The sequence below is a fragment of the Aphelocoma coerulescens genome, chromosome 1A, assembly GCF_041296385.1.
Source record: "Aphelocoma coerulescens isolate FSJ_1873_10779 chromosome 1A, UR_Acoe_1.0, whole genome shotgun sequence".
In the NCBI taxonomy this organism is placed as follows: domain Eukaryota; kingdom Metazoa; phylum Chordata; class Aves; order Passeriformes; family Corvidae; genus Aphelocoma; species Aphelocoma coerulescens.
Genome location: NC_091014.1, coordinates 55,707,051 through 56,766,077, shown reverse-complemented (window position 1 = coordinate 56,766,077; position 1,059,027 = coordinate 55,707,051). Strand labels below are relative to the sequence as shown.

At 42.3% G+C, this 1,059,027-nt stretch overlaps 10 protein-coding genes, 2 long non-coding RNA genes and 1 pseudogene across 23 annotated transcripts in view; 7 read left to right on the top strand and 6 right to left on the bottom strand.

Moving 5' to 3' along the window:
* The window catches only part of ABTB3 (ankyrin repeat and BTB domain containing 3), a 165,327-nt gene extending 151,582 nt beyond the window's left edge, over positions 1 to 13,745 (top strand). For both annotated transcript variants that reach the window (XM_069002937.1, XM_069002935.1), the window contains 6 exons: positions 2,883 to 2,988; positions 3,793 to 3,895; positions 5,640 to 5,721; positions 6,680 to 6,748; positions 9,701 to 9,814; positions 12,328 to 13,745. In XM_069002937.1, the coding sequence (XP_068859038.1) occupies positions 2,883 to 2,988; positions 3,793 to 3,895; positions 5,640 to 5,721; positions 6,680 to 6,748; positions 9,701 to 9,814; positions 12,328 to 12,537 (684 nt within the window). In that variant the 3' untranslated portion in view covers positions 12,538 to 13,745. The remainder of the gene's footprint in view (positions 1 to 2,882; positions 2,989 to 3,792; positions 3,896 to 5,639; positions 5,722 to 6,679; positions 6,749 to 9,700; positions 9,815 to 12,327) is intronic.
* Positions 13,746 to 30,684: 16,939 nt separating this feature from the next.
* On the top strand, positions 30,685 to 48,575 carry PWP1 (PWP1 homolog, endonuclein). The gene is made up of 15 exons (XM_069002933.1): positions 30,685 to 30,802; positions 30,884 to 30,942; positions 33,187 to 33,344; positions 33,785 to 33,870; positions 35,406 to 35,502; positions 37,088 to 37,198; positions 37,948 to 38,078; positions 38,647 to 38,720; positions 40,845 to 40,941; positions 41,810 to 41,871; positions 43,640 to 43,751; positions 45,063 to 45,153; positions 45,530 to 45,651; positions 46,105 to 46,210; positions 46,921 to 48,575. Exons 1-15 carry the CDS (start codon positions 30,737 to 30,739, stop codon positions 47,034 to 47,036), a joined length of 1,488 nt encoding a protein of 495 aa, XP_068859034.1. The 5' UTR covers positions 30,685 to 30,736; the 3' UTR covers positions 47,037 to 48,575.
* Positions 48,576 to 49,107: 532 nt separating this feature from the next.
* PRDM4 (PR/SET domain 4) lies at positions 49,108 to 66,307 on the bottom strand. Its single transcript, XM_069002928.1, has 11 exons — positions 66,089 to 66,307; positions 64,436 to 64,569; positions 63,593 to 63,778; positions 60,790 to 61,584; positions 57,496 to 57,645; positions 56,173 to 56,291; positions 55,344 to 55,429; positions 53,515 to 53,642; positions 52,653 to 52,967; positions 51,319 to 51,487; positions 49,108 to 50,292 (listed from the first exon to the last, which is right to left on the bottom strand). Exons 1-11 carry the CDS (start codon positions 66,097 to 66,099, stop codon positions 49,983 to 49,985), a joined length of 2,403 nt encoding a protein of 800 aa, XP_068859029.1. The 5' UTR covers positions 66,100 to 66,307; the 3' UTR covers positions 49,108 to 49,982.
* A 6,201-nt stretch (positions 66,308 to 72,508) lies between these two features.
* Positions 72,509 to 73,075, top strand: ASCL4 (achaete-scute family bHLH transcription factor 4). Its single transcript, XM_069003952.1, has one exon. The coding sequence runs from the start codon at positions 72,509 to 72,511 to the stop codon at positions 73,073 to 73,075; it is 567 nt and encodes a 188-aa protein (XP_068860053.1).
* A 13,871-nt stretch (positions 73,076 to 86,946) lies between these two features.
* Positions 86,947 to 97,558, bottom strand: RTCB (RNA 2',3'-cyclic phosphate and 5'-OH ligase). The gene is made up of 12 exons (XM_069002927.1): positions 97,334 to 97,558; positions 97,147 to 97,225; positions 96,161 to 96,228; positions 94,903 to 95,002; positions 93,641 to 93,797; positions 92,874 to 93,030; positions 91,618 to 91,777; positions 91,118 to 91,293; positions 90,435 to 90,623; positions 89,844 to 89,954; positions 89,031 to 89,150; positions 86,947 to 88,009 (listed from the first exon to the last, which is right to left on the bottom strand). The coding sequence occupies exons 1-12, from the start codon at positions 97,424 to 97,426 to the stop codon at positions 87,902 to 87,904; spliced, it is 1,518 nt and encodes a 505-aa protein (XP_068859028.1). The 5' UTR covers positions 97,427 to 97,558; the 3' UTR covers positions 86,947 to 87,901.
* Positions 97,559 to 97,864: 306 nt separating this feature from the next.
* LOC138104722 (BPI fold-containing family C protein-like) lies at positions 97,865 to 113,761 on the bottom strand. The gene is made up of 16 exons (XM_069003951.1): positions 113,611 to 113,761; positions 112,312 to 112,438; positions 111,823 to 111,934; positions 111,580 to 111,708; positions 110,633 to 110,788; positions 109,806 to 109,869; positions 108,894 to 108,954; positions 107,889 to 107,980; positions 105,890 to 106,063; positions 105,144 to 105,197; positions 103,685 to 103,855; positions 103,082 to 103,149; positions 101,744 to 101,786; positions 100,849 to 100,912; positions 100,000 to 100,076; positions 97,865 to 98,871 (listed from the first exon to the last, which is right to left on the bottom strand). The coding sequence occupies exons 2-16, from the start codon at positions 112,415 to 112,417 to the stop codon at positions 98,830 to 98,832; spliced, it is 1,413 nt and encodes a 470-aa protein (XP_068860052.1). The 5' UTR covers positions 112,418 to 112,438; positions 113,611 to 113,761; the 3' UTR covers positions 97,865 to 98,829.
* A 1,794-nt stretch (positions 113,762 to 115,555) lies between these two features.
* On the bottom strand, positions 115,556 to 141,984 carry LOC138104472 (BPI fold-containing family C protein-like; annotated as a pseudogene).
* Positions 141,985 to 142,234: 250 nt separating this feature from the next.
* On the top strand, positions 142,235 to 152,594 carry FBXO7 (F-box protein 7). 2 transcript variants are annotated; one of them, XM_069002924.1, is made up of 10 exons: positions 142,351 to 142,494; positions 143,841 to 144,144; positions 145,129 to 145,189; positions 145,343 to 145,356; positions 146,697 to 146,838; positions 147,311 to 147,394; positions 148,476 to 148,568; positions 149,551 to 149,727; positions 150,389 to 150,426; positions 150,778 to 152,594. In XM_069002924.1, exons 1-10 carry the CDS (start codon positions 142,373 to 142,375, stop codon positions 151,180 to 151,182), a joined length of 1,440 nt encoding a protein of 479 aa, XP_068859025.1. In that variant the 5' UTR covers positions 142,351 to 142,372; the 3' UTR covers positions 151,183 to 152,594. The 2 variants fall into 2 exon arrangements, with proteins under 2 accessions (XP_068859026.1, XP_068859025.1); XM_069002925.1 differs by having other exon boundaries at positions 142,235 to 142,494; positions 145,129 to 145,356.
* A 4,311-nt stretch (positions 152,595 to 156,905) lies between these two features.
* SYN3 (synapsin III) lies at positions 156,906 to 393,713 on the bottom strand. The gene is made up of 18 exons (XM_069002932.1): positions 393,669 to 393,713; positions 389,340 to 389,414; positions 358,683 to 358,851; positions 351,034 to 351,202; positions 337,535 to 337,609; positions 321,871 to 322,368; positions 309,930 to 309,987; positions 299,846 to 299,937; positions 288,078 to 288,234; positions 281,912 to 282,001; positions 188,514 to 188,576; positions 178,938 to 179,080; positions 173,569 to 173,643; positions 170,136 to 170,238; positions 164,313 to 164,447; positions 159,312 to 159,396; positions 157,542 to 157,839; positions 156,906 to 157,145 (listed from the first exon to the last, which is right to left on the bottom strand). The coding sequence occupies exons 6-18, from the start codon at positions 322,185 to 322,187 to the stop codon at positions 157,013 to 157,015; spliced, it is 1,749 nt and encodes a 582-aa protein (XP_068859033.1). The 5' UTR covers positions 322,188 to 322,368; positions 337,535 to 337,609; positions 351,034 to 351,202; positions 358,683 to 358,851; positions 389,340 to 389,414; positions 393,669 to 393,713; the 3' UTR covers positions 156,906 to 157,012.
* Positions 212,473 to 238,843, top strand: LOC138104122 (uncharacterized). Of its 5 annotated transcripts, XR_011147943.1 has the most exons (8): positions 212,473 to 212,592; positions 213,248 to 213,418; positions 224,160 to 224,252; positions 234,519 to 234,816; positions 235,082 to 235,218; positions 237,698 to 237,877; positions 237,976 to 238,216; positions 238,461 to 238,843. It is a non-coding gene; the product is annotated as an uncharacterized lncRNA (long non-coding RNA). The 5 variants fall into 5 exon arrangements; XR_011147944.1 differs by having other exon boundaries at positions 237,701 to 237,877; positions 237,976 to 238,843; XR_011147942.1 differs by having other exon boundaries at positions 237,976 to 238,843.
* TIMP3 (TIMP metallopeptidase inhibitor 3) lies at positions 241,485 to 279,053 on the top strand. The gene is made up of 5 exons (XM_069002934.1): positions 241,485 to 241,840; positions 267,095 to 267,177; positions 273,156 to 273,267; positions 273,954 to 274,075; positions 274,706 to 279,053. Exons 1-5 carry the CDS (start codon positions 241,717 to 241,719, stop codon positions 274,901 to 274,903), a joined length of 639 nt encoding a protein of 212 aa, XP_068859035.1. The 5' UTR covers positions 241,485 to 241,716; the 3' UTR covers positions 274,904 to 279,053.
* Positions 393,714 to 394,105: 392 nt separating the features above from the next.
* On the bottom strand, positions 394,106 to 672,683 carry LARGE1 (LARGE xylosyl- and glucuronyltransferase 1). 3 transcript variants are annotated; one of them, XM_069002929.1, is made up of 16 exons: positions 671,974 to 672,683; positions 670,036 to 671,810; positions 592,193 to 592,379; positions 541,072 to 541,373; positions 534,781 to 534,863; positions 525,172 to 525,295; positions 506,193 to 506,364; positions 464,051 to 464,155; positions 448,248 to 448,360; positions 446,603 to 446,728; positions 437,457 to 437,612; positions 426,481 to 426,644; positions 421,869 to 422,147; positions 414,959 to 415,105; positions 409,704 to 409,899; positions 394,106 to 405,271 (listed from the first exon to the last, which is right to left on the bottom strand). In XM_069002929.1, the coding sequence occupies exons 3-16, from the start codon at positions 592,296 to 592,298 to the stop codon at positions 405,074 to 405,076; spliced, it is 2,271 nt and encodes a 756-aa protein (XP_068859030.1). In that variant the 5' UTR covers positions 592,299 to 592,379; positions 670,036 to 671,810; positions 671,974 to 672,683; the 3' UTR covers positions 394,106 to 405,073. The 3 variants fall into 3 exon arrangements, with proteins under 3 accessions (XP_068859030.1, XP_068859032.1, XP_068859031.1); XM_069002931.1 differs by having other exon boundaries at positions 670,036 to 670,122; XM_069002930.1 differs by lacking the exon at positions 670,036 to 671,810.
* A 351-nt stretch (positions 672,684 to 673,034) lies between these two features.
* LOC138104113 (uncharacterized) lies at positions 673,035 to 689,862 on the top strand. 4 transcript variants are annotated; one of them, XR_011147941.1, is made up of 6 exons: positions 673,312 to 675,566; positions 677,337 to 677,442; positions 679,240 to 679,389; positions 683,879 to 683,946; positions 684,710 to 688,562; positions 689,617 to 689,862. It is a non-coding gene; the product is annotated as an uncharacterized lncRNA (long non-coding RNA). The 4 variants fall into 4 exon arrangements; XR_011147938.1 differs by lacking the exons at positions 673,312 to 675,566; positions 689,617 to 689,862 and adding an exon at positions 673,035 to 673,233 and having other exon boundaries at positions 684,710 to 686,295; XR_011147939.1 differs by lacking the exons at positions 673,312 to 675,566; positions 689,617 to 689,862 and adding an exon at positions 673,228 to 673,305 and having other exon boundaries at positions 684,710 to 686,295.
* The last annotated feature ends 369,165 nt before the right edge of the window (positions 689,863 to 1,059,027 follow it).

Genomic DNA, 1,059,027 nt, shown 5'->3' with positions numbered 1-1,059,027 from the left:
CAGGCAGCCCAAGTCCTCCAAGAGCAGGACTTGGCTTAAAAAAGCCAATTTTTTCCCCAGCCATCCAGCTGCAGATAAAGGATCCCTTTTCCCTCTCCTGTTTCTGTCTGGTTTATTGGTAAAAGTCAGCAGAGGTACTGTGGGGAGCAGATCCAGGGCCACAGTCCTGTGAACTTGGCTGTGTGCTGGGGGTGTGGGAAGCAAACTTGATGTGGTACAATAACTTACTACTCCCCTCCCTTGCTGCTGTTTGTTAGCAATGACTCTGAATAAGCACAGGCTTCAGCTTTCTCACTGAGCACATTTTTTGGCCTTTGAGTGGCATGAGATATAAGTATTTAATGTTACCAACAGAAGCCAGAAGTCTCCAGCCTCCTCTCTGCCAAATGAGGTCAGTGTTCTGCACTGGAGGTCTGAAACCACTGTCTGATGACGCTGTTTTCTTTGATGTGTCCATCCTAAAGTCTGTTTTCTCTTTGTCTCATCTCTGTCTTGGGGTTTTTAAGCATCTCTCATGTGAATGTACCGTATCTTGAGCTAGTTAGAACTTAGTTTACACCATTTTTTTCACAGTCTTGTGGGCAAAGTGGCTTTTTAATAGGCTCATATCTGCACACCACAGAGTTCGTGCCCCGTTGGTGACCCAGGGAGCAGGCAGCACCTAGCCCATGTAGGCAGGCTCCCATGGGATTGTCTGCAGGCACAACTGATTCTTTATGTTGGTTGGAGTAACTAGCAGAGATCCCCTTCTCCCACTTGTGTGGCTAGGTTTGGCCTGTCCCTGCCTGGTCTCGGTGCAGCTGGGTATCCTGGTCTATGGTGCCATGGTTCAGTCTGGTGAGTTAGGCCTGCAGCTCCTAACAAGGCACTGCGAAGTCAATACCCAGATTTTCCATCAGCACATTCCCACAGGCACCCTGGAAGGAGGAGTTGCATTGTCTTTATTGATGTGTGTGTGTGTTTTTAAAAAGCTATTGCGTAGGCACAGCTGTGGCTGGGACTGGTGAGTTCATGGAGCCCACTGAAACCTCAGTGACACAGACAGGACCTGTGCACCCTGGCAGATTGGGGAGGGCGCTGCCCGGAGCTTTCCTCTTCAGTGCGCTTTGCTTGTATTCACTGCAGGTAAAGGTGAGCATTGCTTCTCCTCTCCAGAAGCTTCCCTCTGCTCTAACCATGGAATTGTCAGCATCTTCTCTTGTGTTTTCTGGCTTCTAGGATCTGCCAGATCCAACCAGGAGCTGCCCTGCTGTAATCAGCATCCCTCCCGGACGCACTCCTCCCTGGCTGACTCAGTCGGCCCTGGCGCTTCGGCACAGCCCTTCTGAGCAGAGAAGACATTGCTCTTTCTGCCCTGTCTGTCTAAAGCTTTCCCTCCCAGCCCTCCTGGCAGCTGAGTCACTTCCTTCTTTAAATCTGGCCTTAAATCTTCCTTTTCTCTTTAGCCTGTGATTCACTCCCTTTGTGAGGGCTTTGCAGAGCTCCAGTGGGAGGATGCTGAAGAGTGAGATGCTCCTGGGATGAGACACCCTCCTTGTATCAGAGCCACAGTGGTGAGCCCCCCTCTGAGGGCTGGGCCCGTGCCTGTTAAATGGTGTCTCTCAGTATGAATATTTCTCTTAGCATTTCTTTCAGTGCTACATCTGACATAGTAATAGGAGCCAACTCGTGCCTGTGGGCAAGTGCGTGTAATTTCCTTTGACATCAGCATGTGCCTGTGAGGGAACAGCTCTACCCCTTCCCACCCTGTTTGATTAGATTCAGTAAGGGAGTCATTACAGCATCTCTGCCACTCCTCCTTCTCACTCCTGGGATTTAAGGAGCACTTCTGAAATATGCTCAGAGCAAGGAAAGCTTCAATTTCTGCTTCTAAAGCCTGGAGATATTTTTAGTATGATATCTACACTCCTCAAATTTTTGTACTACGATTTTTTTTGTCCCTCACCTGCTTATTTCCTGGCCTTTGACCCTCTTACGTCTAAGTGTCTTGCCATTTCACAAGTTTCCTGGTGTGGAGAGAATCACCAGCCAACGGGGTAGTTTAAAGATGTCACCAGGAATTAACAGTGTGGCACTGCTGAACTTGTCTAGACTTGCTTCGGTTATCAGCAAAGTGTGGGATAAAATTTGCCATAGCTTTTAAATCCTGTTTTCATCTGGGACTTAGGTAGTTAAGTGTTAAATCCATTTCACTGCCCTTACAGCTTAGGCATACAAATTCTCAAGGTGCTTAGGAAAGCATCCTGTGGGTGCCTTGCCCCCAGAGTTGGCGCAGAAAGGGGTAAGGCCAGGGACCAGACCTGGTTTTGTGAGGGTCTGGTGGCTTCCACAGCACAGTAGTACCCACGCTGGTGCCAGAGGCATATTTGGGATTAAATTAGTGGCTGGGTCAGATGCCTCAGTCACTCTGTAAGGGAAGGGTCTGTTTGTGAGACTGCTGCACTTGAAAATGCATGCAGGCTGTGCACCTGTATCTGTCTGTAGCTCAGGTTTTCCAAGACGTGACCAGTGACCATTGTCTAAAGAGAAAAAAATAAAAAGTCATTTCCCAGTACAGTAAGTCTGCAAATAAAATGAAATCACTGTTGTAAAGGAACTTTGTTTTTGCAGAGGGGACAGGGCTGTGGAATTTGTTAGGCAAAGAAGACTTGTCATCCAAAGAGAAGACTTTTTCATTTAAAGTGATTTGTACAGGAGACGTAGCAATCAAGTAAATGAGAGCTGCAGTTTCTGACAAATGCTAATAATCGTAAGCTCTGATTTTTAATAAAGCTTCAGCAATCACAGTTTTCACCTTCAAAACAGGCAGCTGGTTGAGAACAACGTAACATGTCCTTTGCATACTGATTTTATGTTGCATATATTTGTTTTCTTTTGCTTAGAATGAGGTGATCAGCCAGCAGCTCTCTGTCATTTTCACTCATTGCTATGGACCCTACCCCATCCCAAAGCTTGTGGAAATTAAGCGCAAGCAGACCTCCCGCCTGGGTAAGTGGGACTGGAAGATCCTCGTCAGCTCTCCAGGGAGAGCTGTGGGAAGGCTGTTGCTGGGCAGGTGCTTGAGGGGGCCACAAGTCAGAAAAACCTGAATTTAAAAGACAGAATTAGAAAAGGAAGGGCCCCAACTTAGTCTGACCTAAAACTCCCACTGAAATCAGGAGGGTCATCAGGTGCACTCGAGTGGGGCTGTAAATCTGCAAAGATTTGTCTGTGTTGCTCATTAGGCTGGGATCCAAGCCTTGGGCCTGGAGCCAGGTGTGTGTCTGTATCTCACAGCACCCTGGCTGCTGCCTGCAGGTGATGCTGCACTGGCACAGCCTTCCCAGCTTGGTCAGCAGAGCCCAGGGTGTTTTCAGAGGACTGAGAGAAGACCCAAGCAATTTTCCAGGACCCTCTTCCCCTTGACACAGACTTCCTTACACAGGGAGAGTGGCTTAATAGGGTATAAATGAGTGTAGGCCCTTCCAGCATCTGCCGAGCTGCAGTTTGCTCTGGGCAGCAGAGCTGGGAGGCTGTGCCAGCGTCACACGGAGGGGACGGCTCGCTGTCATTGCAGCAAGATCATCATGGACTTCAGAGCTTTGAATTCCCTCTGTCTGAACTCCATGTGGTTGTCTGAGGGGCTCCTGTCTCAGGCTGCCCAAAATAGCTTTTTGGGCTTTACTCATTAAAAACAATATCCTTCTATTCTGTAGCTTTCTTTTGTCACAACAGGAAAACACTCAGTGTGTTCATGACCTCTTCCAAATTAAAGTTACTGTCTTTTTTGTTTCCTTCTTTTTGTGATTCTAGATCCCCATTTTCTTAATAATAAAGAGATGTCAGATGTCACATTTCTGGTGGAAGGAAGACCATTTTATGCACATCGAGTGTTGCTATTTACTGCATCACCAAGGTAAAATAGAGACACATTTCTGGTTTTTAACAAAAATAGAATTTGATTTTGTGGGTTTGTGGGGTTTTTTTTGTTTTGTTTTAGTGTTCGCAGTTCTTCAAGGGCTAGTGGCCCAATCTTCGAGTTTTTCTTGATCAGAACATCCCCACAGCTTGTTTCTGGTTGATCTGACAGACATTTAACAAGTGCTCCTGTCACTAGATTCTCATCCATGCTTCCAGCCATGCATCTGACTTCATTCCACTGAGACACATTGGCATGGTGCTCGTTGCTGCACCCAGTTCTTGACCATACAGGAGTCTTGATATTCTGATTCTTAATAATTTATCTTGTGAATGGCTAAATCCTACCATGCATCAGTTCAGGCAGTCTCCAGGAAAAACAAGCTACCATCACACAATTCATTGACAGCATTTGACAGCTTTTAAATAAAATTAAATAGCTGTGAAACATGTACTGTATCCAAAGGCAATACTTATTGTCTGTTTACTGTGCACAGAATTCTGAATGTGGGTTACCCAGCTCAACCCAACCTAAAAGTTGCTCACAACCGTTGTTTGTATGCAGCTGTATAATTCAAGGTGTGCTTTTAAACAAATCTAAGTGGCCCTCCATAGCAACTTAGTTCAAGATGTGGCAAGGACAAAGCACTGAGTTTTGACAATTTAAGCAATATGGGAATTGGTGCTAGTTGTGCTGCCAACCCACAGTACAGAGTAAAGAGATCTGCGTAAAGTAACTGCAGTATCTGACCCTGCCTTCAATTAAGAAATGGATATTTGGGTTTAGAGCTTCTTGGTAGATGTACAAATATGTTTCAAAGTCCAGCTTTAAGCTTACTAATTGTGTTCATAATAAAGTTTGGCACTAGTAAAAGCAAATAAATTGTTATCTGTATTTTAATTAACAAGATGCAATCATGATATGGAAAAGGTTACCATCCAGCACATGCTGGTCTTGATAGATAAGCCAAGCTTTGAACTACTGCTGGAAGGTCAGATGAATTATCAAAGAGAGGGAGTACAAGGGCAGGTGTGTCTGGCAGGATATTTCTCATTTTCACCTTCTGATCAATGGGAATACCTGGTTTTGAGAAGTAGATTGTTATGTATGTATATATCTCACGTAAGTCCTGCAGTTATTAACTAAAATTATGTGGGTTTTTTGTCCTGAAACTTGTGTCTGATTTTTGGGTTTTGATAATCAGAGAACAGCAACCTATCCCATTTTCTCTTCTGCCTCTTCTTACACAATTGTACTAAGCCTTCATAGGAGCATTAAAAATCTGTTGTTGCTTAAATATTTTGTTCCAAAACATTTTTTAAAGCAGCATAGTGGGCATAAGCCAAAATTTATCACATTCGAGAAAGGAAAATGTTCAGGTTTTAAATGCTGCAAATGGTCATAAAAGATCATGTTGCCTTCAAGAAAAAAATTTTGGTTTTGTAATATGCATCATTACAGAATCTGAATTTCTGATGTACATTTTATTCTACTGTTATATTAGATGTATTTCTCAAAAATTTCAAATTGAGATCTCCTAGAGAGAGGCTTCTTCCTTTTGGTTTGAACTTCATGTTAGTGTCTAAATCTTGATGCTTTTTGGTGACAAATCCATTCATTCCAGTATACTGTTTTTGCAAGAGTTGATGCTGTCATTCCACTGCACTTCTGTGTTGGTTTTGCTGTACTTTTTCGCAGAGATAATTGGGCTGGTATTTCAATTTTGCTCCTTTTTCTTCAGGTTTAAAGCATTGCTATCTAGCAAGCCCGCATCTGATAGTACTTGTATTGAGATCAACTATGTGAAGTACCCCATCTTTCAGGTACAGTCCTCACACTGAATTTGAATGGAACTTGTGAGAGAGCACCATGCGTGCCCTGATCAAAGTAGCACGTATGTACTTGATAAAGCAGAGCAGTGGTTTCACGAGCACAGGCTTCATCTCTGTCCATGCACTGCAGAGTGCTATTGATTGCAAATGTGCCCCAGCAGACCCAGCAACGTGCATTTCACTGGCATGGGCTGTGCACACGAAGCACTGCCTGCCACCAGAAAGCACTTCTTTCTGTAGTTGGCTCTTTCTGTATTTAATGGACAGGTTTGGAAGAGACACACTTCATTCCCTTCCTTTGCAGTGTTCTCCAATCAATTTTTTGCCATGAAAAGGCAGAGCTTGCTCTCCGTACCTGTAGCATGTACATGGATATGCTTCCCTTGCTTTGAGCTGGAGCTCAGACAGCTCCATGTGTCAACTGTTACTGCTGCAAAGAATTCCCAGCTGCCTACAGTAACTGTGGGCTCCCTGCAGGGGCATCTTAGCTGTCTTGTATTACAGTACAAAGCCTCCTCCACCTCTTTCTTATCATCCGTGGATGCCCACACGCAGCTGAATGAAGGTGGCCTTTGCCAGGGAAGGAATAGGGGAATAACTGTTATATATGCTGTGCTTGCCTGAATCAGTGATGTGCTTAACAGACTGGGAAATACACTGAAAATTCAGAATGGGTTAATCAGTTTCCTGCAAACTGTTTGGAGCTCACCAGAAAGTCCAGACAATTTGAGGGTGAGGGTTGAGACATTAGACTACCTGTGAGAAGGAAACATTGGACTTCGCAGAGAGAGAGAATAACCAAGCATATCTTTGAAATCAGGAGGCTTGAGCCTGATTTACCTACAACTCCCTGGTGGTGTTAGGAGAGCCTTGGGTATTGCCTGCATCGTCCCCTGTTCCTCTATGTCTTGGATTGCTTTTTATAAACACTCCCTTTGTTTTATTACAGCTGGTTATGCAGTATCTTTATTATGGAGGTGCAGAGTCACTCCTGATTAAAAATAATGAAATTATGGAGGTAAGAGACATTTATTTAATTGCAGTGGGAGTGATGCTGACTGATCTGTGTACCATTCACCCAAGGGCACAGGGCCACTGGGCAAGACCTGAGCACTCCTGTAAGAGCCAGCAGTGCCTCACCTGGAGTGCCCAGGCTCTCTGCAGTCCTGCAGGAGACTGGGAGACTTTGCAAGACCTACTTAGAGGCAAAACTGGTGTTACTGAAATCTGGAACCAATTTCCAGCAACATAGTGTTCCATCCTCCCTAACTCAGCAGCATTAAAAGCATTCAATTTGGTTCCTCACATGGGAGAAGTCTTGGGCATGTGCTGGGCTTTAACCATGGGAGAAATCCACTGGAGAAACAGTTCAGTTCAATTTCAAGCATGTGACTCTCAAATTCTATAAATAAAACCATAATCTGCTCCCTGAGATATGGAGACTTCTTTGCCCCTTTCTCACTGGATGTAAAACATCCAGGTGCTGCTGTGGCCTTTTGCAAAAGCCAAACCAAGCCAGCTGGAGCTGACTGAACTTTCAGTGTAGCCACACAACCACGACCTTATGGATGTTAAGTTATCCCCTTCCAAATACTGTGTGCCATCATTGTCAGCTGTGATCAGCAAAACCACTCCAACTACATAGAATTAAAGGATATTTGAGCAAACTCTTGACAGTCATTCAGGGAGTTTTCAGGTAGCCAAAAAGAATGCAGGTCAGTAAATACTAAAATCGGAGCTACTTAAACAGCTGGTAATCATCAGTGTCTGCCACCATGATCACAGGGTCATAGAGTATCTCAAGTTGGAAGACACCCATTAGGATCATGAAGTCCAACTCCCTGCTCCTTGCAGGACTATGTAAAACTAAACCACATCATTCAGAGTGTCGTGCCTTGAGCTCTGGCAGGCTTGGTGCCATGAGCACTTCTCTGGGGGAGCCTTTTCAGTGATTGACCACCCTTTCAGTGGAGAACTTGTTCCTTATGGCCAATGCTGCACTTACCCTGGTGCAGCTACTTTCCATTTCCTCGTGTCTGGTCACTGTTTTATGGCTGCCTGTATTATTCTGTCCCTATAACACTACTGTCTTGCAGCCAGGATGGAATGGACAGGATGGAACTGCTCAGGACTGAAATTATCCCTCTCTAGTGCAGGGAGTGGATTTTTAAGTAAGCATACCCACATTGACTTCCTGAGCTGTATAGGAAAAGTTCACTAACTCTCTATTCCACTCAGAGTTTGGAAAGACCTCCTGAATTTCTAACCTTTTCTGAAATAGGGAATAGACTAAGCAGTGCAGTGGCTTTATAGAGATGTGTGTTATCACCTAGGCTGTTAAAAAGCTTGTGCTGCATTTCCGCTGGCAGCTTGCTCTACTTTTGTGACATCTCAAAACTTCTGTGACTCCAGAATGTATGACTGATTGATTGATCTCTTGATAACAGATCTGGCCATGGTTCCTCACAGTTTAAAGTAATTACAAACCAGCACATGACTGCTTGAGCCACAGAGGCATCTGGAATAGGATTTGGCTTTATCTTCCAAAACTGCATTTAGTAACTTGCCTTATTACAAATATGATAACAAGAAGCACCAGAAATACTCTACAGAAATCTTTGCAGCAATTCATAATTGGGGCCAGCTGGCTGCTATCACATCAGCACTGCAGATTTCCAGCACTTGGATTTATTTATGGGATTAAAGTAGAGCTTGAGCAGACTGCATAGGAGAAGTCAGAATAATGTCATGAAGTTTCAGGGTTTTGTTTGTTCCCCAGTGCAGCATGAGAGCCCCTTTGGGACGCACAGGTTAGCTTTCTCGTATCAGCCGCAGATAATAGGGGCTGCGTAAAGGCCTGAATACCTGCAGAAGTGCTGTTTAAACACCTGAACAGCTTGGCCTAAGGTCTGGCTGGATTACAGCAAGGTGTCAAGCAATGAAGAACCCCAACCTGCTTTCTAAGGCAGAGCAGAGAGCCAGAGACAATGACCTACCATGGAAAGACAGAAAACAAAATGACTTTTCCCTGCTGTAAAAGGACAGAATAAGGGCAAAAGAGGCAATCTTAGCACTGCTGAAATCAGTTGGAGAACTCAAAGTTCAAGCCATTTTCACCCCACAGGCATGCAGAGATGCCAAGACAGTGCCAGGGTAGGCAGTATAGCCATAGTGGGGGAGGCAGGGCCAAAAAGGGAGGTCAGTGCTGGTGTCAGGAGAGCTATGGTAGAGCAGTGACAGACACATGACACTCACCTGAATGCTAGCTAGGCATTGCCTCACAAAGCTGGTTCCCACCCTTGTGCACTCATTCCTTGGAGTAACAGCCAAGGACCCAGACAGTGTTTCAGTGGGTATCTGGATGTCCCCTTACAGCTGCTCACAAGCTAGGACAAGGAGCATATGTAGATCTGATTCTATTCCCCTGAGCCTGCTGAGGTGGCAGATTCGAGGTTTATTGTCTCTCTAGATTAAGACTGCCCAGGATGGTCATGACCATTTGGTTTGAATTCCTCTATACTCTTGATCCTGACCTTTTAGGTGACCTCCCCACAGCCAGTCCAGGTGCTCTATTTCAATAAGGTCTTGGGGAACAGTTGAGCCAGAACTTTGGGTTTTGGGGTTGTATTTACAGGTCCCTTATTGCAGAGTCATGTTTGCAAAGTGACAAAATATTCTTCAAGCCGCTGTTTCCTTTTCTCCTTGTCCCATTCCAAAGTCAGCATGTGGACCTGAGCAGTCTTTGGTGTGCTCTCTGTGTACAGATTCCCACAGTGTGATTTAGAAGGGACTGCAGAGGGTTAAAACAACCAGGCAATCTTCTCATTTGACTTTTTGTCAGTACTTTTCATGCTAACTGAAGAAAGGGCAGAGAAAAAAAATATAATGAAACAGTAAAGAAGCAAGCTCTGATTCTGTATCGCTCAGCAGTTTTTGACTATTTTTTCCATGCCTTTTGTTTTTTTTTTAGCTTCTCTCTGCTGCTAAATTTTTCCAGCTTGAAGCTTTACAACGACACTGTGAGATCATTTGTGCAAAAAGCATTAATACAGAAAACTGCGTGGATATTTATAATCATGCCAAGGTAAAAATAACTGCATATACTTGCATGTTGTGTGTCTGCCGTCATCCTCGTAGGTCAGTTTTATGATAAGTAGTGAGATATATATATATATATATAAAAATACATTTATATCTCATACACTTAGTGCGTTTGTTACATGTTTAAGATTTGTCATTCTTTTTCTGGGACTGACTAGTTCATAGGTACCTGGTATAGTGACAGTCCAAAACTGTGTAGTCTAAGTACAAGCAGGCAGCTTTTCAGCCCCTTCCCTAAGCGGTTCAAACTCAATTTGAGTGTACCACTGTGTGCGAGATCTATCCCTTATTCATGGCAACACAAACTGCTGAGCTGATTCAACAGGAATCACTAAGTGAAGAAGACACCTCTGCTTTCACCTTCCAAGGTGCATTTTCCCATTTCCATTACCTGTTTTTTCCTGTCTGGGGCCCAGTGGGGTGATACACTCAATGCTGGTGACACCTTGTCAATATATAAAAATGCCACGTTGTGGAAGTGCAATGGCTCAGAGCCCTGCAAGGATGGTAATGAGAATTTTATGTCTTGGAGAGTTTCTTATTGGAATCAAATTATATACTTAGCTTGTGAGGTTGTCTCAGTCATTAGACATAAATGCATGGCATTTCTTGTCCTAGAAAACCTATTTTCACGCATTGGTGGAGGTGGTTACCACATTGATTAGTTTCAGTTTTTTCCCTCCTCATGTGTAGTAGTTAGACTTTCACTTGGAAGATGGAAATGACACACAAGTAAGTGCAGCGAAATATTCTTCAAGCATTTCTTAGGAGATTTTTTCTGTAACTTACATGGTCTATACGAAAGATAAACTGATGCATTGTGACTTGGAGGTTTGATTGAACAGAGTAATGCCGCAGATTGCTCCAAACCCCTGCAGATCTGACCTCCATTCCCATCATCAGGTATTTCATACAGAGAATAGTAATGCTAGGTCTTCAGATAACATGCAATCAATGTTTGAAGTAGCACAAAGGTCCACCTATAAAAATAGGCAATGAGGTATATCTGCAGGTCCATTTAATGTAAGAAGGAAAAATTACAATGCAGGAATCATTTGAAAAATATTTGATTTGTCTTCTACATGTGGGAACTTCTCAATTTGTATTACTGTCAGTAAAATTAATAATTTTGCTTTAAAGTCACATGTTTTCTTTGAACTGTGAAATGGGGCTGTTATTTGCATCCTGATGGAAGAAAATTCTTACATGGAGCTTTAGACCTGTCTGAGGAACTAGAACATTGTTGATGCTGGGACTTAACAAACCCAGTGGCTAAATCCAGCTCCTAGTTTGCCTATAAGAGCCCCAACCAGCTGCAAGTTATTTGTGCCTGCATCTCCCAATGTGGAAGCAGTGGAAATGGGGAACTTGGGTGGGTTTTGCAGCCTGTCATGTTGGCACTGCTGTAGGTAAGGTGTTGCAGCAATAGCCAAGCTGGCTGTGCATGAATCTTTGACTTCTGGAGTTAGTTGGGTTGGAAGGGACCCCTAGTCTAGTTGGAGCCACCCTGCCATGGTCAAGGACACCTTTCTTGGCCTTGCTGCCTTGCAAGCTCATCTGCTTGCAAAGGACCTCAGGAGATGCTGAGACATGCCTTCGTAGAGGGGGATGTGCGAGCAGGTTGGCCCAGAGACATGTGGAGCACAGCCTTTGTCATCAGGATTGAGGGGAAGATACGGTTTGGTGGATGGTCCCATGCAGGGCCAGGAGTTGGACTCGGTGATCCTTGTGTGTCCCTTCCAACTCAGTGTGTTCTGTGATTCTGTAAGGTGGATTTGGTCATATTTACAAATAAAAGCTGACTGGAGAGTACTGATATCATTAATATCCCTACAGGCTTTCCATTTTTAAAATTGCAATCATAGAGTTGTAGAATACCAGCTTGGAAGGGACTTCAAGGATCACCTGTTCCAACCTTTCTTCGCAAAAATACAGTCTAGACAAGATGGCCCAGCACCCTGTTCAGCTGAACCTTAAAGTGTCCAATGTTGGGAAATCCACCTCTGCCCTGGGGAGATTTTTTCGATGACTGATTGTTTCCATTTCTCCTCCAAAGAGTCCTCAAAGCATGAAATTTTGCATGAGAGCTTTCTGCAGTCATATGTCCCATCCTTGCTACAGATGGCATTCTTGAAACGTGGTCTGTAATGTTTTCCCAAACCTGCAGTTCTAGAGTGTAACTTCTAGCCTGAAATCATGGGTCTGGTAAACTCTGTGGTAAAACTCCCATCAATTTCCAAGGGAGCAAAGCTTCAGTCTGTGGAAGTTTGTTTCCCAACAGCCAGGGTCTTTTAACGTGGAATTATTATAAGAGTCATCAGCATAAAATACTGTTTGATTAACTCCTTTCCCTCCATGCATTCATATCTGTAAGTGTTACTGTGCCTCTCTAAAAGGCTTAGCTTGTGTATTTGTTTGTGTGCAGCTCTTATGCACTGTGTTTGCTGCCTGGGTTTTATCAGAATGGTTATCTCTCTCTAATTTCACTTCCCATAGTTCCTCGGCGTCACAGAACTATCTGCCTATTGCGAAGGCTACTTTCTGAAAAATATGATGGTCCTCATTGAAAATGAAGCTTTCAAACAATTGTTGTATGACAAGAACGGAGAAACATCTGGTCAGAATGTACTAGAGGACTTACAGAGGACGTTGGCCACAAGGATTCAGTCAATTCATTTGTCTTCTTCAAAGGGCTCCATTGTGTAAAGCTGAGGAAGATGGTAACCCTCTAATAACAGACCCTGCAAGTTAAGTCTGCTGTTGCAGTTGCTCAAACCTGTTGCAGTTGCTTAAATGACTACAAAAAAAGAAAATGTAAAAAATTCTACGTCGCATCCAAATAGCTCTGTTTTGGCCAAAGGTGCTGCTGTGCTGGGGCTGTGTCCCCATCTGGATGAGAGAACACAGAAAACAAAGTTCCTCCCTGGTTTTGAGCAAGCTGGGTACCAGAGTATCCGGTGAATTGCCGTTGTACTCAAATTCTGAACACGAGCCTGTTCGTGGAGCTTGATGCCAACAAAAGCCAGAACTCACATCCATGAACAGCAGAAGTCCCTGCCTGAAGGGTAGTGCTGGGGAACACCTGAATTGACCAATTAATCATTAAAGTCAGATTTGTTCCAGTGTTACAGTTAAGAACTATATCTATCCCGGAGTCCATTATCTTGTGCATTTAAGAAATGTAAGAACTGTTACTGCTGTCCAGCTAAGATCAGCTGTATTAGAGAGTGGGTAAGACTGTTATAGTTGAGGAAATATACTGGCAGATTTTTAGGGGTGGGAACTTTTTAAACTGTTCATAAAAAATAATGGGGTGGCCTTGTAGTTTAAAAACTGTTTCTTAAGCTTAAAATTTCATTTTCAACAGAGCTGTGTTTGAGAATCTATGTAACGCGTTTTGGTTTTTTAAATGGTAAAATGTACATTGTGTAAACACACATATGATCAAGTTCTGCTTGTATTCTTTCCTAGAGTGGTATAATCTTGCCTGAGAGGCTGTGGTTACACCAAAGAGGCACATTACCCAGACTGTCTCTAATACAGTAGTTGGGGGGGCAGGAGAACTGCATGCTACTCGTGATTTGGGGTTGAAATCAATGACAAACTCAACCAACATGCGTTTGCATGGTAACTGTACCTGTGAGATGTTATGTTTGTGCTTTGTTTCGCCAAGACAAATGCAATGTTACTTCTTGTCAAACTTCAGTTGTGAAATTAGCTTATTTTTTTATCTGGTGCGATTGGCTGCGATATGATGCCCCTGGAGCTCCTTCTGGAAATGCTGATTTCTGTTTGTTGCAGTGAAGAGATAGTAACAGATCTTTACTTTAGTGATGTGTGGATATTTTGCTACTGGCCAGCGATTGTGTCTGAGTTAGACTTTTTTAAATTATAATTAAATATGTACTATAGAATGATTTCTCACTGTATCCTGAGAATGTATAGGTTATCTACAAATGCAGGGCTTGGGTGGGGTGGGGTGGGGGGTTGTGATTTAAATGTCAAAGCTTTGTTTATTTTGCAGCATATTGTTAGCAAGACAAAATCTTCTATGTGCCACAACATTCCTGATGCCCTGTTTCTGAAAACCACAGTAAGAAGTAGGCAAAGATGTTGCCTTCTCCATGGCAAAGTGACATTAATATATTTATTTTCTAGTGTGCCATTCAGAAAATTTAGAAATTTGCATGTTAACCTCTTTTTCTTTGGTTGAAGCCTCTACATCAGGTGCCCTTCCATGTTGATAGCTTTTGATGTGCTCAGTTTTGGCTTTAGCTATCAACACAGTAGGAAGCTGTTTCATGACTCTGAGGTGTAAATCCTCCTTTATGCTTGGTTTTCTAAAGCCTCTACAGTTTCTGCAACAAATGACAAAATGTCTAAACTGCCGCTAATGTCTCAGAGACACAGCATGTCAGTCGATTAGACCTTGTTTTCTGCATAGTAGCTGTTCACACAAGATGTTGTCTGGAGCATTTAAGTAATGGCTACTTCTGTGTGAATGTTGTGCTCATAGAGAAGCAAGACCATAGTTACTACAACAGAAACACACCAGGATGCTTGTTGCTTGGCGTGCCTTCTCATCCATGGAAACCCATCCTTCTATGACAAAAGTAACTAGCTGAGAGCAGACCTCACCCTGCAGCCTCATGGTTTAAAATAGCTAAGTTTTTTAAAATAATAATCATTATATTAAATAGGAAGGAAACAGTGGTAATTCCATGCTAGTCCTTCTTCTGAGTTGAGAATATCTGTGATAAAGTTCCACTAGGGTTTTTTCAGCAATAAAGGGCTTAATAGGGCCTTTGGTGGCTGTATGTGGAGTGGTGGCCATGTTTGGGCACCCTGAGCTGTTAGAGGAAGGGATTGGAGCTAAGGATTTATACAGGAATAACTTTTGCCCTTGGAAACTCTGATAATCCCAGCATCACAGATGTATAGATGAAGGAAACCTTAAAAAAAATGAGTCATAACTTTCAATTCTTTTCTGACCAGTGGTCCCCAGGGCTTTTGCCAGCAGAACAGCCAGCCTGTGTAAATCTGGCATTCATTTCTCCTGGAAGCAGCCAGCAAACCTTTGTGGATCCACAAACCAGAGTTTGGAAATGGTGATTTTAGTCTGCCTCTCCTGATATGAGGCTGGGTGAGGTCCAGCTGAACTATGCCAGACAATGTGCAGCATGCAGGCTCTTCAAAAATCCAGTCACAGGCATCCATGATCTTCACCACCCTCATAATCAGGTTTTCCTAAGAGACTTCAGCATTTCTTTACTGCAAGTCAAGTCACTTTTCCTTCAAGTCCTGATTGACAGGAAAAACAGATGATCCTACAAGATCTTTATGAATGAAAGGAATTACCCTACTTGCATCACTAGTATAGTCTCTCTGAGTTCCTTTGTTTAGTGTTTTCTAGGTCTCTGATTTTTGCTGTCATTCCCCTCATGGCTTCTCATTTCCCCCAAAATTCCATATTTCAGCAGGAGTTTTATACATTAACAAGTAAAGCAGAGAAACTGTTTGCTGTGGTTCGTGTAAAGCATATCAGAAAATATATCCCCAGATATTTTCTACAAGAACATCCCATGGCTGACTTTGATCTAGTGTGCCTTGTAATTCCTGAGGGATTCACTGCTGCCTTTCCAGGAGTTCCACCTTTATTTGTGCATTTGTTTACTACACCTTTCAAAGTGTAACACTTTCAACTTCTCTTTATTAAATTTGTTCTGCTCTAATCAGAGCAATTTCCCCACTTCATCAAGATCAATTGCAATTCTGATCCTGTCTTCTAGCCTGTTTCATAATCTCCAACCTTTATTATATGTGGCTTCATGCATGGATTCTTCATTCCATTTATCTGGGGCTTGGGGGAAGGGCTCTTGTCAGTTTAATCTGAAAAGCAATGTGCATTTCAGTGGGTGCCTGTGAATACCATCCCTATCAGATAAGGCTCTTTCCAACTGAGCATTTTATTAGTATTTTTCTGAGACATGGTGTTACCATCTTGGAAATAAAAAGCTTTCTGTTCCTTTGGTCTTTGTATGAGTTGCAATAATTTACACATTTTGAGGCCAAATATTGCCTCCAGTCTTGGTGAAATGGAAAAAAACCCACAACATCTATAGAAAAACTTAGGATTTTCTTTTTTAATCATAATGCTCTAGCCTGTAATGAGTGAAGGTGCCTTCTCATCTGTCATTTTTATACTAATCCACTGCTGTAGTATTTGAGGACTTACAGACATCCTGTCCCTGCCTTGTGGCAGATCTTTCCTTATGTCCCTGCATGGTCCTCCCTTAGTTTCCAGAATTTCCTCCCGTTCCCACTTCGGTTCACGTGCTGCCAGTTTCCACACTTCCCAGTTTTTTTCCTCTACAGCCGTGCTAGATTCCTTCCCAAGCCCAGAAATGGTATCTGTGTTGCCCTGAATAGTCGATTTTCCAATAATTGGCTCAAGAGCTGGGAAGAGAAAAGGATGGGGAATGTAGGAGGGCAAAGGTTTTGGACATCACAGGGGAAGGCTGGTATTCTTTTCACTACAAATTTCAGCACTGTCCACTTGTTTCTCAGATTTTCCCCTGATCTATTCCTTAGGCCTGGTGTCCTCTAAACACAGCTGGTGGCCAGATGCTCTCTGTTCTGGAAAAGGGCCAGCTCTCTAATGGCTAAGACTATTTTTTCCCCAGCTAAAATTTTTGCCTGCTTGGTTTCAGCTCCGGAGTGGATTTGTGCAAATGTCTGTTAAACACAGAGGAAACATCTTTAAAAAGGTGTGAAGGTTTAGTAGCCAGGCTCCTACTGGCACTAATGAGAGCTGCTTGCTGAATCCTCCACATGCTGCTTTGGACACTGAGCCTTTTGCCACTGAATATCCACTGGCTTCATACCAAGCACTGCACAAAGCCTGGATGGGCTGTAGTGTGTGGTATGCTTGGGGCTTTTGGAAATTGTGGGTTTGTTTCAAAGCATAGCACCACGTGCTGCTCTGTAAAGGTTAAAAGAAAAAGGGAAATGGTCAGTTTGCTCTGAAATGAACTGCTCTGAGGTGGTGCAGTGATAAAAATGAAAGGGCATCTCTTCTTGAGCTGTACCTGTCTAAAACCAGAGCAGGGTTCTGTTATGGCATGGAATGCAGCTAGGTCTGTGGGGACTCAGGCCTGCAGGACCCTGTTCAAGTGGGGATTTTGTGTTCCAGAAAAATACATTGGTAACACATTCACATACTCAAGATGAGGATTAGGCCCTCCTAGAGAAAGCATTCCTAGTGCTTCTGTCTATGGGTTAAATCCTGGGAGAAGCTGGGAACCTACAGAACTAGTTGAAGTCAGTTGCACATATTCAGGGTCCCTCAGGAACTGGCTCTGTCTTAAAAATACTGCTGAAAGATGACAGCCTGAAGCCTGCATTCAAGCATTCACTAAAGTTGCCTCTGAAGCCACTGAATTCTTTTTTGTTTCTTGTGAATGAGGGTTACCTAAAGCCAAAGATTTTAAGTTAGTTTGTTTGACAAAGTGTCTTTCATGTGAGGTTCTGCAAGTGCTTTACAGAAACGAGAGGCCTGATGTTGCTTTCATCCTCTGGCACAGAGATGTTGAAATTTATAAGAATTTCAACAGCTGCTTAGGATTTGTCCTAAAACTTAATAAACTAGTGTGCAGGAAGTTAGCCTTGAAATAGCCCTCAGATAATATCTGAAACCCCATAGATGAGAACATCGCTAATTTTAGCTGTCAACCTATAAGCAGACAGACCTGCAGCACTTCCATACATTTATAGCAAAATTATTATGTTATTTTTTAACTTGTTCTTTATTTTTAGGCAAGGCCTGTTATCTTCAGTGGGTAAAAACAGAGGCTGCCCACTCTGACCAGATTATCACATTTCAGTACAATTGCACCTGACCTGCTATTTGTAAGTGGCCTTCAAGTGGAAAAAACAGCAAAGCCAAGTCTTCAGCTGTGGCTCAATGCTCTATGACTTCAGTGAGTCCACTGCTGAAAATATTATGTATGTGGTTCCCAAAGCAGAAGGAAAATCTGGTAACCTTCAGAAAGACTAATGGGAATTTGTCAGTTGCCTTCAGTGAGCCTTTCAGCTGGGGAAGAAAGCTCAGTGTGGGTAGGAAGAGAGCCTCCAGATTCCTTTGGTTGCCATTAAGCTGTCATTCTTTCAGCTCTGTCCAAAGGTTCTTGCATAGAACAGCCATGAATGGCCTAGTGTGTGTTTATCTTGGATGCATGCACAGGACTTAAAATGTGGTATCTCACCTCCTCAGAATCAAGAGTCTCATTAGACGATGGGTTTTGTGCTTTGCTTGGACTGCTTGTCACTAAAACACTCAGGAGACATGGCAGCAACTTACAAGAGAGGTTGTGTTGGCTGGATAGGCTAAATTCTACAACACCTTGTGCGTTGCTTGTTTAGTTGGCTAAATCCATCCACCTGATTGTACCAGAACAGCAACTTTGTTGTTTCTTTTCCTTTGGAGAGGCATTTTTTACCTTTCTTTGGGCTGACAGTTTTGTTCTTTTGTCCTGTAGAGGTGGTGACACTGTGTGAATGAGCATGCTTAGCTGAGGCACAGGTTTCTGTCCGTGTTAGATGGCACACTAATGAAGAGGTTTTAGTAAGGGAAGAGGATTGGGTACAAGAATTTGAAGGTATAACCCCAGATCTTTGCCTCTGGTTCCAGAGGTATAGTGTTCACTGTTGCCTAATTCATTTGTTCTCCAACTCAGAGTTTCCATGAAATCAAAGGGAAGGGGAGAGCAGGAAGGGGAGAAGCAGCCCCATCTCTCACCCTTGCTTGGTATTCCCAACCAGCCCAGTTGGCTTCAGTCTCTTCAGTGCTCACTCAGAGGGTTTGCTTGGTCCCATGCTCAGATATGGCCGTGGAGTTGAAGCAATTGGTGGCACTTTCTTGTCCTTACAAATATCTCTGCTGCTGCAAGAGCAAATTTGCCTGCACCCCTTTGTGTGTGGTTAACTTTGATCTTTCCACTTCCCATCATCTCTGCTGCTGTGTTTTCATTAAAACTTCCATTACTTGGCTTTGCCCAGCTCAGTGAGAGGCAATCTTGTTTCTTACTGCCTTTCTAAAGCAAACAAAGACAGGGAGAAACCTCATTGATACACCCAATCAAAAATCATTTATGGTTTACAATAAGCCCCATTAGGAAATGGAGATGCTCAGAAACAAAATAGAGACTGCCACTTTAGGAAAACCCAGTGTGTTGGGAGGTCAAAACCTTATTCTGGCAGGGATGGATTAACATGTTTCAAAACATCTGGACTTGCTCAAGCTACAGGTTCAAGAGAGTCCACCCTTTCACCTTCCCAGCAGTGGATAAATTGAATATCCTGTAGCTTACTGCGTGAGAGGCTTTCAGATGAGCCTTTCCAAAGTCAGGTTCTCTCTGTTCTGCATAGCTTTTGAAGAGCTCACAGCACATCTGCAGGCTGGGATTTGCCCCTCAGCACAGTCGAAAGCCCCCTGTGCCCCAGTGCTGGTTGTGCCATACTGGATCAGAAAGCAGGAAGGAGCACAGGAAGCCTCTGGAGCCTCATCCAAGTGAAAGCTGATTTCCCAGCATCCAAGCAGTCCCTTGGTCAAATACCCTGCTTAACCCAGTCAGTTCAATACCTTAGGAACTGATTTTTGCCTTGCAATTATTAAGCCAATGACTAATTGTGCCATTTGTGGATGCAGTAAAATGTGCAGTCTTACTTCAGTTGTGAGTTTGTTTATCCACTGAAGAATCCAAGGACTATAGGGAAGTATCTCAGAGCTTTTTGACCTCATGTTCCTGGCTAAATTCCAATTAGTACTAGAAAAACTTGACCTATTTAAGTCCCACCAGTGCATTTTGACCAGTAGGTTGCTTCCTGTCCCTGTTTCTCTGGAGCCTTGCAGCTGTTGTGCAGCTGTATGTGCTGTGCCAGTGGGGAACAGAGGTGCCTGAGCATTATGCAGACACCAGATAAATAAATCCTGCTCTCTGCAAGGCAGGACATTCCTCCTACTGATCTCTTTGGCATTATGGGGAAGATTGAATAATGCATCTCTGCTGTTTACAGTCCCAAGTTAGGATCTGTGCTCTTTTCCCCCACTCTCTCTTGGCTCTGCCATCTACCAGAGAGGGATCTGGATCCTGCAGTTTTTGAAGAGAAGCAAAGAAAAACCCACAGGAAATACCACATTGTGTCAACCTGCCCTCCCCACCCCCAGTAACAGGTGGGCTGCTAGAGCATCCTCAAGTCCCACTCCTCTGAAAGCTTCTTGTAAATGCTAGTTGTACATTAGTTATCCTCAGAGCAGGCTTTTCATTAGGTTAAAGTCTGGAAAGCGTCTTAAGTCATTCACAGCAGAACAGCAGAAGTGAGATTGTGAAATAATTTAATTCTAATCATCCATGCTGAGAATTTTCTGTTTCTTTGTGGGTTTTGGTGGTGTGTTGGTTGGCTGTTCTGGGGGGGGGGCTTGGGTTTGTTTTTTTTTTTTTCTCGTTTTGTTTTTGTTTGGTTTAGTTATTTTTTCATTGGGAAGAAAAGATTGAGCATGTGCAATGCTTTGGATTTTGTGTCTATGGTTATCATTGTGTGTATGTTCAAGAGAGAGATGGACAGTAAATAGATCTACAGGATATGTTATGAGGCGTGAAATCATGTTTGTAATGAGATTTCTTGTTAATGGCAGTCAGCCTTCCTTGACGCTAAGCATTAATGCAATATCCATTAGTGCAGCTAAACCTCCCTCTGCTCCACTTTCCCAAATGGGTTTCACTTTGTACCTAGTTTAGCATTTATAAATATTTGATATAGGGTTCAAGGAGCAATTTACATGTTAAAAATACATAAATGTTCTATGAAAAAATAACAAGATTCTACTATAACATCATTCACAAACCAAAACATGAAAGCGTGATGAAATTAGCGCCGTTAAAATGGCTGGAAGCCTTTGCATTGATTTCTCTAGTCTGTGGATTAGGTCTGTTTTCCATCTCTCTCTCAGACTGTGTCACCTTTGAAGTCTTTGCAGGCCAAATGCATATCTGTAATTAGAAAGCAGTCTCGATCTTTAGGAGAATGGTCCCTTTCCAAAGGGCTGGGTTTGTGTCTTTATCGCTGAATGCAACCGCTAAATTAGGAAATCCCAGTGTGAGCATCCTGAAAAGACAGAAGAGCTAGCACTGTCTGTGGGACAGCTCTTGGCTTCCTTTCTCCCTCTTCACATCCACTCCCACCTGTCCCTGAGATGTCTTGGAACTGAAAGCTAGGAGAGAAAAGTGAAATCTAGAGGAAAGGATGTGTTAAAAATAAGATGGTTCCTACAACAATGCAGAACCATTGTGCTGATCTTGATTTTTTGCTGGTTTTAGGCAGACTCCTAATTTGTGTAATACAAACCCAGAGATGGTTATGATTGTTTTGCATTTGTTATGGTTGTTATGAATCTGGGTTTGGGTTTTTTTTTCTAGCAGAGTGGTTTTGTTTGCTGCCATCTTTTGTTGGGGTTTTATGTGAAGGTTTCATTTCACTTTTTATTGAGGAGGAAATGAAAGATCACATAACCCAACAGCAAGCATCAACAAACACAGAGATCCTGTCCTCCATCCCACAGATGTGGCTTAAATACTGGTTTGTGGCTTCACAGGCATGTTTGAGGTCATCTGTAATTAACAACACAGGTGAAACTTTATTCCCCTTTGCTTACCTGTTTATGGTGGATAAAAACAAAGTAACTGAGTCAGAGTACGGACAATGGGATGGCAGATGTTTTTCAGTGGAGAAAGATTATAGCTAAGAAATACAAATGTTTCTGGAACCAAATATTTTTTCTCAAAAAGACAGAGAGACATCTGTAGCTCATTCAAAGATGTCAGTCTCTTTAGAGTGTTTGATGCTTTTGAAAATTGCCTGTTTTGTGCTGTTAATGATCCAGCACAAGCCCTTCCACTGCAGACAGCAACTGAGGGCACTCAGAACCTAGGTAGGAGAGAATGTATGAAAAATAGAGGAGCTCAGCCATAATTTGAGGCGGCAGCTTAGTTGCTTTTGTCCACTGTGTCCACAACTTGAATATTATTTTAACAGGGGTGTTTGTATTTAATTTCTTTTAAATCCTTTTTTTAATTGCTGCAGCACTCTCACAGCATCTTCTCCAAGTGCACCTTAGGTCATCTTAAACCCTGTTCTGTCTGATGCTGATCCTTTTAAAATCTCCAAAGAGATTACAATTCACTTGTCATTGCTAGATGTCATTTTGTTATGGCTGTATAAAGGCACTGCAGCATGTGAAACCGGCAAGCTGATTTTTGTTATTGCATTGCTCTGAAAAAGAAAAAAAACCTAATGAGATCTTTGTTTCTAGTGTGAAATACTCACCTTAGCTTGAGAGGACACATGCAAAGCCTCTGCTCTCTGCTCTGAATGCCTGGGTATAATCAGGTTACAAAATGGAGGAAAATGGTATTACAGAAAGATTCTTGAGGAACATAACTCCTGTGGAGCAGAACGTGCACTTGCTAAAGTCTGCTCTCTCGCTCTGTCTCTCTCTCTCCTGAAGTCAGTGGGAATTTTTAATAGGAGTGACTGCAAGGCTGTATGGTTTTTTAATGCACTAGCAGAAGTAATTTCCCATCCAAGTCATCTGCACAGTTGTGGTTGGTACACCATAAAGGCTGAAGGCCAAATCCCGCTGTCGTTGCACACAGCCCCTCTGCTTCAGCCGGGATCATAAACATGTACTTATGTTACTTGAGGTTTTTGCTGAGGAGAAATGGGAGAGGGCAGGCCTTCCTTCTGCTCCTTGATCACAGGCTTTGCATTCCCAATGACTTTTATTAGAAGCATCATATATTTACATGCTGCAGAATGAAGCCTGCGTGGGATGGGAAAGATTTTGATGAATCTAGACCTGCCTAAGAAAACAACCATTCTAATTTTAGACAAGTTGCATTCCATATCCATCTGTTTAGTGCATCAGATGTTTGCTGTTTAGTAAATTGCATTTGGACTTTTTTTTTTTTTTTTATTTCTTTGAGGGCATTGCCTGTCATCAGCCAGTGTAAAAGAGCACCAAGGACTTCCAGACATACCCATAGGGCCAAACTGTGCCAGCTTCACACACTACAGTCCCATCAAAAGCAAGGAAAGCTGGACTGGGCACATGAATTGCAACACCCCGACATCCAGTTACATGCCCTGCCTCATTTCATAGAGATTGATGACAACAAAAAACCAAAACACATGGTTCCACTTCATCTGAGTTTAAAATGTATTGAAATCAAGGAAATTATATTAGACATGGCTGTAGTCTATCAAATCCAGTCCTGTGCATAGGCAGAACTCCAAGGGAAAGTAACAGGAGTTTCCATTATGGAGTTTGCAGAAGGAAGCCTACGTAATGAACTATGACAAAAATGTCAACTTTGTGTAAACTCTCCTGGTGGGTCTGTATAAAGGCTTTTTAAGAAATCTTCATTGGAACACACCAGAGAATAATAAACTTGCACCTTGATAGAATAGCTTTATTTGTATATACTCTATGTAAATTTTAAACCAGAGGATATGTGTCATTCCTTGTACGTATCTGACTAGAATGGTGGCAGTGCTGTGCACTGCTGTTAGGAGATCCAGCTTCTCCAGTCCTGGATTTCCAGCTGTAAAGGCTGCAGGAGACTGCTTAGGACCAGTTAAAACATTGGATGGATAGATGCTCACCACCCACTACTTAGAAATGCAGGAGCAGGATTTGGAACAGATGTTGGCTATGGAGAAGATTTCTTGCCTCTACTCCTGGCTAAAGGACAAGTGCCTCCTTTGCTGTCATCTCCAACAGAAGTGATTTATGGTCAGAGTGTGGGAACCTTCAGAGCCCTGTTTGGTCTTTCAAAGGGGTCTGAGCTTCAAGTGTCACATGGGAAGGCCCCTGAAGAAGCAGTGTACATACATCTACCTACCTGTCTGTCTGTTACCTAATATCTCACTGTTTCTGTATTGAATGGTCTCAGTAACCTGTAAACAAGTGATTGCTCCTGTTGTGCTACTGCTTTGAAATTCTTTGCATGCACTCTGGCATATAATTCTTTAAGAAAAGAAATTATACATATTATATATATATATTGTAGCTTGCAAAATATTCATGTTGAAGAGCCATGTTTTGTGCAAATTGTACATTTATGTTGTGAGCAATATCGCAATACAAACTTTTATTAGTTGTTGAGAGTAGATTTATCACATTATTTTTGAGCGTATGTACGTATCCCAAGCTTTTAAGCTCAGGCATTAGATCAGCTACTGAAGGAGACTTTTTCTGTGCAGTAGAAATAGCACAGGCTTTCAGTAAATAGGCAGGTGTGCAAGTCCCATTCTGTTTAATGCAAGTTGCAAGGCTGATTCTTCATGCAGTTTGTCAGGTCAATACTTCTCTCTTGTCAGTGCTGGAATTTGTGTTTGGTATGAGGACACTGTTGAGCTCATCTAGAACAGAACTCAAACCCCAATGTTGCAAAACAAAGTGCTTGACTCCTACTGCCCTCTGTCTCCGCAGGTGGTCCAATATAAACACAAGGAGGACTTAAGGAACTGCCAGTTCCCTGCCAGATAGCCAATGTGACATTTTCAAATGTTCATGCTACATAGTTTTCAATGTAGGGGCTAGATAAAAGTGTAATACCAGTACGGCTTTAGAAAAGCTACAGTGTTTGGAGCTTGACCTTGAAACTTTTACCTGATTCCAGAACATCATTGGTGGCTTTGTTTGCTCAATGTTTACCTCTGAGAAATGTATGCTATTGATTTAAATGTTTAATATATTGACTGCCTTTTTTTTGTATATTTGTTATCATAAAGGTTTGGTTTAAATGGTAACAATTGTGGTCTATTTTCAGACTTGAAATACTTACGGTTCTGTATTTGGAAGGCAAAGTTATTAATGAATATAGCAATTTGGTATTTTATTCCTGTTTTATACAGCTGCCCCCATAGGTTATTATCAGATAGCAATGAATATTGCTGAACAGCAGGTGGAACTCCTTTGAGTGTGTTTATGAGCCATCTCTGTTCAATAAAAATTCCATTGTTTTCTAGCCTAGGAAATGGCTGCTGTGAGTGTTTTTGTTGTTTCTTCTCCCCTTCAGGTGTTTCTTGATGTATTTCAGACAGCAGCAGGACTGGGCTTTTCCCAAGAACCATCTCCCAGAAACCACACATGTTCAGGATTTTACATCTGGAAGTCCTGGTGCTGTTTTCCCACACACACTTCTACCAGCATGCTTGCTGTGCATGTGAAGAAGTGATACAAAGTTGGTTCCCAAAAACCTTTCTCTGGTGCATAAAATGTGCACATAAGACCTGGGAATGGAGCTCCATGGTGCTTAAAATTAAGCATCTGCAAGTGCATCTTAGCCAGAGAGTTTGGATGCAGGAAGATCCGAAAGGCTGGAAGATTGCTTCATTATCCAGCATTACTGCATGTGCATACAAATAAGTTGGAAATGGGCATTTCAAAGAGAAGTCAGGTATAAACAGAGGGACTTGATTAACTTTGGCATGAGTGTGAAAATCAGGTTTTAAAAATACTTTTGGTTTAGCATTTTTGTTTTACTTTTTACTCTTTAAATGTATTTCCAGTGTATTCTGTCTTGTATGTTTTAGTGGATTTGGAGTCAAGTTGTTTCTTCGTAATTAGAATCTTTCTCCAGATTATTAAGGAACAGGTTGGTTCAGGAGGCAAAAGAGGGTAACATCCTTTTATGTCCTGTACATGAGTTGTGGGAGTGAGACACCACTCACACAGGCTGGGTGACTGCCCAGACCTGTGGTGGCTCTCACAGGTTCCTTTAGGTTTTGCAAACTCGGCTGTCCAGGAGCAGAGTTTGAAAAGTAGCTCATAGGGAACACTGCAGTTGTCCAAATTCTGTAGGAGATGTAGGCCCCCTTGCCTGCCTTCCCAGTATCTGGAAGAAAACAAAGCAAGTTTCACATATAGCCAACTGGAATGATTTGTCTCCCTTCCCAACCACTGATAGCGAAACAATTTAAAACTGTTCTTTCTGGGCATTTCAGGTAACTCTTCACTGAGCAAAATAGTGAAGTTCAGCCAGAAATGTTCACACCATTCTTCTGGGTTCTCTGTAAGCTTATCCATGTTTTTTCTGCATTCTGTTCCCGTTTGTGTTCTTGAGGTTTTCTGCAGAGACTGAAGGCTGTGGCACACGTTCACTGCACTAATTAAGCTTTAGGACAGTCTTGCCCATGCTGTTTCCACAGGGCAGGAATAGACAGTGATGTCTAAACCCTCCCTGCTACAAAGTAGAGCTCACCTAGAGGGGCCCAGGTTTTGTCCCGAGGCTAAAGCACTGCCACAAGTGCTTGATGTAGATCTGTTGATGGAATCAGCAGCAGAAGCATGTGTATAACATAAAAAAGGCCATTGTGTGTCTCAGTTTGACTATGTAGAAACAACATTTAAACCACTCAGAAATATTTTTCCCTAAATCTGCATAATGGCTTATACAGACATATTTCTAGGTGTGTAGTGGTATCAGCTAAATTTTTCTATGTTGACAGAGCCCTATATTTTAATGAACATTTCTTCAGTGGCTTTTATTTTGTCCAGTGAGTCTTTCAAGGAAAACATTCTAGAATAAGCGTGTGGGCTGGCTGTCTCTAAGCTTTGCTATGAAGATGTAAAGCTGCAAAGGAGAGGATGTCTGAGAACCCGTGCACACATCCTTGCAGGCTGGGAGGCCACCATTCCCAGCACATACCCTACCACCTGGCTACCTTCCTAGAGCTTATCAGCCCCCCTGCTCTACTAGCCAGTGGCTTGTGTGAGAAGTTGTAGTGACCTCCTGTAATAACGAGTTTTTGAAGCATCCAGTACTGAGCAACACACTTAGACATGGAGGAGACAAAGATGTGACACCACTGAGACAAACACTGGCCCTGATGTCCCCCATTGCTCCCGTGGTGGTGGAGAGGTGCAAGTCCTCGGGTGTTCTAAGGTGTCCAGCTGACAGCAATCATTTCAGGGATGATGGGATTCTCATTCCCAAACTCTCTAGCACACATTTTGGGGAAGCAGCTGCTCCATAAGCTTTCATCTCTGATAATGCAGTTACTGTGTCCCAATGAGGTTTTAATGTCTTTCACATGTATCTGGTTCACATTGAGATCACACTTATTAGATGTAGCTAAAAGATAAGTGATAGAGCTCATTTATTCTATAAAGTTAAACAGAGAGTACCAAAAGCAATAAGTGAGGTCTGGGAGAATATGCCTTAACACAAGGATGTTTTATCTTTCAAAGTGAGGAGGTTTGTGTTCTCCCAGAGAACTCCTTAAGGAGATCCTGGATGAAAGAAAACCAAAGCAGCCTTGTTTTAACTACGTGAAAACTTAACTTTCTGCCTAGCTATCAGTTCAAGAGTTCTTCCCTCCAGGCTATGCAGCAGTGTGCAAACAGGGTATGTCATTTCCCTTGACGAGATGCTGCCCTACTGAGAGCTGATAGTTCTTTGGTTTCCTCCCACTATTCGTGCTCTGTGTTTCACAGAAACACACTGGGAATGTAAATGGGAAATCAGAAGGTAACCTTGAGGACTTAGATGGCTGCCATTGGTGTTCAAAGTCACTCTTAAGTACTCCTTTCTTTCTTTCCTAAGTTAGAGGATTTCTTTATTATGTGACTGCTTGTAGCTGTTTAGCATCCCTGGGACTGCAACATCGGTATTTTGCAGATCATTTGAGAAAACAGGGAAAAAATCTGAGTGAGATGCCAGTGTATTTTTCCACTTTCCCCTTTTTTCATCTGAAGAGGTCAGCTTAACCACAACTGTACAGCTACAGCATAACTTCTGAAACATGTAAAATCCCCTTTGTTTTCTTGCCTGCAGCCTGTATGATTTGCACAGTGAATGTTTTCCTGGCCTTGTACCTTCCAGCTGTCATACTAGAGATGTTTACAGTGTCTCTGAGAGTTTCATGACTCAAGGTATATCAAGGTCCCTGCAGAACCTTAGACACTGGAGCTCTCTAAGTTTTCCAGTAGTTATTGGAGAGCCTGCTGGAACCAGCTGTTTCAACATCACTCCTTCTTTAACCAGCTCTCCTCTCTTCCATCTGACTTAATGTGAAGAATACTCTGGGTGCTCTCTGGGCACCTTGACATGTCCCCTAAAAAAGAAGCTGAACCTTACCTTTGAACGAGCCATTGACTTTTCCCTCTGATTCCCCTTTTGTTCACCTGGTAAATCCACTCCAGAACAGAAGTTTGCTTTGCTTAGCTGGATAACCTAATCCAGCTGAACCCTTCTGAATGTTGTGACAACACCTGGAACAAGACGATACAGGCACACACTTCCTGCTGATGAGAACTATCCAGCACTTGCATCCTTGGGTGAAAAGCAGTTGGTCAGGATGGGTCAAATACAGGTCCAGACACAGGGATGATGTTTTAGTGCTTTTCACTTCAGCCAGGCAGAAATTTCTGACACCAGAACCAGTGACTAAACTGAAACAATGAAAATTGCTGTTGTCAAGTCTTGCCTTCCTTTATGGATGTTCACTGGGATAAAAAGAATCTCAGCTCTCCTCATTAGAGGTTAAGAAATGGGTCTAAGAGATTCAGGCATTGCTGTGTCTGACTTCTGATTGGGGCCAGGGGAGTGGAGCTGAATCCTTTTGGAAAATGGTTTTTAGGAAAGGCCCAAGGCCAGTCCAGAACGGGCTGTGTCTGGAAAATGTCTGATGACAATTCTTTTATTTCCACAGGATCTGAGCCTGGTCCTCACACCCTTCCTGGGACAGCCATTTGAGTCCTTGTCTGCTGCTGCACATACTTTTCTTCATGGCCATTTCCTCCACCTAGCAGAGATTCAGAGACTGTCAGCTGTACAGCCTCATTCCCAATTAGGAGAGCTCTTTGGGCTCATCCCAAAATTCCTCCAGTGGTGTCAGAATTCCGTCCAAATGAAGAAATTAACATCTGCTTTATTTTCTAATCTTCCCAATTCTGCAGCTGAGCCATCTTTGGACACTGAACACCAAGAAGACCATTTTTTATTGTGTTCTGTCCCACAAGCCATGCTGGGTGATTCCTTGGTGTGGGTGTGCTGGGCTGCACTGGATCTTGGCTCCATCTGCAGGGAGCTTTCTGCCTGGGGCACCACTCTTTCAGCTACATCTCCGTGATTGTCAAGGCACCGTGGAACACTAATATATTTAACAGAATGGTCTTTCTTTTGGGAAAAAAAAAACAAACAGCTGCACATCCCCAGCAAGTGTGTGACAGAGAGAGGTAGTGGAATCACCCAGCATTTATGGACTGGGCCTCAGAAGAAAAATCATTACTACTAAGTGCAGCTCTCTAAGCTATAATATCCATCATGCACAATTGCTACCTATTTCCCTTCCTTCCTCCTTTTCCAGCTGTATTTTCTTAGGTACTTCTGCTGTTGGGCCTCCCCACAGTGCACTGCTATCTTGTGATTATTATGTACACGGTGGGATGGAAGGTAGAGCATGTGTGCCCCCTCTGGGTATGGCTTCAGTAAAAACAAGTCTGGCTCCACTTTGTTCTACAAACCTCCACTCTGTAAATGTATACATCTGAAAAAACTCCCAAACATACCCAGGAACCACAGCCACTGGTAAGTAACCTGGCTTTCTTCCTCTTGGCTGCATAAAACTCCCCTCTGCCTGTCCTTTGAGAATAGCAGCCACTTTCACAAAACTTCCCTCAGAATCTGGAGGAAGACTGACAGTCAAACTGCAGCCGATTCACGCGTGGGAGGACAAGGATTTCTTGAATGCTGTTAGGAGAAGATGGCCAGCAAAGCAAATACAGCCCAGCAAAAAGGCAAGCATGCCAAAATGCAGGATTGCAGTTAGGACTAGGATGTCCATGTCACAGGGTGCTACAAGGAAGAGCTAGAAGAAAACAACTTTGGCCTTGGTATGTTTATGTCTACATTAGGACAAAACACAGCATATTGGTGAAATGAACGGGGTAGTGAAGAAGTAGTAGTATTTTGACAGATTTTTATTTGTCTCTCATGCCAGAACCAGAGAAGAATCAGGATAAAAATAATGAAAATGCCACAGTGGTGTTGTCTAGTGACATGTGGATGGAGTAACGAGGCCATCTGATCTGCCAAGATGATGTTCATCCGCCGAGTTCAGAAACACTCGTTCCCCTACCTCAGCTTCCCATCCGTGTACTCTGCACTGAATTTAAGATTCCAGTGATGGAAACAGCAGTGATTTCTGCATGTTAATAAGAGAGTACCTTCCTGTACATTCCAGCTGGCATTTTATCCATTTCCTCTGATTTAATGAGTTAGCTCGTGTAGGAGGGCGAAAAGCAGCCGCTCCTGAGGAGACGCCTCACTACTCCCTGCACCTCCCTGTTCCCTTTGACTCTGTGCACTGGTCTCTTTTCGTTGGATAAGATTTAGGGACCAGTAACAAAAAAGGCCTTCCTAAACTTCTCATTTCGGTGGATTGCCGCTGGGATATTTCAGTGGAAGTGAACAGCGGGCAAGGCAGGTCTCTCCCAGCGCGTGAGGCAGGCCGTGACCCAGTGCGGGGAGCGGAGGGCTTGAAGGTTGTACTCGGAGATCGCAGAGGCTTTATTCCAACCTAACTGAGCCCCTGGTTCTGCGCGAATCCCGGGGACGGGGCAGCGCCAGCGCCCCATCCCCGTGAGGCGACAGCGCCGGGCCCCGCCCCTGCCGGCCCCGCCCCATCCGCGCGGCCCCGCCCCGGCGCTCGGGGATGACGTCACGCGGCGGTCCCGCCCCCTCCGCCGTTCCTCGGCGTTGCGGGCGGACCCTGCTCTCGTGACGTCACTCGGGCGCGCCCGGCCGCCCGCACGTGTGGCGCTGACAGGGCCGCTGCCGCCATGAGCTGCCCGGTGCCCTGCGCCGCCTGGGTGCGGCGCGGCGTGGCCAAGGAGACGCCCGACAAGGTGGGGCCGGGGCTGGGATCGCGCTGAGGGACCCCCGCTCGCCCCCGCAGCCGCCCTCACCCCTCTGTGTCCGCCCCGCAGGTGCAGCTCAGCGAGGAGGAGCTGAAAGGTCTCATCGAGGAGGCGCAGGAAAGGCTGGGGTGAGCCGGGGCAGCGGGAGGGACGCGCCGCGTCTCCGGGCTCTGCTCGGTGCGCGGCTGGAGCCCCCCGGGCCCGGCCGCTCACAGAGCTGTGGAGGGGAGGGGGCGTCCATGGCGCGGGGGAAGCGCAGGCCGGGGGCTCCAGGAGCGGCCCGGGGAGCAGCAGCGAGGAGCGGAGACCGGCGGCAGCCAGCACGAGTTCCTCCTGGAACTCCTCCTGGAACTCCCCGTGCCGAGGGAGCCTGGCTTCCGGGAGGGTGGGCGGTCCGGGGGGCGAGCGGAGGAACATCGGATGGAGCGGATCCGTCGTGGCCGTGGCAACACGGTTTCGTTCCCATGGGGTTCCTCAGGTGTCAGCTGCGGGCGGTCAGGCTGGAGCAGCATTTCGGGGCCTGGCGCTCTCTGGAGCTGCTGTTCCCACCTACAGTGAGAATTAAGGCGCTGGGTTTGTACCCGTGGATGCTTTGGAGACGTGGCAAACCGAGATGAGAGTCCCAAACTGAGTGGGAAAAAGTGGTGCTGAGGGTGGGACAGGACATTCTAGGTCTGGAGGCCACAGTGGAGATCCGAGTGATGTGGTATTTGTGCTTTGGTAAAAAGGGCAAAACATCACTCAGGAGTGTGTTTATGGTTCACAGGTAAAACTAGAGACATCACAACTCTCCCCTCAGCAGTGAGAGCCCTTAGTTATGTAGCTGTGTTAAGTTTTGTCACTCTGCTTTTAAGAAGAATGTATTTACAAAAACCATAAGTGACATATTTAGGAAAAACGATCTAGAGAAGACAAGAAAGAAAGTCTCTCTTTGGTCTAGCAAAAATAAGGGATTGGGATCTCACTCCATCTTCTGGGCTTTTTCTGATAGATCTGTTCATAGATTAAGGCTTCTGAGTGTTTCAGCTGTGTAGGGTGTGTGGTTGTGCCATGGTGTGTGTGGCTGAACAGATGCAACAGGTAGCAGAAAAAGTTTTTGTAGTTGGATGAGTATTATCCACCCCATTTCTGTTGGATGTATCAGTGACACTCTTGCTGAACAGAGTGTATCATACCAGAATGTATTTTATTCTGGTTTTTTCTGGTTTTGGTTATTTAATGATTCGAAGATGATCTTAAACACTTGGAAGAGTCTCACTTTATGTTATTTTCTTAACTGATTGATGTTCCTGTTTTCTGTGGACTTATTTGTTTCCCCTTTCTATGTGTAAACTTTTGGAGTTTTGAGTGATTTCCTTTCTTTTGCAATTTCAAAAGCATGGAAGGATTTGAGGTGCTGTTTTTATGCATTCTGTAAAACTTCAGGATGGAAATTTGAAGACCATCTGAAACAACTGATCTATTTATAATTTGTTGTACTTTGTAGAATTTTTTGCAACACTTCACTTTTTTCTCTGTGCAAAGATCACAAATCAAACTTGGATTTAGTTATTTTATTTAATTATCTTGCTACTTGTCTCTAGTTATGTTGTCAATGTGAAGTGTTTATTTTACTGAGAAAATCAGGAAAATTAGGTTTCTGCTATTTAATTTAGAAACTGTATCTGAGAACTGCCTTGGCTCGTTACCGCTTGGGAATTTTGCGGGCCAAAGGACAGAAATACAGTGTGTTCATGAGGGATGAGTTCCTGTGGAGCATGCTCTGTTGGGACACCTTGGCTCTTTTGTTAGCTTCTCAGCCAGTGGTTAATGTACATTGTTTAATGTCTTGAACTCCTTGCATGCAGAATTGTTGCCACAAAGTTCCGAATTTTTTTAGCTCTTGCATCGTTTACCCCGTAAGAATAATTCACAATATGTCCTTATCTAATGAATTCTGCATTATTTTTACTTCACTTAAGTATGGGAAGTATGAGGAAATGAGGTCTTAAAAAGCTTGAAGAAGTGTAGAAATCCTCACACATGACAGTGCCTGTGAGTGAGGAAAAAAAGGAAGGAATGACATGGACACGTGAATGCACAGAAGTGAGGCTGAGAGCATTGTATCCACAAAAAACCTGTAAGAGAAAGGGACTTAGACACACCATTTACCTTATTGAGGAAAACTTATGCCACATTTTGTCATGAAAACTTTCAAGGAACAACTTTCTCTGGGTGCCTTGTATTTTGAGAAAAGATACAGAAGGAGTGAATGGATTTGGAAATTTTTGGCATAAAGACTTGACACCCATGTGAGCAGCTAGAACTGCGTGCTGCAGCAGCGCCGTGGAAGCGTTCTACGTGTCTTCTCAGGGCTGTGTATCTTTCCACAGGGATGGTGCTGGTGACAGTGATGAGAGCCAGACAGCACATGACACGAATGCACCCGTTCCTGGCAGCAGCACTAAGTCTTCCCAAAACAATGAGGAGCTGTCTGATCATGAACTGGATGAATATGATTTGGACAATTACGATGAGGAGGAATACACGGGTAAGAAAAATCTGTGTGTCAGATGTGCAGAGTGTAAGTGAAGAACCTTTCCACTTCTTGTTGTACTTAAGACCTTAATATCCTAAAGCTAGAAAGTGTTAAGTTTCAGATGCTGGAAATTCACAGTTTTAATGATTTGCTTGTCCCATCCTGGGAAGCCATTTAGTGAGGGAAGCAGTTCAGTGTCCCCCTCCCTGACACAAGAACCAAGAGCATGTTGGAAAGGTCACTGTGTCTGCTGTAATGCTGGAGCAGAGCAGCAGAAGTCCCTGAAAGCTCTAAGCAATTTATCTTACTGAGGTACTTATGTTTGGAACTTGGAAGTCCATTTAGCTCACTCCTGATATTTTGCTATACAGGTAATACAGGTATTGGTACAGGAGTTTCTAACTTTGCCTGTTACTGACGTGTATAAAAAATGTTCTGAAATTCCCATCCAGGTGTTTTAAAACTTGGAGACTCTTTGGCAACTCTGGCAGTATATGGGAGCAATGAAAACGATCCTTACATCACTCTAAAAACCACTGTAAGTACTTAAAGAATGTTAAATACCTTAAAAAGCATAAGCTTCAAAATCAGTTAAATTTTCCACTCTGCCTCGAGGTGTGTAAGTGCTTGCAGTCCTTTTTCAAAGGTGTGCCAGATTTTTTATTGGATGGTGCTCTTTTCTTTTAAGGTTGCTTTGTGCAGTTCCTTCTTTCTGTGCCTTTTACATTTAAGTAGGAGGTTAAGGTGAACTGGCTCCTTTACTTAAACCATGCACTTCTGTACATGGAGAGGTTTTTCACCTGCCTAGCAGGACACAGAAAACACTTGAAGGAATAACAAGTCTCAGGCCACTAGTGGCCAAAATTAGAAAATTTCCCAGATTGCAAGAGTCTTGCACCTTCCACCAGTTTGTGTAAGAAATCAGGCTAAGGTGGACTCAGGGAATGTGTCAAATTAAGGATTTGGCATGAGGAAATACCCCTCCATTAAGCCTAGGTGGACAGCATTTTATATATATGTCCTGATATATATGTATATATAGATATGTGTGTATATATATATATAAAATACTGTGTGGTTGGCTGCTTCTACCTGTATTAGTTTCCACTATGAGATGGGGAACATCTTTGCAGAAGCTGGGTTTGTAGATATACAGAACATGAACACCTTTTTCTCAAGCCCTTCTTCCTGTGCTCAAGTTCTTTCCCCAAATTCTGAAAGTTCCTCAGTGTGAATTTTCTGTTGTCTTTTGGTATTTGCTACTGGAACTGTTGAAGACAAAGTATTGTATAACCTTAAGTTAATTCAGAGAATGGCAGGACTTGATTGAATTCAAATATTGAAGTATGCTTGAAGTGAATAAAAAAGAAATAAAAAGCTTGCAATGAGAAGTACAAAAAGTCTTGTATGTGTTGCAGATTGGAAGGATGGTGCTCTGCATAAGATTATTGACTTATGGACAGTTCTTAATTTTTCACTAACAAAAATTCCCAAGTTCCTTCCACTCCTCATTAACAGTGAAAATTAGATGAGAGGTTACATCTGTTCTGGTACAGCTGAATGCCCAGCAGAGCTGTAGGCAGCCCTTTTTGGGAAATATTTTCCAGGAAGTAGACAGTGGAATTATTTCCTGTATGTGAGGAGCAGCTGCAGCATTGTTATTGGGTAAAATGCTGTTATATTATGTAAGTGGTCAAGGCACAGGAGCACAAGGGAAATAACCTTTGTGGGCTCCTGGTGGTGATTTTCTTTTCAGCAATCAGCTGTATCATGATAGCCTTGAAATATGGTTTCACTTTTGATAATTAAACACCTCTACAAATCCACCTAGGTTCACATAAAAGTTCTTCAATCTAATTTAATGACTGTTCACTCTCCCCAGGATCAGGTCTGGTTCCTGCCTTTCTCTGTTTAGCACCATAAGATGGTTTTAGGTGGGTGGGCATCGAGGTGTTGGATTTTGAGTATTCAGTCGTGGTTCAAATTTTCCGATTCCACCTTTTGAACATGTGTAGTTTTGGTTTTTCATGTGCATTGCTTCACGGCCCTTGTCCTCTCCTTTTTGCTGTTCAGGAGCAATATGAACAGGAGGACTTTTTGATTAAGCCCAGTGACAATCTTGTCCTTTGTGGCAGAGTTGATAAGGACTGCTGTAGTTTGGAGGTCCATGGTGAGTAAAATAGGGTTTGTTCTTTACAGTGAACATGGGGAATGTCTTGCCTAGCATGTGCCATGTGGCTGCGTTGAAGAGGGAGTGGGCTGGTTTTGGGAAGGATTTTTCTCCCCTTCTGCCTTGTGTTTTGTCCTTTTCCACGTCATGGTGCTTTAGCTGCTTTCCAGGACTGCAATATTTGCTGTGCTGTTATTTAGGATAAATAACATATAAAGGATAGCTTGCCTCTTTCAGCCTGCATAGCAAGTCCTTTCCTTATTTCATTTCTTAAAACATTTAGAAAATACTGTGGCATTTTTATTCTCTGAACATAACACTCTTCATTCTGGTCTTGCTTTCCATATCCTGCAAGCATCCTCTAGTGGCTTGTTGTTTTGGGGTTTTTCCTTTAGCTTTCTCCTTGCTTCTTTAAATGGGCTTCCACTGCTAGGACTAGAAGAACCAGCACCCTTTATCATCATGGTTTAGAAGAGATAGGGCATGAATACTGCTTGTTCTAGCAATAGGTTTAATTTTGCTGTGTAAAAGATTTTTCTGTTGCAGCCAATGAATACTACTGAATGTGCTGAAATTACCATCTTTTCTTACTGTGGTTCTTTTTGGGAATGTTTCTGGCTGCTTGTGCTGTGGTCCCTGTTTCTATAGGCAAAGTATTTCATTTTAACCAACTAACATGACCAAAATGTGTGAAAGCGTCTCTTCAGATACCAGCATGTGGCATTTTCTGTGTCTGGAGGGGTTTACAAATTTTTATTAACTGTAAGTTTATACCCAATATAAACTTATAAAACAATAGCAAAGGCTTCTGCAGTTTCTAAAATTGGGTAACCTTGTCTTAGTTGATTACTAAGACAACTTAGATTACTTAGACAACCCAACCCACGACACTTACTTAACTGGAGACTTCAGTTAGTATCTGAACATCTGTCACATGCACTTAAAAGTTAGCATGATTGTGTGTGTGACAGTAAGATGTCATTAAAATAATTAACAGGTTTTCTCTGCTGTCCAATTGGTAAGTTATTTTATTATAAGGAGAAAAATAGCTGGCTGCAGGGAATTTGTATTTAGTATATGGCTGCTTTACCAAACTTTTCCTGTATCTCAGTTACCACCTGCTAAAGGTAAGTCCTTCTGACCTCTTCACCTTCCTCTGGTTTGTCCTTTTACCTTCGTTTTCCCTTCAATTTAATCTGGAGTAATTTTTTTAATTGCTAATCCTGTAAAATGAATTTATCCTGATGTAGAAAGTGGTGGATGTGGAGCATGTATTATGAAGAGACCTTACCAACAAAGTGGTTTGATGTGCTGGGGATAAAGTATCGAACCTTTACTGAACTTGTCACTTCTTTAGCTAAAGTACACGGGAGAATGTTTATTTTGTGTCATTCTCTGCAGTACAACATTTGTACCTGGAGGGTCTGGCCTCTGCTGTAAAAATCTGAACACTCTGTGAATTTACCTTCTACATCTCCTTGACAATTTAGTTCTTGCCACAACTGCCTTTTGTAGAAGTGACCTGTTTAGAGTTGTTTGCTTTCCCTCTTCACTGATGTCTTGCATAACTTTAATTATTTTTCAGTTTATAATCGTGAAGAGGACTCATTTTATGTACATCATGACATTATCTTGCCTGCTTACCCTCTGAGTCTGGAGTGGTTGAATTTTGATCCTAGTCCAGATGAATCAACAGGTAAATTACAAAGGATACTCTAAGTGTCCAGTTAAAGAATTTTTGCTTGAAAAGCATGTAAGTGTAATGTTGTCACTAAATAATTTCTTCCTGCGGTACAAAGAGAAATAAAATGAAGATGTTAATATCAAGATAATATTGACTTGAGATAACCAAGATGTGAATATTAGGTATTTTTGCTTGGTGATACAGTCATCTTAGTCATGCTGCTGTAACAAATGATTTTATTAAAATACTGATTTTATTAGAAACAGTTAACAGACCAGAGCAATCTCTAAAATCTGCTTTATTTTCTGTTTGCAGATGAAAGGTTGCTTTTGTTCCATCTCTTTATGTCCAATGCTGTTAATGAAATGTAAATCACAGCAAAATTTATATGTATTTATGTATTTAGTAACATTTTTCCTGTGTTTCACAGATACTTTTTTTTTTCCATAGTACAGGGGATGTGGTTTTGTTTTGGTTTGTTTTTTCCTTTAAAAACAAACTAAACATGCAACTTTATACAGCTTATTTGAATAGTTACTTGTACTGAAGGGGAAGGAGAGCAAGCAAATTTTTTTCTGTCAACATCTTCTGCCAGCTGATATTTTAAGTTGCTCCTTGCCAGTTATAAACATAAATATGTTCAAATAGAAGATTGTGGCACATAAGTTTTACTTAACCAAAGAAATAAGCAACAGCTGGATTGCCAAATATGCTGTTTCATAACTAAATAAATGTGGTTGCATTTGGGTTTTTGTTTGTAGGAAATTATGTTGCAGTGGGTAACATGACCCCAGTCATTGACATTTGGGACCTTGATGTAGTAGAATCCTTGGAACCAGTCTTTTCTCTTGGAGGCAAGAAAGAGAAAAAGAAGAAAAAGAAAGGAAAGAAAGTAAGTGTTGCAAAATTGTTTACCTGGTTGGATGGAGGAAATTTAGAGCAGGGATAATGCCTTTTTTTCCCCCCCCCTACAATATTTGAAATGCTAATTGTTCTCTAAATAACTAACGCCTGGAATTAAGAGCAGAACAGGAATGGGGTGGTGTCCCAGTAAACTTTGAATCTCAACTATTTAAAATTAGAAGTTGCAGGAACTGGCAGTTACAAGGACCCAAAGCTCAGTTAATTGGGAGGAGAGAGAGGGAACTGCCAGGAGTGCTTAGAAAGAAGCTGAAGAAGTTGCACATTAGCTGGAAATAATGAGGTTTCTTTTACTAGCCTGAAGGGAGTAACCAGTTCTGTAAACCCAGCAGCTGGAGCAATCTGCAGTCTGGGGTAGGAGGCAGGGTGCAGGTGGTGCAGAGACAGTTCTCTCAAAAGCTGTGTTGCAGCAAGTGAGAGTAATTTAATATGAAGTTGTTTGTGAAGGCTGTAGGGAATTCATACTAAAGTGGACTAATGCTTGATTTGCATTGAAGCTGTAATTTTCACAAGTCTGTTTATGTCATTTGTGTATACAGAGTTTATCTTCAGAAGGGACTGTGGAAGGACATACTGATGCTGTGCTCGATCTTTCATGGAATAAACAAAGCAGGTAAAAGAATACTTGAATAACAGTGGATATTACAAAATTGCAGTCTTAATTAGGCATACAATTTTCACACAAAATCCAAAAACTTGAAAGCGCTGCTGAAATTAATGCATTCTTAAAAATACACTCCTGTTTTTTTCTCTTTTCAACTAGAGCTGTTGATTTAGAATTTTTTTTTAAGTACTTGTATATTGCTGCAGGTCACTTTTGATTTGCAGGTTGTCCAGATGAAGGCAGGGCAGAGGTGGGTGTGAACCATTTGATAAATGGTCTGCATTTCACTTGTTCAAGCTGGAGAAGCAGAAAGGCTGCCCTGAGCTATGCTGATCTGCCAGTGGCCTAAACCACCATTTCAACAGAGACAAGTAGATTTATAGAAGGAAGTCCTTGCTATTCTGGTTTTTTTCCTTCTGGCTTTTGCCCCAAAGCTGTGAACAGAAAAGAGAGTGTAAAAGCCCTAATAGCACAGTTACAGAAATGCCTCGAGCCTCTAGGCAGAGAAATTCCCTGTGGCCTGAATGAACTAGAAATGAAGTGCTGCTATTGAAGCAACACGAGGCTGGCCCATCTTGGGGCAGAGGTCAAGGACAATGTGCTGACTGAAGTAAAGATGCTGCTGGTTTTTTATCACTTAAGTGGTTGTTAACAGTTCATCTGTCAGAGGATCCTCAGCAGGGGTCTTGAAACTGCTTCAGTCAGACACAGGCTGTTTTTTTTTAAAAAAATTTATTTTCCTGCTGTCATAAATGCCTCTGCCTTTGAAGATGTACACAGTCAACTGCATATTCTGATGAGCAGGTGTGAGCCTTCACTTGTAATGCTTTCTTTTCTAGATACTGATGAAGAAAACACCCACACAGATCTCAGTAAATGTGTATAAATTGCACTCTTAATTTACAGGGTAGTTTTCGTAATTGTCTGTTGTTCTTAAATTACAGAGTGTGCACAGTGATCTGTCCATCACTCTCCAAAAGAGTAGCTTTCATGTACCTGGGAATGGTTGTCTGGTGATAATATAGAGACAAGTATTAAAAAAATTATGGCTTCAATAGTTCAAAATGCATAATTCTGTAATGTGCTGAGTTACAAATTCATTGGTACTGGTAGATCTTTCAGGAAATTAAACCAGCCCTGAAGTGGGCAGCTTATGGACAAAACAAGGAACTCCTTGGAGCAGCTTATATATAGAATGTTTTATTGTTGTTTCTTTCTCTTAAGCAAGGCATGTTGTGACAACTCTCTACAAATAACCTTCTGCCTTTAGGTCATAGTGGTGTTACTGTGAAATGTTCTTACAGCCTTCACTATGCATTTTCTTAACTTTCCCTTGTAACGTTGCTTGGGAAAACAGCATTTCCAGGAGAATGTTAGAAATTCTTTCTTTCAGTCAGAAACACTTGGTTAATATAAAAAGGGGAGGGGGGAGCAGTTTCAATCAGAAACAACATGTTGAGGTAATAAATCTGATTTTAAGAGTAGTGAAGTGTTTGTAGGAATTGAAATGTGTGTTTTACAGGCATTTGGGGACCTTTTTCTGGTTTTTTTTTCTGATCAAAGTTTTAAAGCTGTGTTTATTGTTCTTAACATAATTGGTCAAATTTAAGTTGAAATGTGGGGTTTGTAAACTAACTGAAATTTTAGTGGTTACTTTCAGCAGTCCACAAAGGGCGTAGTGTTGGGTCTTCAGTAGGTGTATAAACAGATATTAAAGAGCAAAATATTTCACAAACAGGTTTGTCAGGCTCTTGGCTGCATGTATATGCAAACAGAATGAAGTAGCATAGGTAATGTTTAAAAATACTATTTAATGTCAAAGGAAAGAATGTGCTTCAAAGCCTTTATTACTTTGTTTCGATCGAGAAATCTTCGAGTAAATGGTATTTTAAGTAATGCCAGGGGAAATAGAAGCAGAACTGTCATTGTTTTAAGTGTTCTACAAATGTAATGTAGCCTATTTGTAATCTTTACTTATAACTTAGAATTGCCTTCAGGGAGTTATCCCTCAGGCTTGAGAGAAATAATCTATAGACCACAGTGTACTTGTTCTCAGAATTGGGCTCTGTGTGCATTTTGGATTTTTGTATCTGTAGAAAGAGTTTTAAAACTTGATTTTTGATCCATTCTCAGGAATGTTTTAGCAAGTGCCTCTGCTGACAACACAGTGATTTTGTGGGACATGGCTGTGGGTAAGCCAGCAGCCAGCCTGACACTACATACAGACAAGGTATGGAATAATTCCTGTGTTTCTTCCACTGTAGAATACAGAGAAAAATGTAACTGCAGTTGTTCATTAGCTGCTTGGTAGTGAACCCTCAGAACAACAATTCTCTAATTTTCTAACAACTGCGCAGAATTGTTTAAATTTATGAATTAGTTGCTTTTGCAAACAGCACTGTATTTGCTTTTAAAAATGTTATTTAACTTATCTTTTAGAAAGTTAACAAGTATTTGTTACAGTTTTTAAAATGCCTTTTGTGTGAAAGCCCTAATGGTGGGGAATATAGTATTTCTGGTATAAACTACAAAAATAGATGTCTGAGTATAGGTCAAACTGTAGCTCTCTCTTAAGGGAACAATGAGTGTCAGTTACAGTTTGTTCTAGGTGAAAAAGGTTTAAAATAAATGATACTAAAATACCATAGTGATGGGTACTTCAGAAATTAATTAATCTCAGTAATTAAAATGTGAAAGCTAGTTACAGCTGTAACCTTATTTTGCTGCTAACAAAGTCACTGCCCTTGACAAACTCCTGATTTTCATTTTTTAACATCTGCTTTTTTCTCCAAACTGGAAACAGATAATCTTTTACCTCCTCCAGCTTTTTTTTTTTTATTATTATTATCTAGGGCAGAAAGGGGGCATGGGGTTCTGTTCAGTCAAATTATATTGGAAAATACCTTGTTTTCACGAGGTGGGGTTATTTGAAGTAATGTGCATCTCTTGTGCTGTTTTTTGAGCAATCTCAGGATCAACAAGCTTAACAGGAGGGTTTTTTGGGGAGGACTGTGTGCTGGCTTGGGGGAGGGATGGTTGTGCTTTGCTCCAAGATAGTTCCTGTATATGAGTGTTATATAAAATCTTGCATTATCTAGGTGCAGACATTGCAATTCCATCCGTTTGAAGCTCAGACCCTCGTTTCTGGATCATTCGATAAGTATGTCAGGGTGATGTTTTCACACGTTGCACTTAGGGAGGCTGTTCCTATTCAGTTAAGCCTTGTGCTTTCTTTCTTTTTTTTTTTTATTTTTTATAACTGTGCCAGTTTGAATAATGCTGTTATTTTTTTCCAGCAAGGAAGCCAGGTTTGTATGTGGCCAGGATGTGGTTTTCCTTACCTCTTTTTCAGAGGTAGCAAATGCTTTAACCATCTGGACTGACATTTTCTGTGCCAGGTGTCTGCTTGCTCCAAACCGAATTTACTTCTTAATTTGGCCTTATGGCATTTCCTTCATTGGGAACGTGTCACTGTTTATTCCTGTGAAAATTTGCCCAGGTTTTGCCAGCCAGTAAGGCCAGGATGGAGGCATGAGGCACATTAAAATCCCAGTTCTCTCCTTCCAGCCTCTATAGGCACAGCCACAGTGTAATGGGCTGTCTCCTGTGATTGCAGCCTGGAGATGCTGGAAAATGGTTTGTGTCTGCACACTTGGACTACTCTGTAGCTGCCAGTGCTTCTAAGTCCTGCCAGCCAAAACACTTCCTCTCTGTTCTCCCATCTCAATGGGATAGCTTTTAAATTTTGTTCTATCACCATGATTTTCTTACGTTGATTTTTTAATTCTGCTTTTAAGGCTTTGTCCTTATGTTAAAATAATTCATAGATTTGCCAGTCTTTAGCCAAGCCTTTGAGTTCTCTGGCTTCTGTTTCGCTCTTGCTGCATCTGCTGCAGTGGAAGTATTACAGGAGGACCTCTTGCTGTTGTTAGGAAGCTGCTTCTGTCTTTTTCCTCCCTCTCAACTTCCTTTGATAAAAGGAAGCATTAAGTCCAAACAGTAACCAGCTGCTGATCGTTTTTGCTGCCCCTTTGGTACCACAGACACTTTTAAACCACTGTGCTATCCATAAACTAATAGACTGCCCTTGTGGATTTTTCCTGCAAAGCCTTGCAGGACCACAGGCAATTCAGTGAACATTGGAGGATGCCTTCATAGGCTGAAAATCATTGACTGTTAAAGAAACTGTTGTGTGTAAAATGTCTGGTAAAAGAGCTGGAAAGCCTCCATCACGTTTCTTTAATTACAAGATAGAGTGGGAGGGGGTTACACTGAGGACATTGATTGTGGTGAGATGGTGCTGGAGTGACACGACCACTCCTCCCTTGCATTTGCACCCAAGAGTTTTTTGAACTGGGACAGATTCTGCAGCCACCCAGCTGAGCACGTGCCTGTAAAGAATCCCAGAGGACCCACTAACTCCCATCCACTCTTTCTCCTTTGTGGAGTGTTTCTCGTAACTATTTGTAAAGATTGTTGGCTTTTTAAAAATTATTTCTTTTTATTAAGCATATTTGAAAATGTATGAATATCTATGACAAAATTATTTCCTAATTAGTGCATCATTACATGACTTTACTGAAGTCTGTTCATAATTAAATTATATATTTGCATAATTATGGTCTGCTATGTGATAAGTATCTTACGTATTGAGTAAATTCAAGCTCTGCTTAGTTTCAATAGAGCGGCTGTTGGTAACCAAGATGAAACTCTGAAGCATATGGAAAAATCTCATGCTTATCTGCAAGATTTTAATCTGTTACTGAATTGGAAGACTAAGTAGTGAAGTTGTTTCCATTTAATTTTTTAATTATAGTTTACATGGAGCTTCTGTAGATGCCGGTGGGAAAACAAACTATGACATATGAAGTGTTCTGCCCTGATTTTTTTTTTTTTTTAATTTTATTTCCTGTCCCTTTGTCCCCTAGATCAGCAGTGCTGTACGACTGCAGAAACCCCCAGGACAGCCATCGAGTGTGGCGGTTTAGTGGTCAGGTTGAGAGAGTCATTTGGAATCATTTTTCACCTTGTCATTTCTTGGTGAGCACGTGCTTTTCTACTCTGGTTGATTGTTGCCATGCCATTTAACGTGTATTTTAGTGTTCATAATGTTTCTGAATCAGAATGGAGCCGATGGACATCTGGATGGTTTGTGTTGCTTATGATAAAAATGTGGTCTGGGGGAGGATGTTTTTAGGTATTTTTTTCAGTAAGTATCTCTAGAGCAGCTACTTACTTGGCATCTTCACTGTGACAGTAGAAAAGCTATTGATGCTGGTGCTTTTTCACTTCAGAGGTGGCATCTCAGTCATGTTGTTACAGTGTTCAGTGGCTCGGATATATTTTCCTTTGCATAGTTGCTGTTGTGTTTCATGTAGTGAAGCAATTGCAGCTGAGAAGTAGCTCATTAAGAACTGCGATCCTGAATATTAATTCAGTGTTTCAAGTCAGCGCTAGAGGGCACTGTCCTCCTGGCTGGTACGGAGCCATCCACTCCTTTAGGCCGGAAAAGTCCTCTGAGATCGAGTCTAAATGTTAACCCAGAACTGCCAAGTCCACCACTAAACCATGTCCATAAGTGCCTCATATGCATGGCTTTTAAATACCTCCAGGGGTGGGGATTCCACCACTTCCCTGAACAGTGCTTGACAACCCTTTCAGTAAAGACATTTTTGCTAATGTCCAGTCTAAACTACCCCTGGTGCACCTTGAGGCCATGTTCTGTTGTCCTATTGCTTGCTACCTGGGAGAAGAGACCAACAGCCACCTAGAGTATAAAGTAAAAATATCTTGGTTTTGTTGAGTTTCTTATAATAAAACTTTTTAACAGAATTTAAAAGCAAATCTTCTCTATTATCTCAGTGGCTGTCGAGTTCTCTGCTGCTGTGTGCACACAGCCAACAGAAGTGGCTGCTCAGCTCTGTTGGGTTTATGATGTGGATCTCTCCGGTATAATCACACTCAGCTTTGCACAGAACTGTTATGCAGCCAGCAATGGCTTCAAAAGCTTTGAACTGACAGTGAAGAGACTGAAGGCTCTGTATTTCATTGCCTGACCTGAGGGCCAAGCTTAGTGGGGCAACTCTCTTCAAGATACACTTTAAGAAATTTGCATGGGATTAAGACTTCCATGTCATCAGCGCAGCATAATTGAGGTTCACAGAATAGCTTGGGCACCAGCTGGGTGGAGTCCGACTTTGGGAGGCAGGCCTGGGAACAGTGTAACATGTCCCAGGGAGAAGTGTCTGCCTCAGATCACAGGGATTTACCAGAGGGTGGGTGTTACTTCATTGGAGTTTTTCCCCGAGTGAGTGACTGTGGCTGTTTGTTTTTTAAATGTGGTTTCCTTAGGCAAGCACAGACGATGGCTTTGTGTACTGTCTGGATGCTCGCTCTGATAAGCCCCTGTTTACTCTGAAAGCTCACGATGAAGAGGTGTCAGGTAAATTGCCTGTGTGTCCTTCTGTGTCCTGTTTGTCCCCAGTGGGCAAGGCACCTCTGAAGGATGCCTTAAGTCCGTGGGACTGAGGTGGTAGTGATTCTTTGTTTAACAAGTAAGTTGTGCATACTAATTGTGGTAGCTGGCATGTGAAGCAAATCTGCTGCGGGGATTGGGAGGCAAAATAGGCCTGCATGGTTCCCTTGGCTCTCACTCCAGGAACCAGTGGCAGAATGGAACTTTCATTAATGTTTTACTCCTTTGTTCTGGAATGGAGTTTAGTGTGAGGAGAATATTGGGGTTGTTCTCATGTCTTCACTTCAAAATGTATCCTTGTCTCTGTGAAATGGGGATTGCTGTTGCTCTCTTCATCTTCCAGGGCTACAACTAAGCAGTCAGATAAAAGGGTGCCTTGTGACATCATCTGCTGACAAATACGTGAAAATTTGGGATATCCTGGGAGACAGACCAAGTTTAGTCCATTCCAGGGATATGAAAATGGTATAGTAATTTTTTTAAACTATGTCTGCTTATTCTTTTTCTGTCTAGTTTGAATCTTGTTTTACTTAACATCTCGTAGGGAAAAAAATAACAACATCTGTATATTCTGGCTAAATCATTCTCATTACAGTGCAATATTCCACATGGAATTGGCAGACTGCTTCCAAGCCTCAGACCCAAATTCCAGATACAATGCTCTGAGTAGAACTTATGGGTGCTTCAGCTTGCATCTATGACATTCAAGACAAAGATGCAATTAACTGTTCCTAATTAGCAGCTCTTGACTTTCATTTTGTGTCTTTACAAAAGAAGTTTTGGAAACTTGGGATTACACTTGTTAAAACTTGCTTGGTGAAAGTATTTTCAGGTGACAAATTCATTTGAGAATTAAAAAAAAAAAAAAATTCTCTTTCTCTTTTTTTCTTTCTTTCTTTCTTTCTCCCACCCTGCCAGGGAGTTCTCTTCTGTGCAGCTTGCTGCCCTGACTTCCCGTTTGTGTTTGCCTTTGGAGGAGAGCAGGAAGGGCTGCGTGTTTGGGATATAAGCAAGATCTCTGCAGGTAATGCTCTCATTTCTTTGAGTGTTGTGGTTCTCCCCTTGATTGCAGGGTGTATTTGTATTCAGTAATGTATTGTGACTGACAGAAAACTGTAGGTTAGTATTTTTCAATACTCCAAGACTGTCTGTATGGTCACATTTTCAACTTCAAAAAATGTGGAGTTTTTTTAAATTGGAGAACTGCATGACATAATTTAACACCTGATTTCTTATAATACCTGTTTTATTTTTTCGTAATGTCCCTGGTGTGATTTGGTATCATATTTTTTGAGTACTTACGGGAAGAAAAATGAGCACTGGTTTTGATCTAACTGGTTTTGATTGATACCTGTAACTAAGCAGCATGATTTTTTGGAGAAGGCTTTTAAGAGGCTGTTGGGAACCAGAGACTAAAACCAGAAATAAATTATTTAAATGCAATGATGTGCTCTTCAAACCTCATCAATTTTACAGTACTTAGGTACAGGAATGATGCAGAGGGAAACCTCTAGATGCTCTGGGGGAAAAATAACAGGACTTGTAATTGAAGTATCATAGGCAGGCAGTTGTTCTGACCTTTAAGCTTCAACTCCTTACTTGGGGTAAGGGAAAAAGCTTTGAAACCACACCAGGTTAGGCTTTCCATTCCATGGTGCTCAGCAGGCTGTACCTGCTGTACTCCTCTTTCCCCTGGGAGAGTGACATGTAAGCAATCCCCTGTTTGTGTTGCAGTGAATGAAGTTTTTGGAAACAGAGAGAGGCTCATCCTGGCTAGTGCAAACTCTGTGGCTTCCAGCTCCTGGGCTGGCAGTAGCAGCAACGATTTGGAGACAGCAATGGAATCATGATGGACCAAACATCAACAAATCAAAGTCATTAATGGGACTACAACTAATGTGTATTGTACAAAGGCCCCTGTTTGGTGAGAGTTCATGGAAATTACTCTGGTATCTTGCAGTCTGCAGGCTTCTTCATCTCAGAAGAAGATGGTGGTGTGGTTAAGCTCTAAGCTCCTGCCTCTATTACCAGCTCTGAAAGATTAAAGCACTCGCTTTAGCTTGAGATAATGATCCCTGAAACAGGGGCTACCATATGTAAAGCAGATACATAAAATGAAACAGTCACTAGAAAAGCATTCTGTGACTACAGAAGTTTGATGAATCCTGCAAAGACAGTTTTGTCTTTTACCTTCCAAGGGCATAAGGAAAAGTATTTCACACAACAGTTGTGTAATAAATAAACAAAACCTGAGTTGAATTAGATTCCAAGTGTAAATAGATAATTTATCCTTAATTTGATGCTAGGTTTACAGGTTTTAAAATATCTTCCATGTAACTTTTTAAGTAGTTCTCAGGCAGTAAGTTGGAGTCTCCAAGCAGCATCCTGGAATGCATTTCTAACACTGATGTCACCACTATCAAACCAGAAATACCCTGGCTCTATCCCACAAGGACTAGGGGTTTCTTTTTCCAGGTTCCACAGCACCTGAAGCTTAGTGATGTTGCACATAGTATTGGGTTGTTCTTCACACTCCAGACGTGTTTCAAGAGAATTTGAACTGAAATAAGGAGCTGCTACTCAAGGAAGATGAGAGGCTGTCAAGATACAAAGTGAGGGTTGGGATCCCAGCTGGTCCCCATTACTGGTGAAAAGCTGTGTTATGTTCTTAACCCTGCCCAGGCATTTCTGCCTGACCCCTGAAGGCACAGAGGAACATACTGAGTATCAAACCAACAACGTAAGCACTCTGTTTCCAGAATCACAGCCTAATCAAGGGATGTGACTGAAACAGTTTCCTTGCATTTGTAATGTAACACCCACCTGCTTTACCTCAGGAACTTAATTGATGCTGTTACCTTCCCTTGAGCACTTGCCCTCTGCACACACTGAAGTTGACTGCTGCAAAAACACCCTGGGTGTGAAATCCACTGATCCCAAAACAGCTGTAGGATCATACTCATGGCTGCCAAGCTCTTCCCACTGCTTTCCACCCTAACTCACTGTAGTTCATTCTGGTGAGGTAAAGCAGGTACATTGTATCCCTACAAACTGCAGATGGGGAAAAGGCAGGTCTGTAACTTTCCTTCCTCTCCCTTGAGGGTAATTGGCTTCTTCTAAAGCTACTTCAAATGTTTCTAGTCTGGTGAAGGTGTTCAGCATGGCTCTGCAGGAACCAAGAATACTCTGGATGTGTTGGGATTCCTGCTTCCATCCCGTCTGCCAAGCAGTAGTGAAAGTTGTGTGGCCAACAAATGAACAAATGCTTTGGTAAAGCTTAAGAAGGTGTAAGTACCAGAACCAACTCTATTCAACTGCTCTCCATTGAAAATCTTCCCAGTTTTTCAAAGCTTTGATGTTAAATAAATGCTTCGTATTAAGCTCTTTAAGGGTAAGTGATTTATCTCTACCTCTAGTAATGTAATTGGCACTGTAGCTCTCAAAGTCCCTTTTTGGTTGTGGAACAAGTTGCATTACTGGAAGCAACACATTTTTCCCTTGAACTTACCAAGATCCCAGAACCTCCCCCTGGAGCTTTTTAGTTACATACTGATGTGAGGAAAGCATTTTCAGGTTTCAAGAACCCTGGGAGCTCTCTAGGAACTGCAGTGTACAGGGAGAGGTACAGCTGAGCTTGGGCCATTTAGGGCCAGAAGCAGAGCCCCTTTCCCAAGGGAATCTCCCCTTCCCTTGTTAGAGAACAGAGCACAGCTGAATCTTCTTTTGCAGCACAGCCAGAGGAGTGACACAGCAACTTTACAGTTCTTTAGCTGCCCCAGTTCATGGAGGTGCTCCTACACATACCATGTCCCAGGAAAGCTTGGGAGCGGCAGATGATTAAAAAGTGATGTTATTTCTCATAGCATCAATGTCAGAAATAGAACGTTCTTTTTCAGCATATGTAAATATTAAAAAAGAACATTAGAGAAGAGCCACATTTTTAATTATTTCAAAAGAAAACAACCAAATGTAATAATCTTCATTCCATAAATAATATTAGCAGCAAACCCTCCCATCATTCTAGGTGGTAAAAGGTTTACAGCACAAGGAGTAGCATATACTGTAAACACTGCCTGATCATCTGTAAGCCCCTATCTTACTGAGTTCATACAGTCTTTATGTCTTCACCTGCTTCCATGGGCTGAGAACTTGAGGGAGGAGAAGAGGCAATAACTGTTCTCCAAAAACCAAGGTTTGATTTTTCTGTAGTGGGGTAATTACTTTGTTTGCAAGTGCTGATTTCACTGGCCTTTTTTTTTTTTTTTTTTTTAACCAGGTGGTTTTGTTTTAAGAAGGAAACCTGAGCATTGATAAGTCTTTGCTTTGTGCCAAACCACATCCTTCAGTTAAAAAGTTCTAAAATACATCACTGGCCACCACCATTTTTTGTTTGTTTCTCTTCATGTCACGGCTTGGGCAGTTAAGGACAGTTGGCTTACAGGTCACTGCAATCCCTCAGCTATGTTTCTGGTTTGTGGCTCTTTGCTCAGAGGGCTATGCAAGGTGTGTCACGTGTCCCAGCACTGGATGGACTGATCTGAGTGATTTGGAAAAGAAGTATGCACAGCGTGTGTGAAAAAAATCTTGCCTCACATTTCCTTCTTTGCAACTCCTCACTTGTACGTGCATGATCCAGTCTTGTTCAGTGTTCTGGCTACAGATTATATTAAGTGGTGGTAGGGCAGAGACCAAAACAGAAGGAAAACTCCTCACCTGACGTACACTGGTGACTGGGGAAACAAGGAAGAGGGTTTTTTCCTTCCCTAGTTATAATATCCAAGAAGGTTTCCCTCTCTTCATTTGTGTCCAGAGAGAGCGTCACCTGTTGAATAGACTCCATTGTTAATCCTACAGTCTTCAGTCCTCATAGAGTCTATTAATTCCTCCTCTGAATCCTCCTCCTCTTCCTCCTCTGGGGCTGACAGACTGGATGTGGGGCCTTTACATATTTTTAAGTGTCGCGTGAGGTGATATTTGGTTAGATAAGCCTTGGAGCATTTTTCACAGACATAGTCCCTCTTTCCTTCATGTGAATTGAGATGCTTCTTCAGGTGATTTGTCCTCAGGAACAGCTTGTCACACTTGGGGCACTTGATCTGCCGTTCTCTGCAAGACACAAAAAAGTGAGTTTGCTCCTGCCACAAGGCAGCTGGTATTAAAATGCTGATTAAGGTCCATGGTTTAGCAAGGACAGACATATTGCCCTTGGATGAAAAGGTCAGTTTCCTTCCCCCCCTACATAAAGCGGGGCGGGGAGGGGGCAGGGAAGAACAAATAAGGAAACAAGGCTGCTGCATGTTAACAACGCTCAGTCTGTAAATGCTAAGCAGAGGAGCTTACCAGACTGCAACAAATTCTGTAATGACACTGCAAAATACCTCCCAGCAGTAGTGCTCCTGGCTCAGGCTGTAGGAACAAGCAGCAAAGCGAGTCTGTGTCTGTCTGTCTCTCACTCAGTGCTGGCTGCACTACACTGTCTCCTAGGCAGCATGACAGAAGCAGCAGCGGATTCCAAGCCAGTACAAAAACCAGATGCTGAAAATGAAATAAGCGAAGGGCGTAGCTTTGGGCAAGTAGCATTTAAGGGAGGACCTTGGATTGGGAGTAAATGTACAGGATGGAGAGATTCTCAGAGCAAAAGACCTGGCCTGGCAGAGGGCTGTGGGTAGGGATCTGCCTACAGGAGCAGGAGAGCTGCAGGGAGGAAAGGGCTGAGAACGGCTGCACCACACCCCCGAGGGCAAACAGGTGGAGTTCACTAACAAGGTACTCGGTGACAATAGCACTGAGAAGTTTGTCTTTTGTGGTCACACTGGGACGTGGAAACAGTTCTCAGCAAAGAATTAAATGTAAATCAAACGACCCCCTTTCTCTTCAAAATGATGAACACTCCAGACTGCCATTTCACAACACAAGGAGCACACTTGGAATTTACTGAAATATTCCAAACACTAGAACTCCACAACTGCAGCCAGTGAAACAAGGACTTCTGCATTCTCTGTCATTGCAGAGGATGAACCCATCTATGCTCCCTAGGCCAAACTATTTGCAACCTAGAGATTCTGTCTCGGGCTGTTCAGCCTCGTTGTTTCTTGCACTGGCCAGTCACACAGCTCCCGTGAGGTCACTTACTGTGTGTGAGTGAGGACGTGCTGCTTGAGGTCCTGCCTCCGCATGAAGAGCTTCTCACAGTAATCGCACTTGAGGTTCTTCTCCCCAGTGTGGATGACCATGTGCGACTCCAGGTGAGCCTTCTGCGTGAACGATTTGTCACAGAGGGTGCAGCGATAGTTCTTCTGACCTAGGAGCACACATGGACACCCACAGATTGGGACTCAGTGCCCCAAGAAATGCAGTGAGCAAACAAGCCTGACCACTGCTGAAAAATTAAATTTTACCCTGAAGAAAAGCAAATTATTTGAGAACAGGACCTGTTTTCTCCTGCGGTTCCTTCAGACTCAGCATAAAGGCCTACTTAGTTCCAATCTATATTTAGCTATGCAAAAAACCATGCATCTGACTTCATTATTCCCAAAGCTTTTCATCCCCCACTCCATATGCCCCCAAGCCAAAAACAAAGTCATGATACTGTTTCAAACCACTGATGCCCTAGTGTGATGCACCTTTCTGCACTTTGTCCTTCTAAACACCACTGATTCTTGTTTCTCCAGTGCTTGTGGTCAGCCAGCCTTTCCTGTGAGGCAGGCTCTCTGCTTCTTGTCCACACCAACTGTGCCTTCCTGTTCTGGACATCAAAACACCCCCAGCAGGTCTGTATATTATCCACCAAGAGATTCAGGCAAACACTTAAAAAGACTAGTGTTATCCAAGATGAATTCTTCAGTAAAAACAATGGTAGCTTCCTTTGTAATAGTAACCATGGTAACCATCTAGTTACTGTACATTAATACATTCCTATCTCCACTGATTCCCACAGGAATTGTATCTGATGCCTTACTGGAGCCCAACCACATTTGATGCACTGCACTGCCTTTGTCTACAAAAACAAGTTATCTTATCTAACAAACACACAGGTACAAGCCTCACTGGCCCCTTGATAACTTCTGTGTTTTATCCCATTTTTCCACCTATCAGTACTTCTGCTATTCTTTGCCAGAAATAGTTCAAAACCCCAGCATGCTACTGAGTTCAGACTAAGTTTGAATACCACTTGAATCCCACCCCACTGAGTATTCCGTGGTTGTGTATACCACATTTGTACTGGATCAGTTCATTAAAACTCCTGAGTACTGAGCCTCCAGCTTCCTATGCTTGACTTGAGAGCACTGAACTCCCAATTTTATTCCCTTTTTCAGCTTTGTAATTTGCATTTTGTAATTCCCAATAGGGAATACTGAAAAAAAAGAGGCAAAAATATCTACACTGTCTATTGCTGGCCTGTAACTTGACCTTCACGCTCTCCCCTGTCCTGGCACAGGCATCTGTACAAAGCCCTGAGCCCTCACCTGTGTGGATCTTGAGGTGTGTCCGTAAGTTGCTCGGATCGCTGAAAGCTTTGCTACAGAAATCGCACTTGTGCGGCTTCATGCCCATGTGCCCCATGAAGTGCACGTGCAGCTTGGAAGGGGAGATGAAAGCCTGGGGGCACATGGAGCACTTCCACTTCCTTTCCTTGCCGTGGCCTGGCCCGTGGTTGCTGCTGTGCCCCTGACTGGGGAGGTGGTTGTGAATATGGCTACTCAAATGGGCCTTGAAGTCCGCATAGGAAGCGCATTCCTTCCCGCAGTGGCAGATGTGCACGTCTGGATGTTCAGGGACACCTTTGGGCACAAAAGCATCACTTGCAATGAGGCACAGTAAGGCCTAACAGAGCTTGAACAAGGTCCACATTAACATTTTGTCTCTGGTAGCAAAGCCAGGTGCAGAGATTTTCACCTTTGTTCTTTTCAGCTCCGGTGTTGCTTTCCAACTATTTCAGGTAGGTAATGTGAAATGTTTTGAGGGGCCAAACTTTGGAACAGTTTTGAGCACAGCTCCACCAAATCTAAATTATCACAACCCAAAGTGGGGGACAACAGGAACATCTTCAGCTCCAAAACTCCCTTAGCCCTGGATGGACAGAATTAAAATGCTTTTTCTTCAAAACTGTGATCTTTTACTCCTGATCAGTGGAATTAAATAGGGAATTGTTTCTTTTAAATGATGGTACTCTGTAGTCATGAAATGTAAAAGGAACCTATGATATGCACCAGTAGGAACTGAGAAGGAACATAATGCACTCCCAAGTCACATAGCCCAGAGATAGCACTGAAAGGGAATTCAAGCTGGCCATTCCCTGCAAAACCAACAACATGAGCTCTTACTTACCAAGCTGTCGTGCATAGTCCCGACTGTAATAGAAGAGAAGCTCGTGTTCAGGGGGGATGTCCCGAGAGGTGCAGAAGTAAATTTTTCCATCATGAGGATAAGCTACCAGGTTCTGCTCTTCCCGGTTCCTATAGCAACAACAACAGTTAGGAATAAAAGCCCTCCAGAAGTAGTGACTTTTTGAGAGAGAAAAAGGAAAAAGAAAAAAGGAAAAAGAAAAAAGGAAAAAAGAAAAAGGGAAGGGGAAAAGGGAAGGGGAAAAGGGAAGGGGAAAAGGGAAGGGGAAAAAAGGGAAGGGGAAAAAAGGAAAGGGGAAAAAAGGAAAGGGGAAAAAAAGGAAAGGGGAAAAAAAGGAAAGGGAAAAAAAGGAAAGGGAAAAAAAGGAAAGGGAAAAAAAGGAAAGGGAAAAAAAGGAAAGGGAAAAAAAGGAAAGGGAAAAGGGAAAGGGAAAAGGGAAAGGGAAAAAGGAAAGGGAAAAAGGGAAAAAGGAAAGGGAAAAAGGAAAGGGAAAGGAAAAGGAAAAGGATGAAGAAAGGAGAAGGAAAGCAAAGGGGAAAGCAAAGGGGAAAGCAAAGGGGAAAGCAAAGGGGAAAGCAAAGGGGAAAGCAAAGGGGAAAGCAAAGGGGAAAGCAAAGGGGAAAGCAAAGGGGAAAGCAAAGGGGAAAGCAAAGGGGAAAGCAAAGGGGAAAGCAAAGGGGAAAGCAAAGGGGAAAGCAAAGGGGAAAGGGAAAAGAAGAATTCCTATAAAAAGGTAATGAGAACCTCAGTGCTTGTCAGCACATTATAAAAACTCTCATGTCTGTCACATCTGTGACTCTGTCTTTATTAAAGGAAGGAATCACTAGACCTTGAGAGCTGATCTGCTCCACTGAATGATGCATTTCTCACACCACTTCTGAGAAAATTATTAATAGAAATTGGAGTGGGCTGAGAGAAGTGAGTTTATGATCTCCTAAGAAACTACAAAAATCTATGTATCTTTCATATACATGGATTTTTCATATACATAGATTCATAGAGATAGATACATCCCTCAAAAAATAGAGAATGCATGACAGAAAAAAAATATCAGTGATGTCTCAAAGCAAAATTATCTTTAAAAAGTCCTCTTGAATTTTTCCAAGAGGTGGTCATTCATCTTTTGAAGCAGTATCTTGCATATGTTTGTTCCCAGTATCGGAAACCAGCAAAAGCTCTGCCCCACTGCAGTGGGAGATCAAACATTAAACTTCTTGACTCCTACATATGAGAACAATGAAATGAACTGCAGGAGAAACCTACTTTGTCACAGAGAAATAGGAAAGGTTCAGCCTTCTCAGTGGACCATGGATGGAGCAATACTTAGGCCAGCCTGGATAGTTTTCATCACAGACTCCAGAAAGACTGAAAAGGACAGGTCTCACAAGCTATAAGGGCTTGGAACTTGGCCCAAAGAACTCAGGGACACTTTGTTAATAAAGTATTAAAATCAAAAGGACAATCAAATGTCAATTCACAGATGTAACTAAAAGGAATGGGGCAGAGGAAAAGCAGTAACAACCTAATACACACTAAGTTACTATATAAAAAACCTGGTTTAAAGTTTTAGAACACAGGAAACAATTATGTGGGCAGGTTTGGTGCTGTTGTATGACCGTGTATACCAGTTCTCCTGTAACATTCTCCACTGGGTGTTTCACTGTGTCCACTGGGTAACTCCTGAAGCTCCCTTGGCCCCGAGGTCATTACCCACGTGGGCAGGCAGTGCAGCAGTGCACATTTTCCAGCAGAGCTTCCTATGAGCCTGCAGCTCTGACTCAGCTACTTAGCACAGTACCAGTGGCTCTCACCTGGCTTTGCGTACGAACATCATCCAGTTACATTCATTTTCATCAGTTGTGATTATACAGAACTCCAGGACACCACTGTGATAGATCTACCAGGGAAAAAAAATGAAATCTTAGGACAAAACACAGCAATAAATGCAGTGAAAGCCAGCCTCTGTCTTTAAGAGAGGATGTGTTTACCTAGAACAAGCTAGGAAGTCTCCATTGCCATGGCCAACACCACAGCCCTGTTTTCACTCCTTACTTTCCCTTCACACAGGAACCTTGACCTCTGCTACCCAGGAGGCCAGAAAAGCTGTTTATCAGCATCCTTCTCACCTTTAAGTCCCAGCAGAAATGCATCTGGCTGCTTTTCTTACAAACCAAGTCTTGTGAATAACAGTATCTGGGCAAACAGTACATGTTTTATTTATATAAATCAGATTTACTTTCTGAAAACTGAATGATGGTGAAAAGAAAGCTTTAAATTTGCTTTCCTAAAACAAAGTATTCATCACCTGGGGGAACTTTCAATGAACAGAGGCACAAAACAAACAAACAACTGCTGCCTAGTAATTCATATACAGTCTCTGCTTCAACTCCACACAAATACTGAAACTACATATAGCCCTTTAAAAGAGAATGCATTAAAGAAGCTTTTTGTACTTCAGGACTGACTACCAGCATACAACAAGGTATACAGCTCTGCTGTGCTGATACTAAGCATTAAACAATTAAACTGCATTACTTTTGACTTTTGGCAAGGATGATAACATTAAAGTTGCTGTCATGTGGTAACTTCCACCAGATAAAGGCATGGTGGCAGGTTCATTGAGCCACAGAACCCACTGACCTTCCAGATGTGACTGGCTGCTTTGTCTGTCCAGTCGGCCACCTCCAGAGAATGGCTCTGCTGCCCGATCAAAGGTCCAAAACAAGTCCTCACAGGAATGGTTTCTCGTGTCCACACACCTATCATTAGAAGACCAAACTCTGAAGAAATCAATTATTTAAACAACTAATCATGCATAATAAAGAAGTGGGAGGTTTATGACATAATGCTCCAGAGGTAATATCTATGCCTAAGATCATCAAAGCTTCTACTTCACATGTGGAACACACCTATGGCAGAAACAAGAACCACCACCACCACATGACACTATTGGGAGCCGCTTTGGTGTAATTACAAATTTGGTCAAAAGCAAGTAATTTACTTTTCAGTAAGCTATAAAACTAACATCCTAGCCACTTGGACCAATTAAAGTTCTCAAGGCACTTTCTGCAGAAGCAGAAAATACTAGTTTCAGTAACTACATTTTGCCTACCTAATCCCCAGGAATTTCCAGAATTGTTGCTGGGCATTGTTAAGCAGCTTCTGCATTTCTCCCCAGAGGCAGCTGTATTTCTGTCATGGGCAGAGGGATTCCTGCATGTATATTATTTATTATTAAACATTTATATATGTATATATAGGTCTACATGAAAACACTGAATAGCTCTTAGGAATAAACTGGAAACTAGTGCAGCTTGAAAAGAACAGATGTAATCTACTCTCAACAAGCAGCATCACTAAGCAAGCCAATAACCACATTCTTCTCTAGCCTTCAGATCCTTAGGGTATTGCACTGTACTCTTCGATTTCCAGGTGACAGTGACGTGAAATACAGTAACAAGGTCCACATCCAATGACAAGGTCACAGTCTACATGCCAAATGCAAATGAAGGGGGGAAAAAAAACAGAGGCACTCGTGATCAGTGAGTCTCCAATGAGAGCACCCAGAAGGTGGCAAACCAAGCTGATGAACGAGCAGACAAAAATCTCCTCTATTACTTCTAATTGTTACCTTCCCCCAAACTGCAATTGCTGCAACGTTTTCTTACCAAAGCTGTGCCTGGGCTGTTTAGCACAATAAAAATGAACACCATACCTTGCTTGTGCTTGACCATATGAAGTGCCACACTCTGTGGCAGCAGCCCTACGGTACAGCTGAAGTGTAAGCAGTAACCAGACCACAAGGAGCTCTGGGTTAATATAAGTCAGGGTGATTACAGAAGATGGAAGCATCTCTCTGTTGCGGTGTTTCTTTCCCACATTAATCTCCCTATGGTTTTGGATTTCAGGCAGTGAGTGTATTTGGAACTGCTGCAGGGAAGTGCACAGTAATGTGATCCTTACCCGCTTCAGCTCCCATGATAGACTGCCGGAGGAGCAGCTGCTTTGGCAGGGACAGCCTGGCTCGGCTCTCGATGGGGCTATCGGGGACAAAGGTGACGGGCCCGTGATCCGGGCAGTCTGATGGATACGCCTTGTCACACAGCGTGCACCCTGCAGGACAGGAGGGGACAGCAGGCATTAAAAACATGCAACAGCTCCTACAGTGCAATCAGCTCCCTACACAAGTGCTTCAGCTCAGCTCCTGCCAGAGGCTGCTTCTATCAGGTTCCACTTGGCCACTTACTAGCTTTTACTCAGAAAAATATGGACCATGTTGTTACAGTCAGGTGGGCACTGACATACATGTCACTGTTTCTATCCAATTCAGATCAAATGTGAGCATCTCCACCTACCTTCCTGATGGTAAATTAATGACCTAGACTCCAGACTATCTCTTCAGGCAAATCTAGCAATGGGACAGAGCCCACTCTTCATCAAAGCTACTGCAAAATGGATGATAGCCTCCCCAGTGCTGGTGGTAATGCTGGTGATGGAAGAGCCATTTTCACTCTGATCACAAGTGAAATGAACTCTACTGGCAGAAAAATCTAAGACAAAGTAAACCAAACACCTTCTCACTGGTTACATTTTTGGAATTTACCAGAAACACTTTGTGCATGTAGAACTTCGATGATATTCACACAAATGGACCAGTAAGGTTGTCTTTCTAAAATTTTTCAAATTTGAACCACAAATCCCCTTACCTCCATTTAAATTCAGACAGTGTGTAGATCACAGCAGCAAAAACCTACCTCACTGCTGCTTTTGAAGGTCTCACTGCAGTAAACTCATGCAGTGTGAGTATGCCACTGAATGCAACAAAAACAAAACCCCAGGAAGAATCAGTAGCATCACTTAACCAAGCTGTCATTCAGCAGAAGTACTGTTATAAAAGAAACCAGTGAAAGTCTTGAGTCTAATGAATCTGGGGGAAAGTACAGCATAAAATGCTCTCTACAGCATTACAGTTTCATCTGGAAAAACTGTGTTGTTTTAGTTCTCTACGGATGGAGCAACCAACACCTACTCAACAACCACTCTCCTGATAAATCATTATTCTTCTGAAGAAGAAAGATGTTCAAGTAATAAATCAGGATCTCCACTAAGACCTTCTTTGGCCTCTTGATGATCCAGCTCCTGTATAAAAGACCTATCACAGAAGTAGCCTTCAGCAGGCCTAAACAGCAGCTCCATCCTTACATTCTTAAAGATAATTTCCAGATACTTCCTTCATGGTACTAGGGTACCTCATATGAAGTACAGTTTGAGTAACTACACATTAACAGATAGGAAGGTACTCCAAAAATTGTTAGGTAGAGCCTACATAAGCATTGTTTCATGTGCACAGGTGACATGTAGCAGTAAAGCAACAACAACAGCCAGATCTGAGTAATGAGAACCACTACGTGGAACAGCTGCTTTTAAGCACTGCCTAGCACACACCCCTATGGCTCTGTGGACATGCTCCAAGGAGAGGCAGAGGAAGAAAGTTCTAGGCATGGGACATTTCCACGTGGAGAAGTTCAACCATTCATACATTTTTAAGAAGTTGAAAAATAAAAACCCACACATTCTACATAAAGTGAAATGTACTGTCCCTACCAAATAATAATAATAATTTTAAAAAAGGAAAAAAAAAAAGAAATCAGTGATTACTTCTCTGATTTGGATACCCAGAACTGTCAACAAAGATGACAAAAAAACCAAACCAAAACAAAACAACTTCTTGAAAGTTTTGCAAACATTTGGGACTGTAGCAAAGGTGTACTTTTTATCTCCTGCTTAGGAACAGTAAAAAGTTTTCTGAAAAAGGTCCTGACTTCTGCCATCTCAGTGAGGAAAAACCACTAAGGGGCTCTAAAACAACTCCTTGTCCTTGCTGTTACCAGTCTGGACACAAATTCCTGTTTATTCAGGTGAAATTTAAAAACAACAAAAAGTTACAATTTAAACCTCCCCAAGTCAAGAATCTGTTTTGCAAATCACAGGCAAGCACAAGGCATGCAGCAGCCATTTTAATATCCTACCATAGGGGAGCATTGTCTGGAAAACTGCTTAGGACTACGTTAAGTATGGCAACAAAAAGCTGGCACATCACATCTCACTTTTAGGAGAATAAGAGAAGTCATTTCACCACAAGCATGTTGGATATCACAGTATTTTGATCATTATTTGTTCAACATGCAACAGATGCTTGTAGGAACCTCTGAGTGCATCAACTGTAAAACTCTTCCTCGAGGAGTTGCAAATTCATCATAGTTCTATGCCCACCTGATTTTAAGATTTTAAGTTTTATCACACAGAATGAAACCTTAATAAATTAATCCAAATGTCTGACTGACTAGGTGCTTTGCACTAAACTGCACCTCTCCCCTTGTTAATCAAGGCACTGTATCTTTCAATTTCTTAAAATATGTTCTGCAGGCAAAGCATTAGGTTCTGGCAGTTGTAGGGCCAGACTGGATGAAGAGCAGAACTCAGCAATGCTACCACAGCTAATAAAAATGAATATAAAAGCTGGCCTTATGCTTCAGTGGCAGCAAGCCAGACATCCTGCAGGTGAAAGTTCAAATCTCTCTCCCAGCAAATGTGAACTTCTCAGTTCTCAAACACCACTCCTTGAACGATAACAGGATTGACAGTACAATACCCCATGCTCCTCTCTTCCCATGAGATCCACTAACCTCTGGACTAAAGTCCTTTGATGAGAATAATGAGAAATATTATCAAGTTCCTTCCCTCTCTGCTCTTTTTTTCCTGTTGAGAACGACACTTTCATGATGATTGTTCATGGTTTAATAAAAATTTTTCAAAATCACATAATGTCATACTCAACAATTACACCCATTTGATGAAAAGTGTGGCTTGTGGTGATGTTTGTTGTGTATTTTTAATGGAACAAGAAGAGTCACTTGTGATGTGACTTTAAAAAAAACAGAAGTCTCATTGCAAAGGATATCAAGCATATCCATCAAATCAAGAGCTTCATCAAGATTCAGTTTCCAACCTCATGGCAACATGGGAAATGCATACAAAGAGAACTATGCTAAAATATCCTACTACATCTTCTACTACTGCCAACCACTGTTATTTCAGCACAGTTAATCTGGCCCTGCAGATGTTTCAACTTTTGGACTTGCTAAATAACTGGTTTTTTCTCTGTAAATCTGTAAGACTTGCAACAAGAGTCCTGCCATACCAGACAATAGCTACATGACAAACCCTACCCCAGAAAAGCAGGAAATGTCCACTCACATATGGTAAACAAGGTTGCCATGTTCTCCTTGTTGGAATTGGAGTCTTCCATTTGCAGAGATGATGGTACAAAGGCAAGATTGTCTGCAGACACATCGACATGACTTGGCCCCATGGCTACTTCCTGACTTATGGAAGACACCGCCACGGGCTCCAGGCTGAGGCCCACTTCATGCAAGGCTACTGAGTCCAGGGAAGCGAGGTTGTGTGAGGTAGGGAGCGCCACACTCACGGAGTTGGTGCTCATGGCCACAGTATGAATGGGGTCATTTAGTGTGCTGTCCGATATCCCTGTCACCCGCCCGGCAATGTGGTCGGGCTCCATGACAACAGGGAGTTCCAAAGTGCTACCGTGAATGGGAATGACACCGCCGTGTCCCACAGCGTCCGACGTCAAGTTACTCCCCACTGTGTCTACGGCTAAAGGTTCGTGGCTCCGGGAGCCATTCGGGATCTGCGCATGATCCCCAGCTACATCATCCATTGTAAGCTCCTCTGTCATCCCATCTGTAGAGATGGGGCTGGTTACCCTGGAAACGCTCTCCATGGTGATTGTAGTATCCAGCGCGACCTCGTGGCTGTCACCAGGATGCAGATTTTGAGGACCGTGTGTGTTCACTGTGCGGGAGTCCATGGAGACAATCCCTGGTTCCAGTCCCACAGTCCCACTGGGCTGGTAGGGATCCAGGGCTGAGGGATTGTTGGAGACTGACAATGCTGGATTGCTGTCAACATTTATAGTGTTGGGATGGATGTATTGAGGGGGTGGTCTGTCAGCCAAGTAAGATAAGATACCTGATAGGAAGAGAGGGAGAAAAAGAAGGGAGTGAGATTACATCAGTTTTTAAATCTTGAATAAAAATCAGTCAAAGCACGGTACACTGAAACCCAGATCCCTGAAGACATGTTCTCTACATTACCTCCAATAAAAATCCACTAATTCTAAAACATGGCTCACAAACATATGCCAGCCCAACACTCCTGTCAAAGTACCACTCAACAGCTAATTCAGAGCCTCCATCCAATAGACCAAGTCTCTAGTTAAATCTCAAACTCTAAACAGCCAAGTTTCTGGCAGAATTCCACCTAGACTGCTCAGTACAAAGACAAATGAGAATGAGGCTCTTCACATTTTAGGCCTAATTTTTCATTCCCAAGAAATAGCTCACAAAGGATGGAGGACTGCTAGTGGAATCTATAATTTGGTAATTCCTGGTTCATCTTTGCTAGAAGCAGAAACAATTCTCCAAGACACAATTTTTTGCTTAGGCACTTAAGTTTTAAAATGATACTTCCTTCCTCTAAGACTAAGTGGCACAACTGTCCATCTCAGAGGTCATCAATTGCAATTGGGAAGGACAAACACAAGTTCTCTCACAGATTTCATGAGTCATCTGCTATCTTTCCTTACATGAAAGCATGTTGTTTCTCCTAAAACAATAGTTTGATTGAATTTAAATCAGAAACTCTACCATCTTTTCTGGTAGTTCTGGGAAGCTTCTCAACATCAAACAACCTTCGAACTTAAGATATGAAGAAACACTAAACTGTATTTACATACTAAAAACAAACAAAAAATCTTTGGAAGAAATACAACAGCACATTCAAGGAAACATTATTTCCAGCAGAGAGAGAGGCAGATTTTGCAGATTCTGCAAGATCTGAGACAACATGCTTCTTTTTAGCCTTCAACCCTATGAGCCACGTGTTCTGTGAGAGTTTTCCATTCAAATATGTTTGTTATTACAAGGATGCAAGCACAGACTCTTTCTGCAGCACAAGTAGCCAAAACATGAACAGTTTCATTTAATCAGCTGCATCAAATATTTCTGCATGCAATGCTGCCTTGTGGCTTGAACACGGAGGATCCTTAAAGGCAGCAAGGTGACTTACAGAAGAACCCTATGAAACATCAGACTAAACATCACAGGAAGATTATTCCAGCTCAAAAGAATGGCAAATACCTTTGGTCCTCGTGCACAGTCTCCTTGTCTACTCTTTGGCCACTAAACGGGCAGGCATGCAATGCAGTAGGAAAGGTTACTCCTAAGCAGCTGGAAAGTTCAGCCATCAGGCAACAGGTAGCTGCACGGGCTGCTACAGTTTATTCTTAACCCAGGTTGAACCAACAACACTCGCTGAGTCACCCTGAAGAAGTTTAACTACCCCTTGCACCCTGTGAAACGTAGCTACCAAAGAAAACCAGGACTGCATTTAAAGCTCCTATTTCTGTGTTTTCATACACCTAAAATCCTACATTTATACTCCAAAGCACATGCAAGAAAGGAATCAAGATAGAAGTCAGTGTGTCAGGCCTTTGGAAGCCAACCTTGAAGAAAAATGAAGAAAAACTGTGCCATGGGCTAAATGGGTGTGAAAGTCTCCAACGCCGCAGCTGATGTCTTGCCTTCTTTGAGCTTTGAACTACTGTGACCTCCCACTATGCACATATTAAATATTGCTTCAGACTACAGGTAAAGAAAAATAGAAGCAACTTTCAAGCTACAAGCCATTGGAGACAGAAACCATGCATGCTTTGTTTTCTGTTAATCCTAAAATCAAAGCAGGAGGAGCAATCAAAGGTTAGATTTAAATAGAAAATGCCCTCCAATTCTTTTCATACACAAATATAGAAACAGATACCTGAAAATAAAGGTGCGTAAATGATACAACAGTCTCCAGACAAACTCAGGGAAACAATAGCTCTGCAAAACTGTCAGTCACACCTGCTTCAGGACAGAAACAGACAGCTCTTAAAGCAGCTTCTCTTTCTGTTCCCATCCATCAGCGCCAGAGCACTTACCAGGTAGAATGTGTCTGAAATAGCTGCTCTCCAGGTGAGGGTATGGAGGTGGAGGTAGGGTGTAGTTTCTCTCTGGTATACCACACATCACTCCTCGATCCCCAATACCCATTGGGAGCATCAGAGACAGAGCAGAGGGCAGGGAACTCAAGGAGGGGCCCAGGTTTGGAATTGCAACAGGCAAGCCTGCAAGAGAAAACACACACTTAAATTCAATGGAACTACCCGAGTTTATGAACACATGAGCTAACAAAGGCATTACTAATTCCCCAGGAGCTCTTGCCCTACAGAAATACAGCACAGTACTGTCCAAGTAAGGTGCCAGACATCAAAGAAGGGATCAGTTATCACAGCACTAAGAGGTATGCCTGAATATGGCTAGATCTTTTTTGGGTATGTTCTGTGGGGCTTGCTTCTACTTGACAATTGTAATGGACTTGTGTCTGTGCAGCCCCTGGAAAGAAGAACTATGAAAACAGGTTTGCTTTACAGGTGAAAAATTATTATTTTCACCTGAGAGAAATGAGACATAGATGGAGACAGATTTTCAGCAACAGTTCTGATTTCAAAGGATTCTAATACTACTCACCCACAGTGCAAATCACCCCATTAGAACAAAGCGAGGCTCCCGCTAAGGTGTAAGCCTGACAAGCACTCATGCCTTTTGCTTTGCTCACATAAACAACAATTTACGGTTTCCCCTTCCCCAACTCTACATCATTTCACTACCTAAGATATGACTTGCTATCAGAGCAGGCACTGCTGCCCAGTTATGACCATTGCTGTGACAGCAGAACACAGAGCAGGAGCTGCAATACCCCCTGTGGGCCCTTCCCCCATTACCTGGTGCTGGTATGGCGTTGTGAGTGGGTGATGCTGCCAAGCCCAGGTGACTTCCCGAGACCGGCAGGGCATTGCTCACAGAGGAGGAGGTCAGCTGGTCCATCCCTACAGGACTCAAGTTCATTTCATTCATTCTGGAGACAGGGAACAGAGAGGGGAGCAGGAAGAAGAAACAGATGCAAAAGCATTCCTGATTACTGCCTGTACTGTGGTGAGGAAGGGTTGAGCAAACAAACTCAGAATCTGATATTGGCATATAAAACCCCTGCCTTAAAAAGCTATGCATAAAACACATCAGCCATTCACACTGTCACCACATCATGATCAATACATATTGATCATATTAGATAGCAATAATCAGGATTAAAAAACAGTTCAGAAAGATAAATCAGACCATAGCTTTTTCCTTGCCATCCAGAAAACAAAGTCTTACTCCTAGTAGTAAAAGCCACTGTGATTAAACTCTTGTGAACACAGATCCATTTACAAGCTGAATGTCACAAATACCCAGACAACAGCGCCTGATTTGTATTTCATGACTTCTGGACACCACATCCACATTCAAAACCCAGACTCTGGGGGAAAGATCACTTCAAACTGGTAATGGACACAAAACCTCTAATTCACTGTCAGTTTGAACCAGGCTGATAGTGACAAGAGTTGCCACTGCAGAGCAGCCATAGCACAGTTTCAATAGACTGCCTCAGTCTGGTTCTACACGCTCCCATCCCACTAAAAACTGGCACCATGGATGACATGGTATTTCAGAGTGATCAATGCTCAAGTGGGCACACACAACACGAGGAGCTGCAGGAACCACCCAACACACTAAATCCTCAGCCTTGGTAGAAACCATGTCAGCTTGGAGCACATGAGTCCTTTGGGGTCTCAAGCTACACGTGCAGCCCAAACCAGTCCACGGGGATGGGGACACCAAGGAGACATGGTCTACTCACACTTGTCACAACTTTTCAAGCCCTGCCTGACCTATGCTGTGCCCACCCTGGCCCTCCTACCCACACGCCAGGTTTAACCAGAAGCTCTTAGGGTCAGACAGACCTGCTGCCCCCCCAGCAGTCACACACACAACATCCTCCCGGCTGACCCAGGCCTCCTACATGGCCTTTGCCAGCAGCAGGCCCAAGCTCTGCAGTACTGATGGAGAGCTGGAGCTTGGGCTGCCACTCCGATATGGAAAGGTACCACTCATCCAGGAAAAACAGCCGAATCCACCAAACTCACACAAGTGAAGAGCACAAGATCTTAGCCTGGAAGAGGGCCGTAAGGAACATCGAGTCCACTCGCAGCTCCTCGCAGACCACCTGCCACCCGGAGGGCTGAGCTGCAAACGGAGTCGCCGACTTCCACCTCGGCTCTGCCCACCTTTGGCACCACGCACTCTCCCACCGCTGCCTGCCGCCAGGGACGGCTCTGCAGGGACGGGGGCGAGGGCTCCGGCTGCCCGGCGGGGCATTTCCCCCCGGCCCGGGCGGCTGCTGAGGACGGCGATGCCCGAGGGAGGGAACCACCACCCTCGCCCCGGGGCCTCAGGAAGGCGCCGAACGCTTGAGGGATCCCCTCCCCTGCTCGCCCCTTCGGCCGGGGTGCCCCCCGCGGTGCCGCCCGCCTCGCCCGGTGCTCCGCGGCGCTCACCTGGGGTGCATGGGGCCCGGCGGCGGAGCGCCCGCAGCCGCATCAGGGCCCTGAGCCCCGGCCCGCCGCCTGCCCTCGGCCCCGGCTCCGGCCCCAGCCACGGCCCGGCCGCAACCCCCACCGCCGCCGCCGCCGCCTCATGGGCGGGACCCGGGCGGCGCGGGCCCGGCGCGGGCGGGGAGGCGGAGGGAGGCGGTGATGGCGGAGGGAGGGGGCCGGGGCCGCTTCCGCCGCCGAGCGCCGGAGCCAGGAAGCGGCGCCACCGCCCCGGGGCTCGGCCGCTCCCCGCCCGCCCCGCGCCATTGCCTGGCCCCGAGCCCTGCCCGAAGCTTCCCGTGCCGCCTCTTCCACGGTGCGGTGCTTGCTCTGGTTTTGCACACAATATTCCCACACAGTATGCCCAGCTATCTCACTGCTTTCTCGTTACACCCTCGCATCTGCTGTCATTAGAGGGTTGCGTTATGTGTCCTCCGGTACCCTCAGCCCGTACGTGCCCAGCTGCCTTCTGGACACCGTTCAGTTATGGTTGATCATATGTGCAATTCCGGCTCAGGTGACATTGCAAAGGAATCTGTTGATGTGCCCAAGCAGTTCTGTAGCTCGCTTTCGCCTGCGACACGTGGATAGACACCATATACGCTGCTCAAATCCATCGCCACGTTCCTTCAGTGCCGGCGTGACAGCTGTTTCCTGGAACACTGTAATGGGGTTTGGTTATCTGCTTGTGCGTGACACTTAACTAATGTCTCTTTAAATGAGCCATCCCTCGATAGGATGCCTGCACAGGAGGAGATTCAAAGTATTTTTCTGTCTGCTCTCTTTTGATCTAAAGAACCTAAATGTAGGATGCGTAAGGATCATTCCATGATCTAAAGACCCTAAATGTAGAAGTCATTCTAGTTCAGTACAAACCTATCGGTTCTTCTGGGGGTGGAAACATACTCTCCTCCTTTGGCTTTGTCAGAAAGTTAAACACCTTGCATTACACTGGTTCTTCAAGCTCTCTCTCTCTCTAGCTGAAGGAGAGAAATAGTTTGCTGCAGAGAGTGTTTCATCCCATCCTGAAGTAGGTGTCCGAGATGTGTGAGAAGAATTCCTTTTGGAGCTACCTGTTTCTGTGGCCTGTGACTGGGACCTGCATAATGGGTTTGGTCTAAATATGTAACATCTAAAGGAGTACATTTAGGTAAAGTCCAGGTCTCTGTCATTTGTGACCAAAAGAATGACCGTATTTAGTTTACCACATATCCCACAACCTCTCCTCCACCAACCCAAATAATCCTTACCCTAACTACAACTGAGTGACTATCTGAATTGGTCCACAAACATTATTTCAGCAAGTCAAAAAAGAATTCACTAAGTCCTCAGGTTTTTATGGTCTACTAATCGTGTGATGGGGGCTTTAGGTGTGCTTCATTTTTGTGTGTGTAGTCCCACATATTCACATGTTGGTGCTAATACTTCACATCTTTCTTAGGAACTACTAGCGAATGACTACGAGCCCAAAAGTCTCTCTCTTCACTTTGCATTCCCTAATACATACGAGATGACAGGAGACCTTCCATTTTCAGTTCTCATCCTTAAAACTTCACGGTCACTCTCAGTACATCCCAGTTCTGTCCTGAAATGCTGGGTTATCCCAAGCCCTCAGCTTAATTCCAACTATAATACTGTAATTCTACAGCAGAAGTGCCCTGGCACTGAAATCCTTGCACTATTTCAACTATCTGAGCTGAAAGTAATACTTCAAGCCTATGAGCCAGATTGGACGTAGTCACACGTAGATAAGAGTGGTTTTTCCTACTGTCAGGCATGAGTCCTCTGAGATTCCAGCTTTTTTTGTAGTCACTTTACTCCCTTGAACTAGTGATATCTTAACTACCAGTTTAAAGCACTAGTATCAAAGGAAGCCAGTGATAATATGAAGTGTCACTGAATGAGAAATTAATCTGTGTCTACAGCGATGTACACTGCATGCCCAAGGTATTGTGATAAAACACATTTGGGAACTGTTTCTTCTGCAAGGGAAGATTTTTTTTTTTATATACCAAATGCTTTTATTGTATGTGAAGTGTTTTGATAAGACAACTGCACTATGTCTCCTGGAAGCCTGGTTTATTGACATTTATAGTGGTACTTGCTGTGTGAGGAACAAATTGCTGAGCTATTTTTCAAGTCGTCTTCAGATCCTGGAGACATACTGACAGATAAGGGAGACTCTGAAACCACAGGGGAAGGAGATGCAGCAAGCACACTTCAGTCCTTCCCTGCAGCGTGAGCCAAAGGCCCTTCTGGACCGTGCCCACGTCTCGGTACAATCAGTTCTCTTCTGCTAATGCAAACCTGCCCTTGGGTTCTTTCTCACACCAAGCAGAATAACACTGGAATGAAGATTATGCAAAAAGCCATTTTTACCAGCAAAAATCCGAATTTCTCATCTCCTTTTAGTGGCTTGTCAGTACTTTGCAGGCCTGTATTTTGGTGATAGTCACAGTATGGAGCCTAGGTAGTCTATGTGCAGCTTTCACTTTTAGGTGTAGGGTTGGAAAGAGATGACCCATGCTTAAGGATAAAACAGGACAAGAGAGACACAAACCTACTCAATCCTGTATTCCTGTAGCTCAGTCTCAAGCAAAGTTACTACTATAATTGTGTGAGAGCAGTCAACAAGAGAATCTGTTAATTACATATTTTTGTATCTGTTAGTAAATTGTGGCAGCCTAGAAAAGCTATGATACGTATAATAGATACTCGAATTTGGCATAATTACAGCACAGTAAAATATAAGAAATGCACAATATTATGATAGTTTCAGTATAAGAAATGCAGAGTGTTGTGAGAGTTTCTTTTTAAATTACTGGTGTATTTTCTTCTTCCTTCTCACTAATGTGTTCACAGATAGAACAGTTGAGACATCTTCTGTTGGGAAATTAGTGGACTTGCATGTGTTCAGCTGACTCTCATGTTTCTACTACAATATTTCCACCAATGACTTTCTTTTCAGAGACAGAGGGACACAGGGTCAAGGAGAATCTGTTTCTTTGAGTAATTCAGAGTAATTCAAATCACTGTGTGATGTCAATAGTGTTATTCATGGTTATGGTTCATGTGGGAGTGGGAACATGTTGAGGGTTCTTTTGTACAAAGATCACATACTTATAGATATTGTGTTAGGATATATGCAATTAAAACCACAACTAAGTTGTATCTGGCAGGAAGATACCTTAATGTTTTATTTTTATGGATATGTCAAGATCATTTTCTATTCGTTTTGGCTGGGTAATTAAGTGCTCATAGTGAACTAAAAGAGAAGTGAAAAAAAAGGGAACCTGTTTGAATGCCACAGATGATGGAGTGTGTAAGGAATGTTCCAGCATCCCCATTTAGACTTTGTATTTACAAACAAAACAAAACAACAACAAAGCCAAAACCCCAAAACCTAAACCAAAGCTAAACATACAATGTGTGCATAAAGAGCATGAACTCTGCCATTGTAGAGCAGCGAACACCTGATTTGTACCACCTGGAAAGCAAACTAGGCCATCTGCTTTGTATCAGCATGGCAGATACTGCTTTCTGGAGTCAAAGCTTCATCCAGACAAAGGTGTGAAGAGGACTTAATTGGAGAAGCAGTGTAAGAAAGAAGATCAAAGGCTTACCTTAAAAGAGGAACATTATCCAGGTAGTCTTAACCTACTCTTAAAATTGAAAGGAACATGTATTAGCCTTTCCCTTTGGTGGTCCAGTCCTGCTACTTTCACTGTGTCTGCATGTGCAAACATGTTGAGAGTTGGTGCAGAAGGCAGTACAGGAACAATAAATTGCTTTAATCCTGCTCAGGCTCTCAACAAGGAGCTGCAGTGGGATGTAAGATGTGTTGGCCTTGCTCTGGCTCTCTGCCCAGGGGCAAATCCCTTTCTGAGCAAGTGACATTAGATTGTCAACAGGATTCCACATTCATCAAAAGCCTGTGGCATATTTTCTAATTTCTCTTGCACACAAACAAATTCAGACTTCAGAGTCTGTTTGATATGAGATCAGCTTCAATAATTCAGGTCAGCAATTAACATTCACCAGTTATTTTTCTTCATGTATTTCTCTAAAGGATTAGCAATGTGGATTCTTCTGTCAGAAGAGCAGATGTCTTTAGCACCGGTGCAATTCTGACGCTCTGGGAAGTGCTGGTGGCCTGCATTTACAGTAAACATAGAAAAGAGGTCTGGTAGCAGGGCACAGTGTATTTGCATGACAGAACTGAAATGTAACCCTGCCTTTTGAACATGGCCAGGCTGCTGGCAAGGTCATAGAGAGCTGTGAAATGAGCTGGCAGCTGAGCCTCCCAGGAGGCATGCTTCTATTTCCTTACAGGAATACTGCCAGAGAGCAGCATTTTAAATCTGATGATAACACAGATCAAATGGCCTTTGCCTGCTTCAGGTATTTGCTTAGAGGTCAACATCTTTGTTTTAAGAAAACTGGAAGTCCTGGCCTAACCTAGTGCTATAGTGAAGGAGCTGTTTTCCTTTAAGCATTCATTTCTGAAAACACTTCTGAACAACGGAATTTAGAGTGCAAGAAATATTGAAAAGTCCATCCTGATCAACTGTTTCCAAAGGTTCTTTTAAAAGGCAGAAAGACTCTCACTTATTTGATCTGAAATGAGTTGTACCTACCATGAGGTGTTCCCCAGTAATTTTTGCTCTGGCTTTTGAGCCACTTCGGTGCTGATTCTACCCTGACATAAACCAGACTCCAGGATTGTTCTCACTCATGTCTGTCTGGAATGGTCTGCCTGTATGTTCATCGTTCTTTGAAGAGTACTACTCTTTTTCTGAAGCTGAAGAATAGGCCAGCAGAGACACAAAGGCTGACTTGAAAATGTGTGCTACTCACATCATTGCTGCTAGTTTCTAACTCAGCAGAGGCATACATAGATGTGTCTCAGAGTGGAGAATGTTGTTTCAGTTGCTGACACTTCTGAGGTAGTTTCACATGAAACACTGAACGGGGTGGAAACTTTCACTTTGAGCAAAAGAACAGTTTTAATAGAGTCTACATACCTGTACCTTTTCATGTCTGTCCCTTCCCACAGCTCTCCCAGACCAAACATTCAACTCCCCAAGCTGATGATGGCCAAAAAAGGAGATTCAGTTAACTGTAAAAATGTGTTTTCAACAAAAAAACTGTAACTATGGAGCTCTTGAACAACAACATGGGAAAAGTCAGACTGTCAAGTTGCTGCAGGGGAAGATCTTAACACAGGGGCGTGTCTCAGAGGAAAGGCACAGACAAGGACATTATGACTTTATACTGCCCAAAGTCCGTGTCTTTTGTCCACCTCTTTCCTTTGGCAAGCTGCAGGCAAACTGGAGGACACAGCACAGACCTGGCAGGGTCAAGAGGGGCTTTCAGCTCCCCCATTAAAGCAGTGTGTAGGGTCCATCAGGTAAGCCAATATCTGTGTAAACATCTAGTAATAGCTGCCATGGGGCTATCAGGGCATCACCTTTGTGTTTGTTTATCTGAGGCAGGTGCTCATAGGAATGACCAGAACTTTCCTAGAATGAGCAGAAACACACAAAGTATTGAAAACTGTTTGAAAATGCTAAAATGCTTATGTTCAATTTGCCAAACACGCTTCTTGAGAAAACCTCTCTTGGGGTGAAGAAGGCAGTTTTCCTCTTATGCTTGCACGTAGTACATTCTTGATCTGACAAGACTTGCAACCACAAGAGAGCACTCTTTCCTTTGAAGATGTCTCAGCTTCCCCAGAAAGCTACAGATAAGCCATATAAGTTTTGCAAACTGCTTGTGAGCTGGTTCAGTTAGACCAGAGCAGCCGAAACAACAAAGCTTGCAGTTGTCTTTTGGACTTCATTGTGAAAAGCCTTTGGGTAGTTTTCAGATGTCAGAAGATCCTTGGTTCCTGAAAGTGAGGAGTTCTGCCAAAACTTTGAAGATCCCTGTAAACTTTGCAAATTACCCATCTTTTGGAGACAATTATATCAAACGATATCATGGATTACAATACATGAGAAGTGTTTAGAGCCTGGAAGATTATTTATGTTTGGCATTAACTCTTATGGTCATAATTTCAAGTGGAGAGAAAAGGAATACACAGGAACCCTCTTATTATCTTTTGAAATATGAAGATCACAGGAGAAGAAGGGTTTAAATTGTGGAGTGATGGTCCTCAAAACCTGTCTGTACATTAACTGGCATCCTACACCTATAAAAACAAGGCTCTCCAGGCACAGTGTGGACCTCATGAGTTGTTAGCCTTGCTTTGAGATCTGAGTTTTTATACACCACAGGAGGAAACTGCAGCCTGTGGGGAAGAGTACCTATACAAATGTTGGATTAATACATTGGAAGCCAAATTCAGGAACTAACACGCCACTGGTGAGGACAAAAAGAAGCATGGGCAGCACCAAAGATGATAATAAACTATTGAAGAGGATTGCATTTCCAGGAGCTGTGTCCCTGGCTAACAGCCACATGCACCTCCACGGGGTACCCCGGAGAGAGCCCTTTGGGGTTCCCTTCCATCTGGACCCATCTTACTGGGAGCAAGCCTATAGTGGGCACACAGGTCACATCTCCTACATCCCGTTTCCTGGCTACATGGGCATCTATGACTGCTCCTTCGAGCCTGCCTTCATTCGGAAGAGGAACGAGAGGGAGAGGCAGCGGGTGCGCTGCGTGAACGAAGGCTACACGCGCCTGAGGGAGCACCTGCCCAAGGAATTTGCTGACAGGCGCCTCAGCAAAGTGGAGACCCTGAGAGCTGCAATAAGCTACATCAAACACCTGCAGAGCTTGCTGGACTGCCATCCCTTAGGCTCTACCAGTAAAGAAACGCTCTCTGCCAAGGAGTGCCCGGGAACTCCCGGTCCGGCTTCCCCTCAGGAGTGCAACAGCGATGGAGAGTCTAAAACTTCTTCGGCGTCATCCCCCTACAGTGAGTTTGAGGAGACGGGCAGCTAGGTCTCCTCTCTGGAGACAGAAAGCTTGAAGTTTGGCTGGAAAACAATTTCAAACCCTGGGGACTTTTCTGCAGATGAAAATTAATACCGGGGAAAGGAAAAACTGATAGGGGAAAAAAAGGTATTTTCCATCTGTCAAAGGACTTTAAATGTTTGCTGTATTAAAACTTAGACATGATTTGTAAGCAAACAGATATCTCTCAGGTTGCTTCAGCTGTGTTACTAAGCTTCCTTTGGACTGTTGAACTGGAGAAACATTTGCATTCTACTTTTCATTCAGCTTTTATTCTGTTCTATTTTCTTTTGCCTTTCACGTAAGACAGTAAAACTGGATAAATCCATTTCAGGAAATCCCCCTCCCCTTTCTCCTGCTTTGTCCAGCAAGTTTTATTGTCTGTTTTTCCTGACTGCCAACCTGAGAGGCACTGCATTGCAAGCACTTGGACCGGGGAAGGTAAGATTTAGATAAAATATCTTTCCCTAAATATTTCAGAAAACTCACAGAAATATTTCTATTTATGAAACAACAATTTTCCAAATAAAAACAAGGCTATATTTGGAAATTAATTTCTTTTACAGCATCTTCTATAGTGAAAGAAACAGCTCATACATTGGACACTGTCTATTTGGTGATTATTCTAAGGATAATTTTCAGGAACATAAAGCTGGACACTTTCATTCCAGTCAATGCTACGAAGGGGGAAACAGAGTTCTGTAAAACTGCACCTTCAAAAGAAAAACTTCAGATACTGAAAAAATGCTGCCAGCTTTTTTCCTGCTTTCCTTAAATGTGAGTTCATGGACAAAATAGTGTGGATTGTGTCTTTTTGGCAGGTCAGAAATTATATGCTTAGAAATATAACCTGTAGGGTTATATTATAGACACTGGTGTGAACAAAAAGGGAAATGTTGAGTATATCAGTTTACATCTGCATGAAAATGTAGGTATTTCTCCTTTTGTTTAGAATATTGTATTACTTTTTCAAAGGATGCAACTTTTAAAATTAATACCTCAAAATCTATGGAATACCTTTAATTTGGATTGCATCTACTTAAAAGGAGAATTTCTGTCCAATTTGCTCTGAAATCTGCCTTTCCCTGAGGCCGGGTTTAAGCAACAATTAGCTATGTGCTTAAATCCCATTCTGAATATGGGGTAAACTTCTTACCCATCCGCTTTCCACACACCTTTCATACTTTTGCTTTTTTGGCCTTGTGTTGATGAAATGGTTTTGTATCTTTTTGTCTTTCCTTCGTGTCCTGCTGACTGAATACCTGAAAAATACTCATGTATAAATAAGAACAAATACTGATCAAATACCTCAAAATGTGTCCATAAATTTCCTTTAAATAAAAAATGTGATTAATCCTGGCTGTGTCTTTTTCACTTTTAATTGATAACAAACAGGACAGTTCTGTTTGCAGGAGTAATAAATTTTCAGGAAAAAATAAAGAAAATGGAAAGGAGGTAAATATGACCTGCTACCTATTTAACTAAATTTTTTATCTAGATTTTTAAATGTAGATAAGGTCTGTGTTGTGGGCATCTAGTAAAAATTATTTGGTACAAAAATACTCATCTGCTTTCTAGAAGACTGTTCTCAGCATTTGTACACTTTTAGCTTCTGTGTCCATGGCAGACACAGGTGTTGTTCTTCACCCTTTACATGGGAGCTGGCTTTCTAATGTTTATGTTGTTTTCCTAAGGGCTGCTACTTTTGCAGAGGCTGTTTCCCAGACTCAGAGGTTTAATTACCTGGACAGTTCAGATCCAGAGCCAATGCACTCATTTCTGGCTGTATAGTGTTTGTATTTCTCACCCAAGAAAGAAGAGGACAGCAAGGTAGAGGTCTGAATTTCTGATTGGGTTCCATTGTTTCCTGGCTTTTCTTCTTTCCATTGTGTTTCTCTGGCAAGAAATTCAAGCTGTCTGTCTCTTTGACTCAGTGTTGAGATTTCTGGAAATGTGGTATTGCTGCTGGTAATTCTGTGAGTAAGCCTGAATTGCATTTCTCCCTCAAAGCAGAGATTAAATCTTTGTTATCTATGAAAAACACACACTCCTGCAGAGTACCAGAGGCAAATTCTGTGAAACACACTTCTTTGGAAAGCACTCTGAAGATGAAGAGCAGTTAATATACGTATCATGACAGTAAATAGCCAAATCAAACCAAACCACCAAAAATAAAAATTGCCAGAATGACCATTACTTCCTGGGCAGGACACATCAGAGAAGGCCACAAATCAATCTTTAGGTCAGATTGTTATCACAGAGGTCTGATCCCAACAGAGATATCAATCCAGGAGCCTCAGTCCTCCGATTCCCAAACCTCAGAGAGGTGAGCCACCTTCTCCAGGAGCAGCTGGCCGGAGAAGGGGTCTGGGCTGTAACTCTGCCCCTTTTCCTCTCTCATGTGGAATGTTCCTCAATGTTCCCATCTAATGGAGTGGAAATTATCCCACCCTGGGCCTGTGCTTGACCATCACTGTTTCAGGGTGTCTAGCTACTTTTTTTCAGACTATACATCTTTAACAGCTCTGGAGATGTCCTTAAAATACCTCCCAGTCCAACCCCAATGCTGAAGATGCAAAAACCAGAATGCCACATGTATTTTAGTTTAATTTAAAAAAAATTAATTTCTGGATGGAAAGGAAATTCTTTCGGTGGGAAAAATCTGTCACAGATTGAACCACTCTTCTGAGGAAAGTTGTATTTTTGTTTGTTGTACTGTTATTTCTCACAGTTCCTGTTGTTACACAAACCTCTTGCACAATTTTAGCACAAGCAAGTAGAAAATGAGATTTCCTAAATATGGATTGGTGCTTCTGTCCAGGCATCAGCAAAGGTTTAAAGTGAATGCCACATTTCAAAAGCTTTATTAAGCTATTTCTGTCTAGACAAAGGTTTTTTTCAAAGCTTCTAAAGTGTATCATTATCAGACTTTTAAAGCAGACAATGATCCAACTCATCACCATGAAAATTGTAGTTTTAATTAAAATGTTGACCAGAAGAATTCTCTCCACATGGGACAATTACTATTTAAAAGTAAGATGAATACTGCTATCTGTAGGCAACCATGCTACAGCTTTATCCAACTTTGCACACCAAAAGCAGACATTTTAATCTATCAAATCTGGAAAAAACAACATCTGAAGTCTTCCCTCTACTGCCATTAAATTACAAATCCATTTGCTTCTTGATATTATCAGCCTTTTAAAGATGTGTTATCCCAGCCATGGTATTGCTTTTAATCCTCTAATAGCTGTTTAGCCGATTTCTTTGTAAAAGCCCATCCACAATCCTTTCATGTTCTATTACCCAGTGTCAATAATGTGGCCAAAGAAAACCAGAAGGCACTATAGAAAAGTCATGTTCAGACAGTAAAGCAATCAGGGCCAATTTATCTCACTGGAATAAATGAGCAGGAAATGTCCACACACACACACACACACAGAGTGTCTTTGAAAAGATTTGTCTCCAGCATACTTAGGCAGGAGGCAAAACAAGATCCAAAATATTTTGAAGAGAGACTCTGAAGTGGTACTAACAGGAGAGCCCTGCTGAAGTAAGCTGAGGTAAATGCAATATCTGAGTAAGGTTTTAGGAAGCCTCTCCAAAACAGAGTCTAAGCAAATAAAACTTCAGCAGGTGCTTCTTGCTAACCCTCAGAATATAGAGAGATGGCTACAGAGTAGAAATAAATTTGTTCTAGGCAAATGGGGAGCAGAAAAACTGCAAGACTGCAGCTGCACCCAGATCTTCCATGAGGCTGTCCTGCTACACATCTGGAAGCTCTGAAAATGCAAGATGAGCAGCATTTTCTGTCAACCTGAAGGTGTGCTTGTAAGTAAAAATCCACTATAAATGCTCACTCATGTATTTCCCACATGATTCTTATACAATTCTTTCCTACTTTATTGTGGCTATATCCATGAACAGAGCAGTGGAAAAGTTCTTCAAGTTGCCCTTGCTGACAGAACAAATTAGAGGAGTGAAGACCCCCTTGAAAATTTTGGAGACCCCTTAGCTCACTTCAGATATGGCTGGAGACAGAGGACTCAAAGACATGAAATTCCTACACGGTCCATGAGCACTGGTGGCACCAGAGTAGAAAAATGTGCCAATTTAGAGTCCTCACAGAGGGCAAAGCTACCACTGACCCACGTGATGATCAGCCAGCACACGGGCACCAGCCAGCCATGAGCAGGCACATGTGTTTTGTGCCACCTCTTGCCTGTTCTATGGGGCTAGTTAGAAAAAATAAGCATTTTGTAGGATTTTTTTTTTTATTTGGGAGGGGAGAGCTACACAAGTAGTCTGTGGAAAGCTGAAGAGTTGAAAACGTGGGGAAGGTAGTGGGCAGTGAAGCCTTGGAGCTTATATAGCACAAAGCCAAGCCAAGCTGCATTTACTGTGCTGCTCACAAAGCAGCTTGCTCGTCCCCATGATTTTATTTTGATGCGGTGTGGTTCTGGGCATACATAGCAGATTTCTGTGTTCCAGGGCTATAAGATGTCAGCACTGAATCCTAACCAATCTCTTCCATCTGCACTGAGATCACAAAGAGAACAAGTAGTTACAAATAAATGGAATTTTCACATCTTTTCATGTGTGTGCTTTACTGCAGCCTTTTGCTATGCTAGGCTGCTCTCTTGATGCAGCTTTTTAAATGTAAAAAGCACTGAAGAAGTTCCAGGTTCAGCTGCAGACAGCTTATCCCAAGGGATCACTCATGCAGAGGTGATGCCTGCATCCCCACACCCAGAGGCACTAAAGCGCACTGGGGCTTCACAAATGAAATTGATAATAAACTGTGTGATGCATAAATGAGATAACCCAGAGGTACAAGCACAGGAGGGTGTGTTGTGGTGCTTGTGCATGGGAAAAGGAGGAAACATGGAAGAGAGGAGGGAGACAAGAAAGTGGTTTCGAGGTGCAGCACACTGATTGATACCATATCAGCTGCATGGTTCCAACAAGGGAAACAGGAACAAATTAGATATGACGCCTTTGGGGAGGATTAATGCCTGGAAAAAAAACCAAACTGCACCCCCAACTTAATATATTTTCCTGCACCTCAGACTCACCACCTTCATTTGCCTACCGTTGCTTCTTGTTCACTTTTTCTTGTTCATCATTGCAAAATACCTCCAAGTGTGTTTTTTATTGAAGTGCTGAGCAGTTGTGAGCAGGCTGTGCTCTATCTGGGGAGTGAGGGGAAGATTACAGTGCTCAGCCCACCTGCTGTCAGGAGCCAAGTGATAAACCCCGATTACCTCAGGCCTGGGTTTTGCCTCTGTTTCAACAACAGCATGGCCCACCTCTTGGCCTCTGTGCTGGGAACACCAGTACATCCTGCCCCACTGGAAAATATCACCAGACTGCCCCTGTAATGCTTTACCAGGAGCTGGTTGCATGGGTTTCTTGTCCCCTGTGTGAGTGGAAGCACCCAGGACCCCTGGGCTTATAGATAAACCTGCCCTTGAAAGTTACCCAGCTCTGGTATTGCAGAGCTGGCAGCTATTCTATTCTATTCTATTCTATTCTATTCTATTCTATTCTATTCTATTCTATTCTATTCTATTCTATTCTATTCCATTCCATTCCATTCCATTCCATTCCATTCCATTCCCTTATATTACAGTTACAGTGAGGGTGGTGGGGACAGATAAATCTCTCTGCCAGGCTGTCATGACAACAATGCCACTGGCATCCTCCTTGCCACGAGCATTCACTGCTGACTAATGCAGACCACTGCTGAAGCCAGGCAAAAAGCCATGAAAAGCCCTGTCCTGTTCCACTCTTGCCTGCCTCAGCCCCCCAACCCCAGCAGTTTGCTCCCAACACACCTGGGTAGTGCTGCAGCCCTGGTTCACAGGGGCAACGCCCCACTGCAAGCAGTGGTGCAGATCCCGAGGGCCCTGTTAGGACAGATCAAAGCTGTCAGCGTGACAAGCAGTACAAATGCAAGGAATTTGCCTCTGTTTATGTGCAGTGTGCTCCATAGCTTTGCATTTTGAAGCACTATGAAAGCTTTAAAATTTCCATTTACGTTAACAAGCCCATAAAGCGTAAGGTTATTAAGCGGTGTTTATATTACCCTGTCTGAGAAGCTCATTCAGTTACCAGCTGGTTTGATTTTCTCTAAAAGCAAGTTTCATGAGGGCACAGAGTTGGAGCTGCATGTGTTGGGGAGCTTGCCTTGAAAGGACCAAACAGCAGCCATGCCACCCCCATGAAACAGTTGAATTGCTCTGCAGTACAAGTGGTCAGTGCCCTCAGAGGTGACTGAAATTAGTTGGCTCTGTGATTGAAAAACATGTTGCATTTAAACATTTTTAAATTTACTTTTGACAAAACCCTTTGAGCTTTGGTTAGTTTCTGCAGATTTTACTGGAATTTCACTGAGGTCACTGTCTTAAGGAGTACATTTCAGATTTGTGTCTTTGGTGAAAAAGTCGCAGTTTAGGTCATTTCATCACAGTAATCACCACAAAACCTAATAAAGTTATTGTGTGTGTGGGGTGATGGGTGTCAGAAGCTGGGCAGGATATGGTCATGCAGAGTGAGGATTGGGTGAGAGCAGCACAGCCAGAGGGGCATTTCCAGAGGGAAGCTGAACAGGAACAGTTGGACAAAAGGAGTTTAGGTAGAGTTAGAGGAGATGCCTATTGACATGTCGGAAAAGGATCCCAAGGTTTCATCCACATAGGCCTCCTGGGAAGGTGGCACTAAGATGACATTCACAGCCTCAGGATTATATTTTTCCCAAGAACGATGTCTAGTGAGGTCTCTAACCAGACTTTCCATGGCTGAAGCATGGGGTAAGAAGAGGCCCTCTGAGAAAGCCACTGGTGAGTTTCCCACATGGTTCTTAATTGCAAGAGATGAAGTAAGAGTTTAGCAATGAAGCCTGGCTGCAGGTGTGGGCACAGATACGTGTGGGGAAATGCCACAGAGCAGCTCCTACAGCAGGCACCAAGGTCTGAGAGCAGGGGCTTGGAGCGTGGGGCAGGTGGCATCTGGTACCAGTGCCTGCTATCACCTGTGACTCTGGTGTGACAATGGCAGCAGCAACCCGTGTCCAGGAATCATCAGGATGATGTATTTTATTTTACACCTGAAGTAAAGTTTTACAGATAAGAAAAGTTTTACTCTGCAAATCTGTAAATGAGGCCATTTTTAGTTTGAAAGAATGTAATTGGAAATAATGTAAAAAAAAATGTTTGTGTTGAGCCATGCCCACAAAACAGAGGCAGTTTTGGGTTTATTTTATTTTTTTCTGCAAGCATTCCCTTTTTTCAGCTAGTTCTAACCTTTAATGCTGAGAACAAAGTGCACAAGTGTATGCTGAAATATTGACAATGACTTCACTGTAACAATTAGGAAAGTGACTTGGCAAATCAGAAGGCTTAAGGCTTTCACACAATGAAATGTGTGAATGGAAATTCATGAGACTTACTTAAAATTTACTTTGAGAGGTCTAAGAAAAGGCAGTTTGTACGGCAGAGTAAAAAACGTTCAAAAAGTTTGAAGAGATTTTTGAGATTTGTGAAAGAGCACATGCTAATTTTTAATGAGACTCATAGGGATGGAGCTCTTTGGAGAATAGGTTTCATGGAGAAATTTCCAGTGCCTCTTCAGTCAGGTTTTATATAAAAATATCGCAACACAAATGTTCCAAAGGGAAAGGGTGTATAAACCAGGCTACCAGGCAGAACTAGGAGTATGTTCCACCTGGTACATTATGGATGTAAGGCAACACTTACATGGTTAAATTATATCCCTCTTTCCTGAAATTTTTTATCCTAGATTCAGTGGGACAAACTTACCTCCTCATGAAAGATCTGGCAGTTCCCTCTGTGTCCTGAACCCTATCCAACTGATAATTATACTTGTTTGAAATCGGGGAGCTGGGAAGTAGCCTCCAGCCACTCAACAAAGGCTCCTCCAGTGCTCTGAGGAGGCGGTGCCGACACTTCCCTTCTCCTTGTCTGCCTCCTGCTGAAACACAGCCTGAAAAACTCCTGAAGCCTCTAAGGCTTTTCCAGAGATCTGGTGGAACCAGACCTGGTATCTCATGGAGTATCATCACATGCAAAGACAAAGAAACACCCCCACAGGCATAGTTAATGCAGACAAACCTTAATGGCTTTTTTTTTTCCCCTTCTCCCTCCAGTTACAAATGTATAATTAATCTCAGTTCAAATTTACATGTTTGATCTATTTCCTTTAGGCTTCAGATGTCTTTGAAGGAAAGGGAAGACCCTGTGAATTGATCTGAAGTGCCTGAGATAGGCTCAGTGTTTACATGGACAGACCCCCATGCCCAGTGCTGGTCAGGCATGGAGAGCTCGCTCCCAGCTTGCAGCCCTGGGGCAGCAGGGCAGTGGCTGAGGTGCTTCCCAAGCTGGGATGCAGGAGCCCCTTCACCCCAAAAAACCATTTCCCTAGGGCTCCTGTGAGCAGTGAGGACACCCACAGACAGGTGATGGGAATCTTCTGCGGACAAGAGCCAGAGCAGGAGCCAACCCTCCCGTGAACAGACCCTCTGAGCCCTCGCTCCCACAGTGTAACAGAAATGAAAGGTGTAGGGATGAAGGATGTATCCACTTCAAACAGGGAAATTTCCATTTGAAGTGCTGGCTTGAGTCAAATCCTCCCCAGCAGCACTTTGTTCCCCTCACTAGCATGTATCAGTTTCTTCTGACAACAGTTCCATGGCTTCGGGACAAAAAGCCCAACTCCATTGGTATTATATTTTACAACTACAGACAGACCACAGAGATTAAAATTCTTAGGCTGAGTCACCAAAGACGGGGAGGGGGGGAGATGGGTCCACCAGGCGCTGTGAAAGGTGCGTTGAACACAATCCAAAGTGAATCCAGCCTTTCATCCCTGGCAGTGCCATGGAGGCTGGGGAGGATGGCAAAGGTGGCAAAGGCAGAGCTGGGGGGACACTGTCACGAGGGACCCTGCGTGCTGCAGAGATGGACTCTGGCACTGACTCAGGGCTGGGGGCCCTTCACTTCTTATGGCACAATACTAATGGTTCATTTCCATGGCAAACAGGAGTAGCTGAAGAACAAAATAATTTCCAGTTGATCCATAAGGGTTTTGTTTGGTTTTGTTTTCCCACTGGAACCAAAGGCCTCCCTTAAATGCTTTCGTCCCTGGCGTGCAGTATTTTGGTTTGATCTTCAGATTTTTGAAGATTTTCAAATAGGACTGTGAAATGTGGAGTAAAGTGAAATGAAAGTCCATGTTCTGACATGCATTGCTGAATGTTTCCTGACTGAAAGCATCCATCTAACGCTGTCCCTTTCCCTGAGAGAGCAACCCGACGCTCTCTCAGCTTCTATCCCTTAGCACACAAAGATGGCCAAAGCAAGGTGGCACGTTCAGCTCTTCACACAGGCACAGAGGAATTTAGGCGCTCACTAACACGGAACTCAAGATGAGGGTCTGGCTCAGAGGCTCTGTGTTCCAGCCAGGCTCTGAAAAAGTTACTCTAAATTTTGCAGTGACTACTCAAAACTCTGAACAGCTTACACTCTCTCCTACTTCCAGTTTAGATTGTGATAGGAATGAACCCATCCCTCCAGCAGCACTGAAGCCTCAGGAGAAGACAGCATGCACTGAGCATGGGACAGCTGAGGCCATGTTCCACAGAGAGGTACCATTATGATCAGCAGCACTCATAGGTACAGAAGGATCTGGTCCCTGAATCACAGATTCATATTTAAATAGGAAAGACCAATAAAAAGTGAGATTAAAGGAAGTGATTTTTATTCCTATTTGCAGATAGGACACCAAGACATGGGAAGATAAAGTGACTTGGTACAGGCTGGAAAAGTCCATGATGGACTTGAATGTCTGAACCTTAAGCTGAACTTTTCTTTCCAGGACCAGTCTGTGATGGAAGATTCACTTTCTGCCAGAGAAGCAAGGGGAAAGGAGACAGCAATGGTGCTCTTTGACTGCTATTGAAAATCATCAAATTGTTGGAATTTCTGCCCAAGAGACAAGGAAACGAATATTGGCACAAACAAAGCTCTGTGCTTCTCTATCAAGATAAAACTTCTGCCTCATCCACTGACCATTAATGGAAGAGCTCATGGGGTCTGGCCCAAAGAGCAGCCAGCAGCCTGCTAGTCTCTTGAACTGACCTAACAGGATTTGTGAAGGTTTTGCCTAGGTCACCCCACAGGCTTGGGACTGAGGTGGGGGACAGGAGCAGTGCATAGCTCCTGGTACACCATGCTTGGGAGCAGGGTTCTCCCTCCCTGCTCGCCCCTCTGAGGCCTGACTGCTGCCCTATGGGCACTGCAGTCCCCCTGAGACCCCTTCCCTGGGGAGGGATTCTGTGCCATGGAGGTGCCCACTGGGGCTGCTGCGGTAGGAGAGCACGCAGTGCTGCCTGCACCCAAAGGCACCCTCCTGCCAGCACAGCCCTGTGTCTTGGCAAAGTTTTCTCCTCCTCTGCAGGGCTTAGTTCTTCCACCATGAAAGAGCTCCAGCCCTGCAGATACACACAACTTGTGTCAGGAAGATGGACAAAGTCCTTTCTGGGCTAGGCTCAAAATACAGATACTCAAAATGGAGGAGAAAATCCCTTTAGCAACAGCTACAGTATAAATACCTTCCAGGGAAAGAATAATTTACAATGATACTTTTTTAGTCCTCATCCAAGAAGTGGTTAAACACTTGGCAGGGAAACACTGGAGGAACTCATCAGCCTACCTATCGTTTTAAAGGTTGCTAACTTGTCTGTGAATGACACAAATTTAAAGCACCACAATAACAAGCGTTAGTCAAAAATAAAACAACTGGGGTTTTGGTTTGTTTTTTTAAGATTAAAAGCACAAACAGGTTACAATTCTTAAGAGCTAAGAGCTGGGTAACCAGGTGATTTGTTGGAATAGGCTCCAATACAAGGCTGACTCAAACACCTCAGCATGTGAGGGCAGCCCAGCCCCTGCGTGTCTTTTGCTAAGCTAGTAAATGTTAAATTAAGTGCTGGCAGATGATTCCATTTCCCTTTCCTGGTCATAATCTCTGCAATTAAGACTAGTGATTATTTTGGTTTCTTAATTTATATATACAACATGACCCAAAGCGGTCTCCTGGGGTTTGGGAACAGGGATGCAGCAAGATGGGGATGTGCTCAGCACTATGAAAGCCAGCAGCAGCAGCTCAGGCTGGGGATGGCTGGTTGCCTGAGGAGACCAAGCTGCACGTCTGCCATGGGAGACCATAGGCATTTCTGTACCCTCTGGTCTCCCACCTCACACATTGCTCAGCATGACCCCCAACCTCCTGCTACATATTGCAAACAAAACCCCAGAGAAACCACATAATTATTGGTGTTTGTGAGTGCCAGGAGGTAATCATCCTCTTCTTCCTCCCATGGTGCAGGGGACAAAGCACTTGTACCCAGTATCTCTCTGACTGGGGACCTCCAAAGCTCCTGCTTTTCCACTGTACACCTCCCACTGCCACCTTTCCAGACAGAAAACCAGAAGCCCTGGTGATCAAAACCCCTCGGGCTAGGACAGGGCTCAAGAGAGCAAAGCTAATGCCAGGTACAGGCAGGGCCTGCTGCTTCATTGAAGCTTTCCTGCAAGCAGGGAGCGTGCTGGCACACGCTGCAGGAGGGATATTGCTCTGTCTGATCGCTTTGAAGACTGGGGTGGTTGAGGGAGAGAAGAGGCCAGTTAAGTGTGTTTATGTTTGAGAGGAACAAAGGAGAGCGGAGGAGAGAGTGGGGGGCGCCTGTGCCAGAGATGTGTCAGAGATCACTTGTTCCTCCTGGGCCAGAACACCAGCCTGGGACCACCAGCGTAGGGGGAGGCAGTGTGTGCAGAGCTGCATTTAAAGCAGGGAGGGGAAAGTCAGAGCAGAGGGAAGAGAAATCCCAAGAGACTTAGGGTGGTGACAAACACGATACCAGGCGATAAATGTCAGACACCAGGCTCTCAACCAGTGAGGTGTGCGGCACGGTGCAAATATACCGCAGCAGCTTACCTTGCTGGAGTCTGGTTTCCCTGGGGAGAGGCTGAATTAGGGAAGTTAGGCACCTGGAGAACACAAAGTGTGACCAAGTCAAGGGAGGCCGTCACCTGCACCCCAGCTTTGCCATCTGTTACAACAAATGAAGCCCCCATTTGCCACAGTGCTGGAGGAACCACCTTCCCAGGGATCTCACTGAGCCCAGGGCTGAGTGCTGCCCCTTCCACCTTGCGCTGCACCCCACACACAGCACCCTCAGCTTGGGGTGCAATCCGAGGGCTTTCTCAAAGAGTTGCCCAAAGACAACCAAACCCTGAAGTGCAGACTTAATGCAGACAGCCTGTGCAAGCCAACAAACCTTCTGCTGCAGGCCACAGATGACTGAATTAACTGAACTTAGGCAGGGAATAGGTGAGTGCCTGAGGTTGGATGCAAGTGTGCAGCAGTTCCAAGGGCAGATGTAGACCAGGTCTCCTAACTGTGGTATCTCAAGGAAAAAAGGCCCTAACACTCATTCACCGAGGCTTTTTGTCTTTTGGGGAGGAAAGTACGTCATTAACAGGTATTTCAGAGTTCTCAGTAATCTTCCATGGAAGCAGAGGAGGTTCAATAATCACACTGGTTCTTTGGTGTTGCCAAAATGCTCCTGCAGATACACTTGTATTTCAGCAATGAATTTTAACACTGCACGCCTTCCCTACCTAACACTTCTTATAATTTATTTTTTAAAATGCAGAATAAAAAAAGTTGGTGGACAGCCCTATTTGCAGAAAAAGAGACTTAACTGGAAAAAAATACTGGTTCAAACAAAGAACCGGGAGACATCTTACATTTTTCCTTACGTTTTTAGGTGGTTAGGAAACCAGCACTCCACTCCATACAGCACAACATAAAACCCAAAAGCAGTACTAGCTTTGTAACAAGAAACCAAAATTGACAGCACTTCTTGCAGTCTTGAATGCTAATGCATAATCACTGATGATCAGAGGACTTAAGGCTGACATCCCATCCATATGACAGCACCTCCACAGTACTCATGATTTCTGCTTGCAAAAAACTGAGATTTGTCTCTTAATGGTAAGGGTAGGTAAAAGTTGAAAGGAGAACTGTGTTTGTGAAATGCTTCTTATTTTAAATGTGAGTTTTTTAAAGGTTCCCTTACATTCCACTTCAAAGAGGCTGAAGTACTCATAGACAGAAACTTCTGCAGAAGATTTGAGACCAAGCTGTCTTTCAGTCACCGGAGGCTAATTCACATTTCTAGGTAAAATGATTTTTGTTTTAAATTCAGCAAGTGTGTCTCAGACCTCTGAAATGGTAATCTGGAGCTGTTCCACCGAAGAAAGGAGGGGAAAGCAAGAAGCTGTAAGTTCAGACCCACAAGAACTCACAGCAGTGCCTGTAAGTACAAAAGTGCTGTAAGTGCTGCTTCTGAACCTGCACAAACACAGTATTTGAACCTAAGAAACCCATAAGAACAAAGTGATTACGACAGTGAAATACCATTATGCCTTCTAAGATCCTGAACTTGAAGGGATGTTTCATCAAAAGGCACTGCAGTCCATCAATCACTATCTGCTCCCCTTACACGAGTCCTTGGCAGGGCTCCACTCTTGCTTTGGGGCGTTGATTCCCTCCAGCCGCCCTCTTGTGCCGGCATCCAGCCTTGCAGGCAGGCGCCATCCCCCGTCCAGCGAGGTGGGCTCAGCACGGCCGAGAGAAAGTCACAGCATCACACTCCTGTCATAACCAGGTTGGGAAAACACCACTCCTGAAGCCACAAAACAATGTGTTTCAAGCTCATATATGACTGAAACGTCTGCTTTTAAGTACACAGAATAAACATGACACAGATACACTGCCGTGTCCATCTCCCATTTTATTGTAATCCCCCAAAATGATCCAGTGGGGATGGTCAGCTTCCCCTCCAGCCTTGGTTAATGAATGTAAAAGAAACACTGTGAGGCCCATTGCATTGGGCCTCACCCTGGAATTGGGCTCCTTTAAATCAGAGCTGTGGGACACAGTGAGCAGCACTACCCAACCCAACTTTTACATGCTTAGAGCTTTTTAAAACGTTGGATCAGCACATCTCTAAGTTAAGTTACAACTTTTACTAGGCAAACAAAACCTCTCAAGGCAACATACTCCATTCTACTCAGCTTTTCCAAAAGATGTGGAATACCTACTTGTCCTGAGCCAAGTTCACCAGGTGCTGTGTTAAATGGGAGAGGCTGGGGTAAGACTGTCTCTCAAGCTTAGCTAGTCCCTCTCAACCCGAGCTGGAAACCACTCCCAACTCCAGATTTCTTACCCAATTGCCACAAAACATGCAACAGTATAGACTATGCATAAAGGTCCCTGCAAACAGGGCAGCCTCTCCCTGCCCACAAGTGCAATACCCTATCAGAGTACTTCCATATGCAGAAAGAGCTCCAGGCACTCAGGTGTGGAGACAGCAGGTCTGGTTCATACACCACCTTCACTGATGGAGGTGGTCGTGCAGCACAGCACTTAGTAACAACTCAGGCAAGTCTGAAGTCCTGCCTGAGGAGGGAAATGGAGGAAGGACTGCATACAAAAACCAAGACTTGTTTCTTTGCCCTGTCCTCACAAGAAAAGAACGCCGTGTAACAAGGAGGAGGGGCATTAATTATGGCTAGGAGTGGTTAAAAATAGGTGTATCCTCAGCTGTTGTGTTTCCAGAACAGGAATGTGATATTTGAGCATCCTACAGAGTCCAAGAGGTGTGGGAAGATGGTAATTCTAGTCAGTTTTGTGTAAGGCCTGGAGACATCGGTGCCTTGTTGGCTCCTAGCCCTTTATAACAGCGATGGGTCTCAGTTTAATGGCTTTCTTGCTGATGCCAGCTTCATGGCAGGTGTTAACCACATCAGTCACGTTCTTGTAAGACTCTGGTGCCTGGAGGAGGGGGAAAAAAAAAAAAGACAAAACTATAAACAACCCATAGTCACAGGAAGTCAGATGTAGGCTTTTGAAATCTACTCTTCAAAAAATAATTATAAATAGAGGGTGTAGAAGTAGGTGAACATATTGATACATACACCTTATGTATCTAAGAAATCTGTAAGACACTTGGCTTTCCAAATAAGCTCTCATCATATTTCAGATAAAATACCAGCTATTTTAATCTAGTTTTTCAGATAATCAGTGCCCCAGCATGTGAGAATGTCAAGCCTCATTATCTAGTAGGAAGTGACTCCAACTGCTTTACAGACAGCCTTTATCTTCACTGCCCCTTAGTGTCAGCAGTCAGGGTTTAACTCTAGAGCTTCTCCCTCTGCCTTCATTCTGACAAGGAAGCTGCCCTTAAATAGAGATTTTAATGTATCAACATGTTCATGTAACACCAACACCCATAAAAGCATAGTGCCAAGTGATTAACACACTTTGATGAGTGAGGTTGTGAACAGAAAAGGCATGCTCAGGTTAATGCAGAGCAACTGGAAGTCATATTATTCAAAGTTTTCTGACTATTCAGAGCTCTATTCTTGAGCAAATATAGGAGTTCATCTTAAAAGAAGATCTTTCAAGCTGCTACTCATCTACATGAAAGCTGCAGTGGAAGGTAAATTTAAAGCAGGGAGAACATCATTCAAGAAGAAAATCCATAAAACATAGCTACTTTTGTAGATGCTCACACAAAGACAGCAATTATCCCTATCACTAGGCAGAAGAGGAAAAAACATACCCCAAAACCTGTCAATCAGGCATCTCCCCTTTCAGCATGCTTTTAGGATAGAGAACACTTCACATCATTTCCCAAAAAATTTGACAGCTCTATCAGAAATCACACAAGCTGCATATTTACAGTACTGGCAACCGCTTAAAAATTGCGCTGCAGAAAATCAGGTCAGGGAGGGTCATTCAGCCGGGAGCAAGACCCCCTTTTCCTTCTAAGATAATGAAGTACTAAACTCACTTCTTCCATGACCAGTTTGGGAGAAGCAACACGGATGGCAATGCCCATGTCAGCCAGCTTGTCCAATACATCCTGGAAGTCCAAGTTACGTCGAGATTTGGCTCGAGACAGTGCACGACCCTAGGCAACATGTTTTGTTAGTGCTATTTCTGTAGCAGTTTGGAAAAACAACACTCCTTATCAAAGAAAAACATTATTACATTAAAAGCAAACACAGAATGACTGAGAGCATAGACCACAGTAAATCTCAATACAGGAAATTAATTTAGCCTTCATGTCACAGGCTCCTGCAAAATCACACCTCTGGTACGACAGCTAGGAAAGTTTCATTTGTATAACACACTAGTCTGCAAGTGTCTTTTTACCCAAACCAAACAGTGTTCAAGAGTTGGAAGTTACTGGAAGATAACTTCTCTTCCTCAATTATTGTCTCATACTATGAATAACAAGGGAGGAAATACCTCCTTCTAATTACTGAGGAGTTTTATATAGACAGCCTCAGCACACTTAACCCCTCCTGTTAGCTCAGAGATATCAGAATTTGATAAAAGGTGCTTATTCTCCACATCTTCATCCTAACATCTGCCCTATAAAAAGCAGTATCTCCTAGATTTTCTGCAGAAGTAGTCAGAACTACTCAGTAAGGGACAAAGACTTCTACCTTGCAGTCCTCCTGGCCAGGGACTACTGGCAAAGCTACTCTCTGCTTGTATGACCAACAGATGAATCCCACATTGGATGACCCTTGAACAACTTTGTTCTCTGGATGAGAGCCTCATCCCACCCCCTCCCCAAAATAACTTCTTGACTTACAGCTCCATGGCAAGTAGTTCCAAAGGTCTCAGTCATGCCTTGCTCTGTGCCAGTGAGGACATAGCTACAGGTGCCCATCGTGCCGCCGATCAAAACGGGCTGTCCAGTCAGCTGTGGATGAAAAGCATTCATTCATAAAAAAACCCTGAAAAAACTCAATAGAAGTCTGAGAGGAACCCTATCTCCAGAAAAGGAGGTCAGATTAACATTCCCTGAGAGCATCCCATGTTGTCTCAGGTGCTTGGAAGCAAGGATTCTAGAAAACTAACTGCACTGAAAGATGCAGACCAGTAGATCAAAAGCCTTGTGTCCAACAGACAGACAAGGCCAACCACTGAAGCCTACCCTAGGCATAAATGACTTCTTTCCTTTCATCATCTTCCAACCACTTTGGGTGTGGAGCAGAAGCAGGAGCTCAGTGTCCCAAAGATCTAACGCATAGACAAGCAGAATACTGCCATCCTACCAGGGCTCCAGTGCTGTTACCTTAAAAAATGAACTCACAGCATTTAGCCATCTGTTAGGGACGCTAAAATTGTCTGACTAATGCAGAACTCTCTTTCTATTCCCTTCTCCCAAAGCTACACTTACTTGATAATCAACAGCAATAAGAGGATGGTGAGGAGGGAAGGCCCTGGTTGATCCCTTTCTGTGCACCAGCAGAGTCCGCTCCTTTCCATCCACTACATGCTGTTCCACCTTGGCAATGTTGTGAGACACATCATAGATAACGTGCATGTCCAGGTCATCTGGGGTTGTGTTGAAGACTTTGGCAAAGGCCTAAAAAGAGAGCAAATCAGGATGTGAGATACAAGAGCATCATAATTCAGCCACAGTGGAACTGAATACAACACCGCTGAGATGACAGAATTGGACTGCCTAGATTGCTTCTCTGCCTGCTAGCAGCTTCCTGCTGTAAATCAGTCAGGTATCAACTAGACAAATTCTTGCAACTCTGAAAACTTGGCTTTAGCAACAAAAACGCCCAGTTTTAGCAACAAACCCCCCAGTTTTCTTGTATCCTTTTTTTCCAGCTCAAGCCATTTTCAAAATACTGCTTAAGCAGCTTCTGCCAAGTACAATCCAGTGATGTTGAGAGGTTTTAGATGGACTGTCATGACTGCAGCTTTGTGCAAGTCTCTCCAGAAAAAAACAGTTTAAGAAACGCAAAAATGAAATGAAGTTAAATAGTCCAACTACTCTTTGTTCTCTATGTCTGGGATAAAGCAGATGTGCAGCAAAACTATTTGCATCAGAGACAACTCTGCTCCTACCTGTCGTGTTAGGAAGGTCATGGAAGAGCGGTTAACCCAGGCATAGTTGCCAGCAGCTGCCATTCCCTTCAAGTAATCCTGTCCCTCTGCAGAGGCAATCCTGGCACATGCCAGCTGGCGATCATTCACTATGATTTTGTCCCGTTTCATAGCTTTTTCCATAGCCACCAGTGCATCTGGGAAATAAACACAGTAAGTCTAAGTGACTTCCTAATTTTGTTGCAATCTTTGAGATTAAGATGGATGTCTATAATTTATATTCTAAAACTGAACTCATCTGTCCAATGGCCAAACCCAAGGCTACTTATCAGATGCAAAAGCAAATCTGTGGCAGAACATCATAAATTGCTTGCAAACAGATAACACCTGACCAGGCAATTCAGGATACTCTCAGCAATTCACTGTAAGAAGTGCTCTTTGGTGCTGGAGTTTGCTGTCAGTGACAAGACCATGCTGAAGAGTTCATCTCACTCCAGGTAGCTATGCCAGTCAGATCATACCTGTGGCAACCTGGTGGCCCAGCCCTCTGCTTCCACTGTGGATCATCACGCACACCTGCCCTTTGTGGTCAATGCCCATTTTCTTGGCAGCATATTCGTTGTAAATCTCATCCACCACCTGGATCTCGGCGTAATGATTTCCAGCTCCCAGGGTCCCCAGCTGCCAATCACAACACACTGATCAGACAGGACAGGGAAAGCAGCCTCGGGGAGCACAGGGGAGAGCTACAGCAACAGGCAATAGGGCAAATTGCTACAGCAAGGTTTTGCGTTTAGAAAGGTTTTTGGGGGAAAAAGTATCCCCATGTAAACTGCAAGGAAGTAGAACACAGTAGCATCACCAGTTTCCTTTTTGTTCAAATTTTTAACTACCTGTGCTGTTGGAACAAGACTGTGATTAAACAAAAGGACCAGGATCTACATACAGACTGTGCCACCACTTTTTTTACAACTTACTTGGCCTGGTTGAAGGATGGGAATAGTATAGAGTATTGAGACTTCAGTTTGTATAGACAAGACAGACAGTCTTCTGCTCGGTTATAACTCCACAAAGAAATTACAACATCTTGTTAATTAGGTACTTAGAACTTTTCAGTAGATTAAAAGAAGATATTCCATTTCCAAGCCCAAATTTTTTCAACGCCGTAACAGATGATTGCTTATTTGCAAGGCAAATGTGAAAATTTGGGACAAAACACTATTTGGAGGTTAAATGCTGTAATTTGGCACCACCCCAATTAATAAAGAAAAGTATCAATTAATATAAAGAATATACCAGAAAGCTTTACAAATGTGTCATTCATATAGCCATCTCAAACTGTTCCACAGAAAGCAATGAGATACTATATCTAGAAATGAAATCCAACCTTCAACTGTGATTCAGTTATGAGCTAGTTCCATTTATTATTGTATCTTTTCTTGCCCTGCTATTAACTTGTTGAGCAAACAAGCACAGAAGTTGTACATTAACTTTCCTATCTCTTCAAAACAAAATACATCTGGACATGGAAATGCCCCCCAATGTAACTTCCAGTACCAGGTGTTAACAGATGATGGCCCCAGGGACCTTGGGTACGTCCAGTTTTATTCTCCTCTGTTGCAGTTCTGTCAAGAATTATTCAGAACTGACCTCACCATCTCCCCTTTCCCCCTGCCTGGAAATGCTAGACAGAGTATCAAGATACAGAACTAGAGAACTACTCTCTAACCTTTATATTTGAGCCCTGGGAGCATGCACAGCCCTCCTGAAACATTACCTGAGGCAGGCCCCTTTTCTTTGCCCTTGAAGAGACTTTGTTGGGGTCGGCCTGCAGCATTCTTCCATATTCCTCACAGTGCTCCTTGTCCTCTGCCCAGGCATAGCCCTCCCGGAGAGACCAGTCCACACCCATCTCCAGTGCCTCTTCCAAATCCCTGCAATTATCAAGCACTTACATAAGATGATTATCCTTGGATATACTCAAAACTCCACCGGATACGGCCTTAAGCAACTTGATGCAATTTTTTTGTTAGACCTATCCTTAGATTTAGATCCTTCCTGCAAGGAGTTAGTTCAGATGACCTCAAAAGATCCCATCCAACCTAAATTATTCTATGATGTTATGGTCAGGCTCCTATTCTCCTAACAAGTCCAGCTTCTTAATACTTCATGAAAATCTAGCTCTACGAATACATTAACTTTTGATAAGTCATCACTTTTTCCTCTTTGCTGGGTGGGAAATATCTTAATTTCTATCTATTATCCTATCTCTCATCCCTTTCACAAAATACCTTTATGTTCATGGAAGTTTTCTGTCAGAAGAAATGAGAACCCAGCAGGAACTTTTAAAGGGTTAAATGTGGGAAGAAAGAGCTGACTGTGCGCTGATGATTACGCTAGTCCTGGTAAAGCACATATGCAGAAAGAAGGGAAAGCATTTTAGAATTACTTTTTCCTTCTTAAAAGTCCCACACTGATGAATCTTACATCAAAACAAACAGAGATGTCCCCTCCAGTGATGTGTGCACAAAGTCATTCTCTTACTTGGCATTCATGGGGATGACGCCTTTGGAGCCGACACCAACAGGAATGTGGTCAAACATAGCCTGGGCGAGCTGTTCTTTCACAGGCTGCACATCACTTTCATCCAGATTTGTCCGCAGCAAGCGGACACCACAGTTGATGTCAAATCCGACACCACCTACAAGTGGAGAAAAAGCCATGTCAGGGAGCATGTACTGAATGCTGTAATCTCACTCCTTTTTCTGGGACACAATACTGGGGGGAAAAAAGCAGAACTGCAGTAAGCTTTAACAGGTTTACATGAAGCCTCAGACTTCGAGACATAGCTGTACGATTGCCTACAGAGCTCTCAGTTCACAAAGTTACTCCAGCAAGCTGACAAAGAGAAGTGGACACAATTATAAAACACACCGCCCATAAGAAGTAGAGAGAATGTTCCTGTTCTTCTGCCTGAGGTCAGAAGAAAAGTGACAAATCTTAGAATGGCTTCCTGATGTAAAACGCTCTTGAAAGCAATCCCTGAAAGTAAGTTCTTTTTTGAATCTTCACTGGAATAAATAATAAATAGTTATAAGAAGTAATAAATACTTACAAGGAATATTAAACTTCAGTTCTTGGTGTTTTGCTTAACTCTTACTATTTATAATAGTAACTACTGCAAGGCAAGGCCTAATGTGAAAAATAATCATGCCACCTTAATATGAAGGTTCTGGTATTACTAATGTTAGAGGAGAAATACCAAACTAAGAGACCAAGTGTTCCTGAGTGACTCTGACCCAAGAACTGATCAAAGCAAAACTGAAACATGAGTATCATGCTTCATGACAACCACACAAGCTTCAGACTGTCAGTAACCAAAGAGCTGTGTGTTTACTAAAAAGACAGACATATTTTAAGGTCACGTTTTAAGTAAAACTGTAGAAATACCCTCAAAAGATGTTTTCAAACACCACTTAAAGAAACTAGTCAGTTCTTTATCAACCTGGTGAAACCCAAAGTCAAAGGCTTGTGCTCTCCCTTCAGAACTGAAGGATATCATGAGTCCAAGATACAAACACAAGGCCAATTCTCCCTCTACTGTTTAGCTGTTCTCAGTATAAATATCTGCTCAATAAAGAAAAAAGATTCTAAGTGCAAGAATTAAGCACCCCTTAACTCCCTATAATTCTTGTATTTTTTGCTCTGTTTCTGAATGTAAAGTACTGTAAAGTCCTGCCATTTTGAAAAGCACTTTTATGCCATCCCAGGTATTTCTCAGAGCAGGTTAAGTCAGTCATCCTTACCTGGTGAAACCACTGCTTCGGGATCACTCATATCAAAGGCAGCCATGTTGCCAATAGCAAATCCATAGCCAGAATGGACATCTGGAAGGCCTATTGATCTCTGAAAGGCAATTTCAAAGCTTTATGAAACTGCATGCTGCAGAGTCACCTTGGTTATACTTTGCCTTGTGGCAGTGGTTGTCACATTTGCAAACAACTATACCAAAAGAGAATGGATGTTCAGATGTAGGCGGAGTGAACACATCAATTCAGGTGGATATCTAACCTCCTGCACTTACAGGACAGTCAAAGAAAGCAGAGAGCAGATCTGAAGCAAACACCCCATGACACCCAGAACGTTGTCAGAAACTGGAACTTTTCAATATCTATTAAACTGCTACCACACACTGAACTGAACAGTACTTTTGAACGGGATTATTTGCTTCTTCTGCCTTTCCTTGCCACCTCCAAGAAATCCTTGCTTTGGAAATAAAAAGTGAAGATTTGAATATGCAGATGATTGTAGCATCTCTTCTACAAACTACCTGCCAAAATTCCCATTTTAGCAGGTTGTTATTATTCGACCTTACTCCATTTAGGGCTGACCCCTAAGGCATTTAACAGCATGATGGTCTGTCTGCCTTCTACTGCATCCATAAATTCAAAATCTCTGCCAAAAGAGACAATTTTAAAAATTCTGTTATATGTTACTTGTTAATATATGCAGTATCGAATGTGAAAAGGGTCATTTCCACATCACACTTTGCACTTCTTGAAAAGAGGGACAGGTAAGCATTTTCCTCCTGCATTATTCTATCTGATGCTTGGCTTTCAAAAAGGCACGGGATGAGGGAAAGCAGTGTTGAGTGCATGGGAGGGCTCCTTACTCACATCAAGCCAGCAACAATAATACAGACAACAGTACCACCTCCTGCTTTCTCCACATTTCTCCATGTATTCCAGAGCAGAGGAAATTCAAAACCAACAAGCAGTCAGTATAAACAGTGGGGAAAAGTGGCTCAAGAAACTCAAAGAGCATGAATAGCTTCATGTCAAAAGACAAGCAATGAAGTAAGTGGGTACTTCCCTTTCTGACAACTTAGTTTTGCAGCCTGCCCTTGCAAGCTCTCTCTACTCAGACACAGGTTCCTAACACACAAACTGCCTTGAGAAGAACTTTGGTCCATACTTCTTCTCCTAAGAGAGTTCCCATTTAGAATGCAATAATCTCAGGCAAATGGGAACAGCAAAACTGCAGGTTTTCAGAGCAGTTACTCACATGAACAATGCCAGGTAATGCTGCCACATTCCCGATCTGCTTCATAGCAGGCAAGAAGCCCCCCGCACCTGAAAAAGATTTTTTTTAAAAAAAGTAAACTGGTAATTTACCATGATAATCACAATGAAACACTTTCTAAAGAGGATTTGTAAAACAGTGACAAAAGGGAAGTCAGCCACTGACAAGCCCTCAAATCTGGTGTAAAGCACCTGGGCTTGTGCACAATCTGCAGTACCATTAAATGTGGTGTTTATTTCACTAAAGTCCAACTTCTGCTGTGTTCATACCAATAGAGTGGGGTCTGTGCTAACAACAGCAGTGTGCTCCCAATGGCCCAGCCAGCAGCTCGGATCCAGCCCTGCACTCCAGCCCCGCAGAGAACAGGCCCAGGCGCTGCCCCTCACCAGAGCAAACTGAGAGCCGGCACTCGGGGAACGCTCCTGAGCACAGGGCGCAGCCGGCAGTGTGGGCCCCCCTGCCACAGCGGGGCACAGGACATGCTACAGCTGCCGTGAGCCTGTGCTGCTCCCGGGGCTGCAGTGGCACACACGGCGGGATAACTGGCTCCTGCTTGCCGCCTCTCCAGACCCACCCGCGGGCACACACACCGGGCCAGCCCCGCTGTCTGCTGCACCCTGGGGCAAAGCACACGGCCTCTTCCCCCGGGCAACCAGTGACAGAACAACAGGACAGTCTTAACTTGTGCCAAGGGAGGTTTAGGTGGGACATTAGGAGGAATTCCTTCACGGTAAGCGTGATTACACATTGGAATGAGCTGCCTAGGGAGGTGGTGGAGTCACCGTCCCTGGAGGTGTTCAAGGAAAGGCTGGACGTGGCACTCAGTGCCAGGGTCTAGCTGGCGTGGTGGTGTTCGCTCACAGGCTGGACTCGATGATCTCAGAGGTCTTTTCCAAACCGACTGGTTCTGTGATTCTGTGTCACCCCCCGGGTCAGGGGGTCCGCACCCCGCTCCCCGCCAGACCCACCTCCGCCGCGGCAGGCATTGCGCAGTTCCTCGAACATCAGCTTCTCCAGCGGGTCATTCACGTAGAAAACGCCCTCCACCTGTGGGGAGAGCCGTCAGCTGCCCGGCTTCGCCCGGGCCGCCCAGAGCCCGACCCCGAGCCCTCGCCCCTTCCCCCGCCCCGGTCACCCAGGCCCCCTCCCACGCACACGCATGTTCGGCACGAAGCCCTTCTTGATCCGCCAGCAGTTCTTGTCGATCTTGTCCAGGTACTGCAGCTCATCGTTGTAGCTGCGGCTCATGGCGGCGGCGCTCCCGGTCGCAGATGCCGACAGCAGCGCCGGGCCGGCGGCAGGAACTGACGCGATCCCGCGGCGGACAGGAGCCGCCGAGGCTCAAACCTCCCCCTCAGCCCTGCCTCGGTCCCCGCCCGCCCCTCAGCCGTGCCGAGGGCTGGCCCGCCCCCAGCGATGCGCAGGCCCGGGCCGCCGGCCACGGTGCTGGCGCGGCTGGGGGAGCCCGGCTGGGCACCCGGTACCCGCGGGCCAGGGTGTGAGAGGGAGCGCCGGGTTTGTACCTGGCTGCCTCCTCCCTCGAACCACGTACGGCTGGGGCTGGTTTGCGTGGAAGAAACCCAGGTGTTTTTTTCAAGTCTCTGCGCTTGCTAATCCCCGGGGCAGAGTAGCTTTGGCCCGTGGGGTTTTTAGGTACCGCCCTGCAGCACATGGGATGAGCTCTCTCAGCTCCAGACAGGCAAAAGCTGCCTGCACCTCATCAGTGAATGCGTTCCTCAGCATGAGGGAAACAGGTGTTTGGGAGGCCAGAGCCGGCTTCCCGTCCGCGTTTGGCCAAAGCACACACGCCTGTAGGCAGGCACGGCCCTCTGCAGAGCTGTGTTCACATTTGCACACTAATAAAGTATTGGATAAAAAGGAGGAGAAAGAAAGAGGGTAAGATAACATACTCAAATGAAGTAAGAAAAGTATCTAACTTTCAATTCAGATAAAGATGTCAGAGAATTAGATTTAGAGGACTTACCCAGAAACACTGAAGGAGTTAAATGTATCTAACCTGGCTAAACAGCACTGAACAGGGCACACGACAGGCACAAGGATTTGAAGAGTCGCAGGGAGAGAGGGAGAGTAGTGCCACTTTGTTCTCACTTCTGCATCTTAGGATTTATGTTAAGACACTGCAGAGACTGGGGACAGTTCCCAGTCTGACAGTTCCATGGTTCTGGAGAGGGCTCACTCCATACTTCATGCATTGCATACAGAAGGGAAGTGTTTAAGATTGTTACAGTAGAAACATATTAGCAGCTGTATCTGCCCTAGCAGAATTTTGACAATGTACTTTTCCCAATTTTAAAAGATTGCAGCATCTTTCTGGAAGCATATAGACAAAATTGTATTTCAAAAGAGTCATTAATCTTAAAAACATTTTTGCATCAGTTAAACTATAGAATAAATAAATGTCAAGCATGTGTTACATGTTTTCCCTTGGGTCTGCTTTTACAACCATTATACCAGCTAACCATTCCATCAGCTTCTTTTGATTCCCAGCACCCCTTCTTGCCCCTAACCAGGATGGGGGCTGTCAGAGCTCAAGTCAAACATTTCAGCAGAACTGGACAGTGCTCAGTCTTCAGAGTCACATTATTGTCTTGATTTGAAGTTCATGCTTAACAAGTGGTCTGTCTTCTCCTTTAGTGTTTGTAGTGGACATCAGTCGAAATCAACACGTATCCCTGTGGGGAGAAGAACAGTCATGGACATACTATGAATTAAAATGAACGTGTTGTTTTGCGTTTTTTTTTTTTTTTAAATTTCAAATTGATCTTGGTGTTTAACGTCCAAAAATCTACTGAGAACAGCTGAGCCTTGGAAGTAACAAGTTTTATACAACTCTGTCTTTTGAACTTCGCAAAAAGGCTCCATCTTTCCCTGGGTGCTATCCCTTTGCACCATGTTAGTGACAGGAGGGAATCTAAAGATCATACAGCCTGCTTAGGAAGGTTCATCTGAGCCTTGAGGCAACTAGGCAGTCATCACAAGGTGGGATTATTTTTTACCTAATTTGTGCCACTTAAGAATTAGCCATTTATTCTAAACTTGTCCTTAAAGTTTCCCCCATTGTCAGCACATACAGACCTTTGCATTTCCTTTCCTGAGCTGTGTTTTGTGCTTAACTGCAAACAAGGATTTAGGAGTCTCTGCAAAGCTGAAAATAACTTTGAGAAGTTGGTAAAGAAGTGGAGAAATGCATGAGGCTTGCTCATTTTCTGGGCATTCATTTGTCAGCAATGCTTTTGTACTGACTGACTGCCTAGCAACATTCTGTATGCTCAAACTAAGGGCTAGATTTGGAGAAGGATAACCAGAAGGCAAAAAAATATTTTCTGAGAGCTCACTAACTACTTTTGGCTACTAGCCTGAGTCATCATCACCAAATATTGACAAAATCTGGGCATCCTAGGTGCACAAAATTGAATTTGCCTCCCGCTCATATTTTAAGTATTCAACAGGACTGTGAGGTAGTGATAACTCTAATTTGATGTGATTGGCCAAATTTGAGCAATATGTTAAACCTGTTTTTACACTGAATTGCAACTTGCAAGGCTGAACAAGCTGTGCATTTGATCACTCCATAGTTATATATTCAGTTCTAACTTTTCCTCTCAAAGAAAGATACATTTGTTTCTAATAGAATTTTACCACTATTACAGATCTCCTTTTAAACCCATTTTTACTACTTCAGTAGCTCAAATACAGCATATTTCTGGCACAATAGAAGGTGAATATATGCCTAGCAAAAAAAGGAAAAAGAGGGATAACCTTTCATAAAAGAAAATCTTTCGTAAGTATCAAAATCTCACCTGTACAATTGTAATGTGAGGTCTTGTCAAGGTAACATTGGCCAGATTGGGAAGAGGGAATCCTTTTGACAGTTTAGCTTAAAAAAAGAGACCAAAGATGATTTAGGTATGCATCAGAAAGATAATAAACACCTGCCTTTCAACAACACTGTTTATGCAGAGACTTGTAGGTCATTTATACCAATTAGCCTCTTAGTCTTCACAAGCAACCCTGGGAGGCAGCTAAGCTGCTCATTTACCAGTGGGAAAAAAGATTTACAAGTGCTTCTCTCTTGGCAGAATGTTGCAGCCAAACCAAAGCATTTCATGTCCAACACATTACATACTCAGTGATTTGTCCCTAATGATCCCTGAGGGATTATTAATACAGCTCTACCATTGTTAGAACCTGTTCCCATTTGTATCCATTAACTAAAGAAGGTGATGTTCATCCCAGTACAGGGGGCTGACACAAAGCTCTATCTCCCTCCAGGACCTTAAATAAGATTGATGAGAGGCAAAATCTCTGTGCTGGTCCTATAAAAAGAAACACATTTCACATATGGTGGCCTCAGGCAGGTGTGCAGATGAGAGAGACATGCTTTTCTCCCTGATGCATCAGGGCCACCTAGACTGAGATGAAGGCAGATAAATTTTTACTTTCCAAATAATTTTTGCCCTTTTTGCAGAACAGTGCCAGTGAGAGGGAGCACTTACACCCTTACAGATCAATCTCCCCCTTCCACTGCTTACTGGCTGATGGTCATTTTGCGTTCCAATTAATGGGAGCTGAAAACTTAATCAGAAAGTCTGTAGAATCACACATTCTGCTGGAAGCTTTTTAGCTGATGCTTTGAAATACAACCTTACCATTAGCTGATGGAATTACTTCAGTCTGTAAAATGTAAGATAGGATGTTCTCCAGAAGCAAGACCTGCCACAGACAAGAAAAACTGAGTTAGCCATCATTTCCTGATGGTAGTAGAACTGTTGTGCCCTAATCCTGGGTGGAGTTAGTAGGCTCTTATTCAACTTCCAGCTCTCTTTTGGCCTCAAAAGAGTCACAAGCTCAAGTGAACTTTGGATCTTAAGGTTTTGGAATGATGCAAAGGAAGTGGGATGCAAAATATAAATGGATTTCATTATGCTTGGCCAACATTTTAATTTAAAACAGTCTATTTCCTTTATTTATTGTGAGATAATTTATCACCAATAGCAAAGCAGGACCAGAACAGTTTTAATCCTTTCTCCTCAGATATTTGGAACTGATTGATTATACTGAGAATGAAATGACTCTCTGCGGAGGCAGGGTTTTCCCCTGCAAGGCTACAACTGCTCTCTTTCAGGCATCTGAGGGAAGTATCTCGACTCCCCCTCCTTGCCGTAATTCCGAGCACCTTGATGAGCATCACTGCAGCCCACGGAGTGCCTGTGCCTCAGCCATACATGTGACCATTAGACGGCGCTCGGCTGTGCTGCTACAGGTCAGGTCTACTCTGTTTTCACTGGGATGATTCGAGAGATCTCTGCTTACTGCAGCCGGGGAACTACAGAATGTCTCCTTTGCAGAGCATTAACTTGCCCCAAAGAGTATACTTTTAAGTCCAGAACAGAGAGGTGGCTGCCAGAGGACAGGAAAAGAGCCATCTGGGAATGAAACCAAATGATTTGGAAATACAGATAAAATTTAGCTGCTTAATCTTTAGCCTTGATATCACTGATATTCTTAGTTTGCATTTCCTATATGCTTCAACTACCCACTTACCTCAAAAGAGCCAACATTGGAGTGGGCTAGGGAGAACTGGAGCCTGAGGGAAAGAAGTGAAACAAGATGAGTCACTAAGAAAGGATAAACACACATTCTAATCACGTGCAGTCATTGCTGTAGAGCTCCAGGCCTTAAGAAGCATCTGTAAAGAGATTTCTGAAGCATTTTCACACACTGCATACTGCACACTCTATACACATAGAGGAAGATGTGGTTTTCTTGAAGCATTGCTGAGCATCCATGCAACAGTGTGCTGGAAGAGCTGTAGCCAGCAATGTGAGTGTGCTTCTCCCTCTGTGCTGTTTTGGAAATCCTACTGACAATTGATTTTACCAAGGACTTGCAGGGTGTCAGGCATTTTGCAAGGATTTTGGCACATCTGCATAATGCTTTTGTGTGAGTTTTACCAGGAAGAAGGATCTGTTCATGGTATGGTACTGCTGCTGCTGGCTTTGTTGCTACTGCCTCTGTTTCCAAATGGAAATACTTATTCCCTATGTTACTCTTGTATCCAACAAAAGATTTCTGAGTTTCCTCAGCACCAGTACCTGAGCTCTCAAGGCCAGCTTCCAGCACACTCTAGATTTTCCTCTTTGAAAATTATTGCAGAAAATGCTAACAGCACTATTCTCCTTAAATTCCTAACATCCCTCTGCCCTGATGAACTCTGCATGTTCTTAACCTGGGTCTTCCTTAGGGACTTTTATGAAATTGGAGTCCCAATTCCCAGTTGTCACGTCCTGGTATACAGAGCTTCTTCTCCATGAAATGTGACATGCTAGATGTGTAAATGACCTAGCCTCTGGTCTCCAGCTTTCTGACCCTTGGAAGTTGCAGGACTTCAGTTAGTGAATGTCTGCTCTAAGAATATCTGCATAGGGGACCTGCAGGGGCCCAGGTTCTTTACTGTGCCCTGGACTGCTCGGACATTCTTTAGTGGCACAGGTTGTCTAGAAAACCATGACAGCTTGCCAGCTGGAAAGTGATGAAGGAAACTCTCAGATGATTTATGGTCAACCGAACTGCCCTACACACTTAGTTTACCTAGCTCAGAGGGGAGTAGAAGTAAAACCAGAGAAGTCCAGTGAGACCACTGCCCTGCAGCAATCCACAGCTGGTGGGCAGTCCCTTGGGGACATGGCAGTTATTAGAGAGAAGCTTCCTGCCTCCTCTAAACTGTACAAGTGCTGCCAGATTTAGAGAATCTAATGCAGATGAATTTACCAGCAAAACATATTCATAGTTATCTGATCATATGTCTAAACTACTAATGTTGGGATTGCTAACATTGTTTTCCAAAGGGCTGGAAATCTTTTTCATCCCAGGTTGGATTACCTGTTCAAACATAGTGAGCCCATCAATTTCTGATCAAATACATTCAGAGAAATGCTGGTGTTGGCTGCCTGCAGAATAAAGAAACCATGGGTTACCAGACATAACAAACCCCAGGACCCTTTGTGTGAATTAGTCACCAATACATAAATACCACCTTTCCAGTTATGTATGGAAGGTGTTTTAGGTAAATGCAACTTTCTCATTGCAAGGCTGCACACAGTAAATGTCTGTTTGTTTGAATGGCACTGGCAGGAGCTGAAATGGGGGTAATGAGATTTCATTAATCAAAGCCATGAACAAGTTGCCAAGAGGCATGACTCATACTTGCAGAATTGTCATTCCACAGAACAAAACCTTGGTTAATCAAATCAGAGTCACTATATGTTTGGATTTTTGTCCATCTGTAGGAGAATGTTCTTTACCATAGAAATGTCCTATAGGCTAGGTGAGGTCATGCCTACACCACCTGTGAATAAGGGGGATTTGCATGTTTAAGTACTAGAAATTTGGCATTTTCTTTGTTTCTTGTACAGAGCTTTAACAGAAGGAAGGAACAAACATATTTAACCCTGTGTTAAATGTCACCTTGTTTGTTGTACTTACTATGTTCATTGTGAACAGAGACTGGGTGGTTGAGTCTGGCAGAACAGCCAACACCTCCATGGAGCCCTGAATCTCTACCGTGAAGGAATCCTGCTCTAAGCTGATGATAGGGATTTCAGTAGCCATTAGCTTCAACATCACTGGGTTGGGTGTAACTGAATATTTAGCTACCTGTAAGATTCAAAGACAAAAAAAAGAAAAAAAGAAAACCACTTTTCTCATAGAATGGATCAGAATTCTGCATGTTCTCAGTTTTGAAGCAATAATTTTAAAGTAGTTCCTTATGACGAGGTTAAGGATAGCTGCTAACATAAGATTGTTTCAGGTAAGCAGGAAACAAAGGTTTCCTGTGGTGCTAAATTAACAGTATTGGTCACTCAGGAATGCAGTGGAAAATTCCTTCCACTTGAGGAATACAAATTTTTCCATATAATTTCAAGAGAAATTAAATACTAAATTAAACAGAGGAGATAAATGGACCATGAATTTAGTCACACAATAAAAGAGCTCAGGAATTACTCACTTTGAAATTCACCCATCTCAGGAGATGGGTTCCTCCTCTGGACTGTCCTCAGAGGAGTCTCACTCTGTTCATTGCCTGAAGAGTGAATAGGCTCACCAAGTTCAGTATTTGAAACAGAGGGGGTGGAATATTAGCATCAATGCTCACGGCATTTTATGGAGAACCCCATACATGACTGCCCTTGGAGAATTCTTACATTTCTGAGGAGGGAACATAATAACATCTGGGAAGCAAACAAGAATGCGAAGTCCTTTGAACCATTAATCTGATTTCACCCATCCTTGGCATTTATAGCCTAGGGGTTCTTATGCTCATTTTTGGTTTCTCATTCTATCTCAGAAGGCTGGTAGAAGTCATCCATGCTCATATTCCCTGTCCTGTTATATTCATCTCCTCCACCTAAAATAAATGGAAATCCTGTGCATCTGCCTTGTCTGTTCCATAGGATGTAATGTTTCCTGACCATCTGTTAGCTCAGTTTCCTGCACGTGGTCCCTTCCCCTGCTCATCAGTCACAGGCCAGCAGCAAAGCAAAGAGAATTATGCAGGTTTGGGGAGGAGAAAGGTGTTTTTTTCTGAGCTGAGGCCCTCTTGGAGGTCTCTCAAAGCAGGACTCATGACTGGAAGCTTTTTGCTGCGCAGAGCTGGTTTTAGGTGGGAACAGCTGTGGCTTGGGCATGGTGCCCAGAGAAAAGATTGATGTCCAAGGTTATGGGCCAAGATTATGTTTGGTAACAGTACAAGTCATTCAACTCATCATGGGGTGGGAAGTGACAAGGCCCATCTGCTCTGCTGTTACAAGGCACAAATGTGCCCGCTTCATCAGCACAGGTGCCCTGCTGGCCCTACAAGCCTTTGGGATGCACCAGTAGTGAGGTGTCTTGACACCCACACTGGGTGGCTTCCCAAAGACTTTGTGAAAGTAATGATACTCACCTCAGGGATGATAGTGCCAAATATCTCTGTGTTTATATTAAAATAGCTGCAAGTCTGAAGGAAAAAGAAAAGTGAGAAAACAAATGAGTTACCAGACTTGACCTTCATGGTCAGCTTTTCTCTAAATGCATTATTACTGTCATCTCAATGAATCTTTGAATTTTTACCCCTCAGAATTATTCCTAAGAGACTCAGTATACTTAAAGCAGCTTCCCAATAATACGTGCCAAAATAATCCCTCAGAAAGCATATGCTTAGTGTCATTATAGTTTGGGCTGCAGTCTATAGGGTTTGGGACTTACTGAACCTCCTGCAGTTAGGTTAGCCAAGTCAGGCAGCCTCCAAGGCACAGATGCTGTGCTTTGACATATGCTTTGCTTACAAGGCCCCTGTAGTACTTTCATTCTATGAAGATCCCCCAGTCACTGAGGCTGCAAAATTCTCCAGAGTTGATCCCTTGTCCATATTAGTGAAGTCTGTGCCTCAGGTCTACAAACCCCTTATTTTTTGTAACAAAGTTGGCAGTATTTGGTACTTTGCTCAGTGGAACTTGGCGTGCCTGGCTGTGGCCTGAGGCATCTATATAGAGCATAAATAAAAGAGAATAACAACACCCTAGCATTAATAATCTCTTGTCTCAGGACTCTACAGATGAACTAAGAGTTTTATATGGCCACATACTGACATCTGGCAGGTCAAAGCCCTATGTGAACCACTCTGACCCCATTCCCCTGTGTCCTGCTCACCTCCTCTGCAATGGTCATGTTGAAGGCCCCTGTGGTGTAGTAAGCAAATGAGGAGGTCTGAAAGAAATACTCAGAGAAGGCAAGGTAGAGCATGGAGTCACTTTGGTCCGGGATTGTGAAGGAAGCTGGCACGTAGGGAGAGTCAGTATAGTTTCCAGCTGGAAAGACTATGCCCTAAGAGTTATTGTCAGAGATAAAAAAACAGAGTCAAAATATAATTTTACCATGACTGCAGACAATGAATGCTATTTTCCTTTACTTTGCCCAGGCTATTCATTTGGTATATAAATGAGTATGCAGGCTTCATAGTACACCCTGAAGGCTTGGTGCTTTCAAGCAGGTGGTGAAGGCAAGTTCCAGCATTTGGACATCTCACAGATGAGGCCCAGGATCTGTCTTTTGGGATACTGGACACCTACCAAGTACAGTCTGCCACCTCAGATCACCCTCTAAATTAAGGGTCTAAATGCATGAAGAACATGACTAGTGGTCCTCCTTTTTGAAAAGCCTTACTTTCTCCTTTCCTTATATCCAAGAATTTAAATCTGAGAACTGCTACTTAAGAGCCATCCAATGGTCTCAATTACAAAGTTGATCTCTAAAACCAGAGGTCTTTCTTGGTCAAAATCAGCACCTTACTTTACCCAGAATCAAGCTGATAACTTGTGCAGACAAAAGGCTCATGAGAGAAAGTTATGTCAGACAAACCTAAAATGCCTATGTTGTCTTCTGCACTACCCATTATATTAGCCAGGCCTTGCAGATCTAATACTTCTAAATGCATCCAGATGAAACAAAAATTGATTTAAAATGATGAAGACATTTAAAGGTTAAAGTTTTTTATTAGTTCTCCTGTTTCTGTTTCATCTCAAGTGTATTTTGTCTGTCTTTATTTTCTCATTTAGCTCTAAAGTTCCTGTTGCCTTTTAAGGCCGATCAAAATACTTACAAAGTGCTGGATCACAGCTGGTGACCTCCTACTCAATACTCACTTGCTGGATTTACCAGACACTTGCTTAGTATATTTCCTCCATGTAACTTACGTGGGAGAGTAGCTCTTGGAACAGCCATGATTTTACCTCTTTAGTCTGACTCAAGTCCCTGCTTAAAATCTAGTTGCTGCAATACTCAGAAGAGTTTGACAGCAGCTGCAGAGCTGGTATGCTGAGACCAGTGTCTACCATACAAACAGATACAAACTTTTTGTTCCTTTGTGTTTCCACCTCTCTTATTTCCCTGTTGTCCTTTTTTTTTTTAATACTTAATTTATAGGATCTTTGTGACAAGACTGTCTTCTCATTTTGCCTTTGTAGAGCACCAAGCACAAGGCAGCTTAAACTTAATTAAGGATCTCAGATACTATAATGATGACAACTACCCTCAACAAAGTAATTTCAGAATGAGGAACTAGTCAGATTTTAATTTCAGTACATAAGGAGACTTTTTTCCTTAATTTGAAACAAACTTTCAAGTCCTTGGACTCGGCAGGACTCCTTGGGCTCCTGTGCTTTTGAAAGGGTCTTCTGTCTTCCCATTCAGGAAGCCAGAGGCTTAATTCTTGCTCTGATAGTCTTGCTATTTCTTTTCCTCTCTCATCTGACAGCAGACACATCTAGTTAGTCCCATGTATAGAAATATTACACTGACTGAACAATGAAGCCCCAGATATTAATCAACAGTGAGAGAACGATGAGGTTGAATACCTTTTTTTTTCTTTCCCTTTCTCTTTTCTTCTACCTTGCTTAGTCAACTTTAACTGCTCTCTATTTTTTACAACCAACTGAACAGCAGTTTAAAGAAAAGGATGTGGCCTTTAAATAGCTCATTTCACAACAGGATTGTTACAAATTACTACTGTAACAAACGCAATAATGCTTTGAAATGTCTGTCTTCTCAGGCAATGAGCCTTTATGTTCAGAACAACAATCACAATCAGACAGTGTCTCATAGAATGATGGAACGCACAGCAACCTTGGCAAAGAGCACTTCAGGCAACTACCTTTAAGTCCAGGTCAATGAATGGTCGAAATATTGCTGGCAAGCTACTTAAGGAGTAGTCTACTTCAGCCAAATCATCAATCTGCATTGCAACTGTAAGGGTGGTAGATAAGATGCAGAATATTACAAAAACCACAGAAATAATTCTATGTATATTTAAATCTAAGTTTCTGACAGGGAAACTCTCAGTTGTTCCAGAGAGTAGAGAAAAACACAACCAGGAACCTCCTAACATGCATTCTGACCTAAGATTTGATGTTTCAACTGACACCCTCTGTAAAGCACCTCCTCTGGTTTGTCTGTTGTTTTCTCATTGTGGAAAGTAAGTTTGATCTAACCCAAAAAAGGAGATGGCCATATCAGTGCTTCAGGGCATAAGGAGGTGTTGGGATTTCTTGTCAAGCAGTTCTAAGAGCATCCAAAGTGCCTGTAACGTGCAAATACTTTCCCAGAAGGAGGGTGCCTGATTTGCTTAGATACCTGTGTTTTGCGCATGGTATCTGGCCAACACTTGGGGTGACTTAAATGCCTGCAAATCTAACCCAAAGTGGTTCAAGTGAGAAGGTTTTTGCAAAGAAGCTTTTTCATTTTGCCTCTGGCAAGTCTGATAAATAGGCAAGTAAAACTTAATTTCCAGGCAGACTAGGAGAGCAGGCTTCAGCCTGTAAAGTGCTGTGTGTGCAGGAGGACTTGGAGCATGGTAAGGGAAAACTGCCTCAGCATCAGTACTGTGTGGCCTCTATGTGGCATTTCTCACAACAGAAGTGCACACTGCCACACTTGCAAGCTGAGAATTGCTACCAAGTCCTTGGCTCTTATAAACACAAATTTCTTGCCCAAGTAGCCCAATCTTTATTTAGCTGTGGTTCTGTATGCAAGGGAGCAGACGGAGCAGAAGGACTGATACCACTCCTGGAGGCATCGCCAAGCAGCTGCCATTTAGGAAGTGGCCGAATTTCACTGATCAGAAGAGAGAAAACAGAAGGAAAGGTATCTAATGACTCACCATTCAGTGATTGGAGATTTTCATCTATCAACTGGATCCCAGCTCTGATATTAGGACATGACTGTAATAAAAACACACTCAAGTTATAGCCTGATTAGCTTGGATGTGTAAGCACCTCTAACACGTGTGCTAGCAGATCTTTCTGCTGCACGACACACATTGCAGCATTTGTTTATCAAAACACCTAATTTGGCTTCTCTTCACCTAACTGGATCCCCAAGGTTTCTGCTTGGTGCAAGGTAAGCATGTCATATGTCAGAGCTGCAAAAAAGAGGCAAGTTTCCAGAGGCAGCCTGATGGGGGTGACAAAACCACAGCTTTAAATAGTGCAAGGACAGATCTCATATTGGTCTCGCGGGAGAGATCTCAGAATCATAGAATCATTTAGGTTGGAAAAGACCCTTAAGGTCATCGAGTCCAACTCTAAATCCCTGGACAGAATGACAGCCATCTCAAGCTCTGTCTCCTCTCAGTGGCTCTGGGCAGGTTGTCATCAGAACTACTCAACTCTTTGATATTATGAAGCTGAAATATGTCCTACTATCAGTTGATATAACTTCTCTGTGCATTGCTCAATATATGTTTTGTCTGCCAAGCATAAAAATGACCCAAACCCCAGGCTGCCTGTAGGTACACAGGCAGGAACTTACTCTGCATTGGAATGGAAAAATAACTACATTTTCCATCCCTACTGCTGCCTTGGTTGAATGTAGCTGTGTCGGTATCTTGGCCATGAACCTGGCACTTTATCTGGAATCATTTCTGGCTGGAAGAATGATGACTGTGCTGATCAGACCAACATAGGGCTATTACAGGATTATTTTTCTAGTTCTTCCTTTGCAAAGTTCACAGCACTGACTTGTGAATGCCATCCTCCTTACACCCCTCCCCTACACAATGTGAAAAGCTTACATTAGTAACCAAGCTCCTGTGAATGGGTTTCTTCAGATACTTGATAAAGAAGTTATGCAGGAAGCTAGAGGGAAGGAAGAAGGCAATTAATGGGTCAAGCACTATGGTCATTAACAGGAGATCAGATATTGCTGCAGAACATGAATTTAATGGCCTCTTAGTGTGATATTCTAGTACAGCATGGGAGCTTTTTGAAATGTAAAAACTATCAGAGAGACACCATTTTAAAGATGATAATTTCACCATTGAGCATCTCAGCCTGGGTTAATTCATATTTATGAAAAGGGAATTCTTCATGGTACCACCATCATATATGTACAAAATAGTCTCTGCACTAGGAACTTCCAAACCAAGTAAAAATAAACAAACAAAAACAACCCCCCAAAAAGGTGACAAGAGTGGTATTCAGACAGTGAGAGAAATATAAGAAAACAATGAAATACTGTTTCATGGGGCTGTATCCAGAGGCTTAACAGACAGCAGTCTGGTTCTGTTCAATTTTGGTAGCACTGTGACTAGAAGGAGTGAAGCATAGTACAAGTATGTAACTTCTACCTAGAGCTGAAGATTAGAGCAGAAGTTTGAAAGAAGTGGTGCTGAAGAAGCACAAGGGATTGTTTGATTCTGTCTTTATCTTCTACTGTGTGTAAATACAAGGACAAATATCAATGTTGTCCATTTTAATGCTGTATTAGGGCCCCAGTTCTCACCTTTGGTGCCTATGATGCCTAAAAGCAATTCTGTGTGCCCTAGTTTGTGAAGTTATCGCTGTGCCATTCATTGACAACTATTTTCTGAGAGAGTTTATACAGATCTCTTCCACTTACCCACTTTTCCCATTCAGCTTGATATCTATGTCACCAGAAGTTGTCCGGCAGCTGGTGAGGGATATTGACGTGGGGCCTGTATTATCCAGGGGTGTTGAAAAGATTGCGGTAACGAACACCTTTGAAATGTGCACTGTGCCTCTTCCACTGTCTTTGCTGCATAAAGTGAAAATAAATAAAAACTGAAACCCCCCCACCTTTTCACTATGGAATTGCCTGGCAATGCAGACTCGTGGCTGCTCCTGGTCACTGCCATTATTCTGCTTTGCTTGCCTGTGTTGAGTGCTTGCCAGTGAGGGCACTGTGCCTCCTGCTGTGTCACCCCCATCAGCTCCCAGGTCCCCTCCCCCTGCATGCAGCCCTGCTGTCCCTGGCAGAAGTGCAGATCAGAGACTGCTGTAATTCAGTCACTTTAGCCATATAGGTAATGTGGGTTGTGGGGAAGGGAAGAGGGTTTTCTTTCCTCTGGAACAGCTTGGGACTAAGAAGGTGTGGAGACTGCTCTAAGGGTATTGCCATTTGCTCATCCATTTTCCATCAGCTTTTGAACTCTATCTCTTGGTGGCATAGCAGAGGGTTTCCAATAGTGTGACTGCATGATGAGGGTTTATTATACTGGACTGTGATCCACCACACTACAGTTTGTCTAAATGTGTTGTTAGTTGGCAGGCTGGACAATGACAGCATTCAGCTAGAGCAGCAGTCCTGTACTATTCGCAGCAGTGCTTCTCAGACATGGGCTCTTCATCAGTGCTGATGTCTGAGGGGGCAGGGGCTGTCTCCCACCAGCAGACCTGTTGACAAGCATCAGTATGTGCTCCTGGGTTACTGCTGCCAGCTGATAAAGAGTACCTTTACCATGAAGGGGTCACAAGAATAAACTAAAATTTGCATTTTTGTATTATCCATCAAGAAAAATATCCCAGGACATGCAAAGCTGTACATACAACATCCAGGTCCTTATGTTCCAGTTCATATCGATGGTTAGAGAAGCATTTCCAATCACCAGTTTTATCCCAGACCCTGGTAGGAGGGAGATGGAAGCACTGGGTAATTCAACAGCAGTAACACATATTCTAGAGCATGAGAGAGAAAAGATTTAAAAAAATTGTTTTTCATGAGTTAGAATGAACACAAAACAAGATACAAATTTCAGTCAAACACAATTTGCCCCCAGAGAGAATACTTACCTTGAGATGTTGTATTTGACATTACCAAGCCCAAATTTCTCATGGCCAGTCAAATCAGGGAAACGTTCCTTCTCCATATTCTGCTTCAGGATTTCCAGTCCAACCTCTTTGGCTAAAGGAAAACAGTGACCAGTTCAGTTGCCTTTGATAGTGCCTGGGAGTTCATAGTTACGTGCTTCTGGCTTAAGAAATGTGATGGACAGAGAATCAGCAAGAAGGTGGTATCTCACTTGAGACCCAGCAGTGCTATTTCAGGTCTCACTCCTAGTCATGGCAAGAGCTGAACTAACTGATTCAATATCTGAGGTCAGATGAACCTTGCTATGATGTTCAATGCTGTCAAGCAGCTTACTGCCTTTGCTCTATTGTGCTGTTAACTTTTCCTTTGTAGCCTGTCATTAGGTCATTTACTCCACTGCCCTCTCTTTCCTTTGTCATATCAGTATTCAAGGCAATGCCACTAACAGCTCCTGAGAACGTCACACATACCATACTCCAGCCCCTTCTGGGTGATCCTCACTTTGAGTCCAGGGCTGGCACTCAGTTGCCCGCTGAGCAAACTTAAGAGGAGGAGAGAACAGCAAATCTTCACCATTTTCCTTGTTTTTTACAGGACCTGTTAATAAATATTTATTATGATTGCAGAAATCCATGCTGTGTCACTTGGTGGTTGTACTCCCTCCCCCCGCTACCCTGGACACCAGCTTTCCCTCCAGAATGAAGAAAGAAGAGAGCCCAGCAACCCTGGAAGAGAAGACCCACTCTCCACAGACTGTTACAAAAAGTGAGATCCATGGGGTGGAAGAGAAAAGTCACCCTATTCACTGCCATAGAGATTGGGGAAAGTGCTTGGGATACATCCATCTGGACAACCATTGAATTTTCAGGCTGTAATTTGGTGGCTCTGCAGGACTCACCACAGGGATGGTGAATGAGTGAAGCAAATGTCCATCCCAGGGGCTTCTGTGACAGGATTTAAACTGAGATGGAGCTATCTGTATGAATCACAGACTGCATGTAGTGTGAAAGCAAGAAGGTCTAGCTTTCAGCAAGGTTTCCCAGGGAGAGTGAGAGAAGCCACCTGATGGAGAATTTTTAAACAAAACTGGACAAAATCAGAGACTGGTTTTGTTGTTGTTTTTTTCCCCCAGAGATGGGAACAGCTTTCTATGGAGTTATTTGTCATCTGGGATTGACCCAGCAAACAGGTCACATTATTACGGTTTTCCTCATTTCCAGCTACTACACGGGATTATGAACAGCTGAAAGTACAGGAAAGTGTCTTTTCTAGCATTACTTTTACAGATAAAATTTCTTTAGTTGCCAAGGGGCCGTTGAAGAGCTGGAATGAAACCATCTACAAGCAGACAATTGCCTCTTTCCTAACGCAGGAAAAATTGTTTTGATATTGCTGCATCTTTCACTAGCTGCTTCATTACCAGAGGTAACAATATACCTCAAACCAGAATATTTTCAGTCATGATCACAATTTAAACCATCTGCAAAAATTATGAGAGAACATTGACGTAATTTTTTGTAACAGTTTCAAGCAATCCTGAAGAACACCTTTGCCTTTTAGTATAACTAGTATTTTTTAATTTTAACTGACAGATATTGAGAGATGAAAGAAACACACTTCATAAGTAGAACAAAAGAAAGGACAGGAAGGAAATGTATATTTGACATATACATAGTTCTCAAACCTTAAAATCTCAAAATTTAACCAGATTTAGCAACATCTATCACTTCCCAACAAAGCCACTCCTTGACAAAGTGCAATCACCATACCTCTCCTCCGAAGGCTGAAGAGAAGACCTTTGCTGTAGCAGACCACAGGGCTGAGGATGTTGCAGGGAAAACCTTCTGCAGCCATGACCCCATCTTTTATAGGAAAGACCTGTGGGCTTGAAGAGAGCCAGTTGGTATCATCAGCAGCAGTATCACCCAGGGAGTGGCCTCTGATAACCACATCCCAAGCTATTTTGGATGTCCCAGGTTAAATCTATCAAATTTCAGGTAGGGATAAGCAGAGGGCAATGTAAACTCTTGGCTAGGGTTACTCAGCTACCACGATGCAGAATTCGGGCTGAGGTGCTGCCTTTGTGGCAGACTGTTTCAGCACTGGTTTTTCAGATGAGAAGGAAACCCCAGGGAGAATTCCAGTATTTCCACAGGACAGAGATTCATAGCCAGGTTTGTATTGTAAAATAAGTAAATTAATGTGCCATTGATATGAAAAACAAGACCCATTTGTTTGAAATTGCTCAGGACACAGGAAACCATAAACAATATAGTATTTATATTATAACATATACATATATAAAAATACACACAGACACTACAGTGTATGTATCTTGTACAAATATATAGTATCAAGTCCTTGCAGTCAATGCTTTCTGTTTCTTCTGCTCTTATCCAGTTAACCAGTACTTCAGCTAACCAGTACTACTTGGTTTGTCAAGGAGATGATTTAATCAATTAGCTTGCAAGTACCAAGCAAACTCCCTCAGGCGTGGGGCACTTTGCTGGACAATCTGAGTCACTTCTTTGTGCAATCCATGAATAGAAAAGGTAGAGACACTTTTCACTCAGTCAACAAATGCTCATACTTTACACAGATATAACATTTACTACAGGGAGTCACATGCATAATAATCTCATTATTCGTATCTCTGGCAACTGATGATGAATATAACTCACACCCTCAGTTACATAAGCCTCTATACATTTCTGATGTCAGTGAGGGACACCAAATTAATTCAAAATCTCCATTTCTTTCGAGTTCTTTTTCTTCCATTACTTTTCTAGTCACTCTTCACCTACCAAAGAATACAAAGAATTGGAAGCCCTGCTGTGATTTACTGCTGTTTGGTTTCAGGATGCTTTTTTTATTGTTCTGTCAGACAGCTAGATAAATAAACTGATTCAGCTCAAACTACGCTAGCCACGTTTCTTTCCTGAACTGAACTTTCTGTAGTGTGACATTTGTAGAGTAGCCTTTCCATACACTTTTAATGTCTCCTGGTTGAATGTCTCTGTTGACACTGATAAAAGGAAAAATACAGCTTCCGTTTTACAAATATTAAAGGTATGGAATTATTTAGAGATTGATACCCTTGAAGAGCTGCAGCTACTCACAATCAAAGAACAACTTCTGTATGATATAGAGGCCAAGGACAGCCTTGGCTGCAGTGAGCATGAGACTGCTGAGTTTCAGATCCTGGGAGAAGCAACAAGACAAAGAACAGAATTACAGCCATAGACTTCAGATGAGACCTGCTTGGCAGGATCTGTGGGAAGTTGCCCTGGAGAGCAGAGGCCCAGAAGAGCTGGCTAATCTTCAAGGGCAGCTGCCTCAGAGCATAAGAGCAGCCATTAGAATGTTCAGACAGCTGAGCAACTGTGGCAGAAAGCCAGCATGGAGAACATGGAGCTCCTGAGTGAACTTAAGCAAAAAAAGGAAGCATACAGAAGATGGAAACTGAGACCAGCTACTTGGAAGGAACAAAAATATCTTGTTTGCACACATAGGAATGAAATCAGGAAAGACAAAGTTCAGCTGGAGCTGAAGGGCAACAGGAAAGGTGTTCTGTAAGTACATCGACAGAAGAAGATGAATGTGGGCTTCTTGCTCAGTAGGATGGGAGACTACTGACAAAAGACATAGAAAAGGCCACTTTTACTAGCAAGGCTTGTCCTCCGGCCTGCACCAGCAGGTGCCACCAAGGGGGCCAGAGAACATGAACTACAAGCAGAGTCTGAGAGATTAGGCTGTTCACCTTGGAGAAGAGAGGGCTTCAAGGGCCATTTTGTTGCCTGAAAATTTTGCAAAGAGACTACAGAGAAAATGGAGCCAGAATCTTCTTGGAAGTGTGTGGTCAAAGTACAAAAGGCCACAGAACATGCTGGAACATGGGAAATACTGATTAGATACTAGGAAAAATTTACTCCAAAGGCAGTTAAACAGTGAAACAGATTGTCCTGAGAGATTGTGGAACCTTCATCCTTGGAGGGGTTCAAGACTTGACTGGACACCATGCTCAATAACCTCATCTAATTAGTCCTATTTTGAACCAGTGTCTGGACTAGATTATATGATTCTATAATTACATGGCAATTCACTGAGCTCTATAGATCCGTTCCCACTCTTGGTGTCCAGTTACAAAGTTACAAATTGTGAAATTCTTACAAAGGATAAGGTCTCACTTCATACACAAAGTTTTGCTAACATTAATGGAGATAAATTGAATAATGCAAGAACTGGCTTTTAAAAATAAGAAAATGTATTGTCTACAACTCTAGTGAAAAGAACCAGTCACTCCTTCTCATCAGGCTGCAGCAAGTTTTCCAAAGCATTAATAAAAATTACATTACACTCACTGTACTTAAAAACAACAGATTTGCTTTGTGAAAAGTGCTAAAGAAGTTTTACTAAAACATTAAAAATAGTGATGAAAAGCCATGATTCTAATGTTATAGCATCTACTCCCTATAAGACAACAGAAGGAAGACTACATTTTTCTCTTATTGTTCTTGAAAAGTAAAGGGACATCAGCAGTGGCTGTGAAGGTCCTCCTCATCCTCCAGTTGATAGTGAACATCAGTGCAAATAACCAGATGACCCTGAGGAAAGAAAAACATATAAAATTACCTTAAATTCAGATGGGTATATTCGGATACAGTACTCTGGGACTTGATCCTATGGTAAGACCCTCAGCAGGGCAGGAGGCAAGAGTGGCTTTGTGCCTCCTGAACTTTAGGGTAGGAATGGGCTCTCATGTAGGTTAATACAACTCTCCAAAAGACTGAGCAACACTTACCACAGAGACACTCTGCCCATGAGCCTTCCTAGAGAATGGTTAGAGTGATGAGGACTCAGGCACTCAATGCTCCTAAGCCTTGCTGGGGATAGCAGTGCTGTGCTTGTCACGTCCCCATACTGCATACGGCAGCCCAAAGGGCTGGTAGACCCTTTACAACCTACAACTGCTGGGGGGGGGGGGCTCATTTTGGGTCCAGAGATTGCATTTTATATTTAATGTATAGTGAAAGCTTTACTATTAACAACATTTAGACCTACCCACCACAGGAACACACACAAATGCACAGGCCTGAAGCAGAAGCAATTTTCTATAAGAAGAAATTTGGCTTCTCACCTGATTTATTTTTATTGCAGGTCCAGTCAGGCTAGTGTGGGCCAAATTAAGAAGAGGAAATCCTTTCCCTAGTTTATCTTCAAAAAGGACAAATACAAATACATTTGAAAGTAATAATAAAATGCACTTCAGAAGCATCTTTCTCAAGGAACTCATTTTGTTTGCAATTTCCCTTTAATTAGCTGTCCTTGTGTCTCTCAAGGGAGCTATTATTCATATGTACTAAAAAGCAAAACACCCTGCAAAAAAGTTGCACATAACCTCTTACAGTCTCAGCGGACACTAGGATCTGCCTGACTTTGTTCCTCTTCTGGTATCTGCCCCACAAGATGTGGTTTCTGCTATTTCCCATTCTGACTTACTCTCCATCTTTATTTTCTTCTCTAATTGATCCTCTCAGCCTGTGAGTTCCTTTTATTCTCATCTATCCCTAATTTCCCAGATGAAACCCCAGTTCTATTCCTATTTGCTTTTCTAAACACCTGACTTTTGCACCCCACCCTTTCATTCTCTTACTTTTCTTCTCATTGATAGCTCACGTTTTTCCTCAGCAGTCTTCTCACCTCTGTTCACCTCAGAGGCACCTTCTGTACTCTCCCACCTGCTTCTTTCCACCATCACTCCCTTGTTCATCATCCCTTAGTCCCTGCATCCCACAGAATGGATTTTTTACTCTGTCCTGCCTGTGGCAGCAGGTGAAGCGCAAAAGCAGAGGGAGGTGGTAAAGTTAGAGATGTTACCCTGAAGCCCAAAGATACGAGTGTGCTCTGCACTTCCTCAGTTTGGGCAATTCTCTGGTCACGGCTTGACTCTGTCAGGACAAGACTCAGGCCTGTCTCAGCTCTGCTGCCACACTGCATTCAGTGAAAATGGAACCCAAACCCAGTGTTTGAAAGGGAGCAAAGACTTGCTCTTTGCCAGCCCCTGATCCATATGGCTGAATGACCAGGATCAAAGTCCAGCACAGAGTAAACCTGCCCAGCTGTCACCAAATGTAAAAAAACCTCCCATAACAGAGTGTTTAAAGCTGGGCACTCCCTTTTATTGTTTCAGTCTTGCTTTCTCACCAGCTGTGCTCAGGAACTGGCTACAACCCTTACCATTGATTACTGGAACCACTATTCTCTGTAAAGCATAAGACAGGAAACTCTCCACCAGTGACTTCTGCTGTGAGGGAAAAAGCACATTTGGTGATTATTGCCTGATGCCTATGAGGTTGCAGCTTGATGAGGAAGATGGAGGGTTAGGACTGAAGTGACAAGCAAAACAATCAGAGCAGAGCTTGGCAGAGAAAATCTCAGGCAAAAGAAGATATTTTTTGGTTTAAGTTGCAGCTGAACAATGCAAAGTATACATGGCAAAGAGGTGTCCATGTTTCTTACAATGAGTTAAATTGTAGGGCTTTTTTTCTGTATGTTAAGTACCTGGGATGAACCTTAACTTTGGGAATGAAATATGCTAAACCTCATTTCAGCTGGCAGGACTCAGTTCTCAGAAGTGAACTCTGGATGGAAGAACTGTCCTGTGCTGGTGCTCTGTCTTAATGCCACTGTGATTAGTGTCCTTCTTCCTTTACTTAAAGATGTGGGTTGGACTGACCTGCTGCAGAGTCTCACTGATCATTTCAAAGTCTACAGTGAGTGATCTAAATAGTGGTATTGCATTGTGTTTCTTTCATTCCCTTTTTTTAAGCTCCTGTCTTTATGATATTTGGTTGAAGTGATTTAAGATAATTCCTGACATGGAGATTAAGCCTGACTTTGTATTCACTCCAACTGCTACACAAACTCAATCCAGCTGTGAATTCCATCTGAACCCAGGCAGACTATATAACATTTTGAGCCTCTGATGAGGAAAAAACCCCAACATTCTTAGAGGTATTTCCTCTTACTGAAAAGAAAAAGAAAAGCAGAGAATATACTCTTTCAAAACAGAAAGAGCAATGGCAGATGATATCCCCAATACAGACCAATAATTGCTCAGCAACAAGTTCAGAAGAATTTCTTTTGTCTCCAAAGGGCTCAGCTACCTCTCCTAGGCACTGAAATCATCAACTTACGTCAGGGAAGCCAAGACTGGAGTGCAGCAGGGAGAACTGGAACCTGAAGAAAAGAAGTAAAAGAAGAAAGACTAGAAGGCACAAGTTATGCACAGTGCTTAAAGATTCATTTATGGAAATTCATACTGATTTCACACTGATTCACACATTTAACTTTGTCAAAGGCTCTTAGATTCCCAGCAACTTTTAATTCAAACTGACACAACTACAAATGAGTTCTAGAATCACTGGGATCTTTCTGGTACTAATCTCCTCCTATGATCACATGTAGTTCTGGGCTGTGACTATATGACTTGGGAAATCAAAATTTTCTGGAATTGTCATTTCCTGGAATGGTTGAACTACACATTCCTCAAAGGCTCATTACGATTTGAATAAACTCATATCCATTCCTAACCATCATGATTTGCTAACTTTTCCCACTGATGTCTGTAATGCATCCTCGGATTACTGTAAATATAATCCTGGGGAAAAACAAAGTTTTGAAGAACAGGAGAACACATCATTGTGTCAAAATCTCTAAGTCAGCAGCACCATTACTTCTTAAACTTATACGGACAGGCTCTGATCATTCTAAGTCCTCTTTTCCTGTTAAAAAGTCCAGTGACCAAAACTAAGAAAAGACTGTTCGCATTTTTCTTTAATGAAATTGTAATAGATTAAAAATTGTCATATATTTTGGAATTCTAATCTAACTCAACGTATAGCACTAACGTGAAGAAACACTGATGTGAGCTACCTTTCTGAAAGTCTTTGCTTCTACCCATCAGGTGCATTTATGGAGAAGGGCGCTATAAACCCAGTCCTGCTGGAAGTGTGAATAAAATTTGTTGTAAGACAGCTGAGAACAAGGACAACTCCAGGTAACTGCAAAACCAGCAAGATCTAAGTGAAATCTAAAAATCTCTGAGCTTTGATTCAAACTACAGACACCTTTCTAGTCTCATTTGTTTGATGACATGCTGCTGCAGTGTGTGCTATGTAGTCTCACTTTTTCCTGCCCCTCTCGTGAAGGCATATGGAGAACTAAAGGGACAGTGGTCCTGTGCAGGGTTTGCACTCCAGCACTTGTTCATGATGCTCAGACTTCGCATGGCAGCAGGATTCAGAGGGTTTTGAGTAAACTACTGAACTTGATTCTCCAACACCAACACAAGACTGAGACAGATGCCTTCACAATAAGCAATAAATTGAACGTTGTCATCTGGAAAGGTATTTAAGCTACAGAAAGGGGGAGCATCATGGAGCACAAGAGACATGGTTGTTCCACAATATTATTGTATTTCATCTCCAAGATTTAGACCAACCAGTCAAAAGTATCTTAGAGCTCCTATGAGAAAGAAGGTAACTAATTTTCTTTTTCTCATGGTGAAATAAGCATTGTCAGGCTGACACAACGAGTTCTGTTGTATCCTAATGTAGGGATTATTAATGCAGCTTTCTGAATTTTTCTTGGTGACCTCTTCAGAAGTAATGAGATAATCAACTTCTGTTTGCTTATAGTCAAATTGGCTCTGGTACTGGCTGTCTGCAGGGAAAAAAAAACAGTCTTCTGTGACTGTACACATAGATAGATACTGTCTTAGATACAAGCATAAATGCAATTGCTTTTGTGATTGGAAACCATTGTCTAAACTTTTCATGTGGTCAATACATATAGATTGTGAAATCATTTGTGAATTTGCCGCTTTCTGCCAGCAACTGGGATTGAGTGAGCAAAGTGATAACACTGCCCTGATTCCATTTTTATCACTAGGATCATTTAAGTCCTTGTATGGCTGACATAATTGGTTCACTTGCATTCTAATGAAAAGATGTCTGGGGACACACTGAACTATTTTATAACACAGAGGTTAGGAACACTTGGGCATCAGATAGTAACATTTTTTATATATTACAATTTATTCTTGAATAGTTACTCGACCTCCCACATGGAAAAAAGGGCTCTCTGCACCTGCCTATTAAGACTATTAACTTCTACAATGTGTGGTGCACGTTTCCTCCCTGTGAAATGCAACAAAACAGTGTGCATATTTGTGGCAGACCAGTATATGCTATTTTATGCTAATCTCTATGATTTTCAAAGAACCAGGAAGATTACTGTGTGATTTGTTCAGCCCCAGCACTGAATGTTCTAGCTCCTTTTACTTACTAGATTCCCTGCAAAGACGTACTGGGTGGTTGAATTTGGCAGAACAGCAACCACTTCTACACAGCCAGTGATCTGTAGGACACATCTGTCTGCGTTTAAACTGACTGCAGGAGGTGATGCAGCCATCAGCCTCGGCAGCACTGCGCCCGCTGCTGCGTAACTCTGAGCAATCTGTGCAGGTTCAAAGAGGAAGCAACCGCTGAGGGAAGAGTTAAGCTTTTCTTAAGCTACAGTTTCTATAGCTGCATCATAATCAGGTGTTACATACCAATCATCCTGTAACGAACCAGTATTAAAAATACTTCATTTTCATTACACCAACTGATGTGACAAAATTAGCACTGCATATACTCTGAGTTTCAGAGATGATAAAGCAAATGATGAAGTTTCAAACTCACTGATATTGAACATATATAGGGAAACAATTTAAAGACTATTCCTGAAAAATGTATTTCAAGAGGAAAAGATTAGTATGTTTAAGAAATGAAGGAAATGAGTGATTCCAGAAAAAAAAAAAAAAAAAAAAATCACCTTGACAATACAAAGAATTTGACAAAGTTGACAGCCTTTCAAAAGAGGCAGTCTTTTGAAAAGCAGGGAAACTTCTAGAGGACAAAATTCAGTTTGCAATGCAGAGTCTGAATTTCATCATCTTATAGTAGATATTGTCCTATTTTTAAAGCATTTCACAGTATCTTAATTTCTTGCATCACATTTATATACTCATGACTATTATTTCCCATTGTACATAACCTCCAGCAGTCAGAAATCAGGAATCTTTGCAAAGAGAAGTCAGGTTACCAATAGCAGAGATACCATTACCTTGAAGAGGAATAAAAGGAGACTGAGCTGACAGATGCCTACCACTTATTCTTTATAACTGTTTCAATGACAGAGAGCAAATCTAGCACTCAGAGGAATAGAGAATGACTGAAGTGTAGTATGATATAGTTAGGAAGAGTTACCATGGGGCAGACATGTGAGTTTGAATCTTGCACTAAAAATAAATCAGTTTTCTTGTCTCCTCCAAATTTTTGCAAATGAGCTAGCACACAGATAATATCCATAAAAAACATTAGATACTGCTTTTTCTTAAAAGGTCTGTACAAATAAAAGTACTCACCTCAGAAACAAAATGTCTGAGTAGGGAGGCATTTAGATTAAAAGTACTATCGAGCTGTAAAAGAAATAAATTAGATCATTTTATCAGCTTGAAAATTAGGTTTTCCTTGGGGGAAAAAAAAAACCCAACACATCCTGTTTATTTTAGTTTTAGATAATCAGTGTTTTGATTTAGTATTTTCTTGCCCCAGAATGATTTCTAAGGAATCCACAGTGCTCTTTTGGACAGAAGAGAGAGATTTCTCATGGACTTGATTCAGGAGCATGTACCAGTAAACAAGCATTATTCTTTGAAAGAACAGTCAGGACTTCTGCCTTTGAGACTTTCTCAGATGAAATATATTGAATATGTCAGAGGCAAGGACTCAAAAATCTCATTTGCCCTTTTGCTGCTAATCACTGTGATGATGTTTGCAAGTACCATTTGTGTCACCCATTTCCATAAAGACCCTCTTAGCATTGTTACAGTTAGCAAAACTTAGGAAACTCTGATTACAAATGCCATAGTGGAAACTGGCATTTCTGAGAGGTCTTGGATGTTCTTCAACCACAGCTGAAAGCTTAGTTTGCTTGTACCTGCTGCTTGCCTCATTCTGCTGCTCTGTTAAGTCTGAGGATTTATTCTAGTTCTCAACATAGCCAATACATTTATCATGGGCCACTGTGCAGCAGACTGGGGCTTCAGTGCACTTCTTCTTGTCTTGCCCTTTCCTATGTGGAATCCATGCAGACAAGAGCTTTTCTTAGTTCTTTTTGCCACTCCTGGCACACCAACTCTGTGATGTTCATTCTGTAATTCTTTGCCTAGAGCTGCCAAGAAGTTCAGACCGAAGTCTCAGGGGGACTTTGACTACTTTAAATTACGACAAACAGAATGAATGTCATGAATCCCTCCTACAAGTGGTATGACCCAAATCTATGTGAAATGGCAAACAGAAGGTGTTAGTCTTCTTTGCTGACTATCCATATTGCTAATGTTTGTAATTCTATTACAAGCAAATCATACTCACCTCTTTGGAGATAGTGATGTTAAAGGCCCCTGCTCTGTAGTAAGCCAGTGAAGCAGACTTAAGAAAATAATTGGAGACTCCCAGATATATCATGGAATCACCCTGGTTTGGGAGAGCAAACGGAGCTGGCGCAAAGGGAGGATCTGTGTGATTTCCTACTGGATAGACTGTGCCCTGCAAAAAGTCATTATCAAATATTTCTAGCTGAAACATTTGTATCTGTCAGAAGGCATTAGCAGTGGTTGAACAGAAAGAATTTTTCCCAGTCTGCAGAAAAGCTTGACATTAAAGAAACCTTGAATTAAGCAAATAAGTTTCTGTTATGCCCTAAAAATCAGCAAATTCAGGCTCTTTTGAAAAAATACAGGAATCAATCCAAATCTGGATGCCATACTTTCAAAGTTTGAATTTGAGCATTCAAGCGAGTATTCTGAACAGCAGCTACAAGACACAAAAAAGAATTCTCTGGACCACAGTTTTCTTTCTCTTGTAGCAAAGACACCTTTTTTAATTTAATGCTGAGGGTGATATTTCAAGAAAATCTTCAGGCACACCCGAAAAGCCTGGACAGGGACACAGGACAGGGACACAAAGGATCCTTTTATATCACCTAGTACTCAGCCCTGGCTGAGCTGCCAGTCCTCCAAGAACTAGTTTGGGTGCATAGGTAGGGGACCTTGGTTCAGGTATGCTAAGAAAATAACTATTAAAATGTGAGAAGGTGTGTGAGCTCAGGCCATGAAAGAGAAGAAGAGTAATACAGACAGTAAATGGTGTAATTACTGACACTGTGAAGGTTAGTAGCTGGAAGATTCTACAGGAAAAACACTGACTGGAAAGGTATAAAACCCTAAGAAAAAAAGCTGAAAGAGGAAAAAAGACAAGTTATAACCATCAAGAACCAGCCTGTTCCAATGAGCACTGAATAACTCCCTTGACTGACTTTTCTAAGTCATCCCGTGTCCCACTGGGATGTCCATGTGTCAAAGCTTAGCCTGTAAATTCAAGATAGCGACAGTAGCTGATAAGTAATTGCTTAGTTCTTTCAAGATGTGTATATCCTGCTTGCAAAGTTTTTTGTGTGTGGTAGAAGTTGCTTGAACAAAATTAGTTGTGGCACACCTTTCTTAACTGAAGTCTGTTCTGAGAGCCATGAGGATGCTCTGAGTTACAAGGACTGTTGAAACTGCCGGAAAAGCTGGGTGTTGCTGAGATAACTCTTGCAACAAAGGTGAAAAGTAGATAAGAACTGCTACGTGCTGCTCAAGGGCTGTCTGAGAGGAGTCTTCTTTTTGGGTGTGACCTGTACTTATACAAAATGCTGAATCATCTCAAAACAAACAGTTTTGGACTGCAATCACATTGGCTGCCATCACAGATTATTTATGGTTGCTAACAGGTGAAGACCAAGCAGCAGTGCAAGAGCTGGGTATCTAAAGAACACTTTAATGCTGTTTGTAAAGCACCTCTGGAGAGTTTCAACTCTGAAATAACTTAATTATAAATAATAGCTTTGGGAAATTAACAATGCAGTTTATTAAATAAAAAATTGTTTCAAAAATAACTCTTGACAAAAATTCCCAAAATATCTTATTGCTTTTCTAAGTAAATATTGGAGAGGCTGATTAAGACTGTACTGAAAGAAAATTCATCAACTCAAAAGATAATCAGAAAAGTGTTAGAAAGCACACTGATGTTAAAGAAAATTACCTTCAAATCCAAGTTAATGTGTGATTTGAAGACTGCTGGAGAACTAACTAGGGAATAGTCTACTTGTGCAAAGGCGTCAATCTGGCTTAAAACTAGAAAAATGATGGACAAAATCAAAACATATATTAATTAAAAAACCACACCACAAACAGTTATTGCTTAGTTAAAGACAAAGGCATTATAGAAATGATGAATCTAAAGAATGGTGGGAAAAGGAAGAAGAAAAAGAAAAATTATTATAAGGGAAACAGTGAGAGTATTCCCTCTGGAAAAGCCACTGATTCCTCCTGGTTTAGGCCTAGTTCTCCTGCTGTTCTCAACTGAATACACTTTGCAGAAGTCTCTCCCATGCAGTGAAAAACCTAGGGCAGAGTCACCGTTTTTGTTATGTATTTGCACAAGAGAACGAAACTCTCCTATATGATCAGTGAAATCCTGCTAAATATGACGGAATCCTTTGGAAGATGACATTAGCACACTTTTCTGCCTATCAGTGTTGAAGAAAAGGGATGTTTTTTCACATAGAGAGCACTTCATTATCAATATGAGTGAAGACATTTCCTGAGAGGTGCTGGATGCAGCCTCAGCCCGATTGTTATTTTTGATTGGACTGTACAGTCTGTTTATACTGTATAAAAATCAGATGGGCTCAAGGAGAAATGGTGAATTCACACAGAGATTATGAACTTCTCAATATGACAGCACAGCACACCCCTTGAACCTGAAGTGTTTAACTATGTGCTGCATAAGAAAATGATCTCAATGACCATGATTTCCAGTAATATTTGCCACTGCTTGGCACATGGCAGGTATAGGTCATTTTAGGAAAATAAATGTCTACTTACTCTGCTTCTGAACAGGAGAGCAGATAATAGAAATATCCACAATGAAAAGTGAAAATGGGAACAAACTCTATGACCTGAATTATATTTCTTACAGGAATTAAATTAATTTGAGTTGAGAAAAAACGCAAATATTCTCAATCTTGGGGGAAAAAACCCTAACAACAACAATAAAAAAAACCTGTGGCATTGATTATAGTCGTGAAAATCTACTATTTATATCCTTTTTGAAAATGGATAGCTATTGTATTCATGTCTCTGCAAGAATGACACAGGAATTGTTACTGGTGGGAAAAGAAACATGCTCTGTGTGACACTGTCTACCTGGAGCATCTTGTTACCTCACTGAACACAAGTCATATGTCCACACAGCAAGAGCATAAAGGAACAGCAGGAAAATGCTCACCTCCAAAGTGTAAAGAAACAACACAGGCCAACCACAACAGACTGAAAGATTGCAGGTGACTTGCTATAGGCACAGAAGAAATCTGAATATTGCATATAAGATGCAAGCAAGAGATTTCTAGGGTGAAGTATGGAATACGTTAAGGTACAGAACAATGGCTGAATTTTTCTTCCTTCACTTTTTTTTTGTACCATGAACACAGGAATAGTTTGGCATCTAATAAAAACGGCTACAGTTAGAGCACTATGAAAATTACTTAACAAAAAACTGCTATCACCAACTCACCCTTATGCTTTCTAAGCAGTGCATCCGTCATTTGGATTTTGTATTTGATATTTAGGCACAGCTGTATGAAAAGAGAGACAAGTCAGAAATGTAAGGCCTGTGTTTTAACTCCTCCCTTCACTAACTGAAACCATCTTTGCAAACTTACACTTTTATCCAATTTGGTATGAATGGGCTTCTCAAGATAACCGGATAGAAAGCTGTAGATCCAGCTGGAGGAAAGGAAATGAACACAGTGGCTTTCTTACCATGGATTGAAATCTCTGAGAATATAAAATCTGGCAGACTGGGACATCAATGTCATTTATATTAATGAGAAGCAACTACAGCACTATAGTAGACTGAACACTTGACTGTTTTTATTAATTTGAGAGTCTCAGACAAATCTAGGGGGTCTGAGTCTCAGAATAGCTATATAGAAGGCAATCTGCAAAGTTGTGAATGTTCGTGTTAACATGTTGATAAATGATGCTCAATTAGCCACATTTTGTCTATGAGTAAGAAAAAAATTATAGAAAATCACAATAAGAACTGTAAGCATTGTTTCCTATTCTCTTTTGAAAGCTTTATTCTTAAATTGTAGGTCAGCTTGTCAAAAGGCTTAATCAGTCTAGATGACCTTTATATCTGCAACCCCCCATTTGCAATCTTGTACCCTCTAATATGGTCAAATGTCAATGCTTACAAGTGCAGTAGGTCTAGTCAGCTCATTTGCTGGCACATGCAGGAAGAAATGTAGATTAACTGCACTTCACACACTCAGCAAACGAGTCTGGTTTTGAAAACAGATCATTAAAAACCTCTTTTCAGAGCCTTCAATAGTCATATCCTGTAGCTGGATCCTTAGAAATCAAAATTTGAGAAGTGTCCCTTAGGGTACAAACCCTGCTACTTCCCACAGAGTAATTAGAAAATTTGCTGTACATACCTAGATCCTCCACTTAACTTGACTTTTACACTATCAATGCTCAGCTGGCAACTGTGTAGCAACGTGGACAAGTGGCCTGTGCTATCCCGTGACACTTTGAAGATAACTGCAATAAACAGTCCTGAGATGGACACAGTAATTTGTCCTTGGTCTCTGCTGCTTGGGAAAAAAAAGCCAAAGTCAGTCAAGAAAACATCTGCTGTAAGGGAACAATTTAAGAAATGGCCTGTAAATCAAGTTTGAAAGGACTTCTTGCTTCTATTATCTAGAATGAAGAATGGGTTTTCTAGGGATTAAAGTATTTTAGGGACATGCCTGGTATTCACAAACAGATTATATGCATATGTTTCAAGGAAATTAATTTTCCAGTGTTGTGCAGGATTTGACAAGTTTACAAAAATGTCACAATTTCACATAAAACACAAGATAGTCCAGTTCTTCATGATAGATCACCCTGAAGGTCTCTGGGACTGCAACAGCAGAAGCCAGTTGGCTAGTAAATATATAACCCAAGTTTTATCAACTTTGTAATTGTTCCACTTTGCTCTTTCCAGTTACAGTTTTCAATAACTCTTTTAAATTGATATATTACTCCATTAGTTTTTGTCCAGCCCCAAACCCATTCACTCTCCTTTCTGTAAAATTCCCTATTAAGATCCCAAAAGAAATCTCTTCATACCTAAATTCCAGAAAATTTAGGTATTGGGACTATGGTTAGGAGTTGCAAAAGCTGTAGAGAACCGAGTAGGATAGAGAGTTGAATGGACGTTAGAATAGCCTTATAAAAACCTTATTTACCATAACAGAACTGACACTGAAAGTATCATTTTTCACCTTGCCATCTTGATTACCTGGGTTTTCTTTTCTCAGGCATTACTACACTGGTGGCATCATACTACAGATAAAGAGCCCTATTCAAGAGGAAGTTCAAACCACGAGTCTTTCCATTTTCCTCTTAATTTTTTTAGGCAAAACAAAATTCCTGGAAAAAGATGTAATCCTAAAAGATTATTTTTTACCCTAAACTGCCCCTGACCAGACCAATCCTTAGTATTGCCAGTCACAAAATTCCTCCTATCACCATTACCATTTTAAACCTCCCCTTTCAATTCCTGTATGTTCATTAAGTGTCTATGCAGAGAAAGCACCACTCTTAAGACCCTCATTTTCCAGTCCCTATCCAAACCATCATCACAGAAACCATTAGGAAAAATATTTTCCCAAGGAAAGTTATGCAGCATTGGGACAAGCTATTGGAAAGGTTGTTGCATCATCATCCTTGGCCAAAAAACATCACTAGTCAGCTGATGTGGTCTAGTCTGGTGACTGCTGTTTTGGACAGGAGGCTGGACAAAATTACTTCTAGAGATCCTGCTAACCTAGGTTTACTCATCCTACAGGGACACACATCATCACAAAAGGATCTCAGCCCTCCTCCCTTTTTGGGCTGCTTGGGAGATGGGAAGCAACACAGCTACTTAGGTCTTTTGCTCCTGCATCCTTATATATGCTTTTCTTCTGAAGGAATCCTGATTGACTGAGGCAGGGTCACAGCTCCCAGTCTTCAGGAGCAATGGGCCCACAAAGAAATTTTGTGACTTGCAGAGTGCTCTGGGACATAGTGGAGAAAAGGACTTTGAGAACTAGAAAAGCACTAGAGTGGAAAGAAATAACACTATCACAAAAAGCAGCACAGATTAATCCTTCAAAAAGGCAAAAAACCCCCTTCACTCCCTAGACTACACCAAAGTTGCCTTTGACCACTTCTCCCATGATCTGCTCTGTGAAATTCTGAATAAGTCCCTGCCTCCCTTGCTGTCTCTGGAGTCTTTGGTGTTTTATACATCTGGAATCTCTACAGATTATGCCCAGGTCCTTATCCTTCAGCAAGAGAGGTGGCTTCAGTGTTTAGGCACAGCTGTTTTGCCCTACTGAATACGGTATCTTTTTCCTCACAATAGTGATATAACAGAAGAAACAACAGAGAGGCTGGGGGCACAGTGACAGTTTCCAGCCACCAGTCTCACTGACACAGAAGGCAGAACTGCATTCCATGCTCCTTTGGAATCAGGACGTGCTGTGAAATTTTGTAGCCTGGTGATCCATCTTGCTGTGCTATCTGGCTCACAATAGAGCAATGCCCACTGCTGTTACCAGCTGCTCCATTAACCCAAATTGTAGAGATTAGCCCATTGCAAACTTTTCTGATATCCCAGAAGTTTTAGGCCTCCCCATTCCCAAGAAAAGCTATACTATCCTAATACTGTTGTATTAAAGTTCTATTGCAAAAATGCTGAGGTAAGTGGAAAAATCAGTATGTAATCACATCATTACAAACAATCTTATACTGCACAGGCTTATGAAGCTAAGTCAGTTCTCCATACCAACCCAAATTCTGGAGTTTCTGAAGCAGTGAATGTTTGGCATTTTGACAGTGCCCTTCCTTTAGTAGGAGCTCTTTGGACAGCAATATACACTGTACCAGCACGTAGATAATTAGCTATAGAGTCAACCTTCCAGCTATACTATACAAAGAAAGTAGCAAATGTGGCCACTGCAAAGTCTGTGTTCCTGAATATCCATGTAATGTCCGGACAAACTGAGCTAACAGGTGTCTGACCTGATGCTTCCCAAAGAGACCTGTGGGGTAGAATAATTTTAAAAAACCCACAGAACATTAGTTGTCAGGGGATGTTTCCTTCTTAAGAAGTTTATTCAAATAGATTATTGTTGTGTTGTTGTTAAATGATAAAGCACTTCTGACCTGAAAAGCAATTACCCAGTATATTTCTTAATTTCATTTGCAATCCTTCTCCCAGAGCCCTCCTACCTGCACCCTGTACAAGACTTACAGTAGCCATGCGTGTACTCTCCAGTCCGCACTGATTGTAGCAGAAGCCTATGCCACTGACAGATAAATGCCAGTGCCAGGAATAAAGGAAGCAGAAGTTTCTGGGAAATCTACAGCATTAATTCTGAGCCTACAGAACACAGAAAGGGGGATTATTAGACTGCACATCAAAAGACTAAGAAGGATCTCTGATCACTGAAAACCCTTCTGCTATAAAAGGCAAAGTCTATGCTTCAGTAAAAGAATTTCTCAGAAATGACTGAACCCATGTGTATTTTAGGAAAGAAAGACACTTGTACCATTACACCGTCTGGCATCCTTGGAAAAAGAACCCTTGATATTTGGCCAGGGAGGTTTTGGGTGTGTTTTTTTTGTTTGTTTGTTTGTTGCTTGTTATAAGCAAAAACGTTCCCTTAGGAGAAGAACGAACTCATTAAAGTGAAATCTTCTTGCCAGGGAAAGAATAAATCTATGTTTAATCCCAGATACTACATCTATAAATAAACCCAGGTTGTCTGATTGCTAGCATTTACTGAAGACCATCAAAGTTTTTGTTTTCCCATTCTGCTTCCTTGCCTAAGCAAAGGGCTTTGGAGAGGATCCATTTTTCTAAATTAAATCTTACTTGAATATTTCCCTGCCAAAACAAATCTTTCTGATATTCAAGGACATTGTCTTGCAGATGGGTGTGTTGAATTGAGCTGAACATTGTAAAGATATCAGATGTCATCTTATCATGCTGTATACATTTCTCATTGTTCCCTGCTATCTGGTAGAGATCTCTGACACAATTGCCTTTAATCTGCTTTCCCTGGGGCAGAAGGCACCAGCTCCTTTTAGTTAAAATGACCATACCTTTCCAATAACCTCTCAGGCAGTAAGACTGCCTTTAGGTATCTTGTTTGCTGTGAGCTAAAATCAGATTATACACTGGGAGGATTACCAATTTCAAGAACTATGGTTGGGGGAATGAATTGGGGTTTTGAAAATCATGCAATAATTTAGACTGAAATAGGACCTCAGGAGATTTTTCTGGTTCAGCCTCTTACTCAAAGCTGAAACAACTCAGAGACTCTTCCCACTTGAGTCTCAAACTCATCCAAGAGTGCAGACTCCCCAACATTTTCAACCCTTGTTCTGGTGCTCCCTAGAATTTTTTGCTAACTTTGGTACTTTTCTTGATGTGATTTAGGCCTTTTGCTCATCATTGTTTCACTGTGTACTCTTGGAAGAATCTGGCTCTATGTTCTCTTGGCTTTTTTTTGTTTATAGCCTATTGGAAGGTGGGATTGAAGGCTGTAGAAAGACCTGCTTTTATATTAGTCCCCATATTTGAAGAAATTATAGGAAACTCTGTAAAACTGTTTTTCTACTGGCTGCTCCTGGTACAAAGATTTTCCTCTTCAGTAAAGAGTTGTTGAGCCCTATCCTGTCAAAACGATAATTTATCATGTAAATTCATCTAAAAGTATTCTGTAAAAAGTGTCTTCCTGCCACATCAGCCAAGATACATCATCCCCTGCACACATTTTCATCTTACTCCTTTTTTGGCTTTTTTTCATCAAACACAAACAGATTATTTTCATTGCTACAGGTCCTTCATAGGAGCAGACTGTTAATAACACCAATCCTGCCCTCTTTCCCACCCATTTCCCCTGCTGTATCATAGCCATGCCTATACCTGTCTTGCCCCAAACTCTCACACAAACCAATTGAAAAAACCAGCCAAGGTCCTCCTTCAGAAGCTTTATAAAGCTCATCCCTTGAGTGTAGCAGAACAACTACTTCAGAAGCAGAGTTAGATGAACCACTAAAATTTTACACTGAACAAAGCAGTGGCTGCGTAATTATTACAATGTGGTAATAAAAAGCTGATTCATCCTAAAATTTTGAAATTAATTTCCTTTACTTACCTTGAAATGACATAGTTGACCTTAACAACTGAGAAACTCTCCCGCCCACTCCAGCTCAGGAAAGTCTCTTTCAATACTGCTTGCTTCAGGAGCTCCATCCCAATCCTCCTGCCTACAAGGGGACATAGGAAAGTACATGCCTTGCAGATTGGATTCAGGCACCTGAAGGTCCAGATATACTGCTAAATAATTTAATCATAATTTTTAACATAGTTCTTGAAATACTCTGAGTCTGTGAATCTTTACCTAGATCTCCTTCCAACTACAAATATACCCATTTATAACTTCTCTTAGCCTCACATATAAGCGTTTAATCCAAGATCATCTGTTAGGATCATTTTGTCCCTGAGTTGTGTTTCATATTCTAGAGATTGTGTCAGGTTTCTGAAACTCTTATACTCCCTTTACTTCACTCATAATGTGGATGGCCTTGGGAAACACTTGGTCATCACCTTTACCTCATACTGTCTCATATCTGTTGGATGAAAAAGCCAGTCATGAAGTAGCAAGGCAACTTGTCTATGTAGTGGTTACTTATGGAAAAAGTGTGATATATGCATCTGAAGTGCTGGTATGTCAAATCCAGAACTATCTAAATTGTTGCTTGTGTACAGAAATTGTTGGAGTTCTAAAGACAATCCTTTAAAATATTTTCTTCCTTTTTCTTTCATGTATTTTGCTTCTGAATCTTAACCACTGCAGCCTGCTGCAGATGTCTGACTTCTTTCCTTACCTTCTTTCCTTGCTTTAAGGAATCCCTGCTTTCTTGAATGTTTCAATGCTATTTGTGCATTGATAATATTCACAGACCCTATTATCAAAAACCAGAGCATCTATAAATACCAAATTCCTTGTGCCTTCCTTATTTTTGCTCATCTTTAAGACATAACTAAAACTTTAATACTGAATGATGTCCTGCTTTCAGATGTTTTCACCCTGAGTGTCTTTAGCTTTTGACCTCACAATTGCTGAATACTAAACATCTGGGTTTTTTCATCGCCGGGCTCCATAGCACTTGAAAAGCGAAGAATTGAAATTTGTGATAACTGGAATACCATTTTATAAAATGCATCTTTTATGAAGGAGAAGTAAGTTATGATGATCTGGGAATTCCTGTCTCCAAAGCAAAATATGGGCTCTCACTGAAATAACTTAAAGCTCTCTTATGACTGTCAGTGAGGGCAGCCAGTAATTTCAGGTGGAATTTCTCTCAAGGTTCTTGTAGCAGGCAAGAAGCACGAAGGCAGGATCTATTGCCTCAGCCTTTAAACCTCACATTAAGGGAAAGGATATGTCAGGCACCAAGCTCTTCAAATATGAGAAATACCTTTGGGAGGAGAACTGTTCATCTGCTCTTACTACTAATGCAGGGGTGTGCCAGCTTAGTCTGTTCATTCAGCACTTGAAAGGCCACGCTGACTGTCACAAAAACTGCTGTGCTCACACTAAGAAACACCAGGTTGAATTCTCATTTCTAAAGGCATCAGAGATCCCTGGGAAACAAGGGAGATCGATACAGTTTTGGGTGATTGATGTTTGCCCTGCACTTCTCAACTCCTCAAAAGCTTTTAAAACAATGCTTATGCAGCAAAATAAGTGGATCTGATCCTCACTTTCATCTCAATGGAATGAACCCTTTTATTTTTCATTTCACAAGTCCATTTTTAACCTGTCAGCGTGTTCAGTACTTAAATGACGATTAATCCTTAGCATGACCGAGTCTTTGTTGAATTTGTGCCTTGTTGACCTTTATTACTAATATTAATACTGTAAACAACTGAAATTCTACTACATGCCCCCCATACCCATGGAGTAAGCCTTAGGTAAGAGACGGTGAAGGTTAGCATGAATAGAAAGAGTATGGAAAATATATTGTGGAAATTTTCTGTTGAGGGGCAGAATTATGGCAGTCACTAGATTTTTTTTTTTAAAGACTAGCACATGCAGGGTCTGTCCCATGCCAAAAGCAGGAGTGAGAGTAAAGGTGTGCAGCTATGTGGCTGTTCCAAAACCGTAAGTTTTTTTCCCAATTGTGTCTGATTATCTTCAACTAAGTATTGCACTTTAAGTCAGGTTTTTGACACTTTAAAAAAAGGAGCAATTGTATGACCATCTAATCCAGGTTCTAAGAAAGTATATAGATATGAAGAATATAGTAGAAACTACTGGACTGTAGGAGAATGCAGTCGTCAATAAAGGAAAAATGGGATGCACCTGGGATGCACACAAAATGAAGGAAATAAATGAGGAAAGAGACAAAGAGTGTTCCTGGGGTGAGGTGACAAAAGGAATATATTCTATTTCAGTATTTAAGAAGCTTGTTCCTTCATTGCACCTCTATTAAGAAACAATATTCTGTACATAGAGTATTTATGATAAATTAACTTCTGGCAATGTTGGACATACCACAGTCCAGCCCCTTCTGAGTAATCCTCACTTTAAGACCAGGATTAGCCTCAAGCCTCAAGGACAGCCAACACAGCAGGAAAAGATACCATGTTTTTAGCATCTTCTCACCTTTGTCACGAATCTGTTAAGAACATGTATGATACAAATGCTTTCATAAATTATGCATACCATGAGTTGCAAAAAGTCTGTATCCATGACTTTCTTCAATGAAACTTGGACAAGGATGGATAGGCAAGAGAGCCTTAGTTAATGATTTTATTGCATAAAGCCACAATTGTGGGAGCAGGCACATATTTATGATTTTTTGGATCTCACTTTGGCAGGCACTAGCTGTTGGTGAGACTGAATGGTTCTGCTCCACTACTCTATCCTTTCCCCACACCCATGTCTTGGCTGTTTTATTTTACCATCTGTCCTACCTCCTGCAGAGTGAACATGACAAAGCAATTCCAGTCAAGGAGAAGCAGGTCTGTCTTCCTCTATAACACCACCTTCTTTTTATACACATAGCCTCCCTAGGATATACCAGATTTGAGGGGCTCAAAGTTTTTCAGCTGCATCTGCTGGTCTAATAAAATAAGGCAGGTCAGACACTGCTACATCAGACTGATTAAATGAGGTTACATGAGAAGGGAATGGAAGGATAAATTCAAATGTGTGAGAATTACATGGTGATCACAAAGGAGTACAGAAGGGTGTCCTGGCATGAGAATGCAGTGGTGTGGTTGAGTGCAAAGCAGGCTCTGAGCCACTGCATGGTGGGACATAACCACACAACACACATTCACAAAAGCTGAGACAAATTGTTTCTTCCTGTAACACATTCCTAGTACAAAAGTAAGGTTTCTTTGTTCAAAATTCTTGTATGCATCCTGATTTTCACTACCAATGACAGCCACTGCTCAATTTCCTAGAAATAACAATACTGTTTCTCAAGACAACTTCAAGTCTTCCCAGTGCTGCATTAGAAAATTGTTCATTAGGGACCTATAATAACTTTATGCTGGGCTTACCACAGAGAGGAGTGGGACACTCTTTTCTAACACATCTGATTGTGATCATGATACCTGTGTATGTGTAAAACCATGCTAATTAATCAGTAGCAACAGGTCTTGATAGTTTCCCAGTAATTTGGAGACTATAAAGTCATTCCTAACGAGTATCATATTGTCTTGGACAATCTATTCCATAATCTGCTAGAAAACACATAAAAGCTAAAACAAGCACAAACCCTCCCTTCCACCAAAAAGCCCCACACCCCACCACCCTTTGGTAGTCTTACTTCTGTATTGAAATTAGTATTATCAGGTCAGACTCTAAATGGTTGCAAATCTACGTTCTACCCAGTATCTCATAAATAACTGGTCTTCAGTAGATTTCCCACTGTAAGACAGACAAAATGCATTATCAATATTGCCCTGAAACTGGTTCTTCGAGGAATCCTTACAAAGTTATCCCAGGACATTATGCAAGAAAAAGTAGTCTCAGGGAAAAAAACATTCTGAAAACATAATCCACATTGTGACAAATTTTGAAAATGCACCCTTTAATTTGTCCATCTCTAGTTCTTTTGCCTTTTTGGTTTTCTCTCTTTTAAGCAACTCAAAAGAAATACTTTAAGGTAGCAATGTTATATTATGCACAACAGCCTGTTGAAGTCACATACCTTAAACATTTTCCAAAAAGTGTCCCAACTTTTCCTGCAGACATGCCACTTTCAATCCTGATTAGTAAGGGTCAATTAAAAATTAATGTAAAACCAGAAAGATTTTTCTATCATTAAAGGACATGGATATTTACTAGATAATTATCTAGCAGGATTTCTAGAAACATTGATGCAGATGAGATACCTCATTCCCATAGCATGTCATTCACACTGAGGAACAGAAAACAGCAATCTTGGTCATTAGCGTGCTTTGGAGCTGATTAGTTCTTGTTTGGATCTTAAATGTATGTTGGGTAAGAAGCTGAAAGAAACTGAACTGCCACGGGAATAAAAGATGCTATCATTTCATACTGCTTCCTCACACCAACAAGCTTCACTTTTGCACTCCAAAGCTGATACTCTTGGTTTCATCCCTGAGCCTCTCTCAGACCCTAGGATCGATTGTACAAGGTCAGTCAGAGGACTGAGGCAGACAGAGCTAAGCAGGAGGAACTTGTCAGCTGCCTGATAGTCTAAATGAGAGCTGCCAATTGCACTGCTGAGGACAATATGTGTCAGACAAATTGCTCTGATTTTTATCTTCAGTAACTGAGCAGGCATGGACTGATTTCTGTATGTAAATAATTCCCTCAATTCTTTTGTCTTCGCAGAGATAGTGCATTCAAGTACTTAAGTAGAGGAAAAGATTAAAAACTCCTTTGTTTCAGTTTGTGTACCTGTCTCACCCTAATGAAGTACTCTACTTACCAGACTGTAGATACCATGTCTGGTTTCTCCTTCGTGAACAGTCTGCAAAAACTTTTAATAAAAATCACAGTAAAGATTACAGCTGAAATATGCCTAAGAATTCAGCAAGCTTCTGATGAAAAAAAAAAAGTCACCATACTTGGCTTGCACAGGTTTAACACAGCCATAAAAACACACTGTCTTAAACTGACCATCCTCAGAATAGAGTACGTCTGAAAAAGAATTTTGTCATTGTCTTGCCTTGGTCCTGTACAAGATTCTCCAGTCTACAACACACAGAATAATTTATTTCACTTTCAAAAATTTAGAAATCTCACTGGTTAAGAAACACATGGCAAACAGTTCTCAAACACGATAGCAAATAGAGTCTACCCAACCTGAAGTCCAGAAGGAGCACTTTAATTTCCCAAATATCTCAGCTGTTATCACAGAACTGGGACTGGATTTTTCAGTTCCTTCTTTGCTCCATTGTTTCTAGTTACTCTGCAGTATACTCAAGAAGAGGTAGGGTTTCTGCAGCTCACTCAACAGTGTCAAATCAAGACGGACTCAGGATTTTAACCCTTCCTACACACTGATACTCCATATGGAAAATCACCTCTAGAAGGTAAAGGAATATAAAGCTTATATGGTCGATAGAAGAGATATATTGTCAGGAATGCTTAAATAAAACAGCAAATGACACAGACAGGAGTTTGCTAAATGACATAAAAGCAGATGATCTCTCTCCACAACTACTGGAAATACCCACAGAATGAGAAAAACTTCAATAAGTTCCTGTTCATGGTTTCCTGCATTCTGTGTTGAAAGTAATGCTATCCACTTCCCAGCTCATGAGGCAGCCATCAATCTTGCTCAGTGAAATCTTCAAACAGAATTCCCAGGAGGAAACGGCAGCCCCTACCCCACAGGTTGTGCCTGTGACTATGTCTGGGACACTCCCTGATTTTTCAGCAGCTTTGCAAAAGCTTTATGTTACCACAGCTTTTCCCAAGTGTGGCTTTACTACTGACGCCCTTCATAAAGGCTTTCAAGGCCTTGGAGCAGGGCTGCTAGAGAACTATTAATCTACGCCAGGCTGCAAAATAAATAGCATAGCTGTAGTGCCTACACAGAATCTGCTAACAATGGATAACAATGTTGGGAGGCAGTTGTCTGATGAGCTGATGGAAAAAAACATTGTCCCTGTTTTGATCCATTGAGTTAGTGTTGCTGACCTCTGTAACTGCCCTATCCTAGTACCCGAGCCAGGACTATGAGGATCATTTTTATCAAAGTCCATTTAGCAAAACAAAAATCAGTGTCCTTGTTCTGGCTCTGCCCTGCACACTGCCCTCACAGCTAAGAACTGTGGGGTGCACTTAAGCTGGTTCCCAAGGGACAAGGAAAGAGTAAGAAATACTGAGACACTGAACAGGAATGCAGCAGGCATTACTTGTCTGGAAGCCGCCCAGATTCAGAGCTGAGTCCATCATTTGCATAGGTCTGTTCTAAGCTTTCCTCTCTGCTTTTCTCCCCGTCATTTGGCTCACTCATCAGTCTCTTGTACAACCATTCCATTCCTTTCAGGGAGCTGACGGTAGCATGAGGCACTCTCAGCCTGGGCAGCCACTACCCTGGGGTCACACAAATTGCAGTCCTGTCAGATTCCTAAGAGGTAGATGCAGTAATCTCCCTAAGAAAAAAATGACCCTCTTTTTACTACCCAGAGAAACATGATTTTAGTCTGCTAATGAGAAGATAATCAAACTCTGACCTTGGTGTGTCACTTCAAATACTTTTGCTCAGCACAAAACTCCCAGCAATTTGGTATTATTAAAAATATGTAAATCCAAGAAAAACCACAGTGGCACCTAAAAGCGTCTGAAGCAATCGGGCAAACTCCAGGAAAACTGCTGGAAGGTCTTTTGCCCCATACAATCAAGATTTTATTCAGAAACAGAGAAGTTAAGAGGTACACGAGCAAACTCCAGACACTGTTTAAGGGTCATCCGCAGACAGCCAACCTGAGATGGTGTAATGCAGAGCTCCACTCACTGTATAGAGCACTAGCATAAAGCACTTTAAAATACCTGCTAGGAGTAAAGCTGACCACCAGCAAGCTGCAAGGATTTAGCAGGATCTCTCCACTGGCTTTTATTTGAATCTCCTCCTACACTGGCACACTTCAAATGGAACTTCAGACTTTGGCACTTCATCTCCTGATGATACTCCAGCCTTCATACCCATCTCCTTCTCATTCCACACTTTATCCCGTCAGCGTGACTCTTGTCATTCAAAATATGACCATCGCAAGTTAATATATACACACATATATTTATTTATACATATTATAAACTGCATTATTTGGAGTGGCAAATACATGAAGAAAAATAACAGAAAAGTTCCACTGGCTCACAGCTTTATTACCACACTCATCTTTCAGGAAAAAAAAAAATTCCATGAGGTATGTAATTGAACCAAAGAGACCTTTACACTTTATAGCTCTCCTCTGCCATGGGACTTGGTCAACAGGGCTACAGCTTTAAATTTCAAATTCCTCAACAGAACCCACTAGGGCTTTCAGTAGTGTTTTACAGCTTTGGTGAAACAAGTTCTATTGGTTGTGTTCCACACTGACCACGAGGGAAAGAAACATCCTCAATAAAGTACTCTGAGTAGAGAAACCACATTGTCTTCAACAACCATTCCAAGCTACTGACAAAAAGCTTTCATCACCATACTGTGTATTATCTTAACAAATTAGACTTAAAAATAATTCACTATTTCTGATAAGAGCAAACTATGCTGAAAGTCAAAATTCTTCTGTACACAACCATTTTTCCAAGCCTCTAAGCACACAGGTTTCCTGTATTAATTTGACAAGTGCCCTTCCCAGCCAGAGGTCAACTTTATATAGGGCCATTGAAAGTCTCCTGCCTGCAGACTGAGACCAAATTAAAATGGTGGAGAAAACGTGTAACTCATCAAATAACAGCCCTTTTTTCTAGAATGATGCGTGAGGGGAAAAAATAATGGTGGTGTTGAGTCATTTGTAATTTGCCAGACTTGAAAGCTGAGGAAAATGGTTTAGCCTTTCATCCTCATTGTTTCCTAGGAGATTTTCCTGCTGTGTGGAAAATGTGTCTAAACCTTACATTGTGTGGAAAACGTGTCTAAACCTTACATTATAGCATGACTCATAAAGTTCAAAGGAAAAATTCACAGAATGGCAGCAAAAACGCTCACTTGTAACTGGTGTAGCTGGTTACCTAATAATGACTACAGTCAGCTCCTGAGAAACTGAACCACTTCATGTCACACAATCACTTCAGCTTGTGCAAGCTACTGAAAAGGTGGTTCTGCTGTTAGCACCATGTCTGCAGCCGTGGGCATTCCACATACTAGGGAAGCCTCCTCCTCCCTTCCAAAGGAGCACAGACTAAGATGCCACAGAGCCAGTGGGATAACAGGAGGTGGCTGGGACAGTCACCTCTTCACTCTGAAGGATGAAACAGAGCAGGACATCCATGGCCAAAGGAAAATGGTAATGATGTTGAGGCAGCAGCATGACTCACTTTGGATCCAACCCTCTTCAAGAGAGCAAAGAATTTCTGAGAAGCACAGTGCTCCTCACGTGTTCTCCTTTCTGCCTCTTTGCCAATTCCATTGGCATCCCCTCCTGCTGCAGCAACCCATTCTTCAGGATTTATCCAGGACGTGGCCCCATTTGATGATGACTGCGTAAGCACTCCTTCAAAAACGGTAGTGGCAAAGGGTGCAGCTTCTCAGGAAATCACTTCTTGTAGCGTTCGTCACTGAGGACCCATAAGTTACACCAAGCCGATTGTAATGAGCATCAGCTCTTCCATTGTTCAGCGAGCGGTGTTCCAGCTCAGCAGTCTCCCTCTTTCATCACCTTCAGTCCAAGCCTCTCCTTTCCACTGCGGAATTTATTGACGTGTTGAAAACAGAGGATGGCTGCCCTTCAGTTTGAGACATGTCTGACAGCCAACTCCAAAATGAATTGGATAGTTTCAATGGCCATGTTAAGATGCATAAAGGAGATTTCACCTGCAGCCCAGAATAAAGAGTTTGTTGAAAGTTTCAAGTCTCCTTTTTCTTATTGGGCCCCTAGGTGCTGAAAGAAGTCAGCAAGCCTGTTTCTACAGGTTTAAGCAATGTGCATAGGGCCCTAATAAGCACTTGTACTTGGTGGTAGCTGTGAAAGCTAGGTCTTGTGATTTCACTTAATATTTTAGTATTATATCCCTAGAATGTACCCCAGTTTTCTTGCATTATTCTTTGTATGGAGAAATGTGATGCAAGCCAGGTTTTATCATGAGAAAGAAAACCAAGTTATCAGAGAATATGCATTGTTCCAAGTTACCTCTGAATTTACTGCTTTTAAAAATTCAATGGAATTCATTAAACAAAGTAAAAACCTGAACATTTTTTTGCTTTTTACATTATTCCCCCCACTCAACGTTATACTCCTGCCAAGTGTGCATTTCCAGGCACAAGACGTGGGGAAGGGCTTTTTTCCAATTATGACACATGAAGAGGAACTAAAGCCAGTAAACTTCAGTTTGTACCACTTCATACTTTTGGCGAGATTTTTTGCCCACAGTCGTTGTACCATTATCTGTGAGGTGATAACTCAGCAGTCTGGTCTAGAAAAATGTGGTTCCTTTATAAAACTAAACACTCTCGGGGAAAGCATCCTCCTTCAGCCTTTCCCCTTGTGCATTTCCACCCTCGCCTACAGTTTAACACCCAGGCAGGCTCTCCCTGGCAGTTTTGGCTACAGAACGTCGCCTCACCCTGTGCTACACTGAGGATGAGGAGGGCAGCGGCCCAACCACCCTCGCCACGCGGGGTCGGGCAGTCCGGGCACAGGAATAACACCCGCCAGTAGCTTATCCATCGCAGGGGAAGCAGCTGAGGCGGAGTGGAGCAGTTATGAGGCGCAGGAGCCGCAGGGCAATCACACCGGCAGCAATGGCGGCTCCCGCACCGCCTGTGGGGGCGCGCGGGGGCGGCTCCTCCCGCGCACAACAGAGCGCCCAATCATCGATCGCGGCCGGGCGGGGCCGCCCCCGCCGCGCAGGCCACAACGCGCGACGCCGAGACAGCGATCGGGGGCGTGCCGCGAGCCCCGGAGGCGGGGCCGCGACAACCAAAACAACGGCCCGGCCCGGCAGCCCTTGCGCCCGCGCCCCGCCGCCACCTTCCCCGCCGCCGCTGCCCGGCGGGGCCCGCTCGGGGCGCGAAGTGGGGGCGGAGACCCCCCCCCCCCCCGTCCCGCTGCCGCCATGAAGCTCCGCGTTCGGCTGCAGAAGCGAACGGCAGCCCTGGAGGTGCAGGGGGCGGAGCCAACGCTGGGGGAGCTGCGCGCGCAGCTGCGCCTGGCCCTGCTGCCCGCCTGGGGGTACAGGTAGCGAGCGGAGCGAACCATCGGGAGGGGGTGCCGGGGGGAGGGGGGGAGGTGATGCCGGCCGTGCGCGGCCCGGGTCGGCGGGGCCGTACCACGCGGTGCGGGGGGAGGGATCTGCCCCCAGGCCCCGCGGCCGCGGTGCTGCCCCCTGCGGGCGGGGGCGGCGCTGCTGCGGGCGGTGGCGCACGGCGGGGATGGCATCGCTCACGGGATGGCATCGCTCAGGGGACCGCCTGCCCCGGCTGGCGAGCAGCGCTGCTTCCCGGCTGGCGAGCAGCGCTGCTTCCCGGCTGGTCGCTGCGGAACGGGAAAGCAAAACTTCGGGCGTGCTCCGCCGTGAAATGCTCGGTCAGGGCTGACTGAGATTTCTGCGCGGTACTTATGTTACAAAATGCTGTAGGGTCTCAGTTTTACACGTCTCTCCGGCTTCCTGGAGAATCTCGGTTTAAGTTTCATAAACGTTTTATCTGTGAAGAGCTCACGGCATCCTCCATAGGAGAGTAAAGCCTGCAGAATCGCTTTAAGAACCGCCTGTAAAAGGGGAGCGTTTTCTGATGGTGGCTGAAGGGTTTGTATCACAAACCTTTAATTAGGTCCGACGTGCTGGTGTTTCACTGGTGATTCACGCAGCAGTGTGGGCAGGAGGAATCTGAAGTTACTGCTTGTCTTGCTGCAGTGGGTGTATTTTATAGCTGATACTGGGTAGCTGCTTCCCTGCTAACCAGTTTCGTTTCTGGTTTTTTTTTTTTGGCCTGAAGCATCTTATCTTATTACCCTAATTTGCAGCCAGCATTCTATAGGACAGCTGCTGATCTTTGAAATTAATGCTTAGCTCAGTGGGAAAGCAAGGTGGTTGAGCCTTCAACACTATTTATTTTTAAATAATCTGAGGCAGTAGTTTATTTAGAGCTTGTTTTCCTAGCTGTGATATCTTCTATTTTGACGGGCACTTGTTTGCTTTCTTTCGTAACTGTTTTATGAGCAATTTCTGTAAATGAAGTTTTATTTACCAAGCAGCTACAGCAACTTAAAATGTACTTGGCAAGAAATATGGGGAAATAATTTCATACAATCTTTTTTTCCCCTCACTATTTCTTTAACATATAGGTAATTAGTAATGGATTAAGCTGCATGGCACAATACTCTTGTAATATGCAGTATGCATTTCTAACTGTAGAATTATAGAAACATTAAGGTTGGAAAGGACCTCCAAAATCATCAAGTCCATCTTCGACCAATCACTACCAGGTCAACTAAACCAAAGCACCAATTGCCATGTCCAGTGTGTGGCTATCCAGGGTCAGCCAACCACGTTTCCTTATTTTTTTTTTTTAATTATTTTGCAGTTCTGATACCACATTTTCAATAACATTGAACAGAAAAGATGCTCTCACAGAGGATCAGAAGACCTTAGCTTCATATGGGATTGTTTCTGGTGATTTGATTTGCTTACTACTAGAAGAGCCAGATGGACAACCCAGCCTACCTCCTCCTCCACCTCCTTCTGCTCCTCCCCCACTTCAGAATGGTCATGAGCCGTCCACCTTGACCCCCAACAAAAGTCAGGCCAACAGTCCAAAAGGAGAAGGCCAGAATGAGCAGTCTAACAATGAGAAGGCTCAGGTGGAAGTTCAAGAGAGTGATGAGAGGGTAAGTACACGAGAATTTTCCTGTACAGCACAGGACAAAAAAGAAGGTATCCTGTTGTGTCAGTTGTTGTACTACACAGGAGATAATCTCTTCAGAATATTTGGCTCCTTATACTTGTCTGATATATATTCAGTTATTTGAATGGAAATTCATCTCTACTTGTTGTATTTTACTGTGGCACAGAAGCTAATTCAGAGAGCCCAAAGTGTTTCAGGAGTAAATGTTTTTGCTGGAACATATGCTTAAGGAAGTAAGGGTTGCATTTCTTACCTGCCTCAGTGCTATCTTCTTGAGGAAACTGATTCTAGATAGGAGCAGATGCAGCAGGCACTGTCGAAGATAGGCTCTTTTTTTTACCCTCTTTCCTGACCCTTCCCTTAGGTAAATCTGCTTACAGGTTTCATTCTAGTTCTTTTAAATAAAGTGTCTGTAGTTTTGTGAGTTACTAGTAACAGCCTATGATTCTGGTAGAATAAAGGAAGCTACAATGAAGCCACAGTCCTCCTCAAGTGGCAGCAGGTGCACTCCATTGATTGATTTCTCCCCACCCCTGCTGTTTAGGCCTGTTGTGTTTGTTGGCCGCCCAAGTTACCGTTTTGGTTACTTGCCATGCATATTGTTCATATATAATATGAACATATGCATATATAAGTTCAAATAAATGGTGATAGTACAATGATTAAATTATTCCTGTGTATGTTGCAAAAATTCAGATGAAGGTTTAATATATTATGATCACTTTGTCTTTAGTTAGTATATGCAATAAAATAACAGACTCTTTCATGAAGGGTTTGCATTATAAAGATTAAAAAATACAAAGGCTACATGTATAGTCCCAGTCTCCATCTAGAATGCTAGAATATGGAGGTATAGTGAATCTGTACAACTTGTATGGGAAATCAGGCTGGAATAAGCAGATGTATAATGTTGATGTATATAGAGGTGTAATTTTCTGACCAAATGTATTTTTGCTTTCCCCTGAAGGCAGGATCCAGCCTAGAATTTCCTTCTGGATTAGTCCCAGAAGATGCTGACCTGGAAGAAGGTACAGGTTCATATCCCTCCGAGCCCATGCTGTGCAGTGAAGCTGCTGATGGTGAAATACCCCATTCCTTAGAGATGCTCTACCTTTCTGCTGACTGTACCAGTGCCACTGATGCCTTGATCGTTCTGGTTCATCTTCTCATGATGGAAACAGGCTATGTACCTCAGGTAGGTAGGTGCACCACCAAACAGCAATTTCTGGGTCAGTGTAGGGAAGCTGTGGAATATACAAGATGCATCTGAGGATCTGCTTCTGCCTTTGTATATATCAGTTGGCTGCAGGGGCTGCTGAAGGATCAGCTTCTCTAATTTCCCTGACCAGAAAGTCTTCAGGCTAAAGATAGAGCAGCTTTTAGGTGTGGAAGAAGAGGCCTGTACCTGTGTTTCTTTTGGTCCTCAGCCTCACTGGGACCCGGCTGAACCTCCTGCTCCTGCCTTTCACTATTGAGCATGTGCTGATGTGCTTAGATTGTAGCACTTCCCCAAAGTACTGCCTTAAGAGTCAGCGTTGGCTCAGTGCTATCCTGTCAAGTGGTGCTTAATGAGGCCTAGGTCTGCCAAAGCACTGCCTCTAATTCCATATTCAACTAAGTGTCATGTTTGGCTTTGGTTCTACTAATCTATGGAGGTATCATACTCGAGCACCTATGGCAGTATGACTGTACAAAGTATGGATTCCTTTTTTCCCTTTGCATTTGCATTTTATGTTTACTAATATGTGGCTGAATGTGTGGAAAAAGACTTGGTCTTGGGCAGGTGTTTAGATTCTCATATTTTTTTCTTGCAGTGAGGCTGGCTAAGCACATGTGGGTGTCAGGTTGACCAATACCAATTTAATAAATATGCTAAGTTCACTGCATCCCCATAATTTGAAATACTATGTAAAGAATACATTTGCCACTGGGGATGAAGTTTGGTTATGTCAGTGAGCAGGCTTGGAGGTAGGAAAGGTGATTGCCCTGCAGATTTAAGAGAAAAGAAAGAATCTACTTTTACGTGTGGTTACATTGTATCTGTATCAGTACCTCTGAAATTCTATCTGAGCCTCTTCATGCTGAAAAATTGAAAGCCAACCTGTTAGTTGACTCAGGTTTTCTAATTAACTTCAAACTGTGATTCTAAAGCCCTGTCAAATATTGTAAGTTCACAGAAAAGGTACAATAACTTTTTTTTTTTTGTACAGCAAGTTAATTATGTGGAATTGTCAGAATGTTGGAATGGATGGATGTGTCTTAAAGAAATAGGTGTGAGTGCTCACTGAATGTCCTTTCCTATCAGGACAAAAAATTTACTGAACTTCACTTAGATTTGTTGTTAGTTTTGGGGAAAATAGTGTAGAATCACACATATTCGTAATCACTGTGTCATAATGTGCATTAGGACTGACCTAAGAGTTGAATTACAAGCATCATTCTGCCATTTCCTAACTTCTGATCCTTTTCTCACCCCTCAGCATTGGCACATTGCAGAAGTATGACAGTGTGTTTGTTACCCCTTTGCATTTGTAGGGGATAGAAGCCAAGGCAGTCTCTATGCCAGAGAAATGGAGAGGGAATGGTATTTATAAGCTACAGTACACACATCCCCTTTGTGGAGAAGGTTCTGCTGGTTTGACTTGTGTGCCTCTGGGAGAGCTTATTGCTATTAATGGTAAGTCAGTAATGTCTTTATCCTGGATGCACATTCCAAAGTATCACCATTGTTTAGGAAGAGAAAACTTAAGTGTCCTTTGTGTGCTCTGCTTTGAATTACACCTTTATTACTTGGGTTGCTGAGGTGCAGGAGATGACACTTCCTGATGCTGAATACTCTTGGCATTTCTAGTCTCTGTGTTAACTGTTTCTTTCCCAGTTGTTGTAACAGATTAATCCTTAGGGGATTCACCTGGCCTTTTCATTGCAATATTGTGGAAATATGTTTGTTGTCTAATTTCACAGGAACTTTGGTACACATTGCCAGACATGAATGAAGTAGATTTGCATCAGCTACAATGTTTTGGCTTCTTTTATGTTATTTGCAAGACTTACAATTTCAGACTAATGTATTACTTCAGTAATGAAGTGGTCTTTGTTGTCTCACTGGCTTTTAAATTTTGAAATGTCTTTCTTTCTTGTATTTGTAGCAACATTAAAAATCAATGAAGAGATTAAAAGTGTTAAGAGAATCCAGCTATTGCCATCATCCTTTGTTTGCTTTCAGGACCCAGGTATGTCTGAGCTATGATACTCATAGTAGTAAATTGAAAAGTAAAGAAGTGACACAGTGGGTAAGAATATGCTGTAGTAGAGCACCAGATAGGTACAGAATAGCAAGAAAGAATAAAAATGTGGTTACCATTTGGGTTAGTCGTAACCTTGTGGTAAGAGGAATTTGGAGTGTAGCCATTTACTCATACTTTGTTGTTAGCACAAATTGTATTTCTCGGATTAACAACGTAAGGAAAGAACCTCGCAAAGCTCAGTTTGGCCCATATGCCTGTTATTTATGAGGTCTTAAGCACATGTGTGCATCTCTGGGACAGCAGTGCTGGGTGATATCCCCTTTCTGGCTGGCAGCTCAGGACTTCAGAAGTTGATGGTACCTCCACTCTTGTTGTGGCACCGTAGTTAAATTCTTTTTGTCAGGAAACATGTGCTGACCATCTAGGTTTCTCCAGAGTGGCAGAATTAGAGGGAAGACTAAAGTGAGGGAGGAGAGAAGGGCAGATTGATGTAGATCCTTGTGAGCACAGACCTGACCACCCTTACATTCTCAGGATATGAACTGCTTTATTGGCAGTCCAGGCTGACTCAGTTTCCTATGTTCTGTGTAGTCACTGATGTACAAGTCTAATTGAAAGGCTGTGGAAGAACTGAGTGCTGAAATGTGTCCAATACACCAGTAAAGTCTCCCGGCTCCTCTTTCTTCAGGGAACAGAAAAGAAAAATACTTCTGTCAGAGAAATGAAGCTTGCAGGCTTTTAGAACATAGGTTTATGTAGGGCAGGAGCTTTGAAATCTGACAAAGGAAGCTCTGACAGCTTCAGAGTCGGTTTCTTTCCAGAGAACTCGGGTCTTTCCCTTAACTGTGCTTTTTAAGGCCACAGGGAAGCTTAGCCTGACCATGGAACTGGTCTCTAGTTTGTCAATGACTGACTTGTTGCAGGATAGTTACACTCTAGCAGCAGAGCTGCTCCCGTCAAGATCACAAGCAGATTGAAGTTGTCCTAATAAGAACACTGTAATTCTTATGTAATTTTTGCATTATAATCTCTTGAAATTAAGCTTTTTCTCTCTCTTCTTTGATAGAGAAGGTTGCAGGTGTTTACAAAGATCTTCAGAAATTATCCCGTCTCTTTAAAGACCAGCTGGTTTACTCTCTCCTGGCTGCTGCCCGACAAGGTGAGAGAAAATATTTACAATTAGAGATGGTACTTAATTTTTGAGGATGGAAGGAAGGGGGTCTATTTAAAGGCTTGAAGGAAAAGTGTTAGAAACAGCTGTTCAGTGATAGGCATATAAAGACTAAACACAAAGTAATATATACATGCTAAAGAAATTTAGCATTAAAGTATTAATCTTTGTAACTTAAAAATATTAATCTTTGTAACTCAGAAAATGTTAATATAATTCTGGTTTTAATTTTGATTGCTTTAGTCTCACTTCAGAGATGGAAATGGAGTGGCTGTTTTCCATGCATAATGATGAGGAAATCCTACTACAGTAATTTTGTAGCAGTAGTTCTTGAGTTTTGATCTCTTTCTTTGTCAAAACAGAAAAATTTATTTAGCATCATATTTGGAAGTCTGACCTCAGGTGTGGTCTTATTAGGAACTGGTCATTGAGGGCTTGGAGAGGATAGTGGGATGTAACCCAGGCTGGTGTTTGTAAAGCAGTAGGAAGCCAGGCTTTCTCTGCATAGTTACTGCCATAAAAGGTCTCAGCTTTGTATTCTGAATTCAGTGGAATTCCCTCTAGACTTCAGTGCATGAAGGTTTTATGTGAGTCATGTGCCCTGTATTTCTGGTTTCTTGCGAGCTCATGAAGTTGGGCAGGTCTTTTTTTTTCTTTACTTATTCCTTAGCTCTGTAGCCTATAAGCAATCTTCGGTGTGTGGAATGTTTCTTAGGCGTAGTGCTCAGTATAAAGTGTCATTTGCCCTATTTTGTGCACCTTACAAGTGTAGTTAGAGTTGTAAGAGATCTGTTTTGCAACATCACAGTAGTTGCTCAGAAAAGTGATGTAACTCAGGCATCAAAGGGAGAGGATGTAAGGGGAAGATTATAGTGTTCTTTCTTTCTTTTAGGGTCTTTAGAGATAGAACCACTACCTCAGTGTTGAGTTTACTCTATTTTTTTCTGAACTTACTTTCTTCTTTCTCTAGCTTTGAACTTACCAGATGTGTTTGGGTTAGTGGTCCTTCCTCTTGAGCTCAAGCTTCGGATTTTCAGACTTCTGGATGTCCGTTCCCTCATCTCTCTCTCTGCTGTTTGCCGTGATCTCTACACAGCTTCCAATGACCAGCTTCTCTGGAGGTTTATGTATCTGCGGGATTTCCGAGGTAATGTCGGGGCACATCTCTTTCTGGTTACATTCTCATTGTTAACAGAGGGATTAGGTCTGACAGGTTTTGATAAGAGGTTCCTCAGGCAACCAATCATGATGTTTAAACACTGTGAGTAAATGCAGTTGTTTGTGATACTAGTCAGTACAGCTGGTCAGGTGTGATTCAGGGGGATGCACGGTTTTCTGCCAAGGAAAATTGTTGGCAATCTTCTGAGCCACTACTGCTGCTCCACGTGGTTCTTCCCATTATGTGGTGCAGGCTTTCCTTGTTTTCATCTGTCTCCTTTGCTACCTTGCTGTATTGGCTACTGCATATTTTAGGAAGTGAAGATACATTCCTGCTTCAATTTCTCTCAAGAGAATGAAGAAACAAAGGTAATCAAGGGAAGTGCTGTCAGAAGGCAAAGGCAATGTTTCTCGGATTTCTGTTTAATAACATTTGGAGATGATGCTTTATATTGAATGTGTGTGCAAGTAGATTACCTATCGAATGGACCTGGAGCTTTATATTTTTTAAGATGCATTATCTTTATGCAAAGACATATTGACCAAAAGTGGTTTTTTGTATCTTGGTTATTCTTTGAGTTCTGACAAACTGCAGGTATCTGTGGCACAAGATCTGTTGCTTTTTGTAATTTTTTTGCTTCTCTTTGTAGATCCTATTGCAAGGCCTCGTGACACAGACTGGAAAGAAGTAGGTGGCTTTTTTATATAATTTCTCTGAAATCAATCTTAGTTTGAGAATTAAGTATAGACTTTGGGAGACAGTAACTTTGAGTTAAAGTTTAGCTTCAAAGTGTGGTTTTCTGTGTATGCATATCGGTCAGACTAGGGGAAAGGAGCATCAACAAGTTATGTGGTGTGTGCTCAAATTGTGTGTTAAGAGATCTAAAGATGCTGTGCCTGGTCTTTGGTGGGCAGGGGAATTGCTGCTCTGGGTTTTCAGACTGGTGAGGAGTGCTTTTTTGAAAAGTGCCGTAAAACGGAATGCAGATGCTGAAGCTGGAACACTTAGCTTTAAAAATGCCTTTTTTTCTGTCTGCAGCTATACAAGAAAAAGTTGAAACAGAAGAAGGAGGCCCTGAGATGGAGGCACATGATGCTTCTCCCCCCTATACCTCATCCAATCCCCTTTCATCCCAACCCATTCTATCCTAATCCCTTTCCACCTAACCCATTCCCATCAAATCCAATCTATCCCCCAATGATCATTGGGGGAGAATATGATGAGAGACCAACGCTTCCATATGTTGGAGACCCAATTAACTCACTCATTCCTGGCCAGGGAGAAGCACCAGGTCAGTTTCCTCCATTCAGACCACATTTTGACCCAATTGGCTCCCTGCCTGGAGCAAACCCCACGCTTCCAGGACGAGTTGGTCCCAGTGACAGGTTTTCACCTCGACCCAGCCGGGGCCGCCCCATGGACATTCGCCGTGCATTCATTTGATTGCTGCTTTTTCCTGCTGGGAGTTTTGTAGTTGCTGAGCTTGCTTTCTAACTGCAGGAGATTGCAAATCCCAGGCACTAACATCTGCCTTCAGATTGTCTCAAGAACATATGTGCATGGTAATGTCTCAACCACAGAGGCTGGGTTTGTTTTGTGCTCTGGTAGTGCTGTACCACCTGGCACTTAAGGTCTGTTCCTCACAGAGCTAGGACTTAGAGCAGTTTGTTCTGCTTCCCCCCCTCCTTGCCCTTAATCGTCTGTGAAGTGCTACTTAGAGACCAGGATACTGGCCAAATCCTTACTGCATCAGATAAAGAGCACTTTAAATACTAACTCTCTACTTGTCTGTCTTATTTGAAGAGTTTTACTAAATTGCCAGGATGAAGGGTTTTGTTTAAAATCTACCCAACTCATTAATAGTCTTTATTAACAAAAAAGTTACCATGTACCACATAGAACAAGATGCTGCCACTTACGGTAGATGTGTGTTCATGGAAAGTTTTAAAGGTGTTGTTTCCTTTTTCCTTTATTAGGTAAAAAGCATTTTTGTATTGTTACTTAATGCACAAAGAACACAGCAAAGGGATTTTCTTTACAATGGAAATATTAGAACACAAGTAAATTCATTTTACAAACAACTGAGTAAAGTCATGCTATGGTGCAACTCAGAAGTCTAAGCAGAAGCAGAGCAATTTTACAAAGAATCAGCAGCAAAACTTTTGACTTTCTCCTTGACTTTACAAATAAGGATCTGTAGTACATGACTACATTTACTCTGAACTAAAAGTGGTGTGAAAATGCATCTTTTCTCCCTCTCTGTCTTACTTAAAGAATTAAATAGGCTGACCTGGTTGCAGTGGAAATGGGATCACAACAACATGAGAAGCAGAATGAATTCTGATTTCAGTAAATTCTGTTTAATTCCATTACTTAAGTATCAGATTATATCTTGCCAAAAGGAAATGTGTTGTAGCATGTTATGAGCACCTTTCAAGTGTTGTCTTATTAACTAATGAGCAGCTAACAAGACCACTGTTAAAGTCTCCTGATGAGACCTGCAGGCTGATGCTGGAGCTCAATTAAAGGAAGACTGGAATGACTAAACTTTGCTAGAACTTTTAATTTCTTATGTATTTTTTAAGATGATTGATCTAATTGTTTCTATAAATGTAAATGGTACTGATGACTGTTGTGACAACTGATATTATTTTCTAAAACTTTTTTGAAATTCCAACTGGAAATGGAATGACATTTCCTGTTAAATACAAGCTATTTAATCAGTAAAACTTATGTGCTTTTTCAGGTGATATTTCAGTGGTTCATCTTGTTTTGTATAAAATCAGCTGACTTCAGTAAGGTCAGGAAGTTTTGCCAGTGGAAGTAAAATATAATACTTTATTTTGCTGTCAAAAGTTGTATTGCTTCTTTCTTCCCTTTTCTACTTCACAGCAATAGTTTTCCTTCACTACCAAGATTAGCCTTAACTTTTAACATTTGCCTTCAGTGGTTGAATTGCTTTGTTCCAAAAGAACTTTCACAACTGAAATGTATAGTCAGATCTCTTAGTTTACAGCAATTCTTTATATTCCACTGATTGTAAAAAAGGGAAATCTACACTGCACTTGTCTTGCATAATTTTGTCCTTGTGATTAGTGCTTCAGCAATGCATAAATAATATTCAGATAAGGTTATAGAGCTTTAACTGATAAAATAATTCATGACTTATCCTTTTCCTTTTTTCCCAAGCTATTTCTGGGAACAGTGATCACATAATGCATGTGAGAAGTTAATTTTGTGGTGGCAGTGGTACTCACATTGCCAATGCCTCGATGACAGTCATGTGGTTTGCCCTGCTGGCAAGCTGTGTGCTGCTCTGGAATTGGTCCCTTTTTGCCATGAAGACAATCACAAAGTGACCTGAAGATATTCCTTCCCTTTTTTGTTGTCCTTCACATTGTAGTAAAGGTATTGTGAGACAAAGATTAAGGAACCTGACTTAGCTGGAACGCTAAAGTTCCTTAAAGAGGAGTTCCTGCTATTCATAAAACAGGGTATAAAGTGAGTATCTCAGGACCAACAGTATAAAATTAGAAGACAAAATGTAGGAACTACTTGAAAACTAGCTGCTTGCTTTGTTTATTTGCCTAAGTCAAGTGTCTGCGTCATTGCTGTTGCAAACTGCAAAAGAGAAACACAAAAGATGAAATGCCTGAAGGTGAGCATTCCTTACCTGTGCTGTTCATCAGTATCCAGCACTGTAAAGGTTGCTACTAAGAGTCACTTGGAAATAAGGAACTATTATCCTTGGCTTTTCTGTGTATTGTTTTATATTATTCATGAAACTTTAACCAGATGAAGCAACTGAGCCATACACAAGGTGTGAGGTCTTGCGTACCTGCTTGTGACTAGTGGAAGATAGTAAAATACCACTGCATTTACAAGTAGGACTGCTGTTCTTTTGGACCTTAGCTTGCCTGGGAATGTGTGTTCCATTCCTCTTGAAATACCACACCTCGCTATGACAAGAAAGTCAAGGTGTTCCTCAGTTTGTAGCTAAACAGTGAAATGTAAACTAATTTTCCAGGTGGTGGATACAATTGGGTGTCGTAGCTGTGTCCGAGCTACTGAATGGGGTGAATCCAAACACACAAACCCACTCATGTTTCCTGGCTTCCATGCAAAGAAAATTAAAGCAAATAGGACAAAAGAAGCTCTGGCCAGGTGCTTAGTTTTCACATCTGTGTGAGAAAGATCCCAAGGTGTGCTGTGGGACATGTGTGCCCTGTGATTTAAATGTAGCTTCTCTCTATGAATTTTTCTGTTGTTTTCTTACTGCCCCTGCTGTTATATTTAGGTACCTAAATGCCTCTTGGGTATACCTTAGCTTCTCATTCAAAAAAAGGAAAATACCCCTTGTATTCCTTCTTTTCTTTAGAGTGTAGGGGTTTTGGAGTAGAAAGCCAGCATCAAAGGCGATAACTTGAATATGGGCTGATGCATTTGTGAATCTTGTGCTAGCCACAACATCTAGTATGTGAGCATTGTAGCTGTAGACTTGAAGTGTACGGTTGGGACAGTTACAGGACACAACATCGATTTTCATCGTTCTAACTTTGGAAATCAATTCTGTGTTTTAAAGCACTTCTGTGAATAGAACTGAAGGTGCTTTTTCAGGAACTATGGACTAACTAAATTAACCTGAGAGTGCCTGCTGTTTGTACTTGATGCTGCAACTTAAAGCCAGGAGGAGGGGAGATGCAATGCTGTTTGCTTGCCCCTTGAAAGATGACAGCTGGGAGCTGTAGGCAGATGAAGAGATTGAGTCACTGCTGGGTATCAAAGCTGACAGTGCTATCTTGTTCCTGTGGTCTGTCAGAGGACAGCCCTGCTGTGTTCAAATGCAGCCTCAGCAAATGACCCAGCTGTTGCACTTCCAGCGATGAACTGCTGTTGATTTATGGGGTCATGTCGTACTAGTCACCATTCCTTTTTTGTATATGTTGTGTTGGTAAGGGAGTTGTAGAGTTTCAGGGGATAAAGCAATTGAGGATTCTTGCAGTAAACTTTCATTTCTGTCTCTGCATCTCTGGTGACCATTTAGTAGGGAAAGGCATAAACCATGCTGAGGGAAGTGTTACAGAAGGAAATCCTCTCCTGCCAGGGTTGTATTACCTCTTCTCCATATATGTGAAGCATGTTAATCTGCTGTTCTTGCCAGTGGGACAGTGCTTGCTCAAGGCCATTTCTCACTCTTTTATTGCTCCTGGAGACTGCAAAAGAGCAGGGACTGTTTTTTTTTTTTTCTCAGATGATGACATATATTTATGATGCTACATTGTAAACTGCTTGTCAAACCCTGAAGGACAACACAGAACTGAGGAAAAAAAAAACAAAAAACAAACCCAAAACAGAAGACAAACCGTCAGAGAGTAAGGTGGTTCTGTAATACTGAACTTGAGGTATAAATCATTGATCCAGATGAGTCTCTTGAGGGACTTCCAATCTGGAAAAGCTATGCTGTTACTTGCCATTATATGTGCAAAGGCCTGCTCAGGGGTAGGTCATACAAGGTCCAGATGACTTCATTGGATTTAGATGTTCATTACAGGTACTATGCAGGAAGGATTTCCTAGTTTGGCTTTCCACCAGTGAATCATAAGATCCAAGATGGCAAATGCAGCTGTTGCTTTTGCTGCTTTGGGGATCTCCTTGTTTAAGTGGCAGCAAAGATCTGGGCCATTGGCTCAAATATTTTTTTAACTTACTGACCTCCCTGGGCATTCCTAAGTATCATCACGGTGAAGTTGCCAAGGGAAGCACAAAGTCAAGTCTGGCCTCAAAGCTGTATGTTGAGGTGGGATGAGTACTGGAACCTGCATTAAATGTGTTACAAACAGACCTCCCAGGGTGTAGGGGGTAGGCTCTCAGCTGGTGTAAATAGCTATAAATACGTGGATTTACCCAGGGTGAGTTTTTTCAATCATGGACGTAGTTTGTGTGGGTTTTGTCGTGTTCCAGTATATGTACACAGACACAGCTTCGTTCAGTGCTGCAGGCTTAGAGGAAAAGCACACCAGCAAAATCCATCTCTGTCTTCTCTGGAAGGATAATTCTTGGGAGTGGTCAGGGAGAACTAATACTGATTGTTACCTGCTTGGGACAATCCCATATGTGCCCTCCTGTGGCTTGGTGTCTCTGGATGCACCCAGGTCATCGTACTTGTGAAGCATAATTTTCCAGTTCTGTTTCAGGTTTGTCACCTTGCATTCATTTTGCATTCACCCCAGCAAAGTCAGTGGGATTTCAAGGCAGGAGACAGGATTTCACTCCGTCTCTCTGTCCATTCAGTATTATGGAACACTCAGCACACAGCTATGTGCACTTCATCAGCTCTGCTATTAATTAAGCATGTTCCTGAGGGACATACACATCCAGATGTGACCAAGTCACCAAAGTGCTTGGAGTTTAGCTGGGTTTTGTCTGGAATTCGTGTGAACTGTGAATGTGAACTCGTGTTTTCAGGGGCAGGGAAGAAGTTTTTTGTGTGGAAGACCCACTTCTTAGGTTATTTTTGAACTAAGGCTACTGGGTTAGAACATGACATTTTTCTCTCAGTACTTGGGAATCACAGGCGACATAAATGCAAGGCATGAAACAGAGATGTTTTATCTGCTATGAGCAGAGTGATCTGGAACAAACCAGCAGTCCATCTGGCTGACCTGCTCGTGTGATCTTTGGTGCTTACTGATGCCTGGTACCATATTTATCTTGAACATAGTTTTTCTCTGAAAAGTGACTTTTTATGAAGTTGGTACCATGAAATTCCACAGTTCACTGGATTTCCATGCCCAGGCATGCTCACTTTGTTGGTCAATGGATACTTATTCTTGACTCTGCCTTTGCACATGCGTTTCTGAAAGAAGCCTTATTTTTTTTTAGCTTAACCTTAACAATAATTCAGTAATTGGAAGTTAACAATTGTATTGACTATATACAAATCAAAATAAAACCCAGTTTGCACTGTCATAACTGTGTTGACTCCACAGGGGTTAACAAGAGTAAAATTTGCTTTACCACTCAGTCATTTGAACAGATGTGATTCTGATTATGCACAAAACCCAATGAAATAGTGACACTTTTATACAGTCACTTCTCAGACGGTTATTAGAATATTTTCTTTGTATTAAAACAACTATAGTTTTCTAAATTCCCTTTACCCAGGTGTTAGTTGTAAATCGCTGGGTTCACTGAGTATATTCCAGGATGACATCAGGTATGACATAATGTAGAGTGAGGGCTGACAAAAGCACAGATCCAGGTGCTGGGACTGTTAATCAGAAAACAGGCTAGCAAATGATTTCCTCAGGTTGCGGATGGTCTCAGCTTTTGCTTCATCTTCAGTGGCATTTCCTCGCTGAGATGACTCAGATATGCTGAAGCTGTTTGTCAGGGACTGCGATTTGCTGAAAGGGAAAACAGTTCAGACTCATCAGGAGAAGATGGGAATTGAAAGCTGGTTACTCATGCTTTGTGTTTCATCACACAAATTCAAGGATAAAAGGAAAGGCTGGCATGGAAAATCTCCTTGTGCTAAGACATCCAGGAATGGGGGAGGTGGGACAGAATGGGGCATGGGCAAGTGGCTTAGTCCAGCTTGGTGTGTGTTACTGAAAATATCTGACTAGAAGTATGCAGTTGCCATTTGGTGAGGCTGTTGTGGGAAACCCTTAAGTAATTTCACTACCAATACAGAAGACGGCCTCACAACATCTGATATGTTCTTCGTGTCAGCTCAGGGTGCTTTTTGGACAGCCTTTTTCTAATATCTACAGATCCTAGCAGTTTGTCAGAGCACTTACTTCAGGTGTGGGTGTGGGGTGGTTTGCTGCTTGGACATTTCCGTGGGGCTCGGCTGGCTGGGAGCCCGGCCTTGGGCAGGAGGCCTGGGCTGCTGTGGAGGGAACGCGCCTGCCTTGGAGGCCTGGACTGGAGAGGACCCAGTTGCTGATCGGACTTGCTGTGGAGATCCAGGTGACCTTTGCTGCTGAGGGGAAGTGGACTGGGGACTCTGGGGCTGCTGTCCTTGAGGAGAGAGCCGCTGCTGTGGGGGCGCGTTTGTTCGTGGAGGCTGAGATGCTTGTGGCTGGCGTGGTCCGCCTGAAAGGGACATGTGACATAAATGTGAGGAAGTACATGTGGTGGGCAACAAGCACAGGACATCTCTACAGAAGGACAGGTTTTGCTAAGAGGAGAGACTCTTCAGAGTAACTTCATGGGGAAGAATAAGGCAAACCCTCTTCTACAGGCCTAAAATTGGTGTCATGCCCTCCTCTCTAGAGCTGTCCATTTCTCTACCTTCTTCAGCACTAAAGAAGTCCCTCCACTCTCCCCAAAGGGAGTCACTTCAACCTGCCTTACCCTTCATGTATCTGGTATTTCTTATCCTTGGTGAGTGCTTCCTGCTTGGGGAAGGAAGAGTCACTGGAGTACCAACTCTGTGGGAAATGTAAGCTGACCCTGCTGGTTTTGGTCAGCAGTCTCTTCACGGGCCCAGCAGTTTGATGTGAGGCACTCCATCCTATCACTATCCATACCTCTGTTCCAGAACCATCACCAGGTGGCTTCAGTTGCTTTGGTAGCAGACTCTCAGAACTGAGGAGGATGTGGAAAACAATTGGATGTGACATGAGAAATTGCTGGACATGACAGATAATACTGTGAGAACCTGACAAAAGTTGCAGGTAGTGTTGTGAGGGCTGTCTGGATTTCACAGGTGGTCAGGGGAGTTATGTGAGAAAAAGCTTTGCCGAGAATTGAAGGGGAGTGCTGGAGACAGATGCGGAGTAGTGCCCTGCAAGGCCAACAGCTCATGTCGATAGTATGGAATGCCAAGATTACATACATGTGTTTGGTATCAGAAATGCTGATTTTGGATGCAGCAAAACTGTGACCAATGAGAAAAAGATAATTAGAGGAGGGTGTTAATTTGGTAGAAGGTTGAAATGGAGAAAGGAAGGGAAGGTGGCAAAAATGAGGGTCTAATCAGTTACGTGAATTGAATGTTTGGTGTGACCTGGCTACCCACGGGGTAGCCCTATGCTTCATCACATCAATGTACGTCAGGACAATAAGCCAAACCTGTTGTCTTGACCAAGCCACATAAGTCAAACCTGCTTCTGCTGTCAGGGGGAGCTGGGTATGTGCTCTTGCTGACATGGGAACTCCTGGACAGATGGATCAAGGATCCTGGCATTGCAACACTGGTGTCTGTTCCGAGCCTGACAACACTAGCATCTTCCCATCACTTCTTAACACTTGTAGCCACCACAGCTTTGTGCAAACACAATATACTCTGAGCCCAGAATCCTGCTCCAGTGCCAGTTCAAGTGGCCTTGTTTGGCTGGGCCAAGTCCTACCAGGGGTATCAACTGGATCTATATCAAATTATCATCCCACTTTCTGAGCTGCTGCGGGATATGACAGTATCTGCTTTAATAGTACACTGAATTTGCTGCCTGCTTGTCAGTGAATTGGAAAATGAGTGAAACCTTTATCCTGATTCCTTTTATTTGGAAGGCAAACTGATAAGACTCAGAGTTATCACTGTCATGGGAATCAAAGAACTGTACCTTGTGGAGGAGGCCGTGGTTGTGACAGTTGTCCAAGCGGAGGTCCAGTCTGAGATTTCATTGACACAGGCTGAACTTGTGGAGGCTGGAGGAAAAAAGCCAATCCGGTTAATACAGAGTCCCCAATGAGAAGCCCTGAGGTAATACAGGAACTGTAGAGTCATGAAGTGTTCCTTAAATACACACTCACACACATGCAGCATCTGGCTGGTAAAATCTCATGGGACCGTAATGGAGAGGTGAGTAATAAAGAGCATAGAAGTTGTTTGCTCACAGGGAATAACAATGAAGTTACAGTTTAGAATGTTTTTTAGGCAGTCAGGAATTACCAAATGTATCTGGCCTGAGGGGTTCTCTTAGTCCCATCTCCCATTTTGGACAGTTGCCAGCACCAGATGTTCCGAAGGAAGGAGGGATGAACCATAGAAATATCTAGGGAGTAATCATCTCTGTACCCTAAGGGGTCTCCTCTTGATTGCTAATAAGCAAGGGCCAGCTTCAGCCCTGAAACATGAAGCTTTTTATCTGCTCCACAAAATCTGCAACAGTTCCAGATATTTTGTTTAGATATTTACATCCAGAGCCTTTGAGTCTTGCTCAGCTTTCAGCCTCACTGTCTTTCCCATTTCTTGTCTCCATTGCTTTGTGCTGAGTTTTGAGATTAGTTCTCACAACCTGCCCATGCTAGGCCATTCATTATTTTGTAAACCTTCATTGCCCTCTCTCTCATTCACCTACCTCCTTTCTAAAGCCAAGAGACTTTAGAATCTCTCCAGTCCCTGCATGGGAATATTTCCAAGCCCCTAAATGTTTTCATCACCAACTTCTCTTTCCCAGCTTTGTAATTCCTCCTGCAGATGCCAGAGATGGGTCTGCTTACATTTTTCCAGATGAAGCAATATCTGGGTTCTCTGTATACATTGCCAGTTCATTTTTCCTGCATCCTAATTTCCTGCTTTTCCCTTGTCAACACAACCATAGGCTGAGCAATGGTTTTCATTAGCCTGTATGTGACAAAGTATTTCTCAAGGGAATGGCTGGTGCCACTTGAAAGTTCTGCACATTGTTTATGCTGTCTCTCTACCCCCAGCTTAGTTTACCCTTCAGTCTTCATATGGAGTCTCATTTGCTGTTGTGGTGACTGAACATACATAGCTCTGTCAGATGTTCTTCACTGCCATCCCTGGTCCTGACTAATGCAAATAATTTGGTGCCATCTGCTCTTTCTTCTCTCTTGCTGTTTAGTCTTTCTGACAGATATTTTAATAAACAGATTAAGCAACACAGAACTGCTGCACAAAGGGCTGGTCCAAAATTAACAAAGCCTGAGTAAGCCTATTGCACAAAATTGTTTATGAAAACAGGGGAAGCTGAAGACAGATAGACTGGTACATGCTGGATTATTTACATGGAGAACATCATGATAAAAGGGTCTTCAAGGCTCCTGAAAGGTCAGGAGAATGAGCTAAGTGATTCTGGAAGTGGGAAGAAATGTTTCATAGTTGGAAACATTGAAATTAGTTTCAACTGACTAACGAAGATGTGATGAAGTTGCCCGTCCATTTTTTGCACAATTTGTCTGGGACTTGCAAATGGATGGGAAGGAAAATCTTGGAATTTTCCATTCATGGCTTCTAGCCCTACATAGCTTGGGAACTAAACCTTGCCTTGGTGTTGATGGAAATATATTCTCTGAATGCTGTGAGACATCCTGATTAGACCAGCCAAAGAAAGGGAATTGGATCTCATATTCACCTCTACAGATTTTCCTTACAGTCAACCAAGGCATCTCAGAGATAAAGGCAAAACAGAGTTTTGAGGCTGAGAGATGAAGGGGTGAGGGCCAGCCCAAGGTCTTCTGCCTTTGGAAAAGAGACAGTGAAGGGAAAGTCTGGTGGTGGGTCAGAGAAGCGAGGGAAGAACCTCAGTGTAACCATGAAACTGGGTTTCATGTTGAAGGCATGAAAGCGAATTTGTCATTAACATCTTATCCTGTCCTGGGCTCAACCAGCCCATCTATCAACACAGCCAGGCTCCGTAGCCTTGAAGCCTCTGCTAACTGATTGCAAGAATTAAAATCTCATATCTATGTCTTTATCTGAGGTCAGCTTCTGCTGCACAATAAAACTTTACCCTTTAGCCCCTCCATGCTTTCTTTCATAGCTTGTCTGTTACCTTGCCTAAGGCTTTTTGACTAACTACGTCATTTTGACTGATTGCCTGTTATCTACCACTTCATGAAAGAATTTCCAAAGAAATGAAAGGAAAAGAATCGAAAGGAAATTAATGGGACATTTTTCCTTCCTTGCAAAAAAAAATAATGTGGTAAATGCCCTTAGCTGTGGTTTCTGCTGATTTATTTAATCTTCTGTATTCTTCTTTAAATTATCATTTGAGATAATTCATAAAGTCTATGACTTACTCGGCTAAATTTTTCTACCTTACTCTTACAGCTTTCAAACCACATATTTTGTATTTGTTGTACACCAATCCTCTGGAGCAGTGACTATTTCTAATGATTTTGCACAGGTTTTTTTGGCAGCTTAGTCACTTCCCAAAATCAGTTCATTGGATGTGGCCATCTGGAGTTGGGGGCTTAATAACTTTTTTAAAATAACAGTCATCACTGACTTAATGACTGTTTTTGTTCTTTTTTGTGTCATTCTGATCAGGGAAAAGTGTAACAAGGTAAAGCAGTTCCCCACTTTCAGCAATTACATTTTGTAGAGTCAAAACACTGTCCCTGTTGTCTTCTTTTCCTCCCTTAATTCTGGATGATCCATAGAACCCACCAATTGTTTGGTAGGGTTCCATTTTCTGATGAACTCAAAGAACTTGTTTCATTCTTTCCCCTATCTGCTCCTCAGAATTAATTTCTGTCCTTTTTACATTTCATTTTATTATTCGTATGATGCTACATAAAGGTCTTCTTAAATGTCAGATTTCCAAATTTGAAAGATTTTTTTTCACCCTGTTTGTCTTGAATGTCCTTTCTGTCATTTAACTCCAGAAGTTTATTTCTCACATTCTTGGTTCAGGAGCAGATCAGAATTGTATATATGCATTCTGGAAAACAGTGGTCTCTCAGATAACATCTATACAGTTTTACTTCTAGGGAGTTGATTAATTTTCTCACTGCTTGTGTCATACCCTTACTTTTTGATATCACATTTGTCCCTTGGACATCTAATGGTACACACTCACTTTCTGAATTTGTACCTGGATGTTTCTTAAGGCAAAGTCAAGATGTTTTTACCTCCCTCTGAATTGCTGTCCCACTGTGGTATTTGACTTGCTTCTTGATAGCTGAAGTCTCACATTGTTGTGACTTGTTACTTTTCCATCTCTGTCAATTCTGTGCACTCAGTTTCATAATTTCTCAGTTTTTCTCGACCCAGAGACTAGTATAGAGAGGTCCAATAATACATATAGGTATTCTATTCATACCCATAGGATATCCAAGGATTTATGTTTCTATGTTTTCAGTACTGCCGTCTTTGTATTCAGAATTGCTCTTTGTATTCCTTCTGTGGAAGTCTTCCCCTATAGCTCTAGTTCTGCATCTCACCAGCCTCATATTTAATTATTTCTCTCTGGACACTTCTAACTATTGTAACATTATGTTAGTAATGTAGCATGTGCAATTTTTTTTATGTGTGTGGAACCAAGCTCTTTCTCTCTGTATAGTAAAAGTCTAGTTAACATGTTTGTGGGTTTAGTTTTCTTGATTATATATACAGGTATTTCTAGGTTGTATTCCCAATGCAGACTCTTTTTCTTATTTGACTCTTCTATTTGACATAGTATCCCTTCAAGATTTGTTTTGTTCTTGCTTTGGTCCTAATTTAGGTCAGCTGTAATCCAGTCCAATCCTGTACCAGTGTATTGCAGACGTGGAAAACAGACACATCTCTTCATGTTCTCAGTTTCTGCTGGCTTGCCCTTTGCTCTTAGTTCATACACTATATCTTGGCTGTTTTGGATGGTAGTTCTTGATTCCACTTTGTAAATGCTATCTCTTCTGTATCACTTTCCCTGCCTTAAAGCATTTTCAGTGTCTATTAAATGTTTTACTCCTTAACTCTAGCTAAAACTTGGAGTACCCGAATACCCTTCATGCTGGGACCTGGTTTAGCAGGAGTGGATTGTCATATGACAAAGGCAGAGCACCATAAAGTGCCTTCTCCCATTTTTTTGTCTCAAGTGGAAATGAAAATTGTACCAGTGCATTGCAATCAGTTTTGTCCCTCAACCTTTTTACTCTCTTGTCTCTTCTGTTGTACAGATTTGTTGTCCTCAAACCTTCACACTTGGCTCCCTGTTAGATACTGAAAGAGGTGTAGAAAGTACACCTGGATACTCAGGTTTTGTTCTGGGGTGTTTCATTTACACAGAACTGCCCCTGGGAAATGTGGCAGTACAATTAGATGCATTTGATACTCAAAATGGATGTATACAAGAAGAACTAAGGAGTCAGTTTAAATGCAAAATATATGTGTTCAGCCTTAGCAAAGCCTCCCCCTGATGAAGGCGACAAAGGACATCTCTGAAGAAGAAACAGCAGTAAGGAATGGAACAAGTCTTGCTGGAGAGTCCCACTTTCTGTTCTCAAAAGCAGAACAGGCATGTAAAAACTGGAATGAAACCTATCCTGAGGGATGTTGTTAGACAGAAATGAAGTTGGGCATTAGAAGAACCTCTAAAAATGTCTGTCTTCAATGTGAATTTAGCAAATCAGAATGTCTAGATGCATGGACTGGTGTGATGTCATATTTATCTGGAAGGAGAGTAAGGGAGAGAGATGGGTTCCTTAGGGGTGCCCACTTCAAGGAGTCTGTGAGAGTCTCCTTTGGAAGAGCAGGAATCAGTCTGTCCAATACACTCCCATATGGGGCTGTTCAACTGTCTGGGATATCTGACTGCCTGACAGACTCAGTGAGGAGAGTGAAAGAAAGAAATTCAGGGAAATAACTTGGTCACAAGGTCTCTATTCACTCATACCCAAGGCCTCAGCGGTGACGGTGTAGATCCAGCAGAGATGACAAGCTGAGTCATTTTGGAAACAACCAGATCAGCTATAAGCTGTCTGTCCTCTTCTATGTGCTCCCCAATCAGGGGCATCGAGCTGTCCATCACCTGCCACAGGAGAAAAAACAACAGTTAGTAAGGTGGCTTCCTGCTGCCTGTTTCAACTCACCTCTTACATTAACCTGTTTTGTGTCTCCACATCCTTGCCAACATCTGTAGTCACCACTCTCCTCATGCTGAAAAATGCTTGACTTTTCCAGGCATGGGATTTCGCTTAGGATTTTTTGGAAAGAGCATGTACTTCCCCCAGCTCTCCATCTTCCTTCCCTTCACAGCTTGGGAGCCAAGCCAAGGCTTATGGTGGCTGGAGGTTTCTAAATCAACTAAATACAAACTTTCTCCTTCACATGTCCTGAGGAGATGCGTCTGATGGATGAGGTCTCTCTGGCATTGTCCCACAGTATTTTGGGGTGACATTGCAACTGAAAGGGCCACAGGGGAAGAGAAACAACATGTACTGAATCCTGAGGAGATGAGAGCAATGAGACCTGGATGAAACCAGGAGACATTTGGGATTAATGAACACAGAGCACTGCACCCTGAGAGCGAAAATAAACACCACAGATGTGTAATGAATAGGATGTCACCAAACCAGCACCAAGTGCAGGAAAAGAAACTTATTCTCTGCTTGTCTTCTTGATAATGCTGTGATACAACTGCTTCCCAAGCAAGTTTACAACTCTGCTGGGGAAAACTGGGAAGTGAGACTGTGGGGATGGGGGAAGGAAAACTGTCAAAGGGTCTTTGAGGTAAGAAATGGCCTCACAACAATAATACTGGAAGCACAGCAGACCCTCAGCTGTATAGCAGCCCCAAACATAATTTTCAACAGTTCATCATAAATCAAGTGCTTTGCAAACATTAACTAAATCCCACAGGAAGAACTGTACTCTGATGAAGTTAAGATTCAGCTGGAGTAAATATAATAGTACCAAAATAACAGGGTTGGAAGAGTTTATTTTATTTTGCTTTTATTTTTAAAACAAACATTAAAATCCCTGGAAATGCAGAGTTGAAGGTTGAATTGCTCAAGAAAGGCACTGACTCACGCTCAGATAACAATCGGAAGTGCACTCCACCCTGGCAAGGCTGCAAAAGAACACTCTTGGAGGGAAATGGAAAATTTTGCACCCTCTTTTTTTAGATTTAAAGTAGAGGAAATCAGTGAGGTGAGTTCACCGAGTTTGTATTCTGCTCTTTTCTTGCAGAATTATGGTTTTGTTTGATTTCTATATGTGTCTTTTCTGAACACTAGAAAAGCTACCTAGAAAGTTTAATCTAAGGTACCATTGGAGAGTGGGTTGATGTTTATATCCATGGCCTACTTGGCCCAGGGGGCAAAAGGAGAAGGTTAGGAAGTTGTATGTTAGTGTTTGGCAAAATACACAACGCGGCTTTTCCTTCCACTATCCATTTAGCTGTTCTTCTGTTGAGAGAAGACGTGGGGAATATGATGCTTCCTAACAGCGTCAGGGTATGGCCAGTTCCCATCTGGGTCTCACTAGCCAGCGGCTCCTGGTGGCCCTCCAGCAGGTTCCTGCACAGGTTTCCCTCCTCTCCACTCCTGTCTTAAAAGGAAATGTGGCAATTACAGTTCCCGAGAGAGAAGAGGTCTCCGTGTCCCTGCACGGCACGGTGCGAAGGGCCCGTGTGACCACTAGATGATGCCGTGTGACCACTAGATGATGCCGTTCCCCTGCCGAGAGTCAGGCGAGCCGCGCTCCCGGCTCCCGCCCTCCTGGGAGTCACCGAGACACGGCTCTGCTCAAAACAGCCCGAACCCCGCTTTTCATAGACTCATAGAATGGTTTGGGCTGGAAGGAACCTTTAAAGGCCATCCAGTCCAATACTCCTGCTATGAGCAGAGACATCTTCAATTAGATCAGCCCTATCCAGCCTGACCTTGAGTGTCTTCACAGATGGGGCATCCACCTCTATCTGCACTGTAAAAAAATTCTTCCTTATATATAATTTGAATGTACCCTCTTTTAGTTTAAAATCATAATCATTTTTCCTGTTGCAACAGGCCCTGCTAAAAGGTTTGTCCCTGTCTTTCTTATGGGCCCTTTTTACACACTGGAAGGTGCTATAAGATCTCCCCAGATCCTTCTCTTCTCCAGGCTGAACAACCTCCAGCACTCTACTCATCTTCATGACCCTCCTCTGAATCTGCTCCAACAGGTCCATTTTTTTCCTGTGCTGATAACCCCAGAACTGATTTCCCCAACTCAAGGACTGCTTTTTCCTATTTCTGTGGTTTCAGTGGCTGAAGAGGAAGATGGTGCTTTATAAACCAAAGGCCCCAGAGGGAGTGAACCCTGGAGCAGTTCCACCTGAATCAGTGAAGACGCACCAAGGATGAGGCTATATGCTGTCCTGATATGCAGTGTCTGCCAGGGGGATGTGAGATGTGGGAGAGAGAAAATACAGGAGTGAACAATCACATGCACAAGAGAAGGCCTTTGAAAATGGCAGTCATTTCTGTGGGTAGAATGACACAGCTGGTTGCCACTGCACTGAAAAGATCATGAGATGTCAGCATGCCTGTCCTCCAGGAAGGGTGAATTGGTCTGGAATTGGGCAGATACAAATGCTAATTCTGAATAAATCAGCTGGCTGAGAGGAATATGTGAATTACAGACAGATTGCACTCATGCCTTCCTGGGTGATCATAGAACATCTGGGCAAGGCAAGAAGATGTCAGCACATATGGACCCAGCCTTTATAGCTGCCCAAGGTCAGTGGCTGCTCCTTGTGCAGCTGCTGTTGCCTGATAAGGTGTGTGATGGGTGAAGGAAAAGTGCCCAGGCAGAGAAGAGACTCAGGAAAAGACCATCCTGGTTGTCCCTCTGTGCCTTTCTGATGATGAAGCCTGGGTTTGTTTTTTCACACTCTGATGTGCAAGAGTGGAGTGTTTAGGTGATTTCTAGGGAAGGAGGGAAGGAGAAAGGAAAGGAAAGGAAAAAGGAAAGGAAAGGAAAGGAAAGGAAAGGAAAGGAAAGGAAAGGAAAGGAAAGGAAAGGAAAGGAAAGGAAAGGAAAGGAAAGGAAAGGAAAGGAAAGGAAAGGAAAGGAAAGGAAAGGAAAGGAAAGGAAAGGAAAGGAACAAACCAGTGACTGGACATACCAAAACAAATGGTAGGCAGTGCTGAAGGGATGAGCAGGGCTCCTTGCAGGGCAGCAAGGAGCATGTCTAGTAACACAGCTTAGCTGTATTGCAGTCAGGGCTTATCTTATTCTTCCAGGAGGAAGAATAAATCACATGGACCATAAAGAGGGAGAGGGGAGATTATTAAACCCTACATGTTGCTGAGCTCTTTTGAGAATCTGGCTGCTGACACCAGTGGAGAACTTGCATTATTTTGAGGAATTCTGATTGAGTGCTGACTACTTATGTTGAATATTTCCTCAAAGTGACAAAGTTCTTTAAAGCAGAGGAAAAAACAATTATCAGCATTTACTGTTAAATTCACAATCTGTTTCAACACGAGCCATGAAAGTAGTATGTAAGTGTGCTAATGCTTTGAAGGCAGAAATGTAACAGATCCTGCTGTTTGCCATGGGAAAAGAAAAGAAGGTGAAGTTCAAGTAAGAGCAAATACCATGTGTGCAAGATTACTCTGGTGTTGTTGGTAACCCTTCTGTCTTAATCTGATTTTGTTTGCCACAAACCACTGTGATAAATCTCAGTTCACTGAACTGCCCATCACTACCTCTGTGAATCTTGCCTGAAGAACTACTTTGCCCTGTGAAAATTAATTACTGCCTGCAATTGCATTGTGCAAATTCCTTGTTTGTTCAGCCTATTTAGGCGTGCTTTCTTGTAAAATGTCACAACACACTGTTCCTTCTTACCAAGAAAATACAACTGTCACTGTCAAATAACTTTTTTCTCCCACTATCAAAAGAAAAAAGCAAAACAAGGGATCAGTTTCAGACAAGAAAAGTACCCCAAGAAGTTGGCTGGAGGCAATTAATTACTTGTCTCCCTCAGATCTGCATAAAAAGGTGCCTGTTTGGCTTTGTTCTGCTCCTTATATTGCACTACTCTGCTCCTTTTCCAACAATGTCCATCAGCCTGGCATCTGAATGCCTGCTAGATGTTGGTTTATCAGGCCTGCTCAGTCAGGTTCTCCAGTGGGGTAATTCAGCATGACCCATCTGAAACTACCACGTTTCTTCTGATTTGTGTCATATTAGATGCATTGCTGTTTACCTTGGTCACAGAGAGAGGAGCGTGAGCATGCATTTCTCTGTGTGCAAGCTGATGGTGGCTGTTAGGGTATGGATGTGCTCTTCACCAGTCAGTCACACACAGTGGCAGATGTGAAAACCCAGAGGCATACCCAGACAGAGGCATATAATCTTTAAGCCCAGAACTAGCTGTGTGTGCACGTACATAGGCTTATGTGCAAGAATATATGCAGGGATATGAAAACCACATATCACGTCTAACCATGTGTGGACACAATCCAAATGTCCTTACAGTTGTCTCTAGCAAGGCTGCTCTTCCTTTCCCAGCTGCAGGGGCATAGAGATTTGAAAGTGCACAGCAGGGAAACAGTCTGCTCTGGGGGATGCTCCTCTAGGTGCTGATGAATTGCATACGGGAGCAGACCCATTAGCCCAGGCCCCATCAATTCAGGAAAAGACAGAGGCTTGCCAGCATTTGGTTGCTGGCAGCACGCTTCTATCACATGGCCTTTGACAGGTCACTGCTCCTCTCCCTGGGCAGATACATAATGCAGGAATGTGCAGTCACTGGAGGGCTCATGTGGTTCTCATCAGCATCCCAACCCTCAGCGGGTGGGACTGCACTCCCACACATAGCTTTCCAGTGTGTCAGCACCCCTGCATGAAGCCAATAGGCTGGCTCTGCTCATCTTCCTCAGCTGGCCTGTGTTGGTGGAGTTTATAGCAGGTCAGAAGTTGTGTCTCCTCAAGTCACATACTGACAGAGGCACTTGCTTACTTGCCGGGTTGTCTCTCCTCCAGGGCATCTCTTCAGTTTCCAGTTTGATTTTCTGGCCAGATTTTCCTTCTCTGCCCTGTTAGGATGATCTGAGTGTGCTATTTATCCCACTTCCATATCTGCCTTCTGGCCTGGCAAGGAGCACATTGCACTTTAGCTCTCAGAGCCACAGTCTGTCCAGCTCTGAACACAAAATGGTGTAATACACATTGCCCATAGTAACTCTGTGGTGCTTTGTCTTGATGGCCTCTTACTGTGGTGAATGCTGTCTGAGCAAAAGACTTTAGAAAATACACCTTTTTTTTTGTTTCATCAAGTTTCTCCTGTTGCTTGTGAACTTTTTGCTACACTCTCACCATTTATTTTCCTCTTTTAAATTAGATACAGCTAGGATTTTTGTTAGGAAGTGACCGAAGAAAGACAGGTTCATTCAGAGAGAAACTGAGGTTTTTAATGAACTGAATTATCTGCTGAGGTGGTCAAGCACTTCATGCCTCTCCATTTCCTTTCACAGCCTACACTGAGAAAGGAAGGCACTTCAACCCTGACACCTTGCTGTGTATCTGCTAGTTTGGCTGGGGCTCTGAATCAGTTCCTTACATATCAGTGGGCCATGGCCTGAGAATACAGGTGGGCACGGAGGAACAGAGACCGCAGGAGCACGCAGGGGTAAGTGAGTACGCTGGTGCATGTGAACTCCAGGGCAGTGTGCTTGCAGATATACTTCCCAAAGGAGACTGGCATTCAGGTTGCCCATGCTCTCACCTCAATGATATAGTCTTTTCCATCTTTACTGTGGACAGCTTTGACAGCGCAGATATCAAGACCTCCAAACATTTCTGCACAGGCATCTGCCCAGAGTCTGTACCTGCAGAAAGCACAAGAGCATGGCCTAGGATTAGCTGTCCTTGAGTAGTCCACCAAAACCAGCCACCCACCCCACTGCCCATAGGAACACAAAGAGATTTGGGAGCCCTTATTACAAGGTGTCCTTCATATGCTTTGCTAGGTCCTTGACTCCTTCTCTTGTGTAGGACATGGAATAAGAAAAGAGAATTTTGCCTAAAGTTCCCCTTCATTTCAGATTGATTCAATCCTGCCCTCAAAGCCACCTTAAAATGTTTCTTTCCCTCCTTGGTATGTACATCAGATCTCCAGTTGGTTGTCATTCAGCCAAGCTATAAATATTTAGCTCATTTAATCTCCCAGTAGTGTTGGCCCCTCAGCGTTTGTATTGGCTTTGCCTGAAAGCCCTCCATTATGCAGGCTGCTTTCTCCTGATAAGATGTCCTGGACATTAGGACTGGAATAGGATCAGAAAATGAGTGTCAAATTTAGCGAGGAGTAGCCATCCCCTCTCTGATCTGTAATGCAGTGGCTCCTGCATTTTACAATTTATTTTCAATTTTATCCTTTTACAGTCTCCTGCCTCCTTCTATCCCTTGGGTTTGCTCCTAGTCAGGCAGCCTCATCACGTGGACCAGGCACTGTTTATTAGAGGGAGACCTACAGGCTGCAGCCCTTTTCCCTAGCCATCCCAGGATGGGAATGTGAGCTGGTGCCCCCTTAGCTATCCTGGTGTCAGAGGAGGAGAGAGAATGACAAGAGGCATATTATGGGGGGACCACATCCCCCTGCTGTGCAAATGAGGAGGGAATGAGGCAGCCTGGTTTTATTTCCTGTGCAGCTGTGCCGTGGTCCCAGCCATTTAAATAAAAATAATAATCTCAGAACAACAGATCTGTAAGCAGGACTATGACAAGATGCAGAGAGGGGAGGGAAGGCCACAGTCTCATGAAAACACTGACATTTTGCAGACCCTACAGGGACTGGGGAAAGAGCTGTTCTGGCTAAAGAACAAATTTACGTCCTTGAAGCCAGCCAGAATCCCCATAGCTTTACAATATAATGATCAACTTGTGTGAACACTATGTCTCTGGGAAGAAGCAAAATTATGACTTATATGATTACTGGTGCTCTTTTATCCCTAATGAGGAGACCAAGTGTGTTCACCCTGGACCCCCAAGGAAGACAGTGTATGAGGAGGAGTCAGTAGCATAAGGAGGAGGAGAACTATGGACTTCATGAGCCAGGCAGGAGGCACAGAGAGCCCCCCTCACGTACTGTTGTGGCCCTGCATCCAGGGAACCACCTGTGCTCCTGAGGAACTTCTCTAGGTGTCTGAGCTCAGCAGCCAGGCTCAGGAAATTGTTCATGCCAGAGGCTCTGATAGCTACACATCTTCAGTGTTTGTTGGTCATAGGTGAGCACTGGGAGCATCAGAGCTGCTGGGGTGTAATAGAAGTATTATGGGGAAGGAGAGCATATTTATGCACATGCACCAGGTGTTGCATTTTCAGAGGGTTACTGCCATTTCTCCATTACCTGAACATGTCAATCCCTTGTACTACTGTTCAGTACAGTAGGTAATTCAGGTTGCTTCTACTCATCAGAGCATTTGAGCACATTCCTGCCTTGTTTCATGCACTGACATCTCAGAGATTTCAACAGGGTTTATTGCATTTATGGCTGAGTAAGGCTAGAGTGGTGCTATGTCTACAAAACAAACCTTCAAAATGCAGTGTTGCAGGCTGGCAGGAATCTGGGTTTTGGCCCTACAACACTGCAATAAGGTAATATCTCCCCTTCATGTCTCTGGCTTCAGCTGTGTTATAAACAGCCAGGATGCATCATCATGTCCACTTCCCTCAGTACTACTAGGGTCTTGCAGAGTCACCTTCAGCATCTGATTTGGGGCTTGGCTTCCCTGTTTCACAGAACTTAAGGGGCAGAAGGGTCCTTAGATGATTGCCTGCACAATTCTCATGTTCCAAAGAGGAGGCATTTCTTTAATCTGGTCTGAAAGAGGGCAGCGATTTGCCATTTCTTTCAGAGAATCAATTGCTGTGCTATGCTATCCATACTGTAAGAAAATATAGGAAATATTCAAAGGAACCTTTTCTGCTATAATTTATTTCTTACAGTATTATACTTGTAATGTAAGTAGTGAGAAATGCCTATTAACAGACTTTCACATATTTAAAGATCCTATACTCTTTTGTTTTTCTCATCTTTAGGATGAAATGGTGTTCAGCTTGTGGGCAACTTCTTCCAGGTCTGCAGCAGCTAATGAAGGAGAGTGAACCTCTGTGCTGCAGGCAGGAATTCATTGTGCTTTAGTCTACACCTCTACTGGAAAAATATCAGTGGTCTGCTAACTGAAAAAGGTGGAAAGCTACATAGAACTACATAGAATTGTTGCATGTTTTTCTCAACAGTTCATTAGGTTTTCTCTGAATGTTCCTTTTATTGTCCTTTAGACTTTCTCCAGCTCCTTACTATTTGTCTTCAAATGTGGTGCCTAAAACTGGACAGTAAGAATTAATCATGATCCTGGCAAATTGAAGGTATAATCTGAAAAAATCTTAAATTCACTAGGGATGAATGCCTACAGGTAATCTATGGATTCTATAAATCTATGAATAATCTACTTAGGTGTGTTGGAGAAAAGTGATGAGAACAAGTGTTAGTTCTGCAGAATAGGAGTTACAGCAAAGCATGTTACCATGAGTCCCCAGTGTCAGGCAGTTGCAATATTAGCAAATATCACAGTGATTTGAATACATGGAAGTAGCATCTGCAAATTTTAGTCTGTGAGACGCATGAGGGAATTCTTCCTGCTCTGTTCAGCAGTGAGAAGACCTTAGCTAAGACAGTTGACCACTTTTGTGAGCCTAAAGCAAAAAGTGCTTTCAGCACTTCAGCTGACAGTTTTTTTCCTCTGTTAAGCAGAAGAAAAACACTTTTCTGTGTCTGCCTCTCATTAGCAATGCACTTAGAATAACTTCATGTAACTTTGTGTTTTGTGCTTTGACCTTTCTGATTTTATCCCTACATGTTTGTACTGGTGTGCTTGACCTAGCATGCTGGTCTTATTTCCTGTGGTTACATTCACTAAAGATCTAATGATTTAGCAATTTTGGTTTCTAGCTGTACTTTCAGTCTGTTCTTCAAAATAGGACAGTTTGCCTTTGTGTCCTTAGTATTTTTTTAAGAAAACACTTGGTCTTTTAAACTCTTTATCCAGCCTCCCAGGAGACCTCACTTACCAGTTCTCTCAATTAGCCAAAGCCGGAAACACAATTCCTCCCTTCTAACCCAAGAATAGCTAATACTGTCTTGAAACACTCTTCCTTACCTCTCTGTCATTGCAATCTGTTCTAGCATCGCAGAACCTGTGTTTGCCTTCCAGTTTCCAGAGATGGAAGTCCTCCTAGGAAAACAAACCAAAAACACAACCTGAACATGAAAATAGTCTCCTGACCCATCCTCCCTCATACTGTAGTCCTCATTCTTGACTCTGTGCTTGTACAGGAGGGGATGAGGTGAGGTTCTTCCTCCCAGAAGCCTTTCCAAATCCTTCCTGAACAACACTCCATACAGGGTATGTTGTTCAGACTCATGAAAAACTGACTGAGGATTTAGACAGAGAAACCTCCAAGGAATCTTGAGCACACATCAGGCTCTGTGAGTACTTTCTTTCTTTATACATCAGACCTAGGGGAGCTGAAATGCGTGTAAAAGACCTCTAGAATAATCACCCTTGTGTTCTGCAATGGGTAGCATCCTCCATCCACGGAACAGAAACTCTCCAGGCAAATATTTGCTGAGCAGTGTCACAAAATATCAGCTCTGACATTCTGAGTCTACTTAAATTTGATTTCAATTGTACTTCTGGGTCCACTTCAATTTGATTTCAGTGGTACTGGTGTCATAGGATATATTATCATACTGTCTTTTCACTGGCTTTTCATTGACTTGTTGGTGGCTCACTGTGTTTGGACTTAGGGAATTTCTTATTTCAAAACCTTTGGAGTTTCATTAGCTGCAACTCATAGTTAATTTCCAAAAAATGTACTGTTGCTGGAAAATTCTAGGTTTCACCATCACTGTCGGGGTGAAAATTTTCCTTTTCTTGACTTTAGGCCCAAGGCAGACTTTGGACAGCCTGCTCTGACAACACTCCAGATAACCCTTCCATAGTGTACAAGCTCGGACAAGTCAGCAGGCTGACAGGATACATCCAGAGAGACTCTCCATGCTGAAGAAGATTTAGGTAGAGATTTATGAGAGGAGTATGAGGTAGGAGCCAACACTTCAATATGAGGTTGTGGGAGCCCTTGCTGCCAGTTCTCTCACAATTTCAGCATCACGTGCAAAAGACACTGAATTTGCAAAACTATGTTCAGCAGTGGTAATACTGATGTCCTGCTAGACTGTAAACTTGGATCATTACAGCTGACTGCCTAAGGTTCCCCTTTACTCTTGTGAGAGACACCCTAGAGTGCTTGTTGCAGTTCTCCACTAAACTGGTATGTATAGTTGCTGTAAAATTTAAATTATCTTTGTAACCATGTTTAAAGGAGTGGAGTGGGGGGCCAAAGAAGCATGGTTACTGTGTTGAATAACTGTGTTTCCATCTAGTTGACTTTTGGGCCTGTTGCCTCCACCCAACATCCATTTTGCTTCCCTACTTTCTAAGCAAAAGAATGGATTCCTCCTCAAGCTTGGACATTCATTAGCCCTTTATGGCCTGCGAGGTCAGTGTTCAATCCTCAGCCTTTCTTTCTTTTTTGATATGGGATTCTTAGGACTATGTTTTTCAGTTGTGCAGCGGGAAGAACCACTCTTTGCTAACATGTATTTTTAACAGAAAATTGTCCTGCAGCAGCAGGGGACATCCAAAATCCCATTAGTACTGGTGGAAACTCCTGGAGTCTCATTAGTGGCAAGATGATTTGACATTGGTGTTTAGAAAATGTACCTGGCATACCAAATGTAAGCAGCTGTGTTGTACCTAAGAAAAGGAAACCACAGCTTGACAGTTTTACAAGAAAATTTGACATGGGAAAGCTCCCAAAATAAGAACTCTGCTCAAGCCATTGGGCTGATTTGCTGGACTTGTTTATGCCTATCCATCTCGAGCCAATTTTGGGCATAAGATTTAAAATATATCTCTCTGCTGTATTCCTAACTTTCCTGTTGGGGAACTTTGCTGCTTCGAAACTGTAGTTTTATTTGAAGCCCAATGGATCAGACACCAAACCCTACACCACAGCCTCTGTCAATGTCACTCCCTTCCAAGCATGTCCAAGCAGTTCAGGTGTCAGCTGTGCTCCCAAACTTGCAGAATCACAGAATTACTGCATATTCTCAGTTGGAATAGACTCAAAAGCATCATCGAGCCCAGCTTCTGCCCCTGCACAGCACCATCCCCAAGAGTCACACCATGTGCCTCAAATGCTTGCTGAACTCTGTCAGGCTGGTGCTGTGACACTTCCCTGGGGAGCTGCTCCAGTGCCAACCACCCTCTGGGTGAAGAACTTTTTCTTATATCCAACCTAAACCTCCCCTGGCACAACTTTAGGCCATTTCCTTGGGTCCTGTCACCAGTCACCAGGGAGAAGAGATCAGTGCCTGCCCCTGCTCTTCCCCTTGTGAGGAAGCTGTAGACTGTGATAAGGTTGCCCCTCAGTCTCCTGTTCTCCAAGCTAAACAGATCAAGTGACCCCAACTGCTCCTCATACAGCTTCTTTTTGATTTTCTTTTTTGTATTGTATGAAGTGAAAAGAGACTGAAGTCAAAAATTTTTCGTAAGGATGTTCTGCCTCAAACCCCATTTCCCTTAGGGACTGAAAGTCAAAGTGCTTCCAACTATCCTAAGCATCAGGGGGCCACATCATGTACAGTCAGTATCTTAAAAGAAGGGACCCCAGGCTTTTAGAGAACAGTTGCTTAAACAGATTTGTGACCACAACACCTTCAGCATTGTTTAGTATAAGTGAATAAATGAGCAGATCAAGAGTTGCTGGTGTCCTATATTCACCATCTCTAACCTGGGCCGCTTCTGTCTAAAAGTAGCTCTAGTTTAGACACAGTTGATATGGTGTCCCCTACAGAGCACATTGTATTGCACTGGAGGTGACAAGGTCAGAAATCCCACTCATGAAACTACAAAGGAAGGGTATTACCCTCTAACTAAGAGCTGGTGGCAAGAATATCCCATGCCTGAAAGTCAGTAGCTGCTGGCTTAATTCAAAGTGAACAACATTTCATGAGTCTTAACTGGAAATGATCCCCCTGTTTGCCTCCAGTTGGGGTGAGAGTGGAAGCATAATTTCTGCCCCAATTTTGCCTGCAACATGAGCTGTTTTCATGTTTTCTCTTCACCAGTATTACAATGGCAGTCAAATACACTTGGTGGAATTCTAGGCATGTATCATACACTGCTTATCTGCTGTTTTCAGACTGGCCCAAGGCATGGGCTAAGTAGGAGTTTGTTAGCAGTGTAAATCTGGAGTCACTGCACTGAAGCCAGTGGGAAACCGAACTGAAGCCTTGGGTCATGGGCTGGAAGGAAGTGCATTGAACATCTGGGGCAGGGAGGAATGCGTGAGTCACCCTGCAGCATCCTCCCTCTTGGCAGATGCTTGGTGCAAAGTAAACATATTCTGGAGAATTTCAGTGCAGTCTTTCTCAGAAGAAAAGGGGCTTTTAAAGTCTATATGTGTGAGTGAAGGTATAAAATTACTGGATAGATTCCATGGCTCACAGATCAAAGTAAGTCACTTAGTATGATGCTACTGCAGATGCTGGAATTGCCTTTAAGGCTGAGATTTGCTAGCATGACTAATGGTTTTGAGTCTCCTATTTGGGACACCAGTGAGAGCTCTGATATTTTGGGTGCTTTTACCTCTGTCCTTGGACATAGTAGGGACTTATGTATACCATAGAAATAACCTATTTTGTCTAATGCTGGGGTGGAAGGAACTGGTGGGACTGACTATACCACTCTCCCAAGCTCACATCCATAAATGGCTTTCTCAATCTAAGTCAGCCTCCTGGGTTGGCAAGTTACTGGGTGAATCTTGCTGTTTGCTTTCTTTGCTAATGAGCTTCATTTCTCATTAAGGTGTTCTCTGTTCATGACCATTTACATATGAAAACATTTTTTCTTTATCAAACAATTGTTTGTGCAGCTATACTCCCAAGTGGGATTAGGTCTTAGTGTGACTGCTTTCTTTCCTGAATCATCTGGTGTTATTTCTGATCCCTGTGCTGGATGAGTGCATGGTGAGTGCAAATAATAAGTGAGGAGAGAATATGGTCAGGCTAACTTAGCCTTTGTTTCAGTTAGAGGCATCTGGGGAGCAGGCTCTGGAGCCAAGGCTGGGTATGTTGGCAGGAATAGGGAATTTTAATTGATATTTTAAACCTTCTTTCCTTTGGCCAATTTGAGTCAGACTCTCTGAGATGTTAATGTAATATTAGGCAACTGTGCTATTGTTGACCTGATTCAATTAAAAATAAATTTTCTCTCATTGAGATCACATGAAGAAGGCAAGTGTCCCACACATCCTTCCTTCCTTCCCATGAAGAATGTGACTCAGTCATTATCTAGTTTTCTTAAACATCTCTGTGCTAGGAATCTGCCTGGGAATTTTAAGCAGTTATAGCTGAAAAACACGTGATTGTGTACATTTGATTATCTTGTTTAACTATGTTTCAGCAGAACTACGGCCTGGAGGTTTGTAAACATGGCCCCAAGAGTCACAGTGTTGTGGGTATTAGGTAATGTATACAAATTACCTTGCGACCTGAAGAATGTACTGCTGGAGCTGACTACCTGTCCAGAATTCTGTGGCTGGATAAGGAGCTTCTGGAGAAGCTGTGCAGTGTGGCTTTTTTCATCTACTGGTTTGTAGTAAGAAGAAACAGGTGTCTTACTGACTCATGTGGTTACATCTCTAATTGAGTGTGGTGACTACTGAAGTTTGGCTGAATGCTTTTTAATACTTTTAAACATACCAGTGTTGAAGATTGCTGTCATGCCACCTCCCTCACTACCCCACAGGGCAGGGAGGAGTTTTGGGGCACCCACAGAAATCTCTCACCTCCTCTCCATCCTTTGTATGTGTCAAGGAGTGCACGTGCAAAATGCCCACAGAAACCCTGCGTGCTGCCCCAGCTGAGGCTGTTCGTACCCGGCGCTCTGTGCTCCTCGTGTGACTGTGGTGCTGTGATCCCCAGCTGGGGAGAGGATAGGTTGCTGCTATGGGCTGAAGGATGGGATGCTGCTATGGCCTGGACAGTCCAGGAGTTGCAGCTCGCTCAATCTTTTTTATGCTTTCCCCCAGGTGGAAAGTGGGTGGGTTCAGTTCCCACTAGAGGATACTTGGAGCTGGAGGATTTTGCTGGGAAAGATGAGCCCTTCAACGACAGGATGGAGAGGTGATGGCAGAGCACAGTAATTGTAGTGGGAACTTACTGAATCCCAGAAACAGACAGAGGGAGATTTACATTCCAGAAACAATGACCTGACGGTGACTAATGGAGAAGATGATTGGTGAATGAAGAATCTGGGTTCAGAAGTGGGGGGAAAACAGCAGGGTTATTCTTCAAGGAAATTAAGTCAGCTACCTACTCCTGCCCAGAGCAGACACCGACTCAATCCCATCCACAGCACTGTCTCGTCCCCGTCTCACTCTGGCAAAGCCATGCACTCACATGTAAGCCTTGTAGTTGCTGCCAATTTTCTGGATTCGGATGTCATATTTGGAGTCAATGAATGGCTCGGTGGTGGCATAGGTTTTTGCCATGGCTACTATGCTGGCCATGTCCCGAAAGTCGTGCTGGTTCTCAACTTTGACCTTGATTATCAAAATCCAGTGAAAAAGAGACAAGAACAAAAAGAACATGAATACTTTGTGAGCAGAAGTCATCTTTGCACCTGAATAGCACAATGTCAGTTATACCTCACATACACACAGCTGAGGACAGAGCAGGGCTTTTGTGATTTAAAGAGAGAAGTTCCCCAGAGCAAACCAACCCAGAGCAAATCCATCCCATTCTTCTTCTTCATGCACCAACCCTGGTAAACCTGGCACCAGAGAGGCAGCTAGACCTCTGCCCAAATAGCTCTTGCTAATGCTCTTTGCTTTTAGGGTGCTCCAGAAAAATATTCAATCTCTTAAGAGGCATTACTTCATTCAAACTTTGGAACTGCTATTTCCCATGTTGGGATGGATGAAAATAGAGTATTTTGGGTGGTCAGGAAGTACAAAATTCCAGGAAATCAACATGAGAGCTGGTTGTCTGCCACCTCTAGGCTTCAGTTCCCTGGCATTTCACATTACCCTCCTCCAGACATTCTTTGAGGAATGGTGCAGGTCTCTTGACTGGACACAAGCTCTGAAGGAAAAGGATGTCTCTGGGGGATTTTGTGACTCTTGGGGAGATTAGTGTGAGTGTGAGGCAATGGGCACATGGGTAGGACAGCTGGTTGGGTGTTAGACTTGGGTCGCACTTGGAAATGAAAGAGCAGTTGACTTATGGGCTACAGTTTTTCTGAGAAGATGGCTTTTCACAGATCTGTGTCCAGTTATGGGAAATGCTCTGTATCTTACTAAAAAAACCCAAATGAAATGAAGAAGGACCAAAACAGCAGAAGTTCTAATGATATAATCAAACCTCTGCAAAAGCTCATCGATTTGGGAAAGCGAAACTGAGCTAGCAAGTTGCAAGAACATAGTGGACTACTTCACCTCACTCATACCTTTAACCACAGCCTTTAGTGTATTGGCAAACACTTGTTTGGTGCATCAGAGAAACCTGTACAAGTCTTGTACCTTAGGGCTGGACATATGCAGGAAGGGTGGCTTAATTTGTGGAAAAAAGACCAAGACTGTATGAAAAGGGTAAGCAAGTGAGTGACTTTCTTTACTTTATTACCCTCACTTTGTATTTTGGTAATGCTTTGAGACCACAGTTGGGGATTGCAACCCTGCTTTGCTAAGTGTGCACTAATAGGTGACAATCCATCGGTGTCTTCTCCACAAGAGTTTCCCAGTTGCATCACTGTGGGTTAATGGAGGGTGATGCCAGACTGTGTGGAGCCAGCTGAAGGAAGCACATGCAATGGTATTTGGTGTTTCTTCACAAAGAACAAACAAGTGGCTTTATGTATCCGCCTTCAGCCATGGGAGGGTGGGAGCCATCTTCACTAGGGAACAGACAAGCTTGTTGCTAACCTGTTTTACTCTGTTTAGATGGTTTTGTGTAAGTGCCAGCTTACGCATTGGCCAAAGATTCGGCCACATCGTGTTGCAGAAAAGCTCTCAAAAACTGAACAGTTGTGGGGGGAGGTGAAAAGTGCAACCAGTTTCACCCATGACCATTTCTTGATGCCTGAGTAGGAAAAAGAACTCTCTTTGCTTCTCCTGTCGCTGACCACCAAATACCCTTAGTCCATCTCCCTTTTGCTGTGGTGAGGGCTGTGCTCTCACTATCCAGGAACTGCTGAGGAAAGGAGCAGAGGGAGATGACAGTCATCTATGGGAAGGGAGGGTACTAACAAAAAAAAAAAGGAAATAACAAACACAAAGGGGATATGTAAGGCAACCATTACACGGCATCCAGGAGGAGCAGCCTTGCTCTAGGCTGTGTTGTTTCCCTCTCTGTCTGAGTGGGGATGTACAGGGTGGGGTGAGGTGGTAAGAATGCCCTGGAGGCAGCAGGGAGAATGAGAGAGAATCCAGAGCTTGGACTTGCAAAATACCAGAGGGAACAATGCAGGCTGTGTTGGAGCTGGGTATTTTTGTTGCACTGATAAGAGCTGCCCTGGGCTGAATGACATCAAGCAAGAGAGTCCCACCCAGATGAGATGATCGCAGGAGGGACTGCAAGGGCAGGCGACACTGACACGGTGTGACAACATATTCTCCCGGACCCTTTTGGGAGTGAGAAAATACAAAAGCCATTATATAATGACCTACTTGGAACAAGGACATTTGTGGGATTTGAAACAAAGTGCTGTGCTTGTGCAACAGATGTCTTTGGGCCCAAACAGAAATGTTTGCATCCTCAGCCCAGGAACGTTGGTCCCAGAGCAGAGGAAAGGATGCAGCTTCCCCCTCCAGACTGGAATTAGACCATATTGATATCGCTAGAAAGGCGCTCATCTTGTTGAATGTGACTTTTCCTCAAAAATACAGCATGCTATGGAAAGGAAGGGTCCATTTCTTCCTTGTCTCCACCACCCCTTCCCCATGGGGAGAGAAGGAAAGCAATCGAGAGTGTTCTCTCTAATGTCCCTGAGGACTTTTGGCTGGGTTAATGAAGAGGGGGGACTCGCCAAGGACACAAAGTAAGAAATGAAAAATGAAGAAAATTACTCCCACAGTGCAACACCGCTGCACAGTCCTCAGGAAATAGCTCTGGCATCTTCCCTGGCCTGTACCAGAGTACTTCCCATGCACTTTTCAGAGGAAGCAACTCACAGAAATCCCCTTTTAAGAGATCACAGACTTATTTCCCACCAGGCATCAAAATAATCACCACACCAAATCTGAAATCTGAGCCACCATTTGTTAATTGTTAGAGCCAGCCAAATTTGACAAAATAACAGCCGTGTTCTGGGTTAATGCTGGTTTATCCCAGGGTACAGTTATTACTTCATAAACAGGAAGCGCTCAAGTTACAGTCAAATGAGATTTATTTTCCTGCTTTATCTATTGAGTCCACCATTTTATTAGCTTTCTACTTTTAAATTTTGTATAATTCATTTCCTCCTGCCTTTTAACCCTTTTAGATGTCAATAAGGTATCCATTCTCCCAACAGAAGAAAAAAATCTCAGACATAACCAAAGCCAGGGTGGATGTTGTGTGACACCAGAGGGCATTATTTAAGAAGGGACTTTTAAAAATCATTCCAGAGCAAAGTTGACAATTTACCTAACAAGAGACAAATCTGTTTTCTAAAGTGGCAGGTTGGACAATACACGAAACTGATAAGAGAAGTTGGAAAGAAACCAACAGGAAGCCATTTTTTCCCCTCTCTCCCTTTTATTTTGCAACCTTCTTAGGATCAATGCTATATCCCATTAACTGCATAGAGGAGTGCAAACAGTGAGTACAAACACAGCCCCTGCCCTGGCAGCCTGTTTGCTTAGCTGTGCTGGCTGTTTGAGCAGCAATAGACTCATTCTGAAGCCGTAAGTTGCTGTTTGCTGTAGTGTTTTAGTGACCTGTTAAGAAGGGTTTGGGCCAGTGTGTTGACAAATGCCTTTTCTGAGTAAGAAAGCTCCCTGGGATAATTTCTCCTTCCCTTCTGGCTCTCTTCTCTAACACAGGCACCAGTGATGCCCTAGCGTGCTCCCTGTTGAAAAGGGGAGTCTGGCTGGATTGCTGGGGACATGCTTATACAGATGTGACTATCCCTTTGCCCTGTGGTGGCCTCTCAGAGGCTGATACTGCATGACCTGCATCTGGTACCTGTTTGCAACCTCAGCCTGCCCAATAAGCACTGACCTTTCTGGCCTTGGCTGGAGAGCAGTCCAAGGGGCAGGTCTGGAGGAAACATTCTGCCCCATCCCTGCTGCAGACCTTGTTTTGAGGCCTTTTTGCAAGGCAGGATTTTGGATGGGTTCTGGCAGTGTTAAAACTCCAGTGTAACAATTTCCTGGGCAGTCTGAGCCACACCTGAGATCTGTGTGAGCATGGGTTCCTTCAGGGTGGGATCTATCTGGGTAGAAACTTCTGCTTCCTCTGTCTCAAAGTTCCCTAATCTGCTGCCTCCTGTACATCCCAGATGTTCCTGGACGCCGGGGTCCCATGGCTACAGCACTCCTCCCTCATCTTTAGCCTGAGCACTGCAAGGTATTGCTCCACAGTCCCCTTTTGCTTTCATTATGTGGCCACATGAAAAAATAATCGGGTCAGCCAAAGTGCCATAATTATCTTAACCTGCTAGGGTTGCCCTAGCCTTGCCTTTCTTGAGCATCACCCAGTCTGAATTCTGCCTTTGAGGTTAACTCTGCCCTACAGACTACACACACATCACTTCGGAGACAACTTGCAGAAGCACTTTGTGTGTCCAAAATGAGGTTAGAGCCAGGTTCAGCTGGAAGGTGAGTGTCCAACACTGAGCCAGGGCTGGGCTTGTGGTGTCTAACTGAGTCTTGGTAGGCTTGTGAAAATGCATGGTCTGAGTGTTTTCCTCCAGAGGAAGTGGTACAGCCACACAAAGCTTGTGATTTTTTGTCTATCTTGACCTGCTCTCAGCCTTTCTGTAGGGATCTTGGGATAGTGGATCTTCAGGAACAGATCTGTGCAGACCGTTTCCTGAATCTCTCCTTTCCTGTACCCCAAATTATACTCCCCTTCTCAGAAAATACCCAATCCAACTGACACACAATCAGTTTAGGCCTAATTTTGACCCACCCCAAAATAGTAAAGTCACACTGGGGTCTGCATTTCCTCATTATCCTCACACTGAAGTTCCCCAGATGCTGTCTTTAATGCATTGAATGTTCCTAAAACAGAGCCCAGGTCCTGGCTGCTTTGATCCTTGGTGCCCTGGGTCAGTCACCATTTCCTGTGTCCAGCAAAAGATTTCAGACTGATGTGCAAGAAATGTGGATGTTTTTGCTATTTTCAAGACATTTGGAACATCCTCACTCATGAGTCAGTGGGAATTCAGTGATTGGGCTGCTCTGTTGTGCATGAATGTTACATGTCAAGTCATTATTTGTCTTCTCTAAAAGAAAATATTTGTTCCTTGACAAACTGAGGCAGCCCTTTCCCCTTCCTTTCCTCTTTAGCACACTGGATTTTCAAAGCTCTCACTTTTGGAACATTCTATTTCCAGTCCCGAGAGAGACAAGGTGACGAGCTGTCCTTCCTGATAAAAACCTTGCAGTATTTTTACATTACAGAGTGGCTCTGTTTGGTTTGTGCTATATTTATACCAGGGAAAAAAAAAGAAGCAGAGAAGTCTTTCCCATCCAGTAAGAGAGAAAATAACTCTGACCATATTATTATGAACAACAAGTTTTTCTTCTACAATGTAATAAATTCATCTAAGCCAGGATTTGTACTGGGAAGGTGTTTTCATAATTATGGAGCAGGAGGGGACAGGAGGTGACTCTTAAACAGTCCTAATTAGAGAGGTCTAAAAATAAAGTAGGAGTAGCAAAAAAAAAAAAAAAATTGATATAAATATATGCAAAGTCACGTGAACAGATACTGGTTTTACTCTCTTTGTGGATATGGCAGTTGTTTCCTTCTCATGATCTGACCAGGAAGAGGTGAAGAGGCTCTTTGAGTGAATTTGCAGTACTGGGCTCTGTTCCTAGGGCACTTTAGGGTCATGTTAGCACACAAATGGCAAATACTAACACACTCAGAGCTTTATTCTTTTCCATGGGCTCTGGCATTATGAGATCCGGAGTCAGGAAGAAGTGTTATTCCTTTCTCACTGCAGTGCTGTCCCTGTTCAACAGAGACCCCCAGTCACTTCTGGGGTAGGTAGGCTCAAACTGCACAATGCTTAAAAATGCCTTGACCCCTAAGGAACTGCTGGGTAGAAAACAGTTCTGTTCTGCACAAGGAAAGACATCTCCTCTCAGTGCCCCTCCATGGTTTCCCTGGAAGAGTCCTTGAGTACTGTTGAGCCTGTGAGTCTGGGCAGCTTAAGTACAACATGAGAAAGGTCCTTCTCTGCTGACTCCATTGTAAACAGCTGTCTAAGCAGTATTTCTACAGATATTTTATTTGTATCGATACTACACAGGGCCAGCAGCACAGAGAGCACTTGTTATGATCTTCCAGTGCCACTGAAATATGAAGTGACTCCAAATTTTGGAAGGAGGATAACGATGATCATGGGAGGGGCTGGAGGGGCATGTGTTCTGTTTTTAGATTAGAAGATTGTCTGTTCCTGGGTGAAGGCTATTACTGGTGTCTCTGTTCAAGTCAATAGAGGGGCTGTTGTTTGTGCATTTCTCAATGGAAATTTCAAAAGACGCCTTTTACTGCAAATTTGTTTTCTCCATCTCCATGTGCACCTCACACGCACACATCACTTGGCAAGAGCCCTTCTTTCACCAATGGTATACTGCCACCCCTTTTGGTTCTGACCTTGAATAATATCTGTTCCTCTCCCAAGCTAAAGACAGTTGTGATGACCCACCCTTAAGGGGAAGGCAGTCAATAGAGCCTGTTTTGTACAAGTCCTAATGTGGTTATTTTTCATTCTAGCTTTGAGGATTCTTTGTTCAGCCCTCTGATTAAAAAATGTGGTGGGTGAATTTTGTGAAAATTCTGTCAAAACAAACAATATGTGAAAATGAAAGTTATTATAATTATGCTCCTTCTAGCAATTATTGCAAAAAATTAAACACAGCACTTGCACTGCCAAGAACCTGATGAACATGAGTTAGCAGTAAGTATCAGGTAATCGTTATAATTCTTCTGGTCTGTAACACAGAGAAACTGAAGATAACTGTGAAATGACACAAATCTCCCTGCAAGCAGATGGTGGAGCTGTTCAGGAAAGAGGCATTTCTGCATCCAGACTTTTTCTGGCTCCTGGTCACTGCCTCAGACAAATAAAGAATAGCAGTGCCTGGACTTCCCATCTTTGCTCATTCTTTTAAGTGTTGGTGCCTCCCATTACATGTGATTTTATCATTAATAGCAAAAAAAAATGTAAGTACTTCCTTGAAAATTTCTGTTGGTAATAACATTGTAACCTGAATGCTCACATCCTTTGAAGCACCAATTACAGGTACAAATACATAGCTTGCTATCTTGGCATCATTTGTTGCAGTAAGTACTATTTTAATACTCACGTGTACTTTGGCTAAGGTTATTTTATCCTTTGTTTCTCCAGTCACTGCTTTAATACAAAACATGACCTGATGCAGGTGATTTATTAACATTTACTTTGTTGCATTCGTCAAACCAAAAGCAAACCTCTTTCTTTTCATATTATGTATCTTTTATAGGTAAAAACCTGCTATTTCCTGCTATTATCTCTACTTCTGAAGACCAGTGCAAAGAAATAATTTAGCTCTCTGTAATCTCACTGGTTATTGCTTTTGCATTATGATGGTTAAAACCACCATAATGTCTCCTGGGAACTTCCCTCTTCTGCATTACTTTATCATAGGCTTGATTTTTTTACCTGTAGGTGTTACTTTTCTAGTATACCCATAATCCTGCTTCTCTGTATTTCTTCTGATATTTTCTGTGGTTTCTTTTGTCAGTCCCACTTGGGCTTGAACCCTACTGTTTCAAAAAAAGCACGAAACAAATTCTTGTTACTTGTGTTTTAAACCAACTGATTTATTCTTTTTTTTTATTTTATCTTTCTCTCTTTTCTTTTTGCTCTGTGCAGTGAAATGCAGTGAGACTGAAGAAAGAAAATTTAATCAGTCTCAACTTTCCTTTGGGCTGCTTGTGGCTGGATAAGGGCCCAAACTAAAACCATAAGGTCAACAGCCCTTGCTTCCTGTACCTTCCCCATCTACTGAACAGAGCAGTGTTGAAACTCAGTGCCCAAATGCACATCCATACTCTGCCAGTAGTCACTAATTTTATAATGGACTAAAGTAAACTTGGCCTCAGACAAATTCTTTCTTCTAAGATGCTGGCTGTTAGCCTATCTTTATCTGGAATGACTTCCTACATACCCTCCTTGTACCGCTGAGTACAATTGTGCCAGGAGTCTGAATAGAAACTCTCTTCCTCTCTAACTTGTAACAGCAAAAATCAACATAATTAAAGAATAAAATGGGAGGGAAAGTAAGAGGTGGAAGAAGATCTGGTGTGTGGTGCAGAAGACAATAGCTAAATGTTCTGCTGAGAGTTTTGTCTGGAAATGCTGTTAAGTTTGGAGTACTTTTCTCTGATTCTACCCTCATTTCTGCAGACTCTAAGGGTCCTTGGTGCATGAGACACACGAATTACACCTGCATTACAGGTGAAATGGCAGAGCAGTCAGAGACATGTGGGCTTGCAGGGTCTCAGGGGAGGGATTTTCCTCCTGGTTTGTCCTGGTTGGTTTTTGCTAATGAAATCCTTCCTAGGAACAAGTTAGTGGCTCCCTACAAGCACCTCTAGGCTGTCTGCATTCACTCTAATTCAATAACACCTCTGCCTGCTTAACATAGGCAGCACCAATATATTAACCAACATTTCCTGCTTATTTACATGTTTGTTCCTCGATGCTGAAAGCCAACTCCACCACTGGCACAGGGATCTGTGCCCACTTCCTCCCCAGCAGCTACCATCCAGACAGGGGAACGTTGCAATCAAAGCAAGAAAGATTATTAGATCTTCCATGTGCAATCCAGCAAGCCAGAAAGGGCTTCTGTTTCCAGAGCACAAGCAAACAAACTGTACCAAGTTTAAATTTGGTGTAACTATATATATTTTTCAGGCAAAGTGTGAGGCCAGGAGAAGGTCTGTCTGCTCTAGGGAGGCACTGCGACAGGCGTATCAGTTACAAAGTTCATGTACCACTCAATTGGATTTAGAGATGATACCTCAGAATTTCATACTTCTGAGCAAATCAAGTTTTAGACAGATAGGGGATGCCTTTTGAAAAGATAGATGCAAGAAAGAGGAGACTCAATTGCAGCAGGAATGTGCTGGTGATGCCTCACTGAAAGGGGAGCCCAGTCACCCCAAGAAACAGGGGCTGCTAATTCGCTGGGGGAATAAACACCCCAGAGAGCCTGGGAAAAACAAACAGGTCCTTCTGGGTAGTGAACTGTTTTTTCAGGATTCCTTGGCAGGCAACCAGCCACTCTGCTTTGTAAGGTCTTGTTCTTCCTTGCAAGGAGGAAAAAAATAACTGAAGGGCTCCCATTTTTTGAATAAGGTCATCATAATGCACTCCAGAAGCCCAGCACCACAGCTCCTCATTGTGAGTGCTACGGGGTGTAGCTGCACTTTACAGGTGCTTGAATAAACAACACTACCACTTTCAGGAGAGGAGAAAATGTATAAAAGACAAGCCTAATGACTTCAGCCCAGCCAGCTTTCCCCCCACGCTTCACCACCCCCCCTTCCCGCATCCCAGACAGCCTCCAACCCAATACCACTGCCTGTCTCCAAGTGCGTGACAGCGGAAAAAGGCCTTTTCTCCCACAGGAACAGCCAGTGCGACCCAGATAGGTTGTGGGGAGGTTTAACCCCTTTGCTGGCTGGCCACATGCCATGTGTAATCACAGGAATGCTGTGCCACATATATATCTGTTTCCAGAGATATATATATATATATTTTCTTTTACTTACCTTCCCCATTCCAGCATGAGCATGTCCCAGCTTGACCACTACAGGAAAATTCGGAGTTGTGAGCTGAAAGAAAAAAGAAGGACTTTTTCATTAGTTATTTTTTCCAGCCATTGTTTTTGGAATAATTTTCTTTTATTTAGTTGCTCTTATCCCCCTCCTGGATGCTGTAAACCGGAGAATAAAAAGGCCAAATAAAGTTTGTCTGGATGGAAGGGCAGTGAGCAAATAGCTCTTTACTGGGTCCCATATGATTGAAAATGGAGGCCTGGCAGAATTCCTCAGATCTGACCCACTTTTGCCGCGTGGTAGAAGTTTTCCCACCCTGTACATATGGATGTGTGCACACTCATATGCTTGTAAAACACAGTTGCACATGCAAGTTTGAGTAAGTGAACACTTTCAGATGCTGAAAACATCTGAATGGCGAGAAAGACAAAGGTTGTTTGTTCTTTTCCATACGGGCTGCTTTGGCCTTAATAGTGAGTGTACCCCTCCCATCAGTGGGGAGGGTGGGGGGACAAGGAGAGAAGGAAGTGGGGCCAACCCTTAGGTGCAACTCACAAAGTCCATCTATTCATAAAGCCTGTTATTCTCTATTTTCACGGGTGGGTATAGTGAATAAAAGAAAACAAAGAAGGGTTGGAATCAGCAATAAAAATAGAAAAGAAAGTCATATGTTCTCCCTGGCTTGTGTGGTGTTTCCATTGGGCAGGGTCCTGCCACCCAAGGCATACAAGGTCATCTTAGAGCACATGTGGGATTTTACTTGAAGAACTGCAAGTACCCTCTCTGCCTTTTCTTCTCCAGTTTCATGCTCATGCAAAGATTCACTTGAAGTGATGGTCTCAGAGCTGGGTGGCTGTACTGGTAGGAAGTGCACGTCAGGAGTAACTAGGATATATGCACCACATCTCCTCCACGTACTGGTTGGTCCATTTCTACACCTCTGCTTGGCATGCCTGTGATCTATATCTTATCTTGTGCTCATGATTCTTGTGATCTAAATGCTATTTGTTCAGTATGTAACTGATTATTTTTTATTCCATATTTCATTTCCTTTAAAGACACTTCTTTCTTTACTTAAGTGCCTGAAGTGATGAGCTCGATTCATTAAGCAGTTAACCTGGAGATCTGACAAAGGGAGGCAGTTGAATTTGGATGGATAAATGGCTCTCCTATTTATTTAAGTTTGGGAATAGATAAACAACTTGTTCTTGTGCTAATTACCAATTGTCTGTATGGACAGGCAGGCACTACGCCCTAAAGATAGAATGGTGCTGCAGTCTCCATCTGTGGCAGCTCACTATAAATAACAAAATTTGTAATGAACACTGATATGTTTTGCTATTCAGATGCTTATATAAAGAAATGTCACAGGAGAGGGGAACAGTGAGTGCATCACGTCCTCAAGCAGCCTGTGTCACTTTCTTCAGGCAGAAAACTGAAAGATCTTCAGACCACAGAAGGGCACAATAAATTACTGTCCTGGCAGAGGCAGGGACCAGCACCACTGCTTCAGAAGAAGAGGCAGGAGACTGATAGGTGGCCATCCTGAAGTCAAATGGTCAAGTATATGTCCAGGCACATGAGTTTGTGCTCTATTTCACCTTTGCCTCTTTAATTCATTGTAAGAGCCTGAAATTTAATTTATGCTGGCATAAATGAATCATTTGGAGGACTGCACCTGAGGTGTACTGAAGATAGGGCTATGGATGCACCATGCCAGACCTTTAATGCTGGAAGATGAAAGGTAACCTAGTAGTTGGGGCACCCACCTGCTCAGGCTCTGGGAGACGAGGCTCGCTTCCCAGCGCTCTCATCCCTGCCCCATGCCCCCTGTTTGAGCCAAAGCGCTTGCAAGGCCTGGCCTCTGTTCCCTGTTTGGGAGAGGAGGCAGCAGCTGTTCCTATGGCGCAGGAAAAGCAAACTGCGTGCTGTGAGCCTGCCTGATACCCTGGCAAGGAGGCCACAGAAGTGTGTGGGATAGATAATGCTCTATCATCAGCGCAAAGCGGACCGAGGCAGGAAGCAATGTCTCTGCTGCCCTGTTTCTTGTCCTCTGCCTATGGTGTTGCTAAGGGAGCCTGCTTGGGCATGGGGCCCGGGAGTGGGAAGCATCTGTTTTCCTGTATACATGCAAAGAAAGTTTGGGATCCAGTAAACAACCCAAGTTTACTGTTAGTCTGGAAAGTGCCACCGGCAGTGACAACATGCCGCGCAAACGTCTCCCTTTCTCTTAGCTTCTTGGAAACATGAGCTCAGCTTTCTTACTAAGGCTTGGTCTCATCCCATGTAGGGGTGACGAGCTGGTGTCAGAGCATGTTGGGGTCACATGTGGCTTGTCCTAGGCACAGTGCTTGGGGCCTGGGATGAGACAGATCCAGACTGTGAACATGTGGTAGCTTCTCTGGGAAAGCTGTGGCTTCAGAGAAATGCTGGTGCGTGGTTAGCCAGGAATCTGCCTCTGCCACTGAAACCCCACCAAATTTCCATGTACATGAACCTGCCTTATGAAGGAACCAACAAGAGAGTATGGCACACACAGAGAGCTGCATTATATAAGGAGTTTATCTAGTGACAGTGGAGTGCCCTTAGCCTGTGCAGAAGTCGAGTGTAATCGAAAGCTCTCCATACTTCACAGGACTAAAGCAATCAGCATCCATAACCACCCACTGGAAAGCCCTTGCTGAAGTGGTGGAAGTGGTTGAATGCCACTGCAGTCAATGGGGGAACCTCCAGCTTCCACCAGAGTCTGGTTGGGACTCAAGTCCCACTTTTGTTGCTAATAAGGTGGCCAGCCAGCATACTTGGCAAGCACCCAGAGGGATAGGGAAGCTGAAAGAAGGGAGACTCTATCATACACACAACTCTGATGCAATTCACACACAAACACGTTGAGAAGTTCTGAGGGTGGCCAGAGCCACCACAAGGGCAGACCCCTGAGATGAGTATTTACACATACTGACTCATACGTTTCCCGGAAAAGATTATTATAATCGCAGAATAGCACAACATTTTAATAAGAAAAACATGTTTTTACTGAAATCATGCAAAGATATATGTCTGTGTCTTTCTATGTGTTGCAAGGGCTATTTTTTTCTCAGAAAAATAGTGAAAAACACTTTGAGCATTTTAAAATGTGCATGAACTGTTGGCAGGACTGTTATAGATGAGGTCTGCAGGTTTTGAGATGGGACTGTAGTGCTACAGCTAGCTCAGTGATCATATGCAGGGTGTTAGTTCATATTCATAACTCAACCCTTTGAATTAAAATCTTACAAATGTATTCCCAGAGGTTGTGACAAAGCCTTGAGATGCCAAGGTTTACATAAATGTCTAGAGCTTGATGTATGTAGAGGCCTGTTAAGAGTCAAACAGCATTTTGAATCCTGAACTAGGAAACTCAACCAAGTCTTCTTTGGTAGTAGTGAAGGGAGCGTCATGAAGTTATTTCCAACTTAGAACACCGATAGCCCAAAGTGTACCATTTTAGCCCCTGATTTTCAGGGCTCTGCTCTGTGTGTAGTGTCACTGCAAAGACCACTTTTCAGTTTACCAGTTTTGGCACTGGTGTGTAAAATGACTGCTGGTATGCACACATTAGCCTTTATTTGAAAACACGCGGCTGTAAACTGTGACACTTTCCCTTTACCCTCTGCCCCTCCTTTCCAACAAATAATGAGGGCTTCAGCATTTTCTGTAAATTTATGAATGTTTTCTCTATTCTTTACTGGTGGAGCAGTAGAACAGAGTTGGATCTAAATTGATCCGAAGGGAGGAATCTTAGAAAGGCAGAGTTCAAAGCCAGGTTGGACAAGGCCTTGAGCAACCTGGTCTAGTGGGAGGTGTCCCTGAACATGGCAGAGGGGTTGTAACTAGATGATCTTTAAGGACCCTTCCAACCCCTTAATATTTTATAGTTCTATGAAACCTGATCTAAACCATGAATACAATGCTTTTGACACTTTTGTTTCACTGAAAGCCTTAATTGTCAATCAGCATGAGAGATGCTGATTTTAAGTTTGTGATTTTGTGTACTGTCCTGTAGTCCATGAACAAAGCAGAATGTTTTTGATTTCCTTCCGTTATGTTTAGTTTTGTGCATTAGTTCACATTATCTAGCTCATTTTATACAATGAACTTTCAGTTTCTAGTATTATTCTTTCTTCTGCAAAACCCTTCCAATCAACGCTAAAATGAATAGCACAGGCTGCAGTTACATCATGGATAATATTAGGAAGGATTTGAGGTGGAGGGAGATGGAGTCATTAAAACTTTGGTCTCTTGGCATTGCTATTGTATTACCATAGCATCCAGTGTTTTTAACCAGGCCAGAAGGCCCCATACCACAAGGTATTGTACTTTTGGCTTCATCCTCCCCCAGAAGTAATATTCTGAATTTTTCTTTTATACTCTAAACCTGGTTTTAATGTTTATTTAGCTGCTTTTACTTGTATGATGGCAAACCCTGTTTTGGGTGGGTACCTAATGGATGATGGGAATGTTGTTCATGCACTTGAAAGCTAAATGTTGGAAGTAACGTGTGTGGCACTTCCCTGGTGTCAATTAAGTTGGGGGAGCAGTGAATGTATAATTTCCTGTAAAAGCAAGCAAGCTGATTCAAACCTACAGGAAAACAATGATGTCATTATATGATGTCAATGTCTTTATGGAACTATCTTACTAAAAACTTGAGCTGAAGATCAGCATTGGTTGCTCGCCAGCCTTGCCAGGCACGGTCAGATCAGGGCTGCACGTGGTATGGATTCCTGTAAAACACACACCTGTGTATTGATTACTGTATTGTAATTAGAGCACAATGAAGAAAGAATCGTTATCTGGGGAAAGAGGGCCTTGAGACAGCTTTCAAGTCAGCTGAAGTAAATCCTGAGGAGGAGTATGTATCTCCAGAGGTCTCAGGAAGAAGGAGGAGATAGGGGCTATGATGAGAAGAGCAATGAGATACTTGTGACAGGAGGAGTTCAATGACAGCTGGATCAAGACAGCATTGTACAGGTGGGACCCAAAGCAGTGAGGCAGTTGATGGATGAGATGGCAGCAGATGGTAAAAAAATATCCTTTGATTCTCCCATTGCTTTTAAAAAACACAACAAAAAATAAAGAAACCCCAACAGCAGCATGACTTAATCCCCACATCCTTGAGTAAACAAACCACAAGCCAATGTTTCAGGGCTCCTAACACTTGCTGTGGTTAGAATGGGTCATGGAAGTGAATAAAAAGGCGTAAGCACAAACCGGAACATTTTGTCATTGATTCCACCTCTAATGTTATGTAACTTCTTTATTTGAGACAGGACGTGTTTGGGTTCCCCTAGTGGAGAATAAGAGTGTAAGCATTTGATATTATTCTCATTCCTTTGGAGCTTCAAGTGTGAGAATGATATGAACATATCCAGACACACAGATGCTCATCAAAAAATCCCAAAATGCAGTATGTGTATGCACATGTGCATGCTTGTATTCTCACACGGTCCTGGTCAATAAATCCCCATTACCACGTATCAAATCACGGGCAGGTTTTTTAAAGGTTCTGTGACTACATAGAAAATTTCTGTAATTCCTTAATTCATGATGTTCATTAGCTATTTCGCAGTGGTGCCTTTAAGGAAGCTTCTTGTCTTTCCTTTTTTGCTAGGAGAGTGAATACATTCTCCCAACTCCTTATGTTAAGAAACTGTCCAAATATTTTTTATGGGATGCAGTGAAAGAGAAGAAGAAACTCTTGAGTTTCCTTTTCCCCCTGACCTGAATTATCTGCCTTTTGCTATATTTTTCTCTAATTAGAAAATTCCATCCCCCATGTAAACACATTGCCAAGGAAGAGATGGTGAACACCAGTTGTTAACATGGTAGGGAACTCCCTAGGAATTTTATTTTGATGGGTTACTGATGGACATGGGGTTACCTTTGGAAAAACTGTAGCATCTAAGCTATGGTAAAAGATATAAGAAAAAGACAGATGGGAAATAAAATGCTTTATGAATTTGTGCTGCAATCTTCAAAGCCATCACTCTTCCAAGAATCCCTGAGGTTCACAAGATACTGGCCAACAAACCTCTCTTCCCTTGGCAGGCTTGACTGTCCCTTTTTGGGGAAAACTCTGAATACTGATTTCAAAATGCGCAGCATGGGGTTTCTTTGGAGAGAAAAGAACTTCCCTAAACTTCACAGAAGAGAACAACATTTTTGCAGCAAGTCTCACTGAAGCTAATAATTCCCCTGCTACTGCTGGTCTCTAATCTCACCACACAGTCTGCTGCAGGTGCTTTTCCATATGCACCAAAGGACAAGGTGCATACGGATCTCCCCCCAGCTTTTACACTCAGCGAAGCCACATACCCTGACCACAAAGCTGGGAGGCCCCCACATGACTCCAAGGGCTTACTTGTGATTTCTCAACCTTCTATAGCACACCTGAGAGTGGTGCAGTTATGTTAGTGTAAACTAAGAAGCAGGTCCTGGGCTTATTAGTACATTCATTGAGAAATATCTGCCTGCCACAGAAATGGCTCCGAAGTTTTCTTGTAAACCTCACGCCGTTGTAACTGCCAGTGACCCCATGCATATTTGGCTGGCATTGCCATGTCAGATGCTGGCACGAGTAATGAGCCATGGATGCTGCCTGGTACAGGCAATGGGATACTGGAACATTTGAAATACTCTCTGGGCTCCTGAAAGCTCTTGGGCAATGAATCACCACCTCCTTCCTTCTTGCTATTCTTCAGCACTGAAAGCAATAGAAATAGCAGCACAGAGGACCAGGTAGTCACAGTTGGACTTCTTTGAAAGATCCATTTTTTATACTTTTTTAAAAGCACAGTTAATAATCTTGATTAAAGCCTCAGGAGGGACTTTGGACATAAAGAAGAATGAGGATTACGGGAAGCATCAGGATGCAGCTGGCGTCTCATGCCACATCTATACTAGTAGATAGAACACTGACATAGCAAGGACACTAGTCCTGATTTGCCTATACTGTTAAATTGTTAGACCAATCTCTGGCATATTCTTTCTCAAGACGAATAAATAACCTTCTCCCAAACATCTCCCAAGCACAACATGGAACCAGCATAAGTCTGCAGCCATGCCTCACAGAACACTGGAGGCTAGGAGAGCTTGATAGCACGACTGTGGTTGGGCCATGACAGAGCTGCCAAGAGAATGACCCTGGCACTGTATGGTTTGCCCCTGTTAATGTAGCCTCTCTGTCTCACTGGGTTGGGCAGGAGAGTAGTTCTTACCTTGCATTATGCCCTATCTTTGTATGCTCCCACATCAGTGTTTCACTTTGGCTGTACAGACAAACGGTCTACCTCGTGCAGCCAGATGTCATACCATTCCCATATGACAATTTCCACTGAATACCTTTTTTAGACTGAATTCACAGTGGGTCCTTTTTTGGCTTACAGCCACAGATACTTACACCACATTTCTTTTGCCCGCTGACCTGGAAAGTCAGGTATTGCCTCACATGAGAAATGCTTGAGCTATGGGCTCATTTTGTTCTATTTTACAGCTAGATCATATTTTCAGCATTTTGAGCCCTTAGGCTCATGCAGGAATTCACATACTTTGCTAACGTGGCCTGGAGTGAAGCACACATCCCCTACTCTTTGTGCTCTGGGACATAAATGTGGGGAGTAAATCCTGTTCCATGGATTTACCTCCTCCGTGGGCTGCACATGCAATTAAACACTGGAAACAGCTCTTCCTAACCCTGAATTTGCTGTGGTATCTTTTGTAGGCACCTAGAGCAGGTGGGGGCCAGGTAGGAGTTCTGTTCTTCCTACATCCTCATTCTTGTGCTTCACAGTTTCAAGCTTCTTTCTCCAGATAGAAATCTTCTGTGTTTATCCTGACTGATTTTTGGCTCATGTCAGAGACATTGAGGACATGAAAGGCAGCCATTGTATCCCATGTTTGAATTAGCTCTGTGTCTTTTGAGATTTCTTGGGAACTTTCAAATTACATGTTTTCGGTAGGAGCCAAAAACTGTAGGAAGGGCTGTATTTCACAATCTCTCCAAATTCAGCAGTTGCTTGGGAAAGAGAATGAGGTCCCAGGGGGCAAATTTTATATTTTGAAAGGTGGAAGTATCATGTTTCAATGATTCAGTGAATGAGCACTAATTAACTTCTTCCCCCCTCCCCGATCCAAATGGTTCATGGAATGCTTTCACACTGCAAAAGGGAAGTTTTTCTGACATGCGTTTAATTTGTCCATGTTTCATTCTCGAGGATCTTTGAGATTTCAGTTTTGGCTTAGGTAAATATCCAGAACTTTGGAACCCCTCAAGATCTGAGAAATATATTTTCCTGCCTAGGCTTCAAGGGCATGAGCCTACAATGGCACCACTTGGGTATTTGTCTCCCTCTTGTGTCTCATTCCATGAGATAAGATACAATCCTGCTCCACCTGTTTGCTAAAGCCACTAGAGCTTCCAGTGAAGTGGAAGAAACTGTAGGTGACCTGTGCTCCTAATTGTCTGCAAACTCAGTGCTGAGAGACAACCTAGTTTGATACTAGGAGTAAAAAGCAGAAGGGAAATCAAGCAGGCTCCACACAGGACACAAGCAGAGTTATTTTCAGCTGGGCCTGGCTTCTGTTTACATCTTTCCCAGATGTAACAAGGAAGGGGTTCCTGAAGTGAAAGCATTCAGACGAAGACAGAAGAAACCACTGTGCGGATCAGCCTTTTTCATCTCGCAACCACCACCTTGGCCAGCGGCATTTTTCCCCTGCTGAGCACACATTGATGTACCGCAGGCTGCAACAGCCAGGAATGGCAAGAAGCAGGAAGCAGAGAAATTCCTTTTGGAGTAACACATAGACCCTCTTCTTTACCTTGGGCAATCCTGGAGTGGCAAAGGATGCTGTGGTCTCTGTGAGCCCACTCCTTCTGTTTGTCTAGAGAGAAAGGGTGCATCCTTTACTGGAAAAAGAGGTGGAGACCTGAGCTGGTTTCATCTGTGAGGCAATACCTCCACTTCTCAGGGATAAATGAGACAAATGTTAGTGAGTTGGTCCACGCCCAGTACAGGAAGGCATTTGTTTTTTTCCCAGATGAAGTGCTGAGGCTGTTGTGGGATCCAGATAGGATTTTGGAATGTGGGCAGAAACCCACATGGATGTGCCCAAAAGAAGGGCATTGGGTTCAGCAGAGGAGCTCATGCCAGGCACTCTGACTGGAGGTAGAACCAGGCACAGTCAAAGTCTGAAACTAGTCTGGAAAGATGGGTTTCTTTTCAAACTTTTTTCTTTAATACAATTCTACCTCTTTTCTTCTCATCAAACTTCATGCCACTAAATTATTTTTCAGAACTAGTTGCTGAAGTCTTCTACTGTGGTCATGGCTTTAGTTCTCGTGGAGGTAGTGCCAGCACCTCAGTAATGCAGCAGCTGAACTTCTCTGCAGAGTTTCTGTGCTGCACAAACTGCTGCTATCAAAATACACAGACCAAATTTCAGGGGAGCGGGAGTGCCTTTTAAACAAAAACAACAAATCTTCGCACAGACAAAGAAAAATGTTTGCTTTCTCAAAGAAGCTAAGTAATAACTGTTTAGGCTTACATAAAAACTGTAAAGTTAAGTTAATGTGTAAAAAATTAGTTTCAAATGGGAAAAGCCAGTTGGATATTTCATTTTTTCTTGTTTTTTTTTTATTAAATTCTGAAATCAAAGAGAGTTTTGTATACAGGAATCCTTGCAGACTTCTCAACTGATTGGTTTTCATCCATCAGTTGTGGGTAGGACAATAAAGAAAATATTCAAAGCTTCCCATGCAGAGGTGGCTTGGCTAATTCCATGCTCAGAGAATAGCAGGTGTCCCTGCTATTTATCTGTGCACTTTTGGACTTCAGTAGCAAGAATCTCTGATATTGGGCCTTGAGGACAGAGTACTATTTCATATGCATTTTGTAGACAGCCCTAATTAGTTAAATTAGTTTGTCTGCATCATAAATGTAAAGCAGCGCACACTGGATTTGTCTCTAATAGTGGCATTGCTCTGGTGATGGGTTGCAGACTTCTTTTTTTTTTAACTTTCTCATTAGTACTTAGCTTAAGGCATTTGTGAGAAACCACAGCCTCCTAAAGCTCCCACTCCTGTCCTCTTAATTTTGACTCACAAGGTTTTAATGGATGAACAGAAAGCAAAGAAAGTCTTTGGTTCTCATACTATTCAGCAAACCTCCGGCTGGCACTGGCATTGTTTGGGAACCCTTGTGGGGATGAAAGCAAACTCTGTACAGATGTGGCCTCTTCTGAGACTGCCCTTTGAGGCCTGTTGAATCTCAGAACAAAAAGCACGTGAGGAGGGTGACTGGCAGGGGATTTCCACGGAGTGCTCCAAGTGAAGTTATTTTAAACTGATCCTGCACCACACAAGGCTAATGATAGTCCTTGGTGGAAGGGAAGCACAAACGCTGCTCTGATCCTTCGTATGGAGCGAATTTTTACATAACCTCAGTGGGACACTGCGTAGAGATTCTCTGGGCTGATAGGCTCATGAAGCACATCATGATGCAGGCTGACCAGTCTGGAGCTGGAAAATGTAGGGCTGTATGAATGTGGCAAAAAAGACACATGTAGATGGCCTATGAAGGGACAGTTTGGGTGTTTCTGTTCCCAGACCTTTCTGGGGAGGGAGCATGGGGTTGGCCTACATGCATCTGGCTGCTGCTGTGTATTTTTGGACCTTGGTCTCCACCTGTGAGAAGTTAATGGAGTGAAGCCATCTGGTTGGGTATCTCTGTGCCTGCTGTGAAGACACGCTCACAGAGTGCTAACAACAAATCCTGTCCTTTCTTCCTAAACCCTCACACAGGGAGTTTATGAGGCATGATGTGTGAACCCTGCCCCACAGAAGGATTAACCAGCTCTCCGAAACTGGGAGTGGTGAATGGGATCCCTCCTGAAACAAATCCCACTATGAGTACAACCACAGATTAAATTGAGGCTTTGGAGGGTAAAACTGTAACCGGGGCAGGAAATGTGATTGCATCCACCAATCCAGCCATCTGACTTCATGCTGCTAATGCTGTCCTGAGCTCATCACTGCGGCAGCACGGCATCGCACACGTAAGGGCTGGAGTTAGAGCACTGAGGGCAACGGGAGTTAGCTCATTCATTTTGATGAGCCCATGCTTTCTTTTGCAATATCTGGTAAAGAATGTTTATCTCAAATTCCTCTCCTACCCTGAGGTATTTTCACTGTTTTATTGCTCAGTGATGCAACTTTTAAGCAATCCCTATGAGGATGGCCTTTCATGCCTAAAGTTGAGGCTGACTGAGAGAAGGGGGACAGCTGAGAGGCTGTGGCCATTCACCCAGCTTATGATGCAAGGTCCCAGGGGGACATGGACCAAAGCTGCCTTGAAGTGTCCCCGCAGCAGGGAGAAGCAAGCTTCTTCAGGAATTCAGAGCAGTGCTGGGAAAGCTCAGGGAGAGAGGGAAGCTGCTGACCCCTTCCTCCCTCTTGTCTCTTCCCACACATCTGTGAGGTCTCAGATGAGGTCGTTAAGGAAAGGCTCTTAACTCTTAAACTCTTCCTTCTAGGATGGCACATGTCCGTGCCACACCAGCACTGGCCTGGGACCACAGACCTCATTTGCCCCAAAGTTTCCAGGTTGCCAAGTAATGCCAGGAGACACAAATCTCTTCTCTATGTGATTTCATTCTTTGATGACATAAGCTAATTGCTTCCTTGGACCACAATATGTTCCAGCTGTCAGTCTTTATCTGTTTCTGGGTTTCTTCTGTCACTCTGGAGCATGGGCAATTTAGAAATGATTCCCACATTTCCTCTTGTACTTCAAAAGAAACAAGAAAACAAAACACTCTCAGGCAAAGTCTGCCTGCTCCTAACTGTACTTCTCCATGTGAGAGGATCCAAGATAAAATTCTCTCAAATATTACCTATCATTTGTTGATGAGGAACAGAGCTTCTTTGGTGATGCTGCACACATAGAAGCCCAGACAGAACTGGGACAAGCTAAGCTGTGCAGGGTGTGACAAAGACAGTGTTAATCTTTAACGTGGTGAGACTACTTGCACAAGGTTATGAAGTCTGGCTTGGGACTGAAGGAGAAAGAGGAGCCTTCATCTGTAAAATTTGGTGTAAACTTTCTGTGTCCCCACCAAAAGGTGACAATTATATTGAATTTGCTTCTTTAGATCCACTGGGCTGGTTGAGAGGTGATTAGGTGGTACACAGGGCTGTATAGAGAGCCAGAGATCAGATTTTCAGAGCTACAAGCAATCCATGTGAGAAGGGGATTAAACAGGTCCTTCTTCTCTAAGCACAGCCTTAAAACATTTCCCAACACCCAAGATTATTTTTAATGTGCTTTCAAGATATAAAGTAGTATATCAGTTTTAATATTTTTCAACTGCAAATATGTTACGAAGGGAAGAGAGGATGTATAAGGAGTTGCCCAGAGAGGTGGGTGAACTTGGCAGTGAAATTCAAAGCTGACCTTTTCAAGGTATTAATCATTGGCTAAGCTAACATCTGGCTTGTAACCTCAAAAGGAGACAGGATGCTGAGTTTACGGAAAGAGTGAGCAGGAATTTTTCAGTGAATCAGGAGGAAGACAGAAATGGCTGTATAGAATAGGTGTGAATTGTTAGGGAGATGCCTAAATGTGGTGAAGCAGAGGCTACTGGCTTTAATTAAAGAGGCTGTTTGCTTTAATTCAGTGTGAGCATTGCAGGAGGCAGAAGCCCATGGACACCCTGATCCTTGGTTCCTACCACTCTCCTTTGCTTACAGCTTATTGATGGGAACCAGCAACATGAAGAATTAAAGGCCCAGGTGCAAACCGAACCAGCTCTGAACCTCAGGGACCTCTATTTCAGCCTCATTAGTTGGATCTGTCCTGGGAGTGTCAGCTGGTGGCCAGAACTTTTCCCCCAAGCAATAGCCAGCAAGAGAGGTCTGTTGCATGTTCATGTCATTCATGACCATGGTGAGTTGCATCACGCAGTTTAAAATGCAGTTGGGCAAACATATCCAGCAATGAGGAGGGTAGATTTAAACTGTGCAGGAAATTTTGGTAAGGAATGGGGTTTATAGTGACTTCAGATGACATTAAGAATGATCAGTGCTACTGCTATTGCTCACCAGTTCCTCTCTGTGAACATGACCACAAAAGCCAGCAGAGAATGGTTCCTTGGCCCTTTGGGTCATGCTTGGGACAGGGGCTTTGCTTGCCAGGTTGGCTATGGGAAGTGTGTCATTTAGTGGAAGTCCATTTGGAGTGTGGGGCCAAAACCCAGCGTGTGTTCTGGCAATAGTGCAAGGTTGGGACTCTTCTTTTCCTGTGAGATAGGAGCCCAAGCCCAGCTGGCCAGGCAGTCGAAGCACTGGCACTCTGAGCTCACATCGTGAACCTCATGTTAGATGTGTCTCAGTTACATTTGCAAAGAATGATACAATGTATGTCAAGTGAAGAAAGGAGTTTTAGTCGGCAGAAGTGTGCCAACACTGGGACTTTTTGCAGGTAGAAAGATCATAGGGCTGACCTGGCCTTTACACTGCTCAGGGAGACACAGGCAGCAAGAAGGGAGGAAGCCCCACAGATACCATGGCCTTTTCTGGGAGGTTTGTAGTGACTGCAGATGATGTTGAAAAGCAGTCTGTCAGTGCTGTCAGGTGATAAAAGAAAAGCATAATCCCATCACGCATTAGCTACTGCTTACCCTGTTTGCTGCAAATGTAGCCCGAGTTCCCAGATCTGGAGAAATAAGGGCTTAGGTCTAGGGTTCAATTGACTCGATCAGCTTGAGAAAATGACTCAGCTAAAGCCAGCACTGACTGAAAACAGAGGGCAGCTCTGCTGGTAGCTGCTGCTTCAGTGCTGCCAGCTTAGGGCTGAAGTTGCCAGTGCACTAGGCATTGTACAAAACCATAATGCAAACATTCAGGCAAAACATACCTGGTGAATAAACAGGAAAGCAAATGAGTGCAGGTGTAGCGGGAAGATGGTCAGCACAAATGAGTATACACCAAGTTGTGACAGAAAATCATCACTCTTCCTAACAGTTACCTGGCTAGTCAGGGATAGATCCCAGGGACGTACAGGAGTAGATCCTCCTGGTGTAAGCTATTCTGAGACTGATTATTTGACAGGTGGGGCTGTGAGAAACCATCAGAGTGAAGCAGGTCCTTCAGCCATTCACATGACACAGAGTTTTCCCAGGCGTGCCAGCCAAGTGTGCTCAAGCCACAGTTTCTGTCTTACCTAACCCACAGGCCTGGACCTGATCTGTAGTAAAACTTCTGATGAGATTTCACACACTCCTTAGCTTAGACGAAGTTTAAGGATGCAGTGAAAGAGCTAAGCTCTTCTTGAGGTTGAGTTCTTAACTTCCAGAGTAAAAGCCTGGGATTTGGAAACCTGAGATCAGCATATTTCCACTGATGAAAACTCAAAACTCAAAACTGAGCTCTGAAATTGCCTGTTTGGGTGTGGTGGAAAGTACAGTTGTTTGCAAATCCATGCATTGGGAAGAACTTGCAGAGGTGTTTTTTCTTGAGACAAGTTAACCTGTTATCAATAGATACGATTATAAATCAGGGTATACTATGCTGAATACTGTGCAAAACACACCCTGATTCAAGAATTTATAGTCAAAACAGAGAAGATGAAGGAGAATTTTCTTCATTTGGGGAATGAAGAACTGAAACACTTGGAGATTAAATGACTTGCCTTGAATCAAATAGGCAATCTGTGGCAGAGCCCAGAATAAAATCCAGATCCCACTGAAGCAATGTAACTAGGAACATCCTTCCCATTGAATAGTTTAATTAACATAAATTAAGCATCAAGTTGACTCAATGTGTTTTTAATTTTACTTGTGTACTTCAGAGAACACAATAATTGCATTTTATAATCTAAAAATAAACAAACACATATGTTTGTTAGAAAAACAACAGGCACACAGGAAAAATAATTCTTCCTTCTATTATATTTGGTGTGGAGTCCTTCATTAGGACTAAAATTATTATGTGAAGTGAAGGAAGAAGGCAAAGAATTCTCTCCTTCTGTGCTAGTTCTTTAGAATTAAAAATAACCCTTCTTCTAGGTCTGTGCTTAGTGCCAGGGCTCTGTGTAAACAGAGAGTCTAACGACGGATTCTTTAAGCACAGATTCCATCAAATCCACCACATCCTCAGTCAGCTCAGTGATGTGCAGAGGGCAAGAGGCAGAACTGAGAATTTGCTAGCACCTTTGCAAGTGCATTTGAGAGGGTCCAAAGATGGAAAAGAGTCTGGAAAGCACCTGAGCCCTCCCATATGCTGAAAGGGAAGATAAGAGCAAAAGGGATACAATAGCAAATCCCAGTCAAGGGAAAGATGTCTTTTAAACTCAGCAACAAATCTCTCTAGTCTTTGAAGTCGGCTATGCCAGGCTTCATTCCCAGACAGCAGGGTGAGCATTCCTCTCTAAAATTAAGCCCCTGGCAATTACTCCCCCCAGGAATAGGCATGTACTGAGTGCAGGAGAGCTACACATGAGTGACAATAGGATTTAAAGAGCAAGAGAGATAGAAGAACTGATTTAGACCTCATGGGAACATTCGCAGAGCCTTTTCTACATGCAAAACACTTGCATTGAATTAAGCTAAATCAATATAAGCCAGCTGGAAAGTGATCAATGGGGATGGCATTCCCAGGCACACAAGAGATGATTTTGCAGGGGCTGCCTACCAGCCTAGTGCCACGTAGCCCTGGCCAGCACAGATTCACTGGGAGCAGCAGCTCTTGGGGTAATCACTCTTGCAATGCATGATGCAAGCACAGCCCATGTCTGTAGCTACACCCCTGCCAGAGCAAAGCCACATCACCACCCCGACAGGGAGTGCTGAGCCTGCGGCCACTGCCCCTGCGGATGGTGGGGGATCAGCTGGAGCCTGGTGCTGGGCTGGAAGGATGATGTCTCTCCTTGCCAGCCCAGAGCACGTGCCAAACAACTGCAAGCCTGCCTGTTGCATGTTTTGTATGTAGATCAGCCTCCACTAACTTGGGGTCTCTTCTGCAACTCCTTTCCCACAGTCAAAGTGAAACTAGACAATTTGGCAGACCCCTGGCTTTTGGGCACAACACTCTCTTCCTGTGACATTGCTGCCAATACGACACAAACCCTGCTTTGATTTTCACTGGGGTGATTTTACAGGATTTTTTTTTGTCTGTAAGGAATGTCAGGAAAAGATGAGTAATATTTGATGCATCCAGCATTATGTCTAAAATTGCACTTTGAAGCAGAAACCTGGCAAACTGTAACCTGGTGGCTACATCCTTCCAGCCACTGCATCCCTTCCAGGAGAAACTGCCCCTGTTGCACTCTACTTTTCTTCCATGGTCAAAGCTTGAAGACATTTATAAGTTCTAGATAGATCACATTCTTGTGCCCAGGTTTATGCTACTCAGGCTGAAGAGTTGGGAGTGAGAAACTGAATAAAGCAGGTTTCTGTCACACTCCTCCAATCAGGTACTTGTCACCCAACATTAGACGCCCATGAATCTCATTTTTATATCTGCAGCAGCCAGTCTGGACAAAGTTTAATATCAGCAGGGATCAACTAGAGGTTTCAGAGCCTGGTTTGTCCAAACTATTTGAAACACATACCTCAGGCTGAGAACAGCTGTTTCACAGTAATACCAGTATTCCTCCCCACTGATGACAGTGCTGGTGACCAGGTCAAATATACACATCTACAGGATACATGCCTACATTTGGTTGAATGAAATTGATTTTGAGCACCACCCTGGTTCCTATAAATAAAACAAAAGGTAGGAAAATTCTCTGAGTGGAAGAGTGGCATCACTGAAGCCTTCACCTTACTGGAGCTAATGCTCTCTGGGAGTATGGAGCGTAATTTGAAAAATTTAAACAGGGCTTGTTGTCTACTAGCAGATATTGGGGGCCGTGGAACAGGAGGAGCCTGGTTTGCTCCAGGATGCTGGGGAGGGGTAACTGGAGGGACTGTGTGTGGAAGTGTGGATGCTCTGTGTCCTTTCAGCTTCCACTGCTCAGTGATTACAGGAAATTATGCTTAGGTGACTCTTCAGCTGAATGATTCTACATCACTCAGGTGGCTTTATTTTTGACAATAGCTGGTTCTGAATTACTGGATGCTTCTAATAGTTTTGAATTAAGCCTGACGTCTGCAGCTCACCAGGATGCTGCATCACAGGAATTTGAAGAGTACAGGCTTCGACGTAAAAATGAAATGTGTGCACCATATGTCATTAAGCAGTAAGATAACCGGGGCTAAGGGCAGCAGAGTTTTGGATTGTCAGGGGTTTGAAAAGCCAAACCCCTTGATCTTGAGGAGCTGAGTCTTTAGGAAGACAGCAAACATGGTTTCGAACCTGAGAAAAAGCAGGCAAAATCTACTGGATGAGCCAGAGCTATTTTTTGAAAATGCCATTAAAATTTGCCAGCCAAAGAAAATTACCTAATTCATACTCAAAGCTACACAAGACAGACAGTGCTGTCATACCACAGAGGACGCCATCACCAGACAAGAGAGTGGCAACAGAACAGAACATTGAGCATGGAGCTGCCTCATAAACTGCAGAGAGATCTATGAACACCTAAAGTCAGGACAATGGCTTGTATTTGGAAAAAACCTTCAAGGCCCACAGTAATTTCTGTCGCTGTCCAAGACACTGCCCAGCATAGACAAAGAGGAAAATAGCACCATGTTTGCAGGCAACTCTTCATGGGACCAGTGAGCAGTGCTGCAGAGGATTAAAGCACTACCTTCTCAAAAGCAAAGGAAATGCCTGTGTCTTGAACATGATGCTGGTGAAGTGTTTCCAGGAATGGGCACATTAGCATAGAAAGTAAAACTACAGGCAATTGACCATAAACAAATGAAGCTCAGGACTTAGTGCAGTGAGCTAATTCCTATTAGAGTTGTGACTAAACTCATGGGCAATTAGCAAATTGGAAGAAGTATAATTTATAATCACACCAAGAGAAAAAAATTATCCTCGAATAAAAACATGCCCCTCCCTTAATTTCATTAAAGAGGTAACTCACCAAACAGGCAGAAGATCAAAACAATTCAAAAAGAGTTTGAGGATGTCTTCCAAGGGAGAGGGAACCTGTTACAGCTTGTCACAATTACTGAAATCACAGGCCAGTCAAGTGAAAACTCCCATAGCATGGGAACAGTTGGTCAGCTGATGCAGTCTGGCATAAATTCCTTTATGTTGCAGAAATGAGGTATTTATTTCAGAGGCAACCTTACTAGATAGCCATAAAGGTGATTATATCCATTTTTGCTAGGTCTACTCATCTGGCAAAGCTAGTTGCTAACACAGCACTGCAGTTTTAGCAGATCTGAATCGTGATGGACACAATATGACACATTTTATTCCTGGTCCAAATTTACACTCAGTACAACAGCTCGGTAGGAAGCATTATCAAAATGAGAAACCACCCAGTGGAAAAGAGTAAGGATGTAAGGAAATTAACTGTGACCTGCATTTAGCATTGCTAAATTACATAATTTTGCAAAAGATGAGTGGTTTGCCAGCGACAAAGATCTCCTTCAGAAAAAATCTGAAGAGGTAAGAATGCCTATAATGTTAGAAAGTGATCAAACCAAAGCCTGGCACATCTACAAAGAAACAGATGAGATAGAACAAGCTCTTAAGAACTGAAGCCCTGGAACCATCCACTCCTACATGAAAGCAAAGCAGATGATCTATGAAAAAAAAAAGTATCTGGCATTCTATGTTTTTGTTGGTGAAGGTGCATAGGGAGAACTGTATTTTGAAGACACTTTCTGAAAGCAAGTGGCAGCAGCAACTGCCCTGATGACAGGCCCTATTATGCACTGATGGATTGAAAATCAGGCCCCAGTGAAATGCACCTCCTTCAGATGTGATAGCTCTAAATAGTTTCTGAACAACAGGCACAGCTTATTCAGGACTACTGTTTACTGCCATTTAGCGAGGAAGTACTGCATTAGCTGGCATTCAGGATAAGCATCTCTTGAAGTCAAAATAATTTTGCAATTACTTAGAAACTGATTGTACTTTCATCACAATACTGATTTGCCAAAAGATCATGTATCAGTCCAGTATAACTTGGGAAAAGCAAACTAAAAGGCCCTTGAAATGCAAGGTTTCAGTAATTCACAATGGCTTATCTCTTTGTGAAAAAATGTCATCAAGAGAGTATTTTCTAGTGGAAATGTCAAATGAAAGCAGGAGCATTTTAAACACTAGGAGAAGAATACATTTCCCTTAAATTGAGATACTTTTCTTTATGAAAATGCATTAAAACAGTCTATTGACAATACTTCTTATGCAAAGCAGGACTTCTGGGACATTGTAAATGACACAAAAACTTTTAATTCTGTGCTGGTCTATCTGCTATCTTCTGCCAGGCTTACAGTCTCTTGTGTTATCAGAATAACGACAAATCAACAGCACAGATCTAAGAGAAGCACCTATGAATGTTCTGAGAATCTAAATGAAGCCAGTTACAAGTATTAACAGCTGTAAAGTTAATTAGGCTTCCGAGTTTCTTAGATATCTAAGGACCATTTCTTGGTTTGAGCCTTAATACTTTTGGGACAGAGGGGCAAAGCATTGCAACTGTATTGAAAACAGCTGAAACAACCTTTGTTTTATCACAGCACCATTTTCTAACTTCTAAACCCATTCGCCCCCCAAAAAGCCCATAAAGGGTAAAATGCCGACAACAAAAACAAAGTAAAGCAGAAGGAATGTCCTTAAAATAAAATATAGAATTAAATTTCCTTCTGGACTCCCCATAAGGTTCTCCCATCCCAGTAAGGGAATAGTGACATTGGTTCGAGGTGTCATGCCCTGTCTGAGTCATTCTGCAGAAGGGAAGGGAAAGGGAAAGCCTTTAGAATGGGTCTCCAAGGCTTTAGCCCACTGAATTCCTCCCCAGCATACAATCTCTGGAAGAAGTGGAAGAACCCCTTGAGCAGGAAGTGATTCAGAAACATACGATGGTCTGTTTGCAGTGACTCACAACACATCAATAGCAGAATTGTCCAGAGACCTACAGAATGTCAGGACTCTTTTTATACCATTGTGCAAGCACAAGTACCAAGAAACATATGTTTCCTATCACTCAGCCCAGCTTTATGCTACACTAATATATAATAATCTCTCTTGCTTGAAAACAGTCCTGGGCTTGCATATATGTGGTCACCATATTAGTATTATTAGCATCATCATTAGCAGCATCATCATCATCACATATGTTTCTGTTGAAGATTGTAGAGATGCAATTACAATTTGTTCTTTGTTTCCATCAGACTGCACTATGTCAGTATATACACTGTGGATGGTATGCACATTTAACACTGTCCTCTACAAGCAGGTGCCATGCAGACCTGCCATCACCTGATGTCTCTGTGGCTGATCATAACTTACTAGAAGATACTGGTTTACCTTTTGAAAGATTTGCTTTCTGGTGCCCATTCAGGATGGAATATTCCACTCTGGGTGCCTCCCTTAAGAAGAATATATGGAATATTTCAAGTAATCCAGGAAGCTTAGTAGACATAAAGCCAGACACACAAGCAAAGGAAAAGTTGGTTTGCCCATAGTAAAGAATATCTGTGACTGCTTCCTTGTGAATCTGACAACTTCAGCTATGGAAAGAGCCAGTGAAGTGTAGCAGTCCCTGAATTTTTTAATAATTATAAAAATTTGGCCAAATTTGGTCAAGTTTCAAACTTCTGGTACCTGCAGGTAGCACCTGCTAAGCACAGTCTTGCCAAAGATCTACCCCAAGCGTGTCAAAACGTCTCCCTGTGCTATGCAGGTTTCTGAAGTACAGAGGCTCACTGAGATCTTCCCCTGCAATTGCAAGTCTCAAGTGCTACAAGTGCTGGACTGAAGCAAGGCAGTCTGTGGGTGTGGAAACATGAACAAACAAATGTAGGGAAGCATATTACTTTGTGTGAACTGATATGTAGCAATTATCCCTGTTCATTCTTACTCTGCATAAAATGGGGTAATTCACAGCAATTCACCCTTCAGTAAAAGGCAAGTAAACTGCTCTACATTTGCAGCATGGTGAGAGCTGTCATGCAGACAAACACCAGTTTGTGGTCACGAGGAGCTGATGGGATGTGCAACTGCTTAGTGATGTTTCTGCATCTCTGTCCCTTTCTTTGTGCATGCCACACTCCCTGTGCTGGGCTAACATCAGGGCTACCGTGAAAGACATGGTTTAAACACAGGAAAAACAAGAACCAGCTCTGGGAAGGGGTGGACTTGTCCAGGGCACAATGGAAAGTCAGCTGGTGACACAGAGATTGAAGACTGCTATGAAGGAGGAAACTAGAAGTAAAGTCTGTCTGGGTGAGAATATGGGTGGGAGACAAGAGCAGAGTACATGGGGACCAGTGGGATAAAGAGTCTATGAGGAAAGACAGCAGAGATGTGATCTCATGTGCAGTCATGAGGAAGGCAAGGAGCAGCTGGGCAAGGAACTACGGACCAAGGAAGAGCAGGGTGTTGACAAGGATCTTATGGAAGGCAGATACCTCACAGGGATCAACGGGAAAACAGAAAACTGGGATGGGCTGGAGAGAGAGTCTGAAATAAAGGGGTGCCCTGTGAGTGAACAGGTATCTGGGGAGGGAGTCTGAAAGAAGAAATAAGCAGGTAGGCAAAGTCAGAGAGGGGAGACAGCATGGATAGAGAGCCAGGGATAAAGGCACTGGATGGATCAGCCAAGGCCAGTGGCACTAGTGACAAACATTGGGACTTAGTGGACACCATGTTTAGACAGGGAAGAATAGGGCAGATATTAAACCCAACTACATGAAGAGAATGGGGTTTGCCTAAGGAGCCAGGATAGGCCAGACCCAGAATGCAGATGCAGATGAACTTGAGGGAATGGGGAAGGAAAGCCCGTCTCCAACATGACCTTTTCCCTTCAGAGTCCAGAGTGTTGTCCAGAGTCCTGATTGTTACCAGTTCTCTGTTAGCAGAAAATATTTGCAAAGATGTCTGTATGGCCACAGGTGATGAATGCAAACACATGCCTGCTCTTCATGAAGTGCAGGTCAAAGTGCCAACCTTGGTGAGTCATGCATGTACCAATATACAGCTGCCAGAGGGAATTCTTTTTTCCGGTGTGATTTGTGGTAAGCCTAGGGATTGCCCTGCCCATATATCATGTGAAAAGAACCTTATAAAGGTTCTTAAAAAGTTAAGCACCCAAACTTTAGGAAACATAAACTTCGTTTTCCTTCCTTGTACATAAGCTTTATGAATCAGCATTTAATTACATGACTGTGAGCTATTTTTTCCACAGGCCCCCTTCAGAAGTGTCCACCAAGTAGACCTGTTCCAAGGCTAAATCTGGACTTAAGGAAGAGGTTGTTTGCAGGACCCCTGCTTCATTTCTTCCAAAGTCAGAAAATGCATAAATTATGTGTCAGGGAGTAGCTGAAAAAGAAAGGGCACTCTGATGATTTAGGCAGCTGAAAGACATCTTAGGGAATTGAATTCTGTCCCTAACTGTGCCAAAAAGTCCAAATGAAATTCTGAGAAAATCCTTTAAATCACAGTTCTCTGTAGGAATTAATGTTCTGCCTCTCAATTTTTGGCCTTCTTAGTTTTGGACACTGTAAACTAACTTGAAAATTTTTCAATCCTGCTGTAGTTAACTCCAGAGAGCGAGATCTTGGACTCGTGTTTACATATAGAAAAAGAAGTAAGTCTTAAAAATTGTTGTGTAAAGGAAGAACTGACATTATTTAAGAGCTGAAGAACATGTCCATTAGTGAGTTACCTACCAAACTTTTAAAAATGTGACTGGAAAACAGGTTACAAATATGTTCCTGAAGAATAAATACCAGATGTAAAAAGAATCTATAATCCAGTGGAGAAAAGTAAAGTAAGCACCTATGTCTGTGAGATGAAGCTAGGCAGATTCATATGAGGAATTTGGCATAAAGCTCTAACAGTAAGAGTAATTAATCATCCCCCGAAAATCAACCCAAGTAAACCATCAGCTCTTTATCTCTTCAGGTCTTCAAATTGAGACTAACTGCCTTCCTAGCTACTTGCTTCATTCCTTGGATAATCCTGAAGTATTTAACTAATTACAGGGATAACTTAGTTAAAAAATATATAGGTCTGTAAAACAGAGGAAGTCAGACTCTGTGATCCAACAGCCCTTATCTTTACTAATCCAAGCGCCAGGTAGTCATTGTTGCTGCTGAAGTCAGTTGAAACTTCTCTGTGATTATATCAAATTCGAAATAGTGCTACACAGACAGAAAAGAACCCCAAAATCTCAGGTATCTCACTTAAGATACTGAAATATAGTACTTTTGAATGTAATCCCTTACTAGCTCAAATTTCCATCTATATGAAGGTCTCGTAATCTCCCTTTAGCTGGAAGGGATGTTTTGAATGTGAGCTGTTTATTATTTATGAAATTTTACCAATGAGAACTACTGAAACACCTAGGAGTAACAGAATCATTCTCACCTCAGGACAGCATTTGAATAGTGTCAGAACAGTGGACCAAAACTTATGAGGAGGTAACAAGTCATTCAGTCAGAACTAGGTGTTAAATGATGCAGAAAACTAGTGGAAAAAATGTCAGTATGTGATCCAGTAATCAAGGACTGGAGAACAGATGCATAAGCATAAGGGAAGCAAAGAAAGTTGTACAATCAACCCTGATTCTGGAATTTCCCAAGAGACCTACAGTTTTCAGCCTGATCATGTTCCTCAGGTTATTATCTGACACGCAAAATAAAATGAAGCTTCTGTTTTTTTCAGAGCCCTGAGCTCACTAATGGCTCTAATGACCCTGAGACACCTCACCTGGAGCTCACACCCATGGGCCCAGGAGCTCTATTTAAGCTCACCACTGGGTATTCATTGCTTGCTTGATCCGTACTGGAGGAGCACTACTCTCCTGTCCAGCTATGGCTCTGCTCCTGTCTGGTTATGAAGCCTGTTGAACTGGATGTAAACTTCTGGTTTAGCTTCATGGCTTGCTTTTTGTCACTATGGACATGCCTGGTGAGCACTGGATCTGATCCTTTTCCTTGACTTTCTGGCTTGGCCTCAGTACCTGTCCCATCACCGCTGTACTGCATTTTGACCTGAATTTTTGGTTGGACTTAACCATCAGCTCTGGGTTTGTCTGGCTCTCCTCTCTCTGGCAAAGTGGGACTGGGACCTGGCTAGTAAGGCTCCCTCTTGGCTCCTGGCTCACCTCCCTTTAAGGAGCAGCCCTGCTCCTGCTGCTCCCTGACAGATTTATCCTGGTGTTTGGATGGTGGGTGCTCTGAGGGGGCAGCTGCCTTGCCATTTGGAACAAGAAAGTGCTGCAAGGATTCTGAGAGGGAGGGAGAACTCCCCAGCCAAACATAACTAATTTAATTTTTAGCCATAACAAAAGTTTGGTGACTTGTAGCTCTGTGTATGTGTGACTAAGTGCATGCACCCAGAGCTCTAGTCTGACTGTAAGATGACATCAGCTTAAGGAGCATGCCAGCAGCCTCTCAGTCATTGCTTTCCTATTGCTTGCCAAGAGCTGTTGATGCTTCCCAAAACATGTGGTAAAAGAAGCCTCATGCATGTTTACATTCAAGGCAGGATGAAGGCATGGCCCTGACCAGACTGCCACAGTGTACTTCAGAGTCTGAGTCAAAACAATGCTGCTTTGACACAGGCTGATTTCTGGTGGCTCCTCACGAGCTGGGTGAGGCAGTTTCCCACTGTGGTCCTCTGCTGTATCTGTTTATCTTCTATGACATTCCGATATGTGAGAAATCAGATGTGGGACAAAAACGATCATCCTGGGAATGCCAGAAGTAAGGTCTCCTGCTCGAAGCCAGCCCTGGTGAGTGGTTTCCAAAAGCTGGCACAAGCACAGAAGCTGTGTATAAGCTCTGTGAAAAGCTTATCCGTGCGTGTCCTCTGCCTGTTTCCCAGCAAGTAAATATCATGTAATGTAACCACCCTTGTTACTGTCCATGGCAGAGATTAACAGGAAGGAGTTTTCTTTGGTTTATAGAGGTTGTAACACCAACACTGTCCAAGCTTTTAACTACTGAAGCAGGCTTTTCCTTGTGAGCTGACTAGCTCAAGTTTGAAGGGGATAAAGATCCTTCTGCTGAGAAAAATGTGTGGTCTGGTGGGGACAGTATCCCCTCTCATCATCTTGGGATGTGACAGAAAGGGATTCATGGGAAGGCTTGAGTCTGTTCAGTTGGCACTTTAGGTTTTATCATGAAGTTTAAAAAGAAACGTTTCAAATATAAAAGGGAGGGATATTGTGGTTTTTAATTATGTGCCACAGGCTGGGCAAACCAGTGGTACCTAAACATGCAGAGTAAGAGCTTGAATACCTTCATCTGAGGCAATAGCTGTACTTTAGGGAAGCGAAAATCCAGTCTAAAAGATGGATTAGAATGCATTGTTTTAAAAAACCCTTTCTTTGGACAGAATGGCGTGTGTGTCTAAACTGTGCATGTTCTTGTTAAAATACAGGTGTTACTGATGACCAAAAGTGGCTGTCAAAGTTAATGCAGGTGGCCTGCTGAAGTAACCTGTAGGGATGGTTAATGGGCTAAAATGCACTCGTTTTAGTGGCCTGGAGGTGCTGTGTGGCCTGAGGAAGCAGGGGTCAGGCCTTGCTATCCAGCTGTGACAGTCTTGGGCACAGGCCAGCAGAAACTGCAAATTGTGTCTCTAAAACAACACTGGCAGCTGCTTCACCAAGAACTGAGAGAGCTTGAAACGATGGCTGTGTTACAGGAAAGGTCTAACTGATTAATCTAGCCCTTCCACCTCATTGTTCTTATAGTACACTATTTTGTTTATTTGTACTATCTTCTCTTTATCCTACAATGCTGTTTTGGTAAGTTGTTAGGTGTGCCATATGGCAGCAGGGAGGCTGAGACCTCAGATGAGCCCATCAGTTCTTGTTTTCCCATGTTTTGAGGTGGCAGATTCAGCTGGTGTTTCCTAGAGCCTCAAAACTGAGCTGTACCATTCTGCTGCTAGCCTAGGATCATGCAGAAGGATTATATAACCTTAGCTTCTCTTCAAGCTTTTTTGCTAGGAGAATCTGCTTTATTTCTAAACACAACTAAAGAAAGGGGAGAATGGTACTTACAGGGAATATTTACTTTCTTAATGGCTTTCAAAGGCTTCAGGGGGAAAAAGTCCTCATCAGCTCATAAGGTGTAGAAGAGTGGCCAACTCATAGGGCCTCAGATTCTGGTAAATTCTGGAAAATTGTAGAGGCCCTGTAATGCTTTTTCAGAGTTCAGCATGCTTGTCCAAAATCTCTGCAAGACTTTCTCACTGTAGCACAGCAAGTCTTAGGAAACTCATTGAGTCCATCGCCTCCTACCTCTAATTTTGCAAAGCTTCCCCAGGGGCTTGTTCCTTTGTCCCTCAGGCTTTGTGGTTTATAACTACAAGGGCAGAGTACTGCATTCAGAGCTGTATATAATGAAGAGCTGCAATTTGCTGGGCACAATGACCTCTGTTGGGATCCTTCTCTGTGTTGCAGGCAGAGCTAATGCATATGCAGCTGTTTTCCACTCGGGTCACGTTATCTCCTCTAGGGGTCAAAGCCCCACTTCATTCTCTGGTTTTGCTGCCTTTTAGGACTGTTGGAGAACTTTCCAGCTTGTGCTGTTTCCCAGAACAGACACTGTCCCACTAACTCCAACCTATGGCTTCCCCCAGTTCAGAATGAAAGATGCCTGGCATGCACAAAGACTGTTTTCAATGAGGGCTCACCTGACTGCATCGCTGGACTTTGTGGATCCTGTCTTTTCTTGCTTAGTACGAAAAACTCGTATGACCTGTACATGGATTTTACCCTGATTATTGCATTTCTGATAGGAAACCAGAAGCTTTTCTTTGTCAGAATTTTTCTCTTGGCATCTTTGTATCTAATTCTGTAGGTATCTACCTTCTCTCTTTGATTCCAGGCACATACATTAGTCTGCCATTGTTTTTGAATTAAACTCCTGTTCTGTATTTATATGTGTGCCTTACTCTATTGGAGGGACAGCTTTTGGCATGCCTGTAAGGGTACAGAGCTCTGCTGGTAGAATAAAAAATAAGTTTTAGTTCTATCACCCTGAGATCTGTGTTCCCATTCTGAGGTCCAAAGAGCCAAGTGAATAAAATGTTACTTGCTTATTCTTGATTTTATTTCTTTAAATCCAGACCTCCTGGTGCCAAGAGAGTTCTTCTGGAATATGACAGTTAAGATAGAGATAATTATGTCCACATTTGTTTTTGTATTTTCTTGACATTTCAATCAACCCCTGAAAATTTCAGGCTGCAGAGCAACCTAATCAGCAATAGGTTCAATTTTAAAACTATTTTTTATGTTGAAAGATAGAGGTATCATCCCTGGGAGGCATCACTGATAAGCACTTGAATGTTGCAATTTGTAAAGAATATTTTAAAATGTCAAACATAAAACTCTTGCTTCACATTTGATGATCAGAAAAAAACTCAAATACTTGGTTTTTTTTAATACAGTACAGGTGATAGAAATACCAATGGAAACATGTACCATCACTTAAAATGGGTTGGCATGAAATGGTCGTAAATATGTCTGTGCTGGTACTGGTTTCAAAAGTAACAGTAGCAGCAAGTATTTAACAGAATTCATTATAAACGATTAACTTTTGAATGTAGTTCCTGTTTGCTAACCATTCACTTGTCCAGGCTGGTTTCTTCAAGTGTGTTTGTTTGCTATTTGAAGCAAACACCACCAGCCTTTAGGCTGTTTTAGAGATATTTGCAGCTCAAAGCATAGTTTGTTACATCATACATGTTACTCTGTACTTTTCTGGATGTCAGAAACTACAGAAACACTTCACAACTAAAATGGATCAGACGGCCGAAAAGCCAAGGGGAGGAAAAAAACTGTAGGCAAGGAACTGAGGATGAGAGATTATGCAGCCTGCCAAAATTTACAAAGGAAAATCTATGCTAGACTAGGAATTGGACCCAGACATCCTGAATGTCAGTCCAGCCTTAACCACAAGGCTGTCCCTCTTCTGATTCACAAATACTATTACAAATTAACTAGCAGCTCCAACTCCTTGTGATACATTAGTCATAAACAGCGGAGTAAAAGTATTGCATTCTTTGTAAAAATGCAACACTTTGAGTGTTTTCCCTTTCCTTGGAACCAGTCAGCCTTTTCAACTAAAGGGTCATTGACTGAAATGTGGGCTGCTGTTACCAGATTTAGACTTTGGCTGTTTGTCATTGTTGTGTGTCTGTAGCCAGGACTCTCTCAGGATACTACTCTGTGACAAAGAGACTACACCGGTAAAAAGAGGACCTGGCATTCCCATTTTAGCTGTCACAGCAAGGAATGATTCTTGTATTGCTGTCACATGAATAAGTGCCTTTTCTTGCATAGGTATGGTGTACATGCATCTGGGACACAGGCATGGGCCTTCAGAGTATTTTTATGTGACAGTGTATTATTTGAAGTCAATTGACCCTTTGCTTTCAGGATTTTTGTGGCAACATCTCTTTATTGTGGCTGAATACCTCTGAAAATATCTTTATAGCTTCTCAGAACTAAAGAGAAAATCCAAAAGGTGTCTCTGACCATCAAGAATGGTCTGAGCTTGCTCTCAAAACCTCACTTAAGATTAATAAGATTTAAAATCCTGTGTTACTGCCTGGTGAGGTCCTCTCTGACCAAGGACTGATTAGAGAGGAGGCTGATTGTGCAGATGATGCCAATATTAGTCCCAAAGAGCATCCATCTCAAACTCAAGTTCTATACAAGTATGATCTGTGGCTGACTTAGAGTCAGAATAATGAATGGGAATCATGTTGCTTGGCATGAGGAAATCTAACTACAATGCTGCTCACCATATTTTAGAGGAAAAATATCTGTCAGGCATGCAATGATCTAAGCCTGCTAGGAAATAACTCTATCTGTGCAATGAACTTTGGGAAATCCCCTTGTCAAAATCACTGACTAGTGACTGTAAAGAGTCACAGAACAATAGATATTGTGATTGGAACAGCTGTAGAAGTCATCTAGTCCACCCACAATTATTCACAGAAGTACTATTGCCAGTACATCATCTGGCCAGCCCTAACTCTGAATAGCTGTGTCCTGAAAACTGCCTAAATTGGATATTCTGTGACCTCTGTGGCCCCTCTGTTCCAATGCTGTGCTACCTTAATAGGAATTTCCTTCTTAATGTCCAGCTCCTGTGGCTCTCGTTCAATGTTGTATCACCTGATGCTGCTGAGGAAAATGTGGATCTGTTGTGCTTGTAATTACCCTTCAGGCAGTTGCAGGCTGTCTGATCAGCCTTCCCTTCACCTGCCTCAACACACCCTTGCCAATCATGTGCTCCAGGCCTCTGACCACTTCTGGTCAGAGTGGTAGACTTCTGCTGGACACTCTCCAGCTTCCTCCCATCCCTCTGCAATGGGCATGTTCCAGACTGGACAGCGTGGCCTATGCAGCCTCATCAGTGTCAGGCACCAGGGAAAAGAACTTTTCTAGATCTGCCAGCCATGCTGCTCCTAATGTAGTGCAGAACACAGCTGCCTTGTGGGGCCGATGCATGATCAGTTCATCCAGCCTGAAATCCACTGTAACCCCCTGACTTTCAGTATCTTGTCCAGTTCCCTCCCAGTGTGTAGGGATGCAGGGAGTCATTCCAGCTCAGGTGAGGAACTTTGCATTTCTGTCTACTGGACTTCATGAGGTTTCTATTGCTACAATCCTTATGTCTTTGAGGTGCCTCTCAGTTGAAGATGTCAGTTGTATGTCAGTTGTCATAATTTTGCATCTTCCAGTGATATGCTGAAGGTGCATGTGTGTGTTTTCCAGGTTGTTGTTGAAGCATATGGACCACAGGATCAATCTCTTGTGCACACCATTTATTATTAGGTGTGAGCAGATGCTAAGCCTTTGATCATCACTACCTTCTCAGTCTTGTGGTCCAGCTGATTCTTAAACCATCTAGAAATCCTTGGTTCCAACCTTGGCATTGAAGAACCCAGAAGATAGCAGAGTTTTACCATTTCTAGGCATTTCTAAAGCAGCACTGAGAGTATTTTTTCCTAAATTTATTCATAGAGGTTCTCTAAAAAGACTGTTTGCAACAGTAGGGGGTTGATAAAGGAAAGACTGTGTTCAAACTGGAATTAGGCATTTATGGCAGATAGTGTGTCTCTGTTGTACTGGAAACTTCAAAATCGTTGCTTTTTCCTTCCCATTCTGCTATTGCTTCTTTCCTTACCTACAAAAACTGAAATTTAGATCGACTGTGCAGTTCAAGGAAGGGGATGAGGCCTGCAGTGGAGACAGTGAGCTGACACTGCTAGCTAATGTCTACAGACCTAACAAACTGCAGTGAGAAAAGGTTACTTTCACCTTGTGTTGTTCAAACACATTAAGTCAAAACATCTTCTAGCAAAAGTTACCTGGCCTTCTGTCATAACATTTAATTACAACAGGCTTATTTCCCCTCCCCAGACAGATTGAAAGAGTTTCAAAAGGTGAACAAATTAAATCAATAACCTTTAATTTTGTTTTGACTGCAAGGTGTTCTTCCTGGTGTGAAAAGATGGGACCAAAAAAAGCCATTTACTCTCCAAATGTGACTGGCTCTGGATTTGGATATTTCACATCCAAACTCTCTGCCTGTAGTCCATATTTGTTAGCAGGCGGTCAGGGATTAAGATCACCTCACACATCCGGGTCAGAACTGTTATAAGGGGGCCTTTTATTCAATCATCCATTCCTTACCAGTCCTCTTTAGCATTCAATTTCTCTTTGGTTCCTGTTAGGTTAAGGGGAATTACACATCCATATGGTTAGGAGAGAATGCATTCCTTCTTCCTCTGTAGACAGTAAGGAAAACTAGAGGAAGCATCAATTTGTAATATAAGATAACCAAAGAAATCCTTAGCAATTATTTCATCACTACTGACTAATTATGAGGATACAGTTTCCTCTCTACACCTGCGGAACTGCAGGGCTGAGCTACATCCCGGATGAGTGCCATAGACTGAACAGTGCCAGAACTGAGACCTAATGGAGAAGTTCCTCCTGTTGCTAAGCTGGCTGGGTGACCTACTTGTACTGTCACTGGATACTGAGCATCCTTGTTTGAGCACAAAGTTGGTATTATTGCTGATGCTCAGACTTGTTAGCTATTTCTCCCTGCCACCCACGATAGGATTTAATCTCAAGTAATCTGAGGTGGAAATGAAACATGATGCAAAGCAACTTGGAGGGCTTTTCACTTCAGACAGACTTATTCAATTTGCCCTGTGTGGCAGAGTTTATTGAATACCAAGCAAGAAATCTATTGGTAGAGCAATAGCTCTTCTCAGGGAAAAGAAGCCTCTCTCACAACACAGCAGTGCTATGGTGTGCTGATGCTGCAGGAGTTACTGGTCATGTGAGTGCATTTTCTAGAGCCAGAAGTAAGAGAAAACTCTGCAAGGCTGCCTTTTATACAGAACATGTACTTACATTAGCTTCCACTAATTAATCCTGGGCTATACATATTTTTTATTATATCAAAGCCCTGATCTGGAAAAAAACATGTGCTCTGCTGGTCCTAAATCCAGTCCTGCTGTATCTGTGGATTTAATTTTTAGTCTTAGGCACTTGGCTGTGAAGCCTCCTGAGGAAATTCCTGTGTGGTTCCACCCTGTTGGAGCCCACCTTGTGTGTCTGTGCAGGTCCTCACAGGAGATGAGCATGCAGCTCACAGCACTTGTGCCTCTAGTCCCCATTGATGTACTAACCTCCTGTGCTACATATATCCAGGCAGCTCTCTGGAAGGGTTATCCTCAGTCTAAGGGTGTTTTCTCTCCATATTCCATCACTTGTCTTCACAACTCTCCTCCCCTGCACCAGGTAGGTGGCTGTTTGGCCTGAGCAAGCCAATTTGTTACCAGGCTGATGGTAGCTATAGCTGGTTCCTCTGTTAGCCCCTATCTCTGCTTATCCAGCTGCCTTGTACTGGATATGTACCTCCATATTTATGATGACTTGCTGCAGTGAAGGAAGTTACCCTGACCTTGCTTTTGTTCCTCTCCAAAAGTCAATTCAAAGGCACAAAACCAAACCCCCAACAAAGAGGTGAAGGAGCTGGAGCCCAGAGGCAGTTTCCAGCTGTCTGATATCATCTCTCTCCACTAACATGAGCCTCCTCAGGGAGATAGGTCTGCAAACTGGGTTCCCAACACCCACTGCCCACAGCAGGGACTACCTCTGGCCTTGGGGATGAACAGAGGGAGATTTCCCTTCAGCTCAGTCAACTGCTGCAATGAGGTGACTTTGAGGCCTCCATCTTTTCATTAGTTATTTTCTTGGCATTTTAGTGAAAGCCAGAGAATCTGTTTTCCATTTGCTGTACTTTTGCTGGAGACTGTAATTGCTCTTTGAACCTCCAGGAGCAGGAAACCCATTAAAGGCCCAAGAGGACAGGGATTCAGTGCCACCCAGCACATTCCTTAGCTCCTTTCATCCTGCAAAAGGAGAGTGCTTCTGGCTTCTCCAGAAGGGATATTACTACATTTTGTTCAAATTTAAGGCTCATTTCAAGTGTAATTTTACCACTCACCTTGTAGTTATCATTATTCCTGCTATTTGCATTATTATCTTTATGGTTATTAACTCAGAAATATCTTTGGGGAGGTCATCACAGAAAACCCAAGTACCAAGCTTGCCTTTCAGTATCTTGCAGACTGTACAAGAAAATCTGAGCTGTGGGCATGACATATCAAACTGTGGAAAACAGTTGCTCAGGGCTTTTAAGGAGCCACCGGAAAAGAGAATGAGAAGGCTGCAATTGTATGGGAAATAAGAGCTGCCTGTTTCAGGTAGAAAAAGCATGAAAAATCTTTCATGCATGATAATACACCTTTAATGGTGCAGCTGCCACCCAATAAGATTATTTATTTGGAAGAAGTGCCATGGCTCAGAGTAAGTGGGATTGGCATGTTGCTGGATTATTTTAGTTGTGCATCCCCTCTGTGAACTGCTGATAATCTTTCAGAAAGTGGGAAGTGGGTTGCTGTCACTTTGCTTGGTACAGTGTGCCCCACAATGACTTTCTGCTGCATGAGACCCTGAGGGTAGCTAGTTGGCTGTGTCTGAGTCTGCCCCACAGATTCTGGAGTGGGAGAGAAGGAAGCAGTGCAGCACAAAGACAGAAGTGTAAGCCTTGGAAGGTCCTTCTAAGAAAGTAATGGTAGACTGGAGTAGTACCGGGAGCAGGAAGGCACAGATATTCTGAGTCTAAAAACTGGGAATGAGGAGTTTGGATCAGGTGTAATGAAAGAAACAAAAGAGATTATTTTAAGGATGACCCAGCTGAAGTTTGAGTTTGTTACTTTAGTGAATGTCACAAGAGCTAGTCCTGTGCCAGGTTTTAGCCCCTTCAGTAGTTGGCTCTATGCCATTTTAGTTACACAGATCGTCACTAAAGCAGATACAATGATCTGGTGGAATTATCTTAGTGCACAAGAGTATAAGTGAAGTGGCTGACACCGTTGCCCCATCCTCTGCTGAAATGGTTAAAGGAAAGGTAGCAGGACACATGAGGATGTCCCATGTGTCATGAAGATGTCAGAAAGGCCTTGAGACTTCTCCTGCTTATGTCTGGGAGTGGGTCCTACTGGAGGGGAGCTAGACAGACCATCCCAGTGATGGGAATACTTGCAGAGGAACTGTCACTTTTCTGTATTTCTCCTTATGAGTGATCAAAACCAATATCTTGCTAGGCAGTGACATGAAGCAAAGCCTGTCATGCATGCTCTGTGTGTCCAGCAGAGACTCTGACATATTTGCAGTAGTCCTGGGTTAGGAAGGAGCCTGTGCTGGACGTCACAGTAACCATTTGCTTCCAATAGTAGCAGCACTTGGTATGTGGCAGCTTTTCTGCAAGGAACCAACAGGTAATTCAGCTCTGCAGTTTACAGCAACAGCCAGGTTCTCAGAGCGAGGAACCTTTGCTGGCAATCCCTCCAAACTCCTTTATCTCCAAATAATCTAGCATAAAGAACAAGGAGAAAGCATTGGTTCTGGTCCTCAGCACTGTCCAGATACCCACCTCCTCCCTTACTCATTCTTCTAATACTTCAGGTTACTTTAAATGAGGACATACAGAATCATGGAATGGTTTAGGTGGGAGAAGACCTCTAACATCAAGTTCAGCCATTAACCTAACACTGCCAAGTCCATCACTAAACCATGTCCCTAAGAATAACATCTACATGTGCTGTATATTGCACACAAAATGCCTGCATAAAAAATTTGTAATGGTTGTGGAGTCAAGTGCTTAGAAACCTAGGAAATCCAGGATGAAAGTTACCTGGGCAACATTTGAGCATCACCTGATGGCTACTCACAGCTGTGAAAGCCTCAGAAGGGCTCTCAGGACTACCCTCTGCCCCATGCATTGTGCAAAGTAGATGGCAGTGGTCACTAGAGGTAAAGGGACTGCAGAGGGAGCAAGAGTCCTCATGGGACTGAAGGGATGGACTGCTGCCCTGCAGAGCTGGCCAGTGTTCCTGTTATCCAGAGTGATGCTGGGCAAGTTAGCCAGATTCCCCATGGGTGACTGTGATAAGGCTATCCATTGCTTTCTGCGAGCCTGACATAGCTTCCAGTCCCACATTGTGCTCTGAGGCCAAGAAGGGTTATTTTTACTATGAGTTGATTCCCTGATCCTATTTGCAGAACAGGCCCCAAACTGAAAGTGTGCATGTGTTGAGATTCACTGTAGGGCCAGGGTGGGAAGGCAAGGGCTCTGCTGACCAGGGTGGAGGCTATTTAAGCTGGCATTGCAGCCCCTGAGTGGTTGAGCCATAACTAATTTGCAAAAGGGAATGAACACTTCCAACTGCACCTGGACTTTGAATATAAAGCGCTGCAGCATGGTAGAAACTGAAAATCCATGTCCTTGTCATTCCATATCAAGTACACAAATCTTCTGACTCGGCACTTTCAGCAGGCAGCCTCTCATTTACAAAACACGTAATATCTACTGTACTGCTGTGAAAACAAATCTGTTGATGTTTCTGAAACAGTTAGATATGATATCTTGCTGTATGTCATGATCTCAAAAGGGGTTTTAGTCATTCTGCTCTTAGAACTTTGTTTAAATCCTATGTACTAGAGAAGATCTAAGTTCATCCATCGAACAAAAGGACAAAGCAAAGTAAGTTTATTTTTTTAATTGCCGGAATTCTGTGACAGGAATCCTGTGAAACAAATGATCTACATTGCATGGCTCAGAGGAAAGATATTAAAACTTCAGTGTCAACCCTTGTATGGGCACTATCCATGGGCAATTCCTGGCTTTGCGACTACAGTAGTATTTGAATGTAGCTTTTGCACTCAAACAATACATTTACAGTCATCTTCATTTGTAGCCTACCAGTCCCTGATGACCTACAACCTTCTCAACTGAAAATGTCTTGTTTTAACTAATAGTCAGCCACAAGCTCAATTAAGCTAGAGTGAATCTTGCGTATAGACAGATTTTCTTGCAATAAGTGGTTTATTTGATTTGTCTTCCTTTGCTTTTTTTTTTGTACAGGAAAAATTATGAAGCATGAACATCTCTCATCATCTTTATAATCTACAAACCCTTCTGGATGGGCTTACTAGCACATCCCTGGAGAGACAGCAGGTATGTGTGGGAGCTGGAGTATGTCTGAGATGGTGGCTGATGACCTGTTGTCAGATTTTTTCAGAAGCGAAGTTCAGCAACCCTTCTGATGGGGAAGCCTTTTAGTACTGGAAATTTTAAAATAATTTTTGATTGGAAAATAAAAAGAAGGGAAGAAAAATAGTATTTTAAAACTTTTTTGTTTTCTCTGCCCTCTCTTAGCTTTCTGCTCCTTGTTTACAGCTTGGAAGCAAAGGAACCAGATTCTTTCGCCCTGTGAAAGGTTTAAAACAGGTTAAAGCACCAGCTTAGGATTTTTTCTTTAGTAATAACCAACAAACAAAGCTAAATCCTTTTGCAAAATAACAAATTTAATTGGACAGGCAGCTTTGCACCAGCTTCCGCCAATCTGCTGCCCAGTGCAGAGGCACAGGAACTGAGGGGCCACAGCTGCTCTCCAGGGAGACTGGCAGCACTCCAGCACCAGCCTGCCCAGCAGATAAAGGCTCCAGCCTGTTGGGAACATGCAGAAAAGTGTGTGACTGTCCCACTGGTGCTCAGCTTTGGGAAACTATTAGAGGAATGCGTAGTTCAACAAGCCTCTACACACATGCCTCTGTCTTTTCCCTTGAGATAAGATTCTGTGTTATGAATTCTCAGGGCTTCCCCTGTTTTTCTGGGCAGAGGAATCCTGCCTTAACCCAGCAAATGATGAAAGGGGCCCATAACACAGGACAAAGGCAGGCCTTGTCACCTGAGGCACCTGGCAATACATTATGGAAGAGTTTTATAAAGCAGGGAGTTGCCACTCTTGGCACAGCTGTCCCTGCAGAAAGCAGACAGCAGCTCCTGCAGCCCCATCCATGCGAAGTTCAGGTTACCTGAGCTGGGTTTAACAGCAGTGTGGGCTGCTCAGAGCCCAGTGCAGGCTCCAGCCCTGCGCAGTTCCCGGGCTGAGGATGCTTGCTAACAGCTTGTCTGTGAACTCCACAGCCTCGGTTATCAGCACGCGCTCCAGGCAGGTTACAGCGAGTTCGAGCTTGCCTGCGTGACCCAGGGGCTGGCCTCTGATTACACTGCCACTGTATGCTCAGCTCCACACCCCCTCCTGTACTGGCTCCTTTGACAGATCACTTAATACACACAGCACATTTCTGAAAAGAAGGAACAATCCCCCACTCCACTCAGAGGCTAATGGAGAAAAGTCTTGTTCAAATACACAAAATGCTACAAAGTAATTTTCTTGAAAATGGTTGGGAGTAATTTTGTTCTTTGCTGCAGAACTTTTTCTAACTCTTCATTTATATAAATACTTGCAACAATGGCTAATTGTCAGGAAAATGTAAGCTATTTCTTAGCAGGATTCTTGTCTGCCCATTTCTACATTCCAAACTTCTGTCTTTATAGCTGAGGTCTTGACTAAATTATATAGCTCAGTACTGAGCTAGGCACTACCTCTCCAGAATAAGCCTGTTGGGACTGACAAGCATTCTTGTTAAAAGCCTGAAATAAAATAATCTGTTCCAAATGACTTACTCTTGGCTCTGGCAACTATTTGTGTGTATATATGCCCCAAGATAGGTGAATGTGGAAGTAATAGATCACAGAGAGCTTATAGTGTTGTATATGATACTCACACAATAAGTCTATGGTCATGACATCACTGCCCTTGTTCTGGGCTCCAGTGATGGTGCAGCCAAAAAAAGCTGAGCACAACTTATTGTTGCTCTCAGCTGCTAAGGCTGTATTTTGACTCTGAGTCATACTCAGCATGCAGGGGTGACACATTCCCCCATTAGTGTTACTAATTCCCTTGTTTGAGGAGGGAATAGTGCCTGGTCTAAGAAAACAGGGAAGGGGTGGAGAAGCGTTGAACTCACAAACTCACTAGCATCCCTTAGCCTTTCTGAGTTCATTTGTCTGGGGCACAGATATGGCAGTAGGATCTTAAATTGTTATAAACAGAGGACTGCCCTGAGGCTTATATAGGACAGCTCCTATTTTTTAGTGAATCCTAATGAGAGGCTCAGGCTGACTGCAAGGTACAAGAAACTAACTTGGACACTGTGTTTTCCTTCCTGTTTTGTTGGCTGACCAGCAAGGAGGCCCAGAGGGATGGAGAGCTATAGGGACAGAATTGCTCTACTGGCCTCAGCTGGAGAGAAAAGAGCTGAAAAAGCCTAGAGGTGGGCCCAATACTGATCAACATATGCTAGCACATATGGGAGGATTTGTGTAAGAGAACAACATCACCATTATCCTCATAAAAATGAGGATAATGAGGATGACCAAGTGTGAAAAGCTGGGACTAGCTATGCCACAGTAGATGACCACCCTTAGATTCATGTAATGGTTTGCACTCTTGGCTGATAAAAATACAGCAAACTAGAGGACCAGGAAAGTCTGTTGAAGACGTTGTCTTTGAGCAACAAAAAGCCAGGACCCGGTGAGGATTAGGAGTGCTTAACTGCCGGTGGTGGGAGATGCTTAGCTGGAGCCACTTAAGAGGAGCTGCTAAAGGAGTTAGAATAGCTGCAAGAAGGCAGCAACCCACAGGGACTGGTCAGGGGTTCCTACCCTATCTCAGCTCCAGCTTGAGGAAGACTTTGCTACTCAGCAGGTGTGTGGCAGTCCCCCTGAACTGTCAGCTGTGAGTGGAGTGTTTCCAGAGCAGGGGAGCAATGGTCTGCTCTAGCAGCTGTGCCAGCAAGCAAAGAGAAAGGGCTTTGGCAAGTATCATTTTGGGAGCTGGTGGATGCCTGTTATTTTGTTTATGTTCCCTTGTCCTTTCCTTCTTTATTTGCAGAACAGTGGTGTTCTGCTAAGCCATTTATGATTTGTGAGCAAGGAAGTAGGGCTCTCTGAACACTCAGTTAATTTATTTTTCTCAGGTTGGAAGTTGGAACACAAAATTCTGTTTATTAATGAAATTGAACTGCCCTTGCTGCTGTCAATCAGTCTGGCAGGAAGGGTACATTTATTCCTTCCTTAATTTTTTATCTTTCCCTTCTTGTATTATTGAGGCAGGAGTGAGGAAAGCTGCTTATTACATGTGCTTGAGCTCTTTGCAGACTTGATGAGCCTCTAGTGAAAGTCTGCTTGAGGAGCCATTGGGAGGTTGGTATCACAAAACTGGGGTTTCAGTTTATATACAGGAAAAACAAAAAGGGCCTGAGCCCTTGGCAGCCTGGAAGCTTTTAGACCTCTCCTAAGGAGAGTCTGAATTCTTGACTGCATCTGAGATGTGTTCACCATGTGTGGTTGCAGTATGGAAAGGTGTGGAGAAACTGGATATAAAATACCTCATGTGAGTGGCAGCACAGGTCTAAACCCAACAGCCTGACCTTCTAAGGTCAAACATGCCCAGGCAAGACCCTGGGTAAATACCCAACAAGTGAAGGACATGCCAGCACTGTTGCCTGCATTGTGGTTCCCTGTGCTAGCCAGAGGAATGAGGTGGGTGTGCCCCTACACTGCCATGTCTCTCTAGGACACTGCCAAGGTATTCTAAGTTCCACCTGGGAGGCCTAGGAGAGGAAATAAGTGCCTTTGGTTATGTCCCCACAGTAAGTGGGGCCAGAGGTACACTCTGATGATGCCATAAGCACTGCACAGAGCCTTTGGGAAGGCCTTTTACAGCTGGCCCACAGCCACCTGTGAAACAGCTTCTGTTCTGATGGCCATTCCGGCAACTGCACTTTCAGAGCAGTATGAACAGTGTCAGCAGTATGAAAATATTTGTTACATTTGAAGCCTTTGGAGTCCAAGACTGCTTCTTACTCTTGTGTTGCTCAGAACAGCCTGGAATGATGTCTAACATTCCAGGCTGCTCTCAAGCCTGAGAGACTCTTTCAGCAGTAGTCAGGACTGGCAGAAGCCAACTGAATTCGGCAGTGAGAATGCAACAGACTGGCCTGAGGCTGTCCATACAGCCCTGATGGAGTCAGCTGCAGGGAAAGGATTATTTGGGGAGACAGGTTCAGATCTTGTGATACCTGCTCACTAACACAGGGTGGGAAGAGGCTGTCTCCAACCTAAGAACAGCAGTCCCCTTGGAGGTAACTCTGTGATCACAAAGACACCTTTGTCTATTCTGCCATCACCTCCCTGGTATTTGTACCAAGACTCTAGTGCTATCTGCCCCCTATGAAAGCTGACCCCCACATGCTGCTTTTTTCACAGGGACTCGATCTATTCCCATGTTTCTCTATCTTTGCTGGAGCAAAGTGTTTCCTAAAGTCTAGCCCAAACAACCTTCACCATTATGAGCCCTTTCACCTTGATGCTCTTCTTGGAACCCCTTAAGTAAGATTATGAGGTGCTCAACCTACTACATACTTGATTTTCTGAATTCCCTCTTCAGAATGCTGTATTCTGCTCATTTCCCACAAAGAGGAAGGCTCCATGCATAAGATGCTGCAGAGAGACTTTGCCCCCACCCAAAGTCTTGTTTTTCAGAGTGACGCACACCCCGCTCTGCTATTACTTAATAAGAAGTGAAGTCACTGCTTTCCTCCCCTCCAAACTGCTCCACCCTCAGTCAGGAGGTCTGCTTCTCCACCCTTTGGCAAAACAGCTGTTTGGGGGTGGAGGTGAGTTTAGGGGTGGTGTTGACCAGCCTCTCATCTGGGGAGAAAAAAACCAACCAGTCTAGTCCTGCCAAAGGGCTGCTTTAAAGCTGGGAACAGCCCTGTCAGCCTTCCCTGCTTCTGTGTTTGTGTGTGTTTCATGGGAGCACAAGTTAATAAGATTATTTATGTCAGTCTGCGGGGCTAGCTTAGGATGCAAAGAAGAGTGTGAGCACAGCAAACCTCTTGGCTCTTCTTTATCTTTTTCCTCATTCCAGAAGAAAGTTTTCACTAGAACTGCCACCATGCTACTTTGGCAGATAGGAAGAGGCAGAGAAGTTGCTGTGTGTAGTGGTGTGATGTGGGACTAAGTTCTCTGCTCAGGCCTTGCTCACAAGTGGTGGGAAGAATGACAGTCCCTAGGAGTTTGGTGCAGCAGCATGATTTTGCCTTACCTCTGTCAGTGTGAGCTCAAGTAGCCCAGAAGCTGCCCTAAATATACTCCAGCATCCAGCAGTTCCTTAGGGACCATCTGCCAACTAAGCATGCCTGGTACACAATGTGGTGCAGCCACTCTTCCTTCCCAACCTTGACATGCCCTTCCTGGCATGCTGGTGGCTATTCTGGCTGCTCACCGGTGACTTTACTGTGATGGAGAAAGCACAGGCAAGGGAGGGAGGCCTGGATTACATTCTCTATCCTTGGAAGAAAGAGTGTTGACAACTGGGGCCTCAGCATCATGGGGAAGGCTTTTAGGGAATGCATTTGCTCCAAGAGGTGTTATGTCACTCCAGAACCTCTGTGTTCAAAAGGGAAAGGCTGCAAATGTTCGCTCAGAAAAGAAATTGTATCGTGCAAGGAAGCACAAAAAATGTGAAGGAAACTTGTCACGGTAGGGGAGGCAAATATTTCAACTGGTTCACGAACAGGGTGACAACTGGAAGAGACTTCTCCCATAAAAAGGACAAACAGATGGTGAGGGACAGAATGCAAAAGCAGAAGGTTTGGCAAGTGAGGAGGCAGCTGGTAGGTCCGGTGGTCAGGATGGCCAGCTGTCCTGGGTTTGGAGGACTGGACCTCCACCTGCTGTAGAGCAAATGTAGTTTTGTTCCAGGTTTGTTGGGACCAGCGGAGGAGCTCTCTGTGTACATAACTACTTTTCTGATGTCTCCTGCGTCAGCCAGTCTGTACCAGCTTATGGCTTCTGTTCTACTGTGCTATGGCAATTTATACTCCAGTCTGTTTTCCCTGCTCCTCAGGCATTTCCTGGCTGAAGCAGCCGTTAGCTCTGCTGCGCTCATTCAGATGCTTTATGATTATCTACTCCTAAATAATCAACTCAAAAGCAGCGAAGAGAGAAACTAGGGGTCCCACGAAATTTAAATTTTTTTTATATAGAGGTAGCACCTCACTCCAATATTAACATCCCCATCGTGCCAGGTGCTACACAAAAATGGAACAAAGTCTGTCTCCCAGAGGGACAATGATTCTCAGATTAGCTGAGACAGACGGAGCGCAAAGACGCAATGAGCTAATACTGGTTAATTCCAGCGGTCTAGGGCTTCAGCTTTGCATTGTTACAGAGCTCACATTCCTGGGTCAGAGAAACCATATTTTTGGGAAGGTTCAGTGGAAATGGTTTTGGGACTGTACCAAAGCCCTCCCAGGATTCCAGTTTTCTTAGTCTCAGCCTCAAAGGAATTTACAGCTGGCTCAGGCAGAACTGGAAGTCCCCACAGGAAGAATTTTGTTGATACTCAGTCTTTGGAGGACAGTGAGCTTCTCTGTGAAAGGCAACACATATATCTGTCCATGCCCACAGCACCACACCCACTACTCCTCCAAAACAGATAGAGTTTCAAGGGCACACATGACCAGGTCCATCTGTTCAGGGATTATTAGGACAACCTGTAGATGGGGTGTGTGTGGGGGAGGTTCCCCCCATTCATTCCTTCACTTTAAGCAGGATTTACCTCTGTCTGAAAGTCAAACAAGCTGCCAACACCTCTGAAAAACTAAGGGACCTTCAGCAGCCAGCAGAGCTCCCAGGAAAGCAGCTCATGAGGTCTGCTTTATGTGCAGACTTACTGCTTCCTGCCAGCCGGAACAGGGTGCTACAGGCAGTCTTGTCCAAGATACCCTACTCAGTCTTTTAAATCTGGTCCAACACAAAACCAGAGGTGTCTGTCTAATTAATAATGTAAATCTGGCCTCTGTCAGCTCAAGGAACACTACATTTCCATCCTTGAGAGACATAATAACTACTTTTTTTCTCCTCCTAATCAGCTTCTCAGGATTCCTCACCTGACTCTAAGACTTTTTAAATCAATCAACTGAAAAGAAGGTCTGTGACTTGATTTCCAGGCCCTGAACTGAATTTTCTTACAGAGCAGAACAGAGCCAGCATCTCTTCCAGATGCCTTCAGGGTCCATATGCCCTTTTACTGTCCACAGTCACACACCTCCATCACTTGGAGCATACACCCTGTGCCTGCAGAGCATCCCCTACGGATTTGTATGTGAAGAGGAGGGGCAATCAGGACAGGGAATCCAGGAGAAATTTCGGGGAAGAAAAAGAGCCACCTCTTGCTCATGTTTCTGGGAAAATTTGGTTGAGACAGGAGGAGTCATCCCTACCCTTTTACCTTTCTTTTGTACCCTGTGGTGCCTCTGGACATCAGACTCATCACGAACTGTATAGCAAATTTCATGGTCGATAAAGCATTGACATCAATTCACCACAGGAGTGTAAAGCAGGTAAGACTCAGAGTTCCATGAAGGTGATATCTGCAGTCCAAATGCCACATGCTGCCAGCTCCTTCACTCCTGTCATGGCCCATTTATTGCCACTATGTTCATTTTAAACCCTCTCTAACATGTACTCGATGCCCTTTGGCAGGGACTCGCCCTGCCTGTTATGTATCAGTACAGTGTTTGGGACAACGTGGTTTTGGTTTTTCTAACAAGGAGCAGCGCCAAAAAATAATGAAAGCGTATCAGTCATAGTCTGCAAAGGAAAGGCAGTGTCCATGGGACATCTTTGGTGGTTGCCATAAAATTTTAAAGAATAAGTCATTCCCCTCATATACTTTAAAAAAAACCTCATAAACTTGGTATGCTAAGAACTTCTAATATGAATAGATCTCCCTTATTTGGAAAAAAAGCAAATTATGCTTCCAGTTTCATGATCCCACTTCATTTTTTGATATTTGACCTGCAGATTAGAGGTTTTCACGTCATCTGTCAGCCCACAGAGAGTATCCCAAGGTTCAGTGTGTGTGAGAGAGATAGGAAAGGAACATTAGGAACAGGCCAACCACAAATAGCTAAAATTAGCTATGAGAACTGGAGTGCTGAGGTCTCTGAGGAGCACTAGTCAAAGGAAGAAAATGGTTGTTTGCTAAACTCCCACTTATTCTACTGCCTCTGAAGACTCCTGGCTCGCATCCCTGCCCAGACATCCTACATAGCTATTTAAGAGGATTTCCCCCGCCTCTTCCCCCTCCAATGGCCATAATTTTCCTCTTTTGTAACTGCAGTACAGAGTGATATGGGATTCCTGCTCCAGCAGCAAGATTCTGACTGGAAACAGGAAACAGGGGGGCTCCGCAGAGCTTGGCCTCTGTGACAACACGGACGTCACACCCACGTGCAGACAGGGATGTTTCTCACATATGGCAATGATCAGCAGCTCCCCTTTTTCCTCCCCTTCCCTCTTCCCCAGCAGGGCTTACAAAGCCCTAGAGGGGCCATATATCGAGTTAGAAGCAGTCTTTAGGAAGCACGGCTGTGTGAGGCCTCAGTTATGATGGAACATGATTTCTTGCATAATTCTTTCAGATTCTCTGAGGCCAGTAAATTTGAGACTGTAAATCTTCACGTGACCAGAGCATATGGCCTTAGAATAAGACATGGAGTGAATTACAAAGAGACAGCCCATCTTCTTCAGAATCTGATTAAAGGAATCCTTTGAGAACTATCCCTTACATACAGCCACAGGCATGGCTTTAAAAGCTGCCCTCCCTCCTTCTTCCCAGAAATGCCTGATGGAATAAAGTGGGACTTTTTGGCAGCACCAGGTTCTCCTATTTTCTCCTTCCTATTTTCAAAAGCCTTTTCTCAAAATAAGACCAAAGGACTATGACTGCCTAATCCTTCAGATTATAATTTCAGGGAAAAAAGAATAAAAATATTGTTAAAAGTAATTGCATTGATACTTGTGGAAACACCTTAAGGGACTTGGAGACACTGTCTAACATAAGGAGTTAGGTTCTGGAGGAGCAGGAGGAGGAAGAAATGCTCTTGCATTCACTAAGAGTGAGTATTGGTTTTCTCCAGCCAGCTCTTGGTAGTGCTATTGTTTACATTCATACACAGATTATGCTATGTCAGCCTCTCCAGGCTAAATTGCCACTATATATGATGTTCAAAGGTGAAGTTTTATTCTGGATGGGAAAATCAATTTCAAATGAAGTAAAAAATTCCCTTCCCAGCTTGCTCCTTCTCTTTTCATGAGGCAGACTGTGCTCTTCTTGATGATCCTGCTTCTTTGGCACAAAAATAACTATGTAAATATCAATGGGAGAAGGTTTTCTCCAGCAAAAGCTCATTCAATCTCAAAACTGGGAGGGAGAATTGAAATGCCTTCAGCTGTCCTGTGAGGAAAGGGAGACCAGATGAGTGCCTTCTGTCCTAGCTGCACGAAGGATTTGTTGACATTGAGCTAACATCCACCCCTGCCTTCCCATTCCACTCACTGGTCTTGTGGTGGTTCTGCTGAACATGAACTGAGGGAAAAGGAAGCAAGATTTTGGTTAAAAAATGCTGTGCTGTACTCTAGGGAACATAAAGACACAGCTTAAACCAAAGCACATAAAATGCTTGTCTATCTACTGTCTTTTGTACTGTCAGGTGCTGGGGAAAGTCTGCTGGATAGTCCTAGCTCTGTTGGTAGAAACTGCTGTTGCTCAGCCCTTTGTTTACTGTTTTCCATTAATTATCCCATGATTAAAGCTGTAGATTCCTCCCATGCATTGCATGACTTTGAGAGCACTTTCCTCACGGACCTCAGCTAGATGTCTAGGGAGAACCCTTCTGCCTCCCTGGCTTGTGTGGTGAGAGTTCAATCTCTTCTTGCAGCTACCTTGGAGAGGAGAGCAGGCAGAGGGAGAGAAAGAGGAGAGGGAGAGAAAAGGAGAGGGAGAAGACAGAATGTGCTGTGCTAAGCTACTATTGGACACCTGCTCCTGCTAGAAGTGTTCAGTACCTCTGCAACCTCTTGGCACTTGAGAAGAAGCACTGCTTTGGAGCAGTCCAGGATCCCAAAGTAGGGCACTTGGGATAATGCCAAACACCTGGTCAACACTCTTGTGTGAGATTTGGTGGCACAGCTACTAAGAGCAAAGCTACAGAGAGGTGTTTTCTTGCTCATAGCACATGGTCAAGCTTTGGTACCTTCATAGTTCAACTCCTGGTATGTAATCTGCATGTACAGACTACACCTTTCTGGTTCCTGCCAGCTCTGGGTAGCTCTCACTGAAACACCCCTCAGAAGCACACAGAAAAGCACAGCTAAGGGATAGAGGCTGTCAGATGAAAGGAAAGGGGAAGAGGGGCTGTGGATTGTTACCTCTGTCTTCAGTGGAGAAAGAATGCTATTTTCACACATCTGTGCTAAATCAAATGCTAATTTTTTTCACTCCTGACATTAATACATTAGGTGTGGAACTCACACTGCTGACCTGAAAAGTTCCTTTGAGGAATGCGTTACTCTTCACTTGGGAAGAGCAAGACAATAAACAAATAAGAGTCCTCGCCTTAGACTGCAGATCTACCATCCCCTCATCTTTTGTCTCACACCGTATGCCAAGATTTATGGAGAAAAATTCCAAAAGAGTGAGGAAACTGAATCGCTGCCTTTTGCTCTAGAGAAGAAAGAGATCCGTCCTTGAAATCTCGCATCGGAAATTCCCCGGTTTCTCCTGGCTGGGACCGTGAGTCTGAGGGAAGGGCATGATGTAAGTGAGCAGTCAGCTACTGTTTAGAATACAGCACTGATTTGGGAACACAGGAAGAAAAGCATTGAAAAAGTCAGTTTGGATTTATAAGAGAAATCGTATGCCGAGGCAATAACCCCTGTTGGGATTTCCACACAGAGGAACTGCTTCTCACTTTTGACATCGTGTGCTGGCATGCATGACAGGAATCACTGAGTTCATTCCCTGCTGGGACACTCTCCTTGTCATTAGAGACTGTCCTTGTAACTAATACCTTAATTTGCAGTTTCAGGTGAGAGACTGGTAACACCTGCACTATGGGGATGAAGACACTGGCTAATTCTTACAGCAAGCTTCTGAAGGCTGTGCAGGGAGAAGCAACTCAAGACAGCAACTTTTCCTGCACTTGCACCTGTTCTGCAGGTAAAGAAAAGACCCTTCTTTCACACCTGACAGCCCAGTACTACCTCTAGGCCCATTAAAGAAACAAAAAGAGGGAATGCCAGCCCCCTGGTGCTGCTCTTTCTGCTTTTCACAAGTATGGAGATTTCAGGGGATTCCAACATGCTTTAAAACCAGTGACACATCCTAGGGACTGGCATATGGAGGGACTGCAGCTCTGATAGCCTCAGGATGGTCTAAGAGATACAGGATTACTGCCTCCAGCCTGGGATCTTCCTCTACCTCCCTATACTCACACAGGGTTGTGGAGGCAGCTGTATCCTGACAGTGCCCTCTGATGAGAAGGAGAGAAAGGTTATGTTGGGAGATGAGGAAGCAGGCTCAGTTCATGCCTTCAGAAGGCTGGTGAGAGGCAGAGAGATGAGGGAAGAAGGATCTAATTGCTCAACATGCAAAAAAGGCCATGTCTTCAGGTCAGTCAGCTCCCCTTCTGAGAGAGGCAGCTCTACTGCTCCTCTGTGGCCAATCAGCACTGTGAAAAGCCAGGCCAGGTTTTGAGAGAAAACCAGTTGTCAGCCACCTTCAGTAAAAAAAAAATTGGAAAAGACGAAAATTAAATTCTGGACTCTGCCAGGGAGACTGAAAAGCACCAAGATAGTCCCTCACCCCTGCCAAGCAGAGCAAACCTCATCACAGGGAGGGCAACCAGTTGTGAGCAGAGAGACATGCCAGTCTGCCAGGCTCTCTGCTGAACATCAGGGAGCTGCTTGCAACCCCACAAATACACACAAATACACAGCAGCCACAATGGCCAGTACTCAGATGCAAACCCTCTCTCACAGGTAGAGACATTTCCTGTGCAGTTCCACCTTGGAGGAGGAACTACAAGATTCTGATTACAGTGAGAGATAGAGAATGTATAAGTGCTGTCCCAGACTTGAAATTGAGCAGGACATTAAAGCTAAAGTGAGAGAAGGCAATGAAATCTCTGACAACCACATCAACTGTTAGGCTCTTGTCTCATCAAAAGGAAGACTTGCCCCATAGCTGCTCAAGGAGCTGATGCAGGGAGCAGATGTTATTGCTTTTCTGTGTCTACCCCTTCTTCCTCAAACTCCCCTCAAAGGCGTTTACAGAGATATTGTCTTCTTCAAATTACGCGGATAAAAACGTCAAACCTCGATTGCAGCCATGAATCTGCTCATGAACTCTGCTGGCTGCAATGCCACAGAGCTGCCTTAAAGCTCTCTTAAAAATGTGAGGCATTCCAGTCATTTTAATTACTGTGCATTGCATAAGCCAGAAACCACTTCATACAAAGGAACAACAGAAAAGTGATTTTCAATTGCTCTCACTCTCTTCTGTATTTAGTGCAGCCTCCAAAGCTCTGGGAACACCAGCTCTTATTACCATTTGAAGCACTTCATCTAGTTGAAATCTCTTTGTTCAGTCACTTAATGCTATTGATGCAGTTTAGAAGGGTTTAAAAAAGAAAATCAAAACTTCAATTTGGAAATGGCTACAGCAGCAGGAAAGCAAAACAAGAGAAATGGAAAGACTTATTATAAACAAAAATGAGAGAAAATTAATTGCTTGGAATGAGGCATAGGCAGGTAGAACCAAGCAAATCACGTCGTGTCCTTCCCTCCCGGATTCTGTCAGACCATCTAATCACAGCCCCCTGGTTTGAACCCTGCATGGTACTGAGCCCTTTGGCCCTGGTCCAGAAATGCACTTAAGCTTATATTTAACTTTGTGTATGTAAATGGTTCTGTTGACTTCAGTAGAGCATCTTGTGTGCTTAAAGTTGAACATGTGCCTTAGTGTTTTGCTGGATTTGGGCCAAAGAGCACGGTCATGTGCAGGAAACATTTTCAGCTTGATAAGGCTGTTAAAAGATATTTCCTGGTTACTCTTCTGCAGCTGATGCCACATCACAGCCTGACTGGAGGATCCCCACACTACTGTGAGGGTGATTTCATATTCCACAACCCTTTATAATGTCATATTCCTGGAAACACATGGTGCCTACTGTCTGCTCCAGGCTTGGTGCTCTCAGTGGGCACAATCTGTAAAGGATCCTTGAGGACTGAACACAGTATAGAACTGTTAGAGCTGATGAAGACTTAATGGTGTACCTCCAATGAAAAGCTTGAGAATGGGATGGAGTGTTACCTATGTCTGGCTTGCAGACAGGAAGGTGACATAATTCCTTTGCAACCTCACAGAAACAGATCAAATGAATTTTTTTGGTACGTATTTATAGAATCAAAGACACTTTTGAAGAAGGAGTCTTCTCATTTTAAATAGTGTGTAGAGTTCACTGATACAATGGTGGAATTAATAGGATCTAAAACTGGAGTGTTACCAACCACTACATGGGACATTTGTCAGGGTATTTTTCTCTGGTGGTAGTCGGGTCTCTCTCTCTCTCTTTCTCTCTCTCTCTCTCTCTCTCTCTCTCAATCCTCCACCCTGGTGTGTGGTTTTTTTTTGCCAGCAGTTGCTGTAGTTTGATGAAGCCCTTCTGTACTGAAGCAGCCGGCATCCCTCACAGTGAAATGTGATCAGAAGGCAAGTGAACATGCCTTTAGTTCATATCTCAGTCTCTGCCCCTGGTTCCAGGATGGTCTTGTGGAAGAAAAATAATGATGTTAACGTGCTCCTGATATAAACTAATGTGAGTATCTGTGAAAGCAGAAGGTAGTTCTCGTTCCTGAAATTTAAATAAGACACCCAGCTGAACATGTTTCCTTTTCCAAATAATCGGTTCTTTAGGTATTGCGAAGGAGCTGGCTGCATCTGCGAAGGTCGGAACCATCTCTTGCAGTGCACTGCCCCCTAGCACTGCCGCGCACATTCCTGCAGGATGGAGAGGAGGAGGACACTTTGCCCAGTCAACAACACCTGCGGGACATGGCTTTCCCTGGGAATTTTCACACCAACTATTGACCCAGCCCAGTCATGCTTGGCTTGCGGGATCCGACAAGATCACAGCATGAAGTTGTGTGGCTGCTCGGTAAGGCAGAGAGATCCTTAATTGTGTTCAGCAGTGTGTTTCTTGATGGAGGACGTGAATAGCATAGATTTCTTTATTTGGTGACATTAACCAAATGTGAACCCGAATTTTCTCATATGAAGATCGAGGTCTCTATTTTCTCGTTCTTTCAATGCTACCTTTTTTATGGCCATATAAGGCTTAAAGTTTTATCTGAGCAAAGGAGCGGAATGATAGTTTTTACTTTATGTTTTTCCCTTTGCAGTTTCTCCCATGCAGACAGGGCATAGAACAGGAATTCAAAAAGAAGTCTCCTTTCAGTTCCTTCATTGACTTTCTCTGTTGCTCTGGCATGATTATCAATATTTTATAATATAAATAAACACTCAGAATCCTTGCCTGGCTCTTTCAGAGCTTCCTTTGGTGGCAGATCTTAAAGGGGAGAGGCTAATATTGAATATGTAATGGATATTATCAGAGGATAACACAAAATATCTCTATTTACAGATGATAAAATGAGTGTATAGGCAGGTTAAACTATTCAACAAAGGCCCCAAGCAGGCCAGTGGCTAGACTGAGCTTTCGTGAGTATGACTTACCTGTACTTTACAAAAATAACGCACTCTGGTTTCTGTCTGTGAAGTTTACTCTTCAAGTGGCAAATAAATATTGTTCTTATTGTACATCATCCAGTCCTGGTTGGAAAAACTGCATCCCTACTACTGTAGAGAAGTTCATCTCTTTGAAAAAGAATATCTAAGTGTAAAAAAAGCAGGTGAATCAGCTAAGCCGTGACCAAACACAGGCGTTACTACTCCAGGCAATGATAATACAAGCACTAAAAAAATTTCTGGATCACCTCCCAAACAGTGGTATAGAAGATAGTGGTAAGCCTTGCCATACAGACAACCTGCACCCCATCCCTTCCAAAGAGATGTGCCCAGCCCTTGGATCAAGCCATGTCACTCCTTTCCATCTGATTACTTCTCTGGATTATATCTGAAAAGTGAACTAGTTCCTGCAACCAGCACAAACTTGGTGTCATTTTAACAAGCTTGGTCTACCTCACAGTAAACAAGCTACTTCCATACCGTGGAGGGCCCTGTGGAACTTCAGTAATTTCTAGGCCCCTTCCCCTCCCATTTCAGAAATCGAGAAGGTTTGTTTTTCAGTCTCCTCTGAATGTGTCCTTCATCTGTGTATCATAGACACTCAGCATTTACACAGCACCCAACAGCTTAAAAGCTTATTACAAAGCATTTAGCTTGTTAGTCCTCAGAACACACAGGAAAGGTGTTATTATAGGAATGAAGAAACATATTCAGGGGAGTTACTTGGCCAGAGAGCGAAGGGAGGTGGTGCAGGAGCTGTGATTATAATCTAGTTGTGTGTGGGCCAAACTCTCCCTTATTTACACCAGTGTCAGATTCTGGCAGAATTTCACTTTTCTCAGATATTGATCTGAGATGTTGATAGGCCAGGTCTATCATGATGTTGGTGGGTATCAAACTTTTTACAACAACAAACAAAAAATGAGTGTCAGACACACCTCATTTTTCTTCCGTGTTACTCTGCTGAGGTCAGTGGAGTTGTTCTGTGTGAGAACACCCAGTGAGACTGAAATGACAGTCCACCCAACCTGATGGATCCAGCTTCACTTGCAGTACCTTGAGCAGACAGTCCAAGTACCTAAAGTATGTTTTGCATAGGGTTTCTCGTATTGCAATTTGGGCCCAGTGATTCAGACACTGACATATCTAAACGGAACGACCTGTTTAATACCCTGTCTCATACACGCTTACAGGACCCGTTAGCACCTCAACACCATCCGATTTTTTCAGTGTGTTCACTAACACACATTCCTGAGCAGCTCCCATCACTATTATCCTATGACACAGTGAGGCAAAGCTGTCACACAGGTTGTCTGTGTCACAGCGAGGCTAGGAACTTGTGTTTTCCTCTGCTGGCATTGTAACCTTGATCCCTGCTGACAACACCCATCTTGAAGCTTTTGCCTACCGATGCTCCAAATAAAAGCCTGTGCTTCCATAAGACAGGAGATTTTAATTTTATATGGACTGTATGATTAAAGAAAAGGTGTAGGCAGGCTATGCTTCACCCAGATGGAGCAGAATTGTAAATCTAAAGACTTAGCTGACTATATAGAAATTTAGGACAGCTGGTCCCTGGCCTTTAATACCAGCATAATTTATAACTAGATGTGCTTAAGTCTTGTAAACCCAGTGGAAAGTACTCTGACATTATATACACTGGTTTGATACTGTGATTAATCACCCCTCAGTCCCCTTTGGAGGATAATAAGGCTGTCTGTATCATGTAGCTGGCAATCTCCTTCCTTACAGTCCCAGCTCTTCTATAACATTTACATTTCTACAGCTGATAGAAATTTATGGCTCTGAAAGGGGATAAAGGAAAACAAAACAAACAGGACGTTTCTATAAATTCCACTAAAGCTGCTCTGCTAAAATATACTTTGAGATTAAATGTTGGGAGTGCCCGGGTTGGATACAACACTGCTTTTTCCAGCTTGGTTTTAGCAGTTTATGACCCCTTTCTGACTGAAAGGCCAGAGAAGGGGAATTGCTGGGTGGTGGAGAAGGAGTATTCGAGCAGGATCAAAAACATCCAGGGCAAAATCCTGGTTTACAGTTCAGATAGGTCTTGTCCTTCTTTTCCCCCATCCTCTTTCTACTGCCTGTTGGAAGCGGTAAAGAAGCAGCACACCGCACTTGTGCATTTTCTGATCGCTGTCTGAAAGCTCTTTGGAACGGAGTGAATAATGTGCCATCGCCTCCAGTTTAAAGTCAGTTTGCAGACAGCGCAGATGGATCGAAGGGAAACAGCCCAAGATTTCCAAGCGAACCGCAAGCCCCGTGTACGTTTTCCAGGTGCCCTGAGTAGCGGCGCAGGGCGGCGGAGGCTGTGACAGCCTGGGACGGACACTCGGCGGTACAAGGGAGCTACAGCTGGCACGGAGCGAGGCTTACCCCGTCCCGCGGCCCCGGGCGCGGGTCGGATCGGAGCGGGCCAGGGCCAGAACCGGGGCCGGGACAAGAGCCAGGGCCAGAACCGGGGCCGGGGCCGTGCCCGGGCCGTGCCCCCGCCCGCCGCGCGCCCGCTCTATTCCCTACAAGGCGCGGCGGGCGCGGCCCCGCCCCGCGCTCGCGCCGATGAGGTAATGCGGGGCTGCCATTGGCCGCGCGCGGCGGCGCCCCCGGAGCGCGAGCGCCGCCAGCCGGGTATAACTCCGCGCGCCGGCCCCGCTCCGCCCGCAGCGCGCCGCACCTCGGCTCCCTCAGCGCCCCTCAGCGCCCCTCAGCGCCCCTCAGCGCCCGCACCGTCCCGCCGAGCGAGGGCAGCGCTGCAGAGCTAGCCAGGGAGACAGAGACGGGGCAGGCAGCCGCGGCGCACGGGCTGTTAGGGAGCGAGAATAAAGTCAGGCGAACACAGCAGTAGCCGCCTCCCGCTCCGCAGAAGTGAGGAGGCACCTCGGGGGCAGCATGACGGCGTGGCTGAGCTTCCTCGTCGTGTTCCTGTGCAGCTGGAGCCTGCGGGACTTGGTGGTGGAGGCTTGCACTTGCGTCCCCATCCATCCGCAGGACGCTTTCTGCAACTCCGACATCGGTAAGTGCCGCCGCCCCGCAGCCGCCCGGGCCCGGAGGGCTCGGGGGAACCAGAAAGTTCCCGGGACCCCGAGGGGTGCGGGCAGCAGCCCGGCTGTCACCGCAAGGCAGCACCGTCCCGCGAGTCACGGGCGATCGGGTCCCACCGGAGAGCGGAGACCTGACTTTCCAAGAGCGGGTTTGGCTCCGTCGCTGCCGCAGACGCCTGGGTCGGTAAGAGGAGAGGCGTGTGGTGGCGGACCCCCGCCCAGCCCTCCCAAGCCCTGTCCCGCAGCAGCCTCTCCCAGAAGTGCCTTAAAGAAATCAGTAATTGTCAGAGTGGCATGTTTCCTACAGCGGGACAGAAACACAATTGGAGGTGTAGGCTGCCAAAATTTCCTCCTCAACTTGGTGACAAGAAGTAGGAGGCAGGATTAGGATGGGTTCTCCCGAGCCAGGAAACGGCCCGTGGCGGCTGGTGTTGGAGGTGCGGCTCACACAGGCTTGTGGTGCTGTGCCTGTAACGCTGGGAAGGGCTGGAGAAGCAGGTACCAAGTGTCTCCAGGCTTTCTGCGTGCTGCGCTGTGGTCTTTGCTGCTGTGGGAGGTACACAAACCCGCATGCTTTCGGGAAAGTTGAAACACTTTCACTGGATCCTGACTGATGTTTTCCACTATGGGTTTCAGCATCCCTAGGGTGCATCGTTACACTAACTTTAGGTAGGGGACAAGGACAGCACCAAAAAATCTCTGTGGAGGAGGTAATAGAGACTCTGTTCACAAGTTCGTTGGCTTGCTTGTAGCCAAGGGTGGGTAACAAAATACGGTTGCTGCTTGGTAACTCTTCCATGGCAAAGTGTATGAAACCAATTAGTGGCGTCCTTTGAGCTACTACTGGACACATGTCCATGTAATGGTAAATACAGGCTGTCACTTCAGCAGTGGTGAGTGGACGCACAAGTGAAGTCTCCTGCCTTCTCTGAAGGTTGTCTTAGTAGCACAGCATAAAAGGGGCTTTGCACTGCTGGTACCCACATGGTGCTGACTCCGAGTAGAGTCTGCAAAGAAATCCTCCTGGCAACTGCTATGGAAGTCAAATAGAAAATAATTCTCACTGCAGCAGAATACCCATTGCTGTGAACGCTGCCAGCAGCCTTTTCAAGTTAGCCAAGGTTAGTGGCAAAAGATCTACCTCTTGCCTTCAGTTCTTCTACGGAAACTGCAGTTGTGCCTGGTTATTCATGTGTAGTTTATATAGTGTATCTGCTCCTGAATGCCAAAAAACCCATTCCATGTTAAAAGTGGTGGGAAGGTTACAGTTTGCTTCAGTGATAAAAACCTGGAAAACATTTATAAAACAGTTTTATAGTGGGAAATTCTTCTAGGAAACGAGAGTATTCAAACTTCTGTTGCCGTTTTCATAGTTTGGATCAACAAGTGTGCCACCTAAGTGGCAACTGCCAGGGAGATTGTCCTTTCTGTGAAAATGAGACTGGGAAACTGTTTTTCCACAGCAAAAGCTGATGGCAGCATGTGGCCTTCATTAGTTGCATTTAGGGAGAAGAACTGCTTTCTTACTCTGGTTAGGTCATGCTATAATAGATTAGGGTAATTTCAGTTCAATTCAACTTTTTAAGATGGTATTAAATACGCTTTTGTAATGAATATACACTGACTGTATTTTTACTAGATGCAAAAGTGACTAGGGGTAAACGATGAAGTTTCATGTAGCAGTGCTCCTAAACTTTAGGGCACAAAGTTTTTCTGTTTCCTACTCTGATTTCTGGTTGAGTTCAAAGTATTCTCCTTCATCTTTCCTTTCTCTCTTCTGGGCTCTTCATTCTATCTCAAGCCTTGGCTTTGCTCTGAGACAAAGTAGTTCAAAAAGTTGACATCTCTGGGGCTGTCATGAGCTCAGACTTCACAGCAATGCAAAGGAAGAGAAGCTTGAGGGGAAAGAGAAAACCATTGCAGTAAATTACTTGAATGCAAGTTTGGTTAAGACTGCAGGTCTCTGATGGGTTGAAGCAAAAGTTAATCCTTACATTTGCTAGAACTGTGTGGAAAATGTGATAGTTCTGCAGGCTGATTTTAGTAAATGCTGTCACGTTCTTCATATGTGGAAAGGACAAAAAGCACACTAAAGCTTTCTGGCTTTGGAGGAGTTAATCATCTCCATGGAAACTGATGGCAGTGTACTAGTGCAGTGTTTAGACAGACTAAACTACATGCTGGGTTATAAAACACATTGTGGGGAAGAAAGGGACTTGGCAGCAAGTTTTTATCGCTCTTGAAACTTCTGACAAAATACCAGCTCTAAAGGGAGGAGTCAGTGCAGTAAGGGCTGGAGCAAAAGAGGCTTTAAAAACAGCTCCTAAAACAATATAAGAAATTAACTAGCTAGGTGGCAGCCTAGGAGAGGCTTTTCATCTTCAGAAGCACTGGATTTTGAAGAAGGAGAAAACTTTTAGTTGAGGACTGTAATGCAAACTTCTACTGTTGGTGTTTTGTGCTTAACCAGTGAAGTCCTACTCTCAAGTTCATTCTCTTCTCCTTTAATCTGATCTCACTGGACATTTAATTTTTCATTTTCCAGTGGCTCAGTTCTGATACAGCCTCCCAACCCTGCAGTTATTAGAAGGTTTTAATTTTTATTGAAACAGATGGTCAAATAAACCCATTGGAAAGGGAAGGATTTCAATATGTGCATCCTTTGAAAGTGAAGGGTGTGGTCTTTGAAGGAATCTTGAACTTCATAAATAACAGTATATATCTTTTTAATTCAAAAAAGGAGGGAGGGGAGAAAAAAGAGGTACTACTGCTAGACTGGTCACAAGGGGTCTTTTCACTCAGCCTGAGTGTTCCAGCTTGATGAATGGAGCAAAAGTGAAGAGGTGTGTCTTGTCTGGCCCTGTGGGGTCAATCAATAATAAAATTGCTGTTTTAACTCTTGGCTTTCTTCCTTTAACGGGATCAGTAAGTGCCAGAAGAGGCAGTACCATAATTGGACAAACAGCAACTGCTATGGTTTGCCATCTGAACTTTGCTTCCTCCACTCCTGCCCTCTGCCTACGACCTCTTCCAGATGTGAATATTTTTCTTTTGTTTGAATTAAGAGACCTTTTGAAAGAACAGACACCAGGCATGCTTTGTTCTTTTGTGACAAAGCTGTGACATTTCCAGCTGGACATAGCTGACATGAAAGGGACTTGTTTGTCCTTTTTTTGCACGAACAGCAGGAACTTTTGAGCTTGGCTGCTGAATGTTGAATTCACAGGTTTGGAAAACACCTCCTGCTTGGCCCCCTCTGCCCCACATCTCCTTTCAACCAAAAAAATAAAGAAGGGAAGAAAATACATGAAATTGCAGACTGCAATTTGACAAACCAGTCTGCAAGTGATAAAGCACTTTGTTCACTCCACAGCTGTCTTACTTCTATCTTGTGCATATACTTTAGAGAACAGCAATGGCACTATTACATGTCTCTTGCCTAAGTTCAAAGAAGCTCAAAATAACATTTCTTTGTATGGTTTGTGTTGGGAGAAGAAATACCTGTATCAGGAAGGATGCCAGTGGGTAGTGCTCCTCTCTGGTCTAAATAACCTCACTCTCGGTAAGATGGAGTTGACGAGCTTTGGGGAGGTGAAGGTAAGTTCTTAAGGGTCCCTTGGTGCTGGTGAAGCCATTCTTTATTCCATCCTCCTATACCCAGAGCACTGAGCCCACAACACCTGCAGTGCTTCCCATCCTTTGAACTGAGAATGTGAGAGAAGAGCAAGGAAGAAGTAGTAGAGAAGGAGGAAACTCATGAATTTGTTTGGCTTGGAGTCTAAGATTTAGACAAGTCTAATTGAAAACTTGCCCTTTCACTGCTTTTCTTGAGTTGGTCATTCCACCTTCTCACTCATAAGCTAAAAGAGATGTGCAGAACACTTGATCATGCGTGAGATTTTGAACATGCTTTCCTTACTTTGTTGTAGTGACATCGAATGTGCTGTCTTAGCCTTTAAGGTAGACAGGTAAGGTCTCCTAGACTGTTTTAAAAGTTTTATAATAAACCATCTCCAGTTAATTATACCAATCTTTAGGGTTGAGATTAATTTAAAACGATTTTTTTTTTTTGTTACATGTTGTGGTAATGGTTGCAAAAGAGTATCCACTTTGGAATCAGACTTTTGTTGAGGAAGTAATGATGTGATTATATTTTTAGACTGGACTTCCCTTGGAGGCATTTTAGAAGCAGGAAATCTGAGAAGCATCCCGTAAAGCTTCAAAAAATAATAAAAAAAAGTACTGCAAACTTCATTTTATGTGGGAAGAAATGGGGGAGATTTGTTTAACTTCTATGGAATTCCAATGTCCCTGGTAAAAACTTTGTTGAAAGAGGGTGTTCCTTGTGACTGGTCCTGTCTCCTGACAGAAGGATGGCCACTCGCAGCTGAATTGTCCTATTTAGTAGAAGTGGAAATAGAAGTTGCTTCTTTGTTGGTTTTTTGGTGTGGTTATTTGCAATTTTAGTCCTTATAAGAGTAGTGGGATCTGGAGTTAGTTACTTCTCCAAATGTATGTATTAAAAAATAAAAGTAGTGGAAACTACTGTTTGGAAGATGTAGTGCAGAATGTTTTATCTTTTTATTATTGCATATGCTTACTCCACATTTCCTGCAGGAAGTATCTCCAGCAAGGCCTCTGAGCCAGCAGAGAGCCAGATGTTCTAACCTTAAGCCTTGGAGCTCCTGCTTTATGTACATTTCTTCCCTTCTTATTTTCACTGGTTTCCTATGTGCTCTTTAGAACTCTCCACCTGCCAGTTGCTCCTCTGATGTTTCTGGACAGAAGTGGGCTGGTGGGAACATAGTTATGTACAGCCATAGGCAGTACTGGTGTTTTTCATCTGGGTTTGGGAAGGACCTGCCTTATTCACGTTGCTTTTTCAGGGTGAGCAGATTTGATTGTTTGACCCTAGGAGAAAGTGGCACAAATTCATTCTCAGCTTCATCAGTGGACTTCCCTCATTCCAAGACACTAATACAGTTAGTCCTGCACTTTCCGAGTTTCTTGGATATGGCAGCTGAGTTGCGTCTGATGGAATGGATCTCTGTACTCAAGTGCAATCCCAGCCAGGGTGGGTGGGGCCAACAATTTTTAGTAGGAGCACTCATTGAGTCACCTTGCCCTAAGTTGGATGTTAAAACCATTAAGATGGAAAATTAGTTTTATGATGTAACAATGCTGTCTAAGATCATACTTCTCTTTCCTCACAGCTCCAATACCATGTGGTGCTCTTATGTAGCCCAACCACGCATGCATCACAGAAGGAGCCCATTTGGTCAGGGTAGGAGGTCTTGGAATTAAAGGAAACTTCCACCAGATGCTGTCCGGGAGTTTGTAAGAATGGGTAAACCTGAAAGGACAGCATGGTTTGAGTTAACAGGCAAGACCAGGCATGCTGTGTTTGCCAGCTCTGAACCAGACTAAGCTAAGGAACTTACTTTCGATCCTAACAATGTCAGCAGTGCCTGTGTTTGAGTTTCCCTGTAATTATGGCTTTTTTTTTTTTTTCATTTCAAGATGAAGAGGCTTTTGCTCTAATGTCCTGCTTATTGTTCTAGACTTTCAGGGTATGATTCTGTCTTTCATGTGATAAAATAAATTGAAAGCAAATTATACTGGTAAAATGATAGTAGTGTAGAAGATGAGAGGAAAATTGCGCCTTCAAGCATCAATTAGTTAAGTAAATGCAGAGTTCATTAAAGGCCTACAGTAGCTCATCTAAACCTCTGAAGAACGTCCACATGTGACATTTGAAATTTTACTGGCAGAACTTTATTGGACTGTTACTACTCTTTAAGCTAACTGTCCTTACATAGACTTCTCTGAGACAAGGCTGATCAGGGCAGCTGACTACATTTGAAACTATTGCAAGACTGTTTCAACTTTTCCGCAGCTTTGTGGTACTGGACACTCTTTGCAAATTGCTCAGCTGAAGGTCAACCTATTTGGTAGCCTTCTGTGTAGAAGTGCTCAGAGCTCATGGGAGGGATGCACACTGCTGGGGCTTTATCACTTCTCTTCCCACCAGTGACATGACTACCAGTGCTATTTGCCCATAGTGGCCTAGGGCCTTATTTAAAACTAGGGCTAAACTGGGTCTGCTTTGGAATAGCTTGAGAAAAGAATGTTAATCAGTGTGAACTTCAAATTTCTTCTATTTGAAAGTATTAGGCTGGTGTTGGACCTGAGGTAAATGAGACCAAGGTGGGTTAAATGGATTTACACCCTCTTATACAAGATCTAAAGTCTGCCCTAGTAATGAATATGGAGAGGAAGTACTGAACCTGCCTCATAAGCCTCATGCTCTGTGTAAGGCAGGTGCATTGCCACTTGTCTCACCAGTATTTCACCACCTTGTATCAGGGTTGGATTTGACTTGATTGTTTCAGGTTCCTAAGAGGAATGTTACAAACACTAGAGAGCTGAAAAGCTATTGTCAAAAACAAAGTTAACATTCTACTGTAATGTGAAGTAGTTCTCTGGAGTGACCAGACTGAAGACGTAGTGCATTAACTGACAGTGTCTAATAACATAAAAATGCAAGTAATTTCACATAACCCCGATTACTTTATTTATTCAAAATTTCTGCCTGCTAGAAAAGATAGTGGGAGTCTTCTGGAAGCAAGTCAGAAGTCTCTTGAGTTGCGTGGTGCTAAAATTAATGTTGACTATGAATAGTCCAAATTCCTGTTAGTGTTTATATAAGACCTTTCTAAAGGGCAATTTGAGCCCTTAGAAACAGTATACAGACAATAAAACTCAAATAGCAGAGAGGTGCACGTACAAAAAATCATATCAAACCTTGTAAAAATCAGCTACAGTTTGCCTGCAATGTAGAATCTCATTTTTACTTTAGGAAGAAAGGAGGTGATTTGGGGTGTCCCTTCTTGGGCAGAAACGTGCCAAGAACCAGCAGAGAGCAGTGCTTGGGGAGTGGGGAGGCCATTGTCAACTTAGGGGTATGGTCTTGGGCTGTGGGGAACTAGAGGTCTGTGTCAGCAGGCTCAGCTTTGAAAACTTCTGTCATTATTACAGGTTGGGGAAGAGAATGGCCACAGCAATAAGCCCAGTGGAAACGGGAGAAGGTTTTTAGGAGCTGCAGGAGTGGCAAAGGCCCTCCAGAGACTATCTCAGAGTATAACGAGGAGAGAAGGATTCCTGGAGGAAGTGGAGGTGCAGTGTGGAAGTTGCAGTGAAGAACTAGTACAAGCTGGTCAAGCTAGGAGGAGTCACTAGCTGTGACACATGGCAGGCCACCCCATCTGGAGCTATGGGAACTATGTGGGACATGCCTAAGGTGGAAATTATCCATCCAGGAGAGTGAGTATATACTTGGGCTTCAGGGAACACTTAAGTAGGAGAACCCACATAAAACGATCTGATGTTCTATTGACTGATCTCTAACAGCCTGTAGCATGTTTATTTCTGACTGGCAATCAAGGCTTAGGCTTTGAAAAAACCTGGCTGTGTGGAGTGGCCATGGACAGAGCACATACCCTTTAGTCTATCTGGACTCCAGCCAAGCTGGTTGTCTTCCTCCATTCAGATGAATGCAAAGTTCCTTCAAATAGCCCTTCAAGAAATGCAGGTTGTATGGGTGTGTGTGCAGGGCTTGGTCTTTGATTTTTGCCAGGTGAGTTATAAGGAAACTACTGCTTAGCTGGAAAATGATTCACGCTGAGCAGCAGGAGAAGCAAATGAAATGAAGCCATATATAACATGCTGTCATATATAACATGCTGTTTAAAAGTACTTTTGAGATACCTGAAGTAGTAACCTCTCTGGGAGATCAAAGGAGGGTGTGCAAATTGTTCAACAAATTGTTACTGATCCTAGGCAAAATACACACTAATAAAAATGCCTACAATCTTCCTTAGCTACCTGTCTGTTTCTAAAGTGTCAGAGCTCTGTAATCCTGCTGGTTCATAAGAGTTTAGAACCAGTTTACTGGGGAGGTAAATAAAGGTATGTTAAAGGGCCCAAGGAAGAAAAAGAGACTTCATAGATTCTTCCTTTCTTAATTCCTCAGTTTTGACATAAAAAGGCCCAGATTTCTGCTGGCCTGCATGATCACTGGTACTTTGGCAAAGCAGCTATAAATTACACCAAATTTGCACAAAACTTGAGCAGGTAGCAATGGCTACACCAGGTGCAACAGCATGAAGGTAACACATTATTAGTTCTTGCTCCCTACTGATTCATTAAAAAAAAAAAGTCACACAACAGCACATAGGAAACAGGAGTACTTCTGTTTCACAGGGCTATATTCAAAATGACCCAGGCTCCTGCTGGCCTAGAATGAAGGACTTGAATTTTAACTCCCTCATGCTGCATTGTAATTACAGTATGGAGACTTCAACATCTGTTTCCTTTTCTCCATGTTTCCCTCAGTATTGGGTGTTACTGCAGTGAAGTCAGCAGGGAGGCCTGCTGGCATTATGTTAGTCTGTTAATTTTCTATAGAGGGGCACTGGAGCATTTGTTCAGACAACAAGTTCAATCTCTCATGCTCAGTGAATACACGAACAAGCAAAGATCTTGCTCCTCTGATGTTTAATCAGCCCTCTCAAATTTCATGGATCAGCTGTAAATAGGAAGCTCTCCCTCCAGCGAGTAGGTTTTGTTGTTGATCTCCAAACAGTTAAAATATAAGGGAAAAATGTTCTTGCTTGTACCAAGGCCGGAAAACCACGGAATGGAAAACTTCCACTTAACTTTGAAAGACAGGAAATGGCTGGTGTTGGAAAGGGAGCAGGTACAGGAGGAGTGAGCCAGGGGACATCAGTGGAAAACCAACTATTCCCCAGACACTTCTCCTTCAGCTCTGTTCTTTTGGGGGATGGAGTTCCAGGCTGACCCCCGTGCTCCAAGCCCTTTATACCCTTTCCAATCACCCACCCCAGTTCCCTACTTCCTGCCTCCTCTGATGCTGCTATAAATATCCTGCCTGCCTTTCACAGGTCCAGAGAAATGCACATTGCAGATAAAAGGGATCTGAGGTGACAGTATGAAAGAGCTTTTAGACCAGCTCTTGTGAAGTGACTGACTGCTGGGTCCTCTGCTTTACTCTGAAGTGTGAGATTGCTGGGTCCCCTGCTTTAAATTTCTGGAAGAGTGAAACATCCTCCTTGTTTATCATGCTCACCTCTGGATTAGGATATATGGGTCTGTTTCTAAGGAAATTATTTCTTCCAATAGATAATGTGCTACATATGGTGCAGAGCTGACAGCTGAAAGAATTCTGGTATTTGGGAGAATGTAGGGCGGGGAAAAGATGGAACTAGTTGAGAGACCACACTGCATGCAAAAGTATAGCACTTGCAATACTGAATATCTTAAATGCTTTGGTGAGGTGGATCAGTCCAAGAGGAAATAAAAGAGCAAAGTGATCCCTGGGGCACTTAAATAGCCATCATGTACAATACTTCAATAGCCACAAAATACCCAGCCCTCCCTTAGCATCCTGCAGGGCAAAAATCACAAACCCAGAGAAGCGTGGGAAGACAAGAGCTGCAGTTCCTGTGCAAGAACTTCAGTATTGCAAAGGATTGTGCTGGGGTGAGGGCAGGATGAGTTCTAAAGCCCTTTGTTTTACTTTTTTAAATATGAAGAGCAGCACCTGTCCCTTTTTTATTTTTTCCTTTTTTTTTGTTCCCCAAGGGGTTGGGGATTAAGGATTTAGTTGGTTATTTCCTTAGAGGATCAAGATAAAGAAAGAGACTTCAATAAGTCTCTTTCCATCTTCTCTCCAGACAGTATATTTTCAATAGAATTAAGCAGCTGTCCTGCTTTCCCCCACTGTGTAACAGTTTGCAGCTTTACAGAGAAGCACAGAAATAGAAGATTTTATAATATCAGATAGAACTTCTAGGTGTACTTTAAGAGACCCTAAATTATCACAGGAAGGTTTTAAGGCATTCAGAGAGAAGCTCTGCTAGCTCAGGTGGCAAATAGCCAGTGATCCTTATCAGTATTTTGCCTTCAACACCTTTACTTTGGAACAAACACACTGCAACAGAACCTATGGTAGTGAGTCATTTGCATCATCCAGCGAGGCTGGAGTCCTGATACTGATAAAATATGCTTCCCAGAAGCCTAATGTGGGATACTCTGACTTTCCCAAAGCTCCCTTCTCAGGCTATCATCTTAATTCCTTGTTATTAGAGATTGATTCAATCCATGGAGTTTTAAGTTCCTTCCAAAACTCTTTAGAGTCATACTTCAACTCTGGAGTCTATTTTTCTTTATCAGGATGAGTGTCTAATCTACCTCCCACATGCATTCTAAATTACAGCTATCTCTTGAGTTTGCCAGTGTGTTCTGGTTTCCTCTTTTCTGTTTGAATGGGAGGCCAACAGGGTGGGAAGCAGGTCCTTGTCAGCCTTTATTCCAATGGCATGTTTAAATTGATTGAAGAAATGGCGTAGATTGAGAGAATCAGACCGCACCTGTCTGGTGTATTTGGCTGTATGGGAAACAAAGCTTTCACTAGTACCGGAAAGTTTTCAAGCCAATAGGTTCCTTCCTGTCAGTGCAAGATCTCGTGTTTGTTTCTGCATGCCCTTCTCTCACACCAATTTCCTCTAGTACTAATGGCTGTTGGAAGAGCTGGGTAAAGGAAAGCACCGGGTCTTTCTTTCCCTCCTGTCTCAGAAACTGCTTTCCTGTTTGGCCTTTATGCAGTATGGCAGCTTGGGCTATTGACGTAAACTTTGTCCTTTGTGCTGTTCAAAGCTCTTCTCTTCTGAATTTGACACTGCCTGCTCACATCCTGATTGCTGTTTTGACAGAAAGAAGGAGAGAGGACAGAACAGGATTCTGGGGTGGTAGTTGTCTTGGCACACCCTGGGGTTCACATTTTTGTGCAGCTTCTGTGTTCATCAAACCCTCATAAGGTCAAGCACATGGCTGGGTTCCTTCCAGCACCTACTCCTTAATATATATGTGGACCAACAAGGAAAGATCGACAAAAGTTGTTATTGAAATACTGTGGTGGTACTTTGAGGAAGCATCACTAGGTTGCACTGTTAAAATATGGCAAAGGCAGTTTTGGTTCAAAAAGATATCCAGGTCTTGAATGGGAGGGAAAGAATTCAGAGGCATTTTCTAAGATGAACTGCTTAGCCTACTTGGTTCCCTTGCAGTACTCATCCTAACTTGGGCAATTAGAACCAAAATGCTAATGAATGTAATTTCCCCACTGAATTTTGGACTGTACCTCTTTATTCTACTTTTTTTCCTCATGTGAACATCTCTGCTAGAGTTGCTGCAATGTGCTGTGTTGTCATAAACATACTGAAATTCAGTAATGTGGACAATCATTGTACACCGGGATCAACAGGTGTTAAATAAAATAAAATAAAATAAAATCTTGTTTCTGTATTCCCAGGGTAATTCCCTTGCCAAAGACCAGGCACTGAATGGAACTATACGCTCATGAGCTAGCTGCATGTTTGCCTGCCAATGTAATAGCAAGAGCAAGCAGGATCTGTAATGCTTTTACCCAGAAAAGCAAAACTACATTTCAGTGAGATTTCCCTATAATGATGGTGGTTTCAAATCCATTTTGGTTTTGGAATATATAAGCAGCAAAGCTAAAGCTGACAGAACCAGACAATGCCAGTCTGCTTTCTGCAGAAGCAGTAATGTTTCAGCTATTCAAGATTATATTTCTTCTCTGCCCTGTTTGGAAGGTGGCAGGGGAATCCTTAATTGTCTTGTTGTGTTTTCCTTAAAATCCCTTAACAGAAAATGTTACTGCAATCTGAGGCAATAAGAATGTAATCTGTGGCTGTTTTGCATAGTTGGATAATTTGTTGTTTTTGTTTTTAAGCCAACTAGTGACTCTCTGAGGCTAACACTGTTCCAAATCTTATTAATAGCAGTCCTTGACATTTTAGAGGTTTTATCTTTTCATTATTATTTATACATGCTCATTTCTGAGTTTGCTAATGTGCACTTGCACTTCCCCAGCTTCCTTGCTTGTGGAAGGAAGCTGTGGAAGGAAACAGTGTGCACCAATAGCATGGTTTTGTTAACTGGGGTTCTGCTTATCCCAGAGTATTAGAAGTGAACATGAAACTATACATTGGTAAGCCACACCTCTAATTTTTCTCAGGGGAAAAAAGCTGTGTAACTGTTCTTAGCTGGTATATTGCGTGTGAAATTAAGCAGTTCCAAGGGGATGAACAACTGCTATTCAGAGGGAGTACCTTTATGTTTCTGCCTTCTCCTCAGAGCTACAACAGTTCAGTGTTCTTGACTCAAAGTGTATCCTTGGGGTAGGGGACAATCAGAGCCGGAGCAAGGCTGCCAAAGCCCAGGCTTAGACGTGTGCCTCGTGTGCATGTGTGTACATCTTGCGGTTCGGTGGTGACCCTGGTGACTTATTGAACTTTTAATGACAATGCAGCTGTCTGTTCATGGTGCTAATTAACCCAAAATCTGATTCCTCCCTCCCCCTCGTTATCCATCGCGTGAATGAGATGTGAAAACAAGAAGACGACTTTTCCCGTGCCCTTAGGGCTGTCTGAGCCTGGCAGCAGTGACCCTTTCTGAGTCGAACAGAAAGAGCTGCTGCGCAATGGCCCATACTCCTTTTTAATGGGTTGTTAAGATTCCACCTTCTCCCCCTCCCTCCAGTCCTGTAACAGTTCGGAGCGATATGGCACTTAGGGGAAAACAGCTGCAGGAATAACTTTTCTTTTGGAAAGCCAGAGACAGCTGTTCAGTTTGTAAGTCAAGGGATTCCTCCACTAATTATTTAGGGCCTGATCCCACTCCAGTTAAAATCAGTAGGAAGATTCCAACTGGGTTCGGCAGGCAGTTGAAGGAAGCAGCTTCAGGAAGCAGCCTGTAATCAAACAATACTGCTTCAAAATGTTGGAAACAGCCAGAAAGGAAAAAGAGAGTAGGAAGGCATTTGTCACAGAGTTGACTTTCTGACTTGCCTGCAGGCTCAATGTTTTACTTGAGGAACAGGTTAAATTAGTGTTTGTGGTATCCTAAGTTGCTTTTAAAAAATAGCTCTTGTGGGTCTATGTTCATTTACAGTCTGCAGTGTTGACAGACTCTTATTGGCACAGTGAATTAAAAGACTGATCTTGAATGCTGATTTTAGTTTGGATACTCTGAGATCATAGGGGATAATGGCTTACATTTTGAAATTACGCAAGTTCTCAGCACCTGCAGCTCTCATTGGTATTCATTTACTTGCCATGTCTGAAAAATGAGGAGAAAAATGGAATTAGTCTTGCTTCTGTTATTAGAGATTGTTGTTGTCACCTGATTTATACAGTGAAAGAGAATGCTAGAAACTTGGTGAGGAGTTTTTGAAACAGAATTTCTGTTTCATGAAGAATTTTGAAATAGTGGAAACTTATTCCCTCTGAAATGTGAGGGAAAATGATAATGTTGGAGTTTTCAGCATGGCATTTTCTGGGAAAAGTTATTCAGATGCATCTGAATATAGTGTTTTGAAGGATTAATTCAAAATGTCCAATTTGAATGAAGGTGTCATTTCATATCAACATTAAGACTTCAAGTGCAACTGAAGAGAATTGCTGATGAAGGATCAAAATAGGTTGAATTTTTTCTGAGAAAAAAAAATGAGGAAACAATTTGCTGAAGTCAATATTTTCCTTAGAAATTTGTGACTTAAATAAAGCCTTGATCCCTGTCAGGAAAAAGCCTTTCCAAAAACATGATGGCTTAACAGCAACAGCCTCCCCTTCTGGAAGTGCTGATTTTGATCAGGTTATACACTACCTCTCAAGCCGGCAGAGATTCCAGTTCATTAGTCCTTTGAGGTTTATAGTTAGCTTTTTCTGATGCTGAGAATTCTCTTTAAAACACGAATCTAGCTTTTCCTGAATGCTGAGAATTCCCTTTACAAGACAAATCTAGATTTCCTTAGTTTGCTCCAGTCCTTGACAGTGGGCTATTCTCCTTGGGTTTGCTGCATTAATGAACAAACAAGTTTGCTTTGTGATTGTGTCACTGCCAGTGGACTGAGACGAGGTGTTTCCCCTTGTATTTCTGTTAGTTCCCTCCCTGTCAATGTTTAAACAAGCTTACACCTGTGTGCCAGGTGCGAGCTTAACTCCAGCCCTGAAAAGCTGGCTCTTGGGAGGGTGGTTCATTACTTTGCCAAAATAGTCCTGTTACAGCAGTGTCTGAGGAGACCTAGACAGGCAGGAAGCAGTCAGGCTCAGTGGATACCCTGGAAATGATTACCCTTCTCTGTAAACATTCAGCACTGCAGTATCCAGAAAACTTCTGCCTCCCAAACAGTTAATGGGCATTAGAGCATTAAAAAATAGCCATCACTGTGCCAGAGCAGCTGTGAAATGATTATCCAACCATATCTTGTGATCTTTAGGTTTTTTCTAAAAAGTTACAAGGACACCTAAGAAGTGATATGGGAATGCAAACTTGCCTCCCTCGAATGGAAATTTATGGAAGTTTTCAGTAAGAATTCTTTCAGAAGCTCTCAAACTCCAGTAGCATGGATGAGATAAGAGATTGGTATGTTCACTTTAAGTGAGTCTCCATCAGATGCATAGGATCAGACTTGAGCATTTCCATTCAAAATATTTAAAAAGTTATAAGCACTTCTTACCAATACTGTCTAAGAATAAAACAACACGGGTTATTCTTTAATTTGTATAAATAATTTGTTGTGCAAAAAAAAAGTCAACAATTGGTGGTGGACAGGCACTCTTAACCATTCAGTGTAGTCTCTGTGCTTACAGAAGTCTGGCTAAGAGTCATAACTCATTAATAGGTCATTGACAGCACCAAAGATGCATATAAACATCCAGGTAATGATACACTCCCTCTAGAAATCCATTTTGATTATGGTCTAGTGGGTTGTTCATGGACATGAAATTTTGATGAAAGTATGTATGAAGGCAGTGTGGGTAGTAGAAGACTGAGATGGTTATACTGTTTCTCTGTCCACTGCAGTTTCTATGGAATACCTTAGGCTAGTCTGTCAGTAGGACAGTCAGGGAGTTTGAGCAAACTGCTTGAAGAAGAAAGGTGACTGGCCATCGGCTATCTACCTTTTCTGCAGTCAGTGCTGTGTCACTGCACCGGGAAAATCCTTTGGGGCCAGAGGATGTACAGTGTGCAGTATTTGTGTTACTCATGTAAAGAGTTGTTGCTTGTAGATGTTTTCAGAATTCCAGGTCTTCTCCTTACCTCTTTCATGAGATGTCTCATATCACTTTTGTTTTTTTCAACCTGATTTCCACAACAAATCAACACTGAGTTCTTCAGACCTTCTAAGGCCAAATATGAGGGATGATGCTTTGGAATGCAGTTATGGCACTACATGGACTTCTGGAAAGTTCTGGATAGGTGGGCAGATTGGTCAAATTGCCTGACCTTGCCCTGTAGGTTGCTGGGAACTGTGGTATGTGAGGCTCATTCAGGACTCAGGGAGGTTTTCTACCTTTTTAATGAACAGTGAATCAGGATCTGAGTGCTACACCTAAGGGTTTACGTGGCGCTCAGACTTCAGGGTAAAATTCTTCATGTACCTAAGATCAGCTGCATCGTAGTGATTACTGTGATTACATAACAGACATTAATAAAATGGGCAATTAGTAAATTCCTTAAGCATTATGATGTGACCAGAACTGTGTCATGGACATGTCCACTGTATGTGAACAGTCTGCAGATGCTGGCAACTTCAGAACAATTGATGATGTCTCGAGAATGGTGGGCAAAGATGCTCTTTTCACTGGGGAAATTGTTTGAATGCAGGTTTAGTTCCAGGGTCTGGCAGACCAAATACTAGGTGCTGTCAGGCCCAGTGCAAAGAGGAGCAGCAGAGCAGCACATGTAGGCCTGACCTGATTAAATATGTATACCTCTGTGGTGTGGACAGCTGCTTAGCCTGTCAGTTTAGTGCAAGTTTTGTAATGCAGGAAGGAATTTGCAGGCCCACCCAGTACCCTTGAAATCTATACATGTTCCCAAACAGTTCTTCCTCTCTAGCTCCTACGTGCAAAATTGAGCATAAACCATGTGATCAGTGGAGTGCAGCCTCCTTGCAGAACGCTGGCACCCATCCCAGATGGGCAAGGTGCTGAAGCAAGGAGAGTCCTCTGAAGTAACCTGATGAAGCAGGGAGTGTCCAGGCCTGTGGCTTTTGATAATCCCTCTTTTGAAAGGCTTACATGGGCTGTCAGAGATGCCCTATTTCTAAAGCATAGATGAGAGCAGCCTCCAGATGTTCTCTTTAGCAGGACTGTCTTTCTTCCTCCTCTGCCTCTGCTGAGCTGTGTGGATCTGGTGCCCAGTGGGTTCATGGATTGCACAGTGGGTTATGAAAGACTAATAAATTGGCAGATTTGGTTCAAAAGTTCTTCTATTGCATCCTTGAAAAATACACTGATGAATTTATGATGCTTGTTAACTCTGGTTATACCCCAGGGGAAGTCTAGCACTAAGGAAAAAAGACATGCCAGTTCTATGTGTCTGGTTTTGCAGAAGTCTCATTATTACTTGAAATGCAAAGTAACATCTACCAGGTTCAAGCCCTGGGCATTCACTGGTCAAGTGCTGGATCAGAGCATCTGCCCTCACCTCCTCTTTTGATGTATGTGAGCCATCTCATGGCTGCTTAGTGTAGACTGTGGGTTTGTTCTGAAACCTGGTATCAACTTGCAACACAACAGCCTACAGAAGAAATGACCATAGACCAGTAAAGCAACTTATCTACAAATTTGCAGACTGGGGACTTCCCTTTCTCAGCAGAACTGAAACTTCCTGAGTAATTAATAGTAAGTAAAAAAAACTAGAAGAAAATTCAAAAGGGTGTGTCTACACTGCCTCTTCAACCTGAAATCTCATTGTGTACCCATTTTGATGTTCACTGGAAAGCAATGTCATTTGAGGACTGTATATTACCCTTGTTTAGTCTCAATAGTACTTGCTTTTAAAGGAGTACCCATGGCCTCAAGAGAGAAAAAGTCTGCTCCATGTGAATCAGAATGGGACTTCTGTGATTCTAGTAGGTTCTTAAAAATATCACTTGATCCATTTTAATCACTTTAGCACTCATTCTTGCAGTTTATCACCATGATCTGTGGAAATGGAAGATCAGCCTCACTTACAACTGCATCACTAAATCACAGGCAAAGGACATGTTTTCTCCTTGCAGAGGCTGCTCCCCTAACTGCACTCTTTAGGCAATTCATCTCTCATCATATGCTCCAATTTGCTTTCCATGTTACTGCTCACTTGATGGGTTGGGAAACGATCAATGCCAGATGCACATTCCTTTCAGGCAGTAAATGCTCCTGCAGCAGTAAGTTATGTGCACCAGCTTCTTGTTTCATTAAAATCGCATATGGTTTCCATTTGCCCCTAATTGGTCTCACATCAGCTCAGCCATATTCTCTGAGTGGAAAGCTTAGACCTGTGGCTCCTTTGAACAATTCCAAAGAACTGTGGGAAACCAAAGCCTTGTCTCAGCCTGACTTTTCCTGGTCCTCTATGTACTGTGTCAAGAAGTACTTGATCTGGAAGAGAGGGCTGAACTAAATCTTGCTCTGTTGCACCAATCTTATGTAGACAAAAGGAAACGGAAAAGGTGTTTTGAGCTGAGTATTGCTTTGAGTCATATGCTTGTTATTTTTATCCACTGTTGTAAGCTGGCTTTGGAAGTGGTTTTGTGTGGTGGTTTTGACAACTGTCTTTCCAACACTGCTAACCTTGGCTGAAAGCATTTCTGCCTTTGGCAGTTGTCAGAGACACAGAATGAGGCAAAATGTGCTCTGCTGAAAATACTCCTTGGAGAGAGATGCGAGATGCTCTTTACTGTGCTCTGCTTACATGAGGCACTCCCTTCCCCTCCCTCCACTTCTATAGTTTTTCCTTTCTTTTCTCTGATTCTTGCCTACTACTTTTTGCCTTTAGCCTAAATTCAGTTTCCAGTGACTAGTTAAAAGATATAGGTGGAAAGTTTAAAAACAAAAAAGCCCTCCAAAAGGGAGAGAGAGAAATGTCTAGTTGGCAGGAATGACATTGTTTTCTGTTTTTATTTTACCAGAGGGTTCTCAATGCTGTAGCCATGCTCATTATGTAGTTTGCAGTGTTTCTGCTTAGATCTATAGCAAGCCTAGAATGTTTCATTGATGCAAGCTGTGAGACTAACCCAGCAATGCATGTAACTCCAGGAACTCAACACTGTGCCTGATCTAGCTAATCTCTTATGTCTACCTGGCTTCACTGAGTTTAGTAGGTGTAATAGCTGATAACAACAGACAGTGGGTTTTTATCTTCTTTTCTTCCTTTAGCTTTGTGTTTTTCATGAGGTATTTCCTGAAACTAGTTTTTACACGTACTAACATCTACATATGGATCCGAGAGATTCTATTGGGATATTCTCAATGGATATAAATGCATTTTAGATCCATCCATTCTTCCTTCTCCATTCAGTCTTCCGTCTATGTCCCCAGCAGTGTGTATCATGGGGAAGCAAGGAAGCTAACATCGGGAGTTAAATGCAGGGGCAGTGCTGGGCAGTTGAAGAGTCTTTAACCAAGTTGCATATAGGAGGAACCTGGAAGAAATGTCCAGGAGAGAATTTGCACGTTTTTGTCGAACAGAGATCTCTTGTTTCTCTCTGATTCTAATGTATTTCAAAGGGTACTTGAACTTCCATAGGGTGAGGCACACCATATAGGGAGGGAGAAAAATGCTTGATACTGCTGCCGTCAGAAAGGTTGTATCCAGTTAATAAGCTACAGGTGAAATGACAAGCACTAACCAAGTTCTGCTTGCTTGTTTTATGCAACCTTGTTTCTTTAATTTATGGTCTTGTTGGGAGGATTAACTTTCTCCCAAGTAAAGCCCTTCTAGAGCAGTTTATACTTTGCGAGGTGATGAAAGGTGTGACACAATCAAAGCCTTGTATGAAAAATTTGTATCACTCCTTATTTTGCAGTGTTAGAAATCAAGCAGCAGAGCATGTTGTGCAGACTGTCAGTGGCAAGGAAATCTGCAGGGATGGGAAATGTGGTTAATATTTAGCGAGTGTAATTGTGATCAGTTGTTTTATACAGAGCTTAGGCCTGGGCAAACCCATTTAATTGTCTTCCACTTTTTTTTTGGGTGGCCTTCAAAAAGGCTTGCCATGCCACAGACAGGGAAAGTTTTTTTGGATCTGTACAACAAAGGCCAACAGTAAATGTCCTAATTCTGGTTAGAACATGGGAAGGAAAGTTATCTGTGTCTTGCTTTCCTGTTTTACTTAGATGTTTATTGTTAGCTACCAACACACTTGCTGATGTAAACACAAGTCCTTCATAATGTGATATTTATGTGGCAACTGACTGGCAGAGGTGAATGGTGTTGAGAAGGTGCTCTTTCTCAGTTAGTATTCCTGGGAGCACTTTGAAAAGGCAAGAAGTCAATATTTGGACTGCCCGTAATGGGAACTAGTTTGTTGGTCAGGGTATAAAAGGAAGGCATCCAGCAGTGAACCTCTTACTTCACTACCTTTTTTTTTGCTTCCTTGATGAAGTTCTTTGGTGATCCTGTGTACAAGCACAGCTGGATTTGACTTCTTCAAAGACAAAGCAAAAGAGGTTTGTTTTGCCTTTTTTGGCTTTGGTTGAAGGTCATGATGGAATGAGGCAAAAGAAAGCTCCTCTATGGTGGTTTTTTTCAACCTTCTTGTGCTTTGCAAGAAGCCTTCAAATTCAACACTGATTTGTAAAAGAATTCTATTTTGGCTATGGAGGAGGTGACTTTCAGTACTAACAGATCATCTAACAGACTGGAGGCTTCTGGTTTTTTCTGTCTTCATAAATCCCCTGCTGTAATCTGTATTTCCCTCTCCATTCTGCTTTGCTGTGGAAGTGGAGGAATGGGTGAAGGGCTTCTATCTCCTCCCCCTACTAAAGCAGGCACCAGCTACTTGCTGCTCATAGAAGCCTGCAGTCGCCAGACAGTTTAATAGAGCCTCCCAAGAGGCTGCATACAGTTGAGCCATACTTCCAGTTCAAAGGGCACAATCCACCTTTAGTTATGGTCCTCTGGTTTTAGGGCAGCCAAGAGTGTCGGTAGTAATTGCTAACAGATCAGCCAGGGGAGTGGGAAAAGGAATGCATCTTGTGAGAGAGAGTGAGCAAGGGAGACAGCAATTCCATCTTAGCAGCACCAGCAGCACCAGTACTAGAAAATCTGTGTGTAAAAGCATCCTGCCTTGACCACATTAGGAGACACCCCCATAATCGGCATTAATATTTCAGTAGTGTGCTAGGTATACTCAGAAGTCTAAACCATACCAGCTGCCTTAGCCCTGTGTGATGTGAGCCCTCCAGCACGTATCAGCTCAGAAAGGAGTTCTTGTGAGGCAGATCAAATGAGAGAGCTGCTAGTAAAGCTGGTAAAAAAGTCTCAGTAAATTGCTCTTGGAATAGTCTTTGGATGAATAAAATGGCCACCACCCTCCTTGGCATGTCACGTGTCTGGTGTTAAAGCAGCGTTTTTAAATGTTGGTGTAGCCAGTGGCCTCAGGGCAGAAGGAGCTTTTCTTCAGCCTCCCAGTCACGTTGCTGCTCTCTATATATTTTATTTAGCCACTATTTGGATGTCAGAGAATGGCCTGGGAGAATAACTTGTCCCGTGTGCCTCCATTAGTAAACAACATGAGTCCTCCACATCCTTCACTCACTTAAAAGCAGTAAGCATGCATCTCAGCCAAAGCTCTCACTTGAAAATACTCACATTGCACACCAATAAAATAAATCCTTGAAACAATAATGAGAAGTGTAGCAGTTGTTACCCTCCTGAGCTGTTCATGGTAACTGGTCACAAGGGAAAATGGGTTTGGAGCAAATCCTGGTCTCTGAAGGGTGTGCCTCCATTTAAAATGCTGTTTATGGATGACAACCAGCCCACTTGCATGAAAGCATCTGGTTCTCATGGTGCAGTTGAGCAAGCAGCTGGGATTGGTGGTGTTAGCCTGGGTCTGTACCGCTGCCCTCTCATCAGGGGAAGGTAAGATTTGGGACAGGGTCACCATCTAGTGGCTGTTCCCTATAAAGGACACGGGCTGGATTGAACCAGGACATTTGGTGCCTTTGCTTTTCAGCTGGGAAAAAGAGCTACCACGCATGTAGTAGTAACTGTGTGCCTGGATGAAGGTTGCTTGGTAGTTACAAGTCTTTTCACCGTGTTGTTTCCTCAGCTTGCCAAGTGCATGTCTTCATCTCTCATTGCCTGTTTTTCTGCTCCTTGACTCGTGAAGAGAATGCCTTCTGCCATTTCAGATGTAAAGTCAGTGTCCTCTTCTGCTTCAGGTCTTGCCTTTAGGCCTATTCTCCCTATGAATCCTTGAGAAAATGGCTACAGAGTAAGTGATAAGTTAAAGAGTACTTCAGTTAGACATGTATGCATATGGGCAAATAAAAGGTCATAAATGTCCTTTTTCTCCTATGCCCATTCTGATTTGTTTGCCTTTATAGGACTTCATCCAGTGACATTTGGAAAATATGTAGCTGATTTTTGCCTGTATTTATATGTATACATGCACCTGCAGACAGTTTGTACCACCCTAGGGATGCCAGGGAAACAGAAATCAGTAGCTGCTGTCACTATACTAGTCCTGGCAAATCTCTGTTTTCCTAACTACCGTGTTAGTTTACATTTAAAAAAAACCCAAACAAAAACCACAAAAAGACAGGGAAAAGAGATAAATACCTTAATAATTTGTGATACATTCTTAGATGAATTTCTTGAATCCTCAAACACAGCAGGTTATTATTTTCATTTTTTTTTAAGAGTATCAACTAAATGCCTCGTTTCCTTCCTTCATGAGGGGATGTTTTCTCCCTCAATTTTTTAATCATGTCAAATGTTGAGAAGCAGTACATATGTTTTCTCCTCTTTGTATCATGGCATGACTGCCATGCTTATCTCATCAAGATTTATATCCTTGTCTAATTTAGCTTTTCATAAATAATTACAAATCACTCATGAGACCTTGCCAACTGCTCCAGTCCCACAAAGTGACCCGACCTGAAACCCCAAAGTACTGAGAAACATTCATCTTGGAGTATTTTCATAGGCAGTGCTTCAAAGGAATTGCGGTTTAAAAATATGCAGCTATTTTGGTGACCACTTGTGTGGGATAAAGTTTCCCATCAGTATTAGCAGGACTGTAATAGAGCTTCAAGGAGAAGGGAGGAGCTCAGGAGAGCAGTCACGGTACCTTTTGCCTCATTCTGCTCAAGAAGTAGGAGTCTGCAGTAGTAAACAGTCAGCTTCATTAACTTAACATGGACTGAATTTGCAACAGAAATGCTGTACATTTCGGATAATTTGCAGAGGACAAAAAGTTCTTCTGACAAGTATGCATGGCCCCTGCTCAGTCAGGAGCAATGGTCTTTATTTTCTGGCCAGGTGTGAAGAGTGGCCGTATACCAGGGAAATGGTGCTTTGAAGGAGCAAAAAGAGGGACTGGGAAACACGTGGCTGCAGATGTGCAGCTCGGAGCTCTGCGCTGAGCAAGGTGTGCAAGGGGCTCTTGTGTGTGGAGCCTTAGGGGGTTGAAGCTACACATGCAACTGCAACCTCTGAGCAGTCCTGCCATCCAGCATTGCTCTCCAGTGGCTCAGAGGCATCTAATCCTCAGGGATGGGATTACAGGTGATAGACTTACCTTGGAATACCCTGTGCTTCTTGGATAACAGCTTGGTTTTTCCTTTAATATGGGAAAAAATTTGCAGGGTGGGTTCTTTGTACATTTCTGGCTCTTCATTAAAGAAAACAACTTAGCTAGAAAAGTTACCATTGGGGTGATAAAGGCAACTTCTCTGAAAAACAGAGGGCTTGACCCATTTACAAAAGGTTTGAAGTGACAGCCCACACTAAGGTTTGTCATGGCTTTTCTAGGTGAATTTGCTAGGATGGCTGTTCTTTTCAAACTTTACTGGGGAACAATAATAGGAAACTACAGACCTTTCTACTTGTTTGCAAGGGTATCATTAGTTGAAATTGGAATGCTCTCATGTGCTAGTGGAGATATGCATTTTGAATTAGTAAAGCTGTTGTAAATCAAAGCTTCTGTTTGAAATGGCTGTGGTACCCTAACTAGAAGTCAAAGGGGTGACAAGCTAGCAGGGCAATACATGAAAAAAATGTTTATTTAGGTATTTTGTCAGCAACTGAGAATGTGCTTGTCATCTTATATGCTAACTGTGTTCTGGTTTGGAAACATTAGCATTTTGTAATACTGCCTTTTAGTGTATTTCTTATCACTGTCAATAAGATATAAGATTTCTTTGTTGGTTTTAGATGTGTTGGGCAAACACCAGTTTTTTCAATTTCAGTGTATCAGCAGATGAAGATAAGACTTTTGACACTCTCTGCTATAGACTCCAGTGTTAGTGAGCTGTCCTGGAATTCACAAAGTCTTAAGGAATTGTGTTCTTTCTCACTGACCCTTGGCACAGTCTGGTTTCTGTAGCTTTGCTGGTGGTTGTGGTGGTTGGAGTCAGCAGGTGGAGGAAGCTAGTTCTTAAAAGATATTTGCAGTCCTCAAGTGCGCGGTTCAATATAGCTACTAAATATTGAAGATAAGAGTAAATTGAAGTTAGAACAACTTGTTAAATAGAAGAATCAATAAAACTGCTTTTACTGCCATTGGGAAATAGAAATTTAAAAAAAAAAACAAGTTTTACACTCAATGAATGAAAGTTTTGTTGGTTCTTTGAATCAAAGCCAGGACTGTCTTACCTAGTTTAAAATTTCTTTGACAAGTCTGGCTGAAGCACAGGATATAAATCAGAACAGAGTGGATTTGTCTTCATTTCACACCACCCTCGTGGAACAAGGTTCAGGAACTGGTGTGTAAAACCAGACCTATCTGTTCCTTTAAGTCTGTTCTTCTGATTATTCAGAAAGCTAGGACAAGCTTGTTGCCTCCCTAGTTGGATCTAGGTAGTAAAAAAAAACTTTGGCCTTCTCTTTTTCCCATTTCTTCCAGTGGGCTTCTACAGATGTTTGAAACCTAAATAAGCTATGACGCAACAAGAGGCTTGTTTAATGTCCTATACGTCAGCAAAATGTATGCCTGAACTTTGTTGCTGCTGTTAGATAGTTCTGTAATGCAAATAACTCACTGTGTTTTCCTGCTTCCACTTCTTTGTCTCCCTTCTATGCCTCCCTGCTTTTTGCTGGTTTTCTGTGATGGATTAAAATGGGTAATGCCTGCCCTGTCCCTAAGCTTTGCTCCTCTACTGAGATGAGCAGGTGGTTGCAGAACTTTTTCAAAGAGGATTGCTAGAACTGTTTTTTTAATTTTCTTTTTTGTATATGTGGAATGCCCCAAAAATAGATGAGCAAGAGAACTCTTCATTAAACACTGACTGTAAACTGCCCACTAGATTAAAAAAAAATCCTTATCTATGGGACCTCAAAATCCTTACATGTGATGGCTTGGGCTCAGTTGACCTTGCTATGGTGCATCTGTGGTACCATGGAGGTGCCTATGGCATGGACCACACACTGATGAGGGAATGCAGTGCAGTAGACACAAGATCTGATGGGTCAGCTTTAGTTTGTCTTCCAGGTGACTTCTGGCTGGCCTGGCAGCTTTCACTGGGCACTTGATGGTTGCTGAATAATCTGGTTTTGCACAGCAGCTGTTTGTTCAAGGGACCATTTGTTAGTTTTGTGGTACCTCAAAGGTGGCAGTTGTAGTGAAACCCCCAGATATGGGATATTCCAGTGCACTGTACTGTGTTGCTGTGTTTATTGGGAAAGAAAAGTTTTATTGGACCCACAAAGAACAATTTAAAAGTAGTATCCTATTGAACATCATCCTGTATGTTGGGAGTTAAGGCGTTACAAACTTCATCCCATTGGCTTGGTGCAAAGATTTTAATCTCTCTTGGTCCCAGCTACAGTCTGCTCTGCAGATTTTGGTGAGATTTAACCACAAATAACACTTGTTCTTATTCTTCACACAGAACTGGATTCCTCTAAACAAATACCTGCTGTGGCATCCCATTATACATGCCTTCACTGTGTGTGAGGCTTAGAATAAATTGAGAGGAAGGTTAACCTGGAGTTTTGTTTATTTTACAGGATAGTTTATCTAAACAATTTTGTGGGTTTTTTTTTTAAGTGGGGGGTATAACATTAATGTTGTGAAAAGTTGTCTGTAATTTGTTGTGTTTTTTCCTCCCTTATGACAGTGATCCGAGCTAAAGTGGTGGGGAAGAAGCTCATGAAAGATGGACCATTTGGAACGATGCGGTACACGGTGAAGCAGATGAAGGTATGTTTGCAGACATTTCCCGTGGGCTAGTAGATGTGGTAAGGAATCTAATTAACACTTAGTAACAAACACTTTGCATACTTATCAGCACTGCAGTTTTTTGTAGTGGCCACACTGAATGGAAAGAAACCAGCAACTGGTAGACATTTCCCCGAAGTGGGGAAAGGAGCAGGAAGGGGTCGTTCCTGACATACAATGCTGAATACCTGAATTCTTCCATTATTTTAACATTTCTGGTAGTAAAAGATGGCAGATGATCTTCTCTAGGTACTGAAGTTATGTTTTGTGTTCAACATGCACAGTATTGGACTGGAAATGCCAGCTTTGCCATGCAGCACTTTCATTAAATCCAAGAAAGAAATTATGGTAGGGGGTCTGCCAGCCTTGGGAGAGTGCTCGTTTCTCTTCTTTCTTTGCTTCCTTTGTGACCACCAGTTAGGATTACAGCATTTTTTTCCATGTACAAAACAAATGAAAATCATATAATGAAGTCTTTATATAAAGCTAAATGGAGCACTGTAGCTTTTAAATATTGTCAGCTCAGAAGAGTTGTAAAATATTGATTCAGAGATGAAAAGAGGTAGAACCACACCAGTTGCTCGATTTCTTTAGTTCCTTTCTTCAGAGCTCTAATTCTTTGCTGCACGTACTGCACCCAACCTGCTGCTTTGCACTTGGTTTTTTTTCTTAAACTGCCCCCTTGTTATGTAATGCTAAAAATCAGCCCTAGATTGTTTTTCTTGGCAATGCCATTCCAGTCATAAGACTGGTTTATGTCTTTAGGGAAAAAAAAAAAAAAAAAGAAAGGGAATGGAAAAGCTTGGCAGAGACTGCAGAAATCTGAAACATATTAGACAAAGTAAAGGTTCAGAAAAAACCAGTCACTTGCCTGCCTTGTAACAGTAACTCTCTTTATAAGGCAGTTTATAGCTAAGCACGAAAGCGGGGAGGAGGAGACGCAAAGCCTGTTTCATAAGCTGTCACAAAACCATGCACGTAGCCAAATCTAGTCCTGGCATGGCTCTTCCACAAGAGTGGAATGCCTGCTCTTCGAGTAAGAGGGCGTGAGGTGCTGGGCTTACTGACTTCCTTAACCTTAAAAATGTCTCTGTAAGATCCAAAGGAAATACATGTTTTTTAAAAAGAAAAATAAGCAACTGGTTATATGGGCAATAATGAGACAACACTGCCACTTTTTTTGGTTTTTTTATGGCTTTTGTTGGCCTCATCAGGTTTGCAGCACTCCATGCTGTTCTTCTCCAGTTTTGTCACTCTCCAGCGCTGCAAGTGTACCCTGCTTCACAAAACTACTCAGTGCCCACATGCTGCAGTGGCTTCATCACCTTCTCTTTCTGATTTCATCCTGGTCTGTCCAGTATCACTACTTTCCCTCCTTCTCAGTGCCAAGAGTTTGATGCTTCCTGTCTAACATATGGCCATGAACAGGGTGCAGCAGTGATCTAGAATAATGGTAGTCCCCGAAATTAAGTACTACCCTTTACCAACAATAACACTGCCCCTCTTCTAAATAAATAAGACACCTGAGCCTGTCCTGGCTGTTTTCATTGGGTTATTCTGCAGCACAGGGCCTTTCTGCAGGAGCATTTCCACAGTGTTTTGTGTCCAAGAAAACCAAGAGGGATTTTAAAGAGGAAATCTTGTGTTGGTCAAACTGCCCTTATGTCTGCTTAGATGGTGGGCTGGTGGGATGTTGCACTGGATGTTTAACTGTGACCTTTGGCATGAAGGAACCTGAAGCAAAGTGCTCAGTAGGACTGGAATGTCCGGAGGCCATAGTTCTTCATAAACAAACAAACAAACCAAGTGTCTTCTTTGGAAACCCTGCTGTCTTTCTGCTGAGCTTAGAGACTTCAGTATAAAGAGGGATTTAGATCCATACAGTGGGGGAGTTCAGAGTGATGCAGCAAATTTCTCCCTTGTTTGCTCCAATGAAAGCTGACTGTCCGCCTGCTGAAAGGAGAACTAAGGAGGCCTATGGCTCTGCACAGCTGCATGGGAACAGCTCTGAAGATAAAACTAACATGTCAGTCTACATAAACCCTTCTGCACCTGCAGGTGAAAAATAAACAAGCCATTTAGTCTATCAGTGTGTGCTGAATTGCCTGTGGAAAGCATTGAAAGCCTCAAAGGGCAACAAACAATCTCCGTAGTTCTTTCATGGGCTGCTTGGAGTTTGCTGGGTTAGATTCTTGATCTCACTAGCATTCCTCACTGAACTCGTTGCTGCATTTCACAACTAAACCAGCTTGGGGCCTGGACTGGAGCACAAGGTCAGCCCACAGGGACAGAACAGTGCCAGGCTTTCTAGCGTTCAGGTTTGTTGTCTGAAGAGGCCTTGTGCTTTTCCAAGCAACCTCTGCCTCTCCCCACTGCTTTCTCAAATAATATAGGAATACTTTGAGATCACGTGTCATAAATCTGCTCAGGACTGATCTAACCCCTATGTGTTCTGTGATCCTGCAGTGCATTCTGAGAATGGCCCAAGCCTATTTCAGGAAACTGCAAAGGAAACAAGGAGATATTTCTCCTCCATGAGCACACACAGTCCTGGTTGACCATGGCAGCACCCTGCACAGGCTGCCAGAAGCAAGGAGACTTTCCTTGGTTTGTTGCTTATCTGTAAAATGAGTCTATGGGGGGAAATGTGATAGTCCCAAGAGGAAAGAAGTGGGGTAGGATTAATTTAGTTTAATTTTAGACAGACTAAAATGAGGTGTTGAGTCTTCCCTGCTCTCTTCATTGTCAATGGATAGAGAGAGGAACCACCAAAGTGTAATTCAGCCCACAAGTTGTAGACAGCTGTTTTAGGATGGGCTGAGTTGTTCTGGAGGTGTCTGTTCTTGGCATTTGACTAGAGAGGATGCCTAATTCCTGTGAATTGCCTATATTGTAGTTAGCTGCAGGTTAGGCAAAGTGTGACTCCCAGCTCTTGGTATCTAGTGCAACCTCACATGGGAGGGATAGAGGGAGGAACATCATGAACAATTTTACAGAGTGAAGTCATTTAAGCAGCAGGAACCACCACAGGATTTGCCTGTGCATTTCTGAGGCAGTATGGGGGCTGCTGAGGGGAATGCTGACACAGCTGGAAATAGAGCAGCACTAGCAGACATCACCATGTCATGTTTGCTAATATTTTGTTCCCTGTTATTACGCTTCCAAAAATACACATTTGTGGGGACAGGAGAACTCTGAGGGTAGCAGTTAGGAGACAGGCTAGCTTTATGGTTGGGTTTCTTCTGACTGGTCTAACAGCACTTCCAAGACACTTTGTGTATCCAAAAATAATGCTCAAGGTATTGTTTTTTTTGTTTTGACAGCAGGCATCTGTAGAAGATTCCCCCTTGCCAAACTTTCTTTTTCCTTCCAAGAGAACCGAGGTCCTGGTGAATTTTGTTCAGTCATCAGAGGGTGTGGCAGGCCCTGTCTGCCCCAGCATGGGTTCAGTTCAGTGTGGCAGTGGCTGCCATCCATGTGGGTCACTGAGGGCTGAGTGGCAGTGCTTTTTGAGAGGCTGAGCATGCTTCCTTTAGCAGCCCTGACAGTGGTGTCCCTGATGGTAATGTGAACAGGAAATTAGGTCCAGGAGCTGAAAAGCAAGCCCCAGTTCAGCATCACTGGCTACTTCATAGGCAGTCATGTTGAGCTTGATGGCTCAGAAGATGCACAAAGTGATGACTGTAACAGTCCTGTAGGAAGGACCTGAGCAGCTTCCCAGAGGAATGATTAGTGTAGCTCGTAGCCCTGTGGGCAAGAGGAAGAAAGGGCTCCAAGTGTGCCTGCCCACGTGCAGACCTTGTCACACAGATATTTAATTAGTCCAACATGACTGGGAGCTCAGCACTGCAAGTGACAGATCCCTTGCACTGCCGTGCACAGTGTGCAGCTCTCTGCAGTGTTGATAATGCACTGCCTGGAGGGACTGGGCAGCCCCAGCTGTTACCTTACCTAGTCTTATCTGCTTAGATACTGTTATCTGAGCTTCTTGGTGTGACACCCACTAGGATGGGGTCTCAACATGTGACCCTTATTCTATGTGCCTTTCCTCACAGTACCCTTGGGAGGCAAGAAACAAAGTGTGCTGAGGGCTAAATAACTCATCCAAGGACAGACTGGATTCTTGTGCCAGAATCTTGGTCTCAAGCTATGTTGACTGGATTGGAAAATCTGAGTGGGTCATCCGATACCAAGAAAATTGCAGAGATAAAGCAGAGATTAGGTGAAATTCACTTCTTCCATATCCATTGAAAGACTTTGGCCACTTATGGACACAATGTCATATTTCAAGCATGATCTATGATTTTTTGTTGATACACTGTGATTAATTAAAAAAAAATAATGGCCTTGCCTATTAGCTGGGTGTAGAAGAAAGGCTGGAAAATGCAAACTCTTTAGTGTGTCTTTTACTGTACCCAGCATTGCTGTTACTGAGTTGTGATACTGTTACAAGATCATTCTAATTAAGGGAATCTACCTAAGGAGAAAAAAAAAAATCACCTGGCTGACATTCCGTAGATGCTCCAAAGATAAAATTTGGCCTCTCAGCATAGCAGAATTAGTAGTAGTTTTTTATGGTTTTATAGGAAGTATTTGGGCCTAGCATAAAATCTGTTAAATTAACATGTTCTTTCAGAAAGAAAAAGATTTGTTGTTTTTAAAGGAAGTGGGGGAATGATGAAATACCCTGGGGGTAATAGGGGACTTCAAGAAATAGAATGCAGCCTGGAGAAGAATACTACAGCTTAGGTGACACAGAGGCAAGGATTTATAGCTCTGGGATTGTTTGGGATTTTTTGGTCGTCTTTTGCCTCACATTAATATTTACTGCTAAGCCAAATGTGAATGTGCAGTCTATCAGTAAAGCTGAGAGAGAAAAGGATAGGCTGGGAAATGCCAGGAAACTGGTTCTCTCTGACTTCTATTGTTTCTTCTTTAACTTCTAAATATTGGCCATTCATGGAGTTGGCGGGGAAAAAAGAGTGACTGAATGCTTTGAAAAGACAAATTTTTAAGATGAAATTCTCAGGGAAATAATTCTCTGTGTTTCAAAAATAGGATATGTTTAATGGGTCCAATGTACACATGCAGTGGTTGTTTCATTGCTATGCAAAGACTTCTTTATGCTGCTAACAGGTGGGCATGAGTTTCTCTAAATTGCAGCAGTAAGGCCAGGTCAGATGGGGACATGTGCTAATTTCTGACTGAATCCAACTGCCAGTGCATCTGTGGGCTCATGTTTCGATTAAACTGAGCTGGAAGAAAGATTATGAAGAAGGAGGAGGAGTGCAGAGGAATTATGTATACATGATATTTTCTTTATGGTGCCCATCAGTATGGGACTAATTTTAGAAGATGGTGTAGAATTCAATGTCTGCATTCATTGAGTTAGAGACACATGAAGTCCTTGCTGAGGTCAGCAGGAGTTGTGTGTGCTACGCGTCTGAGGAGGAGGTGTCTGACTTGATGACTTAGATCAAGTGCCAAAGGTTTGAAACTCTTACGGCAGCAACACTGGAAAATAGGGTAATTGTTTAAAAGAAAAACCTCTTAGTTTGGAAGAAATTGTGTAAATCGCATAGAGGAGAAAGATTCCAAGCTTGAACTAATTTTATTTCTCTCTAATTATGATCTTTATAAGGGAAAAAAAAATTCAGGATGTTGGCAGAGCTTGCAGCATTGGTGCTTTGTTCACTTAGTGCCACTGGAACTAATACGAATGGGAAAAACTGGTCTCTGTGCTGAATTGCAATGGCTCGTTAGCAGGTGGTTTTTCTGCTTTACCAGCAGATCTGGTGGGGAGGCTTCCATGAGCCCAGCCAGTGTCATTATTCCTTCACTCTTGTAAAAACCAGAAAATCTATTGCTTACCACCACAAACTAGGAATGTAGATTGTAAAGAACCTTAAGTGAAATTTGATCTCTTGAGATGACTGAAAGCATTTTTATTCTTTCTCTAGATGTATAGGGGCTTCCAGATAATGCCACATGTTCAGTACATCTACACAGAAGCCTCTGAGAGTCTTTGTGGAGTCAAGCTGGAGGTCAACAAGTACCAATATCTGATTACAGGTAAAGGACTGTGTACTTCTCCATAAGTTTTCTGTCCTATACATGCACCTGCTAAGGACATGGGCAGTGGTGTGGACAGCTCTGTACACAATTTCCTAAGTGTTAAGATGGCCAACAGTATTCTGGTGTTCAGTACTCTACAATGCTGAGAGTCATTTCACTCCCTAGATGTCCCTCTCTTTCCTAAAGTGTATCTTACACCCTGGCATGCTGTGAGAAGTATGTTGTGTGACAGTCCATGGCTCTCAATTTATACCTGAGCTGGCATGTCTGTCACAGGGAGCTGGGTGCTACTGGGCTGTGTCAGAAATGGAAGATCGTTTTTGGAATGAGCTGGAGAAACGCAGGCTGCTGAGATGGGGGGATGCAGGGGGATGGACATGTGACAGTTGCCAAGTCTTGTTTCTAGTGAGGGTGTCAGCTCATTTTCTCTGTTGTTAAGAGGAGCTTGACAGCATTACTAACCTGCATGTTGCTGGTGGTGCTTAGAGCCAGCACAACACCTCCTGACTTTCAGAAGTGCTGTTATCTTGCTTGCCAGAGATTCCTGAACCAGTTAATAAAAAGAAAACATTTGCTGAGCAGTGGCTGAAGCCAAACATATTGAGAGCATTAGCCATCTCAGGAAACGAGAGAAGTGCTTGAGCTGAGAAGTGCTAACTTGTGACCATGTGTCTGTTTTCAAGGCCGGGTGTATGAGGGGAAGGTTTACACTGGCCTGTGCAACTGGTATGAGAAATGGGACCGGCTGACTCTGTCCCAGCGCAAAGGACTGAACCATCGTTATCACCTGGGCTGTGGCTGCAAGGTATGTGTGTCTCTAAGGTGGCATCAGACATTCAAGCCCATTCTGTCTCCCCTGGCTGGTAATACTTGATGATGCTAGAGAACAGCCAGGAAGAGAAATGGAGGACAACAATTTTTACAGAGAAAAAGTAAAGTTCATTTTTTAGTGTTGAGACCAAAGAAGAGATAATCAAATAAAAGTGCAGAGTCTATGCTTTTAATACCCTGTTGGAGTTAATTGGGGTTGGGGAAGACTTTCAGAATCTGTGCAGAATCATTTGCAGGTGAATGAAATCAGGTACCAAAGGCTTGGCAAGATATGTCCAGCTTTTTTCCTGTGTAAACATTTTGAGTACTTAAAACCCCACAGCCTGGCACTGGAACTAAGACTTTTGCACATGGCCTCAGGCCTGCAAAAACATAGACATAAGTTCAACTTTTCTGCACCTGAAAAGCCCTTTTGACTACAGAATTAGCTGTGTGTGTGAAGCTAAGCACATGCTTACGTGCTTACAGAACTGAGGCTGAAGTTTGGATTAGTAAGCAAGGTTTGAGGGAGTGGAATTTTGAATCACTTGTCTCTGTTAAAAAGACATTTTATATAATGTTGTTTTTACATGCAGACTTACCTGAATTCTCTTTCCAATTGCAGATTAGGCCCTGCTACTATCTGCCCTGCTTTGCCACCTCCAAGAATGAGTGCATTTGGACAGACATGCTCTCCAACTTCGGCCACTCGGGATATCAAGCAAAGCACTATGCCTGCATCCAGAGGGTGGAAGGCTACTGCAGTTGGTACAGAGGATGGGCACCTCCAGACAAAACGATAATCAATGCCACAGATCCCTGAGCAGCTATCCCTTTCCTTATCTCCCCTCTCCCTTACTTGTGGCTGATCTTCCTTTGGACACTAACTCTTACCAGATCGTGATGATGACAATGAAATTAGTGCCTATTTTCATGCAAATTCTAGCACTTCGAACACTTAAAAAAGAAACGGAAAAAAAAAAAGGAAAGGAAAGAAAAAAGTCTGTGCTACCTTACTGAATTTGTAATCACCTTTTCCATTTTTTGATACCACTCATTTTGATCAGACATTTGGGAGCTTACTTTTGCACACCAGAGGGAAAAATGGGAGGGAAAAAAAAGGAAAAAAAAAAAAAAAGATGGAGCTCTTGCTCTCTTGCATGTATCATTAGCTGTAGCAATATAATCTCTATTTTTTTAGGAAAACAAAAATCTAAAAACTATGCCAATTAGGCACTGTATTCTTCTATGCGCTGGCTTCCCATCACCCCTCCTCATGCACTAAGTGCTGAAAATACTTAGACAAATCTATTTCAAGGGAAACAGATTTCATTAATCAGAATTATCAGGCAAATGAAGCAAAATGAAAAGAAATCCAGCCTAAACTCTGGACAAAATAACATCCAAAAGAAATCCTCCTCTATAGGAGAGATAGGCAATGTGATTGACTCCAGCAGTGGGAGACTTTACCTGGTGTGTCTGACCACATCATCTGGTAAAAGCATTGTTGACTGACTGTCCTTGCTAATTCAGTAACAATGCGAATGCAACAGCACATTTGAAGTTCTGGCTTTCCCCAGAACAAAAGAGAGAGTATTTAGTATTTTTGTTGTTGTTGTTGTTTCAAAAACAAAAACCCCATCCCCTATTTTCAGGGAGGTAAATGCAATTACAGCAGAGCATATGAAGGGTTGTGCCATCCTGTTTTGAGCAGCATTGGCCCCTGAAATTTTTGCAGCTTAGCTTCAACAGCAAAACCAGCTTCTGAACACCTTAAACCAAACAGGTGCAAAAGTAACAGCTGTAAATCAATCACGTGCAAGAGGGAAAGGGGAGACTTGCTAGAACATTTATTGTAAAAAAAAAAAAAAAAAGTATTGCCAAAATAGTGTTTTGCTGAACTAAGATGTATATACGCATAATGACATAAGCTATTTTTGACAGGACGTGGAATTTTTTTGGTGTTATAAACAAAAGAATGGTTTGATTGTGTTTTAAAGACAGAAATATTGACATTCCGAGTCAGTGAGTTGCTTTTAAGATTTTGAAGCTCCAGTGTATCTGCAGTAGTGGCTACAGTCATTGTTTCCTCTGTAACTCCTTGCACCACGGTTCCTCCCCTGCAGCTACAATAGCTGCATTTGTTTATATAGTGAAAGGAAGTGTGTGTGTGGGCTAGGCAAGGAAGAGTGGTCTCCTAATAACTGTTGTCTGGGATCATAAAATTTTCAGCTGCCCGGAGGATTCCTTCTGTGTCAAGTGCTGTGTTTCCCTCTAGGCACTGTTAGGCATAGCCCTGTGCATGTGCTCGTACCATATCCTGCAGTCATGTGGGAGGAGAAGCCTTACTGTCTTGTGCTTTGCTGTTGACTGGAGAAGTTTTTTTTTCATTCTATTTTGATTTTTTTTATTATTATTAAGAAAACTATAATATAATTTTTCTTATCAAATAAAAGTATTTTAAGTTTTAATGATGGTGAAGAAGGGGTGCTGACAAAATGGGTGACTGAGTCTTGGATGGGGAGGGTTTGGGCAGGGAGAAGATTGTGCTTAACTTCATTTTTGTATTATTATGATTATTTATCTTAAGTTTCCATATATCTTCCGTTCATTCCACTTAGAAAGCAGAGCTGCCACCAGCAGGAAAAAGTTGTTGCAGTGATTCCAGCTTGGGACAATACAGCATTTTACAGTCAGTGACCTCAGTTACTGGAGGATTGTTTAGCACATCTTTGCCAAATGGAAAAGAAAGGGTGTCTGAGATGGGCTCTGATGTGTTTTTATGTTCCTTGTGTGCTACCAGAGCTCTGCCAGATGTACACCCTCTGAAATGCCCCATTTGCTAATGACTTGTTGCAGCAAAAGCTTCATTTTTAGCATGAACTTTAGAGGGCATTTTCAGAGAGTTGCTGTAAGAGATGCCTAGGTTTGCTGCGTGTATTTTTTTTCCCAGCAGCTCTGAGTGGCAATGCAGCACAAAACACATTGAAAGTCTGTTGGATTTTCCTGTGATTTAGACTTGGAACACTTCTCAGAAGTCCTCTTCCCTGTGACTACTCCTAAATTATGGGTTGGAGATGAGAGGGAGAGTAGGGTGCTTCATGACACCCATCACAGGAGCAGGTAGTGGTTCAGAATGTTGGTCCTTTTGGCAAAATATGGGTTTGGGCTTTGGGCCCAGTGGAACAATCTCTGTTCAAGTTGTGCATGGCTGACAAAACCTGTGAGGGTCACTGAGGGCAGAATGAAGCTGCCCTCAGTGTTTGCATTGCTTGGAGTTGGCATTGCAGGCTATGGCCCTCCTCAAGCTCAAGGTGGCCAGGGTCTCTTTGAGCTGCAGCCACTTCTCACAGCTTTGGAAGGCTAAAAGAAAATGCCCCTTGATGCAGTAAAGTGTTGATTTGAATTTTCATTAAACTGCAGCTCTGCATATTTTACCTGTCACTGATTCATTTAGCTAGCTGAGACATCACAGTATTGCACTCAAATTATTGTGAAAATATTTGTGTTCTAATACTATGAGGACTTCTGTCCCTAAGTAGGATATCATGTAGCTATGTGCTTTGTAAACAAAACAAAACAGCAGATGCATTACCAGAAAATGAAGCATATTCCCACTTTATTTTGCAGACGGTAAAATATTTCTGAGATGCAGACAGCTAGACTGGCAGGGGTGGAGGTTTGGTGGCAAATCTTTGCCCTTGCTGTGTAAAGAAACAGTTGTTAAGGCTGTTCAAAATGCGGAGCTGAAAGGAGGGGGAAGAATCCAGTGAAAATACATTTCTTTTGGGAAGCTTCTTTATTTTGTTTCTGTGCATGCTATCAGGGACATGCATTTCTTGGGCTAAGCTTCAGCTTGTGCTTGCATTAAGGACCTGCCTGAAGGCACTCCTGAAGTGGAAGCCATTACATGGATTGACCAGGCTCTAAATCAGACTCAAAGACTTCTTCCTTTCTGTCTGCTCTCCTTTCTTCTGCCTTGCTAAGCCACTTCTGCCTGCCAATGGATATGTTCAGGAGTACGCACACACCCCCTGCCACCATACTTTAGACACACCAACATTATTAAAAGTACTTTTTAAAGTGTGAACTAATTTCTAGACTGAAGCTGTTCAGTTTCTTACTTATGCATATTTTTTTGTTACTTGCTGGAGAGTGTTTTTCCCTTTAAACTGACAAAAATACATATTGAAGGTTTCTGAAAGATTAGATTCTATGTTCCTTTTCCAAAATGGAGGGGCTAGAGAGCAGGAGATCTGTGCATGGAGTTCCTTGAATAAGGTCCTCTTGTGGGAGGCTTCCACGTCCCCAGTATGGGAAAAAAGCACCATTTTTAGGTCTAAATTTATGGTTTGAAGAGTTACATGGCCCTTTATGTAGGACTATTCTAAAACATAAATCTGTCATTGTATCCCATTCATACTTGTCAGAGTGAAATGCTACCTCACAGTGATGGGAAACATACTGTTGTGTTTTTTACAGTAAAGACTGTTGAAAGTAAAGGCCTCCATGAGAACAAGCCTCCATCCTTGCAGATGTCTCTGAAAATACTCGCAGCTTAGAAGGACAGAACAAAATTAAGGGAACTGCAAAAGGTTTCTGTCTTTTAGAATACGTGACTTTTGGGGCTACCAGTCTTGACAAAAAACAAAACCCACTAAACATTTGCTGCTGTTTTGCTTGTACTGGCTTCTCCTTCTCTCTGACACTGTCCTTCCTTCATAGAGCCACTGTGCTGTTCCTGATAGTCATGAAAACTTGGGGAGAGAACCAAACCCATGTGAAAAATCTTGTCCAGAAGGAATGTATTTGTTGCTAAATTTTCTAGCACTGTTTACAGTTTTCCTCCATGTTATTTATAAATTTTATATTCAGTGAATGTATATTGTCTTTTAAGGTAATGTTGCATAATGTTCACTTTTTATAGTGTCCTTTTATTCTAAACAGTAAAGTGGTTTTATTTCTATCACAGACATTCTGTCTCTGCTTCACTTATATTAGTTTCTGTCGACTTCAAATGCACACAAATGGATTTGCAACTGGATTTATTAATTTCCTTCCCCTTCCTGATACCATTTTATTAGTCCCAAAGTAGATATTCCACCTCTGGCAAATCTGGCACTTTGGCAAAGATCCCTCCAGGAATCCCCCCCTCTTTTTAAGAGGTTGGTCTCTGAGAATTGTTACTGTGGTCATAAGCCCAGGAGAGGTGAAAAAGCCCTTTTGAAGTTAATGATTCCCAGTTGTTAATTTGCCATAGGAGGTCAGTACAGAGCAAGGGCTGGCTGTAGCACCAGTAGGTCCTTGGAAGAACACTTGCCAGATTGCTCTTATTTCCAGAAAACTGATCATTATGGGGAGGTCTGAAAGACGCATGCCCACGGCAAAAGGAAGAGAGGTTCATCTTTTCTGCTATGAAATGTCAGAATCTTGTGTCCTCTCTTTAGGCTTACTGTTTAGGGCTGATTAAAAATGCCCAGTCCTTTTGAGAAAGAAGTTTCAGAAAAAGCATTTTCAGCTAAATTAAAATGCTCACAAAAATGGGCCTACTGTTAGATAATTCCTGTATCTCACTTTTACTCTTGGAAAATCTAGTGTCTACACAGATGAAAGAATGAAACAGATTTTTGAATTTTTTTTCTGTTTAACCCAAAGGTTTAGAAAGTAGACTCTGGAAATTTTTGGATATAGAAGGGTGAGGGGGTCTTCTATGTGAGAACTTAAGTGCTTGAAGTGTATGACATTGCAGAGAGGTAAAACCATAACACTTGTTATAAACACTTGCAGGGGGTCAGCCATCAAAGGACCACAGTGTGTTTTATGAGTGCTCACTGGTGCAGCTTGGAAATGCCTCCAGGAGAGGGAAAAGAAGAGTGGTAAAAGGGGATCAGTATATTCCTGTCTGACAGATGGAAAAGCTGAGGCACTGTGGGCAAGCAACTTTCACAGGTATTTGGTGATGACTACAGTGCAGCTTGCTTGGTGTAAGCTTGACCTCTCAGACTCTCACAGCCCAGGGTGTTGAGAAGATGCTCCCAGAAAAGATATTTAGAAGCTGTGTAAATTCATTCCGTGAGGCAGACCTGTCCACCTGGGAAGGGCTGACCTGAATTTGCCCAAGTGGATTGTTGCTTCTGTAAATTGTTGAAAAGTGACTGATTTAAGACAGATTACTCAAGCTTCCATGTCAGCAGTAGTGTTTGTGTTCATATGAGATTACCTATGGTTTAAAAGGCTTCTTGTACCCTTTTGGAAGTTAGTAATAGCATCTCCAAGTAGGTGTTTAGTTATGAAAATGGAAAACAAGTAAAATTAAGATCAGTACTACTATGCTGGCACCAAATACATCTACATCCGAGGAACCAAGAATCAGATTTCCAGACAAAAAGATCTTGCTAGAAGTGCTAGCTAACTTATTTGCAATGATAACCTTGATATCAAGTCTTCCAAAACTACCATTCCTGAAGTGGTGATCAAAGTCACAACTGTCCTGAAACATTACTTATGTCACAAAACCTTCTTCATAAATCATTAGGAATTAAATGCAACAGGCGCAAACAACTAATTCATCATAGAACTGTGCAACGAACGGTCACATTGTTTAAGGACTATCCGTTTCTTTATGTCTTAAATGATAATACAACTTCATGACTGTACTTACCTCCACCATGTGCCTGTGAAGCATGGAAGTGCTGTAGCCTACACAGCACAGGTAGAGAGCAGTGTGTTGGAACACAGAGGTGAAGGACTGGCATTTCAAAGTATTTGAGTACCTAGCAGGCAGCAGTGGGATTTTTCACATGAACCTCATGATCAGGAACCTACACCCTGTTATGTGTTGTGGTTGGCCCTCAGTGTTGCAACAAGTGTGTGAGAAAAGAGGGGTTTGAATATTTTTGAGCCTTAGTTTGGCATCTCAACAACCCTCATGCTCAGGCTGGCAATGCTGCTTGGGTTCACAGTCAAGCCTGGGAAATTAGCTCAGCCAGCCAGTGGTCACACAGGGGGTCATGGTTCATACAGCCATGGTTCATACATGGTTCATCAAAGCCTCAGCCATGTAGGAAGAGCCACTAATTCATGGATGTAAGTTGGGAGCAAAAATTCACAAAGGACTAGTCTTCCTTTTAACACAGGGAAAACAAGAGCCATGACCAGCTTTAAACAAAGCCCCTCTCTTTGCCATGTTCTCCAGGACTAAAGGCACCTATGCAGATTTCTTTGGAAGGTGCCCTAAGAGTTTGGTACAGTGCCCAGCAGCCACACAGGACACTGAGTGTTTAGCTGTTGACAAGCCCCAGAGCACTGTGCAAAGAAAACATGAGAAGCTGAAACAAACTCTTTCAAGAACTCCAAGTTACCCTGAGTACCTTCAGGCTGATAAATGTTTCATGGATGGTGGGCACGTGACAGACCAAGCAAACTAATATTGTGAAAGAAACATCTCTTAGGACCCATGTCCCAAATGGTCAACATATTTTAAACAATTCCAGGAGTAGAGAAAATCCACTTTATCTGAATAGAATGATTCTTTGCTCTAAGGGATGAGCTTTTTGTTGACTGTTTTACAATGGAGTTCTGCTTTAGCGTTGAACCTTTGACCCTCTTTGTACATTTTTTCAGGGTCCTTACATGACCTAGGGGAGGGCTGGGCAAGAAAGGAAAGAGGTTCCCAAGCAGTGCCTTTTGCATAGCACTTTTTAACTAGTATTTATCTGTAAGTAAAATTTAGACTCTTCTCAGCATTCCCACCACCATTTCCTGCGTCCAGCTTGCATCTGTTGTTTCTACCCCATCCATACTGGCATCAGAAGAAAGCAAAGTTACTCACCATCTGCTTATGGCTTGGGAAGAACGTTTGCTCCACGAGGGGGAACTTCTCAGGACCCAGCGAGTTGAAGATTTTAATGAGCTGAGAGAACTTGGGGTGAGGGAGGGGGAACAAAAAACAGACACAAGTCAGTGACTTATTGTGCAACAGGCATGTGCTTGCAAAATGTTCTGATAGTGGTGAAGGAGGTGAGAGAAACATAAATTACGTCTTTGCCACCTTGCTTTCTTGACCTGAGAGCAGCAACAAAATACAAAGCTGCATTATTTATCCATGGCCAAGCCAGCCTATGTACACAAACCTTGGACTAAGAGAGCACAGAAGGGATTCAAGAGCCAGAAGAGAATCAGTTTGGGTTTACTTACATCTCTACTCTGAACAAGATTTGCTTTCCAAATTCAGCTGGGGAGAGGAGCCTTTCTTAGCAGAGGATAGAGCCAGGAAATCAGTGCCACTGCTCGCTGTTAGAGACCAAATAAACCAAAGCTGTCCCTTGGATCTCTTCCCCACAGCCAAATCCAAGCAAGGCACTTTGTGCTGGAGGGCAGGAGAATTGCTGAGGGACAGTGATGAGCAGAGGGAATGGCCTGTGCTACCTGGTCTGAGTCCCAGCCCAAGGAAGTAGGAGTTAATCATAACTGACATTTATTGTGAACCAAGGGCCCCCAACAGCCCTTCATGAATGACAGGAGAAAGGACATCTGCCTGTCCCTGTCCCACCTACCATGAGGTCTGAGGGAGGCACCAGTCTGTGAGGGCAATGTCTAGAGAGAGCAGCATGGAACATCAACGGGGACAGCAACCGCCCTGGTATTTCACACACAAGGAGGAGCATTTGTCATTGTCCCCACCCATCAGCATGAAATTCACCACCATCACCACTATCATCACCATTATAAACCCTTTTAGCATTCAGGGTTGTGCCCAACCAGACACAAAGCTCCCCATGGTAGCGCTGAGTTTTGATTTCTGTTCAGGTTCCAAAACCCCAACAGAAGCGTAACACAGCACAGCAAATTCCTGCTCTGCTTCAGCCACCTGTAAAGCAAGCAGACTATTCTGTATGTTGTCTGCAGCCTCCCTGTTTGATCCATCATTCATCACCTGGAGAAAAAATCAAAACTATAAGAAAGAAACTTAATAACCAGGACAGAAAATGTTTCTGAAGCAGGGGTGATATACCAAAGAATATCCCAGAAACCTCTCAGATCTCAGGAGAAGCTTAGAGTCTATAATGTCAAGCATTTAGCCACCCTGCTCACTCTCTGAAGAGACACAGCCCTGTTACCACAGACAGCTCTGAATTGGCACAGCTGTTGGTGAAGTGGTTGGACTGGCAGCTGCATAAGAGAATAAAATGTTTGGGGATTGGTTCCTGCTGTGTTGGAAGGTAGGACTGAGTTCCCCATTGATTGAGTCCTATTCACAAAATAGTTTATAAACTGAATTCAGTTTCCAAGCCCCCCAGAATTTGGTAAAATCAAGTTAATTAAGAAAGGTCTCCAGCCTGGGCCAAGTTAGGACAGATTGCAAGTCCTTTGCATGAGCTTCTCAAGTTCCTCATCAAAGGTAGGGATGTATTAAGCTTAAAGGAGATCCCTGTGGCCCCTGAGGGAAGTAACACACAGATTAAGGGAAGGAAACAAACACCTAGGGAAGAAGGGAAAGAAAAGCAAGCTCCCTTTCTTCCCAACAGCATTAGCTGCTTAATCTTGCATATTCTGAGCACTTCTGGGCAAGAGCTGGAGCCAGTAAAGGCACCAAATCACAACACCAAGGTTACACTGCAGATAGAGAGAGGATATTGAGGATGTTTTCTGCGGAGTAGCCCTGTTAAGGCTCCTCTCCTGGTTACTGGGCTAGTCTAAGCAAAAGCATTGCTGCATAAAACGTTGAAACTTCATTTGCTGGTAGAGAAGAAATTCCCCTTTGAGAGTTAAATCTTGGCATGCAGTCACTGTGAAAAAAAAATAGGCTGCAAGGTGTGTGCCAGACCCAGGCCAAATGCTGAAGGGGCAGCTGCCAGCAGATTTGCAGGCAAATGCAAAGATCCCTTTTCCTAATCTCATAGTTCAAAACACAGCATTTAAAGAAAATCCAGGAAACATCAAGAAGCCGCATATCCCATCACTAACACCACCACCGCCCTCACATGCATCAGCAGATAAGAGGAAAAACTCCCCATGTGGAATAATTATTGTTGGCAAGGAGAGTATTGATGTTGTGGAAGGAGGACAGCTTGCTTCTCTTAACTACTTGCACTAGCCCTGCCCATTCTAGAAAAGAAAAATAAAGCCCTGTTTTGACTAGCAAGGTGAGCAAACAGGGCTTAAAAGTTAAATACAATGAGACAGAGACAGGGAGAGAAGGAAAAACACTCTGGCTGAGAACAGCCCGTGCCCCTTGCTGTGTGTGCACACAGCCCTGGTGAGCCATGGACATCGTGATGTTGAAGAAATGTACATTTATCCTGGGAAAACAGCTCAAACAAAATAACTGGAACAACTGTACAGCTGATAGACAATGTTCTGACTTGTTCCTTGGGCTTCCTTTTGAAGCACACAGCTCTTGGCTGTTGCTGAAATAGCGAGTGTTTCAGATGAGAGATTCAGACATCTGGGAGCCTCGTCACTGGGCCAAGCCTGCAGAAAGGTCTGACTTTGGTGTTGCCCCTCATGGGACAGTCCCCTCCCATTTTCTCTTTTTTTACCAGTTGTTAGGGACAGGATGTTGACAAAGAGACTCCCACGTTACGTGGTGCAGCAGCCTCTGAGCTATCTGATAACAGAGCTCGAGTAACATCTCCCTGTGCAGATGGGTAGGAATGCTGCTGTCAGCAGCTCTGCTAGGTATAACCACACCTTCCACATTCTGGCAGCAGTTCTTGCTTTCTGTGGTTCCACTGGTTTTAGTGAGATTGCATCCAGACCACAGATAAGACACGGGGCAAGGCAGCCTGGTTTTAGGTACCTGGAACAAGTAGGCAAGTGAAATACCTTTGACTGGCTGGAGATCAGAGTTACATGCAGGGAGTCTTTACAGAGAAATAGAAAGGTCCATTCAGAGGACCTTAAGGCCTTTTGCATATTTTGAAAGTGCCTAGGTGATCAGGGAGCCTATGTCCCTTGGCAGTCAATAACAATTTGGCTGGAAGTCCTTGGACCTGATCAGGAGGTGACTGTCAGAAAAACTTCATGTTTCCTGCTGCCTTACAGATGCAGAAGTTGCTTTGCAATTACAGACATTACCTGCATGCAGTGAGTACTGCTCTGAGCATTCTTCCCACTGTATTTTGGATTGTAACTTAGAATTATAGTTAGAATTGTATTAGAATTCTAACACAAAAATTGTTGTTGTGGTTGAAGCAATGTGCTTAGTGTGCTTGTAGTATTATTTCTCAACAGTTCTGGGGCCATCTTAAAACTCAGATTTCTTAGATGTTTCTCTCAGGGTGTGAGACCCCCTGAATACTCTTTTTTTTTCCTCTCAGAAACATCTGATTCAAACTGTGCCCGTTTTAATCTTTGAAGAAGTTTGTGCACTGCAGAACTGGAAACCTGGCAAATGTCATTAAAAAACGGGGCTGCATGTTTGAGTAAACCCAAACCCAAACTCAGCTGATTGTAATTAGAATTGCTGAGAATAAAACGTGGTTGCAAACTGCCAAAGAAAAACAGTTCAATTTCATTCCCCTCCACAAAATCATAAACATTTCTATGAAATGGAACCATTTTTGGGGAAAATAAAAAATGAGAGCGAAAAGCACATTTCCCAGGGGTATTTAATTTCATTTCTTCATGCATCTCAACTGTTCTCTAGATACAAAAAGCTTCCAGTAATCTCTGTTATGCAGATCCCTTATTTCAAGATGCCTGTTTTGCAATCAAAGTGGAACGTGCACCGAAGTGTCCCTATCTCTCGCTTCCCAGCTATCACAAAACCAAAATTTTCTGATTCTGCTGCCAGTGAAGATTTTTGCCCTCAAATGCCCCACTGCAATCTCTACAAGAGCTTCAATACCATCTGAGCATTGCTCATTTGATGGAATCTTAGATTGCTGAGCACATTATAGTCACTGGTTTGGGAGTGATGTGTGTGCAGGGGCAGCAGGGAAAGGAGGCATTCTGAAAACCTGTTTAAAGTGTTTGCAAACGGTTTCCTTGACTCCTCTGGGAAGGTTGTCTGTGCCAGCTGTATTCCCCGTGAGGAAAGCATGGCACAACCAGACTCAGAATAGCTTAAGCCAAGCTGCTGGCAGAGCCAAGTTCTCCCACACTGCCTTTCCAGCACTGCTTTTTTTTTTTTTTTTAAGTGCTAAGTTTGTTTGTTTTCTTTTATTTCAGATGCCTAAAAATAGGCCTTTCACATCTTGAGGCCCCTTCACACCATCAGAAACATAATTACAAGGCATAAGTTGCAAAGCGTCAGCTAAGCCCTGACTGACTCGACCCCAAAATCAGATGGAATGGACTACATGACTGTCTTCAAAAGGCAGTGCAGCTGTGGAGGCTTTTTGTCTGGTCACCAGGGTCAATGCACTTGTGTCTAGGACCAGCTGTCAGAACCAATGTGACGGTGTGGTACTGAGCCTGGAACTGGAAAATCAGATGGAAACTAAGGTCAAATGGACATTAACCACCTATACAGTAATGGCAAAGTGAGGTTGTTTGAGGTTGCTCTCACCACTGTCATTGTTGCACTGCAACATTTTTGGAAAAGACAGGATCTTGCTTTTGGTCTCAACAAACCCCACAAATGTTATAAAAAGGGGTGAAAACTGAAAAGACTCTGTTTATTACACTTGTACCATTTTAGTAAGAAATTACTTAAATCCAACACTGCCCAATCATGGAAATAAATGTCTGAGTCACTACAGACCTCATCTGAACTTGACCTACCAACACACTGAGGACCACTAGGATAATCATTCCAAGGGAAAAAACAACAATAAAACCCCACTTAATTAGGTGATGAGGAAGATATAATTTTCTATAAGCATTCCATCTTACTCCAAGCTAAATTTGTGCAATGAGTAAGGGAATTCCTGAAAATGCATCTAAAAGTTTTCCATGGGGTCATATTGCAAAGTCCCATCTCCTCACATCCATATAGCTGTAGTTTCCTGCTTTGAACCTAGAAGAATGCAGGGAAATTTCCATTCTGGAAGCATCAGTGATCAGAGAAGGCACTTTGGGATGAAATTGCTCGGAAAACCCATATGCCAGCTCCAAAATGGTATCAGCATCTGACTTCCTCCTGCAGCTACTGCAATGACCAGCCTTACTCTTGTGGCTCAAGGCCAACTTATCTCCCCAGCCCACCTGCTTCTGCAGCTTCAGCTGCCTTGGAGCTGCTCAGAGAAATGGTCTGGGGAATTATTACACACCTTGATTTGGGGCTGAGAAAAGCCAATGATAATATTTTTCAAAGTTTTCTGAGATTCTCCTGTGAACTTGACAGAATTTAAAGAACAGGTGAAGGGAGCTTCCAGTGCAAAATATCAGAACGCTGTCCTGTCCTCATCAGGAGCTGACTCAGCCTAGGTCTTTCTGAGGTGCACTGTTTCAGGTTCAATGAACCAACACTTCATGATAATGTTGTATTTCATTCTGGGACTTTGAAAAACTCTACATCTGTGGTGGTTTGACCCTAACCGGACTGATTTTCTCTACCTTCTCCCGGCCAGCGGTGCAGGAGGATTGGGAATGGCGGTTTTTGTCTGTTCATCACATGTTGTCTTTACTGATCCTTCCTCCTCAGGGGGAGGACTCCTCACACTCTTCACCTGCTCCAGCGTGGGATCCCTCCCAGGGGAGACAGTCCTCCATGAGCTTCTCCACTGTGGATCCTTCCCGTGCCTTACAAGAAACCTAGGTGTTGCTGCACTGCCAGCTCTTGGTGATCCCTTAGAGTCTGGGACAAGGGAAATGTCCTGCTCAGGGTGAAGAAATAACACCTTGATACAACTAGAGGCTGATAAAGAGGCTGATAGTGCTGATAGGTTTTTTCCCCCAAGAACTCCCACCTGGATTCCTAAGGTTGCTTAGATTCTAACCTAAAGAGACCAACTCCTTTGAAACAGCCTGGAAGGCAACCTTGGTGTTTTATCAGTAGCAGAGACCTCCTCTGCAGAGCTGACTTGCAGCAGAGCTGGATCATCACTTACCACCCAGGGCTTGCTGCAGAAGTTGTAGATGGAGTAGAGGGAGTTGACCGAGTGGATGCCGCCGTACTGGAGGCCGATGATGAGGCTGCGGAAGTCTTCTCCCAGTGCCATGCTGTAGGCGTGCTGCCGGATCAGGACGAAATCCGGCTTGAAGGACCTGGCAGAGATGGGGAGAGTGATGTTTTACTTTCAAATGCTCAGAAGCGCTTCTAACCACTCCTTGTTTCCCCCTTTCTTTTCACTAACACATGTTGCTCTTCTCTGGGCCTCTCATCATGTGTTGCTCGTGTTTATAATGTAACAAACCCAACAGAACCCTCTAGTCATTAAAAAAGGAAAAATCCAACGTAGATGCAAGCGTGAGAGCATAGAAACAGACCAAGCAGATTTTCTGCAGTTTCCATGTCACTCAGGCATGCACAGGAACAAGCCACAAGCAGAGCCAAGGGTCATAAATTCACTCGGGGGGGGGATTCTCTTTTCTTTCTAAAAGCTTGGCTGTACTTGGCAAGCTCGTTGCAATGTGCAACACAGATGAGGGAGCAAGTTTGTTTCCTGACGATTGAGCTCCATATTGAAGCAATGCCCAGTGGGTGGGAAGATCATGAGGGATTTCAGAAAGCTCTCATACACATCCATACACTGACCCACATTCCCCCTTTAATCAGTTTACTACATAGGCAGCACATCCCAGGCTCTCACGGCTGTGAGTCAACAAGCAAAGGGCAGGCATGGTAATGCAATTAATCAAAGGAGCAGAGCCCCTCATATGCTGCTGTGACTCATGGCTTGGACTTCTAGAATATTATTTAGCAAGACTGGAGCTTGGACTCCTATGGTTCAACAGCAGCAGCCCTCAGCTAATGCATAGAAAAGTGAGGCCCTTTCTAGGTAAGCCAACAGGCATTGGATTATCTTTCAAGCAGCCAGATTTCATTCCTTGCTGACGCGCTGTCTTCGGAGCCATTCAAAAATATCTGGAAGCAGCAGCTGGAAAGAAATGGTTCCCAAAATGGGGCTCAGCAGTTCATTCTCTAAGGAAGGGGCTTTTCTACTGAAAGAGGGGATTATTTTATATGTTAGCAGAGGTTGCAGCAAGGACACTGAAAAATTTCCATGCTGTATTAAAGATTTTCAGAGAAATGAGCTCTGTAACCAGGTCCCATTACCTCACTACCCTCGAACATTTTCCTTGCTAAGAGACTATAATTTCTGTCCTTTGGATGTATGAGCTGGAAATACTTTGGGTTTATAGCCCCTATTTATATTTCCATCATACTGGCAGGGAAATGTGAGATGGTGACTCTGGGCCAGATTGTGGCAACAAACACTGTACACAAACCCCAGCACAGCTTTGTTGTTTTAAAGCTGTTCATTTTGTTTGTTGGCCTTGGACTTTTGTTATCGCCCACCTGAGACATGGTGAGGATCATGCTCAGCTTTTGTGATGAAAGAGGCCAAGCTTTAGAAATGTTGTGATTCCCTCCCATGGAGTTTTTTTTAAACCTAGGCATGTTCCCTAATGTACTTGGCACCAAAGGTAGTGCTTTCCTCCAGCAGCGAGATGCAGAATGAGCATCATGAGGGGTGTGCTATCGCTGGGCAGCTGATTTATGGACCTCCCTGGTGTCAATGGGCATGAGGCAAGTGGTGACCCCCGCTGAGAAACAGCAAGTGAATACAAATCTTGGAAAGTTGGAGCTGCTCCATTCTGCTGGACTTGCTGCATAGAAAGTACACTGCAGGCGGGCACAGGTCCTCAAGAAGGATTTACCAGCTACTTAGGACCAGGGCTTGATATCTGTGCTGAGTTACTGAACAGTTGTGGCGCCTGGAGAGGCAGGAGCTATGGGTGTGTCTCTCCTCATCCAGCTTTCTGAGTGTATGAAGAAAAAAATGGTCCTTGTTACAATCCCAGACTTGACTCATGGGACAGCACCTATGGGGGTTGCACAGTAATGGTTCAGATCATTCTCCAGGTGAAGCAGCGGTATTTTCCCCTTGAACATCTGCCCCAACACCCTGGATGGGGATGTGATGCTGTGGTAGGGAGGAAGGATGCAAATGAGCACAGCCAACTTCAGGGGGAGGACACAGAGTGGCTGGGAAACTGCCTTCATTGGCTTTACTTCTGCCAGCCAAAAGCTCAGGGAAAAAGCTCTTGTCTTTTCAGATCCTGGCAGAAAAAGAGTTTCTCCACTTATATGATGGACACAAGAGCACAGAATTAATGTAGAAAAGCCTATTCTCAAACTCTGTGTTCTATAGGAAGGCAGGGCACTCTCTCATGCAGCAGATGAGGAGTGAATCTCTAAAGCGAAGGTGGACACTGAATCCCTGTTTTGAGCCATGGAACAATGTGAATGTTCCCATGGATACAGAGAGCAAGGCAGTGGAGTGCCAGGCCTGGGACTAGCTGAGAATAAACATCAGCTGAAGAGCACCAGAGCCTGTAACAGAGAAATGGAGACCAGCGGCAAAAGGAATAACAATCAATAACATTTCTGTGCAGAAAGCAGGTCCCCAGCCTCCTTTGTGGTAGAGAAGATGATGACAGCACATCCTGCTAGGAGGTTTCATGCCTTAAAGAAACTGCCTATTTCTTGTTTCTGCACATAGGCATAACTCTGGCTTGCTTCCTGGTCCTTCAGCTTCTCTCACTGAAGCACAAAGAGATTCAAGGGCATGAAGAAAGAACACTCAAGCATAGACTATTTGTATCAGAAAGAGTGTGATCAACACATTAGATTGTCCCCCTGTACTGAGCACTGGTGAGGTCACACCTCAGATCCTGTGTTCAGTTCTGGCTCCCTCACTGAAAGTAAGGCATTGAGGTGCTGGAGCGTGTTGTAGTGGCCCCCTCTCCCAGGTAACAAGGTGTAGGACAAGAGGGGATGGCTTCAGGTTGTTGCAGGGGAGGTTTAGTGGATATCAGGAAAAATTTCTTCATGGAAAGGGTTACCAAGCATTGAAAGAAGCTTCCCAGGGAAGTGGTTGAGTCACCGTCCCTTGAGCTGTTCAAAGGGGGTGTGGATATGGCACTTAGGGCTGTGATTTAGTGGTGAAAATGGCAGTGGTCATTAATGGCTGGACCAATGCTCTTAGAGAGCTTTCCTAACCAGTTCTGTGATTGTCAAAATACCTCTTAACGACTCCTTCCACTGTGAATAACCATTTGCAGCCAAAGGGTGCTTTATACCCCAGCATCATGATGGGTGAGAGAGCTTTTTCCTGGTGTTGTGGGAGAAGGATGGGCTCTCCTGCTCTCTTTTTAGAAGACTGACAGTCTTAGAAGACACTTTGCCCTTCATGCCAATAGAAAAAGATCTTCCCAGGACACTGAAGACAACATCCTCACTTCAGGTTCTGGCTACCCTCCATTATTCAAGGAGACTTCATTCAGCTTTCAGATACTTCCCAGTGATCAAGACATTTTGACTAAGTTCCCTTCCAAAGCCTTTCCTATCTGGCATGACACAGAGAAGAAGAGAAGTGCATAATTAAGCAACATGATACAGTAAGTTTTGCATTACTTGCAGTTAATGAAGCCTTCAGGGAAGCTTCTGAGGCACAAGTCCAAGCCATAAGTGGCTGCAACTTTTGCTCAAGAAGTGCAAAATTCCTCCAAATATGCAGTGCCTCAGGTGTCTGACACCTAACAGAAAATGGCATTTACAAATAGGAACAAATTCTTTTTGTGCTTTGCTTGGGTGTTAATGGCATTGCTTTTACATTACTGAAAATTAATAGGGAATCAATGACATTTTCCCATATCACAGTGTTAGATTTAACATTCTGTTTGATGTTTTAGCAAAGTGGAAAATTTGCCAAGACAAAAATGTCATTTCAGTCAAAACCTCATGTCATATTTTCCAGAGAAAGAAATAAACCCTGCTGAAGTTATTCAAAGAAAGAACGAATGTGACTGCTTATATAAATAAGATAACACAGAGCTGGTTTTAGGGAAAAAAGAAAGCAACATAAAATAAAGAATAACCTCTCTTTACTAGGCTGGAGGAGAGAAGCAGGGGGTTTTTTTAAACATTGTAATAGAGAATGGCTGGGTAAAATACATGGGGGGTGTGGGAGATCAGTGCAGCAAAAGCAGCAGGAGCCAGGAGTCACAGTTGCAGTAGGAACAATACCACTGTAGGCAGATGAGGACACCCTGGAAGATGCTCTGATTTGCTTCTCAGCCACAGATCAATGCTCAACTAACCATTGAATCATGTCCCATACTCTCTGAACTGTACTCTGGCAGTCTAAAAAGTCTGCCATATATTTTACTTCTAAACTGATCAACACTGACAAGGAAAAGCATGTGGACTCGGACAAAGCCTGAAAGTAGGAACAACCACACCTGCCAACACCAACTTGCCTTCAAAAGGCTTGTGATCCAAAGCTTTTACAGAAGGTGATCCAAATACTTTCCAACATCACAGAATAAAGTCATAGAGTAATTTAGGTTGGAGAGGATCTTTGGAAACCATCTGGCCCAACACCATGCTCATTGCAGGGCTAACTTTGAAGTGACATTAGAATGATTGCCATTCCCTGGAAGAAGCCTTAGTAAAAACCCACATGGAAAGGAGACAAACTATGGCAGGACTGATAAAAAAAGAAAGCTGATCAAGACTGAAGCAATGTACACAGTTTTTAAATCATTCTTGTATTTAATCCTGGATTAACTAATTATTGAATGCTCTAGACCCTGGCGTCTCGTTCTTTTTTGGAAAGAATTACTGTAAATGCAAAAAAGGGTCAGGCAATAGTTTAGTATCTGAGATGCTCCCCACCCTGGTCTGCTTGGAGTGACTTTTGCTTTCTGGCAGCTGTCTGCATGCCAAGTGTTTTCCCAATAACTGTCAGCATCCTGCCCGCACGTCGGCTGGGCGCCAGCTGCCAGGGAGGTGAAGGGGGACATTATTCATCTGGGACATCAGCAAACCCTGCAGGGAGAAGCAGGCCTCCAAGCAGCTGTTTAGCAGCAGGAGCTGAGGTGGAAGTAACTGAGAATAAATACATAAATAATCACACCCCACTGTCTCTTCTCTTTTGTACTTCCTGCTCCAAAAAAAAAAAAAAAAGAAAAAGAGGACAGGGACAGACAGGTGAAGAGGGGGGAGATATTAGTGAAAAACAATGTTAGATCATCCCCCATATGGGAATAATTTCTCAGTTTATAAATGTTTACTAGAGGTGTTAAATTGCTTCATATGTAACTGCAGCTTGCCAGGGTGTACCCTGTTAGACGTCTCGCCCCAGCTCATTGTCTCTGCAGGGTATTTCAGTGAGGAAAGTGGTCATTTGGCACATTGGTCTCTTGCCTAAACTGAATTTTCGAAAGCTTACAGGCTGTTACACACACTTCTCCATTACATTTATGGATTGCCATGCCATCAATAGAAAAAATATTGCCCAAATGTTTCTTAGTGTTAAATACATAGCACATATTGTACTCCACCATGTGGCACCTTCTGTGAAACTTGGGAGAACCATGAGCTCAACATATTTTTCCATCTGGCTGCTAGAAACATAAACTTTCCTGATCAGTTTCTGCCATTTTTTTTCTCCTATCTGCAACTTCACAGAAAATTGCAGAAATTTGGTTTGGAATTAACAAAACAACCAACCAAAAAAAACTACATCCCAACCCCACCCCTCCAAACAACAACAATAACTAGAAAAAGACATCCAAAAAAAGACCCTAATTAGGTCAAGAGTTAAATTAAAAAGACAGGGATTAGACAGAGGCTGCAGTTTGTCTTTGGCACAACCCTCCTGGAACATGAGAAGCTGGAAAGTGACCAAATGACCTACTGCCTACCAATACTGCCTACATCAGTGTCCAGGGACAGTGGCTACTCCCATGGCCTTCCTGGACATTCTCTCTGTAGAAGAACTGCAAGAAACCACCAACTCTTGTGAACAAATAGTCCTGTGGAGACAAGAAAACATCCTTCTAGCAACATGCAACTACTGTGTGGTGAGAAAGCATGGCCTCTGTAGGATAGAAAACCTCCATGCCTCTTTCAGGCAGCTGCTTGCCAATGGACCTTTGGGGTGAGTGAACCTACTGGGATGGGAAAAGATGCAGTGGGCAGAGGATAGTGTCCTCACTTCAAAGAATCTTGCATCCTGGAGCAGGCACATCTTTTTTAGTCAGACCACATCTCCTGGAGTCTGCAAGCTCTGAATAGCAGGGGAACACCTGTGGGCTGGCCAGCTTCTTCTCTGCTTCTCTTGTGTGAAAGGATTTGCTTCCTCATGCTGTGACTGTACTGCAGCTTGCAGTGTAAAAATATGCTTCAGGAAAAAAGCACTTTCAGGGATTTTTGGGATGGCGATTCAACAGGTTGCTGTCCTGTTGTCACCAGAGCATTGTAGAAGCACTGAATCAGCTGGAAGCAACGGGAATGTCAGTGTTACAGGAATGGATGGGCTTGTGTAGACTAACTGGAGAATTCACTGACCCCAGCACGGCTGTGAGTAGCAAGGGCACATCATCCAGGGTGAGCAGGGAGAGACACACACCTTACACAGACAGGCCAAATTTGGGCAAGGCCTGTAGGACCAAACATCATTCCACGGCAAAGATCCTTCCTCACAGCAAGGCTTTGTCCTTGGTGCTGTTCCTCTTTGCTGTCATTTTGGACACCCCTCTACACTTGCCAGGGCCATTTCTCCACACAGGGTCCTCCCCACTTCAGACCCTGGGCATCTCCTGGTCCATCAGCTGTTGTCTGTCCTGTGGGGTTGCATTGAGCCTGCACACCACACTGTAAGTGCTATGGCCACCACTCTGACAGGTCCCATGCAAACAGAAAAATGTGCTTTCGCTCCTGGATGATAGGCCCCAATGGCAAAAGAGGCCTCTCTACAGGGAGACAGGAGATGAGAGCAGTCTGGTGCATGATTAATTTATATCCTTAAAGGTCTGAAATGCTCCCAAAGACACTAGTATTCCCCAGGTAAAAGAGCTGTCCAGATTTTCAACATATCCCCACCTTATTCCCATATCTACTGGAATTAATAGCTGAAGTCTTGTGAAATCCAAGAGTCAAGCAGAGAACTGAATTTAATCTAATACAGAATCTGGGATCGTAGTTTGGGAATCGAAATGTTGCTGTCAGAAACAGATACAACCCAAATTTTCATTTCTACTTAAACACTTTTATAATATCCTGAAAGCATAAATGCACCTCAGAGTGGGTGCAGTGCCAACGCTGACAGTCTCTTTACACTGCCAAAATATTGACAGGAAGGGCCCTTCAGAGAAATTGAAAATAAAAATCCCATTCCTCACACCTAACCCCAGTAAAAGTGACACAGTCCAAGAGCTTTCTAGAGTAAATTAGACTGCAGATGGTTCACTGTATCCTTCTGTTTGTGTGTGTAGACCTGTCCGGAGGGAAGTTGTCAAGAGTTGTGCACTGGGAGGAGGATGAAGAATCCACCCAAGTGTTTTAAAAGTAGGCATAAACCCACACTTGTTTTTACACACTCTTTAGTACTCCAGCTACTGCACCCACCTTTTCCCTGCTGTAAGAGCTGCTGTCTAAGCTGGTGAGGGATCCTTTGAGATGAATAAACACTGCCTCCTGCTTCCCATATTTAACTCTTCAGTGGGGAAGGTCTGCTGCCAATTTTTTCCAAGTAAGTGCTGGGGTAATAAGGACCAATGTGTGGGACATCCCCACCCCACCAGCCCTGGCTGAGCCCAACACTGCTCCTGGTGCCCAGCTCATCCCACTGGTGTCCTCAGTCAGGGCAAGGGTCACAGGGCGCAAACACAGGAAAGCGCTTGCTAGAGACTGCACAAGGCACTTCATGGCCAGCTCTCTGTCTGAAGGAAATGTGCTGAACAGGCTGATGGAGCCTTCACAAACCGTGGTGGAACTGGCACAGAAAACACAGATGCAGTTTTTTACATTTGTTAGATGATAGCCTCTGTCTCCAGTAGCACATTTTGCTGACACTACCTCAAATCCTCCACCCCCTCCTACAGATGTGCAGAACTTAGTAGCTAAAAAAGAGAAGCTGGAGACCCAGAACACTGTTACTGTAAAATTAAATTCTTGGAGCCATGCTTGTTTTAAAAATCAGGCAAGCAAAGTAATGCCTGGCTTCAGTAAGATTGTTTGGTAACTTAATTGTAGCTACTTACTTCAAGATACACAGGCTAGGAGTCATGTATATGTCCACATCTTTGCTTTCTGTAATTGCCAATAATATTTCTAAAGCATCTTTTTTTCTTTAAAAATTTCCTGAGGCAAGTGGTAAATGGAAGGCTTTAAGGACTGTTATACTTTCTTCTTAGGGAATTTAGGAATTCTTAGGTAAAAGAACCACAATTTTTTCCCAGGGCAGTTCAAATCAGTTGACATGGGGTCTGAAAAAATGCCTTAACTCCAAGGTGTCAGAAGGGATTACACAAACAGCAGAAAAAGGCTTTGGTTTAAACTTTGCTTTACATGTGCGATACGGTATTTACAGCTTAAAGACAGAACTAGGAGACCTGCTCCAAAATGACAGAATTTTATAGGCTAATAAATTGTTAGATAGCTTATCAATACATATAATGTCAAATTGGAGAGGACAGCCCAGTGGTTGCTGAATATGAATATGAATATTAGTTGTTGCTCTTAAGAAATTTATTATTTTGGTGATTTAAATCTACTTGTCTGTAGTATATTCACTGTCTTTCCACTAAACTGCTACATTCTATTGCTCTCCCTTTGAAGAGTAATGTGAAGCAGGCAGGGCTCCTGCAGGGGGGCATCCCAAATGTGCTTGTTAGCAAGATGATGTTGTATTTACCTTCCTATAAATTGTCAGTGGGGTTTCCATGACTCTGGGTATTAAAAAAAACAAGATGAAGCATTTTGATTATTCTGATTTTGGAATGAATATTTTGCTTAATAATTAACAGAGGCCTAATAAGTGATGGAAAAAAGATGACAGCAGCAGCACTGTTGGTACACATGTGAGTTGAAGGGGTGCCCCTGTGGCTGGGCACTCTGAAGTGTGTCTGTGGCCAGGCAGGACATGGCTGTGAGTGGGATAGTGGGACTTGAAGGGAGTGGGAAGCAGCTGCACCCATGTGGATGGGTTGAGGTGCCTCTACACAGCTCAGTTCCACAATTTGCTTTCTAAAGTGAAGAAGAGCTTTAATTTCTATACCTTCTAGAGTATTGCTAGGAGTGGCTGTGGAAGCTGGGTAACCTGAGTTCTTAAACTCACTGAGCTGGGCACAACAGGGGCACATCAGCACAGGCTGCAAACAAATATTTGCTGCTTGCAAGGACTATGGCATGTAGCATATGCTATATAAATTGCATATCCAGACGAGTGTGTATTTACCAAATGCACTTCCCACAAGGCAAATGTGTCCTTAAACATGCAGGTATGAAAACAAAAAACCCTGAGCTAATGACATTCAAAACCCCAGGTATTTCATATATAAATATCTATGCAAAAATGCTAGCTGGAATACCTGTGTATTCACTGTGAGCAGAAACATGAACACCATGCCCCAGACAGTTTTGTGAAATAAATTTTGTCTTCAGTTTCAGTTTAATAGCTCAAGATTTTTCTGCCAGATGTATGAATGGCTTTGGGAGGAAAGACACAGGAAGGAAAATGAAGATGTGATCAACCTAGGAAATGGTTCTTGGGAAACCTTCCAGCATCATGAGCAAGCAAACACAAGAGTGCATTAGCACGGCACACTGTCTGATGAATGCTCCAGCGGCTGGTTCATGGGACACAATGCTTTGTTTCACTCAGAAACAGACATTTGCGGCACAGGAGAAAGCAAATGCATGAAACAGACACAACTTTAAAGGTTTTTAGCAGAGGCTCATGACATTTTACCAAAGAACAAATGCCTTGTGGATGTACTAAGAGAGATGTTAGGACCTGAAATGAATTGATGGACCACAGTCATAGCTAATTGACAGTGACATGTTTTGCTTTGCACTGTTTAGACTGGAAATGACATATTGAGAAATTAAACTGAGGCCACCATGCTCAAAATCAGTTTTTCAGCTGTTCTAAGAATCCCTTTCAAGAATAGCACTGCATGCTACATTATGTGTCCCTATCTCTAATTTTGAACTAGTTGCAAACAGACAAAAGCATTGATTAAATGTGTCAAGAGTATTAAACTCAAAGATGCTGAATATACCAAAAGTGCGAAGGAATTGTACACAGAGAAGCAGGGCAGCTAGAAAAATTAATTTGGAACAGCAGTGAGATTTCAACACAAACAAAGAAAAGCTATTGTATCAAAGATGAAATGTAGAGTTGTAACAACAGGAGCTCATAAAGATGAAGGCTTGGGAATAATGGGGTGGAAGGTAATATTGGTGCTGTGTAAACAGAGGCATCATACACACATGTGACAATGTACACTACTCTTCACATAAAACTTGTAAAAATGCATCTCACATTAGCTTCAGATTGCTGGCACTCTGGTGCTTGAAAGAGGTGGAGCAATGCTTTTGGAAAGTGAATTGGATGTGTGATTGGAGAAGCATTGCTCGGGAAAAGGCTTCTTGCAATGACTGCAATTACAAAGTAATGCTAGTAGGACAGAAATCCCCACCAAGCAGAGACGGGTATTACCTCTGAGATATACCACAGGGCAAAGCCAGAGCACTGGGAGTCTCTCACAAAAAAAGAAGTGGTATTTCAGGAGCAAATCAGGCTGCAAGCATCAGGATCACAGAATCATAGAATAGTTTGTATTGGAAGGGACCTTAAATGTCATCTAGTTCCAACCCCCTTGTCATGAGCAGGGACACCTCACACTAGACCAGGTTGTTCAAAGCACCATCTAGTGCTGAACACTGCCATGGATGGGGCATCCACACCTTCTCGGGGCAACCTGTGCCCATGCCTCACCACTCTCACAATAAAGGAAAAAAATCTACTCTCATTCAGTTTAAAGCCATTCCCCCTTGTCCTATCACTACATGCCCTTGCAAAACTCTGTTGTAGTTCCCTTTAGGTACTTGAAGCCTATCAGCCTATCTTCACAGGAGAGGTGCTTCACCCCCCTGACGATTATCATGGCCCTCCTTTGGACTCACTCTACCAGGTCCATGTCCTTCTTATACTGGGTGCCCCAGAGCTGGGTGCAGCACTGCAGGTGGGGTCTTACCAGAGCAGAGCAGAGGGGCAGAATGCCCTCCCTCGCCCTGCTGGCCACGCTGCTTTGGATGCAGCCCAGGACGTGGTTGGCTTTCAGGGCTGTGAGAGCATTGCTGGCTTATGTCAAGCCTCTTGTCCCCCCAACACCCCCAAGTCCTTTTCCTCAGGGCTGCTCTTGGTCTGGTCATCTGGGCTTAGTGGCTATTGCAAGGGTAGTCCACTGGGTTCAGGGTCTAAGTCAGGTAGGCTAGTGAATTAGAGCCACTGTTTAAAATGAAGGTGAGTTGGCAGAGAAGCAAGAAAAACTAAGGGAGAAGATGTGTTATTCCTTTTGTTGGGAGTCTGGAGGCTAAAAAGAACCCGAGAAGGAGGCATTTGCTCTTGCATGAAAGGTCTAGACTGGAAACAACGACTGCATGGCATAATGTGCACCTGAGACCTGATACAAACCCACCAGAGTCAGGCCAGTCTTTTCACCACTTCCAAGAATCCTTGAAGCCAACAGGACTATGCTGCCCTGACTCAGATATTTGTCACCCCCTGAGGCCAACCTGCTCGCCCCAGTATTGATCCAGACAGCCCAGTTTTCAAGACCAACTGGTGCTCCTCACCTGACCACCTTGGTGCCATTCCTCATGACCTGCATGTCCACCATGCAGCCACCCATGACGTAAGCAGCCAGGTTCAACTCGGAGAACTCGGCCTGGAGTGGAGCAAAAGGACAAAGTGTTACTCAGGGGCGGCAGAGACACAAACACATGGACACAGACGCAGAGTTTTCTTTGTCTGGAATGTGCCTTTCCTTCTTTTTTTCAACTTTTTTTTTCTTTCTGTGAGGCAACTGGAGATCCAATTATAGCTGGTTTGCCCTGAGAGACTGCAGAAGTATTTATGGCTCCCACACTCGAGGTGTAAAAGTACACAGGATTAGGCTTATTGCAGTAATGAGTACTGAAGGAATTAAGAGTGAGCAAGCTGAAAAATGCACACAGGAAAGAATAATAATAATATTAATAAAAAGAGGTAAGGTCATTTGAATTCAAATTCCAAGTTTCCACTTGGAGACATCAATTTAGAATTATTTCTGAGTTAGCTGCTGTGCCACTGGCCAGCTATAAATCTAATACAAAAGATTTAAACCTTTTTAAACCTTATTATGTTGCAGGAAGGTGATAAGCAGAGGTCACCTGATGTGATTTGCTTATTAAGATTTTTACTATTAAAGAGTTAGCAAAGCTGGATAGGCTATTAACAGAGCTGCTCAATCATTAAAACACTTTGTATTTTAAAAGAGGCACGACTTACAAGGCTGGAAAGGTTGGCAAGGGGTATTTCAGCCGTGGGGAGCAAAAGGCATAGAGGTGATTGTGACTGCAGAAGTTGTCAGTGAAGGTCAGGACACAAATCAGAGTGACTGGCTGGGTGAGAGATGTGATAATCCTGACTGGAGAGCTAGCAAGGCTTGGTGGTCTCAGGCCACTCTCAGTAGGAGGATGGCAGGATTACCTGATCAGAGTTAGTCTTGGGCTTCAAATCCTAACTCTGGTCTTGATGAGCAAATGAGTAATCCTTGAACTAGAATATCCTAGTGCCATGCAGGTCCTCCCTTTCTAACATGATGCAGAATCAAAATCTGATATTAAATTAGTGCCTGTGATATAAATATAAATATAAATATAAATATAAATATAAATATAAATATAAATATAAATATAAAGGTTTAATTTTTTGAGGCAGAAAATATAGTCTTCTCCCTTTGAGCAGTTTTTTTCCCCTTCCTTTTTCAGGTTTTTTTTCTGACTTAGTATGATGAGGACTGGGCAGAAGTAAAATCATCTTCTAACCAGTAGCTATCTAATACCAGAACACTCAGATGGTGCTGCTAACACTTAAGATTTTACTGAGATCCTCGTACTGTTTAATGTTCTTCTGCTACTTCTATTAGCTGGAACCAAAAGATAGTGCCAGGAACAACTTTTATACATTAAAAAAAGGCAAAAAAAGGCAGGGGGAAAAAAAAAAAAAAGCATGTTTTGTCCTCATGAACTCATGGAAAAAACTTGCCAATGGAGAACTAGTGCACCTGTAAAGGCTCAAAGGCCAGATGACAAATGAAAAAATCATTTCCAACTTTCTTCTTTTAAAATCCATGTAATTTTAAAGCAATGACTGTGGACTGGTGACCCGATGATGTAATGAGATTTCATGTCTGTGGCCCTGCGTAAACTTTTTAAAGCAACACCCTTACATGATCTTACATCGTTGTAACTCCTAATTACAATGAAAAGAGGGGGAAAATTCCTGTTGCCAAGAAATAAATGCTACTTCCAACACAAACACATACACACACAGACACCCTCACAGGGAGGGATTGGCAGTGGTTCAGGTGACTGCCTGGGTTTTACCTGTGAGAGATTGCGCTGTGTTGCCTTGGCCACAGCCACGCTTCTTCAGTGACCCTATCAGATCAGAGATAAGAGAACATGTACCCCTAAAAGACACCTGCCTTTTATACATTTAAAAAATCTCAGGAGATCTAGGGAGAGAGGAATCCACCTTGGACAAATTCAATAAGATCAGATGCTTTGGGCACCATCAGTGATCTCCCCACTGGGTCAAGGCACTCTTGCTAGTTTACACGTTAGCTCCAGAGGTTGTGTGGATTGGGGAGATGAAAGGATGTTTTTCCCATCTCTGTGTCTCCATATGCCTCAGAGATGTCCTGCTCTGAAAGCAGAGTGCTGTCGAGCTGGACCTCCAGCTTCTGCTGCTGAGGAATGCACTATCTGATGTGAACACAGCGCAAGAAAGGCAAGTTTTAGGTCTGTGTTTTCATGATTTTTATGCTTTTCTACCATGTTTTTTTTTCCATAATGGTTTGTAGTAAAGAGCTTAACACTCCTCTTTGCTGGGGGTGAAAACGGACAATCTTCATTCGATGAGGGGCACTTACAGTCTAACTAAGTTGGTGTGACAGGCGTTTCCCTGAGGAAGTCAGGCCAAACAAAGCTGTGCTCAGACACCTGACCTGCAAACAGGCCTGAGAACCCCCCGAGCTGGTGAGTACTTCATGCCAAACTGCCAGGACCAATTTCAGGCCCCGCTAATGTCAAGAGCCAGAAGAAAAGAAGAAATCCCCTTTGGCAACCATTGTCCAGGGAACCCTGGCAAGGGGAGAGAAGTGTAGAGAGGGTCTGGGGGATTCAGCTATCTCACCCCCAAAACACCCAGATCTACAATCAGAGCTGAGGGACAATCCTGACCTTTTCCTGGCATTCACTTCTGCTTTAACAGACAAAGTTAAGGAATGCTGCTGCTTTCATGTAGCTGCTTTGTCCCATCCAACAGGCTGCTGCTAGCTGGCGTTTGGAAGAAGGCTAAAACCTTCAGTCAGCAGAAATTGTTTCCTGTTGATTTTCCAGTGCTCCCTGTATTTTTAACTTTGTGGGTTTTGTAGCCTGATGACTTCCCTTGGCTGGGATTTCAACTCTGAGATCATCTCCAGGCTGAGTTTACCTTGCAGACAAAGAGGTTTTTGAAAGCAGCCCATGCAGATACAGTGACAGGTAACTATGCATAAAACGGGAGAGCCCAGCTCCCCGTGGCCTTGCAGAGTCATTTGCATTAGGAATCATGGAACAGAAGAAGGCACTGCATTAGCCTGGTGGTGTTTTATACTTGCTTTGCAACAGTGCCAGTGGCTGCAAAAACATTCAGGGCAAGAGCAAACTATGTGTGACAAATGTGACACAATCTGTCTTGAAGAATAACGTAACACAGACTGTGGGAGTAGAAATATTTCATACCTCTGTGAGGCTCAGATATGAGATGATGCCCACAGCTACTTTGATCACAGTTTTGTCAAAAATGCCTGCTTCAGGTATTAAGAATCAGAGAACTCTCCAGATCATTTGGACTAAACCTTAAGGTACTCTCAGTTTCCATCAGTGCTCTCTGTGTGCTGGAGATCATTTTGGGGAGCTATTTTAGTGTCTGTTTCTGTTTCCTGATATTAAAACAAGGACAATTTTGCCATTTTAAATCATGAAATGGTAGAAATGCCTGGCTTGGTAGCTATGCCTGTTAGTGATTCAAGGGAAGCACATGTTCAAGGTGTATTTTAAGCATTATTCATAGAATAACAGAAAGTTGTGTTGGAAGGACTTCAAGACATCACACAGTCTTTCTCTCTTTCCTAAGGCATGACCATCTCTGCCTCTGCCATTGTGTGCAGATACTACATAACCTCTTCTGTCTTCCATAGATGAGGAACCTCCTCAGGCAGTCTGTACCTTAATAACCACAGAAAATTTTCCCAATGCCCAACCTAAATCTCTCCCCTTACCTTTTAAGACAGCACTTATTTTGTGTCCATTATGTCTTCCTGCAGAACCCAAAGGCTTATTCCTCAAAGACTTGCACATCCTTCTTCCATTTTTTTTTCCTAGACAAAACTAGTCCCATTCTTGTAAGATTTTCTCGTAGATGACGTTTTTTAGTGAATTGATCAGAGTTGTTGCTGTCACCAGGATTCTCTCTGGAAAGTCCACAACTCCCTTCACTTGCAGTACTGCCAACCATATGTTTGAGTATGGATTTGTCATACATACAGCAGTGTGACTGCTTTTTAGCTCACATTCTGGCTGAGATCCACTGTAATCCTTGCGTTGCTTTGTCTAGGCTGCTGACTAGCCTGGTCCGTGCCATGGCTTAGGCACTTGGGCTGAGGAGTTGCTACTGTAAAATCAAATCACATGCATTCCTCAGTGGATTTTATGCCTTATTTTTTGATGGATCTTCCAATATGTACAAGGAAGAGCCCACATCAGGCTGCATTCCTAAAGCAGCACATTTCACTCCAACCATTGCAGGCATCTCAAGGGGAAAGTAAGCAGTCCCTAAATCCTGCACAGGCAGAAAGGTGGGCAGATAGTACGGGTACCAGTGGGATGAGGGCTGGGGCTGTGCATGCTTGGTGCACATGCATGCAGCACTGGAGATTACATATCCTGATTCCCCATGTCTCTTCCTGAGACATTTTTCTTTGGGGAGGCACCCTGCTCCCCACCTGCCCCCATTACTGGGTTTGGTCTCTGAGAGAAAAGAATGGACAGAGTCCATCTGTGATGGGAATGCTGCTTTGTGGCTCCAGCAGCAGCTTCCACAAGCGCTCTTCACAAGTCCTGAAGCTAGGATGCATTCTCCCAGAGACAATGCTGGTGCTGAAGGTCCAGATGCCTTCCCCTGCGTGAACACCTTTTGGTGCATCAGCTCTGATGGCATTCAGAATTGTCTCTTGAATTTTCATTTCAGAAGTTATGTGACTGTCTGAAAATTTGAGATTTAGAGAAAAGCGCATTTGTAAATATTTTGATCCCAGGAAATGGCTCAAAACCATGAACTCTGTAAACCTCCAAAAGCCAATGAAAATCAAAAAAGAAAAAAAAAAGAAGAGAGTATTTTTTAAAATTTAAGAAAATTTTTTAAAATTTAAGAAAATGACTTTAGAGTCATTCTTGCTAGTTCTCCAGGTCCCTTTATTCATGGTTTCTGAATGCTTGCATGTGGCAAAGCTAGGAGAACTGCTGTTGCTGTTATTGAACTGCTTTCTGGCATTCAGTTGGAAAAAAACCCAAACCCTAAACATATAATGAACAAAAATTATACAGTTGTTTGACAAGAGGCTAATTTTCCTTTCATCACACACACAGACCTGTCAGACTACCTTTTGAAAGGACCATTTTATGCCACACATGAAAATACCTCTTTAGGGCGGGAAGTACAAAGGAGCTGGAATTCATGATTTGTATTACAATTATCTTCTGTGACTGCCAAGTACAACTTTTTTCCTGACAATGCTGCCAATGGAGTTGTAATCTATACCACAAGACTTTTCCAGAAGCATGTACATAGGAGTTCACTGAATAATCATTCCCTGAAAATAAACTGAACAGTGGGAACAAGTGAATGAGCTGTGCAAGAAGAATGCGTGTCAGACGGACAGACGGACCCACCTCATCACAGCAGGAAATGGTGGGAAGGAGACGGGTGAACAAACAACAGGAATAAAAGTGTAGATGGACCTTCTGGCCTCATGGCTCCCCTGTCACACTTTTCACCCCACTCCACCATCATTAGCCAGTGTCAGGAAAGATGTCTCTGAACATATTCAAATTCCTTTGGGAAATACCTGCAGGAAAGGTACCATGAAGGTGGTGGACTCTCTTTAAGAGGTGCTGCTTGGTCTTGCCTGCTGTGTCTCCCACTGGTCCATGCAGGGCACAGAGCTGGAACAGCCCATTAGAGCCATAGGGTCTAACCCCTCACTACGCCTGGCACCATGTCATGAAACCCTTTCTTGCACCAGGGTATTTACTAAAAGCACTGATGTCTCCTTTGATCCTCTGTTATGGCAGCATAAACAAACTCAACTCTGTCAGTCTCCTCTCATAAGCCAGGTCTCCATGGCCATCCCAGTGCCCCTGCTCTGCACACCTCCTGCTTTGTGGACATCACTCTCCCAGACAGGTGTCAAGTGTCCCACTCATCTGCCCCCCACCCTCAGTGTCACCTACTATCCTGTCTGATGGGTCTGTGGTTGTCCAGGTCTCAGCCCCATCTCTGTTGCCCTCTTCTGCTTGTCTGTGGCTGTGCTGGGGATGCATGGCCACAAGGCATTCACCTTGGGCTTGGGGCATGTCTAATGCCCAAGAAGACCCCCACATGAGGTATATTATGATCTGTATGCGAAACCCCAGGAATCCTTAGAGCACACAAGATTTGGTGTCCTCTGGGACAGCGCAGAGAGGGTGGGAAAGGAGGTGCTGAATTAGTTTCTCTCTAATGAAGGAAAAGATTTGACAGAGCATAAGGCCTATAGTGTAATTCTTCTTCTTCCTCAGTGGTTCCTCATGTGGTTCCTAATGCCTCCTGTCCTCTGGCCAATGAAGAACTGAGGAGATAGAAGAAAAATTCTTTTTGTGAGAGACTAAAAGCAATGTGGTCCACTCCTGTGGCACGTTAAGATTATTCTTTAAGTTCAACTTAGCCTTCGAGCCATTTATTCAAACTTCTGCTTTTCATTTCAGAAAGAACTTTTTTAGTATTTGTATATCTAGAGGAAAGAACTGGAGATGCATACACTGCAGTTCTGAAAGCTAGACATCACCAGGCAAGTAAAAGCAGCAACGTGGATCAAAATCTAAGCAGCTTATTTTTAGCATAAAATAGAGATAGTATTTTTAGACTCAGCTGTTCCTTAAAGCTTAGGGCTTTACCCACACAGAGTAAAACTTAAAACATTGGGGTTTTAATGGGAATAGGTCAAATAGATTTTCACTTTTGATCAGTGTTTCCATCAGTCTCACAAATGACAATCTTTGCTATAGAAGTGGAAAAATATGCAAATAACCAAAACTTAATCCAAACTGCTTCCAAAGAAAAAGGAGCCATGGCTCAGGAGAACACTTGGACTGGCTTTACACCACCAAAGCCTTTCACCTCTCTCCTTGCATCCAGCAGAAAGAAGGCAATGGCACTGCCTGCCTGGTTTCACTAAATGGTGGACAATAATAAATCCTGCAGCCTTTAAAGCACATTAATAAATATGGTTTCAGTGTTACACTGAAGATTAGAAGAGAAGAAACAAAGGTGGAAACAAAGTCAGACTTCACATTCGTTTTAATGGACGACAGGAGAGTGGTGTACCTGCCACAGTGTCCCTGCCAGCCCCCTCCTTATCCAGCACCTTACCAGGTGCTGCCCACAGTAACCCCTGTCTCTTCCTGGGGGTAATGGATGTGAAGAACAAGGGCCTGGGGTTGTTATTGAGGCCATGTGATTCATTCAGTGATAAAGAACCAGAAAACCTTATTTGAGAGTCCATAAAACCTATTTTCCTACAGGCTGAGACTTGCAGAAGCAGCTCCCTGAGCAGCAGGATGGCATTTAACAGTCTCTTCCCTGTGTATTACCCAGTGTCTAATATGAACCGAATTCACCTCTTGCAGAAGCTTAGCATCTTGAAACATCTGCCTGTTTCTCAAATTCAGCTGAAATGAGCCAATGCTTTCCACAGGGCTGGGTGTGGGGGACAGACAGAGCAGGACAGCAGGATCACACATGTCCTGCATTCCTCAGAGGAGGGGGGAGGCAGCCTGGAGAGCTGGTAGGGTGTACAACCAGATTAGATAACTGACTTCCCGCTGCTGAGGGAGGGAGAGACAGTGCTGCTTTCAGCACTCCTGCTCCATTACAAATAAGTGATGTCATGACTTTCAAGAAAATATCACCTACTATCCTGTTCTGCTTCCCCCACAGATTGCTAAAATGGCTTGCTAAGAAAGAATTAAGATGTAACAGAGATGGATATGAAAGAGGAGGAGAAAAACTTCAAACCAGCTACAGAACATCCTGGAAGAATGGCAAAAGAGTTAGCATGGTCAGTAAAATTAAGGCAGTGGCTTTTTCCCGATGTGGTTTTTCAAGAGTATTTAACATTTGGATATTTCCTTTCATTGCTTTCTGCCATTCAAACGTCTTTGTTATTTAGCTTTTCAGATCAAAAGTGGTTTTTCTCCTATAAAACCTAAAAAAAGTTCCTGGGGCAAACTGTATTTCTGGCTGAGTTAATAACGTGTGGTTATCTGAACCAGGATCAAATGGAAAAACGAAAAACTGAATTAACTTACTAAGCAGACCAAATGGTTCAAGAGGTACCCAAGAGTCAAGCTCTCTGATGAAGAGGTTATTCAGAACTGAACAGCCAGGTTAAGGCTTGTGCTCCATGGCCCAGTCTGTGTGCCATTCAGGGGAGAGTTACAGGAGTGAAGACTGGTAAGCTGGGAACTCAAAGAGAAAGATGTGGACCATGTTGATGAACAGTTATTCCCTTTTATTTTCCTTTTTCATAGGAAAACTGTGGAAGAATATTCATTTTTTAGGTAGAGAGGGTCAGCATTCTGCCTCAGGGGACCCATTCCCACAACAGTTTAGGCTCCTGGACTGCTTGAGGAAGAGGGTGAAGAAGTTAGGAAAGCTCCAGACAAACAGGGTAGGAGCAATGAAGAAAAATTAAATATCAAGAAATACTGAGCAAGGATGAATGGCCAAACAAAGAAGGGGACAAAAAGCCAGAGTTTGAAGGAAGCAGTGCCTTTCTCTTCACCTAAACAATACACAGGAGGGGCCTGGGGTCAGATTCAAGGACTGCCCATGACAATGCAGCTTCTGTGTTTCCCTGGACAGATATTGATCCAGCTGGGAAAAGTCATCATTCATTCTCCTTCTGAGGTCTGGAAGAGTCAAGAGCAGCTCCCTGCCCACCAAACAGAGGCTGGGCTGCCTGATTTGGGTGGCAGGGAGGGGAAAGGTGGAAATAGCCAGGATCCTTGTTTTCTGTTCCTCAACTCTCCAGCCCACTGGGGGCTTCATTCCCTTGGGCAAAGAAGCAGTCCCTATGTGGGCATTTAATGAAAGCTGCAGGGGCCTGGCCATGGTCCTCAGCAGCAGAATCACATCATGGTCTTGGCTTGGAGCAATCTGTTCCCTCATCTCAAACATGGATATTCAGCCTATGTGAAGGATTTCAAGAGGTAGACTAGGAAAATCTCCCTACAGGAGTCCGTGGGGAAATGGGATAAGCTACCTTGTGATAGTGACAAGGGTCTCAACTTGATCTCCCAGCAGGGAACCAGAGTCCACTTCTGACCTTCTGCACTCACCAACCATTTGAAGGCAGTTCCTTTATAAGGACCTCAAGTGCAGTAACATTTGAGGAGAAGGAGTATGAGGGGAAAGGTAGAGCTGGGAGGTTTAGGAAAGAACTAACAGGTCATTTTGAAGAGTATCTGGTCTAACTTTGAAGCTGGTCCTGCTTTGAGTGATGGAGACAGTTGGATCTTCTAAGTGAGAAGCATGATTTAATTTTTTTTATATTTTTCCTATACTCTTTTAGGATAACTGCTAAGGCAGACAACAAAATAAGGACTTTGATGAAGAAATGCCAGGAAGAATTATTCTTGCTAATACCACCCAGACTGACAAGTATGACATCAATAAAAAAGAAAAATCTGTCCCAGAAGCAGTTTGATCAGAACATGTGCACTCATGAACAGTCATAGACAATAGGACAGGACCCCTTTGAAAAGAGAAGAAACCTTTTCAAGGGCAATGGGTCCTGAGAAAGTCTTCAAAACCACTGCATTAAAAATCTGTGATGCAGAATCAACAGCTTTATAAAAACAGAAAATATCAGGTCATTCAAACAACATTCAGCAGATTTCTTTATCTGCCCAAACATTATTATGGCCCTAATGAGTATAAAATAAGCATATGATTCCTTCAGGATCACCACCTTATCTCTACATCTCTCTCTTCTTATGCCTGCTTTCAAGTCGGGTGTCTGCAGATGATGATTGTTAACAATAATTTCTACTTTGGCAACGGCATCCAGTCTCAGTCAATATGGGACTTTTGTTTGACAGACACTGCACCAGCACACAGAGCAGGGGACAGACCCCAACATGAAGAGTTTTCAGCTGAAATGAATGTCTAACAAGGCTAACAGGGAAACAGGATGTGTCCAGTGCCTGTCACAAAACAGGCTATGAGCCTCATTACTGTTCCTGGGACAGATTACCTCTCCTTAGCCCTGTCCACATGCATTCCTTAGAGAGAAATTCACTTGTCACTGACCTGTTCCACTCGGATATCAAATTCTCCATTCACCTTCTTCCCCTGGAAATATTTGGCCCTGCAGAAGAAACAAGAGAGACAAACACGGTTAAATAAGATTTTTGGCTTTCATTACATACTGTTTTGCTTCTGTGTTTCCCGTTTTGCTGAAGAATTTCTATCCGGGTCACAGCATGTTTTTCTAATTCCTATCTTCTTTTAGCTTTCTGTTCTCCAGGAGAAACCTGCCAAGCCAGATGAAAACCACATTGGAACGTTCCTTCAAGGCTTGTTACTTTTTCATTTAATTTTCAAACTGAAAACCAAATGTTCTCCTAATCTTTTCCAGGGAGCAACTCTAATCAATGATTCCTTGCTAGATCTCATTTAATACTCAATCTTTATTCTGTAAAAGGAGAGCAACATATGGCACAGCACTGGGAACTTCTGATGAGCAAGGAGCTTTATCATCACAGCTGAAGTACTCGTGAAGCCTGTTCTCATGCTGTCTCACTACAGAGCTGCTTTCTGCTTCTGTTTCTTCTTGCTATTGATTTAGAGAAACCATATCTGCATCTCGACAGTATCACTGATGAAGGAGCTCTTCTCCTGAACTGAGAAACCTTGTTTGCTTTGGGGTTGAACACTGCTGTGAGAAGAACATAAACCTTCCACCAGCTCTGTTCCTATCTCCCCACATGATGCAGACACCAAAGCACTTCTAGAAGGTTGTTCCTGAGAGGGGAAGGCTGACAGTAGTGTTGGAGAAGAAAAGAGAGGAAAAGGACAGGCAGTTCTAGTTTTTTGTACTCATATTTGTGTATAATTCCCTTTATATTGATTAGTCAGTGGGGAAATTGCCAGTATAAATTTCTCTGTGAATATTTCTCCCCAGTTCTTCCTCTCACCAAACAAGCTTGACAGAAGAAAATATGAATTTATTTTGTCAGTCCTCCTCTCCTGTAAACTTTCAGAAGGCCATGTAGGCTCCAAAGGGCCCTTCTATTTGGAAAGCATTGAAAACAGTTTAGTCCTGCAAGAGCTGTTTCCAGAGACAAAGTAACTCTGGGTTCTGTTTCCAATTGGCAAAGAAAGGACAGAATAAAGAAGCAAAGGAAAATGAGGGGAAGCCGGCTTTGCTCCCTATTTTATAGTATAAGCAAAAAAAAAAAAAAAAAAAAAAAAAAAAGCTGGCTCACATTTTTACTATGTGTCTATTTGTTCCAATAAAAAAAGGAGAGACAGTAGGAAGGCAATTTCCCCCATGGCTGAAACACACCAGCTTTTAGCTGAATGCTCCCCTCCCCCAGAAACGTGATGTGTAAATAAAAAAGTTGTTTTGTCATTCTGGCTCAAAACAAAGTCAACATTTTTCATTATGATAGAAAAATACATTCAAAATGTCAAAAGCTTTCTGCTTAATTCTTACAAGTACATCTGAATGCTGCATCACACTTCCCTTCCCAGACAGCCCATCCATCAGCATGGTGCAAATAAAACTTCTGCATAGGTGAGGGACAATGTAGCAGCCAGGTGTAACCAAGACCAGGTGACTCAAACAACCCCTGTTTGGTATAAAAAGCAGATCTCTGGCTGCTTTTCCTTTTTATTTTCAATTTATGAGCGTTGCACGAACAAAAGCAACTCAGCAGACAAGCTAACACATCACGCCTCTAACAATAAACAGGAACTCTAAATGCACTTAATAATTCCATTAGATTTCTGGAGGCATGGCTCTAGAGGGTCCAGCAATATTCCTCACTCCTAAACATTGGGGATATTGCTGCAACTAGTGACTTCTTAAAAACTGCAATAAGCTTTCAGAGGGCTCACAGGAACTGCTCTGAAATTTGAGGCACACTATTCCCTGGTACAAGTTTGTTTTTATTCCCAGCATGCTCATAATATATATTCCTTACCCACATTTATGAAACACACTTCCTCCCTCTATGGCCTCTCCTCTTTGCCGACCAGCTGGTTGCAAGCTCCTTGGTGATGCTTTGCTTCAGCTTGCAATGAAGTACAATTAACCACAGTCTTCAGCCTGGTTCAGATGGAGCAAAGAGGCTTCCGCTGCCTGGTCCAGGAAATTGGCCTCCACACGGTTACAAAATCCTCTTTCTCCTCTCTACAGTACTGGCCATGTCCATGGATGGTCAGACAGAGGGTGCATCCAGCATTAGGAGTTGTTGGAGTAGTGCAAGGGACCTCAGCTTAGACACTGTGTGACCTCTCCATCCTATCCCCCTTTCCACAAAGGTTATCTCATCCAGTGTCCCAAGAACTTTCCTCTAACAGCACAATATATCCCTTTCTTTCCAAGACAGACCCCAGGAAGCTGAGCCTGCTCTGTCTCTGAGGACTACAGGTGCTAAGCAATTTACAGCCAAATATTTTGATCACATCATTTTGACACAGCCCAGGGTAAGAATAAAACACTTCTTACTGAAACATCTCTGAAATGGATGAGAGATGCTTTCAACTCTCACCTCAGGTTTTGGAGCCCCTGGACAGTAGAGGCTATCATGTTTAAATGACAAATGGCCTTAGCATCCTCCTGGAGCCCCTCAAATTTTAAGCAAGCTGGAATCATTGCTGATGCTGTGGAAGCATCATACCTCTTGCAAGAGAGAGAGACTCTTTTGGTCAGTTCTGCCCCATGTATGAAATGGTTTGTGGTCCTTACAGTGGTCATGAGACAGAGGAAAGGAAGATCACGCTGCTGTGGTGGGGATGCATGAAAAAGAAATATGGATGTTTCCGGCAGTCTCATGGCTGCACAAGACATTTGTGGATGCTCTCTGCCCCAAAACCACCTGAGCAAGTCTCCTCAAGACCTCTGCCTAGGACCTGACTGCTGCAGAGTTACCTAGGCAGCTTGTAGTGCAGCAGAAGAGTGGTGCCCAGAAGACCAGAGAAAAATCTTTCTGCGGAGCCTCGGAAGTGTTTCCACTCACCTCCATCACAGCCAGCCTGCAGCAATGAGAGGAGCAGCTCATTGCCCCAGGAGGGCTCAGTGTCCCCAGCTTGGGACACCGGGCAAGCCACTTGCCACACAGACCCACCATCTCTCCCAGGCAGCCAGCAGCACTGACCACTGCTTGGCTGGCCACCCCTTTATTTTAAAGCATGTCAGATGTTCAGCTCAGCAGAACACAGAGCTATGATTTGGCTAGGCAGGGTGCAGATGGGGTGGTGCGGTTGCTGTGATCTCAGTGAATTAGCATGTAAGCATGTTTTGACTGAAGAAAACTGCAGGGCCATGCTCAAGAACAGTTCCTGGGTGGGATTTATAGAGCTAGGCAATCCATTTAAATGTGGCCCCAAGGACTGGGAGGGAGGAAGCACCATGACAAACAGCCAAAGGTCTGCCCTGGCTTGTAGGAGAGAAGCTTGCCTTGAACACCGCTCTCTTTCTGATGAAGAAGCTGAGTGCTCTGGAAAAGGACATATTTTCTGGGTGCAAAGGCATCAGACAAACATAACTTTCACTTTCTGCCTCAGCTCTGACATGACTGAAGGGACATATGAAACCCAATGGCTCTTCTTATGAAGTAATCTGGAAAGGATAGAAGTTCATTTTGCAGAGATATTCTGCAAACCAGCCCCAGTCTGCCTCAATTGCCATGGCTGGAGGAAGCATATACAACAGTTTTCTGTCAGATATGGAGTGTACCTTTAACAGCAGCAGGGAATAATAAGTGATCAATTTACCTCCAATTACCGACCTCAGGCTAATTCACAGATTTTCAGATCTTCCTAGGAGAGACCTCAGTGGAACTGATACAGCAAATATTGGAATGCTGTCTTGGAAACTGGGAAGCCATTCTTCAGATGAACTAATAAGCCTGAGTCCAAAGCCCCTGAGATGTGAGTGAACCCAGACTCACATCTGTATCACTGTTCAACAGAAGCCTTGAGCTACAAACTCATGAGCTGCTTGTATCTTCAACCCAAAAATGGGCTCCCCTCACTGAGAGCATGAAAAAGAAGGACACCAGGATATTGTAGTGGTAAATTCCTCCAAATCCTCTGACTGAGCTTGTGCCTCTGGATGAAGACACAGCAAGCAAAGAAAGCCAAGTGATGCTTTGGATGGAAACCACTTCTTATCTGGAGCAGGAAGCAGCCTTTCCTACCCTGTGGAGGGGCCAGAGAAACACACGATGAAGAGAGAAATGCGTGGGACTCTTGGGGAGAGGTGGGCAAGGGAGTGGGTGGAAGAAAGAAGGAGAGAAATGGGAAGAAGAGACCTGGATAAACAAACCAAAAGGCATCCATGGATAAATTCTGGAATTATCTGAATTATTTCCCTGGTATCACATTACACATATTTCTCTCAAGCCCTTGGGAAAATAAGGCATGTAATTTCTTTCTGGATAATGCAGGAAAAGGCGAGGCTGAAGTCCCCTGGTTTGGGTGTGGGGGCACCTTGGGGAGGGTGGGGAGATGGTGAGGCACTGCACAAAATCCCCATGTCAAAGGGCCTGGGGGCCCAAGTGATGCACAAGGCACTCACTGTATGTCCGCATTGTCTCCTTCATAAAAGGGGCTGGGACTGGGAAAAAGGAGGCAGTTTCCAGGATACTGGCCAGCAGCTGCTGGAATGCCCCGACCCCCCCAGCCCCTACATGCTATAAGGGCAGCAGGGAGGGGAAGGGGGAGGAGAGATGCATTTGTGCCCTTTTATTTCAAGGGTGGAAATAAGGAAGGTTTTCCTTTCAGGAGCCAGTTCTCACCCCCTCCACCACTTTCCCCACTTCAGAAATTCTCAGCTGTACCTAGTAAGAATTTTGAGATGGTCAAGTCCTGACTGCCCAGGGCATAGGGATGGGAAAAATCACTCAATAAATGCTGAGGTCTGCAAACTGCTGGAGCTTTTGTCCACATCTGCTTTGGCCCAGAGACCTTTACGCACTGTTCAGCTGTGGGATGGACTGGTTGGTAGTTAATACTTACTCTGCAAGAGTACCTTGGGGCAAGGGGTGGGGGTGTCAGGGTGGTGAATAAGAGTGATGGATGCGTGCTTTGACACCTCAGGAAACAAGGTTTGAATTAAAAGTTAAATGGACCAGAGACAAGTGCACAAAGAAAGAAAAGGTATTTACATTGTACATACCAACAGGGAGGGACCAATGGGTAAACCTCAGGTTTGTGTTGGGTCAAAAGGTAACCCTAAACACACTGATACTTTGGCAGGAGCTCCATAGAAGTTTCAGCTTCATCCCTGGGGCACAGCAGTGCTGTGACCAGCCCTGTTCCCTGGGGTGAGATCACCTTGCTCTCGGTGCTGTCACCACCTGACTTGCTGTGGCCACCGAACGGAGCGCCAGCTCTGCAGCGCTGCAGGTGTGTCCTCAGTGTCCTCGGCTGGGCTGTGGGAACAGACTTCTTTTGTTGCCTTCTGGGAAGAACCACAAAACCCAGCCCACTCTGGTTACTGTAAAACCACCCCTGAAACATTATTAGTTATGGGATCACATCAAGGGAAGGAACGCCTCACCCGAAGGGGGTTGTGCTGTGCTCTGATGGCAGTATGGGTTAGGGATTTTTGGATAAAGGAAGTCCTCTGGTGAGGTCCTTGATGAGAACTGAGGTCCCACCCTACAGGGCTGGGAGGATTTTCTTGGCTTGAATGCACATGGAAAGGGAAGCTTTGAGGCAGCAACGGAGAAGGGTTTTTAAAATCTTCTTTAGTGAGCCCTCCCTTTCTGAAGGCCTGTTTTCCGGGGAGACCTGGCTTGGCAAGCCAGCAGCACTTTAAGGACTGCACACACAACCATTCAGGCCACTCTTTGTATTCAAGGAATTGTGGAGTCCCACACAATGCTGGCCTCCCAGCATCTTCCTGTGCCACCTCCTGCTCATCAAACAGGGGTAATCAAAGCCATCCCCCCACCAAGAGAAGAAGCACTAGTTAGTGCAGCGCTATTGCTTTTGGGCACAGCTTTTTGTGCTTCTCCGAGCTGTCAGAATAGGAAGGACACTTTGCTGTAGGTCTGGTCCCCCACCCAGGCTGTACTGTGGTCACATTCCTCCTGCCACAAAGAGCTGGGGGTTGGAGGGTAGGGGGTGGAGGTGGGGTACTGCATTAAGTACAACATGAGGCAGCAATTTGATTTTGTGTGTTATCAAAACAGTGCATTGCTGGAACATTTCCACATTGCTAAATCTAAATATTATGGCCTGGAGCTGTTTGCAAGGGGTATCATTTTTTGTTGAGGATTTTGCAATATTTTTTTTCCAGCTGCTTCAGTTCTCCTTGAATTTGAGGAGCAGGAGAGCTGGACTAACTTGGGCCAACACTGGGGCAGGGCTGTGGACTTCCAGGCAGAAGAAATCTGGCTCACAAACTCTGAGAAATGTATCTGAGGGTTGGGTTTGTTGGTTTTTTTTAACATGTACAGGACTAGGCAGGACATTCTGAGGTTAAATTCTATGCATTTATAGGAACTCTGGTAAAGTAATTAAGGACCCAGATTTGACTTGCATTAACACAGTTATAACCTGGTGGGGAATGTTTTCCATATTCCTTGTGTCTATTTTTGTAATGATACTAATCCTTTACATTTCTGTATCACCTTTCATTTAGGGGGACTAGATCCCAAGATACTTTACATATGCAGGACAAAAATACAGACAGACACGACGGTGATATACCTAAAACAGATTGGAAAGTGATGTGATAAATGCAATTTCTTGAAAACTTTTGACAGCCTTGCCTCCCTCTCACCCCTATGTCTGTATTCTAGGGAATACAGAAACTCTCCATGCTGCTTACAGGCATGTACATGTGCACAAACACACACACTCCTTTAACACAAGCTTGCCCCCACTTTCTGCTTTCCACTTCTCAAAAAGTGGAACTTGGCAAGAAGTATAGGAACAAAAATATTTGGTCCTGGGTAGACAAGGCTAAAGGATGAAAATATAAGGGCTTTTAAACCAGATTTGTGAAAACGTCAATTTTACATGTACGTTTTTTCAAATTATTGCTGCACTGTTGCACAGAACTTGTGAAATATTAAAAGGTCACCACTGTGTAAAAAAAGCTAATCCATAATAATCTATTTTCACCATGTTAGACGATTTGGGATTTCTTATCAGGAAATATGGACAAAACTTTGCAATTTAACCAGCAAATTCCTAAATTCAAGCTTGAACTGCAAAACTTACCATTATGTTTAAAAGAGTTAGGTGCAGAAATATTCCTCTTAATGGGAGCCTTAGTACATCACCTTCAGCCTATTGAAAGCATGAAATGACTCATGACAGTCATTGAATATTTTTAAAAGGAATTCCTTGAAAAAAACCTAGGATGTAGGAACTCCCTTGCTAATAAAATTCAGTATTAGGGTATTATTATTTGACCAGTCACATTTTTAGGCAAATGACATATTTACAGCTCAATATTTTCATGTTTCAGAAGTAAAAATAATTTTCTTTTTAAAAGAAGTTGATCATTTCCTTTGACCAGTATAAAACAGTAATCCTGTCAATCAGTCCACAATTAGACCTGAATCATGGCGTTATTGTTATACAAAGAACCATTTCAAATGCATTAAGAGGATTTCATTCAGTGTTAATCACAGTTTTTCTCTTCCTTGATCTTAAAATTTTTGGAGACAGGATGTTCAGGCAGATTTGGCCGTAAATTAAAGGGGAGAAAAAACAATGCAGTATTGTGTCTCCTAAAACATCCTCTGTGACTTATTTTTTGGAGAAGCATGTCACAATCCTCATGTGTGGAGCTGCTGCACACAGGGCACGTGTATTTTGGGCAAGGCACCAAACACAGCACTGTGAGCTCTTGAAACAGCCTGAAACTCGGGCAAAACACACCAATGGCTTTGAAAAGCCACATGAGCTGTTTCACAAATGTAACTTAGATACCCAGAAAATGTAACAAGAACAACTTTGTTGTGCTGTCTGGTCTGGAAAGTGACTCTTTTAGCATGTGTGGCTAATAGGAGCCTTAGCTGTGCTTGATCACTTCCCCCATAAGCTGTTTAAACACGAGGCATTAGGCTGGAAAGCTGAGCACTTTCACAGAGGACAGGGGTTAATAATTCACAGTACAAAATCCTGTTTGATCTGCTGAGAAATTCAATCCAGCAAGAGCATAATTTTCTTAATAGCATGGTGGGCGAGGAGGTTGCCAGAGGTGGGATGCTTTCCTCCTGGCTGAGGTCAGGCTGCCAGAGCTGGCCCATGTGCCACCACCTGGAGTTCTGCTGTCTCCTTTCCTCATGGTCCTGCTCCCTTTTGCTGTGTGTTTAACACATGCACGTGTATTCATGTCTGAGCTCCATTTTTTCTGGCAACTGCTTTAGGTGAGTTGCGGATGCATTTTTGGAAGCCTCCCAAGGCACAGATACTCCCAGCCCATCGGAAGGAGCCTCATTCTCCAGGTGCAGGCTCCCCAGCTGAGAAATGTGCCAGTAACGACAGAAGAGAAGCCAAGATTTTCCCTGGTGTGTTGATGCACAGGTACATTCACTGCTGTGCGTTCCTCTGAGGGCTGCCTGTCAAAGCCAAGAGCACAAGGGAGCTGTATAGATAGCATTTTCCTCTCGTGCACATCCTACACAAGGCAATTCACTGCATGCTTCCTTGAAATGTCTAGAGCTGTGTCTTTGAGGAGAATGGAAAATTTGTCAGAATGTTGCCACTTTAACAGAAAGCTGGGTGAGTTCCCTTGTTTTTAATAGAATGTACCTTTCTTTTACTACTGCTAATGCAGAAAGCAGCTGATCATATTCCGTGGGACTCACACGGTTTTTATAGTGCTTTGCCTTTGGAATAAACCAGAGCAGATTGCATGTCAAGAATGGCAAGGATTTTATAGTGGAAGACAGGCCGTAGATTCCCATGCATGCTCTTTCTTTCCTTCAGACCTCTGAGAGAAATCGAGTGCTGTACTGTACCATCAGAGACATAGTAGCTCCTCAGAAACAGAAAAGACTGCCATTTGTCACTTTGAAGTGTGTTCTACTTGCACTTGCCTGTTTGGGTCGCTAAAGCTTTTCGCCACGCACTTGTGCAACACCTCATCCTAATCCACAATTGCAGCCCTTCCCTGTAATACAAACAGTGATGATAAATTAATGTCTGGCTTGGCCATATTGCTACAGTCTCCAATTCTGAGAAAGTGTTTTCATTTAGAGAAGAGAAATCAAATGGCAGATTCCACTGTCTCTCACCCTTCCTGTCCGTGAACAAGCTGGTCCTTGTTGTAAATTCTGTGTAACGCTCTTGGGGAGGAGGCACTGTGGAAGCCCCCACCCTTAAAATAAGGGCAGCACTTCAGTAGTTATTTCTTGGGGATTTTTTTTGTAAACTATTTCAAAAGGAGGAGGAAAGTGTTTCTTGGAAACCAAATACAAAGGTTTCACAAGTAGAAAGACCAGAGCAGGAGGAGATGAAACACATTACAAACATGATGCTCTTCCAAACCCAGAATCACCAGCACAGAAGTAACAATGTGCTGTTGTTCACCTTCCAAAGTGGGGACTGTTTCCGTACATGATGCAGAGTGGATAGTCAGAATCCCTGGATAATCAGCTTCGTCAGCTGGGCTCTCACAAGGCAAACACTGCTTCCTGAGGCTGCTCAGCCTGAACTCACATAACACCCTGCCTGAGACCAAGAAGGTGGCTAGCATTGCTCAGAAGTACCTTACCAAAAATAAACATTCATGGAGCCATGGAGCCACTGCTCTTCAGTGCTGCTCTCAAGGGTCTCACTGAGTTTCCTGGAGACACAAAAATCAACCAGCAAGAAGCACTCCTGGCCCACTGGAGTGGTTGCATTGGTATGTTCTCTCAGAAAGGACCATGTACTGCTGCCTTTAAGCTGGGGAAGTTTCCAGACATGTATTTCTGTTCATGCTGCAAAGAGCCATGGCAGGGAAGGGTTAGTAATGTTCTTTCCTTGTTTTTCATGTCATACATACATCGGGGTATGATCATGAATTCATACACTAATTTTGTTCAGTGTCCTCACAGCCTTAGAGAAAGTAAAGGCAGGGAGCCTTTGCAAGCAGCATTTGATACCTGCAAACTTGTGGGTTGAGTCAGAGCGCTGGGATAAATGAAAGGGGTATCCCATAGTTCCTAGAAACTGCTCAGTTATAGACAGCAGAGGGATAGCCAAGACGGCAGGATGCATGGAGTGCTTACAGGAGTGGAGGAGTGAGGACAGCATGGGTAGCCATACTTCCTCTTTATATATCCCAGCTGCTGCTCCCTCAGCAAGCTCAGCTCACAGACCACAAAGTCTGCATGACAGAACCGCAGCTGGGAGATGTAAAGGCAGGGATTCAAATGAAGTATGTGTATTTTAAAACACGAAAACACTGCAGCAGGGTCCAATCCCTCCTTGTCCTTTTCCCTGCCCCGACTACCCTGAGAACCATTAATCTCGAGGGAAGACTAGACTGGCCTTTGAGCTGGGGCTTTCCTCTCTGATCACGGTGTTTGCGCTACACAGTGCTGGCTGAGCCCCAGATGCTAGAGCTGTGCAACAAAGGCACTTCCATCCCAGACCGAGGATGCTGTGTTAAGGGACTGCCACCTGGCAGCATCTCCAAGGAACTGCAAAAGCACTTCCCAGAGACAGAGGTTAGTGAGCATCAGCCTGCGGGAGGCTCGTGGTGCGCCCAGGAAAGAGAGATCAGGTCTGCTTGAGCCAGACTGGTGTTGCCGACTGAACGAGCTGGCACTGAGGGGCTGCTACTGTGATGAAAGACACTAGGCCAGGGAAACATTCATGGTGACAACTTTATCAGGGACTTTCCCACTCGGTTAAGAAGTTGTTCTTGCTTTGAGAAAAATCCCACTGTTTTCCCTCTCTTACTTCAAGTTGGTTGAAGATGCTTGACCTACTTGTACTCAGTTGTGGTCTCTTTTTAGGTAAGAGCTAAGCTCTTGATTTGTGGAGATACACCTAAAAAGGTAGGTCTCACCTGTCCCCACTCTTCTAGTTAAACAGAGAAGACCAAAGGTGACAGCTGTACCAAAGAGTGGTGTGGGATAAAAAGAAAAATAAACTAATCTGCCTTGGCCAAGACCCAGTAACCCAGCTTCTTTAGTTTTGAAGTCTTCAATGCCGCCTCCTTACCTGGGCTACTCTTTCCTTCTTTTGTCTTGCGACAAGCTGGCAGATGAAGCAAGAGCATCTCCTCAACACATTCTCTGGATTTTTCCTCAGATAAGACTAAGACAGGTTGCCTAAAGCTTTCTAAACCAGCTGACTTCGAAAAGGAGTATACAAAAAACAGTAAGTCATTTCTCTAGCATTTCAGAAGACTACAATTGTCCTACCCTTTGGAAAGTGTACTGTGCTACCCGATACCATAGGAAACAAACTTCCAAACTTTTGTGTGTAAAAAGACCTGCATGAACAAGACAAATTTGAGGCTTAGCTGAGCCTGAGATCCCTTTGGCAATAGTTGTTGCTATGCTCAGCAGGTGAAGGGCCCTTGACAGGTAGTAGGAAGCTTGGTTATCTTACCAGAATTTATGTATAAATTTGCATACAGAGGAAAGCTCAAGAGAGATGAAGAGCTGGAGAGATTGAGTCACTTCTAAGTTTTAGAGTCAGCACAGTGGATTAAGGTCCCGAACCACATCATTAACACACCTTCAGCTGTTATCTCTTAGAATCGTTGCTAGATATGACAGCTTGGCTAAGTCTGCTGAGCCAAGAACCTCCTATGCATGTTCATATATTAAAGTTATGAAGAAGTTGGTCAATGAATACCAAATGAACGTTTTTTACCGAGAAAGTTATGAAAAAACCCACTCTGCTGTTCATGCAAGTCGTCTGACAGACACCAGCCTGGGGCCAGAGCTGGTGACTCAGATGTCAAAGTATCTATGCACCCCCTGCAGATTATCCATGATTCCCAGATCCCTGAGAATGTGCAGCTGAACTCAGTGGGGGATCGCCGATGACTCACCAGTCCGTGTGCGCGTCATCGATCACCAGGAGGATCTTGGGTTTCTGTGCCATGGGGGGTGTGGGGCCGGCCGAGTGATCCATCAGCCCTGCAGCCGCTTGCGTGGTTTGCTTCATGGCGCTGGAGATGGAGCTGAAGATGCTGCTGCCGGTAGAGGAAGAGTGCGAGGGTTGGGGTGGCTGCAGATGCTTCCTCTCCGTGGCGGGAGAAACTGGGGAGCTCGTGGAGCTGTCAGGGCGCTGCAAGTCCATCATGTAGCCATTGGGCAGGTTTGCCACGAAACTACTGTCTGAGAGACGCCGCCGGAGGAAATTCATGGTTGCAGCGTTGTGCGGAAACTTCCTCAGCAAGAGCAAGGCTGAACAGTGCTGTTACCAGTCCTGAAGGATGCCCCTGTGTCCCTTTGGGTACCTCCTTACAGTCCAGGCAGGCAGGCTTCTCCCTTGAAATCCTGCTGGAGGAATATGCCTAACTTTTTCAGCTCTTTTTCTTTCTCTCCTGTGGGAAGAGGACCAAAGACATATATATCAGATACATACTGTGAGACTGAGATAAGAAAACCCCTTTTGGTCTCTTAGACAGGTATGTTAATCAACAAGAGAAGAAAGGACTGCTGGTTGCTACGCAGTATTCCACGCTAGAAGCTTGGCTGTCTAATCTTGACACATTTTTTCCTCTCTTGTTGGTGTTTATGGGAGTTTTTTGTTTGTTTACTTTGTTTTAATAAGAAAGATCTCTTTATTCTGTTCATCTCTTCAAGTGAGAAAATGAACACTGCGAAATATAAGTATTTGACTCTTCTCCCTTGACCATGGTGTGATGACTTTGTTTTTACCCAGAATACTAAGTATTTCAGCAGTTAAATAATCTCATGGTTTAAAAAATTTTCACCTCTAGGACATCCCAGAAAACAGACTTCCACAGTGATTTCCCAAGAAATTTTTATCTGCTAAGACAACCTTTAAGTCTTGGTTGGTGACATTTAGAGGAAAACCAAAACAAAATTATTGGTGGTAGAACATATATATTTTTCAAGACATACATATTTGCAGCAACAAAAATGAGAGTTGTTCCATACATCAAGTGAGATGAGCCACATGCATTATTGGTATCATTGTTTAAATTACGCCCGACTGCCTTCAAGTCTCTTTGAATGACCCCCTACAAATACTGGAGCTGCTTGCCTTCACCTGGTTCTGTCTCCCTTACTGCTCACCCTCTTGTCCCAAACTCTGATTGCCTCCTGATGGCAGAAAATTGTCTTTTTCCAGTTGTCCAGGAGAGCTCATTGTGAATCTCCCTCCTGGAGCTGTGGGTGAGAGCTCATGGTGCAACCAAACAGCTTTCTTAAAATAAGCTCTCAGTTTTCACCTACAGGGATTTACAAAGCTTTACACACAAAGGATTCAGACCGTCCATGTCCGTACCTCTTGTAGTCCCCAAGCCCTTAGGGAGGCTCAGATGAGCAAGCTACAAAGAGCCCCTTGGCACATGTCCCCAGATCTCATCATCCATCACCACCCCGACTCCATGGGCATAGGATCCATCTGGAGCACAGGGCTCTCTGCTGGAGCTGCTGACATTGGCTCATTAGAGTAATTTTTCTTTTGATTTCTAAGCCCTGGCAGTGCAAGTCCTCTGGCTTTGCTGGAGCCTGGAGGTGGTCTTTTCCCAGGGAATGGCTCAGGAAATCTTTAATGACTTCCTGCCACATTTACAGTCGATAACGTATCTCAGGGTATTGTGCTGACTTCCCGCCTGGTCCTGGCGCACCCAGTGACTGCACAACATCAGCAGACACACACCAGGGAGCACTTTAGTAGCACTGACTGGTTCAGCAATTGTTCCAAAAAGCAGGCAATGGAGAGTGCCCATGAACTGTGAGCTTGCTACTCACCTCATATAGACACCCCCACAACACTTGTCCTACTGCAGGAACAGTGAGGGCCAGCACAGAGCCATCCACTGTTACCAGTCCAGGATGACCTGGGTGGTACAGCCAGCAAAGGTTTTAGGGGATTTATATACCACAGACTGGGTAAAAATGTGCTGCACTGTCCTCTGCTCAGGAACCTGTGCTTTCTCCTTGCATAACACAAAAAAGAAAAATCCCCTCCCTTGAGTGACCGTCCACTCAAGAATAGGTGCAGTCCTGGTTAAAGAGGAGCATCCCAGAGATTTGTCTACTGTCAGAAGGGGTCCAAATGAGTATTCCATTACTGTGTACAGCAATTAGGCATGTACACTTTTGTAGGTCTTGGTGTTAACTGGCAAGATGTAGGGCATAAATTTGATACTGGGCTTGGGAGAAGCATCTGTAGCACAAGACACCTGCTCTTTGCAAGACTTGCACAACATCACAGAGCTGCTGGTTCCTGCTGTGGCAGCTCTTAGCCACGGGAGGGAACCTGTCCCCAGCCATAGAGGCTGGACAAGGCTCTTGTCAATAGCCAATATCCTTGGGACAGGGTCCATAAGGACTTGCATGTTCGTGAAGGTGTTTCTCCCCCACTGCCAGGTGCTTGCATAGCTGCTTCCTCCGCTGAGAGATTTGCACTCTCCAAATGAACACGGGTACCTTGCAAAGCACCAGCAAGTAAATAAATGGGAAAATGTCTCTGCTCTGCCCTGCAGTGAGGGAAGAACAGCATGGACACTCATGATCTAGGGTGTCCCAAGGCTGGGTAGGGCCAGAGTATCCCATGACGTGCATGGAAGGCACACAGATTTCCTCTGCAGCGGGGCTTCCCAAATTGTGGTCATTTCTCATACTTAGTGCAAGGCCATGACCACTCTCCTCCTGGAGCCTTTTAAACAACAATATTTGCAGTGACCTGTCATTTTTTTCCACCAGGGGTTTTGTAGTAGAAGATGTTGCCCAGGAGATGCTGGGAGCTGGCAAAGTTCTCTTGTCTAGAGAGTTTGGGACGTGGCACTTAGTCTGGCCTTTCCCTCTGCGGTTGGCACAGCCTCCACTATCTGCTAAGACTGGGCTGCATGCCGTTGGCTTGGGAAAGAAGGAGAGGAAACCTAAGCACTGATGTCACAGGGAAATCTCCCTCTGGCAAAGCACGCAGAGGTTGAAATCAAACAGGACGACACTGCTGCAGCAGAGAGTAATGCCTGGCTCCACTCTGGGGTTCCTGTCAGGACCTTCAGCTTTGGGTATCTTGGAGTGATGGCACAGACTGTCCTCTGCTCATTACACACATTTTTCTAATTATCTGGCTAATATAATTAAAATAGATTTTACCTTTTTTTTTTTTTTTTTTTAAATGAAGTTGTTGGTGGCTTCACTGTATCGATTTGTCAGTTGCATTAGTGTTGCCACAGAGGAGATCATCTCTGCAATGGGAGCAGTGCAAACTGCCAGCAGGTTTTCTGCCGGCAGTTTGCCCTGCTTTGCTCACTGGAAAACCTCATAGTCTGCTTCTGCATCACTCACACTTACTGTTATTTAACTTCCAGAAGTAGGTGTTTTCATCCAGGCACAGGCTGAGTAAGTCAGGACCTCATTTTCCTACTGCTTGAAATTCTCTATGGACTTCTTGAGGGCTCAGCCTGTCAGGCCAAATCTGGCTCTGTAGCTTTCGTGCAGCACAGCATCCACCCCGTGCACGTACAGATCCTACCGTAGCAAGTGAGCAGGGCTGCAAATTTAACAAAGCCAGGAGCCTACACCTCCATCAGAAGCAAGACAGATCTGCTGAGTGGTATTTTGTCACTCCAGAGCCACAGGCAGGAGAGCTGCTGGCTCTACACCATCAAGCTGTATGTTCCCTTTGTACACCAGTGTTCCTTTGGCTCACACGGAGACACATCACCTACTTAATGCAGTGCCAGGCACAAACTTGCCTGCAGGAAGGGAGCTCCCTGCACAGCTGGAAATACAGCCCATGGGCTGCTTCCAGACTAGGCAACAGCTCCTGTGGAGTTCCTCAAGTTGCAAGACAAGCAGCTGCTTCTCACAGTGCAGGAGTCATCTGCTGCTGAGTGAAACAGCTGCTCCTGAAAGCTAGCCGGGAAAACGGTATCGGGACCATGGAGCTGCAGGCTGGGGATCTGGTCTGTACTGCAGGGTGGGGAAAGGCACAGGAGAATGAGTGAGTCCTGAGGAAAGAGAGCAGGCAAGAGAGATGGGGAGAGGAGGAGAAGGCACAAGCAGAGAGGGAGGAAATAAGCAGGAATCGGCTTAACCAGAAGACAATGCAGGAACACACAGAAATCCCAACAATGTGAGCACCATCAGGGAATCAGAAGGGAATAATGTGAGCAACTAAATGAGGCAAGAGGAAGGTCAAATAGAGCTGACCTTGAAAACAACAGCCAAGAGGCTGGCACTGTCAGCCCCTTACTAATACACAGTTAAACTTCCTGGCTGATATTTTTGGAAGAGCAAGGGAGGATATGCAATCTACTCACTCAGCACACTGACAGCAGCCAGGCACCTACCTTCTTTCTCTCAAGGATATACTCCACAGAGATGCAAGTTATCTCAGAAAACCTGTTGACATGTGTTAGAAAACAAGAACAAAATGTTCACTTAACCTCTTGTGGAGTTATTTTCTGATGTGCGGTAGCATCCAGAGGGAACCCAGCTCAGCTGGCTGATAGCTGTTAACTGTGCTTAGATTTCCCCTGAGCTTGTTATCTCATCCTGTCAGGTAATGAACTGACTTGGCCATGCCAGCCTACATCTGATTGCTGCTCATGACAGCCTCAACAGAGCAATGCTGGGGGCAGCAGGATGGAAAAACAATGCAGAGGGATTATCCCCCCACCTCACCATAAGGGACTGCACACTTGTTTCTGCCCCACAGTGGGTGGGAAGGTGAGGGGATGCTCCTCACCTGGCAACGACCATTGACTTACACCCCTCACATCCATTTTGCAGACAGCCTTCAGCATGCATTCAAGTTTTAATACATTCACATGGATCCCTGTCTGCCTTCAGGCATACTGACATAACGTGGGAGTCAGCTTCTGTGGAGGGGCAGCTGTATTAGGAAACTCAAAATCCAGCTGGATGGCTTTCCACATAGAGCATATTTTTAAAAAGTGTATTTCCCACATTTCTAGTATATTTTGAAAAAGAGGAAAGCGAGAGATTATTTATTACTGTCAAGCTTTCAGTGTTTCACCCTGAATGGCTTCAGCATTCCTAAGCTTGGCATAACTTGGCATTTCTTGGGAAGAATGGAAAACAGAATAAAGCAAATTGTTCTGAAATTGATTAAAATTTTTTTTAGATTTTTGATTCATTTGCTACAGTCCTGGATTCAAGAGCTTCACATGTTTAAACATTTCTTGGTATTTTTCAGCAACAGCTGAAATTCCGTAAATCAGGAAATGACAAAAATACAGGTTAGAATAAGAAAAGGAAAAGGATACCCCACCAAATATTCCACGTTTTGTAAACCTGAAGCACCTAAAAACAGCATAAGAGTTGAAAAGACTGTATGCCAGCTGAAAGAACAGAGGGAAGCAGAGTTTCCATGCTGGTTTTCAGTTTGCAGACAGCTTTCCCAAACACCAGCAACAGGACACAGCCCTAATGTAGATCCTGGGATAAATTTTCCAGAGTATGTGGAAATTCAGCACAAATTCCACTGACACCAGCAGAGCCATGGGGTGTCTTTTGAGGCAGTTGCAAGAAGTCAGGGGCCTGCAGCTGGAGGGAATGCCAGGGTAGGGGAGCAGAAATAGTTATCAGGACAATAATCCTACACAGAGCCCGAGCCTCCTGCTATGTGTTAGACAGCAGCTCACCAGAATCAGAGAATGGCCTGGGCTGGAAAGGATCTTAAAGGTCATCTAGTTCCACCCGCCCTGCCATGGATTTTCACAAGAAGTCAGTCTCTTGAGCATTCGATTTCTCTGTTCAAACAGAGAGATTGTCAGAGATGGCAGGACATCTCTTTGTCAGAAGCTAATCACAATGTTCAACATGCTTCATTAAGCCACTGAAACATATAAAGGTGCAATAATTCCATCCTCTTACTGCTGCATTCCTGTAGAGCTTAAAAAAATCCTCTCTGCTTGCTTGGGTGGCTATTTAACTGGAAGTCTGGGTTTCACAAATCTTATTTGTATCTGCCTTTCGCAAAGCTGCCAGGGCTTCCTACGTATCAGTTTTGTGGTAGGGGGGTTGCCTTATCTCCTGAAGATAGTGGGGGTGTGCATATCAAACCAAGTGCAGATGGGACCACTTCCCAAGAGCTACACCCTCATTTGCACAGCTAATTAATTAGTCTGCTTCCTCTTTTACCTATTATTTCATAATGGCAAGTGAGGAAAAGAAGATGGGGAAAAACAATCTGAAGTGACAAAATGTTGCTGTAAGATCATCAGACTTTCAAGTAGATTGCAAGGGAAGATGACTAAAGCCAGGAACAATAGTGAAAAATTTTCTAGTGAAAAATAAATCTGACTATTATGATAATACTCTCTGGCTTTAATATCCCCCAAGAACAAATTACGATATGCTACTTCTTGGAAACAATGTATTACTTCCTCATAAATTAGTCTCACTTTGGAAATCCTACTGGCACCTAATAGCTGTGGTGCTGTCTCAGTGGTAATAGGCTCTCATCAATGAGCTTATGGAAGCCTTTCGTGGCCTCTGTTCAACATCAATAATTGCTTATCATCAAAGCCAGACCCAGCTCAACTGGAGCAGGCAGTGTGTCTAATCCTTGACTGCCCCAGAGCCATCTCCATCTGAAAGTCAGTTGAGTTTGCATCCTGGCTCCGTTTCTTGTTTCCCAAGAGTACTGTGGTCATTCCTACCCCAAGCAATAGCGACACTAATGCTTCCATTAAGGCTGATAGTTACACACATGCCAAAGTGGCTCCTCACAGTGGTAGTAAAGGAAAGCTGGAGACAGCAGTACAAACCAGAGAATTTGTAGAGGTAAATGCTCTGCGTATTAAGTGGATGAACTTGTAAGAAGGAAGCAATCAGGGCTCGGAAGGCCCTGTCTTTTTCCTTTCCAGTCTTGGATCTGATGCAGTTCATGTTGTGTGTTGTGAGACATGCTCCAAGCATCCTGCAGCAACCGTAAAAGTCCTGATTTCATGGTGATAAGAGTGAAAGTGGCACCAGACACGCCATTAATAGAGCAGGGATTTCCTTCAGCTGAAAGGCGTGCTGCTTTGAAGAGTGCTGATCTGAATAAAATCAAGAAGCTGGGTGTATTTAATATGTAGGGCCTGCCAATATGCATTAGGGCTCATCCAGATAAGAGGTGCCTCAGGGAATGACAACTCCCAGGGTCTCAGAGGAAACTGCAGCAGCTTGCCCAGTGCTAATGGGGCTCATGTCTTGGTTGTGATCACAAACACCTCCTCATTTCTGTGCCATTTTCTTTCTATTCTATTCCCATTCTGCCACAATAGACTGATTATTAAAAATGCTTGTTAACAAAATATTTCATTACCATAGAGTAAACTAGATATGTTGTGGGAAAAAAAAGTGCTACAGGCTGTGAAACAGGAAAAAACAATTAAGTAAGAGATTATAATATACATGAAATAGATAATTATTAGTTAACTGATAATGATAAGAAGGATCTTCTGTTTGGACCACAAATTACATTACTTTTGATATAAGACAAAAATCTGTTGCATATTTCCAAATAACAAATCTTCAAACACAACTTCATAATTCTTGCATCTATGCTTCTAATTCATTTTAAAATGCCAAAAAAATTCAATTTCTTTCCCAAATGTTCTGTGCTTCTAGGGGTTAAAAAGTCTTCCTTCAAACATCTAAAATCCTCTAAACCCTCTGCAATACTAATATATTCCATCTAAGCTTTTCTGCCATTTGCATCTGCCTCATTTCTTCCCCTTGCATCATTCCAGGCACCACCATATTCCAGTTTCCCAGATTTTCCCCATATGGCAAGGGGAATTATCGTGTACTTGAGATTTACTTAACCTGATGGTGTGAACAGCAGATACCTGGAGAAATAAAACCTGTAATTTGCCTTTGTGTAGTTCATTTGCTTTCTAACCATATGTGCCCACCTCATGTAGCAAAAAATACTAAGCCAAGAATTTGAGCTCGCTTACTGATTTAGTTTGATGATGGAAGAGAAAGACAATGTTTTACTGCACTCTGGGCATGATTGACAAGATTTCTGACTCAACTGTAAGACAGCTTGATGCCAATTCTTTCACATGATGTAGAAGTGGTGGGAGATTGACTGGCTGGACTATTCCTGCCAAAGAGACAGAGAAAATGAGGGTTGTAGACCTTCAACTGGAGCACTGCAGGGATCTGTCTCAAGCCCTATGATAGCCAACTCAAACCATGCTGAACTTTCGTGGGAGATGTTTTTCTTCACTTTTTTGCATCTTTAGTATTGATCACATGGAGACACATGAAAAGATGTGTGGGCTTGAGGAACACGTCCCTTTTGCTCCCACCACGTATCCACACACTTCTCACCCCAGCAAGTGTACAATCCCCTATCCCAGAGCCAGGCTGAGCAATCCAGTCTTTGTGACCTTGCCAGTGCCTGCTTTCCTGCTGCAACCTCATAAATGTCCATAAGATCTTGCTCTAGCATGGCTGCAGGCTGGAGATGCAAGCCAAATGTATTTGTGGGGCCCACAGGAAGCTCTGCAGGACAGTCAGGGGGTAGGTGCTTAGCTCCCTTATAATAAAGGATCTGGATAGGTTTCGAATGCCATTTATGAATTTATGTTGTCTCTGTAGGGACACTGTGTTGACAAAGAGTTGCATCACCAGAGGTGCACTTCTAAAATCAGAAAGTAGCTTTTAAAAAGCTAGTGATAAATTATATCACCACCTTATTTCACTAACCCTCCTTTATCTAGTTGTCTTCTCTCCCAGTTCTGCCTGCTTGCCTATCCAGTCTTTGTACTGAAGCTGCATGGTGTAGGAGCCCTCCATAGCTGGCTCCAAACATGGGATACTAGGCTTCGACAAAAAAGTATCAGAACATACAATACGTGAGTGTGGGAACTGGATTAGATCCTGGACCCAGACAAAGTTCTGAGAGATCAGGCTAGTGGGCTGTGCCCAGAGATGGAAATAAAGCACAGCATGATTTTAACAGAGTCTTCTGCCATCAGTCTGGGGAAAGGTCACACAGTGTCAGTGACTTGGTTTCCCATTTCAGAAGACAAGCTGTATTTTTCAGAGTGCAGAGATATTGCAAGGCTCAGCTGATATACCTCCATGCTGCACCTCTGAGCCGAGCATGGGCAGCTTCAAGAGCTCTGCTTCCCCTGCTGATCAATAGCTGAATTACAAAGCTTTCAAGGGTTTACAAAAGTGGTCAGCCTTATTTAGGAAACCAACCACTAAACCTTTCAAGACCTGGAGAGTATGTAGCCACCATGAGTGGGGGAAAAATGAAAAAGCTTTCTTGGAGGAAAAAGGTGGTACTCAGAAAAATTTTGTAAGAGGGAACACGAAGGATGAATCTGCACAGCTATTTTAGGTTCTCCTTCTGTGCTTTGAGAAGTTCTTTCTCAAGGAAAAGAGAGAAGGAAGGGGAAGAGAGGAAGAGGAGCATGTAGCAGCTCTGCAGCTGGGCAGCCCCAGCAGGGTGCTGTGAGAGGAGCTCAAGCCGCACGCATTGATGTGAGCTCTTGCTGGGTACACACACAAGTATGGTGTGAACAAGTGGTTACAGAGAGCACAAGCATTGCAGCAGGCAGAGCAGAAACGGGGACATCCTAAAAACCTCACAGAGACATTATCTAAGAGACACACTGGAGCATTCCTTTCCACAGGAAAGGGACGCTAGTGGGACGGGGGGCAGTCACTACTTGGGTATTTACACAATGATATAGGTAATGATAGAAGCAGCATTGCAAAGTAGTCCTATTCCCTCCAGGACAATATACAAATGTATTGTCAGACCTAAGTAGTGCTGTCCCACATGACTGAAGCTTACAGACAAAAGCCACTTTTACTCTGGATATGCATTTACAGAACAAAAAGATGTGCCCAAGAGTAGACTGCAAGATCAGCTGAAGAATCCAAAACAAACTGCACAGAGCTCTGAGTAACAGCTGGAGGGCTGCCTTGCTCTGCTAGGTTTATTTCCAGCTCTTGCCCAGACAGAGTGCTTGTGCTCTCAGGATCATAAAGGTCAGAAAGTTTGAAACTTTCTTGCCACCTGATAACAACTGCATCTCTTTGTTATCACTATGGAGGCACAGAACTGGTTGAAAACCCAAACCAAACCAAACCAAACCAAACCAAACAACAAACTCCAGAGTGTGACTTCCCAGCTTCAAGATTTCGGTGGCTGGCATGGATGGCCAGCTGTTAAATAAAGCAGGCTGAGGAAGTGTTTATTCCCTGCAGCTTTGCAGAGGCACTCACCCTGGCCTCTTCCTCTTAAGATGACGAGCCAAAATCTGCTGACACTTGCATATGCAGTGTTTTCCACAGGTTTGAGTGGAAGGGTAGAGCTGATATTCCTGCATGTTGCAGTACAGCAGTCAGTTCTCTAAAACACATGAAACATTACTCTTTATTTCAAGACTGCACACAAAGGAAAACCAACCTTTGGGTTTTGTGGACTGAAAGACCAGTTCCTTTCTCTGTTTTTTTCTAAAGGACTTTAAGCAAGTCACTAACTATATAAACAAAGCATGGAAAGGCTACATTGGGTCACGTTTGAGAGAGACTGATCTGTGCAGTGATATAAATACAGATTGCAGAGGTGTTCAATGATATACAATGTAAGTACAGCAACTGTTCAAAATTAAATCTACCTGAAAAACATATTACTTGTTAACATGGAAGGATACACAGAGTTCTCCACTCAAATGAGTATTGCTAATCTCACTAGAGCCCACTTTCAGAGCTGATTACAGCAAAAAATGTTGTTGATGCCCAGAAGAAGATCATGTGTACGAAAGTAGTGTATGAATGATCTTTTATAAATCAGCCAGGTTAGACACAAGGAGTTCTGTCCCCTTTCTTATCTACTTCAGTGCAAAAACAGTAACCAAACATGTCCCAATGATGGGGCTATAAAATCTGGTATCATCACTGAACTTCATCAAAGTATTGAATCACCTTCACATGTTCCAGGCAGGTCCTGCACATCCACATGTGTTTTCCTAAGAGTTGCATAAGAAACCCTGGTTAAATCCCTTCATATTGGAATAAAAATGTAAAACCAGGACAAGAGAGGGCCATATTGTAAACACAAATAATGTACACTGCATGACAACAAATGTATAGAAGTCCTCCACTATCATCAGCTTAATCACTTGCTCTTGTCTTGCTTCAGCTCTCCATCGTTAGTATCTCATTTCTGAAAGAGGATAATTGCTTTGGATCTCTTCAATTAGCACTAAAGCACTGCATAGCACTTTAAAAATCAAATGAATTTGAAGAGTAGGATTACTGAGCTTGTCCTCCCACTAGTGCAGCTTGTGTAGTTTCTCCCATCTCTTCCCGTCATGAGTTTATAATTTCTGATTGAAAAAACAACTCCAAGGCTAGTTTGTAAATACTCACCAGCTGGTCCAAACCAGTCGTGTAGCTAAGCCAAAGTCCCTGCAGCAAGAGCAAAGCAACAGCTCCCTAAAAGCCTGAGTGAAGAAAACAGTGTTTTCTCCCAATTTCAGCGAGGACTGCATGACCACATGACACTTGCTTAAGCATCCCAGGAGAGCTCAGATGTTCATGCTGCAAACCAGAAGCTCTCTCCTGGGCAGCTAGATCTTGAGCAACAGCTGCTGACAGTGCATCATCTGCAGGGCTAGGCAGTGCCTGGCAGCAGTCCTACCTGAGCTGATTTTTTACTGTGTTGCCCTGAAATTTGGATAAGAAATATCGCCAAGCAATGCAGGAGATGGCAGCTGGTTTGTTGGTTATTTCTGATGAGTATTGAATAGGGCCCTGAGCAACCTGACCTAGCAGAAGGTATCCCTGCCCATGGTGTGGGGGAGTTAGAACTAGGTGATCTTTAAAGGTCTCTTCCAACCCAAGACAAGCTATGGTTCTATTATTATTATTTCACCTCCCCCACCAGGTGCTACCCCTGCCCATACCATGAAATAGGCACGTGTTGTGCTCTCTTTAAAAAATCAGGGTTTTCCTTACCCACCCATAGCCTTTGATGCCCTATCACTAAACATGAAAACATGCACTTAGTAATTTAGACAGCTAAAGAGTCTATTCATTCTTCACCACCTACTCTCTTCTTGGAAAATATACTGGTCTTACAGGATTGTGTGAAGTAACCAGCTATTGCTTCCATTAGTGGAACGGGGCCTACGGAAAAACTGTAGCAATGCTACTTATTTAACCAGAAACTATCTCAGAAAGCAGAAAGTCAATTCCTTCCCTTCTAGCTCAAGCAAAATTCTCATCAATTTCTAAAGGATTCTCTCTGAAATAAAAAAAACAACTTTGGGATTTAGAAGTGATCCCTCTGCCTTCCTGAAGATGGTGGAAGGCAGATGATCTTGCACGTCCGGCATGACTTTTGTGGGAGATGTCAGCTGTGACTTCACAAGGTCTGAGTCTGCCCTGGGTGGCTACATGCACTGTCCTGCTCTGAGGGTCAGGCCTAAGGAGGGGACAGTCTGACCGTGGGGCTGAGCAAAAGAAAGAGGTGGCAGTTCCCTTCAAGAAAGAAGCATGACATGTAAAGCCAGAGGCCCATGAACTGTGACCAAGAGTCAGAGACATCAAAGAATCTTCCCTGGAAAAGCCTCCCTGCACATTAATAGGAACTGTCAGCTCTAGCTCTTGACAGGCACCATCCTCTCCTATGCCTTGTGTTTCTCAGTAGCTGGTGCCTTGAATGGCCTCAAGAAACTCTCATAAGCAAAACTGACCCTGTGGGGAACAGTGTGGGAAGCCCTGACTGAAAGGCTCTGCTGAATTATTAAGGTTGCCCAGAGTAAACCAAGGTAACCTTCGTGTGAATTCCTGTCAGCCTCTTTCAGTTTTATTACAAAGCAGCAACCCCCTAGCTCGCCTACTCCTCTCTCTCCTGCTAAAAGAAACTTCACAAGGCTGCTGAAGTAAGAAAGCCTGCTCAAAAGATTAACTAAATACACACAGGCCTATTTTAGATAGAAGCATCAAGCTAAATACAGCAGCCTTGAGCTGCTGGAGGGAGCGCAGTGTTTCATCCAACCCGTCTGTCTTTCCAAAGTGCAATCAATGCTTTAGCGCACATAAAGGGAAATACCAGCACTGAATCTCATCTTTAAGCAGCAAACCAAAAAACTTTGGGGCTAAAAAAAGAATAAATGCTTCCTAGCTTGTCACATCGTTAGGTTTTGTCAAGCCCACTTCAGCAAACAGCCGTGCGCCAAGTGTGTTTCCCTGCCCACATGCTGTGTCCACAGCCCCCAGCAGCTGCCAGTGATGGGCACAGTGCATCAGAAGTGTGTGTGGTGACTCATGGTACCATCACCTCTGGCACCATATGATCATTCTTTATCCCAGATTTCCATTTCATTGTTCACTGCTACAGCAGTGGTTATAAACAACTGCGCTGTGCTGGTAAGTTGGATGAGAAAACTCCTGATTTTCCTTCTCCAAGAAGGAGCTGTATTTTCTAGCATCGTCCTCTGGAGTTTATCAGCTTGTTCTGCAGTCAGGAAAAAGTGTTTCTGCAGCCAAGGATGTCTTTGACATGTTCCTGGGCTGCAGTGCACTACAGGGCTGTTCAGCCCTACTGTAAATCCAGCAAAGTACAGACAAAAGTGGGGGAGAAAGATGATGGCATACCGGATGTGTTCATTGTATTTTAGAAAAGAACACAGCCACACAGGACCAGAATACCCTATATTAAAAATACATTTTATCTAAAAAAGGAGTGTTACTATATTTTAAACGACAGATTTTAAGGGTCTGAATCATCATGGAGCGGAATGTTCTGCTGCTATTGGTTTTGCTTTTCTAATAGCTCTATGTAAATATGCTTGTGTTTGCTTATAAACTTAATTTAGTGCTGGTGAAAGCCTACCAGTCCTTCTAGGTTAAAAATATTTTGCATTGGCTACATAAAATGGATTAGGTAAGCATTTCTGGCTATTTTTTTTCCAGCAAGCTTGGAAGTCCTGAGTCACAGAGGAGTGGGACTTTCTCCATTCACTTGGATGGGAATCAGTAAACTCCTTATTTGACTACAAATAATGTGAGTGGCTTTAACTATGTGTTTTACCAAAAAGCGGTCAATTAGTGTCTTTTCTTAAATGGCTTTGTGGTTTTAAAGGGCTAGAACCAGCAAGTTAAAATACTATTTCCTTCTTGTGCCATTGTCAATGATATGTAACATTAAATTGTAAATTAAAACATAGGGCTTGAAGTAGCACACTTTTTAAACTCGAGGGAGCTCAGCAAACAGCCATTTCAAGCCATGAAGACCTGGCTGCAGACACTGTTTGCCATCTTTTAAAATGAGTTGGTATGTGTATGTTTGCTCCTGTGTATGAGAAGAAACAAGGAAGCCAATGCTTTCCCACAGTTCCCAGTTGAAGCATACAGGGAAGAAGTGTTGGCTCTGGCTCATGCAGAAAGCAGGAAATAAATCAACCAAAACCCATATAGCTTGGTAGAATTCAAAATTTCCTTCTTCCAAAGAAAGGCACACCCCTCTCTCTTATTTTGTCCAGCTTTTCACATGGCTCTTCAGCCCTACCTTTGTCCTACCTTTTTCCTCCCTTTACATGGACTCTGATTTCTTTTTCAGACACACAGGAAAATAATGCTGTTTGTGTTCTTCAGGCTGGAGTATGACACAACACAGCAGTTCTCTGTCTTGTCCATATCCCAGTCTGACAATTTAGAGAAAAATTTAATGTGCTTTTAAAAATGACTGTAGTTACTCTCTCAATGTGATATGAAGGTAACACTCCCAGTTTCAGGAAACCTAGAAAAAGGGTCTTTCCTACCCCATCCAATTCAGTTTTTCCCCCTCTCCCCATGCCAGCTCATCACAGACCATCCTGAGAAGCAGACAATCTTTTCTTCCCCTTCCTGTCACTCTGCTGGCCATGCAGAATTCAGCCCTTTGCAGTGGAAGGCTGCTACCAGGACAAAAGATAATTTGTACCCCAAGACCACACCACAGACTCTTCCTCCTGCTTCTCCAAGGCCTTGTCATTAGTTTTTCTCCCCTTTATGGGCAGGGTCTAAATTGCAAGCACATGCCCTGGGCCACCTTCCTTGTGGCCAGTGTAATCTGCTAAAGGCAGCAGAGCCAAAATGCACCCTTGCTTTAGCTTTTGATCTGCCCAGACACAGAAGAATTATTCCTCATTAAACAGACAAGAGATGAGTGTCTGGAACCTGATAGCCATTAATATAGACATCATTGGTTCTTCATAATCACTTCATTTTCCTTGATAACTGCATTATAAATATATATGAGTCTACAGTACTGGACTGGTAAATGATCTGCTACAGTTGCTAATCAAATCTCTGCTATTTATCAGCATTCAAAAAAGCTCCTTGACATTTTCAAATCTCTAGATGAGGCAGGAGAATACCACAACGAATCACAAAGGATGGGAAGAAGTGAAGAATTATCCAGAATGGAGAGAGAGCACGGCTTCCCCACTGCTTAAACAGAAAGGAAACCATTTTATCCCATAAATAAAAGGCCTATTTAGAAATTGGAAGATTTCCACTGGGTCTTACCAAATCTGTTTGAAAAATTATGATCCAGGGCTTTGTACATCTCTGGAGACACAAATCAGCCAAAACCACAGAGGCCTGAAGTGAGAAGAACAACACTGGAATGAGCGAGAGGGAGGGATACATGTGGCAGAGCAGTGACATCACTTGAGCAGTGATGTCAACTCACTTGTTGTAAGAGCACAAAATGCTCTTACAACAGCTCTGAAAATGCCTTGGGTGGTTTGTTTGACTTTCAAATTAGCACTTTCACCTACCAATAGATTATCAGATCGAGTTGCTGCAACTTTATCAGCTATTAATTGTTTCTGGGCCAGGACAGATCTTTGTAATGCCCACCTGGGAATTCTAGGCTTATTTGCTTAGCTATTAGAGAGACAGGAAGGGGATTTTTAGCCTAAAAACATCCAAAAAGAATTAAATATCCTAGAATATTTACTGCAAAGTCTGACATTCTGGGGAATTTCCACACCAACTAAAAACTGATCCTACACCCCTATAGACAGAGCAGGACCCTCTGAGGGAAGAACACCATGGTACAGCACACCAGCCACTGTGCAATAGGAAACAAACTCACTTCTTTCTCTTTTTCTTTTTTTTTTTTAATTTTTAGTGAGGATAATACTCTTTTTCTTGTTGGAAAGCACAATGTAAATGACATAAATGAAGCAGTTAACATTAAAATAATTAAAGCAAAAATCCTTGTTGCAGAGTAGTTGTGAAAGTTAAGGGCATTACAGTTCAGTCCTCTCGTGTAGAATTTGAAATACTGCAAATCCCATAAGAACACTTACTTGCTCCCACATCCCATGTCACCTCCCCCTCAGCCCCTCTGAACAACCCAAGAAGAAAATGGTACCCTTTCTGGAGCAGGAAGGATGATGTGGAGCATGCAGTGACCAAGTTGTTGCAATCAGTGTTAACATCAGTGAGGAGCGCAAGTTTTGCATCCCATCATGCCTCTCATTACTAGAGTACATAACCTCCTAACCTCCACCCAAGAAAATGATATCATTGCATGAATTAGTCATCTGAGCAATTAATGGCAAAAAGCGACCTCAGGTTTCCAGCACGGTGTCTGGCACCAGTGAATTGGCAATGACGCCAGCTTCCCTGGGAATACGCTGGCATTTTGCCCGTTCCTGAGCCTCCCTGTTGACTCTGAGGGCAGAAGCAAACAATGTAGGCAGCCAACCAGCAGTAACTGCTGCAAGCCAACACCAGGCTGCTGCTGCTGCAGCGTCAGAGGGATGCTTCTCCTGCCAATTCCCTGTGTGCATCTCCCAGGGAAGACTCCCGAAGATGACTTCCTTTGATGTACAGAGAGGGGGGACTCTCCAGGGGTGATGGGTATCTGCCCACTCTTTAGAAAGGGAGAACCTCCTGCTCTGCACCTGGGAGCTGTACAGCTTTTTGCAGTGTGTGAATAAGCAAGTTATTTGAACATTCCTCTGTTTCTGGGGCAAAAGGAAAGAATTTTACTATACTGGGGAATTTATTCTCAGATGGCCAGGCTTGTTTTCTTCATTTCTTAGCTCACTCTGTTACTGTGGGTGCTTTGAAAGCTGGAGTCAAACTATATGGTCAACTATGACCATACACCCTGTGTTTGATCCATTTTTTAGTCAGCTATTCCAGGTGAGATGAGGAGAGCCTGCATCTATCCTACGGGAATCTGCAACACGTTCCCTTTTTTTATCACCAAATACAAACATCCTCTGCAAGGCGGAACCTTTTCCTACTTTTACCAAGTGAGCATCCCTTTAGTCTCACTTGGGGTGCATGCACAAGCTGTGAGACAGAGGGGGTCAGCCTCAGCCCACCACTGAGGAGCACAACTCAGAGGCTCCAGGAGATGTCATGGGCAGAGCGTAGACATGAGCAAGGAGGTGCTCTCTGATGGGCGTATCAGTCATTTTCTTCATCTTCAGGCCACATAAGAAAACCACAGGAAAGAAAGAAGTTTGAGTAGAGGAAAGCTGACCCCTGATGTAAGAAATTTGGTGTCACGGAAGAAGGAGAACTTACAGGGGCAAAAGGGTTTGGCTAATCCCAAATAAGCCATTTTGTAGCTTCTCCCTATGGGGCTTTCTGCCTTATTTCTCTTTTCGGAGTGAGCCTCTGGGCTGTTGCTTTCTGAGCAAGCAGAAAAAGTGTATCTCCCTCCACACTCACCATGAGAATGAGTTTCCAACAGAGATGAGATATCCACAGGTGAGCAATGTCTTTGTCTCAACAACACTTTCCTCTGGATCTCAGCTTGAAAAGAATGAGGGGGTGAAATCCTATGAGAAACAGCTAAAAATTGTAGTGCCTTACAGTGAGCTGTGATCCCTGCTCCAGTTAGTGACTGGCATAAGGTTATCCCAGTTCGGGACAGCCTTGTCTTACAGGCTTGCAAAGATGTAAGCTGAAGAAGTGTGATTATAACATCATCACTGCAAATGACATTCGCTGTCTGCATGGCTTAACGCCACTTGCCACATTTGTAATCCATCTTCCCCCATCTGCCCTGTCTGTTCAGCAGTCACTTGTTATCAGAGCAAAGGCAGTGAAACAAAAGGAAGGGCAAAGGCTAATTTGCTTGATGTGGTCCTGTTCTTCCAGGTAACACTAATTTGTGGGCTCTAACCTGATCCTCAGAGGTGCTCACCTTTTCTTTGCATCACTGAAAGGGAAATAACAAATCTGTAGAAGAAACTCAATAAGCTACCACTTTAGCAGCAGGCACAGCAGGCAGGATGGCTTGAGCATCAATTTCTCTAACCAGTCATATTACCTGTCCTGATTCCCAGCCCATCTCCCCCTTGCTTTCCAGGTGTAGCCAGCTCAGCAGATAGGATTAATCCACTTTCGTACTCACTTGCATTCTCCATGTTGAAGAATCTGATTACACAGATTGCCTGCAATTTATCTCCACCTGCGATGCCTAACGCTCCAGTCTGATGTTCTCTTTCCCATTTTAACATCTCACTGCAGATCCAGTACGTACACGGACAGATGCACACACACTTGCTCTGTTTTGTTAGCAAACAGCTCACTAAGAGCCTCGGCGTTTTCATTTCCAATCTAACCAGAAAGCACTACTGTTTCCCCCACTCTGCCCATGAGGTAATTCCTCCCTCTGGACTCCCCTTGTTACATTTATGCTGCACAGGCTCCATATGCTGCTGCTGGATCCCACAAACCACAGGAATCTCTGTACAGACACACTCAGTGAACATGCAGTGTTATATAGCCCTGCAGCACGTATAAAGACAAAGGCACAGCCTACATGCACTGAGCAAGTGCCACCACATGCATTCCTGTTCCCTCCAAACCCTGCAGGAAAACATTGCCTGCAGAGTGCTTTCCTTCAAACAAAAACATCTTTTCAGCACAGGGTCAGTACAGGATTCAGGCAAATCCCATCCCCACCCACTCCCTTACCTTTCCTTTCTTTATTCTGCTAATCCAGGGGCCCTGGACTGATTCGCTTTCCCTCCTGCACACAAACTGCCAGTCCGTCCTGCTTCACATTCACAGCACACCAGCAGGATTCACCGTCATCCCATTCTGCCGGATCCTTATCGCCCTATTGGCCAATGCCAGACAGTAAATTCAATTAGGCTCCTCCTTATAACTATATTATCACAGGAACAGGAATGAATAATTTAGTAAAACAACAAGGGTGTGCAGGCTCCGGTGTCAGAGACTTCACCCCCACCGTCAGGCTTTTATCAGAGAGGTGGGTAAAGAAACCAGAATCTGTCTGTCACTCCTGAAAAGGAGACCTTAGGTTACCCTCTTGTATTTCCCATTCCACCCCTCTTGTCCTCCTCCCCCTAAGCCATGGCATTCCCATTTTATTGTTGCACCTCCATCCTCAGCCCACAATACAGTATTTCCCTTGTGAATGGTCATTACCATCTCAGTGGATGCAGAGATTTCTGTCCAGGCAAAGTGATACTGCAGCGCATCAAACACTTTGCCTTTTCCCTGAATGCAATAAGTGAGAAAAGAATGAAGCCGTTCTGGAGGAGTGACAAGACAAGCAGATCAGAAGGAAAAGGGAGAATCTGCCTTGTATCACAGTATCCTCTGTAAAGCAACTGCGCTGTCATCCCATCAGTTTAGACACCCAGAGGATGCAAGAACATGGTTTCTGAAAGGGAAAGGCTCATAGACGCACTGCCCAGGGACTGTGATTTCACATGCCTGCTGTGGGAGTTTGAATCCCTACACAAAAAATCCCACACCAATGTGGCAGTCTTCCCCCAAACCAAATGACTAAACCGTTCTGTTTTGGCTTTTTTTTTTTTTTTTTTTTTTTTTTTTTTTTTTTTTTTTTTTTAAATTCCTGACTAGAAATTTGCAGTGACAACTATCTATACTTGTGTTTCCTAAGAAGTTATGGTCCCAAAATGAACACTGCTCTTTTTCTTCAGGTGATGCTTTGTTTGAAGAGTTACAGAGCATTGCAGGTTCCCTCAACAGCAACCTCAGGCTGCCTCAGTTACCTAAAGAGTTTTATTGTTATGGGAGGAATAGCGGAAGTGGAGGAACTCAGCGGGACAACCCTTTTGTACCCTCAGAACAGACCAAGCAGCCAACAGGGATTTTTAATGACAATTCACTGTAATATTGAAAGCTACTGCTTTCAATACGTGTTTGTTAGCACGGTATTTACAAACAGCTGTATCATTCCACCATAACTGAAAAACAAACGGGCAGGATGAAGCTGCAGATCTTCCCACAGAGTCCAAGAACACCCTTTGCACTCTGCTTCCCGTGTGCTAATATTTACTCAGTAAAGTCTATATATGTACTACCACAACGATGAGAGGTTCAAATTTGCACTAGAGCCCAAACTCCTTGAAGCAACTCCCACACCAGCTCTCAGTCTGGCTCCTCTCCCAGGCCTGGCAGGCTGGGTAGCCTCAGCTCTGCCTCCAGAGCCAGTAAGGACACCAGGGTGAAGTTAAGCCCACGTACCAGCAAAGCTACAAAGGCAGATCACTGGTGACAGACCAGAAGCTTTCCTTAAGGCAGTGTCTTTCTTTAGGCACTGCCTTCACACTGAAAGACTAGCAGGAAGCTGGGACAATGCATAGGGATTGCCACCTCCTAAATTGCTGGGCTATTTATTTCTGTCTCAGTCCTAAAGTGAGATCGAGCCATGCTGCTTTCCCTAAGAGAATAGAGTACAAGAGCAGTGGATGCTTTTGCCCTTCCCACCAAGTTCAAAGTGATCTAAAGGGTGAAAAGGTAAGAGTTTCAACCAAGTTTTTGTCTTTCTCTGTTATGGACTTGTTTGCCACAAAAAGGGACAAAACTGCCCTCTTGCTCCTGAAGATGCTTCACTTCTGAAGAATGGCAGCTGCTCTTCTCCTCCTCCTCCTTCCCTTGCAGCCATCCCAACTTTTAAGAGCTTTTGTGTTAAAGGAAACTCTGAATTATGCACTTGGTGGTAGCTTCAGAGCAATTAAACTAAGCCATGTGGCAAGTTGCCCAATGTCACTACCAAAGCTCAGGATGTTTCAGCATCATTTATTGAGGAGCTTTTACATGATGCTTACTTAAACCACAAAATGAGAGCAAATTAGGCTGTTGCCATGACAACTGGAGAATCTGCTCAAAATTCAGGAGATGCTGGGGAGCGCTCTTCAGTGGAGACCTCTGCATCATGAATATGGCCCTTGGTTATCAAATTCCTTTCAAGTTAATTCCAAGCATCAAAGCCTCCCTACCAAAGGCTTTAATAATTGGGAGCAAAGCTTGCTAGAGAGGGAACAAACCAGCCCCCCCAGCACTAATGTGAATTTCATTCTGGTGAGAGGTGCTCAGCTGTGAGGTCCACAGAGCAATCACAGAGGTGGCAGCGCTACTACAGGAACACGTATGAGGCAGGGTGGAAGAAGGGGCAGGGGCTTCACTGCAGACAGGCACTGAAGAGAGAGGCAGATCCTGATTCCGTGGTGCAGCAAAGAGGAGTGACAATTTCCACGGAGGAGAGGGAGGGGAAGAGAAGGAAGAAGGGTCCTCGCCACCTCTGGTGGAAACCCTCTGGAAGTTGGAATAAGCTGAGCAAAGTCTTTTGCCAACCCCAAGAAATGAAATAAAGCAAAAAATGACGGGATCAGTGGTGTCAGAGGAAACTGACCAACTAAGCAAATGGAAGACAGGCTACTACACTACAGTTCTTTTGAGAGGAATTAAATCCTTTGTAGGATTGTTGAATATTTTCCATCAAAGCTGGTTCTCTATTTTTTTTTTCTTTTAGCTGAACATTCTTTCTGTTGCAAGCCTTCTAAGAAAATCATTATTTGAATAGAAATTTTTCAGTGAAGGCTTTTGATTCTCAATTGCAATAGCTGAGGTATTCTAGGATGAAAACAAAGAACATTACTTTGCAAAAATTCCAGAAAGTTTTGTAGTGTTCATAGCAGATCTCTCCTTCCTCATAATTATTTTTGATCAGTTTATTGCCAGTGGAAGTTTTGGTGCTCTCCTTTGAAATGATGCCTTACTGGGCATAAGCCCCTTTTGGAGGGTAGCAGCAGTAAGAAGCACATCCAAAATTAGGGAAAATTAGGCACACAGACAAATGGAGTAAATTGCAGAAGTTTCTCTTCCTCCCTCTTCATGCCCAGATGAAGATCTGTGTTTAGCAATGAAAATCAGAAGCGACTGAGAAATTTAAGGATAGATAAATGATTGTATTGTAGTGAGCATTACACTCCAAGTAGGATACTTGCCAAGCAAAACCACACATACTGTAGGGATCCAAAGGTTCAAGAAATGATGAAAAAACTCCACTAATAAAAACTAGGTATTTTCAAATGTTCCCATATCTGACATCCTGTTCATCTTTTGAGCCCCAAAATTGATTGTCAGTCTGCCTTACTGGGATGTTGTGGCAATATTTCAACACCTTGAGTCAGAGTGTTGATCTTCTGATGGGCTCTTCTTCCCGGTGCCTGGGTATCACATACACAGGTTGCTAATAGTGTCCAGTGTCTGATTGATTATAACTGACTAGAAAACAAGGCTTTAATTCGTTATCTACTTGGAAATAAGACTGGCTATTCCTCCAAATAGCCAGGCTATTTTGCCAAAGCCTTGCACAAAACATTTTTTAGGTGTTCACACTGTAGCAGCAGGAGGAGGCTGGGCTGCACACAAGCCACGTAGGCTTCTTTTGGACCCACAATATGTGGCAGAGACAAGAGGTTGAAGTGAGCTTTTTTTTTTTTTTTTTTTTTTTTAATATCGTGACAGCTCTTTAGCAGATGCCAGTTTGGCAGATGTGCTCGTGGGATGGCAGGAGCAGAGGAATTTGAGGGGCAGGTTCTGCAGAAATAAATCTGAGGAACCTGAGGAACAGAGAACAGGGTGATAAAAAGAATAGAGCAATGCATAGCAGAAGAGGAGTGGGCTCCTTAGAAGTGTCTGGGATGCTATTTTCTGAAGTGGCATGCCTTTGGGACAAGCTGAATTTATTATACCTAGTCAGCCTGAGGCATTGTTCTGGGGCTTCACAGCTACTGCATATGTGTATGGTGGTCTCTATAAAAGGGTATTACCATCCCACTGAAAACATGTTTTATTATCTTAAACATGTTCTTAAATAAAATAATTTTTCATTCTTCAGCAATAGTGACTTATTTAAATAAACTTTTCAGGAATTTCTAGGTATCATGTCTTAATCTAGGGAAAGAAAAGCAAGTAAGTTTTCTACTTACTTCAGTAAGTAAAGGTGAGGAGCAGCTGAGGGAGCTGGGGCTGCTTTAGCCTGGAGAAAAGAAGGCTGAAGGGAGACCTTATCACTCTCTTCAACTGCCTGAAAGGAGGCTGCAGCCAGGTGGGGATTGGTCACTTCTCACAAGTGACAAGAAATAGGACAAAAGGAAACTGGCTCAAGTTGTATGCACTAGAAGAGGTTTAGATTGGATATTAGGAAGAAAAGATTTCTCACTGAAAGGGTTCTCAAGCACTGGAACACGCTGCCCACGGAAGCCATTGAGTCACCACCCCCGGAGGTATTTAAAAGATGTACATATGTGGTGCTTAGGGACACGGTTCAGTGGTGGACTTGGCGGTGTGAGGCTAATGGCTGGAACTGATCCTGGAGGCCTTTTCCAACCCAAAGGATCCCATGATTCAGTAACGTTTTTCTATAATTAGCTTATTCATTGCAGTGAATTCTTGCTTTCTCAAAGACAGTAGCAATGAGGCCTTAAAAAGGCATGTTTTATCCCACTATGCTATTCTTACACAAAAAAGCACAGATACCAATTTTCTTCCATGAGGCTCTTTGAGTGAGAATCTATTTAATAGCTTTAATCAACTTTAAAAATACATCACTTTTTCACCAAGTTTTGCAAAGCAAAAAAAAAAACCCCAAAAAACCAAACCATATTTTCCATATTTTGCACAATTTTTAGGCTGTTTTCCAAGGCAAAAGTAGTGTTCCTGTTTACTGATGGTACAGGTTTTCCCCTCCCAAAGATCAGAAAAGAGAGAGACCTGCCCTAACTCCATGTCAGCATAGGCAATAACCCAAAGGTTATAGTACTCATTTAGGATGCAGGAAGCAGAGGGCCCAAACCTGAACAAAGCCAACAGGAGATTCACCTCTGGGTCCTCCCCAGGGCAGAAAGTTACTGCACCAAGATTTTGTCAGCTATTCAGAGGAGAGACTATCATTACACCTCCTACAGAAATTGTTCTACTGTATAGAGACTCTGCAATGCTGGGCCAAGACTGAATGGAGGACTAATGGCCAAGACACTCATCAGAAAGTGACACTCATTTCAGTAGCTTGTAGCTCACAGAGAACAGGTTTGACTTTGTTCTCCCACGTTCCTGCTGCGTCTAAGATTAGTTTCATCCAAACAACAAATCCTGCACTGGACGTATTTAATTGGAGATGGAAATGTCTACTTTTCTGTTTCTTTACTTTCTTGAATCAAAAAAACCTACATCTTCTAGAGTTTCTAGCCCTTTTGACAGGTAAGGAAAACATCATGTACAAGATCTGAGGTTAAACATCACGTTGATAAGGGACAACTGAGCTGAATTCTTCTTTGGCTTCCTCTAAGCCAAGGGGCACTGCTCAATCACAGAGTGTACCCAACACAACACAGGGAAGCTCTGTGCAAGGATCAAAACTCTTTCCTTACCTGACTTATTCCCACTGGAGAAGAAGAGCTCTGGCACTGCCAAAGGATTCATACTGGGATGAAACTCATGTAAAGTTAAAGCAGAATCATGGTCCTCACCTTTGATGGACAGCCATCCAAAGAGGGACAGTAGGATTGACCTCTTGCAATGGAGTAGCTCAAGAGAAACAAGACCTGATCTGGCTGACTGGTTTGCTACAGATAATCTGCTTCTTCAGATGCCTCCATGCTCTCACATTCTCCTCCTCCTCCCTTCCCTGGTTGCCAGGCAACTACAAAAAGGACCAGAGAGCATGCTGGAGGAAACCACCTTGTAGGACACTACACAAGTTTGGGTTTTCTTTCCCACAAAATGCTCCGGGGCAAAGTGGCCTTGGCTTTGGAGGCAACATCTCACTTTGAAACCTTACTTTGCATGAGCACTGGTCGTGGGGCAAATGATGTATATCCATAATTACCAAAATAAATGCCTTCACAGACTTGAAACTTGCTTCTGAGCTTTTTCTGTGGCTCAGCTGCCCTCCATGAATTCCACAGATCAGTAGTTTAAGGAGCTCAGGCATGGAAGGCTCCAGCCTGTGCAGCAGATTTCCCAGTAATAGATACCCCATACAGCTGAGGATCATCGCTGTAGCTGGCCAGGGCCACATGTTTAGAGCACTGACTTAACAGTGTGCCTCATAGGGTTAATGCAAGAGAAACACAACATTTTTGACCAGAAATGTGCTTGCTCATAACAGCTCAGAGACTTTTAGATGAGGTCTAAGTGAGATCAACCACTAGAAAGTGAAAGGGAAAGCCCTGTACTGGATTCCATGAGATCCTTTGGCCTGCTTGATGTGAGAGCAGCTGTCTTGTTCTCCCAGGTCTATCTAGCTTCCTTCCCACAGGGCTAATAATTGAGGGATAAATCTCAAGTATATGAATAACACCCCCACTTTGGGATCTGATGGTTGGAACTATTAGTATTTTAAAACGTAATTTAGTTTAAAAAATGGTGGCATGAAGTAACCAGAGGTATAAAGTCAGACAGAAAAAATACCTGGAAGATTGGACACACAAACCTATGACCTTACTTTCAAAACAAGCTTAATTTGAAAAGTCTTTTCCTGTATGACTGAATACAGAAAGAAAGAAAAGAGTTGAAACTTTCTGTTTTCACCAACTTCAGTATCACTTTTCATTTCCTGTAATCCCACTGAATTCTCGATGCTTCGCAGTATTTCAAGCATATTTTTGAGACTTATTAAGGCACTCCAAAATCTGGTTTATACCCCACCTCCATATATCATGCCAGAAAAGCCATCTTTTCTAAGCAAAGTTTTCCATTTCTATTTTCTATTGTGCTGCCTAATCTGATAAAGGCTGTACCCTGAGGCCATTCTACCTAACAGCATTAACTACAGACTCTGAAGTCACAGTTCACATATCCACTTAAGCAACTATCCCACATATCTTGGGAATTTTCACAGTTCCCCCAGGAATACTCCTTCCCTTCCAGCCTTTTTGAGCAGCCACCTGCTATTTCTGTATAGCCCACAAACATTAATTACTACTAATCTAAATGAGCTGGTCCTGAACAGACTCACATATGGCTTTCAGTGGAAAGGAGAAGTGTTTTCCTCCTCCACCTATACCTCAACCAAGGTTGAGTTTTACTAGCAATGAAATAATTTCACAACTGCAAAGGTCCCACTCTGGGTCCTGCTGTTCTTTAAGACCTTCTTGAACAACTGCATCCAGCCCTCAAGTTTACCCCTTGCATCAGCCATGAGAAGCAGGTTTCTCCTTCAGTTCTTTAGCAGTGCAATACAGGTAGTCAATTTTTTTCCTGACTGTTTTTTGGTTTTTCCTGTCACATCCAAGGTCACATTTTGGCTCACTGTCTTTTCTGCTGAGGTTTGAAATACAAAGCAGTATTCTATTACAAAATCCCAACAGTACATTTGCAGTTTTTGGAGTAGAAAATTGAAGCTTAGAGTGATTAAGGAAAGTAGGATTTAGGAACAAATATTTTGCTGACTTGTCCTTTTCCTCCTTTAAATTTTTTTTTCAAATTTAGTAGAAAACAAAACAGCTGTTTAATTAGGTGCACATTTCAGCTTTTTAATCTCAAGGTGTCCCTGCTATTATTCTGAGAAGGGTACGGATGGGATTATGACTACTGGCAATCAAACCTTCCTGTTTTTTAAAATGGTCTATCCCTTTACTGGCTGTAGAGGGAAATGTCTTGAATAAGAAAACAAGGTATGAAAGGATTTCCTGGAAAGAAATGGGTGGTAGGATGTATGGACAAATTTTTCTGCATGATACAAAAACCTCAACTATGTACTCCTGTGCAGCAGCCTCAGCCATGGTGGCCCAGCTGGGCTCTGGACTGGGGCAGATTTGACATTGTCCCAAACCCCAGGGTGTTAGAATAGGCAGGCTGAGGCAAGAGCAATGAGGAGGGGGAATACAAGGGACCGGGGGGAAAACTGTGAAGGAGTGGATGGTGAACAACTAGAGTGGCAGGCAGGTGATGTGGAAGGAATCTGGTGTAGCCATGCAGGTTCCTCTTGTTTGAAGTGGTTAAAGTTGTTCTGTGTGGAAGAAAGGTGAGGGAATAAATTCTTTCATGAGTGCAGCTCCTAGGGGAGTATTTCAAATAGCAGTCTGCAGTGGGCAAGAAATGACTGCATTTAAATACAGGTCACTTAGCAGGGGTATGGGAATCAAATACTCTTAAGGCTGCAAAACCAAACACAGAAAACATCGACAGAAAATCATGTTTTAATTAGAATTACTAGCTGACTGATAGTGAGAGTCAAAATATGAACACATTTTTAAACACTGCTGAGCATGTTAAAGGAGAAGGAGACTGTGGCAGCAGGCTGGAAGGAATCTTAGAGAGCTGGGTGTATGCTACAGCACCAGACAGAATGGCTAGGATCAAATGACACAGCAGAACAGCACAGATATTGACCACTATTCCCTCTCAGTACCTTTGGTGTCTCCTGTGGGTTATTATAAAGAGTGTGACTTCACAGTTATTTGGGAAATAACCTGTTCTTCATTGAGGATAATTTGTCTGGGATTGAGTAAATCAGTCATCCCTAACATTTCTTAGGCTACGTCTTTGAAGCACCCAGAACCATGTGAGGGTGCCTTCAGGTCTGTATCTCATTCCAGCTGAGTTATTGTGTGAGGAGCAGGGCCAGCCCCCTTAGAAAGTCACACTGGTGCAATCCAGGTATTCCTGGTTCTGGTGCTGCTGCAGCCCCAGCTCTGTGTCTGCAGTACGGTGCTCTGTGCCATGCAAGTACACTTCCATGTTCTCATAAGGCAGCAGCTCTGGCTTTAGGGACTGTGGTGCAAATTAATATTGTCTACAGCCTCAGTAGTAAAAAATGGGCTATGTGTGGTGTCTATAAAGCTTGTCAGTGAGGGGTAATGATAACTCATAAATTTTCACTGGTTTTCACCAGTACCGTCCCACAAATACACGTAAGCAGAATCACACAGTAATCCCATCTCCTGAACAGGAGAAGACTTTTGTATCTACAGCTCAATCAGACTTGGCACAGGTCTCTACCATGGGGTCTTCCCTATTTCTTAATTCTTTCTACTTCTGCAGCTGCTTAAATGACTTCCTGTCTAAATGACACAATGACAAAAAGATTCCCATTCCATTAGTCAGCGTTGGACTTGGAGCAGAATTTCAGAAACACCTTGCAATATCCTCCCAGTGCAGCTACATGCCAAGCACTACCAGTAAAACACAGAGATTTATATTTTCAGAAGAGAGCTGCAACAATTTATTTGTACTGAGACTTCTTCTCCATGGGGTCTGTTTACTCAAACAAAACAGTAAGTGAAATTCAACAGACACAGAACCTCAGAGAAGTCTTCTGTCTGCTCTTACTAAAGAGAGAAGGAAAACACCCAAGGATCCTTTACTGTAGCAAAAGTTAAAAAGATCAACAGGAGCCACTGTGGGTGGATGAAGCCTCTCCATTTTAAGGACTTCTGACATATCTTTGAGTCCTCCAGGCTTTCAAACCACTACAATACAAGGAAGTTCACTGTGGTCACTAAACAGACAGATACTGTCCCAGATTATGTACTGCCAGTTGTTAAGAAGAAGAAAACCAAAACAGAACACCTTCTGCTTCAAGGAAGGACAGAGAAAAAAACACACTACCTTCCTTTTTTTTTTTTTTTAGATTTTATAGAAGTGAGGGCAGAGCAGCCTGTACCCTGAATTAAAGATTTCTGATTCTAGTATGTACATCACAAATAAAAAATAAAGAAAAAGTCAAATCTTGAGAATGTCATTAAGGAAAAATATAATCTTACCTCTGCAAAAGGGTGAGATTCATATGAAAGGAGAGCCACCACACTTTTCCATATTCCTTCCATGTTGTGTGAGTTGAGGGTTGATTTGTTTGCTGTATTTAAAGCTCCTTTTTAATGAGTTGTGTGAAATCTGGCAGACATATAACCTCTTTGAACTACAAAGCATTTCCTGCATTAATGAAGGAAGAAAGAAAGCCAAGAATTAATTTATTACAGCACATTAATTACTGCATGATATAAAAGTTCAAATAATCACCAGAAACCACAAGGGTGAGATAAAGGTGAGAGAGAAGATAAAATATGTACATTCTGCTTTGGTGATGGCCAAAGTGGGCCCCATTACTACCAAACAAAAAGATAAGAAATTCAGCTGGAGTGTGTTATTGCAGAAGAAAAGAATTGTAATGAGGCAACTTCTAGGAGTCTTTTGTTTTGATAAAAAACTGCTCCAGCCTTACACAAAGGGAACAAAATAAAAATAAAGACACATCAACCATGGCTAGCAAGAGTGGATAAATACACAACTTGTTCCAAGACAGGTATGTCACACATGAAAAAGGCAGTTGCAGACTTGGAGGAAAGTTTTGCCATCAAGGGGGCAATTACAGGATTTAAAAAAATCCAAAACACCAAAGAAACCCTGCTATGAAACCTCCCTGCTGAAGCAAGGCTCCCAAACAGTGTGTTGTAAAACTGTGTGCACGTGCACGGGCAGGAGGTGCATGTGTTTAAATACAGAAGGTGCCTGACTGAGGGAAGTGGTGAAAATGTCACTACTACAGGATGGAAAGTGAACACAAGCATTTGTTTGCCTGTGCATGCACAAGTGGAGGTGAGGTTCTTCTCTTGCAGTGGAATAGCTCCTAGAGACAAAGCAGCAGGGAGCAGCATCCTGCACATCCAAGCATCCCAGCATTCATCAAATCCAAAGATCTCCCCTCAAACAAGAGATAACAACAGCCGTGCCCACGGCCCAACCTCTTCAGTCTTGCATTCCCTGCCTGTTGCCACAGCTCAGACCAGAGGACATGGCATGGTCTGTACCTCATATATATGTACTACATACAATGGCAGTGATGTGCCTCGGTAGCTGTGCCCTGTCCTGGCTGATGGCCAAGAACTCACTTAGTGCTACTTTTCACATTTTCATTTAAAGGTTTACTGGGAAAAAGCCATAATACTGAGTGTGGGCTATGAAATTGCTGACTATGTATTTGCAGGACTAGCTAGCCTGAGGAATTTGGCAGAATCCAGTGCTGGAATAGTGATTGCCTTCTTTAGTTTCCTGTAAGATGGTCTGCAAATCTTTTCACTGGAAGCACAAGAAGAACACCTGTGTTCTTTCTCTCATTTCTGTGGTTCTAGGTTTCCTCAAAAAAACCATGGTTTCACATTAAGAGATGCAGGTGATAAAGATTCATCGTTTAGATGTGAAGCCACAGAACACAAACCAGAGCTACAGGTGGAAGCTCAGATGTCCCGCAATGCTCCTAATATTGCCCTCTGTGTGAACAGTCAACATTAGACAGTTATGTTAGGGAGGGTGTCTTTGGTATTTGTTTCTGGATTTCCCACAAGGCTATGTGGAATACAAGTCTCTTGCTCTGAGAAATAAAGGATGACATGAGAATGCTAACTGCAAAAGGAACTGGATCCACTAAATGCAAGACTGAGATACTCAGATGGTAAAACCAGGGCACACTGAGAGCAGGTTTGCTCTGAAGGGGACCACATCTTCAGTCCTCCTGCTTGGCCAGTGCAGGGTACCGCAAAGACCACACAGAGAAATCCTGAGCTGCAGTGACAGCCTAGAGAACTCCAGCATCCTCAGCAGTGCTCACCCAAGCGTGTGTGAGGACAGCATTTCCGGGAACCAGAGCGCTGCTCCCTTCCCTCACAGCTCCCCCACTCCAAGCGCTGCAGGTTGTTTTGTGAACAGCCTCATTCACTGCAGGCTGCGCTTGCCTAAGGCTGGAAATTCATCTCCCCCCTTCTCCCTCCTCCTAGCCTGCCGCTAGTTTTGATGGGATATTTTTCTCCCCATATTAGCCTGCTCTCTGCTTCCCTCTCTTCCCGAGCTGGGCCAGTTTCCTCCTAATTACTCACGCAGGAGAGCAGATGGCAGGGGGAGTGGATCTCTCACTCGCTCATTGACATGAGGCTTTGTCACACAAAGGGAGAACAACACCAACTGCAGAAGAAAGCAAGATATTCCAGAGCCTGGTTCCTAGCATCCCCCTATTCTCTGTTCTTCTTTCAACCACAATATATTTTGGGAAACACCATTCAGTTCTCAGTGTGTATTTATGTCAGTTACATCACACCGTGCTTTTTCTTTCTCTTGCTTTTGAAATTTTCATTTAGCTGAGAAAACAATTCACAGTGCAACATTTTTCAAAATGAATACAGTTTTTTCATCTCAAGAAATAACTGCAGTTTGATAGTCACAAATGTTTGGGATCCCCATTTCCAGGGCTGCAGTGCAGGCACAGGTAGCCCTGCACAGATGTTCCATAATCAGAGCAGGTCAGTTGTGATGAGGTGAGTGGGGCACAGGCAGGATCTTCCTGACCTGAGGGGAGGATATTTGTACGTCCAGCTTGCCTGCAAACTGCACTAGGATACTCACCAGCCATCCCTGTGCCTGGGTAGAGATGAGGGCATTGCTGGGAGTGTTCCCAACAGGCAGATTGTACAAGCCATGCTGTTTTATAGTCCAGCAGTATTTACTGTCACAGAATTAGGCCACTCCAGACCAGCTGGCCTCAGTACCCAGGAAAACTCCTGGACATGTATAATTTATTAAACTGGATGTAACTGTGCTACAAGTACCTACACAGCTGTCTCAGGTGTGCTGGCCCAAGTGACCCTTTTATCAGTATGCCAAATTGTTGCCACTGGAATGCAGCTGCAACTACCATTGCTAAAGCTTCTTTTGCAGTCACCATGACCAAAATAAAATGCTGATGAGAATATGCATATACTTTCCCAGCTCTTGCTGACAAACCACTATTAAGGCCTAACAGCAAAGCAACTGTTGTTGCCTCATGGATAAAGAACAGAAATGCTTTACATGAAGTCTTTCAATCAAAAATTTTCCTGGAAGCATCTGTAGCAATAACAAAGTGCAGTCACCTTTTGATTTATGGTGACATTCTATGGGTACCCCAAGAACAGGACAGAGAAGTCATTGGTAAAGGCCATTGGGGTCTCTGCTTTTTTAACTGAAACTAACAATGCTGTCTTTGACTGCTACACAAGTACTGCCAGACTTGCAGAGTTTTTGCTGTTTTTCAGATAGCCTGAACTGAAATGACCTTGCAGAAAACTATATGCAACAGAAAACCGTGATTCAGAAAGAATGGAGAAGTCAACAGAGTCCAGATTTTAATCTGTAGTTTCAAAAGCTTCTCTCATGCTCTAAATTAAGGTAACTACTGAGTTGTAAATCAATGGAGCTGCAGTGGGAGAAAGCTGGTGAGAGAAGACCTGCCTGATGTTTATCACACTAAAGCAAAAACTCAATTTTATATCAGGAGAATGAGCAGCAGGAGCCAATGAGCTTCCATCCAGCAAATTTACCAGTTTATCAAGAGAAGTATTGCAGAAAAAGGCCACCAAAGAGGAAGGAAGGGAAAAATTCTTACGCGACAAAGTGCTTCAAGGTATTGTCTTCAGACATCAGAAAAAATGTAATTAAATCTGTTACTAATGCAAATGCCATCTTGCTTCCATTTGTCATCAGTGATGCTAGACTGTCACGGTAACACAGACAAAGGAAACTTAACGCATGTGTTTTCATTACAGACAAAAGCTTTGGCAGTTTGATGAGAAATAGGAAGAATTAGAACATTCTCTGGTTTCATCATATGTAATAGCACATGTACCTCCCTTCTAGGATGGCTTCTTCATCACTACAAAGCTGAGACTATCGTAGCTATAATTGTAGCATAGCTCAAGTTGGGTGGGAGCCATAAATGCACCTACCAATGAACTTCTCTTTAACTGGTGCCTCTCATGTGTAATTGAGATGTGGCTTTTGCCATGACGACAGTCAATAAATTTCCTTGTCACACAAGAAAGCAGATCAAGGACACTCAAAGAAGGTAACTGTAAGCAAGGCAAACTGAATAATCCTCACAATTCTACAGGGAAGCCAAGGTTTTGATCTATCAGTCATACAATGGTCAATCAATCAATCAATGAGGAGTTCAATCCCCTGAGCCCGAAGGTGCACGATGGCTTTCTTAACTGCTTTGAACTCATGCTCTTCCAGCCCAGTTTAAGTTGAGACTTGGCCAAACACTTCGGAGTGTAACTGTTTTGTTGAATTGGGAATTCAGCCATGGGATAATGAAAAGAAGTTTTTTGTGTAGGACTGTTGTAAACATAAAACCTGGCCTCATGTGAGGCTATTTACTTCAATAAAGACATGGAAGAATATCAACAGCTTTCAGAGTCAACCAGGAGGCTCCTCTGAGCAGTTTCAAGTCATGTTTACAGAGCAGGGTCTTGGAAAACCATTATGAAACACTTGTCTAAGGGTTATTCAAGCATTCAAGCCCAGGCACATTAGTACCCAAAACAAAGCTTTCCAGTCATATCATCATGTGCTATTTGTAATACCAGCAGGCAACCCCATCCCACCCCCTCCTTATACTTTTATAACTTGGATTTCCTACTCCTCCACTCCCAACTGTTGTTGACTTACTGTCAGGGTTTTTCTTCCAATTTGCTGTAATTGCTTTATGTTGAGGCTCTATTGATCTCTCAAGGATGTGCAAGTGGGGGAATTTCTTGACAACTCTGAGGCTCCAGGCATCTGCCTGCTGGCAAGCAGGCAAGGACAAGTCAGGTGGACAGAGGTGAGGGGCCAAATCTCAATTTCTTTTTACTGAACACAGTCTTTTCTGGGCCAGCAGTACCATCATCACGCTTCATACAGCATGACAGAAGTATTTTAAATGACCACATGAAATTGTCCTAGTTCCTGCCTCTCCCAGGCACTAAGACAGGCAGAAAAACAAACAAAGCAAAGCGGAGTCTAACAGAAGAAAGGGCAGGCTAAGCACAGGTTATCCAGCCACACAGATGTTTGATCCTGTGAATGACTGAATCCAGATCTTGCAGCCCAAGCTGCTGGTTAGTCTCCTTTTCCAAGCAGTTTTTGAAGTACTGTAGTTGTCTTCCTGAGGAGCTGTGCTGCTGTCCCACCCACCTCTCACAATGCACATTTTCTCTCCCTTAGGTGTTGTGCACTTTCCTTGGGTAGCACAGCCCTGAGCACAGCCACAGCAGCTCTCACTCACTGTGTCCTTAATATTGATAGCTTGAAGCTACCAGTGTCTATCCTGGCTCATGGCAATGACCACGGATCTTTAGGAGTCTCATTACTGGTTGATGAAAAAGATATTCTGTTTGTCGTGAATCAGCTCGCATCATTCACCCAACCAGCCTCCTGCCTGGTGTCAAATGCCAAGGTTTCCCTTGCCAAGATTCCAGGCATGAAGGTGACAGCACTTCAAATCTTATTATTCCTCCAGTCTTTGGACTGGCTTTGTTGTGTGGGTGCAGTCCAAGCTGGGCCTAGCAGCACACACCAAGCATTTGCTTCTGTTTGTATGGCACAAAGCTCTGTCATTAACAGTTCCTGCCACACAATGTCATTTTGCCATTCAAGGCAAGCACTGTTTGTGAAAACAGATTAGTCCTTTGATTTTCAGTGCTCCCAGCACACAAGAAGAAGGATTTGATAAAATTGAAGGTCTGGGGTGGTTCAAAAAGTAATTTTGATGTGCACCTAAGCTACTGCTAAACATTATTCTCTGGCCATGGAAGTTGCATTGCAGCCAGTGTTAGGAAAAAAGGAAAAGATGAGTGGGTGTAATAAGGCAATTGCAAATGGGGTGTGCAAACATAGAAATCACTTTCATATTCTAGCTTGAAAGAGTTTTATAAGCAGAAATAATGAGGCCTGACTGAGTTGATATAAAAGAAACACTAAGCCTGTTTGACTAGATTACAGAGAAGGTCCTGTTAGAGAGCAATGCTGATGCTGAGCAGTATACTTACATCACAAGGGATATTTTTCCCATCAGACATGAGACAAAGATTTGCTGTAACACCCAATAAATGTGATTTTTCCTGCTGTGACTTAAAGGCTGGAGACTTTGTATTGTTCTGACAGCACGGGGTCTCAGGAATTGTCTGGACTTGTCCCAGTGTAAGCTTATTTTAGGATGTTCTAGCAACAAGGAAACCAACCATCACTCAACCTTGGTTTATTTTCACTTTCCTTTAGAGGAGCAACAGAGTTTTTTCTGTGTGTTGTGTGTGCCCTTCCCCACCTCTGTGCTGTCAGTAGCCTGCTCCCCTAATCCTGCACACACAAGGCTTCCTGAGCAGGACTTGTCACTTAGGTGAGAGGCACTGCACTCTAACTCACCGCCCTGTCCTGCAGCATGCAAGGTAACTAGACACAAACAGGGCAAGCAAAGAGCCTTGTTGATGTATAGACACTCACAGATGACTGCAGAGCCCCTGAGGGCTCACTTTTGCTCCAAACAGGAACATAGCTCTGCTGCCCTTGCCCTTCCTGCCAGCAGGCAGGGCAGCTGCACTTTGCTGCCTGCAACATGCAATTATCAGTAAGTTTATTGCTGCCAACATATTGGGTGAGCAGCTCAATTCCTCTGGCTGCCTAATTCACCTCCTTTAATCCAAACACTTCAACTCTCACTTTATTTAATTCAGACTCCTCTAAATATTTCCTGGTCTGCAAGCCATTTTCAGGTAATAACACAGCTGAAATACAGTGCTGGTAGAACTTTGGCTGTCACCTTGCTTTGACATCAAAAGGATTTTACAGCTTGAATCTGACTGTTTCAGCATCAAGACTACAAGGCAAGACATATGACTCTACTTGAACAAGCAAGAACAAGCCAAATAACTGTGCACATGGCTGCCTGTGACCAACAGCCTCTGGGTTTCTGCTAAACACTGAGCATGGTTCCCTTGTGAAGAGCCACTGGCAGTGCAGGATGTTCCTCAGCTTTTCCTGCACCCAGTCCCCAGAGAACACCAGCAAATGAACATTGCATGGCTACTTTGGAAGTGTGAGTTCCCGTTGTTCAGGTAGGAGACGTTTTAGAAAAAACAATTAAAAGAGAGCATGAAAGTAGAATGATTAAAAAATAAACCAAACAGGAGCCCAAGACTAAGGAAGAAATAGCTATCAACACCATGCACCTATAGCAAAAAGAGAGGAGTAAATAGCCACTAGAAACAGCACAGCCCTCCTGGAGAAAGCCAGAGGACTCTGGCAGCTCATTACACCCTTCTCCCTGCACATACACAATTTTCTGTATAACATTTTAAAACTGTATTAACGAGGCTTTTCTATACTATTCTGGATTATGAATGTATAGCACTGTAGCAAAGCCAACAGGTAAGGTCAGACAACAGTTAGAACAATTGCCATTGCCATTCTTGTCTGCAACTTTTCTGGTGTGGAGACTGGAGACAGTGGCAAGGTTTGTTCCCAAGACAGAGGGCTGCAGCACACTGAGCAGCTCGGGCTCGCAAGGATACAAAGGTCAGATTTGCACATTTGTATCCTTTTCCCTTTCCCAACATCTTCCACAACTTACTTGGGCATACACCACAGGGTTTGGCAGTTTTCTACCTCGTTCCAGGAAGAGATCTCTGCCCTTATTTGTAAACAATGCAGATGCTTTCATGAATGTCAGATGATCTTCAGCTTGTTATTGGTATCCTAGCTCTGGGGCTTCTATGAACTTTCAAAATCACACTTTAACCCTGAAAAAAGAAGAATGGTAACCCCTGAAATTATCTAACAGCTTTTCCTGATCTGATATTATTAGCTGTAAATGAGGGGCAGTTCTGGAGGTTAGAAATAAAGTTAGAAATAAGGTTAGAAATGATATTGTGAAAAGTTAGCCTGGAATTTAATCCACAGTGAATCTCTAATTGTCTCACTATAGTTATCATTACAGCACATTCAAAAAAAAAAAAAAAAAAAATCCCCTTGCTTCTCCAATCCACTTCACAGAGCATAAACCTAAAAAACCCCCACCTATAACAGAAAAATCATGGAATCATAGAATAGTTTGGGTTGGAAGGGAGCTTTAAAGGCTTTCTACTTCTTCCTGGCAACAGTCTTAATCTTGATTCTAAATGGTTTCTGAATTTTCACATACAGTATGTCAAAACATTAGGAACTTGGAGATTTTTAACAACTGAAATTTAGGTTGAAGCCTCGATAGAAGCAACAGTCTTGCATTAACAGTACGGAAAATTCTCAGAAGACTTTGAAAGTACAATTTTTCAATCTTGTATATAGGAAGACTTGAAGTGACAATCCTTTAATTTTCCTTTGTCAGAATGAAAGATGTAATTTCTGATCAAAAGATTTCAGCATCTCTAATTTGAAGACTTTCAGAAAGAGTTTTCTCTCAGTACATTTCTGCCTCTGTGGACCAAGGGAGAGGCTAATTTTTAAATGTTTAAGCTTTCCAGGGATGGAAGCTATTTCTGGAGCAGCTCTACTAATATGTTGTACTTGATCTTTGTGCCAAGAAAAAGCTTTCAAATCACCTTCCAGATACACAGAAAAAAGCCAGCCTAATTCTGCTCTTTGGTCATGGCTGCCACGAAACGGAGAGGGTTTACATCAGAAATGACAGATGGCAAGATGGTTGCCGCCTCTATCAACCCTGTCCTGTCACCGGTTCTTGAGTCTGAACGTACCTGACACAAGGACAGCCCCAGTTTATAGCTGTTAAAGCTGAAAGGATGTATTTTTCACGTCAACAGAGGGGAACAGTTGGTAATTTTTCCAGAGGAGAGATTGCAGCAGGCTGCCAGGCAGTCATCAATTCTGACAGGCTATTCGGAGAGTCCCCGTTGCTGTGCACCAAATGTCTAATCCACAGCTCAGGAAAGAGCTGCGAGGTGAACGAGCAGCTGACATGCATACAACAAGCTGGCATTTCTGCAGCATGGCCATTTTTCCAACAGTCCTTTAAAGATCATAAAATATGCCTGGCCATTAGCTGAAAGTACTGAGGTTCAGCCAAGATGTAGTCCAACATATACACTGATGTGAGGTAAGCATTCATGTATGTACATTGAACAAGTGCTATGAGTACTTCAATTAGTCTGAAACACTTAACACATTTAGAGATTGAAGGGCAATGCCATGGAAAAGGAGTACAGTAATTTTCTGCCCTTTTCCCCCTTTGCAGCTGGGGAAACAGTGAAGAAGGTTTCTCATAAAAGGGCAAAAATGGGCAGGGGGGCTTACAGAAGTCTATAGGTTTGGATAGGGACCACTGAATGTTAAACTAAATCCACATCACCGTGTCTGAAGTAAAGGTTTATTTCAGCCCTGTCGGTGAAGTGCTCTGGTACACTCCAACACTTGGTGAGCAGGTTGCAGCTAACGGAGAAGGCAGCCTGCCTAAACAGCCATCACCCCTTCCCTGACCATCCTGTTCCCTCATGAAGGCAGCGCTGCCCTTAGTAGGTCACTGAATCCCTCAAGAAGCAATGTCTTGGCTGTTTGTTGTTTAGGCATGCATACAGATAACTCTCCTGCTCCTACCCTCAGAACGTCTCCACAAGGCTGATCCCTGCTGTTCTGAGCCATCTGGATATATCAGTTCCACAGTACTGCAACAGAAGAGCAGTCCATAATGTACTAGAAGAAAATACTCAGTGTGAGCTGGGCAGCAGAGATGGGGTGGATTAAATATTCCTCAGCAGCTGTCCTGTGCCATTTGCACTGTGCCTGTAGGGTGTGTGGCTATCCAACAGACACAGCTCTCACTTGAAACAAGACCTCATTGACCAGGGCGTTTTACAGTTAAACAAAAAACCCAAATCCATACAAACCCATGATTAACCCATGTAGTACCCTGCTGTGGGAAAAGTATTAGGTTGAATAGGTCACTTGCTACACCTCAATGGTCTTCTAGCAAAACTGCACTGCAGGGCCCCACGGCCTTGGTTCAAGCCCTGCCACTGACAGGGCAATCTTTATAACACTAGGAAGGATAATGTTGCAACAGATATTATTTTTCATTCTTCACTTAAGAAAATGACCCACCACCTAAAACCAGGCTAAGATAGCTTCCCCTGAAGTACGGTGCATTAAATAAACCATGTAAACTGCTTGCCTGCCTTTAAGGAATTCACATCTCAATAGAAAGGAGGGCGAGGCAGCTCCTGCAGGAAGTTAGGTCTTACTCTGTTATGTGTCTGAGGCAATTCCCCACCTCTCTTACAGAAAGAAGCATGAACAAATCCCAGGCCAGCACTCTGTGTGATATAATTCCATCCAACAAAAGAGAATTATGAGATTACACTAATGCAAATGCATCAGTAGGAAAAAGGGTCATCTGCTGACTTGCCTACCATTTTCCTCACAGCATTTCTGTCATCCTGATTTGCTGCTCTTCTGTCTACAGAAGCAAAGGGTAATTCTGTTGTGCAATTACCTCTTTCTCCTGTAATTAATTTGTTGCTTGAAGGAACAGAACTAAATGACTTTTAATTTTATTTTGAAATAAACTGTGCTTTGCAACTTCTTTTGCAGAAACAAGACAAGAGCTGATTTTCTTCTGGATTGTATTGTTCTTCCTTAGCATTGTGTGCTTGGTAAATTATATTAGCACAGCATGAAGTTGGCACAAGATACATGATGCAGTCTCAACTGTAAAATCAAAACTGCTTGGCTAGAGGAATAAAGGATATTTCCTCCGCCCCCTCTATCCACAATATTCAGGGAAGAGGAAAAGCATAGCTTGGCTATGTTTCTTAATTTGTCATTAAAACACATAGATATGTTCTACAGCAAATTCCTTTTGACTGATGCTAAATGCCTGACAAAGACTGTAGGTTGAGATCAGAAGTGACAAATCTACAAAATTTGCATTGAGTCATTTTTAACACAACATACATTATACTTTCTTTTCCCAGATCAGAAGCAGCTCACAGACATCACTTTAAAGAGTTTTCCTCAACCACTGCAAAGAGTTCTGCCAAATGTATAGACTGGATGGCCAATAAAGAAATCCAAGATCATTGATTCAAGATCTAAGCCAGATATATTCCCTCTCAAAAGGAACAGCTTCAACACTTTGTCAGGGTAGGACATCTTTAGTGTGCCTCACTGAATCAATTTGGCCAAGACACTCAATCCACTCAGGAGCTATGTTGTCATGAAACACCTCTTTTGCTGCTCCCATAAGGCATGTCTGGATTTCAGATAAGTTCAGAAGCTCTAAAGAAAAAGATTTCCATTAAAATAGCCAAAATTTTCTTTTGGACCAATTTGATGTTGAATAAGTGTTTTCCCTGTTCAAGTTTTCTATGGACAAGAGGATTGGATATGATGAAATGTCAAGCAAAAAGCATTAAAGGAGCTTTATATCATTTTAATTGAAGTTGTCTCAGAAATCCTCTACATTTAAATTGAACTTTGAAACTTACATGCTGATTATTTCACATGGCAGGGCTTCATTCACGTTGAAGATCATAAAAATGCAGTTATCTTAAAGGGGCCTTCCACCTTATCTTGCTCACCCTAGCAATTAGCAAACTCTTTAGAAAATTATTAGCTGAAGTTACCGATGGCGCTGAACCTCAAATTCAGCTGTGTTAGCCCTGAAATAAGCTCATACTAAAGAAAACAACAATTTTTGGATTTTGATTAAGACCTTTGATACCTTTCTTTCAATATCTTAAACACTCATGGGTAATGTTAAAACAGAGTAGGGCAGAGGACTCCCAAATTTGATGGACAGAAGCGAGGATTTGGCTTCAGGTAGCACTCCATGAAGCAGCTTCCCCACTTTGGGTGGGGGAACAAAGGTGAGTCAGTCAAAGATCCTCAACAAGCAGCTGCCTTCCCACAGATGAGCACACACATGAACCAAGTCATGCTTCTTCCTAAAAGACAGCAACCTGTGAGGTTTTTTTTGGTCAGGAAGACTCCAAGAAGTCCTAGAGTTTTGACACTAGCAATAAAGGTGTTAGGGAGTAAATAAGGAGAGAAAAAGTAGATGAAATATGAACACAGTCGCCAGGTTTAGTAAGACCCTTTAACAGCTACAATGTAGAGGCAGGGAGGTGAAGAATACTTCACCACCACAGCTGTGAAAAGTTGCCAGGGCTTTAAGTCCACTCAAGGATAAGCAATATAAAAAAGATAAAGGCAATTAAGGCATGCATAGTCATAGAGGTACTACTTCTGAACATGGTGATAACATGAGCTTTAAAAAACAGAAGGAAAGTAACTAATATAATCTACTAAGTGGATGGGTGATATCTTAAGTCAAAAAGCCTTCAGAACCAATTAATTCCCAGGAAAACAGTTAAAGAGCACACTGAAGTGCTCTAGAATTTCTTAGGTGTCTCAATCTCTTTTTTTTTTGTTAGCATTCTTCAAAGAAAAAAAAAGCCCCACTTGTTTTGACAGTCTGGCCTGTATTTTTAAACCTTGGCTTATTCACTAGAGAGGAACAATTAACCTTCCAGCACAAGTACCAATTCATATACTTAAGAAATTGCATTGAATGAGTGATGTGCAGTCTGAAATTAGACCACACAAATGTTTTAAACTCTTGAACAGACTAATGAAGGTAATTATTAGCACAGAAAGACATTCTCTGAGGGAGCCTACTGAACTGAAGGCACCAGCCTAGCCACAGGAATAGCTCCTCATTATGTACCACAACACGGCACAATAAGCTGGCATCCACTGAAGTAGAGAACTTCAGCCCAAAATACTTCTAAAAGACTTGCTTTTCTGAAGAACTGCTTTCAGACTATGTGCCTTTCTATTAACCTGCAAAGCAATATGGTCAAATAGCATAATTGAGCAAATGGGATGAGAGATCTGACAAAACCTTCACTCCCATGGCAGTTCAGCAGTTTACTATAACTTACTTGGCAAGAAATATGGAGAACTTAACCACTACCTGGAGGGCAGGTTTGAGTCTCATCAGCACAGTCAGGGCATTTCCAGAGAAACCTCACCATGCTTGAGAAGAGCTACATGCATGGCAGGGACCACCAGAAGTTGAAGGCATTTTTGTCCTTCAGGAAATCACTTCATGCTGCTGATGTGCATGTCTTTTAAGAAGGCTCAGGCTGATTTCTTCTTCTTTTTTTTTGTCTAGTCTTGGAGCATCGCTTGCCCAACAGTGTCACACCACAATCAGGGGGAATTTGAAGAAAAAAAAAAGCTCCATATCTGTTTATTTGCAAGACTTTTACAGAAGATTAGCAACAGTCGCATGCAAAACCCAGAGGAACTTTGTGTCAGAAGTAGATCTAATAAAATACACATTGAATTTTGAATTCAAGCAAGGGCATTTTTTACCTTCCCCAAGAGGGGAAACAAAGCTGCTGCCACAGCACAATGTGTTGGTGTTCCATTTTAGAGCTATATGCAGAGAGACTAATGTTATCCTTGCAGAAGCATCATTAGTAAGCTGCCCAGAAGACAGAAAAATAGAGCTTGTGTGGGGCTGCATACACACATATAAAAATTTAAATTGCAAAAGGCCTGAAGAAAATTGGCTGCATTCCAATTTTAAGTAGAAAAATAAATTCCACAGACTAGACAATTATTCTCACAGGCTCTAGGCTGGAAAATTTTCTGTATCTTTATGCAATATTTTCTAAACTTCTTTTACTGCTCTGAAACATGACAGAGGGCAGAAATGCTTCAGCGTATGTTTGATATTGTCATTAATGATGAAGAAACTGAAGAAAATACTGCATTAATGCATTCTGGTGGACTCTGTGGGCATGGTTAGGGTACCAGTTTGATTAAAAGACTGAATCCTGGCCTAATTCAATTACTACAAGGAGTTTAATTACTCTCTTTTGCTAGAGAGGGTATAGAAAATTGTGCAAATTATGAGATCACCATACTCTACTCCCACAGCTAGGTGAGAAAACATTACCTAAAGCATGCTCTCCCTGAAACTATGTATTAATCAAATCTTAAAAATCTAGAGTGAGGACTAATAAAGTGATCTTCAAATGAGTTATTGAAACTCTAAGTCAGTCACATCGGCTAGATAATCCAGGTCAGCTGGACTTCATTGAAGATACAACAGCTGGGTGTGAGCTCTACCCAGACTATTTAATATGAGTGCAGAATTTGCTGTAATAAAACAAGTAGAAAGTTTTTGAGGGCTGTAGAAGGTTTTGAGACTGCGACTAATTTTTTTTCCTACTGCTGCTTTTACAAATCAAAATTATATGCTGTACCTTTTCCTTAAATTGAAGCTCCCCCAGAAGTTGTTGTTTAGAAACTCCTTTTTCAGAGGGAACTACTGAGTATTTCAGTGCCAGGTACCTCCTCTGCTCTGAGCTTTAGATACTCATTATAAATCTTCAGATCAAGTTCCTTGAAAGAGATGTGCAAATCAGATAAACAGAACATGTCCAAAAAAAAAAAAAAAGGAAAATGTGTTTCTCAGATTTTTGAAAGTTGCCTAATCTCACCCACTCTCCAAGTATTGGGCACTAAGTTACATTTTCATGGATTTCAAATTAGACACATTAACTAAATTCTGAACTTCACTTTAGTCAGACTCATTTTGTATGGATACTTCTAAGTCCCTCTATGCTTCTGAGAATCTGACTTCTCATTTGCAGGGTACAACGTCCTTCTCTTTCTTTCTTCATCAGTTCCCACACTGAGTCCCTGGAGGAGAAATCAAACACCAGCAGGCTCACCTGAAGTACACATCTCCAGGCAGTGAGACCCTCTCAGCACAGTAAGACAGCAGGACACAGAGCTGAGTGCCCGAGGAGAGAATTCCAGTTTGCTACAGCACTTGGGATACACTTTGGCTTTGGGCAATTGGTTTCTGCAGCCACCTAAAGCTTCATCCTTGGAGGCCAGAGGTGCATCAGCTCTTCCTCCCAGCTTGTGCTGCCCTATTGCATTGACTGCCTATTTCCCAGTCTGGGTGGTAATTTAGTACTATGGGAATACAAATATAAACTGTGGATGACAGGGATTAATATCACGTTACACAGTCCCACATTTTTAGATACTATTTGCAGTTAGGGTATATTTTGCTGACCACTGGTGGGACAAGCCAGGATGGGAGAGCCCAGCAAACATGCCAGGATTAGGAGAACAGACAGAGCTGCTGCCTATGTCATGACCAGAGTCAAGCTAGCCAGGAGGAACAGGGTGTGTGGAAGGCTAGCTCTTGCTGGGAAGGGGAAGAAGAGAGCATGCCTACATCCAGGGATGCTACAAGAGCTGAGAGAGTAGAGGAGAACAGTGTTCTACACATGCACCCAGACAGAGCAGCTAAAAATGGGCAACCTCCATACCTCAAAGCAACTGTTTAAGTATCACTATCAAAGTCTACCTGTGCCTGACTTTTCAATAGAATGACAAGAAGGAAATTGATAACTCCTCTCTCCCCCCACCCAGGACAAAACACTTTTGCACCACTGATGGGAAAACAGGAGCAGGGTAGAAAACAGATTCTAGTCTTTCTTTCATTGGGTTTGCAATGGAAATCACAACTATTGATAAATGTGTTGCCAAACAGGCAATATGTATTTACTTATTTTGGTTCATTTGTCTTCATGGAACCCATCAGAGAAAATTAATCTCCTGGCTGGAAGAATGCCACTGCCAGAGCCAGACTCCCCCAGCTTGCCTTCAGGGGATTCCTCGCCTCTCACTGTGATTGAAGGCCTGTACTGCGCAACTGAGCTGCACCTCATTAAATTAGCACTGAGCAGACTTCACAGAGCTGCCTCCTTTCTAACACCATGGGAGTCAGAGCTTGCTGCTGTCATGAGGAATGAGCTGCTGAATGTCACGAAAACACAGACATTTAGCTGTAATAAGGAGACACACAGGTCAGTAATTTCTGTGCCTCCCTCCCCTAATGAATCAGAAAGAGATAATGTTCTAATTTTGGTTTCAGCAGCCTGGCTTGCTTCTGCTGGTTCTAGATGACTTCTATCAACTCAGAGAAAAATTGGGTATGAGGAAAATTCTTTGACTCACACTTGGGTCAGTGTGAAAGGCTTCATTAGCAAAGCCTACCTCTTGCCAGGGCATTCATGCACTTTGCATCAAGGCACGTGTTTAAATACATCTGCAGACTTTAATCCACTGATTTTGTAGAGAATGGTGGAAGGAAAGAAATGAAATGTTGGAGGCATGGCCTTTAAAAAGATGCTCATCTTTGGAAGCCAACCTTTCCAAATAAAAGGAAAACAGCCTCATGAACAGCTACTGGGAGCATAGATAAGGCAAAGCAGTTCCCTGGTAATCCTGTTTGCAAATCCAAGTGTAAAACCCATTGTTTATGAGGCTGAGTAGCTCAAAGTCGCAGATAAAGACTGTTTTCACCAGTTGATATTCAGTGTGCTGTCTGAGCTTAGAGCAGTGAAGCCCAACAGCCTGTAAGGAAAAGGATTTCAGACTAAGTGATGCAAGGCTGGCCTTAGGAGTTTAAGCTGAGCTCTTATCAAACCCTTCCTGGAGAAATGCCCACACTTCAAATGATGGTCCAAGCAGCATGAGGCTGAGGGGCTGACTATCATCCTCATTCACTCCTGAGATCGAGCCTGCCATGGGAGAGCAGGCTGTCAGAGCTCTGCCACTGGTACCAAGCAGTTTGGTGCAGCTGTCAGCGCAGCAGATCTGGAGGCCCTGCTGTTCACTTTTTGTCCCCTTCCATCCATATGAGAGGACATCACAGAGAGCTTTAAAGGGCAGTTCTGGAGACAGAAAGCCTGTTCATGTCATATCCCACATTAGTGTCCAGTTTGCTTTCTGCATTGCCACTCAGAGCCCCCCCTATGTAACTGAGAGGCCTGTGAAGTGAGATACTCTGGCACTGCATTCATGAGTCTCAGTAGGACTTTCTTCTGAAGGAGTCAATTCAGCTGCAAACAGATGTTTTCACTTGGCCTACAAACGTAGCTCACTGCATACTGCTGCCTCCCTACTAGAGCACAGCTCAGCCTAGAAGGTTTTTCATAAGGAAAGCTAAAGTTTTCTTGCTGTTAAACACTGTTCTCATCCAATCAGAAAGATTAGAGAGGTCTTGACCACCTTCAGAATACCCAGAGATTTATCCTTTCAACTTGTGGCATCTCCTTCTTGCAATTTAGCTACCGCATATTCGTGCTGGTCACACCAGACCTGCTGTACAGCCACAGACAGGCAACCAAACACTGAGCCACATGCAGCCTGTGAAAAATGAATGTGCCATGTTTACTACTACTTTGTCCAAAAGACCACATCCAAAATTCAAAAACTTCTCTTGCTGAACAGCCCAGCTGCTACCTCTGACCCCTTTATCAGACCAGGCTTTCTGAGACTTTTCCCATCTAGTGGAAAAGAGATGAACTGTGAAGGAGTTCCTACCTTATCCAACCTGCAACAGCAGCAATGCCTTCAGGTGGCTTCCCCCCAGCTGAACTGAACTAGCCTGTTAAACACAAATGGAAGCTAAAGAGTAGAAACAGGCATTATACATCAAAAAAGCATAACCTCACATTTAAAGAGAGAGCAAAGAAACAGCCATGGGAAGAACTTCTCATATCCTGGCTTGTGGCAATGACTGCTTCTCCAGTGCTTTGGGAGCCCATCTTTTTATATTACGTGAGATGACTTCTGCTGTTTCATTCACTTCCTGCCAATTTACTGACTAGCAAGTAGCAACTTGAGCACTTTCTGAAGATCAGCAAAATCACATTTTTGCATTGCCTACTACTGCTTAAAAAAAAAAAAAAAAAGGAACAAAAGAAATAAGAGGGACCTTTCAGGAAGAGTTGGAGAGACAGCTCAGCCAGCGTGGGCTGCAAATCACTTTTGGACCTGCAACATGCCCAGCTGAATTACACTTATCTCTCTGCCTCACTGGAACACTGCTGAAGAGGCAAATTGCTCTGGTCTCACTGGGGCTGTTTACTATTCAGAAGTTAGGACCAAAGTGCTCATATTTAAGTTTTATCTTTCTCACAAAATTCTTATGTACTTTTGCTCAGCTAGTTTTCTACTTTCAGTAAATGGGTTACTGGAAACTAGCTGAAATTTTTAAGTCAGGATAAGGCTAAGGCATCTCCACAGAGGAGGCTTTGGGCAGACATCTTTTTTAAAAGCTTTAAACCAGTATGTTCAATTAAAGATTCCATCAGTTTTCGAGGTTTTTGTGATTCTTCCTCACTGGGGGAAAACAAAAATCTTTCAGTGGGAAAATGAGCCTTTTCTAGACTCCCTTCAAAAGTGTTACAGATAGGAATCACAGTCCTTTGGAGTGTCCTGCAGAGGAAGCTGTGAGCTTGGCTCTTCTCACCAGAGCCCTGTTGAGTATAAAGCGAACATCACACGCAGGATCTTTCCTGTGTGGTTGTAGTCAGCTTTGGTAACTCAGGGTACGTCAGCAGTACCCCCATGCACCATGGCCAGGCCACCAGCAAAGCACAGGTCACATGCAGAAGGTTAAATCCCCAGCAACAGGTACTGGGTCCCAGATCATCCCAGGTCCCCTGCTATTTTCTCCTAGCTCTTATCCTGAAGCACATTTGTTCAGCAATTCAGATTTTTTTAAAAGCAGAAACCTCATGCTGTACTATAATTTCACAGGGTCAGAACCATGACACCACTAAAACACATCCAATCTGGAAGCTGGAAAGTGAGAGCCAACTTCACAGCTGCAGGGAAAGGAACCTTTGCCAAGAGACTCTGCAGTTTTGAAGAGCACTGTAAGACACAAGGAACAGGCAGGTTGAGAGACATTCCAGCTTTGCTCCAACACCCACGGCACAGCCAGTTGCACAGAGCTCTTTCTGCTTCCTGTAACACCACACAGCAGTCTGCCTCCTGCCATGATATGTGCCAGCAGTTCCACAGAATCCATACAATCTATGGTACCTAAAACATAAAACATTTTTTTCCTAGAAGTGCATTTCTCTAAGGATGAAGACCCACCCACATCCACCTTCCCTGGCTTCCTTCAGGAAAACTGTTTCAGGGACAGTTTAAAAAACTGTAGTTAACTCCTTTCTTATCAAACTCCATTGCTTTAAGTATGTGAAAAATAGGGTATAATTTAGTCAGCACATGTAATATCCAGAACAGCTCCTTCACTAACATTAGGTAAAACTTTAATATGCAAATCATAGTTTTATGAATTTAATTACCCATTCATACCATAGTGCATTTCTTGCTGTACAAAGCCTCTGTTATGAAGTGAAATATGTTGGAAGCAGAAAAAAAAAATCAGTGCTAACTTTTTTAAAAAATAAAGAGGAAATTTGCACTGAAACAAATGCTTCACGAACACCAGTTAAGAGGAATTTATGAAACAAGAAGATAAAAGATTTCTGAGGAAAACGTTAAGACATATGAACACATCTTAATATAAGTTTATTATAATGCATAGTGCACTCCCAAGGTTGTAGACACTTGTGATGTATAGCATTTGCAAGCATCTAGATGAAATTACTATATAAAAGGGAATATAATTGGGAAATTACGAAGCATTTGAAAGATTGAAGTTTTATGACATGGCTACTTTGAATGCTCTTGCACTGTTCTTAGAATGAACATTTTACAGGTCCTTTTTGACTACCTAATGCTCCTGCATCAGGCTCCAGAAAAAAATCCCTCCTCCCTTCAGGTTTCCCCACCTAATCAGAATATCATGCTCCCCCTGCATAAACAATTTTGTTTCAGAATAGATAATTACAAACACCAAATTTCTCAATGAACAGACGAGTTCAGGTCAACAGGCCTGCTCCCATGATTTCAAATGGACAAATTCTATTAAAAAAAATACACAGGAAGAGACATCAGGGGTTTTCTTCCTTCACTTAATAGGACCATGGTGCCTACGCTCCATGGGGAAATCTGTAATAGCTTTGAAGGCTAAACTGACAGGCTATTAGTTCCATATTTTCCACATCAGCTGCTTAAATATTTAATCTGTTGACACCTCTTAATGATACTGCTGAAGGTTCAGCTTTCTGAAGACGCTTACTAGCTCCCCAGCACCCTGCTGTAGAAGTCCTGTGGGAAGGCAGCAACCAAAGGGTTAAAGCTGGAGACAAGGGGTGTACACACACAATAATTGTAACTAGCCCTCGTTTAGGCCTGCTTAATGACCATAGCAGATCACTTGTGACACAACCTCAAGCAAGTAAAAAACCCCAAATGAATTTGATGCATTCCTATATGGCATGGCTAAGCAGAGGGGCTTTAGCAAGTTTAAGGAGAAATGTGAGAAGGCAAATGGGGTTAAATAGCTTAGATGGCAGCTGTTCTTGTCCCTGAAAAGAAAATGTGTTCAATTATTCATGTTCAGCTTAAACTAACAATGAAGCCAGCTTCAACAGAGCAATTCTTCTGCATTATTCATACCATGGAGAGAGCAGAGTCTCTCCAATGAGGTGTTTTGCAGATGGATGAAGCCTACAAATGGTTCAGAAGCTGGGCTTGTTCATAAACTCAATGGAGAGTGTGTGTGTGTGATATTTAAATATAAAAGATATCCACTGAATACTCCTGTGAGCAAATAGATAAGGCTTACATCATCTGGAAGCTAGAGAGGCTTAGAAACGTTGTTGTGGCAAATTTTAAACCATCACAGGATGGGTTGGAAGGGACTATAAAGCTGATCTAGTTCCAACCCCCCTGCCATGAGCAGGAACATCTTCCATTAGACCAGATTCCTCAAAGCCCAATCCAACACTTCAGGAATGGGGCATCCACAACTTCTCTGGAAAGCCTGTTCCAGTGCCTCAGCATCCTCACAGTAAAGAATTTCTTCCTATTATCTAATCTGAAACAACCCTCTTTCAGTTTAAAGCCATTTCCCTTGTCCTATCACCACACACCCTTCTAAAATGTTCCTCTTCAGCTCGCTTGTAGTTCCCTTTTGGTACTGGAAGGTGCTGTAAGTTCTCCCTAGAGCCTTCTCTTCTCCAGGCTAACAACTACAATTCTCTCAGCCTTTCCTCATAGGAGAGGTGTTCCATTCCTCTGATCATCTTCATGGCCTTTCTCTGGGCTCATTTGAGCAGGTCCATGTCCTTCTAAAGTTGGATGCAGCACTCTGGGGTGTCACCAGAGCAAAGCAGAGGGAAGGAATCCCCTCCCTCAACCTGCCAGCTGCACTTTTGATGCAGCCCAGGATACTATTGGTAATTATAATCAGAAAGAAGCAATGCAGTTCACATCTCAGGTGTCTGGTCATTGTATCTGCTATTCTGCAGGACATGCCAGAGAAAAATCCATTTAATGTAGTGGTTATTACATCACAACAGGTCTTTTGTGGTCACTTATGTTTAGCTGAAAGGTCAGGGGTTCTCAGTTTCTCCAAAGACCCCAGCTAGCCTTCAGAGCAGCTTCAGCAGACAGCTGCACGTCTTTGCTATGTCTCTCAAGGAATTCTAACAGCTGAGATCATTTAGCTGTCAACAGCTGGACAAACTGCTCAGGTCTCTGAATATTACATGGGAGGGCAGTCAAGGCAGTACACCTGCAAAGGAAACTCTTGAGAGGTTATTTTGTGAGTAGGAATTTTAAAGAAGTCTGGAAGTATCACGTCACTTGCTCACAACTGCAGAGCGGAGCTCTCCTGCAACAGTTACAGGGTCCTATTTGATGGGAGCACCACCCAATCCTGAGTGCTTCATCACTCCATCACCCAAAGCAGGCCCTGCACCTATCACAGTCATCCCTTCCATTCCTCTCCGAACTTGGTGATCTTCAGAGTAACATCCTACATGGATGCATCCATTAGACCTCAAAGTTCCCTACAAAAGTTGTCTGGTTTAGCCACAGAGTGTAACAGAGAATGGGCTGGAGAAACACAGTAGGACTCTGAGCAAGCCAGACTGAGCCCTGTTCTGCAGGCAGATGCTCTGAATTGCTGCCAGCAGAGCTGAGAGGACAGTTTTTCAGGGAACCTCAGATGATATCCCTCAAAGTGGCATAGACAGCAATAGCTTCCTTTCAGTCCAGCTGATTCTTCCAAACACCACCACAACTCTGCATGAGAAACCCTACCTCCATTTCTAGCCTGAGGAAAGCAGCTGTATAACAAAGCCTGATCAGTAAATCCCACCACTCTTTGCAAGCCAATACAGCCTCTCTGAGATATGCCATTACATTTATTTATAACCAGAGGTGTGCAAACTCAGCTACAGATATGTATCTGAGGCAAGCAAGGAGCTCTGAACTCCAGAAAGGAAGAAAATGTGGATGAAAACAGATCACTGACTACAGTTGTGTAGGACTGGGCATCAACATAGCCCTCGAGGTGCATGGAGAAATGTAAGTGTCCTACCATAAATATGGTATTTATCCAAACCAGCGAGCTCCCAAAATAATACTTGGCATTGCAATGGAGAGAGAACAGTGCCAACATGTAATGACACATCAGACCACAGATGACAGCAGCTCCCTTTGGTACTTCATGTTCTGTGAAAGACCAGAGTCAGAGATGGTGCAGGCCTGTAACCCAGAGTGGGGATCTTAAGCTGGCCTCCTGCAGCCAGTGGATGCCCGAGCACAACCAACAAGGCGCAGCAGAAACCTTGCACTGCCTCCTCTGTGTTAGCAGCTCCAGGGAACACTCCGGTGCACACACTTTTAGTGGCTGGTGTCACAGGGCAAAGCTCATTTACCCCATCTCAGCCTCATCCATGTCACATAATCCCTTATTCCTACTCAGTGGTCTACACAACCACACTTCTTACCAACTCTGAAGTCGTTCTTCTAGAATCGCTTTATCTCAGAGGCTGAAGTTCGCCCTCTGCAGAGCAGACCTAAAACGTCTGTGGAAATTTCTGCATCCAGCCCAAGCCCAGTCTTTGGGATGCAAAGCACTTTGAGAGTGAGAGCCAGGATTTTAATCAAGATTTAAGTCACAGACCTCATGCCCTCCCTGCAATTACTCACCCCATTAACCAATTAGCCTCACTGCTGGGAGCTGGATCTCGATTTTTAGACTTTGTCTCACTTCAGGTGCCAACCACTCTGCATCATGATTTTCTCTTGGGTTAGAGAGCCATCTAGCAGTGGACTCCTCACTTTGCAGACTCCAACAGCATATTAATCCTTTTTCGTATCAGCACACTAAGCGTGGATTTTGCTACATACGTTTTCCTGAATTTACCTCGAACATTTTCTGAACCTTTCCAGACCTCCTCCACCACCAATTACCCTTTCTGAAATGTAGGAAACATAGACTGATGAAATAAAAGCATTCAGGGACTTAAGAGGTGACAGCATTACTGTTTTACAGGTTATCATTCTACTGACTTGTTAACTGCAGGATTGCCTCTCACTACCCAAACCAACTGATTTTCAGAGCTTTATGCATTTTCACATTGTATGTTCCCAGCGTGCTACACAGTAGATTGACCTTTCACTATGTTTTTATTGGAATTACAGTATTGTGGATGGGCTTTCAACATTCCACCTGAAGTTCATGTAAGATATTTTATGGAAAACGTTTTATTGCCAAGAGGAACCCAAGCTAAACATAGCAACATCCTGTCTTTGCATGTGTACTGCAGGAAAGAGCACACCCTTCCCTCAAGGGCTTCTAGACCTGGCTTCTCCTCCCCACCAGCCTTGGCATAAACCACAGCACTGAAACACAGTGGCAGAGCATGACGTGTCTGGAACAGAGGCTTTCATCCCCCAGCAGAACACACACTTCTTTTAGCAGCATGATTACAATAGCAGGAGAGTAAGCATCAGAGAAAGAAGAAAAAGAGAAGGAAAAGATAAGTCAAGATCCAGAACAGAGCTGAGCCCTGGTGCAGTGAGAACATGGTCAAATACTTATGTTTTGCAGATGTATTTGTCAGTGACAGGCCCCAGTCTGGCTTTATTCCTAATCTTTGAATATACTCATTGATACAGGTAAGCCCAGACTTGCACAAGCCAGAATCTGTCCTTCAAGCATTCAAGAGGTATTTCTGACAGTACACCAGCCCTCAGGCAGGCACAGACCGGATATGAGCCGCAAATCAGAGGGCAATGCAGCTCCTCCACTTCCACACTCTTCCACTTCCACATCCCTGCTTCCTCCACTACCAAAGACAACACAAGCTGGCAACGCTGCCACAGAGGAGAAGGGGACAGTGACTGTAGGAAAGTAAACTCACAGCCAGAAGGTCAGATGTGTAATAGGCATCCAAGACACAAGTCTGGGCTACTCTGACCTCAATTTTATTATTTATTTTAACAAAGAAAGATTCTAGGCCTTGAATTTTTTAAGGACAAAGCACATACTATGATGGCAGATTATGGGTGCAGGAAATAAAAATATTATTTTAAAATTTAAAAAATGTGTAGAGTGATGTTTAAGATGCTCAGAAGTAGGTTGTTTTTTTTTTTTCCTGATGGAGGTGATGTTCCTAATTTTTTTGCTTTCGTTGTTTTAGCTAATATTGTTGCTACATACATATGTGTATCCCAGCTCTTTTGAATATGCTTCTCCCTACATCTGGCTTATTAACAGAATAGTTTAAGTCCTTCAGGTCACTAACAGGCCACAAGATCCAGGGATCACTTCTGCTCCTGTGATTCACCTAATTGCATGGTCTTCTTGCAAGTATGAGCTACTGAATTTCCTTCTATGCTGAAAGGACAAAACCCCACAGTTTACACAGAATCAGCAGTTCTCTCTTCTCTCTACAGCATCTTTTCTGATTCGGGGAAGCACACATAACAGAAGTTAATGCCTCAGCATCTTTTAAGGAAGAAAACAAAGCAATTTCCCCTGGCCTTTCCAAGGGACAGCTCTGCCTGTCCAGGTGCTCACTCGCTGCCTGCCCGTGCAGCCCAGGCAGGGACAAGCCCTTTGCCCCGGCTGTCAGCTGAGCAATTCACCCCACTCGCCTCCATGCAATCACAGAACAGTTTGGGTTGGAAGGGATCTTCAAAAGTAATGTAGTCCAGCCCTGCCCTGCAATGAACAGGGACATCTTCAACAAGATCAGATGCTCAGAGCCCCCTCCCACCTGGCCTTGAATGTTTTCAGGGATGGGACATCCATCCACCTCTTTGAGCAACCTATTGCAGTGTTTTACCACCCTCATTGTAAAAAGAGGATTCCTTTCATAAATTTACCCTCTTTTATCTTAAAACTATTGTCTCTTGTCCTATTGCAACAGGTCGTCCCAAAATGTTTGTCCCTATCTTTTTTACCAGTCCCTAAAGTACTGAAAGGCTGCTATAATATCTCCCCAGATTCTCCCTTCTGCAGTCTGAACAATCCTAACTCTCAGCCTTTCCTCACAGGAGAGGCACTCCAGCCCTCTGATCATCCTCATTGCTCTCCTCTGGACCTGCTCCCACAGGACCACATTCTTTTTATGTTGGGGGCCCCAGAGCTGGATGCAGCACTGCAGGTGGGGTCTCACCAGAGCAGAATAGAGGGGCAGAATCCCCTCCCTCAACCTGCTGGCCGCGCATCTCCTTGTTTCCTTGGATTAGCATCAGTGTTTTCCCAGCAATCACGATCCGGAGGCACCATCTAGTGGTGTCTAGGAAACCCAGGTTTCATTAGTTACAGGTTCTGAGACCTACAAGAAGCAGTTTGTGTCATCTGCTAAGTGTGCATCCTCCACCTCCTTCCAGACAGGGAAGGAAACCTAACACAGAGTAGACAGGAAGCCCTGCAGAAAGAGGTTTGACAAGCAATTACTCACCAGCGTCACAGACAGGCTCTAGACTAAACTAAGCTTCATAAAAAGACTCAACTGGGCGTTCAGTTAAGGGAGATCAGCACTGGAATGTTACTCCTGGACCCCGCCCTGGCTTCCAGAGCCATAAATGGTTCTCCTGGACCCAAGATCTCCCTTGTCAAGACAAGGGCTTGAAAATAAGTGGGATTCTCATACCAGATCCTGACACCAAAACCCAGGTAGTTTTGTCAAAAGGAGCAACTCCATTTCATAATGTGGCCATTTAATGCAAATTCAGTATGAAGACCACATGGCTGCTATTGTTTTTAAAGCCTCAACTTTTCCCCTTTAACAGCTACTTGTATTCCTCATCCTCTCTCTTTTCAGGAAAGCCAAAAAAGCAGATGCTGATGCAAAGTAAGAAACTGCACCTCACCTAATACTTAGTATTTGCAGTTCATATTCAGTTATAAGCACTCAAACAAGTTACCTTTTTCCTGCATCCAAAGCACTCCACACAACAGGCTCTTTAGTCTCCACTGCCTTTGCCTTTTATAGCCGTGAGTATTTCACATACAAGCCTTCATGAGCTGAAGAAAACATACTGCTCTATAATTACACGACCCTGCACGATACTAGAACAAAGTTTTCACACTTAGTTGCTTACATATGGTGTTCTCGTATCATCCAGGGACAATAATGCCCAGCTTCTCTCAGTAATGCTTGAGCCAAGCAAAGGGTGAAGAGTTTTCTTGCAGGCATTTGCCTCACTTGTGTCTCAGTGCAGAGCCAAGCTGGTTTTGTGTGCATACATCAGAGCTCTCTGTCACTTTTCCCCTCTCAGTGGTTTACCCTTTTCTGGCACTGACATTTTGTACAGTCAGCTACCAGCACTCTTACTCTGGCCCTTACTCTCCCCACAAAGAAGAAATCAGGTCCTTTACTCTTTATATTGTCTCTCCAAAGACATTTTCATCCTGTGGACTTATTTATTTAAGGAATATAAAAATAAATGGTATTTCCTCACCTGTAAAAATGAATATAAAATTTTCATTTCTTTTCAGTGTCATCTGCAGATTCTGCACTAGAAGCACTCTCTCAGGTTCATCGGGTTTTTGTAAGAAACATTCCAAAATTATTGAACTATCAGGGTAACACCACAGCCACACTTTGACCTGCCTTGAGTCAGACTGGCCTCCCTGCTAGAGCCTGCAAGGAGCCCTTCAGCGTCAGCCATCGTGATCAGCAAGGGCAGGATCACAGCAGTCAGACTGGGAGGAGCACAGAGATTCTGGATGGTGCCAGTGTGAGAGCTGAGCCCAGTGGCTGGCTCCAAACTCGAGACAGGAGGAAGACAGATTATGGAATGGGAGCTCATGACTCCGTCTTTGGCTTCTTGACAGGCACTAGTATGGCTTTCACCTCCACACTGGCAGGGATCACGTCTGCACCACGATTATGCTGGGAGCCCTCTTTTGGTATTAAACTGTGGTCAAAAGCAGGACTACTTCAGTAACTGTAGTATCAAAAATAATAAGGGTATATCTTTAAATTCAGATTGAAAAAAACCCCAAACACCAAAACTGAAAAAAAACAAATCCTGCAGATGTTTCTATAGGATGGCAAAGTACAGGTCCAGGATTGCCTCCCCTACTCTTCTGCAAAGGAGTTGAAATAGTTGGACTGATTCTGTCAGGAGTATATTCAGCCAGAGGCAGGCACCCACTATGGAAAACAGCAGCTTAAACAATTTATTGATGCTGAAAGCAGCAGAAGACATGCAGATAAGAATGTCAAGAAACCTTAACCATAGCTGTTACCTCCTGCACAGCCTATAACTAGATACCAGGGTATACCTTATACATACTTAAGATCCAAGCCAGAATACATTTTGCTTATTTTTCCATCTCTGCATTCCCATCTGGGCTCTTTGTGTTGATGCTTGCCAGCTTTCTGACAAAGCAATATATCTGTGGCTGATAGCTGATAGGAACCATTGTGAAATATGTTTGCTTCAAAACCAAAATGCTATTAATTTTTTTCTCTAAATAAGTGCTGAGAAGGTTTAATTTCCTGCCTCCCCCCTTTGCTGACTTCTCTTGTTAACCTCAATTTATTTTTTCACCTCAGCCTGTAAGAGCGCTTTACACACCATGGTGTTATTTCAAAACTTATTTTTCATTCTGATGCCTGGCTTACGAAGACATCAGATTGAGTACTCTACATTTGTTTTTTTAAAAAAGACCCTTTTTTTGATGCCTAAGCACACCCTGAGAAGCTTGACTTTAGACAGCCATTTTTGGATACCGTGCCCTAGCAAAGTGCTGCTCAGATTCTTATGTCTAAGGGATGACTATGGCCCTTCTTGGATGTCAGGAAACACAGCCCCTGTTTCAGGACAGGTTTTCAGTCCTGCTCTTTAACCCTTCAGTAGGGAAGACCCAGAAGGTGTGTGTGGCCCTTGGCACTGCATTTGCAGATGAGGGCAAAGGGAGAATCTGGCTGGAAGATGCTTGTACCTGCCTATCCCCAGCTGGGATGCTAGCCTGAAAGTGTCTTGGGGAGTCCACACAGGAAGTGACATTGTATTACCAAGTCAGTGAGAGCAAAATGGCATCAACACTCACAGGCCACCTCTTGGGAAAGTGGCTAGTGGCCAGGCTGGGAGGAAACCCACCCTACCCCCCACCAGAACAGCAGGCATCAGGCTGCCTCTCATTTCTTCTTCTGTCTTTTAACAACTCACTTTGGGTAGCGTAGTCTTGAAAGAGAGTATTTAACCAGCTGATCAAGTGGTGCTGCTTGTTGGCTGAAGGCTATCAGATGAGACAAGATGATACAGTGCTATGGTAATGCAAACACTTCTCTTTCATGTGTCTGCATCATGAAGCCATTTTACCTGTCTTGGGTCTCTCAGAGAGCTGGTACAGTAGAAAAATGCTAAAAGGCATCTGAAAAAGTCACTGCACCTAGAAAAAACCTGTGGGGCTGTTTTGGGATAGTAGCAGAGAGTACAGCAGGAACTAACTTGATATTCAGCTCACAACCTGCTAAAAACCCCGTGAGCACATAGAAGATCTGACTGAGCATTTTCCCCTCTTTATGTGACCTAGTGTCAGGCACAAAGTTCAGAGAAGCACACCATGCCAGTGAAGATGGATATTTCCACACCAGCCATAATGGTACAGAAAAACCCCTCAGCACCTTCACTAAAAATCAGTAGATCTGTGCCTGTGCTGGGCCATAAGCTTTCATCTAACATTAGAAACACAGAACTACCTAGAGCAAGCAAAGACTTTGTTGAAGGACAACACTGCTCTCTCCCATTTCTAAGAAAATCAAAGCGGTTTTAAGGCTGCTTCACCCTTGATAGAAGAAATGTGCAGCCAGACCCCAGCCCAAGAGCTCTGCATGACCTGCAGAGGAACAGAAGGGAAGAGCTGCTAAGTTTGGAAGGTGCCTCTGCAGATGGTTTTGTTCAGCCTCCCTGCCCAGACTAGAGCAGAAAAGTTTCTCAGGGCCATGCTTGATTGTGTTTTGAGCATCTCAAAGGGTAGAGACTCTACCACCTCTCTGGGCAATCTGTTCCAGTGGCCAACCACACTCACAACGGAACAGTAGAGTAGAGGGTCATTTGGAAGGGACCTACAGCACTCAGTGTAGGCCATGTGTCTCACATGACAGGTGCTGATCTCTGCTGTGATGAAGTAGCTGTAGGACTGCCTGTAGGAGCTGCTGGGCACAGCCAGAGTTAGTTCTGATGACACCACCTGGCAGGCTTTATCTGTGACACAGCTTCCATGGAAGCACCGTCACCAGGCTCTGGATGTGATTATTTTGATGAATAACATTCATACATCACCTCCCTGCTGGAATTTAATTGACATAAGGAACAGAACATGGAAGAAATCTGTGCTGCACAGTGACCCAAAGATATATGGGGACCTACTTACAAGCTCTGGTGAAAAATGGGAGAATAATAACACCTATTTCACAAGATATTTGACTTATGGGCCTATAACTCTTAAATCCTGGCAAATGTGCTCCAGAATGAGTTGGAAATATGAGAAATTTACTGCACACTAAGCATTCTCCCCCTAATGAAAGCAGTGGGGCTTCCCACACCTCCTATTTCCTCCTCCTGCCATTCATCACCAAGCAGAGGAAAGACAGAAGCTCCAAAGCACATAGGTAGAAATATGATCCTGACACCAGGTTTTACACCTCGATCTACCCCTTATTTCAGCAAAGGTTGCTTTATACCATCAGCCTATCTATCAGTCCAGTTCACATGATAGAGGATGCAAAGAGGAGGGAAGAGACAGGATGTCAGGAGAGGTCTGTTTCTGAGTAGGTGTGAGGGAGGAGTAATTTGGACAAAGCAGTTTGTAACTGTGGTGCAGGGCTGCTGTTGGTTGGGGGCTGAGGTGACACACATTCCAATTATTCATGCTAGCCAAAAGCACAGGACATGAAGCCCAGTTCTTTTTGCTGCTGCTGCCACCACTGGCTCCTCAAAGGGGCTTCAAACCCTGCCCTGTGTTCCAGGTGCGGTGCCCAACCAAGCTGGCTGGGTCTAGAGAGGAGAAAGATCTGAGCTGGGAGACAGCCAAGGAAAGTGGTCTGAAAAAGCTCTGTGAAGGCATTTAGAGATGGAAAAACTATTGATACCTCTTAGGAAATTGGAACCAGTAAAAGTAAGATGTGAGGCCATAGAGAGAGGAGCAGAGCAAAAAGGTGAGTGAGTGCAGACAGAATGAAGATTTGTTTGCTCTGAATTAATGAAGTATTTTGTCTACAGAGATCCAAAGGACTATAAAGTTTCAGTCTGTGCTTGTTTTTAATGCTTATTATTTCTTGCCTTTATAGCAAGAGGCCTTTATAGCTTGACAGCAGAAATAAAGCAGTCTACCAGAAAACAAGTGAGGCGTGAACTGCAGTAAGAACAAGGGGAGATCTGTTTACCAGGCAGGATGAAAACGTAGGTAATTAGCTTACCAAGAGGCAGAGACTGCTCAATCAAAAGGCAACATGATGCACAGAAGACCTTTACTGATGGACACATAAGAAACTATTTCAAGGAGATCAAATTCAAACTCAGCTAACAAGAATTTAATGATGCTGTCATTAGTAATTCAGATAGCTCTTAAAAAAGACATCACTTGCATTATCCAAACTTTCCCAAACCATTTTATTATTCATAAACTATTCATCTGACCCTTTGTCGTGAACCCCAGGCTGACTGAAGATGGTTAATGAACATCCTGTTCAGACTTACTGTGGATGAGAGATGGCCTTAGGCAGAGTCACAAAAGCAATTCTGTGATCATAAAAAGGATTTTTTCAGCTGAAAAAGAACTGTGGATGAAGGTCAAAACACAGGTCAGGATGTAGAAGTTAAGAGACTCTCAGTTCTGATCTACCAATGTTCTGTTTGATGCTCAGTAAAGTATGATCTCCACATGTATTCATTTCAAAAGCTGAAATAATGGTAATAGTTTCCTAATTCAAAATGCCACTGACATGACTAATCACAAAAAATGTTTATAGAACACTATCAAATTCTTGGGCATAACACATCAGAGAAATGCAAAGTATTATTTACAATCACAGAGAAAAGTCTATGTTAAAACTATCAAGGCTGCAAATTCAAGCATTTGAAAGCTGGAAATTTTCAAAACTAAGGGTATAGCTAGAATTTTAGTTTGACTTCTCTATTTGCACGTACAATCACAGAATCATTAAGGCCAGAAAAAACCTCCAGAATCACGAAGTTCAACCATTGAATACTACCACACCAACTAAACCAAATTGTGAAGTGCCACGTCTACTCATTTTTTGAGCACTTCCAGGGATGGTGACCTTACCACTTCCCTGGTGAGCCTGTTCCAGTGTTTAACCACTCTTTCAGTGCAGAATTTTTCCTAGTTTTCCTAAACTTGAACCTCCCCAGTGCAACTTGCAGCCACTTCCCCTTGTCCTGTCACTACTTGCCTGGGAGAAGAGGCCAATCCCCACCTGGCTACAGCCTCCTTTCAGGCAGCTGTGGAGAGTGATCAGGTCTCTCCTGAGCCTCCTTTTCTCCAGGCCAAACAACCCCAGCTCCCTCAGCAGCTCCTCACAGGACTTGTGCTCCAGACCCCCAGCTCCCCTGCCCTTCTCTGGACACACTCCAACACCTCTGTGTTCTCCTTGTAGTGAGGGACCCAGGGCTGGACTCAGGATTTGAAGTGTGGCCTCACCAATGCTGAGTACAGGGGGACAATCCCTGCCCTGGTCCTGCTGGCCACACTATTGCTGGTACAAGCCAGGATGCCATTGGCCTTCTCAGCCACCTGGGCACACACTGGCTCATGTTCAGCTGCTGTCAACCAGCAGCACTAGGTCCTTTCCTGCTGGGCATCTTTCCAGCCACTCTTGCCCCAGCCTGTGCATGGGGTTGTTGTGACCCAAGTACAAGATTTGGCACTTCACCTTGCTGAACTTCACACAATTGGCCTCATCCCATCAATCCAACCTGTCCAGATCCCTCTGCAACACTTTCCTACCCTCCAGCAGGTCAACACTCCCATCCAACCTGATGTCATCTTCAAACTGACTGAGGGTTTGATACAGTTGATCCCCTTGTCCAGATCATCAATGAAGGTATTACACTGGACTGGTCCCAAAACTGGGCCCTGGGGAACAACATCCTCATCACTGGATTTAAGTCCATTCACCACAACTCTCTGAGCTTGAGCAGTGTGTTACAAGGTACTCTGCAAACATGATAAGTCATTTCAGGACAGTGTATGGCAGCAGCAGAGCAAATGCTCTCCCTCTGTCAACACACACATACAAGGCACCACGTACATACAAAGGGGACAGACTCACTTGTGGGGCTGAGAGCAGAGCTGGCCAAAAGCCTAAACAGCCACAACCCCCAAACTTTTCTACAGACAAAGAATTAAGTATTTAGGATGTGTGATAAAAAATGATGCTGGAAGTAGCCACCCTGGATATGCTACACCTACAGAAAGCAACACAACATTCAGTAGTGTTAGATACAATGACTGGTAGCACTTTGGCATTCAGCTTGGTTAGAATTTGTTTTTTACTAACTCCTCCTGATGTTGCTTTTCCTTCTATTGGACCACATGTTTGTGGCATCCCATACCACTGCTTATTGATTTCTATATTTCTTCTTCTACTCCTCTCCTTTCATCCTTTCTGGTTGTCCTGCCTCCTTTTTCTCTTTGCTTTTTCCTCACACATGCTTCCAGTTTTTCCTCAAAAAACCTATCTCCTCTCTTTTCCTCATATGCATTTAATCTTTACTGTGTTATTTTCCTGTCATCTCTGCAAGAGCCCCGTTAATGTCCTTCCACTTCCACAGCCCAATATCTTCTGTTAAAAACAAATTTAAATGGCAAGAACTGAGGCAACAGATTAGCATAACTTTGATTACAAACTGCATTATGAAACTGAGGGAAGATGCAAACTAAGAGAGGAAGAAACAACAGATAGCAGAGGCCAAGAGGGTTTGTGATTACCAGGGAGCTCAATGAAGCATCTACCTGCAGCCCTTGCAATCGTGCAGCCTGTGCAAACTACAAGGAGGCTGCACAGAGCTCTGCCTCTTCCTCCTCCTCAATAAGATTTCTGTATGGAATTACCCAGAGGAAAGTTAGGCTCCTGGAGAAGAAATACAACTCAAAGTCAAGTGTGTAGTGAGCAAACTTGATAAGAAGTATTGCAGGGGAAATGAAACTTCAAAGAGCGAAATGGGTTAGTGATAAACCTCTCACACCCAAGCAAATTTTTCATGTCAATTAAGCTTGGGATAGGACTATTAGGTTTCATCGGACTTACAACACTGTACATGAGATCAGAATTGTCCTATGGTATTTTAAATATTATCCTCTCTTCCCTGCCCTGTTCTCCCCACAGCATGAAAGTGTCTGTCTAAAGGACAAGAGTCACATTTGCACGACCCAAGTAACAGGATTCAAAGTGTGCTAATGATCCAAGCTGTTGCATTTGGCATTTTGAAAGGGCAATGCTAGGATCTGAGATTATGGGCACAAAGACAGATTTAAACAAATCAAATTCTCACAAAAATTCCCACATAGCCCACTAACTTGAATTACCATGTTTCCAGAGGTGACATTTAACTATAGCATTTGGAGCAAAAGGACATGCCTTCCTAAGACAACTTTGTCTTCCTGAAATGATGTTCTCTGCCCGGACAGAGTGATAGAGAGCCCACTGTGATAAATGAAGTGGAAACCTCAGTTAAAAACATCGGGTTGTTTCACATAGAATTAAACATTCCTTTTTTTAGAAAAACTGACTTTTGTGCAGGCAGAGAAATCAAACTGGGTCTGAGATAAAACATTGATTACACTGGGCCACCCACAGAATTGTCCAGGAACAACAACTGCAATTTAGATTCACAGCCTGTCTTACCTCAGCTTACTTACTCTAGGCATGCAAGTCACTAGAGAGCACCACAAAGCATATTTACATTCCCATTCTTATATGTCCTTCAGCCAAGCCCACTGCAGAACTCTTGTCTTTCAACCATGAGCAAAATTTCTGTCAATTGTATAAGCTAACCCAGCTGTGCTATATACTGGTCTGGTCTGGCTGTGGCTATTGGAATTCATTCGTTTGGCTCGTTGAAAATCCCAATTGGCTCCGTTTCCTCCAGAGCATTTCCTCAATAACCTGTGCAAAAGATGTTGCAATCACTGCTTAAAGTATCCATGGCTTTATGGTGTCTGCTGATAATCCAATCAACCGAGATGTAAATGATCTAAAGAGCTTGAGACACCCTGACCTAGAGAGGTGTGCTGTTCCTGTGCCTCAAAGCATGTAAGATGCACTGATAGGCAGAGGGACTGAACCTGATCCCCTTTTCTTTTTCAGAGAGAAGAAACTGAGACAAGGCTCTGCAAAGTCTTCCCTGGTCAGCACATCTTGAATCCCATTTCTAAGTACTTCCTTATTCCCACAAAACAAGACTCCAGACTAGTTGTTCTCAAAGGAACAACTTTTGGCTGGCAAAACTTTTTCTTCTCCTTTGCTTCCACCACAAGAAGCAGCAGCACAAACTGCCCTGGTTACCTCCTCCCAGAAACATCCTCCTCATCCTGGCATGGAACTCTCCAAAGGTGGCTGGTATGGGACTGCCACCCCCGATGGGTACAACTCTCAAAGGCCTTAACGTCAGAACTTCTGTCCTCTGGCCTGAGCAAACGGGAAGAGAAGGAAGCGTTATGCTCTGTGAACTGTCGGGCATAAGCACAAAAGCTCTGAAGTTCATTTCACCACCTCCACGCTCCAGGCTGGGCTTCCCAAGCTACCAGTTATTCGAGAGAAAGCAGGCCCACACTCCCAGAGGAACAGATGTTCAGTCCTTGGGTCCTTTGCTAAGGATGTCTCTTGGTTAACCTTATCTGCAACCATAATGTCAGCCTGACATATTCCTGACCCTCTTCCAAGCATTTCCAATGCACCCTCAGAGATTTCACTGCCTGATACAGACATTCACCTTGTTTGAGTTGTTAAACCAGTTGTAACTGCTATGAGGTACTCAGGAAGGTGACTGATACTTTCCAGGAGTCTCTAGTGGCAGAACAGTGGCTATAATTAACCATAACTTGTTTTCCCTCCTTCTCCCCCTCGCTCTCAGAGCGAACGCAGCAATGCATATCATAAGTGTGTGCACTGAAGTGTGACTCCAGATCAAACTGTTGTCTTTGCTGAAAACAAAAACCAACCCCAAATGTAAAATGGGCGAATAAAGTTTCAGATAAAACCAAAAAATAAACATACTCATGATTTCTCCAACAGCATTATTTTCTGTTCCCTGAGGAACAGCTGTTTTCAGACTAGATTAGCATCACTCTACTGATGACCCTTCAGAGTAAAGTTTCAGGGCAGCAGCTTCTCAAGTTCTACATGATTTACCATCTATATTTTTGTTGTTGTTGCCAAGCATCTTTGTAAGTGCAAAATAACACTGTTCATTCCTGATCAGCATGAGAGGGATCTCCCATCTGATTCTGCAGGCACCCATGTCATACAGACAACCATGGAAGGGAAGCTAAGCTGAAAGCAGTGCAGAAACAGCAAAATGCAGTGTCTGAAATGCAATATGAAAGAGCACTAAAGACTCTTCTTAGGATTGCTGGGGATGAGAGCTTTGTTCTTATTTAACGTGATGCCTCTAAAGGCAATGGGGCTGTGCCCATCAGGGAATAGTGTCCCAGGAACTTAGGCAAGAGCAGAAAAAAGTCACTAATCAGTACACTGTAAGTAAAACAGAAAAAGCTTTCAGCTTCCTGATTCTTTCCCTCCAAAGGACTCCTGCCCTGTTCATCCAGCATTTTACACTTCAATGGTTAAAATTTGCTAGATGACTTGTTAAAAACACTTGCTAGCACTTCCACAAGTTTCTAGGACAGTACCAGTGATGTTCCTTACACAGAGGGGCAATAACTTTGGTATTGAGAGAGAGAAGAGGAAGCCAAGGCCACTACTATTCCCACAGGAGAAAAATAAGTGGGAAAAAGTGTCATCTACAATGGGGTGAAGTTGGACCCTGCCCAGCTGCCACCAGAGGAGCAGGAAAGCACAACTGCTGTTAGGCTATGTATCATAAAGAGGGAAGGAGAGACTGAAGAGCAGAACAAGAAAGCGGGCAAAGTCTCCCCGTATGCCCATCATCACCCACTCGGGGCAGCAGCCAGCAGAGGGCAATGCCAGCCTACGTACACACCACTCCAAAAGCAAACAGGGTGGCCCTGTCTGCCAGCCGGTGTCCCAACACTGTCTGAAAACTGTGAATTAAATAGGATATTTCCCCTTTGCAGACCTGTGGCACTCTAACACTGATTTGTGCTTGCTCTTTTACTGATGCAGCCCTGAACAGCTCTGTGTGCTATGGCATGGGGAAACGGGGACCTAGAAGGACCTGTCTGGCCCATTCAATACAAAACCCTTTTATTTTTCATCAGCCTCACAGCTGTACAATTGGATTTCCTGAACTACTTGCCATGCACAATGGCCTGAGCTATCATCTGCTGCCTTTCAGCTATGAGGCAGGTAAATGATAAGCAGTTTTGTGCTGCATGATTTCTCTGTACTTCTGAGTATGCGTGGTTGAGCCCTTGACACTGGGCTGTGCAGCTTGACATCCTTAATGCCTCCAGAAAGGTGCCATGCAGAACTGCAGTCCCAGATAACAGGGCACAGAACAGAGGTGGATGTGAACTCACCTCGGAGCTACAGCCATGGTCACTCTTTCAGGCTGTTGCCTCTCCCGTCACTTGTTCCCCAAAGCTAAGCAGTCGAGTTTTGTACTGTTGCAAGGGTTTTCAGGCATTACATAAGAAAACACTGCCTATGTATGACCAGAGACTTCAGGCCATGGCAAGATGGGCTGCTTTATGTAGTGATAGGAACAGAGCACAGCTAAGAGAGACAAGGGCAGCAATGCTGGTGTGCAGCGAGAGCACTTGAAAGAGCAGGGGAGTGCCTGGGCTTGCTGGACTCCCAGGAGCTGGGACTGAGGTGCCAACAGGGAAGCAGTTCAGGCAGGTGCTTGGGCAGAGCAAGGCTGTTATGGGTGAGAGTTGCAGGAATTTCTCTATGGGTTGAATTAGTTTAAATTAATCAAATAATTGGGTTGGAAAGGAGCTTAAAAGGTGTTTAGTTCTAGTTCAAACCCCCCTGCTGTGGTTTGGGACACCTCCCACTAGACTAGGTTGCTCAAAGCCCCATCCAACCTGGTCCTGAACAGTTCCAGTGATGAGGCATCCACAACTTCTCTGTGCAGCCTGTTCCAGTGCCACTCTCTTCTCTCTGAGAAGAGCTTGGCTCCTTTACAAGCTTCTCCTAGAGACAAGGGGGCTGTACTTAGGATGAACATGCACCTTGTCACCTCCTCCAAGTCACTGATAAAGCTGTTAGACAAGGCAGTGTCAGGAAAGACTCCTGCACTACTCCACTTGTCTCTGGCCTCCAGGTGAAGTACGATCCATTAACCACTTCATTGCACCAACTGCTCAGAAGAGGCTGGCCCACAGGAACAGGGGCTTCATACCCTCAGGTGTCTGGTGAGGATGCTGGATGAGCCCCTTACCCATTTCCTTCCTCCCATTTCCTTACCTTTCTCACCAATCTTTTCTGGAGGGTAAAGAGAAAGCAACCAGGCTGAAAAATCTCAGTAACCCATTGGCAAAGACTGCTTTTTCTAGAATGTAGAACAGCCTGGAGATAACATTTCAGAACACTTCACCCATGTCAAATACAGATTTTTAGTATAACTGAGGCACAGCTAGGTAGACTTTTTCTAGTTATTGACACATTTACAGGCCACAACCTCAACTTGCTTCAGATAAATCGGCTCTAAAATGGGCTAAGCCCACTTTCCTACATCAAGGACTCTACGCAAAGGCTCAATGTTCAAGAGGACACCAAATATTACAGCCTTTAGCATAGGGTTTCAGTATTTGCTTCTTCTCACCCTGATCCCATCTCCTGAACTCTGCAGTTGGGATATGTACAGGAATGAAAGTACTTACAAAGTTCCCCTCCACAATACTCCCATCTTGGCAGTCTGCAGACCACTGCTTCCTGGAAAATTTGGCATGGCATCTCTGCCCCAAAAGGAGAGATCCAGTCATGCATTTCTCATCTTGTCACAACACATGAACATATACAGCCCTGCACCTCTCTCTTCTAGTCAAAGTCAAGCAGAGATGTGACACAGGCTGAAATATTTTCCCTGTCAATAACCAAATGCTCCAGTTCCTGTGCCTTCAGCTTCACAACAGCTTGTAAAGCAAACTGCACTGACTGCTGGAATCTGCAGTAGAACCCCATTTGATTTTTTTCCCACAGAACAGCTAGGTTAAAAATCTTTGACCGACATGGTTTCACTGCCATACTAATAATTTTTCTTAATCAAATCAATGAACCATCCAACTCAAATCTGTTTCCCGTGAAACAGACATTTCACAAAGTTTCAGATGTGCTAAATAACCAGAGAACTCGAGACACTGAGCTGAAAGGGGCCTCCAGCTCCTGGTTCCTGCCTTTCCTGACAGCCAGAGATGTGAAGAAAGCAGCCACTCAGCTCAGGGTCAGGGCTGTGGCTGCTCCTCAGTGTGCCGGGGAAGGGCAGATGAACTGCTGGGTCTCTGCTGTGTTGTGTTGTAGCTGAGGGGAGTAGCTGTAGCACTGCAGCAGAACAACTTTTAAAGGCTCCAGCTGAAAATTAAGCATCTTGTTATTTTAAAGGATGTTTGACATTAAGGTCCTATGCCTCATGCTCAACTGCAATCAACAGAGCTGGTGGACTGTTTCTATTGCTCAGAAAAAAATTGCCCTCTCTGCAGGGGGAATACAATGAAATTAAGCCAGATCACACATTGGCAGACGTTCCTACAGCAAGACAATTCCCAGAAAGAGAAAGAAGTTCTGATCCACAAACTGCTTCAATGTATGGTACCAAACCCCCCATCTCTGCTGGAGAGAAAAGCATGATGCTGCTGTGTTAATGGGTTCACTGTGTGGGGACACAGTGACACAGATCTGTGCCTCTGCTCTCTCCCTTCTGAGTAATCCTAAGGAAACCATGGAGCCTCACTGAAATAACCCAAGATTTCCCACACTCTCTGCCAGCCTGGAGCACCTCGGAGGACATTGTGCAAAAATCACCTCTGTGAGTGCAATAGCACACAGAGAGCGAGGAGGAATTTGCTGTGGCAGTTCTCCCCAGCTTGAAATGTCCTGTGGTTTGTAGGCTTCCAGCTTACCCATATGAGAGCACACAGACTCACTACCTGCAGAGCCACTGCATAATGGAAAAATACAAAAAAAAGTGAAGAGAGGCTGAAAGCAGTGTCACTAAAACAAGAAATGAGCTCCAAGGAAGAATGTTACTTAAGGCTTGAGAATAGGCAGCGTTAGGTTCAAAAAAATTTTAACAGATGAATAAATAAATGCTGTCACTACAAAGTGAGATTTCTGGTCCTTGAAAGATGTCTCTGCTGTCTGATGGAGCACTGTGGCAGCCCTCTGAGCGTGATGCTCATATACTATTATGACTGTTTAGTTATTTTGGAACTGAGCTGACTGATTCGTGTTAGGGGAGCATCTCATCAATGTTTCTTTTACCTGATCCTTTGAGGACTGACAGACCCTATGATGAGCCTGCAGTCTGAATCAGTGGTTTGCCTGTGAGTGCCTCAGTGTTGCTTTGTTCCTTTAAGATTCCCTTATGGTTTGTCCAGGCAATCCTGACAGATGAACCTGACTTGACAAACTTCCTCTGGATTACTACAAAACAGCACATCAGTAAGGTATAGCAGTAGTACAGATCCCCCAATTTCTTCACCACAAACCTAAGTAAAGGTTTCCCACTTGTTGCAAACATTGCCTAAGCTCAGAAGATAATGAGCAGATGTGTGGGTGTGTACATGTGCTCCCCCAGAAATGAGAAAGAGTAACCAGGTGAAGAAAGGACAAGGACTTGGGTCTCTCTAGGAGCAGTGATGAGACTAACAGAGTCTTAACAGGTGGGCTGCTCCCTGAAAACAACACGAAAGAGCTCTTCTCAGCAAGAAATACATGGGAGTCCTCCAGTGTAAGAAAAATCCAAGGGCATGATAAAGGAGAGGCAACTGTATATGGATTCTCACACTTGCCTATGCAGTTCAGGAAAGAGGAACAATTGCTTCTAAGAAATGTTGTTATGCCCTGAAGCAGAGGATGAATTGAACCCATTAGAGTTGTTCAATCTTCTCTCTGGTGGCCACTTCAAAACAGTGGCTTTTGTTCAACAAAATGTGTACAGCAGTTATAATTGCAAAATTAACCTTCAAAATCAGAACCAAACATAACTGAAGGTGCTGTATCAGCAAAAGCCTGAAACAAGAACTCTGAGGGGTTGTTGCCATTTACCACCTGAAATTGCCAGCTCTGGAGCCAGACTGGGGGGTGAATGTCAGAAAAAGGCTATTTCTCTCCTGGTATACAAAGGCTATTCAGTGAACAGCTGATAGCTGTGGTTTCATCACAGGCAGTATTTGCGTTTGTACAACTGACACCCCCTTTTTGGCTTTGCTGTGAATAAACTATGCTTTTATTTATGCTCGAACACAAAATTGCTGAGGCTCAAGTTTTCAGGACATCCCAGCATCTGGGTTATGAAACCCACATTTTGACATGTGAATAAGGTTTTGATTTTTGTTTTCCACACAGGCACTGGGTACCTTACCCTACAGGTCAAGGTAGCATGTGACTACCATCATGAAAGTTATTCTTGAGGTATAGTTTGGGCAGGGGGAGAAAGGAGGGAAATCACTGACTGTGCTGTTGTGTGGCAGGAAAATGAAGGAACTGTAGTCAGATTTGGGCTGTGGAAACCTGAGATGGAAACTCAAGTGGCAAATTAGGGAGATACATAACCCTCTTTCACGCCACTTTAATGGCTAAATGTGTGGCAAAATTCTCATCAACATCTCCAGCCTTGCACCTGGCTCTTGAGCAGCATAACATACCCCAAGGCAGCAAGCACACACACACATCCCACATCTGTCTGTCCCTTCCAGTCACCAGCTAACTCCTCTTTTAAACCAGCTTGAGGATGAATGTAGTTACACAAAGATCATCAGAAATCACACAGAGAGAGAAAGCCTGGAGGAGACTTGGCACAGAACGCCCCATCACTACTTCAATCTAGGGAACTCAACTTCCCCCTTCTGATGAAATGTAACTTTTGAGCCCAGGCTAAACACACTGTAATCTGCCCTACTGCACCTGTCTTGGAGTATTAATATTTAATATAAATCCTAAAGGAAGCACTGTTCTTTATTTCTGATTTGTCAGAAGTGGATAGATTGGGAGGGTTGTGGGTAATATGGAAATGGCATAGGCAGAGGACCCCTTCTGGGAGACTGATTATTGAAAAGCGGCTGCTATTTACACAGTTAATGCCATTCACTTCCTGCACCTGCTCAATCATTCATTTCCCAGTGCAAGCCAGCTTTGCCTTGCTGCAAAGTCAGGGAATTTAAGGGAGCTACACCTGCAGGTTTTCTTTTTCTCTGCAATGATTGCAGAGTTCAGCTTATAAAACTCCCACTTGTACATTTCCGGTCCTTCATCTTCCTTCTCTGTGAATTCTTTTTCCACCTATTTATATGTATATATACTTTTCCAAGTATTTATGTTTCTGATAATGAATCCAAAGCCCTCTTTTTCTAACTCCTGTTGGAGTCCAACCTATTCATGCACCACAAAAAAAAAAAAATCTATTTGATTCTGTAATTGTCCAAAAACACCCAAAAAATTCAGCTACTTTCCCCACTTACACTAATTTTTCTTCATACTCTATTCAGTCTTTCAGAGAAGCTCCATATCCTACATCCAGGGCCACCCAATTTTTTATGATGTCCCTATGAATTTAAATTCTGTGTTGTCATCCTCAGCAAACACAGTTTTATAGTAGAATCTACTTTGAATTGTGGTTTAAAAGAAGACCAACACAAACCGCAAAGGATTATGCAGCTGACTTTTCTTTCTATTCTTGCCCCCATCTCCTTTCTTGATAATGAATTTCTGCAGAGAGGCTGGAGGCCACCAAGTAGAAAGGAAGCCGGAAGGGAGAGAACTACAGCCACATGGTTCTGCTTATGACTGCTAAAGGATATACCAGCTGTAAGTTATATTAGGGGAGGGGCAGTTGCAGCTCTGAGCACCTGAAAAACCCATCAGCAAGGGTTAAGTAATAGAAAAGTGAGGACTTCTGGATTTTGGTTAGTTTTTTTCTATTGCCAAGAGAAAGACTCCTATATAACGTAAAATCCATGCTGCCACATAGCAGATAAAGCCTTTGCAATACTAACCTGTTAGATGGATTTGCTGCCACGGTGATGGTGAGCTGTCATCCATCGTAGAGCACCCATCTGCTGGTTATCATGCTTACATAGGAACTGAATAAATTGCCCCCACCTGCCGAAGTTTCGTCTTTGATTACAGAAAGACACCAGCAGGAAGAAGGTCAAGATCAAGTAAAGCAGATAAACATGATTAACTCTGAGCAGATGATGACCCACCTGTCTTCAGTGGGAACAGCCTTGTACTAATGTGTCTGATTGAACCAGGGTTGGAGGAATAAACCAACTTAAAGGGAATACAAAACTAAAAAGTAATAAAAAGCCTAAAGTTGAAAGCAAAACAGCTCATGACCTCTCTCTCTTTGTTCCCATCTGAAGAAACAACAGTGTCCTCTTAAAACCAGCATGTGTCAAGTCAGACGCTGGAAAGGAATTGAGAGGATTATTTCACAATTTTATTGCACAATTGAAAATTAACTTTTTTTTTTTTTTTTTAATATTTACAAGCCATTTACTTTGCACACACAATCTAAACAGCATTTTCCTCGATAAAACTGTCACCTAGAAAACTTACACACGGACTGAAGTATATGTGTAAATTAATTGGTTTGTGTTAAATGCAAATTGCCTCAGTCTGGAGGGGGAGGCGCTTGGGAGATGGGGCAGCATAAGGAAAGACGACACATTTTCTTTTCTCTTTCCTGAAACACTACTTAAAAATCTTTCCCCAAGCTGTGGAGAGAAACAGAAGAGTTTCAGTATTAGCTGAAGCAGAAGGACAACCAGTCAGGTAATATATTGAGAAATGCAAGGTGGTGAGTTGGAGATTCAAAACCTTCAGTGCCACAAGCCTTGCAATAAAATGACAAGCCTTGTTTCACGCATAGCTCACCCTAAAGGTCACGGCATTCCTGTTTTCCCCTGGAGAATGTAGAATCACCTTGGCCATGAGAGAAAAGAATGAGGTTTGAGTTTTGAGAAGAAACACATGAGAAAACCCCTTCTTTCTCCCAGTTTCTTACCTGTGCTGGCTGACACATCACAACAAACCTGGCACAACCCGACCAGAAGTGCCAGGGGTAATATTTTAACCACCATTATGAAGCCCACGGTTCTGTGCTGAAAATGAGTGCTTTCCTGGCTGTTAGCACAAACTGTCTGTCACAACATTCAGCACAGTCTCTGGAGTCCACAAATCACCCCCCTCCCGTGGCTGATCCACCCACACCTTTTCCTTCATATGGATTGTTGTTCTCAAGTTTGTCAGCTAATATTGGGTATAAGGCCTTGTAGCACTTACTGCTTAGTTTCCAGGGGATTTTGACACCTGCAATCTTAAATGAGTAGGTGGTAGCTCTAAAACTGATGCTCACTGGCCCAGATTTGTCCCATGTTATGTATATACACCTGAAGCACCACCAGCACTGTAACCTTTTCTGCTATCCACAGAGCAAAGGGTGATGTGGTGCTGAGGTGAACTGAAATGCCCTCTTCTGAAGTCCTCCTCACTCCACTGACTCTCAAAGGAAACAAAGGGGGCTGAAAGGGATGTCAATCACCAGAACAGGCTGCCCAGGGAAATGTCACCATCCCCAGAGGAATTTAAAAGACGTGCAGAAGTGGCACTCCGGGACATGGTTTGTGGTGGACTTGGCAGTGTTAGGTTTACAGCTGGACTTGATGACCGTAGATGTCTCTTCCAACCTAAATGATTCCATGACCCTCTGACCAACTCCCACACCATGGGTGTCAGACAGCTGCCAAGTTGCATGGGCTGAATCAGGGCCTGAATGGTTCCAGCTGGGCACCTAAGAACTAAGGATTCTGGCACTGTGAGATTCATTTGGTATTCAGACCACTTTGGTGCTACCCTTCATCAGGTTTTGCATACCCTAGGGAGATGTGGATCAAGTCTCATTTTGGCATTAATGGCATTAGAGGCCTAATTCTTCTCCTCCCCTCTCCTCCAGCAGCCCAAGGATTTTTTTTCCTCTTTTTTTTATTTAACACGTTTTTGATAGTTTAAGGGAGACAGCAATGGAGAGATGTCTTTTCTCTATGTAATAGTTATAACCAGATCTCAGCAGTGTAGAAGTTGTCTATATTGTCTTTAAAATACCTGTCAACACCAGCCTAAGGCTGATACAAACATGGATATAGGGCTGCAGCAGATGGTAATATGGAGAAAAAGTGGAAAACCCAAGAATGGGCTGGCTGAAGAGGGATCCTGAAATTGAACCCTACAGAAATAGGGGGAAATTTGTAAATATTAGAAACCTGTTCTAAAATTTCTGGCTTGAGTAGATCGCTAACTCTCTTAAAAGCTTCTGATTCTGGCCTCACTGGACTACTTAGAATTACTCTCTTCCTCTCAAAACAGTATTTTCCTGGAGGGTCTATGGGTGTAGTAGACAGAAAAGTCTGAACAAATTGAGTATGTTAAAAATAAAACAAAACATAGTGAACCTGTTTTTACAGCTTTAAAATGATGAGTTTTTTCTCAGGTATAAGATCGAAGATTAAAATTGAAAAAAAACCCTGCAGAATAAATTTGTGTGGAGGCTCAGGTGCCCTGTGAGAAACATTGCTCCAGTAATAAACTCATGCAGTGGTCTAGTATAAGCCAGTAGACTTTCATACTTACTGGAAGAGACACTGCTAAGATAGAAATAAAGCCTGTGATAGCACAAAGGAATAAAAAAACCCTCAGGCTACAGGAAAGATTTTTCTCTACACTAACATGGAGGACAACTCAACAACCCCTCAGTTCTGTTCTCCTCCACAGACAATGCTGTAATGTTTTCAAGTCTGACAGATGCAGAAGAAAGCTGCAACATATTAAAATAAATAGAGTAGAATCACAGAATATCCCGAGTTGGAAAGGACCCAGAAGGATTAGAGAGCCCAGCTCCTGGCCCTGCACAGGACATCCCAAGAGTCACACCATGTGCCCGAGAGCATTGTCCAAATGCTTGCTGAACTCTGTCAGGTTTGGTGCTGTGAGCACTTCCCTGGGGCACCTGTTCCAGCTCCCAACCACGCTCTGGTGAAGAACCTTTTGCTCATATCCAACCTAAAAGCCCCCTGACACATCTTTAGGCCATGCCCTGGGGTCCTGTCACTGGGCACCACAGAGAAGAGATCAGTGTCTGCCCCTCCTTCCCCTCATGAGGAAGTTACAGACTGCAGTGAGGTCTCCCCTCAAGTTTCTTCTTATCCAGGCTGAAGAAGCCAAATGATCTCAGCCATATCTCCTATGGCTTCACCTCTAAACCCTTCAGCATCTTTCTGGATGGTCTCTAACAGCTTTAGATCCTTCTTATTGTATTCTGGCACCCAAAACTGCCCCCAGCACTCGAGGTGAGGCTGCCCCAGTGCAGAGCACAGCAGGACAATCCCCTCCCTTGCCCGGCTGGCGATGCTGTGCCTGAGGCACCCCAGGACAGGGTTGGCCCTCCTGGCTGCCAGGGCACTGCTGGCTGATGTTCAACTGTGAATATAAATATCTCAATTGAACACTATGAATTAAAAAAAAATATTTTGCAAACTTTTAATTTCACTTATGAAAATGGAAATGAAAGCAATAAAATTTAGCGAGTATTTGTGTCTTGGGTGATCTGATTCACAGAGCTGTTTTTAGTACATGCCTTTGTTTTGCTCTATGAAGTGTAAACAGGAAGATGATGATAGTGCCTGTATTCTCTGCATTCATGACAAAAGCTGGCAGGTTAACTTGGTGGATATTCTATATTGATGACTCTGAGAATGTTAATCCTTGTGGGTCCTTACCGTACTCAGTAGCTTTTTTTTTTTTTTCTAATTGCCTTTGCTGTTCTTTGAATAAGCCTTAACAGTGAGAAATACAAGATGTAAACTCTCCGTGAGCCGTTCAAACCCATATGGAAATATTCATAGATGTTATGGGCAGAAAACATAATTTCACTTATCTGTCTATTCTCTTATCAACATAGACAGCAGAAGCTTACTGCCTGGCCTGAACACTGAGTCTCAGGTCAGCTGGATTAATTGGTGCTAATATAATTAGTGAACACTGGGCAAGGTGTCAAGGGAAAGTACACACATCTCTTGTTCTCATTCTGCACCAGCAAACTGCTGAATCCCATCTTTTCCTAATCCCAAGGGGCTTCTGTCACTCACAGCAAGTGTAAATCTAAAATGCAGAAAAGCTCAGCAAAATCTATCATCAGAATAACAGATTTCATACTGAACTCACTACTGCCATCTAAAAAACAGTCAAAAGCAGTGGTGCTATTTCTTTCCTGCTGCTGGTGGTTAGGTCTGACTGGATGGGGAGTTCATGGATCAATCTGCGCTGGACAGCTCTTCCTTCCCTTTTAGCATCACTGGAGAGCACCACTGGAACAAAGAGTTCCACAGGCAGATCAAAAGAAGAAATTCTATGAACCTCACTAACTCTAGCTTTGCCCCAACCATTGACCTCGGTGCTGACAATTTAAGAAAGGCTGGATAGTCAAGACTCCTACTGTTATCAAGCTGTTATTATCCTTTTTCTTTCTTTCCTTTTTCTGAAGAGCACCAAAGGATCAGTGTGGGAATCCAAAGAATTGAAACAAATTAAACATCTTTGAGCTGAGAATGGTTTAATCTCAGTACTGACTTCCAAGAATTTTACAATCCATATAATTTACTGCAGGTGGGCCACACTGGCCAGTGGTGGATAAGAAAGGCCACAAATCCATAATGAACTTAGTCCAGCATATCCTATGAACAGATCTTGCAAGAGACTTCAAAATGCTTACGTCTTCATCATTCCTCTGGAAATCTGGCTACTTAAAACAAACCCATCATACACCCACCTCCAATTATTGACTCCATTTTTCTTTGCTTACCTGACAGATTGCTGACAGTCTTTAGAGTGCTCCCAGTGATGGAGCAGACATACTTGGACACAGCTGGGATTCATCACTCTTGCAAGTTCAGCCGCTAGAATTTGTAGGCTGGGGGTGAGTGCCACAAGGCCTCTGGATGTGTTATTTCCATCAGCTTTATAGGATCCCCTCCACATGAGAAAAGCCTGTAGAACGGAACTGCACGTGTTCTGCTTAGAAAGCCTGAGAGCATGGGGGATAATTGATTTTCCTACATCACAGTTTATACCTATCCTTTGGCGGGGGGGGAAAGTCTGTCTTTGCTCAAAATCAAGGCTGCGATATTGTGAAAAACTCAATGAAAGGAGAAGTAAAAGAAGCTGCTTCATTCACCCACATATCATTCACTCTGCGCTTAAAATGAAAGAGAATTCCCCCCAAAAAACTTGAACAAAGAATTGTGTACAGACTACGTCCTACTACGTATGTGTGAGAGGACAGAAAGAAGTTGCATGAGCAAATCACCAACTCCACCAGCAACTTGAAATTTCAGATCCTTTAACTTCCACATGATTGATTCTGCAGCCTTATCACAAGCCTTGTGATATAATGGTTAATGCTGAAAATTCACACATCCATCGACTCACAATTATATTGCCATAACACTCAGAAATAGGCTAAGCTTGGCTTGAATTACTTGACCTAATGTATTTGGGGACCTCCTCTTGAACATATCTGGTGAGGGCAGGGTGTCTAAATCCCTGGTCAGACAATTTCCCTCAGGTCAGAACTGTTTCATTTGGAATGAAATCTTGTGTCTTGTGGCAATGGACCATGGAGCTCTAAAATGCAGCCTTTGCTACCTGCACAGTGACTTCCACAAATTCACGCTGCAGAGGTTTAAGACACTTCAACCCTACAGAAACAGCAACTTGCTGGGAGTGAGGAAGCTGTCCTCACCGTATGAGGGGAAACGACACAAAATGACTGAACAGATACCCAACTCTTAGCCTGGGCTTCAGATTGTTTGCATCCTGACACCCTCAATGAGCTAAACACTTCCACTGAAGCATTCACTAACATGTCTGAACAAATATGTTCATATGACTGAACACATAAATAAATATTTGGCTGGCTTTTTAATTCCCAGATTATTATTTTCAACTCATCACCATAATTCTACTCTGTAAACAAACCCCAAATGCCAAGCAGGGGTAAGAGGAAAATGTTCCAGCCATCTGATGCATACATAGCTCCTTTTGAAATTCTCAAGGACTTTGTGTTCTGTTTTGGGAATGTATAACTGCTGATACAACCAAACTCCTATAAAAGCAAGGTTTTTCTAAATCCAGGTTTGTAAGCATTTCCTGAGCCATAATTTGCTGTGCACAGCCAGCAGCAGCTTTCCCAAGCAATTTTACATTGTGCAACAAAGTAACAATCTTCAAATAATCCCCAATACACCTAAGTGTTTGGATGTAAACACACCATCTAAATATACATTATTAATTACTACTGTAAAAATGACTTCACTGAGCTATCAATGTTTCTGCATTTTCAATACTGCAGTGGAAATACCTGATTATTGGCTGACATTGTTGACTAGTGACTTATTTATTCCAGTCTCACTTAGTGGAGTTGCAGAAACTCAGCTGGTTTTTTTCCCTAACATTGAAATATGTTTTGAGCTAACAATGATGCATTCTCTTTCTAACACTCCCACCACTAAATGTGTTAGACCTGGCTGAAGTTCATAAATAATGACACCCACCCCACTTGCTGAGCTTGCTGTGTTCTGCTGCTGCTGCCCTGAAACCTGAGGAACACCCATACAGTATCTGGCAGAGTAGGAAGGAATGTCCTGAGCAATGCCTAAGAGTAATATCTCTGCTGATTTGCCAGGACTCCCAGTGCTTCTGGTCATTAATCTTTCTCAGCTGAAAACAGATGGGGCTATTAGGCAGGCTGGAGTAATGGGGGAAACTGGCAAGACAGAGAAGGAAATGCATTATCTTCTGGGTAGAACTGCACATAAAAATGAGAACATTAAAAATGTGTTTTTCATACTTAATTGGACGATGTATGATTACACCTACTAGAAAATAATGTGCAATGTGCTTTGTGCAGGGCATTTATAAAACTGCTCAGCTGTGCTAGGGCCTTATTTTCCCCTGTGGAGAGAAACAGCAGCTACGATTCTGACGAGGTTTTTGTGCTTTTCCTTCTAACACAGGGTTTACTCTGCTGCAACAGCTACTGCAAATAACACTACAAAGTGCCTCTGCTTGTTGCAGTAAAAGGAAAATGCAGCTTATGATTTACCAACAAAACACATGAAGCCAACCAGGTAAAAAATCAGTACTTCAGGAGTAATGGGAGCATATGTCATATTCAGTCTAACTGAGGCAATGGAACTGCAGGTACAGCTGCTAATTCCTTTATGCCATGGAGTCCAAGATGATGATTACAAACAGAAAAATAACAGCAAATTGTGAAGTGGGACCAGACTGTGCACATAGGAAACTAGCAAGGCTAGAAGGAACTACTAGGAAAAAAAAACCTGACAGATGCTAAGAACTATCCAGGATAAACAAAGACATTTTCTAGGTCTGCCAGGTAGGCAAATGGTAGATGATCCTTAGCTAGAAAATGATAGGATGGAAACTATAGCCAAACTTTTGAAGGGGTGTGTATATATATATATACACATGTGTGTGTGTGTGTGTGTATCTCTCTATTGTGAAAACAGAGAAAAATCATGGAAACATATCAAAAGCTTATGACAAGGTATTAAATAAGTGTTTTGCCCAAAACTTGAACTTGCAGAGCCTGTTACATCATAGGGAGAAGCATGAAAACAAAAATAGGAGGACTAGGTGCCAGGCAGCAGGTTATTATTTGGAATAATAATTATGTCTGAAATGTGGTGGGATGTCAGAAGGTGCTGGAAAAATACACAGTTCAGTCTTTGGGACTTGAAAAGTTTGCAATGACTCCTAAATGTCAATGTTTTGTAGTGGAGAGGGAAAGGGGAGACACAGAACAAAATGTGTCAAGATAAGAGCCCGATTTTTGTAATATTTTATTTCTAATCCCCTGATTAAGAAAAGGTGAGCATTTAGGAAGGTTAAAGAGAAAAATACCCTCAAAACCTAGTAGGGTGATATTCAATGTAAATTTAAAAACAAAAACCTCTTTTTCTTTTTAAAGAACCAGTGGCTCTAAATAAAAGGAATAGAAAAACTGAAATCCTCAGATTAAAACAGAATGGGCTGATTCATAGCCATGGAGTATGGTACCCCTTGGATGAATGGAAGACAAAGACAAGGAAATGTTGCTATGACTAAATGGGAAATTTTGTAAGTTATTCAGGCCAAATGGGAAACCTTCGGAGAATGGAAATAAAACTGTGTAAAGCTGAAAGTAAAGTATGTAATAGTTAAGATGGAGTTTGAGGAAGATAAGAGGGAATCTGAAGAGTAAACAGTAGGAAGTTAAAAGTGAAAATGAACATTTGCTCAGTACACCAAAAGCAGAAAGTGGAGATGCCAGCAGGCCACCCCAAACAAGTAGAAGAAACAATTAAAGACAGTAAGGACATTGCCAAGAATCTAAATGATTTATTTGCATCAGTCTTCACCGAGAGGGTGCTGGAGTGGTATCTAAATGAGAGACTCACACTTTCCAAATATCAAAGATAAGGAGAGGTCATAGATTGAAGACTCAAGAGAGAAGTTGGTGGAACAAATCAATAAATCAAAGGCAATAAGTCACCAAGTTTATCTGCTATTTCTGGAAGATTTCAGGAGGAAACTGAGAATTAAGTAACAAAATTCCTAGCAAATACTTACTACAGCAGAGGACTGGAAGACAGTCAGTGTTATAACTGAGTCAGGGATTTTTTTGTTGTCGGTGGTGGATTTTTTCACGGTGTTGGAGGAGCCCTGGCAGTTACAGACAGATATGTAATCCTAACTTGCTATCAGGTAAATTGTTTGAAATGTGCTAAAAACCCCCAAGCCCCACACCTCTCGAACTATGAAGCACAGAGACAAACATGACATGACAGATACAAGTCAGTACAGTGTCTATAAGGACCAAAAAAGGGACTCTGTGTACCTACTACCAATCTCTGAGCTGGTTACACCAGCCAGCACACCTAAGCCTACCCAGGAGGTCCCAAGACTCACTGCACAGTCAGGCAAGTAGCAAATTATTACCTCCCTGCTTCCCCATCCTCATCATGTGACCACTGAGAAGAGAATCATGAGGAGAATGCTGATAATGGTACAGCCAAATAATGTACAGGTTATGCTGCTGTAGGGCAACCCAGCCCATCCTTGGGCAACGTTGTTAAGCCAAGGGGAAATGTACATCTGGAAATGAAAATCTTTAATACATATGGAACATAATGGTGGCCATACTGAAGCTCTGACTGGAGATTTTATGTAGGTACAATGAGTGTCAGCCTCTCTTAGGTCAGCTTTTGGGATCTTTCTGCACACTAACTAATCAACAGTCTCTGTGCTGCAGGGCTCTTCTCATTCTCAATCAGCACAGTGACCTGTGCCTTTAATGGTAATACAGGACCTGGGGAGTTAAGACTTTGATGTTTTTAAAAGAATATATCTTAGCCAGAACTGAGCACTAATTTCACTTCTTCCCAGCTCTCTCCAGCTTTTTATGTAAATCTTTACATAAAGCCATTAAGAACAGAAAAAAAAAAAGCGCTCTTTGGAAAATTATGCAGTGATATATTCTTATGCAGCCAACACTCCCAGGGGAAAAAGTGAAAACTACACACAGCCTCCCGCCCCTTTTTATTTCTTGTCAAAGATACTGCCTTTTTTGGCTTTTCTTATATATACACAGAATGATGAACTGATATTTGTAGTTTAAATGTCTGGTTTAACTGCGTGGTTTCCACCGTAACAGAAAGCTCTCACAAAATGTCAGGTTAGAAATAAAACCAAGCTCTAGAGGGATGAGGTGGGGAGGAAAGTAGAAGGTCCAGTGGCTGAAAAACAAAATGGAAAAACGTGAGCAGAACACAATGTAGATCCATTTCCCAGCTCAGGCAGTGGTATTGGTACATGGGGTTGCTTGGGGTTTGGGGTAGGGAGACAGACACATTTCTCACTGAGTTGTTTCTGCTTTCTCTATTAACATTGCAACAGAAATTACAAATAGCCCTGCAAGGGGTAGTGCACCTCATCTCTTCCTCCCATGTAAACACAACATTAATATTGAAGATAAAGAAAATGGCAAAAAGTCCAGTGTCTTGTTTTCTGCATTTTGCTTGTTAGGTTCCTGTTCGCCCTCCAGCGAACTCCTGTGTGTACCGATGCTGTGAACTTGACCAGTCCACGTTCAAGCAAACACTCACTCAGATTCCCAACATATTCTTTTCTCCCCGTCCAATGGGGAGTTTATTCTTAACAGTTCTGCTCCTTTTAATTATAAACTCCTTTAACGAAGTAGTTCTGAGACCTTGCAGCAGGCAGCAGGAGAGCACCAAGGATGCTAGTTGCCTTTTTACTAGTTTATATTCCCTGTTCAGCAAAGAAGTCCACTTAAAGCCTAAGGCCCAGTGCCTTCACGGATGGGCAGCACTGAAATGAGCCTACAAATCAGTATTCCCCTGGTACAATGTGCCTTATAGGTAAAATCCAATTCTTGCCTAAAAAAGATAAAGAGTTAGAGCTGGGCCCTTTATCTTATGAGACACATGTGAACAAGTTGCTCTGATAAAAACAGACCTTAAACCGACAAGTTTTGTTCATTTTCTGGCAGAGCTACTGATCTTCTTCACTGGACCACCAAAACTGAAGATGGCAAAGAAACACAAGGGAGATATTTCCTTGGCAAGGAAAGGAGCAGCATTTAGGAGTGGGGTAAAGGCAGGATGGGATATAGGGGATTTTCCTGATAAAACAATTAATTTGAGAATAAAAGACCAACCGATATCATGTATACAACTGAATCAGTAACACACCTTCTCAGGAGTGCAGTATTGTATAAGCGTCCCCTGTGTTTTCAAGGCTAATTCAGACCTTTGGCTCATCCTGCATTAACAAGGTCATCCATGTTAACAGGGCCCCTGTGAAAGTTCACAGGTGAAAGTTCCCTTTTAGAGTAGTGCAGATTTGAAATTCACAGGACAGCGACCCGAAGATCTTCCTTTACAGATAAAAAGCATGTCAAATTATTAAATAGCAACATGAAATCCTATATTCTGAAGGTCTGTCTGTGCTCTGCAGTCAAGAGAGCGGAGTGCAATCCCAGCCCCTGCCCAGTCCCCACCTTCGGTGGCTTGGAGGGCGCCCGGCCGGCCCCACTCACAAACACCTCACGAATGCTAAAGCCGACAGGCCTGGGGTAGTCAGGGAAGGGATGAATGAGCATAGTCCGAAGACATGTCACTTCAAATTTCTACTGTTAGAACTGCCAAGTATGATATAAAACCAGAAAGTATTTCTCAGTTTGGAGTTTGAAGACCGGGCCCCAGATGCTGAGCGGCTCTTGCCTCGGTGTCCCTGTTGGCCACACACGGGCTCCATGGTGCTAACTGTTGTTCTCTGCCGTGAGATATTTGAGGGCTGCGAAGCCGTAGTGGCGCGACATGTCCTGCTGGAACTCCTCCTTCAGCGTCTTGAGACAGATGCGGTATTGCTTGTTGGAGCGGAACTTGGTGATGTCGAAGCTGGGCGCGTGCGGCATGTGGATCATGTAGGCGTTGGGCAGCACCGTGAACTCGTACTCCTGCGGGACAAAGACAGGGCTGTGAGCATCGGGATCCCAGCCCTCCTGCACCTCGACAGTCAAACGTGCTCCACCATGTAACAGCACAGTTTGTGTCTCAGGAACAACAAACCCATCAAGGATCTCAAATAAGCTGATCTCAAATAAGCTGCCTTTTTTCTTTCAAGCAGCTTTTTCTTGGTTTTGTGAAAGATCTACTTTCTCTTTTTGTAAAATCATAGAATTGTTTGGGTCAGAAGGCACCTTTAAAGATAATCTAGACCAACCTCCCTGCAACGAGCAGGGACATCTTCAACTCGATCAGGTTGTCAGATCCCCATCCAACCTCACCTTGCATGTTTCCAGGGATGGGGGCATCCACCACCCCTCTGGATAACTCCCCCAGTGTTTTACAATCCTCATGGTAAAAAAACCCAACCGTTTTAAAATATTTTACTCCACATAAGCCAAATAATGGGGAAACGGTACGAGAGGCACACCTGCAGCCATGTTTGCCACACAGATCTTTCAGTAGTGTGCTTGCAACAACACAGCTGTGACTACACAGCATGAGTCTCAAGTGTCCATGCAAAAACACGGCTTTGCCCCTACAAATTATCTTGCTTGGGGTGCTGGAATAAGCCACACTTACAAAGGCAAAACTGCATGGCATATGTTGCTTTACCTATAGACTAATATACTTACAGAGCCAAAACTGTCCAAAACTATTTATAAACCTGAAATAAGGGGAGAATATGATATCATTTATAGGCGATGTGTGAAAATGAAGCTGCTAATTCCATATGCTTTGAGATGGTTTTATGCAAATTAAGATCTCCTTCATGAAGTTTGAGGTACTGTGCTAACTCTCCTCCTCCTGTAAAACTACTTCACTAATTCTTTTTGTATCTGACCAAGTTCTTTGACAATTTTTTCTTGTTAAAAAATGATGGTTATTTGAATTCTCAATTATTCCTGTTAGATTATTTTAATTTTTATAGGTAAGTGTATGATCATTAGAGCAAAGCCAGAAAAAGCCTGATTCTTATTACAAGCTGAAAGTTCATTAGTGTAGGATATGCAACAAGCAGGTATCTTCTGCAAGGAACTGGGTAAGGAATGTGAACCTCATTATTCTGTAGCCAAGCATTCCTTTCTTCATATGGAATTTCAAGAAATCTGAGTTGTATTGGATGCAAATTACAAAGAAACTTTGAAGCCTCCACAGGCAAATTTCCTATTTTCTCACACAGTTTCTGTCTACAGCTGTTGCTGGATTGACTCATTAACCCTCTCTACATAAGACACTGGTCAGGGAAGGAACAGCCACAGAGCATGCTGGCTTTACAGGAAGAGGTGCCCAACTTCCACTGGTTTGCCAGGTCCCGTCTGTTGTAGATTTAGGAGTCTGTGCAGAGACAAAGAGTATCTGCAGCAGAGGCAGAATACTCCTAAATATTTCAGTAGGGAAAGAGATTTATGGGAAAAAACACTCTTGTGTTTGTGCTGGTAAACCTGAGTGTTTCACCTGCAAGTCTTTTTTCACCTAACCACCTGTGATGAAGCCAGAGGAGACTGAAAGCTGCTGGGTTACAATGCTACCAGAAAACAAATACTTGAGCTATAGAGCCAAAGATGAAGCCAAATTAGGATGGACAAGAAATGAACAGAAGGCAATGTGGATACATTTTGCAACTCAGGCAGAGGTATTGGTGAGCCTAAAGTATAGTTCAGGCTGCAGTGCCTTCCCAGAGACACCCATGCAGCATGTGCTGGACAGCTGAGTGCAGATGCAGCTCCTTCCTCCTTATGAGAGTGCCTGTTCCCTGACAGTGCTAAAGTGGTAAATCTTTGTGCCAATTTACAGTGTTGTCATACATGGGAAGGGGGTCCTCTGAGCTTCCTTCTGGAGTGAAAAATGTATAGCAAGAGGAAAATGATCTGATGCCCACAGGCAGAATTTATTTAGCCAGAAGATGCTTAGGACTAATGGGGAACCAAATGGAAAAACAAAGGCTGGCACCATGGAGTGAGGAGAGCTGATAAACTACAAACTACAGAAAATGTTTCCAAGAGACCTTAAAACTACGGGCTGGAGCTGCAGAGGAAGATGCATCCCCCTCATACAATCTTTTCTTCGTTCTCTGTTTGCATCTCAAGTCTGTAATACTGCAGGTCAGGGACTGCCTACACTCTGCAATGCAAACTGTTCAGCACAGCAGCATTCCCATCCCTCTGAACGGCCTTCAGGCATAAAAAGCCTTATAAAAAATTGTGATTCTGCTCCTAATAATCCCCTTTGAAATATACTGGGCTAGGGTCCTGGAAAATGGAATGCTCATGGTCTAGTTCCATAGTCACTGGAAAAGTAGGGAAAGGTTTCCTAATGACCTCTCCCTACGACATGGAAACCTTTGTTGAGAAGGCAATGCACCTCTGTCCCCATCTGCTAGATTATCAATTCTTTAGATGGAGACTGGCATTATCTGTGTATTTGTACAGCATCCAGCTCAGCGGACGCCCACATGCTCCCAGCACAACAGTGATGATTATCTCCATGCCATGTCCTGCTCTGAGGGACAGTAGTGGCACAGCTCTTGGAAAGGGGTCTGCAACAGACCTCTCAACAGACTCTGCTGTTGTGAGGAGCAGTGAAATAACTGAGAAGCTGCCCTGCCTGCTGGTAATGAAGCCAGCCCAGCAGCTGGCAGCAACCTGATCTGTGCACACCCCAAAGCACAGGAATGCCACAGGGGAAGTAGCTGTGCCATCCCATGTCTCCTCCAGGCTCATTTTGTGGGAGAACCTGCCAATATCCATGCTGCTACAGAGGAAAATGAAACTTCTTTTGAATGTGATAATGTATTCAAGGCTGGAAGAGCAAGAAAAACAATTTACCAGAGTTAATTCCAACCCAATGGTCATTTAAAATAATTGTGCTATGATCAACTTTGAAAAACGTTTCCATTTTCCATGTGTGAATCTCTGTGCTGGGCAGATACCTCTGAACAGAAGAGTTAAATCCTGAGTGCTACATAAGAGCTGCCACTGGGAACACAAGCCTTGTTACCCATATTAACAAATAATAAACCATTATCCTGGCACTCTCCACAACTGATGGTTAATTGATTAGTGCATGGAAAATGCACTGGAAAATTACAGTGCTATAGCAGAGCACAGGATTATTAACATTAATATAAGGGATAATTTTTTTTCTAGTCTGTAATAATTTTTTCTCAACACAAGTAGGTACAAATTCGTTGGGAATGCCTTCGGCAAACAGAGGGCAAACAGCAGCTGCCAGCCCAAGGTGACCATGTGCTTTTGTAAGCAGAGGCAGAAAATATTCCTCCCATAAATGCCTGCACACAAATACACTGTAGGCCACACCCCAGAATACAATCTCCCACTAAGCTGCTCCCAGCCTTGCACTGCTGTGTCTCACATAAGCTGGTAAGACTTGAGCAGAGAAGGATCCGCTGTATTCTGGATTCACAGCAGAAGCTATCACAGGAGGATACAGATCATCAAAACCTATTTTTCTGGTTAGCATGATATGCTACTAGTTCAAACACCGGGTTTGAAACCAAACTGAAAAAAACTACAACAAACCCAAACTAAAAAGAAATGCCATGACCCAGACCTTGCTGATTAGGACAGTTGGTAGCTCCCCATCCAAGAACAGCAGGGCGATGCAAATCCTGCCATTTCAGAGAGCAGCAGCACTGGGCTCCCATGGAGCCATAGTCACTGCCAGCCTCTAAGATCTAGCTTGGCAGGAGGGACCTTGGCAACTCTGAGAGCTCTGGTGCCAGTCTGGGACTCCTGAGCTTTCTCTGCATCCTTATTCTCATAAATTCTGCCCAGCAGCTTCATCCCAAGTCACAGATCCAAGAAGCAGGTAGCCCAAGGTTCAAGTACCTGGATCCTTTAAGGTCTGCTCCACAGCCCCAGACTTTGGAAATGTAAAGACTTTGGCGTTGTAAAAATGTGCTGTAAATCCCAGCCAGAAATTAAAGATGCTTGCCTTGAATTCAACTCAAGATTGGTTTTCAAATTCTAAATTAGCATTTGGGACTCATAAACCTCTATTTAACTGAAAAAATCCAGCAAGGTCTACATGTTCCCTAATAAGTGATGGGATTGGCAACAACGCTGCAGTGCTCTGGTCAGGAGGCAAGCAGTACAGGGGTTGTGCCTCTGCAAAAAAAAAAAAAGAATTTCTTAGAACTGACAAATAAATTAACTCAGACCCGGGTTCTTCATTTAATACTTGACAAGCTTTCAACTGAGTGTTTGTTCCCAACTCAAGAAGCACTCATTAAGGAGCTCAGCATAGCCAGATGAACACTTTGGTGATACAAAGCACGACACCTTCCTACAGGACACAGATCTCGTTGTAACAACCCTGCTGCAGAGCCCTGGGTGAGATACTCGCGTGTCATGTCCTCACCTGTGCATCCAGTTCCATGATGTGAGCTACTTTGTTCCAGCCAAATCCAACAAAGCGCCTGTCATACTCCGGGCAGTCCTTCCTCACGACGACGTATGGCTCAAAGTCTGCTTCCCACTCCACGCGGTAGGGGGTGGTGGCTGTTCGCCACTTGGCAAAATTTGTTGGCGCGTGCCCTTTCGTCCAGACGTGGTACCTGAAACAGACATAAACGGCAGGGATGGGGGAGGCAATTAGATAGAAAGCATCCTGGCGAGGCAACAAAATATTACCTGCTAGATGAAATGCTCAAAAATAAGGACATTAGCTTACAGTTCACATCATCATTTTCAGGATGATGCCTGCCGTTGGAGGCAATTTCTAGAACTATTTCCAGCACGCCTCCCAGAGCTCAATGCTTAAACACATCTAGTTGGTGAAGGATAGTGTGAAAACAGTACCTCATGCTAATGTGAGAAACAATTACACAGTACCCTGTCAGTTCATCTGCACTGCAAGTGCTGTGTCTTATTCCTAGCAACCAAGCAGCTGCACCGGTTGGTGCTCTAAAATTGGTGTGGAAATCTGCAGCTCAGACAAGGTCCTTAAAATTAGCTATTTCCCCACCATGGTGATATTCACGATCTGTTTTACAGGCAATTTTATAATTTGCATGAGAGACACCTGCAGCTCTGGATAGATGTTCTATTTTATTAATTACAGTTATTACTATGGCAGGAACCAAGATGCATAATTACATTAATAAGTGCAATATTACATAAAGGCTTTCTGCTATAAGTTCTACATTGTGGGGAGTACTCCTGTGATCCTCAGAAACATAATCAATTTGATTTACAGAAAAAGATCCTTTTATATTTTGTTAATCTTGTTTAGGTCACAGCAGGTCTCTTCCTAGCACAGCTTGAATGCACCCCATTAGTACCAGGGTCAATGACTCTCTCGCCCACTTATTCTACCACTTCTCCAAAAATCAATGAGACAAGCTCTTTCTGCAGATTCACAGATTAATTAATGAACCAGAGGCATAGCAGGTATCTGTATTACAACACTGAGAGATATGCAGCAGAAGGGACAAAACCAATGTCCTGCCAATTTGTAAAGTAAGGTACATTGAATTCAGAGGGATGACTCACATGCTGAAAGTGAAGGGATTTGAGCATCAAATATTGCAAAATTACAACATGATGTAATGTTTCCATCCCAGAAATTCTCATAACATTCTAAGCCATTGCTAAAAATGCGAATATAAAATCATAGCCTAGGAGTTTTCATTTGGACATATTTGTATGGCTTGTAACAGGAGAATCAGAGGTGTTCAGCTTTCCTGACTCTCTGTTCAGGGCAGTGCAGGAAGACTGAATTATTAGGATGGCACTGGGGTCACAAGTAATGTACGGTCCTTTGTATGCTGCACTTCCAAACTGTAAACAGGTTGCATCACTTTCAGGTATCTCGCCTGGGGACCAGGAAAAACAAAATCCTTCTGTATTAAAAAACTGGCAGTGAAATAATTCCCCAGAGATTATTAGAAAGCAGTGCCAGATTCACAAAGATGCTTATAATCCTTAATGCCCTTTGGAATCATCACCAAGAAACCTATCCCTATTCTTGGCCTCTTTTGGAGATGAGTGACTACCCAGTCACTAGTGTGCAGCTATCTATGCTGGAAAAAAAACCTCCAGCAGTCACAACATGGGGTTTAAAATGATATAGGATTGTGGAGGGTGCTGTATCTTCTAAAATCCTACCTCCGGCATTTTGAAATTAATTATGATAATAATAATAATGACTGCTAAACACTTATGAAGTGATTTGTATCTTCAAAGCCCCATACAAACTTTGGTTAATTGAGAGATTCCTGCAGAGAAGCAGTCAAATGCTGCTGCTATTCTAGTAACACTCTCCCACTGATTTAAACAGGGGTAACAGGATACTAACCATAAAAATAATTCAATTTCTTTCCACCCTTTTTGAAGATAGCAGTGTAAGCACCTATAGCAGCTCAAGTATAACCTCTGTGAGTCAAGAGAGCAAACTAGCAGGGAAAAATAAGTAATTGGGAAGAGACAATTAAGGGGAAAATATGGAACTGCGATTGCAGGGACAAAACAAAGCTGAAAGGAAGGAGCAGACTTGATTGTACAAAACCGAGTAACAACAGAGATTATTTACTTGCCTCTTCAGAGATTGATGTGAGTGGAAGGAAAGAGAAAGGCAAAAGGACGGCTACGGTCTGGACAAAGAGGCAAATGAGTACAGGATGCTCAAATGAGGTGTGCACACAGTAGTGACAGAAGAGTAATTAGACTGAAAACAAGACTTGTGAGAGGATTATCGGATTACATACATATCTGTATATACAGCATATATGGGTTCATACACAGATAATCTGCTGGAACTAGGTCTTGGTCAATGGCTGATTACACAAACTGTACTGCAAAGAAAGATAAGCAGGCACCACTATGGTGCCTCCACTATGGACATGGAGGTCCATAGAGAGGAAGCTCCCATTAAAGGATGAGTTGTTTCCAACAGACTTTACTATCGGTGACGCAGTTGTGAGAAGAGGTTCACTGTGTATACTGGTCTTCCATCTCACAGGACAAATGAATAAATGTAATTTTCTGCTCAGGCCCTTTTCACTCAAGACTTAAATACACATTGAATTTTAAGGCCACGCTCAATCTGACTGAGTCCCTGGAGAACTTTGCGAAAATTGTGAACAACATACTTTTCACTACACTGGCTATTTTGTCAAATCCAAACCAAGTAATTCGATCTCCCTAAAATCACAATCAGTTTCCTTCCCACGGTTCATCGAAAACAACTGGAACACACCACATGCCTTCCTCCTCCACTTTGGATCCAATGTTTCATTTTACTTGTGTTACTGATTGCTTTTATTTTAATAAAATGTCAAAATTATAGCAAATTTTGCTAAAGCTAGCAAAATGAAGTAGTTATTCTTCTCAGAGTGTTCTTCCTCCCGGCCTTGTGCCCCTAAGCTTCCTGTTTCACTGAGAAAGACAATTGGGTGAAGGAGGAACTTTCCCAGTTCTGTTCTCAGATGCTTAAACATTTTGCTGGATTGTGGATGCAATCAGTTAATTACTTAATCAGTTGTTGCTTTTTATGTTTTCTCAATATGATGATGCGGTTTCCCCTGTGCCTGGATGTGTGTGGGCAATACATTTGTGGCTCATCAGCTCTTACCCAGGCCCTGAGCAGGCACATCCTCAGCAGCACACTCCCAGCCACCAGCTGCCAAGGGAGCCAGCGAGCCAGCACAGAGTCCCCGCTGTGGCAGAGGGTTTCACACAGCACACCTTGCCAGCCACAGATGCTCACTTGTCTTCTCTTTTCTTCTGCTGGTGACTGAGGGATGTAATTGAGAGCCGCTGTGTACTTCTTAGCTGCCCAGAGGTAGAAAAGGTCACCATTTCGAAAAGAGGTGACAAAAGCAATTTCAGTGAGGGAAAGATTGGAATCTACGGTGTGGTGTGAGGGAGTGGGATGCTGCAGGCATTCTCAGCAATCACTGTCACAGCAGTCCTCCCCAGCTCACTCCCACCTGCTCAGTGTCAAATTGCAGCATTATTAAAGCACCTTGAAGGTGCAAGTGGAAATTCTCGGCCCAGATCGCAGCTGCTTTGTGGCTGTTGATAGATTTGAGCAATGAAATGAGCCAAAACAAACAAATTGTAAAATGTATCCTACATTAATACGTACACCACTTACAGACTGCATGTCCTTCAATTCTTATTTAACCTTGCTTTGGAAAAACTCCCACTGATGTTGAAGACATTTTTGCCTGAGTGAGACTTGAGAAAGGATTTGCAAATCCAGCTGTGTACCTAACACACCAACATGCTGTATAGCTTGAAGATGAAATCTGGAGTGGAAGGCCACCACTGTGCAGCTGAATACTGGTGGAATGCAACATCTGAAAATCCTGAGGGTGTCATTTTCCACCGGAAGGACTTTTTCTCTAAACTACAGGAGAGACAACTATTTTCTACCAACAGATGTCTTGTTAATTTTTATGTCTTTTGACTGTTAAAGAATGATGGCAGAGGGAAAGGTGCTTGCTCTATCAGTATCCTCAAGTAATTTTCCAGAGGCATGCCTCTCTCTGTCACCTCAACTTTCTATTTCAAGGCAGTCACTGGTAGAATTCTGACACTGGTCAGAATTATGTTTTCCAGCCTCACTCATGTCTGCTATGACATGTGCATGCAACCATATGAGGGAAGGGTGGCTGCTGCAACAAGAGAGATGTGTAATATAGGGAATGGGAAAAGTGTGAGGAAAGCTCTAAAGTAAGAGAAGGATGGGAGAGGTATGATATTGAGCTCCTCCAGCCATGGATAATACCTGGCTTTTATCTCTAGATCTCAAAATACTGCAAAAAGGAGAGGTGAACATTGTTACCTGCATTTCAGAGATGGAGAACAGAGATGTAAGAAAGCAAAGTGATTCGTGCAGCACCTCTCAGCAGGGCAGCAGTGGAGCTGAGAAGAGAACGCAGGTCTCCTAAGCCCCCTCTCTGTGCAACATCATAAGGCCATATTGTACTCTTCCCATCACCGAGATGCTTTACAAATGTCTGTTAATCAGACCTTACCACACATACCCAAGAGATGGCTAACCCCTGGTAGCTGCATTTTAAAACTGAAGAGTCTGGCAGGTAATAGAAGTGACTTGTTCACAGCCACAAAAGGAGTCTGCTTCAGAGAGGAGCTCCAAATTTAGGTGTTCTCTGCTTCTTAGCCTCTAGTCAGAGTACTCTCTTACCTCTGCACGGAGGAACTCTAGGTATTTAAGCAGCTGTTTCACACTTTAAAAGAGCATAAGACAAGCCTGCATTTGTTTTTCCAGTAAGGAAGAGAACCAATGAGCAGAGATACATTGCTTTTAGCCACATGAGAAGACACAGCTACCCAGACAGTACTTGGCAGCCAAAAAGTAAATTACACGCACTTGAGTGTAACGGTCATGCTTGATTTTGAAGCGCAATAAAAATATGATGAAAATAAAACAAATTTGATTTAACAAGTGAAGTCCTTCAGTAGAGAACTGTAATATGAGATAAAATGCTGAGCTTACAGACAGAATATATCCATGTGATTCTGTTCACTGCCTCAGTATGAAAAGGGAAAAAAATTCCAATAAGTTTCTTAATGCAGCTGACAGTGAGAGAGAAGAACAGAAAAAACAGAGATAATGACCACAGGTTCAAGAGTACTTTCCATTACCTGAATGTAAAGAGGGTTCCCATGTCCAACATAGATAACAGCTCTGCTTTTGACTTGGGGAAGGAGAGGCGGTAGCGTAGGGTCTCAAAGGCAGGTACAATCAGAGCTTTCTTGGTGTTAGCTAGGTCTAGCTGGATGACAGACTTCCTGGCAAAGAGAAACAACAAAAAAAAGCAGGAAAATTTTCAACTGAACAAATCACTGGGCTTTTCAAAATAAAGTGCAGAGAATGGGCAGTTAGATACTGTAAATATAACTATGGCCCATAGTTTTTCCTACAGGTGCTTCAAATTTTCTTCTGCTTTTGGTCCGCTGCTCTAAGAGCAGTGAGAGGACCAGAATTCCTAATGGGCTTGTGTGTCTGACTGATCAATGCTGCCCTGACAGAGAGTGTTGGCAGCAGAGAAGAGCTGTACACTGGATGGACTGGGACACCTCTCTTTTTCCTTCCTTGTGCTGCAAGTTGTCCAGTGCAGAGACTGTTTCGGTGCGTGCGTGTGTGTGCACAAATGCATTTCACACAGCAAGGCTCTTTTCCAGGAAGGGGCCTCGGGACAACTGCTGCAGCAGAGGAGCAGCTTAGCAACCTCTCATCCTGCCTGCCAGAGGTGTTCAGCCTATTATTTCCTAACAAACTAAAACTCAAAGAAAAAGAAGTTACTTTTCCATCCCCCAACTGAATCTTACTATGACTGTCATTAGAAATAACTCTGTCTCAATTTTCCTTTCATTATCTCCATATTTCATACCAGAAGTATGTCTCTCTCTCCCTGTCAAAGTCAGTTCCCCTTAACAGGATTCACTGTCCTGACTTTTATGTTACTGCAACAAGCAATCAAGGACAATGTTGACAAGCAGCAAACTCTCTACAGCCTTTTAAGTTGAAGGAATTGGGATCACTGTCCTAATAACAGAAGGACCAAACAAACCACTTTTCTAGGCCCAGAATACCTAGAATTCATTTATACTGCTGTCAGAGAAAAAGAAGACGAGCACGACTGCTTAATGAAATCTGAATTTTAGGGAATTCATACCACTCTATAGGCCTGTTCTATAAAAAGCAATCTGTTCTCAGCTCCTTACTGCAAGGTTTGCATTGTTTGAAGAGCCCCTGACACATTCCAGTTAACTTTTCACAAGTGAAGGATTCTAACAGCATCTTATCATAATTGGTTTTGTACTTTCTTCACTAGCTTCTCCCTCACCATCACTAAAGGCCAAGATACCTGTATGTCAATAGATGACTCCTTCACAATCAGCATTTGTGACCTTCCAGAGTTGTTCAGCAGTGCCAGCAGTGCCAGTTTCTATGATGCTTTTAAATGTTCCTTCCCTTTCACACTTCTCTGAGAGCAGGGGATACTAATATAGTTTCTTTTCCAAAATTGAAGGCTTTCTGGTCTCTGTGCAATCTATCAGCCTTGAGCAGTAGAGCTTTGGGGATTCAGTTCTAGGAAGGAGCAGGTAACATTTGTAGTGATGCTCATCCTTTGGGCTCTGCAAGGAAACAGCAGCTTCCATTTATGGCTGTTACTATAACTTTGTTTTATAGAGAGCTCAAAAGACCCAGGCAAAATTCAGGGCCTTGCCGTGCTTGGCACCATCCAAGAGTAGGAAACAATCCTGCCCACCAAAGTTTACAGTCTGAAGCTGACCAAAGCTGAAGCAGGCACAGCTATCAAGCACAAGTAGCAGCAGAAACTGTCAGACAGAGCAACCTGTGTTGAAACTACTGTTGAATGTGACTTCTCTAAGATATGGGATATAATCATAAAAATGCTGTTGATATGAGCAATCCTTTCTGCACACTCCCTTGCTGTTCTTGTCACCTGCAAATTTTGTACAGTTGTCAATGCCTGGCAACTATTGGAAGGAATAAATGATAGTACCTTCATGAAGAAATCAAAAGGCAGAGGGAACAAACTGATAGAAGAGGCTGAAATCACTTACACTGTCAAAGGTCAACGTGAAAAATGAGGTAAGTGAAGAGAAACAGAGGCCTGGAGACCAGATGCTTGAAGTGCATACAGTCAAACATAGAGTACTGGTGGGGATACTTCCAAAGTGAAATAAAATAGCAGGATATTCTCTGGAGAAATATTTTCAAGAGATATGTGAGCATCTGAGGTGCATGTCGGTGTGGTGGGTTGACCTTGGCTGGACACCAAATGCCCACCAAGCCACTCTCAGCACTCCTTCTCTGCTGGATAGGGGAGAGAAAATAAGATGGGAAACAACTCATATGTTGAAACAGGGCAGCTTACTAAAGCAAAACTCAAAGGTTGAGTGCACCAACAAAGAGAAGAATAAAAGATTTTATTTTCTCCTTCCCATCAAGTGATGTCTGGCCACTTCCAGGAAAGCTGGGCTTCAGCACATGTAGTGGCTGCTCCAGAAGGCAAACATTCTAAATAACCAGTGCCCTGCCTTCCCCCTCCTTTTTTTAGCTGTTATATCTGAGCTGACATCATATGGCATGGATTTTCCCTCTACTCAGTTTGGCTCAGCTGTATTAGTTGTGCCCCCTCCCAAGATCTTGCTCACTCCCACATGGGGGGCAGACTGATGGAGAGACAGCGCTGACGCTGTGCCAGCACTGCTCAGCAGTAGCCAGAACACTGGCGTGTTATCAACACCTTTCCAGCTACCAATGCAAAGCACAGCACTGTGGGGGATGCTGTGGGGAAAGGAACTCCTGCTCAGCCCCAACCAGCACAGTAAGGTCAAAGTGGAGGGGCTCTCCAAAACGGAGCTGGGAGTTGAGACACGCTCAGACAAGAAGCCCAGCAGCACTGATCTCTGAGTAGAATCACCTGCCCTTGATGTGGACTCGGTGACATACACGACTGATGCAAAGGGAAGAAGGAATCAGTGCTGACATCCAGATGTTGAACCTGAGTGACAAAGGACAACAGAGGCCATTTAAACTGTGATAATGGCAGGGAGGACTTGGTAGAGAAAAAAATGCCTTCCATTTTCTTCTGATAGCTCGGCTGGTGGTCTGTTCCTTGGACAAACAGCTGAAAATCTAACTTGTTCCCACAGGAAGCAAATCTACCTTTTCATTTTCTATGGGGTGACTTTTTCTCCTGTTTTGAGTGGAAGTGCTATTTGCTGGTTGACTGGTTCTGTTACACTTTAGGAATAGAAAAATTTTCACTGTTGGTGTTGCCAGATATGTAGAATACAATGTAGGGAATATGTTTCTGTATTTTGCAAGCTAGCACTGGGTAAACCATGTAATTCCTGCACTATCCTTATGAGGGCTGTTTTTTGGATTCAGAATCCACCTTCTTTTTCTGTCCTTTTCCCCCAAGCCCCAAAACAAGGATTTATGACTATGAAGAGCTCTCTTTGTGCTAGTGTTGTCCAGGAAACCATTTCCCAGGTACCTTTGTGTTCAGATCCGATGTGTGTCATTCTGACACACTGAAGGTTGGGTTAACTTTTAAATCTAATCAACCGTATTTTTCACAAAGCAGTGAAGAAATGAATCTTAAATCACAGGAGTCTCCTCACAGGTTGAATGAACTCCAGCATGTTGATATCAATCTTCTCATCTGCATAGTTCTTTTCAAAAATTAACACAGAATTCTCATCCTCACAGAAGTAGATACTAATATCATTCCCATTTCTGGAGGATAGAGAAGCTCTGACACAGAAAAGTTAGCAACCTAATCCTAAAGCACTGCACTCAGGAAGTAAAAGAAAAAAAAGAAGAGTCCATTAACTCAAATTTGCTTCCACCATCAGGACTCGGTAAGTGGTTGGTTGGAGGTAACAAATACGACAGTCACTGAGCTTGTGGTAAGAACTGGAGAGTTGTCAGCCCACTGTCAAATTCATTAGAATGCTCTTCTCTGCAAAAGCAAGGAATTCATAGACTATAAAGGCAACCAACAAAAAAACCCCAATAGGCATAATATGAACTATCTCCCTTGCTGAGATGCTGAAAAATAAGCAGAACTACTGCACAATGTTGTAGGGGACAGGTATAAAACCTGTGGATGGAGATTGGATGCCGGGTCCCAATTCATGCTCAATGTGTCACTGGAAGCCAAGGGCACATTTCACACGAATGTGTCAGGAAAGAACTTCAATGCTAGCTGTGACACCTGTAGATGAGCAGCCTGTCTGGCTCTTTTATGTTAGAAGTCACTGTAGGATGACCCAAACACCTTACTTGCAGCAACTAGAAGGAGCCTTTACCTTTGGGGCAATGACAAGATGACCTTAGTAACTACAGTAAACAGGAAATCTTAGCATGATACATTTCTTTCCTTTTGTACTTCACAGAAGACTAAGGCAGGACTAAAAGGATGTTTAATGCAGATAAAAACACTGAAATGGTTTTACTTAGCAGCTGTGAAAAAGCTCAGTTAATGCAAATCTAAGTGCAAAGCAACAGATAAATAAAGGGATAGGTAACCACCAGCTCCATCAGCTTCTCCTTCAAAACTGTTGTAACTTTCCATGTACGACACATCCAAAATATGTTGAAAATATTTTTCAAAATTCCTTTCTTTCTGAGAATACATTATCTGCAGAGACACCATATGCAATATATGTAAATCAGCAAACTTTCATTGAGAGGGCCTTGCCTGGCTTATCCTGTACAAAGAGATGCCTGAAATACCACACTATCTCTATTTGTTTATGGTTGTTCTATCTGAGGAAACAAGGATGAAAATGTTTTATGTCTCTCTAACAAACAATTGCTGCCATTCAGACAGATAGCACTAATCAGCTGTTTGCAGAGGCAGTGGGAACAGTCAATGCAGAAAGACACAGGGTATCCATATTTAAAATAATCTCAGTGCACCTCCCTCCTACTTTGCTTAGAAAAATCATTACTGAAAAAGCAACAAAAGCCTCTAGTCCACATGCAAAAAAAAAAAATCCAATCATTTTTTAAAGAGCTGGTAGTAGCAGATTAGCAACTTCAATATTCCCAGGCAAGAGAGACTCACAGTCAGAGCTAAGGTGGTATGGGCCTTAAAGAAGGCTGGCAGCGTGACACAAAGTTTCAGATGCAACAGCTCTCAGAGAGAATCTCTTTTTTCTCCTGAAGCATCACCAATGGTGGTGCATTTAGTTCTGTAATACAATATCACCCTATGAGAATTATTTCTATGGCTGTAGTATCTCAAGTAAATGGTGATACTTCATTCTGTCTTCTCTCCCTTTCATTGCTGGCTCCCATCTGTGCACTGTGAAGCAGCATGGAAGAACAAGTTCCTTTTTTAGCACTAAATGCCTGTATCAACAGCTGCCATCCTTACTGTGTCCAGCACCGATCTGAAGAAATGTACCAGTATGCAACACTGACATAGAAGAGAGGAATGAAGAACAACTCTTCCTCCATGTATCTAGGGACAGCTAATGTGTGCAACGGACAGAATAATTCTGGAGTGCTCACAGCACAAGCTGAAAAGCCTTCAACAAAGTAAGAGGGAAACAAGCTGACACAGCATGCTAATACTTCAATGATACAACTTTGAAATTCAGCATCTTGAAAGCCATAGAATGCTTTGGGTTGGAAGGCACCTCAAAAGGTTACCTAGTCCATCCTCCCTGCAGTGAGCAGGGACATCTTCAACTAGATCAGGTTGCTCAGAGCCCCATCCAGCCTGACCTTGAATGTTTGCAGGGATGGGGTACCCACCACCTGTCTGGGCAACCTATACCAGTACTTTGCCACCCTCATTGCAAAAAAATTATTCCTTGTGCATCATCTAAATCTACCCTCTTTTAGTTTAAAACCACTCCCCCTTGTCCTGTCTCAACAGGTCCTGCCAAAAAAGTTTGTCCCCATCTTTTTTATAAGCCCCCTTTATGTACTGGAAGGCCATAATGTCTCCCTGGAGCCTTCACTTCTCCAGGCTGAACACCCTCAACTTTCTCATCCCTTCTTCATAAAAGAGGTACTGCACCCCTCTGCATACTAAATTTGGCCCTGTACACGTCTTATTGAGTTAAGCCTGAAACAAAGAAACTCCTCCATAAGTTTATGATACCAGAAGGCATATTTTCCTTTACATTCCAAAGCCCCGGGTTTATGAACTGACAGGGAACACCTACAGGCAGGCCCTCACTGGAACACTTTGATTAACTTTTACCAAATTAGAACAGAGATAAAAAGCAAAACTGGTCAGGATAAAGGAACTGACATCCTCCTGTCTGGCCACAGGGTGTCCTCCTTGCTCTATGCTTTGGCCTCAGATGACCAGCCTCTGCAGTGGAAAAAGGTCTTTATTAAAAAAAAGCTCAGTTAATGGATTAGAAGTCTGTAGTTTGCTCAGCCCAACCTGCTCACATGCAGTATGATACAATATACACTGATGTTACTCCTCCCAATTTCCTTAGAACAATTATTTTGTCTTGACAGGCGCTGGCACTGCAGTCATATTTTTGAGCTGGTTAGACTCATCACCCTCTTTTCAAGATAAGGAACTGGTTTAAGAGTGTGTCACACAGACAACAAGTTCAGTAATGCTCTGCATGTTTTTTCCGTCACGGACATTAAGAACCAGAGGTGTTTAGAGAAACTGCCTGGTTCACATCTCTGCTAATGAACGATGTTCTTGGACATTTAATAACACATAACCCAGTTCAACTTTCAAATTGGTTCTCCTGCAGCTCTGAGGGGATTATTCTAATGGCTAACGAGGCTCACATTCAGACCTGTTTTTTTTCTTTCATAACCATTTTGCTTTACTTTCCAGTTACAGTCCCTTCTTCTACTCCAAAAACTCTTGTGCCTTGCTAGGCATTGTAACACCTCAACTATTTATAAGCTGCCGTTTCCAGATCTGTTCAGACTGCTTTGTTTTGGGAGTATGTGAGAAGGGTGGGGTGTGGAGAGGCTCAAATCACAGGTGACAGTGGGAATTCCCTCACAGTCCATTACCTGAGGTACTCGTAGAGTCCATACATGGGCAGGAAGTCGATGTCGGACAGAAACATGTATGGTGTGCTGATGTGCTTCATGGCCACGTTCCTGAGCAGGTTCACAGGGTAGAACTGCCCCTCCTTGTACACGATGTGGTAACCAACATTGTGGCGGCTCATCAGGACTTCTGAGCCCTGAGCGTAGCGCAGGAATTGCTGGGCTTCTGCATCGGAAAGGTAGAGTGCCAGGCTGATGGGACCTTCCCAGTGCTTGCAGATGGCTTCAAGCATCTGGAGCCTGAAAGAGGAAGGGTGAGAGTAAGAAAAAGCTATTTCCCTGTCTGGGCTCTGTGCCTGGGTTCACCTGATCAAATGCAGGTATCTTTCTCTAAGTGAGACAGATTGGGGACACCTTATATGCAGTGGAAAGCAGTAAATATTTCTACAGCATAATTCATTATTTAAGATGATAAATTGAGGTCTCCTCCTGGACAGATGGACTGTACCCTGGATATACCTATTTCACTAAATCCAGTGTAGCCTAAGATGGCCCTAGATCAGATATACACATCCACAACTCAGATACTTAAAACACCATCATTTTCTGTCTAAAGCTTTGATGCTGCAGGAAAACCCACATGGATAACAGGACTTATCTGATGAGAGCTTTGAGCAGTTGCAGGGATCTGTCCATGTGGATCTACTTACAGGATAGGGGGCTCATAAACTTCAGCAGTGTCTAGTGCCCAATTCACATTCCAGGTCAAGCTATTCCCACACAGTAACACACTACAGTGCTCTTCAATCAGCTTGTGGAGGACAGAAGTGTACACACCCACAGATCGTTTTACCTCCTGTTTAGGAAAACCTTCCCCAAAGTTTTGCAAGGCAGCTAGTCAGATCTTAAAGGCTGTTAAAAGAGAGAGGTCAAGGGGATACTGACTTAGGTGAACTAGAAGAAGGCTCACTGTCAGGGAAAGGGACAAAAGGATGACATATCGATAGAAATGGGATTTACTGTTTGTAGGGAGTAAGGAGAGGAGGAAGGACAGATGTGGCATTGCTGTGGAATAGCAAAAGAACATTTCAGACAAAACCATCATTAAAAGTACCAAACTGTGTATGTTTTAGCACTATCTCAAATTTCATTAAATCGTTTTTTAACAGGTTGTATTGATGTGTATTTTTAAAAAATTCCAGCAGTTACAATGCTATTGATGAAATTGACAATGAAAGATTTCATATGCAAACATAAATCAAACCCAACCTGGTCAAAATCGTTTAAGCACTTTGGGTAATTTATTGCCTAGAGATTGAGATGTGTCACCTCAAAATACAGCAAGGACTGTTTATAAAGCCTCTTGATTTAATACGAAAGGAAATTACCTATGCAGCCTAGCCAGATACTCTATTAAAAACTGGAAAAGTAGATGATGCAAAATTATTATCTTCACTCTGTTCCAAATCCACATTACTGGATTTTTCCTATTAATATTTATACAAAACACAAGAAAAGTTTCCTGCATTATCATAATCTGAGAAAATAATTTCCCCCTCCTACTATCTCCCTAAGATTTGCAAAATAAAAGAATAATATACTCATACCAGTAAACACACAGTCTGACTTAACACTAATAGCTTTTTCCTGCATTTCTGAATGATTGTGAATGATACCAAGATGATATCATCATTTCTTCTTAGATATGAGATACTACCTTTCTAGTCTACACTTGGTACATCATTTTCTTTTCATCTGTTTTTGCAACAAAGGCTATTATCAGCCCGAAACATACAGCTGAATTTGAAACACAAATCAATATAAAAATATCTAAAAGGCACATAAAGGGTCTACAATTTTGATTACACAAATAATAAATAGTAAAAATTACATTTTTTTGCCTTTTTCCATGGAAATCTGTTAATCAGGAGACTCCAATCTGTCAGTACTCAAATTTAGGGCATCCTTTTAAAAATGGAAAACTTACCTACTAAAATATGCAGCAAAATTCCTTTTAAGGACTCCACGCAGTGGACAAATGGCATACATAACTTATTGAAACAGCACACCTGATAATGCAAAGCTTTTCATGATAGTGAAGTGGAAACTGGGTTTTGGTGGTACAAGTTCCCAGCTGGACACCTCAGTACGCTTCAGAATACTCCATTTTACTGCGTTGTTCTTATTGACAGGCTCTACTTCCATAAATTTGATACAGGGACTGCTAGCTGATCCTCCATAATCGCCTCTCTGTAGGTTGTTAAGTCCCCTTTGACCACAAAACTTAGAATTATGAGTTTCTCAGCACAACATGACCAACCTATTTTGGGTTCTTTTAGCTGTCTTGAGGAATGCGTTCTCTTAAGGACTCCAGAGAAAATAAACGTACTGCTGTACTGCATAATAATGAGGTAATAATTTAGTTGGTAAATTTTTTAAAGGTCTGCTCAGCTAAGTGAATTTTGCTGGAACTCAATTGTTCTGTGAGATTCTTTGTTTTTATTTTTCTTCTTAAGAATACTCAACAGATTTCAGACTCGTTCTCGCTCAGATTTCAAGCAGTGTATTGCTAATCACATCTTTCCTTTTCCCCATTCTGACCTCACATTTTTTTAACTCCTACTCTGATTTCTGAACCCCAGGTAAATATTGAGCCTTAAAAAAGGCTGCCTAGCCAAAACACGTGCAGGAAAATCACAGTGAAGCAACCAAGCCATTATTCAAGGAAATGTCATGTCAGTGCAATAGATGACAATCACCCAATAATGAACAACACTGAATGAAGTCTGTCTCAAAGCTTCCATCTAAAGACAATAATGTTAGCCCCCAAACTGCATCCCTCTCTTCCATTCCTCAAGCCTACAGGACAGGCAAACCTAAGTCTGTCATGACAGTCGTGTCAATCTCACCTCCAACAGGGCTATGGGAGGCACTGGGAGTTGTTTTTTTTGCTTTTCCTCATCTCTGATTATCATTTCAAAGAATAATTCGGGAATGTAGTGTACAGGACATTGTTTACGCACATGTCATCTTACATCTGAGACATTATTCTTAAATGTCTACAGTTGTGCAGGAGGAGTTTAATAAAACTGGTTTAAAGAAGATAGAAAAAAATAAGGTAGTAACTGAAAGATGTGAAAGAAAACAAAGCAGCTAAGCAGTTCTTTGGTATGATATTATTTATTGATTTTAGCTGAAAGAAAGTATTTCCAACTCAAATCAATAATTTATAGCAACACACCAGTGAAGTAGGGAAGATTTTTGCTGCACAGTACCAGGACGGCTGCTCTTCCTGAATAAAAATGTGTGGTTCTGTCTATCAATAAAAACATGTGCCCCAGTGAGGATCCAGAAAGGGAAACAGATGCTCAGACTTTGCATCAGTGCCAGTGAATCAGCACTGAGCCCCAGCTCATTCTTTTTAATTAAATTCTGGGGGGAAAAATATACCATGTGCACACACCGGCTTCACTAATTTACTGTGGCACTCACTCAGGGTCTGGCTTAATTTATTTCTTTAGTTTTTTACTCAAAGGTTTGTGAACACTTAAGAAATGTTTCCTCAATTAAAAATCAATAGAACAGACAATAATGTGCACAGCAAATCATAACACAATGTGCAGTGCTGAGGCACCAGTGGAACAGAACACCCCTCATTCATTTCTGTTTGTTTTAAAAACAGGCTGTAAATGTTTTGTTGATCTCAATTCCTGTAACCTTCCTGGAAAACTGCTGACCTTCTACTAGTGTAGCAGTGGTGTAATTCACATGCCATGTTATATTCTGGATGTGCTATGCTGAAGGAAATGGTCAGTTTCTGGATAATACTCAAGGAGTTCTGATTTGTTTTGTAACCTGCTCTGATAGCAATAACTACAAAGTCTGGACTAGATTTGAACTGAGAAGCTGGAGGAAAAAAAACCAAACTGACAATAACAAAATTTCACAAAGCTGGCTGATGCAGACTGCACTTTCAAGCTTCTGAAAAATGACAACTAATTTCAATGGTGGGAATCAGAAAGGTACAGGTGGAACTTGTTACGAAATGGATTTTTTTCCACAAATGAAATACCAGTTAAATTCCACTTCACGTCAGAACTAAAAGCTGAAATGTTCTTCTGAGAATCAACATTTGGATAAAGATGCAATGACTCTGCTCAGATGGAGATTTCTCATTTCACACTAGCACAGTAAAAAAAAAAAAAAGTATAATTTTCAACTTCCTAATTTGAAATTAGAATATTTAGTTCTAATTCTTACTGTAGGAAAAATTGCTAATTGAAATTTTCTGCAAAGAAAATGCCAATGAAAGCAAAACTAACATCTTCTAGTGCAGAAAAACACATGCAAAAACTTGGGTCAGCTATAACTGCTCGCCTAATTCTATTACAAGCATTTCCTGTTTTTTCTAAGTTGCTGCAAAACTCCATGAACTAATAATGCCTGACAATCCCAACAAGCAAAAACTCCTGCAGCTCCAGCAGTCTCTACTCATGTAGAGCGTGTGCACTGTACATACAACATCCAAGTTTCTATGAAATTGCATTTTTTCTCTCTCCAAAGCATTCCATAGTTAGATTTCCCTGTAACAAAACTGTCTCATGCTTCCAGATGAACAGCAGGTGCTCCCTACCTGTCCATGGACAGTTGTGCCACCAGTGTTACATCGGTGTTGTCTGAAGCAGGCTCGTACTCGTAATGGAGAAAATACAAATGAGTGCGATGGACGGTGAAGCGTTCCCGACGGAATTCATAGCATAGGTCATCCTCGTCCAGCTCAGACAGCTGCTTCTGGAGCTGCAAGGAAAGAGGGAACATAAACACCATTTCCTTGTGAATTATTTTAGCAAATCAGAGAGAACCAGGAGGCTGGGAACTTGCAGAATGATGCAACGAGGAATGGAAGTGGAACATACAGAGTAGCAGGGTTTTCCTGAGCCTCTTGTTACTGCACAGGAGACTAGAAGGAAGGACTTAGAAGTAAATTCATAACACAGAGAGGACACTGGTCTATATATTCTATATATTACCTGTATTACATACTTTCAACATCCAGACTAGCCATGAAACAGTGAACTATCACAAGATGAATAATCATCAAGCTTCAGTCAGTGCTCCAATGTGATGCATAATTTCATCCTTACTAGAAGCAGTGTTTCACACTAGTCACAGACATACTCCACTAGACAACACTCAGCAGCAGACTCAGCACTGAGAGATTCCCATTCTGCTGCCTCTGCTGGAGAACAGTAACTGCTGCTACCAGCATGGACAGACAGCTGGAAAAGTGACATCTTTAATTGATCATTACTCCTTCTCTTGAGAATGATGTTCTTTTTACTGTAGAGGTGCCAGAATTAAGCTTACACTTTTAATTGGATTTATGCTTCTGGATACCTAGTTTGAGAAACCTGGAGGATTGTAGATAATTTCTTGGCTCCCTTGAAAACTAAGCCCCTTCAAAGCAATCCAATCCCAAGTCTCTTAGACGTGTAGCTTTAAGAGAATGAAAGTTTAGCTCTGGACAAAGGTAGCAGTGAAAAACTGACCAAATGTCTATGCAGCTGACCCATTCCTAAACTAATTATTTTAGGGGTTGACTACACGATCATTAGAAGGTCCCTTCCAACTCAGACTATTCTATGATTATATGATTCTGTGATTTTAAAGCCAAATATCTAGCTAGGCTATTGAAAATGCATTAATTTGAAAGGAAAAGTCAGTCATACCTGCAGTAAAATGTTATAAACATGAAATTTTTTTATGGTTTTAACATGTGAAATTGAGTTCACTGTCTGTTGCTCTAAAATGTAGGTTACTAATAAAGGTACCATTTTTATATTTAATTTCTTAAAAGTATCCTATAAGAATAGCCAATCAGTAAAATATTCATCGGCGAATGAGAAAAATACTCATTTTATAGGAATTTTACAAATTTTGACAAATATCACAGTGTACCTCAAGACTATTTCATTAACAAGATTATTGAATTACAGACATCTTTTTGTCCTGCTCAGAATGATTTAAGTAATAGTTTCACGATCTTGAAGAAAAAAATACAGAAAATATAGATATTTTTTATTCTGATACTGTGTTAAGAAGAGCTGTTGTTCTTGGAACTATAAGCATAATGGTTGCCATCCACAGTGCTTACAGCTGAATGTTTTCCTGTGAAGGCTGATGGAATAATTCCTGATATTTTCCTGTACATCACTCTATAATCTTTTTCTGAATAATGGAAGTACCTACTTTGATTTCAATGAGTTTTGGATCAGGCTGTCATTCTTTTCTGCTATTGTTCTTCACAGATCTTAAAACACCCCTCAAGAGGGACTGCTTTTAGAAAGATGAGAGTCTGAATCTTGACAAATCTTTACTCAGGCAAAACTTCTATTGATATCAAGATCTCTTTTAGGTGGAATAGAAACCAGGAGTTCTTTTACGTATCCTTGGAGTTTCATTCTTCCTGCTTTACAAATCATCATTCAGCTGAGCCTGCACTCTATTTTCTAAATCACATTCAAATAATACTTGAATTAAACTCAATATTTACATCAATGACTAGAAAGCGTCTCCTATCTTTCTGTTTCTTTCTTGAAAAGGGACATTAGTGTGCCCTTAACAGAATTATTAAGGAGATGATGGAAATTTAAATGGTTAAAACAACAGCAATGCACATTTTAGGGGTACCTTACTATCCTTCTGAATGTACAAATGACCATGCTAGAAGACTTTAATGGCACAGCAGTTATTAATCAGGCAGTCACTGAATAATTATCAGATTGCATTTGGGTTGAAAGCTAAGAGGCTATAAATACTTAATTACGAGTTCAAGAATAACACTTGGAGCTAAAGTATGGCTTTGTGCACTACTGAGCCCTGTGTGGGAGGAAACACAGCTTCTCAGGAGTCCCACCTTTTTGATGGTGAAACTCACCAAATCACAAAGTTGGTGATGGAGGTGAAGGAGAGCAGCAAACAGCAGAAGATCCCTTCTGCTACAGGGAAAAGGAAATCTTGCTTTTTCCACTGCATTTTGTAGGGTCAGGGCTTTTTTTCAGTCCTTCCTCCTGTCCAAAGAAGGGCAATAAAGCTGGTGATGGGTCTAGAAAACGTGTTTTATTAGGAGTGGCTGAGGGAACTGGAGTTATTTAGTCTGGAGAAAAGGAAGTTCTGGGGGACCTCACTGCTCTCCACAACTACCTGAAAGAAGGTTTTAGTGAGGTGATGGTTGGTCTCCTCTGCCATGTCTCAAGTGAAAGAATGAGAGGAAATGGCCTTAAGTTGTGCCAGGGGAGGTTCAGATCAGATATTACAAAAAGTTTTTTTGCTGAAAGAGTGGTCAGGCATTGGAATGAGTTGCCAGTGGATCCACCGTCTCTGAAGTGTTCAAAGGATGTCTGGATGTATCAGCTGGGCTTATGGTTTAGGGGTGATTATGGTGGTGCTGGGCTGACAGCTGAACTAGATGATCCTGACGGTCTCTTCCAACCTTGACCATTCTGTGTTTTTGTCCTGTCAGACATTTCCTGAACTTGCTGCTATGGTGGCAGTCACAGGACATTTTATACACAGGTTTGAAATGAAGAATGTTAAAGATGCTAAACATTCAAATAACAGGAAATTGTCTAAGAGGACACACATATATCCTTATCTCTGAGTTATTTATATAACTGGTATTATTTTTTTGTTACACGATCACATTAAATTTCTCTAGTATAATCTTTTCTACATATTATGTGGATCCATTATTTAAAGACAACTCTTAGCTTGGTTTAAAGTTTGCTCCCACATTATGTCTTCTTGAAAAGATATGTTTGTAATGGGAATGCTGACAGATCTATGCAAACAGATGCTTAAATACAGTGCACAATCAAAATAAGGACCTTAGTATCAGCTGGATTTGATAAAAAGATGGCATCCCCATTATGGATGCCTCCATTATATTTATAATGATATGTCTAATACAGCAAAGATTTCTCAGCTGTAGAGAGGCAGAATGTATTCTCATAAGCAAGTACCTGCTTAGCAAAGATTCTGTGTTTCTACAGGAGTTTCAATGCTAAGGCTACTTGCCACTGAACTCATGGAAAATGTCACCTCTAGGAAACACTCTTACAGTTGAAGAATGTATTCTTTTCAGACTGTGTAGGGTAGATGTTCTCTCAGGAAATACTGTTGTGGGAAACAAACACATGCCTTCATTGGCATCATGGTGCTACTTGGTTCAAAAATAAAAAGGGCAACCATGCCATGCATAATGCCAAAACAGAGTCAAATACCTAAAGAAATATGGGCTAAATTATTTCTCTGGGCAACCAGCTGTGGCAGGGGATCAGGCTCCATCTCAGGAAAAGTAGTCTTTGAAGCTAGGCTGGCCAGAGAAACAACTTAGCCTTGATCTTCCAGGTCTACTTGTCTAACACATGTCTGTGAGATGAGGTGTTTGGTATCTGCATGACAGATGGCAGATCCATATGATACATGGCAACACAACATGTACCTCTCACTGGCAAACTGGTTACTCTGCTCACAAATCTTCCTTTCTAAGGCTGTTCCTAATGTAAGCAAATCTGTGATTGGCTTAGTTTTTTAAACTGCTGCGTCACTGAAACAATTGACTTCCCACCAAAATCCAGGACTTCATATCAGATGAGATCGATTAAAAATCCAAGATCAGGTATCTTCTGAAGGATTAGATATTAAAAAAAGATCAAAGCCCCCCGACAAACAATGTTATGTGTCTAGAGTCCATTTAGATCTTGGGGGAGGGGATAAAACCCCTAATGTAGGCTCTCTCATCAAGTGTTTAAGTTGAGGTGAGGCAACATGAGACTTAAATCACTCACTATCACACTAACACAACAAGAACTGAGCAGCTTACATGAAAACTCAAAACTTTCAGATCATCTTTCCTTTTCCCAGGTGTGTGCAGTTAAGTTTCACAGCACAAAATCAACTCAGCTTAGCCACTGAAATGAAAACTGACACCAGCCCAGGATGTAACTAAAATCTGGTTATAAACCGCAGCAGTTCCATTTTCTCCTGTGTAGCTGTCCCAGTTCCCACCAGCAGGCAATTTGGATTGCAACATTTAGCACTTTCAAGTGTGTGAATTAACATTTGCCTTTAGCATGGCATAAACAAAGCAAATGATGATGTAGAGAGGAAAAAGCATTCACTGAGTCTTGTTTTGGATGACCTACATAAAGTCCTTCTGGCCTCTCCAATGATCAGTAATAAAAGCCAGACTAATCCCACGTCAATTAAACTTTTATTCCTCCCACACGATAAAATTTTGTACATTTGCTATGGGTCAAATTAAGCCTTCTGTGAAATAAAGCTGTGCTAAGGACAAAGAGGACAGTGCCTGAGCAAACCCACCTGGCAAGAGGAATTGTGCTGCAGCATGTGAGAACCACTAATACTCCTGCTAAATGGGAGTGATGGCTTATCCTGACTGCAGACATTCAACACAAGTGGGAATCCAATTTTTAGGCATGTGTAATATCTCAGACAGTTCTGTATATACGAAGTACAACTCCCCTTGATCTTAGCTGCAGATGTCAGATTTGGCAGTCCTCTGCATCTCCTTTCCCCAGACCTTTGACAGACCTTTTTGGCTGAGCTGTTCCCAAACCCCCTTGCACACAGCGTCTTGACAGGTAGGTCACCTTGCTTTTCTTTCCTCAGATTAGTCCTTGACAAATGGCAAGTTCTATGGGTCTAAGTCAGTCCCAGCCCCGTGTCTCGTCCCATGCTCCCTATTCATGCATTCTGCCAGCTCCCTGTACCTACAGGCACCCATCAGTTCTTTCCTCTTCCTGGTACAAACACTCTCTTTCCTTTCTGCCTTTGACCTGGATTTCATCTCTTTTGTATGAGAACCTGGATTTTTTTCTCCTCTCTACTGACTGGACATCACTGAGGCCAATGGATGTCCCTCAGAACAGAGACCAAATGCAGGTTCCTGCTCTCAGCTCTACTGTCCAGTCAGAACCTGGCATGGAGGATTCAGAGGAAACAGTCACAGGAAACACCAGTCTTTGTCCAGGTCCCCTGCCTGCAGCATGCCCAACCCTGCTGTATTACTGGTATATATATGTAATCTGGTCAGATGTATCCATACACACTCCTAAGAAAGAGTCTCCAGAGACCTGAGCCTCCTTAAAATCAAAGCAAACACTACTGGCAATGTGCGAGCCATGGTTTTTCAGCATTATTATTTGTCTAAGTTTCCACCAGGATGGCAAAAGACATGTTCCTTGCCCAAAAGTCAGCCCCTTCTCTGAGGTACGGAGTATTTCATGAGGAGGTCATCAGAACTTTAGGTGTGGGCAAATCTCCAAGCTTCCTCCCATGTTTCACGTTAAAAAAATGTGAGAAAGGGAAAAAAGGGCATAACAGCATGACAAAAAAAATCCCAGCCCATGTGCTCCTCCACTTAATAATATTATAAACAATTGAAAGCAGTATAATGGCAACTTTCAGGCAAGTAACAGGATGGTCTGCCAGCTCAGCATTTAATAACAATAACAGTGACAATAATAGAAACAATGCAGCTGGGGAAGTCAGAACTTCACCTCAAAACTGCCATATGCCATCTGTTGTTACTAGAGAAAGACTATGACATCACAAAATAGTAACTTTAAATCGCAGTTCTACAAATGAGGCTCTACTCTTGAAATTCAGCAGGAGCAAAGGGTACTCAAAGCATCAGTCTGACTGCAAGTTCAGGGCTGTGATACTGACTTGGAAGCTTCATTTGCATGCTATTTTTAGTCACTCAAAAATTGCTAAATTTGTTAGTAGTGTGGTTGTTTATACTGTGTGGTACACCTTGCTAGAATCTCCCTTTTTTTCTGGTGGATACTCTTAAGTTGGCATGCACAGCCTTCTGCTACTGTTAAGAATCTTTGGTTTTGCATGAAAAAAGTAACTAAGTAAAGGCTTACTTAGTATGTAAGCACACATCTAAGCAAGTGTGTTAAGGGACAACCGGATTTTTTTTTTACACTGTTTCTTTGTATTGCTGGTTTGAAAATCTGAAAAGAAAAACCTGCAGACATTTTTTTCTCTTGTGTTTCCTCAAAGTCTTCTCTAATGGGAATCTACTGGCCTTTTCTTAAACTGAGTGGAATCAGTGATACACTTCCCACTGATCTTGCCCCAGGCTTTGGATCAGGACACAGGCTTCACTAACAGGGGACACTCCATTCAACCTTCAGATTTAATGCTTTGGCAGAAGTACCTGGTGAGAAGCTGTCTGCAGGAAAGAAGTTTTATGAGAATGCTAAAAGATTGAGTGAGTGCCTCTGTCTAAAATCAGGCTTACAATAATTTTCTCATAGAGTAACTGTAGAGATTGGCTGGAAGATCCTGTTGAAATATTTTAGGCTTTACAGTAGGTCCATTAGAATAAAATGCTGGATATAAGCATTAAAAGCCAATAGAAAATGTTAGAATTTGAGACTGTGATAAGCTTTGCCTTCCTGGATTTCCCAAAAATCTTCTGCATTGCATCAAAATAAGAAAGGAGTTGGAAAGGGGAACTAGGGTGGAATAAGTAGGATGGAGTGACTAAGGACATGCTCTAAGAGCCACTCAAGTCAATGACTGTGTTTACAGGAGGATTTGGTTCATATTCTGAATTTTCCACCCAGAATGCACACAGATGACGAAGGGACGATTGTAACACTGACTTGCAGAGAAGAGTCTGCTTTGCACGACCTCACTTCAGCCCATATTGAATGAGGGGGACTTAGGGTACTGCTCTGTGGCAGGCTCCTGCTCCCAGCCCGTCCCTGCCACACAGAGGGTCTTTTAGCTTGAATATTTTAAGGAAAAGATGAAGCATTCATGTACACATAGACATACATATATGCATTTTTTACATGAACCGAAAAATTATCCCACTCTGGGATTTTTTGCCCCCAGTATTTCAGTTTCTGAGCCCTACCTTCCTATCCATCCCTATTTGTAATGCTTTGGAACCTAGTAACATTCCTGTTAGATGAAGCTCAAGATCAGCATCTGATTAGATCAGGACTGTGCAGTACATTATTTGAAGATGGCCTTCAGACCTCTTAAAATTCACTCTGTGGTATTATACTTTCTCAGCAAACATTAGAAAAAGAGAAGTACTGATAATTCCACATGCATATGGACATAATATATATTTAAGCATACATGCATTCACATGGATACACAGAGGAAGGGTGAGAGAGATTAAAGTGAGGTCCAATTACCTTTTAAACTAATGCCCCTTTGCATCTCTCTGGCACTGTTAAGAGTTCTTAGAAAGGGAAGATACGTAATTTACACTCATTTTAAGGCCATCTCTGTACTGATGAGAAGTGTAAAGGGGCCTTAGAGAAACAGAATCAGCCCAATGGTACCCACTGCCACACTTCCTTTTCCTGTTTTACAGACATTTGCATTACAAATGAGATGCCTTAATTACAGGTTGTATTGTAAATAAAACATCACTACAAATATTAAGCTGTAGAAAAGCAGTGGCTGGTATATTGCTACAATACCTTAAGGGTATCTTCTGATGCAGCCAGACTGTGAGGGAGACTCACACCAAGCCACTGTTACTTCCACAGCAGGGCTCAGTACATTTAGTGCTCAAGTAATTCTCTCCAATTATAAACAGCAGAGCTGTTCTAACATTTTGTCCACTGGTCCACAGTGCAGAGAAGCACAGGCAGCTGAAGGAGCACCTTTTACACATGTACACTGCCTAACATAAGAAAGCCCCTCTGTGTTTTGGGGATGCCAGTCTCAATTCAGGGAAAGGAGGGAAAATAATAGGAAAAGCAAAGAAAATTCAAACAGCAATTCCTACCTCGTACATACTTGACTTAAGAGAAGTTATTGCCTTTTATGTAACATATATGCTTACGAATCCTAATGGAAACCTATGAATGCATCTTGTGAGACTGAAGGTTCACCTGGGCCAGCATCCTGTCTCCAGCTGTGAGCTGGCTGCCTAGGGGAGTGTAAAAGCAGGGCGAGTGTACAGCAAGGATTTCTCAAAACTCTCACCTAGACCTCAACTTGTGGTTCAAGGACTTTCAGCACCAGAGCTTAAAAGCTCCTAATTGATTTTCTTTCCAAGAAGAGTAATTTTTGAGGCTATGTATAGTTTTAGAAACATTACCTCCTGCTCAAAGCTTCATCATGAGTGAAATGCCTTTGTTTTGAACCTGCTATTTCCACTTCATGCCCTCTAATTCTTGTACTGGGAGGAATGACAGTGGTTTTCTCCTCACCTTACAAGATGCTCTGCTTCTGAAGATAATCCTGCAATAGATCATGGGAATGTGCTGTATTTAACAGGACACCTGTGACACTGTATATGTTACAGCAGACAGAGCAAGAGAAACAGCAGTTTTCATGATAATCCTATTCTTAGGGTCTCATAACTTCAAAGCTGAAACTTGCTCACTATATTCTACAATAAAAGGACATAGTCAAGTTTAGGGGGGAGTTTATATCAAGGGCAACTAATACAAAACAATGTCTTCTCCTAAGTGACTACTCTAAAGTTTGCTGAAGTTGGATTTTTTCCTATAACTGATTGTTTCGATAGAAGGCTGTTAACCTTTTTGGTGTCTCTTGGCAAATTAGGAATCACGTATTTTGTATGTCTAGCTCATTCTTTTCCAGTATCTTTTTATATATATATATATATTTTTATATATATATATATAAAATTTATAAATGGTGCAATGAGTTACATTTCTTTTTCAGACACAAGCCATACCATATACCATATTGTGTTCTACTTGTCTTGAATAAGAAACAGACTTGAACAGTTAGTCATTTCCAGTGTCTGTCAACCAGATACAAGTTCAGTAAAATGTGCCATTTTAAACTTTAAGGACTGCCATTTACAATAAGGACTTGCATTTGCTCTGCACTGCTCCCAAGCAACTTGTCGTCTGAATACATCTGTTTATTATGGATTTACAGAGCTCTGGAAAATACAGCAAGCAGTCTGTGACTGCATTCATGCTCTTTGAACCCACACAACATATTGTGAAGCCAGTATAATTTTTAACCTGCATTCTCCAAGTGTGATAAAGGTGTGTTTTGTTGTCTTTCTTTTAATGTCTCTCAGTTACCTTTTCTCCTCCTATTGTACCCTCTACTCTGTCTCTTGTATCTTGATGTCTCCAAGGGTGAGGCTCTTAGTGGTCTTTTATCACATGTAGTTCACTTGATTTTCTAAAAGCCTTTTGCAGAGGATTTTCTTCCTCCATGTGCTTTTGCTCTGGTGGTGCACTTGCCTTCCCTCTCTCTCATTCTCTCTCTTGTTCTCCCCCACCTCCTTGTCTCTCCCAGTTAAGCCGCATTCCTTTCAGAAGACCATGAGATGGTAAAATAAGTGTCTGGGAAGCTTTGCCTTGGGTTAAAATATATCTACCCAATCTCTGACTGCTGTATTTAAAAAAATGGGAATGGCATCTCCTGTGGTCATTTTATTCACAGACTAAATGGAAACACTACCAGCCTCAATGATGATATTGATTGTCAGTTACTTCTTAATTGCTAATGTGTACATGATACTGGCTTTGCTTAATTGATTTTTATATAGACAACATTGCATATTTTAGAAATATTCTTTTTCCTGAATAATGTGTTACAGATTCCTTTTTACTTCCTTTCACACTACGTAGCCAAAATTGGTACTTGGTCTACAAATCTCCAGAGACCGCACTACACACAAGGAGTTCATATACATCTGTGTATAAACATTTCAGTTAACAGTTTTTCACTTTGGAATTATATGTACTAATGCACAGGCATACACGTACACATGCATCTGTGGGTAAACATCCTTGATTTCAATCATTTTCAAAGGATTTGCTTAGTCTGAAAGGTTCTGATTGCAAATTTTATGCAGATACACATAAATACTGCTTTGTTTGGTTAAGGGAAATACAGAAAAAAACCTGCAGTCTCACAGCCTATGTGTACCTTGAAGCATTTGCTTATTCTGTAGTTTGCAGCACAGCAAAAATTCACAGACCTAAATCCAGCAGTCTTGATATTTTCATTTCTTCTTCATTATTTGTGCATTAGTATCTCCTAGACAAAACTGACATCACTGTATATTGAACAAATACACAGCAAGAAACGAGACCTCCTGGGAAGTTATAGGTCTGTCATACTGAATCCAAAACACAACCCTGTACTGGCTACTAAGGGAAAAAAATGAACTCTATCCCAGCTGAAACCAGGGCAAGGTTTAAGGGTGAGATTTGCAAAATTGCCTAAAGGAATAAAAGCCCAAATCCTCATTTTCAGCTTGTGATGTTATGTCTGTTGGGGATTTTAAAAGGGCAAAGTAGACAAAAAAAAAAGCAGCAAAACCCAGGGTAAAGACAGGATTAAAACAACAGTTTTACAGGTGAGGAACTGAGGCACAGAGAGACTAAATGATTTGCACAGTGTCACTCTGGGAATCTGAGCATTGCCTGCAGTTCTCCTGAGTTCCACTGCCCCACACTACCCACACAACCAACTCCAAGTCTTCAGACATCCTGTGCTTTATATGAACTACCCTTTATATCACCAAGCCTTAGACATCCCACTTACATTTTCACTGTTAACATCTGCCTCACTGGGGCAGCCAAAGAGTTCCCGTCTCAGCAAATTCCCATCATATTCCAGGAATGTCAGGTAGAGGTTGCGGAAAAACTCCACATGCTTGTTTTTCACTCGCAGCTTCTTCGGTGAGTTCCAGTGAATCACCTCAGAGGGAAAAAAGAGAAAAGACATCCTGCTGTTAGAATACAGATTTGCTTTATCTGCTCTTTTTATGTGCATTCAGTGTGCTGCCCTCTCGAAAACAGCAGAAAAACAAACCACAAACTAGCCAGACTTCCTTCTGTCTTTTTATAGGGAAGGCTTTGCTGTGTCTTCCACAAATAACTGTACACCCTGGAGGTGATGTGCTTGGAAACTCTTCCATGGTATCACCTGCACTTTTGAGTGAGGGTGCTACGCTAGGTTGAGCTGCAGCACTCGTAAGTGCTTCCACAACTCTAATCATGGAGCTGATAGTTTATGGACTCTGCTGAAGAAGATGGAAGGACAAGGGACACAGTGATGTAGGTATTAAACATTAATCTCAGATTTCCACATGACTGTTTCTGCTAATGAAATTGATTCACTGTTTTAGGCCAAGCAGTCTCTTTCCTGGTTAGGTATTGAGAAGAAGCAGTTCAAAATTAAATCCTATACCCATTTAAATAGTTCAAAAAGGACTGAATTTAATCTGACTTCCTTTTTGCCTTTGCTTCATTTAAACAGACTGATCTCTGTTGCATTAACACAACACAGCAATGCAGTACAACTCCTCACCCTTTGAGTTCCAATTTCTAGCAGATATTTATCCTCTGCTAATGGGAGATGACTCTCACAGTGGCCTAGACTTAAACTGCAATGCTGGCATAAAGGGCTGATCCTCATTTGCATTGATGCAACTTTGCACTGCTGCCAGTGGGAACGGGAATGGGGCCCTAAGGAAAAAACAAGAGGGAGTCAGTAGTGGCTTGCAGGAATGATTTCATTTTATAGAGGCTGTATTTTAGACATACGAAAAAAATCACCAAATACTTATTATTCACTTTTATTCCTGAGACTTCTAAAGAGGTTAAAAACAAGAGTCTCTCTTGGGACTGTTTCCAAGCTCCAAGTTCTGCAAGTTCTCTGAATCCATTAAGTGAATTGCATGAAGACACCGTGTCACTCACACACAGCACAGAGCTGCAGCACCAGCTGCTGAGCCGGCCCATGGTCAACTTTGCTCTGAACATCACAGCTCTGGGAGGGAACACACAGAGCTGAAGCACAGCATGCACAACAGGAGCAGCCCGGAGAGGATGAACGCAGTTCCCTTGGTGTCAGCAAGGAACACAGCTCCACAGGAACAGGGAGTTCTCTGAAACCACAGTATTTGTTGCCCAGTGAGCAGACTGGCTGAGGAAAGAGCAGGATGCAGCCTGAATTCTGGACTAACTTCAGCAAACAACACAGTCGCTCCACTGAGTATTTATACTGCCATAAAAGCTATGGCCCTCTGTTCTACATACCCAACACCCATGAAATATCTCCTGATAAGGAAAGCTTTATCCATTCCTGGTATTTCATTGCTAAGCCTACTAAGATGTCAGAAAACCATACATGCAGTTAAAGAAAAACAACTGTAAGGAAAAAAGATCATTTCAGATATTGGCTAATTGCTTTGTCTGGTTATAGGAGCACCTTAAATAAAGATTACGATGCATCTATACACTGAATAAATTTGGGAAATTATTTGGACAAAAATACTTGGTGTAGATATTTGTCCCAGGTAATGCTACATTCTTTGCCGTTTTTACATTTGTCCAGATGTTCAGAAGTGTAGCCTAACTGTACAGCAACATGTTGCTGCATCATGTGGTGAAAATACAGACCACCACATAAATGAAAAGAGCTTTGGGTAGGTAAGGGCATAAACTTAAGATAAAAGATTTCTCCACTGAAAAATGGATTATCAAAATCTCCTTTCTTTGAAAAGAACTTGACGTACTTCATCCATTGTATTTAACTGCAGCAAAAGGCATTAATGCTTGAAAAAAATTTCAGTGATTGAATCCTCCCTCAGGGAAGTGGGCACGTGTAACAGAAGCACAGGACTGAAGGAATCTAAAGGGCTATTTAACAGTTTTACAGGATACCAGCATGCAGTTTCACAAGAAGGCATAGAATGGAAACTGTCTGCTGGGAACTTCTACTTATTTAAGAGTGAATCAAAGAAAGCTAAGAAGCCAGCAACTGGGACAAAAAATACTTGTTAAGAAAAACCTTTTGTGAACTCTCCATACTGCTCCTACACTTCATTTGAGGTTTCCTTTTGGATACTCATGAGCATCCTCATCTTCACAAGCATCCCAGTGCTGCTGAGCACTCTGAGCACCCAGAGACCTGGGGACCATGAACACAGACATGGCTAATGATGATAACCTCAGAAACTCTTGCAGGACAGACTCCTTGGTACTGCAGGAACTTCCCATCAACACACATGGCGTCACATCACAGCCAGGGGGCATTTGCTGATATCTCTAGCCAGTTGTGTGGGAGATGATTTCAAACCCAGACAGCTGCAGCTGTCAGTGTAGAGGCTCTTTGCTGCCATGCTTCAGGATCTGTTGTGTGTGTAGAAGCTGGTAAGCGTCAAGGGCTTAGCTGGTGGTTCAGATCTGATCAGATTTGAAACGTGTCAGGATGCTACATGTACACTGATGTCAGGGGAGCCTGGAGTGAACTGCACAAAGCTGAATGGAGCTGACAACTATCCAAAAAAGCTGATTTTTTAATCAAGAAGGACAGCACATGCTAATGTGCGCTAAAAGGATGTGCTAAAGAACATCAAGAAACTATGCAACCATCTGGATGACCTGAGGTAGAAAAACCACAAAACAGGTCTAGCAAAAAAGCAGGCTGCTTTACAAATGTAACAGAATTAGATAAATACTATGTGATATATGAAAGCATAAAAAAGAGCAACAAGTTAAAAAAGCAACAAGACTCCTAACCATTGATATGCAACACTACATCCAAGGACCACATTCTTGTTTATGTCAGCCCACAAACTCACATTCAGTTCTGGCTGTCTGGTAGGGTCTATTGCACCACCAGCTACAGCAGAATTTGTGCAAGCCAAGACACTCTTGTACAGACTGCCATGGGCATCAGTGAGGCACATGATAAAGACTGCACACGTAAAGCTATGGCCACCGCATTAGAGACTTGGAGAAATAAAAAAGATCAGTTGGCAAGACACTACAAGCAAATCAGAAGGAAAAAAAAATCACGTCGTTTGAAGACTCTTATCTCCACATTAAAGACAGAAAGTGAATCTAGAAATGGAAAGTCTCATTACTCCAACATCCCCGTTCCAAGGCTGGATAGCACCATAATACTGTGTTTATTTCTTCTTCTAGTTTCTAACCTATTCCAAAGCTCTGCTGGCTTACAGATGAAACTGCAGCTAGAAATATAAAATTCCAGTGCCATTATCTGGGTAGATCTCAGCAACACTGCTAGCCTTCAGGTTGACCTATGGATCCTTCCCACTCTTGATCACAGCCTCCTGAGAACTAAGAAAAAACACACTTCCTTAATATTAATTTAGCAATTAAAGCACTGAAAGATCAGAACTTAAAATTCCACATCTATTTAACACTTGGTTAGTTGTCATTAAGCAATTTGGCACTATCCACATTTCTGTTAATACCATCCTAGTTAAGCAGCAACCATTACCACTCCCTGATTACACACAGCCAGCCTCCTGGAACACTGCCATACGCCTGTGGCCTAGAACAGGCTAACTGCACCCACAGTTCCTATTTCTTCCCCAGGTTCTGACCCAAGGCACTCAAATGATGACACAGTGGGAGCCTCGGGGACTGGCAGTGGGATCTGAGATGGAAGGGAAGAGAGGATGGTATCTACCGGGGGAGTCTAGGAGGGCTGTAAGAACCATTATCTGGATGGAAATACACTGAAAACAAAAATCCTAGCAAACCTCCTTATATTACTATCTGCATTCAATCTCTGGGGAGATTAAATATTTCAAACATGATGCGCAAACCACTAAACAATAAGCTTGAATACAACATTATTTCTGTAGGTACCTTTAACCATTTTTTTCCCCTGAAGCATTTTCTCTCTGAAAAAGAAGCATTTGGCCAAATGTTTCCTTATACACAGTCTCTTCCATTTTCTTACCCAAAGACACATCTTGATAATTTCTCACTCTGCTTCAGCCCTTCCAGAATCAGAGAGCACAGGATATCCTGTATAATTATATACCTGCTTTCCAGGCTGAAGGGTAAGAAATGAGAATAAATTAAGCTTAAATTTAAGCTTAAAGATGTTTAATTCTGCAAGGCACTGAACAGATATCCTTAATTAAGCCCATGGGCACTTCATAATTTAGGTAAACAAGTGATATTTTGTAAACAGGAAGCTTTCCTGCTAAAAAACCAGACTCCTTGCTTAGGTAACCAGACACTTCCCACTGAAATCAGTGGGAGTTAAACATTTGGCAAATCTGCACAGTAAAGCCACCTATATATGTCACTTTAATGCCATCTCAACAGGCTTTTTTTATGAGTTTAAATATGCCCCAAATCACACTGCAAATACGCACCACATGTGTATCTTATGCCATGATTAGAGATGTCTGGAAACTTTATTTTTAAACTGTGTTTTATCAGAAATGAATGGTTTAATAAAAGAACCAATTTCCTCAGAAAGGTTCGTATACTTCATAAAAATGTCAACAGGGAGATTTCAATGTGATATTTCTAAACTATGTAAGTGGAAGAGACTCAGGTTGGAGTAGCCACCAACCCTGAGGTCCAGGCAGTGCTTTTTGGATGGGGGCCTCAAATCCCTACCCTGCCTGATTTGGTGTTCATGGTCCCAGGGATTACTTTACTCCCCAGTTTACTGCTGTAAGCTGACACACTCTCCCTGCCTTGTACTTCTCAAAGGTCTTTATTTGTCCTCAGAAGGATTCTTCAACTTCTTTTCTTTAAACTCCTGTACCAGTGTTAAATGAGAGGCCTCCTGCCTGCAAAAACACCCCTATAAACCCATGGTGTTCCCTGTTTGGCAGGGCAGAAGCACCTTACTGACTCCAATGCTCACTCAAAGGAAGGGTATTGTTTAACCCTCTCGAGCCCCTACTCCTCTCATTGCAGCTCTTCCTCTAACTGGCATTAAAAGAGGTAAGGCTGCAGAATGCCATAGGGGCTGCAGATCAGAGCTGAAGTGCTTGGACAGCATGGGGCAGCTCAGGGACTGGAACACAAAGAGGTGCAATAGGTCATGTCTGAGGCAGAGCTGAAATGGTGTATTACAGCTATGGAAAAGAAGCTGTTTAAACTTCTGTAAGCAATTTCACAAAGTCATCCCAGTGTGGAGGACATCCCCAGGGAGGACACAGTGAATCACAGAACACAAGTTCCAAATGAGGAATTTAGGACGCTCATTATTTATCTTTCTGCTGATTTAGTACCAGCTGTATTCAAAACCAGTTTGAAAAGCCATCAATAGGTTGTAAAGAGTTTTTTTCTATTTTGGAGTGTGTGTAAATTCTAATAATTTGATACATTCCCATTGAAGAGTCCAGCATCTGATTTTTGTGATTGTGAATTACCAGATTGTCTGTATGTAAATAGCACCTGTATCCTTGACAACCAGACTTCATGACTGACTCATTCAATGAGGTCATGATTCATTGCCAAAGGTATCAAAATTCATTACCTTCTTTCATAGTACTTTTCCTGCCATTAGGTTTGTGCCAAATCATAGTAACTGAGATTTCCTTACAAACAGGAACAAACTACTAACCAAGAAGCACACAAAAGCAGGGGCTAACCCAGGAAAAGCAATGCACAAATGAACCTCAGTTTCAGATCAGTCCCCCACCAAAAAAATAAAAAAAATCAGTAAAATGGATAGAGATGCAACTTAATGAGGACTGAAAAGAGAAAAAGGTGATTACTCTTCAGGCAATATGAAATATTCAACTGCTCCCTAAGCCTTGCATAAATGTGAACAAAGCAGCAAAGAAGTGTCTACACACACACACACACACACACACACACACACACACACACACACACACATCCCTGAACAGCCGCCAGCCCTGGGGGTCTAAGTTTATTTGACACAATGCTGTGTATAAGGGATGACAAATCCTCACTTCCCATGGACTTTGAGGCCAGATGGAATTAAATCAGCACCTTTTCGGTCTGACAGGAGGTATGCACTCTGATTTGGCTGAAGAGTACTTGACTGGGTCAGCTTTACCTTTTGAATTTAAATCTCTCCATTTACTTCCTTCTGTCCTATGCTATCCTTCTTTATCCCCCAGTACAAACTTCAAAATCTGTCTTTCTTTCCCTCTTACCCTGGAGGTTTGTTTTACCTTGTTTCTCATTCCAGTCTTACCATGAAATACAGAATGTGCCAAATCTGTTGTGTTTTACCATTTATATTAAATGCCATGGAACTGACTAACTCTGGTGATTTTAGGAGTGGAATTTTTAACTTGGGGTAATGACATTTGTTAATTTTTTGTGAGACTCATATACCAAACCAGCTGGTTTCTTTACAGAACTAGAATTTTGATAATTTTCATAATGCAAATTCAAAACTTTAATTGGTCTATGCCTTTTTTTTTTTTTTTTTAATTGTATGACGAAGTTTAAACAGTGCTGCCTGAGGGCCAGTTCTTTAACTGCTCAATATGGGAAAAGCTTTATTGAAACCATGGGGTTTTATGTGCATGAGGTAAGACTCTGGCCTCTCTTTCAAGGCAAAGAATTTCAGCCTGATTTAGTATGTAGGGGGTAATTTTAGTAGCATGGATAAGTCCAGCTTAGCTGAAGAAATTGCTTATGTGTCTGCGCCCCTTGTTGAGTTAAAATACTTCAGACACGAAAGTCAGTGGAGAATATTACACATCTTAGACTTCACTGCCTGTGCTGTAATAGAACTGATGGTGTGACACGTAAACAGCAATAAACAACCAAGCCTGAATTATAGTTGTAAAGGTAAATTTGTTAATTGAAAAGAAAGGATTTAATTTATTTTTAAAATACTTCTATCAAATGCTTATTTGTAGGTGTTATATGTGAGTTAGATGTTCCACATCTGAAGCAGATTAGTTAACACAGTCACTGGAGTCGGAAGATCAGGTGTCTACTCTGAGGTGAGCTCCACCAGCCTCAAAAGGATGACACTTTGGCTGTCTAAATCCAGATGTACAGCACACTGAAAGCACCTTACAGTTATCCTGCCTGCCCACCAGCTGCCTTGCCAAAAGGGTATCTTCTCCTGTAGGTCTGTGTTTTATCTGCCAGTCCTATAATGGAGATAACAGAGAGCCCCTATCGTGACTCAAACGCGTTAGGAAACGGAACCAAGCCCTTGATCCTTGCTATCCGCTTCAGTATCTTTGCCTCATGTAAATGGCTGTGTCTTTACCTTGTGCTGCATCCAATCTGACTGTCTCAATTATATAAATTAATCTCAGCCTCTAATTTACAGCAAAATACCGTGATATGTCACAGGTGGGAGGTATATTTTTCTGAAGTTCATCTTCTAGGAAACATTTTCTCTGTTCTATATATTTCCTTTTGTTTCAGGCCCTGAAATTGCTGTCATACATGATTCTCAACATGAATGCAATGCTAAAATCTCTACTGGCACTTTGTTACAAGTCATAAAACTATGATGCTTTTAAAATGCCTGTGTTGATTCTGCCCTACAAAGAGATACCATAAACCATTTAGTGATTAGTGTACTGACAGAATAGTGATTTAACTTTAAAAGCTGTCTTCTGTGGATGACACCTGAATAGTCAGTTGTGAATACTTTATGTAAGAAATTCAAGCAATGTTGACCAGTTTTGACAGGTCAGTTAACCCATGTAGAAGAACTTCAGTCTCTTGGAAGCACAGCATTTGTAATCAGTGTGTTGAGAGTGATTGATTTTCTATATTCATCCAGTATCTGGTGTTTATACTGAACACTCCTGCTGTTACTCTACAAATTGCTACAAGGGGAAGCTTGGTTAGATTTAGGATGTATGTTGTACAAAGAGGGTGGCCAAACTCTGGAACATGGGGCCAGGGAGCATGTGGAATCTCGGTGTTTGGAGATATGACACTCATCTGCACAAGGTGCTGAGCAACTGGGTCTGTGTTGGTTCTGCATTAAGTGGGGTTTGGATGGTCTCCAGAGGGCCCTTGCAACCTCTTAAATAGTTTTGTGTCTTTCTTTTTTTTTTTGAAAACACCATTTACATTCTCAAAACATAAATCCAAATATACAAACCTTAACCGAGTTTTAAAATCAATCACCAAAAAGTACCTAATATTTACTATGTTCTGATTGAATCTACTGCTGCACAGTCCTATTCCACACCTGGACAAAGCTCAATCAAGCCTCAGTTCTGAACTCTCTGCATGCTACATTTGAGTCTTTGGTCTTTCAAAATGGCCACAGCACAACTGATGTTCATTTACCCATATCTGTTAAAATATATCCTGCTTTTATATTCTACTTGTTAATAGTGAAAAATGTGCTATTAAACTGACACTATAGGTTAATTTCATTAACAGGTTTTTACTCAGCCCTTTTTTTTGGGACAAATCCTGGAAAAATGAGTGGCAACATGATTGGGTTAAGTGTATGCAAAGGCTAAATATGAAGTGAGCAAGATCTTTACATTTCTGCTAATGCTTTTCTAGCTAGGGTCTGCCCAATCCTCTCTGTGAATTTCACTGTATTAAATTATGTTCAGTAAAGAGTTTCAAACTTGTCCAGTACAAAAAGGACAGGTTTTGTATTCTTTGTCTAGGAAGAGCTAAGACCTGGGACAGCAATAAGAACTCAGCAGTAAGCTGCACTGGCACAGGTGGCAGGTACAGAATGTAAGAGGCAAAGCACTTCTTTAACACCTTGCCAAACCCCAAAGCAGCATCTATATTTGACTTTTCTAGTAGTAGTCAAAATGCACAAAGCCAAAGTCACATTTCCTTCCCCTGTCTGGTGTCCTTATAAACTGTATGTGTTTGTTTCCCCCCTGCTTAAGGAAGTTTATCTTTCTCTGACAGTGGAGTCCTGCATTCTCTGTCCCAAAGGACACTACTCATCCAACCTCCTGTGCAACATACCTTCAGGTCAGACACATCTCTGTAGCACTGCTCGGAACGGGTGTGATCAGAAAGCTGCACATTCCAGAAACATGGGAGCTGGTAGACAAGGAAGGGATTTTGTTTGATGACTGCATTGAAGATATCCTAGCAGGAAAAAAAAAACAGAGAAACATTTGGGTATGTTGTTTCTACCATGTGTGAGGTGATCTCAGCTCCTTCCCCAGATGACTGTCCCTCTCCCCCTCACAGGAAGAAATCCCAATGGTGATGGCAAGGCAAAGTCTGTAAACCTTTCTCCATAATCCTGTTTCTGTGGAGGGTGCTATTAATCTAAGGGGTGATAAAAAGATCTGGGTAAGAGGAACAAGCTCTCCTGACACACAGAGCTAAGGGACTCCAGCAAAGTTCTCAAACATTTATCTCGTGCTGGTGGCATGAGGTGTGGTTCCTCTTCTAGTCACCAGGAAGAGTAGCAGGCAGGAAACAACACCGTGCCTGCTGGTACTAAGTACTGCACCACTTTTTAATAAAGGGAAGGAAAGTGATCCTGGCAGCTACACTGCTTCAAGGCGAATTACTTGGTGTGATTTTAGCTAGCATTTTATTGTTGCAACAAGTACTCCAGGTACGCTATGGAAAAGGTATGCAGGACAGACCTGCAGAGCAGCCTACACCATGAGGGACAGAAAGTGTTCTGCCCCTAAGCAGCCATTCTGCTGGAGAAGTAAGTAACAAGGACAATCTGAGGGTAAGGTATTAGAGGAAGACACAAGCAGCCTTTCTCTGCTTTGCAAAATTCTGCCCCATCCAGGTATTAGACAGCAACACAAGATGTGACTGAAAACACAGTGAAGCTGCAGGAATCATTTTAATGAACCCCAGGAGCTTTTGGATCACCCTGCAAAAGACACCGTGCGAAGTGCACACCTCCATGTGCACAGTAAGGAGGAGCGTGCTTCCTTTGTGGTGAGTGGTCATCAGCCAGATGTAGCTCAGAAGGACAACCAATGTCTGAATATGATGCTGTATTGAGTTAACATGCTCAAGTTGTTGAGCACGAATTATTGGTTCAGGTCTAGTATTACATTAATAGGGTTTCTGGGCTTAAACTTGAGAGCTGGCAAGAAGCACAAATTGAAAAACTGTGTTTAGGCACACTATTTTTTCTCTTGCCCTCAGTTTCCTATCTGTGGCAGGGAGATAGCAGCACTTTTGTCTTAACAGGGCTGTTGTGGCAAGGAGTCCATTAAAAGACATCTGGGACTCATCTGCCAGAAACAGTAAAGAAATGTCAGGAGACTCTTAAAACTAAAGTCTGATTAGACAATAACCAGTGGGAAAAGACACAGTATATTTGGACTTCTAGTGTCTGGAGAGTTCTGTGTTAAAGAAGGGAGGACAGAAAATGAAAGTGTGAAAACCCTGTTTGTCTCTCTTATGAATCATCTGAGCAGAGGAGGTAAAAATGCCAGTGTAGTAAGAGAAACCTTGTGAATAAATCTTCATTCTCTTCCACATTTTCCCCAGGACAATTCAACAAATGGTGACTACAAGCACAACAGCTTTCCCCTGCCTTTTCCCACATCTCATTCCCTTTCCCTTTCTTTCCTTCCTCAATCCATGGCTTAGTGGCTGTCCCACAGCCCTGCAGTGTCCTACTCACCTGGTCAGCCAGTGAGGTGGACAGCATGCTCATTAGCTCTCGCTCCGCCGTGAGTCTCCACATCTGCTCCCACTTCATCTTCCGCAACTTATCGAGCAGCAGCAAGATCACTCCTGAAGGGAAACATGGGGTAGAGAACAAGAGAACCATGATGTCACATGTCAGCCAAGGGCCATCCTGCTCATGTGCTGATTCAGCAGCTAAAACAGGACATGAAGTTACCTGACACATCTGACTGCAATCCTTGAAACTTTTCCAAGGAACAGATTATCAATGCTGGTTACAACCTAGACTCTGAGAGGACCTGCCATTCAGGCACCAAGTGTTCACAGAACAGGATCCTCAAATCGGAAGCTTTAAGTTGGAAAAAACGTACCTCAACATGCATTGTTATTTCTGTTGCTTTCTGTCTGGCCAAAATTCCTGGTGCACAAGAAAGGAAAACAGCAGAAGCAATGAAGCCGGATTGAAACATCAGCAACACCTTTCCTACAGTGTCTTAGAAAAATCTGCTTGAAAAGTGAATTCGGAAAGACTTAAATAAGAGTGCTGTCATGGGGAATGAATGCAGACTGCAGGACCACAAAGGAGGAGTACCAATAAACAGCAGCCTTGCAGGCTAACAGAAACTACCTAGTAAGAGCAATGACGGGCTCTGTGTTGTTTCACATCTTCATTAGTGGAAGGGGGAAGTAAACAGAACAGTAATGACATCTGCAAATGACATTTAACAAGAGGTTTTACAAAAAAATATCACGGCAACTGTAGAGAACCATAGCAGCTACACAGAAGAATATGAAATGACAAAAAGCAGGCACTGGGAAAAGCTGCCTCAGGGAGTCCAAGTTGATAAAACGAGAAGTAATGAGAAAAAGAAAGGAAATGTAGTCTGAATGCTTAAAAAAAATTCTCCTAAAACCGCTGCGGTGAAATAAACTAAAAATGGCAGATAAAATACTTTATTTCATGAGTTTTTCCAAATCAGACTACACCAGGATTAGAAAATGCACCTGAACAATGCTGCACTGGCTGGGAGAGGACAAAGGTGGTTCCAGTTCCTTCCCATATTTAGTTTCTATGACATGGCAAGTTTCTTTCTAGTAAAACCTGGCACTGCTATGAATAAAAAGAAAACCTCTCCTGGCAGTGAATTTTGTGGCCTATTTTAGTTGTGTTTTCCATTTCAGTCCATCTGGTTCCCAAGGATGCTGGAACCTTTACTGGAGGGATCCCCTTTCATCTTCAGTCAACCTTTCTGCTTCCAGCTGTTGGACTGGAAAGGGATGCATTGTCACAACGTGCTACAGTTTATTTATGCCAGTGTGTTTGCCTTCTCTCCAGCACAGGGGAAGCCTATCTGGAGCACGTAGTGTGCGTGCACTAGATTCTAAGAGAGACATTATGCATTGTCTAAAATTCTGCACCAGTGTGAAGCAGGTTCCTTGTGCTGCAGCGATAAACTGGGTGGGAGATCTCCTCTCTGGCAAAGGATTTTTTCCAGCTGGCAGGAACTGTCAGCTTTGCAGTGAAATGCAACTGAGAAGGTTCTTTATTAAGAAAAATAAAGAATAATGGTAAAATTCAGTTAACTGTAATAGAATAGTTTTTATAATTTATAGACAACAAAACAATTTTTCTTAATTCCTCTATGCTTCCAGTCTGAGGAGGAAAAGGGGAAATGTTTTAATATGTGCAGTATTCCCTGATTTTTTTTGACTTCCACTCTTATGCTAGCAGCAGATTATGGCATTGCAGCTAACAAGATTATGCTGTCCTGAGGGGCTATCATGGTAGCAGCTGAGGAAAAGAGGCAGATGGAGTGTAAAAACTGGAATATATGTGAGAAAGGATGTATTAAATTATAATGCAATCATGGCTATTGAAAATATTCACGAGGTTTTAATGTTTTACCGTCACAACTAATTTCAACATGATGTCTATTTTAATTCACCTACAGGCTTAACACCTTTGTACAGTTTCTATTCGGGCTTCTAATTTACTGCTGCCATAAAAATAACTACTAGAGAATATTTATAGCAAGTTTAAATATTTACTCATTAGTATTAGTGGGAAAAATATTTCTACTAAGAGGAGAATTTAATACTATTCACCTAGTTAGTGTTATTAAATCCAAAAGCAAAGCAAAAGCATGTATTTTGGGAACTTTTAAATAGTTCATCCAGACGAAAAATTACTCTTTTTCAGAACAGTGAACTTCAGGTTCTTGTCTATATTGTTGTGTTGCCAAAAGCAAACACAACTAACTCCAATCTGCACAATTAGTTTGCAGGCAAAGTGTCTGAAATAAGGAAAGGAAAATATATGCCTCAGGATCCACTTCCCTCTGAGTCAAATTGACTGAAATCTCAGACTAAATTCAAGATGACATACAGCTGAACATAAGGGGAAAAGGGACTCACTCTCATCTGCTGTACTGGGGGAAGAGGAGACTGGAGGATAAACAAGAAATCAAAGGAATATTTTATTAACATCTGGCCCCAGGCAGTGGGACTTCTGATCTTTCGAGAAGTGCAGCATCTTCCTGCCCTAACCTACCTGAGAAAAACAAAAGAAAAGCTTGGCAGCAAACAAACAGAAAGAGAAAAGTGGAAACCCAAACATCTCATGAGTATTAAACAAATTAGGATCAGCCACAGAACACCCTATTTCCCTTGTCCTGAGGAAATAGTTCAGGCATATCCAGAGATGTAAATATCTCAAATATCTTGGAGAGAAAGAATGCTTTATTACTAAATATGTGGAACACATCCCAGTCTAGTTATTACTTGAATGGCATTTTTCTCCCTCTGCTTGAAGAGATTTTGCTTGAACTACCAAAATTTGACAGATTCTGAATTGTTCAAACAGACAAACAAACAAGCAAGCAAACAAACAAACAAAGCAGTTTCTCAAAAATGTCATTTAAGGACACACATGAAAAACCCAGCTCCAAAAGCAAAAGGAAAAAAAAAACTCCCCCAAGACCCTAAAAAAGTAATTTGGTGAATAAATTGGATAAAACATGGCAATAAATCTGAATTAACATATCTGTATAAAAATATTTCAGTTGGGAAACACTGCAAATTTTTTTTGGTACATTTTAAAACTCAACTAACTGTAAAATAATTTTCATCTCAAAACTGATACAAATTAAAAATCTTATTGAAAATTATTACAAGATCTGAAAAGGAAAATAAATGTTTCATTCTGGGTCTAACCAAACTTTGGGAGTACCTTGAGTTTTTTGTCCTTTTCATTGGACAATGGATTGGATTCAATGTAAAACAACTTTTTTGTTCTTCCAATGCTTTCACTAAGCAACGGTTTCCATAGATGCTTCTAGGCAAATTAATCTGTTTCTGTTTGGTGTGAAGGTTTTTTTGGTTTTTTTTTTTTTGGTTAATCTGCTCCAGAACAAAATATTTTATTTCGTTTTTCTGAATTGTAAGTTGGAAGTCTGCAGAAAGATCAGCAATTTCCCTTGGAATGCTACTGAGCATCCCCACCTTTTGCTTCAGGAACAAAGACAATTGCTTTTCCTGAAATTCAGAGAGGAACATATAGCAGAGCTGAAAGTAATAAACCAGTATTTAAGACAGAACAGAATTACTTGGAGAAGTTATAGTGAAACTGGACAAGCTTTCAAACTCGACCAATTAATTACAGTGGGCCTTTTAAGGTGCCTGAAAAAACACTCAGTGCTGTGGGGGAAGAAAATGTAATTCCTACAAAATAATTTCCTGTATGATCTTGCCTGTTGCCTTTGGATGGAACAGGATGCTTTTGTGAGCCTTTGAGGCAATGCCATTTTTTGTGAGTAGCACCTCAGAGCCTATCCTTGTCAGGTTTTTAAAAATTCTTCTTGAAATTAAGCCTGCAACAGTGAACCATCTAGGAAGTAGGAAGTAGATATCATTATAATAGGAAGTAGATATCATTATAATATCCAAAACAGACACGTAGGACACGATTCAAAATATATCATAAAGCAATAGTGAGTTTTAAAAAAATGAGTGGGATTTTGCAATAGCTAAGCAGCACACCAAAGAGCATGCACCAAGCTACTGAAATGCTGTAAAAAATAATGTTAAACAGGCCTGACATTATGGAGATTTGCTGTAATAAATATCTGACCCAGAAATTTAGGGCAGTAAGCTAACAAGTTTCATGAAACAGATTTGGCACCAAAAATTTGAATTCAGTTTTAGGGGCAATGGAAGGGACTTGCAGCTCTGCCCTCCCAGGAGAAGCTCCATGATAGTGCTGACTGCTTAGTACTCTAGCAAATACTTATGCAACCTCTTTTAATTCTGTTTTATTGTATCTGAAATCAATGGAAGCAATCCCAGTGTGTAATGCTAGGACTGTGACTATGCCTTTCCTGCATCAGGGCTCCAGTGACCAGTATTGTTAAGGACTGCATTTGGAATCCACTGAGCCACAGCTCCACACCACTGACTGTGGCCTCTGTTTTACACCCAGAGTATCAAGAGCAAACAGAAAAACACAAGTATATGGCAGGTTAGGGATTAAAAAATTAAATAAAAGCTGTAATTCCAAAACAAGCCACTGCACACATTGTAAAATCTTCATTTTAAGTCTCCGTGTGGATGAAATTCACTGCATTTATTTCACTTGGTTTACAGACTATCTGTTGCTCATAATTTGACCAGCCATATCATTAATGCAATAAAGCCATATATGCCTATAGCTTTTAACATGGTATGACCAGAGGACTGTCATTCTAGCATCTGGAGCATTCGGATAGATTATTTAACCATGAACTTACATGCACCAGCCTTTTTTTTTTCCTCAAATGAGCTTTTCACAATCTAAAAAACCCAAATGAATAAAACCTTGCAGGGATGCACAACGTGTTCGTTGAGAATAAATGATGATTCCACATTTGAACTTTTCTCTAAGAAAACTGAGCAGGGATGAGAAGCTGTTTTGAAACAAAGTGTGTGTCCCTCCAGGCATGGTGACAGAATGCAATAGCCTTTGTTTTCTCTGCACATGTATTAAAAGTGAAGCTGTCATAGAGTGCATTTTGAAATGTTGTGCAGTCACTCTGTTGGGAGGCTGGTTCCTCCTGAAGCATTATAAACATTTGGTTTACACTTCTTGATGACCATTTAATGAAATAGAAGACTTTTGCTTTCTTTATTCTCCTTTTCCCAAGTATGCTATTTTTCCTTAGGCAGAATGAAGATGAATGTTTTACTCAAGCACAGTTCTAACTTCTTATTATAGAGCTGCTGACTGTAGCTCAGAATGCCCCAGTTTTCTGTTTCTTTACTGTTTAGATGCTGGTTTTCCTGAGCAATTTGGAAGAAGACACACGTGCTTTCTATCTTCTTGTTAATGACTTCCACTTCTGGGGGAATTTCTCCAACTTTCTGAAAGCCCCAAAGCTGCTACAGAAGAATTTCCTTGATTCCAGAGTCTATAAGGTCTGGAGGAGAGCAATCATGAGCTGTAAGACTTTTAGCAGGTCTGTGGAGGAAAACCTCTGCTACTTTAGAGACCATCCTGCTAAGTAATGCTCTCTCCTCTTATCTCCCAGAGTCTTTTGAAGAGAGCTAACAACTCCACAAGGCCTTTCAGAGGTCAGCACAGAAAAACCATCTCTAGACCTGAAGAACTTGGCCTTCTATCACACAGACCCCAAGCAATATGAAGTCCCAAGCAGTACAAATTCACACACTTAACAGCCCAAATTGCTGAAAAGGTTTGCCTAACATGGAAAACAACATGGCTGGCAAAAAGACAAATATTAAGAAAAAAAAAAAAGGGAAACAAGGGGTTATTCCCAGCTGCTGTACTTGCTTTGGGCATTAAGGAAGACATTAAGGATAGCAACCTTTCTCAAAACCCTGTATTTCCTAAACCCTGTGCAAAGAGTTGTAGGAGACAAAACCACCTGTGAAGCTCCTTACACGGCTTTTAAAAAGCTCCTGTTTTCTTACAGCCTTTGCACTGTGACCCGTGTGAGCATATAGTGTAGAGAGACTACTTTTAACAGACAAAGTGGAAATATTCCAGGGACTTCTCATTTGGTAAGCTATGGAAATGGCTTCTAAGAAGGGAAAAAACCCTGTAAGAGGCACATCATTAAAATCTCTTGAAATTCAAGAGACTGGGAAAGCTTTTGCTGAGAAGTTTCAAACCTCAGATAACACATTCTAACTTCAGAGCTGCAAAGGGAGGGAGGAGGGAGGTTTCAGCCTTCACATGCCATAGCACAATGGCAGTGACCACATGAAGCAGAGATCTGTCTCAAAGACATCTCACACCACTACCACGCACAAGGATCACCCAACACTACTCCCTGTGCATCTCTGTACACGTCTGAAAGGCATCATGAAGGTGCCAAAAGTGGACACTAGCTAAAAGATGGCCAGGTAACCATCTTTTCATAAAGCATTTTGAAATGTGAGATTTAAAAAGAAAAGTAATATGGGGGGGTGAGGAGGGGGCAGGGGGAAGGAGTGTGAATGCGGAAAATTTCTACAAAGTTTTAAAGAACTTCTCCTCTCTTCAATGCTAAAATTGCAGTAAGTTCTTATATGCAAGATTAGCTGTGGTTTCATTTGCCTAGGTGCTTAGGTGGCTTCAACAGGAAAACAAAGTCCTGGTTAAATACTTATTTAAGTGATAAAGTCAGAAAGGATAATTTTTGGCTCTTGTATAACAGTGGTCATAGGATTTTTCAAAATCAGTTTGGGGTCTACTAGAACATAACTTCTAGAAAAACATTCAGTCTTTATTTAAAAATTTACAATAATGGATAATCTGCCACAACCTTTGATAAGTTATTCCAATGCATAATTACCCTGATGAAGGGTACTTCCCTTATTCTAATTTGAACATCTCTTTGAACTTTCAGTCATTTGATCTTGCTGAACCTTTGCTAAATTGGCAAGCCCTCTATTAAGAAATGTTATTTTCTCCTCCAAATAGGAATAACCTGGGATCAAATTATCCTTTGACTTGCTCCCAGATAAGCTCCTGGAGCCATTTTCCCCAACTTTATGGGAAATTTTCCAGTATTAGCTCCGAACTTTGCAGATTTGTAAGTAGTTATCCTTGGCCTGTGGAGATTACCCTTCTGATGCCACTTTTAAGGATTAGAAAGAGATGCCAAATGGAGTGTAGTCCTATCCATGCTACCTTCCAGAAATACTTCCTGTAGTGAACTACCAACAAATTACACTAATGGTTTTTTTTTACAAGACAGTTTGTTCCTGAGAATGACAGGGTAACAACTAATTTCTGTGCCCTGTGGATAATCAGGGAGCCAAGAGTGAAGAATGAACTGGGCAGCAAAGTAACCTGTCAGTGTAGACATCAGGTATGACAGGAGTCAAAAGCCTCCATCCCATACAAAATAAATGCATCCCCTGTGTTCATACTTGAAATTACTCTGGTTGTACACCCAATGATCACACGAAGTATTTTGTCAATCACATTAAACCTGGAGTTCATGATCATCTGATTATCCATCCTGGACTGACTGTCATGCATCTCTTAATTCTTTCTGAACATAAAATTCTACATCAGTGCCTCAAAACACAGAATTGTGAGCGTCACAACTCTACATAATGCCAGAGGAACTGGACTTTGGGTGAGCTGTCCTGAAGAGGAATCACAGAATAATACAGACTGTACAGGGTTCCTGTGCAAGAGGTCCAATCATTGGATCTCAGTGTGCAGGCATGTTTGGAAAAAAGGATCACACAAAGCTTGTTTTTATGGATAAAAACTGAGGACGTTTGCTGAAATTTGCTGACTATTTGCCCTGTTAAAAGCAAGTATGTCTTCCAAAAGTAATTTATCTTGGACTCTCCACCAAAGAACCACCCACCTTTAAAAGAAAAAAAAAATTATTTCTTGATCCTTGGCTCTTGTAAATCAGTTTAAGTTTCTTTAATGCAAACATCAGGATTTATATCAGATCTGGATCTTATCCATGATACTTATCTATGTTTTATTCTTCCACAGAAAGCAGCAAAAAGTGAAAGGTAAGAAGGACCACTGCTTTAAATTATGTGAGGCCTATTGGTTTTCATTCTCTCAAAGGCATCATATTTAAGAGGGGTCAAAATGTCAACAATTTTACAAGGTTTCCACTTGGGACTATGTGAAGAGGAAAAATGCACCCTGCACAGGTGCTAATTATTTTGGCTGGCTTCTAATCTTAACAGTGTCTGCCTTACACTTTCCATCATGGTGGAGAATAGCTTTCAAAAGCAGTTTCTAATATTAACAGTAGTCTGCAAGACTAATTGTAACAATGGGCACAAAGAGCAAGAACCTGTCATAGTTTCTGGGTCTGGTGTTCACTCAACATTGTAGCAACAAAAGAGGAAGTGTGGCTCAGGGCTGAACCACCTGAAAGGTATTTCCTTCTGTTTGGATGACAAAGAGATTTGGGGTTTTGTATTCAGAAACAACCAGAAAACTTCCCCTTGCCTTTCCCTCCCCTTAATGGGCAGTTTATTGACTGAGTGAGATTCAGGAGGAATAGAACATTCTAAGAAATGGATAAGGGGAACGGAAGCAGCAGCACACAATGAAAAAGCCTGGAAATTAACTATAGCATTTTAAAAAACCCCAGGAAACATAATCCTTCCTGCACAACCACTTATTTTCTAGTAACAGAGAGAAGGATTAGGTTCACAACAGAAATGCAGGGATGTATTTGCCTAAGGAGCTGTCTGTCACGCTCATATAGCCAAAGTGGGGTACAGTTTGGATAAGTGCACTACAGGCAGCCTGCAAAGTTGGATTCCCAAGTTTGAAGGGTTGTGTTCAGCAATAAACACTCAGATGGTGGTCAGTTACAAGGGGTATTCCACAGGAGTTGGTACTGGGGCTGATACTGGGTAGCACTCAGATTAATGAGATGGAAATGGGATAGAATGTGTCCTCAGCAATGTCACACAGGACACCAAACTGGGGGCCGTGGCCAAACACCCTGGGGATGGGCTGCTACTCGGTGACCTCGACAAGCTGGGTGAATAAGCAGGTAAGAGAAAGCTCCTAAAATTCAACAGGAAGTCCTGAATGGGATATTCCTGAATGGAGAGTACAGGCTGGAGGACAAGTGGATCTAAAGGAGCTTTCCAGGAGAAGTTCTAGGGGAGTTGGTGGACAGGAAGCTGAACATGAGCCAGCAATAAGTCTTGGGCCACATGAGCCTTTAGGTCATGGGAAATGATTACCACTCTTGGTTCAACACTTGTAAGAGCAGATCTGAAGTACTGTTTTGGATTCCTCAATCAAATAAGTACCCTGACATGCTGAAGTAAATCTATCAGAGAGCAACCCAAACAGTCAAAGGCCTGGCATTCATGAGGAGAAGCTGCAAGAATTGGCCTTCTTCAGCCCGGGGAAGAGAAGGCTGAGGGATCTCCTGTTGCTTTCTAAAACTACTTAATGGAGCCACACTCTCCAATAGATGCACAGAGACAGAATGAGAGGTAACAGGCACATACTGCAGCAAAGGAAATTCTAATTACATATTACCAATTTTTTCTCTTATTTTTTACTGAATAGAAAAATAGTAGCTGAATACAAGAACAGGCTGCTTTGAGAGGTATCCATGAAGACACTTAAAACTCAGCTGGAAAAGGCCCTGAGCAACCTTAGCTGACTTTCAATGGGAAGAGGGCCAAAAGACCTCGGGAGATCTTTTCTGACCTAAATTGTCTGTAATTCAACAGTTCTACTTGGGAAAGCTTCTCTTTTCACTGTCTGTGGCCTGAGAACAACTGTGTACAGATGATCTGCATGTAGAGGGCATTGCAGTGCTCCTGTCCTCCCCTGAGCTCCCTTTGACAAAGACAGGCGCAGAAGGGAAGGCTGAGGAGCTACAGCAGGAACAATTAAAGTCAGGACGTAGCTGAAGACAAAAAAGACAATGAGGAAAGGCAAGAAATGAGCTGCTTCTTCTGAGATTTGTGTCCACTCAGTTTTGCAGATTCTTCTCTTTCAAAGTCTCTTGGTGGTTTTTTAAAGGGGAAAGGTTTGTCCTGAACTTAGTTTGCCCTAACACAAAAATGATTAAAGCATAGTGATTTCTGTAGCAAATAGCACCTAAGAGGGTGATCTGACTATGACCAAATCCAATTGGTTTTGTTGGCACTCTCTTAGTGGGAATGGCTTTGACACAGGGGGTAGAAAGACATCTTAGTTACTCTGCTACTTTCTGTGACAGGCACCAAGCTCCCTATTAAGAGTCCAAAGATGGAGTCCAGCTGTGATGCCTCTTTTCTTTGCTTTGGGACTGTGGCTAAAACCGCTGTCTCTGTCTCTACAAAAAGGAACTGCCTTTACACAATCACTTTTATGAGCACAATGAGAAACTGGAAAGTGAACTTGCACTTCAGAAGAAAACGTACTGGTTTTACTATTACCATGCATTTGTCTGGAGTTCTCCCGTCATATAATAGAAGGCTTTGTTCTCAGTTTAGGCACCTGGATGTCTTTATTAAGCTTTTATGTGCAAGTCTTTCATCTAAATTTAACCTGCTAATGATTGTCCTTCTACAATAAAGAGGGCATTTCGGAGTGCTGGACAACATAATTACTGATCAAGGTATGTATGTTCACATAAAGAACTACGTTGATCAAGCTAAAAATAAAACTTCAAAATGATATTTTAAAACATTACATTGGAATGCTACATCTAAATGCCTGATTTATGTACATTACATGGAGAACTTTACATTATGGACTCAGGTCAGACCAATAAAACCCCCAAAACTAGGACAATTTAATCAACTAAAAAGAAATGCATTTTATTTACTCCAATACATCTAGAATCTGGTATAGACTAAATGCCACTTTTTAAAATCACATATTTCTTAAGAGACAAATATTTTCAGTGTTTCAAAGGAAGTCTGGTGGTGTTTTTTAAAAAGACAGTTATTACAGGGGCTGAGAGCTTCAATTGCTAAGGAGTAGAGGATGTACCTGAGAGAATGCCATGAACAGCAGACTAATTCAGCCACAGTAATGCCATTACTACATGCACAGGCCTCTCAAACTAGAGGCACCATTAAAAAAATCAAATACATATTGACCCTCATTTCAGAAATGTCAAGCGTGCTGTAAACAAGTTCTCAGTACACCACATGCTTTAGAAAGTGCACGAGAAAGACTGGAAAAGAAGCTATTCTTTGAGGGTAGTCAGCTTATTTTTAAGTGCAAGCTACAGCTGACAGACAACAAAGACAAGGATGTGGTCATCAAAAGCAGAATTATCACTTTAGCTTCCCACCTTGGACACAAACAGACTGATATTTCCCGTTGAGACTAAAAGCAACCATATGCTGGCACTTCCTAAACTGCGACCTGGACAATGTGCACAATACTTGTACTTCAAATGCACCTTTACGTGTATAAAGCTCACGTGTATCAGTATGCTTTGCACTGATAACAATATTTACTGAGTAAACTCACAGTGTCTTAAAGGAGGAGTAATCTAATCCAAAAAACTGGCAGTGTGAACCTAAGTAGATGAAGCAAGTGCTGCTTTTTGACTTTTCATCAGTGTTGGACATGGGTTTTTTAATCATTAAAATGCATTTTTCATCTGTTTGCAAAGGCTCCTGTACTTTCAACCAACCCTAATGACAGCAGTTCCTGTACTAAACATGACTAATACTTTAACTAATGTGAGACAAGAATGTTGCAATGGCTTTTAGAGGGGGCATAGCCCAGTTTTGTCAGGCCACGATGGTGGGTATTGAAAAGGTTCTATAAACCATGAGTTTTCTGACTTCTTCATTCACTGAGGCAATTTGACAGAATCTTCCTCTCTCAAGCAGCCAACATACATGAGTACAATTACCATAATGCCATGAGCAGGAGCCTGTGGAGCTCGGCTGAAAGCTGTTACCAGGTTTCTGGAGCAGGACCACAGGCAGTGCCATGACTACCAACAGCCCATTTTGCACTGCTTTACCAGTCATTTGTTTTCTGCACTGAGCATGCACAATATCATCATGAAGGAGCACAAGATGTGATCCAGACTAATTTCACATAAACAGTCTGTTCTACCCTTGTCTCTTATCATTCAAATTCGTTAAATACTATGCAAAAATGACGTAACATATGCTTTCAATTTCCAATTCAACTTCCACAGGTCCTTTTTTTCAGGGAAACAATAAAGGAGACAGACTCATTCTAGCACTCTCCCAGTCATTACAAACACGGGAGTAATAAGGCACAGTACACACGTAGCCTAGTAATCGTTAGGTGCTAGCCATTCCCTTCTGTTCCCAATCCACAAATCTGGTAATGTCACATCTCCCAGTGTGGGAGTATGAATTCTCAGCTCAAGCTGTTGAGACACCTCCTTACGGTTTCTGGTGGCTGCACTGAGGCAGTGCATTTCAGATCAGCCTCAAATCCTCAGGATGGGCTTGCGTAGTCTAGAAGTCTGAAATCCCCTGGACCAAAGTTTTTAAAAATAACCCCCTGGCACCCCAATTACAGATTCATCCTAAAACTCCATTTGGCAGGCATGGGGTCCATTCTCAGCTGATGGAAGTTGGGTCTGCTGCACTAAAGTCAGAGAAGCCAGGGGTGATTCACACCCCTGAAGAAGTGGCCCGGAGTCTCAACAGGCACCAGAGACTGCTTTTAAAAGCTATTCTCCACCATGATGGAAAGTATAAAGCAGACAAAGTACTAAAAGCTTTTATGTTTAGAATTTCTTTTACAAGATACTTTTCTGAGGACTAAGATGACTGTTACTCCTGAAATGAACATCAAACCGTACAGTGCAACTCTGGAGCTGTCAGTTTAACATCTGTAAAAAGAAAAATCATAGTGTAGCAATACTGTCAAAAGCAGAGTTTAGTCAGTGAAATATAATATAGTTACATAGCAAGAGAAGCGTGCTTGAACTAGTGTATGAGGAATCTGGAAGAGTTAACTCAGTGCAGACAAGCAACATGGAGTGGATGATATATAAAAAGGGCATTTGATTAAGCAGCTTACTGAGTGCTTGCCAGTGAAGTACAGAAAAAAACTTGGAAATCTTTGTGGTACCGAAAGAATTGTGTTTAAAATGCTTGAGGAAGAGAACGTTATCTCAAATAAAGAATGGTTCTAACTAAGAACATTTTAAACACTAATTAAATCGTCACTGAACTGATTTTGAGTTTGGTCTGGTTTTCTTACAATTATATTATCATGGACTAAAGCGTGACTTGGATTATCTGCCTCTGCAAATGAGGAAGAATGAAAAACAACCAAATAAAATCTTTCCTTAAAAATCTGTATTGGCTGTCAGGAGATCTGGCCTGGGCACACAGGAAGAGGAGATTGCAAATGCTTACTGGGTTTAAAGAACCAGCGGAGAAGGAACAAACGCATTTTTGCCTTTAATGCATCTGTCTTCTGGGACTCTCCCAACCTATATGTTGTCCAAAGAGGCTCAGGCATAGAAAGATAAGAGAGAAAGAGAAATTATTTCCTTCAGAAACTGTGAGGAAGCAGTGGAACAATTTTGACTTTGAGGGGTGCTTCTGAATCAAATCTTCCAGGGTTAAGGCTGGCTGAGGAGGCTCACATAAACATCTCTTTTCTTAGGATTGTATCCTAGGTCTGTAGTAAACACTCTCCCAAGAGCAAAAGCAAAGTCTGTCTGAGAGCCTCCCCTTGATCCAGCTCTGTTTAGCTCATTAAAGTTTCAGGGGTTTGGGGACCCTTTCAGTGCTCCTAAGTACAGTTCTAGGCACCTGAATTTTTATGCCTTCCCCCTCCTGGACAACTGCCTTTCATGAATGTTTTTCTTAAGAGATATTGCCTCTCTTTTCGGTGCACCCCCATTTAGTTTTCTGAATCCTCCTTGGCCACACTGTTGCATTCAGTGTCAATTATTTTAATTTACTGAACACATCAAACAAGCTCCAGTTTCATCTTCCTTGAGAAATGTGTACCTCCAGTCTCTGCTGGATTACTGAGGCAAACAATTAATTCAATCAAGAAATTTATACTAAAGGGTGCTGATTCTGTCAATAACCTAATTTCCTACTTCTCAGAGGTTGCACTGTTTCACTCAGTGACCTCTGGTTCCACATACTTGAAAAAACAACATTCCACTTCTTATAATGACTTGTCAATCTTCCATACATTATCTACCTGCTGGCTTTCTTTCTAAAAAAAAGTTTTTATAACTACAAGGTGAGTTGTGTGAAGAAAGAAAATTGTGAGGAAAATAAAATCATTTGCAGGATTATGGGATTATGCATGGCTTGATAGGTATGTATTAATACAAGGATTAACACATGCAATGTATATGAAGGACTGCAGCTATTTGATTATTTTTGCTTTCAGTGGAAGATTTATGTGATATACTGACATTTGCTGTTCCTATAAACCATTTGGAACAGTAAGTTAAGACAACATAAATTAAAGCCTTACAGAATTTTTTTAACATTAGCATTTTAGATCTCTATATATATTTTCTACTACCCACCATACGTTACTGCATTATTCTGATGTTATGTGGTTGTGCCAGCTTTCTCTCTGCCAGCATTAAAATGGCAGAAAGGAAAAAGCAAAAACACAGCAGAAAGAAGGTAGCTATGGAGGGTGGTCATGTCTCAGTAAGACAAAAGATACTGCTTTCTGGTGTAACAGTGAACTGAACTGATGCCAACAAGTTGAGTTGTGTTAACAAAAGCCTTCCGATTTCAGGAAAAATCCATGAAACTTATCTCCATCTCATGCTTTTGGGGGGCTGGGGAACAGGGGTGGGCAGACCCAGCCTTTCTATTTGCAGTTCTGGCAAAGAAGAGTCAGGGAAACAATCTATTCTGCCAAAATCCTGTATCCATACCAATCTATGTTCTGTTAGGCTATTCCTTTGAACATTACCAGAAGAGAGAGATGCTCTGCAGAGGCTACAACACAAATTCACAAAAATTAGTGGGATTCCCACAAATATACATAGGAATATAGAAATACAGACGACCCAACCACAACTTGTTCAATCTTTTTTCTAGTTAGTCTGTTTAATTCAATCCAATATATTTCTGTGAAGCAAAATCACTATTATGGTGAATAATTCCCTGATAGTGCAGGGATATTTAAATGGACTCATCTGTTCCAAATGGAGGCTTCACCATCTGTTCTGTCCTTTTATTACAAAGAGAGAGGGAACCTAACTCACTGCATCAGCATGTAAAGCCTAGCACTGAAATGATTTAGATGCATGTGTGTTCTTTATGCACCTGGTATGTTTTCCCACATACCAAACACAAATCAGTGGGAAGACCTGTCTCTTGTAATCTAATAAATTCTCTGACCTAGTGCCTTTATTCCTTTCCCATGGCAGCAGGAATTGATGGCCAGTAGCTTGCATTTTATTAGGACGATTATGACCCTGTTGCTGTCCTGCAGGAGTTATTATCTTTATTGGGCTAACATTTTGTGATGTTACTTCTCTACAGAAAATGAGCCTCAATTCCTATTCATTCCCTCTTGCTGGGCCTATATATGAATCATCACGGACAGAAATCTTGTAGGAGATGTGCTGTGGACCTATCAGATTGCTTAAAAGCTCTGTTCTTCCCCAAAGGATGTCACACAATCTTTTCTAACACCATTTAGAGAAGACCGAAAACTTCAAAACACCCAAAATTGTATCATTTTTACTTTTTCAAAAGATAAATTTAGCTGTAGCTTAGGAAAGGCAAATTACCACTTCTCACACTCTGTAGCAGGAGACTGATTGCACACTCAATGCCAGCATTAATTCAAAGAAAACCCTCAGGTCCTACCTGTGTTGTAGCCCCTCCCAAGTGCTGGCCAGGGCCGATGGTTCTTCCAAAGGTTGCCCAAATACCAATCACTCTGGTTCTCCACTAGGCCAAGAACTTGCTGCCCTGGAAAATGACCAAATTGCAAGAAGATCATAAGATAAATGCCAATCAATGGAAAACACGCAAGACATCTGGAGAGGGACAACCAGTGGAAAGAGAAGGCAGAAGTTGGGGTGCTGCCTTCCTTCCATGCCTTCCAAAGAAGCTGCTTATGTAACAAGACAGCAAGCCTGGCACAGCAAATTCAGCACGGCTCATTTCTTCTCTTCTTCCCTGGCTAGTCTGAGTAATTAAACACTGTGGGAACCTTTGTCATGCTGACAGAAATATATCACCCAGACAAATCTGAATGCTGCTTGATTTTGGAATACAATGATGGAGAATCCTCCTAGTGAGAATTAAGTGTTGGTAAAATGATCATCTAAAATGAAGATCTGTTCATACTCTGATGGAGATAATATAATTGAAGAACAAGGCTCAGTATAACAAGTTATCCTCTTCCCATGCTCCCCCTACTAGTTTCAGGTTTTTTTTTTCTCAGTCACAAAGGAAACCCCTTTTGCTCAGAAAAATACTGGATTTGAAGAGTTTACCTACATAAGAAAGTTACATCATTTTAATTTGAGTAATTTAAAAGTCATTTAGGTAAGCCTGTGTAGAATGCTGCATAGAAGTTATGACTTCAGTTTTATTTTAGTTCATCTTACATTGATTAGCAGCTGGCTTCAGCTAGAGTAAAATGTATTTTAAATCAAATGTGTCTAGGAGGTTTGCACTGCTTAAAAATCAACCAAAATATGCATGTTTGTATAGATAAGGACTTAATTATGTATCCTAAAATGTGGTGTATAAAATGTAAATAAGAGAAGTGATTGAAATGATGCTCTGGTAACAGAGGACAGAGGGAAGGGGAGAACTACATTTGGATCTAGTCAGAGAAAGGGACATGCTCAGTGAGGGCACTGAGACTGGTACTGGAAATCATTTTGCAACCTTTTGAGAAAGCAATTAAGCATCATGCTTTGAAGGCTCATTTTCAAATCCCAGCTATGCTCATAAAATTGTGTGTATGGTCACAGCAGTGTACTGAAAGCCTGAAATGATCGTTATATGTTGCTTACACAGAACCACAGCTGTATTACTAAAATTTCAGTTTGGCCCAAGACAAGGCTGGGCTGAGAACAAGACATGAAGACAGATATGATTAATTCAATTTTCTAATTGGCTTGAAAGACGATTGCAATACTCTCCTGTGGTATCTGTAATTCAGTGGAATGTCAGTAACCCGAGCGTGTCTCGAATGCTATTTCAGAGACTCTGAGCAGCAGTGATTGGCCAATGCATATAAAAAATAACCCACAACACTACGAAAGCATTCAAGGAGCGAATGGAAATCAATCTAAAAATAACTTTGAGAGATTACCAAGTCTACTCCACACCACTCCAGCACCATCCTACTCTATCCTAATGACAACATATCACTCCTCATCAGACCTTATTTTCCACTAATGTCTCTTCTATTCCATTACATATTTATTATACCATACATATAATTTTTCACATTAGACCCCATAAATTGTTTTTTAAGAAGGTGGAAAATCTGGGGGAGAGCAAAAGGATCATATAAAAGACCCATGGGTGCTGGTGAAAACTGGTCACACTAACAGAGTGCAATGCACAAGCAAATGAAGGAAATTACAAGCTAGAAGCAAACATAAACTAAGCACCTCTGTTCGTACAGATGAGCCACAGCATCTCTCAACCCGTGAGACACATGAACACATTGCAGAGTGCATGAGACATCACAAGCCATATACTGCGAGGAAATATGAAAGGGATCTCAACTGGCTGAAAGAAGCCTAAGGCAAAAAGAGGCTGAAGGACACAATTTAAACCAACACTTGTTGACTCCATGCTGGAAGTTTGCCTGTTTATAGCCACTCCCTTACAGCTGAAGTAGAATAAATGAAGACAAGAAATGACATTGACTAGTAAAGGATGAGGAAAAAAACCAAAACCAAACAATAGAAAAATCAGGTGCAGCTGGGCTGGGCTGGAATGGGTTGGCACAGTTGGTAAGAAGAGAGTGACCCTGCCCATAACCTAATAGCACATTTCACAACTCAGCAGTCCACAGATCCTTTTCAGGATAGTAGAGCTACCATCAAAAGAAATGTTAGAACTTCATTTGCAAGGAGCAGGTACCAAACTTCTTTACCATGGAGCATCAATCTGCTTATTTTAGCCTCATGAATTTCCCAACATGCTACAGACTATAGCCTTAAAACCAATGGGTAAGAAAAAATTAAAAATCTCAATGCTTATTAATAGTTTTCCTCTCCCATGTACCAGTCCAAAATCTCAGTTCTAATTACTTACCCCTGAAATACTTATTTCTCAATTATTATTTCTCATGCCAAGATAAACTGGAAACGGTTCAGGAAATTATGTTTGCATGTATTTACTGTAGCTGTATAATTTCCTTCTGCATTTTCCCTTTATTTTTGAAGACACCAGAACAAATCTTGCTTTCACCAGTATTCCCTGAGGTTTGATATGGGACACAGATGAAGGCAGGAATTAACATCATGTAAGCTTTAGGGCTCAGATACATGGATCAGATAATGTGACTTCCTGTGTATCATCTGAGCTGGAATAACTGCCTGTACACATCCTTTTAGCTTGTCACAAAGGCACAGTAAAATGTGCGAGCTAACATGCTTTGGTTTGCTTTTGCAATGGCCTGGGACTGTGCACTTGTTCATGTACTGTCCTAGGGTAGAGCATTATGCAACTTGTCAGGCTGTTGTAACTCTTACTGGTGCATAAAAGCCTATTAGGCAGATGTGATGGCTTGTCTCCCAAGCCACCTTGGAGTAAATTATGGAGATATGCTTTCCATCTTCTCTAGTTATATTTCTGTTTTCTCTAGGCTGGAATAGTGATGCTGTCTCTGCCAAAGAAGAATATATTTTTATTTCCCTTTACATTGTCTCTGTGATCTTTACTTAAGGCAGAAGTAATCCAGAAACCCGAACTTCAGATGCATAGGAAATATTAATGTTTCCAAAAATGTTTTAATTCTGAATCAATATAGAAAAAAAAATACCAGAAATATTTTCTGGAAGAGGTTCCCTAAATATTTTGATCTGAAGATATCAAAATAACATCTATAAATGTACAACCATTTAACATGATGTAACCATCATGTTAAATAATACAAAACAACGTGACACCTAATATAGATGCATAATATATACCCTATAGATTACATTGTTCCATGTATCTCAAAGTTCAAACAAAAAAAAATCCTAAGTTTTGTCCTTCCAATTGCAACCAACTAAAAATTCACTCAAAAGCTTTCACTCAGACCTTTAATCAATTTTTTTAAATGAATCAGTGTGAGAGTATTTGTCCACCACGAGCTATTTCCTTTAGTTATTTACTTTTTCAAGTGTATTGCAAAGTTACAGACATGAGGCAGCGGCCAAAGGGATGCTTGGTGTCAAGCAGGGACGGTGAACAGCTCCCTGACCATGCACCAGCCTATCCCTCTGCCACCCTTTTGCCTTCCCTGCAAGGTGCTCACAGTTCTGCAGGAACTATCACCAGGTTCACTTCAGCTCTGATCACCTCAGTCTGAATTCAGGTTTTCTGGGCAGGATAGACTAGAGTGGCCTCCCAGCACGGCCTTTTGGAAATGGCAAGCATAAAAGAGTAATGTGAGCCATCCTTCCAGCTGATGAGAACATGGTGCCTGCTGTAATGGATTTGAACCATTCAGCATCCTGAGCTGCCAGTTTCTTCCTCCTAAGAGTTATTATAATAAAATACCACAACTAACAGCAAAAGCTCTATCATTTTCAGTTCTGGTCCTGCAGTTATGATTAAGTGCACTCCTCTCAGTCTCTGTTACTCCAGGCACAAGTTAGCTTATGAAAATTAAGCTGTCTTTCTCACTTCTTCATACATCACCACTAACAGCCAGACAAGAGAAAACAAGGCTATGATTCTGGCATGACCACAGCGAAAAATTACTGGGCAGGCAGAATTACAGCTGGATTGCTGGGAATGGGGCTGAATGCTGCCTGGCTGTGGGATGAGACTTCTCCAGAAGGCAGCTGCAGCAACAGCATTTTGCACAGAACAGCTGCCTGACAGCTCTCGCATGATGAGGAGCTTGGCTGTTGCTGGGAAGAGGTTTCCATGGAAAAACAGATACTTCTGAACCTGACAACTCAATGCCTTCAATTCTGTTTTTACTTCACAGATTTTTGGTGGTTAATGGAGGGGAAAGCATTATCCTGTAACTCAGGCATTGAAGGGGACTCCAGACCTTAGCTCAGCTCCCAGCTGTGATACTGATTTCTTGGCTGACACTGAACAGGTCACAGAACAGCCTCTTGCTCAATTCTCCCTTAATAAAACTTTATCCCTCTTCCATTTTGCCTGTTTCACATATTGCAAACGTAAGTCCTCAGAGTTAACAAGTGTGTGCTACTTTCTACTGAAAGGGTAGGAGCAGCAGCATGTGGCCAGGCTGAAGCTCCATCCAGCACGGAGTTGTCTCCAGCTGCAGGCAGGAGCAGCTGTGCAACACGGAGCACAGCAGTGCAGCTGTATGGTGGCACTTCTTAATAGTGGTCCTCTGGATACAGTGACTAATGGCACATGACACATCTGAAGGAGGATCAGCTTTTATTTATGTTGGGTCTAGTATCCGCTGCTTTTGTTTGGTGCCTATCTTGGTGCCTGTGAACAGTATTTTCCTATTCTGCCCTAATTTTTTCCCAGTTTTAGAGGATTTTATCTTCCCTACAGTCTACGGTACAAAGGACCTTAACTTCAGCTCTTGCCTTGAAGTATTTTGCTATTAGAAACAATAAAAATAATAGTAAAAAATTACAGTTATTACAGCTACTTTCAACATCTTCTTTAGTGGAAGCCTTTTTTTTAATTTTAAACCTATAGTGGCTTTTACATGACTCCACTGCAATTACAGTAAGAGCTATGGACCCACTGCAAACACTTTGTGTGAGCTGCACTTTCTCAGGACATCAGACTGTTTCCAGAAAGGGGAAAATATAAAGGCATTAAAGGGGAAGGGAGGACTGGGATGCCACCTTCTGATCGCCCATGGCCAAAGGGTGAGCTGGTATCACAGAAGAGATCTGTTTCAGCACGGTTCTCCTGGTTGTTGGATTTGCAATGGTTTAGTTCTATTTAGTAGAAGGCTTCAAAGTTAAAATGAAGTCCAAAGTATTTTTCAGCCTTTAAAAACATAGTAAGTAAGCAATTTCTATACTGTGGAGACTATTAAAGGAGAACAGAACAGAACTCTGTCCTGCTACTCCTAACTGCTTTAATGGCCATGGTTTAGATCATTAGGAATTTAATATAGACACGAATGCTGGAGCTGCAGCCAAACACTGCCAGAGCAATGCATGTCTTCAGTGTAAGCTGAAAGTGAGGAGAAGGACTCAACAAGAATTTAAGACTCAAGCTTGGCAGGATTCAGAACTGCAGCATTCTGTTCCCAAAATGGGACACAGAAATAGAGAATAAAAAACTGACAGAAGGGAAGAGGGGAAAATGTACATATTCTGAATGCTGGAAATATTCTAAATTGGCCAGTACCAAGCCTGATGAACACTGTCAGGACTAGTTGAATCTATACTTTTGCAATGAAGCAGGGTTATTTTCTGCATGACTCAGAGTTAAAATCTTTGATTAATGCCCTTTCCCTCTCTTCTGCTTTTCCTGATTTCTTTTCTTTAGCCTTTAAACACCTGCATAAGACACCCTTCCTTTCTGAAATGTGCGAGGCCACATCCTTACCTGGTAAAAATCAGCATGATTTCAATGAAATTAGTGTACTTAAGCTGACTGATACTAGCTGCATGTGTTGCACTTCAGGTTAAGTCTTGCCTGAGTGACTGACCCTTTCTTGATGGCCTTCCTGCCCTGACCATATATTGGTTCATACAAAATATGTGGTTTCTAAAATCTTTCACTTCTCCTGCCACATTTCTCATCCACCTCTTCAGATCACTGTCAAGTTCAAGCTCTTCATCCTCACTATTGCTGCCCTTTGCAATTCTTGCACTGTCTATATCAATTCATGTTTCTTCCTGCTCCCAAGCTCATTGCTCTCTTCTACTGCCATGTCCTCTCTCATTCCTAAAAGAAACTCTGTCTTCTCATGCAAAAAATGCCCTGACTTACCCCTGAAAATTTATTTCAAGCACGAAATCCCTCAGGACTTTCCTCTACAAACATTTTTAGAAATTTTACCATGACCCCAACATAAAATACACACATGAAATCTTGTGTGTGCTCTGCAACACAAATGTGCCAGACCCTAAGAAACACAGTCTGACACTGTCTCATACACCCTGTATGGTACAGGATACACGGTGTCCAACAGTACTGAATACTTTAACCTCTGCTGTGCATTTATTTCACAGGTGTGTAAACTTGTAACAGATGTATGCTACTTGCATGTACACACCCACATACACATACATACATATATGAATCAATATGCACAGATATGTGTGCAAATGTATAGTCTCTGCTGTGACAAACTTCTTTATTACACATGGAAATGCTTCATTTCAGGCAAAAATACCTCCTGCAAAAGTTAAACTTTTTTGCTTGATTTCTCATTGGCATTAAGTGCATTGCTGTTTCCCAACAACCATTACTCCTTCTTAGTGGACTAAATACTCATGGAGAGAAACTGCATGGACAGTTGTTAAGGCACAGGTTGGATGAGAAGGAGGCCAAGGAGTAGTTCACTGAAGGTACAGCAGGACTGTCTCAGGAGAGGAGAGGCTGGCTCCACAGGAGCACCATGTGGATAGTACACTGGTGCCAGGAGAAGAAAGGATACAGGCAGTGAATACCTGATAAGAATGGATGGTAAATAAATGAGGCAGAGGTAAATACAATATATCAAGAGCAGAGAAAGTCAAGATGAGCCAGGCTGACTCAATGAAAGAAAAGAGCGAGTGAAAGGAATAAAGGAAAACTCTGGTAATGCTGAAACAAAGACGTAAAGCAACGGCATCAGCTGACTTCTGGATGTACTCAGAGGTGGTGATGTGACAAGGGCAAAAGAAGTTAAAGCAACTCAGACCAGCGAAGAAGAATAAGTTGGCAAAAATCTATACAGAGAGAAACATGATAAGTGTTTTGTATGTGGTAGGAGGGAGGATTCAAAAGGCATACATAAAAGGTGATCAAGAGGATGAAGTGTAAAAAACTGGATTGAGAAAGGTTGGAGTGACGACCTAAATCTGCTTCATTTTCATAAGGAAAGATGAAAGAATGAAATCAAGAGAAGAAAATATAATGGGTTTCTGGGCATCTTCTAGTGTCCTCCAAGGAGCTTGTTAAAAAAATTAAGAGGACGGTGAGAAGTCCAGCAAACCCCAGAAAAGCTAGTAAATCTATCATTAATCTTTGCAGCACTTCCATCTGCAGAATTTCAGGGAAATGGATTCTCAGCAGCTGAGCACAACAGAGTAAGTGCAGAAAAACCTTTCATTTTGCAACAAAGCTTTTTGAGGTTTTCTGTGGTCCCTTCCAACCTGACCCATTCTGTCATATGCCCAACTCATTGCCAAGAAATGTGCTCTGGCATGGAGTTTGGAGAAGAATGAAACGGTTGTGCAATTCTAAGCTTGAGCAGAAGAGAGGCCCATAGCAGCTTCATGGGCTGCTGATCCTGTCCTTCCTCACCTCAGTTTTAGGTCACTGTTTATAGTACAGATTGTCCCAGCAGTAGAACTGACATCTAATTAACAGCAATAGGAGACTTCACATGAGCCTTTTCCAGCTGGTAAATATTCTTTTTTACCCAGGCTGCAGGAGGCTAGCAAGGTACAGCCACTGTTCTGACTACACACCTAAGTTTTTTATTCACACAAATGGCTTTTTCCTTATCATGGTGTCCTTTTAAATTTTTGATGTATTCAATGTAAAACCCCACACTCTTGTAAAATCGAAAACTTCTTTCTCTGAAAGCTGCAAAACATCCTTGTGAACAAAGTCAATTCAAATCCACCACTTCTAATATTCAGGCATTGATTTGAGAGAAAGGGTCCAGAGTTTCAGGAACATACAAGGTATTAAAACCACTACTTGAATTTGGGCTATGAAGGAATAAGTGATCACTGAACAAAAAATGCTTTCTTTTTTTTCCTGCCAAAGATAATGCAATAAAACTGTGAAGAGCAGGAAAGTAACTATCCATGCACTATGACTCTGCCTGTTTTAAGTGCATTAATTTCATAAAGAGGATGAGGTCCTGATATGCACATTTTTGTTGGCACAAAGCCCATCTGTGAATCGTGTCTCAGTCATGGGGAGCCGAGCAGCAGGATGCAGTGTGTGATTGGTAAGGCTCTGATATGTGATGCCTTTCAGTAGTAGCACTTCATTAAGGAGAACTTACAGCAGGAGAAACTGAGGCTCATGGTGATGGAGTGACACTTCCACGGTCACTGGGGAGGTGAGTGGTGATCTAGGAACAGGTGCCAGGACTTGTGAGACCCAGAGCACTGATTTTACATACCGAAGACTGTCCCTAATGATAGCCTAGTGCCTAAGCTGTCACTGCCAGTAATCACTCAGAAATTCCCACTCACCTTGCCTTCGAGCAGCTGTCAGCTCACTGGGTCCACTGATGGCTGAGTTTTTCCTTGCCACATCTCTGAATGCTATGTTCTGCCCTGACATAGATTTACTTTGGGTACATCCCTTGGGATTCCAGGCATGTCTCATCATTTCCCTCTTGATTTCAGGCAGCTGCGTTTTGCAGATGTTAACTGAATGATCTTAACTCATACTTGCACCAGGTAACAGAGGCTAGAAGTTGGCTGTTTGTCCCTCATTTTCACCCTATCACTGCATCACTACACTTCATCAGGTTTCAGTGATTGTTGCCTGAAGTTTTTGGAACAGTAAACTTCTTTACTAGCAAGGAATTAGAGAAAGAGAGTAAGGGCTTCCTAATATTCCAAAGACTGCTCAGAGAAACTGTAGGCAGCTTCCTACTTCATTTCCTTTTGGGCAGTTATCATGCATAAACAGCAAGATATTAAACCCCCTTTCTTTTTATTTAAAAGGAACAATCTTTTAAATTGATTGACATACCAGGAATGTTTGTAAGCAAGAAATCAGTGTATGCATCACAAGTACTTTCCCCGAGAATCAGAGAAATCCCCAAATGTAGAAGCAGAGGTGGCACCCCCCTTCACCTCCCCCCAGATGAACAAAATGAAAAGGATTGGCTTTCTGGTAACAATTTAAAAAAATCCAAAAAAATCAGGAAAAAAACCTCACTCATAGAAAAGGGATGTAGTCATCCACTTAATGTGAAAAAGGTTGCCAAGTTATGGTATGTGGTGTTGAAATCCAACTATGCTGACATTATTTTTCCCCTCTGTTGGGTTCAGTTCTGTTAAAAAAATAAACAAGCTTTGCATTTCCCTTTGGCTATGTGGCTTTACCAGCCTCTGCAAATTTTTCCAGATGAAAGTTCAGGAGTTGTCTCTTCAGTAGACACATACTGCACTAAGATGATGCTACCTGCCTAGCACTTCTTGCCAGTGCTATTAAGGGCACTTACTACAGTGACAATTGGTTTGTGTAAACAGCTCACTTTATCCTTTTAATTATGGACTTCAAGACAGGTTAGCTGCTAAGAATTATTTATGCATCAGGAGTATCAGACAGCAAGATGACACAGCAAATATTTGTTCACACCTAACGATTAAGCACAATTAAACCTGTATCAGGAAATAGGACAGAGCTCTGATACCAAACAATAACCTGCTGTTTTGCATCTTGAGCCTACAGAAGAATAGATGCTTCTGTCTGATACTACAAAAAACAGTGGCTGTATCAGATATCTCATGCTTTAGTGATGAGCGCAAGAGTCTTGGGATCTGTTCCTCGTTCTTATGTTGACTGGCTGTGCAATCACAGATGGGTCACCTCTTCAGTGAGCTGCAGCCTCTCTAAATAGGGCATGATTCTGCACTCAGGCAGTGGAGAAGAAGAAAAGAACAACTTAGAAAACAGAATAGAAGTGTTGCAAGTTATTTTCTCAGCAAGAGATGGAGCACTGCAAATACCTAATAAACGTGTAGAGAACTGGTCTTAAATTTGAAAACAACCATCTTTTCTCTATGCCTTTCTCTGTCTTTCAACCTGGAGACATCTGGATTTAAAGAGTAAAGTGGTTGAGATGTTCTCTTGCTGAAAATGTGTCTACTTGTGAACTCAACCTGAAATCATACATTGCATTGACTCAGTTTTGCCAGCATGTCCAATACTACAGGGTCACAATGGGCACAAAAATAAAATTACGTAGCCACCTTGAGCTCAAGTTGAGCTCAGTACCTTCAGCTCCAAGAATAAATCATACAGGATGTCTTGTAGATTGCTAGCAAGCATTAGTTTACTTTCTTAGTTTACCGCTGTTTGCTACACGTATGACACATTTTGCTAGCGTGACAACGAAGCAGTTAACATTCCTGATGTAAAATACAGTAAGGCTTGGAAAAAGCAATAAACCCCCCACTCTCCAGCCTTTTGCAGATCGGTCTTTGCGGACAGTTCCAGAGGTTTTAGGTTGTTAACACAAGTCCATCTAAGCACTGACATTTCCCTTTTGTCCCTGTTTATTGGCTTAGTACTGAGTGATTCCTGCTGTTCTGAAGAATCTCCAAGCAAAGAAGAAGAAGGCTGTCTCAACTGAGTAAAGGCATAAAAACAAGTGTTACGAAAATCGGCTTAAGTTCCCTCTCCTCCTCTGTTGTTTAATTATTTAGTTAGTGCAGGTCTGGCTTTAATTACGATAAACAGATGAAAAATGTGAGGCCAAGAGTACACAGAAAATAGACAATTTTATCACATAGCCCTGAGTCAGAGAGTCTTTAAAGTGTTGCAAAAGAGTTGAAGTCCAAAGGCAAAGAGGTGAGAGATTTGCAGAAGGCACCAGTTTCATTAAGTAGATCTGTTGATGATAACAGGACAAAAGGGCAAGACTTGCTGTCCACTGAAACACAACATGTCCCATAATGTATTCTGCACATCATATCGTTCAAGCCTCTAATATTTCATTCATTGATTTTATTGTCAGATGGAAAGGCGCTTGTTCCAAGTGGCATTTCATGAGACAGATGGGGAGAGACCCAGAGTTCATCACTGGGAGTTTGCTCACTGGATAATGCTGACATTATACGATAAAAAGCAGAGAGAGGGCAGAAGTCTACTGGTCCTAATGTTCAGGAAAGTCTTTTTGGTTCTCCTCCTGGAAGCTGAAGGGCTTTGCACCTGGTCAGACTGCAGACTGCCTCACATGTCATTCGCATCTATGAAAAAGCAACACCCCAATTTCTCACATAGGCCCTCCCTCCCTCTTCTGGCTGTGTGCTCCTTCCCCTACATTAGTATGTAAAATATCACACTAGCACCCCACAAACCCCACAGACTCATCCCCTGTAATGAGGTCAACTCATGTGGACCTTCTAAAAGGTTATGTGCAGGAGAGGCAAGATGTAAAATGGATTTAGGCTGAAAATAGCTAGCATTTGCTGGGCTTCAGTAAAACAACAGCATCTGTAGGCAGGCACAACAGCAGAACTTAAAATGCCCGAATGGTTAAAATAAGGTGCCTATCAGCAGCTTGGAAAAGCTTTTGTGAACTGCTTTATTAGTTATGTACAGAAACTCCACCTAGATTTAAATTCAAGCAACAGTGTCCCTTTATTAATCTGAGCCTAATTTTACCACTTTTTTAAAAGTGATTTTTATCGCAAGGTTTAGCACACAAGCTTTGATTCAAAAATACTAAAGAATCAAAATGATCAGCTCAAATATTGAAAAACCCTCATATTTCCACAGTAAAATGAGAGAGAGGCATGAAAGTATTTAGAATTCTGAGGACATCAAGAAGCAGGAAGCCAAGTGTGCAATTGCTGCAGGAAAGCATGCAAAGGGCAGGAAATTCTGGTATCCGCTAATCCCCTTAATCCCTACTAATGCGTGAAGTGTAAGCAACGTCTGTTTTATGAAGTAGTAAAATGCTGTTATGAATCTTGAATCTATCTTGCATCTCAATGAATTTTGTAATCAAAAGGGTAAAAACAGCAAGTCAAATATCAGTAAATTTCTATTTACTTGTTTTCCTCTTCACCTGTCTAAGGACAAGATGGAAAACAAAATTAAAACTGAAATCTGAAAAATGGATTTGGCTAACTCACTCTGTCATAACCACAGATGTTAGACAGCACACTGTACCTGCTCTTAAAAAAGGGAAGAAATGCATGAGGTAAGTACGATAAAATCATTCACAGCCTATCTGTATTATAAACCTCTTCTGTGTTAAAGAAGAAATAAATTACAAAACAAAGGGCTTCCCTCTCTGTCTTCCTTGGGTAGGAAAAAACAAAGTCCCTTACTCATCAGATAATCACATGACAGACCAGACCCTTTATTGGCTCATAGTTCCAGGTAGTGGAAACTGATGTCACCTTTTGTCAGTCATGCTGCATAGCCATTAAGCACCATAATAAATACAAATTGCAATAGAAACATAATTAATACTTTAGCAAATGAAAAATGGATTGTCTTTCAAGTACTAAAAACCAGCAAGGAGTTAATATATGCATTTGCAGATTAGAAAGGCAATAAACCAAAAAGAGAATGATAGAGTGATATAGAAGACAATTTTGGCTGCATATTGGGAAGATCAGTAAGACACAGTTAAATGTAGTGATGAAATCTTTACTTCCATTGGATTTAACACTGTGAGAATTAATTCAGACCTCAGTCACATAAATGCTGCAGAAGGAAGCACACTAATTTGAGAAATTACCACCCCACAGCAGAAGTTACTGCCCACCCAGTTCATCTCAGTGTCCAGCCATCTGGGTTAGCTGCAGCCCTCTTCACTGCTCCTCTACAACGGCTGTATGGAGAGTGAGAGGGACAGTAAGTCCCCATAAGCCTGTTAATATAGCTCATGGAAAAGTACTGAAGAGATTATAGCAATAATTTCTTAAATCACTCCAAACAAAATTGTCAGGACATCAGTTCATGGCTCCAAAAGCACCCAGTAAATGGGACGTTTACAGATAATCTGTTCTAATCTCTAAAAAAGGTAAATCCTTTGGTAGCACTGAGGACAGATTTGTGCAAGTCTCCCTTCAGTATCTCACTTTAGCTTCCACCTCTGCCCTTTTAGAAGGCAGAACTGATCTTCCTTCTCCATGATTCCTCCCTGGAAGCAAACAAACATTGTACTCTCTTACAAAATCCAGTTGCATAGTCCCACACAGACCTGCCTAGGATTTACTCTTCACAAACAAGAGATAATGTAGGTGGTTCTGAATAACTCTTGCTATATCATGTGTGCACAAATGTATTCTAACTAACTCTTATTTTAATCCATCCACTTTCAGTCACCTTCTATTACAGTGTTGTAAGTGACCCCCTGGGGCATTTCTTAACTCCCAACTTCAATAGCACTACTTTCAGCTTGGACCTACACTTGATTCCTATCACACCCTAAGCGTTTTCAGAAATGAACTTCTTGACAAAACTGTTTTCTAATTTGTGACATTTCCTCTCTGAGTTCAATGCTGTAGGATAGGGATAGTCAGCTGTGCTTTGTAAACTGGAATAAGAAATACAGGGATCATTTTCAGTGGTACTTACATACTCAAAGCAACAAAAAAAGAGCAGAACACAAGACCCCCTCTGTAAGATGTGAAATGCTAGTTTCTGTCCTTCTGGAGTAAGATGTGACCTTCTGACTGAATTTGAACCTCTTATTTTGTCACTTAGTCCATTAATTGCATGAGGAAACAAACTCCAAGGCATAGATAGATCAGATTCTGGGACAACGTTCCATTTTTTATCACCACATGAAGAGCAACTCAACTCCTGTCTCTCCATGAACGGAAAATAAAAAAATTCCCATTTAAGATTACAAGATCAATGCTGCAAGGAAGTGAATTACGTGAGTATGTCTGCACTAAAAGAAAGAAATATTTATGTGAGATGTGATTTAAGACACAAAGACATTAAAAAGAGATCATTATCTGTTTTGCAAGTGGAGAAAAGACCTTACATATATCATTATCAGATTCTGATCAGCTCTAGGAACTGAAAAGTGCTAATGTTATTTCATTTTCCAACAGATGGGAAGGTTCACCCCTCAGAAAGACTGAATGAGGGCTGACTCAAGAACAATAATAAATTATTAATTTGAAGGATTTTTTCCCTCCTCTTTTCTTCCAAGTCCTCTAAGCTAATTTTGTAGCTAATGCAAGGACAGATCTGAGGGAGTAATTATCAAGCAGGTACGACAGGATTAAGTAAACGCTCTATGACAAGACAATGCTGAACTTCTTGCACTGAACCACTACATAAATTATTTGTGGCCAGGATTAAAGTATTTAATTAAATCATCTTTGTGTAGATGAAACATGAAAATCATTTCTTAAATTGCTGCAAGAGAGAAAAACACTTCCCTTCGTTTGCTTCTTACAATCTATTGAGTCTGTAGTTCAAAAAAAAAAAAAAAAAAATCAAAACAGCAGTGACTCACTGGCAAGAGCATTAGGATACATCAAACTACCTTGAAATTATCTCCTTGCATACTTTTCTCCTCCAGCCAAGATGATTGTAATGTTAGGCAAATGCAGTATTGGAAAAAGGACAGCTTCCAGACCAGAAAGGTAGTGTCCCTCCATGATATGAGAGGTTTACACACAGGAATTCTTCTTAAAGTAAAGCTGACAGTCACTTCAATGAGCTCTTACTCAACATTAGCATTCTGCTAGAGGACTCTGAGGGAGAAAAGGGATTTTCATGTTTCTGTTTTACAAAAACAGCAATGGGAAGTAAGGAAACTTTCCTACTTAAGAATAAGTGTGTGTAGAACAAAGGATTTTTTGACCCCTGAGAACAACAAGGGGAAAACCCATCAAATTTAAAACATAGCTCTTCTTCCTGAGATTTATTTTCTACAGTACCAGAAGGTAGAACCAACACTGCAGAGTTGCTCGGTTAAGGTCAATAGGTCCAAAATACTCTCTGCCCCTCATTGCCCACACCAGCAATTTTGAGACACAGCTAACCTAGGAGAGGAGAACTGAGGCACAAGTACCTAGAGTTCTTATGGACTGCACTGAAGAACATCTGAGGCCATGGCTGAGCTGGGGCAGAAAGAAATTTTAATGTTTACATGAAAATGTTTTTTAAAGTGACATTTAGCAAACTGTTTTGAGCAATGAACATCTGAACGTGGTTTGACTTCATCTGGCTGCAGAATTGAATGGAATAATCTACTGGTGGATAGAATGCAAGGATTTGGACTTAATTCTCTAGCCACTGTCAACTAGGATGGAATGGCTTCAAGCTATTTCTTTTTATTTGGACTAGTATCTTGGCTGGAAGAAAGCCCAGTGGGGAAGAACTGTGTTGGTTATTAATGCAAATCCTTACTATCTCCCTTCAGAAGAGAAAGGTATTGTCATTTTTCATACTGGATGTCTACTTCTTATTGCAGAAAGCAAATCAATCCTCTTTTTTTTTTTTTTCCTTTTAATTGCAAGCCTTAACAAAAAAGTAGAAAAAAACAATCATTTGTACAAAACCATTACGGATGCATCAAAGAAAAAAGTACTGTGAATTGATTTTTAGGTCTAACAAACCTTGTCAAAATCTCTTCAAATGACAACTAAGATGAAAAATCTACCTCCAGCTAAACTTTATTATTCCCTCTGCTGCATGGATGCTAAAACAAATAATTTTCCGAAGGGAAAAAGAAGGGAAGTTACATAAAGCAAATATTATAAATTTTTATTATGATTTCTTTTCAGCTCTACTGTTGAAGAAACAGCCTATGGATTCTTTGCTCTCAAAAACAGCAAAACCAGTTAACAAATGTTCTATGTGAATAGTTATTAAATGAAGAGTCTATGCGAATATATGTGCAATAAAAACCAAGCCCTAACATTCAGTAATTTCCATGAGTTTTTGCTCACACAACTATACACAGAGACATGTGCATGTGTGGCAGAAACTAGATCAACTCTGCTAAACAATGTAACAAAAAAGGAGTCTCTTTAAAAAATTCTAATAATTTCTGGATATACTCTCTTAGTAAGTCACTGTGAATGAGGCAGAAACTAACACTATAAATATACCTGTAACAATAACATGTACCGGCGGGGAGGGGGGGGAATATGGAAACAAGCATATGAAACTGCTAATGGAAATGAATTTTACCTAAGAATTACAGAGTGGAGATCTCTAGTAAGCTCCAAGGTGTATGATACTGCACGTACTAAAATGTTTCCACAGTATAATCCAAAAGTGATTTAAATACTTACAGCAGCTTTCATAAGAAGTTTGATGTATTTCTTCTGGACCACTTAACAATCATGAGCTGCTGCCTAATTTCCTTTCCCATCATTACATACTGTCAATAAATGCATGTGTGTTAAATTTAATTTTTCTCCTTTGTAATTAGTCTTGGTCTACCTGCCTGACATATTAACTGATTCTACAATCTCACATTTGTGACATCAAATGATGTCCATGGTGACAGATTGAGATGTATTCCTGAATAAGAGTGGTAAGTGGGTCATATTTGACTGGGAAGGGGAGAAAAATTCCAACCCTCCTTCACATATGTTTGCTTTGATTAGGCTGATCAGTAACTACAGGAAGACATGACTCAGTTCATTTGCTGGGGAGCTGATAACCACAGAGGCTTGTGAGAAAGTTTTTAAGGTTATTGTAGGTGATGGAGACTTTAAGAATATGTCAATCACTTCTTGAAGATTAACTAACTTGATTCATAACTTCAGACTTAGTTCAGTACATAACTTAGTTCATTGATTTTTAAATTTTTTTTTAGTGGGCTGTTCTGAAGAATATGCCACTTTACAGCCATGTTGCAATAGCTTTGAACATTAAGTTCAATCTAGACTTGACACTAGAAAATCTCTGGTCCCTGTCCCTTTCCACAAGGCATTTACTCTCTTCTCAGATTTATTTCCATTTATCAGCTTCAATTTGTACTGTAGACCACACTTGAGCAATGAAACCGTATCTCACATCTCTGGGTTTGGATTAAAATTTGATGTGTTCTGCTGCACGGGCATGTGTGTCCTTGGATAATATCTGTCACGGCTGCTCCAGTGAACACCAGTACCGTCAAGTCCTTGAAACTTGCCAGCACTTCTGGCTTTGAAGGGCAGCTAAACTACACTTAACAGGGTGGTCTTATATGCCAGCAATAGCACCTGCTGTGATTCCTGATAAAGGGGATTCAGTGGTGTGAGTCTGTGTGACAGGGAATGAAGACCCTCCATTTACACAAATTGACTTGAAGGAGTAAATATTCAGACACAGCAAGCAGGTATGACTCCTTTTATCTCAAATTGAGCCATTCCAACTTGTAGCAGGTTAGAATTTGGCTCACTGAATTTATACTACAGAAAAATGAAGTGTTTTTCATGTATTTTCTGGGTTTTATATATTTTCTCATAAAAACACCGGCTGTTGGCTTTGCTGCTGATTAGCAACCTCCCACTTTCCTGTTCTGGGCAAGTTGGTGAGGAAAGCTGTCAGACCAAGAACAGAATTGCTGGCAAGGCACCCTCTGGCCAAGGCACGCTCCATGGAGCACACGCTGTGTAGGAGAGGCTTTGCCATTTGCGAAACTGGGCTTCATGAATTCTAATCCAGAATGGCCTGAGTTTAGTTCCTTAAAAGAGCAAGCTAAATTAAAACTAACAACTTTCCCAAGTGAAAAGGAATCCAACCACTATTTTTGAAAAGCTACCAGAATGGCATAGCAGGATGTGTATATTGCTGTTTGATCACTGTGAGAGTACATCTAATTTGATGTTTTCATGGGGAGAAACTCTGCAAGTAGAAAGTACCAGAATCATGTGTGGCCTTAGATGTTAAATTTCACAGGAGATGGTAGTACTTGCCCTCTGAAGTGTCTGACAGCTATCATTCAGGTGCACAGAAAACAGCATCTGAGAAACCACAAGGAAGCCAGACACCTACAACTTAATGTATCCTCAGTAAACCTTTTGTGATTATTCCACTGAGGCTAAACTGAGATAAATCAGAGGGAACTACGAATTCCTGGTGTAAAAAGGGCTGAGTGAGGAAAATATTTATTCCTGTGAACAATTTATTTGTACAGTGGGAGCTTATCCAGAGCTAGGGGCTAGACAAACACACACCTTGTAATGCCTAGGCAAGACAGAATGGGATGGAGAAAGGAACCCACAAACAGAACCCAGGACTGCAGAGGCAGTAAAGTACTCACTTATGTCTGCGGCAGAGATGGGAAGCAGAGCTCAGATCCCTGCTGTTCCACTTGGTGGAATTGCTCTTCTCCTTCTCAATCCCTCTATGGATTTTCATCAACTTATTTCATGAGCAACAAAGTTTGCCAATACACTGTGACAATGTTAATGTGTATAAATCACAAACCTTTTTTCTTGTTTCAACAGAAAAGTCTAAACAGTTGCTAAGATTGCAAATTAGCTCATCTCTGCTTAAAAGATTAACTTTTTAGATCTTTTGCAAATCAGTGAATTTGAAAGAAAAAAAAGACACACAATGCTTTACACCAGAGGGAGTAAAGTCACTCCCCCAGCAAAGCTGCTTTCAACTCCACATTCTGCTAACAAAATGGCAAAGGAAAAGCTCTCTGCACCAACTTATTCATGTCAGACACGACCTTGGGAAATGTTTTGTAACACGTCAGAACACAAAGAATACAGAATTCAGTAATTAGCAAGCGTGCAGAGATTATATTGATGTTTTATACATATTGGTGGGTAGACAAACAAAGGAGGGACAGCAAACAGGAATACTGAAACCACAGCAGGCTGGACAGTCAGGTTGATGAGAGTAGTTAAGAAGATTAATGTATACTCTAAACTGAACTCCTCTAGTCATTCAGTGCTCAATAATTTAAAAGACAATGCCAGTGGCTTCATTTCAAGGTGACAGAAAATTCTGATGATGAAAGACACAGCTGAAAACTTACTTTTAATTAAAAAGCAAACAGGCTGAAGCTCCCATGTGCTTAAAAGGAAGTGACAGCATTTAGGAAACAGTGGGGAGGGATTATTATTTAGATAGTTCATTTTATTAAATAAAAGAATTCAAAGAGAACTAGTAACAACTTTTCTGCCCTAGTATCCTCAATAACGTAAGATGATTACTCACTGACTTAATGAGAAAAAGTTTGGGGCTAAAGAGAAAGCAATTAAACTGACAGATCTGCTGCTACCAAGAACAGATATCCTCAACATGAAGAGCTAGGATGCATTAAATGACCAGAATAATTCATGAACATGAGTGAAGATGATGAAGAAATGGATGACAGAATTCACACCTTCTATGCAATAATACAATAGGCAGACCAGTGACAATCAAACTGACAGGTGCATGGTCAGATGGACACAGAGGTGACATACTCCTAATATTCATAAAAAAATTGATCAAAATTATGATACTAACAATTTTTGACATGTGAGAGCTCAGAAATTTGAGCAAAAGAGGCCAAAACTAGTTTTCTACAGAAGCTGGTTTCCAGTTAGCTCCTCTCTCTTGCTGCAAACACTTTTAACCTGCTGAAGTTTAGTTACAGAACTATCTTAGTGTTAAGAATTTTTGAGTTGTGGGCAAGAGCTTTTTTTCCTAGGGATCCTTGAGCTCTGTAGCCTCAGGCATGCAATGTCTGCCATAGCCTGTGCCAGTGGGGAGCAGCAGCAGTTCGTCATGGTCAACTGTGACATTTTGCTGACTGCTCCATCTTTTTCCCAGTCCTAAACTCAATGATCTTAAACTTCAGCCTTAATTTCAGCATCAAAGGCCTAAGAGGAAGTTAGTACTTCACATATCCTCTGCACTTGGAAAGACCACATTTGGCAGATACTGTTCAATGAGGGGGATAAAAGAGGATGCTGGCGGAGAGCAACGCTTGGCCCTGAATCTATTAGCCAGGACAGGCTCTGATGTTATCTGCCCTAACTCAATGCTGTATCTCAGTGCATCATCATTTTCCATCTTGCTGAAGTCAATGAGAGTACTCATGAGCCTTTACACTTCAGCCTATGATTAAGTACTTCACTAAATAAGGTCATTAAATTTAAATTGTAGATGCTTGCTAGGTACTCCTGAAGGTTGTTCTCTCACCTGCAACATAATCCCTGCAGACTCATGGCTGGCAAAACAAGTGGCTAAATAACATCCAAATCTGTGTGTCAGCAATCCTCCCACTAAACTTAAAGACATGGGAAATTGATTGATTCAAGAGGGAGCTGTGTTTACCCTAATGTTGATGTAGGAAGAACAGTAACATGTTACGGCTTGTAGAAAAGGCTGAAACACACAGAAAAGAAAAGGCAGATGAACCTGGCATACCACAGTATCTGGCACAGATAGCTTAGTTGGTTTAAGTAGCAAAAGCCTTACAACTGTGTTATGCAGCGTTTTGCCACTGTGTAGTTTTGCCATTTCTCAGTAGGAACAATCAGTGCAACAAGTATTTTATCAGAGCAGTTCACTGGCTCAGGTACGTGTGCATATGTTGGCCCTCATACAGATTTATCCTGAGGGATTCCTGAAGGATTAACACAGCAGTTCAAATGCTACCAAGCTATTTTCACTCCTTTCTCTTCAGCATGCACACCTCAAGGCAGCCCTCTACCCTGCTTCCTACTCCCAAACAGGCTATCAATCATGATGAAGGGTATGCTAAAGCCATAATGCAGATAACAGACCATTAAAAGCTCAAATGAGACTACTAAACATGTTTCATTAATCATAGCACAATCCAGTCTTGAACCAGGAGCTACAGATTTGGCAGGTCAGTAATGGAAGGTTTCTTTCTACCCGATCCTAGTGAGTGGGAAAGGGAGAACAGCTCCTGAGCTGGTTGCCTAAAATCTTCTGCCTTTCCTCCTCTTCCTCGGGTGCACATGACCTACGAGGGTTACATTGCTGGGAAAAGAGAGTGAGAGAACAAAGAATAAAAATAAGAGAGCTGCTATGAAAAAAGAGTGTGAATGCTCTTCAGAGAGCCTGGGTTCTCAAAGGAGCCAAAACACCCACAACTCACACAAATTTTAGTAGCAGCACTTCTGAAAAACTGGCCAAACTGGCTCCTTCTCCCTGGCAAGGGGTCTTTATTTAGGGATTTGACAGAGTATCAGAAAGAGTTGTTTTCTTCTAGAGGCCCAGACCCCAGTGCTGATCTCACCAATGTAAAAGCATAGCAGGTGAATTTTAAAGAAAATGCTGTAAAAAAAGAGATGTCCCCTTTGCACCACTTCTTATTCATGTCTGGCTTTTTCCAGTAGCTTTCCAAGCCCTTTTCAGAAAAAGTCAGCAGGTTATCTGCTAGGCAACTGCCAGGTGAACAAGAGCTACCTGCTGAACATATCTAGCTATTTAACACTCCTGATGCCATGTGCCTCTATATAATAACTTCAAGTAGGGCACATGTTTTTGGGTTTTCTGACTCTGGAAGCAAGTTGGAGAAGGTGGTTTCAGCAGAGGTTGTTTCCTTGGACAGCAGAGTCAGAAGACACTCAAAATAATACTCTATTAGTAAGACTCTAATAATTAACTGGAAGATGCCAGAGGATGCCAGAACTAAAGGGGCCTAACAGAATGGGTTTCAAGTTTAATTCTAGTGGAGGATTTGAATCAACAAACTTCTTGCAAGGAGGCAGGGTTTTTTACCTTAGTTTCACCTCATTGTGGTCATGCTAAACTCCATGGTTTACCCTTATAAAAGCCTTTCAGATGAGCAGAAACATCGGTTATTGACATTGTTGGATGGGTTTTACTATGGAATGCTAAAAAGTGGGAAAGAAGTATTGAATACAGAACAAGAGCTTTCTAAAACACAGTAGCAGAAGCTTGATTATGCCAGATATCCTCTACTCTATTTTTGAGCTTGTTCTGTTCACAGAAGCATGTATTTGATATGTTATCACTTAATTCCTGTATACTAAAATGACAGCTTCTATTCTGATAATGTGTGTTTCAGGTAGGATTCTGGAGGATTTTAAATCTACCAATTAAAAGGCAGATTATTAACACACTTTTATAAGTTAATAAACCCCTGATTCATGTTATTTATTTTTAATGTTGCCTAATATTTTAAGATTGGCAGAATCAACTGCCCCTACTTGTGCCCTGCCAAATGGAGATGGGTTTAGAGGACTCAAAATGTCCCTACTGTGAAATTTCTTGAACAGACTGTGCTTTATGGCAGGGGTTGGAAACACTCCTAAGCATTTGGAGAAATTAATTTCCGACAATTAATTATGTTTCTACAGTACAGTATCTTCCCTTCTCTACGGGGTTAGGCAGCAGGAGCCCCACAAATACCTTGAAGGTGTTTATTAATACTGCATATTCTAGAAGTATCTAATAACAGGAGAAAGCTGGTGGTTTCTGCTTTTTTTAAACAGCAAGCTTTTTGCTCTTACGACTGCTGAGAAAAGCCAGGAAGTGTAGTATTAATGAGCCAGACAACAAACAAGAACTGTATACTTTTCTTTTTTCTTAAAATCATCATTTTTAAGTAGGTCTCCTGATCTTTGAGGGTTTTACCATGGTAGACTATCCCCTTTAAAGTAGGTTTCAGGAATTAACCACTCAAAGTCAGAATTTCAGGTCCACATACCCCTTCTTACATAGGTGTTTTTTCTCCTGGGTGCAGAAGGCTATGATGATACCTTCATGTTCTTTGGCACAGCTATATGCATATTTTTCAATGCCAGCGTTTTGCAACAGAAGCGATATTACTTTGGTAGCCATCAAATGTTCATGCAGCTCACCAGGATACAATAGAGATGAAGAGATACTGGTCCCATACTGAGACCTAACTGGCAGCACTTCCTATACCTGTGCTGTGTGTTAACACCAGTGGGCAAAAAACCACCCCACAGTCCATCACTCACTTCCCCTCTCCCTCAGTGGGACTGGGGAGGAGGAAAGGAAGAATAAAAGCAAGAAAACCTGGGGGTCCAGACTGAGAAAAACCCAAAACCAACAAGGAATTGTTTAATAAGTGATGTAGAAGAAGAGAGAAGGGAATAAAAAAACCCCAAACAAGTGATGCCGAGGTCCTTCCTGTGGGTAATTGATGCCCAGCCAGTTCTTAATTAAAAGATGTCTAATCCCCTAAAGTCCCCTCTTTTCCCTTTTAGAGCTGAGCACGATGCTGAATGCTATGGAGTAACTCTTTTGTTGGTGAGAGTCACCTGCCTGGTTGTGTCCCCTCCCAGCCTATTGAGCGCCCACCAACGCACTCACTGTGGGGGCAGAGCGAGAACTGGGGAAGGCCTTGATGCTGTGCAACCACAGCTCAGCAAAAGCCAGAACACAAGTGTGCTGTCAGGACTGTTTCGGTCACAAAATCTAAACCCCAGCACCATATGAGCTGCTAAGAAGAAAATTATTCCAAGGAACTGGTATTTCAAGGAACTTCCCTGTTATCTGCATACACAGCTCAGATTAAATGAGACTGGTAAACAAAGGGGTCCAAGCCACGCTAAACATTTTAGATGGGAGCGAGCATTGGAACTACTTTGTCCTGGACATCTTGTCTTTATTTGGGTTTTGCTGCACTTGATCTCTTCAGGAGACTTGCCAGTGTCACACGGACACTGCTTGCAAGCAGCTGCCCATCTTTGGAGCTCTGTCATCTTTCTCTGTCTGAGAATCTGCTAGGAGGGATTTACTGCTCTGTTCAGCCATCACAGCCTACTGCACGTGGGGTTCTTTTGCTACAGTCTTTTGCCAGACATTTCACAGACCCTTGGGTAAATGTGACCCAGGTTTTGAGTGAGGAAGTGAAAATGTTAAAGGGGGTGGGAAAATGCAGGAAAGTATTTTACCAGTATAAGACTGCATGAGTCATGTAAGGTGTATCAATAATTAAACACTAAAAAGAATGAAGCAGAACAAGTATGGATTAGAGATGCATCCCAAATATGGGCTGGAACTAATGAGGCTTTTTACCATCAGAGAAAGTTTATTACATGTACTTCAAAGGGAGCTGACTTAGTGAGCAGTGGAGGTGGGTCAGATACATCCTTTCCACTGACACTCAGCATAAAACAAGAAGCATTCATAACAGAATGGCTGAACTGGCTATGAAAATAATAACCCGTGACTTTGGAAAATTTTAAAGAGAGGATTAAACCCAAAAATAAAAAGAGAGGGAAGGGAAGAATGGTATATTAAATAAAAACAGAATCCCGTAGTTATTTCACAGCTACAAAAAGTGTGTGCTGACGCCATACATGCTCCTCATTCTGACCTCTGGCCAGGTCCATAAAACATGACCTGTGATACACCAGGCTGTTAAAATGCCTCTACTCTCTACAGCTGAGGCTGCCCAATTAAATGTTAACAGTACTGAAAGTTGGGTAAAAGGCACCCTGATTACCAGTGTAAGTGCCATTACATCAAGAGCTGTTGCAGACACCACCAGACCAGAAATGTTATCCAGAGACCTACAGGGACAACAGTGCAGATGAGGAAATTAGAAAAAAAAAATCATCATGCAAAAGGTACAACTTAATAAGCTTGAGGAATAGAAACTCAGAGAGAAATACTGAATGGGGTGAAAATGGGTGGAAAGCAGTTTATTAGACAACACAGAGCTATGATCTGTTGTGCTTTTCCCAGGAATTAAAAGACAGGAAGTGCTTGGTTCTTGTTGCACTTGTGAGGCTGCCTGGCACTCAGCCCCTGCTTGAGTTAGACCCTCCTGCCTCTAATGCTGAGTCTCGCCTGAACTTTGAGTAGTGTGGAAAGAAAAAGTGCTGGTCCTTGCTGACAGCAGACAGGTATACAACATCTGTGTAGCACCAGATTTCTAAAATGCCCTTGTAACAGAGATGTACAGTCAGACAAATTCAGCTGTTTCTCTTGTACCCCACTGCTAAATCTCCTTGTGATTCTTCACAAGAAATCACATCAAGTTTGCAAGTGAATAATTAATAACCTGCCACTGATACTACACTGATGCAATGGCATTTCAGGAACAGGACTGTGCCACTATAACATGGGCTACAGTGTGTGGAAAAGATACAGGAGACTCTTAAACTCCAGCTCAGACAGAAGTACACAAATCCCAAGCTATCCCAAGCTATTCCAATCTAAATGAAAGCTATCTCAACTTCTCTTTCACAATCACCAAATTTCACAGTTTCTGAAATTTTGGTTCCTTCATTTTTTTCTTGAGTTTTAACATAATTTTATGTACTTTTATTTTTCAGAATAAATTAATTTGGATCAACTGTTTCCCTGGTTTTATGGTGAGCATAGATGGTAAAACTACTTCTAGGAGACCTCTGCTGGTCACTGAAGTCTCCTGTCTTACAAAAAAAACCCCAACGTACATCTCACAAAAGTACTGTTTTATAATTAAAAGCTGGATTCTCACCTAATTTTCCCCAATATAAATCCAAGGACAGCTTAAATGAAAGTAATGAAATTTCTCTGGATTCAGTCTATGGCAAATGAGATAAGGATCTTGGCCTAATCTCATGAATGCCTCCCTCGAGATCTCCATTAGTAACACTGATTTTTTAGTGAAAAATACACCACATTCTTGCAAGATCCCCCAGAGGGGAAAATGGTGGTTTTGAGTACATCAATTCTACACAGTTACTGTAAAACTTTGGTGAGATCTGAGGGGAAATGGTTACAACACCCTGCTACTTCAATATACCTCCTCACCAACAGCACTAGAAGTACAACCATAACATATAATTAAGTAACTTGTTTCATTTTGTATATATTCTAAGCCTGTAAGGGAAAACTGTGATGCAACCACACCTCCCTTCCTTCTTAAGAATCATTAGTACTAACTGTTTACAATTTCACTCATGACAGCTGCTGGATTCCATTGATTTCAATATATTGCTAAGAGATAATAATCCCACTTGCAGGGCAGGAAATGGGCATTGGAATTGGTAAGGGTGCTTCAAGCTTTCAGGCTAACAAAACACTTGTGATAGTACCTTATCCTTACTCATCTGAAGGAGTCTGCCTCCTCTTTGCCCTTTGACAATGGACTATGAACAAGACATCAGTGCTACAAAGCCCCTTGGAACAAGCTTATGTTTTGCCTGACAGCTAGGCCAGACAGAGGCATTCTTTGGAGAGAACAAAAAGTACCAACTATTTTGGATATCTTAACAAGCATATCCTCAGTGCATTTTTGCAGAGGTGGACATGTAAGAATGACTTTTTTTTTTTTTTTTTTTTTTCTGAAAAGCCCTCAGCCTTGAATTACAGCTCTCCTGTCTCTGCTTTCAACTCTAGTTGCAGCTTCCTTCAGAGTTTATCATTGCTTTTTCAAGCACTGGTCACAAGGGGACAAAAATAATGAAAGGTGCTCTCCAGGTTTCGACACACTTTCCAGAGATTACTAACCTAATCTTTAGTTCTTAATTTTGACAACCTGGAAACCTTACATATTGTTAGAGAAATGATTAAACATCTTCCTCTTCTACCAAGGGATAAGTTAAGACTAATCATAGCTCGGGATAATGAAAATCAAATTTCTTCTACTTTAGAATCTGCCTTCCAAAGTTCATCCTCAGGAATTAGCATTCCCATGTGCCTTCAGTGTGAAAGTCAGGGTGGCATAGCAAGGTACCCTAGGACAATACATTCCAACCAAGTTGGTCCAAGCCTCACTCCAGCAATGGCTCCATGTTCATTAGTACACAGGTTCTGTTCATGACTGAATCACCCAGCAGAGCAAACCTGATACACAGTCAAATGTGGGCACAGATGACATTTCTATTGCATTAGCCGGAACACATGATTTGGAGTTTGGGCTGCCTTTAAGCTTACTGTGGAAAGACAGATGGTATCTGATCCAGGGTAAGGTTTCTCAGAATAGTTAATCCATTAGTATTTTAGAACAAAAATGAAGCAGTGACTTTATACCAGATACCACTTAGTGCTAGGTGGCTATGGCATTTCCATCTCTAGTTTCTTATTTACTGTATCACTAAACAGTGGCCTTCACCAGTAAGTCTGCACCTCCTAATTTTCTACCTTTTAGGGAAAGGTTAAGTACAGAACTGGCTCTCTGGTGAAGTGTGCCTCGCCATTTCAGAGAGTGTGCTCCAGCAAGAGACTGCAGATGGACCTCACATGAAAGCTGATGATCTTTTCAGTGCTCTGTTGAAAACACATGGTGATAGGAAGACATGAAACAGCTTGTAAACCAGGAGAAAGGTGAAAAACAAGGCGGCTCAAACATTGGTGTCACATCTTCAATGATAAAACATCTCTGAAGCACATGAAGAACTATTGTCACTGAAACACACTGATATTCAAGTGTAATTTTTGCTGCCCATGCTTAAATGGTACTGACTGTACTGGCTAGGGCAAGGTGGTGCTGATTCTATGTTCTGTATTCAACATCCTGACACTCCCAGGGGAATGCAGTGGGTTAGGGTAAGCTCTGTTTTGTTACAGGGTTAGCAAAGAGCATACTGCAACCCGCAGCTCTTCCTCACCTTTGTTTCACTTTAAAAGGAAATCTCCCCAACTTCTTCTGCACAGGTACACATCCCAGAACCAGATCCAGATTCCCCCGACACGATCCCTGACACTGCAATCTCGCTTCTTTACCTGAGTTTATCTCATAGAGCAATCTCAATCAAATGAGAAACAAAAAAAGAGTAGAAATCATATTGCGTGGTGGTCAGCATTCAGTAATTTAACTGAAACAGGTACTAATTTCAAGGTGATACAGAAGTTCCTCTGAAGTCTGGCTACATTTTTTTCATGGAGTATAAGTCAACATCAATGTTATCAGGACATAAAGAAAGAGGAGAAGCAAGTATTTATGACATTTAATCTTTGATTTATTAATTTGAAAATTCTTGACTGGAAAAAGGAGTTGAAGAACAACAAGGAGGAAATCATGTCTAGTAAATCCTGATTAGGTTAGATGGAAGACATCTCATCTGGAAGCTTCAAGATCATGGAGGGGCTTTCCAATACCATGAAAACGAAGGATAAGGAGCATTCTAGGATGTCATATCTCTGAACAGGTTAGAGGGAGGCATTCAGAAATAGGAAGGATATTCTCTTTCAAACTAATTATCACTCCCAGGGCTGACGAGGCCTGAAGAATTAAGGGTCAAATGAGAGGAAGTAACAGCAGACTTGTCTAGGCTTAGAGAGGGGTCAGAAATCATAAAGCATAACTGTAAAGCATTTCCTGCTGCCTGCTTGACCTTGGCAAGGGGAATTCTTGCAAGATCCCAGCTGGAAGCTTTTCTGTTCTTTAAAACATGCATATCAGGTATGAAAAGTTTTTTCATCATTGATGCAACTGATTACAGGAAACAGATAGACCTGTGCCTCCCCATAAAAATAGTGATCAATAACCATCTCCACAGCTGTCTGACTATACTTCTCTATCCCCTTTCCAAGTAAGTTGTGTGGCTTGTCATAAGATTATGAACCTGTAACCACGTACTCTGTGTACTCTGGTTTGCTGAGACAGAGTAAATGGTCTGCAACGGGTCCATAACTTCAATTTGAAGTTTGATAGCGAAGATGCACAGTAATCAGACGTTAGGAGAGCTGATATGCTCCAGTGGTCCACTGCTCCAGACAGATACATAATGAGTAGATGGAGATGCAGATTAGCAGAAGGAAAAGCTCCATTACTATTCTTTTTGAAGCCAAGAGGCTTTGAAGAGCACAGCCGTTAAAGGTATCACACAGGAAGAGGGAAAGTCCTCAATACAGAGAGATCACAAACCATTTAGGAACTTGCCAGGTCCCACCCAACACCCAAGGCTTGCAGGCTATCAGTATGCAGCTGGATCCAGCTCCCAGCATGAATCCCTCTCAGCTCTGCGAGAGGCTGCCTCGTTCCGCAATTCTCGCTTCAGCCTCCGAACAGTCTCAAGAAGCAGCCGCATGCAGAGAACTTTAAAGAACTCCTATCTTTTGATATATACAACTATCATGGCAAGTTGTTTTTACACTAATTCCCTGGTACATAATCCAAGCCCTAACTCCTGTTTTGCTGTGGTTTTGTTTGAGTATTTACTCATGTGGACTGATTAGCCAGCCACGCTTTAAGCTCGGTCCTTCTGACCTCCAAGTTAAGCCACAGAAATTTATTTTTACTCTTCTTCTGTTCTCAGTCAACCATGACACCGTATTTTCTTCCTGGGTTTAAGCATATGCTTCATTTTTGTTGCTGATTATGTCATTCTGACACTTTCTGAAACCCCTGTAGTGTACTGTGATATACCTGCAAAAGGCCAGTGTTAAAGTCACTACGTGAAGAAGAAAAAAAAGGTTCTCATAAAAACTGTCACCCACAACAGCACGTTTCTATGGTAATACAGGACTGCTTTGGGTTGTTATGGCAACTAAACCTTTAAAAGCAATAGCATAAAACCAAAGCAAAAAAAAAGCACAGAAATGGAGCTTCATCACTGCTCTTCTCAATTTTATAAATAATTCTCAGTCCTCCTTCCCCACACAAAGACTAGATTGGGTGTTACAGTGATCAAAACTCCTTTGGAAGATAAAGAAAACCACTTGGCTTCATGGCTATGGGCATGTGGAGCCTCTTACCACTCTCTTAAAAACTATTACTAGAAGTGCTTGTCCATAGACAAACCTCTGGCACCACAGAGCAAAACAAATAAAAAGGTGGTGGCAGTGACAGTAGACTAATTGCTGACTGCAGCTAAGTGGGGATGGTATCTGCACTACCAACCTTGCAGAAGGGATGGGCCAAAATTACATTGAATTAAATGTTGTGTTAGCTCCTTAATGCTACCATGTACTTCAATTATTTTCTTGGCAAGTGCTTTTTTTGTAGTCAGATGTCACTGCCAAGAAAATGCAGAAAAATTCTAGATACATGCACTTGCCTCTATATAGCTTCACAGAAATTTACTGTGATGTATGGTGTTTTTAAATAATCTTAGGTTTCAAGATACACCATCTTGACTATCTTGGGATGTGTTGCCACTTCTCCCTTTTCCTATTCTTTCTTTCCTGCTCAGTATCCTGTATATTTACTCACTCTATTAATCTCCACACAGCTTTCTGATTTATCTACCAGTTATGTCCACTTCCCATTATTATGTTGGAAAGAATTAAAGGATCACGAGAGTAGAACTGCCAGTGTGTGAACATCCTCCTCTAAATCTGCTGAGGTCCCTCAAAACTGATACCGCAGAAGAGCACCCCTTTGCAGCCCTGCTTATGCACTTCAGCCTTCATGCACATCAGACCTGGCTGAGGTCACCCAATTCTTTTTACTTGTGACCCATAACAGGGGGCTAGAGTTGAAAGGAGAACATATTTAAAGATTGCTCCTCCAACTATTCACATATTTTTTTAGTTAGCCAAAAAAAGAAGCTGTAAGCTCAAAGCTGGAATGTTTATGTAAATCAGGGAATACAGGAGCTAGACTTCTTTACTGATACAAGTCAGCACCATCCTATTCACTCCAATGTTTTATAAAGATAATTCTTACCAGCTGAATCTTTCAGGATTTTAGGACACCACTGTAACAACATTCAGATTATCGTGTCTTAGTAGTATGGGAATGAGCATGAATCTCCAAATACTGTCAAAAATTGGTGCCAATATGACTCTGCCGCAGCTTGGCAAAGCCCTACAGAATGTCACTTTGCACCTGCAATAATCATATCCTGAAGCATACAGAAGGAAATATTATTACTGTCTATTAAGCAGAACATGTGCAAGAAGACAATGCAATGAATTAATGAAATTCAGGAGACCCTGCGCCACTTTCAGAGGCGATGTGCATTTCAGTAAGTTGCTGTGAGCATAAACTGGCAGACGTTTAGTGCTGATGACAGAAGAGTGGTGGCATCGAGTCAGCCAAGGACAATCTTAAAAGAGAAAAAGTATGATGGCTCACTTTGCTGTAGGCCTTCAGCCCTGTTCCAAGTCACACATCTCAGCAGGGCAGAAGCTGTAAGCATATGCTAGGTCCTCAGATGGTTCATGCTCTGGCCTATTTGTCAACAGCACCACTGAACACTGTACCACTTCCTTTGCTATCCACCTCCACCTCTGTTCCCACCAGACAAATTCTCTCGGTGTGTCAGAATAGCACTTCCTTGACAGCTCCCCCAGTCCATAAGCAGAGAGAAAAAAAAACACTACATCCCCAAACACAGATGTAAGTGGCTTCAGGATTTCACTTAGTTGTGCCAGTAGTTAATGGTTTTCAAGAATCTCTTCTGCTGACATGTTCAGTCCCAGCTCCAGAATGAATCCCAGAACCACACATACCAGAAGCAGCTGACTCAGGGTTTGTGTTGCACCAAAGCAGGAATACCATCAGCTTAGGTCTTGAGACCCTTTTAAGTATTTAGGCAGTGCAAAGGAAAAATAAACTGGCCTGGCTTTTCACCAAAAAATGTCTAACATGCATCTCTTTTACTGACATGAACTTGGGACAAAATTTACTGCAACTATGTATTTTGCACTTAAGGTCCAAATTCTTTTCAGGACTATGAATTTCACTGTGACTAAATGTAGGAAATAAAATATGAATACAGAAAAGCTGTGGACACATTTTGTCCCCAGGTTGTGTTGTACGTATGTTTATCAATCACTTTTTGGTATGTATCTAGAAGGATGTCTTGGGGTGACCTTATGTGTATCCCATATCGCTGCCCTATGCCCAGAAATTAATTTTTGTGCCTTTCTATGCCTCTAAACTGAGCCTGAGAGGGGGAAGGAAAAACTGAGCACAAAGGACTAGGATGAAATTCTTTTTGTTGTTAGCAGTACCTCAAAGAACAAAAAAAATCTATGTTGAGGAGCCAGAGGGAGTAATGCTCCTCTGTTTAATTGAACTGCTTGGTCCATGCTAAATGCAGCTAGAGATTACTGCAAAGAACATGGAGTGGAGCCGTCTTGAAATTTAAGTAAAATAAAGACACTTGAGAGATGCAGAGTGAAGTGGCCCATTACAGACCAAACTATTTTTTTTTCCTTTTAGCTTGCTAGGATTAAAATAGGGGGCTCAAACATCCCCGCTTCTCTAGATTAATTGGAAAAAGGAAGCATGTGGAGGTTCTACTTTTTCCACAAAATCGGACTGATTACTGATTTCATTTACATGTCTAACTTCTAGTTCATGTAGTTGTCCCCAGGTTTTGCTCGTGGTGCATTTCTACACAGTCTCAGTGCAGTTATATAATAAATTGGTTTAATTTTGTACACACATTTCCCTCTTCCCTGGCTGTGCAGAGAGCAACACCATGCACTCACCCTGCTGATGGGATAATCATGCCATTGACCTCTGGGCAATATGTTCTACCTTACAGCTTGAACCTGTGAGACAGAGATTCCCTACACCACTTTACCCTATGCAAATCCATGTGCTGCCAAGGACAATATTACAGACATAATTTGCAGCATGAAACCAAAAAGGTGAAACCTCGAATGAGAGCTTTGTAATTGGAAATGGGGCCTTAGGTCTTTAAAAATATGGATTGTTAATGCAGAGCAAGGTAGGTTCAGGAATGTGCCTGGTTTGGAGAGGGAGAAAACAGAATACCAAGTTATTAAAATGCACGTCACAGAGAACAGTGAAAAGTGTATGTGCTTGATAGATTGCATGTGATTAGAATGAGGGCCTTAGGCAGGGAAATCTAGCTATTAAATATAATTCTTCCTTTAGTCCTATTAATACAACTATCAAACCTTAGAGTAAACTTCATTTGTTAGGTGAATGACCCATGTGTCTCTTCTGCTTGGCTTTTTCCCACATGCAGAAGTTACTTATCATTACACATTATTAACTGGTGGACAGGCTGCCACTCCCTCCATATTCACTGCCTGCTCATGCACTTGCTCTGCTTTCCTGTCACCAAGGGGATGCAGAGTGACTGGCCAAAGGGATTAGTACTTGGGCTTAATTTGTGTGCTCCACCCAAGAAGACAGGCAGACATTCCTGTTCAGGGTTTTTTTAATAGCACTCTAAACCAAATATAATTAAACAAGGGCAAGGGTACTGAATGCACCTGAAGGGAAGCAGAAGAATGTGAACAGACTATAGGCGAAAGCAATCAACCTAAAACATTTATTGGTGGACAGCAACTCCTGATTGATGTCTCTTTTTTAGTTTTGATGGGGGAGTTATTATTTTCCTCCTTGGTTTCTTCCCACCCCCTGTTCTCATATATTTTCCTTTTAGCACAGCCTACTGGCATCTCATTCCCCGAAATACATTTTCTTCTGCCAATAACAAACACGCAAAGCAGAAATGCTCCTTCTCCTAGTCTGTACCCTGTGGGAGCTGGATTTTCTAGCTTCTGAGGAGGCACAGCCTTTGCTAGTCAAGGGAGATGGGAATATGCACTTTGCTCCTTTGATGCCATGCTCTGCCCAGATTTCTCTCAATAAATATTTGCAAGGCAGTTCAAAAGAGCTCTAGGTCCATTCTCCACAGCTGGAGTATTGGAGATTAATAGAATTAAAGTCTCTTTAAATCCTCAAGAAAGAGCTCAGCAGAGAAACTGGTTTTTTGCTTTAACACTGTGTGAGTCATACAACGTTTAGTTTGGGTGTTTGATACATCATAGCATCTAAGCCAAAAAGACAGCTGTAGAATGAGTGGCAGGTTAACAAAGACCAGAGAACAATAATGTAGAAAAAGCACTAGATTGATGTTGAGGAGGTAGAAAAAGGTCCTCAAAATTTCAGTGTTGCCAACAAGATTTTATTACAAATCTTTTAGCATGTGGTGGTTTTTTATTTCAAAAACTCCAGTTGTGGTATCAAAAGATGACAAAAAATACCAGCTTTCATTTATAATTAAAACATCCCTAGCCCCCATGGGAAAAAGCTTGAAAACATGACCAAAGGGTATCCCTCGGAAATCAGAATGGAAAAATAAAGAACTCAAATCTTTGATTTTATTTTAGAATTTACCCCACCATGAGTTATACCCTATTTCTATGCACAGTTGGCCTTTCACCTCTAAATATTTCTGCCTGATGGCAGAAACAGACAAAGAACCATTCAGCTAAAATAGAACTACAGATGTTTCAGAAACTGCAGCCATTCCATTTTGGCAGCAATTCATAATCAGAATTTTCTGATTATGTCCCTTGTCACATTAAAATCCATAAACTAGAATGTGCACATGCTGATCCATATAATAAACTCTCTCCCTTGGAGCTCATTTACTGAGGTCAACCTTATCACATACTGGCTTCTCAATAAAGGAATAGCACAGCAAAGCAAACTGCAATTAGGGAAAAAAAAAAAGAGAACTTCCATCCAGTCAGCTTATCTGAAAAGTGTGGAGAGACAGAAGTGTTTTTCCCTAGACCCACAGAATCAGCAAGTCCCACCTCTTCGTTTGATCCCCTCCTAATTACAGTCAGCAAAATTAACCCCTTATCACAGTTAGAAACTTGTCTTTTTTCCCAAATATCCTAACCCCTTACTTTCTCTCTTCACCAAAATAAATCAGTATTCTCCTATAGTTTCACACACAGATGATAACAGCATTGTGAGACACCAGAGCACAACACCCCTCAATATTTCTATCAGCTATAGCTAACTAATAAAATTCTTTATCAATGAAGCTTCAAAGATTCTGTAGCAGAAAAGAACACACCACAATATAACAATCAAGAATAGAAAATCTTAAGCAGATAGAGCCTCCACGGGGACCTTTTCAAAGAGAAACTGTATTTCATTTGTGTAATAACCCTGGGATGAGCTATGCACTGTAGTCTAACCATTAAATACTTACACAAATCTTTCAGAACCTAACAGATGTTTCTTTTATGAGCAAAGACAAGTGCCATTCGGCCTTTTTAGACACTTATAAAAATTCAGATAATTTGAAGCTATTTTAATAGCTGCCTGACAATTTTATTAATGCACTCTGCTACAATATGATCCTGTTTCCTTCACAAAAAGACTGACTCATACCATGGATTTTTATACACACTAAGGTGCATGTTGCTAATACCTTCCTCTTGATTAGTAAGAAAAGAAAGCCTGCTTTACTGACCAGAAGAAACAGAAAGATCTCTGCAGGATTTAACACAAACACTGTGTCAGCCTGCAGAGATCCTGTCTCAAAATCATCTGGAAGCTTTAATGATTTACTCAGTGTAAACTGACAGACTGAACTACAGAACCTGCCCAGAATCAATTCTGTGGCTCAAATCCTGCCTTGAGCCATAGGTGCCAGTGAATTTTAAATTTTAATCTTGGCAACAACTGAGTATTTTACATCATCACAAGAAAAGCACACCTATAAAAAGCACAATCATTGCAGGAGAGTCAAGGGCTATGACAGGTATAGTTTATTAAAATGGGGCTTCACTGGTAGAGCCAAATTCAGGGAAATTTATACAGCACCTGCTGACTCTGCCTGACTCTCACCAGTGCCATCAGCATCTCACTTTCTGGCATGCTAAATTCACACACAAATGAAAAGTTATGCATGCATTTAACATTACACCCTTATGTATAATAGTTCTTGTAGGAATATAATTACTAAAACTCCTACACAAGATGCTTAAATTTGTGACGGTTATGATTTTTCTCATTTTTGTTTGTTTGCTCTTTTTCGTGAAGAAGCTGCAAAAATAGTATGAACATAGATTGTTACCTCAGGCATTCTGCAGAGCAATATGCCAAAGCACCCACATGCTGAGTGTTTGCAAATTTTAAGTTTGGGATTGACTATGTGCCAGTCCCTCTTCAGCTGTGGGCACTTGATCCTGCACCAAAATCGCTGCTGACCTTTTCTGGTATTTATGATGTCAGTATGGATTTTTATCATTGTTTGAGCTCCTGACACAAAGCAAACAGCTTTTATAGCATGTTTTTATTCATGCAAGGTATGAATACGTGAATCTCAGTATTCCTGTCAAGTTTGCCATTTCTCCTTCTTGTATGCTTGGTTAATGGAGGTCAGCTTTCCAGAGAAGACTTACTTGCACAGATGAACACTAATCGTAGCTTATATTCTCTGGGAGACTTAATATACAAGTAGAGTTATTTGAAATGCACTAGCTGAGTATTATCCAGTCTCTGTTGTTTGAAAGTACTTAAAATATTCATCGTATCATCTAGCTGGAATGTGAGGCTAACATGCAGTCGTAGTAAGACATCACTGTTCAATACAGCCTCTGAGTTTTGACATGTACTTAGAAATATCATAATGCCCTTTGATGCAGCGTTCAATTTAACACAGAGCTCCTCAACACTGATCTCTACAGGGATTATTCAGGTCTCATTTGTGAGTCTCAGCTGTGACTCACACACAGCAATGGCCTAAAGGAACAAGGCAGACACAAGAACTGTCACCTGATACTAGGTCAAGCACAAAGAGAGTCTCTTGCTAATTATTTACGTTTGGAGCACCCAGCACAGACACTGTGATCCAGACTGAAACTGCAACTTGTAACACAAATGATTATGATGACTGCTGTAGTCAGGTCCCAAATAAAGTGAGAATCTGTATTTAACATACAGTAAAATTAAAAATCAGAGCCCTGGAATAAAAGAACCCACATTACAGTACCAAGAGTTTGGGTGAGCAGGAATAACAAAGCAATCAGCAGATGTGGCCTTTAAAAGAACTTTTAAGATTGATGGCACAGAACATAGCTTCGGACTCATTTTTTTCTCAGAAGAATTTGCACAGTTTCTGCAATAAAAACATATTGGTTACTAATCCCTGTTGTCTGAAGCACTTCATCCAAGAATACACTATGATCTACAGTCCCACTCTTTTGCCCTTAGGCTAGGTACTTTCTCAAGTTTAGAACTGTCAAAATCTAGTGAAAGATGAATAGGAAACATAATCAGTGTCAACTAAGTCACAGAAAACATGCATGACAGGTTATCTTCACCAGACTGGCTGCAGACTCAAACCTCTGAAATCAGTATTTTGGAGGTATGTATCAGTCCTAGAGGAAAACAGTCTACCTATCTACAGAGCAAGAGAGAATGAGGCTAAAGCAGAAATGCCCAAATCCCAGCTGAAAAGCTGGATATGGCTCTTAAAATTCAAGTTGTGGGTTCCCAAAGACATATTTATGCACAGAGATTGGAGCTTGTATATAAAAGGATTAATAATTATACGACCCCCACTGACTCCTAAGAGAAACTGTTAAATGTGACATTGCTTGAGCCACTGTTTCAGGCTACCAAAGAGAAGTATGAATTTCTCCAAAAGCCTAAGGTTGCCACTTCAAAGAAGAGATTTTTAAATTTCTGCACTCTGCTACAGAACAGTTGGATCATTTATTGTAAGGGCGTATGCAAAGAGCTTATCAGAAAAGGGCAGAAGAGCAATAATTCACAAAGAAATCCTACTCCCTTTTTTCCATCTACAGAGTGAATGCAGTAGTACCGTTACCACCTAAGATATTAAATTACTATGTAAGGGTCTGATCTTTCCAGCAACTCTTAAGATGACTGGAAGAAGAGCCTTTGCAGAACAAGGATTCTGGGTATTTCAGGTGCTATTTAAAACATACTATAGGCCCTTCAACACAGCAAATCAGACCTGGTATATTACAAAGCAGTCCTGAATCTGAGTTTCTTCCAAGCATGGTGTCCGAGAGAGAAAGAATCTGAGCTACTGGTCTCTCTTTATCACTATTTTTGTTGGGAAGAAAAGTCTTCCCAGGCACAGAAAGAATCACAGACTCTAGGACCTTCTCCATGTGAGGCTGCAATTTGGAAAAGGCTGTGCTGGACTGCCTCATCAGTTACCTTGCAGCAACCTGCAGACAGAAGCTCTTGCCTTTCCTGCACTGATGTGCAAAATTCTTTAATTTGCTCAAAAAGCATCCTGGTGTAGGCAGGTTTGTAACGGTGGCTTCCAGCCAGCAACTGCTTGTTAGACATTTCTAGAAAGAGACCCAGTGGGTCTAAAGCTGCCCTCCTAACTGGGGTTGGATGTAATGATAGCATCCTTTGGAGAGTAGCATTTCCCTTCATAGAAGTTTAATTATTCTTCTGCTTATGTAATATTTCAACAAACATTCTAGACTGCCCCCAAGAAATCTTCATAAACTTACCTGGGACTTCTGAGAGAGAAACAAGGAAGAGATTAAAACATTAGTTTAGTAAAATATCCTTTGGAGGAATATTTGGGGCTAATGACATGAGACAATCTTTCCATCTTTTGTAATGCAGACAGAAGAAATAAAGACACTTAGGAAAAACTGAGAATCACCACAGAATTTAGGCCAAGCTTTTACAAAGCAGTAAAAGAGTATCAGTATCTCTCCAAATTACTTGCCCTTCCTTCCATTTCCATTGAATCATGGAACAATACAACTATTTAGGTTGAAAAAGACCTTTACATCCTACCATCAAAGTAACACTACCAAGTCCACCACTAAACCCTGTCCCTAAATGCCACATCTACACAGCTTTTAAATGCACCCGTGGATGGTGACTCCACAACTTCCTGGGCAGTCTGTTCCAATGCTTGTCAACCCTATCCATGAAGAAATTTTCCGTTGCCCTTCTCTAGACCTGCTCCACCACCTCAATGTCTTTCTTGCAGTGAGGGGCCCAGATATGACCATGGGATTTGAGGTGTGGCCTCACCAGTGCTGAGTACAAGGGCACAATCACTGCTCTGGTCCCGGCTGGACACACTATTGCTGATACAGGCCAGGATGCTGTTGGCCTTCTTGGCCATCTGGGCACACACTGGCTCATGTTCAGCTGCTGTTGACCAGCACCCAGAGATCCTTTCCCACTGGACAGTTTTCCAACCATTCTGCCCCAAACCTGTAGTGCTGCATGGGGTCTTGTGACCCAGGTGCAGGACCCGACACTTTGCCTTGTTGAAACTCACAGAACTGGCCTTGGCCCATCAATTCAGCCTGTCCAGATCCTTCCTGCCCAGAGCTTTCCTGCCCTCCAGCAGATCAGCACTCCCACACAACTTGCTGTTGGCCAAGCGTGCAGCTGATCCCCTTGTCCAGATCATCGATAAAGATATTACATCAAACTGACCCCAGTACTGAGCCCTGGGAGACACCACTAGTGACTGGCTGCCAAATGTATTTAGCTCCATTCACCACCACTCTCTGGGCCCAGCCATCCAGCCAGCTTTTCATCCAGAGAACACATCTAAGTCATGGGAAGCCAGTTTCTGTGAGAATGCTATGGGAAACCATGTCAAAGGCTTTACTAAAGTTTAGGTAGACAATATCCACAGCCATTCTCTCATCCACTAAGTGGGTCATCTTGTCACAGAAAGAGATGAGGTGGGGCAAGCAGGACCTGCCTTTCACAAACGCATGCTGATGGGGTCTGATCTCCTCGTTGCCCTGCACACGCTGCATGATGGCACTCAAGGTGACCTGTGCCATGGCCTTCCCTGGCACCAAGGTCAGGCTGACAGGCCTCTAATTCCCCAGATCCTCTTTCCAGCCCTTCTTGTAGATGGGCATCACATTTATTAACCTCCAGACCACTGGGACCTCCCTGGTTAGCCAGGTCTGCTGACTGATTCAGACAGGCACTGCCCCTGGCTGGCTCCCCCACCAGCTGTGTCAGGAAATTATCTTCCACACACTCCAGAGGTTCCTGGACTGCTTCCTCTCCCTGTGTTGTATTTCCAGCAGACCTCTGGTAAGTTCAAGTCCCCCATGAAAACAAGGGCTAGTGATTGTGAGACTTCCCAGCTCCTTACAGAATATTTCTTCGGCCTCCTCATCCCAGCTGGGTGGTTTACAACAGACTCCCACCACGGTATCTGCTTTGTTGGCTTTCCCTCTGATTCTTACCCTTCAACACTCAACTCTGATGTCACCATCATCAAGGTCATCTTTGCTAATGGAACTGCAGCCTATGACACAGGCTGGGGAACAAGCCTGTGCTTGGACATCTTCTCTCACCTCCCCAGCATTTAGGATCTAAAGTCTTCTCCCAGCTCGACACCTGGGGCTATGGGATTGTCTCATCTATTCTTTGTTTGTGCATGACTGCCTGGGAGATGAGGGGATGTAGACACTGACCAATTTATTGCCAGGATTAAAAAACTGTGCAGAAGCAGGTGGTCAGCTGGAATTAAAAAGACACACGGGACAACTTACAAAATCATGCATTTAGGAGTTGTGCTATGCATGTTATGAGTGCAGTAGCACAGGAATTCTGTCTCCATGTGTAAGAGTTTTTCACAGCTCTAACCAGATGAACATTCTTGCCTAGCTCTATGGAGACTGATTTATACACATTTTACTTCCATTCATTATTCTTCTCCATATTTCCATATTTTATGCCTGTACTTCCTTCCAATCTTACATCTGCCTCTACTCCACATTCCTCTCTTCACAAGCAGTCTTCATGCTTGGTTTCGTTCCCCCAGTAAAAAAGCAAGGGATCTTCACTGAAATTACAGAAATTATAAGCAAGGAGACAATCCCCCTCATTGCCTCAAGTCAGATTTTGCTCTCTTTGCCCATGCAGTCCTCTATGCCCAAGTTCTCTTTACCCACATTTCATTTCCTGCTACAACATGCCAATACACCATTTTCAGTCAAATATTGCTATTAATGGGACAGCTGCACACAGTGAGACAGTACAGTAGCACAGCATTATTTCCTATGCATACATTTATGTTACTTATGGTTGCCAAGGTGCATGTTTACATGAAACTCAAGGTTCAGCGCAGGGAAAAGCTTGGTGAAGAGGTCGGAATGATACCTGAAGAGAAGGGAAAATTTTATAATCCTTAATAAAGAAAGCTTGTGAATAATTCAATTAAGTAAAAAGGTGATTGCTTCTGGCTTGCTGAAAAGACATCAGTGTATCCACAGAAGGGAAAGGAAACAAATGCATGAAGAAGTAAACACTTCTCCAAGTAACCCAGTCCTTGACTGTAGAGCTGAAGCTAATACGTCCTGCCCTGGAGCTGGGTACTGGGAAAGGCAGGCCTTGTGGATTTCAGCAGGGGATAAGTACAGTAAATGTGCTCTTTCCTGGCTCCCTCCAAATGTAGTGGTGCATTTTGGCTTCTCTAAATAAATACTCCCATTTGGTTAGGCTGACTGTGCTTGAGATAATTTTGAGAGTGCTGATGAAACACATCAAGGCTATGCTTTTGCACGGTTGTAAACCTTTAAACTGGGATGCTGGACTGTCTCTACACTTACCAGCCCTGTAATACATATTCTGAGGGCAAGAGGAGAACAGTAGGGTATGTCTCTGATTCTGAACAGCTGGCAACACTGGAACCTGCAAGAATTAAAAGGTTTTAGCAGTGTTCTAGCCAGAAAGTGCTCTGCTTTTGACAGGGTAGTGGGAAATGTTTTTGTCAGCATCTCCTTACAGAGTTGCTCTGAAAGTCTCCTTTCTTGGTCCAACTATGAATAACATTTTCAAGGAACTGTGGGAAATGGGAAGAGGTAGGGGAAACTATTTTAGGTACTTAAAATCCAGAACCCTTTATCAACTCATTAAGCAGCAACTTAATTCTATTCACAGGTGTAACTCTGCTCCCTTCATTTTCCTTCCTAGTTCAAGACTGATCCCAGCTTCACTCATTTTCAGTGGTTATATTGAAAAGTTACACTGAAAGTAATAATGAAGTTTTATTAATAAAAAATATAACAAACCCCAAGTTTTTCCAAGTATAGAGTAAGCGGTATTGAACAGTACATAACTACAGCATGCTCATCATTCTTTATCATCTACTATATTGTCAGGCTCTAACCTGCCCCAAATAATCACACCAAAAAAACAAACTACATAGATAATCGGTGTTGTCAATTATTCCATACAGAACATCATTGAGAAAGGGCTCACAAAGTGCACAATTACATTCAAACACCAAAAACTGGAAGAGCAAAAACATTTAACAAACCTCAGCTAGCCCTTTCACCCCCACTGTACTGCTTGCCTTATCATTCTCCCTCCCCCCGCAAATAAGGACAGTAAAAAAAATCATTAAAATACCTTTGAACTTGTGAAAGACGGCCCATAGCTCAGCAATGTCAGTGGCAAATGTAATGTCTGTGTCGAGGACAATGACTCGCTCAAGATTGGAAGGTAGAGTCTTAGTCAGAACCAACTTCATCAGCCCGTAAATCCCAGAGTAGTGTTTGTTGGGGATCCAAGACACTTCAGACTTGACAGGAAATGGGAAGTGGGAAAGAGGAAGAAAAAATAATCTTCATTAGAAAGAGAAACTTTTCCTGACACTCGTTTCTTGCAGTAGTGGAAGATCTCTGAAGTGGAAAGCCATCTAAAAGTCTGTTTTTAAATTTACTTCAGAAGCTCTGAAATACACTATAGTTTCTGAAAGCTTGGGGAAAAAGAGTTCTTAGAGGCAACCTCTTTACACAATATAACTAAAATTAGTTGAGCCTTTCTGGTCTGGTAGAATTCATTCTGAGACATCCATGTGTCCTGATAAAACTGAAATACAATTTTAGTCTAAAACTTCAGGTATATTGTACATTACCTGCAAAAAAATTTGTGTTAGTCATTCTCAAAATTTTCTCTGATGCAGAAGTAACAAGCATAATATTTTCTTTATATTTTTTATAGATTTGGAGGTCAGAGTTTCAAAAGGCCACTCATTTGAAATAATGGGCCAGATAATTGCAAAAAAACCCTTGTTTCTTTCAAACTCAAATTTTCCTCTAGCCTTACATCTTTAACTTAAAACTACTGTGATTACACAGACATGCTCAAAAGTCTAGAAAGTGACAGAACATTTTTAGCCACATTTTTTGGTTTTATGTATTGAATGTGGCAAACTCAGACATTTTCATTTCTTCAGTAAGGGCTAAACAAAACATTGTACAGCTTCTAAAATGAAGCTGGGAGACTAAATTCTGATATGGAATTGGCACTATTGGCACCAGGATGTTCCACAAGCTATGTTTAGTTTTCTCTCTGTTTTCTTCACAAAGAAAGTATCAAAAGTTTCTGCTTAAAGTGGGATACAGAAGTTTTTGAGAAGTTCCTATTTCCCTGTCTGAAACTCCTCTTGTTTGTTTTAACATGCACTATAATTCCCAGATTTTAATTTTTCCCTTGAGTTGTGCTCTCATTAACTTCAATCAGTATTTTGTCTACAGGGGACTTGAGTGAGACAGATTTCAGGATTCATCCTGGCATGTTACATAGAGAAAGTAGGCAGAAACTCTGTACTCATAAAAGCAAGGAGATCTATTCTGTTGTTTACTATTCACTGCTGTTATAAATTTTATTAAATGAAACAACATTTGCACAAAAAAACTCATTTCCTCCAAAATCCTTAGAGAAAACCTTCTGTAAAAGTATGTGTTCCTACATTTGGAAGGTGGAAGCGTGGTTGAAGAAAGGCTAATAACAGGTGCTTAGAGCAAATCTCTTTTTGAATATAAAGTAACAAGGCCTCTGATGATATAAGCTGACCTGCTCTATTCCCTTTAAAATAGCACACAACTTTTCTCTGTATTCTCAGGATTCCTGTACCAGGACAGAGCACTCTCCCACTACAAAGTTCATTAAAAAGACAGAGGGAAGTAGAGCAAACCTTTAAGGAGAAAGACAAGAATTTCAGGGGAAAGGCAGGAAAAGCAGATTATCATAAAATAAAAACAGAAAGTGCAAACTGAAGTGTGAAGTTTTGTTTGGTTTATTCAAAACTCAATGCTCCCCAGAAATGTCTTCTGTGTGTAACAGAGATAATTTCAAATTCACACCCTCAAAACTCTAATTATTTGTGGTCCCTGCTCTCCCACATGGTGGCTTTAGGAATGGACCATCACAACAAGGTGTCAGCAAAGCAAAGCAAAGCAAAGCAAAGCAAAGCAAAGCAAAGCAAAGCAAAGCAAAGCAAAGCAAAGCCGTATCTACTTTGCTTCTGCGAACCGTATTGTTCTGAATCTGCCACTTGATATCCTTGTGCTAGACCAGTCATACCTGACATGTTAAAAGAGTCAGTCATTTTATTGACTTGAGTTTGCTTTTACCCATTGCTACATTATTAATTTGGGATGGCACGTCCTTCATTATATTAGCTGAAATACTTCTCCAGAAAAACACGCAGTGTGCTTATGCAAATAAGCCTAATAAGGTAGGGGTTCATACGTTGCATGAATAGGCTGACACAAGCAGGGAAGGTAAAAGGTGGCTGGAAAAGTAAATCACCTTCAAGGTGCAGTTATTTTCTTTGCTCTCAGGATTCCCCTTTTCTAACACCACTGCCATGTATCACTGCAGGGAAGGAACCCTTGTCTGGCAGTTCCTTCTGATCTGGCCCACAGACACGAAAAGCCTGCCATCCTGAAGCCTGATGCTGAAGGGATCACTTCTAAAAATGAAAGGGGCAGCCCCTATTCCAAATGGTCCCTCACAGCTGGCACACGTTGGATTTGAGGATATGTTGAAGCTGGGACTCTCAATCTGTTCAATTTATCCACAGTTTTCTCTCCTGTGATGCAGAGTTAACTAAGACACAAACAGAGATCCTAATTAGTCCCCAGCATAATTTCTTCATGGCTTTGCTATTCATGAATTATGTAACAGTTCCAAATTCACGTTAAGGAAAACTCCTGATGCTACACAAGAGCACTGTGAAGGCTCACTCTCTGGGTACTAGATGTAGTCTTATGAGAAGAAATACACAGGTACAATGTGGAATAAGTACTTAGTCCTTGTCCTAGTTTTGAACAGGACCTGGAGGTTGTTCTGTATCACCTCAGATCATTGCTGGGGGCAGGGCGAAAGGACTCTCTGTCATCTAAGAAGGGTGTGGCTTCTGCTCAAAAAACCCATTTTTCTATATATTGTCTAAATACTTTCTGTAAGTTTTAATACAATTTTGTTTCTCTAGCATAGTTAAAATGGCCCATATATGGCATGTTTGTGAATCATCTGCTAACAAGCTAGATCAGAGTTTCCTTCAGAGAACAAATATTCCTAGAAGATACATCAGGAACATTAAAAAACAGTCAGTAAAAGAAGAGAGCAAAACAAAACTGTGACATACTTTGCCATTTGTATAATTCCCAGTTGAGCAGAAATAGCACACCTTGGATCTCTAATTCTCAAGATCTGTATTTTTGTTCATGAGAGTAGAGTACAGAAAATCATTTAGCTGGTACTGACATTGATTCTTTTAAGTGAAATAGCATCTATCCACTAAAGGTCTTTCATCAGAACCATCTTTATTCTTTTTGTAACTGAAGACTGAAAACACACTAAATTATCTGAATTATTCAAATATAAAAATCACAAGCCCATGAGACTTCATGCAGCACATAAGTGACCATCTGGTCAATGCCAGAAAGGTGGAAGCAACAGTCCCCATGTTCAGCTATACTTCATGAGTAAGTTGTCTTCTCTAAGTGTGCTCTATCTCTGGGAAAAGCTGACTAAATCACAGTTGCAGTACACAGCCTGACTCAGCTTTCTCACAGTTGCTACCACTGTATAAATGTTCATTACAGTTACCAAAAGTGTCGTTTTTAAAAGAGAAGTCTGATACAGACATGGAGCTGAAAATCAAGTTTCCCTGTTTCTTTGACTGAGACAGGAGGAAATGGTGGCTTGTTCTCTCTTTGTGAATGAATTGTACAGTGACTACATTCCCAAGCACTTAGGTATTTTTATTTTTAAAAACACTTGAGTCTTTTTGCACACACATTATGATCCCAGAGCACAACTCTTGTACCAAGTCATCACAAATATATCCAAGCCACACTTCAACGCTTACACTGTACTTCTTCAGGGAATTGTGTGATTTTTAAATTCTTTTTTAATATGCTCTTTTTCTCGATGAACAGATGATGGGGAAACTTGCCCAGGCTTCCCAGGTGAATACTGACTGCTCCACAGCTGTAAGTGAAGTATCTGTACAAGGGCAGGTCACCCTTGCTTGTATTGGCTGTCTTACCTTAGTGCTTGTTCACATACACACAAAGTGAAGCATTAGAACAGTAGCAAGCACAAAAGCAGAGGAAAGCTAAACTAAGGCTCTATGGGACTGTAGGACAGTACATGCTTCTCTCATTATCTTCTCTGAAGCTCTGGAGGTTGACAGCTTAACAGCCTGATTTGCTACATGCTTCTTGGGATTGGGAGGTGATATATAACAGTACCATTAAAAAAAGCTCTCAAAAGTTTTAGCTAGCAACTGCACAAACTTAAGACTGCATTTCTTTTGTATAAATAAAAGTTTCCCTTCTAAAAGCATTTCCCCCATTAATGACTTCTGATTACCTCCCTACCATAGGAAAATTCTATCCTGACTTTTCCTGATGAATAGGCTGTACTCCATACAACATCACAAAATCACAGAAAAAACTTGGAAGGGACCTCTGGAAGTCATTTGGTCCAACCTCCCCCTGGGCAAGCATGGCCACCCAGAGCCAGTTGCACGGGACCACGTCCAGATGGCTTTTGACTATGCCCAAGGACAGGGACTCCACAATCTCACTGGGCAACCTGTGCCAATGTTCAGTTACCTCTCTTGATCTGCTGTCAACGTTTCCTCTAATGCAGTCATTGTTGCAAGGGAAAATTCCTGGCTCATGGGGTAGTTCCCATGTGCAAGGTTTTGCACTTCTTGTTGAACTTCATGAGGGTTCTGTCAGACACCCTTCTCTGTTAAATAGTACTTTTTTCCATTTTCTTAATGGAATTCCTCAATTTCCCACAGAATATATGGCACCACAGCACTCTCTGAGCTACAAGAAGTGCTTCTTGCCCAGCATGGTAAGATGGAATTTTGGCTGATAAAGTGTCTTCCATGGCAGCATGTCCTTTAACACTTTACCCTGGAAAAATGCAGCCTTCAATAGTGTATCGATTTTGTCACTACATTCACTGCATCTTCCTAGATATGCTTGGGGGAAAAAAAAAAAATCAATCAAAATAATCCATAGCTATGACATAGCATCCCCTTCCCCACTCCAAATCAGACACCCTTGCTGCTCAGCTGACTCCACCAAAGCACTACGAAGGTCAGTGCCTTGCAGGAGCCTGTACGTCAGGCTGGCTGGGGTGATGCACCAGGCTGAGAATCAGCAGCCCTGGAAGCACAAGGTGCCACTTGCATGCCTCCTTGCCCACCCCAGAGGTGGGCTCATAAATGGGATCAAACAGAACCCAATTCCACCACCATCCAGACTCAATGGCTGCAGATTCCCTGTGCTGGGGAAAACAGCCAGCAGCAAACAGAAGAACTCAGAAAACAGGAAAGGTGAAGGGAAGCAGAAAATGTGGTCTGTAGATTTTGCCTCCCCAGAGCTTTCATTCTGGGTTTTACCATTAAAAATATCTAGCATCTAGAATAACCTCATTAAAATGAAGAGAAATGTGAATCAGGTTTTGTAGTGAATGATTCAATGGAAACATGGATATCCAGAAGTATTCAGCATCTAGTTGCTCTTACCAACTTCAACATAGGCATTGTCTTCCTTGAAAATTGCATCAGTCAGATAATAAACTAACTTTGAAATCTTAAAAAAAGGCGAACAGAGCAAAAATTCCAGGCCACAGCAAAATCACAGTGTTTTAAATCTGCACAAGTTGTAGCTGAATTGTATCTGACACTGATCTGAAAACCAGTGCAGTGTGCATGGTGAAAGAACTTACAGCAGGAGGGATCTCTGTGAAGGAAAACCAGCCAAAGCCTTTTGTAGCTGCTGCCTTCAGGCAGCCCTTACAAATGTCCCAGGCATGGGAAACAACCCTGAAATTCTGATGTGTGAATCAGATAACAATATAAATTGCTATTTCCTCAGATTGGATAAATAACTTTCTAGACGCAGCTGACAACTTGTTTTCACAGCTTTTTCATTACTTGCTTAGTGCTTTGCTGCTACTATGAACACTACAAGTAGCAAGATACAGTTTTTTTAAATCATGTGGCCTTAATTTAAGATAAAGCTAACAGAACTGGGGCTTTCATGTCATTTCTAAACTGGAGGAAAATAACTTCCACCACTTTAAGGATGATCATATTTTGTGATTTGCAACATAAAGCATAAAAAGAGGGAGTAAACAAACAATACTGATTTGCTGCCACATGACAGGAAGTTTTCTTCATGCACAGTTTTCCTCATCACTGTTTTTCACTCAGGGAGAACTTCATCCTGCTGTGAATATATGCCATACCTCTTCCCACATTCCTGAAACTTGAGTCACAATTCCAGCAGCACTAGAACTGCTCAGGATTAGTTCCAGGATAATCCTTCCTGTTTTACATTGACTGTACCTCACAATATCTAAGCTCTTTGCAGGGACATGTGACTGATCCCCTTTCTCACTCTCCTTCTTCCAGGAGAGCAGTATCAATACCGTGTTGCTGAGACTGGGTTAACTGAATCACTGAGGAAGGAGACAAATAGGTTAGTGTTTAAATAAGGGTAAACGTTCATGCCTGTCTTTAGCACATTTCTTTTTTTATAGATAACAATAATAATAATTAAAAAAAAAACCCCTAGATTCAGAGAGAGAAATCCCAAGTCATCCAAGATCCTAGCAGGAAGAAGATTACTGTCACCTCCAATAGTTTTCTCAGAAGGAATGCCAAAAGGAATCTCCTTGCCTCTCACCTTCAGAAAATCACTGCCTTTGCTCCATCCTTGTCAGGCATCCAGCAAACATTAACAGAAGAGCCTTATTTAAACAAAAACAGACTCTTCTATTAATGTTTGCTGGATAACTTGTAACTTCAACATTGAATTTAGGTTTTTTTCCTGTGCGATTCACAGGTTTTGATCATACTGATATTCCCCCCCATAACAAGTCCTTACTATTTATATGAATGGTTGTCAAGGAAACCAAAAATCCAGCAAAGCTGGGTAACTTTTCTACATTCAGAATTTCTTGTTTCTGAGTATTTTAAGAAATAATAATAAGTTGCTCTAAGAAACAACTGTAAGGAGAAAGGAATTTATACATCTTTGCTAAAATAATTTTTCTATTTCTGCTGGCCTTTGTGGCTGTTGTTCTTACTCATCACAGAAGCACTGGTGACTTTAATAGAATTCTGTCTCATCTTTCACTTTAAGAAACAGATGCATCTTCCACACATGCATGCAACAAGTCTGGATACAAATAGCAGTGAGCAAAAAGGTTGAGATAGAAATGGATGATTATTTGAACCTCTGGGTCCTGGATAATGTAGAGCAAATGCAGAAACCGTGGAGCAAGCCACAACTGGAAAGGAAGATTAGATATTAAAAAGGCAGAACGAACAAAACCTCCCAAATCAGCATCAGCATACAGCAAAGGAAAATAACTGCAAATTAATTCTCATCTCTGTAGCAAAGTCCATAACACAGTCTGACTGATGTTGAGGACTTTTTTTTCTTCTTTCTTTTTTTCTTTCTTTCTTTTCAAATCTCTCACCAATACACCCATGCACACAAAGGGCAGACAAGTGGGAAAAACCTGATTTAAGGATGCTTCTTCAAAACAACTTCCTTAACAACAAAATTAACTGAGGGTGCCAAGAGCTTATCCATGCTCTGTTTTTGGAACCAATATGCTTTATATGGCTGCAACTGCAGAAATAAAGTAAAACTGATGTGGCTTTTTTTTGTCTCTGCCATTTAGGTAACAAGACATTCAGCCATACAGCTTCTTCAGAAAAGAAATGACCAAAGGGTAATTCACCTACTGGGACCTTTAAGGACCATCTCCCTCCCCCTTAGGCATTTTGCTGGCTTTTCTCCCACCTTGTTTAGCCAAATCAAACTAAAATGGCCAGTTTCTACCTCAGTCCTTTTCTTTACTCTCATTTGAGACTTTCTGAATTTCTTCACTGTTTCTTGCTATCTCCAAAATGCTGAAAATGCTTTGTTTGCCTTTCTTCATTTGTGCAAGATGAGACTGCAGAACAGAAAAGTCTGGCCAGTCTCAGTTAGTGCTGTTTCTTGTTCCTTTTGGGCCTCTAGCCTCAACTCCAGCTGTTTTCAGCACAGCCATCAAGGGTGGAGGACCTACAAAAGTCTGAGCATCCTGAGAGAGGTCAGTGAGAACCAGCCAAACACCATCCTCCCAGAAGAGGCAAAAGTAAAAATCTTCCCTAGAAGATAGGATAAAGCCTTTTTTTTTTCTTCCTGTCTGTGAATGAATGAAAAGAAACAAACAAGCTGAAGTAGATAAAATGGCAGGAAGCCAGAGCTTTCTGCTCAAAGCTGACTGACAGGTAGATCTGGCTAGAATTTGCCCAGTGGTGAGAACTCATAGCTGCCCTTCTCGCTTCATCTGTACGGAAAGATAAGAAAGATCAATTGCCCACTTTAATTGCTAGTGAACTCAATCAGCAAGCTCTTTGTGCTAATTCATCAGGGAAGATACAAATCCATGAAAATATTATCACTGTCAGTTTTTTGACTTAGGTAACTATGCTGGTACATGCACGTTAGCTGCAGCCGTTCCATGCTCTAGCACATTTCCATGCAGCTCTTGGGGTCAAAGTCCAGAGGCACACAGCCTGTATTTTGCATGATGTCAGGATAACAAACAGGTGTCATCAAGATGCACTGTCCAGAATAAAAACAATGCAATATCTTGCATAAACACCTTATGTTGGATAAACAGCCTCAACTCAGTGGCAAAAATTTATTTAAAGTGGGATTCTTTCCCTACCAAAAAATCTTTTTTTAAGGATGGCGAAAGAAGGTTGCAGAACAGTTACAGTGACTATTGCTAACCAAGTAATGCCTGGCAGAAGATTGCAGGTCTAAAATACAAGTTATCGTGTGCAAAAAAATCCCCAACCAGACACCAAAAATGCTGAGGGAATGACTTCCCACCCTTTTAAGCCTGAAAGATCCCCATCTTGTTTGTATCCATACAAAACAGTATTCAACACCCAGAGCTGCAAAATACAGAATCATACAACCATAGACTATCTCAAGTTAGATGGCACCCATAAGAACCGTTGAGTGCAGCTCCCTGCAGGACTACCTCAAACTAAACCATATGACTAAGAGGAGTGTCCATCATCAGGCTTGGAATCATGACTAGAGTTCATGAGCTTGGTGACATGACCCTGGGAAACCTGTTCCAGTGACCGGCCACCCTCCCAGTGAAGAACTCTTCTGATGTCCTAGGATGATTTGTGGAAAGGATACGGAAATGCAGCTTCCACCAGACCTCTGACATTTTAACACAAAGTCAAAACATAGCAAATACATATGAGAAAAAGGACGCATTCTTCTATTCAGAAGAAAATCTCTACCTACTATAGGGCATCTCACCAGTAAAATCACCTTTCTCCAGACTTTAACTGTTTCTGCCTAAAGAGTAAGAACAGTAAAATTTCAACAGCTGAAAATGCTGCACCAAAAAAATGCCATTAGTGGGTGGAAAACGCATCCAACTAGTGGAATAAATGCTGTATCCCATAAAGAACTCTTACATCTCTTATTTTCACCAAAAGCAAAGAATTTGCAGGAAAACAAATCATCCTCCATCCTGCAGAGTTGGAGAGCAGGTGAGTGGAACTTTTTATATCGCAATTATTGCTTCATGGGAGCAAAAATTACGTAAGGCAGTGTTCTTTTCTCCAGCGGTAAGTATTATAATAGATCAAAACTTCTGGGGACTGAAACGCTGCAGGAATACATCTGGAATAAAACCAATAATAGAAGATAAAAAGTATTACAATTATGAACAAGCAAAACTAACAATAACCTACTGCAGTGAATGTGACAGGGGGCAAAGAAGTGTTCCTTTTCTTTGTTATTAGAAAGAGCTACCATGTCTCTCAACTAAGCACTAAGCAGAGAAACAATCTGAAGAAAATAAAGACATTTCAAAAGCAAGAAACACTGAACTTGAAGTTCATGACATCAGTCTAGTTAGCTGCCCTGCTTTTGGTTAAATAGCATAAAATATTTCAGATAAGAGTGAATTTGCATGAGTAGTGTTTAAATGAATTGTCCATGTAGTAGGTATGTAACTCTTACAACTTCTTGAAGTACTTCTTGAAACATCTGTGTGAGGGCTAAGACCACCAATGACACCCTAATTCCATGTAATTTTGTAGTTTCATCCTAAAGACCATGACATAAAATTGCAATCAGACAGGTGGACACAGGTCCTAAATGCCTCATTAAAACAAAATAGATGGGACTATTTTATAGGCTTTCAACTGTGTCAGCTAAAAACTGTGAAACTTCCATTCAGCTGTGAAAGGGATCAAATCTGAAGTAATGGAGGAGTATATGGGAAAATTACCACGGGATCAAAATATTACTCAGTTTTAATTTTTGTTTCTGAAAAACAGAGACCTAGACACCATCAACATAAGCTCAAAGAATGAAACTTTCACAGGATTAAATTGTTTGATCTGAAACATTTTAGCTCTACTAAGAGAAATGACTCAAGTCAAATTACCACCAGTGGCATCTCATTAATAACCTTACACATATCTCAAAAAATGAAACTTTGTAGGATTGCAGATTGTCCTGAAAAGTGATACCTCCACTAACAGAAACAAAACTTCTCAATTTAGAAGTTAAATGTTCTTGTACCAAGCTGACCCACAAAGAGGTAGTATCCATCAATGGCATTTCATTAACAATATTATTATAGATCCTCCCTTTAGGACAAGTACTCAAAACTAAAATCAGCCTGGACACCCTTACCTGGACTGAGATGGTTTCAGAAGAGCTATGAGCAGAGTGACTTCAGTGTGTGCTTGTGCTGTGCCAGGCACACAGCATGGCTTTGTCATTTTCAGTGCTGTGAAAACGTGTCACACAGAAAGGTGTGCCCAGACAAGGTGAACATCATTTTTCTCCACAAGAATGACTGTTTCAGCCCCAGTCCTCCAGAATACATTGTGCCTACACTGCCTGCTGAACTGTTTCATGGGAAGTAGCTCACATCTGATCTGTTGACCAACACTTCCCCGAATATCAGTTGTTTCTCAGAAATAAGCCAACACCAAGTACTTCACAAATGAGGAAATCTAACCATTTCAGCTCCCTGGTGGTGAATCAAGAATATTCTTGGGAGTCCTTGCAGCCTCCTATTGTTTTCAGCTTATCATTCAGACATGGAAATACATATACTTCAGTTCTTTGTAAATCTAAAAGCAAGGATCACTTAACATTTTGGTAAGACGCTCGCATCAATACTGATCCTGACTAGGAATGCCTTGAACAGTCGCTGCTGTTCCTGTGTGAGTAATTGAGTGCCCTTTGACAGGGAGGTGTCCATGTGAGCAAGTAAAAAGCCATTAAGATCTAAGACCATCTAAGCTCTAGTCATTATATGTCTTCCCAGCTTTTTACCTGCAGGTGCCAAAGAAAGAAACTGTGCTGAAGCACAGGATGACTATTAACTCTCCCCAGCAAGTACAAGGGATATACAACCTATACCACTCATGCAGATCAAAGTGTTCAAATAATTCCTGTACAACCAAGGTTAGGACAGCAAAATGCTTTCATTTCTCATAGGTGGATGATAATGTTCTGAGAAAGCAGTTGTTGTAATGGGGATGCATGGAACAAGCTATAGCTGCAGAAGTTAGTTCAAGACATTGTGTCTTCTTTCATTTTTTGCAGGGTACGCTTTTCAATTTTTGTCAAACCGCGTAATTTTTGGAAAATCTCATGTGCAGTTATTCATCTTTTTCTCATTCTCTGCTAAAATTGCCTTCCCTGGCGGTGCAGCACATGTTGCTGCAATGAGCAATGTTTAAGAAGCTGAATGCCAAACAAAAATCCTTGCTATTGAAATGTCACAGTCAGCTACTATGATACAAATGTGGGTGATGCTAAGTGGAAGAGAGCTGGCTCCTTATTCCTCGCTCCGCATATGTTACACAGAGCAGCTATCCCGTCTTCCTGGTGGACGTAGAACAGAGCAACTGTACTGCTTTTCCCTAGAATCAAGAAAAAGGTGGAGCTACAGAGAGACCCACAGCAATTAGAATTCAGTTATAAAACTAACAAAGAACTCCAATGTTTTTTTCAAAGCACCAGCAACAGCAGGAAAGTACAAGGGGTTTACAAAGTCGGACATGAGGCTTTCTTCTGGAACAGCAGCACAAGCACTGCACAGTGTAACACAGGAGGCAGACTGGAACCCTTGAAAGAGGCCCAGGAAATACTGCACCTTCTTGCATCACTCTGGGCTTCATCTCAGTAAACAAACTAACAGTTCTAAATCTCAAATCAACTGAATACATTTGTAAATCCGAAGAAAAATTACATAAAAATCTGCAAGAAACTCTTCCGTGTTTGTTTTCTTGCCTTCCTCCACAAAGTCAGAGGTGAGGCCGCTCATGAAAGCTACATGCCACTAAGCAAATGACAACTGCTGAGTCAGAAAGGCACTATGAGTCCCATTATCATGGCCAATTTCTGACCAGCCTCAGCGATTTCCATGGTAGTTCTTTCTGATCACCTCTTTAGACTAGGCAGAAATTTAAGAGCCAGTTTGATTTTATGTAAAATTACTTTCTTCATATTCTAGGTCTGAATAATAATGGAGAACACATCTAAATAATAGTCTTCAATGTCACATGGCTCGTTTGCTTTTTTTTGTGCAGAAGAGGGACTGGGAGGGCAGAGAAAGTGCTGCTTAGGCTACTCAGTCTGCATGGATAGATTATGACCTCTTCACAAAGGTTCCACTGTGCTGGGGAGTTTGAATTGCTATCTGTTTCTTGGTGGATACTAATTTCCTCCCAAACAGTCTGAAGGAAAATATCTTGGCTTACAAAACCTGGTCTGTTAATGTCCAGTCATCTGTACTGAAAACCACGGATAAAAGACCTCGTTCTTAACATTGTAGCACTGTGTCAAAACCACAAGCATATTTCATCACCTGAGACTTCAGGTCTCTAGTATTCAATATGTCCATAAGAAAATACACAAAATTTCAATTTTAAAGTGGAAATTCAAGTCTAAAACAAAGCCACGCAAGTTATAGAAATCTGTAAAATGTTTTGATTGAAGACATAGTTTTTCAAAATCTTAAATCTGCATATCTAAAAAAAAAAAATTAAAGAGAAGGGGAAAAGGGCAGGAAGAAACAGCAGTCTATGCCTCTTATTTCACTGACGTGCAGTAGGCCAGTTTACAGAAAGACAAAAGGCTGGTGACATGCAGGAACACTGCAAGCTCCCCATAACATGTGCCAGTTTTAGATCAAATCCTCAATGCCACAGAAACACTTTCATTTAATATTACTGCTGCGTAAATGAATGTAAACATAAACAGATGCTGGGTTTCTCATTCTGTATTGCATTAATAGCAATTAGATCTTGCATGTGAAGTGGAAAAGAAATAAAGGAAAGTAGTGTACTTCTGCCTTATAACTGTGTGTTTGCCTCTGAGCCATGCAGTGAACTACTTAACAGATAAACAATCCTGCACTGCCCTTAACAATATATAATCTGCATGCAGTGCAATGCAAATACAATCCATGATAATTTAGGGAACAGTCACTATTACTGTGAAATAAATTGTTATGGATGGCTGCAACATCCAGTGGAACTTCTTGACTAGGAAGATGGTGGAAGGCAGGAGAATGCTGACCAATTTTATTGTTCAAGGCTTTATCGACACTGCTATCGTTGTCACCCTCTTAAGCTGATGTGAAAAACACCAAGCTAATAATCTGTTCATCAAATACACTCTCACATCTCCCCCACTGCCAATCAGAATCCTTCTCTCTCCCATGCTCAGCAGGTGGTATCTGCTATTCTGTTACAAGTATTTGTTTGATCATGGTTCCAAAATTGGCATATGGCAATGTACAGTACATACAGCCCTATCACATTCCTTGGAAGGGCTTCTGCTGGCATCCAAAGATTTCGTGGCATTTGAGTTGCTTTTGGTGCAATTTGCGGTCAAGACACTTACAAATTGAGCATACTTGAAAACAGCTAACATTATTGGGATTTTGACTTAGAAACATTTTTGCATGGACAATACAATGTGCCAGACAGGACACTTGGCTGCTGTCTAGAAGGTAAAGGGAGTCTCCATTGCAAGAGCTCTTACGGGGTCATCTTAGTTGGATTGGGTGAGACTCTCTAAACATGTTTTTGTACAAATTTTGTAACCCAGCTGGCCTGTGGTCCTACCTGACCACCACAAGACAAGCATAATGCATCACTACAGATTACCTTAGCCTATATACAAAACATTTCCTAACCATGTTAAGTCTGTACAGAAGACTGTCCTACGTGATCATTTCTACACATGCAGGAACTGTTTGTATTGATTGTCTTACTCTTGTACAATTGATTAACTTTGCAGCAGGAACTGTCTGTGAGTATCTGGGACAGCCAGCTTCTTTGCCCAGGATGTTAATCGGCATGCTTAAGCATACAAACTGGTCTAGGCACAGCAGGGTCTGCCTGGGAAATCTCAAGAACTGTCTGAAATTCCCACTGGGACCACTCCTGTAACAAGCTGTCAAATACTTCTTGTGCAGATGGCCAGCAGTTCCATCAATCACCTGGTTTCAATTTAGGCTGCTGTCTCAAACCAGCCCTTTATCTCATCTGTGGAGACAACCAACCTGGGAGTTCCTGGACCACTGTGGGAATTTAAGTGCATTGGGGGTGCACACAGGCACAGCCCTGAGAGCCAGCTACACAACAATCATAATTAAAGAATTAAACTTTATTTTTCTGCTTAAATCTCACAGCCCTTGCCCATTAGCTCAGTTGGTTAGAGCATGATGTTAATAACACCAAGGTTGTGGGGTTATCTCTCTATGGATCCTTCACTTAAGAGTTGGACTCGATGATCCTTGTGGGCCCCTTCTAACTCAGAGAATTTTGTGATGTCTGTCCAAATGATGTAAATATTTGACCAAGTGAACTGTTTTCAAAGTTCAGATGAAAGTGGCTAAGAAGTAACTCATCTCATTCTTCAGTAAATGCCCAAAGATAGGTGATTTTTATGCCATGCATTACCCCAGTTTGGTTGCGCTCTCTGGATCAGACCACTGATTTTGACTGAGTGTGCAGACTTCAATGTTTCTGACATGAAATCACCTAACACAGCACTGGTCTATTGTTTCTGGGAACAGTAAAAGCTGGAACACTGTCCATATTCCAGCAAAAAATAGAGCTTTTCACATTTCACTTTCAGGTAAAATGTTCATCTCCTAAAAAAACCTATTCACCATCCCTTCAAGTTCATAAATCAATTGCAGCACATGTGGGCTAAACAACTTAAAGGAGATGGCTTTTCTGCTCTATCAGTGATGAAGAGACTGTGTTATCTGGGCCGTTTACAGCAGACCAGGCAACTGCTCATTCTACATTCTACCTTCTTCAGTTCACCTGATGTTGTCATCAGTGTGTCAGGCAACATCTGGGAAAACGAACTTACCTCATCTGTATTCCACCCATCACATACAGTACAGCCTTATCAGCTGTTCCTTCTGCTCTGGGACAGTGCAAATCACAATGGGTTTAATGCCTGTATTTCCCTGTGACTAAACTGACACGAGATTCCATGTTAAACAACGAAGTGTAGAAGCCAAGTGCCCAAGCTGCACATCTGGAATAGTTTGTTCTGGAGTTTCTTCATGTGAGACTGAACTGAGAAAAACACAATATCCTGCAGCCTGATATTTGCAAGTCACAGCTGTAATGAATGAATGTTCCACAGGTAGTTTTTTTTTCTTTCATTTAATGTTCAACGAAGACAATTTTCAGTTTCCAGTTATTTTGTGGGATGTATTGCTGTAACAGATATATCTACTGCATTAGGACCAAAGCTGACTAACATGACCAAAGTGATCATATAAAGCGAATTTACATTGCCAAGTAACTTTTCAGTTTGCAGTCATGGCCATATGTGACCACGTAAATTTGGAAGAGTTATGTGTGGGCCATACCGAGCTGAGCAAGAATGAAGTGTGTAGCTGTGGAACAGTTCAATTACTGGCACCATTATCAGCAGCCCACACTTCAAGGATGCTTATTGCTGATTACTAACTGCACGTAGCAAGTTTAGTTAACGGGACAGAGTTCACAATCTGAACAGCTTGTAAGTTGGGAGAGCTTTTAAGCACCCATCTATCTCCCTCATGGTATTGCCAAGGCAGTGAGGAGACAGGCCAAGTTATGCTGGGGAAGGTGATAAGCATCTTAGTAGAACTGTCTGTTAAAGTCATCAAACTAACTGGTTTAAAGAAATACATCCAGCCAGCTGCCATCTCAACTGTGCCAGCGCCTTCTCCCGGAAATGCTGTTATCTTGGCTTAGCTCAACAGTCAAGTATCCTCCTCTTCTGTCCCATCCGCTATCATGTGCCCCAAGCAAAGATACCCCTTTCCCTGGCCATTCCTTCCTGTGCTCCATCCCTCTTCCAAGCAGGCTGCTGGTAGTTTGGCTGCTTCTAGGGAGAGAATGAGCCTAGGCTCTTTGTGGTGCAACAGGAATGTGAATAGCTATGTCACCTTGCAAAAGGAAAAGTAAGTCTTCTCTACATTTTAAAAGGACCGTCTGGCATGCTTAATTCACAGCAGCAAAGTAGATATGTTGGTTTGCTGGCCTTAGAAATTCTGATATAATCTATGGTACCTTGTCTTCCCTTTCTTGCAATGAAGTGTCCAGTTTTCCTCTAAAACCTGAAAGAAAACAACAGCCACAGCCAAGCCGAATTTTCTATGCCTTCCTTCAGGACACTGATTGCTCAAACTCTAAGTTAACAGCATGTATTTTAAGAGCTGCAGGATATGTTAAGAAACATTGCCAAATACCAAATATTTTAGTCTCCCAATTCTGCCTTTTAAAAAATTAATATGCTAGTGGAAACTGTTGCCTGAATTCTAAATAGCTACTTGAAAACAAAAAAGCATCCATACTATTTATGGAGGATCTAATATTATGTGCTCCCTTCCAGTGTTTGAGCAGAACAGGAGCAGAAGCAGGACTTTTCTCAGGACTAAAGGGCTTATTCTGACATGTCAGCTCCTGCTGCATTAGAAGGAAGAGGCTGGAAGCTCATACATACCCAGTGGGAAAAAACCAGACATGAAAAAACCAAGCATGAAATGGAAAGTTTTCTGTAGCAGCTAAAATGTGCTCCAAAACAACTGAACATTGGTGAATGAAAGCTAAGCAGAAAGTTCTCATGCAATTGCTCAGTCTAAACCCTTTTAGAAGTCAGGAATTGGTATTGATTACAGGTTTAAAAAAGAACTATGGAGGGTCATTTAACCGAAACATAGAGTATACTGTAACAGTGAATCCATAGATCACTTCGGAGAAAGACAGACTTTCTAGTAAACATCCAGCATCAGCTCTATGTTTTCTTAACACCAGGCAGCATAATATAGCTCCCAAGAGTGCAGGTGAAATACATGAACCCAAACCAATCATTAAATCCTCTCTAGGGGCTACACAGGAAACAAATGAGATGAGCTCCTACAGCTGCCTGTAAACAGCTCCTCTGTTGTCTTTGCTAAAACCCACAGAATGATCTGGATATGAGCCAGCATCATTCCTGGCTTTTTAAAACTCTGTTTATATTTATAACTCCTGGCTCTCCTTTGGCAGTGTCTGTCACATTCCCCTATGCTCAGTACTACATACTGTGGTTTTTTGGCCACTGAAATCAGGGAAATTGCTTGGTATGCAGCATGATGAGCTCTGAACAAGAGTGGCAAACCTGGGAAGGCCTATTTATGCATCAATACCTGCAACCAGTTAGAAAGTGCTCCTCAATCCAAAGCCTATACTATAGATACATACTATAGATAGTCTAGTGTTGATTTAGGTCACCAGTCATACAAAAATTAAGGCTGAGTGAAGAGGAAGGGAGAAAACAAGTTTGGTCTGTAGCCTCATATCTGCTCAGTGCTTTGCCTATAAATCAGAAATTTGGGGATCACTGAAGTAAGCTCTCTTGGTTATTATTTACTTAACTAGATTGGACCATACCCAAATGACCAGAAGGAAAACACTAAGAGGTCTGTCTTCCCCAGCTGAGAGGCTAATTAAAAACCCTACAATTTGCAGAAAAGCACATACAAGATTTGTAAGAACAAACCTCCTCCTTGCTATGAAGCTGTAAAGAACAGAAGGAAGATCTCTGGCTAATTAGGTTAATATTGGCTTATGGCTTCATGTAGAAGAACCAATAAAAAATAAAACCAGAAACAAAGTATTTTTCTCAAAAATCACTTTTTTCCCTTTCCCATCTCTTTCTAAAGCTTTTTGTATTCAATATTTCACAACGTGGTGTGCTTTGATTTTACCCCTTACTTAGTACTGCAATTTGCTACCTTTTGTTTTTTTCCTTGTTTCAGGTGCTGTTCAGAACAGTCTGATAAGTCATACAAATTACTGCCACCAACTCCAAATGCTGAAATCTGAATACTTCATTCTACCTCCACAGGTAAAAAACATACAGCTCAAAATCAATGCTGTGGCAATTTTAACTATGAAAAGACAATTACTTTGAGTAAGCGATTTTTTTTCCCCCCATTGAACCCTTTCCATATTCATTCCTTTTGGAAGGGCATTCAGACAACAAAGGTAGCTATTGTACTACTGGTAGCTCATCACAGCATGTGTACTTAGGGTGTCACACACCTGTGCTTAAGGAATGCAGGGCAGTTGAGTGTTTCCAGAACAGATTTGGGCTTGCTGAGTAAGACACTTTAGATTCCACCATTGCTACTAGGAAGAAGTACCCTTAGAAAAACATAATGGGATCAGATGGACAGCCAGAATCCTCTTGAGAGCTGGTAAAATTCTAAGCTGCTAAACAACATATTCCATTAGCAGAGAAACTGTGCTGATTTTAGCCATTTAGCATCTTCTAGTTAAGTGCAATTGGGGCTACAATCATGTCAGTTAGAATCAATTGTCATCAGGGAGAGTATTTCAGGTAGTAGTTCCACTGCAAGTCACCAGCCAAGGGAGACAAGTAACAAAGCATGACATCAAACCAGAAGTATATGACTGACACCTGTGTCTCTGTGTCTTTACCTTGAGCTCATCTGCATCATAGAAGTCTATGCGCACAGCAGGGACCATCCATGTCTGGAACAGAGTTGCCAGGATCTGTTTGGCAATTGCATCTGCAATGAGGTGGAAGTGGAGTGGGTTTCGCCTGATATGAGAAGGGAGAGAAACGCATTAGTTCAAAGGTTTCCAATTCCTGTTCTTAAAGGACAACATTAGAATTTACAAAGCTTTATCTAAGATGTCAAGTTTTGAGTGTACAGCATGTCTGGTGGAGTCCTGCTCTGTAGCCAAAAAGCTGAGAAACAATTTGAACACACATGACAATAACAGAAATATTCAATCAGTTTCTGGGTGGTTATAAACATACAGACCCTTTGACTTCAGTGGAATGTGATTATTTGTAACAGCTAAGTCTTGTCCCTTGCACCAGCTCCTTAAAAAAAGGCCAAGTTAATCTCCCTTTGGGGACTTGAGCTCTGGAATTGATTGCTTTCAGTTTCTAGGTGAACCTGGTAATTTATCTTTGTGGCAAGAACAGTGTCTGTGGAGAAATGAGGGTGCAACAGAAGGTTAAAAAATAACCTTCCATAGTTCTTTTTGAATGAGGTTAAATTCTGGGACCCTTGAGTTTACATAGAACTTTTCTGCAAAGCAAACATGGAGAATCAACAGCTGTCCCATAGGAGCTCAAAACCAGATGTTTCAGGTGAGTGCCATCTAGCTATTCACTGGCATAGTGAATAGAATGGAGACTGCAAATCTCACCAGATCCTTTTTCCTAAGAGCAGGAATGGTTACAGAAAGAGGAAGGAGGAAAGGAAACATTTTACTTCAAAACACCAGATCTGGGTTCACCTCTGTAGTTACAGGACTTGGGCTAACTGAAAAGCTTCAAACAAGATGGGTAAAACCAGTATCAGCAAAAGTGGCAAGCTCTGACAAACTGAATGGATTTTCTATATTAATGTGAACTTGGACTTCATAAATACCTCGTTTAATTCCCTTAACCTCCCTCCCTTTTTGAGCAACAAAGATATGATCTTAACTGCTGTGATAGGAGTACAAAAACCTGCCAGTGGAAGTCAGTCAAAAATTGTAGTCTTCCATGTTTATCCCTATCTCAGCAACTTTCCCTGTCAGCAGAGAAGGACAGACTTTGCAAAAGCCACTAGAAGACAAATGGTTTAGACTAGCATTGGCTCAACCTCTCTTTGATCCCTAGAGTAGAACAGGGGATTCTCATTTCTATGGAATGAGTGTACTTGTTAATTGGTATTTTTCATCTAACAAGAGAAGGATTTAGTTTCAGATGTCGATTAAAGCAGAAGATGACTGATGCTACTACATTCTTCAGCATGAATGAGAAGTGAGGAAAACTATGTTAGTTCAGGCCAATATACCTCCATTACATTTTTGGGTTTAACCCAAAAAATGAAGGGTTTTTTCCTCCATTTTCCACATTAATGAACAATGTGTGCCTTCCTCTTTAATGTTTCTCTTCTTGCTTTGATGAGTAATACTGCTTCCCACTGAACAAAGTCCAGAGGAAAATGAAAAAATACATATAATGGTTCACAGTATTGTAACAGACCCCTCAGCAGAAAGAAGAGATTGTTGTGAGAAGCAATGTATGACTGGATTTTGCAGTGTCAGAAATACTGCACCTGAAATCCAACCCAGCACCTGGGGTTGCCACTGAAGCTGCTGTATTGGCTTCAAGGACACTGTGGATCATGTTGTGTGCTTACAGGAAAAGCAGGAAAGGGCTGGGTAGAGGCCTTATATATGAGATACCCATGATGGCAGAATAAACCCACAGCTGATCTGCATTTTACAATATCCAAAACACTAAGCCACTACGTGCTTTTCAAAAGACAAAGGTCTTTCAATCTCCAGCTTGTCCTGGAGGGAGAAGGGGAGAGGGAAAGGCGTAAGCTGCCAGCTGCTGAGTGTCCCATTACCAAGCTAAAGGGAACACAGCAATTACATCTGCTTCACCAGCCCAGCAGGAGAGTAGAAGAGGACATCCTGGCTCATGCAGATTCCGCAGTAACCAGGCACCTTGCCAAGAAAAAAATCAGGAAATAGCAGTGATCAGGAAATACATCTCATTAGCAGAGACAAGGCCAAGAGAAACAAAGTACAACACCAGTGGCTTTGGGTACAGGCAAAGCAGTATCTCAAGACAAATAGATGTTTAATGTCAACATACACATCCCACATAGGTCCCTCTGCTAAGCAGGTGCTGAGCCTGGATTCTGGTAGGACTATTTCCCAGCAGATGCTCTTCAGTAATTTCCTTCCCTTTTTTTATTCCAGGGTAATTTATCTTATATTCTAAAGTAGAATAAGAGGAGTAAAGAAACAGTTAAAAAAAGAGAAAGCTCTGTCTTCTTTGAAATGATCATTTAGTTAAATGGAATTGATATAAAATATTTCAAGATGAAACGCACTAGTTGAAAAGAAAAAATCTGACACAAAGACACTCAGATGTTCAGTAGCAGTTTATACTTATCTGAATGACCCAGAGTGTATGAAACTTAAATGGGAACAAGTGAGTGACATTTACTTTAGTTCATCTCCTACTGGGAGAAAGAAAAAAGGATAGCTGTACTCCCACACAGAAATCTCTTTCAAGTTGTTAGCCTCATGGTAAAGATTCAGCTGGAAGGAAAGTGTGTTTCAGAGGCAAAGCAGAAGATTATCACTTACAAAAATACATCCCCAAAACAGTATAGTGACCTGATGACATCTACAACTAAATGTGCATCAGCCACAGAAAATTTTACTCCAGACGAGATTTCAGTTCCGTGAAATGTGAGGTTTAGCACGGTGCTAGAAGCCAACAGTGCACAGACTCAAAGCTGGAAGACCTTCTGAAGGTAACTGTACTAGCATACACACAGATGCACAGATGACATCTTTCACCTCTTCTGCTGTCTGCAATATGCAAAGCCTAGAAGATATGGATTGCTTCAAAGTGTTTATGAAACAAGTTTAGAAGCTTAAAGATCAACCAACATTCATTATAAAAGATGCAGAAGAAATTATGCAAGACAAGAAATCTTTCTCAAGAAATATGTGAAAGGGATGCCATAATTATCTGACAACATGATTCAATCACTGGCTCTAAGAATCAGGAGTAACAGGATATTGTGAAGGATTCCACTGAAAGCTGAACTTCATTAAACTTGGACATTTTGCTCATTTTCCACTGGGCACATCAAGAGAAGTAAAAAAACAGACATAGTAGAGGCTGGTTGTATCTTGTACAGATAGAAATCCCTATACTGTAATGGTGACAGTATAGGCAACTATAGAACAACATGGGTCAATATATGGCAATTGTGATAAATTTCTCCCACAAAACCAACAGGTTTTGGAAAACTCCCAGTATTCATGTGAATTAGTCTGTTTGGAAATAAAAGTTTCTAGTGTCCCAGGTTTCAGACCCCTGAGCCCCAGTTTTCCAGATTCTTCGCTACAGAAGCAGCTATTGAAACAGCCATAGAATTTCTCCCAAGGTCCAGAAATACTTAATCTTATTTACTTCAATGATTTTGAACATTTGAATTTCTACCAACTACAACTTTTCAGTTTCTGCTACATGGAAAATGCTGATGCACTAATGTCTTAATGTGGTAAAATGTAGTTTCAAAATATGGCTATTTCCCATCAAGTGGAAACTTGAGGTTTTAAGTACTCTATTCAGAAAACTGTGTATCTTCATATACTAACTTATTTCCACTTATCTTAAGATCAGAACACTATCTGACAAAGTAAACCATATGTAAAGAGCACACATTTATTTTCCTAAATTACTTTCCTCAAAAGTGAACAAAGGGAGATTCTAGACAAGATTTTCAAGCATGGATGCTTAAATATAGGCTCTTAGACCTAAATATAGGAGTTTGAATGAATGCCCTCATTTTCAGAACTGCTGAGGTCCTATAAAGTTAGTAGAATGAAAAGAAGTCAATAATTTTAAAAGTCAGGCCATGACTTTAGAAGTCTATTCCAAGGTACCCATTTCTCTACATTTTTTCTTATCATGATGTCTTATTCTTGCATTTCAAAACTTCTTATTCTTCATCAGATTTATGATCTGCTTGCTCAAGCATCTGTGACCCTTTCTTTTCGAATAGCCACTGCCACAGAGTTAAATACAAAAATCTACAATTGAAAAAGGGAGTAGTGAACCAAGACTCACTCTTCCCTTCTGTACTATTCCATAGCTCAATTGTTAGTAATTCAAAAGGCAGCTGCTTGGCTGCTTGGTTACACAGTTCTCTGTCTGCAACAGAGGAATTTTATTTTCTAAGGATATAAAAAGGTCAGTAGCCCAGGGGTTTATTTCCAAAACCTACAGTTTATTAAGGGAAGCACAACAAGGTAATACCTTTTATATCTGTAACAAATGGTTACAAGAACTTCAAACAGGAATTATAAAAGGCAGTTTGGGAAACTTTTTTCCTAATGCCCATATGACAATCCTTCTCTCATATGTGAAAAATTTTAATGTGAAAATCTTCAAGGATTTTCATACCCCTTCACACAAAGTATCAATGAAAACACTCCTCAAACTATTGGAGAGATCTTAAATAGACACTTGCTGCATCATTCATGGATCTTCTTGCTTTGTGTTAACTTACAGAAGTTCTTTGGGAAGTACTAAGCGATTTCATGGACAGATTTTTTTTAAACATTGCTTTCTCCATTATGCCACTATTGTTAGAGAAAACAAAAAGAAGTGGGTATTATTGATGCATTTATATGGATCAGAGAAACCAGGTCATGCTTTATAGTTTTTGCCAGAATAATCTCCCACAAAACAGACTGACACGTTAGAAAAGTCGGAAACACTGAAAGAGGTTTTGAATTCTCAAATTAACTCCATTAAGGCAAAGTGGTCTCCATGGAATATAGCCATTAGATTATATAAGCTTTAATTACCAGCCAGTGTTGACTTGTGACTCTTACTTGGAAATTACATGTCATCCTTTTAATTTAATTTAGATTTTCATTTCTTTTGCCTTATTCTACTTGTTCTAAGAAAAAAAAAAAAGAGTTCATTATTCATACAGCATTCTGTAACACAGCTTCATATCCTGCTCTTAAAATGCTCAGACATATGCCTAACTTTAAGGTTACAAGCAGCCTTCTTAAAGCAAAGAGGCAATTTAATAATAAAAAGCATTTGTCAGGTTGTCTGGCTTTTTTACATTCCTTACAAACTCCCACATTTCTATGCCACTATTGTTGTAGAATAGATGCAGAGTACAGCTAAAGTAAATGCAATGACTCCTCTGAAGAAGAGGGACTGACACAGCAGGGGAAAAAAAAGGGCACAAAAAACAACCCAGTATTTGCTGGCACAAAAGAGAAGTTAATTTTTTACAGATTGTCAAGCTAACCTAACTGCCAGAAATATGCTATAATTGTGTAATTTTGTTTTTTTCTTAGTTTCCAAATGAAACATAGTGTTTAGCCTGTCTTTGGAAAAGATAAGAGTACACTAAAAACCATTTTAGCTCTTACTCAAGACTTACCTGAGCAGAGAGAAAAATTATCTTTTCAATATGAAACTATAATTGTGGGTTGTTTCAGTGGCAATCTAAGGTTTACAATTTTCAGAAATGGAGTAAAACATTGAAAATCACCAATGTAACTTGGATCAATAGTTGCAAAAGATTCAAGGAAAGTTATCAGCCACAGGAAACTGCTTCAATTTTGAAAAAGAAATGCAGGTGCTTTTTAGCATACTACTACAAGCACTGTTTCCAAAAGCATTTGCACTTCATTCTGCCTATTCAACCCACTATAATTAATTTTTAGTGTTTGGTCTTTTGGTTTGGAAAAACTAAAGTTAGGCTGCTCTTAGAGACATGGTGATATGAGATTGGCTTGCATTAAACCAGCTCAGTGACAATTTTTCTTCCCTGCAATCGCTTTATAAAATCCGTCATAATTGGGAGCTGGATGTGCAAGAAAGGAAAGCAGGAAAGTTGCAGAGTAGGACTGAGTATTCATTCTACAAGCCTCCCTCTGTGCAGCACTGCCAATGCATATTTATCAGACTGCAAACCCTGCACTATCCCAGCTCTGCTGAGTCTCCTCCTGAGAACAGACTGTCAGTTATGTCAAACTGGGTGTTAAAAGCTGCTGGATTTTGTGGCTGGAGCATACGTTTTTCAAAGACAAAACTGGAATCAAGCTCCTTTATCACTGGGAATGAAACACATTTCTGAACTATGGTGTTCTTACATGGAATCAATCACACTACCCCTTTCCTCCCTTTTTCCCACTCTCTGGAACCTGAAGATAGGTATAGTTTCTCAAACGGTCTGCACAAGTAGCTTGCCTAAGTCTCATAATATATATGGTATGACCTGAATCTGAAACTTGATGGTTTTGACCTGTGAAGAGCTGAAATGTTCAATATGCAGGATTTGCTGTACATTCATGCAAGAGAGAAGAGACAGCACACTCCATCTATAGAAAATCCTGTAGCTTTTATCCTTAATGACCCAGCACTCCTGCTGTTTTGTGTCTCTATCTAGCACTCTAGCTCAAAGTTGGGGGTATAACAAATATGTTAATGCTCCTTGGGATTAGACTGGCATGGCCTCCTTTTCTCAGAGCTTTTCCATTAGAGAAGTAGGGATTTCCTACACGAGTAGGGAATTTAGGTATGTAGTTTTGTATCAAAATGCATGCTAAAACATGCCTTAATTGCTATCCTATATAGAAATGGTAAAAGAAGGACATGACATATCCACGAATTCCAGATAGGTTAATTGAAATCAGTGTCTTAAAACAAACACCAAGCGAAGTGCAGGAGGACAGGTGAGGACATTAAGCCTGGTTGCTTTGAGGGCTCAGTTATTTAATCAGTAGATTGGATTCAGGGTGTGTTGAAGGAAAAACAAAATTTCTACAATATGTTTGGCAGCATATTTTTTCTGTTCTTGCAAAACTATATTTGAGATTGAATGTGGCGATCCTACAAATAAAGGCCCAGTAGCCTAACTTAAGAGATTAGGATAGCAAACTTCTTGTTAAGCAAACTTCTCCACTGAAAGCATATGGTCCTTTCAAATGTCTGTTTTGCTTGGCTTATTGGACAATGCCAGCTAGGATGCACTCCCTGGTGCATATTATAGGTTAGGAGAAGAGACGTCTCCATGCCTGTTTTCAGTGATGACCCTCAAGTCAGAGGTAAACTTGATGCTGACATCAAGAAGCATTCACTACCTGAATCAACCACTTCCAACTCTCCTAACTCAATCCTCCTAATGCAGTATCATGACCTGTCTCCATCCTTCATTCCTACAATTAAATAGATCCTAGCAACTAAAAGAAGCCTTCTTTCCAATCATCACCATTCCTGAAGTGCATGCTAATCTCCAAGACAACATTGTTTGCACATGGCAACCAATGGAAGGAAACTTAGTTCTAAATCAATATTCAGCAGAGTTTGTTGTTTATTTTTGCTTATTCTGCATCCTTCTACACAACTGCCATTCCAAAGATAAAGATCCAAGAAAGGAGTGCTACTGAAGCATGGCCACGTAGCCATAGCATCAAGAGGTGCTTAAGAAGCCTCTGTTTTCTAGAAGATAAGAAAGAAATGTCTGTAAGAAGCTCTGCCTTTTTTTTGAGAATATCTTCTTTTTGTAGCCAACAATTTAATGCCTAGTGAGAAAAGCTAGCTCTAGGCAGGAATGGACTTAGATTTGTCTTTAAATATGTTCTGAGCAAACAAGGGAGATAGGTTATCTTGAAGGTACTAACGTTTCATTAGCTATACTGGACTTTATCTTGACCACCTCTGCTGAACTCGACAAATTCTTTGAGATGAACAGTAGGTGCAGGCCAAACAACAAATATGTTCTTGACAGAGGCAGAATCCATCAGACTTAGAAATACCAATATTAATTACCTTTGTTTCGGTTTAATATTTTAATTAATTATTATTTAATAATTTAATTATATGGCAGAATTGTTTATAAATTTGCTAATAATTCAGATGAGTGGCTTATGTAAAACAGGGACACTTCCTTTAAGGAACAAAGAGAGAGGCTGTTTAAACCTTTGAGCTGTGAGATTCCTATTATTTGCAGAACATTTGGAAACGAGGGATTAAAGTCTTTTCAAAATGGATGCAAGTATTAGGATAGAAAAACAGGGAGAAGCTAACCACTAGGATAACTTGTGTCACCACAAAAGTGCAATTTTCCATTAAATCCCTTAAAAACAATTAAAATGGACAAAATTTCCCCACATCCTTGCAATATAAAGCCAGTTTACACTGAGTAATTCAAACTTCTAATCAGAAATAGATATAGTTTTACATTTAAAAGAATTTAAAAAAAAATTCCGCACAGAGAATGACATGGATTTTTACTGTTTTTTTTGCTTTTGTTATGTTTATTTTAGCACTGTTCTTCTGGTCCTACCCCTCATCTAACATGAACATGCTACCTCTCAAAAGACTTGCAAAGACTGTGTGTTGATAATGGAAGTTGCTCTCATATTTTGATTAAACAGTACTTACTGGATCTTTTTTCATATTGGACAAGGTGAGTATTTACTTTATGAAGCTTACCAAAAATGATAAAATGGTGTACTAAAACCATTGTCAGGGAGTGGCTACTACAGCTTCCAGCAGGAGATTGGAGGCAAACATAAGGAGCAAATTGTGGGACTGGAATGCCCCACTCATGCCAGATGCAAGAAGATATTACCACATGAGATGAACAAGAGTCACTCACCCTTGCACAAAATTGTCTTTCAAATAAAGCAGCATATTGAAACTACCTCTTTAGCAAACTGTTTGTACTGTAAGCATATTTTATTAGTCTATTTGTTCTGTCTGAGTCAAACAGCCTGATCACTTCCTTAATTTTAAACCACTTTCTGCAACATTATTGGAAAGCATCTCCGAGATTTCTAAACTGGACAAGGGATATACACATACGCCCACACATAGCTTAATGTGAATTCTCTTTTTCTAGAGCTGCTGTCTATTAAGGGAATTGGTTATTTTGTTTTCATTGTACATTTATACCTCTCAGCTCTGGGAGCTAACAGTGCTAAAAACAGGTTGCAAAACCTTCTGAGGGGCTGTAAGCAGCCATTCCAAAGCCAGAATAAATCATCTGAATTTAATGAAATAGTATACACTGACTATAACAGCAGGTTTACTTCAAAAACAAATGTCAAAACTGGAAGCTGGGATATTCAAGCAACCAGTGTGAACTTATCATCTACACCTGTGCTATAAACTGATACCAGAAATAGGATAAATGAATACAATGCTGTTATTATTAGTATTTTACAGCATTCAGGAGTGTGCAGATGCTTTACAGTGAAGACAGACACCGTCCCTATTCCCACAATCCAACAGGGGTAGCAGGTGCATCTCTGATCACTCTAATTCACTGTAGAAATCTTCACACAGTTGAATCTATTTGTGATGGTCGTAAACTAAATGCTTCATTCCTTAAAAAGAAAAAGGAACCAGGGAAGGGAATCTGAGTTTTGTTTGAAGTAAGAGAGTAAACCTGGAAAAAGGTCACTTGGTCATAATCAGATATACAATATACAAGAAAAGAAAGCTACCTTTACCTGTGAAATAAGACAGACTTGACAAGTGTGACAACATCCCGACTGGCATTGTACCCTGCACAGACAATGGCAACGTGGATAGTCTGTGGGAGAAAAGGAACAAAAAGAACAAAAATTAAAGCCTGCTCCTGTGTTCGTCCCTCGTTAAGGAGAGCAAACACTGACACTGGTGTTGTTTAGTGCTGCAATTGTTAAGAGATTTGAGTGGGTGTTTTGCAGCTGTTTGCAGCCCGCTTGAGGCAGTTTGTTAAAAACATCTTAATTGAGTTATAGCACCATCATCATTCCAAAGTCATTACTATCCCTACATTACATCAGATGTTTGAACAGAATTGCATTTATTAGCTAAGACATACGTGTGCATGTAGGTACAGACACCCTCCTCAAGTAAGTGGCACACAAAATTCTGAGTATGCAAACATGCAGATATTTTTCATCTTCTGAACTAAAGTTTAACATTATGTCTGATAATTAAAAGCAGATATGATCTCAGAAATTTTGTATTATTTCTGTCTTATGCACAGCCACTATGGAGATGGTCTGTGACAACAGGTTTGCCAGGGCTGGATGCATCCCAGTGATGTGATGGGAAACAGGCTGTGAAGGCAAGTGGCCACCTCTCTGCCTGTGACTACCAGTATGGGCTGTACTGGGCAGGGTTAATGTGAAGTTAAATGCAACCCCCACAAACACATTCTCTCGACCTCATGACACTGGTAAATTATCACTTATTCTGTGCCTTTTTACCTCCCTTTTAACATGAGTCAGATTTCCTCATCTCTTCAGGAGGAAAGGGAAAATTGAAAAGGCGCTACGAGTCATTATTTAGGCAGTAAGTACTAATCTGAAAAATGCTATTACGTTACTCTGCTCTGCTTTTAAAATTAGCCATTTCTATTCCCTAGGGACAAAAAAAAATAATTCTAGCAAGTTCTGACTCCAGGTTCTGTAATCTTCTGTTTCTTAGTGGTCACAGAAATGAAGCAGAGTTCACCATGCTGTCTGCACAAAGCTGCCATTGGGGACACAGCTGTGAAACTGCAGGGAAGCCTCATTTGGCTTCCATTTGAAGCTTGGTTAGCTGGTTTCTCACACACACGGCTCTCATTTTCCACAGAATGCCCACTATGCTGAGAACAAATGAGGAATTCTGCCTCCTCACATAGTCATAGATTCCCAAAGCCTGGCTTGTAACAGAAGCACACTTGCAAGAAGTGGGATGTGCTGGGCACATCTGAAGAGTCCCCAGCCCCATCCATTAAGATCGCCTGGTACAGGGCACAATTTGAATCATAAAACTGGCAAGTGGCTGTGCCACTGTAGAACATCCACATGAACATCACAGCTGCCTCCAGCCCTCGACTGCTTCACAAGCTCAGGCATATTTAAGATTTGATGTTTTAAGAGGACTTGAATTAATAAGAAAGCTATCTGTCCAGAGAGGTGTGAGAAAGAAAAGATATTGCAGTGCATTTTGGCAACAGCTCTGTGAGGTATTAGCACTTTAAATTTATGTTAAAGTCAATGGGAGCTGAGCTCAACACTTAGCAAAAATTGATTGTGTTTCTCTCTTGTGATAAGAGGGGAGAACAGAGGTTGCTTATTAATGACTTTTATTGCAGCAGGAGTTTGTACTGTACACATTGGCATGGGTTGCTGTGGGTGCACTGATTCCTGATCCTGCACATACTGCCTGCACATACTGCCTCCTCTCTCATTGTCACCTGGTCCTTAGCAGGCTTTTGGAAGACCCATGATGGTTCCCCTCAGTGCCAATTAAAATCAAATTAACTGAGAACAGTTTCACCTTTGCTTTAAACATTTAACCTGAAGGCACTAGACCAGAGAGAAACATTTTAGGGTTTTTCCCAGAACAGCACTGTCATATACTGTCAACATTGTTTTATACTGCCTACACTTGCCAGAAAAGCTCTCCTCAAAGCTGCTCTCTCTACCTTACAACTGCCCTCCAAATCAGAGTTTATTCTGTCAAGTGCCTGCCCACATCTGTTCTCCTTTTACTAAATCAGTTTGTTTCAGAATTGAAAGCATGCATTCCTCGCTGTCTTCTAGTAGCTGCTGTTGCCTTGGATGCTGCCTGAGCCAGGACACAGTGAGAGCAGGACTTGCTACTCTTCTGAATGTTCTTTTCCAGCTCAGAGACACAGGCATCCATGTACCTTCTGCTCAGCCTCTCTGTGGTGTCCGATATTACATATCACTTCTATTCCTGCCTGCAATCAGTTAAACAAAAGAGCAATAATCCTCAAAGAGAACAGAAATCTAGACCTTTTCTTTCCAAGTTTTTGCCTGCAGCATGCTGCAAGACAGCCTATTCCTCTCCATTCTCTGATTCACTTTCCTCTCTCTCATTGTTTAACTGTTAACAAAGTTAGTGGAAAAACAGATAAACCAAAATGAAGTAATCAACCTGAACTGTCTGCAGATGTTTGTATCCTAAGGGGAAAAATATTGTTTCCAGTTTGCTCCATGCTTGTTCCAAATGCATGTTTGGATTGAGAGCAGCTGGCTGTATCCAGATTCTGGCAAGATACGGCAATAATGGCTGGAAGAAGCACTTGATAGAACTTGCACCCTCCTGAGCATACTACTGTAAGCATCACCTCTCAGATTTTGAAAACTGTCACCTCTCTCAAACTCCTTTTTCCCATCTGCAGACGGCTGGAAGACTGTATCCCCCATCCCACCAGAACTGGCCACTGTGATTCACACAACCTCCCAACTCAATGACTGCAGCTAACACCAAGGACTGAAGCCACATAACCAAAGAATGCTCCAACTTCCACAACGAGAGTCAGCCTGCCTGTTTGGCTCATCATGTCCCTCCAAACTTCTCACACCAAGGCTCTGCATGCTACATTTGCCCCTTTACTGTTGGCATTTCATGATACTTTTAGATAATTCTAGTCACACTCTAGCATGCATTTTCAGAAGTCACTGCAGGACCAAACTGACTGCATTCAAAGTGTCCATCCTCCTACAGTGCTTTCTTTAAACTGAGTGATGGACGTGTTCACCACTTGCTGCAAGAGTCTGGACTCAGGTCATTCACTGGAGATGTTGTTGGATAACGTAACTCATTGCAGCAACAAATGAAATGATAATACACCTGCTTTCCTGAGTCAAGGAACTCTTCCTCTGTTTATACATAGAGATATGAACAGGTAATCAAAACACTGTAGAAGTTCATCACAACATTCTCCCTACAGGCTGAGGATCAGGGACACAAACTGAACTATTTTTAATTGTAAATAGTTTAGGAAGCACTCAGGTCTAGGTGCTTCAAGGCACTTAGGGAAGCTAAGCTTCTGTAGGAAAGGGAGTTTAAGTCATACCAAGGTGCATGCTAACACAGTTCAGAAACCCTTAGTTCAGCCACTACAGACCAGGACAAACTGTTTCTAAAAGCCGTATTTCACGTTCTGGGATGATATGACTGTGAAGAAAATATCCAAAACCACACAAAGAGCTGGGCATTAGATCCCATACCGATAAGGAGTAAACAGGGCCTAGATGAGCATATGTAATAACTTTTCCTCCTTGGGCTACTTTCTGGAATGATGAAATAATGAGTTTTAAAAACTCGTATTAGTCCTTATAGTTAAAAATAATCTTTGGTAAGACATTTCATACTTCAATAATTTTCCAGTAGGCTTTCCACTGTAGATATTTAATCCTTCATAAATAATCGTTGAATGTGATTAAGAGATATTACAAGTATGTAACAAAATGCTTGTGTTTGTTTCCAGGTTTGGGGTTTTTTTTTCCAGTGGCAGATAACATCTGCTTTACATGTGTTACACTGCTGAAGTTGGTGAGGGCCTGTTCTAGATGGCTGTGGGGAACTACACACTTAACCCTATTGAACAACACTGTTGAGGAACAGTAACAATACAAATATGCCTCTAAAAATGCTTCAAATGCTAAGTATTTTGCTAAGCCTAAATGCTACACTGCTGTAGCCTAAATGCTACACTGCTAATTACCCATTTCCTAATGTATAATCTCTTTCAAAAATATTTATAAATGCACACTTAATTCAAGTAAATGCTCAGTTTATGGAGGCACAAGCTAGAAAGATACTGGGATAACACAGTAAGAAAGAGGCATATAATTTTGTTAGCTTTCACTGCCATTATACTCTCCTTCTGAAGCCTGTTGTTGGTGCTGACATCTGCATAAGGACTACGCTTACTTTTATTTCCAAGGTTTGTGTTTAAATTGTCTACTAGTGAGAAGTCATGACAGGCATCTGCTCTCTCCTGGGAGAAGCCCCTTGTCTTGGGTGGCTGATTTTTTTCTTGCAGTATAATGCTGGTCCATTTTACAGTATCAGAAGAGTTCTCCTGTGATGCAACAGAGTAGGAAGCTGTGGCTGGAATGCAACAAACCCACAGCTATTTGATATAGATCTCAATTATTATCACACAGATTATGCTTTATCAGAGATTTAATGTTCCTTCATTGTAACTGCATTTTCAAACATTTTAATCACCATTAAAGACCATCCCAAATTAGATTATAAAATGTTATCATCAGTAAATCTCTAAGAACAGACTCAATGAAATGAACAACCTATTCCTAGCACTCTTGGTCTCCCCTAGAGCTACAGTCTTCTTCTTAAGAACCCTTGTTTTTCACTATCCAATTTGTTGACTCTTGCTGTGATTTATCCCAGGGTCAAAACCTAAAAAAATTTTGTTTACATATCTGAAATGCTGAAAAAAACCACAGAGTGAATGGTGTCAAGATGCCCCTCACACAAACATAGGACCAGAATCTACACTAATAGGATAAATGATGAGACCCTTGGCAAATCTGGTAATAGGGAAGTTTAATTTAAACTTCCATTGCTGTAACCGAATTACTGAGTGAATTCCTTAAGAAAAGAGTAAGCAGTTGAGTTCAAAATAGTGTGAGGTGAGATAGGGGGATGACAAATAATGTGAGATTTCGTATTTTATATAAGCATTGCCTCCAGCAGAGAGCTAAGCCCCACTGAGCAAGTAAACTCATTGGCAAAACACGTTATAAACTGTAAGGCCACTTAAACTATCCCTACTTCAAGCTACTATTTTTGTGTCCCAGATCGGTTGGTACACTGAGCAACCAAGAATGGAGATTCAGCTCATCACTCCTTGATATAATAATAAGGGAAAAGTGAGGTTTGCTGATTGATGGTCTGATTAAAAGAAATGCCAAAAATCTCACAGTGAGAAAAATCAGACCCTCATTATCTGGAGGAGAGAAAACGAAAAACAAAAACGTCCTTTTCCCTCTCCTTACGATAATGTTGCTTCCTTTTTTCTACACTGATGGACAAAAATATCCAACTGGAAAGCAGTAATTCATTTTCAAACTGTATTTGATATTTTCCCATTGAATAGAATTTATCTGAACAGAAAATTAGGATTTCTTTTTCCTCTCCCACTGATTTTCTTTCAACTTTTATCTTCCAAGTGGCAGAAAGCAAGATAAAAGGTGATAGGGTATTACCCTCTTTGCAGAAATAAATGGAGGAAGTTATTTTTGATAACTTTATCAGCTGGGATTGGCACAAGGCCTTCAAGCAAGACTTTCTGGTTTGGATCTATCCATATTTGGACCTGTCATCATTCAGACATCTGACAGTATCTGGATGACATCCACAAAAGTACTGACATAAAATGGGGAAAACCAAACCAACTGCACCAAAACTTAGAAGTAGATCTCCTGTTCCCTGCAGCCAAGCCCACCGCTTGTGCACGGCTCGCACAAAACACCTGCTCCCACTGTAACATCCAGATACACTCCTGAAAGTAAGTCAAAAGCACAGGCTGGCTCCATGAGCCACAATTTAATTAATCATAAACCCTGAACTGTTCCAATATAGGCACAGAAACAAAGAAATAAGCCTTTCTAAGCACTCTGGAGGCATTATTATTTATAACACATGGGGTCAGTTTGCCACAGGTCTTAATCAGCAGAGCTGTAGTGAAGTCAGCTAGAAACAAGGCTTTGATTTTTTATCAGGTTTGGGGACACAAGAATGAAAAAGACAAAAATCTGCGATGAAACAATAATTCAGAAGATATTCCGAGGATTAAATGTGTTACAGGTTTTTTTAAAAAAGAATAATAAAAACTTATCTGAAATGTTACATGCAGTAGACCTTTAAGAGGCTGGTTTTTGAGAAAAATGTTTCGGGGGAAGGAGACAGGGATGTGCAATGTCCTTATAGGATCAAATCTACCAAGCTTTGTTTCTGGCAGGTTCCTTTTGTTTCTTTACCTCACACTTTTCCACCGCTGGCTGCTGGCCGCACTCGGAGCTGTTCCCTGCCACGATGCCAGCCCGCAGGCTCTCGCTGTCGCCCGTGCCCTCTTCCATGGAGTAGGTTTTGGAGTGGTTGCCGCGGTGGCGCGCGGGGCCTCGGCTCTGCGCCAGGCTGAGCTGCTTGCGCAGCACGCGGTTCTCCTCCTCCACCTCCCGCATGCGCACTTCCAGGCTCTCGCGCTCCCGCTGGCTCGACGCCGTGTACCGAGGGCTGTGGGGCTGGGACTCCAGTGGGGACAGCGACACCGGCTTCCCATCTGCACGACAAGGAAACAGAGCGCTCCTGTCAGAACATGCTCGAAGCTGCATTTCCCTTTAATGTCGGTGTTGTGAGGCAGGGACGCCTTTCAAATATGGCCACATTTTATGCAGACTTGGCACTTCCAGGCCGTGTCTAAGTGCACGGTAATCTCAGACAAACACTGAAGTTCTACGAGCTACAGGTCCTACTAATTTTAAAACCACACTAAAAGATAAGCATGTGTTTCTTTGTTCTCATAGGGCTGCCTGCCAGTCTCCAGTCTGGGAAGACAGTCAAGAACATGAGGATTTAATTCAATGACAATTAATATACAGTTAAATATATTTTAGAAATGTATGCAAGATGAAATAATTTTCCTATTCCCACTTCCTCCACAGTCAAATGACAGCGTTTTGGCAACCATTTTGTGCCAAACAGTAGCCCCAGCTGATTCACATGTGAAGAACAGATGGGTTTTACTCAGCAACATAGTATTATGTGCTTGCTGAGAAATAAGAGGTTCAGGATAGAAATGTTCAATACACATGTGGGTCAAATTCTGGAAAGTATTTTGGCTTAAATAGACTCAAGGGAATTTTGAAAAAAATAAAAAGGTTCAATTCAACACTTTCAACTAAAAAGCTGTAAACCAGAAATATGAAATTGGTATTTTCTTTGCTCAAGTAAACATCAAAAATGAACTGAAGTATAAACCAGGGAAGTTACAGGAAACCAGGGTCCACAACCAAAGCAACACATTCTACCATCACTTCTCAGTACATTATTGCTACCAAATTTCAAAGGAGCAAATAGGGATGCAGCAGATGTGTTTTCAAAGGAGACACATTTTCACCTAATTTTAATAAAGTTTTAACTATATACACCCAGACTACAAATTCTTGAAAGCTGGTAAAACCCCTTCACCCTAAACTACTGCTCAAAAATGTTCAAACAAAATCAAACTGAAGCAAAGCAAAAGACACTGAGAGTTATCCACAGAGTCACAAATAGCAAGAAATTCCTTTGCAGCGATGATATGTATCTTATACTTAAGTATTTCTCTGATATAACTTTCTACTTGCATGTTTTAAATCACAGAATTATAGAATTGTAAGGTTGAAAAAACCCTCTAAGGTCATTGAGTCCAACTGTTAATCCAGCACCAACATGTTCATCATTAAACCATGTCCATATCCATGTTTTTTGAACATTCAAGGGATTGTGATGTCCCCAAACAGCCTATTCCAGTGCTTGACCACCTTTTCCATTAAGTCATTTTTCCTAATATTCAACAAAATCTCCAGTGGCACAACTTGAAGTCAATTCATCTCATCCTGTCACTGGCTGCCTGTGAGAAGAGGACAACCCTCACCTGGCTGCACCCTCCTTTCAGGCAGATGTAGACAGCAATAAGCCTCCATTTCTCCAGGGTAAAGCCCCCAGCTCCCTCAGCTGCTCCTCACAGGACTTATGCTCCAGACCCTTCCTCAGCTTCACAGCCCTTCTCTGGATATGATCCAGCACCTCAACGTCCAGAACTGAACACAGGATTCAAGGTGTGGCCTCACCAGTGCCAAGTACAGGGGCATATTTGCTATTTAATGATTTTTCCAGTGCACAGAGTCCCTCTGGTTTTATGAAACAAATACCAGCCTGGTGGTTTATAAAAGGGAAATCATGCAGTTATCATTTAGAAGTTCTCCCTAACAAGCACATTTTTCACCTACCAACTCAAAACTATCTCCCTGCTACAAAGATCTGTTCATTGCTTGTTCTTTTTTCATTGTTTCACATTTACAGGAATGATGAGCAGTCCTCTAAACTGAGTTCATGAAAAAAACAGTTGTAGAAATCAAAACCTCAATTCTAATTTACATTGTTGAGTTATACAGGTATACACACCTCCTGTTAAGTATATAAATCATTATCTTGATTTTTATCATCATTTGGATAGAATATCTTGCATTTTCTTCCAGACTATCTCCTACAAAAATTTTGTAATTTATTATTTTTACCATTAGCAAAGGTTGGATAAATCTGAGCCTGAAAAATGTCTCAAAACACTCTCTGGAGTTGGGCCACTGATATCTTGAAACTTGAATGCTCCAGCAAATAGTTATTAAAATTAAGTAAGATATTTGAAAAGCCTGAAAACAATGGATACAACAATAGAGGACATAAAGAACAGAGCCATGTTCCAATTAGACATGCAAGAGAATTCTGAGTTATCTTTCCCCACCAAGCTTAGAAGGCATGGAACTGAACTTGCCTTATGTCTGCTGATGCTCAAGCTAGGAAAACTAAGACTCATTTGGTTGTGATTCTATTGTATCCCTATTACTGGACAGCAAGAGTGTATTGTGTAGACACTCTAAGGTAAAAAGAAAAACACAACCTGTGTTATCATCAGATACACAATTACATGCAAATCTAGCCAAAGACTTCACTGGGAATCATAACTCCTCACTTGGTGCTTATCCAGCTGACACAGATGTTACTCATCGCTTCCTATCCTTGTCACTGAATTCTGCTACCTTCAAATAATTACCAGAAAAGGTAGCAAGATATGGAAGTAAATCTCAGAACAACCTTCATCAAAATTTCAAAATATGGAAAAAAATTAAATGTATCGTTAGCTATTCTATGGACATAAATCAATGGGTCATAAACGCTGCTTTGCCAAAATTAAAAGGGCTTTTTTTATCTTTTAGAAAAAGATACCATTTTGTACATCTGAACAATTGCAGGTATATCCATCAAAAAGTTCAACTGTTTCTATACAGTATTTAGAAGAAACAGCATAGTCTGAGAAAGGGACTGAAAGAAAATGTCATCTCACTGCCTCAGACTAGAAGTTGCAGTAGCTAATGAGACCAGCCCAGTGTTTACGTAGCCTTGGCTTTAAATGCCAGTAACTCCACTACTGTTCTCTCAGTAGTAAATATTTCTGCTGCTATGTAAAAGGAGTAAGGAAATCCTGTCAGGAATTAAACAACTAGCTGGCTTCTTCACCTGAAATGTACAACTAGTTCAATTATCTATGTTTTGTTACAAGTTACAAAGTCCAAGATATTTTCTGGATTTATCTCCTCAGGGTTCATACAGGTGGACAAGTCATGTTTAGTTACTAATATTGCTCACTATTCTCAGGGGTATCATAATGTATTTGGTATATCTGCATATCCCAACTCTCTGCTGCAAATAATAATGTGACAATTCCAGGACCCATTTGAAATAAAAGTATAAAAGTGAACAGAGTTTGATCTTAATACTCGGAAAAAAAGTAATATTTTCCATAAATTCAGAGATTGCATAACTCAAAATTTTTCCACATATGAGGCTGGCAAGGCTGATGGCAAGATACTACTTGATTTAATTATCATACTGGACATGTGAATATACAGACATGGCAAAATGCCTCTGGGGAGCTACAGCCTAGTACCTTGTCACTGTTGGGGCGGTCACGACACACACAGACAGTGGCTTGGATAAAGTGCAAAAAGCTGTTTATTAAACAAAGCAGCCTCTTTTATACACTTTTTGTATGTTGTCATTTGTGTTACAGATTCATTGGCTGCTAAGCTACCACAATATACTTACTGGGTACTACTAACAAAAACATATAGTCATTGGCTACCTACGGCATAAACGTTCAAGCATTCAGAAAAATAACAGGTGCAGATATGTTGCTGTTTTTCTCCTTCTATTGTTTAACTTTCATGCTTCTGTTTATACTATATTCTCATGGATAAAAACTGACTGCTTTTCTTCTCATGGGCTTTTCTCACAAATAGAAGTTAACCATGTCCAAATTAAGGTCTCTGAAGCCTGCAGACCTGCTGTTGGCCTCAACAGTACATAAACAGCAACACACACTACCTTAATTCCCTTCCTAGAATTCTCCAAGGTAGTGCAAGGACTGTGTGTTACATCTCACCTGTGAAGGAGGAGTAAGTGGATTAATGCCAGGGACCACTGATGTCTGATTGTGTGTGTTGCTTGGTAGAAGAGTTAAACTGATTGCACTGCACTTGAATTTTATAGTTTATAGTAACTGGCAGAGTGCTCTGAGCTGGTGTCTAGGCACTTTTTATCTAATCTAAATCAAAATAAAATAACATAGCACATAACGAGGTCTGTGTGATTTTGGGACTGAAGATCTCCCAGGGAGCACTACAAGGAACATTACTGTGCTATGAAGCAAGCAGTACACTTTTGAATGGTGTAATAAATAATAACAAAGCTATTATTTTTTATTCTTCATTTGGGGTTATTGCTCTATTTTTGGACTTTGGTAGTTTCAGATTTAATTTTTTTTTCCCTGTGTCAAGCCTTTTACTTTACACTTGTGCTAATGCAACTGTACCTACAAAGACCTGCAAAATTCCACTGTCCACAAAACAAAACCCAAACACAAAGCTGAATAATTATTTCATGGTTGACAGCAGTCAATGACTTATCATCACACTAGGTCCAACAATTCAGAAAACTTGACAATATGTAAGTTCTGGATATATTAAATCACCTGGATTTAAGGCAACAGATTTCATTAATACTTACTTAAGCAGAGTGCTTTAGGACACTGGACAAAATAAAGCCATCAGAAAGCAATCCCTCACTTGAAAGGAGAGGGACTGAAGCAGTGGCATTTCCTTTCTTACATACAAAACCTACAGGATAGGCATTAAAACACGGTTCCTTGTTTTGTTGTTATCAGATTCGGAGAGTCCAGAAAAGGACCCACTGGCATTGGAAAGTTGCTGGGGGAAGAGCCACAGAGAAAAAAGAAAAATTTATCCAAGTGTTAACTGGGTAAGGGAGAAAGAAGCAGAGCGTAGGGAAGCAAAATTTTCTCTGATTCAGAGAAGAAAACTGCAGAAGCAGGGGTCCCAAGTTTTTTGGACAACCCTGAACTAAAATGCTTACAATTGTGTTAGAAACTATCTGAGGCCCACAAATTTATGGAGCGTGTTTTGGGAGGGTTTTTAAAAACTTTTTACATTTCGTTTGCTAGCAAGCACAAACTACTTGCATTTTGGCTTCTTTACAAGGTCTAGAGGTTTCCATGTGTTTCAGCTATTATTCACCCCCTGCCTAACAGCATGAAATGCCTTTAAAATGAACTAACTGATGGCAGTGAACTCTAGGCTGCTTCTTAGGTTAGAGGAAGTTACGCTGCCCAGAGACAGCGTTTCAGTCTGACTACAGATACAAGCTATTTCTCCATTTCATGAACATTTGTTCACATTTGAAAATTCACATTATCTGTGCCCACTCTGAAGACTAGCAGTATAACAATTTTAATGAAAAGCCAATATTTTCAGAAAGAAATGGGATAGCAGGCAACCACCCTCATGACTTTCCCTCTGTGAAGGTCACAAAATCCTTTCAAGTTCATTGCACTATTAGTTTTTCCCACATAAAGACCATTTTGGAGAACTCCATGGACCTTAACGGGAAAAAAAAGAAGACTGCAGTCAGGACTACAAAGACATAAAAGCCTGGTGTAAGCAGATAAACCATCCCTTCTGTTCTGGAGTTCTAGCTCAATTTTAATCACCTAACACCTTAATACTCCATACACTTCTGCTCAGCTGGCTGCTCTGGTACATCCTGGCTATATGAGCAGCTATGCATTAATTCCTTTCTGCTAACACTGGTACTTTTAGATATGTGCCTCCATGAGTAGGTGCTGAAGCATCCCAAAGTGCTTATTCTCACACTTACCAAGGCGGTTTTTTTCTCCAACAACTTTTTGTCCAACACTGTAGTGTGATCTCAACTAGAAGTAGAAAACCTTGCCCAAACAACCATTTTAACAGTGAAACATAGTCCAAGCAATTTCCTTCAGGTCTGTGAACACAGAACTTAATCCAAACATGATATGAGACAATTACAAGCTCATTCTTTTCAAGTGTCAGAGGCAGAAAGTTGTAACACTGAAAGATGTCACAGTAAGAGCACTGAAGGCTGATGTCCACTAGACAGAGACAGCACAAGAAATAACAACCAAGCCTTTTCATGCAGTCCAAACAAGTTTCCTCAGCTCTGACAGAGGAACTTCTCCCATCAGCATTAAGTCCTTCTCAGGATTTGGCACAGACAACGTATGTGTTAAATTACATGTTATTTAGTTAGGAGAGACTGTTTACACTGGAAATGCCAATCAACCATCAGGCCTGGACTTAATCAATAGTAATTGCACTTAGGAACTTCAGCGTGTTCTTTAAGTACTAAATTTGTGTTCAATTCTACTGCTGTTAAGGGTACTTAAGGACACATTAACATGGTTTATTGAACCCAAATCTGAACCATTCAATTCCACTGCAGGCCAGCCTTACTTAAAGAATCATGTTATTGCCTGCTGTTCATACACAGGGAAATAATCTTCTCAGTGTCCTTTCCTTGAACAAAATAGCCCTCTACAACCAGTGGATTCAGAAATTAAACTTATCACCCACAAAAAACCTTCACCCACAGAACACCAGACTTGCAAAGTGCATTGAGCTTGCTTCACCAGGTTTTGACAGCAGAGGGGCTCCAGGGATGGCCTCTGTGTGAAGCTTCTGGAAGCTTTCCCCATGTCCTAGGGAGCCAATGCCAGATGGCTCCAAGATGGACCTGCTGCTGGCCAAGGCTCAGCCCATCAGAAACACTGGTCACCTATGGGGTGACCATAAAGAAGGGGCAAGAAGTTACTACACAGAAGCAATTGTAGCCAGAGAGGAGAGGAGTGAGAATACAGAAGAGGAAAAACTTTGCAGGCACCAAGGTCAGTGAAGAAGGGAGGTGCTCCAGGCACCAGAGCTAAGGTTCTTCTGCAGCTGTGGGAAGACCATGGTGAGGTAGCTGTGGCCCTGCAGCCCATGGAGGTCCATAGATGCACGTGGAGGACCATATGCCAGAGCAGGTGGATGCCCAAGGGAGGCTGTAACCCTATGGGGAAGCCCACACTGGAGCAGGCTTGCTAGCAGGATTTGTGACCCCTGTGTAGGGGTGTCACCCTGGAGCAGCGTATTCCTGAAGGACTGCACCCCAAGGGGTGGACCCATGCTGCAGCAATTTGGGAAGAACTGCAGCCCATGGGAAGAACTCCCTTGGAAGAAGTTTGTGGAGGACTGCCTCCCATGGGAAGAACTCCCATGGAAGAAGTTTGTGGAGGACTGCCTCCCATGGAAGGGACTCCATGTTGAAACAGAGAAAGAGTGTGAGGAGGAAGGAGTAGCAGAGACCACATGTGATGAACCAACCACAGTCCCATTTCCTGTTTCCCTGCACTGTTACAAGGAAACGGAGGGAAAATCAGGAATAAATTTAATTTGGGAAGAAGGTGGGAAATAAAGTGGGTTTTTTAGATTGGGTTTTATTTCTCATTACCCTACTGTCATTTGATTGATAATAAATAAAATTAATTTTCCTGAGTTGAGTCTGTTTTGCCTGTGACAGTAATTGGTGAATGACCTCTTTCTGTTCTTGTCTTGACCCATGTGCTCTTCATTATATTTTCTCTCCTCTGCACAGCTCAGGAAGGAAAATGAAAGAGCAGCTTTGGTGGGCACTTGGTGTCCAGCCAGGGTCAACCAGCCACTGAAATCAAACACTTAAAAGTTCGGAAATGTGAAAATAATAGTCTCCTGTTCAATCTATGCTGTCATCCCCTTGTGTTGAGGACAGGATCATTAACTGCATGATCACCACTTTATTTCCAAAGAATATCAGCATCACTGTGTGCATAGGATGGATGGCGATCACAGCTATTTAGCAGGTTTTTTCAGCTCATCATTCTGTTTGTGACCATACATACATATCCTGCAACGAAAAAAAGACTTACTTATTCCCTCACTGGTCTATGACATTTCATTGCTATATACTTTAATGCAGCACAGGGATCAGTAACCTATTTTTCAAAGTTATTTAAAGGAAAGGTGGTACTATCAGTCCCTCTTTTACAGTCAAGCAAGAAGTTTTGGAGTCATTAACACTCACAGAAAATGGCAGCTTTGGATGCACAGCTGAGATGGATCTGATACAGTTTTTTGACAAATAATCACTTTTTCTGCACTACAGTTTTTTCAAAAGACAGCTACATATGCAACAGTATACGCTTAACACTTCTGTAATGCAGGAGTCTGCAAGCTGGAAATCCAGGAAATGTGGGGAAAAGTACTTAGCAGCAACTTGCAATGTCTTTTTCTTATGAACACCATGTAATGAACTCAGCAGTAGAGACAGAAACAATTTCTCAGAACAAATTCGACTTCATAAATTACAAAGTTGTCCCTGCCTTGCTCATGACATGACTTCCAGTCTCTTAAATTAACTAAATGGAGTGCTGCAAGAACCACTTTCACTGCAGAGCTGCATTTGCTCTGCACGTAAAATGATGAAGGGGTTGTGTTTCAGAAAGGGTTTGCAGTTGTACCATCAATGATGGCATCGTGCTGCATAACTGCAGAGAGCTGTTTATGTGCTGGCTGAGCAAACGCAGTTCTGATGGGATGCTCTAATAGGGATGGTAAACAGTGAAGGACACCAGGTGTTGGGATTCCTCCCCCCTGGCATGGGGTCCTCCTCCCCTGGAGTAGAGGCCTGGCCTACAGGGTATCCCTACTCCCTGGTCAATCCTGTTCCCCCCATTGGTTGTTTTGTGTTCCCCTGTGTGGGGAGGACCCTACTTGTGCCGTGATTGTTCAGCTCTTCGGCAGGACCCCGGCCATGTGGCTGGAAAATAAAGATCTCTAAAATATCTATCGAGAATCCCTTCCTATTTCTTTCCACAGGCCTCACTGCAACAAAGCACGTAGCAACAGAACGCAGGAAGAAACAGTGCAAGAAAATCTAAACATAAACATCCTTCTTGGAAACAGATGTGGCTTTTTTTAATAGTTTGCTTTTTTCAAAAGAAATATTGGCTCATTAGCTAATTATGAATGTTGGCTCATTACCATATTCAAAACAAGGGCCCATAAGTCTTAAAATATTTGTTCATTTCCTTGCCTAGAATACAATAACTTTTTTTGTTCATCTCATTCTGTCTTTCCCTGTTTTGCATTGCCTTGGCAATATATATGCCTCTTCAAGAAAAGGACTAAAAATAACATTTCCCTTCTTTCCACTGGCAGTGGAGATGTAAGAAAACAGTATCTTATCAGAGTGAGCACTGAGGGAAAAAAGATTTTATCAGGGACTTGGCTTGACGAAGATAACATGTTATCAAGAGGGGAACTTGGCAAAGATAACACATTATCAATATCAGGAGTAAAGCCTGAGGAAAATAATGTCTTAATACCTATTAGATTCTAAATAAGCCATCTGTGCTCTTGACAAATTGTTATTTTCTCCAAGTCCCATTCCTGTAAAGATGTTGACTTTTTTTGGCAAACCACTTCTTTAGCAGTTGGGAAGCGGAGGAGAAAGAGGAGAAAAGGAAACTCCTTCTCCCCAAAGGTAGAGGGGTATTCTCTTTCTTTTCAAAAGCTTTGCAAGTAGGTCAAGACTGCCAATGTGACAGCCTGAACCATTCACATGTTCAGATCCTGAAGGGGTATTGCAGGGAAATCAACAACAACAACACTCAGCAAGTACACGACAGAGCAGCCCATGACAGGAGGAGAGGGTCAATGCCCCTTTTGTCCTCTGACCATGCTACCAAGCTCTGAGGTGTTGCTTGAAGGATTTTTGGCAAACACACTTTTCTACAGAGGTGATGACTGGCCATCCCTTAGCAGTGACTTTTTGTCATAAACAACCTCATCACAATTAGCACTATTAACTTGGGGTACAAATAAATGAGCCCTTCTAGATCTGTGACAGGCACAAATCACCGTTCAGTTAGAGGTTACCATTCCCACAGCTTAAGCTGACCCAGAGGGTCACACAGTGCTTCTCATCTCCTGCAGTGCAACACATCCAACTCAGCTTAAGCTGGTCTGAGCCAGCCCAATTGCCTCTGCCCTGAAGCACTCCCCTCCACCACCTCCACTATGGGGGTAGAGACAAACCACTGCCTAGTGGGTGCCTGTGCCCTGAAGCTGAAACCTTCAACTCAATTATAAATCTTTAGAGTTTCAATCTGGATGAATTTAAATAAATTGTCACACCTCCTGGAAAATGAGAAATCCAATTCATAGTAGGACGGACTACTAAATGCCTTAAATGGCAAAATGTGGGTGAATGCCACTGGTTATTCATAGGAATGGGCAAGCAGGGAATAATTAGAAGGGAAGCTGTGGAGGGCCTGTAGGAGTGTGATGTGAATAATAAAGCACACTTAGGAAAAGGCATATGAATGATATCTGCAGGGTAAGTATTTGTAGCCAGCTGAATTTCCCTGGTGTACAGTAGGAGTGGGAGGGAAAACAATGGAATCTGTTAATCTGAAAATTTCCTATGGAGAAGCAGCATCTCCTCTTTTATTAACCATTTGGATATTTTACACCCAGGTATTCCTCTCTGTTCAGATGTGAGCTTTGTGTTAAGGTGACTACTGGCCCTGATATAGCAGAATACATAATCAGCAGCAGGCAGCCATTACAGCTCTCTGAGGTAAAGCATGTGTCCAAATGTGTCACTGCAGCTGTACACGGTACTGTGACTATCATTCATGGCAGTGGGATGTAAAAGACTGGAGCTATTCTATATTGGCTCCTGCTCAGTAATAAACTGTGGAAGAGATAGGAAGGGGAAAAGTCTAAAATACAGCACTTTACAGTGTTTTTTACAAGGACAGAAAGTACAAGAAATAAGTTTATATAAGCTTAGAAAATATATATATATCTATGTTTCTACAATTGCCACAGTAACCACAAGCTAGAGACAAGCATGCTCAATGCAAGCCTAGTAGCAGTTAATTCCCATTCTGTTGCTGATGATTAGCCTCAGCTGCTCATCAATAGAGACTCCAGCTGATAATTATTAAGTTAAACTTTTGAGCAGTATTTGCATATGTAAAGCACGCTTTCCCTGCTGAAGCAACAATGGATGTTATAATGCATTTCCTGATTGTACAGCTCTTGGATTTGGGGAACCTGGGCAAGAGAGTCTGCTTTGCATATCCTTCCTTACCCTCATCAGGCCAACCATTCAGAAGAAATGCACTTGCACACACTGGCATCTACAAGCTACAGTGGAAAACATTCATAACCCTGCAGAAGAGGAAAAATGCAACAATTCATTTCAACCAGAATAATACAAAAGACAGCTTTGCATATTCCTCTAAACACTTACCTTAGCTTGCTTACAACGTAAAAAATGGGCAGCAACAGGTCTGTGACAAGGTAGCCTGCTCACCTTAAAAGACACACAGAAACTCCAGTGGACAGATTTGGTCCATTAGTTCCCAGTGACCTCCAGATGTGGAGGAAAATTCAGTCTCGTTATGTGATTCTCTGCTAAGCTTTTTCCCATCTTACTTCCTCCAGACAAGAATTTCATCTGAATGTGATACTTGGTCATCAGTAACAGCCATGCCCCCCGATTAACCGTAGTGTCAAGAATACAGATAAACACACACAACATGTAGATTACATTAATCTATTCAGTTCCTCATGTTTTCATAATTCCATGATGGACAAGGCATGCCCAGATCTGGTTAATACCCAAGAAGTTCAGAGGCACAGTCCCTTAAGGGATAAGGAAACACGAAAAAGCATTGGGAAGATCTTTATGGAATCTGTAACAAAACTACCTGTGCCTCCCTGTAGCCACCATATCACTTTGGTTTGAGTCCATCTTAGGCTTAATATCAACAGACCTGAATGGTTTTTTAGTCAGACAACAATAAATGGTAAAGCAAAAGATCTGCTTATTTGGTTATAAAAAATGTAAAGCAAAAAGTAAAGCAAAAGTTTGGCTTTATATAAACATAGGAGATGGGTTGAAAAAGGGAGGTCTAAGGGAATGCAGGTGGTCAGCCTCTAGGAAAGTCACTCTCTTTCAACTAGCAGTTTAAAATTTAGTTAATAGCAAAATTTGTGTGCCTTGCTGGAAGTCATCTGTTAGCAGTGTTACACACAATCTCAAAAATGGACTTTCAGCACATATACAGAAATGCTGCAGTATTAGTTCAGGCTGATTGGTGATGCTGAAACCTGCTCAAAAGCTTGTTATATCCCTTAATCTCCCTTAGCACAGAGATGCCATCAGAGAACCATGTGCTGGTATTTTGATTGAGGCTGCTGAAAAATGAGACTGTCTGAATACTGACTGAACATCAAGGCTTGTCAAGGACAAATAAGTAAGTAAAAAAATCCAAATTCTGCACCACAGCATTTCTTCCTTAGCAGTACCAAGATCTGTAAAAACCTTCAAATCTCATAGAGCTCAAGCCAACAACAGACAGGAGCACACATATAAAGTCAAGCAGCAAAGAACAAATTTTCAAATCAGTGATTGTTCTTCTTCATAAATGTATCTGAAGATTACACAGGCAGACATCAGTGTTATTCCTCTGATGACATAACATCACAAAAGTTATTAATATCTTTCAGTATTGGGTCTTTTTTTCTCCCCACACATTCTCAGCACCTGTCACTTCAGCCACTTCAGTCCCAAAGAAAAGTGAAGGCAAAATGGAAATAACTGCATATTCAGGACACATGAAGGCTGATCAGTGTTATGACATTTATCTTCACTTATGACAAGACATAAAATAACTCAGGAGTTAGTTTCCTGTCCTCCTCATGAAGAAAAATGTCATACCAGATCGTCATGTACTATATACAGCAAAATTGCTAACACACTTTGCAGAGGAAAGAAAGAGCTCAGCAGTGATACAGATGGTAGGTTACATGTCATGGCTATGACATCAGAAATGAAACACACATCATTTTAAAATAGTAGATGTAAAAATAAGTCATGGCAGAAGAAATACCCCTACAACAACAGTACATAAGTTAGTTAAGGGCAACTAGTTAGACTATTTGCAAAAGTTAAAATTATATTAAATAGCAATGAGTTGTTCATGGAAGTCCACAGTGCTTTCAGAATTGGCTTCAGTGTGGCCAAATATCTACTCCAGGACTACAATCATATTTTTGGTGATCAGACTCTAATGACATGTAATATGGAACCTCTTTTTTACATTAACTTACTCAACATTTACCTTTTAAGAAGTATTTAGCTTTAATACATTACAAATGCTCCTTCTACAAAGATAGAGTAAGTTTGTAAGAACTGATTTTTTATCAGATATATCTGATAGCTGTATCAGGTAGACACAGATTTAATTTCTATCAGAGACCCAGGTTTCCTATAATACATGAGGAAATTACTCCTTTTTATTATATTCTTGTTTTGTTACAAAAGTGAAGACAGCATATCAGAAACATAATCCTGTTTCAAGTCAGCGAAAGGCAACGTTTGGTGACTGTGATGAAAACAAGCATAGGTCTAACAGTGCGTGGTATGTGCATGCATACAGCACGGAGCATGGTGGTGTCATTTTTATCTTGCACCACAAATATACCCAGTGCTGTACTGTTTTAGGTCAGAATGTGGGCCATGTCCCCTGTGCCCCATCACAAACCTGCTGAGCTTCCTGTGAGGCAAGCAAAGGATATTTTTCATTTTCCAGCAGCCAAAAGTTTATTAAGGTTAAAAACAACAAACTGGGAACAAGACTTAGATGTTCTCCTTACTAAGGGTTTGTCTTGCAACAGATGAGGGGTATCTTTGAGACTAATTCACATTTCTGCTGTGGTGCACAGAAACATCTCCATGTACGCTTAGGATCCTAAACTACATTTCTAAATATGCCTACTCTTGTGTGTGGCAACACTGAGGTTAAGCCCCACTGACATCTTTATTTACTATTATAAAATAAAGTTGCTTTACTCAATTAGAGCAGCAGTGCTCAATATTGACAGGATCTGCATGTCTTTAAGTAAAAATTTCCTCTTCTTTTATTCTCAGATAGATCTCCACATTCTTAAGTTTTCATTACCTCCAGGTGTTCTCCTCAAAATATGCTGCACGTGAGACCTCTTTAGTAAGTACAGACAATGTGGGATTTTTAAGGATGCTTTTGTTAGGTAGACTGGATGCAGGGCCAAAAGCCATTGGTTTTCTACACTATATATGTATATGTTCTATACTATGTATATGTTCTATACTATGAACAGTTGATGTCTGTGGCAAGTTTTTGTGTTGGAGTAAAGGGAAGACGAAGGTGGAGGCACTTACAAAAATTACTGTATTGTGCTGTGTCTAGAGGTGAATTACAGTCTTACAACTGTCCTTTACAGATCTTCAATCTGTCCTGAACAGATCTTCACTAAAAATATCTATCCATCTTCCTTTGTTAGCTTAATTATAGATTTATTCACTTCTACCGTTTGAAATATCTTTTATCCTAACATCTAAGCAGAATAGACAGAGACTTGACCAAAATTGTTTCATATTGAAAAACCCCAAATTAACATACCTTATGCCTAAAGAACAATCAGACATGGAAAAAGCCATCAGCTACTTAACAAAAATGCTGCAACTGTAAAAGTCCTTTAAAGGTCAAGCAAAAGAAGAAACAACAACATGAGGGGGAAAAAAAAAAAAAGAGAGAGAGAAGAAGGTGGCTTCCTTTCTCATCTGCTTCCATCTTAGGAAAAGGGAAGGATCTCAGTCATTATTTTTAGTTATATATTCCATATAAATTTGACCTAATCTAGACATAGGAATCAGCTCTTAAGAACTGACATAGGATAAAGTTGAGGAGTGAATTTTAAGGATCATTGTTTCCATCACCTTTCTTTTCCCTCTACAAACAGGCTGCTGCAATACATGTACCCTTATGGAAAATAAGGAACCATGGACTTCTTCTAAAATATGACCATCTACCCAGGAAAAACTGAGGCGGGCAATGGACTAGGAACACTTTATTGTCCTATTAGTATCAAGTTTGATTTCTAAATTATGCCTTGTTCTGGTCTTAACTATCATTAAAACAGTACAGATATTGAGTTATACCAGCCCTGACTTTATGCTTTCCTCTGAAGAAAATCCTGTATTTCTAACATTATATAATATGTATCTTGTCCCTTATGGTAAAATTCCAATAGACAGGATATTTGAATATGATTTCTTATGTTTGGAGAGACAGTCTCTCCTCTTCTGAGAAACTGTAACTTCAGCAGGTACATATTTAAAATTCATACTAGCATCTTATACTAGCAACTTCTATGGAAATGATTTGGTTTCTTATTTGATGAGCACAAATATTTATTATGAATTCCATCAGACAATGCTATTCTTTCTTTTCCTGAATAATCTGACTGCATCCAATCATCAGGGAAAGTTGTAATAAAACTGTATTTAAAGTCTTGAAATATTTTAGATTTATTGAAAAGTCAAATTTTGGAGCCACATGAGAAAATATCAGTGCTATTTGCTTGTTTCTTTTGCAGCAAGATCTTATTTTCATCCCTGCAGCAGAAGCTGAGGAAACATCTCCTATCATGATGAAAAAACAGAAGACAAAGCTCTTAAAAACTTATCATTTTAGATATAGTAAATTACGCCTTTTGAACACTTTGAACTAGCAATGCAAAATTTTAATTAGGACTGTTCAAATGCCTTGTGCTTTACCATGACAGCAGGTATGTCAGGTAGGACGGGTAAATGAAGGGCCAACGCCTGTGACAAGTTTGTGACAGCTATGGTGCAGCCACCAATTCACCCGAACGAGAATGAAGACAAACCTCAGAGTTGTCAGGCATTTAAAGGAGCCTAAAAACCCTGTAGTAATCTTCAGCAGAACTTTCAAGACTACAGAATTATACCTGATAAATAAATACACAAAATTAACAAGTATTTATCATCAGTTTGAATTACTGAGGGTTTGTTTATTTTTGTTGGAATTATCCTTGAGAGGGTTTTGCAGGCAAAGTTTTGCACTGAAAAACGTTATTTCCACTGATCTCTCCCCAGTACACGTAATGGGGTTCTCTCCTTCTCCATACTGAGCACTCAAAAGGTGTCCAGATTGCAGGAAAAAAATGCTCAAATAAAGGTAAAATGCTGTAATTTCTACTCTGTCACACTACGGTGCTTACAAAGCTGAAGTTTAATTCTGCCAAGCATATAAACCTCCAAATCTGTTAGATATAAATTACCATGTATTTAATTTCACAGCTGTGCCTTTTCCCTTTTTGATTCACCACCACCACCTTTTTCTGCTTCTTTTTCAAGCATTTTGCATCTGGCTCATAATCAGGTCCTGATGATCCTTAATGCCTTGATTTCAGAGGCCAGCATTCCCCAGTTCCTTTCTCCATTTTGAAATTTCTACAAATTCTATCTCCATCCTCTGTGTGGCTGTGCAGACTGTAATCCCTCGTAATAGGCTGATGCTGATCCTGCTCTATGGATTAACCAGTGTAAAATGCCTGTGTAATGAACTCATACCTTCCAAACTGAGCAGCCCAGGTATATCTAATCTAACCAACTGGCTTTTATCGGCTGCACACAAGAGATGTGAAAATAAGCTTAATTTCAAGCCTCAGTCACATAGCTACAACCATGTTATTATTTTTTGTATTTAACAGAATGAGCATCTGTGAGGAATTCTAAGGCACACTCTGTAGTTATACATCAGTGGATTTGGTATGGCTCAAGATTCTTTGAAAACTGTGAAATGACAATATTTTCATGCCTGGTTTTGATTATTTCTCTTAAAAAGAGAAAGGGAAGAAATATTGCTGAACTTCAAGTGCAATTTGCTGCTTTCTTCTTGTGAAATCTGTATTCTCATGCCAGATGGTGTCTGAGTTATCAAAGTTATTACCCTAAACTCAATTAGGGAAGAATGAAAGTAATTAAGTAGGGGATGAAGTGACAGAAGTATTCAAGATATAAAGCATCTAATATAGGTGAGGACTCTCTAAATTAGGTAGAAATTCATCTATAAATGCAACCTAAAACAGAACAGCTTCAGCCTTCACTTTCAAATATTCTAAGACGTGCAAAATTCAGTACTTGTTCAAGTGGGCACAATTCCCAGTGACACTATGGCTGTAGAAAGTGGGAGTAATTTTTTTTCTTCTGGAGAGTCTATTACTAGCAGTCACCAGACACATTCTGAAACAGTTATGGCTGAAAATGTTCCTGTATCTGTTGTGGAATGGCTTTTCAGGCTGTTCTGTCAACTCAGGAATGCTTGTTTCCTTTCTTAATCCTGGCTGGTTTGTACTCACCACAGCAAAAAAAAAAAACCAACCAATTACAGCAAATACATTTTACCATAAAACCTATAAAGTAGACACCACAGAGGTACTGTTAACACTTATTTTACATTTCTTTTTTCTTTCCCTATTTGCTTTTAGTTCGGTAACGTAACTCTGAAGTTGGCACTGAGCTACAGATATGACCAAGAACTGCAGCTACAGGTTTTAAGATGGAGCAGCCAAAATTATTTTCAACCTACTAATGACAGTCTACTTATAAGAGAAATTGGTAAGAAAACCCAATCAAAACAAATCTTTTACTTACCAACACTCACTTCTGCATAGATTCAACTGACAAGAATCATGTTCATGGATAAAACTAGCCAGGATTATTTGCTAGTGCTCTGCAGGCTGTTCACTCATTTTCTCTTTAACAGAGAGATATATAACCAAATTCTCAAGATATGTGTAGATGAAGAATGGTAAGGAAAATGTTGTTGTGTTCCAGAATGCTCAGAATTGGAGCTGCATGGCTGAAAGAAAAGGAACATGTACTGCTTTAGAGAACAGGGATGTAGCTTATGCTACTGCCACAGGCAAAATCCCTGGCCAGAAAGGGAACAAATTAAATCCTAATAATGCATGTATCTCTTGCTCCTCCACATACCATAACACAGCGATACCATACTATGCCATGCCATACCTGAAAGTACAAAGTGGAATGAATACAAGAATTTCAAGTATAAGCAAGTATAAGTTAGGAAATACCAGAAGTACTTCTGCTTTCATTTGCCTCACGTGCGTACAGCACAAGTAAAAGCACAGAGCGCTCCTGCCTGTACTAGCAGGAGAGATGCAGACCCTAACAACGGTTCCAGTTTGCAGGGCACTGACCTGACAAACTGCAGTGCCATGATACACGTGCTTAAGAAATCTCTTTTCCCACCACCATAAAGAAAGGACTACTTTTAATGCAGACTACTTAGATATTGGTTTTAGCACAGCCTCACAAAGGTTACAAACATATGCAGGAAGGAAATGCAGTAGGCCGCTTAGGAGAAAGAGTAGAAGCACAAGCAGTGAGTATGAACTTCCTAAATAAGCTGGGGCACAGCCTCAGAGAATCTGCCTTCAGTTACATCCTTTCAATAACAGTGGGGCACACCTTTCCTCAGCAGGGCTGCTCTCCAAGGCTACACTGGGACCAAAAGCAGAATTATTCTAATGACTCAAATTTCTGCAGCTCAAGAAAGAGAAGGAATGCTTGGAGTACAGAGTTGCAGAGCTGCCACTTTTAAGTCTTAGAAAATATGATGCATGACAAGTGAAGCTAATTTATGCCACTGGGAACAACAAAAAATGGATCAGGAAGAAATGGAGAAAAATTCGTGACTGAAGACTTCCATATCTCTGGGGAACTGGTCCACTAGGGTCACACACGGGACATTACGGAGCCATGGGACTGCTGCATGTATGGTATATGCATGTCTATTAAAGGCCTCTAGAGGGGAAAGAAAAAGTCCATCTGGAATTGCTATCAGTTCAGCCACAACATTTCTGGAAAGGCAGTAACATGATGGCTCCATGAGCACTGCAGGTTAGGACAGCTGAGGCAATGGCATTTCAGAGTGGTGTATGAACACTTCCCTCCTGTGACACAAGGGAAGCATAAAGGGCACTCTGCAAATTGTTCCCTTTTTGACCACCAATAAAGCTACCTATAAATCACAATGAGTGCATCCTGCTTGAATTTCAGTGCTTGGAGAATTTTGAACCCAGGGCACGGTACAGCGATGGGCTTATGTATGTCTTCCGGAAAAAGAGCTTAAACTGTTAGTGCAATGGAGTATGCAGAGAGCAGTGAAGCGCTGCTCCGAGAAACATGAAAATCAGTAACTTGAGGTCACATTTCGTATCTTGCTTTGTAAAATGGAAAGGGCAAGAAGGAGGCACAAATCCAATTTAGAATAGAGAACATGAACCAGAAAAAAAAAGCATAACGAAAACCCAGAAGTGGAGCAGTTAAGACAAAGATGTCAAAAATACCTATTGAGTTTGAGACAAGCATAGCAGACCTTAATTTCATAGCATAGCTGACCTTAATTTCAATTTTACTAAGGAAAAACATCTGGTAGACTTCTGGTTAATTTGTTGGGGCAAAAAAAAAGAGCACACAAACAGTTCAGACCACTCAATTTTAAGGAAAACTAAAGAGCACATATATTACTAAACTCATCTATCATAGTTTCAGGGGACAATGAAATCCTAGAAAACTAGAAAACCTCAAGTTTCTGTAATGTTGACTTACTCAGAGGTATGAGAAATAAATCGAAACCAATGGATATATTTATAGAAAAGCAATTCTCCATTAGCAGTGACATACCCATCAGCACTTCCTTTGAGAGAAAATTACTAACTTCAGTAGAAGCAGTGGTGACTCCCTTTATAATTCAGATGAGGGAGAATCCTACCACGCATCTAGTAGGCCAAAATTATTAAGACAGTGATTGAGAACTCTCTTTCAGAACAGCTTGTTCTGCCAAACCTATATTTTTATCTTAATTTGAAATTAATTTATTCCCCAGCTGTCAAGAAAAGTCTAGCAATCAGAAAAATTTTAATTTCCTTTTTTTTTCTTGTTTCTCGTTCCTAATTCCAGTGTAGACTGGGAGATGGAAGAATAATGAGATAGAAAAGCACTCATAATTATTGTTTTCATTTAGGTAAGGGAGAAGACGATTATTATTGAATTTTAAAAATCCCCCATATTGGTACTTTACAATGAAATTCTATTATCTGGAATATTATTTTTTTATGTCTTTCTACCATTTTTTTAAAAAAAATAAGGTCTTGAAGATCTCCCAGATGATTTAGAAGCACATTCCATTAAAAGAAATGGAACTGAGGAACCTGAGAGGAGCAGATTTTCAAAGAAAATGCAGGTAGGTGGACTTTTAGGCATCTATCCTTATTCAAATTGCTTAAATGGCTTGAAAAAGAAAGTCCTAACAGACTTAGCTTTTCTCTTGAACGTGAGATTTAATATTCTTTTAAACATGCAACCCCAAGACTTACTATAAATCCATTCTGATGGGCAGGCATCTGCCAATGCTCTGTAAGCACACAAGCCTCAAGAAATGCAAGGGCTGTTGAAGGGAGGGGGAGGATTCCACACACCTGAAATATCCTCTTTATGCCCATGGTTGCTACTGAAGGGTTTTGACCATATCCAGCTTTTATTTCGATGTGCATTGCAACAATTTGACTTAGAAGATGTTAACTTCTGCTTTACATCTATTATATTGATAATGAAAATGCTGCCAAAATTGAAATTTGGACACTCATTCCTATTTTACTAAATGAGAGAGGGTAGTGCCCTGTCCTACTAGTGATGAGTTGCTTTGTGCAGATAACAGATCAAAGCATTTCAGTCAGCTCTTAAATGTGAGTTTTGATAAATGTAGCCTAGTTTTAGGCTGCTCCATTCATCACAGTGACTCTGAGGCTGTCCATGCTCAGAAATTTAAGAATCAGGACAGAACTTCTTGTGCTACCAATTGAAAGCCACCATGCAGCAGTTAAGTCGTATTTGAGAGAAGAATAACAAGCAGCCTCACAAATGAAACGTCTTTATGTGGTGGTGTATTGTGGATATGAAACACTAACACAAAGATTTTTGGAAGAACAGTTCATTAACTTCTCCTTAAGTAAGAATATTAATTAAAATGAAAATATTCCCTGTTCACTTCACTAGCTCCAAATACAGTAGGAGGTCCTTGGAGTACCTTCTTTTTTCCCAGCAGAGATCAGGAAAATTAAAAACAAAACAAAGCAACAATCTGTAATCATTTTATATTATTATATTAAAAGTCCTCTTACTTTGGTAACAAGCTAACAACCAAATCCTTGTTCAGGGGATTTTTCAGGCTTTCAGCAGTATACCTAAGCTTCCGGAAAGACTTCCTGAGCCATGAAATAGGGTATGAAAATGTTTAATCCCTGACTGAACTGCTATCCTTGTGGAAGCACTGTGAGTACATACAATTACACCAGAAAAAAATTCATGTTCACCAGCAGTACATTTCATTGTGGGAAAGCAGCTTATTGTATCAATACAGAGAGGTTTTTTACTGATGCAGTTGCCTCCACACTAGAAATGCTTCACCAGTACAACATACAAATGATTGTCAGCTGGTGAGGTGCTCTGAGGAAACACACTCATTAGACCACTGCAGTACTTTGCACTTTCCTTCCTTCAGATTTCTGTAAGAAGCGTTTTTTTTAATCACCAGCAACTTAACATATAAATTAAGCTTGGGAGACAGAGTGGGATTTTTAGAATGGCAGTCATTAGTTACAAGAACAAATAGGCTGTGCTCATCTTCCTAAATCTCTCAGATACTTTTGAACTTGTCATGCGAGCCTAATTCCCCAGCTCCCGAATCACGTGGGTACAACTGAGAAGCATATTCCGAGTCAAAATAAATAGTCTTCAAGACTTTAAAAATAGTATGGTCACAATTTTGCTTTTTTAGTTAATACTTATATTTTTAAACAAAGTAGAAAGTTATTCTAAACTGTTCAGCTGGTTTAGCTTTCTAAACATTTTTTAAATAACAGATTTATGTTTGATACTAGCAGCATTTAGTCCAAGCACAAAAACTACTGGATACCCAAAATCACTTATTTGCTTTTTTCTTCACACTATATATTTTCCAAAATATTTTGTTGAGTTTTTATATATTTTTTTCCAAGCTTTTGAAAGCATAAGGACAAATTTTCACCTAAGTTAAAAAGAAACTGGCCAACAATTATATTAATTTGTGAAGGTCTGTTTTTTTTTTTTTTTAAAGAGCAGCTATCAGAAAGAAATAGGCACAGACTGATTGCCTGGCTTTAGGCAGTGACATGAATGGTAGAGATAAAGATCACTCCTGTCAGAAAAAAACCATGGCTTTCTGGCATTTCTGGCATTGTTATTACTTAAATGAACCTATTTATAAACAAAACTACTAATTATATAGAAATATAAGATTCTGTAAGGCTCAGGTTAGCATTAAAAGAGTATAAATTAGACATCTTCTATACTGTCCTTCTTTTACTGTTTTTTTTTCTCATTAAGTTCCATGAAGACCAGCAGTTCAAACTGGTATGAATATGATACTAGTTATCAGTATAGAAGAAAAGCTGGGAGAAAGACTACATTAAGCACTTTATATTTTGTAGCAAAAAATATATTTTAAAAAGTTATCACAGATTGCATATACTGCTGCCATGTGGTATTGTTTTGATGATGGGGTCAGCTGCCAAAATAAAGACTTGGACACATAGTTGTACAAAAAAACAGATCAAGAACTGTGGGTCCAAAATTTCCTCAGCTGCAACCCACTTTAATAAGTTATACTAGGAGCTGTAGTAAATATAGAAAATCTGCCTTTGATATCACTGAAAAACACAACTGAACCTTCCTCACTCTTGCATGACCGTGGTGTTGGGCTGTGGAGAGGAGGTTATGAAATAATCTGGATTCTCACCAGTACCTGTGAAATTCACAACTTATAAAATCAGAGTACAAGGAATCTCATTTTCTTGCAATGAATTAGCTGCAAGTACAATACTCTATCTTTTTTAGTTTAAATGAATTTCATGTCAGAATTGGACAAAGCCATCTGCTGCCAATTGTCTTGGCAACTAATAGCATTGGTGCTGGCTGCTGCCAAAGTGCAGCACGTTGCCATACATCTGTTAGAGATGCTATAAAGCAGCAAGCTTCAGCGCTCCTCTCCACTGCTTCCTCCTCCCAAATCCCTGAAGGCTAGAACATAGCCAAAACACCACCACCATGGCAAAGGTGGGAGACCTCATCCAGAATTCTGGCTGTACTGGGGAGCTGGCAGCATCTCTCTCCTGGCTTTGTCCCTCCCTCTTGGCCACCGTGAAGGCAGAGAAAGTCTGTGCGAGTGTGTCCAGCAGACACAGCCTCCGTTCTGATACTTAACCACTTGTGATATGCTAGAAAGGCTGCTGGTAGCCACGGGCTTTTTCAGATTGCCAATGCAGTGCTGAATTTAGCTAGGCCAATCTCCTCCTCCTAGAAGTTACATAGGAACTGAGACAGAAGATGATCTAAGCTGTTCATGTCCCTCTTTAACTTAGGGATGGCAATTTAGGCACCTAGGCAGCTTATGTGAACTTAGCTCATGTTTTTTACAAGGATTTTGATCATTGTACTTTGAAGCACGCTGAGAAGAGTCTTGAAAGCTTCTTTAAGAACAAATCCATGAAATTTCAATTTGCAGTGGAGTTGAGAGTGCAGACACATACCCAGTCCCTGTGTCAACCACTGCCAATCATTCAGAAGAATCAGATAATAATGAATTGTCTTAACAGGGAACAACGGTGAAGCATCTAGACACTGTAAGCACTGATGTGAAACTCACATCGTAAGTTTCACAACACCTGGTGATGTTTTCCAGGCTCTCACAACTGCCATAGTGGAGTTACGTAGGACCTCAGGTTCTAAACGACAGCAAAAATATACTTAGCCCTGCTAATCGTAGAGAAAAACTGACAAGTAGTTCCCTAAAGGTTTGAAAATAGAAGAGTAAATAAACCTTCCACCTCACCACCCATCAAGATTTTCTGAAGGAAGTCCTAACCCGCTGATACCAATGGTTAAACTTCCAATTTTCTGATACGGTCTCTTTCAGTCTTTGCTAAATCACAAAAACAGTTATTTAAAAAAAAAAAAAAAAAGACAACATACAGTCACAGCTGTTTCTTAAATTACCATGCTCAGCAAATACAGGCAAAGAGGCCAGACTAAGTTCTCAAAAGAAACTTGTTCTTAAAAAGAGAACTGATGTATTACTGATTAGTCTGATTTGATGGATTAGAAGACAATCAGTCTGTGTATTTATCAAATGGCACTCTAAAACATGTCAGAAATGAACACAACAAAATGTAGACCTGATGTCTAGCAGAGAGCAAATCAATCCAAGTGGACACATTATTTTACAACACACACTCTCTGAGCAACAAAGGGATGAATAGTGGGTTAAGGAGAGAGCAAAAAGCTCAAAACCTATTACCTTTTATTACAAACTGCTATGAATAGAGCCAACAACCACTAATAGCAGAGACACCAGTCCTAAATGACTTACAGGCCATAAAGACTCTTAGACAGCATCAAATGAATTAAGTTGATTCTTAGCCAGTATTAACTACTACCTAAAAGCAAAAGTATCTAGTCAAAGAGAATCCTTGATCTCCTCTGCTGCTCAAAGCGGGGAGTTCAGGAAGCTGAAGCCAAAGTGACAAGCCAGCAAGACACTTAACCTAGCTGCCCTGCATCAGAAAATGCACTTTGTGTAACATGTTCATCTTCATTTCTTGGTTTGCATTGTTTCTAGGATGCCAGTAACTAAGCCCAGTAAATATGTACATGCGTGTGAACCACGAGGAAGAAGTTACAGCAGGCAGTGTGCTTATTTAGATGACTGAATTTATGTAAGCACTTAAGTTTATGCAGAATCAGGGTCTTGTATTTTAGAACAGGACATAACTCATTTTGCACCTTATATATTCAGTGGGAAAGAAGCTGTGAGTGAGTGCAGTCTTGGGGCTCTGTATTTAAAGTCCAGAAATTCAAATTCATCCATGGTTCCCACAGTATCCATTGCTCTCCCCACTTGCACATATGTAGTGTTTTGCATTGCTGTTTATGCTAAGAAATTTATGCTTTGAAGTGTATGTAAACATTACCAACTTATGTTTCCCACAGCTGCTGTAACTCTAAAGTTCTTGGCTTCTGTGCATTGAAATTAACAGTCATAGCAATATACCAAAGCCTCTTCTTGCACTGAAATTCAGTTCTAGGTAATTGTTTTACAGTATATAACCAAAACACTCATATTGATCTCCTACTGAAACAGCTTTCCTTCTCAGAACGTTCTGAAATAACAGTGGCAGGTCACTTCCTTCTACTCCTGCACAGCGTCTCATCTTCATTCCTAACATTTGCTTAAAATCATGGGGTTTTTTTCAACATCATGGACACCAGCTCTTGTGAAAGGTCCTATTCATAGCACATATGAAGTTTTCAAGTTAAGTCTTGTTGAAATCACCCACTCACATAAAAAAAAAAAAATTCAAACAAGACAGATAACATATTGTTTTATCCCCTATCCTTTGTCAATCTCTACAGCATTTAAATCAAAACCTTTGTACCTGTCCCCTCCTCACCATGAAATAAATACACTTTTAAGCAAAGAAGTGCTAGAAACTTAAACTCAGTAGGCAACTTTCTTAAAGTCAGAATTGGCAAAAATAGGGGCAAAGAATGAAATTATTTCCTGCTACGGTTAAACAGTAATTGAATCATATTTGCAAGGTAGATTATTTTCTCCTGGAAAATAAGCAATTTTCTCAAATAATTAAAAAAATCTTGCACAGGGTCTTCATCAAAATGTAAAATTGCATCCTTAATGGTCACAGTCCATGAAAAACTGTAAGCTTCTTAAAAAGGACATTTAAATGGAAAAATGTTGTCAATCTCAATTCTTCATTAAAACACTTCAATATTTTCCTATGTGTATTTATACAAAATATATAAATGAAGAATATTGAATACAGCTCTGTTCTGGTGATCTTTATTTAACAAGGAACTCAATAAAGGTGAATTACGTGAAGACCTACAGAATGGCCCAGGTGCTGGAAAACCTATTTCAGAATGAACTGCTATTTCAGAATGAACTGCTGAAGGACAGAAATCTACTCAGATAAGCAAAAGCATGGCTAATAGGCAATTTGCTCATATTCTTTAGTACCTAAGAGAAGTAGTAAAGTTCACTCCAAGAAGACTCTTCCAATTTTAAGACAGTACAGGAACCAGAGGTTGATAACTGAATTTTCAAAAATAAAAGACAGAAACAAGGTCCAAATTTTGAGCAGAAAAAGTAACGAACCACTGAACTAACTCACCAAGAATCACCAATAATTTTCTGTCTCTGTGTATTTTAAAATCAAGAACAAGTTTTTGTAAAAGGCAATAAAAAATCCTGTGGCCTACGTCATGCAGCAGACTCCAAGTGCATCTTTTTGCCTGGCACACTAGAAATTTCCTTTACGTTAGTGATTTTGGTGAAGGACTAAGAGCACAGAGTTAAGGACTGTGCATCCCAGAGCTCAGTGATCTCCACTGCACCTTAGCCCCTGCCTGGAGAACCACATTTCTGAAATTTCAAAGAGGAATTCCAAAGTGTGAGAATCCAAATGTTTAGGGTATGCGAACTAATGAAGTTTTACCACATTTCCACTGTGAAGCCAGCCAAAGACAAACTCTGCATTAATCTGCTGCCATATCTCACAGCACCAAAATCTACTAAATCACAAAACTTACACTTGAGTATTACTGGCTGCAACCAAAGTAAGAAAGAAGTAATATAAATGTTAATGAGATGATGTCTGTTTCACTTTATTTAAAAGCCAGCCTAATCCCATAATCCTAACAAACAAAAATATTACTCTCCACAATTACAACAGAACAATGTCCAGATGGTCCTGTCTGTGGGGAACAAGAAGAACAAGAAGCTTTACAAGTTAAATTCCAGGGAAAAAGTCCAAGTCCCAAGGAAAACTAAGACAGACCTACTTTTGGAGGTGTTGAAAGAGTGAATTGACTGCAGTAAGTAGCCGCTATTGCTTATAAAGATATTCCATTTCATTTTTAAAGATGAGTCAGGCATACATACTCCAATACTACAGAAGAAAGAACAGTTTGTGTGAGGTAGATGGAACATGTCTCAGTCTCCCTTTCTAAATTTGTGTGGTTTATTTAAGAGCTATGACAACTATGAATCAGCCATTGAGTTCCCAATGATAGCTGCATTACCGAAACAGACAAATAGAGAATTAGAAAGACAGGGAGGAGATTACAAAGTTCGTAATTTTTCCCTTGTGAAGCCTCATTGTGGTGCATAGTTGGAAGTGCCATTTTAGCCATACTAAGGTAGAACTATTGTGCAAGGATATACACACATTTGGTTCTTTGGACTGCAGTGCCTCTTTATGTAAACTCAGCCCATGATGCTCCAGCAGAGGCTTAAAATGGGGCTTCAGAAAAATTTCAAAACTGGTCTTGGAGCCAGATGACTCAAGCTAGAAGGGTAGTCCCTCAAGAAAAGCTTTTGATCCTTGACTAAAAAAAATGTAGGAAGCTAATATGCTGACAAGAAAAGATGAGAAATATGTCTACTCATCACAAACCGAAGTCTTGGAAAGCAGTGCATGTTTGGCAGACTAAATGAACTGAATGTGACCTTTTTCCTTTATTTAGAGACTTTAGAAAATCTATTATTTTTGAACACAATAAGCACTGTGACTTTACATAATATAATTAGCTGCACTGCAGACAACTTTAAGACTTGACTTTTGTTAACAGGAATATAAACCAGGATATCTTCTATCCAGTGGTCCATACTAAATAACCAGGGGAAGACAGTGCGCTCAAGAATAAAGGAGGGAATTTGTGCCAGGAACAGCCAAGAACACTACATCATACCTATCAGGAAGGACAGGCTGTTTTATTGACTTGAGTATTTATTCTGTGTGAGTACTCAAAAAGGGGAAACAAAATGATCATGATGACTCTTGGGCTTGTTGCGCTGATGCCAAATGCACTAAGTGCACTTAAAGTAATGAAAAAGTTAATCCAGAAGTCAGAAGATAGAAAATTAATTGATAGGAATATAATTAAAGATAGACAGCTTTTTTAATATTGATCTTGTAAGACTGATTTTATCTTTTCATCTGATTTAAAGTTGCCAACTAAAGATTATGCACAGATGTACATACTAACATATTAAGGCATTGCAAGGTGTCTGATCTAGTAACAAATTTTCATGTTGAAAAGATACAATACCAGAACATTCTATATTAAGAACTAAAACCTGTCTACTTACCCAGATTGCAAGCACCAAGTGTCTGTTACTGAAACAGGAATACCTGCTGGGACCTCAAAGTACTCAGTACTTTGGTGGCTCCTATTTAACATTTACTGATGCTTTGGAAATATAAAAAAAACCCAAAGAAACCCCAAAACTTTACTTACAACACAAAGTTAATAGCGTAAATTGTGCTAAAGACAGGGCAATCCTGCCCACTCAGACAAAATGCAGTTCATTACGTCCAACTGCAAAGGAATGTTTTTGAGAACAAACAATGCAGACTATATCTATAAAATAGAATCATGCATTCTGGAAAACAGCGATCATGGAAGGGACTTAAAATCAGCATAGGTAAGCAGATAATTTTAAAAAGAGTTTCAAGAACTGGGAGTGTAAGTCATTTGGTACTTGGAAGTATAATTGGGGAGTAAAGTGCAGGAAATGATAAATATATGTAGCACCTCTGTAGTAGTGATGAGAATGATATTTCATACCAGTATGACTTCTGTCATGTGCATTTTTAAAAGTATGTGGAAAATCTGGAGAGGGTTCAGAAGAGAGGCAGAAAAAAAGTTAAAACTAGAGATAATTCCCCACAATTTAAAGAGATCAAACCATTCAGCTTGCCAAGAAGAAAACTGAGAAGTGAGTTGACGAAACTACATTAGGTCCTCCACATGAAGAAAAGAGCAGGAACAGAAGAGCTCTTTAATCTTGTTGAAAACGATTTAGCAAGAACCAGCAACTGGAAGCCAAATTCAAATGAGAAATGAGGTGCACATTTTTGTCACTGAAAATGACTAATGATTACACGAGCTTCCCATGAAAGACGAGCTCAGACAACTAGGATGTCCTTAATGGTCTTGAATTCAATTAACCTATTACTTCCATCACAGTTTATGACTGGTCCTGAGAACTGCACACTGAAAGCTCATTGAAGCTTTTGCTGCTGACAATATCAGGCCCTACACTACCTATTCCACCTCTGCACACAAGGTCTAAACAAACATATTCCCTGCTCTTCCTCCATAAGGGTTTCTCTTGCCACATTTTAACTGGAAGGCAACCTATCAAAGAGGAAGCAGACATTTCACAACTCCTTTCCTACGTAAACACACAGGAAATTGCCCCAAGCACGGGTGGCCAAGTTCCATGAACCTACCGAGCCGCCCCATGGCAGCGAGACCATTGGTAACTGCACACTGCTGTGGATTATTACAGAAATTCCCAAAAGCTGCCATGCCCTGGGCTGTTCATGTGAAAACTAAGGATTGCTATGTCTTGGAGTTAGAGAGAAACAGCCCTTGGCACTCCCACGCTGTAACTAGTAAAGACAGCCAACAGGAAAATGAGATGCACCTCCCAAGTACTACTTGGGATGTCATAATTCCTCAACAAATCTTCCTTAGAACTTTAAGACAGACAAAATAAAAAAATCCCAGTATTCATTTAGGTGAAAATCCCATGTACCTTCCTTACAAGTACAGCTTAGCCTTTTACAGTCTCAATTAATGGGAATGTGCATGCGAAATGTTACTCAAAGCGTCTTGGTTTTCTGGAGCCTTGGTTTTCTTTTCTATAGCTAGATGATTTTTTGTTCCTTAGAATGCCAAAGCAAAACTTGAAATTGTTATCTAGTTATAAATTCTGATCTAATAATTCATAACCTAAATGGTAACTAATGAGGACTTATTTTTAGGAGAACAGATGCAGAGTTGCTTTAGAAACAAAACTAAAAATTCAATGTCATGATTTTTGTGATCCAGAACACAGGATATTAGGACATTTGAGATTGACAATACTGTAAAGTGATATTTTTTCTAGCCAAAGAGACACCATCAGTCAAATTAAATTCTATTAAATCTGTAAAAATTGAGTGTTTAAAATATTTAAAGGTTTGAGGAATTATATCCATTCTTTTCTCCTTCTGCCTATTTTTGTGATTTTACTAATACATTTTCTTATTTTACAGACTAAGAAAAGAGAAGGATTTTCTGGTCCCACAGAGATAGACAGATACAATCTTTTTTTTATTTTTCTGATATTGAAAATAGGTACATAATGAAGCTTTACTACGAGTGAGTTTAATTCATTCATGACAGTTATATATCACCTTGTTGTGCAATTTTTTTAACATATCCCCACTTTTTAAAAAAACTCAATTAAAAGAAAAAAACATTTAAATTGCCAGAGATAACATTTATTAGCTTCAGGCTAGGACTCACCAAGAAGCCTGAAGCTTAGTTAAGTATCCATCTTCTTATAATTAATCCGTTTTTTCTTTTTTTTAAAGGAAGAAAAATATCTACAAAATGGAAAGAATGGATAAGACTTAGAGAATAATTACTCTTGAAGGTTAAAGATTTTCAAATACTCATTAAAGAAATGAATGGAACTGTTAAAAAAAAAGTACTGAATTTTCTTTTCTGATAAATTTCAAGAAAATTGAGAGGTCCACTTTGATTTATGGGCTAAAATGTATCTTAGTGTCCTCCCTTCCTTGCCTCCAATGAGCGGATAACTCATTCCCTTCCTTAAGTTTTATGCTCATTTGATGGTACAGACTTGGAAATGAACAACAAACTAAGCTACGTCTTTACAGATAGTGACTTGTGAAATCTTTAGCTGCAAATACACAAATATTGCTCATCTCTCCCCATGACCTGCTGTCTTGCTGCATGCCTATTTTTGGCTTCAACATCATGGAAAGAGAGCCAGAAGGAAGCCCTCAGCGAGGGTACAGTGGGAAGGATGGGCACCCCGTGTCAGGCTCTGCAGTGAAGCAGCTGCATTTCACATTCCACGGTGCAGCTGGCAGGGAGAATTCCCACTACAACCAAACCAGGTCCCAAGCTAGGAGCAGACTACATCCTGCCATTTCATGTACAGCACTGTCATGGTTTAGGAATGGTATTCCCCAATTTAGTTCTCTCACCCACCTCCAATTGGAGGCACAAAAGGCAAAGATCACAGGTTGTGATAACAACAATTTACTGGAAATGGCAATGAGATAAGAATACAAACAGCAACAACATTAATAACGAAAGGTACAAGAAATGATTCACACAGAAAAATTCCCTGATAATAGACAAGACTAGATGGCTCCCTTCACCATGTTTTCTCAACCAGGAAGGAAACCCTTCTCCTAGAGAGTCCCCTCCCCTGTCCCCAGTAATGACATAAGGTAGTACAGAATAACCTCTGTATCCTGCTCATGCCCCCTCTTGGCGACCACAAAAACTCACCCTGTCCTGGCCAGAACAAGGAAAAGCACATTTAGGTTTCCTACCTGCATGTAGTATCTCCCCATTTGCAGCTGTGGCATAACACAAGCACAGTTTTGCCATTTAGCAAGCCCAAACTGCTCTTTATTCCTCAGGTAACATGGACTTCTGCTCTAGACTGACTTTTGTCACACGGGCAAATTCAAACTTACTGGCAATTCAAACAACCCAGGAGTCAAAGGAAAGCATTAGACACAGGGAATAACATTTCTCCCCTTTTCAAACTCTGCTTCCAAAGAAAAATGCACTTTAATGATCCATTTAAACCGTCGTCATTCAAAAATATATTCTTTTGTCACTGTAGAAAAATGGACATACCTGTAGGTATGCCACTCCTAACAGTTCTTTAAATGTCTTCTAAATCAAGTTGCATTTCGGACAGTGAAATTTCTACTTTGACTACAAACAGATATTAAAATCCTGTCCCATAATGACTAACAGTGATTACCCCAATAACAACTAACTATAATTTAGCAGTTCTGTTTATTCTTTTGCCCCAAGGCTTTGTGAACTTCTGATAGGGGGAAGTAGGAGAGAAACTGCCCTCTGTGCCTACTGGTAGCAGATCCAAACCTTCCCAGCAAGCAAGCAGGTGCTGGCCGAGAGACAAGACAGAACTGGTCAGATCAGTCATTGAGATCACTTGGAAAGGCCTCTGGTCTCCTCCACTGATTTTCAGTCCCTCTACTCTTAGGTTCCCTTCTTGCCTCTGCTCCTATCAGACTGACCATTATCTCTGCAATTTTGGTGATGGGTATGGCAGCTTTGAATGCAGACACACCGGACATGTTTTCATTAACTAGTTCAGACACTGACACCAGTGAGGCTAGATCACCTCAGGCTGCACACAGAACCCCAAAACATCCATGTTCCCCACTACCAACAGCAGTGGATACTGGATATGTGACAGCAGTTCTTCAGCTGTACTTCTAAGTGCAATGTAGGTATACATTGAGTTTTGCTATCCTGTCACAATGAATTGCTTTGCTTATTTCTATAAAACATCTGAGAATCTCCCTCCTAGCATCCCTTTGCCCACTTACCATAAATTACTGAAAAAGAGACAGCTGCTTCTCCTTGTAAAGGAAAATAATGTCTTACCTTTTATTTATTCTTAGTTGCAGTGAAATGACACTAAAACCATCTGGCAACTAGCTAAAACTAGGACAAACACCCTCCACAACACCACTATTAGGTCAACACAGAATCACAGAATCATAGAATGATTTGAGGTAGAACTGAGACCTTTAAAGGTCATCTAGTCCAACACCCCTGCAGTGTGCTGAGACATCAATCACTAAGTTCAGGTTGCTTCAAAGCCCTGTCCAACCTGACTGTGAATGCTTCTGAATATGGGGCTGTAAGAGACTGTCCGAAAATCCCTCATCTGCCTCACAATCATGCACAACTTCTCTGGGCAACCTGCTCCAGCTTCCCATCAGCCTCGATGTAGACATGCTAAAAAAAAGACCAAAAGTAAGCACAAAGAAGCAGCGCATGGATTTGTGAGGAAATTTTCAACTATATGAGAATCTTGTTTTCTAGTTTCTCTTGGCTGGCCATATGATTTCTCATCACATTTTCTTCAGTGAAAGCCCTATATATAAGCATGTAAGTTTGTGCAAATAAAACAGATGCAAAAAACCCACACAGCTGAAGAGTATGTAAGAAAAAAAGAACAGAAAGCTGCATTGGTTAGAAGTTTACTCATAAAGGGCATAATTATTTATAAGAAACTGTCCCAACACAGTAACATAAAATGCAGTCAGTGGCTGAGGTTTTTCGTTGCTTTTTTTTCTTTTATTGTTGGTTTTTTTTTTAATGTTAAGTATAGATAACAGGAATTTAGAGACCAGAATATGCACCATAAGAAAGCATCAGACAGGTGAACTATGCCCAAATGACTTGCATGATTTCTCAATTCTGAAACATCATTTTTGTATTGAAAGGAAAACCTGAACCATATTGGATCTTGTCTGTAGTAACTGGGGGGATGCAACACTCTTTTCTTTTAGTTTCATTCCCAGGCTCCTTGGGTCCTTCACACCAAACACATTATAACTTTGCTGAACAATGTTTGGTGTTGCATCTCCAAATTAAACTTGTTTTTTCTTTTCTAGTGAAAATCAATTTTAAAAAAAAGAAGCAAATGGTATTATTTTTTTAAAGAGTGAGAACACAAATTAATGATGTACATGTGGAGAGAAACTAGCAATGGTTAAAATTTTCTAGTCACATCATCATTGGTGCTGAACAAGGAACATAAACACTATCAGAGATGTATTACAATAGCAGCCCTTACTCCCGCTAGGCAGCACTGCAAATATGTCCCCAGGAATCCAGTAATGGAACAAAGTAAATTGAACATGTGTGACACAGAGAGAGTGAAATGAAGCACAAAAAAGAAATACAACACAAAAGACTTAAAAGGATTCAAGGTGTGAAAACACTGAGAAAAAAGTCAGAGTGTGAGGGATGTGTGAACCAGCGCAAGTGCAAGAGAACAGTTACAGGATTTTGAGTGAGTGAGGCTGAAAGTGATAGAGAGCAAGCAAGCACAAATGTGGAAGAGAAAACAAGGGTGCAGGTGAGCATACAAGTGAGCAACAGAGCATGGCAGCAACCGGCTGCGATGCAGTAATAAATGGCAAAAGTAGGAAAACTGGAGAGAAAACAGTTTCAATCAATTTCTTTTTTGTTGTTGCTTTTACCCTCATCATTGATCAGAAAAGAGAGTATTACATGAAAACATTCCAGACAACCACATAAGAAAGACACAAAAGCCATGGTAGTCCCTAAGAATTATCAATAAACAAGGCATTGGGAAACTGCCTTCAATTTTGTTCACCAAGCTGAGGCAGTCAGAATGACCGTTCAGTGCGTTCTTTGGAAAACAGCAGAGTGGAAGAAAAGGCAACTAGTAACTTCAAAAGAGCAACTGAGCACTTAAATGTCTTCTCCTTTCTTTGATGAACTGTTCTTGCCACAGTCTACTGTGAAACCAAACATATGCACAGTATCACAATAAAGCCTTCAGCAAGGAATTAGGAGCAGAGAAATTAGGGACTACAGACATTAGGCACAACTATCTGTAAGGCATGATTAAATGAAAGGTCTACCACTGTATTGGGTTTGCATGACAAGATTTTGGTTAGTAGGGTGACTCATGAGCCTTTTGTTATGTTTTCTTGCGTTCAGCTGAGGAGGAGAGTGAGAGTGACTTCGGTGGGCACCTAGCAGTCAGTGAACATTAACCCACCACAACACAGCTGTAGTTACATAAAAATATGAAACCAGGAAATATTTCTTCATTCGCATAAAAGAAACTTGAAAGAAACAGAGGCATTCCAGTACTTATCTGGATAACAACAGTAATGGTGTTCACATGACTCTGCTTTTCCTGGTAGCTGTCTTGATGCATCACCTCTTTCTTTCTCTCTTTAACACTTAGACTACAGGATACCTTTTTTAAACTGGTACTCCTTCTAAGAATTTCAAGACAATCTCCACCTATGTAAGATGTCAAGTAGAAAAAGAGGAAGCTATTTCATTTTGTGTGGTTAATGGCAGAGAAGCTGCTTGTTTTGGTTTTTTGAAGACAGCTTCAAGCTTCTTAGAGTGCAAGAGTATTAAAGCCAAGAGGCTGGATGACTTCTCCGTGAGCACTCAAACTCGCAAGACAAGTTACATTCATTTTAACCTTTTGACCATCATATTTATTTTATAAAAAAAGATGTAATTTGTCATATTCACAAAAAACTGTAATAAAAGATTCCCATGGATTCATTTATATCTTGAAGGTTACTGAAGGTCTACATGGTGGATAAATAACTCATTTGTGCTTATCTAGTCCCAAAGTTGGATTTCATGAACCAGATTTCACCAACAGCTTTCTCAAGAACTACAAACACAATGTATTATAGATAATATGTAGCATACATTCTGTTCCCCATCTCTCTTCCTCTCACATATTCTCGGCCCTCTCCCAGCTGCTCTTTCTATTGTGGCTTGGGTTTTTTTTCCCTTCTTAATTCTATTATCCCAGAGGTGCTACCGTGGTCGCTGATGGGCTCAGCCTTGGCCAGTGGCAGGTTCAGCTGGAACTGTCTCTGTTGGACATCAGGGGAGCTTCTAGCAGCTTCTAGGGGAAGTCACTCACCCTGTAGACCCCCTCCCCCGCTATCATAACCTGATCATACACACCCCCCAAATAAACCATGAACCACCCACTTGGAAAGAAATCCACTTTCCCACACAAGTGCACCCGAATGCTTTGAGTAGTTCACCTTACACAGTGAGGCTGTCTCTCAAAATAAGCATTCCTAAAGCTTAACAGCATTCCTTTTGCTCCATCAACACTTCTTCTCCTTTGCCTAAAAAGGCTGGTGTGACTAATTAGTTCCCAACACTCCACTATTGTTAACAATAATATTACCTAGCCTATAGAGTGTTTTTCATCAGTAGATCAAAAAGTGCTTAGGAAATAAGCCAAGTGTCATTACCTCATCAAGTAATAACCACTAAATAATCAGCTCTGCTGCTGCTTTAATCCTTAAAAATGGTGTTTTAAAATCATGAAGAAGCCAAAACATAATCTCCAAATAATACACCTTCTCTAGCAAAGGAGATTATTTATTTCCTGTTCAGTGGAACCCAAGAGAGTTCCATGAACCAAATAGGGAATATATTTGCAAAGATACCACATAGGATTACAAGGGACCTTTTCAGTTATTGAGCTCAGGCCCAGTTGTCCCAGGCTGAAATATCATATAAGCCCTTTCTTAAACAGCTTGAGTTTTGCATTAAAACTAGTGAGAGCTTTTTGCATTTCATTAATACCACAGACAGACTGTGTCAGAAGTACACTGATCTGATGAACAGATATTTTCTTCCCATTTGCATTCCTACATGCATTGCTGATCTGATAAAACACATTTGTCTTGGTATTAACAGTATCTGCTCACGTGAAAAGCTCTTCCCCGTCTTGTGTATTTAGAAAGCTCTGAATTTGATAAAGGAACGGAAAGAAATAATTAAGCCTCCCATTCTAATAACTAGCAAGGCCTAACAAGTTTTGCCTGTGGCTACTGACACATATATGCCACTCACTATCCCCCCGTATCAAATTCAACTTTGCTAGAAATATTTATTCAACGTCCAAGATTCAGTTGCAGAGCAGTGACAATCACCTAAGAGTCCACTATAATGTATTAAGATTATTCTTTTCCAAAGTGCCTTACATGACACTTACCAAAACTGATTTTAATTTACCACTGTATTGCCCTGTTTTAAAAAAATCAATGGCGGAGATTCCACAACTCCTGTTCACAATCTATCAGGACACTTCAAACTCTCTTCTGTTTAGAGCTACTTCTCCTCTTGTCAAACTCTGCCTAAATCTTCCATTGCTACAATTTCAGGCTGTAACTTGTTATGTTCTGATCAAATCCACTTCTGTATGCAATGCAAAGTCTAGTCAGCTTACAGCATTGAATACAAATGTGCAGTCCTTGTCTTCCTGAGAATTCCAGTATTTATCAACCTTTCTCTCTTTAAACAGCTAGAGAAGAGCATTGACCTTCTACCATATGCTTTAGGACTGTACTAAGAGACAGTTATTTCTCAACAAACATCCTCAGAAATAGTAATTCAAATATCTTGCATTACTGCTTATGTGAAGTTCTGATCTGTTTTACCCTATTTTTGCTCCTTCTTGCTTACTTTTTTTCTCCTGTACCCATAGCTGCCATTGCCATCAATTTGGTAACAACATTCTGCTGTTTTCTTTAGAGAAAAATCATCAATACTACTAAATAGGAACATGTTTCTTCCCATATTCTGAAATCTCAAGAGTCATTATCTCATTCAAAAAGCCATCCTGAAACAGTATTGACTCTCTCAGTTCCATCTCTTTTCTTCTTTTCCTTCAGTTTCAGCATCCAGAAATGTACTCTTCCTTTTATATGAATAGAATATAATTAACCAAATCTTAACTGTTATATAGTGTAGTTCTTCAGGTTTTTTTGTGATACACTGGAACTGTTCATTAGAGTACACAGGCAGAATACGAACTCTTGATCAAGTTGCAGTCATTGAATTTTCGTTGTTTTAGTCTTCATATTATTTTTAACCACATAACCATCAGTAGTCTTACTGGAGGGTTGATGATGTATAGCTTCTGCTCTTGAGTTAGACTAATAATAGAAAGTGCTAAGAGGTCTAGAGAGACTTAAATTAGCCTTAAATAGTCCTTCCACCATCAGCCATCACCAAAAATGCCTCACTTGCTGGATCGCTTTTCTCTTTCTCTTCAATACATTGCTCATCTAATGTTGTATTTGCTCTTGAGAATGCCAAATAAGCAGGTTATCCATATTCCTTGTAACAGCAAATTCTCTCTTAACAATTATTAATGATTCCCTACAACTTTAAAACACTGATTCAGTTAAATCCACAAACACTTGACTACCATATATTAATCATCAATTTGCAAGTTTGACTGGTAGCTTTTATGTTCAGAATAGGTTTCACATAGAAAAATTCCCTGTAATTTCAAAAGATGCAAACCTAATGAATAATTTGGAATGTGCACATTTTCATGGTGCTGAATCTTTTCACAAATACATGATGCTCAAATACAAGGTTAGTGTGCAGCACAGCAAGGCTGCTTTTAGTGATACTGCAAATGGTGCTTTCATAACAGAACTCAGTGTCTTCCTGACTCCTCAGGGTAATACCTTCTCTTTTCCATATGAATCCACTTTTTTACTACATCCCACTACTTGCAATGCATGCGTATCTTCTCCTTTGTCTTCTCTTCCTGCCTGGATTATTATAAAAAAGCCAGCTTGCAAGTACTCCATTCAGCTTTCTACCAAGAAATTGTTTATGACAAGTGACAGTAACATCTGAGCACTGTTCTTTCCTCACTCTCATTCATTAGCTCCTCCATTCCTAATTAAACTCTCAGGTTCTCAGTTTTCACCACACCATTAGAACACCTTTTCTGTGAGATCAACTAAAAACAGGTTCCAGCTCTCAACAATTCTGTTTGTGATTCTTACTCTCGCTGAAAATCTGATTCTTCCAACAAGCACTACATAAAATTACCACAGATGATCTTTCCACCAGTAGAAGTCTTCTATTATTTGTCTGCCTCTAACCAGAGTCTATTTCACCACAGCTCCCATATCAAGTATCTTACTTTTGCGCAATCAAACAGGAATTAGCAGAAAAACATCCCCTCTTCAGAAATGGCTCAGATTATATGCTAATAATACTATTTGTTGTAGATCTGTTGGTGGAAAGGGTTCTGTCCTTTCTTTAGCAGTAGTAATTGCAATGTGTAATACTATTTTTTTCTAAGCTAATATCTAGATTTACTGGCCTATTGTGGCTTTAGCCCCCAAGGTGAAAAAGTGGCTATTAAAAGCAAAAATACTTATTTTTAAAAGACCATTTCTAATACAGCTCAGGATGTTTCTGTGACTTGAAAACTTAAGAGGCCTGCTGAAGTTCCAAAGTTCATCCCAAGTAAGCAATGTAGATAGAGGCCTTTTAGGAAGCTTAAAATAATGCAGTTATACAAGAGTCTTCCCAGCAAGATAGAATAAATCAATCCCCCCAGTACAGAGAAGTACCAGGCTGGGGAACCACATTTTCTAAGAGATTTTAAAAGGTAATGAGAGATTCAGGATTAAAGTTCTCAGGTGCTCAACCTAAGCCTCTTTAAGTTTGAAGGGGCCTGTTTTTCCAACAGGAGGAACACTGACTCAAAACCAGGCACCCGGAGCCAGCAATGCAAAGAATGGCAGCATCGACAATTATGAACTACTTAAAATGTTACATGAGTGCTTTCACATCATGTGCTGTTCAAATTAATCAACAACCTCACTGTTCAACCATCAAATCCACTAATACATGAGGTTTATCTGACACATACAGAAGACTAACCAGTATTCTTTTGACCTCTGTGTGTTGCTTTGTCTTAGTCTGATCTGTCCTCTGACTTAGAAAACTGTAACCTCCAGCTGCTCCTGATGGAGACCTTCTGCTTTTAAAACCACTTAGAGGCTGATAAAACCCCTGAAACAGGGGGATATGTAGATTGCACATTAACACCTATCAGTACTTCACTGTCTGACTGTAGTTAACAGGTGACAGTAGTAGCATAATCTCAGAGAAGAATTTTATTACGTTTAGCGCTTCTCTGTAAGTTAAGTTTGTGCCAGTCTAAGAGACATGCCATTTTGAGCAGTTACTGCTATGTCAACTAGTCTAATATCCCACAGGAGTGCTTTTATTAGAACAGATGTCATTTTGGAAGCTGTTTTATGAAGTTTTCAATGTGGCTTCTTTCTTGTCATCCCCTGATTCAATGTGCTCCACATCACCCATATTGCACTGCAAATCTAACCACACTTCTGAGGCACAAATAAATAAATGTGTGTAAACAGGAGCTGAGGACAGGGAGGATATGGAATTTTTCAAGGGGAACAGGTAGTGAGTCACATACCAAAACAACAATTCCCATAGTTTTCAGTATCTTGATTTAACCTATCTTCCTTCTGAATACAATAAAAACCATGAGTCCCTGAATAGCTTTGTTCAAGAAATAACCTTCTTCCCTCCATCTCCTCACAGTGGTCTTCAATTAAAGCCTAAAATGATGAAATTCATTGAGACTGACAGAGGAAATAAAAGGAAAATAACCACTGAAATGCATCTTCAGAAGCAGATTATTAAATGTCCCGCAGACATCGGTGCAAGTGACAGCCACCAGAGCTCAGTGAAAAAAGAGAAGCGGAAAATTAAACTTCTCACTGGGCCTAATGATGATTAATATCTCTTCTCTGATGAGCTGAAACTGCTTAATCTTTGCTATTAATATCACATCACTGAGGTACAAGTTTGGCAGCTGAAGAGAAAGGGGGCATATGTGAATATTTAAAATTGGGGAGAGGAATAAAAGGACACAAACAACAACAGAGGTACATTTTGCTCTTAAGTCTCTTAAAAGCAAGAAACTCAGTATGAAGCTGAGAGTCACCATCAGCAACTCTGAAGTCAGGTTACTATGAGGAGGCTCGTGGGCAAACAAAGTCATGCAATTTAAAGGAGATAAATAGTAGGTTTCAATCGTTTGGTTAAACGACTGCATTTGCATTCTACAGGAAAGACCACTTAATTCATCACATCTCCATTCAAGTGTACATGAACAAGCAACTAATACCTTCACCCAACTCAAATAAGTTAGATAATTGTTATTTTCAGACTTACTTACCTCTGTGTATATTGGCAAAGCTTTGAAGAAAGTTAGCTGGAGTTCCTTGGAAACCAGTAATTATGTGTCGCTGTGCAGATGCATTTTTAAACTTGGTTCCTATAAGAATATTCTATAAAATGTAACCTCTCTGTTGAGATTTTTACCTTAAACCCTTGGGTTTGTAATGCACTGAAGCAAGAGGTGAAATAGCTAAATCCATTACAATTAACACTGCTAGAAAACATTCTGTGTGTATTACATTTCAGACCAAAAGAACACTTAGTTAAAGTCAGTGTAGATCCCTTGAGACACCCATTATAACAGTTTGATTAGTAGAGAATGAAAAGCAGATTTTACAGCATTTATTCATCCGAAAACATTATTCCTGCTAAAGTTAACAAGCAAAATCAGGGAGTTAGGTTAAATTAAATTCAATGACAGGTAGAAAATACACTGATTGTGAAATATTAAAGTGGTGCTACGACTGCAATACGATTCTGGAATGCTGAATGCCTTCTTGGGAAAGAAATGGATCAGAAATCTTCCATGGTTTAATGTTCTAAAGGTAACTCGTAGACACTGTACAGTGATTTTATGTTTTATTTGGAGAACTGAGAATACCATACTGATAAATTTTAAGTTTATAAGCCTTGATCCCATGAATAATTGGTTGCCAAATTAGTACTCAAATACATATTTTTTTCTTAAATTTAATAACTGTTCTTAACCTGCAATTGAAACTGGTTTTTAATCTCTTCTGAAGGGTTATTTTTCACAAGTGAAAAGTTACAGTAACCTGGAGCCCAAAACAAATATTTGGCTAGGGAAAATAGTTTTTCTGGACTGGGATGGCAACCGATCATCCTGATAACCAGCTTCTACTAGCTATGGGAAGATTAGCGATTATCCTACAAATTTACCTCTTTTTTTAAACAGCTATAAGTTGTGATAGCTGTAGCACTGTAGCACTCTCATCTACAGTTCTCGAGGTGATGTTCCTTGCAGTACACTTTATACACAGCAATATCTCATAATCACGATTGCCTATTTTACATGAAACTGAAACTGTTAAAATGATCCTTTTTAGTTTTTCTTTTTCCATCGTCTGCTTCTTGTCTTTCACTTCTTACCTTGAAACCAGAATTATTTGGACAGAGATTAAAGCATGCATTTTTTATCAAGGTGGAATAATTTATTCAGAGATGTGCTAGAGTCCTCTACCAGCTTTAAAATCAAGTTCAGAAATCTGGCTAGAACAGCTTTGGTGTATCTAGAATGCATGGGTCAGATGCAGGAATTACCAGCCAGCATTATTCTCTCACCTCTACCATGTAATACAGCCTGTGCTATGCAAAATGTAAGAGGCATTGATTATTAGCAGTCACTATGATGGTAAAAGCCTACAAATCTTCACAAGCCCACAAAACATCAGTAACTGTTCTGTGCACTTTTGAGAAGAATCTACAAATTTGTCTGCCAGGTCCATTTTGAAACACATATTAAACAAAGACTGCTGCAACAACTCTAGGAGAGATGTAGTGGCATGTAAAGAAGGAAAGCTGAATGATAAAATAGGAAAAATTGTAAAGGAAGAAGATGTTGGGAGAAACACAACTACTTTGGGGTATTGTTTTTTCACTCTACTTAATCACATAAGAAACTGATAGCTTTCGCAGTTTTTATTCCAGCAATTTCTTCAAGTGCTTTCCAGCATATAATTCTATCTTATTAGCTATGGCTTTATTTCAGCTCCAGAAATAATCCTCTATATATTACACAAATGGTATGCAACATTCTTTGATTTTATACTACACCATGACAACCCCAATCCTGTGTCTAGAGAGCCAAATTAAGATCCTATTGTAGCACCAACAGCCATAACTGCACTGGGTTTAATCTGCTTAGGAAGAACAATAATCGCTTTGAAGATGTAGGGGCCCAGGCTTCAGTGACTGTAAAAGGGTGCACAAGCTGCCCAGGCTTCCTCTGCTTCGGTGCATCCCTACCCCTGACAGTACCTGTGCTTGCTCAACAACAGCCAACACAAGCAGGGCTGACTGTGCTACAGTCACATTTTCAGCTTAATTTGTGGAGACACATTCTTTGGTTTTTAATTCAGGACCTTAGTGTGTTACTAACTCCAAGCTTGTAAGCTACTCCAGGTCTCTAATAGCTTACATTCATGATGGTGACTTCACTGGGTGTTTACAAAAGTTCAGGAAGCAGTATGCAGAGAGCACACCACACACCTCTTCTTTAGAATAGGTATAGACATTATTACAAGTTCACTGGGAAGATTATCTCATTGTGAAACACTTTATTTATACAGTAAAATATTTTAAGTAGGCCTATAATTATTTTTTTAAAGTAAATATACCAAACAGAAGCACAGTCTCCTTTGGATTGTGAATTTAATTTAGGGAAATGTGACAACTTTATGATTTTTTCGGTAATTTTAACTTCACTACTTTGAGCTCTCCCCCCCTAATTCCTCATCTCTGCAAACTCTGACATTTAGCAATTTCAAAGGTAAACAGAGTTAAAAAATTAAAAAAAAAGAAAAAAGAGGTTTAAAACCTTGATGTTTACATCCTGGACTTTGACCATTTTGTAGCATTATAGAGAAGGGTAGTCATACCACAGGTTAGAAAAAATTAATGTTGCAGGATAGCTCAAATAGCTGGAACAGGGTTAAAATGGAAGAGAATCTCAGGCTAAAAACACATCAGTCTCCAGGTCATCAGCTTTCCCTCTTTTTGTTGGTATCTACAAAGCTGAGTGAACCAGGATGACTGCTGTCAGACTATGTTTTTGAAGTTAGTTGTGCATTTCACTCAATAGTCCAAGGATATCTAGATACATTAAAAAAAAAATCTCTTTCAAGTCTAGAAACAAGAATTGCAAAGCAACACAAGAGTGGTAAAACTTCAAGGGAAGGAAATAATTACTCAGTGGAACAATTCAATGGCTGTCAAGTTTGAAAAATGTTTGAAAATGGTATGGAGGGAATAAAAGAGATGTGTTGAAGATACTGGTATGGTTAAGCTAAGCATACCTAAAACACATCCACCCAATAACAGCTTCCCACTCAGTTGCTTTTCCTAAACCATTCCAGAGCATAATCAGCAGAACATAAGAATGACCATACATGATGTGTGAAATAATTATTTGAATTTTTTTTATTTTCAGCTTGACTCCTCCTCCTTCTAGTATTCTACACATTTAAATAAATACTCAAAATATAAGTTTCAAAAGTACTGGAAGGTACTAAAGATGCAATTTGCTGTCTAACCAGACAGATTTTGATTTCAAACTTTTTCCTGATCTGAAAAACATCCCACAAATCTTAAATAGAAAAACTTCACAAAAATCGAACAGCCCAAATTGTTCTGAGAATTAAAAACTAAATTTTTTATTTCAATCTTTTAAAGCATCTCTATTTCAGATACTTCTTCATCTTATGCATACACATGTGTTGACCTGCTTGCCTCTTTGCCCCCAAAGCTCATTGATTAATTTCAAATTACTTTGTTAGAGGGAAAGAAGTCAGAGGTAATGAAGCTTCTACTATTACATCTCTCTACAGAGAGAGATGAGAGATGCCAAACACTCCACCACTGAGAAATACACTGCAGCATGATCTCAAGATTTATTTAGATACCAGGAGATCCATATGGGAGCTAGATTTTATAAATGCCCTGATTGTAGGAAAAGCAACTTCAACATCAATCACCTGCATGACATCAATCAGAGCAGGTCAGGCTACATTAGTTCCAGCACACAAAGGAGTTCTGGTGTACTTATAACTGCACATTTTGTTTCAGAAAGCCAAGCACTACTTCTTGGGGTTTGTTTATTCAGGTTTTTTTTAACAAAACATTTAAGCTCACCTTGTTTTTCCGTTCTTCTATTAAAAAACATGCTTTGACTATGAAGTTAGTAAGTACCTATCTCTGAAACAGAGGAGGAATAACCAGGAAATAACGGTCCTAGTGTTAAGTCTCCCATGCAGCCCTAACAGAATTTGGGCACCCAGATATCCCTTCTTGGGAGAAATTTGCTCACTTTTGTGTAATGCAACTAGTTTGTTCAAAGAAGGAGGAAGACAAAGATGAAACACAACCCTTGAGAAATCCCACTGATTATATTCAGTTAGCTGCTGTTCCAAAGAAGCTGGCCCCTCACTCCCATCAAAGAATTCCTTTTCATTCTGACCTTTCTGTTTCTGCCAGAAATGACAAATTAAGAGCTGTCTAGAAAAAGAAAGCCAAGAGAAAACTGGTGTTTAGAAGTGAAGAACTATTCCGTCCAATCAAGAGGTTGTACAGAGAAGAAAGAAGGTAAGCCTACAGCTTACTTTACTTTTCTGAAACCTTGTACTTAAAAATATGAGCATCAAAAGCAAACATGTGCCTTCTGTACTGGAATTCCAAATAGCAATGCAGACTTGCTTTCATTTGGCACAGCACACCGACAAAAGAAGTGGCCACTGCAAGATTCATGGCTTCTTCTGAGATAACAGGGTATTGGTTTAAGGGTGTGAACTCCTGGCAAGCTAAAGAAAAAACAGCACTGACTTCAGCATTTAGGGGCTGAGCTGGAGTGGATCTTACTAGCTAAGCACAAAATTGTATTCCATAATTTTAAGTTTAATTGAAAAAGTCATTGAGAATAAAAAAGATCCATGCCACCCCAACTCCACAATTTGACCTCCAAAAGCTTCTCACAACCATGGGTGGATTTTGGCTGACACTCTTGGCATAAGGCCATTCTTGTTTTGGTACAGAAACTACTTCAAATTTCCTGTCACTGCTCACAAGCAGACTATTTATAAAATGGGGAACAAAACTCTTTACTTTTCCATATTCACCTATTAATTTTATTTTCATAGATGATGGATATATAAGACTTCTCAAGTCTGTAAAACAAAAGAAACATGGCATCACTGGCTTCTAAGCTAAAGATGATGAGCAGAGAATGAGATTCAGCTTTCACAGCATGGAACTTCTGGTCCTTTATCGGTGTTCTGTATTACCAAATCACCAGGGTTTCACAGAAGGACAAGTTTTCCAGGATAATGCAACAAAACTTCACATAAGCCTAAGGTCTTTGGTATCATAATTCATTTTACTCCCAAACATATTTAAGAAGGTATAGTGATTGAAGCAGAGAGAGGTGCTTAAGCGACAATGCTCATCACCTGAAATAAATGTAATGAGAGGAGTAAGCCACCATCATTTACTCCAGAATGGAAATGAAGGGGTGGCATTTTAACTAAAGATAGCTAATATCCACTAAACACACCTCCTATAAACCTGTTCAGGCACCCATCACAGTAGCACCCTCACTATATGCAGAGGCACCCTTTAAGGACTTCTCAGAACTTTATTAAAAAGACAGGATCAATACAAAGGTTGAAACTTGTATTTTAAATGGACACTGGATTAAGTTTCCTTCTTTAATCCTGCTGAGACACATACGAGAGAAAATTCAGGCCAACTGAAGGAAATGAATTTTAAAAAGCAATTCTAGTTTTTGTGTCTTTTTGATTACATTGTCTGTGAAGGAATTATTTTCTGATGTTTGTTCATCAGTTGCAAGTGTCTGATAGACATTTTAGTAATTAATTATTTGTTTGCCTCTTCCTATGTGCAACTTACTGCAAGCATTAAAAATTCAGGCAGTTTTCATCAAGCACATAGATCATGTGATAAACTTTTGGCACTTAAGACCAAGAAACCCCAGAATCAGTTTTTTGATTCAAGTATTCACAAATATGATTTCAGAATCTACTTCCCATGAATATTAAAACTGGATATTCATTGTTTCCATAGACAGTCTTCCCAATTAACATATTCACTAGAATATTTATGGAAACATACACAAAAAGAGTGTGAACAGCATCAAAGTGAATCCATTTAAATACTAAGATGAATATTTGCAGCCTTCCTTCAATTTATTTTATTGTATTTTATGAGGTGTTTGCCCAACTCTGGCTTCAATCATGTCTCTACAGATGACTTTGACTGAAATGAATTGTCAGGGAATGATAGTTGCCCAACAATGGAGTGAAAAGAGGACAATCAAGGAAAGCAAGTCCCAAGAAAGAAGGCAGACTCTGTTTTTTAAAATGCTACCCAAGCAGTTAAAAGAAACCAGAGTCAACTGCTCTCTCACAGACTCCCTACACGATCTCACAGACCTTTTCAATTTTTCATCTTAAGGTTACATTATTGACTCTTTTTTTCCTGGGAAATATGTTCTACACGGGAGCCCTACACACGTACTTTAGGCTTTCAACCTCAAGTGGATCCACCAGACAGGGACTGGTAACTCAAGTGTATTTTCATCCTGTCAAAAGAGAGGTGACCGTAAATCTTCTGAGGACACACACTTTTTCTTTCTTTCTTTTTTTTTTTTTTTTTTTTTTTTTTTTTTTTTTGAGGAATCAGTAATCTAGAAAGCATGGTCAAATTACAGTTCCAAATCTCCATTTTACATGACCTTCATGGTAAGGGGGATAGAAAACTGCTGCATATAGCTTGGAAAATTAAGCTATTTATGGAGCTACCGCTAGTTAGTCAAATTGCTAATTTTTTTCTAATGAAAATTTATCATGTACTATTTGATTATTTCCTCTTCCCTGTTTTAAATGCACTCCACCTTTCCTACTCCATTACTTTGTCTTTTGAATATAGTCTAAGAATGTTGGAACAATTAGCTCCTTCATTCAAAGTCACTGATAACTGAAATTATGCTGTCCTTGTCCATTATTAAAAACAACAGTAACCAGGTATGTTCAAAGCCTATACAATGTTCAATATCATCTTTAATATTCTGCTTCATAACCTTAATAGACATTTATACATGATTAATGAGGCTTTTAGTAGCTATTGCTGTCATAGCTTGGGTCACACCACCTCCAATGAATATTCTAAGGGAAGGGTCTTACTGGAAGTGTCTGAGTGACAACCGTGAAGCAGCAGGCTGCCGTGTACTTTCTGACAAGAGAACAAAATCCAAAATAAAACAAAATTCTGTCTTAAGGAACTTGAAACTATTTAAAAAGTAGAACATGGGAACATACTGCAGTAAGGCATATTTTATATTACGGATTCACTAACAAAGCTTTTAAAGGTATTCTAATGTGATCCCACTCCCCTGCTAGGCGAAATGAGTAACTTAAGTGCTTAGATATAAACACATGGATGAGTAATGTAATAATGTAATTCCTGATTACATCAAGAATATATAAGGCAGACACTGCACTGCAGATGTCATACCAGAGTTTAGAACATTTGAGTTTAGAACTCTGAAACATACAAACAAAAAGCCTGCAAAAGAATAAAGAAATCCTTACAAAATTTTTTGCTATGACAAGTCAGCTGGGTCAACCTTTTAACTAAGTGAATAAAAGACCAAGGTGATGTTACTACTGTATGTAGGTATCTTCAAACAGAAACATTCCCAAGCCTGGCCAGGCAATAATTATCATGGATTCACCAAAGGTAAATCATGCTTGACCAGCCTGACTGCTTTCTGTGATGAAATGACTATGAATACATGACCAGTTGATGTGATCTCCCTTGCACTGAAGCACTGTGTCCCTGTATCCAAGCTGGGATTTTACAGTATATATGGGTGGGCTAGTAGATAGCTGAAAAACTCTCCAGATTGTTGGGCTCAAAAGGTGATGTTTACTCATTCATGGTGTGTCTGAAAGTCCATGTTTTCTCTATCCTTGGAGGTTTTCAAGACGCTGTTGAATAAATGCCTAAGAAATCTTGCCTGATTCCAAAACCCACACTGATTTGAGCAGGAGTTTAATGAGAGAACTCCTGAGCTCCCTTCCACACTGAATAATTGAGTCTATGAAGATACCAGGTATCGATGGTTTCTTGAATTTGGTGGAGAAAAGTCTAAAAAGAACCATTTACTCAAATCTAAAACCAGATGTACTGAAAAGAAAATTTCTAGCCCTGTGATTAACGAAAGAAACTAATGCCGGAAGGCAGAGAGGACTCTACATTGCTGATGGTTTCAAATCAAGGCGCAATGCCATTGTGAGGCAATTTTTACTCAATTATAGAATCATAGGATGATACAATGGTTTACGTTGGAAAAGGCCTTTAAAGATCATTGAGTCCATCCATTTGCCCAGCACTGCCACATCCACCACTAAACCACGTCCCTGAGTGCCACACCTTCACCTCTTTTAAACATCTCCAGGGATGGTGATCCAACCACTTTCCTAGGCAGCCTGCTCCAACGCTTGTCAACCCTTTCCATGAAGAAATTTTTCCTAATATCCAATCTAAATTTCCTGTGCTGCAACTTGAGGCCATTTCCTCTTTTTCTATTGCTTGTTACTTGGAAGAAGAAAGCCACCTCTTCCTCACTACAACCTCCACAGTGAGCTCAAACATGAGTAAATTTTGGGAACCATTGTGGAGAAAAAACCAAGAAGTCATATAAAATAACAAAATGGCATTAGCTTTTTGCCCGTAATATCTACAAGTTAAGGAAAATGCTAGCTATTATTCAGTTAAATAAATATCTAACTGACCTTAGTTTTTAACCAACAAAGATTAAATAATGCCCCACCCAAAATTAAGAAAAAAGGAAAATGGATATAGAAAAATAACTGAAAGAATTACTAACTTTATAGAATTTCCAGTCCTTTTCCAGTGCCAGGCTTTGTAATAGGCAATGGGCTTTGTTTCCTGGTTTGCATTTAAGATTAATTCACACTGAGAGCTTTAAGTCACTTCAAATACCACGTAGCAGCAAATTTCAAGATTTGTATTGAGTTCTCTGTAAAAACAAAGGATTCTATCCACAGAGGAATTTAAAACACCATGGCATTATCAATTGTGGACACAATTAAAATAGTCATTACAACAAAGCGGCATAATATTCTTCTAGAAGCAAAAAGGTGAGGCCTGCATTTGCACAGCTTTTAAAAATCAAACAAAATCAGTACTGTTCTGCCTGCCAGATCATTATTTTTAAGTATGCAGCTAGCACTCCTCATATTTTCAATTTAACATGAATCCTGCAAGTGTTTCGTTCTAGAATGAGCTCATGGAGTTACTGCACATTAACGCAGAATTTTAAGTACTCAAATAAATTTACATAAACAAATATTTGTACATGGCATATAAGTAATTCAGAATTGTATGTAACACATACTGAAAATCTTTACATGTTCTTATTTCTAATTTAACGTGGAAACCCATTTTGTTTTGAAACAAAGCACAGATCTGTCAGCCAAAGATACATGAAAGAAGCTTGACATTTTCAACAATGCCTTTTTAAAATTATCAGACTGTAAACTAGTGACTGAACAGTTTATACAAGGCTGGAACACCTTTCCTCATGCTAAGGAAATTACAAAGGCTGAATAGCTTTTTTTTACTCTTGCCAAAATAACACCTATTGGCCAACAAAAAATGCTTCACCTCCACAATAAACAAAACAAAGGAACAAAAAAAAGCTACGGAGTAGCAAAAAACAGGAGAGCCAGAATCTGTGAACCTCCCCTAACTGAAGCATTACTGCTGAACTTCTGTAAGGCCAGAAAAAAAACTTCATCAGAGAAGCAATTTAAAAGACAAGGTAGTGATTATTCCATGTCTTGTTATAAAAAGTACTCATTACATAGCTGCAAGTCAATGTACCTATAAACTGGAGGATTTCCACCTAAAGAAAGAAGGAGACAGAAAGATATTCCAACTAAAAGAATTCACTGACAGTCAGATGGATGTGGATACAAACTAGTTTTATGCAAAGAAACTTTAAATTTATTGTTTTTCTGTGTTCAGCATATCTTAAATGAGATGTTAAAAACCTTACCGTGCATAGGATAGATCAACTTTTAAAAATTAGAAAATACAGAGAAGAAATTAGTGAACTGGGCAGGCAGGGAGTTGTTGCACTTTTTCAAAGTTCAAAGATTAGTGGAAAACCAAGTAACTGTGGCCAGTAATTAACTCAGCATCCTCAGCAGTGAGAACAGGGCAAGGAAGGCCCTTTGTTGAAATCTGCACCTTGGGAACTATTTCATATGCAAGCCAAACGAGATTTATTCAAATAAAATCAATGATGGCTGATCTGCGTTTGTCTGCCCAGCTGCAATTCATTCAACACCCCACTACCCCCCTCAGCCATCATTCCTCTCCTACCTTCAAAACTCCCAGCAAACAGATAAATCCACGTAATGGCTGGGACAAAGAGGACGGTCAGAGAGGCAGCCAGGAATTTCCGTCGCCCTCTGCAGATTCCCAGCATTCTCTCAGGAGTGCAGATTCCCAACCCAATGTTGTTCCTATGTCGGAAGCAAATAGTCCACAGCCTCCCACATATTACTCCCTGAAAAGGAAAGGAAAAAATATTTCAGCAGCTTATCTCTCTACAGCAAGTTATACATATACACTATGCCAGTGTTCCTAAAGAGTTAAAAGACCAGGGCGAAAAAAAAGGCTCCTGCAATTTCAAGGCGGTACCTATTTCAAAATTATCCACGACCACTTAATAATAAAACAAGTTTTAGAAGTCAGGTTAAGACAGTAAGTCAATAAACCACATCATATCACCTAAATACACACTAAGCTCCATCTCACCAAGAGATGTCAGCTTTATTTGTGGTTTTGACCTCATTTTACTCTACAAGAACTCGGAGATCTTTGATGCCCATGTGTGCTGGGGTCCCATGGCAGATAAGAGAAAGCCACCCACATTCCTTCACCTGCTCCCAAAGAGCAGAAGTCACACCATTAAACCAGTGATCTGTCATGAACTCAAAAGAGTGAACCAAAAAAGGAAAGGTAAAGTTTGGGTGTAGAGGGATGTCACTGAAATTACCCACTTTGCACAGCAAAAAAGCAATGCTGATAAACTGCTATGTAAAAGGGGAGAAGAGAAAGTGCAAAATGGGCAAGGAAACATCCTTATTCACACAGGGGCTATCAGGAGCTTTAGGTTGTATGCCGTGAGAGAAGTGGATTCTGCTGAATAACAGTTTCTATTAGGAAAAAAATAATTCTGATCTTAATTTGAAATAATTGTTCTGCATTTCAGAGGGGCTGAGAAAAAAATACATGAGGATTTTTATTCCCCACACCAGTGCAGGCATACAGGGCATAAAAATAATGTTTCATATTGGTAGCAGGTTTTTTTGAAAGGGAAGGAAAGGCTAGTAGTAGACAAGTTCAAAAAGGAAAGAGAAGTATTAAGTCCATGCAAATCTAGTTCAGGTTTTGTGTGAAAAGGCTTAAGTTTTTCAATTCTAAGAATAGAAGTAGTCTACAAGAATGATAGGGAAAAAAACACAGACTCTAGCAGTACAAGGTGTTTAATAACAGTGCCCTTTGACTTATGCTTAAACTAGCACTAGAGCTGAGATAAGCAATGAAAGCATTTCTACAGTGACATGTTAACAATGGCTGCTGTGTGTCCTGAAAGTGTTTTAGCTCTACAACTCCACATATATTGCAGTAAAAATCAATTCTGAAATTAAATTACAGGAAAAATGAGAATGTAGACAAGAGAAATAGGTTCAGACAAAAATCTCTGGTGCTAGAGGTACCTGGCTTCAGTAATCAGGCAAACTTACAGCTGTTCCCTGAACATTCAATAGAGCCCACTTTACTACACTACAGTTTAAGAGCCATGATAGTACTGTGACCTTGGAACTGATAAAATGGACTATAATTTGTCCAGAGCCAGCACAAAAAGCATTCCATTGTGTCAGCTTTTCAAGGCAATGAATGCCTCACCACAGAGATTTTGCACAAAATATGTGGGCAGACTTAATATTATCAACTGTGGTATTAGAGTCACTCTGTGTTAGACAGAGACACACATTTGGTAGATAAATTGTGGAGAACTCTTATCTTTATTCACTGTATTTGGATAATGATTACATTTCATTTCTTTTCCTTATAGCACATAGCTTGTACAACTTCTCTGAAGAGAGTCCTTTACGTGCCTACTTGAAAAACACTGATAATTTCCCTGGCTTCTGTGTTTATAAGCATGCATATTATAAAGTGCACAGAAACACTTATTTTAAGTAGGAATTCTTTTTTTTCCTGAAATGTACAGCCATGCACCACTGACATCAGTCTGTGCACAGAAAAATAAACCTCTGAAAATACCAACTCCCAAGCACAGTCACTGGCAGCCACATCTTGCACTGCAACATGCAGTGCCTGGAAACTGCTCCTGTCAATGACACCTGTAAAAATTACAGGTAACTAAGTAAGATTTAACACCATGTTTCTGAAATCATGTTGTTACAAATTTCCAGGGCAATGACATACACACTCTGAAGCCCAGAGTTAAAGTGCTGGTGGTGGACTAATTCATCCCGGGGTGGCATATTTAAGAAATAATTTGATTTTTCGTATATATTCTGTTAAATATCCATGCAAGTTAAGTTTCTGAACAAGCTGATATGGAGGATGGAATCCAGCTTTTCTGCCCTACGAATGTAAAGTACTCTAACAAATCAAAAAGGTAAAAGGAACAACACTGAACTCCCAGTTCAGCTGTGAAGGAAAGATAGGAATGTGGCAAATTCAGTTTTCTAAAGATTGTCATCATTCAGACAAAACAGCCAAATCATTTTGTGCATTCATGTATATCCTTTATCTAACTAGAAAAACATTTGGGAAAATCCTAAACAGACAAGTCAGCTTGCAATGAATCACCCTAGGAAATGTTGAGGTATTTCTTTTAATAGTGCTTTAAAAGAACCATAAACTACTTTAAATTATGCTTCTACTATCTCTCCACCTCCCCCAAAGTTGTGAATAGCTTCCCTTGGGTCTTAAATATTCATTTTTAGTGCATAAAATCACAGCACCTGCTGAGTACTTTTATCCAAAGTAGACGATGCATCATGTGCAACCCTTACACAAGCAATTATATAAAATGTCCATGAATGGTAATGAAGATCCTTGGCTTACAGGAAGAGCTTTGGACTCAATCATGTATTCACTATTGGCTTTACTCAGAAACAATGTTACCTAATATACCACTGTCAAATAAATTGAAAGAAGACATTGTAGTTCTTTTGACTCGGTTTTCCTTTCAACAGGTGCCAGAGTGACATCCACCATGAAGGGAAGTGATTGACAACACTGGCTGGACCAAGGACTGAGCACAAATCACAGCAGCACGTTTCTGCCGTATGAGCTTGCAATCGCCTTTCAGAATTCTCCCACCGTTCCGTTTCATGGTACTAGCTAGAAGTGAAGCTACTTCAGATGTGACACTGCTAGGTACATTTATCTCTTCAGTAAAATGGTTTACTTCATTTCCACAAAGCCATGCAGTGCTCCTCCTGACAGTTAGCACGGCTGTTGAGACTGAAAACTAAACACCTGTACTCAGAAATACACAGCATGAAATATATCGGAAACAAAACAAAGGATGAAAGAGTAACCGGCCATTTTAACCACAGCATCCAGGTGTGATACTCCAATCAAAAAATAGCCAGTGGTTCCTCCTTACCTGTTGTCCAATGTTAGTATTTTCAGATACATATAACTGAGCCACAAAAAGCACCTGCAACTTTATCCATCTTTACTGGGTTTACCTCAAAGCAAGGGAGACCAAGGTTAGACCCAGAGTGAAAGGGAACATTTGTGTTTACAGTTTCAAACATGGTCTCAGCTTCAGCCCTCCAGACACAATCAGATATTCTGCCTGTGCCACAGATACGGAAGAGTGCATGCATTGCAGGATATTATTCTACCGTGCTCTTCAACTGAGCTCTAAAAGCATCATATAATTGTATTTTAGAGATCTGATTCAGTAAGTAATACCCACAAAAGCTAGTTGTATGTATATCATGCATGTGATGTTCTGCTCTAAGTATGTCAGATGCTCTACACATCTACAACACACCAGTTCAGGATTTATAAAACCTGCTGCACAGGAACAGCTCCACAGACTGTGCTGCGACCTCAGGCAGCTCACCCCTGACTGCTGCTAACAGTGCTCCAAAAGGCTACCAGCTTAGACAATGCCAGTGTGCAGGGTCACAGCAGGAATTAAAACAATTTGGGTTTCTCATTACAAAGACTTACTCACGACCTTCTTACCTGACCAGAATGACCTTTCTTACCTTCACATATAGTCAGATACTTCCACTAGCTACACTTAACTTACCAGAGTACTTTCTTAGTTTTAAATTGTGGATTATCTCCTCAGCTAAGCATGAAGCAGCTCTCAACCTGCATGAGCAGCACATATATTAAAGTATGTAACACAACACTAATCACATTTGTATTCAGTTTCTATATATGTATATATTTTTTAATTATGACACAAGAACTTGACTATGTCAGACATTCAGCAGAAGTTCAGTAAAACAATGGAAGTAATTATGAAAACAAAAATCAAACACAATTAACTAGATTTAACTGCTCTAACATAAAAAGCTTTTCTAACTGCTTCAAACATTTCCTAGCATTTGTTACAGTTAATCTTTTCCCAGTAATCTTCCATTTGTTCTCAGAGCCACTGGAAATAAATATATACAGTTAAAGCTGTTTATACAGCAATCCTGTGCCTTGGCTTTGTTGTGTTTCTTAAATCAATGTTATCTAATTCTTTCTGCTCTTCCACACTTGCAGTCACAGAGTCAATGAACAATTTCTACTGTAAAGCTTTTCCCTTGGCTCTGTGTCAATGTAGCATTCGTCCCTTACGAGAGATTTTACAGATTTTTGCCAGACTCGAAATATATATAACAAAGTAAAAAAGCAGTATCTTATGCAGTATTTTTCCGGTTTGGAGGTTTTTTGGTTTGGTTTGGTTTTTTTGTTTGGTTTGGTTTGGTTTGGTTTTCTTGTTTGTTTCGGTTTGTTTGTTTGTTTGTTTGTTTTCTTTAAATGTTGCTATTGAGGGTTTATAACGAGTTTACTCCTTGACAGTGAGATTTTATCTTGCAGCTTTGCAGCCTTCCCATTATGGAAGCTGGTTGCCATGAGACATTGTAATATTAAAGAAAAGTTTGGTGCTATAAAGGCAGGGTGTAGAGTAAAACCAAGATTAGGAAACACAATATGAAAGAATTAAATAGTAAATCTTTATTGAAATATAAATATTTCTCTGTTCATTTTCACGGTTTAAACCTAGATAGCAACTAAGTACAACACAGCCACTCGCTAACCCCACATCCTTCCTGTGGGATGGGGACGAGAATCAGAAAAGGGGAAAACTCATGGGTTGAGATAAAAACAGCTTAATAATTCAAACGAGGTAAAATATTATTATAATCACCATTGTTATTACAACAACAACAGTAATTGCAATGAAAAGGAGACAGAGAGAGGAATAAAACCCAAGAAAAAGCAGGTGATGCACAACACAGTTGCTCTCTACCTGCTGACCAATGCCCAGCCCATTCCTGAGCAGCAGTCAGCCCCTTCCAGGTAACTCTCCCAGTTTACATACTGGGCATGTTGTCATACGGTATGGAATATCTGGCCTTTGGGTCAGCTGTCCTGGCCATGTACCCTCCTGGCTTCTTGTGCAGCTCCTCACTGGCAGAGCATGGGAAACTGAAAAATCCTTCTATTTGAGTAAACATGACTTAGCAATAACAAAAATATCAGTGTGTTATCAACTTTATTCTCATGCTAAATCCAAAACACAGCACTGTTCCAGCTACTAAGAAGAAAATTAACTCCATCTCAGTCAAAACCAGAATAGTTGATATATTCGACTTCTCAAGTTTTTAGAACAGAAACAGCATTTTGAAGAAAAATGCCATCTCTCATCAACCTCTTCTTCCACCCAGAACATACTACAGAAACGAATCTAAGGCTCCTTTTGTTGCCACACTCTGAATTTCCTTGGCATTGGAGAACCTCACCCCAAAATGAGACTTCTAATCCTACAGTATCATGACTTTAAAGGAGGATTAGGAATACACTCAATCTCAGCACCCACGTCAGAAGTTCTGTGAAGCCACTTTAAAGTAAAAGATTGCAGCAGAGTTTCCAAATGCTACCAAATGTACTCTTTCTCAACTAGTTACAAGAAAGCAGTCCTGTCTATAAGAGAGAAAATAGCCAGTAAGCTGACAGCACAAATGAGTTCTGCCTTGGAACTGTGCTAACTGCTCCAAGGGCACACAGGATTGACATCTTTTGTATCTTCACTCAGTACGTGCTGTGGCTTAAGGAAAATTCTATTAGTGCCCTGTTAATCAAAGTTTTCTAGAAGGTTCCAGCTGTAGGCAACACCACCATAGGAACGGACTCTCTCCTGACAGTACTCACAGATGGAAAGAAGCAAATAAATAATACGTTTTCACATTTTTCCTTTTTTGTTTCCATGTACTCCTTCATGTATGTACATACATATATATTTATATATACACTGCTAATGGCATTTTTTTTCCCTTTCAAGCCTAGACTTTCATTTGAAAAAATGAAAGCCTGCAACTTGAAAAATTATTATTAAGGAATAAGACAATCTAAGACCAACGGGACAAGAAACTTCCTAAGCCTCCAGTAAATGTCACTCTTTATATGAGAGGGGAAAAAATGCTATCAGTTGAGAAAAGAGAGAAGCAACAAAACACAATCATGACAGAAAGATCAATCTTGCCTGTAACATTTCATTTGCAACCAAAAAATTATACTTTCTTTCAAAGCAGCTACTGACCTGTTTGCTTAGGGAGTTATCCAAACCCTATTTTTTACTCTACTTTCTCAGCTGTTTGGGCATACAGCATCAGTACTTCCTGACTCCCCAGCCTATCTAAGGACTCAGCACAATTCAAAGGAAGGGAAACAGAGCCTGGCTTGGCTTGTGTACGGCAGAATTCTAACAAGACACTAGGTATACATACTAAGAGTACCTTAGAATTTGAGATCCCAGTGTCATTGAATTATGAACATACTGGAGACCACGACCAGCCACCAGGATCACATACCTGTGATACAGACCCTTTCAACAGAAAAGCAGCTCTCCTTCCAAATCACAGTCTACGGTCAGGCCACAGCATTATGACATATATGAATTTCAGACCTATAGAAGGGACAAACCTCCACACCTTTCCAAATCCAAGCATCTCCACTCTAAAGTAGTGGCAGAAGGCAAAAGAAAAAAAAAAAAGTAACATGCTATCTGTTCTAACCTCGAAGAAAAAACATCAGTTTGTTGGTGCATTACTGCTCTCCCTACCTCTACACCACAGCATCTTTTTACTTCATAATCAAATACAGACCATGGGTTTGTCCATTTACCAATTCCCTTGTGTGCATGCAACCACATAGGAAAGAAAATGGTCTTTAAAACAGGAGTAGGGCACTATGTACATCATACATAACCCTTTTCCATAAGTTTTATGCTAATACTTTGCTTCTCAGCTGACATTCTTGGATGCTTGTTCAAAAGCAGTGTTTACCTTCATTAGAATCTACTACATACAAAGCCTGCTCTAACAAGGAAATTGATTAAAGATTCATTAAAAAGCTTTGCTCAGGAGAAAACAATTACTTCTTGAAATGTTCCTCCTTGACAAAAAAATCCACATCTCTCAATGAAACAAAGTCCTATTATAAAAAGTAAAAAAAAAAGCACAACAAAACCCTCCCAACTTTTATTTTACTGCATAGATCTCAAGTTAGTTTTACATGGGGATTTATAACATGTTTACCTGTCTATAACATGTTTACAGCAGCTACTTACTTGTCATATGGAAATAAAAGCTGGCATGGTACTTACAAATTGATCTTTAGTAAATATTTGTATTAAATTAAGCAAAAAAATTTCAAAAATAAAGAGATAAATGGGCCCAGGTGGCTCTCTCCTCAATTCTGACAGTAAGAAGGAAGGAGATGAGGAGTGCAGAGATCACATGGTTCAAAATTCAGCCGTGCAGCTGGTCACAGGAGACACCTGGCTGCAGCAATCAGGTAATAGATGGATACAGGATTTTTAGGAAGGACTAGACAAGAAAACCAGGAGGAGGAATTGCTCTGTATGCAAGAACAGCAGAAATACATGAAGCTCACATTGGGGTCACTCCCCTCTCCTCAGCAGTGGTGAGGAACACCTGGAATGCTGCGTCTGTGCTCTCCAGTGACACGGCCAGGGAGGCTGCAGAGCTTCCATCCCTGCGGACATTCAAAACCCAACTGGCCTCCAGCAACCTCCTTCAGTTGACCTTGCTTTGAGCAAGGTGTTGAACTAGGCAATCTCCAGAGCTGCCTTCCAAATGCAACTCCATGATTCTACAGTGTTGTACCCAGTCATAAAACAAATAATGCCCATTTATTGTAAATCCTCAAAATTCCAACTAACAGCTATTCTGCTACGCATGAATGAACGTGCACATAAACAATTATACTGAAACACAGAGAATCCCAGGTTAAACTTTTAGCTAGCATGAATCAATATAGCTTCAGTAAGATCAATTCAACCTGCATCAATTCAGAAAAAATATGGACTAAGTCTCTCAAACTTGATGAAAAGTTGCATTTTTTATATAAGCACCAAAATTCTGACCTCAATACAATATATTGCCTAAATACTACCACACCCACAAATATTTTTATCAGATTTATATAAAAATAAAACAAATGTTGAAATGAAAATTCCAAGAATTGCTGGTAATTTCCTATTTGAATAATCAAGAATCAGCAAATAGGAAAAAAAGGGTAGTGTTTATAAATATGTGACCATAATCAAAAGCAGAAGACAAATCCTTCGCTACGATCACAGTGCTACTTTACCTATACTTTACCAATACATTGCACACAATACATTCTCAATGGTTCTTTGATGCTACTACAGAACATCAAACAGCACCAAGAACTGTGAGCAACCCTTTTTTTTTGTAAGTTTCCTGCTGAAATCCCTGCATTTCAAGGTCCGGTATCTACTACTTCTTAAATATTGTACCATTCAAGTGGGCTATAAGGACTATCCTTTTCTGTAGGCTTTCTGAAGGCTGAGTGCGTTCTCTACAAATTAATGGGAAAGGTGCTTACACCCCACACTCCATTTTACCTGACAGAGAAGCAAAGCTCCTGCAGAGTAATTTGGTGTCAGACACTTTTTTAAGTAGGAAAGGCAGCTGTGGATTTAGATTATTTCACATAGGACACGTTCTTGAACACTGGAACACTGGAAGAGAGCTTGATGAACTGGAATTTATAAACACAGGTTTCTCATGGCTTCTTATTTAGTACTACACAGATTAATGTGGGTATTAGACAAGAATGGCACACAAGTTTTAATTACAAAAGGACTATGAAAAGTGTTATCAAAGCTAAACAAAGCTGTAGAAACCAGCCTCAAGAGGAGATGCTGGCAAACTAAAGAATCCATATTTTCCACGTATGAAGTTAGCATTTCAATAGAATCATAGAATAGTTCAGGTTGGAAGGGACCTCTAGAGGTCATCGAGTCCAATCCTCTGCACAAAGCAGGTTGAATAATGCTCTTTCAAACCAACGTATCATTTGGATAGCTCTTCACTCTTCATTTAAAAACTACTGTCTGAGGAAGGGTGGTTTGCCTGGAGAAAAAGGGCAGTGGGCTCTGTGTTCCTATGTCCTCTCAATTTCCTCACATTTCAATGATTTTCACTAAACATTTCATTGTATCACTGCATGAAAACCTCAGTGTTTGTAATTTCTACTGATCTCATTATCATCACCATTGTTTTCGGAAATTCCTGTAATTCTGCAATTAGATGAAGGTGCAAAAATAATAAATATAAAATATTTAGTAAATCTCTTACAAAGAAAATTAATACACTGGAAAGAATTACCTTATTCAAATGCACATATTTAACAATTCCACTTTAAATTTTATTATAATTCATAATTTTCAGGGCAAAGGGGAGGTTGCCAGACCTTTTCTATCAAAAGGAAAAGAGGATAATGATGATGCTGAGGATCACGAAAGGATGTAGAGGAACACACAGTCACAGCCATGTTATATAAAATAAAAGCATGCTTTTCAGTGGCTGGTGGAGATGAAGGGAGAGAAAGAGAGAGGATGAACACCTCTTATTCTCTCTCCTAACTGCTTCTATATTCTAGTATCTTTTAAGACAATTTGACTCTTTCTTTGTCTGGCAATCATTAATAAGAGCAGAAGTCAAGCTACCCTCTAATAGTTCAACAGTGAGTCTCATGACAGCAGGACAAAGACTGGCTAAGAGTCTCAGAGAAGAATTTAGCTGAAAGAGATCCTTAATTTCAAATCCGAGATGGTTGTTGATGGGATGAAAGTATTTCACCCAAGTGAAACAATCAAGCAGGAATGACTGTAAGTTTTATTATGAATATTCACACCTGCAAAGGAAATTCTGAAAGACACTTGAGCTTTCTATACTGAAGTTTGATTTCTGGAACATTCTGCATATTAGATCTTTATAGTTTAAAACCAGTAAATCCTTCAATATGTCTTTATACAAAAAACTTACAAATACACACATATAACTTCAACTGATACCAAAACCAAAACAAAAGATTTAAAATACATTTTTTAAAAGTAAGTCTAAGCAATGGAGCTGCAGTTAAAATAACCCCATGTGTACCAATATTTAGTAACTTTGCTCCCCACATGTTCCAGATCCATGATTTGCTAAGGTTCTGCACATAGTTCCTAGCTCCCGGGCTCCCTTTCAGGGTGAGACAGGTGGGTTTTTCTGACACAGAATCAGGGGAATTTTTGAACAAGATTTCCTACAGGGGCTCTTCCCTACAGACAGCATGGATGAGATTGCTCTCTGTGCACTGTAACACTCCCCCCCCAGTACTGCCTCAGCAGCTTTGCTGCCTTCAGGCACTGCCATCATGCGATTCCTCAGGAAATGCAATGTGTACCCCTCTGCATCATGATACCACCTGGGTGAACTGTGGCTGATTTTGTGAATCATACAAAGAAAGAAAAATAGCAATCTCTTGGGATCCAAGCAGAGAATGTTAAGCAACATGGGTGCAGCCAGTCTGTTCCACAGGAGCCAAACCCTTCCCACCTCTTGGCCTGCAGATCAGGACAGGTTCTCTGGAGGCGATGCCTCTGGCAGTATTACTGTCATGGTTATAATGGCTGCTTTGTTACCTACAGATGGTCCATTACCTTTTATCATAACCCTACGGGACACAGGGCCACAATATTTTCAATCTATGGGCCATGTAAACTGCAGATTAAACACCAGATAAAATGATCATAAACTAAACTAGGTCAATTCAGTTATAACTGTACAGAGACTGGGATCATGAGACTGACCCCAAGGCCAATGCTTCACCAGCAAGATGAGATATACCTCAATATGTATTGCAACAGAGAGCAGTAACCCCCACAGATCACTGCACTTTAAGCACAGCAGCTTTCTCACTTGCTCATGGGAACCTGTCAGTGAGACAGCATGAAAATATAATGATTGTGAAAACAATTCTAGCACACTTCTAAAAATAAAACTTTTTGGAACTTTCTTTGTTGCTAGGAGATACAAAAATATAGGACATAACAATGCAGTTATTTGAAGGGCAAGAAAAGTAGTCCAGAGTCTTATTATTAGTATTAGCTATAGTGATTTGCACAGACAGGTTGATTTTGACAACAAATTATGTAATATTGTTTCTCCAAAATTCACCCACAGCTATGAGAATACAGTTTGGTAGGACAAGTCTTGTTTATTGCCAAGCTTACATTAATTACTTTCGCAATTGATAAAAAAGATTTTTTTAAAAAGACTGAAAAGGGCTTGAATGTCTTTGGTTTTTTTGGCTGCTGTGGATTAGATCTATGGATATACAGAATACATGCAGTGATTATATATCATTGCAGAGCTGAAAGAAAAGGTAAATCCTTTATTACTAATGTAACAATGAAACTGCACTGATAACATTTGAAAATTTAGAGAATATGCACAAATCAAATGGTCTGAATTTTTATAAGATGTCATCATTTGCAGAACACAGTACTAATGTTAACTTTGGGATATTCAAGTTAATAGAAAACTAGAATATTTTTTCCGCCACTAGTTCCTGGGAAAATATGTGTTGCATATATTTTACAGGCAACTTAGAATTTGGTCTTGAAAGTTCTGAAGTTAAGCTTTCAGTGATTTCTCCTTATATGTCACAAAAGTTTCAAAATTGTAAGGCCCATTTTGTTTGCCTTGCTTTATGGAAATGTCAAGGTATACCCTGTAGTGACAACATTTTTTATACCATGCTACTAAAAGACACTTAAAATGTATTCAGTTATTAGAATGTGCTCTGCTACATAAAGTGAAACCAGCTCAAATGCATGTTTTGAGCATGTTAAGAATGGCAAGGCTGGAGATTTCAACAGTAAGGCTGTTGCAATACCTCTTCTACAACATGCTAAAAATGCCCTGTATGTTCTTCAGGCATTTGCTGATATTTAGACATAACTTTGTAGTTACAGGGCAAATTATGATCTAAGTGGTTGATTCTTTGGCCACAAGTTTTTAAATTATTTATCTAACATAAAAAATAACCTGTAAAAGCAGAAAAAAAAAGTGAAAAGGCTTGTGCCAGTAGTATGCATTACCTCCAAAACGCATACCCACTGACTTTGTATTTCAAGCAAAATCATCAACATTTGATTCAATTTCCCTAAAAGGAAATATTATTTTGAAAGGAAAATACATTTATTCCTGAAAGGTTTCAACTTGATTAAATGCTAATATGGTGTTAATTGTTCATACTTTTAAAGTTTATGTACTGTTTTAGCATTGCTTAAGAGTATGGAATAATGTTCCACATTTGAAAACTTGTGAGATATATTAGTTTCTAGCTCACAAACAGCAGTTGGAAGAATACCTTACTTTTCTAAACAGAATTTGACAGATTAAAGAAACCAGTTAATATTTATTGATAAGCCTGACCTTAAAATGATGTAATCTCTACAGCCAAAGACTTTTACAAACTGATTTTGAAACAGAGAGACAGTGAAATATACTGAAAGCAACAATGAGCACCATTTTAAATAAGAAATTGAAGCTGTAGGTAAATGGATAGCAGGGATAAATGCTACTAAAAAATAGAATAGAGTGACAATTATACTAAAGAAAATGGTGTTCCTGTAAAATGTCCCTTAAACGATGGTATTATATCTTCTGTCTGCCTAAGTGGCCATTTCAACAACAAGCATTAGCAGCCTGGCAACCTTGGGTGTCTCAGAACTGAAGAGTTCCCAGCACCAGAGGAGGGAAGAAGGGACTGCTCTTCTCATTTCCTTAAACAGCACCTTCAGATCAGAAAGCTTGTCTCTCAAATTATGTTTGCAACTATAAAAACCTGTAACTTCTGTTTTACTAAGTATGAATGTTGAAGTTTTATTAGAACTTCAAGAACTGAACTTCACATAAAATGTCACCGCCTCATGGCTTCTGACAAACTCATAGGGGTTGGTACTACTGTTGTAGGCATTGCTGGAAATGCACAGATCTGTTGGAAGAGAGTGCCAACCATTACTTGATACTGATCACATTTTAGGCTCTTACCATTCACCCTTTGAGTCTGATTCAGATCTGAATCCTAAGTCTGATTCAGACAAATGTGTCTACTGTATTTCACTGACTTCCAAACACACATACTTGTGATGACAAAATGTTGATAAACTTTAATAAAGAGGCCTGGAATAGTTTGTAACCAATCAAGGTAGAGGTCCTTGAATATTTTAACTACTGAGAACACCTTAACAGTTTTGCACATACAAATAAGAATCCATGTAAAGACCTTTAGAGATGGATATTATAAATCAGTTCTATGAAGTAAAGCAAAACTTTAAAGGTTGACTCATGTCTTCTTAGCATCTAAAAACACTTTGGAAGAAGCAATGTTGAATGTGCAATACATCTTGAGGGGTTTTTTTGTCATCTTCAAAGCTATATTCTATGATATGATCAAACGCTGTACATGTCATTCTTCTAATACTTAAAGTGATGCTAGCAAATAATTACATGAAAGAATTCAGGGGGAAAACTGGCTTTTGAACAGAAATGATTGCAAGGGTTTATCAGCTGAAAAACTATGAAACACTACAACAGTTCTTCGGGAGAAAGAACTTTGGGAGAAATCTTTACTATATTTGATCCTAAAATACTTCAGCAGTATAAAGAGTTTTTCAGTTATTCTCATCCCTCCTTTGAAGGTTTCAAATGATTTAGCACTTCCAACATTCCTGATACATAGCACTTCCAACATAATCTGATATAAAGGTACCTGAATCTTTAAATTAAATATCATAATATTTAAATATCTTTGGGATTCCTCAGGTCTTTAAGGTCAAAAATATAAGAGTTGAAGGAAAATTCATTACCCAGCAAGTCAATGGTAAAGCTAAGAAAAGCAGCCAAAAAGCCCAACTGCAGCGAAAATCTCATCTAAGCAATACCTCAATCCTCATTAATATTTTACCACAGTAGCTCAATAATATTGTCTAAGTGCCACTAACAAAGATTAATGAATCAGATCTACACATTTTGTGTATTTTTTTCAGGATTCTTTTTCATAATAACATGCTGGATTTTCTGTTTAGGTTTTACTGCCATCTGTGAGGTTAAGAGATTTTGGATAAGAACATCTAAAATTGTTTTGCTACGTAATATGAATGACTTGGAGGTATAAAAATTCTAAAGTTTATGGGGGAAAAAGTTCCATCAGCATGCTAATAGCAGTAATATTATCAATTGAAACCCTACAGCTACCATGACATATGTCTCACAAATTCAATTTCTATTCCTTTTGGCAAATCAATGTGGAAAAACGCAGGGAAGCAGGCAGTTTCAGCTACAACTGAGAAAGAATTCAATGAGTGAGTTTACATCAGCATTCTAATTCAAAGAAGGAATACCTTCATTTCTTTTGACACAATCTCCCCAAGCATTCTTTCTTATTCTAGACTGAGCTACATGACTGAGGAGTATGAGAGGGGACAAACTGGATACCCTTAGGATGAAACAAAACCAGAAGATACATTCCAGAGTGTATGCTAAAGGATACTCAGCTGCTGGGACAAGACTGCAACTTGACTACTGTAAAAATCTTGAATGAATGCAGCCTGTGTATGTGGTCCCCTGCACTGACTATTTCATTCTACGGATCCACTCCTGCTGGGCCTCAGTATTTGTTAACATGGGCAAAGCTGCACCACTTCAAGCTGCAGAAAATGCTGAAGCCACACAAAATATGAGGTGAAATGAAAAAGAAAAGTTTCCTATAGCTGTATTAATGAGGATCAAGTCACAGGCTTGGAGCTGTCAGAAAAATCAACGGCTGTGATCAAATGCATGTTTTTTCTTCATCTAAAAATCAGGCTATAAAAGAATTCCCTTTTTTTATCATCCCAGTCATAACCTGTCTTGTGCAGAAGCATAACAGCTCAGCTAATTAGGTACTTGATAAAGGTAGCTTATTTGGGGCATTTTCCTGCGTTTGCATTTACAGCAGGCAAAGGAGGTAAAGATAAATTACTTATTTAGCATCAACACTTTTCCCCTTCAAATCTAAAATTCTACAGCAGTTAATTCCTCAAAGGTAGCAATGAATTAGACGTATTCCAACTTCCAGTACTTCAGAGAAACTTTTTACCTAAGACATACAGAAATTACACACCCTGATGCTGCCGTCCTAAATGCTTTCAAGAAAATAACCGGCTTCCAACTAGGAAGGTGGCATACGGAAATTAGGCGCCCTGATGCTGCCGTGCTGAACTTAACCGAGTTCCAAGCGGGAGCGGGCAGCGGCGGAAGGCGGCTGTGCATTCCCGGCCGGACAGCAGGTGGCGCAGCGCTCGGCACCGCGGCTGCGGGATGTCCCCGGCGCCCGGAGCGACGGGCAGCGACCGGCAACGACGATTAATCCGCGGCGACGGCAGGCAATAAAAGGTAATGGCACGCATTTGCCAGCTGCGGAAAAACATACAGTAGCCAGGCAGTGGAAAAAAAAATGTCCCGCTGAATCCTAGAAGCGAGTGGCTGGCTTACCCGCGTAGTGCAAATAACAGTAATACTGTGCAAACAAAAGCTTAGTTACAGTCAAAATGGCAAAATTTCTACATTTTTCCTCCTCCCAGTGCAGAAACTCCTCCTTGTGCCACTACGCCTATGGGCCTTTGCATAGGAGGATCATATCTAATAAGTGGTGTGAAAACAGAGCAAATTCTTGTCCCTACAAACCTTCGGTCTAAAAGTATCCAGAAAGAAAATACTCTGTTCTTACATAGTACAGGATAACAAGGCAGGCTGCTGTCCCTTGTCTATAATCAGACTAAGCCTGAAACGTGGCCTTAAAAATGGATTCCGAAGACCAAGTTCACCACCTCAACTGCAAATTTTTCCTCTTTAAATGAATTATTACCACAGAACTCTTCATGCCATGATCAGATGCTCCTTCCCAGTTCACCACCTAAGAGAACCCACCAGCTCAGGCTCTCTCACTCACCAACAAATTCTTCAGCAACACAGCTGGACATTACATACACTCTAAAATTAGCAATCAAGAGACACCTTAATTCTCCTTTGGGGTTTTTTGCATCTTATTTTTTTTAAGAGATGATTATTTTTCAGGAAGTTCTCAGTGCCACACAAACAGTTGCTAGTTTTTTTCCCCTCTCAAACATTTTAAAACATAGGAAGGTCTAAGGCTTTTTTCAGAAATCTATTTTGCAGGCCTATAACTTGGCATGTGCCCAGTATTTAGGGCTGAATTACAGCTCTGGGAAATAAATGAAACATCATTTCCAAAAGAACTGGCACTTTTCACAGCGGTTTACAGATGTATTGAGAGATAAATTCCATTTTTAACGAACTGGTCAGAATCCATCTCACACAGGAAACTCCAACACAATCCTTAAAAAAGAAGAAGAAGAAGAAAAACCGAAAACACTTGCAAAACAGCTCTGCATGATGTCACTCAAAAAGCAAGGGAAGTATGTTCTTCCTGTGCTGGGGGACAGACAAGGCTCAGGTCCACCAGCCAGACACGGTCTAGCTTAAGGATCATGAAGATCTGACATTTTCCTGTCCATCCCTACTCAGTGGTATGCAAGAACCCAACGCAGACCTAGATTTTTGCCTACCTACTCATATCCTTTCCACTGACAATGCACATTCTTACAGTATTTAAAATTTGATATTACAACAATCATCTTGTTCTTTCATTCCAAGCTTACATGGGTTAATTCAGGACTGGCCACCCTGTGCATATGAACAGGAACCCAAGCAGGTGTCTCATGTTTATGCGCATGAAGAATTCAGAAAACTAACCTGAAAGAATTTGTGTTTACATTTCTGCTTTACAGACATGGAAGTGGATGCTCCTTTTTATGAGTTATGAGGCTCATTTTCACAGTCTAGGCTTTAGGAAAATACACACAAGTTATCTTATTTGGTTAACAGTGTCATGGTTTTAGGGCACAGCACCAGAGCTGTGACATGGGGTTGTGGCCACAGAGGGGAAAAAGCAGTCTCACAGAGGAGCTATGTACAGTTATAAACACTTAGCTAACATCATTTTTCCTGAGACAGCATTTGACTTTGCTCTGTGGAAAATCCCAAAAAGGGAGGTTACAGCCTGAACAGGTGTTTTGCAAATAAAACACTAGAGAAAGGTTAGCACTATCTTTCAATACCCAAATAGGATGATGGCAAAAGCAAAAAGGACACTAATGAAGGTGATAGGAATGACCTTACAAGACGCTGCCAAGTCAAAAAAATAATTTCTGTAAAGCCCACAAACTGTTAACAATCATTGCTTCCCTTGACACCTGGCAACTGCAAATCAGAGACACATCCTTCCATATATGCTTAGTTCATACTTTTCCCACATTCACACTTAAGTCTGACACTACAATTACCAGTTTAAACCTCCATAATTCTCACATTTAGAGCATGAAAATCTTATCTGAACCTATGGGAGCATCATTATCCTCCAAATTCTTCACAGATAGAAAGCAGTGGCTTAGAGATACCCTTCTGCTTTTTAGGAAGGCAGCAGAAAAATCAAAATGCAAAATAAAGAAATAGAAGATGGAAACCTAGATGCTAATCATGGAACACAGACTATTAGTTATTTATTGAAGACAGTCTTCTCATTATCCTTTATCAAATCTCTACAAGACAATACCTTAAAAAAGGCCTATTAATTTTTTTGTCATGCTTTAGCTTTGGAGAAACAGAAGGTTGTTTAGGAAAAAAAAGAACTATTTTTACAGACACTTTTTTTTGAGATCTAGAGGCTAATCCCGTAGGAAGTCCAAAATTTAATACTTATATTTAAAAATATGCTTTGCCATTGTGGGACGTCTACCTTTCAATAAATCCACTTTTGTAAAGACTGAACAAGACATGACTGGACAGAGTACTAGATAATTGCATCTAGGCTCCCTTTTCCACAAAAGTTTGGACCAAATGACCTTTTAAGCCCTTTCTAACCTGGGCTCTTCTCTGATTTTATGAAAAAAAATGCTCATTTTGTATTAAAGGTCACAAGTTCTAGATTTAGAGACTTTCACAGAAGTTATATGCACTCAAAACAAGGTCTTACAAAGTCTCAAATGCGGAAGTAAAATTAATACAGATAGAATTAGCAACTAGCTTCAAATATGTAGGTTTTAAGAAGTTATGACCTACATTATAATGCAAAAATAGGCCCCAGAAGGGAAAGGTCAAGTCACCCCTTCTCTCAGTAAAAAGAAGACAGGGTTTGTAGAAGCATTAAAAATATCTTCTACCATTTTATTTTAATTTTAGTGGGTTTTTTACACATCATTTTGAATCATTTCTGTATTGTTTGGCAAATACCAATATTTTGGAAAGGAAGTGAAAGACCTTTTCCCTATCTGAGCTAAAATAAAAACAAAGTTGCTTCATCACTCACTAGCTGTGATATTAGCCCTGGAAAAGCAAGAGCTATTCATAGTATACAAGATTCTGTAAATAGAAGAGACACATAATCTATCTCTCAAATATATTAGCAAGAAACAAAAATCCTCCATAAAAGATTAGCTGTTACTGCAGAATAGCTATTCTGGCTCACATTTCTAGCACTGATAATGCCTCTTAGGAAAATAAATAAACATCCTCCAACCTCTTCACAGAAGCAATTTTTCCTATATAATACATTCTTTATTCTGGTTATTATGTATGTAATATATGCACCCTCTTCCTCTCTTTCAGATCATTTATTTACAATATAAGCTAATGAAGTCAGTATCTTCTATTTTTTTCTTAGTTCAGGATGCTTTTATAAGGAGCATCAAAGTCTCATTTTTCAGGCAAAGATTTCAATTAAATCAGAAAGCCACTTGCATCCTGGGCTGCATTAAAGGCAGCGTGGCCAGCAGGGTGAGGGAAGTGCCCAGCATAAGAAAGACATTGACCTGGAGTGAGTCCAGAGGAGGGCCGTGAAGATGACTGGAAGGATGGAGCACCTCTCCTACACAGAAAGGCTGAGAGAATTGGGTTTGTTCATCCTGGAGAAGGCTTCGAGGTGACCTAATTGCAGTCTTTTGGTACCTGAAGGGAGCCTACAAGAAAGATGGAGAGGGATTTTTTAAAAGGACACGTAGTGACAGGACAAGGGGGAATGGCTTCAAACTGAGATCAGGTTTAGATGAAATATTCGGAAGAGATTCTTTTCTGTGAGGGTTGTGAGGCACTGGCACAGGTTGCCCAGAGAAGTTGTGGGTGTTCCATTCCTGGAAGTGTTCGAGGCCAAGCTGGATGGGGCTTTGAGCAACCTGGTCTAGTGAAAGATGTCCCTGCTCATGGCTGTGAGAGAATAAAAGAGGCTTTATGTACAGCTTTTACAGTGTATCTCTTCAAGAACTAGAGAGATCAAAGGGATTAGAGAACTCGCTCATACTTCATCAAAGGATGTTTCTTCATCCCATCAATGTGGAGAAAAGAGGACCATCAAAAGTAGTTTGAATGAAGTATAAATGGAAATTTATGTATTGTGAAAGTACCTAAAGAAACAGTCAAAAAATCAGTAAGAGATATCAGATGTTGATGGGCATCCCCAAATACACCAGTTATCAATTGTACTTCTGTATGCAGAGGTCAGGTTTTAGAAAATAAAGGACAAAATTAAATCATTAAGAGAAGATGACAGGAAGATAAAGAACAGGATTAGAGCTACAAACCACCCAGACAAGGACAGTACAGAAATCAGCAGCATTGCCTATTGACTTACAGTGACAGTACAGAATGAAAAGGCTAAGATTGCAATCACTATCAACTCCTAAGGAGTACAAAACGTACAGTCAAAAAAACCCCATGTGATCACCAATCAAGGAAAAAAAAGCAGCAGATATGATGAGGACTTAATAGCCAGCATCTTCTATCCTTCCTGTCCCTATAAGTAATCCCAGCCCCATCACCTGATCACACATCTTGGTGCTTCTGAGTATGTGATAAGAAAGTGAAATCAGTGAAAGGGTAAGTTTGAGAAGGAAAAATGTGTTTTGTTAAAGTGAAATCACCTCTCCCTTCTATAGGCCCTCCCCATTATATTTTGTCACACTAGTTGCTAAACCTATGATCACCTGTGCTCCCAGGCCAGGGCACTGAAAAAAATCATACCATGCCTTGTTCACAGCAGTGAACTTAGTAGTTGCTGCAGCAGCCAACATGCTTGGGGATGCTGAATCACAGGATCCCATTCACAAATGCATGCTTACTGCATAGTCCCATGTGAAAACATATGCCACATAATCAAATAACTATCCCTAAGCATCTTACATGCTGGGATTTTAATAATTAGGGAAATCTGTTCATAAACAGGAAAACGAGCTATGTGTCACTCAAGTATAAACACCCTTGTCATGAAAGCCTTTTCTTGCTGTCTTTTATAAAATGAATGACTGGGAAAGGATACAGCAACTAAATGCTGTACAGCCAATAAAACCCAGGAACAGCCACCGTTATTACTTGTACTAATGCAGTAATTAATTCCCTTTTCTCACACGTGGCAGCTTCCACTAGTGGAGCTCCATCCATGAATACCAAAACCAGGCAGAGCCCTTCCTCCAGTGGCAACAGGCCAGGATTTGTGATGCATGCAGATCCAAGTCCTACCCCTGCTGTCACTGTGAAATTCCCTACGGTCATGGTAAATACAGAGTGACAACCATGAAGCAACTACACATTTGTTACAGTTCAGACACTGGTTAACAGTGATCCAAGAAACATTTTTGCTCACCCTTCCAGTTCCACAGATGGAACCATGCTTACAAACATGGCATCACATATGCACTCAATTATATTATTTAACTTCTTCCTGCTGTAAGCACCTACAGGGAATGAATGGATTCCCCACGGCATTTGATGGAGTAGTAAAGACTTTTAAGCAAACAATAACATGGGCCACAAAGAGCTTGAAAGCTGAAAGGCAAAACAAAGGGAGTCAATTTCCCACAAAGCTCTAGTATGCAAAATTGTGGAAGCATTGATAAGTAAAGCCTGTTACTACAGAAGTAGCCTTATATGCTGTGAACACTTGATGCATGGTTAGTGCTTTAACAACATGCACATTAAGTATTACTGTCTGAAGTTTTAACTCAATAAATTACAGCTCCACTACTCTGCCTCTTTAAATAAGGTTTTTTCCTTTGAAAAGTATTACACCGTAGGATAAGGCAACATTTCATTAACATGCAAGAGTATAAAATAATGAGCCCACACAGTCATAGTTCGCAACACAGACATTTTTACTTTATTTAAACAAAACAAAAAAGTTGGACGGGGAAGAGTCTTAAGAGAAAAGAAGCAGACTATGTTTGCTCTAATGGGAGGTAAAGAAAGAACAAAGAAACTTCTGACCTCAGGCACAGCCAAAAATAAAAGGAGTAATGTGGCTTCTTTCCTCACACAATTGCTGACTCTGTATTCGCTTATTCCCATTACATACCATTCAGATATGCAAAAGAGCTGGTAATTTCTTCAGGGGAAGATTTTTGCCATGTTATTTATTAGCTAGGAAATAATTCCTGACACATGCTGAATTTTTGACAGACTTGCTCAGTTTTGACTCAGCCTTTTGATAATTATACAGCAGCAGTGCCTATGAATACAAGTAATTTCTCTTTGCTTCTAATGCTATGATTATTCCAGAGTTCTCCTGATAGCACTTACTGAGTCATGTCAAATACTATTCATTTTTTAAAACTTCTACCTATTCATATTACTTGGGGGTTTAAGCCTGTTTGTTTTGTCTTTGTTTTGTCTCAAATAATGGTTAGATTTTTACCATCCATAAAAATGGCTGTGTAGTGATGAATGGTATTGCACAGACCCTCTGTAAGCAGGAATTATGTATTTCTTCAAGTGTTATACCTCAACTGGCATACCTCTGTTGAACCTCCAATATTCTCTGCTACTTCAATCTGTACTAGAGATACACAGTTCCTAAGGTGGCAAAGCTTTTTGAATCACTGTTTGTGAGAATCTAATTTAAGACATCCTAGCAGGAGGTCCCACGTTCATAAAGTCAAATCCAATATTCCATGAAAATCAGGCCCCTTTTAGTTAAATACACATGCCTGACAGGCTAAAAACAAGTGCAAGAAAATCAGAGCTTTCTGCAGAGCAAAACTTTTGCATCATTTCTGACAAAAGAAAACTAGCACCTGAAGCATGCTATGCCACCAAGCCTCAACCGTGGTCATGAAATGTTGAGCCTAAGCCCTATCCATGGTAACCCCGAGTCTGTACATCCTGTACCTTCTTGGCCTTCTGTGTACTTTCTTTTGAATCAAAATGTAATTTATTGGAAAGCTTCATGCATATAAGTATTAAAATACAACAGCAGAGTGCGAGTTTCTCTACAAAGCATCATTGAGAAATCAGCATGAAAACTCAAAGGAACATTAGGTACTCTAGCAAGCAGTTAGGTAATTGAAAGGTTGGAAAGTGACTGAAAAAGCTGCAGCCATCTGGTCATTTGCTTGAGAACAACTTTATCCACAACCTTTTTTTTTTTTTGCCCCTCCTTTTTTGACATAATCAAACATTGTTAGAGTCTCCTAGCTACCGTGATGCAAGGAAATCAAAGGTGAGAAAGCAATAAAGGAAAATGGAGAAGGAACTGAAGAGGAGGAGGATACTGAAAGAGGCTTGATAGATGCTCTAGCCCTTTGTCAGGACTTCCACTTCAGTACAGGGACTGAGGAGTAAGGCCACCCTAGGCATGACACACAAGCACTGCAGCCAGATAGACCACTGATAGAGTGACCTTTCCAACAGTCAGTCTCCTGCGATCTCCCAGCAAATGAGAGATTGTTATCAAAGGCAGCTCAGCTCTCTGGGAACAGAGAAGCACTGAGACACTGGAGCCATAATGATCCCATTCTAGCTGCCTTCATGGAAATAGCCATAGCTGCACTGCACACTGGAAGAATACACTGCAACAGACCAGCATATTTGTCATGCTTAAACACTGAGTTAAAGGATTAACTATTCCTCCTATCATTGGTGAAACCTTTGCAACAGTGGCACACAGAAGACTTCATTAATGCTATAGAAATTACAGAACAATATCTCCCACTGTTCAGCCATCCACATGTAGCTTCTGCATTTCTTATTCAAACTTCAGCTCTTCCTAGTCTAAGCAAATGATACTCTTCCACAATGCTCATGGTGAGGTTCAGCATTTGTAGGATGCTGACACAAGATGGTAACAATCTCAAAGGGCAAACAAAAGTGTGTTATGGTGGTGGCAGGAGTCTTAACATTAACTTGCAGAAATTCACATCTAATAGCATAGATTGCATTTCTACACTATGGGGTTAACTTGCAATGTATGTATTTTTAGAAAGCTGGCTGCATCATGGACATTGAAGCAGTCCCAGCCAGTATCGCAGAGTTCCAGACAGTTATTTTTAACTCGTTCCAAGTGCTTTTTCAAGTGGTGGGAAGAGAAATGTGTATTACAGGTGGCTGTTTACACTTGCAGTACCATGTCTCCCATTTTGCCAAGTGCAGTGGGGCCACCAGGAAGCTTTCTGCATTGAGAAGAAGACACCCACCACCCCTCTTCCCTGTGTGCTGAGATGGTGCATTCGGCTGCTGCCAGTTTCTGGGAGAAATTGTCTGCTGCTTTGTGTGGGATGGCAGACGGTGCAACTACTGTGGAGATACCAAAACACTCATGCCACTACCTTGGCTACTGAAGTCAGATCACTGTGATTTAAAAAAAAAAAGCTGGTAACTGCATACAAATCTTTCTAGGTCTAGTTTTTGGCTCATTTCCTTCTCAGTTCAGTAACTGCTGGAAGGCCCTAATTCCAACAGCTGTTAAGATGTTGGGTTTTTTTTCTTTTCTTTTTAACAAAGCTTTCAAATGGTGTAATTCTTCCCATGAGCATTCTGACTATGATATGCCATTATATTCTGGGAAGCATCTTCCACTAACAAAAACTCAGTGACTGCAGCTACAGTAACATGTGTCAGAACAACATGTCCATCGTTAGTGCATATTTCCTGTGCTTTATCTCTTTGCTCTTCCAAGTAGCAATAATAAAAGTTGTAGCCATAACTCTCCCTGACAGCACCGTATTTAAGGCTGCACCCTTTCAAAATGTGTCTTGGAGAGATGATGTATTAAAGTACTTCAGGCATGGATGGAGCTGTCTGTCCTTCTTTGTCAAGGGAATAGAACAACATTTGAAACAAACCCCTCTGAGCACTTGTTTCTGTATTCCATGATGAGACAGGAAGTATGAACAATGAAGTGTATTATATGGGCAATGTTGTTACATCACTGGTGTGGTGAATGGGGATGACATTACAACATGCAAGAATACAGGCAGTATAATAGCAGAGACATTTGTATTTAGGAACTTTACCCTAGAGAAATACCACACTGTTTTACTAAAGGGTGCATCTTCCATGTGAGGTCCATAACCTTGCATTTTCAAATTGATCCAGTTTGTCTGCTATGGCCATTTCTATGTTTCAGGGGAGGAAAAGCAACTACCTCACAGATACTGTCAACACAGTTCACAGTACTGGCCTTGAACCTGCAAATAAAACTGTGCATGTGTTTTCTGAATCTCCTAGTTAAATAAAAGGCTCAGTATTACCTGTTGTCAGTGCAGTCCTTTTCATTGTCTCTGAAAGAACTTCCCAAAGATCAGCAGAACAAGCCTGCAAATACATTAGATCTGACTTTACACATCTCTACTTACCAACAATTCAACTACAGGCTGAGACCAGTCCTTGAGAAAATGCTTTTTGATCAGTGAGGCAATTCCACTCCTGTAGTAAAGCCAAGTTAAAGAGGGGGTGGGGGAAAATGAGGAGAGAGGAGGGATAGTGTGAGAGCAGCTTGGGGGAAAAGACACTGCTAAACACAAACCCTGTTGTGGTTTACCCCCAAACCACTCTGATGTTATACATGTTTTTTTACAACCATGTTGTAGTAGAGTTTAAAAATTACATTTTTTTTCCCTTATGGTTTCAAACCTCAACTTTAGCCTTGTTTAAGGCAGCTGTCAATTCTAGAACAGCAGTTAGAAGGAGATACACCCAACCCACTATCTCTAAGCATTAGGTAGAAAGATAATGAGCTGGGTCCTTCCTTCAGAATCTTGGAATTGCAGCAGGTGCCAGAATTTTATTTTCTGCATTTTCTACAATGTCTTATCAGTTCTGATACTAAGAAACAATGTATTTTAGACTAAAATTACAATTCAATCCCAGTTTCAATCCACTGAAACTAACAGACAAACTGCTGATGGCTTGACCAGATCATCAGCATATATATAATCCACCTAGAATTCCTGAAATATATTTGTTTCAGTCTTCAAGAAGGTAGAAAGAAGCCTCATGCACTCTCCAAGACAAAACTGATTTACTGAATAGAAATCACATATCAAAACTATTGATATGTGGGCGGGCACAAGATTGGTCAAGGGTCTATTCATATGAATAAATGCTGCAATTATCTCCATATCTGAAAACCAGATCAAACAGGATGAAAGGTATTGGAAATTATTTTTTGAAACTATTTACATGGGAATTCAGTCTGGAAAGACTGAAAACCACAATTTGCTTGGCACAGGTTTTTGTAAGGTCCCAAACCCATGCTGTTAGTAAGGCACAACTGCCAGAGGTGGGAAAATGGAAGCCCTCTCAGACAAAAAGATCAATTTTTCAGATTTTCTTTTCATGAATTCTTTTTTCCAGCCAGGAAACATAGATTCATATTGATAAAATCCTTTGCATGACAAGAAATTAATTCAGGACTGATTTACCTGATTAAAACTATTTCTACAAAGTTTTAAAAATAAAAAGTGTATAATGTATACATGGAGTTTTGTTAACCTTAATTTAATATTAATAGATGTATTTTTGCTTGTAATAGAACGATTCCTTCCCACATCCAAATGCCATGACAATACTGGGAGTGGGGAAGGAGCAACCTCCTTCAAAAGAGTAACATCTAGGACAGGAGAGGAAGCAATACCGACTTTCCTAATTCAAATGATATTCCACTGCTAACAGAAGAAGAGGTGTAAAGCAGCCACCTTCAGCTCCCTCCTATGCCTGTCGCTTCTGCACCTTGTCCTAATTACAGAGAGCTTTAATTTTCACATGTTCTACACCACAGTCAGATTTGGGGCATGTAAATGCCTAGCCAGAATTGAAATTCAGTGGTTTTGGCTTAAGCAGGAGGTACCCAGTGCTGCAGGATAGGGCAACATTCCCTGAAAAGTCCCAGGGCTTCTCCTGTAGCAGCCAATGAACAGCTGAAAGAGCAGCAGCTGCCCAAGTTATTTTGGGGCTTAACAGAGATTGTTTACCATATGTGGAGACCCGATAAAGACCATCCCACTGCTGTTTCAGTCACCTGGTTTCAAACCTGTCAGTATTACCACGTTTCCTACAAATTGCTCATTATAGCAGTTATGAGTTGCTATCACAGTAGTTTGAATACTGGTAACTCAAAAAGCCCTAATAAAGTAAGGTTCAGCCAAACTGATGAATTGATATAAAGCACCAGCATTCCTTTGAGATGCTGTTGTACTTGAAAGATTATATATTGTAAGGTTTAGAAGACAGTCTGTGTAGTTACTCTCTTCCCAGTCCAGGCCTCTGCCCTGGTGACCCAAAAAATAAGGCGTAAGACGAGAATGAAAGGGCTGCATACTTAACTCCCAATCCTAACTTCAGCAGTATAATAGTTCCTCCTAGAAGCTAGGAGGATACAATCCATATTCCTATTACCTTTCTTCTTTAAAAAAAAAAAAAAGGAAACCAAGTAGGCTATTTGCATTTATCTGATCATTACTGAATTATGTACACGTGTCTACAAAGTCTGAAGTTGCTGGGAAATCCAATAACGCTATTTACATCTAATCAAAGTAAACAATCAATGCCTACTTAAAAATCTCATATTTTGCTGCAGCAGTACTCAACATTTTGAAAAACAATCAAAAAAAACCAAAAATCAAAAATCATACTTTCATATCATGTTCTGCAAGAAAATTGATACACATGATCTAGTGAGAGAATAGCTCTGTTGACAATTCCTGAGGGAAAGTAATTTCACATCCATTTGATTTCCTCTTTATGCTTGTAGTCTATCAACAGGTAAGAATTTTAACTGGTTTAAGAGGACAAAGGAATGAATGTCAATATCAAGTAGGAGAAGAATCCCTTATATGTATAGTTACACATATATAATTTTTGTATTAATCATCTCTCACATTACAATGTGAGCATGAGCTTGCCTCTGGCATTAGAGTATATATGGTGTGCGTTTTTAAATATTCATTCCAACAGAGTGTCATGATTAGAAAGTCTGGTTGCACAAACAGGTCTCTGGGCAGTCCAAAGGGTTTATAAGCTCAACACACATTCCAGTCCATAGGGACAATAAAAGATGAACTAGAACAAATGCAGCCAATTTTAGCTATTGATAAAAATGGAAAAGAATTCAAAGGAATTCTCAGGAAAAAAATTAATGGTGGTAGAGTAAGGTCCAATAAACAGACAAAAAAATTCTTCCAGAACACAGAACAGAAAACAGAACTAGAAAAACACTGTTATGAAGTATTACAATGTTCTCATTCTTAGGAAAAACATGCCATGAGCAAAATACACACTACTACCTTGTTAAAACCCTACTTCACCTGTGTTTTCAATTAAGTTTCCTAAAGAAACAAAGATTGTGCAGCTACTCCTTCTTGTCCCTAATAACTTCAGTATCTGTTGGGCACCTTGTATCAGTTTGAAATCATTCATTCATTCTTGTATAATCATTCAAAAGCAAGAACTATCAAGAAAGCACATGTCCCTACAGCAGAGGTCTTATCAGCTTCTGAAATTATCTGTTGGAAGGGTTCTGTTGGCCCCTAGTTTTAACTTTTGGACCATCTACGCTATGATTTTAACGAGATGATACTAGGAAAGGTTTTGTGCAGTACCTCTGTAGTTTGCACACACTGCTCAGAGTACACAGACTAAACAGTGCTGTGAAGCAGGTAGGGAAGAAGATCATAAACAAAACATAGATATGTCCAACACATACTTCATACAAATCCTTGCTTACAGCGCACAACATCTACAGCAGCTCTTCCAATTTTAGACATCAGCAGTCTTACAGAAATTCATCTGAGGCTTCGTAAACCAGTTCATTGAAGAATTGCTATCCAAAACAAGGTCCACAGGATCAGGTAAGAGGGATGTGAGAAGCTGGCAGCACTATACTGATAGAGTAAAGGTTATCCAAGTAACCTTCATTGTATTTGGCCAGTTTCCCAAACATATAAAGAGAGGGATGGTTTGTTTTATCCTTGTGTAAAAATCTTCCATTTCCACCCTAGTATTTCTTTAGACAACATATAAAATTGGGATCTCCAGAAATGCTCAGTACAAGCCTAGGTATACTCTCACTAAAAAGGACGACAATTTTGCTATTGACCTAGAGGAAAACAGAACAATGAGCACTCTTAAAAAGCATTGTCCTGAAAACAGCATTTTGCTCTCAGTTTTATTCTAAGGGGTATCTGAATTCCAATCTCAACTTTCAAGTTGAAGTTTTCCATTAGAAGCATGAAGTAGAATCATAGTTCCATTTACTATTTTAAGCAATCCTATAGAGAAAAGCACCTTTACAACTTAACTGTCCTTCTTCCAAGAATCATTCATACAGAGCTGTCTATGAAATCAAAGCAAGGGGAAAGTATGAAAGGCCTGTAAGACAATATAATGTGTGTATATACATCCTTTATATTTATACTTATATAGTTTAACTTAATCCCTTCATGAAAATGAAGCCTTCCAAATAAAATGTAGCCTCAGTCAAAGTCTGTGTCTACTCCTTTCTGCATGTATCAGCAAAGTAAACAGAAGAAAAATCCTAAGTCTAAATTTTGAACAATGGTACTACTCTAGAGCTACCTACATTCAAGACTGATTGTCTTGCCTGGTCCTTAGAAGCCAGCAAATTTTTGAAAATTAATTTTCTGCAACAGCTGCTTTATAGTTGCCCAGGACTACAGAACATGGATTCTTTCCCCTTGCAACATATACACTGCCTAAAAAATGAAGTTTCAATTCCCCTGCTTACCCACAAACCCTCTCCTGACTGCTGCTCATTACATTTTCAAAGCGGTGTCATCTACTGAACAGAAGGGAAACCTGAGGCAGAGATCATCTAGGATCATCAGTAAATCTACAGACAAGGCGAGATGAGAATTTAGGAGGAGAACAAGAATTGTATTGTACAGTGTACTGAACCACACCTGCTCCCTTTACAGCCAAAAATACCATCAATACCAGGAACAACAGTTACATGAATTCCATGGGCAAGTGTAAGAAGACTACTAGGAACTCTCCCGCCTGTTGAACTGTTTCACATCCAGGTCCCATCCAGCCAAAAGGATGAAAGGATTCACATTCTCTCTGTCCCATTTCCTGCTTTCCTTATTCCGGCTGCAAAATGCACCTGGGGGAAAAATACTCAAACTGTCTAAAACAAGTTACATGGTAATTTCAATAAATTCAAAGCACATAGGAAAAGGAGGATTTAGTTGCTGTTATAACTGGTTTCTACTAACATGCAAAGTATACGCAGTCTGCAAAAATCAAGTAACCAAAATTTATCTGAAATATTTTCATTTTCAAATAATCCAGAATTTCAAAAATAGGAACTTTTTTAACAGCATCCCATTATGTGGAAGCATAACACAAAATTTTGTTTGTGTCTCAGCACCTCCAAAGCCATCCAAGCCACCTATGGAATCAGGGAATTATGCATCGACATGATACAGAAAAACATACACACTTCTTACTCTGTATATACACAGTTTGCATTCGTATTAAATAAAACATACACAACCTGTTTAAGTCTACTGTGTTCACACTTGTGTCAATAAATGGGGTTGACATTTTAAAATATACACACTATACATGCAGTATTTTCAGGAGCAGGAAATACATTTCTAAAAAACATTAGATATTTAACGTATCATAAGCACTTTTAAAAGAACATCAACAGCTTGTCCACTTCGGAGGTAAAAAGGATAAAACAAGCCTCCTGAGCCCAATTATCACAAAATGTGTCCTCTTTCATTCAGTTTTACCATTCAGTTAGCTTAGAGAAGGATGGATCAGTTGACTGAGAGTCTGTTGACCAGAATGGTAAAACAGTATCTGATTCTTAGCGTTCACCAGATACAGAGCAGATCCAGTGGAATTGGTCAACTCAGTGTTATACAGCAACAGTGTAAGTAAGCAAAGATCCAGATCCTGGCTATATAATTCGGACTCAGGGAAAAAGAACAAGTCCTTTATAATTCTCCAGAATCTCCTTTGCTTTTTCCAGCTCTCTAGGAATATCTACAAGTCTGTTAGTCCCTTACGCCTGTTGTCTGAAATAAGATTCAAATAAGCTGCACACCTCAATGTCTCCCAAGAAATGCTTTTGTTGCCTGCAAGTATCTAGCACAGAGGCTTGAGATAGAGAGACATAATCAGAACTTGTCTTTCCTGCACCACACAACTTTCTGCATCACCTTTTTTTCGTCATGAGACTTTTCAGAGCTGTATTTTTTAAAATCATTTGTGATGGAAAACACATAGAGGCTTTCACCTCTTCTATTAGGTATGATTGAGATCTGAAGTGACTGCAGATTTGTTTCCTCTGAAGGTCTTCAATTTGTTTTCTCATGAAAAGGAATGCTTGTCTCTCTAGGTATTTCCCATTCATAACTTCTGGCTAATTTCATCTAAATTTGACTGACTGTCAGCATTTTCAATAGATGAAATTCTTGCTAGTTTTGTGAAAATCGGCAACTAAGAGAACATAATAAGAAGAACAAAGTGAGCATTCCCAGTGAAGGAAGGTAATTACACCTCAATCTTTATCCAACACTTTAGCATGTAAATGGGTTTGCACTAACCACCCTGTCTGTTGTTAATTCTCCAAGTAGGTGATATGAGTGGGATCTGTGAATGTTTTGTAGAGAGGTAAATTAGGATAACAGGATACATTTCAATAGAAAATCAGTCCTCATTAGTTCAGCTGTTTATGAAGCATCCTATTTTACATTTAAATTCCACGCTCACTGTACTATTGAGCACTGTGGTTAGCCGAACAAATAGTGTTTTGACATTAGAAGAGATTGAAAACTGAACCATCAAAAAAGAGGGAGAAATTTAGTCAGAGTTATGACAACTCTTTACTGATATAAAACCCAGAAGATCTGTAGAGGTATCAGACAGGAGTCTGAAAAGTGACTAGTTGAGGGGTGTCATGAAAGTAGAGATCTGAGCTTCCTCACCATCCTGAATGAATGGCAAATTAGAGTGCTAGGAAGAAGGGATTCAAGAACTCTGTTCTGTTTATAGTTCAGAGTTTCAAAGAGGTTCCTTCAATAAATAACACAACTATCCAGATAATGCCCTTAAACATCTACTTTGTACATCTCAAGCTAAGTAACATCCTAACTTTGCAAATGTAATTTTTCCTGCTACCAGATCAAATGAGAAAGAGTAGAAACATCCTATTCTCCAAGAGCAGCAATGCTGTCCGTTCCAGGAAAACATGCAAACTTACCAGGGACTTTCCTAACAAAACAGAAGTCTGTTAGTAACAGACTTAAAAAATATCACCTTCAACCTTTTACAGAATATCAAATATTTAAATGTCTCATAATCCAGAGAAGTATTTTTAGCAATGTGTTTTAGACCTCAAGGATGGCAGTGTACTTCCTTTCAGCATAAGCAGCTCTTCCCAGAGCTGTGCTGTTCTCTCCACAAGGCATTCACAGAAGGCAGCATACTACTCCTCTGTCACTACTTCAATAACCAGACAAGCTAAAGCAATACCCTCTCCTCTGCTCATTTTCCACATTACAATCATCTTTTCTAAACACACTATGTAGTGTTCTGCATGTACAGCACTGCAGGGAAGCTACAGAAGTATAATGGTTTCAGTATTTCCCAATTTTGCAAAGACACCTTTCCTGCCTGATCCTTTTTAGGATCACATTTGCTCCCCTTTAGGATTGCATCACACACAGAGTTCATAATCACCTTGCAGCTGACAGCCATAATCCATTCTTCCCCTTCATCAGTCATTTTCAAACAACAGCATTTCCAACAAATGGGAGCATTACACTTGTATGCTATCCATATAATGCATCTTCTTTTCCTGTCCAGCACTCCTGTCTACTATTCCAGTGCTCCACATCATCAGTAACTTCTCTTGACACCTTTCACTCCTTATTCTAAACTTCATTTTGTTTAATCTTCACTAGTATTTTCTCATGTAACAGTGCATCACACATTGAAATCCAGATAAATAAGGACTCCTGCTTCTTTTTTAAAATAATTAGTTGCCATGTTAGATAGCAGGTTAGGGTGGTATTAGCACCTGTCTTGGTAAACTCCTGATACATTTTTTGCCACTTGCTGTTCACCTCCATGCCTGTAAGCATTCCCTTCCTCAAAATGTGTTCTAAACTAATGCACTGAGATTACACTAGTAAGGGGAATGCAGTCAGGGGAACATCTCTGCTCTGGTTTTCAAGAGAGACACTACAGCTACCCTTTTCCAGCCATATAAAACAACCTCGTATCTACCAATTCTAAAAAATCCTAACCAGATTTACAATTTCGTGGGCTGGTTACTTCAATATTCTGAGGTAGGGATTATCAGGTCTGTTCAGTTCCAACACATTAAATTCTTTGCAGTCTGCTTTCACCTCAGAAATAGTAATTTCCATGTCTATAGATACACCCCTTCCCAAGAGCTAGCTTGCCTTCCCGATACACCCTACAGTATCATCTTTACTGTAAACAACAGCAAAGCATTCATTTAGGTTTCAGGCCAGATGCAGATTACACTTGAATCACCACCCAATCATTTGGTGTTTTCATGTTTCCTTTCTCAGCCTCTCATTACATTAAGAGCTACAGAGCTGTCTACCATGTATTTTGACTTTCTTTAAAAAGAGATCTACTCTTCTGCATTGGTGACAAACTTCAGCACTGAATGTGTGTTGAAGGCTATTCTACAAATAGAAAAAAGTCTCATTCACCACTGGGAGTCACTGAATTAATCCCAAAAAAAGAGAAGAAAGTTTAAAAACTTGTGAAACTGGTACACCCTTCAACCTGAACACTGGGCTATGGAGATCTAGCAAAAAATATGTGCAAAGAAGTAACAGAGATGTCCATGCAGAAGATGTGGAGCTTTTAAATATATTGTACAGTTTCACACAAAGCTGAATCTTCACGTCACTGTCTTTGAATAGATCTTGGTCATTCTTTCATGGCAGTGCATATATGAGGAAAATACTAACGTGAAGTTGAATAATTCAGAAAGCAGCTGTGCTGCTGCAAGGTACAACTAAATAGGTTAATTCTCACCTGTGATGTATGCACAGGTTACCAGGAGGCAGGTAGTTAACTTGTACCAGCTACTGAGAAACAACCAGTATCCACATTTGTATCCTAGGCTAAAACACAGTAGGTGTGAGGCACTTCAGTCCTCAGCTGAAAAAGAAGCTGCCACACAGAGACTCTTCTGGAGCCAGGGTAAGCATGTGCACAATCAACATAGGTAGCTGGAATACAGAATCTTGTTATTCATATTAATCTGCTTAAGTATCAGAATCCTCTAAATCTACACAAGGGTTATTGGTAGAGCATGACACACATGCAAGTCTGGCTTTTTTGTGCTGTGGAGCCAACTCAGGCCCAGTACTGTACACAGTCCCACAAACACATGGGAATAATCATCTACCTCACCCTGCTGGCTACACTCTTGCTAATACAACCCAGCATGTAATTGGCCTTCTTTGCTTTGAGGACAAAGAGTTGACTGATGTCCAATTTTTCATCAAGCAGTGTCCCCAGGTCTTTTTCTGCAGAACTACTTTCCACCCAGTCTGCCCCCATTCTGCAGTTACTGCATGAATTAATTCTATGCCAGGTGCAGGACTTCATACTTGTCTTCCATTCCCTTCTTGATTTTGGTTCTTTCTTACTCCCCTTCTGTATCCAGGTTGAGAGACACAGGTAAATGTAATAAGAATCTGGAACTTCCAGGAGAGAGATAAGGTGTAACTCTCTCCTTTCTCAGCTGTGTAATCAAGGAATTCTTAGTCACAACATGACTATTCCATTAAAAAAAAAAAATGCATACAGCATAACAAAACTTCTTTCAAACTCTTCAGCTATCAGCATGCTACGCTGTAAACTACTTTTACCAATTATACTTTTCCCTTTCAGAAACTCTCAGACTTTATTACAAAACCTTGAAGTGCTGTTCCAAAAGAAAAAAAAGAAAACCCTCTCTTCATCTCCTACCAGTCTTCTTGGCACTGTGTTTTAGTCAACCTTAATTCTTTTTTCTTTATCTACTAGATGATAACTAGTAATCTGGCCTCTTGTCAAGTAGCGGAAATAAATTTTTCCCTTATCTCAGATCGCAGTTCTAGATCACCACTAGTGCTGAAATTTGCTCCTGCTTATTGTTTTAAAATTAAATAGCTACATTACCTTGATTTCATAGCTAATGGGGGTGGGAGATGTCCTATTTCTGAACATGTGCTATTTACAGAACAGTCTCATGTCAGTGCTAAAACACAGAAGGAGTGAGTCATCTGTATCCTGTATGTGAAAAACTGAAATGATTGCTTCAGTACTTACAAACCCCTTGACCAGCTCTCCTATTCTAGCAACACACCAAGAGCAGCACAGATATGCACTGATTGGGGAAGGAGTGAACATGAATTCTCATCCTACCAGGCATGCCATATGTAGAGCATTAACTTAAACTGGGGCAAAGAGGATTTACATAATAGCTTTATACACTAATCGTATAGTCTTCGGACCTCTACAGTTGGCAAATAAAAAAAACTGTGCCCTATTTATCAGGATAATTACTCAAGGGATCTGACAACACAAGAGAAAACCTATATAAAATCAGTACAACACAACTTTTTTTCTCCATTCCCTAAATATCTTTCAGCGTCTAGAAAGTGCTATTATGCAAAATTCTTGTGTCTTTCTCAGGCATCCAAATACCCTGTAGCAGACACCCCAAGAACATGTGGACTAATTTGAAGCAGTTCAAAGGAGGTAACCTGGAAGAATGGCTAAGTTGTCTACAGGCTTAAATTTGCTTGTTTCAGATTACTATTTTGGGGAGGAAAAGTACTGTCAGTGAGGAATACAGCAGGGCTAATATATATCACAAATTTTGTAATCCAGGTCGAAAACAGTACAAAATTCCCAGTAAATATTCATCACAATTATGCCAAGAACAATGCTGTAATTGGCAATACTTAAAATTTTATTTATTTATCCTTACATTGATTTGCAAGTTACACAAAATTAGGAAACCGCAGTATTGGCTGAATAAAAAAGCCTGCAGTATGCAAATCTCACCCAGCTTTGCCAAGCCATCTCTCTCCTGATCTGCAGTAACTCTTCATTTTAGTTACAGATCTCCCTTGAAAAGGGGTCCTAGATTATGGCAGACAGATTAGAGTTGAGAAAATATGTCCAACAGAATAAGAACAACTAACTTTTTCACTTGGTGCTGGAATACTCTGGTATTGATCCCTTCTCAAAGACACTTAACAGCATCAAAGGCAAAAGGTAAAATTTAACAGGATCTTATTACTACAATCAACTTACATGACACTTGACAAACCACTGAAAGAGATGACCTCTGTCCAAGCAAACTTAAAATATGCAATAAAAACAGGGAACGTGAATTAGGGACTCAGTACATAACAGGCAGTGAAATTTATAGGTTTTAGTTTAACACACATAACACTATTCTTTTCTTCCATGCACACAACAATGGGGTTGCAGAGGATGTGTGTTTTAAGAAGGAATTCAGTCAAGAAAAACAGGTTACTGTTCGCAAATACATATAAAGTAGGAACAGCTTTCTGATGCAGAGAGAAACTCTAAGCACAAGAGTCAACACAAGAAAAGATGATAATAAGCAAGAAGAACCTACAATAAGGCTGCAATGCAGGGAGGGAGAGAGGGAATAAGGGGGACTAACGGTACAGGCAAAGACTTCCAGTTTCCTGGCACACTGCTGTCAAATGTCCTGATGACTGCTGGGTAGCTCTGGGCATGGCCGAAAAATTAGTTCAATAGTCAAGGTACTTTGGCACACAACAGTTGTTCTTTGTACAATCAGTGGGAATAACCAAGGACATAGAGTTAAGCATAGAATAAATGATATATAAATGAGGTGGAAACCAATCAGAAGACATTGCAAGTAATTCTTCCGCTGAGTCAACACAACCCCTACTGGTGTTCAGCCAAAGACAAAGCAGGACCCCGTCTAAAGTCTTGCACAAACTGTCTCCACTGTAAAGCCAGATGATTATTCAGGTAAAGACCCTCCTACCCTTATCTATGCCACTATTTCTTTCAGATTAGAGTACAAGTCACACTTTAGAGAATCAAAACTTATATCTGCATTACTCCATTTCCATAGCTAAACTTCCAGATCACAACTACGAGACTCTTACATCCTAACTGTGAGCTGTTCCAGGGAGGAACTGTGACTGAAACACACAAGACATGGATAATGAGTGGCATGCCACTGTTTAATCCCCATCACTTTTTATTCAGTATTGTTCTGGTAACAGGTCTTGCTCCAAGGAGCTGCCTACGTATAAAGAGTCATTTGACTTTGAAGTCCAGAAGAGTAACTGTCCATCTTCTCTGAGGAAAAGTTGGGAGGATGAATGGAATCATGATACAGGCCAGACTGGCCCATGAGCTGCCATTTGGATCAAGCTGCTGTAAATGACATAGAACAGACTCACAACCAAGATGGAAATTTCAGCACTGACCATGTTTAACATATTTCTCCTGCCTGCTGTCACTGGAAAACAAAGCTCTAGACAACTACACCTCTGCTTATTCTAAAGAGCACTTCAACCCCACAAGACAGGTTGCATATACAGGATGTTCACCTGAAGGGAATTTCTTTCTCATGCTTTAGGATTTTCTTTCCTGTTTTCCCAGATCTCATGGTCCAGCACTTGTTGGAAAGCTGACTTTTCTTCTGAAAATTCTTAGTGTACAACCCAAAGAACGGAAATTTCTTGAGTTAGTCTGTGCAACCATGCTCTTACAGAAGGTTAAATTGGGGTTTTAAACCCAATACCTTAACAATCTTGAGCTGGAGGAGGCTACTGACTCGATTTGGGTGGCCTGTACTTCTGCTTCATGGAATAAAAGAAAAAAAAAAGCAAAACCATTTAACCCCAAATTGATACTTCTCAAGTATTCTGTATTTATTTTTTTATTTAGACATTCATTCAGTTTGTCATGCAAACTATCCAGGTCAGGAAGTGTTATTTTGTAGAAGGCACAGAAGTGAAGTCTGTCAAACTACAGAAACAGAAACTAAAGCCTACAAATAAGCAAACCTTTTTTTAACCTTTTCTCATTACACCCCTTCTTTCCAAATTTGGTTAAATACACAGACTTCAACCAGGACCAACTTCATGCCAATGTCTGTCATCTCTTTGTTACCCACATAGAAAAGATGAGAATATATTGTTCTTTCAACTCTGCTTTTTTACTGTGGAAAAAAACCTGTATTTTTATTAAGAGTAACATAGCATCACAGAATATTAGAACAGGCTGGGTTGAAATGGACCTCAAAGGGTCACCCAATTCAAATTTCCATGAGAAAGGAAGCCTAGATGAGGCTATCTAGTACCTTGAGCAGTTGCAACACATAACTAAAACAGTCACATAACAAACATTTGAAGAATCCAACAAGAAGCAGTGAAGAACAAAACACGTTTTCCTGAAAATGTATGAGTAAATTACCCTTGTTATCTTATGCTTTACTGATAATGCTATAATGGATGCAATAGTACTTACAAACCAAATTATTAGAGACTTTATAAAGTAGTACAGCATAAACTTAAATATCACAACGTATTACTTGATAAATCGACAGTAACAAGAAATCCCTGTGCCCAGTTTTTTGCTCAAAAATCAATCCCCATTATAAAAGAATTTGGATAATGTGCTAAATGTGGAGAATGTGCTATATTGACTCTCTTCATTAGAAACACAAACAGCAGATCTAAAAAAACAGCAACAGTAGTAATTGGCCAGACGGTTTGAAATAAATTAAGAGCATACTAGAAAATCCCCCTGAAAGGAAAATAGGACTCCTAGATCCAGAATCTGGCAGGGAAACTCAAGCCACAAGAGAAAGTCAAATTGCTAAATGCAATATGACAGAATTGGTGATAAAGAAGTGAGCTCTTTTTTGCAAATTATCAAACGCAAAGCAAAGTACTGCAGGCATGTCCCGCAGTGGTTTACATCGCACTTCACTGACTATGCTGATTACCATTTTATGAGCAGAGGCAAGTCCTTTGCTTGTCCACAAATTTTTTTCCAGAATAATTCTGCTTCTCACTCCAAGACAGAGCTGAGGTCCTAGCTGCTGTTGCGCATTACAGCCTCTTTTAATAACTCCGTACTATTTAATTTTGCAGGTATTGAAACAGCAGGACTTTCTAGAGATTGCTACTTCTCCCACGGTAAAATAAAAACCATACCTGCATTAGGAGAAATGACAAATTTCCCCAGGAATCCTGGATGGAAATTTGTGCCAAGCTGTGTTACAGCCAAGTATCAAGTTAAGTAATGAAGACCTTATATAGCTCAGCCAATTATCTTCCAGCCTTGCTACCCAGAATCATGCACTTTCCCAGAATCAATTTCTATCCTGAAATACAACTTTCTGCATGGAAAGTCATCCAGGCACAAGAGCAAATTTAGATTTTGCCCATTTGTCCCATTTTTCCAGAAAGCCTTTGGTGAATAAATATTCATTTTTCTATTCATCTCTCTTACTCTCAACACTGTTTCTCTCTTGTGTTTTTGAGCAATGAATAAGCTGAAGTATTTGCTTCCTTTTTTCCCGCCCCATCAAAAAAAAAAAAAAAAAAAGCTACCATGGGGAGACTGCCACCTGACTAACCAAGGGCCCTTCTGAGCACACACATCATTCTCGTGCTGGTAACACAGAAAGAAGTAATACACATTCCTCAGGAGGAGATGGGACTGGTGCTGTTTAACTTCTTCAAAGGCAAGGATACTGGAAACATGCATGAAGTTGCCCTGCTACCATACGCCTCTGGACATAATTAGTCAACCAGAAACTCTCCCTTGAGAATGACAGGCAAGAAGAGAATGCAATCACTGCATAAAATAGGAATGAACAGGTCATAGTGATGAAGTAAGGAAATAACCAACATCCCGGCCTTCCAGGCAGTTTTGTTCTGCAAGGTAACAGGTAACGTGTAAGAAATAGATGTGCAAGGACCAACACATAATGATGCACCTGTTTTCTAACCACAACTATAAAATCCTAACTACAAAAAGTTCCTTTGGGCTGGAATACAAGAACGGGTTCAGGTAATTACATAAACCCCCTAAGTTGTATTTCCACAACATTTTTTACAGTTTTTGAAGTTCTGATTTGGTTCCTTCTAGGGTCACAAATCATACAAGGTTAAAATATGAAAAATGAAACACATTTCTGATAAATGGTAATTAGTGCTTGGACACTCCATGAGCTGTACTACTTGTCACACCTCTAGATGCTCCAAATTTGTCAGCTATTTCCATCATAGTCAGGCTCCTTGCATTTCCCTCTGGGATTGCTGGCAATTCTCCCAACTTTGTACACAGCATGGCTGACAACTGGTCTATTACGCGGCCTGGCCTCTTTTACTAGAAACTTATGCTTCTGTCTGCAAGGGCACTAGGTTCTCCAAGATGGGAGTTAACTCTTGTGGCTGGGAGTTTGTCATAGTGCACCTCAAAAACAGTGACAAGACAGAGACAAATGGCCCTGTTTTGATTGACAAAGTTGAATCCAAAATTGCTGCCACCAGTTGCCAACAAACTGCTGCCTCAGCCACCAGCTGTGGAAGCAGACATTTAGTAATGAGAGTTTGAAGGCAAATAGGTCAAAACTCCTTTCCATACTTGCCCATCATCTATCAGGATACTAGGACAAACTTGAAAAATAGAAGAATCCAAATTTTCAGCTATTCATGGATCAGCTTTAAAAGCTCAAACACAAGTGGTTATTTCTCTTACCACTTCTATTCTCTTATTTTTGACACTGTTACTTTTCTCCCTAGTACCTGTAATAAAAATTGAAATTAACACAGCTAAATTTCATGTAGTTCATCATTCACTTTTTACCAAAATCATTCTATCAAATACAGAACAATAAATGTCTACTTCTTCCCATGAGTGATACTGCTCTAGAATTCCCATTTGTTAAATACGGCAGCAGAAAGAGCATAAATTTTGTGTGAATGCTACAGCAAGCTCTATTTTCTGTGAGTCAACAGTAATATTTTTCAACAACTGATATGTAGTAAAGAAAAATACACACACATGACTTCTATACACACACGCACACGAACATGCACCTGAATATCCTATACGGAATCCAAAGAGTATCTGGCTTCAGCTCATCATTATGAATCAGTACAGCTACTGACAGTATTTAGCAGCCTTGTAAAACTTTTTAAAAACTGCCAAATATTTCTTGTTCTGCTTATACTTTCAAAACAGGTTCCACGACATTGCACATCACGTTTCATTCTATTAGAACTATGCTGTTTGAATTCAGCCATTTTTTTAGATACAAATGGTTACTTTATTTATATTCATGCTCCTTCATTTCTGTGTAGTATTTTACTATGACCAGCACCTATGACTGGGCAATACTTTACCGTTCAAAACAAGGCCATTCACAAAACACAGGATCCCATTTCAGCATCATGTTTTATTTACCCCATTAAAACAAACCACAAACTCACAAGTCATGTTAGTACAGAAATTTTCTTAAAACAATTTGAACATGCCAGTCTTGAACTCACCCTGTTCTTCACTGATGTACTGCACAAAGAATGACTGATGAGGAATTCACCTACCCTAGCAAAATTTAACAGTTCTACCTCTCAACTAGCTGAAGGTAGAAAAAATGAATGAGACCTGCACCAAGTGCCAAAGGAATAAAGAACAAGAGAGGTCTGCAGATCAGACATTTTTCTCAAAAATAATTTATAGATGGCAGAAAGAAGCACAGTGATTTGCTAACTTAAAAATGCCTTCTCTTTGCCCTTCTCTATCCTTCTCCCCTCCTGTTTTCATTTGCTGCCCAGTCTAGTCACTTTTTCATCACCTTCTTTCCCTCTCCCATTAAATCTCTAGGTTTTTTATGATCTCCCCTAGTCCTTCCACGACTACATCAACAAGCCCACTAGAAGTATTTAATAAGCAACAGAGTTTTCTCATTCCTGAGAAGTGTCAAAACTTCAGTTATTGCAGCTCAGAAACATCAAAAATCCAGATGAGTCTTCATTCTCTTTCCCCCTCTCACCTACAACCTCTCTTGGACTCATAGCATGAGCCTGAATCAGAAACCTCCTTCCTGGTACCATAAGGAAGAGCTACAACAGAAACAAGGAACTACCTACAGTTCAAAGATCACATTGTTACTTGCCCATAACCAGTGTTGCACTTAGAGAAGCATTTCTGTAACTCCCAAGTCTTCTACGTGATGGAGATTTTTAACCCTGACCCACAGTCTCCAGCAATCATCTGAACACTGCACGAAACCGCTGAATGAAAATCTATACTTTTATTAAGAAGTAACTTCTAGTTTTAACTACAGCAGAGAAAAAGACAATCTTACAAGATTAAGTAGGCAAATAATAAAGGCCCAGTACTTATTTCTCTGGGTTTGAATCCCATAATTGCTTTTTGGAGGGAAAGCAGGTTTCTGATATGCAATTCTGGAACTGACAGTAACACTGTAAAAAGAACATTTGACTTTTCTGCTCACCAAGATTACCATGGCCTTGCAGGAAGCATTACGTTTGTGTTCTTATGCGATGGGGAAAATTATTCTGCAGCAAACCAGATTCTTGTTCAACTCAAGGCAGAGAGAAACAGGTATATAGAATTCCATTCCTCTAATTATGGAATTGCCCATGCAGTTTATAGTAGGATGAGAGCTTTGATTTCAACTGAGGACTCTAGGAATCTGAAAAGAATTCCTAGTTAAATATGAAGCAGGAAGAACACAGCTTGAGTGTGGAGATGCCACCTGGAATTTTTCTGTGTTTTACACTGGCTAACCTCCAAGCTCAAGAAAATTAAAATCATACAACATCCTGAGTTGGAAGGGACCTATAAGGATCATCAAGTCCAACTCCTGGCTCTGTCCAGGACAGCCCCAAGAATCACACCATGTACCTGAGAGCCCTATTCAAACATTTCTTGAATTCTGTCAGGCTTGGTGCTGTGGCCACTTCTCTGGGGAACCTGTTCCAGTGCCCAAACACCCTCTGGGTGAAGAACCTTTTCCTTATATCTTTTCCTAAATCTCCCCTCCCCTGGCTTCATGCTGTTTCCTAGGGTCCTGTCACTGGTGACAAGAGATCACCCCCTGGACTTGTCTGCAGTGGGCAACATTTCCCTTTCACATTTCTTACTCTAGATTTACACATTCTGTAATGAGATTGTCTAACAGTTCTCCTCGACAAGCGAAATATTGGACTTCACATATTTCTTAAGTTACAATAAGTTTTCCATCAGTTCAAAGTACACTAAATTGTCAGTATCTTAAAAAAACACCCAGAAGCCCTTGAAACCAAGATAGCTACAGCTTTGATCCCGGCAACACCTTTTCAAATGCTTAACTTCATCATCAAGAGCTGTCCACTCTTTGCAGGATTGCTTGCTTTACTGAAGTGAATGCACGGCCTATGTATCTGCAGAATTAGGGCCTAAGTGAAGAGGAACTGCATTCTGAATATTCTGTTATCTCAGTGTTGCAGCTCTTGCAATTACTACAAGTTGCCTGATATTTGTTTTTCTTCTTCCAAATCACAAGAGCTTTAAGAGCTTGAAGAATTGAACCATAACAGCTCAAAAACCCAGATGTAAATAAGAAGAATCTATTTAAAAATTCTACGTTTTTTTTAGCAACCTTCTGATTTTAAAAATTACATGAGTGTGCTGCAAGGACTGATCTCATTTCTCAGTTTGCACATGGATTCTGATAGCAGCTGGGGAACTTCCATGAAGTGCAGCATTTAATATTTTCCCCCAACCCCCACTAACCCTTTAAATAAATGCAACATTACAAAACCTTAAATAGAATTTCCCAGCACAGTGGGAAATTGAGGGGGTTTTTTTCAATCAAAAAAAGGAAAAAAGATAAACTGCTGGAACAGGAACAAGGCCAGTACGGATTACTGTAATATTTTTTCAAACTTTACATTTTCCAATCAAAAAAAAAAAACAAAAAAAAACCCCAACATATATATTACACTGTTTTACACTTCTGTAATCAACCAATACAGACAAAATATTGAACTTGATTTTGCCTCTTCTCCTTAACTCCAATACTATTCCCACTTTTTTATACTCCTGCAGCTCTTTGGGCACGTAGAAACAGCAGCTGCTCTTGAGACCACATGAAATTCAAACAGCTCTTTCAGACTTCAAGAGGTGGAATCCTCCAAAGAAGAAATAAAAATCCTGAGATCTCATTGTAAACTTGTCAAATTAAGTATTCAAGAACAAAATATGAAATATCACACACAGTTAATCCAGAATTTTTTTGTACAGTGTTCTGTGAACAGCCAAGTCTAGAAAAACTCAGCAAGAGTGTGAACTCATTCAAGACAAACTCTTCCAAGGCCTCCTACTAGTCTTGCAACTGGGAAGAGAATTCAGATCATACTTAATCAAAGGTATTCAAAATTCAGCATTATGTGGAATTTCAGCTGTTTACTAAGGCTGCAATTGCTGATGCTCCAACAAAAACTTAAATATTGTCAGGGTCACTACTCAAACCAGATTTTTGAAGACAACTGATGAGATACTAGGAATGAATGACCATTTTGGAGCCTAATTTTTGCCCAGTCTACATTCACAATCCACAGAAGAATGGCACCATTTCAAATTCTTGAAGTTCAAATGAAGAAATACAAATGCACATCATATTTTAGGTGGGAAAACAAGAATGGGCAAAGAACATTGATTTCTTCTGTAGTGCTTTTTTTCCTTATCGGTTACAGCTTTAAGACGAGGTCCCCTGAAGCCCAAATAGATAGAACCAAACAGCATAAGCCTTCCCATCACTGCAGATACCATTAGTGCTCCATAAATAGATTTAAACTCTAGACAAGTTTCTCCCTTCCCTTTCTCCCAACAATCTCCCCTGCATATAGTCCTACTGAATCTCCTGTATATGAGATAGATTTAGAATCTATTTTTTGAATTTCCCTGTGGCAGGAAGAAAATAAAAAACCATTCTATGACTCTTTAACTGAGTATTGCTATGGCAACAAACATAATTCAGAACTTTTAAAGCAATTTCTAATGGGAAGTATTTATACAGACAAGTTAGTACATCGTTTTAAAACAGTCAGAAATGTGTAATCAATCAGGAGGGATTACTGACAAAAAAAGACTAAAGTAATTTCAAATATAACACTAAAAGGTTTAAACTGAGACTGTTTGACCTGGTACTTAGACAAGACAACAGTGAATACAGAAATGCTTCCTTGACCAGGTAAGTGAAAAAGCACAGCTTTGGGCACTGAAGTAAAGAAATTCCTATGATGATCAAGAAATGAATTCAAATAAAAAGAGACGAAAAATAGCACTTCCTTCTCCGCTTTGATCTTCCATAGTGTTTAAAATTACACTTCAGTGGAATTTTCAGTGGCACAGAAACTCCTCGCTAACTTTCTTAACCGACAGATTAAGATTAAAAACAATGATGGCTTTCTAGAGAAAAACAACAATGGGCTGTGACTCAAGAGGTAAGAGTTATAGATAGAACTCTGGATCAAGACCTACACAATTTGGTCACATTACAGTTGTTTGCATTTCCCATCTACATCATGAGATAACTCTAGCTTTCCCCTAATCCTCTGTCCAACTTCCCTTTTTGTCTGGTCATGAACTTTTCCAGAAAGAGCTGGTTTTATGGCATGGTTACAGAGGGACAGTGCACAGACTTTTGGTCAGGATTTCTGACTGTTATGATCTGCAGGTTTCACAGTTAAAGGACCGGTAGTAAAATTAAGCATTGACTGTGGCCCTAATGATCCAAAAGAATCTGTGACTGCAATAATCTAAATAATACTGAGAAGTGGAACTGAGAGGAAAAGGTGACAACAAATAATCACAATGGTTTTGATTGGTAAACTTCATCTGTGTTATAGAGAGAACAGTGACCACCTGTCCACAACCTGCTTATAACTGGGGAAGCTGAGAAATAATCTGAGCTATTACTATTTTGGGGGGCTTTTTTGCTCTCCCCCTCCTTCCCTTTCTATTTTCAGAAGAGCCAAGTCTAAAAATAAGGTGACTGGCACATAGCACAGCACTCCTTAAATGGGATTTTGTTTAGAGAGACTTTGCCTCAACAAAGAGGGTCAGAAAAACTTTTTATACAGTTTCCACAAGCTGACTTGAGATCACTGTGGTTTCATAGTATATATTGTATATATTACTATGTATGTTACTGTTTCTGATTCAACAATGTACTTATTTTTAGAAGACCTGAAAGTTGATATATTCTATTATGCTTTCATCAGCAATTCTAACCTTTCAAAAGACGTTTCAAATTCTTTACTAAAGCCAGGTATCAGCATCTACATGTGACAAAATAAACTCCATAGCAAGGCAATTCCAATACCACTATACCAGCAGGATGAAGGGAATGCAGTCCTTAGAAAATGCAAAGCACAGAGACGCCAAGTTCAATTCACAGTATACAGAGGACATTACTTGCATCAGCACACCCAGTAGCCTTGCTGTAGCACCCTCTACTAACCCCACCTAGGATTCACACCATGAAATAGCCCAAACAACAGCAGCTGCCGCAGCAAACCACTACAATAAGCACGTATTTCCTTAACTACCAAAATTACTACATTTCCACCACTAATCTAACCAAGATGACAACTAAAACATGTACAGTGCTTCAATTACAGCAGGTCTGCAACTCATTCTGCTCCAAATCTGCAGTACTGGGAACTTGCTCAGGTGCCTTTATTTGATAACACTACTTGTTATGGTGGTCACTGATGAAGTTTTCCCTTTCATAATTAATACAGGAAGCATTGGTTAAAATAGTGCCTTTTAAATGGCAAAAATAATAGCGGTAAATTTGTGGCAGCAGGAAAAATTTTCCAGACTTGAGAAATCTGCTTCTAAGATAAAATAATTCTCATATGTTACAACAGATGCTGAGAAATGACTTTTTTAAAAAAGCCCGTTTACATAGGACACACGCAAATACATTTATTTTTTTACTTCCTCTGCAGCTGCAGCTAAGAAACTATTCCCAGATCTTTGCTGAGATAGTTGGTGATTATCACGTGCAAATAAAAGAAACAAACATCAACACATTGTATACCACATTAAGTTCTATTCCTGCCAAAACCTTTAGGGGACAGCAACACGGTGAAATGAATGGGGAAAAGACACAGTATGAACTGAAAAAAAGTGGTGAAATTTTACACTATTGAAAAGACATTACAAATGAAACCCAGGAAAGACAGTGTCAATTACATGTTTCTGCCACTGTTCATGGTTCTCTTGTCAATTCTATACAATCAACATTCATCACCACACAGTTCTGGCTTTCAGCATCTCATCACTGTTATTTTAGAAAACTTAGTATAAATGGATGCACATTTTACACTTTTATGCAATTCTGATTCTAAATTTCTATTTTGACCTCATTGTATGAAGAGAAATAATATTATTCTCTACTTCTTTATTTAAAAATAAAACCAACTGTCAGTTTAAGAACACAACTGCAAAGATGACTTGAAGCATGAAGTTTAGAACTACTGCAGAAGAAAAAGCCCTTATTGGGAATAAAAGAAGCCTAACTTAGTAAAAAAAAAAAAAAAAAAACAAAACAAATGAATCATTTGCAAAAATAGCCTGGGCTGTTCTTACCCCCTACTTCCATATAAGAGGTCTTCAGTCCCAGAGCAATCAGGTATTGAGTGGGCTGCAAATCATACTTCTGTAAATATATCAAACATGATTTTGTTTCTCTTTAGGCTTCAACGATTCTCTCATATTCATGTTGCTTATTTTTAAAGCATGTGCCTGCACTTATACAAAATTCATTAGGGAGAAAGATACCCAATAAGTACATTTACTTTGGAGTTACTTTTACTTTGCATCTTCCATGTAGCCCTTCACCACCCATTTTTATCCTGGTAAGCTGATGAGGAAAGGTCAGCGAGCATGGGAGTAAATTTGGTATTCAGCTGAGCACCACATTAAAGACAAAATTGACAGCTGTAAGAAGATAAAGGGTAACTCATTTTCACTTGGTTAATTTCTGTGGACAAAAGTTGGTACAGAGCACAGAAGAAACACTAACTTTCCTCAGTACAAGTCAGGCAGGCATTCAAGAATCAGTGCTAGCAGTAAACAGATAAGAGTCAGTGAGACTGGTTTGTCTACCGGGGGACATTGAGAAAAAACAATCAATTCATGTTAACTACTCATATGGAATTCAAGTAGATTAACTAGACATTTAGGGACTGTGTGAAGACGCTTGCTCAGAATCACAAGCTCTACTTGGTTTGAAACAATTCAACTGGGAAAAGAAAGTACCCACAGAATAGATTTAATCAAGTTAAACTAACTTCTTTAAAATTGACGTTTAATAATACAGCTCTGTTTTCCAGAGTCTCCATGTATGCAGTCCTTGACTTCACACATGAAATTTTTACAGAAGCCTTAGCTCAAGGATTGCCTATCCTTTACTGCTCACTGCTTTAGGACATGGAATTGGAACTCATGGAATGACAGCAAAATTCACATCACAGAATCATTAAGGTTGGAAAAGACTTCCAATATCATCAAATCCAAGCTCTGACAAGACACCACCATGCTACTAAGTGCCATGTCCAATTGTTTCTTGAACACTTCCAAAGATGGTGACTCCACCACTTCCCTGGGCAGCCTGTTCCAGTGCTTGAGAACCTTTCAGTGAAGAAAGTCTTTCTGATGTCCAAACTGAACCTTCCCTGGTGCAGTTTGAGGCCATTTCCTCTTGCCACCAGTTGCCTGGGAGAAGAGGCTGATGCCTACCTGGCTACAGCCTTTCAGGCAGCTGTAGAGAGTGACAAGGTCACCCCTGAGCCTGCACGCTCAGGTTTCAGTGGCCAAGTACACAAGAATCAGGTGCCCTGGACTTGTCAGTGCCATTGCTGACGAAACCTGCAGACTACCCTCTGCTTGTTCCTACACTCACTAAATCTGGGGTTTGTTTATTCGCAGAAGCTGCGATCACACCTCCTAACTGTGGCTTTTATCTGCCACAGCTTTGCATAATTTCACGCATGCAATTACTTATATGGGTTTCAGATTCCCTGGCTCTGCCCAGCAACTTCCATATGAAGTCAGAAGAGACAAATTATGTCCTCACATGTTGGCTTGGATGTGAAAGACGGTACATACTTCAGTTTTATCTGTTTATACATATATGTAAGCTTGTGAGCATATGCACATTAACTAAAGGCATAGCACCACAGTGACACCTCAGTTGCAGCTTCTTTTCTCTCAGAGAGATTTCAAGCCTCACAATATGGAGTCTAGAAACAAATGAACCCTGTATTTCTCTCAAATATAGGTCAAATATACCTACAGCTTTGCGTTCATATGCAATGCCAATTACTGGAGCAGAGGGCAAGAATGTGGATTTAACCAAATTTGCCTTCCAACAACTTTGATTTTTCTTCCTCTGTGGTAATACAAAGGAAAAGGAATATCTTTCAACTATACCTTATTTCCAACTACCAGAACAACAGCTGCCTATTTGATTATTCATTATCCTCTTTCATTGCCTTAAGGAACTATTATTTTAGTGACTTATCATGTTTTTTAATTAAACTCGGTAGTTTAAAAAAATTTCATCGATGAAGCACTGAAATTTAAGGTTGAAGAGGGGGAATTTTCAAATGCATAGACATAAATCAGGAATTAAATTTCTGCTGAAAGCCACTGGAAATAATGCTGCACTCTGGGGCCTGTATCTTCAGTGAAGATGTTTCAGCAAGAACCTAAGACAACATTAGTCAGAGCACTACTCTAGTTCAGACAGCATCAGCCTAGGCATGAAGAAAGGTCATATCTGGAGCACTGACTGCACTTGGTGACTTAGCTGTCATTCCTGCTTTAGCATCTCCCCTGAAGAACGGAGCAGGGGTTCAAGCACTCGCTATCCAGTGCTGTCAGGTCACGGCTCAAGCAATCAGTGAGAGAAGCAAAGGTATCTCCTCAGTTTAAACACAGATCTCCCATGTATGGAAGGCAGGCCTTCCACACAGGGCAAAGAACCTACGATTTCCAAAAATCTTTTTTGCACAAGAAGACACATTTGAATCTGACTTGTTTAAGGAGTCATATACCACCATTCTTCCAAAAGAATCCTCCCCATCTAAACCTGTTATGAAGCTTCTGTTAAGATATACCTGTTGTAGATCATAGAATCATGAGAGAGTCTGGCTTGGAAGGGACCTTGAAGATCATCTAGTTCCAATCCCCTGCCATGGGCAGGGACACCTTCCACTAGACCAGGGTACTCAGAGCCCCATCTAACCTGGCCTTGAACATTTCCAAGGATGGAGCATCCACAACTTATCTGGACAACCTGGTCCAGTGCCTCACCACCCTCACAGTAAAGATTTTGAGTAATACATAAAATGTAGGCTGAAAACTCACCCAAAATTTTAACAGTCCTAGTACCATCAACATTTTACTAAAAATATGGCATTTACATACATCTCCAGAAGGGCCACATTTTTAAGGGTGCATCCCTCAATTTCTAAGCACAGCAGTTGTCCTTCTGCAAAAATTCATCTGTGGCTGAGGAAAGACATTTACATTTCTTTCTCCTCTTCCTGTTCCACTGAATTCAGGCCTTCAGAGTATTATCAGAAAAAGACCAAATTCCTCTCTTCTCCCCAGCAATCTCCAGCCCTTCTATAATGAAGGCATGCTTTTGTGAGGAAGAGAAGGGAAAAGGTCATGGGGAAACTTGGATTCACTGAAAAAGAATTAATATTAATATTCATATCCATGTGGAATAAGCCACTGTAAAAAGAAAATTCTGTTACAAACCTCCATATCAATACTGCCTTTACAAACAGGACAGTAAGCCCAAGTGAACTGTTACTTAGACCAAAATACAATTAATCTAAAACCTCCCTTTTACCATAGGATAAGGAATAGTAACACAGCAGAGTAGGCAAGACCACAATATAAAACCATTTATGAAGGCACATAAGTATTCCGAGGTACAAAACACCATTTTTCCTAGGCACCTCTCAAATCCTAAATTAGGTAGAATTACAGACCAGATTTTCCTCTTCTAAGAGTAGGTCAGAATGAGCCAATCTAACTTGCTGACTACTATGTCTACTCATATGACTAAATAATAAAACTCACCAAGATGGTACCGATCAGAAGATCAAATGCCCTCTTGCTTTTGATACTTACAGCATGGTAAAATGACATACTAAAATAATTCCTACCCATTTGTGTCTGTACAGGTCAGAGTTAAGTTTTTTATCACTTCATATACTCTTATGCTCTCCTGCAGCAAGGAATAAACACAAAATCTTCACGTTAATGAAAAAGAATTGCAATATGTGACTGTCTGATCATCTGCAGACAATCATATTTGATAGGTATACGAGATAGGATATTCTCATTTATGAGACAATTCCTTGGCACTGTATACCATCTACATAAATAATTTCCCCTGAAAGAAGTTGTGGTAAACAGTTTCTACAGCACGGCACACTGCAGCTATGTACACATGCACAGGACGAAGGAAAGATAAGGCTGCCAGCTTCAAAGATGAGAGGGCAGAAATGGAAGCTTACTCACAAGTCATACATACTGGAGGTGTGAGGTAGGAGGGAAGAATAACAGCTCATCCCGAAAACAAGGATCACTGCACATTCCCAAAATTAATTTGACACTGAATATAAAAATAATAATAAATACATATATATATAAATATCTAAAAAGTAAAGATCCAGAAAGTTGTCTTTGATCTGAATAAAAAAGGTTACATCATGAACTGCTAAGACAGGCAAGATAGAAAGGCAGATCAAAATTTTTCACATAAAGGGATCAGGATAAATAATTTCAGTGACTGAAAGAACAGCGTATTGCACCATCAGTGTAATGAATATCTAATAACAGCTATAACAGTGCCAACTCCCAGACAGGGAAACCAATCTTGGCAAGATCTCCATTCTTACCTAAGTGCATTTCTTTTAAAACTTTTAGTACTGGGAAACATTCTAGAAAGTTGGATTACGATATCACTTTCTCTAAAACAATTGTGTATTATAGATTTGACAGGCTCTGCCAGTAACAAATACACTCTCCCACTCACCAACTGTGGATAAGAAACTCTGCAAGGCAAATGGACACAAGATGTATTGCCTTCTGCAAATCTTAGATTTTCATTTACATACATTATCTACATATATCATAAGGTTGCAAAGATACTCAAAGCCCTGCTGTAAGACTGTCATTTCCCAAAGCTAGAAAGGCAGCCTGAGACAATAGAAAGAGGTGTAAGGGATTATTTTTGCTTTTTGAAGCAGCCTAACTCTGCCTTTTTAAAATCAGACACAGGCCTTCTTCCACAAAGCTTCAGCTCCCCTTTTTATCTCCTGAATTAGAGTATTTAACAGAATGACCACCAGTACTTGACGAAGTTTCCACTTCCTAAGGGAACTCTATTTGGCTGGCTGAAGAACAGAATTTTAGAACTCACATCAGACATAAAAGGGATGAACAGACCTACCCCATGGTACTCTGTCAAAAATGCTACAGAAGCATCTCCCACTGCATCAATATTTCATGTCTCCTGGCCCCTGAGAGAAGGGAGGTTGCATAGCATCCCCAACAGAGGAAAAAAACACTTTTTTTTCCTTTTTTGTTTAAACAAATGGAACACTACTTTAAGAACCCACACATATCAGAAAGCTTCCCAGAATTACTGCCTTAGTTTTCCAGCTTTTGCTCCTGCTATGAATCATACATACAATACCAGTTAAACCTTCCCTTTAGGTGTCACACATTGCTCCAAGACTAGCAATTATTTCTGTTCTGTTTGCTTTATTATAAAGCTTCACAGAATGCTACATATACACCAGTAATGATTTCCCTTCAGCTTAGCTGATCAAATTCTGAAGCTATTTTACTGACAAACATCACTTCAATGGTACACAAGATGAGCTAAGTTCCTTGGTTTTCCTTTTAAGCTTCTGTGGAAGCAGTTTCTTCCCCATGAACACTGGCAAGTTTGTTTTGTCTAGTAATTGAAATAGTACAACATCTTGCTTAGTTTCCTCTAAAGCACAACCAAGTTTTAGCACTCATAAAACAGGCAGCAGTACTGAAAAACCTAAGTACACTAAGAGATCAGGCCAACTTCCTCACAGACACTTAAAATCAACTGCTAAGGTAACTTTCATTCTCCAACAAGAAAAAAAATCCACCTTCTTAGAGAACTGCCAGGTGTCCTGTAGCTGGCAGCACTTCCCCTACCCTCACTGCTGGAGTTACCCTCTTCAAACTGTGGTACTGCTCATCCAAATCTCTAATCTTACAGGCTCTTTACACGCTGCCAGCAAACACCATTGAGTGTGATTTTCCCAAACACGTTTTGAAAAGGCACCTTAACACACTGCAATGCAAAGAGATTTTATACAAGTTCATTATCTCCTCTCTCTCTTCTCTGTCCCATTTTCCACACTGAGTCTCTCCTCCCACTCCCCTGTTTATCCACACTGGCAGAGAAAGGCAGCCATGGTTCCAGCTGCCTGCAACTTAATAAACATCACTAGGCAGGAGCATGTGTCTCCTTTGCTACAAACAGAACACTCAGAAAAGTACTGCTTGAAAGGAGAGAAAATTAAGAGGCCCAAAAAATACAGCCAAGGAAAAGTAAAACATTTATAAGACGTGTTTTAGGAGTTTACAGGGATTTTGCTGTAAAAATGTTCCTAAAGTCTAATATTGTCTTAACTCAATAGTTAACTAGCAAAAAAGCTGGTCTGACTGGCTTAATTTAAGTTGTAACATGAGCAAGAAGTGGAACTAGATGATTTCCTGAGGTTCCTTCCAACCCAAATTATTTGAGGAATCCATGAAAAGCATTAAGAGAGTCATAAGATTTGCTGCTGGACATCTAGAGACCCGGGAATACAAGACAATCAACATTTCTGTGACTACTTCAAAATGGTATTGCAGAAGGAAGTTTCCTGTTTTGGGGAAGCTCTTTCAGGAGTCTCACCAGATTGACAGAAAGATCCATACAGCTTGGTAGATAAAGTTGTATCTATCTAGACATGATGCTCAGAAACAATAAATGAGCTGGTAGACAACTTGCTACTCTAAAAATACTTTTTGACTTCTGGTTTTGTTCTACTCTTAAGACTGTTTAAGATGACATTATATACACCACTGGACATGTATTTCTAAAAGAGAAAATAATCAAAGTATGAGAACTTAACTAAACCCAGTGGTTGGTGAGAGGCACTAGAGCCAGGCCTCAGGATTTTGAAATTCCGCCATTGGTAAAGACATTGGATTGAATCTTTGAGACAAAAAAGGGAATAGAACTAGGTATCCCCCTCATGCCGTGAAATCCAGCTTTCAGGAAGGACAGTGGAAATGTGGGCCATGGTACGTATATTAAAATACATTACAAAACTGTGGTATATAGTTTCTTTCTCCTTTTTTTAAGAGCAGCATTTCTGTGTTTATATTCAGGAAGCCATAAGGGCTGAAAAGAATCAGCGTTACTACTGACTTGTTTAACTAAAATTATGAGGTTGACTTATCTGTTGCAAACAAATTTACTAACATAAGCCAAATAAATACGACTTTTTAAAAGTATCTTAGAAACCCACCTCTTGTTTTCTGCTCATCTCTGAAGGGAGAATAGATAATGAAACTCAGCCAAGTCAGATTAACTTTCATATTGTCAGTGTGGCAGTATTTAGGTTTCAGACAATAACAATTTTGTCATCCTCTAAAATAAGTTTATTACTAGCACAATTTTTTTACAACTCTAGGGGCTTTTGTACTTCTTATTTTAAGGGAAACAGCTTCTTTTACAGCACCTACATAGAGGCTTATTTTAAAGCTTACACATTCTCTTGGCTTACTTTAAGGATAGATGAAGTTGGCAGCTGTCCACTGAGAGTGTTAGGGGCAGTAAAAAAACCCGCAACTTATAGTGTTCATTATTCACTAAACATAGTTATCACCCACCAGTAAATGGGCACACTGGCAGGAATGATGACACTAATTCCTTACCAGCCTGCTGGAGATGAAAGGAACATGCCTCCCTGCTCCAGGAAGTAAAGCTAAAACCTTTTGGTGCTTTCTCCTGTTACGAGAAACACTGTCAAAGGCTGCAAATAATTCCAGTTAAGACTGCCCAGGAAAAAAACAGATGGCGTGATTACTACTGATTCTTATGAATGGGAAAAGTACAAATGCTGGCAAAGTTCACTTTTTGGTATCATACACTTAAGATACTGGCATGGCTGACAGAAACCCCTGGTATACAGACCCCAAGAACTTGAGTTCTTGTAGATCTGTTGGGCCCACTTTTTCCAACCTGTGCACTTAAGCTTTACAGTCTTTAACTATGAACAAAACCTTCAAAAATATCTCTAGATTAACAGATATCATTCCAGATGTCTGCAAAAAGAAAAAAAAAATCAAGCAAATTTCTTACATGGAAAAATGAATTTTAAAGGTGGGACTTAAAAGCATTTACATTCATAGTTCTGTGAGGCATGAATACAGGGAACAAGTGGAACTCCACTTTTTCTCTCCAAATGTGCTCCCACTGCTAACCATGACTCCTCCAGAAGAACTCAAAACACTACAGTGCATTTAATACTGCAGAACAGCTCAGCTCTTCAGTGCAGCCCTGTAGATCAAGATGATGACAAACTTCAGCCCTTCTTAAAGAGCTACCTTGCCTTTTATTTTACCACTCGCATTACTCCTCTTCCCACTGACTCCATCACCAGTATCACCAAAGAAAAAACCCATTTCAATCTAGTAGTGAACATTGTTTATATACCTCTTACAGAAGAAAAAAATTGTGATGTATGAATCACCATGATGGTTACTCAGCTCTTCCCAGTGTTAGTAATATGTTCTGCACACTTACAATTCATTTAAATGGCTCAGGATAACAAGCAGAAAGAGAAATTCTCCTACTATGCCAGACCCACAAAGAGGCCTGAGTCTGGAGTGCTTAGTCAGGACCAACCAGTATACCAATTCTGTATTTAAACAGTCTTTAAAAGTGAAAGAAAGAGGAGAAAGTGTGATAGCAACCTTTTTTTTTTTTTTGCAAAAGACAGTAATAAAGGCTTCCTTATCTAATTTTAGAGAGCGCACGTGATGACTGAGGTTGGAAAGTAAACACAACCTTGAACACAAGGTCCTGTTTCCATTCATTTCTAGCTCTGGCAAAATCCCAAATCTGAGGGGTTTTCTATGCTACTGGTCTCCCTGCCCTCTGAGTTCATTCACATCGTTACATCATGATTTGCAATTTTAAATCTGGCATAAGGAGACCACTTATATAATTTCATTGCTACTGGTTGAGCTTTATACATTTCGTGTCATGAATCACTGAGCAACAAGTGTTTGTATGACCACTTCTCTTCACACAACGTGCAGTCTAACCAGTGAGGTCAGTCAACATGCCAATCTTTCAGGTGTCTCAAGATGTTTTAGGAAAAGACATGGCTTAGAATCACAGCCACCAAATGCCCCAAATGAACTATTTCAGCCTGTAAAATAGAAAATTACATTGCTGACTGAGAAGTACCATAGAGGTTGATTGTGTCAAAATGTTCTTCAGAACAATATGTTCCAATAAAGTTCCAAGCTGTCAAGTCACGTTATATTGTAAGGTTAAATATCTGCTTACTATCTCCTCCAGGAAATGCCTGCACAACATGTTTAAACCAGCAGCCACACAGGCAACTTTAATGCTGATATTTCCTAAAGTGCTTTGGTTTTAATTTTATGGTCTTGCATGTTTTATAATGTGACACATCTTTGAGCAACTTGACAGTACAACAGTTAAGATGCAGTACCTCTATTGCTACTGGATTCCTAATTTCATTATTTTTCCTTCTGTGGCACCAAAATACTAAAAAAACCCCAAGATGAGAATTTAACATGCTGAACTCAGCATAAACACTCCAGAGGCAAGGTCATTTTTACTCTCTATTTTGTATAAATTTCAGTACATATTAATTTTAAAAAGCCCTCACAAAACAGAGGATAACATCCAAGAACTTTCAACACTGATTACCCTCTTTCATTTAACTGATTTTTTCTCTCTCATAGCTTGACATTGGTTCATTTTTTCAATGGCCATTTTTAGCAGTAGAGCTCACTTCTGGCACAGACTGTCAGCCACAAACTTGGGATCTCAGGTGTCCGTAACATTGACCCACATTATCGCTGAAGTAGTGTCCCCTGTGTGAAAATCTGGAGAGAAACAGGGTCGCTATACAAAGCTGAGCAGCACACATTTTCTCCTGCAATGTGCGGGTGGGTAACTGTCACATAATATGAAATGTGAGGGAATAGAGACCCTGGAGCTGCATTTAGTCCCATGGCTCAATCAGAACCCTCTCTTGCAATGCCTAAAGGAAAGAACAATTGCTATAGGTGTATTTCTCCACCATCTGTGTCTACATTTCTAAAGGAATAAACTAAGAAAATTTTGAGAAAGTACTTGCTGGAACTACTGCAAAGTGTAAAGAGATTCAGCAAAAAACCCCTTATTCTCTACAGCAATGTGTATCGTGTTCTGGAAAGGTAAAAATTTCTAAAGATCATACGAATCAAACACGCATGCCATCAGAAACCTTTTGTACAACCTCCAGCCTACAAGGAAACAGCTTTTTCTCCCAGATGAGAACATAGCAACATCACATTGATCCCTGCATCAGTCACTTCCAGGCAAAATTATCACAATTAAGTGTAATTAGGTCAGAAAATGGAAGCAATTTCTTCAAAATCTCTATTCAGGCTTGGCAGAACACAGCAGCCTTCTTGCCTGCAAAAGACTTGCCTACTGTCAGTTCAGAGCCCAGTTGCAAGGGAATGGCTTATAGAGTTCCCCAAATCCACCTCTGCTGCTGCCTCCAGGTCCCACCAGGGCTGGCAGTGGGGCAAACACAGCTTCACCACTGACTGTTTCATCATCTTTGAGCTTGTCATGGTCTACCTAAAAAAGAGTAAAATTTCCCCCAGCCACTAGAAATTTCAAAAAAAAGACCATAGATAACAACAGTCAGGAATAAAACACACATTCATGGGAATTAGCTGTGTACTTGCCATCCAAAGAAGACAGCACTGATTTTGCCTTTATTCCACACCATTAGGAACCACAACATTTAGAAAACCTCAGAAGATGACCAAAAAAGGGACTGTAAATGTACAATTACACACTTGAGAGCCAAAAAGTCCAAGCAAAAACCCTTTCCCCAACAAAGACAGGATAATGGCACAAAATTCTAGAAATTTGTCTAGAGGACTTCATTACGCGGACATGCCACCCTCGAGAATGGTCACATATGACAGTGAATGGCAGTACAAAAAGTCCAAAGATTAGTTAAAAATCTTGATTGACACAAAATTTACAAAAGGAAGCAAAGCAAGCCTTTGTCTGCCAGATTTTTTGGTTTGCATATTATGGATGGCCAAGAGTTCACAAACAGCTGGATTGATTACAAAGATCAAGAACAAGAAAACAAAGAAAATTTAAATGTCTCTAAAAGGAAAAGAATTTTTTTTTTCCTAATGGAATCAGCAAAAGTTTCCAAAGCAAATCTGAAGACAATAGCATACATGGAAGTAGATTGTTCCTGTGCTTTTAACTGCTTTGCTTGGTCCAGCTGGTGCTTATACACATGTGCATTACTACTCATACCAAACTCATAAAATTTTAGTATTTCTTTTACAAATCTCTACTTGTATGCCAGAAGTGGTCAAGTATGTCTAAGGGTGCTGTTATCTATCACTTTCTTGATGTGCACTGATACCAGTCTTGATAGAGGGATCTCAGGTTTTAAACAGCCTGAAATCATCATAAAGGCGGTCTGGACATGATTTTAAAATAACATAATCTGTAGAGTAAGAAGGCAGTAACCACTTCACTTTGTCCTCCACTGGGCATAAAATACATGTGCAAACTGTTGCTTTTCCCCCTGCAGCTCCTGGTATTTTGAGGAAATTAGTAAGGACAGTTTATCCAAGAGGACAACACTTCGGTCATTCAAGCAGGATCCTAAGATTTACAGTCTAAAATTTGACAGCACCAGCTATCAACTTTATGAAACTTATATTATCAGTAGTTAAAAAATGCACAATGAACTAAACATATCCTTCCTTTTGTGTTTTACAAGAATCCTTTACAAGTTCCCACTCAGGAACATAAGGAATATTTACACACACAGTGTCCAGGCCAGCTGTCACCCCAACAGACCACCTTCCTTTAAGCTATGGTACTTATTAACTTGGTTCTAACACTCACTCACAAGGGAAGTACCATCATGAATTATCCCCCGCTTCTAATAACAACTTGAAACAGAACGCATGAGATGATGGCAGTACTTTAGCTGTGAGCCTTTACCAATACACTGGGGAGGAGACCTCTGAACTTGTGGCTAATTACTGACTGGTATGCTGGTTCTGCATGTAAAAATCGCTATTACTTTGGCACAGACAGCAGCAGCTCCAATTAATAGATAGAAAAACAATTCTTGGCAAGAGAAAGCAAAACATGGCCAAACATGCTAATGTAGCAGTCTGTTCTTGAATTGCCAAGTCTGGACCAAGTAAATATTTTTTAAGCCTCTATGAGGTGAAAAGAAGAACAAAAAAAAAAAACAAAAAAAAAAAAGGAAAAAATGCTTTATTCACAGCTACTGAGGTTCTCAACTTTTTTTAAAGTGAAGCTTTTATGGAGAAGCAACTAATCTACCCCCTCTCCTTGTTTGTGTTTGCAAATTTAATAGAAAGATGCAAAGCAATCCTTGTTCTGTAAGTTAGTGAACCATCTCTCATAACAGAGGTAATAAATGGAATGGCTGTAGCACACAACATATGAGGACAAAGTACATGTCAAAGAGTAGTTTTGGCTTGGTCCAGGAGTTACTCCATTTATGAAACAAACTTATTTCTTCATCAGACCTCTGAAGTTTTAAACATAAAACATAAACCAGCTCAATATTTTCCATTCACATGCACATTAACTTAAATAAAAATTCTTAGAATATGAGCAGTGCAGTTGTTTAGAGCAGAAGGAGATCAATTTTGAAAAAAAAAAAAAGTTCTCCATTAGAGATCTACTGTCATTGCTAGGAAAAATATCTCACAAATACAACCAAAAGTCATGTGTGTGCTCAGAGGACAGACAGGGAAAAGACTTCCATAATAGACCACTGAATGAAAAGCTCAAGGAGGAACTTGTGTGCTTTTTAATCCACTATGAAGTTTTTAACAGTGCTAAGAAGTAGTTAATGTCATCAGTGGATCTGAAGGGAATACCACAGAAATGTGCCTCAGTGCAGTTTTACCTAGTAATAAACCTCTTGCGGGTAACAGACGAGCAGTACTGATCTTCTGAACTTGATACTGACTCTGATCTCTGCTTCCATAGGGAATTTCAGGGATGGCTGAAAGCTGATCACACACTCCCCAGATGTCAGTTGAAGGTGACTCTAGTCAGATGCCTACCCCAAAAACGTAACACTTAAATCTGAGTTGCTTTGGGATTTAGCCAGTCTCGTAGTCTTCCTTCTCTCATTTCTCCCATGCTCCTATAAAGATTACTCAGGCAACTATATAAATGAAGGGAACAATTATCATAAAATACCAGAGAAAACTCACATGAAATTTTAAAGGACAAAAAGGACCTGTGTTGCAACTTAATGCTGCCAATGCAGGAAAGTAACAGTGGACTATGTAGTTATCAAGGGAGCAGAATGGCCAAGTTCAGTTATTGATTTTCACTTTATTCAGAAAAATATCAGGCTAATGCTTGGGGTAGAGAAGAAAGGGTTAGCCTTACAGGGAAAAAGAATTCGCTTCTTTCCAGATATAGGATGCAATTTTTTCATTTAAATCTCAATAAAGGGATTTTAAGAACTCGTACTGAAACATTAACTGTGCTTTTCCTTCAATTTTAAGTCATCATGTGGGATGATAATGTTCTTTTACTGGTAATATTAAGTCTTGGGCCAGCCAGAAAGAAAAAAGGAATTTTAGAAGGGTGGTGGAAAAGAGGAATTTCACGTAGCGTACAGCATTTAATCTTGCTACAGAAGTTAATTTGAAACTTTTAGCTGGCTCCCATTCTCCCAATATCTGTTGGATATAGTTACCTTTTGTTTTGTTGAGAAATGTGAAGTCTTTTCTTATTCCAGCTGACCTACTTTATTCAAAGAACTACTAATAAAATGTGCTACCATATTCTTAAGCTTCTTTGAAAAACAGAGATCATTTATGCCATTCAGTATTTGCTACTACTAACCTCAGTACAGGTATAGCTATCCCTCCAATCTTTTGAGCTTCCATAGTTTTTGATCTGATTCATGCTCTTTAAATATTTTCTCTAGGTCAGTTGGGCATTTGTACATTGTTTTCTGAATGGTCTGTGCTTTTAGCCAACACTGATCAATTGGCTTCCTACAGAAAATACCTGGGGAAAAAAACAGGAAACACAACTGATAGTAAAAGACAAAGCCATCAGTGATCAAACTATAAAATGTGGGACCTTCTCCGACTCAAAATCTAAAAAATAAAGACGAAAATCTCAGCATTAGATATAGCTTAATCTTTATTTATGGACTCTTAAATTCCTGTAGTCAGGAATAGCTGTTGGAATTCTACAGTCTGAATCATCAGGCCAGATAATCAGATTGATTTCTCTGGCATTAGCAAACATCTCATTATGGGGAAAAAAAAGAAAAAAAGAAAAAAAGAGAAAAAGGACAAATGAAAAGACTAAGGAATGCAGAGAAAAATTTTTACACCCTACACTCCTAAACAACAAAACAAAACAAAAATACCAAGCATGTCCCCTATTATATCTCAACAGGATATCCATCTGGAAAGTCTTACCTTCCAGATGCTTTTCCCTACTATTTGATTGTCCTGCTAATCTCTGCAACCACCCCTAGGGGGAAAACAAAACACTGCACAATTTATTGTCATGCTGTTGTTTTAAAAGATGGACAATAGAAAGGGAAATAGATCCTGGACAACAGTCAGCTTCAATATTACAACTGTAGAAGCAGAAAACCAGAACTGGATAAAATTGAAATAAAAGTGAATATAAAACCTGTATCAAAATAAATTAATAAAAGCAAAAAGCATCTTACAGCAACACAACAGTGAAGTGCATATACAAAGAATAAAAATCCTAAATAAATGAGGAAGCCTACCTATCTCTTCTCCTCAAACAAAGTCGAATCACATGTATGTGATCAAACCCTCAGACAACCTTCTTTTTACACAGAAGTATGAAGTCAACTAAACCAAACTACATCATTTCAGAAAAGGCCACAAAATGTTCTCCCGAGGCTTTGGTACAATGACAAGATTTCTTCTTACAGAAATCACCTGTACCCTAAAGAATCTCGTAAGCCTGTCAGTGAAGCAAGGCAGAGGCATTTCATTCAGTTACAGGGGGTTTGGATGGATTTGTAAACCAAATCCTTTAAATTTGAAAGTGACATCTCCTAGGCAGGTACATGAATGCTCAGGCTCTGAGTAGCTCAGCTGTCTAGTTGGACCACTTTTGGTTCCACTGGAGTTCTGTGGCCAGAAGCTCTACTGTCTGTTCTGATTGGAACACACTGAATGGGTTGTTCTGGTGCAGAGAGAACCTCCACAAGAAGCTGACAAAGTACTCACAATATATAAATCTCTCAGGTACCTGAAAAAGGATGAGTTTTTTTGTTCTCAATTTCCTTTTATTTGGTTGTTTTTTAAGTGAGATTGAATTTACTTAATACCTCTTTCCAACTCAAGGTGCAACAGTACAGGCAAGCAAAGAATTGACTCGAAATACAAGTACAGTAATAACATACTTCTGGCATATCAGTGCAGAGGGACACACACTGAAGAACAAGAAAAAGTATTTGGTTTTACACTGCTGCCATTCTCTTATTGTTTTACTCATCTATGCTGGAAACTGTAGCATTACCTGCGAAAGATTTGGGGGTGTTTTCAGAACATGTTATTTCACTCTTTCCAGATGTGTTATCTAAAAAACCTCCTTATACCACTGGAGTAAATAACAAGCAAAATCACTGCAGCAAGTTCACATAAAAAAATTAAAAGTAGGGGTTTACACACCTTTATGCTCACAAGTTGAAAGCACCACATGTGCTCCAAATAATAAAGCAATACATGTATCCTACACATTTAGAAAACTACACTTAAATTACTATGAGTTTTCTGTATCTTCAAGATACAGAAAATATTTCAGTCATCATTTCTACCTGCAAATACAAAAAGTGTGACATTTTAAAAATGAAGCACAACACAGTCATAATCTTCAACTGGAAAATGTCCTCTTTTACATGGCATTCAGATAATTCAAAAGACAGAACACACATTCATGAAATGACATAAAAAGCATCTTCTAACTTATATGAGGAGTATCAGCCAAAATTCCCTGCATTGTTTTTTAAGTTGTAAGTAACAGTTATAAATGGAGAGATGCTGTATTTCAGTAGAGCTAGAGAAGACAGGTTCATATGCTGTAGTAACATTTACTACAAAAATATTTTTATTTGCCATAGCATCACCCTCTATTGCACAAGGAGCTATCTAGTAAGACAGAACTACTTGCCTTTCTCACCACTGTTGGTTTGTCTCAGAGGTTTTTCAAAGATCTCTGTTCATGAAATGTTTGTCAAAACGCACTCGCACATAGCACAAGGCAAAGAGGAGATGAGAGACAGATGCTTCTGCATGTTAGTGGGCGGGATGGGAGAGAAGCTGGGGAAGCAGCTTTGCATCCAATCCATTATAGCTATTTTCCTTTTAACCATCTAACAGCAAGTCACAAATTCACCCTAAACACATCAAATCCTCTGAACTTAGGAAATGATGCGTTATTGAAGTCACAGCAGGGAAGCCAACTCAGTTTAGAGGACATAAAAGACTAGCACTAGAACAACCTTTTTCATCACAAGGTTATGGATTAAAAACAAAGGCAATGTTTTAATGTAGTGAGAAGATGCACAGTCAGAGAAAAAGCAAGGTAAAAGCGCCATTTGTACTTCTTTCCAGAATAAATTCCCTTCTAGAAAAATTCCTCTTAGATAGATTTTCCACCTCAAAAACAGCAACACAGATTAGCAACTTCTCAATCTCCTTCTTCCCTGCTCCAGAATATAACCTTTCTTCCACATACATTCTCCTCAGCTACTCAAGTGCATGTCTCTTGGAATAAGCTGGGTGTCTTAAGATCTGGAACTCACTTCCATCCTTTATAGATTCTACTACTGCAACATTTACTACCATAAAACTGTGGCTGCAGTGAAGTTGGAAAGTAAAGAAATTTTTTGCAATTTTTCTTCTGCTTAAGATTGCTTCTCCTAATATAGGCCTTTACTGGTGGCAATATTTGTCAAAAGTACACGAAGTTGCAAGTTTTACCAACCTATATTCACATATGCCAACTACACGTAACACACACCGCAGGTACAGTGTACGTGTATCTTACTCAAGTTACAATATTTCAAAGCACAAAATGGAAGACATGTCTATGTAGTACCACCATGGAACAGAGCTAAGTGAGCAGAAAGTCCTTATCCAGCTTGATCTAAGCTATTGAAAGTGAAATCAGAGGTGAAATGCATACAGCAAGGATGACTAAACCCATAAATGGTTCAAAATTACGTTTTATTACATGAATACAAGAGACTACAATCATACTGAACAGGCTATTATCAAATCTCTTCAGTGACAAAGCTTTCTGTCCAAGACAACAAATAAAACAAGTGCATAAATCACAAGGATGTGTGGCTTAAGGTCATTATCTCACAGGATTACAGAATGGTTTTTGCATTGTCCCTCTTTGCTTTTAGTACCTCCACCTTTATTTTTATATTGTAGCTGTTACTACCACTGCTATCTGAAGGCTTGAGTTCCCTACAGTTATGAATGGCAAACAGAAAAACCCTCTCCCAGGTTAAGGGAGAGTGTAGGGTAAGTTTTAAAAGGTACACACAGTAAACTTAATATAAGAGTTTGTTTTTAATGGGCTCTGCCAGTCTTGTCCAACTGTGTATGCTTCAATTACGGAGCACTATGCTCGGCACCATGGACTGTGGTTGCCAGGCACCACCAAAGACCCACGGTTCTTGTTGTGCTCACCATAGTGCAAATATCTACTCAAGAAACTATGCTTGTTCAAAAGGTTCTCACAAAACCCAAAGGTACCATTAAGGAAAACAAGTGGCTAAATCAGAGTAAACAGGCACGTACAGCAATCAGCAGGCACCATACATTTGGGGATGCAACAAGGGAGTCATCAACTCCCAAATAAGACCACCACTTTCATTGACAATATTTTTAATATTCATTACAGACTGCAGTGTATAAACTTCTCACAGTCCAAGTCAAAATGAAGACTTGAGTTAAGAAAATATGCTCAAATTATAGAGCATACAAGTTCAGATTTTAACCTGGACTCCAGATACAATGAGCACTCAACACTCTGTGCAACCCTAAGCGGACAATTAAAAGATTTCACCAAGAAGCCCGCAAATCTTATATAGGTCATCATGCCACCTCACCCCTGTTAAAATTACAAACATCACTACAGATACATACACTTCTCAATTTCTAAGAATACTTTTCAGAATACATAAATAAAAGCAATCCAAAAACCTATCTTACTATCAACCTTTTTTTTCCCCCCCAGTAAGAAACTGCAAACTTTTGGTCTCAAGGCAAGCACTCTTTCCTAGAGAAACATACACACATTTGATCCAAAATGTGGATCAAAACTTGATCAGTAAAAACATGAAGCAGTATAGTGAAAGGTGGGGTCTAAAAACTAAAAGCAAAATCAGAAGTGAGAGCACCAGTCAGGAGGTGTAGGAGAAATATGAGCATGCTGTTCTAATCTACTAATACGAGGAAACTTGAATACTATTTAAAAAACCAGAATGCTCTTCTTCCTGACTGCTAAGCCACCATTCTCTTAATGATGAGGAAGAAAGAAATTGGTTGGAAATCTTCAGTCCTAAATTTCTGCTTCAAAATTATGGTACTTTTCAGCAAGGCAATTGCTGACTAAAGTGAAAAGCTTAGCAAAGCTGAGCAGTAATTAAGAGATTTCATTTACAACACAATTTCACATTTGTACAGGAGGAAATATGCTTCTTATGACATGAAATTTCCAATAAAAGACATGGAGATATAACGCCATCTAAGCTTTTCATTTGTCCTGTGAAGCAATCCACCCACCTTCCTTTGGTAAGTAAATATGCATCTTGTCCTGGTTCCAGCCAGAACAGGGTTAATTTTTGCAGTAGCCAGGAGGGGCATGGCTGGGACCTGGAGGTTATTCTGTACCACCACAGGTCATTTTCTGGGGATGAAGGAAGGGGTCCTTCCCAGGGTACCATAACGTGGCAGAGGGAACAGCTGGGTACATTCACCTCTTCCTCGGACACTATCATTAGGATTGTCGCTGTTACTGTTCATTCTCTTATTTCCTTGCTGTTTCATAAACAGCAAGGAAATAAGAAAATAAGAAACAGTATATGGTTCGTTTCTCAATCTGTGAACTTTATCTTTTGTGCCTCCAATTCTCCTCCCCAGCCTGCCAGATGGGGAAAGGAAAAGGCAAAGTGAGCAAGCACCATATCGTTCGGACTGTTTCAGTGAGAACACTTAATTGAGGAATACCATTTCTAAACCAAAACATGCTTGAATAAAGACAACTACTGAAGGCAGGAGGTAATGAATACCACTCAGGGCCAAAGAAAACAGTTCTTGCAACTTTTCAGAATCATGTATTCAAGTCCTGTTCCAAAATTCACATTGACAGACATCATGCTGTTACATTCCTACATAGTTGGAGCAAGCCTCAATGGCTTGTCAATATGCCTAATACAATTTCCTAAGTTGTATTTACAGAAATTAGGCCTGTTTCAGTTTATACTTTGTTTAAAATCAGTTGTTTCAGTTTGTCAACCCCTGAATGTTTAAGATGCACATGCAGATAAAAATAACATAGGTGAGTCTGCATTTCCTAGCCAATTAAGAAGAACCTTGAAAATTGCCTACAGATCACCATTTATCCTAAATAATTTCATAGGAATTAATGACCTTGCAGATGAGAATTTTGACTATGTAACATTTCATACTCATTTTCACCTTAAAGGAAGATATTCCTAATAGATCCGGAGCATTCACTGATTTTCAGTTTAATACATAAATATAAACAAGGGACAAACAGTTAGACAAGTCAACTCTTCTAATTCGGTTTCTGCAGAACTTCTTCCTCCCATCTGTAGTTTCACAATGGCAACAAATTTTACAGTAACCGTGCCAAGTCTGGTTAGAGAATCTCTACTTAATTTGAATATTCAGTTTTTTTAAAGAAATAAATACCTATGAATCCAAAACTTCGGTCTATCTGTTAGCTACAGACATGCAGGGAGAGAAAAGAAAAAACCCTACCAAGTACAACAGCACCTTGGACATCCAGTGATGCTCAGAGACATGAATTAAATGCACCAAGCATATCCCATTCTGCATTCTGATGTAACAATCTCAGGTACACTCCTATGCCAGCCTTTAGCAAAGCAGCTTCTAGAATACAGATCTTCGTCTGCATCAAAATATACTCCTGAGCAACAGAATTAGAGCAAAAACTCTCCTATCCATAAGCCCAAAATTCTTAAGTCACTTCATCCCCTCCAGTTTTCACACAAAGTATAAGCCATGGCAAGAACATCTTGAATGAAAGTTAGTTCCAAATGAAAGCAAGAATACTTAGCACCTTTCTTGTGCATTTCAGCTTTCAAAAACACTTTGCAAATATTAACATGCCAAGACATAAAAGAACCATTGTTTTAGTGAAAGGAAGCAAGAAGAGAGGATGCAGAAGTTGGTAGCAAAATGGATGGATGGATGGATGGATGATACTTTAATTTTGTAAGCTGTGGTTTCATTTCCATTGTAGCGATGCATCAAAACAGGTTCTGCAGTACTACAACAACAAAGAAACACTACACTACTGAATATTGAGAGATTCTGGTAGACCTGGTTTAATTTCAATTCTAATACTTTTTCCAGTGAAATTCCTGTTGCTCTTCTCAAATAAAACCTGCAACATCTATTTCATTCTATACCACTATTCAAAAAGCTTTTATATTCTTATTATGAAGTGTTTTTCCTTTGCAGCTTCCATTACTGCCTTTCCAAAGCCACAGTAGAGTCAAGACGGTAGATACAAAAATGTAATTTGTTAAAGTTTGCTCATTGCATGCTCTTCTAAAATCCATTTTCTTTTTCTAGGGTGCTGTGTGGCTCTTTAGCCACCTCTAATAGGAAAATCTTATGCAAAAAGATGCATCACAAAGCATTATCTGCTACATTCATACTCATTTGGGATGTCAAACTAATGTAGATCAATGTTGGGATCTCTCTGGAGTACTCCCTGCCCTCCCAAAATATCACAGTACTCATGCCAGTATTCCCCCACAGAAAACACTGGTAGCTGATGGATAGTGAGCTAACTCACAGAGCAGGACGCTGACAGGTCTTCATCTGTACTGGTTAGTACCTCACTCACCTCACTATTAGCAGCACTGACTTCAGGGAGACAGATCATAGAGAAAGTAAAGAGAGAACGGCCAAGTTTTTCACTTCAGTATTTAATGTCCAGCTCATTAAGGGCCCAGCTTGAAGCCCTGTGAACCTGGCAGAAACATTGCCACTCAGGTTTTGAGACGGGCTTTGAAAAATTAGGAGCTTGAACCTGCTACTGAGAAAGGAACAGAAGCTAACTAGGAGCAAGAAGCACAGGTTTCACGTCCTCCCGTATCTCAGCCTAGTTCAGCAGGTTTGATTACTAGTGGGAATTTGCACAGGGTTACCTCAGTCAACCCACATAAAAACTCCAGTCAGCAGAAAAAGCATGGAAGTTGGCTTCCAGGTTAGCATTTGACAGGACTATCTAACTGAAAACATCCTAGAGTATCATGCAACAATCTCCTTGGCTAAAAGTAATGAGGATTTGAAAATGGATCTGAGACAACCTGAACAATTGGGGCTATTTCTCACTAGAAAGAAAGAAATCAATATTACAAACAGATCCTGAAAATGCTTCTCTGTCCTAACAGTCTTATCTCTGACCTGCTGCAAAACCAGTGCCCAATCCACTAAAACTTCACCAGAAATTCTGCTTTGTTCTGATTAATCAAAGACACCACGTCCTAAAAATGATCCCCATACCTGACTCAAAACAGACCAAATACAATGAGTTCTTGGTGATCAAAATAGTTGTATCACAAACTCAGAGATGCATGGTGAATACAGGTAAAGAAAGAGACACAAAAACCACAAGGATACTCACATTTCTTGCTATCTGTGATGAATGACTCAGTTCCTGCCACGTTAGATACATTTCATCTTCATAAATTACCATCACATAGCAGGTGCAGTGGGATCTGTCTCAATCCTGCTAAAGGTTTTTGTTTAGATAGTACAAAAATGGTATTAAATACTACTGTAATGTTTTATTTTATCACTTCCAAATAAAATATATAAATATACTTAAAATACCACCCCAATTTAAAAAAAAAATGCAACCTAACAGAGACAATCAGTTGCGTTCCAGAACTACAGTGATTTTTTCAGAACTGTCCCATGTTGCTGCTTTCAGTAGATCCCAACACAGGAATACAGACTGTATTTTTTCCAAAGGCATTTTAACAAACAAAGCCACCAACAAATAAGCAAGCATTACTCAAATGACAAATTACTGAGATTAAAAGGACAGCCTAAAAAGAAATTTTAAAAAGCAGAAAGTACAAACCATCAGTTTTCAAACACTTCAGCGCACTCTTCTGTTTTCTAAGCTCTTTTGGGCAGGAGTGCTTTCTTGAGTTGGGAATTTCTGACACTCCAGCTATATTGGTTGATGGTGTGAAGACTGACTGCTGATTGATGTCACTTGGCTAGCAGAAGCTGCCACGCTAGTCACAGTTATATTGGCAAAAACAGTGCTTTTATCTGAATTGCTTCCCTCCGTGGTGGAATTTATTTTTTGCATGAATAAACATCAATATTGTAAACACGAGGAATTCCAGATTTGTGTGCAGTTTCATGGTTATGATCTTGCTGGGATGAATGGAGACACGTTGCAATGGCTTGCCTGAGTAGAGTGCTGTAAAGGAGGCACACAGGCTCTTTGGGACGAGCATGTCAGAAGGACCTGGAGGTGGAGACACCTTTCATGAGAGAGGCATCAGAATGCATGGAGCTTTGTCTGGGCATGGATGATGAGCTAAGTGAGAGCTTATGGGCACAGATTAGAGAGCAGACCAGCACGGGTGACACTGTAGTGAGTGAGCATCTGCTACAGCATACCTGGCCAGGAAATCAAGTGGATGAGGCCCTCTATGGACAGGGAGCAGCAACCTCATATTCACAGGCCCCGGTCCTTGTCAGGGAGGACTTAAACCACTCTGGTATGGGCAGGAAGGACAACCCAGGGAGAAGCATCCAGAGCACTCCCAGAGAGACTGATAAATTTCTGACCCAAGCGATAAAGGAGCCAACAGTGGGACATTCTGTGCTGGACCTCATAATTACTAAAAAAGAAGGGCTCCTTGGGGACATGAAGATCACAGACAGCCTTAAGTTACAGTGACCTGGTGGCATTCACAAGACTAATAGGAGGAAGAAGGGCAAATAAACAAGATCACAGTCCTGGCATTCAGGATAGCAGACTTTGGTCTCTTTGGGAACCTGCATGAAAACAGTCCCATGGGATAGGGTCTGGAGGGAAACAGGGGTCAGAGAAAACTGCTTGATACTCAAGGATCACCTCCTCCAAACTCAAGAAACATTCATCTCAAAGGGAGTCACACAAAAATACCAGGAGGCCTATAGAGATGAAAAAGGAGGTCCTGGCAAAAATCAAACACAAAAAGAAAGTATACAAAAGGAGAAAGCAGGAACAGGTAGACTGGAAGGAGTACAGAGACGCTGCCTGAGCATGCAGAAATGCAGTCAGGAAAGCCAGAGCCCACCTGGAGCTAAAACTAGTGAGGAATGACAAGAGTAAGTATCTGAAAGGAGGGTATAAAGATGGTAGAGCCAGATCCTTCTCAGTAGTGTTCAGTGACAGGAAAAGCAACATGCACAAACTGAAACACACAAGAGAGTCCCCCTGAACATCAGGAAACTTTTTTACTGTAAGGGTAACTGAGCCCTGGCACAGGTTGCCTAGAGAGGTTGTAGAGTCTTCGTCCTTGAAGATACTCAAAAGCCATCTGGATTTAGTCCTAGGCACCTGGCTCTAGGTGGCTTGAGCTAGGGTGATAGAGCAGATGACCTTCAGCAGTCCCTTCCAACCTCAACCATCACCTGACTCTTCTAAGGCACTGCTGTTTCAGAAAACTTCCAGCCACAAACCAGTGTTTTGCTGCTGGTTTAGACCAGCCTTCCTGACCATAAAGCACCCTTCAGGTACACTGAGTGTACTTGTGCTTCACCCAGCATGCAGTAAGCCCTGTCTCAACCAGAGCCTCCAGGCATTTTAATAAAATGAATAAATAACTGCTTTCTGTATTACATTCACAATTCCACTACTTCAACCAGAATGTCAAGATCTTTTCTCAGATCATATTACTTTCATATGCAGCAACTTCATACTTTAAGTTTAGGATAAAAGGAAAAGAAAAAAATCTTACCAGAAACAAAACATAACGCCTTCCTTAACATATCAGGGTCCAATTGCAGGACAGATGAAACTGAGGAACAAAACCCAACCAAACACTTAAAATAAAATATGCTGTAAAATTAATTATTTCAAAGAATTTTTGATACTAACCTCAGGTCCAGAAATCTTTACTGCTGATGTGTAATACAGCATTTTTTAGACTGAAAACAGGAAGGGAAGAAGAAACTCACTATGAAAAACTTAAGACCTTAGGATCTCAGATCTTAGGATTTCAGACATCCTTTAGGATGTCTGAAAAATTTGTTCTCTATCAAACTGCATCACCTTCAGACACCTGGCAAACATGGATTTACCTCAGTGTTGTTCCTCTCATTCTCTCCACCCCTGCACCCTTAACAAATTTGCCCAGCAACAAGGCACTAGCTTTCTGTTCAGACAAATTCTGTGTCTGCCCCTACTCATCATGGGTCAAAACTGATATAAAATAATGCAATCAATAAAAGTGCCATATTTTTAATCCAGTTAACATGTGTCAGTAATTCAGTGGATACTCTGGCCTCCTTACTGTTTATTTATGGCAACTTTTCTTCTAAATGGCAGTGGCATTTTCCAGTTACACTCTCTAGGTAGTTAGCACCACCTGACCATAGACAAACTCCGTGTATTTAACGAACAATAACCTACAACCTTTAAATTCCAAGATATATTCATTTACTCCTTCAACATTTTTCTATTTCCTTCTTTAAGTGTTGCATTATTTTCTATTTTCAGGGAGTAAAACACACTCCTTTCTTCCTGTGGTCACAGCACTGCCTCTAAATCAACAAAGAGTATTTGTAAATTTCACTATGATCTGTTTATTTTGTCATTTATCCATTTGTCAATTAACTTCTGCTTGTTTGTTTTAGGATGCACATATATTCTGAATATTTACACAATATAATTATTATATGCCAAGTATCATTAGGGACTTGGTTTTATCATCTAAGGCACAACCATATTAAGCAATAGTTCTTGCCAAAGACAGTGGCATTTTCACCTGTTTAAGGCATAGGACAGTGACTCTTTCAGGAAACCAGAGTTCTGCTCTGTGCTTTTTGATTAACCACTTGGGAAACTTTGCTCAAATCACTTCATCTGCACGGCATCAGTTTGTTGTCACAGAATGGGTTTATCTTTCTACACTGCCATTTTCCTCACTCTAAGAGCTCTGTAAAGCATTCAGGAACCTACTGATTTATTTCTACAACATGTCTAAGACTAGGAAATTGGCAAAGTTATTCTGCATATGAAAAATACTGTCATCAGATTCCACTCCTTACATACTAGTGGCACAATATTACTGGTTTTGCTCATCTTAATAAAGAAAAAATGCTAGGAACATCTTTCTTTTCAACCCATTCACCAACTGTGCACAGTTATTCACATTGCAACAGTAATATAAATCAAGATCTAAGCTTACTAAACAGCACCTCAGATGCTTTTAGTATTTGATGTAGTTCAATATACCTCAGGTACCAGGCTGAGAGTAGTGGCGTGAGAGTAGTGGCAACTGGTAGTATGGACAAGTTGAGATTTTAAGTCAAACTTCCCCAGCACAGCATGCAAAAGCAAGGGGCAAGACTCTGGATAGCAACAGTAGAGATGTAAATTCCAAAGCTGATAACCATATTGCAAGACATCACTGTGCACAGTTCTCCACTGTCTGAACCAGCTGGAAAACATCCTGATCTTGGCTGTGGAGGAATCATTCCCAAAGCAATGCCTTCACATGGAAAAGAGGTGTTCCAACAACGAAGGATCTACATGGCTAACCTAAACACTGTAAGTCATAATGACCCCAGAAGTTTGCTAGAAGCTGCTATTTTAATCTGGCAGCCTTTAAGATGCAGCAGCATTATAGTGGGAACAAGAGAAATGGCAGGCAGACTGCAATGTTTGAAAGGAAAGGTAGGAACTTAAGCCACTGTGGCTATACTTCCTTCTCCACACCTGATGTCTTGAGAGCAACTACGGAAGGATATGAATTTTATTCCCAAACAAATTGCTTCTTTCTCATGGTACCTGCCCATCACCAAATGGTTTGGCTTAGCCACTGGCATGTCCTATGTTCCAATACACTCAGTATCAGTACTGGTATTTTCCCTTCTTTCTTCATTTGTAGCACCCCCATTTTGACAACATGAATCTCAATGAGGAAGACATTGCAAACTAAAAGTTTCTGCCATTTCCTAAACTGATCATTTTTGCTTTGTGGAAGTTAATGTCAACAGGCAGCTCTCCTAGTACTAAAAATTGTTCACAACATCATCACCTACTGATTTCTACTACTTGGAATAGTCACTGAAGAGGAACAGATTTCTCATAAATGTTGTTGATATTAAAGAGCTCTGGAAGATCAAGATCAAGGACATAAGTTATAACATATTCCAATAATAGCAACAAAAAATGTCCACCTTTACAGGGACCTCATTCTTCAATGCTCCAATTCTCTACTTTGATAAAACAGCATCTAATTGTACAATATGCTCAATATTGAGGAATCAAAAAATACAGACAATTGCACCCTTTTAAAGCAGTAGGAACCATCTTTATCTCCTTTAAGAATTCCCAAGCATGCCAGCCAATATTTTATCTTTGAAAATTTTTCTTACATGAATGAAAACTTTCAAGTTTAAATCTGAGTCACACTCTAGAACTAGTCTTAGGATTGAAAAATGATGAGACTACAAAAATACAGAATTTAACTGCTGCTTGAAGAGCCTCAAGGTTAATGTAAGTTCATTTTACATAAAAATACCAGGAAGCCTCATACATCCCTTCTGTTAACAAAACAATGAAAGCTAATGTTCTTAAGAACAACATGAGCTAAAGAACATATATTTGGGTATTTAATAATGCTAGAATAATTGGCTTTCATTTCTTATTTCTATCCAGTGGCATATACGTCTCTAGCACCTTCAGCATGAAAAATATTGAATTAAGCAGATCCATATACTGAAGTCCGGTAATTTTTGAACATAAAATTCCATTTGCAGTACTGATTAGCAGCAGCATTAACTGAAGACAGAAGGGAAAACAATCACCAAGAGAATTTAGTCCTGAGGTTCAGAGGCACAGCAGGGGACTCAGAAAGAGGGAGAAAATGAAACCTCCCCAGAAGAAGCTGGGTTGAGAAGCCTAAAAAACAACTGAAAACATCACCTCATTTGAATAGTTCTCAATTCTTCTTGCTCCCCCCATTTCATCATTCAGTGACACTTTATATTCCACATTGAGAAATACTCATTTCTCCAAACAGACAAATTAAATTCATTCCCAAGTCCATCTAGAAACTGTAAGCAGAGTTTCATATTTAAATAAATAAATTTCTACAATTCCTTCCCATCATTTCTCTGCCCTTTCTCTCCTCTTCCTCTTGTGTCCTGCTAAAACAAAATCCTTCATTTTTCTCTGTATTTAAATGAAGATTTCTCAGTAACAATTTCTAGTTTTCTCCTAGTCCTAAGTCTTAGTTGCCAAATGCCTACCAGCAGACAAAACCTAAAAGCTAATGGTAGAAGTGAAATGATGAACCTCTGCATATTAATATTACATTCCAAGATAAACTTTAGAGGAACTATTGAGAGATGCAACTCAAAGTGACAACTCAACTTCCCTGGAACTTTTAATCAGCAGAAAACTTCTTGTGAAGGAAGCAGAAGGTTGCTTTAAAAAGTTATTATTTTATTTTATTTTATTTCTGAACACAAGTTTTCTTGTATCTCTCAGTGCAGGTGAGTGAAAGCAGGTTTAAACTGATATGGGTGTTGTCCTTATTTAAGAAAGCTCTGGTTCCGGTGTTACCACTGCTATTTGCAGTTTGAACAAACAACAGCAGATCAAAATAGCTACGATTTCTATAACTGTGATAGATTCCTAGTAAAGCAAGACACTGCTCCTCGATGTGACCCTTGACACGCTGCCTCTCAGCCAGCACACATAGTCTGGGTCATCACGTGCAACTATTTCCTGAGGATAAAAATTGGTATAGACGTGGAGTAACAGAAATGACTCATCAATACACAATAATGCATGGGAGAAGAATAGTGTGGTGATGGCATCTATCTTCTAGCACCCATTAGTCAAGAGACCAGAGGCATGAGGACAGGGAGCTCCAGCCTTAAAAAACAATCTGTTTCTTTTTATTATTTTCAGGCATACCTATCTTATGTGGGGGTTAGTGAGGAAGACTGCGTTCTGCTTTCATCAGCTGAGATTTCCAGCTTCTTCCACCACCAGGTCTACATGACCAGATCTGACTTTTTGCTATAGCACTGGCTGAACATTGCCGGGGTTCTTTTTGACAATTTTAAATGTAGCTTCTACCCAGTTAACTCTGCTGTTGTGGAAACAGTAGCTATATCCCAGAAAGAAGGTGCTGTGGACACTTCTGTAAACATTATCAGACCTGGTCTGATCTGCAATTTAGAATGAGTAATGGAACTATTTTACACAGTTTGCTTCTAATTCTGACACAGATGGCACTTAAACAAGGATTCCAGCCTTGGCAGATTTCTTCAAAGCCAGTGCCAAGGCCAGGATAATCCTTTCTAGCAATTTTCTCCTTGATTTTTGAGCCACCAACTTCCAAATAAAATAGAATTTCTTATCTGCTGCTCCCTTTCTACAGCCATGCATTGAACAAGCTTTGACAAGACAAGACAGACCTTCAAATACTAAGACAAGTGACACCAGAAGAATCATGAATCCTTACAAGGTACAGCCCTCATCTTTTAACCTTTATCTTCAGGTGGATGTATCATAAGGAAGAGAAAAATTAGATCCAATGAAAAGGAAAAAAAAAAACCAAAAAACAGGGAAAAGTAAAAATATCTTCCTTGAGGTAGTTCTGACTCTCCAGCTCTTAAATTGTGCCAAGTGTGGGATAATGAACAATGGCTGGTTTTAAGGCCAGAATTAATGAACAATGGTTGTTTTTTAAAGCTAGCATTCACTACAAAAAGGAAGATGAGGCAAACCTAACAGAGCAAAAATAGTGCAATGGACATTGTGTGCACATTTCCTTGCACAAAACCACTTTTGAGAAAGTTCTTTAGCCACAGCATTAGGCAAATAACCAACAGAACCAACTCTGAAGAGAATGGAGACAAACTCATGAAGAATGCAAACTTACATTGGCCATTATGTTCTCTTATCACACAAATCTTAATGTTATCAGCACAGACACGTTACAGGAAAAGAAGATACATCAGAAATCTAGTGTTCTTAAAACAGACATTTTGTTAATTTATTCTAATGCAGATGATGAAAAGCCTTCAAAGCTGACAAGAGCTCATTAACATACGCTTTCATACAAGACAGGAAATAAGGATAAATACACATTTTTAAAAAAAATAAATTGCTGTTCTGGATCTAGACAAACACTCCCAGCAACACCACCAGGAGTGTGCATACAGTTAGAGTTTAGCATACAGTGCAAAGGCTTCGTCGTCAGATTATGAATTTTACCAATTATTAGCCTTTATAAACATCAGGCAAAAAAAAAAAAAAAGGCTTGGTTTTTGTTGGCTTTGTGTTTGTTTGTTAAGATTGTTCTTGTAAGGCCACATAAAAAAAAATCAGACAAAGGATGAAAGAGGAGAGTAATCCAGTAAGGGTCTATTAACAACTGATTGCTTATCCCAGGTAAAAACAAAAGCCACACATTTAAGCAGAAAGTAGTCTTATGAGTTCAAAATCATTGTTTTTAAGAACACTTCAGTTCAGTGAGTTAAGTGCACTTGGGAGATGCCTAATTTTACAGTTTTCTAGAGTAATTAATTCAGAAGGAATACTACTTTTACTAATAATAAAGTTCTACACGCTGAAATTTCAGATCAAGCCTTTGACAAATTTTAATGTTTCCACCAGACATGCAGTCATTCATCACTGCTCTGCACTTTGGCTTTCTGAGGACTGTACTCTGGAATTTCTGCAGATTGAATAGCTGGCACAGAGAATTCAAGATATAAGTAATACTATTTTCAGTGCTCCTTTAAAGAAAACCAATGCATATTTCTCCAGACCTGAGAAAACTTACAGTCTTCTCATGTCATCTAAACAACAAAGAAAAGAAGCTGTCACATATATTTCAGACGTTAAAAAAAAAAGAAAAGTATCTTGCTCCATACTGTCATTCAAATACCTCCAAGCTATGCTTTCCCTACCAGCAACTGAGAAGGGGGTATATACTTTGAACACGAAAGATGCCACACACAACATAACCCAAAAATCATGAGAATGAAACATCAACAGGATGGAGAAAAGGCACCAGCTACTACAGCAGGCAATTAAAAGACCAAAAAAAAAAAAAAAAATCAAAACCAACCTACCAATCCAATTATCCATCAGAGACTCTGCAGTTACTGCAGCTCTTACATGACTTGCAGCCTTTCTGATCAAGGGCCGTCACAGGACACCTGAGCAGTAAGAATTTCACATTTCAGGCTTGGAATATCTACCAGCAATTTCCAGTTTTCAAGAAGTTTAGGGGTACCTGTTCCACATTTCTCCATTTAAAAAAACTGAAACACGGTGAAGACTTTCGGGGTAAGGTTATTTTGTTAGCTTGTCCTGTTCTTATAAGTAAACTAGCCTCTGACAACCTATCCCCTCTGCAGCAGGGAGCAGAATGACTTCGTTAGAAGATCCCCCTGCCCTTAACTCATCACCTGAGCATCTACATGATTTCTCCTCTAAGCTTACAGTATAACGATGGAGCTCCACAAGGTTAGAAAGAAAAGAACATTTCATAGGTCTTATCCCAATACTCTGTGCATTTTCATCACTGAACGAGGAGAAGAAGCCCAACCAAACCAGTCCCCCTAGCATATCTTTGCAGCTGGAGTCTGAAGAGATGTGGCAAATCACTACTCTGTCTTTTTGTGTGTGAGGCTAGCTTTTTATTTTCATTTGAGGCTTTTTCCCCAGTAGAAGACATAATCCTTTATGGAAGCTAGGCAACCTTTCAACCCATTTATCAAATTTCCCGCTGCTTCTATTTCTGAAGAAGTTTAAAAAATAGTTTGTACACAGAAAATTAATCTGTATCCAGAAGATATCATTAAATAGAATATTATGACCTGTTGGCAAATGCCAGGTCTGGTTTTAACACAGCACTTGGTTTAGCCTGCTGCTTTCCATTCTTTCCAGCACTTCCAGCACCGATACGGTCTAAAGAGAAGCTAACAATGTTTAAAAGACATTTGATTTATTGCCATTTCCATCCTAGCATCCATACCTTCCAGAATACATACATGACAATCAGTGCTGTGAAAATGTTTCCTGTAGTAATTTTAAGAGCACTATGTGAAATGCATACAGAGAAAGGTAAGACCTTCTAACAACTGTTCAGACACCTCAGCTGGCTAATTTTCATTAAAAATTCCATGTTGGAAAAAAGTAGGCTTTATCTGCTGTGTAACAGCACCCCTGTTCCAAGTTGAACAGAGCAGAAGACACTGTACACAGGTGAAAATACAAAAATCGCTTGTCTGATGCTCTACCAAGAAGAAAAACCACTTGCTTACTAAAACTGGGCACAGCAGAAAAACTAGGAATCTCTCCAAAAACTGTTACATAAGGAATTATCAAACTTCACGTCACCTCCACAGGGACGCAAGTTGCTATTTTCCCCCCATCCCCCGGTGCGCAGGGATTAACGATCTAAATGACACAGTTCTCGGATACGAGGTGATAGCAGAAGCCTTCCCAAAGGAGCGCTTCCCGGGCTGGAGGCTTGCAGGGGAGGCTGGCGGGTGATGGGGAGGTCACCCTGCTCTCGGCGTCCCAGCTCTGCCCCCGGGTCCCGTTCCGGTGGGCAGAGCGCTCACTCCCCGCGGCGCGACTCCCTCCGTCCCACCCGCGGCCGCGGCCACCAGCCCCGGCTCTCCCGGACGCCGGCGCGGAGCGGCGGCACTTGGCGGGACCCCGCCGCGGCGGGGCTGGAGCCGGCGAGCAGCGGGAGCGCAGCCCGGCCGGAGCACAAGGCGTGCGGCGCCGAGCCAGCGAGCAGAGCGGCGGAGCCTCGCTCGGCCGGGGCGACGTGCCCCTTTGTGCCGGGAAGCGACACGCGCGCCTCCGCTTGAGCATCTCTTCAATTCCGGATCTGATGGGGATTAAAATCCAACAGATAAAGATGCCAGCCCGGCCCTCTGGACTCGGGTGCCCCCTTCCCGGACTGCTGGAAGGGAGACACTCACCGATTGTTTCTTGCCCTCCCCCGCCCCTCGCCTCCAAACGCAGCAAAGACTCGACGAGAAGGCACTTACCTTTCCCGGGTGGCTCCCGGGCCGCCGGGACGGGTGCTCAGCGCCCGCCGCTCCGCTCAGGCAAACGCTCCTTCCCCCTCCTCCGCTCCAGGCGGGCAGCTCCAGCTCCGTCCCCGCAACCCGGCGTTCCGGAGGTGTCGGCCAGCAGGTCCCAGCCGGAGCGGCACCGGCAGCTCCACTCTCCGCGGGACGAGGAGCCGCTAACGGTGGGACGAGGAGGAGGGCGGTGGGAAGGTCCCGACTCTTCCCGGGATGCGCCGCCGAGGTGGCCGCCTCCTCCGCCGCCCAGCTTAGCTCTCTCCGGGGCCTGCCTGCCCCGTGCTGTCCCGAGGTGCAGCCCGGCCCCGTCCGTCAGTCCCGCTCGCCTTCCCCCGCCCCTCTCCCGAGCGGCGAACCGCGCGGCGCACAGGCCCCGCCGGCGGCCAGGAAGACCCGGGGGCGACGGGGGATTCCGGCCCAGCCTCCTGCCCTCTCCCCGGGGCCTGGTACACACTCTCCGCGGGGAGAGGAGGCCCTGCCCCGGCCTGGCGATCAGCTCCGGGAAGGTCACCGGCACCGCGGAGCCGAGCACGGAGAGGCTCCCGCCGGCACCGCCGCGGTCGCTGCTACTACTGCCGGCCCAGCGTCAGCGACCGCTGGGTGCCGCGCTCCGACCGGGTTCGCTCCGTGCCCGTGCCTGGCGACCGCCTCCGAGTCTCAGTGCCAGGCTGCCCCCTTCCCTTTCCTTCCTTCCTTCCTCGCCTCCCGCCCCTTCCCCGCTGTCAGCCTTCCCCCGCCGGGTCCCTCCGGCGCCCGGTGCCAGGCTGCCCCCTGCGGGTGTCAGGGCCGCGGCTGCCCGCCCGGCGGGCCGAGGCGGAGCCGGGAGCGGCGACCGCCGCTACCGCTCGGCGGGTGCCAAGAGCCGTGCGCCCGCCGCCGCGCTGCCCCAGGCTGGCTCAGCGGCGGCTGCAGCGCCTGTGTGTCTGTGTCATGTCTGTGCCTGGGCGGGCGGAGGCGCGGGCCGAGGCGGGGCCAGCCCGCTCTCACGCCGCCCAGCGACAGGCGCCGAGCGCCCAACCAGTGGCGGCCGCCGCCGCGCAGCACCCGCCCGCGCAGCGGGGCGCCCCGGGCCCGTACACCTGGGCAGCGCGGAGGGGGCTCCGCCGCTGTGACAGCGAGCCCGGCCCGCGGCCGCGGCTGCGAGGGCAGGGCCGGCCCCGCGCGGGGACCGCGCCCCGCGCCCGCCGCCTGCCCGGCGGTCCCGAGCGCCGCCTGGTGCGGGTAAGTGCGGGAGGGCGCGGGGCGGCCCGGCCCCGCCTCGGGCGGCGGTGGAAGACCCAACTCCGAGTGCCGGTACATTTATTCATGTCAGGAATGAATAAATATGACGGCTTTTGGCTTACATGTGGCGGAGCGTGTCCCTGCGATGTGTTCCTGCGTGCTGGCAGCTGCTGAGAGTCAAGTGATAAGAGCACCTTTTGGGGGTTTTTGTTTGTTTGTTTGTTTGTTTGTTTGTTCCTGTGCGTATAGAGCAACCATCAACGCCTTTTTTTTTTCCTGTTATTCTTTTTGTTCATAATTTTATTTTGTTAGCGGTGTAAAATGGATTGTTGCGATATATCAGCATACTGAGAGGACTGTATGATAACCTGTGTGTATGGCTGTAGAGGGTGCCTGAAATTCCAAGAGGAATATGCAAGGAGAAGAGAAATGAACAAAAGTGCGTACAATCCTATTTTAGAAAGGCATTGATCCATTCTTAGAATGGAAGATGAAGGAAAGTATACGTGTGCTTTGAGTAACAATGTAAATAATCAAAAGTGTGAGTAATTGGGTTAGTAATCAGGATTTAACTGCTTTCTTCTTCTAGAAGGATAAGGGAATAGTTTAAGAGAAAAGTGGTGTTCTCTAGAAGATACCATGAATACTAATTTCTCTCATTACATCAGCTGCTGGAATGCTGTAACTCATGCAGAAGTTTCTTTATTGGGTAGAAATTATGTTTTGCAGTATACTGTACCAAAGTATTGTGAACTCTGGAACAGGTTATTCATAGGAAGATAGTATTTGGCAGGCTTCATTAAGGTATTGGTTCATCAAGCTTATTATTCTGCCACCCACAGCATCTGTTTCCTGATGCTTTAGTCAAGAGGGGTATCAGATGAACTGAACTAAATCATGATGTTGGACGTGCCAGTGATATCACATAATTATTACTAACTGAAAATTTTGACATATTGTGATAACTAGGAGAGCATTTTGCAGGAAAAAAAAAACAAGTCTGCTTATCTGTAAAAATAATTTAGTTCTGATAGGAAGGATTTTCTGGAATAGCTGTGGTAACCTACAGATTAGTGTCTATTGTGCTCATTATTTACATGAGCAAATCAAAGCCAGAAATGAGCTATACTGAACTGATTAATTCTCTCCTTTCTCCTACATGAAGCTAAAGGATCAGCCTTCAAGTATTAATGTTCTGTTGCACTGTGGAAGTATTGTAACTGCTTTGGTGATTTCTGGGGATGTAGGGAGGAGGAAGCAGGACTGTGTATACAGCTTCATTATTAAGAAAACCAGGTTGTCCACTGTCTGTTACTAGAATTTTCAGCAGTTCCATAGCTTCCAGCCTCGTGCTATGTCTTCAAAACTACTAAGTTGCCAAAGTCTGATCCTACAAAATATTGAACAATTTCTGGAGGTTCTTAATGTTCTTATCTTCTGTTTAGAGCAGGGAACTCTCAGCACCCACAAAAATTCTTAGGGTTTAAGAGCAGCATGGATTATTAGGATTATCTAATATACGACCATACATGACAAATGATGGACCTTCATGCTGGAACAAAATGTCTTACTTTAAATTACTCTGTATCTGTCAGGTTGGTGACCTACTCACAAAAGGACGACAGCTGTCCAAACCCAGAGCACCGTTTGTCAGAGGCTCTAGCTGAGAATGCTTACCACGAGGTTACAAAACCTAACAGGGACAGGAGGAGTGACTGCCTATGAAGATAGAGTTTCTCAGAAATTGTGTTTATAAGCAAGTAATATTTTTCATAGTCACAATAAAATTGCTCCATCAGTCTTTGTCCTTGAAAATCTTGATGTGGCAATTGCTTTGGACATAGAGTAAACAAACAGTGCAGAAGGATACTTATGCCAAGGACAGGTAGAAAAAATTAGATGCAAATATTTGCACTTCAGATGTCATTCAACCATGAGGAAGGTTTCTCTAGAAACTACACAGGTTCTGGAGTGAGGTGTCTATTTTAATTTTAAAGAAAACAAGCAAAAAAAAAAAAAGGAAAACCCAGAGTAATGTCAAGCTCATGGATTTTTTTTTTTCTTAAGTGATCATTTCATTAGGTCAAAAAACTCAAAGCTTTAACAGTCCTACTATTTAAAAATCTTGTAAACCAGATGTTTCATTTGTTAATAGAAACATGTAAATTTTGAGATTTTCTTAAAGGATTGATTAATACTGGTGTAAAATTATAACATGAGTATTTGGTCTCATTTTTTCCTTACTGGAACAGGAGATAAAGGCATTACAGTTCAGAACTTCAGGCAAATGATGATATTTTCACTACACCAGAACATCAGTAAATAAAATCATAGTAAGTCTGTTCATAGGACCCTACACACTTACAGATTATCTGTTTTGATGAAAAGAAGAAAAATTACTTTCAATATAACCATTTTATGTGAAAGGAAGGTGTAAGGCCCACAAGTATTCAAACTTATAAAAGTGCATGAAGTTCATCTCCCATTTAACACCAATGAAGTCCTTTTTACATTCTTACAGTTGCTTCATTGTTCTAGCTGAATTCAACCACTATGAGGTCTTTTGAGAAAAAAAGACAGTGCTTTGTTCAGGAGGCGACTGAAAAGTGCATTACTTCTTTAAATAGTGCATTATGTGCCAGTTGAAATAGAAGCTAAAATATTCCTGAAAACCAGGAGGTTTTTTTGTCCCCATTCCTACACACACACTCCTGTGGCTAATCATCATTTTAAATACCTAGTGAGGTAGATGCGGCTGTGTCACACTCAAGATATGGGATATGCATGGACTAAGCAAAGTTCTCCATTGCCTTCTTTCATGTGGAGTCGATGAAATAGCTACTTTTCATAGAATCAACCATTCAGGGTGTTCTCACAGCAAATAGAAATTCAAATCTGATTTAGCAGGCTGGATTGTGCTAACCGAGCCACAGAAGGTTGTGACCCTTTGTTTGTGAATCGCTTCTCTTCTAAATGCTAAATTGTGCAACTTGTTGATAGTATGAGAGCATGGAGAGCAAGACCAAAAGTCTGAAGCAAGTCCTAACCCTTGAGATGCTTGTTGCCATCTGCCACTGCAATGAGTACAGGACTACTGCAGAACAGGCTGCCTGGCATGTTTTGTACTAGGAAAGGGCTTTCAGACGAGAAATGAGTGAAATTTAATCTACTCCGGAAAAATAAATTCCCGGTTCTTGAGCATGAAGTAGAAGCTTTGTTACATACACTGTCCACAACGGGCAGTAAATTAAAATTTAATGGAGATTTTCCTGTGCATGTAACAGAAAAGAAAAAAGTAAAGTCAACCAAACCTAAGCAAGATTCAAATTGCCTGGGATTATAGGAACTGGAAAAAAAATAAAGACTTGTAAACCAAATGCCTTTAAATAACCAGAAAACGTCATGAAAACCTAAAACTTTCAGAATGCAAAGGAAATGTGTTTATTAATTCAGGAATCCTTTTTCTTATACCAAAATAGATTTCAGACAATGGTTTAGATTAGAAATAGTTGACATAGGTTGTTCTGTATTCATTTTCATGTTGGTTTCTCCTAGATTTCAGTTGTACTTCTAGTTGTAAAAAGGTAAACACCCATGCTAGAGGCTTGCACAGTGTTATGCCTTATAACAAAGACATTGTGAAAGAAATACATTTGTTTATATTTCTGACAGAATTCTCTGTGTACTTTTCTTTCATTGTTGCCATTTACTACTTTCCATTTGTTTGGATTCAGTCATTTAGAGAAGAGTTGGGGGATTTTGCTCTTTCGGTTGGTCTTTTTTAAGGTTTAGTGATTTTAAAACAATGAAAACTAGTGAAGATATGCAGAATAAATATGATGCAACTTTAATTTTATGAAGATAATCTGATTTCAGGCTGATAGTACTTCTTTAAGTTTGTGGTCAAGTCAATCTTGTATTTCTACTTACAGTAATAATTGATTACTGTTTTGATAATATGACATGCGTAACTTAGAATACTTAATTTCATACACTTTTTTACACAAAGGAATCTTAACACCTATGCTATTTGCAGCAAAATTTCGGATAATTTACAGTACCATGTAACTGCTTTGTATTAACATGTATCATTGTCTTTACAGAATCATCTGGGAAAGAAAAGCAGCACTGGACAAACTTTAAAATAATTTTAAATTTCACTGGCTAGGAGGGGGAAACTGACCCAGCCACTCTTAAGCCTATATCAAGGTATGTCAAAGTCAGTGGAGCAGCTGCATAGATTTCAGTGCAATTCAAGCTGAACTATCCTTTATGTCCCAGTCTATATTCTGGGGAAACATACACACACACACACTTTTATGAGGTTCTTTTTTAATAATTGTTTCTATTGGCACCTCACTGCCGAGCAAACAGTGGATATAGTGTCTCTTTCTTATTACTGTGTTTTCTTTGTTACACTTGGCCATTTATTGCCCTGCAGTGTGAATGCTGAGACTATGAAAAGCCTTAACTGAATTGTAGATCTGTATAATTAATATCTGCCAGCCTTTCTAGAAATATTAAAGCACAGGATGTATTATCCCTCCAGTCTTAGCCTTACACATTTAGATTTTAATTCATCTAAGGACACTTTTCACTATCTGGTGAAAAAGAGGATATTCTGCCTAATCACAAGAAGCCCTTTTTTTCATTAGCAGTATCTGTTTTATACATGGAAGGTTTAATTGTTTCCAGGATGGCTCCATTACCTCCTGAAAGTGTTACCAATACAGGCCTCCCCAGAGCCAGGATGCTAATTAGAAAGAAAACTGACCTTACAGAAGTTTGAAGAATGGTGTCTTTTTTTTAAGAGAGCAGGAAGGCTCATTCCCTCATTGACAGTGTTTTTTCCAGAATGTAGGAATAACTGCCAGTTATATGAACTCAGAGAATACCTGTGAGAAATGAATTATTCCCACAGTGGAACAGCCTCTTCAGACAACCACCAACAGTGAGCCTAATAATGATTATGTAAACAATGTTAAGATGTCCATTCAAGGTCTGTTCACTTCAAGGAATGTCCTTTATGACCAACACTGTGTGTCAGCTCCTATGTCCCTGACTCCGTGGGTTAGGCATGTTTGGAGCTTGCCTTATGAATGCTTGAATTGCTTCTTTAGGTACCCAGATGTCAGTAGTAACACATCTGGCCTTTGTCACATTTACGCTGGTTTGATGATAAAGCTGTTTTAAGTCTGACCAAAAAATAAATCTATACAGGACTAAAGACTTAAGTGTAAATACAAAATGTAAACAACATTAAAATAGATGGCTGAATAATAAAAACATAGATCCTGTAACAAAGCATGATATCAAGACTTGTTAAAATAATTTGAAGTTTTGTATTGATGGTCATGCCTTTAGAATCTGTATGAAAAATCTGGATTTTAATCTGGATTAAAAACAGGTACTGTGGGAAAAGAAATGACCCCAAACTTATTTATAAGGATCACTGCCTAATGCATCAAATAGGGAAGGTTTTGGCCAAAAATAAAAGACAATAATTATCAGTCAAATCCTAGAAGTTCCATATTTTTCCCAATGAAGGTTGTGTTTTAAATATTTTCTAGGAGGATTTCTCTAGAAAGCAGAAGTGCATTATAGCTGCTACTTTCCAGTGAAGGGAAAGTAAAATAAACTCCAGATCCTGACTAGTGACTCAGGCTTATTTGCTTTTTGGCCATTGCAACAGGAAGAATGCCCAATATGAAAGTTTTCTGGCAGTTTTACAAAATTGACAGAAGAAAGTCCACTTTCATGTCCTTGTCAGACAAAATCACAATGAAATGTATGCACATGCTTCTGAATATAAACAGGGAGCACAGTCTGAACAGTGAACATGAACTTGTTTAGTGGCCACAGGTGGTTGTGTATCTTAGAAATGTACTGTGAAAAAACGAAAGTATTCTTTTGCTGGGGATGAGGTGTGACTGTGAGCTGCATCCTGCTCTCTGCCCAGGACTGTCAGTGCTAAAGAAAGTTTCTGTGTTCTTGCTGACATTTCAGAAGTTGTGAGCTATGATCTGGACTTGCTCCATTGGCAAAAGAATAGGACAGGTCACCCCATCTCAGCAGTGAAACTGTCAGTAACAAGGATAATCCTCCTCAGTCTCAACAGCAGTTACAGGGAAGTTGATGCTAAGGTCAGGCAACAAGGTAAGACCAATACCAGTGCCAATGAACCTGTCAACATTAAACACCTCTTTTTCAGAGTAGTACTTTAACGCTTCAATATTCTGTGATTCAGACTGTATCTTGACATGGTAGGGTGTTTTCCACTGATTTGGGTGAAGCTAAAGCTGTCAGACATAGTAGAGGCCAAGCAGACAAGGCCAGGAAAAGGACAGACCTTCAGAGTCTGAAGGTGACATTGAAGGAATCCAGCATCAGATGCAAAAAATGCCCAACAAATTCAGAAGACATTTTACGCTCTGTATGTGTACTTGTATTTCTGAGCTTGGCAGCCCCACAGCTGCTAGCATTGCTGCTTCCTCTAAAATTGCAGTCTCTATCAGATTGTGTACTGAGGAAAGGAATAAGCTTTTACTTACACCATGGATGGTGTCAGAATTCACAGTTCCTGCATCACCTGAAAGAAATGACCAGACCAAGCAAAGTTTCCAGTGAAATCAGCACACATTTTAGTCAGTTAAGGGAAGAGTTTCATTACAGAGAGAGAAAATAATTTTAAACAACACTTTTTCAACCAACATACAAGAGCTCAATGCTGGAATCAAAAAACCATCCTGGCACTGTGTCCTTTGCTCATTTTGAAAATATTTCCAGGTGTGCTACTTTATTGTTTGTATGTCAGCTTGACATTACAACAGTTCCAGTGAGAGGTTATAACTTGAGAGGTTTCTCCGGTACCAGACTTGATGCCAATGGCCTTTTGTAACTTTTGTCCACCTTCTTTCAGTCAGCATAACCAGGTCCAAAATAGATGCAGCCAAGACAAGTGATCATCAGCAGGAGGAACTGTATTTCCTTACCTTCTCCCAGATCTAGGTGAGAAAGGAGCCTCTCCTTGGGAGAGGCATTTATACCAAATACAGTGATAGCTTTGCTAGGGCAATCACTCAGCTTCATTATTACCCCATTTTTATCAATTACCTCATTGAAAGGAAGGATTAGTGCAAGTCCTCTTTCAGCACTATAATCTGTGATAAGTTTGAGAGGTGTTGGGACATTTACTACTGGGTGATTGGCAGCTGGAGCCTCAGAACTAGTGATGGTTTATGAATCTTTTTAGAATTCTGCTAGGGAACAATGATACCAGTCTGGGAGCATAAAAAAGAAAAAGAAAAAGAAAATAAAAGGATTTTACTTAACTGAGCCTTTAAAAATCTGTATGTGCTTAGTAGAGAGTTGATAAAAGGGAACAGCTGCATCCTTAAAGAATCTATACCCATAAAGTAAGCTCAGACCTCTGCTTCTTTCTTGACTAATGCAGCAGCTAAGAAAGCTCACTCTCCCTGGAATCATTACCAGGCTTTACATCTGCTGATCCCTGACAGCAAATGATTTTTAAAAAATATTCTTTTCTCTTCACTACTGCAAGAGCAAAACTGAGTTTTCTAAACTGGTTACCTCTCTCTAATCAAGCCCAGGTAGGGATGGATACTGGAATTAATAATGGTGAGTTTATTTCTTCAATAGGAGACAGAAAGAGAACAAAAGAGATTTGATGGGGTGTTGGGATACAAGATGAAAAGCAGGATTGTCTGGGTGAAGAAATCAGATGTTGCTAAGATAGAAGAGGATACCTAAAAATGCTGTGAAGTTGGCACCTGATCTTTTTGCACGTCAAATAGAGTAAGGGTCTGGTAGAAATCATTCTGTCATCATGTAATTAATAATTGTGTTATAATCTGAAAAAGGGGTATCAAAATCTGTTTGCATGTGAGAACTTAGTTGTCATTTCCTAATTTTGTATACTTGAGTTTTCAACCACAGCAATGTTCTATTAATGTAGCTTTGGTGGGAAAGGCTGGATATTACACAAGAGGAATGGAGAAGATAGAGTCTCAATAAAGATTTTGTTGTTTCAAGCCTTGTACTGACTGCATTGCTCACAAGTGCCTGTATGAACAGGAAGCTTTTTTTCATAGTTTCTTTCTAATGACGGCATCTATGAAAAAAAACCCCAAAACCTACTAGTAGGCACAAGTAAAAGTCAGATGCCAAGATATCATTGAAGGTCTCAGAATATTATGATAGTCCAAACTGTACGTATTTGTTGTAGGCTACAGTTAGAATATAATTCTGCCATCAGATTTGGGGTTTGATCCCTGAAATAATACAACAGATATTCTCCCTTCTAAGCATTTTTTAAGAAACTAGGCCATTAATAAATGACATTTTTTGAAAAATATTTTGACAGCATTGCTCTAACAGGGCATTGGCAGAAAGACAATCCTATCCACCAGCAGTCACATGATAAAGGCTTAGATGCAAGTGACACCTGCGTGACAAATTGGATGCTATAAGATACAGCTGTTACTGCATGACTTCCATCCATCTGCCCCATTACCTCAGTAGATCAGTTGCTATATGTGCTAGTAATCAGGTGCACACAATGATTAATTTGATAATCTTTGTTCTGTTGAGCAGATTTAGGCTCAGAACAAAGAAAGGTGTGGCCTACCTTTCCTGCAGTAACTGATAGCAGAATGTCCATAACACACAATCACAGAACCATTTAGGCTGGAGAAACCTCTAAATAACTAACTTAAGGTGAAAAATGTGAAATCCCGCAGAGGAACAAGCAGAGAATACTGTCTTAAGACATTAGAAGGTTGATTTTAAAGAGGAATTACACCAGCTGAATTAATATTATGTTCCAGTTGATTTTCTAGAACTGTGTTCCTTCTGCTAGGAGAGGAGGCAGCCTCTTGGAAAATACTAATTTTGAGTTTCCTCTGCTGCAAAGAGTAGCCTCAGAAGAAGGACATGCTTGAAGCTGTTTGTCACAAAATGTTTAGGTTGGCCGGAGAGCTTGAGACATCACAAATATGCCTTAGATATGCAGTGCAATGGAGTTTCAGCATAGTGTACATCTCTGATATAACTGATGCTTAACGTGCTACTTCAAAGGCATCCTTTGAAGAAAATTTCATTAGACCCAGTCTCCAGCCTGTGCACAGGGCAGCTGTGCTGTTCCACACCAAGTCTAGTGAGAAAATGACTCTCTCTATGCTAGAATCTCTACATATATTGCACTGATCAGCCTTCCTTGAATGGCAGGATTGTACAACAAAGTCAGTATCCCCACAACTCTGTACTTGCCGTTAATTTTGATGCAAACATGTTGATACTTTTCTCTTTTTTTCCCTCCCTTACATTTGTAAGCCCAGGGTCACCAGCCTTTCTCTGGAGACTGAAGAAGCTTGTCTCAAAACATTGTGTCGATTTGTTAGAGCTGCTCACTCTAGGAGTCTGAAAGCAATATGCTTTCCCTTACGCGTGTGTCATTTCACCAGGGACAGAAATATATGGATGAAGTAGGAAGAGCAAATGCAGGAGGACAAGTAGTTAGTAGAAATTACTAAACTCCAATACTAAAAATATCCTATCCCCACCAGTTTAAATTCACACCTACTCCTCTGAGTAGGTAAGAGAAAAAAGAAAATTTCCATCTGTGGCTTTTGAAACTTCATTGGTCTCCTGATCACTGAGCACCAGATCTTCAGCTGGCAGTGCTGAAACTTTACCACATTTCTGAAGGATCCATTCTTCAACACCAGACTGCCAACTTGAGTGTCAGAATTCCAAATGACTCTCAGCAGTACTTCAGGGCAAAAAACAAGTGCCTGAGGATCTCACAGGATATTGTCAGCCTGACAGGGCTAAGCTGGGTAGTAGAATAAAGCAGTTTGCAGTTGGGTAGAATGTACAATTCATTCCTTAGCCTCTTCCTGTAGCTCCTCTGACTCTTCCCAGCTCTGCCTTCGGTAGTGCTGCTCAGACCTATTGCTTTCCTGAGACTTAGACATGAGTTCCTAATGCAGCAAAATCACAGTACATTGGCTGTTTAAAACTGGGGGATGACAGTCTCAAAGCAAACCAGACACCAGAAATAACATTGCAGTGTAGACTTGGACTGGGCAGTGAGCAACGAGGACTGAATCAAAGAGCTGCACCATGCACTTAGAAAGTTTAGGTGAAATGAATACCATGGTACACCAGGCTGGAATGTAGTTGGTGGAAATGTGGGCACAAAGGTCTTTTTGATTGTTTAAGGCTGTTAATGAGAAAAATTACATAGCTTCTAATTGGTATGCGTGTTAAAAGCTGTGCCCCAAACGAATGGAAATCAGGATTCTGAACAGGCTGTATAAAATAAGTCCCAATGAAGAGAACTCAGAGGAGAGGAACTTGCAAGTGAATTTTACCAGTCACTGCAAATGATCTCAAATAGATACTTTATACTTAAATACTTCTGTGATGTCCAGCTGCAAGAGCTCAGAAATTTTCCAGAGCTTGTTGCAAATGCTGTGACTCAGCAGAGGTCTGACTCTTTGGGACAAGACCAAAGATCCCATCTCTAGCCTCAGTGGGTCACCAAAGGCTATGGGTGCTGAGACCTAAACTCTGGAAAAGCTATACAGATATGCTGAGCACTGCATATTGTCGGTTTTCACAGGGAAATCAAGAAGGCTTTTAAAGGATTATGTAGACCTTTGCAGCAGAGCAGCACCATGTGTGGACCAGGTGAGGTATACCAGGGCCATGGAAAACCAGCTGTGATTGCAGCTATCACTACTGAGAGAACAGTCAGGATGAACAGAATTAAACAGTCTGAAACAATTATCACATAAGATATTGTTCCAGAGGGAATCAAAGGGTGCAGTAGTAAAAAAGAACTAGTTGGGTGGAATCTACTACTGCTATTATGAAAACATTGATTTGGGAAATAAATTCTTAGGTAGTAACCTGTATATGATACAGAGGTAATTTTCCCGTTGACACATTTTCTTCTGAGGGGAAGTTTTGTACTTCTCTCGTTATAGGAATCCCTTTCCTAAATTTCTCATCTATTCATATATTTCCAGATTCCCTTGACTTTTTTAAAAGCAGTTATTCATGGCTGCAAGTGCAAACATCTGGGCAGTGGGAGGGAGTAAAAGGTAGCCAGAATAAAGAACAATTGTGTGGAGCATAGACAAATCACTGAAGAACTTTGCTGCTTATTGCTTGATTTTTTTTTTTTTCCTTTTATGGCTTGCGTTGGTGGGATTTACAGTCTAAAAGCTAACTCATTGTTAATGCTGGTTCTCATCTGGGAATAGACACATTTAAATGCTCATACTGTTGTAGGCACTGAAATTTAGCAAGCCTTTTTTTAACACTGCTATTCTATAAAAAGCATAGGGAATGCCCATAAGAGGATTTTTTCCTTTAGCAAAACGACACAACCTGATTGGAACATTACATAATCTTAATATGCCTTTGGTATCTTTGGTATCCAACACAGAACTCAACCCCTAAGGTGCTGGTGATAACAGCATGCTGGAAAATGTAAAACTGCCAGTCTGGTGACTTTTTCATTGTTTGCCCAGAACTGACGGCAATTGCTACAGGAGAAGAAACACATGAGAGGAAAAGAAGGATGGCTGCCAACAGTAAAAGTCACTGTTGCTCTTTCCTCTATGACTGTGACAAGAAGCCAATGCTCCAGCCATAAGCAGGGACAGGTTGGTGGAGGATTAAGGAGCAGTGACAGATACCTGGACTCTGGAGGAGGTTGAGAATATCTGAGCAAGAAGATGGTCCTTGAATGCAGATCTCCAAAATGGAATGAAAATAAGTATTAAGAACACATGAAGGGGGGGAAAAAAGGAGGGGGTGGAGAGAGGGATATATCAGGAAGAAGAAATTGCAGCATGGTAAAAGAAAATGTGGAGGTGAACAATGGAGCCAGAGACCTATGAAAAAATAAATGCAAAGAATGAAGGAAGAATGTTCTTTGATGTTTCAGAGAACTGAAGGAAGTAATTAGGATGAAATATAGGGGAAAATCACAGAGAATAAACACGGAAGGCTACAAAGATCATTGCAGCTCACAGCTTTCCCAGTGTGCTGAATGACTAACTCAACAATCTCATCCAACTTGTGAAATATTCAAAATACCATTAGTTAATTTTGTAACCTCCTCCCTGGAAATGCAGTACACTTTTTATACCACTAAAGGTGTGTCTCACAAGCAGAAGTAGTGATTCATTTGACAAGTTATTAACTATTGAGCCCAACTGTCCCATCAGTAACCAACTTGAATAGGAAGACCAGTAAATGTGATGACAGCAGAACATTAGTGAGTAAAATAGTGATCATTCTGTAGAGGTTAAATGGGAATGGCAAAACAGCTATGCTGGCTCTTGCCCACTCTGAGCTTGTGCAGTAAGTGTAGTCAGTCAGTCGCCAAATGTTACATACAAGAGTGAAGTCGAGATAAAAGATCTGAGCCTATCCCTGATCTGATCTCTTATGAAAAGGAGAGGACATTTTATGAATATTGGCTCTGAGTATAAATGAACTCAGAATGTAAGCAGGGACTGATACATTTGATTTATAAACACAGTATAGAAAACAGTCCCTAATTTCTTAGAGCTCTTGGCATCTTGCAAGGACTCCTGTCCCTTTTAGTATCCAATATGAATTATGTTCAAAGTAAATTCCTCTGTTAAATGTCAGCAAATCCAATAAATGTATTAACATCTTATCTAAGTAGATTGTTCCAAGTGATTTTACAATGGTTAGTACATTTTATATGCAGCAAAAGTCTTTAGCAATATCTGTTTTTCTGGGTTTCCTGTTAATTTGGCAAGGACTGACACACCAGGCTTCATCACAGACCAAGACTGTGTCAGGCAGGATGAACTCCTGATGAGCATTGACCACTGAGACTAATAATACCTAGTTATGCCAAATGTTTCTCCTGTGTGGGCACTCACAATTCTCCTCAAAGCAGACTATGAGAATATTTGCAGCAGCTTTTGTCTCTCCTTGTAAAATGATGAAGCCCCCACCAAAATGCAAATAAAAATGCTGCTTTAGACATACCACCAAGGTCTCATCCTTTTTGCTTCCAGCTTTAACAGAAAGATTGTTTGAAAAAAAACCCCTAACCACATCAATGACCAGAACAACCAACTCACCTAAACAAACTAACTCAGGGTAAGAACTCAGGCTCAGCTGTTGTGGGCTGGAATTCCTTTTCTCAGAACTTTATCCCAAATATTCAAAGTCTAACAGTCCATGTCTGCCTCCAGCAGGCAGCAGGAGATTCTGGCAGATTCAGTTACTCTATGAGTCTGGGGCAGCAAGAGGTTCCTGCTCATTCGTCAAGTACAATTTGAGGTACAAGTAAGATTTTTTGTATTATGAGGGTTTCACAGCCCCTTTTTGCAGAATGCAGTGCGGATGAAATATTTGAGTTAGCAAAAGGATAATGCAGAGCTTGCAATGCAAAATTAGACCAGATAAAATTGTAGCGAGAACATTTTTAAGAGAAAGATAAGTAAATGTCCCGTTAGGGTTAGAGTGCTCAGGAAGTCAGAAGTGAAATTCTGTGGCTTCAAGGGTCTTTGGAAAATGGCAGCTTTATTCCTTGGAGGATGCGGTAACAAACCGGCTGGTAGGGAGGGGTGATGCTAGATGCTGCAACATTTGCATTGAGGTAGGAGAGAAGCAGGTGAACTTAAAGGAAATTTTCTCCAGTCTAATAGGATGCAAAAAAAATTACTTTAGAGAATAAAAGCATAAGAAGAAAAAAATACAGTGGCCCAGCATACTGGAAACTGGAGATGAATGTAGAGCTCTATTTTCTCCCAAAGACAGACACAATTTTCTCTTATTGACAATTTTATTGTTGTTGCCCATCTCCAAGACACAGGAGGATCATGGCTCTGGAATCTCACAAAGTTACAGCCAGACAACCATTTCCCCAGAAAGTGACAGAGAAGAAAGTTTTATAGCACTGGTGAGGAGGTTTCTGAAAGAAAAAAAACTGCCTTGAAGATGTTGTACACAGTCATGTAAAGTTTCAAGCTGGAATTGACATAAATCTCACATGGAGAAAGAAGGATTACAGAGCTGCTGTGTGACTTGCAGCCAGCAGTGGACCACCCCATGAAGACTGTTTTTCACTTACACATTAACTTCACAATACGCAGTTTTCAGTCCTGTTGATGCATCCTTCGGTTTCTAGCAGCTGCCTATGCACAGTACATATTGTGGTAGAGGAATAATGAATCAGACAATGCTTTCTCATGAGACTAACCTAAGCAAGATGCCTGTCTGGTGGCAGCCAGCTTCTTTACTAATAAAAAATTCAAACCATTACATCTCCTTCACTCTAGGGCTGGCTCCAACACCCAGTCAGCCTCTTACTTACAGAAAGATGACAGTTAGACCAATTTCACAGCATACAAATCTCCTCATCTTGTCTGCATCTTTCCCAAAAGAAGCAGAACTGTGCTTAAAAAACCAAAACAATATAACCTAAACCCATAGTTTTAAGAGGAACTTGTCCCCAGACAGGTACCTGATAAAGCAGTGTTTTAAACCACTTCTTCCTGGCATTCTTTTCACCTATTACTCTTGACGTGTAAACCAGCTCTCAGGAGCACTGTAATCCCCTAAACAACAATATCAAGTCCTGACCCGTCTATCTGACAAACACAACTGAAAGGACAGCTGAGAACATGCTTGGTTGAGGTAGCAGCAGCAATACTGAAAGCATTCATTGCCTTAGCAACTAGGACAACCTCTTCTTTAATTAGCACATCATGGTCTGAACTTTGCTAATAGAACCTGCCTACACTGCATGCTAACTATAGGTTAGGTAATCTCGCGCTTGCCAACACAGGCAGCCTACCACGCTTCTGCTTCCTGACATTCTCCACATGAGCACTCTGTTCTCAGGTCCCACATCTGCAGGCAGGCTGTGGGTGGTGTTAATGAATGATACATCCTTGTGGTTTCTCACCCTGGACTCATGATCTCCTATCCCATCACATATTTGTCTGGGCTGGCAGGCACAGGGTGCTTTGGAACAGCTTCTGTGTGCTCTCTTAGGATTTGGGAGGTTACTGTCTATGACAAAGGAATTATTTCCTGGCATTAGCTTAGCAGAGATGGTAGAGAAATAAGAGAGCTACCTCACTGCCCAAGCAACCCTCCTTGGCCTGTCCTCCCTGTTTACTCTCCCTGCCACCCTCTTGCAGAGCTTCTTCACCAGTGGCGTTACTGATGACTACGTGAAATCACTAAGATCCAATGGCACCAGCAACTGCAGAATACACTCTTCTAGAAGGTGTGCCACATAGGTTTGTAGTGCAGTTATTCTCTGTTCCTGCCCCAAAATTGCAGGGGAAAAAACTTATTAAAAACCTGATTAAGAAAAATTAGATATCTGGATGAAAACAAGCTTTGAGGGAAAAAAAACCTTAGGGTTTACAAAATCATTGTCTTAGCTCTAACTACAGCTCACTGAAATTTGTATCAGCATAGCAATAGCACTAAGTTTAGAGCAGAAAGTAAAACTGGTCTGAGGCAACACTGCTCAAATATTCTGGGCTGAATTCTGTACTGCCCCTGGTATTGGAGAAGTAGGGTCCAAAGCTAGCATGGGTATGTCTATAGGAAATCCTACCAATTCAGTGGAACAGATCGTGCTCTTAGACATCAGGTCTCACTAAGTGGGAGAAATAGGGCATTCAAAAGAGGAGAAAACTCAATTTTGATTGTTTTAAAAGCTTTATTTAATAGCACTATGAACTAAGGCAGCAAACTCTTACATTTTTTCTCCTGTTATATTGAATTAAGCCCGGGAATTAAGGAAAGAACACAAGATCACATGCTGGGTTTGGAATGCCTGCTCAGCAAAACAGTGAATGACACTGTGACTACTTGTGGGATCACTTTCAGGGTGCTTTCACCTACAGTTTCTGTAGACCTGCATGACAATTCCTAATTACAATATTTACATGTTAGAAACGCTGAAGGAGAGGGTTTCACAATCAACTGGGGATGATTTCTGTAGATATTTGTTTAGGGTTTTGGTGGGGTTTGTTTTGTTTGTTTTTAGTGTTGAACAAGATGAGCAGAAAGAGAAAGCTGCTGCCGTCCTACAAGAGTAGAGATACCTATTCAAGATAGCAGCTACTCCTTGTAAATGTACAATCTTGGAAGCAAGAAATTGCAACTCAAAATCTTGGAGTAAATTCTCCGAGTACACATGCATACCATACAGTATCAAGCACACATAAAAAATACCAACCTGACATTCTCAAATGTGGCTAATGCTTAGAGTACTGGCAACAAGATGCTTTTCTTCTGTTCTTGAAAATGTCAGATTTTAACAGATCATTGCCCCAACAGAACCAGAGATTCAGAGAAGTACTGTGATCAAAGACACACACCATGCTTCTGAGGAGGAATTCAGGAAATGCAAGTTCAGCTGGTATAAAGAGCTATCACCTCTTTGCTCTGGTTATGTGCATCTTTAAATTAGCCATTAGATAATTCTGCCACTTCACTGAACTTTCTGCATCGAAGATATTTATTCTTCCTTGTCCAGGAGGAATGGCTTTATTGGTAGTTATGGAAATAAAAGAGATAATAAAGCTCCCATGCAAATCTTATGTTTTGTGTATTTTCTTATTTGACTATAAAAGTGATATTCCCAAAGGTGTGGAGTCAGGGATGTTTTAAAACTGCTGATGAGCATCACCCGTTGCTATCTTAATTAAATACTAGTGATTTGCCCATTACAAAAGACTTTGTTCCCTTACAAAATCCTTTCCTAGTGTATGGAGGCATAAAAAATAAGTGCAATATCAACTGCATCCTCTGTAGAATAGAAATAGTGAAGTTGACTTCCTCTCATGAAGTATTTTGAGATCTACTCATGAAATGTGCAGTAGGGGCAGGTGATTTCATTATTACTCTAAAAGCCTCTTGCTCTTCTCTGCACTGGCAGATACTCTCTCAAGCAATTAAGATATGGGATGCTATCAGTTCAGAGTATTCTTTCCTTTAGCTGAAATAGTAATACCTTGGAAATCACATAATAAAATTGCTTTTCAAATGAAATCTGACATACTTGAGCACTGCCATTTGTTTTTATGCACTGATCCCTCCACCTATGGAGAGATCTTGCTGACAGTTCCTGCTGCACTCCTGCCCCAGGATACTGATGATGATACTGCATTAAACATCTCCTTGGAAGCCAGCAAGCCTTTATTGCTTCTGTAAACATCTCTGGCAAGCAGAGCATCCTCTTTTCTTCCTGTGCAATGGAACCATGGGGAAGCAAGAATGAAAGCGAGAGTCCCTTGGTCCATTAAAACCTGGAATTTCTGCTATATTTTACCTTCCAGGATTATTTGCTTCTGGAACAGGCGAGCCTTCCCACATGGTGGTGACTGATGGGACAGTAGAAGAAAGGCAACAGATATTTGCTGTGACGTTTTTCTTTTCACTGTGTCAGTTGTGGAAAGATAGGCAGGAGAGGGTTTTCAGAGCTCTCCTTATTCTCCATGTCTCTCTTATATTTTCAGAAAAATCTGCAAGGTGTCGGCATCCCAGGCCTGGGGAATTTTGGGTTACTAATGCCCACATTAGGGTGCTTGAGAAGATTCAGAAGAGAATTTTATTATGTTTGTTTGCTAGAGCATGCAGGGGGAAAAAAAGGCAAAATCAGAAAGGGGTTTCAATTAAAAGTGTTTTTAAAACTGTAAACTTAAGCATGAGAACTCCTGTCAGCAATTTTCTTTTGCACATAAAGAATGGGCTAAACCAGGGAACTTCCAGTAAGTTTCCTGGATAGTGGGCAGATCACATGTGTGTTAAAGGTTTTCCTTTACCTGAGAGAGCTGGAGCCTGATTTCCTGGAGAAAGACCACTCTGTATTCAATTCTGATTTACCATCAAAATAAACCATACTGTAATGAAAATGTATAGTATGGGGAAAAACTGGTGAGAAATGCTAAATTACTCATGTCAGTGCTGTAATTTGTTGACATGTTTAAAACTCATCCCTGAAATAGATTCCTTGGAGTGAAGAACTAGCTGTACAATGACAACAACTCTTGCCAGAAGCATCTTGTTTGCCAAAAGGGAAGCTGAAGTCTCCAAAATCTTGTTTTACATTCACCTGCAACAGAGTGTGAGCAAGAGTCCCTCTGTTTTACACAGTCAGGGCACACACATTTGGCCAGTCAGAGGGACTGTTTGGTTCAGCATTCTTAATCACCTTGTAATTGGATTCTTTTTTGGGCCACTTTGTGTGCATTAATCTACAAAGTCCAGATCAAGAGAGGTCAAAGTAAAGCCTCCCCAAATTTGCCACTGCCCTTTCCACAATTGAGATCACTCCTTTAAACTTTAGACCAACATTTTTCTTTATGGCATCCGTGGACTAGGGTAACATTTCCTTCAAATGAAATGTATTTCCATAAGACTGACAGAGGGGCCCTATAGCCTTGCTTGCCTGTGAGAGCAGGGCAAGAGAAAATGCCAAGGGCAAGTCTTGCTCAGACCTGCAGTCTTGTTCCCTTTAGATCCAGTATGTTTCTTTTTTTGTTCTTCCCTTCAGCAATGAATTGAGCTCCTGTAGCGGAGGAAGGATTGTTGACCTATACACTCATAGTGGAAAGGTTACTTCAATCAGAGGGGAAAAAAATCAAAAACAAGAGGAAATGCTCCCCAGATTGTGTGTGTGCATCTGGAAAAGAAAGCTCTTCTACTCATAAACAGAGGTGTCCGAAGAGAGCTCCTTTAAGGTACTTCCAGCAATCATTCTAGATGACATTTCTTATTGTTTTTAGTATTAACATAAGCACAATTCAGAACTCCACTCCTAAATCAGAATCTCATTTTGTTAGCAATTGTACAAATAATTTCACACTTTCCCTTAGTGGGAGATCTTACAGCTCTTCAGGAGAGTATACAAAGCAATTATCAGCTCAAAAAATTGTTTCTAGTTTACAAAGAGGATCACTAAATAAACATATTCCTTGATTGGACACAGAATAAGAAATTATTAGCCCCTTATCAAAGGATTTGTTTAGGTCTTTTTTTTTTTTTTTTTTATTTATGCAGAAGGTCCCTCCCTGTTATCTCCAAAAATGCCGGTGAAAATGCCATGTGAGGATGAGGAATTGATCTTAATTCCTCAGTATGCATATGCACATGCACTGTCCTTCTGGCTCCAGGCAGAGCTCAGCTGGGAAAAGTCACAGGGAAAGCACAGGTCCCTGGTAATTACTTCTGTGGATGGGGACGAATATAATAAAAGCAGGCCATTAATGGGTCCGTGGTCAAAGTACATGAACCTTGTATCAGCCAGAGGTTGGGAGGGCTAAAGCAATTTCGCCAGCTGTGTGATCTTTCTGTGACTGGAGCAAGAGGCTCATGGGAGCTTGGCTGTGAGAGCACAGCTTCCCTTGCAGAGCCCTCATGTACACAGGTGTACACAAAAGCTTGATGTTCTTCCAAGAGCAAGGACGGGAAGCTGTTAGTGTGAACCCTCTGATTCAAGCACAGGTATCTTAGGACATGGCAAAGTAACAGTCATATCCTGCATGAAATCAGTGCTTTTCAATGTTTCTAAAGGGTGCAGAGGACCTGTGTGTACCTGTGTGGGGTGTTAGACAAAAGAAGAAACAATAAAATGAAGTTTTTTAGTTGGTTCTTAAAACAACTAAGGCTAAAATATTTCCTACCAACCCTGACAGCTTATATCTGACTTGTTGTCCTTTGAGACAGCCAACCACAGCACTATTTTTTAAATTCCAGCAAGAAATTCAAAGCTGTTCAAGGAGTCCTCAAGCCATAATAAAATACTCAGGTTTTCTGGATATAACTTTGTGCACAAGACTGTGTGTATAATTAGTCATGCACAATCACCTGTATTTATTGGAATCTGAGTTTTCCAAGACAAATGCAGCCTCCTGCTTACAACATTTCTTTTCCTCAGAGACTGCACAGTGATTGCTTTTCACATAATAAAGGTAATTTATTTCCTTGTTGCATCACTTTGAAAATGTGACTGCTTCTGGAATGCTTCTGAGCCAAATGGTTTAGGTATCTGGCCAAGAGTAAGTCTGTGAAGTTGGAGCGAGTAAGAGTTCGGTTCAGTGCCAGTTCCCCAAATTGCTACATTGTACCAGCTCCCCTAAGGCTTTCTCTTTACAGGGCGGCACCTCTTCCTTTGACCTTGGACCTTTTAGTTGTATATCCTTTTGTTAGTGCTTTGTAAGGTGCTAAAGGGATGCTGGCACATTTCACCTGCGATTTTGCACCAGGCCATGATGCAGCCTTTTACTCAAAATCAGCCTGTGGGGGCACAGAGGTAAGCAAAGTTTGCAGCTCTATAATGAATAGAGCTGTACCTTGAAATCTCCATCCACTGATATAGTGAAAACTTGACTAGACAAGGCTTTAATGAACTTGGTGGAAACTTGAAGTCAGTTTAAAGCTCAGTTTAAAGACTCGACGTCCAGCTGAGACTCCTTCCCATCTAAAGTGTTCCCTGGTTTTTCACAAAAGCCAGGCATGACAAGGAGTATGATGCAAAGTGGAATTAAAATCAGACTGCCTTGATTCGTTAGAGCTGGTGTCGAGGTGACCAGGTCACCAGCAAAAGTCATCCTAGCTCACTCACACAAATGTTTGGTGAAAGGTGGAGTGTTATGGAGCAAAGCCACTATTTGTGAGCGCTGATCTCAGCTCTGGAGCAAACAGCAGTCACCTACATTCAGGCAAACAAAAGCATCTCCATCCTGTAGATTTCCTCAGTCCTACCTCAGGTGCTGAAAGGAGTAGTAGTTGCCTGCTCATGATAGAATCTAAGTGTACATAAGAAAGGCTTGTCTTTGTGGAAGAAGTCTTTTGACTGTAGGTCTTGTCTTACTTTCCAAAATCAGTGTTTCTGTCCCACCAAACTGCCTTTGGAACTGAGTTTAGGGCTTCTGTCAGAAAAGCCAGCAGCAGCAAGACTTCCTCATTTCTAAGTAACATAGCTATGTTCGAAACTCCAAAAGTGGCTCTGATTCTTGTTACTTGTTGGAGAACTGTCCTGGGGGTGCTCTAACTTGAGGAAATTAGAGCAGCTCCCAGAAACTCTGCTTCAGTTTCAACAGGAGTCCAGAGCGGTATAGAAACGATGGGTATGATTCACTTCTCCAGATTCATCTTGTCTTAGTGTAGGTGTCTAAAATAGGTCAAATGAATCACAGCCTAAAATTCCTGCTTAAAAGACAGTCTACTTGCCTTGCTCAAACATACGTCTCCATTCCAAATGATTCTCACCAGACAGTTCTGACACTCCACCCACAATAGAAACGGTACATATTTGTGTAGCTATATTGATGTATCAGGTAATCAATTAATTGAAGTTAGATATTTCAGTGCCTTTGAAATAATTACCTTTTTTTTCCTGAACATTACCTAAATGGCAATTTCATAATTTCTGGTTTCCAGAATGAAGGTAGGAATGTTAGGCTTACCCAACAAATGGTGAGTATTTCTCTAGAGAGCTCCAAACATCAGTTACTTACAGGTCAACAAAGTCTTCTCCATCTTCCAGATCACAAAAGGTCTTTTCCACCTTTAGATTCACCATGACAGGAGAGGCATTCTTTATATCCAGGAAAAGACAGCTAAGAATATGAGAGGAAGGACTATCCATCAATCACCTAAATCTAGTAAATTCTTTCACTAATAGGGTAACAGCCTCTCTTTCTTATGAGAGAAGAGATTAGTTTAGTTTCTTCAAGAGAAATAGGAGTTTTTCACAGTGTTCAAAAGTCCAATGCTTCATATTAATGTAATTCATAGGTCTGCCCCAAGAAATTGAATCACACTGCACTGGTGTCTCATTCTACCTCATTATTCTGGCTTATTTCATAGAGAACATAATCTTTTCTAGCATTCTTTTAAAGCCAGAGAATAACAGCCAACACACACATGCAGAGTCCATCTCCCTTGAAAGAAAATAACATTAGCACTTGCAAGCAAGTTTTTACTCCTTGCATGGACGATCAGTAGTCCACAAAAATCATAAATATAACATTGATCCCAACATATGCCTGCTCTTGCCCATACGTTTTTGTGCTGTTCCCTCATCACTCTGAAACATATCTACAGAGGAACTAGAAAAATCTGTGCATTCTGCTGAGCAGTCTATCAGAACCAAATTCTCTACCTGGAATTCCATTCTGGATGCTTCAGTTATCCAACTTGGAAGCAATCCAGAGTCAGGTGGGTGAAACATGCATGTGCACACAAACACACAAGCATACACACACACATATATATATATGCATAATGGACAGATCGAAAGATTCAGATGAGAGAAAATAATGCCATAAATCAGGGATGCAAATGATCATATCTCCCTAATTTAATAATTTCTGTAGGAGAAGATAAAGACCAAGATTCTTAATGATTATCAGTCTTTCACCATTTCTAAGCACCCACCACAAAGATTCTCTAAGTTCTGAATAATTCACTCCCTGACAAGATCCCTTTAAGGTATTTAAAGCAACCAAAAAAAAAAAAAATCACAGTATATCCTGTATGACTATTCATTAATTCATTTATTTTTGCCACAAGCTTGTAATTTTCACTATTAAACACCTGGATAAGTACCAAGAAACCACTATTCACCGGCCAAATGTGTCCCCGTTAAACAGAGTTTATGCTAATACTGTCTCAGTTAAGTAACAGTTATTCATTATCCTCAGGCTAAAGTGTTTCACTGGCAGATGTCTCATTAAAACAGCTGTTCTGAGCAACCGCAACCATACAAACCAGGGGATTTTCTATTGTCATTATTGTCGTTGTTATTATTAACAATAAGCATTTACATAAACACTTCAGATGTGTGCAACTCACAATTACTCTCTAGGAGTTCCTTACTGTGAAAGTTTGGTGATTCAAAGACCGTTTCTCACAATGGAAGCAATTGCTAATTGGGGATAACACAATGCAGCATGTGTTTTTTGATATTACTGTTATCCTGGAGCAAGTGTTTGACCTTATCTCCTGCTGCTTTGGAACTTTTCTTCCACAACCTAAAGAAAAGCAAAATCAAAAAGACAGCAGCATTCTCAGCAGCTAGAACTGGGCTGGAGAGTCTCATCTTTCCTCTTTCTCCACTTACTTCCCCTCTCTCTTTGGCTTTTGGACTTCTCTGTGCATTTGTTTCCGCCAAGAGCCCTGTAAACTCCTCTCCCACCAGCACAGTGTGCTGCACTGTCCTTCCTCCTCCCTACTGGAGGAATCTCCATGCTGGGAAAGGCAGGAAAACCAGGTTTCCAGCCCTCTGCTTTCCTGTCCTCCTGCCTGGAGTGCTTCTTGGCCTCTCCTGCCCTGCAGGGAGTTCACCCAGGTCCTCCTCAAGGGCAATGGTTGCACAACAGAGCTAGCCACATAAACATCTCAAACATTTAGCAGCCAAGCTCTAACAAGGCTGTAATGAGCACAAATTAAATGTCTCAAATGCTTAACCTTGCAAAATAAAAGCAGTTTTCCATAGCGACCATAGAGGGGGGAAAGGCTGCCTCTACCGGGTACTGTGTCCATTCTCCAGAGAATGGGGCCACTAGAGTTTTGACAATAAATATTTACCTACTTGCTGTCATGGCAAAATAGTGGTTTCACCCCTTAGTCTCATTTCAGGGAAGTTTTCAATCATTTTTGCCAAAGTTTAAAAAATTGCTTATGCTTGTTCTGAAATAAAAATCCCACTCAGGAAACATCGGTGCAGTTGAAGTGAGTAGAAGCTGAAAATAAAGACTTACAAAGGGAAGTGTCAGGAAGCCCGGGTAAGTGACGTTTCTAAAGGTTCTTGAAAAAGATCAGTAATTGGGAAAGAAACAAGAACATGAGCCTGTGCTTCCAGTCTTCCTAGTAGATTAGAAAGTGCTTAAGCAGCTCAGATGCTCTGTGACAGGTTAGCAGCCCAGTAGCAGGAGGAGCAGGACAACACCAGATTGTTCCAGATCAACAACTGTGCAATTGTCCAGGCAGCCCTGGAGAGGTACCAGAATGGGTCCAGGAGGGTGTGTACTGTGGGGTGACTGAATTTGAGTCAGGATAGAAACACAGGAGCTGGATAATCCAACACGGTCTCCTGGGCTGCACAGGGGAGGAGTGGGATGGCAACAGGAGACAACCTGTAGGGAGGCTCAGCACCCCAGAGAGGAGCAGAGTTGTCCTGCTCTGTGTCACTGGCAGCTCAGTCCCAAATGCCAGCATCTCTGCTTGGCCAGAGAGGCAGATGGGAGAGGCATTGCCCAGGATCCAGGAGACTGAGTGTGGCAGAAGCATTGCCACCTCACCTGTGATGAACTGACAGGGTAATGAACACAACTCCCCTTGCAGAGGTCTTGTTTCATCTGTTGAATTAAGCTTGTTAGACAAACCCTGAGAGGTTTTCATTTTTTTTTTTTCCTTTTACATAATCTGTGAAAGTTAAAAGCTTGTGTTCTTCCACATAGTCACACATTTGTCTTGTTACTGTTTCATAAACGCATATTTTGATTGCCTGAAATCACCAGTGGTTCCAAGGAACTCTTGAAGGACAGTAATCAAGACCATTAGCAGGGTCCCATGTAGAGTGTTAAATACCAGTTTGGGTAAATTTAACTGTGTGACAATAAATAGAATAGAATAGAATAGAATAGAATAGAATAGAATAGAATAGAATAGAATAGAATAGAATAGAATAGAATAGATAGAATCACCATGTTGGTAATCTGGTCAGGGCAGGCAGAGATATCCAAAGTTTATGTTGCCCAAATTACATATGAGTCAATCAGTTCTGCTTTTTTGTTTTTAATGATGTTGAGTGGGAGATACTTCAAGTCCCATAATGTTTTTTTAAATTTCAGATTTATTCCTAACCTAGGCAAAAATAAAGAAATCAATCTCTTAAAAATGTTTGTAGTGAGAAACCCTCCTCAGACACAAAAATAAGTTCAAGAGAAATATTTAATTTCAATAATTTTAAAATATTTTGATTTGATTTTGACTGCCTATCTCTAACGTATCCCTGATATTTTGACCCTTCTCCTTCACTGAGAATCTCATAAATCTCTTTTTAATTTGCTCCTTTTGTTTCAAAAAGAAAAAAATCTGAAAATTATCAGTTCAATATATTTAATAGTAACACCCTCACCCCTCATTAAATCCATTAAGAATTTGCATTCTTAAAATAGGACAGGGAGCCCTGGAGTCAGATACCATCTCCTTTGTCAGGAACTGTAAACCTTATCTACATCCATGGTGAGCTAGATGTGGCTGACAAGATCTAAAGAAGCTTTTAAGATAATAATTCCTCAGATAGCTTAGAATCTGGGTGAAAGCCAGTGGGAGTCTGGCATGCAGTCTGATAAACTTCGCTAGCAATACAGTGGCTTTTCAAGCTTTGATGAACCTTGTGTTAGAGTATCTCTAAGAGATGGCATCTTCATCTTTACACACAGATTTCCTCCAGAAAATCAGTGCCCATAGCACAATGAGCATGCAGCAGTTGCTTGTGCCCAATCCTAATTATTTCTCATTTTACTGAGTTATTTAATTTTTGTCCAGAGGATACTATGGTTATTTTGCAGAAGCATGATTTCACTGGCAGATAGAGAGACTGGGGGGAGGGGAGAACCTGTCATGAAGAGCATGGCACAAGTGATGTCTCTCTGTGACTATTGGGAGCAGGAGGTGCCCATCAAGGTGCTGTAAAGCATTTTCTTGAATCTTCTGATGACTAAAAATTTCCAAATCCATTCCCAGCTCTTTACTTAAAGAAATGAAAGATAAGTTTAACTTTTATGTTTAGGGTGTTCCAAAACTGAGGCATCATGACTCATGATGAATCATGAGTACACTGGATCTCAAAAGTTTCTTCATCTTTTTCACTGACTGAAAAGGGAAAAGCTTTTTAGGAAGAAGTGGGCTTCAGGAGCTGTCATGTGGTATGTAAAAGCACACCAGGAGGGCAGAAGGCAATATTCCAAAGCTTGGGAGATTTTTGTCCTTGCAAATGAAGAGGGTCACATAGAACTTAAATTCTTGGATAAACATTTTTCTTATGTTCTTCATCACTGAGGAGTAAAAATAGACAAAATGAGAACTTCTGCCCTTGCCAGAGAGGGTCAGACAACTCTGGCACAGTTCAGCAGAGAAACACATACATACTTGTGTATTCCTTTAGACCAGCTCAGCAAATAGCCTGATTTGTGCCTACTTTTTGCAATTATTTTCTGGTAAGAAAAAAAGTCTTCCACAGTCTTTCCGTAAATAATTCATGAGAGTATTTATCTTAAACTCCTTGTCCCTTGGCCCCATAACTACTTGCTCTTTAAACAGTTCCTGTGGTTTGTGTACATGTAACTGACTGTGCCTCAATCGCCTATGACAATATAATACAGGTAATTTTCTTTGGCTGCATTACTCTGTCATTACTTTGGCTCTCTGCTTAGTATGTCACAATAATGAATGCATAACAATGCCTGGTAACTTTTCCCCTGCTTGTCTCCAAGTTATTTAAAGTGAAGGGGGCGGGAGGGGGGGCAGAGGCTGGCATCTAATTAATAATTCGTTCATTTCAGCTTTGTAATGAGAAAGAGAAAGGAAAAATATGAGGATGGCTGTTTATTACTTAAGCCAATATAATGTCAACCCATGATTGTGGCTGGCAGTGTCACTCTCTGAGGCTATTTCTTTGTGGGTATGTAAAAAACTGCAAAGAAAATGAAGTGTAAAAAAACCAGACAAGCAGCAGGAGGAAAAACATTTCATCTTGTACACAACTAAATGGGAAAAGAGACAAGCAGGCAACAGATGACAGATGAATGGGCCTATGATGGACTGCATTTTTTGTGTCAAAACAGAGCCAACTGTCTAACAGTCATTCAGATGGTAGGAGAGCCACCACACAGCATGATTTCCAGTTCAGCTGGCACTTTGGGGTCTAATTATGTACATGGTAAATATTCTGCAACGACAATATCCTGGCTTCAAATATGGGCACCCAAAGCCAAGGCTTCTTTCTAGCTCTGCCTCTCCTACTGTTCTTAGTTTTCACTTTGAACTGATATAAAACTGTGCTGTGAATTCCCAGGGAGGAGGGAAGCTGTCACAAATGCCACATCACCTGTTTTCATCCCTGCCTCAGAGACAACATTAATTCTCCTGTTTGTTCATTGCAGGGGTCCTGTTCTCTGACACAAGTCCTGCTCTCTGACATGATGTGGTTTGAAAAGATGAGTAAGACTGGCTCAGTTAGTTTTTACATTGTCAGGTGGATATAACCTGCACAGTCCACTTGTTTGCTGTTCTTCTGACTATCCTGTAGCTCCAGCAGTGTAGCTCAACACAGGTGCTTTCCTTAAAACTGAAATGACACCAAGGGTATCAGATAGAGCTTACTGACAAGCAAAAACAATTTCTGACCAGTCAACTTTCCAGAGCTGACCAGGAGCTTTCAACCTTGTTGAAAAGGAAAAGCAATAAGCTTTTTGCAAAGTACAGCAAGAAATAATTGCTTATTTATGAATTCTTAAATAATACACCATACCTACTACTGTATGCTTATAGTAAATGGTTTTGTTAATTATATCAGCACATTCCTGTGCACACAACCGCCATTGGTGGGTAGAAGGCCACTGAATGATGGATTGAGCTGTCACTTCTCATTGCTGATTTCTTTCACACTGCCTCCAACTCCACTTTTGCTGGTGTAAAACCAGTAGAAACTTCACTTAAGTCACAGAATGGGTCAGGTAGAAAGGGACCACCATGGGTCATCTGGTCCAACCTCCCTGCAGCATGTCTCTCTTGTACGGAAGAGCCCAGAACTGGACACAGCACTCCAGATGTGCCTCACTAGGGTTGAATGGAGGGGCAGGGTCATCTCCCTTGACCTGCTGGCAATGCCCTTCTTAATGCACCCCAGGACACCATTGACCTCCTTGACCCCCAGGGCACTGCTGGCTCAGGGACAGCTTGTTGTCCAGCAGGACCCCCAGGTCCTCCTCCACAGAGCTGCTTCCCAGCAGGTCGGACCCCATCCTGTACCAATGCAGGGGGTTATTTCTCCCCAGGTTCAGGACCCTGCATTTATCTTTGTAGAATTTCAGATAGTTTCTCTCTGCCCATCTCTCCAGCCTGTCAAGTCCTTTTGAAGGGCTGCAGAGCCCTCTGGGGTATTGGCCACTCCTCCCATCTTGGTATCATCAGTGTACTTAATCCAAGTCATTGATAAAAAAGTTAAATAATACTGGGTCCAGTACCAACCTTGTGGGACAACACTAGTGTCAGGCTACAACTAGACCCTGTGCTACTGATTATGGCTGCCTGCTAGCTCTGTTGTGGTTGTCAGAGGAAATGGAAAATCCCTTCTGTACTTGTGCAGCTTTGTCATAGCTTTTAGAAACACTTTGAGAAGTTGTCTCTGATTTACAAAGCCCTTCCAGCTGCAGGCTGTGGTTTCCCTTCCTAAGGCTGTTTTTGTTCATTACAGCAATTGAAAAAATGCTGGGGCTTTTCTCCATCTAATCTCCAGATTGGAAATCTGCCTATTCTGTCTACACATTACTTTTCCTTGATGCTCTTAAACCTCAGAAATTGCTTCTCTGCTATCCTGATAGAAGAAAAATATATTGACTCTCACAGCATGTGGCAATCCCAGAGGGTCACAGGTAAATGAACTTTTAATTGCCCTTCTGTTTGTGTGTGCAGTTGGGGATTCAGCGACATGGGAAGATGCAAAGTACTTGTCAAATAAGTGGTTAATTATTCAGGAATAGCAGAGATGAGCTAAACGAGGAGAAATTGATCTTGCAGGACATAACTGGAGCTGATTTTTCTAAGGGGAGCAAGCACCTGTTTGTGACCCTAGGTTATGCAGAGGTCCAGAGATCTAACTAGGGTAAGGCAGATATCTCTGTCAGTCTTCCAATATTTGGGGAGGGAGTAAAGTAGGGAGGCCCAGCTCTGCTGTCATTTACCCTGGGCTTTCTCTTAGGACCCTTGCCTGTTCTGTGTTGAGGATCACTGCTGCCAGTTTCCCCTATGGCTAAGCAGCTGGGTAGGATTTCATGACATATTCCCTTAGTTAGAGTCCTCCTTTATACAGTAAAAGATGAGACACAGAGAGAGAGCAAGAGACCTGTGTACCTTCAATGGACTCTGCTTTATAACTGCACTGCATTATCCAAGCTTCCCAGATGGAATATGCAATTTCAGTGAGTTCACAACCAATGATTTCTCTTTATTTGTCAGTTGTTCTCCTGCCATGCGATACTAAGAAGGTATGAAGGTTGTCGAGGTGTCGGCAGTCAAGGAAACAAATATGCTGATAAAATGACCTATTAGGTTGCAGTAACAGAAACTGTCTAAAGTCCTTGCTAACAAAACCTGGCCATGATAAATTACATCTCTGCATTTGAAAGCACCCCCAGTTCCCTAATAATATCCTCTCCAGATGAATCCGTGCAGCACCGGCTGTTTCAGTTTATGGGATGCTCATGCCATGTCTCTTTGAAGAATTGATGACCCTCTGTAGCTGTTTCAAAACCAATTTGTCCATACACTGTGAGATAAAGATTTTCACTTCTACTGAGTGTTAACTCAGAGTGTGCTGAACTTCTGCAGCCCTCCCAGAAAATGAGAGCTGAGGAGGAAAGGGGTGGAGAGCTCTGTCTGATGGGAGCAGAGTGGAGATAGAGAAACATGAACTCTTTAGAAGTGCTGAGTACACATTTTGATAATGTCTTTATAAATCCCATATGAAAAGGAAATCATAACTGTATATACGATTCTATAGGAAATGCTAATGGTTTAGAAGATCTGGAAATTCTGAGCCAGAACACATTACTAGGACTATGGAGAACATTATGTGTGCAAGGGAGTTCTCAACATACTATTACTAGAGCTTTCCAAAGGATAAAGGAAATCTTCTAATACATGGAAATTTCTTTAGAAGGTTCTTAACCCTCTCTTTGTTGCTTTAAACAGAAGAGTCTAGGCTAAGGCATGCAATTGTGCCTGTGACTTTTGGTTAACAAAGAATTCAGAATCAGTGAGATTGGAAGTGGCCTCTGGAGATCATCTTGTCCAATGCTCTGGTTCAAGCAGGGCCACCTACATCAAGTTCCTCAGGACCATCTCCAGATGACTTTCAAATATCTCCGATGGTGGAGACTCCACAGTCTCCCTGGGCAACCTGTGCCCGTGCTTGGTTATCCTCATAGCAAAAAAGTGGTTTTTGATGTTTAGAGCAAATCTCCTGTGTTTCAGTTTGTTCCATTGTCCCTCGCCCTGTCACTGAACACCCCTGAAGAGTACTTGGCTCCATCTTCTTTGCACCCTCCTTTTAGATGTTTATTTACAATAGTAAGATCCCCCTCCAAGCCTTCTCTTCTGTGCTGAACAGTCCCAGCTCTCCCAGCCTTTCTTCATATGCTTGGTGCTCCAGCCCCTTCATCATCTTAGTGGACTTCACTGGACTCTCTCCAGTGTGTCCATGAATCTCTTCTATTGGAGAGCCCAGACTGGACCCAGCACTCCAGATGTGGTCTCCCCAGTGCTGAGTAGAGGGGAAGGATCATCTGCCTCGACCTGCTGGCAACATTGCTCCTAATGCAGCCCAGGATATCACTGGCCTTCTTTGCTGTAAGGGCGCACCGCTGGCATATGCTCAACCCAATGTCGAACAGGATCCCAGGTGCTTTTTTGTCATGCTGTTTTCCAGCAAGACCATCTTCAGCATTTACTGGTGCCTGGGTTCCCTTGTAGAATTTTATGAGGTTTCTGTCAGCTCATTTCTCCAGTCTGTCAAGGTCCCTCTGGATGGGAGCACGACCCTCTGGAGTATCAGACCCTAGGCCCAGTTTTGTGTCATTGACAAACGTGCAGAGGGTACACGCTGCTTCATCATCCACAGCATTAATGAAGATGTTAATCAGAATCAGACCCAGTATTGACTCTGGGGTACACTGCTAGTGACTGGCCTCCACATAGACTTTGTGCCAGAGGATCACCACCCTCTGGGTCCAGCTGTTCACACAGTTTTCAATCCAGCTCACTGTCTGCTCATTCAGCCCATACTCCAACAACTTGTTTAGGAGGATCTTACGGGATTAACCCTTCCTTGATAGCCTTAAAGTCCAGGTAGACAGTGCCCGCTGCTCTCCCCTCATCTACCAAACCAGTGCTTTCATCATAGAAGTTTATCGGGTCGGTCAGGCACCAGGTCGGGAACATTTTGAACACTGAACTAGAAATGACTAAAGTAGAACAGATTTGCAGAAAGCATCTGCTTAATACTTCCTGCAAGTCAGTCTTTTATAGGTATCTAAGATTGCGCATTTAAATTAAGCACTTTAAATTTTATCTTAAATGAAGCTGGAAGCAAATAGCAATTCAAGATGTATGCCTGACTACTGCAGGCAACATCTTTACTTTTATGTTTAACAATCAGGGGAAGAAAAGAGGTGTTTAAGAAAAATCCCTCAATTTATGGTTTTCCTTATTAGCACAGATCTGAAAATTATGCCTTTCTGTGTGCTATTAAGTGCTGATTCTTAAGTGTTAGAGGTCTACATGAGGTCTGATTTAATTATTTAGTATTCCATAAAGGCCTAGTTTCAGCTCCTCCATAAGTCATTGGAAATGTTCCCTTGATCTCAGCATGTAGGTCCCTCTGAGTGCTGCTCAGGCTGAAGGTTCAGCCTCTGGAAGGAAGAATTACTGCCTGCTGTGCATCGCTGAAGCTCTCCCAGCCACCCCTGGTGAGCTGCTGCAGCCTCTCCAAAAGGAGCAATTGGTCCAGTGAGGAAAACAGAGAAGACAGACCCACAGCAGAGGAATCTCTTCCACCATTATGGCCATATTTTAAGGTGCCCTTTCACTGAGTAAATCTATAGGCTGAAAGAACCTGGTTTTTCGGTAACATCTTTTTTTCAGCAATTTCAGTTATCCCAGTCTCCTTTATCTATCAAAACCTTTAACCACCTGTCAGCAACATTTGAGAAGGACTGTGAATAACACTCAAGCTTCTGTTTATGTTTCTCTATGAGCTTCTCCAGATCAAAGCCCTTCCCACTTTGGGAGCTTCTACTATGTCCCGACTCTGTAGGAGTTCAGATCAGCACCGTGTTTCCTCTGTATTCAGGGGCCTCCTACTGACTCTGAAAGATTGAGAGGTTTGAATGACATCTCCTCTAAGAAGAAAGAAGGGTAAAAGGGATGGGCTTCAAAGTTTAAAGGGCAACTTAAATCTTCAAACATCTTCCACGTCTGGCTGACACCTCGCCTAGAACTGCAAGACAAACCAGTGGGACACAAACATGAGGGAGGAGACAATAGCAGATGGCAAAGCTCATTTTATTACCACAAAAGAAAATCCGAAGATGAAGACCCAAACTATTTTAGACCTGTGTGATTATGTCTGTATACATATCGGACTACCTGTGAAAATGAATTGTAGAGCTATAGTCACAAATTTTTGAGTTTTTGAGATGAAAGTTGAAGTTTTTTAGAACTGACAGCACATTGTTGTTTGGAGTGTCTGCAAAATGAGTTGATAATATATGAGATACAGTAAGTTCTACTGGTTTTTCCCCTGTGATTTGGACACCAAAACATCAGACCAGAACCAAAAACTGCTTCAATACCTCTAAAAATTTAAGTAGTTGCTTAATATATCTATTCTGGAAAGCACTTAGTTGAGCACTTACATTTATGCACATTTAAGTCCTATTGATTTCAAAACGGAATATAAGCACACACCTAAATGCTTCACTGATTTTTGATATGGGGGAACAAAAGAACTGCATAGTGGAGCAGATTAAAGGTCCTTCTAATAAGATGTCCAATACCCATCAATGCCCAATAATGCATTTTACTTTTTAGTGCTATACCATGAATAAATTTCTTCCTGACCTCAGCAGGTAACCATGCCCTCAAGTATGAGAATTGATAGCCCTTGTAATTGTATTTAGCTGGTGTCCTTGCAGATGTTCTTTTTATTTATATAAATGCTGAACCCCTTGAACATGGGGAGTGATCCTTCTCAATATCTAGACCAGTGAATATCATGGTTTAATTATACCTTTTGTAAACATCACCTTTCATCCACACACAATGTGTTGCTTTGTAATTTCATTCAATGGCCAGGGATTTATTTTTTATTACCAAAAAGGCTGACTAGTAGTGCTTTCTTGGCTTTCCTTTTATTGTTTATAATTCTCCATACCTCTATCACAGCTGCCTTTAGTTCTCAAGTTACTACTTTCCTTCTTCTGAAGTGTCCTAAAGTGAGCTACCTTAGAGTCACAGCTTTGGTGTAAACACCAGCTCAGGAGCAATGCATAGAGAGGGAAATAGCAGGCCTTTGTTGTCAATTATTCTTCACTGTGTTGTTGTGAGCAGGGGGCACAGAGTAATAAAAGGACACTGTTTCTTTCATATCTCATTTTTTTTAAGTGTGGAGAATGACCACATCTTCTTTGCCTGGGGCTGATTTCTGACATTCTCTCATATGTGTTATTACACTGAAGTCAATGGAGATCTTATTTTGTGCAAGCATCTAAAATTCTCTGCGAGAGGTTTTCTGGATCTGGCCCCCTATGGGTTCATCATGTACTGAAGGTACAAAAAGACAGGAGGATGGGAAAGGAGAATGTCAGGTGATCAGATCCCACAGTAACTTCTGAAATGACTAAAAGGCAACATGAGGCATTTCCAATTCTTTACTCATTTCCTTCAGTTTTTAGAACAGTGGATAATCTGTAAAATGAGACTGTGTATTGTGATACCTGTGGGTCTTAGAGGAATGATTGGGGTACATGAATACCAACAGTTGGAGAACTTGCTTTGAAAAGGCTCCTGTGCTTGAAGGAGCTGCTCACATGCAAAGAAAAGAGACAGGCTGATGCTGCTTGGGGAGGAGCAAGGTCAGAGCAGGGATTGCTAATGAAATCTGGTCCAGGTCACTGGGTGCAAGAAAAGCCTCTTCATACTCAAGGGATGTTATTTAGTGAATGTGATGAGCCCAAAAGAGAAATGGGCTGAGTCATAGAGAGACAGATATGGGGGAAAACAGCAAGACCCAGGCACAAAATAGATGGGAAAGGAAAAGTGCAGATGCCGGTGGGGCTACCAGGTTACAGGTCAAGCCAGCTGGGAAGAAACCGATTCAGAAAAGAGAAAGGAGAAACATTTAAAAGGGGAAATAAGTGTCTTCTTTCTGCTATGTCCAATATGACCAAATTAAATAATCTTAAGCATTTCTAATCTTCCTTTCAATGGAAACTCTCCGAGGCTTCCCTGGCCTCTATAGGCAATCACTTTAGGCTCCGAAGCATGAGATATGATTACCGTTATAATTATCTTAGCTTGTATAGATACAAATGTTACTAATGGTCATGAAATTATCCAGTGTGGGCTCTTTTTCTCCCTTCCTTTTAGAGCCTTTGCATTAGTGTCCTTACCTTCCTAGGACTGTGAATTTGTGAAGAGGAGTACATGCTGCACAAGTCAGTCCACTCTTCGGATTTGTTCTAAATATACAGCCTTTTACAATCCCTGGCCGACAGCTTCCCTTGGGTTTCTAAAGGATTTGGAATAATGGAAAGTGAATTGGGAAATTAACTATTGTTATGGGTGAATTTTATCAGATAGTTTTATGGAAATTGGTGGATTATTTATATGTACTATAATTGTTACATGACTCACAAAATACTTTTGAGCACTAAGTGTACTGCTTATTAATTTACATTTTAAGAGTCCCCTTGTTCTTGCACTATGTGCCAATATAAAAAGCACAGACTGATTAGTTTTCACTGTTTCTCATATCATTATGAATACCTCAATCAAATCTCTTCTCACTGTTTTCTTCTTGTAGGCAGAATAGAATAGGGTCCTTTAAATTTATAGGTTTTTCTTTTGACAAGTAGATAAGATTGCCTCATTATCTGAAATATTGCCCTGTACTTTCCTAAATTGTCACTGGAACTTTCAACATGCTGTTTAACTGCACAGGCTTGCTTTGCTACTCAGGGCACCCACTCAGGATCAGGGGCTGCTTATACCTGTGTGAGGCAGTTAACACAATGCCACCTCACTCCTCACTTCACTCCACAGGTCTTTGGTACAACCAGATACACAGCCTTGGGCCTGATTTGGGAAACAGCCCCACTGAAGCTGAAGGTTTCCTTTAAATTATTTTAAGGGATGATAAGCCTAAACGAAAGAAGCCTTAAATGCACTGAAAGAAGGCCTAAATGACTCCACAAAAATGGCCAGCAAGCTTTTAGTGAGCAGTTCTTTGGGGGAGGGATTGTCTTTTAGTCAGCGCTTCTATAGCTGGGGTGTAGCTAGTGCTGCTGCTACCACCACAAGTACCATGCTCTGAGAGTAGCAGGATTAGTAAAGCCTGCCTTAATACCCTTGCTCCTATACAATCCCCCAACTTCCTGTCCTCCCAATTCCTATACAATGTCATTGCTTACAGGACTTTCATAGCCTGCCCACTCCCTTGGCTGCATCATGGAACTTGCATCATGCACCCGTGCCCCTAATTCAGGTGGGAAGATTGTTGTGCAACAGACCTACATGGACAGACTGAGCAAAGCAGGTAACCACAGAGCTCACTCTGAAACCTTTCCTTCTATAATGACACTGAATTGGATCTCTTTCCTCTATCCAGACCCAATTCTTACAAGGCATAGGTGTTTCAAATCTCTGAAACCTCCTCAAAGTTTGGTTGAAAATAGGCAATGAGTTTAGGACGTGGGAAAGCAGCAGGCAGAAGAACAATTTCATAAGGTTTGTTTCCTCAGGAAATGAGGGTAATAAATAAAGAGTCAAGAGGTCAAGCTGCAGATATCTGTGATAATAGGAGTTTCCTGGGTTGCAGTGTATTCTATTACCATCCTCATAAGCTGTGGAAATCAGGTGGGGCAGTGTTTCCTTGCCTCCTCCCCCCAGACTATCTTTCTGTTACTGGCCCATCATTGTCCTGCCGCATGACTCAGAGATAACTCCCTCCGGACTATCTTCTGTTAACGAGCCTAATCAACACTTGGCCTCATGACTCATTACCCCATTGTGAGATGCTCCACCCAGACGGAGGAACCAAGGATCCCATTGTGGATATAATCTGGGACTCTGAACATCAGAGACAACCTTTTCTACTGGATTTCCAGAGGACAGGAGCTACACAGCCACCACTGCACTTTCTGAGGAAGAGCAGAGCCTTTTACTACAGGATCACTGCTTCAGAGGACTGCAGCCACCATTCTACCAGACTGCTACCACCACCCTGCCTAACAGGGACTCAGGTTGTATCTTGACTCTGTCAGTTTGAACCAGTGTTTTCTTTTACTTTTTTTTCCCTTTTCTTTAATTTCCATTAAATTGTAATTCTGACTTGGTGCCACTGGTTTGTTTTCAAACTAGTACAAGGAGGAAGACCAATATATTTTTTTCCCCATAGTAACACTCATTGTAAGACTCTTGGTTTGGGTTTCTCAGATGGCTAGAAGTCCTTCATAAATCTGCCTATCATCAGAATAGGTAGTTATCCTGGCAACTCTTGGATTTCTGCTTGCTATTTCCATGCTATTTCCTTCTTCCTGTAGCAAGGAAGTTTAGCTCTGGACAGGGGAAATAAATGGCATGTGTGCCCAGCAGAGAGGAAAGATCAGTGGTCTTTCACACACCTGTGATTTACAATGCAGGTCATGAATGCCACATGCTGGATCAACAATCTTTACTTCTCAGCAGAGGCTTATTCCCTTTGGTCCATCAGACCCTCTTGCCTGGTAATGAGAAAATATTATTCCTGGCAAAATACAGCAGATTTCTGCTGAGGAAACTCCACCATTGGGTTAGAGAAAGTGCTATAGGTGAGAACGGGCCCAGATGGGGAACCAGATGTGATATCCAGCTGGGCAGATGGAGACTCTTCTTTTGGCCCCTTCTGCTTTTAGCTTTGTCCTGGTTTCAGCCACCCCTGCAAATGCCTGTGTGGACAGAGAAGGTCAGTTTCCACCATGACGCTCATTAAAGCTGAAACTCCAACTGTAGCAAATAAGCTGTGAAGGACTAAAGTTTTAGCATCAGCCACCTGTGCCTGTTAAATAGGTCTTGCTGCTTTCCTCCTCCCTTCTGCTAACCCTTTCAGAAGACAGGTTCTGTATGTGTGTGTGTAGATGTATGAGAGATGGACACCTTGAACTGGACTCTTCCCTGCTGCTGACACCACAGTTCTACCTCAGCAAGATGCTGCCCTGGCAGGAGCTGCCAGCCTTCCAGCAAAGCATCATCTGTTAGGTGGAGCATTAAGCTGCTCTTTATGGAAGCCAAGCCTATTAAAAGACAATCCATCTCAGGGATATAGGGGGAGAAGCATTGACCAGTCTCAACATTAAGAACAGGAGCAGACTTTCTGTGCTCAGCATTTCCACCTGAAAATAAACTTGGTAAATGATTCCTTTGCATGCTCCTTACCTTGCCTCCACAGGCCTCCCAGGCTGGTGTGCTTACTGTAACTCTTCACTGCATCCTTAGTCAGTTTTTCCACTTGTTATAAAAGAAATAAAAGTTTACCAAGCTAACAAATAATTCTGGTTAATTATAAATGGCTGCATCCCAGGGGTGTCCCTATGGTGCAATTATCCACTCCTTCTTTGCTGTATCAGAAGAGCATCTCTTTAAAATTTCTGTCAGATGATGCTGCTGCAGTAATTTAGTGCTCTGCAGGCAAAAACCATGGCTCTGCCTCACCCACCTCCATCCAGCCTACTGTAATGATCCACCTAAAAGCTGGGATCTTAGGGCAAAGCATTATAAGCTATTTCCCCACATTGTTTGGTGAACAAACCAGCAACCCCTACACTGGGTTAAACTTAGAAACACCTCCCTGAAGCTGTTGAGTCTCACAAAGCCCAGGATATGTACTTACAGCCACAGTAACTATGTTTCAGCACTTGAATTTTTAATGATGCTGCTCTGCTGGAGTGATGCTGCTTACAGCTCACACTGTGCCCCTGGTCAGCAATTCTCCTGCAAGCCAAAGGGTTTATGAGCACTAGGTAACTACAGCCTATCTCCAGTCCCCATCCCCTCTATCAAGAGCCTGACTGTCTTTTTCACCATGCAAAGGCAGCTGTTCTGGCTCTTCCATCCTATCTTATTCACCACTACCAAATCTTCAGGAGAAAGTTGTTACTACTGTCTTTGCTATAGCAAAAGCTTCATTTGAATAACAACTTCTCTTCCTGCATGCTCAGATCCTTCTTTTTCTCTTCTTATCTTTCATAGGAGGGCATTTCTAAAGGAAATTAATCTCAGGAACCTTCTCTACTCCCTCCTCAGATCAGGATGTTCAGCCCAGCCCTTATCCCTGGGTTACAGGATACTCAAGAATTATACACCCCCACAACCTCTTCTCAATTTGCTTCTTTTATAAGGACATGTATTTAAATATTCACCAAAAAAAGATAACTCTCTGTTGTGGAAGCCAGGAGCAATTGGAGTTTCAGTTTCTGCTTCAGTGAGTTTTTGCACAAAGCTCAGGTGAGAAAGAGAAAAAACAAAATACAGTATAAGCCTTAAAAGCATGAAAACAGCCCATATATAGGAGCAATAATCAGTCCTTGTGCTAAACCACATAAATGTGCATGCTGTCTCTGTCACAAACCCCCAGAATTAGTTTCAGTAAAAATAGTCACAGAACCAAAATTCAGCATTTGACTTCTATTCTCCCAAAGAAAATGTTTGGAGTTGCCTGGGGCCTTTAGATAAAACCCTCCATTAAAAGGTTTTATGCAAATTCAGGAGCAGAAATTCACTTCCTTCCCTCAAAGTGCTTATTGAAGCTTTTAATTTGAGGAAATTTTAATCTTTAAATTTATTTTGTTCTTAATGCATGTTTAGTGCATTTTAGTAAAAATCCTTTTGTCTAACTATTCAGAAAAGTAGGCTGTGTTTCTTCTTAAAAATCCCACGGACCCCAGATTAACTCTGGAGTATTATACGAGGTTAAATTTAATACCATCCCTCTGACTTGCATCGATTGGCAATGCAGCTATTTCTGCTGTACATTTTCCTTCTTTCCAATGTCATTATTATTTGTTTTTCTGAAATGTGGGAGAATCTATGCATCCTACCTAATTCTGAACCAGGACTCTGCTGGGCTAAGTGTTGTGCAAACACAAAAGAAACCCCTGGCTCTTTCTCTGAGCATGAAGGGTTGTGAGACAGTGATGAGGAGCTCAGTAACCACGGCCAGAGCACACGCAGCAGCTGCTGGGCCAGACTCAAAGATTTTGGCGGGTGTCAACAGCTCTGATGGCCTTAATGTGACTTTGGAGGAAAATAATGAAAAGGTAATTGTGGGTTTTAATGGGAACCTATTGAAAGGTGAAGGTGCCATGCAGCGTAAAAAGTGGAAAGGTGTTTGTCAGAAATTGTAACATAAGCAGAAAAAGCCCAGTGTCACTGAAATAGCAGAGACTGTTACCATGCTGCTCATTTTGCTTTAACTCTGCTACTGCTGAAGGAAATGTAGTTCTCCTGATTAGATCAGTCATGTTGTAATTATTTCAAGAGTCGCCGAGAGGATGTAACATCAGCACATTATGAATCTGACACATTATCCGAACCAGTATGGATAAGATAAATCTCAATATCTAGAGGTCAAAATAACTACTGGTAGCAACAGCTGAAGGTTTCTCTTCATCAGAGAGTCAGCACAGGCTCAGCAAAATCCCAGTTAAACCCTTGGATTATACAGATGATGTGTAACTAGGAAGTGTAGTGGTGCTCTAGGTAATTTTCATGCAAGTGTATATAATTCTGAAGATATTAGCTCTCTGGGCTCCCAGTGCCCCAACATGTACACTGCTTTCCTTGCTGATAAGCTGAGAAGCTACTCTGATACTGCAGACAGCAGAGAGAACGGCTGTATTTATATCCTGCTGGAGTAATACTTCAGAGGTTGTGGAATGCCTGCAAAATTTGCAGGTCAGCATTTCACAGTAATGACTAGATGAAAACTGTAAACTACTTCCCACACTCAAGTTATGAGATCTGCCCTCCACAAGAGTTAATAGTCAGTTTTGTTAAAAAACAAAACTAAACAAAGAAAAACAAAGAAAAACAAAACTACAAGAGTTTTTTACTTCACACCTGTATTAGTGCAATCCACTGATGCTTTCCCAAATTTGAAAAGGATGATAAGGTTCAAGGGAGAAGATTGAAACAAACATCTGCTGGGAGATAGCAGCAAGCCTCAATTCTAGAGAACGTGAGGAATGAATGGCAAAACAGTTACACAATGGGTAAAACCAATCCTGACCTTTTTGAAATTGAGACTATGGTAATTTATATGATAATGTATGGAAATGCCACTAGACACCCTGTGCTGGACATTGCTCTACAACAACAGACTTATGAGATCCTTTGCTCTTCTTCGACACTTGTGCTCCTGGCAATGGATACTCCCTATGCTGGATAAGCAGCTGGAAATGGAATGTCCTTGCTGATGCTTCGAAGACACTAAGCCAACCAGTTGGAATGTTAGTGCTTCCAACTGGTCCCAGCAGGATGTTCCGAAACTAGACTACTACCAAAAATCAAAAACCAAAAAACCAACCAACCAAAACCAAAGCACAAACAAAACAAAACAAAAAACCTGATACAAAAGCCCAACCAAAAAAAAAAAGAAATTAGAAAAAAAATATATAGCTATACTCACTCTGTAAGGCAAAGTAAGCTGTTTCAAGTGATGCTCCCAAAAGATATGCTAAAACAAGAGGAAACGCTCAGGAACTTCATATTCTGCCTTCATCCTGGTGAATCAGGCCCAATGTGTTTGTTTATTTATTCCCCTGATTTATAGACCATCTACTGCCATGGCAGCAGGGTGTTTATTTACACATACAAGAACATAAATTCTGATAAATTCCATAAAACCTGGAGAGCAAACAAAGCTTAAGAAAAAGCTCCAAACCTCTAGCTAACACTAAACATCTTGTGTTGTGTTCTGAGTTACTAGACAGGGACTATTGTGAGCTCCAGGGTTTTTAACAGAGATGACTGATAAAAATAAAGCACTACAAGCAATTTTTTGAAGGCATTGAAATAAAGGTCAATGGGCAATTTCTGGAAAGCACGTATGTAATTTAGAAAATAAAGTCTTATTTTGAAAGACGCCTAAGTATACAGAATATTATCAGCATTTAGCATCTCATCCTAGTGAAAACATTTAGAGATTAAATACTTCTCCTCTTGAGGGGTCTTGGTCTAAAAAGGTCTTGTTGCCTTTCAAAGTCTTTTAGTTTTAAGACTTTAGGTCCAAATTAGTTTTATAATTAAGTTTTAGGTGCCTCAATCATTTGGATTGTATAAAACTTTATTGCAAAACCTAAATGCCTTTACAAGTGTGAACCTTGGGAAATGAATGTCTCTTGACACTGAATGAGACTGCAGGCCTGCAGGCCACATTCACTGATACTGAAGCAAGTTAAGTGCTTCAGCTCTGCTAAGGGCCTCAGGACCACTTGTCCAAGGAAGAAATTTTCAAAGGCACAGAGAATTCCAAGATCCTCAGTGTTGTCTCTACATTAATAAGAAACTTAACTTTCTCAAAGGAAAGAGAGGCTTCCAAACCAGACAAACCATGTCTTCCAACTTCAGTCTGTTAAGGAAGAATTTTAACTATGAGTTTTATTAGCCCTTCAGTAAAGTTACAGGAGAGTTGTCTCCAAATCTCTTGGAGAACAGAACAGTTCTATGACAAATTGCAATAAAGTAGGAAACCTATTGTAATGCTTTGCTATGCTTACTGCTAAAATTTCTCTGATACTATCTTGCTTTCAGTTTTTCCCCATTAATTCCCACCTTATCCACCATGGACATGAAGAAAACTTGGTTCTTTCCTTTGCAGCAGTTTTATATCTATTTCTAGAGACAGTTATGTTTTTGTACATTTCTCTCTTCTTTACGACACATAAATCCAATTGTTTTAATAAATCCTTGAAGAAGTTTAACTTTTCACCTTATGTATGCCTCAGATGATGGATACAAATCAGTTATAATGGGTGTTGAAGATGGATATCCTCTGCACTGGATCGGGTTAACAACAGCGTCCCTCAAAGAGTACAGTAGAAAACTGAAATGCAGACTGGAGTGAGGCTCAGTGGCAGAGGTAGAGCATTATTGATCCTTTAGGCTGGTCTGCACGCCCAATCAGGCAGCAACACTTTTGGTCAACTTGCAAGTTTTACCTGTGAGGCCTGATACTTACGTAAAGGGAACGAAGATAAACAATGGATTTAATTTTTTCCCTGAAACTGCAGAAGTGTGGGAGCTTGTTCCCAGTTTCTTCACAAGCTGAACCTTGCTGACTTAAAAAAAAACTTAAGTGTCTGGTTCCATGAGTATCATTATCAGCCTTCTTGTGTCAAGAGAGATGCAGTATGATCTGTGTGAAAACCTTCAGGGAGGGTTTTGGTGAAGAGCTCTGCACTGTCAACTTGTGCTCAGTGTGTCAATTTAGGGGTGAACAGATGATATTACTGAGTGTGGGCTGGATGACTTGGTCAACAACAACCCCAGTAATCTTGGGGCTTCGGAAATATGATTTAGTTTCAGCCTTCTGGTAAGTAGGGAAGTATACTTGAACGCAGTATCTGAGAGATGTGCTAGCTTTGAACCTGTTCTAGTCAAACAACTGTTGAAGAAGAGAAAAATATTTATCATCCTTTCAGGAAAGACATGGAGTAGGAAGAGGAGAATGAATGTATTGCTTGAAATATAGATTTAAATTTTTAAAGCATGTATATGCTTTAACAAAGAGGAAATACTATGTTATGAGATTATGATACATTTGAACAGGGAACATAATTTGTTAGATGCTTTGAATTAAGCTCTTTTTTGGCTAATAAATACATAATGCTTATGTAAAGAATTATAGCACAGAAATATATTTTTTGTTAGTGGGGAGGCTGTTTGCATTAGGAACATAATTACTGCTTCTAAGCTGCCATTCAGTGAAGGTTATCAAATCTAAACAAAGTCTATGGAGATTTTCCACAAGCACTGTTGGAATTTGGCACCTAGGGTGCAGCTCTTGAGGTTGGCTCACAGACACCTCTGAGTGAAGTGGAAGGATTATTTCGTGGACTTGGCAAACGATTCTTTTATTTATACAGCTCAGCAGGATATTTACTTTCTCCACAACAGCAGGACACTGTGGATTCATGTGCAGTTTGTGGTCTGCTGTAACTCCCACCTCCTTTCCTACAGAGCTGTTGGATTTCTTGGTTCTGTATTCATTCATACTCCACACATGGCTGTTCATTTCCATGTGGTTTTCCCCCTCATGTCCTGTTCTTGTTCATTTGTGATTTTGCCTCCCATTTTACCATGTGTTCATGAATCTACTGGAAATTGTGCCTTCCTAGCAAAATGCACCAGGATACTGCAAAGAACTGTGGAGCTCTTGGGTGTCATCAAATTATTTTCCTCCTCCTGCCCTAAAAAATATACTGTCTAATTTGGCAGGAGTGGGATCAGGAGAAAAGAGATGTCTTCCTTTATTGTCAGGACTGGACTACATCTGGCCCTTAGGAAAGTCCACACAAGAGGGTGGGGATAGGAAGAATCAGAAAGATATCTTTGTTCACATGTGATATGGGCAGAGCCAAGGCACGAGGCGGTTTCCTGACACAGATACACAGATAGCAATAGCTATTCCTTGTGGCCTCTCTGTTTGTGTTAGAAGGTCCAGAGATCTGCAAATCAGATCTGTCTGTTTCTGCTGCCTTTTTAACCTGATAGCTTTGTAATTTACCTGCCCACTAGACTGAACATCTGCTACCACAAAGGAAAGCACCAGGGAGAAAAATACACACACAGAAAAAATCCCCAACAGCCCCTCAACCTTAAATTTGTCTGAGGAACACTGGAAAGGGTTTGAAGCCTCTCACCCTCTCTGAACATTCCCTCCACACTATTTCCTTGTTTTTCAGTTCACTTATCTACAGTTTTTCAGGCTAAGAAGATACTTGTGAGGGAAGTATAGAAAATCACACTGACAAATATGTTGGCACAAAGAAAACGACCCAGGAAGACGAGCATCCAAGTGTCTTGAGACAGCACTGAGATGGAAAGAGGTTATAAATAAGGAAACTGGTGAGAGTGGCTTATTAAGAATTCTGTCCTGTGCTTCCATGTAGAAGGACCATATTCCTGGCACCGAGGGGATGGCTTGCCTGCTGCTGCCATACCTCTTCACTAAATGTGTGATCACTTCTGCGAAGGCGTGCAGCCCTGCAAGTGCTCAGTGCCACGTTGCCATCCACACCACATGTGCATCTGAGACACAGCACATTATGGGCTCACCACTGGTGCCAAAACCACCTGCAAACATTTTTTTTATAAGAATGGAAGTTTTATCTGAGATCAAGCAGAATGTTACATTGCAGAGTTAAACCTGTGTCTTTTTAGGAAAAAAGAAATGTAAGGACCTTTCCAAACAAGAGAATATTTGGGGAAAAAAATAAAAGTCAAGAGTTTGGTGGGCAAAATGCCAAAACACACTGCTTCAACTTTCCACTTCTGTGTTTTATTTTCTCCAGTTATTTGGCGGACAGTGAAGTAAAGTGAATCAAATCAACAGGGAAAAATAAGAGAAGGTACAAATGAAAAATATCTCTGTCCGACTCCAAATGTAAGAAGATATTTTCTACTTATAAATTGCTTACCTTGGGGGCAGACAGCAGCTTCCCTGGCAGTCCCAGCTCACCCCAAGTGTTTTACACCTAAGGTACCATTTTGCCTTTCCCTGTTACTCTCAAAAACCTTTCTTGAGGCAAAATTTTAGAGTAGATACAATCCTAAACCATCATAGGTCTTACTGTTTTCTTTCTGTTTATCTGTCCCTTTTCACTGATTTTTATTCCACTGCATCTATTTCCTACCTACATACATTTTTTCACAGATTGCAAAAACATTCTCTCCTTCTCTCTTCCCCTCTGTATCTGCTCCTTCTTCTTTTTTTCCTGACCCTCTTTCCTACAACCTGGGAATTTTTTACAAGCAAGTCTCAGTACCACACCTTTTAATGGTGGAGCTGTTCCGCTCTCTCTTAAGTTCTTTCAGCAGCTCACTGCAAAACAGTCAAGTTGATACATGGAGGCTAACCACCTTTTTGTACAATGGCAGAAGTATTTCTATCTCCTTACTGGGGATACTGCAACTGCTGTATCAGAGAATCACATTTATTAGGCACGGTTACCCTGTGACTGATTTATCACATAGGTCTGTGTCATTCGCCATTGTTCCCAAGTGAAGAATTTCTACTTCATAGGAGATATTCCTCAATTATATGAAGTTGGGAAATAATGTCAATATCCAGGAAAAAAAAGCAATGCTACAGGGACAAAGGGCCAACGTTAAGGACTGAAATAAAAGAGACAGGATGACAGTCACTACTTAAACTACACCATCATGAGCCTGGGGACTAATAAGAATTTCTGCTTCAGAGAGGAGTTTGTCAATTGGAAACAATGCATTAAAAGCAACCTAAAATGAAAGCTTTTCTTTAAAGAATAAGGAAGACATTTTCCTGTGGAAAAAAAAATTTAAATTAAAAAAATTAGCTTGTTGACTTGTATTTCTTGTTAAGAGGATTTGATTAACAGTGATTCTTTAGGCAAATATTCTGACTGCAGTGAAAATAGTGCTTTCCATCAAAACTTTTCAATGATAAATTTACCTTTCTCTATATGTACCTAGTACTTACAGCCCATTTTTTATCAGACTGATAGATGTCATTACATCACTAAATGAACAGTTGATCTCATTTTATTGGAGAAGGGGCAAAATATCTTTTCTAACTGTCAGTAAATTTCTGGCCACAAAGAACAACATGATGGGCCATGGAAGGCTCCTGCAAAAGCGTCTTAAAGAGTTCTCTCATAATGTCAAGGCCAGAGAGTAGTGGCTTTAGCAAAATTGACCCTGAGCCCAGACAGCCAGAACCCAAGGAGGGTTTGAGATGATCTCTGGGCAACAGCAGCTTTTTCCATTTCCACCACAAAGATGCTCATTTCTCTCTTATACTCTCAGAATCCCGTTTTTCCTTTCTTTTTAGTTTTTTCTTTTTTTCCCCCCTCCGAAGTTGTGTCTCCTGTGTGCAGCTCACCCTTTTCCTTAAAGTCCTCTTAATTTTCATTCCTTTTGCCAAATAAAAGAGCATTATGTCCAGGGGAACAGAAGGAGGTAGTCTCTGAGGCTGTTCTGTGAAGCAGCCCACGAGAGATGGGTCAGTTCCATTGATCTTGCAAGCTGCACTGCAGAAGTTTAAGTCCTGACACACATTATGGCTCACAGAGGGCCGAGGGGAATAGAAGGGTACATCAAAAGCAGCTTAGAGGTGGGTGGTTCACAGGGCATCCCTTCATTTCTTTGTGGGTAGTGAACTGGGTCCCAGGTAGGCCAGTGATACTGGCTTCACTTCCCTGTGCTCCTTTCAGGTAATGCACTAGCCAGACTCCATATTCTCCCTTCTGCCTCTCCCTGCAAGTCATGTCATATAGCCCTGCCCAAGACCTGTTTGAACTACTTGTGAACAGCACATTGCTCAAGGTCAACCAATTCACCACACTTGACTGATACTGCCCAGAAGCTCTTTGAACTGTAAGGTTAGGGAAGGAAATTTTGGAGTGGAAATGTCTCAGATGGATGAGTCAGGGTACAGATGAAATCTGTCTTTGAGTTAAAGGTACTATTTGCATGCTCTTCTGAACTCTTCAGTCCTTATTGAATTTTATCCCTCAAGGCTCTTTCACTTTGGTGCTGAATTCCAGAAATTCAATAGCCAAGCCATTCCCATTAGTATACTGTCTCTCTCCTTAACTGTGTTTCCTACACATCTCTATAAATAGATTTAGGCACTACACTTTTACTGTGTTCTTTAAAGCTGTGAAATTCTGTTACCATAGAGATTTTTTAAAAAATATTTAGCCATGAAAGTACCAATATTAGACTGTAGGTTCTTTGGGCAGGGAATTCCTTTCTGTCTGTGTATTGTCCTTTGCCAGACATATTATAAGCAATAGATATTCTATAGGTAGATTTGTTTTACAAGCTTTTTCATGCCTATGAATCTTTTCCTTCTTTTTCTCTAAGGTAAATGAATCTGTTCTATGGGTAATGGGTAAACAGGTGGTTAGCTTTGCATCTTTTCTTTTTCACCAGGCCCTTTTCTTATTAGAAGAATTGAGCCTTTGTCTGTATAGATCTTTACATCTGTGAGAATTAGATCCAGAAGAACCCATTTTGCTTCCACTTAACATTGGTCTAATCTGAATGATGTAGGGATTTGCATACATTTACCTTTGGTGCTGTGAAAACCACTGCTATCATCTGCCTATAGTATGGCTGGTCTCAAGGGAACTGGAAGACATCTGCGTTATTAAGACTAAATTGAACATTGACTTCAATTGCTCCATCTTAATAAACCCTCCACTAAGCACAAGGAGAGCCTTTATCAAGCTTGAGTTTGCCCTTAACTTCTGAAATAACTATGTTCACCCCTTTTTTACCCTCCTCCCTTTGAGGGGATGCTGGGAGGGTATCTTTATAAGCTTTCAGACGACTCAGAAGTCAAATGAATCATTCTGTGGGCGTAAAGTTGGAAATCATCCAGTGTTTTAGAAGAAAATGTAATCGACAGGATTTTAAACAAAGGAGATGCCACAGAAGCACAGCTTGTCACACCATGTCAGCATCTGACTGGTCTCATGTGTTGTGACTGAAAACGCTCTGAGGCTCAGGCCGTGGATAGGGAAAGGACAAGTGAAAGAATAACTCTGCTGCTCCACTAAGCTCAGTGACTCTAATGAAGCATTTTGTTGAAAGGGATGGAGCTGTTGAAGGGGAAACATGTAAGATGTGCAATACCCAAACTTAGTGGCATTGGTGGCAGCTACATTTTTTCACAGATGGAAAAGTGCTTAAATCCTGAACAAGTCCAGAAAGCACGGAGGACTGACTTTCTTTCTCCTAGCTCAAATTACAGCTCTCTTGCCACAGCAGAGTTGGGTGTACATAGCCTTCTCTGGCTCTAGAGAAGCCTTGAGTTGTTCTAATTGGAGAGTCTCCTAGATTGTGTCATGAATTAGTGTTTTAGGTTGCTCAGAGAATCACCAGCAAAGGTATCAGCAAAAGCAGGTTTAATATGAAAGTTAAAGCACAACAAAGTTCATTGTCAAGGTTCGTCTGACTAGTTACTAGTTTGTTAGAGCACACAGAGAAAAATTGGACTAACATGTAAAATCAATCAATCTAGAAGGAAAATCAACCAATAATGTTGTATGTGAAGGCTGGGGATGAAAAAAGGGTAAGGATGGGAAAGGGTAAGAATAAAAAGGAATAAGGGAGACCCTCCCATTGAGTCACAAGGTTCATAGTGGATCCCATGACCAAGCTTAGCCCCAAATTTGACCAGCTGTTTATTCCAAAAGATTTCAACAGCACTTAAGAGCACTTAATCAATAGCTTCATTTAAACAATTCAACAAAAGATTCTATAGAATTTACTATAAGCATAACAGCAACTCACTTATAGGTGTAACTTACTAATCTTATGTACTTAAGAATCCAAGAGAGCAACATTCACACTACGTTTGCTACAGCATATTCACACTCCCATGCACACAAACCTAAAGGAATATGTACAAGGTATATATGTGTAAAAAAAATTCCCCTCAAGTTCAGTGAAGTACTTACACTGGACAACTTTGCATCTTCTCAGCATCTCAACAGGAGAAGGCTTGAACCTCGAGGAGTTGGGGTGTCAGGCTAGGTACTGTCATCAGTGGTCCTCAAGTACAGAAGACTTTAGAGTTCACTGGCTCAGATAGGCCCCACTCAGGTGTAGATTGCTGGTTGCAGCCCACTGCCATCCAGGAGAGCTCCAAGGGTCTCACTTAGGAGTGGTTTTTATAGGTTTGCAAGAGAATTGGCTTTAGTTGTAACAATTGTCCATCCTGGTCACAACTCAGGCCAGTAACTTTCTTTGAAAGTTCAAAATTGTTGTTCCACTTGTGTTGTTACTCAGGTAAGAAAAATAAGTTCCCAAAGCTGTTTGTTAAAAAATAAGAGCTCATTAGACAGCATTAGTTCCTGGGAATGGACACTGTTTCTGATAAGCTCAAAAGAGCTTAGCCCAGGTGCTGTTGTTCAAGGCTGAGGTCTAAGGAACATTTCTGAGATCATAGTGTAGTGTGTGGGATGCACCACTACAGGTTGTGACTGACATGTATCAGCAGATCCACCTACTGAAAAGTTTTATTGATTCACAAAAAAAGTTCACCAGATACAGTGGCAGCTCCACTGTGCCCTGGCAAAGGACTCTGCAGCAGCCTTTGCTCTGAGGATGAGAAATGGCTGTGAGTGTGCAGATTAGGTCTCTATACATAAATAAGCTGAGGAACACAGAGGTTAAGGCTTGTGGGGTAGTAAGGAAGATTGCTTGAGGGGTAGGCACAGGGCTGAGACCTGGCTTGTGATCACCCTGGAGTCCTGCCAGCCAAAAGCAAGAGATGGATACTCTGAATTCCCTCCTGGAGGTACTGTCTTGCTAGTCATTGATTACAGAGTGATTTTAAGGCAATAATATTCCAAGCTTTAAAGAGCACAGTCAGGCATCTAACTACCAGTGGGATGAATCTGGGCCTGGGAGGGAAGAAAATTGTCAGTCCAATCTTACCCTTTTGTCTGCCTATTTGCCTGTTTTACAAGGAACCAGTATTAGTTGTTCTGCACTGCAAAACAATCAGAAGTGATGAACTTATTATGTCTCAGTTACTTCAGGTCTTTCTTTTCCTTCCCCTCACTTTTTTTCCCTTCTTTATATCTGTTGCCATTATATTCTATACAATTTCTTTCATGTTCTACTGTTCTTGTATTCAATCTGATTTCCCTGTGATACCAAACTGTTTGAACATATTTCTCTCAACATCTTACATCTAGCAACCTGTCTAGTTGGGCTGATTTTTTGTCGTCTTCTGCAATTTCTATTTCCAGCTCTCTTTTGCTGCTCTATTGTCTATTGTTTTTGTTTACTTTCTTTACTTCACCAGTTTCCCCTGCTCCTCAGTTCAGACCTACACCTCAAATACAAAAAAAAACCATTTTCTTGATTGGGATCATACATGTTTACAAATACATGAGAGAAAGGGCAAGGGGCAATTTTAAAAAATCGTGCACCCAAGACCCTTCAGCTGAGATGACTCTGCTTCCCAGCTTCAGAGAAAAGAATGTGATGGATCACATTCATCAAAACACTTTACTCCTTTCCCCCAAGTCCAGAGAGCACCCAGGGAAACCTGGCAAATTATGTTAAGGTCTCCTGAGAGATGTGAGCCATTCAGCAGGAACAGATGGCATTTCCCACAGTTAGGAATCAGTACTAAGGAGAGCAGAACAATCTCCTCTCCACAAGCCTGCCATCCCAAGGTTACAGTGTAGCTGCAGGACCACTGGATATGGTTAGTTCCTGTGGCTGAACCCAAGACTTAGATGACATATGGACTGGAGAGAGGAAAATGCGAGTCTTCAGTCCCAGGTGATACAGATTCTGGGCCCCTTCTCCTCCTTGTTCTGGTTTCCTGAGGACAAGTGTGCCGCAGGCTCCATCTGGTTCTGTAATAAAGGATAAATTATTAAAAAAAATAAAATATTGATGAGATGTTCTATAAAACAGAGGGCCTTTAAAGTATTGATTAGGAATTGAGAAAGTCATAATGAGTTTTATCTGCAGAAATAATTGGGAAATAATTTTTGTGTAGTACCTCTCTTCACGGAGCAGGTAAAAGGCAGTATTTAATCCCTGGACTTAACTGTCAACTGTATAGTTTGCACACCATTCAAACACAAATTTTTACAAAGTCATTGTCCTGTCCACCCAAGAGCCTTGTGGCACCTCATAAACAGTAATAAAACCAGTTTCACCGCAGCATTAAGAAATAACTAATCACCACTATAGTAAGGACAGGACCAAGTAGGAAGATCCACTTTCTACATCCTGCAGTGTATGTTTCACCCCATAGCTTTCAAAACCACATAGAATCAAGAGAGAAAGATGGGTAAAGGCAAAAATACTGATCTCTTAAATAGTTAAAAGCAATTAAATAGTTCTTCCTTAAATAAAGAATAAATACCTATTATTGGTTTTGGTTTAGAAAGGTATGACCTTTAGAAAGGTATGGTTGCCTCCAGAGTCAGCTGAAACACACATGCCTAGTAATAGCTATAAAATTGCCAAATGTACATGATGATTTTGGCACTCATGCAATCCTTGTAATCTGCTCATAGTGGGAATCTCATCAGGCTGGTGTGTTTAGGTACCTGCAAACTGCCATAATGTGCTTCCCTCTGTTGGGATATAACTGCTCTCATGACTTTGTCTCACAGGAAAGCACCACATTCTCTAACTCTGTACCTGCACAAATGCTTTCCCAGATTCCCATCATGCAGGCAATTCGTCCTCAGGCTCAGCTATTTGGGACAGGTTGCAATGAAAATCAGTTGTGGGTAGACCCGGTTCTTCCAGCTCTCTTTTAGCCCCTTCTGCTCTGTGGGTCCTCTCCAGCTTTTGGAGAAAGGCACCTTCAGGGCGTGAGTCAGTCTTACCTAAGATCTAAATCAAAAGCTTGGCACTTCCAGAGGGTGAATCAGACCTAAGCTGGGCTGAATCACTCCCTGCAGCTGTCTATCAATATGACCAGCTGGCTAAGTCTCCCAACCATGGTGCCTCTGAACTGCCTCCAGACTGGCTTCTTTTGAGCTTGGTTAGTCCCACAGTTAATCAAAACTTCACCTATAAAATCCTGCATTTCTCCTTTTTGTCTCTCACCCAAAGCTTACTGGTCTGCTTGTGAAGCACTTGACCTTGTATATCCCAGCATGGATTCCTGATTCTTTGCTTTTACTGCTGAGGTTTTCCAGCTGCCTCATTCATCTGCAGAGCCAAGAAGGAACTAGTTCTCCTGGTAGGTTTCAGTCAAATAATTCTCTTAAGGTATTTCCAGTTGAATAGGTTATTACTTCAGTTAATGACACACACTTGCCCTACCTGATAGATTCATGGTAGGCCCTGCCAATTTTTGGTATCTTTCTACATATTGTGGTGATTCCCAAAAGAGCAGTTCTTCACTATGACCCACAAAATAAGCAGAGGCCCAACCTATCACTGATTTAAAACTGACTTTCTATGAACCTGATGTCACTGCATCCATTCATAACGTGTCCGAATTTACTTCACCCTCTTCTATTCATAATTCATTAGCTCCTGTCTATGGGTCACTATCTAGTAATCTATTAGACCAGCTCTTAATAGTGGCATTAAATACAATATCTCTATGCAACGGGATATTCCATATGCAACTTGCAATGGGATATTCCATAATGCAAGATCTCAGGTTTAGAGGAAAGGAGTATCACAGGTAATGCAACACTCCTGAAATATTGGTGTGGAGATGCCAAGAGCTGTAGGATAGGTATGTCTAGTTAGGGTTTTCTTTATTTAGGGTTGCAAAGCCTGGGGCACAGATCCACGAAAGTATTTCCATTGCTAACACTGAACATTGCAGTGCCTGGCTTTCAAACCCTTCATTCCTGATTTAACGACACTTTGGAGGGTTGGGTGCTAAGGAACAGAACTCACTGGAGCCAGCATGCTGAGAAGAGAGCTACTTAAATTAGCCAATAGGAGAAAACAACAGGAGGGATGAGTTTTAAATCACGTCGCTCTTGGGGATTGAATGCCTTAATTTGACTTCATGGAGATTAGTTTGCAGGCTGCATTGCCTATGCAGGGAGGAAAGTGTTTGAAGGCTCTTTAGCAAAGGCATGACAAAACCCAATCGTTAGAAAACAGGAGTAAAATATCAAACTGGAAGCAAAGTGCATGTTTTAAAGAATCAGGATAATTAACTGCTGAATTAGCTTATCAAGAGATATAACACATTTTACACCTGCTGAGTGGCATCTTGCGTTCTGAATTTCTCCATCAATACTGAAAACAACTAAAATGCATGTGTATGGTTCAGGAATTACTGGCTGACAATGTTTGTCAGGAGCTTAGTGCATATCACCATAATCTACCATCTCCTGTCTTTTAAACAGATTAATATGCTTTTACCAGGGCTAAATTTGGCCTCACTCCTGTTCCTGAGAGCTCAGTGATATTTTGATATAGAGTAAAGTGAGTTAGAGATCATATCAGCTCGTCTTGTCATCTCTCTGCAGCCATTGCAGGACTGTCCTTTATTTTCTGTTCATTAGTACTTTGACCTGGCCTTTTTTATGTATGAATTGTTTTTATTGTTTCCTCTGGGATTATTCAGTGGTCTATTAGAGCTCATTACTAGAACATTTTCAACATATGAATTGTCCTTCATATCCTCTACTCACTTACCTGTCATTTCTTTAAAGACAGGCACCCCCTGTGTCAGCTCTCCCTTACTTTTTGGCTGATTGTTTTTTAGTTAGAGATACACTAGCCATAGATATTAAACCTACACCTCTTATTCGATTCAAATTTCCCTCTCATCCTGGATTTGAGAGCCTTGTCCACATTCATTTTTTGGTCTTGTAGTGCCACAACAGGATCCCTGGGAAAACGCTGTCACCAGCTGTCTGCAGTCCACTCCCAGTTCTTCCCCACTGTCTCCTCTACAAGGTACATGTTTGCTGACTGTGACACCTGAAGCTTTGAGTTTTGTGATCTAGAGGATCAGGAAAATTAGCCATGTTTTCTGGATGCTGCTTTCCCCACAGTATACCTAAACTATGCTGGGGCATGCATTAGGGACAAAATGAACCCCATCAAAAGCAACAGCCTGATTTTGGCCAAATTAGATCTTTTAATCTTTCCTGCATGATTGCATAACCTCAGGTGGAAGAAACTCATAATCACATTGGCTTTTCTTTTCAGTGCATTGCAGTGCAGACTCGTAACTCATTTATTCATTCCCACCATCCATCTCTCACCAGTCAGCTCTTCAAGTATTTCCCTTTCCTCAAAAAAAAAAAAACCTTAGTTTCAGATCAGTTTTCCCCTGTGTGCATTTTCCCAGGCTGAATCTAATTTTGTTTTATTGTCAAACTCTATTTCTTTCTCAGCTTTGACAGTTACGGGGCAAGTACAAGAAGCTACATGGAATTAAATACAATCTACACTACTTCTCTTTTCTCCTTGGGATTTGCAACAATTCCTGGTTTTGTATCACCTGTGAATGTAATTAACTGAATCTTTATTTCGATCAGGGTTATAACTGCTCAATGAAGAGATGGCCATGGTGAGATCTGAATAGATTTAATCTCTCAACTAGGGGAGGGATTTTCTTTCTAACAAGAAATTATTTTAGCAGTATGTTTGTTTACGTGAGATTCTTAGGTCTGTTTTTATGTCACACAACAACATTTTCTGTGTGAACTGAGAGAAAGATTTCTTCCTTTTTTTTTTCACTAATTTTGCCTTGAAGTGAGAAGTGATTAGATTTGCAAGCCTGATGAACACTGTAAAATGCTATAGTGATAATTTCTTGTGACTTTGTTATCAGATTTGTGCTTTCAGGGTTGTTGGTTTGTTGGATTTTTTAAATTTCTCACTGAAGGGAAGGGTGGTTACAATGTCAATGATGCCAGTAGCTACTCCTGCAGCCATCCCCTGCAACACCAGCTGTGCTGAGCCCTGTGCCCAGAGCCACCAGCAGCTTGCTTTGGCAGAGAGGTGCTGCTGAGCTGCCGCGTTAGAGCCAGCAGAGGGAGCAAAAAACATTGTGTTCAGGAGCAGCATTTAGAGTTTTACTCATTAAGTATCATCTGTTTTAGCGAAAAGTTTTCCTTTTACTCTCAAAGGGATGTTTTCCTTGCTCTTATACCTATATTAGAATTGTCTCACCTAGGAACTTCCTGCTCCTTCCATAGGACAGTCACAAACCTTTAAGGCTGTAGGCTCTAGAAAATTAGTCAGCTGCTATGTCCCATCTTAGGTCGGTGGGAGCAACCTGAAATGGAAGCAGTACCAGTGGTAAATCTTATAATGCAGCTGCTGTGGAGTAAAAATACATGGAGATTGGGAAAGATGATGACTGAGCGTATTGCAATGTGCAAGCACCACATCTCATGTTCTCTTTGAAGTTTCTTAGAACTTTGTGTACACCAGCAATAATAAGTGAGCTGAGAAGTGCTGAGGATTGCTGAGACTTCTTCTCCACACTCTAGACTTTCAGTAGCTGGGGACAGAGGCAGCCTGCCCGTGCAGCACTTGGACAATACCAGCGAAATGAGTGGAGTTCCTGTGTTTATGTCTGGTCACCCAGCTGCGACAGCCTGGATTTGATCTTGTGCTCTCCATTGTGTGTGTTGCAGTCACTTTTTTAACATCTTAGACAGCTCTTTGAGCCAAGGGTCACCTTGCTGCCTTACTGTGTAGTGCTGAAGGCGGCAGAGTCCCTATACCTAATGGAGAAATAATTATTATAATTAAAAGCATCCAATCACCAGTTTGGTTACCTTCACAGTAGGTCAGTCTCTGAGCCTGACATTCATGATGGTCTTGCTACTAAGTAAACTCATATACTCAGTAAATATCTGCCCTTTGTTGTTCTTCTATCCATTATGTGGCATGGGGCAAACGCAAATACTTTTTCTCTAAACTTTTCAAAAAGCTCGTTAGAGAAGCATGGAGTCAAGCCTGGTGAAGTGCAAATAATTACTTTAAAGTTTGTTCTTTCCCATTCAGAATTCTGGATGCAAATGCTGTGTATATACTTTACATTTATCTCCATTCTACTAAATGCCATATGCTATTGATTGGAGCCATAAACATAACAACTGGTCTAAACAGAACTGAACAAGCCCTTGGGATTTCCTCATGAATGCAACTGCAGAGTTTTGCCACAGAATTAAGAAAAGCCAAACTTTGGATTAATAAGCTGAGAAGTCATTTTGTGCCTGGATATGTTCATGGTGGAAGGATTTCTGGTAGAATTTAGGAAAGCTGACATTGGTTAAAATAGATATGCCTTAGGAAGATATCCAGGAGAAAACCTGGCCTTCTATATGAAAGGAGAAGGATAGGATGTCATAATAACACAATATTGAACAAGGCTGTTTGCTTTCTGGTGACGATTTCCACTGTTCAAATGAATTTCTAAACCTTTAATGAAGTCAGCAAGGATGCTGAAAGATAACATGAAGAAGACTTCTGGAACCAAAGCGCTGGGTCCTGATTGCAAATTCAGGTACCTAAGCCAGGTAAATCCCCATTTGATTACAGATCATCATCATCCATGAAAAAGATTCTTTTCTACTTCTGCAAGGCTCTGCAGAATGGCCCAGAAAAAGGTCGGATGAGGTAGAGATCTCTATATTTAATTTCTCTGATTTTGTCACTGCTTTTCTGTTTTTCTCAGGATGACCCACTTCTCCTTTGCTGAAGAGGTGCATAAGGTGGAGTATAAAATGAAGAATGCAAGGCGCTAAGAGAGAAGAGTGGTAATTGCCAGTCAAGCGTGGCAGATAGACATTATTGACACAGAAACTGTATGGAATAACATAGCCCCTGAACAGAGAGACAGCAATAGAAATAGCAAATGTGAAGCAAAATCCAAATGTAATAAAACTTCTGGCATTCTTTTTGCATGTGGGCTTTAAAAAATATGTGTATTCCTCACTTCAAGGAAAAGCTACATTAAATATGTCACAATCTTCAGCTTTTCAGAACACATTTAAAGGGTGGAACTGAATGAACAGTCTTGTCACAGAAACATATTAAGGTAGACAGAAACATAGAGTGCTTGTCACAGAAACAATTAAGGTAGGTTTTTCCTAGTTTCTAAAAATGTGAAATGTGTGAGAAAATAAGGAAATTAATACTTTAACCTCCACAGTCCACCTGGAAAGCACTGCAAAAATTTTAGTTGTATTATTAATAAAATTGATCTAAGCTAGATTGTGAGCAGACAAAATCAAATGAATGAGATGAAGATTTCTCCAGCCAGTCTGAACTCACACATTTATAGGAATCTGGATGGAGAAAGTTGAGGATCAGTGCAATCATCTCTAAAACAGCTAGAAATCTTGACAAGGTACCTGGAAAGAGAACAAATGAGAAACAGCTGTAGCTTTCAGTCTTTGCCAAACATACCAAAAGCTTGATTCTTAACTTCATCTAGTCCTGGTTACTGCTTAGAGATAAATAACACAGAAGAAAAACAGTAATAAAATCACAGAATTATAGAAAAATTTGGGTTAAAAGGGACCTTTAAAGGCCACTTAGTCCAATGCCCCTGCAATGACCAGGGATATCTTCAACTAGATCAGGTTTCTCAGAGCCCTGTCCAACCTGACCTTGAATGTTTCCAGGATGAGATATCCATCCACCTCTCTGGGCAACCTGTTCTGGTTCAGCTCCAGTACCACTTGGAGCTTCTGCATTCAGAAATTATTGAATTCAAAGCCAGCAAATCACTTCCTGTGGCCCTGAGTGTGGAACTATATGGTCTGACCACAGCCATTAGCTCTTGCAGGTTTTCTGGGTTGGTGCCTGTCACCTTTCACAGCATTGTACTTTGGACTGGTGATAGTGACTTTTAAAAACCTGTGGTTTTTAAACGTGGAGTTTAATGGGATGAGGGTTTCATTCACACTGTCTGCATGGAGCTCACAAGCCTGACAAGTGCTGAGTAACCCTGCTTGAGCAAGCTTTGGTAGTGGATGTCAGAAATGACCTTGCCAAATAAATGCACACTTTTGTGGTGACTATTTCACACAGATGCATTCCAGCAATGAGAGTCTCACTGTGTGATTCCCCAAGGTATTTAAGTGCCTTATTCCCACTGATGTCAATGGGAATCGGGTACTTCTTAGAGCACAGGGCTCTCCCTTTCTGTTGTTGTGGAATATGGAAAAAAGATGGAAAGGATTTGGCAATGATGGCTTCAAAATGATTTCCTGTGCCATGTGTCTGTAAAACTACTGACGGTCTTCCTTAGGCTCTGCTCTGTGATAGGGAAGATCTGTGGCTGCTCCTGTCTTCCCAGATAGAGATCATGAGACACAGGGAAAAGCTGTAGCACACAGTGAGCCCTCCCCTCTCCCTGACATTTAAGCTGGCAAACCCCCTTTCATATGAGCTCCAAGACACTTGTCAGGAAGTGTGTTTGGATTCCTGAGATGTGGAAGGTCAAAGCCATTCAGTGCAGGTGAGAACCAGGCTGCAGTGTGACACAGGCTCATCTGGATGGGCAACCAGGCGCAGCTCTGGGCTGCAAAGTCTGATTTTTGAATCAAAAGTCTTCAGTATCTGAAATATGTCTTTGCATTCCAACACCTAGAACAATACTGGTACTGATGAACCTTTCCACTTGATCTCTGATGCTTATATCCCTGCTGGGTGTCACTTTTATGATTATTTTCCCACACAAGCCTTTTCTCCTTTTGGCAGTATGTCTCTCACCACACCAAGCCCTTGGGCTGCCCATGTCTGTTGGACAGTTAAAATCCCTGTCAGTCTCCTGCCTTCTAACCTTTACCTTGGAGTGTCACAACAGCCAAGCAACAGCCCCTATGATTTAAGCTTTACCACTTGCTTAAAATTCACATGGGCCAAACCTAGTCACAATGAAAGGTTTTGTCTTCAAGTATGTTAAAATACTTAAAGCCACCATTGCTGCTAAACTTCTCAAATTTCTGGAATATATAATTACAGTTGAATGGAATGATTTAAACAGACTGTGCTTTGGGAGTGTGGCCCATAAGCTTTTAAAGAATTAGAATTCACTACAAAGCCATGGGCTCTCACAGGGATGCACACACACACATCAACTCACGCACATGCTCAACCAAGCCTATCCTACCAAGGGAAAGGAAAATTTGAAAAAGCTTTGAAAGTTTGTTCTTGGAGCTGGTATAGAAGGTCATGAAAGGGAGGCAAAACAGAAAGCCCGTTGTAGAGCTTAAAGATAATTTTAAAATCTGCCTCTGATTTCTGCAAGAGGCCCAATGCCCATCACCATCCACTGCTCATCTACTCTCCCATGAGCTGAAAACCAAGTACTCTAAATCCAGGAGGAAGCAGGAGGCTACAAGGATTATTTACCTTAACTAGACTTTCTAATTTCCATAATTTCTCCTGCTTAGAGAACCGACCCCTGACTCTTTTTCTTTACCAGGCTTCAGAGTCATTATCTCTGCAATTAAAGCAGTTACAGAGGTACATTTGAAATGCAGGTTCCTTTGAATTATTGCTAATAGAAATATTGAGGAGCTCTGTTATCTTTGATCTCTTATCACATCGTGCACAGAGCTCACTCTTGTCTCTCTCTCTCCCTCCCCCTCCCTCTCCAAGCATGGCTGCTCTCAGCATCTCTGTGTGTAATCAGACGTGTCACACCTCCACAGAGGTAAATTGGGTTTATGTAAAAAGGAAAATTAAATTAAAACTGGTTAGGAATTAATTGTGACTGCCTTGGATTAATCTATCATATTATGCTATTGTTGGCACATCAGGGCAAAATATCAGCTAACCCAGTTTTTGGAGTGTAAGGGGAAGGGAGCACATCCACCTGCACCTAAAGAGGCAGCAGTAACTTCTTGGAAAAATATTATTTACTCTTATGAAGTTGTTATTCTTTCGAAATAGTAAAATGTGTTACATCAGCTGATCCTTTTAACAGCAAAATCTGTCATTTCACTTATTTCACCACATTGCATTTATGTCAGCAAAAGGACTTTATAAATTGCACACCTGACAAACATATGAACTTAAAGTGGTCAGCATGCCTAAGACAAGGAGTTAACTATCGCCACTAAAAGTAAAAACCACCAAATAGATTATAATAAGTAGGCATAAGAGAAATAATGTTCCATCAAGGAGTTATGAAGGAAAAACCCCTTATCTTTGATATCGTAGTTGCTCCAAAAGCAAAATATTTTATCCTCATAAAGGCGTCAGCTTTCTATGCCATGGCCAGGGTCTTTATGGCACACTTTTTAATGACAGATGAAAAATTGTCACTTCCTGGGGAAATGTAACAACTCAAGGGGAAACTCAAATTCACAGCTGGATATCAAAATATTTGGTGAAGTAATGAGAAAATGAAGTCAATATACAGTCCTTAGGGTGGAAATTCTTGAAACTTAAGATCAGCCTTACTACTTTAATTTCAACATCATCTGTTCAATGTATCCCAGTTTGGAAACTCAGAATCAGGAAAAATGTCATAGAACATAGTTTCCAGAGTCTAATCCCTTTGACCTAGTTTGTGTGGTCTTAAATAAGTCACCTTTCCAGATATCAACTTCCACACCTGAAAAGCAGATTCGATGTGCTTGCAGTGGCACCACAAGCATGAATTCACTGCCGTGCCCCCGGCTCGCTCCAGATATCATTGCCACAGAAATACAGAGCTCTGCCTGAAGTACTGATGCTACTCTGGTAATGGCAACACAAGCCACTTCCTCAGCCTCTCATATCCCTAAGCACCTGGATCAGAGCAGGAATTTTAGGGTGGTGGTCACAGCCCTGTACTCAGAGTGACCAACTGCTGAGCAATGTCTCAATTACAGATGATCCACAATCTCCATCACCTCCAGGTGTCTGAATCAGCAGAGCATGATGAGTGGCAGAATATAAGCACAGAACTTTTCTGTAATTAGTGAGGATATAATCAAATAAAGAAGCCTTTATTCATGACAGACAATAGGCAGACACTTTTGTTCTAGGGAGAGGATAAGTCTCTTTTTTTCACATAAGAAAATGACACTTTAGCTGCAGCCTTTATTCTGGAAACAATAGTCTACAGCAATGAGAAATAAGAAAACGATTCAATGGAATGTTTTCAAAATTCTCTGCAGCCCAAGTGAAATTGTTATATAAAGCTTGGAAAAGCGAGACAGGAAGAGGCTACTGGAAAGAGAGAACACAATTTAGTGCCATTTAGAACAAATATGAGCGATCACGTCGTAGATATCTCACTCATGTAGTCCCAGCTACTGACAATCGCTAGCACTCTAATAGTTGAATGTGGAGGTACCCAGACAGCCCACCTTGGAAAATTAATTCTGTGTATGTATATTAGTGGGATTAGAAGTTTTGGACTAGTTGTAAAAAGATGTTTAGAAATGTGTAGGTGTACAAAGTCGTAAGGTGGAAGAGTTTGGTCTTATGGTTTATCAGTTGGTTTATTGCTGTCATTATATCCCAAACATTCATTTTGCCAACTGGCATTTAAGTACCTGTCATTAATAAATCAACAAAACACTTCAATCCTGATCTGTCTTAACAAGTTGAACTGTGCAATTCTTCCCTGCTCCAGCAGATGTCTTGTGATTGGGACATTTATTATAGACAAAAATTACAATCTTTGTGGATAAATAAGGGTCAGTTCTTGCAACAGAAGAATTTTTGTCTTTAGAGAATATTAGTCAATTAAATCTGAATAAACTGAAGCACAAAAAGAATGGAATGAGCCTCTTACTAAAGTCTGGATGTACATTGATGTAGTTATCCAAATTTCAAAGAATATGATAAACTTTGCTTTAAATTTGACTGAGCTAAACTTGAATGTGACTGTGAAAAATTAACTTTGGATACAGTCCCAGAAAAGAGTCAAAATTGAATTAGGGTCTCATACCTGACTAAAATGGATTTAATGTCACCCTTGAAAAGAAGAGAAAAAGAGCTAGCCCTGTGGTTAGCTGAAAGAGATGAAGATATTCATCCATCTATGGGCCTCAGTAACCTCAAACTAAACTTCTTGATATTTTCAAAATAATGCAGACCAATAGAGTTAGTTGGTGCTCCCCTTTAAGATACCAACTGTGTTATATTCTTGGTCCTCTGCCACATCAGGTCACATGAGATGTTGATCTTTGCCAAGGGGCATAAGTTGAAAGAATGGATGAAATTAGAAGGGGCTAATGACGCAACTCATTTTGAGATCAGTTCAGATCAGCTGAGGGGACTGGATCAGCATTTTTTGACCAGAGGCAATCAGGATATCTGCTAGAAGAAGGTAATTAGACATCCTAGAATCATGAGTTGCCCAGCTGGAAGCTAATGAGTTATGGAACCCAAATGAAGGAGAAACAGCCTAATTAGGCTAAATAGGAATTCCTGAAGGAGCAGGGAAATGTCAAGGAGTAGACAGAAAAACTTCTTCCAGTGCTTTTTAACCAATTTTTAAAAGAAAAATAATTGTGTTTTTTTTATCATAATTATTTCTACTTTTATTGCAAAATTGAAATCACCTTCTCTTTCTGTTTCCCTCACCTTCTGTGTCCAAGCCAGTGCTCTCTTCTTAATACAAGAGGTTTGTCAGTAGTTTTCCAGTTGGAGAACACACTCTCTTACCATGGAGGTTTGCTGCACAGGGTACAGACGCAGGAAGGAGGCCATTGCTGGCAGTATCAGCCAGGTGTGACTCTCCTTGAGCACACAAATCTGAACTTTATTACCCCTGAAGGGGTCCCACACTAAACCATGGAAAACATCCTACTTGGAACTATAACTCTGCCTCCATACTTTTTAGTGTCTTGCACTCTTACCACACCTGCTCCATCACTATTCACTGCATAAATCTAGACAGCTGTGAAACTTGGAGGAATTTGGATCCAAATGGCTCAAAAAGGAGATCCAAGGGCCCAAATAAATCTTTTGGATGCATGTTGATTTTTGGGTTTGGATCAAAATTACCTCCAGTCCATGCATATATTTAAATAAGGAAGCCTAAAGCAGAAGCTGCACTCTTTGGGAATCTACCTGCCTGTTCTCAAGCAAGTGTTTTAGCAGACAGCATCATCAATCCCCACACAGTGGTTACCTGGGCTATGACTGTATGGGAAGAAAGAGGTGAGCTGACAAGCTTCATATAATGCTGCCAGTGATGCTTTCAGCTGTGCTGTTGTGATGTATCAGGCTGAAAGAATGCTGAGAGACAATGGCAAGAGAGCAGCAGCTGTGTCAACAGACAACACTTGTATTCAAGGATGCTGAGATTTTCAAACTGGTTGCTTGAAGTGAAATATATAAATAAGTGGCCTTGATTCACTTCTTCAGTAACAGATGTTCTCTCCTATGTGATCTATTCATTTTGTTAGACTGACTGAAGTAAAGAGCTAAAATTTGGTCACTGACTTTTGAAAGGTCTGGATTTCCCCCATAAGACAGTATGGCAGAGCAAATGAGGGTATCTGGTATTCTGTCTGAGTACAGCCTGTCTCACCAAGACAGGATCAGGGAACAACCTAGGTCAGAAGGGACTCTTGGATACTGCCTCATCCAAGACCCTGCTCAAGGAAGAGCTAGTGTCCAAGGTAGAGTAGGGCTAGATCAAACACAAGCCATAAAGGGGTGGCTTCTGCTTCCCTTCCCCACAGACACACATGCATTTCATGTGGGCACAGTGCAGTGCCATGGCTGCTGCCCTGATTTGCAAGGAGTGGAAGGGAGCTTGACTTTTTCAGTGAAACTTGGCGAACAGCACAGACAAATGGCAAAATGACAAAGCTTGCATACAAGAGAAGACAAATCCTTTCTCAGAGCTGACCTTGCTAAAAACACAGACATAAGGCAGCCCAAACTGTGAGAAATTTCATGTTGCATTTACACCTCCAGATGAATCTTTAGACATTCTTGACAACAAAGAAAAAAAAAACAAAACAAAGAAAAAAACTAACAAAAGAAGCTGCCAAGGAAGTATTTTGAAATCCGCAGTGCTCTTGGGGAATGAAGAAGAAGGAAATGTTAAGATGGACAAGACAGAAAACTGAGATCATAATTCCCTAACAGGTAAAGCCCAAACTGGTAGCCAGTACCTTCCTCCAAGAGGTCACAGCCTAACTAGATAAGACAGACCAATCCTGGACTGCCCTTTCAGTGTTTCCTCCCACTGAGAGGAAACATTTGGCCGGGCTACCTTCATGGCTACCCTCAGACAGATATTTTGACATTTCTGCTTTCTGTTCCACAGGTTCAAAGCTGAAGGAGGAATGATCACATCTCTTGGACCTACCCATGTACATGGTCTCACTGAATAAAGGAAGAAAGAGGTGTTCCTATTTTCCATTTTACAGTGGGCAAATGGAAACCAAAGCAGACTCCACGGCTTTTGGCAGACTTAGGTACTCAGAGTGTCCTCCTGGATTAGCAGTACAGTGAGTTAAATTTAGGGTCAGTCGTGTTATCCACTTGGGGGGAGAGTGGTAAGACAGTGGATACTTGTGCTGCTGGACTTGTAGAGAAGACCTGCAGTAAATATAAGATCTGTATAAGAACTGTTCCATTAGAAAGGTTGGGAAGAGTGATAAGAATCTCCTAATGGAGTTAGGAAAGAGGTTTGCTCTGCTCTCCGAATGTGCAAACTCAACAGGCTGTTCTTCCTTGTGGGGACACTAGTGATGAAAGCCTGAAACTCAAATGTAATGTCTTTCCTGAGGTGGGGTGTGGTAAGAAGGAAGAGCAAAGCTCACAGGAGGTGAGCTTTGGTGAGGAAGATATTCTTTTGTGGTTTTTCTTCCTTCTTCTTCCTTGGCTTCTCCCCCTAATCTAATGGCTCTCTTTTCTCATGGTTATTCATTTGTTCATCTTTGTTTGCCTCCCCTTCATGTATCACAGTAATACCATGCATCAAACTCTTGACTGGCCCCATTCCTCCTCAAGTCTCATGGGCTGAAACCTGTTTTGGTTGCTCCTCAGCCTACCAAATCCATTATCTCTTCTGCCTTCACAGATGTGAGATGTCATCAGTATTTCTTGGATGTCCCAGCCCACTGTGTGTACAAATCTGTCAATCCCTCTGACATGGCTCAGTCACAACGCCCCGTTGGAGTTTCCAAACAGCAAGGAAGCCATCCATGAGCAGCAGTGAGAAGAAATGTCAGCTTGGTAGTGGGTTGTTGGAAATCACATGTGGGAAGGAAAAAGTCAAAGCAGAGCTCAGGGCTGGATGACACTGTAGTCTGAACTGCAAAACTGTTCCTACACTTATCCAGCAGGCACCAGCTGTCTCCTGTGGGAGCAATAACACTTTCATGTCTGCCTAGGCTTATAAACTTATATCTGCCCCATCACCAGTCTGCTAAGTGACTATTTGAACACTATTTGCTCCCTAGGAATCACTGCCTCATATTACGGAGAGGTCCTTAGATGTCATTTGCCAGATGGGAACATTGCACAAATTGGGCTTCACCCCCATAGATGAACCAGCATTGAGACTGACTTAACATCAGTGATGCAGATAAATACCACTCATATTCCAACCTGCCACCTGCTTAATCACTTGGTCTGTTCAGCCTGGGGAAAAGGAGGCTAAGGGAGGAGCTCATTGCAGTTACAACTTCCTTCTGAGGGGATGAGGAGGGGCAGGCACTGATCTCTGTGGTGACCAGTGACAGGACCCAAGGGAATGGCCTGAAGCTGTGTCAGGGGAGGTTTAGGTTGGATATTAGGAAAAGGTCCTTCACTCAGAGGGTGGTTGGGCACTGGAACAGGCTCCCCAGGGAAGTGTCACAGCACCAAGCCTGACAGAGTTCAGCAAGCATTTGGACAATGCTCTCAGGCACATGGTGTGACTCTTGGGATGTCCTGCGCAGGGCCAGGAGTTGGACTCAATGATCCTTGTGTGTCCCTTCCAACTCAACTTATTCTGTGATCCTGTGATTTTGTAAATGGAAAGATGCACTTCCTTTGCCAAAAGTAAATGCCAATAGGCCAAATGTGGACCTGGATGATTTCGGGGAAGCTTAGCTGTCTTCTACTGCTATCAGATTTGCTGTAAGTAGATGATTTTCTCTGTGTCTCATCATCATCAAATGCAGGCATGCCCATAACCACACATTAATTTATGTTCACTCACTCCTTTATCCTACTTCATTTTTCCTGGATATGCCATAAATGAAAACAAAAAAGGAGAAGAAAAAGAGTGAAAATGCTATAGAAAGACAGAGATAAAAGGGGAAGGAAAGGAAGCAATTACAGGAGATGTGAAATGCTGGAGTGCATTTTCTCAGTGACAAGTTGATTTGGACCTATTTTTGTCAGTACAAAAGGTAACAGCAAAGGAAACACGACCTACTAAATTTGACATAGAACTCTGGCAATTGAATGTCAGTGGGCAGTCAAAACAATAACAGTAAGCAAATCTGTAGGGATTTCTCTGGGTTCATATTAAGTAAAAAATCCCTGGAACTACACACATTTCATATGGCACTCTGTCTCCCTCTCATGGTGTGCCTTTCTTTTTCTAATCAGAGAAGTCCATAGACTGGCTGACATAAAGGATCCATTGCTTCCAGTGTGGTGTCCCTGGAAGGATCAGAAGGACCTGAGACCAGCATAGCACAGCTCAGCAGCCTAGGTTAACACACTGAAATGGTACTCCAGGTTATGTTGGATCCAGCAGCATCTTAACTGCATACAGGAGCTGCTGCTAGAGGTGCTCTGAGCAGCACCAGGAGCTATTAGCATTGTGCAGAGCACGCCTCTTCTTTTTCCATGAACCCCGCAGAGTGCTGAAGTCATATTCTCCCTGCCCAGCTGCAACCACATCTTCAGTACCCCTATTCCTCAGGATAAGGATAATGGGATTTTGCACAGCTTTTCTACCTTTTTCAATTAAAGATAGAAAATGCAACATCAAATGTTTTCATTCCCACAGTTTTTTCCATCCTTTCTTTCCCTATCTGTACTCTACTTTTCTCCTTCTCTTTTTTCCTCAGGTAAAGCCTGCTCTTTCATCTTCAGTGTCACAACAAGAATCCAAAGTAAAACCGCAGTCAGTGAGCAATGGATGTACAGTACACAGGGTCTGTAGGACAGAGTCTCACTTCTACAAGTACTTGTATTACAAGCTTTATATCAACGTTTTAAATGCAAGCATGTGGGTAAGCCAGTGAATCTGGTAAGCTGAAGATGTAAGGATTCTTTCTTACTTCTTTTTTCTTAAGCATACAGACTTCCCACCAGAGTTATTATACACTTTCCCTGGAGTGGTCTTTTTATAGAAATTCAGGAACAACCTCTACATATTTTGAAAAAAGCCCAGTGAAACTTTGAATTTTACATTCCACATGTTAAGGGATAAAGGTATTAATGCAAGTCATTTACGTATTTTGAACATTGAACATTGTTTTTCCATTCTCAATTGAAAAGATGAACCTAATGTATGCAAAGAGCAGCAACATTTTTCCACTCAAATCACATGAATATTTAACTGTAAGAAGTTTCTTTTTGCCTTATCTGGAAAAGCAATCAGTGGGGGGAAAACTTACAAGGACTTGAGACTCCTGAGCACGATCATGCAGTCCATTTATTCACAGGACACTCTTCCCATCAGTCCCTTGAGAATGGGGAGAGCCAGTTGTGTGCTGAACACAGAGACTGAGGTAAGCATGATGTGGCAGCTCTAGCGTTATCCGCAGAACTGCAGTGAACATGAAGCGACATAGAAAGGGTTATCTGCTGACATTGCCAATACTGTAGGAAGTCTTAGACTGCTCAGGATCTAGTGGCCGCATTCATACAAAGAGTCTGTTCCCATCTGTGCTGCCCAGTGGCTGGGAAGTGTGGAAATATGAGCCTCAGCCACCTCTGCTGTTTCACAGTTTCTCTTCCTCTTTTCCACTTCCTGTAGCTACCTCTGCCGTTTCCCTCTCCTCCTCCTCAAGTGCTGCAAAAGCACCCAAAGACTTTGGAAGCATGTCCTGTTAGGTGGTGAAGAACAAGACTCAAAATATAAAATGCATTAGAGAGAGTGTGGAGCTGGAAAGCTTCCTTCCCTGCCAGGCCACAAGCAGCTGTTGTGAAACAACTCTCAGACCCAGCTTTTACTGCTGTTTGATGACACTGACAGCTAATGCTGATGACGAAGGGGCTGGTTATTGTCTGGACAACAAGGAGCGAGGCTGTTGCTGTGGGCTAAACAATTAACACCTCAGAGGGTTCCAGAGAGCAAGCAAGCTTGCTGAAGTACCAGGGAACAAAGAGCTGGTGGCAGTGGTACACACACACGTCACATGAAGCTTGCACAGTCCTTGATAAAGTCTGGAAGAAGTACTCTTAGGTTTGGAATGTTCATTTTTTAACCACACAAGTTATCTTTGATTTTCCCTGGGTTTTATACCAGCTGATTTGGTTCAGCTTTGACAGTTCACCTTAATTCAAATTGCCAGAACTTCTTTTGTTGTGCTCGCCTCTATCTAATATACTGTTCCCTCTGACATTAAGTTGCTTATGCCATGCCAGTCTCTTGTCTCTTCTGTGTGTGCCACTGTTTCTGAAGCTCCTCAAGTTCAAGTGCCAGACATAACTGTACTCCATAGACCTCTGTTAATAAATATCTGTCCCTTTGCTATTCTAGTCCTCTGCCTCTGTCAAACAAAGTTGCAGATTGCACAAAACCATTTTGTGATTTGTTCCAGTGTTCTAAATTTTTGATTCTGTAACTGAAAGGAGGAAAGGATAATAGCTTGATACTAAAAAAGAAAATATTCTTGTCAAAAATAGACTTAAAATTTTCCTCTGGATCCAGACAAAACATTCAAAAATGATGATATTATTTAAAACTGAAATGGAATATGGGGAAATAACAAAAATTTTGTTCCACTTGATCGCAAAGCACTCTTCAAGATTAAAGCAAACAAAAATCAAACTTTTGTTAAAAATGTTGAATTGAAAAATTTGAGTTTTACCCACCCTCCCCCTTACATATTTCTTTTATTCATTTTGGCTAAAGCAATCTGCAAATACAACCTGGATTTGCAAAAAGCTTGAGTAATTTTCAAACTGCAATTTTAGTTATCAAATAATTATCCATTTGAGAAATTCCTATGGCTCAGGCTTTGTAAAGAAAGGCCAAACAGGAGACAACAAATTCATGTTTATTTATGACAAAAATCTTTCCTTGGGATTCTTGGCTGCTGTGGTCAGTATGCTTTTCTGGGCCTTCTTTACTATTCTGCCTTTACTGGCTACTTCTGGATGAAAGGAAAAGGGAAAAATAAGCCTTTTAGTGAATTGGATGCTCTTGTTGCACTCCTTAGAGCACATTCTCTTTTGTGTTGAAAACCAGACTGTTCTCAGGGTTCCTTGCTGCTTCTGTTTCAAGCCTATCAGTTTCTTTTATTTGTCTCAGCATTAAAAAATATCAAAGTGTGTGGTGCCTTTTTAAAAGATAAAAAGGAAATAAATCTTGGAGTATAATGGAAAAACAGTGTCGGGAAAATAGAAATATTCAGTTTAAATGTTATGAATTTAGGAATTTGATTAAAAACCATCAGAATCTGCAAAAGGAAAAAGGACTGGGGAGTGGAATGCAAAAGCAATGGCTTCCATCCATGGTGCTCATGGGGAAAGTGGCAGCTGCAGCTGGGAATTCATCCCTGACAGAGACCCAGTTGCCTGCCATTCACATATGAACGAGGTTTCTGTGTGCAGTGCTGGTGCAGGAAGGCTGTGGTGTCTGCAAGCAGTGCTGGGTGTTCTGCAGCAGGGATTTGGGAACAGGCACTCTCTTGGCAGGGTTAAAGCTACCTGAAGCAAAATGGGAGCCAGGAGACTGCAATACCATCCTTGTTAGGCAGAAGAGCACGTCTTCTTCTTAAGTATCCTAATGAGTCTTTTCATTGTGTGTGTCAGTGTACACAAGGATATAGGCAATGTTTTAATAGATCTGTTGAAAAACATCTGCAGGTCAAGCTAAAACAAGGATATTTGCCTTGGTCTGTGGACCACAGAAGGGTCCTTCCCATAACTGACCAAAGGCCCAATGGTCCCAGTACTTTTTCATAGTAACAAGTAGTGGGTGTAAAATAGATGGACCAGCAGTGATTATCACATGAGATTGGGTGCAATCAAATCCTCATCATTGGCTAAGTAGGCTTACATGCTGGATTAAACAAAAACGCTTTTTAATTTGTTGATCTGCCTCTAATAATGACCTTAGAGAGATGTGTGGATGTCTCCAGAGTGGATGGAATATCTTCTTGGTATAAGCCTAACATCTAAACAACTAGTCAGATCTAATGCTGGAGTGTACAAGGCAATTCGGGCATAGTAAATTAGGAGCTGACCTGTCCCAGAATAATGTTCTTACACAGCCATTCCCATTTGTTGGGGTCCTCCATGTAGTCCTGGGAGAGGGGCCCGGGGGGGGAGGCACAGGGTTTCCCTGCCCCTGGTCAGCCTCGTTCCCCATTGGTTGTTTTGTGTTCCCCTGTGCGGGCAAGGACCCTCGGGTCCCGTGATTGCCTCAGCTCCTCGGCAGATCCCGGCCATGCAGCTGGAGAAATAAACATCTCTGAAACAGCTATCAAGAATCAGTCCATATGTACTTCTTTTCCACTTCCTTGTTGTCTGATACATCGTGTTGCAGTATCTGTACTGTAACACCCATTTAACAATTATAAGCTGGGGAGCAGGGCAGGAGGAGGAACTTACCCTACATTTTGCATCTAAAACTATTTCTCTGCCTTGTCAGGGTCAGGAGAGCACAAGATGAAATATATATAAAAAACACACTGATGTAAGTTTGAGTCTCTAAAGCCCAGTTTGTGAAGACTTACATAACAAATACAGCCTTTTCAACCCATCTTGTGACAGAATTAAAATAAAACTTTCCAGAGTGACTGTCAAAACCAGAAGAGACTGATTAACTTACAAAAACGCAGTAGAAATCCTTAACAGAATAAACCATGCAAGAACAAAATTATGCTGGGATGCAAATTGATATTTTGATATAATAGTTGGTCTTCTTCATAATACTGATTTGTTATCTGCTGTTCCGCATATTTAAGAGCCTGAAAATCCTCTATGGTCATGTAATCAATATAGCATGTCAAGATGTTTTTTTTTCCTTGATCAACAAAATGTTCAATTTCCATGTTGAATCCTGGAAGAAGTGCTTTGGTATAGCTGCCAAACCTAAATCCAGAATAAATAAAGCCCATGAGGGGTAATGGGCTCAGCTGCAGTGGTGGTACAGAAAGGCTGACACTGACAACTGTTCTGCTGCTTAATTTTCCATATTAACCAAGGGGAGCTACCTTAGCTCGTATAACCCTCAGCACAATGCAGTGGTTACACAGGTTAATATTCATTACACATTCAAGGGACATAGAGCATATAAAGCTCAGGTCTGGAAGCTTCTGGGAACAGTGTTTGTCATTCTGCTGTGTGGCAGCACAACACGCAGCAGCAGAACTCCTGGAACAGGGCTGGGTTGCTAGGCAGTGTGTCCATATAAATATTAAGTCCTAATGATATATCAGCAACATATGTCTCTGCATGTTTAAAATGCATTTGCTTCAGCATGCGCTTAAGTGCTTTGCTGAACTGAAGCCATAAGTGCTAAATGGTGAATCTGAATGGGAAAATGCCACAGGAGAACGGTCTTCAAAGAATAAAATCAAATTATTCTTGGGAATGATAAACAAGCATATATAAAATGAGCCACAAAAACAGTTGTTATAATGCTATGAGTGGAGTGCAGATAAAGGATAGGAAGTTATAAGCACTAATGCAGCTTTGCTAAATTCAGTGGATATGAATTTATTGTCCTTGAGGATTTCCTGTGATCTTGCCACTGGTGGATTTTGCCACTGGTAAAAATGGTTTGAGACTCACAGGGCATCAGATACGCCGCTGCTGAGAACAGCAAGAGAAATCCATCCCTTTCCAAGCTAAGTACAGAATGTAGAGCTGTTAGGACAGGAATCCAAGAGTTTAAGCGGGATGGTCAGGTATAACTAAGGGAAAGGCCAGGGAGGTGAGCCTGGCTGTATGTCTCATGGATAATTAAATATTGTGGGGAAGGTAAATCCCATTATCATTTCTATTTCCATTAAATGTTGCTCTGCCAAGGTGTGGGGATAGAATGGGGGATGCAGAGCTACTGTTCAGGATATAAAAAGGAGCGAAGTAAAAGGCAGCCCCAGATGAAATGGGCAAGCAGCAGCAAAATCTTGACTCTGACATCGCTGGCAAAGACCTGTAGAAATTGCCTACACTGAATCACTCTTCCAAATTTGTGAGCAAAAAGACTAAGTAATATTAAATTATAGATAATACTTCATTCCTAATATGCATTTTAAACCTACTCTTCCTTCCATCTTTTTGTCTCTTCCATCTTTTTTTCTCCTTTTCACCAAAACTAGAAACTCAAAGAAGGGTTGCTACTTCTGAAAATTAATCAGAGTAGAAAGGAGATCTGGCAGAAATAACCCTTACCACCCCCATCCAGTCCTAAGTTTATTCATTGTTCCAGTCTGAAAATGAGTTGATAAATTTAAATGAAGCAAAATAAAAAAAGAATATGGAGATGACCGAAGTCTCTTCAGCAACCAAAAAATAATCTCCAGAAAGTGAGGTTTTGACAGTCATTGAACCAGCAAGAAATGAAAAAGCTGAAAAGCTCACAGGAAGTTGTTGACTACAACCTAATTACAGTATAAATCTCTATCACAAGCTTAGTAGGAGGTCAGGAAAAAAAACCCTTTTGATTAAATACATAGGAAAAACCCGAACATCTCATGTTTGTGCTTTTATTGGACCAGGACAAGGATGTGTAGTGAGAGTAGTGAATAGCTAAGCAGACTGCAAGTAACAGCCAAGGACAGTGCAGCAACTACCTTTAGTAGATTGTTATCCTTTCCCTTCAGCATGACCAGATGTCTTTAAGCACTGTATGCTGTAGAATACCTTGCATGAAACTGTTAACTATCTAAATGGGCAAGCAAAAGGCAAGGGAGGTAACACTTGATAATGATAGTTGTAAAAAGTCACAAAAAACAGTGACATCTCCTAAGAATGTGGCCAAAATTAAAAGATCTACTCCTTTAGACTTGTTTCCCTGCCAACCTGCTTGCCTGTTGAAGCAAGTGGTAGGAGAACAGATATCAGGCTTACTTGTTCTTGGATCTCAGGCCCTTATGAGTATGAAATAGCCAGAGTGGACGACACAGAATTTTGGAAAACTTCATTGTAAAATCACGTGTCAGGAAGGAATGGAAGTCAATGAAATTATAGTGAACTTGCCCTGAGTAGCAGTCATATTCTAAAATCAGAAAATTATTAGACATCGAAGAGCTTTTTAAAAGAATTTTGAAAGTTACCTAAATTAATTTATAAAAATTTTACTTCCTAGATAGCAGTGCACTAGAACTTACTTTTATAAGGCATTAACGTTACATTTTTGTGGAAGGACACAAATCATGGACTGGTCCATTTTTTGAGTTCTTCTGCAGAATGTATATTTTCCCCAGGGATTGGCAACAGTATTTAGAAGATATGCAATTTCTTCTAAAATGGTTAGCAGAATTTGCTCTCAGATCCACTGTATTACGAATTTTCCAACATTTCTACCACTAAGGTATATTCATTATATTGTGGTTTTGTGTGTCTTTCACTTTGCCCCTACACAGAAGAAACTGCAAGTTGGAGGTGGCTGCTGGAACAGGGTTCAATCTCTGTCCCACACTGGAAGGCACTGGCAGTACATGTTTTTCTCTCTCAGATTTCACCTTACATGCATCCTCAATTCAGTCAATCTGCTTTCTGCTGTTTAGAGGGCTTTCCACAACCTTTGCTGGTATTTCTATTTCTATGGAAACAGTCTTTCTTACTTATTCTGTAGCAAATTTCAAGATGTCTTTTCAAATATTTTTCCGTTTTGTTTTTTTTTTTTTTTTTAACTTTAGATCTCCTTTTCTTTGCCTCTTGTCTCTGATCCTTCTGTACTTGCATACCTTCCTTTTTCCTCAAATTTATATGCCTTTATAATCCCTACCCTTTGCGGCCTCCGAATAATCTGCTATAATTTTTCCTTCTATTCCTTTTTCCTTTCAGTCTCTTTCAATTCCACTTTTGTCTTCACCCTATCTACTGTTTCATTGCACTGTCTTGTCTTTCAGATGTTTCACCTTTTTCTCTCTACATTATTCATTTGAAGATTTTTACTTTAACGTGTCCCTTTCCCGACACATGCATGTGTCTCTTCCTTAATTTCATCTTCCACATTTCTGTGAGGTCCCAGACATCCATTTCCCTCTGTCCTCAGCCTCACTACCAATTTTTCAAAGGTGGAAGACCTTTCTAAATTCAGTTGTGGGTTAAAAAACAGTGAAGAATGTCCCACAGAGATTAATGAGCATGGTTCATGGAGGGGCAGAGGTGCTATGGGCTTCTTGGGGGTATCTGTGTAGATCCAGGAGTCAGTCTAGCAGATGCAGCTGATGCTCAGTGCTGCAGACTAAAATTTTACATTAAAAAATTCTGAGCTCCTGTGTGTCATGGTGTTATTCTTTCAATTTTGTTAACAACGAGTTAGTGACAGATGTTATAAACCTTGATATCTTATCCAAACTCAGAAAACTTTAGCCCAATCTGCCTCTTCTCCTGTTCTGATAATGGACTTACTCTTATTTATAGTAAGGCACTTCCAGACCATTCCTGCAGTTGTTGTGAGACCCTCCTGTAAATGACAGTCATTATCATTAATGGATAATTAGGACCTAAATACTCTTGCTGCAATTTCATCCTGCATCCCAGGGCATTGCAGGCTATTTTATGAATGATCATGGTATCATAGAATCATTAAGGTCGGAAAAGATCTTTTAGATCTTTGAGCCCAAGGATTAATCCAGTAATGCCAAGTCCACCACTAAACCATGTCCCTAAGCACCACATCTACATATCTTTTGAATGTTTCCTGAGATGGTGATCCCATCACTTCACTGGGCAGCCTGTTCCAATGCTTGGTCACCACTTCAGTGAAGAAATTTTTACTAATATCCAATCTAATGATATTTCATTGTGTTCTTTTAGAGCATTCTTTGAGTATACTTACATTATAGAAAAATGGGGATAGTGTTATATGCTTTGCTTTTTTCCTACACTATGTAGTATTTTGGAGAGCTCTCTCCTATCTGTGATGTTGGCTGGGATAGACGATTTCCTTTACAGTAGCTGTTATGGGGCTGTGTTTTGGATTTGTGCTGGGAACAGTGTTGATAATTCAGGGATGTTTTAGTTATTGCTGAGCAGTGCTTACATAGACTCAAGGCCTTTTCTGTTTTCTCCCACCAGTGAGGAGGCTGGAGGTGCACAAGAAGCTGGGAGGCAATCCAGCCAGGACAGCTGATATTCCATACCAATGGTGCCATGTTTGGCCTATAAAGCTGAAGGAAGAAGAAAGAAGTGGGGCATTTGGAGTGAGTGTTGGTGTTTGTCTTCTCAAGTCACTGTTATGCATGCTGGAGCCCTGTGTTCCTGGGGATTGCTGAACACCTGCCTACCCATGGGAAGTGGTGAAGGAATTCCTTGCTTTGCTTTCCTTGTGTGTATGCATGCCTTTTGCTTTACCTATTTAGCTGTCTTTATCTCAGCCCACAAGTTTCCTCACTTTTGATCTCCTCCATCCCACTGGGAAGAAATGAGCAACTGGCTGTGTGGGGCTTAGCTGCCAGCTGGAGTTAAACCACGACATTATCACTTTTCTCCTAACCAAATTAAGGGATCTAGTTCTTTTCTGCTTCGTCCCTATTTGAAATACTCTCCTGTGATTCTTAAAAGTTTAATTTGCCTTTCTCAAAATATTTTTCAGTTTCTCTCATAGTCTCTTTAATTGAGTTGACCAAAAGTAAATGTTGTATTCATACTAAGGACATGCTATAGAGCAGGTTGTATGCAATAGCATTTTATACAATTTTGTCTTTGCTATTCACCATCTCCTTTTCCATGCAGCCAAATGTCTTATTTGCTACTTTCTTCATGCACAGCAGATGTCTTCTTTGAATGATCTGTAATGATGCCTAGAACTATTTTCCTAAGAAATAACAGCTTATTCTGAATTCATCAGTACGTATCAGTATTTTAAACTGTTCCTTCCAGTGTTGGTTACCTTGCACTTGTCTAAAATAAATCTAATCTGTTATTGTGTTGCAAATTTCTTTGATAGATCTTGTCAGAATTTCTCCCCTCATTACCACTGAAAGATTTTATTGCTTTCGGCAATACTGCAGCTTGCTTTGGTTATACTCTCTTCCTATTACTTGATATTGTTCAATATTTACACAGTGGGATTGGTTCATCACCTGATCAACACCTGATATACCAAGGCCTGTTTGGAGATGGTGTGAGAAGTAAACCCATCTTTTCTGCCACCCTAGAGAGTGAAGGAATGTCTGGAGCCACATAAAGAGAGTGCAGCTGCCTCAGGAAGTGTAATTATGGGACAATGCTCTAATTAATCTCTTGTCTTAATTGAACTGTTCCTGCATTATCTTCATGAAATCCAGAGCAGCACTGCCCTGGAGCAGCTCTGCTCAGCAGGTGCAGATGTCCCTCTGGGCTAAGAGTGTGAGGGAGCTGCAGAATCTGCAGTCTGGGTCCCTCTGTGCTCTGGCATTTCCTGAGAGCGTTAACAATCCAGGGTTTCTGATTTTCTCCTGTAAATTTTGACCCCCAGTAGGACTTTGTTCAACAGCAATTGTCTTCTCATTCCTCAAGTGAAGATCAAAAGAGGTCAACAAACTGTTGTAAGAGCTTTATCCCCAAGCTAATAATGATCCCATTCTCTTCCACTGAGCATTAGTAACAGGACAAGCACACACAGAGATGGATTTTACCTATGAGACCCTGTGGATAGCACAGCCATAAGGCAGGACAGGTCCTGGCTGCCAGGGGCCATGCCACAGCTCCAGCCAGGGAGCAGGATTTTGGGGACAGCCCCAGGTATCTGGCATCAACCAGGGACCAGGGATGGGCCATAGGCAGGGGTGGGCACTCAAATGGGATACAAAACTGTGTTTGGGGGTAGGTTCTGGTACAGTTATAGTCTAAAAGCACTTGAAGAGTACCCACACAGGCAATAGGACTGTACATTGTTTGATGATGGAAAAAAAAAAAAAGCATTATTTTACAACTAAGCAAGTTCCTGACACTGGGTTTTTTAACAGAACAGTTATGGCAGAGGGGAAGTCTTGATGTTCTATTACCTGGGACATTTGAAATTAAGCTGATCAAAACCTCAGCACATGCACTGTCGGAAACACTCCAAAGATAGATAGGTAATGCAGTAGATAAAAGGGGTTTTCAATCTCTTATTATGATGAAATTATAGCTTGAATTGCCCAGCAAGACAAAAGTTGCACAGATTCATTACATGCAATTTAAATCTTTCGGTTTTGTTACACACTCAAGGAACAAACTAAATCCCAACAGGATATCACCATACTGTGCCCATGCCATGCAGCTAAGGATGCATGAACAGCATGTAGTCATGTTCATAATGAATAAGAAATAGAACCAAAGCCTGTCACTTTTGCTACACTGGCCTTTCTGCCAGCCAGAATGACATATTCCACTATTACTTTAGACATTTTAACCAGTTTATCCACAAGAAAGAAAAAAAAAAAATTTCTTGGTGAACCATTAATTACAAATGGGCTTAAAATACTTGTTATCACTGGAAATACAGGGCAAAACCTTGCCCTGGGACATGCAGGCAAAAATCCTGCTGTCTTCAGAGTGACTTGCAAGTGTATATCCAAGGGCAATGATTAGACTATTATTATTTACTCTAAGAAATAAGCCAGGTAATGATGAAGAAGGACATTCTTAGTGTTTCATCCCTAACACTGCAACCTCGAGCCACATACATTTTCAGATTTAACCTGGAATCTTTTACAGCATGCAATTAGCTTGACAAAATACTGTTTCAAGTCTCATTCATTAAGAGACTCCTGAGGGTCTTGATATTTTGCTTAAAAAAAAATCATTATTTCACAGAGAACAAAGCAACTTTTCAACTGAGAGGAGATGCTGAAAAATGAGAGGGAAGGGAGGAAAAGAGGGAGGAAGGAAGGAAGGAAGGAAGGAAGGAAGGAAGGAAGGAAGGAAGGAAGGAAGGAAGGAAGGAAGGAAGGAAGGAAGGAAGGAAGGAAGGAAGGAAGGAAGGAAGGAAGGAAGGAAGGAAGGAAGGAAGGAAGGAAGGAAGGAAGGAAGGAAGGAAGGAAGGCAAAACAAATGTGTGCATTGAGGTTTGTGAAGATGAAAAGACATCTTTGTTCTTATTTGAATCTGTGAAATGCACTCTTGAAGTCACACATGAATTATACAGAGAAACTCGAAGGTTCTTATTTCTAACATGATCCCTTGGGTTCAGTTAGGGGAAGAAGCATCCCACATCTACTTGAAGACTTTTTGAACCAAGAAATTTGTGGATGAGGCAACTTAATAAGATGCTGAAATATTAATGTAAAACAGGCCTTAAACTGTAGCTATTGAGAAATGCAAATGCTTTTAAAATAGTTTCTAATCCCTGAATAAACAAGTCTGAATGTTGAAATCTGGGATTGTATTTTCAGAAGCAAGACATATAAAAGCATTTCTGAGGAAGACCTGAGCACTGGTCATCTGGAAAATTGGGCCCTTTGAAGCATCTTAAGTTGGACACACATTATGATTCTGCCTGTTGAAAATTTACTCTTGAATTCCTGGTACTAGCTTGAAATTTACACTGTTAAGAATACTAAAGACTGCAAATATGTTAATTTTCAGCAACATTCCTTCCAGCACAAGTGCTTATAAGGTATTTGCAAAAGATCCATTGGATATTGTAGTATCATTGATTATGATATTAAAATCACTACTAATACTATTAATAATAATTATAGTCCCAATTTATTTGTTTGGAATAAATTTTTTTGTGTTCTATCCAGGTCTGCTGATCAAGAATGCAAGCAGGCTCTGGCTTGCTTTAACATCAGGTCCAGCATTTCTGGCCTGAACTATAAAACTCCTCTTGTCTTCAATGGATGAGGAGACTATTTCCACAGTAAACAAAAATATCTCTGGCAACAACAGTAGCAGTCATTCCTTTGCTCATCTGCAAGGTAAAATGTTCTTCTGTAAAATACAGGGTAATGGTAATGCAGCTTTTGACCTTCATCAGCGAAACTCTCTTTGCTGAGTCTTGAGCTTGGGTCTACATGCTCTATTTCCTTTGAGAATGCCTAGACAGTTGCTGGAAGGTATCACCCCAATGACTGCTTTGAACACGAGACAGCTGCACTTCTGCTAATAGCTCTGCCCTGCTGCAGTTCCCTCACACGTGGTTTTTCCTATGCAGAATTATTATCAGTAAGAAATCTGGCCTCATTTTCTCAGGTAGATTGCATTTGCCCGTTCAGCTTTCATTGCCATCTTTCAATCTGATTTTTTTTTTTTTTTTTTTTTTTTTTTTTTTTTTTACCTGTTATCTCATGTTCTGTTGTGTTCAAAAGATTTTAATAGCACTTGCAGGAAAGCCACAATGGAATATTAGGTAATCACTGATGACATTTTATGAAACATGTCTAAATTGCTGCAAAATATTTCTCCACTGCGCAACCTACTTAGATTCTAGTTCTGTGAGGATTTACTTATGTGCTAATTTATGCCTGGTGGTTTGAAGTTTCTCAGCAAAAAAAAAATCAAGCCTATCTTAAGTATTTCCAGAAGGGCACCGAGAAACAGAGGAACTTCAAATCATTATTATTCATCCTTTTTTTCTCTTCTTTAACATTAAAAGACCTGATTCCGGAGGGATCAGTTGAATACTTGCTTAACTCCAGTTAACTTGCTGTCAGACCTGTCCTTAGCACGTGAAGATGATAGAGGCAGCTGTGGTGTCAGTATCAAGTGATGATACAAAGTAGCACAACCAAAATAAAAATGTATCCTATAGACTGCACAAAAAAGCAGCATTTTCCTAATTACCTCTGAAGTCTGAGCTTGACAAGAAAATATATCACATAGGTCTTTGTTGAATGAGGAAAAAGACTGTATTCACATGAGAAGAAAGGTGGAAACCTCCTGCAACATCTTCCCATCTTTCTGTCCTTAGATGAATATTACCTTGTTATAGATTGCCAGGTCATACTTCATTTATTAAAAAGCTGATACCAAGCACTGAATAGTAGATGCCATTTTCAGTATGCGTAAATCTTAATAGACCTTTAAACCCTAAGGAAGATGCTAAATCTTCTGGACAGCAGGCAGGTGAGAGTATGAGTACAGTAAAGGATTCCAAATCTAAAGAGTCTTTTGAATCTTAAAACTATTTAATTGTTTGAAGCTATTTCATCTCCTCACAACCTTTTGAATTTCACAATTTCTTGATTTCCACCAATTTTAGTGAACTAAGAGATGATGAAAAGGAAAGTTTTCCCCCAGGCTGCTGCTGGGGTTATGTTTTCACACCTCCCATTCCTGATGAAGTGCTCATGAAGCTTATCATGAGCCATTGCAGTTTATAGCTTGATTTTGCTCTGCCATAAAATGTCAGGCTTTAGGCTGTGCCTACAAATGGCAGGAGAAGCTCAGCTGTCCGCTGTGCCAACCCAGAGCACAAACCTTGGCAGCCCCTCCAGTGTTACTAACGCAGAATTTCTCATCATTTTGTTTTGTGGAGAAAATTTCACTGTACCCAAAAGACTGCAAGAACCTAAAATGACTCAAAAAGTGTAAAAAGCAAATCAGGATTTATAAGGTAACCACGTCATTTTAGTGTGTATTTTTTTGATTTACAGAACTGGCAGCTGGGGTTAGACAGAGTTTGCTTATGAGACTTAGATTGATTTCAGATACAGGGAAATCCACTGTTTCTGGGGTTTGGCTGGTATGTACCTGGCAGGACTCAGCACAGACAGAGTCACTATTTTCTTTGGGCAGGTGAGGACACCTAACTAAAACCTGCTGTTTTCCTGGGGCTGGGCTCCCTCAGCTACAAGTTGGTTTGCAACACCAGCAGTCGTGAAGACAGCACTGATGGAGAATTTTTTTCCCAGTGGTAGCAAAGTGCTTTGGCTCAGATTCCTGCTGTTCCAGTGGGGTGGTTTTAAAGAACTTTCATGCTTTGTTTCTGGTTCAAATAGCCCCTGGCATCCATGTGAGCACCCTCCAGGGCAGGATGAGCTGCTGTGCCCACCCTTCTCACATGCACACCCAGCGTGTGAGGGGCAGTCAGGGTAATGAGTAACATGGAATGAGCTGTATCTGTGGGAAAAGTCAGCTTGCCTTTCCAAGGGGAGTTTCCCAGGGTTTTCTTCATTTAAAATGCAAGCACTAATGCATAAAAGGAAGTGGTGGGAAGAGAAAAATTAAACATCAATGCACACTACTGAATATAAGAGGGAGCTGTGCAGAACACCTTTAAACTTGAAAGATCAAGACCCTTAGAATAAGGGTAATTTCATGGTGGAAAATCTGTTTTATTGTACCTTCTGTCGAGAGGAGTAAAATTGCATTGCACAGTTTTCATTGCACAGTTAGGGACTGGTAGCCTTTATACACTGTACAGGTTACGGGATAGCAGAGAAGAAGGTACTTTCTTTTGTCTGAGGTTTTAGAAAATAATTTTGAAACAAATTAACAAGAATAGGACTTGATTACATCAATCACATATCTCCAAAAAAGATGTGTGCCAGCAGAACGCTAGCTATCTAAAAGGCTAGAGGAGGTCACAAAGACATAACTTACATAGATTTGCAGATGAAATATGTAGTGTATCTTGTTCACAGAATTATTAGATATTGTGAAACAGTTTTGAGATGCCTTTTTTGGCAACTTAATTTTTAAGCCTTAGGGATAATGTGAGCATTCTTTGATGACCTTAATGACTTGTTGAAAGGTTGGCTTTTTAAGGAAATGTGACTGAAATCTGTGTCCATCAGTCTCTTTGCTTGCTCTTTGTTCTCTCACCAACTTGACCAAGCTGGCTGATCCTACCAGAATCAGCAAAAGGGCAAAGTATCTTGAAGTTACAAAGGTCTGACAAGTTTCACAAAAATTGACAGCTGAGAAAAAAAGGAAGCCTCAAATTAATACTGTCAGTGATGCAAAAGCTTCAGCACGAACACAAGAGTCTTCACCATGGGCTGAACTAACCACAGTAGGTGGAGAATATAAAGTTATAGACCAGAGGTTTGGTCACATGGGAGGGAATTGGGGGTGGGCAGAGGAGTAGCTGAAGTAATTGTGGTAGGGGCAGGCAGAAAGACAAACAGATGCAGGATGTAAGTAAATAGAAAACCAGTCATTATTAATTCTGTTGTTACCATAGCTGCTTTCTTTTTAACACAAATTAGAATTCCAAATAGTCACAAACATCCAGGAGCTGCAGAATAAAGTAAGACACCATGTTTCACAACACTTGCTGCACTAGATCTGCTAACATTGCAGCACTAGAGCTCATCCTTACCTTTCCACAGGGTTAACCAAATGCTGAGTGGTAATACTGACCTCATTAAAAGCAATTTTCATTAGCAGTCTCCATGCTTGGTGCAAGGACCTTACTAAAGGAAACACAGCTTACTAATATGAGGGTTCATTGAAAGTTAGATTTGTCAGCAAAAACAGGCCAACTTTTGTAATTCTGTGATGCAAACACAACTTATCTTTTGGAGATGAGGGAAAGGACAATCTAAAATGCCAGTGTTGTAAGAGGCATCTCAGATAAACCCAAAATTGAGTTCCTAGCATCCAAATATTTAGGGCAGAATGTTTTAGAATAAGAAGCAGCTGTTGTTTTCTTTTCTAACATGGATCTCACTTCTGGAGGACTTGTGATGTCTGCAGATTTTTAGTTTTTTAATGTATTTTTAGCTCTTTAGATTTTTAATATATAGTTTTATAGTTTCTAGCACCTTCTTATCCTTTTTCACACTTCAGAACCATAGCTAACCCTTTCTAACACATTATGTCACACTCTTGAAATTCTATTTAGTTTTATTTTCAATAAAATAATTTTTAACAAGGACATCTTGTTTTGCACCAACATTTGAGAGACAAAACAAGATATAAAGCAAGGAACTCCCTGGAGACCCTCCAAGGGGCATGCCCAAGGGTGGGTCACCAGGGCAACTGCTCTCCTATTGGATGTACCTGCTGGATAGACTAATTAACTAACCTTACAAAAATTGTAGAAATCCTATACCGCTCATGTGCTTAGCTATTTTTGTGCACCTGAAAGCTTTCATTAAAGAACTGGTCTTTATGTTACCACTTTAATTTCATTTGGCAAGTTTTTCTTTTGATTCCAGGCAATAGTTTCTGCTTTGATTGAAAATTAGTATGTTGATACAAAATCCCACAAATGATGTGTTTTTTGCCATCTACCAATCTCACATATCTACCAAATACTTCTGAGCAGCCTGGGAAGAGAGTCAGCTGCTTATAATTCAGGGAAGATCTCAGACATAATCCTTGTTTTTCAGAGTCTAGGTAGAAGTGATTTTTTCCCCAGTAATTTGTGATTTTTCCCCCCCACAGCGCAGCGGAGAGGTAGAAATGGCGGCGCAGGCACCTGAGGGGAACTGAGCCCAGCGGAGCGGCAATGGGACCCAGCTCAGACAACCTACCTTTCCAGGGGGTTTGTTTGTCACTTGTCTTCATTGTTTTGGGCTGGGGTGTGAGACACTGTGTGCACGAGTCCCTCACCATCTTGTCCTTGCTCCTGACAGCCATGTGGTGTGGCATGTGGGAGCAGCCGCCATCTTACCTCTGGCTGGAGAAGCCGCTGGATGTCACCTGTGGGGAGCGTCCGCCATTTTGTTTTTGTTCCTGGTGGTGAACACTTTCTGGTGGGTAAAACATCTGCTCTTTTTGTACACTTTTGTTATTAATATTGTGGTTGTTACTGTGCCTTTCTTATTCCACTGCTTTGTGCTTTCAGTAAATTATTATCTTATCCCATAGTTTCTGCTTTTGTCCCTCCCGTACCAGAAGGGGCAGGGGTAGCAGAACGGCTTATTTCAAATTTAGTTTCCTGCTGGTGTTAAACCACTACACATGCATACGCACACAAACTTCCGTGTCCCTTTTTTTGTACTGCTGCCTATGTATTCCTTGTCTTGTACTGGCTTGTACTTTTTTTTGTTGTACCATAATCCTAACCTGTCTACCCTCATCCCGCTTTTTTCTGCCTGGTACTGAGAATTATGACTATGTCTAAAGGCAGGGGTGTCCTCTGTATTGAAGCAGAAGTGTAGCTGATCAAGTTATTACTTGCCCCATCCTTTTTTTCTGCTGTTTATTATTGAATTGACTGTCTTCCAGGTGTTATTTCTCCCTCAGCTCCCTGAGCTGTGCCAGTAGCCCACACTGCCTTCAGTCCCAATTCAGGCTAAACTAGCTGATTTTGTACTGAAGCAGGCTGTAAACACTCATACAACCTCATAATGCAGGTTGGCTACAAAGACAGGCAGAGGCCCATAATGGATAGCTGGTCGGCAGAAAAATCTTAATCCACTACAAGCTATTTCCAAGGGGATTGTATGTCTGTATCATTGTATATATATTATAGATAGTCATAGAGACTATGGCCAGAACTACAAAGCATTTGAAAGCGAAGCAAAGCTCCAATCTATCTCTTAAATCACAACCTGTGTGGCTTCCTTAAAGAGAAAGAGGGAATCTGTGATGGAACAGGAAATTGAATTAAGCTTCCCAGGTAGCAAGTCTAAATTACATTTCTTTTCGAAGTTGGAAGTCAAGTTAGAAAAACAATTTGCAACTAAGCAATGCACAGCAGTGGAAAAGGAAAGAAAAGTTTTAGTTTATTTAAAGTATAGAACTTCTGTGAACTGCAGGTGTTACAGATCAACACTTTAATGGGAGCCACATGCATTGCATCCTTGATGTCTGACTCCAAACTCAGGTTAAGAGATAAAATTGTTTTGACATCTAAGGAGGACATGATGTTCTTTCTGAATATAGATCAAGCTGTCTGTGACATGAAAATGAAACTCTTCTGAGTATTTTTTTTTAAAGAAATGTGATCAAAAAGAAAAGGTAGAGAATTTTTCATGCTTATGTGCTATCCTGGGAGTCCAGTTCTAATTACAGAGTCTCTTTGGACAATGGCAATGTTTTAATCTTGTTTTGCTGAAACACTTAAGCATGTACTTAGGTAAGGCTGTTTTCAGAACTGCATGTAAGTAATACTTAGATCACAATGCTTTTCCCTGGTGCTGACTGTAATTTCCATTCATTGATTCTCCCAGACTTGTCTGGTCTAGTTTTTGGAAGATGTTTACATATATATTCATATACCTTACCATTAGTGTACACTGTTCTTCCCCTTGTCTGCTTAAATGTGTGCCACAGACCTCCTGTATGTCTAATGAAATATTTCTAAACTAGTTTCACACTGCATCTATGAATTTCAATTTTTCTATTTTTCTTTTCAGTCTGTTCTTTCATCTAGAGAGAAATCCTTCTGTACTCTGAAGTTTTGTATTGGAGATAGCTATCCTAAACTCTATAAGGGAGCAGAAGACCACATGTCATGCAAATGAACCCAGACTCCACTTTCTTCAACAAACAGGACATTCCCTTAATAGCACTGCCACTTCACAGAATCACAGAATCACAGAATCACAGAATCAAAGAATCATGGAATTGTTTAGGTTGGAAAACCTAAGATCATTGAGTTCAATCATTACCTGATCACTGCCAAGGCTACCACTAAACCATATCTCTTAGTGACCCATCTACATGTTTTAAACCCTACCAGGGATGGTCTCAGACTCTACAAACCTCTGAAGACCTATGTAATGTTCTGTCTCTGCTCTCTCTTCCTTTCACATGTGAATGGTTTGCTTTCCACCTTTAGCTTCTGTGGTAACATGCCTCTTCTTCTCAGTGTCAAGCTCTGTCTCATGCTGTTGCACAATCTGTCCCCTCATTATTCACTATTTGCTCCTATCCATGTTTTTTCTCCTCTGTTGCAACAATCTGTAACTGCATGGAAGTCATGGACTCAGACACTCACATCTACTTGCACTGCATTCTCTCTTTGTCCTATGCAAATCCCTACAGATTCAGCATTTATGTATTTTCCCTTGTCTGCACAAACAAGTATTTACACAGAAGCCACATGGAGGAAGTTTCCAAAGATTTTATATGCATCCACTAATTCAGTTTCACATGAAACAGAGGGCAAGAAGTAGCAACATGGGAAGCTTTGTTTTGAAGAGATCTTGTAACTTTTCCATTCATAGTTTAGTGGTACCATCCTTGGGAATGTGTCCTTGGTTCAGAACGCCATGCATAGAGAGAAGCACCTGATTTTGTGATACTTCATGGAGGAGAGGATGGAGCATGGACAAATGCCAGACCTGGTGAGACAGAGATGCTTGATTTGATAGGTACCTTCCAGGTGATCCAGAAAAAGAAGTATCTGTGTCCTGTTCTTCTGAGTCTTGATGCTGTGGTTTTTCTATGAGTAGCTGGCATCTAATTCCTGGAGCATTGTGTTTTCTGTGGGTTTCTTTTCTTTTTCCTTTCTGTCCCACTTACAAGGGAGCTACAAAAGCTCCCACAGGATGTTCCAGATATTCTGAAAAATAAATGCAGAGGGATGCACAACATTCAACATTTAATAAAGATATGTTTTGCCTTCTAATTTCTGTTTAAAGAAGCAACAAACCCTTAAAACAAGACTGCCAAGCTCATTATTCTCAGCTTTCCCTCAGGCACATGCTGTGTGGGTGGGAAAAATTACATCTCATAGTCTGATGCTGGCTACTTTCTTTCTCTCCCTTAGCTTGCCTCCATCCTTTCTTAGGGTTTTATCAGACCAAGGTGATAAATCAGGTGGAATGAGCCTGCCATCAGCTTTACCCTGGAAATCTAAACTGGGACAAGGAGAGAGATAGAAAGAGTTTGTGGAGAAAGCACCAGTGACCATGGAGATTGCAATAATAGAGTCCTTATTCTGTGTGGGAAGAGTGTCTTCCAGAATTGATATAATGTGCCATTGTGCACCCCTCAAAGCATCTAAAAATCCTGGCAAATGAAGAGATTATGATTTACGCTGTCTTCTCTTTGTTCCTTTGACAGCCTGCTAAGTGCATAGCTATGCTCATGGCATTCAGGGAAGTCTGACCCACTCATGCTAAATCAGTAGATAATACCTTCTCCAGGTAACAAGTGACAGGATGAGAAAATGTCCTCGTGTTGCACCAGGGGAGGTTTAGTTGAATATTAGGAAAAATTCCTTCACTGAAATGCTGGTCAAGTATTGAAACATACTGCTCAGAGATGTGACAGAATCACCATTTCTCAGAAATTTAAAAAAAAATGTCTAGTTGTAGCAGTTGGGGACATGGTTTAGTGATGAAGTTAGCAGTGTTAGATTAATGGTTGGACTTTATGATCTTGGAGGTCTTTTCCAACCTTAACCCTTCCATGGTTCTATGACATAGTGGAGAATAAAAGAGGTCAAGGTTTCAGTCTGTCCATGAAATGGAGAGCTCTGCTGATGTTTCCAACAACTTCGTGACATGCAAGTTCATGCTAAGGTAAGGAATATTTGTCACCAGGCATAGACAGAGATGTATCTGGGATCAGAAAATGTTTAATTACTGTTGGCAGGTTGAAGCTCCTTCTTTGGACTTTCAAAACAGGAGAAGGTATGCACCAGGTTTGTATCCTATGCTCTCTACTTCAGATGATGAGGGCATGGACTGTCTAAGACACCTGTAATTTATTTAACATTCTGCTGCTGTTAGGCATATCCTCTTTCACTTTCTGCATCTGCAAACAGGCGAGTCTGGGAGGTGAACACCATTATATAAATGATCAAAGATAACTTCTGTGCATCTGTGTTGCACTTACAGGAGACAGACTCTACAAGGAAACAGCTAGGGGAAGTCAGCAGATATCACCAGTCCTAAATCCTCTTTGAATATCTTGCAGCTGAATTTTGGGATCAAAATAAGGTGAGGTTTCCTTTTATTTGCCTTTCTGGAATTTAGATTTCATAAGCATAATTTTTTTTTCTTCTCTTGGTTGAAAGCTAGCTAAGATGACAGAAAAACAGAGTATGAGACTTACAAAGTCTTGAAACTGGGCAGTGCAACATTCAGCGTTAATGTCACTCTTTTGACTGGGGACAAGGCAGCTTTTTATGTAAAAAAACCAAACCAAACCAAACCAAACCAAACCAAACCAAACCAGAAACAAAACCAAAACCAAAAAAAAAAACCCAACACCACCACAAAAATCCAACCAAACAAAAACCCCTCCCCCAAAAAAACCCAAAAAAACAAACAAACCCAAACCCAAAACCCTGAAACAACAACAACAAAACTCAGATACCAGGAGAAGTGTGTCTGATAGGAGAATAAGAAGCAAGGACCCTCAGGATAGCCATCATCTCTGAAGAATTTTGTTCTTGTTCCTGCTTAGCTCAAGCCTAATCAATGTAAGGGTTTTGTCCCAATTCCAATTAGTCCATCATAGACCAGTATATCTGGAAAATCCTAAAAAGATCTGTGCCGTTATTTCAGGAGAATGAGCAGCCCCTATTTCTGTTCAGTTAAATGTCAGCTGAGCATACCTGGCACTTTGCAAGAATTGCTTTCCTGAAAAAGATGAAGGCTGACTCTGACAGAGAAGTAGAGGGTGAGAATGGAGAGACGCAAGCAGCTGAATCTCTTAAATGTTCCTGAGCATCATTAAAAATAAGGGTGACTGGGGAATGTAAATGTAAAAGACACCCAGGTCAAAACTTCAAGTGTTATTTTGGTGCAGCATCTCTAGCTACATTAGTTGGATATAGTCTGAAACAGAAGAATTTGAAAAGTATTTACAACATCCTGAAGGTATTTTGACATCTATTCATTTGGATGTTTTAGTTTTGCACTGAGGGGATAAGGGCAGAATAATTCCTGCTTGAACTTTACTCAATGGAAAAGTAAAATCATTGCTTTTGCCAATGAGAAAGAATAACTTTGAACAAGTTCTGGCCAAGTTCATACCAAAGGTGCTGAACTCTTCTCTTTGAAGAGATATCATGTAGCAGAGATCATTTTTTACTGCATGCTGATATTTCCTCCAAATTAACTTAAACTGGCATTCTGCCTCAAAAGCTGAAAAACATTAAACCTGACACTGCTTGTTTGTTCTCCATTCACAATGTCTACAGATACCCCTTTTGTGACTTTTCTGTTGCTGCTAGGTTTCCACTTAGATTGTTAGATGTCCTTTCTCACTATTCTCAAAATCTCTGCTGGCCCCCAAGTGACTCCTACACTGTGACTCATGGGCCTCTTTCATCAGGAGGCAAACTAATGGTCTCCTTCAACACATGCTGGATGTGTTCTGCACAGCTCCAGGGTTTCTACTGCTGCTAATGAGATTTTTCTTGGGGGATGTGAAATATCATTAAGGAATGGTTTCTGAAAGCCCAATATTAGTTTTTCAGTGTTTAACCAGGGGTGCCTCCTCACTGCTTAATGCTAATAATGGCAGAAATGGTTGCTTTGGTAGGATCAGCTCACTGGTGTCAACACACAGGTCTATCTGCTAGACTGGGTGTTTTTGAACTTTTGGAGTGATGAAAAAAGGAAAAAGACTTGCAGGCTTATAGCAAGATGAGTTGTGGAGCTGGGTGCTAAGTGTAAGACTTGTCACAAGCTAATGGTATAACCTGGCTGCACACATAGGGAATTCCTATCTCAGTTAGGTATCCAGCCCAGTGAAGAAAGCAGAGGGAATTACCAGAAACACTTACTTTGAGAGAAATCCCTGTCCTTGAAGACAAAGAGGATGGTACTAGGCGGTGGTGGGCTGAGGAAACGAAAACTGTCCTAGGGAGACAGCTCTCTTGGCTACTGACTGTGGGGTTGATTAGGGAATGGGAATCATGGGGAAGAGAACATTGGGACAGGACCTGTGGATAGTGCTAGAAGACCTGTGGGGCAGAGAACACATAAGAATTTGGGAAAGAGAAATGAAAAGCTCCCTGAGATGCTACTTGTTAGTACTGTCAGAAGGGATTCAAGACGACTGTGGATAGATACTTGACCAAAGGAAAAGGTACATGTAGTGCACAGAGACAGAAAAATGTGTAATTAGACATTCTTCAGTTGGTCTAGACACCATCCATTACTCCTAGTCCAGAGCTGACAAAGGCCTTAGGTTTCCCTACTTGCTACTTTGGAAGATAGCATGACAACCATTAAGTCAGGGAACTGGGAATGCTGAGATACAGGGTTTAAACACCACTGAAGCAGCTGAAAAATTGAAGGAAGACAGTGGATTACTGCATCCAAGACTTCCTTTTATCTAGAAAGGAGAGAGGCTGAAAGACATCAGTGATGGGGCATGCTTCATAGATTTTGCAAGAGCGGGAGAAAAGATGACCCTGATGGGGACACTGCCTTTAAAAGGACCTTGGCAGGAAAGAAATGCATTTAAGAGGAAGCTTGGGTTCTGACATGCTGATCTATTAAGCTTCAAAAACAGGTATGCAGGTCACAGAGCTTTCCTGGAACAGTGGCAGAACTGTCCAAAGGCTTGATGCCAAGGGATTTCTGAATACCGCATCTGAAACAGAGCAAAGAAGTGTCCTTCTTTGTGAAGTGCGGCAGGCAAAATCACTGCAGAGCTAAAACACTGAAATCATACATGAAAGCTACAAAAAGTTTGAATTCTGCTCTGCTTTACAAAAGGGGTGGGGAAAAAGCTGGTAAAATTTACATGATTGCTGTATTTTTGGCTGTTGTTGAACTTTTAATGCTTTTAAAATTTTAGTTGAAGAGATGGCTAATTGTTAAACTGTAACAAAGACGTATATTTTTTCATATTAAAAATAAAATGGCTAACTGTATGTTTTACATAAAAATACAATATACAGGTGAAAGATTTCAAGAGGCTCCAGGGTCAGAGTGCTATTTTCACAGTTTCTGGGAATTAGTGATGTTCCTGTTAAGATACCAAATCATAATTATCTAATAACAGAGATAAATATATGAACAGTCACACTGGCAATGGGAGGAGGGCAGAATAGTTGCACATGAGGATATCTTTAGGGTACAGAGAAGCTCTGAGTGTAGGTCAGAGCTGAAGGATCCCAAATGCCCCATCATTATTGGTCTTGAGACTGTTCTCTCTCCTCCTGTAAAGCCAAACTGTCCTGGAAGGGTTTTAAACTCAGGTGAGCAGAACTGCTGACAGAAACACTATATTCACATTAGCCAAGGGAGGACTAAATATCTTCTTGGGGATTTACATCTGCACATAAAGCAAATTTCCATTAAAATAGAAACACATCCCATCACTTAGAGATTTTTTTCTTGCTGGCATCAAATATTTTCTTGTCTGCTTGCTGTGTCTGCTCTGTTTCTGGCCTGAATTTCTCGGGGCACTTACATTTGCCTACATTTAATTCTTGCCTTAGGGTGTGGTTTTGGCAAACTGTCAGTTGGCATGTGTCGAGAAGTCAGGGCATTTCCCTGGGAAATGTACTCTCCAGTAAAATCTGTTCCACACTGATAACATTTAGATCTGAGGAAAAACAGCAGAAAAGTATGGCCAAGGGCCTTTGGCAACTTCAGAAAGAGCCAGAGTTCCTGCCTAGAGCTGCTCAAAAAAGCCTAAATTAACTAGAAAAGAGGAAGCCTTTCCAGAAGCCATTAGCCTTGGAGGAAAGCTAAAGCAGCAAGATATGCACAGGTAGTTTGAAATCACCACCTGCAAGCCTGCAAGGACAGAAAAGGTAGGGAGTGAGGCAGTTGCCACAGGGAAACTCATCTTTAGCCTGGCTACATGAATCAGCAATTTGAGAGTGCTGCTGTATGTGCGCAACAGAGTAGGGATGCAAATATAACAGGCAGAGAGGGGACTGGAGAAGGTGAATTGTTTGGAGACTTTCCATAACTCCATGGGTGAGCAAAGCTGAGTGTGCCTTCAGCAAGTCTTCCTGTGAGTGGCAGATCAAAGGTGGTCTGGTTACCCATAAAACTTTCTGGATTGGTTTCTGAAGGTGGGAAGGTCAATTGACTTTTCCTCTTTAGAAATTGCACCCTTCCCTTTTCTCTCCTTTCTGGATACTAACAATATATTTTTCCTCAAGACTATCAACAGCAGTTTAAATGATCTTAAAATATTTCAGGTGAGTGTTCCTCTGGTAATTTAGCTGAAATCAGCCAGAGTTCAGAAGTTAGAAATGCTAGATGCATGGAGAAAATAAGCAAGTTAATGCGCTGAGTGCAATTGAATAACTATGGTTGTCTTTTCACTTCAGAAAGCAGCCTAAAAGCTGTTTGTTAGCAGATGAAAGACAGACAGTGATTGTCACCACTGCTACTCAGGATGAAATCCTGGAAACAGTTAAGTGTGGCTATTAGAATAAGAAGCCTGTGACAAGACATAGCCTGTTTCTTTCAGCAGTGTAGGACACAGCTTGCAGAGGTGAGATACATGATTCCTAAGGTCATATAGAAAAACAACATAACTACAAGAAGTTACACATATTGTTTACTTAGTAGTGAACTCTACTTTACCAGTAGAAAATTCAAGAAAGGGGCTAAAGATACCTTTATCCAGGGCTCAAAATCAGTGATACTGAAGAAACACAGCTGATGCTTTCTGTCTTCATCTCTTTCTTTCACTCGCTGCCCTTTCCTCACCAGCTAAATTGTGTTTCTCTGTTCCCTGTGTTTAGATATTGCAAATATTTGAGAATTTGATGGGGCTCTGTGAGTAGGGGGCTCAGCTGAAGATATTATGCACAATTTATTTTTTCTCAGATTAAAGTATTTAATATCAGTCTCTTAGGATGAGGGAAAGGCTGTGTGCAGTCCCAGTCCAAACTGGCTCTCAGTTGAGTAGTTAAGCATATATTTTAGGCCTATGGTGGTTAATGGGTAAAACCCATTGGAGTAAAATTTAGCCTGTGGCTAAATGGCAGTGGGAGTAAGAATTGCATGCCTGAAAAACCAGGACTTCTGTGCTGATGATAAACACACAAATTCTTTAGAACTCCTCAACTAAATCAATATCTAGTCATCCTGTATCTTTATGATAATTGATTTGGAGAAAATAAGACCCTCCTTCCCAATACACTTACCTTTTCCCTAAAGGTACAGATAGTTCAAATAATAGGAAAATACAAAAATAAGAATAAGAAAAAATTTCTGGCTTTTTGAGGCTCTTTGGTTTTGCTGGATTCAGCTTAACCATTCCGCAATAGGTGGAAGCTTATTGAGTTATTTCTGAATACAATTTAGAAGTTGTAGCTAAAATGGTTTTTTGTGGGAGTATTAATGAAAATTACATGTAATTTGAAAGGCAGAAAAGTTCAACAAGCTCAGCTGGTAAAGTCATTTTTCTGGGGAGAAGGAAATGAAAAATGTGTAATAAATTCTGAACCATCTCTTTCAGGCAGATGCTGGTCCCTAAAGAGCTATGACCACTGCCCAGAAGTGGCACTCAGTTCCCTATGATTGCTTTTCCTAAGGCTTTGCACAGTAGCGTGGGGAGTGGATGCTCAATTTGAAGGTAGCCAAATTACTTCTAAACTGCATCATGAGGCCTTTCTTTCAATTAAAGCATTTTAGCATTTCATGGGAGGTCTTTTCCCCATGGCCTGCGGATAGGGCTCACTGCCCAGGCAGCGCCAGCCTGCCACATCTCTCAGTGCTTTTCCAGAGACTATTGCTTCTCTCCAGGGAGTGAGTTGAGGGTTGGTAATGTTTCTTTCCCTCAAAGAGCACAAGAGTGAAACCCTTGGGCCCAGCAGGAGCCAAATGCCCAGGTCTGTTATAACAGTGTTCAGCAGCACGAGGCCTGGCTGTACACGTGTACAACCATAGACTGTTGGCTTTTGAATGGAAAACAAAACAAAGGCAATGGGAAAACAGAACAAGCTGGCTCAAGGGGCATCATCCCATTACTCTAGACTCTAAGGCACTTATCAAAATCAAGTGTGTATTGCAAACATGTAAGCATAGAGCGTGTGAATACACGTTATGCAGACACAGAAATACGTCAGCTGCAACAAATGATCTTACAAGTCTCTGTAACTTCTAGGAAACTGTCTGGATGATGAAGCCCCTCACATGTGTCTGAGTTTTGCCCAGGGGACCACAGACTGACTAATGAACTTGTCAGTAAGGCTGGCAGAGCTTTAGAATTACAGCAGAGTGAGAGTTCCCATCCAGAATGCTGTAATGAGAGTGTTTTGTGCTGGCTGGATAATACCTGTATGGATCACTCCTTTTATTTCCATGCCCTTTGCAGCCTTTCATGTTGATCAAAAATCTAGTATCTCCAAAATTTCCCACCAGACAGGACCTATTAACTTTTTTCTCTTGCAAAGTCCTTTTATGGATGAAGACAGTTCAGGCTGCATTGGGGGTTCAGTGTAGATCTTTCACCTTGCAAATTGCTTTAGCTGATATTGGTTGCTGCATTTCAAATCAAGTGTCATGTTCTCATTATTGTCTGTAAGTCTTACACCATACTTCCCTCCCATGCCCAGGGTAGGCCCATGAATCCTGTTCTCCAATATCCTCCTGCTGCCTAGCAAATTACCATTTATTCTACTACTCATGAGACAAATCTCTATTTAACAGCTGTTTCCTGGTGAAAGCAACTGTTTTGTCAGCAATTCAATGGCAGAAACCTCTTCATGGGACAAAAGTCCTTGACTTAAACATTTAAAAATACCTATTCTGAAGACAGTGGAAATTCTATTGTATATAACTCACATGACATATTTTCCTATGAGAGGGGGAAAGAAAAGCAAAATTAATTTATTAAATACAGATTATGAGAAAAGATAGACTTGGTAAGGAAGCACTGCAGCTGGCAGGTATCTAGTCACTGCCATTCAAAAGAGGCAGCCTACGTTTTCAACACTGCTATCCTGTGCTGACAGGTTTAAAGGTTCAGTGGTATCTTAATCATAGGCACCAGTGGGCAGCCACAAGTACAGGAAGGCAGGCAGCACTGCAAAGCCTGTTTCTGTTTGAAGCTAGAATGAAGCCAAATCCCTGCCCAGAAAACCTATTTATTCTGTCTTCATTATGGGACTGAATCACAAAGCTCTGCTCCTCAGTCCCAGTTGCTGCCTGAAATCAGTGTGTCACCAGGAGAAGTCCTGTCTCTCATGACAACTGTCATCTTGACCGGCACGCTGCAAATTGAACCAGGGAATCACTGCCCCTAAACCCACAAGTTACCACAGCTTGTGTTGGCACATCAGCACCATGCAGGTCCATGTCCTGAGAGGAGCTGTGTGCTCTATAATCCCCCTCTGAGCCAGGGGCTGCAGAATCTACAAGGAAATGTTTTATTTCACGCAGTGTCAGGGAAGCTGGGAAAACAGCTGGGAAAAGGTCAGCTCTGAAGAGATGCTTTTACAGACTCAGGCTAGCAAATGTTGAAGAAACTGCACAGTCTGAGACACTGAATTGTCAGAAGTTCTATTTGTAGTTTCCATTTTAAAGTTACTGGCTCTGTTAGAGGTGTGAGTTCATTCAGTTGGTCACTGCACAGTCTGCAGCATGTTTGAACTCCTGGTCTGAAGTGTCCTGCAGATACCTGGACAGAGGGGCTGCACAGGGAAACGTCAGTCCTGTCAAAAATAGGAAAAAAAAAAGGAGGCGCTGTTGGAGAAATTATGACTAAAAAGACAGTGTTTTCCCCCTCATTACAAAGTGGAGGTAAAAATAAAATTCAGTGCTTCCAGTCTTTCTGCATCTCTCAATGACAGCCAGGTATGAATTCATGGCACTTGTCTCACTGCTAAAAAAAATGCAAAACAAAGGCAACTTCCACATTTATTTTTAGTTCAGTTTTTTAAATTCCATGGTTCATAATAGGGTTAAATTTGGCCCTAAAAACTGGTTTGTCCTGGAAAGTCTGCTGTAACTAGTAATGCATTTATGTTCACATTACTTGTTTTAGAATATATATGGGATTAGTGGGTTTTCATTGTGAAGCTTTTTCCAGTGACAGTGTTTTTTCACCCAAACAAGGATTTTTCTTTTTGAGTAAATTTAATAATAATAATAGTAATAATAATAATGCAATTTTTATTGTTTTCTAAAAGGAAAAAAGCGATATAACCTTCTGTCAATAAAATATATGTTTCTTTATAAATTTATTTGATCTTATTCCATTTTGAAAATTGAAAGCATATCTTTTTTTCTGTAAAGGTCTTCAATAATGGTGTTTTGGGTTTTGTGGTTTAGTTTTTTTTATTTCTAAAACATGCCTATGTAGAAACTCTAAAAGTCCCCTTAAGTGGGTATTATTCCTTCTATGCTTTGAACAGAATACAAGAGCTGGCTCTTTTGTTTCATTAATTCCCCATGCAAATATACATTGTACCCAATTTAGGTTCATGAAAGACACAGGGATTAGAAGCCTATTTAGCCTGACTAAATCCTTCGGAAATTTAAAATGGAAAATATTATCACAGTTTGAGTGTTAAATCTACCAAAATTTTGTGTAACCAGTTAATTATTTGCTTGAGAGGATCCCTAAATCTTCTTGTAAAAGCAGGGAACTTTGGCAATGATGCAATCCCCAAACCAGAAAGGCAAGCACACATGGTCATCCAGAGTGGGGGAAAATACAAAGCAGCAGAGGAATTTTGAAGGGCTTTTTTGTTAGGAAAGCTTTGCTGAGAGGACAGATACACCCGTGTAATTAAAAGGAACAGCTCAAGAAGAGGGAATTAAGGAAAACTCCAGGGAACTGATCAAATACAAACCCTTGGTATAAAAAATGTTTTAAAGACACAGCAAAAAAGTGCCTCCAGAAAAAGTGAAAGGGAAGAGGGAGGGAGTGCATAGTAAGCTGGTGCACAACCAAATGGCAGGAGCAGGTGAGCAAATAAACTCTGACTGTTCACTTCCTCCTGCCTCTAACACAGCAGGACTGTGATGCATACCACCGTAGCTACAGGAGTGCAAAGACCTTCATCATCCAAATGTTTCATTTCCTGACAGCAAGAACCTGCAAAACTCTGATATTTTGGACTGGCTGCTGAGGCCAGGAAGTCATGTTATTTCGTGATGGGAGCATTAACAGCGTTAACTTTGCAGGAGGAGGTGGGAAAGGGTAGATCCTTTTTCATAAAAATAAATCTGTGCTGCCAAGATGTAAATAGCACGGATAAATATTCTGCTCATCTGACTTTGTAAGATGCTCTCTATGACTCCTCAGTCAGCAAAAAATTTATCTCAAATGTGATAGCAACAATCCCAGAGCATCCAGGCTTTAGAAGTGACCACTCAAATGGTTTTAAAGGTGTTAAAGTTGCTCAGCACTATTATGGTTTTAGATGATCTTATAGATACAATTTTTTTAGGTGGCTGTTTTCTTCTATCTAAAATGGGACCTTAGTAGCTAATTTTAATTTATTATGGCTACCTTGATTTGTCCAGCAGCAAGGTGAGGGTCAAGTAGACTCTAAAAGAAAGGTCTTTTTTGGCGAGGCAGGAAAGGGCATGGGTGTAGAAGACAAAAGACAGAAGAAAGAACAGCAGGATATAAGACCAATTAGAATAAGAGATGTGAAGACCTCACAGCTATTTTCCTATCTGTCACAGCACACCTTCCAGTCACCTCTGCAGGACCACATGATGTCTAAAATATGTGAAGCACAAGTAATTACCCTGTCTCCGTGGCTCTGGCTTTTTATAGAAGTCAGTTAGTTTGAAGCACTTTCTGTTCAAAATTAAATTAGAAGCAGGCTTTTCAAAACAGCTGAACTACTGAACGTCTCAGTATGATGTTTCCACACACATGCATGTGTTTTCGGCATGCAGCTGGCATTTTTCCCAGCTCCCCTGAAGTGAATGGCCTACTTCTGGGTACTTTTTCCCTTCAAAATCCCACCTCGATATACTGTAGTGTTTTGAATTTCCAATTAATTTTCTTTCTTTTTTTAAAAATTTTTTTTCTAGGTTAATGTCTGAATTTATAATACAGTCAGGTATTCCAGAAACAAAAAATTATACATGCTGAGGGGAATGATGGATTGAGCCAGCATGGGTTATTGGTTTTGAAATTGGGGAATATCTTCACTTAATACAACAAACTTTGATAGGGGAAAGATCCTTATTACATGTCTTTCATCAGAATGAAATAAAGGACTAGCAGGAGACAAATGTATAAGGAAGGGTGGAGGAAAGTAAAGAAATACATCGCTATCTTCTCTGTATGTGCTTTTCAGCTCTATGTATTGTGGAGTTCTGTCTCTATTTAACTACCAAACTGCATGCTCAGAAATATGGACTGACAGAAATACATACCCTACAACTCCTTTTCTCTTCTCTCCCTTCTGGGATGATGGAAGGAATTCAGGTGTGTAAAGGCCTCCTTGAAAAAACAAGACAAAGTACCAGGGTATTGTTTTGGAAATGGAAATACACCCAGCAGTGGGTAGAAACCCAAATTCCTGTGCCCTGCAGTTTCCATCACAGGAAAACAGAGTTCTGCATTCAGGATGCCCTTGTGTGCTAGCATGGCAAGAGTCTGATGTATTTCAAGCTTATAATTTTGCTTTTCAAGTGTTTTTTTTATTCCTATATGTTTTTCCCTTCTCTGTTGGGCAGATGATGGCTCTTATGAAGGGTCATCAGTATTCCTGGGAACGGATTCACAAGGGTGGAATAAAAATGGGATGTAGATTCTCTCTTTCCCTGCCAGTGCTGCCTGATTAAATAAATATGCTTCTGATCATGAGACAAGAGAGGTATCGCACTGCCATGCAGCCAAAACCTCCACACTGGGGCTCTGTCTGGCCCAGTTTATGAATTGCTCTTATTTTAAAGAAAATCCTTTGCTAGCCCCTTATTTTTCAGATGCATCACTGCAGATGCAAAAAGATAGATTATGTCTGGATTTATGCAGTAGGATTTCCTCTCTGCTCTTTTGCTGAGCAGAGTAAAAGAGTACTTCCCTTTTTTAAATAAAAAGCACAGTGCATGACAATCTTCCATGTTTCTGAAATACTTGTGAAACTTTAGCAGAAAAATGTTTAAGGCCACTTTTTTTAACCTACTGGGGCTGAACAAAAAAGGCAGGGATAAGACAGGAAAGGGAGGACAGCTGGTCTTTCTTTACAATCTAGAAGTCACCACTGATGAAGGCAATTACTGGGAGAGTCTTTTCTGCCTTCTTCACAAGTAGAGGTAGTAAAATCAGGCATCAGTCCTTGAGGGGATGCTAGCAAGGAATAAGAACTGACATTTGGACTGAGGTCTCTATAAATGGCAGTTTGTCATTACGTTGATGTGCATTGTTTAAAATTTTGTACATGCCTCCAAAGACTGCAAGAATTTGACATGTTTGTTGTAATGAGTGAGCCTTCCAAAGTGGATTATACAAAGTACAATATTTCAGGCTAATTTTGAGCACCGTGTTTGCTTTGGAAGCCCTTTAAATCCACTCTAAAATGGTAAAACTAGAGCTGTCCGCTGAAGCATTTTAGGCTTTCTGAAACAGAACTACATGAGAAATTGCTTTTGCAAAAAGTCAACAAAAATATTTTGCCCTGCACAGAGTAGAAATACTTCTTACTGCAGAAGCAGGGAAAAAAAACAATTTCATAGTTCAGACAGCACATAATGTGGAAGCTTTTTCTCAGCAACTTCTTTCAGGAAAGATCATCCCAGGAATTCAGTACCACTTTCTAAGTGAGAGCTCTAGAAGAACAGAGTATTTCTGGTTATAGTGTTACATTGCCAACAGTCACTGAACCAGGGACTCCAGGTGAAGGCACTGGGACGGTTGACCTTCCTTGGCAGCTCAGAAGAATTGTTTCTTTCCATTTCCAGGTTGTATAACTCTTTCATTTCTTTTCTCCCTCCTCTACCCTTCCTATCAATAAACGTTAAGCGGGTACCTTAGTGACAATGTTAGGAAATGAAGAAAAGTTAACATTGTAGCTCAGCTTTTGACTTTTCCAAATTGCTTAATTTCCTTTAGAATGCCCCTACTACATCTGATCCCAGCTCCTAGGCTGTGTTGGCACTGTGAGGTGGGTGGGAGCACTGCATGACCTGGGAGGAGTGCTGCATGGATGTGCCTGTTGGTCTATGTGGTGGTCAGGATTGGTGCTGGCTGCATGGCAGTGGGGCAGCAACGAGGGCAGCTGGTGCTGCACACCAGGAACCAGGAGTACAGAGAAAGGCTGTATACAGAAAACCCACCCTGTGCCTCCTGGCTGTCAGGCAGGCTTTTGTCAGTGCTGACAACCTGTCCCCTTCACGAGCATCAAATTAATTCCAGCACTAAAATAAATCTCAAATCAAGCCGTGGCTGATAAAGAATCCACAGCATGTCCTTGTTACCTTCTACGTGTGTTTGTCTCCTGTCTCTGCTGGAAGGCCTCCTCAACCAGCCCTCTGTGAGCAAACAGATGGGAAGCAAGCCAATCTAGCAGTCGCCTTTCCCTCTGGTACCTCAGCCATTCTAGACTGTGACACATGAAGGCTCCCAATGGTGGGATTTACATAACAATTTAATTTTAAAGAAAGAGGACACGTATGTTTCTGGAAGTTGTGTAATTAGTGTAGTTCCTCAGCAGACCCACCACCATTCCTTATGCTTCTTACTGAGAAAGTTAGAAACGGCAGACAGGTTTTAACAGACAGTGGTTTTCTAGGGTGGAAGTCAAAGCCCTTGCTGGAGTGGGTAAAAACTCATCCAAAATATGACTTCAGCTTCATTCCTTGCCTTCAATCTTACATGTCCTGTGATTTCCACACACAGAATTTGGATGTGCACTAAGAACAAACCCAGGGAGCAAACATATAGATGGGGAATGTGATCTGGGGGTTCTTATTTGTGGATTGCCTACATATTGATCATACTTATGTGCTGTTCTGTTCTAAGCTGTATTAATTCTGTTTTCATCTCAAAGCTTTATACCTTTATGGTATTGATATCATAAATACAAATACTTCAGAATAATTGCAGAAAACTTGACAGAGGAGAAGAAAAGGCCTTGCATCATTTAAAATTTCTTCTAAATTTTTCTATTCTTTATGCCATGAGTTTTGAGGAATGCTGGACAGGGTGGAAAAGATCTCCATCTTAACCCCTGAAGCGGGGCAAGCGGGCAATAAGGCAGAAAAAGGATCAACTCTATTTCTGTGAAATTGCCTGAATACCAAGAGTTACATCTTTGCTTTCAGCCCGAAGGATTTACCTTCTCTAAAGTCAGGGTGATGAGTCCTGACAAGCACCAACCCCCTTGGAGAGGAGTAAACATTTTGTACTTCAGAGACTCGTGGCCATGGAAGACATGGTACAGTGAATACTATTACTTCCCTAGTGCTCACCCTGGACTGATGGTGAAGTGCTTTGCTGGCCTGGAATGATCACAGTTGACAAACAAATATACCTGCATTCAATCCATTTGGGCCTGAGAAATTGTTTTGGGGAGGTTAAAGAGAAAAGAGAATGTCTTTGTATGCAAGTCCTTTCATCATATCTCACATTGACAAAATCCCCTTTATTTACCCAGGTCATGATTCAGACTATCCCAAATTATCCTTGCCTATCTGATTCCATTGAAAGAATTATAGGACAGAGGGTAAAGTTTGGCTACAGGTGAGGCAGGTTTCTGTTCACTGTTCCTACTTTCATGCTTTTTTCTTCACCCTTTCATGCTTTTTTCTTCACCCTTTTTTATTTTTTTAATTGAATTCTATGTAGAGGCTGTGTGCCTCTCTGCCTCTTTAATCTTGCACTTTGAATTCATTTGCAGTGTGATAGATAGAGTTTGTATTTCAGGAGGTGTCAGTGAGACCATGATAATGCATCTCAAATGGTAAAAGTCTGCATCTTAATTGATTACCCATGTTCCTTCTTGGCCATGTCCTCTGCCACAAATTCAGCATAAGGGGGCACAGGGAGAAGAGGATGTGGTTGAGGAGGGGGAAGGGAAAAGAGAAGGCACTGAAGAGTTTTAAAAGGATTTGTGTTAATTCCTTCAAGACTTCCCTATGTGATGTTTCTCAGTCAATAGGAGATTAGATTGAAGAGAGGATAGCCACTGTTAATCCTCTTTTTTTCCATTCCCACAATGGGTATTAACATAGGAACAAAACACAAACAAACTTGCAGAGGACTTTTTTTTGTTAGTCTTTTTTTTCCTTTTACTGCATGTCAAGAAGAGCATTGAAGATCAGTCTTTGGTCTTGTTTTTCCCAGGAAGGCAGTAGTCAAAGGGGAATGTCACATGAATCCTGGACTGATTATCTCAGGCTCCTCTGCAGCTGCAGACCTCTCAGCCCAGAGCTGTAACTGTAGCCAGGCAGAATAAGCCTTTCTCCTTCCAGCAAGGTTGGAGGTAAAGGGCAGTGATTTAGGGTCTGTGTTTCCTTTAAGTGAGACCACGTGATTCAAATTTTGTCATTACCATGAATCTTCTGGGTTTCTTATAACATTTTTTTAGGAAGAAATTTCCTTTGCCTTCACTCAGTATCAGTGTGAATACTAAGAAGTATTTCCAGTCAGCCAGAGCCAGGTATGCTGTGAGCCATTTCAGTTCCAGTTTGTCCATCTGGCCCATTCTCTCACCTACCCCTTTATTAATGCATATCTGGCTTATTTACATGCTAGAAAGAAAGGGAAGCACTAGTGATTAATAACTGTTTCCCTCCTTATGCACTGGTCAGACAATTACACCTATCTTCATGCCTTGTTTGAAATTACCTTGAAGAGCTCCTGTAATCCTGTTGTCTTATGCATCTCCCCCAGAGCAAGAATATATGTCCTAAAAGAGGTCAATGTGCACACCTTCTCTTAGATAGCAGACTGGCAGTGAATACGGGAGCAAAAGAAGAGGACATTGAGCTGGGGAAAAGGAAGTCTTTCTTCATTCATCCACCTCCTATTATTTTCCCTATTGATAAAAGAAAAAAAAAGAGAAATTCATGAAAAATTAATGCAAGATACAAGCCTGATCTTTAAATAGTCTCTGCCTAAATATGGACATCCTGGCTTGTGATGGCAAGTTCCTTATGTTCTGCCAGTATTAACCTTTGGGGAAGACTGAGGTTATGATAATAAGCATTTCTATAGTAACTTTTATCATAAGGTACTGAAGTGATTCTCCAGCACTAACCTTGGAATAACCTTCTGGATCGGTTAGTTATCAGTTCTCCTCTTTTACATACAGAAAAGCAGTGTTGCAGAGCACTGAAGCAACTTTCCCAAAGTAGTTCATAGCCTGCGGCATAACTCAGGACCAAGGCACAGGTCTCTAGGCTCTGAAACTGGTACTTTGAGCACAGGGTGACACTCCTTAAGGCCGCCCACTGCTGGACAAAGTGGGACTTTTTTCCTCATTTCCAGTCAGCACTGTAGCAGTGGAGAACCTCTGCTTCCTTTGCTTTTGGTCAAGCCTTTTCCCTACAGAGAAATAAATAATCCATTTGCTGTTTCTGCCTGACATATCATCTAATATGCACAGCTCAGACATCTAAAACACAGGTGACCAGAAGTAGAATCTGTTTTAATATAGATATGTCCAGTTTCTTTCAGGATTCTGGAAGAAAAATATTCCCTATGACACACTGGAACTTTAATTAGGTTTCATTGGCACCACCTGCCATTTTCAAGCAGAAGATTGATAAGGCCTGGCATCAATTTTATCTATGGTCTCTCTGTTTCCCTCTTCTCTCCTCAAACATGTTTTTATTCTTTACTCCAGTATCTGATTGTGATGAGCTTTCTGTCAGTTTCCAGACCAGACTGTCCAACACGGAATGTCATCTACCAGCAGAACACAGATATGCCATTCTTCCCATGGAGGATGTGAAGAGTAGAGCATCTCAGGGGTTGTTCCAGCCCACTAGTCCTAGCCTTGCTCTGCTCGTGCACTCTAGTAGGGGCTGTGGAGTGTGAAGGAAACATGGAAAGCCTCAGCATACTAACCTCTGCAGGCTGGGCTCCAGCTGCTCCTTTGGTTGTTTGCAGACTTTGCTGAACTCACTGGTTGGTTCAAGCATAGAAAAAGAATCCCTCTCCATGCAATAAGCAACAGTGGTTTTGTTGCCTTTTTTCCCCTGGTACATCTGTGTCAGCCATAGCTGGGCAATTCTTTGTCAGGAAAGTACCAGCCAAGCCTTGAAATCCAAGCCTTTTTTACTGTAGGCAGTGATGTACCTTCAGAGACTGAGCAGCTAAGGCATGTTCTCCAGAAAAGACGCAGAAAACCACTCAAAACACCAAATAACATCCTGACTGAAAGAAAATGAGGGCCCAGTCTTCCACCTTCTCTGGCATTTTACTTTGACAAACCTCATGGCACCCAAAACAGCCTTCTCAAAGGTCCCAGAGCTCTTGGAAAGATCAGCAGACTGGACTTGCTGTAACTATTTGGGGTTGTTCTAGCATGTATGCTCAATTCTCACTTCTTCCCTTTGCCCTGTTAGAGCTTTTACCTCCTTCTTGTTTAATCAGGTATAGTTAACACTTTGCTCCACAGAGCTCAGATACATTTCCTTTCAGGTGCAGCTTTAGTGAACAATAAATTTGACTTCAGTCACCCATAACATTCTTAACCGATTTAAACTCTCTCTTTCCTAAATTCAGGGGCTACTCAAGCAAAAACTCTCTTCCACATTCCCCCTCTCTCCCAAACTAAGGTCTCTTCCACACTGATTGATTTACCATCACCCCTCACATCCCAGCTGGAGCTGAAAAGCTCCACCTGCTGCTATTACTCAGCAGTAATTGCACTGCACTTTTGTGCAGGCTTCAGGCATTCATCATCAGGATGACTCAATAAGGCAGTCCTGCATTGATGAAGGGCCGTAGAGCCTCCATCTCTCTTGTACATGCAATAGCCACCTTCTGGATAAACTCTTGTGTGTGTTGGGGGGATGGAAGAATGTGTTTTATGATGAGTAATTTACTTGTGAAAATTTCTTGCCTCCTCTCCTCCCTGTTCTCAGGCTGTCTAAGAACCAATCCTTGCAGTCATACATTACTCCCTGAATATTTCCTGTGAGCAATGTTGTATGTGTAGCTTATCCTCAGGCAGTCCCCTAGAGAGCATTCAAAATCAAAGCCATGTGACAGATGGGTCCAGTCTGCAAGCCAGGACCTTGGTGCCTCCCAGGAGACCCAAATCCTTTGTGCCTGTCTGCTGCTGGCTGTGCATGTTGGGGCCCTTTGGCTGGGCTTGAGCTCTCAGCATGGCTACACTCCTGCCCAGGCTTCCACATGATGTGTTCCAGCTCTTTCCCAGCTGCAGCCCCATCACTGGCCAGGCACACTGGGAAACCCCCTCTGTCACCTCCTCATTTGTATAAAAGCCACCAAAGGACGAGATGTCACCAGTCACTGATTCCTCTGAGGGGCAAACAAGAAGGCAGGAGGGAGCTGCTGGTGACATGTCCAGTTGTTTCTCTCCAAAGCCATTTCCCCTGCTGCTGCAGGACTCACTGTGCACATGTGGTGTGGACAGATTCACAGGAGCTTTGACTTGTTTTTGACAGGGGTATTTCTCTGCCTGTGCTGGGCAAGTATAACTCTGGGATGAAGGTGTCAAGAGAGCTCAAAATTCACTTTTCATACCCGTTATGTAATATTCCCTTGCAGCTGTCTGGCAGAACATTTCTGCTAACTAAATCACCAGAACAGATCTGGAAAGCAAGCAGAGTGTATACCTGCAGGGTCATACAATATTTATTTACCCATTGCAGGGTTCTTTCACTTTGCTGTGGAATACCATTTATGCAGCTTTGGAAAGGTGCAACAGCCATGTCAGGAGGCAAACTTAAGAAAACCAGCGCCTCTCCTGGCACTATTATAAACTCTCTAGCATCCCAATACCTCCTTCAGTGCCTCTGGTCACCCTGGCCTGGGCAACAGAAGCATTTCTGTTTGCTGAGGTGTGATGAGTGTGAGCATGTTGGTGGATGAGGAGTGTCAGATGTTATGGTGGAGATGCTGAACAGGCTTTCCACCTTCACTTCTGCAGGTTTTCTTTGATCTCCCTTGTGCAGTTGTGGAATGCATTCCTATGTATTTTTAGATGTCTGCACCTACATACATATATATCTAAAAGAGTCTCTGTATATATATGCATCTATATATAGCACCATACTGATAATTACCAGTATGTGGGGGGGGGGGGGAGCTACAAATCTGAAATACAGCAGACGTGCATGCTGGTGCCAGTGGGATTGAATCAAAGCTGGCTGAGAATATAAACAGGTTTCTTTTTCCCCCAAGTATCAACATTTTGAAAATTCAGCCTATTTGACAATTGATATAAAATAAAAAGAGAAAAAGAGAGTTGCCAAATCTTTCAGTTTGAGAAAGTTTAAAGATGTTTTACCCCCTTTCAAATTCAAAAATGTAGTTGAAAATGTGATAAATTTTGCCTCCTTTGGTTGGGAAACATTGTTCTCTCCCAACTATTTCTGCCAGACTTCCTGGCATTCTTAGAAGATAATTGGTCTGGAGATTTAAAGGTATTGCATGTCAAATATGCCTAAAGATACAAGTGTACATAGTTCTAAAAAATAAAACTAAATTTTGTTATGCATTTTTAGGTACCAAAGCATCTCTACAAACCTGGCCTGTATTTCCTCTGTAGTTGGGCATCACAAGTGTTAGACCAACTGATGATTCATTGTGTATGTAATCATTGTGACACACAATTGCTTGATATTACCTTCTTCAGAACTCCTCAGAGACCTGGTCCTGATTTCTAGAGAGAGAAAAAACCTCATCCTTCAGTCCTCCAGTTTTCCAATTTTATGCACTTCAATTGCAAATTAAATAATTAAGAAGAAGCATAACATAAAATAAATATTTACCCAATTTATTTTAACTTACTTTGATATAAACAAAAACAATTAATCTAATTATCTGGTTAATTAAGCCATTCTTAATAAACCAACAACCTTATAAGCTTCATCTAACACACTGGAGGACAGCAGTTAGCTGCCAGGCATAAGCACAACATAGCATTATCAGCACCAGCTGGAACCTCTTATTCCATTCTGAATGCCAGATATAGCAAGGTGTCAGTCACTCCCAGATCAAAGGTGATAGTGGTGTTCATTAAGACAGTCTGTTCAAATTACAGATGGTCAGACAGTAGCCAATATCTCCGATTTGCCAAGGGAGGCCACATAAAAACATCCTGGTGTGTATCAAAATGATGCAGCTTGTTACATTCAAAATTCAGATGAAAATGTACTGCAAAATGCTTCCAGGATTAATCACATAACATTACCATGCATTATTCTAGAAAGTGACTATTTAACTTGGGGATGCCTTAGATATGCAGAATCTATTAGTTAGCTGCCATTAATAGGAAAATCCTTATATTATCTGCAAAACCACACGTGCACACATGCAGAGAAAGCTACATCAAGTGTCAGAAGTCCCCTTTTACTGATGCTAGAACTATCCTTCTAAGAAAAGGATCACAGAAAGACAACCCCTCAGATGTTTTTTTGTTTAGGCAATATAGTTTCTGTGACTTTCCTCTTAGACTTTCAGGAAGCTAACACATTGTTCAGAAAATTACTTAGCCATTTACTTGAACTACATGTTTAATACTGGTAAATTTTCTTAACCAGATTAAGCAGATGTCAGTTCTAATAATCCTGTGTATTGTAGCACATCTGCCCACTTTTTGTGGCTGTCTGGGGAAGTAGAGGGAACATGAAGTTCTTTAAGTGTGGTGGTTATGTGATGGCAGCAGCAAGCAGACCCAGTTTCAGTGGCTAGGAAACAGAAACATAGATTTTTGATTTTTCAGAAGGGATGATGCAGCTTATCCCACTTCTTCCTAACTTCTGCTCCCCAGTTTCTTGGCAAGTTGAAATGAGATGCTTCTGAATTCACTAGCATTGCTTGGTACATCTTGCTTCTCCCTTTAAAAGACAATCCCGTATCATCACTGGGGAAACAAAAATCCATCCCATCAGACAGAGACTTGATAGATTTTTTAATATTTCAGATCATGGCTCAATGGATAGATGCCACTTATTCTATTCTACAAAAGTCCTGGCTCAAAAATTGCTAGGAAGTACAGAGTTAGCAAAATGCTGGTGCTAAAGATAGTAATTCTGTCAACTCCACACAGTTGCTAATCTGCAAGGACCCAAAGAACTGCTTCTTGACAGCTTGTTTCCAGCTGCATTTTGATCCAGGAAAATTTAAGAGCAAATATCACCATTTGTCACCAAAAAACATGGGAGTTTCCCTGTACAAACTTTGATTTTTAATCAATGTTCCCTAGGAACAGACCTGTTTTTTCCTCTCAGTACAGCCTCCGGAACAGACAAGCCTGATCCCGGTTAGGTCTCCTTCCTCCAACTAGATTAAAATGTGTATTGAAAATTAATAAAAAAATAATAATAATAATTAATTAATAGCTCAGGTTTCATTGTAAAGGGGTGGTATTTCGTAATACGAGACGCAAGCTCCCAGGAAAAGTAGATGTGTGAATTGGGGAAGAGTTAAGTTTTGTATGATGGTGACTTCTGGCACTTTCTAAGACAGACCACTTGACTTTGAAGTCCTATAACTCTGAATGGTGCTGATGTTGGTTAATTTTGTTGTTGTTGCTGTTGCTATTATTACTATTTCTCTATGTGCTCGGAAAGACTTGCAGGGCTAGCAGGGGGTAAGAGCTGCCTGTGGGCTTCACAGCTACTTGCAAGCACTCTGAAATAGTGAGACTGAGATTTCTGAATTCCAGTTGCAGGTGTGGGGAAGGGGGTTGTCTAAAGCTTTCACACTTCATTGTAACAATCTCATTTGTCTGTCCTAGTGCACTTCTGTCTTCCCAGTTCAGTGACCCCCAGTTTTCCCTTTCCTGATCAAACAATGGAACAGGCTACCCAGGGCAATTGATTCTATGATTCTATTGGCAAAACCTCCGGCAAATAACAAAATGTTTTGCTCTTCTCAATAATGGCACTGGGGACCCAATGGGTCCTATCACATTACATAGAGCCCTCCCTCTCCGTCCCCCACAGAAGATAAACCCGACTCATGACAGAACAGGGCTTAGTAGATTCATTTGAAAGGCTACAATGGTCCCTTCTGTACATCTTGATGCAGCTGTGTTATGTCAAGAGGCAGGAGAGGTTCAGAGGCACATTCCCCAGCACAAGAAATGCCACTACCAGGAGCAGACTCAGAAAGCTGCAGACAGCAGGGATGGCGCATGGGGAATTGCAGAGGGCAGGCAAAGATCACCTCAGCTTTCTCTGGAACCACTGCAGATGGTCACAGTAAACAAAAAGCAATGTCCCTCTGCAATACAAAGGACAGCTGGACTCTAGCAGTGTTCTCCGTTGAGTTTTCTTCAGCATTGTCTCCAGTTTGTTTTTCTGTTCCTGGCTGCCCTTGGGACTGCAGGGTCTTAAGGTCTTTCTTGCCGTGTGAAACCTTCCTAGCCTGATTGTGAGGCTGGTCAGGTTCCTCTCGCTTCCTCCCACCCTGGAAATATTTGTTCATCAAGAGAAAGCACCTTCCCATATGCATTACAGCTCCTGATTGACAGGCTGGACAGAAGGTATAATTTGTAATGTTGAAGTGAGGTTGACAGAAATAAACTAGCAGTCTGATATTTTTGCTTTGCTGCTATGTTGAGATAAATTGATCTTGCTCCTCCATTGTTTTAGCTATGCAAGAAGAAGGACTTCTCTGTTTTCCCACAGTATGAAGTTGGAGCAGGCAGAATGAGGTTCCACTAGCCAGCAGCCAAAGAAAGATATAAGATACATATGCAGAGAAGATGAACAAGGTTTTAAATAGTAAGAATCTTTTTAAAAGAGCCTTTAGGAAGATTAGTGTATGTGTACTTGAGCCCTTATCCCAGCCAAGGGGAAGGACTGACAGTAATTTATTATTAGTTTGAAACCTTTATCTGCAGCCTAAGATTTGCTTACAGTTTAAGACAAGAAAAGATATGCAGTGATTAAAGGCTAGGACTGAGAATCCAGGGCTCCAGGGTCCTACATTCATCTGTACTGAATTACATTAATTTAGGGTGTATTCTTCAGCCTCCCAATACATCTCCCTCCTTCTACATCCCCTTTTCCATTAAAACAGTTCCCTTTCTGACACCATTGTCTGAATTACTTATACTCTTTCTCTGAGGGCCACACTTAAAAATATATTAAAGCCTGGAAAATACCCAGAAAAAGGAAAAAGAAAAACCTGATGGCAAGGGCTGGATAAACTGCATTACTGAAAAACCTCATACTCTGAATATCAAACCCCTGTATCGTTCTTGAAGTCCTTCTAAGACTAGATGTGGTCTGTCAGGCTTTGAAGACTAAAATAAGCTGTTTTGTATGGCACCTTTTGTATGGACTTTGCAGAGTCCAGGGGCCACCTAAAAAATGTCACTGAGAGTTAAGGTCCTTCTGCAACTACACGGGTGTAGGCAAAGAGTGTGTATGAAGGGGTGAGGATATGGGTTCATGCCTGCGGAGAGGTGATAGCAGGGGGAAATTTAGCTGGAGGGAGAGCATCATGTGCAGGAGTCCTGAGGTGTGTCTCTAGTGGAACTGCTGTGCCCTCACATAACCCACAGGACCCACAGTCTTGAAGGAGGACTGTGTCCCCAGATTTTGCCATCAGAGGGAATGCTTCAAGGAAAGAAATCTTGGTGTGGTGGTCTTCCTGTGACTCCACAGTGACGCTCTCCACACTACCTTTTCTTACAAAGAGCTTTCTAAAGGGATTTTTTTCACCCTGTATTAACACATTCACCAGACTTGTCCCACAGCTCCTTCCCATTCTTACACCAAATAGTGCATTCTCTGTTCCTTCCCCGGCCCTTTCTGGCTTTAGAGCATATCTGGGAGACAGAGAAACATGACTGGGAGCTGACCTTGACAGCTGGAGGAGGGTAGAGATAGTGGAGAGTGCTGGTCATATTCTCGTTCCTCAGTGGAAGGTGGACATCTGAGAAGTGTGGGATCAATGTCTGCCCATGCTCTGGGATGGAGCACACAGGAAGCCATGTATATCTTTCCCTTGTGGGCTCCACAGAAAGACCTCTAAAGATCTTGACCAATTTTGGTTGGACAAAAAAGGTTGTTGCTTAAGGCATGTGAGAAGATAAACTGAGGAAAGATCAGGGTTATGATGTGCTGCAGGGAATTCATGGTCCTTCTTTTTCCTCAATCCCTTCTCGTCTCTCCCCTCCTCAGCTGGATATGAAAAAGTGTCTTTAAATAATTCTGTCTGCCTCTCAGTTTTTCAGAATTTTTTGTTCCAGTTTATAAATAAGCCTCACTTCCCAGTTACATGAATGCTCCTGATTTTGGGTAGAGAACTGGGATACTTATCCAGGCACTGCCAATTCCCTCTCTTTCTGCATAACCCCCCAGACAGGGAGGATAATAATAACATGTGAAGTCAGGCAGAGAAAGTGAACAATGAAACTGAAGATAGTGCTGACTAAATAGAAGAAAGAAAGGAAGGAAGAAGAGTGGAGTGGTGGATCATGCTCAGGTGAACAGTGATGGGGCAGGACAGATCTCTGCACTCCTCCAGAGACTTTTGCACAAGCAACATATCTAAGTGATACTCTGAATGCGTCTCCTGTTACCAACACATTGATTTCCGCTTGACAGGGAAATTGAGCATCAGAGTTTAAATGAAATGGAGTCCTGCTGTTTCCATGGAAATCTCCCATGTCAATCAGAGTAATGGAGGGCACGTTGCGATTTGTATAAAAGTAAAAAAAATAAGACTGCTGCAAACGCAGTGGGTTATCTTTTCCATTCAGACTAAAAATCCCATATGTTCTCATCATAGATTCTCTCCTTCCCCACCTCTGTTTCAGCAGAGATACCCCTGTCCTGTATACACCCTTTATTTCAGTTGACTGGATCCCACAAGTGCCTTATTCCTGGATAAACAGCATTAAATACATGACAGATAAATTACAGGACTGATAGCTTAATCCTGTATAACAAACTACATGTTTCTTTGATGTATCCAGCTTTTCTGTATCAGTTTTGGGGTTTTCCCCTGACCTATAATCTTCTCATCTAGTTACGGGCACCTTGTGTGGCTCAGTTAAGACAGTATTTTGGTATTTCATATCCTATCCTTCCACCCTCCCAAGGAAATCAGTCTACTCCTGAAGATGAAATCTTAAGATGTGAAAAACGAGCAACCAAGTATCAGCTTAGCATGTAGTTCCCACTGCAGCCTAACAGTGGATGTGGAAAGGTTCATCTCCTCTGGGTAGCATGGGCAAGGAGAGCTTTGGGTGTATTTTTCTTCCTTGCATCAGCACCAGCTAGCTCACCTGACAAAACAACAGACTCTGTCACACCATCAGGCTCTATCACACCAAATGTTAGCAATTTCTTACCGCCCAAGAACTTGAAGTAGTTTGCATAAATATTTGTGTAACGCAAGTTTACCACGGCATGAGATACTTCCTACCTCAAGCACAGAGACAACATAGAGCAGGCATTATCCTGCCTGGAGTTCTGTGTTACAACAGTTGGATCACTTCCATCCCTGAAACAGCTTGGATATGACTGTGTTCCACCACATTGTACAGGGTAGACATTCTCTGCAAAGATCTAAAACTGCAGCTGCCGCAAGTTTGTCCTTCCAGCCATGAAACAAAATCTCACTTCCCAGAAACAGAATCCTGGGTTTGCTCTGGCAGTGACAGCAGCTCTTCCTCCCTTCCTTCTGGCCTGGAACATAAGCAGGGATCACATTTGTGGTCTCAGGCAAAACTGAAAGTCACAGAAGAAGAAAAAAAATGCAGATTTACTCCTTTTTAAACTTATACACATAAGGGAGCTACAAACCTAGTTGTTTCTTTCCCAGCCCATTTTATCATCTAAGCAGCATCAAGTTGGCATGCAACCAAACACTGTGATTTTACCACTATGGCCATAGATTTCAGCAAATTTGTTTTCCCCAGACAAAGAGAGACAGACTAATAAATGCAGATGAAAGATAAAATGCAGCAGAAAGTGAAGGGATAGGAAAAAAGAATGAGCACTCTTGTCAGAGTGTGGTGATGAATGGGTAGCTATTATTTTCAGACTCAGGCATGTACTGGGAATTGAGTTTGGACAAGTTGAAGTTGCAGGTCAAGGTCAATACCTGAGTCAGGCTTATGATTCAAAGTCTGGATCATGTTTCTTCCTCAGTCTTCACAGCTGGGGCAGTAGGGCAACACTAAATATTAATATTTCAGCTTAGAAATTAGGACTGTTTTTTAAGGGATTCACACACACTTAAGCTGCAAGAAACAGTGAGGCTACACCTTAATGAGCTTAAAGGAAGGTGTCCAACTGCCCACCAAGGATTTACCATGGCTGGGTCCCTAATATCATTGTCCTAGGAATGTGTTGTGGCTGGAAAAGAGAAAGCTAAAACCAATAGAGAGAGCAAAAGACTATGTTGCTTGTGACTTATAACCATGGGAGCAATGCTGTTGCATGGGCACCAGGGTAGGAGGATGACTGCTGTAAGGTTGAATACAAAAATCCTGGGCTTATGCTTCAGCTTTTAAACTCACTGGCAACACAGACTAAGCTCCCCATTGTAACTTTCAGCCATAGAGTTCAAACTTTGATATTGGAATAAAATATTTTAAAAGTCATGGGAAAGGATAGACAGAAAATTAATAAGAGCTAAGATGAACCATCCTCTGCTGTCTGCTAACTTATCCTGTTTTAAGCATTTTATCATACTGGGAAAAAACTGTTGGTTATTTTATAGTCCTCTACACCTTGAGCTGAGGTCACTAAAAAGAAATGTTCCACAAGCAATGAACTGTCCATAGCATGATTTTAAGACTTCTTTAGAGTTTCATGATAGTAATCCACAGTCATAAATCTATCTCAATTTCTGCTCACTTGGTGCATCTATATGAATGATCTTGCTATTATAAGAATTATCTGAACTTGTATCCATGGAAAAAAAAAATAGACTATAACTTTCAAGTTTTCACCTTCCATTTAAAACAGTTCGAAAAAATGAATGGCACTGAAGAGTTCTCTATATTTACACAGGAGGGGGGTCGAGCTGCTCAAAAGTTTACAAGTCTGAAGCAAATTTTCAGAGGAGTGAAGGAAATGTGTGTACATTTATGAAATGAGAAAACGACTAAGTGAAAGCTTATCAAACTCCCAAAGGGAACTGGAAAAGAAAAGATGTTAATGCAGTTACTGCTGATAACATTTTGAAAGAGTATGTGTGTGTATGTGAGAGAGAGAGAGAGAGAGAGAGAGAAATTAGTACATCATCTTGGAATCCTTAATTACTGGCATGTTAATTGCACAACAAAGCTAGCCTCTTATAATGAAAGAAACGAACAAATATCAGAAGTGTTGTTCCATTTAATCCAGAAAATGAGTGCTGAGATCCAAAGTTGTGTGATGTAAATCTGGAAGAACTCCAAAGAAGCCAAGAGAGTTAGCTGGTCTCCAGCATAAGAGAGCAGAGATGTGGTGCAGTATGGAAATGCACAAAGTACTGTCTGATTTCTCTCTCTGAAGGAGAGAGGCTATGAGGTTGGTTCCCTTTGGTCCCTGCATGCGACTGAATCCTGACTAATGTGTGGTTTAACTAATGAGGTTCCCTTGCTTGGATCATTGGCCTCTTTCTGATGGGCTGTTGAGTGAGAGACCTTTACAGAGGTGATAACTCTTCTGTTAATTGGGAACCAGAGGTAATTAGGAGAATGGGATCACGTCAGTGTTCTGTTACTAACTGAGATGAATCAAAAAAGTAAATGTTTCACTCAGACATAAGTTAGGCTATTTATTAGGCTGCTGTTGCCTACACACGTCTGGTTATGTTTAATCTGCTCATAAGACTTGTGCTTCAAACCCTTTACCAGCTTCATTCTCCTTCTCTGAACATGCTCCAGCACCTCAATGCTCCTCTTGTGGTGAGGGGTGCAAAACTCAACATAGGATTTGAGGTGTGGCCTCACCAGGGCACAATCACTCCCCTGGTCCTGCTGGCCACACTTTTCCTGATCCAGGCCAGGATGCCATTGGCAAAACCACAGAAAAGGGATCAGCTGTATCTTTTACATTCTCTTCAGTTTTTACCGGAGTTAGATAAGGTTGCCACTTTGCTACATACTGGTCATAAGCAAGCCTTGTCTGAGGTTTTCATCACACTCAGAGCCACAACAGAGCAAAACAGACTTTTCTGTGCTTCAGAGAAATTCTTGGGCAAATATGCCCTCATTTCCTTTATATCCAACTTCTTAGAATTCATACAGAGCCCTAGCATCAGGTGGCTGGATTTCGTCAAAGGTTTCTTTCCCTTAAGGGTTTATTCTTCCCCTGATGAGCTCTTGTGACTCCCACTGACACTAATGGGAAGAAATGCATGCCTGAAGGAGAGCTCTGCCTCCCCTCAGTGAGAAAAGAGAGTCTGGTTTTATCAGAGTGGAATGGGGAAGGAACAGAAGGAAAAGGAAAGCTTTGAAAGCTGTCTAATTACGGGCTGGTGTTTTAACTGCTCCACCAGCCAGTGTGTGAACTGAGCATTTGGCACAGTACAGCTTTGTTTTTCTTGATTAGAGAGGAGCATTTGAAAGATTGGTGAATGTGTGGGAAAGAGCAAAGAGAAAAGCCCACCCCACTGGCGAAATGTAGATATGGCTGCTGAAGCGAAACGAATGGTGCATTAGCAGCAATGAGGATGATGCTGCAGCTCTACTTTTGTGCGGGTGCACATCCCTTTTCCAGGCAGCACTCTTGACTTCCATTAGACTGAATGAACATGCAAGTACAAGAGTTTCCAAAAAGGAACCTGAAGAGTTCTATGATGATTTTTTATGACGAGTTGTGTCCCTGTGGTGGCAACTCTTACTGCGCATGGATGGCCTTTGCCTTTCCCAATAGATGCCCTAAACAGGAGATTAATGTTAACCCAAGAGGCACCCTAGCTCCTAATTAATAATAGATTCACCCATGATTTTTGTTATGGGAGATCCAAATTCAGTCCTCATGGGTGACTCATTAGGAGGACAAGGATGGTTGTATATAATAATAGAAGAAAAAAATAAATTATTAAGAGTGAGATTGCCAAGCATAAAGCACTTCTGTGTAATGCACCTGAGTGTTCATGCACATGTGCCCACAGTGCTGTGGTGATCCATTCTTCCAGGTCATACCTGAGCGCTGAAGAAATGCCTGTGTCCACTGCCAGGAGCCCTACTTCCCAGCCAATTATATTGTAGACACAACCTCCACATAACAGAGTACAGTCAGAAAACTCCGCAGATATGTCTTTTCTTGCCTTTTAGTAAATAAATCATTCTCTCCCTCCTCCCCTTCTGTATAACTCCATAACCAATTTCAGCTTGACTAAAATGCACATCAGTTCAAAGAATAGCTGTTTAAAAACAGCAACTTAAAATAGATTTTTTTCTTACTTCAGTGCTGATGCTAGTCCTCCTGACTGGTTTCTAGAGTCTCAGTCACACCTGTTCCCCCTCCTTTTGCATCTGTTTAACCTCTTCACTGCAAGCCACAATAGCAAAGTGACTTTCCAAGAGATTTTCTTGGCTACTTACACAAGGACAGTTCACTCCATGCAGAAAGGACTCAAAACTGGCCAGCAGGGAAGAAAAGGGTAATGAACATATTTATAAGACGCATCTACCTGTCAGCTCTTTCTCCTGCTTGCAATGACACAGAAGGAAAAAGAAGAAACTCCTAAATCTAATGATGCAGCTCTTTGAGTCAGTTTGGCCATAAACCCAGCAAGAGCTTTAAATGGTGCATTAATTTCTACTGTAGCGGCAGAAGAATAAGAAATGTTCATATTACAGTAAGTGTTGCATGTGAGATCTCATGGGAAATTGCTGAGCTCACATGCTTGACCTGGCATGGGTTTGTGTACCTGAATTTGCACAGCAAAACCTGGAAAAGAAACATGAATGTGTCTCACAGTGCACAAGGGTTCAGGCCTGTGTTGAAGTTCTCACATCTCAGAGGATCGAAAGAACGTAATAATACAGTGACTCTACATTCAATAAAAGATATTTTAAAATTTTTGGAGGGCAAGATTAGTTTGCTCTCATGTGACTGAAGAGACTGAAAGGCCTGGGGAACATGTGCAGGGTGCTGAGAGGTGGGTAAGAGGGTGCCCACCCTGTCCCTGTGACAGCACAGCAGAGCTAACTCACTTCTGCCACCTCTAAAGGTGACTGCAAAATGTATAGAAAGAAGCAAATTTCATGAACCCATGAATTTGTTTCCAGTGAAAGGTGCTGTCTTAATAGCTCTGGAGAATTATTTACCTACAGTGGGTAGTAAAGTGTACTGTGTCTTCTCTTTTTTCATTGCCCATCAGGGGGCAAGGGGGAAATTAAATCCCTGGAGACGATGCAGTATCTGGCCTTCCTATTAAATTAAATGCAGTAAAAATATTTTCTTATTGCATTTAAGAAGGCCCAAACAAGCAAAAATCAATTCTGTAGATAGATATAATAGGGTCTTTTTCTTTGGCATTCTTATGGTCTGAAGATAACACAAGAAGGAAAGGCGTGCATGAAAGAAGTCAGGACCCTGAAAAGAAAGTGTTCTGAATTACCTTTGCAATTTTTTATTTCTCCTACATGTTTGACGCTCTGTGCAGGCTCCCTCCTTGCTGTGTGTTATTCCCATGGAAAATCCTGATAGAATTCAGCTCCACAATGGTGGGGATTGCTGTGATGCATATCATCTTTGGTCTTCTAAGCACTGGATGAAGAGCTACTGTTCCTTTGCATGCAGTGATGCAGTTATGAAAATACTCTATTTCCATCTGCCAATTTTCCACTTTTATGGCTGGCTCAAAGAATTTCAAGCCTGTTCTGCTTTGTGACAAAATATTATACACTGAACTTCCACTATCTGCATTAATGGGATGTGCAGGTACTACATGTAAATAGCAGGTGCCAGCCTGGAGACCCCTCTCCTTAGAAATTTCAAAGAAGTACTTTCATGGCTCTAAGATGGTTTTGGAAGCTTCTCAAATGCTGTTATTTGGAGTTGGGTTTTTTTTCAGTAAAGAAATCTGTTCCTGCATCCACCCATTTATCTCCCACTCATTTTGCTTTCTGGAAGATAGGGTAACTCTAGCTGGAATGCTATGTTCAAACTCCAAGTATGCCTTGCTGCTTAGTGATAGTGAAGCTTTCTTATGCATTCCCTGGGGCTGTCAGGGGTCAGTTTGCAGCTTGTCTTTTCCCAGAAAGGCTTTCCAGGAAGACAAGTTCATTACAGAAATCCAGGAAATCTGGAGGAGTTGCTAGAACAGATGTCACAGCAATGCCTGAGGAGTTTTTCTCCATAGGGAATAAATCTTCAGGACGTGAAGTAGTCCTTTAAGAATTTAAGAGTGCCTTTAGCCTCTCCTTATTTCAGTTTCTTGTTGATGTTGTATGCCAAGAAGACTGTATTCCTAAATCATGTAAATTTAATGCTATCCAAGAGCCTCATGGGCTTTAACCATTCTCAGGGGTAAACACAGGGACCTGCTGTACAGTGAGCTGCTAAGCAGTCTGTCCTCACACCTGCCTCTGCTGTCACAGAAGATGTTCCCTGCAGAGCTCTGCTTCCTCTTCATCTCTGCCTGAAGTCTGCACATCCTTGTCTCAGTGCTGACCATCACCCCACCTTCCACTGGGATTTAAAATAAATCAAGTGGGCAGGTGGAGAATAACCAACGTGTTGTAATTAAAGTAAATTAACATAGTTCAACCATCTTTTGCTATCCTATGGCAGCAAATATGCCCGAGAGAAATTTCTTACTGTGCAGCTGCCACACACATGAGTCTGGGAGAATCTTTGCTCCCTCTCTTTCTTTACCTGTGCCGGAATGGTATCCTACTAATATTCCACTCTTGATTTTACCTTGTAGGTTGCAAGACTGATTGAACTGTGCATATGCAAGCCTGTTTCTCATCCATGCTCTTCATCAAGCTGAGAGAAGCACATGAATCTGATATATATACTGCAAAAAGTACCTTTGGAAACTAATCCTGGGTTGGATTTTTTTTCTTTAGGAAAAGAAGTCCTTTTTCAAAAGTAGTCATGGGCCAATCCAGATGGTAAAATTGACCCTGTTTCATTGAAGTCAATAGTACTACAGCAGCTTGAAAGAGGTAGAGAGGTGATTCCGCAGAGTCAAGAGGTTAAAGACCATATCTGTCCACGCAGTTTGTAAAAAAACATGTAGGAGACTAAATAATTACCCAGTACATCTTCCTAATGTAGGGTTGTCCTTGGTTCATTAACGAACACTTCATTAAAGTAATTCCAAGTGATAGGGTTCTACCATTTTCCTCATAATTTCCCCACAATTAAAACAAAAAAGTTGTAATATAATGTCCCTGGTCTTCAGTACAGGCTCAGTTTCTTCCCCATTTCTACTAGGGCATACTAATGATAGAGGCCTTAAGCTTTCTGTGTGATCTTCCATCTTAGATACTTCCTACTCTTAAGAACTTCAGAAGAATTGGTTTTTTCACTCTCACTGTATCATACAGTTCTTTCATGGTTGGGACCGCCTTCCCAACTCTAGTACTAAGTGAAGGAAATAAACCCTTAAAATGAATGTTGCACCCCTCTATTGAAAGGCAGTTTGAAACAGAGAACAAATGCTAGACCATTTTCTGAGATGCAAGGTGCCCACCTATTACCGCAGGCCTGGTTCCTACGGTATAGCACCGTGTCCCGCAGCCATAGGGAGGAGGAGGAGAAGATCCAGCAGGCAGGAGTTGTGCAGCAAGATTGATTGATTTAATTATTTTACAAACTCTTTTATAGACTTTTTTCTTCATAGCCTAATTGGACAAAGGGCCAGCCACCCCTTGGGGGTGATTGGCTAAAATCCTAAAACATCCATTGTCAAAATATTTTTCTACTATACCATAAACAAGACTTTTCAAGGTTGCAGGTGTCTGGGTTGTTTACATTCCCTGCTACCTCTTCTGTGAGAGAAAAAAGTCTCTCACGGACTTAGAAAATAACAAGAAAAATCCTCGCTAGCAGCATTTTTGTATCTACACCCACCTAACCTGGGCAGCAGCAAAAGTACTCTATTAAAAGCACCAGACTTGATCCCAGTACAGGGCACTTTCCCTCTTCACCACTGAGTTTCTTTCGGTCCATCAGCATTTTTAAGTGCTCTCCTTCCAAGCATGCTGATTTCACCCACAGCCCACTGTCCCTTCTAAGTTTCACTTGGCACTAGCATTTCTGTTCCCCTGATTTCTGGTTTCCAATACTTTTCCAGCATCCCAGATGATTCCCTGCCCTACCATCATCACCTGAGTTTCCCTGAGTCGGATCTAATTGTGTTGTGATTGCTTGACTATTCTTCTCATTCTTCCTCAACAAATACTTAGGCTCCTAATCCCACAGCCATAAGAAAAGAAAGCAAACCATATTGAATGAAGCTTCTTTCCCAAAGCTTAGGGACATGCTTGGAGATGTCTCAATTCCCTTTTCCAGCTTTATAAACTGCTAGACATAGTCATTATCGTCTCAGAGCTGAATCTATCGTGAAGCTATAGAAACTGCTTTTAAAGTTTGCCAGGGCTGTGCTACCCTGCCTCCCTTCCTTTCCTGACCCTTCACACCCACCAGGAGCTGAAGAAGGAGGTGATGATGGGTGCTGAGCACTGGGAAAATCACCGCTGGTTCTTTGCCAGCTGCTATGCAGAAAGAGCTGCCAGCCTCTCCCAGCATTTCCCTCTTGCTTTGCTTATCCTCTCTGGTATTTATAACCTGTGTGTCTTTGAAAATGAAGGCGAGAGATTTTCTACCACTGTAGGTACAGTATGGGGCTGATCTTAGTTAGAGACCAAAGAAAGGTGAGCTGGGGACCTAATCCATCAAAGCATCTGCAGCCTGAGTTGTATTTGCTGCAGTCTTAAATATGAGTGAAAGACAAAAAGCAAGACTCTATTACAGTCCTCCTTTCTTTTCTAATGTCAGGTATAAATGTTTATCATGTAGCTCAATGCTACCCTATCAGCAAGAAGAGAAAACTAAATAAACCAATGGAAGGTTTTATGAATGTCTCTCTGATCAGAATGGGTTTATGGTAGTAAAAGGACCCAGACACAAGGCCTTGCTTGAGCTGAATATAAGTTCTTATGTAAGACAGATGAGAGGAATATTTATACAAATGCAAGTGCAAGGGAAGAAAGATGGAGAGAAGCTCTAGTCTTGACCAGGCATGTGAAGATATGGAGAGAAACAGTGACTGGGAAATACAAGCCTTCCGGGAAAGTAAATTCTTTTATATGATAGGATGGTTATATTCTTCTAGGCTTTGAAGCAACTTCCTTTTCTTTTTCTCTTTGTCAAGGAGGCATGTTTGGCCATTTGAGTGTAGTCTGTCATTCTAGCTTAAACAAAATGAGTACTTTGCCTTGTGCATTGTGATGCTGTGGTTTGATGGATCCAGATGAGACTCAGGAGATGACAGCATTGCTTTCAGCTCTGCCAACCTGCAGGTTGACCTGGGTAAGTCATGTAATCAATCGTGGCCTCATTTACCTGCCTTACAGTGAGACTGCTGGGAATGATCCACTCTTTTTGTAGCTTGTATTGGGTCTCCTGGTGAAAATATTGGATTCAAACTTGTGTGGAAAGAACTAGACATACCTGGTCACTTACATTCAAATACTTATTTTAATGTAACTAAGCCAATAGAGTGACTCTTCTTTGTCCTTATCACTTGAAGGAGCATTTAAGAATAATCCTGTAGATTATAGAATTGCTTGAAAAGGACCACTCCTATGGTGCCTTCAGAGGGTCTCAGTGTTTGCTGCCCTGCTCTGTTGAGGTTAGGTGGATCGCAAGCATGTGGCTGTACCTTTGACAAGGCAACAACAAAACATCAAAACCACCATGGAGCACAGCATAGTGTACCTCAGAAGTGCCCATACTGGCTCTGACACTCACTCCAATAGAGTTCTACTTGACCTAATTTTCTCTGCCTTTTTAACATGAGCACAGCTAATGCCCCTGAAATTTTTCCAATACTTGTACTCAGAGATTTTGTGCAGTGCCCTTGGCATTTCCCAAGCACACCAGATGCTCTGCAGCTCTGAGTTGTTATATTTACATTGTATTTTCATCCTAGACTTGAGCCCTGGGCTTTGGCTTCACACAGTCTGCTATTTTGCCCAAACTGATCTCAGCTGTCAGGAAAGGGTTCAGATCATCCTGCCTGAGTGTGGCAGGAGCCTCACCTTGTACCCTCTCTTCCCTCTCCACCCCATGTTCACCCTCATTTGCTGAAGTAGGGTTGGCCTGAGAGGGTTAGGCTGCCTGTGCAAGAGACAGGACACTCAAGCCTGAACTGAGGCTGGGAGTAGGAGACAAATCTGAGTTCTGATCACATCTTGCACTGCATGGCTCTTTTTGGCAGCTGCTACACAGAACAAGAACAGGGCCTTTTCTAGGCAGACTTGCTCCCATAAGGACATTAGCCCTGGAAACAATAAACAAAAGACAGAAGAATGTCTTGGGATTATGTTTTCCTTATACCATGTGCTTCTACTTCTCTCTCTCTCCCTCCCTCTCAGGTGACTGTTATTCCTCTCTGCAATGCCATGCAAGAACAGCCCACATGCTGGGCATCAAATGGAGATTATATGGATCCACATCTCAGCAATTTATCTTTTGCTGGCTTGTTTGAGACTCAAAGTACCAATCTGGCTTTTAATACCTCAGGTACAACTAAATTTGAAGTGACTCTGAGGAATAGCTACACAGAATCATGAAGCTTTTTACATAGCCTCAGCTTCAATATAGATGGATGTTTTTATTTCTTTATTCCTCCCTGTAAAAATGGTAAAATATGTAGGTGGACAGCTAGTCAGACTTTTGGGATGTCTGTCTGAGATCGCTCCCATTCCTCAAAGGCTTGGCACCTGCAGAGAAGTAAATGCAGTTTGGTATGGATTTTGTATGCTTGAAGCTATTGGGCAAACAAAAGAAAATTCAAGACTACACGTGACCAAACTTGATATTCATTTTAGCTGGTGTTATTATGAGAATTCCGGAGCCAAACACTTCAGTTTTAATGTTAGAAGCAGCATTTAATCACCTCATTTGTGCAGTCATCAGCCAAACACATATTCCCAATATTAAAAACTCTTCAAAAGGGGAAGGGGTGACAATGGTGGGATTTGCTGGAGACAAAAACGAAGTAACAAAACTAAATTTCAGAGCTAATAAAAGATGGTGGCACCAAAACTATGTTCATTTGGTGTCTGAACCACTTATCTAGACATGGACATAAAATGCCTTGTACAGGCAGCTGCTCTCCCACTGCTGCAACAGAGGCCCAGCCAGGGCACAAAGGGAAACTGAAATTTCACTACCCTTGTTTGACAGTCTGTAGCTAATGCCTTTAAACAGTCCTAAATCCTGTCATATAAAAATACTCTTTAAAGTGTGCTTGAGAGTGTGAGAAAACTAAAACTTTGTGGGCTTTTTTTAAATTTTATTTTTTTCCTGGCTCTTTCCCAGTGGTAGTTATAGGCACTGAGTGCGTATGCAGGCACAAAGTCACATGCTTTCCCCTTAAAATGAGGAAATAAAAAGTGTGTGAAGGTCTCCTGGTGCATGAAAACTGAAAAAGTAAAACAACACTAAAAAAAAGACCAGAAACGAAACCACTTTTAATAACAGCAGGGCTGTGTTCTCTTCATTGCTTACAGCTTAGACTCCAGTGCAACAGGGATTGAAATAACTGCTAAAGAATCAGGCACAGTTTTTTGTGTTTTGCTACTAGGTCATTTTTAGGGTGCAGATGGATGGGACAGGGCGTGGCCTGCCCTGATCACAGATGTCTGGATTTCCTCTGCTGAAAAAGATTAGTTTCCAGTCCTGGAATGCTGTCTGGCCCTGGAACACTGGAGGAGATAGATGTCTCCCTAGCTGTTACCAAGATGGCTTTGCTTGTTGTGACTGTTTCCAAACAGATAAGTCTTCACATTTTGGGTATGGATTGAAGCCTGACCTGAAGAAGGATGGGTTTAGGCTTGTGCTGAGGGCTTTCCCTAGTTAGAGCTGGAACAACTAGCAGATCACACTCTGTAAAGCACCACTATCTGAAAAAAACGCCACCTCCTAGATCCTTAATTATTGGTGCTCCAGTGGGAACTTCTTTTATTTTGGCTGAGTTTTCTGACCTGAGAGACTTTTTACAGGGGCATGTGTGATAGGACCAAGGGGAAGGGTTCCAAACTGAAAAAGAGTAGGTTTAAATCTGTTATTAGGTACAAAGTCCTTGCTGTGAGGGTGGTGAGGCACTGGAACAGGTTGCCCAGAAAAGTTGTGGATGCTCCATCTCTGGAAGTGTTCAAGGCCAGGCTGGCCAGGGCTTGGAGCAACCTGGTCTGGTGGAAGGTGTCCCTGTCCATGGTGGCAGGTTGGAGCTCAATGGTGCCTTCCAACACAAACCATTCTCTGATTCCATGATAACTAGTCAGCAGATATCTATGAGCAATTAGACCCTCTGGAATACTTTCCTGAGCCCTTTACACAGAGCTAGCAGTGGACCACATCCACTGCTTGTTCAGAGAAGATTTTACACATTTTCCCCATGGCCACAGCAGAATGGCTTCAGCTGCACAGCTGCTACAGCAAAGCTGCCTCAACTTGAGGCACTTAACTGGATGACCAAAGTTGTCCAAGGCTTCTCTCTTTACCAAAGGAGAGAGCTAGGCATCTCCAGCTCATGGTTTGGTTATAAGCAGACTGGACTGCAGAGGGCAATAGGCGCAAGCAGGGCTCCTGATTGCAGAACCCAGCAGCTCTGCTTCTGCACCTGCTGACAGATGAATTTTGGGAGGATAAATCTAGCCCCAACAGTAGATTAGCTCTGAGTTGTGGGCATATTATAATTCTGTGAGGGCACTGTTGTGTAGATTTCCTTTCCTGAGGCTATTTAATAGAGGCTTCATTATGGAAGGAGATGATACGGGGCCATGTAATTTCAAAGGAGAACAAAGCTTGCTGTAGAGGTGTGAGCAGAATCCTGGAAGCTGTCTGGAGTCAGGCTGATTAGATAATATTTCCCAGAGAGTTTTCATTAGAGAAGAAGTCTTTGTATTAAGTTCATTTTTAGTTTTTGCAAAACCATATGAAGTTTTGTGGAATTCCCTCAGGAGAAAACATTTTTAAAACAAAAATGGATTTAGGATCCCATTTCAAAATTTCAGTTTGAAACAGGAGAATTGTATCAGTACTACTTTTCTATGCATTTTTCATATTTCTGTTTTGTGTATGCCTTCTTTCATGAGATCACTTTTGAAATGTTCTCATTTTAATTTTTGCACAATAAAGCAATCTCTTGGATATTAATGAAACCAGGATTTAATCAAATTCACAAAAAGGGCTGACACTAATTAGCTCAATGTGATTGCCCTTAATAATTGAATGCATACAAATACGAGGATATTTCAATGACCACTTGCATTCATACTTTGATGTACCATCAGCAGTAGGAACAAATGTTATATGGTCTTAATATAAAATAATTTTTAAAAACCCAAAATTCAGAATTATTTTTGAAAGCCAGGTTAAGAAATATTGGAAGATTAAAAAAAAAATCTTTTTGAAAGTCTGTTTTTTTTTCTCTTTTTTCCTGGAATTCTACTTCCATATTTGAAATTGAGCTTTCTAGTAAGCAACCTACAGTAACTTTGGCTGTAATGGTTTAAAATGATGCTATCCCAGCTGTATTGCTTCTACTGGTTGAGATAACCAGCCTCACAGTAAGGTTCAATGAACTTAGTGCAACCCCTTATTACTTTCTCCAAATTGAGGTGTAACTAAAGGTCCCAGGCTTGAAAAAGCAGGGGCTGGAACAGGGTCTCACTTTCCATCCTGTCCTTCAGTCTTGTCTCAGAAGCAGCGACCTCCAGCAGGGTAAAATGGCAAATAGGTCCTGGATGCTTGCCTGTCCCTGCCTGGTAGTTGGCATCCCATGGCATCTGCAGGCAGATCTCATCCTGCCTTTGTCTTAATTCCCCCTTCTGTAAAAAATGTAAGTAATAACGCAACTACCTACCTCAAAGCAGTGCAGGAATTAATTACTGTTAGTAAAGTCCTTTGAAGATAAGATCTAAGTATTATTATTAATAATTTACCTGCAATTTGCTCTGTGCCTTAAAAGACAGAAATAATTTACCATGAAATTATGTGATACTACCTAGGGCTAAATTAAGGTCTTGAATGGATGTGAAGGGCTTACATTACTGTTAATGTAAACTACTATGTAGACGTGCCAAAAGGCAGAACTGGGCATTATGTAAATACCCAGCCAGGACCTCATTATATTGCACAGAATTAGTATTTATAGGATACCAAGGTCTTATGAATTATAAGTTACCCATTTCCTGGGATATATACAGAGGTGCAGATCTTCAAAGACAGCCTTTTTAAGAAAGGTAAAAATTACTTTGTAGCATGCATTTAAAGATAATAACAGAAAAGACTTGAAGATTTATTAGTCTAAGAGGCAACATATGAAGTTTTCCTTGGTTTCTTCAGGCTGACACAATAACCCTCTTTGCATAATTTATCTCCCATTGTTTACCTCATTCATTATCCTAATGAGATACTTAAGCATAATCTCCATCGGAAATGCTTGCTTTGCCATAGGAGTGAAGGTTTAAGCTTCAGGAGAACAAGATTCAGTGCTGAAAAGCCACGGGACCCATGAACAGAAGTGGAGAGACCAAGAGACCCATGACAGCTCCTCCTGTCAGAGGAAGCAGAGGGCAGAGAGCCACATGATCCCCTTGCATCCTTAGTATTTAGTAGAGAAAACGAGGCAGCTGTGGCAATGTTCCAGTCCTTCCAGCAGCTCAAGAGCAGAGGGATGCTCGCAAGAAGAGCTGTGCATTACTCATGTACCCCTGCTCAGCTATGACCCACCCTGCAATAACTCGCCACAGAGTCAACTTTCCTCTGTGTGATAAATGACGATAAGCCACCAGCAACACTTCATGAATCTCTCCTTTAAACCTTTTCCAGGGATCAAGACACGTTTTACTTCTATAGTTTATGAAGACATATTCAGAGGTATCAAAGGGGAGAGAAATATACGCATTTGAATAGCAGATTCTTGACAGCCTCCACAGCCATGAGACAAAACAGGTTGACTCTGGTGTTGGTAGAGAGTATCTTCTCTCCCAGTCTGAGGGCCAGGCTCTGGGCAAATTTTATGCACAGAGCATAGCAAGCAACACGAGGAAGACTTAATATTTTGTAATAGATTATAAGCTTTGAGCAAGTTTTCATCATGTCTGTGAGATAACACCTTCCTGAAGCCTTACCAAATTTATATCTCCAAGGTTAACAAAAGGTAATACTAATGGGAAGGAAATGGCAGGGATGATGAACTCTAGCTGCTGAAGAGGTGAGAATACAAATAATTTGCCTGTGAGCAAGTCTTTACAGTGAGAAGTGATGGTGTTGGTATAACAGCACTAAAATGAGGAGCTGGAATGGATATCCTAAAGGTACCAAGATGCAAACCAAGTATCTCCAGTACTTGGTGATAACGGGGTCCTGATTTTTTCCTGTCCAGAGACAGAGTTATCCTCTCTCATTCTTTGCTTAACAAGCCAAAGCAGTGGAAAAACCTTCTCTGTTTGTAGTCTGTATCTGAGCAATTGAATCAGGATGGAGAATTTAGGTCAAGCTAAGCAGATTTAGCTTAAGGACCTGACCACAGTTTTTAAAATGCATCTGCTCCAGTATTTGGATGTGAGTGGTTACATGAGTCCCTCTCACAGCAATACAGCTTATGTGATAGGAGACAATGCAAAAGTTTCATGCCCTCTCTTAAAATAAGAATACTCTTACAGCTGTTTCTCAGAGTCATTAGCTACTATTTACAGGGATTATGAAGCAAGTTTTCTACTAAAAAATTAAAAATTGTCATTAATACCATGCTTTGCAGAGCTTTCATAGCTCACCTTTGGGACATGCACAGACCAAAATGCTCAGCAGAAAGTTAATTTACAAGTAACAATACTTTGTTTGTACATGTTATTTGTGCAGTTCCAGTTTTAACCAGGAGAAAGCAGTGGTGCTTAAAGCAATCCATGACTTCTTTGTCTGCCTCTCTGAAAATATTCGGAGAATATATCTAGAATTTCCCCCAGAACACCAACAATCAAGTCTTCTATTTTCACCAATTCAAAGTATGGATGTGAAACTGGATTAACCCAGGAAAATATCCAGCTAATGACAGTAGGAAATCAGTCCCTGCTCCTTTTTTGTGTTCTACTTTGTGTAGATATTAAAAATTCATGAAGAAAAGTGAGTTGGAGCCTTGCCCATAAAAGATCATTAAATATCAAAGATGGACATTTTGTTTCCTCATCTGCATCAGGATGAAACTACTGGATTTTGGCTCTGTTTCTGGCTGTGACCTAAAGTCCTACCCTGGGCTTAGGAAACTTTCCTGACAAAAATTTCATAGAGACGCTGATGTTTTTACAATGAAAACTTCTGTTTGAACAAACAAGTATTTTTCTGTTAATCCTCACTTTTCTGCAAAACAGGTAGTTTGAGACATCTCCAAGCATAAAACTTGATGCAGAATATGATCCAGCCTCATTTCATTGTCATCAGTGGTCCTCATTTCTCATCTTTATTTAATGGTCACTGGCCTTTCTGATTTTGCCAAGATGGTGCATCTCTCAATTTCTAGAACCATACTCAGAGCTCAGAGATACCCCAGCTGTCAATTGCCTTTGTTGTTTCTCAAATCCACATGCAGCCATTTGGTGATCACACAGGACAGACTTAGGTGCTACCAGGTTGCAGGTATTTTTTCAACCATTAACACTTTATGACTACACTACTACCCAGGTCGAGTGTTAAATGTATTTTTCAAATAGTCCTTTGCATGTTGGCTCCAGTAAGACAGGCACTAGTTAATATAAGAGACATTTTTGCTGTATTTGTAGCAAATTACAGTAGCAGGTGTCACAGGAATTGAACACACACACCCAAGGCTCACCAGTTCAGCTGATACTGTAGGCATATTTTTAGATGGCTCTTGTACTAAACTGACCTATACTGACATTTGTGATTTGTTTTCAGTAATATCTGCCTGGGTAGCAGAATCTGTCTGGTCCTTATGTTCAGTGAACCATGGGCTCAGTCATTCACACTTTCATTACATTGCACTGGATCTCAGCCACCTCATATGTCGAGTTCTTAGCTACAGAGGCTGCTGTCAGCCCCTCAGATTGGCCTCCACCCTTTCCAGCGAGTTTCCAGAGTCAATTGAATCAACTGCCTTCTGGTATTATCTTCAGTGTAATGGACCCTGGATGCCTAACACATATCAGACAAAGGAATACAGAAATATCTATCTCAGCAGAGGGCAATAAGTCTCTACATGGTAGTATGGGGCCTACTATTCAAATGCTAAAGATGATGTGGAAGTGAAAACCAAAGCTCAGACAGATATGAGGAAAAGAAGAATTAAGGCAGCAGAATGAAAAACCTGTTACTCAGACCCACAGTGCAAAGTCTGAAGGGAGAGAAAATGTTCTTCACAAGAGGAAGTGACAGGAAAGTAAAACTGTTCTCAGACCCAGATGAAGGACTTTTTGAGGCTTCTCTGTTCCTACTGTACTAACATTTCTGATATGTTGAATCTGATTTACTTCCATTATAAACTTTTACTGTCAGCCCTGTGTCCAAACTCAGTCTTCTCAAATGTTTCATTATGTCTCAGTCTTTGTTATATTGAAACATTTGCTGTCAGGGACATAACTTGGTTTGTCACTACATGATTGGTATTCGTGGCAGCCATCTCTGAAGTTGTCTTGAGCAATCAGCCTCATGCAAGCAGTGATATTGGCGAAGCTGGAATTCTCTTGTTGTCCATGGATGCAGGTGGCTTAGGGGCTACTGGCATGGGATAGAATAGAAATAACAAAGCCTTTCTTGTTCCAGCTGTTTTGCTTGGTGTGGTTGGGCTTGTATATTGATTTGATCACATTTTATAGGTGCAGATATTTCCTCTGGATACATAAAAGAATTGAAAATGGACCTTCCATTACAGAAGAAATATGGTCTGCATAATACAGATGATACCATGACATCTTTCAAGCAAGGTAGCCCTTTGGGGAGCATTCATTTTCATATGTTTAGCTCTGATCCTCTTGATTTTTATATAAGGGTAGCTTATATATGTATCTTATATTTTTATATAAGGGTAGATTTTTATATAAAGGTAGTATCAATTAGGGTAAAATATTCTCTAGACACATCTGAGCTTTCTGCTATTGTTAACTGAACTAGTGGAGAGGAGCTTTACTTATGCTGTAATAACACTATCTTTAGTAACAGCACAGTGACAGAAAAGAAAAAGAAATCAGGATAAAATAAAATATCCCCATAAGTAATTGCAAAGCCTGTGATTTCCTTCATAAGTTGTGCAATTGCAATAAATAGTATTGTGCTGTGGCAAAAATGAATGCAAAATAATATCCTTGCAGGACCCACAATGAGTCATTTATTGGGAAAATAACTGTTGGTTCTGAAAGGAATTCTATGTCTTCTTTTAACAGATGAGTATGACTATTTTTATTATTATCATGGGGCTGTAATGCTCCTAAAAGCTGTGACTGACATGTTGGAGACTTCTACCCAAGAGAGGATCTGGGAGTTTGTATTTTTGTAGTGTTTATTTAGAAAGGACACTAGTAGGTGTCCTTTCTACACAGAAGTTTTATGCCAGGGTTTGGCTGCTGTTTTCATTTTAAACCTAGAAATCAAAAGTTTTCAAATTCATGCGGTAAGTGAGAACAATTACACTTCTACTGAAATCTAACTTCTGCTGTAGAGGAGAAACAAGAAATTATTCATAGCATCTGCTGAATAAGGAGCTTCCAGGTTCCCAGTTCCTTGTCAGCTCCACTTCTGAGCTGCAATCCGGCATCCCTAAAGCCCAGGAGCAATGAAAGCCTGAATGCCTTGTGACAGGCAGGAGGTGGGGACTTGGGGACTTTGAAGCTTGTAAACTCAGTATCCCACAGGGTCTAGGCTTTCCATCTCTCATCAGCCTGCCAGGAGAGTGAACTGACAAGCAGAGGGGAGTCCAAAAAATGGGGTTTTCTTGTCCTTCAGCTAGTAGGAGGGCAGGTGATGTTTCCAGTCAGGTTTGGAAGCCTGTGAGTGGTTTCACAGCAACTTCATTGCAACTAAACTGTCTCAAAGAAGAATTTTGTTTTTGATGAATAAGCAGTTCTTCTGCAGGAAGGAAAAAGTAAACTAAGCAGGGAATTCCCAATTAGCTACAATAATAGGCCTGTTGCTCACTGAGTGTGACACTTGAAGGAAATATATTCCAGAAAGCAGAGTCATGGGGGGAGGAGTCTGTCTATTGGTAGGTAAAAGGAAAACAAGAAGTTACTGGTGGCTGCCTTGGAAATAGGCACTGATGGTGCTTTGGTATCAGTGCACCCGGGGGTTGTAATGAAGATGTAGTAGGCAAAAATGCCTGTGCTGACTGTATGGCATCTGCTGAAGTGATTGTCCTGCTCATCCCTGCCCATCCTCCACCCTTGCGCCCTCTCCAGCTCTTCTCTAAGGCATCAGCAACCTGATTCAGCTGAATAAACTGACAGAAGTGTTGTTACTCTCTTTTTTTCTCAATGTATTTTCTGCCATCATTAAAATAGCCTCAGAATTGGAAGCTGGAGTAGGGGAGAAAGGGAAAAGGAGGAAAAGAGGAAAGCAGGATCTGTTTTCTAGTTCCCTTTCCCAGGGCCAGTAAGCCCTCTGAGCCATATCCCTTATGGCCAGTCATGCATAGACAGATCAGACTGTCTGTGCACACAAATGTGCAGTCTGTGCTTCAACACAAATTTCTAAACATGTCTTCAAGTTCCTTCTTTAAAATTAATCTCTCATTGCCAGTTCTTCTCAATGTACTGTACTTGTTATGATTGTCCTCATAATTCTCAGAAAATCTGTTGGACAATTCTGTAATGTGGAGGTTACAGGCAGGTCCTATCTTCACATGCCTTAGTCCTACCTGAGCATTCTTTTGGGTACTGTTGTTGACTCTGGTAGAGTTAGAAAATTATAGAAGGCAGATGAATGGCACACAAAAGTGATATGCTATGGCAGTCTGCTGACAGCAATGAGAGGTTTGTCCATAGAAAACCAATGGACTTTCTGTAAGACCTCTGACACAGGAAACACATGGATTATAGAAATTTTCTCATTAGTCTCATTTTCTAGGACCCAGATAATTTAATTTATCTCAGCTCAGATGGCAAGATTCAATTTCCCACCACTACCATAAAACTTGAGTAAACCTGGGTTATTCTTTGACAGCAAAATAAAGGAACAAAAATGTCACATTATTTTTCTCTTTAAAAATCTTAGGGTGTTTTTAATCAAATCAAAGATTTTGGAGCTTCCCAAGACTTCAAGGTTTCTTGAATTTGGCAGTACCTACTTCATAACAATGAGGGAAACATTTTGCTTGACAGAATATGAAATCATACCTGAAGTCTCACTCTCACCCAAAGTCTTTTTTCTGTATGGCGGGAATATTATGACTCCAAGCAGTAGGAACCGATTTGGGTTATTTTACCAGATGCTTCACCAAGAGAATTTGGTCACCACTTCAAAAACCTATAATGACTATTTATTTGGAGTCAGCAAGGGATTTTGTACTAATTCCTAAAGTTTCAGGAGAACAGTGAATTTTATGCTAAATTTATTCATAGACTAGATGTACCTTTTTATAAAGTGCATAATAATTCTGATTTGTGTGTTCAGATAATACCATCTGCTCAGACTTGCAAAGGAAAAGGCAGGCTCTACTCCTATATCTCTAGGGAGGACCTCTGCCTCCCGCATGTTTTTTTAAATTTAATTCATTTGAGAGGAGAGGGAATATGGAGAAAAGAGGTTATCAATTTGTATAGCACTCCCAAAACATTGAAGAAAATTCAGCTGCCTTTTGCTTGATGCAGTTATAAGTCAGTACAGTTAAAAAAAAAAAAAAAAAGCACACCTACAATAAAAAAAAAATTAAGCCAAAACTGATAGGGAACATTTGTCTCGTGAAGAGACTGTGAAATCCAATGTAACAATTTTAATTTTTTTTAATTGCCACAGACATTCCCAAGCTTTGGCAGTAAGAGAGGACATTTTGCAGTGACATGATGTGTAACACTGACAAAATTGAATGCCCAGCATCCCAGAATACTGGCCTGCTTCTCAAGCTGGGTCAGTCATGGAATAAAACAGCATTTCATGTCCTGGAAGATCGTATTTTGCTGTAGCATGTCTGTCACATAAACTAGCAAGACTGGAAGACAGGTTTTTAGAGCTCCTTGTACCTTCAAATTTCAAGGCACTTTGCAGGGACAGGGCTTAAATGGCAAACATGAGAGGACTCATTAGTGCCGCATGCTCTTCCTGCCCCTCTGCTGCTTCTGCTGCAAAATGCATTTGGTGCTGATTTCCTTTGTAATGCACCTTGGGGAAAAGGGAAACTCATAGTCTGAGTGGGATATTATTCTGATAGAAATAACTGCAAGGAGAAAAGTTCTGCCCCACAGTGTCTCTAGCCTCAGGCTCCACTCAGACAATGCATTCAGCATGCAGTGCACTTTGTGCTGTGTGAACAGTTCAGCTGACTTCAGTGCTGCCTGAAGTGCACCTTCACAGTGCCTAAAGTTAAACACATACAGGCAAGATTTTGACAAGTCATAGGCCAAGTGCTGCAGCCTTGTGAAATTCCCTTTGCCGTGGATCTCTGTATCTGTGGAGAGCTCCACTGAAACAAATACCAGTTCTGATTCCAAGCTCTACTTGAGAAGAAAAAGGCAGAGATGAAGAAAAAAAAATACATTGGAGAGAGAAGAAAGGAGTAAAGCACATGGGAACATGGTTATCAGGAAAGGAAGGGGTGTGGGATGGCTGAAAGAGCATAGGCATCCTGGGCACCTCTGTGTACACAGACGTGGAGAGGCTGAGCTGGCCATGCTCAAAGGTGTGGGTGTAGTCTAGCTCCAGTTTAGAAACCACCTGGTTGTAATAATGAGGCTTGGGTTTGACTTGATATCATCCTGATCACACATTTAGACCTATCTCTGCAGACTTAGACTGCACACAACTGTTAGCTGAGATATGGGCAGCCAGCCAAGTGCAGTGGTAGATATGTGGGTGCCAAATCCTCTTTCCAATCCATCCTTTATGGGAGGCAATTCACTTGCAGATTCCTAAGCATCTTTCATTCACACTGGGTCCTGTCCAGCACGGCTTTGTTCCTACTTCTTGCTTGTGATTCAAAGAAACAGAACTAGGAAATTACTGTTTTCAGATGTGAGATCTCTTTTTTTTTAGGGTAATCTCATGGTTTTGGGGGAGTGGCTTGATTTATCTGGATGTTTTGGACTGGCAATGTTACATCTAGATTAGCCTTTCCTATTGTGAAGTTTCTAGTTGAAAGTCCTAAGGACCTCAATCCAGATCCACATTTACCCAGATAAATAAACTGAATGCTGTGCAATTTTAATGCATGTGAGTATTCCAGAGAAAACTTCAGCAGGAATCAGATTCTCCTTTTAAATCTTTCTTCTCACATGCATCTGACTTTTGAGCTTAGTTAAATCCCACAGATGGTTGGCATTATGGCAGGAACAAACAATATCTATTAAAAATCCCTCTTAAAGAGAAACCCTTTTGCTTGGCCCACTTCTGCATGGGGGACTGCATGGTGTGAGCTACTGACTTCCCAAAATCAGCCATAGTGGTGTGATCCAAACTGCTTTAGGCACAAGGCTTGGCACATCATATTAATATCTCCTTGCTGCATGGAAAAATATATTCATATCATCAGGAGCACTCCTGACATGGCGATGGGAGAAGACACTAACCAGCAAAGAAGTATAACTTTCGAAGAGTTTTTCCACCATTTTCACTATGAAGCTAAAAGGAAAAGATAAGTAACAGTAGATATGGAAAGGAGTAGGTAAGGGAGAGGGAAAAAGGAACAGAACCAGATGGAGAAAGGAGAAAGAAGATAAAAAGGAGGAAAATGAGAAGAAAAATGAAAAAACTTGAAACATAGGTACCCAAAGAGGATTTGGGTCTTTCTAGAAAGGTGTTTTTTTTCTTTGCAAAATGTGTGTTGTCTGTAGGATGTTTCACAGGCATTAAAAGAAAGAGGTAAAGGAAATGCATATTAAATTAATTTCTGAAGTTGTTTATACATCTACTTGACCTGATAGGTATCCATAAGCCAAATGGTTGAAAACTGCTACCCTAGATATTGAACATGAAAACATTTATTTTGCTATCCATGCAGCTGTAGAAGTGATAAATGAGAGATGGAAAGAAACAGGCAGTTCCATAAGAATGCAGATTATCTCTGACAGGGAAAAGACAATGTACTGGCAATTCAGTGGTAGCTGAAGCAAATGACAGATAGAAACAAAGAGAGAAAATAGGTCTTAAAGGAGGCAAAAATAACTCAGCACAATAATTTTTCTTGATCTGTGGCTTTCATAATGGTGCAGTAGGCAACTCAGCCATCTCTGAGCACCTAGAAAGAGAGTTCAATAATGAGGCAGCCCTGGCCCCAGCAGCCAGCAGCTGGGGATGGCAGTGATCATTTGTTGGCACCTGAAGCCCAGATCAATGCATCCCACACAGAGTGAGCTACGGTGGAATGGAGGGACCGGAATCTTAATTGAAGCTCATGACAGAGTGAAATACCCTGGCTAGAGTTACAAGTTTTTCCCATTACTGTTAAAACCTTGAACAGTAAAAAAATCATGTTCCCTCCTCTGTCTCTACCTGTGGAAGAAGAGGGACCATCCACAGAAAGTCCCTCAGCCCCTCCTGTTGCTTCCTGAGCACAAGCCCTTAGCATGGGTTTCCACTGGTGCAGTTAAGTGTCTCCTGAGTATTTATTTCTGCTGCTGCTTAGTTGAAAGTTAAATACAAGTCTTAGTTCTTTTTCAGACTCCTGAACTAACACACTCCTGTCTTACCCCCAGAACTGAAAGAGCAATTTAAAAGACTTAACTACATGTTATCATCATTTCTGTTTTGATGTGTTATTGCTAATTTGCATCCTCATTCCCTTACCTTCAAATTTAATAGAAGACAAGAACTGTTCCCTTTTATCCCATTTTCTTTTATTTCTACTCTTTTTTTTTTTTTTTTTAATAAGGAGAAAGACATAAAGAAAGCAAAAAAATAAATACAAATACTGAAACAGCTCCAGATGAAAGGCAGTAAAATGACTGCCTGCTGCTCCCTCTTGAACTGACTGGCAGCAACTCAGAGTTTCTCCTGTTGGAAACTGTGGGACTCCTCTCTCTGCACTGCTGGATCCTTTTAACTCCATCAGATCTGGCCAGGAGACATGGCTGCAGCAGCAGCAGGTTTCTCAAGATATTTGGAGACTGAACAAGATGAGAAAGGGGTGTTCCTTGAACTTTTCCAGGAGTATAGTAAGTCCAACCCAGCTGCTGTCTCACCCTCCCTGACTTAAAAGGACTGTAGCTGCCATGCAAGGACTGAGGAGGTCTCATTTATTTTTTCCTCATCACCTTCCTGGTCTGTTCCTTCAATCCTTTTCCAGGAAATCTGAGCCAGAAAGAGCTGACCTTTGAAAGATGGTACCAAGGAAAAGTAGCAGCAGAATTGAGGATAGAATAGAAAAGGTACACTTCACATCTCCTGAAGTGTCCTGAGACATGCGGTACATCTTGTAGGCACTTGTGCCTAGAGTCTTCCTTCTTGGAAAAGTACAACCTGTGCGAGATGTGAGCTATGAGACCCTGTAACAGGGGCAAATATTCACATGGCTCCCAGGAAAGCTCTCAGCATCTGGGTCTTGAATCTGCCTGCTCAGTCCTGCTCCAGCCATGTCTTTCTTGTCTCTGCATGGCGGTGTGAGTGCAGCCAGAAAAGAGTTGAAGGCTGAGCACACTTGCCCAGGGTTTAGTAATGTCTCTTGTACACCTGCAGGGTGTTTACAAGCCAGGAGGAAGTCCACTCTAGTTAGGCTGCTGCTTCAGCATGTAAAACCAGCCATAGCCCAGGCTGGACTTGTGGGAGAGCAGAAAGGTTTCTGAGGAGCTGTCTCTCCCATTAGCGTGATCTGGTCTCATGGGGTGCGAAAACAAGGGAGTAGCTTCACATGCCCTGCTCTGCTCTCTTGACAGACCTGTTTCTGAGCTGACACTGGTGGTAGCCACATCAGAAATGTCTCCACTTAAACTGTGACCGCCTTTCCCTCCCCTGCGTTTGGATTTGACCCTCCTGCTGCCTGGGCTGGCTGTGCCACCCTCCGTGCACCACAGGAGGGACATGTGATTTCCAATGCAGGACGTGTGCCTCCACCCCAGAGAGCTTTGGAGGCCAGTGAGACAAGTGCTCCGTAACCTCGTTAATGTCAGTGGGGTGAAAATTAAACAAAGCAAAGCTACTCTTTGCTGAGCTCTAACTCTCTGGAGTGCAGGACTAATATACTGGGGGGAGAAGAGACAGCAACTCCAGGCCACAGCACTGCATGCAGGTTAAGCCAGGCACAAATCAGAGAGGGAGCGAGAGACACCTCTGCCTTTGAATCAAATCCTCCCTGCCTATGCCATCCCTCCATGCAGAGTCCAGCTTTCACGCTGATGAAACAGAGCCCTGTTTAAAAACGCAGCTGCAGCCATCACTGGGGTTTTTCCATGAGCACAAATATTCCTTTGACAGTATGCCTGTATCGAGTTAACTGGCAACAGAACTGCTGTTCTCTCCAGTTTAAGTGAAACATGTGAGTCCCCTCATTTAGGACTTTGAGCCATAGAAGCAGCCCTGCTCCCCCAAGGGTTCCAGCCTGCATTCCCACCCCCAGGTCTTGCCATTCCATTTCCCTTTTGCCCCCATGTGGGCAGAGTCTGCCTTCCCTCCCCTCTTCTTCTCTCCCCTCCCCTTCTCTTCCTTCCCATCTCTTCTCCCCTTTCCTCCTCTCCCCTTCCCAAAACCTCTGAATTCTTCCCCTCTCTCGCATTTTCCCAGGTCAATCCCTCTGCCCTTGCACAGCATCATCCCTTGTCCTTTTTCTTTGTGGCTAATAAAGGAGATTTGAATGAGTGCCTTAGCTACCATGTATTATTGTTACAATGAGTTTTATCTTTTTTTTTTTTTTTTTAATTGACCTAATGGAAAAGAGAAAAAACCAAAACATTCATTTGCTCACTGAGAACTCAGGAAATCTAAACCTCAGGGATCCTTAAAGCACCAGGAGATGAGATATAAATTAAACAAATTACCCCAAACTCTTTCCTGACACAGCTCTAGGAAGTCTGATGCACACAAGGGAGGGAAATTGAAGGATGAGAGCATCCCTATTTTCTTTGCCTTGTATAACCACTGTTGAAAGCAGAAAGGATGTTCCAGCAGAAACTTCCTCAACAAAGAAACAACTTCAATGTATTCAACGCCCCACACTGTTCTCCAAACATCTCTATTTTTTTCCTTAAGAAGGGGCAAAGAGGAAGGTGTCATCCAAGAAAGAAGACACACTGGTGCCTGGGACAAAATGAAACTCCCAGACTTGCCTCTGCTGGCCTTCTACAAGTTCTTGCTTGTTTGAAAAATGGAGCTGTGTTTATTGCCTGGTGGGCCTTGGGAACATTTCCTGAGCTAACTCTAGAGCCACTTAAAGACCCACAATAGAAAAGTTCTTGTGTCCCACAGGTGGTGGAAGGGATCTGTGAAAACAGAGCTCCAAGCCCCAGGAATCCAGCTGGCAGCAGCCAGCTTAGGAGATGTGGGAGATGGTTTGGAAGAGCAGGTGGGAGCTGTTTTATCTCTTGAAGCCAGTGAAAGACCTAGGTGGTTCCAGGAAACCAACTGCTCCTTTCATAATGCCTCCTTTCCTTTCAGGTTGTGGTTGACACACCAGGTATCTTTGTTTGAGTTGTTGATCATGGTGTGCCTGAGTGTTTGCTAATGAGCTCAGAGGCCTTGTCCTATCATTTTCCTCTATGTGACATTGTTCTACTCAAAGGCATTTTTCTGAATCGGGGATGCAAACACTGCATGAAGGCACAGAATGCCAGCCCTCAGTTAGGCAGAAAGTCTGTTATAAATGGTGTGCAAGAGCTGCCTTCCTTGCTGTTCCGGTTTGGCCAAATTTAGAAATATATCCTCTGAGAGAAGGCACAGCTACCCCTTCCCCCCCAGGTTCGGGAAAAAATAATCGGGCATAGGCAGCGATATGGGATACACATCATAACGTCACCCCAAGACACTTGCCAACACTAACCAAGCAATGTTGGGTCATCGTCCCTCCCATCCTCTGGGGAGCAAGAGACTGGGAACAGTAACTGCACTGTTGCTCCCTCCTGGCAATGCAGCCTGCTGAAACCTTGACCACCACTTGCTTAGGGGATGCTTTCTACTCTGTGTTCTGTCATTAATTATTCATTTGTCATGTCATGTAATGACTGTCTTGATCATTATGAATTAATCTGGGGCTAATGTGCATGTCATATCCACTAAAACAGGAGACAGTAAAGCAAAGCAAACCAACCAGCTGACCAATTTCTTTCTCTCTTTATCTATTTGTATGTAATTGATTTGCAGTTGGTTGATTTTTCAATTTGTTTTTTTGAGGTTGGTTTGCAATTACTAATTTCTTTCTTTTGCATTTTGTTTCTTTTTTTAAAAAAGGGATTCTGATTTACATTTGTCTGCAGCTCCCTGCTGGGGAATCATCAGACAAATAAACGTTCTCCTTCCTTTTTTTTTTTTTTTTTTTTTTCAGTAGTTATTTCCAAGAGTCAGAATCAAAGACTCAAAGGACTAAATCTTTAGGACAAGATTTCTTCCAAAGCAGGTTATCTTCCAATTGAAGTACTAAACAAACAGCCAGAACTTCACAACACTGCAGTGCACAGATGCCCAGACTCCTCTGGAAATGTGCTCTCTTGGCAGTCATATGCTGGTGAAGATATCAGACTAATTGCTGTGTCCATAGAGTACTTTCTATTATGCAGCACAAGAATCCTTTTGTCAGCACTCCCCAGCAATATCTGATTGATTGGACCATTTCTCAGAATGAGAGGCTACAAAAACAACTTCTTTTTGTTGGGAGCTCCACAGAAATGCAATCTATATTAGAGTGTTTTGTCATAAGGTTGCCCTTCCACTATGAGTTTGACTAGGGCAATGCAAACCAGTGTTTAACTGGCATTGTCTCCTAGTCTTTGTAGCATTTAGCTGCTTAAAAATGGTAATAAACCAAACTAAGTGAAGGTAAATGGTTTGGCACTATATAGCAACTTGCCAGATTATTATCTGTCTCTGTTTATTCTTATATAAGGGGAAAGAACCTTCCAGAACCTTTCATTGAGTAAGTGCTGCTAGTTAAACTGAATTGAGCCAAGGTGTTTGGTAGCTGGTGTAGTCTGCTTCCATAATTTTCTGAAGCATTTATGCCACATTTTCCCAATGGGAATGGAACTCTGTTCCATTCTCTTTTTCAGCCCCTTTCCTTCTCACTGCAGAAGTTGTTGTTGGCTGCATGTGCTGAGTGGCTAGACCTGTGAATGAACATCTCCCAGTGATGAGTGAGTGGAAGATAAAAGCTGTGTCTTTGAGCCCATAGTTTTAGAGGGAAATGGAAACAAAAGCACATGGAGCCTCAGCACTGACAAGGGCAGAGCTCAGACTTAATCCTGTGCTAAGGTTGTGCCATCCAGCCACAGCAGGCAGCTGACCCATAGTTCAGCTGTATAGAACACTACCTGGTGATGGGTGTTGTGGGTTTGGGAGCCAGGAATGATTCTGCCTGGGCCTGAGGCAAGTGCAGACCTTTGCAGTGAGTCACTCTACCAGGAGCTTGATCTTCTGTGCTGCAAAAGCCAGACCATGCAGGGCAAAATGGTTACCAGCCAGTGAGTGGGTAACGCTGAGAGTCACAGCATTAGCCCTGAATGTCACAAATGCCCAACAGGTCAGTGCCTTATGTATACATTTTCTTTTTTCCTTTGTGAAACTGGGAGTGAATCAGTGGGAGCTCTGCCTTAAGCAAGGCAAAGAGGGACTCTCCACAGTTATTTGTGATTTTGGGTTGGGTTGTTTCCTCAATGGTCCTTTCTGCTCAGAATTCCATCTTGGCAGGGATTATGAGTCATTGCCAAGAAATCCACTCCCATTTGACACCCATTAGGTCCCCAAAATACAACCTCCAGTCTGAAAAGAGCAAACAGAAACAAGGATAAAAGCTCCATAACATTGAACTGCTTTTTGCATTGTGTGGGTGTAAGGAAATCCCCAAGGAGTAGCTGAAATTTTTGCAAAAATACTCTTAGCAATACATTGCTGGTAAAGAGCTTTCTGTGATATATAGGGTATGAGAAGCTGCAGCACAGTGGACATAACTCACTACTTCTGCTTGAAAATAAATCCTACTCCAAGTGGCATGAAATGAAGGTAGGAAAAGGCAGGGAGAGTGGAGATATTTCAAGGGATAATTGCATTTCAGGTCTGATTTTGTCTTAATTCAGCTTATATTTTACAGACTCAGACAGTCCTTCAGCGGCCCTGTTGGGTCACAAGGTGTTAGATTTCTTGAAGACAAGATGAAGGAGATATTGCGAAGGCACCCTACAAAAGGGGAGTCTGGACTGTGTAGCTGTTGTCTGTATTCTGAAGATGTGAATTTGTGGTGTTTTTTTTCTGCAGCAGATCCCTTGTGTAAGTTTGGGCAAGACATGTTGCTTTTTTCCCCCCATCCTTTCAGGCTAGGGACTATTTCTCATTACCTTTGTGCAGAGCTCCTGGCACACAGAGGCTCTGATTTTGGTGAAGGTCCTTAACTGCAGAACAAGAGGTGTGAGAGGAGCATACAGATAGTAAAAGTCATTGTTCTGAGTGAGTGCATGTGATCCTACTGACCATGCGGATTAAAAAACTGTCTAAAAGCTCTTCAGCTATACATAAGGGAAGAGACCAAACTTTAGATTTCATCTTGGGATAAATAGATCAAATATAGTTTTCTTTCCATTTTGTCACCCATGTCTTTATATCTCTTTCTAACTAGAGTGCCTCTCTTGGATTTTGTAAATAATTTTTTTTTTTTTTAATTTGCTTTTACCTTCAAGACCTGCTTTGATTTAAGTATGACTTCAGGGTAATGCATAGTGTGGTCTGCTCCAAGAGATGGTGTGAGTCATGCAGACTAGTTCTTTGCCCAGCCTCAGAGTACCCAGTACTCCAGTGGAAAGCCTTGCACATAAGAGAGAATTCCCTGCAGCATGACAAGAAAGAGTGAAAAAAAAAAAAATAAACAATGGAGCCAGAATCTCTCTCCTTGTGGCTTTTTCATACCTGTGAGGCATTATTTGCAGCTTTGAAATCCTATACAAATATTTCCCAATAACAATTAATAATCTGTAGAGTTAGTTTATTGCCAAACAAGGTCATCAAACCAAATGCAGTCAGTGGATTTAAAAATGAATGAATGATTCTAGGGCCGTTGAAAACATTTATAGTTTTATTAATCCAATAAAAAGGAAGTTGAATTTCACTGGTAGAGGGTCAGGAAGAGTTCTGGCATTTCATACACACAAAAATACAACAGTCCAAATGCATTAGATTGCTTCCAGGACTGTGAGACTGAAGCTATTGGGTCACAGTGAAAATCAGTGTATCCCCATAACATTACACAGCTGTGCTTTTTCAGTGATAAAAATAAGATAAATTCCTTCTTGCATTGCATGTGGATGAGCAGAATTCAAAAGAACTGACTTCTGTTTTTCTTGTGGTGACAAAGAGACAGTGACTGTAATGAATTGCAGTTTAAGTATTTGTTTGATCCCTGAAACAAAAACCTTAACTCCAGAGCTTTTAACCTTTCTTAGCTGTTAATGAAAGACATGCTTTTCAGTTGGGTAACTACTATGTGTGAATCATCCCAGGGTAAAATATGACACAGACTAGATGTTTCAGTAAACTGCTTATATGAATTCATTTGTAGGCACACAGTCTGAAGCATGAGATACAACACTATGCAAATGAGAAAATATCACAAGTAAATAATTTTGTATGATGATGAATTCAGCCACATTCTTAGAAATTCCACCCTAAAATGTAGTCTTTTGGCATGTGAGAAAATCATGGAGAGACGGACCATGTCTCACATCCCATTCTAATCTTTGCATAATAATATTCCTGCACTTTCCTGAAAATAAGATCCATTTGAACTGTCAAATTTTAAACAATTTCAGTTATTTTTATTCCTGAAATATTACTTGGTAGGGAAGAGCACCACAGTAGTTACCTTTCTTTCCCCCCCCCCAGGATTTTAGAAAAGAAATGCTCTGGGTGTCGTATCTAGTGTTCCACATATCACTGTGGTTAGTTTATGAAGATTTAAGGCTACTCTGTGCATGGAATTACTCGAAAAACCCTATTCCACGGTTTCCAAATAGCTCTGCATTTGGACATTTGTGATGGGATTAAGGTTTCTTACCTTTGCCTTCTAAACAGTAAATGATTTCTGCAGCCTGCTTGCCTAGATTTGCTCTCCAGCCGATAGTGACTCTTAGATGCTGTCTTTGAAGAGGATGAATTGCCTTCTGGCATGGTTATATCTCTCCACCACTTTTATAGGCTATAGAAGAAACCTAAGTTTCCAGACGCCTGGCTGAACTGCCTGGTTTTACCTGAAAGACTGATTTAGGTACAGACCCACTCAAGAGTAACATCGTGCCACTTCACTTTAATGTGGTCTGCTTGGACAGTGAATTTAGTGGAATGAAAGCAAAGCACTGAGTAAGCATGCCCACATACAGATTATGGGGATAAAGTACTGATTTTCGTATCATCAGATGATGCTTCATATTAAGCCTCATTACCTTACAAGCAGCAAGTGCACAAACCACCCCCCCTGGACTTTTAGTGTGACCATAAGTCAAGATTTTTTTAAAATACCAGAGATTACTGGTGGTGGATCACGTGCTTTTATTCACAGATTTATTCCAGAATATTTCCTACACTTCAAATGTACATTCTAGTTGAATGTGATTTAATTTTCAGCTGGAGATAAGTCCGTAATGCTAGAGTGACACTTTCACATGTGCTTGCTTAGAGCTAGAGTTCATATTCTCAAAGGTATTTCCATTCAAATGACCAGAAGCTCCAGGACTGAATACCTTTGAGGATCTGGAGTTAAGTCCCATGTTCAAAATAACAGGCCCTTAAGAGATTAAGCTTTATCGAGAGTAAGTGGAACAGAGGTTCCTGAATTCTCTTGATCAAGACATCTGGATTATAAAGTTTGTGCTGGCATGCTGAAATAATTTTTTTAAATTTGTTTTAGCTGATTCACAAAGCATAAACTCAGGGAGTGAAGAAGACATGCACCTCTTTTCTCTACCTTTAAATATCTTGTTCTATGTAATTACAAGTCATCTGGAGGTAACAATGACTCATTCTAGAAATAAGTGCAGTTAGTCTTCTCAAAATACCATCTAAGAGTATGGAGCTTATGTCTGATATTACACTCTTCCATAAAGTACCTGTACACCTAATTCCAGTTATAGATGTGTACACACATACATATATACATCCATATGCCTTTTTAGTTCTTAACACCTTTCAAGCTAGATCTCTGCCACTTGAGCTAACTACTATGAATGCAAATAGTAAAATTACTATGAACACAATTTTTACTTTGTTTAAGCTCACCTCCATCAGCAAAAAATTCACGAAAGATTAATTCTGGCTCTAGCCAAAGAAAGGTGGGATAACCAACTTTACTCCTATTCCTACTGCTATTTGCTGCTTTTTATGAAAGATGTATCAACAGGGTTAAAAAAAAATCAGTTTGACACTTTTACTGCCAAATTTCAGATGGGATACTGTAAGCCGCTCCAACCTTCACCATAGAATGAAATACTCTCTTAGTGGGATTTATCTGATGATCATGTGGGTAGTTATTGTCATCCAAGTTTAAAAACAAATTAACCTTATCAAGACTTATGAGAAGAGCCTTACATTTCTTTCTGATTTTTATCTCTCTTATCCCACTCAGATATTCAGGTCTCATGGATTAGAAGGCCATTACGAATCATCAGGACATATTGTCTTACCTTCTGTGTAAGCAATTTTACTTCCTCCACAAAAGTCCAGCAACATGTTTTCTTTTTTTTCATTGTTCTGCTCATGTTTTGTATATTTTGCTCTAATGAAGGCAAAATTTGTACCTAAGCCTGATGGGAATACTCATGGAGTAAGACCTACTCTGTGTAAAGTAACAGCAATAATCACAAATTAGAGTAAAAAAATAAGATGCCTCATAAATCTCATTTTCGGGTGCCTGATCAACTTCTGCTGGCCTACTGAATTGTGAGATTTCTGTAACTCTCTGTGTGCCTTTCCATGCCCTATATAAAAAGCAACACCATTACAGAGCTCAGTCTACTTTCATTGCATTAGCCAGAGTTTAAGTGTGCAAGTGTCGACCATCCACCACGCCACAATATTTTTACACTGCTTAAATGTGACCATTTTCATGAACCCTCAGTGTGTTTTGCTGGAAAGAAATGCACTGTATTTTTCCATGAAGCAGTTTGATGTATGCTTGCCCCTGCAAGAAAGGTGATCTGAAGGTCTGGCTGCATCTCTCCACAGTTAGTGATGCATTGCACACTTTCCTTCAGAACTCTGTTTCAAATAATGCTATTTCACATCCCCCTGATGCTCCCTGGTTTGAATTTAATTTGTATGCAGTTTGCGTCACTTAGGAACAAGGGGAAAGAAATAGCACAGTTGTAGTACATGATAATAATGTTTTTCTCCCACTTTTTTTCTGTCTTGACTAACTGAACTAGAAATACTCTGGGAAAAGTAATGATTCTTAGCATGCCTATTCACACTGGTCAATACCCTACAAGACACAAGTTCTGGGATTACCAGAAAATATTCTGTGAAAAGCTGGGAAAAGGAAGAATTGCTGTCTAGTCTCTACTGGCTACATTGACTAGGTCTCATTTAGCTACAAAGGGAAGCCAAGGTCATTAATTCAGATATATTCAACAGCATTTTAGCCACTGCTCTTTAGTCAAATGGAAGATGGTGAGATGAATCCATCCAGAATGTCTCCTTCCCCAGTATTTAGATATAAACCAGCAGATTTTGTGCTTGGCTGGTCTTTCAAATTTGCAGTGGGAACTTTTTCTCTCTAAACCTATTCACTGTGTCTTGTGGTGAAAACTGACAGCTCATCTCGATCCTGTGTGGAATTAGAAGTAGCATGACATTCCCCAAGGTTATAACAAAGCCTCTATGAAAACACAAACACATCATCAGGGCTGGCACAAAACTAAGGCCTTATTTGATCCTTTTGTGTAATTTCTGCTTTGTGAATCTAGCTATTTCTGGACAGCCACGCTTGTGGATGTGCCACAAAATGTCAGACAGAGGACATGGAGACCTGGGCCATAATAGTGGGGAAAATATACTAAACTCCTGGGTCCACTGATGCTATTGTTCCTCAGAAATGCTATTTTTCTATCTAACTATGCAGTTAACCAAGTCTCACTTTTTCTTCTCTTCTGACCTGTGATTGTATAGGTCTGACCGTTTGCCTTTTTTGATAAGTAGTCATCTCTGGTGAGGAAGTGAAAGAGCTGAGCGGGTGAAGTGCCATTCAGCAGATAATTTGCTTTTTCACTTCACTTTAAACCTTGTCCTGTTTGCCTTGTTGAATATTTTATGATGTTCCCAATCTCTTTTTAAAAGGAGATTTGCTGCTTTATTTATTTGCATGTGACTGATCAGTGCTCAGTTTTGTAAAACTTCGCTTACCTCAAAAAATCTCCTTCAAGAGCAGGTTCTTGATACAGGGCGGGTCCTTGATACTGTAGCTGTTCATCCCAAGATACTGGACTTCAATCTTCCTTTGTGTCCCCTGTGTCAGACTGGCTGTTCTGTACTAAATCTTGTTTGTGCCCATCACAGAATTAAAGTACTTGAAGCAAAACAGAGCAACATTTTCCATGAAAAGTCCCGTGAGTGACCAGCTGTGGCTGCATTTTGCACATTCTTGTGTGAGATGCTGGACACTAATACTAAGTCTAGTTCAAGTGTCAGGCAAACAACAGCATTAAATTAATTTTATAGAAGTTTCCTGGATGATGCTTCTCAGCTTGGAAGAGATCATCTCCACTTGCAGTCTTCTGCAGACAAATCTGCTCTATCAACCCACACTCCGTGATCAGGTGTATTTTCTCTATTTTACCCATGGACCATATTTTTCTGATGAATAAAGGGATGTGGAATGCACTAGGAAGAAAGTCTGCTTTATGGCATCCTAAATCAGGTCCATTTCACACAGCATTTTTCCTATCCACAGCAATTTAAAGAGCTTTCAAACAAGATTAAGATTAGCAAAAATGCTTCTGTAAATTTTAGAGCGAACATCTGTATGCTCCTCCACAGTCAGATTGCCAAAGGAAGGAGGGACAATAATGAATACCATCAAGCAAATTCTGAGCAAGCAACTGAGACCATAATCAGTCAGTGACCGGCACTTCACTTCCTTTTCTGTGTCTGCAACTGTGCCTGATGGCTCTGATGATGCATTTCCTTTCTGACCTGGGAAACCATCTGCAATTGTACCAGTTTAGGTCTGTTTGAAAAACAGCTTTCTTCATACACCACCTGCAAAGATCTTTGAGAATCTTTATTTCATTTTATTTTTAGTCAAAGCCATAATTCTTGTAAAATCGCAAGTGAAGTATTGAGATAACTCTTGTCTCTACCTGCTGAATATTTTCATACCAGATATGAAGAGCAATAAAGGAAAAGTTTTGATCCAGTAAAATCCATTTGTTGAGGCAAATGCAGACAAACATCACCTGGCACAATTTGCCAAACACGAAGATACTGTGTAAAAAATAATAAAAAGGTAAAAAAATCGACCACTTTCACTTGGTAATTGATTAACCTCCCTAGGTCATTCCAGGATATTCAGCAAAGTGTGGCAGCAGAGATCCCTCTGCAATAGCTATATCTTTGTAGGAACAGATCAGCAGTTCCAGGGTGGATGCTTTAGACTCTCTAGTCTGTCTGTGGAAAAAGGAGTGCACAGCAAAGCAGAGTATAAACTTACAGCAGGTGATATACTTTGTGCTGACACTTATAGGAAAATTGTCCATACAGTAATATTCATTAAAAAAAATTTTTTTTAAAGCCCATTTGACTCCATTCAAACCTCGTGATGCATGCTTCCTCAGAACAAATGTAGCTTTTATTCAGTTCAGTTTATTTCCATTTTCCAGAAGCTGTGCAAGGGTTTAATGCAGTTTATCTAATCCATTATAAATGCACTTGGTTGTTAAAGCTGGATTTAACCTTCCTCAATGTCACTGTGTCAATAAATGCTCCAGTCATAGGGATATTTACAAGAATAATGATAATATGGGGCAGGCCAGCCTCACTTTACAGCTTGTGGAGGGATAATGGTTACATACGTAATGTTAAATGCCATGAGTTGGCCTGCTTAGAAGAGCTCTCTCACTTCATTGACTATGGAAAAAGACTGAGCAGACTGATTTCCTTTATTTTTACCTAAATAAGCCTTTAGGAGTACCCTGCAGTCTGCATGCTAATATCTTAATGTACACACATAGGTTACTTCATATTGAAAGTAAATAGTCTCCCTATGGATCTGTTGGCACTAGTACAATAAAATAAAACAACTCACAACTGCATTGAGTGAAAGAGTATAACTACTGAAGAGATAAACAAATTATTCTGTGCTCTCTGGAAATGTAATAGCTCTCAGGACTCCAGCTGAAAACCTTTTAAGATGTTTGGCAACAATATTTTCTGCTCCTATTTACCCTAGGCCCATTAGCTGCATTAATAATGAAAGAGGAGAAAATAGAAACTAAGACAGTCTTTGCCTTCCTGAAGACATTGATTGTAATTCTGTAACAGTTGATTCTTGACCTTATACAAACTTGTCCTGTCCTGAGGGATGGAATCTGAAGATTAGGGAAGGTTGACATTTCTGTGCCAAATATCAGCTAGTTCAGTCTTCACTGATCTGGAGAAGAAAGGATGATCTGATTCCCATCACTCTGGGCAGTGGGTGACTGTTAGAGGTAGAGAACATCTTCCTTGGCTCACCAGCTGTGTTTGTTTTAACTTTATAATTACATTTCTATGCCTGTGACTGCTTAGGAGCATATGGACACCTCTCCAAGACTTGGTGGATTTCTGCCCAGAGTTACAGTGGAAAACCATTTCCATCACTGGTTAGGAAACGTACAAAGAGGTATACAAAGAAATATGTTATTGGGACACACTACCAATCAGTGGTGATTACTGCAAAATATTTCTCTGAGTAACTTCAACTGTTTTTCTCCTGCAGTGTTGCTGAATTCCCATAATTTCTATTTTGTGACGCCTGTTTTCTCAGTCACACACTTAGATACTGAGTAAGAAGTTCATGCTTATTATAACCATTAGGATATTACTGCATTGATATCATCACTGCAGGGACTTGTCCTTGCCTTTTGCCATCATATAATCTGAGATTTTAACTCCCATCCAAGAATAGCAAACACAAAACAGCTATAAGCATATTCTTGAGAATCTGAGCTATGAAGCTAAAATATATATAAAAATTGGACAAGAGAAGAAATATTTTTTCCAGACAAGATCTAAATTTTTCTTTCCAAAAATACGGTAGTTCATAAGCTAAATGACACCAAGAAATCCATATATTGCTGGACCTTAGACATTTTTCTGACACATTGCCTTCTAGCTCCTCAAAAGCTCCAGTTCAATGGCCTCTGCTCTTCCCTCTCATTTTGCATCTGGCTGACTTTCCTGTCTAGCTTGCAAAAGACCTCTCAGATCCTGCCAGACACAATATTTGGCCAGGTCTCACACCAGAGCTTTGAAAAGGGGGCATGACTTTTTTCCCCTCACAGAATGAGACTAGCCCAACATGGAATAGAGGTGGTGATGAGGTCTACTGGCTAAAACTTCCCTCATATTTCAGCACTTGTCAGTGAGGTATGACAGACTTTACTATCATGTCAAGACTTCAAAGACTATGTCTCCCTCAAGAGAAACTGGACATGTCTGTTCCTTCAGTGATGATGCTTTGTGGGGTCTGTAGGGTCCTGACACCATGAGGGACTCTGGGGTGTCAGATGTGATGTCCCTGGGAGTTGAAAGTAGCAGGACCCAGATGCACCTCTCCAGGGCTGGCAGATGGGAGTGCTCAGATATTAGGGGTGACCACAGTCAACCTGTGTCCCAGGTGCATGTGAGATTCCAACACCACATTTACAGAGTCCTTCTCCCCAGGGCCTTTGATGATGGCTGTGAGAATATACCAGAGAGATCACTGATAGCAACTGCCTTCTTGGCCACTGGTCCCCTCCCCTGCCCACTCAGGACCTTCCAGTGCCTTGTCCACTTGGTCTCTGGTGACTCACATTTCAGTGCACCCCTGGGACAGACCAGCACAACCCAGTGCCTCCACTTGGAGAAAACATTTTATGGGGGCTTTCTCAGACTTCTCACTCTGTCCAATGTCCTCTCACAAAACAGTCCATAGGATGCACCAAGCTGTCCTCAAACCTTGGTGACTGGGAGACAGGCTGGTGGTTTTGGTGCCGTCCATGGCTCTCCTACCTCCTTATCTGGCAGAGTGTGCACTCTGCAGCAGGTTACTCACAGCACAGCTTGATTAACATGGCAGGGAACTCTCTGGTACAATGTCCTGAGAGATTTTAAGTGCCAGGGAGTCTAATACCTGCAAATATATTTATCTTCCTTTGAATATTTCATCAACTTGGAATTCATGAACTGGATCTTTTACATGGGAGTTTTATGAATTATGTACCAGAATCGATGAGTTCCTACTTTGCCCATATTTTACTTTGTCTCAAAGCCACAGTGGGGATCACAGCCCATCAAAGCTGCTGCAGCAATTAGAGATCAAATGGCATTGAAGGAGGCAGGCATGCAAGGCCCTGAGTATTCCTCCAATTTGTGGGCCAGGAAAAAAGCTCTTCTTAGTTGTAGTTGCCTTTCTCATTTTGCTGTACTTCAGCCTCCTTCTCCTGTCTGCCTTGCTGGTGAACAGAGGGTCGCTGGGAGCTGACTCGCCACTACTACTCATCAAACTCACCTACCTGGCTTTTACCTCTCACCCATGACACCGACATGTATGCCTGCTGTTCCTGTCAGGAAATGGCTCCTGTATCTTCCCTGCTGGCACTAGCTATGCTGGCAGCTTTCTATAGGTTTGTTTTCAGTTTTTTTCAAGGAAGAAATAAGTGCTATGTGTGAAGAACGCTTATGTTACACTACACTGGCCTATGGTATATCATAGTATATTATGTTGCCAGAGTGCTTCTGGCTTAGCCATTAGCAACCCACCAGCTTCAGTATCAGGTACTGAAGATCCATAAACATCTAGTTCTGCATATAAAGTGCTTATCTGAAACCACAATCTCCCTGCGCACAGTGGAGGATGAAGGGAAGAGAAAGAGGCACAGTTACAAGATGCTGATTGTGCAGCTTCTTGTGCTAGCAGAAGGCAGCCTGGTACTGTGCTGATGAGAGCACCATAAGAACAGCCCAGATAGAAGTGAGACTTCCATCACTCTCCTGCTCCTCACCTCTTACTTGAATCACTTTTGCAGGCTGCATTGCGTCCTATGAGAGAACCACTGAGACAGAGTTTTGAGTGGAGTTTAATTAAAACTGAGATCAGAGGCATGAGAGGCTCTTGCAGGCTGGCATATAAAGAAGATTGTGCCAAGTGATTTGTAGCAAAATAAAAGAAAGCCTTCCTTCTAGATATTTTTTTTTGCAGCCCAGGTTTTGCTGTTGGGAACTCAAATGTTCTTTCCATATACCCCCAAATATCCAAGTCAAACAAACTGAAATCCAGATTGCAGTTAAAGAGTAAGTGGGTTCCTTATAAATATTTCTTCCCATATTCTTTTTGCTTCCCAGAGCTATGCCAAACTCATTGAATCCCATTCAACTCATAGGGAGCTTGCTACCTGCATAAGTCCCCTTTCTCACAGGGAGCAGCTCTTTATATCCCAAGGATTCCTTTCTCTCCCAAACCCTAAGGTGGAATTCTGACTTCAACAGTGCTGGACCAGCTCTTATAGGAAGGCAACTTCATTGCAGCTTCAGACCAATCAGTTTTGCAAGGAAGTGGACCTTTCTGGATGTTGTGCTGCCTCACAGTTCTGAAAATCAGCTTGAGCAAGTGGATGCACACCTGGAGCTCTGGTCCTGAGCCATAATGTCTCACTAGGGCTTCAGACTAGGGCAGAGACTTCTCTGCTTTTAGGATTGAGTTGTGGATCTCAGCATGGATTTAGTATTTCTGCAAATGCTGTACTATTACTAGTATGGCCCAGCCACCTAACTGCTGTTTTCTGGCTACTGACTTGGCTACAGTAGAGATGATAATCACAAATGAAGGTGGGTTGCTTTTTTTCTTAAAATGCAACCCTTTTTCTTCCTAGAACAAGTCTTTAAACAAAGAATGACAAAAGTGCAATCCATCTGCGGTTACAATACTAATGAGTCTTGTAGGGATTGGTTCTTACATGGCCAAAGTCAAGCCACCTTAGAGAAATAATTGACTTTAAATAGATGAAAGTGCCTCTTATGTTGAGTCCAATAGCAATAATATGATATTGAATTTCTCCCCTAGGCAATGATGCAGCAAACAGATGAGTTAGAGCCTCCAAGTTTCTGCTTGGCTACTGCAGTAAGCACCCACACTGAAGAATATCAGAGCCTCATGGCAGAGCACTTTACTTTGACAGCTTTTCAGATGAGCCTCAAGTTAGGGTGTGGTTCAGGCAAAATGGAATTGACCACCCGTCCCCAGACACTGGACAGTTTTTTGCAAATGTAACTTAAATTACTGGTGTGGCACTGATTGTGTTGCAAAGGTTTTCCTCTGACTATTTTATATGTGCTTTCTGCATTGAGCTTGGAGTGTCTGCTTGTCTGAGCTTGGAGTGTCTGCTCCTGTTGTGCTGTTCTGTGCCATGGGCAAATACATGCAGAGCATGTACCTCCAGAACATTATTTTCTTGTAGGTCTACGCCACTACCCAAACCAAGTTCCTAAAATTTAATGGATGAGGCTATGTGAACACGTAGTTCCCAGCTCCCCAGTTCTTCCACAGACAGCTTTATGTCATAGTCCATGTACGTCTTGTGCTGCAGAAAGCCCTGAGCAGCAAGATGAACAGCAGTTTTAAATGCACAGGAGCAATATAAGCAAAATAAAAAATAATAGCATAAAACATCGTCTTAATAAAATGCAACCAAGCAATTGACAGTAAGCTAGTCAGAAAGATGAGGAATGTAAAGCCTCTGTCATTGCAGGACAAATGCCACTTTCTGTCCCAAATCTGGTGGCTCCAGAACTCTATCAGCAACACCAGTGCGAAAGAGACCTTCCAAGCTGCTAATAAACAGACAGATATCTACCCTTCTTTTTACTGTTATTATGAGAAAAGAGTGAATATAAATTTCAGCTGGTGTATATAATAAAGGAACCTGAGTGCCAACACTGAGAAACACCAGAGAAAGAGAACAGCCAATAAGAAACAGCTGTAAAGATAAAACCAACCAGAAGGCAAATAAACACCAGACTTAAAGACTGGAGTTCACAATGCTTTGTCTAAGACTTCTTATACTCAGAAGAACAAAGTTATGTACCGAAGAAGGGGAGGGAAAAAAAACCCCAACGTAAAAATATATTACCTGATTCTGAGATAGTGAGAAGCAAGGTGAGAGTACTGGTAATTGGATCTTTGTGAAAAGGCAAAAGGAAAGTGTTCAAAAGGGAAGAAGGAGGAAAGTATAATGAATCCTGAAAAACAATATTGTGGAAGAAAAGCAGCAGCTCTGGGGATTGTTAGCAAGGAGTTATCATAAGGTTTCTTGCAGACTCAGCCTTGTGTCTCTTTCTGCAGCTCTGCATGTGGTCAGAGCTGGAATAGCAAACAATTCTTGTCCTTTCATCAATTTAGAGATCATAAAATTACACTTATGACTAAATAATTAACTTCCTTTCTTTATACCTAAGACATATGCTGAATGTGGTAAACTGCTGATAACACAGGACTAGATGGCTTAAAAGGCAAGCATCCAGAACACAGACAACTCATCTTCTTGCTCCCTGTGAGGAAAGGATTTTGTTCAATACCTTACAGAGGGTCCCTCCTCTGGACCACAGCAACCTTGAGAAACCCTTCCTCCCAGCCACATACTGCTTGCCATGTTTTCTGGCAATTGCACTTGTCGCCACTGTTTCAGTATTTTAGGGTAACATTTCCTGCTGCAGGTGGGCAAGGTAAAAGTCCAGAGCTGGACCTCCTTTTTACACTTTGCAAGAGCACATTATCTACCTGCCCCTCTACATACTGCTCCAATAATCTTGAAGTTCAACACTGGCAAACATACTAGAAGGACATGCTTAACACAGACAGTGGAGAATGCCAGTAGTTTGTTTGTATCACAAAGCATGTTCCTTCTTGAACAAGTGGAATTCACTAAATAGCACCACAACAGGCAAAAAGGTAGAGACGTTTCTGCACAGAATGAGCTCCAGATTTTTTTCTGTTTGAAGGTTTTTCTTCCCTAGGGACTATGCCCTATCTAGAGCTTTGCAAGGCACAAAGGGACATCTAATGGTTTGTTAATACATTGCAAGCAAGCCCAGTGCTAGAATGGGTGTCATGTGATGAATTTTTCCAGGCCTCTGCTTGCCAGGTACTTAACGTCTTTTCAATAGGGCTTTCAGTCTATCAGCTCATTTATTTTGGCTTCCCATTCCTGAGAAGAAAAGAAATTTGTATCTTAGAGTTTTAGGTATATATTCCTTTCTCAAAACAGGGTTATAAAGTGAGAGACACTGAAGTTTGGTGCTGCTGGGATAGAGACAAACAAACTGGATCTTCATTCCTCAGCCCAGAAGTGTTAGACCATTCTACCCTTAAGCCCTAGACTTCTACTTTGATCAGGAAAGATCATGTAGTCAGCTGGACTTGTGTCTGATTTCCAATCCTCTTATCCAATCCTCCCCTTTCCAATCCTAAGGAAAGGAAGCAGTAATTAAACCCATTCCCACTTTTGTCTCAGAACAATGGTTAATATTTTAGATTTTGTTCAAAGGTGATTAAGAGGAGTTCTATAAGGGCAAAATATCTTTTCATTAGTGCCTCTAGTAGCAGGATCAGCTAATGGATATTGTGTCACATGCAGGTTATTGCACCCTGAACAGTTGTGGACGGTTACAGCACACGCCTGATCATCAGATCAATCACTTCATGGTAGAGCTGTCCTACATGCAAAGGAACTGTGGGTGTTTCAGCTCTGTTGGAGAAATGCATGGTCATGAGTGCTCAGCACCTCTCCACACATGGCCTTTGCTCCCAATTCAAACACAACTTTCATAAAGGCCCTTCTAAGACCCATTAGTCTTCATAACCATCCTGCTCTTGTGAAGTGTGTTGTGGATTCACGCATGTGATGAGAGATGGATCAGATGCTAGAGAGCAGGGGCTTTATCGGGCATCCAGCGTGAGTTTGCACCTCCTGGGAACAGAAGGTGTTGGCTGAAAGCACCGGATAATGTGTGTTTGATTTGTCCTTTCTCAAGGTCACACCTGGCTAACTGCCTCTGCAAGAATCCTGGGCTGGGTATCGGTAATTTACCACATCCTCCTCTTCTCTGCAGATGAGTTTTTGTTCTTCCTTTGAAAGTTCTCTTGTCTGATATGAACTATATGGAGAGAAAGTGAGTGAAGGGGCCTCATTATTTTAAATGGGGCTTGACAGAACCTAACAAAGAGCATAAAACAGAGCAACTCTCACAGAAAATAGCACCAAGGCACTTAAAGCAAGGCTGAGAACTCAATTACAGCCCATTACTGTCGAAGCTGTCTCCCTTGCTCTTTCCCCATCCATTGGTTTCTGCAAGATGAACTCGCTATTGGCAAAGGTCAATCTCTTCAGCTGTAGTGTTTTGGCTAGTGGTTCCTATTAGCACAGGTCAGTGCTGATTCCAGTGTTCTCACAAATATCAGGAGGAAAAAAAACTGAAGGAAAATTGTGTTTTCCTCTTTGATAATACTGTAAAATAGCAAAAGTCAGTCAACTACAAGGTAAAAAACAGTATGCTGTTCAGCTTTGTTCTTGCAAAAGGTTATGACATGAGCTTGTAATACATTTTGAATACAGGCACACATACACATCTCCAAACAATGCATGCACATAGACTGCTTGTACTTTTTCTCGACCATTTTTTTACTGCTATTCAGACTTTTTACCATTTATCAGACTTTTTGCTGTTTATCCAAGGTCTCACATAGACGATACAGATGATTTTATAATGTTTTCATAATTCTTCTGTTGAAGAACCAGTGAGAACTAGATTTAAATTGTAGCATTGGCTACAGTGGCTCAAAACCTGCTTGATTTCTTCCTGCCCATGAACAGTTCCACATGGTCATCATGATACACTGCCATATGTGCCAGTGTAAGTGAGGCACTGGGATGGCAGGGCTCCTGGAGACAGGACTGCAGTAGAATGAAAAACAGCTCACTGGATGCAACAGATCAGCATTGGACAGCCTGCCAACAGGCACTCCAGGGTGTGAGAAACAGACCCATTTTAAAGTTGTTTTGGAAAAATAATATATTGAAAGATAGTTAAGGTCAAAATGACAATCAAGTTAAGAGATAGTAGATTTAAGGTGAGTTGCACAACATAATCAACCTTTCCTGTATATGTCCATTATTGCTACACTTTTGTCCATCATCCTGTACAAAGGTGGCAGCTGAATTTGGAATAAAGCTGAGCCATCCAGCTTTTGAAGCAGAGAACATCCCTTCTGTTCTTGCCAGCTCCTCTCTCATCCATTACTCACTCTGTGTACTGAACAAGAATCCTGGAGTAGAGAACAATGTATGCTTGTTGAGTACAATTCTGACATTTCCTCAGCTTCACAATTTGCCTTTTCAAACTTTTAATATTGGCATTCCAGCTTATTTTTTCATTGGACCTCCACCTTGATTTTTCCACCAAAACTGTCTTATGTGGAACAAGTCCCTTTCCTTCCCTGGGGAGGCTGGGTGCCCACATGAACTCCTGTTTTTTCATCTAACAAAGTAACTGATATCATCAGTAGACCTTTGTTGTCTATGTGATCCAAGTACAGGAGTGGAAGCTAACACACATTTTACTGCTGTGGCCTAAAACTATTTGTTGGAAGGGCCAGGTCTCTTTGCTGGGGGATTCCAGACCCCTGGATGCTCCTTCATATTTCTGACAGCGGGGAAGGCTTAGTGTTATGAGAGTCAAAAAACACAGAAGAGGTGGTTTAGGGGAGTCTAGAAACATGCACAATACATAGGGAAAATATAAAGTGAGTTTGGTAGCTACGGAGATTTTTTAACAACTGTAAAAATTCTGACTTACAAAATGTACTAAATTTTGTCAGTCATAACAAAGAGCTTTTCTTTATTTCCCAGCTCCCCCAGCAAGCAAATGTCATGTTTATGCTTGGCATTAGAAAATTTGTTTTTAAAGAAATAAAAATGGAACTAACTCATTAATGAAAAACAAAGGAGTACAGTATTTTCCCTTATCACCTTCCCTAAAAGGGTTGAAACACCTTTTGCTGCAACTAGAGAAAATATGTAATTGTCACTGAGCATATTAATTTCCATGGATAAATTCTTAGACAAAAAAGAAAACCAAAGGCAGATTTAGCATAGTAACTGGTATTCAGTGTATAGCAATGAGCAGTACTCCTCTCTCTGGCTGTTATGTAATGATAATACTGTTACTCCAAGGGCATTAGTACCTACATTGCATACCACTTTCCCTGCTACTAATTAAACCTTAGAATCAGCTGTTATTTGCTTTTTCATTCTTCTCCTCATTGTCTTTCTTAGAGATTCTAACAGATGCATTAAAAAAGCTTGCCAGAGTTTTCTGAGCAAATAAGAGTTTTCCTGCAGCTTTTCAGATAAATTTGTTTGCATATGAGGGCTAAATGTTCCTGGAAAAATGCTTAAAAATTCCAGTGAGCAAGAATAATGCTCATTTTTCAAAAAGTCAACAGAGTGGAGCTGAACTCTGACCAACTGCCTGGAAAGAGCAATGTGCTAGGTATGATGTGGTCCTCGCATGGCTGCTGGCAGATGCTTGGTCGTTCCTCCTGCCTTTACCCAAGGCTGGACTCCAGTTGCATAAAGCCTCTCCTCCAGCAGCTGCACACATAAGCCCAAGGTATGGCATATCAGAAGCCAATATCCCAAGGAGCTGGGGGACAAAAAGCTCAAGGAATTTGTTTCAGAATCTTTTTCATTGTGCTTGTTCAAAGAGCCTTGGTTTTGACTTTGTCACGCTGGCATATCCCACAATGGCCAGCACGCATCCCCTGGACTAACCTGATTTCATTTCTTAGATGGTTGCTGATGCCTGAAAATACTTTACACTTCTGCAGTTAAGTTTTGGTATGCTGGGTCCCAGCAACCAGAAGATTTTTTGTGCCATTGAACATGTTGAAAGTTATTTTAAGTAAGGACAACTTTTCCCCTTGTCTTTTGATGCTGTTGAAAGATGTCTTTCAGGACTTGGATATTGTTGAAACCTATGTGGGTTGGACTAAGAAGCTGTACAGTTCTCTTTTATGATATCCATCCCTTATAACACGTTTTGTTGCTACCAGCATTTTTAGACCTCTGACAGTAAATCTGGCTCCCCTGTTTCATGCAGGATTTGTTTATTTTTACACTCCCAGGGTAACGGCTACATTTTTGTGATGCTTGAAATACTGGCGTGTAGAAGGGTACACAAAAAAAATGGGACCTCCAGGCCATGCCACAGTGTAACAAATGTCAGTATTTTTCTTGCTCCTTTTTTCTCCTTCCGCTCTACATTTTTTTTCCCTCTGCATGACCTCTCTCTCTTCTCTATTTACTCTTGAAAAATGTTTCATTTCTGTTTTCTGTGAAGGCAGGAGAATAGTGAGCTGAGGGGAACGATGAGGAACCATCCAGCACACCTCTGTCCTTCTTGTTCTTGTCTTTCCAACACAGTTTCTATTGTCCACAAAGGCTGAGGAAATGGGGAGTTTCCACCAAATCTGCGGCCCCTGTCTCATCTTAGATGCTCCCTGCTCTGCAGACAGCTACTGGGAGGAAAGAAAGAGAACTAATGAGGATGGATGACCTGATATCCTTCATGGTGTTGGATGGCTAGCCCCACTGGTGGGACTCACATGGTAAAACAGATTTTAGTCTTTTCTCCCACCTATGTATCAATAACTTCTTCTCCTGAAACAATATTTTCTGCTTTTAGGCACTCTTCATCCTGTCAAGCTCTAAATTAGATTGCTTTGGGAATCACTCATCTGAAAGCCCAAAATCTGACCTTATATTCGTGTAGATGGATGAGAATAACCAATAATCTCCACTCAAGTTGTATTTTACCTCTCACTGAAGAGTGAGGATCTTTAAGTTCTGTAAGAGCTACAGAAATGATACATCATGCAAGACTGCATCAGCAAGACAACCAAATGATTTTCTGATACTCAGAACAAAAAGGAACTCAAGGCAAAAAGACATACACTTCTTTGTCTTTAAACTCAAAGACACAAGACACTATTAATGACTTCTCAGAGAGTTCCAACAAAAAACTGTACTACCAGCTCTCTTTCTCCACCCCTGTTCCCTAGAGCTTTCTATACATTTCTCAGTAATGATGAATACAGGAACTCAGGTAGGCGCATCAGACACAACCACAGTTGTAATAGAAGTAGGATGCATACAATGTCTATGTCAATCTTTTCACTCAGAGAGCATTTTTTCTCTGAGACAATGTATGCCTCAAAAATTTCTCAGCATAAAACCTCTCTGATCATTCAGAGTACATCCATGCATTTTACCAGGATCCTGTATCATCACAGTCTCACCTTGAAGAGCATAGCAGCATGCAGATTTTAAAGCAGGGCATAATACAAAATAGTTCATTTATTTCTCACTCACTTGTAGTTTCACCAATTCCCATGGAAAGATATGGGCAGTTATTCTTGAAGGAATAATAATCAAGAAAAATCTTGGTTTAAGAGGTTTATGAAAAGTTGTATGCAGCAGGATGTCTATGTTGTATGAGGATAATTTCTTCATCTGACCTAAAACCTTAGAATCCTATAGCAATTTTCTTAAACAACAATTTATTAACAACCACCTGGCCCATTAGAGTGTCCATGGATTTCACCAACCTCAACTTTCTAATTATCATGGTCAACATTACAAAATAAATGCATTTTGCAACAGTCATGTTCAAAACCCCCAGCACAACCACATTTTCCTCCACAAACCAATCAATTGTAAAGAACACCAAGTAAGTGTGGCAAATAGCATTAAACAGTGCTAAAGAAACAGCCAATTGTGCTAGAGAAACAAATGCAAAAATAATCAGTTTCTTAGATTTGTGGGATTTTCAGGGATCTTGCAGTAGAAATACTGAAATACATTAATCCCTGCTTTTCTCAGACTGAAATGAAAACCAGTGGTCTTTAACAAGCACCCCACAGAGCAGCAAATTATAGAGCAGACTCAGACCCAGTTATGAATGGAAAGAGCTTCCTAAAAAAGCAGTCATTCTACCTCTGATCACCCAAAAACTATTTGTGTGCTAACACTCGGAACTCATGGACTCACCAGATGTTCACCAACAACCTTCCTTTCGTTTTACCTGTACTGAACTAAATTCAAAATGCAAACTATCTCCTTCCTTCTCTCTCTCTCTCTCTCTGCTTCCAGACTCGCAGGTCTCCCTTTTCCACATGTTTTCTGAATTTGTTGGAAAGAGCAACATGACTATATCAAATGAAAAGCAATTGTTTCTAGTCTATACTTTACCTTGGGCTTCAGTGCTCATCGTGTCTGACAAAAAGACTGTGACAAAATTTTCTGTGCTTTCCAGCTCTGTACAGAGTGGCAGTATTCTTTATTAGACAAGCTGACAAGCTTCATTAAACTTTCCATTGAATTTTAGCTGGACGTGTCTTAAGACAGCACGTTTACAGTCACACAGATTTTGTGCTGTAATTCAGTAAGCATTATGTACCATCCAGCTGCATTTAATGGAGTCTCATGGGTGTGAGCAGGTCCATAACCTCTTAATTAAAAACGGTGTAGCACAAAGGGACCCAAAAGACTGCAATAATACCTGATAGACAATTAAAACAAAGCTCTAATAGCTTTGTTGCTTGCCTCTAGTGATAAAATAGAACAATCAGAAGCCTCAATAAAAATCTATCAGTCTTTGTGGAGAAACATGTTTTTTGTGAGACTGGAAAATACTGCTCTACTTGTGAGCAGTGTTACAAATACTTTTGTTTCATGTTATTAACCCTTTGGTGACAGAGCTACTTTAAGTGATCAGCATCCTGTCAAAAGTTACTCCATCACTTCCCTCCATCCTACTACTTGTGTGGGATTGGTTTGAAGATGTGGAAAAGCTATTTAACACATGCACACACAAGCCTCTGTGTTTTTAACCCAATCTCTCTCTGCAAGAGATTCCTTTCTGTCAAAGAAAACTATACCTATGGATGCAATATGGAGCAGAGCACTGATAAGGCACTGGTAAGCATGAAGAGTGTTGGAGATGAGAAAGGAAGGAAGGCAGGCAGTGGGCAGAAATATCCTAAGCCATCTTTTGTGCTGAAGGCTGCCACATGGAGTACTGCTCTTGGTATTTCCAGAACATTTTCCTTTACTAAGTGATCTGAAGTATCTATTGAAAATGCCTGGAACCTTTGTACCTCTCTAGAAAAAAAAGTCACCTAAAAAGTGTGTGTTCTTTCTTCCTCTTTGTTTTGTGATCAAAAGTGTATCACCATTTGAAGAGAAAGGTTAGAATTAGCTGTTCTGACTTCCACTAAAACCAGAAGTGACTAGATGTCATTACAGACCCTGTTTTCATTCCAAGATAGGTAGATTCCATTGCTGTAGATAACCATAGTAACTTTTAACTGCACAGTCTTCAAATCTTTTAAATATGAGGCTGTCAGGTCTCATCCTACAATCAGATCCCAGCTTTGATCAAGGCAGACTTGAGCCATTGTGATTGCTACCCAGAAGACATACTTAGTTTCCACAGAGTATTATTCTTATAGAATCCGTGTCAGATACTGTGCCTGTGTTTCCATCAACTTTGGGGACGTTTTGGACAAATTATTTAATGTTTCTTAGTCTTTACCTCTGGCAGAATTTTTCATGTGGAAAAAAAAGAAGCAATTAAGTCCACTTTGTCTTTGCATGTTTTTTCATAGAGCTGTTGAGCTTGGGATACACTTTTAATTGTCTGACTAGGCCGTTCATCTAAATTATGTAAGAGCTGATTTAATTATCCCTAAAAGCTTTCCTCAAAATGAAATTCCAACTTATCCTTATATACCTCTCAGTATAAAGCATGCCTAGAATTTTTTACTGTCCTTTAAATAGCAAAACCATATTATGAGAATGAGTTACGTTGAGGAGAGGCTTCTCCCTCCTTTTTCACATCAGGAAGTCAACAAGTACCACAGTCCTGTGAAGTTTTGTACCTGTTATCCATTCCCTTAGGGGTGCAGAGTAATCCCGAGACCAGCTTTCATATCAAGCCTCCTCATTGCTAAAAACTCCTGTGTATTAGCTCGCACTTACTAGACACGACTGTTTACTAAAGAATTAAGATGAAAATTATTTTTGCTTCCTGAAGTAAGTTGTTAAGCATTTGTGAAAAATGAAATCCCATATATTTTGGTACAAAAAGTTTTTGTCTCGGAGATGCATTAAACAGAGCCATACCACAGTATTATAGAGCCATTTGCCTGTGGAATGCCTCACAGTCCCTTACAACACTTAAAATGATACATTTTCTCCAGGGAACTTCAAACTAATACAGAGATTTTGAACTTCAAGAAACCAGGCTCTCTGTCCCACAATGCATCTTTATGGTTATTGATGTATGGCAGAAACAAAATTCATTTCTGTTTAGACAGAGATGTAGATAGAGATTTATAGATATGTTCTGCTTTAAGGAGCTTTGTTTTTCTACAGAATCAGCATCTTCCAGATCAAAATATTTATGTGCACACATTTGTCAAAGATATTTGTCTTTGAAAAACAGCCCCAATGGAAATTTTTCAAATAGCTGAATTTTGAATCAATGCTGACAAATACCTGCCTTTTGCCACCTTCACACGGTACCAAAGGTTTGCTTGTGGACTCTATTATGGGACACTCATTTCATGAGGAATTCTTAGGGTTAAGTGAAGCTTCTTATATGTTGTGCGAGATGTCCTTAAAACTAACATGCAAATATGTTCCCAAGAGGAAAGAAATTATGAATCAAAACACCCTCTTATCAGCTTTAATATTTTCATTCTTAATGTGCCTGCTATACATACTTCTATTACCTGCTCAGAATTTGCTAAAATAGAGGTGAAATTTGATATCATTTATACCTTTTAAGATACATAATATGTAGAATATTGCAAAAAGTGCAAAGAATGTTGCACCAAGGCTCTTTGAGTAGCAGAGGACAATGGCTCTCTCTTGACTCCCAGATAAGCTATCAACTTGACATTTGTTTCTAAATGTCAGGAAGACCAGAATGGGTGAAATGAGTCACTGAACTTTTCTTGCTGTTGACTAGGGAGCAAGGATGGCTAGTTTAAAATAAGAGCATGGAAAGGAGAGAGAATATCTGTAGTCAGGAGAGGAGAGGTTGATTTTTCCTGTTGTTGTCTGTCCATATCAGGTTATGGTCATGAAGCAGCAAACAGTTCACTCTTTACTAGATCAGAGCCAGAATGGATGTTTGTAACCTGACAACTGGTTTATACAGGAAAAACTAGGAATGATGCTCAACCCCTGCAGGTGGTTTGGAAGAAGATAAGAGTAGTGCCTGTGGCTCAAACTCATGGAGGAGTCCTTCATTGAACACTAACTGGCGACAAGCAGAAAATGCAGAATACAGGGCACATGTTTTACATCTGAGAGGAGTGAAAATGGTATCAGCAGAAAACTGATAAGGCTTCAGATCTATGCTGTTAGAGCAAGAGCAAGCTTCAATCAAAAACTGCTGCCTGAAATGCTTTAGAACGAGCTCTTGCAGAGCAGAGTCATCAACCAGAACAGCCACTGAATTGCTTTAGGAAGCTGTAGAAATTTCAGAAAGGATCTTCAAGGAGTGTGTTTATACAGAATCTCTGGCAGAAGACTTCAATTTGCTAAGAAATTTAAGGAACGCTGCTAGATTTGGGTAATTTCATTCCTCATGGCCTGTTTAATCTGAGATCCCTGACACTGAGGCAGCCTTGGAAACCTGGAGCTTTAGGAGCTTCCATAGCTTCTGGTCCTTCCAGAGTCTTGGCTTTGGAGGGGCTTCCTTGCTGGCAAACACCAACTGGACTTCCTTCCAGTGGCAGGAAGAAAAAACATGGTTTTGCAGCCTTGGACAATTCCAGGCTGTCTCTTTCTCCACCCAGGCTCCACATAGCCTACTTCTCTCTTTGCCCTGCTTTTTCAGATTTCTAAAAATGGTTTTAAGAAGAGCTCTCACCGAATTCTAACTGAGAGAATAATTCCAGGACTCCTCTAGGAATTCTGGCAATAGCTCCAAAATTGCTTTCTTTGATCATTTCTCGTTTAAGCTCCCTCTTTTATCCACTTCTTCTATCTTCCCTCCAATTTCATCTTCTTTTTGGCTCCTTTTTTACCATCTCCATGTCTTGTGTTTTTCACCACTGTGTGGTGAAAAATGAACAACATTGACCAAAGAACTCTTACGCTCCCTGGGGAAATAGAGGTATGGAAGAGAGACTGTTCTGCTCCATCTTTATTTTTTCTTTGTTTTTCATTCCCCCACCTATCATTCATTTCTATTCCTTTTCTCCTTCTCTAGTTCTACTCACCCTCCTTCTTGCTCTCTGTTTTCTGTTTTTGTGACAGATCTTCTGACAGAGTAACTTGCTGCAGGTCAGTGGAAATTAGGAGCATTTGTTTTTCTATTACTGTTACAGCCTTGCACAACACAAGTTAATGTAGCATTGCAGTTGTGATGATCTTGAAAAGCTTGAAAACGACATTTCAATTCTAAATCACAGCCATTTACAACTTCCTTAAAAAAATATTACCTTTGGGGCTCAAATTTTTCATGCTCAGTCTCAGTCCAAGACTCAATTTGTTTTAGAAACTTTCATAAACATTAATCCAGCTGTTTGTATTTTTTTTCAAAGTTATCCAATCAAGAGGAGGGAAAAGTGATTTTCACCACTTAAGCTATTTTTCATATGCTTTTCATCCCCAGTAACTCAAAACAACTTTGTTTAGAAACTTCACCCTTGAAAATGAATGTACTCCTGAATGATGCACTGCTGTGTTTAGAGAAATTTGGTTTGGAAATTGCACACTTATAAACATTAGAACATTGTGTGCTGAGCATGTACAAAGCATTATTTCACTTCTTTGATTTAGACTTCTACCCAACAGTGATTAATGTTCCCTGGCATGAATATTTGTTTGTGCACTCACAAAAAATAGAGATGGAAAAGATCTATTGAATCATCTAGTTCATCTTGCCTCCAAAGGCTTAAGGCTGCAGTCTCTATTTGTACTAGTGACAGAAGCCGAGAGTCACAGAAAGGTCCTTTCTTGGAAGTTTTCTGCAGAGCTTCAGTGCAACAGGGTCAGTAATTTTAACTCTGAAGCACATTTCTTTCTTTGTACCTTGGCTTTGCCATCTAAAACATTTTCTAGAATTCCCTGATATGAAATTCAAGAAACAGTAAACTGTGTACTCAGCAGGTTGAACTATGGCTCAGTCTAGCCGTAGCTTCACTTCACCTGCTTTGTAATATTGAACAACCTGAAGGTCTTGTTAGGAAATTTCCCTTGGTATGACTTGCATTGTTAAGGTCTTCAGGTTATGGCAATAGTCAAGTCATGACCAGTTGCATCACCTTAAACAGTACCCTCCTCTCTTTATTATTTGTTCTTTATTATGAGTACACATAGCATATTATGCCATTGACCATTGATTTTTGTTTAGACAACCTAGTTGTGCCAAGCTTCCTTTATCCTTGTCTGTAAGCCAGTTCATGGAGTCATTCAGTTATCCAATAGACCCTTGGCTCTCATTGCACTCATCCCTACCTCTCCTATTATCCCAGCATATCTGGTTTCTACTGCACTTATTTGCACTTCTTCATATTTGCCAATAAGTTTTTGATTTTAATTGTAGTGCCTGGAATGGAAAGCAGTCCTCAATGGTACTTAACAGCATCCCATGGCAGGTCTACTCTAGGAAAACATTTTGGCTGGTTAGGAAACTGTAAATATTTACCCTGAAAAAAAAAATTATCTTAGTTCTTAACTAAACATGTGGAATATTTCTTTGGCAACAAAAAAAAAAAAAGAAGAAAAAAATCAAGGGAAACAAGAAATAATCCACAAAATGTTTGATGTCACTGAAAAATATTTTGAACTGGGACATTTAAGACTGTCAGCGATGTTTTTAGGGCAGACTAGCTAATACACTTACATAACAGAATTTTAAACTAGATTTGTATCTGTGCAGGAAAAGGAAAGAGGATATTTGCAATTGTGTTAGCATAGCATAGTTAGTCCATCATTCCTTGGAAGAATTACTGTGACAACATGAAACATTTGAAGGAAAATACCAAAAGAGACCAAATATTTCTTCTTAACTCCTTGATGTCCTACTTCTGGAAAGCTTATGCAATTTAAAAAATTGAAAAGTTTTTCAAAACAACTGTTTGTTTTAGGGACCTGCATTTTCTGAGACATTGAACTGGAACCTCATTTTGAGAAAGAGCTAAGTACTGCAACTTTGAAAAATGGGCTTTTTTATTTGTCTCAAATTGGAAGTTGAAAAGGAGGTTCCCAGAACCAATATTTCTTTTTGAATACATGTTCTAAATTGTATCACTGGAACACAGGCAGTAGCACAGCAGAGACAGCACAACATATTTTTCTTTGTCTGTTTGAGAAATGCCACATTTCTTTAAGAAAACTCACATATTTTAATGGAACTAAGATGAAAATTTGGCTATAATTGGCAGATTTGAAGAAGTTATTCTATTCTAACTTATTTATGTAAAACCCAATAAACTGTTCAACATATAATTACTTACGAGATTTCCATGGACAGAATTCAGATTTCATATTTCTTCCAAAAATGAACTGGAAGTGGAAATTTCCTTCTCAAGAGAATTTTAAATAATCTCTAAACCAGGACATGCTATTGAAAGTGTAAGTTGTCATAAAATTTATTTTTTGCAATTAGATGGTTTCTAAAATGTAATTTGACAATGTTTCTTTAATCCTTTTACATTTTGTTCTCTCTTTCTTGACTAATTAGAATGATTGGCCCTTGTCACTTTTATCAAATCTCTTAATACATTTAAAGTGCCTTATCATTCCATCCCATGATCTAACTATAATCATCCTGACTCATGGATAAGTAGATAAAACTATTAAAAACTCCCTCAGACACATACATGATGTGTATATCTTCTTAATCCCTGTGTACATAAATAGGAGTACACCAATGCACTATAGGGTGAAATTTTGTTTAAAGTGATTTTTTGCAGGACAAAGGAATAAGGCAGAGGAATTTCCATGAAGCAATGTCCCATGTTCTTCAAGTTATTATATTGTGATTTGAAAAACCAGACACACCCCAAATGTTCTTTATTATTTTTCTAATGTGTGAATTTTGTTCCTAGCCTTTCTGTTGTGGTACCTTGAAATTGTATCATTTGGGACCTACTGCAATGATATGATTTTCATGCTGACTCTCTGGACAAAATAACATTTTGGAGTGGAGACATTTGAAGTTGCTTCACTCTTGGCCAAAATCAGGGATGCTGCAGGTAGAAGTGGTAGAAAGGTGGGATGAATGCTGTCTGCTTCCACAAATCTCACCATTATATTCTTCCTCAAAAGTAAGGTAGTATTCTTCTGTGGGTAGGACACACTTCACAGGAAATAGCAGCAGCTAATGTTCTAATGTGGTGGTTTGGTATAAGATAGAAATGCTCCTCTGCTGTGCTTATGTCATGGCAAATTTTTCTGATGACTGCAGTTAACTCTCAGCAGAATGAAGTATGTGGCACAATTGCAGAAGCTAGGCTGACCCATGGTAAAGAAGCTTAAATGGAGGATTCTTCTTCTTTCAATCCATACTCCCCAGCTTCTCAACCAACTGAATCATAGATACCCGTTCCCAGAGATCCTTTCAACAGAAGAAGGGCTTAAAATGATTGCATTTTTGCTGCATGCAAATGATTGCAACTCTGCTTTGCAGGGTGTTTTTCTGGGAGGTTCCCTACTCCACTTTTTTCAGAGTGCAACTACATGATGGCAGGGCATTGACCTTGTGGTCAATGTAATAATCCTCAGCTGCCCTATCACAGTTATTGCTCACACATATATTTATATCACAGCTGCTGAAGCTTCAGGATATTGCTGCTGTACCAATAATAAATATTAATATTTCTATAGCAATCAATTACTCTTAATTACTTTCACCCCAGGAGCCAAGTGAAAGAGGAGCCAAGTTCTGAAGAAGAGAGATCCTTATTCAATGCCTTATTTCCAGAGGAGAGAAGCAATGCAGAGAGAACTGGAAATCTGCCAGCAAAAGGAGACACCTGAAAGGGGAAAAGATAAATATTTAGCCACTGAGATCTGTTAAAGTACAAAACATCATCTATAATTCAGATTCAAATTTACTATATTTAAATATTGTCACAACTATACTACAAATAGGCCTCCTGTGCTGGCAAATTACAAGGTAAGTGTGAGACATGCACCTCACTCTTAACTTACTTCCTCTCCCCTGAAAGTGAGGCTGTCACTGGAACACTTTTTTGAACTGTTACTATATTTGTACTTTTCATGCTATAGTTAGATCTTTATCACAACTGCAAGGCTGAACAGTGGAAAAACTGGACAAAAAGATTACTCCAGAATGATTCATCCATTGGAGACCTTGATCCAAATTTTGTGTGGAAAGGTTGAGCACTGAGCATTCAGTGATGAAAGGCAGTAGAGAGAAGCTGCCATGGCCACCCAGCAGAGTATGTTTATGGAGTAGGTGCTGTGCTTATGGAGGCTTTGCCAAGGGGAGCTTCATACCAACCATACCTGGAGCTTTCAAAACTACCTAGCCTGTCCATGCCAGCATCACCACCTGGTGCCAGAGAATGGAAACCCCCTGGGATTTAAAGACTTTTGTTACTGCAACAGGACTTAGGAGTAACTGGCTGAGGGGCTTGACCCCTTATGAATAGCACAGGGAAAAACCATGGGAAGAGCTGGAACTGAACTTCTCATCCTCTGGCTTCCTACAAAGACTCAGTGACCTGTCACCTGGCTGTTCATTGGGAGTTCAGACAGGGAAAAGTCATCCAGGAGTGCTGTCCTCTGAGAGGAGGAAAGAGGGAAATTCAACAGCACAGGAAAGCAAGACCATCTGGAGTGAACAAGGAAATGAACCTTTAGAGAGAAGGTAGGTCCAGAGAGGGTTTTAGGAGACTCTTCATTCCCGTGGAGGATCATATCATACAGTATTTGTTTATACATAAAACAGAGTAAATAGTTTTGCAATATTGACAAATGGTCTGCAGTCACAGGAAACATAATTTCCATTGTATCCCTGCACTGACAGTGTGGGATGTATCACAGAAGAGCATCTTAGCTTCAGGACCTAAGAGAGGTCTCTAGGCATGTCCTGTGAAGGCGTATACACAGAAGAAAAGCTGCTTCCAAAGAACACAAAGCTTGGCTGTGTTTCCTGAGAGCCTGGAGGTGTTTGTACCTGGAGCTTTGACTATTGGTGGAGATAAAGGGCATCTGTGGAAAAGTCTGGTGTTTTGCAGCCAATATTCATCCACTAGAGAAAAAGGCTGACCAGGGCTACAGAAAGGACTAGGAATGTGCTGAAAGTTCTTAGGTGATACAGAAAAGTTTCAGTTTGTGTTCTGGATACAATGCAGGGTTTATGTAAAAGGAAAGACTGCTTTTATAGGTATTTTAGTGTTTAAAGAGGTAGATAAATTCATATCTGCCTGGGAAAGAAAACTTGGTGTGGTATTTGTCTGAGATTGGCAATCATACAAAGGTGAAATATCACCACAGAGAGAGCTTTTGCTTCTCTGTCATAATCTTTCAGAATCTTCCAGTCATTGTGGGTGGTTCAGATGATAGTCCTTGTTCAGTCTTTATGAGATAAGAAACACCAGTGAGAATACTTGGATGTTGAATCAGGAGTACGGGAATATGGAGGGCTCCTACAGGACGTTATGAAAAAGGAAAAGAAACGGAGTTATTGGGTCTCACCAATCTGTCAAAATAAAGTTTCCAAAAACCAAAGCTTCCTTACAGCACTTTGGTAGACAAATGTTGGAGAGCTCAGCATGCTGACTGTTGAGGTTTCCGGGCAGCACAACGCCAGGGTCCTCACCCTGGGGCCAGGCTGGTGGATGGGTGGTTTTGTTACGTTTGCTGAAGTCCCCACATCTTTTGCATTGCTGTGCTCCTTCCGGATGGCACTTTGTCAGCTAAACTCAAAAATTTTGTTTGATTATCATCAAGTGTTTGGTTATTAAGAACAAGCTGTCATCCTGGCAGCCTACAAACATAATGTATAATTAAATGTACCCTGTCCTCTGTTTCCAAAACAGCGTTACAATAATGTCAAGATATGACAATCTAGACAAAGGCAGTGGGAAACAGGAGTTGTCAGACATGTAGGATGTTTCTGCGTCTCCAACATGATCATTAATTTGAGGCATTATGGCCTTGCACCCCAGGCTGCCACACTTGCAACATCCACCCCAAGAAAAGGGGCAGTGACAGTGGGGCTGAATAAAAAGCAAGTGTTGAGGCTTATGTGGGAGCAGGTGGAGAGTGGGATGAAGGAGTGCAGGTTTCTCACTTTTCTTTCTGTGGAGTCTGTTTTTCTTACTGACATTGATGGTGCCAGGACTTCATCTCCCTCCTCTTTGTAATGGCAATGTGAACGTGGAAGCAGATTTCCTTAGGGGAACTGGAGGACTGCATCCATTCCTCACAGCACATCTCAGTGGGGTATGTGCCCCTGCTCACAAGGTGCAACATCTATCTCATGGCAGGGTGCTCTTCTCTTCCCCCGAGTCACACAGATCGCATCAGCAGGACCCCTGGCAGAGGCCAAGTGGTGCTGGGCTTCACCTGCCTGTGGATACTTTCCCGAAGTCACCATCCTGCTGGAGCCACTGGCAGACCTAGAAACGCAGCATTTTTTCCTGGTTGTGTGCTTAAGTTGCTCGTGGGAAGAAAACCAACAAATCATACAGGACTTCCAGAAAGGAAGATTAGAAAGCACTAGTGAACCAAGCACCAGTCCCTGTTTCATGTGTGATATGATTAAATGGTTATTTACAGCTTTTTTTTTAACCATCATAGTTTTGGACTCTCTCTATCCTATTTAATACATTATTATTTCATTATATACCTTGCTAAGCATTGACAGCCGTTTACTTTTATTGCCCTGCTGTATCTTTTCCTCTCCTGAGCACTGTATTAGGTGCTTTGAACATATCTCTTACTGTTGCATAGCAGAGAAGTGACATCTCTGGATATTTATAAAGTCTCTTGTTATAAATGGCTTGGAAGCAACACATGTATTTAGAAATTATATCTCAGACTTTCTTTTCAGGACTGCATGCCTAATATGGGTAAATAGTTACTGCACATAAGAGAAACCAATATGAGAAAGGGAAAGAACCATCTCAATTTGCCATTTAGTGCAGAATTTTGGGTTTTATAAAGTGCCTTCTACACCAGGAGACATCTGAAAAAAACTAACAGATCTTTTCAGCCTATCTCCCTTCCCTGTCCCACCTTCAAATTTTCTTCTATGATGAACAAAACTATTATTTTTTTTCTTTTTTGTTTGTCTCACTCTCTCCAATCACCAGTGCAGAGGCCAAGGTGAGGAGAATTACTCCTGGTCAGCAAGAGGCTCCCCTTACTCTGATGAGCTAAGGACAGGAGCAGTTTAGCTGAAGACAGTACAAAACCTTTTTCAGCAGTATTAAGAAAAGCATGTGGGCAAGCAGCTGATACAACGTATTTTCACTTGGGTTTCCTTTGCCAGCTCTGCAACCTGTTTTGCCTTTTCTTGCAGAGCAATTTAGTTTCCTTCTAAAATGCAACAGCCTCAGAACCACCTAAGCATCCTAAAGGGTACACCTAATTGAAAGTCAGTCAAGCTGACACTCCTGAGTGCCTGTGGTACTTCTGAAAGGTTTGACCAGCAGAAGCTAAGGAAACCCAGAGGAAATGACTTGACTTGTGAAATTTTGAATTTTTCCCCTATGTCAACAGCTCTTGCATGGGGAATACAATACAATACACTACATGCAGTCTCAGAAGTGCCAGGCAGAATGGAATAATGACTTCCCTCTACCTGCTGATTACCCTTTTTCTAAAACATGACAGTGTGTGTTTGGCTGCCTTTGTTACAAGGAAACACTGTGAAGTCATGCTCAGTTCTCTCAGTCTTTTTGTGCAAAGCTGCATCCCAGCCTGTCAGCCCCTGGCCTGCACTGTTGCATGGGGTTATTCCACTGCTCGTGGGGGACTTGGCATTTGTCTCTCTAGAATTTCATTATCCTGTCAGTCCATTTTTACAGCCTGTCTATGTCCCTCTGAGTAGCGATCACACCCTCTGTAATGACAGCTGCTCCCCCCTAGTTTGGTATCACCTGCAGCCTTGCCAGGAGTGAGCTCTCTTTCATATTATGATTGCTAACAATCATAATAAATTGTATAGTCTCAGTATTAGTTCCTGAGGGATGCCACTGGTAAGACTGTCAGCTGGGCTTGTTCCTGTGCATTGCCACTGTCGGAGCCCAGCAAGTTTTCCACCCTCTCACCAACCCAGTCCATAGCTCTCCATTTGTTTATGGAGAATCCACAGCCTCTCTGGTCCCCTATTCCAGTGCTTAACCACTCTCACAGTGAAGATTGTTTTCCTTATATCCAGTCAGATTTACTTTTTCCGAGACTGTTGATCACTGATTTTTTTTTTTTTTTTGCTGTGTACCTCAGAGATGGGCTCCATCTTCACTATAAATCTACTTTCAGTTGTAGTAGACAGAAATTAAATCCCTTTCCACCATCCCTTCTTCAGCATGAAGAAACACAGTTGCATCCATCTTTCCTTGCAGAGCGTGTTCTCCAGGCATCTATCCATCTCCATAACACTCTGCCAAACTTGATGTCGTTTTCATTCTCTCTCCTGCAACAGGGATCCAGAACTGGACAGAATGCTCTAGATGCAGGCTCAGGACTGCCAAGTAAAGGGGGAGTGAATGCTCACTTAAACCTCCTGGCTCTGCCCAAGGTGGTCTCTACCTCCAAAGCAGAAGAGGCAATGAGAAGGCTCTGCAGGAGACGGGAACTGTGGTATGTCCTGGAATCCCAGTCTCTCCATCACCTTGCTTGGAGAGCTGGATGATGTGTACCACAGATTTCATTTGGACAGTATGGGTGCTTTTCCTTTCTGAAGACACTAGGACACAGAGGTAAGGATGCATGTATGCCCCCAAACTTGCTCCTGTGTGGTGTTTGGAGGCATCTGGTGCTGGATATTCTAAAAGAATTCCTGGATCCTGCAGGCTGTGCGATAGTCTAGAACACTGCTCAGACTGGAAAGTGGCAATCCCTATCCAGTATAAACAGTACAGGAGAGGTATGTCTGAGGAGACAGAGGGCTCAGAGTCTTATTTTGACACACACAGCCCATGCCTGTGGGAGTTATACAGTAGTTGTAAATGTGATTCAGCTGTGTATGACAAATCTTATCTGTATACTGTGGTCTTGCTTGTGAACAGAACAGCCCCAGTGGGACCCAGATTAGATTTGTATGGGAAGCATAGTCAAAACTAAGCATTTTTCCTTTGGGAAAATATGTGTGCTTTGTGCAGACATCTGTGGGAAAGATAAACAAGTAGAATAGCCATTGGGTGTAAAGATAAGAGCTAATTAATCATACAGGTTTTGCCTGGATAGAGTTAATTTCCTAGTAGCTTGTGTGGTGCTGTATTCTGGATTTGTGCTGAAAACAGTATTGACAACACCCCAATGCTTTAGCTATTGCTGAAGAGTCCTTACACAGCATCATGGCTGTTTCTGCTTCTCACACTGCCCTGCCAGAGAGAAAGCTGGGTGCACAAGAAGGCAGGAGGGGAAACAGCTGGGACAGCTGAACCCAACTGAAAAAATGGAGAATTGATAACATATGACACATGACATTTTGCTCAGCAATAAAAGCTGTGGGGGAAGGAAGGAAGGGTGAATGTTTTCAGTGACAGCAGGGCCAGAAGTTGGGCTTCAATGATCCTTGTGCTCTCTTCCAACTCAGGATATTCCACAACTCTATACTTTGTCTTCCCAAGTCAACACTACACATGATGGAGCCCCTCCTGGCGGGGGAGGGGGGTCTTAACACCTGCTTGCTGAGGGGTAACAGTGAACAAATCCTATACAGCAAATTTTGCTTTATTTAATGTACAGCTTTTGCATAATCTATTAAACTGTCTTTATATCAACCCATAAGCTTTCACACTCTTGCCCTTCTGATTCTCTTCCCCATCCCACTGAGAAGAGTCAGTGGGGCTGTGGGGTTTAGTTGCCTACTGGGGTTAAACCACAACATAAATATTTGTGAACAGTTCCACAGACAGCATGTGAAGGACCTGTGCAAGATACTCAGTCTTTTTTCTTGCCTGAATTAAGTAGCTTGGACTTTGCTTTTCAGTCTCTGGGAGAATTCTAAGAACACTTTTCTTTTAAAAGGATGAAGTCAATAGCTGTTAAAGGAGGGCTGCCAGTGAGCTTGCATACTGCTGAAGAAAGGCATGAAAAACAAGAGCTGAGTTCTAGCAATAAACATCAGACCAGAAACGGTGATGTTTCTTCAGCAATTTATTGAGTAGTCGCCCCAAGGTACTGGTCTTGCCTGGTTTATTACTTTTAGATTGGTATTTGTACGTGTTTTTAAAAACAGAATTAAGATGAGGATTTTTCTGCTGGTTTAAGGGGGGGTGGGGGTTCAGCTTTCTTCTTTTTGTTTTTCATTACGTACTCTATGTGGTCCCACAGTGATACCTTAATAAAATATTCTTACCTCTCATATAGAAGATTTATAGTTGTTTTTAATTAAGAAATCATCAGCTAGCATTTGACAGGCCATTTTCAGCCTCATTACAAATGTGTTCTTGATTAAATTTCAAGTATATTCAATATCCTGTAAATCAGAGAAGAGTGCTTTCTCTTTTCTACTATTCTATAGTAAACATGACAGATATGATGTCAGTAGCATGTGCTTAGCATAAAGTACAATAATGTTAATGGGGAGTTGAAAACCATGTAAACCTGCCTCCTCAGAGTGGAGCTGAACTCAGTAGCTTCCACATCTGGAGAACAGTTAGGAAAGTGTTGTCTGGCCCATCTAAAGATTTCTTCTTATACAGAAAGAGAAAAAAGAAGGTTGGAAGACCGTAGTCCATAGTCTTCTCAGGAAAAGTACTAGAAATCAAAGCTGAGCAGAGTAACTCAGTGCTGCATGCTGTGTGATGGGGGTGTCAGTGCAGAAGAAAAATAGATTAAAAAGGGGTGGGGGGGTAATGTGTGTGTTAGAAACAAAAGGTGAGATGAAGGGAGTATCTAGAGAAGGTAAGAAGCACTCAGAGTTTTGCATGTCTCTAAAAAGTAAAAAGGAAAATCAACACCTAATGGCAGGAAGGATAAAACTCACTAAATGACCTCACAGGACCTTCCTAAATGACCCGCCAGATATGTCATAAAAGAAAAAACCCACCAAAACAAAAAAAATCCTCCCCAAGAATATTCTTCTCTTTTGGAAGATGCTGGGCACCTCTCTTCTCTCCACTAAACTGGGTGTACCTCAGTAGTTTGACCTTCTCACCTATAATCTCTGGCTGGTTGCTTCGCAGGTGATCCCATGCTGTAATCTCCTCTTTCTCCTTTCTTGACAAGCCAAGTTTCAGTTAGACTGGCTGGGGTTTGTGTCAATGTAGTTGAAAGATGCCCTGCACCCTGGTTGTCACTAGAAAGAAACTTGTGGCTGCATCTTCTCTCACACCATTATCTGTCTGATGATGTCTGGTAAAGCACCTAAAAGCCAAGGACAAGTACCACGTAGAAGGTGTACAGGTGACAGTAACTGTCATAGACACCTATTCTTCACTTTGTATTTTTATCTATTTTAGGTCTTACAGAACAATCTGAGGTACCTTGAAAACCGCCTGGTGCTCTTTGTAATAATTCTCCTGGTCTGGTCTGGAGTGACTTCTGAAATATTCATAGTCCTACATAACGGCATTCAGGTGATGCTTCAATGTGTTTACCACCTCCAGGCTACCTTCTCCACCCTTTTTACAGAGCCTAGTACAATTTCTAAGTGGTGAATATTTTAAATAAGGTTGAACCACCCTGGAATTGATGTTAGTTTTGCTGATGCCTGACGAAAAGGAGCGTACAGGCTGAAAAACACAAAATTGATTTCACATTTGTTTGCAGCAGCACGACATAAAATTGCAGTGGGTTGGAAACAAAAGGAAGTTCTATGTCTAGAAGAAAGAGGCTGAAAGGATGTTTGGAAGTGATGATAATGGAAAAGTTAACTGATGTCAGAAGTGATTACACAGGAGGCTTCCATGCACTATAGCTGCCTCTCTACAACTTTATTCAGCAAAGTTCAGCAATATCCATTGCCTGATGCCCCCAGCAGCCACTGCATTCTTTCACCCTTTTGCAAATGCTGGTTAATATAACATTTTCCTGCTCTACTGCTTAAAGGACACATATCAAAAAGATGGCTTAATTTCCAAAAGGCTCTGATGTATAATATGGAAATAGTGCCACGTGTAAGCTCACTACTAATACTATGTCCAGTGCATTTTGTTTGAACATGCTTTAATCTGACAGCTTTTATTCCTGCTCTGTGCTAGAGGTATGTTTTTCCTTTGATCAAAATGCAAATAATGAGAAATGAAAAGCACAGGCTTGGTAGAAAAATTAATTTGTATTTTTATTGGAACACATAATCCTAAAATACATGCTATTCTGTATTGAACCAGAATCCTAAACCACACTGTATATAGAGGTAAATTGGTAGGGTTATTTTAAATTTTTTCCTACTCCTCCTTCTCTTGCCTGTCTAACTCATTACTGTCCTTTAATTTCCTCAGCAATATAAAACTGGATACCAGAGGTAGGTAAACATCTTAGTTTCCAAATGACAAAAACTGAACTGTTCGCATGAAAATTTAATCAACAGAGCTGAGCAGAAATTTTGTGATCCAACGTTTTCTCATTAGAACATGCAGATTTGAACATCATGTAATGGGACAGAGGGAAAGACAGGACAAAAAAAGGCATTTTCATAAGGTAAAACAATTCTATTTAAAAAGACTTAAGCAGTAACATTCCAATACTTCACTTTGAAACAACTTACCATTTGCTTATTATTTGGGTTGGAAATTTAAGCTGTGATAATGAAAAAAATAGCCCTACTCCATTTTATTATTATATTTTAAACATTGATTATAAGCTTGGTATATTCTTTTACAATCATAGAATCACAGAATGGTTTGTGTTGGTAGGAACCTTAAAGATCATCCAGTTCCAACCCTACTGCCCTGGCAGGGAACCTTCCACTAGAACAGGTTGCTCAGAGCCCTGTCCAACCTGGTAGCACTTCAAATATTGTTCACTTTCTTTAATTTTAAGCAAACAAACAAACACTACAAAAATGTGAAATATCTTGTGGCACATCCAGTTTTATTCTGGGTCAGCATTTTTTATTGGTGAAATTTACCAACAGAGCTTCTTGAAACAAAATAAATCATTGCAATTACTGGTGGATTAAACAGAATTTACTTTTCCTTTATTGCACAAATACCATGTGATCTCAATGAAAACCTTAATCTTAAGACTTCAAACTTTCATGATCAAAATAATTTCAATTGTGTAGAATGGAGTTAAATTTTAAAATTTTACTTCTACGAGGAAATTACCCGTTTATGGAAATCAGACAAAATGGCAGGCAGTAGAACCTGGCTGACTGCAGTCAGAAATCTGAGCCCTTTGAGGAGGGGACACTTTAATCTCAGTCTTTGGGTTTCTTGAATCCCTGGTGTCATTTTTGGGGTCCTGCGCAGCCTCCATAGCACAGAACATTCATTGCTGGTAACCTGGGCACTGAGGACATGGACTGCAAGAACCAACTGCTGCACAGCTGGCCAGACTCTGCCTCCCCCAGACCTTCCTTAGCTTGGGGGGCATTTGGGAGCATTAAGGGTGATGATAAGGAAGAAGACAGGGAGAATGCAATTTTCTATATGAAGATGTCCTGTGTTAGTATAATTAGATGGAACTTAACTAAGCCTGGGGCTGATTTATATAAATGTGATGCTAACGTGAAATGAACCCTGGGTTAGGATGTGCAAAGATGGCAGTAAGCAGATCCCAAAATGTAAACTCCAGTCTGCAGCACTGTAACAGATAAAACAAAATATTGCATTAGGCTCCCACACAAAGCACTCTGTTTTAGACCAGGTTGATTAATTGAATTAAACTGGGCTAAACTGTATCTTGAAAACAAATCATTCTTTCACACACTGAGATTTGACTCTTAAAACCCGGACACTGAGCTAATTCTGTGCACAGATTACACTGTACATTTTTACATACCATTAATGGGAATTCAGAGTCCTCAGAGCTTTCTGTATTGAATCTCCATCTGACATTAGCACAACGGGATCTCCCGAACTCTCACAGCAGCAAGGAGGGCCTTGGTCTCAAGGAGACCTGAAGGGACAGAATCTGAAAGAGTAATATCTTTAACCTTAGGGTATCAGAGATGGATCTAATAGCCCTGGTGTTTGTGCTAGCTTCAGACCTTAAATCATCCTTTTCACTTGATATATAAGGCCACATTTTCCAGTGTCCTCTGGCTGCTTTGAGCTGTTACTGTAAGGCAACAAGCCACGAGCTGAAGTTGTCTCACTGATTAAACCAAATTTATAGTTGTTTTTCCACTGCAAGAAAGACGCAGATATCTGAACCATGATTTACAAAGACTGAGAGAAGAATATCACAACATTATCAACCTTTAATGATGATGGAAACGGGAAGCTCTCATAAGAATTTTCCTGAGACAGAAACAGAAAGATTCAGGTCCAGTGGTTACCCCTCTATGGACTGGGGATCTTGTGAACATAAAATATTTGGCAAAGGTATGGTTCTCTGATACTGCATTTTGTTCACCGCAATGACTAAAACTTCGAGATGGTGGGTGGGCGCAAAACATTTATCTCTTCCTTATCTTCCTGGCATATTCTAAGGAAAGCAGCTCTGCATTTTCAGAGCTATCCTACATGTTAAAAAACTTCTGACCAAGACTCCAAACCAATAACAACTCTCAAAAATATTTTTCTCAGGAAAGTAACTGAATCTTCTCTAAAATATCTGCAACACCAGAGATTGTCCATACAGTCAGGTTATACCTTTTGCTCTGATACAGCATGCACTTACCTTGTCCTTCTGTTTACTTTGGGAAAAGACATGTTCCTGGTGTTGCTTTAGATTCTATTTTAAACTGTAGATGAGGTCAAAACATCAGGCTGCAGGTCTCAGTAATTTAGGTTTTTAGCCAAGAACTTCCATCTCACCAGTGACAGACTGTCTCTTGCAGAACAGGTGGCCTTTTGCCCACTGTGACATACTTTGAACTCTGGGGGAAATCTGCAGGAGAACAATACAGATGAGAGACTGGTACTTTAATCAGATAACTGAGCCAGACTCAGTTGTGCCTGGCATTTCCTAAGGTCATCAAAAGGTTACACCCTTTTCCCCTTACCCCTGGAACAAGGGTTGCACCATGCTGTGCTTTCACAGCCTTGGCGAGCTTTGGTAGTCGATTGCAAATGAAATAGAAGTTCACCAAGTTAAAAGTATCCTGAATGCAACATGGAATGCCTCTATTACGTGGCTTCAGAGGTGGCAGAAGATAATGAAAGTTGATCTCTACTGTGTGGCTCTTCTGTGCATAAGGAATCTCTTGTTGGGGGAGACTCAGTAGCCCTTGAAACGCTGCAAAGTACAAAGTACTTCAGAAATGTCCTTTTGGTTAGCATTGCTCACTAAAATCTTACAAACATTGTTTGTTCTTGCATTCCTTTTCCCATTGCATGACTTTAAGCAAATTCTCCATCCCTTTGATTGAAATGCAACAGAAATGGCCAAAAATGGCCAAGGAGCACAATGGAATCTCCGGCTCCTCTGAGCACAAAAATAAATTAATGCATCTGGAGACAGCAGGCCACAAGTAAATCTTCTGCTTAATTTGTAAGGTTTGCCTGTGAGTATTAAGATGCACTCTCTGGTATTTGTATAATGGCTCAATTCTATTTTTTATCTGATGCATTTTAAAAAAAGGTATTACATGTATTTTTAAAAGAGTATTATAGCTCTCCCTCTCTGGAATAAGACATTAGGTTGTAGTACCAATAGGACTTGGTGGGAAGAGGGTGGGGGAATAACATGGCGGTTAAAACAAGCATCATAAAATACCTATACTTGCAACTTATGTCTACATTGACTCATCATGAATGAGATGGAGGATATTTTTCATCTGCAGCATTTGCTTCAATCTATGCAGCTGATGAGGCCAGGTCTTGTTATGAACATGCCATGTTTACCCACAAGTATTGCTGGTTTCCCTTTGCAAAGCTGGGTGGGCTGGCATTCCTAGTTGTATCTTATTGGCAGAAAAGGCTCCCAGGAGATTAGGGCCAATTAACAAACCCAGTGTAGCCATGCTTGTTTTGGAAAAACAAAGAGAGGAGTCAAGAACGGCATGTATTGGAAAGAGAAACTAGCAAGCTTTCCCAGCTGAAAACTTTAATGAATTTGGAATGTTGCAGTGCAAAGGAGAAAGCAGTTCAATATGGTTTGTATTTAGAAAGGAGGCTTCAATGATGTGTTCAATGCTGCATCCTCTTTTACCACAAAATTATCTGAATGTTCTCTCTCATGTGAAAACATTTTTACTTTTAAGTTTCCAGCTCTTTGCATCATTGATACTGCTTCAAGATACTTTTTTTTTTCCTCAAGGAGCTCCCAGTTCTCAAAAGACAACAACTCTGGAAGATCAGTGCGGAATGAGAGTTGAGGGACTGTGAGAGCTGCGCAGGAATTAATCTTAGTCATGAAAACATATGGACGTGAGGGAGGGTAGACATTATTTTGCCAGTGGCTGGAGAACACAAATGCTAAACAACTGTCCAGCTTTTCAGAATTACCGCACATGAATATCCATGAGTGGGTATTTATTGTAAAACACTGCTATGTTTAGGGTTCCCAGTCCCAGTAGGAAGACTTCAGAAAATGTTGTGTTTTGAAATGATGCTGCTGGTATTTCCTATTCTGTAGCCCAGTGCTCTATCAAGAATAGCTAGCAGATCTTTTGGAGGGTCCTGAAGATGTAAGAGATCAAGGTGCAAAGTGGTGTGTGGTGCTCTGTAAATTCACAGTTATTCAATGGTGCCAGAAAACTTTGACTTTTGTGGGAACATGACTGCAGACATCAATCTGCTCACAAGAAGAATTTCAAGTAGTACCGATATTCTGGCAGATATTCTGGATTCTGTGATTCTACCAAAATTTAGAGGAGAGTTTACTTTTAAAGTGTGAGAAGTGTTGCCCTGGCTCTTCCCTGAGTGAAATTAATATTTTCCATTTTATATTATTTTTTATTTGGCATTTTAGTGTCTTATTACAAAAGTCAGGACTAGAGTGGTTTAATTTTCACTGGTTCTTGGCTTGCTGTAAAGTAAAAACAATACCTTTTGTTTTGCATGAAATTTTGAAGGTTAAGTTATTCATGTTCAGTTATGGGTATTGTAAAATCAGTTTTTTCCTAGGTTTGTTGGCAACAGAATGCTCTGACGTGGAAAAAGTATTCAATGCACAAGAAACATTGCTAGTGAAGAGTCCAACAGGGACTGCAGGAATAAGAACAAGCTTTGAGTGATGGCTACATATGTCCTTGTGGCCACTTTTGTTACTCCAGTACACCTCTCAACTAGAGTGCAAAAAGCATCAGGATTCAGGACCCCTTCTGCTTAAGCATTAGTAGTTTACCTTGTATAACAACACTGGTACCTCTGTGTGATATCAGAGTACAAACCTACATTTACCTGTTGGCCCCACTTGAGGAAGCTTTAATGGTGCTGGCTAGAGAGCTGGGATGATCTCAGGACAAGAATTTTCACTGTGCATGCTGGAAGCAGATGCATATTCTGGGTTTGCACAGTCTGCATGCAGCTTGGTCCAGTCATTTTGCAGCAGGAGAAGCCCCTTGTTTGGAAGACAAAGATTGAAAGTGAAGGACAAGTCTGGCAAAAGCAACTATTTTATCTTTGCAGGGAGAGCCCAGGGAGAGGTGAAGAGAGCAAGACAAATCTGACGAGCAGAGCAACCATGAGAGCTGGTGAGGAAAATGAGAGATAGCAGACAGACAGTTTGAGAAGGAGACAAGGTGCAGATAAGGAGCTGTATCTATCTAATAGATATTCTTCCCCTAATTCTAATGGAAATTCTATCTCCCAGAGCCTGTCAGTGGAAACCTAATCCACCTCTAAGGGATACACAGCATTGCTCAAAGCAGAATCCAGATGACGACAAGGTCATTTTCATCTCATCACGCACAGCCCAGCACTTTCCTTCCCTCTTCACTTCCCCTTCCTTGCACAAGCTGAGAAAGGAGAGGACAAGTTGAATGACAAGTAACATTTCTACAACACCCAGCATAATTCAGGGATGGCTCTTCTGCTGCTGAGGAGAGTTTAACTCTGCTTTTCTGAAGAGTAGCTACTCTGTTGTTTGTTTAGGGCTCTACAGGTGGCCAAGGAGCTCCACTGAACAAATAGTTGCTGGAAATGCAAAGTTTAAAGAGCTGGCACATGAGCTACCTTTTCCTGTCTTCTGAACAGAAAACAGAGGGTATATTACAACCCAGTCTCAATTCAGTGCTAACCCTACTTTAAGGATTAACCAGATGACCTTCCGAAGTACCTTCAAATTCAGTAACACTGTGATTTCCTTGGCTACATGAGATAGATAAATAGATATATACACATATGCATGTGGGCACATAAATACCTGAAGTTCTTTGGCTAGAAAAATAGGCCACACATATGAAGACCAAGCACATGAACAAACAATTTCTCTGTGCCTTAACTTTCTTGCCACAGATTAAACCCTAAGAAACAGCGGTCACATTTCCCAGCATGACTGATCAACTTGCAGAATCAGGAAGAAAAGTCTGTCTTCACTTATTTCATCAGTTTTATAGTATTTAAGTATTTCCCAGATTTGTTGCAAGTTTATTTCTTCTTGTCTCCTTCCACAGGGCTACAATCTTTCAAAAAAAGTGCCCAGATGCTCAGCTGTGCTGCTAAAATAGATGCCTCTACACAAAGGAGATACTTACTCAGAAGAAAAGAGTGTTTAAGTTCCAGCACATGCTCATGAGAAGCAGGTGGATTCACCTCCAGTTACATCCAAAGTGCAAACACAGTGGCTTATCTTTGCAAGGGACTTGAGGCTGATACTAACTCTTGTGACACATATCCCAGGTGTCTACCATAGCAACCTGCAAACTTTCCTGCAACTGGTTTGCAATCAGTTCCAGGAGAACTTGCTTTTTTCTCTTGGTGTCAGAAGCAAAAGTGATTTCAGCCTGCCACTCCCCTCACTGAAGTTCTCACTATGTAGGTTTCACTTCTTTCCTTTCTACCTGAGGGCCAACACTCAGCTTTGTCAGACAAATGATTCTCGATGATTTGTGGAACATTTCTGTGGCAGGATGAAAAGTGTGCCACTGATGAAGACCAGCAGTTCCAAAGCAGGAAAAGCATCCTAATCTTGAATAACTGGGACAACAAGTAAAGGCTCTGCCATTTTCCTTTGCTTCTAGACTCATATTCGTATCTAAATTGTTGCGCTTGTCCTTTCCTTAGCTTTACTGTAAGTACACTTACATGGATCTTCATATCTCGCTAATCCTGACCTTGCTGTGCTGAATTATCTTCTTGGTTTGGCTTTGGACCTGCCTTGTCACTATGATTGCTGAGCTGGAGGCTGATCCTGGTAACCCACGCTAGACTTGCTCTGCTTGTTTTGCTTCAGTTCTGGGGGACCATGATCTTGCTGGGAGGCCACTGTCCCTTCTGCCCTGCTCCCCCCACTCCTGGCTCCCTTTCTCTTCAAGAGCAGCCTGCTCATGCTGGACATGGATTACACTCAAAGTGCAGAGATGGCCTTATGACAAAGACTGACAAATACTCAAAATGTGTATGGTCAGAATGAAGCACGTTTGGTCAAGCAGTTTCCAGTGAACAGGACACTGCACTGTAGCTCTGCCACACAGTCCTGCCACACCCCAACAAGGGCTTGGACCATCAGACACTGCACTCTGTCTCCCCCTGAAAATCTTTGAACTCCTTATTTGTCCAGTGCATGCCTACAACCATTTATTAGACAAATGTGGCCATAGATCATTAATACACAACCTGATTACATCAGCTGCTTCCCTTCACTAATGACCTCCGGGATCAAGCTCAGCTTGACAGATGCAGAAGTATTAACCACAGTGATGAAAGAGCACTTGGTCCTGGCAATCTGAGTGTGGGGGAGAGGGAGAGGATAGGATATTACACTTTTTTTTTAGGTTATTAATAAGAAGTCACAGATCTGCAACCATCATGTTAATGGACAGATCCATCTGTCTTGCTAGGGAATCTGCTACTGAGAGAGCTCTTGCCAACAGCTCAGGGATGTGAGGTAGGAATGCTTTGTAGCTTTCTGAGTAATCTTCTAATACCAACCTCGATGTGGGTACAAGGAAGTGCCAACCCCATAGTGTAGTCTGAAGAATTGATGTACCCACTAAAGCATTACAGCCCTAGTATTGTGTGACTAATATGGGTTTGACAAGGACACAGGTGTGCCTACATTTTTGGATAGTCTAGTAGGAGGTGATGCCTTGATGGTGCTACCTGAAAACAGAGGCTAGACAAACTTAAGAGGATAAAAGTGGGTATTTATTTAAGGGCCTTCAAGGTACACTTTGGGCGGTCATAAGCCTTCAGAGAGGTTACACCCAAAACGGACGATGGGTCATGAGTTTTTCACACTTTTATAAGTTTGGTCCATTTGCATATCAGGAGTTAATCCTCCAATTACAATTCCAGATAATTAAGTCATTACCCCAAGTTTGTTCCCCCCCTTAAGCCACTTTGTTGACATATTTTGGGGCCTGAGACAGTAAGGTGTCCTTGAAGTTCAGGCCTAGAGAGGATTTGTTCTGTCTGACCAGAATGGGAGAACAGTAGCTAAGAGGCTTCATGGGGTCTTCGAGTTACACACTAAAGCATTACAGGATATGAAAAATATAAAAGCTAAAATCCTAAGGCATCAGAGGCTAAGTAAGTACTAAGTAAGTGCCTGAAAAATACCTATAAATTCACAGTCCCCTAGGGGATGATCTTACTTCTCTAAGTGCTGTCCATCTTAAGAATGGGTTGTTTTTATGGTTCCATTTTATCTAGAGATACCTCATGGGTGGCATTTGGGGTTAATGGTGGGTTTCATCCAGGCATCCTCAAGATGCCCCATTCTATGACCCTGTGGCAGAGCAGCATGCCATGGATGAGTGAAGAGACCAAGGGTGCCACATCTGCCCTCATTACTAAACAGCTGGAACTGCAGCTGCCCAGGAAACCTGCAGGTGTCAAGGGGAACACTGAAAACTGCTGAAGCAGGGACTGAAGGGCTGGTAGGATTCCTGGCTTACCTCAGCCAAAGCCCTACTGGCTTTTTGAGTAAGAGCAGAATAGAAATAATGAAGACTTATCCTTTGCAATTTGACAATCACAGAATGCTCCAGCTGGGTTTTTGCAGGGACTCTGGATCTCTCTGATAGGCATGCAGAGAGCTGATAGCCTGTGGTGCCTTATAATCTGTAGTATACAGGGCAGAGCTCTCTCTAAAGAAGTATGCATGAATAGTGTGGCATCAGCCTGACCTAGTCACTCAGAACAGTGATTGCAGTAATTTGCACTTATGACTCTGTGTCAATGTTAAAAGGCTGAAATTGAAAGTATCAGTACTTCTATCTTTTACTGTTCCTCTCCTCAATGATTATTTTCATGCTCATACAAACAGTTAGCATGGAGGTCAGAGAGATCATTTCCATATGTCATTTTTCATTCAGCTTTTGCCCTGTATCTTAACTTAAGGCATTCCAGATCACACAATATTCTCCATGAAAAAGTATTGATATTGGCCATAAACCAAAAATCCCTTCTTTCCTTTCATAGTAACTGTCCACACAGTAATAATGAAAGATACAGTTATGACAGTGTCTTCCTTGCTTCCTACTGTGCTATCCCTTTCTGAGTCCTCTTTTAGGTTAGTGAGTCCTGTAATGTGTCCTTGAGGAATTCACAAGCTCCAAAAAGAGCAGACTGGATATGGGCTGGGTTCCCATGGAGGGTGGTGCTCACCCCAGTGACAGCCTGGTGCTGCTCTCACTCACAGCACTTTGCAGCCAGCACAGCAGCATGTGAGAGCTGGGTGCTCCATTCCAGCTTGTCATGACCTCTTTCTCTGAATATTCCTGCCATGTAGAAGGAAGATTCAGGGACACAATCCCATCTGCATGAGGAGACATCGTTCTCTTTTCAAGATGATTTTAGGTCACACCACTATAGTGGTGAAAAAGCTGGATGCAGAGCCAAGAACTTGCCTGTTAGTCCCCTTTGAAAAGGAAGATAGCAGGCTGGTTGTTTCAAGCTCTCTGCTTTGCTCAGGAAAGTCTCGTATTTCTCTGAGAGTGATCAGCTTAGCTAATAAGAACAGAAACACAACTATAATTAATAGAAATCACTGCTTAGAAAAAGGCCCAAAGAGTGAGGCATGCTGATAGCTTATAACTTAGAAGACTCATCAACACTTAATTAACAATGGAGGCATTGCAAAATTAAGTATGTTTACAGCTGCAAGAGGCAGTGTCACTGCAAAGCTGGACCTATCTGAATTCACTCTTACTCCTAGTGGGAATGTTGGAATGTTTCATGGAGGAGATTTGAATTAAACCAACCCAAAGCTTCATCCAATCCCATACTTTTAATTATACTGCATAAATATACATGAAAGGTGCACTTAAGATACTATGTTCTGTTGCTATGGCAACTGATATTTTAAAAAGTGATGATGGGAAATAAGCAAAGGAAAGCTATATGGAAATAAATGCATCATGTTTTTATAGAAACCTTTTAATTTCAAAGAGGTTGGGAATTACATGCATGGTAAGCACTGCTGGGAACCTGCTCCCAGGTGTGGTTGAGGTGTCTTCAATTGTGTGCCAGAGAAAATCATGTTATATTAAAAACTGTATACTGGCTGAAGTTTAACTCTTGGAATTATAGGATACATTTTACATAAGACAATCAGCAATTTAAAGCAAGAACAATGGGTTTATCTCAGTCTTGTCAATTTATAGGGTTGCTGTTCTGTGACATTTGTAATATTTCCAAACTGGTTTGCTTTCTGTGTCAGTCTTTTAGAGGCATATTCACATGCAAAATCCACAGGATTTGTCTTAAAATCATGAGATTCCCTGGGAAGAAACATGTAAATATGTATCTCTGGAAGGGCTTAAGGCCAGGTTCAATAGAACTCTGAGCAATCTGGTCTAGTGGAAGGTGTCCCTTTCCCATGGCAGAGACATTGCAACTAGAGCATCTTTAAGGTCCCTTCAACCCAAATCATTCTATGAGTCTATGGTTCTATTTTATGTATAGATATATATGCATGCCTGTCTTACTCAATCTTGTTTTAACTACTCCTAAGTGCCAATCAGCTTGTGTCACCTCTTCCCTCATTATTGTCTTACACTTCTCCTGATTGTTTCTTTTTATCCTCCATTCTGCCAGGGTCATACTCAATCTGAGATAACAAGCAATTTTGCACCTGGGAGGGGTGAAGCTCCAGAGGGCTATTGCATATCTAGTAACAATTTTGGCCTCTTTGCTGATTTCACTCAGGAAACGTGACAAAACAGAATGGGGAAAATGCAGTCCTGAGGGGTGATATTGTGTGAGAATGGAACCAAGGCAGTAATTGCACTTAAATATATAATGAGATTTCAGCCACTGTATACGAGAACACTCTGAAATCACCCCATTAACTTTGAAGTGATTAAAAACAAAAGAAGAATCCTTGCAGAGCAGTACTCAGTCACAAGCCACAGGAAAAACTGCAAACAAGAATAACTTCATCATCCTGTAAAGTTGCTATGAGAGAAAAATTAGGGCCCAGTGCCTTCTCTTGCTTCACACATCTGCTGGGCACAGATGTGTTGGGAGAGAGGGGAGCATGAGGGGCTGTTGCTTCCCATTCACTCTGCCCAGCTCACCAACAATGCTTGCAGAATGCTTATGACCTGGTCACAGTCAAGCAATACCCTCTTTTTTTTTTTTTTTTGCTTTTCACTGGACAACAGAAGTTTCTGCCTCCTATTGACATAGGAGGAAACTGGTTATTCTTCTTGTGCAAATAGGGGCTTGCCTCAGAGCTGCAGCCTGTCTTCTTGCTGTTGGCAATGGGGCATGATTTTCAACATTCTGAGGGACACGACAGCTCGTTAGGATGCACTTCAGAGCTACTCCTTCCAGGTTGGTGGGTCACTTGAAGCAGAGGAGCAGCAGGAATATGGCATGCACTGGTTGGGTGTAGCAAGTATAGCACTTAACCTGTCTTCTTTACAAAAAACAGAGTTAATTCTAATTCTGGAAGTTAGCAGAGGAACTTGAGTATTTGTAAATCCAACCTACATGGATGATCAAGGCCCTTCAACACGATGGAACAGGGATGACAACTTATCTGCAGAGATGGCCAAAAGGCAGTGTCTGTTATGCAGGTGTGTGGTGGAGCTGCTGAGCTGGGGAATTATGCTCTGGGCTCCTGGAGGCTGGGAACGGTGTCAACCACAGAATCACCGAATATGCTGAGTTGGAAGGGACCCACAAGGATCATTGAGTCCAACTGCACAGGGCAACCCCAAGAGTCACACCATGTGCTTAAGAACATTGTCCAAATGCTTCTTGAACTCCGTCAGGCTCAGTGTTGTGATCACTTCCCTGGAGAGCCTGTTCCAGTGCCCAACCACCCTCTGGGTGAAGAACCTTTTTCTAATTTTGAACTTAGAGTGCAACACACAGACTTAGTAAATGCAAGGAGCGCAACACCAGGAGTTAGCAAACAATACAGGTGGGATTGGCTTTAGCAGGGTTTTGCTGTGCAAATGTGTAGTGCAAACTATATTGAGGATTCTCAAGAGGACTTTCTTCCCACTTATCTTAAAAACTTGTTCACAGATGTGGCAAATCACCTCTGGAGGTTCTTATCTCACTTCAGTAGTGAGAAAATATAGAGAACTAGGAAAGAAAACCTGTTTCTGGGTGTTAACTGGATAGGAACTAACCCATATATTCTCATTATGGCCTACTTGAGCCTCAGCATAAGAGAAAGGTTTGCAATGGGAAGATATGCTCCTTGGGTACCAGTATCATCACTGGGAACTACTGGAATCATATCTTTGCCAGGTTTAGCTCAGCTCAGCTCAGCTCTGAGGCACCTTTGTCTGTGCAGTGGATTTCAGAGGGTCTGTGAAGCTCCTGAGGGCCTGCACAATGAGTGTTGTGCACACCCAGTGCAGGAGCATAGAAAAGATCCTTAGGGCTGTTTGCTAATGCCCAGACTCCACTTTGGATGTGGACCTCAGGAAAGATTAGGAAGCAACTAGTCCAGCCAAAGGAAGCATAGAAGAAAGGAAAACCCAAAGTGTCTGAAATTTTTAATTCATTGTGATCTGTCCCCCTGCCTCGGCTTTTTCTATTAGCACAGGCATTTCTGTGGAAAAGTTCATTTCTCATCAAATGTAGAGGTGAGGGACAGATACTAGTTCAGTTTTCATTTGTTGTTTATCAATAGTGACAGCCAACATTTGTTTAAATGTGGTAGGTGGTTCATTTTTTTTTCAATTAAAATCTCAAACAATGATCCTTACTCAAGGTTTGTTCATTTTCTACCAGAAAATATATGAGTAAAAAACCAATTTTCCAATCAGCTCTTCTTCTTGCTCCTGCATCTTGATGTCTGTGATTCAATGACTTTCATACAGGCTTCTCTTTACATTCAAGACAGCAGTGATTTCACATTTTCCCATTTTTTCCCTTCTCCTGTTCATCCTCTCATTTTTCCTGTGTTATCCAACACCTCCTTCAATGCCCTCACTCACTTGGGTCAGATTCCCACGTTTATATGACTTAAACCCTTCTCAAAATCAGCACAATGATTACTTTGCTTATGGAGATACAGAAATACCCATTTCAGTATGTCCATACTTTGTACTGATGGAAATAATCCTACCCCATTTCAGGCTTGTTCTTCTAGGGACTGTATTGCTCTAGCAATTGCATAAGAAAAAATGACATTCACAACCAAAAATAACTAAATCATTACTGACACTGAATACAGAACTCATCATGAGGTAGGTGGTGGAAATGATCGTTCTATTTTGACCATTTGGCAATCACCTAAAGCAGAAAATGGGGACATAAATGCCCTTACCACACTGAGCCTGGCTCCAAGATTTGGAGAGATTTCACTGGAGAAGAGATGGATCCCCCTTTCCTTTTCCTTCCTCTGCTAAGCCTGAGGACATCCTTGACTGGAAATTTAAGCCTAGCTTAAAGTTTGAATGGTAGGAGCACTGTTTACATTTCTGTTTGTTTACTGAGACCTTGAAATGCCTCTACAGAGCACTCTGCTCTCAGAGCTACTGAATATATTAAATTCCAACACCTCTTCTCTCTAATCAGAACTGAAAGATTGGCTTCAGAAAACAAATGGGATATTATTTTGTCATAATGGTGTTTCATATTTATATCACTAGGCCCGAAAGGAATTGCAACAAAAAAAATTAAGGGAAGAAAAAGAAAAAAAAATGTCCTAAATGTTTAATGATCCTCAGCAAACAATCTGTCCAAAGAAGGAAAGATTTCTTTGCCAGTCTGACAACTGATCTATAATCTTGTTCTACTTGGTTAGTGTTCCCATCCCCTCCCAGCTCTGCTCTGTAGAGCTTCTAGGAAACTTCATGGAAAGAATTCTCATTCTCACTGCACACCCCTCCTTCGCCAGATATTTTCAAGGTAGAGTTGAGCTGAGCACTTCTTGCACAGACTGCTATTACCTTCCAGGAATAAGTACGGCGTTTCCAAAAGGGGCCCAAATAACAGGCCACATACATGTTCAGCTAAGTCCAGGACTAGAAAGGGCCTACAAGGGACCTTGGGAAATCCAGTTTGTCTTCCCACCCCTATTTAGATCAGTTTTCAGATTTCTGTAATTTGGCCCAGCTTCTGTTTCATCAGCTGCACCACTGACATTTTTAATTCACTCCTGATATGAGCTATTTCTTGACAGGTGTTCTTTAAAGGTCTTTAAAGGTTTCTCAGTTCTTCTGACCTTTTGCATTGCTCCCTGAAGAAGCCTTAGGGCCATAGGACCCACTGCAGGGTTACTGCTCCTGTGAAATATCCATTCCATGCAGTGATGACACCTTTATGAAACAGGCTTCAGGGCAATTGCGTATGGATGAATCAACAAATCAGAGGAATGTAGTCCTGTGTGAGTGTTGTTTTCCTCATGCCAAAGTAAAAACATTAGTTTGAAGAAGGCTGAGTGTAATTAATTTCACTTTCGTTTTGAACTGGTTAGATGGTCCCCCAGCCATACATAAGAAGACCATCTTCTTCTTAACTGTGTCTGTGTCATCTTCACTGAATTCCTCCTGCCTCTGGAGTAGGGGACTGGCTTTTATTACTGAGGTTGCTGTTTGCCTTTCCCATTCAGCAGAGGGAGAGCTACAGGATCTGTGATGCAGGTGTTCATGTACATCTGCCTTGTTTCAGAAAAGATCCTGCTAAAAAAAAATGGACAGTCTATTTGATTCAAAGTCCTCCTAATAAGGTAGTTTTGACCTAAGGTAGTGGTAAGAGAAGTACTGCCAAGATTTCCTGGTGCTAGTCACAAGTATGTGTGACTAGACCTGAAAGTCCTGCTGAAAGTGTGTTGTGGTTTAAACCCAGCTTAAAATGAAGGACATGAAGCATCACGCTGCTGCTTTCTCAATCTCCCTCTCTCCTCTCAACTCAGTGGAATGGGAAAGGGAATCAAAATAAAACTTGTAAGTTGGGAAAAGAACAATTTAATAGGGAGAAAAAAAGCCATAGAAACAAGCAAAGCAAAGCAAGGAATTAATTCACAGCTTCCCATGGGCAGGCAGGTGTTCATCCATCTCCAAGAGAGCAGGACCCCATCACGCATAGCAGTGACTTGGGAAGACAAATGCCGCCATTCCAAATGTCCCCACTTCTTGCCTCTTCTCCCCACTTTATATACTGAGCACGATGTCATCTGATCTGGAATATCCCTTCGGTCAGTTGGAGTCACCTGTCCTGGCTGTGTCTCCTCCCAGTGTCCCATGCACCCCCAGTCTCCCCACCAACAGGGCAGTAGGAAAGTAAAAAATACCTTGGCTCTGTGTAAGCCCTGATGAGCAATAACAAAAACATCTCTATATCATCAACCCTGTATTCAGCACAAATCCAAAATATAGCCCCATACCAGCCATTGTGAAGAAATTTAACTCTACCCCACCCAAAACCAGCACAATGGGGATGGACCAGGCCACAGAGCAAGTCAGACTAGGGAGGGAGTGCTGTGACATTCAGACTGGAACAGCAACGTCACAGAAGCTTATATAAATGTTCTGGGATTAGGGCAAAGCTTTGTGGAATGCAACAAGAGATTTAATCAAAATTGACATTTTCCAGTATAATTGAATGACAATGGAGGCAATTGCTGCTGCCAGCAGTGGAGTGGAACACAAACCAAGTGGATGTTTGTGGTGGATTTTAACAGCTGATTATTGGAGTTCCTAAACTTCCTTTCTCTGGAAGAATGAAGGGTACCACAGGAGGACACACCTTCCCTGCGTGTTGTTTCTCGTATTCTTTCCTTCCATCACAGGACAATACTGGAGAGAGGATTCCATGACAGAGAAATCTTTGCTTGGTCTGTTCCAACACAGCAGTTCTTTTAATTACTGGATTAATCAGCTGTCTCAGAGAGGATTCACTGCAGTCAGCTTAGAAAGTATCATTTAATTGTGATGAAAAAAAAGGTCTGGACTAACACTTGAAGACACGTGGAGGTGCACAACTGAGTAAAACCAAAATATCTGTTGAAAAGCTTTTCATTACTTTTCTCTGGTATCATTTCAGTGGGCAAAGCTCTGTTGGCAATTTTTTTCAACATAGGCTGCAACTGCAACCCAGCTTCCTCCTCCAACACAGAGGTTCTCAGACTGTGTCCCACAGAGCACACAGGACTGACTGCCAACAGCAGCTGCCTCCTCACTTGTTTCTGGCTCCTTCTCTTCACTTCCAACCGTTAGAAGTAGTTACAAATACATTTAAGTGCTCTCATAATGTTTCTTTCCCATACAGGCAATTACTATCATTGGCACAGGGATGTACTCTGCAGTGAATAGAAAAGGCAGCAGCTATACACTCGCAGATTGTAGTTCTGATGGTCCACAAAAGCTCTGTGGTAAAGAAAAAAGAAAGTCTCAGTATTAATGCAAAGGATCTCTGCTAAAAGGACATCATAATTAGCTGGCAATGCTAAATCTTTTCAGGTCACTGGCTCGTATCGTGCAAATACCCTTTGGGTTTCTGGATGTCTGACAGACGTAATAAGGGCTCTAGGTTCATTAATTCTCATGTTAATAATGTTTTTAATTTGTTGTATTCATTTCATAACTAATATTTGGCTTTCAAAGGTGCAAGTATAATGTCTCCCTTTAAGGAAAGCAGTCCGAAGAAAAAAAAGCCTGTAATTGCATGATTTGTAGATCAGCTTCGCTTACTTAAAAAGAGACCAGAAGAGAGAAATTATTTTTATTTCTTTCAATGTCACAAACTCAAGAAATAGGGAGTAGAGGCAAACTGCATCATCTTTTTCCCACACTTGGCTATTGGGACTGTACACATTTAACTCTTGGCTCTTCACATCCAGAAGACTTAATGTAAACCATTCCCATCAAGGTCTTCTCCTGACCCACAGACAACACACCAATACCTGGATTAACACTGAACTTCATTTGGAAGAAATGAAGAACCATCTGAGGAATAAGGAATAAAGCATTTTCTCAAATCTTCTCGACTCTGAGATTTATTTGCCTTGACTCCAGCTTCCCTTGAAAAGTCTTGAACAACCTTTCTTACAGCCCACGTCACCTCACCAGTAGCTCCAACAAATCTGTGTTCAGGACAAGGACTGCTGTGAAGTGGGAATCTCACAGCCACTCCAGTTCCTTTGGCTTTGTCTGTGTTCTCCATGATGAGGAGGCATGAGAATGCAGGAATGACAGAGCTGACTCTACAGCACTGAGGACTGGAACCACAACATTGAATGCTTGGCAGCAAACACAGGGGATGGTCAGGTTAGCCCAAGGTAAAAGGGCAATGACTTTGAACATCGTTTAATATTTTATTTCTGCTGTAGGGAATAGGAACCGTCAACAAATGCTTATGGCAATTGATTTCAAGTCAGTAAGAGAACAATAATATATAAAATGTCACTTTTCAGCAGTCATGGATTATAGAGTAACTGGATTTCAGGAAAAACAGACATAGGATGATTTATTCTCTGTTGCTATTGGTCTTCCTGCTGACCTTTACAAATAGAGGTAAAACCTCTTTTTCACTGCAGTCTGTGCAACTTTCACTGCTGGGCTGAGTAGAGGTAGTCTGTCATCCAAACTCTCCTCAAGCCCATACCTCACTTCCAAACCAAGTTGTGTGCATAGAAAACCAAAAGGATATGTTACTGATTCTCCTCCAAAAAAGGCAAAAATAAATATGTGAAAAAGCATTAAGAACATTCTCTTTCCTCTCACACCAGGCCTGAGCCTGTCAGCGCGGTCTGCAATCAAACCTCCAAGGATTATCATCAAGATAATCTCCAAGAGTTATTGTCAACTTGTGCAGCTCTCCAGCCTGAGACTGATGGAATAGATCAAAGAACCCTAGACATTGATCATAACACAGGCTTGCCAAAAGACATGCATTTAGCATGGAGCAGCATCCTTAGCACAGTCCAGATGGCTCTTTGAAGAGCTTTTATTATGCTTTGTTCCACTGCAACAACAGCTCTCAATGGCATTTTTGTTTTGTTTTGTTATCAGGCTCTGGAGAGCAGGAAGCACATGATTCTGCTGTGTTCCTCATATACACAGTTCAACTACCACCCTGTCACCCTCTTGTTCCCAGTGCAATGTGCAAAACATGCTATTAACAGATGGCTGTTACGGGATCAGAGAGAAATAGCTCTGGAGTTCAGCAGCCCTAAGGGGTAGCAAATGGTCCCAGCAGGAAAATGTCAATTGAGCTTTATTTTCCTGGTGTGGCCGGGCTCTTTTTAGCCTGTGAGTGAACTGCAGCCTCAGCAAATGCATGATCTCATCACAGCAGGGGCCTCCCAGATTTTACTCAAAATCTGGGTTTGCATCATCATGGCTACAAGAAGCAGTAACTGGTTATTCTGGCAGTTCTGATCCCACAGATGTACAAACAAGCTGGGCAATGTTTTAATGTGCATTTCCTTTATGCTCTGCTCTACTGGAATTTCTTGGCAAACCTAGAAACAGGCCATGCCTGTACCTACAGATGGATAGAATAATAAATCTTTACATTTTTTGTTTTCCAAAGTAGCATTCAAGTCAGCAAAAGCTTAGAAATATTTCTATTGCCAGTGTGTAACTCTCTCAGATGCCTGCAAGAGCATAGGCAACATTTGCTTGATTTGTGCACTGGATTGCCTCTGATCCGTTCATTGCAATTTCTTGAGCCTGTTGCCCATTCAGAAACTATTTCTCAAATCAAATGAAGGGAAACACACTTCATCTCTAACCCCCACTTCCCTGCCCCATCTTTGCTTGGGCACAGCAGTGAACAGCAGAGGAAAACAAATATGATGACCCAGAATAAATTATTTAGGCCCAAACTTCGGACTACCATTTTGGGAACATTAATCTAAGATGAAAATCTCTTTCCCAAATACCTGTTGAAGATAGTTGTGAGAGCAGCTTATGGTGTGCTGCTTTACCACTTGTTTGCACATCTGTCAATGTGTTTTCCTGCCATTTGCTGTTTTTTCACAGCACAACTTTATAAATGGGAAAAATTAGGAAGAATGTGAGACATGAGAAACTTCCTAGTAAAAGAGGGGAACCAGTCTGGGAGATGGCACATTATTATGTTCATTATTATGTACATTTCTTTTCTTTGTTAAGCTGAGTAAGGGGTAGTAATTTATTCAGAATTAAAAACAATCTGCCAGTTTGAACAGCAACCAGAAGTATTGCATGCTTATCTGAGAAGTTTACTGTGAATTTTAAGAATGTTTCTCACGAACTTCTAAAATCATGTAAAAAGGATAAAAAACAGGTCTTCAAGCTGTTTTTATGGTGTTTCTCAGTAGCATCTGGTGACTTTATTTCCAATGAAAAATATATTCTTACTTATAATACCTGTTTTGCAAGTGAAAAATAGCTTAACATGATGCTTCAAATCCAATATGAGCAATTATATTCTGCCTGAATATTTTTTTCCAAAAGTCTAATTAGATACAACCCTATATCATCAAACTAGCAACACAGAACATGCTGCAGCAGCTTAAATTGGCATGAGCTGTGAAGAGTTTAACTGGAGAAAGGTTTGGAATGGTAAAAGCTAGACAGAATATCTGAAGGACAATTGTGAAACTAGATTCCAACATCAAATAAAAATACCACCTTCCTAAGAAAAAGAGCAAACTTGAAAAGACCAGTAATGACTGTCATGTCATTTTTGACACCGCTGATGTTTTACAAGAACAAAAGGGCAACTTCTACAAATTAAAACTCTTAAAATTATGTGATGTCGGCAACATCTAAAATGAGCTTTTGAAACATGGGTCTGAATAAACACGAGATTTATTTATTCTAAACCTCAAGCCCTAACATGTTTCAGAAATACAGTGCAGCAGATTAATTTGCCCAATATATGTGAGCAGAGATACTCTCAAGCAAAGTAATTGCACAGATACTTGTATTAATAGCTACACAAGCAGACGATCCTGTCCTTTTCCTTCAAAAACCTGTTCCCCAAGACTATTACTCTGATAAAGAATGAAACTGTCTATGGCCACTAACAACATAATTAATAAAAGCCAAATTAGTTTCCCTCCTGAAAAATGAACCATGGACAACATCTTCACCTTATAGATACTATTAACAAAAGTTTTAACCTCCCCCCACTTATCCACAAAATGAAGAAGTTATTTTCCCCTTCACAGACTTTCTTAAATAGGGTCCATCTGGTCCTTCTTCCTGCTAGAAAGTCGAACTAGTGGGCAGAGCTGGGACGGTGTTTGAATGCAATAGTAGGCAACACAAGTAAAATAAAAATGAAAGTCTAAAAGCTTATTAAAAATTAAGATCAACATGTAATTTCAACTCAGATCTCTTCCATCTAACTACAAACAACTTGATAGCTAACCTTGAGCAGCTCTTGCCCTAAAACCAAAAGTTCTGCCATTTGTTCTGGAGTAAATTAACTCGTCTGAGAGTTCATCACGTCTCCCTGACGAAAACCAGGATAATTCAGTCCCAGTTTTCAAACTGTACCAAGCTTTTGCCTGTGTGGTTTTATGAGGAAAACAACCTGTATATTCTGAATTCCCCAGGGAAAACACCAGGAAGTTTAGGTCTAGTGTTAAACTGCTAGAACACTTATGCTTTTGAACTGATTCTGTCTCCTGAGATACTGAATACATTGAAGGAAAAACATGTTTGGGCTCTCATGGCAAGGGCAGCAGCAGATACTTAGTTTGTGTTAAAGCTCTAGGGCAGGACCCTTGCCTGGTGGTGGTACATTGACTCCAAGCATAGCCTAGACAACACTGTGCTTTGTTCTTCCAGATTAGCCCAAATTTTTCATCTTCCAAAGCCACATGCAAAGTCTCACAAGAATTGTTCTTTGGGGAATCATTGGTCTGTGGTAAGAAGGAGACATTATCTATCACATCCATGACACCATTGTACAGCAGGTCAGAATATCAACACAGCTGAGAAACACACACGATGCCCAGGCATCCAACAAAAATGCAAATCTTTGAGAACAGCTCATTAAACACTGTAAAAGTCTGTAGGATGCCACAGATCCCCACGCAGATTCATGACACCAGCAGACCTCTGTGTACTATAATATACAAATGTAAGGCATACACTTGCCAGACAGACTCAGTGGTCATAAACTAAAGGTGGAAAATGAGAGGCATAATGCACAGCTAGAACCCAGAGGAGACAAGCCATATAAATCGTGGGGGGAAAAAGGGAAGAAGTGATTTTTTTCACCCAGCAATATCCAAAATGTGAAAATGCATGAAAGTTTTATTTCCTTGGACTAGGAGAGAATAAGTGAAACATCTCTTACCCAGAATTCACAAACAGTATTTGTTAAACCTCGGGGAAAGCAGGGGGAAAAAAAGTAGAAAGGGCTGTACTATGCAGCGACATAAAATTACATCTGAAGGGTCAGAAGGATTATGTCCCAGGAGGGCTGCTGACTGCCTGTCTTGGAAGAAACACACACCCCACACCTTTGATAGCTCCCTCAGGATCCTGTCCCTTTTTAGTCTTTAACAAGGCTGTGTGCACACACGAAACCTCTGTTTCATCTAACAGCAGTCAGAACAGTAGAGACACAAATGGATCTGGTGGAATTTCTGGCTTGTCTGTATCACTCTTTCACTGTGGCATCTGGCAGTGCTTTGCAATAGTTCACAGGATAGAAGAAATACCCCATATTATAAACATATTTTAGTCTGATCTCCAATGGAAATAAGGCTAATGTGATTATTTGGGTAAAAAGAAAAGAAGGAGAAAAGAGATACTGCAGGTTTAAATGGAGATAATAGGGATTCAATTTAAAAAAAAGTAAATCATTCAATGAAAACAGAATCTACTGAAAATTAGCTTCCCTCGTTCCCTTTCTCATGCAGGTGCACATGTTATTTTGTAGACCTGTGCTTGTTTTACTAGTGATATCTTGAGCTTTCTTAGCTGCATGCTGTCTTTTCAGTTAATGCAAAGGAGTCATGTCACCTGCATGACTCACGCAAGCAGAGGTTTTCTCCAAGTAGTCAACAAATATAGATGTCCTTTAACTCATCCAGGAGGGTTGGCAGCAGTACCTTTCTTGGAGACACTACTCAGTGTAAACTCTGAGAAGGTTTGCATTTGTTCCCCTTTCCTCAGTAGCCCTAACAAACAGAGTGAGGTGATTGTAAATCATTTCATTGTCAGTCCTGAGCAATCTGATTGTCTTGAATTAATTTCTTTGTGGACAGAGGTTTCAGAAATGTCACAATTTCAGTTGCCTCTGTCTGCAGAAAGCAATCAGGACAATGAGAGAGGATGAAAATGCAGTGGTTGCCCCTGCTTGTCCCAGCATATTGCTGCTGGACCAACAAGCTGACCAGCAACAGGTTGTTGACCAGAGCAAGGCATGTGTTTGCATTAACACTGAGTTCACCTGTCAGCTCAAATGGCCACTGGGGAGAGGCACAGATTGCTGTTGTTATTACCTGAAGTCACTGCACTACAAGAACAGATGACAGGTAGGTTAACATGCCCATTTACAGTCATTTGGCCATGCCTGCCACCACTTCTGGACTTCACTGCCGAGGATGGCATTCTCACATGAGATGGGAGTCTGAAGGGAGGGGAAACATGGCCCTTAGACTGACTGGTAATTAGCAAGGAACTCCCACTGTGGCAGAAATTATGAGTACAGTGTCTCGAGAACATTATTCCACAGGACTGTCCATCTAGGGCCTTTCATCAGAGTTTAAATTCAGCCTATTTTCCTTTTTAAAGTATGGTTACGGTCTGAAAAGTGAGTCTGTAAAAGGAATTCTTAGTTTTACCTATTTATTCCCTCTCAGTGACTTCCATACGAAACATGCTTCATTTAAAACTCAAAAATAAGGCTTTCACCTGCCAGCAAATATAAGTTCAAAGCAATTTCTCACAATCAAGTTATGTTCTTTCTGTTTCACACATCATCGCTAACAACAATGATTCTGAGGTCAAAAAGGAGGAGGAGTGTGTGTTTTCATGATGGATGTGGCAACATGGAACAGAACTCACTTTTGCCTGAATACGGTGCTGACAGTACTAAGATTTTATTTGTGTCAGTAAAAATAAGGGCTGCCATTAAGGCAGGGAGACCTAGTGCATGAAATGCAATTTTTATCACCACTTTCCTCAGCACAACCTCACTTTAAACAAAGCCACAAAACAAGAATGCCTCCCCAATGCTGCATCTTGTTTAATTCAGGTTGCCAGAGAGCAAGCAAATTTGTCAGAGACTATGCCTGCATTGTCATGCTGCACTGGTGGCTCATAATTCTGGTGCGGTTTATTCAAAGGTCCTAATTCTTGGCTCATGGGAATAAGTAGACAAAGGCATGGTATGTAAGTGTCCTTTTGGCCAGTGCTGACTCACTGCCTGCCTGTGCAGTTCTGAAGCCTCCATCTGAATTTTGAACTTCTTGATTTGTAATGTTCCACTTTATTCATAGTGCACCAAATGAATTTTGAAATGAGGTCTTTCTGTGTACTACGTTTTAAAAAAAATAATAGAAAAACAAATTAAACATTATTCCCCATATGTTTTATGGAAGGATTCAGGGACACAAATCTGGTCTCGAGAAGTCTAACCTTTACACATCTGACCCTCAGATCCAAAACAGCACGTGCACAGAAAGAGATGGAAGAACTGGTTTGCTGGCCATGATTCCAGTTAAGCACAGGTTTCTCAGACTTAGACTTAGGTCACAGGTAATATTTGAGAACAGGAGCATTCTAAAATTTGCCCTTCTCTTTGCATGTTCCACTGCTAGCAACTTTTTCATAACCTTTTCAATCTCATTGGATTCCTTAGAGTGAGGAACTTGATAAGACATGGGAGTTGAACCTTTCTTTCTTGAGAGATTTCTAACCACTGGGCTCTGGACCATTCTAAATTGAGATAGATTGACCACTTCTGCCATTGATGCCAAGTACAGCCCAGAGGTCTGATCCTCACTGCAGCAGGAGGAAGTAATGAAGGAAAAGCAAGTGTGCTAATCCAGTGATTTTGACATGTTTAGGACAGGGGCTGTCCCACACATCGGTCTTTGCTACAGACAGGCACCCCATGTCTTTTTCTTATCAATTTTTCAAAGTACCCTAGGGTATGGGCTTTTGGGATCTGACCTTCTGTCATAGATCTGATCCTGCAAATTGTTGCATCCTCATGTGATTCCCCCACTGATTTCACACTCTGGGCAAGTAGGGAAGGTTGCCCTGTCATGGAACATGTGAACAAGCTTCTTCTGAAAATGAGTCCCAAATCCCCTCTTGCCCCTTGCCATGTGAATAATGGCACTGTGCCCATGAGAGAGAATGGTGGAGGAGTTGCTGGCATCTCTTCCCCTTTTTTTTTTGGTCCTTAGAGGAAGACCCTACTCCTTCCTCAGGTCTATGGCAGATCAAGCTTACCACTTGTGCCCCCTGGTCATGGAAGTGTGGGAATTAAACCCTGCTTTGGAACTCCTGGCTTGGGCAATGCTCCTTAAAAGCAAAGATTTGTCACAGAGTGAAAGCATCATCTAATGATGAGAAAAGCCCAACTCCCTCATTTTGCTCATAGCCTCCACATTCCTGGGTTTTTAAAATCAGTTTCATGCTGGAAAGTGAATCAGGCCCAAGATAAAAGTGCGTTCACATCTAAGGAAAGTTTATGGGTGTGCATAGGATCGTGCACTGGTGGGCAAGGATTAAGGCGTGAAGGATAAGGAAAAGCCAAAATTGAATTGTTTTGAATTATCATTCTCTGCTGAAAGAGCTCTCAGCAAATTGCCCTAATAGGTATTGTTAGATTAAATCTCTTGCGTCTGTTCCATTGCAGGTAATCTTTCAGAAAATAAAAAAAAAGTGGTCTTTTATTGATCATGGTAATTATTTCATATTATCTTCAATGGCAACTTTCATAAGGACAGGAAAAATCAGCTGTCTGCTTTGGTAAGATTGACCTGCTAGCTATATCTTGAGAGTTTTTGTGGTTTTATTAGCGTACATGAAAAGAGCTCATGGCTTGTCTCTTGCCAGGCCTGAGTGGAAAATAGAGTGCAGAAAGTTTTGACATGAGTACGAACAAGTCTGCTTTGTCAAAACATGTAGAGATTTAGTGCTTTGAACTCCAATAAATCAAGACATGAAGTATTTAATTTCAAAATTCAAATGCTTTCTTTATGATATGTTACTGAAACTGTAGTTCCGGTGCCTGCTGCTGCCTAGTTCTCACTTTACACTGAGTTTCCTACAGGAATGACATGTCATGATTTCATGCATCATGTTCTCCAACTTGGTAGAAGCTGGTGGTGCCTCATGCCAGTTGCATCATCCTAGTGGAAAATGGGAACTGGGCATAAGCCCAGCCTAAAGAATTAATGTAGAGTGTGGGCTCCTGAACTACTGTAGCTCAACTCACCACATTGATGTTTTTGGAGGTGAAACGGTCTGTTTTCATTTAAAATCTTCAGAATACCTGCACTTTTGCTTCTATTCAGAAGACACAATGTACAAGATGGTACGCTGAATTTTTGAAACCAAATTTTTCATGGAAATATTGTCAAGAATAGCCCTACATTTCATTCTTTTGAAGTTTTATATTTACTAACACTACAAATGGTCATAACAGCCACTTTTGCAGCAGAAAAAGCCAGGAAAAAGAGGAGCTGCCAACTAAACACAAATTCCACAGTAGCCAAACATTACATTTTCATGCCATCACTAAACATTATGGATGGACTTGGAAAGATGATTTGGCACAGTAAGGGACAGGCTACCACAGCCTGTTCTGCACTGAGAGGTTTAAGAGAAAGCCTTGGCCTCCACTGCTGTCAGCTTAGCACTTGCAAAATAGCCTAAAAGCACTTCGCATCTTTCTTTAAAGCAGCAGGTAAAAAAAGTGTGAAATGTGGCAGAGATGAGTTATCAGCTCCTTTGAATAACAACTCTCTCCCTTCCAAAATTTAAATCTTTTTCCCTTTACTCCTCCAATTCATTCTCTCAGCCTTTGTATCATTTAAGTTCCCTCTCCGACTCCCAGAAACAGTCATTGACATGAATGATGATCAGGGGAAGGAAAAGTGTGGTAACTTAGCTTTGTCTGCTTGAAGTTGTTGCTTCAGCTTCAGCAGCTTTAAGTTGTCTGTTCCACTGAGATTATGACGGAGAAAGGAGTAACTCCAGAACAGCTCAGTCTTTGCCATGGAGACAGTGATGGGGAGAGTATATCTGATGAAAATCATTCAAAACCAAGTGACAAAGTTTTTTCCCCTGTAGAAAAGCAATTAATTACTGTGAAAGGTAGAGCTAATTTTGTGCTGAAGCAATCTGGAACAACATACTGTAATCTGCTCTGTGCCAGCTGAATTAGAGCTTCTCTCCATCAGGAGCCTGTATTAGAAATTCAGTATATTTTTCAATACAGAGTGCTCTCTGGTAAAAGCCATCTTCCAGCTAAAGCACTGAGTCCTTTAAGGAAGAAGCCCTATTTTAGGGAAAATATCTTTCGGAAGTGTTCTTTTGAGCTGATGTGCCTCTTGTTTTCCTTGATGCAGAGAAGAAGAGAAAGAGGAGGGAGAGAAATATGAGAGAGAGATCTCTATCAGAGTATTTGGACCTTAGCACTGCATCATTGAGAGACCCATCACCTGGTATGATGAGCCCCCTGTTAAATAACCCCCTTCATAAGCCTCTCAAGACACATCTTGTAACATGTATGTTTCCTACCCTCTCTAGTCTATTTCCAGTCTCCTTGCTCCTGGTTTCTGATCTACTTCAACTTTCTATGCATTACTTTTCTGTTAAGATAGGTTCCAGAGAACCCTATGGGGAGAAGAAACCAGTTGTTGAATTTTTCTTTTTGTTAGATTGTTAGCAGTACATAACAAAAGATAGACATGTCAGACAACCTTCTTCTAAGGAGCATGATGACCATTTGGCTTGGATACCTGAGCAAGATATAAAATACAGTGGCTTCTTCACTTGTTGCTTTTCACTTTCATGTTAGATTTCATGAAGGTGGGGCTTTCTAAACAGGTGCTCAGGAAAGACAAAATTTTGGCCTATTAGAACTTGAAGAATCACAAGGTAAAAACATGGGAGTTAATCTTGATTCCATACAATTACTTCATTGTTTTGTCCTTTCCTCTACCATTGTTGGGTTTTTTCTCTTTAATATACTGTGCTTACAAATATTGCTTTTTCCTTATTACTTTCTAATTTTTTTGACCCATCCACAATTCAAGATTTATTGCAAGGACAGGAATTCACTCTCCCTGTTCCTCATTATTTATAAGAGAATTGCAACTAGCAGATATCTCAATGTTTTTCATCCCCTCTTCAAGCTTATTGCTCTCTTCTGATAGAGCTGACTTTCAAGGCTGAGCAAGCTTCTCAGTACTGCTTTAAAATCAGAGCTTTCCTTTTTGAGGGTGGAAGTCCTTGGCACTTCTGGGTGCAACGCCTCTAAAATGACCCTTGCTGCTGTGGCACAAATCCTTACATTGCTCTACAGCATCACTGCTTGCCTGAAAGATTCACTCATGGAGCATTCAGGTCACTTTGTGAGTGACCATTCACAAACACATTGTAAGAGCTGGTGATGCTGCAACTTTTTACTCCTTGTCATTGTACTACTTAAAGAAGAGGGCTTGCAAAACAGCCCAAAACACTGCTGTAAGCCATGTCACAGGGTTTCAACAGGAACTTTAGAATCCACCCTGCTGTTCTGCCACCCCACACAAAATAATGCTGTTGTTAGATGTACTGAATTAGAAATTAGACAGAGGATTAGCTTGGCAGGAGAAAAGGCTTTATGCTCTTAACAGTTGTTTCCAACATCAGCAATGAACTGTAATGCTCTGTCTGTCTCAGTTTTCTACTGATATTTCAGAAGCACAATTTAACTCATCTGAAAAGGAATAGAGTTTTGGGGTTTTTTTTTTAGTTTTCCAAAGTGATTTTTCTACTGCACTTTCAAAAGATAGGCTTATAATGATAGCATCATTTTCTCTTACTGCAACGTAAAGAGGAGGCAGTACATTAAAGTGATAAAGTTCACAGTATCACTTGAATGAATAAGTAACTCTCTGGTCAGAAATAAGCAGAGGGAAAGAGGGGCCAATTTTCCTAAGAGGTCCTTTGTTGCAGTTCAGTAGCCCAGCACTCACTCACTGCTTGGAACATGCTAATGCAGAGAGATGAGTCCAGAACGGGCTGTGGGCAAAAGTGAAATCCAACCGGAAGGGCTGAGTGAGTTCCTGCTGTGTGGGATTTGCCTGGCTGAGGAGTCACAACCCTGGGAGGCAGTGTCCCTGCAGAACTGCTTTTTAAGAAGCAGAAGTGCAGCACTCTGCCCTGAGGCAGACACATTGCTCTACAGCACCTGTATTTTCTTCTAGCCAAGCCCTGAAATTCATTCTGGAGGAATTGCATCAAGGGAACCACAGAGGAAAAGCCACCTGCAGTGTGTACCTACAATACCCTGACAGCACAGGCACAGAGCCCCCGAGTACCACTGTAACTGACACATGGCGGACAAAGATCTGGACAAAGAAGTGCCAGGAGTTGGACTTCTAAGTCTTTATTGGGCTCCCAAAATAAATGTCTGCAGTTTTTCAAAAGACTTCAGTACTGGGGAGATCACATTCAGAGTCTCGTTCTTAAGTGTGGTTACCATTAAGCAGGATATGCAGCTCCCATACTGGGAAGCCCAGATTAGTATAACCACATGCAAATTTTCACACAGCACAGAAAAGAACCAATTTCAGAGTAGAAAGCTGGGTTTTTAATAGCTTTTTTTCATCCTCATATTAAAAAATCAGGTTGGCCCCATGAGCAGTAGGGCTAACAAAGCCTGGATTTTCACCGATATGGGTCTCATGACTCGATTGACAGTAATTTTAGAAGATGAAACCTCCAGCTGAAGCCTTTGGTGCCCTGGAGGGCATGGATAAGGGTGTGCTTCTTTGCACAGGGCTCACATGGCAGATTTGCTCATAGGCAACACTGAAAATATCTTTCTGAGCATGTATTTTCATGAAGCTTGAACAATCAAAACATAGCTGAGATCTCTCTTTCAAAGTAAAATGCATTTAGAGAAAACATCTCTGAATATTTTCTTTGGTATGAATGGACTGACAGAGCAGAGACATCTCTTTTCTTTAAGAAAGCAGGCCAAAGATTGATGCAAGTTTCTTTGCAAGTTAATATTGGATAAATAGGAATAGCAACTGTCAAGTACTAGTGATTGTAATGTATTACTCCATTTAGATTGTCTATAGAAACATCTCCCTTGGTCAGAAGGAAAAATACTTTCTCCTCTACTCCAATCACCAGCCTACATGTATTTTTCTCAGTGACCGTATACTGGAAGACTCCTTGTGCAACTTGTGCGGTTAACAGAGATCACAAATACTGGCATTCTTCATCCAGAAGCATTAAGTCGCATAAAAATTCCAATGTTCTCTTTTTCCTATGTGTTTTCCAACAGAATCTGGGGTTACACAGGTAACCCTTGTAACCAGCACTGACTGCCTGCTCCCAGCACCCTGGACCACTTGCAACTGTTCCTTTTGCTGCAGTGCTCTGACCAATGTTACTGTGACAATTCTTTCACTGACTGTCCAGCCTGTTTATGAAAATGCTGCTTGGATAACTAAAAACACAGTCCAGAAGTCATGTTAATAGCCTTTCTGAACAGCCACGCGTAAAAGCTTCTTCCCCTGTTGACAAATAGCAAACAGGAGTCCAAAGCAGTATTAAGCTTCTGGTGCCCACACTGTAATTCTGAAAAGTCATTTTTTATAACACCCAGCATGTTCAAAGAACCTTCAATTACAATATATCGTGCAATAAATAATAGCTTATGTCTACTTATACAAATAAAGAACATAAAGTGAAAACTCCTGAAGTGTTCCATGTTTACTAATGGAAGTAAATACAGCTGCCTGTTCTGTTCACTTTTTCCTCGCCTTCTTCCCCACTGGCTGCTTGTACCTTGTCAGAAACTTCAACTTTCTGTCTCTGGAGCCAGCACTGCCTCTGTGCTGCCTGTTCATACAGGACCTAGAATCACAAGGTATTTATCAGGGCCTCCAGCTGCTGCATCAATATAAGTAATTTTATCAGCTTAATGTTTTATTTATTTGCACTTAACGTTCCTATTTAAAGGGGAGAGAATGTGGGAATATTAATGGAAAAGTTGGGGGCAGGGAGCTGAAATGAGTTATTAAAAGTTTCACTACTTGAGCTTTTAAGCTTCTCCATCTGAAGCTGCTCAGTTTGATGTGAATGCATGCATATCTCTCATGCAAATTGTCCCAGAGGCTGCTATTTTGGGCAGAGCGTATATTCATTGTGGTGTCACAAAAGGTCGATTAGGTCTGCCGAAATTCCTGGTTGATGCTGATTGACTGTGAGCGACATTTAAGTCTTTCAGACTTCCTTATCTAGCCTATTCTCTGCAGGGTGAACATGGACGTGCGCCTTATGCAACCTCACAACAGACACCCCCAGCTGCAGATCTAGGAGCTTTTTAATTATCTGCATGTAAGGAGGGAAAGAAACTGTGATGATTTTCTTCTCGTGCTGAGGGGAGTTCTTTTCAACCTGCTGCAGGAAGTGACACAAAACCCGGTGAGATGAGTAAATGGGGCTCGTCTCCCTGAGCACAGAAAATTGAACAGATTTTCCTCAAATGTTCTCACAAAAATACACCTGTCGGTTAACAAAGAAATGGAAAAGCATCTGCACCTGAAAATCTAGCTTGTCATGGAGAGGGCTAACCAAGTGAAAAGAGAGGGGTGAAATGGAAACTCCCTCAAATCCTGGTCTGCTATTTGACTTCACATGGACCCTGTAATTTCTACCCAGCACTGCCAGTTACTCTGGTGCCATGTACCTTTACTTTGCTAATCTACTTTGCAAAACTACCAATTTTCCCTTCATCCTGCTGAAAAGAAGAAATGTAAATTTTGCAAAGTTTTGCAAAGAAAAGTGATGGTCTGCTTGAAAACTGCACATTTTGGAAAATGGGTTCTGAAGAAACGATGAACTCCTGCAGCCCAAGACATAGACACAGATGCATATACATATATAGAGAGGTGAAGGAAAAGGAACACAAGTTTCTACTCTTCACTTTCTCTGTAGGGTTCTCCAGGTTAAATTCTCAGGCTTGACAGGCTTGCTGGGTCTAGCCACAGAACAATTTGGGTTGATATTTGCTTCTGTGCAGACGCTTGAAGATGCAGATGAGAAGGCTTCCAGCAAGGAACGTAGCAAAAGTGGATGGAAGGACCTCAAATCCTTTCTCCTGGCCTTCTCACACGCTTCTCTTGTGTGAAGAATGTGGTCATTTGTGGCTGTGTAATTTCTAATATCTTGAACAATGCGTGGAATGATAAGCACCTATTGGTTGTAGTGATTGACAAATTTTGGCAGGCATTTAAGAGATTTTTAAACAACCCTTAATCCCTCGCAGCTGTGACTGAATGCAGACTGAAAGAATTGGCATTCCCTCTGCATCCTTTGACTTTAAATATAATCACTTGGTGGCAGTGATCACATACATTGTCTTTAACAGTGGAGGAAATTAGCTTTAATTTTACAAAGTGATTGCATCTTAGCTTTCAGAGATGCCTACTGCAAGCCTATTCAACACATGCCCCAGTCCCTGGGCACAGAGCAGCACTATAAGCAGCAGAACCATTCCAAGAGCTGCATCTATAACTATCCCCTTGAACAGCTAATAGGTAGCTGACAGCTTTGGCCCAATGGCTCAGGAGATGATGTGCTTTTGACGGGGTACCCTTCCTTCTCGGACTAGGGTAAAAGAGCAGAGGAGTCTGCTGTTCTGCTAAGTTCTTTATTTCATAGTCTCATAGCTTTCTTGAAGGCAGAATTCAAAGGGGGTTACATGATCAAGCCAAGCAGCAGCAGCACCAGCAGGCAAAACCAGCTTCTTCTATATGCTCTATATGCTCCATATATTTTTTTCTTACAAAAGTGTGGATTATATTTGTTAATTGACCAATAAAATTAACACACAATTCTAGTTTTTCTTTTCTTAAGCTATCCTGGTCTAATTCTAACAGTTGTAAGTCTTACACAGGTGTTACATAGGTATTACACAGATTTGCGTATGCAGTTTCTATCAGTCCTTATTGTTTATGTGAACACTCTATCTAAAAAATGTGAACAGTATAATTCTATCTATATTTTGTCTAAAGTAAAGAATTCTGTGAAAAGGTAACACTGCTGCAGCAAGAACTGTGTTTAAGGTCTCTGCTACAGCTTTCTAATGTTTAAGGCACTTAGCATATATTTCTATTAAAAGTTTAAAAATCTGTATTTCTATTTCACTTTGGTGTGGCTTCACGTATCTCAGCTTGTCCAAAGGTTTTAATTCAACCCCTGTGCTTTGGCTTCCCTCTGGGCCTGAGTCCAGAGGAGCTTTCACTCCAACAAGGAGACATGGTATTTTTAGCCAGCATTACACGTGTGTGAAACCAGACTCTGACATGGGGCTTTGTAGTGGAGCGTGCCCTGGAAATGGAAGGAATAGCATGTTTCACCTGAAGTCTGTCATGTGTCCCCGGTGCTTTATCCCTACTGTCACTACAGACCCTTCCTTTTTCTTCCTGTTTATAAAACTTCCCTGCTTTGGGGTTCTTGAATAAGCATGCATATATTGGCTTTCTTGAGTCAGGGGGCAAAGAGGGTTACCAGAAGACCATAGAGACACAAGAACCTTTAGCAGTTACAGAAAGAAGACATTAAATATAATCATTACACAGTCACTTCATTTTCATTTATTTGTAACACTGTAGGGCAATAACTGATTTGATGGGGCTATTTTAAAATCATTACCCTACTATATTCTGCATTACATCCATTCAATTTTTCACTAAAGATTAAACAACCCACTTGAAGGAAAATATCTTGTTATTAAAGTTACATTTTAAAAAACAGGTACTGAGCTTTTGAGGAATTAAGTATTTACATTCATAAAGAAGAATGGCAACTGAAAGAAGCATCTTTTCTTCCAGGCACTGAAAATACAACTATGATTTAGAGAATATCCTCTCTCCTGTAAAAGAAACAAGCTCTTTCTCTCCCACATGATTTCTTCTCCTCCCACACACACTGCACTCTTAGCCAGAGACAGGGAGAGATCACAAACATGACTTAGCCAAGTGAGCTTTTCCCTATTAAATTTTACAATTGAATCTGCAAAACAACTAAGTGCAAACATTTGTTGACTAGTTAAAAGAAACAAGTCGGCAAATAAAACACATTAAATCACTTTGCATATTCACTATACCAAAATAGGTAGTACAAAGTGCAGTTGATAGAAAAACAACTTGGACTGACTGTGCAGAGAGTTGTCCCTGTGGGATTGTGACCTCATCCCATGCCAGAGGGAGCTGCATCTTCATAGCACTCCTGGAGCAGCTTGGTACATAGGGGGTACATAGGTGTGTGGCCTCATGGGGGGCTTTTGCACCAGCATTAACAGGTTTTAGGGAGGGATAAGGATACACCTAAACACTCAAGCACTTGTAGCCTCCAAAGGAAAAGGGAAACTTGCATGTCCTTTGTGTGATGAGGGATCCTACAGGTGGATGTGTAATTTGGAAATTTGGACTAGTTGTAAAAAGATGTTGCAAAATCAGGTTTGCACAGTAATATTTTTTAAGTGTCTGATCTTATTTATCCATCATATTGCTGATACTGATCCTGAATATAAAGTTGGCTGATTGGCAGTTAATTACATGTCATTAAGTAAAACAACAGACTGCCATAGTACCAAGCTACTTTAAACAACAGGAACTGTGCAGTTTTTCCCTTCAACACCCAATATACAGTAGTCCATTTCTGCAGACAGATGAAAGCTATAACCATGCACTGGATCTCACAGCTGCCTGATGTTCCTCCAGAATTAGGCAGACTGGAGATACGGTGGCAGGTTTTGAAGCCGTGACACTAATCCTGGCCATGTTGTCTGGCCCCAACCCCAGCTCCTGCTATACCACAGGTACCTTGGCAGCTGCCAGCATCTCCAATGTCTTTTGTCCAATAAGGCCATGGCTGGCTCCTACAGCGTTTGAACTCTGTCCAGTGCTTTTGGTCACAGCAGGAAGCTTCTCCAAGGCCTCTTGATTTCTGTGTGAGTGCCACCTCATGACCCTGCATGACATCCCCAGAAGGCTGCCTTTCATCTCACTTCAGCTGTGAGCAACGTTTGTGCTGGGAACTTGAGTTGTCCCTTAGCTTGCTGAGTCTCTGATGTACTTAGGGGTTTCAGCGTCTCCAAGTGCTTGCACAAGCTATTTCCATTGCCATCCCTGGATGCTCTGTTGGATGAGGATATGATGTCAAGTCACGTTATGTCCAGAGAGATATGAAAAGACAGGTTTTAATATACAATGTCACTTCTTTGTTTATCTTACCCAGTCTTAGCTCTGGCAATTAATGCTCCAGCTCAGAGATTCAAACTTCCCTTTAGGGCCACTGGGAAAACCACACTTTGGGGACTCTGTGAGAGGGAGCCTTTCCTTTCTCACCTCTGGAGGCCTTCTTTTTACCTTCAAGAGCTTAAAGGAAAGGCAGGACCTCCTAGCACTTTCAACAGTCCTGTCATATCCTCGGAGGCTCTTGCTCCCAAGAAATGCCTCATCTCAACCAGCATCCTGGCAGAGGAAGGGATAGGACATGGCATGCTCCCTGTGGCAAAAATCCCAATGTCAGGAAAATTAATCCACAAACACCAGAGGTTTATGTCCAAAAAGGAGATGGAGGAGTCCTGTTACTTTATTTGAATAAAGGGAGAAGCCATGGGGCATTCCCCTGGGATCTCTCAAATTGTTAGAGGATGCAGCCTCCTCTTTATCCTAATTTCCTGGCCATGTTTCCCTCTCTCTTTCCCCACTGGCTGAGGTACCTGAGAAGTAAAGACTCCCCAAATTGCATAAATGGCAGATTTCCTCCAAATATATAACCCCCCCACCCCTTTTTTAAAATTTTCCTATGGAATTTATGGTTCTTCTCATTGCTTCTTTCATCTTTCAGTATCTAGTCTTTACCTACCAGCAGACACACAGTTTGTTTGTAAAGACAAATCTATCTCATTCCTCTCACCTACATCACAGTTCTCCTACCAAGACCATTGTGGGGAAATTGGGAGTGACAAAGTCTACCTCCCTTGAATGGCAGATAGGCAGTGGAAAAATTTCTTGTTCCTTGAAATGAAAGCAGCACATATTCTACTTGCCACTATGCTCCCAGATCTAATGACATCAGTGAGATCAAAAAAATGATTGGGAAAACAGTGTCATAAAAGCTGCTCATAGGTCTGCAGCCAATCATTCCTGAGGCAGGTACTATGTTCAGGATGGCACAGAAGTGACCTACACTCTTTCAGCTAATTTTCCCTGAATTAATATTCTCCTCCCTCCACAGTCCTGAGCAAGTATGACCTTCTTAACAGCCGTGATTTCCCGATTGATTTTATCTTTTTCAACTTCTTTGACTGTTCTTGGTCCATTACAAAGGGAAACCTCTTCCTCTGGAGCTCAAGTTGGGACATTTTATTTCCCAGAAATGGTGAGTTGTCACATTTGAAATAGAATTTGGTGCTTGTCTGCAGCAGCTTGTCCCCCCACCTGAGGCACCATGTGGGAAGCGGGCAGACTGTCCCTCCTTTACTGCCATACTTGGTGTCCACCACCCTTATCAAGAACTCACTTCATTGCACAGTTCACAGTCAAGGTCAATGCTTTCACGGGAGATCTCAAGCCCTATTTCAAGCCTTTTTTGTTATTTTAAAGAACACCATTTTGTTTTATCTTGCTGCCTTATGGTAGACATTCTTTTGTCCTTAAAAGTACTTAGGCACAAGCTGTGCAAGGATAATAAACAGTAACTACAGTCTCATGGAAAGCAGAAGCCTTTTATATGGGAAAGAAAAAACCAACAACCACAAAACAAATGCCAAACCAAATAAAACCACACTGATCTTGTTAGTTCTGGCTGTGAAGGGTCTCACTAGTATGGCTATGATGATTTCAGAATTCAAGAGCAGTAGGAAGGGCAACTGTCTTGTCTATTGTCATTTGATGGGCTTTCTACTCCGAGTATACACTGTCCTGCAAAGCTTTTTTTGCATCTAGCCTATGCTAAGAGATTTCTTGTTTTATATAACCCACATGTCTATGGGGAATTTCAATCCAAAACGTTTCTGCCCTCTGGTCTTACATTGAGAAGCATCACTTAAGTTGATACAACTGCTTAGGTGCAGACCTACTCTTTGGCCTTGGCATTTCGGAGGCCCCAGGCAGAACTGTGCTCTTCTGCACAAAAATTAATAGCCAAGAGAGGCAGAGAATCACAACTCTGATCCTAGGCCTTGCTTGAATGCAGAATAGGGGAAGCAAGTTATAGACAGATCCTTGAAAATATTTTATTGTCACTGGCTTTCCTGGGACTAAAGTGGACATGATACATGGCACAAGAATATTTTAACTGAGGTTGGATCAAATCTCCTAAGATACTTTCTCACCACTAAATTTTTATTCTTCATAGTTAGTCCTAAAAGTGATTTATTCTGAAGGCAAAGGGGGGCTTATTTGCGAAGCAAGAAAATGGCTCCATCTGACACCTCGTTATGCAAACTCAATTGCATAGGAAGCACTTCGATATTGCAGTGAGGGGGCATAATTCCTGCTGGGTGCTGATCATTTATGGCTTTGAAATTCATTTTGGCATGTTTGCCCTTGGGACCACTCATGCACTTGAATTTAACAAAGTGCCCTTAGCACATACCTGGATTGGGACCAAAATTCTTACCATATGTAGGGCGTGAGTTGGTTCATCTTTAAAACTAAATTAAAATGTTGAATTGTGTAACCTTCAGTGTGTCCCTCCAGATGAAAATGATTCAGTGTTACCCCAGCAGATAAATCTCCTTGGAAAGTTCATGCATAAACTGTATTTAAGGAAAATAGCTTCTAATTATGCAAAGATATTAACAACCATCCCATCTGATTGTAATGAGCATAATTTGCATTATTCCCAAACAAAAAGCTTCACTAGAAGAGAGTTATGGCTGTTATGCATTTTGCTACAGTCCAGCTAATGATCAGAAAACCATTGTTTTGCTTTCTTTACAGAAGTCCTACTGCTCAAAAAAGTCCGAATGGCTGAAGATGAACAGTTTGCAGTCTACCATCATATGCCCCATCGCCACATAACCCTCCATCATTTACCATCACAGTTTCTTAATTTATTTTTTCTTTTATAAGCTTTCTTTGGCTCTTTATTTGGTTCTGAGAGAAGTACACTACTGGACTTCGATTGCAGGTTTTTCTCAAGCATGCTGTAAAGGACTCTGAATGGACAATAATCAGAGGATTATTTTGGTTATGTCAGATGATGGTAAAATCTTGTACCAGTATTATGTGTTGAAGCAACAGAATAACTTATCTATTAGACTCAGAGTGATCAGTCCATTTGAATTATGAAATGCATAGATGATATGATCTAGGGAGAGTTCACATATGGAAGTTTGTGTTTAACAACATGGTTTATGAGCCTATATGGGATGTATGTACACAGTGCCTAATAAATAATCTCTGAGTGCCATGAGCTGAAGTTTCAAAGCAGCCTCAGAGAGTCATGCATCTAACTCCCTTATGTCTTTGAAACCCCAGACACAATATTCTAGAAATAGGAAAGGGACTTGAATAGTAATTACAGGAACATTTTGAAACCCAGAGAGGGAAAAAAAAATTGGATTCAGGGCATTGTAAATTGAGGGAGAAGAGAATGATGAACTATGTCTTTTGGAGGTAAAGGACCAATATACTTTTGCAGCCTTGAAAGTTTATATGAATTATCTAGCAATCATCCAGTGTGCTTGTAGCAGTGTTTTCTCTGCAGGAAGCTCTGACTCCTTTCAGGGTTTTATAGTTTATTTCCTTTATGAAAATTAAAACTGGATAGAGGGCAGAGGGAAAAAAATGCAGCTGGTGGGTATGTGGGTTTCTTCTTATTGTTTTGCATGAACTGAACATTTTCCATTAGGCTGTATCCATATTAGGAGCTGTGATGAAGGATAATGAGAGACATGGTGAATAAACAAAAGAAGGTAGTTTCTCTGCTAATGTTAATTGGCATCATTAATGAAAATCAGCACAGAACCAGTGGTTTTCACTACCTGAGAATCTCATCCAGAGTGTTTAAATTTTCTTCTAGCAAAGTAAACCAAATTAGTGCAAGGTTTGTGCCTGTCATGATCAGGCAGGAGTTGGCTGAAAATTGCAAGCTTTACTGTAAATATTTATAATTAACTTAACTGCAATTAACCAGGAGTGTATCTATACAGGTATGAAGAGAAATACCTGGCCTTGGTTTCATGTTAAGCTACGTATTCCTTTATATCTAGCCATTTAAGTGTCAGATACTTCAGAGCTTATTTTACTGTCTACACATTTTGCATTTTTCAGTAGATATATGCTATGGCAGTCCTAAACACAGGTACATGGGACTTCTTTGAACACTGTCAGTAGTAATCACATCCAAAAGGTAACTTCTATGTCTGAGGGAGAATTCCTGGGCTACACACTAATTGCAGAGCCCACAACACTGAAAAACTTGGTCTTTCTATCAACATAATTTCAAAAACAAAGAGAGGCTACTTGAGCTTTCATTGATGATAACAAAGAAATGAATACTAGAATCAATTTTTTGGATTTGTGTAATGTGCTCAGTTGCAACTTCCAGGGGAATATAATTTCTGATTGAAGTGTTGCCTGTGTTCGGGGAATCAGTTCATGATGGATTTTGCATGGATTCTCTACTCTCCAGGAAAAGGTTGACTTGTCTTGCAGTTTTTCCTCACATTTATGACTCTCAAAGTCTCTTCTTCCTTGGCAGCTATTCGCACTAAAAGTTAGGAACTTAATTATCTCCTATGTCTCTTCCCTTTTTATTAAATTGGATTGAAATCAGGCAGCAGGTTCAACAGTCATTGGGGGAAGGGATTCAAAGTCACATAGACAGACTGACTATGTGCATTCTGTGTACATAAGAAAAAAGAGTAAAATAAAGAAGTTCCCAATTTGGCAGCTGAAACTACAATCATTCTGTGACCCTTCAGCATTCTTTCCACTCGTCTTCACTCCTCATAAATTTGCTGGCCCGTCTCCTCCAATTCTTTGTTTCACAGTTGCGACTCTTTCTCCCTGTTCCTACTCCTACTTTTCTACTGGGAATGTCTTTCTTTTCCTTCCCTCCCTGAAGGTTTGTGTCTCAGCAGAGTTGCTTCTGCTCTGGGGTTACAATCTAGAAAACAAAGCAACAGGAATTTTGCTTTGAAATGAGAAGCTTGCCTAAACACACCCAGTGCATTCAGCAGAAACACTTTGCCCTCCCCCTTCACCATATACATTTGGTTCTCTTAATCGTTCATCTCTATTCAAAGCAATTTTCTCGGCGCACACATTTTCATTAAATGTAATGAAGGAAGGACAATTTAGCATCCCACCTGTGACAACTCACTGATTCAGATCATGATGACCTATTGTGAATTCTTGTGCTTCAGTCAAGATTTTGATTAGTGAGAAGAAGTAACCTCTGCATAATTAAGACTGTAGCGAGAATTTATTTATTCTGAGCCAGTTTAATTTAAAAGTAAAACTCCATTAATTAGAAAATATATGAAGGCCCCTCCAACGCACTCACCGGCAGAATTTCTGAGAATTTACAGTTTGTCTCACTTCATATTCTGAAATGTTTGTCACATGTATAGTCTCCAGAAGGGGGATAATTTATTTGTGGGTACACTGCAAGAAAAGCAGAGAAACAGCTTGTGAAATAGGGAGTTTTAAATTTTTGGTGTCAATCATCTCTGGAACAATTTGAAATAACTCTTGCTCTACTGCCATGCAATAGCTCAAGAATGGTTTGGTCTAGAAAGTTCAAATATTTTTTATTCAAAAGGTCTTCATCCCTCCCACTCTGCATAAAAAGAGGAGAGGGTCGGTGAACTTGGAAGCTATCCACTGGATATTTGGAAACAGCAGAGATGCCTGATGGGATCTGAAATAGCTTATTGAGTTTGGCACTGATACTATGGGCTTCTGTAGTCACAAAATATGATAATAGATAGCAACAGTCTGTATTGCTGTTGGAGAGGGAACTTGGTTTCCTTGCAGCCAGCTGTTCTTTTAGTCACAAGTCAGCACCAAGTCTGTATTAGTCCCTTAAAACATAGGGACTATTAATAATCACCATGGCACACAAACTGCACCGTTGCATGGAGCTTCTGATTCTGTGACTCCTCCATTAACTCCACCATGTTCTGAGACACGCAATCATTTTCTCATCAGTTCTTGTTGGTCTCCCAGTCTCATGTCATCAGGGGAGCACTCAAGAGACATTAAGGAGTGAAGGAGTTTTTCATTATGATGCATCTTCTACCATCACCATGTTGATGCCATCTGGCTTGAAAAGATCATTGAACAAAGCCAACAGCATAGCAGTGATAATAAGCAACTGTGGCTTTAGCAAGAAGAAATACACAAAAAAATCCAAAAAGTAGCTGTCAGATAATTACAGAGCTTTATGCTGTAGGCTGCACATGTGAATTTCATGAGATGTTTATTAAAAACAAATTCATTATGACTGGAAACTTCATTCACTTACTTTTGTGAGCCTACATAGAAAATTTCAAGAGCAAATGTTATACAAAACTATTTTTTAAAATACCTGTGGTTGAGGACAGTGTTAAAGCAAAATTTACTCCCTTCCCACTTAAAAAAAAGCCGGTAGAAGAATGTGATACCCATAAAGCTAGGTTTCCACAGAAGTAAACACAAGCTTGTTACACATCCCAGCTCATTAACATTTCAAATTGTCCTTATATCAATTTAAATATGAATACATACCCGTGTATGAGGTGGATGACTCATCTCCTTGGCTGAAACCAATGCTCAGAAATTGTATCACAAAATGTTTGACTTTTTTCAGCAGAAATATGGGACCTTAAATTATAAGAATACCCACATCTGCTTCTGGGAGTATGCCAGGGGTGTGTGTGAAATACCTTTAAACTTGTCTTCTCTTGCATTTTGCTTGAGTAGCCTGCTGTGATGTTTCATGCTGTAGTTGGTTTCCTTTTGTCATCATCAAATTCACAAAAGAAGTTTTCTCCCACACTTCCACAACCACAGACACTAGATAAATGGATGCTAAGAGGTCTGGTCCAAGTAGTGAACTTCCTAAATAGAAGCTGGAGATATCATGGATTTAAACTAATTCTCAGATGACTTGGAAAAAATAGCATTAGTGAATCATATTGTTTGGTTTTGTGCCAAAGTACTTTGGTCTTTGACTTTTATTCCCCCTAAAAAAACCCGTGGACTTTTCCCCCCTTGAACTTTTACAAGAAATTCTTGACTCATCCAGAATATAAACAAGCCTCAGGAATTCAGTTAAATGATGAAGAGATGAGCGGCAGAAAGTTTTCCAATGCCTTTCATTTAATGTGAGTTTTGAATAGAAGACAAAACATCAGCAACCTTCACAGAATCACAGAATCACAGAATATGCTGAGTTGGAAGGGACCCACAAGGATCACAGAGTCCAGCTCCTGGCCCTGCCCAGGACAGCCCCAAGAATCACACCATGTGCCTGAGAGCCTTATTCAAATGCTTCTTGAACTCTGTCAGGCATGGTGCTGTGACCACTTCCCTGGAGAACCTGTTCCAGTGCCCAAACACCCTCTGGGTGAAGAACTTTTTCCTGATATCCAGCCTAAACTTCCCTTGACACAACTTCAGGCAATTGTCTCAGGTTCTGTCACTGGTCATGAGAGTGAAGAGATCAATGTCAGTCCCTCCTCTTTCCCTCATGAGGAAATTGTAACTGCAATGAGGTCTCCTGTCAATCTCCTCTTCTCCAGGCTGAACAGACCAAGCGACCTCAGCCACCCCTTAGATGGCTTCTCCTCAAGGCCCTTCACCATCTTTGTGGCACTCCTTTGTATGCTCTCTAATAGTTTAATATCTTTCTTTTGGTGCCCAAAACTGCCCCCAGCGCCAAGGTGAGCCTGCCCAGTGCAGAGCACAGCAGGACGATCCCCTCCCTTGCCTGGCTGGAGATGCTGTTCCTGATGCCCCGCAGGACATGGGTGGCCCTCCTGGCTGCTAGGGCACTGCTGGCTCATATCCAATTTGACATTGACCAGGACCCCAGGTCCCTCTCCGTGGCGCTGCTTTCCAGCATCTCATTCCCCAGTCTGTCCGTACATCCAGGGTGGTCCCATTCCAGTGCAGAAACTGCTACTTCCCCTTGTTGAACTTCATACAATTGGTGATTCCCCAGCCCTTTGATTTATCAAGGCCTCTCTGCAAGGCCTCCCCACCTTCGAGGGAGTCAACAGTTCCTCTCAGTTTTGTATCAGCTGTGAACTTGCTTAGTATCCCTTCCAGTCCTGCGTTTAAGTCATTAATGAAGATATTGAAGAGCACAGGGCCAAGAATGGAGCCATATGGAACCCCACTAGTGACTGGTCTCCAGTCTGATGTCACCCTACTATAACCTTTTGTTCCTGATCTTTGCACCTTACTCAATTTTACAGCAACCTGTAGCTGTCGAAAACTGCCCTTAAATAAACCAAATTGCAGTTATATTTTTGTAGTCTTCAGTGAAAAAAAGGAGGTAGTTGTGCTTTTCTGTACCACTTAATGATTCCATGAATCTGCTGTTGTGGAGGTGTATTTTGAAAGCCTTGAATTAAACACCAATTGTTAAGTGAAAAGACACCCAATACTGTGTAGAAATCATCAGTAAGAGATATTTGGAGCAGTTAATCACTCATTTTGCATTGATATTATATATTTTTATCCCACTAAGTGTCAACTGATACAAACCAGCATCCATGGCACTGAATTAGTGAGAAATAACCGGGTAGTGAATTAGTACAAATTCTCTTTACAAGGCAAGTGTTTATTTCTGTTGCTCGTTCAGCTTAAAAAAAAAATGCTGGTAATAGTAGATAAAATCTCACTATGTATGTTTCAGGAAACACTTGAATGCTCAGGAGTGTGTTTTCATTTCTGGAGACTGACAGTCAGATTCTTCTGCTCTAGGCAGTAATTTGCAGTTTTGCCATAACAGATTTCTTCTAGGTTTGTACTGAAATAGCTGCTTACTGTGTCTTCTAAATCTACCTTCCATTTCTTGAAAACTTGAAGGCAAGAATTACATCATTTCTCTTTACTCTGCAGACATGTCAGGGAGGAGGCTTAACATTCATTTATTTCTACAAAGTAGTGATGGTGAATATTACAGAATAGCATGTATGCATGTATTTGTGCAGCAGCTGTCAATCTGTAGTCTGTGATGTCTGGCCTATTTTTAGGTGCATAATGTAACTCTTACACTCCCTGTACCAGAGACATTAACTATATTTGTTAGGGATCAGAGATCCATGGCTTGAAAACCACAGTGTCCAAGGAAACAAATGTGTAGAAGTTACCATCTGTAGGTCTAAGTAGCTTCATATAAACTGCTTGAGGATGCAACCAAAAATGAGGGGGAAATTTCATGCATCCTCCCTTTTCTTCTGCTACACACTAGTTTGCCTCATTCTCTGCTTTCACTCAAGGAGGCCAATAAAACCAAACAACTTATCTTCTCTCTTCTCTTCCAAAGGACCATGCCCTTATCTTTCCTAATTTCCCTCAAAATTGTCATCTTCTGCTATGGGATATGTTTGAATAGAGAGTTCAGATTTTCTCCTTTCTCTCGATTTTGTACTATCCACCTCCAGGCAGAAATAATACCTCCACTATGTCTGTAAACAGCCAGGCTATGACTAAAGCCATCACAACCAATAAACATGAAATAGCAATGCTCATCAGAGCTGGTGAAAAGAGAGCTTCTTCATGCTTTTAGCGACCAGTTTAGTCCTTGCCAGTGGCTTGTTTTCATTTTGTTCCTTCTGTTGACTTGAAGCCTTAAGACTGACCTTGAATTTTAAGGGGCAGATGACATCAGTACCAAAATTAGATTTTTGCTTGCTTTGTAATTCCCGCAGGCAAAAGATATATGACATATTTCTCACGAAAGGCCTGAACCCAGGTGTCTCCTCAGCACCTTGCTGTGCTGGGTAGTCTTGTCCAACTGGCTCTTTTGCTCCCACCTTCCCATGGAACAGGCAGAAAGGTGGATGTTTCCATTTTTCTTCACTGAGAGACGCTTTTAGGCCCCTGGTGTTCTCAGAGGATGAGTCAGAGACCCTGAAACAGGTTTTCATGACAACATAAAGCCACTCAGACACCTTGAGGGCCACAGCTGGTCTCTGTAATGAATGTTTGGATATGTTGTATGTGTACCTATGATTTCTGAGACTTCTTGTGTTCTTCATGTTTCTCTTCTCATGGAACTGAGTTGGTTTTACTGATGCATGAAGACAGTGACATACTACTCTTTCCTTACATAAACGCACATACATGGGAAAAGACAGAGTAAATAGAAATAGATAAACAAACTCACAAAAATATTGCAGATGTAGATATGGGAAAAATATATGGCAGGCAGATCTCTAGAGAAACAGATGGATAGCCCACAGCAATAAGCAGTAGCTTTCTATGAAGGACAGGCCAATGCAGTGGTAAATGACTTGCGACTCTTCAAAATTTAATTTGCCATGAAACCCCATCATGAATGATGCAAGGGCAATACAAAGTAGAAAACTAGGTTTTCTTCTTAACCTGTGGGATGGAAAGTTATCCGACAGGTTACAATAAGCAAACATGAATGCAAATACGTGGAGATATCTCAGCACTTGACAGTTCTCAAAGTTTATTGTCAAACCAAATTAGCAGAAGTCTGCCACGTATGAGCAGGCAGAACAGCAGGCAAGATGCTAAAATGTATGCAGTGAAATCATTGCCTTCCATGGCATTCTTAACACCATCTCCTTCCCCTTAACCTCCATTCACTAGTTCATAAGATATTAAGGTGTCAGCAGTCAAAAGCAACTGCCGGGGGAGGTTGCAACCACCTTATTTACTACTCAGTGTATTTCCTACTTAATTTGCTGGTACCCTTACCTGAGAAAAAGGTAAGGGCCTTTTATTTTTCTTCATAGAACTTAAAGAATATTTTAAAGCACTATTCCCAGACTCTGACAAGCAGACTGTAGCTGAAGCTGTAACACAACATGTGGAATCGAGATAAAGTAACCACAGAAGTCTGACTTTCATATCCTTGTGGAGTGCCTGTGGGGAAGAGTGATGTAAAGAATTGTGCAGTTACATGCAAGTGCTGGTCTTCAGAGACCTCCTTTCTCTCAGTTTGAAACTGTTGTTCTCTATTCACCTTATTACATATCAGTTTGCGTAGACGGACACCTATAACGTGCAGATTTCCCACAACATGAGATATGAACTCTTTTGTGCACAAGGCAACTGAATCTTCCCTCAAGGCGATGTCCCTGATTCAGCTACCAGCTCCTCCCTTGTGGTCCTTCTGCCTTGTATACGGCTAGAGTGTCAGAGCTTTGCTAGATTGTCCCATTTAAATGTTTTTAAGTTAAATATACATTTCTATGTGCACAGTGCTCAGCCTTTGTTGGTAATATGCAAAAACCTGAGGTCAAGTCACACTTCCAAATGGGAAATCCCACAGCTCTTCAGACACCGTTATCCCTCTCTGTCCTTATTCCACCGCATGCCATCAGGCCAGCTTACAGAGATCCCCTTCCTCTCAGCATTTAGTCTTGCCTGATGTCCTCAGGGAAGCAAGGAATTAAATGGAATGGATTTTAAAAGAAAAGCAAGGGAGCCCTCCTGCTGGAGCTGAATAAAGTTGAGACAGCTCTGTCAGCTGCATGTCTTTGCTTTGCAGGGAGCTGTCAGTAAGCTCTTTAAAGTTGGGGAACTTAGGCAGGGAAAACAATTGTGTGTGTCACTTGTAATCTACATGCGCAAATTGCACTATGTTGAAAGCAAGAAAATTCATTTTTATTTATATAAATAGATCTTGTAGATTTCATTAAGATTAGGTCAGACTGTGGAGTTATCACATAGGCTTGTTTGCACTTTTTGTTAATCTTCATTTGCAAATTCTGATTAGTGCCACAAAACTCTCTTGCTGTTTATTGTAAAAGCCTTCTTCTCTTTTCTTCCTGTCAGGAAGGCTCAGGAGGAGAGAGAGAGGAGGGATGAAGAGAAAGAAGGGGACTTCAAAGCCAGTAGCTACAACCAGAAAGAACATGAAAGTGGATTTATTTGTATCAGGAAAGGAAAGGAGGGCAAGAGAGAGAAACTCTCATGCTGTCTTAATATCCTGGATGGAACAGTCCCAAGCACGACCTCCTGATAATGAAACAGTGGTGCAAGAACAGTGCAGATCAGTGGGTCAAAACACAAGGGATATAGAAACTACTAGAAACTGGGCAAGTGTCACTTCCCCTCTGCTTTCCAGTTCTTACATCCCTCTGACAGCAATATACTGGTGGCCCATCAGATGAGGTCATCTGCCTGTAACCTGCAGTTTGCTCTTCTCCCACCCTCTCCAGGAGCAAATGGTGAATACTGAGTGCGCTATGTTATTTTGAAATATTTCTGTTGGGTCAGTAAATGTTATGCTTTACACAGACTGACATCTACACTGCTGCAATCAGCTAGATTTCAGATTAAAAAAAATGGTTTTTTAATAGATATCACTCTGTAACAGGTACTTCTTCATAGTGCTAACTCCTCAGGTAAAACTAGGGCTCCAGGATGAAAAGACAGAGAGATGGAAGGCTGTGTGAAAAGGAGGAAGCAACAGAATGGGAATTCCAACAAAGTGTGAGGGGTATTGAGGGAGGAATATGAGTAGGGCCATAGGGAAGCAGTGAGTGATGCTGGCAGGGGTCAGTACATGTGTATGCATAGCAAGTGCTCTCACACCAGGGCTGGAACACAACCCTTGCCCAGACAAACTTACCTATATTTTTCCATTGTTTGTTATTCTAACCTCTGCTGCCTGCCATGATGTATCAGAATCCCACATGAATCACAAACGCAGAAATCCTGTCTCTTTTTTTCTTTTTTTAATAAGCCTTTCATATAGATACTCCTTCATATCTTCATTTAAATGCTGACTGCTCTTCAAAATGTTTCCAGCAGGATCTGGCAACTAGGTCAGTTTTTTAGCACCTAATTGTTTTACCAAATACTGAACAAATACATCGGGATATTTAAAGTACAAGAGGGGTGCGGATTTGCATAGTCAGCATTCAGGTTCCCCCAAGCTCCATTCTAGAATAATGGCCCTGGATTGCTCTTCAGTGACAGAACCCATTACTGGGTTTTAAATATAAATAAAAATATATAAAAACTGCTTTCCAAAGATCCCAAGGGTGGAGACTATGGAAAGCATGTGCAACATTTTTTCAAAGAATGTATTCACAGCAATTTTTTTTTTCTTTTATGAGTAATATGCTAGAAGAAATTGTAAGTAACAATACAAAATTAAATTTGGTGAATGTGCTGAGGGGTAATCCTTAGAGAAACCTTATCTATCTTGAGTATTCAAACACATCAAATTGCTGGGCATGATGGCAATTACTGCACCGCATATATTCAATTTGCTCTTGTATATACAATATTATCTTCCATAAGGAATGGCAAACTGCAGAACATATTTCAGTAAACACTATTCTGAGTAAACAGAAATGGCTTGAGTGTGCACTTCTGTGCATAATAATGTACCAATGAAATATTGCTCTGACAGAGCTGCTGAGTGTCATGGAGATCACATCCAGTGAGAACTTCTTTAGTGTTGGGAGGTTCTTCTTTAGAGGCTGAGAGAGACAGTCTCTAGTAGTTCTGGTGTTTCCTAACCTGGGGTGAGAATGCAGGTGTTCCCTTTGTTCAGGTAAATTAAAAAAAAAATGAAAGCAGTTCCATTATTCTAGTAGAGACTATGCTACAAATGCAGAGACAGCCCAACCCGCCCATAAATACCCATACTGAGGCATGTATACATATGCACTTGTGTGAACATATATACACATATATATATGACTAAAATCCTGTGTCCCCTTACATTTCAGATGAATGTCCCACCAGGCTGAAGGTTGTGTAAGTCCCCCCTTTTTATGTGACTCATTACAGGAGCACACTGTTAGCCATCAAATACACCCAGCAAGCTGGATACGATCTGCTCTATTAGCATAGGAGAAGCTGCAGTAAAGAACCAACATTCAGGCCTGGAGCAGAACAGGAATATTTTGTATAAATTCTTGTCAGAACATGCTGATTCATCAAAATGAAGCTTTTTGCAAAAAAAGGCTAGCTCCTCTGGCATTTTCCTTTGGCATAATATGTCGGCTTCTTTTCAATTAAAATGTTTTATTTAAGAGGTCAAGATGACCTTTCTAGTTTAGAGCAGAAAGTAAATTATAGTTTAAAAATGAGAAGAATTAACACATCTATTTAAAAATGCAGTCTTTTGAAAAGTTCAGGAGAGATCCATTCACTCATCCAACTGAACATGTGGAAAACTGAAATACCAGCATCTGTTTCATTTGAGGTGGGGTTCTTTGTAACCACTATTACCAGTTTTCATGATGTTATTAAAATTCTTTTCTTACTCAACTGCACGTGTCTCTCTAGTGACAGTACTCTTCTGCCTTTGTTTCCTTCCTCTCAGCAGAAGGTCTGCACTGTATGCAGTGACATTTCCAGCACTAATTCAAGAGAATAAGCATTATGAGCATTATGCTCCCCTTCTAAAAGTTACCCAAGTATTGAGGAAAGAAAGCCTCCACAGAATTGCACATACATCTTTGTTTGCACATCTTTTTCTCTTGGCTTCTTCCCCTTGTGCAACTCATGAATGTTATGTTGAAGGTTTTGTATACAAAATTTTCTCCCAATACAAATGAGTTAAATTTCATTGCAATCAAGATATCTGAAGTTCTTTTCATCAGTGAAGAATTTGTTCTGGCTTATAATTATTTTTTTAGAGGTGCTTCTTCCTACTGCTGCTATCCAGGCTTCTGGAAGTGAAACCATTCCCCCTGCTCGCTTTGATGCTGCTTCACTGTGGAGGCCAGAAAGCCAAGAATTTAGTCATGGAAAAGCCACCAGTTTTAATTTTTACTTGCAGAGCAGGGAACTGAGAACACCTGCAAAGTCAGAGGGTGGAGTGTGGGAGAGGCTCAGTTCCAGCTGAGGTGGAGTGGGGAGGTGGAGTATGACATTTCCAGCAGAGAGGAGGGTAGCCTTCATCTGAAGAGAAAATAACTTCTTTAAACACTCTAACTCAATCACTTATGATTATCTGACTCTACCCTTGAGCAATAAGGATAAAAGGCTCTTTTTACATTGACTTAAAGTCCACATAAAAAGGTTGCGTCAGTTCAGTTAAATTAATTTAAAACCTGATTATTTAAATCAATGCCACTTTTGTGTGCAGACAAGATCTAAGTATTATGCTTTGTGGATGTAGTGAGTCCTAGAGAAGGAACTGAAACGGCCAATTTTCCTCACAATCACCCTCCCCTGGGACTGAGAAAAAAGTTATAAAAGATTGAAATTTGGCTTTCTTGAGCACTTTCCTATTCAAGATATTCCAAAGAGCTTTTCAGTAATAAGCTGGATGCTTGTGCTGCAAAGAGAGCATAGACAAACACAGAGGCTGTTAATTCAACAGCAACAGCTCCAAAAGAGCTATGAAGGTTAAGGTTTCTATTACTAAAACAGAGACTGTTGGAAATCTGCCTTAGCAGTCTCTTCTCTAGGACACCCCTGGGGATGGCCTTCATCCTGATGAGCCTGAATTGCCATTTGAAACCAGATGCTATTGCAATATTCATGTCACTCTTCAGGAAGCTGTGCAGCAAACTTACATGCATGGAATGGGTCCTGAGACATTAGGGGAGGATGCTGTGAAGGTGGCCAAGAATAGAGCCCTCCTGGGGAGAAGCACACAGGGAGACAGAAGCCAAGAGACCAACTAACATTATTGGCAACAAGTGAATACATTATGTTTCTTACCAAATTCAAGCTGCAGTGAAGGACTTTCAAACCTTTTTTTCTTGGGCTGCCTTGGTGCCTGGCAGCTAGACAGAGACTGAAGGTTGCTGCTGGGTATATAAACAGTCAGAGACAGCCTGCAGTTGTCACAGACAAACACAAACACCATTGCATCACCTGGAGGCATCCCAATTAGATGGAATTATCATCTTCACCAAGCCAGAGTTATCACTATTAAATGTCATTAGGCTTAAATTAGGTTTGCTCCCAGAGATGTCCTGAATAAACATATTTCCCGATTAAGTCCAAGTGGCATGTACTTTAATAAACTCTGTTACCACACTCTTGCACTTTTCTTAATTTTATAATTTCCTTGACTCTAGCTTTCTGGTTGTCACAGCATTCAGCCCATGGTTAAACCCTTAAGTGCAAAAGCTGTGCATGTACAAGTCCTTTTATTTTTGCAATGTCATTTTCAGATTTTATTAAAGGGAAGAGAGCTTGTTTCAAAAATCAGGTCCTTGGTAACATAGGAAAAATGGTATATGCAAAGCTAAAGCTAACACAGTTGATTAGGGAATCAACTGAAGTCTTCTGGAGGCTGCAAACTATTGAAGGGATGAGTGCAAATTGTGTACAATCAATCACAGATATAAGAGGTACTTTTAAGTTTCCTGTCAGAGATCCTACTTATTCCCTCGCAACTAGACTGGGATGAGCTCAGCCTGACTTTTCTCTGTATGGATGTTCAGAGATGCCCCAACGTGGCCTCTCTGCTTCGCTGATCCTTTCCTTTCCCTTCCTCTACATCTGGTTGCAAATTACTGAATGAGAAACTTGAAAACTTCTGGCATCCAACCACTGAAACTTTATGGATTTCAACTAGTGGTTTGAAAACATTAAAGACAAATGTCTTGGTTTGAAAGACAGGTGTCTGCCAAGGAAGGCACGAACCTCCCTTGGAATGGAGAATATGACCCCCTTCCCTTATAAAGTATTATAATTTTGAAATTAAGGGGCTTTCAGGCAAAGATATGAGAAACAGGAATAACAGTTCTTTACTAGTATGTGTATAACAAGGCAAACAAACAACGACAGCTGTGGCAGTAACCACCAACAGAACCAGGAACGCAGTGCCAGCCCTCGCGGCCGCGGGCCCTTTCCCCTTGGGTGCAGTTCCGCTCGCAGCCGGCAGGGGCGCTGGCGGCTCCCGGCCGGGCAGGGCCGGTGCGAGGATTCACCCGCGCCTGCAGGGGGCGCTGCGGCAAGAGCTCAGCCGCATCTCCCTCACGGCTAATGGCGTGAGAGGGAGCAGAGCCGAGCCTAGCCCCTCATCACCCAGCCAAAATCTTGCTGTATCTTTGCCCTTCCAAAGAAAAAACCCCTCAGGTGATACAGTAGCCAGCTGCACCCTTCCCCCCTTGGCCAATTCTTTTGTCTCTCTTAAGTACCGGTTGTTATTGTCTCTTAGCAACAGATGGGACAAAATTCCATGAGATAAAGAAACAAAAGGAGAAAACCTAACCCCCAGCAACAAATATAAAAAAATTAGATCTTTCTAAAAAAGTTGTTTGCGTCAAGAAAGTGGAAAACAAAAGCATTTCTCCAACAGTACAAGAGAAGATAGTTTGGGAATAAGACTCAGAGCGACACAAGAGCTTCATGGGAAGCAGCCAGATTGAGAGACGGCTTGTTACAGGCCAAGGTAAGTCATCTCACTCTTTTTGTACAGGATATGCTACTAGCTCCAGAGTACCTCATTGATGAATCCATGAATCTAGTTCTGGTGCCTGATCAGCTCCAGCTCTTCTGCCCTGTATACATGTAACATCCCAGTGACAGGACACAGCATGGAAGTACACAAACCTCTGGGGAGGAAGAAAACATTACTTAAGTCCTAATGTTCAAAGATAACTGGCAGTCCTGCCACCCTGAAAAAGTTACCTGAAGCTAAGAAAGTGTGCATATAGAGCTAATAAAAAAAAGAGTTAACAATTAGGGTGGTTAAGCACCCTAGGGTTTCTAACTAACACTGGAGGATTTTCTTTTAACTCTGCTCTTGTACTGTTAGAGAAATGTCTAAAAATTGGCGGATCAGGTTCTACAAAAGAGCTGTTTAAAAAATTTAAAACATACAGAGCTTTGCTCAACCTCATCTGTGGTGTTGCCTGTGCAAACCCTCCTTTTTTGCTGATCTAGAATATGTTTTAAAGAGTGATGTGTTCTTTCAACAATGGCTTGACTTGTGGGAGAGTAAGGAACATCAAAAGTGTGCCGAACTCCCCAATCAATTAGAAAATCAGCCCATTTCTTTGCTGTGTATGCAGGGCCATTATCTGTTCTTATCTCTTGAGGTACCTCTAATGAAGCAAATGCTTGCACAAAATGCTGACAGGCGTGACTGGCTGTCTCACCTGTATGTACTGAAGCAAAGACTGCACATGAAAAGGTATCCACTGATACATGGATATTTTTAAATTTCTCGAAAGGTGGGTATTTAGTAATATCTGTCTGCCACAATTGCAAGCTTTGCAATCCTTGTGGATTGACTGCTCTCGTTGAGACAGGAGGCTGTACAAGTTGGCAGTCAGAACAGGCACTTATGATTGCTTTTGTCTGATCTTGTGGTTTACTTTAGACAAAATATAGATAGAATTATACTGTTCATATTTTTTACATAAAGTGTTCACATAAACAAGAAGAACTGATAGAAACTATATATGCAAATCTATGTAATACCTATGTAACACTTGTGTAAGACTTACGACAGATTTCCCAGAGAGGCTGTGCAGTCGCCATCCTGGCAAATTTGCAGGCTCTGACCTGCAGTCCCAGACAACCTGCGGCTCTGAGCAGTTATATGAAGGAGCTGCTCACCTGGATCACCTTGGAGCCTGCATTTATACTGCATGAGGCCCAGCCCAGCTCCTCCAAGGATCGGAAGGTGAGTACAGAAAACACCTATCTCTCTTCTCTAAGCAGTCCTGGGAAAGTCCTGTGGATGTGCCAGACAAAGGCTGAATAAGTCAGTAGCCTTTTATCCGTACAGCTCAGTAAAGACACTGAACAGCTCTGTTGTTTCTCAAACCTGAGTGGCATTTGAAGAAATAAAGAAAATGAGATTGTCATTATGCATTGCAAAACTGAATATTAAAAACTGCCTCCATCAGAGCTCTGTTTTATAACAGATTTTATTCACAAAGCATTCCCCCTTTCACAGACTGAGAAAGTAAGGCATAGAACAGCTTAGCAGTTGTGCACAGCATTACCTAGAGCAGGGAAATGAGTTTCAGTTGCCTCACCCTAACCAGGAAACTGAAAACTCAGAAAAAATTAAAGCTGATGTAAGAAACTTATTTTCTTGACTCCAGCTGCCATAGCAGTTTCTTAGGCTGGCTTAAAGAGAAAGTATATACATTGCCTTTGTCATGGATGCTGAAAATATGCTCTGTGTCACACCTATACATGAGGACTCTTGCCTGGACTGTGCATCTGACCCTCACCAGAGCTGTAAGTCACAAACTGACTGGAAATTACAGCTCATTCTTTGGACTCCTGACGCCCACCAAATGTGTTCAAAATAAGCATCCTGTTTATTTTAGACTTTGTACCTAAACCCACAAGCTGAATGCTTCCCTGAATGCCCTTGTAGAATATAAAAGCCTTTCTTGTCCTTGTGATTTTCCACAGCTGCCTCAGGTGTCTGTACTGCTGCAAACAGCAATTAGAGGACAAGAAACCTGTCTGTCAAGCACAAATCCAAAAGACACCATGTTTATCCCTCCCCTTATTTGCTTTCTACCTGGCAGAAAACACTCCATGATCAAGGTATGCACTTTGCCTCAGGACTCCTTTCTCTCTTATGAACATAAATATTGTTCATACAGAAAATAATTGAGTCCTCCAGCCACTGATTTCAGTGGACAAATATAGATTGAAGGCAGCATTCCTATGTCCTAATATATTCACCCAGGTCTTTCCACTAGTGCTTTGTTTGAGTGCCTTTAGGCTGCTCTCCTCTCAGTGTGTTCCTTAGATCCTCCACATCACTTCTCAGAGGCAATAAGCCTTTCTCCACTGAGTGGATATAGGCATTTTGCTCAAAGATGCCCTTCATCCAGGAGCAATGAAAAAAACTGCAAGAGCAGTTCCCTTGTTTAGGAAGACTCAGGCCTGTTTTGCTCTTGAAGTTGTACTAAACTGCAGTATGTGTCGAGCTAGATTACAATGCATTCTCTGTCTAGGGCATCTTACAAAATACTGTGTATCATGACACAAACAATGGGACATCCAGCTCTGCCTTCAATTAGCTTGACTGAACAAATTGTCTTTGGCAGGACAGCTTTCAAAGGAAGGAAAAAGTCTCAGGTACCCACATCATCTTTAAGAAAGAGAGAGTAAAGCTTGCTGTGATTTTTCTTAATTGGTATTACTGCAGCAATGCAGTAGCATTTTCTTTAATATATATTATTGTCATTATACCCTGAAATACATAACTGCATCATCTCTGCTGCATTGTACAAAGCTCATGGCATGTTTTTGATGGGCAGTATAAGCACATATAGTGTTCCTAAGAAACAACAGCTGAAAGCCTTCTTATACTCACAGCTTCTAATATAATCTTCAATTGGCACAAAAAGCACCAGAGCTTTCTGACTGTATGTTCCCTAGCTCAGCTTTACTCTCTGCTTATTTATGTCCACCATGAAAATAAAACGTAGCCAAATCTTCTTCACCAGTATTTCTACATATCAAGAAGACAGAACCAGCCTCTTGACAGTGGTGTATGGAAAGAGGAGATAAGATGGGCATAAACTGAAAAAAGGGAGATTCATATCAGATATGAGGAAAAACTTCTCATGTTGAAGACAGACAGACTGTACAGAGGGACTGTGCCTCCAACTTCCTATCCTTGGAGGTTCTGAAGACCTGAATGTGTACAGCCATTGGAAATCTGTTTTGACCTTGTCTTTCTTGTAGTAAATTAAATATTATTAAGTCAAAGAACATTCAGCTGAGCTATAACATCCTTTGATTGGTAATACGCCGCCATAATACAAATGGCAAAAGGCACCTAGTGGAGGTGCCAAAGAGGAGTGCAATCTCAACTGCTTTCCCATGACTGTGTAGGGTTTAACAGCTTTGGATAATAAGGAAGCTAAACCTTTCCACATTCTATTAAACTTCAAGCTATAGTCAGATTCAGATGCTATATTCAGCATCTAAGTTCATCCCTTGCTATCAGAAGAAGAAATGCTGCTGGGTTTTGGTTTGTTTGTTCCCCCCACAACAAGCTCTATCCCCAGACTGTGTTCTGGAACTGCTTTTCTCCTCAATGGCTAACTGCCTGAGCACTGGAGCAGGCTGTGGTAAAGGCTTAACTGCCCAAGCTATCTTCCTTTCTGCTGTCATCACTCAAGTACTAACAGTGGAAAATGAAAACAGTTATCCCATTCTGGACAAAGTTGCTTCAAAAATAAGCCAGAGGAACAAGGATATTCAATGTAGTTAGTTGATAGGAATGACCTCTTAGTCATCATCAGATCACTTATGTACCTAGTACATAAAGGTAACATTAAAGTTGGAAGTATTTCCAGAATAGAATACTAAAGGGAAGATCTGATATATATTTCTTGGACAGGGTGCTATAGGATAGCTGGGAATCATCACTTTGATGTAATGAAAATTATTTTTCAGAGATGGAATATGAATTGCATGACTGTTCCAAGGGCGAGAAGTATATAGTGTTTATACTGAAACAACAAGTTGTCTACTTCCATCCAAAACAGGAGTGGAACACAATTCCTCCAGGGTACTTTTCACACACTCAGTGAACATTGACTTGACAGTAGAAAATAAAAAGTTTGCCTGAACTATCTCTGATCACAGGACTACCCTGGCTTGGTTGAATCACTCCTGGCTCTAGGAATATAATTTGCATAAAACTACTTTAAGTATTAACTTGTGAGTTTAGTTCCCATTGCCTCAACTTCACCTAGAAATGTCAAGATTTAGCCTATGTGTCTTGAACATAAAAGTGAGCTATGCATTACAGCACTGAATTAAGTTCTGTGGGAAAATGTGTGTGTGTATGCAAAGCATGCCTCTGTCTGAACAAGAGCAAGGTAGTGAATAACATATGTGATAATATCTTAAATATGATAATATGTGATAAATGTATCAGCACATGTGATTTCATGTGGATACATAGGGCAGTTGTATATGTCCATTAAACTCAAATTTCCTTTATGCCCTTAAATAGCATTTTTGTCACTGTTTAATGACTGAATGTAGCAGCTAGGATTGTTGGGAGGATGTTTTTACATGCTGCATATCTACTTCAATCTCATGTCCTGTGTTTATCTTGTCATCTGCGCTGTGGTCATTATCCATGGTTGAATGGCTCTCTGCTTCTGGAGGACCAGAGTCTATCAGTGCTTATCCACCATTCCTTTCAGCAATTTCTATTTCCTTCCAAACTACATGTATTTTGTTGCCTTATGAAGGACATGAAAGTACTGTGTGTGCCATGACTGAGATGGGGCACCTGAACAACAGCCTTGACAAAGCCTTTGCCTCCTCTGCCCTCCTCTGGCCTCCTCAAGTGTCCCCAGTGGCAAAAGCAAAAAGATGCTGCGTTGATACAATAGCACCAAAGGAGATATGGATCAAGACCATCAGTACTAAGCAAGACAAGTGAACACATACCACTTAATACTTGTGTAGAGCCATTGGTGCACTTTCTCTTATGGGGATTGCAGACCAATGCAAAAGAAGTGTTCAGAAATTAGAAAAGAGTAATTCAAATCTTTCTCTTACAAAAAAATAAATCCCAGTTTTATTCCATTTCCAGAAAGATGCAGGTCAGATGCAGTATTTCTCACACAGTGGTATGCCTGCTTTCCCCAGTTCGCTGATGGGGATCTCCAGGAAGCTGAGGACACAGCTGACTTAGCTATGGGCATTTATGAAAGCATTTCAAATAGAAGCATTTCAAAAGGCTGGGGGCAGAGCCTTTGCATGGCCTGACTGGACTGTAGGATCTGAGACACATAAATGGATTTAGCACAGCTGTCTTCCACCCAGGACAACCCCCAGCTAGAGTTTCTGCCTCTACTGGCACTGAACACAAAGCCCTACTTCTCATCCTCTTCCACCTCCTCCTTGTGCCCTTACCTGGGAGGTTGTGGTCTCTCTTCCTACAGGGAACAACTCAGCATCCCATTGTCATGACTCGATCCTCTGAACCCAAGCAGCTTCTGGGCGCAGCATGACCACATCAGTAAGAGCCATCTTGATAAATGTTTAACATTACAGAGCTTTTTCTTCCATGAAAATAAACCATGGATTAAATGTTCAATTCCTTTCTGCTCATTTATGTTTTCTCTATATGAGGCCACATACCCTAACTCTGTTCCCCCTCCTCCCCTGGAAGCTCCTACTCTCATTATTTTAAGGCATCAAACCTGATTCAGTAAATCTCTTCTTTCAGAACTGTCATGTTTTAGCCTTAGAACACAAAACACAGTATTTGTTCCTAGCATGCTTCCTTTTTAATGCTTTAAAAGCTGTTACAAATGTCTTGTTTCCTCCCAGCCACAGCTGTATTAGATTATCTGTTCTGGTTTTGGTTGTTTTTTTTTCCTAAAAGAAAAAAAGTGAAACTCCTGATGCAAACTCAGCCCTTTGGAACAGCAACTGATTTATAACTTTTTACTTCCCAGACCAAAGGTTAACCCTTCTCGTCAGTTATTAAAGGTTGTATTGGATGCCAGGAAGGAGCAGCATTTGTCAAGTCAAGATTTCTAGGAGCAAAATTGAGACACACAATTTTCAGAGTGTACCTGAAATAGGCAGCCTGTGGGGATAAAGCAGGTTTGTTAAAATTGCAAAAGGATGAAGAGGGAAGACAAAGGAAAACTGGCTGCAAAGGACAAAATGTTTCTTTTCCCACCACTGCCTAGGGATGTGGTGGGAAAAGAGAGCTGCCCTGTGGTGCCTCTTTTTAGGTGGTAAAAGCAAAGCACCAGCAGAAAACTTACCAGGGAGAGGAATGCAAAACCAAAGAAAAACATTCTTACCAGTTAACCCATGATTCTAAACTGTAATGAATTAATATAATTTCAAATTCAAACACTGCTGAAGTAACACAAAATTATGTTGGTTTGTGTGCTGATGAAGAGTACTATTTTTTAATAAGCAATTACCTTTCTGAATTCTAGGATAATAAAAAGACAGACAATCTTCAATTTTGGTTTTCTGTTCTTAAAAACAGCTCAATGGGACCCAAGGAATTTTAGGCAGATATGCTTTAATACAGTAGATAACTGCCTAATTATCAAGGCAGAAAATATAAATATGCCTCAATGAGGACAGCAGGAACAAAGCAATGTGTCTCTGTCACTGTAGATCCATCCTATTTAACTTAAAATAATACTATATAAGAATAAACGATATAATGGATAGTGGTAGGCTGATAAAAAGATAGAAACCATTCCTCTGCAAAGGATAAGACTACTCACAGAAGTTATTCAAGAACTTAGATCACCACTGTGAAAACTCCTGTCATAGATTTAAAGGCTAATGATGAGGGTATAAGGTTGGAACAAGTGGACACTATATCATGTTATTGATGAGACTTCTGTAGTGCCAGTCCCTGACAAGGTATTTTCCAGACCCAGGGCTGGAAAGCTTCCGTCTCCAAGAGGTGGGAACTAAAGAACAGTCACACTTTTAGGGCAAGGAGAAGGAGCACAGCATTATGAATACAAATCCAAATGGAATCTTCTGCATCAGGAAAGAAATCTGCTCTGCTGATGTTAAGGAAAGTTCATCACCAAGAGACCTTTTTTCAGAAAAACATGGTCAGCAGCACCTGCACTCTCAAGATAGAGGTGAGGACAGCAGCCTGTTCATTACACTCATTCTTGACTGACAAGATGTGCCACCCTACCTGAGCTGGTTTTTCCCTTCTTTGTGCAGACTCGCTCAGGAAAATGGACAAGCAGAGCCCAGTTTGTCTCAGGACAAACATTGACCATGGGAAGGCTGAGCCCCACCAGCAGGGTGAATGGGACCCAATTTCCTGAGTCTTGCATTAGCTTACCACCAATGCATGCTTATGTCTGAGGCAATGTGGATTGTTTTGCCTTTTTTTTTTTCAGCTATATCACCCACTCAATACAGCATATAGCACTGTAAGCAGGCATGAGGAAAATCAGGATGTCCTGAGACAAACAGAAACCCACCATTTACCCTGAGCACAGGCTGATCCACTAGCATCACAGTCTACTGTTTCTCACTGCTGGACTGCTCTGGAGGTTGCTGCTGCTGCACTCAGGGGAGTCCAGAGCAAATTACAAGTTGATAAAAAATGGAGAAGCCTTATCATGCTATAAGATACACAGAAGGAAAAGGGGGTGGTCATTATAGATGGATAAACAAAACTGGACAGTGAAAATCTGCATCTGTCTGCGGCCATAACACTGCAGAGCTATTTCTTATCTGATTTTCATGGCCCACTGGCTTTTGTTTTGGTTTCTGGCTTACACAAAGAGCTGGCATGCCCTCTGCCTCCTGCTAGTGCAGTTTAAAGTAAGTACTGTGTGCTTGATGCTAGCCTTAATGTGCATGCTGGGGTCTCTCTTTTCCTCAGTTTGCAGTTTGCACTTGTATTTAGGTCCTCTGCTTGTTTATGATTTATGAAGCTTTCACTCTGTCTATCGCATTTAACAAGCAGTGTGAAGAAAAGAGAAAGCTTTTAGCTCCAAGGCGAAAAGAGAAAAGAAATGGTTTCTCCTATTCCTTTAATGCAATTTAAAGGAGATTGGAAGTTAAAGAAGCCAGAAAGTGAAAGATGGGATGGCAGCGGGAGAACAAAGAAAACCCTAGACACCTTTAATTTTCCCTAGAGGAGAATGTTAGGAAAGACAAAGATGCTTTTTCCCCTCCAGCCCCCAAACAGAAGTGTTTTTCAGATACACAGATTGGATTTTCAGTTTTCTCAAATCATCCTGGCAAGGTAAAGGTACCTTGTACTATCCTCATCATCTTTTATTATCTCTACTAAACCAAGTCAAGTGTTATTTAATTAAAAGGGACATGTAAGGATAGGTCAGGCAACTCAAGAACAAAGGCAGATACCCAAGACAGCTCCTCAATTTGGCTGAGATACTACAAAGCTTGGGGACCAGGAAAGAGGCACTGCAATACATCACCTCTGGTTGGAAAAGCCACTCTTCCTGGGAAGTGAAGGAAATGGATGGGACATCTGGGATAACCTGGTCTGAGGCTGCAGTTCTGGAGCTGAGCAGAGGCTGTCAAAAAGGCTTGAATATAGACCGCAGTTTTGTTTCACTGACCAGTATTTTCTGAACCCTCTTGGAACTTAAACCATGTGCACCCTCATTAGTTCACTGGCAGATCTCATCCTCCAGATGTATTAAGCCACTTTCTAGATATAGTGAAATGAAGTCAGAGAGCCAGGTCCTTGTGCTGGACAACATCAGATCTCAATGAAAAGACGGGATGCCAGCCAATCCTTGCTCCTTGTTTTCGCCGGAGATCTCTCTAAAAATTGAGAATACAAATATGGCTTTGAACTTTTGTTGTGACCTGCAAAGACAGGTGATTTAACCTCTTTCTATTGACACAGAATTCAGGTTAAGCAGTTGATTCATTACCTAGGACCTAAGGTTTGCTAAAATCAATAACGACAAAGAAGCGCACAGGATTAAGAGTCTTTGGTTCAAGACCAAAACAATCAAACTTTTGTGGGGATGAAGAAGGGAACCCTTCCAGTCATCCTGCATAAAATTTTCTTTTAGTTCTCTTATAGTTTTGTTATTGTTTAAATGCCTCAAGCTCTAAGAAAAAAATATTTGTATTAAAAAGACAAAAAAGCACAGCACATTTATTACTGAAGACATAGGTTCCTCCTTATCTCTTCAGTCTTCTGAGATGTCTTCCCTAAATACCAGGAGAAATAATGTGATACAGTTTCAGTAATTTTGAAGGTAATAAAGAAAGGAGCAGGAGAAAAATTACCATTTCATATTTTTTTGAAAAGAGGCGGAAGGGCCTCATACACGATTGTTTTCCACACCCAGGTCAGCTTTGATCTCTGAAAACATAAGCTTTAAACCAAAAGGATTTTATTTTCTAAAGTTTCAAGCATCTGCAAATAAAGGCTTAAGATAAAAGTACCTTCTCAATCGTAAGTCACTATAATTAGTTCATGAAAGTGACCAAATTATTTAAATGAGTTTTAATTATAAATATTGAGCAAATGATTTCAGGAAAGTGAATTGCAACCTTCTGAATTAAGACAGAAATAAAAATCAAAGCAGAATTAAAAAAAAAAACCCAAAACAAAACTTTAATTGTACTTTGTGTTTTTCTTCAAACTGGTTGCAAAGATATACAGGTAGCAGTCATCACACACACACACAGAATTTGGGATGTGACACAGCAGGACTTTGGTACCAGCAACCTGTATTATTCAGTCTGGGGACATCAGAGGGCCAGCAAAATCAAGAGCACAGCTTCTCTAGATTTCCATGGGCTTTGATGTATGGAGAAGGCAGTGATTAAGGAAACCTTTTCCATTTTATTCATAATTCTTCCACCTGGCCACTTCCTAATTGTACAGTTTTGATAGTAGGTAGGCTCTTGGTCCTATAAACACTCAGGATTGATGGATTTCTTCATCTTGAGCCTCCCATTAAATCCAAACCTCTGGTTCTTCTAGTGCATTAAAGGTCAGGCTTCAAACAATTTTCTTGCCTGGATACTTCTTATTCCATCTCAGGTGTTTTGTAATTAGATCATACAACACTGTGATGTACGTGAAAGGTGCTTTATAAATCAGTATGTAATAACAACATAACAATACTGCATCCATTTGTTAAAGAAGAGGGAGGGTATTCTGACTATCCAAAACATAATTTCCTCAAGGTGAACCTGAGGTAGGACACCAGGCCTAAAGAGCACCATTGCTGGGGGGAATTGCCATCCCTATATGTAAGGAGAGAGTGCTGCAGAGGCTGAAGCAGAGAGAGCCAGGCATTCTCTCACCCCTGTTTCGTGTCTGGAGTTGCCACTTATGTGTGAATAATAAAGTTACCTGGAAGTCAAGAGCCAGACTTTCAAGGGTGCCAAGACATCTAAGTGTAATCAATAGTCATTGGGATTTTCACACCTATCTCCAACTGCAGTGAATGAGAGATGGGGCTTAAGTGCACTTTAGACAACCTAATGCCTCTGAAGACCTGACTTTTCATTTCCCTTTGCTCTTGCTTCTCTGTGCAGCAAAGGTAACACTGTGTGCCTGGCAAAGGGCTGACAGTTTTCACCCTGTCACAAACACATTTAATCTGTGTCAGAAAAGTGCTGTTTAAAAAGCAGAAGGTGTTACTGTATTTCTGGGAAGTGCTAATGGCCACCACATGCCAGCCTTTGACATACAGGTGACTACAAACACAGCTACAGCCAAATGAAGAACTAAGCCATCCATCCTGAGGTAACCATACTTGTCATGATGCACAGGAAGCAGAGATACCCAGGCATGCCCTGAAGCAAGTAACCCTGCCACCAGGAGCAGCCCGGTGCCACCAGACTCAGACCTGAAGAATTGCTTTGACGCTGTGTCACACATGGATGTGGCCCCAACACACTCTGATCAGGCTGGGGAGAAACCTCCCAGGCTCCTTCAGGCTACGAAGGGGTGGGAGGTTTTTGGGACAGCTGTTGCAGTGGGGATACTGCAACACGCCTATATCCAACCAGGAGTCCCGTGGAAAAGAAATATATACGGACGGATTCTTGCTAGATGTTTCAGAGATGTTTATTTCCCCAGCCGCATGGCCGGGCTCTGCCCTGAGACTCTGCTACAGTCACAGGACCCGAGCTGCTTTGCCCGCGCAGGGGAACACAAACCAACCAATGGGGAACGAGGCTGAGCAGGGGCAGGGAAACCCCGTGCCTCCCTCAGGGCTACATGGCGGGGAGGGACCCCAACATCTCACCCGTTTTATTTTAATAAAAGGAGAATGAAGACAACTGGATAAACATAACAGGAACAGTTTCAAAACAAAACAAGCCACCCTCCTGAGTCTTTAAATGTCCAAACAGATTCTGTGGAACATCTTAGGGCTGACAGAAGGGAGACAGAACTCTCTGGACATGCTTGTGGGGAAACTGAGGCAGGAGAGGGTTTAATCTCTTCCCTCCCCCTTTTCATCCCCCCATCGGCATCGGAGAGGAATTGTAGGGGAAACAATTGGCAAAGGCAGGGTTTTGTGAGGGGAACCATGGATGAAAAAACGGATTGGGAATACACTGGGGGTAATAGGACATAGGATAAAAGGGAAAGGTGGGATTAGGAAAGGGAGACTGTAGGGGGGGTTTACAATGGAGATATTGTCTAACATGACTACGATTTTTTGCATATATACTGCCTTTTACAGGAACACCATCAGGCCCAGTGACCTGCGATGCTTGTAACCCTTTTCTACCTTGTATGATTTTGAATTCCACCACCTCTCCATCTCCCAAGCTTGGGATGCATTTTTCAGGGTTATTCCTTTTAATAGCAGTTCTATGCACGAATATGTCTTGCTGGTTATCACATCTTGTTATAAAACCATAATTTTGTTTAACATTATACCATTTCACTGTCCCTAAGATCTTAGCTACTATGGTCTTTTCCTTTTTCCGAGTGGCTGCTGTTTTCTGTCTCGCTGTGTCTTTGCTCTCTCTTTCGGTCGCTCCCGTGTTGGAATTATCGGCGCTGCTGGTTTCGGCGCGCTTTTCCCAGGGTCGCGTTCGGGGCCGCGCGGGCCGGGCCGGGCCGCGCCGCTCCGTTCTCCGTGCATCACCTCCTCTGGTCGCAGCTGCGTTGCCACTGCCAGGCGCTGCATCTCGGCCAGGCCCCCAAGCGATGACCCCCCCGTGCCCCGCTCCAGCGCGCGTTTCGGCTGGGCACGGCTCCGCTCCGCCGCCAGCCGCCGCCCGCGCGCCGCCCCTCTCGTTCCGGCGCTCACGGGGCTCGCTCCACCACGCGCTGTGCAAGGCCGGGCGGGCACTGCCGGGTCCCGCCGCTCCTGCTGCGCCTCGCTCCGCCGCCGACACTGCGGCCTGCGTGGCTCCGCCCGCGCACGGGAACCGTCTCGCTGCTGCTCGCAGAGCGCTCGGTGCACGTGGCCGAGGCCGCACGGTCCCTGAGCCAGGCTTCCCTTCGCCAGGACACAGCTGACATTGCTCAACAGTCTCGGTTATTAAATAATATTCACGAAAATATTCTTCCATCGGCATATATTTTGACTCAAATATTAACTGGGTCCAAACGGTCTTCCAAAAGCTCTTGGTAAGAATTAGATCCCAAGAAACATAGAAAAAGTCCTTAAACAACCATGCCAGGAAGTGTTTCAGTTCTTTCTGAGCTTGAATCAAGCTAAAATTTACAAATCGTTGTTCAAGAATCATTTTAAGTTTAAGATAAATGTCCATATGCGGCTCTGAAAGCCAAGAGTCTTCCCACGGTTCCTCCATAGTTTAGATATGGAATAGCAAAACAAAACCAAGAAGAAGAATCCAAAGTTTCCAGGGTTTACTCACACAAAGTCGCTTAGGGATCGGGGATCGTTCTGGCCTCAATTCTCCACCATTATGTTGCAGTGGGGATACTGCAACACGCCTATATCCAACCAGGAGTCCCGTGGAAAAGAAATATATACGGACGGATTCTTGCTAGATGTTTCAGAGATGTTTATTTCCCCAGCTGCATGGCCGGGCTCTGCCCTGAGACTCTGCTACAGTCACAGGACCCGAGCTGCTTTGCCCGCGCAGGGGAACACAAACCAACCAATGGGGAACGAGGCTGAGCAGGGGCAGGGAAACCCCGTGCCTCCCTCAGGGCTACATGGCAGGGGAGGAACCCCAACAGACAGCCTCCCAGCTTTGAGCAGAGACAACCCTGGGTGTTCCTCAGCTGTGACAGCCAACACATACAGAGTGTTTATGTGATCAATTCAATGGGTGGGAGAGCAAGAGAATCAGTAAAATCAGTTCTTGGAAGCCTTGGGAATGGAAGAAAGATGCTTACCATTTCCAGTACCTACATATACATATTTACTCTCACAACAACATGTTATTCCTGTGTTCAGTCCTGTGCTGCTCCATGCTTTCATCTTCCTGAAAGCAGCAGTTCCAGTGACAGGGTGCTTTGTACCCTCGGGCTGGATGCCAACTGCTGTGTGCTGAGTTACCCATGTAGAGTCAAGCCAGTTTAACTGCCTAAAACTTCAGTCTTAGCTGGGAGATCATCTGCTGATGATGTGTCTGCCAGCTATAAAACCTGCCAGTTACAATATTCATCTTTCTACCATGGTCTTAAGAGGAAGATGAATTAAGATTTTAATGCCCTTAAAATGGCATATTAAAATACTCCTCATTATACATGCAGTATTCTTTTAGAGATGGAAGAGTGAGGATTTCTTCAGGACTGCAGCTGAGTACATGTTGGGATCCTGGTCCTCACTCTCCCTCCCCACAAGAGACAGACATACTCACAGAAAGTGGGCTGAGTGCCGCAAATGTTGAGCAGGAGAGAGTGCTTCAATGGCTTATCCCTGCTGAGGAGAGCTGAAGGAAAGACCCATTTTCCCTTCTCTTGCTATCCTGGACTCCAGTTGCATCAGAGGAAGGAGACACACAGGGGTTGGTTTGTGCTACATGCTTGGGCTAGCTAAAAACAGCCCCAGGTGCTGCTGCATGACGGCACAGAGTTTAAACATGGTGTAGAAACACATGGGTGGTTATGTAGGAACTGCATTAATTCCAGCCTGGACCCGCATTGCTGAACTCTGCTGTAGGGTGTTTGGTACGTGTTAGTCTGGGTTCAGTGCTCTGTCTCAGTGATCTGGTTCCTGGAGCATCTACACAGACACACAAAGCAGGTACTTCATAGGTTGTCCGTCAGTTATTCCCTTTCCCAGCAACTCTGGGAGACAGTCATTTGGCTGGAAGAGGAGGAAACACATCCACTCTGTCTGGGATGTAGTGTGGTCCTTCTCTAGAAATTAGAGGAATGTATAACATAGGTCTGGCTCACCGTCCTCATCAAGCAGGTAAGGGGACTGCTGGAGGTATGTCCACAAGTCATAAAACCTGCCAATTATAATATTTATATTCCTACCATGTATTTAAAAGAAATAAACTAAAACCAGGTTAATTAAGATTTCAATGCCTTTAAAGTGATACATTTAGGTACAGGGAACTGATCAGGAAGGTCAGGGAGCACCTCAGACTTCATCAAATGATTAGCAGAAGTACTGTCAGGATGTAGGGATCAACCCTAGTGCCTGAGATGGCATCAGAACAGAGTAGGAAAGTGATTCAAGGCCCATAGCTATCATATCCCTGCTGTTTGCTTTGGAGACCTGACCAGACCATACCATAGCTCTTTGTAGCTCCTGTGTCTGGGCTTCCTTCTCATAGAAACCAGGAGGATGGGCAGGAATGGAGTCAGTCCATGGCTGGGGTATCTTATCAGGAGATCTTCTGAGCTCCTAGGTAAGTCCAAAATTTCAGACACGGCTTCCATTGCACTAATGCATCACATGTGAGACCCCCAGTCTAATGTGAGCTTTTGAGATGGATCACCTGAATTGTCTTCTGTATCCCATTGCATCCACCCAACTTTAGCAGATTCTGAGAGCTACCAGGCTGACCAGGAATGGTGGTAAAGGCTCTGCAGCTAGCTAGCTCATGCCTGAGCCACATAGTCCCTCTATGGAAACACCACAGATTTAAAGTAATGGTATTAATTTTTGTTTTCTGTTTACTGCTGTCAATATTGCTTCCCTCTGTATTTCTTGTTTCTTTTTCCTGTCTATCTAATAAAGTTTCTGAAGTCTTCCTAAACTGCCATCAAATAACAGTCATATAAGCACATCTTGTTGGTGCAAAGTCTTTCCCAGCACTTAGACAAAAATCCTGGCTTTTCAAGCAGAAAAATTTGCCCCTTTGACTTTTGTGCCTTTTAAGCCCTACCCCATCTCCAAAACTTTGATATATATTCATTCACTAAGTCACAAAGAGTTTTTATTACTGTTGAACTCTGCAAAAAAGTCTGTGTAAAAGCCAGGAGTTCTGCCCTGTGCCTGACAGGCAGTGTTCAAGCATGAGATCAGACATGGTGTGGAGCTGACACTGTTCAGTGTCATCTGTCCAGTACATCTTCTACATGGGCAGCTGAACACCAGCAACAGATTAGGTGTTTTGACAGAGACATGTCACTAAGGAAGTCACAAGGGGGAGGCAATAACTAAATCTCTGAGGATTTCCTTTGCTAATTTCAGAGCTGTGTTTGGCTACTGGGATAAGTAAAGAGAGGTTAGGAAAGATCACTTTGCATATTTCTCCTGCTTTATCTGTTCTGACCCCAGAAGTCACACTTCTGGGCAGAAGACAGGCTAAACTGTTTTGGTACAAGATGCTAAGTACAACATAAGTGGAAATCATGCACTATCTTTTTACTGCTTTCAGCCCATGCAGCATTATTTTCACCTAAATGTGCTTCTAAAATATACTTACTTAGAAAAAACCAGCTATGTTGTGTGTGAATTCATAGGAAAGTACAAACTCCCTCTGTCTTAGAGTTACTAGTTTCTCAGTGAAGGTCCTCCCTGGCTTGTTTGCGTGAAAAGGCATTGTAGGAACCAACAGGTTTGCATGGGGAAATAATCAGCAGAGGAGAATAGATGGAGGATGGAACAGAGGGAGAAAAAGTGCATCCTGAGAGGTTGTGTCGAAGTCACACAAAAGTTAGGTGTTTGCTCACAACAAATGATGCCTTGAGGTATGCCTGATATGCCTCAAGGAGGAAGAGCAGGGCAGCCTGCACTTCATGAGCTTCCTGAGCAACAGGCTGTTCTTGGAAAGTGCCACCATTTTTGTGTTTTGCCCATAGTACTCAGACACCCCCTTATAAATAGCTGCCCCACTTTGGTAAGTGCCATTTAACAAGAGAGCTCTCCACAGCTGCACCCTGGCAGGTCAGTTTAGCCCACCACTGAGGACTGAAGAGAGATGACAACTTATTTGAGGCAGGATGAGAGGTTGAGCCCCTCTTCTTTTTCTCTCATCTTTCTAGTGTGGGGGTGGTTAGCTCGGGATACCACAAAGCTGCCTCTTCCTGACTGCCACCATCTGTTCCTCACATCCCTTCAGAGATGCCAGGGAATAAGCATCACAGAGAAAAGATAGGTTCAGTATTTCCAGGGTTCTGCTTGATAATTAAACTTCCTAAGTGAAATTTTAGAGCCCCTTCTCATCACATTTGCAGCATATTAAGATGCTTTATTGCACTGTGAGAACATAAGAAAGGTTCTAGGGAAAAAAGAATACACAGCTCCCATGGCAGGAACCCAGCAGCTAAACAGGTGTGCAAGTATAAAGGAAAACCAATTTTCACCCTTCACTCTCTGATAATTCTCTCAGCTGTCCTTCTCTTGTATCACCTTTTTAACAGCTTTCTGCACGCTGGAAGATTTATGCATCTCCCCATCTCTGACTACACCAGCTCATCTCCCCATCTCTGACTACATCAGCTCTACTGTGGAAAAATGGCTGGGGGTAAAATTAGAGGAAACTGAGAAGTTATGTTCACATCCTAACAGAAGTTATAATGGTACAGAAATTATAGGATAAAATACAGCCGCTGCTCCCTGGATGGAACACAGCTGGAAGGCTCCACAATGGTTCCTCATACAACAATAAGCACCTGCTAAGGGGGATGGAATCGATCAAATATTTCCTTGCTGTCCTGTTGCCTACCTGGTTACTCCTGGTTTTGTTTTGCCATCCCTTAGCATTCCTTTGCTGTGCCTTTCCTGATTTGCACTTACTGATTTCATACCACCTCTTAAGCTTTTCAGCACCTTTAGCATTGCATCCCTGTTTTTCAGGATACTTCCAGTATCAGTTTGGTGCTAGCCCCAAAACCACTAGGTTGTCCCTTATTGTTGCATTCCAGTGCATCCCAGATGTTACTGAAAATTACAAGTAGAGCCTGAATAGACAACAGTCTTTATAATAATTATATAACTTATAAAATAACAATTTATAACATGTCCAGAGATAGTAAGCTTAGGAGGGGCCTCTAAAAGTCATCTTGCCCTTAGGATTGAAGCCGTTTTTGATGGATGATACCTACTTTGCTTTCAAAATGCCCAGTGCTGATCATCACCTAGCCTCAGAAGGCAGTATCTTCCCACTACTCACTAGCACATTCCTTGCTGGTTTACTGTGAGAAAGTGCTTCCTAATATATAGCATATGTCATACTTACTTAAGTTGTCATATTCTGCTTTGAACAATATTTCTAGGTAAAAGAAACCTAGAAATGTTAATGTTGATTATTACCTGTAACAATGTGTGTAGTCACATGTGTGTTCCCTTTAGTTTGTCTGGGAACAAAGCAGGCCTGATTAGAGAGCTGTAGAGCCATATTAATGAGGTGCTGCACCCAAGGTTTGAAGATTTCCTAAGAGAAAATTATGTAGCCAGGCCAGAAAGGATTTTTATTTGACTTTTTGCAGTAAACATGCAGCAAGAGTATGCATGCACTAAATGCTGGATGTATCTACACCTAAACATGGCTGTACCTATTGGGACAAGATGGTTTAGTGTATGTGCTGCTTGTGACAATGCCTAGAAGTGGTTATCAGGGAGACTCTAATACAGGCAGCTGTATTTGTAATTTCCCTGGTATTCTTCTAGCTACTAACTCTGTCAAACTCAGGGACTACCCACAGAAATACCTACCACAGAGTGACACCTGACTGAGGTCTTGTCTGTTCTGCTTTCAGCTGGAATAGAGTTAATTTTCTTCTTAGTTGCTAGTACAGACCTACACTTTGACTTTTGAATGGAAAGAACAAACGAAAACCCAACGTCCCTTTTGCTAATCTTGATGCGAGAAGGATTAATAAACTGTGAATTTTCAGGGAACTGTTACTCAATTGAAGTCATGTCACCTTTCGTTTCCTGCCTGCAAAATCCCTGAGGCATGCAGAACTACAAAGTCACACTCAGGCACACTCCAGCAAATTTTGGGGCAGGTTCTCTAAGTGTTTAAAAGGGGAATAATCCTTTTGTATCATTCTGAGACTTCTTATCACTTTGGAACTTTCTTCAGAGGCAGTGGTTTCATTAAAAATTAAGTACCCACTATCGCTTTTATAATTTTAGCTAACATGTTGCCTAACATTCTGCTTTCAGTAACGTCAACATATTTATGAAGACCAAAAGTAAAGCCAGACTTCACTGTGGATTTCTACAGTATTTTTTTCTGGCACCCTTATGACTGCAGCATGTTCATATGTATTTTGACCATAGAAAGAATTCAGGTCTGTTTCTCCATGGTTCCTCCATCTATTCATATTTCTGTTCCATGAAGTTACCCAGTTCCCTCTGATGGTACATTACAGTGCTTCAGCTTTCTGAATACAGTTCACCCCTGGCTGCACCAGCTGTGGAGAGCACAGGGAAGGATATGGCAAGTGGTGGGAGGTAGTGGTCACTCTCTGCTGACTACAGAGTGATTGAGACCTGTACTGGATGCCTTTTCAGATGGCTAACAGTGAGATTAATCTCTAGGTATCCCAAATGGTCTCTTTTGTCTCTTTTGTTTCCCAGGACTGCCAAAGCTCATTCCATGGAACTGGAAATTCTCAGCACAAACTTCCGAGGGTGGGGAGTCTGTGCCATGAAGGCTCATATTCCCCTGCCACAGAGACACTGTTGCCTGTAGCTTCTCTCAAGGTGGGGAGGGAGGTTTGTATTTGATGTGATTCAAGCCACCAGAAGAAGCCAGCTGTGCTGCAGAAGCTGTGTGAAAGACAATCTGACCCCGATGTACTGGGGGTTCATGGTTCCCCCTGGCTTTGTTCCAGCAAACTGCTGATGTGGGATGGCACTGCAGCAGTTCTGGTCTGAGAACACACTTAACTAAGCAGTGCACCTTTTGCTCTTAATCCTTTGCTCTTGGATTGTTCTTCTGCCTGATTTGTTTAATTTTATTACCTAGAAAAAAAAAAAAAAAATTACCCAGAGGGCATTGGGACCAAATTGCTGAAGTTCAGTGAAACTTTTCTATTTCTTTTAAGAGAGTGCTTTTCTGTACTTTTTAACTTACCTGAAAGTTTCTCATGTGGATAGGAATGGAGTTCATAACTCTAACTAAACTCTCAGGACATGAACAGAAGCTGAAGATGGGCTGTCAGAGACATCAAACTGGTGTCTATAATCCCAGGCAAATGCATAGATTTGTCTCATTACATTTTATTTTATTTTTTAATGAATCTACTTCCTTTAAGTTTCTCCTGGGAATTCGGATTTTAGGGTATCTAGGGTATCTTTTCACACCCGAGGAGGCTGGAATCACCCATCTTTTAGTCTCACAAGTCACTTACGGCTCGTGGCAATTATACAGACTCTAAGATCTGATGAGCATCTCCCAAAGTAAAGCGTGTATTGTCACCATTGTTTTGTTCTCCCAAGCCCAACTGATTTCCTGGACGAAAAGACATTTTCCTCTGGCTGAAGGGAAAATGGTGTGGCAGATTTTAAGTTTTGAAGTGGGAAGTATGGGTGGAAGAACAGACTATAAGAGGAAGAAACAATCATGAATGTCTCAAAATTTTATGTGTCTGAGTCATTCATGTCACTTATATTTCATACACACTAATCTTATGAAAACAAAAATCCAAACAGATGTCTTGCTAGAAATGAAAAGTCACTTAGTGGTTGCAAAATTCACTTCAGGCTGCTAATTTGTAAACTAATGAACTCTTTTCAATCACAAAAGCTACATTAGGCATCTATTAAAGTATTAAGGCAGGAAGGTAACCAAGTCAGAGATGATGATATTATGTCTTTATTTCCTGTATACCAGATACTTTATGTGCCTGAAAATGTGGCAGAAGGAACCATGATATGGGTTTATAATGGTATTAGTTTATAATGGAGAGGAAATTAGATACAAAGACATTGCTTGACTTAACAGTCAGAGCAACAATGCCACTAGCTACTAGAAACAGTTCATCTGAGTCTCTTCTGGTCTCCTGAGAAGCTTGAAACAAAGGTGTGGTCTAGGAAGGCAGAGGGCCAGTTCAGGACACTCTCCCCCCAATTTCTTTCATTTGCTTGCTGGAGTCTGAAATTTCAGTTATGGATCCACATTAGAAAAAACTAACAAATATACAGAACTTTAATTTCAGAGTGTGATTTCAATCTCAGTAACTCAGCTTGGCCTCAAAGCCAACAAGTATGGCTCCCTGTAAAACCAATCACATCCATGTCTCCCATAGCCATGATTGTCAAAAATGAATGAGTGCTGTTGTTCTCCTGCATTCTTTAGGGCTTCCAAGATACACATAATGTTCTGGTACCCTGTTTGAGTGCTGCATTTAGTTTGGACCTGAAGCAAAGTCAGTTGAAAAAGGCTCCCTTGGACAAAACTGCTTCAAATGCCCAGGGAAAGGACTCTCCCTGTATTTCCCTCACTAGGAAAGGGACGCTGCTCATGGCCACGTGCCTCTAAACTGTTGTCTGATGGCTGGAGCACAAAGAGCCCTCAGGCTTGCACCAAACCAAGCAAAGTTCCAGGGAGCCTTAAATCTAAGGGAAGCCTTGCTTGGTTTGAAAGGCTCAGAGGGCACTTCTGTTTGGACGTTCAGAGGTTTCCTTTTGACTACTGGAGGGTACTTCTCTGCAGCAGTGGAAAGGCCCTTCAGGGTTTTCTGGGAGCTTTTGTTCTTTTTAAATGAGTCTTGTCCCTTCACTTGTTTGTCATTCAGACAGCAGCCTCCAGGGAAATGCCACAGACAGCAACAGGGGATCTGCAGAGAGCAGCAGGGGCAAGAGTTCTCATGGGAAAATGCACTTTCATTCTGCTCTCTGATTTTCCACAGCATCTTGGTGGGGAAATGAGCTTTTTGAAGACGTTATTCTGACACACATCTTCTGGAAAAAAATGTCCAGGGAGAAGAACAGAATAGTCATCTGAGAGGGCTTCAGTGAAATGCTGCCTGGGCAGGACAATGGTGAAGAGAAGGGGATATTCCTTTCAATGAAAAGGGGAACAAGCTGTGGAAGAACAAAAAAATGAGTGCAGTTGTGCCACAGGGATGATGTTACATGAAGATCATGTGAGGAAGATTATCAAGGACAGAGCAATCCATTGAGTTAAAGCCCCACGACTACTGTGGGACAGGACTCACAAAGTGTTACCATATTACAGTTTTCCTTGGTAAAATCCATAGTGCTTCCCAGGTCACTTGAATGTCAGAGTTTTGAGGTGCCATCTCTGGAGAGCTCTGCCTGGTCTGAGCACTTTCCCTTCAAAATTCACAGGGACAGCAGATGCTTGAATCTGCAGTGTTTCATGGGTGGGTGGCCAGAAGAAAAGGAAGTTGACAGGAAACCTGTTTTTCCTCAGACTGTTAGAAAATCAGTACAGTCTCCTGGCACACTCCTTGTTCATTAACTGGCAAAAGGGGAAAACAACCAATCTTCTGATGAAAAACTTCTGGCCAGATTTTCTTGAAGGAAATGAGGAATAAGATGTAGATAAGGTCTGTGAAAGGCCACAGGGTGTGGGACTTGACTGCTACTCAGCATGTGATAAGAAATAAACAGAGAGGAGCTTCTACTGTAAGGAATCAGATCTGCTGCTCAGTATATTGTCTCCTGACTGCAGACAACTGCCCATGAAAGATTACTTCACTGGAGCCAGCCAAAATATTTCTTTTCTCTCTGGGTCTGCCTCTCCAGAAAGGCTGTGCTAAGGTCTGGTTTTCTGCATCCTGGGGGAAGTTGGCACTTCAGAACAGCCGTAGGAGTATTTAGGACAGCGGTTTGCAGCCTGCAGGCTGTGGTCCCCTGGGGCTCACTGCTGTTTCTAAGGGACTTGTGAAAGCTGGCTCAGAATAGAAAGGTCAGTACACTTGAAGCAATTTTTAGTTCTGCTAGCAAACTGCAGGGAGCCAAAAGTTATCACTCTAGAAACAGTCATGGAATTAAAGCATGGGCTTGATTCAAGCACTGATGCTTGTGCATGCGCCTGTGGCCCCAGCAAGTCTCATGTCTGAAGCAGAGCGAGTCACTCCTCTCCACCACACACTGGTGCCCAATCCCTTGGAAAGAAGACCTCCACATTTCTCTTCGCCTCTGGCTACTTGACTAGACAGAGGCTAGGCCTTTCAACGTTCATTATTTGTCTCCTGACAGTTCTCTGCCAGGGTTCAGCAGTCAATGAGACTGCAGTTCTGAATATTGTTTTTCACACATCACCCTGACCAGATGTTCAAAGAGTTCATGTCTGTCTCCTCAGCCAAGTTTTCACCAGACTTCTGCTTGCTGGTGTCAGGTTTTTGCGTGCTAGCTCAAAGAGAGCCCGGAGATCGAGCCGCAACCCAACTGCACTATGGCAGGCACAGACACACAAAATTGCAGGCAGATGAGGGTGCGCTCCTCACCCGAGGGGACCGTCCCTAAACAGGCTGTGAAGGCACGCAGGCAGAGGCAAAGAAGGGAGAGAGAGGGGGAACTCTCCATGTAATTTCTACACAGAAGGTTTATTGAAGTGAGACGATGGGGGGAAGAGATGGAGAGCTGAGGATCTGACAAGGGTCCAGGGATTTTATAGTGGGGATAGGAAAGGCGGGGATAAGGATTACAGCAAATGCAATACTTGACAGGAGGCAGGGTTGAGTGTAAGGGAACCAATGGAAATAACACAAAGGAGGGATTTAGGGAAGGAACCAATGGAGCATCGAGGAACAAAGAACTTTCTAGAACTGATACATATTAAACTTGGGAAATTAATATACACAACCTGATACATAAAGCAAGGAGGGAAAAACATTAACCAATCAGGGGAAAACATGCAAACAGCAGAACAAAGGAATCATGGGTTCTCACCATGACTGCAAAGTTACATGCTAAACTTGGGTTACTGACTGCTGGTTGTCTGAGTTCTCCTCAGGAGACAGAGCGGCTGGAGCAAACTGCATTGCTGCATGCTGGCATAGTGCACGTGAAAGATCTCAGTGCAGTGTTTGTTCCTTGAGCATGAACCAAGAATTGCTGTAACTGTACATACAACATCCAGAAAATCATCTTTGGACCTTTAAAACTGCAAGTGTCTCACCTGCAATCAGACTAGAGATGACTGAATAATCTGGTGCCCATAATTGGAGGAGGTCTCTCTAAGGGCTTCCACAAAACCAATTAAGTTTTACCACTGATACCAGTGAAAGCAAAATTTAATTCTGAAGGTTCATAGAATCATAGAAACATAGAATCACAGAATCACAGAATCATAGAACAGCTTGGATTGGAAAGGATTGGATTGGATTGGACTAAAGATCATCTAGTTCCAACCCTCCTTCCATGGCAGGGACACCTTTCCTTCGACCAGGTTGCTCAGAGCCTCATCCAACCTGACCTTGAACACTTCTAGTGGTGGACCACCCAGAACTTCTCTCAGCAACCTGGTCCAGTGCCTCACCACCCTCACAGTAAAGAATTTCTTCCTAATATCTAATCTAAACCTACTGTCTCTCAGTTTGGAAGCCATGCTTTTGTAAATAGTCTCTCCATCTTTCTTGTAGGTTCCCTTCAGGTAATGGAAGGCAGCAATTAGGTCGCCCCAAAGCCCTCTTTCCTCCAGGCTGAATAAAACAAATTCTCTTAGCCTTTTCTTGTAGGAGAGGTGCTCCTTCCTTCTAATCATCTTTCTGGCCCTCCTCTGGACTTGCTCCAACAGATCGATGTCCTTCCTGTGCTGGGACCCCAGAGCTGGGTGCAGCACTGCAGGTGGGGTCTTACCAGAGCAGAGCAGAGGGGCAGAATCCCGTCCCTTGCCCTGCTGTCCACACTGCTTTTGATGCAGCCCAGGATTCAAGTAGCTCTATGGGCTGTGAGTGCACATTTCCAGGCCATGTCCAGCCTCTCATCCACCAGCACCCCCAAGCCCTTCTGGATAGGGCTGCTCTGAGTCTGTTCAACCCCAGTCTGTTTTGATACCAGTGGTTGCTCTGCAACCCCTTGCACTTGGTCTTATTAAACCCCATGAGATTCCCATGGGCCCACTTCTCAAGCTTGTCCAGGTCCCTCTGGATGGCATCCCATCTTTCAGGATCTGCTCTTGAAGAGCATAACATGTGTGACTACTCAGTCTGTACAACATTCAGATCAGTCTTATTGAGACCTGTGATCAGCACTGTTATATAAATATTAAATAATAGCACTAAAAAGAAGGGAAAGAATTACTCAAATTGGACAGTAGCAATAAAACAAGGACTAATACATTAAAGCTGCAAAAATTAAATTTACATTATTTAATTCTGTAACTGTGTGATTTAACTCAGCAAATTGCTTAAGGATCCATTTTGCATTAAAAGTGCTGTAAAAGCTGAGCTTTATTGTCTCACATTTATCTTGAGTGTTAAGAAAAGTTTTAAGAGGCAGCAAGTACAACGAAAGAGAGGAAACTTTGCCTAGTGGAAGAAGTGGAATTCGGACAATGATAAATCTGTGCATCCTCTGTGTCGTGCAGGTGCACTAATGGCTATTTAAGACAATGAACTGAGTGTGACTTCTGCCTTAGGAAGTCTCAACACATTCATGGATGTATGTGGGCATCACAGTGTGCTGGCTGTTTGCTTCATTCTGTGCAGCCCCTCTTGGGCAGATCAGAAAAAGGAGGTTCACTCAGTTTCAGCACTACTCAGAGCCAGCCTGGCTCTTCTTTCATTCCTCTGTGACGTTTCTACAAAGAGTGTGTTTGATCTCTGAAAAGTTTCTTTCTTAAGGTTTCTACAGTTACCTTGAAGAACAAAATTTGGGTCCTTTTGTGTGGGAATTGATTGAGAACATTTTTGGGAATTAAAAGTATCAGCACTAGTAAAACTGGAAGCTGTAGCTCCAAGTGGGTGGCAGTAGCTGTGATGCTCATCCCTTCTAGCTACAAATCACTGGCACAGGTAGATACATAGATACACATTCCTTCACAAACCTTACGTTGTTTTACTCATGCTATGGGAAGTGTATGCACAGACACTTTTATCTCTCTTCACTTGGTGAAATCCAGAGCTTCAGGTTTCCAAGCACTAGTGGCCTATTGTAAGATTAAATAATCCTGACTTCAGAGAGGTTAAAGACAGGGCTTTTGGTTATTACCCTGTGTATTTCCCAGAAGGACCACTGAGGGGGAATGAAAAAAAGGGGGGATGGGGAACAAATACTGCCTTCTTGACTGTGTTTGTTCAGTGCCTAACTAGGTGGAACCCAAATCTCTCAGTTTACTGCAGCTTTGAATTGTAATAATGTTAATAATAAATAATAAAGTGCTCAGCTTGTCTCTCCCTTTTGCCTGCATAGTTTCTGGTCTGTGCTAAATTTGCTTAAAATGAGAGTAAAAAATATTTGTGTCCAGGTGTAAATGATGCTCTGATACACAGAGTGCAGGACTACTGGCACCAAATGATTTTTTTATCCCAGGTAGAATTGGGACACTCAGAATTGTGCCTAGGGATGTCCATCTGTTCCTGAAAGTTATTGACTGGCCTCTCTCTTTTATAATAATCATGGCCTTGTTTTTTGATCTGCAGGGACGTTGAAATCCTGCAGGATCCTATATGCACTTTCAGTATATTATTCTGTCACTACAGGACTGTGTGCAGTCCTGCTCACAAACATCCCTCGTCTGCAAGGGAGACAAAGCTGGACTCAAATTTTCTTCGATCTCTTAGTGTTTTGTATTCCAACAGCTATTTTTAATAGATACCTCCTTTTTAATACAGCCCAATATTTCTATGTTCTTTGTGCTTTCATGAAAGATAGGGAACTCCTTGATTTATTAATATTCAGCAGCTAAAAATATCTCCTGTTTCTGGCTTAGCAGCAATACTTCTCTCTCTCCATTAAAACATACAGGACAAAAGCACAGGTCTGCAGTATGCATGTTAACTTCCATATACCAGAGTCGATATTTGCTTTCAGGATGTTGTTCCTCTGATGAGAAAAGGGTAAAGTACATAAGTATCTTTGAACAAACTACTGTTTTAAAGAAGACTAAATCAATAGAGTCAATACAGAATTAAAAGTAAAACAAACAGTTTTGGTAATAGTTAATAAGATGACATATTTTAAGTTTTTTTGCACTACATTATTAGCCCTTTATTTTTATTTCTTTAACATTTCTAAGCTTTAAACCAAGACCAGTATCAGTGTATGGCTTTTTTAACTGTTGTGTAGGTTCATGTTTTCCTCAAGTCTCCCTCAATTCTTGATAAAAGATTATTATAATCTCCTGAGTTAAGTCTTCCTCCTTTCTTAATAATGACAACAACAAACACAATAATACTAGCATTGAGCCCAGGTGACGGGACATTCAGAGACACAGCAGGAGCCAAGGACCCCCAGCCCCAAGGGTCTCTCCTTGGAGGCACCAACTTGAGCTGTGGCTTTGTTATTGCACCAAGATTTAATTATTTTAAGGATCTGGACATCTCAGACTCTGCTGTGGGCAGCCTGGGATGGAGCTAGTAAGGACACTGGTGGGACTGTGTGAGTGTGGGGTATGTAGCTGTGAAGGGGCCTCAGTCCCAGCTCGGTGGAGTGTGTCTGCCAGAGTGGCTCCTGGATGGTGGGACACGAAGCTTCCTTAACAGGTTTAAGACTAGAGAGATGTGCTGCTAAGCTGTGCCTTGCCATAATAGCCCCCTCAGCCCAGAATGCAATAATCATTTTGCTAATCACAGAATATCATCTTTCATTTTAGGAAACTGCTCTCGGCACCTTGGGAAATTTCCTCTGAATGAATCACAAAAAAATAATTTCATTTCTAAATTACAAATTAAACAAATGACAATTAATTGAGCAAATAGCTAGCTCTATTACTGCCTCTCTTCTTGCTGCCTGTGGACCTCCTCCAGCTCAGGCTTCCCTGCTTTTCTCACCTTGGGATCCAGCTTGTTCACCACAACCAGCTGCAGCTTCTGTCATTTCCTTTCCTTACTGGCCCAAACATTTTCTATTCTCTTCACTCAGCAGAAGCTTCTTCTCCGTGCTCTCTTCTCTAGCTGAAAGGGAGCACAGTGATGAGAAAGGGCGAGGGGTCTGCAGAAGTTTTTCTCCAGACCATGGCTCATTAAGTTCCTACAAAAGGTTTTACAGCCACGCGGCTTCCAAGAGGCTACCTAACACCTGCTACTGGGTGCTACGGAATCAGTTCTCCTAATTTGGCCCCTGCTGTCTGTTTTGCCTCTGACACTGAAGTAGTGCTGAGATCCTTCTTTTTGCCCATTGTCCCAAAACCTGGGTGTTGCCACCTTATCAGTAACAGTGAGGAGCTTAGCAGAGTGGCCTGAGGGAGGCGATGATTAACAGAGTGCAATAAGCAGCAATAGAGATGGTGGGATTGCCTGACAGAAAATTTGAGTGAAAGACACCACCTTAATTATGTTTTTTTCAGTTGGAACCATAGGCTTCCTTCAGCCCTTGCTCGCTGTTTCAGTATCTTCTGGAGCTTGTGTTATTTTGAAGTTTTTGAGTTTCCAAAAGATGTGTTCCCTCTGAGATTTTCCTTCTCTCAAAATTGACTCCTAGACCTTTCTACCAAACTTCTGAAGTTTCTAGGACAAGCTGCCTTGAGAATAAGATGCAGTTAAAAAAACCACAAAGCAGTGGAAAAAAAATTCAGGATGCCACATTGGTGAGGTTTACATCTATTTGGAGACCGAGCTAAAGGCTGTATCAGATATTAAACCTTCAGTTGCATGGACCACCTTTGATCCCTGGCGAAAATAGTGGTGTTTTGACAATAGCAAATGGTGAACAACAACAAGAAAAAAATCTAGTTCATTTTATTTTTGTCAGAGTAGTTATGGACAGAATTCATTCTGAGGAAGGAAAGAAATCTTATTCAGAGGCTTGTGTTAATTCCAAGAGAGCACATAAATCCAGTTTGGGGTTTGTACTTCTCATGGCACTTTTCTCCTGAGATTAGATATTGGTAAATCTTGAACTGAAGCTATGTACCCTGCTCAGATAGATTTTTGCAGAAATGTAATTGAAGCCAGAGCACAGACACCCATGTGGGAAAGGAGAGAAGTAGAATTATAAATATAAAAAATACAAAAGGAGATAACTGATGAGGAAAATGGGGTATTATGGGATTCTGGAATCACAGGAATGCACTAAGTGATGGAACATGCCCCCTGCTCTCAGAATTAGCTGCTTCATTAGCAACGACTGCTCAGCCAGGGAAGTTAATTAAAGGCTGCAGCCGGGCGTGTACAGAGCAAGCAGCCACTGCACAGGGAGGCTGCTGCTGCTTCATGCAGGCTGGCAGAAGAGATTTTGTCCTCGTTCACTTCCATTTTGTCATGGTTTAGCATAGTTTGGGTTTTTAGTTAAAGAAGGCTCCATCAGCCACGGAAGTGATTCTTTGCAAAGAGGTGCTTACAGCTTCCTCTAGACACAATAGAACCAATCAACTGGCTAGTTTGAATACTGGCAACTTTTTAAAGCCACTTAAGAAGCTTGACACGCCTCTGTGATCCACATTTAAGAACGAACAAACCCCGGGAAAGCTCTCTCTTGCTTCCAGCTTTTGGACAGGTAACTGGGCAGCCCACAGCGCAGCCCGGCCGGGTCGGCTGTGGCACGGCTTGGCTGAGATCTCAGCCGCTTCTGCTCGCTGGACACCCGGCGCAGCCCCCTCAGTGCGGGCCGGGCCAGCCGGGACACAGCCACCCCGGAGCCTCGGAGCCCTGTTCCAGCCGCGGCCCTGCTCCGTGCGGGCGGCTCAGCGGTGCGGCTCAGCCAGGCCGGCCCACACCCAGTGCGGCCAAAATGCATCTGAGGCCACTGCCCGGCAAAGATCATGGACCAACAGCGAGAGGCGAATTCCAGCTTCAAGGCCCAGGTGAGATTAACGCTTTTAGTGTTGTAAATTTCCTCCAGAACAGATGAAGCCTGCAGACATCAATCCTCTCCTAGTCAAAGGAGAAGGCATGTGAAGAAAACACCATAAAGATACCAAAGTCAGTGAAGAAGGAAGAGCTGAAAGCTCGAGAGAGGAGATGCTTCAAACCTCAAAGCTGAAATTCTGTTGTAAAGCTATGGTGATGGACTATGATACATCAGAGTACCCGTTGTAATTTCATGAAAAGCATGGGGGGTTGGAGCGTTCAAACTGCAATTGTGAGCAAAAGTACCTGTGCTGAAATAAGCAAATGTTGAAGTAGCTGTGATTTGATGAGAAGCGTGAACAGAGAGAGATGAAAGTGATGGAGACCCTTCCTCCCAGGGAAGAAGAAGACCTCTGTTCCTAGAGATGAAGATGGTCCCAGAGATAGGTGAAGAGAACCTTTGTTTCTGAACAGCTCATCCTAAAAATGGTACCCCATTAGGTCAAGACTGAACCCTCAAAAACAGTTGTGAGGAAAGCTGTAAGACGAGGGAAGGGACTTTCACATGTGAGCAGAGAGCCATCTTGGGTGGCTGTCTCACTGTGACATTGAAGCCATGAGAGAACTATTTCTTGTGGACATGTCTCCATACCATGAGCAAGAGAGACTCCTCTCCCTAAGTGAACTGAAAAAGAGATTATTATAGAGGTGGTAAACTGACTGAAAATCTCAAGGGTTGTCTTTTTACGTTGTCAGTGGGAGAAGGGAGAAAGGTGGGGGGAGGAGAAGTATTCTGAAGGTTTAGTCTGACTTTTTTTTCTTTCTTTTAGGTCTGCTAATAAACTTCTTTTTCTTCTTTTAAGTCTTGTGCCTGCTTTGCTTTCTCCTAATTCTTATCTCACAGAAGGAAAATAAGTAAGTAATGGATATTTCGAACCAAACCCCTACACTTAATTGGTGTTTCTGCCCGGTTTACGAACTGAACCCACTACACACATCTGGAGCAGCCATGTTCCTATACCTCCACCAAGGAGACGGCAATCAGATGGCAATCACTGATTGCCTCAGCCCCGATGGCACCAATGGCATGTGCCGTGCTGTGCATTGTTCCACAGAGGGAGGGTCACTGATACACAGGCACCATGCAAGGGTGAAGCCTTGGGTGCAGTGCCAAGCCCAGAAAGGCACATGATTCATTGTCCACATGGATACCTGTGGCCAACTGCAATGTTGATGCAATTTCCCCAATTTCAGGACAATAAGGAAAAAATTAGCGCCAGTTATCCGCATTTTAGGCAAATAGGGTCAAATAAGGCTCCACTGCTCACAATGCATTGGGCCAGTGCTTTTCATGAACGTACATGGGCGCATATAGACAAATGGCAAAGTTTGGTTAAAAACGTTGGCTCTAGTTTACTGGTGGATCAATACAATAGCTCTCCCAGCCTTTCCACTCTAGCTCTCTATGAGTCAGCAGAAGACCAGCAGCAGGTGGGACAACTCAACCTGTTGAGTGAATGCCATGAAAAATCCACCATTTTACCTAGACCTCTCTGAGGCTTAGAGCCAAAGAACTCTCCGGGTGAAAGGAGTGAAAAAAAAAAACAACCAGAGAAAAATATCCAAAATTATAAACAACCTCAGAACAACTAAACTGACTTATTGCAGGATTTGTAAAAATAAATAATGTCTTCAGGGCTTTCAAGCTTTGCCACATTTCACTTGAGTGACTTTGTAGAGCTCAACTGCAAAGGAATTTAAAAAAACCAAACCCAAATCCCAAGCTAGCAATGTCTGCTATCTCAAGGGATTGCTCCAAAGCTGTCAGCACTTCACTACACTTGGCAACATGTCCCAGGTCTGGTTTGCTGACTGTCCCATTGTGCTCACCTGTTCCCTCAGCCACAGCAGGGAGCCAGATGCCTCTCCCTTTCTTCCTTGAAGCCTTCCCAAGCATGGGGTCCGGGCAGGCAGAGAAGTGCCACCTGCACCCTTGAGGGGCCCAAAAGCAGCCGTGAAGGGCCTGCAGTGGCCTGGGCCCAGCAGTGGCTGCTCTACAGGGTGCACAGGAGCCAATCATTAAAAAAAACAAAAGAGGGTGAATGTCTGTTTTGAGTAAATGAATAGGAAAGCACAGTTAATGGGGAGGGGAGACCTCCCAAAGAGGCAGAGAAGATAGCTGGAGGCAATCTCTGTTTCAGCTATCCAGTGCATGACTTGGAGTCCTGAATTATGGATCTAGTGCTGGGTACACAGTGACTTTCAGTTTTTCTCATTCTCTATTATTTCCATTGACAGACACTTTCAATCTTCAGACCAGCAGTGAGATGAAGGACTGGGCAAAACAACACAGCAGCAGTCCTGGACGAACCCAGCAAGTGCTTTCCATTGAATGCAAGTTTGTTTCCCCAACTGTTTTGTCTGCATTTAAGATCCTTTTGGTGTTTGCTTTCCAGAAATATTGTAGCAAAGCATCTTTGCCAGAATGAAAGCTCATGAAAAATGAATGTTGAGACAGAATCTGCAAATATTCACTGAGAGTAAATTTCCTGTTGTTCAAGCAATTGTAACATTCATAATTTGCCTTATATTTTATTATATAAATTACACAATCAGAGCACAGTTACAATATGAAGTGAATTATGTATCTAACCAACATTGCATGCATTCCAAATATCCTCAACAAATTACTAGTGAACAAACTACAGGCTAAGAATTATTTGCTCACAAAATGCATGAATCTTTTCAAATAAGAAACACATTACATGAAATTCTTGTCTATTGCCAGAAAAATCTGTAAATAGAGAGAGTGTGAAAATTAAGAAAAAAAAAAAATCCATTGTGCTCAACTCACTCCATCCAACTCTGTAGTTGACCATTCATGTGATTAAAAAGCTGTCAAGGACAGGCTCTTGAGGATGGAGTAGCTGGTGTAGCTATCAAACTGTGACAAAATCAGAGACTTCATTTGGACGATCACATGGAGACCAACACACCCAAACTTAATTTTGGTGTGAAGAGCTTCCTGTAGGGAGAAAATCAGAGATCTTAGCGAAGATCTGCCAGGCTTTCTCAAGTTCTGCCTCCTTCTTGGGGAAAGTAAGACACAATTGCATGGAAACCTTTGCAAATAATGCCTTTTGGAATCTCACCTCATCCTGGGTAAACCAGCTTTGATCTTCGCTGAGCCAGGAAGATACTGTTTGAATCTCCAGTTGAGTTGGTGACCCAGCACTGGGGTAAGGGGGCAAGAAGGTCTGGGTGCTGCTTCCCTCTCTACTTTGAAGTGTGTGCAAGTAATTTCACCACTCAGTACTGTTTTGCTAATTTCTCCTGTTTCATTGTTTGCTGCAGAAATTAGAATTCAGATGGGCTAAGGGCTATTTCTTCCTGTGGTGCAAAAGACCACACACCAGGGCTGATTTTCACCTGAGCATCCTTAGACCGACACCAAGACAAGCTTCTTATTTAGTTAATGGACACAGGCACCTCCAGAAGAAGACTGATCCCACCTTTCTAAAACATGTATCACAGAATGTTTTGTTTTACACTGTAGAGAGAACCCTTTCAACAAGCACAGCATAGGTGCTTCACTTTTGGATGGCTAAAATCAGCTGAGATGAATTCCCTTCCCCAGATTCATACAGCACCTTGCACAATGCAGCTCGGGTCTGCCTTGAGACCTGTAGACATTAGTACGGATTAGAATCAATGAGAGAAAACTTAATTAAAAATTGCCCATGGGGACTGCCTTCTATTCTAGGTGTTCAAGGCTTTTAATTTAAAGAACAGAATGATTGAATCTTCCCATCACATCAGTAAGGTCGATAATCACCCTTAAAATTTCTTCTAGCATGAAAATTCAGGCAGAGAAAGACAGAAAATGAATAGAAACACAGGTGCTAATTCTGCCTTCACATCCCAACAGGCACACTTAGCAACGATACAATAAGACTGGATAATAAAATAAGGCAGAGAAATGGCTTGTAAGAGGAAGACAACCTCTTGAAGCAAGTTTGAATATGTATTCAGAAGTGTTGTTCCACAAGAAAGGAAAGGAAACTTGGATTTTTGCTATTGTGCTCACAGACCAGTGCCTCTTGATTTAACTCAGAAAACCCACAAGGAGGTGTGGTCACTTGGTTCCTATTCCTATTCCTCTGTCTCTGTCCTTTTCTGCACAAACACTGTGGCTTCTCCCTGAAGTGAGCTCACTGCAGGTGTTGCCACGCGATCCTAAGGGAAGTGTGGAGGTGTTCTGCTTTCTGGGTCCACCTGGCAGAATCCACTGCAAAACAGGGATGCCTCCAAGGGACATGGAGATTCCTGAGTCAGCACGGGACACTGCTCTCAGTGCCCATGGCCCCTTTCCAAACCCTCACTCGAGGCAGCTGGCTGCCAAATTTGGAACCATTATGCAAGAGAGCTCACTATTGGTCAGGCACTTGGATCTGAGCTGATCTCTTCTTCCTTTAAAGAACAGTCCCACATTTCATGTCCTCAGTGCAAAATTGTATCTGACATGTAATTTAAAAACCAAGCCTTACTCCAGCAAATGGGATCAAACAGCAGGGCACTTCATTTGACAGAATGGATATTTCTAGTTTTAATATTACATTAACTTTTCCTCTCCATGCCTCTCATGGATTTTTCATTCTTAGGCAGCAGTGCCTGACTTCTAACCAGAGTTGTCAGTCTGACTAGGGGTTCCCCAGGATTTCAACAATTCCCTCGGGTTCAGAGAGGGTTCCTAGAGAGCTGATATCAGCTCCCTGTTATTGTCCATACCATGTTTCACTTGTTCCAGATGAGACTCTGATCTTGGAGGGACTGGAATGACCCCATTAGTTAGAAGTGATATAGGATTAAATTGCCAATAACCACAACAGCTTAGAAGGCTGCTGCCCTCCAACTCACACAACTTTGCAAGAGGCCTGCAATATCACCTCAGGTCTGAGGCCCTGGTAACACACTCCCAGATTGTGAATCATCTTTATCTTGCATCTTCCTAGTTCAGTTTACAGGCAAATGTCAGTGCCTGCCTACACAGCAGGCAGTCTACTACGCAGTAGTCTAAACAAAACCTCACTCCCTTGTTTTCCCCTGTGACTTCTGGAAACTGTGTTGTCACAAGGAGCGTGTCTAGTAGGAAGTTCTTGTTAAGTGTTAGCATCACAGGGTTAGCAAATGTGAGTTTTATACTTACCAGAAGGTGATTAGCTATAATATGAATAATACAATACCTATCCTAGACACCCTGGATGACAACTCTGAGTAATTACTCCAGCATGATGCAGTAAAGTGCTCTAGCTAAATGCCTAAGTGCTACATAACAACAGTTTTTAATTAAAGTAACCAAATATCTTTAATGTTGGGTAAAAAACTGTAAATTTGAGAATGCTGTAAAACACTTTAAACATAAGATAAAGATTTGTCTTTGGTCAAAGACAAAGGATGAAAAAATTAGCATGACAAGTGAATTTCAGGAATACAGTCACACCTGAAACCAGGAAGGTTTTATGGAAACTGCATCAGAAAATTTACAAGCCCCACTGACCAGGAGGATCAGAGTACCTCTGCTAGAGGGACAGACCCCCAGAACCTTCCCTACACTGCCAATGCCATGCTATTTGATGTTTCCAGGAGAGAGAAGGGTTAATAAAAAAACAGCTCCATGGTGTATTGACACACATCAGGTAAGTCCTAGCCAACTGATCTCAGATCCCTTAACGTGACAGATTGTAATAATTTAGTCATATACCAGTAAATGTTTTTCTATCAAACCTGGTGTCTGTATTTCAATGTCTGAAATGGTACAGAATGTTTTCCATAGGATTTTTTTATTTTTGACAAAGACTAATGTCAAGAAAAATGCCTTCTAACTGCTTCTGCCAGAAGAGGGAAAGAGAACAAAAGAATCAACACCTGCACATGCTGTCTGTGGCTTTAGGGATGAAATTCATGCTTCAGCTGGGTAGTGCAACATGAGAACACTTCCTCTCTCATAAGAAACCCACATGACCTCTCTGTCTTGCCAGAAACTCGCCAACTGATTTGAAATAAATGCCACTTGAAATCATGGCAGGATGTTTCTTCAAATAATGTATCCTGCCTGTGCAAAGCTCATCCACCACATCCTGCCTGCTCTTACACCCCTCTTGAAGAGCTTCATCTGCAGTGACATTTACAGTGAATCAAGTTTTCTTGAGCATGGCTCAAATTTCTTTTTTTGTCTCCTTGCATATTTCCCCTTGGCATCCTTGGACTGTCTGCTTTTTATGGAGGCTGATTTCTGTGCAAATCAAAACTCTGAGCCGGTCCTGTGGAAACCATTAGGCTCACTTTTAAGTAACCACTTAAGGCATCTGAGCAGTAAAGTGTGTTCAACCACCAGACATTATTCTGGGCTCTGGGTATTTCTGGGTCACGTGTGCTAATGCAGTTGGCTTGTTAACTGTGCCCAACAAGCTGGGTTGTTCAGTGCTTCTGTATTGTCCATTCACGTTTTGAATGTATTTTTCATACCATGAATCCTACAGAAAATACATTTTTTAATCCAAACTAGTAAATCGTATCATGTTTAATATCTTTGAATCATAAAATGGTTTGGGTTGGAAGAGACCTTAAAGATCATCTCGCTCCAACCTCATGGTTGGAATAAGGGACACCTTTCCCTAGACCGACCGTGTTGCTCAGAGCCGCATTCAACCTGACCTTGAGGACTTCCAGGGATGAGAATCTTAAACTGTACTTTTAAATTAAAAAAAAATAAAAATAAAAAAGATAATTGCATTAGTAATTCTTACTCCTTCCAAATTATTGAAGGGAATTGGTCTCTCTATAGCAAAATCACCAGCTGACTTGACATCTAGCATTATTCCAATTTGGTTCTTACTACCATTTCTTCATCCTTTTAGATATGCAGCAGTTCATTTTTATGCCTTCAGATTTTCCATGATGGCAAGTCCCCCAGAAAATTCATGTCCCTACTTGTTTTGAAGAAAATGGGCTGTAATTAAGTGAAGTTGCATTACTTACAAAGTTGTCATTTGCAACACCAAATACATAAAAGCAAGGGAAATGCATCATTAAGGACATAAATCTCTCTTCTACCCACCTAATAGATAAACAAACATATTATGCTTATCAGGTACAAAGTACAGCACACTTCATCAAACTGCAGAAATACAAACCCCCACCTATTCTTTCAACAGGAGCATTACAATGAAGTGCAAAGCTTTGCTTAAAAAAAAGTCCTAAAACTCTGGACTCAGATTCTTACAATGGCATAAATCAGCATAGTTCTGGCTTCAGAGATTGAGTTGTTTAACATTTATTGAAAATGTGACACGTTATATCTTTATTCTACTCCATAATTCTCTTTCTCGTTTGGAGCTAATATTCTCCTTTGACTCCTATATGTTGTGGGCTGGTAGGATCCTATTTCTAAATCAAAACTGGTGTCTTCCTAAAGATGTATTCTACATCACTCCTGAATTAATTCAGGGCAATATTAGATGGCTGATCCGACTCCAAAACCTTACTTGTTCCTTTAAACCTTGCAGTGAGTGAAGGTTTTTGAAGACCTCCTTATGATCAGAGGGACTGTGCTTAGAAGGCTGCAGGCTGAATCAGACTGTCACAGGGTGTAAAGGTTTGGACAGTTCTGTGGGATGTTCTGCAAGTGTGTCTTCTTTCCTACCTTCAGTCCCTAGGTCCTAGTGACATTCATCTACCACTTTTTGCTTCCTCTCCCTTTACACAAAGGGCCATGTCTTCACTAGTAATCCATGGCTCATCTACCTTCTGGCCTTGCTGCCATTAATAACCTGGCTGAAGTTTGACCTCAAAGCCACTGTGCTTGAGAAACACAAACAACAGGTTTCAGAAACTTACTGGTAAAGTGGATTAGGGAAGATTTTTCTCCTGTGGTCCCAAATTGCTCAGAGATCATAGTTTTGAGGAGACACTCCTGAATTTGCCCTCATCTTGATCTCTGTAGCTTGACCAGAGCACAGGGCAAGCTGGTAAACAGACATTGTGGGTGGTGGGTGACCTTGGGAAGAGCTTTGTGCTGCTGCTGGACTGACAGTGATGGCATGTAAAGAGGCACAAGAAGCAAGGCTAATGCAAACACCTGGTCACTGTGGAGCTTAGTGTGACGGATACTTAGGAAAGCAGGGAATGCCTCATTCTGTGCTTTTGGTATCAGCAGCAGTGAGATGATTTGCCTTCCACAGCTGCAGCACAGAGCCAGGCAGACTGACCCAACAATTTGTTCTCATTACTGCTGCTTGCATTCTTTGCATCCTTCCTCTCTTTTGGCTCTGTGAAATCATTTCCCCATGTGCAGTGGTCAGTCCTGGACCCAGATGGATATATCTGCAGATTCTGGGGTTTCTACTTCAGAGGACAGACAGGTATTGTTGGTACTGGCACAATACTGGGCCCAGGCCTCTCTGCCTAGTTGACTGCCTTCAGAGACCTTTGCTGGCTGAGGACATGACCCTGGCCAGTTGACTGAGAGATTATATAACCACAAAAGAAGCAACATTTCAAAAATAAAATTGATATTCATGCTAAGTTCCCCAGAAATTTAATGGATGTATACCCCACCTTTCCTGTGATGTATACAAATTGCTTGGTGGAGAAACCTTTGGACACAAATAGCAAAATATATCCTCAGTCCAGGCAGCTCACAGCTAAGGAATTCACATAAAAAATTAGAGTAAGTGAAAGAGCATGAAGACATAGTTAAAAAAAAATATCAGTGACTATAATTTTTAATCTCAGTAATAGACAACTACTATATTTCTTAAATCCAACATCATGAAGTTTAGATACTGGGTAGTCTGAGCCAGAACTCGTAATTGGAACATAACTTTAAAATTCAACAGTTAATCATAGAATATGAGAGGGAAAATCCTGAGAGGAATAGTCTAAGATGTAAATGTCTTTTCTTCTTCCATGCCAGGATGTGGGTCTGTGAACTGGTCAAAGAAGTCCTGTTGGAAAGATTTTGGGGAGACACAGGGTAGCACAAGGCTCTTAAGAGATCTCCGTATAGATTCAAAAATTATTTGAGAAACTGAGATTCAGCTAAGGATTAACTTCTCCTGAGGAATGTGTTACAGGGCTTTGATTAAGATACGCCCAGCAAAATCTCAGGCTACAGCAAATAAGTCAAAGTGTAAGCTGTGCTCTGGACTTGTACTCACTGACCATGTTTCAGCTGGTGGTCTCTAATCAAATCTGCATGCAGTCTGAAAATGGACCTAGCCCTTTGTATTCCTCTTTGTTTTTCCTGCCTCCTGAAAGCTGTTTGCACACTTTACAAACCAGGCTGACTGCTGTTTTTAAATCAGCATCATTTTGGGTTTCAGGCTTCAAGTGAATCAAAAAGCATAGAAATGGTGGACTTGTCCTTAGAAAAGGATTCTTACAGCTCCTGGGGATTAAACCCATGGACATTCAGAGAGGTCTGGAAGTTCATCCTAATGGTGCCTTTTTAATTTTTATACTCACTATAAAAAAAATGAAAACAAAACAATTGGACAACTGTGTTTGCTGAATGTTGTGGATTTTAATGAGATTTTGAGCAAACAAATTCCACTCCAAAACAGGTGTTAAAGAACAGTAACTGCAAAATCTTATAAAAGAAAGAAGACAACCAGTGTGTCTTCAGATTTCATTTACACATGGGAAAGACAGACTTGCGGAATGTCATTTAATAGGAATTTTGATTATTAATACAATGTGACACTAACAGCATTATTAGAGGAGACCCATGCAGGGTTGAACTGATTAATGGAGTTGAATAGCCTATTGAGAGCTGAAAGTTGCCTGACAATTCAGCCCATTAATTAGCAAGATACCACATTTCCTCCCACTGGGCTAAGCTCCACTGAACTCACAAAAGCTTGCAGCTCCTTCTGCAAGTTTTTTCAGATTTTCTTCTAGGAAGTTTTCCTTCTTCCTAAGAGCATCCATGTCAAGTCATATCAAGAGCTATATTGCCACTGAAAAGGCACCAGTAGCAGGACTCACGGGGCTATTGTAACAACCACTTAAGTTCATTTCCTCCGCATGCTCTCAGTTCACAAGATCTCATTGCTTTCTCAGCCTGTGCAAAATATGGGCATCCATTATTAACTCCCACAAAGAATCCCACTGCTTACTCATCCTTTCTGTGAAGAACCAGCTGCTGCACCCATGTCACTTGCAATTTTCATTTTTTACCCCACAGAAACAGAGGGTGGAAGGCTGCCGTGACTAGGTTAGTCATTTGGAGTTTTAACTTTCCAAGAAGAATATTCCCATCAACAGAATGTCCCAAGAATCAGGAAGCTGCTAAATTGCCATAAAGCTCCCTTTGATTCAGTAGCTACATCAAAGACATAAACCCTTATTTATGAAAGTTGCTTCAGTCATCCAACAGACTAAATCTATCACGGCAAAGCAACTGTGCATTACCATCTTCTACAGGGTGATCCCAAGACATACAGGAAAATTATGATTTCCTCTTAGATTGCATAGGAAAGTTCTATAATGATATATGAATTAAACTTGAAACTGCCAAGCATATTTTCACTGTCTCAACAGAGAAAACTGTCAAAAATAAACAAACAACTCAAAGAGACTGGAAGAGAAATTGAATTTTCTGGAAGAGGTCTGGAAACTGCTTACTTTATTTTCAAAATCAGCACAACACAAAGACTAGAAAATAATACAGAAAGAAAGAAAATTAATTGGGCCCATATACCTTTTCTGTACATGCACAGGATGAAGTTGTCTTGAAATCTTGCTCTACACATATAGAACAATAAGCAATCTTTTCTATTTTGCAAGGCTGATGCATGCTTACACAAGCTGCAAATCAAACCAAAATTCTTCATAAACATGCTCTGAATGGACACTGATTTCAGCTGTATAAAGCACTGGAATTTACAAGAACCAGCTTTTCCTTTCTAGAAAGTTCCTAAATGCCACAAAGCAATCTGGTGGAGGGAAATGAAAACCAGTGGGAGGGGTGTGGAGAAATATAAGGGACAAGTCTGTGAAAAGGCAGCTGAAGAAAAGCCACCCAGTCCAAAGAGCATCCTGTATATGATGCCTTCAAAAGTGCCTAATTGACAAAAGAGATTCAGTGAACCTCTACAGGAACATGTCCACGCAGAGCTGGAGCAGGATAATTTCCCTGAATGGGGAAAAAAATGGGTTTTTCCTATCTGTCTGGCTCTTCTATCCTAAGACTACAGGCATACATATTGTACCTACAGGCATACAAAGCCCATGCTCCATGTTCAGAGGTGTTCAGACCTATGATCACGTTTTCAAGTGTAGCTGGTTTGTCAGCTGCAAACCAAATCTACTGCAAACCCAGTTTACGACTCCAAACAGTGGCAGTGATCAGCGAAACAGTCCCAAACAATCCAGAGCTGTGAGACCCCTGGATGTGCTACAGGGATAGCAACAGCCCCAGCTGTAACATGAGGGCCTTACATTAAGAAGTCTGGGTGTAGCCCCTGCCCTACTCCTGTGCCAAGCAAAGACTCAGACATACAATCTCAATCCATCTTGGACCATTATTTTCACTAGCCTAAATAAGGCTCCCATACTCCTCACAATTTGATGGCATTTAGACTCCAGACTCACTTAATGCTTCATTTCCTAAGCTGTTTAAGGTGCTCACAGGTGAAGGTAGGCACTTGTTTAGGGTTTTGTAAAGCACCTAAAGAGACTAAGGGTGATTGCAGTGGGGTGTAAGCACTTCATTTGCACTTTTGAGAGCACCATTAGGCAGCAGTGTGTATTTTTAGGTACATAAATACTGTGGGAATTTGGGTTTGGAATGCAGTGGAGCACATGGTTGATGGGAGATCATGTCAGCTGTAAGAAATTCACTGCATTTTCCTCTGCCTAGATAACCTGATATACGTCAAAATTTGCTCATAATCCTCACACAATTGGAAAAGAAATTCAGGTACCTGGCCCCTACCACTTCCACAGACCAATCTACTGTGTATGCCTGATTACTCCTTTGTCTCTTTCTTTCATCATCCAGCAAATGAAATCCACACAAATGGAAGGAATTTCAGCACCTTTTAATTCTTCACATGCCTTTAAACACGGGTCTCTCAGTTTTAAAAACTCCCTTTCCTTCAATAATACCCAACTTTCTTACAGTAAGTTTCTTCACTAACACTTTCAAAGCTGTTTGTGAGTTGAATAGCTCATTACTATTTTATATATGGGGAAACTGAGGCATAGAGGTGATAGTAATGTGTACAACCTCATTCATCAGAACAAAGCTGAGAAAAATGCTCAGGATTTCCAGTCCAGTGCCCTGGGCTAAATTTTATTTACCTTAATTTCAGTTAATTCATCAGATAGTCTAACAGATGTAGTACATGACACAAGTAAACAGTTTTTTTAAAGTTTTTTTTTTTAAAGAATTTGTTGCTCAGGTTTCTACATCACTAAGAGATACTTGTGAGCATACTGAAGACAAAGCCACAGTTTAAAAACAAGTTGATCACAGTGAGGTAAGGCAACTTTAAGAGAAAGAGAAGATCGGCTGCAACATACACAGACTGGGGTCCCCGATGAGGTCTCCTGCATCTACGGGTGTCTTCATTCCAAGCCAGGTGAAATTTGAAGGCCAAAGGAATACCAAAACATACTATAAAAGCAACTGGTGGCTCCTAAGGGTATATTGTGGGTAGACTATGTACTTGTGGGGAGATGATGTACTGCATAAAGGATTGCAGGCTATGGATAGCAGAGAGAAAGATATCAGAGAATTTCTTGTTTATTTGGGATTTGTTTCTTTCTTTGTTTATGGCTGGGTATTTTTAAGTTAAGACAACTTTTGAAAGTTAACTGGTAGCTGAAAAGCAGACTGTTGTAGGGAGCCATAAGGATAAATTTTCTTTATGGCGATGATAATTCTCTTGTAGAGCAGGGAAAACCCTCTTAGATTTTAATTGAAAGTGAATTCTAGAATATATCTTATCTCTCAGCTTCTCTAACCCTTCAAAGAGACAATATAAGAGACAATATGAACTTCAAGCTGATGATCCCTTCCTCGTGTGTGAACAGAAATGAATGAGAAAACAAATGTGATTTCCATCATTTTTAGTGCACTACAAAGTAATGATTTATAGAGGAGTGGAAGATGAGATGTCTATAGTCTAGATAACTAGAATCCTGAAATAGCTGAGATGAGAGAAAGTGCAGCAATTTTCCACTGATAAGCTAGAGATGCAAACGAAGGTCTTGGGTTCGGGTCTCTGGGTGGGCTTCAGCTCCTGAATCCTATACAGCTGGTGGACAACCAGAAGCTGGAGAAGGTATTGTAAATAAATATACCATACTCAGTGTAGATTGAATTGCGGTGTCATAAAGGGGGCAACAAGCAACAACATTGGAAGGCAGGTACTAAAGCTGTATGGTTCTTCTCTTCTTTGGGTTGTTTTTAATCCTGGTTTGCTCTCGGGATAAGACTGAAGGCTCATATTAGGATATGCCTTCAGGTGTGTCCCTACACAATAATTCTGCATACATGTTGCCAGCTGTGACCAGTTTTGGTAAGTCTAGAGGTCATAAAAAACTAGTTTCATACCTGCTTTTGAAAATACACTTGCTTGCAGCAGACCTTGGAAGCTCTTTTCTGCAGGAACACTTGGTGGTCAGGCATAACCTGGCCTCAGCAGTGCTGTGAGACAGACCTAAATGTCCCAAGTGCAAAACTTCAGTTGCAGCTCATGGTTTTGTCACTATGAGTTATAAACACAAAGGTAAAAATAGGTGGTGATAAATTCTGTCCTTGCAGAATGACAGCATTTCCCTTATCCTTGCTAAAGAGGAGGTCTTGCCTAAGAGGGGCCTGTCCAAAGAGGCCTCTAACACTTCCCTGCCTCTCTAATAAAGGCAGAGCGTCTGTCCTTCTGAGACCTCCTAGAGTTCTCCAAAACGCTCCAGAGCAAAAAAACCTCTCCTTATCAAAGTCAGTAGAAAACAGTAAGATAGCAAAACAAATTGCTGTTCCTAACTCACTCCTCAGGATGTATGGAAGGCTACTCCTTATTTCTAGCCCCTGGCCCTCTCTTATAATGCTTGTGATTTATTTGACAGCCTTTTTGGTTTTATATTAATCACAATGGATGCTACAACGACAAGTGTCTGTGGCTTGTTGAAGGAACTGGATATCATTTCTAAAGGGTCAGAAACTGTGGCAATAGTACCTTTAGAAAACACTTGGTAAAGGTCACCAAGCACTGTGCTTATTTGGATGGTATCACTCAAATTGTACTTGTGGCTATTTCCAAGGGTGACTGAATCTGAAAGCCAGCTGAAAGGCTTTATTCAATGTGGCATTTTCTGTGAAAAACAGATTTTTCACTATTCTGTATGAGAGCACACTTTTCAACTCAGTGCTTCCCTGGTTTGGGGAGTGCAGGGGCCCTCTCCACTGAATTCATGCCTTTGAGGGAGAGGGAGGAAGCATTCTGTGGCAGTTTTCCTTAAAACTTTCTGTGACCCTCTCCATGGAATACTGAGTGATGAAAATGCTTGCCTCCCCGCACCTTGCTTCCATAACTGTTCTTTCAAGGGGTGTTCATCAATTTTTCCTCCCCCTTTCTCTCCTGAGTCACTTTGGGCTTGCAGTTTAGTCTTCTATGGAGAAAAACTGAATATTACAAAAAATAAAGAGATACGCAAGGTGTGCTTGCTGCACAGGCAAATGGTCTGCAACCTTGGCCCAGGAATATTTGACTCCATTGAATGCCTTCACCAACAGCAGTGGGGAAAACTGTGATAGAGCAGTTTTAGTGGGTGCCTGGCATCCAGCCAGGGTCAACCCACTACAGCATTGTTAAACCTCTTCTGAAAGGGAGGAGAAAGCTGAGCTGTAGATTTGCAGGTGAGGTACAAAGACTTGGATTGCATGACGACCTGTGGGGAAAGCCCACAGAAAAAACCTGTAAGAAATCCTCTAGGAAATGCTGAGCCACATAATTAATTTGAACCTGGCACCAAAGGTGTGTTCAGCATTTTCCCAGATCTCCGTTGTGTCACTGAGGATTTGCTTTCCCCAGGACAGGCAGTACATTAGAGACAGCATGATTGAACCCTCTCAAAAAGCCTTGTAGATTTTCATTTGAGACAACATATCTCCTTCAATTCCTAGAGAAAAAATACCTAATGTGCACCTTGTCTTCCAAGATGACCATTCCCTTCACAGATCTTTCTTCTTTTTGCTTGTACTGTCACAAGGGACACAATATATACTCACTTCATCACATTCTCTGCAACAGTAATACTGAAACTCGGGGATGGATTACTGTCTACCTCGTGTTGATCCTGCTTACTCTTGAGACACTAATCCTATGGATGAGCATCTCAGTTATCTTTTCTTTAATCAAATAATGCTATTTTTAGCATGGACACCTTATAACGAAGGTAATGATAATAGCTTTTTAATTTTTTTTTTTAAACATCACTGGTAGAGGCTTAGAGATTTAAGCTTTATTGCTGATAAAGAGTCAAGTGCAGTTGTGGTAAGGAAGAAACAAGGGGAAAAATTCAGGGAAAGGCTTGTGACTGCAGAGAAAAACAATACAGGAGGAAGAATCCTTAGGGGGTGTGGGGTTGAGTGGTTATTTTTCTGGAGGGGATATTGCTATTTAGACCCTGTAAGATTTGTAATCACTTTTAAGTATGGAACAATGTGAGGGGTTGTGGGGAAAACTAGAAGGAGAAAAAGCAGATGGTTGTTGGAAAGACACTCTAGGAAAGGAGGGAGAAATTAAAAGAGAAAAGCAATAATAAAAGTAATAAAGGGACAGTCCCTTTTCTCTAAAATGCATGAAAATATGCATATTTTATGCCTCTGTGTGTATGCAAAGGCCTGTGTATGGAGCAACAAAGTACATGTAAGTTTTCTGACACATCTGGAATACCTTCAATGATCTGGGCCAGTAGTCAAAATAGATAGTATAAGGTTTATTTAAATTAAAGAAAGATGATGTTTGATGAATTAAATATGAAAATAAATAATACACATTGTGCAGTAGCCCTTGAATTTGCTTTGATGTGAAACGCAATTTATTTTGCATCCATTTATTTTTTCCCGTTATAGCTCCAGGTTTTTATTCTTCATAACACAGAACCCATTGCAGAAAATTTTCAGGAGATATATCTGAGGCTTTTAACTGAGAAGAAAATTAGGAAACTGTAATCCTGCTATCTCAATCTGTGACTGATTGATACTAGTACCTTAATTCCACTTAAATTTTTCAGCAATCGAATAGACTGAAAGATGGCCATATCAGTGCCACAGTGAAGCTAAATGTTAAGAGGCAATTGATGCTTCTGGACTGTGACATTTGTATCAAAGTCAGCACTTCAGGATGACTGCTGATGGAAGAGGTGACACTGCATTTAGCAATGCATGTCTTTCTCCTCTCATAGTCATCAGGCTGCTTTAGTTCTAGTTGTGCGTGTTATCAGTCTCAGAGCTCTGTTCTGCAAGGTGGACAGATTGCAAGGCAAGGGCAAGAAATTATAGCCGTCGTCATCTAAATAAATGTCTGGTGGTAGAATTGCCCATTGGATTTCTGATGCCTAATTTTCCAGTGAAGTGCCTTAGCAAACTGGGGTTCTTACGAATGCACCTGTTTTTTCCCACAGCTCTGAAAATGGGCACATGAGCAGTGAATACTGAAGTGAAACACTCCCTTACATCTTTAACCTGTTATGATCATTCTCTTTCACACAAATCCCAAGAAAAAGTTGTCTGTAAGGCATTAGCATCTTGATTTGACATCACCAAAGTGGAGCAGGCAAAGATTTCTGTATTCCTTTTTCACTTCAATATTCCTTTGACCTCAGACACAGGTCAAAGAGCTCCATTATTTTTTACAGTTCAGAATGTGTCCATAAAAGAAAAGAAACCCACATGCTGCAGGTTTTCTTCAAGTAAATCAAAAGCACTAGTAATTGCCTTTCATATTTTATTTCAGAAAAATAGTGTATTCATGACTCAGTATGGTGCTGTAGACAAATTAATATTAAGGGAAACATAGAGGAAGCTACAAGAACACTGAGAGAAGAAGACATCTGGGAAGAGCTTTTTCTTTCTCTAATGAAGAGAAAAAGATGGTAATGCCTTTAGATGAGGTTCCTAAACAGATGTGCACAGAGCTGTACGCAAACTCCTTCAAAGTAGGACACAGATGTTGTCTGAATAATTTTCCCAACACTTTTCAATATACGTGCATGGCGAGCTAGGAATTGCTGTAGTTATCACTGCCAGTGGTGATGCCAGAACTGTTCAGTCTGGAAATTTCTGGCTCCAAACTGAGACTGATATCCAGGAATGAAGGGGAATAATACTGCTCTCTTTAAGGTAACATTGTTTATATTGCTTTTTGGTATATCATATATTCATTTAAGGCAATTCCCTAGATACTGGCAAAGCCAGAAGCCTAGGAGAGATTGAGCTGTATCTTCACTCTTAACATGAAGGCTTATCAGAGCAAGTAATTCTAATCAAGTTTGGATTAAATTTCTCTGCATCAGTATTTCAACTATGTACTTTTACAGACATGAACCATCTAGCTGAAAGTTATTTATTCTGTATAAACAGTGTGTCTTCCAAAATAAGAGACCTGAAGCTTTTATAATGAATTAAGTTTCCCGGTTGCTCCAAGGGATGTATTGTATGGAGTCAAGATGCATGTACAGGTAGTGATCACAAAGATGCTTTGAGCAGGATGAGCTGCACAGAACCACAACTTGATGCAAATATCAAGTATGCTTTTTGCCTGCCCTCCCCCAATGTTTCTCTACACATTTCCACCTCATAACTGCAATATTTGCCATTCATGGCTGGAAAAAAGACATCCAAACAAATATTCTTCCCTCAGCAAAGACTCACACAGTACACTAAGTCCATGGAAAAAAGAAAACAATTTGGGGTATGGAGGAGTCAAGTATGGTATGGCATTTTTTTCATGCACAGAAAAAGTCTTTGTTCCACCTTGTGAATCTTTGTTCATGGGCACTTTAATTGTCCCCCTGTCACACTGATTTCTCTTGAAATAGATCTTCCTCCCTCAATCATTCAGTCTCTTGAGCACTCAACACATGCACTCACCTGAGCCACTGAATCTCTTTGCACTTAATCCCTCTAATGAAGTGGGGAGTCAATCTCTTCTCCCAAGTAGGAAGTGACAGGATAAGAGGAGATGGCCTCAAATTGCACCAGAGAAGGTTTAGATTAGATATTAGGAAAAGTTTGTTAAACAAAATGGTTGTCAAGCGTTGGAGCAGGCTGTTCATGGAAGTGGTTGTTACCATCACTGGAGGTATTTAGAAGACATGAAGATGTTGTGCTTAGAGACCTGGTTTAGCGATGGATTAGCAGTACTGGGATAATAGTTTGACTTAAAGATCTTAAAGGTCCTTTCTGACCTAAATTATTCTGTGATTCTACCTAGAAACTTGTGCATCTGAATAATGAATTCTGGCTGACCAAACTCTTGTCTTTAAACCTACATCATCTTAACTACAACAGACAGATTATTCATGCATCCTTCAGTAAATTGTCCCATTGTCCACAATGATCTGGAGGTATTCCTGATTTCTAACCTGAATTTTTCTAGTTTTAGTCAGTGTTGTGGTTTAACCCCAGACAACAACCAGGTCCCAAGGAGCTGCTCTGACACTCACCCCAGTGGGATGGTGGAGAGAATCAAAGTGAGAAAACTCATGGGTTGAGATAAAGACTATTTAATAGGTAAAGCAAAAACTGGACATGCAAGTGAAGCAAAGCAAAACAAGGAATTTTCACCACTTCCAATGGGCAGACACATGTTCTGCCACCCCCAGTAATGCAGGGCTCCAGAATACATAATGGTGACTTGAGAAGACAAACACAAAAATCACTCCAAATGTCCCCTTCTTCCTTCTTCTTCACCCAGCTCTATATGCTGACCATCCCACACAGCTGGGGTTAGCTGTTCCAGTTGTGTGCAAAGTTCTTGTGCACCCTTAGCCTCTTCACTGGTGGGGGAAAGCAGAAAAGACCTTGACACTGTGTAAGCACTGCTCAGCAGTAACTAAAACATCCCTGAATTATCAACACCATTTTCAGCACAAATCCAAACCACAGCCCCATAACAGCTACTGTGAAGAAAATGAACTCTAAACCAGCATAAACAGGTATCTGGACATATGACTTTACCCCTTAGTGTCAGAACATTTTCCCATTCTCCCAGTAGGTAGTGTTAGGTCATGATGCAGCAACTCTTCTGATGACCCAGGTACAATGAACATATTTAAGTCTTTTACTAGAAGGCAGCATATTCTCTTATTGAAAGAGAGTTGCATTTTTTCTTTGAATCTCTTTCAATTTGTCAACAGATACTCACTAGAGTGTTCTCAAATACTGGAAGTGACAGACTGTGATTGCTAACTCTTTGGTTGTGTTGCATGTGCCTGAAGCCTCAGTATGTCTGTTTTGGGAGACAAATTGTTTCATCCTTCCTTTTATCATGCTGATGACTGATAAGAAAGAATGCATTTGGTTTAGTGGCAGCTGTTTGCTCTTTCGATGAGCAAGGCTACTAAATTTAGCACCTTTTGGCACAGTCTGAATTTGTTCTCGTCCAGTCTAAGATAAATGAAATAAAACTGGTGATTTCAGTCTTGAATTTCTTTCACCTGCAGGCCTCCCACTACTGCAGTCATATCTCAAAAGAAGTTAATATATTTTTGGCAAAATGGTAGTACGACCAATTATGGAAAAGTGTCAAGGCTTAATTCTAACACTTCTTTATTGCATTTCACTTAGAAAATGCTAATTCAAAAGAGCAAAAATGAAATTGAGGAAGAAGGTATGCCGTATTTGTTAGTGGAAATAAGGGGTTTAATCTACTGGTTTAAACTCTCAAACTTTTTCACCTCTGAAACAGCAATTGACTAACTCATTCTGCATCCAAGGTTCATGAACACACACACACACACACAAGGTTGTGTTGCCCAATTTGAAGCATCTCCACCACCTCAGCCAAGAGATAAGATACTCCATCTTCCTAGGAGACTGCTTTCAGCATCCACATCCCTTGCAAAGGATCTGGGTCTAGTCACACCAACCATGCCTGGAAACTAACAGCACAGGGCAAGGCTTGCCAGGGAATATCCTGCTTGACCATTTATTTTCATAGCCATGCTCCAGATCTTGAAAATTTATGAGTATACCTGAACACTAGATGTAGCCCTAATATAACAGCAACCAGAATTTCTTGAACAAAGTCCAGGTTCAGGCAGAAAAAAATGAAGAGGGAATGTTGACACTTCTTGCACACTGAAGCATGCAATTTCTCCTTTGGGAAGCAGGGCATAAAAGCAAGGAGCACCTTCATTCCACTTATGAAAAGTTAAGGTACTGGGAGACAAAATGCCATGGTGGGGCAAAGTCCATGTGGCCCATGAAAGGCTTCAAGGTTCTTAGCATATTTTTTTTTACACTTTCTTACTCCTGCCATCCAAATGAAATGAATTTAATTGTTGAATGAAGAAACACAACTAATCACAGCTATTAAAAATTGATTGACATAGGCATGCTCTCTTTACAGTGTTAAAAATGGATGGTGCTCTGAAGTCCTCCAGAGCATGAAAATAAAATGTCAAGACTTGAAAGTTTATCTCCAGTTACAGGAAGGAAGTACCAATATTTCAAGGTGCTTTGCAGAACTTCTGGGTAAAAGGCAAACACCTGACACTTTAATCTTGATGCTTTAATACTATGCTCTTGAAAGAACCAACTCTACCCACAAATCTTCAGAGGGAGACTCCCTTTATCCTTCTGACATCTTTGATCAGTCATCAAATACTGAAGAGGAACACCATCAGAATAATTCTTGTTGGATGCCTAATTCCAGGCTCCATTGAAATTAATATAAATTCATGTCTCCCCTCTAAAGTGGCTGTCAAGTTTATTGGCAAAGACAGATTAAACTTGCATTGATCATCTTTATACTGCATTCTACAGGATAAAGCTTCACACACCCAAACAAGAGATCTGCATTTGGGAAAGAATGGGATGTGTTCCATTCCAAATTACTCCTCTTTAGTGCAAGTCTTGACTTTTATAGAAGGAGAAAAACGCTTTGATTTGCTGAGTATATAAAGCACTGTAAGGTATTCTCACAGCTGTTTTGGTTATCTGGTTCCATTTCCTTTCTGTGTAAGATCGAGATAACAACCTTTTTATTTTGTGCCGGCCACTGAGCAATTGTTAAAGAGAAATGGTCTTTTGTTTGTCATCAGACTGACCAAGCTGAGAATCGAAGCTTACAGTGTGAAAACAAAAGGCTTTGTGGACACATTGCTATTCAGTTCTCTCCTTATGGTGCCAGGAAGCCTTTTAGCTGGATTTCGGAGTGACCAACTCAGCTGATTTTTTAAAATTGTTTTTCCTTTCTGTGTGGGTATGACATGTTTGGTAACCTGGTGGTCACATCAGAGTCCTGGGTTCAGATTCAAGTTGTATTTCAAATTTGTTACGACTTTGGCTCAGGAGGTTTCTTCTCTTTTGTGCTGCTGTTCATTCTTCTGTAAGTTGGGCAGATAAGGGAGTACTTATCAAAATAAAGAGTATGTAGGGAGAATTAAAGCTAGCTAGTTAGTGCACATTGGTTTGGTATTTCACTTTTTTAGGCTACTGCTATTAGTTTTGCATATCCAGAGCATATTGCGTGTCCAATGTGCCTCATAAAACTGTCACATTTCTGGCCAACAAAACTTTCAAAGAAAAATGAGAAGTGATGACTTTGTTTTCACTAGGTACAAAAAAGGAAAATACTTTAAGACCTGTTGAACAGAAGACAATATGGGAGCTGTCTTCATGCATGCAGAGCATTTTGAAAGTGCTTTTTCACCCTTTCCCTCTCACATCCATAAAAAATTTTAGGACAAAAGTGGAACATATTTTGAACATGTGACAGTAGTTGTTTTCAACCTTACAACTTAAACGGGGTTATTAGAAGAGATGTGGCTGGACAGATTTATCTAGTTTGTTCTGGGTTTTACATTCCTTTCTTTGGTGGGTCATGGGTGCTGTCAATAACCTCAGTTGTGAAAATGGGTTTTCATCTGGAAAGTGAAATGATTTCTAATATATTCTTTGACCCAATACAGTTATTTTATGCTTGACCATCACTCAGTCAATTCCACCAGCATGGAGTTACTGCGATTATGCTTGTCATTGAAGGTGAATAAGTGGAGTAGGGGGAACCATGTCAGAGGGAAAATGGGGCTCTAAGAGGAGAGCGTACAAGCAGATGACACCTTTCCAATATTTAAAAATATCCCCATCTTATCTGAAAGTTAGAACTGATTTCTCTGCTAGACATATTTGAACACCGAAACTTGGAAGTGATTTTTATCTCTAGAGTGCTTTTGGAATTACTGGGTCATCATGATTAACTGAAAAGGGGTGAAGAAGTGGGGGAGTTGATATGGGAGCTTACCCAGTGAGAAGGAAGGGAAGGCTGAACTGGCTATTTGGTGAGATGGAGGAGTGTGTTTTATAGAGCCAATTTGCAACAATGGATGCATATGAGAGATGCAGTAAATGTGCTGTTGTTTTTCTACACATATGAGACTTATCCTGCTGTTTTGGAAACAGTTTTGTAGGCAGGAATAAGACAAAAACACTCTGTACCTTACTTCAGCACATGAAGTTGATTTTTTCCATTACGACATTGAAAGTCCATTATGAATTCAGCTTTCTACTCTCAGAGCATGCATAATTGAAACGACAAATTCACCACAACCATTGGATATGAATAAGGTCTGGATAACGCTGTACAGTCCCTCTGGTTGTGCAGTTGGCATAAGAAAAGAGGAACTTCACTGCATGCTACCATTAAAGAAAATTTAACTTCTAAATCCAAGGTTGGCCAGCTAAGATTTTTACCATTTTATCAGCTGTCTTCTTGTTTCTTCTTTGTAGCCCTTGCACACTGGAAGGTGTCCAAGTAACTACTAGTAGAAAGATGGACCAGTGACCAAATGACTTAGAGTGGAAATAAAATGAGGAAGGCGGTTTTCAATATTTCTTAGCTTCTTTGGACATTTTCTGTGGGAGAAAACCATGAAAGCAGAAGGTAGCTGTAGATTTGAATTTTTAAACAAATGTCTAGAACCTGTACCTCCCGCTTTTTGGGTGTATTTTTGCCAAGGATCACTTTTGTGATGTGGGGGCTATATTTTTACTTTTAAGCTCCCGAGTAATGAATTGAATGGTCACAGTTCTAGCCTCTGCCCTCAGTTTTCCAGGTTCCTTGAAATGCTAGAAGACCAATTCTTAGCAGGCAGAGACAAATGCCCTACAAGTACCACAGCAAATGAGCACTGTAGCATACATGGATCATCTGTGTAGTAAACACTTGCTGGAGGAATATACTGGAGATAAATGACTTAACAGTAGGTTGGAAAACCTACTGCTCAGTATAAACTTACAATCCTTTCAACTTCTTCTACAACTTATAAGGAAAAAAGGTCAGTGTTTTAAAGTTATTCTTTCAATCTGTGATCAGTTACAGAAGGAGCTGGGAGAGGCCAGCATACTGTGAGAGAAATTGCGGTGAAGATTTAAGCCTGGTCCTGTATTGAAAGCTGAAGAGTTAGAACTGATGTTTCTATTGATAATGAGTGAGACCACTTATAAAGCAAACCCCCTCTCCATATTACAACCTCCTCTGAATTTAACCCTCTTTTGAATACTCTTTGTTCTGTAGCTATAGTTGCCATGCTGAACTCTACAGTCCGACTGAAAATTTTGGGAGGTTTCTTGCACCCCCTACTGAACTATAAATGAGGTAAAATGTAGGTCAGTCTAATTTAAAATGATGCCTGTATAAAAAGTTGTTGCCTGCTGGATGAAACAACTTAAATGACTGCTTTGGCACACTCCTGGATAGATTCTGAACTGTGCCTCTAATACCACATGTTGTTTGAGGTTTTATGTTAACCTTAATATATTTAGCATGATGTCTAATGCTTCCTCCAAGGGTCAGCACTAAAGAACTTGTATGTTTCCAACTCCAATCTTACAGATGAGGATTGATACTTGAAATAAAACGTTACAGGACCATAATGAAATAACTTGTGGTCTAAAATTCTCTTCTATTTAAGTTTAGATTTATCTGGAAGAAGATATTTGAAAACACTACCTTCCACCAACCTCCCATAGCCCCAACAGAATAGATCATTCAAACATGCAACAAATAGGAAGAACTAAAAATCTATTATTTTATCAAAGTATCTTTTTTTCCCGTTTCTCTCAGACAACGGTGTTAGAAAGAGATGGCAGAAAGGTAAGGCTGTGTGCTAACTTGAGGCTTTATTTATGCTTATTGCTGTGCCATTTGCCACAGAAATGGTGCCCCAAATTTCAAAAAGCCACATCCCCACTGAGAAAAACAGAATTGACTCTATCATTTGCTTCTATGAACAATTTATGTTAGCAAAAGCATATTCTTTCTTTTCACTTGTCCACACCCTCTATTCTTTCCCCAGCTTTCCCAAACACAGCTTCTGAAATGCTAACTCATATTCCCCAGCATGAGTCTATCTTTCCTTTCTTACACTGCCTGGAGGTCCTTTGAACTTGTCTGGGCAGGACCTTGAGGCACATGATCAAAGATGGCTCTGCTTTAAGTGTGGACTGGAACCAGATGGCCTCTGGAAGTCTCTTAAATGTAAATTATTCCGTTATTCTGTTAACATTATTATTAGACTGTGGTTTGGCATGTAGAGTAGCTTAATTAATGGTCACCTATGAGCATTGCAGGAAAACTCTGACCCTAGGTCTCCATGACACAGCCCAGCTTCCACCTTCCAGACCTGGACCTTACATGTAAAATTTGTACCTTTTGAAAAATAAGCCCTTGGACTATCTCCATGAATTCACAAATAAAACATAGCTCTCAAACACCAGTCCTTGCTGGAACTGGTACCAGTTCAGGAAGAGTATCTCCACACCCATTTTCTTCATGTTCTCTTCATCACTGGGCATTGTCAAACACACTTCCGTACTTACAAAGAAGACAGGAAACCTGTGGAAAATGTCTACACTTTTTGAAACTGCTTGTAAAAAGGCCCACATCAGAAAGGTGTTGCTTTATAATGTGAGATGCTTGTTCTGGCTATGCTCCTAACAGCTTTGGAAGCAGGCAGTCCATTGTATAGATTTCAAGTCTGCATGAGAAATCAGAGTGGGCTGTTTGCAATGGGATCCAGACCTGCTTACACTGGTAAGCCACAGGCTGCTCATAAGAAGATGAAAGATGAGTCTGATATGGAAGCATTGGTATTGACTTCCACTCCATGGAGAGAAATCATTGCTGGGCCTCCTGCATCTTTCCCATGTGCCATGAAAAGGAGCAGCACACTGGCAAACCACTGTGTTTCCTCATACTTTGGAAGAAGAACACACCTCCAAGTCTGTGCTCTGCTTCACACCTTATTTTCTCTTCTCCTAACTTAGTCACACTCTGTTTTTCTTCCTGCTGTTACCTAAAGGCCCTCCAGCTGTGGCTGGGACTCGGACAGCTGTTCTGTGCATAGCAGGATCTACAAAAAGATGTGAAGAGTGCAAGAAGCCTTCAGAGGTGGTGTCACCACGTAGGTCTGCCTGGAAGAAAAGCAAAGCTGTTCATTAACTGATCCACAAATCAGGTCTGAGAATTTTTCTCTGGTGACTGATACTCACCAGACCAGACAAAGGGAACACAGAACACTCAGGTTAAACAATTCTCTGAAGCCATGTAGACTGTGACACATAGTGCACAGTGCCTTACAGCAAGAGAGGTGGTCACTGAAATGGACCTTTCCAGAGGGAACAAACTGAAGTAGTGTTTCTTTGAACAGCCTACCTGAAAAAGCCTGCAGCTGGTGCCATCCCCTGAAATGTGACCTGTTTTTATGTTACAGTGCTGGCTGGCACAGGTCAAAACCATGTCAACATATATTCTGAATTAAAGCACTGGTAATAATGTGCCAGCATTTGCATTTGTGCCCTAACACCATTAAATAATAGAGCATACATCTTGTGGTAAATAGAAATAAACATTCTACAGGGCCCTCTGGCCATATCCAAACAAAGAAACAAGTCTGCTGCAGTTAAAATATAATGCTGTGTCTAAAGACTTCTTTTGGCTAAAGTTTTTACCCTCAAAGGTCTAAAAAAGAAGGTTACTCCAGCCAGCTCTAATCTCTCCTGTTCCAGGCAGCTCAATCCTACCTCACAGTTTTTTCCAGAATTACTAATCTTGACAAGATGGCTTTCCTAGGCCTGTTGGGGGACAGCATGGGGCAGCATTTTCTGCATGAATAGCTCATTTGTGCTTGCTGATAAATTTGTTCTGTGTTGCAAAGGGGGTATTGTGAGAAAAGAGAATATCCATAGACACAGACATGAACTATAGTGTTTTCTTGGCTTTAATCCAAATGGATAAGGCTATTGGAAACCTTCTCTGAATAATCAGTTACCAGATGACTGTCAGTTCCTGCAGCTAGATTGCTTTTGGAACAAATTACAGTGGTAAATGTCCAGCTTGCTGTGTAGAAAAGTATTGAAGACACTTCAGGCTGGTATCTTCTACTCTCAATGGCTGTAAGCACTGGGCACAGGAACGTCACTCTTGCAGTTAAGAAGTGACCCATCTTAAAGAAAAGAAAGGATTTCAAGTCCTTATTTGCAGCTCCAACCTTGATTCTTCTATTTGGATAGTACAGAGTTAAATGACATTTGCTCAGACGTGTGAAGGACTGCTTATCTTAAAAGGGTATGTCTGTGATATCCATGAAGGAAAGCGTGTTGATGTGATTTTGATTTTTAACAGGGTGAAGAAAAAGATAGACAATGGACCATCAAACATATCCTTTGTTTTATTTTGTTTTCTTTCAGGAGAAAATCTTTAGTCTTGAAATGGTGATCCCTGCAAGGCAGAAACAGAAAAAAGTTGGTTTTGTTTGCTTTTCAATAGGCTGTGTTGGACTGGAAAAGTTGACAAATTTTGATTTGGTCTGTTTGTTGGGTTTCTTTTCATTTTTTTGGGAAATGTGCTCTGTCACCATAGAGAGAACTGAGCTGCTGAGAAGCAAGTATTTGAAATCAGGGTAATGGGGCATCAGAGTTTTTGCTGTGCTGGTTGAAGCTCTGAAGAAAGGCTAGAAATGAACACCACTTTATGGAGCAGTTTCACTTGAGCTCTTTGCTTGAGTACTTTGTGAATTCAGCTCAATTTACTTCAGCCTTAACTATGTTTTATGACACGGATATTTTTCCCTTTCCTATGGCACAAAACAGTTCTCTTCTTACAAGAAGTTAATCGCCTAAGATTAAGTCGGTTAAAAAAAATTCATCCTGACAACTGGTTGCTTTCCCCTTCTTCTTTTCATGTAAGTTTGGTGAATTTTTATTTGTGGCAAGTTGTTGCTGTTGCACAGCAACCCTTTCACACACAAAATGGCCACAAACTCCACATAAATATAATGCTAATAAACCAGGAGTGAAGCTAGCTAGTAGATGACCAAGTTTACTTGGTAGTAAAAGTTGCCTCTCTGGTTGTATTTTGTTGCTGTCAAATTCTTTATCATGCCATGTCAATTACATTTTTAATCCTTTTTATTTTAGTATGGAATGTTATTGTGGATATAACATTGATATTCCCTCCTTAAGGGTGCACAGTAGCACCATCCTGGCACTCCAGCCATCATCTCAGAATGTGTTTTGAATCTTGATTAACATTAGTTGGAAACACCAAGGGCAGTTTGTCTGTGACAAAGTTTGTCTGTGGGTGGGTGAGCATCTCGTATAGACATTGGGCCATGAGGTCAGTCCATGCATGCCTCTGGTTATGTTTCTGATCACTGCAGAGTACTTGCACACTTGATAAAACTATAAGCAATGTCAGAAGCCATCAGGAGATACTTAAATCCTTTGTCTCCTTCCGGAGGACTAGTGCATTTGGCTGTCTGACAATGACCTGAAGTCAGAACTGTCACAGTCCATCTGCAGTGCACCGGTGGGGGTCAAATAATTTCCTAGCCACTGATCCTTCACCAGTGACCTTGCGTGGCTTCTGCCTAGTAACAGTAGAGCAGTAGTCCCACCCCCTTCCCAAACACGCACTTCTCAGTTCCCTCCTGAGCCTAAGTGTGAGATTAGGCTGCATGCCTGGCATCTGCTATGTCGCTTTCCACGGTCAGCTTTGCAGTGCTGGAGCATGATGCAACAACCTTCCAAAAGTGTCTCCTTAGTGAAGCTGCTGGGCAGGATCAGCCACACACTCACACACGCATGTATGCACAAACGCATGGAGAGCTTCAGTAATATGGGTTGACGGCAAAGAGGCAGGAAGTTCCATGGACAGAAGTCTATTGCAGCCACGCCCTAAAGGGATCCAGGGACAAGGATGAAAAATAATGGAGGGTCCAGGTTTAAGTACGGGAGCGGGGCAAACATCAGCGACCAATGATCTGAGGGCATGAGGGCGGTACAAAGGCAGGACTAAGTAAGGGAACCAATAGAAAATGTCTAGGGGAGGGGCAATGGGGCAAGGGCCAATGGGGAGAACAGGGAGGGGAGAACCTTCTATGGCAGGGACATATAAGGTAATAAAGGGGTGGAGGGGCCACGGGCCAACCAGGTAAGCAGAACTGGGGTAGATTAACATAATAGAACAAAGCATCCTGAGAGAAGCCTTTTCTGTTCACCCTAACCTAGGGAGGATCATTTGGTACTAAGGATCGTCCCACCAGCAACTTCTTTTTGTTTCTTGTTGCCACAGGCCCAGCGGGCACCGCACTGCTATGCTTTTATTGATGGCATGGCCTGTTGATCAGAACCTTTATTTATCCTTCTCTTTATTTCTTTCATGACTTGTTTTCCTCTGATGTTGTGTTTACATCTTCCTCAGAGAATTATGGTCACTACAAAAGTAGTATTTGCCCCTATAATAGGAAAACCCCATAACAAATCTGAGCCATCAGTTCCAGCCTGTGCTGTCCCATGGGACTTTCATGTTCCAAATGCAGAAAGAAGCATTTTCCCATACTAAACTTAAGGAAATTTCTGTCTGACCATTCCTCCAGTTTATCAAGAATTACGACTCTGTAGTCCAGTGTTCCTAGTTTCTACACAACTTGCCATCATCTGCAAACTCGGCAAAAGTTCATTCTGACCTATTTCTGAGGTCATTAATGAAAATACTACAAAGTATCTGCCCCACTATTGACCCTCATAGCTGGTAACTGACTGTCAGCTAGTTTTGAACAGCTGACACCTAAGCTGAACTCAGCAGTCTCAGTCATTTCTTACACGTTTTTTTAAGTCATTCATTCAAACCATATTTCTTTATAAAGACGTTATTTCAAAGTGTGAAATGTCTCACTAAAGTCAAGGTGAGCAACCTGTAGTTCTCTCCCCTCATCCGTATTCAAAGAGAGCAACCAGTTTTGTTGGGACAACTTGTCCATGGTAAATCTGTACTGGCTGTTCCCAGGGACCTTGTGGTTCCTATGTTTGGGCATAGCTTCCAGAATGGTTTGCTTCATAATCTTTCTAGACACTGAGGACAGACCTGCAGTTCCAGGTATCTTTTTGCATGCTTTGCTTAAAAATAAAAAATTTTCTTTCCTTTCTGCAATCCTAAGGAACTTCTTTGATCACTGTGATCTCTCAAAGAGATAGAAAGTAGCCTGCTCAGCAATCTTGGAAGTATCCCATAAGGATCTGCAGGCTGTGCATGTTTACTTTGCTTAAGTGGTTCTTATCTCATTGTTCCTCTGCTGTGGATAATGTTATTCCCCCTCCTTCCTCCCCAGTCTCTGGCCTGGGCACAATTGTCTGGGAAGTCTCAGGGAAAAATCTGTCAGTAAAATGGGGCTCTCCAGATACAATGATAGTTTCAATTTCAGGCAAGTTTTGGCCTTCCCCATCCTCCATACATGCTGCTCTTCTGTGTTCTTCCTGGATTGTTTGACCCTATTTTCACCTTCTGAATGCTTCCTTTTCTTGTTTGGGCTCAGTCAGAAATTCCCACTGCAGCCAGGCCATCCTCCTGATGCACTTGCTCATTTTCCTGTGAATTGTCTTGGGCTTCAAGGAGCTATCTCGGAAGACCAGCCAGCTGTGCCAGGGCCCTTTGCCTTGGAATGCTGCCTCCCAGGGAATCCTTGTCAGTTCCCTGAACAAATTGAACTTTGCTTTGATGTAGAGCAGGTTGGTGATGTTGCTGCTTGCCCTCATCTCTTGGGAACTTGCATTCTACCACCTTATAATCACAGCAGCTTTCATCATAAAATTGCTTTTGTTTTCCTGATCATTTTTGCGCTGCCCATCTTTTCGGTTGGTTTGTCCAACACGTCCATGAATAAATTATCCTTTCCAGTTCTGGAAATTTCTGGATTTTTTGTGTCCAGAAATGTTCCCCTCCAAGCATGTGCTGAGTTGCTCCCTAGCTAGTTAGCCCCTGCCTGCATTGTTCCAAGAGGTTTTTCCTTGCCGGATGCAGGGCATTGCAATGGTCTCCATTGGCTCATTCCTCCACCCTGCATAGTACCTTCTGAAAAACAAATACTTTTGCTTCAGAAGTACATGGAAGGCTCTACTAGCCATGACTACTACCTTCCTTCACACACACACATACCCTGCTGTCACTTTCCTTCCAAAACAGTTGGAATGGAGATAATGGTAAGGCAATTCCATATGTTCTGATTGCATATGATCTCATTGGCACATTTCCTCCTGCAAAATAAAAGTCTCTTCAGACAATGAAATCTCGTTCTGGAACAAATAAGTCATTATTTTATAAAAAATCAGTGTAGGGAAGGAGGTTTCATTTTAGGAATTTTTTTATTATTCAGTTTTTCTGAGAGAAAAAGAAAACAGCAAAATGACAAGAAAAATAGAACAAGAAGAACAATTGCAGTATTTCAAAGCCAGTGAAAATTAGACTAAGCCAAATGGAAATCTTAATTCTTCTATTTCCCTGGTTGCTCAGACATGGGTAATAGGCTTGGCAAAGCGTCAAGAAGAACAGGGGCCAAGCTGTGGTGTGTTCAGAAGAATCAAAAGGCTGTTCAGAGGAAAGGCAGATTTCAGCACACCTCAGAGGACAAGAGTCTGAGTTTGTCTACAGCTCATTCCTTATGAAGAGGATAAAGGAGAGCAAAACACATACAATGCAAAGACACTTTTCAGCTTTGGAAAGGAAACTAAGGCAATAGGGCAGTCTTGCTAGGTACACTTTGTTTCTTTTGATTTCTCATAGTGGGCCTTAATCCAAAAGTACATGGCAAAATTAAAAGCATGAGCAGGATAACGATCTTTAGAAGCTGTAAAATGTGGGCTCAGGCAGGTCACAGTAAAACACGGAACATGTAATAACACCCAAAACAGAAGTCAGAAAACACATTGTGAGTCCAATTCTCTTACAGAAGGTACCTGTCAGAAACTAAATTGGCAGAAATTGTCAGGTCTTTCATAGTGGTTGCATGCTTCAAGCAGAGAAGCTGACAGGCCCAGAAAGTTAACATATTTCATGTTCTTTTTGAGAGAAACCCCAGGCTGACTGCTTTGCTGTCAAGAGGATCTGAGTCCCAGGACCTCATTACTGGTGTAGCTTTAGCTGTAGGAATGGAGGGACACTATTTTATTGTCATAGACCATCCTTCCACTATTTCCAAGGTTATTTCACAATGGAATAGCATTGCATTTGTTCACACTTCTCATGAAAGTGTGCTGTAAATATCAAAAGGCACAGAAATGATTCAGTGTCAGGAAAAAACAAACATACACAGTGGGAATCTTAAGGAGGTGAGCAATTGTTTTGCCAGAGAAGGCAAAGATCTAGAAGTAGCTGTCCGCTTGGGAAATCCCTGCGCAGCTTGTTGCACGAAACTGAAGCAGGATTCTACCAGGGGAAGGATAATGGTTTACCAGTTACTCCACTCTTTCCTTCACATGCCACAGGATGACAGTGAGTCCCTGTGGGTTGGTCAATGACATGTACCTAGGATCATTGCATAAGGGCATTCATGTATGTAAAGAAGTTCTCATGATGGAGCTAAATAGAAAGTACCCTCTGAAACAGATGAGCTTTGGAGGTTGAAAGTAACCTTGCCATTTTCTAGCAATGAGGTCAGCTAAACATTAAAGTAGCTTACTGGGCAAAAAAGTTGGATTGTCTTTGCTTGGACCCTTTCAAGTTAGATTTGATACATTTCAGAAAGATGTTCTATTTGTTTGGGGGCTTTTTCTAACTGACTTTGAGAGGAGAAAATGCATATCTGAGTATTTCAGAGGTCAGAATAATTGGTCAAGGGAGTAGTGCTTCAGTGCTTAGAGGATGGGAATTTAAAGTCCATGACAGCTCATTTAGATTTGTTTTTAAAAGCCAGCTTAGAATAGTTACTATGGGCATAGTCAGGGACTGGTGTAGTACAGTCCACACAGCGAAACAGTGTCTTCCAGCTGGTCCTGGACAGAAGATACAGTTTGGGACACCAGATCCACACAGACCGCTTCTGTAATGTTCTTTGTCATGCTTACAGCACCACATCCTGGACACCTTTCTGATCTACTGTTATCTAATGTCTTCTACCATTTCAGTTTCGAGTTCTCCTCTTCTTCTGACCCTGTACACCTGAGAGATTTACACAAACTAATTTGCTTAATTCAAATCCTTTATGGTATTTTAAGAAGGCAGTTCCTGACAACTCTTCTGTCAGAGGGGGGAAAAGCTTTCTGTTTCAAATACATCACCATTCGAGTATGAAAAAAACTGTTGCCTTGGTATAGGAAAAATTGCAGGAGTTTGGAAATGAATTGCTGAAAATTTGCAAAGAGGAGAAAGGAGAAGGAAGACATAGATACTGTCTTTCGATTCATGCCTTCCTTCCCTTTCTCTTCTTCCTCCTCTTCTCCCTTTTCCCCTTTTGGATAATTTGGTGTATAAACAGCTTTTATTATGAACTTTGCTGAGAATATTAATATTATTCTTGTACCTTGCTTGACACATAGAAATCTTCCAATAGGAAAGACTACAAAACTCACAGGAAGCTGTAGGGGTAATTTGGGCTTGCCTTTACATTTGAAGTCCTGACCTCTGTTGTTGTAACATGTCACTTCTGGGTACCTTTATTTAATTAGCAGAAAATTCGTGTTTGGAAGTGACCTCAGAGGTGAAGTTCCATGCAGAGGGTGTTATGCTGGTCTGTTATCAGCATGTGATAAGGGTACCAGAAACTGCAGCAAGGTCTGCAGTGGAGAGGAAAAATCACTTGTTCCTTACCAACAGCACAAGAAACTGCTGCTACCTGGGAATCTGATGAGTCTGCTAAACTGCAAATCGAAGTATAAAAAAGCCAGCTGAACACCCTGGAGCAGTTTTCACCATAGCCCCTTCACAAAACTCCATCAGCTAAAAGAAGCTTAATTGAATTGCATCCCTAAAGAAGAAGAGATTTGCCAGCACTGGAAGGTCTGTTGTGAGCCAGCTACTCCTGGCTATGCAATGGCGTCCAGAGGATCTACCACTGAATCTTTGGCCATGTGCTTCAATCATGGGCTGAGCTTATGTGAATTAGCATGTATGTTGCTGAAATTCACTTTTATTCCATTGCCTCTTCACCATGTGAGCTCAGCTTGAGGTGAACAGGAAAACCAGCCTCTTAAATAGAAGAAATCTAAACAGAGAAATCCAGGGTCTGTTGTTCTACAGAAGGTACTATTTCTACCTTACCTGTCTCATTCCTTAAATGACATCCAGTCTCCAATGGCATTCACTGCAAAGAAGCATTCCTGGAGTAAAGCCAGGGAATGCTAGGTTTGATGCCACCGAGGGCTGGCTCCAGCTGCCATGTGCTGGCTGCAGCCACACTGCAGAGCACCTGCATGGAGCCCTTCTGCATGTGCTGGCACGTGACTGCACCACAGCATTTCAGAGAAGACTCACATTGCACACTTTGTCACCCCTGTGACAAAGCATTATCTACTCCTACTGAATCTACTTTTGGTCCTTCTGACAATGTTCTATTTGCTTTTTGGAGCAGGTAAACTTTCCTGTGTTTCTTCTTCTTTGACCTGGGGAAAAGCAGACATCACCTGCCCAGTACATCATAGTGGGTATCTGGATAATTTGTCTGCAGACCAGAACAGGACTTCTGTCAGAAATGGGCTACCAGATCACTGAAATTAGATGTCACACAGCCTCATTTCCCACCTCCACCAGTCCAGTTTATTCTGAACAGGTAACCTGCAAGAAAACAGACTTTTACAATTGTTCTTGAATTTCATCTTGCTTTTTAATAAGCTGGACTGCAACTTCAACTCCAGACATTCATCCAGTCTTGTCAGCATGGAATATCCTGGCTCAGAGCTGATAATTCTGTCACAAGAGATGAGGTGGAAAAATGCAGAGTGAATCTGAAGGAGGAATAATTCTGGGGAACCAAACTATAATCCCCTATCTGTATTTCTCAGATCCAAATTCTACATGTGTATAATTTGCATCAAGAGAAGGAAACAGCCAGAGAAAGGCAGAAATAAATAATTTACAGTAATAAACAGCAATCACTGCACATCTTAAATATACTTCCTCATGCATGCAGTCACAGAGTGGATTTATTCAAAACCAGTTCAAGGCCTAGGACAAATTCTTGTTTATCACTCTGATGACTTTCCCTGCTTTCCCTCCTCTCCCAGGCTGGAACAAAAGTCTGCGTGGTGGGGAACTGCTGTTTACATCCAGCCTGTACTCAGCATCATCCTTTAAGTCCATGCTTACACAAAAGAATCTCCACAGTCTGAAACCCTGAACTCAGTGTTTATCCTAAGCACACACATTCAACTATTTACATGGAGAAATCCTTTGGAAGACAATAGCCACAGGTAATGTTGAGCTTTAGAATGGATGGGCAAGGGAGAAGCTATAGAGTTTAAATGCATGCTGTTTTCTCCTGTAGTTTCTGAGCGCTATAAAAATGTTTGGTGTGTACTTAAATGGAAATGTGCAATGCTGCTCTGTAGTATACCTTGAGCTAGAAGAGCTAGAGGGCCGTTAGAGATGGTAACAGAGTGCTGTCTCAGCTGTAGAATTCTCTCCAGCTGAATTTCCCAGTACCTTTTCATAGTATCACCACTTCAGATAAAATGTACAATTTTCATCTAGAGGTTTTCTTCCACTGTTTTTTTTTTCTTCTTTTCTTTGCTTTCCTTCCTTCCCACTCCCTCATGGAAAAAGACACATTTGTCTCTGTCTAAAATTAAGATATTGTCTGTGTGATTCCTTCCTCTCTCCCTGCTTACAATCTGCATTCCCAAATTAGGACTGGCATGATTTAATTAAGACAGACATAAGACAGAGAGAATGCTCCAGAGAAAGGCTAGAATAGGAGTAACAGGAGAAGAATTGTGATTTTTTTTCATTCCTGCTCAGGCATAATCTTAAAGACATGAAGCAACACACATGCCTACTCAAACAAGTTGTTAGCAAACTAATTGTGCATTACAAGACAGCAGAGCCACACTGTGCTCATTATACTCTGTTTAAAGATGGGTTTAGTGCAGTCAGAAGGCAAATCAAACATGCCTAGACATAAGGTTGGATGGGGAAAATTGCCTCTTTCCTTTTAAGAGGCATAGGAGAAGTCATTTGCTTTAGCATCAGTCTGTATTCATGAAAGACTGGAATACAGAGCCTGAATTGTCTGTCTGCACAACTCAAAGGGGCCTTTGAATAAGAACTTTTCTGAGTTCTCAAGAAGAGAAGGGGAAGAAGGACTTACTCAAGCAATCCATTCCTCTGCCTAGATAGAGTGGCCGGCAAGAAATGGCTAAAGGCAGATGGTCACACTGGTAATGGATATTTGCCAAAAACAAAACCCCAACAACTTTGAGGTGAACAGAAGTAAGAGATTGTTTGAAGAGTGTATCCAGAGAGCACTTCCATAGTTATTAAACATAGACTCAACATGTATGGGAACTGCACTGCCTGTGCATATGGTTAGAACACATGTATGAATATTTATCCTAAGAGACTGAAAGACAGGTGTTTTGAGAAGGCACTTCTGTACTAATGCAAATAGCCCACATTTATGAAAGACTCAAACAGATTTGTCCATTAACAGCAGACTTCATGTCCAGCCCTGCTGATACAGCTATTCTGCTCATTTCAAAAGGATAAAATTAATTTTGTAATTTGCATGACTTCATGCTAAAACTACATCAGCCATAACAAGTTTTAGAATTTCTTTGAGAAAAAGAAAGTTAAATTTATCATAGCTGTTTTGCAAGCATTTGATACGTGAGATCCAGTCTTCCCCATTCTAGGTAGCATAGTGATCCTACATGAAGATGTTCATACTCAAAGACCTCAGCTTTAGTCTGTTAAAGTCAGCCATGAAAGAACTAGAAATTCCACCATAAAATTTCGTTCCCTTAGATAACTTCCTTCTATACATTCTCTGCTGTATGTGTACAACTTTTGCAGTATACTCGGTGGAGGCTACAAAGATCCCAGTGAGTATTACTGTAAACTGTATTGTAAGGTATGATTTGTCCCTTAAATGTAGGCATTTAATTCTGATTTAGCCATTCTATGGCATGAAAAAAATTTTTTTAATCAGATTGTTCTCTCTCCAGCTATCTACATCCTCACAACATTGGAATATATGTAGGATTCTTTTACATAAGGTGCTCCATGCAAACATCTGTGCTTACAAAGGCATTTGCATCCCACTTTCTTTATACATGTGGACAGAGCATGTGCAACAGCTAGACATCTTAACACTGTGGTTTTCCTGTCTGTATATGCACTGCTAGGCAGTCAGGACCATGACTAGTCTAGACAGACCTTGTCGGAAACAGTGAGATGGACAGGGAATAGAATTGCTGGGAAGGGTGTGAGCAGGACCGCGTTAATCGGTGTTCCTTCACAGCCTTCCCTTGGTACCTCAGATCATCACCCATGAGAGGAATTCCTCTCCTTTGGCCTGATCAGTGTAAGACTGGCCATTAAAAACTACATCATGCAGTTCACTGACTGATTTCTTGTGTCTGCTCCAGAGAGGCTCCAAAGTGCCTAAATATGGAAGCCTGCAAGAGAGATTGACCTGAACCATTGCTTGTGCAGCTTCCCATGTCACCTGGTGCTCTGTAGAGCTGGGAAGTTCATATGGCTTCACAGTCTATTATGCAAGTGTGAGTAGTCTATCCACAAAGACTGGACTTGCACCCACTGTGTTTTAGTCCACTGAACAGCATTCCCCAGTCTCTGTTGCTGTCACTGTGCATTGACTAGAGTGCCATTAAAGTACTTTATAAGTACTTATATATTTCCTTAGATAACAAAGAGAAACACTGCAGCACTTTGTGTACTATTTGTTCCCTGAGAGCAGGAGGCAAAACAATTTCATAGCAGCCTCCAGAGACAAAGGAGAGTTCATTATAAAAACTTGACAACAGCATTGCTGCCCCACCTTATTTCCATCCCTCAGCACAAATCTGAGCATGGACCAAGGGTCAGTCCATTACAATGGCTGTTCCTTTGCACAGCCCCTCACGACTGATGGTGGATATCTTACTTGTCAGTACAAATGCTCAGAGCCCACATGATTGATGTTCGTGGCCTAAAAAGATTCAGTACATTTGTTTTGTCCATTACATCATTATCTTTCAGAAGTTCCCATCAGATTAACAATTTCAGTCAGAAAATAGGATATGTCCTGTTCTGTCCTCTTCCCCCCAGATGATTTTCTAGCATAGCCATCTAGCTAAGTTGCACTAAACAAAAAAAAAGCAAACAAAAAAAGCAAACAAAAAAACCCCAAAACCAACCAAACAAAAAAACCATCCCCCAAAAAAGGGACCCAGGCTGTTGTTTAGTCTCGTCTTAGTCTCCTCCTTGCTGGCAGAGAACCATAAGGCTTTCTGTACAGAAAAGATTATAGACAAATGTGTAGTGTGAGTAAATATGGAAAGAGCTTGTCAACCTGGTTACCAGCAGTCCTAAAAGTCCTAGCCAGCATTGGTATACCAGCACATGGTAAGACTATTTTCCCTCACTTGATGAGACTTGGCTCATCATCACCATGATCCTGTCAACAGAAACCTCACCTGTGTAATTTCACCAGACTCCTTGACACTGTCTCTGGTGCATGGCTGCTGGTCCAGCTAGAGATGTAATTTTTAGTGATGATCTCTGTGACTTCCAAGGCCTGGATAAAACTGTACTGGCAGCTCACTTACTCTGAACGTGCACATCTCCGGTTCCCTACAGCAGGCTTAAGCCCAGAAGACAATGCTCCCAGTGTCAGGTATCTTTATTGCAGTCCCAAGGTATGGTAAGCAAAGCCCAGTTTCATTTCCCATCCCTCATTATTTTCTCTTTCCAGAGAGTGCTGCTCAAAACTTTCCAGCTAGGGTTCTTCACTTTTCTAGAAACAAGTGCACCTGCTCACTTGAGACAGTCATCCTGCATCATTTCAGGCTGGAAGGGTGGCTTGTAGTGCATCCTGGAGATAGCAACCACCATATTCTGGGTACACTTCATACAGCATGATTTGAGGCATCTCTTTGATCTGCAAGAGACAGAAGAGGAGTTTAAGTTACTGTACCTGACATGATTTTAAGTTACTGTACCTGACATGATATATCTGCTTCAGCAATGTCATAGTAAACCACTGTTCAGCAACGTGCATTTAAATAGTTTGCACTGAAACACAGTCTTTTCATGTGACTGTGACTCCTGGTTTGTTTTTTTTTTTTTTTATATGGCACAGTGGTGGAAAAATTTGTCAAAATAGTAGCCTGATGAGAAGGCTGAAAACTAGTCAATATACATTTAAATTTTGGATTACTGAAGTGCACTTCGTACTCTGGGTTATCATGTGCTAGTATCTGATTTCTTAAAATCTAGGCTTGTAATGCCTTTTGAGACATCTAGCAAATATATCAAAGAGTTCAGAGTCATTAGGTCCTGCAGACACTTTTAATGAGAGACAGGTTATATAGGACAAGAAGCTTAACATAATATGAGAGTCTTGATATCAACATTTCTTAAAAATATTGTGTTTATCCACTAAGGGAAACATTTTTCCTGAATGATTGTGAGGGGGGTTGTAACTAGATGAGCTTTAAGGTCCCTTCCAATCCCAACCATTCTATGACACTATGATTAGCTCAGTCAGATAGCCAGAACAAAATGGGTTTGTGTTCTGTGCTACATGCCTGAGTGCAGTGGGAATACACACAGATGGGAGAAAATGTGTTTGAAGAGGACATAGGGAAACTCAGCAGCAACTGAAAGAGGGAACAGCGAAAATGCATGTGCATATTCTTCTTGGTGCCTTTTCAAATGCTTCTTTCTTCTCAGGAAAGGAGGAAGCTGGGCAGAATCCTCCATGCTGATCTGCTAAATGAATTTTTCCTCATGAAAGTTGGGGGGAATGAGGCTGCCACTGACTCCTATCCTCAGCTATGGAGTGTAATTGTGCCCAGGGCCAGGCAGCTGCTGCCTCCTGCCACTAGATGGAAAGGAAACAGTGCTTGTATTTTTAAGGAAGATTTTGACTGAAGCAAAATAGAGCAGTTGCAAAACATACAAATAGAGTTAAATGAGAAGGTTCCTGATTCTCTTCTTCACGTTGGAAGGACAAGGAAAAGCTGAGAGTCAGCCAGCCAGCTGCAGCTCACTCTTGATTTGAAAAGACTTACTAAGGCAGGAGAAATTGGGATTAGCTGGAGACAGGAAGGTTAAAAAAAATTAACTGGAGAAGACTGGGCATTAATTACCTATCAGGGAAGGGAAGGATCCATGTCCCATTACTTCAAAGTTTCAGCCATCCACAGGGACTGCCTGTCCCTTTCTTCTCCTCTGAGGTTTGACCAAGTAGTGCCATCAGGATACCATGCTTGTCCTTGCTGACCAGGTTAGCAGTCACCATGATCAAGTATCTGTCCCTAAAAGTGCCACATAGCTCAGTAATGCTCCAAGCTACTCTTAAAAAATGTGTATATAAAAATACTAATATTTTGTAATCTTATTAAATTTCTCTGCTGTGTCACCTTGTTCTGTGTGTTCATGCTAAAGAGGTTTTGAAGCACTCTGGGAATGGGTTATCTGTGCCTTATCCAGTGTTTTCTTCACTCCATGACTCATTTGTCATGCCTGGTTCATCTGCCTCGCACTCAGGATGGACTCTGCCCCTTCCTGCTCTCTTCAATTCTTCACGAACACAAACAGGAAAGTGCAATCCTGGGGCCATGGCAAACCATTTTGTAACACTGACCCTAAACCAGGAGTATCCTGAGCAGGTGAAAGACTCTTCATTTAAGAGAATATATGGGGAAATGATGTCTGCTATGGCTTAGTAAAAAGCAAACCAATAATCATTTAATATCTGGCAGCATAAAAGTTCAACTGCACAATCTTTTCTTCTCTTATTTATCAGCACTGTGGAGCGAACAATCAGATTTTTCAATGAAGCCATATGCTAAGTTAGCACAGTGCAAACTCTTTAGTAAATGCTTTTAAATAAAATATTAATATCTTCTACCAAAATGGACTGCCCTGATAATTACAGAACTTTGCCTATCTGCACATAAACTATTTGCACCAACAGATGCCATTTATTCTTTCAAATCCAAGAAACACAGCCATTCCAAAACAGGAAAACAGTAGAAAAAATAATTGCTCTTGAAAGTTCTTGCATATTACCCAATAATGCTGCAGACTGGTTTGTTATTGTAAGAAACAGTGAAGCAGATTTGGGGTACCTAAACTGTTATGAAAATTTGTTTTAAATCCTAATATTTCTACAAGTCCCTCTCTTTGTGAGAAAAAAGAAAAGTGAAAATCCTCTGATAATCTTTTAGTACAAGATTGTTTCTTACTGCACTGAAAAATAAATAAATAGAGAGGTCTACGTAGCTTCTTCCCTTTGTACTTTGGTATCAGACATTTCCTAAAGGGAAGGGCTATCTTATTTCTGTACTGGAAAAACCAGTATCTCTCCTTCCTTCATGCTTTCATTTCTGAGGCCTTTTGGTTGACCTCTGATTTTCAGGCACAAAGGCTACAAATAACAAAAGGTTGAAACAAATTTCAAGAAGACACTGCTATGCCCTGCATTTGGGACCAGAGCCTGCAGCTTCTCTGTAACTCCTCTCTCTACAGGCTACTGGAGGGGCTGCTGGATCAATGTCCTCACTGCCAGGGCCGTGACTTCCTTCTCTATTCTGAGCTTTGAAAGCCCTAAGGGGAATGTGAACAGACTGTGCCAAAATTCCCTACAGAGGCTAGGGCTACACATAAAGTGGCTTCACAGTTTTAGTTCTCTTCCTAGCATGTACTTTATCCTGATGGATTTGTAACGTCCCCTGCCAGACCAACTCACATTCTTTTTCATTTCCTGGGAACCACCAACCTGTCATCCTCACCTCTGTCCCTGGGAAGATCACGGAACACATCCACCTAGAAACTCTGCTAAGGCACATGGAGAACAGGGAGGTGATTCAGAACAGCCAACATGGTTTCTCCAAGGACAAGTCTTGCCTGACCAGCCTAATGGCCTTCAATGATGGAGTGCTCAATCAGTAGGCAAGAGAAGGGCTGCAGATGTCATCCATCTGCACTGCTCTGTGGCCTTTTATACAGTCCCCCTTTAATCTGGTCCTTCTGTCTAAATTGGAGAGATATGGATGTGATGGATGGACTGCTGGGTGAATAAGGATTTGGTTAGATGATCACATTCAGAGGGAATTGGTCAAGCATCCTGGCCACCAGAGCATCCTCCTGCAGTATTCTTCTCTTTCTCCGCATTACTGTTAGAGATGTGTACCTTGACTTCATATTTTTTCTGCCCAGCAAACAGAGACAACTTCAGGTCACAGGGAATAGTCTTTTGACTACCATAATCTGCTATATATGCGGCAACACCTTGACTCTTCTCATAACTTACTGGATAAGAAGAATTTCATTTTGCCTCTGGCCATCCTGAACACACCAGTCTTTTTGTAGGTGCAGTGGCTTTTCAAATTGTCATCACAACATTTACAGAGGAAGCTGCCACAGCCCCTCATTCATTTCTTTATTTGCCTTCTGTGACCTTTTCCCAGTCCAGCTCCTTCAATTTCTCTTCCCTCCTCTTCCTGTTTTTCTCTCCAAATGACACTGGTCATCTCTCTGTGCCTAATTATGCTCAAACTACAGCTGTTGCAAAAGCTTTTTCCCCTCGTATCTCCCACCATCTGGAACACTCCTTTTTTCCTGTTGTTTCTTTCTGCCTCACCGCTTCTCCATCTATTTTCAAATCCCATCTGAAAACATCTCTGCTCCCATGCCTGTGCCTCTTAATTTCTCTCTCCCTCTGCTATTATGTATTATTTAACTTTGATAAGTACCTTGGGATACCATTTGTATGAAACAAATTTTACTAAATAAAGCTGTAGTCTACAGTCAGCAAAGCTTACCCAAATTATTTGCTTTTTCACTTGGTCTTCAGTAAACAGTAGATCCCCCCCATGATGATAGCAAACAGCATTATGCTGATGACCACTCAGTAATTGGAAAGAGGAGAGGTACAGAGCTGTCTGACAGGTTTGTGAAGAACAGAGATGCTGCTCTGAGTCAGAACCCTTGAGTTGGAGTACAACTCAGCAGGAGGAGTAGGAGCAATCCCTGGGAAACCTGGGGGAAGGCAAGGGAGTAATGCAAAATGTTGTGAGATTGAAAAGTTTATTAGTTATCAAGATTCACTGATTAGCTCTGCTTTCCTTGGATCTCATGTACATGTGTAAATACCCAAGGCAGACACCTGGCACAAAGTGCAGATCTAAGACACAAACGGCTGCAACAAAATTATCTGAGCATTGCTGCAAATCAGCTCAAGGGAAGCCAACTGAGGGTAAAAAGCAGAGCTATAACGTACTCAGCTCAAAAGTGCAGAGCCAGGAGAGGTGCACAAAGGGCAGCTTGATGCAATTATGCAGAGGGTGGGGATTATTCCCTTCTGTGTATTGGCTCTCCTCATCTGCTTTCCTTTAGCTGTGAACTATTAAAACAACCACAAACCTAATAATGATAATAATAGTAATGTTAACAACGACAACAATATAACAACTTATATTTTGGGGTCCTCAGACACTTTATGAGACAGATGTCATTTGTCAGTGGCTTTCTTGCACCAGTCCTGGATCCTTAAGGAATCTCTCCTGCATCCCTTGTGTTCTGCACCCACTGTGGCTTACTGATTTTGTAAAAAATAGCCTACCCAGGGGACCTGCAGAGCAAAAGACATTCATAAAAACTGATTAGAAACTACATCTGAATAATAACAACTCCTTTGAGAAAATAATAAAATTGTTCCTTAAAAAATGAAGAGTAAAAGAGGATAAATTTATTGAATAAATAATTCACTATGAATTATTCTCTCAGCTTTCGTGCATAAAGCTATTAAATTAAAATATCCCCCTATTTAACATATAGTGCAAACTAATAACAATTAAAGCAGTGGAGGAATGTTCTCCAGTAGTGGAGGATTGCTAGGCAGCTTAGCCACACAAGGATGGCCATTTATTAATTTGCAAACATGTGAAGCCTAATTCATTTCAAGAAAGGAAATGAATTCTTCCAGTTTCAATGAAGATCAATTCAAAAAGGTTCCAGCCATTTCCTGCACTTCATGTCACTACACTCCAATTTATTACTTTCACTTCATTTCAGAATTTTATTTTTTTAATTGCATTTCATTTCTTCAATTTCTTCTCCAGTCTCTTTATTTCACTTTGTTTCCTGATTTCGAGATTTCAATAACTATAATTTTGGCAAGTTTCAGTCCTTGTCACTTCATCTGATGTCATACAATCCATTTCATTATATTCACTCCACTTCCAAATTTCCCTTCTTTTTTTTCAATTACACTTTATTTGATCATATCTCCTTTCCAGAATGTTTACTACACTTTGTTCTCTGATGTGAATGAAATCTTGCGATTTCAATGAGGGTCAATTGGGCAACCTTCTGTTCATTTCACTGCACTTCATGTCATCCCAGTCCATTTTATTGCTTTGACCTTGTTTCAGAATTTTCTCTTTTTTTATTTTAGCATTTCATTTCTTCAATTTCTTCTCCTGCTTCTTTGTTTACCTTTCTTCCCTGATTTCAGATTTCAATGGGAATAATTTTTGCAAGTTTTGGTCCTTTTCACTGCACCTCATTTAATCTCAGTACATTACATTGTAGTCACTCTATTTCCAAATTTTCTTTTTTCTTTCAATTGCATTTGATTTGAACATATCACCTTTTCAGAGTGAATGTTAGACTTTCTTCTCCTATTTCAATATTTTATTTCCTTTCATGAAAGGAAATTATCCTGAGATAGAACTGTAACCCTTAACTCTAACCCTAACCCTAAATGGCTTCATTAGTGGTGGTGCACAGGGTGTGATTAGGGCTGCCACTCCGGGCAGCGTGTGGAGGCAGTGGCCCCATGTGAGGTGGCATGAGGGGAGGGGGCAGTCTGAGGAGGGGGGTGGCAGCATGAGGTGGTTGGTGCTCCTGACCCCTGACCCATGAGCATTGACTCCTGACTCGCTAACCCTATAACACTGACTCTGTAACCCTAACCCTGTAACCCTAAAATGGCATCATTAGGGGTGGTGCTGAGTGTGGGGTATAGGAGTGGTGCTGGGGGCAGGGTGAGGGGGGTGTCTGTGCCATGGGGGGTGGTATTAGTGGAAGGGGCAGTCTGAGGATGAGGGGTGGCAGTGTGAGGAGGGTGGTGCCCTTAACCCTTGACCACTGATCCTTGAGCTTTCATTCTTGACCCTTGACACGTGACCTTGACCCCAGACCTTTGACCCATGACCCATGGCCTTTGATGCTGAACCCTTGACCCCTGAGCCCTGACTTTTGACCCTAGACTCCAATGTTTGACCTCCTGAATTTTAATCTTTGACCTGTGACCCTTTGACCTTTGGTCCCATGACCTTTTAAACCATGACCTTTGACCTCCTGAGCCCATGACTTTTGGTGCATGAACATGACCTCTGACCTTTTGACCTCTTGACTTCTTGACATTTCACATCTTGACCTTGGACCCCACAACCTCTGACCTTAAACCCTGCAACCTTTGACCTCTGACCCCCTGTGACCTCCCCACCTCCTGATCCTTGACCTTTGACCCACCACCATTGATCTTTTACCTGTGACCCTTAACCTTGGAACCCACTGACCTTTGACCCCCTGACATTTGACCAATGACCCTTGATTTTTGACCACTGTGACCTTTGAACTTTGATCCAATGACCTTTCACCTTTTGACCTTCCATGACCACACTCCCTTTGACCCATTACCTCTGACCTTTGACCTTCAACTCTGTGAACCTTGACCTTTGAACTCTGGCTCCAGTGACCATTGACCTTTGAGTTCTTGATCTCTCATCCCATGATCTTTGACTTATGACTGTTGACCCCCCAATCTTTTACTTTTAACCTTTGACCCTTGACTCCTGACCCCGACCCTTGACACCTAACCCTGGGTCTGGACCCCAGACCCTGGATCTGGTTCCTGGACCCTAATCTGGACCCTAACTACTCCTGTGTCCTGTTACCCCTCATTTCTGTTCTGTGCCTGTGTTGGCTTTGCATGGCCTGGTTTTTGGTAGCGGGCGGGCCACAGAGGCGGTTTCTGTGGGAAGCTGCTAGAAGCTTCCACCATGTCTGGCAGAGCCAATCCCTGATGGCTCTCAAGATGGACATGCCACTGGCCAAGGCTGGGCCAATTAGAGATGGTGGTAACGCCTCTGTGAAAACATATTTAAGAAGAAAATCAACATAAACTGGACAGAGTTTTTTTCTAGCCAGAGAAGAGGAGGAGGTGAGAACGTGTGAAGGAAACAATGTGGCGACACCAAGGTCAGTGAAGAAGGAGGGGGAGGAGGAGGTGCTCCAGGCACCGGAGCCGAGATGCCTCTGTAGGTCATGGTGAGGACCATGGTGAAGCGGCTGTGCCCCTGCAGCCCATGGATCCACAGGGGATGCAGAGATCCACGCACAGCCCGTGGGGGAGGCGCTCACGCCGGAGTGGGTGGATGCCTGGAGGAGGCTGTGATCCAGTGAGAAACCCGGTGGAAAGAGAGGACCCTTGCTTCCAGGCTGGAGGAGTCTGTCCTTGGAAGACTGCACCCTGTGGAAAGTGAGACCCACAGTGCAGCAGTTTTGGGAGGACTGTTTCCCTGTGGGGGGAATTCAAGTTGCAGCAGGTGTGGCAGGACTGTTGCTCATGAGATTGGAACCACTCTGGAGAGGTTTGTGGAGAACTGTCTCCTGTGGAGGGACCCCACGGCGCAGCAGGGAAAGGACTCCTCTCTTGGAGTAGTGGAAGAAAACCTCAGGTAATGAACTGACCAAAACCCCCATGCCCTGTCCCCTACGCTGTTGGTGGGAAGGAGGGAGGGGTTGCAGGAAGAAAAGGTGTTTTTAAGGGCTTGTTTTACTCCTCCGATTTTGTTAGTAATAAATTCACTTTGTACCTCTAAGTCGAGCCTGTTTTGCCCTTGGAGTGTTTTCTCCCGGTCCTTATGTCAGCTCATGAAGCCTTCAATAATTTTTTCTCTCCTCTGCCCAGCTGTGGCAGGGGAGGGTGAGGGAGCAATTTTTGTGGGTGCCTGGCATTTGGCCAGTGTCAAACTATGACAATACCCCTCAGGCCCCAACCCCTACCTGTCACTCCCTAGCCTACAGATGTCATCCCTACCTTTTTGTAGTGAGTCTTGTCCTCCTGTGAGGGTTCTAATGTTGTCCTGGTGTTAGGGTTACCATGTGGTGCTGATGTGAGTGTTCTGGTGTCCCAGCGTTAGGGTTGCTGCCTTGTGCTGCTGTTGGGGGAGAAATGGTTTTGTTATGGGTGGTGTTTAGGCTGAGATTAGGGGTGGGGTGAGGGGTGGTGCACCTGTACCCTAACTTGTATCCTAAGCTGTACCCCATATCCTGTACCTCTGATCTTCACTGTGTGCTCTCCACTCTGTTAGGGGTGCTGTTTAGGGTGAAGTTAGGGGTGGGGTGAGGGGTGGAGCACCATGCACACCTCCTTCAGTTTACACACAAACCCGCCCTCCCTCTCATCTCAACCACTCCATTACTCCTACACCCACCACAGGCCACTGGCAAACATTCGCAGCACTCCACGGGAATGTAGTTGCTGGCAGCCTCAAAATCCTCCTGCCTGACAAAACCCTGGCCCCAGCATGGCCTGCACCCAAACCTTGGCAATGAACATCACCTCGCACACCTGCTGGGGTGTGTTAGTTTAACACAGCCTAGTTTTATTAGTGGGGGCAGGGGAAGCCACGGAGGCGGCTTCTGAAAGAAGCTGCTTGAAGCTTCTACTATGTCCAGCAGGGCCAATCTCTGACAGCTCTGAAGATAGACATGCTGCTGGCCCAATTAGAGAAGTTGGTAGTGCCTCTGTGATAACATATTTAAGAAAGGAGAAAAACCTGCACTTAGTTCTTCTGAGGGGTGGAGAGGTGCTGCGTCCGGGGCTATCCTGGCACTGCAAGAGGCCCTGTGGGCAGCGCGGCCATGCAGCCGCCACTGTCTTGGCATGGCTTAGTGGCTTTTAGCCAGCTGTACTGCAAGCAGAAGGGCAGAGGCAGTGGCAGTGGCTTCTTCTTTGCAGCACTCTGCATAAAGAGAGGTGCTGAATGGTGCCAGGGCTGCAGCAGCTGGCACCGCCTGCATGGTGGCAGTGGGGACTGCGTGGCTGGTGGTGCAAACATGGTGAGCAATTCCCCGACACGGAATCCAGACAAGATCAAATTCTCAGCGCTGCAAACTCCTACAGAAATCTTTGAATTGGTGGAACTTGTTGACAATGGTACTAATGAGCAGCAATTTTTTGTTCCAAGTCAGAGAAAAGGAAAGGTGAAGACACGTGAGGAGAACCAACATGGTGGCACTGAAGTCAGTAAAGAAAGAGGGAGAGGAAGTGCTCCAAGCGCCGGAGCCGAAATTTTCTACGGCAAACTGTAGTTAAGTAAGCTGTTCCCCAGCAGCTCATTGAGTCCACAAGAGACGCAGGGGTTCACTTGCATGACAGAGCAAGTGGATGCCAAGAGGAGCTATGAAAACCTTCACTCATGTAAATGAGTGACTCACAGGCAACAGTTTTTCCTAGCCAGAGAAGAGGAGGAGGTGTTTTGCCTGTTTTGCCTGTGAGAAGGACTCCCATTTCAGCAGATTGGGCGGGGCTGCTGCTTGTAAGAAGAGAACCGAGTTGGAGAAGTTCACAGAGAACTGTCTCCCATGGAGGGCGTACCCCACAGTACAATGGAAGAAAGACCCGTCTTTCTCTGAAGGAACAGAAGAAATTAGAAGTGATAAACAGATTTTTAAAAAGCATGCTTTCTCTCCCTATTTTGTTAGTGGGAAAGAGGGAGGGGCTGGGAAGAAGAAAGTGTTCTAAAAGTCATCAGTGAGCAGTGTGAGGCCTCAGTCAGGGCCCCATTCAGGGTGTGGTGGTCTTCTCTGCAGCCTTTGTCATAGAGTTTTGTTATGATAGGCAAAAGTTCTTCATGAAGATGTTTAAGTCATAAGCTAGAACATTTCAGTCTCTGACAAGTGTAAGGTACGGCAAGCGGCTTTGGTATATGGTGTAAGAGACAATGTGCCACCAAAGCCTGGCCTGATACAAGAAGGGATTTTGTTTGAGTCACTGGGGATGTGAGTGATTCTGCAGACAATTTGGCAGCTGTGGGAGAGGAAGAGCCCACAAGCAGCAGGAGCAGGTGCTGGAGAGGTGGCCAAGTGGGCCCTCCCAGGAATTCGTTAGAAAGGCATCTCAGGTATAGAAAATATATGAAAGAAGGGATGAAGAAAAGGTAGAGGTACAGGCAAGGATAATGGCACTGTTTTTACAGCCCCTGATGGGAAAAAGTGCAGGGAGCCCCAGGACCAAAGGGAAGGGGGTGACGGCCAGGACAGCGACTGTGAAGAAACCAGTGTGCCATTTGTAAAAAAAAACCAGTAGAAACTGATTGTTAAGGGTGTCAGGATCTGCTATCGTACCAGGGGCTCACCACACTGGAGCCCTTGCTGAAGCAAGAAGTGTGTTTCCTAGCAGACACGGGAACTTCTCTGTCTGATTGGAATTTTATGCCAAAGGGGGAACAATTGTTCAAATGTTCTTCTGATAAGTGGGAAAGATGAGCAGGTGCATTTTATTCAACCACTACTGGTGAATGTGTGTGTGTGTGTGTGTGTGTGTGTGTATGCGAATTATCGCTGTGTGTTTTATTTTCATAGCTGCCTTTGGCCATTCCCTTCAAACGCATTGTACAGGGCTGGGAGAGGCCAGGAAGAATGAGGCTTGAACAGTGAGCAGCCTTGTGTCCACGGAGTTGTTTTATACTTTCTCTCTGTGCAATGAAAGTGTCTTGGGGTGACTTTATGATATGTATCCCCTATCGCTGCTCTATGCCCAGAAATTATTTTTGTGCTTTTCTGTGCTTTTAAACTGAGCCTGAGAGAGGGGAGAGGAAAAAAAACGAGCGAACTCTTCAAAATAGTTGTTCAAGGACACAGATACACACTCCTCAGTGTCCTGCTGAGGTGAGAGAAGCAGGGGAAGCACCCTTCTTGCTCTTCAGCCAGCTTTCAGCTCCTTTTCTCCAGAGGGAGATGAAGAGTTGAACTTTGTTTTCCTGGGAATTAGGTTTTTCCTTTCTCTTCTGGACTGTTTCAAAATCAGAACACATTGGGAGAATTTTCTACCAAGGCCCCAGAGGTGGGACCACACCCACCCAGCTCCAAGGAGGAGGAGAGAGACTGTACCTACAGAAGAACTCTGAAATCTTCCCAGGTTTCTCTCCACAGTGAGAGCTTTTATTATTTAGCATTATTATCCTTTTCCTGTCTGTTTGATAAATAAATATTTTTTTTCTCTCTTTCATTTTCCTCCAAGGAAAATTTCTTTTTTCCTGAACCAGGTGGGGGAGGGTTGGTTGTAACCTGCCTTCTATCAGAGGATATTTTCCTCCAAATGTGTTCAATTCGGCAAAAAAAGTCATTGCTTTTGGTTTTTTTTAACCCAGTTTAAGACTCTGTACTGACTGTGTGCAGCAAAACTGAAGGGCTACCATGAGGCAGGGGAGTTCTCTGGCTTGCTCAGATCCTGGTGCTGAGGAGCCAACTCCAAGAGAAGAAGATAAATGGAGGGACTAGGCTGGGAAGGAAGCTGTGGGAGAGTCTGCTTCACATCCCTGCCCCTGCCAGCCTGGTTATGATGTGCTGCTGTGGGGTGCTGCAGGCTGCTCCCCCCTGAGAGCTGAGGGTGCAGAACCTCAGGGGTTGCATCAAAACACAGGGGTTACCTGAGGTCATTTGAGACCCTGGGAGGGGTCACTTGAGGTCATCTGGGGTTACTTGAGCTCATTGGAATCCCTGAGAGGGGTCACTTGAGGTCACCTGGGGTTACTTGAGGTGATTGGAGTCCCTGGGAGGGGTCACTTGAGGTCATCTGGGGTTACTTGAGGTCATTGGAGTCCCTGGGAGGGGACACTTGTGGTGACTGGAGTCCCTGGGAGGAGACACTTGCGATAATTTGGGGTTACTTGAGGTCATTTGGGGGGACTTGTTAAAATTTGGGGTGACTTGAAGTCATTTGGGGTTACTTGAGGTCATTTGGGGTCACTTGAGGTCACTGGAGTCCCTAAGAGGCTTTACTTGATGGCAGTTGGTGATACCTGAGGTAATTTGGGGTAACTTGAGGTCACTGGAATCCCAGGTAGGGGTTACTTGAGGTCATTTCAGATTTCTTGAGGTCACAGGATGATGAGGCTGACAGGTGGTCTTGGCGCCTCCCAGAGTCAGACCTAATGACAGTCAAAATTTACTTGTGAAGTTTTTTGCAGTGATATTTTTCAGCTTCAATGAAACCCAAAGAGAAAGCCAAGAAAATAATCAATGAGAGAAGATGTTTGGGACACAAGGAGAGGATGCTCTCATTATGGGACAATAAGTGTGCACAAGGAAGAATTTGCAGAAAATATGTAACAACTATACCTTCGATTGTATAGCTAATAGTTTTACGGCTTGAAAGGTCGCTGTTTGTTAGACAGCCCATTCATTGATTGCCCAGCAGGAAATCCCAGCACACAACAGCATTTGTGAAGACGTATAAGAAAAGCAGTGGAAAAAATAAACAAAAAAATGATGGCAAGGGATTACAAAGGGAGATATGCTGTAATGTCCGTCTCAATAAAGCCACATAAAACAGCATTCCGCGGAGACAAAGGCCAATCAAGAACACGAGAACACCGCAAGGTGGGGGAACTGTCGTATGCCCCTTGCCATGGCTTTTGCATTGTCAGTGCCCCTGAAGCTCTGTGCTTTCTGGTTTTCGGAAGCCTAAACCAAGGGATACCCCTAACCCTAGCACTAGGCGCAGCCTAAAAAAGAGAAATAGCTCGAGGCCACCTCCAGTCAGGAAAACAAAAAGACAACAAGGTTAGAGCACCGCAATGGTCGCCTTCCCATACCTTTCACAGGGTCATTATCCCTGAAACTAAGGGCTTTGTAGTTTCTGAACTGCAAACTTAACCCTAGATCCAGGCGCAGCCCAAGAAAAAAGAGTGAGCTGAAAAGACCTCAACCCAGGAAAATACGAAGGCCACAAGGACTGGCTAGTGCCGCGCTCCCCTTGGAATGCCTTTCATACCGTGAGAGTCCCTGGAGCTGTGGGCTTTGTGGATTTCTGAACCCTAACACTAGGCGTAACCCGAACCCTAACCCTAGCTCCAGGGGAAGCCTAAGAAATAGCAATAGCAGTGGGCTGAGGCCAAATCCAACCAGGAAACATGAAAGCAGCAAGGTTGTTCCAGTGACGCGCTCCCCTTGGCATGCCTTCTGCATTGTCAGTGTCCCTGGAGCTCTGGGCTTTGTGGCTTTCTGAACCCGAACCCTAGGTGTAACCCTAACCCTAGCTACAGGGGCACCCTAAGAAAGAGCAGTGAGCTGAGGCCATCTCCAATCAGGAAAACAGGAAAGCTGCAAGGCTGTCATAGTGCTGCGCTCCCCTTGGCAGACCTATTGCATTCTCAGTGTCCCTCGAGTCATAGGTTTTATGGTTTTCTGAACGGTAATCCTAGGCTTAAACATAGCCTTAGCTCCAAGGGAAGCGTAGAAAACAGCAGTGGACTGAGCCTTGCCCCATTCAGGAAATCAGGAAAGATGCAAGTTAGTTCCACTAACATGCGACCACTGGCATGCCTTTTGCATTGTCAGTGTCTCTGGAGCTCTGGGCTTTGCGGTTTTCTGCACCCTAACCCTAGGTGTAACCCTAACCCTAGCCCTAGCTCCAGGCGCAGCCTAAGAAAGAGCAGTGGACTGAGGCCATCTCCAATGAGGAAAACAGGAAAGCTGCAAGGTTGTTCTAATGTCACGCTCCCCTGGGCAGTCCTTTTGCATTGTCAGTTTCCCTGGAGCTCTGGGCTTTGTGGTTTTCTTAACGCAAAACCTAGGCATAACCCTAGCCCTACCTCCAGGAGCAGCCGCGATAAGAGCAGTGGGTTGAGGCCGGCCCCATTAAGGAAAACATGAAAGCTGCAAGGTATTCCAGTATCGCGCTTCGATTGGCAGTCCTTTTGCATTGTCAGTGTCCCTGGAGCTCTGGGCTTTGTGGTTTTCTGCACCCTAAACCTAGGCATAACCCTAACCCTAACCCTAGTTCTAGGCACAGCCTAAGATAGAGCAGTGAGAGGAGGCCATCTCCAATCAGGAAAACAGGAAAGCGGCCAGCTAGTTCCCGTATCACGCACCGCTTGGCATGCCTTCCGCATTGTCAGTGTCCATGGAGCTCTGGGCTTTGTGGTTTTCGAAACCCTAACCCTAGGCATAACCCTAACCCTAACCCGAGCTCCAGGCGCTGCCTAAGTAAGAGCAGCGGGCCGAGGCCATCTCCAATCAGGAAAACATGAAAACTGCAAGGTTCTTCTACCATAACGCCCCCTTTGGCATGCCTTTCGCAAAATCAGTGTCCCTGGAGCTCTGGGCTTTTTGGTTTATTGAACCCGAAAACTAGACATAACCCTAACCCTAGCTCCAGGCGCAGCCTAAGAAAGAGCAGTTGGCTGAGGCCATCTCCAATCAGCAAAACAGGAAAACTGCAAGGTTGTTCTAGCGTATCGCTCCATTTGTCATTCGTTTAGCATTGTCACTGTCCCGGGAGCTCTGGGCTTTGTGGTTTTCTGAACCCTAACCCTAGGCATAACCCTAGCCCTAGCCCTAGCTCCAGGCACAGCCTAAGTAAGAGCAGGGAGCGAGGCCATCTCCAATCAGGAAAACACGAAAACTACAAGCTTGTTCTAGTGTCACGCTCCCCTTGGCAGTCCTTTCGCATTGTCAATGACCATGGAGCTCTGGGCTTTGTGGTTTTCTAAACCCTAACCCTAGGCATCACCCTAACCCTAACCCTAGCTCCAGGCGCAGCCTAAGTAAGAGCAGTGGGCTGAGGCCATCTCCAATCAGGAAAACAGGAAAACTGAAAGGTTGTTCTAGCGTAACGCTCCCTTTGGCATTCCTTTCGCAATGTCATTGTCCCTGGAGCTCTGGGCTTTGTGGTTTTCTGAACCCGGACCCTAGGCATCACCTTAACTCTAGCCCCAGCTCCAAGCACAGTCTAAGAAACAGCAGTGGGCTGAGGCCGTCTCCAATCAGGAAAACATGAAAGCTGCAAGGTTCTTCTAGTGTCACGCTCCCCTTGGCAGTCCTTTTACATTGTCAATGACCATGGATCTCTGGGCTTTGTGGTTTACTAAACCCTAACCCTAGGCATAACCCTAACCCTAGCCCTAGCTCCAGGCACAGCCTAAGTAAGAGCAGTGGGCCGAGGCCAAGTCCAATCAGGAAAACCCGAAAACTGCAAAGTTCTTCTAGCATAACGCTCCCTTTAGCAGTCCCTTCACATTGTCAGGTCCCTGGAGCTCTGGGCTTTGTGGTTTTCTGATCCCAAACCCAAGGCGTAACCCTAGCCCTAGCTCCAGGTACAGCCTAAGAAACAGCAGTGGGCTGAGGCCATCTCCAATCAGGAAAACATGAAACATGCAAGGTTCTTCTAGTGTCATGCTCCCCTTGGCAGCCCTTTCGCATTGTCAATGACCATGGAGCTCTGGGCTTTGTGGTTTTCTAAACCCGAACCCTAGGCATAACCCTAACCCTAACCCTAGCTCCAGGTGCAGCCTAAGTAAGAGCAGTGGGCTGAGGCCATCTCCAATCAGGAAAACAGGAAAACTGCAAGGTTGTTCTAGCGTAACGCTCCCTTTGGCATTCGTTTCGCAATGTCAGTGTCCCTGGAGCTCTGGGCTTTCTGGATTTCTGAAGCTGAACCCAAGGCATCACCCTAACCCTAGCTTCAGGCACGGCCTATAAAAGAGCAGTGGGCTGAGGCCAGCCTTATTACATAAAACATGAAAGCAGCAAGTTAGTTCCAGTATCGCCATTCTCTTGGCATGCCTTCTGCATTGTCAGTGTCCCTGGAGCTCTGGGCTTTGTGGTTTTCTGAACCCTAACCCTAGGCATAACCCTAACCCTAGCCCTAGCTCCAGGCACAGCCTAAGTAAGAGCAGTGGGCCGAGGCCAACTACAATCAGGAAAACCCGAATACTGCAAAGTTCTTCTAGCATAACGCTCTATTTGGCAGTCCTTTCATATTGTCAGGTCCCTGGAGCTCTGGGCTTTGTGGTTTTCTGATCCCGAACCCAAGGCATCACCCTAACCCTAGCTCCAGGAACAGCCTAAGTTAGAGCAGTGGGCTGAGGCCATCTACAATCAGGAAAACATGAAAGCTGCAAGGTTCTTCTAGTGTCACGCTCCCCATGGCAGTCCTTTCACATTGTCAATGACCATGGAGCTCTGGGCTTTGTAGTTTACTAAACCCTAACCCTAGGCATAACCCTAACCCTAGCCCTAGCTCCAGGCACAGCCTAAGTAAGAGCAGTGGGCCGAGGCCAACTCCAATCAGGAAAACCCGAAAACTGCAAGGTTCTTCTAGCATAACGCTCCCTTTGGCAGTCCCTTCACATTGTCAGGTCCCTGGAGCTCTGGGCTTTGTGGTTTTCTGATCCCGAACCCTAGGCATAACCCTAACCCTAACCCTAGCTCCAGGCACAGCCTAAGAAAGAGCAGTGGGCTGAGGCCAGCCTTATTACATAAAACATGAAAGCTGCAAGTTAGTTCCAGTATCGCCATTCTCTTGGCATGCCTTCTGCATTGTCAGTGTCCCTGGAGCTCTGGGCTTTGTGGTTTTCTAAACCCTAACCCTAGGCATAACCCTAACCCTAGCCCTAGCTCCAGGTACATCCTAAGAAAGAGCAGTGGGCTGAGGCCATCTCCACTCAGGAAAACAGGAAAACTGCAAGGTTGTCCTAGCGTAACGCTCCCTTTGGCACTCGTTTCACAATGTCAGAGTCCCTGGAGCTCTGGGCTTTGTGGATTTCTGAACCTGAACCCAAGGCATCACCCTAACCCTAGCTTCAGGCACGGCCTATAAAAGAGCAGTGGGCTGAGGCCAGCCTTATTCCATAAAACATGAAAGCTGCAAGTTAGTTCCAGTATCGCCATTCTCTTGGCATGCCTTCTGCATTGTCAGTGTCCCTGGAGCTCTGGGCTTTGTGGTTTTCTGAACCCTAACCCTAGGCATAACCCTAACCCTAGCCCTAGCTCCAGGCACAGCCTAAGTAAGAGCAGTGGGCCGAGGCCAACTCCAATCAGGAAAACACGAAAACTGCAAAGTTCTTCTAGCATAACGCTCTATTTGGCAGTCCTTTCACATTGTCAGGTCCCTGGAGCTCTGGGCTTTGTGGTTTTCTGATCCCGAATCCAAGGCATCACCCTAACCCTAGCTCCAGGAACAGCCTAAGTTAGAGCAGTGGGCTGAGGCCATCTCCAATCAGGAAAACATGAAAGCTGCAAGGTTCTTCTAGTGTCATGCTCCCCTTGGCAGCCCTTTCGCATTGTCAATGACCATGGAGTTCTGGGCTTTGTGGTTTTCTAAACCCTAACCCTAGGCATAACCCTAACCCTAAGCCTAGCTCCAGGCACAGCCTAAGGAAGAGCAGTGGGCTGAGGCCATGTCCACTCAGGAAAACAGGAAAACTGCAAGGTTGTTCCAGCGTAACGCTCCCTTTGGCATTCCTTTCGCAATGTCATTGTCCCTGGAGCTCTGGGCTTTGTGGTTTTCTGAACCCTAACCCTAGGCATAACCCTAACCCTAGCCCTAGCTCCAGGCACAGTCTAAGAAACAGCAGTGGGCTGAGGCCATCTCCAATCAGGAAAACATGAAACATGCAAGGTTCTTCTAGTGTCATGCTCCCCTTGGCAGTCCTTTCGCATTGTCAATGACCATGGAGCTCTGGGCTTTGTGGTTTTCTAAACCCTAACCCTAGGCATAACCCTAACCCCAACCCTAGCTCCAGGTGCAGCCTAAGTAAGAGCAGTGGGCTGAGGCCATCTCCAATCAGGAAAACAGGAAAACTGCAAGGTTGTTCTAGCGTAACGCTACCTTTGGCATTCCTTTCGCAATGTCAGTGTCCCTGGAGCTCTGGGCTTTGTGGATTTCTGAACCCGAACCCAAGGCGTCACCCTAACCCTAGCTCCAGGCACAGCCTAAGAAAGAGCAGTGGGCTGAGGCCAGCCTTATTACATAAAACATGAAAGCTGCAAGTTAGTTCCAGTATTACCATTCTCTTGGCATGCCTTCTGCATTGTCAGTGTCCCTGGAGCTCTGGGCTTTGTGGTTTTCTGAACCCTAACCCTAGGCATAACCCTAACCCTAGCCCTAGCTCCAGGCACAGCCTAAGTAAGAGCAGTGGGCCGAGGCCATCTCCACTCAGGAAAACATGAAAGCTGCAAGGTCCTTCTAGTGTCACGCTCCCCTTGGCAGTCCTTTCGCATTGTCAATGACCATGGAGCTCTGGGCTTTGTGGTTTTCTAAACCCGAACCCTAGGCATAACCCTAACCCTAACCCTAGCTCCAGGTGCAGCCTAAGTAAGAGCAGTGGGCTGAGGCCATGTCCATTCAGGAAAACAGGAAAACTGCAAGGTTGTTCTAGCGTAACACTCCCTTTGGCATTCGTTTCGCAATGTCATAGTCCCTGGAGCTCTGGGCTTTGTGGTTTTCTGAACCTGAATGCAAGGCGTCACCCTAACCCTAGCTCCCGGCACAGCCTAAGAAAGAGCAGTGGGCTGAGGCCAGCCTTATTACATAAAACATGAAAGCTGCAAGTTAGTTCCAGTATCGCCATTCTCTTGGCATGCCTTCTGCATTGTCAGTGTCCCTGGAGCTCTGGGCTTTGTGGTTTTCTGAACCCTAACCCTAGGCATAACCCTAACCCTAGCCCTAGCTCCAGGCACAGCCTAAGTAAGAGCAGTGGGCCGAGGCCAACTCCAATCAGGAAAACCCGAAAACTGCAAAGTTCTTCTAGCACAACGCTCCCTTTGGCAGTCCTTTCACATTGTCAGGTCCCTGGAGCTCTGGGCTTTGTGGTTTTCTGATCCCGAACCCAAGGCATCACCCTAACCCTAGCTCCAGGAACAGCCTAAGTTAGAGCAGTGGGCTGAGGCCATCTCCAATCAGGAAAACATGAAACATGCAAGGTTCTTCTAGTGTCATGCTCCCCTTGGCAGCCCTTTCGCATTGTCAATGACCATGGAGCTCTGGGCTTTGTGGTTTTCTAAACCCTAACCCTAGGCATAACCCTAACCCTAACCCTAGCTCCAGGTGCAGCCTAAGGAAGAGCAGCGGGCTGAGGCCATCTCCACTCAGGAAAACAGGAAAACTGCAAGGTTGTTCCAGCGTAACGCTCCCTTTGGCATTCGTTTCGCAATGTCAGTGTCCCTGGAGCTCTGGGCTTTGTGGTTTTCTGAACCTTAATGCAAGGCGTCACCCTAACCCTAGCTCCAGGCACAGCCTAAGAAAGAGCAGTGGGCTGAGGCCAGCCTTATTACATAAAACATGAAAGCTGTAAGTTAGTTCCAGTATTACCATTCTCTTGGCATGCCTTCTGCATTGTCAGTGTCCCTGGAGCTCTTGGCTTTGTGGTTTTCTGAACCCTAACCCTAGGCATAACCCTAACCCTAGCCCTAGCTCCAGGCACAGCCTAAGTAAGAGCAGTGGGCCGAGGCCATCTCCACTCAGGAAAACATGAAAGCTGCAAGGTCCTTCTAGTGTCACGCTCCCCTTGGCAGTCCTTTCGCATTGTCAATGACCATGGAGCTCTGGGCTTTGTGGTTTTCTAAACCCTAACCCTAGGCATAACCCTAACCCTAACCCTAGCTCCAGGCACAGCCTAAGTAAGAGCAGCGGGCTGAGGCCATGTCCATTCAGGAAAACAGGAAAACTGCAAGGTTGTTCTAGCGTAACGCTACCTTTGGCATTCCTTTCGCAATGTCAGTGTCCCTGGAGCTCTGGGCTTTGTGGTTTTCTGAACCTGAATGCAAGGCGTCACCCTAACCCTAGCTCCAGGTGCAGCCTAAGTAAGAGCAGTGGGCCGAGGCCAACTCCAATCAGGAAAACCCGAAAACTGCAAAGTTCTTCTAGCATAACGCTCCCTTTGGCAGTCCTTTCACATTGTCAGGTCCCTGGAGCTCTGGGCTTTGTGGTTTTCTGATCCTGAAGCCAAGGCGGAACCCTAACCCTAGCCCTAGCTCCAGGCACAGTCTAAGAAAGAGCAGTGGGCTGAGGCCATCTCCAATCAGGAAAACATGAAAGCTGCAAGGTTCTTCTAGTGTCATGCTCCCCTTGGCAGCCCTTTCGCATTGTCAATGACCATGGAGCTCTGGGCTTTGTGGTTTTCTAAACCCGAACCCTAGGCATCACCCTAACCCTAACCCTAGCTCCAGGTGCAGCCTAAGTAAGAGCAGTGGGCTGAGGCCATCTCCAATCAGGAAAACAGGAAAACTGCAAGGTTGTTCTAGCGTAACGCTCCCTTTGGCATTCGTTTCGCAATGTCAGTGTCCCTGGAGCTCTGGGCTTTGTGGTTTTCTGAACCCGAACCCAAGGCGTCACCCTAACCCTAGCTCCAGGCACAGCCTAAGAAAGAGCAGTGGGCTGAGGCCAGCCTTATTACATAAAACATGAAAGCTGTAAGTTAGTTCCAGTATTACCATTCTCTTGGCATGCCTTCTGCATTGTCAGTGTCCCTGGAGCTCTGGGCTTTGTGGTTTTCTGAACCCTAACCCTAGGCATAACCCTAACCCTAGCCCTAGCTCCAAGCACAGCCTAAGTAAGAGCAGTGGGCCGAGGCCATCTCCACTCAGGAAAACATGAAAGCTGCAAGGTCCTTCTAGTGTCACGCTCCCCTTGGCAGTCCTTTCGCATTGTCAATGACCATGGAGCTCTGGGCTTTGTGTTTTCTAAACCCGAACCCTAGGCATAACCCTAACCCTAACCCTAGCTCCAGGTGCAGCCTAAGTAAGAGCAGTGGGCTGAGGCCATCTCCAATCAGGAAAACAGGAAAACTGCAAGGTTGTTCTAGCGTAACGCTCCCTTTGGCATTCCTTTCGCAATGTCAGAGTCCCTGGAGCTCTGGGCTTTGTGGATTTCTGAACCTGAACCCAAGGCATCACCCTAACCCTAGCTTCAGGCACGGCCTATAAAAGAGCAGTGGGCTGAGGCCAGCCTTATTACATAAAACATGAAAGCTGCAAGTTAGTTCCAGTATCGCCATTCTCTTGGCATGCCTTCTGCATTGTCAGTGTCCCTGGAGCTCTGGGGTTTGTGGTTTTCTGAACCCTAACCCTAGGCATAACCCTAACCCTAACCCTAGCTCCAGGCACAGCCTAAGAAAGAGCAGTGGGCTGAGGCCAGCCTTATTACATAAAACATGAAAGCTGTAAGTTAGTTCCAGTATTACCATTCTCTTGGCATGCCTTCTGCATTGTCAGTGTCCCTGGAGCTCTTGGCTTTGTGGTTTTCTGAACCCTAACCCTAGGCATAACCCTAACCCTAGCCCTAGCTCCAGGCACAGCCTAAGTAAGAGCAGTGGGCCGAGGCCATCTCCACTCAGGAAAACATGAAAGCTGCAAGGTTCTTCTAGTGTCATGCTCCCCTTGGCAGCCCTTTCGCATTGTCAATGACCATGGAGCTCTGGGCTTTGTGGTTTTCTAAACCCGAACCCTAGGCATCACCCTAACCCTAACCCTAGCTCCAGGTGCAGCCTAAGTAAGAGCAGTGGGCTGAGGCCATCTCCAATCAGGAAAACAGGAAAACTGCAAGGTTGTTCTAGCGTAACGCTACCTTTGGCATTCCTTTCGCAATGTCAGTGTCCCTGGAGCTCTGGGCTTTGTGGTTTTCTGAACCTGAATGCAAGGCGTCACCCTAACCCTAGCTCCAGGTGCAGCCTAAGTAAGAGCAGTGGGCCGAGGCCAACTCCAATCAGGAAAACCCGAAAACTGCAAAGTTCTTCTAGCATAACGCTCCCTTTGGCAGTCCTTTCACATTGTCAGGTCCCTGGAGCTCTGGGCTTTGTGGTTTTCTGATCCTGAAGCCAAGGCGGAACCCTAACCCTAGCCCTAGCTCCAGGCACAGTCTAAGAAAGAGCAGTGGGCTGAGGCCATCTCCAATCAGGAAAACATGAAAGCTGCAAGGTTGTTCTAGTGTCATGCTCCCCTTGGCAGCCCTTTCGCATTGTCAATGACCATGGAGCTCTGGGCTTTGTGGTTTTCTAAACCCGAACCCTAGGCATCACCCTAACCCTAACCCTAGCTCCAGGTGCAGCCTAAGTAAGAGCAGTGGGCTGAGGCCATCTCCAATCAGGAAAACAGGAAAACTGCAAGGTTGTTCTAGCGTAACGCTCCCTTTGGCATTCGTTTCGCAATGTCAGTGTCCCTGGAGCTCTGGGCTTTGTGGTTTTCTGAACCCGAACCCAAGGCGTCACCCTAACCCTAGCTCCAGGCACAGCCTAAGAAAGAGCAGTGGGCTGAGGCCAGCCTTATTACATAAAACATGAAAGCTGTAAGTTAGTTCCAGTATTACCATTCTCTTGGCATGCCTTCTGCATTGTCAGTGTCCCTGGAGCTCTGGGCTTTGTGGTTTTCTGAACCCTAACCCTAGGCATAACCCTAACCCTAGCCCTAGCTCCAAGCACAGCCTAAGTAAGAGCAGTGGGCCGAGGCCATCTCCACTCAGGAAAACATGAAAGCTGCAAGGTCCTTCTAGTGTCACGCTCCCCTTGGCAGTCCTTTCGCATTGTCAATGACCATGGAGCTCTGGGCTTTGTGTTTTCTAAACCCGAACCCTAGGCATAACCCTAACCCTAACCCTAGCTCCAGGTGCAGCCTAAGTAAGAGCAGTGGGCTGAGGCCATCTCCAATCAGGAAAACAGGAAAACTGCAAGGTTGTTCTAGCGTAACGCTACCTTTGGCATTCCTTTCGCAATGTCAGAGTCCCTGGAGCTCTGGGCTTTGTGGATTTCTGAACCTGAACCCAAGGCATCACCCTAACCCTAGCTTCAGGCACGGCCTATAAAAGAGCAGTGGGCTGAGGCCAGCCTTATTACATAAAACATGAAAGCTGCAAGTTAGTTCCAGTATCGCCATTCTCTTGGCATGCCTTCTGCATTGTCAGTGTCCCTGGAGCTCTGGGGTTTGTGGTTTTCTGAACCCTAACCCTAGGCATAACCCTAACCCTAACCCTAGCTCCAGGCACAGCCTAAGAAAGAGCAGTGGGCTGAGGCCAGCCTTATTACATAAAACATGAAAGCTGTAAGTTAGTTCCAGTATTACCATTCTCTTGGCATGCCTTCTGCATTGTCAGTGTCCCTGGAGCTCTTGGCTTTGTGGTTTTCTGAACCCTAACCCTAGGCATAACCCTAACCCTAGCCCTAGCTCCAGGCACAGCCTAAGTAAGAGCAGTGGGCCGAGGCCATCTCCACTCAGGAAAACATGAAAGCTGCAAGGTTCTTCTAGTGTCATGCTCCCCTTGGCAGCCCTTTCGCATTGTCAATGACCATGGAGCTCTGGGCTTTGTGGTTTTCTAAACCCGAACCCTAGGCATCACCCTAACCCTAACCCTAGCTCCAGGTGCAGCCTAAGTAAGAGCAGTGGGCTGAGGCCATCTCCAATCAGGAAAACAGGAAAACTGCAAGGTTGTTCTAGCGTAACACTCCCTTTGGCATTCGTTTCGCAATGTCAGAGTCCCTGGAGCTCTGGGCTTTGTGGATTTCAGAACCTGAACCCAAGGCATCACCCTAACCCTAGCTTCAGGCACGGCCTATAAAAGAGCAGTGGGCTGAGGACAGCCTTATTACATAAAACATGAAAGCTGCAAGTTAGTTCCAGTATCGCCATTCTCTTGGCATGCCTTCTGCATTGTCAGTGTCCCTGGAGCTCTGGGGTTTGTGGTTTTCTGAACCCTAACCCTAGGCATAACCCTAACCCTAGCCCTAGCTCCAGGCACAGTCTAAGAAACAGCAGTGGGCTGAGGCCATCTCCAATCAGGAAAACATGAAAGCTGCAAGGTTCTTCTAGTGTCACGCTCCCCTTGGCAGTCCTTTCGCATTGTCAATGACCATGGAGCTCTGGGCTTTGTGGTTTTCTAAACCCTAACCCTAGGCATAACCCTAACCCTAACCCTAGCTCCAGGCACAGCCTAAGTAAGAGCAGCGGGCTGAGGCCATGTCCATTCAGGAAAACAGGAAAACTGCAAGGTTGTTCTAGCGTAACGCTACCTTTGGCATTCCTTTCGCAATGTCATTGTCCCTGGAGCTCTGGGCTTTGTGGTTTTCTGAACCTGAATGCAAGGCGTCACCCTAACCCTAGCTCCAGGTGCAGCCTAAGTAAGAGCAGTGGGCCGAGGCCAACTCCAATCAGGAAAACCCGAAAACTGCAAGGTTCTTCTAGCATAACGCTCCCTTTGGCAGTCCTTTCACATTGTCAGGTCCCTGGAGCTCTGGGCTTTGTGGTTTTCTGATCCTGAACCCAAGGCGGAACCCTAACCCTAGCCCTAGCTCCAGGCACAGTCTAAGAAAGAGCAGTGGGCTGAGGCCATCTCCAATCAGGAAAACATGAAAGCTGCAAGGTCCTTCTAGTGTCACGCTCCCCTTGGCAGTCCTTTCGCATTGTCAATGACCATGGAGCTCTGGGCTTTGTGGTTTTCTAAACCCGAACCCTAGGCATAACCCTAACCCTAACCCTAGCTCCAGGTGCAGCCTAAGTAAGAGCAGTGGGCTGAGGCCATGTCCATTCAGGAAAACAGGAAAACTGCAAGGTTGTTCTAGCGTAACGCTCCCTTTGGCATTCGTTTCGCAATGTCATAGTCCCTGGAGCTCTGGGCTTTGTGGATTTCTGAACCTGAATGCAAGGCGTCACCCTAACCCTAGCTCCCGGCACAGCCTAAGAAAGAGCAGTGGGCTGAGGCCAGCCTTATTACATAAAACATGAAAGCTGCAAGTTAGTTCCAGTATCGCCATTCTCTTGGCATGCCTTCTGCATTGTCAGTGTCCCTGGAGCTCTGGGCTTTGTGGTTTTCTGAACCCTAACCCTAGGCATAACCCTAACCCTAGCCCTAGCTCCAGGCACAGCCTAAGTAAGAGCAGTGGGCCGAGGCCAACTCCAATCAGGAAAACCCGAAAACTGCAAAGTTCTTCTAGCATAACGCTCTATTTGGCAGTCCTTTCACATTGTCAGGTCCCTGGAGCTCTGGGCTTTGTGGTTTTCTGATCCCGAACCCAAGGCATCACCCTAACCCTAGCTCCAGGAACAGCCTAAGTTAGAGCAGTGGGCTGAGGCCATCTCCAATCAGGAAAACATGAAACATGCAAGGTTCTTCTAGTGTCATGCTCCCCTTGGCAGCCCTTTCGCATTGTCAATGACCATGGAGCTCTGGGCTTTGTGGTTTTCTAAACCCTAACCCTAGGCATAACCCTAACCCTAACCCTAGCTCCAGGCACAGCCTAAGGAAGAGCAGCGGGCTGAGGCCATCTCCACTCAGGAAAACAGGAAAACTGCAAGGTTGTTCCAGCGTAACGCTCCCTTTGGCATTCGTTTCGCAATGTCAGTGTCCCTGGAGCTCTGGGCTTTGTGGTTTTCTGAACCTTAATGCAAGGCGTCACCCTAACCCTAGCTCCAGGCACAGCCTAAGAAAGAGCAGTGGGCTGAGGCCAGCCTTATTACATAAAACATGAAAGCTGTAAGTTAGTTCCAGTATTACCATTCTCTTGGCATGCCTTCTGCATTGTCAGTGTCCCTGGAGCTCTTGGCTTTGTGGTTTTCTGAACCCTAACCCTAGGCATAACCCTAACCCTAGCCCTAGCTCCAGGCACAGCCTAAGTAAGAGCAGTGGGCCGAGGCCATCTCCACTCAGGAAAACATGAAAGCTGCAAGGTCCTTCTAGTGTCACGCTCCCCTTGGCAGTCCTTTCGCATTGTCAATGACCATGGAGCTCTGGGCTTTGTGGTTTTCTAAACCCTAACCCTAGGCATAACCCTAACCCTAACCCTAGCTCCAGGCACAGCCTAAGTAAGAGCAGCGGGCTGAGGCCATGTCCATTCAGGAAAACAGGAAAACTGCAAGGTTGTTCTAGCGTAACGCTATCTTTGGCATTCCTTTCGCAATGTCAGTGTCCCTGGAGCTCTGGGCTTTGTGGTTTTCTGAACCTGAATGCAAGGCGTCACCCTAACCCTAGCTCCAGGTGCAGCCTAAGTAAGAGCAGTGGGCCGAGGCCAACTCCAATCAGGAAAACCCGAAAACTGCAAAGTTCTTCTAGCATAACGCTCCCTTTGGCAGTCCTTTCACATTGTCAGGTCCCTGGAGCTCTGGGCTTTGTGGTTTTCTGATCCTGAAGCCAAGGCGGAACCCTAACCCTAGCCCTAGCTCCAGGCACAGTCTAAGAAAGAGCAGTGGGCTGAGGCCATCTCCAATCAGGAAAACATGAAAGCTGCAAGGTTGTTCTAGTGTCATGCTCCCCTTGGCAGCCCTTTCGCATTGTCAATGACCATGGAGCTCTGGGCTTTGTGGTTTTCTAAACCCGAACCCTAGGCATCACCCTAACCCTAACCCTAGCTCCAGGTGCAGCCTAAGTAAGAGCAGTGGGCTGAGGCCATCTCCAATCAGGAAAACAGGAAAACTGCAAGGTTGTTCTAGCGTAACGCTCCCTTTGGCATTCGTTTCGCAATGTCAGTGTCCCTGGAGCTCTGGGCTTTGTGGTTTTCTGAACCCGAACCCAAGGCGTCACCCTAACCCTAGCTCCAGGCACAGCCTAAGAAAGAGCAGTGGGCTGAGGCCAGCCTTATTACATAAAACATGAAAGCTGCAAGTTAGTTCCAGTATTACCATTCTCTTGGCATGCCTTCTGCATTGTCAGTGTCCCTGGAGCTCTGGGCTTTGTGGTTTTCTGAACCCTAACCCTAGGCATAACCCTAACCCTAGCCCTAGCTCCAAGCACAGCCTAAGTAAGAGCAGTGGGCCGAGGCCATCTCCACTCAGGAAAACATGAAAGCTGCAAGGTCCTTCTAGTGTCACGCTCCCCTTGGCAGTCCTTTCGCATTGTCAATGACCATGGAGCTCTGGGCTTTGTGGTTTTCTAAACCCGAACCCTAGGCATAACCCTAACCCTAACCCTAGCTCCAGGTGCAGCCTAAGTAAGAGCAGTGGGCTGAGGCCATCTCCAATCAGGAAAACAGGAAAACTGCAAGGTTGTTCTAGCGTAACGCTACCTTTGGCATTCCTTTCGCAATGTCAGTGTCCCTGGAGCTCTGGGCTTTGTGGATTTCTGAACCTGAACCCAAGGCATCACCCTAACCCTAGCTTCAGGCACGGCCTATAAAAGAGCAGTGGGCTGAGGCCAGCCTTATTACATAAAACATGAAAGCTGCAAGTTAGTTCCAGTATCGCCATTCTCTTGGCATGCCTTCTGCATTGTCAGTGTCCCTGGAGCTCTGGGGTTTGTGGTTTTCTGAACCCTAACCCTAGGCATAACCCTAACCCTAGCCCTAGCTCCAGGCACAGTCTAAGAAACAGCAGTGGGCTGAGGCCATCTCCAATCAGGAAAACATGAAAGCTGCAAGGTTCTTCTAGTGTCACGCTCCCCTTGGCAGTCCTTTCGCATTGTCAATGACCATGGAGCTCTGGGCTTTGTGGTTTTCTAAACCCTAACCCTAGGCATAACCCTAACCCTAACCCTAGCTCCAGGCACAGCCTAAGTAAGAGCAGCGGGCTGAGGCCATGTCCATTCAGGAAAACAGGAAAACTGCAAGGTTGTTCTAGCGTAACGCTACCTTTGGCATTCCTTTCGCAATGTCATTGTCCCTGGAGCTCTGGGCTTTGTGGTTTTCTGAACCTGAATGCAAGGCGTCACCCTAACCCTAGCTCCAGGTGCAGCCTAAGTAAGAGCAGTGGGCCGAGGCCAACTCCAATCAGGAAAACCCGAAAACTGCAAGGTTCTTCTAGCATAACGCTCCCTTTGGCAGTCCTTTCACATTGTCAGGTCCCTGGAGCTCTGGGCTTTGTGGTTTTCTGATCCTGAAGCCAAGGCGGAACCCTAACCCTAGCCCTAGCTCCAGGCACAGCCTAAGTAAGAGCAGTGGGCTGAGGCCATCTCCAATCAGGAAAACATGAAAGCTGCAAGGTTGTTCTAGTGTCATGCTCCCCTTGGCAGCCCTTTCGCATTGTCAATGACCATGGAGCTCTGGGCTTTGTGGTTTTCTAAACCCTAACCCTAGGCTTAACCCTAACCCTAACCCTAGCTCCAGGTGCAGCCTAAGTAAGAGCAGTGGGCTGAGGCCATCTCCAATCAGGAAAACAGGAAAACTGCAAGGTTGTTCTAGCGTAACGCTCCCTTTGGCATTCGTTTCACAATGTCAGTGTCCCTGGAGCTCTGGGCTTTGTGGTTTTCTGAACCTGAATGCAAGGCGTCACCCTAACCCTAGCTCCAGGTGCAGCCTAAGTAAGAGCAGTGGGCCGAGGCCAACTCCAATCAGGAAAACCCGAAAACTGCAAAGTTCTTCTAGCATAACGCTCCCTTTGGCAGTCCTTTCACATTGTCAGGTCCCTGGAGCTCTGGGCTTTGTGGTTTTCTGATCCTGAAGCCAAGGCGGAACCCTAACCCTAGCCCTAGCTCCAGGCACAGCCTAAGTAAGAGCAGCGGGCTGAGGCCATGTCCATTCAGGAAAACAGGAAAACTGCAAGGTTGTTCTAGCGTAACGCTACCTTTGGCATTCCTTTCGCAATGTCATTGTCCCTGGAGCTCTGGGCTTTGTGGTTTTCTGAACCTGAATGCAAGGCGTCACCCTAACCCTAGCTCCAGGTGCAGCCTAAGTAAGAGCAGTGGGCCGAGGCCAACTCCAATCAGGAAAACCCGAAAACTGCAAGGTTCTTCTAGCATAACGCTCCCTTTGGCAGTCCTTTCACATTGTCAGGTCCCTGGAGCTCTGGGCTTTGTGGTTTTCTGATCCTGAACCCAAGGCGGAACCCTAACCCTAGCCCTAGCTCCAGGCACAGTCTAAGAAAGAGCAGTGGGCTGAGGCCATCTCCAATCAGGAAAACATGAAAGCTGCAAGGTTGTTCTAGTGTCATGCTCCCCTTGGCAGCCCTTTCGCATTGTCAATGACCATGGAGCTCTGGGCTTTGTGGTTTTCTAAACCCTAACCCTAGGCATAACCCTAACCCTAACCCTAGCTCCAGGTGCAGCCTAAGGAAGAGCAGTGGGCTGAGGCCATGTCCACTCAGGAAAACAGGAAAACTGCAAGGTTGTTCTAGCGTAACGCTCCCTTTGGCATTCGTTTCGCAATGTCAGTGTCCCTGGAGCTCTGGGCTTTGTGGTTTTCTGAACCCGAACCCAAGGCGTCACCCTAACCCTAGCTCCAGGCACAGCCTAAGAAAGAGCAGTGGGCTGAGGCCAGCCTTATTACATAAAACATGAAAGCTGTAAGTTAGTTCCAGTATTACCATTCTCTTGGCATGCCTTCTGCATTGTCAGTGTCCCTGGAGCTCTGGGCTTTGTGGTTTTCTGAACCCTAACCCTAGGCATAACCCTAACCCTAGCCCTAGCTCCAAGCACAGCCTAAGTAAGAGCAGTGGGCCGAGGCCATCTCCAATCAGGAAAACATGAAAGCTGCAAGGTCCTTCTAGTGTCACGCTCCCCTTGGCAGTCCTTTCGCATTGTCAATGACCATGGAGCTCTGGGCTTTGTGGTTTTCTAAACCCGAACCCTAGGCATCACCCTAACCCTAACCCTAGCTCCAGGTGCAGCCTAAGTAAGAGCAGTGGGCTGAGGCCATCTCCACTCAGGAAAACAGGAAAACTGCAAGGTTGTTCTAGCGTAACGCTCCCTTTGGCATTCCTTTCGCAATGTCAGAGTCCCTGGAGCTCTGGGCTTTGTGGATTTCTGAACCTGAACCCAAGGCATCACCCTAACCCTAGCTTCAGGCACGGCCTATAAAAGAGCAGTGGGCTGAGGCCAGCCTTATTACATAAAACATGAAAGCTGCAAGTTAGTTCCAGTATCGCCATTCTCTTGGCATGCCTTCTGCATTGTCAGTGTCCCTGGAGCTCTGGGGTTTGTGGTTTTCTGAACCCTAACCCTAGGCATAACCCTAACCCTAGCCCTAGCTCCAGGCACAGTCTAAGAAACAGCAGTGGGCTGAGGCCATCTCCAATCAGGAAAACATGAAAGCTGCAAGGTTCTTCTAGTGTCACGCTCCCCTTGGCAGTCCTTTCGCATTGTCAATGACCATGGAGCTCTGGGCTTTGTGGTTTTCTAAACCCTAACCCTAGGCATAACCCTAACCCTAACCCTAGCTCCAGGCACAGCCTAAGTAAGAGCAGCGGGCTGAGGCCATGTCCATTCAGGAAAACAGGAAAACTGCAAGGTTGTTCTAGCGTAACGCTACCTTTGGCATTCCTTTCGCAATGTCATTGTCCCTGGAGCTCTGGGCTTTGTGGTTTTCTGAACCTGAATGCAAGGCGTCACCCTAACCCTAGCTCCAGGTGCAGCCTAAGTAAGAGCAGTGGGCCGAGGCCAACTCCAATCAGGAAAACCCGAAAACTGCAAGGTTCTTCTAGCATAACGCTCCCTTTGGCAGTCCTTTCACATTGTCAGGTCCCTGGAGCTCTGGGCTTTGTGGTTTTCTGATCCTGAACCCAAGGCGGAACCCTAACCCTAGCCCTAGCTCCAGGCACAGTCTAAGAAAGAGCAGTGGGCTGAGGCCATCTCCAATCAGGAAAACATGAAAGCTGCAAGGTTGTTCTAGTGTCATGCTCCCCTTGGCAGCCCTTTCGCATTGTCAATGACCATGGAGCTCTGGGCTTTGTGGTTTTCTAAACCCTAACCCTAGGCATAACCCTAACCCTAACCCTAGCTCCAGGTACAGCCTAAGTAAGAGCAGTGGGCTGAGGCCATGTCCACTCAGGAAAACAGGAAAACTGCAAGGTTGCTCTAGCGTAACACTCCCTTTGGCATTCCTTTCGCATTGTCAATGACCATGGAGCTCTGGGCTTTGTGGTTTTCTAAACCCGAACCCTAGGCATCACCCTAACCCTAACCCTAGCTCCAGGTGCAGCCTAAGTAAGAGCAGTGGGCTGAGGCCATCTCCAATCAGGAAAACAGGAAAACTGCAAGGTTGTTCTAGCGTAACACTCCCTTTGGCATTCCTTTCGCAATGTCAGAGTCCCTGGAGCTCTGGGCTTTGTGGATTTCTGAACCTGAACCCAAGGCATCACCCTAACCCTAGCTTCAGGCACGGCCTATAAAAGAGCAGTGGGCTGAGGCCAGCCTTATTACATAAAACATGAAAGCTGCAAGTTAGTTCCAGTATCGCCATTCTCTTGGCATGCCTTCTGCATTGTCAGTGTCCCTGGAGCTCTGGGGTTTGTGGTTTTCTGAACCCTAACCCTAGGCATAACCCTAACCCTAGCCCTAGCTCCAGGCACAGTCTAAGAAACAGCAGTGGGCTGAGGCCATCTCCAATCAGGAAAACATGAAAGCTGCAAGGTTCTTCTAGTGTCACGCTCCCCTTGGCAGTCCTTTCGCATTGTCAATGACCATGGAGCTCTGGGCTTTGTGGTTTTCTAAACCCTAACCCTAGGCATAACCCTAACCCTAACCCTAGCTCCAGGTACAGCCTAAGTAAGAGCAGCGGGCTGAGGCCATGTCCATTCAGGAAAACAGGAAAACTGCAAGGTTGTTCTAGCGTAACGCTCCCTTTGGCATTCGTTTCGCAATGTCAGTGTCCCTGGAGCTCTGGGCTTTGTGGTTTTCTGAACCCGAACCCAAGGCGTCACCCTAACCCTAGCTCCAGGCACAGCCTAAGTAAGAGCAGTGGGCCGAGGCCAACTCCAATCAGGAAAACCCGAAAACTGCAAAGTTCTTCTAGCATAACGCTCTATTTGTCAGTCCTTTCACATTGTCAGGTCCCTGGAGCTCTGGGCTTTGTGGTTTTCTGATCCCGAACCCAAGGCATCACCCTAACCCTAGCTCCAGGAACAGCCTAAGTTAGAGCAGTGGGCTGAGGCCATCTCCAATCAGGAAAACATGAAACATGCAAGGTTCTTCTAGTGTCATGCTCCCCTTGGCAGCCCTTTCGCATTGTCAATGACCATGGAGCTCTGGGCTTTGTGGTTTTCTAAACCCTAACCCTAGGCATAACCCTAACTCTAACCCTAGCTCCAGGTGCAGCCTAAGGAAGAGCAGCGGGCTGAGGCCATCTCCACTCAGGAAAACAGGAAAACTGCAAGGTTGTTCCAGCGTAACGCTCCCTTTGGCATTCGTTTCGCAATGTCAGTGTCCCTGGAGCTCTGGGCTTTGTGGTTTTCTGAACCTTAATGCAAGGCGTCACCCTAACCCTAGCTCCAGGCACAGCCTAAGAAAGAGCAGTGGGCTGAGGCCAGCCTTATTACATAAAACATGAAAGCTGTAAGTTAGTTCCAGTATTACCATTCTCTTGGCATGCCTTCTGCATTGTCAGTGTCCCTGGAGCTCTTGGCTTTGTGGTTTTCTGAACCCTAACCCTAGGCATAACCCTAACCCTAGCCCTAGCTCCAGGCACAGCCTAAGTAAGAGCAGTGGGCCGAGGCCATCTCCACTCAGGAAAACATGAAAGCTGCAAGGTCCTTCTAGTGTCACGCTCCCCTTGGCAGTCCTTTCGCATTGTCAATGACCATGGAGCTCTGGGCTTTGTGGTTTTCTAAACCCTAACCCTAGGCATAACCCTAACCCTAACCCTAGCTCCAGGCACAGCCTAAGTAAGAGCAGCGGGCTGAGGCCATGTCCATTCAGGAAAACAGGAAAACTGCAAGGTTGTTCTAGCGTAACGCTACCTTTGGCATTCCTTTCGCAATGTCAGTGTCCCTGGAGCTCTGGGCTTTGTGGTTTTCTGAACCTGAATGCAAGGCGTCACCCTAACCCTAGCTCCAGGTGCAGCCTAAGTAAGAGCAGTGGGCCGAGGCCAACTCCAATCAGGAAAACCCGAAAACTGCAAAGTTCTTCTAGCATAACGCTCCCTTTGGCAGTCCTTTCACATTGTCAGGTCCCTGGAGCTCTGGGCTTTGTGGTTTTCTGATCCTGAAGCCAAGGCGGAACCCTAACCCTAGCCCTAGCTCCAGGCACAGTCTAAGAAAGAGCAGTGGGCTGAGGCCATCTCCAATCAGGAAAACATGAAAGCTGCAAGGTTGTTCTAGTGTCATGCTCCCCTTGGCAGCCCTTTCGCATTGTCAATGACCATGGAGCTCTGGGCTTTGTGGTTTTCTAAACCCTAACCCTAGGCATAACCCTAACCCTAACCCTAGCTCCAGGTGCAGCCTAAGGAAGAGCAGTGGGCTGAGGCCATGTCCACTCAGGAAAACAGGAAAACTGCAAGGTTGTTCTAGCGTAACGCTCCCTTTGGCATTCGTTTCGCAATGTCAGTGTCCCTGGAGCTCTGGGCTTTGTGGTTTTCTGAACCCGAACCCAAGGCGTCACCCTAACCCTAGCTCCAGGCACAGCCTAAGAAAGAGCAGTGGGCTGAGGCCAGCCTTATTACATAAAACATGAAAGCTGTAAGTTAGTTCCAGTATTACCATTCTCTTGGCATGCCTTCTGCATTGTCAGTGTCCCTGGAGCTCTGGGCTTTGTGGTTTTCTGAACCCTAACCGTAGGCATAACCCTAACCCTAGCCCTAGCTCCAAGCACAGCCTAAGTAAGAGCAGTGGGCTGAGGCCATCTCCAATCAGGAAAACATGAAAGCTGCAAGGTCCTTCTAGTGTCACGCTCCCCTTGGCAGTCCTTTCGCATTGTCAATGACCATGGAGCTCTGGGCTTTGTGGTTTTCTAAACCCGAACCCTAGGCATCACCCTAACCCTAACCCTAGCTCCAGGTGCAGCCTAAGTAAGAGCAGTGGGCTGAGGCCATCTCCAATCAGGAAAACAGGAAAACTGCAAGGTTGTTCTAGCGTAACGCTCCCTTTGGCATTCCTTTCGCAATGTCAGAGTCCCTGGAGCTCTGGGCTTTGTGGATTTCTGAACCTGAACCCAAGGCATCACCCTAACCCTAGCTTCAGGCACGGCCTATAAAAGAGCAGTGGGCTGAGGCCAGCCTTATTACATAAAACATGAAAGCTGCAAGTTAGTTCCAGTATCGCCATTCTCTTGGCATGCCTTCTGCATTGTCAGTGTCCCTGGAGCTCTGGGGTTTGTGGTTTTCTGAACCCTAACCCTAGGCATAACCCTAACCCTAGCCCTAGCTCCAGGCACAGTCTAAGAAACAGCAGTGGGCTGAGGCCATCTCCAATCAGGAAAACATGAAAGCTGCAAGGTTCTTCTAGTGTCACGCTCCCCTTGGCAGTCCTTTCGCATTGTCAATGACCATGGAGCTCTGGGCTTTGTGGTTTTCTAAACCCTAACCCTAGGCATAACCCTAACCCTAACCCTAGCTCCAGGCACAGCCTAAGTAAGAGCAGCGGGCTGAGGCCATGTCCATTCAGGAAAACAGGAAAACTGCAAGGTTGTTCTAGCGTAACGCTACCTTTGGCATTCCTTTCGCAATGTCATTGTCCCTGGAGCTCTGGGCTTTGTGGTTTTCTGAACCTGAATGCAAGGCGTCACCCTAACCCTAGCTCCAGGTGCAGCCTAAGTAAGAGCAGTGGGCCGAGGCCAACTCCAATCAGGAAAACCCGAAAACTGCAAGGTTCTTCGAGCATAACGCTCCCTTTGGCAGTCCTTTCACATTGTCAGGTCCCTGGAGCTCTGGGCTTTGTGGTTTTCTGATCCTGAACCCAAGGCGGAACCCTAACCCTAGCCCTAGCTCCAGGCACAGTCTAAGAAAGAGCAGTGGGCTGAGGCCATCTCCAATCAGGAAAACATGAAAGCTGCAAGGTTGTTCTAGTGTCATGCTCCCCTTGGCAGCCCTTTCGCATTGTCAATGACCATGGAGCTCTGGGCTTTGTGGTTTTCTAAACCCTAACCCTAGGCATAACCCTAACCCTAACCCTAGCTCCAGGTACAGCCTAAGTAAGAGCAGTGGGCTGAGGCCATGTCCACTCAGGAAAACAGGAAAACTGCAAGGTTGCTCTAGCGTAACACTCCCTTTGGCATTCCTTTCGCATTGTCAATGACCATGGAGCTCTGGGCTTTGTGGTTTTCTAAACCCGAACCCTAGGCATCACCCTAACCCTAACCCTAGCTCCAGGTGCAGCCTAAGTAAGAGCAGTGGGCTGAGGCCATCTCCAATCAGGAAAACAGGAAAACTGCAAGGTTGTTCTAGCGTAACACTCCCTTTGGCATTCCTTTCGCAATGTCAGAGTCCCTGGAGCTCTGGGCTTTGTGGATTTCTGAACCTGAACCCAAGGCATCACCCTAACCCTAGCTTCAGGCACGGCCTATAAAAGAGCAGTGGGCTGAGGCCAGCCTTATTACATAAAACATGAAAGCTGCAAGTTAGTTCCAGTATCGCCATTCTCTTGGCATGCCTTCTGCATTGTCAGTGTCCCTGGAGCTCTGGGGTTTGTGGTTTTCTGAACCCTAACCCTAGGCATAACCCTAACCCTAGCCCTAGCTCCAGGCACAGTCTAAGAAACAGCAGTGGGCTGAGGCCATCTCCAATCAGGAAAACATGAAAGCTGCAAGGTTCTTCTAGTGTCACGCTCCCCTTGGCAGTCCTTTCGCATTGTCAATGACCATGGAGCTCTGGGCTTTGTGGTTTTCTAAACCCTAACCCTAGGCATAACCCTAACCCTAACCCTAGCTCCAGGTACAGCCTAAGTAAGAGCAGCGGGCTGAGGCCATGTCCATTCAGGAAAACAGGAAAACTGCAAGGTTGTTCTAGCGTAACGCTCCCTTTGGCATTCCTTTCGCAATGTCAGTGTCCCTGGAGCTCTGGGCTTTGTGGATTTCTGAACCTGAACCCAAGGCATCACCCTAACCCTAGCTTCAGGCACGGCCTATAAAAGAGCAGTGGGCTGAGGACAGCCTTATTACATAAAACATGAAAGCTGCAAGTTAGTTCCAGTATCGCCATTCTCTTGGCATGCCTTCTGCATTGTCAGTGTCCCTGGAGCTCTGGGGTTTGTGGTTTTCTGAACCCTAACCCTAGGCATAACCCTAACCCTAGCCCTAGCTCCAGGCACAGTCTAAGAAACAGCAGTGGGCTGAGGCCATCTCCAATCAGGAAAACATGAAAGCTGCAAGGTTCTTCTAGTGTCACGCTCCCCTTGGCAGTCCTTTCGCATTGTCAATGACCATGGAGCTCTGGGCTTTGTGGTTTTCTAAACCCTAACCCTAGGCATAACCCTAACCCTAACCCTAGCTCCAGGCACAGCCTAAGTAAGAGCAGCGGGCTGAGGCCATGTCCATTCAGGAAAACAGGAAAACTGCAAGGTTGTTCTAGCGTAACGCTACCTTTGGCATTCCTCTCGCAATGTCATTGTCCCTGGAGCTCTGGGCTTTGTGGTTTTCTGAACCTGAATGCAAGGCGTCACCCTAACCCTAGCTCCAGGTGCAGCCTAAGTAAGAGCAGTGGGCCGAGGCCAACTCCAATCAGGAAAACCCGAAAACTGCAAGGTTCTTCTAGCATAACGCTCCCTTTGGCAGTCCTTTCACATTGTCAGGTCCCTGGAGCTCTGGGCTTTGTGGTTTTCTGATCCCGAACCCAAGGCATCACCCTAACCCTAGCTCCAGGAACAGCCTAAGTTAGAGCAGTGGGCTGAGGCCATCTCCAATCAGGAAAACATGAAACATGCAAGGTTCTTCTAGTGTCATGCTCCCCTTGGCAGCCCTTTCGCATTGTCAATGACCATGGAGCTCTGGGCTTTGTGGTTTTCTAAACCCTAACCCTAGGCATAACCCTAACTCTAACCCTAGCTCCAGGTGCAGCCTAAGGAAGAGCAGCGGGCTGAGGCCATCTCCACTCAGGAAAACAGGAAAACTGCAAGGTTGTTCCAGCGTAACGCTCCCTTTGGCATTCGTTTCGCAATGTCAGTGTCCCTGGAGCTCTGGGCTTTGTGGTTTTCTGAACCTTAATGCAAGGCGTCACCCTAACCCTAGCTCCAGGCACAGCCTAAGAAAGAGCAGTGGGCTGAGGCCAGCCTTATTACATAAAACATGAAAGCTGTAAGTTAGTTCCAGTATTACCATTCTCTTGGCATGCCTTCTGCATTGTCAGTGTCCCTGGAGCTCTTGGCTTTGTGGTTTTCTGAACCCTAACCCTAGGCATAACCCTAACCCTAGCCCTAGCTCCAGGCACAGCCTAAGTAAGAGCAGTGGGCCGAGGCCATCTCCACTCAGGAAAACATGAAAGCTGCAAGGTCCTTCTAGTGTCACGCTCCCCTTGGCAGTCCTTTCGCATTGTCAATGACCATGGAGCTCTGGGCTTTGTGGTTTTCTAAACCCTAACCCTAGGCATAACCCTAACCCTAACCCTAGCTCCAGGCACAGCCTAAGTAAGAGCAGCGGGCTGAGGCCATGTCCATTCAGGAAAACAGGAAAACTGCAAGGTTGTTCTAGCGTAACGCTACCTTTGGCATTCCTTTCGCAATGTCAGTGTCCCTGGAGCTCTGGGCTTTGTGGTTTTCTGAACCTGAATGCAAGGCGTCACCCTAACCCTAGCTCCAGGTGCAGCCTAAGTAAGAGCAGTGGGCCGAGGCCAACTCCAATCAGGAAAACCCGAAAACTGCAAAGTTCTTCTAGCATAACGCTCCCTTTGGCAGTCCTTTCACATTGTCAGGTCCCTGGAGCTCTGGGCTTTGTGGTTTTCTGATCCTGAAGCCAAGGCGGAACCCTAACCCTAGCCCTAGCTCCAGGCACAGTCTAAGAAAGAGCAGTGGGCTGAGGCCATCTCCAATCAGGAAAACATGAAAGCTGCAAGGTTGTTCTAGTGTCATGCTCCCCTTGGCAGCCCTTTCGCATTGTCAATGACCATGGAGCTCTGGGCTTTGTGGTTTTCTAAACCCGAACCCTAGGCATCACCCTAACCCTAACCCTAGCTCCAGGTGCAGCCTAAGTAAGAGCAGTGGGCTGAGGCCATCTCCAATCAGGAAAACAGGAAAACTGCAAGGTTGTTCTAGCGTAACGCTCCCTTTGGCATTCGTTTCGCAATGTCAGTGTCCCTGGAGCTCTGGGCTTTGTGGTTTTCTGAACCCGAACCCAAGGCGTCACCCTAACCCTAGCTCCAGGCACAGCCTAAGAAAGAGCAGTGGGCTGAGGCCAGCCTTATTACATAAAACATGAAAGCTGTAAGTTAGTTCCAGTATTACCATTCTCTTGGCATGCCTTCTGCATTGTCAGTGTCCCTGGAGCTCGGGGCTTTGTGGTTTTCTGAACCCTAACCCTAGGCATAACCCTAACCCTAGCCCTAGCTCCAAGCACAGCCTAAGTAAGAGCAGTGGGCCGAGGCCATCTCCACTCAGGAAAACATGAAAGCTGCAAGGTCCTTCTAGTGTCACGCTCCCCTTGGCAGTCCTTTCGCATTGTCAATGACCATGGAGCTCTGGGCTTTGTGTTTTCTAAACCCGAACCCTAGGCATAACCCTAACCCTAACCCTAGCTCCAGGTGCAGCCTAAGTAAGAGCAGTGGGCTGAGGCCATCTCCAATCAGGAAAACAGGAAAACTGCAAGGTTGTTCTAGCGTAACGCTACCTTTGGCATTCCTTTCGCAATGTCAGAGTCCCTGGAGCTCTGGGCTTTGTGGATTTCTGAACCTGAACCCAAGGCATCACCCTAACCCTAGCTTCAGGCACGGCCTATAAAAGAGCAGTGGGCTGAGGCCAGCCTTATTACATAAAACATGAAAGCTGCAAGTTAGTTCCAGTATCGCCATTCTCTTGGCATGCCTTCTGCATTGTCAGTGTCCCTGGAGCTCTGGGGTTTGTGGTTTTCTGAACCCTAACCCTAGGCATAACCCTAACCCTAACCCTAGCTCCAGGCACAGCCTAAGAAAGAGCAGTGGGCTGAGGCCAGCCTTATTACATAAAACATGAAAGCTGTAAGTTAGTTCCAGTATTACCATTCTCTTGGCATGCCTTCTGCACTGTCAGTGTCCCTGGAGCTCTTGGCTTTGTGGTTTTCTGAACCCTAACCCTAGGCATAACCCTAACCCTAGCCCTAGCTCCAGGCACAGCCTAAGTAAGAGCAGTGGGCCGAGGCCATCTCCACTCAGGAAAACATGAAAGCTGCAAGGTTCTTCTAGTGTCATGCTCCCCTTGGCAGCCCTTTCGCATTGTCAATGACCATGGAGCTCTGGGCTTTGTGGTTTTCTAAACCCGAACCCTAGGCATCACCCTAACCCTAACCCTAGCTCCAGGTGCAGCCTAAGTAAGAGCAGTGGGCTGAGGCCATCTCCAATCAGGAAAACAGGAAAACTGCAAGGTTGTTCTAGCGTAACACTCCCTTTGGCATTCCTTTCGCAATGTCAGAGTCCCTGGAGCTCTGGGCTTTGTGGATTTCTGAACCTGAACCCAAGGCATCACCCTAACCCTAGCTCCAGGCACGGCCTATAAAAGAGCAGTGGGCTGAGGACAGCCTTATTACATAAAACATGAAAGCTGCAAGTTAGTTCCAGTATCGCCATTCTCTTGGCATGCCTTCTGCATTGTCAGTGTCCCTGGAGCTCTGGGGTTTGTGGTTTTCTGAACCCTAACCCTAGGCATAACCCTAACCCTAGCCCTAGCTCCAGGCACAGTCTAAGAAACAGCAGTGGGCTGAGGCCATCTCCAATCAGGAAAACATGAAAGCTGCAAGGTTCTTCTAGTGTCACGCTCCCCTTGGCAGTCCTTTCGCATTGTCAATGACCATGGAGCTCTGGGCTTTGTGGTTTTCTAAACCCTAACCCTAGGCATAACCCTAACCCTAACCCTAGCTCCAGGCACAGCCTAAGTAAGAGCAGCGGGCTGAGGCCATGTCCATTCAGGAAAACAGGAAAACTGCAAGGTTGTTCTAGCGTAACGCTACCTTTGGCATTCCTTTCGCAATGTCATTGTCCCTGGAGCTCTGGGCTTTGTGGTTTTCTGAACCTGAATGCAAGGCGTCACCCTAACCCTAGCTCCAGGTGCAGCCTAAGTAAGAGCAGTGGGCCGAGGCCAACTCCAATCAGGAAAACCCGAAAACTGCAAGGTTCTTCTAGCATAACGCTCCCTTTGGCAGTCCTTTCACATTGTCAGGTCCCTGGAGCTCTGGGCTTTGTGGTTTTCTGATCCTGAACCCAAGGCGGAACCCTAACCCTAGCCCTAGCTCCAGGCACAGTCTAAGAAAGAGCAGTGGGCTGAGGCCATCTCCAATCAGGAAAACATGAAAGCTGCAAGGTTCTTCTAGTGTCATGCTCCCCTTGGCAGCCCTTTCGCATTGTCAATGACCATGGAGCTCTGGGCTTTGTGGTTTTCTAAACCCTAACCCTAGGCTTAACCCTAACCCTAACCCTAGCTCCAGGTGCAGCCTAAGTGAGAGCAGTGGGCTGAGGCCATCTCCAATCAGGAAAACAGGAAAACTGCAAGGTTGTTCTAGCGTAACGCTCCCTTTGGCATTCGTTTCGCAATGTCAGTGTCCCTGGAGCTCTGGGCTTTGTGGTTTTCTGAACCTTAATGCAAGGCGTCACCCTAACCCTAGCTCCAGGCACAGCCTAAGAAAGAGCAGTGGGCTGAGGCCAGCCTTATTACATAAAACATGAAAGCTGTAAGTTAGTTCCAGTATTACCATTCTCTTGGCATGCCTTCTGCATTGTCAGTGTCCCTGGAGCTCTTGGCTTTGTGGTTTTCTGAACCCTAACCCTAGGCATAACCCTAACCCTAGCCCTAGCTCCAGGCACAGTCTAAGTAAGAGCAGTGGGCCGAGGCCATCTCCACTCAGGAAAACATGAAAGCTGCAAGGTCCTTCTAGTGTCACGCTCCCCTTGGCAGTCCTTTCGCATTGTCAATGACCATGGAGCTCTGGGCTTTGTGGTTTTCTAAACCCTAACCCTAGGCATAACCCTAACCCTAACCCTAGCTCCAGGCACAGCCTAAGTAAGAGCAGCGGGCTGAGGCCATGTCCATTCAGGAAAACAGGAAAACTGCAAGGTTGTTCTAGCGTAACGCTACCTTTGGCATTCCTTTCGCAATGTCAGTGTCCCTGGAGCTCTGGGCTTTGTGGTTTTCTGAACCTGAATGCAAGGCGTCACCCTAACCCTAGCTCCAGGTGCAGCCTAAGTAAGAGCAGTGGGCCGAGGCCAACTCCAATCAGGAAAACCCGAAAACTGCAAAGTTCTTCTAGCATAACGCTCCCTTTGGCAGTCCTTTCACATTGTCAGGTCCCTGGAGCTCTGGGCTTTGTGGTTTTCTGATCCTGAAGCCAAGGCGGAACCCTAACCCTAGCCCTAGCTCCAGGCACAGTCTAAGAAAGAGCAGTGGGCTGAGGCCATCTCCAATCAGGAAAACATGAAAGCTGCAAGGTTCTTCTAGTGTCATGCTCCCCTTGGCAGCCCTTTCGCATTGTCAATGACCATGGAGCTCTGGGCTTTGTGGTTTTCTAAACCCGAACCCTAGGCATCACCCTAACCCTAACCCTAGCTCCAGGTGCAGCCTAAGTAAGAGCAGTGGGCTGAGGCCATCTCCAATCAGGAAAACAGGAAAACTGCAAGGTTGTTCTAGCGTAACGCTCCCTTTGGCATTCGTTTCGCAATGTCAGTGTCCCTGGAGCTCTGGGCTTTGTGGTTTTCTGAACCCGAACCCAAGGCGTCACCCTAACCCTAGCTCCAGGCACAGCCTAAGAAAGAGCAGTGGGCTGAGGCCAGCCTTATTACATAAAACATGAAAGCTGTAAGTTAGTTCCAGTATTACCATTCTCTTGGCATGCCTTCTGCATTGTCAGTGTCCCTGGAGCTCTGGGCTTTGTGGTTTTCTGAACCCTAACCCTAGGCATAACCCTAACCCTAGCCCTAGCTCCAAGCACAGCCTAAGTAAGAGCAGTGGGCCGAGGCCATCTCCACTCAGGAAAACATGAAAGCTGCAAGGTCCTTCTAGTGTCACGCTCCCCTTGGCAGTCCTTTCGCATTGTCAATGACCATGGAGCTCTGGGCTTTGTGGTTTTCTAAACCCGAACCCTAGGCATAACCCTAACCCTAACCCTAGCTCCAGGTGCAGCCTAAGTAAGAGCAGTGGGCTGAGGCCATCTCCAATCAGGAAAACAGGAAAACTGCAAGGTTGTTCTAGCGTAACGCTACCTTTGGCATTCCTTTCGCAATGTCAGTGTCCCTGGAGCTCTGGGCTTTGTGGATTTCTGAACCTGAACCCAAGGCATCACCCTAACCCTAGCTTCAGGCACGGCCTATAAAAGAGCAGTGGGCTGAGGCCAGCCTTATTACATAAAACATGAAAGCTGCAAGTTAGTTCCAGTATCGCCATTCTCTTGGCATGCCTTCTGCATTGTCAGTGTCCCTGGAGCTCTGGGGTTTGTGGTTTTCTGAACCCTAACCCTAGGCATAACCCTAACCCTAACCCTAGCTCCAGGCACAGCCTAAGAAAGAGCAGTGGGCTGAGGCCAGCCTTATTACATAAAACATGAAAGCTGTAAGTTAGTTCCAGTATTACCATTCTCTTGGCATGCCTTCTGCATTGTCAGTGTCCCTGGAGCTCTTGGCTTTGTGGTTTTCTGAACCCTAACCCTAGGCATAACCCTAACCCTAGCCCTAGCTCCAGGCACAGCCTAAGTAAGAGCAGTGGGCCGAGGCCATCTCCACTCAGGAAAACATGAAAGCTGCAAGGTTCTTCTAGTGTCATGCTCCCCTTGGCAGCCCTTTCGCATTGTCAATGACCATGGAGCTCTGGGCTTTGTGGTTTTCTAAACCCGAACCCTAGGCATCACCCTAACCCTAACCCTAGCTCCAGGCGCAGCCTAAGTAAGAGCAGTGGGCTGAGGCCATCTCCAATCAGGAAAACAGGAAAACTGCAAGGTTGTTCTAGCGTAACACTCCCTTTGGCATTCCTTTCGCAATGTCAGAGTCCCTGGAGCTCTGGGCTTTGTGGATTTCTGAACCTGAACCCAAGGCATCACCCTAACCCTAGCTTCAGGCACGGCCTATAAAAGAGCAGTGGGCTGAGGACAGCCTTATTACATAAAACATGAAAGCTGCAAGTTAGTTCCAGTATCGCCATTCTCTTGGCATGCCTTCTGCATTGTCAGTGTCCCTGGAGCTCTGGGGTTTGTGGTTTTCTGAACCCTAACCCTAGGCATAACCCTAACCCTAGCCCTAGCTCCAGGCACAGTCTAAGAAACAGCAGTGGGCTGAGGCAATCTCCAATCAGGAAAACATGAAAGCTGCAAGGTTCTTCTAGTGTCACGCTCCCCTTGGCAGTCCTTTCGCATTGTCAATGACCATGGAGCTCTGGGCTTTGTGGTTTTCTAAACCCTAACCCTAGGCATAACCCTAACCCTAACCCTAGCTCCAGGCACAGCCTAAGTAAGAGCAGCGGGCTGAGGCCATGTCCATTCAGGAAAACAGGAAAACTGCAAGGTTGTTCTAGCGTAACGCTACCTTTGGCATTCCTTTCGCAATGTCATTGTCCCTGGAGCTCTGGGCTTTGTGGATTTCTGAACCTGAATGCAAGGCGTCACCCTAACCCTAGCTCCAGGTGCAGCCTAAGTAAGAGCAGTGGGCCGAGGCCAACTCCAATCAGGAAAACCCGAAAACTGCAAGGTTCTTCTAGCATAACGCTCCCTTTGGCAGTCCTTTCACATTGTCAGGTCCCTGGAGCTCTGGGCTTTGTGGTTTTCTGATCCTGAACCCAAGGCGGAACCCTAACCCTAGCCCTAGCTCCAGGCACAGTCTAAGAAAGAGCAGTGGGCTGAGGCCATCTCCAATCAGGAGAACATGAAAGCTGCAAGGTTGTTCTAGTGTCATGCTCCCCTTGGCAGCCCTTTCGCATTGTCAATGACCATGGAGCTCTGGGCTTTGTGGTTTTCTAAACCCTAACCCTAGGCTTAACCCTAACCCTAACCCTAGCTCCAGGTGCAGCCTAAGTAAGAGCAGTGGGCTGAGGCCATCTCCAATCAGGAAAACAGGAAAACTGCAAGGTTGTTCTAGCGTAACGCTCCCTTTGGCATTCGTTTCGCAATGTCAGTGTCCCTGGAGCTCTGGGCTTTGTGGTTTTCTGAACCCGAACCCAAGGCGTCACCCTAACCCTAGCTCCAGGCACAGCCTAAGAAAGAGCAGTGGGCTGAGGCCAGCCTTATTACATAAAACATGAAAGCTGTAAGTTAGTTCCAGTATTACCATTCTCTTGGCATGCCTTCTGCATTGTCAGTGTCCCTGGAGCTCTGGGCTTTGTGGTTTTCTGAACCCTAACCCTAGGCATAACCCTAACCCTAGCCCTAGCTCCAAGCACAGCCTAAGTAAGAGCAGTGGGCCGAGGCCATCTCCATTTAGGAAAACATGAAAGCTGCAAGGTCCTTCTAGTGTCACGCTCCCCTTGGCAGTCCTTTCGCATTGTCAATGACCATGGAGCTCTGGGCTTTGTGGTTTTCTAAACCCGAACCCTAGGCATAACCCTAACCCTAACCCTAGCTCCAGGTGCAGCCTAAGTAAGAGCAGTGGGCTGAGGCCATCTCCAATCAGGAAAACAGGAAAACTGCAAGGTTGTTCTAGCGTAACGCTACCTTTGGCATTCCTTTCGCAATGTCAGTGTCCCTGGAGCTCTGGGCTTTGTGGATTTCTGAACCCGAACCCAAGGCGTCACCCTAACCCTAGCTCCAGGCACAGCCTAAGAAAGAGCAGTGGGCTGAGGCCAGCCTTATTACATAAAACATGAAAGCTGCAAGTTAGTTCCAGTATTACCATTCTCTTGGCATGCCTTCTGCATTGTCAGTGTCCCTGGAGCTCTGGGCTTTGTGGTTTTCTGAACCCTAACCCTAGGCATAACCCTAACCCTAGCCCTAGCTCCAGGCACAGCCTAAGTAAGAGCAGTGGGCCGAGGCCATCTCCACTCAGGAAAACATGAAAGCTGCAAGGTCCTTCTAGTGTCACGCTCCCCTTGGCAGTCCTTTCGCATTGTCAATGACCATGGAGCTCTGGGCTTTGTGGTTTTCTAAACCCGAACCCTAGGCATAACCCTAACCCTAACCCTAGCTCCAGGTGCAGCCTAAGTAAGAGCAGTGGGCTGAGGCCATGTCCATTCAGGAAAACAGGAAAACTGCAAGGTTGTTCTAGCGTAACGCTCCCTTTGGCATTCGTTTCGCAATGTCATAGTCTCTGGAGCTCTGGGCTTTGTGGATTTCTGAACCTGAATGCAAGGCGTCACCCTAACCCTAGCTCCCGGCACAGCCTAAGAAAGAGCAGTGGGCTGAGGCCAGCCTTATTACATAAAACATGAAAGCTGCAAGTTAGTTCCAGTATCGCCATTCTCTTGGCATGCCTTCTGCATTGTCAGTGTCCCTGGAGCTCTGGGCTTTGTGGTTTTCTGAACCCTAACCCTAGGCATAACCCTAACCCTAGCCCTAGCTCCAGGCACAGCCTAAGTAAGAGCAGTGGGCCGAGGCCAACTCCAATCAGCAAAACCCGAAAACTGCAAAGTTCTTCTAGCATAACGCTCTATTTGGCAGTCCTTTCACATTGTCAGGTCCCTGGAGCTCTGGGCTTTGTGGTTTTCTGATCCCGAACCCAAGGCATCACCCTAACCCTAGCTCCAGGAACAGCCTAAGTTAGAGCAGTGGGCTGAGGCCATCTCCAATCAGGAAAACATGAAACATGCAAGGTTCTTCTAGTGTCATGCTCCCCTTGGCAGCCCTTTCGCATTGTCAATGACCATGGAGCTCTGGGCTTTGTGGTTTTCTAAACCCTAACCCTAGGCATAACCCTAACCCTAACCCTAGCTCCAGGCACAGCCTAAGGAAGAGCAGCAGGCTGAGGCCATCTCCACTCAGGAAAACAGGAAAACTGCAAGGTTGTTCCAGCGTAACGCTCCCTTTGGCATTCGTTTCGCAATGTCAGTGTCCCTGGAGCTCTGGGCTTTGTGGTTTTCTGAACCTTAATGCAAGGCGTCACCCTAACCCTAGCTCCAGGCACAGCCTAAGAAAGAGCAGTGGGCTGAGGCCAGCCTTATTACATAAAACATGAAAGCTGCAAGTTAGTTCCAGTATCGCCATTCTCTTGGCATGCCTTCTGCATTGTCAGTGTCCCTGGAGCTCTGGGGTTTGTGGTTTTCTGAACCCTAACCCTAGGCATAACCCTAACCCTAACCCTAGCTCCAGGCACAGCCTAAGAAAGAGCAGTGGGCTGAGGCCAGCCTTATTACATAAAACATGAAAGCTGTAAGTTAGTTCCAGTATTACCATTCTCTTGGCATGCCTTCTGCACTGTCAGTGTCCCTGGAGCTCTTGGCTTTGTGGTTTTCTGAACCCTAACCCTAGGCATAACCCTAACCCTAGCCCTAGCTCCAGGCACAGCCTAAGTAAGAGCAGTGGGCCGAGGCCATCTCCACTCAGGAAAACATGAAAGCTGCAAGGTTCTTCTAGTGTCATGCTCCCCTTGGCAGCCCTTTCGCATTGTCAATGACCATGGAGCTCTGGGCTTTGTGGTTTTCTAAACCCGAACCCTAGGCATCACCCTAACCCTAACCCTAGCTCCAGGTGCAGCCTAAGTAAGAGCAGTGGGCTGAGGCCATCTCCAATCAGGAAAACAGGAAAACTGCAAGGTTGTTCTAGCGTAACACTCCCTTTGGCATTCCTTTCGCAATGTCAGAGTCCCTGGAGCTCTGGGCTTTGTGGATTTCTGAACCTGAACCCAAGGCATCACCCTAACCCTAGCTCCAGGCACGGCCTATAAAAGAGCAGTGGGCTGAGGACAGCCTTATTACATAAAACATGAAAGCTGCAAGTTAGTTCCAGTATCGCCATTCTCTTGGCATGCCTTCTGCATTGTCAGTGTCCCTGGAGCTCTGGGGTTTGTGGTTTTCTGAACCCTAACCCTAGGCATAACCCTAACCCTAGCCCTAGCTCCAGGCACAGTCTAAGAAACAGCAGTGGGCTGAGGCCATCTCCAATCAGGAAAACATGAAAGCTGCAAGGTTCTTCTAGTGTCACGCTCCCCTTGGCAGTCCTTTCGCATTGTCAATGACCATGGAGCTCTGGGCTTTGTGGTTTTCTAAACCCTAACCCTAGGCATAACCCTAACCCTAACCCTAGCTCCAGGCACAGCCTAAGTAAGAGCAGCGGGCTGAGGCCATGTCCATTCAGGAAAACAGGAAAACTGCAAGGTTGTTCTAGCGTAACGCTACCTTTGGCATTCCTTTCGCAATGTCATTGTCCCTGGAGCTCTGGGCTTTGTGGTTTTCTGAACCTGAATGCAAGGCGTCACCCTAACCCTAGCTCCAGGTGCAGCCTAAGTAAGAGCAGTGGGCCGAGGCCAACTCCAATCAGGAAAACCCGAAAACTGCAAGGTTCTTCTAGCATAACGCTCCCTTTGGCAGTCCTTTCACATTGTCAGGTCCCTGGAGCTCTGGGCTTTGTGGTTTTCTGATCCTGAACCCAAGGCGGAACCCTAACCCTAGCCCTAGCTCCAGGCACAGTCTAAGAAAGAGCAGTGGGCTGAGGCCATCTCCAATCAGGAGAACATGAAAGCTGCAAGGTTGTTCTAGTGTCATGCTCCCCTTGGCAGCCCTTTCGCATTGTCAATGACCATGGAGCTCTGGGCTTTGTGGTTTTCTAAACCCTAACCCTAGGCTTAACCCTAACCCTAGCTCCAGGTGCAGCCTAAGTAAGAGCAGTGGGCTGAGGCCATCTCCAATCAGGAAAACAGGAAAACTGCAAGGTTGTTCTAGCGTAACGCTCCCTTTGGCATTCGTTTCGCAATGTCAGTGTCCCTGGAGCTCTGGGCTTTGTGGTTTTCTGAACCTTAATGCAAGGCGTCACCCTAACCCTAGCTCCAGGCACAGCCTAAGAAAGAGCAGTGGGCTGAGGCCAGCCTTATTACATAAAACATGAAAGCTGTAAGTTAGTTCCAGTATTACCATTCTCTTGGCATGCCTTCTGCATTGTCAGTGTCCCTGGAGCTCTTGGCTTTGTGGTTTTCTGAACCCTAACCCTAGGCATAACCCTAACCCTAGCCCTAGCTCCAGGCACAGCCTAAGTAAGAGCAGTGGGCCGAGGCCATCTCCACTCAGGAAAACATGAAAGCTGCAAGGTCCTTCTAGTGTCACGCTCCCCTTGGCAGTCCTTTCGCATTGTCAATGACCATGGAGCTCTGGGCTTTGTGGTTTTCTAAACCCTAACCCTAGGCATAACCCTAACCCTAACCCTAGCTCCAGGCACAGCCTAAGTAAGAGCAGCGGGCTGAGGCCATGTCCATTCAGGAAAACAGGAAAACTGCAAGGTTGTTCTAGCGTAACGCTACCTTTGGCATTCCTTTCGCAATGTCAGTGTCCCTGGAGCTCTGGGCTTTGTGGTTTTCTGAACCTGAATGCAAGGCGTCACCCTAACCCTAGCTCCAGGTGCAGCCTAAGTAAGAGCAGTGGGCCGAGGCCAACTCCAATCAGGAAAACCCGAAAACTGCAAAGTTCTTCTAGCATAACGCTCCCTTTGGTAGTCCTTTCACATTGTCAGGTCCCTGGAGCTCTGGGCTTTGTGGTTTTCTGATCCTGAACCCAAGGCGGAACCCTAACCCTAGCCCTAGCTCCAGGCACAGTCTAAGAAAGAGCAGTGGGCTGAGGCCATCTCCAATCAGGAAAACATGAAAGCTGCAAGGTTGTTCTAGTGTCATGCTCCCCTTGGCAGCCCTTTCGCATTGTCAATGACCATGGAGCTCTGGGCTTTGTGGTTTTCTAAACCCGAACCCTAGGCATCACCCTAACCCTAACCCTAGCTCCAGGTGCAGCCTAAGTAAGAGCAGTGGGCTGAGGCCATCTCCAATCAGGAAAACAGGAAAACTGCAAGGTTGTTCTAGCGTAACGCTCCCTTTGGCATTCGTTTCGCAATGTCAGTGTCCCTGGAGCTCTGGGCTTTGTGGTTTTCTGAACCCGAACCCAAGGCGTCACCCTAACCCTAGCTCCAGGCACAGCCTAAGAAAGAGCAGTGGGCTGAGGCCAGCCTTATTACATAAAACATGAAAGCTGCAAGTTAGTTCCAGTATTACCATTCTCTTGGCATGCCTTCTGCATTGTCAGTGTCCCTGGAGCTCTGGGCTTTGTGGTTTTCTGAACCCTAACCCTAGGCATAACCCTAACCCTAGCCCTAGCTCCAAGCACAGCCTAAGTAAGAGCAGTGGGCCGAGGCCATCTCCACTCAGGAAAACATGAAAGCTGCAAGGTCCTTCTAGTGTCACGCTCCCCTTGGCAGTCCTTTCGCATTGTCAATGACCATGGAGCTCTGGGCTTTGTGGTTTTCTAAACCCGAACCCTAGGCATAACCCTAACCCTAACCCTAGCTCCAGGTGCAGCCTAAGTAAGAGCAGTGGGCTGAGGCCATCTCCAATCAGGAAAACAGGAAAACTGCAAGGTTGTTCTAGCGTAACGCTACCTTTGGCATTCCTTTCGCAATGTCAGTGTCCCTGGAGCTCTGGGCTTTGTGGATTTCTGAACCTGAACCCAAGGCATCACCCTAACCCTAGCTTCAGGCACGGCCTATAAAAGAGCAGTGGGCTGAGGCCAGCCTTATTACATAAAACATGAAAGCTGCAAGTTAGTTCCAGTATCGCCATTCTCTTGGCATGCCTTCTGCATTGTCAGTGTCCCTGGAGCTCTGGGGTTTGTGGTTTTCTGAACCCTAACCCTAGGCATAACCCTAACCCTAACCCTAGCTCCAGGCACAGCCTAAGAAAGAGCAGTGGGCTGAGGCCAGCCTTATTACATAAAACATGAAAGCTGTAAGTTAGTTCCAGTATTACCATTCTCTTGGCATGCCTTCTGCATTGTCAGTGTCCCTGGAGCTCTTGGCTTTGTGGTTTTCTGAACCCTAACCCTAGGCATAACCCTAACCCTAGCCCTAGCTCCAGGCACAGCCTAAGTAAGAGCAGTGGGCCGAGGCCATCTCCACTCAGGAAAACATGAAAGCTGCAAGGTTCTTCTAGTGTCATGCTCCCCTTGGCAGCCCTTTCGCATTGTCAATGACCATGGAGCTCTGGGCTTTGTGGTTTTCTAAACCCGAACCCTAGGCATCACCCTAACCCTAACCCTAGCTCCAGGTGCAGCCTAAGTAAGAGCAGTGGGCTGAGGCCATCTCCAATCAGGAAAACAGGAAAACTGCAAGGTTGTTCTAGCGTAACACTCCCTTTGGCATTCCTTTCGCAATGTCAGAGTCCCTGGAGCTCTGGGCTTTGTGGATTTCTGAACCTGAACCCAAGGCATCACCCTAACCCTAGCTTCAGGCACGGCCTATAAAAGAGCAGTGGGCTGAGGCCAGCCTTATTACATAAAACATGAAAGCTGCAAGTTAGTTCCAGTATCGCCATTCTCTTGGCATGCCTTCTGCATTGTCAGTGTCCCTGGAGCTCTGGGGTTTGTGGTTTTCTGAACCCTAACCCTAGGCATAACCCTAACCCTAACCCTAGCTCCAGGCACAGCCTAAGAAAGAGCAGTGGGCTGAGGCCAGCCTTATTACATAAAACATGAAAGCTGTAAGTTAGTTCCAGTATTACCATTCTCTTGGCATGCCTTCTGCATTGTCAGTGTCCCTGGAGCTCTTGGCTTTGTGGTTTTCTGAACCCTAACCCTAGGCATAACCCTAACCCTAGCCCTAGCTCCAGGCACAGCCTAAGTAAGAGCAGTGGGCCGAGGCCATCTCCACTCAGGAAAACATGAAAGCTGCAAGGTTCTTCTAGTGTCATGCTCCCCTTGGCAGCCCTTTCGCATTGTCAATGACCATGGAGCTCTGGGCTTTGTGGTTTTCTAAACCCGAACCCTAGGCATCACCCTAACCCTAACCCTAGCTCCAGGCGCAGCCTAAGTAAGAGCAGTGGGCTGAGGCCATCTCCAATCAGGAAAACAGGAAAACTGCAAGGTTGTTCTAGCGTAACACTCCCTTTGGCATTCCTTTCGCAATGTCAGAGTCCCTGGAGCTCTGGGCTTTGTGGATTTCTGAACCTGAACCCAAGGCATCACCCTAACCCTAGCTTCAGGCACGGCCTATAAAAGAGCAGTGGGCTGAGGACAGCCTTATTACATAAAACATGAAAGCTGCAAGTTAGTTCCAGTATCGCCATTCTCTTGGCATGCCTTCTGCATTGTCAGTGTCCCTGGAGCTCTGGGGTTTGTGGTTTTCTGAACCCTAACCCTAGGCATAACCCTAACCCTAGCCCTAGCTCCAGGCACAGTCTAAGAAACAGCAGTGGGCTGAGGCAATCTCCAATCAGGAAAACATGAAAGCTGCAAGGTTCTTCTAGTGTCACGCTCCCCTTGGCAGTCCTTTCGCATTGTCAATGACCATGGAGCTCTGGGCTTTGTGGTTTTCTAAACCCTAACCCTAGGCATAACCCTAACCCTAACCCTAGCTCCAGGCACAGCCTAAGTAAGAGCAGCGGGCTGAGGCCATGTCCATTCAGGAAAACAGGAAAACTGCAAGGTTGTTCTAGCGTAACGCTACCTTTGGCATTCCTTTCGCAATGTCATTGTCCCTGGAGCTCTGGGCTTTGTGGATTTCTGAACCTGAATGCAAGGCGTCACCCTAACCCTAGCTCCAGGTGCAGCCTAAGTAAGAGCAGTGGGCCGAGGCCAACTCCAATCAGGAAAACCCGAAAACTGCAAGGTTCTTCTAGCATAACGCTCCCTTTGGCAGTCCTTTCACATTGTCAGGTCCCTGGAGCTCTGGGCTTTGTGGTTTTCTGATCCTGAACCCAAGGCGGAACCCTAACCCTAGCCCTAGCTCCAGGCACAGTCTAAGAAAGAGCAGTGGGCTGAGGCCATCTCCAATCAGGAGAACATGAAAGCTGCAAGGTTGTTCTAGTGTCATGCTCCCCTTGGCAGCCCTTTCGCATTGTCAATGACCATGGAGCTCTGGGCTTTGTGGTTTTCTAAACCCTAACCCTAGGCTTAACCCTAACCCTAACCCTAGCTCCAGGTGCAGCCTAAGTAAGAGCAGTGGGCTGAGGCCATCTCCAATCAGGAAAACAGGAAAACTGCAAGGTTGTTCTAGCGTAACGCTCCCTTTGGCATTCGTTTCGCAATGTCAGTGTCCCTGGAGCTCTGGGCTTTGTGGTTTTCTGAACCCGAACCCAAGGCGTCACCCTAACCCTAGCTCCAGGCACAGCCTAAGAAAGAGCAGTGGGCTGAGGCCAGCCTTATTACATAAAACATGAAAGCTGTAAGTTAGTTCCAGTATTACCATTCTCTTGGCATGCCTTCTGCATTGTCAGTGTCCCTGGAGCTCTGGGCTTTGTGGTTTTCTGAACCCTAACCCTAGGCATAACCCTAACCCTAGCCCTAGCTCCAAGCACAGCCTAAGTAAGAGCAGTGGGCCGAGGCCATCTCCATTTAGGAAAACATGAAAGCTGCAAGGTCCTTCTAGTGTCACGCTCCCCTTGGCAGTCCTTTCGCATTGTCAATGACCATGGAGCTCTGGGCTTTGTGGTTTTCTAAACCCGAACCCTAGGCATAACCCTAACCCTAACCCTAGCTCCAGGTGCAGCCTAAGTAAGAGCAGTGGGCTGAGGCCATCTCCAATCAGGAAAACAGGAAAACTGCAAGGTTGTTCTAGCGTAACGCTACCTTTGGCATTCCTTTCGCAATGTCAGTGTCCCTGGAGCTCTGGGCTTTGTGGATTTCTGAACCCGAACCCAAGGCGTCACCCTAACCCTAGCTCCAGGCACAGCCTAAGAAAGAGCAGTGGGCTGAGGCCAGCCTTATTACATAAAACATGAAAGCTGCAAGTTAGTTCCAGTATTACCATTCTCTTGGCATGCCTTCTGCATTGTCAGTGTCCCTGGAGCTCTGGGCTTTGTGGTTTTCTGAACCCTAACCCTAGGCATAACCCTAACCCTAGCCCTAGCTCCAGGCACAGCCTAAGTAAGAGCAGTGGGCCGAGGCCATCTCCACTCAGGAAAACATGAAAGCTGCAAGGTCCTTCTAGTGTCACGCTCCCCTTGGCAGTCCTTTCGCATTGTCAATGACCATGGAGCTCTGGGCTTTGTGGTTTTCTAAACCCGAACCCTAGGCATAACCCTAACCCTAACCCTAGCTCCAGGTGCAGCCTAAGTAAGAGCAGTGGGCTGAGGCCATGTCCATTCAGGAAAACAGGAAAACTGCAAGGTTGTTCTAGCGTAACGCTCCCTTTGGCATTCGTTTCGCAATGTCATAGTCTCTGGAGCTCTGGGCTTTGTGGATTTCTGAACCTGAATGCAAGGCGTCACCCTAACCCTAGCTCCCGGCACAGCCTAAGAAAGAGCAGTGGGCTGAGGCCAGCCTTATTACATAAAACATGAAAGCTGCAAGTTAGTTCCAGTATCGCCATTCTCTTGGCATGCCTTCTGCATTGTCAGTGTCCCTGGAGCTCTGGGCTTTGTGGTTTTCTGAACCCTAACCCTAGGCATAACCCTAACCCTAGCCCTAGCTCCAGGCACAGCCTAAGTAAGAGCAGTGGGCCGAGGCCAACTCCAATCAGCAAAACCCGAAAACTGCAAAGTTCTTCTAGCATAACGCTCTATTTGGCAGTCCTTTCACATTGTCAGGTCCCTGGAGCTCTGGGCTTTGTGGTTTTCTGATCCCGAACCCAAGGCATCACCCTAACCCTAGCTCCAGGAACAGCCTAAGTTAGAGCAGTGGGCTGAGGCCATCTCCAATCAGGAAAACATGAAACATGCAAGGTTCTTCTAGTGTCATGCTCCCCTTGGCAGCCCTTTCGCATTGTCAATGACCATGGAGCTCTGGGCTTTGTGGTTTTCTAAACCCTAACCCTAGGCATAACCCTAACCCTAACCCTAGCTCCAGGCACAGCCTAAGGAAGAGCAGCGGGCTGAGGCCATCTCCACTCAGGAAAACAGGAAAACTGCAAGGTTGTTCCAGCGTAACGCTCCCTTTGGCATTCGTTTCGCAATGTCAGTGTCCCTGGAGCTCTGGGCTTTGTGGTTTTCTGAACCTTAATGCAAGGCGTCACCCTAACCCTAGCTCCAGGCACAGCCTAAGAAAGAGCAGTGGGCTGAGGCCAGCCTTATTACATAAAACATGAAAGCTGCAAGTTAGTTCCAGTATCGCCATTCTCTTGGCATGCCTTCTGCATTGTCAGTGTCCCTGGAGCTCTGGGGTTTGTGGTTTTCTGAACCCTAACCCTAGGCATAACCCTAACCCTAACCCTAGCTCCAGGCACAGCCTAAGAAAGAGCAGTGGGCTGAGGCCAGCCTTATTACATAAAACATGAAAGCTGTAAGTTAGTTCCAGTATTACCATTCTCTTGGCATGCCTTCTGCACTGTCAGTGTCCCTGGAGCTCTTGGCTTTGTGGTTTTCTGAACCCTAACCCTAGGCATAACCCTAACCCTAGCCCTAGCTCCAGGCACAGCCTAAGTAAGAGCAGTGGGCCGAGGCCATCTCCACTCAGGAAAACATGAAAGCTGCAAGGTTCTTCTAGTGTCATGCTCCCCTTGGCAGCCCTTTCGCATTGTCAATGACCATGGAGCTCTGGGCTTTGTGGTTTTCTAAACCCGAACCCTAGGCATCACCCTAACCCTAACCCTAGCTCCAGGTGCAGCCTAAGTAAGAGCAGTGGGCTGAGGCCATCTCCAATCAGGAAAACAGGAAAACTGCAAGGTTGTTCTAGCGTAACACTCCCTTTGGCATTCCTTTCGCAATGTCAGAGTCCCTGGAGCTCTGGGCTTTGTGGATTTCTGAACCTGAACCCAAGGCATCACCCTAACCCTAGCTCCAGGCACGGCCTATAAAAGAGCAGTGGGCTGAGGACAGCCTTATTACATAAAACATGAAAGCTGCAAGTTAGTTCCAGTATCGCCATTCTCTTGGCATGCCTTCTGCATTGTCAGTGTCCCTGGAGCTCTGGGGTTTGTGGTTTTCTGAACCCTAACCCTAGGCATAACCCTAACCCTAGCCCTAGCTCCAGGCACAGTCTAAGAAACAGCAGTGGGCTGAGGCCATCTCCAATCAGGAAAACATGAAAGCTGCAAGGTTCTTCTAGTGTCACGCTCCCCTTGGCAGTCCTTTCGCATTGTCAATGACCATGGAGCTCTGGGCTTTGTGGTTTTCTAAACCCTAACCCTAGGCATAACCCTAACCCTAACCCTAGCTCCAGGCACAGCCTAAGTAAGAGCAGCGGGCTGAGGCCATGTCCATTCAGGAAAACAGGAAAACTGCAAGGTTGTTCTAGCGTAACGCTACCTTTGGCATTCCTTTCGCAATGTCATTGTCCCTGGAGCTCTGGGCTTTGTGGTTTTCTGAACCTGAATGCAAGGCGTCACCCTAACCCTAGCTCCAGGTGCAGCCTAAGTAAGAGCAGTGGGCCGAGGCCAACTCCAATCAGGAAAACCCGAAAACTGCAAGGTTCTTCTAGCATAACGCTCCCTTTGGCAGTCCTTTCACATTGTCAGGTCCCTGGAGCTCTGGGCTTTGTGGTTTTCTGATCCTGAACCCAAGGCGGAACCCTAACCCTAGCCCTAGCTCCAGGCACAGTCTAAGAAAGAGCAGTGGGCTGAGGCCATCTCCAATCAGGAGAACATGAAAGCTGCAAGGTTGTTCTAGTGTCATGCTCCCCTTGGCAGCCCTTTCGCATTGTCAATGACCATGGAGCTCTGGGCTTTGTGGTTTTCTAAACCCTAACCCTAGGCTTAACCCTAACCCTAGCTCCAGGTGCAGCCTAAGTAAGAGCAGTGGGCTGAGGCCATCTCCAATCAGGAAAACAGGAAAACTGCAAGGTTGTTCTAGCGTAACGCTCCCTTTGGCATTCGTTTCGCAATGTCAGTGTCCCTGGAGCTCTGGGCTTTGTGGTTTTCTGAACCTTAATGCAAGGCGTCACCCTAACCCTAGCTCCAGGCACAGCCTAAGAAAGAGCAGTGGGCTGAGGCCAGCCTTATTACATAAAACATGAAAGCTGTAAGTTAGTTCCAGTATTACCATTCTCTTGGCATGCCTTCTGCATTGTCAGTGTCCCTGGAGCTCTTGGCTTTGTGGTTTTCTGAACCCTAACCCTAGGCATAACCCTAACCCTAGCCCTAGCTCCAAGCACAGCCTAAGTAAGAGCAGTGGGCCGAGGCCATCTCCACTCAGGAAAACATGAAAGCTGCAAGGTCCTTCTAGTGTCACGCTCCCCTTGGCAGTCCTTTCGCATTGTCAATGACCATGGAGCTCTGGGCTTTGTGGTTTTCTAAACCCTAACCCTAGGCATAACCCTAACCCTAACCCTAGCTCCAGGCACAGCCTAAGTAAGAGCAGCGGGCTGAGGCCATGTCCATTCAGGAAAACAGGAAAACTGCAAGGTTGTTCTAGCGTAACGCTACCTTTGGCATTCCTTTCGCAATGTCAGTGTCCCTGGAGCTCTGGGCTTTGTGGTTTTCTGAACCTGAATGCAAGGCGTCACCCTAACCCTAGCTCCAGGTGCAGCCTAAGTAAGAGCAGTGGGCCGAGGCCAACTCCAATCAGGAAAACCCGAAAACTGCAAAGTTCTTCTAGCATAACGCTCCCTTTGGTAGTCCTTTCACATTGTCAGGTCCCTGGAGCTCTGGGCTTTGTGGTTTTCTGATCCTGAACCCAAGGCGGAACCCTAACCCTAGCCCTAGCTCCAGGCACAGTCTAAGAAAGAGCAGTGGGCTGAGGCCATCTCCAATCAGGAAAACATGAAAGCTGCAAGGTTGTTCTAGTGTCATGCTCCCCTTGGCAGCCCTTTCGCATTGTCAATGACCATGGAGCTCTGGGCTTTGTGGTTTTCTAAACCCGAACCCTAGGCATCACCCTAACCCTAACCCTAGCTCCAGGTGCAGCCTAAGTAAGAGCAGTGGGCTGAGGCCATCTCCAATCAGGAAAACAGGAAAACTGCAAGGTTGTTCTAGCGTAACGCTCCCTTTGGCATTCGTTTCGCAATGTCAGTGTCCCTGGAGCTCTGGGCTTTGTGGTTTTCTGAACCCGAACCCAAGGCGTCACCCTAACCCTAGCTCCAGGCACAGCCTAAGAAAGAGCAGTGGGCTGAGGCCAGCCTTATTACATAAAACATGAAAGCTGCAAGTTAGTTCCAGTATTACCATTCTCTTGGCATGCCTTCTGCATTGTCAGTGTCCCTGGAGCTCTGGGCTTTGTGGTTTTCTGAACCCTAACCCTAGGCATAACCCTAACCCTAGCCCTAGCTCCAAGCACAGCCTAAGTAAGAGCAGTGGGCCGAGGCCATCTCCACTCAGGAAAACATGAAAGCTGCAAGGTCCTTCTAGTGTCACGCTCCCCTTGGCAGTCCTTTCGCATTGTCAATGACCATGGAGCTCTGGGCTTTGTGGTTTTCTAAACCCGAACCCTAGGCATAACCCTAACCCTAACCCTAGCTCCAGGTGCAGCCTAAGTAAGAGCAGTGGGCTGAGGCCATCTCCAATCAGGAAAACAGGAAAACTGCAAGGTTGTTCTAGCGTAACGCTACCTTTGGCATTCCTTTCGCAATGTCAGTGTCCCTGGAGCTCTGGGCTTTGTGGATTTCTGAACCTGAACCCAAGGCATCACCCTAACCCTAGCTTCAGGCACGGCCTATAAAAGAGCAGTGGGCTGAGGCCAGCCTTATTACATAAAACATGAAAGCTGCAAGTTAGTTCCAGTATCGCCATTCTCTTGGCATGCCTTCTGCATTGTCAGTGTCCCTGGAGCTCTGGGGTTTGTGGTTTTCTGAACCCTAACCCTAGGCATAACCCTAACCCTAACCCTAGCTCCAGGCACAGCCTAAGAAAGAGCAGTGGGCTGAGGCCAGCCTTATTACATAAAACATGAAAGCTGTAAGTTAGTTCCAGTATTACCATTCTCTTGGCATGCCTTCTGCATTGTCAGTGTCCCTGGAGCTCTTGGCTTTGTGGTTTTCTGAACCCTAACCCTAGGCATAACCCTAACCCTAGCCCTAGCTCCAGGCACAGCCTAAGTAAGAGCAGTGGGCCGAGGCCATCTCCACTCAGGAAAACATGAAAGCTGCAAGGTTCTTCTAGTGTCATGCTCCCCTTGGCAGCCCTTTCGCATTGTCAATGACCATGGAGCTCTGGGCTTTGTGGTTTTCTAAACCCGAACCCTAGGCATCACCCTAACCCTAACCCTAGCTCCAGGTGCAGCCTAAGTAAGAGCAGTGGGCTGAGGCCATCTCCAATCAGGAAAACAGGAAAACTGCAAGGTTGTTCTAGCGTAACACTCCCTTTGGCATTCCTTTCGCAATGTCAGAGTCCCTGGAGCTCTGGGCTTTGTGGATTTCTGAACCTGAACCCAAGGCATCACCCTAACCCTAGCTTCAGGCACGGCCTATAAAAGAGCAGTGGGCTGAGGACAGCCTTATTACATAAAACATGAAAGCTGCAAGTTAGTTCCAGTATCGCCATTCTCTTGGCATGCCTTCTGCATTGTCAGTGTCCCTGGAGCTCTGGGGTTTGTGGTTTTCTGAACCCTAACCCTAGGCATAACCCTAACCCTAGCCCTAGCTCCAGGCACAGTCTAAGAAACAGCAGTGGGCTGAGGCAATCTCCAATCAGGAAAACATGAAAGCTGCAAGGTTCTTCTAGTGTCACGCTCCCCTTGGCAGTCCTTTCGCATTGTCAATGACCATGGAGCTCTGGGCTTTGTGGTTTTCTAAACCCTAACCCTAGGCATAACCCTAACCCTAACCCTAGCTCCAGGCACAGCCTAAGTAAGAGCAGCGGGCTGAGGCCATGTCCATTCAGGAAAACAGGAAAACTGCAAGGTTGTTCTAGCGTAACGCTACCTTTGGCATTCCTTTCGCAATGTCATTGTCCCTGGAGCTCTGGGCTTTGTGGTTTTCTGAACCTGAATGCAAGGCGTCACCCTAACCCTAGCTCCAGGTGCAGCCTAAGTAAGAGCAGTGGGCCGAGGCCAACTCCAATCAGGAAAACCCGAAAACTGCAAGGTTCTTCTAGCATAACGCTCCCTTTGGCAGTCCTTTCACATTGTCAGGTCCCTGGAGCTCTGGGCTTTGTGGTTTTCTGATCCTGAACCCAAGGCGGAACCCTAACCCTAGCCCTAGCTCCAGGCACAGTCTAAGAAAGAGCAGTGGGCTGAGGCCATCTCCAATCAGGAAAACATGAAAGCTGCAAGGTTGTTCTAGTGTCATGCTCCCCTTGGCAGCCCTTTCGCATTGTCAATGACCATGGAGCTCTGGGCTTTGTGGTTTTCTAAACCCTAACCCTAGGCTTAACCCTAACCCTAACCCTAGCTCCAGGTGCAGCCTAAGTAAGAGCAGTGGGCTGAGGCCATCTCCAATCAGGAAAACAGGAAAACTGCAAGGTTGTTCTAGCGTAACGCTCCCTTTGGCATTCGTTTCGCAATGTCAGTGTCCCTGGAGCTCTGGGCTTTGTGGTTTTCTGAACCCGAACCCAAGGCGTCACCCTAACCCTAGCTCCAGGCACAGCCTAAGAAAGAGCAGTGGGCTGAGGCCAGCCTTATTACATAAAACATGAAAGCTGTAAGTTAGTTCCAGTATTACCATTCTCTTGGCATGCCTTCTGCATTGTCAGTGTCCCTGGAGCTCTGGGCTTTGTGGTTTTCTGAACCCTAACCCTAGGCATAACCCTAACCCTAGCCCTAGCTCCAAGCACAGCCTAAGTAAGAGCAGTGGGCCGAGGCCATCTCCATTTAGGAAAACATGAAAGCTGCAAGGTCCTTCTAGTGTCACGCTCCCCTTGGCAGTCCTTTCGCATTGTCAATGACCATGGAGCTCTGGGCTTTGTGGTTTTCTAAACCCGAACCCTAGGCATAACCCTAACCCTAACCCTAGCTCCAGGTGCAGCCTAAGTAAGAGCAGTGGGCTGAGGCCATCTCCAATCAGGAAAACAGGAAAACTGCAAGGTTGTTCTAGCGTAACGCTACCTTTGGCATTCCTTTCGCAATGTCAGTGTCCCTGGAGCTCTGGGCTTTGTGGATTTCTGAACCCGAACCCAAGGCGTCACCCTAACCCTAGCTCCAGGCACAGCCTAAGAAAGAGCAGTGGGCTGAGGCCAGCCTTATTACATAAAACATGAAAGCTGCAAGTTAGTTCCAGTATTACCATTCTCTTGGCATGCCTTCTGCATTGTCAGTGTCCCTGGAGCTCTGGGCTTTGTGGTTTTCTGAACCCTAACCCTAGGCATAACCCTAACCCTAGCCCTAGCTCCAGGCACAGCCTAAGTAAGAGCAGTGGGCCGAGGCCATCTCCACTCAGGAAAACATGAAAGCTGCAAGGTCCTTCTAGTGTCACGCTCCCCTTGGCAGTCCTTTCGCATTGTCAATGACCATGGAGCTCTGGGCTTTGTGGTTTTCTAAACCCGAACCCTAGGCATAACCCTAACCCTAACCCTAGCTCCAGGTGCAGCCTAAGTAAGAGCAGTGGGCTGAGGCCATGTCCATTCAGGAAAACAGGAAAACTGCAAGGTTGTTCTAGCGTAACGCTCCCTTTGGCATTCGTTTCGCAATGTCATAGTCTCTGGAGCTCTGGGCTTTGTGGATTTCTGAACCTGAATGCAAGGCGTCACCCTAACCCTAGCTCCCGGCACAGCCTAAGAAAGAGCAGTGGGCTGAGGCCAGCCTTATTACATAAAACATGAAAGCTGCAAGTTAGTTCCAGTATCGCCATTCTCTTGGCATGCCTTCTGCATTGTCAGTGTCCCTGGAGCTCTGGGCTTTGTGGTTTTCTGAACCCTAACCCTAGGCATAACCCTAACCCTAGCCCTAGCTCCAGGCACAGCCTAAGTAAGAGCAGTGGGCCGAGGCCAACTCCAATCAGGAAAACCCGAAAACTGCAAAGTTCTTCTAGCATAACGCTCTATTTGGCAGTCCTTTCACATTGTCAGGTCCCTGGAGCTCTGGGCTTTGTGGTTTTCTGATCCCGAACCCAAGGCATCACCCTAACCCTAGCTCCAGGAACAGCCTAAGTTAGAGCAGTGGGCTGAGGCCATCTCCAATCAGGAAAACATGAAACATGCAAGGTTCTTCTAGTGTCATGCTCCCCTTGGCAGCCCTTTCGCATTGTCAATGACCATGGAGCTCTGGGCTTTGTGGTTTTCTAAACCCTAACCCTAGGCATAACCCTAACCCTAACCCTAGCTCCAGGCACAGCCTAAGGAAGAGCAGCGGGCTGAGGCCATCTCCACTCAGGAAAACAGGAAAACTGCAAGGTTGTTCCAGCGTAACGCTCCCTTTGGCATTCGTTTCGCAATGTCAGTGTCCCTGGAGCTCTGGGCTTTGTGGTTTTCTGAACCTTAATGCAAGGCGTCACCCTAACCCTAGCTCCAGGCACAGCCTAAGAAAGAGCAGTGGGCTGAGGCCAGCCTTATTACATAAAACATGAAAGCTGTAAGTTAGTTCCAGTATTACCATTCTCTTGGCATGCCTTCTGCATTGTCAGTGTCCCTGGAGCTCTTGGCTTTGTGGTTTTCTGAACCCTAACCCTAGGCATAACCCTAACCCTAGCCCTAGCTCCAGGCACAGCCTAAGTAAGAGCAGTGGGCCGAGGCCATCTCCACTCAGGAAAACATGAAAGCTGCAAGGTCCTTCTAGTGTCACGCTCCCCTTGGCAGTCCTTTCGCATTGTCAATGACCATGGAGCTCTGGGCTTTGTGGTTTTCTAAACCCTAACCCTAGGCATAACCCTAACCCTAACCCTAGCTCCAGGCACAGCCTAAGTAAGAGCAGCGGGCTGAGGCCATGTCCATTCAGGAAAACAGGAAAACTGCAAGGTTGTTCTAGCGTAACGCTACCTTTGGCATTCCTTTCGCAATGTCAGTGTCCCTGGAGCTCTGGGCTTTGTGGTTTTCTGAACCTGAATGCAAGGCGTCACCCTAACCCTAGCTCCAGGTGCAGCCTAAGTAAGAGCAGTGGGCCGAGGCCAACTCCAATCAGGAAAACCCGAAAACTGCAAAGTTCTTCTAGCATAACGCTCCCTTTGGCAGTCCTTTCACATTGTCAGGTCCCTGGAGCTCTGGGCTTTGTGGTTTTCTGATCCTGAAGCCAAGGCGGAACCCTAACCCTAGCCCTAGCTCCAGGCACAGCCTAAGTAAGAGCAGCGGGCTGAGGCCATGTCCATTCAGGAAAACAGGAAAACTGCAAGGTTGTTCTAGCGTAACGCTACCTTTGGCATTCCTTTCGCAATGTCATTGTCCCTGGAGCTCTGGGCTTTGTGGTTTTCTGAAGCTGAATGCAAGGCGTCACCCTAACCCTAGCTCCAGGTGCAGCCTAAGTAAGAGCAGTGGGCCGAGGCCAACTCCAATCAGGAAAACCCGAAAACTGCAAGGTTCTTCTAGCATAACGCTCCCTTTGGCAGTCCTTTCACATTGTCAGGTCCCTGGAGCTCTGGGCTTTGTGGTTTTCTGATCCTGAACCCAAGGTGGAACCCTAACCCTAGCCCTAGCTCCAGGCACAGTCTAAGAAAGAGCAGTGGGCTGAGGCCATCTCCAATCAGGAAAACATGAAAGCTGCAAGGTTGTTCTAGTGTCATGCTCCCCTTGGCAGCCCTTTCGCATTGTCAATGACCATGGAGCTCTGGGCTTTGTGGTTTTCTAAACCCTAACCCTAGGCATAACCCTAACCCTAACCCTAGCTCCAGGTGCAGCCTAAGGAAGAGCAGTGGGCTGAGGCCATGTCCACTCAGGAAAACAGGAAAACTGCAAGGTTGTTCTAGCGTAACACTCCCTTTGGCATTCGTTTCGCAATGTCAGTGTCCCTGGAGCTCTGGGCTTTGTGGTTTTCTGAACCCGAACCCAAGGCGTCACCCTAACCCTAGCTCCAGGCACAGCCTAAGAAAGAGCAGTGGGCTGAGGCCAGCCTTATTACATAAAACATGAAAGCTGTAAGTTAGTTCCAGTATTACCATTCTCTTGGCATGCCTTCTGCATTGTCAGTGTCCCTGGAGCTCTGGGCTTTGTGGTTTTCTGAACCCTAACCGTAGGCATAACCCTAACCCTAGCCCTAGCTCCAAGCACAGCCTAAGTAAGAGCAGTGGGCCGAGGCCATCTCCACTCAGGAAAACATGAAAGCTGCAAGGTCCTTCTAGTGTCACGCTCCCCTTGGCAGTCCTTTCGCATTGTCAATGACCATGGAGCTCTGGGCTTTGTGGTTTTCTAAACCCGAACCCTAGGCATCACCCTAACCCTAACCCTAGCTCCAGGTGCAGCCTAAGTAAGAGCAGTGGGCTGAGGCCATCTCCAATCAGGAAAACAGGAAAACTGCAAGGTTGTTCTAGCGTAACGCTCCCTTTGGCATTCCTTTCGCAATGTCAGAGTCCCTGGAGCTCTGGGCTTTGTGGATTTCTGAACCTGAACCCAAGGCATCACCCTAACCCTAGCTTCAGGCACGGCCTATAAAAGAGCAGTGGGCTGAGGCCAGCCTTATTACATAAAACATGAAAGCTGCAAGTTAGTTCCAGTATCGCCATTCTCTTGGCATGCCTTCTGCATTGTCAGTGTCCCTGGAGCTCTGGGGTTTGTGGTTTTCTGAACCCTAACCCTAGGCATAACCCTAACCCTAACCCTAGCTCCAGGCACAGCCTAAGAAAGAGCAGTGGGCTGAGGCCAGCCTTATTACATAAAACATGAAAGCTGTAAGTTCGTTCCAGTATTACCATTCTCTTGGCATGCCTTCTGCATTGTCAGTGTCCCTGGAGCTCTTGGCTTTGTGGTTTTCTGAACCCTAACCCTAGGCATAACCCTAACCCTAGCCCTAGCTCCAGGCACAGCCTAAGTAAGAGCAGTGGGCCGAGGCCATCTCCACTCAGGAAAACATGAAAGCTGCAAGGTTCTTCTAGTGTCATGCTCCCCTTGGCATTCCTTTCGCATTGTCAATGACCATGGAGCTCTGGGCTTTGTGGTTTTCTAAACCCGAACCCTAGGCATCACCCTAACCCTAACCCTAGCTCCAGGTGCAGCCTAAGTAAGAGCAGTGGGCTGAGGCCATCTCCAATCAGGAAAACAGGAAAACTGCAAGGTTGTTCTAGCGTAACACTCCCTTTGGCATTCCTTTCGCAATGTCAGAGTCCCTGGAGCTCTGGGCTTTGTGGATTTCTGAACCTGAACCCAAGGCATCACCCTAACCCTAGCTTCAGGCACGGCCTATAAAAGAGCAGTGGGCTGAGGCCAGCCTTATTACATAAAACATGAAAGCTGCAAGTTAGTTCCAGTATCGCCATTCTCTTGGCATGCCTTCTGCATTGTCAGTGTCCCTGGAGCTCTGGGGTTTGTGGTTTTCTGAACCCTAACCCTAGGCATAACCCTAACCCTAGCCCTAGCTCCAGGCACAGTCTAAGAAACAGCAGTGGGCTGAGGCCATCTCCAATCAGGAAAACATGAAAGCTGCAAGGTTCTTCTAGTGTCACGCTCCCCTTGGCAGTCCTTTCGCATTGTCAATGACCATGGAGCTCTGGGCTTTGTGGTTTTCTAAACCCTAACCCTAGGCATAACCCTAACCCTAACCCTAGCTCCAGGTACAGCCTAAGTAAGAGCAGCGGGCTGAGGCCATGTCCATTCAGGAAAACAGGAAAACTGCAAGGTTGTTCTAGCGTAACGCTACCTTTGGCATTCCTTTCGCAATGTCATTGTCCCTGGAGCTCTGGGCTTTGTGGTTTTCTGAACCTGAATGCAAGGCGTCACCCTAACCCTAGCTCCAGGTGCAGCCTAAGTAAGAGCAGTGGGCCGAGGCCAACTCCAATCAGGAAAACCCGAAAACTGCAAGGTTCTTCTAGCATAACGCTCCCTTTGGCAGTCCTTTCAAATTGTCAGGTCCCTGGAGCTCTGGGCTTTGTGGTTTTCTGATCCTGAACCCAAGGCGGAACCCTAACCCTAGCCCTAGCTCCAGGCACAGTCTAAGAAAGAGCAGTGGGCTGAGGCCATCTCCAATCAGGAAAACATGAAAGCTGCAAGGTTGTTCTAGTGTCATGCTCCCCTTGGCAGCCCTTTCGCATTGTCAATGACCATGGAGCTCTGGGCTTTGTGGTTTTCTAAACCCTAACCCTAGGCATAACCCTAACCCTAACCCTAGCTCCAGGTGCAGCCTAAGTAAGAGCAGTGGGCTGAGGCCATCTCCAATCAGGAAAACAGGAAAACTGCAAGGTTGTTCTAGCGTAACGCTACCTTTGGCATTCCTTTCGCAATGTCAGTGTCCCTGGAGCTCTGGGCTTTGTGGATTTCTGAACCTGAACCCAAGGCATCACCCTAACCCTAGCTTCAGGCACGGCCTATAAAAGAGCAGTGGGCTGAGGACAGCCTTATTACATAAAACATGAAAGCTGCAAGTTAGTTCCAGTATCGCCATTCTCTTGGCATGCCTTCTGCATTGTCAGTGTCCCTGGAGCTCTGGGGTTTGTGGTTTTCTGAACCCTAACCCTAGGCATAACCCTAACCCTAGCCCTAGCTCCAGGCACAGTCTAAGAAACAGCAGTGGGCTGAGGCAATCTCCAATCAGGAAAACATGAAAGCTGCAAGGTTCTTCTAGTGTCACGCTCCCCTTGGCAGTCCTTTCGCATTGTCAATGACCATGGAGCTCTGGGCTTTGTGGTTTTCTAAACCCGAACCCTAGGCATAACCCTAACCCTAACCCTAGCTCCAGGTGCAGCCTAAGTAAGAGCAGTGGGCTGAGGCCATCTCCAATCAGGAAAACAGGAAAACTGCAAGGTTGTTCTAGCGTAACGCTACCTTTGGCATTCCTTTCGCAATGTCAGTGTCCCTGGAGCTCTGGGCTTTGTGGATTTCTGAACCCGAACCCAAGGCGTCACCCTAACCCTAGCTCCAGGCACAGCCTAAGAAAGAGCAGTGGGCTGAGGCCAGCCTTATTACATAAAACATGAAAGCTGCAAGTTAGTTCCAGTATTACCATTCTCTTGGCATGCCTTCTGCATTGTCAGTGTCCCTGGAGCTCTGGGCTTTGTGGTTTTCTGAACCCTAACCCTAGGCATAACCCTAACCCTAGCCCTAGCTCCAGGCACAGCCTAAGTAAGAGCAGTGGGCCGAGGCCATCTCCACTCAGGAAAACATGAAAGCTGCAAGGTCCTTCTAGTGTCACGCTCCCCTTGGCAGTCCTTTCGCATTGTCAATGACCATGGAGCTCTGGGCTTTGTGGTTTTCTAAACCCGAACCCTAGGCATAACCCTAACCCTAACCCTAGCTCCAGGTGCAGCCTAAGTAAGAGCAGTGGGCTGAGGCCATGTCCATTCAGGAAAACAGGAAAACTGCAAGGTTGTTCTAGCGTAACGCTCCCTTTGGCATTCGTTTCGCAATGTCATAGTCTCTGGAGCTCTGGGCTTTGTGGATTTCTGAACCTGAATGCAAGGCGTCACCCTAACCCTAGCTCCCGGCACAGCCTAAGAAAGAGCAGTGGGCTGAGGCCAGCCTTATTACATAAAACATGAAAGCTGCAAGTTAGTTCCAGTATCGCCATTCTCTTGGCATGCCTTCTGCATTGTCAGTGTCCCTGGAGCTCTGGGCTTTGTGGTTTTCTGAACCCTAACCCTAGGCATAACCCTAACCCTAGCCCTAGCTCCAGGCACAGCCTAAGTAAGAGCAGTGGGCCGAGGCCAACTCCAATCAGGAAAACCCGAAAACTGCAAAGTTCTTCTAGCATAACGCTCTATTTGGCAGTCCTTTCACATTGTCAGGTCCCTGGAGCTCTGGGCTTTGTGGTTTTCTGATCCCGAACCCAAGGCATCACCCTAACCCTAGCTCCAGGAACAGCCTAAGTTAGAGCAGTGGGCTGAGGCCATCTCCAATCAGGAAAACATGAAACATGCAAGGTTCTTCTAGTGTCATGCTCCCCTTGGCAGCCCTTTCGCATTGTCAATGACCATGGAGCTCTGGGCTTTGTGGTTTTCTAAACCCTAACCCTAGGCATAACCCTAACCCTAACCCTAGCTCCAGGCACAGCCTAAGGAAGAGCAGCGGGCTGAGGCCATCTCCACTCAGGAAAACAGGAAAACTGCAAGGTTGTTCCAGCGTAACGCTCCCTTTGGCATTCGTTTCGCAATGTCAGTGTCCCTGGAGCTCTGGGCTTTGTGGTTTTCTGAACCTTAATGCAAGGCGTCACCCTAACCCTAGCTCCAGGCACAGCCTAAGAAAGAGCAGTGGGCTGAGGCCAGCCTTATTACATAAAACATGAAAGCTGTAAGTTAGTTCCAGTATTACCATTCTCTTGGCATGCCTTCTGCATTGTCAGTGTCCCTGGAGCTCTTGGCTTTGTGGTTTTCTGAACCCTAACCCTAGGCATAACCCTAACCCTAGCCCTAGCTCCAGGCACAGCCTAAGTAAGAGCAGTGGGCCGAGGCCATCTCCACTCAGGAAAACATGAAAGCTGCAAGGTCCTTCTAGTGTCACGCTCCCCTTGGCAGTCCTTTCGCATTGTCAATGACCATGGAGCTCTGGGCTTTGTGGTTTTCTAAACCCTAACCCTAGGCATAACCCTAACCCTAACCCTAGCTCCAGGCACAGCCTAAGTAAGAGCAGCGGGCTGAGGCCATGTCCATTCAGGAAAACAGGAAAACTGCAAGGTTGTTCTAGCGTAACGCTACCTTTGGCATTCCTTTCGCAATGTCAGTGTCCCTGGAGCTCTGGGCTTTGTGGTTTTCTGAACCTGAATGCAAGGCGTCACCCTAACCCTAGCTCCAGGTGCAGCCTAAGTAAGAGCAGTGGGCCGAGGCCAACTCCAATCAGGAAAACCCGAAAACTGCAAAGTTCTTCTAGCATAACGCTCCCTTTGGCAGTCCTTTCACATTGTCAGGTCCCTGGAGCTCTGGGCTTTGTGGTTTTCTGATCCTGAAGCCAAGGCGGAACCCTAACCCTAGCCCTAGCTCCAGGCACAGTCTAAGAAAGAGCAGTGGGCTGAGGCCATCTCCAATCAGGAAAACATGAAAGCTGCAAGGTTGTTCTAGTGTCATGCTCCCCTTGGCAGCCCTTTCGCATTGTCAATGACCATGGAGCTCTGGGCTTTGTGGTTTTCTAAACCCTAACCCTAGGCATAACCCTAACCCTAACCCTAGCTCCAGGCACAGCCTAAGGAAGAGCAGTGGGCTGAGGCCATGTCCACTCAGGAAAACAGGAAAACTGCAAGGTTGTTCTAGCGTAACGCTCCCTTTGGCATTCGTTTCGCAATGTCAGTGTCCCTGGAGCTCTGGGCTTTGTGGTTTTCTGAACCCGAACCCAAGGCGTCACCCTAACCCTAGCTCCAGGCACAGCCTAAGAAAGAGCAGTGGGCTGAGGCCAGCCTTATTACATAAAACATGAAAGCTGTAAGTTAGTTCCAGTATTACCATTCTCTTGGCATGCCTTCTGCATTGTCAGTGTCCCTGGAGCTCTGGGCTTTGTGGTTTTCTGAACCCTAACCGTAGGCATAACCCTAACCCTAGCCCTAGCTCCAAGCACAGCCTAAGTAAGAGCAGTGGGCCGAGGCCATCTCCACTCAGGAAAACATGAAAGCTGCAAGGTCCTTCTAGTGTCACGCTCCCCTTGGCAGTCCTTTCGCATTGTCAATGACCATGGAGCTCTGGGCTTTGTGGTTTTCTAAACCCGAACCCTAGGCATCACCCTAACCCTAACCCTAGCTCCAGGTGCAGCCTAAGTAAGAGCAGTGGGCTGAGGCCATCTCCAATCAGGAAAACAGGAAAACTGCAAGGTTGTTCTAGCGTAACGCTCCCTTTGGCATTCCTTTCGCAATGTCAGAGTCCCTGGAGCTCTGGGCTTTGTGGATTTCTGAACCTGAACCCAAGGCATCACCCTAACCCTAGCTTCAGGCACGGCCTATAAAAGAGCAGTGGGCTGAGGCCAGCCTTATTACATAAAACATGAAAGCTGCAAGTTAGTTCCAGTATCGCCATTCTCTTGGCATGCCTTCTGCATTGTCAGTGTCCCTGGAGCTCTGGGGTTTGTGGTTTTCTGAACCCTAACCCTAGGCATAACCCTAACCCTAACCCTAGCTCCAGGCACAGCCTAAGAAAGAGCAGTGGGCTGAGGCCAGCCTTATTACATAAAACATGAAAGCTGTAAGTTCGTTCCAGTATTACCATTCTCTTGGCATGCCTTCTGCATTGTCAGTGTCCCTGGAGCTCTTGGCTTTGTGGTTTTCTGAACCCTAACCCTAGGCATAACCCTAACCCTAGCCCTAGCTCCAGGCACAGCCTAAGTAAGAGCAGTGGGCCGAGGCCATCTCCACTCAGGAAAACATGAAAGCTGCAAGGTTCTTCTAGTGTCATGCTCCCCTTGGCATTCCTTTCGCATTGTCAATGACCATGGAGCTCTGGGCTTTGTGGTTTTCTAAACCCGAACCCTAGGCATCACCCTAACCCTAACCCTAGCTCCAGGTGCAGCCTAAGTAAGAGCAGTGGGCTGAGGCCATCTCCAATCAGGAAAACAGGAAAACTGCAAGGTTGTTCTAGCGTAACACTCCCTTTGGCATTCCTTTCGCAATGTCAGAGTCCCTGGAGCTCTGGGCTTTGTGGATTTCTGAACCTGAACCCAAGGCATCACCCTAACCCTAGCTTCAGGCACGGCCTATAAAAGAGCAGTGGGCTGAGGCCAGCCTTATTACATAAAACATGAAAGCTGCAAGTTAGTTCCAGTATCGCCATTCTCTTGGCATGCCTTCTGCATTGTCAGTGTCCCTGGAGCTCTGGGGTTTGTGGTTTTCTGAACCCTAACCCTAGGCATAACCCTAACCCTAGCCCTAGCTCCAGGCACAGTCTAAGAAACAGCAGTGGGCTGAGGCCATCTCCAATCAGGAAAACATGAAAGCTGCAAGGTTCTTCTAGTGTCACGCTCCCCTTGGCAGTCCTTTCGCATTGTCAATGACCATGGAGCTCTGGGCTTTGTGGTTTTCTAAACCCTAACCCTAGGCATAACCCTAACCCTAACCCTAGCTCCAGGTACAGCCTAAGTAAGAGCAGCGGGCTGAGGCCATGTCCATTCAGGAAAACAGGAAAACTGCAAGGTTGTTCTAGCGTAACGCTACCTTTGGCATTCCTTTCGCAATGTCATTGTCCCTGGAGCTCTGGGCTTTGTGGTTTTCTGAACCTGAATGCAAGGCGTCACCCTAACCCTAGCTCCAGGTGCAGCCTAAGTAAGAGCAGTGGGCCGAGGCCAACTCCAATCAGGAAAACCCGAAAACTGCAAGGTTCTTCTAGCATAACGCTCCCTTTGGCAGTCCTTTCAAATTGTCAGGTCCCTGGAGCTCTGGGCTTTGTGGTTTTCTGATCCTGAACCCAAGGCGGAACCCTAACCCTAGCCCTAGCTCCAGGCACAGTCTAAGAAAGAGCAGTGGGCTGAGGCCATCTCCAATCAGGAAAACATGAAAGCTGCAAGGTTGTTCTAGTGTCATGCTCCCCTTGGCAGCCCTTTCGCATTGTCAATGACCATGGAGCTCTGGGCTTTGTGGTTTTCTAAACCCTAACCCTAGGCATAACCCTAACCCTAACCCTAGCTCCAGGTACAGCCTAAGTAAGAGCAGTGGGCTGAGGCCATGTCCACTCAGGAAAACAGGAAAACTGCAAGGTTGCTCTAGCGTAACACTCCCTTTGGCATTCCTTTCGCATTGTCAATGACCATGGAGCTCTGGGCTTTGTGGTTTTCTAAACCCGAACCCTAGGCATCACCCTAACCCTAACCCTAGCTCCAGGTGCAGCCTAAGTAAGAGCAGTGGGCTGAGGCCATCTCCAATCAGGAAAACAGGAAAACTGCAAGGTTGTTCTAGCGTAACACTCCCTTTGGCATTCCTTTCGCAATCTCAGAGTCCCTGGAGCTCTGGGCTTTGTGGATTTCTGAACCTGAACCCAAGGCATCACCCTAACCCTAGCTTCAGGCACGGCCTATAAAAGAGCAGTGGGCTGAGGCCAGCCTTATTACATAAAACATGAAAGCTGCAAGTTAGTTCCAGTATCGCCATTCTCTTGGCATGCCTTCTGCATTGTCAGTGTCCCTGGAGCTCTGGGGTTTGTGGTTTTCTGAACCCTAACCCTAGGCATAACCCTAACCCTAGCCCTAGCTCCAGGCACAGTCTAAGAAACAGCAGTGGGCTGAGGCCATCTCCAATCAGGAAAACATGAAAGCTGCAAGGTTCTTCTAGTGTCACGCTCCCCTTGGCAGTCCTTTCGCATTGTCAATGACCATGGAGCTCTGGGCTTTGTGGTTTTCTAAACCCTAACCCTAGGCATAACCCTAACCCTAACCCTAGCTCCAGGTACAGCCTAAGTAAGAGCAGCGGGCTGAGGCCATGTCCATTCAGGAAAACAGGAAAACTGCAAGGTTGTTCTAGCGTAACGCTACCTTTGGCATTCCTTTCGCAATGTCATTGTCCCTGGAGCTCTGGGCTTTGTGGTTTTCTGAACCTGAATGCAAGGCGTCACCCTAACCCTAGCTCCAGGTGCAGCCTAAGTAAGAGCAGTGGGCCGAGGCCAACTCCAATCAGGAAAACCCGAAAACTGCAAGGTTCTTCTAGCATAACGCTCCCTTTGGCAGTCCTTTCACATTGTCAGGTCCCTGGAGCTCTGGGCTTTGTGGTTTTCTGATCCTGAACCCAAGGCGGAACCCTAACCCTAGCCCTAGCTCCAGGCACAGTCTAAGAAAGAGCAGTGGGCTGAGGCCATCTCCAATCAAGAAAACATGAAAGCTGCAAGGTTGTTCTAGTGTCATGCTCCCCTTGGCAGCCCTTTCGCATTGTCAATGACCATGGAGCTCTGGGCTTTGTGGTTTTCTAAACCCTAACCCTAGGCATAACCCTAACCCTAACCCTAGCTCCAGGTGCAGCCTAAGTAAGAGCAGTGGGCTGAGGCCATGTCCACTCAGGAAAACAGGAAAACTGCAAGGTTGTTCTAGCGTAACACTCCCTTTGGCATTCCTTTCGCATTGTCAATGACCATGGAGCTCTGGGCTTTGTGGTTTTCTAAACCCTAACCCTAGGCTTAACCCTAACCCTAACCCTAGCGCCAGGTGCAGCCTAAGTAAGAGCAGTGGGCTGAGGCCATCTCCAATCAGGAAAACAGGAAAACTGCAAGGTTGTTCTAGCGTAACGCTCCCTTTGGCATTCGTTTTGCAATGTCAGTGTCCCTGGAGCTCTGGGCTTTGTGGTTTTCTGAACCCGAACCCAAGGCGTCACCCTAACCCTAGCTCCAGGCACAGCCTAAGAAAGAGCAGTGGGCTGAGGCCAGCCTTATTACATAAAACATGAAAGCTGTAAGTTAGTTCCAGTATTACCATTCTCTTGGCATGCCTTCTGCATTGTCAGTGTCCCTGGAGCTCTGGGCTTTGTGGTTTTCTGAACCCTAACCCTAGGCATAACCCTAACCCTAGCCCTAGCTCCAAGCACAGCCTAAGTAAGAGCAGTGGGCCGAGGCCATCTCCATTTAGGAAAACATGAAAGCTGCAAGGTCCTTCTAGTGTCACGCTCCCCTTGGCAGTCCTTTCGCATTGTCAATGACCATGGAGCTCTGGGCTTTGTGGTTTTCTAAACCCTAACCCTAGGCATAACCCTAACCCTAACCCTAGCTCCAGGTGCAGCCTAAGTAAGAGCAGTGGGCTGAGGCCATCTCCAATCAGGAAAACAGGAAAACTGCAAGGTTGTTCTAGCGTAACGCTACCTTTGGCATTCCTTTCGCAATGTCAGTGTCCCTGGAGCTCTGGGCTTTGTGGATTTCTGAACCCGAACCCAAGGCGTCACCCTAACCCTAGCTCCAGGCACAGCCTAAGAAAGAGCAGTGGGCTGAGGCCAGCCTTATTACATAAAACATGAAAGCAGCAAGTTAGTTCCAGTATTACCATTCTCTTGGCATGCCTTCTGCATTGTCAGTGTCCCTGGAGCTCTGGGCTTTGTGGTTTTCTGAACCCTAACCCTAGGCATAACCCTAACCCTAGCCCTAGCTCCAGGCACAGCCTAAGTAAGAGCAGTGGGCCGAGGCCATCTCCACTCAGGAAAACATGAAAGCTGCAAGGTCCTTCGAGTGTCACGCTCCCCTTGGCAGTCCTTTCGCATTGTCAATGACCATGGAGCTCTGGGCTTTGTGGTTTTCTAAACCCGAACCCTAGGCATAACCCTAACCCTAACCCTAGCTCCAGGTACAGCCTAAGTAAGAGCAGCGGGCTGAGGCCATGTCCATTCAGGAAAACAGGAAAACTGCAAGGTTGTTCTAGCGTAACGCTACCTTTGGCATTCCTTTCGCAATGTCATTGTCCCTGGAGCTCTGGGCTTTGTGGTTTTCTGAACCTGAATGCAAGGCGTCACCCTAACCCTAGCTCCAGGTGCAGCCTAAGTAAGAGCAGTGGGCCGAGGCCAACTCCAATCAGGAAAACCCGAAAACTGCAAGGTTCTTCTAGCATAACGCTCCCTTTGGCAGTCCTTTCAAATTGTCAGGTCCCTGGAGCTCTGGGCTTTGTGGTTTTCTGATCCTGAACCCAAGGCGGAACCCTAACCCTAGCCCTAGCTCCAGGCACAGTCTAAGAAAGAGCAGTGGGCTGAGGCCATCTCCAATCAGGAAAACATGAAAGCTGCAAGGTTGTTCTAGTGTCATGCTCCCCTTGGCAGCCCTTTCGCATTGTCAATGACCATGGAGCTCTGGGCTTTGTGGTTTTCTAAACCCTAACCCTAGGCATAACCCTAACCCTAACCCTAGCTCCAGGTACAGCCTAAGTAAGAGCAGTGGGCTGAGGCCATGTCCACTCAGGAAAACAGGAAAACTGCAAGGTTGCTCTAGCGTAACACTCCCTTTGGCATTCCTTTCGCATTGTCAATGACCATGGAGCTCTGGGCTTTGTGGTTTTCTAAACCCGAACCCTAGGCATCACCCTAACCCTAACCCTAGCTCCAGGTGCAGCCTAAGTAAGAGCAGTGGGCTGAGGCCATCTCCAATCAGGAAAACAGGAAAACTGCAAGGTTGTTCTAGCGTAACACTCCCTTTGGCATTCCTTTCGCAATGTCAGAGTCCCTGGAGCTCTGGGCTTTGTGGATTTCTGAACCTGAACCCAAGGCATCACCCTAACCCTAGCTTCAGGCACGGCCTATAAAAGAGCAGTGGGCTGAGGCCAGCCTTATTACATAAAACATGAAAGCTGCAAGTTAGTTCCAGTATCGCCATTCTCTTGGCATGCCTTCTGCATTGTCAGTGTCCCTGGAGCTCTGGGGTTTGTGGTTTTCTGAACCCTAACCCTAGGCATAACCCTAACCCTAGCCCTAGCTCCAGGCACAGTCTAAGAAACAGCAGTGGGCTGAGGCCATCTCCAATCAGGAAAACATGAAAGCTGCAAGGTTCTTCTAGTGTCACGCTCCCCTTGGCAGTCCTTTCGCATTGTCAATGACCATGGAGCTCTGGGCTTTGTGGTTTTCTAAACCCTAACCCTAGGCATAACCCTAACCCTAACCCTAGCTCCAGGTACAGCCTAAGTAAGAGCAGCGGGCTGAGGCCATGTCCATTCAGGAAAACAGGAAAACTGCAAGGTTGTTCTAGCGTAACGCTACCTTTGGCATTCCTTTCGCAATGTCATTGTCCCTGGAGCTCTGGGCTTTGTGGTTTTCTGAACCTGAATGCAAGGCGTCACCCTAACCCTAGCTCCAGGTGCAGCCTAAGTAAGAGCAGTGGGCCGAGGCCAACTCCAATCAGGAAAACCCGAAAACTGCAAGGTTCTTCTAGCATAACGCTCCCTTTGGCAGTCCTTTCACATTGTCAGGTCCCTGGAGCTCTGGGCTTTGTGGTTTTCTGATCCTGAACCCAAGGCGGAACCCTAACCCTAGCCCTAGCTCCAGGCACAGTCTAAGAAAGAGCAGTGGGCTGAGGCCATCTCCAATCAAGAAAACATGAAAGCTGCAAGGTTGTTCTAGTGTCATGCTCCCCTTGGCAGCCCTTTCGCATTGTCAATGACCATGGAGCTCTGGGCTTTGTGGTTTTCTAAACCCTAACCCTAGGCATAACCCTAACCCTAACCCTAGCTCCAGGTGCAGCCTAAGTAAGAGCAGTGGGCTGAGGCCATGTCCACTCAGGAAAACAGGAAAACTGCAAGGTTGTTCTAGCGTAACACTCCCTTTGGCATTCCTTTCGCATTGTCAATGACCATGGAGCTCTGGGCTTTGTGGTTTTCTAAACCCTAACCCTAGGCTTAACCCTAACCCTAACCCTAGCGCCAGGTGCAGCCTAAGTAAGAGCAGTGGGCTGAGGCCATCTCCAATCAGGAAAACAGGAAAACTGCAAGGTTGTTCTAGCGTAACGCTCCCTTTGGCATTCGTTTCGCAATGTCAGTGTCCCTGGAGCTCTGGGCTTTGTGGTTTTCTGAACCCGAACCCAAGGCGTCACCCTAACCCTAGCTCCAGGCACAGCCTAAGAAAGAGCAGTGGGCTGAGGCCAGCCTTATTACATAAAACATGAAAGCTGTAAGTTAGTTCCAGTATTACCATTCTCTTGGCATGCCTTCTGCATTGTCAGTGTCCCTGGAGCTCTGGGCTTTGTGGTTTTCTGAACCCTAACCCTAGGCATAACCCTAACCCTAGCCCTAGCTCCAAGCACAGCCTAAGTAAGAGCAGTGGGCCGAGGCCATCTCCATTTAGGAAAACATGAAAGCTGCAAGGTCCTTCTAGTGTCACGCTCCCCTTGGCAGTCCTTTCGCATTGTCAATGACCATGGAGCTCTGGGCTTTGTGGTTTTCTAAACCCGAACCCTAGGCATAACCCTAACCCTAACCCTAGCTCCAGGTGCAGCCTAAGTAAGAGCAGTGGGCTGAGGCCATCTCCAATCAGGAAAACAGGAAAACTGCAAGGTTGTTCTAGCGTAACGCTACCTTTGGCATTCCTTTCGCAATGTCAGTGTCCCTGGAGCTCTGGGCTTTGTGGATTTCTGAACCCGAACCCAAGGCGTCACCCTAACCCTAGCTCCAGGCACAGCCTAAGAAAGAGCAGTGGGCTGAGGCCAGCCTTATTACATAAAACATGAAAGCTGCAAGTTAGTTCCAGTATTACCATTCTCTTGGCATGCCTTCTGCATTGTCAGTGTCCCTGGAGCTCTGGGCTTTGTGGTTTTCTGAACCCTAACCCTAGGCATAACCCTAACCCTAGCCCTAGCTCCAGGCACAGCCTAAGTAAGAGCAGTGGGCCGAGGCCATCTCCACTCAGGAAAACATGAAAGCTGCAAGGTCCTTCGAGTGTCACGCTCCCCTTGGCAGTCCTTTCGCATTGTCAATGACCATGGAGCTCTGGGCTTTGTGGTTTTCTAAACCCGAACCCTAGGCATAACCCTAACCCTAACCCTAGCTCCAGGTGCAGCCTAAGTAAGAGCAGTGGGCTGAGGCCATGTCCATTCAGGAAAACAGGAAAACTGCAAGGTTGTTCTAGCGTAACGCTCCCTTTGGCATTCGTTTCGCAATGTCAGAGTCCCTGGAGCTCTGGGCTTTGTGGATTTCTGAACCTGAATGCAAGGCGTCACCCTAACCCTAGCTCCCGGCACAGCCTAAGAAAGAGCAGTGGGCTGAGGCCAGCCTTATTACATAAAACATGAAAGCTGCAAGTTAGTTCCAGTATCGCCATTCTCTTGGCATGCCTTCTGCATTGTCAGTGTCCCTGGAGCTCTGGGCTTTGTGGTTTTCTGAACCCTAACCCTAGGCATAACCCTAACCCTAGCCCTAGCTCCAGGCACAGTCTAAGAAACAGCAGTGGGCCGAGGCCATCTCCACTCAGGAAAACATGAAAGCTGCAAGGTCCTTCTAGTGTCACGCTCCCCTTGGCAGTCCTTTCGCATTGTCAATGACCATGGAGCTCTGGGCTTTGTGGTTTTCTAAACCCTAACCCTAGGCATAACCCTAACCCTAGCTCCAGGCACAGCCTAAGTAAGAGCAGCGGGCTGAGGCCATGTCCATTCAGGAAAACAGGAAAACTGCAAGGTTGTTCTAGCGTAACGCTACCTTTGGCATTCCTTTCGCAATGTCATTGTCCCTGGAGCTCTGGGCTTTGTGGTTTTCTGAACCTGAATGCAAGGCGTCACCCTAACCCTAGCTCCAGGTGCAGCCTAAGTAAGAGCAGTGGGCCGAGGCCAACTCCAATCAGGAAAACCCGAAAACTGCAAGGTTCTTCTAGCATAACGCTCCCTTTGGCAGTCCTTTCGCATTGTCAGGTCCCTGGAGCTCTGGGCTTTGTGGTTTTCTGATCCTGAACCCAAGGCGGAACCCTAACCCTAGCCCTAGCTCCAGGCACAGTCTAAGAAAGAGCAGTGGGCTGAGGCCATCTCCAATCAGGAAAACATGAAAGCTGCAAGGTTGTTCTAGTGTCATGCTCCCCTTGGCAGCCCTTTCGCATTGTCAATGACCATGGAGCTCTGGGCTTTGTGGTTTTCTAAACCCTAACCCTAGGCATAACCCTAACCCTAACCCTAGCTCCAGGTGCAGCCTAAGGAAGAGCAGTGGGCTGAGGCCATGTCCACTCAGGAAAACAGGAAAACTGCAAGGTTGTTCTAGCGTAACGCTCCCTTTGGCATTCGTTTCGCAATGTCAGTGTCCCTGGAGCTCTGGGCTTTGTGGTTTTCTGAACCCGAACCCAAGGCGTCACCCTAACCCTAGCTCCAGGCACAGCCTAAGAAAGAGCAGTGGGCTGAGGCCAGCCTTATTACATAAAACATGAAAGCTGTAAGTTAGTTCCAGTATTACCATTCTCTTGGCATGCCTTCTGCATTGTCAGTGTCCCTGGAGCTCTGGGCTTTGTGGTTTTCTGAACCCTAACCGTAGGCATAACCCTAACCCTAGCCCTAGCTCCAAGCACAGCCTAAGTAAGAGCAGTGGGCCGAGGCCATCTCCACTCAGGAAAACATGAAAGCTGCAAGGTCCTTCTAGTGTCACGCTCCCCTTGGCAGTCCTTTCGCATTGTCAATGACCATGGAGCTCTGGGCTTTGTGGTTTTCTAAACCCGAACCCTAGGCATCACCCTAACCCTAACCCTAGCTCCAGGTGCAGCCTAAGTAAGAGCAGTGGGCTGAGGCCATCTCCAATCAGGAAAACAGGAAAACTGCAAGGTTGTTCTAGCGTAACGCTCCCTTTGGCATTCCTTTCGCAATGTCAGAGTCCCTGGAGCTCTGGGCTTTGTGGATTTCTGAACCTGAACCCAAGGCATCACCCTAACCCTAGCTTCAGGCACGGCCTATAAAAGAGCAGTGGGCTGAGGCCAGCCTTATTACATAAAACATGAAAGCTGCAAGTTAGTTCCAGTATCGCCATTCTCTTGGCATGCCTTCTGCATTGTCAGTGTCCCTGGAGCTCTGGGGTTTGTGGTTTTCTGAACCCTAACCCTAGGCATAACCCTAACCCTAACCCTAGCTCCAGGCACAGCCTAAGAAAGAGCAGTGGGCTGAGGCCAGCCTTATTACATAAAACATGAAAGCTGTAAGTTCGTTCCAGTATTACCATTCTCTTGGCATGCCTTCTGCATTGTCAGTGTCCCTGGAGCTCTTGGCTTTGTGGTTTTCTGAACCCTAACCCTAGGCATAACCCTAACCCTAGCCCTAGCTCCAGGCACAGCCTAAGTAAGAGCAGTGGGCCGAGGCCATCTCCACTCAGGAAAACATGAAAGCTGCAAGGTTCTTCTAGTGTCATGCTCCCCTTGGCATTCCTTTCGCATTGTCAATGACCATGGAGCTCTGGGCTTTGTGGTTTTCTAAACCCGAACCCTAGGCATCACCCTAACCCTAACCCTAGCTCCAGGTGCAGCCTAAGTAAGAGCAGTGGGCTGAGGCCATCTCCAATCAGGAAAACAGGAAAACTGCAAGGTTGTTCTAGCGTAACACTCCCTTTGGCATTCCTTTCGCAATGTCAGAGTCCCTGGAGCTCTGGGCTTTGTGGATTTCTGAACCTGAACCCAAGGCATCACCCTAACCCTAGCTTCAGGCACGGCCTATAAAAGAGCAGTGGGCTGAGGCCAGCCTTATTACATAAAACATGAAAGCTGCAAGTTAGTTCCAGTATCGCCATTCTCTTGGCATGCCTTCTGCATTGTCAGTGTCCCTGGAGCTCTGGGGTTTGTGGTTTTCTGAACCCTAACCCTAGGCATAACCCTAACCCTAGCCCTAGCTCCAGGCACAGTCTAAGAAACAGCAGTGGGCTGAGGCCATCTCCAATCAGGAAAACATGAAAGCTGCAAGGTTCTTCTAGTGTCACGCTCCCCTTGGCAGTCCTTTCGCATTGTCAATGACCATGGAGCTCTGGGCTTTGTGGTTTTCTAAACCCTAACCCTAGGCATAACCCTAACCCTAACCCTAGCTCCAGGTACAGCCTAAGTAAGAGCAGCGGGCTGAGGCCATGTCCATTCAGGAAAACAGGAAAACTGCAAGGTTGTTCTAGCGTAACGCTACCTTTGGCATTCCTTTCGCAATGTCATTGTCCCTGGAGCTCTGGGCTTTGTGGTTTTCTGAACCTGAATGCAAGGCGTCACCCTAACCCTAGCTCCAGGTGCAGCCTAAGTAAGAGCAGTGGGCCGAGGCCAACTCCAATCAGGAAAACCCGAAAACTGCAAGGTTCTTCTAGCATAACGCTCCCTTTGGCAGTCCTTTCAAATTGTCAGGTCCCTGGAGCTCTGGGCTTTGTGGTTTTCTGATCCTGAACCCAAGGCGGAACCCTAACCCTAGCCCTAGCTCCAGGCACAGTCTAAGAAAGAGCAGTGGGCTGAGGCCATCTCCAATCAGGAAAACATGAAAGCTGCAAGGTTGTTCTAGTGTCATGCTCCCCTTGGCAGCCCTTTCGCATTGTCAATGACCATGGAGCTCTGGGCTTTGTGGTTTTCTAAACCCTAACCCTAGGCATAACCCTAACCCTAACCCTAGCTCCAGGTACAGCCTAAGTAAGAGCAGTGGGCTGAGGCCATGTCCACTCAGGAAAACAGGAAAACTGCAAGGTTGCTCTAGCGTAACACTCCCTTTGGCATTCCTTTCGCATTGTCAATGACCATGGAGCTCTGGGCTTTGTGGTTTTCTAAACCCGAACCCTAGGCATCACCCTAACCCTAACCCTAGCTCCAGGTGCAGCCTAAGTAAGAGCAGTGGGCTGAGGCCATCTCCAATCAGGAAAACAGGAAAACTGCAAGGTTGTTCTAGCGTAACACTCCCTTTGGCATTCCTTTCGCAATGTCAGAGTCCCTGGAGCTCTGGGCTTTGTGGATTTCTGAACCTGAACCCAAGGCATCACCCTAACCCTAGCTTCAGGCACGGCCTATAAAAGAGCAGTGGGCTGAGGCCAGCCTTATTACATAAAACATGAAAGCTGCAAGTTAGTTCCAGTATCGCCATTCTCTTGGCATGCCTTCTGCATTGTCAGTGTCCCTGGAGCTCTGGGGTTTGTGGTTTTCTGAACCCTAACCCTAGGCATAACCCTAACCCTAGCCCTAGCTCCAGGCACAGTCTAAGAAACAGCAGTGGGCTGAGGCCATCTCCAATCAGGAAAACATGAAAGCTGCAAGGTTCTTCTAGTGTCACGCTCCCCTTGGCAGTCCTTTCGCATTGTCAATGACCATGGAGCTCTGGGCTTTGTGGTTTTCTAAACCCTAACCCTAGGCATAACCCTAACTCTAACCCTAGCTCCAGGTACAGCCTAAGTAAGAGCAGCGGGCTGAGGCCATGTCCATTCAGGAAAACAGGAAAACTGCAAGGTTGTTCTAGCGTAACGCTACCTTTGGCATTCCTTTCGCAATGTCATTGTCCCTGGAGCTCTGGGCTTTGTGGTTTTCTGAACCTGAATGCAAGGCGTCACCCTAACCCTAGCTCCAGGTGCAGCCTAAGTAAGAGCAGTGGGCCGAGGCCAACTCCAATCAGGAAAACCCGAAAACTGCAAGGTTCTTCTAGCATAACGCTCCCTTTGGCAGTCCTTTCACATTGTCAGGTCCCTGGAGCTCTGGGCTTTGTGGTTTTCTGATCCTGAACCCAAGGCGGAACCCTAACCCTAGCCCTAGCTCCAGGCACAGTCTAAGAAAGAGCAGTGGGCTGAGGCCATCTCCAATCAAGAAAACATGAAAGCTGCAAGGTTGTTCTAGTGTCATGCTCCCCTTGGCAGCCCTTTCGCATTGTCAATGACCATGGAGCTCTGGGCTTTGTGGTTTTCTAAACCCTAACCCTAGGCATAACCCTAACCCTAACCCTAGCTCCAGGTGCAGCCTAAGTAAGAGCAGTGGGCTGAGGCCATGTCCACTCAGGAAAACAGGAAAACTGCAAGGTTGTTCTAGCGTAACACTCCCTTTGGCATTCCTTTCGCATTGTCAATGACCATGGAGCTCTGGGCTTTGTGGTTTTCTAAACCCTAACCCTAGGCTTAACCCTAACCCTAACCCTAGCGCCAGGTGCAGCCTAAGTAAGAGCAGTGGGCTGAGGCCATCTCCAATCAGGAAAACAGGAAAACTGCAAGGTTGTTCTAGCGTAACGCTCCCTTTGGCATTCGTTTCGCAATGTCAGTGTCCCTGGAGCTCTGGGCTTTGTGGTTTTCTGAACCCGAACCCAAGGCGTCACCCTAACCCTAGCTCCAGGCACAGCCTAAGAAAGAGCAGTGGGCTGAGGCCAGCCTTATTACATAAAACATGAAAGCTGTAAGTTAGTTCCAGTATTACCATTCTCTTGGCATGCCTTCTGCATTGTCAGTGTCCCTGGAGCTCTGGGCTTTGTGGTTTTCTGAACCCTAACCCTAGGCATAACCCTAACCCTAGCCCTAGCTCCAAGCACAGCCTAAGTAAGAGCAGTGGGCCGAGGCCATCTCCATTTAGGAAAACATGAAAGCTGCAAGGTCCTTCTAGTGTCACGCTCCCCTTGGCAGTCCTTTCGCATTGTCAATGACCATGGAGCTCTGGGCTTTGTGGTTTTCTAAACCCGAACCCTAGGCATAACCCTAACCCTAACCCTAGCTCCAGGTGCAGCCTAAGTAAGAGCAGTGGGCTGAGGCCATCTCCAATCAGGAAAACAGGAAAACTGCAAGGTTGTTCTAGCGTAACGCTACCTTTGGCATTCCTTTCGCAATGTCAGTGTCCCTGGAGCTCTGGGCTTTGTGGATTTCTGAACCCGAACCCAAGGCGTCACCCTAACCCTAGCTCCAGGCACAGCCTAAGAAAGAGCAGTGGGCTGAGGCCAGCCTTATTACATAAAACATGAAAGCAGCAAGTTAGTTCCAGTATTACCATTCTCTTGGCATGCCTTCTGCATTGTCAGTGTCCCTGGAGCTCTGGGCTTTGTGGTTTTCTGAACCCTAACCCTAGGCATAACCCTAACCCTAGCCCTAGCTCCAGGCACAGCCTAAGTAAGAGCAGTGGGCCGAGGCCATCTCCACTCAGGAAAACATGAAAGCTGCAAGGTCCTTCGAGTGTCACGCTCCCCTTGGCAGTCCTTTCGCATTGTCAATGACCATGGAGCTCTGGGCTTTGTGGTTTTCTAAACCCGAACCCTAGGCATAACCCTAACCCTAACCCTAGCTCCAGGTACAGCCTAAGTAAGAGCAGCGGGCTGAGGCCATGTCCATTCAGGAAAACAGGAAAACTGCAAGGTTGTTCTAGCGTAACGCTACCTTTGGCATTCCTTTCGCAATGTCATTGTCCCTGGAGCTCTGGGCTTTGTGGTTTTCTGAACCTGAATGCAAGGCGTCACCCTAACCCTAGCTCCAGGTGCAGCCTAAGTAAGAGCAGTGGGCCGAGGCCAACTCCAATCAGGAAAACCCGAAAACTGCAAGGTTCTTCTAGCATAACGCTCCCTTTGGCAGTCCTTTCAAATTGTCAGGTCCCTGGAGCTCTGGGCTTTGTGGTTTTCTGATCCTGAACCCAAGGCGGAACCCTAACCCTAGCCCTAGCTCCAGGCACAGTCTAAGAAAGAGCAGTGGGCTGAGGCCATCTCCAATCAGGAAAACATGAAAGCTGCAAGGTTGTTCTAGTGTCATGCTCCCCTTGGCAGCCCTTTCGCATTGTCAATGACCATGGAGCTCTGGGCTTTGTGGTTTTCTAAACCCTAACCCTAGGCATAACCCTAACCCTAACCCTAGCTCCAGGTACAGCCTAAGTAAGAGCAGTGGGCTGAGGCCATGTCCACTCAGGAAAACAGGAAAACTGCAAGGTTGCTCTAGCGTAACACTCCCTTTGGCATTCCTTTCGCATTGTCAATGACCATGGAGCTCTGGGCTTTGTGGTTTTCTAAACCCGAACCCTAGGCATCACCCTAACCCTAACCCTAGCTCCAGGTGCAGCCTAAGTAAGAGCAGTGGGCTGAGGCCATCTCCAATCAGGAAAACAGGAAAACTGCAAGGTTGTTCTAGCGTAACACTCCCTTTGGCATTCCTTTCGCAATGTCAGAGTCCCTGGAGCTCTGGGCTTTGTGGATTTCTGAACCTGAACCCAAGGCATCACCCTAACCCTAGCTTCAGGCACGGCCTATAAAAGAGCAGTGGGCTGAGGCCAGCCTTATTACATAAAACATGAAAGCTGCAAGTTAGTTCCAGTATCGCCATTCTCTTGGCATGCCTTCTGCATTGTCAGTGTCCCTGGAGCTCTGGGGTTTGTGGTTTTCTGAACCCTAACCCTAGGCATAACCCTAACCCTAGCCCTAGCTCCAGGCACAGTCTAAGAAACAGCAGTGGGCTGAGGCCATCTCCAATCAGGAAAACATGAAAGCTGCAAGGTTCTTCTAGTGTCACGCTCCCCTTGGCAGTCCTTTCGCATTGTCAATGACCATGGAGCTCTGGGCTTTGTGGTTTTCTAAACCCTAACCCTAGGCATAACCCTAACCCTAACCCTAGCTCCAGGTACAGCCTAAGTAAGAGCAGCGGGCTGAGGCCATGTCCATTCAGGAAAACAGGAAAACTGCAAGGTTGTTCTAGCGTAACGCTACCTTTGGCATTCCTTTCGCAATGTCATTGTCCCTGGAGCTCTGGGCTTTGTGGTTTTCTGAACCTGAATGCAAGGCGTCACCCTAACCCTAGCTCCAGGTGCAGCCTAAGTAAGAGCAGTGGGCCGAGGCCAACTCCAATCAGGAAAACCCGAAAACTGCAAGGTTCTTCTAGCATAACGCTCCCTTTGGCAGTCCTTTCACATTGTCAGGTCCCTGGAGCTCTGGGCTTTGTGGTTTTCTGATCCTGAACCCAAGGCGGAACCCTAACCCTAGCCCTAGCTCCAGGCACAGTCTAAGAAAGAGCAGTGGGCTGAGGCCATCTCCAATCAAGAAAACATGAAAGCTGCAAGGTTGTTCTAGTGTCATGCTCCCCTTGGCAGCCCTTTCGCATTGTCAATGACCATGGAGCTCTGGGCTTTGTGGTTTTCTAAACCCTAACCCTAGGCATAACCCTAACCCTAACCCTAGCTCCAGGTGCAGCCTAAGTAAGAGCAGTGGGCTGAGGCCATGTCCACTCAGGAAAACAGGAAAACTGCAAGGTTGTTCTAGCGTAACACTCCCTTTGGCATTCCTTTCGCATTGTCAATGACCATGGAGCTCTGGGCTTTGTGGTTTTCTAAACCCTAACCCTAGGCTTAACCCTAACCCTAACCCTAGCGCCAGGTGCAGCCTAAGTAAGAGCAGTGGGCTGAGGCCATCTCCAATCAGGAAAACAGGAAAACTGCAAGGTTGTTCTAGCGTAACGCTCCCTTTGGCATTCGTTTCGCAATGTCAGTGTCCCTGGAGCTCTGGGCTTTGTGGTTTTCTGAACCCGAACCCAAGGCGTCACCCTAACCCTAGCTCCAGGCACAGCCTAAGAAAGAGCAGTGGGCTGAGGCCAGCCTTATTACATAAAACATGAAAGCTGTAAGTTAGTTCCAGTATTACCATTCTCTTGGCATGCCTTCTGCATTGTCAGTGTCCCTGGAGCTCTGGGCTTTGTGGTTTTCTGAACCCTAACCCTAGGCATAACCCTAACCCTAGCCCTAGCTCCAAGCACAGCCTAAGTAAGAGCAGTGGGCCGAGGCCATCTCCATTTAGGAAAACATGAAAGCTGCAAGGTCCTTCTAGTGTCACGCTCCCCTTGGCAGTCCTTTCGCATTGTCAATGACCATGGAGCTCTGGGCTTTGTGGTTTTCTAAACCCGAACCCTAGGCATAACCCTAACCCTAACCCTAGCTCCAGGTGCAGCCTAAGTAAGAGCAGTGGGCTGAGGCCATCTCCAATCAGGAAAACAGGAAAACTGCAAGGTTGTTCTAGCGTAACGCTACGTTTGGCATTCCTTTCGCAATGTCAGTGTCCCTGGAGCTCTGGGCTTTGTGGATTTCTGAACCCGAACCCAAGGCGTCACCCTAACCCTAGCTCCAGGCACAGCCTAAGAAAGAGCAGTGGGCTGAGGCCAGCCTTATTACATAAAACATGAAAGCAGCAAGTTAGTTCCAGTATTACCATTCTCTTGGCATGCCTTCTGCATTGTCAGTGTCCCTGGAGCTCTGGGCTTTGTGGTTTTCTGAACCCTAACCCTAGGCATAACCCTAACCCTAGCCCTAGCTCCAGGCACAGCCTAAGTAAGAGCAGTGGGCCGAGGCCATCTCCACTCAGGAAAACATGAAAGCTGCAAGGTCCTTCGAGTGTCACGCTCCCCTTGGCAGTCCTTTCGCATTGTCAATGACCATGGAGCTCTGGGCTTTGTGGTTTTCTAAACCCGAACCCTAGGCATAACCCTAACCCTAACCCTAGCTCCAGGTGCAGCCTAAGTAAGAGCAGTGGGCTGAGGCCATGTCCATTCAGGAAAACAGGAAAACTGCAAGGTTGTTCTAGCGTAACGCTCCCTTTGGCATTCGTTTCGCAATGTCAGAGTCCCTGGAGCTCTGGGCTTTGTGGATTTCTGAACCTGAATGCAAGGCGTCACCCTAACCCTAGCTCCCGGCACAGCCTAAGAAAGAGCAGTGGGCTGAGGCCAGCCTTATTACATAAAACATGAAAGCTGCAAGTTAGTTCCAGTATCGCCATTCTCTTGGCATGCCTTCTGCATTGTCAGTGTCCCTGGAGCTCTGGGCTTTGTGGTTTTCTGAACCCTAACCCTAGGCATAACCCTAACCCTAGCCCTAGCTCCAGGCACAGTCTAAGAAACAGCAGTGGGCCGAGGCCATCTCCACTCAGGAAAACATGAAAGCTGCAAGGTCCTTCTAGTGTCACGCTCCCCTTGGCAGTCCTTTCGCATTGTCAATGACCATGGAGCTCTGGGCTTTGTGGTTTTCTAAACCCTAACCCTAGGCATAACCCTAACCCTAGCTCCAGGCACAGCCTAAGTAAGAGCAGCGGGCTGAGGCCATGTCCATTCAGGAAAACAGGAAAACTGCAAGGTTGTTCTAGCGTAACGCTACCTTTGGCATTCCTTTCGCAATGTCATTGTCCCTGGAGCTCTGGGCTTTGTGGTTTTCTGAACCTGAATGCAAGGCGTCACCCTAACCCTAGCTCCAGGTGCAGCCTAAGTAAGAGCAGTGGGCCGAGGCCAACTCCAATCAGGAAAACCCGAAAACTGCAAGGTTCTTCTAGCATAACGCTCCCTTTGGCAGTCCTTTCACATTGTCAGGTCCCTGGAGCTCTGGGCTTTGTGGTTTTCTGATCCTGAACCCAAGGCGGAACCCTAACCCTAGCCCTAGCTCCAGGCACAGTCTAAGAAAGAGCAGTGGGCTGAGGCCATCTCCAATCAGGAAAACATGAAAGCTGCAAGGTTGTTCTAGTGTCATGCTCCCCTTGGCAGCCCTTTCGCATTGTCAATGACCATGGAGCTCTGGGCTTTGTGGTTTTCTAAACCCTAACCCTAGGCATAACCCTAACCCTAACCCTAGCTCCAGGTGCAGCCTAAGGAAGAGCAGTGGGCTGAGGCCATGTCCACTCAGGAAAACAGGAAAACTGCAAGGTTGTTCTAGCGTAACGCTCCCTTTGGCATTCGTTTCGCAATGTCAGTGTCCCTGGAGCTCTGGGCTTTGTGGTTTTCTGAACCCGAACCCAAGGCGTCACCCTAACCCTAGCTCCAGGCACAGCCTAAGAAAGAGCAGTGGGCTGAGGCCAGCCTTATTACATAAAACATGAAAGCTGTAAGTTAGTTCCAGTATTACCATTCTCTTGGCATGCCTTCTGCATTGTCAGTGTCCCTGGAGCTCTGGGCTTTGTGGTTTTCTGAACCCTAACCGTAGGCATAACCCTAACCCTAGCCCTAGCTCCAGGCACAGTCTAAGAAACAGCAGTGGGCTGAGGCCATCTCCAATCAGGAAAACATGAAAGCTGCAAGGTTCTTCTAGTGTCACGCTCCCCTTGGCAGTCCTTTCGCATTGTCAATGACCATGGAGCTCTGGGCTTTGTGGTTTTCTAAACCCTAACCCTAGGCATAACCCTAACCCTAACCCTAGCTCCAGGTACAGCCTAAGTAAGAGCAGCGGGCTGAGGCCATGTCCATTCAGGAAAACAGGAAAACTGCAAGGTTGTTCTAGCGTAACGCTACCTTTGGCATTCCTTTCGCAATGTCATTGTCCCTGGAGCTCTGGGCTTTGTGGTTTTCTGAACCTGAATGCAAGGCGTCACCCTAACCCTAGCTCCAGGTGCAGCCTAAGTAAGAGCAGTGGGCCGAGGCCAACTCCAATCAGGAAAACCCGAAAACTGCAAGGTTCTTCTAGCATAACGCTCCCTTTGGCAGTCCTTTCACATTGTCAGGTCCCTGGAGCTCTGGGCTTTGTGGTTTTCTGATCCTGAACCCAAGGCGGAACCCTAACCCTAGCCCTAGCTCCAGGCACAGTCTAAGAAAGAGCAGTGGGCTGAGGCCATCTCCAATCAAGAAAACATGAAAGCTGCAAGGTTGTTCTAGTGTCATGCTCCCCTTGGCAGCCCTTTCGCATTGTCAATGACCATGGAGCTCTGGGCTTTGTGGTTTTCTAAACCCTAACCCTAGGCATAACCCTAACCCTAACCCTAGCTCCAGGTGCAGCCTAAGTAAGAGCAGTGGGCTGAGGCCATGTCCACTCAGGAAAACAGGAAAACTGCAAGGTTGTTCTAGCGTAACACTCCCTTTGGCATTCCTTTCGCATTGTCAATGACCATGGAGCTCTGGGCTTTGTGGTTTTCTAAACCCTAACCCTAGGCTTAACCCTAACCCTAACCCTAGCGCCAGGTGCAGCCTAAGTAAGAGCAGTGGGCTGAGGCCATCTCCAATCAGGAAAACAGGAAAACTGCAAGGTTGTTCTAGCGTAACGCTCCCTTTGGCATTCGTTTCGCAATGTCAGTGTCCCTGGAGCTCTGGGCTTTGTGGTTTTCTGAACCCGAACCCAAGGCGTCACCCTAACCCTAGCTCCAGGCACAGCCTAAGAAAGAGCAGTGGGCTGAGGCCAGCCTTATTACATAAAACATGAAAGCTGTAAGTTAGTTCCAGTATTACCATTCTCTTGGCATGCCTTCTGCATTGTCAGTGTCCCTGGAGCTCTGGGCTTTGTGGTTTTCTGAACCCTAACCCTAGGCATAACCCTAACCCTAGCCCTAGCTCCAAGCACAGCCTAAGTAAGAGCAGTGGGCCGAGGCCATCTCCATTTAGGAAAACATGAAAGCTGCAAGGTCCTTCTAGTGTCACGCTCCCCTTGGCAGTCCTTTCGCATTGTCAATGACCATGGAGCTCTGGGCTTTGTGGTTTTCTAAACCCGAACCCTAGGCATAACCCTAACCCTAACCCTAGCTCCAGGTGCAGCCTAAGTAAGAGCAGTGGGCTGAGGCCATCTCCAATCAGGAAAACAGGAAAACTG

Coding starts and splice junctions, on each gene's coding strand:
- PWP1 (XM_069002933.1), top strand. CDS start 30,737: ATGAGCTGCCCGGTGCCCTGCGCCGCCTGGGTGCGGCGCGGCGTGGCC. Junction 35,503..37,087: donor CTGTAGTTTGGAGGTCCATG/GTGAGTAAAATA, acceptor ATTATTTTTCAG/TTTATAATCGTGAAGAGGAC. Junction 45,652..46,104: donor ATTCCAGGGATATGAAAATG/GTATAGTAATTT, acceptor CCACCCTGCCAG/GGAGTTCTCTTCTGTGCAGC.
- PRDM4 (XM_069002928.1), bottom strand. Junction 56,292..57,495: donor TATCATGGGAGCTGAAGCGG/GTAAGGATCACA, acceptor TTCTAATGATAG/GTGTGTGGACACGAGAAACC. Junction 51,488..52,652: donor ACACCTCAAGATCCACACAG/GTGAGGGCTCAG, acceptor GTGTGCTCCTAG/GTCAGAAGAACTATCGCTGC.
- ASCL4 (XM_069003952.1), top strand. CDS start 72,509: ATGGGCAGCACCAAAGATGATAATAAACTATTGAAGAGGATTGCATTT.
- RTCB (XM_069002927.1), bottom strand. CDS start 97,426: ATGAGCCGCAGCTACAACGATGAGCTGCAGTACCTGGACAAGATCGAC. Junction 95,003..96,160: donor CATTACCTGGCATTGTTCAT/GTGAGTAACTGC, acceptor ATTGCCTTTCAG/AGATCAATAGGCCTTCCAGA. Junction 90,624..91,117: donor TGACCTTCCTAACACGACAG/GTAGGAGCAGAG, acceptor CTCTCTTTTTAG/GCCTTTGCCAAAGTCTTCAA.
- LOC138104722 (XM_069003951.1), bottom strand. CDS start 112,417: ATGGTGAAGATTTGCTGTTCTCTCCTCCTCTTAAGTTTGCTCAGCGGG. Junction 108,955..109,805: donor ACAGGAGCTTGGTTACTAAT/GTAAGCTTTTCA, acceptor TTTTTATTACAG/TCATGTCCTAATATCAGAGC. Junction 103,856..105,143: donor TTGGCACTATCATCCCTGAG/GTGAGTATCATT, acceptor TGAATCTTACAG/GTAGCTAAATATTCAGTTAC.
- FBXO7 (XM_069002925.1), top strand. CDS start 142,373: ATGAAGCTCCGCGTTCGGCTGCAGAAGCGAACGGCAGCCCTGGAGGTG. Junction 146,839..147,310: donor AGAGCTTATTGCTATTAATG/GTAAGTCAGTAA, acceptor TTGTATTTGTAG/CAACATTAAAAATCAATGAA. Junction 147,395..148,475: donor TGTTTGCTTTCAGGACCCAG/GTATGTCTGAGC, acceptor CTTCTTTGATAG/AGAAGGTTGCAGGTGTTTAC.
- TIMP3 (XM_069002934.1), top strand. CDS start 241,717: ATGACGGCGTGGCTGAGCTTCCTCGTCGTGTTCCTGTGCAGCTGGAGC. Junction 267,178..273,155: donor ACACGGTGAAGCAGATGAAG/GTATGTTTGCAG, acceptor TTCTTTCTCTAG/ATGTATAGGGGCTTCCAGAT. Junction 273,268..273,953: donor GTACCAATATCTGATTACAG/GTAAAGGACTGT, acceptor TCTGTTTTCAAG/GCCGGGTGTATGAGGGGAAG.
- SYN3 (XM_069002932.1), bottom strand. CDS start 322,187: ATGAATTTCCTCCGGCGGCGTCTCTCAGACAGTAGTTTCGTGGCAAAC. Junction 170,239..173,568: donor CAGATTGCAATGACAGAGAG/GTAAGGAAGAGT, acceptor TGCTTTCTGCAG/GTACAGACTCTGGGCAGATG. Junction 159,397..164,312: donor CGTCACCGCTGAGGCCTTGG/GTATGAGTGAAT, acceptor TTTTTCCTCCAG/CCTCCACAAGTTCAGCCTGT.
- LARGE1 (XM_069002929.1), bottom strand. CDS start 592,298: ATGCTGGGAATCTGCAGAGGGCGACGGAAATTCCTGGCTGCCTCTCTG. Junction 534,864..541,071: donor CAGCGGTGGAAAAGTGTGAG/GTAAAGAAACAA, acceptor TTTCTCCCACAG/ACTATCCACGTTGCCATTGT. Junction 464,156..506,192: donor CGTCTTTCACAAGTTCAAAG/GTATTTTAATGA, acceptor GTCATTTTCCAG/GGCAGCAAGTTCTTGGCCTA.